This window comes from Balearica regulorum, chromosome W (assembly GCF_011004875.1).
Source record: "Balearica regulorum gibbericeps isolate bBalReg1 chromosome W, bBalReg1.pri, whole genome shotgun sequence".
Taxonomy (NCBI): domain Eukaryota; kingdom Metazoa; phylum Chordata; class Aves; order Gruiformes; family Gruidae; genus Balearica; species Balearica regulorum.
In genome coordinates this window covers 2,104,810-3,175,121 of record NC_046219.1, presented here as the reverse complement: position 1 = coordinate 3,175,121, position 1,070,312 = coordinate 2,104,810, and the positions used below count along the sequence as shown (strand labels likewise).

At 45.0% G+C, this 1,070,312-nt stretch overlaps 4 protein-coding genes, 6 long non-coding RNA genes and 1 pseudogene across 13 annotated transcripts in view; 5 read left to right on the top strand and 6 right to left on the bottom strand.

Annotated features, from left to right (window-relative positions):
* The window catches only part of LOC142599342 (uncharacterized), a 739,733-nt gene extending 724,164 nt beyond the window's left edge, over window positions 1-15,569 (bottom strand). Inside the window, 2 exon segments of the mRNA XM_075739209.1 lie at window positions 13,832-14,790; window positions 15,509-15,569. Coding sequence (XP_075595324.1) covers window positions 13,832-14,790; window positions 15,509-15,569 — 1,020 coding nt within the window.
* Window positions 15,570-95,538: 79,969 nt separating this feature from the next.
* On the top strand, window positions 95,539-494,971 carry LOC142599234 (uncharacterized). Its single transcript, XR_012832857.1, has 4 exons — window positions 95,539-95,791; window positions 177,677-177,726; window positions 484,311-484,360; window positions 494,838-494,971. It is a non-coding gene; the product is annotated as an uncharacterized LOC142599234 (long non-coding RNA).
* Window positions 250,028-701,076, bottom strand: LOC142599265 (uncharacterized). Its single transcript, XR_012832895.1, has 3 exons — window positions 701,059-701,076; window positions 695,106-695,208; window positions 250,028-250,080 (listed from the first exon to the last, which is right to left on the bottom strand). It is a non-coding gene; the product is annotated as an uncharacterized LOC142599265 (long non-coding RNA).
* Window positions 262,398-269,075, top strand: LOC142599233 (uncharacterized). Its single transcript, XR_012832856.1, has 2 exons — window positions 262,398-262,723; window positions 267,861-269,075. It is a non-coding gene; the product is annotated as an uncharacterized LOC142599233 (long non-coding RNA).
* Window positions 306,325-316,444, bottom strand: LOC104634470 (transmembrane emp24 domain-containing protein 7). Its single transcript, XM_075739123.1, has 3 exons — window positions 316,086-316,444; window positions 314,701-314,946; window positions 306,325-311,331 (listed from the first exon to the last, which is right to left on the bottom strand). The coding sequence occupies exons 1-3, from the start codon at window positions 316,251-316,253 to the stop codon at window positions 311,095-311,097; spliced, it is 651 nt and encodes a 216-aa protein (XP_075595238.1). The 5' UTR covers window positions 316,254-316,444; the 3' UTR covers window positions 306,325-311,094.
* LOC142599285 (alpha-2-macroglobulin receptor-associated protein pseudogene) lies at window positions 487,551-491,658 on the top strand (annotated as a pseudogene).
* Window positions 560,490-564,338, bottom strand: LOC142599227 (uncharacterized). The gene is made up of 2 exons (XR_012832849.1): window positions 563,606-564,338; window positions 560,490-561,427 (listed from the first exon to the last, which is right to left on the bottom strand). It is a non-coding gene; the product is annotated as an uncharacterized LOC142599227 (long non-coding RNA).
* A 46,238-nt stretch (window positions 701,077-747,314) lies between the features above and the next one.
* Window positions 747,315-771,914, top strand: LOC142599200 (AN1-type zinc finger protein 5-like). 4 transcript variants are annotated; one of them, XM_075739118.1, is made up of 6 exons: window positions 747,315-747,781; window positions 757,886-758,049; window positions 758,443-758,554; window positions 759,358-759,455; window positions 769,867-769,992; window positions 770,272-771,914. In XM_075739118.1, the coding sequence occupies exons 2-6, from the start codon at window positions 757,893-757,895 to the stop codon at window positions 770,418-770,420; spliced, it is 642 nt and encodes a 213-aa protein (XP_075595233.1). In that variant the 5' UTR covers window positions 747,315-747,781; window positions 757,886-757,892; the 3' UTR covers window positions 770,421-771,914. The 4 variants fall into 4 exon arrangements, with proteins under 4 accessions (XP_075595233.1, XP_075595234.1, XP_075595235.1 ...); XM_075739119.1 differs by having other exon boundaries at window positions 747,318-747,781; window positions 757,886-758,043; XM_075739120.1 differs by lacking the exon at window positions 747,315-747,781 and adding an exon at window positions 757,784-757,798.
* Window positions 771,915-980,069: 208,155 nt separating this feature from the next.
* On the bottom strand, window positions 980,070-986,472 carry LOC142599278 (uncharacterized). Its single transcript, XR_012832906.1, has 4 exons — window positions 986,338-986,472; window positions 984,949-985,079; window positions 982,437-982,535; window positions 980,070-981,292 (listed from the first exon to the last, which is right to left on the bottom strand). It is a non-coding gene; the product is annotated as an uncharacterized LOC142599278 (long non-coding RNA).
* Window positions 986,473-1,010,730: 24,258 nt separating this feature from the next.
* LOC142599284 (uncharacterized) lies at window positions 1,010,731-1,018,342 on the bottom strand. The gene is given in 5 exon segments (XM_075739162.1): window positions 1,010,731-1,011,147; window positions 1,014,983-1,015,204; window positions 1,016,167-1,016,426; window positions 1,016,429-1,017,537; window positions 1,018,110-1,018,342. Coding segments are annotated over 5 exon segments (2,241 nt in total).
* A 16,401-nt stretch (window positions 1,018,343-1,034,743) lies between these two features.
* On the top strand, window positions 1,034,744-1,040,652 carry LOC142599219 (uncharacterized). The gene is made up of 3 exons (XR_012832840.1): window positions 1,034,744-1,034,917; window positions 1,039,227-1,039,349; window positions 1,040,322-1,040,652. It is a non-coding gene; the product is annotated as an uncharacterized LOC142599219 (long non-coding RNA).
* The last annotated feature ends 29,660 nt before the right edge of the window (window positions 1,040,653-1,070,312 follow it).

Sequence of the window (1,070,312 nt, the reverse complement as noted above, 5' to 3'; positions counted from 1 at the left end):
TCTGTATTAACTAGTTGTAAGGGACCCTTAAGTAAGACTAACATAAGTGTTGTTGGTGCTACAGGGAAAAAACTTTGAGGCCCTTTTTACAGCCTATGGAACTCGCAGTTGGGGATACTAAATTAACACACAAATTCCTCTATATGCCAGAATGGCCTTTACCATTACTTGGATGGGATTTACTCTGTAAATTAAATGCACAATTAACCTTCTCTGAAGATTCTGTTCAGTTACATAGTCCCCCAGAGAATGCGTGGAGAGCTCAGATATGCCTGTTGACTGAGAAGAATCCTGCAGAAGAGGGAGATATTCCCGATGAAGTGTTGGACGCGGTAATACCTATAGCATGGTCCTCGGGAACTCCAGGACGAGCCAAGAATGTGACTCCGGTAAAGATTCAACTGAAACCAGGAGCCCAGCTGGTAAGAAAGAAACAATATCCTATTAAATTGGAAGTTCGGAAGGGACTGGAACCTACAATAAATTCTTTTTTAGAACATGGACAGCTAAGGGAATGTCAATCAGAATTTAATACTCCAATTTTTCCTGTAAAGAAACCTCACTCCCAGGAATATAGACTGGTACAAGATTTACGAGAAGTTAATGCGAGAACTATAGATGTGCACCCTGTGGTTCCAAATCCTTACACCCTCCTTGCCTCAATTCCTGATAGCAATACTTATTTTATAGTACTGGACTGGAAGGATGCTTTCTTTTGTATACCTGTGGATGAACAGAGTCAGACCATTTTTGCTTTTGAATGGGAAAACCTGACTACAGGATGAAAGATGCAACTCTCTTGGACTGTTCGGTAATGCATAGGCGAAGGAACTAGAACAATGGCACACAGGCTGGACCTACAAGATGAACCCCTACCTGATGCTGAAGCGGCATTAACTGCTAAAAGAAATGGTTTTGGGCCCAAAATGCAGAGTATAGCAGATATTGTAGTAAAGAAATGTGCCATCTGTTGTGCTAATAACCCAGAAATTGGGAAGAAGATTATGGGAGGACTTGTGAAACAAGGAATAACCCCTGGGGAATACTGGCAGATAGACTTTTCAGAATTACCTAGATGTAACCGGTATAAATATTTATTGGTATTAGTAGATACCTTCTCTGGTTGGCCAGAGGCTTTCCCTTGTTGTACCAACAAAGCTAGGGAGGTAATTAAAATCTTGTTAAAAGAAATTATACCCAGATTTGGTATTCCAGAGGGGATCTCCTCTGATAACGGAACTCGTTTTATTGCAGAAATAGTACAGGAAATTTCCAAGTTTTTGCAGATTAAATGGGAACTACACACCCCCGGAGGCCTCAATCTAGTGGGAAAGTAGAAAGAATGAGTCAGACTCTCAAAAGACAAGTTTCTAAACTTTGTCAGGAAGCGCACCTTAAGTGGACAGAAGCCTTACCCATAGCTCTTTTGCGAATCCGAATAACCCCTAGGGTCAGGGAAGGAGTAAGCCCCTTTGAAATCATATACGGGAAAGCATATCCTACATACCTTTTAAATGTCAAGGGAGACCAAATGCATATAAAAGGTCAGGCTGCAATTAAAGAATACTTGATTTCTCTTTCGCAGACTTTACCTTCACTGCAAAGGTACCTAAATCAAAAGGTGTCTCTTCCCTTGAACGCACCAGTTCACCCATTCAAACCAGGACATGTTTACATACGGACCTGGAAAGATGAACTACTAAAAGAGAAATGGAAAGGACCCTATACCGTGCCATTGAAGACTTATACTGCGGTCAAAGTAGAGGGAATTAATTCCTGGATTCATTATACATGGGTAAAAAGAGCACCAAGGCGTGATGAAGATGAATGGACCTCCACACCAACCAGAGAAGTTAAGCCTCGATGAACTGTACCTGAGAAACTCTCTTGGACTGTCCTTCCCCAATGATTCAAAAATAGCCCCACCTTGTTCGGTAATGCATTGGCGAAGGAACTAGAACAATGGTACAGTGAGTATAACACCATCACACTGTTACAGTATGTAGATGATTTGTTGATTGATTCTGATACCTATGAAGAGTGTTTGGAAGCCACAATCAGCTTGCTTAATTTTCTAGCTACCGAAGCTCCAAGAAGAAAGCCCAGATAGGAAAAGAAAGGGTCCAATATATGGGATTTGAAGTGATGAAAGGACAAAGAGAATTGAGTGCTGAAAGAAAGAAGGCCATTTGCAGAATTGCTGTACCTATGTCAAAGAAACAATTAAGGGGCTTTTTAGGAATGGCTGGGTGGTGTCGGCTATGGATTCCTAACTTCGGACTAATTGCCAAACCATTGTATGCTGCTATAAAAGGAACTGAAGGGATTTTAGAATGCACATGGGAATGTTGTAAAAGTTTTGATGAAACTTAGGTTAGGAAAGCCAAAGCCCTGATAGAAATTAGTCTGGCCAGGGATGTCAAGGACAACAAGAAAAGCTTCTATAGGTATGTTAGTGAGAAAAGGAGGACAAGAGAAAATGTGGGTCCCCTCCAGAATGAAATGGGCGACCTGGTTACCCAGGATATGGAGAAGGCTGAGGTACTCAAGGACTTTGCCTCAGTCTTCACTGGCAAATGCTTGAGCCACACTGCCCAGGTCACAGAAGGCAAAGGCAGGGACTGGGAGAATGCAGAACCGCCCACTGTAGGAGAAGATCAGGTTCGAGAATATCTAAGGAACCTGAAGGTGCACAAGTCCATGGGACCTGATGAGATGCATCTGTGGGTCCTGAGGGAACTGGCAGATGAAGTGTCCAGGCCACTCTCCATCATATTTGAGAAGTCCTGGCAGTCTGGCGAAGTTCCCGCCGACTGGAAGAAAGGGGACATAACCCCTATTTTTAAGAAGGGTAAAAAGGAAGACCCAGGGAACCACAGACTGGTCAGTCTCACCTCTGTGCCTGGCAAGATTATGGAGCAGACCCTCCTGGAGACTATGCTCAGGCACATGGAAAATAAGGTGGTGATTGGTGACAGCCAACATGGCTTCACTGAAGGCAAATCGTGCCTGACAAACTTGGTGGCCTTCTATGATGGGGTTACAGCATTGGTGGATAAGAGAAGGGCAACTGACGTCATCTACCTGGACTTGTGCAAGGCATTTGACACTGTCCCGCATGACATCCTTGTCTCTAAATTGGAGAGACATGCGTTTGATGGATGGACCACTCGGTGGATAAGGAATTGGCTGGATGGTCGCACTCAAAGGGTTGTGGTCAACGGCTCAATGTCCAAGTGGAGAACAGTGACGAGTGGTGTTCCTCGGGTCAGTACTGGGACCGGCACTGTTCAACATCTTTGTCGGTGACATGGACAGTGGGATCGAGTGCACCCTCAGCAAGTTTGCTGACAACACCAAGCTGTGTGGTGTGGTCGACACGCTGGAGGGAAGGGATGCCATCCAGAGGGACCTTGACAGGCTGGAGAGGTGGGCCCGTGCGAACCACATGAAGTTCAACAAGGCCAAGTGCAAGGTCCTGCACGTGGGTCGGGGCAATCCCAAGCACGACTATAGGCTGGGTGGAGAATGGATTGAGAGGAGCCCCGAGGAGCAGGACTTGGGGGTATTGATTGATGAGAAGCTCAACATGAGCCAGCAGTGTGCGCTTGCAGCCCAGAAAGCCAACCGTGTCCTGGGCTGCATCAAAAGAGGCGTGACCAGCAGGTCGAGGGAGGTGATCCTGCCCCTCTACTTGGCTCTTGTGAGACCCCACCTGGAGTACTGCATCCAGCTCTGGGGGCCCCAGTACAGGAGAGACATGGAGCTGTTGGAGGGAGTCCAGAGGAGGGCCACGAAGCTGATCAGAGGGCTGGAGCACCTCTCCTATGAGGACAGGCTGAGAGAGTTGGGATTGTTCAGCCTGGAGAAGGCTCCGGGGAGACCTTATTGCAGCCTTCCAGTACCTGAAGGGGGCCTACAGGGAAGATGGGGAGGGACTGTTTATCAGGGAGTGTAGTGACAGGACAAGGGGTAATGGGTTCAAGCTGAAGGAGGGTCAATTTAGATTAGATGTTAGAAAGAAATTCTTTACTGTGAGGGTGGTGAGGCACTGGCACAGGTTGCCCAGAGAGGTTGTGGAGGCCCCCTCCCTGGAAGTGTTTAAGGCCAGGTTGGATGAGGCTTTGGGCAACCTGGTCTATTGGAGGGTGTCCCTGCCTGCAGCAGGGGTGTTGGAACTAGATGATCTTTAAGGTCCCTTCCAACCCAAACCATTCTATGATTCTATGAAGAGAAAACTGACAGAAGCCCCTGCACTAGGGCTCCCAAACTTGAGAAAACCCTTTCAGTTATATGTACATGAGACAACAAGTGGCACTGGGGATGCTGACACAGAAATTGGGAAGCTGGAAGAGACCAGTGGGATACTTTTCCAAACAACTGGATGAGGTCAGTAAAGGTTGACCTGCCCGCTTGCGAGCAGTAGCGGCGACTGAAACCCTAATTGAAGAATCTCGAAAACTAACCCTGGGCCAACCAATTACTGTGTTTGTACCTCATGCTGTATCGTCTCTTCTTGAAAATAAGGGACACCACTGGATATCCCCGAGTAGGTTAGCTAAATACCAAGCTGTGCCGTTAGAACAAGACGATGTCATACTTTCTTTGACCTCCACCTTGAATCCTGCCACCTTACTCCCAGTCTCTGAGTCTGATGAACTGCAACATGATTGTGTAACCACTACTGAACAAGTGTATTCCAGCAGGCCGGACCTACAAGATGAACCCCTACCTGATGCCAAAGCGGAACTCTTCACTGATGGCAGCAGTTACGTGTTGGAAGGAAAACAAAGAGCTGGATATGGAGTGGTAACAAATAACCAAACATTAGAAACCAGAGCGCTGCCTAGCAATACATCCACTCAATAGGCAGAGTTGATGGCACTGACAAGAGCTTTAGAGCCGAGTCATGGAAAAAGGGTCAATATATATATACACACTGCTTGTAAATATGTTTTTGGAGTGGTGCATGCGCATGGAGCGATCTGGAAAGAGAGGGGACTATTAAACTCACAAGGAAATCCAATAAAATATGGGACAGAAATTATGAAACTCTTACAAGCAGCTCTTCAACCAAAAGAGGTTGCAATAATGCATTGTAAAGCTCACCAAAAGGGAAACAGTGAAGTTATAAAAGGAAATCGAAAAGCAGATCGGCTAGCTAAAGCAGCAGCCATGAGGGAGTCCAACTTAGAAGGAGCTTTAATTCCAGGATCTCATTTAGAACTGTTACCACCAAAATACACTGAAAAGGAAAACCAGTTGGCAGAACAATCGGATTGCTCCAAAAATGATCAACGTTGGTGGGTGACACCACTGAAACAATTATTGATTCCTGAAAAAAAAAGATGGAAATTGTGCTTAAAAGACTGCACCAAGAAACGCATACAGGAGCAGATGCACTGGTATTAACCGCTAAAAGAAATGTTTTTGGGCCCAAAATGCAGAGTATAGCAGATATTGTAGTAAAGAGATGTGCCATCTGTTGTGCTAATAACCCCAAAATCGGGAAGAAGATTATGGGAGGACTTGTGAAACAAGGACTAACCCCTGGGGAATACTGGCAGATGATAGACTTTTCAGAATTACCTACATGTAACCAGTATGAATATTTATTGGTATTAGTAGATACCCTCTCTGGTTGGCCAGAGGCTTTCCCTTGTCAACATATGATGAACTGACTGCAACCCCCATTCTCTGTCCCCCTCTGCTGCTGAGGGGGGGGCAGAGGTTGAAGCCGGGAGTGAAGTTGAGCCTGGGAAGAAGGGAGGGGTGGGGGGAGGTGTTTTAAGATTTGGGTTTATTTCTCATTGCTCTACTCTGTTTTGCATGGCAATAAATTGGATTATTTTTTTCTAAATTGAGTCTGTTTTGCCCATAACAGTAACTGATGAATCAACCTCTCCCTGTCCTTACCTTAACCCATGAGCCTCTTGTTATTTTTTTTCTCTCCCTTGTTCAGTTGAGGAGAGGGAACGATAGAGCAGCTTTGGTGGGCACCTGGCCTCCAGCCATGGTCAACCCACCACACACCTGCTCCATTGATGGCCAACAGACCAACTTTTAAGGTGTTCAGAACATATTTTGGTAGTGGGTATATTTTTAAGAAGAAATTTAATCAACTTATCCCTGTTAAATATTTATCAAATTATGCAAGTGACAAGCAAAAAATCAATTAATCCCTTTTAACATAATATAAAATAGCACATAGCAGAAGGGGATTTTATCATTAAAGATATGAGATCATGAACACCTCCAAAGGGGCGAGTTAATCAAATAAGGCCATAATATGACAAGCAGCCTATCAGAAGAAATTCTATTTCCTGCAGTATGCAAGTTGCATTTGAGTTACTGGGTCGCGTAACCATTCTACCAACCTTGTTTGAGGATGTCACACTCAGCTTCACCGATGAAAGAGGACAAAAGTAGATTGTATGAAAGGGGAATTCCAAGAGCTGATATCGACAGTGGGTGTAATTAGAGGAAGTGCTGACAGTTACAGATACAGACCTTTCCCCTGGGCACATAATGTGTATTGCACTCCCTTCTCCAAAATAATAACAACACACACACACTAAGTATGGATATACATACACTTGAAGAACTAGCTATATAGAGAGAACAGTTTGAAGCTTATGGCAGGGGAGACTCAAGATTTTTATTTTTCTTTTGAAAACTAAGAGTTTAAGGCCATATCCTTAGCTGGTCCAAAACCTTACAGCTCCATTGACTTCAGCTGAGCTCTGATGATTTACACAGGCTAATGTTCTGTCTCAGAGTATGTAATCTTTTCCTATTAATGTTTATTTGCTATGCCATATTGACTACAAAACGCCCGACAATAGCTAGACAGTGGGTGTGCTGTGACTGCCACTTACTACACGAATCATAATCATGCTACTGCTACCTTGTGCTTCCTCCATTTATTTGTCATATCCATCTGGTGTCCCTCCTACATAGACTAAGAGTAGATACTGTCTACAAGTGCAGTTCTCATCCTACACTGGGAATGAAAATAGTATTACAATAGCAATAAGCAAAAATTAGCATCTGATATCTAATAGAAACAACACAGTAATATAGAAGCCCTCTCCCTCCATGTCATGGTTTAGGCCCAGCTGGCAGCAAGGTAGGACGCGGCCGCTCGCTCACCCCTCCCCCAGCATGATGGGGAGGAGAAGTATAACAAAAGGCTTGGGTCGAGATAAGGACAGGGAGAGATCACTCACTAATTATCGTCACAAGCAAAACAGACTGAACTTAGAAAAAGAGATTCATCTAATTTATTACTAAACAAAACAGAATAGAGCAATGAGAAAATAACATCAAGTCTTAAAACACCTCCCCCCACCCCTCCCATCTTCCCGGGCTCAACTTCACTCCCAGCTTCAACCTCCTCCTCCCCCCTCAGCAGCACAGGGGGGTGGGGGGGAATGGGAGTTGCAGTCAATGCAGCGCATGTTGTTTCTGCCGCTTCTTTGTCCTCAGGGGGAGGACTCCTCTCATCGTTCCCCTGCTCCAGCGTGGAGTCTCTCCCACGGGCTACAGTCCTTCACAAAATGCTCCAGCGTGGGTCTCTTCCATGGGGTGCAGACCTTCAGGAGAAAAACTGCTCCAGCATGGGTCCCCCACGGGGTCACAAGTCCTGCCAGCAAAACTGCTCCAGCGTGGGCTCCTCTCTCCACAGGGCCACAGGTCCTGCCAGGAGCTTGCTCCAGCGCGGGCTTCCCACGGGCCACAGCCTCCTTCAGGTGTCTCCACCTGCTCCGGTGTGGGGTCCTCCACGGGCTGCAGGTGGAATCTCTACACCCCCTCATCCTTCCTCCATGGGCTGCAGGGGGACAGCCTGCTTCACCATGGTCTTCACCACAGGCTGCAGGGGGATCTCTGCTCCGGCGCCTGGAGCACCTCCTCCCCCCTCCTCCTCCTGCACTGACCTTGGTGTTACATCTTTGCGCTTCTCTCTCTGGCTGCAAAACCTTCCCCCAACTGTGTGGTGGGTTTTTTTTTCCCTTCTTAAATATGTTATCACAGAGGCGCTGATTAGCTTGGCCTTGGCCAGCGGCGGGCCCATCTTGGAGCTGGCTGGCATTGGCTCTGTCAGACACAAGTGGAAGCTTCTAGAAGCTCCTCACAGAAGCCACCCCTATAGCCCCCACCCGCTACCAAAACCTTGCCACGCAAACCCAACACACTCCAGGACCTCAAGGTGCTTGGATTAGTTTGTAAGCAGTTTTTTTATAGAAAATGAAATATAAGGTACTAAAAGATCAAAGGATTAGCTTGTGATTATACTATTAGCAGATCTTCTTCCAGCTGTAAAAGAAAAAAAAAATTATGAGGAAATTTATAATCATTATTAAGCATAACTTCACTACAGCTACTAAATGCTACCAAGTCTGAAGCTGTACAGAAGCTGTCATAATAAATCCTGAATCCTGGCAAAATTCATTAAAATTCATATTTTGTGGACTCTCTGAAAAAGAGCTAAAAATTGCTGACACAGTTTGCTAGCTTTGGGTAAGTTTTGAAAAATTCAAGAATTCAAAACATGGCTCATGCAGAAGGAATTCTTGCGGATTTAAGTTTAAAATCATGTTCATTTATCTACAGTGACCTATCTTACTGACCATCTTACTGACCTTCTGATCTTCATATAAGAACAGAAGACATGAGAGTACCACCTCTGAACTTCGCTCATCTGAAACACAGCTTCATCTAAAAACAATCATTTTCCAGGAACTGGGATGTAGCAGTCATATTGTATCTGAAATGGCTTAAAGAAGAAAATACTGTCATAGTAGTGGGCAGAAATAACACCAGCAACCATAATATAGACATATATATTATTTAAAAAATAATAATAATTAAAAAATATCAATGTTTACATTGGATTTCACATGATCCCTATACAAGACTGTCTTTACTACTTATCTTGTGATACTACCATAAACCTGTAATTCACTATTTGTTCCCTGGTTTACTGAGCCTTGCAACATTGTATTTGTGAATCAGTTTCCACCCGTCAGTTCAGAACCACTATGCTTCACTTCCACCATCCTTTGTCTCTATCTATTCATACTACCTTTAATATAAAGAAAGCCTCTTATGTTATGAGTTACTGCTATGCCTGCTGCAATGGGATGCTCAACTTGGTTGAAGAAGCAGGCACAGTTTATTACAAACAACATCAAAATGTCCTGACCTCCCTGAATAGTTAGTGAAGAGTGCTTGGAGGACACCTACAATACTGTTCCCAAAGAGGAGGGCCCCTGTCTTCCGTCAGATGGAGCTAACAGCTGCTTAGCATTTCTGCTTGAAGTCCTTGATAATTTTGCATTGCAACACTTTGCTGATTTTATTTCACTAGTAAAATATACATTAAACCAACCTGGGGGGTGTTTAAGTAGCTGCCATGTGCAAATAGGTCTTTTGTATCCTTCAGGAAAAGCAAACAGCTTCACAAAGGAATATTAAGTAGCACACAGTAAAATCATGTAGCAGATGAAATGATGGACTTAAGGGAGAAGGCTATGTATTAAAATGCATCTCCTGTGTCTAGGCACTCAAGATGCTGAAACACTGAACAAGCTTCTGCAAGTTCAGTCTAGAAAAGATCCCATAAAGAGGCAGCGGTTTTAATCTCAGAAACAGCCTGAATTATCCTAGGGTCATGAAATCCCAGGAGTGGGAGGTAGGGGCAAACCATATAGAAAAAAAATTATAGAAAACCATGAACTACAATAAAAAGACTTTGTAATCTAAAACAATAGAGTCTAAGGTGGGACCTCAGCACTTTATTTGCTGTCTGTACAAGTTCTCAAGTATAGTTGTCCAAGCAACTCAGGCTGTGATCTGAATCTTAGCTGAGTTCAATTTAGGCCTCCAGATGTAGGTGTCTGTATGTAGGGTAGATTTCTAAGCTATTTTTTTTAGTCAGTGGAAAGAGATAATACAATCCCAATGGCATTTAGGGCACAATTTAGATGAGTAGCCAGTTTGTGATGAAGATTTGTGGCAGAGAACTATTCAGCAGGACTGACTGCTCTGGCAAGCTCTCCACTGACTATAAAGACAGCTTCACCATCCAGCACAGTAGTAGACACTTATATACTGGCACCTAATTGTGGATATTTTAACCAAAATCTAAATCCTACTGACTGGGGTTTTCTGGGGTGGGGTTTTTGGGTTTGGGGTGTTGTGGTTTTTTTATTTAAAGAATAAAATTAGTGTTGCGTGTAGACTTCTCCAGACTAAGGAGGCCCATTACAGAAGATTTTGGGAATGATTTTCTTAAAATTACTTAGTCCTTTAAGCTGGATGAGTCTTGCCCATAGAAAAATGCATTAACCATAAGGCTATCAAAGTCAGATGTACCATGTATTATTCCCGACAAGCAGGACCAAGTCACACAGGTTCTCCTATCAAATACTAGGGCAGGATAGCCATATATCAACATAGGATGTCAAAATAGGATATCAAATCCTATCAGATGCTCATCAAATTATTACCCATGTCAAATCTTCACTGCAATTGCTACAAGCATGTCCCCTGTTTTAGTCATAAATTAAGATTTCAGTTGCTAGTGAAGCTGCCTATGAACTTGCATATTCAGTAGGCATTCTGGTAGAGAACTACAGCATGCCAACTCAGAAGGCTAAACAGCAGAGCTATAAATAAAGCAGGACCCTGTTTCCAAGAAACACTAACACCTACACAGCTCATCATCTGTAATTTAACAGAGTACTGAAAGACCAAAGTGTTCCATACTCATCTTCAGACTGGGCAGGGACAGGGAGAGAGTACAACTCAAAGTGAATCAAAAGTAGAAGAAACTCTCATGACCAAATAAACAAATATAAAAAGAAATAGATAATATGTGGCTTAGGGAGATTTAAATTAATCATCTTACAGTGGAGCTGCAGAAGAAACAATTGGTTTTTTGTAGCATGCTTCCTTTGCAGTCAACATATAAGAAACAAGGCATTTTGGTCACATTTTCTTCAAGTCCATACATTTTCAGAGCTCTGATTTTTTTGCCTGTACTTAAATCAGACAAATTGCAGGTTTTTTAGTTGGTTCCTGTATTTCAACTCCTCTTTGCTTTCTTATTTCTTTATTTCCTTGTGGGTACAAACTTCTTCAGAACAAACTTTTGAAAGAGATCTGAGGACAGGACTTTGAAACTGGGAAGTTTGAATCCCTTTGAGCTGTGTATTTCCACCTGATGGCCCTCAAAGCATTCTAAATGCTGCAGAAGGTGAGGAGCAGAGGTAGAAAGATGCAAATTTTTTATGTATCATTAACTTCTTCCTGAGTTGGAACACATCACCTCTGTCATTTCAATAATGTTCCTAACAGCAGAGAGATTTTTTTTTTCCCTGTGTCATAAGTATTTGAAGCAAAATTGCAATTCTAGTCCTGATGCCATTGTGCTGCTTTGAAGAGCTTTGGTAGATAGGGCTATTGTAACAGAATTACAATTCTGTAGGTATAACAATGTCTGAACTACAAGCCTGCATAAGTATCTATCATCTCACTCAATAACTGAATGCAGAGACAGACCTTGCATAAATTCTTAACACCTATAAAACAGATTTTTGAGGTTTTATAAGTTTTTTTGTAAAACAGATGGTTGAGTTTTTCTAAAAGGAAAATTCCAGATTTTTTTTCCTGGTACTTTGGAATTCTTTCTTGAAAAGAGAAAATACAATACTTATCTTTAAAATATTCAGGGAACTGTAATAGATGTACAAATTTAGCTGAAGTCACATTCCCACAAAAATACTGGACTAAACTCAAAAAGTTTGTAAGCACCTAGAGGATAATAAGAGAAGAGCAACAGCCAATTTACATTCATCAAAAACAAATCATGTCAAACTAATCTAATTCCTACTATGACAAGGTAACTGGCCTTGTGCATAATGGAGAAACAGGAAATGTCATATACTTCGACTTTAGCAAAGCATTGACAGTGTCTTACATGAAGGACTTACTTACAAAAAAGTTTGAGAAACATTATCTAGGTGAACCTCTAGAGTGTGGGATTACATAGCTACTGTCAAAGCATCAAAGTTAGATAGCTACCCCCACTCAATACAGTTGGCTATTTAGGATTCTGTCTGATGTCTGTGTCACAGTTTAACCCTAGCTGGCAACTAAGCATCACACAGCTGCTCGCTCAATCCCCCTCAGCAGGATGGGGGAGAGAACTGGAAGGGTAAAAGTGAGAAAACTAATGGGTTGAGATAAGAACAGTTTAATATAATAATAATGATAAAGTTTTAATGAAAAGGAAAATAACAAAGAGATAGAAATAAAACCCAAGAAAGACAAGTGATGCAAATGAAAACAATTGTTCACCACCAACTGACTGATGCCCAGTGAGTCCCTGAGCAGCAGCCCCCTGGCCAGCCTTCTCCCTAGTTTATTGCTGAGCATGATGTCATATGGTATGGAATATCCCTTTGGTTAGTGTGGGTCAGCTGTCCCAGTTGTGTCCCCTCCCAACTCCTTGTGCACCCTCAACCTACTCGTTGGCAGGCAGTGTGAGAAACAGAAAAGGCCTTGACTCTGTGTAAGCACTAGTCAGCAATAATGAAAACATCCCTGTGTTGTCAACACTTTTCAGCACAAATCTAAAACATAGCCTCTGTCCTGGTTCTGGCTAGGATAGAGTTAATTTTCACAAGGAGCCAGGACAGGTGAGCCAAGCTGGCCAGGGGGCTATTCCATACCATGTGATGTCATGCTCACCATAAAAGGGGGCTAGTCGGGGAGGGGTGGGTTTGGCACGACTCCGGGACAGTCTTGTCACCGAAATCCGGGAATAAACCTCGTAACACCAATGTAGTGTTAAAAGGCAGGCATTCTTTATTGCAGCGCTGGATGCACGGGGGATAGTTCCACCTAACGTGCATACCTAGCCTACGAACACGCACATATTTATATTCTCAATACACACATGGTCACAATTACATCACATAGTTACATAGTTACTTCATTATGATTGGTGTAAAACTTTCTCGCTTTGCTTTTAAAGCTATATACTTAAAGAAATTCAGAGAGCATGCCCAGTGAGGGGTGGTCGTACCTTGGAGGTGGGTAGTTTTTAGCATGGAGGTGTGTTTTGGTATTATAATGAGATTATAATGAACAAAGTTCACTCAAAGGACATGATTTTGACAGAAAATGAAATATTACTTGGCTCATGTACCAACCATGCAGTTTATCAGTTCCATGGTACATACCAACCTCTCAGGTTCTCATTCCTAAAATATTTTTCTCATTCCCTACTACTGCTAATGATCTCATCTTGATCCCATCACCATGGTTAAAAAGTTAAACACATCGGTTACAATCCCCCCGTTGGAAGTTTTGAAATAATCACCTTTTCAATACTTCCACTATACTAATTATTTTCTATGTGTTGGAGGAAACTCTGGGATTGTTTGTTTATTTTGCTGTTTCACAACAGCTTGGATGATCATATGAGTGAGAGAAGTTTCACGAATAATTTTTTTTTTTCAGATGTGTTAACCGATTCATCATTTTCCAAGTTATGATATATAATATTATTGACAAGGTCATACTGATCAAAACCAATGTTAAAAGAATCACGATGGGGCGACACAACTTGTTTAGGATGCCTGTAGCAGTAGGCGACCATCCGAAAAGTGTGTCCCACCATTTAAGTTCTGCATCTCTCTGCACTGTTTTAAAAACTCGATGTATTTCTTTCACATTATGATGAACAGTTATTAGGGTTTTCGTTAGGATGAACCTCAAAATGGTAAATATTTTGTTTAGTGTCCAAACAAATATTTTGTGCCTTAATTGCATTATCTTCACAGACAAATCCTTGTTGTTCCCGCACGATGCAAGATTCCAAATTAACAGTTTGCCATTTTTCATTCATCTTTCGGGCCCATACTCTATGCTCGGAAGGATAGAGTATAGTTCCGTTATGGTTTATCCCTAATGCAATAATGGGGTAAATTGAGTATTTGGTAGCATTGGATATAGTGAGCACAAAAGTTGTAGCTGTGTTTGTAACGGGATCATAAGTAAAGTTTACCAGGCTCCACCAGGACTGGAGTTCTTTCTCAAAATCAGTAGCACTGTCCCAAATTATTTTCCTAATTTCAGTAGGGAGAGTGCCTTCTTCGCCTTCTCTTATAATTGAGGCAGCCACCGACTGCATCCATAATTGAGCCTGAATGCAACTGAGAGCCAAGGAGAGGTTATTTTGGATCACCCCAAGTGCGTCCGTAATTAACTCGTGGTCCCTTACATTTATTCTTTCCCATGTGGGTAATATACTTGACAATAGCCACTGGTTAGTTCCTAAAGCCAATAAAGAAGATCGTAAAGGTTGTTGTAATCTAGCCAAATCACTAATTGAGGCCGCCAATTTGTTCATTATTACTTCTGAATCAATGCTATTTAAAACTCCCAATCCTGTTCCCAAAACACCGGTCAAGTCTCTCCGTGTTCTTTTCATAGCAAGAGTTCGTTTCTGCAGCCAAGTTGTCCACCCCTCATATGAGATTTTTAAGAAAGGTGAACAAGCTGGTTGAATATCTGAAACATTGTTTTGCATTGACAATTCAACTTGTTTGAGAGACCATGCCGGGTTAAACAACATTTGTTGCAAGCCTGTATTTCTGATCACGTATGGTCCAATTTCAAAGATTTTCGGGTTAAGCGCAACAATTGGTTGAGTAGTAGGTATTATAACGTCTATTTTAAGTTCTCCCCAGTATTTGGTGTTATTTTTACCACATATTACTTTACGGGAGTATTGTACAGTAGTCAAATTTAACCAACAGTCTAAATTTTGATCTTTACACAAAATAGGGCCATGTGATCCATTTTCATAACTGTTTATAGGTTCAGTGCGAGATTTAGTGATTAATCTGCATCTTATTGTGATGTCATTCCCTCGTGATACCATAAAAGAGGGGGTGACTTCACTTTTACTAGTTAACGTAAAAAGGGTTTCTGTGCCAGCGTGCGTGACTATTGCAACAAGCATCACTAGGGGTTTAGTTACAACATTTATCTTGAATTTGAATGTAAGGCCTCGTAATCTTCCTGTCAATGGGTTAGGTCGCCAATTGCATATCACATAAACTGGCTTAGTCAAAGTAAAATTGTGCCAACAATCCCCTTGTTCCTTAATACAGAATTTGGTGATTTCAACATTATTGGTACTAGGGTCTAAGGAGTAATTACCGACATTCTGCTGGCGGCAACACGTAATGAGAGAATCTTGTTTGTTACATTTCCATTCTGTGGTGGGACAGAGTCTCGTTGTAAGATTAGAACTAGGGTCTAATAGATTTCCGGTGATGGTAACTGAAGAAGCTTTCTCATGAAGAGATCCTTCCATCTTTCTGCATCCTACTTGGATTTTTTCTCCAATTGTTCCTGTTAAGACACGGACCCAGTCCTTTCTGTCCCATTCCCACTCTGGTGGGTGGTAAACTTCAGATTCATGCATTACCACAGTGGCTAAATTTGGGGAACGGTCTTTGAGATATGGTCCCATCATAGCTTGGGACCATGGCCATTCTGTATTTCTTTGGCTACAGATCAGCGACAAAACAAAAAAAAAGTGTTATTAACCCAATCAAACAATTCATAATATTCATAGTTCAACACATAACATGCAAACCCTTTATAAATTTTCCATTTTGAAAACCAGTTCTTTTAGCTTTCCAGTTCCCTGTCAAATTTTCTACACAGTCTGAGTTTCAAAGGTCCTTTTTGCATAGATGTCCGCTGCTCTGACGGTGCCTTCTTTACTCGAGTATAATGAATCCACGGCTCCACTCCTTCTACCTTAACTGCGGTATAAGTTGTCAACAGTACCTGGAAGGGTCCCTTCCACTTTTCTTGGAGTGGTTCAGAACTCCATGTTCTTATATACACAAAGTCACCCGGCTGGTATGGATGTACAGGCGTATCAAGAGCAAGCGGTCTGGTCAGCACAATATATCTTCTGAGCGCTTCGAGGGTCTTTCCTAAAGAAATCAGATATGTTTTCAAATCTGTTTCCCCTGTTACCCTCATGTCCCCTGGGATTAAAGGAGTTTGGTAGGGTTTGCCATATAATATTTCATATGGACTTACACCATCTTTAGACCTTGGTTGGATTCTTATTCTTAACAGAGCTAATGGCAAAGCCTGTGGCCATTTCAAAGATGTTTCTTGGCAAATTTTACTCAGTTGTCTTTTCAAGGTCTGATTCATTCTTTCAATCTTCCCGCTTGATTGCGGTCTCCAGGGAGTGTGTAAGTCCCATTTTATCCCCAGAATTTTACTTACTTGTTGGACTATTTCTGCTACAAAATGTGGTCCTCTATCAGAAGACATGCCCAATGGTACCCCAAACCTTGGTATTATCTCTTTTAACAATATTTTAACCACTTCTCTCGCTTTGTTGGTGCGACAAGGAAAAGCCTCCGGCCATCCAGAAAACGTATCAATCAGTACCAGCAGATATTTATACCCATTTTGTCTGGGTAATTCAGAAAAATCGATTTGCCAATAATCTCCTGGGGAATTACCCTGCTTTGTTACTCCTAAAGGTGCTTTCCTCTGGTTTAAAGGATTATTTTTAAGACAGATCGGGCACTTAGCTATTATTGACTTAATTATTCCTGTCATTCCTACGCACACTACAAATGTTTTCAAATTTGTAACCATAGCATCTACACCCCAATGTGTCTGTTCATGTTGCTCTTTTGCAAGTTCCAACATAATTTGTGGGGTTACTATTACCTGATTTTCTGATGTTACCCACCATCCTTCTGCATTTTGGGATGCCTTTAAATGCTCTGCCAATTGTTCATCTAGTTTACCATATCTTACTTTTACATTTGGAATTTTTACCTGTTTTACTGGTACCAGTGCAAGGATACCTCGTTCTGCAGCCTCTTTTGCAGCTTTATCCGCCAACCGATTACCTATATTGACAGCCGTCTGACCAAATTGATGAGCTTTGCAATGCATTACGGCCACTTCCTTTGGTTTTTGCACATCTTGTAGGAGCTGAAGAATTTCCTCCTTATGTCTTAGAGGTGATCCTTGGGCTGATAACAGCCCTCTTTCTTTCCAGAGAGCTCCATGAGCGTGGATCACACCAAATGCATATTTGGAATCAGTCCATATGTTTACTCTTTTCCCTTCGGCCATTCGTAAGGCCTGCTTCAGCGCCACCAATTCTGCTTTCTGTGCTGATGTATTTGCAGGTAGTGTCCCTGACTCCAATATCTTGTCGATGGTGACAACAGCATACCCGGCCATTCGCCTTCCTTCTTGCCCAAAACTGCTTCCATCCGTGAACAGTTCCAGATCAGGATTCTCCAAGGGTTCGTCCTTCAGGTCCGGTCTGCTGGAATAAGCTTGTTCAATGGTTAACAGACAGTCATGTTCCAATTTCTCAGTAGGATTTTCTGTTGACAGGAACATTGCTGGATTTACAATTGCTGTGGTTTTTAATTCCACATCATCTTGTTCCAATAGGACAACCTGATATTTCAACATTCTGCTAGGGGATAGCCAGTGACCCCCGTTTTGTTCTAAGACAGTTATTACCATATGCGGTACATATACCACTATCTTTTGGCCCATAGTCATTTTTTGGGCTTCCTGAATCAGCAGCACCGTTGCTGCCACGGCACGCAAACATCCCGGCCATCCTTTACTCACAGTGTCAAGTTGTTTGGAGAAGTACCCCACCGGTCGCTTCCAAGATCCCAGCCGCTGCGCCAGCACTCCAAGGGCCAGAGGTTGCCTTTTCGTGTACAAACAGCTCAAAAGGTTTGGTTAGATCAGGTAGACCCAGTGCAGGGGCTGTCATCAATGCCTTTTTGAGTTCTTTAAATGATTTGTGGCATTCAGGTGTCCAAGTCAGGTATTGATCTTTAGATTCTTTCAGGGCTTCATATAGGGGTTTCACATACAGTCCATAATTTAAAATCCAGAGTCGGCACCATCCAATCATTCCCAAAAAGGCTCTCAGTTCCTTTGGGCTGTTAGGTTCAGGAATCTGACAAATGGCTTCTTTCCTTTCGTTTCCCAATTGTCTTTGTCCTTGCGATATCTCAAATCCCAAATAAATCACTGCTTCTTTCCCTATCTGAGCCTTGTTTCTGGAGACTCTATATCCTCCCTGGCCCAGGAAATTCAATAAACTGATAGTCATTTCAAAACATGTTTCTTTACTCTCTGCTGCTATCAGGATGTCATCCACATACTGTAATAATATGCCTCCTCCTTGATTCTGTTTCTTCCACATTTCTAATTCCTTTGCCAATTGGTTTCCAAATATTGTAGGGCTATTTTTAAATCCTTGTGGAAGTACAGTCCATGTTAATTGCGTTTTCCTTCCTGTAGTGGGACTCTCCCATTCAAAGGCAAATATGCCTTGACTTTTCGTATCCAGAGGTATGCAAAAGAAGGCATCCTTTAAATCCAGCACAGTAAACCATTTATGTTCCTCCCTCAGAGATGTCAGCAAGGTATATGGATTGGCCACTACTGGGTGTGTATCTTGAACTATCATCTGATTTATGGCCCTTAAATCCTGAACTATTCGATATTCCCTGCCTCCTGATTTCCTTACTGGTAATATAGGGGTATTATATTCTGATTCACATTCTACTAACAGCCCATATTCTAAAAATTTTGTGATTAATTCCTCTAGCCCCTTTCGGGCTTCCCATTTGAGAGGGTACTGTTTTTGTCTTACCGGCTTGGCTCCAGGTTTTAAAGTCACCTTTACCGGTTCTGCCAGTTTGCATCGTCCCGGAACTCCACTTGCCCATACCAGGGGGATGACTGCATTGTCCACTACTTCTGGAATCTGTTCCTCCTTGGGGGAATCCTGTAACATAAACACTCTCACCTCTATAGCTTTTGATTCTGGTATTAGTAATCTAATTTCTCCATCTTTAAAAATAATTTGTGCCTCTAATTTGCTTAATAAATCCCACCCCAATAAAGGCAATGGACATTCGGGCATATATAAAAATTGATGTGTTACCCACTGTTTTCCCAGCTTAAATTTTAACAGTTTCAAGAAAGGCCAGTTCTCTTTTCGCCCTATCGCACCAACACCCTCTGCTCATTTATAGCTGAGTTTTGCTTTACATGTTTATTATTCTCGGTCAAGATTGCCAGAATTTTCCATCCCTTTGCATTTGTCTGACTTCTTTTTCTTTTTCTCTGTTGTTATACACAGCCCAGGCTACTTCAAGCATTTTACCTAAGTCTCTGGACTCAGCCCCTTCCAATTTCTGAAGCTTTTTCCTTATGTCTGGGGCTGATTGTCCCATAAATATAGAGGCCAATTGTAAAGCTTCCTCGGGTTTTTCTGGGTCCAGATTGGTATATTTTCTAGCAGTCACCTTCAGTCTTTCCATAAAGGCCGAAGGGGATTCATTTAATTCTTGTCTTACTTCATATAATTTAGACCAATTAATTGCTTTTGGCATTGCATGTCTAACGCCAAATAAAATCCACTTCTGGTACCTAGTCAACATTCCTCTGGGCCCCGGCTGATTAGGGTCCCATTCAGGGTTTTTGGATGCAAAAATTCTGGTCCACCGATCCTTGTATATTTCCATTAGCATGGGCACTTTCTACTTGTTTTCGGGCTGTGTTTAATACCATTTTCTTTTCAGTATCTTCCAATAATGTATCCAATATTACTTGCAAATCTTCCCAATCAGGGTTTTGGGTTCTAATTATTGTTTCCATTACTTTGGCAACTCTTTCTGGGTCATCCTGATAGTGCCTGCAGTTTCTTTCCATGCTCTTAAATCGGTTATGGAGAAGGGGACTTTCACCATTACCGGACCCTCGTTGCCAACAGCCTGTCGAAGAGGGGCCTGGAGGGGAGTTGATCCGTTTCCTCCCCCTCTTCCCCTTGTTTTCCCAGCAATTGGGCGAAATCCTTCCGCCTCCTCTTCCACAGGAGGGGCGGAAGCATTATTGGCCCCCAGATTTTGATCCCCTTGATCATTTCCTAACCTCCTGCGAGGTGCAACCAATAATTCAACATCATCATCTTCAAATTCACATTTAAAACATTGTTTACCAATATCACAAGATGAGCAACCTGTTTTCAAATCTTTACCGGGTTCCTGCCCCTTTAATGCCATTATCGCAGAACTAGATGGAACCAATTCACATTGCCTTTGCCATTCCGGATGATTTCGCAGTGTGAAAAACAAAATCTACATATGCCATTTCATTCCATTTACCTTCCCTTTTACAAAATAACATTAGTTGCAAAATTGTGTTATACTGCAACGTCCCGTTTTCCGGCCACTTTTCCCCATTCTCTAAAATATACAGTGGCCACCAGTGATTACAATATTCAATCAACTGTTTCCGAGTCAAAGGATCAATTCTTCCCAGATCTTTCCAATGTTCCAAAATACATCCCAGTGGTGTTTTTCGTGGGATTGGTTTCTTACTCGGAAAAGTACCCATCTCCCAGGGACTTAGTGGTTGTGATTGTGCACTATCACAAGCACTTAGTCAGAGGGACCCCAACCCGTGTTAGAGCTCCCTCAGGGATTTCCCCTGCCACTGGAAATCCCAGGGATTTCTGCTGCCACCAGAAATCCCAATCTTGGAGGCTTCCCCTCCCCAGTGGGCCCTGCTCCACAGGCTTTCGCCTAGCAGAGACTTTTACCTGAGATGTCTCCTCAGCCCAACTCTGCGCAGCTTTCACCGCGCCTTACGAGCAGGCCTCCCGTGCTCCTAGTGTGGGCCTGTCCCAATGCGGGCCTGTCCCGGTGCGGGCCTGTCCCAATGTGGGCCTGTCCCGGAGAGCCACGGGGCTCCTTGAACCTAGTGTGGGCCTGTCCCAATGCGGGCCTGTCCCGGTGCGGGCCTGTCCCAATGTGGGCCTGTCCCGGAGAGCCACGGGGCTCCTTGAACCTAGTGTGGGCCTGTCCCAATGCGGGCCTGTCCCGGTGTGGGCCTGTCCCAATGTGGGCCTGTCCCAGTGAGCCACGGGGCTCCTTGAATAAGGCCTTCAACTTGTGCTCTTGGTGCGGGCCTGTCCCGCCACGATGGTAAGAGCAAATATTCAAAAAAACAATATTCAAATCAAGTAAAAATGCCTTTACCTCTCCCAGGGGTCTTGCTCAGAGCTCTTCGGTCCGGGGATCGGAGGTTCTCCCCGAGAATTCCCCGGTGCCGGCTGGAGATCCTGCGATCCCACGGATCCGTCGAGGTTCAAAAGCAGAGTCCCATCTGGGTCGCCAGAAACTGTCACCGAAATCCGGGAATAAACCTCGTAACACCAATGTAGTGTTAAAAGGCAGGCATTCTTTATTGCAGCGCTGGATGCACGGGGGATAGTTCCACCTAACGTGCATACCTAGCCTACGAACACGCACATATTTATATTCTCAATACACACATGGTCACAATTACATCACATAGTTACATAGTTACTTCATTATGATTGGTGTAAAACTTTCTCGCTTTGCTTTTAAAGCTATAGACTTAAAGAAATTCAGAGAGCATGCCCAGTGAGGGGTGGTCGTACCTTGGAGGTGGGTAGTTTTTAGCATGGAGGTGTGTTTTGGTATTATAATGAGATTATAATGAACAAAGTTCACTCAAAGGACATGATTTTGACAAAAAATGAAATATTACTTGGCTCATGTACCAACCACGCAGTTTATCAGCTCCATGGTACATACCAACCTCTCAGGTCCTCATTCCTAAAATATTTTTCTCATTCCCTACTACTGCTAATGCTCTCATCTTGATCCCATCACCATGGTTAAAAAGTTAAACACATCGGTTACAGTCTGAGTGTGGGCTGAGCGTCCGATCAGTCGTCGGATCAGTAATTTGCCTTGTGTTATCAACCGTTGTGTATATTCTGTTATCAGTACTGTTGTTGATTGTTTCCCTCTCCCTTGCTGTCCCAGTAAACTGCCCTTATCCCAACCCACGAGGCTTTGCCTTTGTTTTTTCCCATTCTCCTCCCCATCCCGCCGGGGGAGGGGTGAGCGAGTGTCCATGTGGTGCTCAGCTGCCTGCTGGGGCTAAACCACGTCAGCCTCATACTAGCTACTATGGAGAAAATGAACTCTACCCCAGCCAAAACCAACAGAGTCTGATACTGTTCATAATTTCATAAACAGTTTGGATGAAAGAATAGAAAGCATATTTATTACAGCCACAGAGAGCACCAAGGTGAGCGTCTCCAAACGCGGTGGGGAAGAGGACTAGAATTCAAAACAATTGGAGACAAGTTGAGCAAAAGAACAGTGCTGTTCAGGAAGGAAAATTGTAAAGTGAAACTCTTGGAAATACAGAACTACACACATACCAAAGTGGATTTCTGGCCTGGCTGAAGTCTTGCAGAATGGAATCTGAGTAATATCAGATTACAGCTGAACTTGAGTCAAAAAACCTGCTGCTTGTGCATGGAAGGCACAATAATTTGGAAGGATAGGAACCACTTGTAAAGCATCCTCAAAAGACCATGAGACTGATTTGGTCAGGTATAGAAAAAATGACATAGGAGAAAAGTCTAAAGAAATTAAGATCATTTAATGTAGAGAAAAGAAAAATTGAGGGAAAATGCAGTAATAGTCTTCAACTGTAAAAGGTAGCTAGAGGAAAGAAATAAAGTTTTCTGTGTCTACTGTTGTTACGCCAAGGAGTAATAAAGCAAAGAAGATTAAAATCTAACATCAGGAAATGTTTTCATCACTGAAGATTTTTAAGAAAAATTGGACTAGCATTTGTCACAAGTGACATAGCTGACCCTGTCTTTATGAAAGGAGATGGACTACATGACCTCTTGGTGTCCCTTCTAGCCACATTTTCTTCGAGTTCTCCAAGAAAAAAAAATAAATTTCTTTCTCTGAAAGATACACCTATCCTTAACTGAAGCACAAATACACTGAAAGTAACAACTGTATCTCTTTAGGGTTCACAAAATACAAGAGCAACCACTGTAAAGTAAAACACTTGATGAGATAGGAGCCACCTGACACATAGCTGAGAATTGTGGATGGAAACAGAGAATCTCAAATTAATCATTTTTAATGTGGGAATTGGTATTTTTGATGAAAAAAAAAAAGTATTAGAGAAGTACAGCATGCAAACCCTATCAATCTGATTTGATTACTTACACTGAATCATTGATATATCACATTTACTGACCTCTTCTGTAACACCCTGACATCTGAGAATGGGGCAAGGGAGAATTAGTGCTCTTCTCTCTATAATCCTGAGAAATACAATAGCGACTCAGGAAGGAAAGGTTCATAAAACATGTGGAGCTAATTTGCTTTCATTGTTATTGCCCTGTCTGCTGGATATCCTCTTTGGAAGACTGTAATACACAATCACATGTCTGGCTCTATAAATTTCCAAAACATGTTGGCTTCTCGGCAACTAGAATGAATTATTCCAACACTGCTGCCCTTGGCAGCTGTGATTCCCTCCACTCCCAGGGGCAAAGAACCATCAAAGTAAACATGTCTTGACTGAAAATTCAGTTAGATTCAAGAATGGAAGGAAGACACTGCAAAATTCCTCATGTCTCTTCCTCCAACTAAATATTAGCCAAATTGCCAAGAACAAGCACCCCCAAAGAAAAAAAACTTCAACAAAAAAAACAACAAAAACCCAACCTAAACCCAAAAACAACAAACAAAAAACTAGAACAAGTTATATCCTCACAAAAGCAGTGAGGAGAATATCACACAGGAGAACAGGAGAATATAAAAGGAGAATAGAAAAGGAGAATATCACACAGGCAGTCAATTCCCATTTTGTACTATACTTGAGTGATAGTGTAGACTGAGATGTACAACAGGTGTACAACTTCCTCTAATCCAAACAACCCTGTCATCTGCTCAAACAGCAAGCATTTACAAGTTGTATACCTCAATCACACTAGGCTTCTCATACAGTCAATGGAAAAAAGAGGTGCCTCTGGAGGTTGAGTCATCTAGCCTGCCTTAAACCATCTTAAAGTGGGATTAATCGCTGTCTGGAAGTGTTCATTTAGTTTTCTGTTCTGTAGATGGATCATACAGTGACTAGCTCAAACTCAGATGCTTAATGTATGGCAACTGTATCCTTCCCAGAGCTTGAGGCACTCAAGGCAAAAAGAAGTTGGATGTGCATTGATGTGTACAGTTCATTTTGGAGCATAAAGCAAAGAGTGTAAGTATAAGTGCCAGTTATCATTGGCCTGATATAGAATTGCATTTCCAAAATTGAAAATATTGCAATTTAATGTTGAATAATATCACAAAGTAATTTGAAAGAATCATCTCACAGGATTTTAGAGACTTTAAACATGCAAGGTGCTTTCATATATGACAGAAGCTAGAATAATCAAATAATAGCAGAAACAAAATTCCAATAAAAAACTTATGCTTAAGAATTCCCATATCAACCACATTAAATATTTAAATGCACTGGTAGTTTTTCAGAATCCAAACAGTCCTTCAAAGAATTTGAATTTCATTGCTCTACTTAACCAGTGTGTCATTTCAATAGAGAAGATTCCCCTAGATGCCCATTGCAGCTTTGTCTTGGGGATTAATTAAAATTTGATGAGGTATTCTTATGGCAATCAGGCTTTCAAAAATGAAATTTAAGGATGCACTAGGACCCTAATAGCAAGGGGCTAAACAGGTCTGCAAAATGTCAAGATTACACATATGATGTATCCGTATGGTCAGATTCACCTCTTGGTTATGCCTGAGTAAATTTTTTTACTTCATTGCAATGATTAATTAAATTCAATATTCCATAGTGTAAATTGGAATAATACTCTACCTTTCCTTAAATCTCTTTTCATTTAACTTACTTTAATAACACAGGATATAAGTAACAGCAGAATTTATCCCATAGACATTCATTGTTCTAGGGAAAGGTGTTAGTAAAATTGGTGGGGTCTTTGGGGTACTGCAAGATGGGAGCCCAAGGTTTATTAAACATGACAGATTTCCACCTTTTCACTTCCATATATGTTGTTTGATCAAAAATGAAATGTTTCATAGAAGAAGAGTGGTCATGATGGGAGCAGTGTCAGGATTTGAGGTGGAACTTCTGCTTGAGCCCAACCACAATACATTAATTTCTCACTAAATTTTACAAGAAACAACTGTTTGGAGCAAGAAAAGTGGTTTTAAAGGTTTGTTGCTTTCATCTCCTCAATTTAGCCACACAAACAGCTTAGCATAACTGGCAGGGCAGAGATTTCCATAAACATGAAGATGGGAAAGGAGAGGAGGAAGGGAGTAACATGGGGCACAAGTAACTCCTAAAGCAGATGAGGCACCAGTGGTGACAGCAGTCTGTACAGCAGAGCTGCCATGAAGCATTTTGTGTCTCGGTCTCTTATTTTCCTGATGATTTAGTGACAACAAATGTGGTTTAACTTTCAGATAACTGTCCTTGGAAAAGAATGAGTGCTGAGGATAGGAAAGATACCAGACTCCCTTCAAATGGTGATTAAATAACTTGATTATCACTATAATTCTAAGTATATAAGAAGGGCCACGTTGGCTCAGGCCAAATGCCTGCCCAGCATGCTACCTGGTCTCTGGCAGCATCCAAAAGTAGATGGACAGGAAAAGTAAAATAAAATAGAAGTATTTTTTCCTCTGAATGGTCTCCCAGCCTCCTGTGACCTGATGCTCAGCTGCTCCCTGAGCTGAAGATATTGTCTTTCATTTAACAGTCCTGGACTGATATTCTTTCAATTAATTAATATCTCAAATCACTTTTAAAGTTTAAACATCCACAATGTCCATAGTAAATAGGTGCAAAGCTTAGCCACAGTAGTAAAACAGGTCCCATTTAACAGCCCTATGTCAGAGTAGCCAATAATAGTCACATAGTCATGGGGTTTAATATGGAAGGCAAGGTATAGAAAATCAGCTTCACACTCCATCAGGTTTTGAACAGATACTAGAACAAAGATAATTTGCACCTTGGTGAAGTGTGCTAAATCAGGGTGTGCTAGGAGTCCAGCTGCAGCACCATACTCTTTGCTCTAAAACTCAGAAACCCCAGTGAAAAACTCTGTAAAGACAGAGTGTTTTGTACTAGGTACAATTTCAAAGTACAGTACTTTGAAGGTCATCCTGAGCATCACTGCTAGTGCTAACCACTTCAAAAACTAGCTGGGGTCTGTCTGGAGGCGATGAATTGCATGCAGGATAGACATATCCTCAGGAGAAGGAAACCAAGGTGTCCTGGTTCTGGCAAGGATAGAGTTAATTTCACAAGGAACCAGGACAGGTGAGCCAAGCTGGCTGGGGGCTATTCCATACCATGTGACATCATGCTCACCATAAAAGGGGGCTAGTCGGGCAGGGGCAGGTTCGGGGCGTGTCGGTGTGGCTCCGGGACAGGTCTGTCCTCGGTTGGTCGGATGGGTAAATCATTCTCTGTTATCACCCATTGTTACTATCTGTTATCAGCACTGTTGTTCATTGTTTTCCCTCTCCCTTGCTGTCCCAGTAAACTGCCCTTATCCCAACCCTCGAGGCTTTGCCTTCGTTTTTCCATTCTCCTCCACATCCCGCCGGGGGAGGGGTGAGCGAGCGGTGCGTGGCACTTAGCTACCGGCTGGGGCTAAACCACGTCAGTCCTTTTTTGGCGCCCAACGTGGGGCTCGAGGGGATGTGATAACGACAAGTCTGACCCAAGTGTGTTAAAACAAAGTTGTTATAAGCATTTATAATGCTATTGAAACAGTCGCTGGTCATAATCATGTTCTGTTTGGTCACATGGTGTCGCGTGAAAGGGTACAAGTCTGATATGTGGCTGAGGGAGGCCCTCCCGTTGAGTCACGAGGTTCAGAAAGGACCCCCTTGCTTTCTAAACTCCTTCTCAGAGAGGAGCCTAGGTGCGGCTAGGTCCAGTCTTAGTCCCAGACTTGGTCAACGGTTTATGTCTAAAGGGTTATGTGTGTAGCCACTTATCAGAGTCAACATTTGCCTGTCAGAGCCCCACTAAGGACTTTCACTGAAACAGTTTCACAAAGTTGAAAAGAAAAATAGGTAATTTATTGAAGCGACAGATATAAAAGTTCGGAATTGCCGTTGATAAATGCACTAACTGCAACAATTTTGAGCTCAAGTTAATAGTTCATCGCTTTTGTTAATGATAGTTTTCCCGGGGTAACATCCGACATAATCGGAGGCGCAAGTCTTACCAAAGAGGCGTCCCTGCTTGGGGAGGAGAGAGGTCCAGGCCCGTCAACCCATCCAGATAGTTGGAGTTCTCGTCCTCAGAAAAGAGGATTCTAAATGCCAGATTTATACTTTTGGCGAGGTGGGACTAAGTCAGGTATTGTGTGTCGATTGGCCCTTAACAAGGCTTGTTGTGCAGTTGATCGGGGCTGGTGGGGGGAAGTGGCAGAGAACAAAGGCGTTCAGTGTAGAGGAGCGGTGGTCTGTTTAGTTTTACCAAAGTAACGTCAAGCTGTGAAGGCTCCCCCTCACCCCAGGCGTCACTTAGTTGATTAAGGAGCAGACCCGTCAGGCGCTGCATCTTGTTAAGATGAACAAATTGCTCATCTCCTGCCCCTGTTCAGGTCCAGTGCTTATCAGGGCAAGATAAGCAAGTTGCTCAATCCCTGCTCTCGCCCAAGCTGGACTCCCCCAGGGCCCCTTCTGCTGGTTCATAATGGCCCTGTATTCGGCACCAACAAGCCTGGATAAGTCCGGCATCCCACATTATCCACCCCGTGACTTTAGTCACAACTCGTCAAGAGGAACATCATATAATTTGGATTTAGGCGGGTTGAGGGATCCATCTCTCTCTCCCATGTTTTCATTCTCATAATTTTCAATAGGGGATGGTATTAAAGGGACATATTCAGTATCACAGACTTGAAGCATCCTGACTTGTGCAGTTACAGCTCTAGTTATCATAGTTTTCACACATGACAATCCAATTCCAACAATAACAATCATTATGATAAACATTAATGCATACTGGATTAGATTCTGAATCCATCCACTCATTTTTAATCCAAACCAACTGAAAACTTTTGAAATCCACCCAGTCCACTGCCAGTCTCCTGGTTTCATTTTCTCACGGAGTTCGCGGGTCTGGTCTGCAATTTTTCTCATCTCATCCATCGCTTCATGCAAGGTAACAGACACATTTGGGATTGACACACAACAAGTTTCATCGGGATAGGTGGTATTTAGCCACCCACAAATGCCGTTCTCCTTCAGTAGTAGTATATCCAAGGTCAATCGATTTTGTAAGGTCATCTTTGAGGTTGCTTGTAGCTGGGTGTTGCTAGCCTCGATGGCAGTTCGTGTCCAATTAGCAAGAGTCTCTACTTGCCACGTTAGATTTTCTATATAAAGTCGATTGTTAACTATTACTGTCCAGTGACCCCAGAATGCTTTCATGGCTAAATGTATCCTCATTCCCGGTGTATAACAACTTGGCCATGACGTGGGGGGTAATACGTTTCTCTTTGTTCTGTACCCTCTTACTTTCGTCAATGATTGAGTGTAATTAAAAGCTATTGTAGGACATAAACTTGGAAGTCCTAAAGTGCATTCCAACCCATCCCAATAGGGTTGAATGTAATCCGATATCAGTCCATCAGAACATACCCATATGGTATCAGGTGGTGCAGGTAACATTAGAGTGGTACATGTACTGTTTTCTACTACGCTACGCGTGGAGTGTCCGTTCCTATAATGTCTCGTAGGGATTCTACATTTACCAGAATTGTACACTGACCAGACGGTGATGTTTCCAGGCGTCACCTCCTTTTTACAGTCTGGTGCTGGCCCAGGGATTGGAGCACTATAATTATGCCTCACCCATTGTTTAAAACGTTTTTTTGTGGTCAGTGGTGGTCCATATGCAAGATAAATTATTAGATCGTGGGCCACAGTCAGATCCATACTTAGAGGGAAACTCAATACACCATTCAGCTTCTGCTGGGACATTATATTGGAATGTAATAGGCAAACCCCAGAACGGCCGAGGAGGCTGATTAAGCCAAGGTACCTCAGTGCAACTGACATTTGCAGGTACATTGTTGTTATCAGCTGCTCTGCGTGGATTTATCCAAGGATTCTGTGGCCAATATTGCATAGTGCAATTGGTATCCCATATATTGCTAAGGTTAAGGCCCAAGGGATATGTATAGTTTAAAGAAGTAGTATTTTCTACATTCATCCATGTTAAGTCTTGTATTAGAGTGTCATTTCTTTTCCACAGATCAGACAGTGCTCCACTTAGGTCAAGAGGAATCACCATAAAAGGGAGTCCCTCCGCAGGGGTTGTTGGCATCATTAAGCAAGTAGTACCCTGAGTCCACTCCATCATCCTAAAAAATCCTTGCATTAGCTTAAAAGCAGTGTTGTCCTGTAACATCTCTAAGGTTCTTTTACTTCTTCGATCATAGTCTCTATGGATCACACACACAATTACTATACCTAACACGTACATATATATTAAACTTATCCTAAAACTACTTACACATAATAGGCTCATAATCAAAACTTTGGTTACTACTTAACAGTAAATAGTACAAACAGAACAGCAGTAATGATAAACACAGTTAAGCCTGGAATATATTCCAAACCAACATTTTACTAAACACACAAATTATTTCAACTATGGCCTCAAACAATATCACAGTTTTGTTAACCATGGCCATATTAAAACTTTGGTTTCCAGATAAGTATGAGAATTAGAAATAGAAATATGCAACAAATAAAAATCAGTAGCCCTTGGGGGCACTCTAGATTGGTGTAGGGGAGTCCGTGATCCCAGGTGCAATTTCCTGTCATTCGGAGTACCTGTGAACACAAAAGAAGTGCTCGGTCTTGATTTAACTGGCAGATATTAGGTTAGAAGGTGGGTACTATCCACCTAGTGCTGATTCGATGGAGTTTTCCAGAACTGTCTTTCACTTCCCAAGCATAAAGATTCTTTGGAGTTGTTAGTACCATTGCCACTGGCCCAATGTGAGGCATTTTAACCAGCACAGGCTGGCCTGCATAAAAGCCAGTAGGGTATTCCCCCAGGTTTTACATCTGCCTTTGGCACTAAAGTTGTGGCAGAAGCACAAAAAGCTTTCATCTTTGGGCAACCGTCTCCGCTCCATCTATTGTTTAATTGATAGATGGCACTGGACAGTCGTAGATGCCATCCAGATTCATGAGTTTTAGCAAATCGCTTGACCAAGCCATTTGTTCGCTCCACAATACCATTGGCTTGGGGGTAGTAAGGAGTATGGAATACCCACCGGATGCCTTCTTCCTTTGCCCAGTCTTGTACTACTGTAGCTGAAAAATGTGACCCGTTATCACTTTGAATCTCTTCAGGAAGGGGAAGTGTACTAAACCATTCCTTCAGACTATGGACTGTGTTTTCACCAGTGGCATCTGTGACAGCTGTAGCCATGGTAACTCCTGAAATGACTTCCACTCCCACCAGTATGTATTTTTTACCCCCTGAGGGTCGTAGTGGGCCAATGTAGTCGATCTGCCAGGTGTGCCACAGTGTTTTCTTGTCCCGGATATGTAGGGGAGGCGCCTTACTTGGCTGGTCTTTGTTAAGTCGCAGACGACATTGTGAACAGGCAGTTACTACTTGCTCACACAGCTTTACTGATATGGGCCATCCTCGGGCTATACCTTCTCGATACAAATCGGCTCGCCCAGTGTGGCCTCGTTTTATGTGCAACCATTCAAGCAAGCGTTCCCATTCATGCTCATTACTCACGACATCAATTTTCTGTAGTCGTGTGAGGCTATCGACTTGTTGATTGAACTGGGCAGCAATAGAAGCTGATCGATCATGTCCTTTCACCCATCCGATATGCAGCAGCCTTTGTTCTCCTATTTCTAGCAATTGTTTCCAGCTGTCAGTTTGCCAGACTGGGACTCTGTTTACCTGCCAGTCATTGACTGCCCAGTGGCCTACCCACTCTGTGGCTCCTTTAAAAACAGCATATGAGTCGGTGTAGATATGGCTGGCACCATGTCGGGCGGCTAGTAGGACTGCCCTAAGCTCCCCTACTTGTGCACTTCCTTTACCTGTTTCACTTAACTTTTCCCCTGTGGCCACTTCCAGTGCCACAGCCTTATAATTCCACTCATTGTTTTGCCTGTAAGATGATGCATCAGTGAACCATACCCCTTTAAGGTCACTGCCTGCCTTCAGAGGAGGTGCCTCCTGAATTGGAGATGGTTTGCTTGATGGAGTTTGGAATAACAATGTGCTGACTATATCTTTCTGCAATTTAGATACTTTAATGCTGCCTTCCGTAATAGGCATGATGTCATTGATACTTTCCAGGTAGGCGTACCATTTACGGACTGTAGGCCTCTGGGCAATGCCTGCAGGTGGTGCCGTACCCTTCCGAACTATATCCAGAAGACGGAAAGGTCCCCGAATGATCACACTCTGTTCTTTTCTTATCTGTTCCACTTTTTTCACTGCTCGCACTAAGGATAGCAAGCCTTTTTCAAGGTCTGAATATCTCATTTCGGTGTCATTGAAAGAATGGGAGCTAAACTCTAGCGGTCTCTCTGGCCCTTCTGGTCCCTTTTGCCATAGGTTACAATGGGAACCATGTTCACTGAATCCCCACTCTACGTGGATAGGGTCAGTCGGGTGTAAGGGGCCTAGCTGTTGAAATAGCCTCAGTTCTCTTATTAACAATTCTAACACAGTCTCGTGCTGTTTAGTCCATTCCCATGATTTACCTTTCCTGAGCAGATTGTATAAGGGACGGGCAATAATAGAAAAACCAGGGATATGTTTGCGCCAATAGCCTAAGGTTCCCAGAACTTGCTGTAACTCCTTTATGCTAGATGGATTCTGCCCATGCTCTATTTTTTCCAGGGTGTCAGGGGGAATAGAGGCAGCTCCTTTAATCCACCAAACTCCCAGGAACTTAACCTCCTGGGCAGGTCCCTGACACTTGGATGGGGGAATGTCTAGTCCCAAAGTTATCAATTTTTCTTGTATACCTTCCATGGTATGCCCGACTTCCTCTGAGTTTTCTCCTCCTATCAGTATGTCATCAATATATTGATATATCGTGACACCCTGTGGGCTGGGAATTTCTGATAAAACCTTCGCCAAAGCATTGTGAGCAATGGTGGGGGAGTGTTTATATCCCTGAGGCAGCCTATTAAAGGTGTACTGTACCCCTTTCCAGGTAAAAGCGAATTGGGCTTTATCGTGTTCCTGGAGTGGGATCATAAAGAACATATCTTTGACATCTAAAGTTGCCATCCATGGGTGCGATGCTCCCTGAATTTGGGTTACTAATTCTGCAATGTTTGGTACGGCTGCTGTTAAAGGTGCAGTATTGGCATTCAATCGCCTATAATCAATTGTAAGCCGCCACTGTCCACTTGGCTTTTTTACTGGCCAGACAGGAGAATTATAGGGGGAGTGTGTGCAAGTGATAATACCTCTTTTTTCTAAATCTGTTACCACCCCGTCAATGCCCGAATGTGCGGCTGCTGGCAGGGGGTACCGCTTTACATTAGTAATTCTTGATGGGGGTAGAGGTATAGACAACTCTAATAAGTTTATAGCTTTAGTTTCATCCTCTTCAAGCCATGCTATTTCTCCATCACCTCGTCCAGCGAAACTCCAGACTGACCCATCGGGGAGTTTCCACACTCTGCCATACAACACATCAAATCCCAATATGTTGGTGTTTGCAGCACCGACCAGTACTTCAGTGCGGGTCAATTTGCTCTCGCCTGGGAGCCACAAGGCAATTTTTGCTGTGGGGCATTCCTTTACGATCCCATCAATCCCTGTAAATTTTACCTTACGGCGACCGGGTTTCACATTTAGGCATTCCGTGGTCTCCTTGGTGATTACTGACATTTGAGCACCCGTATCAATGAGGAAATATGTAAAAATTCTCCTTGGTCCTACTGGAATGGCAATGACAGGTTCGTGGTGTTTATCAAAGAGCCATTGTATAGTTAGCACTTGCTGGGCAGGGTGGCTCACTGTCCTCCCCGGGGATGCAAGTTTTTTGTTTGAGTATCTACTAAATCAATCAGCTCCTGCTGTGGGGCTGAGGGCAAGGATCTAACAGGAATTGATTTATTTCCAGCCGTCTGACTTCCCCCCACTGAATCAATTCTTTGGCTTAGTGATTGTACCAGAGCTCGGAGATCAGCAGTGGATGTGCTGTATAGTAACTGTTGTGGCACTCCCATCGCCAAGGCTCTGCGCCACAGATCATTACGTTCCTTATCAAACTTTAGTTTGAACTCTGATTTAGGCTTAGTGGTGTGGACCTGATGAACTCGTCGAGGGGGTGGTTCTGGTGGTTTCCCAGTGGTCGGTCCAATCCAACCCATGCGGCGCCCATAATTCACTATCATCTCTTGTACAAACTCGCTCCAGGTGGGAATTGACTGATCCCTGTGTCTCCCAACTCGAGGTGCACGGTAAGGTACAGCATTAGCCTCCCCGGTGGCTCTGATCCTATCCTGGACATTAGCTACATATGTCTTTAGGCTGTCCGGGAGGCCACGGATGAGGGGAGTTAACCTTGCTGGGTCAATAGGGGCTAGCATTGGGGATTTCCTTAACACATCCCTCTCATACATTGCTTGTATGCAGGCTGCCTTTTGTACAGACACAGCCAAGTCAGAGAATCCTGATGTTTTGATAACAAGGGGATCTCCTCTTTCTTGCGGGTCTATGCCGCCAGCCCAATAGGCAGCCCGTGTCGTTAATGAATAATTATGATTGCCTGGTGTAGTGGTTAAAAACACTCCAGGGCCCCAATAGCCTCCTGCTTCTTCCTCGCTTAGTAAAATTCGGTCCCCCCCGTAAGGGAGACTCGCCACACGTATTCCGTCTCAGACTCCTCCGGGTTCCTGGAATACTTTTCCTGCAACTTTGCTAATTCAGCAGGAGACCAGGGAATGGTGCATACAGTAGTACGAACATCATCATCCCCCTCATTTGTAGTTTCAGTTTTAATCAGTGGTCGTATAGGCACAGGTTCTGGGGTAAGATCAAAATCTTCCACCGGTTCATCATTATCGTTATCATACCAGATGTCTCCATCCCATGTCTCGGGATCTGCACAGTGTATTAATTTGCGGATCTGTTTAGCCGAGACCGAGGATGGCATTTGATTCAGTAAAAGATTTAACTTTTCCTGCAGTTGTTCTTCTCGCCTTTCCGCTGAGGCTAATAGCATTTTAAGTTCCCTATTTTCTGTTTTTAAGCTTTGGTTTTCAATCACGAGGGCATCTACTCGAGTTTCCAATTTCTCACCTTTTTCCTTTTCAAAGGTTAATGAAGTTTTCAATACTTCATTTTCTGATTTCAGAGAGGCATATTCTACATCTGCAATTCGTTCGGGGGGAGGGGACTCTTTAATTTCCCTTTGTGCACAGGATAAACAAGCCCCCAACACTGCACAAACAATTCCTTTGCCTTTACCTTTTTTAATCTTTTGCTCACTTCTACACTGTTCTATCCTCTCTATCACTTTGTCCTCATCTTTCCAAAATTTTTGGGCCCATTCTATTCCCGCTTGGGATGGTGCACACTTATATTTTTGCAGCAGTTTATCCATGGCATTCCTGTCCGTGACACCAATTTTACTGTCGCGTGAAAGGGTACAAGTCTGATGTGTGGCTGAGGGAGGCCCTCCCGTTGAGTCACAAGGTTCAGAAAGGACCCCCTTGCTTTCTAAACTCCTTCTCAGAGAGGAGCCTAGGTGCAGCTAGGTCCAGTCTTAGTCCCAGACTTGGTCAACGGTTCATGTCTAAAGGATTATGTGTGTAGCCACTTATCAGAGTCAACGTTTGCCTGTCAGAGCCCCACTAAGGACTTTCACTGAAACAGTTTCGCAAAGTTGAAAAGAAAAAATAGGTAATTTATTGAGGCGACAGATATAAAAGTTTGGAATTGCCGTTGATAAATGCACTAAAACTGCAACAATTTTGAGCTCAAGTTAATAGTTCAGCGCTTTTGTTAATGATAGTTTTCCCGGGGTAACATCCGACATAATCGGAGGCGCAAATCTTACCAAAGAGGCGTCCCTGCTTGGGGAGGAGAGAGGTCCAGGCCCGTCAACCCATCCAGATAGTTGGAGTTCTCGTCCTCAGAAAAGAGGATTCTAAATGCCAGATTTATACTTTTGGCGAGGTGGGACTAAGTCAGGTATTGTGTGTCGATTGGCCCTTAACAAGGCTTGTTGTGCAGTTGATGGGGGCTGGGGGGGGAAGTGGCAGAGAACAAAGGCATTCAGTGTAGAGGAGCGGTGGTCCCCCTCACCCCAGGCATCACTTAGTTGATTAAGGAGCAGACCCGTCAGGCACTGCATCTTGTGAAGATGAACAAATTGCTCATCTCCTGCCCCTGTTCAGGTCCAGTGCTTATCAGGGCAAGATAAGCAAGTTGCTCAATCCCTGCTCTCGCCCAAGCTGGACTCCCCCAGGGCCCCTTCTGCTGGTTCATAATGGCCCTGTATTCGGCACCAACAAGCCTGGATAAGTCCGGCACCCCACACATGGCTCTGTTTTGTAAACCTGTGTTTACTCTATGTAATCCCTGCGGTGCTGTTTATCACCTCTGGGAGAGGGGTTCGTGTTCTCATGTTGCTGTATTGTGTGATAATGACTTATGATAAGATATCATTGACAGTCATGGGTCTGAGCTGGTATGTGTATGTAGCATTTCGGTCAGGCCCATACCTCGGTCAATATCTTTCAGAATTGATTAATAATTGGACCCAATCTATGGGGAAGACGGGGGGGATACCTTCTCCCACTCTTTCACCTCCTCTTTTCCCTTTTGGTTGGTTACAACAATTTTTGAGAATTTTGAATTCCCTTGGAATGTTCAGGCCAGTATATTCCTATTGCTAGGTCTCCTGAATGTTTTCCAAGTCCTGTTCAGGGGTAGCAAAAATTGTTTCAAGAGTACCACCCAGGGATCTTCCCCAAGGCTGAATGGTCAGGGCTGGCATGGCATTTGGGAGAGTATGGGCGGGTATCTAGAGACCTTTTCACCCCCAATGGTTTAGAGCTTCACTCCTGAACAACTGCAAGACCCTGATAAAATGGTAGAATATTTGAAAGGAAAATGCTGTGGGGATTCTAAGGAGACACAACTGACTGTGCTGTGCTGAGCCCTGGCCACAATCTATCAAACACTGCTGGATAGTAGACAGCACCATCCAGAGGGAGAGAGCGGACCCACAGGCACTGCAGCTGCCCAGGCCCCTGCAACAGGCACTGCAGCTGCCCAAGCCCCTGCAACAGGCACTGTAGCCGAGCCAAAAGATCAACCCATACCAGTATCAGTCGGCCCTACACACAAAAAGAAATACACAAGGAAATTGGTTCGCTTAGTGAAAGATGATGATGAACCAGGACCATCACGAGAACAGGAAGAAGAGCCAGAACCAGAAGTGATTACTCGATCCCTGTCCCTGAGTGAGCTGCGAGATATGCGGAAAGATTTCAGCCGCCTTCCAGGGGAGCACATCATTACCTGGCTGCTCCACTGCTGGGATAATGGGGCCAGTAGCCTGGAACTGGAGGGCAGGGAGGCCAAGCAGCTGGGATCCCTGTCTAGGGAAGGGGGCATTGACAAGGCAATTGGGAAGAAGGCACAGGCCCTCAGCCTCTGGAGGCGACTCCTGTCAAGTGTGAGGGAAAGGTATCCCTTCAGCGAAGATGTTGTATGTCGGCCAGGCAAGTGGACCACTATGGAGAGAGGTATCCAAATACCTGAGGGAATTAGCTGTGCGGGAGATGGTTTATTATGATCCGGACAATGCGCAGTTGCCCACAGACCCCGATGAAGTCCACTGTACCCGACCCATGTGGCGAAAATTTGTGCGAAGTGCACCATCATCGTACGCCAACTCACTGGCACTAATCGACTGGAAAAGTGAAGAGGCACCCACGGTGGACGAAGTGGCTGGCCGACTCCGGCAATATGAAGAGAGCCTTTCTTCCTCCCTCGTCTCGGCTGTGGAGAAACTGTCCCAGGACATCCGGCAACTCAAAGAGGATATGTCTTACTCCCCACCTGTACAGACCCGCATTTCAGCTGTTAGGAGTAAGCGTTTTTCTGCTCCAGAGAGGGGATATAGAACATACACACCACGAGGTATCCTGTGGTTTTTCCTGCATGACCACGGAGAAGACATGAGGAAACGGGATGGGAAGCCCACCTCAACCCTGCGGGCACGCGTACATGAGCTACAAGGCAAGACAGCTGTACAAAAGGACTCTTCCAGAAAGAATGCTGCTCCAGTTTCCACTGGGCAGCCGCCCAGACCAAGTGAAAGGCCCGATTGCACTTCTGATCCTCTTGAAGGGACTTCTAAGTCCTTTTTGCAAGAGGTGAGTAGCGACTATGACGAGCAGGACTAGAGGGGCCCTGCCTCCAGCCAGGTGGAGGAAAGGGACAATAGGGTTTATTGGACTGTGTGGATCCGGTGGCCTGGCTGTTGTGGTTTTACCCCAGCTGGCAGCTGAGCACCACGCAGCCGCTTGTTCACTCCCTCCCCATCGGGATGGGGGAGAGAATTAGAAAAGTTAAAGTGAGAAAACTCGTGGGTTGAGATAAAGACAGTTTAATAGGGAAAGCAAAAGCCGCGCGCACAAGCAAAGCAAAGCAAGGAAATCATTCACCACTTCCCATGGGCAGGCAGGTGTTCAGCCATCTCCAGGAAAGCAGGGCTCTGTTACGTGTAACGGTTACTTGGGAAGAGAAATGCCATCGCTCCGAATGCCGCCGCCCCCCCCCCTCTCTTCCCCCAAGCTCCTTATAAACTGAGCATGATGTCATATAGTATGGAATATCCCTTTGGTCAGTTTGGGTCACCTGTCCTGTCTGTGTCTCCTCCCAACTTCTTGTGCACCCCCAGCCGTCCCGCTGGCAGGGCCACAATGATGGAACTAGAATTGACTTCAACTGGTGCCCAGAAACTTTATCGAAAAATCACATCTTTGGCATCCAGACTGTGAGCATGGACCATACCAGATACATTGGCTGTGAAAACTCTGGATGCAGCGTGCAACAATCCAGCAGCACGCACCATTGCTCCTGCCCTGAGAGACTGTAATGGCAGATGGAACCCAAAACCATGGACTAAATGAACTCGACAGACATTTTAGAGCGATAGCCCGTAGAGTAAGGCAATGAGTTCTGTAAAATAATCTGGGCATGACGTAGATGGCATGGAATAAGGGGTGGATAATGTCCTGGTTCTGGCAAGGATAGAGTTAATTTCACAAGGAACCAGGACAGGTGAGCCAAGCTGGCCAGGGGGCTATTCCATACCATGTGACATCATGCTCACCATAAAAGGGGGCTAGTGGGGCAGGGGCGGGTTCGGTGTGTCGGTGTGGCTGGTCCTGGGATGGGTAAATCGTTCTCTGTTATCACCCATTGTTACTATCTGTTATCAGCACTGTTGTTCATTGTTTCCCTCTCCCTTGCTGTCCCAGTAAACTGCCCTTATCCCAACCCTCGAGGCTTTGCCGTTGTTTTTCCCATTCTCCTCCCCATCCTGCTGAGGGAGGGGTGAGTGAGCGGCAGGTGGTGGCACTTAGCTACCGGCTGGGGCTAAACCACGTCACAAGGTTAGATTTGGGCCATCGCTCTTACATTGTAAACTCTGGTCTACTGATAATTGGAACTGAAAGCATTCATTTGTTTCAGTTAAATCACCAAAAAGTTATAAGAAAAGGTAATAACACACATATATCGCTGACCAAAGTCCTATTCATTTTGGCAACATAAAAGCAAAAGGCTTAAAACATATTAATCTGTGATTCTCTGGCACTTCAAGAGTGCCTGAAACACCCATTCTTAGGAGCATGAAGTTGTCGATGGCTGATCTATGTCTTGTCAATTCTGAATCAGAAATAATGAGGTAAATCAGTTACACATAGGTTGGCACAAATCTTTTTTTTCCTCCTCTCCTTTGGAACCAATTACCAAAGTAACTCTGAAACAGCTAATGTGATATACAGTCTTTCCAGTTAGCAGATTTTCCAGGAGCATCAACCAGTCAACTGCCTGCAGCTCTGAGATGGAGCTTAACTCTCTCTAAATGAATAAAAAGAAACCATCTGGAAGACACTTTCATCCTGAGCAAGAAGTAAAGACATGCTGACTGTTAACTACTGTCATTGCAGAGTATTTGTGAAATGTGAAGAGCAATGGAGGTTGTTTCACATATTTACCTGTGTACTTACAGGTCCTAATTTGAATTTCACTATGAATTTCTCCTTTGCTGGATTGGAAGTCCTACCTCGAGGAGTGGCAGATCATGGTGCAGAGGAGTCAACTCAGATGCGAGGAGGCCACTTCATGGCAAATCCCAGCTCTGTCCATTCCTGAGCTGCAGGGAAGCCACTGTAGGATCCTCCCAGACCAGTGAGCCCTGGTAAAGTCAAAAAAGAAAAGAAGCCCTGAATGAAAGCAAGAAATAAGGGAGGGGAAATAGAACAAGGGTGGCAACAAGGGTGAATAACAATAATGCAGAAGACACAGCCTAATTTCTAAATGCCCGAGTGACAGATTTAAAATACACATCTAGGCAGACAGGCAGGCAGGGGCTGTTCACTTGCTAGTCCATCACAAAATAAGGCTGTATTAATGGGAAAGAAACTTTCTCTGAAACAGTTTCTCTTGCCTCTGGGGTGCAAGAGCAGCTGGGAAACTCAGCACCCTCTTTTGAGGAAGAGAAGCAACTGAGCAAAAGCTTTTGCAGGGTTTTCCAAGGAAACTGAAAATATACTGAACTACCACCAACTATGTATTCCCACAATGTTTAGTTTTATTGCCCTCATATAAATGTGCATGTTTTCATAGGCACTTTTTTCAGGCATTTTCTAGAGAAAATGTATTATTCTATCAAAACATGCCAGAAATGAGTTTGCTCTCACATAGTCCTAGTGTTACCAAAAAGTAAAATTCCTAAAACTTATTTTGGTTTAGAGAGGAGATATTGCTTTATTCAGCGCCGGGTGCTACGTGGCATCCCACAAATCTAGCACACCTAATGCTGGTTCTCTTGTCAAAGTGGCACACTCCCCGTTACAATGATTGGTTCATATTTCTTCGCCTAGTATGCAAACTAGAGCACATGCTCAGTTCCTTTCTCCACCTCTATCTTTGGAATAGGTGGTATAATTTGGGTAGGGGGCTTATGGGTCGGTGGTTGAGGAGACTGTGGCCCAAATTACCTTTCCCCTAGTTTCTCAATACTTCCGTGTTGGTAATTGTTCGCTATATGCCTCAGGAAGATAAGGATGCTCCTGGAGGCAATTAATGTCCTCCCTTTCTGAAAAGTATGTACATAAGGACCTTGAAGTGTCTTGTAGCTCCTCCTTTTTATCATGATGTGTAGCAGGTGCTCATTCTAAGAATCGTTAGCCTTTACTTAAAGTAAACAATGAATAGTTTCTTATCACATATAATACAAGTAGGCCTTTGTCACAGGCCTACCTTTTTGGCTACACTAGCAAGAAGCTAATTTTGCTTTGAGTGAGTATGTTCAACTAAAAATTAATTGCCACTGCATGCAAAGCAGTAGAAAAGAGGTGAGACTTTCACTGTAAAAGCTCCTGAAGGTAACATAAAATGAATAAGTGTTCCTATTAGACTTATCACACTTGGAAAATTTAGAGAGTCAGCATAGATTGATTTCCTCCTGGCACTTAGCCTGGACATTTAGATGGACATTTAAAAGTATTCACAATTGAGACAGTTTTAAGACTCCTCAAAAAAAAAATATTGAAAGCATCTGTAGAAACATCCTTAGACTCCTAAACTTAAGACAGCATTTTCTTCTCAAAGTTTGAAAGCTTTATCTTCCTTGAAAGGGCAAACACTTACTCAAAAAAGAGTTGTTTCACCAGCAGTTTACTTACAAGTTCTGTGTCTCAGTATCACAGAGAGGATCCTACCCAAACTAGAAACGTTTCTTTCAACAAAACTACTGTGAACTTTTTTATAATGAAAAAAAATTGAATGGCCATTTAGGATTTATTGGAAAAAGTAATTTTTCCTTTTTAAAGTGGAAACTTTAAAATACATTGAAAAAATTGCCAAGGCTGTGCCTAACTTACAATTTATTTTTTTTTACATGTCTGTCAGGAATTAAAAGATCTCCGACATATGTATGGAAGAGAAGCAAAACAATCTTTAAATTTTCTATCAAAAGTACTCAACAGCTGTTTTCAAATTAATTACTCTCCAGTGATGTCTGTGCCTAGGTCATCAGAGTCTGTTTTCTTCCCTCTTGAATTATGGCCAGGTCTTGCAAAATATCTTCTGCTAAACACTCCACTGAGCTACAGGAATTATTTGCATAAATTAATCCCCATTTCTTTTTGTGTTTAATAAAAACTAGGTATGCTATAATGCTGTAGGAATAAACCTTACCAAATTAACTCCTATAGTATTGTGGTTGAATAAATGGCATGCTTACCTCAGTAGCAGCTCTATTACACCCAGCTTGGGGTCATACTTTCTCATTAATGAGGTGCCTATAACAGGGCCCAAAACAGGATAAATAGTGAGGGAGTCTTCAGTCAGCTGAAGTTTGTTCTCATATCAGTACATTGCAGGCATATCTAGTTAGCTTTCTATTAGTGTTAATCAAGCATGTTACTTGTGTATCAGCTGGGAGTTAAACCTTAGCCTACAGAGTCTTTGATTTAATTTATTACACTATCTATTCATGGATAGGTCTAAATTGATTTGCAGCTATAGTACTTAGACCACTGTAATTGATATAACATTAATCAGTAGCTATGCTGTAATTCATCAATGTCATATTTATGAACTGCATGCTAATTAATTTGTTCTCTGCCTTAACATTTTAAGCATATGAGAGTTCACATCTTGATTATTATTTGTATTTTTAACTATCATAGTGTAAACCCAGGCAAGCATGGTATGACTAGGTAAGACAACCAAGGATGCACAAAGGAAATCCCCACAGGGATGACAGGTAGGAGCAGTTTATACTCCAAGATGTTTTCTTTGATTCAGCTACTATTCACATGAGTAACAAGGCAGACCCAGAGCTTTCTGAAGGGAAAGAGCCAGGCCTATGATGAAGGGCCAGCTCTGGGGCAGCCAGAGTGAGGATCGTGGGATGTGACTTGTTGATGCCTACTCTCCAGCCCTCTGCACCTCTCAATGGCAAAACCACCTCAACAGCAACAACCTGGGCAGGGGTTTTCTTCCCTGCCTCCCACAATAGTGACATCTAGCCAATTTCTTTCACTGAACTCCATGGAAAAAAAAAAAATCATTGTTTCACTAAAATAATAATCTCTCTCTTGGAGCTCTTATTACTGAAATACCATAGATAGCTGCTTTTATATGCAGCTCCTCAGAAGGCAATGAGTGTAATCAGCCAAAGGCAAAGGGCTTGCTGGGATGAATTGGTTAACAGCATGCAGCTGAGCACCTAGAACTTTCAGTTATTGATCTGGGAGTGCGTGCAGCAGATTTGCCTGCTCCTTTTTTACTCTAGGAGCCAGAGGAGTTAAGTGTTTGCAGTCAAAACCACAGATAGTTGAAAACCCCTATAAGGAGAGCAAGAAAAGAGCAGAGAGCGACAGGGACTATATGATTTTCTTTATTGTTTTGCAGTTGGCATTGCTAGTGCTGTGGAAATGCTCCCCCTTAGTGTTTTCCTTACTTGTAAGTGGGGGGGGGGGGGAGCAGAACTGAGCACCCTCCTACTTTTGCAGTATGTTGCCTTGCTCCCTCCCATCATTTATTTTAAAAGGAGCATAAATCAACTGATAATATTTATTTGAAGTTGAAAATAAAGCTCACTAGTAAATGTTGTTTGGACTCCAAAATCCTCCAAAGAAAAGCCTGAAAGAGCTATTATTTTTTTTTCTTTATGAATGTTATATATCACAAACAGAAACATACATACACACACACTCAGGGCAGGTTTTTTTAAACCATTTGCACTTTCTCTAAATTTAATACTCACCACACTTCAGTACTGTCCCTGAGACAATTCAGTGCCTTGGCATTGGATTTACAATAATGCATGAATACAGTTTGTTTTGTTGAATGCCTAGAAGGGAACAGAAAGGAAAATAATAATAAAAAAGAGAATGTTTTGAGGGGGAAAAAAAAAACCCCAAAAAACAAGCACTGGTGGTAGAGGGAGAGCAAATTAATCTGGATTTATCTCCAGAGAGGAAGAATTGGTCTCATTTGTATCCTAATCACTATGCACTGTATCTAGCTGAGATAAATATTTTTAAAAATATAGATGTCAGCTTTTGCTGCGTGACTGAAATGCAGTGTTTGCCACATCAGAGCTCAGCTGATGTCACCAGCCCATCTCCATGGCCCTACATCCACAGGCCAGCTCTGACCACACAGTCCAGCTCCATGGCGCTGGGCTCTGCCGGACAGTGATTTGAGTTTGGGTCAGTATGTTTGTGAACACACCGCCCTGACAAGGCTAACCATTGATATATTGCTTTTCAATCTGAAGATTATCCATCCAAGCACTCACTGGACATGGCAGATGAAGTGATATGATATACATATATATGAGATATACATATGATTCTCTTTGATTGAAGGATTGTGTTTCAAGCACAGAGAACTGGCTATATAATGCTTCATCTCTTCGTATTTGCAAACAGATAGTGTAAGCACTATGGTCTCAAAAGACTATTTCAGGCTAAAGGGCATTAGTTGCAAAAGGGCAAACAGGACACTTAGGTCAGAGATTTGACGTTGTCAGAAGAGGGATTTTAAACGTGTGGAAGCCTAACAAATTGTAAAATGGAGCTCGATAACTGAAAATTTAGATCATAATACATGTGATAGAATGTAAGGCTCTGATAACAAGTGAATGTTGCAAACACCCGTCTTGAACGAGGGAGTGTCGACCAAGGGCAGAACCTGCGGAGGCAGGGTGCCATCTGAGGAGCCCATCCCCCTATTCTTGAAACATGCGGACAAAGACTGTCCTCTGCGCATGCATGCCCACGAGGGGTCATCGCTCGGTCAACCCCGAAGGGAGGGGGCAGTGAGACCCCCAAGACCCCCACAGCCCACCAACTCATTTCTAGAACATTCCTGAGCACATACTGCGCCTGCTCAGTGGTGACAAAACCCCACCTATGGGGGGGGGAGCACATCGGGTTATAAAAAGGGGAAACGAGTTTTCAGTGCGTGCTCACCACCTAAAGGACTACAACTATGAGCAGAGAATATTGCTGGATCCAGGGGTGGTGATATCTTTTTCCTTTTCTTCCCTTTCTTTCTCTTTTCCTCTCCACCACTCTCTTTGTCTCTAACTTCATTTTCAGCACATTAGGGTAATATCGTTATAAGTTTTGCTAAGCTGTTATCTTTCGTGGTTCCACTGAGTTTTAAGTATTGTTATAACTTTTGCCAAGCTGTTATCTTTCGTACTGAGTTTTAAGTAAATTTGTGATTTGTTTGAACCTCTAGAGTAATTGTCATTACTCCTGATTACTGTGCAGAGAATTAAAAGTTAACCTCTCTCTTACCCACTGAGTGGGGCAGGACATAGAAGAATTTGAATTACATGACCCAGGAGGCTCTTTTTTCTGAGTCTATGCTCCCAATAAGCTGCTTCTCTGTTTGTATGCTTTCTTCTTCCATGCTTCCTCTCTAGTCTTTTACTTTGTTCCTGTTATTCAGGATTGCTTCTTTTTTTTTAGTTTACTAGTTGCCTAAACAATAAAAATGGTGTGGAAAAATTTTTACTCCATTTCATATAGTGGAGCTAGAGCAGGAAAAAATGAAGTCCCCCTGATTGTTAAGATTTACATAGGTGGTTTACAGTAAAAGCCTAAAATAGAACCCAGATTTCCTGAAGCCAGATTCAGGTCTTTAACCACAATGCTTTGCATCCAAATAATGATTTTTATTCATCTTTAATGAGCTGCTGTATTAACTTGAACAAATATTACAGTAAAATTCCAGCCAAGCATGCAGAAGCAAAGCATTTAGGTCACACTTACAGGCCTAAGGATGGTCTCTCAGAAAACAGTAACTCTGCAATGAGTTTGAGGATATATAAAAATCTGGAACATCAGCCCCAAGCATGACTCTGTAGCTGAGAGACTACAGGTTATCCTAGGATGTAAATCAAGGGGAACTAAGGGTCTCATTAAAGTTAGGACACAAAGGCAATGCCATCCCCATGTAGACTTTCCAAACATCACTGGTGCCATAACTGGGATAATGTGTCCAGATCTCTACATAACATGTACAAAACACTTTATTAAAGAGGGGGAAAATCCAGAAAGAACTCCAAGCATCACCTGAAGTTGGGGGAAAAAAAGCGCTTTTTCATGACACTGTAGCAAAAAAGATAGCCTGTAACGAAGGCCTATTTATATGTGATAAGAAACTGTTCATTGTTACTTTAGGTAGAAGACTAATGATTCTTAGAATGAGCACCTGTTACACATCATGATAAAAAGGAGGAGCTACAAGACACTTCAAGGTCCTTATGTACATACTTTTCAGAAAGGGAGGACATTAATTGCCTCCAGGAGCATCCTTATCTTCCTGAGGCATATAGCGAACAATTACCAACACGGAAGTATTGAGAAACTAGGGGAAAGGTAATTTGGGCCACAGTCTCCTCAACCACCGACCCATAAGCCCCCTACCCAAATTATACCACCTATTCCAAAGATAGAGGTGGAGAAAGGAACTGAGCATGTGCTCTAGTTTGCATACTAGGCGAAGAAATATGAACCAATTATTGGAACGGGGAGTGTACCACTTTGTAATCTTTGTAACATTTGTGTATAAATATGACAAGAGAACCAGCATTAGGTGTGCCTGATTTGAGGAACTATCCTCCTGACACCCAGCGCTGCAATAAAGGAAATGCCTGCTTCTTAATGCTAAACTGGTGTTAAGGAGTTTGCTTTTATTCCCAAATTTCGGTGACAAGACCAAGGAAATTCCCGTTCTCAGTCTTATCCAAGAAAAGTTTAAGGTTTGATTTGATCAATCAGAAAAAATCTACAAAAGAAAAGATAACTGACTGTCAGCTCTTTAATCAAGGAAAGGGAAAACATAATGAGTTTCAAAGGTTCACGGTAGAAGATAAATTCAAACTACAAATTGCTTCACTATTTTAATGCTGAAAGTTATAAACCACTGGGACATTTTATCTTAGAACATGATGGATCGCTGTCGTGGTTTAGCCCCAGCCGGCAGCTGAGCACCACACAGCCGCTCTCTCACACACCCCCTCCCCCGGTGGGATGGGGAGGAGAATGGGAAGACAAAGGCAAAAGCCTCATGGGTTGAGATAAGGACAGTTTACTGGGACAGCAAAGGGAGAGGGAAACAACAACAACAGTACTTAACAGAATATACAAAACTGGTGATACACAATGCAGTTTCTCACCCAAGGACCATACAACTCAGACCTCACGCTCAGACCCTTCCCAAAGCCGAAGCCTGACTGTCCCCAGCCACGCGCCCTGGAGCCATGCCACCCCTCCCCGACTAGTCTCCCTTTTATACTGAGCATGATGTCACATGGCATGGGATACCCCCTTTGGCTAGTTTGGGTCACCTGTCCTGGCTGTGTCCCATCCCAGCTTCTGGTGAAAATTAACTCTATCCTAGCCAAACCCAGGACATTATCCACCTCTTATTCCATACCATCTACATCATGCCCAGATCCTACACTTCCCAATTAATCACCACCATTTTCCCTGTGTTTGAGATAGATTATATACACACACAGAGACATCATTCCCTTAGTCTATAGGTGTCCATTGAGTTCATTTAGTCTGTGACTTTGGGCTCCACCTGTCATAACAGTCTCTCAGGGCAGGAGTGATGACGTGTGCTGTTGGACGGTTGCATGCTGCATCTGGAACTCACGGCTATGTATCTGGCGTGGTCCATGCTCGTGGCCTGTGGGCTGAAGATGCTGATTTTTCAAGGAAGTCAGTGGGCACCGATTGCTAAGGCTAGTTCTAGTTCCATCATCACGGCATTCATCCTTCATTAGTTTGGGTGATTCTTACTGTAATACCGTTGATACAGCATATAGTAATTGTGGCAATGATAACATACAATGATGGGTTTATTTAGCAATTAACAACAGACAATTTAACTTATTGGCTATTTTCACCCAAACTCAGATCCCCTTGAAGTACACATTGGACTTCCCCATCCTTTCTCATCACCCACCAAGTGCACCCTGGTCCCTGAGCAAAAGCAATCCCACAGATTGCTAACCCAGACTGTCTCCCCTAGCATATTCTTCATACGTACTATGGGGACTTTATCCCCTTCTACAGGGTGTGGAAGTTTTGATTGGGCAGGGCCAGCTCGATTAGTAGACCCCCTAGAGTTAACTAACCAGGTGGCCTTTGCTAAATGTGTGGCCCAGTGTTTGAGGGTCCCACCACCCATTGCTCTCAGGGTAGTCTTCAGCAGTCCATTGTATTGTTCGATTTTCCCAGAGGCTGGTGCATGGTAGGGGATGTGATACACCCACTCAATGCCCATGCTCTTTGGCCCAGGTGTCTATGAGGTTGTTCCGAAAATGAGTCCCGTTGTCTGACTCAATTCTCTCTGGGGTGCCATGTTGCCACAAGACTTGCTTTTCAAGACCCAGGATAGTGTTCTGGGCGGTGGCATGGGGCACAGGATATGTTTCCAGCCATCCAGTGGTTGCTTCCTCCATCGTAAGTACATAGCGCTTGCCTTGGAGGGTTTGTGGGAGTGTGATGTAATCAATCTGCCAGGCCTTCCCATATTTATATTACAACCGTCGCCCTCCATACCAGAAAGGCTTTACCTGCTTGGCTTGCTCGATTGCAGCGCATGTTTCACATTCATGGATGACCTGGGAGATGGCATCCATGGTCAAGTCCACCCCTCGATCACGAGCCCATCTATATGTTCCATCTCTTCCTTGATGGCCTGAGGTGTCATGAGCCCAATGAGCTATAAAAAATTCACCCTTATGCTGCCAGTCCAAATCCACCTGGGCCACTTCACTCTTAGCAGTCTGATCCACCCGATTGTTGTTCTGATGTTCCTCAGTAGCCCGACTCTTGGGTACATGGGCATCTACATGACGTACCTTTACAACCACCTTCTCTAGCCGGGCAGCAATATCTTGCTACAATGGGGCAGCCCAGATGGGTTTGCCTCTGCGCTGCCAGTTGCTCCGCTTCCATTGCTGTCACCACCCCCACAGGGCATTGGCCACCATCCATGAGTCAGTGTAGAGGTAGAGCATCAGCCACTTTTCTCTTTGTGGTGGGTTGACCCTGGCTGAAGGCCAGGTGCCCACCAGAGCCGCTCTATCACTCCCCTCATTCACTAGACAGGGGAGAAATAGTATAATGAAAAGCTTATGGGTTGAGATAAGGACAGGGAGAGATCACTCACTATCATCACGAGCAAGACAGACTGAACTTAGAGAGGGAATTCATCTAATTTATTACTAAGCAAAACAGAGTAGAGCAATGAGAAATAAAATCAACTCTTAAAACACCTCCCCCCACCCCTCCCATCTTCCCGGGCTCAACTTCACTCCCGGCTTCAACCTCCGACCCCCTCAGCAGCACAGGGGGACGGGGAATGGGGGGTACGGTCAGTTCATCACGCGGTGTTTCTGCCACTTCTTCCTCCTCAGGGGGAGGACTCCTCTCATCGTTCCCCTGCTCCAGCGTGGGGTCCCTCTCACGGGAGACAGTCCTTCACAAACTTCTCCAACGTGGGTCTCTCCCACGGGGTGCAGACCTTCAGGAGCAGACTGCTCCAGCGTGGGTCCCCCACGGGGTCACAAGTCCTGCCAGCAAACCTGCTCTGGCGTGGGATCCTCTCTCCACAGGTCCACAGGTCCTGCCAGGAGCTTGCTCCAGCGTGGGCTTCCCACGGGGCCACAGCCTCCTTCGGGTGCCTCCACCTGCTCCGGCGTGGGGTCCTCCACGGGCTGCAGGTGGAATCTCTACACCCCCTCATCCTTCCTCCATGGGCTGCAGGGGGACAGCCTGCCTCACCATGGTCTTCACCACGGGCTGCAGGGGGATCTCTGCTCCGGCGCCTGGAGCACCTCCTCCCCCTCCTCCTGCACTGACCTTGGTGTCTGCAGAGTTTCTTACATCTTCTCACTCCTCTCTCTGGCTGCAAAAGCTCTCTCTAACTGTTTTTTTTTCCTTCTGAAATATGTTATCACAGAGGCGCTGATTGGCTTGGCCTCGTCCAGCGGCGGGTCCGTCTTGGAGCCGGCTGGCATTGGCTCTATCGGACACAGGGGAAGCTTCTAGCAGCTTCTCACAGAAGCCACCCCTGTAGACCCCCCCCTGCTACCAAAACCTTGCCATGCAAACCCAACACACTCTTTCAGCAATGTCTAAAGCCAGCTGGATGGCTTTCACCTCTGCAAACCGGCTCGATTCACCTTCTCCTTCAGCAGGTTCTGGAATTCACCATCTAGGACTCCATACAGCGGCCTTCCACCTTCGATGCTTTCCCACAATGCGACAGGACCCATCAGTGAAGAGGGCATATGGCTTCTCATCTTCTGTTAGTTTATTATATGGTGGGGCTTCTTCAGCACGTGTCACCTCCTCCTCTGGCGACATTCTGAAATCTTTCCCTTCTGGCCAGTCTGTGATCACTTCCAGAATTCCTGGGCGATTGGGGCTTCCTATTCTAGCCTGCTGTGTGATCAGTGCAACCCACTTACTCCATGTAGCATCAGTTGCATGGGGTGTAGAGGGGATCCTCTCTTTGAACATCCAGCACCGGCACCAGCAGTCACGGTGCCAGGAGGAGCTGTGCTTCAGTGCAAATCACCTCTGAAGCAGCTCGAACCCCTTCATGTGCTGCCAATATCTCTTTTTCCGTTGGAGTGTAGTGGGCCTCGGATCCTCTGTATCCCTGACTCCAAAACCCCAGGGGTCGACCTCGAGTCTCCCCTGGTGCTTTCTGCCAGAGACTCCAGGTAGGGCCATTCTCCCCGGCTGCAGTGTACAGCACATTTTTCACATCTGGTCCTGCCTGGACTGGCCCAAGAGCTATGGCATGAACTATTTCTTGTTTAATTTGTTCAAAAGCTTGTCGTTGCTCAGGGCCCTATTTGAAATCGTTCTTCTTCTGGGTGACGTGGTAGAGAGGGCTTACTATCAGACTGTAATTCGGAATGTGCATTCTCCAGAAACCCACAACACCTAAGAAGGCCTGTCTCTCCTTTTAGTTGTTTGGTGGGGACATGGCTGCTGTTTTGTTGATAATATCCATAGGGATCTGATGACGCCTATCATGCCACCTTATTCCTAAAAATTGGATCTCCTGTGCAGGTCCCTTCACCTTACTTCGTTTTATGGCAAAGCCAGCCTGCAGCAGGATTTGGATTATTCTCTTCCCTTTCTCAGATGCTTCCTCTGCTGAGTTGCCCCATACAATGATGTCATCAATGTATTGCAGGTGCTCTGGGGCTTCACCCTTTTCCAGTGCAGCCTGGATCAGTCCATGGCAAATGATGGGGCTGTGTTTCCACCCCTGGGGCAGTCGATTCCAGGTGTACTGGAGGCCCCTCCCAGTGAAGGCAAACTGTGGCCTGCACTCTGCTGCCAAAGGGATCGAGAAAAATGCTTTAGCGATATCAATTGTGGCATACCATTTGGCTGCCTTTGACTCCAGTTCATACAGAAGTTCCAGCATGTCTGGCACGGCAGCACTCATGGGTGGTGTGACTTCATTCAGGCCACGATAGTCTACTGTCAGCCTCCACTCTCCATTGGACTTCCGCACTGGCCATATGGGACTGTTAAAGGGTGAGTGGGTTCTGCTGATCCCTCCCTGACCCTCCAGTTGATGAATCAGCTTATGGATGGGAACCAGGGAGTCTCTGTTGGTGCGGTATTGCCATCGGTGCACAGTTGTTGTAGCAATCGGCACCTGTTGCTCTTCAACCCTGAGCAACCCTACAACAGAAGGGTCCTCTGAGAGACCAGGCAAACTAGACAATGGTTCAATTTCCTCCGCTTCCAAGGCAGCTATTCCAAAAGCCCAACAGTAGCCTTTTGGGTCCTTGAAATACCGTCTCCTGAGGTAGTCTATGCCTAGGATGCATGGAGCCTCCGGCCCAGTCACAATGGGGTGCTTTTGCCACTCATTCCCAGTTAGACTTACTTCAGCCTCCAACAGAGTCAACTGTTGGGATCCCCCCGTCACACCAGAAATAGAGATGGGTTCCACCCCTTCATAGTTCGATGGCATTAGGGTACACTGTGCACCGGTGTCCACTATTGCCTTGTACTCCTGTGGGTTCGATGTGCCAGGTCATCGAATCCACACAGTCCAATAAACCTTGTTGTCCCTTTCCTCCACCTGGCTGGAGGCAGGGTCCCTCTAGTCCTGCTCGTCATAGTCACTACTCACCTCTTGCAAAAAGGACTTAGAAGTCCCTTCAAGAGGATCAGAAGTGCGATCTGGCCTTTCACTTGGTCTGGGCGGCTGCCCGGTGGAAACTGGAGCAGCATTCGTTCTGGAAGAGTCCCTTTGTACAGCTGTCTTGCCTTGTAGCTCATGTATGCGTGCCCGCAGGGTTGAGGTGGGCTTCCCATCCCGTTTCCTCATGTCTTCTCCGTGGTCATGCAAGAAAAACCACAGGATACCTCGTGGTGTGTATGCTCTATATCCCCTCTCTGGAGCAGAAAAACGCTTACTCCTAACAGCTGAAATGCGGGTCTGTACAGGTGGGGAGTAAGATATATCCTCTTTGAGTTGCCAGACGTCCTGGGACAGTTTCTCCACAGCCGAGACTAGGGAGGAAGAAAGGCTCTCTTCATACTGCCGGAGTCGGCCAGCCACTTCGTCCACCGTGGGTGCCTCTTCACTTTTCCAGTCAATTAGTGCCAGTGGGTTGGCGTACGATGATGGTGCACTTCGCACAAATTTTCACCACATGGGTCGGGTACATTGGACTTCATCGGGGTCTGTGGGCAACTGCGCATTGTCCGGATCATGATAAACCATCTCCCACACAGCTAATTCCCTCAGATATTGAATACCTCTCTCCATAGTGGTCCACTTGCCTGGCCGACATACGACATCTTCGCTGAAGGGATACCTTTCCCTCACACTTGACAGGAGTCGCCTCCAGAGGCTGAGGGCCTGTGCCTTCTTCCCAATTGCCTTGTCAATGCCCCCTTCCCTAGACAGGGATCCCAGCTGCTTGGCCTCCCTGCCCTCCAGTTCCAGGCTACTGGCCCCATTATCCCAGCAGCGGAGCAGCCAGGTAATGATGTGCTCCCCTGGAAGGCGGCTGAAATCTTTCCGCATATCTCGCAGCTCACTCGGGGACAGGGATCGAGTGATCACTTCTGGTTCTGGCTCTTCTTCCTGTTCTTGTGATGATCCCGGTTCATCATCATCCTTCACTAAGTGAACCGATTTCCTTGTGTATTTCTTTTTGTGTGTAGGGCCGACTGATACTGGTATGGGTTGATCTTTTGGCTCGGCTACAGTGCCTGTTGCAGGGGTTTGGGCATCTGCAGTGGCTGTTGCAGGGGCCTGGGCAGCTGCAGTGCCTGTGGGTCCGCTCTCTCCCTCTGGATGGTGCTGTCTACTATCCAGCAGTGTTTGATAGATTGTGGCCAGGGCCCAGCACAGCACAGTAAGTTGTGTCTCCTTGGAATAGCCACAGCATTTTCCTTTCAAATATTCTACCACTTTATCAGGTTCTTGCAGTTGTTTGGGAGTGAAGCTCCAAACCATTGCTGGTGAGAAGGTCTCTAGATACCCACCCATACTCTCCCACATGCCATGCCAGCCCTGACCATTCAGCCTTGGGGAAGATCCCTGGGTGGTACTCTTGATAAAATTTTTGCTAACCCTGAACAGGAGTGGGAAAGCATTCAGGAGACCTAGCAATAGGAATATACTGGCCTGAACATTCCAAGGGAATTCAAAATTCTCAAAAATTGTTGTAACCAACCAAAAGGGAAAAGGGGAGGTGAAAGAGTGGGAGAAGGTATCCCCCACTGTCTTCCCCATAGATTGGGTCCAATTATTAATCAATTCTGAAAGATATTGACCGAGGTATGGGCCTGACCGAAATGCTACATACACATACCAGCTCAGACCCATGACTGTCAATGATATCTTATCATAAGTCGTTATCACACAATACAGCAACATGAGAACACGAACCCCTCTCCCAGAGGTGATAAACAGCACCGCAGGGATTACACAGAGTAAACACGGGTTTATAAAACAGAGCCACATGACCAAACAGAACATCATTATGACCAGTGACTGTTTCAATAACATTATAAATGCTTATAACAACTTTGTTTTAACACACTTGGGTCAGACCTGTCGTTATCACAACCCCTTGAGCCCCACGTTGGGGGCCAAAAAGGACTGATGTGGTTTAGCCCCAGCTGGTAGCTAAATGCCACGTGCTGCTCGCTCACTCCTCCCCCGGCGGGATGTGGAGGAGAACGGAAAAACAACGGCAAAGCCTCGAGGGTTGGGATAAGGGCAGTTTACTGGGACAGCAAGGAAGAGGGAAAACAATCAACAACAGTACTGATAACAGATAGTAACAATGGGTGATAACAGAGAACGATTTACCGATCCCAGGACTGACCAGACGCTTAATCCTGGAGCCACACTGAGCCTGCCCCTGCCCGACTAGCCCCCTTTTATGGTGAGCATGACATCACGTGGTATGGAATAGCTCCCGGCCAGCTTGGCTCACCTGTCCTGGCTCCTTGTGAAATTAACTCTATCCTTGCCAGAACCAGGACAAATGGCCAGGCCGCTCTCCATTATATTTGAGAAGTCCTGGCAGTCTGGCGAAGTTCCCGCCGACTGGAAGAGGGGAAACATAACCCCCATTTTTAAGAAGGGTAAAAAGGAAGACCCAGGGAACTACAGGCCGGTCAGTCTCACCTCTGTGCCTGGCAAGATTATGGAGCAGACCCTCCTGGAGACTATGCTCAGGTACATGGAAAACAAGGAGGTGATTGGTGACAGCCAACATGGCTTCACTAGGGGCAAATCCTGCATGACAAAGTTGGTGGCCTTGTATGATGGGGTTACAGCGTTGGTAGGTAAGGAGAGAGTCATCTACCTGGACTTGTGCAAGGCCTTTGACACTGTCCCGCATGACATCCTTGTCTCTAAATTGGAGAGACATGGATTCGATGGATGGACCACTCGGTGGATAAGGAATTGGCTGGATGGTCGCACTCAAAGAGTTGTGGTCAACGGCTCAATGTCCAAGTGGAGATCAGTGACGAGTGGCGTTCCTCAGGGGTCGGTACTGGGACCAGCACTGTTCAACATCTTTGTCAGTGACATGGACAGTGGGATCGAGTGCATCCTCAGCAAGTTTGCCGACGACACCAAGCTGTGTGGTGCGGTCGACACGCTGGAGGGAAGGGATGCCATCCAGAGGGACCTGGACAGGCTGGACAGGTGGGCCCGTGCGAACCGCATGAAGTTCAACAATGCCAAGTGCAAGGTCCTGCACGTGGGTCGGCGCAATCCCAAGCACGACTATAGGCTGGGTGGATAATGGATTGAGAGTAGCCCTGAGGAGAAGGACTTGGGGGTGTTGATTGATGAGAAGCTCAACATGAGCCGGCAGTGTGCACTTGCAGCCCAGAAAGCCAACCGTGTCCTGGGCTGCATCAAAAGAGGTGTGACCAGCAGGTCGAGGGAGGTGATCCTGCCCCTCTACTCCGCTCTCGTGAGACCCCACCTGGAGTACTGCATCCAGCTCTGGGGGTCATGGGGACAAGAAAAACATGGAGTTGTTGGAGTGAGTCCAGAGGAGGGCCATGAAGCTGATCAGAGGGCTGGAGCACCTCTCCTATGAGGACAGGCTGAGAGAGTTGGGATTGTTCAGCCTGGAGAAGAGAAGGCTCTGGGGAGATCTAATTGTGGCCTTCCAGTACCTGAAGGGGGCCTACAGGAAAGATGGTGAGGGACTGTTTATCAGGGAGTGTAGTGACAGGACAAGGGGTAATGGGTTTAAGCTGAAGGAGGGTCGATTCAGATTAGATGTTAGGAAGAAATTCTTCCCTGTGAGGGTGGTGAGGCACTGGAACAGGTTGCCCAGAGAGGTTGTGGAGGCCCCCTCCCTGGAAGTGTTTAAGGCCCCGTTGGATGAGGCTTTGGGCAACATTGTCTATTGGAGGGTGTCCCTGCCCATGGCAGGGGGTTAGAACTAGGTGATCTTTGAGGTCCTGTCCAACCCAAAGCATTTTTTGATTCTGTGTGTTGTGGTTTTGTTCCAGCTGGCAGCTAAGCACCATGCAGCTGCTTGCTCAGCCCCCCTCAGTTGGGCGGGGGAGAGGATCGGAAGAGGAATAGTGAGAAAACTCATGGGTTGAGATAAAGACAGTTTAATAGGTAAAGCAAAAGCCACACAAGCAAAGCAAGACAAGGAATTCATTCACCATTTCCCATGGCAGGCAGGTGTTCAGCCATTTCTGGGAAAGCAGGGCTCCATCATGCATAATGGTGACTTGGGAAGACAAACGCCATCACTCTGAACGTCCCCCCCTTCCTCCTCCTCCCCCCAGCTTTTATTGGTGAACATGACACCATGCGATATGGAATATCCCTTTGGTCAGTTTGGGTGAGCTGTCCTGTCTCTGTTCCCTCTCAACTCCTTGTGTGCTCCCAGCCTACTTGCTGGTGGGATGGTGTGAGAAGCAGAAAAGGCCTTGACTCTGTGTAAGCACTGCTCAGCAGTAACTAAAACATCCCTGTGTTATCAACACTGTTTTCAGCAAAAGTCCAAAACATAGTCCAATACTAGCTACTATAAAGAAAATTAACTCTATCCCACTCAAAACTAGCACACTATGAATAATAGAACAGTACTACTGGTGCAAACTCCTGACCATTTTTCTTTGCAGTGACTTTTTTTTTTTTTAAATTATAATGGTGAGCTGCTGAAAGTCTAGTGTAGATATTTGACTGTGGTCGTTTAACCACAGTCATGTGGATGCCAGGTGTCCACCAAGCCACTCTATCACTCCCCTCCTCAGCAGGGCAGGGAGGGGAGAAAATTAAGATGGGAGAAAAAAAACCCCAAACAACCCCAAACTTGTGGATCAAGATAAAGGTAATTTAATGTAGCTAAAGCAAAAGGCCGCGTGCGGAAGCAAAGCAAAAAGCAAAAGATTATTCTCTACTTCCTATCGGCAGGCAATGTCCAGCCACTTCCTGGGAAGCAGGGGTTCAGTACACATACTGGTTACTCCTGAAGACAAATGTTGTTAAAAAAAAAAAAAAAAAAAAAACACCAAAAAAATACACCCCCCAAAAAAAACCCCTCAAAAAACCCCACAACAACAACAACAACAACAAAAAAAACCCTGAAAAAAACTGAAACCCCTGGCTCTGTTCCTTCCCCCTATCTCTCAGTTTCTTATTGCTGAGCAGACGTCATATGATACGGAATATCCCTTTGGTCACTTTGGGTCAGCTGTCCTGGCTGTGTCCCCTCCCAAGATCTTGCCCACCCCCAGCCTACTGCTGGGGGAGGGGGGCGGGGAAGAAATGTTGGAGAGACAGCCTTGATGTGTGCTGGCACTGCTCAGTAGTAGCCCAAACACTGGTGTGTTATCAACACCTTGCTAGCTACCAATACACAGCACAGCACCATGAGGGCTGCTGTGGGGAGAATTAACTCCATCTCAGCCAGACCCAATACATTGACAAACTGTGCAACTTAGACAACTCCCAGCCTATAGCAAGTCTTAAGTCTTCTGTGTGGGTTTTTTGGTAGTAACCTCATCTCCAGTTCTATATGGAAGAAGTAGGCTATTGTGTATCCTGTGTTCTACATACAATATGTTCCATTCATATGCTGTCTTGTACTCTTTATGTATTGCCTGTTCCCTAGCTGTCAGCTGGGCAAGAAATGGCAGTTGGTGTGATTGTACAGCCTGTTCAAATTTAAATGCTTATGAGTGGGCTGGTTGGCCACAGAACAAAGCTGATGAAGTTGTAGTTGTAACCCTTCCCTTAATAGGAAAAAATTTTAGGGTCTCTTCACTAGCCATTTTTGGAGACAGATACCGATTTCTTTGAACCATGAAAGAACTTGATGTCTTCTAGTCCCTTTGCACCTCTTCTTGCATACTGCAAGAATTACTAATTTTTTGAGCACACTTGTGATTTCCTAGAAGCTGAAAAAATGATTCTCGTTCATGCTCGTGTGGTCTTCTGTTAAATTTTTCGTAAACTGTTGTGTGTTAGTGCATCTGAAACTAGAAGTAGCGTGGCTCATATCTTCTCTTCCACTCTTCTACTGTTAGTTAGTCCTTTAAACAACTTCTTTGCTATTTTTACAGCAGTATGTAGATGTAGGAGTAAAACTTGTACTACTTTACAGATGACTAAAAAGAAAGGGAGAACAAGCTCTCTATGACTTGCTATAAGTCTTCGGCTGATGATGTGTAAGTCCCAATCTGAAAACTTGTTTAGGTAAAGCTAACAAGGGTAGAATTATTCGATTTGGATAGTTTTTGAAATATCCTTTTTTTTTTTTTTTTTGCTTGGTAAATTTTACTATGTGAAACTTAGTAACACAAACAATGAAATGTATTTGTTACATGACTGTTTAAAAAATAGGTTCCTGTTTTTAAGGTGTTAAAAATGTAAAGGTGATGTGCTTGGACCATGGTTTTGGTCTCTGCTGTGATTGGTGTTTTAGATAGTAGAATTATTTTTATGGCATGGCTTGGCTGTTTACAAGGATCTACTGTGTGTGTGCTTGTGGTGGGTTGACCCTGGCTGAGGGCCAGATGCCCACCAGAGCCGCTCTATCACTCCCCTCATTCACTAGACAGGGGAGAAAAAGTACAACGAAAAGCTTATGGGTTGAGATAAGGACAGGGAGAGATCACTCACTATCATCACGAGCAAGACAGACTGAACTTAGAGAGGGAATTCATCTAATTTATTACTAAGCAAAACAGAGTAGAGCAATGAGAAATAAAATCAACTCTTAAAACACCTCCCCCCACCCCTCCCATCTTCCCAGGCTCAACTTCACTCCCAGCTTCAACCTCCGCCCCCCCTCAGCAACACAGGGGGACGGGGAGTGGGGGTTATGGTCAGTTCATCACACATTGTTTCTGCCGCTTTTTCATCCTCAGGGGGAGGACTCCTCTCATCGTTCTCCTGCTCCAGCATGGAGTCCCTCTCATGGGAGACAGTCCTTCATGAACTTCTCCAACGTCGGTCTCTCCCACAGGGTGCAGACCTTCAGGAGCAGACTGCTCCAGCATGGGTCCCCCACAGGGTCACAAGTCCTGCCAGCAAACCTGCTCTGGCGTGGGATCCTCTCTCCATGGGTCCACAGGTCCTGCCAGGAGCTTGCTCCAGCGTGGGCTTCCCACGGGGCCACAGCCTCCTTCAGGTGCCTCCACCTGCTCCAACGTGGGGTCCTCCACAGGCTGCAGGTGGAATCTCTACACCCCCTCATCCTCCCTCCATGGGCTGCAGGGGGACAGCCTGCTTCACCATGGTCTTCACCACGGGCTGCAGGGGAATCTCTGCTCCGGCGCCTGGAGCACCTCCTCCCCCTCCTTCTTCACTGACCTTGGTGCCTGCAGAGTTTCTCACATCTTCTCACTCCTCTCTCCGGCTGCAAAAGCTCTCTCTGTTTTTTTTTCCTTCTTAAATATGTTATCACAGAGGCGCTGATTGGCTTGGCCTTGGCCAGTGTTGGGTCCATCTTGGAGCTGGCTGGCATTGGCTCTATCAGACACAGGGGAAGCTTCTAGCAGCTTCTCACAGAAGCCACCCCTGTAGCCCCCCCTGCTACCAAAACCTTGCCACGCAAACCCGACACAGTGCTGTACGAGCATTTTTTCCAGTTCCTTTATTTTTTTTCCCCTGATTTTATGCTAGTGTCTCTGTTAAATTATAACTTCGGTTTTTTGGGTTTTTTTGGTTTTTTTGCTCAGAGTAATTTAAATGTTATCATTGTATTTTTTCATGCAGCTCACCAAGTCTTATCGGCAAGGTCACATGGTAAAAGTGGACTGGCTGGACAGACTGACCTTTAGAGAAATAGAAATAATCAATGAGGTAGGCCATTGTACATCAGATTTGTATTTATTTTTTTTTGGATCTTGCTAATATGGAGCCATTGCTTGCTTAGGAGACTAACTCTAAGCGCTTGTCCTGTTTTTCTTCAATTGCTAGTGTATATGATAAATGGAAAAATAATTCTTTAAGCTTCCAAAGTTGATTTTACTTTGGCAATAATGAGAATCATAGAATGGTTTGAGTTGGAAGGGACCTTTCAAGGTCATCTAGTCCAACCCCCCCTGCAATACTCAGGGACATCTTCAACTAGATCAGGTTGCTCAGAGCCCCATCTAACCTGACTTTGAATGTTTCCAGGGATGGGGCATCTACCACCTCTCTGGGCAACCTGTACCAGTGTTTCACCACTCTCATCATAAAACATTTCTTCTTCATATCTAGTCTGAATCTACCTTCTTTTAGTTTAAAACCATTACCCTTTGTCCTATCACTACATGTCCTTGTAAACAGTCCCTCTCTAGCTTTCTTGGACAACTTGTCCTGAGTGGGACAAAACCATGACACATAGAATTATAGAATGGTTTGGGTTGGAAGGGACCTCAAAGATCATCTAGTTCCAAATCCCCTGCCACGGGCAGGAACGCCCTCCACTAGACCAGGTAGCCCAAAGCCTCATCCAACGGGGCCTTAAACACTTCCAGGGATGGGGCCTCCACAACCTCTCTGGGCAACCTGTTCCAGTACCTCACCACCCTCACAGTAAAGAATTTCTTCTGAACATCCAATCTGAATCTACCCTCCTTCAGCTTAAACCCATTACCCCTTGTCCTGTCACTACACTCCCTGATAAACAGTCCCTCACCATCTTTCCTGTAGGCCCCCTTCAGGTACTGGAAGGCTGCAATGAGGTCTCCCCGGAACCTTCTCTTCTGCAGGCTGAACAACCCCAACTCTCTCAGCCTGTCCTCATAGGAGAGGTGCTCCAGCCCTCTGATCAGCTTCATGGCCCTCCTCTGGACTCACTCCAACAGCTCCATGTCTGTCTTGTCCTGGGGCCCCCAGAGCTGGACGCAGTACTCCAGGTGGGGTCTCACCAGAGCAGAGTAGAGGGGCAGAATCACCTGCTTGGTCACACTGTTTTTGATACAGCCCAGGATATGGTTGGCTTTCTGGGCTGCAAGTACGCATTGCTGGCTCATGTTGAGCTTCTCATCCACCAGAATAGACAGCTGTAGTATAAGGTTTCAGCTTCAAGTGAACTTGATCATGGAAGATCTAATTTATTAATAATTTGGAATAGCTTGGAACAAATGCTTTTATGTATGACTAACTCTAGTATTTAGATTGTGATGGAGGAAGCATTTTGGACATACAGGCTATTCCTTGGTTTTAGACCTGTTTAGCTTTATTGGTTTTGATTTTGGGTGCTGAGGAAAAACACTTGTAAGATTTGAATGAATATTAAAAAAAAAATAAAAATCTGGTAGTTAAATACCTGAATGAGGTGTTAACCCTCATTGAGCAAAATCAAATCTTGCACAACAGACCTCTGTTGGTTTCTGCTTTGTGCCCTGAGATTTTTATTGTCTTACTTGTAATTAGACCTCTGGGAATCAGATTCTTTTTGAACTTAAAATTTGTGTTTTTATAAACCCTTATGAGTAGTTTTTAGTTTTTTTTTTAGAAGTCTATCCCTTTTTTTCTCTTCACTTTCTGTAAAAATACAGAAAACTAAAAGTGTGATTCCTAGAGCTGTGCCTTAAATGCAAAACCACTTTGCCTGTGCTTGAAAGTCAATCCACTATTAATGCATGAAATGAACTTGAGTTGCTTGTTATTAAAGGGGATGGGGGATGCTTATTTTTTGTATTAAATTGTGGTGGGTTGACCCTGGCTGAGGGCCAGGTGCCCACCAGAGCCGCTCTATCACTCCCCTCTTTCATTAGACAGGGGAGAAAAGGTACAATGAAAAAAAACTTACGGGTCGAGATAAGGACAGGGAGAGATCATTCTCTAATTATCATCACGAGCAAAACAGACCGAACTTAGAGAGGGAATTCATCTTATTTATTACTAAGCAAAACAGAGTAGAGGAATGAGAAATAAAACCAAATCTTAAAACACCTCCCCCCACCCCTCCCATCTTCCCGGGCTCAACTTCACTCCCGGCTTCAACCTCCGACCCCCCTCCAGCGGCACAGGGGGACGGGGAGTGGGGGTTACGGTCAGTTCATCACACGGTGTTTCTGCCACTTCTTCCTCCTCAGGGGGAGGACTCCTCTCATCGTTCCCCTGCTCCAGCGTGGGGTCCCTCTCACGGGAGACAGTCCTTCACAAACTTCTCCAACGTGGGTCTCTCCCATGGGGTGCAGACCTTCAGGAGCAGACTGCTCCAGCATGGGTCCCCCACGGGGTCACAAGTCCTGCCAGCAAACCTGCTCTGGCGTGGGATCCTCTCTCCATGGGTCCACAGGTCCTGCCAGGAGCTTGCTCCAGCGTGGGCTTCCCACGGGGCCACAGCCTCCTTCGGGTGCCTCCACCTGCTCCGGCGTGGGGTCCTCCACGGGCTGCAGGTGGAATCTCTACACCCCCTCATCCTTCCTCCATGGGCTGCAGGGGGACAGCCTGCTTCACCATGGTCTTCACCATGGGCTGCAGGGGGATCTCTGCTCCGGCGCCTGGAGCACCTCCTCCCCCTCCTCCTGCACTGACCTTGGTGTCTGCAGAGTTTCTTACATCTTCTCACTCCTCTCTCTGGCTGCAAAAGCTCTCTCTAACTGTTTTTTTTTCCTTCTGAAATATGTTATCACAGAGGCGCTGATTGGCTTGGCCTCGTCCAGCGGCGGGTCCGTCTTGGAGCCGGCTGGCATTGGCTCTATCAGACACAGGGGAAGCTTCTAGCAGCTTCTCACAGAAGCCACCCCTGTAGACCCCCCCCTGCTACCAAAACCTTGCCATGCAAACCCAACACACTCTTTCAGCAATGTCTAAAGCCAGCTGGATGGCTTTCACCTCTGCAAACCGGCTCGATTCACCTTCTCCTTCAGCAGGTTCTGGAATTCACCATCTAGGACTCCATACAGCGGCCTTCCACCTTCGATGCTTTCCCACAATGCGACAGGACCCATCAGTGAAGAGGGCATATGGCTTCTCATCTTCTGTTAGTTTATTATATGGTGGGGCTTCTTCAGCACGTGTCACCTCCTCCTCTGGTGACAATCCAATGATTTCACTCAAAAATGAGTGAAATGCCCTCCTCTGGCATGCTTTTTTTTTCCCCCCACTAATTGTTTGTAGGGTTTTTGTTTTTTGTTTGGGGTTTTTTCTTCCTTTATTGACCTTTAGAATCCAATTGCTACTGTATTTTGCTTCAAATCTCTGGTAAAGATCATAAATTTGGAGGGAGGAGCAAAAGTTTTATAGCACATCCCATAAAATGGTCTATAGTCTCTGGAATTGATATTAACCTTACAAATCTATTTCAATTTATCAGATTGGATTGAGTAGTCTCTGATCATTGCCTTAAGTATCTTGATGTCCCTCTTTACCATGTTCATTTTCCCCTGGTTTGGTAGCATGGGAAAACTATTCATTGCTCTCACGCCTACACATTTTTAAAATGTTAATGTCATGCAATATTTTGAAGAAATAACCTGGAATGAATGGCACAGTGGAGCAAATCTTCAAAAGCCTGCAAATGCTGCTCTGCCACTGACTGGCTGTTAAGCATCAGTAGGTTTGTCAATGCCTTTTAAAAATGAACCACACATCCCTCTGAGGTCTAGTAGGGTTATTCTCCTGCTTTTGGTGAGTACAACAGCCTTCTAATTGCCAAACTAGGTGATAGCCTGACCTAGGACACTGTCCTGGGTTCGGCTAGGATAGAATTAATTTTCACCAGAAGCTGGGATGGGACACAGCCAGGACAGGTGACCCAAACTAGCCAAAGGGGGTATCCCATACCACGTGACATCATGCTCAGTATAATATTTGAAAGGAAAGTGCTGTGGTTATTCCAAGGAGGCACTACTTAATGGCCTGTGCTGGGCCCTTGCCATGATCTACCAAATACTGCTCCATAGTAGGCAGCGCCATCATGGGGGAAAGGGAGAACAGACCCACTGGCACGGCGGCTACCGCAACCCCCACAGCAGGCACCGCAGCTACCCCAACCCCGACAACAGGCACTGTGGCCACTCAACCCCCCGTGACAGGGACTGCAGGTGAACCAAAAAAAACAACCTATACCGGTATCAGTTGCCCCTATACACAAAAAGAAATACACAAGGAAATCAGTTCGCTTAGTGAAGGATGATGATGAACCGGGGCCATCACGAGAACAGGAAGAAGAGCCAGAACCAGAAGTGATCACCCGATCCCTGTCCCTGAGTGAGCTGCGAGATATGCGGAAAGATTTCAGCCGCCTTCCAGGGGAGCATATTATTACCTGGCTGCTCCGCTGCTGGGATAACGGGGCCAGTAGCCTGGAAGTGGAGGGCAGGGAGGTCAAGCAGCTGGGATCCCTGTCTAGGGAAGGGGGCATTGACAAGGCAATTGGGAAGAAGGCACAGGCCCTCAGCCTCTGGAGGCGACTCCTGTCAAATGTGAGGGAAAGGTATCCTTTCAGCGAAGATGTTGTATGTTGGCCAGGCAAGTGGACCACCATGGAGAGAGGTATTCAATATCTCAGGGAATTAGCTGTCTGGGAGATGGTTTATTATGATCTGGACAACGCGCAGTTACCCACAGACCCCGATGAAGTCCCTGGCAGTAATGGACTGGAAAAGCAAAGAGGCACCACCAGTGGATGAAGTGGCTGGTCAACTCCGGCAGTATGAAGAGAGTCTTTCTTCCTCCCTCATCTTGGCTGTGGAGAAACTGTCCCAGGACGTCTGGCAATGCAAAGAGGATATGTCTTACTCCCCGCCTGTACAGACCAGTGTTTCGGCTATTCGGAGCAAGCGTTCCTCTGCTCCGGAGAGGGGATATAGAGGGTACACACCACGAGGCACCCTGTGTTGCAAGGCACCCCGAGTTGCAAGGCAAAACAGTCACAAAAGGGGATTCTCCCAGGAAAAATGCTGCTCCTGTTTCCACCAGGCAGTCCCCCAGACCAAGTGGAAGGCCTACTCATACATATGATCCTCTTCAAGGGACTTCTAAGTCCTTTTTGCAAGAGGTGAGTAGTGACTATGATGAACAGGATTAGAGGAGCCCTGCCTCCAGCCAGGTGGAGGAGAGGGACAATAGGGTTTATTGGACTGTGTGGATCCGATGGCCTGGCATATTAGATCCACAAGAGTATAAGGCTCTAGTGGACACCGGTGCACAGTGTACTTTAATGACATCGAGCCATGAAGGGGCAGAACCCATCTCTATTTCTGGTGTGACGGGGGGATCCCAACAGTTGACTCTGCTGGAGGCTGAAGTGAGTCTAACTGGGAATGAGTGGGAAAAGCACCCCATTGTGACTGGGCCGGAGGCTCCGTGCATCCTTGGCATAGACTACCTCAGGAGAGGGTATTTCAAAGACCCAAAAGGTTACAGGTGGGCTTTTGGAGTAGCTGCCTTGGAAGCGGAGGAAATTGAACCATTGTCGAGTCTGCCCGGTCTCTCGGAGGACCCTTCTGTTGTAGGGTTTGCTGAAGGTTGAAGAGCAACAGGTGCCAATTGCTACCACAACCGTGCACCGGCAGCAATACCACACCAGCAGAGACTCCCTGGTTCCCATCCATAAGCTGATTCGTCACCTGGAGGGTCAGGGAGGGATCAGCAGAACCCACTCACCCTTTAACAGTCCCATATGGCCAGTGCGGAAGTCCAATGGAGAGTGGAGGCTGACGGTAGACTATCGTGGCCTGAATGAAGTCACGCCGCCCATGAGTGCTGCCGTGCCAGACATGCTGGAACTTCAATATGAACTGGAGTCAAAGGCAGCCAAGTGGTACGCCACAAGTGATATCGCTAATGGATTTTTCTCCATCCCTTTGGCAGCAGAGTGCAGGCCACAGTTTGCCTTCACTGGGAGGGGCGTCCAGTACACCTGGAATCGACTGCCCCAGGGGTGGAAACACAGCCCCACCATTTGCCATGGACTGATCCAGGCTGCACTGGAGAACGGTGAAGCCCCAGAGCACCTGCAATACATTGATGACATCATTGTATGGGGCAGCTCAGAAAGGGAAGAACGTAGTCCACATCCTGCTGAAAGCTGGCTTTGCCATAAAACGAAGCAAGGTCAAGGGACCTGCATAGGAGATCCAGTTTATAGGAATAACATGGCAAGATGGGCATTGTGAGATCCCAATGGATGTAATCAACAAAATGGCGCCCTGAGCAACAACAAGCTTTTGAACAAATTAAACAAGAAATAGTTCATACGGTGGCCCTTGACTCAGTCCGAGCAGGACCAGATGTAAAGAATGTGCTGTACACTGCAGCCGGGGAGAATGGCCCTACCTGGAGTCTCTGGCAGAAAGCACCAGGGGAGACTCGAGGTCGACCCCTGGGGTTTTGGAGTCGGGGATACAGAGGATCCGAGGCCTGCTACACTCCAACGGAAAAGGAGATATTGGCAGCACATGAAGGGGTTCGAGCTGCTTCAGAAGTGAATGGTACTGAAGCACAGCTCCTCCTGGCACCGTGACTGCTGGTACCGGTGCTGGATGTTCAAAGAGAGGATCCCCTCTACACCCCATGCAACTGATGCTACATGGAGTAAGTGGGTTGCACTGATCACACAGCAGGCTAGAATAGGAAGCCCCAATCGTCCAGGGATTCTGGAAGTGATCACAGACTGGCCAGAAGGGAAAGATTTCAGAATGTCGCCAGAGGAGGAGGTGACACGTGCTGAAGAAGCCCCACCATATAATAAACTAACAGAAGATGAGAAGCCATATGCCCTCTTCACTGATGGGTCCTGTCGCATTGTGGGAAAGCATCGAAGGTGGAAGGCCGCTGTATGGAGTCCTACACGACAAGTCGCAGAAGCTGCTGAAGGAGAAGGTGAATCGAGCCAGTTTGCAGAGTTGAAAGCCATCCAGCTGGCTTTAGACATTGCTGAAAGAGAAAAGTGGCCGATGCTCTACCTCTACACTGACTCATGGATGGTGGCCAATGCCCTGTGGGGGTGGTTACAGCAGTGGAAGCGGAGCAACTGGCAGCGCAGAGGCAAACCCATCTGGGCTGCCCCATTGTGGCAACATATCACTGCCTGGCTAGAGAAGCTGGTTGTAAAGGTACGTCACGTAGATGCCCATGTACCCAAGAGGCGGGCCACTGCTGAGGAACATCAGAACAACCAGCAGGTGGATCAGGCTGCCAAGATTGAAGTGACTCAGGTGGATTTGGACTGGCAGCGTAAGGGTGAATTTTTCATAGCTCGGTGGGCCCACCACACTTCAGGTCATCAAGGAAGAGATGCGACATATAGATGGGCCCGTGATCGAGGGGTGGACTTGAGCATGGACGCCATCTCACAGGTCATCCATCAATGTGAAACGTGCGCCACAATCAAGCAAGCCAAGCGGGTAAAGCCTCTGTGGTATGGAGGCCGATGGTTGAAATAGAAACACGGGGAAGCATGGCAAATCGACTACATCACGCTCCCACAAACCCGCCAGGGCAAGCGCTATGTTCTTACAATGGTGGAAGCAACCACTGGGTGGCTGGAAACATATCCTGTGCCCCATGCCACCACCAGGAACACTATCCTGGGTCTTGAAAAGCAAGTCCTGTGGCAACATGGCACCCCAGAAAGAATTGAGTCAGACAATTAGACTCATTTTCAGAACAACCTCATAGACACCTGGGCCAAAGAGCATGGCATTGAGTGGGTATATCACATCCCCTACCACACACCAGCCTCTGGGAACATCGAAAGGTACAATGGACTGCTAAAGACTACCCTGAGAGCAATGGGTGGTGGGACCCTCAAACACTGGGACACACATTTAGCAAAGGCCACCTGGTTAGTTAACACTCAGGGGTCTACCAATCGAGCTGGCCCTGCCCAGTCAAAATTTCCACGCCCAGTAGAAGGGGATAAAGTTCCTCTAGTGTGCATGAAAAATATGTTGGGTAAAACAGTTTGGGTCACCCCTGCTTCAGGCAAAGGCAAACCCATCTGCGGGATTGCTTTTGCTCAGGGACCAGGGTGCACTTGGTGGGTGACGAGAAAAGATGGGGAAGTCCGGTGTGTACCCCAAGGGGATTTGATTTTGGGCGAGAATAGCCAATAAATTAAATTGCATGATGTTAATAGCGATATACTGTATCAATGGTATGACCATAAGAATCACCCAAAACTAATGAAGGATGGACTCTGAAACTGAGCAGAGTGTCACGATGATGGAACTAGAACTGACTTCAACAGCTGGTGCCCAGAAACTTTATCGAAAAATCACATCTTTGGCATCCAGACTGTGAGCATGGACCATACCAGATACATTGGCTGTGAAGACTCCGGATGCAGCGTGCAACAATCCAGCAGCATGCACCATTGCTCCTGCCCTGAGAGACTGTAATGGCAGATGGAACCCAAAACCATGGACTAAATGAACTCGACAGACATTTTAGAGCGATAGCCCATAGAGTAAGGCAATGAGATCTGTAAAATAATCTGGGCATGACGTAGATGGCATGGAATAAGGGGTGGATAATGTCCTGGTTCTGGCAAGGATAGAGTTAATTTCACAAGGAGCCAGGACAGGTGAGCCAAGCTGGCCGGGGGCTATTCCATGCCATGTGACATCATGCTCACCATAAAAGGGGGCTAGTCGGGCAGGGGCAGGTTCTGCATGGCTCCAGGACGGGTTGAGTGTTGGATCCGTGGATCGGTAAATCGTTCTCTGTTATCACCCATTGTGAATATCTGTTATCAGCACTGTTGTTGATTGTTTCCCTCTCCCTTGCTGTCCCAGTAAACTGCCCTTATCCCAACCCTCGAGGCTTTGCCGTTGTTTTTCCATTCTCCCCATCCTGCATGGCATTTAGCTACCGGCTGGGGCTAAACCACGTCACCACTTCATTTGCCAGTTCTTTCAAGACCCACAGATGCATCTCATCAGGTCCCATGGACTTGTGCACCTTCAGGTTCCTTAGATATTCTCGAACCTGATCTTCTCCTACAGTGGGCGGTTCTTCATTCTCCCAGTCCCTGCCTTTGCCTTCTGTGACCTGGGCAGTGCGGCTCAAGCACTTGCCAGTGAAGACTGAGGCAAAGAAGTCCTTGAGTACCTCAGCCTTCTCCATATCCTGGGTAACCAGGTCACCCGTTTCATTCCAGAGGGGACCCACATTTTCCTTCATCTTCCTTTTATCACTGACATACCTATAGAAGCTTTTCTTGTTGTCCTTGACATCCCTGGCCAGACTAATTTCTATCAGGGCTTTAGCTTTCCTAACCTGCTCCCTGGCTGCTCGGACAGTTTCTTTGTATTCTTCCCAGGCTACCTGCCCTTGCTTCCACCCTCTGTAGGCTTCCTTTTTTTGTTTGACTTTGCCCAGGAGCTCCTTTCTTCTCACTCAAATCCCCAGTAAACTGATGTCTTAGCAGCAGGGGCACATGTATTGTCACACAGACATCCTATTGCAGTTTCTAACATGGATGACCTGGGCTAAATACAAACCCCATCAAGATGTACTCTGAGAAAAGCATAAACTTCATATCCAGGTACAGATCCTCGTAGATCTGGAGAGTACATACGTGACAAATTCACAAAAATTCAGAAATTATGTATGCTCTGTAATCAGATAGCTTTTTACACCTTCTAAGGAACCAAAGCTAATATAACGGGCAAATAATGGTCTAGTCTCCAAAAGACTGTAAAAAGCCACCAAAGCCATTAATGAAATTTCAGTGTTATGCAGTCTACCTGCACATGTTCTTATATCAGTGGAACTGATCTGTCAAAATATCAGATAGTAAACATTTATCCTTGCCTTTTAACACCTTGATCAACTGCCCCTTCATATTCAACAACAGACCTTGCTTGTTCACTTGCTACCAAGTGACTTCTTGCTGTTTAAGACAAAAGTTCATTGTTTGTGGGGTGGGGTTTTTTTTTGTTTTTTTGGGTTTGTGGGATTTCCCCCCCCCCCGCCATTCATCTCCCCAGAGTTTAATTTGGTATTATGGTCTAAGAACACTTTGGATACAGGTTCCTACCTCCAAGCAGGAAACAAAGCTCCCAATTAACTTAGTTTTCTTGGAAACATGTCAGAAAGAGTTGGAATACACTACAGGCCACACCATGGCCTCTGTGCCCTCTCAAGATCTCAATTAAATTTTATGGCAGATTACTTATGAAAGCAAGCATGACATTTAGCTCTGAATGCCAATACTTTCACAAATATGTTATCTAATTCAGCTTTTCTGATTCTTAGTTCCTACTAAGTCTACTAGAGATGAGGTTTAAAATTTTCCACTGAATATTAGTCCTCAGCTATAATTACTGGCTCTGTCAAAGTAAAGAACTAATCAAAAGCAGTCACAATTTAAAAAGCAGTCAAAAAGCTATTCAGTTGGGAGGAAAATCTTGCGGTTTTTGTTTTAAACTTATTTCCAGATTTGCTAGGAAGTGGCCATTTCAAAAAAAGCACTAAATATTAAATTAGTCATGACCATCTGATGCCCTTTGTTCTGAACTCATTCCATGAAACACAAAAACATAATCCTGTAACAACTATGAGATTGTTTAGTTGATTCACCTAAGATTTCTTTAAGCCCTAGACCACAGTATAGTTTGACAGAAGTAATAAGATTCTGATGCAAACTTTGGAAGACCACTGCAACTTTTAAGAATTAATTAACTCTGTTCAGTATATAGTAGGTTTGGGGTTTTTTTTCCCTCCATTTGTTTTGTTTCCAGTAAACTCTGGGACAGCTAATCTTCAGATTAGTGTCAAAAAAAACTTTGGAAACTTAACAGTACAAAAGGAAAAGGAAGGGCGGGGGTGGCAAAGTATAATCTTTAATAACATTTCAGGATGCTGGATGTAACCAAAGCACAGAAAACCCAGTCTTTGGGTTCTTTCAACTTATCAACAGGATTGTTAACAGGAGCACAATATAGTAATAATTTTTTTGCTATCTTATGTTATATTCTGCAGCTAGTCCATCAAATTCTCTCTCAGCAATATTACAGAGTGTACTAAGACTGTACTAAAAGGATAATACAAGACTTGGCCTTTGCCTCATGTGACTTTGAAATATATTTCAAAGGTAGAGAACCAGCAGCATGCAGACCAATTATAACCCCAAATGCTGTTTCAGGCAAGCTGGACATCATCACTTAATGCATTCACAAATGTCCTACCTAGTTTACAGAAAAGGTCATCTCATCCTCAGCAAAGAAGAAATTCCTTACCCTTACATATCCATCATTTTATACACTTCTAAATTACTCCCAATTTTTTTTTTATCTAACAAAAATGTTTTTTCTTACTCAAGGTAAAAAAAAATCACTTCGCCAGCATCTGATGGTAAAATGTTTTTATAAATGAACACAACAAAATATCAGTGAAAATACTCTCATCTTAAACATTTACACTTCCAAGGTCTGAGTGTAAATTGAAGAGGTATATTCCAATAATGGGAATTTACGCACATTGATACATTTCATTTTTCCCTGTGTCACGGAAATTGAGAATAAACCTCCTTAACACCAATGTAGTATTAAAGAGCAGGCATTCTTTATTACAGCACCGGATTATTGCAATATTCTACTAGCTGTTTCCAAGTGAGGGGGTCCCCCCCCAATGTCTCCTCAATGCTTTAACACACATCCTAGGGGGATCTTTTCAAAATCCCTCCTTCCGCCGAGGGCTTATTGCCCATTATAAAACAACACAAAACACGAAGGCAATACAAAACCAATACAAAATGACAACAGGACGTCCAAACCAAATACCAAATTCCAAACCCGGGTGCCCTACAGACTGTCGTCTGATAGGATCAAATCCTTCCCTTAGGTACCTTTATAGCCCAACGCTCACGGTGGTAAGAGCAAATATCCAGATCAAATAAGAATGCCTTTACCTTTCCCAGGGGTCCTGCTCAGAGCTCTTCGGTCCAGGGATCAGAGGTTCTCCCCGAGAATTCCCCGGTGCCGGCTGGAGGTCCTGCGATCCCACGGATCCATCGAGGTCCAGAAGCAGTGTCCCATCTGGGTCGCCAAAAACTGTCACCGAAATCGGTAATAAAGCTCCTTAACACCAATGTAGTATTAAAGAGCAGGCATTCTTTATTGCGGCACCAGATGCACGGAGGATAGCTCTGCCTATCATGCATGCCGCCAACTACAACCAGTGAGGGTTATATCGCCCCAAATCATACATATTCCTTATGTTTCCCGAAACTCATTATAATATTTGCATCTTAATTACGCGTGCGCTTTAAGTCTCTGGTGGTCCCTAGTGGTTTCGTTGAAGAGGCGCCTTTGGTGTCCTTTGTCATGAACTTCCGAGTCTTTCCTCCGTATATGGTCATGAGTTGGCTCATCGAGCAATCTTGTCACAGTGTGTTGCAAGAGGTGATTCCTGACTCTTACCTGGTGGTCCTATCTGGCATCTGTTGTTGGGTCGTTTGTAAGTAATCCCCCAGGATGGACGTTCTTGGTTCCTTTTATCTCGGTCTTATCTGGCATCTGTGGGTCGTTTGTGAGTAATCCTCCAGGATGGACGTTCTCGCAACAAGGTCAGCGGTCTGATATGAAGTGACTTTCCCAGCTCAGCACCAGAACCAGGAGCAGAATTAAAGTCCTCTGAATTACAGCACATCTTTCTTCGGGCAGTGCTAGTGTGTCCCTCTCTAAAGTGTCACACTCCTTCACCTTGATCTATGTGTGATCATACCACTAAAAGAAAAGCCATGTGACAAATGTTTGTGGGAAGAGCCTGTTCAAATGCTACCAGCACATCCCGGCATGGTTGATTACCATATGTATACTGCTTGTTAGACAGCAAAGAAGGACTTTCTTGCAGTTAAGGTAACACAGATAAAGTCAGATTAAAATTGCACCTCTGCTACCAATCTCCTTTCTGATGCTGGGCATGGCTGTTAATTTATTAGACCTACTATCCATACAACAGGGAAAATACCTTGCAACCCTGGTGAAAAGAGCTATTTAAAACAGTAGATACAAACAAATGGCGATTACAAATGAATTTTGCTTATATGGAACAATATGACCATTTCAGAAGTGTAAATATCAGAACTTTCTCTTTTCTTTTGCTAGTCAAACTGTAACTGTAGGATAGGGGCCGTGAAACAGAAACTATAGAATCAGGTTGAGATAATTAGTTTGTAACCAAGGTAATAGGTAATGAAGCTAACTGACCATGGCAAGGTACAATGCTGCTATGTTCCATGTACAGTCCCTACCAAACTGAACAATAGGTTTGGAGACATCAATCTTGTGAAGTAAGTTGTTATGGACAGGTGCATCCACAGCAAGTGTACTGCGCATGCCCACAAGAAGAGGGTCATCCAGCGGACATGGGTGCAAGACCACTGATGACCACCAGAGACCCTTGAGGACCACCGACTCAAATCATTGAGCATGTGTGATGGGGAGGAGAATATGGAAATGGATTCTAAGAAATGATTATCATAGGACTGCCTTTTCTGAGAAAGATGATGAATATGTATGTTTTGATCCTATAGAACCTGTGTGTTGGTGATCACCTGGCATGCATGTTGGGTGGAGCTATCCCCCGTGCATCCAGCGCTGCAATAAAGAATGCCTGCCTTTTAACACTACATTGGTGTTACGAGGTTTATTCCCAGATTTCGGTGACAAAACAACTTAATACTTTCCAAAATTTCCAGTCTCAAATCAGACTGCAAATGCAGACAAAGGTTTTGTTGGACTGTGAGTGAAGATGATGTTTAAATTTATGGGAAGAAAAGGAACAGTTTTGCCTACTGTACAAAAACTGGTGTGTTGGTTTTGCGTGGCAAGGTTTTGGTAGCGGGGGGGCTACAGGGGTGGCTTCTGTGAGAAGCTGCTAGAAGCTTCCCCTGTGTCTGATAGAGCCAATGCCAGCCGGCTCCAAGACGGACCCGCCGCTGGCCAAGGCCAAGCCAATCAGCGCCTCTGTGATAACATATTTAAGAAAGAGAAAAAACAGTTAGAGAGCGCTTTTGCAGCCAGAGAGAGGAGTGAGAAGATGTAAGAACATCTGCAGACACCAAGGTCAGTGAAGAAGGAGGGGGAGGAGGTGCTCCAGGCGCCGGAGCAAGATTCCCCTGCAGCCTGTGGTGAAGACCATGGTGAAGCAGGCTGTCCCCCTGCAGCCCATGGAGGGAGGATGAGGGGGTGTAGCGATTCCACCTGCAGCCCGTGGAGGACCCCACGCCGGAGCAGGTGGAGACACCTGAAGGAGGCTGTGGCCCCGTGGGAAGCCCGCGCTGGAGCAAGCTCCTGGCAGGACCTGTGGATCCGTGGAGAGAGGAGCCCACGCCAGAGCAGGTTTGCTGACAGGACTTGTGACCCCGTGGGGGACCCACGCTGGAGCAGTTTGCTCCTGAAGGTCTGCACCCCGTGGAGGAGACTCACATTGGAGAAGGCCGTGAAGGACTGTCTCCCGTGAGAGGGACCCCACGCTGGAGCGGGGGAACAATGAGTCCTCCCCCTGAGGATGAAGAAGCGGCAGAAACACCGCGTGAGGAACTGACCATAACCCCCACTCCCCGTCCCCCTGTGCCGCTGCGGGGGGCGGAGGTTGAAGCCGGGAGTGAAGTTGAGCCCGGGAAGATGGGAGGGGTGGGGCGAGGTGTTTTTAAGATTTGGTTTTATTTCTCATTCCTCTACTCTGTTTTGCTTAGTAATAAATAAGATGAATTCCCTCTCTAATTTCGGTCTGTTTTGCTCGTGATGATAATTAGAGAATGATCTCTCCCTGTCCTTATCTCGACCCGTAAGTTTTTTTTTTTTTCATTGTACCTTTTCTCCCCTGTCTAATGAAAGAGGGGAGTGATAGAGCGGCTCTGGTGGGCACCTGGCCCTCAGCCAGGGTCAACCCACCACAACTGGACAGGTATCTTCACTGTTTCCTTTTGCAATCTGCTGAAATGTGGCAGCTCTGAACAAGCTCAACAGCAAGCACAGACATGGACAAACTCAGTCAAAAACTACTTCAGCCAGGCTATTTAAAGATATAGCAAGTTCATAAAGGATGCCAATCTGAAATACCATGTAACTTCACGGCTTGAGTTCCTTGAACCACATGCTTACAAGAGACTGCAGACATCATGTTAAAATTTTTTAGCTGTGACAAACTGGCTGCTTTTCTGGCAGAGAAGTCAAAAGGAGGAACAGAGCTGCAGGGAATTAAAACTAATTTGGGACACAATAAAGCTTCCTTTTCTGTTTTTCTTGGCTTCATCCTTTATGTCTGGTAGGATTATGTCGTGGTTTTACCCCAGCCGGTAGCTGAGCACCACGCAGCCGCTCGTTCACTCCCTCCCCATCGGGATGGGGGAGAGAATTAGAAAAGTTAAAGTGAGAAAACTCGTGGGTTGAGATAAAGACAGTTTAATAGGTAAAGCAAAAGCCGCGCGCACAAGCAAAGCAAAGCAAAGCAAGGAATTCATTCACCACTTCCCATGGGCAGGCAGGTGTTCAGCCATCTCCAGGAAAGCAGGGCTCCATCACGCATAACGGTTACTTGGGAAGACAAACGTCATTGCTCCGAACGCCGCCCCCCCCCCCCGCCCCTTCCCCCAAGCTCCTTATAAACTGAGCATGACGTCATATAGTATGGAATATCCCTTTGGTCAGTTTGGGTCACCTGTCCTGTCTGTGTCTCCTCCCAACTTCTTGTCCACCCCCAGCCATCCCGCTGGCAGGGCAGTGCAAGAAGCAGAAAAGGCCTTGGCCCCGTGTAAACACTGCTCAACAATAAGTCCATAGAACAAAAACATCTCTATATTATCAACGCTGTCTCCAGCACAAATCCAAAATGTATCCCCACACTAGCTACTATGAAGAAAATCAATCCTCTCAGCTGAAACCAAGACAGATTAAATGTGAGGAACTCTTTAACATGGGTAAGACCAGACAGTGCTCTCTGTGCTTACCCCACAGGGATCATGCAGCAGAGAGCCATGGCACACCCTCTTCCTGGCCTCATGGTCACCCAGTGTTGTGACCAACCATCCTAATAGGTGCGTTGTTGTGGTACTGGACTGCTCTGTGCTCCCTTCGAATGCAGAAACTGGTCATATCTGTACAACGTGAGCTCTAAATATTTCTGTAGCTGTTGGTAGCTTGCCATCAATGCCTGTGTCCAATGAGCCATACATCTGTCTCTATGGTGCAATGTTTGTAAGCACGGGTGTGGTGTATGATAGGCACGGACTCCGTAGGGTGCAAGTACAGAATCAACTTTATTACAGAATTTTCTGATTATATAGTATTTCTTGTTAAAAGGGGAGGCTCTTTTATTCCCCAATCATCACCCGATTCGTGTTCCCCGCAAGATCTGTTATTCTGGTTTTCTCTTGCACCTGGCGGGCGCCTGGCTGTCTGTTCTCAGCTCCTTATCTCCTGGATTTGGCCAGTCACATGTTATTTATCTGCTACTGAAGAATGCAAGGCCTGTTTTGTGCATATCTTCTCTTTGAACCGCTGTTTTTCACTGCTTTAGCGCACAGGTGGAAATCGCACATTTCCCACGCCATCTTTATTCGCTAAAGCGTTGTTCTCCACACATGGGTGGGAGTATTTCCATGAATCTGGCATTGTGTACATGTGTTTCTCTACTAGTGTGAATGTTTCTGTACATCTGCATCTGATGGAGGAGTACTTCTGTATCTCTGTAAAGAGAAAAATTTATAAATATTATGGAACATTTATGCAAAATAAGGGCCTGGGGATATCTGCTCATCTTTGTGTAAAAGTGTTTCTTTGCCCCTTTCTGTGTGGAAAGGAAGGAGTTGGGTACTTGTTAGTACTTCTGTCTGTGTCTGTATGTCCCTCTCTCTGATAATGAAGGGCCTTCAATAAGGTACAATAAGCTCTTCTATACTCATTCTTCAATTTTATATTCCCTTGACTTTTCCAGGTATTCTTTGGAAACTTACATTAGGGATTTTATAATATTTAGAGCTGCCAGGATACCTCTACCCTCTCCTCTCTGAGGCCAGGCAATTGCATCTCAAGCATGAAAATAAAGTGAGAAGGTCACTGTTTCCTTCCATGTTCTCTGGCAATAGTTTTCTTCTCCCTGTCCTCTTTATTTTCCCCTCCCTTACACAGCTCCTTCTACCCTGCACCTTCTTCACACTATCAAATACATCTAGATTCAAGGCTTTCTGTAGGTCTCAATTTTAGCAGAACCTTAGAAATCATGTTTCAGAAAGGATACTTTCTATAAACACATCTCACTGCAGTTGTAACTTAGAGCTTGTTAATAGATTCACATTGTCTATATCTAGGTTCGCATTATCTATAGGTTAAGGATCCAAACCACTTCTTTGTTCTCAGATCTTGTTCATTCACAAAGTAAACCTGGATATGCACGCTGGATAGCAGATCTGATGTCCTTCAACAAGATTGTGATCTGAACAGGTAGAAGACCAGGATCCTGAGACACTTCACAATACACCCCGAGAGGTACATCTTGACACAGTAACAGAAATTATACCTAAAATATTAACAATGCAGCTGATGATAGTTTTTCCATGTTTAGCCATAAAGCCCATAAGTGTCTAGAAAAAAATGCTTCTACTTGGAGCTAGGGCTTCCAATAGGCACAAACCAGATAGCAACCTGCTTGGCACAGCAGTCTGCAGGGTGAAGAGAAAAGCAGCCAAGTCCCCACCGATATCACCATGCCAAACCTGCAGAAAACTGGTGTGTGGCACTTGTGAGGAGTGGTGGTGTTCACCCTCAGCAGCCTCATTTGTTTTTCAGCACCTCTTCTCTCCCCATGGACAACCAGAGAAGCTCCAGGGCTGTCCCGCACCTCTTTGCCCCGTGCTTGCTCTCCTGACCTCCCTTTCCTTTCCCTGCTGTAGGAGTGTTTGGAAACTGGATGCTTCTCCAGGACTTGCTGCAAAGCCTTGAGTCTGCATGAAAAAGTCCTCCAGAGTGCTTAACGCCTAAATCTTTACCTGAACACCAAATTCAGGCTACTGCCAGGAGAGGCTGTGGCTGAAGGCAGTGATTAATCATTTGGATAACAAAATATGGAAACTAGGGGAAAATCTATCGTCCAGCTGTTAATTCCTTGAAAGTGAAACTGTAGTCATTCAGGAACTGCGAACTCTGAGTTCTATGGGAAGAATGAAGTTATCTAGACCAAACTAAGAGAAGCTAAGATCAAAATATTACACTACAGACTGAGAAAGCAGGAAAATGAAGGTGACCTCCAAGTCCTGCTGAAGAAATTGTACAATCAGATGGTATTTTCCCTCCCTTCATCAACTATTCAAAACTGCTTACCAAATATATGTTTTTTCTCTGATACAACCATGGTGTGAATTTAGCTTGTGAGCAGATGGTTTTAACTACATAAAATTTAAAATCTGAAATTCACGATGGTGTGAGCAGACACATAAATCATATGATATGTTTTTCTGATTGGATGAGCTAAACCATAGCTCTTAAAACCAGACTTCCATTGCAAATAGCAGCATTTTGTGAAATTCACCTTCTGTTAATATTTTTTAATAGTTGTCTAAAATTAGCTGTTCCCCGGAACATCCCAGCCAGCAAACTCATTAACTAAAATAACTGCAGAAAAAAATCCCACAGAGTGGGGCTAATCTAGTCACTGAGAACTTGTTTAAAAATTCAAGTAAATATTAGTAAATAATTTAAAAGTACAGTTTGCCCAGCTCTATCAAAAGTTCATATGTACAAGCCCTGTACTACTTTGTCACTCTTTTACAGAGGTTCATTAAGGCCTTCTCCTATTAAAACACAGCAAACTTTGTGTATAACTACTGCAGATGGCTGGGACATTTTCATCTGTATAGGTTTGATCAGAAAATAGACACTCATTAAATCTATCTTCTCGCACTAGGCTATAGTAGTCTGAATAGAGCTTCCATGAGGAAATTTTATTTTAACGTAAAGATTTGTGGTTAAGGTAGGGACTGTGATGCAAGAGATCTGGATTCAGAATCTGGATTTTGACATTTTAGCAATTATTTGTAGACTATGAAGTTGACAGAATTTTGTTGTTTAGGTGATATAAGAATATCATATGAATTATATTTACCTCTATGGTTAAAGAAACAAATCCCATTTAATGTTTTCTAAGGTGTTGTGATGAAGTAGGAGAATTCAAGACACTACTTTTTATCTGGACATTTCTTATATCACTCCAGCTTTTAGAAGAATTAATTCATTGTGGGGCAAAACACACTAATACTTTCTGGAAGGGACATTTCTGTCTCTAAAAGTGAACTGGGAAAATCTTTGGCAGACGCCTGAGTCCTTTCAGCAAGTCTCCATCTTTATCCTGGAACTGGTTTCACTCATATAAAACAAGCGAATAAAGCAGCTTCTCTCCAGGTTAGAGAAGAGATAAGAGCTCTCAGGATCAAGCTTGAAAAAGGTGTCTCAGGTAGACCTAAATTAGAGCCTCTTATCTTTAAAGACACCCCTAGAGGTGAGGATTTAGACGCACATCTAAAGTAAAAATGGAAACTGATTAGCAATTTTACATAAATTTCAATTTATGTTAAGGTCTAATAACATTATTTAATTTTATTTTGTGTATGTTTTTTTAAATATTTTTTATGTTTCACTCTCTCCTGTGGCCTGACAAGAGCAAAGGTCCTTGTTATTTTGTGACCCTGGACAAGACGTTTGATTTCTTTCTTAACTCCTGCTTTGCAACAGGAGTTCAGCTGCCCATAACCATAGTCTTGCTTCTAGGTGAAGAAAGGGCTTATATAAAAGCCTTGAAGTGATAGAAGGTTATTATAAAAACTTAACTTCTTGTTAATGTTTTTTTGTCATGACTCTCTTTCTGTAAAGACTGTCATCTCAGTCTTTCCCTGAGAAATAATCCAAGAAGGCAAGTGTGTAAAAGTCCCTGAAAAATAGCAGCAGTAACTGGGAGAGCATCATCATAGTCAATCATGTTCCTGGGTTAAAACTACAAGCCCAAATTCTTCCCCTAGGCCTGTCTCCCACTGAAACTGAGGAGCAGTCAGCACCAGTAGGTCTGTTGCTTATTATGGGCAAGTGGGTTTTTTTACAATTCGAATATTCATTGGATGAACAGAGACCTGCTGCACCCATGAAAGTAGAAGCACACTGAACAGATTTTAATATATAGTTTGTTTTGAAATCAAGCATAAACACACTAATATAGCATAACTATATAAGCATTTCTGTACCTAATGGCCCATTAAAATAGTGTAATCAGTGCTAGAAACAGCACATAAGCCTTCTGCTAACAGTGCCGGGCCCAGTCCTGGCCTCATGGACTTGTTATCAGCTTGCTACTAGAACTTGTGTGAACCTAAGTGTGGTACCAGATTTTCCCTGTTATCATGTCAATTTAAATGTGGGATAGCAGCAAAGGCTTTGAAGATATGGGCATGGGTCAAAAACAGAGGACGCAGAACTGCAGGCAACTCAGTGATGGACAGTCATTGATCACTGAAGCAGCACAACATCAAGAGCTGTGAAAATACTGCTTTCACTGAAGGAAAAGAAGCAGTAGCTCAGTGAGGGACAAAAAGAATCCCAGACAAACAATAGGAGAAGGCATCTGCCTCAGCCTGGGAATATAGCACTCCCCTCCCATCTTTGTGCAGTAAGTAGTCAATAACTGGAGGCCAAGACCTAGGCACTATCTAGAAATCCAAATACTATATAACAGGACGAGATCTCAGATGTGGTGATAGGGATCCCTTGTAAGAGAGCCTGATCACTTTGACCTCATCTATTAAGATCATCATATTATAGTCATCAGCACTAACTGTATGTGCTGTACTTAATTTAGGATTGATTGTTAAGCACTAACTATCTTGAAATATGCAGTGATAATAGTTGTTAACGAGTAGGAACAAACCATTAAAGTAATATGTATTGTTAATGAACATCAATCTAGTAGAGTCTTATTTTAAAGTTTAAACTGGCTCGATTGATCAGTCTTCTAAATAATCCCATCACAGCAATTTCCAGTTCCCTCATATATATAGGTATATGCATATATATGATATATATACTGACACATATGTAAATATACATATATGGATACTCAGTTACGACATGTAAATTTCAAGAATAAAAGTGTTAAACATAGCTTACAGAAATATAAGTGAGAATGATAATCATTCCAAATTATTGCAGGTCTGAGATTGAACTGCTGGGAATATGAAAGCATGGCCTTTATTTGAGACAAATTTTTTGAACAGGAGATGGACAGCATAAGAATCTGGTCATCAGCAATTCTTTCCATGACTTAATAAAACAGGTCAGGATACAGAAAAACACTGTATACTTACATTTAAACATTCCAGGTTGTGTCAAGGTAGACTGTTAGCCACATTGCTACTGAGTAATCTTTGTTCAGCAGCCTCAATAAATAATGATTGCCTTTATATTAAAAGCAGCCAATTTGTCTGACTTCTCTTCCATGACAAGCCCAACACTCCAGAAGGCACAGGATTTAATTACTCTAAACAATGGTCAGAATAGAGCAAAAGATGGTAATTTTAGTTTGCCAGATTCATTGAAATGTATTTAGCTCTTGGTCACGTGATCTCATACCTATAGCTTTGGTTGGTATATCTATAATGTTCTTTAGAAATCAGATATGCTTGATACCTGGATAAATGGTGCTGATTGTCTTATGTCCACACTATTTGGACTTTAATAAATGAATAATGTTTTTAGAATGACAGCACAATGACAAGAGGTAGCATTTGTCCCATCTGAGTTTTGATAATACACTTACTTAGCACAATACGTTGAGCTAACCATCTCGATTTCTGTATAGATTTGCTTTACAAAGAGATTTCCTGAATATATTTCACCTGGCTCATTTTATGAAGAGATGATCTCTTTCTCTGAAGTTCCAGAAGCTCCCCAGAAAAGTGTCCCTGAAAGTTCTGGCTCTGTCCACTGATGGTAAAACACATCCAGGTCATTTCCTTCCAAGCAAATGTGAAAATAATAACCTTTGGTGTGAAATGGATCTCATGCCAGTGAGCACTATCCCTGCCCAATATTCTAACTGAGCAATCAACAGCCTTGTCTTTTAAAATACTCACAAAATAAGTGAGCTTCAAAACTAAAGTGGACGAAGGAATTTCTCAGTGTTTATTTACTTCCTGTTGGCTTTCAGAAATCTGAAGCAGGAGACCTGATTTTTGTATCTCAGTTCACCAAACTACTATTGTTGATATGAGGGTCAAGGCAGGTGATTTATTAGTTAAGAAACCTCTAGCTTCTCAGTCGAGAGCACACTGCAAAGATAGATTTACTAGAGATGAAACTATAGGACTTCTACCATTTTCCTGTTCTCTCCTTCCACTATAACCATTTGGTATGAGGTGTATGCCATATTGCATGCACTCAGTTGATGTCTTCCTTAGCACTCATGTATAGGAATCCAAAGAATTAGTTTTCCATGCTGTGGGTACCTTTAAATTCATGGGAGAAGGGCTGGTGTTGCAAAACTTCAAGTCCAGTGTAAAGCTAGAGACTCTCTAGGGCCATCCATATTCTACCACTGCTGATTGGGTACATTGTGGCTGAGATAAAGTGTTCTGCCCTGAAGAGCATGCAGAGTATGGCCCAGGTTTCCTTTCATATAATAAATGACCTATCCAAAACATTCAGATCTGTGAGCTGATCTCCACCCATGCTTTAAAACTGGTGCATGAAATCATAAGTAAATTCAGAACATAACAGACACCTGTGTTCATGTTTTACAGGCTGTATGTATGCTTGGTGACCAATTCTCTAGGATATATTGTAGGTCCAAACTTTAGCCTCACTGGCATAAATGTTTCTGCCTCCAGCACTGGAAGTCTGATGATGAAAAGCTTGCAGAAAAAAATTAGACAACTATGATCTAAGTGGAGTTTTTGTCTGTGAGTATTTGAGATAAGGAATGCAATAATAAAATTTGTCTGAATGTATTGAGTAGACTGCTGCAGTTTATGCCTAATCATATATTTAGTTACATTTGCAAACAAGATCAGCAATTACACAGCTAAATGAAACCAGCACATGTATCTGACTATGCCATAGGGTTATAAGTAAAGAAAAACAAGCTAAGATTTTTAGGTTCATCTGAAGTGCAGTAAGAAAGAGGATGCAAGAGAGGAGTGCTCTGATCCTAATACCACCAAAAACAGTAGAGACCATTCAACTTGATTGATAAAATCATTTGCTGTATAAGTTTTATATTAGCCACACAGATGTTTTGTTTAAATAAAGGTTAACCTTGACAGGCGCACAATAGTCTGATTTTCCTGGAAGTTGAAATGGTCAAAAAAAATTTCACAGCTGAGGCAAACACATCTTATTTTTCAGAATCCAGGATATGATCCTTTAGTGCAGTAGTCATCAGCCCCAAAAGATAAATATAGATGACTGACAAGTGTAGATAATTTATATGAAAACGGTGGAAATGGAATGGAATGGAAAAGAAAAAAGAGAAGAGAAGAGAAGAGAAGAGAAGAGAAGAGAAGAGAAGAGAAGAGAAGAGAAGAGAAGAGAAGAGAAGAGAAGAGAAGAGAAGAAGCTTCTCCCAGCTCTAAGTCCCTCTAGGTCAGCTTTATCAGAGCACTTGCAGCTCTGCTTTGAATATATACAGATATGCATTCACTGAAAAATTTCATTAAACTTAAATTGAAAAAGATGGTCTCCAATGGGAAAGGGATTTGGTTTTTCAAGATGTAAAACCTGTTTCTAATAAACATTCAGCCTGCTTTGTCCGTCCCTGTTGATCTTCTCTTCTAGTAGAATGTTCATTTGTGTTATAAAAAAAAAAAAAAAAATATCCTTCAGTCACATTTTTACTTTGGAGTAATGTTCACCTGTGTGGAAAACAGAGCATTTTTTTTCTCTTCCTGCATCGGAGAATGACCAAGGGCTGATTGACATCCTCAGCAGAATGGCAGCCTTTCAGCTCCAGACTCTGCAGATATTCCTCTACTCCTCAGAGCCTCTGCTCTGGAGGCGCTTGGCTGTCCTGTTTATTTGATTGTGGTCAGATAGGGAAACTGAGCTTGAATAGACAGCCTGTCTGCTAGATACTAATATATTTGATCTGGCTTGTTTGCCTGTGGGTTTTTAAATTATTGTTATTATCATTATGTATTTTATTTTATTTTATTTTATTTTAAAATGTTTAATATATATTATAAAGGATTGTTAGGTGCTTGGGAAATTCTGGTACTCATGAAACAGGAAAGAGTACTTCAATATTTCAATGAATTTCAGAAGTTAAAAGGTGAAAATTTGGAATTCAACTGTTACTGGAAAGCGGCAAAATAATTCACTCTCTCAGACTTATTTTGAAGTTTTAGAAAGCAGGCATTCTTTATTGCAGCGCTGGGTGCACCGGGGATAACTCCACCTAACGTGCACACCCAAAAGAAAAAACTAGCAAGTATTTCTACTATGTTAATATACATATTCAGTATATTTCCGAGTAGTGCTTATCACATTCATGGATTTTCCAGGAACTCGTTACCATATGCTAATGTCTTTTGCCCATGTTTGTCGGCACCTCCGGGTGGTCATCGGGGGTCTTCAGATGAAGGCTCAGACTCAGTCCTGATATCACCTATACCTTATCCCTCAAGGCTGGTTTTGTGATCACCTTGTAACTTTCTTATCTTTGCGCGTCTGTTCTTCCAAGGCTGAGCTGTTTAGAATGAGATTGTTCCAGAGCTTCTTATCTTACAACTAATTATTTTCTAAGTGACAATGGTTTCCCTTTTGTTTGGTTACATCTATTGAACAATGGCTCTAATTGCTTGAATTGATCTTAATATTTCAACATTCACAGGTATCAATCCCTTCTTTTCTTTTTGAGGATTTGTAGCTTACATGCTACAATTTCTCACTGTACAAACTTATTGTATCTTGAACAGAGGTTAGTACAGCAGTGACAGCATCGAATCATTATGCAGGCAAGAATACAAACCACTATAATAAAAATCACTAATAAAAATAGCTTTTTCAACCACGACCAGTTAGGTAGCCAAGAAGTAAGAGTATTCCAAATCTCTTCAAACCCAAAAGAGGTATTATCTTTAGTAACTTAATGTAAAATTGTTGTTTGGTCATGTATGATTTTTAAATCTTCGGATATCCTTCCACTCTCATCAATGTATGTACAGCAGCTTGAATTTACTACTGCACATACTCCTCCATGGGAAGCTAACATCATGTCCAAGGCCATCCTATTTTGTAATGTAATTTTTGAGAGTTTAGCCGTTTCCTTCTGCAAAGCTTTTATAGCATCATATGTAGCATTCCCGATTTTCTCAATGATTCCTGATATGTTTACTATTGCTTTTTCCAATTCGCTGACTCCTAGTGCTGGGATTAACCATCTTACAAATGAGTGGAAGGCGGTAGGTTGAGTAATTAATGCATTATTTGTTGTTCTCTTTTGCCTTCCAACTGGGGACCTAATCCACCCTATTCCATGGAGGTGGGTTACTATTTTAATATCTGGGGAAACTACTCCCAATGTGCAGGAACCTGTCCACCAGGGAGGTAGCACTTTAAGAGCTTGGTCTCCGCACATCCAATATCACCCCGTTCCTTTGGGTAGTTCCCAAAATTTTCCTCGATATGTCTTCTGGTTTTTCTGCAATTGTAATTGCATGTACCAATCACATTGCGAATAATTCTCTACAGAGTGGTTCCCTTTTTGCTCTGAATTCTGGTCAGTAATGCACTTGACTTTATTTGTTAGTTGAGGAGTTTGGATTTTCCAAACTTGTGGATTGTTATTCTGAGCTTTAAAATAAACATTTGGGTTGTCCCAAAGGTTATTCCAGGTGGTACTGAAAGGAATTGGAAGTCCAATTAATGTTATACCAGACTGAATGCTATGCTTTGGGAATCTTGCACAAACCCAACATTTACTTGCATTAATAACTGTAGCCACTTCCGCTACTAATTACACATGGACATTCTCATGCCATGGACTTCCTAGTTTCTGGCCAAACACTCTTGAGGTTATCAATAACACCGAAACTAAAGTTGTTGTTTGAAAATGAGTTTGAGAGGAGCTGTCTCCTCAGAAGTCCATGGTTGAGGAGCCTTTTTGATTCTTGAGTAATGAAGCCAGGGTCCTCTCTTATCTAGTTTTATGGCTGTATATGTTGTCAGTAGGACCTGAAATGGTCCTTTCCATCTCTCTTGCAGGGGTTCTCTGGTCCACGACTTCAGGTATACCCAATCTCCGGGCTGGAATGGATGTACTGGGGAGTCAAGATTCAGAGATTTATTTATAACCACATTCTTTTTCATGTCCTGTAATACTGTCCCTAGGGATATTAGATATTTTCATAAATCTGTTCGACCTCTGATGTTTAACTCTCCTGGTAATTTTGGGACCTAGTACAGCCTCCCATACAATAGCTCATAAGGGCTTAACCGATGTTTTCCTTTAGGCTGAATTCTAATTCTCAATAGAGCAAGTGGAAGTGCTTGTATCCAGATCACTGAGGTTTTTTGGCAAATTTTACTCAACTGTAGTTTTAAGGTTTGATTCATGCGCTCTACCCGTCCACTAGATTGTGGACGATAGGGAGCATGCAGTTCCCATGTTATTTGTAATATTGTACTTACTTGTCGGACAATGTTTGCAACAAAATGTGGTCCCCTATCCAAAGAAATCCCAAAAGGAACACCAAATCGTGGTATTATTTCTTTAAGCAAGATCTTAACAACTTCCCTGGCTTTGTTGGTGCGACATGGGAAAGCTTCAGGCCATCCTGTAAAAGTATCCACCAATACTAATAGATATCTCAACCCTCCTTTTCTTGGTAATTCAGTGAAATCTATCTGCCAGTGTTCTCCTGGAATATTTCCTGTTTTTGTTGATCCAAACTGAATTTTATTCTGTGTCTTTGGATTACTCCTAAGGCATGTTTCACACCTTTCAACTACGGACTTTATAATTTCTACCATATTACCACTCACCACTGATTTTTGTAGATGTTTCAATAAATTTTCACTTCCCCAATGAATGCTATTATGTTCTTTCTTTACTATTTCATGCATCAAAATTGGGGTTAGAATTACCTGCCCCGTAGGAGTAACAGCCCATCCATTTTCCTGTATTTCAGTTTTCAGTGTTTCAATTAAATTCTTATCCCGACTATCATAGTTAGGGAATTCTCCTAATTCTATCTTCTTTTCAGGTATTATTGCCAATATCCCTTTACCCTTTTCTGCAACCTCACGAGCGGTCACATCAGCCACTTGATTGCCTCTTTCTTGTGGGGTTCGTCCGGTTTGGTGAGCTTTACAAAGCATGATAGCCACTTCTCTTGGTTTCTGTACACTTTCAAGTAATTTTAAAATCTGCTCTGCATGCTTAATTCCGGTTCCTTGAGATGACAACAGTCCCCTTTCTTTCCAAATTGCTCTGTGTGCATGTAATACTCCAAATGCATACTTGGAATCGGTCCATATATTCCTTCACTTAGTTCCAAGGCTCTTGTTAGTGCAATCAATGCTGCTTTCTGGGCTGATGTTTTTGATTGCAGAGCTTTTGCTTCTACAACAGTATCCACTGTGGTCACAGCATACCCTGACATCTGGATCCCTTTTTTTTTTTTTTTTTTTCCCCCACGAAGCTGCTCCCGTCTGTATATAGCTCCCAGTCTGGGTTTTCCAGAGGAGTGTCTTTCAGGTCAGGTCGACTGGAATACACTTCCTCAATGGTCTGTAAACAATCATGTGTGGGTTCCTCTTCTTCCAGTTGTCGGGATGACAGGAAAACTGCCAGGTTTACTACTGCAGTGGATTTCAAAACAGCATCATCTTGCTCGAGAAGTGCCACTTGATACTTCAGCATTCGGCTCGGAGACAGCCAGTGCCCGCCTTTCTGGTCCAGGACAGTGAGTGCCATGTGTGGTACAAAACCAGCCAATCTTCTGTCCCAGTGTTAGTTTCCGGGCTTCTTGAATTAGCGGCACAGTAGCAGCTACAGCTCTCAGACATCCTGGCCATCCTTTGCCGGTATTGTCCAATTGCTTGGAGAAATAGGCCACAGCGTGTCTGTTGCCTCCCAACATCTGAGAGAGCACCCCCAGAGCTACAGCTTGCCGCTCGTGAACAAACAATTCAAAGGGTTTGGTTAGATCCGGGAGTCCTAAAGCTGGTGCTTTCATCAGAGTTCTTTTTAGTTGTTTGAAAGCGTTTCTGGTACTGTCGTCCCATTCCAAATGTTCAGGTGGTGAATTTTTCAGTAGTTCATGGAAAGGTTTCACAATGAGTCCATAACTGGCGATCCACAGCCTGCACCACCCCACTGTTCCAAGGAAGGTTCGCAGTTCGTGTGCATTCTGGGGCTCTGGGAGTTGACAGAGAGCTTCTTTTCTCTCTGTGCTTAACCTTCTTTGTCCTTTTAAAAGTTCAAATCCCAAGTATTTAACAGATTCTTGTGCGATTTGAGCTTTTTCTTTTGAAACTCAGTAACCGTTTAATCCCAGAAAATTCAAAAGATCAATGGTTACTTGTAAGCATTCTTCCCGGGTTACAGTTGCAATGAAAACATCATCAACATACTGCAACACAGTCCCTGTTTTATGTTTTCTTTTCCAGGTTTCCAATTCTTTGGCTAATTGATTTCCAAATATTGTGGGACTATTTTTAAATCCCTGTGGCAACACTGTCCAAGTGTACTGTGATTTGCAACCTGTTTCTGGGTCTTCCCACTCAAAGGCAAATATATTTTGACTTTCTCGCTTGAGAGGTATGCAGAAAAAGGCATCTTTCAAATCTATAACTGTGAACCACTCTGGCTTTTCATTTATCGTTGTCAATAAAGTGTAAGGATTTGCAACTACTGGATGAATATCCTGAACAATTCGATTAATAGCTCTTAAATCTTGGGCCAATCTGTAGTTTTTCCCATCTGCCTTTTTTACTGGCAAGATAGGGGTGTTGTATTCTGATTCAGATTCTTTCAACAGGCCATATTTTATAAATTTCTTAATAATTGGCATTATCCCAATTCTAGCCTCTAGTTTCAAAGGATATTGTTTTTGCCTTACTGGCTTCATCCCTGCTTTGAGTTCGATCTTTACTGGTTTGGCATTCTTAGCTTTACCAGGGACTTCTCCAGCCCATACAAGGGGTGTCACTGCATTTTCCACTTCCGTTGGAATGCCAGTTTCTAAAATTTTATCTTCCTGCAATAGGAGCACATATGCTTGTACAAGTTTAGATTCGGGAATTAACACCTCGACCTCCCCATCTTTGAATCGTATTTTCGCTTCCAATTTTTCCAACAGATCTCACCCCAGTAAGGGTTTTGGAGCCCCCAGCAAATACAGAAATTGATGTGTTACCCACCGTTTTCCAATTTTAAATGTCAGAGGTTTAAAGAATGGTCGAGTTTCAGCATTACCAGTCGCACCAACAACTCTGATTCTTTTATTACTGAGTTCAAACTCTCTTTCATTTAAAACTGAATAAGCAGCTCCAGTGTCTACTAAAAGTTCTGTTTCAGTTTGATCCTCCCCCAGCCGTATTTTAACCAGAAGTTCTGCTGGGGAAGACTCCTCCGGTCCCCTTCATTCCTCAGCATTAACCGTATTTATTGTTGCCAAAACAGAGTCATCCCCTTCCATTCCCTGTCGGGAAGGACAGTTCACTTTCCAGTGTCCCTTCTTTTTGCAATAAGCACACTGATTTCTCCCTACTGTGGGACTGGGAAGTCCTCTACCTCTTCCTCGGAATCCATTTCTACCTCCTCGAAATCCTCCCTTACTTACTTGCAAACCTTCTAAAGCTGCTATCAATCGAACACTATGTCTTTCTTTTTCCTGTTCCCTGTTTCTGAAGGCTATCCATGCAACTTCTAACAATTTCCCTAAATCCCTAACATCTGCACCCTGCAATTTCTGTAATTTCCTCCGAATATCATCTGTTGATTGTCCTATAAAGAGAGACACTAACTGATTTTTTCCCTTCTTCTGATTCCAGGTCCATAGTGGTGTATTTTTGTGCAGTTTCCTTTAGTCTATCTAAAAATTCAGTTGGCGACTCATCCTTGTTTTGCTTAACCTGATACAACTTCAACCAATTCACCGCTTTGGGAATAGCATTCCTAACTCCAAACAAAATCAACTTCTGATATTGTTTTATTAATTCTCTTTCTACTTTGGTATTAGGATCCCAATCCGGATCTACGGGAGGTAGATATTGCTCCCATCGACCTGGCAATTGTCCAGTAGCAACCTGTCCCTCTATATGAGTTTTTGCCATTCTAAAAATCATTTCCTTTTCTGTACTATCAAATAATACCAACATAATAGCATCAAGATCCTTCCAATCAGGGTCTGTAGTTCTAATCATCATATCAAAGGCTTTGGCCACCTTGTCAGGATTATCGCTATAATTGCCAGCCGCCTGCTTCCAGTTATTTAAATCAGCAATTGAAAACAGCACCCTCACAATCACCAATCCTTCATTTCCAACGGCCTGTCTCAATGGAGCTTGCAATACTGCTCCCTGCCGACTACGAGTTCTCTCAGCTGAGTCGTTCCCGTCTTTTTATTCTCAGTCACTCTCCAAACCACCTTCCGCTCCAAGGGGTTCGGGTGCATCATCCCAAAACCTCTGCCTCAGCCCGGGAGCAACCAACATTTCTAGGTCATACTCTGGCTCATCCTGAATTAATTTCAAACATCTTTGTCCAATACTACACGCAGAACAACATCTTCTCAAACCTTTCCCTTTTTCCTTGCTCTTCTTATCTTTTTCCAATGCTAGCACCAAAGGATCTGAGGGAGCCAAATTTATCCCACACTTCCTCTGCCATTCAGGGTGCGAACGCAAAGTGAAAAACATATCAGCATATAGCACTTCATTCCACTTTCCTTCCTGTCTCAAGAATAACAACAATTGTAACAGAGTATCATAATTTAAAATCTCATCGACCGGCCACTTTTCTCCATCATCCAGTCTATACAATGGCCACCACTGATTACAATATTTGATTAGATCATCTTTCTTTGTGACTCCTCCTGAGGGTCCTGCTATTTGCTTCCAGTTTAATAAAATGCACCCAAGAGGGGATTTCTTTAAGATCAATTCCCTTTTAGAAGTTCCAATTTCCATTTTAAAAACAGGGCACAAAACAATTTAACCCCAGCTTTTTACAACAGTAATACGCACTTACAAACACTGTAACAACAAACACACAAAACCACACAATTACGATCACGGCCGTATTCAACATTCAACAGACAAACTTCTGAGCTTTGGTTTCAGGAAGGAGACTTATCCTTCAGTTTCAATCAAAGGGTACTTTCCCTTTGCCCCAGGGATACAGCCCAACCCTGCACAGCTTTCCCTACGACTGACGGGCAGGCAACAGAAAATAATACTGAAAGAATGCCTTGACCTTATTGATGGTCCTTGCTCAGAACTCTTTGGTCCGTGGATCGGAGGTTCTCCCCGAGAATCGGTGCCGGCCGGAGGTCCTGCGATCCCTCGGATCCGCCGATGTTCAAGAGCAGTGTCCCATCTGGGTCGCCAAAATCTGTTACCGGAAAGTGGCAAAATAATTCACTCTCTAAGACTTATTTTGAAGTTCTAGAAAGCAGGCATTCTTTATTGCAGCGCTGGGTGTGTGGGGAATAACTCCACCTAGCGTGCACAACCAAAAGACAAAACTAGCAAGTATTTCTACTATGTTAATATACATATTCAGTATATTTCCGAGTAGTGCTTATCACATTCATGGATTTTCCAGGAACTCGTTAGCATGTTTGTTGGCACCTCTGGGTGGTCCTCGGGGGTGGGGTGGGGTGGGTGGGTCTTCAAACTCAGTCCTGGTATCACCTATACCTTATCCCTCAAGGCTGGTTTTGTGATCACCTTGTAACTTTCTTATCTTTGCGCATCTGTTCTTCCAAGGCTGAGCTGTTTAGAATGAGATTGTTCCAGAGCTTCTTATCTTACAACTAATTATTTTCTAAGTGACAATGGTTTCCCTTTTGTTTGGTTACATCTATTGAACAATGGCTCTAGTTACTTGAATTGATCTTACAGGTATCACAACTGAGGGATACACAACTTTCAGTGATGTCAGTAAGCAGAACTTGATGACAGATATAAAGACAACATTTGATTCTTAAAAAATTTTAGTACTATGTGAGGACTTGTGCTTCCACTGTTGGGTTTGGGTTTTTTTTTCAGTACAGGAATTGCTCTGAGGTCAGTGCCATTGAGGATGTCTATCTCCAGCTGAAGATGACTTCCAATATTATCTATTGTTCTCAGCATCTTGTTATGAGACCAGAACCTTGTGTGAGCCTTGGTGTTTGCATGGAAAGGCGCAGAAAGGTGGATGCTGCTCTCTTACTCCAATTCTAAAATGAGGTGGCTTAGTGGAAGCCACTGGAGACTACAGTAGAGAACTAATGTGAGCAATGGCATCTTTAGTTTCCTTGTATGAAGAATCAATCTTGTGTTTTATACAGTAAGGTAATTTTTCTGTGGTTAGCATGAAAATTTCAATATAGTAATGAAAAGCTAAGTCTGCAGATTCAGTAAGTTGTTAAGTTTTTGTTCAGCTCCCTGGGACCTTGATTTTCACTGTGAATGCTGCTGTGCGATAACATGTCTGCATCAGAGGAACCTCTGAGAGAACCAGGGACTGAGGTAAGGGATAATTCTCTATTTTTCTCTGTGCTGCTTCATCAGCAGAGAGATTTCTCAGCTCTGAACTGCTTTTATTTTTTTTTAAATAACTTATTAATAATTGGAACCAGTAAGGGAATGTGCAGTCTGAAGTGACATTAAAATCAAGTACCATTATTTTCAAAATGTAGGTCTAATTCTCCTCTTAGGCTCGAATAAATCAATTGTAACATCTGCCAAGTTGAGAGCACTACAGGTGTGACAGTGTAAGAAGTGCACAGAAGGGCTTATGCCAGGATGATACTTTATCCTTCACAGACCTACTCGTCATGTCTTTGCATGCCAGCTATTGAACTTGTTAACCAAGACAAAATGTCCTTATTAAATCCTATTAGATTTTTCATATTACCCATCACTGTGGCATACCTGGAGTGGAAAACTCATTTATTCTGGGATAATACATCCTCTAATATCCACTGTACTTATAAATCCAGCATATTGATGCATTGGTCTCTCTTCACTCCCATTGAGATATTCTGGCATATACACAGTGTAAAAGAATGAAGAATCAGGCCATTAATATAGTCGCAGTTACAATTGCATTTTTTATTCATTCAGTGATCCGAAGTTAATAGCTTGTTATGTGGGTGTATATTAATAAGCACAATGGGGGTTCATAATAGAGCTTCGAGGTGTTAATGCAGTATGAATTCATGAATTAATAATTGCCATTAATAAAAAATACAGCAGAATACTACCCAATGACTGACAAAGAAAAGTCTCAGCAGTCTTTCTGTCACACCTCACTTATGGCTATTTCTAGGGCTTTTGTGTAGTCTGAGGGAATAAAGTTTGGTTTGGGGAGAAGGAAGAGATGAGGTGTGGAAAAGCAGTCCCCTCAGAAGAGAATGAGTTGGGACAGAAGTAGAAAAATATAGGAAGGCAAAGTCACTGTGAAAACTCCAACAGGGAAAAAGCCCGGATGGCCTATGGAACTGATAAAATTAAGTCTTAAATTGATGGTTGTAAGGCTCCGATTACAAGTGAATGTCGCAAACATGCATCTTGAATGAAGGAGTGTTGACCAAGGGCAGAACCTGCAGAGGCAGGGTGCCATCTTGGGAGCCCATCCCCCTATTCCTGAAACACGTAGACAAAAGACCTTTCGTTCTCTCTCTCTCTCTCTCTTTCTCTCTCTCTCTCTTTCTCTCCGCCAGTCTCTTTATCACCAACTTTGTTTCCAGCACATTGGGGTAATATCGTTACAAGTTTTGCTACGCTGTTATCTTTTGCGGTTCTGCCGAGTTTTAAGCATTGTTATAAGTTTTCCCAATCCATTATCTTTTGTAGTTCTGCTGAGTTTTAAGTAAATTTGTGATTTGTTTGAACCTCTCGAGCAATTGTGGTTACTCCTGATTACCGCGCAGAGGATTAAAAAGTTAACCTCACCCTCACCCACCGAGTGAGACGGGGCATTAAATTGGCGTCACAGACAGGATTCTCTGTGGAAAGCAGTAAAGAGGTTCCGTAAAGGGGATATCAGCCAGAGTGCTGAAGAAAGGAGAACTGATATTCGGTTGAAGCCGAAATCTCCAGCAGTAGGTCATGGCAACCCGGGATAAGCCTGATCTTGACTGGTCCCCGCTGTTGGATGTGTTGAAGACCTATAAAGCTTGCCCGACCCCGAAAGGACGTAGCTGGGCTGAGGGACACTGGCAGTCCCCGACAACTGTAGCAGAACAGATAAGAGACTTGGCAAAAGAAAAGAAGTTTAAGCCTGGAAAGGGAAAGGCTGTGGTTTGTGGTGTCTTGGGAGCTGCATTGATAGCTGCCCAGAAGGACAAATACATTCTTAAACAAGCTGAGCAGGAGGCAAATGAATCCCTCCAGGAGCTGGTTAGAAAACTACAGGCAGAAATGGAAATGGAATGGGCGAAACAGCAACTAGCTGAAAAAGCGTTAGTGGACAAGAAAAGAATCACAGAAAACTTGAAGGGTAGCCTGCGAGATGCTTTTGTGAGGGAAAGAGAGCTGAAGTTGCAGCTCCCTGGGGACCTTGAGAGCAAACCAGGATTTTCTAGCTTATCAAAAGAAGCCGACCTCTTCGCGAGGGAGGTTGACCCTCATTGTCCGTGGGAGGAGCTGGGGGTGGTGATGGAACCTGACCCTACTCCCAAGGTCCGGCCACTTATTAAACCTGAAGTCGTGTATGATGGCGAAGATGCGGAACCTGCCATTACCCCACTGAAGAGATACTTATACCATTACTGAATTGGCAAAACTGCAGGAAAAATATAGTAGGCGGGCTAAGGAAACTGAGACCGAGTACGTGTGGAGGGTCTTCCTGACAGGCGGAGACAGAATAAGGCTTTCGGAGGAAGAGGCTCAGGGATATTGGGGTCCCAGTGTATTTTTGACTGTAGACGATGAGCGGGAACCTTGGTCCCTGACCCAGAGGGTGGCATGTTGGGCCAGAGGGTTAGACCCCTTGGAGAGAGGAGATCCCATTGCCATGCTCACCCCTGGAGTAAGCCAGCTTACAGAGAGTATACAGAAGGTGGCTTGCCTCCAATCGATGCATGATAGGCGCCTAGTTCCCCACCAACCTTCCCTGATGTTGTTGTTTGCCAATCTGGATAGGATGACTCCCTTGATTAGAGGGTTACCTTGTGCAAAGTCAAGACCGACTAAGAGCCACTGTAGCCATGGGACCTCAGGGTGGACTGGGTCTTACCTGGGGGGAAATTGTACGGGAATTGATTAATTACGGCCGGCGTGTGGGGTATGTCGGGAAGGAGGGGAAGGCACAAGCAGCAGTCCGTAGGACCGAGACAGGGGAGAAAATGCTCCGCCCCTGAGATAGGAGCCTTGTGGGAGGGGCCTCAAGAAATCGGTTGTGAAAGGATGGTCTAGATAAAGATATTCCCTGAGAATTAATGGATGGCCTACCCCTCCCCAATTTACAGCTGCTGGTAAAAATGTGGAAACCGTCAGATAAAAGCAGGCCAGGAAAGGAAAGCGTCCCCAATGACCCCTGTACCTCAGAGATCGGCCGTTCCCACAGCTCCTGTTGGAGAATCCACCGGCCCTCCAAAGTCGGGAAACTTCTTGCGCCGTCCCCAGTGAGTGAGCCGGGGAAAGGCCAGTGGGTATATTTTAGAAGGCTCACTGAAAACGAGCAGGGGGACCTACTGGTAACCTTTCCCCTTGGTCCTGTTAAGACGCTGGTCACTTTTCTGGTAGACGCAGGGGCCCAAATGTCTGCTTTAAATGCCGATACCACCGGCTGGAGTGGGATTGTCCCTGTGCAGTGGGTTGACCCTGTCTGGAGGCCAGGTGCCCACCAGAGCTGCTCTATCACTCCCCCTCCTTAACTAGACAGGGGAGAAAAGGTATAACGAAACGCTTGTGGGTCAAGCTAAGGACAGGGAGAGATCACTCACTATTATCGTCATGGGCAAAACAGACTGAACTTAGAGAGGAAATTCATCTATTACCAAGCAAAACAGAGTAGAGGAATGAAAAATAAAATCAAAACTTAAAACACCTCCTCCCACCCCTCCCATCATCCCGGGCTCAACTTCACTCCCGGCTTCAACCTCCTCCCCACTCAGCGGCACAGAGGGACGGGGAATGGGGGTTACGGTCAGTTCATCACATGTTGTTTCTGCCGCTTCTTCCTCCTCAGGTGGAGGACTCCTCTCATCGTTCTCCTGCTCTAGCATAGAGTCCCTCTCACGGGAGACAGTCCTTCACGAACTGCTCCAGCGTGGGCCTCTCCCATGGGGTGCAGACCTTCAGGAGCAGACTGCTCCAGCGTGGGTCCCCCATGGGGTCACAAGTCCTGCCAGCAAACCTGCTCCAGCGTGGGCTCCTCTCTCCACAGGTCCTGCCAGGAGCTTGCTCCAGCGTGGGCTTCCCATGGGGCCACAGCCTCCTTCAGGTGTCTCAACCTGCTCCGCTCCGGCGTGGGGTCCTCCACGGGCTGCAGGTGGAATCTCTACACCCCCTCATCCTCCCTCCATGGGCTGCAGGGGGACAGCCTGCCTCACCATGGTCTTCACCACGGGCTGCAGGGGGATCTCTGCTCCGGTGCCTGGAGCACCTCCTCCCCCTCCTTCTTCACTGACCTTGGCGTCTGCAGATGTTCTTACATCTTCTCACTCCTCTCTCTGGCTGCAAAAGCTCCCTCTAACTTGTTTTTTCCCTTCTTAAATATGTTATCACAGAGGCGCTGATTGGCTCAGCCTTGGCCAGTGTTGGGTCCATCTTGGAGCTGGCTGGCATTGGCTCTATCAGACACAGGGGAAGCTTCTAGCAGCTTCTCACAGAAGCCACCCCTGTAGCCCCCCCCCGCTACCAATACATTGCCATGCAAACCCAATACACCCTGATAAAAAAACCATATGGGTTACTGATGTATTCGGATATTCCAAACCCCAACCTACAGCCCGAGTAAAGTGCTGGTTGCCGGGAGACACCACCCCCACCGAGACCACTATGGTATTGGGAGTGCTCCCTACGAATATTTTGGGATTGGATTTATTGAAAGGGAAGTCCTGGACAGGCTCAGTGGGGAGGGAGTGGAAGTTCGGGTCTCTGGTAATCCTGATAAGGCTTTTGCAGACTGCTCCTACCCTTCCCCTGTCTAAAATTGTAAATGTAAAACCCTATCCCTTACTGTATCACTCCGGTGATAAGAGAGCTGCAGGAGCAGGGGGTAATTATTCAAACTCACTCCCCTTATAACTACTCGATCTGGGAGAAAGGTCTTTTTGTGTTCAGTTTAGCCTTGCTGGAGGCTGAAAAAATTATATGGTGACAATCAATAATGCTATGAGGGCCCTTTAAGGTCCTGAAGCCTGTACTGGCAGGCACCCCACCCCCTGTGGGAGTTACACAACAGGAAACAGTTAGAAAGTGGTATGCCCAGCTAGAGCATTACAGTCACACATATCAAGTAGAGGAGGGAGCACCCAAGGCACTCCAAATACAGGAAAAATCATCCACTCCCCCAGATGAGGAAACCCCTTCTTCCTACATAAAGGAAGCCCCCTCATTTGAATCCCACCTGAAAAAATGTGTGGTTCACTGGCGCCGCTTCAAGGAGGGAGGGGAAAATATGGAAGCACCGAGCAGTGGCTCTACATGTTGATTCCAGGGAACAAATTATAACAGAAGGAGAAGGGGGTGCTCAGGTGGGGGAACTGATAGCAGTTTGGAGTGTGATAATGAGAGACAGACAGTATTGAACCCGTACACATCTGCACTGATTCCTATGCTGTATTCAAGGGGTGCACTGAGTGGCTCTCCTTTTGGGAGAGTGGGAAGTAAACCAGGTACCCGTATGGCAAAGAGAAAAGTGAGAGGAAATATTAAATGTAGCCAAGTGAAAACCCATATTGGTGGGGTGGGTAGTTGCCCACCAAGGGGGAGATCACCCAGCGCACATTCTGAACAATCAGGTAGATTCGCTCCCCTGCTTGGCTATCCTGGCAGAAGAGAGAGAAGAGGAGAAATGGGAACACTTATTGGAGTGGCTACACGTCAAACATGGTCACTCGGGAGTCAAAGATCTTCTTAAAGAGGCTGGGAGCAGAGGATGGCCCGTTACCGGAAAACTCACACAATAATTTCTGCCTGCGGCCTATGCTGTACTAGACTGGAAAAGCACCCCTTACAGGATCCCCCACTCCATCTGAGGGATGGGAAAGGACTATGGGAAACCTGGCAGGTCGATTACATAGGACCTTTCAAGAAATCAGAAGGGAAACAATATGTGCTTGTCGGGGTGGAAGTAATATCAGGACTTGTTCAGGCCGAAGCAGTAGCATGGGCAACCAGGGAAAATACAGTAAAAGGGCTAAAGTTGTGGTTTCGCTTTTTACCTAAACCTAAATCGATTCAATCAGATAACGGCAGCCACTTTACTGCCGGGGAAGTCCAGGAGTGGGCAAAAACCAAGGGAATACAGTGGACGTTCCATACCCCCTACTATCCCCAAGCTAACAGGACAGTAGAAAGAACCAATGGACTCCTAAAGCGCATCCTGAGGCCTCACGACCCTGGGTGGTCTGCAAGACTCCCAGATGCCATAGCCAGAGTAAATGGTCAGTGGGGGATAAATGGATGCCCTAAACTTACCGCTTTCTGTCCAACACCCCTCTCCTTGCTCCCTGGAAAGAGGGAGAAAAAGGACCCCGTAAAACCCTTACACTATCCAGGACAACCTGTTCTGGTGGACCTCCCAGCAGTGGGGGAGGTGCCTCTGACCCTTGAAACTCCTCTGAATGCCTATTCATGGGTGGCTGCTGATGCCCATGGAAAGGAATACAAGATTAATACCAGATGGATTGTCCCATCCTTTTAACTACCAATTTGAAAAGAATCCGGATCTTTTCCTTTGTTCTTTTAACAGGTCTAACTGCCAGGAACATCCTCCACCTTAGAAGTCAAAGCTGATACTATTTTTGGGAATTTGTACTCCTAATCTGCGTGATACAGAGGGATACATAACCAAACCGTGACTGTCAATTCTGCTCAACATCCGCAATTGCGGATTTGGTCCTATGTTCTTTGTCTCTCCCTATGCGTTATAGGAACTACAAGCAAAACGCCCCAAATCTGGCTTGGGAGTTAGTTCAAGGTTTTATTAGGATGTGGGGTTACCAAAATATAAAGGTCTGTGTCTTACTCTACCTAGATCAGCTGAAGAAGGCTTAAGGTTTTTTATATCACCTGTAAATCTGTCGTTTATCTTTAATATGACTAATGCCACCTCTGTAATGTTCCTGTCACACAACTGGACTGTCAAGAATGACTGAGTGTATTTTCGGCAACAGTCAATGATAAGGTCTGATATATATGACGTTTGGAGTAAACCTCCAAAACAAGCCAAAAATGCGAAGTTATATTCAACAGCGGCGTGTAAAGCTACCAGACCACCGTTTAATGTCTCTATTCCTTCTCCAATAGATGGATTGAACCCCTTATTTACTAGCGCCAAAGGGAACATACCTGCTGGAAATGTCACTTTCGACAAATTCACCAGGACATACTCCTGTCATTATTATCCATGGGATCCTCTGTTTGATCCATTGGCAAAACCTGATCTCTATGAAGCAAACTATTCTACTCAACGGGACCCAGAATGGTGTATCCCACTCCCGAATAAGACCCATATAACCTCTGGAGACAGAGGTAATTTGATGTGGGCTTGGTCAGGGACCAAAGTGGGATGAGTTTTTATAGAGCCTGTTTGATCCACCTGTCAGGGAAGTTGAAAGCCCCCTTTTTAATTGTTCTAACACGATCACTTGTGATTCAGGACTAGGAGATCCTGATCCTCCCAAAACTTGGTTTATTGACAGTCTCAGAACCCTAATTCGAGATATGTGCACGTGCTGGGGATATCCTTCGAAGGGATGGCAAAATAGCGACAAAGCTTGTAACCTCACTCTTCCCAAAAGTCACAATCTTATTAAACAAAACTGGTGTGGAGTACCCTTTACTCATTTTTCCCTACAAGGGACACCCTTAAACACCAAACCTATTATATATGCTGTGAATTATATGGATCAATATACCTGTAAAACTAGCATATATCCAGCCCCTCTGGGATTAGCATGGGGATGCTCCAATGGAAAATTTTATTCTTACTTATCATGGGAATATCATGCTGGCCTGAGGTGTGGATTGGGTATCCCTTCTTTGTATCCATCCCCTGTTTTTAATTTTACAGTACCTTCCCAGTGATCACGTAGAGAGGCGGGAAATGATCCAAAGGCTCACCCCGAATGGGCGATTAGTGGAGTCCAAACTCCCAATTATTACATGGCTGGACAACTAGCTGCGTTAATGTTTGAGAATATTTTTACCCCTTATGTAACCTTAAAACGACGTCAATTTGTCCTAGAAAATATTACCTGTCAGGTACATCTTCTAAGTAACTGGACACAATATGCTTTTGGAGAATTAAACTTACAGGTCCAACAGGTATCGAAGATGACCCTTCAGAATCATCTAGCCCTGGATATGATATTGCTTAAAGAACAAGGAGTGTGTGGGATGTTAAATCTCACCGATGGAGAATGTTGTATCACCATACGCAACGCTACTACCTCAATAGAGGAGGTTCGAACAAAAACTAAGGAGATAACAGATGAAATGGCAGAACTTTTTCAATCCATGCAACCAAAAGACTGGTTTGATGGCGAGACTCTGAGCTCTTGGTTACAATCCATCCTAAAATCCATGGGACTCACGGGATGGGGGGCATGGTTAATGAAAATAGGACTAACATTAGTTGTCGGTTTCATATTTTTAATGATTTGCAAAGCTGTTGTTCGCTGTATGATCATCCGTGCCTTCTCTTCCTTCTCTTCTCTCCTTTCCTCCTCTGTTCACTAAGTGAGAATCACCACCCTAGAAGATGACCTCCAAGAAGAAGTCAAGACATCTGTTTGAGCCACAGGGTGGTGTAAGGCTCTGTTGAGTGAATATCGCAAACATCCATCTTCACACAAGCAAGGATAAACTGATAATGAGGGAATGTTGCAAACATCCGTCTCAACCAAGGACAGAACCTATGGAGGCAGGATACCATCTTGTGAGCCCACTCCCCTATTCCTGAAGCATGTAGACAAAAGATCATCTGTCTCCTGCACATGTGTACCCGCAAAAGGTCATCACTTGCTCAACCTCGAAGAGGGGGGACAGTGAGATCCCCATGACCCCCTGTATTGGGTCTGTCTGAGATGGAGTTAATTTTCTCCACAGCAGCCCTCTCATAGTGCTGTGCTGTGTATTGGTAGGTAGCAAGGTCTTGATAACACACCAGTGTTTTGGCTACTACTGAGCAGTGCCAGCACACATCAAGGCTGTCCCTCCAACATTTCTGCCCCCCACCCCCAGCAGTAGGCTGGGGATGGGCAAGATCTTGGGATGGGACAAAGCCAAGACAGCTGACCCAAACTGACCAAAGGGATATTCCATACCATATGACAGCTGCTCAGCAATAAAAGGCTGAGAGATAGGGGGAGGAACGGGGTAGGGGCATTTGGGTTTTTTTACAATGTTTGTCTTCCAGAGCAACCACTACACATACTGAAACCCTGCTTCCCAGGAAGTGGCCAAACATCACCTGCTGATGGGAAGTAGAGAATAATCTTTTGCCTTTTTACTTTGCTTCCGTGCCTTAAACTGCCTTTATCTTGACCCATGCATTTGGGATTGTTTTTTTTCTATCTTATTTTTCTCCCCTCCCTGCCCTGCTGAGGAGGGGAGTGACAGAGCAGCTTGGTGGACACCTGGCATCCAGCCAAGGTTAAACCACCACATCCCCACAACCCACCGACTGATTTCTAGAACATTCCTGAGCACATACTGCACCTGCTCAGTGATGACAGACCCCTGCCTATGGGATGAGCACATTGGGTTATAAAAAGGGGAAACATAAGTTTTCAGCATGCGCCTGCCACCTGAGGACTACAACTACGAGCAGAGAACATCACTGAATCCAAGGGTGGTGATATCTTTTCTCTTCTCCTCCCTCTCTTTCTCTCTCTCTTTTCCTCTCCGACACTCTCTTTGTCTCTAACTTCATTTTTGGCACATTACGGTAATATCGTTACAAGTTTTGCTAAGCCATTATCTTTCGTAGTTCTGCTAAGTTTTAAGTATTGTTCTAACTTTTGCCAAGTCGCTATCTTTTGTAGTTCTGCTGAGTTTTAAGTAAATTTGTGATTTGTTTGAACCTCTCGAGCAATTGTGGTTACTCCTGATTACCACACAGAGGATTAAAAAGTTAACCTCACCCTCACCCACTGAGTGGGATGGGACACACATCTTTAGAGTCTATCCTGTGAGACCCAGGGCTAAAGTAAGTTGCCTAAGCACAGGCCTCTAGTTCCATTTCAGAATCCCTGGGGTATGTGAAACATCCTCCTAGGTATATGTGACAGACATGACAAAAGACTATGAGAAGCCCATTTATACTAGAATAATTTGTTCATATCTGACAGCAGTGATTTTCTGATATGGCAGCTTGCTTCCAGTGCAAGATGCAAGTCCCTTGATATAGCCCCTCTTGTACCACATTAATAGATCCATTTGAAGTTCTGTCCAGTTTGCAGTTGTCATTGTGTTTTCTACACATGTATAGAATAACCTCACTGTGTGATTCCCCCTTTCCAAAAATCCCCAGGCCTTCCCAAATGCAGCAGGTTTACCTCACTATATAGAATTGTATACTCTCTTGCAATTATGTTCTCATCTGTTCCAAGGGAAGAACCCACCTTACCACAAGATATAATAATGAGCATCCTCAGGACAGTATGTGTGGTCCTGTCCCAGTAGCAGACTCCTGGGAGGGTGCAGTGCTGGGGAATGTGTAGTCTGTCTTCAACTCACTTGAAGATGGTGGTGTTTTTGGCATTACTGTACCCCTGTGGACAAGGTGTTGTGTTTCAGAGGTGTGTATTTTAAGTTCCCCAGAAATAACTTCACAGAAATATTTTTTTTTTTTTACCTCATGGGACAACTGCAGATGGGTCTGCAAAAGAAAAACGATGGGATAACACCAAGCTACTAGAAATAGTTACGCTGTGGTATATTCTGACATAAGAACAGTTAAATGGATGGATTTGGGAGATAAAAAGAAAGCAGCAACTCTGACATATTGTAATTGTTGACACAACATAATGCAAATGTTGGCAAAATACTGTGTTCCCAGGGAGAAGTGAATCAGTCCACACACCATCTGACCATTCGTTATACCATGGAAACCTTTGGAGTGCATTCAGTACAGCAAGCACAGCACTGTTCTAGCAGATTAAGTTGCACCCTGTATTTCAGGCTCTCAAGGCCACAAGACAGAGATGCCAATTTTAACAAAAAGGTTTTTCTGCAGGAAGGAAGCAGGGTATTATTATATATTACATTTCTTGACAAAGCAACTAGAAAAAGTGCCTGCATTCTCTCTGATGCAGTGCCAGCTTGTTGGCTGTGTATGAAATAAAGGGGTGTGGAGGATTTTCTCTGTCTTCAGAGTATCTAGGCACAACGAAGCACATTCTTCTGTGTAATGAAGCCCCTTTGTACCATGCTCCAGAATAACCTTTAGGTGGTACCATGAAGTGAATAGAAAATAAAGGAAATCAAAGGATGCCACGCTAGTTAGTCCCTCAGACAGCTTTGGCTAGGTGGGGGTTTGAACAAAGTCTGTCCATGTTCTGGACTGACAGAATATCTTAATCTATGAGGTAGGTGCAGATGGAGGGATGCGACACAAATTTCAGTTATTTGAGTTTTGTAGAAATATTTAAAGTATTTGTATTTTTTTATGCAGAATAAGACTGATAGTTTTGGCACTACTGCAGGAGACAGGACATCTCCTTATGCTAAAGATTATTTACATGGGTAGAAGTGCAATAGGAAGGATGACTGAGGATTTCCTTCTACCCTTCAAAAAGCCTCTGTAACCTAATGGATGAGGAATTGTCCCAAGAGAAAATAAAATTTGACTCTGGTTCTTTCTGCAGTGGGTGAGGACTTCAGCTGCTCTGCTGCTGTTAGAAGCAGGACAGCAATTCATGCTTATCTTCCCTTTTGGTGAAAATCTTGCCTTCTGATTTTTAAATCTTAAAGGTGTACTTTAGGAATCTTTTCACTTTTCAAGTGATTATTCTCAACACTGAGGGCTAAGAAAATGACTTGAAAATTGAAATAGAGATTTTTACTAACTCATATGATTCTAAGAGTTAAAATCTCCCCCCCCAAAAAAAAAAATCTGCCCAGTAAAATGAGCTACAGTAAACACTGAACTGTCTCTGCATATCCACTTCCAAAGCTTTTTCATGGGTGTAAGGTATCTTAAAATTGTCAAAAGATAAAGAAAGGAATTCTACTTAAAATTTTTAACTGTATGTTTTCTTTTAAATTTGTACTTGAAATTTTAATTTTGAAAATGAAGGATTTCAGCTATGTGATACATTTTATGAATGATCTTCCTGATGTATTAGGAATCATATACTGCAAAAACTTTCTTTTAAAATAGCTCATAAAATTCTCTATTTTAATATAGATTTGTAAAGAGTCCACTCTGTGGTAACCATACAATAAATTAAAAAAATCTCCTAACAAATAAATAATAATAAACATCACTCATGGTATTCTCTGAACCTCTAAAGCACTCTGGCCTATAACAATCCTTTTTCCTCTGGCAACTGTTGCTCTAGTCATGCACTTCAACACACTGAAAGAACATCTTAGTCTTTTGACGTGGTTTTTGTAATATCCAGGATTGCTACTGCTTCAGTGGTGTATTATTGTAATACTTTATCAAAACAATGCCTGCCAGGAATTTGTGTCCCAAGAGAAATTTTATATAGTTCTTTTAAATGACAAGAAAGAAAGCCCAGTTTATAGAATTTCTTGGTGATCCTTACATAATCATGGACACCACAGTCAGTGTGGTTAGCAGCCTTTCACTAGGTTGTTTTATCACTTCATTGTAAAGGGGCTACCCAATTTTATGAAAGAGTCACTGAGGAGAAGAGGCTAAATCCTTAAAGTCTAGGAAGCTTTCTGAGATCTCGGATTCCCAAGGCTTTTTAAGAAGGTGAAAACAAGAATAACCACACTGGTTTTCATCTCATTATCAAACAGGTTCCTCAGGAAGAATAAGAACATTTTGCCCTAGAACTCTACCAAATCAAGATGCTTTTGGCATAGGGACTTCCTTACCTGGATGTGGTTTCTGTGTATTTAGGAACCATCAACACATTTTTCTTCCATCAATTTGAACATTGTCCCCTTGAATGTGTTGAAACTTTTATTATCCACAACCTCCTTTGGAAAGGAATTACACAGGTCTTCTCACAATGTCTTCTAATTATGTGAAGAGCGAACTCCTACTACACATTTAGAATCTTGGTCTTGCTAGCTTTCTTTGATTACCTTCGGTTTTTTTGGGGTTTTTTTTTGGAAGAGGCAATGAACAATCAATCTTTATTTATTGTTGTCGTGGTTTAACCCCAGCTGGCAACTAAGCACCATACAGACACTCACACACTCTTCCCCTGGTGGCATGGGGGAGTGAATCGGAAGAGTAAAAATGAGAAAACTCATGGGTTGAGATGAAGACAGGTTGATAGATAAAATAAAAGCTGCACACACAAGCAAAAAAACCCTTCCCATTGGCAGGCAGGTGTTCAGCCATCTCCAGGAAAGCAGGGCTCCATCACGCCTAATGGTTACTTGGGAAGACAAACGCCATCACTCCGAATGTCCCCCTTTTCCTTCTTTCTCCAGCTTTATATGCTGAGCATGATGTCATATGGTATGGAATATCCCTTTGGTCAGTTTGGGTCAGCTGTCCCAGCTGTGTCCCCTCCTCCTTGTGCACCCCCAGCCTACTCACTGGTGGGGTGATGTGAAAAGCAGAAAAGGCCTTGACTCTGTGTAAGCACTGCTCAGCAATAGCAAAAACATCCCTGTGTTATCAACACTGTTTTCAGCACAAATTGGAAAAATAGCCCCATACTAGCTACTATGGAAAAAATTAACTGTCTCTCAGCTGAAACCAGCACAATCATCATCAAAACTTTCACATGTAGGGCTCCATCATACCCCTTCTACATCATATTTTTTCCAAAGTGAAAAGTGTTAGCTGAATTTGTCATAACACCAGTGGAAAATACACTATACCTTTTGCCACCTGTTTTATGAATCTTTTAACAAGTTCTCATTCTTATTCTGATGAGGGCAGTAGAGATATACATGTTACTCAAGACATGGTTGAGTCATTTCTGTATCCAGACATCTAAATAAATTTTCTGTTTCATTCCCTATTATTTCTTAATGATTTCTAGCATTAGACTTGGGTTTTTTGACCGCTACCAAGCACTGAGCTGACATTTTCATAAAACTTTCTATCATAACCCCTAGGTCTCATACCTGAATGGTAAGGATCATCCCAGAAAAGTGGCATTTAAGAATCTACATTTAACCTATATTTAAATGATAAAATATCTAACTTGTATGAAAATCTAAGTCGGGAAGGTTTTCACTGGTAAAAACTCTAAAGGCACTACTGGCACCTGAGGCTGTTCCACAGCACATGCCAAGAAGTATCAGCATCCTGGGGAGCTAAATTCATTTGGATTCTGGATGCTGGGTAAATCTATCACTTTCTTACCTAAAGGACTTAATCATATACTGTCTAAGAGGAAGACATTGAATTCAGCACAAGGTAGAGTGTCCACAGCCAATTTTACTAAAAATAAATAAATGAAAATTAATTCTAAGAAGTGCCACTTTTCCTAAAATAAGTGTAAGCAATAGTTAGCCAGGAGTAGGAGAGCAGGGTATTAAGATCTCCTCACCTTCAGGTGTACAACTCCACATTATACTGAGGAAAATGACCTCAGCCTTAAGAAGAGGCTGAGCTAAAGGGACTGAGCAATTGTGTATGCATTTCTCTCACCCCTTATTATTGCATATGATCTATTGCATATATGTAAAATAAAATAAAAAAAAGAATTAATGAAAATACACACAAATGTATGTATATATCCCTCCATGCATATATACATACATATGTATATGTATATTCATCAGACGATAAATGGATTCTACAGACCAGTGGAGAGAGCTCTAATTTGAAACAAAAAGAAACTTACTTTCTTCCCCAAAACAGTAGTCCAGTGATGTGCATAACTGTGTCTAATACATTTAAATCTAATGTGAGCATGTGGATTTTCATGGCTGCTCTAGGTGTACTCCAGAGGCTTAAAACTCCTGCAGACACACAGGGACTGAAATCCACTGCAGCAGATACAGAATCATAGAATGGTTTGGGTTGGAAGAGTCCTTAAAGATCATCTAGTTCCAAAAACCCTGCCATGGGCAGGGACACCCTCCAATAGACCAGGTTTGCCCAAAGCCTCATCCAACCCTGCCTTAAACACTTCCAGGGAGGGGGCATCCACAACCTCTCTGGGCAACCTGTTCCAGTGCCTCACCACTCACACAGTAAAGAATTTCTTTCTAACATCTAATCTAAATCGACCCTCCTGCAGCTTGAACCCATTACCCCTTGTCCTGTCACTACACCCTGATAAACAGTCCCTCTCCAGCTTTCCTGTAGGCCCCCTTCAGGTACTGGAAGGCCACAACTAGATCTCCCCGGAGCCTTCTCTTCTCAAGGCTGAACAGCCCCAACTCTCTCAGCCTGTCCTCAGAGGAGAGGTGCTCCAGCCCTCTGATCAGCTTCGTGGCCCTCCTCTGGACTCCCTCCAACAGCTCCATGTCCTTCTTATACTAGGGACCCCAGAGCTGGACGCAGTAGTCCAGGTGGGGTCTCACCAGAGCCGAGTAGAGGGGCAGGATCACCACCCTCAACTTGCTGGTCATGCTGTTTTTGAAGCAGCCCAGGACACGGTTGGCTTTCTGGGCTGCAAGTGCACACTGCTGGCTCATGTTGAGCTTCTCATCAATCAATACCCCCAAGTCGTTCTCCTCAGGGCTGCTTTCAATCCATTCCTCGCCCAGCCTATAGTCGTGCTTGGGATTGTGCCGACCCACGTGCAGGACCTTGCACTTGGCCTTGTTGAACTTCATGCGGTTCGCACGGGCCCACCTCTCCAGCCTGTCAAGGTCCCTCTGGATGGCATCCCTTCCCTCCAGCATGTCGACCACACCACACAGCTTGGTGTCGTCGGCAACCTTGCTGAGGGTGCACTCGATCCCACTGTCCATGTCACTGACAAAGATGTTGAACAGTGCTGGTCCCAATACCGACCCCTGACGAATGCCACTCGTCACTGTTCTCCACTTGGACATTGAGCCATTGACCACAACTCTTTGAGTGCGACCATCCAGCCAATTCCTTATCCACCGAGTGGTCCATCCATCGAATCCATGTCTCTCCAATTTAGAGACAAGGATGTCGTGCAGGACAGCGTCAAATGCCTTGCACAAGGCCAGGTAGATGATGTCTGTCACTCTTCCCTTATCCACCAATGCTGTCACCGCATCATAGAAGGCCACCAAATTTGTCAGGCACGATTTGCCCTTAGGGAAGCTGTGCTGGCTGTCACCAATCACCTCCTTGTTTTCCATGTGCCTGAGCATAGTCTCCAGGAGGGTCTGCTCCATGATCTTGCCAGGCACGGAAGTGAGACTGACCGGCCTGTAGTTCCCTGGGTCTTCCTTTTTATACCCTTCTTAAAAATGGGGGTTATGTTTCCCCTTTTCCAGTCAGTGGGAACTTTGCCAGACTGCCAGGACTTCTCAAATATGATGGCGAGTGGCCTGGCCACTTCATCTACCAGTTCCCTCAGGACCCACAGATGTATCTCATCAGGTCCCATGGACTTGTGCACCTTCAGGTTCCTTAGATATTCTCGAACCTGATCTTCTCCTACAGTGGGTGGTTCTTCATTCTCCTGGTCCCTGCCTTTGCTTTCTGTGATCTGGGCAGTGTGACTCAAGCACTTGCAGTGTGGCAAGTGTGGTTACAACCAGACTATCCATTAATCCTTCAATCCAAAAGCAAACAAACCAGTTCAGCGATGTCAGATACACCCTTACATCAAAAGGGATTTGAAGATGAGATCTTGATGGTTTGATGCTGCAAGTTCCCTGGTATTTACAAGTGCTCAGCCTTTCATGATATTTGGGTGCTTTGTTAGGATTTTGCTGTGAAAATGAAGAATAAGACACTTAAAAATGTAATACAATGCATGTCTAATGTCTTGTGTATAACAGATATCTTTTTATTACTATTGGCTAACTAAGAAGCAAGTCTACATCTTATCTCCAGACCCAGTGTTGTAAAAGTGCCTTAAAATGGCTCCGACAGCGCAAGCATGCATGATGGTGATGGTAAATTTTCCGTGTTAATCTCATTTCATCATGAGTCACAATCAGCGTTTTATCATTTCAGTTCAACAATGACTCACAAGCATGGTAACACGTAAATGACTGATGTCACTCACAGATTTATTGTTTGCCCCCTGCTTCCTCTGTCTAGCATTAAAATTTTCCTTTCAGCCTTTGAAACCAAGCAGAGTTGTTCATTACCTTTCAGACGCCACACCAGTTTAATCACATTGATAGAGGGCTATGCAATCAAAGTGACAGTTCAATGATTTGGGCAGGCAAACCTTCTCCTCCTCACCCACCTTGCCATCCCATGTACCCCTGTGCAATAGGTACGAGGGTCTGGCTGTGGAAGGCCACTCGAGTGAGGATATGGATGACAGTCAAGCTACTCCAGAGGTAGCACCTAGGCCCAAAAGGCCCATGCCTCGGGTCGTGACCACCCCAACAAAGAAGAAAAGGAGAGGTATAGTCATAGGGGATTCCCTTCTGAGGGGTACAGAGGGCCCGATATGCAGGGCAGACCCTCCTCTCAAAGTCTGCTGCCTCCCCAGGGCTCGTGTCAAGGACATCGCTAGGAAACTCCCCAGCCTGGTACAGCCCTCTGACTATTACCCACTGCTGCTCCTCCATGTGGCTGGGGATGAAGCAGAGGCATGCACCACGAAAGCAATCAAAAGGGACTTCAGGCTCTTGGGACAGTCACTGAAGGATTCGGGGGCACAGGTAATATTCTCCTCCCTCCTTCCAGTTGAGGGCAGCAATGTTGGGAGGAACAGGCGGACACAGTCCATAAATGCATGGCTCCGTGGCTGCTGTCAACACCACAACTTTGGGTTCTTTGGCAATGGGGCGGCCTACATGACACCAGGCCTGATGAACCCTGATGGGATTCACCTCTCTCAAAGGGGGAAGAGGATCTTTGCCCAGGAACTAGCGGGGCTCATCGACAGAGCTTTAAACTAGGCTCGAAGGGGGAGGGGGATAACATCAGGCTTGCCAGCGACATGTTGTGGGATGATGTGCCCAGGTTGGAAGGATGGGGCGCTGACGAGGGCCCTCAGCCTGTTGCTCAGAGATGTGCTGGACGCACTACAGCATGCTCGAAGCCTGGAGGAGACGAGCCAGGGGCTCCGGATGCAACAGGAACCAAGAGGGTAACACTGGGAAGATACATCAAAAGAATCCCAGCCACCCCAGCCAATAAGTCAGCCCCATCGGGGGCACAACTGAAATGCCTCTACGCGAATGCACAGAGTACGGGAAATAAACAAGAGGAGCTGGAGACGTGTGTGCGCCTGCAAGGCTATGACCTTACTGGCATTACAGAGACGTGGTGGGATAGCTCCTATGACTGGAGTGTTGGGATGGAAGGGTACAGGCTCTTTAGGAAGGACAGGCAGGGAAGACAAGGAGGGGGTGTTGTCCTCTATGTAAATGACCAGCTGGAGTGCATGGAGCTCCACCTGGGGATGGATGAGGAGCTGAGAGCTTATGGGTCAGGATTAAAGGGAGGGCTGGGGCAGGGGACATCATAGTGAGGGTCTGCTACTACAGGCCACCTGACCAGGGGGACCGAGCAGATGAAGCCCTCTATAGGCAGATAGGAGCAGCCTTACGCTCACAAGCCCTGGTCCTTATGGGGGATTTCAACCACCCTGACATCTGCTGGAGGGACAGCTGAGCGCAAGCAATCCAGGAAGTTCCTGGAATGTGCTGATGACAACGTTCTCCTCCAAGTGATAGAGGAGCCCATGAGGAGAGGTGCCATGTTGGACCTTATTCTCACCAATAAGGAGAGCCTGGTAGGGGATGTGAAGCTCAAGGGCAGCCTTGGCTGCAGTGACCACGAAATGGTGGAATTCAGGATCCTCGGGGCAGCGAGGAGGGTGCACAGCAAGCTCACTACCCTGGACTTCAGGAGATCAGACTTTGGCCTCTTCAGGGATCTGCTTGGTAGAATACCATGGGACAAAGCCCTGGAAGGAAGAGGGGCCCAAGACAGCTGGCTAATATTCGAGCATCACCTCCTCCAAGCTCAGGAGCAATGCATCGCAACAAAGAGGAAGTCAAACAAAAACACCAAGAGGCCCCCATGGATGAACAAGGAGCTCCTGGGCAAAGTCAAACAAAAAAAGGAAGCCTACAGAGGGTGGAAGCAAGGACAGGTAGCCCGGGAGGAATACAGAGAAACTGTCCGAGCATCCAGGGATGAGGTTAGGAAAGGCAAAGCCCTGAGAGAAATTAGTCTGGCCAGGGATGTCAAGGATGACAAGAAAAGTTTCTGTAGGTATGTCAGTGAGAAAAGGAGGACGAGGGAAAATGTGGGTCCCCTCCAGAATGAAACGGGTGACCTGGTTACCCAGGATACGGAGAAGGCTGAGGTACTCAATGACTTCTTTGCCTCAGTCTTCACTGGCAAATGCTCGAGCCACACTGCCCAGGTCACAGAAGGCAGGGACTGGGAGAATGCAGAACTGTCCACTGTAGGAGAAGATCAGGTTCGAGAATATCTAAGGAACCTGAAGGTGCACAAGTCCATGGGACCTGATGAGATGCATCCGCGGGTCCTGAGGGAACTGGCAGATGAAGTGGCCAGGCCACTCGCCATCATATTTGAGAAGTCCTGGCAGTCCGACGAAGTTCCCACCGACTGGAAAAGGGGAAACATAACCCCCATTTTTAAGAAGGGTATAAAAAGGAAGACCCAGGGAACTACAGGCCAGTCAGTCTCACCTCCGTGCCTGGCAAGATTATGGAGCAGACCCTCCTGGAGACTATGCTCAGGCACATGGAAAATAAGGAGGTGATTGGTGACAGCCAGCACGGCTTCACTAAAGGCAAATCGTGCCTGAAAAACTTGGTGGCCTTCTATGATAGGGTTACAGCGTTGGTGGATAAGGGAAGGGCAACTGACGTCATCTACCTGGATTTGTGCAAGGCATTTGACACTGTCCCGCACGACATCCTTGTCTCTAAATTGGAGAGACATGCGTTTGATGGATGGACCACTCGGTGGATAAGGAATTGGCTGGATGGCTGCACTCAAAGAGTTGTGGTCAATGGCTCAATGTCCAAGTGGAGAACAGTGACGAGTGGCATTCGTCAGGGGTCGGTATTGGGACCAGCACTGTTCAACATCTTTGTCAGCAACATGGACAGTGGGATCGAGTGCATCCTCAGCAAGTTTGCCAACAACACCAAGCTGTGTGGTGTGGTCGACACGCTGGAGGGAAGGGATACCATCCAGAGGGACCTGGACAGGCTGGAGAGGTGGGCCCGTGCGAACCGCATGAAGTTCAACAAGGCCAAGTGCAAGGTCCTGCACGTGGGTCGGCACAATCCCAAGCACGACTATAGGCTGGGCGAGGAATGGATTGAGAGTAGCCCTGAGGAGAAGGACTTGGGGGTGTTGATTGATGAGAAGCTCAACATGAGCCGGCAGTGTGCGCTTGCAGCCCAGAAAGCCAACCGTGTCCTGTCCTGGGATGCATCAGAAGAGGCGTGACCAGCATATTCAGGTGATCCTGCCCCTCTACTCGGCTCTAGTGAGACCCCACCTGGAGTACTGCGTCCAGCTCTGGGAGCCCCAGTACAGGAGAGACATGGAGCTGTTGGAGGGAGTCCAGAGGAGGGCCACGAAGCTGATCAGAGGGCTGGAGCACCTCTCCTATGAGGACAGGCTGAGAGAGTTGGGGTTGTTCAGCCTGGAGAAATGAAGGCCCCAGGGAGATCTAATTGTGGCCTTCCAGTACCTGAAGGGGGCCTACAGGAAGGATGGTGAGGGACTGTTTATCCGGGAGTGTAGTGACAGGACAAGGGGTAATGGGTTCAAGCTGAAGGAGGGTCGATTTAGATGAGATGTTAGAAAGAAATTCTTCCCTGTGAGGGTGGTGAGGCACTGGAACAGGTTGCCCAGAGAGTTTGTGGAGGCCCCCTCCCTGGAAGTGTTTAAGGCAGGGTTGGATGAGGCTTTGGGCAATGTGGTCTAGTGGAGGGTGTCCCTGCCCGCAGCAGGGGGGGGTTGGAAGTAGATGAACTTTGAGGTCCCTTCCAACCGAAACCATTCTATGATTCTATGAAATTAACCCTCTCAGCTGAAACCAGGACAGATAGCATGATGGACACCTTCAGATCACAATGGATATTATCAACAAAATAGCAGCCATGCCTCCACCAACCAGTGAATAGGAAACACAGGCTTTCTTAGGCATCGTGGGTTCCTGGCAAATGCACATTCCAAATTATGGTCTGATAGTAAGCCCTCTCTACCACGTCACCCAGAAGAAGAATGATTTTCAAATGGGGCCCTGAGTAACCACAAGATTTTGAACAAATTATGAAACAGTTCATGCGGTAGGTCTTGGGCCAGTCCGGGCAGGACCAGATGTGAAAAATGTGCTCTACACCGCATCTGGGGAGAACGGCCCTACCTGCAGTCTCTGGCAGAAAGCACCAGGGGAGACTCGAGGTCGACCCCTGGGGTTTTGGATACGGGGATACAGAGGATCCGAGGCCCACTACACTCAGACTGAAAAAAAGATATTGGCAGCATATGAAGGGGTTCGAGCTGCTTCAGAGGTGATTGGTACTGAAGCACAGCTCCTCCTGGCACCCCGACTGCCAGGGCTGGGCTGGATGTTCAAAGAGAGGGCTCCTTCTACACACCATGCAACCGATGCTACGTGGAGTAAGTGGGTTGCACTGATCACACAATGGACTCGAATAGGAAGCCCCAGTCGTCCAGGAATTCTGGAAGTGATCACAGACTGGCCAGAAGGGAAAGATTTCGGAATGTCGCCAGAGGAGGAGGTGACACGTGCTGAAGAGGCCCCACCATGTAATAAACTACCAGAAGATGAGAAGCCATATGCCCTCTTCACTGATGGGTCCTGTCACGTTGTCAGAAAGCATCGGAGATAGAAGGCCGCTGTATGGAGTCCTACATGGCAAGTTGCAGAAGCTGCAGAAGGAGAAGGTGAATTGAGCCAGTTTGCAGAGGTGAAAGCTATTCAGCTGGCTTTAGACATTGCTGAAAGAGAAAAGTGGCCAGCGCTGTACCTCTATATTGACTCATGGATGGTGGCCAATGCCCTGTGGGGGTGGTTACAGCAATGGAAGCAGAGCAACTGGCAGCGTAGAGGCAAACCCATCTGGGCTGCCGAATTATGGCAAGATATTGCTGCCCAGCTAGAGAAGCTGGTCGTGAAAGTACATCACATAGATGCCCACGTAACCCAAGAGTCGGGCCACTGAGGAACATCAGAACAACCAGCAGGTAGATCAGGCTGCCAAGATTGAAGTGGCTCAGGTGAATCTGGACTGGCAGCGTAAGGGTGAATTGTTCATAGCTTGGTGGGCCCATGACACCTCAGGCCATCAAGGAAGAGGTGCGACATGTAGATGAGCCCGTGATCGAGGGGTGGACTTGACCATGGACGCCATCTCACAGGTCATCCATCAATGTGAAACGTGCGCCACAATCAAGCAAGCCAAGCGGGTAAAGCCTCTCTGGTATGGAGGCCGATGGTTGAAATAGAAACATGGGGAAGCATGGCAAATCGACTACATCACGCTCCCACAAACCTGCCAAGGCAAGCGTTATGTTCTTACAATGGTGGAAGCAACCACTGGATGGCTGGAAACATACCCTGTGCCCCATGCCACTGCCCGGAACACTATTCTGGGTCTTGAAAAGCAAGTCTTGTGACGACATGGCACCCCAGAGAGAATTGAGTCAGACAACGGGACTCATTTTCGGAACAACCTCATAGACACCTGGGCCAAAGAGCATGGCATTGAGTGGGTGTATCACATCCCCTACCATGCACCAGCCTCTGGGAACATGGAAAGGCACAATGGACTGCTAAAGACTACCCTGAGAGCAATGGGTGGTGGGACCCTCAAGCATTGGGACACACATTTAGCAAAGGCCACCTGGTTAGTTAACACTAGGGGGATCTGCCAGTCGTGCTGGCCCTGCCCAATCAAAACTTCCACATCCTGTAGAAGGGGATAAAGTTCCTGTAGTGCGCATGAAAAATATGTTGGGGAAGACAGCCTGGGTCACCCCTGCTTCAGGCACATGCAAACCCATCCGTGGGATTGCTTTTGGTTGGGGACCAGGGCGCACTTGGTGGGTGATGAGAAAGGATGGGGAAGTCCGGTGTGTACCCCAAGGGGATTTGATTTTGGGTGAGAATAGCCAATAAATTAAATTGTATGATGTTAATAGCTATATACTGTATCAATGTGACGTGGTTTAGCCCCAGCCGGTAGCTAAGTGCCACGCGCCGCTCGCTCACCCCTCCCCCGGCAGGATGTGGAGGAGAACGGAAAAACAACGGCAAAGCCTCGAGGGTTGGGATAAGGGCAGTTTACTGGGACAGCAAGGGAGAGGGAAAACAATCAGCAACAGTGCTGATAACCGATAGTAACAATGGGTGATAACAGAGAACGATTTACCGATCCGACGACCGACCGATCGGACGCTCGACCCGTCCCGGAGCCACACGGACACACCGAATCCACCCCTGCCCGACTAGCCCCCTTTTATGGTGAGCATGATGTCACATGGTATGGAATAGCCCCCGGCCAGCTTGGCTCACCTGTCCTGGCTCCTTGTGAAATTAACTCTATCCTTGCCAGAACCAGGACACAATGGCATGACCATAAGAATCACCCAAAACTAATGAAGGATGGACTTCGAAACTGAGCACAGTGCCATGATGATGGAACTAGAACTGACTTCAGCAACTGCTGCCCAGGGACTTCACTGAAAATCACATCTTTGATGTCCAGACTGCGAGTATGGACCACACCAGATACACCAGCCGTGAAAACTCCAGATGCAGCGTGCAACAATCCAGCAGCACACACCATTGCTCCTGCTCTGAGAGACTGTAATGGCAGATGGAACCCAAAGCCATGGACTAAATGAACTCAGGGGACATTCTAGAGCAATGGCCCATAGACTAAGGGAATGATATCTGTGAATAGTCAGGGCATGATGTAGATGGTATAGAATAAGGGGTGAATAATGTCCTGGTTCTGGCAAGGATAGAGTGAATTTTCACAAGGAGCCAGGACAGGTGAGCCAAGCTGGCCAGGGGGCTACTCCATACCATGTGACGTCATGCTCACCATAAAAGGGGGCTAGTCAGGGAGGGGTGGGGTTGGTGCCCAGTAGGGTCTGAGTGTGGGCTGAGCATCCTGTCGGTCATTGGATCAGTAAATTGCTTTCTGTTGTCACCCATTGTGAACATTTCATTATCAGTACTGTTGTTGATTGTTTCCCTCTCCCTTGCTGTCCCAGTAAACTGTCCTTATCCCAACCCACGAGGCTTTGCCTTTGTTTTTCCCATTCTCCTCCCTATCCTGCCGGGGGAGGGGTGAGCGAGCAGCTGTGTGGTGCTCAGCTACCAGCTGGGCCTAAACTACATCAGCCACCTAGAGAGACTCCGGAGAATACACAAAAGTGATCTGAATTATTTCTATGGAATAAATTATTCACGAGATTTAGCCTTTCTTCCAAAACCATTCCTGACTTCTACGAATGTGATAGTTTTATGCATAAGTATTTACCAAATAGTTTATACAAACAGATTGCAGCCTATGGATAGTTTGTGAATTATTCACTTCTGCTGTTCATTTTCTGTTATTCTGTAAACTGTGTTGTGTCTCTGAAATCACATGTTCCCTGATTGGATAACTAGAACATTGCATGTCTCTTCTTTCCCAGTGGATAACAGAACTGTTCAGAAGAAGAGAATAACATATAATGAGCAGCAAACAGCAAGTCTGCAGTGCAGTGGCACACTAATTTTTGGGTGGTAAATCTGACTTATAAGGTTCCTTCCCTCCTTGACTCCTGACTCTTGTCTTTATCCTTCTTCAGTCACCAAAATTTATCATATTTGCAACTAATTTGGCAGCTACACAATTCTGAATGTGTGCATGTTAAGTGCACTTGCCTCTGAAAGGCTTCAACAGTAGCATTTTTGGGCTAATACATGCAATTTTGAGCATAGGCAACTGAGGCAGCTGTAACCCTGTAGCCCTGTAATATGTTATTTCCATTGCTATATTGTTAGTGAAAATTTTTCCACATGGTAATATTCTTTGTTCAATTACATCTGGATTAATAATGATTTTTTGATTAGAGTGTTACTCTTTCCATTTTACTAAAAATAAATTCTTGACTTTATATACATGTATACATATAGATGTAAAAGTTGTGTTTCCTGTTTGCCCATAAACAAGGTTTTGAGCATAACACTGCTGAGAGCCAATTTCATAACAAAGATCCATTTTCAGCTCTATCAGAGGCCATGGGTCTACATAAAAGTGAGAAATGGCACAACTGCTGATGAGGAAATATCCAGTCAGGAGTGCTGGGTGAAGGGTAACAGGATGATCCTTTTTATTGTCTTTCATCAGCTTAAGCTGGTTATGAAGCTTATCTTTCAGACAGTGATAAATTATAGCAAATGTTGCATGTGAAGCTATGTTACTCTCAGAATCTTGTTTATGGGCAAACAGTAAACATAAATATAAAGCCAAGAGTTTTTCCTTAGTATATTAAAAGCTTAGTTGTCTAATTATTATCAGTCCCGATCTAATTAGTGTGGAAAAAGAAAGAATACTTCTATGCAGAAAAAGTTTCAGCACTAATAAAAATGTTGTTGAGACTGTCATACACACACCTTTTCCTGGTGTTATCCCCACCCACCTCCCACTCCACAGGGTCCCAAGGTTAGTGGTTTCATCCTGGTGGTGCCAGTGGCAGGGGTTATGGCGAGTTGTCAGCATCTGGAATCCTTTGCCAGTAGGAACATGACGTTGATGGTTTCTTCTTCTTGACTTTAGGATCCACTTGAGGCCATTCTTACATTCTTGCACATTTTTATACCTTCCTCTTTTTTCATTGGTCTGCAGCTCCACATCCAAATATACCAGATACGATACCTTTTATCTACACTAGATATTATTGCTTTGTTTCCTCTGTTACCCCTAAAACTATTTTCATCCAGCTCCAAGTCTATATTTCTTAGCTGACCACGAGTGAGTTGTTTATAGCCTTGCAGTCTCCAGTGCCACCGTGACCCACCTCTTATCACCCCACACCTGCAGATCACCACATCACATTGCATGTCCCCACTTCTCAAGGCCTCTGCTGTCATACCAGGACTGTATTTTTCTACACTACATCATGTTAGAGTTGTAAAACCATGGTGGTAGCATAGAAAGATTAAACAGAAATAAAGCAAATTAGCCATAGCCATCTGGTTATTAGAAAAATTGCAGTTACAGCTAAACCAAGTAAAACAAAGCTGCAGGCAGGTCAAGAAAAGTTCAGATAGAGAAAACCTAACAAGCCAGATCTGAGGTCTTACAAACTCAACACAAAGCTTGAGGCTTGCGACCAGCAATGGTAGTATGGTAGGTATTACAGGGATAGGGGCTTACAAGTAGATGCCGCCAGCTGGGAAAGGAAAAGGTCAAGACAATCTTGCACTGCTGTATTTTTTGTGGTTTTTTTTTGTTTTGATTTTTTTTTCTCTGTTGGAGAAAGGTCTCTACATGAGCCTTGCTCCAGAAATGCTTAAAATTAACTAAGTGCCTAACAGTTTTTGGATACAAGCACTTCTGCTTCTGTAGCAGATACAGAGTCTCAAACTCTCTTACATGGACAAATTATGTACTTACCTTACACGCCTTAAAAGTCTGGAAAATAGAGGTGAGTCTGTTAGACTGGTCCACTAAGAGGTCTATAAGGAAGTTTCTGCCCCAACAGTGTATTTGCAGGTTTAGAGAACTTAAATAGTAGCTTTCTTCTTAAAAAGTATGTGTTGGAAGAGAAGGAAGTATAACAAAAATTATGTCCTCCTTTACCTGAGCAAGCTACAAAACCACAAAGCCAGGAAAGCCAGAAAGAAAGAAGAATGTGATGCCTTGTCCCAAAGGGGAGGGCAGTTGGCAGGATGATCACAAGACTCTTGTCTGTGTTACTTCATATTGTCCAAGAGGAAAGAAAACTCATCCTGGACACCATGAAAGCATCACTCGTTAAATAAGTTGTCTATAAACCAGCCTGAGCAGAACAATGATTCTCATAACTACACGAATGAAGGAATAGCATCTCCTAAACATATACAAATACCACAAGTGACCTTTCCCTGACTGTTTCTCATGGGACACTATTCACAAAAAATACTCTCAGATCACAGTCATATGAATGAAATCTTTAGAGAAACCAAGAATAGAGCTGACAGAAGATGATTCCTTCCTTAGACTTCCCTGTTTAATTTTAAACACTGAAGCAAGTGGAAAACTGTAAAACATGACCAGGTGAATTTATCTCCTGAAAAAGTGTATCTGGTTGAGACTTGGGGTGTAGCTCATTGCTGTAGAAAGGAATTTCTCATACAGACGTGACTGTTTGCCCTTTGGTTTTTGGAGCACTGCATGTTTCCAGGGGCCTCTCCTTAGGGATAAGGGGTTGAATTTGAATTCTGTAGCTCACTCCTGTCCTCCCACCCAGCTTGGCTCTGGCCCCCAATGCTGTGCAAAGAAAGGGTGCAATCTCATATCCAGATTCATCTTGCATTCACCCTGCCTCCTTTTGCTATTGGAGCGGCACATGCCTCTTCCTCCAGCAGCTGGTGGGCTCATCTGGCACAATGTGCAAACTGACTCTCTCTTTTGTTTTCCTCTTGCTACCCCTAATAATTTTGCCAGCCTTTTCCACATGCTGGCGACAGATGTCATAGAAATGCCTATCAACACATAAATTAAGCAAACACTTGGGGTCTCCAAAAGAGCTTTGCAAAGTAATGTCTGAGATGCCAGTGGGGTTGTGTCTGAGTTAGGCACAGATTATTATGCACTCAACAATAGAGCTTATACACAGCTCTGGATGAGGAACAGGAACCCAAGTAGGTTGCTGGCCATCTGAATTTTACTTGCTGAGTTATTTCCCCAGATAGAGTCTTCAGTCACAACCTGGCAGTTGCCTCAAGCACTGCCAGAAAAGTCGCACCACTTTATTAGCATAGCTAATGCCACTGAAGAGGATCTGTAGATATGGAAGTCATTGAGCTTCATATGAAATTTCAACACGCCATCATTTAGGCTGTCCAGCCAGAAACACTTATGATAACGGCTACCTGCAGAGGTTGTCCTCTCATGTCTAGAAAGGGCAGGAAAAGTGAACTCTCACATCACTTCTTCCCTCCTCCTGTCTGCAATTCACCACATCTAAAGTTAAAGGTATACAGGAAAATATTATTTCTGGTACTGTTTTGAGGGCTAAAAGCAAACAAAAAAAATATGCAGGACTTGGCTAAACAGGAAAGAAAGATGCCTGATAAACTGCTTCAAAGAGTCAAGAGAAAGGCTTTTAGAGAGAGGCCTCCCTGGTTAAAATACCCTGCTAAATCAGAGAAAAGAGGAGAGGGGATTCCTACCTTAAAAATAAAAGGAAGAAGAAAATAAATGTTCTCTTCAAGTGGAATTTCAAACTGCATTAATTTTTCTGTATAAATTATATTTTAACAGAACATCAGCACTTCCCATCCCTCATCCAGCCAGTGGACCATCCAATCTACCATGTCTGTCAGTAACAGCAGTCAAAACCAGCTGCTTCCAGAGAAAGTTTAAAATTCTGTGAGTGTTCCTAATTGTGACAGCTTGGGGTGTACATGACCATAGGTACTGATCAGTTTATACCCTGAAGCATGAGAATATACAGCTCTTGTCATTTTTATCCCAGCTAGCAAAACTGTAAATGTTCTTTTTCATTTAAAAATGTGCTGAGCTTCCCTCATTCAGCCTGTATGTCCTTTATGCTGATGCCTTGGGCAGGCCATATCTGCATTTCTGAGGGGGCATTGAATACAGGGAGACAAGAGAGTGAAAAAGAGGAAAAATGGACAAATCAATGGATGGATTCTGGGTTTGCAATAAGTCACAGCTCCAAAGCTCTCCTTGTAATAATCACATTCTTTTTTTTCCGATAGTAAGACAGTGCTGAAAAAGGCAAGTATGTAATCAGAAAATCCCAAGCACATAATGATGAGATTGAGATGTTAGGTTTAAATGATAGCACTTATTTTAAAGCAAACTAGAAGTGCATGGGGTTCACGTTTCTCTGCAAACAGTATATGTGACCATATGGCTAGTTACATGTCCTTGGGCTGCTTACTGGTGTTGCTCTGTCATTCTTGGTATATGGACTGTTTATACATGCTTTTATATATATATACATGTACATGCACTCCAAGAGAGCTGAGGAAGCGCTCATCTACATATGTTAATGTGTTACTTTCACCTTTCTTTACATCAATCTGTGGGACTAACTGCCAAATGAGAGAGACTTGGGAGGGTGAGTTATTTAGAGGGAAGGAAAAATTTGTGAGAGTCATAAACATGCCGCTTGGAAGCTTGGTCTAAAGAGATCTTAGGAATAAAGTAACATTTGTGTTTCCTAGGCTGAATCTCCTGGTGCTAGCTACTATAAGAGACAGGGTTAAATGGATCAAAATTTTGATCTGCTACGGCAATTTCTATTCTCTGTATTGCAGAGTCCTTTCAGCTGCTACTGTGACACTTTTTCCTATTTCCTCTCTGCAGCTACTATTTATAATAATGTATTTGCATACTCCATAAGACCATCAGTGAGTGCTAGCACAGCCCATTCCAAATCATTCCCATTAATGTCATTGCCAATTTCAGCATTTTTTTGGGGCCGGTGTCTGACATCAGCATTACTCACTGCCTGACATTATCAAGCCAGTTATTTCCTTCTGCCTCATTCATTCAGGATGACAGCACCCCCAGAAAAAAGGATGGACTTTTTAAGCTAGACAGTTCTCATGCAGAAGGCAGAGTCTGAAAATTTAACACTCTTTAAATAAGATTGCTTCTCTATCCTGTTAAAAATGGTGTGACAGGAGAATTGAAGCATTATCTAAGTTGCATGGTTTGAAAACAGTTATAGTGGTTTTTATTTATAGTAAGTTATTTGCAAGTGTTTATCTTTTTTTTTCCCATGGAAACAGGGATGTGATTGTAACAGGTCCAGGCAATACCAAAATATTCTGCTTACACTTCTCTTTCTCCTGTCCCTGTGTTAATCCTATGTGGAAGCACAGGAAAGGGCTTCATCTTTCTGGACTGGATTTCAAAGTCTAGCCCTAACATAATGCAAAATTCTAGATAAGCAATTGCAAATAGTTTCCACTTAGTTTTCAAAGTAAGCTTCCTAATTGAAAAGTAACATTTAATATTCAGAAAAAGTTCGTAAAAAGTATAAAACAATAAACCACATTTGAAATATCAAACTACATTGAAAACAGAAGTTACTCATACTGCATGCCCACCATAGGGTTCCACCATAACACTTTATATATATGTGCTTTATATATATGTGCTTTATATATATGTGAGGAAGTATCTCAGAGCATGAAGCCCTTCCAGATCTCTCTCTGACAGCCTGGAGCTGTTGGATGTGTCCCCCAGTTCAGCTGTGGCAATGGATTGCACAAGCTCCCTGACTCTGCCTTGAGTTTTTTTGGCTCATGTAACCTGTTTACACAGGCATATAGAAAATTGGGCTCATTACCACTCTCATGGGAGCCTCTCCTTGTAAATTAAGCTAGAACAACAGTTGCTGTTACTCAAAATAAAGTTCATGCTGGAATCCCATCCACAGAGCAGACAGACATTTCTGAAGTCATTTTCCATGTCCATACTAAAGTCTCCCAAGGGGCTGACTGTGCTGGGTCAGGCAGATGGTCCAAGAGAGCAAAAACCATGCCCTACTCTGGACTTCCCATTCTCCCCACTTCAGCTGAGCTGCCTAGTCCTGCTCTCTGCCTTCTCCTCATTGCCTCTAACTTTGGGTCAAATGAAAATATCTGCAGCACAACTCCTGTGCATTTTATATTGTTGCTGGAATGGACTGTGATGCCTCATGGTGGTGTATGTTTTGCCTAAAAGGTATTAGCTCTGTATAGGCTCGGAAAAGACTTGGCAGTGTCTGTCAAGGAAGCTTCTGTCTCAAAGACACAGTCCTCAGCACAATATTTTGAGAGAAATTAGTCATCCTTCTAGTCCACTAGTACAATTTTGCTTTCACTGAGATGAATATGAATATGAAGCTGAATACTTGCCAGTGGAATTGCATTCATTAAGGGGGGAAAAAAAGAACTCTAATTTTCAATTTACCAATTAGGATGTTTGTTGATGTTCTGCCTTTAAGGCATTTTGTAACAGCAGAGTATCATATTTTGGTTCCCACAAACCTCTACAGTACAGAACAAAGATGAAGTGTTTACAATTTTTTCTTAATGAAAAAGAACATCATTACATTAAGTTGCACCTTGATTGTATTGAAATGAAATATCCATTTCAAATAAAAAATTAACCTGACATTTTAGCATAGGCATATGTATGCATGTATATGTATATATCTGAATTAAGACACTTTCAGCATGGTATGTATATATACCTCTATACATATATGCATATTTACATAAGCTGTATGCATATCTGTGATTATGTATTTTCATACTCATTCTGTCTCATCTTCCCCCCCCGCCCAAGTATTTAATACCATATTCAGAAGAAAAACAATTCATACAATGATGAGGGCCAGTTTTTTTAAAAAAATTGTCATGCTAAGAGCTGAAGTGTCATGAAAATTTAGACTTTATATTTGCCAAATATGATTAAAATTAAATCTTTTTCTAGAGGTGGAAATAAATATAGAAAATGAAAGCAGCATTGTTTTGGGTTTGCGTGGCAAGGTGTTGGTAGTGAGGAGGCTACAGGGGTGGCTTCTGTAAGAAGTTGCTAGAAGCTTCCCCTAGGACCGAGAGAGCCAATGCCAGCTGGCTCCAAGACAGACCTGCCGCTGGCCAAGGCCAAGCCAATCAGCGCCTCTGGGATAACATATTTAAGAAGGAAAAAAACCAAACCAAAACAAAAAAACACCTAACATCAGCTTTTGCAGCCGCAGAGAGGAGTGAGAAGATGTAAGAACATCTGCAGACACCAAGGTCAGTGCAGAAGGAGGGGGAGGAGGTGCTCCAGGTGCCGGAGCAGAGATTCCACTGCAGCCCATGGTGAAGACCATGGTGAGGCAGGCTGTCCCCCTGCAGCCCATGGAGGGAGGATGAGGGGGTGTAGAGATTCCACCTGCAGCCCGTGGAGGAGCCCACGCCAGAGCAGGTTTGCTGGCAGGACTTGTGACCCCGTGGGGGACCCACGCTGGAGCACTCTGTTCCTGAAGGTCTGCACCCCGTGGGAGAGACCCATGCAGGAGCAGTTCGTGAAGGACTGTAGCCCATGGGAGAGACTCACGTTGGATAAGTTTGTGGAGGACTGTCTCCCATGAGAGGGATCCCACGCTGGAGCAGGGGAAGAATGTGAGGAGTCCTCCCCCTGATGGAGGAAGGAGCGGCAGAGACTAGGTGTGATGAACTGACCACAACCCCATTCCCCGTCCCCCTGTTCCACTGGGGAGGAGTAAGTAGAGAATTCAGGAGTAAAGTTGAGCCTGGGAAGAAGGAAGGGATGGGGGAGGTGTTTTAAGGTTTGGTTTCTCATTGCTCTACTCTGTTTTCTTGGTAATAAATTAGATGATTTTTTTCTAAGTTGAGTCTGTTTTGCCCATGATGGTAATTGGTGAACAATCTCTCCCTGTTCTTATCTCGACCCACGAGCCTTTCGTTATATTTTCTCTCCCCTGTCCATTTGAGAAGAGGGAGTGATAGAGCAGCTCTGGTTAGCACCTGGCCTCCAGCCACAGTCAACCCACCACAAGCATCATGTTTCTTCACCATTACACGACTTATAGTTATGCATGACTAGAAAGTGTTGTTTCTTTTTTTTTGTGGAAATTGGATTAGAAAAAAAAATCCCAGATTTCCCATGTAGCAATATCTCCGTTCTTTTTAGTACAGGGAAATAATTCTTGAGAACTTATAAATAATGTAAATATATAGATTGTGGTTTTCATTTGTATTTTTTTCAAGAATTGTTTCCTGGGGGAAATAATAATGCTAGATGCTAGAGATATTATGTGTAGTATGAAACAAATGCTTGCTTAATTGTTTCTGGCATATAAACGTGAGCTGAAAAATGCAAGATCATAGCAGCCGCAGGGAAGCTAATCGTAAGGAAATGGAACGAGCTTTAGCTATGGGATAAGCCTTTGATTTCAAAGGAACAACTGGTCATGTTGGTACATAGGGTAAAATTACCTACATGCAACAGAAACGAGTCATCCACAGGATTACTGGAGAAATGTTTTGAAGGACTGATAAATAACAAGTCTGCCTAAGTCTACTGTGCAGTTGAAGAAAATTGGAACTTAAGGAACAAGAAGCTGCACAACAGAGTAATGGACAAGATGTCTGCAGCTTATGAGAAAGACATTCCCTTTCATATCTAGAGACAATACCTATGGGTTGATCCATGCATCCATGGTTTTACTTAGCTATTAAGGATATCATATAATCAAAACAAGTGATCTGGAAAATGGTCAAATATAGCATTTATGGAAATTTGATTTAATGGCTAAAGTAGGTGCCTAATAATGATGAGAGTCTGAATATATGCTTGGTGCATAGCTAACATCCTCTTGCATCAGTAATCTTTAATAGGCACATATAGAAGATAGCCAACATGAAAACGGTTCACAATGCCCAGATATCTGTATATAAACAGTACTGAGATAATAATGACTATAGCTAAATTTAACAAAACCAGAGACATTAGAATCAGCCTGTCAGGTAGGCTTTGAACACATATGCAAGCTTCTATACTTATCCGAACCCAATCTTTTTAGTTTTGACCATTGCCAAGAGCAGCATTGATCCATATACCATTTCAAAGTGGAACCACACTAAACATTCAACTGAAAATTAATGAAGTTTGTTAAGCCATCAATTGCTCTCCAGCAACACTTAAGAATTTCTAAACTGGTATTTATTGAAATGCAAATCACTGATCCTAAGTCCCACAGCCTTCATAACCATCATTTAAAAAGTAATCATACAGACCAAATCATCTCACTGCTTGAGTGTCTGCCAGTTGAGAGTTCTTTAACTTCTGGTATTGATAAATTGCTCCAGTCCTTTCCTATAACACATTCCTTAAGGGCTGCAGACAGTAAAGAGGAATTAACTGGTTTCAGGGGAATAAGTTTCCTAGTCTTACTGCATATGTTCACTCATAATATAAGGTACAGAACAACAGAAAACCAACAGGTTGCACTGCCCATGCCTTTCTCAATACAGAACTGCTTCTGTCCTGTAGGAATTAATACAACCTGAGATTATCACCGAAATCCGGGAATAAACCTCGTAACACCAATGTAGTGTTAAAAGGCAGGCATTCTTTATTGCAGCGCTGGATGCACGGGGGATAGCTCCACCCAACGTGCATGCCAGGTGATCACCAACACACAGGTTATGTAGGATCAAAACATACATATTCATCATCTTTCTCAGAAAAGGCAGTCCTATGATAATCATTTCTTAGAATCCATTTCCATATTCTCCTCCCCGTCCCGCATGCTCAGTGATTTGAGTCGGTGGTCCTCAGGGGTCTCTGGTGGTCGTCAGTGGTCTTGCACCTGTGTCCGCTGGATGACCCCCTTCGTGCAGGCATGCGCAGTATCCTTGTTGCAGGTGCACCTGCACCTATCCATAGAGGTGCACCTGCACCTGTCCATAGCAACTTACTTTATAAGATTAATATTCCCGGGCCTATTGTCCGGTTGGGTAGGGACTGTACAAGCAACATAGCAGCATTGTATCTTGCCACGGTCACCTTGCCACTTGCCACGGTTAGCTAGCTTCATTACCTATTACCTTGGTTACAAACCACGGCCCCTATCCTACGGTTACATTTCCCCCCTTTGGAAGTTTTGAAATAATCACTTTTCAATACTTCCACTCATATTTTCCTATCCTAGACACATTACAGATGTTCTTAAACTTGTAACCATAGCATCTACACCTCAGTGTGTCTGCTCACGTTTCTCTTTTGCAAGTTCTATCATAACTTGTGGAGTTACTATTACCTGATTTTCTGGTGTTACCTACCATCCTTCCATATTCTGAGATGCTTTTAAGTGCTCTGCCAATTGTTCATCTAGTTTACTATATCTTACTCTTACGTTTGGAATTTTTATCTGTTTTACTGGTACTAGCGCAAGGATACCTTGTTCAGCAGCCTCCTTTGCAGTTTTATCTGCCAACCAATTATCTACATTTACAGCCATCTGACCAAATTGATGAGCCTTGCAATGCATTACAGCCACTTCCTTCGGTTTCTGCACATCTTGTAGGAGTTGAAGAACTTCCTCCTTATGCCTTATCGGTGATCCTTGGGCTGATAACAGTCCTCTTTCTTTCCAGATGGCTCCATGAGCATGGATCACACCAAATGCATATTTGGAATCAGTCCATATGTTTACTCTTTTCCCTTCTGCCATCCATAAAGCCTGCTTTAGCGCCACCAATTCTGCTTTCTGCGCTGATGTATTTGCAGGTAGTGTCCCTGATTCCAATATCTTGTCGGTGGTGACAACAGCATACCCGGCCATTCGCCTTCCTTCTTGCACAAAACTGCTTCCATCCGTAAACAGTTCCACATCAGGATCCTTCAAGGGTTCGTCCTTCAGGTCCGGTCTGCTGGAATAAACTTGTTCAATGGTTAACAGACAGTCATGTTCCAATTTCTCAGTAGGATTTTCTGTTGACAGGAACATTGCTGGATTTACAATTGCTGTGGTTTTTAATTCCACATCATCTTGTTCCAATAGGACAACCTGGTATTTCAACATTCTGCTAGGGGATAGCCAGTGACCCCCCTTTTGTTCTAGGACAGTTATTACCATATGCGGTACATATACCACTATCTTTTGACCCATAGTCAATTTTTGGGCTTCCTGAATCAGCAGCACCGTTGCTGCCATGGCACGCAAACATCCCGGCCATCCTTTACTCACGGTGTCAAGTTGTTTGGAGAAGTAACCCACCGGTCGCTTCCAAGATCCCAGCCGTTGCGCCAGCACTCCAAGGGCCAGATGTTGCCTTTCGTGTACAAACAGCTCAAAAGGTTTACTCAGATCAGGTAAACCCAATGCAGGGGCCATCATTAATGCCTTTTTGAGTTCTTTAAATGATTTGTGGCATTCAGGTGTCCAAATCAAATATTGGTCTTTAGATTCCTTCAGGGCTTCATATAGGGGTTTCACATACAGTCCATAATTTAGAATCCAGAGTCAACACCACCCAATCATTCCCAGAAAGGCTCTCAGTTCCTTTGGACTGTTAGGTTCGGGAATCTGACAAATGGCTTCTTTTCTTTCATTTCCCAATTGTCTCTGTCCTTGAGATATCTCAAATCCCAAATAAATCACTGCTTCTTTCCCTATCTGGGCCTTGTTTCTGGAGACTCTGTATCCTCCTTGGCCCAGGAAATTCAATAAACTGATGGTCATTTTAAAACATGTTTCTTTTTGCTTTCTGCTGCTATCAGGATGTCATCCACATACTGTAATAATATGCCTCCTCCTTGATTCTGTTTCTTCCACATTTCTAACTCTTTTGCCAATTGATTTCCAAATAGTGTGGGGCTATTCTTAAATCCTTGGGGAAGTACAGTCCATGTTAGTTGTGTTTTTCGTCCTGTAGCAGGACTTTCCCATTCAAAGGCAAATATGCCTTGACTTTTCGTATCCAGAGGTATGCAAAAGAAGGCATCCTTTAAATCCAGCACAGTAAACCATTTATGTTCCTCCTTCAAAGATGTCAGTAAAGTGTATGGATTGGCCACTACTGGGTATATATCTTGAACTATTTGATTTACGGCCCTCAGATCCTGAACTAATTTATATTCCTTGCCTCCTGATTTCCTTACTGGCAATATAGGGGTATTGTACTCTGATTCACATTCTACTAACAGCCCATATTCTAAAAATTTTGTAATTAATTCCTCTAATCCCTTCTGAGCCTCCCACTTAATAGGATACTGTTTTTGTCTTACCGGCTTGGCAGCCCCAGGTTTTAAAGTCACCTTTACCGGTTCTGCCAGTTTGGATCGTCCCGGAACTCCACTTGCCCATACCAGGGGGGTAACTGCATTGTCCACCACTTCTGGGATCTCTTCTTCCTTGGAGGAATCCTGTAACATAGACACTCTCGCCTCTATGGCTTTGATTCTGGTATTAGCAATCTGATTTCTCCATCTTTAAAAATTATTTGTGCATCTAATTTGCTTAGTAAATCTCGTCCCAATAAAGGCAACGGACATTTGGGCATGTACAAAAATTGATGTGTTACCCACTGTTTTCCCAGCTTAAATTTTAACAGTTTCAAGAAAGGCCAGTTTTCTTTTCGCCCCGTCGCACCAACACCCTCTGCTGATTTATAGCTGAGTTTTGCTTTACATGTTTATTATTCTAGTCAAGATTGCCAGAATTTTTCCATCCCTTTGCATTTGTCTGACTTCTTTTTCTTTTTCTCTGTTGTTATACACAGTCCAAGCTACTTCAAGCATTTTACCTAAGTCCCTGGACTCAGTCCCTTCCAGTTTCTGGAGTTTTTTCTAGGGCTGATTGTCCCATAAATATATAGGCCAATTGTATAGCTTCTTCCGTGGTAGTTTTTTTGTTTGTTTGCTTGTGGTTTTGTTTGTTTGGTTTGTTTTTTTTTTTTTCTCTGGGTCCAAATTAGTATATTTTCTCGCAGTCACCTTCAGTCTTTCCATAAAGGCTGAAGGGGATTCGTTTAGTTCTTGTCTTACTTAATATAATTTAGACCAATTAATTGCTTTTGGCATTGCATGTCTAACACCAAATAAAATCCACTTCTGATATCTAGTCAGCATCCCTCTGGGCCCCGGTTGATTAGGGTCCCACTCAGGATTTGTGGATGGAAAATTCTGGTCCACTGTCCCTTGTATAATCCCATTAGCATGGGCTCCTTCCACTTGTTTTCTGGCCATATTTAGTACCATTTTCTTTTCAGTGTCTTCCAACAAAGTATTCAATATTACTTTGAAATCCTCCCAATCAGGGTTCTGGGTTCTGATTATTGTTTCAAATTGGCAACTCTTTCAAGATCATCTGGATAAGTGCCTGCAGTTTCTTTCCATGCTCTTCAATCAGTTATTGAGAAGGGAACTTTTACCATTACCAGACCCTCATTACCAACTGCCTGTCGAAGAGGGGCCTGGAGGGGAGTTAATCCGTCTCCTCCCCCTCTTCCCCTTGTCCTCCCAGCAATCGGGCTGAATCCTTCTGCCTCCCCTTCCACAGGAGGGACGGAAGCATTATTACCCTCCAGATTTTGATCCCCTTGATCATTTCCTAACCTTCTGCGAGGTGCAACCAATCATTCAACATCATCATCTTCAAATTCACACTTAAAACACCGTTTACCAACATCACAAGCTGAGCAACCTTTTTTCAAATTTTTGTCAGGTTCCTGCCCCTTTAATGCCATTATCGCAGAACTAGATGAAACCAATTCACATTGCTCTTGCCATTCCGGTTGATTTCGCAGTGTGAAAAACAAATCTACATATGCCATTTCATTCCATTTACCTTCCGTTTTACAAAATAGCATCAATTGCAAAATTGCGTTATACTGCAATGTCCCATTCTCCGGCCACTTTTCCCCACTCTCTAAAGTAGACAGTGGCCACCAGTGATTACAATATTCAATTAGCTGTTTCCGAGTCAGAGGATCAATATTTCCCAAATCCTTCCAGTGTTCCAGAATGCATCCCAGTGGTGTTTTTCGTGGGATTGATTTTTTACTCGGAAAAGTACCCATCTCCCAGGGACTTAGTGGTTGTGATTGTGCACTATCACAAGCACTAGTCAGAGGGGCCCTAACCCGTGTTAGAACTCCCTCAAGGATTTCTCTCGGTGCGGGCCTGTCCCACCACGGTGGTAAGAGAAATCTCAACCTTGGAGGCTTCCCCTCCCCTCTGGGCCCTGCTCCACAGGCTTTCGCCTAGCAGAGACTTTTTACCTGAGACGTCTCCCCAGCCCAACTCTGCGCAGCTTTCACCGCGCCTTACGAGCAGGCCTCCCGTGCTCCTAGTGTGGGCCTGTCCCAATGCGGGCCTGTCCCGGAGAGCCACGGGGCTCCTTGAATATTCAAATCAAATAAGAATGCCTTTACCTCTCCCAGGGGTCTTGCTCAGAGCTCTTCGGTCCGGGGATCGGAGGTTCTCCCCGAGAATTCCCCGGTGCCGGCTGGAGGTCCTGCGATCCCACGGATCCGTCGAGGTTCAAAAGCAGTGTCCCATCTGGGTCGCCAGAAACTGTCACCGAAATCCGGGAATAAACCTCGTAACACCAATGTAGTGTTAAAAGGCAGGCATTCTTTATTGCAGCGCTGGATGCACGGGGGATAGCTCCACCCAACGTGCATGCCAGGTGATCACCAACACACAGGTTATGTAGGATCAAAACATACATATTCATCATCTTTCTCAGAAAAGGCAGTCCTATGATAATCATTTCTTGGAATTCATTTCCATATTCTCCTCCCCGTCCCGCATGCTCAGTGATTTGAGTCGGTGGTCCTCAGGGGTCTCTGGTGGTCGTCAGTGGTCTTGCACCTGTGTCCGCTGGATGACCCCCTTCGTGCAGGCATGCGCAGTATCCTTGTTGCAGGTGCACCTGCACCTATCCATAGAGGTGCACCTGCACCTGTCCATAGCAACTTACTTTATAAGATTAATATTCCCGGGCCTATTGTCCGGTTGGGTAGGGACTGTACAAGCAACATAGCAGCATTGTATCTTGCCACGGTCACCTTGCCACTTGCCATGGTTAGCTAGCTTCATTACCTATTACCTTGGTTACAAACCACGGCCCCTATCCTACGGTTACAAGATGGTTATGGGTTTACCTAGTGCTTTAGCGTAAAAGCAAGCAGGTTGAGGGCAGCTCAAATAAATTCTTCATTCCCTATGTTACTGCAGAGAGCAGAAAACAACTATAACAATGCGTTGCTGTCAGCCCTCCTCTCTTAAACAAGCCCCTCATCACAAACTGAGACTGAGAGAAAGATTAAGGTCTTAGTCTAGGTTTTCACTGATTGGAAAGGCCCCCAAAAGAAGTGAGGCAACCCTTAGGCCTTTTGTCTGTTTTGCCCTCTCTGAGAAGAACAAAGGCAGTTTTATGTAAGTTAGATTTGAACCTGGTTTATATATGTCTTTTCCTACCTTAATCTTGCTGCAGGCTGATCATTCTCCTAAATCTCAGTTTGCTGTATTCTTGGAAACCTCTCCTTGTGCCTTTGGGAAATGCTTTTCATCTTAACTCCTCTAGTTTTATTCCATTTAATGTTTCTCCTCTTGACTGGCAAACATCCTTGCAGCAGATGAGTGAAGGAAGTGTCATGTTAAGTTAAGATGCCACTGCAGCACTAAAAACAACGCAGCCCATTACAGAAGAATCCAAAAGCCCCGTAGGGAACCCTGAGACTAGGAGTCTGTAGTGTTCTACTGATACCTGTGAATGTTGAAATATTAAGATCAATTCAAGCAATTAGAGCCATTGCTCAATAGATGTAACCAAACAAAAGGGAAACCATTGTCACTTAGAAAATAATTAGTTGTAAGATAAGAAGCTCTGGAACAATCTCATTTTAAACAGCTCGGCCTTGGAAGAACAGATGCGCAAAGATAAGAAAGTTACAAGGTGATCACAAAACCAGCCTTGAAGGATAAGTCCTGGTGATACCAGGACTGAGTTTGAAGACCCACCCACCCCCCACGGACCACCCGGAGGTGCCAACAAACATGCGCGAAAGGCATTAGCATATGCTAATGAGTTCCCGGAAAATACATGAATATGATAAGCACTACTTGGAAATATAATGAATATGTATATTAACATAGTATAAATACTTGCTGGTTTTGTCTTTTGGGTGTGCACGTTAGGTGGAGTTATCCCCCGTGCACCCAGCGCTGCAATAAAGAATGCCTGCTTTCTAAAACTTCAAAATAAGTCTGAGAGAGTGAATTATTTTGCCGCTTTCCGGTAACACCCCCTTGGGAGACAGATATCCATGTTAGGCACTCCCCCATCTTCCTGGGTTACTCCTTCTTTAGCTTTTTCTTCAACTGTTCTCCTTTCCTCTATACTAAACAAATATTCCAAAAGAGCCTGAATGTCACCCCAATTAGGATTATAAGTCATCATTACAGTTTTAATAGTGCTATATATCCCTTCCTTTTTGTTTTACAGCTTGAACAACAACAATTACTATCCTTTTTCTTAATCAAATGCCATTTTGATATTTAGAATCCACAAGTCCACAATTTTTTTCTAACTTTCCAATCATTTTGTAAAGCAAAGAACAAATCCACATAAAGTATCTCATCCTATTTTTCAATCCTTTGACAAAATAACATTAATTGTAATATGATATTATACTTAATGGATCCATTTTCAGACCATTTTTCACCATCATCTAATTTATACTGTGGCCAGCATTGATTACAATACCATATCAATTTCTCTTTCGTCATGGGGTCCCCTCCAAACTTATTCCAATTTTTCAGGATGCATCCTAAAGGGGAACAAAGGGATGTCTCCTGGGAAGTAGCAATGCCCAATTCGGTACCAAAAAAGAATTTCCTAATCCAACGTTTCACACACTAACCAAAATGAGGGATGTCTCCCTTCATTACCCAAAACAAAGCGTGGAAACAATACCATGCTGCTGCTGCATATCTTCCATTGATGCATCTTATGCAGAGCTCAAATGGAACCCTACGTCCCCCAAATGCAAGCTACTTCCCAGAGGTTAGACCTTTTCCCTTATTAAAAAAATACCTCTTTTTGAGTAGTGTTGCATCGTTGTGTTGCTTACCGCCTAACTGCAGGAGAGGAGCCGATGGAGTCTCCGATCAACAGGTCAGTGTGCGCTGGAGTCCAGTTGGCCTGCTTCTCCCTATCGGGTACGGCAAGACGATCCAGGCAAGGCTGTCAGCGCAGTCCCATCTGGGGTGCCAAAAACCGTTTTCCCAAAACTGGGGGTTCATTTACCCAGTGTGCAACATGCCAATATACACACAGAGCAGAGGTATTTTACTGCATATTTGTGCAGATATGGGTGTCTGTCCCAAGACAGCACACCACAGCTCCAAATCAGTGGTTATTTATACATACAACATTAACATATTCCTCTTTCTAATACATATGCATTGTCATTCTATTAAATGATTGGTTTAGATTTCTTCGTCTAGCATGCAAACTAGAACGCATGCTCAGTTCTTTTCTCTGCCTTTATCTTTTGAGTACATGGTGTAATTGGGGTAGGTGGTCCATGGGTCGGTGGTTGCAATCTCCCCCTGTTGGAATTACCTTTCCCCTAATTTCCTTCTTTTTTGGCAATCCTCAACGATTCTTCAAGGCTTGTTGGTCAAACTAACAATTTATCAGTTATGCTTCTACTTCTTGACAATCATGTCTTAATTAGTACATTGTTTGGATAAACATTAACTAACAGAGGGGTAGGACTATACGATGGTTGCCCTTAGCAACAACAGTCTTTATTACTTTTGATTTTGCTGCAACAGGAGTGAGTGCAATCAGCTCCTGAATTGACAGGACCTTCCTGTAAGTAAATAAATATACCAGATCCCAGAATACTTCAGCACACTAAGTGACTTCTTCCTAATGTTATTTCTCTCTGTGTAAGTAGCAGTAGGTTTGAGGTTTCCTTTAAAGGGATCCCAGGAATTCTGTGTCATCATGTTGTCCGAAAAGTGGATTCATTGCCTGGTGTGCAATAAGCCAATTCTTACACACACAGGAGAGAGATTGCTTTTTATTCAGGCCTGGGTGCTCAGTGGATTTCCACAAATCAAGCATGCCTAATGCCGCTTCTCTTGTCATATTTATACACAAAAGTTACAAATTAGTACACTCCCCGTTACAATGACTGGTTCAGATTTCTTCGCCTAGTATGCAAACTAGAACGCATGCTCAGTTCTTTTCTCTGCCTTTACCTTTTGGGTAGGTGGTATAATTTGGGTAGGGGGCTCATGGGTGGGTGGTCGTGGAGACCCTGGCCCACATTACCTTTCCCATAGTTTCTCAATATTTCTGGCACTTCCAAACGGTTCTTCAGGGTCTGTTGATCAGACTAACGATTTCTTCTACCTCTTAACAATCACATCTTAATTGATACATTGTTTGGGTGAATATTAGCTAACATAATGGTAGGACTGTACAATAGCCATCCTTAGCAGTACCTAGCAACTATTTTCAAAATTATCTGTGACATTCTTAACTATGGAACTATGAAGAACTATCTGTAACTTAGCTACAGAATCATGATTAACTCTTAACTTCGATGCCGGATATCAATCACAGCCTCTACTCAGCCAACCCATATTTGTACTAGGTAGGAAAATAGGAATTGGGTACCTAATTGCCATAAGACTTTATGGTCCCATGTCCCACATACATTTACTCGGCCTGGATGGACTTGTTCTATTTTCAGAATACACACTGAAATCCTGCATTTAGCTGTATGTAAAGAAACATTCATTAGCATTCATAAAAAAAAGGGAATGAGAAAGGTGGGAGAGGAGAAAGAGAAATCTGCAGTGCGACATTTTATATATCAGAGAAGAAAAAAGGCTCATGTCAAAGAAGTCTCCCAAAACTAACTTGCCTTGAGCTGACTATAAATACAGAATGTTTCTATTTTCCACACCATTTCTTGAGGTATCTTTCATTTCACCCAAGGTCTGCAAATAGGTTTTTGTTGCTGGTTGTTGATTTGTAGGAGTGGGGTATTTTTTTGGAAGGAGGGCTGTTTGTAGAATGGCAATTAGGATTAAAGCATCTATTTCTCTACTCGTTACACTGACCCTTCACAGATTTTAATCTACGGTTTATGGTAGTTTTTGTGCAGGTGAGTTCTAACTCAGGCTCTCAGGACATTAGCATGATAATCTGTATGGGACCTTGGTTCCCCCCATTATATCTAATAGCCCTCAGACACAACTGCTCCAGTCATTTAAGCCTAGCGTGATAAGTGCTCATGCAAGGAGGAAGAGATGGCAAAAAAAGTCCATTTCTATTTGAGAGAGAGAGAAAATCAAAATTCCACAATAGTTATTAATGTTTGTCCCTGTAGAATAAAACCAGAAACATTTAAAAGAATGTCTGGATGACTGAACAGCAACGAAACACTCAGCTTTCAGGAACACAATGTTCAGCTTTCACAGAATTATTAATTTCCTTTTAGATGGCAAAATGCAACTGCCATAAGCAGGAGTAATTATGTTGGAAAATTAGATTAGCTCACCACACTAGGAATCTCCGTTAAACAGTACTAGTGCTCAGGCAGAGGATGTGGCCTATGGGAAGGAACGAAAGGTATCAGGGTTGCAAGAGAGATCATCCATTTATCATGGTATTTTTCTCTGTAGTATTCAATCAATAGCATTCTTGTGCTGAAGGCACAGGAATGGACTGCTTCATATGTCCTTCCTGGGTGACCCTGTGCAACCTGTGATCATTTTATACTTTGGTTCCTCATCTCTGAAATGTGACCATGTGAGAAAATTAAGCCAAATGCAGTAAAGAACTGGTCGGAAGGTAACAAATTCCCTACAGGTTTCATGAATGTAGGCAGCTATATAAAGAGCCAGACCTGTGAAAAGTGCCTTAGCAAAGGTAAAGCTGCAGTATGTGAGCCCTACTGAATACCAGAGAATCCACAAAGAAAGTGTGAATTAGGGAAAGATGTTTTCACCGGAGACTGAATATTCTTCTATGCCAAAGTCAGAAGACCACAAGAGGAACATTTATGGGAAACCAGGATTCATCAGTTCTGCAGATCATGGAATGACTTATGCTCTTAACAGCCTAGTTTTCTATGAAGCCATGGATAGTGTGATCTGGGGTGTCTCCATGCCCCACCCTGTACCTTCTGAACCCACTGGTAGCTCTGACAGAAGGATTGATCTATGCAGTTTAACTGACATATATTTCAATAATAGATGAATTCTATGGGAGAGATTGGAATTTGAATGTAGACTGGTGTCACTGTATAAAATGTTTATCCCACTCACCAATGTCTAAACAGTACACAGAAATTCACAGTGCAGTAGCCTTTATTTCATTGTCAAAATAATTAATGGGAAAAAAATTAGGTGTATGTAAAAAAGGCAGAAACTGTTAGCATAGCTCAGCGAAGTACAAAAATCCCAGAGGCTCTAATACAAACATCAATGGCTGTGAGGCATCTTTTTCTTTTTTTTTTTCCTGATTTCATGTGGAGAAGAAGGGAAAGGAAATAGAGAAAGAAATAAAAAGTTAACCTTTAATTCACAACAGTTGAAAAAAATACAAATTTCTTAGTTTGGACAAAAGTTAAAAATGAAAGCTTAGCTTCTAGAAAAATTCCAGTAGCTAGATTTGCAGCCTAAACTGACTGATTGTGAATGGGATCTAGAAAAACAGAGGTGAAATCCTTACTATCTGACTGGTCCTTCCACTAAGCCACTGTCTCATCCCACTCGGTGGGTTGCGAGGGAAGTGAATCTTTTTATCCCCCAAAGGCATGAGTCCTGCCCAGTGGAGCCACAAATCGAATAAGCCACAGTAATGACTCAGAGGAACAATATAAGAGTTTTATTAACAATCTACGGGCTAGGCATCAACAACCGACAACTGTGCGGATAACAGGTTGACGTGGTTTAGCCCCAGCCGGTAGCTAAGTGCCACGCGCCGCTCGCTCACCCCTCCCCCGGCAGGATGTGGAGGAGAACGGAAAAACAACGGCAAAGCCTCGAGGGTTGGGATAAGGGCAGTTTACTGGGACAGCAAGGGAGAGGGAAACAATCAACAACAGTGCTGATAACAGATAGTAACAATGGGTGATAACAGAGAACGATTTACCGATCCTACGACCGACCTACCGGACGCTCAACCCGTCCTGAAGCCACACCGAATCCACCCCTACCCGACTAGCCCCCTTTTATGGTGAGCATGACGTCACATGGTATGGAATAGCCCCCGGCCAGCTTGGCTCACCTGTCCTGGCTCCTTGTGAAATTAACTCTATCCTAGCCAGAACCAGGACACAGGTAAAACACTTGCCACAAACAACAACTGGTACAACCAACAACTAGGAAAATTGGTCTGGCAAAGGCAACAACTGGTTTTATAACACATTAATTTCTTAAGAGGAAAGGAGAAGAAGAAAAGGACAGAAGGAAAAGAAGAAAAAGATAGGATAGGATAGGTATCACCACCCTTGGATCCCGCAATGTCATCACAGGGATGGCTCCTTGGTCAGCAGGTCTTGGTCCACAGGTCTTGGTCTGCAGGTGGTGGGTCAACCCCAGTGTGGTGCACATGCTCAACTTTATACTGTTCTGTCCCTCAGGGACCACCCTTGGGGCAGTAACATGCAGATGAGTTTTGCACCTGCACAGTCCATTGTTCTAGAAGGTTCAGGGGTTCACTTCTGTGCAGTTTGATGTTCCAGAGAGTTCTGGAATTGGGTTGGGGGGGCTCCTCCAGGGTCCCAGGTGTCCGGCACATGCCCAAAGCAGTCGCTGGAAAGTTACCAGAGGAGGTAGAGGGAGGCAACCCACCACCCCACCTCTGCAGCACCCATGGCAACCATGAGTTGTTTGAGATAAAGCAGGGTATTTGTGTCTTTTCAACAGTCTCTGACAGCCACCACTTTATTATAAATGTTTTCATACTTCTTGGATAATTTTATTTCAAATAACTGTTAAAACCATGCACTAGCATTAAGAGTCTTTTTAAGTGGAATGAAGACGTCACTCACTTTATTACTGAATCACTTAAATATTTTAATTTTTTTAATGACTTACCTTTCAAAGTTTTTTCCTCTGCTCTATTACATCAAATTAATGGTTTATTTGGGCTATTTTCCCCCACATTTTCTTGAGATGTATTCTAGCAGAAACCAGTTTTCTATGCTAGGATTAAGTATAAGCACATCATTTGGATCTTAAATTTTAGTAAAATCACCCATGCTAAATGGTGGCATACAATGAGGATAAAAATTCAAGGATATTTCATCTTCAGTAAAAATACATTTATATTAACATTATATGTGCAGATGTTAGGTCAGAGCCTTAGCTAAATCACTGTAACTCCATTCACTTGTTTAGGCTTTGTTTAGATTTCACAGAGATTTGGAATTTAAACTAGCCCCATGCATTTTGGTACAGGACACATGATGCTATGCAAAGCATTTACCCACATTAATTCATGATGATTACAGTGCTCATGAGACATGATTATGTCAGTCATTTCAAATTCTTACTGATTAAAATGTTGCTGCAACACCATCATTTATTCAGCAGGACTAAAAATCTATTGCTGCTCATCAGCTGACTGAAATATTTCTGTCCATAGCTAAAACAGCCTCAGTTGGTTGTCAGTCAGCCAATAACATATACAAGATGTAGCCCCAATATCTGTAGCATTCCCATTAGTATATCCTCAAAGGCCTGCATGCCAGTAACCTGGCTTTCCTTAAGGTATGAGTCCTCAGTGTTACCAGTCAGGATCACTACTGTGAGGGAACAGAAAATCAGATGCATGATCTTCCATAGACACACAGAAGACTGAAAAGCAGAACTCTTGTGTCATCTTCCGGTGATTACTGTTGACTCACTGTGCTACCTCAGGCACATCGTTTAGTGCCAAATTGTGAGTCACAAGAGTGAATACCAGTATTCCCATTGGTTTCAAAGAAACAGCTCATATCAGGCTCTACTTATCAGACTCTTTTTAGCAAAGTTGTGCTCTTGACTTCAGCAGAATCAATTAACCTCTGACTTCTTCAGTTTTCCCCTCTTAAGATGTAAATAATGTTTGTATTGGTCTTACTGGAGTGCTATATGACTGAAAGCAGTATTAAACAGTATTAAACATTAGTGTCACTTTCCTGTGGTTAATAATTCACCTGATATTCTAACATCCATCAACATAAAATCAGCATAACAAATTTTATGAATCTCTTTATCATCAACACATTCCAAATGCTTACACAATTCACACTACAGATTCACATAGGAACTGGCTTAATAGCCTTTAAAGTTGCTATAATCACATCCTTTCATAGAATCATAGAATGGTTTGGGTTGGAAGGGACCTCAAAGATCATCTAGTTCCAAGCCCCCTGCTGCAGGCAGGGACACCCTCCACTAGACCACGTTGCCCAAAGCCTCATCCAACCTGGCCTTAAACACTTCCAGGGAGGGGGCCTCCACAACCTCTCTGGGCAACCTGTTCCAGTACCTCACCACGCTCACAGTAAAGAATTTCTTCCTCACATCTAGTCTAAATCGACCCTCCTTCAGCTTGAACCCATTACCCCTTGTCCTGTCACTACACTCCCTGATAAACAGTCCCTCACCATCTTTCCTGTAGGCCCCCTTCAGGTACTGGAAGGCCACAATTAGATCTCCCCGGAGCCTTCTCTTCTCCAGGCTGAACAATCCCAACTCTCTCAGCCTGTCCTCATAGGAGAGGTGCTCCAGCCCTCTGATCATTTTCATGGCCCTCCTCTGGACTAGCTCCAACAGCTCAATGTCTCTCTCTCTTGTACTGGGGCCCCCAGAGTTGGACGCAGTACTCCAGGTTGGGTCTCATGAGAGCGGAGTAGAGGGGCAGAATCACCTCCCTCAACCTGCTGGTCACGCCTCTTTTGATGCATCCCAGGATACGGTTGGCTTTCTGGGCTGCAAGCGTGCATTGCCAGCTCATGTTGAGCTTTTCATCACTCAACACTCCCAAGTGCTTCTCCTCAGGGCTACTCTCAATCCATTCTCCACTGAGCCTGTAGTTGTGCTGTGTTTCAATCACATAATTATTGTTCATCTTTTCAGACAAGACTCTTTTTAGTCATTTTAGGTTATTATCTCATATTTCTTTACACCCCTCAAGCTGGATTTGCATCTCAATAAAGCTAGTGCAAACTGGTGTGAAACCACTGTTCTTTATAGAGTTACTCCACGCTTACCTGGGCATTGGCGACACTTTGTAGGAGGAACTTTGTAGGAGGAGGAGAGTGGCAAGGTGGAGGAGGGAACTAATTCTCTATGGGATTTCTATAGCTTTTCACCAGGTAACAGACTTCCTCTGCTTTAAGTTTAAAAAATATTTCTATTTCTTAGTGAAAACATCTTACTCTGACATTTTCAGCCATGGGATATTGAATAGTGTTGAAGTCATCATTTTTACGTGGAGATTTTCATTTCTCACACTCACTCTCCTTCTCTGAACACAGTTCAGTGGTTCTAAGGTCTGGTTTCCCCATCAGCTACACATGCACACCTCCTATTGAAGTCAATGGGAGTGTCACCGAAACCTGGGAATAAACCTCGTAACACCAATGTAGTGTTAAAAGGCAGGCATTCTTTATTGCAGCGCTGGATGCACGGGGGATAGCTCCACCCAACGTGCATGCCAGGTGATCACCAACACACAGGTTCTATAGAATCAAAATATACATATTCATTATTTTTCCAAGAAAAGGCAGTCCTATGATAATAATTTCTTAGAATCCATTTCCATTATTCACAACGAAGCCACAGAACTTATACAGTCCCTTGATTAAATAATTCACTGAACACGACAGTTTCAATTTCAAAGGTCCCTCTCGTTTGGATGTCCACTGATCTGATGGTGCCGCCCTTACTCGAGTGCAGTGAATCCATGGCTCCACTCCTTCTACCTTAATTGCAGTATAAGTTGTCAACAGTACCTGGAAAGGTCCCTTCCACTTCTCCTGGAGTGGTTCAGAACTCCATGTTCTTATATATAAAAAGTCACCCATCTGGTATTGATGTACAGGCATATCCAGGGCAAGCGGCCTGGTCAGCACAATGTATCTTCTGAGCACTTCAAGGGTCCTTCCTAAAGAAATCAAATACATTTTCAAATCTGTTTCTCCTGTTACCCTCATATCCCCTGGGATTAGGGGAGTTTGGTAAGGTTTGCCATACAATATTTCATATGGACTTACACCATCTTTAGACCTTGGTTGGATTCTTGTTCTTAGAAGAGCTAATGGCAAGGCCTGTGGCCATTTCAAAGGTACTCCTTGGCAAATTTTGCTCATTTGTCTTTTCAAGGTCTGGTTCATTCTCTCAATTTTCCCGCTCAATTGCGGTCTCCAGGGAGTATGCAAATCCCAACTTATCCCTAGGATTTTACTTACTTCTTGGACTATTTCTGCTACAAAATGTGGTCCTCTATCAGAAGACATGCCTAAAGGTACCCCAAACCTTGGTATTATTTCCTTTAACAATATTTTAACCACTTCTCTTGCTTTGTTGGCGCGACAAGGAAAAGCTTCTGGCCGTCCAGAAAACATATCAATCAATACCAACAAGTATCTATACCCATTTTGTCTAGGTAACTCAGAGAAATTGACTTGCCAATAATCTCCTGGGGGATTACCCTGCTTTGTTACTCCTAAAGGTGCTTTCCTCTGGTTTAAAGGATAATTTTTAAGACAAATGGGACACTTAGCTATGATTGATTTAATTATTCCTGTCATTCCTACACACACTACAGATGTTCTCAAACTTGTAACCATAGCATCCACACCCCAGTGTGTCTGCTCATGTTTTTCCTTTGCAAGTTCTATCATAACTTGTGGGGTCACTATTACCTGATTTTCTGGTGTTACCCACCATCCTTCTGTATTCTGAGATGCCTTTAAGTGCTCTGCCAATTGTTCATCTAGTTTACTGTATCTTGCTTTTAAATTTGGGATTTTCATCTGTTTTACTGGTACTAGTGCAAGGATACCTTGTTCTGCAGCCTCCTTTGCAGTTTTATCTGCCAACCAATTATCTACATTTACAGCCATCTGACCAAATTGATGAGCCTTGCAATGCATTACGGCCACTTCCTTTGGTTTCTGCACATCTTGTAGGAGTTGAAGAACTTCCTCCTTATGCCTTATCGGTGATCCTTGGGCTGATAACAGTCCTCTTTCTTTCCAGATGGCTCCATGAGCATGGATCACACCAAATGCATATTTGGAATCCGTCCATATGTTTACCCTTTTCCCTTCGGCCATCCGTAAAGCCTGCTTTAGCGCCACCAATTCTGCTTTCTGCGCTGATGTATTTGCAGGTAGTGTCCCTGACTCCAATATCTCGTCGGTGGTGACAACAGCATACCTGGCCATTCGCCTCCCTTCTTGCACAAAACTGCTTCCATCTGCAAACAGTTCCACATCAGGATCCTTCAAAGGTTTGTCCTTCAGGTCCGGTCTGCTGGGATAAACTTGTTCAATGGTTAGCAGGCAATCATGTTCCAAGTTCTTGGTAGGATTTTCTGTTGACAGGAACATTGCCGGATTTAGAATTGCTGTGGTTTTTAATTCCACATCATCTTGTTCCAATAGGACAACCTGGTATTTCAACATTCTGCTAGGGGATAGCCAGTGACCCCCCTTTTGTTCTAAAAGACAGTTATTATCATATGCGGTACATATACCACTATCTTTTGGCCCATAGTCAATTTTCGAGCTTCCTGAATCAGCAGCACCATTGCTGCCACAGCACGCAAACATCCCGGCCATCCTTTACTCACGGTGTCAAGTTGTTTAGAGAAGTACCCCACCGGTTCCTTCCAGGATTCCAGCCGTTGCACCAGCACTCCAAGGGCCAGACGTTGCCTTTCGTGTACAAACAGCTCAAAAGGTTTGGTTAGATCAGGTAAACCCAATGCAGGGGCCATCATTAATGCCTTTTTGAGTTCTTTAAATGATTTGTGGCATTCAGGTGTCCAAATCAAATATTGGTCTTTAGATTCCTTCAGGGCTTCATATAGGGGTTTCACATACAGTCCATAATTTAGAATCCAGAGTCAACACCACCCAATCATTCCCAGAAAGGCTCTCAGTTCCTTTGGACTGTTAGGTTCGGGAATCTGACAAATGGCTTCTTTTCTTTCATTTCCCAATTGTCTCTGTCCTTGAGATATCTCAAATCCCAAATAAATCACTGCTTCTTTCCCTATCTGGGCCTTGTTTCTGGAGACTCTGTATCCTCCTTGGCCCAGGAAATTCAATAAACTGATGGTCATTTTAAAACATGTTTCTTTTTGCTTTCTGCTGCTATCAGGATGTCATCCACATACTGTAATAATATGCCTCCTCCTTGATTCTGTTTCTTCCACATTTCTAACTCTTTTGCCAATTGATTTCCAAATAGTGTGGGGCTATTCTTAAATCCTTGGGGAAGTACAGTCCATGTTAGTTGTGTTTTTCGTCCTGTAGCAGGACTTTCCCATTCAAAGGCAAATATGCCTTGACTTTTCGTATCCAGAGGTATGCAAAAGAAGGCATCCTTTAAATCCAGCACAGTAAACCATTTATGTTCCTCCTTCAAAGATGTCAGTAAAGTGTATGGATTGGCCACTACTGGGTATATATCTTGAACTATTTGATTTACGGCCCTCAGATCCTGAACTAATTTATATTCCTTGCCTCCTGATTTCCTTACTGGCAATATAGGGGTATTGTACTCTGATTCACATTCTACTAACAGCCCATATTCTAAAAATTTTGTGATTAACTCCTCTAATCCCTTTTGAGCCTCCCACTTACTTAATAGGATACTGTTTTTGTCTTACCAGCTTGGATCCAGGTTTTAAAGTCACCTTTACCGGTTTGTCGCGTGAAAGGGTACAAGTCTGACATGTGGCTGAGGGAGGCCCTCCCATTGAGTCACGAGGTTCAGAAAGGACCCCCTTGCTTTCTAAACTCCTTCTCAGAGAGGAGCCTAGGTGCGGCTAGGTCCAGTCTTAGTCCCAGTCTTGGTCAACGGTTTATGTCTAAAGGGTTATGTGTGTAGCCACTTATCAGAGTCAACGTTTGCCTGTCAGAGCCCCACTAAGGACTTTCACTGAAACAGTTTCGCAAAGTTGAAAAGAAAAATAGGTAATTTATTGAGGCGACAGATATAAAAGTTCGGAATTGCCGTTGATAAATGCACTAACTGCAACAATTTTGAGCTCAAGTTAATAGTTCAGCGCTTTTGTTAATGATAGTTTTCCCGGGGTAACATCCGACATAATCGGAGGCGCAAGTCTTACCAAAGAGGCGTCCCTGCTTGGGGAGGAGAGAGGTCCAGGCCCGTCGGCCCGTCCGGATAGTTGGAGTTCTCATCCTCAGAAAAGAGGATTCTAAATGCCAGATTTATCCTTTTGGCGAGGTGGGACTAAGTCAGGTATTGTGTGCCGATTGGCCCTTAACAAGGCTTGTTGTGCAGTTGATGGGGGCTGGGGGGGGAAGTGGCAGAGAACAAAGGCATTCAGTACAGAGGAGCGGTGGTCTGTTTAGTTTTACCAAAGTAACATCGGGCTGTGAAGGCTCCCCCTCACCCCAGGCGTCACTTAGTTGATTAAGGAGGAGACCCGTCAGGCGCTGCATCTTGTTAAGATGAACAAATTGCTCATCTCCTGCCCCTGTTCAGGTCCAGTGCTTATCAGGGCAAGATAAGCAAGTTGCTCAATCCCTGCTCTCGCCCAAGCTGGACTCCCCCAGGGCCCCTTCTGCTGGGTCATAATGGCCCTGTATTCGGCACCAACAAGCCTGGACAAGTCCGGCATCCCACACCGGTTCTGCCAGTTTGGATCGTCCCGGAACTCCACTTGCCCATACCAGGGGGGTAACTGCATTGTCCACCACTTCTGGGATCTCTTCTTCCTTGGAGGAATCCTGTAACATAAACACTCTCGCCTCTATGGCTTTGATTCTGGTATTAGCAATCTGATTTCTCCATCTTTAAAAATTATTTGTGCATCTAATTTGCTTAGTAAATCTCGTCCCAATAAAGGCAACGGACATTTGGGCATGTACAAAAATTGATGTGTTACCCACTGTTTTCCCAGCTTAAATTTTAATGGTTTCAGGAAAGGCCGGTTCTCCTTCTGCCCTGTTGCACCAACAACCTCTGCTGATTTATGGCTGAGTTTTGCTTTACATGTATTCAATACCGAATATGTAGCCCCTGTATCTACTAAAAACTCCATTTCTTCATTCCCTAGCCTTAATGCAACCAGGGGCTCAGCTAGGGTTGATTCCCCCGGTCCCCTTCATGATTAATTATCCAAAGTCATCAATTTAACAGCCTGGAGTGTTGGATCTAATCCTCCAGCCTTGGGGCAATCCTTTTTCCAATGCCCACGCTCTTTACAAACCATACATTGATCTCCTGCCAATCTGGAGACCACCCTTCTCCTTCCAAGCCCCCAATCGACAACATTCATTCCTCATCCCCTTCCCGTGCCTCCTTTATTATTCTCAGTCAAAATGGCCAGGATTCTCCCATCCCTTCGCATTTGTCTGACCTCTTTTCCCTTTTCTCTGTTGTTATACACGGTCCAGGCTATTTCAAGCATTTTACTTCAGTCCCAGGACTCAGCCCCTTCCAGTTTCTGGAGCTTTTTCCTGATGTCTGGGGCCGATTGTCCCATAAATATAGAGGCCAATTGTATAGCTTCCTCCGGTTTTTCTGGGCCCAAATTAGTGTATTTTCTAGCAGTCACCTTTAGTCTTTCCATAAAGGCTGAAGGGGACTCATTTAATTCTTGTCTCACTTCATAAAGTTTAGACCAATTAATTGCTTTTGGCATTGCATGTCTAACACCAAACAAAATCCACTTCTGATATCTAGTCAGCATCCCTCTGGGTCCTCATTGATTAGGGTCCCACTCAGGATTTGCGGATGGAAAATTCTGGTCCACTGTCCCTTGTATAATCCCATTAGCATGGGCTCCTTCCACTTGTTTTCTGGCCGTATTTAATACCATTTTCTTTTCAGTGTCTTCCAACAAAGTATCCAATATTACTTGCAAATCCTCCCAATTGGGGTTTTGGGTTCTGATTATTGTTTCTACTACTTTGGCAACCCTTTTGGGATCATCGCGATAAGTGCCTGCAGTTTCTTTCCATGCTCTTCAATCAGTTATTGAGAAGGGAACTTTTACCATTACTGGACCCTCATTACCAACTGCCTGTCGAAGAGGGGCCTGGAGGGGAGTTAATCCATCTCCTCCCCCTCTTCCCCTTGTCCTCCCAGCAATCGGGCTGAATCCTTCCGTCTCTCCTTCCACAGGAGGGGTGGAAGCATTATTGGCCCCCAGATTTTGATCCCCTTGATCATTTCCTAGCCTTCTATGAGGTGCAACCAATAATTCAACATCATCATCTTCAAATTCACATTTAAAACACCGTTTACCAACATCACAAGCTGAGCAACCTTTTTTCAAATCCTTATCAGGTTCCTGCCCCTTTAATGCCATTACCACAGAACTAGGTGAAACCAATTCACATTGCCTTTGCCATTCCAGATGATTTTGCAGTGTGAAAAACAAATCTACATATGCCATTTCATTCCATTTACCTTCCCTCTTACAAAATAGCATCAATTGCAAAATTGTGTTATACTGCAATGTCCCATTTTCCGGCCACTTTTCCCCACTCTCTAAAGTATACAGTGGCCACCAGTGATTACAATATTCAACCAATTGTTTCCAAGTCAAAGGATCAATTCTTCCCAGATCTTTCCAATGTTCCAAAATACATCCCAATGGTGTTTTTTGTGGAATCGGTTTCTTACTCGGAAAAGTACCCATCTCCCAGGGACTTAGTGGTTGTGATTGTGCACTATCACAAGCACTTAGTCAGAGGGACCCCAAGCCATGTTAGAGCTCCCTCAGGGATTTCTCTTGGTGCAGGCCTGTCCCACCACCCTGGTAAGAGAAATCCCAACCTTGGAGGCTTCCCCTCCCCTCTGGGCCCTGCTCCACAGGCTTTCGCCTAGCAGAGACTTTTACCTGAGACGTCTCCCACCGCGCCTTACGAGCAGGCCTCCCGTGCTCCTGGTGCGGGCCTGTCCCGCCACGGTGGTAAGAGCAAATATTCAAAAGAGCAAATATTCAAATCAAATAAGAATGCCTTTACCTCTCCCAGGGGGTCTTGCTCAGAGATCTTCAGTCCGGGGATCGGTGCCGGCTGGAGGTCCTGCAATCCCATGGATCCGTCGAGGTTCAAAAGCAGGGTCCCATCTGGGTCGCCAAAAACTGTCACCGAAATCCGGGAATAAACCTCGTAACACCGATGTAGTGTTAAAAGGCAGGCATTCTTTATTGCAGCGCTGGATGCACGGGGGATAGCTCCACCCAACATGCATGCCAGGTGATCACCAACACACAGGTTATGTAGGATCAAAACATACATATTCATCATCTTTCTCAGAAAAGGCAGTCCTATGATAATCATTTCTTGGAATTCATTTCCATATTCTCCTCCCCGTCACGCATGCTCAGTGATTCGAGTCAGTGGTCCTCAAGGGGTCTCTGGTGGTCGTCAGTGGTCTCGCACCCATGTCCGCTGGATGACTCTCTTCTTGCAGGCATGGGCAGTATCCTTGCTGTGGATGCACCTGTCCATAACGACTCCGAACCTAGTGTTTGATTTGGTAGGGACTGTACATGGAACATAGCAGCATTGTACCTTGCCATGGTCAGTTAGCTTCATTACCTATCACCTTGGTTACAAACTAATTATCTCAAACTGATTCTGTAGTTTCTGTTTCATGGTCCCTATCCCACGGTTACAGGAGTAGCACATGTGTCAGGATAATCAAGTTCAAGTTTAGTATCACCATTGTCCCGTTCCACTTGGTGGGAGGGGGCGAAGTTAACTTTTTAATTCTCTGCGCAGTAGTCAGGAGTAATGACAATTATTTGACAGGTTCAACCAAATCACAAATTTACTTAAAACTCGGCAGAGCCGCGAAAGATAACAGCTTAGCAAAATTTATAACGATATTACCCCAATGTGCCGGAAACAAAGTTAGAGGTAAAGAGACTGGTGGAGAGAAAGACAGGGGGAGGGGAAGAGAGACAGGGGGAGGGGAAGAGAGAAGGGAAGAGAGAAGGGAAGAGAGAAGGGAAGAAGATATCACCACCCTTGGATCCAGTGATGTTTTCTGCTCGTAGTTGTAGTCCTCAGGTGGCGAGTGTGTGCTGAAAACTTGTGCTTCCCCTTTTTATAGCCGAATGTGCTGCCCCCCATAGGTGGGGCTTTGTCACCACTGAGCAGGCACAGTATGTGTTCAGGAATGCTCAGAAATGTTCTAGAAATGTTCTAGAAATGAGTCGTTGGGTTGTGGGGGTCATGGGGGGCCTCACTGTCCCCCTTCCTTCGGGGCTGACCAAGCGATGACCCCTCATGGGCACGCATGCACAGAAGACAGACGGTCTTTGTCCGCATGTTTCAGGAATAGGGGGATGGGCTCCCAAGACGGCACCCTGCCTCCGCAGGTTCTGCCCTTGGTTGACACTCCTTCATTCAATGTTTGCGACATTCACTTGTTATCAGAGCCCTACACCACTCCATGGCTCAGACAGACATCTTGACTTCTTCTTGGAGGTCATCTTCTAGGGTAGTGATTCTCATGTAGTGAACAGAGGAAAGGAGAGAAGGAAGAGATGGCACAGGTAATCATACACCAAACAACAGCTATACCAATCATTAAAAATATGAAACCAACAACTAATGTTAGTCCTATTTTCATTAACCATGCCCCCCATCTCCTGAGTCCTATGGATCATAGGATGGACTGTAACCAAGAGCTCAGAGTCTCGCTGTGCAGGGTTGACCCTGGCTGCAGGCAGGTGCCCACCAGAGCCCCTCTATCACTCCCCCTCCTTCACTAGACAGAGGAGAAAAGGTATAATGAAAGGCTTCTGGGTCAAAATAAGGACAGGGAGAGATCACTCACCAATTACCGTCACAGGCAAAACAGACTGAACTTGGAGAGGGAATTCATCTAATTTATCATCAAGCAAAACAAAGTAGAGGAATGAGAAATAAAATCAAATCTTAAAACACCTCCCCCCACCCCTCCCATCTTCCTGGGCTCAACTTCACTCCCAGTTTCTACCTACTCCACCCTCAGCGGCACAGGGGGACAGGGAATGGGGGTTTCGGTCAGTTCATCACATGTTGTTTCTGCTGCTCCTTCCTCCTCAGGGGGAGGACTCCTCACATTCTTCCCCTGCTCCAGCGTGGGGTCCCTCTCATGGGAGACAGTCCTTCACGACCTTCTCCAACGTGAGTCCTTCCCACGGGCTACAGTCCTTCACGAACTGCTCCAGCGTGGGTCCCCCATGGGGTCACAAGTCCTGCCAGCAAACCTGCTCTGGCGTGGGATCCTCTTTCCACGGGTCCACAGGTCCTGCCAGGAGCTTGCTCCAGCCTGGGCTTCCCATGGGGTCACAGCCTCCTTCAGGTGCCTCCACCTGCTCCAGCATGGGGTCCTCCACGGGCTGCAGGTGGAATCTCTACACCCCCTCATCCTTCCTCCATGGGCTGCAGGGGGACAGCCTGCCTCACCATGGTCTTCACCAAGGGCTGCAGGGGGATCTCTGCTCTGGCACCTGGAGCACCTCCTCCCCCTCCTTCTGCACTGACCTTGGTGTCTGCAGAGTTTCTTACATCATCTCACTCCTCTCTCTGGCTGCAAAAGCTCCCTCTAAGTTGTTTTTTTCCCCCTTCTTAAATATGTTATCACAGAGGTGCTACCCCTGTTGCTGATTGGCTCGGCCTTGGCCAGAGGGAGGTCCATCTTGGAGCTGGCTGGTATTGGCTCTATCAGACACAGGGGAAGCTTCTAGCAGCTTCTCACAGAAGCCACCCCGTAGTCCCCCCACTACCAAAACCTTGCCACACAAACCCAATACACTTGCCATCAAACCAGTCTTTTGGTTGCATGGATTGAAAAAGTTCTGCCATTTCATCTGTTATCTCCTTAGTTTTTGTTCGAACCTCCTCTATTGAGGTAGTAGCGTTGCATATGGTGATACAACATTCTCCATCGGTGAGATTTAACATCCCACACACTCCTTGTTCTTTAAGCAATATCATATCCAGGGCTAGATGATTCTGAAGGGTCATCTTCGATACCTGTTGGACCTGTAAGTTTAATTCTCCAAAAGCATATTGTGTCCAGTTACTTAGAAGATGTACCTGACAGGTAATATTTTCTAGGACAAATTGACGTCGTTTTAAGGTTACATAAGGGGTAAAAATATTCTCAAACATTAACGCAGCTAGTTGTCCAGCCATGTAATAATTGGGAGTTTGGACTCCACTAATCGCCCATTCGGGGTGAGCCTTTGGATCATTTCCCGCCTCTCTACGTGATCACTGGGAAGGTACTGTAAAATTAAAAACAGGGGATGGATACAAAGAAGGGATACCCAATCCACACCTCAGGCCAGCATGATATTCCCATGATAAGTAAGAATAAAATTTTCCATTGGAGCATCCCCATGCTAATCCCAGAGGGGCTGGATATATGCTAGTTTTACAGGTATATTGATCCATATAATTCACAGCATATATAATAGGTTTGGTGTTTAAGGGTGTCCCTTGTAGGGAAAAATGAGTAAAGGGTACTCCACACCAGTTTTGTTTAATAAGATTGTGACTTTTGGGAAGAGTGAGGTTACAAGCTTTGTCGCTATTTTGCCATCCCTTCGAAGGATATCCCCAGCACGTGCACATATCTCGAATTAGGGTTCTGAGACTGTCAATAAACCAAGTTTTGGGAGGATCAGGATCTCCTAGTCCTGAATCACAAGTGATCGTGTTAGAACAATTAAAAAGGGGGCTTTCAACTTCCCTGACAGGTGGATCAAACAGGCTCTATAAAAACTCATCCCACTTTGGTCCCTGACCAAGCCCACATCAAATTACCTCTGTCTCCAGAGGTTATATGGGTCTTATTCGGGAGTGGGATACACCATTCTGGGTCCCGTTGAGTAGAATAGTTTGCTTCATAGAGATCAGGTTTTGCCAATGGATCAAACAGAGGATCCCATGGATAATAATGACAGGAGTATGTCCTGGTGAATTTGTCGAAAGTGACATTTCCAGCAGGTATGTTCCCTTTGGCGCTAGTAAATAAGGGGTTCAATCCATCTATTGGAGAAGGAATAGAGACATTAAACGGTGGTCTGGTAGCTTTACACGCCGCTGTTGAATATAACTTCGCATTTTTGGCTTGTTTTGGAGGTTTACTCCAAACGTCATATATATCAGACCTTATCATTGACTGTTGCCGAAAATACACTCAGTCATTCTTGACAGTCCAGTTGTGTGACAGGAACATTACAGAGGTGGCATTAGTCATATTAAAGATAAACGACAGATTTACAGGTGATATAAAAAACCTTAAGCCTTCTTCAGCTGATCTAGGTAGAGTAAGACACAGACCTTTATATTTTGGTAACCCCACATCCTAATAAAACCTTGAACTAACTCCCAAGCCAGATTTGGGGCGTTTTGCTTGTAGTTCCTATAACGCATAGGGAGAGACAAAGAACATAGGACCAAATCCGCAATTGCGGATGTTGAGCAGAATTGACAGTCACGGTTTGGTTATGTATCCCTCTGTATCACGCAGATTAGGAGTACAAATTCCCAAAAATAGTATCAGCTTTGACTTCTAAGGTGGAGGATGTTCCTGGCAGTTAGACCTGTTAAAAGAACAAAGGAAAAGATCCGGATTCTTTTCAAATTGGTAGTTAAAAGGATGGGACAATCCATCTGGTATTAATCTTGTATTCCTTTCCATGGGCATCAGCAGCCACCCATGAATAGGCATTCAGAGGAGTTTCAAGGGTCAGAGGCACCTCCCCCACTGCTGGGAGGTCCACCAGAACAGGTTGTCCTGGATAGTGTAAGGGTTTTACGGGGTCCTTTTTCTCCCTCTTTCCAGGGAGCAAGGAGAGGGGTGTTGGACAGAAAGCGGTAAGTTTAGGGCATCCATTTATCCCCCACTGACCATTTACTCTGGCTATGGCATCTGGGAGTCTTGCAGACCACCCAGGGTCGTGAGGCCTCAGGATGCGCTTTAGGAGTCCATTGGTTCTTTCTACTGTCCTGTTAGCTTGGGGATAGTAGGGGGTATGGAACGTCCACTGTATTCCCTTGGTTTTTGCCCACTCCTGGACTTCCCCGGCAGTAAAGTGGCTGCCGTTATCTGATTGAATCGATTTAGGTTTAGGTAAAAAGCGAAACCACAACTTTAGCCCTTTTACTGTATTTTCCCTGGTTGCCCATGCTACTGCTTCGGCCTGAACAAGTCCTGATATTACTTCCACCCCGACAAGCACATATTGTTTCCCTTCTGATTTCTTGAAAGGTCCTATGTAATCGACCTGCCAGGTTTCCCATAGTCCTTTCCCATCCCTCAGATGGAGTGGGGGATCCTGTAAGGGGTGCTTTTCCAGTCTAGTACAGCATAGGCCGCAGGCAGAAATTATTGTGTGAGTTTTCCGGTAACGGGCCATCCTCTGCTCCCAGCCTCTTTAAGAAGATCTTTGACTCCCGAGTGACCATGTTTGACGTGTAGCCACTCCAATAAGTGTTCCCATTTCTCCTCTTCTCTCTCTTCTGCCAGGATAGCCAAGCAGGGGAGCGAATCTACCTGATTGTTCAGAATGTGCGCTGGGTGATCTCCCCCTTGGTGGGCAACTACCCACCCCACCAATATGGGTTTTCACTTGGCTACATTTAATATTTCCTCTCACTTTTCTCTTTGCCATACGGGTACCTGGTTTACTTCCCACTCTCCCAAAAGGAGAGCCACTCAGTGCACCCCTTGAATACAGCATAGGAATCAGTGCAGATGTGTACGGGTTCAATACTGTCTGTCTCTCATTATCACACTCCAAACTGCTATCAGTTCCCCCACCTGAGCACCCCCTTCTCCTTCTGTTATAATTTGTTCCCTGGAATCAACATGTAGAGCCACTGCTCGGTGCTTCCATATTTTCCCCTCCCTCCTTGAAGCGGCGCCAGTGAACCACACATTTTTTCAGGTGGGATTCAAATGAGGGGGCTTCCTTTATGTAGGAAGAAGGGGTTTCCTCATCTGGGGGAGTGGATGATTTTTCCTGTATTTGGAGTGCCTTGGGTGCTCCCTCCTCTACTTGATATGTGTGACTGTAATGCTCTAGCTGGGCATACCACTTTCTAACTGTTTCCTGTTGTGTAACTCCCACAGGGGGTGGGGTGCCTGCCAGTACAGGCTTCAGGACCTTAAAGGGCCCTCATAGCATTATTGATTGTCACCATATAATTTTTTCAGCCTCCAGCAAGGCTAAACTGAACACAAAAAGACCTTTCTCCCAGATCGAGTAGTTATAAGGGGAGTGAGTTTGAATAATTACCCCCTGCTCCTGCAGCTCTCTTATCACCGGAGTGATACAGTAAGGGATAGGGTTTTACATTTACAATTTTAGACAGGGGAAGGGTAGGAGCAGTCTGCAAAAGCCTTATCAGGATTACCAGAGACCCGAACTTCCACTCCCTCCCCACTGAGCCTGTCCAGGACTTCCCTTTCAATAAATCCAATCCCAAAATATTCGTAGGGAGCACTCCCAATACCATAGTGGTCTCGGTGGGGGTGGTGTCTCCCGGCAACCAGCACTTTACTCGGGCTGTAGGTTGGGGTTTGGAATATCCGAATACATCAGTAACCCATATGGTTTTTTTATCAGGGTGTATTGGGTTTGCATGGCAATGTATTGGTAGCGGGGGGGGGCTACAGGGGTGGCTTCTGTGAGAAGCTGCTAGAAGCTTCCCCTGTGTCTGATAGAGCCAATGCCAGCCAGCTCCAAGATGGACCCAACACTGGCCAAGGCTGAGCCAATCAGCGCCTCTGTGATAACATATTTAAGAAGGGAAAAAACAAGTTAGAGGGAGCTTTTGCAGCCAGAGAGAGGAGTGAGAAGATGTAAGAAACTCTGCAGACGCCAAGGTCAGTGAAGAAGGAGGGGGAGGAGGTGCTCCAGGCGCCGGAGCAGAGATCCCCCTGCAGCCCGTGGTGAAGACCATGGTGAGGCAGGCTGTCCCCCTGCAGCCCATGGAGGGAGGATGAGGGGGTGTAGAGATTCCACCTGCAGCCCGTGGAGGACCCCACGCCGGAGCGGAGCAGGTTGAGACACCTGAAGGAGGCTGTGGCCCCATGGGAAGCCCACGCTGGAGCAAGCTCCTGGCAGGACCTGTGGAGAGAGGAGCCCACGCTGGAGCAGGTTTGCTGGCAGGACTTGTGACCCCATGGGGGACCCACGCTGGAGCAGTCTGCTCCTGAAGGTCTGCACCCCATGGGAGAGGCCCACGCTGGAGCAGTTCGTGAAGGACTGTCTCCCGTGAGAGGGACTCTATGCTAGAGCAGGAGAACGATGAGAGGAGTCCTCCACCTGAGGAGGAAGAAGCGGCAGAAACAACATGTGATGAACTGACCGTAACCCCCATTCCCCGTCCCTCTGTGCCGCTGAGTGGGGAGGAGGTTGAAGCCGGGAGTGAAGTTGAGCCCGGGATGATGGGAGGGGTGGGAGGAGGTGTTTTAAGTTTTGATTTTATTTTTCATTCCTCTACTCTGTTTTGCTTGGTAATAGATGAATTTCCTCTCTAAGTTCAGTCTGTTTTGCCCATGACGATAATAGTGAGTGATCTCTCCCTGTCCTTAGCTTGACCCACAAGCGTTTCGTTATACCTTTTCTCCCCTGTCTAGTTAAGGAGGGGGAGTGATAGAGCAGCTCTGGTGGGCACCTGGCCTCCAGACAGGGTCAACCCACTGCACAGGGACAATCCCACTCCAGCCGGTGGTATCGGCATTTAAAGCAGACATTTGGGCCCCTGCGTCTACCAGAAAAGTGACCAGCGTCTTAACAGGACCAAGGGGAAAGGTTACCAGTAGGTCCCCCTGCTCGTTTTCAGTGAGCCTTCTAAAATATACCCACTGGCCTTTCCCCGGCTCACTCACTGGGGACGGCGCAAGAAGTTTCCCGACTTTGGAGGGCCGGTGGATTCTCCAACAGGAGCTGTGGGAACGGCCGATCTCTGAGGTACAGGGGTCATTGGGGACGCTTTCCTTTCCTGGCCTGCTTTTATCTGACGGTTTCCACATTTTTACCAGCAGCTGTAAATTGGGGAGGGGTAGGCCATCCATTAATTCTCAGGGAATATCTTTATCTAGACCATCCTTTCACAACCGATTTCTTGAGGCCCCTCCCACAAGGCTCCTATCTCAGGGGCGGAGCATTTTCTCCCCTGTCTCGGTCCTACGGACTGCTGCTTGTGCCTTCCCCTCCTTCCCGACATACCCCACACGCCGGCCGTAATTAATCAATTCCCGTACAATTTCCCCCCAGGTAAGACCCAGTCCACCCTGAGGTCCCATGGCTACAGTGGCTCTTAGTCGGTCTTGACTTTGCACAAGGTAACCCTCTAATCAAGGGAGTCATCCTATCCAGATTGGCAAACAACAACATCAGGGAAGGTTGGTGGGGAACTAGGCGCCTATCATGCATCGATTGGAGGCAAGCCACCTTCTGTATACTCTCTGTAAGCTGGCTTACTCCAGGGGTGAGCATGGCAATGGGATCTCCTCTCTCCAAGGGGTCTAACCCTCTGGCCCAACATGCCACCCTCTGGGTCAGGGACCAAGGTTCCCGCTCATCGTCTACAGTCAAAAATACACTGGGACCCCAATATCCCTGAGCCTCTTCCTCCGAAAGCCTTATTCTGTCTCCGCCTGTCAGGAAGACCCTCCACACGTACTCGGTCTCAGTTTCCTTAGCCCGCCTACTATATTTTTCCTGCAGTTTTGCCAATTCAGTAATGGTATAAGTATCTCTTCAGTGGGGTAATGGCAGGTTCCGCATCTTCGCCATCATACACGACTTCAGGTTTAATAAGTGGCCGGACCTTGGGAGTAGGGTCAGGTTCCATCACCACCCCCAGCTCCTCCCACGGACAATGAGGGTCAACCTCCCTCGCGAAGAGGTCGGCTTCTTTTGATAAGCTAGAAAATCCTGGTTTGCTCTCAAGGTCCCCAGGGAGCTGCAACTTCAGCTCTCTTTCCCTCACAAAAGCATCTCGCAGGCTACCCTTCAAGTTTTCTGTGATTCTTTTCTTGTCCACTAACGCTTTTTCAGCTAGTTGCTGTTTCGCCCATTCCATTTCCATTTCTGCCTGTAGTTTTCTAACCAGCTCCTGGAGGGATTCATTTGCCTCCTGCTCAGCTTGTTTAAGAATGTATTTGTCCTTCTGGGCAGCTATCAATGCAGCTCCCAAGACACCACAAACCACAGCCTTTCCCTTTCCAGGCTTAAACTTCTTTTCTTTTGCCAAGTCTCTTATCTGTTCTGCTACAGTTGTCGGGGACTGCCAGTGTCCCTCAGCCCAGCTACGTCCTTTCGGGGTCGGGCAAGCTTTATAGGTCTTCAACACATCCAACAGCGGGGACCAGTCAAGATCAGGCTTATCCCGGGTTGCCATGACCTACTGCTGGAGATTTCGGCTTCAACCGAATATCAGTTCTCCTTTCTTCAGCACTCTGGCTGATATCCCCTTTACGGAACCTCTTTACTGCTTTCCACAGAGAATCCTGTCTGTGACGCCAATTTAATGCCCCGTCTCACTCGGTGGGTGAGGGTGAGGTTAACTTTTTAATCCTCTGCGCGGTAATCAGGAGTAACCACAATTGCTCGAGAGGTTCAAACAAATCACAAATTTACTTAAAACTCAGCAGAACTACAAAAGATAGCGACTTGGCAAAAGTTAGAACAATACTTAAAACTTAGCAGAACTACGAAAGATAATGGCTTAGCAAAACTTGTAACGATATTACCGTAATGTGCCAAAAATGAAGTTAGAGACAAAGAGAGTGTCGGAGAGGAAAAGAGAGAGAGAAAGAGAGGGAGGAGAAGAGAAAAGATATCACCACCCTTGGATTCAGTGATGTTCTCTGCTCGTAGTTGTAGTCCTCAGGTGGCAGGCGCATGCTGAAAACTTATGTTTCCCCTTTTTATAACCCAATGTGCTCATCCCATAGGCAGGGGTCTGTCATCACTGAGCAGGTGCAGTATGTGCTCAGGAATGTTCTAGAAATCAGTCGGTGGGTTGTGGGGGTCGTGGGGGGTCTCACTGTCCCCCCCCTTCGCGGTTGACCAAGTGATGACCTTTCGCAGGCATGCACGCACAGGAGACAGATGGTCTTTTGTCTACGTGTTTCAGGAATAGGGGAGTGGGCTCACAAGATGGTATCCTGCCTCCACAGGTTCTGTCCTTGGTCGAGATGGATGTTTGTGACATTTACTCATCAGAGCCTTACAACGTGGTATTCAGTTTGCAGGTTAGAGCAGCTAAATTTAGGTGTTGTCAGTGTAGGAGTCTACTTACATGCACTTTGTTTCTCCAAGGTCCTTTTATAGTTGAAGATCTAGTCAATGCAGAGAGTAATCCAGCTTATCCCACAGCAGACGTACATTTTTGTCATCTAAATGCCTCTTAGATCTCCATAACTGCAGTTAAAATTTAGTCTACACTTAGACATTGGCATGTCAGACATCAGTCCAAGAGATGAATCTCAGGCCTTCATTCAGTAGCCTAAACATATATATCTATCAGTGATAGCTTAAAATATCCAAATTATTTAAATATCACTGGTATATATGACACAGCTTTTATGGGATATCTGTAGCTTATAGAGTGGCTATTGTACAGGATAACCTGGGGCAGGTCAGTTGGCATCAGATGTCTAAATGTGCACCACTGAATTGAGGCCTTCATCTCTGCATGGTGTACTTGTTCACGTAGCATGTCATACTCTAAACACTCTTCTCATATTTGAACATTGTTGCATCATCATATATAGTTGATTTCTAGTGCAATGATCTTTAGATGCTCACCTGAGTCAGGCTAACTATTCCAAGTTTTGATTTGTGAGAGCCAATTTTGGTCTGCAGATAGTTGGTTTCCATCTTCTCCGTTTCCTCAATGTTTATCATGCCTCTGAAGCACTGAAAAGTCTAGTGTAAGTTAGAAATGAGGAAAGGAGAAAAATCACATCTCATATGGTGCTGCTCCTACCACCAGAAACAGTTTGAGGAGAACATCACAGGAAAACCAAGGGGAAGGCTCAGAAGTATTAATCCATTGTATTAACCTGTCATTTCCTATGTTTTTTCACATGAAAGGAAAGGTTTAGCAAATATGTATATTTGTATATAAATTGAAATCTCAAATATAAATATGGGAATCCTCTGCAAGACTGAGAGGGCCAAGATGTAGGATCATTTTTTTGCATGTTTGCTGTGTTTGTATACATAGTTAACAATCTCCTAGGCTGAAAAATGGCTAAATAATTACTTCCTCCTTGTATCATCCCTAACCTTCCCTTCTGCTGGCTGCAGTCTTGTTCAGTGGCAATTTACTTATTAAGGACATTTTTTTCTCATGTTTGTTTTCTTAAGACTATGCTTGCTCCATGCCTACTTCATACGTTGACTCAAGTACTCTTTATATTCTTCTCCAGACCTACTCTTTCTTTCAGGGTCTCTTTTTTTAATATACTGCATATAGACACTACATGCAGTGCATGTCCTTACTATCTCACTTGTCTCTAGGTCCACAGTCTACTTTCAAGACTGTGTTCTGCTTGCATGAACTGGCCCTGCACTATCTGTCTCTTTTAATGGAGTCAATTCACTGTGCTGTAATTTCCTTCTCCAAAGGTCCCCTCTTTTGTCCAGGATTTTGACCTGCCTTTGGAGGCCTATGCAAGGCTTCCTTTCATTCTTCTCTTCCTTACATCAAAACTCAAACCCATCTCAAGATATCTGTGCATTCTCAATGGATGCTTATCCATGCAACATAGGAGAGGTAGGAGCAGCCTGAACAGCTAAACACCTGGGAAAGAGAAGCACCACCAAAGCCAATTAAAAATAGTTCATGAAGCTGAGATATCTGGAAGCAGGTGAGTTCTCCCAAAAACTTTGAATGGCTTCAAACTACAGAGAAGCTTTAAATATTTTCCCTGCCATTTGAATTTTAATCTATAGGGAACTAACCTCTTCAGATTGGATGCAAAATATAGTTCTTTCTGAGAAACCAACACACACACACAAAGCCCTGAAGAACTGAGCTGAGATCAAAGCACTTGTTACTTTGAGATTCCTCTGGTGAACTTGAATCCTAGTCTTGAAGATGAAATCCATCTTCTGAGTCCACAGAGCTTTCTGTTCCCCTGGAACTTCTTACAATGTCTATAAAGATTTCTGCTCTTAAACCTTTCTTGTGTTATAAAAAGCACAGATACATTCCTCATAACTATTTGATATCTTATATAAAGCCCTTTAAAAAAATCCCAAGATAGCATCAAAAGAAAAAGTTGCCCACAGTTGTCTTTAAATGCCATGCTTATTTAATATCGACATGAATATAGAGCCATTGCTCTTTGAATCTTGGACTCCCAGACTAGCAATGGAGGTACACAACCTAAAATCTACCAGTTGTTTAAAAAATAATAAAAAAATATACAACTCCGTAGGGAAAATGTGTCAAGAGTAAAAGGAAGTGGGGTGAATTTTGGACAAAATCCAAAAACAATTGTAGGAAAGAAGCTATTTTTTTTCCAACAGCCTCCTGACATGCTTTCTTCAGTTTTGCCACAAAGTTGAAGTCTTTCCTCAGGAGAAATATGCATGTGTGCATGTGTGTGTACATGTGAGCTATGATAGACCCAAAAATTTTAGACACAGGCAAACCTGACATTCAGGGAAGGGAGGAGATGTAGGACCTCTGAGCTGCCTTGTCAAAAAATAAGCTATTTCAAATAGTTTATCTTTGAAATATGTCAACTACCAGTTCCTTGCAATCCTAATTTTATTTTATTTTATTATTCCCAACACATGCACACATGCACACATGCCCACATGTGCAGTCAATGTATAATGTGCATGTATTTATTATTACTATTTATTATGTAATTATAATTGTGCATGTATTTATTATTATTATTTATTTTGATTTGTTACTGTCAGTGTATAATTAATGACAGGTCTGATCTTCAAGATGAATCATTTCTTCCTTTGTGATATGATGAGTATGTCATAACACATTAACATCCTATTGACAGCTACAAAATATAGAGACAATCAAAAGACCAGGCCAGGAGGGCAAGATAAAACAACAAGAAAAACTGTAATAGCCATCAGATGCTGTGTTCTTTCAATTCCCATTGACTTCAGTAGTGCCTAGGATCATGCGGAAAGCAAAGATTTTTTCATGCTTAACTTCCTCATAAAGAAAACTTTATTTTGACACTCCACTGAAGTGAAAATATATTTACTATCTCACAAGTGCATACTTTTTTGATAACAGTGCTAAGCAATCTATTTTCCTGGTATTATATGTATCTTAAGAAGAAGCTTAAGAGGCAGACTATAAAAAGATTTTGCCAAATGGCCTCTTTTTGCGTGTATATCATTCTTCGTTGGTAGTAGAAATATCAGGTTGTAGACTATAGACCTATGATGGGATAAGCACCTAGGAATTGCTCTTTACAGTTAGACCTGGAGGGTAAAATCAGGACTGGAGTCAAATCATGTACTCTTGAAATGCATGAGTCCTCAGAGAACTTACCATATAATTAGGAATGATATCTGCATAGCAAATAACCTTAGCATTAGAAAATAATCTGATGGTTTGAGGTTTTTTTCTTCTTTTTGTTATCTAGCGGGGAAAGGAATGAAATGTATTGCTAAAAATAGCAGAGAAGCAAAAGGGAGGAAAGGATGGGAAATGTAAAAAAGGCAAAAAATTGAACTATTAAGATATAAACCTTTAGAGACAGGAATATGAGAGAAAGGGAGGAAGAAAATAAACCAAATAAGTGAAGTCCAGAAACATAAATCACAGAATCATAGAATCATAGAATGGTTAGGGTTGGAAGGGACCTTAAAGATCATCTAGTTCCAAGCCCCCTGCTGCAGGCAGGGACACCTTCCACTAGACCACATTGCCCAAAGCCTCATCCAACCCGGCCTTAAACACTTCCAGGGAGGGGGCCTCCACAACCTCTCTGGGCAACCTGTTCCAGTACCTCACCACTCCCACAGGGAAGAATTTCTTTCTAACATCTAATCTAAATCGACCCTCCTTCAGCTTGAACCCATTGCCCCTTGTCCTGTCACTACACTCCCTGATAAACAGTCCCTCTCCAGCTTTCCTGTAGGCCCCCTTCAGGTACTGCTAAGCCACAATTAGATCTCCCTGGAGCCGCCTTTTCTCAAGTCTGAACAATCCCAACTCTCTTGGCCTGTCCTCATAGGAGAGGTGCTCCAGCCCTCTGATCAGCTTCGTGGCCCTCCTCTGGACTCTCTCCAACAGCTCCATGTCTCTCCTGTACTGGGGCCCCCAGAATGGGATGCAGTACTCCAGGTGGGGTCTCACGAGAGCGGAGTAGAGGGGCAGGATCACCTCCCTCGACCTGCTGGTCACGCCTCTTTTGATGCAGCAACAAAGATGTTGAACAGTGCCAGTATCAGTACCAACCCCTGAGGAACGCCACTCATCACCGTTCTCCAGTTGGACATTGAGACGTTGACCACAACTCTTTGAGTGTGACCATCCAGCCAATTCCTTATCCACCGAGTGGTCCATCCATCGAACCCATGTCTCTCCAATTTAGAGACAAGGATGTCATGTGGAATCAGGAAATTCTGTAATAAAGTTGATTCTGTACTTGCACCCTACAGAGTCCGTGCCTGTCATACACCACAAATGGTGCCCGAACAGGGACTTGAAAAATAGAAGAAGGACTTGAAAAAGAGAAGAAGGAAAAGCAGTGCCGATAATTACCGGTGGTGTACCCCTGCGTAGCTGGACGGAGGAAACTGCATCGAGCGCTCACATTCATCACCGGTCACTGGACGGCACAGGTGAGCAGCCACGGGGAAGTTTTTTACACTGTCATTTTTACATTATGGGACAGTCAGCGACTCGAGAACAGAAGTTGCATACAGAGATTTTACAACTTATTTTACGAGAACAAGGTTTTAAGGTTGCTCCGCTGCATTTGGTGAGGTTGCTTGTATGGATTCGGGACTATTGTCCGTGGTTCCCTGTTAAAGGCTCATATGATCTCACTCAATGGGCAGAAGGTTGGAGAGGAGCTGCAAGCTAAGCAGCTTGTGCAGTTGGAGCTCCCCAATGGTATATTGATTACCTGGCGTGTGGTTTATACTGCTCTCAGGACTCTGCTACCTGCTGAATAGGCATTGCAGAAAGTGAATGACTCCATATTACCACCCGCTGAGACAAATATGAAAAAAGAATCTCGTTTGTTTGAATTAATAGATCCTGAGTTGTAGTCAGACTATGCTGAGGTGGTGACCGAACCTCCACTGTCGGAGGGTGGAGCAGACCCTGGGGATCCTTTTGATCCAGGTCCCATTGACCCCGAACGAGAGCCGGATTTATATCCCCCGCTTACTCCTGTAAAAGTGATTGCCGCTTCTGCCCCCACGGCAGAAGAGATTTTGCAACAACAGAGACAAAAGACTCTCTCACGGCTATCTTTGACACCCCCGCCCCCTTCTGCGCCTCCCCCTCCAAGTTACCAATTACAAGGAACTGTTCAGTCTAAAATCTTGGGTGGACTGCTTGACGAGTGCCAGACAGAGGCACTAAAAAGAGGGGACATATTGCTTCCTCAAGCCATGCCTGTGTTGTATCAACTGAATAGACCCCCCCGAAAATGCTCATTTACCATATGATGTAATAAAGGAGGTCCGCAAATCGATAAAGGAGTATGGTTTGCAGGCATCATTCACAATGAACTTGTTACAGGTTATAGGAGAATCTTACGTACTGACACTCTTAGATTGGAAATCCATCCTACGTCTTGTGTTGTCTGCAGCACAGTACTGTGTGTGGTTTTTGGAATACCGTGAGCTGGTGCAAGTTCAGGTGATGGACAATTTAACAGCAGGAACTGCTATTGGTCTTGACGAATTAATGGGAGAAGGGCATTATGCTACGGGGATAGCACAGGCTGGATTGTCACGGAATGTTCTTGCCCAAGCCACAGGGTTAGCCTTGAGGGCACTCCGACGGGTGCCGGATTTCGGCAAGCGAGAGTCGTCATTTGCTTCCATTCGTCAGGGACCTCAGGAGCCGTACATACAATTTTGGGATCGTTTGCAAACTGCTCTACAGAGACAGATAGACTCTTCTGAAGCAGCAGGATTGTTATTGTTTCAGCTTGCTATTGAGAATGCAAACACGAACTGCAGGCGAGCCATTGATCCTATTTGTAATCACGCAAAAACTTTGAATGATCTTATTAGAGCATGCCAAAACGTGGGCTCTGAGCAACATAAGGCAGATATGCTAGCTGCTGCCTTAGCTCAACAGTTGGCAGTTGCACGAGCTGTTACTAAATGTTTCTCCTGTGGTCAGGAAGGGCATGTGAAGAAAGATTGTCCGAAAGCGAGAAGAGGAGGACGAGGACAAGGAGGGCAGGGAAGACAACCTGCTTGATTATGCCCTCGTTGTCAAAAGGGATACCATTGGGGTAATCAATGTTGTTCTAAGTTTGACAAACAGGGCAATCCGCTCCCTGAGAATACCTCGGGAAACGGGAGAAGGGGCGCGAGGTCCGGTGCCCTGACACTACACAACAGGACCCAGCCCCCGCCCCGCCGGCACAGTCCTTGACATGGCCGGCACAAATAAGCGAGATGAACGCTGGCAACTCACTACAGTCGAGTCTCTCAGACCAGCCACAGCAGGCAGCGCCGGGTTGGACCTGGCCACCAGTCAATCCACAGTAATTCGAGATCAGTCAGTACATCTAGTGCCGACAGGAGTGTATGGACCTTTGCCTAAGGGTCTATGTGCCTTATTGCTTGGTCGTTCCTCCACTTCCAGAGCAGGTTTCTTTGTTTTGCCTGGGGTCATAGATTCCGATTATACTGGGGAAATAAAAATTATGGTTTGGACCCCCATGCCACCTTGTACTATACCTATTGGAGAGCGAATTGCACAATTGCTTTTGCTGCCCAACACTCAAATTCAAACTGAAAGTTCCGCCCATGTTGGCGAAAGGGGGTCCTCTGGGTTTGGTAGTACAGGTCTGCCTCGCATCTTTTGGACACAGAAGATTACCACGGGACAACCGATGTTGACTTGTAGAATAAACGGTCAGGTGTTCACTGGCTTAGTGGACACCGGAGCGGATGTTTCTATTATTCAACGATCGGACTGGCCACAGGAATGGCCATTAGTACAGGCATTTGCTGCTGTTACTGGAAGAGGAGGGACACAAATACCTTGGCAGAGTATGCATTCCTTGACTGTGGAAGGTCCTGACAACAAACAAGCGGTTTTAAAACCATATGTTTTAACTGTGCCATGTACTTTATGGAGTCTTGATCTCTTGCAACAATGGAACGTGACAATAACGACACATTTTTAACACGGGCCACTGACATTCAGCCACGACTCAAACTGACTTGGTTATCAGATAAGCCGGTATGGGTAGATCAGTGGCCTTTGAAAGGTGAGCGGCTAGAAAGGGCTCATGAATTGGTGCAAGAGCAGCTACAATTAGGCCATATTGTTCCCTCCACGAGCCCTTGGAATACTCCTATATTTGTCATTCCTAAAAAATCTGGCAAATGGAGGTTGTTGCAGGACCTCCGGGCTATTAATGCAGTGATGGCACCTATGGGGGTCTTGCAACCAGGAACTCCTAATCCCACTATGATTCCAGACACTTGGCATTTGAAGGTTATTGACTTAAAAGATTGCTTTTTTACCATTCATTTACATCCTGAAGATTGTGTTCGTTTTGCCTTTTCGGTTCCTGTGATTAATAATGATAGACCCATGCAACGGTTTCATTGGGTGGTTTTACCGCAAGGAATGAAAAATAGCCCGACTACATGTCAAATTGTTGTTAGTGAGGCCTTGTCAAATATTCGCAAAACATATGATGCAATCATGTTATATCATTACATGGACGATATTTTGTTGGCTGTGGAAACTAAATCATCTCTTTCCAGAGTTTTCGACAGTTTCGTAGCTGAGCTTCAGCAATATGGTCTCCAAATTGCGATGGAAAAGGTACAGTCACTCCCTCCATGGAGGTATCTCGGCTGGAAACTTCTTGATTCGCATGTATACCCACAGTCTATACGACTTGCTACTACAGTGAGTACCCTAAATGACTTACAGAAGTTGTTGGGGACAACAACTTGAACCCATTACCCCTTGTCCTGACACTACACTCCCTGATAAACAGTCCCTCTCCAGCTTTCCTGTAGGCCCCCTTCAGGTACTGCTAAGCCACAATTAGATCTCCCCAGAGCCTTCTTTTCTCCAGGCTGAACAATCCCAACTCTCTCAGCCTGTCCTCATAGGAGAGGCGCTCCAGCCCTCTGATCAGCTTCGTGGCCCTCCTCTGGACTCCCTCCAACAGCTCCATGTCTCTCCTGTACTGGGGCCCCCAGAGCTGGACGCAGTACTCCAGGTGGGGTCTCACCAGAGCAGAGTACAGGGGCAGGATCACCTCCTTTGACCTGCTGGTCACACCTCTTTTGATGCATCCCAGGACACGGTTGGCTTTCTGGGCTGCAAGTGTGCATTGTCATCTCATGTTGAGCTTCTCATCAATCAACACCCCCAAGTCCTTCTCCTCAGGCCTCATGTTCTTCACTGGGGCTCAAGTTTCTTATGCAGATGAAGATATTGATGCCTTCATGTTGCTGTCAGATCAAATTGGTATTGACAAAGGCTAAATTCAACGGAAGTTAATTTCTGAGGCCACATCTCTATCAATGGAGAGAGGCAGACTCCTCACTGGAGATGATTCAGAGCTGCCAGTTTAGGTGCTCTGAAACACAACCTGAAATACTCTCTCTGTTCTCCATTGGATACAGGGGAATATTAGTCTTTGTGTATACACCTGTAAGACCTCCATGAAACATCACAATATAATTTCTGGATGAGCTATTGTGGCTAACTCAGTGTGTTGATAAAATTCATGCTTAAGGGCAGATTATTCCAGTGTGTCCCAGTTAAGAGAATGCCACTGTAATTCCTTGTTCAGTGTATATTAAATGATGTTGCCAGCCTAAGTGGTTTTGTTACTAGTTTTCTCTACAGCTCTCACCTGAAGAAATTAGTCACCTCAAGCTCTAAAAAACTTCTTTTTTTCCCTTTTTTTTTCTGCATTCCATGTCCCTAGTACCATGATTTACTCACAGCCTTGTGTATGCTACTTTGCAGTGTTTTAATTGCTGCTAGGATATCATGTAGATCTTTTTTTTTAAAGCAGCGGGCAGTTTGCATACAAGCCTGCATGTAATCTTTCAGAACACTTCTTTATTGACTAACATTTACCTAGCTAAAAGATGTGCATTCAAAAATACTATGCCAAATATTCACAGTTAATGAGAAAATCCATCTCTTGTAGTCAGTGAACTTTTGTCTAGTCTTAAGAGTTGGAATTCATTTAAAGAGCAAAAATGTTTAAATAAGCTTAATTTTACTTGCTAAAATCTTTTTTCCTTTCCCCTGAGGTGGATTAAACCAGCAACTGAATATTTGTCAAAATTCAGAATTTCTATACCAGTGATTATGAGGAGAAATATAATATTAAATAGAATACATGCAGACTTTAAAAAGGATAACAGCAGGGTAAAAATTGCACCTTGAATTAAATAATTTTCTTTTCATGTTGCTTATCTACTCTACTATACAATAATAAGATCACATGACAGTCTTACAGGTGAAATACTGTCGAGTCCATTTTTACAAAGTACATTCTCTACTTGAATTTTTTTTTTATGAAACATAGAGGAACTTGTGTCTTTGTATGGATTTTAAGTCCTGTTGTCATCTTCAATGATGAAAAAGTTATGGAAAAAATGCCATACAAACTTTTAGGGGAGCTTGGTTTTGTTTTTAACTTTGGGATTTTGAGTTTATTCTTTGCTCTTTTGTACTTCACTCACCTTGTGCAATTAAACTAAGCTCTTCATAAATGACAACTACTGGCTACTCCAGCTTTTCCTTCTTGATTCTCCCAGGCCATAGCTATCAAACTTTGTGGACAGAGGAGTCAAACTACCTTTATACAAGTCTGTGAACAAGATTATAAACTGGAGACAGTAATATTACTCCCAACTATAAGAAAAGATCTGCTGATGGCAGCACACAAAGGTCAAGGCTAGAATATAGTCAGAGTCCTCTTTGATTCCAGGCATTTGTTAACCACTTTATTGCCACATGAAATGTCCCTTCCTTTTCTTTCCTTGCCTTCCTTTCCTTTGCCTCTTAACCTTTTCTTTGTCTTGCTATAGCTTTTTATTTTCCTCCTGGCGTTCCATTAGTTTTCAGCAATTTCCATGTCTTACCCCCATTTCACCTTTCATCAGCTGAAGAGATGAGCAGAGAAACAGCTAATATTGACATTAACAGGGTTTTCAATGCAGCCGTGGGAGCATCTTCACCTCAGAAAATGTATATGCAGCTCAGATGATGTATCCATACTCGATATCTGTGACAGCTCAGAACAGGAGCAAGGGCCAATATGACCATATTAGCACATCAGCTGTACAAATTAACCAAATTGAGAGGCAGGTTATATCAATCCAGGCAGGGTCCTTCAGTACTACTGAAGTATTACTGCTCAATTCTTACTCATTTAGCTTATTCATCCCCAGATTTTCTTTACATAAGACTTATCAGATCTTTATGATAAGATCTTGATAGGTTTCATTCAATGCCAGGTGCCGTGGCTGACCTTGTATGAAAGTTTTAACTGATTTAACACTGTGATTCAAAATATGACCTCCTTGTGGCTTATACACTCAGAGTCCTCACGCTTCAAATCTAAACACAATTTTTGCTTTAAGTGACGTCTGGGACCAAACCCATGATTTCACAGTGGAAAATCCTTAGTTTTACATGAAGATCAACAGTTCTTTTGAAAAAAAGGTGTCGATCCCCCCCCAAAAAGCATCTTTAGTTCTACTGGCAAAGTGCCTTTTTCTTCTTTTTCTTCTACTTTTTTTTTTTTTTTTGGTAAAGAAAGCAAGCTTAGTGCATGTATTGTTTTGACAGAACTTTAGCTTGCAACTTATCAATATTGTAAAAGATGTAGCAAACTATATATTGCTAGTCAGGCCAAGAACTGAATGCCATTGAAACTAATGGGGAAAGTAGACTATAAACTGAGTCTCATGATTAGGCAAAGTATCTGTCCCTTTTGAAGTGCTATTAAACTATAATTTCATTTTCTTGTCTATGGTGATGGTCTGAGAAGGTCAAACTTTACTTTTATGTGTCCAATTGATGGTTAGGAAAGTCTGATTCATGTTTACAGAGGAGTCAATCCTCACTTGTCTGCTAGGAGACAGGACTCAACATATAAGGGATCATTTTCAAAGAAGCAGAGCTCAATAGTGTTAGTATTTTGTGAGTAGAAAATAAATAAGAATTGAATGTTATCATCACCAGTAATTAAAATCCAGTTAGAAATAATATTCTATTCCCCAAATTGTTACTGTTCATGAATCCTCCTTTTAATAAGTAACTGAAATTAGAAGTTTTCATGGAAATTATTCCTCATTCAACATATTTCTTATAACTCTTCTGCATTTTTTTTGTACATGGACAAAGTTCTGCTCTTAGTGAATACAGGGTTAATGTTGGAGTTGTTTCCATAAGGGAAAGAATGTATGTCAATATGAATTCCTTTTATTGGAAACTGGGATCAGAAAGAAGCTTTACCAGGACAGCTGGATTTAGAAGCTAAGCCTTCATGTGCTAGTGTTGTCAGTTGTCTTGGATTGTTCTTGATCTCACATTAGTCCTACACTGCTATTATAAATGTGGTCAACTTAAATTGTTGTCCACTTGCTTAGGTGAGTACTTGGGTTGTTTTTAGAAGAGGGAACTGATGCTTCATGGACTACTTCATTCAAACAACCCTTGTGTTTTTCATTTTTCAGACAGAGTATTCAGTGGTTCTTTGTTTACATGATTACTCCTCTATCTGTGATAAAGATCAATTCAGACGATCAATAAGGACTTTGAGGGAGAGGTGCTGTAATACCAACATGTTTTTAATACACAGGAAGGTACTTAAGTACATGTAAAATTTAAGCCACGATGATTTCCAGTGACTTTACTCTCACTATTCGTATACTTAAAGTTGGGGACACATACAAGTAATTTGTTGAGTCAAGAGACATTGAGCTGTTGGAGCGAGTCCAGAGGAGGGCCACTGTATTGGGTCTGGCTGAGATGGAGTTAATTCTCCCCAAAGCAGCCCTCATGGTGCTTTTTCCCTTCTCGAATACTTCTTCTGCCTTATTGCCCCACACAATGATGTCATCGATGTATTGTAGATGTTCAGGGGCACCACCCTCTTCCAGTGCAGTTTGGATTAGTCCATGACAAATAGTAGGACTATGCTTCCACCCCTGGGGCAGTCGATTCCAGGTGTATTGAACACCTCTCCAAGTGAAAGCAAACTGTGGCCTGCATTCGGCTGCCAAAGGAATTGAGAAGAATGCATTAGCGATGTCATTTGTAGCATACCACTTGGCTGCTTTTGACTCCAATTCATATTGGAGCTCTAACGTGTCTGGTACAGCAGCACTCAGTGGTGGTGTCACTTCGTTTAGGCCACGATAGTCCACCGTTAACCTCCACCCTCCATCAGACTTTTGCACTGGCCATATGGGACTATGAAAAGGTAAATGAGTCTTGCTGATGACTCCCTGGTTCTCCAGTTGATGAATCAGCTCATGGAATGGGAGAATAACATCTATCTGTTAAAGGACTGGAAACAGTAGTTAATAAGAAGTAAATACAATGAAACGGTTATAAAATATATATATATGTATTAAAGTGTGTGGAGCGTGAGCACGACACAAATGGTATGGAATAAGGGGTGGAGATTGTATTGGGTCTGGCTGAGATGGAGTTAATTCTCCCCACAGCAGCCCTCATGGTGCTGTGCTGTGTATTGGTAGCTAGCAAGGTGTTGATAACACACCAGTGTTTTGGCTACTACTGAGCAGTGCCAGCACACCTCAAGGCTGTCTTTCCAACGTTTCTTTTTCCCCAGCAGCAGGCTGGGGGTGGGCAAGATCTTGGGAGGGGACACAGCTAGGACAGCTGACCCAAACTGACCAAAGGGATATTCCATACCATATGACGTCATGCTCAGCAGTAAGAAACTGAGAATAGGGGGAGGAACAGGGCGGGGGCATTCGTTGTTTTTTTTTTACGTTTGCCTTCCGGAGTAAGGGGCATGGATACTGAAGCCCTACTTCCCAGGAAGTGGCCGGACATCACCTGCTGATGGGAAGTAGAGAATAATCTTTGCTTTTTGCTTTGCTTCCGTGCGTGGCTTTTTGCTTTAGCTACATTAAACTGCCTTTATCTCGACCCACGAGTTTGGGGTTGTTTTTTTCCATCTTCCTTTCTCCCCTCCCTGCCTTGCTGAGGAGGGGAGTGATAGAGCGGCTCTGGTGGGCACCTGGCCTCCAGCCAGGGTCAACCCATCACAGCCACAAAGCTGACTGGAGGGCTGGAGCACCTCTCCTAGAAGGACAGGCTGAGAGAGTTGGGATTGTTCAGCCTGGAGAAAAGAAGGCTCGGGGGAGACCTAATTGTGGCTTACCAGTACCTGAAGGGGGCCTACAGGAAAGATGGTGAGGGACTGTTTATCAGGGAGTGTAGTGACAGGACAAGGGGCAATGGGTTCAAGCTGAAGGAGGGTCGATTTAGATTAGATGTTAGAAAGAAATTCTTTACTGTGAGAGTGGTGAGGTATTGGAACAGGTTGCCCAGAGAGGTTGCGGATGCCCCCTCCCTGGAAGTGTTTAAGGCCAGGTTGGATGAGGCTTTGGGAAACGTGGTCTGGTGGAGGGTGTCCCTGCCTGCAGCAGGGGGCTTGGAACTAGATGATCTTTAAGGTCCCTTCCAACCCTAACCATTCTATGATTGTTCCATATTATATTAGAGTACTGAGGGAGCTGGCGGAGGAGCTTGCCAAGCCACTCTCCATCCTTTATCAGCAGTTCTGCTTAACAGGGGAGGTCCCAGATGACTGGAGGCTTGCCAATGTGGTGCCCACCTACAAGGGCCAGAAGGAGGATCCGGGGAACCACAAGCCTGTCAGCCTGACCTCGATACCGGGGAAGATTATGGAGCGGTTCATCTTGAGTGCGCTCACCAGGCATGTGCAGGACAACCAGGGGATCAGGCCCAGCCAGCACGGGTTCATGAAAGGCAGGTCCTGCTTGACCAACCTGATCTCCTTCTATGACCAGGTGACCCACCTAGTGGATGAGGGAAAGGCTGTGGATGTTATCTACCTGGACTTTAGTAAAGCCTTTGATACAGTCTCCCACAGCATTCTCCTGGAGAAGCTGGCGGCTCATGGCTTAGACAGGTGCACTCTTCGCTGGGTAAAAAACTGGCAGGAAGGCTGAGCCCAGACAGTTGTGGTGAACGGAGTTAAAACCTGTTGGCGGCCGGTCACAAGCAGTGTTCCCTAGGTCTCAGTCTTGGGGCCAGTCTTGTTTCAATTATCTTTATCAATGATCTGGATGAGGGGATTGAGTGCGCCCTCAGTAAGTTTGCAGATGACACCAAATTGGGCAGGATTGTTGATCTGCTCGAGGGTAGGAAAGCTCTGCAGAGGGATCTGTACAGGCTGGATCGATGGGCCAAGACCAGCTGTATGAGGTTTAACAAGGCCAAGTGCCGGGTCCTGCACTTGGGTCACAACAACCCCAGGCAATGCTACAGGCTTGGGGAAGAGTGGCTGGAAAGCTGCCTGGCGGAAAAGGACCTGGGGATGCTGGTTGACAGCTGGCTGAACATGAGCCAGCAGTGTGCCCAGGTGGCCAAGAAGGCCAACAGCATCCTGGCTTGTATCAGGAATAGTGTGGCCAGCAGGACTAGGGAAGTGATTGTGCCCCTGTACTCGGCTCTGGTGAGGCCGCACCTCGAGTACTGTGTTGAGTTTTGGGCCCCTCAGTACAAGAAGGACATTGAGGTGCTGGAGCGTTTCCAGAGAAGGGCAACAAAGCTGGTAAAGGGACTGGAGCACAAGTCTTATGAGGAGTGGCTGAGGGAACTGGGGTTGTTTAGCCTGGAGAAGAGGAGGCTGAGGGGAGACCTTATTGCTCTCTACAACTACCTGAAAGGAGGTTGTAGTGAGGTGAGTGTTGGTCTCTTCTCCCAAGTAACTAGCGATAGGACAAGAGGAAATGGCCTCAAGTTGCGCCAGGGGAGGTTTAGGTTGGATATTTAGGAAGAATTTCTTCACTGAAAGAGTGGTCAGGCATTGGAACAGGCTGCCCAGAGAGGTGGTGGAGTCACCATCCCTGGAGGTGTTCTAAAACCGGGTAGATGTGGCACTTCGGGACATGGTTTAGCAGACATAGTGGTGTTGGGTTGATGGTTGGACTTGATGATCCTAGAGGTCTTTTCCAACCTTAATGATTCTATGATTCTATGAAAATAAAGTAGTTAACACAAAGAGCGTCAATGTCATCTGGGCTGCCGAGAGCAAATCATTAGTGAAGAGTAGGAAGTAAGGCTTAAATCCACAAAATGGAAAGAAAAGAAAAAACTGAGGATGATAATGGAAAAAACAGCTTTGAAAAGACATGACAGCCATGACATTCATCCATAAAAATGTAAAGAAATCCAAAAAGCGAAGGTCACTGATCCATACTTTCTTCATCAATTGTGCTGAAGTAATGTAGTTCATGGCCTATTGAATGTAAAGATCCCCTGCTGTTCTCAAATGCTGGGTAGAGAAATACAATGTGTGATCGACAACTTTTACGCCCTAGTAGGGTGAATTGAGGACAAAGTATTCTTGAGTACTGATTTTTTCTGCTTTCTGGGGTGAAATTAAACCCCTAACAGAGGCAATATACAATTCCCAGAGGCAGGGGCCATTCCTGCTGTGTCTGAAGCCAAAAATGCATCAGTGATTTAATGAAAGCTTCATCAGGGATTCAGTTTTGATCCCATTTACACTGACCTTGTAAAACTGGAATAACGTCACAGAGGGCAGAGTGATCAATCTGTATAGAGAAGACAGTACTAGAAACAATACACACCTACAATCTTTGTCTGCTTTCAGAGCGTAAATGCCTTGAGAAAAACAGAAAAATAAAACATCATTGGGCATGAGATTCCATCCTTACCAAAATGCATATGAAATCCCCTTCCAGAAGGGAAGTTTTTCCTAATAAAGCAGCCACTTCAAAAAAATATATGCTCCAACAGTATTGTTAAAAAAAATTATTGCATCCAACCTGAGTACATGTCCTAAGCAGTAGGCTAGGTTATGCCTACTGATCTTTTCAACTGGAAAATTCTTCCTAAAGGGCAGAATTCAACATTATGAATCAAAAAAAAAAAAAAAGAAAAAAAAAAGAGAAAAGAGAAAGTAAAAAAGGGAAGAAAATTGCCCTGCAAGCTGCTAAAAGCCCATCCGCCTGCTTTTGACAAGGCACTGTCATTTTTCACAGCTTCCCATCCTGTAGACATTTAGAGGGTCATAATTTCCCATTCACTTTTCTTTTTTTTCCACCCCCTTCTCTTCTGAGTGGAGCAATGTGCTGAGAAGTAGGCTAAGACGACCTGAACTAATTCATCTTGTGACCTTTTAGTGCCTTCAGAGCAAAGTGATTTAATAGCACTTAATCTGTCAAAAAAACTGAAGCTTTGTAATAACTGTATATTAAGACAGTTTTTATGGAGTGTTAGCTGAAGTCCTTCCAGTTTACAAAATGGGGTGGTACCTTGTCTCTTTTTTTTTTTTTCCCACCCTGTCTTCCATGAATCCCAGTTACTCAGTAACACCATTTTGTATTTAAGGGAGACAGGGAAATACTCAAGACAGGTAACTCCATTCATTATAGGGTCCATAGGAAAGGTCTCTTCCCATCCCTATATGATTTATGGCACAGGGCTCTTGGAGCCTACAGGGGATTGAGCAGGCAGTACATTCAGTCCCCATTGGTAATGGAGGGATCTTCTCAGGCTTAGCCATGTGCCACAAAGACTAACAGAGTTAAAAAAATAAAAAGGGATTATTTGAGCACAGAACACTGAGGAGAATTTCTGACAACTGGCTCCTGCCTCTGCCACAGCTTTGCTTTTGTATTGCTTTATCTAAATTAAATTTCTTAATCTAATTTCCTTATCAGTAATCCAAGTAATAACTTTTTTTTTTCCTAATTTTTTAAATCACTGAGGTTAAAGAAATTCTGAGTAGGGACAGTTTCCTTATCTGCTTGCACAATGCAACCACTAAGGAACCTCTTCTTTCTATAACACAATTAAGAATGAGTATAAAAGAACAGTAAGAAAAAAGAGCTGGTCAAAATTCAGAATTTTTAGTCCAACATTTTCAAACTCATTTTCATCTCAAAACAAGAAACAGAGTTGAAACATCAGAAGTCCTTTGTCAAATTGAAGTTTCATCAAAGCAAATGAATATTGATTTTAAAACATTTTCACTGTGCCTGTGATAGAGATTGAACTGTCTATTCTGAACACTTTATGAGAGTTATAGTCTGGATATACCATGTGGAGGATTTTAAGAGGAATACATCTTCCATAATGGTCTATGGTGAGAAGATGCTGTAGTTCACTGCAGTGTTTCAGTCAGAGGACTGTTTCATATGTTCCCTGCCTATCTCCTGCCTCCCAGTCTCAATTTTCCTTCCCTAAATATATGGGGCAGTGACAACTTTGCAAATTAATCCAATTTGTACGGAATTTTTATTTTATCTGATTTAGACACCTGAAGTTGTGACTCCTGGTTTAACAATTTATTTCCCTCAAAAAATCACTAGTTAAAAACAATCATTGCTTGTTTCAAGACCCTTGCACATATTTAACTGAAGTTAAAAGTTATGCACTGGTATCCACTGTTCCCATCACTGCCAACATGTTGATGTCTTCTATTTAGCTCCTGTCCTGCTGTTCCTTAACACTGTCTCTTGCAGGACAGAACATGTAAAGATTGGTTTGTTGTTTTGGTTTTTTTTTTTTCAGAAAGAAATTGCTATAAGTGTTAAAGAAATCTACCAGATGTGAGTTACCTTAGGTTTGCTTTATTGCAGCGCTGGATGCACGGGGGAAACAGCTCCACCAAATGTGCATGCCAGGTGATTACCAACACACAGGTTCTATAGAATCAAAATATACATATTCATTATTTTTCCAAGAAAAGGCAGTCCTATGATAATCATTTCTTGGAATCCATTTCCATATTCTCCTCCCCATCACACATGCTCAGTGATTTGAGTCGGTGGTCCTCAGGGGTCTCTGGTGGTCGTCAGTGGTCTCGCACCCGTGTTCGCTGGGTGACCCTCTTCTTGCAGGCATGCGCAGTATCCTTGCTGTGGATGCACCTGTCCATAACAACTTACTTCATAAGATTAATATTCCCGGGCCTATTGTCCAGTTGGGTAGGGACTGTACAAGGAACGTAGCAGCATTGTACCTTGCCATGGTCAGTTAGCTTCATTACCTATTACCTTGATTAGAAACCCCTTTCCCACGACTATAAGATTTGAAACAGTTCTAGGCCTTAAGCAGCTTTCTAGTTAATATAAGTTTTCTTATAGCTAAGCTTCTATATTTTTTACAATAATCATAGATGGGCATATTTGTTCTTCTTTTGCCCATGCCCTGGCTCTCAAGCTAATTCCCTCTCACATGTAAACCTGTGTTCCCTCTACTATTTCCTCCCAAGATGTCTAATCACTTGTGTGATGTCCCCTGCTTGGCCCTGTTCTGCCCATTGTGTTCATTATACTGAAGCAACAGAGATTGGGATCCCAACTGAGGGCTTATGCTGTTTTGGGTAACAGTAAACCCATGGACAGCCACTTACTGCTCTAATTAAAATAAGGAAAGAGTGCCAAATATCACCAAATCTTAGGTTTATATAGAGACCTTAATGTCTTTGGATGCTGAGATGAGTGTTAGGAATACACACACAAAGTGAGTTTACCTTGCTGCACTCACACATCCCAGCCACCTTACATATTTTGCATCACCTTTGTCCAAGACACAAAATGAAAAATGAAGCAAAAAAAGAAACGAAAATACCCTTCAGTCAGGTGTAAGTTAGTAAGATACTTCAGTTAACTTGATTTTGCTGGCAAAGGATTTTTTCTTCATTTTTTTTTTCTCCTGGTGTTTTCTATCATCATTTATCAATAGTTCTAGAAGTTCCTGAATGCAACTCCGTAATTATCATTCTGGGCATAAATGTTATTTTTTTCTTGAAAACTGAGTGGAAAAATGGTGTGAAATTTCCTAGAGTGATTGTTTTTATACCCTTTTGTCATGGTTTAGGCCCAGCCGGCAGCAGGGTACCACGCGGCCACTCGCTCACCCCTCCCCCAGCATGATGGGGAGGAGAAGTATAACAAAAGGCTTGGGTCGAGATAAGGACAGGGAGAGCTCACTCACTAATTATCGTCACGAGCAAAACAGACCAAACTTAGAAAGGAGATTCATCTAATTTATTACTAAGCAAAACAGAGTAGAGGAATGAGAAAATAACATCAACTCTTAAAACACCTCCCCCCACCCCTCCCATCTTCCCGGGCTCAACTTCACTCCTGGCTTCAACCTCCTTCCCCCTCAGCAGCACAGGGGGGGCGAGGAATGGGGGTTATGGTCAGTTCAGCGCACGTCGTTTCTGCTGCTTCTTTGTCCTCAGGGGGGGGAGGACTCTCAACGTTCCCCTGCTACAGCATGGAGTCTCTCCCACGGGCTACAGTCCTTCACGAACTGCTCCAGTGTGGGTCTCTCCCACAGGGTGCAGACCTTCAGGAGCAGACTGCTCCAGCGTGGGTCCCCCACGGGGTCACAAGTCCTGCCAGCAAACCTGCTCTGGTGTGGGCTCCCCTCTCCATGGGTCTACCGGTCCAGCCAGGAGCTTGCTCCAGCACAGGCTTCCCACGGGGTCACAGCCTCCTTCAGGTGCCTCCACCTGCTCCGGCGTGGGGTCCTCCATGGGCTGCAGGTGGAATCTCTACACCCCCTCATCCTCCCTCCATGGGCTGCAGGGGGACAGCCTGCTTCACCATGGTCTTCACCACAGGCTGCAGGGGGATCTCTGCTCTGGTGCCTGGAGCACCTCCTCCCCCTCCTTCTGCACTGACCTTGGTGTCTGCAGAGTTTCTTACATCTTCTCACTCCTCTCTCTGGCTGCAAAAGCTTCCCCCAAGTGTTGGTTTTTTTTTTTCCCTTCTTAAATATGTTATTACAGAGCTGCTGATTGGCTTGGCCTTGGCCAGGGCGGGTCCGTCTTGGAGCCGGCTGGCATTGGCTCTGTCAGACACAGGGGAAGCTTCTAGCAGCTTCTCACAGAAGCCACCCCTATAGCCTCCCCCCCGCTACCAAAACCTTGCCACGCAAACCCAACACACCTTTGCATCTTCTATGCAGTAATTTATTGCAAGTAGTTATGACTAGTAAATCACTGGAATTTGTCTATTCTTAATGCTTTATCATATATCAACTCTATCAATAAAATCAGCAGCTATGCTTGCCTATTAAACCATCAGTCAAAGGCAGCAATTCCATACACCAGCCTTCCCCCCTCCACACTGCAATGTCCCTACCTAGTTTCTAAACTCTGTGTCCTCTCTCATCCACCACAGGGGAACTCCATCTTCTCCCAGTGCTCAGAACCTTCCAGGCCCTTTTATTGCCAGGTCACCCATTGGCTTGACCTGCCAGCTGATCAATGTAGTCCATGGTTTCCTGTTCCTCCAGTATCCACAAACGTTGGGGACAACAACTGCATGGGAAGGGTTGTCTCTCACTATGTATGCACAGTGCCTGGTAGGAAGAATCCTAGTTATGGTTAGCATCACTCAGTAGTAAAAAAAAATTTGACTAATCATGAACATTATAAATAGCAAAGACATCATGCAGCAACACCACATTAGTCTAACACAAGCCTGACATTCAGTGATTTGCATCCCAAATGGCAATGTATTTCTATAGCTTGGGTACTGAACCAAGACATTAGCTTTCTCCAAGGTTCTGCCACAAATCTGGGGGAGGTTACTTCATTTCCATTTATCTTTGTTTATCTTCTCTATAAGAATGTCAGTTTTTCTCGACACAAATGTTTTCCCATTCTTCTTAGGGACTGCACCCACAAAGCAGAGCTCTGACCTTGATTAGAGCACGCAGGTACTACAATAACAGTAAAATCAGGAAAACACCTTGGGATTCATCTAACTAAAAGATAGATGTTCAGAGGGCCAAAATCTACATCTCATCTATGCTCCTCATTTCTCTTCAGAGGCAATGGAAGGAACAGACATTTGTAGAAAGTGGTCTGTATCATTTTAAGGTGGATATCTGATGGTTCAGATGAATTGCACCTTGAGAGTGCCTACTTTTCATCATGGAGAGAAAGGGAGGCATAAGTATAGCTGTGGCTGACTACTGAGAAATGGAGACCTATGTCACAGAGCTCTGAAGTTACATGAGATAGTACCAGTCTTTCAGCCTTCTCAAGTTTATTTTTCTTTCATCATCATTCAAACACCAAGAATAACTCTTGTCATAGTCATGATGATAAAAAACTGGTAAAACAGGATAAAAAGAATATTATTCCAAATGACAGCAAGGTTCAATGTGACAGCAAGTCTCGATTCAAATTTGGAAATACAAGAAAATAGACATCTGAAAGAAAGGATGCAGAACCTAAGCCCAGGGCTTATGTCATGGTTTGCAAAGCAATAAACAAAAAATATCTTTTTTTTCCTATTACTTTTAACTAAAATTGAATGACAGTGTTCGGAACCTGAGTACAGACCAAATTATTCCTCTTTTTTCCCTCTCATCCAAGAAGGATCCAAAATAGAAAGCAAACTTCATTTTAAATAAGCAGAGCTGAGAATATTCTTCTCAATAACTGCCTATGGATGAAAGTTAATAAAGTCATTGGGCCAAATATACGCATGTGTAATTCCAATTACACCACAGTCATGTTTAATATAAAACCATCAACTTTGTATTCAGCCTGGAAACCAAGCCTGCTGACTTCAGTATAAGGATGAATTAGATGGATGGTGCACTTTATAGCATTTCTATACAGTTAGAACATCCTTCCCCTTATTACAGCCAAGATTTAATTAAAATTAAATTAAAATAAAAATGAAATTAAGAGAATATTTTTCAGGTATTAAATAATATTTGAACATTCTCTTCATGTTTGCTCTGAAAACAGGGAATAAGTGCAAGATTATTTTTTGGCCAAATTAATTTACTTGATGATCACTAAATACTATTCCCAAAAAGTAAACACATCAGTGTTTTTTTTCTCTAACTTTTGTGAATTAATATTTATATGGAATTTATTAGCATAAGATTACTGTGAATGAAACCCTTTGAAAACTTTATTGTTTTGCTCCACAGTATCGTGAGGATTTGACTTTTTTGAAAAATAATAATCATTGATAATACATTCTTTTTTTTTTCTTCAGTTTATTTAAAAAGAACTCACCATTTTCAAACATCATTGCCCAAAGTTAGGTATCCACACTTTAACATGGCATCTATAATGAAACTGGGTCTCTTTTCAGAACTCAAAAATTCAACCTAAAGATCTTTAAGGTCCATTTCAAGAAACTGGACTACTTATTTTGATATCTACTTATGGGAATCCAAATTTGAAAATGTTGGGTATTCCTTAAACTCCTCTCTTGAGCTATACATGAGATGAATAGACTCTGTGGGCAAAGCCTTTTCAGGTCACAGGATGAGAGTGTTGTGTGTGCTGTCTCCAACAGCTTGCATGCAAAGCAGAAACTCCAACTTCTTGTCTTAGATATACCCCACACCTGAAATATAATTTTTTGATATGTCATTTTTACTTCCCAATGTCGTCCCTGAACTTTTCCTGCCTTTTGCATTCATTTTTAACAAGGGCTTGTCTCTCAGCATGTCACTAAATATTTATGTTCTTACTATCGGTTCCTAAGGTGCTGGAGCAAAATTAATTCTAATTTACAGCTTTGGCCGTATCATCATTCTAGTTGCATCTCTTTCCTTATTGCATCAAGCTTATAGTTCATTTTAAGTTTCTGTCCCTTTCCTTTGTATTGTGAGAACACCCACAGTGCAAAAGCTAACTGCTATTAGTAATAATCACAATAGTAATGAGATTAAAAATAGAGGAATATTAGCAAATTTTTGGAAATAATTAAAATTCTGTCCACAAAACAGAGGCAGTTGGGTATATACCTTGTAACTTCTCAAATGCAACTTGAAAATGCTACAATGCTGACTTTAAATTTACATGGCACTAACTTTTCTAGAACAAGATCAGAATTAATAATTTATATTGTGATTTTTTTCTTGTTTTAACCTTTATTTTACAAGGAGGCCTCTTGAAATATTAATTGCCTTTTTTTCCTACAGAGACCGAACAAAGGTAGACAGCAAGTTAGTACTCATACACAGCAGGAACAGAAAGAGAGGGAGGAGATGTTTTCGGGGGGGGGGGGGAAGGGAAGAAAAAAGATAAGGTACATACAAAAAATAACCTTAAATAATACAGTTTTCCTACATATTCTGAATGCAATAATTTCTTCTCATAATCTCAAAAATTATGTCCCATTTTTCATCACTTTATAGCTATATGTTAGCATCCCACTTTGTATTTAAAGGTCTAAAGCAGCATATACATAAATAAATGAAGTTTCACTACATGGATCTAAGGAAGGTAAATCATAGAATCATTTAGGTTGGAAAAGACCTTTAAGATCATCAAGTCCATCCTTAACCTAGCAGTGCCAAATTCAAACACTAAACCATGTCCCTAAGCACTACATCTACATGTCTTTTAAATACCTCCAGGGATGGTGACTCAATCACTTCCCTGGGCAGCCTGTTCCAATGCTTGATAACCCTTTTGGTGAAGAAATTTTTCCTAATATCCAATCTAAACCTCCCCTGGCTCAACTAGGATTCCATTTCCTCTTGTCCTATCAAATATTACAGTCCCTTTTTGGCTATGAGAAAGAAATGAGACTCATGGGCAGATCCAACAAATTATTTAGGGAACTAGAAGTAAGATCATAGAATCATAGAATCATAGAATCATTAAGGTTGGAAAAGACCTCTAGGATCATCAAGTCCAACCATCAACCCAACACCACCATGTCTGCTAAACCATGTCCCGAAGTGCCACATCTACCCGGTTTTAGAACACCTCCAGGGATGTTGACTCCACCACCTCTCTGGGCAGCCTGTTCCAATGCCTGACCACTCTTTCAGTGAAGAAATTCTTCCTAAATATCCAACCTAAACCTCCCCTGGCGCAACTTGAGGCCATTTCCTCTTGTCCTATCGCTAGTTACTTGGGAGAAGAGACCAACACTCACCTCACTACAACCTCCTTTCAGGTAGTTGTAGAGAGCAATAAGGTCTCCCCTCAGCCTCCTCTTCTCCAGGCTAAACAACCCCAGTTCCCTCAGCCACTCCTCATAAGACTTGTGCTCCAGTCCCTTTACCAGCTTTGTTGCCCTTCTCTGGAAACGCTCCAGCACCTCAATGTCCTTCTTGTACTGAGGGGCCCAAAACTCAACACAGTACTCGAGGTGCGGCCTCACCAGAGCCGAGTACAGGGGCACAATCACTTCCCTAGTCCTGCTGGCCACACTATTCCTGATACAAGCCAGGATGCTGTTGGCCTTCTTGGCCACCTGGGCACACTGCTGGCTCATGTTCAGCCAGCTGTCAACCAGCATCCCCAGGTCCTTTTCCGCCAGGCAGCTTTCCAGCCACTCTTCCCCAAGCCTGTAGCGTTGCCTGGGGTTGTTGTGACCCAAGTGCAGGACCCGGCACTTGGCCTTGTTAAACCTCATACAGCTGGTCTTGGCCCATCGATCCAGCCTGTACAGATCCCTCTGCAGAGCTTTCCTACCCTCGAGCAGATCAACAATCCTGCCCAATTTGGTGTCATCTGCAAACTTACTGAGGGCGCACTCAATCCCCTCATCCAGATCATTGATAAAGATAAATCATTGATAAAGATAATTGAAACAAGACTGGCCCCAAGACTGAGACCTAGAGAACACTGCTTGTGACCGGCCGCCAACAGGTTTTAACTCCGTTCACCACAACTGTCTGGGCTCGGCCTTCCTGCCAGTTTTTTACCCAGCGAAGAGTGCACCTGTCTAAGCCATGAGCCGCCAGCTTCTCCAGGAGAATGCTGTGGGAGACTGTATCAAAGGCTTTACTAAAGTCCAGGTAGATAACATCCACAGCCTTTCCCTCATCCACTAGGTGGGTCACCTGGTCATAGAAGGAGATCAGGTTGGTCAAGCAGGACCTGCCTTTCATGAACCCGTGCTGGCTGGGCCTGATCCCCTGGTTGTCCTGCACATGCCTGGTGAGCGCACTCAAGATGAACCGCTCCATAATCTTCCCCGGTATCAAGGTCGGGCTGACAGGCTTGTGGTTCCCCAGATCCTCCTTCCGGCCCTTGTAGGTGGGCATCACATTGGCAAGCCTCCAGTCATCTGGGACCTCCCCTGTTAACCAGGACTGCTGATCATCTCCATGATGAAAAAGTTACATTTAACACATAGTCTTTTATAATGCTTGTGAAGACTATAGTGAAACAGAAAGGGCATTCAGAAAATTTGTTATCCACTAGCAATTGCCTAAAATTTCTTTTCTCCTTGGAGTTTAGCATCTGAATCAGATTTGTAAGGAAATATATTTTGTCACAAATGGACAATGACACCGTGGGATGTTGTGAAGAGCTTGGTCCTTTCAGTGTGAACCAGCTGCACTTTGAACCTGGCTGCTCACAAGTGATGTGCCTGGCCAGTTTGAAGTCCTGGATGGCTCCAGATTGGCTTGGAAAAGAGCAGTGTTCAGGTTCAGAATCACAGAATTGCAGAATAATTTCAGTTAGGTGGGACATCTGGGAAGCATGCAGTCTACTCCCATGCTCAAACAGCATCCCTTCATTTCCCATGCATCAGGTTGCTTAGACCCTTGTCCAGATGATTTTTTTTAATATCTTCCAGGATGGAGATTTCCTAACACCTCTGGGATTTTACTCCAACATTTGATCACTCTCACGGTGAAGACTTTTTTTACTTATATCTAATAGTAATTTGCCTTGCTACAACTTCTATCTGTTGTCCCTCATCCTTTCACTGTGCAAAGGAAAGGCTTATTTAAAAAGCTAAACTCTGTCTTAAAACTGACTCTAAATGTCACTTTCTGAAAGTCACACACAAAGTCTATGGCAAAATCACAGTCTTTCTTAATATTTATATCCCCAAGTTAACACCCACCATTTAATCTCTCCTCATAACTATCAGGTATTTCCAGTCTGCCTTGTTTAGGAAATAATTGCTCCAAGTTCAGTGGAAGCATCATCTACTCTTTAGTAAAGCTTAGGAGAAAAAATAAGAACATCCTACCACTTCGTAATTACACAGAGATTTTCAGAGGCAGGGTAATTTATGTAATTTAATTGATGGTCCAAGACAACTTCAACATCCATACTACTGCATAAGTACCATAGTATCACCATGAAAACGTTTGGTCAGCATCTCAATTTTATGTCACAGCTGAATGATAGTCTATCAGGGAGCACAACTGCCCTTTACAGTGTGATTGGGCATCTATGTGTAACCAGAAGTATATTAAGATCGTGGTCTATTACAACATTAATAGTATTATTTCCAACAATTAACTTTCCCTGATCCTCTTTTATCCAAAATTTTAACATCCTTGACATTACTTAAGAGATGATAATATCTATTAAATTCACAAGTTTATATGTTTTGATTGTAAGTAACTTTAGAATCAAAACAATCGTTTAACTTATCTACTGAGAAAAGAAAATCTCAGTGTGAATTGCAAGGAAAAGTAGTGACACTATCTAAAAGTGTATGGATCACATTTCTTGATAAATGGAACAGAAATGAACATCAGTCAGATAAATCATTGTCTGTTTGACAGAACTTCCTGAGTTTACATTTATTTTCTACAAAGTAGCATTACTTTGGTTTTGGGACATAAAGGAATGAGTTCAGATGCATATTTATTAAAATTTTGATAGGCTGATCAACATTTCCAAGATAAGTTAACATTGCCTCTCATTCAGCCTGTCCTTCTTATTGAAGTCTTTTGAAGTTGGACTGGTGATTACAGTATTTCTGATCATCGGTCATGTTATACTAAATGCTGCCAAGTTGGCTTCAGCTAGAGACTTATCCCCTTGCAGTATGAGGAATACGATAGTTTAGAAAGAGAATAGAAAGTTTAAAAGGAGATGCACTGACTTTCAGTGGATTTGTGTATTGATAGGATTATCTAGCAATCCTTGGGAATGTAGCAATCAGTGCGAAACTAGTTAAATGCATCTTGGTATGCATAGCATTTCACTCAAGAATTATGCCCAGTCTCAGAAGATGGGGCATAGGTGTGCTGGTTAGGGGACTTCTGAAGATGGGGGACCTTGTTTCAGGTTAAGAAAGTCCATAAGAAAGGAAGTGCCTTTCTTTTGCCCAGGACATGGGTGGGATTATTTCACCCATAAAAGGAGATCTCCACCTTCCAACAGAGGGTGACACCTCACTTTCTTCTGGCCGTCAACTCACACTGACCCGGTCTTCTCGTTGCTGTAACACCACTAATTGTCCCCTCACTTTTTAGTGGAAAGCCTTGTAAGAAAAAAAAACCAGCACAAATTCTGAATTACTTTTCCATAGAAGTTGCACCTTCCCTTCCCTCCTCCTTTCACTCTCCATATTTTACTTTTCTTATCCTATCCCTTTTTCTTTCCCTATTCTTTCAGCGAAGACAAAACACAGCCCATCCAGACGAACATGTTAAGAGTGTAAAAGCAGCTTGTGCAAGCCTTTCCACTGCCGTATTGCCTACAACAGTGCCAATAACATGCTCCAGTGCTCCATAAGGCTTTCACTTCCCTCTCTGACAGATGCCCAAAAGCAATACACACCCTAGCTTCATAAAACTTGTACTTTAATGGAAAACTTGAACAGCAATCTCCCATACTTTTATATCAGCATCTTTGCCTCCAAGGCACTCTGTAACTTCCATTTGGGAAGTTATTCTGCCTTAATGTGGTTAAGGACTCTGTCACAGAACCTCACAAACCAGACCAGGTCAGTTAACAAACTAAAAAAATGAGATTTATTTTACAAGATAGAAGGGAAAAAATCAAACTGTAGCCAAAAAGATAGGCCTGTAATGAAGGCCTGCTTGTATTACACATAATAAGAAAATGTAGCCAAGAAGAAAGGCCTGTAATGAAGGCCTACTTGTATTATATGTGATAAGAAACTATTCATTATTACTTTAGGTAGAAGGCTAACAATTCTTAGAATGAGCACCTGCTACACATCATGAGAAAAAGGAGGAGCTACAAGACACTTCAAGGTCCTTATGTACATACTTTGCAGAAAGGGAGGACATTAATTGCCTCCAGCAACATCCTTATCTTTCTGAGGTGTATAGCAAACAATTACCAACACTGAAATACTGAGAAACTAGGGGAAAGGTAATTTGGGCCAGGGTCCCCACGACCACCGACCCATAAGCCCCCTACCCAAATTATACCACCTACTCAAAAGATAGAGGCGGAGAACAGAACTGAGCATGCGTTCTAGTTTGCATACTAAGCGAAGAAATATGAACCAATTATTGGAACGGGGAGTGTACCACTTTGTAATCTTTGTAACATTTGTGTATAAATATGACAAGAGAACCAGCATTAGGTGTGCCTGATTTGAGGAACTATCCTCCTGACACCCAGCACTGCAATAAAGGAAATGCCTGCTTCTTAATGCTAAATTAGTGTTAAGGAGTTTTCTTTCATTCCCGAATTTCGGTGACAGTTTTGGCGACCCAGATGGGACAAGGCTTTTGAATCTCGACGGATCCGTGGGATCATAGGACCTCCAGCCGGCACCGAGGGATTCTCGGGGAGACCCTTCGATCCCCCGGACCGAAGAGTTCTGAGCACGTTCCCTGGGACAGGTAAAAGGCATTTCTCTTACTTTTTAAATGAAATTTAAGATTTTTGGGTTAGAGGCTCCCTTAGCCTTCAAGTAAGCTGTGGCGTGAGCTACGCGAGGGGCTATTGTACTGTGATTTAAGATTTTTGGGTTAGAGGCCCCCTTAGCCTTCAAGTAAGCCGTGGCGTGAGCTACGCGAGGGGCTATTGTACTGTGATTTAAGATTTTTGGGTTAGAGGCCCCCTTAGCCTTCAAGTAAGCCGTGGCGTGAGCTACGCGAGGGGCTATTGTACTGTGATTTAAGATTTTTGGGTTAGAGGCCCCCTTAGCCTTCAAGTAAGCCGTGGCGTGAGCTACGCGAGGGGCTATTGTACTGTGATTTAAGATTTTTGGGTTAGAGGCCCCCTTAGCCTTCAAGTAAGCCGTGGCGTGAGCTACGCGAGGGGCTATTGTACTGTGATTTAAGATTTTGGGTTAGAGGCCCCCTTAGCCTTCAAGTAAGCCGTGGCATGAGCTACGCGAGGGGCTATTGTACTGTGATTTAAGATTTTGGCTTAGAGGCCCCCTTAGCCTTCAAGTAAGCCGTGGCGTGAGCTACGCGAGGGGCTATTGTACTGTGATTTTAAGATTTTGGGTTAGAGGCCCCCTTAGCCTTCAAGTAAGCCGTGGCGTGAGCTACGCGAGGGGCTATTGTACTGTGATTTAAGATTTTTGGGTTAGAGGCCCCCTTAGCCTTCAAGTAAGCCGTAGCGTGAGCTACGCAAGGGGCTATTGTACTGTGATTTAAGAATTTTGAAAAGAACTTTTGAGAGGTATTGATCAATCAAGAATTTGTGTTTTAATTGTTTTGTGTTGCTTTTGTCACCTTTGTCATTTGTCAGTTTTTGTTTTGTGTTTTTTTTGTGGTATTGTTTTGTGTTACTTTTGTCATTTGTCAATTTTTGTTCTGTGGATTTTGTGGTATTTGCGTTACAATGGGTAACAAACCTTCGGTGGATGGGGGAATATTAAAGAAATCTCCCCTAGGGTGTGTTTTAAAACGTTGGAAACAAATAGGAGGGGACCCTCTTATAAAAAGACAACTAATTGAGTATTATAATCACTGGTGGCTGATATATAAATTGGATGAGCAGGAAAAACAGCCCAAGAATAAGAATTTGTAATATAATACAATGTTACAGTTGATATTGTTTTGTAGAAGGGAGAAGGAATGGGGTGAGGTACCTTATGTTGATTTGGTTGGGTTTTTTCACCTTGCGAAATCATCCTGAGTGGCTGAAGGACTGTGGGTTTACCCTGCAAGACCCCCTGGCATCAGCATTAGAAAAGCAGAAAAAGGTAGCAGGAGGCTGTGAAGGTGTTGCTCTGCGTGTAGTACGGGACAACGGTGTTTGAAGTGCGAGCGTGATGAGGAGGATGATTTGGAATTAATGAAAGATGTTGGAGGTTGCATGGATGGTTTTTGGTAACAGGGAGAAAGGGAAGGAAGTTAGAGAAGAGCAACAAGAAAATGAAAGAGAGCGGAGACAGGCAGGGAGAGACAGGGAAAGAGACAGTAACCTGAGAGCTGCGCTGCAGGGAGCGTCAGCAAGGAGTAACTTCGGGGGAGGATGGCAATACTATGGGGGAGAGGCGGGGCCCCTCCAGCACAAAATACCAGTAATACCTTAGGAGATCATCAGTGTGTCTATTGTAAAGAATTGGGACATTGGAAATGGGATTGTCAGAAATTTAAGGACTGTTTTAGGGGTCCTATGCCTATCAGTCCAGAGGTTCTGGAGGAGGCACGATACAATCAAGAAGCAGCTCCCTTTCCATGTCAGTTCCCCTTAACTAAGTCCTGAAGGGGACCAGGGGAAACCTCCCCAGCAGAACCCCTGGTTACAGCAGAGCTGGGAAAACAGAAAATAGATTTCCTTGTAGATACTGGGGCAACTTATTCTGTATTTGTGGTGGGTTGACCCTGGCTGAGGGCCAGGTGCCCACCAGAGCCGCTCTATCACTCCCCTCTTTCATTAGACAGGGGAGAAAAAGTACAATGGAAAAAAACTTACGGGTCGAGATAAGGACAGGGAGAGATCATTCTCTAATTATCATCACGAGCAAAACAGACCGAACTTAGAGAGGGAATTCATCTTATTTATTACTAAGCAAAACAGAGTAGAGGAATGAGAAATAAAACCAAATCTTAAAAGCACCTCCCCCCACCCCTCCCATCTTCCCGGGCCCAACTTCACTCCCGGCTTCAACCTCCGCCCCCCCTCCAGCGGCACAGGGGGACGGGGAGTGGGGGTTACGGTCAGTTCCTCACACGGTGTTTCTGCCGCTTCTTCATCCTCAGGGGGAGGACTCATTGTTCCCCCGCTCCAGCGTGGGGTCCCTCTCACGGGAGACAGTCCTTCACGGCCTTCTCCAACGTGAGTCTCCTCCACGGGGTGCAGACCTTCAGGAGCAAACTGCTCCAGCGTGGGTCCCCCACGGGGTCACAAGTCCTGCCAGCAAACCTGCTCTGGCGTGGGCTCCTCTCTCCACGGATCCACAGGTCCTGCCAGGAGCTTGCTCCAGCGCGGGCTTCCCACGGGGCCACAGCCTCCTTCAGGTGTCTCCACCTGCTCCGGCGTGGGGTCCTCCACGGGCTGCAGGTGGAATCGCTACACCCCCTCATCCTCCCTCCATGGGCTGCAGGGGGACAGCCTGCTTCACCATGGTCTTCACCACGGGCTGCAGGGGAATCTTGCTCCGGCGCCTGGAGCACCTCCTCCCCCTCCTTCTTCACTGACCTTGGTGTCTGCAGATGTTCTTACATCTTCTCACTCCTCTCTCTGGCTGCAAAACGCGCTCTCTAACTGTTTTTTCTCTTTCTTAAATATGTTATCACAGAGGCGCTGATTGGCTTGGCCTTGGCCAGCGGCGGGTCCGTCTTGGAGCCGGCTGGCATTGGCTCTATCAGACACAGGGGAAGCTTCTAGCAGCTTCTCACAGAAGCCACCCCTGTAGCCCCCCCGCTACCAAAACCTTGCCACGCAAAACCAACACAGTATTAAACACTTGTCAAGGAAAATTGAGCAATGATGCAGTAAATGTTGTGAGTGCCACAGGGAAAGCGGAACAGCATGTCTTTTTCCATCCTTTAAATTTTAAGCTTGGAAAACAATGGGTAACTCACCAATTTTTATATATGCCTGAATGTCCTATACCACTCTTGGGATGGCACCTATTGAGTAAATTGGAAGCACAGATCACCTTTAAAGATGGAGAAGTTCAACTATTAATCCCTGAATCTAAAGCCATTGAGGCAAGAGGTTTTATGTTGCAGGAACAACCTAAGACTAACGAAGGAATTCCCAAGGAGGTGGAGAATACAGTAACACCCTTGGTATGGGCTAATGGGGTCCCGGGTAGATCCAGAAGAGCGGAACCAGTAAGAATTATTCTTAAACCTGGAACAAATCCGGTAAGACAAAAACAATACCCATTGAAGACAGAGGCCAAAAAGGGATTAGAAAAGTTAATACTCAACTTCATAGAATATGAGTTGCTCACATAATGCGAATCAGAATTTAACACCCCAACCTTACTCGTTAAAAAGCCAGGGAGTGAGGAATACAGATTAGTGCAAGATTTACGAGCTGTGAACCAAATTGCGCAGAACATTCACCCAGTGGTGGCAAACCCCTATACATTACTTACAGCCCTCAAAGGTAAACATGAGTGGTTCACAGTCCTAGATTTAAAGGATGCCTTCTTTTGTATACCTCTCGAGAAACAGAGTCAGGCTATTTTTGCCTTTGAATGGGAAAGCCCGACCACTGGACGAAAAACTCAACTAACCTGGACTGTGTTGCCTCAAGGATTCAAAAATAGTCCAACAATCTTTGGAAACCAGTTAGCTAAAGAATTAGAAATATGGAGAAGAGACCATCCTGGAGGAGTTATGCTGCAATATGTGGATGATATCCTATCTTATTAGCAGCAGAAACCTGGGAGGAGTGTATACAAATGACTGTTGAACTTCTTAGGACAAGAAGGATGTAAAGTGTCCAAGAAGGCGGCACAGATTGCAAAACCAATGGTCACTTACGTGGGACTTGAGATTTTACAGGGCCAGCGGAGATTGGGAACAGATCGGAAAGAGGCTATTTGTCAGATCCCAGAACCGAAAACAGCAAGAGATCTGAGGGCCTTCCTGGGAATGGCTGGATGGTGTCGTCTGTGGATATCCAACTATGGACTGCTGGTAAGACCTCTTTACGACATCTTGAAGGAGGCACAGAGAGAATATCTGCCTTAGAACCCTGAATGCGGGCAGGCCTTTCAGAGCCTAAAAAAGGCTTTGATGATGGCGCCTGCCCTAGGGCTGCCGGACTTATCTAAGCCCTTCGAACTATTTGTATATGAAAGGCAACATCTCGCTTTGGGAGTATTGGCCCAGAAGATTGGGGACTGGAAGAGACCAGTCGGGTACTTCTCTAAGCAACTGGACCCTGTAAGTAAGGGATGGCCGGGATGTTTGCGAGCTGTAGCTGCCACCGTCCTATTAATACAGGAAGCCAGGAAATTAACCATGGGGCAAAAGATAATTGTATATGCACCCCATATGGTTACCACAGTTCTAGAACAAAAGGGGGGACATTGGTTATCCCCCAGCAGAATGCTTAAATATCAGGTGATGCTATTAGAACAAGATGATGTAGATCTCAAAGTCACCTCTGCTGTCAATCCCGCTATGTTTTTAACCATGAATGAGGAAAGTGAGGAATCTTTGAGCCACAACTGTCTGCAAACAATTGAGGAAGTCTATTCCAGTCGCTCAGATCTGCATGACGAACCTTTGACTAACCTTGATCTGGAGCTGTTTACAGACGGTAGCAGTTTTGTACAGGATGGGAAACGAAGGGCTGGATATGCTGTTGTTACAACTACAGAAGTCGCGGAGGCCGAGGTGTTACCCATTGACACATTGGCGCAGAAAGCGGAACTGATTGCACTATGTCAGGCCTTGAGAATAGCTAAAGGTAAACAGGTAAAAGATATGGACAGACTCCAAATATGCCTTTGGTGTCGTGCACGCTCACAGAGCCATTTGGAAAGAAAGAGGATTGCTGTCAGCACAAGGATCTTCTATTACACACAAAGAAGAAATTTTACAACTTCTCCAAGCTGTCCAGGAACCAGAAGAGATTGCTATAATGCACTGCTGGGCACACCAGTTTGGGCAATCCAATGTTAACATAGGAAATCGTTTGGCAGATTGCACTGCCAAGGAGGTTGCACAACAAGGTATTCTAGCACTAATCCCAGCTAGAAGGATACAGCTACCAGGGACTAAGCCTTTTTACAGTGAAGTAGACCGTAAATTGGCATTGCATTTAAAAGCAACAGAAAATTCAGAAGGATGGCTGATAACCCCCAATGAGCAAGTTATTGTGCCACCTCAATTAATGACACAAATAGCTGAGGCCAGACATAAACAAACGCATTGGGGAGTGGAGTCTTTGACTGACAACCTCCAATCACAAGTACTTAGTGTTCGAATGACTAAGATTATAAAATCAGTTATACAGAAGTGTCCAGTCTGTTTAAAAAAAAAACAACCCTCTTAACCAAAGGAGGCCACCCCCAGGGGTTACTAGGTGAGGGAACTCCCCCGGAGATTACTGGCAAATTGATTTTTCTGAGTTACCCAGACAAAATGGCTATCGATATCTTTTGGGTTTGGTGGATACCTTTTCAGGATGGCCTGAGGCTTTTCCCTGTCGCACCAACAAAGCACAGGAGGTTGTTAAATGCTTATTAAAGGAAATAATACCTAAGTTTGGTGTACCAACTGGAATGTCCTCAGATAGAGGACCACATTTTGTGGCTGAGGTTTTGCAACAACTAAGTCAAACCTTGAATATTACATGGGATTTACATACTCCATGGAGACCACAATCTAGTGGAAAAGTTGAAAGAATGTATCAGACTCTTAAGAGACAAATAAGTAAAATCTGTCAGGAAACAACATTAAAATGGCCCCAAGCCCTTTCTTTAGCACTTCTCCACATTAGGGTACAACCTCGGACTAATAAAAAGGAAAAACGCTTGCAGGTCTAAAGAGATACGTCACCTTATCTGAACCTCTGACCCTTGATACCCCCATGCATCCATACCAGCCTGGCAACCACGTCTACATAAAGACTTGGAACTCTGAACTGCTAAAGGAAAAGTGGAAAGGCCCCTTCCAGATTCTTTTGGCAACCTACACAGCAATCAAGGTTGAAGGAATTGAACCATGGATCCACTATACCCGAGTTAAGAAAGCCCCCCTGGATCAGTGGCAAGTAACTACAGAAGGACCTCTAAAAATCAAATTGAATCGGGTTTGAAAAAGTATGTCAAATATGTAAGATGTCTTGCTCTGTTAGGACAGGTATGGTCCTGTTCTGGGTATTACTGGCAGTTTCTTTGCTCTCCAGTCAAGGGAACCAACAGGAGCTGTGGTCTCAAGCCCATAAACAACATACTGGTATAATGGGGAATGTAGGCAAAGCTACCTTACTGACAGTGGTAATACATGGAACTGAGGTGTTTTTAGAAAATGAATGGGGCTTGGAGGATGGCCATTGTGGGAAAATTCCCATAATTAAGGGGAAGGTAGGGAAAGAAATGAAAATAGGATGCAGAATGATAAATGGATCTACACATCAGAGGGCAAATAAGGCCACATCTTGTATAGGAGAAGGTCAAATTACGACCCAATGTATTTCTAGTACTTTAGATTGTTGGCACAATTTTACTTTGGTACAATCTGTGCACGTAATCTGTTTAGGCGTCCTTGATCAATTGTTGGCATTAACATTAAATTTAAGATAAACGTTATCGAACCTAGCATGACACGATCCCCTAGTCTAAGCCTGGGCCTGTGCCAACAGGACCCTCTGCACTGACTCCATTTACTCTTAGCATTGGTCTATATGTTGTTAAAAATGTGGGACAACAACAAATCTTATTAAATTAATTTTATTCCCTTAAAAGGGTGGAGTTGTCCATACAAATCAATATCATTGCACTAAAATCCTCATGTTCCCCATTCTTGAACACAGCCCATACTGGATGGCTGGTCTGGTTACGTGGGCAGACTCCCACCTCTCATAGAGCACAAAGAGATCTAACTGGCACTTTGGGAACGGGAATGGGAACATTGAACAGTATAGATGCTGAAGTCCTCACCAATAAATTAGCTGCTGCCACTAAGGATGTGCAAGGATTACAACCATCCTCTTCGATCTCCCCTTTCAGCTTTAGGGGCAAATCAGTGGCTGTTACCAGATATATTGCCTCAATGGAAACAAATTAATGAAAATGACCGTGAGATAATCCTGGAGGGCCTGGGCACTGGCCAAAGTAATATCTCATTAGCTCTTAGCTGTATTCAAGCCCAACTATGGGTCCAGTCGGTGGCATCAGCAATCATTAGAGAAGGGGAAGAAGGGGTCTTACCTAGTGAAGTCCCTAAAGTCATTTGGGATAACGCAAATGAATTTGAAAAAGAATTCCAGTCTTGGTGGCAGTTAGTGAATTTCACCTACAATCCCACCAACCATAGTGCCAGAGCATTTGTACTGACTATATGAAATGCTTCAATACATACCCCTATAGAAATGAATTTAACACTTGTGAGAGAACTTTTACATCATCAAGACCTACAGAAAATTTTGCAGACATGAAAACGGATGGAAAACATTGATAACCATCTACCACGATACTGAGAAAATCCATCAGGTGTTGGAAAGAGTGAAGGAAGATGGGAAGCATAAGTGGTGGGACACTCTGTTTGGATGGTCACCTAACGTTACTGGACTATTGAACAAAATGTTGCATCCGGTTATTGTATTGCTTTTGCTTGTCTTATTAGGCTTTGTTTTAACTACAGCTTTGTATATTAAACTTTGGATAATGATGAAGCACATGATACAGCTCACAACATTTGCTAGAAGTACTGCTAATATATCTACTGATTTATATATGACTTTGATAGAAAAGGGTGAAGGTGAAACTTATAAGAATCTGAAAGGATCTGAAAAGTTTCAAAAGGGGGGAATTGTAGCCAAAAAGATAGGCCTGTAATGAAGGCCTGCTTGTATTACACATAATAAGAAAATGTAGCCAAGAAGAAAGGCCTGTAATGAAGGCCTACTTGTATTATATGTGATAAGAAACTATTCATTATTACTTTAGGTAGAAGGCTAACAATTCTTAGAATGAGCACCTGCTACACATCATGAGAAAAAGGAGGAGCTACAAGACACTTCAAGGTCCTTATGTACATACTTTGCAGAAAGGGAGGACATTAATTGCCTCCAGCAACATCCTTATCTTTCTGAGGTGTATAGCAAACAATTACCAACACTGAAATACTGAGAAACTAGGGGAAAGGTAATTTGGGCCAGGGTCCCCACGACCACCGACCCATAAGCCCCCTACCCAAATTATACCACCTACTCAAAAGATAGAGGCGGAGAACAGAACTGAGCATGCATTCTAGTTTGCATACTAAGCGAAGAAATATGAACCAATTATTGGAACGGGGAGTGTACCACTTTGTAATCTTTGTAACATTTGTGTATAAATATGACAAGAGAACCAGCATTAGGTGTGCCTGATTTGAGGAACTATCCTCCTGACACCCAGCGCTGCAATAAAGGAAATGCCTGCTTCTTAATGCTAAATTAGTGTTAAGGAGTTTTCTTTCATTCCCGAATTTCGGTGACAAAACTAAGTTTTATTCTAACTGAAACCCCTCTGAGGCTCCAACAGACATTAACAATCCACAGGTTCAGGATGTTGGTTGGGATGTTATTACTACATCACTGACTTAAGAGCTCCTAAGATTTATGGTTGATGAGCCAAAATGCGCAAAATCACTCACCCGTGTAAGTTGAGGTCTCTCAATCTGTACAGAAGATGAACCATAGGTGGCATCCCAACCCACAGGGAGAGCCTCTGACTGCAGACTCGCTGCTCTGAGGGAGACAGACTCAAGATGGCCCTCTTGCAGGACTCCATTTATACCCAATTTGAATCTGACCTGAGGTCATATATGGTCATGTAGCCCTCCCATTGGCTGAAGACCTCAGCTTTGTCACCTATTAACTGAAACGGCCACTGCCATGTGGGCATAATTCAAACTGCAGTGGGAAGGTTTTCCTGGTGGCTTTGTCGGGGCGGGTGCATCTGCCACAGACTCTGACACACAAATCAGTCACTGCAGGGTAATAACTCAGCATCAGAAGTTCCCCAGTAGCTGCATGCACATTCTTATCCCAAGACACCCTTCAGCAGATGTGAGTTAACTTAAATTGCTCTCTCCTAGAGGGTGCAAATTAATGTTATGTGAAGCTGGTACCTAATTTGTTCCCCCTCCAGTGCCAATGCCTGACTATATCACTCAGTCTCTCCTTTAAGGACTGTTACAATATGCATACAAATTCTTGTGTCACTCGTTAATCCTATACAGGGAGATAAGTGAAAATGATGATAAATAATGAGGAAGCATTTCCTTTCTCAGTCAGTAAGCAGGACATTCAGCAGAAGTCTCTGGCAAGCATCATTTAGCCATACCTATTAACTGCAGAGGGAGAGGGAGAAAAACCCACATCAGGTAGAGATTAGCTGGAAAGGCATGCACACAATGTAAAGGCTGGTGTTGTGTGAAATTCTCTCCTGTGAAGAAGGTTAGCACAAGGTTCTGTTTGCAGGGGTAAATGTTACTCACACAGAGCAGTGCCAGCAGCAGCAGCCTTAACTGCCTTGGCAGGTAAGCATGGCTTTTCTTTCCCAACAGGAAAGCAGCATTAGCATCCCTAAGAGTTTAATATGAGGAGTCGAGTTCTATAAAAGCCATGGAGCTGACATTTAAAAAAAAATATTAAAAAAATCAAAACTCTCACACTTGAAAACAACATATTCATGGTACTGCTGGTATCTACTGGTCTTCTCATCAAATTTTAATAAGGATGGCTCCCAAGTATGATGCCTAATGGGGATTTTATAGTTATCAGGATGTAGTTCATAATGTGTTTCACATTCATTTTGTCATTATTCTGCTCCTAAAATGTCTCTTGCTCCCAAGATGGCCATGAAGTCAATGCAGCAGCATCTCATGAGCCCTATGGGTTTATGAGGATGAGGGCTGAGAAGCCTAATGCTCTCTGATGAACTGAAGGGGATACAGATGAGATCTGTAGAACAAAAGATCTGATAGTTGCTTTAGCTACAATTCTTAAAAAAAAAAAAAAAAAAAGTTTCATGTTAACTTCCTAACTGCATTGAAGAATTTACCTTAAGTCTTAGGCTTGGAGGCTTGCATGGGGGAGACAAGACGTTTCTCCTGTGTGCCCCTGCTCTTCTCCAGTGAACACAAAACCTTGTAAGGAGCCTACCACAGTGTTAGCACACTCTGGTCAAGCAAGATCTGTACTGCTCTATATTTATTCAGTGCACCTCCCCAGTTCTCCTCCATTACAAGGAGCAAGCCCAGTTTCAACTGAATTCACAGCAGCGAAAGCCATAGCCAAAGGTGGGGTGCCTGTCTGTAAAAATCAAATCCAACTGGCATGATGTGCCTTTCAGGAATGTACTGGATTTGCGTGGCAAGGTTTTGGTAGTGGGGGTGGCTACAGGGGTGGCTTCTGTGAGAAGCTTCTAGAAGCTTCCTCTATGTCTGATAGAGCCAATACCAGCTGGCTCCAAGATGGACCCAACACTGGCCAAGGCTGAACCAATCAGTGACAGTGGTAGTGCCTCTGTGATAACATATTTAAGAAGGGGGAAAAAAACCCCAACCAACTTAGCAGCGGCTTTTGCAGCCAGAGAGAGGAGTGAGAAGATGTGAGAAACAACTCTGCAGACGCCAAGGTCAGTGAAGAAGGAGGGGGAGGAGGTGCTCCAGGCACCAGAGCAGAGATCCCCCTGCAGCCTGTGGTGAAGACCATGGTGAAGCAGGCTGTCCCCCTGCAGCCCATGGAAGAAGGATGAGGGGGTGTAGAGATTCCACCTGCAGCCTGTGGAGGACCCCACATCAGAGCAGGTGGAGGCACCCGAAGGAGGCTGTGGCCCATGGGAAGCCCACGCTGGAGCAAGCTCCTGGCAGGACCTGTGGACCCGTGGAGAGAGGAGACCCACGCCAGAGCAGGTTTGCTGGCAGGACTTGTGACCCCGTGGGGGACCCCACGCTGGAGCAGTCTGCTCCTGAAGGTCTGCACCCCGTGGGAGAGACCCACGCTGGAACAGTATTTATTTATTTACTTACTAATTTATTTTGATCTTGACCTAATTTAGTGTGATGTGCTTTATAAGACTAAATTCAGACCAAAACCCAGGCTGTTATTCACTCTCCCCTCAAACCCAGTGTAGACATCACATTGACCTCAGTGGTCTCCAGGTAAGATTATTCATTGGTAGATTTGCGAGGTCATATTCAGATTGATTTGGTATTTAGCTTTACACTTGCAGAGTGTTCATATCTTAGTACAAGCACTGAGTTATCTGGATAGAGCTATATAGCACACTGTTTCTAAGCAAGCTTTCTGCTTAAATCCTGGGTATTCCAGATTTCCATAGTCAACTGGTCTCCTCACCTTTCAAAGAAACAAACACAGCAGGGAGGTGGGGGGGAAGAAGAAGAAAGGTAACAATTGTTACCTTGGTGGCAATTGTTCCCTGCTCTTGGGTTCAGATGGCTGACTGGTCACAACTATGGTCTTCCTTCAAGCCTGTGCTAGTAAGTCCTGCTGTTTCAAGGATGGCCCAGCTGAAGCATCACTGGATAGCACTCAGGAGTGGGAATTACTGGTCTGCTTGGTTTTCATCTTGAGTATCCTCATCTTATGTTATGCTGGTTAATGGAAAGTTGACTCTAATGTCATCTTTATTTTTATTGTTAGAATAAGCGCTTAGACCTCTATAAGCTTTTAGCTGAGGATCTCTGTAGTCGTCAGAAACCTCTTCCAGTGAAATAAGGAAGCCTAATTACAGATTGGGAAAATGAATCACTGAGAGTTTAAGTGGTATACTAAAGAAAAAATGGCAAGACAGTGACAGAGTCAATAAAAGAATCTGAGAGTAGCAGTCACCTTTCCTAATCATTTGAAAGGTGAAAGATTGTATTTTATGGAACAAGTTAAGACTGAGCTTTATATATTTAGGAAGAGCATTTTACGATGTGGTGCCAGACACAGCAGGAAATTGCATTCAATGGTTTTGGAGGTCTCTACCAAATTTTCCCTGTGACAGGTCATTCCATTATTGCCCACTAAAGACTTTCTTACACCTTTCTCTGAAGCATCCGGCACTTAATTCAGAGATAGGATATTAAACTAAATGGATCACTGGTTTGATCTGTCAATTCTTATGTTCTTAGAGATGCAAACAGTATGTAGGGCATAGTTTTTCCTTACTGTACACAAAATCAAATGTAAGTGTATGTACTGTCTGAGGTAAGGGAGAACTGACTCAGAGATGGGGGAAGCTGTCAATGCTCACACCATTTTGTGGTTGTTCGAGAACTCAAGCAGAAGTTTACTTTGTAGAAGAAAACTCCATGTACACTGTAAATGCTGTTAGTCATGTGACATCACCGTATTCTTCCATGGGTAGAAGTCATTTTCTTCTGTGTCTATATTTGATTTCAATTAAAAGAAGACGACAGCTTGCTTAATCTTTCCTAAAAGTTGATGTGGTGTATACCTGAGTGAACTGGCCAATTTCCCTTATAAATTATGTATAAAATCCACAACTGCATTCTCTCTCAGAAACTCAGAGGAAAATTCAATTTCTCTTTTAGCTTCTATTTTTTCATGGTTCTTAATTTCATATTTTCTGGTCATTTTTATGTCTTATTTATTCAAGCTCTTCATAGAGGAAAGTAATGCCATGCATTGTTGATTTTATTACTTTGGACAGTTTACAATATCTCTTCAGAACCTAACATGTTAATTAACTGTAAAATTTCTAGAAATTTCAGCCATGCTTTAGAATCTTACATACTGATTCCAGTGAGACTTTTTGAAATGTTTTCTATGGCCCCAGTGGTGTTTATCTAGATGTGCATAGCTCTTCTTTTCCTTCTCTCTTCCTAGCAGAGATATGAGGGGAAAAAACTGCCACTGTCCAGGCTCCTGTCTAGGGACAGTAGCTAGGGTCAAAATTAGATGTGTAATCCTAGTCCTACATACTGTCTCTTAAAAATAGGGAGATCCACCTAGTATTCTTACTTCCCATGATATCCCATATTGTTGCTCGACAGTGAACTCCCTGTTCCAAATACATGATTCTGCTGCACTTCTGTGGTGGATTGACCCTAGCTGGAGGACAGGTGCCCACCAAAGCCACTCTATCACTCCCCTCATTCACTAGACAGGGGAGAGAAAATATAACGAAAGGCTCGTGGGTCGAGATAAGGACAGGGAGAGATCATTTCCCCAGTTGGTGTCACGAGCAAAACAGACTCACCTTAGAAAAAGTTCATCTAAATTATTAACAAGAAAACAGAGTAGAGCAATAAGAAATAAAACCAAATCTTAAAACACCTCCCCCCACCCCTCCCTTCTTCCCAGGCTTAACTTCACTCCCAAATTCTCTACCTACTCCCCCGCAGCAGCACAGGGGAACGGGGACTGCGGTCAGTTGATCACACATTTTCTCTGCCACTCCTTCCTCCTCAGGGGGAGGACTCCTCACACTCTTCCCCTGCTCCAGTGTGGGATCCCACTCACGGGAAACAGTCCTCCACAAACTTCTCCAATGTGAGTCCTTCCCACGGGCTACAGTCCTTCAACAAACTGTTCCAGCGTGGGTCTCTATCCAGGGGGTGCAGACCTTCAGGAGCAAACTGCTCCAGTGTGGGGTCCCCCATGGGGTCACAAGTCCTGCCAGCAAACCTGCTCTGGCATGGGCTCCTCTCTTCACGGGTCCACAGGTCCTGCCAGGAGCTTGCTCCAGCCTGGGCTTCCCATGGGGTCACAGCCTCCTTCAGGCGCCTCCACCTGCTCTGGCATAGGGCCCTCCACAGGCTGCAGGTGGGATCTCTACGCCCCCTCATCCTTCTTCCATGGGCTGCAGGGGGACAGCCTGCCTCACCATGGTCTTCACCATGGGCTGCAGGGGGATCTCTGCTCCGGCACCTGGAGCACCTCCTCCCCCTCCTTCTTCACTGACCTTGGTGTCTGCAGAGTTTCTCACATCTTCTCACTCCTCCCTCTGGCTGCAAAAGCTCCCACTAGGTTGTGGTTTTTTTTCCCTTCTTAAATATGTTATCACAGAGGCACTACCACTGTCGCTGATTGGCTTGGCCTTGGCCAGTGTTGGGTCCATCTTGGAGCTGGCTGGCATTGGCTCTATCAGACACAGGGGAATCTTCTAGCAGCTTCTTACAGAAGCCACCTCTGTAGCCCCCCCCAAAAAAAAACCTTGCCACGCAAACCTGATTTGCAAAACTAGATTTGCTTTAGCTAGCTGTTTTCAGTGGGAGCAGCTGGACTCAGAGCTTTCTGAAAATTTGCTCTTTATGATAACAGCCAAACATTTCTATAATCTGGTCAATACTTCAATTTGACACGATATTTGTGTAACTATTATGAACAATAAGTAACACAGAAAACTTCAACATGAGTGACTTCAACATTAAAATTTTTTTTTAAGTCCTGCAAGATAATAAATATCCATGAAAGGCAGAAGTTGAGGCTGAGATGGAGCCCAGCATTTGAACAAATAGCAGAGCCTCCTCTGCTTTGGGGAGTGAACAAGGAGAATGAGTATCCTGAAAGAAGTCTCAGTGGAAAGTCACATTGTTCTGAGTAAGACTTTCTAGAATAAAAAAATCACAAAGAAAATCAGATGTGCGCATAATCCAGCTTAGAACATCATTGGAAATACTCCCTAAAAAGCATATTTTGTGTAACTTGGTTAGTTTCTCCCTTGTTGTTTGAAAATAAAATGCCTAAGTTACTTTTTCTTAAAAAAAAATAAAAATCTCCCTTTGTTTCAGTGCCTTCTGCCTAAGCACTTCAGCATATTGCGTTATGCACACTGTTGTCACCAAAACCGGGAATAAAAGTCCTTAACACCAATGTAGTGCTAAAAAGCAGGCATTCTTTATTACAGCACCGGACGCACGGGGGATAGCTCCGCCTATCATGCATGCCGCCAACTACAACCAGTGAGGGCTATATTGCCCCAAATCATACATATTCATTAGGTTTCCCGGAACTCATTATAATATTTGCATCTTAATTACGCATGCGCTTTAAGTCTCTGGTGGTCCCTAGTGGTTTGTTGAAGAGGCGCCTTTGGTGTCCTTTTTCATGAACTTCTGAGTCTTTCTTCCATATATGGTCATGAGTTGGCTCATCGAGCAATCTTGTCACAGTGTGTTGCAAGAGGTGATTCCTGACTCTTACCTGGTGGTCCTATCTGGCATCTGTTGTTGGGTCGTTTGTAAGTAATCCCCCAGGATGGACGTTCTCTCTATCTCATTAGAGAGATCTCAATACTTCATATATTTTGACTCACACAGGCTCCTAATTATAGGAATACATTGTATTAATATACAAGTTACCAAGATGATTATAATAATAAGAATGACAGCTATGAAGATTTGTTTAACCCTGGCTAAGTTTGGTAACCAATTTTTCAGAGCCATGACCAATCCAGCCCTTATCTTTTTTTAATGTCATGGGCTAAGTGTTTCAGGTTCTGTATTTTACTCTCTATCAGCTCTGAGTTGTCTGTTAGGTTGAAACAGCACATGGCTTTGAATTTTTCACATCCATGATTGTGACGGAGTAATAAATAGTCTATGGCTGCCCTATTTTCTAAAGCGGCTTGCCTTATCTGCCTCAGTTCTTCCTGTATAGCGGATAGCGCTTGAGAGGTGTAATTGATATTTTTCACTAAGGCACAAGCCAGTTGTTTCATTATATTATAATTCATAGCAACCCCTACTCCTGGGGCCAGAAATGCAGCTGCTGATATTTCTTTGGGACTAAAGAGCGTTACTTCCGCATCACATTCTTCCCCCAATGAGTGGACTGACCTTCTGGGCCTAGTTTCCTGCCTTGTGATATCAGCTGGCCTATGTAATCGGGAAATTAATCTTCCCAGAGAACAGGGACCTCCGGTACAGTTGGCTGGGATATATGTGTAAGCCATTCTACCACACAGTAAAAACCACCCTTGAGGTAACATGACATGCTTGCGATTGGTTGACATGTCATATGTCCAATTACGACATAATGTAGGCTTAGATCTCGATAAATTTATGCAGTTTTGGGAGCAATTAACAAACCTCATGCAACTCTCAGCTGGAAATGAGTTTCCTAGTCTAACCATGAGCATTTTCCTATTAAACTCTTGACTAACTTTTCCCAAATCCTCCACTGTGGTTTCACTATATTGTAAGTCACCTCCTGCTATGGCCCAACACAATATTTCCCCAGTTGGAAGCCCAGTCTGATGTTGCAGACAATTTTTATTACCGACTTCCCATTGTATGGTTTCTCCGGTTGGGCTTGTGCTGTTGTATTGGAAGTGACAATGGTTCAAGATTCTCAGAGGTGGGCACTCCAACAAGGCAGGAAATGAACACTTTACTAACCGAACTCCCAGAATGTAAACAAAAGTTAGAAGTATTAACTACTTTAGTGGCTAATTGTTCCCATAAATTTTCCTCTGGATCCCAGATGGGAAGTTCATATGCATGCCCTTCTGACTCTGAGCTTCTTTTTTGAATAATGAATCCAAGGTTCAATCTCTTCTACCTTGACTGCTGTATAAGTCGTTAAGAGTACCTGAAAGGGTCCTTTCCACTTTTCTCGTAGAGGCTTGGAGTTCCACGTTTTTAGGTATACAAAGTCTCCGGGTTGATACTGATGGACAGGAGTAATGTGAGTGGTCCCGTTAGGACAATGTGTCGTTGGAGAGCTGTAAGGACTTTTCCAAGAGAAATCAGATAAAGTTTTAAATCCATTTCCCCCCCTATGTTTACTTCCCCTGGGATCAGTGGCACTTGGTATGGTTTCCCATACAATACCTCGTAAGGACTAATTTTGTCCTTCTTCCTTGGCTGTATTCTGATTCTTAGAAGAGCTAATGGAAGGGCCTGCGGCCATTTTAAAGAGCTTTCTTGACATATCTTACTAATTTGTCATTTCAGGGTTTGGTTCATTCTTTCTACTTTTCCACTCGACTGAGGCCTCTATGGGGTATGTAAATCCCATTTGATACCAAGGATTTTACCTAACTGTTGGACCACATCTGCTACAAAATGTGGGCCCCGATCAGAGGACACTCCTATTGGTACCCCAAACCTTGATATTATTTCTTTGAGTAACAGTTTAGTTACTTCCCTAGCTTCAATCTGCCAATAATCTCCAGGGGAATTTCCTTTCCTAGTGATCCCTGGGAGCAGCCTTTTCCTGTTAATGGGATTATTTTTAAACAAATGGGGCATTTTGCTATTACAGACTTTACTATCCCAGTCATCCCTACACATATAATTGAATTTTGTAGATTAGAAATTGTAGCCTCACTTCCCAGTGTGTTTCCTCATGTCTCTTTTCTACGATCTCAGTCATTATCTGCAGTGGAACAACGACTTGGTTCGTGGGAGTTATTAACCAACCCTCTCCATTTGTGGTTGCCTTTAACAGTGATGCCAATTGTTGATCTGCCTCATTATAATTAGGTTTCAGAATTGGGAGTTTTACCTGTTTTGCTGATACTAATGCAAGGATGCTTTGTTCAGCCACTTCTTTAGCAGTTTTATCAGCCAATCGATTGCACACGTTTAGTACGGTTTGCCCAAATTGATGTGCTTTGCAATGCATTATTGCCACCTCTTCAGGTTTCTGAATTTCCTGTAGTAGTTGGAGAATTTCTTCCTTGGATTTAATAGGTAATCCTTGAGCTGACAACAAGCCTCTGTCCTTTCAGATAGCCCCATGTGCATGGACTATTCCGAATGCATATTTTGAATCGGTCCATATATTTACCTTTTTCCCTTTAGCTATCTTTAGGGCTTGCTTCAATGCCACCAATTCTGCCTTCTGGGCTGACATGTTAGCGGATAGGGTCCCAGCCTCTATTACCTATGTGGTTGTAACCACTGCATATCCGGCCATCTGTTTTCCATCTCGGACAAAGCTGCTACCATCTGTAAACAGCTCCAAACCAGGATTAATTAATGGTTCATCCCTCAGATCCTGTCTGCTTGAATGTACGTGCTCAATGGTTTGCGGACAGTCATGGTGCAAGGGTTCAGAGTCCCTCAATTCTGAATTCAAAAACATCGCTGGGTTGATTGCTGTGGTGGTTTTAAGTTCCACATCGTCCTGTTCTAACAAGATAACTTGATATTTGAGCATACAGCTTGGAGACAGCCAATGCCTCCCCTTTTTGCTCTAAAACAGAAATCACCATGTGCGGAACATACACAGTGATTTTTGTCCTATAGTTAATTTTCTGGCCTCTTGGATTAAAAGGATGGTTGTGGCTACAGCACGCAGACACCCTGGCCATCCTCTACTTACATTGTCCAATTGTTTGGAGAAATATCCCACAGCTCTTCTCCATGTTCCCAGTCTCTGATTCAGCCCGCCCAGGGCAAGATGTTGTCATTCATGTACAAATAGCTCAAAAGGTTTCAACAAATCCGGCAATCCCAATGCAGGTGCTGGCATCAAAGCCTTTTTCAAGTCCTTAAAAGCTACTTGGCATTCAGGGGTCCATAGTAGGTGGTTCTCTTTTGACCCCTTCAAAGTTTGATAAAGGGATTTTACCAACAGTCCATAATTGAGGATCCACAGTCTGCACCATCCGACCGTATCCAGAAACACCCTCAGCTCTCGTACAGTTCTTGGTTCTGGAGTTTGGCACATCGCCTCTTTTCTGTCGGCTCCCAGTCTCCGTTGTCCTTGTGAAATCTCAAAACCTGGGATTCCACCAGCCCTTACCAAGGGTGTTACTGCATCCTCTACTTCTGCAGGAATTTCTTCCTCTGGTCTTTGGGCATTCTGTAACGTAGAAATTCTCGCTTCCACAGCTTTTGATTCAGGTATTAACAGTTGCACTTCTCTATTCTTAAAAGTTATCTGCACGTCTAGTTTGCTCAGTAAGTCTCTTCCCATCAAGGGAATCGGGCATTCAGGCATATATAAAAATTGGTGAGTTACCCGTTGTTTTCCTAATTTAAATTTTAGGGGCTGTAAAAAAGGGCCGGTTTTCTTGTTTCCCTGTAGCACCAACAACATTTACAGTTTCATGGCTGAAATTCCCCTTACACGTGTTAAGTACAGAATAAGATGCATGTTTCTTTTCCTTCTCCCTGTTATTAAAAACCATCCATGCTACCTCTAACATCTTTCCCAAATCTCTTGAATCTGCCCCCTCCAGTTTTTGGAGTTCCTTTCTTATATCTGGGGCTGATTGTCCCATAAAGATAGAAGCCAATTGGACAGCCTCTTCTGGTTTCTCAGAGTCCAGATTAGTATATTTCCTGGTAGTTACTTTTAACCGTTCCATGAAGGCGGACGGGGATTCATTTGGTTCCTGCTTAACTTCATGTAATTTAGACCAATGGATCGCTTTTGGCATGGCGTGCCTTATGCCAAATAGTATCCATTTTTGGCATCTTGTTAAAAGCCCCCGGGGTGCCAGATGGTTGGGATCCCACCCTGGATCTGTGGCAGGAAAATTCCGATCTATTGTCCCCTGCAAATCCCCATTAGCATGTGCCCCTTCTGCCTGTTTTCGGGCAGTGTTTAATACCATTCTTTTCTCAGTATCATCTGATAATGTATCTAATATCACCTGTAAATCATTCCAATCAGTATCTTGTGTCCTGATTATAGTTTCAAATATCTTAGCCACCCTTTCCAGGTCTTCCCTATAAATACCCACCGTTTCCTTCCAGGATCTTAAGTCCGTTATCGAAAATGGCACTTTAACTGTTACTGGCCCATTATTTCCAACTGCTTGTCGAAGAGGAGCTTGCAAAACCTCCCCTGCTTCCCCTTGTCGCCCCCTTGTCCTTCCTGCGATTGGACTAAATCCGTGCCATTAGCCTTGTCAGCTTGCCTTTGACTACTTTCTCTTGCCCTGCTCACACTACTAACATCATCATCATCATCATGGCCCTCCCCCAGCCTCTTCCAAGGAGCAATTATCAGTTCCAAATCCTCTTCCTCCTCCCGTCCGCATTTTAAACAACTCTTCCCAATACTACAAGCAGAGCAATCCAGATATGCACAGCATAAATCTTCAGTGAGTCAGGTAACCCTCTAATCAAGGGAGTCATCCTATCTGGATTGGCAAACAACAACATCAGGGAAGGTTGGTGGGGAACTAGGCGCCTATCATGCATCGATTGGAGGCAAGCCACCTTCTGTATACTCTCTGTAAGCTGGCTTACTCCAGGGGTGAGCATGGCAATGGGATCTCCTCTCTCCAAGGGGTCTAACCCTCTGGCCCAACATGCCACCCTCTGGGTCAGGGACCAAGGTTCCCGCTCATCGTCTACAGTCAAAAATACACTGGGACCCCAATATCCCTGAGCCTCTTCCTCTGAAAGCCTTATTCTGTCTCCGCCTGTCAGGAAGACCCTCCACACGTACTCGGTCTCAGTTTCCTTAGCCCGCCTACTATATTTTTCCTGCAGTTTTGCCAATTCAGTAATGGTATAAGTATCTCTTCAGTGGGGTAATGGCAGGTTCCGCATCTTCGCCATCATACACGACTTCAGGTTTAATAAGTGGCCGGACCTTGGGAGTAGGGTCAGGTTCCATCACCACCCCCAGCTCCTCCCACGGACAATGAGGGTCAACCTCCCTCGCGAAGAGGTCGGCTTCTTTTGATAAGCTAGAAAATCCTGGTTTGCTCTCAAGGTCCCCAGGGAGCTGCAACTTCAGCTCTCTTTCCCTCACAAAAGCATCTCGCAGGCTACCCTTCAAGTTTTCTGTGATTCTTTTCTTGTCCACTAACGCTTTTTCAGCTAGTTGCTGTTTCGCCCATTCCATTTCCATTTCTGCCTGTAGTTTTCTAACCAGCTCCTGGAGGGATTCATTTGCCTCCTGCTCAGCTTGTTTAAGAATGTATTTGTCCTTCTGGGCAGCTATCAATGCAGCTCCCAAGACACCACAAACCACAGCCTTTCCCTTTCCAGGCTTAAACTTCTTTTCTTTTGCCAAGTCTCTTATCTGTTCTGCTACAGTTGTCAGGGACTGTCAGTGTCCCTCAGCCCAGCTACACCCTTTTAGGGTAGAAGACAGACGGTCTTTGTCAACATGTGTCAGGAATAGGGGGATGGGCTCCCAAGATGGCACCCTGCCTCCACAGGTTCAGCCCTTGGTTTGCACTCTGTCATTCAAGATGTGTGTTTGCGACATTCACTTGCTACCGGAGCTCCACAGTGATTTAGCTGGTATTTGAGAAGATGAAATGTAAACTTTGTTTCATAAAATCTACATAATCCATGTTTCTTCATGAATTTTAGAGTACAATTTCAATGATGTAAAATACTTCCTCCCTCAGGTACCAGGACCCACACCATGTTTAGTCTTAAATATAATATTTTGGTGCCCTTATAATAGGAAAGTCCTACTTGAAAGTTGATAAAGGAGGCAAAGATAATGTGTGTTGTATCTTTATAGAAGGATAAGCAGACTAGAAATGTGTTTGGTACAATTCTGATATTGCTTGAGTTTTCTGTTTTGAAGGGAAGCGGAAAGTAGTATTGTCATTGCTGTTTCTCTGCCACAATCTTCTTTATAAATGATTAACACAGTAAACACGATGGAATCTGGTGTGGAGAACAACACTTTAGCGAATAAAGACGGCATGGGAAATGTGCGATTTCCACCTGTGCGCTAAAGCAGCGAAAAACAGCAGTTCAAAGAAAAGATATGCACAAAACAGGCCTTGCATTCTTCAGCAGTTCATAAATAACATGTGACTGGCCGAATCCAGGAGATAAGGAGCTGAGAACAGACAGCCAGGCCCCCGCCAGGTGCAAGAGAAAAACAGAATAACAGATCTTGCGGGGAACATGAATCGGGTGATGACTGGGGAATAAAAGAGCCTCCCCTTTTAACAAGAAATACTATATAATCAGAAAATTCTGTAATAAAGTTGATTCTGTACTTGCACCCTACAGAGTCCGTGCCTATCATACACCACAATCTGGTGTATTGTTTATAATTTACATTTTATTTTCCACTCACTGCTTTTCATTCCAGAGGGCACTTGAAAGATTGGAGATTTGTTCTTTATTTATTTAGGCTCCTGAATATATATTTGAAATTCTCAAAAATTTCTGGGGGTAGCATCACAAGTCATATACCACAGGCAGAAATTAAAGTTTCAGAGAATAGGCTTTGGTAAACAATCTGCTGAGGTCTATATGCATAGCTTCAATCACTCTAGTGCAGCTACATCAAATACACCAATAAGGAATATGATTCATACAAGTCAACATTGCATGGCTGCTAATTGCAAACCACTCCACTAAATTCAATGCAGTTGCTCTAGCATAAAGTCAATTTGCAATTAATCATTTAAAATTGCACTAGAATTATTGCAGATGTCAAAATCCTGTGTTCTGCCCCTAGGTCTGATCCATTTGCTATAAAGATTCTCATCCTCTTCCTATCACCAGTCACTGTCTAGAGATTTTGGGAAATCTTTGTAGTTCTCTGGCTCAAATCATGTTGTGAATATCCTGCTGTGGATTGCTTTCTTTTGTCATCTGTGCAAATATTTTGGTCAAGTTTGACTTAGTGACAGAATCATCCACTCGGCTCTTCCCCTCTTCTAGTCAACTACAAAAGCATTCAACTTCCCTTCAGTTGACTTTCCTGCTGACAGTTTCCACTAACTTCCTATTTCCCCCACTCAACCTGACAAAACCTAGAGTATTTCCTGTTAACCATGTTTCTTCATGCAACAAACTGAAAATACTCTCCAGACTCCATTGGACGAAGAACTCAGTCATGAACAGTTGTGAACAAACTCCAAAGGGCTGGAGTGTTGCCTATAGAGGCATCTGACTGTTCATTCATAAGCATGATTGCTCAGTAATGGGACTCACTGCCTGGTCAAAATTTGGGGAGTAGAGGAGGAAGGGAGAAATGAGAAAAAACTAAATCAAGAGAGGTGCTGGGGGGGAGAAAAGCTGCCATTTAAACCCAAAAATTATCCATCCTCCCCCCCAAACAACAACTTACATTTCAATCCTGATGTAAGAAGAGGAAAAAAAGAAGAAAAAGGCATTTCTTTCATTCTCTTGAGAATACTTCAGTACCAAAAGCATTTCCAGAGACTGCTACCATGCCTCAAGGGATTGCAAATGCCTTCTGTCATCATTCCCATCCATTGAAATATACATTAGACACAGAGATACAGAGAGAAAATTGAGGCAAGGCAAAAATGAAACAAAACAGAACCAAAGCATAGCCCATCAAAGAGGAGACTCATTTTTTTTGAGGATCAAAGGAATGATGTGTCCCTAAAACAAACCAATTTTCTCTCCCTACATGCATGACACACACACTTGCACACACACACTCACACAGGCTTCTGGTCTCATAGGCATCCACTTTCTGAATAACCATTTCTGTAAGTAAACAAGCTGCTCCAACTGCAGCATAAAATGAGCTTAATAACAACTGAGATCAAAATGAGCCAAGATAGTAGGGGAGAATAGTGGGGGATCATTCCTAAGACTGTTTTCCCCTGAAGGGAGAATTATTATTATGACCACCGAGTGGATCAAATGTAGGCCTTGGCAAAGCTCTCTGCCTGGCAATGTGGTTGCCGTATCCAGTTTTTAACGCTACTGGAAGTGTTGCTATGGGCACTGAGGCACAGGAGCCAAATACAAGGGGACAGAAATAATGAAAAATGCCGATTAGGAGCTCAGAGAAAGGAATGTAACATTAGTACTCAAAAATAAATTGTAATGCTCTGTTAATCTGTTTCATGGCTGTCTGTACTCCATAGGCTTTTTAATATATTTTTTGTATATTACTATATAGGTTATTTAATACACTTTCACTCTATCGGATATTTAATATCATCCTTTATTCCTTGTTTAGCTACCTATATATACCCTTCTCAAAAAGCCCACAGTCTTTTCAAATGCATTTTGACTGAGTCTAGTGTGCACTCACGCTCTAGGAAATATAAAGCAAACTGCCATGTTGACTGCTTGAGAGAGCAGATATTAATTGGCACTATTAGATATGCTACAGACTAAAGAAAAATTTTCCCTCTATGAGAGTTTTCTTGTACATCATTCACCTTAGTATCCTTCACTCTTTTCCCACTGATGATAGTTTGAACCGATGATGTATTCTCAGTGATTAGTGCACTGTCAAGTTAAAAAACAAGCACACACAAAGCTTTCTGATTTCTACCACTTTCTCTTTAGTTAATTGTGACATTGTGACATTATTTCTCATTCCCAGGTGCCCACCAGAGCCACTCTACCACTCCCCCTCCTCAAATGGACAGGGGAGAAAAGGTATAATGAAAGGCTTGTGGGTCGAGATAAGAACAGGGAGAGATCACTCGCCAGCTATTGTCACGGGCAAAACAGACTGAACTTAGAGAAAAATTCATCTAATTTATTACTAAGCAAAACAGAGCAGAGCAATGAGAAATAAAACCAAATCTTAAAACACCTCCCCCCACTCCTCCCATTTTCCTGGGCTTAACTTCACTCCCAATTTCTACCTACTCCCCCCTCAGCAGCACAGGGGAACGGGGAATGAGGGGTGTGGTCAGTTCATCACAAGTTGTTTCTGCCACTCCTTCCTCCTCAAGGGGAGGACTCCTCACACTTTTCCCCTGCTCCAGCATGGAGTCCCTCTCATAGGAGACAGTCCTCCACAAACTCCTCCAATGTGAGTCCTTCCCATGGGCTACAGTCCTTCACAAACTGCTCCTGCATGGGTCTCTCCCATGGGGTGCAGACCTTCAGGAGCAGACTGCTCCAGTGTGGGGTCCCAAGTCCTGCCAGCAAACCTGCTCTGGCATGGGTGTCCTCTCTCCATAGGTCCACAGGTCCTGCCAGGAGCTTGCTCCAGCCTGGGCTTCCCATGGGGTCACAGCCTCCTTCAGGTGTCTCCACCTGCTCCAGCATGGGGTCCTCCACAGGCTGCAGGTGGAATCTCTACACCCCCTCATCCTCCCTCCATGGGCTGCAGGGGGACAGCCTGCCTCACCATGGTCTTCACCATGGGCTGCAGGGGAATCTCTGCCCCGGTGCCTGGAGCACCTCCTCCCCCTCACTTCTGCACTGACCTTGGTGTCTGCAGAGTTTCTTACATCTTCTCACTCATCTCTCTGGCTGCAAAAGCTCCCTCTAACTTGTTTTTTTCCCTTCTTAAATATGTTATCCCAGAGGCGCTGATTGGCTTGGCCTTGGCCAGTGGGGGGGTCCATCTTGGAGCTGGCTGGTATTGGCTCTGTCAGACACAGGGGAAGCTTCTAGCAGCTTCCTGCAGAAGTCACCCCTCTCACCCCTCCCCCTCACTACCAAAACCTTGTCACACAAATCCAATACAACTGGGAAAAAAAGATATAATTGACATGAAAAAGTTCTTGAATCTACAGTTGTTTAATTGTTCAAAGAACAGAGGAGTCTTGAAGTTGAATATCATCTTTTTAAAAAGAAGTATTATGCTCTTGCACACCATACTATTGTGTCATTATGTTTTTTTTCTTCCATCCTGGAAAGCTTTAAGCTGTGACAGAGTCAGTTTTGCATCCGTAAGTCTGCCCCTCTTATAGCACATCTTTCTGTAGCTCCTTGGCCTTCTGTGATCAGACTCCTAACTATTATATTATAACAATCCAGTGTTAAAAATATATACTTAGATTTTTTTTTTTCCCCCCCTAAACTTATCCCAAACTAGATTATAACCATACCATAGCTCTCAGCAAAGCAACTGATATTCAAACAAGCTGGGTATCTGCCCAGGAATTTTAAATAACTAGAGTAGTATTACTTATTTTATATAAATACACACCCACCCACCATCATACATATGTACATAAGATGCAAAAGCAACACAACATGGTGTTGGGAAACCTAAACTCTCATTAAAGTAAATGGACAAAGTTCTTGCTCCAGCTTTAGCAAAATCTTCATTCCAGTACAAGGTTAGTTTTCAGTAAACAAGAAAAACTAGTGAGAACAAATGGTTTCACCCTATCTATGTCCTTAGGAATGGAAGGAATTTCACTTCTTGCTCAACAGTGTTTAATATTAAACTAGGCAATCTTGTAAAATAAAGTTAGATGTATATTTTGTGAGATCTTAAAGTAAAATTCTCCTGCCGTTTCTTCAACTCTGACATGTTTTAGTCATAACCTGATGAACTTAATGGGACCACAGATCCATTAACATGCAGATCTATGTGAAGTCCTCCTACTTCTCCTGAGCTGAGGATTTGGTCCAGTGGCATTTTGCACCTGCATAAATTGTACTGGAAAATTATTCTGTTAAATTATACCAGAATCAGACCTGTGGAGTTATAAATAAGGGAGGGCAAAACAGAAGCAGCAGGTGGAGGAAGAAGCTGGGAATAGGCAGAAGGAAGGAAACCTCATTCGTTCTTCTGAGCAGATGCATGTGTGTGGAAACTGTAATAATAACCTGTTTAGCTATTCTCTTCTTCTGCTAATTAATTCTGAAAAGAAGCACAAAAGAAAGTTGTGTTGCTTGACAGCTGCCCTAAATATCTTAGTGTCAGAGTTGGTTAGCACATGCCACTGATCATATTCTTTCAGCTCAGATGCATGAGTTGCAGTTAATGGAACTGGAGAAAAAGGAAAATGTGTCTTCCTTAATATAGGAATTCAGCTGATGTTTCCCTGTATTTTTCCATCCCACTACAAAAGTGGTTTACATGTTCACAGGTCATTTGGTTTTTTTAAAAACTTGTTTCATTAAACAGAATGGAAAGCATCTCTCCCATTTTCTTCTCTTTTTGTCTTCCCATTTTAAGATTTTCTGTTCTTTATGAAAAATAATCCAAATAATGGAAAGCATAAGAAATCCAAGTTTCAGGGAAAGGAGATAAATCTGTATTTGGCCTGTTGAATTGTGATGGGTTTCATTCACACACACAATAAAGAAATTATTCTTATATCAAAAATAGTTTAAATAAGTATTTGTAACACATATATATATGCACTGTAATAATAAATTTTACTTTTAATCTCAGAAAGCACCAATTCTTAGAGAGATTCTTTCAGAAGAGAGATAAGAAGGAAAGGAGATTAATTGCACCAGATGATACTCCCAGTCAAATGCCCACATTTATTCTACCCTTCAAGGTACAGAGCGGAAAACATATGTCATACCCTATTTTATTTGAGTCTGTGGCAATCATGAGAGCAGATGAAACCATCAATAGTGTTTTGCCAATGATTTAGAACATGTTAAAAAGCAAGAAAAAAACAGACACATTCACATGGTTTATTTTTCTCCAATTAATTCTAAGGCATCTGCTTTGAACATTAAAAAGCATTCTCTTTGTAAATATATAACTATTAAAAAGAAAAAACATAGATAGTCTTGGCAAGCTACCTACCTTCCCAAAAATCTATAAGAGCATAATTTCATTTAGAAGCTCAAGAGCTTCAGATCTCTTCAAGTGAGCAAGTTTCTCTGGATGCTCAGGCAATATCTCTAACACTACTCTCATTTGCTACCTCTGGAACCTACTGTGGGAAATCATTGCTCATAATTTACAGCACAATCCACAGGAGCCTTAAGTGGTTGCTTTGGATGATAATCCTCTCTCATTCAGAGTACTTTATCTCTGAGGATCCAGTCTTGCAATGAATCATAGAATGGTTAGGGTTGGAAGGGACCGCAAAGATCATCTAGTTCCAACCCCCCTGCTGCAGGCAGGGACACCCTCCACTAGACCACGTTGCCCAAAGATTCATCCAACCTGGTCTTAAACACTTCCAGGGAGGGGGCATCCACAACCTCTCTGGGCAACCTGTTCCAGTACCTCACCACCCTCACAGGGAAGAATTTCTTCTGAACACCTAATCTAAATCAACCCTCCTTCAGCTTGAACCCATTACCCCTTGTCCTGTCACTACACTCCCTGATAAACAGTCCCTCACCATATTTCCTGTAGGCCCCTTCAGGTACTGGAAGGCTGCAATTAGATCTCCCCAGAGCCTTCTTTTCTCCAGGCTGAACAATCCTAATTCTCTCAGCCTGTCCTCATAGGAGAGGTGCTCCAGCCCTCTGATCAGCTTCGTGGCCCTCCTCTGGACTCGCTCCAACAGCTCCATGTCTCTCTCTTGTACTGGGGTCCCCAGAGCTGGACGCAGTACTCCAGGTGGGGTCTCACAAGAGCGGAGTAGAGAGGCAGGATCACCTCCCTCGACCTGCTGGTCACGCCTCTTTTGATGCATCCCAGGACACGGTTGGCTTTCTGGGCTGCAAGCGCACACTGCCGGCTCATGTTGAGCTTCTCATCAATCAACACCCCCAAGTCCTTCTCCTTGGGGATGCTTTCAATCCATTCCTCGCCCAGCCTATAGTCATGCTTGGGATTGCACCAACCCGTGTGCAGGACCTTGCACTTGGCCTTGTTGAACTTTATGCAGTTCGCACAGGCCCACCTCTCCAGCCTGTCCAGGTCCCTCTGGATGGCATCCCTTCCCTCCAGCGTGTCGACCACACCACACAGCTTGGTGTTGTCAGCAAACTTGCTGAGGGTGCACTCGATCCCACTGTCCATGTCACCGACAAAGATGTTGAACAGTGCCGGTCCCAGTACCGACCCCTGGGGAACACCACTCGTCACCGTTCTCCACTTGGACATTGAGACGTTGACCACAACTCTTTGAGTGCGACCATCTAGCCAATTCCTTATCCACCGAGTGGTCCATCCATCGAATCCATGTCTCTCCAATTTAGAGACAAGGATGTCATGCGGGACAGTGTCAAATGCCTTGCACAAGTCCAGGTAGATGACGTCAGCTGCCCTTCCCTTATCCACCAACGCTGTAACCCTATCATAGAAGGCCACCAAGTTTTTCAGGCACGATTTGCCCTTAGTGAAGCCATGGTGGCTGTCACCAATCACCTCCTTGTTTTCCATGTGCCTGAGCATAGTCTCCAGGAGGGTCTGCTCCATAATCTTGCCAGGCATGGAGGTGGGACTGACCGGCTTGTAGTTCCCTGGGTCTTCCTTTTTACCTTTCTTAAAAATGGGGGTTATGTTCCCCCTCTTCCAGTCAGTGGGAACTTTGCAGGACTGCCAGGACTTCTCAAATATGATGGTGAGTGGCCTGGCCACTTCATCCGCCAGTTCCCTCAAGACCTGTGGATGCATCTCATCAGGTCCCATGGACTTGTGCACCTTCAGGTTCCTTAGATATTCTCGAACCTGATCTTCTCCTACAGTGGGCGGTTCTGCATTTTGAGCTTTAATTATTCATCAGCTTTCACTTCAGCTGATCCCATTTCAGCACCAGGCCTAGGAGTGGGAATCATTTCACCTTGTGTTAAGTGTCTGTAGAGTAGAAATGGAAGGGAGTCCGTATTTCAGTCTCTCCATTAATAAAAAGAAATAGGAACATTTAGGGCACAATTTGATGACCTATTTTTGACTTGCACCTTAGGGTTAGATGAATTGTTCCTTAAACAGGCTTGATTCTCCATCGATTACAGAGCCTTAAGTGACTGGCTCAGATGTCAACAGCTACATTTGGACAGATGAATCTCACCCAGGAGGTTTACATTTTATTTAACGATTTTGCATTAAGGTACCAGAGACAAGACGCACAAGAAAATGTAGTCAAAGAAAGACCATCTTCCCCTGCTTGTGGTACAGTGATATTTTGTGCTAATGTTTTGCAACTGTTGTTCAGCATTCGCTTCTTTGCAGTGTCTGCAGTATCGAGGAGGCTGGAGGTGTCATATCAGCCTGTCTCAATTCTATCAGTAGCTGCCATAGCGGGAGAAATCCTAATTCAGCACAATATGCCAGTAGCTGAGGTTAACTCAGCAGCAGCAGCTAAAAAACAGATGTAAAATCAGTAGCTGATTATTTTATATCAGAGGAGTGAATGTAAAATCAGTGAGAAGTTTTAAAGTAGGGAATGGCCTAAATTTAACAAGGGAAATTAAGTCAATGTTTATTTTAGCAAAAGGAAAGGCTTTCCTTCTCTCAGACTATGATTAGCAGAGCACTAGAAACTAAGAATATTTAAAAGAAGCTTGCTCTAAGCACAGCTTCCTCATATCAAAAACACACTGCATTTCACTGAATATTCACTGATTCAAATAGTCTTGATTATAGACAGAACAAAATATGTCATAGTAATTGAAAATGATGTTGCCTTAGGGGAAGGCAAGGGACACAGATGGGGAAAATAAGATAAAATATTTTCCAAAGCAAAATAATTTTTTTCTGAATTTTAATTTTTGTTTGTTTAAATATATTATCAAGCTTCATCTGTAAAAACTTTTTTCCTTAAAATTTTAAGCTCTTTCTTTCACTTTCCCTTCTTTTTTATCTTCCACTTAGTCCTTCTTCCTGAGATGGGGGTAAGGGGGGGGATAAGGAAGAAGAAAAAATGGAGAAACAAAAGGAAAATAAGGGGGAAAATCATTAAAATTAATTCTTTCCTTTTATTCTTTTTTTTTTTTTCCTTTTTCAACTCTGAAAAAAATAAGAGTGAAAAATTGAAATCAGCCACCTTCTAATGGAAAGGATTTTGAACTTGAACTTCTGTTAGCTCTACTGTTGCTTGGTAAAGGTTAAGCACATGCTAAACTTTAATTGTATACTCCCAAAGAAATCTCAGTGAAACATTCATGTTCATACAGAAAGGACCTTGAAACTTTTGAATTTAAAATGTTTGCACATATATTTCTAAGTAAGCCAGTACTTAAGTGTTTTGGTGCATGAGCTCCCCTTCATAATATTTAAGATTCTATGCTGAAAATTCCATTATATAAAACATCCCTCTCTGAACCCTGTCTCATAGATTTATGTACGCCTGTGTATCAGTCTCCTTTCTAAGATGTGTGATCAGACGTGAGGTGGTAGATTACAGTTTAGGTATTTGCAGTGCTGTGACATTTTCTTTTATCAGCTCATCTCTTTCCACCTTCTGAAGAAGTCTGACTTGGGAAGATGTCTTCATTTCTTATGTGTTTTAATATTGCCTTTTAACTCAGAAAATATTGAATGTATATGTGCACAAACATTCATATATATATGCACCTGTATAGATGTAGATACATATGTGCATCTAAACTGGTGATGTAGCATCTGCCTGCATTGTTGATATTAGAAGCCAAAGAGCTCCAGACTCTCTTCTAAGAGTTATGTTTCATTTTGCATTTCCTCGATTAATATTTTTCAACACTTAATTATAAGGGAAAATGCTTCCTACTGTTGCCAGTCTTCTCATCCTGTACTACCTGACAGTAAATTTCAACTCATACTATTTTAAAACTAGATGACTAAACTGATTGTTTTCACTCAGTTGAGAGCCATGCTAGACAAATACTGAGGTTCAGACAAAAAATTACCACACTTTTCTAAAAGGTGCTTGGCTTTGGGTGGGATACATCATCTTCTGGAAATATCTGCTTGAATATTTCTCTCTTGTCCATCTATATCTATGCCCACTTCTGTCTTCACATTCCTGTATCTATGCATATGCCTAACTTCAAGATAACAAAAAGGAAGGGAGATTAGTCCCTCCATTTACACAGCTGCAGTATTTTCTTGCACTTGGAACAGGGAAAGGTAGTGTTTTCTTACCAGTGGCTGATATGTAAAGCATAAAAAGAAGTATTTTGAGATTCTTCCAGATAAAAATGACTATGTTCCAAATCCTGGAGCTTTAGAATTCTATAGGAAATCTGCAGCAGTGGATGAACTCTACACCACAATACTGAGATGCATTAGATAGATACAATATGTTGAGGCAGCAGGAATATTAATAAAGATTCTGAAGACAATATTTTTAACTAATTTCATATATCTAAAATATTAAAAGGAGAGTAAGATGAGTTAAATATGTTATACAAAAGAGAGAAAAAAGAATTACTGGCAAATACAAGATAGTTTTCAAAACCTTATAATATAACCTTTCAAAACCTATAGTATGATGAAGCATCCAAATAAACCTGCATGATGTAGTGTAATGCAATTATTCAAGCTCTTCTTTTTATTAGATCCTTCATATATAGTAATTTAAAGTACATACACTGTCTGTTATGTGTTATCAATTCATTTGTTCCCTATCTATATTTAGATTTCCTCCCCAGAATGAGGATGAGATGATCTTGATATCCATAAAGTAGAATTTTCCACTTTACAGGGAAAGAAATGTTTCTGGGTTAGTGCTCAGACACCATTTAATTTAGGGTTAAATGCACTACCTTGCTTTGCTGACAACCAGACCTTTGAAGAAGAGCTGAAGGACTGATAAAAAGCATGCTTTGCTAAAGAGTATCCTTGCAGGAGAGCTGGAAAACTGATAAATAGGAAACATCCTGCCCCAGAAGGTGCTGAGAGCTGGGCGATTGCCAGAGAGGCCTGAAGTCACCAAGAATTACCAGTAACTAGGGGAAAGGTTTAACCACCACCTACCCAATTAAAGGACTATGCAAATTACACCCCCAAGGCACATGCCTGCTAATTTAAAGATGCTTGACCAATAGTAGATGATGTGATAATTAATAACCAATTAGCATAAATTTAGGCAGGTTTTTCTAATCCTGTAACAAGATAAATATGGGGTAGATTCTGTGTGTGGTGTGCTAGCTGTGTGGAGTTACCACCTAGCACCCATCTCTGTGCAGACATGAAATAAATAAAATACCTCTGCTCTGTGTGTATATTGGTGTACTGCACACCAGGTAAATGATCCCACTTCTAGGGCAACAATCTCTCTAACTGACAATTTTAAGATTCAGATTTTGGATGTGAGTTTTAATTGCTATGACAGCAATGTGTTTACTGTGTCTAAAGATATGCAAACTGCTTTATGAGTAACTTGATAGTCTACTATGTGTTTGTTTGTGATCTTATTCTGTTAGGGGCTGATCCAGAGCTCTTTGAAGTCCGTGGAAATTTTTTCATTGATTTCAAAGGGGTTTTGGCTCAAACCCTTATCCTTTGATGTGGTTTAGGCCCAGCTGGCAGCTGAGCGCCATGTGGCTGCTCGCTCACCCCTCCCCTAGCAGGATGGGGAGGAGAATGGGAAAACAACAGCAAAGCCTCAAGGGTTGGGATAAGGGCAGTTTCCTGGGACAGCAAGGGAGATGGAAACAATCAACAACAGTACTGATAACAGATAGTAACAATGGGTGATAACAGAGAACAATTTACCAATCCCACCCACAACCAACCAGACACTCAACCTGTCCCAAAACCACACCACCCCTCCCCTGCCTGACTAGCCCCCTTTTATGGTGAGCATGATGTCACATGGTATGGAATAGCCCCCGGCCAGCTTGGCTCACCTGTCCTGGCTCCTTGTGAAATTAACTCTATCCTTGCCAGAACCAGGACAATCACCAAGCCTAGAAAATATAGCGCAACAGGTCCTATACTTGTGTTGCTAACTTTTCTCTTCATACCTTAACTATGCCAATCTAGGCCTTATTAACTCTGTTTTTATACTGAGATATTCAGCCTTGTATCTTTTCATGTATATATAAAAGATTTGATAATATAAGCAAACTATCATTAACTAAGGTAAGGTTTGAATTTACAATATACCTGATGATAAGTGCTCGTGTATGATCTTTTAGTAATAAGGAAAAACTCTCTCACACTTAGGAGAGAAATATAAGTTATAAGACACCTGTAACAGAATAAGAACATATACTTGAGTGGATGCCCATCTACGCCATACTTTACCTTGTACTATCTTGTTTGTCTTTCCCTCAACATAAAAAAGGGAATAAACAAATTTAGGTAATTTAGGGGCCATAAAGACAGTAAAGCAGAATTATATTAAGGCTAGCAGTTAAGGCATTCTCATGAGTTGTGGCAATTGTAAGTTGGAGATGTCTGACACGAAGGAGGGACATCTGTGTAAAACACAAAGTGAAAACTAGCTGTTGTCATCACTCTCCTATTGCACTTCTGAACAGGAGCAACTGCCTTTTGCACAAAATCCAGCACTGTCCCCACGTGTTGGGCTCCCTGGGAGAGGCAGGTGAAAGGATGCCCAAGGCAATCGTAAGAAGACTTAGGTGACAACATCTGCTGGGCTGCTTGCCTCTATCAAGACGATGGCTTTGGGTATGTGCAGTAATGGAGTTTTAAGGAGCTCTGTAAGTCTTGCAGCAAAAAAATGGAGATACCTGTGAATAGAGATGCCTCAGTGGTTAGGATAGGGGTTTGGGAGTCATAATGATAGAGTTAGGTACTTAAACTGTGCCTAAAGTTAAATTTTTCAGTCTAGGTCATTACAGGAATGAGTCTTACTGGCTCTGCTTTTTTACACTGAACAAAAATTCTCAAATACCTATGGCTTTTTGATATTCTCTTACACATCTCTTACCCTTTACACAGTATCTCCTTAGGCTAAGGAAAAAACAGAGGAAAGTACAGCGATAATTCTCTGTGTTTGAATTTTAAAGGCAATGAAGAAGTCAACATTAATTTCCCTTCATATTCCTAAGGGCTTCAGAATTGTTCGTTCCCTACCAAAACTACCAACTCTCCCACCACTGTCACTGACAGTGCAACCCACTGCTCATGCAAAAAGCAATATGCTACTTAAGTGCATTGTTACTGAATTCCATTGTCCATCATAGGCGCAAAGCTGACAGCAATGCTGGCTGTCTATAGAGTGAACTCAGCAGCCAACAGGGAGTGAGATTGATGTCTCTGCACCAGGAAGTTTTGGCCAGCCGAGTGCTTCTCCAATATGATAAGATCTCGGCAGCAGCTGCTCAAGTTACTCTATAGAAAGGCTCATGTTTAGCAAACAATTTTGGTGGCATAATGGACTCCCTTTATTACTGTGATTAGACAGAAAATTATTCCATTAGATAGAATTAAATTATTATTATTATTGTTATTGTTAGTTATTATTACTAAGTGCCAACTGCACTCAGTAATGTTCATACCTATTAGGAGGGAAAGGAATTACTTTAGCATGTACACAGCAATGCAGGTGCATGCAGCCATTAGAGGTACATGGTTATTTGTTCATAAGGGAGAGGGTCATGATGCTCTTGCAGAGGTCACTGTAGAAATGTCTCTTAAATGTAAGTTTAAATAGAACACACTGAAAAGAGGAATATTGTCCTAATATATAAACAAGAGATGAAAACTATTTTGAAGCTTAAAAGAAGTAGGGAGGGGAAAAGGATTCTTAGGGACATTTTCTGGAATGACAAAGGGAACGAGGCAGAGGAACATGCACCTGGAAAGGATGGTTCTGCTGAACTCCAGGGATCTCACTTAGAAAATGTGGTTCTGCATGATATTGCTCATTCTGTGATCAGGCATCCTGTAGCAAAGTGGGGTCAATATTTCTACTGAATCCTAACATTCCCAGTTTGTGTTGGGGTGAAAGGCTGCACAAACTAAAGGGTCAGGCCCTATCTCCATAAAAAAGCCCAGGAATATTTTACTGAGTCATTTTTCTTTCTGCTTTGTCTATTGATACTTTAAGTTCTTTGAAACTGGAACTGAATTTATGGAGGTAGAGTTTCTTAAGCCTCTCTTCCTGCTTTGAAAGTCTCAAACCTGCTGTAGTGCAAAGCAACACAGTTAATTACCAAAGGCAGCATTTTTATACTTTTAAGCAGCAAGAGGTTGAGAGACAAAGAGAATTCCACAGAAAGTATTAAAAAAATCTACTTATTGAAATAGTTTAAGTGATTCCCCATCTTTTTATCTGAATTTTTTTTCTGAGTTAATTATACAATGCTATATCTACTCATCCTTTCAGGATGACTATCTGTCCTTCGAGTCCATGTATTCCATATGGTTCATTCCATATTCTGCACGGGTCATCTCTTCAAATGTCCTTCCTGAAGCTCTTCCCTTTCTTCACCCTGAACCTTTTTCCTTTTTCCCAGCTCCCAACTTTCCAATTCCAGTTACTCACATAGTTTTAAGGATTACAGTCTCATTTTATTTAATGGAGTGTGCACGACTATATTTCATTATTGCAAGAAAAATCCATATGCCACATTTTTAAAAATAAATCCCCACTAGAAATGTTGGAAACCTTACAGACTTTGATTGAGTTGCCCCAGGTCAAAATGAACATCTGGGAAAGAACTTCTGCCTAGGAAATGGTTGTGCATCCTTGAATACTCCAGTGGCCTCACTCTTGGAATAGGTTTAGGTGAAGCTATGTGTAAAATACAAGGATATCATTAAATATTTCCATATGCAGAGCACTACTTTTCTCCTACACTGTTCTGGCAGCCCAATAGTGTATATATGCCATTGTGGTACTGGTTTAATATTAATACACATATCAATAGAAGATGGTCAAATAATGTTTGCCAGATATATAATTTTGTAAATTCTGGCTTTTTCCCCTTCCTTTTGGCATTGAAAACTATTCACAAATCAGTTGTTACTCTATTCAGTATTTAAGGATATGGTGGGTTGACCCTGGCTAGGGGCCAGGTGCCCACCAGAGCCGCTCTATCACTCCCCTCATTCACTAGACAGGGGAGAAAAAGTACAACAAAAAGCTTATGGGTCGAGATAAGGACAGGGAGAGATCACTCACTAATTACCATCACGAGCAAAACAGACTGAACTTAGAGAGGGAATTCATCTAATTTATTACTAAGCAAAACAGAGCAGAGGAATGAGAAATAAAATCAACTCTTAAAACACCCCCCCCCCACCCCTCCCATCTTCCCAGGCTCAACTTCACTCCCGGCTTCAACCTCCGCCCCCCCCAGCAGCACAGGGGGATGGGGAATGGGGGTTATGGTCAGTTAAATCACACGGTGTTTCTGCCACTTCTTCATCCTCAGGGGGAGGACTCCTCTCATCGTTCCCCTGCTCCAGCATGGGGTCCCTCTCATGGGAGGCAGTCCTTCACGACCTTCTCCAATGTGAGTCCTTCCCACGGGCTACAGTCCTTCATGAACTGCTCCAGCGTGGGTCTCTTCCATGGGGTGCAGACCTTCAGGAACAGAGTGCTCCAGCATGGGTCCCCCACGGGGTCACAAGTCCTGCCAGCAAACCTGCTCTGGCGTGGGCTCCTCTCTCCACGGGGCCCCAGGTCCTGCCTGGAGCTTGCTCCAGCACAGGCTTCCCACGGGGTCACAGCCTCCTTCAGGTGCCTCCACCTGCTCTGGCGTGGGGTCCTCCACGGGCTGCAGGTGGAATCTCTACACCCCCTCATCCTTCCTCCATGGGCTGCAGGGGGACAGCCTGCCTCACCATGGTCTTCACCATGGGCTGCAGGGGGATCTCTGCTCTGGCGCCTGGAGCCCCTCCTCCCCCTCCTTCTGCACTGACCTTGGTGTCTGCAGATGTTCTTCCATCTTCTCACTCCTCTCTCTGGCTGCAAAAAGCGCTTTCTAACTGTTTTTCTCTTTCTTAAATATGTTATCACAGAGGCGCTGATTGGCTTGGCCTTGGCCAGCTCCAGGTCCATCTTGGAGCCAGCTGGCATTGGCTCTATCAGACCTAGGGGAAGCTTCTAGCTTCTAGCAGCTTCTCACAGAAGCCCCCCCTGCAGCGCCCCCCCCCCCCCCGCTACCAAAACCTTGCCACGCAAACCCAACACAGTGATAAAGTTGGTTGGAAGGAATACTCAGGAGACAACTTTAATCATCTGTAAGGGGTACCTCCTTGACCTTGAAATGGGGTCACATGTAGCTAAATGTGAGGTCAGCCGCATCACATCTCTCTGTTGGTGGCTGTACAAAGTGGCATGCCTTAAGGACTGCAGCCCAACAGGTCACTGTGGCTGGGGTGGGCTTCGGGCTTGGCTCTTTTACCCAGCTGTGGAGGCTGCTGCTCCCTTTCTCTCCCAGTAAACCAGCACATTTCTCAGTGTTAGTTCTACAATTCTGGCTTCTAAAACATGCTCTCAATAATAATTTCCTGAAGAATAATTTTTCATCAAGTGATTTATAGAGTGAAAATGATTCTGGAAGAAAGTGGCTGGAAAGCATGAATGGAAAGACAAGTAGTGTCGGGTGTTCCCAATGGAGTTTGTAGGGAAAGTGGAAATGCAAAAGTTAACTTGCTGTGATAAATTGGACTCACAACTAGGAAACTGTGGAGAGCTCTGCAGCCCAGTCTAAGCCACAACTTGCCCACATGCATTTTATATTTTTTTTGCCTGTTTAGCTTTAAGCTTACAGAAAGTCAGAACCCAATGCTTACAGTGTTCAGTAACCATATGTGGGCTGAGTGACAGACTTACACATAACAGCAGTAACAGGTTAAAGTAAATAACTGTCATCCTTAACCATACACATCTGCAAATCCCAAGAGTGCTTTGTCTTTACAGGTATAGTTGAATCTTATGGTAGAAGCTATATTGTCTGCTTAATGTACTTTGCTGTTCCCAGTAATTCACACTTTGGGTTTAAATCATTTGATCATGATTCATAAGAATGCTTTTTTTTTTCTTTCTTTCTTCTTTTTCTGTGTAATCCAAAAGTCTTTGGGAAGCTGGGATCTTTTCTTGATTTAATTAAGAAGGATCATATATTTTCTTTCTGTGGCATTTCCCTTTCAGCTCAGTTTTGCTAAATCATAAACTTAATTGCATCAGATCTAGTGATATGCAAATGCGTCCTTTAAAAATCCACCCCCTAAGCTCCAGAGACATGTGGGGTGTAATACATGTAGAAATCAGAGCCTCTGGGGTTCATCTGTTGTTAGTCCTGTCACAAGTGACATCCCTGAATACACACTGGTGTCTTCTCCTCTCCTTCCCCTCCCTTAAAGTACTTATTTACAGATTGCAGTATTTTGAGGCTTTGAAGTAGCACCTACAAATAAACTGCCACCCACACTTTCCTCTATTTAGGTCAGAGTTACTTCAAACTAGAAAGAAAAAAACCACACATGCACAGACAGACACAAATCCACTCACGCAAACAAAACTGATGCAGAGAAATTCAAATAATGAGGTGCAGCCACCCAAGGCTGGTGTGAAAATCAACACATGGGGAATTATTGCGAGCATCAGGCTCTGCTTCAGATGGGCTTGTTTTGTCTGGAACCCTGAGATGAGCTGAAAAAGGCAGAGTTGGTTGCTTTGCTAATCACTGAGCTACCTGCAGAGAAACAGGCAACCATAAAAAGAAACAAAACAATAGAGACATAGATACAGAGGGAGCCTCTGCTGAATGGCATAGGATGGAATAGCTGGCACCTCCTAGAGCTTTTCTAAAACTGCAGGTTAAAAATACCTTCTGCAGCAGTTATTACAAAAAACAGACTTTGGGTTTTAGATGCTCCTCTGTTGCTCAGGCACCTGCATAGAGTTTTCTAACGCCATCAAAGTGAGGGACAGATGTAACTCCATCTTACTGGGTTGCCCACTACCAAGACCGAAGGTTTTGGTGGACCTCTGCTTTGAGTGTTGAAGTAGCAGGTAAAGCATGGGCAGGAGGACTGTTCTTGTGGATTTGTAGTCCAGAGACTTCAAGGGATGTCACTTGATGGGATGCAGCTTTTAGCCTGAAGTGCTTAAAAAAATAAATTAAAAAAATGTAAAAAATTTTCTTAAATCACTCAGCAAATAAGTTATAAAATTGTACCTACATTCTCAGGGGTATAGAGCAATATGACAGCAAAAAAGGACACTGTCCAAAACAAATAGGTGGATTCAATTCATAGAGCACCAGTCTTAGCTTGATATCTAAGACTGGTAAGATGAGACACTCTTGGAAGATGCCCATCTCCTTGCACTTAGACAATCTCATTTGCTTTTGATAAGTTAAATTATTTCATCTTGAAAAGGAAAGAAAATATTAATTTAGTTTTATTGTTTTGATTCATGTTTTTCTGGCTATTAGGCTACATTATAATATGTATTTAAATGCCAATACATACATAGATTTGGTATAACATAGTGGCTAACATTGGGCATTTTTTGTTAGAAAGCTTTCTCTTTAACAAAATTAAGAAATGTGACAATATTAAGAGGTGTTGGGGATTCAGATTTCACTTTTTTCCCCAGAAAAAAATGTGTAATATATTTCTCTGTATGGCTGTATGCAAACAAAATGCATGTCAAACCTTGGCAAAAAATTGAATTTCAAAAATGTCAGTATTTCCAGGAGGGGAGACTTTCTTTATCCCTGTGGAGAAAATAGAGGATTTGAACTGAAACATGACAAGAAGGACAAGAAAATAAGGCAAAGTGAAACAATGGCCTTTATCTCAGAGCCACTACAAACCTGTTTTAACTCCCATGGAAATTTATGTGTATTTGGGATCCAAATAGAAGTGCAATGGTAAAGTACCATTGCAAATCCAGACAGTTCTTATCTAAAAGCAAACAGATGAATTCCAAGATGAACTGAAGGTTTGTCTACATTAACATTTCGGTTCAGATTAGGAATGCACATCTTCAGTGAATATTCTGGTGTTCCCATTCCAGATATACTTAACACCAGGTGATGCACTCCCAAAGACCACCAATGCACTCCAGATGTCCATAGGTGTACATTCAGCAGGACCACACTGAGGTGGTCCCCTGAAATGCATATGATATGGACATGCAGCCATGCGGGTCTCAGGCTGCAGGGAGTGCCAGAACCTCTCATTGGGAATGGATGGCAGCAGTGAGAATGGCTGTGTGAGGTGTGACCAGGTGGACGATCTGCTCAGCCTGGTGACAGAGCTACGAGAGGAAGTAGAAAGGTTAAGGAGCATCAGGGAGGCTGAGAAAGAGATAGACTGGTGGAGCCATGCTCAGACCTCCCTGAGACACAAACAGACAGACGTCATCTACCTGGACTCCTTTAGCGTAAACCCATTCCCCCTTGTCCTATCACTACACTCCCTGATAAACAGTCCCTCACCATCTTTCCTGTAGGCCCCCTTCAGGTACTGCTAAGCCACAATTAGATCTCCCCAGAGCCTTCTCTTCTCCAGGCTGAACAATCCCAACTCTCTCAGCCTGTCCTCATAGGAGAGGTGCTCCAGCCCTCTGATCAGCTTCATGGCCCTCCTCTGGACTCGCTCCAACAACTCAATGTCTTTCTTATACTGGGGACCCCAGAGCTGGACGCAGTACTCCAGGTGGGGTCTCACGAGAGCCTAGTAGAGGGGCAGGATCACCTCCCTCGACCTGCTGGTCACACTTCTTTTGATGCATCCCAGGACACGGTTGGCTTTCTGGGCTGCAAGTGTGCACTGTCAGCTCATGTTGAGCTTCTCATCAATCAATACCCCCAAGTCCTGCTCCTCCTCAGGGCTGCTTTCAATCCATTCTCCACTCAGCCTATAGTTGTGGTTGGGATTGCGCCGACCCACGTGCAGGACCTTGCACTTGGCCTTGTTGAACTTCATGCGGTTTGCATGGGCCCACCTCTCCAGCCTGTCAAGGCCCCTCTGGATGGCATCCCTTCCCTCCAGCGTGTCGACCACACCACACAGCTTGGTGTCGTCGGCAAACTTGCTGAGGGTGCACTCGATCCCACTGCCCATGTCGCCGACAAAGATGTTGAACAGTGCCGGTCCCAGTACCGACCCCTGAAGAACACCACTCGTCACCGTTCTCCACTTGGACATTGAGACGTTGACCACAACTCTTTGAGTGCGACCATCCAGCCAATTCCTTATCCACCGAGTGGTCCATCCATCGAATCCATGTCTCTCCAATTTAGAAACAAGGATGTCATGCGGGACAGTGTCAAATGCCTTGCACAAGTCCAGGTAGATGACGTCTATCACTCTTCTCTTGTCCACCAACACTGTCACCCCATCATAGAAGGCCACCAAATTTGTTCAGGCACGATTTGCCCTTAGTGAAGCCATGGTGGCTGTCACCAATCACCTCCTTGTTTTCCATGTGCCTGAGCATAGTCTCCAGGAGGGTCTGCTCCATAATCTTGCCAGGTGCGGAGGTGAGACTGACCGGCTTGTAGTTTCCTGGGTCTTCCTTTTTTCCCTTCTTAAAAATGGGGGTTATGTTCCCCCTCTTCCAGTCAGTGGGAACTTTGCAGGACTGCCAGGACTTCTCAAATATGATGGCGAGTGGCCTGGCCACTTCATCTGCCAGTTCCCTCAAGACCCGTGAATGCATCTCATCAGGTCCCATGGACTTGTACACCTTCACTTACCTATAGAATCTTTTCTTGTTGTCCTTGACGTCCCTGGCCAGATTTATTTCTGTCAGGGCTTTGGCTTTCCTCACCTGCTCCCTGGCTGCTCGGACAGTTTCTCTGTATTCCTCCCGGGCTACCTGTCCTTGCTTCCACCCTCTGTAGGCTTCCTTTTTTTGTTTGACTTTGCCCAGGAGCTCCTTGTTCATCCATGGGGGCCTCTTGGTGGTTTTGCTTGACTTCCTCCTTGTTGGGATGCGTTGCTCCTGAGCTTGGAGGAGGTGATGCTTGAATATTAGCCAGCTGTCTTGGGCCCCTCTTCCTTCCAGGACTTTGTCCCATGGTATTCTAGCAAGCAGGTCCCTGAAGAGGCCAAAGTCTGCTCTACTGAAGTCCAGGGTATTGAGCTTGCTATGTGCCCTCCTCGCTGCCCTGAGGATCCTGAATTCCACCATTTCGTGGTCACTGCAGCCAAGGCTGCCCTTGAGCTTCACATCCCCTACCAGGCCCTCCTTATTGGTGAGAACAAGGTCCAGCATGGCACCTCTCCTCATGGGCTCCTCTATCACTTGGAGGAGAAAGTTATCATCAACACGTTCCAGGAACCTCCTGGATTGCTTGTGCCCTGCTGTGTTGCTCCTCCAACAGATATTGGGGTGATTGAAGTCCCCCATGAGGATCAGGGCTTTTGAACATGAGGCTGCTCCTATCTGCCTATAGAAGGCCTCATCCACTCGGTCTCCCTGGTCAGGTGGCCTGTAGCAGACCCCTACTATGATGTCCCCTGCCCCAGCCCTCCTTTTAATCCTGACCCATAGGCTCTCAGTTGGCTCCTCATCCATCCCCAGGTGGAGCTCCATGCACTCCAGCTGGTCATTGACATAGAGAGCCATACCTCCTCCTCATCTCCCCTGCCTGTCCTTCCTAAAGAGCCTGTATCCTTCTATCCCAACACTCCAGTCATAGGAGCCATCCCACACAGGCGTGCACACATCTCCAACTCCTCTTGTTTATTCCCCATGCTCTGCGCGTTCGCGTAGAGGCATTTCAGTTGGGCCCCCGATGAGGCTGACTTATTGGCTGGAGCAGCTGGAATTCCTTTGATGTATTTTACCAGTGTTGAAAAAAAAAGAAAAAATTAGTATGGTGAAGTACAAAGGATATCTGAAGCCAGTACATCATTAGGTCAAATTACAGAGTTACCTTGAAAAAAATCCATAATTAAGTATTCTTTACTTCTCCCCATTTCTTTTCTGCTGCCTGCCTCCTTTCCTTCCCCCCAGTCTCTCCACAAACTCAGTCTTTTTTGCTCGGTATATGCTGGTATATGTGCTGGTTTGTGCAATCTCTTTTCTCCTTTGAGCTTATTTTAGGTATGATTTTCTGTAATTTTTAGGAAAGTAAAAAAAAAGAAGAGGAAAATAATTTTAGCAAAGAACCATTTGATGTAGTTGTTTCTTCACTTTGATGTATAATTGTATTTCCTTATTACTAATATGAATATAGAATTACCTTGAAACCTCAAATTAGTTCAGTTAAACTTGATCAACCAAACATGTACATTTCTTACCATACATATATCTTCATCCTATAAAATGCAGGGAACAATGTCACAATATAAAGTTTTTGCCTCAGATTTCAAAGACCTTCTGGGGCCAGTCAGTCTGTTACTTCTCTGAATGGAGTAAGTTAGCATTTCTTATTATCCCTTCCCAAATCCAGAGTGCTATGGAAAGAACAAAACCAACAACAACAACAAATCATCCAGAAACAATTACATCAGTACAAATGACTCAAGTCTTGTAAATTTCATCAAAGTGTAAAACATATTTTAGGGAGCAAGTCTAGTGTAGTGTGAGAGTTTTTTTTTTTTTTTTTTCCTGGCTGGCTCTGCATTTTGCCTTAAACCTATGTTGTACTGAAGTACTTAGCTATGTGCCCATGGAGAGCTTCATGTGCTCTGATTTGACCAAATACTTAAGCACTTTATAAAATAAACATTATGGTGATTGAACAATAAATGTGATATGGGTGAAGCCAGTTGTATTTAGTAGTGCTTTTCACATTGTCAAATGTGAAATGTGTCTGATGCCTTTGTGTTGGTTTTGCGTGGCAAGGTTTTGATAGCAGGGGGGCTGCAGGGGTGGCTTCTGTGAGAAGCTGCTAGAAGCTTCCCCTGTGTCTGATAGAGCCAATGCCAGCCGGCTCCAAGACGGACCCACTGCTGGCCAAGGCCAAGCCAATCAGCGCCTCTGTGATAACATATTTAAGAAAGAGAAAAACAGTTAGAAAGCGCTTTTTGCAGCCAGAGAGAGGAGTGAGAAGATGTGAGAAACTCTGCAGACACCAAGGTCAGTGCAGAAGGAGGGGGAGGAGGGGCTCCAGGCGCCAGAGCAGAGATCCCCCTGCAGCCCATGGTGAAGACCATGGTGAGGCAGGCTGTCCCCCTGCAGCCCATGGAGGAAGGATGAGGGGGTGTAGAGATTCCACCTGCAGCCCGTGGAGGACCCCACGCCAGAGCAGGTGGAGGCACCTGAAGGAGGCTGTGACCCCGTGGGAAGCCTGTGCTGGAGCAAGCTCCAGGCAGGACCTGGGGCCCCGTGGAGAGAGGAGCCCACGCCAGAGCAGGTTTGCTGGCAGGACTTGTGACCCCGTGGGGGACCCATGCTGGAGCACTCTGTTCCTGAAGGTCTGCACCCCATGGAAGAGACCCACGCTGGAGCAGTTCATGAAGGACTGTAGCCCGTGGGAAGGACTCACATTGGAGAAGGTCGTGAAGGACTGCCTCCCATGAGAGGGACCCCATGCTGGAGCAGGGGAACGATGAGAGGAGTCCTCCCCCTGAGGATGAAGAAGTGGCAGAAACACCGTGTGATTTAACTGACCATAACCCCCATTCCCCATCCCCCTGTGCTGCTGGGGGGGGCGGAGGTTGAAGCCGGGAGTGAAGTTGAGCCTGGGAAGATGGGAGGGGTGGGGGGAGGTGTTTTAAGATTTGGGTTTATTTCTCATTCCTCTGCTCTGTTTTGCTTAGTAATAAATAAGATGAATTCCCTCTCTAAGTTCAATCTGTTTTGCTCGTGATGATAATTAGAGAATGATCTCTCCCTGTCCTTATCTCGACCCGTAAGTTGTTTTTTTTTCGTTGTACTTTTTCTCCCCTGTCTAATGAAAGAGGGGAGTGATAGAGCGGCTGTGGTGGGCACCTGGCCCTCAGCCAGGGTCAACCCACCACAGCCTTTATATATGCAACATACCTCCCATAAACTTGCATTTTGTGTGCTATAATGTACATTTTCTGCTTCATCTTTTTTTTCTCATTTTGCATTTAAATGGACAAAGAAGCAATTACTTGCATGGACAAAAAAAAGAAAAAGAACATAGCCTACATTCTAATGTTTAACACTGGTGGTAATTCTGAATACTCTATTCTTGGATGATTTGCTTTCTGGCTATAGAAAGCAACTAGTAAGAAAGTGCAAGGTTCTGAATGAGACATTCATTTGGCAAAAACATAGCCAAAGATGACTTAAGTGGTGATAAAAATATAGTGGCTGGGAGAGATGTCTGAATTATTCATTTCTGTTGATACCGTAAACATGGCACGGGGCAAGCTGTAATATACGTCTTGGAGGTCACATAGATAATGAAATCAGTTGTTTATACCAATAAAAATCATAGCAAGGAGTTTTGATTACATAATAAGGATGTGTTAGCCACTGTATTGGGTCTGGCTGAGATGGAGTTCACTCTCCCCAGAGCAGCCCTCATGGTGCTGTGCTGTGTATTGGTAGCTAGCAAGGTGTTGATAACACACCAGTGTTTGGGCTACTACTGAGCAGTGCCAGCACACATCAAGGCTGTCTCTCCAACATTTCTTTCCCCCCCCTCAGCAGCAGGCTGGGGGTGGGCAAGATCTTGGGAGGGGACACAGCCAGGACAGCTGACCCAAAGTGACCAAAGGGATATTCCATACCATATGACGTCTGCTCAGCAATAATAAGCTGAGAGATAGGGGGAGGAACTGAGGGCATTAGGGTTTTTTTACAATGTTTGTCTTCCGGAGTAAGGAGTACGCGTACTGAAGCCCTGCTTCCCAGGAAGTGGCCAGACATCGCCTGCTGACGGGAAGTAGAGAATAATCTTTGCTTTTTGCTTTGCTTCCGTGCGTAGCTTTTTGCTTTAGCTACATTAAACTGCCTTTATCTCAACCCACGAGTTTGGGGTTGGTTTTTTCCATCTTATTTTCTCCCCTCCCTGCCTTGCTGAGGAGGGGAGTGATAGAGCGGCTTGGTGGACACCTGGCATCTAGCCAAGGTTAAACCACCACAGTCCTTTTTGGTGCCCAATGTGGGGCATGACAATGGCAGTTTTGTAATAAGGGTGCTACAGCCATAGTAGTTATTAAGTTGCAAGCTCCTGTGCAGGTCACGGGGTTTGTTAGCTGTGCTGCTTATTTCTTTATTTTGCTAAACTTAGGAACATGCTGATACAAACAATGGCTGTTCTGTGCTTTGGCCTGGTGCTGATGATCTTACTGTGCTGGGGGAGCTATTTTGTGGGGAGGATGAAGGAACTTGGGAGCATGCTGGTACAAACAATGGTTATGTGCATGGCCCTGGCATTGATGTTATTGCTGTGCTGGGGGAGCTATCTTGTGGAGATGATAGGGGAATACATCTCTCTCTCTCTACCTGGGTTTGACGTGGATGGTTTCATTATGCAGGCTCCCAAGGTCCTTGTTCACCCTTATGTAAGCTCTTTAATATTACTAATGAATACTGCTGGCATATTACGGGTGTTGTGGAGTTTGGTTTTGTCCTGGTTTAAGGGGAGACAACTTTTGAGTGAGGCAATACTGAAACGTGCCCTGAGGCAGCCGGTCCCCGGGGTGGCAGGGTGTGTGGAAGGATTTGGGCAGGTTCCTAGGGCGGTTATCACCTCCTATAGCCTGGGACTTCACACCTGAACAGGCAAGCAATCCCAGCAAACTGACACGCCACCTGATAGAAGGGTGCCTTGCCTACCCCAATGAAAACCAACAGCTTCTAGCACTGTCCTGGGGCCTGGCCTGGGCCTATCGAGCCACAGCGCAGAACTCTCAGAGGACTGTGGTTGAGGCAGGGACCCAAACTGCAGCTGAGGACACCGTGGCTGAGATAGGGATCCAAACAATAACAACTACAGTAATTGCCCCAGTAGTAAAAAAGAAACAGTGGACCAGGAGGTCAACAGGTCCATTTCATCGGTTAGTAAAGGAGGAGGAAGAAGAGGAGGAGAGGTTTGATCAGGAAGCTGGTCCTTCAGCAAAGAAGTGGGAGGAAGGAGTGAGAGAAATAACACAAGAAGCAGAAATTACCCGGTCCCTAACCTCATCCAAACTTTGACATATGCAGAAAGATTACAGCCGCTAGCCTGGTGAGCGGATTGCTGCCTGGCTGCTTCAATGCTGGGATAATGGGGCCAACAGTCAGCAACTGGAAGGCAGGGAAGCCCAACAGCTGGGATCCCTTGCTAGAAACCGAGGAATTGAGAGGGGAATTGGAAAAGAGACAGCAGTTTGCAGTCTCTGGAGACGGCTGCTCTCAAGTGTGAGGGCAAGATATCCATTCAAGGAAGATCTTGTGAACTCCCCAGGAAAGTGGACCACCGCAGATGAAGGCATCCAGTACCTGAGAGAACTAGCAGTGTTGGAAGTCATCTATAGTGATCTAGATGATGAGGAGGTCTCCAAAGATCCAGAGGATGTCCTGTGCACACAGGCCATGTGGAGGAAAGTGATTCAAAGTGCCCCAGCATCGTATTGTAACAGCTTGGCAGCAATGTATTTCCCAGATATGGACACACCAACTGTGGAGAAAGTGTCGTCTTGGCTCCAGAACTTTGAAGAAAACCTCTGTACCTCCTCATCCCTATGGACCAGCGCATTGGCTGTCAGAGGTACCCCAAGAAATCAGTCATCTCCTGCTCCGGTCAGAGGGAAAGGGAGCCCCAGGCATATGCCGTGTGGTGCTCTCTGGTTCGTCCTGCGTGACCAAGGGGAGGACATGAGGAAGTGGGACGGTGAACCCACCTTTAAGCTGGAAGCCCGTGATCGTGAACTGAGAGGGAAGACAGCTGTTAAGAAGGGGACACCCAAGAAGGCCGTCAGCGTAGTTGCTACAGAGACACAAGAAGGCAAACAGTGATCTCCCAGACGTAAAACTAAAATCACCTCCCTTGATCCTGGTGAGGGGACCTCTGGTCTGGCACTGCAAGGGTCAGACAATGAAAACTCTGACCAGGAACAGGAATAGAGAAGGTCCCTGCCTTCGGCCAGGAGGAGGAAAGGGATGGCCGGGTATACTGGACTGTGTGGATTCGATGGCCTGGCACGTCAGACCCGCAGAAGTATAAGGCTTTGGTAGACACTGGTGCACAGTGTACACTGATACCATCAGGGTATAGGGGCACAGAACCCATCCGGATCTCTGGAGTGACAGGGGGATGCCAAAAACAGTCCGTATTGGAGGCTGAGGTGAGCTTAACAGGGGACAAGTGGGAGAAGCACCCCACTGTGACCGGCCCAGAGGCCCCTTGTATCCTTGGCATAGATTACCTCAGGAGAGGATACTTCAAGGACCCAAAGGGGTACCAATGGGCTTTTGGTGTAGCCACTGTGAACACAGAGAAGATCAAACAGCTATATCTACCCTGTCTGGTCTCTCAGAAGATCCCTTTGTTGTGGGACTGCTGCAAGCTGAAGACCAACAGGTGCCAATTGCTACCAGGACAGCGCACTGGCGGCAATATCGCACAAATCGAGACTCCCTGGCTCCCATCCATGAGCTGATTCATCAACTGGAGAACCAGGGAGTCATCAGCAAGACTCACTCACCTTTTCATAGTCCCATATGGCCAGTGCAAAAGTCTGATGGAAGGTGGAGGTTAACGGTGGACTATCGTGGCCTAAACGAAGTGACGCCACCACTGAGTGCTGCTGTACCAGACACGTTAGAGCTCCAATATGAATTGGAGTCAAAAGCAGCCAAGTGGTATGCTACAAATGACATCGCCAATGCATTCTTCTCAATTCCTTTGGCAGCCGAATGCAGGCCACAGTTTGCTTTCACTTGGAGAGGTGTTCAATACACCTGGAAAAGACTGCCCCAGGGGTGGAAGCATAGTCCTACTATTTGTCATGGACTAATCCAAACTGCACTGGAAGAGGGTGGTGCCCCTGAACATCTACAATACATCGATGACATCATTGTGTGGGGCAACAAAGTAGAAGTGTTTGAGAAGGGAAAAAGAGTAATTCAGATTCTTCTGAAAGCTGGTTTTGCCATAAAGAAAAGCAAGGTCAAGGGACCTGCACAAGAGATCCAGTTCTTGGGAATAAAATGGCAGGATGGACACCGTCATGTGCCTATGGATGTGGTTAACAAGATAGCAGCTATGTCTCCACCAGCTAACAAGAAGGAGACACAAGCCTTCCTGGGCCTTGTAGGGTTCTGGAGAAGGCATATTCCAGGTTATAGTCAGCTTGTGAGCCCTCTCTATCGAGTAACCTGAAAGAAGAACTATTTTGAATGGGGCCTTGAGCAACAACAAGCCTTTGAGCATATCAAACAGGAAATAGCTCATGCAGTAGCTCTTGGGCCTGTCCGGACAGGACCAGCTGTACAAAATGTACTCTACACTGCAGCTGGGGAGCATGGCCTCACCTGGAGCCTCTGGCAGAAAACAGCAGGAGAAACCCGAGGTCGACCATTAGGGTTTTGGAGCCGGGGGTATCAAGGATCAGAAGCCCACTACACCCCAACTGAAAAGGAGATTCTAGCAGCATATGAAGGGATTCGAGCTGCTTCAGAAGTTGTTGGTACAGAAGCGTCTCTCCTCTTGGCACCGCGATTGCCCATGCTACACTGGATGTTCAAAGGAACCATTCCCTCTACACATCACGCAACTAGCACTACATGGAGTAAGTGGGTAGCATTAATCACTGTGGGATGCCAGACTTGTCCAGGCTTGTTGGTGCCGAATACAGGGCCATTATGAGCCAGAAGAAGGGGCCCAGGGGGAGTCCGACTTGGGCGAGAGCATGGATTGAGCAACTTGCTTATTGCGTTGGTTTTGTGTGGCAAGGTTTTGGTAGTGGGGGGGCTACAGGGGTGGCTTCTGTGAGAAGCTGCTAGAAGCTTCCCCTGTGTCTGATAGAGCCAATGCCAGCCGGCTCCAAGACGGACCTGCCGCTGGCCAAGGCCAAGCCAATCAGCGCCTCTGTGATAACATATTTAAGAAAGAGAAAAACAGTTAGAGAGGGCTTTTGCAGCCAGAGAGAGGAGTGAGAAGATGTAAGAACATCTGCAGACACCAAGGTCAGTGCAGAAGGAGGGGGAGGAGGTGCTCCAGGCACCGGAGCAAGATTCCCCTGCAGCCCGTGGTGAAGACCATGGTGAAGCAGGCTGTCCCCCTGCAGCCCATGGAGGAAGGATGAGGGGGTGTAGAGATTCCACCTGCAGCCCGTGGAGGACCCCACGCCGGAGCAGGTGGAGACACCTGAAGGAGGCTGTGGCCCCGTGGGAAGCCTGTGCTGGAGCAAGCTCCTGGCAGGACCTGTGGACCCATGGAGAGAGGAGCCCATGCCAGAGCAGGTTTGCTGGCAGGACTTGTGACCCCGTGGGGGACCCACGCTGGAGCAGTCTGCTCCTGAAGGTCTGCACCCCGTGGAGGAGACTCACGTTGGAGAAGTTCGTGAAGGACTGTCTCCTGTGAGAGGGACTCCATGTTGGAGCAGGGGAACGATGAGAGGAGTCCTCCCCCTGAGGGTGAAGAAGCGGCAGAAACACCGCGTGATGAACTGACCGTAACCCCCACTCCCCGTCCCCCTGTGCTGCTGCGGGGGGCGGAGGTTGAAGCCGGGAGTGAAGTTGAGCCTGGGAAGATGGGACGGGTGGGGGGAGGGGTTTTTTAAGATTTGGTTTTATTTCCCATTCCTCTACTCTGTTTTGCTTAGTAATAAATTAGATGAATTCCCTCTCTCAGTTCGGTCTGTTTTGCTCGTGATGATAATTAGAGAATGATCTCTCCCTGTCCTTATCTCGACCCGTAAGTTTTTTTTCATTGTACCTTTTCTCCCCTGTCTAATGAAAGAGGGGAGTGATAGAGTGGCTCTGGTGGGCACCTGGCCCTCAGCCAGGGTCAACCCACCACAGTGATTTTTTGGAGATGCCGGGGATATAGAGGATCCGAGGCCCGCTACACTCCAACGGAAAAGGAGATATTGGCAGCCTACGAAGGGGTTCGAGCTGCTTCAGAGGTGATTGGCACTGAAGCACAGCTCCTCTTGGCACCCTGACTGCCAGTGCTGGGCTGGATGTTCAGAGAGGGCCCCTTCTACATACCATGCAACCGATGCTATGTGGAGTAAGTGGGTTGCACTGATCACGCAATGGGCTAGAATAGGAAGCCCCAATCATCCAGGAATTCTGGAAGTGATCACAGACTGGCCAGAAGGGAAAGATTTTGGAATGTTGCCAGAGGAGGAGGAGGTGACACGTGCTGAAGAAGCCCCACCGTATAATAAACTGCCAGAAGATGAGAAACCATATGCCCTCTTCACTGATGGGTCCTGTCGCATCGTGGGAAAGCATCGAAGGTGGAAGGCTGCTGTACGGAGTCCTACACAGTGAGTTGCAGAAGCTGCTGAAGGAGAAGGTGAATCGAGCCAGTTTGCAGAGGTGAAAGCCATCCAGCTGGCTTTAGATATTGCTGAAAGAGAAAAGTGGCCGATGCTCTACCTCTACACTGACTCATGGATGGTGGCCAATGCCCTGTGGGGGTGGTTACAGCAGTGGAAGCAGAGCAACTGGCAACGCAGAGGCCAACCCATCTGGGCTGCCCCATTGTGGCAAGATATTGCTGCCTGGCTAGAGAAGCCGGTTGTGAAAGTATGTCACGTAGATGCCCACGTACCCAAGAGTCAGGCCACTGCTGAGGAACATCAGAACAACCAGCAGGTGGATCAGGCTGCCAAGATTGAAGTGGCTCAGGTGAATCTGGACTGGCAGCGTAAGGGTGAATTATTTATAGCTCGTTGGGCCCATGACACCTCAGGCCATCAAGGAAGAGATGCGACATGTAGATGGGCCCGTGATCGAGGGGTGGACTTGACCATGGATGCTATGAAACATGCCCTGCAATCAAGCAAGCCAAGCGGGTAAAGCCTCTGTGGTATGGAGGATGATGGTTGAAATATAAATATGGGGAAGCAAGGCAAATCAACTACATCATGCTCCCACAAACCCGCCAAGGTAAGCGCTATGTACTTACAATGGTGGAAGCAACCACTGGATGGCTGGAAACATATCCTGTGCCCCATGCCACTGCCCGGAACACTATCCTGGGTCTTGAAAAGCAAGTCCTGTGGCAACATGGCACCCCAGAGAGAATTGAGTCAGACAACGGGACTCATTTTCGGAACAACCTCATAGACACCTGGGCCAAAGAGCATGGCATTGAGTGGATGTATCACATCCCCTACCATGCACCAGCCTCTGGGAACATCGAAAGGTACAATGGACTGCTAAAGACTACCCTGAGAGCAATGGGTGGTGGGACCCTCAAACACTGGGACACACATTTAGCCAAGGCCACCTGGTTAGTTAACACTAGGGGATCTGCCAGTCAAGCTGGCCCTGCCCAATCAAAATTCCCACGCCCAGTAGAAGGGGATAAAGTTCCTGTAGTGCGCATGAAAAATATGTTGGGGAAGACAGTTTGGGTTATCCCTGCTTCAGGCACAGGCAAGCCCATCTGTGTGATTGCTTTTGCTCAGGGACCAGGGTGCACTTGGTGGGTGATGAGAAAGGATGGTGAAGTCCGGTGTGTACCCCAAGGGGACCTGATTTTAGGTGAGAATAGCCAATAAATTAAATTGTATGTTGTTAATTGCTAAATAACCCTGTCATTGTACATTATCACTACTACAATTACTATATGCTGTATCAACGGTATTACAGTAAGAATCACCCAAATTAATGAAGGATGAATATTGCGATGATGGAATTAGAACTGGCCTTGGCAACCGGCGCTCAGTAACTTCCTTGAAGATCAACACCTTCAACCCACAGACTGCGAGCACAGACCCCACCAAACACACCAGTCGCAAGTTCCGGTATGCAGCATGTAGTAATCCAACAGTATACATCATCACTCCTGCCCTGAGAGATTGTTATGATAAATGGAGCCTAAGGATATGGGCTAAGTGAACTCAGTGGACATTTTGCGGACATTTATGGACATTTTAAAAGGGTGGTCCACAGACTAAGGGAATGATATCAGCATATTATATTATATCAAGGGATGAGAAAGGTGGTAGTGGTTAATGAGGATGTATTGAATTGTGAGGGATCTGAGCATGACGTAAATAGTATGGAATAAGGGGTGGATAATGTCCTGTTTCAGCTGAGAGGGTTAATTTTCTTCATAGTAGCTAGTATGGGGCTATGTTTTGGATTTGTGCTGGAAGCAGTGTTGATAATATAGAGATGTTTTTGTTCTATGGACCTGTTGTTGTTGAGCAGTGCTTACAAAGAGCCAAGGCCTTTTCTGCTTCTCGCACCACCCTGCCACTGGGATGGCTGGGGGTGCACAAGGAGTTGGGAGGGGACACATCCAGGACAGGTGACCCAAACTAGCCAAAGGGCGTATTCCATACCATGTGATGTCATGCTCAGGATAAAAGGGAAGCTAGTTGGTGAGGGGCAGCAGCAGCTCCAGGACACGTGGCTTGGGGACAGTCCGGCTTTGGGACGTGTCTGAGCATGCGGTATGAGTTGTATGGTTGTTGGGTGAGAAACTGCATTGTGTATCACCAGTTTTGTATATTCTAAGTACTGTTGTTGTTTTGTTTTGGTTTTTTCTTTCCCTCTCCCTTTGCTATCCCAGTAAACTGTCCTTATCCCAACCCACGAGGTTTCGCCTTTTCCTTCCCATTCTCCTCTCCATCCCACTGGGGCAGGGGCACAGGGGGCAGGAGTGAGCGAGTAGCCACATGGTGCTCAGCTGCCGACTGGGGCTAAACCACAACAGGACATGACAAAGATGAAGGTTTGCATGTTCTTAGCCCATTAGCAGATATTTAAATCTGGATTTTTGGATTGCTGAAGGAAGAAAAATGATGTAGTGGGTGGCTGCCTAGATTCCCAGGTGAGTTCTTTTTCTTTTTCCCCCCTTTTTTACCATGCAAGAAAGATGATTTTTGAGTCTGAAGGACTGGATTAGCAACAGGAGCCACATGTCAAACTACTGTAAAAAGCTTTTAATTACAGATTTAAAAAACCCTGTTTAGAATGTATACAGGCAAACTCAGGTATAAACAAAGGTGCCAGATAGATAGATGTGCCAGGTCACAAGTCTGACTGTAAGGTATTAGTGCTCTGTGCCTGACAGGCACCATTAATGCAGAATGACAAAGGACAGACCCATGACATTTCATACCACAGATGTGAAACACCAGAAATACCTGTAACAGAGGGATTTTTCTCAAATGCTCAGAGCCAAATTTTGAAGTACTCAGCACCCATTGCTTGCTTTCAAAACATCTCTTTTTCAATTTGGGTATGTAAAAAATCAGCTTCTGGATCAAATAGCAACATCTGATGACATTAACATTTTTCACCTGAGCTTCACATTGAATGACTGCTCATAACCCTGTGCAGACACAAGAAAAAAAAAAATCAACCTAAACCTATTTCACTGAGGAAAGTTTCTGAGGTTTTTTTAGTTTTGTTTTGTGTTGTTTTGCATTGTTTTGGTTTTCAAAAAAAACTAACAAACATACGTGGCATGTTGTTTATAAAAGGCTAAGAGTGAAGTCCTTAGTGAGGTTACCTTTGGTCTGTGAGGAATGGTAACAAACTGCAGCATTTAAGTTCCGTGTTTGATCTCTACCCACAGAGGCCAGATGGTAACATTTTCTTTCCCTAAAAAATGATGAGTATTTCTGAAAAATCTGAGCAGTTATGAATTTTGATGTTCTTCTCTTATCTGCATATCTAGTGGAAGCATAAACCATCCATTTTACGAAAAGGGTAATTATAGCTTTCAACACTGACTTCCTAGGTACAGTGGGTCAGAGCTGAATATCAAGTAATTTTATGTTTTAATGATTTATTACTAGTTCTTTAGTAATTTTGACCATTAATCATTTCATTGTGTCCCTCTGCTGAGAACTACCTAGCATCTTGGACTTGCCAATCAGTGACATGGAAAGTTATTTATTTAATTGATATGGGTACCACAACCCTGGAATAGAGGTGGTCAAATGTATGCAGACAATTCTTGTATCTAACCACCAGTTATCCAGCTCCCAGAACCAACTTTGCCGTAAAAGTTGAATAAAGGAAGATAGTAAACTCTCCTGACAACTATAGAGCTTCCAACAGAGGTTTAATAATTGTATAAAATATGTTTGCTGGATAAATCCTTTCTGTGCATTCCAGGAAAAAGAATTTGGAAGACTGTATATTGCATCAGGGGAGGTTTAGATTAGATATTAGGAAAAAATTTCTTCACCAAAAGAGTGGTTAGGCATTGGAACAGGCTGCCCAGAGAGGTGGTGGAGTCACCATCCCTGGAGGTGTTCTAAAAACGGGTAGACGTGGCACTTAGGGACATGGTTTAGTAGAAATGGTGGTGTTGGGTTGATGGTTGGACTTGATGATCTTAGAGGTCTTTTCCAACCTTAAAGATTCTATGATTCTATGATTCTATGATAAATGCATCATCTGGTGACATTTACCGTAATGGTATAATTAAGACAGAACTAAATTAAAAGCACTCCTAATGGGCTTTTTCCATGTCACTTATTAGTTATATATCACTGCCAGCTCTGTTTTTCTTCATATTTTGGAAGCATTGGAACATACTCTACTAGGCATTGTACAAATATATCATGATAAAAATATTTTTCTCAAGTAAATTGTAATCTAAAAGACAACATTTTCTCTTATTGTCTCCTCACGCTCCCCAGATTAAGGACACAGTCCTGCTGCCCTTAAATATGTACTTGTGCCACTGACCTCACTTTATCAAGGGAAGAGCAGACATGTAGATACATGGTGATAAGGGACCTGGAAACCCTTCTGCAGATAAACAGTGTCAGTAGCTCAAGCCTCAGCCAGCTCTGGTTAATCTCTCATGATACTCAGTGAATTACAGATGGGAGTAAGGACTGGGGAAACCGAGACTTAAATAGTTCCAGGGTTTTTAATCTCTCCTCATCTGGAAACCTTAGTAATTTTCATTGCTTTTCTCAAGAATTTTCTATTTCTGCCATGTCGAGTTGACCAAAATGGAACATAGTATTCAAGGTGAGAGTGTACTGTACCACTGATTTATCATTCTTCCCTTTATGGTGCCTAGTGCAAATCAAAAAGTTATAATCTTGAAGTAAAGTTGCAGCTTTCAGTTCCTGGAGTGTGCTCCCTACAAATATGGTCTGTGACAATCCAAATAAGAAAAGAAAAAAAGAACATGGCACATAATGGATATTTAGTAGATCGGGGGTATTGTGAATTATCTTTGGACAGTTTCTTTCAGCAGATAAATCAATATTCAGCCTCTTCTTTTGTCAGGTTGTGATGGTGGTATGAAAAAACAAGCTTTTGTTTACATCTGAAAATTAAAAGCTGCACAGTGATAGAATATTCAGTGGAACCACTGTGATAGATAAGATGTCAAGGAGAGCTCCAGGCACTACAACAATGCTTTAAAAAGATAAATAAATTTACAGTGTTATCTTCTAAGTTGAAGCCTCATACAACTTATACATATGTACAACCAGAGTCTTTTTTGTGCTATCTACATCTTTGCACATTTGTAAATGTTCTCTTACAAGGTGGCGTGGGGATGGGGAGGAGAATGGGAAAAACAAAGGCAAAGCCTCGAGGGTTGGGATAAGGACAGTTTACTGGGACAGCAAGGGAGAGGGAAACAATCAACAACAGTACTGATAATGGAATGTTCACAATGGGTGACAACAGAAAGCAATTTACTGATCCAATGACTGACAGGACACTCAGCCCACACTCAGACCCTACTGGGCACCAACCCCACCCCTCCCTGACTAGCCCCCTTTTATGGTGAGCATGACATCACATGGTATGGAGTAGCCCCCTGGCCAGCTTGGCTCACCTGTCCTGGCTCCTTGTGAAAATTCACTCTATCCTTGCCAGAACCAGGACATTATTCACCCCTTATTCTATACCATCTACGTCATGCCCTGATTATTCACAGATATCATTCCCTTAGTCTATGGGCTATCGCTCTAAAATGTCTGTCGAGTTCATTTAGTCCATGGCTTTGGGTTCCATCTGCCATTACAGTCTCTCAGAGCAGGAGCGATGGTGTGTGCTGCTGGATTGTTGCACACTGCATCTGGAGTTTTCACGGCTGGTGTATCTGGCATGGTCCATGCTCGCAGTCTGCGCATTGAAGATGTGATTTTCAATGAAGTTCCTGGGCACCAGTTGCTGAAGTCAGGTCTAGTTCCATCATCATGGCACTGTGCTCAGTTTCATCAAAGTCCATCCTTCATTAATTTGGGTGATTCTTATGGTCATACCATTCATACAGCATATAGTTATTAACATCATACAATTTAATTTATTGGCTATTCTCACCTAAAATCAGGTCCCCTTGGGGTACACACCGGACTTCACCATCCTTTCTCATCACCCACCAAGTGCACCCTGGTCCCTGAGCAAAAGCAATCCCGCAGATGGGCTTGCCTTTGCCTGAAGCAGGGATAACCCAAACTGTCTTCCCCAACATATTTTTCATGCGCACTACAGGAACTTTATCCCCTTCTACTGGGCGTGGGAATTTTGACTGGGCAGGGCCAGCTCGATTGGCAGATCCCCTAGTGTTAACTAACCAGGTGGCCTTGGCTAAATGTGTGTCCCAGTGTTTGAGGGTCCCACCACCCATTGCTCTCAGGGTAGTCTCTAGCAGTCCATTGTACCTTTCGATGTTCCCAGAGGCTGGTGCATGGTAGGGGATGTGATACACCCACTCAATGCCATGCTCTTTGGCCCAGGTGTCTATGAGGTTGTTCCGAAAATGAGTCCCGTTGTCTGACTCAATTCTCTCTGGGGTGCCATGTCGCCACAGGACTTGCTTTTCAAGACCCAGGATAGTGTTCCGGGCAGTGGCATGGGGCACAGGATATGTTTCCAGCCATCCAGTGGTTGCTTCCACCATTGTAAGTACATAGCGCTTACCTTGGCGGGTTTGTGGGAGCATGATGTAGTTGATTTGCCTTGCTTCCCCATATTTATATTTCAACCATCATCCTCCATACCACAGAGGCTTTACCCGCTTGGCTTGCTTGATTGCAGGGCATGTTTCATAGCATCCATGGTCAAGTCCACCCCTCGATCACGGGCCCATCTATATGTCGCATCTCTTCCTTGATGGCCTGAGGTGTCATGGGCCCAACGAGCTATAAATAATTCACCCTTACGCTGCCAGTCCAGATTCACCTGAGCCACTTCAATCTTGGCAGCCTGATCCACCTGCTGGTTGTTCTGATGTTCCTCAGCAGTGGCCTGACTCTTGGGTACGTGGGCATCTACGTGACATACTTTCACAACCGGCTTCTCTAGCCAGGCAGCAATATCTTGCCACAATGGGGCAGCCCAGATGGGTTGGCCTCTGCGTTGCCAGTTGCTCCACTTCCACTGCTGTAACCACCCCCACAGGGCATTGGCCACCATCCATGAGTCAATACAGAGGTACAGTATCAGCCACTTTTCTCTTTGAGCAATATCTAAAGCCAGCTGGATGGCTTTCACCTCTGCAAACTGGCTCGATTCACCTTCTCCTTCAGCAGCTTCTGCAACTCACTGTGTAGGACTTCATTAAAGCAGCCTTCCACCTCCGATACTTTCCCACAATGTGACAGGACCGATCAGTGAACAGAGCATATGGCTTCTCATCTTCTGGCAGTTTATTATATGGTGGGGCTTCTTCAGCATGTGTCACCTCCTCCTCCTCTGGCAACATTCCAAAATCTTTGCCTTCTGGCCAGTCCGTGATAACTTCCAGAATTCCTGGATGATTGGGGCTTCCTATTTGAGCACACTGTGTAATCAGTGCAACCCACTTAGTCAGCATAGCATCGGTTGCATGGTGTGTAGAAGGGGCCCTCTCTTTGAACATCCAGCCCAGCACTGGCAGTCAGGGTGCCAGGAGGAGCTGTGCTTCAGTGCCAATCACCTCTTAAGCAGCTCGAACCCCTTCATAGGCTGCCAATATCTCCTTTTCCGTTGGAGTGTAGCAGGCCTCGGATCCTCTGTATCCCCGACTCCAAAACCCCAGGGGTCGACCTCGAATCTCCCCTGGTGCTTTCTGCCAGAGACTCCAGGTAGGGTCATTCACCCCGGCTGTGGTGTACAGCACATTTTTCACATCTGGTCCTGCCTGGACTGGCCCAAGAGCTATGGCATGAACAATTTCCTGTTTAATTTGTTCAAAGGCTTGTCGTTGCTCAGGGCCCCATTTGAAATCATTCTTCTTCTGGGTGACGTGGTAGAGAGGGCTTACTATCAGACTGTAATTCAGAATGTGCATTCACCAGAAACCCACAACACCTAAGAAGGCCTGTGTTTCCTTTTTGTTGGTTGGTGGGGACATGGCTGCTATTTTGTTGATCACATCCATTGGGATCTGGTGACACCCATCATGCCATCTTATTGCTAAAAACTGGATTTCCTGCGCAGGCCCCTTCACCTTGCTTCGTTTTATGGCGAAGCCAGCCTGCAGCAGGATTTGGATTATTTTCTTCCCTTTTTCAGATGCTTCCTCTGCTGAGTTGCCCCATACAATGATGTCATCAATGTATTACAGATGTTCTGGGGCTTAAACTTTTTCCAGTGCAGCCTGGATCAGTCTATGGCAAATGGTGGGGCTTTGTTTCCACCCCTGGGGCAGTCAGTTCCAAGTGTACTGGACGCCCCTCCAAGTGAAAACAAACTGTGGCCTGCACTCTGCCACCAAAGGGATCGAGAAAAATGCTTTAGCTATATCAATTGTGGTGTACCACTTGGCTGCCTTTGACTCCAGTTCATATTGAAGTTCCAGCATGTCTGGCACGGCAGCACTCATCGGCGGTGTGACTTCATTCAGGCCATGACAGTCCACTGTCAGCCTCCACTCTCCATTGGACTTCCGCACTGGCCATATGGGACTGTTAAAGGGTGAGTGGGTTCTGCTGATCACTCCCTGACCCTCCAGTTGATGAATCAGCTTATGGATGGGAACCAGGGAGTCTCGCTTGGTGCCATATTGCTGCCAGTGCACGGTTGTGGTAGCAATTGGCACCTGTTGTTCTTCGACCCTGAGCGATCACACAACAGAATGGTCCTCCGAGAGACCAGGCAGACTAGACAATGGTTCAATTTCCTCCGCTTCCAAGCCAGCTATTGCAAAAGCCCACCAGTAGCCTTTTGGGTCTTTGAAATACCCTCTCCTGAGGTAGTCTAGGCCCAGGATGCATGGAGCCTCTGGGCCAGTCACAATGGGGTGCTTTTGCCACTCATTCCCAGTTAGACTTACTTCAGCCTCCAACAGAGTCAACTGTTGGGATCCCCCCGTCACACCAGAAATAGAGATGGGTTCCACCCCTTCATAGCTGGATGGCATTAGGGTACACTGTGCACCAGTGTCCACTAGGGCCTTCTACTCCTGTGGGTCTGATGTGCCAGGCCATCGGATCCACACAGTCCAATAAACCCTATTGTCCCTCTCCTCCACCTGGCTGGAGGCAGGGCCCCTCTAGTCCTGCTCATCATATTTGCTACTCACTTCTTGCAAAAAGGACTTAGAAGTCCCTTCAAGAGGATCATAAGTGCGATCTGGCCTTTCACTCAATCTGGGGGGCTGCCTGGTGGAAACTGGAGCAGCATTCTTTCTGGAAGAGTCCCTTCTTACATCTGTCTTGCCTTACAGCTCACCTACTCGTGCCCGTAGTGTTGAGATAGGCTTCCCATCCCATTTCCTCATGTCTTCTCTGTGGTCGTGCAGATAAAACCACAGGATACCTCGTGGTGCGTACGCTCTATATCCCCTCTCCGGAGCAGAGGAACACTTACTCCTAAAAGCTGAAATATGGGTCTGTGCAGGTGGGGTGTAAGATATACCCTCCTTGAGTTGCCAGACGTCCTGGGACAGTTTCTCCACAGCCGAGACGAGGGAGGAAGAAAGGCTCTCTTCACATCGCCGGAGTCGGCCAGCCACTTCATCCACTGTGGATGCCTCTTCACTTTTCCAGTCCATTACTGCCAGTGAGTTGGCGTACGATGATGGTGCAATCCTTACAGTTTTTCGCCACATGGGTCGGGTACACTGGACTTCATCAGGGTCTGTGGGCAACTGCGCGTTGTCCGGATCATAATAAACCATCTCCCGCACAGCTAATTCCCTCAGATATTGAATACCTCTCTCCATAGTGGTCCACTTGCCTGGCCGACATACGACATCTTCACTGAAGGGATACCTTTCCCTCCCTCTTGACAGGAGTCGCCTCCAGAGGCTGAGGGCTTGTGCCTTCTTCCCAATTGCCTTGTCAATGCCCCCTTCCCTAGAGAGGGATCCCAGCTGCTTGGCCTCCCTGCCCTCCAGTTCCAGGCTACTGGCCCCGTTATCCCAGCATCGGAGCAGCCAGGTAATGATGTGCTCCCCTGGAAGGCGGCTGAAATCTTTCCGCATATCTCACAGCTCACTCAGGGACAGGGGTTGGTTAATTACCTCTGGTTCTGGCTCTTCTTCCTGTTCTCGTGATGGTCCCGGTTCATCATCATCTTTCACTAAGTGAACCGATTTCCTTGTGTATTTCTTTTTGTGTGTAGGGGCGACTGATACTGGTATGGGTTGATCTTTTGGCTTGGCTATGGTGCCTGTTGCAGGAGTTTGTGTAGCTGTAGTGCCTGTTGCGGGGGTTTGGGTATCCACAGTGCCTGTGGGTCTGTTCTCCCTCTCTCCCCCCAGATGGTGCTGTCTACTATCAGGCAGTGTTTAATAGATCATGGCCAGGGCCCAGCACAGTGCGGTAAGTTGTGTCTCTTTAGAATACCCACAGCATTTTCCCTTCAAATATTGTACCACTTTATCAGGGTCTTGCAGTTGTTCGGGAGTGAAGCTCCAAAGTGTTGGGGGTGAGAAGGTCTCTAGATTCCTGCCCATACTCTCCCACATGTCATGCTACCCCTGACTATCCAGGCTCAAGGCAGATCTCTGAGTTGTATTCTTAAAACAATTTTTTGCTAACCCTGAACAGGACTTGAAACACATTCAGGAGACCTAGCAATAGGAACATGCTGGCTTGAACATCCCAAGGGTATTCAAAATTCTCAAAAATTGTTGTAACCAACCAAAAGGGGAAAGGGGAGGTGAAAGAGTGGGAGGAGGTATCCCCTCCTGCCTTCTCCATACATTGGGTGTGATTATTAAACTATTCTGAGAGATGTTGTCCAAGGTATGGGCATGACAGAAATGCCACATACAAATACCAGCTTAGGCTCATGACCATAGATGTTATCTTATCATAAGTCGATATCACACAGTACAACAAAATGAGAATACAAACCCTTCTCCCAGAGGTGATAAACAGCATGGCAGGGATTACATAGAGTAAGTACAGGTTTACAAACCAGAGCCATGTGACCAAACAAAACGCATTGTGACCAGTGACTGTTTAAATAACATTATAAATACTTATCACAATTTTGTTTTTAACAGGCTTCGCAGATCTGTCATTATCTCAACCCTTCATGCCCCACATTGGGTGCTAAAAAGGACTAACATGGTATAGCCCCAGCTGGCAGCTGAGCACCACGCGGCCGCTCGCTCACCCCTCCCCGAGGCGAGATGATGAGGAGAATGGGAAGACAAAGGGAAACCTCGTGGGTTGGGATAAGGACAGTTTACTGGGACAGCAAAGAGAGAGGGGAACAACAACAGTACTTATAACGGAATATACACAATGGGTGATAACAGAAGGCAATTTACCAACCCAACAACCAACCAGATGCTCAGCCCACACTCAGACCATCCCAGAGCCCCACCAAGCCACCCTTCACCGACTAGTCCCCTTTTATGGTGAGCATGAAATCACATGGCATGGAATAGCCCCTTGGCCAGCTTGGCTCACCTGTGCTGGCTCCTTGTGAAAATTAACTCTATCCTAGCCAAATACAGGATGTGTAATGAGAACTGAGAATGTTTGCATTCTCTCGGCTACTTCTTTTAGCCAGCAGCTATTGCAATATGCCCATAAGGAGAAACTCAAGCAGATGGAACAGAAACTCAAAGAGGGAAAGATACATAGAAAATATCTCATCATTATCCAATTTCAAGGAAACGGTTTAAAGATAACTAGCTTGTAAGTGATTGGGGTTGTATTGTTGTTAACTGCAGCCACCTGTTTCCAAAAGAGGAAGAATGGGTTCTCGGCTAAAGCTTGGCTAAAACAATATCTAGCTAAAGTTGGATATCTTGGCTCTTTTCCTAGAACTGTTACAGACTTCCTGTAGGACCTCATAGCATTTCTTACACTTCCTGGGAATTATTTTCTTCATCTCTGTCCACTTACATGCCTGTCATTCATTAATGAGAAGCGCTCTAATATACAGCAAGTACAAAAGTAATTTTTGACAGGGCAGCAAAGTGATAGCAAATGTGGTGTACCAATCAGGGCATCAGAATCCATGGAGACAGTGGTGGGTTTTTTTCATTATAAAACCACTACCTCTTACCTTTTGGAATGGAGATGATCCTGGATCATTGAGGTAGTTTTGCAACAGTAAACTGAGGTATATACACACTAGCACACATTCGTACTTTTTAGACTGTTTTATACTCATTTATTCTCCTGAAATGCAATGCATCTAATAGAGAGAAACCATCAAGCCATGACTTAGTTCCTATCTCCGGCATTCTTGGGGGCCCTAGAGCAGGTCACTTCATTTCTCTGAGTTTTTCTTTTCCTCCCCTGTCTTTTCTCACTGACAAAGTTCTCTGGGCCGTGGTTTCTCTTTTACAGTGTCCTTTCATATTTTCTTTAGTCTTGAACTCCTCTTTAGTTTGCTAGATCTGTCAATATGACGATGTTGTACTGAATAACAGCTGCAGAGATGTTAGGTTCCTCTATAATCCTTGACAAGATTTGAAAAATCCTTGCAGGTTCCATAGAGGAGGGATGATGGAAGGAATCATGATTTTATACATTTATTTATTCATTCTTTCATTCACTCACAGATATTACTGACTAGTTTCAGTGTATACCCTGGAGTTCCAACACATGTTCTTAACAGATGTTTTATTATTTGATCTTTTGTTATATTCATCCAAACTGCCACAACAGTTACCCCCCTTTTTATCTCCTTCTACCCCAAACTAAATAAAAAGAAAATAAACTCTTCATAATCATAGCTAGTGTTGGGTTACTCTGACTCAGAAATCACTCACCCCAAGGGAAATTATAACCAATTTTTATCTTTACAAAGTCTACCTTATGAGCTTAGTGACTTGAGATACAATGTGTTCTGATTTCTGAAGGCTCAGACTTGGATTTTCAGGAAAACAGGGATTACTCTTTCAGAACAGTTATCTTGTCTTACTTTCTGGCCCTAAAAAGGAGTAAGACAGGTTGTTTTAAAAGTATATTTTAATATTTTGGAGTAAACAGTCTGCTTCATGGATCTTACTTTGCTAGGCTCCATAGTTTTTAGCATATATCCCATGCATCATCCTTCAGGAAAGGAACCCTGCGATTCATCATGGTGTGGGTTACACAAGAAGTTTGTCCCCTTGATCTTGTTTCTGATTCAACCCTCTCTCTACCACCAGTTTTGTGTTGAGATTGTCAGTTATCTGAGCATACACAGCACTGGAAGGTGACAGTATGAAAACAGTTATCTATAGGTGATTGAAGTTCTCCTTGAATCTTAATGGTCTTATAACAGCATCTACTTTTACGTTGAAGTACCTTCATTTATTCAACTAACTTTGAAAATGTTTGCTTAAGTGATTTTTTCTGTATTGACTTAGCAAGTTAATAGCAGAGGAGAAAGACAGTCCTTCGCTTTATCCATCAAAGTACCATTCCCACTTCCTGTCTCAGGCTGTCATTGGAGAAGCGAAGTTATTATTACTAGCTATATTTGTATTTCTCTAACATAATTTTCATACTTGTGTGCATTGGATATTACTTATTATATTGCTTATAGAAATCTAGAAACAATCCTAAACCTAGGTACTAGCAACCACAAGACATTCATATCAATATCATCCTTGTCCTGTTAAAGTTTGGAAACATCTCTGAGATTTTTTTGAGCTGTTCATATGTCTTTTTACAATGTTTACAACTTTATTATATATAATAATATTTTCAATTTTAAATAATATTTACTTTTTGGTTTTTAAATTTACAATAGCATACAAAACTTACTTTGAACCAAGAGACAAAAATTACTTCTATCTGAATTGTCAAATATGAAATAGAATCATGAGGGTACCAAAACAACAAAGAAAAAGAAACTGAGAATGTCATAAAACTTTAAAATTATATGTGTTTGGAAAAGGATTAATTAAAAAAAAGATAAATGATACATTAAAATGTTCAGTAAAAATACATTAAAGTCTGTTAGAAAATTTGTCAGTGAAGATTTTTTTTTTTTTCTGAGACATTTTTGGCCACATATTCTTGCATTCTATAGAAATTGTACAAATTTTTTGTACTTAAAATACTAAAAGAACTAATTTTTTTTCCTAAATGTCTATGGAAGATATAAATAAGCATTGCCAATATTCGTTTCCCTAATAACTTGATTTCTCTAGATCAATTTTATTTGCCATTTGGCCTACATTTTACTTGATTAGGTTCACAGTTTCTTGTAACAAAGGACATTTATTTTTCATGAAAGGCATGAACTACAACAAATAGTCTCTGTAAAAGATATTTCACTAAATTAGAGAGCTTATATTTGCAATGTCCATAGCTCCCAAAGGCACATAAGGTACATTATACTTTCCAAAAGAGAGATGAGATGACAACCTCTTTGACAAATCAAACAAGAATCAAAGTTTCAAGCTGTGGTCACTAATTTGGGGCACTTCCATTTCTGAATGTTCAGCTAGAGGCACTTAAGACAGGAGAAATTAAGAAAAAGCTGTACAGCTTTTGCACAATTCTGGGTCAAAATTCTGACAGCTCTTGAAATATAAAATTGGAGTTAAACAAGGAAGATGGCTAAATTGATGCTATATGATGCTAAAAGATGATTATGTGTGTGTATATATATTCAAAACTTCTGTGCACTTATGTTTTCTATTAAATGAAAAGTATGTAGAATCCCAGAAATAAAGTCCTCCCCAAGATTATATGGAGAATGTAATCATTATGTACCTGGTGCTGCTAAGGTAAATATCGATTTTATGTTGATGGCTCTAAGCAAGCAGTGATTTCTCAGCTTTTATACAAACATCCTTCATTAGATAAGGTTCATTTGAGAAATTTTACAGGTTTTTTTATTTTTAGAACTCCTTTGACAAGTCCATAACCTAATGCAAATGTGATTGCTCTCATCTTAGCTAACACATCAGGTTGGACCCCAGATTCTCCATTAAAAGAGAAAGGTTGATGATGTTCAAAGCACTAACACTTCTTACTCTGCAAAGATGGACTTATATGGGTTACGCAAACATCTTGTTTTGTTGATGAATACTCAACAAACATTCTAGTTGGAGCACTAGCAACATTCTGTTGATTTCCATAGTCACCAGACAGTGAATTGCATTCAGATGCCAGCGTTTTCATTTGGGACTTGTTGTGCCCTTTGAAAAAGTAAGTTTTTAGGCATAATCTATTTGATTTTTTTTTTTAAGCAAATTATGAGAGTGATGGACTACTTTGTAGGGAAGAATGCAGATGTGTTGGTGATACAAGTGGTGGTAGGTATTCATTTCCCATGCTGTAATGAGGAGTGTGTTCCTCTTGTGATATTGCCGGTAAGGGGAGAAAGAAGGGAGACCATTTCTTACCACTCACGAGTGTGCCTTGTTGTGTGAGAGTCAAAATATTCTGATGTCATTTACTGTTATTGGACTGTCATTGCTCATAATCATTAATTCAAAAGAGGATTCTCCAGAGGTGCTTAGTGGTATATATTTTTTCCACTGACAGAAGATGAAACTCTAAGTGTAAATAGGTAGCTAGAAACCACTGAAGAACACCTGATTCAAGATAAGGTTTCCACCATGGAATTCCAGTTTTTCTTATTATAATGCTGTAGGAAAGAGAAGTTGTATTAACCATCATTTCACATTTAGTTTTATACTTCTTCCTACCCTTAGCAGTCACTATATTGTGATGTATGGTGATCTTCTCACAACTGCTGAGAGGTTATTCTGTGTCATGTTACATTATAATAGTATTTTCCAGAGGCATTAATTCCTGCTTGGACTGAAGTGGTAAAGCACAGATGACAAAAGATACTGTCATTATGCACTCAAGAAGATCTCCAATACAAGCCTGAACATTTGTACTACTGCAGAAATTATTATATGGTGCTTATATTTTGGAGAATGCTTATTATATAATACATCTAAGATAGCTCCTCTCCTCAGAGAGGAATTGAAATTTTTCAATGTCTTAGTATATTTCCTGGTAGGACTGAACCTCATACCCCTACCCCAAACTGGACATTTGTCACAATAAAAATAACTTGATGTAGAGATAAAGATACAGCAAATTTCACCACATACTACAAGACTGATATGAGCTGGCTTCTAATCTCATTGGTGATGGTTGAAGAGAGGAGTAAGTTTATTCAGGACAAAGGAATTTCCTGACTTATCCTCCACATAATAGAAACTGACACTATAAGTTTTGACCCTCTCTGGGATCTCAGTTTCTGTTATTATGTAGAAGATTCCAGTACCTGTACACAGTGTTCTCAAAGGAAAACAGCAAATAAAAACCTTTAAAAAAATGAAGAAAAAAAAATACTGATCTTATCAGCTGTTTCTTCCTACAAAGAAAACACTGATATAACATGACATGATAAAAAACTCCTTTAGAGCCTTTAAGTTGAATGGATTCTGGCTGTCTTGAATCAAGGCTGGCAGGGAATATGCTCTCCAGACTGTGGCAGATGGCATCTGTTTTGTTTGCTTGCTCGAGTTTGCTGTGTATTTCTGAGTGTTACATTATGTTCTGCTCTGTTCTGCTAAAAGGCTTAGTAGCAGAGGGAGGAGGGTTGCTTTTTCACTTTCTGGTGGCTCCTACTATCTAGGGCTGGTGAAATTCTCTCAATGGAGAAAATATCAGACCTTCTCTGACAGCAGTGGATTATGAGCTACTGCAATGTTGTTTTGAAGAGCTGGTTGGAAAAAGCAGGGAGCACACAGCTATTGGGGATTTTGAAGCACAAATAGAGATAAAGAGGGTTCCCAGGAAGAGAAGTAAGCAGGCAAACATGTTTCAGAGGAAGGGAAAAGAAATATGAACATGGGACATATAATGTTTGTGTGCAGTGTGTTACAATCTAGGAAGTGGTAAAAGTAGCCATGTGGAGAGCAACACTGAAGAAAAGGACCTCAAAAGCACATGCACTTTCAAGCTGGATTCCTCAGAAGGACCAGGCTTTCCCCCCCCCCCCCCTTTTTTTTTGTAGTATGTATTTTAATTAAAAAAGATGCATTGCTGTAGTTAGACAACATTAGAATTTATTGTCACCAGACATTATGAAGACCCAAAAAGGTCCATTCAAAGAAGAAGAAGATGAATTCAGGGAGGATGGGAATCAATATATTATACTTTGATCTCAATGTCGATGATGTCTACTGAAAATATTTTTTTTTTCTTACTCAAAATAAAAATTAATTATGGACCAGGGAATGGAAAGCCCTCTTCACTAGGGAGTCTTGCAACGGATTTTGGTGTCCTCTGGAGACTAAAAAGACTCATTTAGTAAAGGATGCTGGACCACACAGTTTGTACTCATCATGATTTGTTTCTAAAAAGAATGCCTCATCACAGGTACTGATGATTTAGATGACTAGGAGAGCGTTCAAAGAATGAGGGAACAGCAGAGGGGGAAAAATGGTTTTCCAAGGCAGACCATCTTCTGCATCACCTTTGTAATTTTTGACCCACTTACACTCTTGCAGTTAGTTTAAGAGCCTAGCTCTTACATAGTGGCTGACCACAGCAGGATGCATGCCCTGGAGGCCAAGTAGACTGGATAAAAATTCTCCAGTGTCGAGAGAACGAAGATGGCAGTGACTGACTGTTAAATCCAGTGCTAACGTCCTCACATGTTTCTTAGAAACAGGGTGCTTTTCTTGTTTGTGCAAAGGAACAGTCCTTTACACAGCTTCCTGAGTCAACAGTGTACCAATAGAGGGATGCCTGACCAAGAATGACAAAAGGATGTCTTGTTCTTCTGCCAGTATTTGAAGAGTAATCTGCTCATGTAGGAAGCAGCACCCTTAAAAACTAGCAGAAATGTTTGAAGGAAGGACAAGCTTTCTAAACATTGATGAAAGAGGTAACAGAGAAAAGGGGTACAGAGAGGATCTTTTATCCAGCTAGATTTTTAGGGCCCTCTAAATGTATGAAGACACATTCCACTGAGATCTTCTTCATAGCTGCAATCACTAGTGCATGCCTTTAAATTCAGTTTGGATTCATATAGTATCTGGAATGCAACCGCCACTGCTACAACAAATGCACGTGAAGGTGATAGCCTTGGAATTGGCCTGTAACCTTTGTCTCTCACCCTCAGGAAGCAGAAAGGTGGACAAGCTTCCTGCTGTATGGATGAGAAACAATATGGCCATTTGTCTGCCAACTCTGTAAGACTTTATTGCCAATCAGTCATATTGCCTTACTCTACTTTCTGCCATCCACACTTGTTTTAGGATGTACTTACACTTTTTCTCTGGTGGCAAACCCATGATAGAAGGATCATCCATGCCAGCCACAGGTCAACATCTCCTCTGTTATGATGATTCCTTTGTGAGAGGAACTGAGGAGAACATCTAAAATTTCTGAAAAAAATACACTTTGGGGGAAAAGTGTCTTTATAGGAGTTTGGTTTTCTCCCTAAGTATTGAGAATTCAGCTGGCTATTATCTAGAGAGGACAGACTGATAGAAATGGAGATGGCATTTTCTAAGCAGTATCTGAAGTAGTGCGATAAGTTTTTCCATCTTCAATATCCTTGGTACTGTACAGTCATCTTCTAACAGTGAAAGCTTCCCGTGTAATTTCTGTGTCCTTATCTTCTCTTTGATAAGAGGATGGATGGTCTTATATTTAATTCATTGACTGAGAAGCTTGTAGAAGACCTATATTGGCTGATTGTCTCTGCTGAAAACTGTTGATATTTCTTGAGACAGTCCATATGATCACTGTTTTCCACAATTTTACATCAATAAGTGATACTCATTTCTTATGTCACAGAGAATTGTGACTATAAAATCAACAGCCTTTGTAGGATGTTCATGCATAATACTCTGAGTGACATGGAGCTGAGGCTTCTTGCTGAGCTCTCAGACACCATGCCTGATCTGATAGGAATGAAATTTGGTTATTACAGCAGGAGTGTTAGATCCAACTGGTGACCAATAAATGAGAGGTTTCATACCCTGAGAAACACATGTTTTTTTAATGTCCCCATTTACTAACAAATGCTTAAAAAACATTATTTCCAGGTTCCTCAGAACAGTTTCCTCATTTTGAATACAGAAACAGCTGATCCTTTTATTTATTAATTAATTTTCTTTTTTATTCTGTTGTCCCTATTACGGGTTTCTTCTTTTGTTCTTCAGGCAAAAGCTTTGTTTTCCTCCCCCACTCCTGCCTTTTAATTACTACTGGCTTGATTGACAGAAAAACAGGACAGAAGGAATATTTTTGTTGGTTTAAGTAAATGAAGCTGCTTCTTCATTCTTAGTGACACAATGTAGCCAGCTATTAACAGGCTTTGTGTGTGTATAAGCACAAGTGAAAAGGAATGAGAGACAGGGAACCAGAGAGGGAGAGCTTCAACATTTGATGATAAAATGTAGAGCTTGAGAAAATAATCATCAAAAAAAAAAAAAAAGAAAAAATAGGAATTATATGAAAAGGGAAAGTTAATTGGTATAGAAAACGAAATTCAATATTCGCTTGTGGACTGCCTTAATGGTTTAATAACTGCCAATTTTGTACACAGGCTCTGTGCAGTTGTAATAAGAATTTAATTCCCAGGTCTTACAGGGAAAAGACAAGCAAGCAAATATACTGTGGCCACTGAATGCCCTAGTACTGTGTTTTATTATGTTTACTTTATAATCCCATCATCCCCATGCCACCAGCATGCTTGAGGGTTAGTGGAGGCAGCAGTCAGCACTCCCTGTTGGCTCCCTGTCTTTCACCGCTACCTTAAGGTACTTAAGAATGACAGTATAAAGAATTTCTGTGCAGATGAGCCTGTAGATTTGGGGAATTGACTGCTTATAGACAAGGATTCTTTTGGTAGACTTAATTCCTTTAGCAAGGGTGAAGAACCATCTGTGGGGATTCTTGTCATGTATAAGGAAGTTAGTCATGCTCTCTGCGGAGTTGAGTTTCTTGAATTTTAATGAAACCCATGTCAATCTATCTCTTCTATACCCCTGTGCTGAAATCAGTGGTCAGCTAGTCAACAATCACAATAGTAAATCACAGCAGATAAGCCATGCAGGACAGCAATGAAGACTTTACAATCTTGTCTTTTTCTCCTCTTTCTTCCTTCTGTTTTCCTTCCTTCCTTCCTTCCTTCCTTCCTTCCTTCCTTCCTTCCTTCCTTCCTTCCTTCCTTCCCTCTTTCCCTTCTCTTCCCTGCTCTTTCTTGCTTACCTTTTTCCCTTCTGTCTGCCTTCTTTCTTCCCAGAAAAGCACTCTAAAGGTGTACATAATAAGTTATTGCCATTTTTTTGTCTTAGAGTGATTGACATTTCAGAGCATGAGGAAAGATGAAAACAGTTTGCATTTTGGAGATATTTTATCTTTCTTGATCCATCTATGCTTTTTATTGTTCATTTAAATGACTTTCAATGCCCTTGATTTCCCGCAGTAACTGAAATACAGAGACTGAGTTTTAATTTCCTAATTTTTAAAATTTATATATATAGATATATGCATATAAATTAATAAATCTATGAAAAAAAATCACAAGTTAGGAAAGAGATCACTGTAAATCACAGTGCAATGGATAAATTTGTTAGGGTCCCAAATTCTAAGAGCTATGTACATGAAAGAGTTAAAATAAGAACATATTTTCTTTAATATGCTACTTTATTAAAATTTGTTCTTCTACTGTAATGAGACAGTTTTCAGACTCCAACAGTAAATACAACACAATGAAGGGTTCCTTTGTTTTTACTCTGATTTTTCTTCTTTATTTTCACCTTCTTTTTTCTTTCCAATTTCATAGAATCATAGAATGGCTGTGTTGGGTTTGTGTGGCAAGGTTTTGGTAGCGGGGAGGGGCTTACAGGGGTGGCTTCTGTGAGAAGCTGCTAGAAGCTTCCCCTAGGTCTGATAGAGCCAATGCCAGCTGGCTCCAAGATGGACCTGGAGCTGGCCAAGGCCAAGCCAATCAGCGCCTCTGGGATAACATATTTCAGAAGGGAAAAACCAGCTAGAGAGGGCTTTTGCAGCCAGAGAGAGGAGTGAGAAGATGTAAGAAACTCTGCAGACACCAAGGTCAGTGAAGAAGGAGGGGGAGGAGGTGCTCCAGGCACGGGAGCAGAGATTCCCCCTGCAGCCCATGGTGAAGACCATGGTGAAGCAGGCTGTCCCCCTGCAGCCCATGGAGGAAGGATGAGGGGGTGTAGAGATTCCACCTGCAGCCTGTGGAGGACCCCATGCCAGAGCAGGTGGAGGCACCTGAAGGAGGCTGGGACCCTGTGGGAAGCCCACGCTGGAGCAAGCTCCTGGCAGGACCTGTGGATCCGTGGAGAGAGGAGCCCACGCCAGAGCAGGTTTGCTGGCAGGACTTGTGACCCCGTGGGGGACCCATGCTGGAGCAGTTTGCTCCTGAAGGTCTGCACCCCATGGGAGAGACCCACGCTGGAGCAGTTGGTGAAGGACTGTAGCCAGTGGGAGAGACTCACGTTGGAGAAGGTCGTGAAGGACTGTCTCCCATGAGAGGGACTCCGTGCTGGAGCAGGGGAACGATGAGAGGAGTCCTCCCCCGAGGACGAAGAAGCGGCAGAAACAAGGTGTGATGAACTGACCATAACCCCCATTCCCTGTCCCCCTGTGCCACTGGGTGGGAGTAGATAGAAATTGGGAGTGAAGTTAAGCCCAGGAAGAAGGGAGGGGTGGGGGGAGGTGTTTTAAGATTTGGGTTTATTTCTCATTGCTCTGCTCTGTTTTGCTTAGTAATAAATTAGATGAATTCCCTCTCTAAGTTCAGTCTGTTTTGCTTGTGACGACAATTAGTGAGTGATCTCTCCCTGTCCTTATCTCAACCCATGAGCTTTTTGTTATACCTTTTCTCCCCTGTCTAGTTAAGAAGGGAAGTTATAGAGCAGCTCTGGTGGGCACCTGGCCCCCAGCCAGGGTCAACCCACCACAACGGCCTAGCTTGCAAGGGACCTTAAAGATCATCTAGTTCCAACCCCCCTGCTGCGGGCAGGGACACCCTCCACTAGACCACGTTGCCCAAAGCCTCATCCAACCTGGCCTTAAACACTTCCAGGGAGGGGGCCTCCACAACCTCTCTGGGCAACCTGTTCCAGTGCCTCACCATCCTCATCGTAAAAGCTTTCTTCCTAATATCTAATCTAAATCTCCTCTCCTTCATCTTAAGGCCATTACCCCTTGTCCTGTCACTACACTCCCTGATAAACAGTCCCTCACCATCTGTCCTGTAGGCCCCCTTCAGGTACTGGAAGGCCGCAGTAAGGTGTCCCCGGAGCCTTCTCTTCTCCAGGCTGAACAATCCTAATTCTCTCAGCCTGTCCTCATAGGAGAGGTGCTCCAGCCCTCTGATCAGCTTCGTGGCCCTCCTCTGGACTCGCTCCAACAGCTCCATGTCTCTCTTGTACTGGGGCCCCCAGAGCTGGACGCAGTACTCCAGGTGGGGTCTCACGAGAGCCGAGTAGAGGGGCAGGATCACCTCCCTTGACCTGCTGGTCACACCACTTCTGAGGCGGCCCAAGACACGGTTGGCTTTCTGGGCTGCAAGTGCACACTGTCAGCTCATGTTGAGCTTCTCATCAATCAATACCCCCAAGTCCTTCTCCTCAGGGCTGCTCTCAATCCATTCCTCGCCCAGCCTATAGTCGTGCTTGGGATTGCCCCGACCCACGTGCAGGACCTTGCACTTGGCCTTGTTGAACTTCATGCAGTTCACACGGGCCCACCTCTCCAGCCTGTCAAGGCCCCTCTGGATGGCATCCCTTCCCTCCAGCATGTCGACCACACCACACAGCTTGGTGTCGTCGGCAAACTTGCTGAGGGTGCACTCGATCCCACTGTCCATGTCACCGACAAAGATTTTGAACAGTGCTGGTCCCAATACCGACCCCTGACGAATGCCACTTGTCACTGTTCTCCACTTGGACATTGAGCCGTTGACCACAACTCTTTGAGTGTGACCATCCAGCCAATTCCTGATCCACTGAGTGGTCCATCCATTGAATCCATGTCTCTCCAATTTAGAGACAAGGATGTCATGCGGGACAGTGTCAAATGCTTTGCACAAGTCCAGGTAGAGGATGTCAGTTGCTCTTCCCTTATCCATAAACACTGTAACCCCATTCGTTCTATCTTGAAAGAATAAGTGTTTCTGTTTGGCTTGCTTTGAAAGCCTGTGATAATATTCCAGAGGGGTTTTCTGGAACTGATCAGAAAACATAGATGTGTGTGGAGAACAACGGTTTAACTAATAAAGACGGCGTGGGAAACGTGCAATTTCGACCTGTGCACTAAAGCAGCAAAAAAAGCGGTTCAAAGAAAAGATATGCACAAAACAGGCCTTGCATTTTTCAGCAGTTCATAAATAACATGTGACTGGCTGAATCCAGGAGATAAGGAGCTGAGAACAGACAGCCAGGCGCCTGCCATGTGGAAGAGAAAAACAGAATAGCAGATCTTGCGGAGAACACGAATCGGGTGATGATTGGGGAATAAAAGAGCCTCCCCTTTTAACAAGAAATACTATATAATCAGAAAATTCTGTAATAAAGTTGATTCTGTACTTGCACCCTACGGAGTCCGTGCCTGTCATACACCACAAATGGCGCCCGAACAGGGACTTGAAAAATAGAAGAAGGACTTGAAAAAGAGAAGAAGGAAAAGCAGTGCCGATAATTACCGGTGGTGTACCCCTGCGTAGCTGGACGGAGGAAACTGCACTGCATCGAGCGCTCATATTCATCACCGGTCGCTGGATGAAACAGGTGAGCAGCCACGGGGAAGTTTTTTAGACTGTCGTTTTTTTTTTTTATTATGGGACAGTCAGCGCCTCGAGAACAGAAGTTGCATACAGAGAATTTACAATGTATTTTACGAGAACAAGGTTTTAAGGTCGCTCCGCTGCATTTGGTGAGGTTGCTTGTATGGATTCGGGACTATTGTCCGTGGTTCCCTGTTAAAGGCTCATATGATCTCACTCAATGGGCAGAAGGTTGGAGAGGAGCTGCAAGCTAAGCAGCTTTTGCAGTTGAAGCTCCCCGATGATATATTGATTACCTGGCGTGTGGTTTATACTGCTCTCAGGACTCTGCTACCTGCTGAACAGGCATTGCAGAAAGTGAATGACTCCGTATTACCACCCGCTGAGACAAATATGAGAAAAGAATCTCGTTTGTTTGAATTAATAGATCATGAGTTGGAGTCAGACTATGCTGAGGTGGTGACTGAACCTCCGCTGTCAGAGGGCGGAGCAGACCCTGGGGATCCTTTTGATCCAGGTCCCGTTGACCCCGAACGAGAGCCAGATTTATATCCTCCGCTTACTCCTGTAAAAGCGATGGCTGCTTCTGCCCCCACGGCAGAAGAGATTTTGCAACAACAGAGACAAAAGACTCTCTCACAGATATCCCTGACGTCCACCCCCCCCCCCCCACTCAGTGCATGCCCGCCCCCTTCTGCACCCCCCCCCCGCCCCCCCCGCCCCCCGAGTTACCCATTACAAGGAACTGTTCAGTCTAAAATCTTGGGTGGACTACTTGACGAGTGCCAGACAGAGGCACTAAAAAGAGGGGACGTATTGCTTCTTCAAGCCATGCCTGTGTTGTATCAACCGAATAGACCCCCCGAATACGTTCATTTACCATATGATGTAACAAAGGAGGTCCGCAAATCGATAAAGGAGTATGGTTTGCAGGCATCATTCACAATGAACTTGTTACAGGTTATAGAGAATCTTACGTACTGACACCCTTAGATTGGAAATCCATCCTACGTCTTGTGTTGTCTGCAGCACAGTACTCTGTGTGGTTTTCGGAATACCGTGAGCTGGTGCAAGTTCAGGTGATGGACAATTTAACAGCAGGAACTGCTATTGGTCTTGACGAATTAATGGGAGAAGGGCATTATGCTACGGGGATAGCACAGGCTGGATTGTCACGGAATGTTCTTGCCCAAGCCACAGGGTTAGCCTTGAGGGCACTCCGACGGGTGCCGGATTTCGGCAAGCGAGAGTCGTCATTTGCTTCCATTCGTCAGGGACCTCAGGAGCCATATGTACCATTTTTGGATCGTTTACAAACTGCTCTACAGAGACAGATAGACTCTTCTGAAGCAGCAGGATTGTTATTGTTTCAGCTTGCTATTGAGAATGCAAACACGAACTGCAGGCGAGCCATTGATCCTATTTGTAATCACGCAAAAACTTTGAATGATCTTATTAGAGCATGCCAAAACGTGGGCTCTGAGCAACATAAGGCAGATATGCTAGCTGCTGCCTTAGCTCAACAGTTGGCAGTTGCATGATCTGCTACTAAATGTTTCTCCTGTGGTCAGGAAGGGCATGTGAAGAAAGATTGTCCGAAAGCGAGAAGAGGAGGACGAGGACAAGGAGGGCAGGGAAGACAATCGGCTCGATTATGTCCTCATTGTCAAAAGGGATACCATTGGGGTAATCAATGTTGTTCTAAGTTTGACAAACAGGGCAATCCACTCCCTGAGAATACCTCGGGAAACGGGAGGAGGGGCGCGAGGTCCGGTGCCCCGAGACTACACAACAGGACCCAGCCCCCGCCCCGCCGGCACAGTCCTTGACACGGCCGGCACAAATAAGCGAGATGAACGCTGGCAACTCACTACAGTCGAGTCTCTCAGACCAGCCACAGCAGGCAGCGCCGGGTTGGACCTGGCCACCAGTCAATCCACAGTAATTCGAGATCAGTCAGTACATCTAGTGCCGACAGGAGTGTATGGACCTTTGCCTAAGGGTCTATGTGCCTTATTGCTTGGTCGTTCCTCCACTTCCAGAGCAGGTTTCTTTGTTTTGCCTGGGGTCATAGATTCCGATTATACTGGGGAAATAAAAACTATGGCTTGGACCCCTACGCCACCTTGTACTATACCTATTGGAGAGCGAATTGCACAATTGCTTTTGCTGCCCAACACTCAAATTCAAACTGAAAGTTCCGCCCATGTTGGCGAAAGGGGGTCCTCTGGGTTTGGTAGTACAGGTCTGCCTCGCATCTTTTGGACACAGAAGATTACCACGGGACAACCGATGTTGACTTGTAGAATAAACGGTCAGGTGTTCACTGGCCTAGTGGACACCGGAGCAGATGTTTCTATTATTCAACGATCGGACTGGCCACAGGAATGGCCATTAGTACAGGCATTTGCTGCTGTTACTGGAAGAGGAGGGACACAGATACCTTGGCAGAGTATGCATTCCTTGACTGTGGAAGGTCCTGACAACAAACAAGCAGTTTTAAAACCATATGTTTTAACTGTGCCATGTACTTTATGGGGTCTTTATCTCTTGCAACAATGGAACGTGACAATAATGACACATTTTTAACACGGGCCGCTGACATTCAGCCACGACTCAAACTGACTTGGTTATCAGATAAGGCAGTATGGGTAGATCAGTGGCCTTTGAAAGGTGAGCGGCTAGAAAGGGCTCATGAATTGGTGCAAGAGCAGCTACAATTAGGCCATATTGTTCCCTCCACGAGCCCTTGGAATACTCCTATATTTGTCATTCCTAAAAAATCTGGCAAATGGAGGTTGTTGCAGGACCTCCGGGCTATTAATGCAGTGATGGCACCTATGGGGGTCTTGCAACCAGGAACTCCTAATCCCACTATGATTCCAGACACTTGGCATTTGAAGGTTATTGACTTAAAAGATTGCTTTTTTACCATTCATTTACATCCTGAAGATTGTGTTCGTTTTGCCTTTTCGGTTCCTGTGATTAATAATGATAGACCCATGCAATGTTTTCATTGGGTGGTTTTACCGCAAGGAATGAAAAATAGCCCGACTACATGTCAAATTGTTGTTAGTGAGGCCTTGTCAAATATTCGCAAAACATATGATGCAATCATGTTATATCATTACATGGACGATATTTTGTTGGCTGTGGAAACTAAATCATCTCTTTCCCGAGTTTTCGACAGTTTCGTAGCTGAGCTTCGGCGATACGGTCTCCAAATTGCGATGGAAAAGGTACAGTCACTGCCTCCATGGAGGTACCTCGGCTGGAAACTTCTTGATTCACATGTATACCCACAGTCTGTACGACTTGCTACTACAGTGAGTACCCTAAATGACTTACAGAAGTTGTTGGGGACAATTAACTGGCTTCGACCACTGTTGGGAATAATGACACACGAACTGTCCCCCCTTGTTTTCGTTGTTGAAGGGGAATCCTGAACTAACTTCTCCTAGACAATTGACAGAAGCAGCCCAGTCAGCGCTGCAGACAGTGATAGATAAAATTAATTTTATGTTTGCTCATCGAATTTCTCTGCAATTGCCAGTTCGATTGTTCATCATTTATCATTCCTTTCAACCGTATGCTCTCCTAGGTCAGTGGGACGAGAAGGTGCGGAAGGAAGAGCATGCTTTACGCATTTTGGAGTGGTTATTTTTGCCACATTCTTTTGCGAAAACATCGACCACTGCCCTAGAAATGATTGCTAGACTTCTTTCGCAGGGTCATTTGAAATGTCAACAATTGACAGGACAAGATCCTACCTTCCTTCATCTACCATTAACCAAAGAAGAATTTCATGTTGTATTGTGTAATAGTTTGACTTTTCAGGCTGCACTGGCTGATTATACTAATGTTGTTTTGTATTCTTTGCCACGCCATCGTTTATTAGGTTCTCTGCACTGTTTACCTCTCCAACCACGGTCTTTGTTGAGTTCTGTTCCTCTACAGAATGCTCGTACTGTGTTTATCGATGGTTCTGGCAAAACAGGTAAGGCTGCAGTTGTATGGCGTCACGCAAACTGCGAGGAGTGGGCCTCAGATGTTTCTCACTTATCTGGATCGACGCAGATTGTAGAGTTAGCTGCAGCAGTCCGTGCCTTTGAGTTATTTTCTAAGGAACCTCTTAATATCGTTGCAGATTCTGCATATGTTACAGGTATTGTTCAGCGCTTAGAATCCACTTTTATACAAGAGGTACACAACAAACAGTTGTTTGATTTATTGTTAAAGCTAGCCCAACTTTTAAAAATCAGACAGCATTCTTATTTCATTGTCCATATTCGTTCTCACACTAACTTACCAGGACCCCTTGCCGAAGGTAATACAATAGCAGACCAATTTACAATGGCTGCGGTTTTTCCTCGACATTTTGATCAGGCAAAATTAGCTCATGAATTTTTCCACCAAAATGCACACTCATTACGAAAGCTCTACTCTTTAACTACCGCACAAGCTCAAGATATAATTTGAGCATACTCGGATTGTCAGCGCCTGTCCCCTTTGCCAGTTTTGCCAGGGACTAATCCCAGAGGTTTAAATGCTAATGATTTGTGACAATCAGACGTCACACATATTTCTTCTTTTGGACACCTTAAGTACGTTCATGTTTCTATTGACACCTTCTCTGGTTTTCTGGTAGCCACTGCCCATTCCGGAGAACGTGCCAGAGACGTTGTGAAGCATTTTTAAAGATGTTTTGCGACCATGGGGGTCCCATGGAAAGTTAAAACAGACAATGGCCCAGCTTATGTTTCTCGACGTTTTCTGTTATTCTTACAGGATTGGGGAGTTGAACATATTACTGGAATTCCACGTTCCCCTACTGGTCAAGCAATAATAGAACGTGCCCACCGTTCTTTGAAATCTATTATTGATAAACAAAAAAGGGGGAATCCAGTAGGGACAACACCACAGGAAATACTAGACAAAGCTACTTAGGTTTTAAATTTTCTTAATCTATCTGGATCTAAGCAATATAGTTCCGCAGTAGATAGATAGACATTTTAGAACTGAGGAATCCTCTACCGTGAAGCCTCAGGTGTTTTATAAAAATTTGGAATCTGGTCAATGGGAAGGACCGGTCCCCTTGCTTACCTGGGGACAGGGATATGCTTGTGTTTCCCTTCCCTCAGGTCCCTATTGGATCCCTGCAAGGTATGTAAAGCCAGCGCAAGTGAAAACGCATACTGAAGATGAACAGGACGATAAGAAACACCAAGATGATGTTGCATCTGGGATTGATCAACCTCACAATTAAGATATGGTGGCTTATAGAATTGCAGATGTATTATAATGATAGTTTTAACACAAAAGATTTATCTTTTTCCCCGGCTCATTCAAATATTTGGCGGATGGGCCTTTCCCTTTTTAAGCGACAATTATATCAAGTACTAATGACGGAGAAGGCAACTAAGGCTAATGTAATGCTTTTGTCTGAAGCAGAAACCATGGTCTGCACAACCCATCCTTATCTTTTGCTCTAACCTCCAATGCTACTATTCTATCATGTAATGGATCTTTTTGTATTACCCTGTCTTCACCAGACTTTAGGAGTTGTATAGCTTTTAGCGATTTATAAAATAATCTTATCTCGACTAACATAAATATAAGGCCTTGTGTGTCACGCCTCTTCTATGGAATGACACTCAGCATGATTGGAATTATGAAACAACATTTAGAAGGACATTTGATTTATCTCTTCAACATAATATTCAGTCTTTACATGATCAATTGAGGGACCAAATTAAAAAATTACGGGAACTAATGAGTCAAAGTGTATTCGACACATTAAAAAATGACCTATCATGGCTAAATCTGAAAACTTGGTTTAGTGGTTTAAATCTTCAAATGTGGGGTTTTATTGGCATAGGCACTGTGTTGTTTTTCTTGTTCTTGGTGGGTTTTTTACAGATTCTATGGTCAGCTATCCGACGAGTGCAGAAGATAGAGGCACGTGTTATGGCCACACTGTTGCTCAACGGGGTTGTCATAAACAAAAAAGGGGGAGATGTGGAGAACAACGCTTTAGCGAATAAAGACGGCGTGGGAAACATACGATGTTGACCTGTGCACTAAAGCAGCGAAAAACAGCGGTTCAAAGAAAAGATATGCACAAAACAGGCCTTGCATTCTTCAGTAGCTCGTAAATAACATGTGACTGGCCGAATCCAGGAGATAAGGAGCTGAGAACAGACAGCCAGGCACCTGCCAGGTGCAAGAGAAAAACAGAATAACAGATCTTGCGGGGAACATGAATCGGGTGATGATTGGGGAATAAAAGAGCCTCCCCTTTTAACAAGAAATACTATATAATCAGAAAATTCTGTAATAAACTTGATTCTGTACTTGCACCCTATCATACACTACAGGCCATCAACTTCATACATTATTAGTTCCTCTTCCCCTTTCCGGTGCATTACTGCCAGTGAGTTGGCATATGATTATGTTGTACTCTGTACAACCTTCTGCCACATGGGTCGGGTACTTTGGACTTCATCGGGGTCTGTGGGTAGCTGCGCATTGTCCGGGTCATAATAAACTATCATCTCCCGCACAGCTAATTCCCTGAGATATTGGATACCTCTCTCCATGGTGGTCTACTCGCCTGGCCGACATACAATATCTTCGCTGAAGGGATACCTTTCCCTCACATTTGAAAGAAGTCACCTTCTGAGGTTAAGAGCTTCTGTCTTTTTCCCAATTGCTTTGTCAATGCCCCCTTCCCTAGACAGCTGCTTGGCTTCCCTACCCTCTAATTCAAAGCTACTGGCCCCATTATCTCACTATCAGAGCAGCCAGGTAACAATGTGTTCATCCAGATGGTGGCTGAAATCTTTTCTCATATCTTGCAGCTCACTCAGGGACAGGGATTGGGTGATTACCTCTGGTTCTGCCTCTTTCTCCTGTTCTTGTGATGGTCCTGGTTCATCATCATCCCTTACTAAAAGCAAGCTGTTTTTTTGTGTATTTCTTCTTCTGTATAGGGGCGTCTGATACCAGCATGGGTTGATTTTTTTGGTTTAGCTGCAGTGCCTGTCACCTTGGTTTGAGTAGCCAAAGTGCCTGTTGCTCTGTTTTCCCTCTCTTCCCCCTGAGCTTGCTGCCTAATATTGAGCAGTGTCTATCTACACCACAGATGTGCACTTGGCTTCCCAGTTGAGGCTAAATGGGGGGAGTAGATTGAAACACAGACATAAAGGAGCCCTCCTGGGTTATAGAAACCAGTCCTTCCTGCTATTGGTATCATGGCACATGACCTCTTTCATATTAAATTCCATTTTAGAAGTCAATAAAAGGCATTTTCAGAAGAAAAATCTCAAAAAAGTTGAGATTTCTGCTCTAATTCTGAGCTTAAATTTATTCATTTTTTCATTTTAGTCACTTGGTTTTATGCAAACTTTGGACTTCAGTCTAAATGATCTTTTTTTTCTTTCAGATGTCTATTCTACCATGGTCATCGAGAGCATGTCTAGTCTCAGACCTTATTTCATTAGGCTAAAAATCTCATACCATCAGCGTATGAGTCTGTGTAAGTACAGACTGACCCTGTCCACTCCAGTTTAGTCTCAGTGAGTCTATCTGTAGTATTGCCTTAGCATAGTACTTTGCTACAGTAGTCAGGACTAAAATAACTTGTTAGTCATCCTACTTAATCCCTTTCAATCATGAATAACTATATAATGGACATCTAGGTTAGAAAGGCCCACAAAACATTTGATAGCACTATACACAATAGGCTACAGAATATATACAACATATGACAAATGTCAGATTCATGTCAGAAGAGTGAAAGATGCTGCAAGATGAGAGGATGAGAAATCACGTACATGGCCATTGTCCTGGGTCCCTCCACTAATGGATTGTTTACTAGATAAAGTTCCCAGACTGGCAGGTAAAATGGTCTTTCTATAGAACTTAATCAGCTTGGACACACCATTGCACTAATGGGATTATGTGTTCTTGAACCAACCGGGTTTCAATCTGGACGATCCAAATCTCAAGAAAAGAAGTGTGTGATTGTTCAAATCTCTTCATTTTGAAATAATTTTTAATCTGCCTTTTAGATGGAAGGCATCAAGCTACTTTTCCTTTTGGGAAACTTAATTTTGCTCCTTTGTTAGTCCTGATGTTGAGCTTGTACTCTGAAATAGCTAGAAAAAATTGGCTGTGTTCAAAGTTCAGGTTATTTTTCTATATCTTGGAAGAAGCATTCAGTTTGTAGGAAGCAGCTGATATTTTGTAAAATTAACAGAAGTCTCCTAAAAGATCTTAAGATGTTATCACTCTTCCATAAAATTTTTTAAAATCTAAAAGTCTGTCCTGTAGGAAAAATCTAAATTTTTTTCCAAACTGGTGCCAAATGTGACAATATTAGAACTTTCCATGCAACCAAGATATTAATTTTCTTAATTAGGAAATGTTAGGTTATGTTTCCTCTTGCTTATATTATTGGTAACGTTTGCTTACATTAAATGCTTTATGCAAAACATTGTGAATGTTTTGCCTTCAAATTTTCATAGAATCACAGAATCATAGAATCTTTAAGGTTGGAAAAGACCTCTAAGATCATCAAGTCCAACCATCAACCCAACACCACTATGTCTGCTAAACCATGTCCCGAAGTGCCACGTCTACATATTTTTTGAACACCTCCAGGGATGGTGACTCCACCACCTCTCTGGGCAGCCTGTTCCAATGCCTGACCACTCTTTCAGTGAAGAAATTCTTCCTAAATATCCAACCTAAACCTCCCCTGGCGCAACTTGAGGCCATTTCCTCTTGTCCTATCGCTAGTTACTTGGGAGAAGAGACCAACACTCACCTCACTACAACCTCCTTTCAGGTAGTTGTAGAGAGCAATAAGGTCTCCCCTCAGCCTCCTCTTCTCCAGGCTAAACAACCCCAGTTCCCTCAGCCACTCCTCATCAGACTTGCTCTCTAGACCCTTCATCAGCTTCTTTGCCCTTCTCTGGACACATTCCAGCAGCTCAATGTCCTTCTTGTACTGAGGGGCCCAAAACTCAACACAGTACTCGAGGTGTGGCCTCACCAGAGCCGAGTACAGGGGCACAATCACTTCCCTAGTCCTGCTGGCCACACTATTCCTGATACAAGCCAGGATGCTGTTGGCCTTCTTGGCCACCTGGGCACACTGCTGGCTCATGTTCAGCCAGCTGTCAACCAGCACCCCCAGGTCCTTTTCCGCCAGGCAGCTTTCCAGCCAGTCTTCCCCAAGCCTGTAGCGTTGCCTGGGGTTGTTGTGACCCAAGTGCAGGACTCGGCACTTGGCCTTGTTAAACCTCATACAGCTGGCCTTGGCCCATCGATCCAGCCTGTACAGATCCCTCTGCAGAGCTTTCCTACCCTCGAGCAGATCAACAATCCTGCCCAATTTGGTGTCATCTGCAAACTTACTGAGGGCGCACTCAATCCCCTCGTCCAGATCATTGATAAAGATATGAAACAAGACTGGCCCCAAGACTGAGACCTAGGGAACACTGCTTGTGACCGGCCGCCAACAGGTTTTAACTCCGTTCACCACAACTGTCTGGGCTCGGCCTTCCTGCCAGTTTTTTACCCAGCGAAGAGTGCACCTGTCTAAGCCATGAGCCGCCAGCTTCTCCAGGAGAATGCTGTGGGAGACTGTATCAAAGGCTTTACTAAAGTCCAGGTAGATAACATCCACAGCCTTTCCCTCATCCACTAGGCGGGTCACCTGGTCATAGAAGGAGATCAGGTTGGTCAAGCAGGACCTGCCTTTCATGAACCCGTGCTGGCTGGGCCTGATCCCCTGGTTGTCCTGCACATGCCTGGTGAGCGCACTCAAGATGAACCGCTCCATAATCTTCCCCGGCACCGAGGTCAGGCTGACAGGCTTGTGGTTCCCCGGATCCTCCTTCTGGCCCTTCTTGTAGATGGGCGTCACATTGGCAAGCCTCCAGTCGTCTGGGACCTCCCCTGTTAACCAGGACTGCTGATAGATGATGGAGAGTGGCTTAGCAAGCTCCTCCACCAGCTCCCTCAGTACTCTCTGGTGGATCCCATCCAGCCCCATAGACTTGTGAGTGTCCAGGTGGTGTAGCAGGTCGTTAACTGCTTCCTCCTGGATTATGGGGGCTTTATTCTGCCCTCCATCCCTGTCTTCCAGCTCAGGAGGCTGAATGCCCTGGGGACAACTGGTCTGACTGTTAAAGACTGAGGCAAAGAAGGCATGTTCTTAATTTGTCTCTTTGAATTTTATAGATACCTAAACAAAACTCTAAATGTTGCAAGTATATAAAATTGTATACTTTTAACATTTTGAGAAGTAATAATCCTAAATCATAAGGTGAAGGAGACAACCACTTAAAATACATTTTCAAGCTCAATCTTAATATCAGTTCTTTTTACTGTTCTTATGGAACACAAACTATCCTTTCCTGATAGTTATGTGTGTCTCTGATTTCTTTAAAAAGTCCATGAAGAAGAAAGAACATTTACATTAGGATCCTCACTTAATTGTTATGAGCCTTAATTTTTTAGGAGTTTAATTTATGTTTCAGTATGAGAAGTCAGACACTAGACACTTTTTTGTCTTGATATTCTGAGGGCTATGGTATAGGAGAGTCTTCATCCTGAATTTGGCACAGATTTGAGATGACTTTGAATGGGATTGTCTTATCTCATTTTATCTACCTAAGACCCCAGGAAATGAGTTCTGATCTAAGGTATTTCTCTAGAAGATAGCAAAAGTGAATGAAGTAGCCAACTCAATGGAGCAAACCTTTCAGAAAGCAAACAATTTGTCCCATCTCTAGATATTTTCTAAGTGTGTTTAAGGTGGACCAAGTGAAATGCCATACTTTTATATTACTAATGGTACATGAGGTGAATGCAATGGCACTGAACATGTAGTTTTGATACTGATGAGAGTAGCTGTCAGGCTGAAATAGCTTCATAATCAAAGTCCTTTCCTATGAAATTTCCGCCTTTTTGTTATGCAGGGTAAAGCTCAGACTATTTCAAACAGAAAGAGTGTTCATTTGAACTTTAATAACCGATGAGGTGCTCAGACACTGTTAATAGTGGTTGTCACATTAGTATGTAGAAAAGGTAGGCTGAAGTCTCATATAACAAGATCTTATCCAATGTAAACTTTCTGGGAAGCACTAAGGAAATTACCAAAGAACCGGTTTTGCCATGGGTATGTTCACATGCTGTAGTGCATTTGCTGCTGAAACACATTACCCAGAAAGGAATTACAGATGCTCTTCTTGTTCTGACCCACATTACCTTTATTTTTTTCAATATCAACTCTATCAAGTATTTTTCTTCATTCGTGTTTGGTCACTTAAAACCTGCAGCCCTTTTGCCTGAATATTCAGATTGCTCCTGATTTTATAGTGTGGTGGGTTCACCATGGCTGGAGGTCAGGTGCCCACCAGAGCCACTCTATAACTTCCCTTCTTAACTAGACAGGGGAGAAAAGGTATAACAAAAAGCTCATGGGTTGAGATAAGGACAGGGAGAGATCACTCACTAATTGTCGTCACAAGCAAAACAGACTGAACTTAGAGAGGGAATTCATCTAATTTATTACTAAGCAAAACAGAGCAGAGCAATGAGAAATAAACCCAAATCTTAAAACACCTCCCCCCACCCCTCCCTTCTTCCTGGGCTTAACTTCACTCCCAATTTCTATCTACTCCCACCCAGTGGCACAGGGGGACAGGGAATGGGGGTTACGGTCAGTTCATCACACCTTGTTTCTGCCGCTTCTTCGTCCTCGGGGGAGGACTCCTCTCATCATTCCCCTGCTCCAGCATGGGGTCCCTCTCATGGGAGACAGTCCTTAATGAACTTCAACGTGAGTCTCTCCCACTGGCTACAGTCCTTCACCAACTGCTCCAGCGTGGGTCTCTCCCATGGGGTGCAGACCTTCAGGAGCAAACTGCTCCAGCATGGGTCCCCCACGGGGTCACAAGTCCTGCCAGCAAACCTGCTCTGGCATGGGTCTCCTCTCTCCGCAGGTCCACAGGTCCTGCCAGGAGCTTGCTCCAGCGTGGGCTTCCCACAGGGTCCCAGCCTCCTTCAGGTGCCTCCACCTGCTCTGGCGTGGGGTCCTCCACGGGCTGCAGGTGGAATCTCTACACCCCCTCATCCTTCCTCCATGGGCTGCAGGGGGACAGCCTGCCTCACCATGGTCTTCGCCACGGGCTGCAGGGGGATCTCTGCTCTGGCGCCTGGAGCACCTCCTTCCCCTCCTTCTTCACTGACCTTGGTGTCTGCAAAGTTGTTTCTCACATCTTCTCACTCCTCTCTCCTGCTGCAAAAGCTACTGTTCCTTTTTTTTTTTTTCCCCCTTCTTAAATATGTTATCACAGAGGCACTACCACCATTGCTGATTGGCTCGGCCTTGGCCAGCAGCGGGTCTGTCTTGGAGCCGGCTGGCATTGGCTCTATCAGACCTAGGGGAAGCTTCTAGCATCTTCTCGCAGAAGCCACCCTCGTAGCGCACCCCCGCTACCAAAACCTTGCCATGCAAACCCAATACATATAGCCATGAACCTGTCTGCTTTATGTAACATTTGTTGGTTGCATCCTGCTTTTACATGTTTATTTCTTACACTTAGTACAGCATTTTCTGATCTGTAGTTAACCACTGTCAAAACTGATCAAGATTTTCTCCCTTTCCTTGGAGTAATTAATAGGGAAACTTATTTCTTATTTTATTTTGGAAATGTTTGTAAAAATTGAAGAAGCATTTTTTGCTAAATTGAAGTTGTTAAACTTTTACAACTGAAATATATGCTGCCTTAGTGAGAAAGACTTAAGTATTGAGGAAAAAATAATGATTAGATAGTCCTTACTAAAGGAATCACAAAAATAGCATGTATTTGGATTGTTCATTTTTAATTGCATAGTTTGCATATCTTAAGGAAAAATACACTTATTTTACTGATCAGTTAAGACTAGTGCATTCAGTCTTGTATTTAAAGTACATTAAACTTCCAGCCTGAACATCTCCAGTTTCTACAATCTAAATTGCACCCAGGATAGAGGATTTGAAATTACGTCAGTACATTGGGTTAGGAAAAACAATGAACAAACATAATCTGAACCTTTCATTTGTGATAGGAACTTTTGTTAAATGCCTTTGCCTAGATTATGGCACTTCAACAGAAAGGTTAGGTCAAATTCACACATGTGAACAAAAAAGAACACAGACTAAAAATGAGGAATTTCCATCTGAAGCCATAGGAAAGGGAAATCTTTCACTCATGTGCATCATTAGTCTTTGTTCCCCAGCCTTTTGTTCCTATTGTTATTATGATCTCTTTTGGAAAATAGTTGCCCTACTGAATTCATCACTTTGTTCAGAAGTATAAGGCTTAACTCTCAATGTTTTATCTCTCTTCTTTCCTCTTTTCTTTGTTCCTTCCAGATAGATCAGTAATCTAGTTTGACTATAGCCTCATTCTAATGAATGAAATAAATAGACTGGAAAGAAAAGATGACATTGAAATCGTCATTTAAACATGATGATGCTGAAGGACTCTGCACTTTTAGACTCCTAAACCCAGGAGTAGTACTCTTGAGCTAGATACTGAAGTTACTAGTCCAGTGTGTAAGAAGATGTAAATATCTCAGGATGAAGTTTTCAGAGCTGTGGATTTGAATAGGGTGCAGCCAGGTTTAAGAACATGAATGAGCTAGGTGACTCTGCAAGGCTGAGATTCCAAACTTCTAATCAGATCCAGACTTACTTCACTTTTCTCTCAGTGTATGGAGGTGGAGGTATTTGATTTTCTGTAATAACTAATTGATGAGAGCCTATATGCCAGAAGAGGTACATCTCAGCTTTCTAGAATCCTTTACCCAAAGGAGTTTTAAATTAGTGATGAGTCTTTGTTTACTCTGTTATATCCTTCAGATGGAAAATTCTTATTTGTCCTTGCATGCTTTGTTTCCTTTAATCACACTGGGAATGCTATTTGAGATGATGATGATAACTTATTTATGGAATATTTCTTTCTCTGGTGGACAGTGCTTTGACAGCATTCAATTGATGCTGCTGAAATGAAGGAAAGGTTAGATTCAACTGTCCTTGACTTGAATCAGATAATATTTCTTGAACAATTCCACTCTTGAACTCCAGAGCTCCACTGGTAAACAGTGAGTAGTGTTCTAGCATGGCTGAATTAGTTCAAATAAGGTAGCAGAAGATGGATAGAGTGAAAGGTAAGTTTTTGTTGCATAGCATTGGCTGAGAAAATTAGCTCTTCTAAAATTTGAGTTTGCTTAGGTTATATGCTAGAGCAAGAAGGGAAGACCAGATGGAATCAGGACTTCATGGGACAGAACAAATACATATCTGATTAAGAGCAATACCAAATATATACTTCTGATTTCAAAATGAATATTCACATAAAAGGTAGTATGACAAAATATACTCACAAAATAAAACTAGAGGTACAATTTGGCTAAACAGGTCTAAGAGGGAAGGTGGTCTGGGAAGGAAGACTGAACCACAGATTTTCCAACAGCCCATACTATGTGTGTAGATATGTGCATACATGTGCTCTTTCTGTTCCCATGAAGAACAAGGTATTGTTAGGTATCTAAATATAAATTTTGCTATCACATTGAACAGCGCAATAAGAGAATATATTTACACAATTTTGATTAAAGTGCTAAAAGAGAAACATGGGATGGAGAGAAGTTTGCAAATTACAGCAAGGTATGACATTGGGCAACCTGGGACTTTCAACCTCCAGCTCTAATTTTCTAATAGCATATGAAATGTATTTTGCAATATTCATTCATTTTTTGGGGGGGTCATTGACATTGTGCTGCCTTTGCACAGGTGTGATGGGGAATTGATGGGCTGTACATAAATTTCATTAGGACTGAAGGAATGACTTAATACCTCTGCCAGACAAGCAAAAAAACCCCACCATAAAGCTCCAAAGAGCAGTGTTTACAAGTTTTCAAACAGAAGCTGAGAAACACCAATAAAGTTTGGATTCAGTTCAAGTGCACCATCAACCTCAGGCAGCTTCCTGGTATTTTTATTTATTTATTTTTAGTGATCCATTTGTCTAGTACCGTTGAAAGATCTATAGAGAAAATTACTGGGGCAAAATGTAGATCCAATTGCACATTGTACAATGAGCAAATAATTCCTGTTCTCATTATTTGGATCGATAATTTGCTAAACCAGTATTAACGAGAACAACAACTTTACCAGGTTAAGGGGGCTTTGTACTGACTAATGACTGCCTGGAGAAGGAAAGAACAAAGGGAGTAAATCACAGAATCATAGAATCATACAATCATAGAATGCTTAGGGTTGGAAGGGACATCAAAGATCATCCAGTTCCAACCCCCCCTGCTGCAGGCAGGGACACCCTCCACTAGACCACGTTGCCCAAAGCCTCATCCAACCTGGCCTTAAACACTTCCAGGGAGGGGGCCTCCACAACCTCTTTGGGCAACCTGTTCCAGTACCTCACCACCCTCACAGGGAAGAATTTCTTTCTGACATCTAATCTAAATCAACCCTCCTTCAGCTTAAACCCATTACCCCTTGTCCTGTCACTACACTCCCTGATAAACAGTCCCTCACCATCTTTCCTGTAGGCCCCCTTCAGGTATTGGTAAGCTGCAATTAGATCTCCCCAGAGCCTTCTTTTCTCCAGGCTGAACAACCCCAACTCTCGCAGCCTGTCCTCATAGGAGAGGTGCTCCAGCCCTCTGATCAGCTTCATGGCTCTCCTCTGGACTCTCTCCAACAGCTCCATGTCTCTCTCTTGTACTGGGGTCCCCAGAGCTGGATGCAGTACTCCAGGTGGGGTCTCACAAGAGCGGAGTAGAGGGGCAGGATCACCTCCCTCGACCTGCTGGTCACACCTCTTTTGATGCAGCCCAGGACACGGTTGGCTTTCTGGGCTGCAAGCGCACACTGCCAGCTCATGTTGAGCTTCTCATCAATCAATACCCCCAAGTCCTTCTCCTCAGGGCTGCTCTCAATCCATTCCTTGCCCAGCCTATAGTCGTGCTTGGGATTGCCCCGACCTACGTGCAGGACCTTGCACTTGGCCTTGTTGAACTTCATGCGGTTTGCATGGGCCCACCTCTCCAGCCTGTCAAGGTCCCTCTGGATGGCATCCCTTCCCTCCAGCGTGTCGACCACACCACACAGCTTGGTGTCATTGGCAAACTTGCTGAGGGTACACTCGATCCCACCGTCCATGTCGCCGACAAAGATGTTGAACAGTGCCGGTCCCAGTACCGACCCCTGAGGAATGCCACTTGTCACTGTTCTCCACTTGGACATTGAGCCATTGACCACAAGTCTTTGAGTGCGACCATCCAGCCAATTCCTTATCCACCGCATGGTCCATCCATCGAATCCATGTCTCTCCAATTTAGAGACAAGGATGTCGTGCGGGACAGTGTCAAATGCCTTGCACAAATCCAGGTAGATGACGTCAGTTGCCCTTCCCTTATCCACCAACGCTGTAACCCCATCATAGAAGGCCACCAAGTTTTTCAGGCACAATTTGCCCTTAGTGAAGCCATGGTGGCTGTCACCAATCACCTCCTTGTTTTCCATGTGCCTGAGCATAGTCTCCAGGAGGGTCTGCTCCATGATCTTGCCAGGCATGGAGGTGAGACTGACCGGCCTGTAGTTCCCTGGGTCTTCCTTTTTACCTTTCTTAAAAATGGGGGTTATGTTTCCCCTCTTCCAGTCGGTGGGAACTTCGCCAGACTGCCAGGACTTCTCAAATATGATGGAGAGTGGCCTGGCCACTTCATCCGCCAGTTCCCTCAGGACCCACGGATGCATCTCATCAGGTCCCATGGACTTGTGCACCTTCAGGTTCCTTAGATATTCTCGAACCTGATCTTCTCCTACAGTGGACAGTTCTGCATTCTCCCAGTCCCTGCCTTCTGTGACCTGGGCAGTGTGGCTCAAGCATTTGCCAGTGAAGAATGAGGCAAAGAAGTCATTGAGTACCTCAGCCTTCTCCGTATCCTGGGTAACCAGGTCACCCGTTTCATTCCGGAGGGGACCCACATTTTCCCTCCTCCTCCTTTTCTCACTGACATACCTATAGAAGCTTTTCTTGTTGTCCTTGACATCCCTGGCCAGACTAATCTCTATCAGGGCTTTGGCTTTACTCACCTCATCCCTGGCTGCTCGGACAGTTTCTCTGTATTCTTCCCAGGCTACCTGCCCTTGCTTCCACCCTCTCTAGGCTTCCTTTTTTTGTTTGACTTTGCCCAGGAGCTCCTTGTTCATCCATGGGGGCCTCTTGGTGTTTTTGCTTGACTTCCTATTTGTCGGGATGCATCGCTCCTGAGCTTGGAGGAGGCGACCCTTGAATATTAGCCAGCTGTCTTGGGCCCCTCTTCCCTCGGGGCTTTGTCCCATGGTATTCTACCAAGCAGATCCCTGAAGAGGCCAAAGTCTGATCTCCTGAAATCCAGGGTATTGAGCTTGCTGTGTGACCTCCTTCACTGCCCTGAGGATCCTGAATTCCACCATTTCATGGTCACTGCAGCCAAGGCTGCCCTTGAGCTTCACATCCCCTACCAGGCCCTCCTTATTGGTGAGAATAAAGTCCAGCAAATCCTAGCAGCCTTTTACTATTCAGGTAGCACATGCAAGTGAATCAATAGTGGCTGGTAAGATGGTGCTGTAAAGATGCTTTGTTGGTTTGAATAAGTAGGTTGGCAGGGAAGCTGTTGCAAGTATCAGTACAAACAATCAAATCCGGTCCAAACACAGAGCTGAAACCCAAGAGCCTTCACTTTCTTGGAAGCACTAAATATAATGTTTTGGTCATAAGAGCCTATGTCATCCAACCTGGCCTTGTGTCAAGGTTGTGAACTGTCTAGCCAGTTCAAACATTTTCTTTTAGTCACAAAAGATACCTCAGCCATTTGCAAAGGAATTTCTCACAGGAGGCTGGTAACTAGCTACATGCATGCTAGAGTCCATTGCAAAAGACAAGCTTATGGTAGCAGTGAAGAGCTTAGTTTTGATTTGCAACAGCCTAGATCTCTGCCTATCCACCTCTGCACACCTACCTGGGGCAGATAAAAGGAGTCTCAGTGCTAAGCACACTTTGTAGCCAGAGATACTCTTCCAATGGGTGCTTCAGTCTTGCTTAGATCTGCCTGGCTCTCTAAAGCAGCTTGTCTCTCTCCATTTACTGCATAGGGAGCCTGTGGAGACCAGACTCCCAAGTTAAAACCTTTGCTTAGGTACCTAAATTTAGAAAGGCTGAATCTAAGCCCACAAGTGCACAGCCAGTGAGTTAGTAGTTTTTCAGCAAAGAGGCCATAATTTATTAAAGGACGCTACGTTAATTCTTTGGGATTTTTTTTTAACATACATCAATTACAGTTTCAACTAATAGAAATTTGTTGACCTATACAAGTTTCAACTTTGTTTTCAACAAAATACAGTCTGGTAACATCCTTTCAACACCATTAGCCTTGTCCATGCTTTGGGCGCAAGAAGTCTTAAAAGTGCTTTAATTCTTTCTTAAATTTGTTTTACTAGTAGTAGTAGTATTCATAGTAATAATGATAAATAATACAATGCACTGTTTTGGATTTGTGTGGCAAGGTTTTGGTAGCAGGGGTGCTACGAGGGTGGCTTCTGCGAGACGCTGCTAGAAGCTTCCCGTAGGTCCGATAGAGTCAATGACAGCTGGCTCCAAGATGGACCCACCGCTGGCCAAGGCCGAGCCAATCAGTGACAGTGGTGGTAGTGCCTCTGTGATAACATATTTAAGAAGGGGGAAAAAAAAAAAAAAAAAAGGAGAGGAAGCTTTTGCAGCAGGAGAGAGGAGTGAGAAGATGTGAGAAACAACTCTGCAGACACCAAGGTCAGTGAAGGAGGAGGGGGAGGAGGTGCTCCAGGTGCCAAAGCAGAGATCCCCCTGCAGCCCATGGCGAAGACCATGGACCATGGTGAGGCAGGCTGTCCCCCTGCAGCCCATGGAGAGAGGATGAGGGGGAGCAGAGATTCCACCTGCAGGCTGTGGAGGACCCCACGCAAGAGCAGGTGGAGGCACCTGAAGGAGGCTGTGGCCCTGTGGGAAGCCCGCGCTGGAGCAAGCTCCTGGCAGGACCTGTGGACCTGTGGAGAGAGGAGACCCATGCTGGAGCAGGTTTGCTGGCAGGACTTGTGACCCCGTGGGGGACCCACGCTGGAGGAGTCTGGTCCTGAAGGTCTGCACCTCGTGGAAGGGACCCACCTTGCAGCAGTTCGTGAAGGACTGTAGCCCATGGGAAAGACTCACGTTGGAGAAGTTCGTGAAGGACTGTCTCCTGTGAGACACGCTGGAGCAGGGGAAGAGTGTGAGGAGTCCTCCCCCTGAGGAGGAAGGAGTGGTAGAGAGAACATGTGATGAACTGACTGCAACCCCCATTCCCCATCCCCCTGTGCCGCTAGGGGGAGTAGGTAGAGAATTCAGCAGTGAAGTTAAGCCCGGGAAGAAGGGAGGGGTGGGGGGAGGTGGTTTAAGATTTGGTTTTATTTCTCATTCCTCTCCTCTGTTTTGTTTGGTAATAAATTAGATGATTTTTTCCTAAGTTGAGTCTGTTTTACCAGTGACGGTAACTGGTGAACAATCTCTCACTGTCCTTATCTCGACCCATAAGTTTTTTGTTATATTTTCTCTCCCTTGTCCAGTTGAGGAGGGACAGTGATAGAGCGGCTTTGGTGGGCACCTTGGCCTCCAGCCAGGGTCAACCCACCACACGCACATATAAGAAAAGTGTTAAATTAACAGTATTAAGTCTGTTCATGCCCTTGGCATGGACAAAGATAATGGTGTTTACTATTATTATTAATTATTATTATTAGTAGTAGTAGTAGTAGCATTTGTGTTAGTGTTTGTATTGCAGTAGTGCTTAAGAAAGAGCTGCGGTGACAGATCAGGTTTTCATTCAACTGTATTGTGCAACATAGGATATTCTTCAAATAATTTACAAGCCAAATATAAAACAGAGCTAGTGAATACACAAATATACAAATGTATATTCATATACATATATATGCAGGGGGTTTTTTTTGTTTGTTTCTCTGTGTGTGTGAGAGAGTGTAAATGTATTTTCTATGTGTGAGAATACAACAGAACGAGGTGATGATTGTAGTGCACCAAACATCTAAACAGAATAAACAAGCCTAGAATATTAGACTTGTTTGAGTCTAAAACTTGCAGCAAACAAGGATATTGAGAAAATTCCCTGAAATTCACATGAACTGAACCAAATGAGATTTACATAAGTGTCCTCCAAACTGCATGAGGTTTGTTTCTATCCAAAATCAAAACCAGGAAAGATCTGACCTTCTTTAGAGCCAAATGTGGGATGAAATCTCATTGCAAAAGCTTTCTCAGGAAAATAGGATCAGAGACTACCCATCACTGACTCCTCTGCTTCGCAACATTGTTGATACTAAGACATGTTAAATATTTTAGGGATTTCAGTCCTTAGTGTTTTATTTTTCTCTCTTGACAGTCAAATGACCTTCTCTAGCAACAAGATAGTGGGCTGATAGCAAGACACATAACTAACCTCAATTTACAGTTTTAATTGTGTAAAGTTAGAGATCTGGGCAGATTTTAAATCAGTTACTATTTTGAGAAGCAAAGAATGCACAAGAATGATTTTAGCTGTCTGGCTTCTACCAGGATTTCTGAAAGAAAGCAGAAAGGGAGGGAAAGCAAAAAGGCTCTGCATTTTCTTCTGACAGTCTCTTATGACAAACATACATCCCCCAACTAAAAATGGTCATTGCTGAGCCTGGATACATCACTGTAAATGAGACGTGTAACTTATGAGCAAAACTAACCTTGACTTCTTCTAACATCGCAAAACAAAGACACTTCCAGAGTCTTCAGGTGTACTTCTTTTCAGTGGCTACAGAAAGTGTCTGGATGCCTATTGCAAAATCCTTCATTACACATCAAAACCAGAAGTCCTTCTGTCTCTGGGATCATTATAGTGGTGCAGGCTATTTGGGTTTCAAGATTATCTAACAACAGAGTCTCAGTTATATATATAAAATATAGCACTGACTATGGATTAGAGAGGGGATGCCAAGTGCAGCATTCAAACACCCGATATTGATTTTACACTTTTCCTGTGATTCTACATCATGTTCCTTTAGTTTCTGGCAATCTCTATAACTTTTATACTGACATAAATTGTGATAAAAAAGGAATCAAATAATCCCCCCTTCCTCCTCCAGAAATAGTTAGGAAAGCTCTATAGCATCATTAATATTATTGTTAATGTAGGTGAACTCAAGAAGGGCAAAAGTACAGGGAAAGTTAAATCTAACCTCTTCATGTGTTGTTATTGTTTCTGTGTTGGCTTTAGATTTGCTCTCCTAGTAACAAACATAAGAATATAAGCATTTATTCATATGGAAAATCCCCTTTATTATATGATTGTTATCACTATCTTTTTTATAAAATGCATCCAACAAGAGGTCATCTGAACACCTCAGTTTAACCTCTTGGTTCAATTAGAAACCAGAGGTACTAAGATCATCCTCAAGAAAGGAGATAGGATATATATTTTTACTAATGGTGCCCCTGCACTTAATGAACATCTGATGTTTTGTATAGTGAAATAGCAATAATAAGTGGATGCAGTCCTCTGAAATCTTCCATGGTTTACACTGTGGTTGATGGAAGGACAACTGCCCTTAAGGCCCCCTTTATTTTCAAAATTCATAAAGTCACAGAGTTGCTTTCATATTACTTGCAGGAGTATGGAGGGTTTGGTGTGCTTTTTTGCTTTTGAGTCCTGCAGAGAGACATGTATCCTTGTAGTTCCCTTGATGATGAATCACTGAAAGTCTTCTAGTGAAGCTACTAGTGCTGCCTTAGATTCAAAACTCTAGTATGAAGCCAAAGGTATAGCAGAATATCCAGACTTCTGAAAAAAAAACCCTGATTCTGAAGGTTGCTGCTTGAACAGCTATCTTAGAAAGAACAAAGCCAATATTTTGTCATATCTCTGTCATCAATGGAGGGGTTTGGAGCACTGCCCAGAGGGGAGTTGTGATAATACTGTCATTAATTTTACATTTATACCTATGTATTCATGGTACTATGGTAATAAATGCACTTGCTGTCCACTTTTTCCTTAAATTTGATTTTCAACAGTTCCAGTAAATACTTTGTACGAGAGCTGCAAAGACTAGAGTCTGGTAACAAAGCTGGTATTAAAGAAATATAGAAGGGAGGAATAATTAAAAAAAAAACACAAACAAAACAGAGAGGAGTGACAAAAGAAAGCTTTCACAGGACTAGAACAAGACATAGTGGTTTGTCTGTCAAAGAAATTGCTTAATTAGAAAATTAACAGTATCACTAAGAGCTAGAAGTGCACAGCTAAGCTTTTTAGTAGTCTTTCAATATGCCTACATTGCTTGGATCATAGACTTCTTCAGGGAAAATTAGCACTATTTATTTAAGTAAATCTTCTGGCTGCTCACATGGGGACCTCTACCTCTTTGACTTCAGCACCCAAGAATCACACAGATCATCATATATAATCTCCAGGGGCTGAGAAGAATTTTAGTAACAATAATGTTTTGTTTCAGTTCTTGAACACACAGAGATGAGTTTCACAGTTGCAGTAATGGTAGCTTTGAATTTTGAAGGTCTTAAGTTCCCAAGAAGGTGCTTTTTAAGCAACTTTTAATGAGTTGGGTAAAGTAGGCTTTCCAGCATAGACATACTTGAGATTAATTTTGGTGTTTCAGTGAATAAGTAAAAGAAAAGGTTGTTGTTGTAAAATACTTCCTTAGGATTCTGCTACCTCTACTGTAATCAAATCGAAGTAAGAAAAAGTAGCCATTTAGGAAGAATTATGATATATCCTTCTTTCAGTGGAAATTGGTTATGCATGGGATAGATATATAAGCATTAATCTATCATCATAAAAAAAAATCTTTTTGGGAAAATCTTTTATTTTCTCCAAAATATTTGGAGACTGAAAAGTGAATGGGAAAGGAGCCCTGAAGATCTTTAGACAGGGAAGAAATGTGACATATGAAGTCAGACAATTCAATTGAAGCCAAAAAGTTCAAAGATGCTAGCTAAATAGTTTAAAATCCATCTGTGAGAGAATAGTTGATTTTCTCTAAAAAATGCTAGGAAAACATCCAGAAAAGAGACATCTTGAAGGAAGTCTTTGTGAAATCCACAAAACTCCCACTGATAGCCATCTTGTTGGTTTAAGTTTCATAAAGGTCAACGAATGTCAAAAAAAAAAGTGTGAGAAATCCAAATGTCTTGGAATTAATCAAATTTCTGAGAATATATCTAGCTGGTTAAAGAAAGTGTGAGTTTAAACATGGATAGGCATAGATTTGATTAAAATTAGGGAAGAGACATTTATTGACGCTGCTTTGTCTCTGACAGTGCCATAGACATTGCCAGAGTCTCAAATAATTAGCAAGACAGTGGCCACAGTGGAAACTGCCAGGGTTGAAAGAGTGGAATTGGGTTGAAAAAGTGTTGTAAATTCAAAGATGACTGAGTCCAATTTGATTTCTCCTCTTTGGATTTCCTTTCCTTTCCTTTCCTTTCCTTTCCTTTCCTTTCCTTTCCTTTCCTTTCCTTTCCTTTCCTTTCCTTTTTCACTGCTGTTTTTAATTTGTGGCCTTGGAGAATTGTTTCCTCAATTTAGCCATAGAATAAGTAAAGATTAAGGGAAGGAAAGTACCCCTTTCTTCAGCGAATAGCGTGAAAGGAGACATACATCATCCAGATGATTCAAGTTTGTGAGGTGAAACTATTTTTATTCCCTAAGAACAGATTTTTTTTTCTTGTTTATGTAATAAGGGCAAAGTGGGAAGGGAAGGGGAAAACTATTGGCAGACCTGGAATGCTTCATTTTAGGGATCGGGTTGGGGTTTTTAATTTGCATCTATTTCTACTTAGGAGTGATTAATCCTAACTTGTTTCACATAGTTCACTTTTACAAGAACTTAAATCACTGTTAATATGACCTTGTTTCTAAGTTAACATAGGCATTAATTCCATATCCCATACTAGAAAAAAGATCAGACTAGCTTTAGGAATTCCCAATATGCAGCTCAAGGGTCCCAAAAGAACCATTTAATTGCAGCCATATAAATAACATAAAAGTATTAGATATACCTTAGATGAAGTTTATGTAGCCTCTAGCTTGTTGTCCCCCTAGTTCAGTGGATCTTCATGAACAGAAGTCTGGCAATCTAATTAATGGTCTCTCCAAGCTTCAGTTGATGAAGAAAAGATGGAAAAGATGTTTCTATGTCTTTTTGTCTTTTTTTTTTTTTTTTGTCTGGAAAGTATATTTTTTGAGAAATTTACAGAACTACTTCATAATAAAAATTTTGTGGACCAAGAATCAAATTTAAAGCAATTTTAACAGTTGAAATCCTTGAAGTTTATCTGTCTTTTTTTTAATATTGACATTGAAACAGTTGCTATCAGTTATAGGAGTAAATGAAAAAAACCTCCTGAAACCTCACTGGAAGTCTCTATGTGAAAATGACTTTATTCTACTTTTTCATCATATTTTTTGTTCAGTTATTTTGTGACATTCATTTCTTATTTAATTATTCATGTTCACTGCCATACTTGTAGGAAATTCACATCAGTAGCACAAAGAAAATCATAAAGCAAAGAACTAGAAAAAGGGAAACAATCTATTAGCAGTATTTCAAAAGAAGTGACAGGCAATTGCAAATGGAAGTTCAAAATTGTAGCAGTGGGAAGACAAAGAGAAAAAGACCTCAACTGGTAGGAAATGGACAAAATGTATAGAAATGTAATTGTGTATTGGAATGAAAGATAAAATAAGCAAATCATGAGCTAAAATCAGGTAACCCTTAGTCATGAGGAACAAAAGAAAACTACAGATGTAGCTACAGATATTTGTATGCACGTTATAATGGTTTATACATAAAGATCTAGTGATTCCCAAGTTTGCACTACATCATCAGCTTTCAGACATTTTTTCTACTTGATCCCACTGACTCCACCTAATTTAAGGATCACGTATGCCTCACAGTTTTTGTGCCCATGTGCACTTCTCCCCCACAGCCTGAATAGATCTTGATGAACCCTCTCTTGTGTTCCTCCTGATTTACTCTAGGAATGAAACTACACCATGAAAGACACTCACTACCTCAGCTCTCTGCTTGACCCAGAATGGACAATTCAAAGACCAACATTTCAAGCAGAAGCTGCTCAATAATGTTGTTATGGCCACATACACAACCATTTGTACTCCCACTCTGGAATGGCACCTTTGTTAACGTTGGCTATGATTCTTACTTTATTCCTCATACACAATTTGTATCCATTTGTGTATATAAATATATAAATTAACACAATTTAGTTCTTTGTTGAATTATTTGGTTTTCACTACTGTAATTTCACTGAATCAATGATGAAGGTAAAGCTGTATGAAGTAACTGAGTGAAGATAATGGCCTGATCATGAAATATCATAAGACAAGTAAAGCAAACATAATATTTCTGTAAGACACAATGAATGAAAACAGTGACTCATCAACCCAGAATGTTCTGCATCTTAGATGCAACATATGTCACGTAAAAGGGTACGAGTCTGATGTGTGGCTGAGGGAGGCCCTCCCGTTGAGTCACAAGGTTCAGAAAGGACCCCCTTGCTTTCTAAACTTCTCAGAGAGGAGCCTAGGTGTGGCTAGGTCCAGCCTTAGTCCCAGACTTGGTCAACGGTTCATGTCTAAAGGATTATGTGTGTAGCCACTTATCAGAGTCAACATTTACCTGTCAGAGCCCCACCAAGGACTTTCACTAAAATAGTTTCACAAAGTTGAAAAAATAGGTAATTTATTAAGGTGACAGATATAAAAGTTCGGAATTGCCGTTGATAAATACACTTACTGCAACAATTTTGAGGTCAAATTAATAGTTCAGCGCTTTTGTTTTCCCGGGGTAACATCCGACATAATCGGAGGTGCAAGTCTTACCAAAGAGGCGTCCCTGCTTGGGGAGGAGAGAGGTCCAGGCCTGTCGACCTATGAGGATTCTAAATGCCAGATTTATACTTTTGGCGAGGTGGGACTAAATCAGGTATTGTGTGCCGATTGGCCCTTAACAAGGCTTGTTGTGCAGTTGATCGGGGCTGGGGGGGGAAGTGGCAGAGAACAAAGGCATTCAGTGTAGAGGAGCGGTGGTCTGTGAAGGCTCCCCCTCACCCCAGGCGTCACTTAGTTGATTAAGGAGCAGACCCGTCAGGCGCTGCATCTTGTTAAGATGAACAAATTGCTCATCTCCTGCCCCTGTTCAGGTCCAGTGCTTATCAGGGCAAGATAAGCAAGTTGCTCAATCCCTGCTCTCGCCCAAGTCAGACACCCCCCAGGGCCCCTTCTGCTGGCTCATAATGGCCCTGTATTCGGCACCAACAAGCCTGGACAAGTCTGGCATCCCACAACATAAAATAATTTTTCCCAGAAATTTATAGAAACAGTGGCAGAATGTATAAAATCTGCAGTTTTGAAGTCACATTTCAGTTAGTTGCAATAATCGTATAGTAGGTGACTGCCTTTAGATGCCTTTCAATTAGATTACAGCAGAATTATCTTGGCAGAAGATTATATATCCTCCTGGATCATATCAAAAACATTCTCGATATTCATGTACCATCTTTTCTAACAAGTCCTTTACTCATGAAGGAAGTGACACAAGTCATTCTTAGAAAAGCCTTCATTTTTATCTTGGGAAAACAATTAAAATAAAATTCAGATGTGACTTCCATCTCTCTTGTTGAGAAACTTTCTCTCATTAGAATAAGCCAGTTCATTTAAAAATCATTTGAAAGAGGAGAAAAAGATGTCAGAACTGGTAAAGTAGGATATGGTTAGACCTGAACTGTCTTCTGAATATTATAATTTTAGAAGTAACAGAGTATGAATTTTGTGTCATCTGTATTACCAGAACGAGGGAAAATATTCCCAAGCACCGTTGTTCTCTGCTTACAGAGTACTGAATAATGCTTATCCAGGGCCATACTTTTGAAACAGATCTGTGTGCTTTCTGATTAAAATGGAGACCTCCTGCCATATAAAAGTTTGTGTCTGGAGACTGAAAAAAATACAGATTCCAACATCAGTAAACCACAGATTTATAGTCAGCAAGGAACTGGCTTGTCATGTTAACTGCCCATTAGCTTTAGAGAAAATAATAACTTGCAAAATATTAAAAAAAAGAATTGCAAAGAAGAGAGAATCACATACTGACAGCTTCAAAACTGGCTTCACAAGACATGCCTTCTGGTAGAATTCTGGCAGACCCAATGTAATGACTTTGCCATGACAAAGAATAGCCATTTATCAGAGCAATATTCACCCCATCTCCCCCCTGCCAGCTGTTTTCAGTAATAATTTAGCAGAAAAGAGAGAGAAAAGCCTCCTAATTGCATGTGGCCTCCTTTAATTTCTTTCTTTACATAGCAAACAGTTCAGTGCCTTTTTAGGCAAGCCTTGTGCCCTGTTAGACTTTCTAGACCTTGGTGTTCCCTTGACTAACAAGCCTGTAACTGTCACCAAAATCCAGGAATAAACCTCGTAACACCAATGTAGTGTTAAAAGGCAGGCATTCTTTATTGCAGCGCTGGATGCACGGGGGATAGCTCCACCCAATGTGCATGCCAGGTGATCACCAACACACAGGTTCTATAGAATCAAAACATACATATTCATAATTTTCCTCAGAAAAGGCAGTCCTATGATAATCATTTCTTGGAATCCATTTCCATATTCTCCTCCCCATCACACATGCTCAGTGATTTGAGTTGGTGGTCCTCAAGGGTCTCTGGTGGTCGTCAGTGGTCTCGCACCCGTGTTCGCTGGGTGACCTTCTTCTTGCAGCCATGCGCAGTATCATCGTTGTGGATGCACCTGTCCATAACAACTTACTTCATAAGATTAATATCTCCGAACCTATTGTTCAGTTTGGTAGGGACTGTACATGGAACAGAGCAGCATTGTACCTTGCCATGGTCAGTTAGCTTCATTACCTATTACCTTGGTTACAAACTAATTATCTCAACCTGATTCTATAGTTTCTGTTTCACGGCCCCTATCCCACAGTTACATAACCTGTAAAGCCAAATGAGACAGGAGAGCATACAAAGAGGGAGACCTGTGCTGGAGCAGTGGCCCCATTGTTACTGGAAAGCGGCAAAATAATTCACTCTCTCAGACTTATTTTGAAGTTTTAGAAAGCAGGCATTCTTTATTGCAGCGCTGGGTGCACGGGGGATAACTCCACCTAACGTGCACACCCAAAAGACAAAACTAGCAAGTATTTCTACTATGTTAATATACATATTCAGTATATTTCCGAGTAGTGCTTATCACATTCATGGATTTTCTGGGAACTTGTTAGCATATGCTAATGTCTTTTGCCCATGTTTGTCGGCACCTCCGGGTGGTCCTTGGAGGTCTTCAGATGAAGGCTCAGACTCAGTCCTGATATCACCTATACCTTATCCTTCAAGGCTGGTTTTGTGATCACCTTGTACCTTTCTTATCTTTGCGCATCTGTTCTTCCAAGGCCGAGCTGTTTAGAATGAGATTGTTCCAGAGCTTCTTATCTTACAACTCATTATTTTCTAAGTTACAATGGTTTCCCTTTTGTTTGGTTACATCTATTGAGCAATGGCTCTAATTGCTTGAATTGATCTTAATATTTCAACATTCACAGGTATCAATCCCTTCTTTTCTTTTCGAGGATTTGTAGCTTACATGCTACAATTTCTCACTGTACAAACTTATTGTATCTTGAACAGAGGTTAGTACAGCAGTGACAGCATCGAATCATTATGCAGGCAAGAATACAAACCACTATAATAAAAATCACTAATAAAAATAGCTTTTTCAACCACGACCAGTTAGGTAGCCAAGAAGTAAGAGTATTCCAAATCTCTTCAAACCCAAAAGAGGTATTATCTTTAGTAACTTCATGTAAAATTGTTGTTTGGTCATGTATGATTTTTAAATCTTCAGATATCCTTCCACTCTCATCAATGTATGTCTCAATAGAGCAAGTGGAAGTGCTTGTATCCAGATCATTGAGGGTTTTTTTGGCAAATTTTACTCAACTGTAGTTTTAAGGTTTGATTCATGCGCTCTACCCGTCCACTAGATTGTGGACGATAGGGAGCATGCAGTTCCCATGTTATTTGTAATATTCTACTTACTTGTTGGACAATGTTTGCAACAAAATGTGGTCCCCTATCCTGAAGAAATCCCAAAAGGAACACCAAATTGTGGTATTATTTCTTTAAGCAAGATCTTAACAACTTCCCTGGCTTTGTTGGTGTGACATGGGAAAGCTTCAGGTCATCCTGTAAAAGTATCCACCAATACTAAGAGATATCGCAATCTTCCTTTTCTTGGTAATTCAGTGAAATCTATCTGCCAGTGTTCTCCTGGAATATTTCCTGGTTTTGTTGATCCAAACTGAATTTTATTCTGTGTCTTTGGATTATTCCTAAGGCATGTTTCACACCTTTCAACTACGGACTTTATAATTTCTACCATATTACCACTCACCACTGATTTTTGTAGATGTTTCAATAAATTTTCAGTTCCACAATGCAAAATTGGGGTTAGAATTACCTGCCCCATAGGAGTAACAGCCCATCCGTTTTCCTGTATTTCAGTTTTCAGTGTTTCAATTAAATTCTTATCCCGACTATCATAGTTAGGGAATTCTCCTAATTCTATCTTCTTTTCAGGTATTATTGCCAATATCCCTTTACCCTTTTCTGCAACCTTACGAGCGGTCACATCAGCCACTTGATTGCCTCTTTCTTGTAGGGTTTGTCCGGTTTGGTGAGCTTTACAATGCATGATAGCCACTTCTCTTGGTTTCTGTACACTTTCAAGTAATTTTAAAATCTGCTCTGCATGCTTAATTCCAGTTCCTTGAGATGAGAACAGTCTCCTTTCTCTCCAAATTGCTCCATGTGCGTGTAATACTCCAAATGCATACTTGGAATCGGTCCATGTATTCACTCGCTTTCCTTCACTTAGTTCTAAGGCTCTTGTTAGTGCAATTGTAACCTATATGTGTTTAACTTTTTTTTAATTATGGTGATGGGATAGGTTGTGTATAGTCTCTGTAAACAAGGTGATGAGATTATTAGTAATAGTAAGGTAATGGTCGAATGATCGTGGTATTAGTAACCAGTCTTGCTGCTATGGCCCCTGTACAGCCCCAACCTAACAGGTAACTAATAAAAACATTTTAAGAATGAGAACTTGAGAGCTTGGTGGTACCATGGAGCTGATAAATTGTGTAGTTGGTACATGAGCCAAGTAATATTTCATTTTCTGTCAAAATCATGTCCTATGAGTGAACTTTGTTCATTATAATCTAATTATAATACCAAAACACACCTCCATTCTAAAAGCTAACCGCCTCCAAAGTACGACCACCCCTCACTGGGCATGCTCTCTGAATTTCTTTGAGTCTATAGCTTTGAAAGCAAAGCGAGAAAGTTTTACACCAATCATAATGAAGTAACTATGTAACTAAAAGTGATGTAATTGTAACTTTGTGTGTTTTGAGAATATAAATATGTGTATGTTTGTAGGCTAAGTGGGCATGTTAGGAGGAGAGATCCCCCATGCACCCAGCGCTGAATAAACCAATGTTGGCTTTCTAAACTGCATTGCTGTTTGGAAAGTTTTTATTGCCATTTGAGTGGTAACAGTTTTGGCGACCCAGATGGGACTTGCTCTCTGAAGGCTCGGCAGAGTGGAGGAATCATCGGGGTTCCCAGTGCGCACACCAAAGTGATTTTCGGAGGGAGGCATGATGATTCCTCTTCTCGGGTGAGTCCCAGACAGCTTTTTGAGAACAACATTGGTTTCTGAAATTGATTGGTAACTGCCGGCTACATTGTGAATATTGTACTTGCTTTGCTTGGTTTTGGTAACGTGCCCTTTGGAAATCTGCACGCTACTACAGGGATACCCGGAGTTTGGATTTAGGTTGTGGGTTGGAGTCCCACCAGGAGGGTAAGAGTCCTGCCTGAATTATTGGTAATTTGGATGCTTGTATGGGGACGCCTGGAGTCCAAATTTTGGTTTATATTGGCAACTCGAGTAAAAAGGGTATAGTAATAATGGGAATACAACAATCACTGGAGGGCGGGATCCCGAAATGTTCACCTCTAGGTTGTATTCTGAAACATTGGAATAAGTTTGGAGGAGATCCTCTAATCAAAAGGAAGCTTGTTGAATATTGTAATCATTGGTGGCCACTGTATACTTTAGAGGATCAAGAAAAATGGCCGAAGAACGGTAGTTTAAAATATAACACTATATTGCAGCTAATGTTGATCTGTAGAAGAGAGGGAAAATGGGATAAAATACCGTATGTAGATTTGTTTTTCGCTCTAAGGAATGATTGGCCGATTCAGCGACGATGTGGGTTGAATAAAGATCAAGTTATGATGGTAGGAGATAAAGCCCCAAAGAGATGTTGCTCTGCCTGTAGTATTGGAAAAAGATGTACTAAATTAAAAGGGAAAGAAAGTAGTGAAGAGGACATACAAATGCTAACACTGCCACCTAGAGTTAAGCAGGATCGAGAGTCCGAACGCTCCAGGACTCGCACTCCAAACCCTCTTGATTCTGACTCCAAGTCATAGTGATCCAGAGGGAGGAACTAGTCCCGTTGCTGGTAGGACGAGAACCAGAAAAGCTCATTTACAAGCCCCTCTTAGGCAAGCGGTGGGGCCAGAGAGACCTGTCTGGGTGAAAGTACCTTTCTCAGTCTCTGATTTAAAAGCCTGGAAGGAAATGGCCAGAATCTATCAGGAAGATCCCGATAGAGTGGCCAAAGTAATGGAAACTATTATTAATAATCAAGATCCTGATTGGCAAGATTTGCAGGTTATCCTGAGTAATTTGATGACATTTGAGGAAAAGTGTACGGTGCTGGCAAAGGCAAGGGAAGAGGTGGAGAGAACTCACCCACAGGCAGTACAGGCTGGACAGCTAGATAGACATTTCCCTGAAAATAATCCAAATTGGGACCCAAATAACCCCCCCCCCCAAAGATTGATGTTAACTGAATATCAGAGATTGGTTCTATATGGTATAAGAAATGCAATACCAAAGGCTAAAAATTGGTCAAAATTGTACCAGGTCATTCAGGGAAAGGATGAAAATTTACTGATTTGGATCCCAAGAATGAAAGGGATCAAGTTTCCCTGGTTCACATATTTATGGGACAATCAAGTACAGATATAAAGCATAAATTGCAGAAATTAGAAAGGGCCAATGCACGTTCTCTGGACGAAATGTTAGAAAATGCCTGGAAGGTATTTAATAACAGAGAAAAAGCGGAGGAGGAGTGTAAAAAGAAAGAAAGGACGAGAGAAACAAAACTATTAGCTGCAACAATAGCTTTGGAAACAAGCAAGGTTAAAGGGCAAGGGTGTGGGGGACCTAGGAGAGGGAATCCCAGACCCCCAAGGTTCCAATTAGAAAAGGATCAATGTGCATTTTGTAAAAATAAAGGGCATTGGAAAAAGGAGTGCCCTCAACTGAGGAAGGGGAAGAGGGAAGCAATGCCTCTACTCACCCTGGACTCAGACTGAGGGAGACCAGGGGCTGAAGAACGTTCCCCAAAAGATGAGCCCCTGGTTATAGTAAAGGTGGGGAACAATGATATGGAATTTTTAGTAGATACAGGAGCAACTTAGTATTGAATACTTGTAAAGGGAAACTGTCTAAGGAGAAAACATCGGTGATTGGTGCCACAGGGAAAAAGGAAAATAGGCCATTTTTCCAACCTATAAAATGTAAAATTGGAGAAAGGGTATTAACCCATCAGTTTTTGTATATACTGGATTGCCCTATGCCTTTGCTGGGACCAGATGTATTGAGTAAATTAAATGCACAGATAACTTTTGAAAAAGGAAAAATTCAAGTAATAATACCACAGGAAAAAGGCTTGGATGCGCAAGTATTTATGTTGCAGAAGGAGATGCCACCACCAGAGATACCCAAAGAAGTGGAGGATGCCATGATTCTTTTGGTTTGGGCATCAGGAGCACCCGGAAGATCTAATGCAGCAGAACCTGTGGTAATTCAACTAAAACCAGACGCCAAACCGGTAAGACGAAAACAGTATCCTGTGAAACTAGAAGCTAGAAAGGGACTGGAGCCAGTAGTTGAACAACTTTTAAAATATGGACTTTTGAGAGAATATCAGTCAGAATATAATACTCCAATCCTGCCCGTGAAGAAGCCCCACTCGGAAGAGTATAGGCTGGTACAAGATTTAAGGGCAGTAAATCAAATTGTCCAAGATGTGCATCCAGTGGTGGCAAATCCCTATACTTTATTAACAATCTTGAAGGAAACTGGTAAGTGGTTCACGGTACTGGATCTAAAAGATGCTTTCTTCTGCCTGCTGCTGGCCACAGAAAGCCAAAAGATATTTGCCTTCGAGCGGGAAAATCCCACCACTGGAAGGAAAACACAATTGTGCTGGACTGTGTTGCCGCAAGGCTTTAAAAATAGCCCAACCATTTTTGGAAATCAATTAGCAAAAGAGCTGGAGGAATGGAAGAAAGATCATGAAGACTGAACTTTAGTACAGTATGTTGATGACATTTTGTTGGCAACAGAAACAGAGGAAAAAGTATTACAAAACACAATTGAATTATTGAACTTTTTAGGTCTAGCAGGATACAAAGTGTCCCGAAAGAAAGCCCAGATTGCGAAGGAAGAAGTAATTTTCCTGGGATTTACTATTTCTCAAGGGCAACGCAGTCTAGGGCAGGAAAGAAAGAAAGCAATCTGTCAGATTCCTGAACCAAACTCAAAGAAAGAATTGAGGGCTTTTCTGGGCATGGTTGGGTGGTGTCACCTTTGGATTGTGAACTTTGGGTTAATAGCGAAACCTTTATATGAGGCTTTCCAAGGAGAAGAGCAAATATTAACCTGGACACCGGAATGTCGGAAAGCCTTTCAGAAACTGAAAGAATCTTTGATGAGTGCACCCACAGTAGGACTTCCTGATTTGGAGAAACCATTTGAATTGTTTGTGCATGAAAGGTTACATATCACATTAGGAGTCCTAACTCAAAAGTTAGGATCCTGGAAACGGCCAGTGGGATACTTTTCTAAGCAATTGGATAATGTGAGTAAAGGATGGCCCACTTGTTTGAGAGCAGTAGCCGCGACGATATTGCTGATACAGAAATCTCAAAAACTAACACTAGGACAAAAGATGACTGTCTATGTACCCCATGCAGTGACCATGGTATTGGAACAAAAGGGGGGTCATTGGTTATCTCCTAGTCGAATGTTAAAATATCAAGCAGTGCTGCTAGAACGAGATGACATGGAACTTAAGGTAACAACTGTAACCAATCCTGCAATGTTCCTAACAGCCAATGCAGAATCAGGAGAATTAACTCATAACTGTTTACAAACTCTTGAACAGGTGTACTCCAGCAGACCTGATTTAAAGGATGATCCCCTTGAAGAAGCTGACTTGGAGCTGTATGTGGATGGAAGCAGTTTCATGCAAGGCGGTACTTGAAGGTCCGGATATGCAGTGGTAACTGCAAGAAATATCCTGGAGACAAAGGGGCTGCCATCGAATACGTCGTCCCAGAAAGCAGAACTGATTGCTCTACTAAGAGCATCGGAGTTATCCAAAGGAAAGAAGGTAAGTATATGGACTGATTCAAAATTTGCTTTTGGAATTGTGCATGCCCATGGAGCTATTTGGAAAGAGCGAGGACTCTTAACATTGCAGGGCTCGCCGGTAAAACATGGGCCCACCATTGAACTTTTGTTAAAAGCGGGCCACTTGCCAGCTAAGGTAGCTCTCATGCATTGTAAAGCTCATCAACATGGATATTCACCAGTTCAAATGGGGAATCGAAGAGCCAACAAAGCAGCAAAAGAAGCAGCGGGAAAACAGGTGCTGCTACTCCTACCATGGAAGCAACAGAATTTAGAAACAAAAGAACCAAAATATACCCCTGAAGATGATAAGCTGGCAGAAGTGACAAAAGCCAAGAAAAATTATGAAGGATGGTGGGTTACGCCGACAAACCAGGTAATTGTAACACAAGAACTAATGAGGGAGCTAGCTGAGAGAAAACACGCAGAGACTCATTGGGGAATAGAGTCCCTGATCGAAGCTTTAAACCCACGAGTAATTAGTGTTCAAATGATGGGAATTGTGAAAAGTATAGTGCAAAGAAGTGAACTGTGTTTAAAGAATAATCCTCAAACTTGTCAAATACTTTTACAGGGAATAACCAAAAGAGGAAATTCACCAGGAGACTATTGGCAGATTGACTTCTCGGAACTCCCAAGGCAAAACAGATATTGGTATCTTTCAGTATTGGTAGATACATTTTCAGGATGGCCTGAAGCCTATCCATGTCGTACCAATCAAGCAAAGGAAGTAGCAAAAGTGCTATTAAAGGAAATAATACCAAGATTTGGGGTGCCACTAGGATTGTCATCAGATAGGGGACCCCATTTTGTTGCAGAATTAGTTAAAATTTTAGCTGAAGTATTAGGAATAAAATGGGATTTACATACTCCCTGGAGGCCACAGTCCAGTGGAAAGGTAGAAAGAATGAACCAAAATTTGAAGAGGCAAGTGAGTAAAATCTGTCAGGAAGCCCAGATCAAGTGGCCAGACACATTGCCTCTCGCTCTCTTAAGAATTAGAATTCAACCAAAAAGTGCTGAAAAAATAAGCCCATTTGAGATATTGTATGGGAAACCATATCAAACTGCCAGAGCCGGAGCAGATTCCGAACAAATAGGAAAACATTATTTAAAAGAATATGTAATATCTCTAGGGAAAGTGTTGTCTTCTCTCCACAGGTTTGTGGCTGACAGAGCACCTCTGTCCCTTGACACCACTGTTCATGCATTCCAACCAGGAGATTGGGTCTATTTGAAGACGTGGTCAGATGAGCCACTGAAGGAGAGGTGGAAAGGACCTTTCCAGATTTTATTCACAACCTACACAGCTATTAAACTTGATGGGATTGATTCATGGATTCATTATACCTGTGTGAAGAAGGCGCCTCCTCAGCAGTGGAGATCCAAACAAGAGGGACCTTTAAAACTGAAACTAAGTCACGTTCAGTAAATTATTTAATTAAGGGATTGTATAAGTTCTGTAGCTTTTTGTTGTGAATAATTAATTGTGCTATTACTACAGTAAATTTAATCAATAATGAAAGGGTTAATCGTTCTGGGTGTTTTAGTATTTTGGATAAGAAATAATTTGTATTTGTTTTATTGTTTATAAGTATAATTATCATTACCTGTTGCCTTATTCAGTGGATACCTCTTTGTAGGCTAAGAAAATATGAGTAGAAGTATTGAAATGTGATTATTTCAAAACTTCCAAAGGAGGGAATTGTAACCGAATGGATAAACATGGTGATGGGAAGGGAACATTCTGAGCAGAACGGTATGGTGATGGTTGGGTGATTGTGTTTTGTTTGATGTTGCTAACCAATTTGTGGCTGCTAATTATGTCCATTGTATAGTCCTAACCTGACGTGAACGATAGAATAGATAAAGCATATAGTTGGCAGTGGATGCAAGTAATATTTTATTTTCTGTCAATATCATGCCCTTTGACTGAACTTTGTTCATTATAATCTAATTATAATACCAAAACACACCTCCATTCTAAAAGCTACCCATCTTCGAGGTATGACCAGCCCTCACTGGGCATGCTCTTTGAATTTCTCTAAGTATATAGCTTTAAATCAAAGCAAGAAAACTTTTTACCAATCGCAATAAGGTAACTATGTGATGTAAATGTAATTTTGTAGTGATGTAAGTGTGATTTTGTAACCTAAGGGTATAAATGTATAAGGGATTAAAGGCTAGGTGTGCATGTTAGGAGGAGAGATCCCCCATGCACCCAGCGCTGAATAAACCAATGTTGGCTTTCTAAACTGCATTTCTGTTTGGAAAGTTTTTATTGCCGTTTGAGTGGTAACAGAGCCATGACCACTTCCTTGGGGAGCTTGTTACAGTGCTTGACCCCTCTCTCAGTGACGAACTTACTCTTAGTATCCAACCTGAACTTCCCCTGATGTCCTCATGATGCGGAAGGGAAAGGAACCATAGATGCCTTGGAAAAGAAGGTGACAAGGAGCACATTTCCATAAAAAACATCCGTAACTGCAGGACTAACAGGAAAAACTGGCAGCTGAGAGGCAGCTACACAAATTACCAACCTCCCTCCTGGAGCTCTCCAGCCCTGAGCAGGGAGGAGGTATGGATTTAATGCAGAAGCATGTACTTGTGCCTGGAGTCGTGTGTGCCCTCCAGTGTTCACAGGGAATGACCTGCAGCACGGATGAAGGTGACAGATACATGAGTGACTGAGTTTGCTGTAAGGTGGAGGCCACCATGTTTCACCCTTTTCCCCTGTTAAAGGCTGTGTGGCCCACCACAACAGGAGAATTGGGAACTACTACGTTGTTATCTAACACCGTACTTAAATAAAGCTTCCGTGATGGGCTTCATGATTCTCTGGTTATAGCTGAACCCTTTGAAATATGTTAGGCATTTCCTGTGCAGTATCAGCTCCTACCTGGTAAAAATCATAGTGACATCTAAAAGCTATTTGAGTCTGTTTCCTTTTCCAGTTTTAATATCTCTGATTGTATTCAACAGTTGTCCCTAAGGTGGCTGTGGCTGTGCTGCTTCCTCATACCTGAGGTGGTAACCGCAGGAATAGAGCTACTGTTTATATGATTTTTTTTTTTCCAGTTGCTGATAACAGATGACAAATTTAAACAGTTCTACTTGCATTTATTAGAGGACAAATATTCAAGTGTAAGGGTATTCTGTCTTTTAGCAAGTTTCAAAGAGCATACTGTTGGTTGATAATAACTGTTGCATTCACAGTTATGATCCTGAATCTCCTTTCTTGTCACTTTTTGTCTAGGAAAAAGAAGGGTAATGACAATTGTAGCATTGATGACCAGAGGCAAGAGCTAGTTCTGGGTGTTACTAGACCTTATGAAGTTAAACTTGTGTCTCTACAAGGCTTGAAGGTGAACAACCACAAGTGAGGACCTGATGCCTCCTTCAATAGAGTCAGCAGTAGAACTTTGGTTTCATTGATGCAAAACTGGATCTTAAGTGAACAGTGGTCTCTTCATTCTTGTATGTTTGTCTTGGCTTTAGTTTTCATTGTTTTCTGAACTTAAAATTTTTAATCTAATAATAATTCATAGTGCTGTTTAAAAAAAACCCAAACCAAAAACACAGTGAGAACTGTAACTGTCCTTGAAATACTGAAGAAATTGTGCACTGGATTTGTACTGAGCTGTCAGTGGTGCCTTCTGCAAGATTGTGCTGTGTCTCTGATTTGCTTGTCTTGGATCTTACAAGTGTTTCTGCATACATGAAAGCTGAGAGGCTTAGGTGATCTACCTGAGCTTAACTAAATCCCAATGCATAGAAAAGTTTCCTCTTCCTAAAGGTAAACTTTCAAGGAAAGAAACCATTACTATTATTTTAATTATTCTAGTTTTATTTACTGGTCTTTTTATATAAAAATGTAAACATAGTGCTGACTGGGGCACTTGCACGTCTGGCCCTTTCTGCTCTCATAGCATCATATTGCACACGGTTCTGTTAAAACCCAAGTATTCTGTTTGCCTTCTGGAGCAGCCCCTCCTTGCACTGGACTTGGGGAACATGGTCTTCTTGTTTTTGTGGGGGTCAGGCTTTTCTGAGTTATCGACTGTCTGAAGAATGAGCTTATGTTTCACTGTACGTGCCTGTAGTCCCGCTCTTGCTAGTATGACTCCTTGGGTTATTCATGCTGGAAATGTATGACTCTTCACAGGGTCATGGCTGTGTAAGAAATTTTTATATTATGCATGAAACTTTTTTGTTGTGGTAACTGCCAGAGGGTTTTGATGACACTACTGCTATGAGCATCAGAAATAAATTATGGTTTAGAAAATGTGTATCACTTCAGAGTTTAAGTTCATGCTTGCTTTTCTGACTTCCTCAATATATTGGGATTTTGACATTTTGAGTTCTTAAATACGCAAAGCTACCCATCAGCATTCCAGTTCACCTCTCTTTTCCAGCCAGTTCCCATTTCCCTCTTAAAAGCCTCAGAAGATAATTTGTTTTCTCTCGGTATAAGAGGAACGTGCTTGTTTGTATTCCTTTATCCTTCAGATTTTTAACCTGTTTTCCCAAGGAAACATGTACCGCGAGATCCTGCTGTGTCTGGCTGTAAAAGCGATGTACTTTGGTGAGGTAATCACTTGAGTGTTCAACAAATGGCTAAAAGTGGTACACTTTAAGCAGATTATGTTTCACTGAATGGTGAGCGAATGGCTGTGTGGTTGATTTAGCTGCCAGCTGGGTTTAAACCACAACAGTCGTTTTGGCGCCCAACATGGGGCTTGAAGGATTGAGATAACGACAGATTTCACCAGAGCATGTGAAAATAAATTCATTCTAAGCATTCATTATATTAGCTTAATAGTCGCTAGTCACAATGTTGTATTGTTTGCATGGTTGTGCCATGTAAGTCCTTACTTGCATTATTTATTCTGTACGGTGCTGTTTATCACCTCTGGGAGCTGGATGAGAACGTTCCTTTTGCTGCACTGTGTACTACTTGCTTATTATAAGATAACATTACTGGCCATGAGCATGATTTGGTCTGTGTATTCAGCATTACTGTCATTTCCGTACTTTGGGTGCTATCTCCTGGGAATTATTAATAATTGCACTCTCAAACTTTTTTCCCCAGAGAACCAATCTATGGGGGTTACAGGGAGGAATACTTTCACCTTCACCTTCCCTTTCTCCTTCAGGCTAGTTACAACAGCTCTTTAAATATCCTTGGGACATTCAGACCAGCATGTTCCTATTGCTATGTCTCCTGAATTTGTTTCAGGTCTATTTAGGGTTAAACAAATATTTTAAAATATCACTCAGAGATCTGCCCCGAGACTGGATAGTTATGAGTGGCAGGATGTGTGGGATAGCATGAGCAAATGCCTAGGGCGGTGGACACCACCAGTGTTTTGGAACTTCACCCCTGAATAAGTGCAGAACCCTGAAAAGCTAGTAGAATATCTGGAAAAAAGTATGCTGTCACCCTGGCAATTCCAGAGACACACAAATCACTGCAATGTGCTGGGGCCTGGCCCATGCCTATCAAGCTCTGTTCAATGCTATTCAGTATCAGCTGATCCCTGTCCCTGAGTGAGCTGTGAGATATGAGAAAAGATTTCAGCCATTGTCCAGGCGAGCACATTATCACCTGGCTGCTTTGATGCTAGGATAATGGGGCCAGTAGCTTGGATTTAGAGGGTAGGGATGCCAAGCAGCTGGGATCCCTGTCTAGGGAAGGGGGCATTGACAAGGCAACTGGGAAAAAGACACGAGCCCTCAGCCTCTGGAGGCGACTCCTGTCAGGCATGAAGGAAAGATATCCCTTCAGTGAAGATGTATGTCATCCAGGCAAGTGGACCACCATGGAGAGAGGTATCCAGTACCTGAGGGAATTAGCCATGCTGAAAGTGATTTATGATGACCTGGACAACAAGCAGTTATCCACAAATACAGATGAAGTCAAGTGCACACGACTCGTGGCAGAAGATTGTATGGAACGCACTGTCATCGTATACCAACTCATTGGTGGTAATGACCTGGAAAGATGGAGAAGGACAAACGGTGGATGAAGTGGCTGGTCAACTCCAGCGATACAAAGAAAGTCTCTCTTCCTCCCTTGTCTTGGCTGTGGAGAAACTGTCCCAGGACATCCAGCAACTTAAAGAGGATAGGTCCTCTTCCCCACCTGTACGGACCAGTATCTCAGCTATTAGGAGTAAGTGTTCCTCTGCTCAAGAGAGAGGATATATTGCTTACACACCACAAGCCACCCTCTGGTTTTACCTCCGTGACCACAGAGAAGACATGAGGAAGTGGGATGGAAAACCTACCTTGACCCTAGAGGCACGGATATGTGAATTGCAAGGCAAAACAATCACAAAACTGAATTTTTCAAGGAAAATTACTGCTCCAGTTTCCAGCAGGCAGTTCCCCAGGCAGAGTAGAAGGGCTGATCTTACTCCTGATCTTAATGAAGGGACTTCTGATTCGTATTTACAAGTGAGTAACGAATACTATGACCAGGATTAGAGGGGCCCTGCCTCTAGCCAGGTGGAGGAAAGGGACATCCAGGTTTACTGGACTGTGTGGATTTGATGGCCTGGCACATCAGACCCCCAGGAGCTGGAGGTCTCATGTTGGACAAGTTCATGGAGGACTGTCTCCTGTGGAAGTGATCTCATGCTGGAGCAGGGGAAGACTGTGAGGAGTCCTCCCCTTGAGGAGGAAGGAGCGGCAGACACAGCGTGTGATGAACTGACCGCAACCCCCGTTCCCCGCCCCCCCGTGCTGCTCAGGGGGAGGAGGTAGAGAAAATCGGGAGTAAAGTTAAGCCCAGAAAGAAGTGAGAGATGGGGTGGGGGGAAGTTTTTATGATTTGGTTTTATTTCTCATTACTTGACTCTGATTTGATTGGTAATAAATTAAATTAATTTTCCCAAGTTGAGTCTGTTTTACCCATGACAGTAATGAGTGAGCTCTCCTGTCCTTATCTCGACCCACAAGCCTTTTGTTATATTTTCTTTCCCTTGTCCAGCTGAGGAGGGGGAGTGATAGAGCGGCCTTGGTGGGCACCTGGCATCCAGCCAGGGTCAGTCCACCAGAACACCTCAGCCCATCAAGAAAGAGATGCAACATATAGATGGGCTCGTGATCGAGGGGTGGACTTAGCCATGGACACTATTGCACAGGTCATCCATGAATGTGAAATGTGCACTGTGATTAAACAAGCCAAGCTGTTAAATTCTCTCTGGTATGGAGGATTATGGCTGAAATATAAATATGGGGAGGCTTGGCATATTGATTATATCACACTCCCACAAACCTTCCATGGCAAGCACTATGTACTTACTATGGTGGAAGCAACCACCAGGTGGCTGGAAACATATTCCATGCCCCATGCCACTCCCCAGAACACTATCCTGGGCCTTATCCTTGCCAAGTTTTATGGCAACATGACACCCCAGAAAGAATCGAGTCAGAAAACAGGACTCATTTTCTGAACAACCTCATAGACACCTGGGCCAAAGAGCATGGCATTGAGTGGGTGTATCACATCCCCTACCATGCACCAGCCTCTGGGAAAATCAAAAGGTACAATGGACTGCTAAAGACTACCCTGAGAGCAATGGGTGGTGGGACCTTCAAACATTGGGATACATGTTTAGCAAAGGCCACCTGGTTAGTTAACTCTAGGGGGTCTACTAATCGAGCTGGCCCTGCCTAATAAAAATTTCCACATACTGTAAAAGGGGATCCAGTCCCTGTAGTACACATAAAGAATATGTTAGAGGGCCAGCAGTGTGCCCTTGGGGCCAAGAAGGCCAATGGTATCCTGGGGGGCATTAAGAAGAGTGCGGCCAGCAGGTCGAGGGAGGTTATCCTCCTCCTCTACTCTGCCCTGGTAAGGCCACATCTGGAGTACTGTGGCCAGTTCTGGGCTCCCCAGTTCAAGACAGACAGGGAACTACTGGAGAGAGTCCAGCGGAGGGCTACAAAGATGATGAGGGGACTGGAGCATCTCTCCTATGAGGAAAGGCTGAGAGACCTGGGTCTGTTTAGCCTGGAGAAGACTGAGAGGGCATCTTCTCAATACTTATAAATATCTGAAGGGTAGATGTCAAGAGGAAGGGGCTAGACTCTTCTCAGTGGTGCCCAGTGACAGGACAAGGGGCAATGGGCACAAACTGGAACACAGGAAGATCCATCTGAACATGAGAAAAAAACTTCTTTACTCTGAGGGTGACTGAGCACTGGAACAGGCTGCCCAGAGAGGTTGTGGAGTCTCCTTTTCTGGAGGTATTGAAAACCCACCTGGACACAATCCTGTGCAACATGCTCTAGGTGAACCTACTCTAGCAGGGGGGTTGGACTAGATGATCTCTAGAGGTCCCTTCCAACCCCTACTGCTCTGTGAATCTGTGAAGATCATCTTGGTTAAGCCTGCCTTCAGCAAAGGCAAACCCATCCGTGGGATTGCTGTTGCTCAAGGACCTGGGTGCCCTTGGTGGGTAATGCAGAAGGATGGGGCAGTTGTTTGATGTGTACCTCAAGGGGATTTGATTTTGGGTGAGAATAGTCAATGATTTAAACTGCATGATGTTCATTGCTACATAATGTTGTATTTCATCACTACTATGATTGCTATATACCATAACAATGGTATTACAGTAAAAAATCACCCGGATTAATGTAGAATGAATTTTGATGAAACCAAGTAAAGAGCAGCAATGCCTGGGGTGCCAGGCACCTAAAAATACCCTACACCACTACTTGACTATAACTGTAACATGTCACAGAAAAAGTAGAATTTGCTTATATTTCTAGCAAAACCCCCTTTCTTTAATCCACTTAATGTAAATATTCTTGAAAGATTTTTATTGTAGAGCAAGCAACATCAGAGAAGAAAAAACAGGAGGAAAAAAGCCATTTTGGAAGGTGCCCACATACTGTATCAGGTTTTTAAGTGGTATGTGCTAAGATTCAAAAATAAGCTACATAATAAAAATACTTCCAACCACACATCTAGCTACTATATAAGAATTACTTAAAGTTTATATCCCATCATTAGACATCACTAGATAAATCTTTCTTGGTCATCCTGTGTTAACAGGAACAGATGCAATAGGTGAAGTCATTCCAGGCATCAGAGGTCAAATAATTAAAATTCCACTCCAACAGGAACAGGTTTATAATTACTATTGCATGCACTGATAACATGATGAGCAAAGAGCGAGTAACCACACCATCTTGATCTAACTTGAGTTTTTTCAATTACCTTGAAGCATGTCTAGTTATGAACAGCAGTCAACTTGTACAATTCTTAGTCTACAGTAATAGAAGTAACAATCAAATGTCAGGTGGATTAACACTTTTGAAGGTAATGTGTTAAAATAATGGCTGACCTCAAATTGTTTTGTTTTCATTTGGTAAGGGAGCATTATTCTTACAAAAAGCTTTTAATAACAAATCAGATCACATTCATATATTAATTTGTATTTTCCCCATATAATATTCACAGGGTCTTTTTGTCTTATTCAAGCTTCCCCCCCCCCCTTCAAATTAAAACAAGAACTAACATTTCAGGACATGAAAAGAAATTATGTCAACAGAAAACATCCAAGGAATAGTTGAAACATTTCACAATTTCAAACATAGTTGTATCTCATTTAACATAGGGTGATTTAGTTGTGTATCACACCATGGACTGTACTATTATTTTCATATATGCAGCTTTAACCAAAAAATAAAAGAAAGAATAAAAACCACAAACCATTTCTTCACCCAGTGTTGAAGTGGTAGTATGCATTTTATTATATCCTATCCAATCACTTATTTTAAAAAATATATAAAATTTTAAAATGTGTATCATGTTTTTCATAACCCCAAAATAAAGGAATTTTTAAGCTATTGCTGCATATTATTAGGTTGTGGATGCCCCATCCCTGGAAGTGTTTAAGATGAGGTTGGATGAGGCTTTGGGCAACGTGGTCTAGTGGAGGATGTCCTTGCCCGCAGCAGGGGGGTTGGAACTAGATGATCTTTAAGGTCCCTTCCAACCCAAACCATTCTATGATTCTATGATTCTATGATTATATAGCATTATACCAGAGGTTTGGCTCAGATAGATACCTAACTTCAATGCAAAATTCAAGTCCACTAAACCTCAGCAGGAATAATAGAGCTAAACAGTCCCATTCAACACATTCAAACATTAAGAAAAAAGAGAGACATGTATGTGACCAGTCAGCCTCACCTCCATCCCTGGAAAAGTGACAGAACAGCTTATTCTGGGGGTCATCAATAAGCATGTGGAGGAGAAGAAAGTTATTGGGAGTGGTCAACATGGATTCACCAAGGGGAAGTCATGCCTGACCAATCTGAGAGCCTTCTATGATGGCATGACCGGCTGGGTGGATGAAGGGAGAGCAGTGGATGTTGTCTATCTTGACTTCAGCAAGGCTTTTGATACTGTCTCTCATAACATCCTCATAGGTAAGCTTAGGAAGTGTGGGTTAGATGAATGGACAGTGAGGTGGATTGAGAACTGGCTGAATGGCAGAGCCCAGAGGGTTGTGATAAGCGGCGCAGAGTCTAGTTGGAGGCCTCTAGCCAGTGGTGTGCCCCAAGGGTCAGTGCTTGGTCCAGTCTTATTCAACATATTCATCAATGACCTGGACGACGGGACAGAGTGTACCCTCAGCAAGTTTGCTGATGATAGAAAACTGGGAGGGGTGGCCGACACACCGAAAGGCTGCACTGCCATTCAGCAAGACCTGGACAGGCTAGAGAATTAGGTGAAGAGGAACCAAATAAAATTCAACGAGGCAAGTGTAGGGTCCTGCACCTAGGGAAGGACAACCCCAGACACCAGTACAGGTTAGGGGTTGACCTGCGGGGAAGCAGCACTGCAGAGAAGGACCTGGGAGTCCTGGTGGACAACAAGCTCCCCATGAGCCAGCAATGTGCCCTTGTGGCCAAGAAGGCCAATGGTATCCTGGGGGGCATTAAGAGTGTGGCCAGCAGGTCAAGGGAGGTTATCCTCCCCCTCTACTCTGCCCTGGTGAGGCCACATCTGGAGTACTGTGTCCAGTTCTGGGTTCCCCAGTTCAAGAAAGACAGGGAACTACTGGAGAGAGTCCAGCGGAGGGCTACCAGGATGATTAAGGGACTGGAGCATCTCTCCTATGAGGAAAGGCTGAGAGACCTGGGTCTGTTTAGCCTGGAGAAGACTGAGAGGGCATCTTCTCAATACTTATAAATATCTGAAGGGTAGATGTCAAGAGGAAGGGGCCAGACTCTTCTCAGTGGTGCCCAGTGACAGGACAAGGGGCAATGGGCACAAACTGGAACACAGGAAGATCCATCTGAACATGAGAAAAAAACTTCTTTACTCTGAGGGTGACTGAGCACTGGAACAGGCTGCCCAGAGAGGTTGTAGAGTCTCCTTTTCTGGAGGTATTGAAAACCTGCCTCGACACAATCCTGTATGTGAACCTGTTTGAGCAGGGAGGTTGGACTAGATGATCTCCAGAGGTCCCTTTCAACCCCTATCATTCTGTGACAGCTAGGTAATACTTTCTTTACCAATTTTGACAATACACAGAACTGACTTCATGGGGGGGGGGGGGGGGGGGAAGTATTCAATTTTGAAACAAATGTTTTTGTTGGAATTAAAGCTAATCAACAAGTGATATTCAGACTTCAGAAGATTAGTGGAAACTATCAAAATTAAATAATGTTTTTATCTGACTCTTGCACCTAAACTGCACCATTTGTGTAATGAAACACAAAAAAATACTGAAGATCAGTTGCTGAAACATAAGGAAAAAAGCATATAGGTACAATCAAGCATATTGCGTGCATGCATAAAAAGAAGGAACTAGCTTTTTTGTTTCCTGATCTGAGATTCTGTTACAGTTTCAGGGAAGCTTGCACCTCACAAATGGAACTGCAATATTACAAGTTCAATACAAGATAGTAGGACATTATACATAATTCTGAATATAATATACATTAAGCTTTTTAATAGTCCTGTGACCTTTAACTCATTTTTGAAATGATAAAGTTTTTCTTCTTCAGTTCTGAAAGAGTAGTTTATCTGTTTACAACAGAGACAAAGAGATATTACTTTTTTTAACTACCACACCATTTAAAGTGAGGTCATCTTAAATCAATTATTCAGTGTCCAAGTGCCACTTGGACATGTGTATGTGTAACTTGTCATTTTTTTGCTGGAAATACAGGCAATTAATGAAGATTTAGCATTCTTTCTCTGCTTGCTGTAAACTAGCTTAAGTGGAGTCTTTTGAATTAGTAACTCAATTTTTATCTTAATTTTGTTTGCACTTAAAAATTGGTCAAAGTTCATTTACTCCTCCAGAACCATCTGAAGAAGTTTAGCCTTATTTTGACTAGGTCAATTCAAGCTACTTGTATGTATGCACATTTATGATCTTCCACATCCAAATAAAACAAGAGTTTATTACAATACATAAACTAAAGCCATGAGCAGTGGAAGCAATGGAGCTACAAACCTACCAAAAAGATATCCTAAAATATTTAAAACATTTCCTGACCACTAACAGAAAAGAGTGGCAATTACACGCACAAGGCTGTAATGTATCAGTGCAAACAGGGAAATAAAGTTCACAGCACTCACACAATGCAGTATTAGTATCAAATCAGCTTCTTAATAGGAAAACAATTTAATAAAAAGCTTTGCATGTGCCTAATGGATGCAATTTAACTGTCCAGTGCTGGTGCTGTATTGATTGATAAAAATCAAACTATCTCTGGTCTTAAATCTGACAAGCAGCAGCAGCACAAGTACAGAGATTGCACAGCTTCAGTGACAAAGTTACAAAATTCCCTATTTTATTGCATTTTTAAAAACAAACTTGGTGATTTAAGGTTTTGAATAGAGAAAGCACATTTCCTGAGTAGTTTCAGTTTAGAAGTTGTTTAGTAAAACACTATAAAAGAAATGCATCATATTTTAATGTAGAGAATTGTATGTTTAAGCAAATACACTCAAGTATAAAATTTAGCAAGTTTTCAAGGTGAAGATTTACCAGGCAGGTGGAGAATTTGCACCATCATGTAGTATCAAGCTTGCAATAGTTTTACAGAAAAGCAAAGGATATGATTGCGTTTTTTTGTTACAGCAAATCAAAACAGTGCAATACATCTTGCAACTACAGTTCATCATATTAGCTTGTTTATAATCCAATACATTCAGCCTGAAAATTGAAGTCAAATCAAGTTTTCATAAGTATTGTCTTTCACATCAGACACTAGATAGTTGGGTTCTTTTAAAGCACTATACCACAGATGGGTAATCTTATCGGTAAAGTCAAAATCAATTTGGATTAAAATCAGCAAAACCAAAGAGAGGCTGGTCGTTGCCCGATATTTAATACAAGTATCAGAAAACATTGTTTACTATATATTTCAAATTGGGTGTCCATTTCATAACTTCTGGGGTATGTTTTGTGATTTTAATCAATGAGGAAGGGTAGACATTTAGATGTTTCACATATTTAGTTCCTTTGTACCTACAATTAATTGGAGAACAGTAATTTCACAAGTGAATAGCACAATGACCTGAAGCATTATCACTACCAGTTACGATCCAACACGGGTTGTCGTGGTTCTTTTATCCGAGAAGAAGCTTTTGAGGAGAAATACCTGCCCAATACTAACTACAAGAAGAATGACAGCTTCCCCTATTGACCAATAGGCTACTTTTGTGTTTAAATCCTCTGCTCTGCTGCGGCCTTGTGCTTCTCTCAACCGGAAATGAGTCTGATAATCAATGACAGACTTCAAAGCTTCATGAATTGAAACACATGCAGACTCCATCTAGAAAAGCAAACAAATACATAGCTCAGTTAAGAACCCTTCTAATGCTTGTTCTGTGAAGTTTTGTTGTTTGATACTTAAAATTAGGATTCACATAGCTTTACAGATGGAAGATTATCTCAGTCCACTGTCAGACTGAAATACTATAAATCTAACATATTAATCAAGTTTTACACACAGGAATGCGACTGACTTCAGTATCAAAGTGTGCAAAACCACAGACCCAATAAAAAGTAATACACTCCACCACAAAATTAATATTAAAATTCATGTATGTTTGGGTTCAAAAGTGAATATAAACATTGTATTGAAATGTCAGTGATCCAACATTTGTTAATTCCACATACATCAGCAAAACAAGCAGTAAATCTCTCCCCAGATTTAGATAGCTATGTGCATAGTAGATATTAAAACATTTTTAGATTTCAGAAGTATGTGATTCTTCATCGCATAATTCTCAAACTTAAGTTTCACAAAAGCCTGAAATCTAGATTGCTGACCTCAACACATTCTTTTGACATGAGACCCTTCACATATGTAAAAAGTGATTACAGAAAGGACAACTCTTATCTTTCAGTGTTCCTTGATGCTCCCTACCATATTCATATAACATTCAAGACCAAATTGCACAACACCACTTGTCATCTTTCATAAAAATCACATTCTCTTTTCTAACCTGAAAAATCTTAACCTTTTCAATCTACATACTACAGGCTTTCCAAGACCTAGATCATTTTATACATAAACTTCTTCCATTTTCAGTTTATCTTCTAAAAGAGTCAGTACCCACGATTGTCTTTTGACCATCAAGAAATTAATTAATATCTTCAAAATACTTAAGTTTTAGCCAGTTGGTTAGTTGTTCTATCCCCTAAAAAAATCAGTATTTCCTGACAGGGGGATTGAGTGCACCCTCAGCAAGTTTCCTGATGACACCAAGCTGTGTGGTGTGGTCAACACGCTGGAGGGAAGGGATGCCATCCAGAGGGACCTGGACAGGCTGGAGAGGTGGGCCCATGCAAACCACATGAAGTTCAACAAGGCCAAGTGCAAGGTCCTGCACGTGGGTCGGCGCAATCCCAAGCACGACTATAGGCTGAGCGAGGAATGGATTGAGAGCAGCCCTGAGGAGAAGGACTTGGGGGTATTGATTGATGAGAAGCTCAACATGAGCCAGCAGTGTGCACTTGCAGCCCAGAAAGCCAACCATATCCTGGGCTACATCAAAAGAGGCGTGACCAGCAGGTTGAGGGAGGTGATCCTGCCCCTCTATTCCGCTCTTGTGACACCCCACCTGAAGTACTGTGTCCAGCATAAAAAGGACATGGAGCTGTTGGAGCGAGTCCAGAGGAGGTCCACAAAAGTGGTCATAAGGCTGGAGCACCTCTCCTATGAGGACAGGCTGAGAGAGTTGGGGTTGTTCACCCTGGAGAAGAGAAGACTCCAGGGAGATCTAATTGCAGCCTTCCAGTACCTAAAAGGGCCTACAAGAAAGCTGGAGAGGGACTGTTTACAAGGGCATGTAGTCTTAGTACAAGGGGTAATGGCCTTAAGCTGAAGGAGGGTAGATTTAGATTAGATATTAGGAAACAATTCTTCTCTATGAGGGTGGTGAGGCACTGGAATAGGTTGCCCAGAAGTTGTGGATGCCCCATCCTTGGAAGTGTTCAAGACCAGGTTGGACGGGGCTTTGAGCAACCTGGTCTAGTGGAAGGTGTCCCTGCCAATGGCAGGGGGTTTGAACTAGATGGTCTTTAGGATCCCTTCCAACCCAAACCATCCTATGTTTCTATAACATGAAAAGCATAATCTATTATAAAGTGTTTGACACCCTAATAAAAACCACTGTCAGTTACTCATATCTGTGTCAAATCAGCTTTTCAAGTTGATAACTTTCAGGACAGGTGTCTGAACAAGTCCAAAATATTCTTCTAAACAAAATTCAGGAAGAGATTTAATGCATTACATTCCGCCATTTTTTTTTAACTGCTAAATTATAGAGCCCTCCCCTACTCTGCAGCAGGGATCTTAAATTTAAACAAAGTCTAGTTTCAAGGATTTACCTTTTACAGTCTCTGTGAAAATCTGCCCAGATTTGGTCATACTACAAGCCTCAAGAAAACTGCAATGGAGAACCTACTTACCAAAGATGTGTTATGCTTTCAAAGTTAACTTCCCCTTTCCCAAAAATCTGATTTGCATTATATATGCTACAACCCAGTGATAAACTTTTTCTTATACCTTCTCCCACAGCCTGCAAAGATGCTGAATCTAGAATCTGCATGTTCTGTGTTCTCAATACTCTCTGCTGGTGCCAAAGGACCAACCAACAAAAACCCCCAAATACATCCCCCCACCAATACATAAAACACCAAAACATGTAACAGAATGCACAGAATGAAAACTAAAGAAAGTACAGGGAGATAGGGAGCTACAGGATCAAGAACCAAAAGACAACATAAAGAAGAAGAGAAAGGTGATGAGAAGAAAGAAATAAGAATTATAATTGAATTCACAGCAAGTCACCTAGTCATTACAAATCTCTAGCCACTGCAGACTTACGTGGGGTAAATTCAAGTGAGCAAGATGGATATTTGGGAAGTGGCATTTCTACCATTGAGTTCAAACTAGTAAAATAGTGGCTATGTACAGCATTTTAAAATGATTGTTTAAAGTGAAGTTTGGTAACAGTTATAGTGTAAGAATGTTAGCAAGAATTCATGAAGTGACTGTTCCAAGTGAAGTTTGCTGATTTAGTTTAGGCAGAAATGTAAAACTAAAATTCTGAAGAAAGAAGGGAACATTAGGAAAATAAGTCTGGAGCAAGAATGCTGCTTTGCCACTTAAGTGTCTTATAAATGACATATCTAGAAGCCAGTTAAGTATGATTGATTTTGTTCATTTGTTTATTTTGCTAGAATTCTCTTCCCAGTTTAAGAGTGATAGTTACATAAGAGATCAACCATTCAAGTCTTCCCCTCAAAAGAGACTCTATAATATTTTAATATAAAAACAAATTGTTCTCAAAGTTCAGGAATTTTGAAAACCCTGATCCATTGATATTTTACACTTTATAAAACCCACACTTCCACAGACATAGATCCATGGCATAAAAAAGTTCCCTTAGACTCTAGGCCACTGTATATTTTCCCTAATTTCCACTTGGTAACCTCACACTCGTTAATTCCTCCTCAGCTCTGCATTCTGTAAATCCTAATTTCTGGAAGAGGTTCACTTTTAGTAACTCAGTTTATTTTAAAGAAGCTCCAACCTATTCATTTTCAACAGTTATATAGATATCTAATGTAACTGAATTTGAAAAACATTCCCTCCTCCTAACAGTTGCTGTCAAACACAACAATATTTTACCTGAGTAAGTGCAGTTGCTCTGTTCTCACTAGGAAACAGTGGTGGATCTTCTCCAACTTGGAAATCAAAGTACACAGTTTTGTGTGTGAAAGTAGAGAACTCATTGCTGAAGCAGAATTTGTATGTTCCATTTCTGGATGCAGTAAATGTGAAACTATCATATTGTTTCTTCATCTCTTTGTATAATACAGCACCATCAGGACCTTCCAACCGACAGTCAACATCGTAATGACCTCCAGTAATGACCTGAAAATAACAAGAAATTGTCTTAAGCAGAACAGACATCCAACTAGCACTTCCCCAACTAGCACTTAAAATTGTTTGATCTGACAAATGTTTTAAAATAAAATGCCATAATTTGAAAATCTTTCAGTACAAGTTTGCAAGAATCCTCATCCTATGGAATATACACAGAACGATTCAAAATAAGATCTTTTACATTGAGGATATGTAATGTCAACTATGTTTTCTAACGATTTAAGAAGGAAGTTTTAGTTACTTCATTTTAAGGTACTGGTAATATAGCAAAGGCTAGAGTAGATGAAATTTGATAGGGCAAAGACATTACTGTAATATATCAGTAATTTACTACATCCACAAGCCCATCCATGCAATTTAGTCAGCAAGTTGAAATTGTCAAAATACAATAAAACAATTCCTTTATGTACTGCCTAAACTGTCTAACTAGCCTATTAGGTCAAGCTGCTTTATGTTGCAGGAATGGCATATGTCCAGTAGAACAGATATTACAGCCTGGCTCATTTTCATATATGCATGTCAACAGAGCAATGTTCTAGAGGTTCTGCTGCCTCACTTCTGCACAATTAACGACAGTATTTCTTTCCAACACCAGCACATTCATATTATTCCTACAAGCATCTCAAAACTTCATGGTTGTCTCAAGTATTGTCAGACTTTGATTATTGTTGTCTATAGCACATTGTTCTGTAGAATCAGACTAACCATCCTATCTCCACAGGAAGAGCAACTGGCAATTTAGGTATTCATAGCTTACTATTCTGATGACTCTCAGGCTAGTAGTTAAATTTAATCCTTGCTCCAAACTTCTTGCCTTTAAGATAAAGCATCCTGAAGGATGAAGAGACTTCTATCCAAAGGCACTGCCCTTTAGTATGCATACAGAAGCTTTCTAAAATAGTAGACATTTTGTTTGAAATATTTAAATATCTATTGAAACATATAATACCATAAAGATTTATTCAGAGGTGCCAAGCACCAGAAGCAACACTTCAGATAGGCTGCTCGCATAACATAGTTTGAGTGCCCACCAAATTATATAGGTATTAAATTATTAAAACCCTAATATTAAAGGTAAAAGTGAAATAACAAGACAATCCCCGGGGGCCAAGGGAAGTAAGGAGTACCTGAAACTCGAGGGTGCACTTAGTGCCCTGGACAATCTCCTCGTAGAAGCATTGCTTGGCGTTGTCAGGCAGCTCGAAAGTGATCTCAGAGGCCCTTGCCGCGCAGGCCACCAGCAGCAGCGTCAGCCACCCCCACGATCCCGCGGTTCCGGAGTCCCGCAACAGCATCACTCAGCGTGCAGAGGGAACTAATCGTAACAGAGACTGAGCCAGACGGAAAGAGGGCAACCCCGCGTCGGAGATCAGCAGGTGCGGAACCCAGAGGAAGATGTCTACGGCGCCAACCGGTCACGACGAAGAAACCTAACTGAAGAAACGCACTGCACACACAAAAGCAACCACAGCACCTAGTACCGCCCTCATAGAAGCGCTTCCGGGTGAGCCCCCATAGTTTTATATACGTGGTGTTCAGCGTGGAAGGGGGTACTCCCTGCCTCTCCCGCACGCGGTTGCACTTCTGTTGCCTAGCAATGGTTGCTAGGGAGCATGACGGCCTGGTACCGCCGTGGGACCCGGGCCCAGCCGTGACACCAGCGAGCTGAGGTGGTGTCCGCGTTCACACAGGCGACCTCTCGGCACCAGAGGTACAATAGGCGCACGCGCGAGGCCTGCTCATCCCGGCTTTGTGCTGAGGGGTGCTCAGATTGCATAGCTAATTTACAGATATTTTAGCCAAGTACTCACACATAAGTCTCTAGATAATTCTTCTCTGTCATACCTACAAGGTACAGTCCAGGTTCCCCAACATATCAAAACTTTTGGCTCTATGTCCGTTGTGTGCAATTATCCAGGAGTTAAACTGTTTTCAAATTCCTGTGAGGCATGATTTAGAGCTGAAATAGACAACTCTATTCTCTAAATGCAAGTGAAAATTGTCTTAAGTACTCTCTCTCTCTGTATATCTTTGAGTTACTGAATACAGAGGATTGAGTTTCAGAGTTGGAGTTCAACTTTATATGTCATTTAACGTTCATTGCTCCAGAGAAATAAACTACAAGATCAAAATTAAATTCTGCTGATTAAAATGTTCACATTCTACTCCAGTAAATATTCAGTTATTTTTACAAAGTAAAACAGCTTCAGAAGAAATCAAAGATGACCTCTGTAGTGATCCTGACTGAAAAAATGTTGTACATTGAGGAATTAGTGATCCATGTAACAGGTAACCTGATGTACTGGTTTTAGCTGGGATAGAGTTAACTTTCTTAATAGTAGCTTATATAGGGCTACATTTTGGATTTGTGATGAAAACAGTGTTGATAACACACTGATGTTTTAGCTATTGTTGAGCTGTGCTTACAGAATCAAGGCCTTTTCTGATTCTCACACTGCCCTGCCAGCGAGTAGGCTAGGGGTCTACAAGAAGATGGGAGAGGACACAGCCGGGACAGCTGACCCCAACTAACCAAAGGGATATTCCGTACCATATGACATTGTGCTCAGCAATAAAAACTGGGCGGAAAAGTTTTGCTGGGGCTGCTATTGCTCAGGTACTGGCTAGGCATTGGTCAGCTGGTGGTGAGCAATTGGGGTTTTTTTGCATCACTTGTTTTTCTTGGTTTTGTTTTTATTTGTTGAGAGTTTTTTCTTCCTTTTTTTTCTTATTAAATTGTCTTTATCTCAACCCATGAGTTTTTACACTTTAACCCTTCCAATTATCCCCCCCATCCCACTGTGAGGAGAGTGAACAAGCAGTTGTGTGGTGCTTAGCTGCCTATCAGGTTTAAACCACAACACCTGAGTAGGCCCAGGCCTGTGCTCTGCTGTGCTGCACATACAGCTTGGCCTTCAGGCCTGTGTTGTGCTGCTCAAATTCCTTGGCCTCAGGCTAAACTCAGCCAGTTCATTGTAACAGAGGAGCCTGCAAGCAGCTCCCACTTGATACCTGTGATTATGCCACCTGTGTGTCCTTGCCTTTATCTAAAAGTGCAGCAAGAAGTTCTCATGCAAACATCCTTTCTATTTGGCAGTAGAAATGATGAAAAGAGTCATTTCCTTGTAAGAAAGTCCTATAATGATTTGAATGACCACAATGGGATAACCCTGCCATGGACGAGATCTGCGTGGTGTGTTGTGGCCTGATTGGAGGTCTATTTGATGCTGCACAACTTGGGGTTCCCAGCATCTAAAGGGATGCAAGATTATCTATACTACTCTCTCCTTCTTTATAGTGTTAGCTCTAATAATTAGCTTTTTAAATGATACTTGACAGAGTCCAAGTGCCTTTTTTCTGGGATCATAATGGATCAGTACTTCCTGGTGCAAAACAACCCCCATTTTCCTGTGGAAATCAGGCAGAGCAGGGAAATGGGAAAAATGATATCCAGTCTCCCAGGTGAGAGAATGAACCTGAAATGGGGTAGGGCCTCTTGTTATGGGTTGACCCTGGGCCAGACATTAAGCACCCACCAAGACACTTGCTCATTCCCCCTGCAGCAGGATGGGGGAGAGAATCAGAAGAGCAAAAGCAAGAAAACTCATGGGTCAAGATAAAGACACTTTAATGAGTGAAACAAAGCTGTGTGTGCAAGCAAAGCAAAATAAGGGATTCATTCACTACTTCTCATTGGCAGGCAAATGTTCAACTACCTCCTGGAAAGCAGGGCCTTATCACACGTAAGGGTAACTTGGGAAGACAAACACTAGAACCACAAATGTTCCTGTAAGCTATGTGGGAGGGAAACAATAAACAAAACATACAGAGACACAGACCTGACTACACAAACATGGAGACAATGACAAGAAACAAGCCTGCCACTCATACTAATCGATGGGCTATCAAGAAACTACAGGCACCACTTCCAGGAAGATCAACCTGGACTTTGCAACTGATAAGATTTTAATCCATATGGGATCCCAGACTGGGAGAGGTGATGGAATCCATAGACCTGTACAAACCCATGAGTGGATGTAGTGGGTTAACCTTGGCTGGCCGACAGGTGCCCACCAAGCTGTTCTATCACTCCTCCTCCTCAACAGGACAGGGGGAGAAAATACAAGAAAATGTCCATGGGTTGAGATAAGGACAGGGAGATCACTCACCAATTACCATCATGGGCAAAACAGGCTCGACTAGAGGAAATTAATTTAATTTATTACCAATCAAATCAGAGTAGGATAATGAAAAATATGAATAAATCTAAAAACACCTTCACCCCCTCCCCCCCCTTCTTCCCAGGCTCAGCTTCACTCCTGACTTCTCTACCTCCTCCCTCCGAGCGGCACAGGGGGACAGGGAATGGGGATTGCAGTTAGTTCATTACGTGTTGTCTCTGCTGCTGCTTCCTCCTCACACTCTTCCCCTGCTCCAGCGTAGGGTCCCACCCGTGGGAGACAGTCCTCCACGAACTGCTCCAATGTGGGTCCTTTCCATGGGATGCAGTCCTTTAGGAACGGACTGGTCCAGCATAGGTCCCCCACGGGGTCATAGGTCCTGCCAGGAGCCTGCTCTAGTGCAGGCTCTCCACAGGGTCACAGCTTCCTTCAGGGCACATCCACCTGCTCCTGCATGGAGTCCTCCACGGGCTGCAGGGGGACAACCTGCCTCACCATGGTCTTCACCACAGGCTGCAGGGGGATCTCTGCTCTGGCACCTGGAATACCTCCTCCCCCTCCTTCTTCACTGACCTTGGTGTCTGCAGAGTTGTTTCTCTCATATATTCTCACTCCTCTCTTCCGGCTGCTGTTGCACAGTGGTTTTTACCCCTTCTTAAATATGTTATCACTGAGGTGCTACCACCATCGCTGATTGGCTCAGCCTTGGCCAGCAGCGGGTCCATTTTGGAGCTGGCTGGAACTGGTTCTGTCCAACATGGGGGCAGCTTCTGGCATCTTCTCACAGAAGCCCCCTCTGCAGCCCTCCCTGCTACCAAAACCTTGCCATGCAAACCCAATACAGGGGACATGCAGGGGGAAGGGGGAGCAGGGAAGAAGAAAGAGGGGGGTAGACAGAAAAGGGTATAAAACAGGCTGGTTGTGTATAAAACAGCACTGGTCAGTACACTTGTCTGACTGAGCCCTGTGCCTGATCACTGCATTCTCTCCTATCTTTTTTTTAAATCTTTTCTTAACTATCTGCTTAATCTATCCTGTGCTCTGCAAGGACTAAGTGCCAGCTACTGGGGGGACCAGCATGAGTGGATTTGGTGCCAGCTACTGGAGTCAGACTGGGGGTGTAGGCACCCCTGGCCTGTGCTGTCAGCTCCTGGAGGGAGTAGGGGGTCTCAGTGCCAGCTACTGACTGGAGCAGGTGAGGGTCTCATCTGCCAGCCACTGGTGTGGGAACGGTGTGTGTCCAAAAAACCAGCTACTGGGAGTGACTGGTGTGAGTGAGTGTCCTGGTTTCAGCTGAGAGGATTGATTTTCTTCATAGTAGCTAGTGTGGGGATACATTTTGGATTTGTGCTGGAGACAGCATTGATAATATAGAGATGTTTTTGTTCTATGGACCTGTTGTTGAGCAGTGTTTACACGGGGCCAAGGCCTTTTCTGCTTCTTGCACTGCCCTGCCAGCGGGATGGCTGGGGGTGGACAAGAAGTTGGGAGGAGACACAGACAGGACAGGTGACCCAAACTGACCAAAGGGGTATTCCATACTATATGACGTCATGCTCAGTTTATAAGGAGCTTGGGGGAAGAGAGGGGGGGGGCAGCGGCGTTCGGAGCAATGGCGTTTGTCTTCCCAAGTAACCGTTACGCGTGACAGAGCCCTGCTTTCCTGGAGATGGCTGAACACCTGCCTGCCCATGGGAAGTGGTGAATGAATTCCTTGCTTTGCTTTGCTTGTGCGCGCGGCTTTTGCTTTCCCTATTAAACTGTCTTTATCTCAACCCACGAGTTTTCTCACTTTAACTCTTCCAATTCTCTCCCCCATCCCGATGGGGAGGGAGTGAACGAGCGGCTGCGTGGTGCTCAGCTGCCCGCTGGGGTAAAACCATGACAGTCCTTTTTGGCGCCCAACGTGGGGCTCGAAGGGTTCGAGATAATGACAGATTTGATTGGAATGTGCTACATTGAATTTATAGCTGCTATTAGCTATTTAGTATTAGCTGTTTAGCTATTAATTGGCAGGCTCCTGTGCTTGCCATGGGGCTTGCTTGCCTTACTATCTATTAGAGTCTAGTGCTCGTTAGTGGCTGCTTTGTGCTTTCGCTGCTCGCTGTACTGCTGTACTTCTTATCATTTTACTGTGCTGTGCCTGGGAACATTTTGATAACAGCAATGGTGATGCGCCTGGCCTGGCAGATGGCCAGGGCATCGCTGCTGTTTTTGTGCTGCTGTACTGGACAGGCTGGAACTCCTGTGTGCACTCGAGTCGAAGGGACTGTGACCTGTGGATGATTCCACGTCAGAGCAGGACACCCCAAAGCGTCTGTGGCTGTGGTTGCATCTGTACCACAGCAGGTATATCTCGAAGTGTCTGGGGCCGTGGTTGCGTCTGTGCCACAGCAGGTATATCTCGAAGTGTCTGGGGCCGTGGTTGCGTCTGTGCCACAGCAGGTATATCTCGAAGGATTGTGAGCCAAGGATAAGTCCATGCTACAGCAGGTACACCTTGAAGCATCAGTGGCTGTGCATGGGTCATGCTGGAACATTTCAAAGTGTGTGGCCATGGACGAGCCCACAACAGGGCAGGTTTATTTCTGAGAGGAATGAAGTGACTGTGACTGTGGGCAAGGCCACGCTAGAGCAAGTGTATCTATGAAGGCATTGTGGCCCATGGAGAAGGCCATGCTGGAACAGGTGCACCTCGAAGTGACTGTGGCTGTGGATAAGTCTATGCCACAGCAGGTGTACCCCTGGAGAAACTGCGGCTCATGGATAAGGCTCCACTTGGAGCAGGTAGACCCCTAAGGGACTGCAGTCTGAGGATAAGTTCAAGCCGGAGCAGGGGCAAGGGGAGGTGTTCATTGCAATGGTAAACTTGATGGTCTGACTCGAAGGGACCAGGGGTGGAGATTGTAATGGAAATACCTTTAAATTGTTGTAACCCATGATTTGAGTTGCATGTTACAGGAATTACTGTAGCAGAAATCACCTGAACCAATGGAGAACAAGCCTTACAGGGGGCAGCGCAAGTGCAGCAGTGGACCTGACCTGAGCTGGTTTTGGTGCCCAGTAACTCCACATGTCAACCACCTCTCCTGTCCTGAGTGACCACCATGGTGGATGGAGCCCAAGGTTGTGGACCAAGTGAACCCAATGGACATTTTGTGGACATTTATGGACATTTTAAAAGGGTGGTCCACAAACTAAGAGAATGATATCAGCATATTATATCAAGGGATGAGAAGGGTGGTGGTGCTTAATGAGGATGTATTGAATTGTGTGGGACCTGAGCATGACGTAAATAGTATGGAATAAGGGGTGGATAATGTCCTGGTTTCAGCTGAGAGGATTGATTTTTCTTCATAGTAGCTAGTGTGGGGATATGTTTTGGATTTGTGCTGGAGACAGCATTGATAATATAGAGATGTTTTTGTTCTATGGACTTATTGTTGAGCAGTGTTTACACGGGGCCAAGGCCTTTTCTGCTTCTTGCACTGCCCTGCCAGCGGGATGGCTGGGGGTGGACAAGAAGTTGGGAGGAGACACAGACAGGACAGGTGACCCAAACTGACCAAAGGGATATTCCACACTATATGACGTCATGCTCAGTTTATAAGGAGCTTGAGGGGAAGAGAGGGGGGGAGCGGCGGCGTTCGGAGCAATGGCGTTTGTCTTCCCAAGTAACCGTTACGCGTGACGGAGCCCTGCTTTCCCGGAGATGGCTGAACACCTGCTTGCTGATGGGAAGTGGTGAATGAATTCCTTGCTTTGCTTTGCTTGTGCGCGCGGCTTTTGCTTTACCTATTAAACTGTCTTTATCTCAACCCACGAGTTTTCTCACTTTAACTCTTCCGATTCTCTCCCCCATCCCGATGGGGAGGGAGTGAACGAGCGGCTGCGCGGTGCTCAGCTGCCCGCTGGGGTAAAACCACGACAGTGAGGTGAGTAAAGCTGGTGCAGGACCGTGGATCACAGCTTGTGTGCCTGGTGCTGGCTGCTGGGGAGGGGCCAAGTATCTGTCCCCAAACCTGGTGTTTGTGGGTGTGGTGGGTTGACATTGACTGGATGCCAGGTGTCCACCAAGCTGCTCTATCACTCCCCTCCTCAGCAGGACAAGGAGGTGAGAAAAATAAGATGGAACAAAAACTTGTGGGTCAAGATAAAGGCAGTTTAATACAGCAAAAGCAAAAGGCCATGCACAGAAGGAAAGGAAAAAACCCAAAAGATTTATTCTCTACTTCCCATCATCAGGCGCTGTTGGGCCACTTCCTAGGAAGCAGGGCTTCAGTACATGTAGTGGTTGCTCCTGAAGACAAAATGTTGTAAATAACGAATGCCCCCACTTCCTCCTCCAGCCCACCCCCAGCCTACTGGTGAGGTGGGGAAATGTTGGAGAGACAGCCTTGATGCTGTGCCAGCACTGCTCAGTAATAGCCAAAACACTGGTGTGTTATCAACACCTTGCTAGCTACCAATATGCAGCACAGCACTATGAGGACTGCTATGGGGAAAATTAACTCCATCTCAGCCAGATCCAATACAATGTCCATCCCTTATTCCATGCCATTTGCATCCCTTCTTACCAGCGCTTACAACAAACTACATACTTAAACCATCTTTATGCCCAACATACAGATTTATACATTCTTATTAACTACTATCCTCTGTCCTTTAATGGATAGATATTTCTCTGGCATTCCTTAGGCTTTCTCTGTTCCTCCAGATGTTCACAAAGAGCCTATGACTTAGGCCCCATTAATCAAGATGGGTGTTCAGGACAGGAGAAGCAGTGTGTTCAGTTGTTGGGCACCGGCTTGGTTTGGGTCATCGTTGCACTCGTCTGGTTCCTTGCGAAACTCACTCTTCGTCCATTCAGGTCATTCCTACTACATTACTTCCTACAACATAAAACTCACATCACAGATTATTTTTACCCCAAGGTTAGCTCTCCTCGAGACACGCACCGAGCCTGCCCATCTTTGCTGGTTTTAGCTGGGATAGAGTTAATTTTCTTCACAGTAGCTAGTATGGGGCTATGTTTTAGATTTGTGCTGAAAACAGTGTTGATAATATAGAGATGTTTTTGTTACTGCTTGTGAGAAACCGGACTGTAAGAACTTTTGTCTCAAAGATCGCTTTGCTCAAGCAGGAAACCCCTCCAGCTACTGAGTGCGGTAAGGATGATAAGGACGATTGCCGGGTCGTGGAGACTTTCAACCTGTGAAAAACACCTTGCCGGGTCATGCGCCATGGAGTCAGATAACAGTCGCGTGAAGAACGGGGCTGGAACTGTGTGTACGCATGTGCAGGAACATGGAAGCCATGTCGTACGTGCCATCGTGAAGACCGCCACCAGTATAAAAGGGGACTGCCAAGATGAGGGTGGTATGCCTTCGCCCACCGCCGCAGAACAAGAGATTTGGACTCTCCCGAGACGGACCTCCAAGACGCTGTGGACCCGCGCCGCACCTTCGTCCATGGGACGCTGTGGACCCACGTCTTCGTCCGCCGTCGCAGAATGAGATTTGGACCCCTCCACGGAGACACTGTGGATCCGTGGCGGTGACTGTTCTTGCGGTTCTATCCCAGAGTCTTGCTTGGTTTTCTGCCTTTCTTTTCTGCCCTGTCCTATCGCTCTTATCGGTTACCTTTACCTTTTCTTTTTTACTCTTTTCATAATAAAAACTGTTTCTGGTATACGGCATTTGACCTCGTTTGTGTCTTAATCTTGCTCTTGGGATCGTATCAAAACCTCCCTGATATTGGATTGGGACATTTAAATTGGTCTCACGGACAGGATCCCTTGAAGCGAGAGTGCCGCATTTTACCCTGTTTTGCATAACGCGTGTACCTCTCAGGAACGTAAGGGGGGCGGGCTTGTTTTGCTTGAAACTTACGTGCTGCCTGCCTGAGACAACCGCTTCCCCACTTTGAGTAACAGCCTCTCAGGAACCTAAGGGGGGCAGGGTTGTGTTCTGTTGGAGACTTGTGTGCTGAATTCGTGAGACCTCTCAGGAACGTAATGGGGGCGGGCTTGTTGTTTTGTTTGAAACTTGTGTGCTGCCTTCCTGAGACGACTGCTTCCCCACTTTAAACAAAATGAGTGGTGATAGAACCGTTCCTTCGGGAAGGGAAGTTCTGTTTGATTTTCTGGAGAAACATAGAGTGCGACCCTCTGTGCCCGGGGTGGACTGGGCTCAGGGAAATTGGCATAATTTGCAGAGCGTGGTTGACCGAATGAGCGCCTTGCACAAAGATGCGAGACTAAGAGCAGGAAAAGGAAAAGCGATTATTTGTGCCGTTCTTGGTGCCAGCTTAGCCGCCGCGGTAGAGGCTAGAGATCATTGCTGTACTGCGGAGTCCCTAACTATCGAATCCTTTCAAAGCCTTACCCGGTCCCTTCAGGGGCAAGTGGCGGAATTAAAAGAACAACTTAAGGTGGAAAAGGATCAAGTGAAACATTTGCAGACTGCCCTTAAGGAGCAGCTCCTTGCGGATACTACTCGTGAGGAAATTCCCCCAAGATCTGAAATTGGCTACCCGTTTAATGACCTGCAGGCAGCGAAAGAGAAAGTAGAGAAATTACAACCGCTTTCGCTGCGACCCTTGGTCAAGACCGAGTATATTTACAATGATGAGCAGGACCAGTCCCCCCAAGTTACAACCAAGGAAGTCCCTTATACTGCTGTCGAGTTGATGAAACTAAAGAAGGAACTTGGCCGAACCCCTAAGGAATCAGAAACGGAGTATGTGTGGAGAGTGTCGCTGTCTGGGGGGGACCAGGTTCTGTTAAGTGAAAGAGAGGCGGAAGGGTATTGGGGACCAGGAGTGTTTTTAACTACTGGGAACCACTGTGCCCCCTGGTCTCTGACCCAGCGGGCAGCCTATTGGGCGGGACACTGCTGAATCACAGAATCATAGAATCATTTTTGGTAGGAAAAGACATTTAAAATCGTCAAGTCCAACCATTAACCTAGCACTGCCAAGTCCACCGCTAAACCATGTCCCTAAGCACCACATCTACACATCTATTAAATACCTCCAGGGCTGGTAACTTAACCACTTTCCTGGGCAGCCTGTTCCAATTCTTGACAACCCTTTTGGTCAAGATATTTTTCCTAATGTCCAATCTAAACCTTCCCTGGCACAACTTGAGGCCATTTCCTCTTGTCCTATCGCTAGTTACTTGGGAGAAGAGAGCAACACCCACCTCACCACAACCTCCTTTGAGGTAGTTGTAGAGAGCTTATTGGTCTCCCCTCAGCCTCCTCTTCTCCAGGCTAAACAACCTCAGTTCCCTCAGCTGCTCCTCATAAGACTTGCACTCTAGACCCTTCACCAGCTTCATTGTCCTCCTTTGGACACGCTCCAGCACCTCAATGTCTTTCTTGTACTGAGGGGCCCAAAACTGAACACAGTACTCGAGGTGCAGCCTCACCAGTGCCGAATACAGGGGGACAATCACTTCTCTAGTCCTGCTGACCACACTATTTACGATACAAGCCAGGATCCTGTGGGCCTTGGCCACCTGGGCACACTGCTGGCTCATATTCAGCTGGCTATCAACCAATATCCCCAGGTACTTCTCCGTCGGGCAGCTTTCCAGCCACTCTTCCCCAAGTCGGTAGCATTGCATGTGGTTGTTGTGACCCAAGTGCAGGACCCGTGTCACATAAAGGGTAAGAGTCTGATGTGTGGCTGAGGGACTGTGGTGGTTTAACCTTGGCTGGATGCCAGGTGTCCACCAAGCCGCTCTATCACTCCTCTCCTCAGCAGGACAGGGAGGGGAGAAAAATAAGATGGAAAAAAACACCCTAAACTTGTGGGTCAAGATAAAGGCAGTTTAATACAGCAAATGCAAAAGGCTGCGCGTGGAAGCAAAGCAAAACCAAAAGATTTATTCTCTACTTCCCATCAGCAGGTGATGTCTGGCCACTTGCTGGGAAGTAGGGCTTCAGTACGTGTAGCAGTTGCTCCAGAAGACAAACATTGTAAAAAAACTGAATGCCCCCTGCCCCATTCCTCCCCCTATCTCTCAGCTTCTTATTGCTGAGCAGACGTCATATGGTATGGAATATCCCTTTGGTCAGTTTGGGTCAGCTGTCCTGGCTGTGTCCCCTCCCAAACTCCTACCCACTCGCAGCCTACTGGTGAAGGGGAGGGGAAATGTTGGAGAGACAGCCTTGATGCTGTGGGAGTACTGCTCAGCAGTAGCCCAAACACTGGTGTGTTATCAACACCTTGCTAGCTACCAATACGCAGCACAGCACTATGAGGGCTGCTGTGGGGAAAATTAACTCCGTCTCAGCCAGATCCAATACAATCTCCACCCCTTATTCTATACCATTTGCATCATTCTCAGGTCCCACATACTTTGATAAATATATATATAACTATTCCATTGTATTTTATTCTCATTAACTACTATCCCCAGTCCTTTAACAGATAGATGGTTACTCTCCTGTTCCATGAGCTTCCTCCGCTCCTCCAGATGTTCACAAACAGGCTATGACTTGGGCCCAATCCATCAGGATGGGTGTTCAGGACAGGAGAAACAGTGTGTTCAATTGTTGGGCACCAGCACCGGCTTGGTTTGGGTCATCGTTGCACTCGGCTGGCTCTTTGTGAAACTCGCTCTTCGTCCATTCAGGTCATGCCTGCTACATCACTTCCTACAACATACAACTCACATTACAGATTATTTTTCCCCCAAGGTTAAATCTCCTTGGGGCACACACCGGGTCTCTCCATCCTTCCACATTACCCGCCAAGTACACCCAGGTCCTTGAGCAGAGACAATCCCAGGAATGGGTTTGCCTTTTCCCATGGGAGAAGCAATCCACATGGCCTTCCCCAGCCACTTCCCCATGTGCGCTACAGGGACCTTATCTCCTCCCACAGATTTTAGGGGTTTTATTTGGGCAGGACCAGGACGGTTAGCAGATCCTCTGGTGTTAATCAGCCAAGTGGCTTCTGCTAAATTTGTATCCCAGTGCTTCCATGCCCCATTGCCCAATGCCCTCAACATAGTGTTTAACAGTCCATTATATCTCTCAGTCTTTCCAGAGGCTTGTGGGTGATAGGGGATGCGATACACCCACTCAATGCCGTGTTTCTTTGCCCAGGAGCTTATGAGGTTATTTCCAAAATGAGTCTCGTTGTCCAATTCAATCCTTTCTGGGGTACCGTGTCGCCATAAAATTTGCCTTTCAAGGCCTAGGATGGTGTTTCGGGCAGTGGCATGGTTTACAGGAAATGTCTCTAGCCACCCAGTAGCTGCTTCCACCACGGTAAGTATGTAGCACTTGCCTTGGCGCCTTCGTGGCAGTGCCCAATATAGTCAAGTTGCTAGGCCTCGCCATATCGAAAACCTAGCCACCGCCCTCTATTCCAGGGAGATTTTACTCGTGTTGCTCGCTTGATTGCAGCACATATTTCACATTCATGAATGACTTGTGTGATGGCCTCCATGGTCAGGTCCAGCCCTCGATCACGAGCCCATCTGTATGTTGCATCTCTCCCTAGATGTCCTGATGTTTCATGGGCCCATCGAGCTACAAATAGCTCACCCTTGTGCTCCCAGTCCAGGTCCACTTGAGTTACTTCAATTTTGGCAGCCTTGTCTACCTGTTCATTGTTTTGATGTTCTTCAGTGGCACGGCTTTTGGGTATGTGAGCATCCACATGACGTACCTTCACAGCCATGTTTTCTACGCGGGCAGCGATATCCTGCCACAATGCAGCAGCCCAGATGGGTTTACCCCTGCGCTGCCAATTGGTCTTCTTCCACTGCTGTAGCCAGCCCCATAGGGCATTTGCCACCATCCAGGAGTCAGTATAGAGGTAGAGTACTGGCCACTTTTCTCGTTCAGCAATCTTTAGGGCTAGCTGAATGGCTTTCACTTCTGCGAACTGACTTGACTCACCTTCTCCTTCAGTGGCCTCAACGACTTGTTGTGTGGGACTCCATACAGCAGCTTTTCACTTCCAATGGTTTCCTACAACACGACAGGATCCATCAGTAAACAGAGCATAACGCCTTTCATCTTCTGGTAACTCATTATATGGTGGTGCCTCTTGGGCACGAGCTACCTCCTCAGGCAGTGCTCCAAAATCTCTACCTTCTGGCCAGTCCACAATCTTTTCCAGGATTCCTGGGTGGTTGGGTTTCCCCAGTTGAGTTTGCTGCATGATCAGTGCTACCCACTTACTCCATGTAGCGCTGGTTGTGTGATGTGTAGAGGGAATGTTTCCTTTGAACATCCAGTGTAGCACGGGTAATCGTGGTGCCAAGAGGAGAGACGCTTCTGTACCAACAACTTCTGAAGCAGCTCAAATCCCCTCATATGCTGCTAGGATCTCTTTTTCAGTTGGGGTGTATTGGGTTTCTGATCCTCGATACCCCCGGCTCCAAAACCCTAATGGTCGACCTCGGCTTTCTCCTGCTGTTTGCTCCAGGTGAGGCCATGCTCCCCAGCTGCAGTGTAGAGTACATTTTGTACAGCTGGTCCTGTCCGGACAGGCCCAAGAGCTTCTGCACGAGCTATTTCCTGTTTGATATGCTCAAAGGCTTGTTGTTGCTCAAGGCCCCATTCAAAATAGTTCTTCTTTCAGGTTACTCAATAGAGAGGGCTCACAAGCTGACTATAACCTGGAATATGCCTTCTCCAGAACCCTACAAGGCCCTGGAAGGCTTGTGTCTCCTTCTTGTTAGCTGGTGGAGACATAGCTGCTATCTTGTTGTCCACATCCATAGGTACATGATGGTGTCTATCCTGCCATTTTATTCCCAAGAACTGGATCTCCTGTGCAGATCCCTTGACCTTGCTTTTCTTTATGGCGAAACCAGCTTTCAGAAGAATCTGAGTCATTCTTTTTCCCTTCTTAAACACTTCTTCTGCCTTGTTGCCTCAATGATACACAGTGATGTCATCGATGTATTGTAGATGTTCAGGGGCACCACCCTTTTCCAGTGCAGTTTGGATTAGTCCATGACAAATGGTACAGGTGAGTTCACCATCCCACTTCCTCAAGTCCTCCCCTTGGTCACGCAAGAAGAATCCGAGTGCACCATGCAGGATACGCCTGGGGCTCTCTTTCCCTCTGAATGGAGCAGGAGAGGACTGATTTCTTGGGGTCCCTCTGGCAGCCAAGGCACTGGCTCATAGGGATAAGGAGGTACAGAGATTTTCTTCAAAGTTCTGGAGCCAAGAAGACCTTCTCTCCACAGTTGGTGTGTCCATATCGGGGCAATGCATCGCTGTCAAGCTGATGATAGAATATGACACCGGGGCACATTGAACAGGAGCACAGGACATTCTCTAATCTTTGGAGATTCCATCATCATCTAGATTACTGTAGATGACTTCCAGCACTGCTAATTCTCTCAGGTACTGGATACCTTCCTCAGCAGTAATCCACTTTCCTGGGGAGTTCACAAGATCTTCCTTGAATGGATATCTTGCCCTCACACTTGAGAGGAGCTGTCTCCAGAGACTGCAAATTACTGCCTCTTTTCCAATTCCTCTCTCAATTCCCTGGTTTCTAGCAAGGCATCCCAGCTACTGGGCTTCCTTACCTTCCAATTGCTGACTGTCAGCTCTGTTATCCCAGCCTCAGAGCAGCCATGCAGCAAGTCGCTCACCTGGCTCGCGGCTGTAATCTTTCTGCATGTCTCAAAGTTCGGATGAGGTCAGGGACCGGGTAGTTTCTGCTTCTTGTCTGATTTCTCTCACTCCTTCCTCCCACTTCTTTGCTGAAGGACTGGCTTCCTGATCAAACCTTTCCTCCTCTTCTTCCTCCTCCCTTACTAATCAATGATATGGGCCCATTGACCTCCTTGTCCACTGTTTCTTTTTCACTAATGGGGCAATTACTGTAGTTGGTGTTGTTTGGGTCTCTATCTCAAGCATCGCGTCCTCAGGTGCTGATTGCCTCAACCACAGTCCTCTGAGAGTACTCAACTGTGGCTTGATAGTACACTGCTAGAAGCTGTTGGTTTTCATTGGGGTAGGCAAGGCAGCCTTCTATCAGGTGGCACGTCAATTTGCCTGGGTTGCTTGCCTGTTCAGGTGTGAAGTCCCAGGTTATGGGAGGTGATAAATGTCCTAGGAATCTGCCCAAATCCTTCCACACACTCTTCCATCCAGGGACCAGCTGCCTCAGGGCACATTTCGGTATCTCCTCATCCCAAAGTTGTCTTCTCTTACACCAGGACGAGACCAAATTCCACAAATCCCATAATATGCCAACAGTATTAATTAGTAGTATTAAACAGCTCACATAAGGGTGAACAAGGATCTCAGGAGCCTGCATAATAAAACTATCCACATCAAACCTGGGTAGGGAGAGGGAGATGTGTTTCCCCCATCGTCTCCACAAGATAGCTCCCCCAGCACAGCAAGAACACAATGCCAGGGCTAAGCACAGAGCCATTATTTGTATTAACAGATGCCCAAGCTCAGCAAAATAAAGAGATAAGCAGTGCAGCCAACAAACTCTGTGACCCGCACAGGAACTTGCCACTTAATAACTACTATAGCTATAGCACACTTAATACAAAACTGCTGCTGTCTTGCTCCATGTTGGGCGCCAAAAAGGACTGTGATGGTTTAACCTCAGCTGGATGCCAGATGTCTACCAAGTCACTCTATCACTCCCCTCCTCAGCAGGACAGGGAGGGCAGAAAAATAAGATGGAAAAAACCCCCACAAAAAACCCCTTGTGGGTCAAGATAAAGGCAGTTTAATAAAGCAAAAGGCTGCACACAGAAGCACAGGAAAACCAAAAGATTTATTCTCTACTTCCCATCAGCAGGCAATGACCGGCCACTTCCCGGGAAGCAGGGCTTCAGCACACGTAGTGGTTGATCTGCAAGACAAACGTCATAAATAACAAATGCCCCCCCACTTCCTCCTCCTTTCTCTCAGCTTTTTATTGCTGAGCAGACGTCATATGGTATGGAATATCCCTTTGGTCAGTTTGGGTCAGCTGTCCTGGCTGTGTCCCCTCCCAAGATCTTGCCCACCCCCAGCCTACTGCTGGGAGGGGGAGAAATGTTGGAGAGACAGCCTCGATGCTGTGCCGGCACTGCTCAGTAGTAGCCAAAACACTGGTGTGTTATCGACAGTTTGCTAGCTACCAATACACAGCACAGCACTATGAGGGCTGCTGTGGGGAGAATTAACTCCATCTCAGCCAGATTCAATACAGGTATTCACATTAAAATAAATGATTATGTATTACATAATCTAAATAGTTTATCTTTGGCCAGTAGTCTCCCTTTTGGAAACTGAAAAGATGAAGAGTAATGAAAGTTCTGTGGAAGAAAAATACATCATTTTAAAGCACATTGAGATGCAAATATTTTTTTTCATTCAATGAACAAGACTGCTCAAGGTCAGAAAGGAAAATTGATCTGTTTATATAATTGTCCTGGTTTCGGCTGAGACAGAGTTAATTCTCTTTCTAGCAGCTAGTATAATGCTGTGTTTTGGATTTAGGATGAGAATAATGTTGATAACACACTGATGGTTTTAGTTGTTGCTAGGTAGTTGTAGTGTCTACACTAAGTCAAGGACTTTCCAGCTTCTCACGCCCTGCCAGGTGCACAAGAAGCTGGGAGAGCACAGCCAGAACAGCTGACCCAGACTGGCCAAAGGGATATTCCCTTCCATATAACACCATGCTCTGTATATAACTGGGGAAGCTAGCCAGGAGGCTCAGAAACAGATTGGTTTTTTTTCCTTTCACATGTGGTGAGCAATTGCATTTGTGCATCACTCGGTTGATTATGATTATTATTGTTGTTGTTGTTGTTATTGTTGCTATTATTATTATTATCTTCCTTTGTTATCCTATTAAACTGTCTTTATCTCAACATATGAGGGTTTTTTTCCATTCTCCTCCCTATCCCCTTGGGTGTAGAAGGATGAGCAAGTGGCTGCATGGTGCTTAGTTACTGGCTGGAATTAAATCATAAGAATAATGATATTTTTTTCCAAACGGTATTCAAGGCTTTTGTTTTATCACCAACCAGATTGCATTTTAGCAAAGAGACAAAAGCTTGTGTTCTAAAGGTTAGACATCAGACTTCTTTCCATCTTAATCCTACCATTAGGTATACTGATGACAAGAATGCCAAGGGAGTTGACTTACATATTAATCATATTCATTAGCAAAATACAAAACTTTCTTGATTTTTCTATTTTCTTGCCTTTTAGTCCAATACTACAGAAAGTTTAAAATATTTTAAAAGTTACAGCCTTTTAGTGTTTGGCCTGACATTTCTAATCACAAAAGACAAACTTTCAATTTATTTTGGTTGGGGATATTTTGTGGCTCAACTTTCTACATTTCTTTCTCATTCGGGGATTCATGTATGTTGCCCCACTACCAAATAGGATCCTTTTTTTTTTTTCTTCTTCTTTTGCATAATCTAAATCTTAATTTATCTTGCCCAGCATAATATTTCACTATTTGCTGTTAATTTATTAGGATTAAAAATATTTAGCAAATTTACTTAACTGAAACTTATATATATTTGATCATGTATCATGAAGCTTGGTTGGAGATATTTTTCCTCTAGCATGAGAGTAAACTGTCAATTTCTTAAATTCAAATTTCTTTCTGTAATTTAATTGTTTCAAATGTGTACATAGGATTTACAGTTACTGTGCTCTTTGGTACTACTTGATCTTTTTGTGTAGGATCTGAATAATAACTTAAAGTTTTCATAGAACACTGACAAAAATGCAGAAAACCTTCTATTTTTCAAGTTTTGGTCATAAAATAGCTGACTGTCATGCTGTCATTTCTGCAGTGGTTTTGCCTGTCCTTTGCATGCTCAGGTTTATTTTGTAACTCTAGATGGTACTCAATACCAAAAATTTCCTTCTTCTGTTTAGTAAAGTAATATTAGCAATTAGTAATAACTGCATTTAATATTGTTGTATCTAGTAATAATTGTATCAAAAAACTTAGGACCAATGGCTAGTGATAAATGATTTTCCACAGATTTTGTCATCGTTTTTAAGACCAAGAGAGACCATTGTAAGATCTAATCTGTCTTCCTGAGTATCACGGACCACGTGATATTGCATAAGTTAGCCTTGTAGTTAATAATTTATATCTAGCTAGACTTTTTTTCCATATCACAGAATCACAGGGGTTGGAAGGGACCTCTGGAGATCATCTACCTCCCTACTAAAGCAGGTTCACCTAGAGCAGGTTGCACAGGATCGCATCCTGGCAGGTTTTCAATATCTCCAGAGAAGGAGACTCCACAACCTCTCTGGGCAGCGTGTTACAGTGCTTGGTCACCCTCAGAGTAAAGAAGTTTTTCCTCATGTTCAGATGGAACTTCCTGTGTTCCAGTTCCCCAATCTCTTTCCCATCCCCAGCCTACTTGATGGAGAGGCAGAGTGGAAAAAACAGAAAGCCTTGACACCGTACAAGCACTGTTCAGCAATAGCCAAAACATTGGTGTGCTATAAACACTGTTTTAGCAACACATCAAAACCACATCACCATATGAGCAGCTATGAAAAAAAACTATGAAGTGTTGCTGACGAGTGGAAAGTATGTATTCAGCTATAAATATCAAATATTCTGCAGTAATTAAGTACTGATGTGGTTTAGACCCAGCCAGAAGCTGAGCACCACATGCTGCTCGCTCACCCCTCCCCCAGCAGGATGGGGAGGAGACTGGGAAAGACAAAGGCAAAGCCTTGTGGGTTGGGATAAGGGCAGTTTACTGGGATGGCAAGGGAGAGGGAAACAACAACAGTACTGATAACAGATATTGGCAGTGGGTGATAACAGAAAGCAATTTACCAATCCGACGACCGACCAACCCACCCCTCCCCAACTAGCCCCCTTTTATGGTGAGCATGATGTCACATGGTATGGAATAGACCCCTGGCCAGCTTGGCTCACCTGTCCTGGCTCCTTGTGAAAATTAACTCTATCTTAGTCAGAACCAGGACAAGTACATAGCATTTGCCTTGGTGGGTTTGTGGGAGTGTGACATAATCAATCTGCCAGGCCTCCCCATATTTATATTTCAGCCATCATCCTCCATACCAGAGAGGATTTACCTGCTTGGCTTGCTTGATTGCAGCACATGTTTCACATTCATGGACGGCCTGTGTGATAGTGTCCATGGTCAAGTCCACCCCTCGATCACGGGCCCATCTATATGTTCCATCTCTTCCTTGATGGCCTGAGGTGTCATGGGCCCACCAAGCTATAAATAATTCACCCTTACGCTGCCAGTCCAAATCCACCTGACCCCCTTCAATCTTGGCAGCCTGATCTACCTGCTGGTTGTTCTGATGTTCCTCAGTGGCCCGACTCTTGGGTACGTGGCCATCTACATGACGTACCTTTACAACCAGCTTCTCTAGCTGGGCAGCAATATCTTGCCACAATGGGGCAGCCCAGATGGGTTTCCCTCTGCGCTGCCAGTTGCTCTGCTTCCACTGCTGTAACCACCCCCACACCATCCATGTCTCAGTAGAGAGATAAAGTACTAGCCACTTTTCTCTTTCAGAAATGTCTAAAGCCAGCTGGATGGCTTTCACCTTTGCAAACTGACTGGATTCACCTTCTCCTTCAGTAGCTTCTGCAACTTGCCATGTAGGACTCCATACAGCGGCCTTCCACCTCTGATACTTTCCCACGATGCGACAGGACCCATCAGTGAACAGGGCATATGGCTTCTCATCTTCTGGCAGTTTATTATATGGTGGGGCTTCTTCAGCACGTGTCACCTCCTCCTCTGGCGACATTCCGAAATCTTTCCCTTCTGGCCAGTCTGTGATCACTTCCAGAATTCCTGGGGTTTCCTATTTGAGCCCGCTGAGTGATCAGTGCAACCCACTTACTCCACGTAGCGTCAGTTGCATGATGTACAGAGGGGACCCTCCCTTTGAACATCCAGCCCAACACCGGCAGTCGGGGTGCTAAGAAAAGCTGCGCTTCAATACAGATCACTTCCAAAGCAACTCAAACCCCTTCATATGCTGCCAATATCTCTTTTTCAGTTGCAGTATAGTGGACCTCGGATCCTCTGTATCCCCGACTCCTAAACCCCAGGGGATGACCTCGAGTCTCCCCATGTGCTTTCTGCCAGAGACTCCAGGTAGGGCCATTCTCTCCGGCTGTGATGTAGAGCACAAGCCCAAGGGCTACAGCATGAACAATTTCTTGTTTAATTTTTTAAAACATGACTGTGGTGGGTTGACCCTGGCTGGAGCCCAGGTGCCCACCAGAGCCGCTCTATCACTCCTCCTCCTTAAGTAGTGTCCTCGTTTCAGCTGAGAGCGTTAATTTTCTTCATAGTAGCTAGTATGGGGCTATATTTTGGATTTGTGCTGGAAACAGTGTTGATAATAGAGAGATGTTTTTGTTACACAGAGCCAAGGCCTTTTCTGCTTTTTGCACTGCCCTGCGAGCGGGATGGCTGGGGGTGCACAAGAAGTTGGGAGGGGACACAGACAGAACAGCTGACCCAAACCGAGCAAAGGGATATTCTATACCATATGACGTCATGCTCAGCTTATAAGGAGCTTGAGGAAGGGCGGGGGGGCGGCTTTCGGAGTGATGGCGTTTGTCTTCCCAAGTAACCTTTACATGTGATGGAGCCCTGTTTTCCTGGAGATAGCTGAACACCTGCCTGCTGATGGGAAGTGGTGAATGAATTCCTTGGTTTGCTTTGCTTGTGCGTGCAGCTTTTGCTTTACCTATTAAATTTACCTATCTCAACCCATGAGTTTTCTCACTTTAAATTTTCCAATTCTCTCCCCCATCACGATGTGGGGGAGTGAGTGAGTGGCTGTGTGGTGCTCAGCTGCTGGCTGGGGTAAAACCATGAGAACTAGACAGAGGAGAAAAAGTATAACAAAGGACTTGTGGGTTGAGATAAGGAAAGGGAGAGATTGTTCACCAATTACCATCATGGGCAAAACAGACTAAACTTGGAAAAAAAATTAATCTAATTTATTACCAAGCAAAACAGAATAGAGCAATGAGAAATAAAACCAAATCTTAAAACATTTACCAACACCCCTCACTTCTTCCCGGGCCTAACTTCACTCCTGATTTCTATCTACTCCTCCTGAGCAGCACAGGGGGAAGGGGAATGGAGGTTGCGGTCAGTTCATCACACGTTGTTTCTGCCGCTTCTTCATCCTCAGGGGGAGGAATCCTCACACTCTTCCCCTGCTCCAGCATGGAGTCCCTCTCACAGGAGACAGTCCTCCACAAACTTGTCCAATGTGAGTCCTTCCCACGGGCTACAGTTCTTCATGAACTGCTCCTGCGTGGCTCTCTATCCAGGGGGTGCAGACCTTCAGGACCAGACTGCTCCAGCGTGGGTCCCCCATGGGGTCACAAGTCCTGCCAGCAAACCTGCTCTGGCGTGGGCGCCTCTCTCCACAGGTCCACAGGTCCTGCCAGGAGCTTGCTCCAGCGCGGGCTTCCCACGGGGTCACAGCCTCCTTCAGGTGCCTCCACCTGCTCTGGCATGGGGTCTTCCACAGGCTGCAGGTGGAATCTCTACACCCCCTCATCCTTCCTCCATGGGCTGCAGGGGGACAGCCTGCCTCATCATGGTGTTCACCATGGGCTGCAGGGGGATCTCTGCTCCGGTGCCAGGAGCACCTCCTCCCCCTCCTTCTGCACCTACCTTGGGGTTTGAAAAGTTTCTTACATCTTCTCACTCCTCTCTCTGGCTGTAAAAATCTCCCGCTAGTTTTTTTTTCTTCTTAAATATGTTATCACAGATGCACTACCACTGTCGCTGATTGGCTTGGCATTGGCCAGCGGTGAGTCTGTCTTGGAGTCAGGTTGCAGTGGCTCTGTCAGACACAGGGGAAGCGTCTAGCAGCTTCTCACAGAAGTCACACATGTAGCCCCCCCATTACCGAAACTTTGCCACACAAACCCAATGTATTTCTCAAAGGCTTATCATTGCTCAGTGCCCCATCTGAAATCTTCTTGATCACTTCATAAAGAGCACTTACAATCAGACAATTTAATATATATGTCCTCCAAAATCCGCAAGGCCTAAGACAGCTTGTGTTTCCTTTTTGCTAGTTGGTGGAGACATAGCTGCTATTTTCTAAATCACATCCATTTGGATCCGACAATGTCCATCTTGTCATTTAATTCCTAAAAACTGGATCTCCTGTGCAGATCCCTTGACCTTACTTTATTTTATGGCAAAACCAACTTTCAGAAGTATTTCGACTATTTTTCTTTAAACTATTTTCTTCCATTTCTGCTGTGTTACCCCTTACGATGATGTCATCAAAGTATTGCAGGAGCTTCACCCTGTTCCAGTGCACTGTGGATCAGTCCATGGAAAATGGTGGGCTGTGTTCCCACTCGTGGGGCAGTCAGTTCTAGGTGTACTGGACGCCCCTCCAAGTGAAAGCAATCTGTGGCCTGCACTCTGCTGCCAAAGGGATAGAAAAGAAAGCATTAGCTATATAGCTCTTTAGGAAGGACAGGCAGGGCAGATGAGGAGGGGGCATTGCCCTCTATGTCAACGACCAGCTGGAGTGTATGGAGCTCCACCTGGGGATGGATGAGGAGCCAATTGAGAGTTTACAAGTCAGGATTAAAGGGAGGGCTGGGGTAAGGGACATCATAGTGAGGGTCTGCTACAGGCCACCTGACCAGGGGGACCAAGCAGATGAAGCCCTCTATAGGCAGATAGGAGCAGCCTCACGCTCACAAGCCCTGGTCCTTATGGGGGACTTCAACCACCCTGACATCTGCTGGAAGGAAAATGCAGCAGGGCACAAGCAATCCAGGAAGTTCCTGGAATGTGTTGATGACAACTTTCTCCTCCAAATGACAGAGGAGCCCACGAGGAGAGGGGCCATGCTGGACCTTATTGTCACCAGAAGGAGGGCCTGGTAAGGGGATGTGAAGCTCAAGGGCAGCCTTGGCTGCAGTGACCATGAAATGGTGGAATTCAAGATCCTCAGGGCAGCAAGGAGGGTGCACAGAAAGCTCACTACCCTGGACTTCAGGAGATCAGACTTTGGCCTCTTCAGGGATCTGCTTGGTAGAATACCATGGGACAAAGCCCTGGAAGGAAGAGGGGCCCAAGACAGCTGGCTAATATTCAAGGGTCACCTCCTCCAAGCTCAGGAGCGATGCATCCCAACAAAGAGGAAGTCAGGCAAAAACACCAAGAGGCCCCCATGGATGAACAAGGAGCTCCGGGGCAAAGTCAAACAAAAAAAGGAAGCCTACAGAGGGTGGAAGCAAGGGCAGGTAGCCTGGGAGGAATACAGAGAAACTGTCCGAGCAGCCAGGGATGAGGTTAGGAAAGCCAAAGCCCTGAGAGAAATTAGTCTGGCCAGGGATGTCAAGGACAACAAGAAAAGCTTCTATAGGTATGTCAGTGATAAAAGGAGGACGAGGGAAAATGTGGGTCCCCTCCGGAATGAAACGGGTGACCTGGTTACCCAGGATACGGAGAAGGCTGAGGTACTCAATGACTTCTTTGCCTCATTCTTCACTGGCAAGTGCTTGAGCCACACTGCCCAGGTCACAGAAGGCAGGGACTGGGAGAATGCAGAACTGTCCACTGTAGGAGAAGATCAGGTTCGAGAATATCTAAGGAACCTGAAGGTGCACAAGTCCATGGGACCTGATGAGATGCATCCGTGGGTCCTGAGGGAACTGGCGGATGAAGTGGCCAGGCCACTCTCCATCATATTTGAGAAGTACTGGCAGTCTGGCGAAGTTCCTACTGACTGGAAGAGGGGAAACACCACCCCCATTTATAAGGAATTGGCTGGATGGTCGCACTCAGAGTTGTGGTCAATTTCTCAATGTCCAAGTGGAGATCAGTGACGAGTGGCGTTCCTCAGGGGTCAGTGCTGGGACCGGCACTATTGAACATCTTTGTCAGCGACATGGACAGTGGGATCGAGTGCACCCTCAGCAAGTTTGCCGACGACACCAAGCTGTGTGGTGTGGTCGACACGCTGGAGGGAAGGGACGCCATCCAGAGGGACCTGGACAGGCTGGAGAGGTGGGCCCGTGTGAACCGCATGTGGGTTGGTGCAATCCCAAGCATTACTATAGGCTGGGCGAGGAATGGATTGAAAGGAGCCCCGAGGAGAAGGACTTGGGGGTGTTGATTGATGAGAAGCTCAACATGAGCCGGCAGTGTGCGCTTGCAGCCCAGAAAGCCAACCACGTCCTGGGCTGCATCAAAAGAGGTGTGACCAGCAGGTCGAGGGAGGTGATCCTGCCCCTCTACTCCACTCTGGTGAGACCCCACCTGGAGTACTGCGTCCAGGTCTGGGGGCCCCAGTACAAGAGAGACATGGAGCTGTTGGAGAGAGTCCAGAGGAGGGCCACGAAGCTGACTGGAGGGCTGGAGTGCCTCTCCTATGAGGACAGGTTGAGAGAGTTGGGGTTGTTCAGCCTGGAGAAGAGGAGGCTCTGGGGAGATCTAATTGCGGCTTACCAGTACCTGAAGGGGGCCTACAGGAAAGATGGTGAGGGACTGTTTATCAGGGAGTGTAGTGACAGGACAAGGGGCAATGGGTTCAAGCTGAAGGAGGGTCGATTTAGATTAGATGTTAGAAAGAAATTCTTCCCTGTGAGAGTGGTGAGGCACTGGAACAGGTTGCCCAGAGAGGTTGTGGAGGCCCCCTCCCTGGAAGTGTTTAAGGCCAGGTTGGATGAGGCTTTGGGCAACGTGGTCTAGTGGAGGGTGTCCCTGCCCATGGCAGGGGTGTTGGAACTAGATGATCTTTAAGGTCCCTTCCAACCCAAACCCATATGATTCTATGATATCAGTTGTGGCGTACCACTTGGCTGCCTTTGACTCCAGTTCATATTGAAGTTCCAGCATGTCTGGCATGGCAGCACTCACCGGCAGTGTGACTTCATTCAGTCCTTGATGGTCTACTGTCAGCCTCCACTATCCGTTAGACTTCCGCACTGGCCATATGGGACTGTTAAAGGGTGAGCGAGTTATGTTGATCACTCTCTGCCTCTCCAGTTCATGAATCAGCTTATGGATGGTAATCAGGGAGTCTCGGTTTGTGCGATATTGCTACAGGTGCACCATTGTGGTGGTGATTGGCACCTGTTGTTCTTCCATCTTCAGCAACCCCACAACAGAAGGGTTCTCCAAGATATTGGGCAAGGTAGACAGCTGTTTAATTTCATCTGATTCCAAAGCAGCTATGCCAAAAGCCCACCAGTACACTTTTGGGTTCTTGAAATACCGTCTCCAGAGGTAGTCTGTACCAAGGATACATGAGGCCTTTGGTTCAGTCACAATGGGTTGCTTTTGCCACTCAGTTTGGTTCACTTTGGCTGCCAATAGTTATCTGTTGGGATCCCCCTGTCACTCCAGAAATACAGATGGATTCTGCCCCTTCATAGTTTGATGGTATTAGTTGACATCATGCACCAGTGTCCGCTAGAGCCTTATACTCCTGAGGATGTGATGTGCCAGGCCATTCAATGCACACAGTCAGGTATACCCAGTTTTCCCTTTCCTCCATATGGCTGGAGGCAGGGCCCCTCTAGTCCTGGTCATCATATTCATTAGTCACTTCTTGTAAATATGACTTAGAAGTCCCATCAAGAGGATCATAAGTATGATCAGGCCTTCCACTTGCTCTTGAGAACTGTCCACTAGAAACAGGAGTGGCATTTTTCCTGGAAGAATCCGCTTTTGTGATTGTTTTTCCTTGCAACTCATGTACTCATGTCTCTAGGTTTGAGGTAGTTTTCCATTCCACTTTCTCATGTCATTTCCGTGGTCATGCAGGTAAAACCACAGAGTGTCTTGTGGTGTGTTCCTTCTGAATCCTGTCTCTCAAGCAGAGGAACACTTCTTTTAGCTGAGATATTGGTCTCTCCATGTGGGAATAGGACATATTCTCTTTCAGTTGCTGGATCTCCCAGGACAGCTTCTCCACAGCTGAGATGAAGGAGGAAGAGAGAATTTCTTCACATTGCTGGAGTCGGCCATTGTGGAGAACAATGCTTTAGCGAATAAAGACGGCGTGGGAAACATACGATGTTGACCTGTGCACTAAAGCAGCGAAAAACAGCGGTTCAAAGAAAAGATATGCACAAAACAGGCCTTGCATTCTTCAGTAGCTCGTAAATAACATGTGACTGGCCGAATCCAGGAGATAAGGAGCTGAGAACAGACAGCCAGGCGCCCGCCAGGTGCAAGAGAAAAACAGAATAACAGATCTTGCAGGGAACATGAATCGAGTGATGATTGGGGAATTAAAAGAGCCTCCCCTTTTAACAAGAAATACTATATAATCAGAAAATTCTGTAATAAACTTGATTCTGTACTTGCACCCTACGGAGTCCGTGCCTATCATACGCCACAGGCCATCAACTTCATACATTATTAGTTCCTCTTCCCCTTTCTGGTGCATTACTGCCAGTGAGTTGGCATATGATTATGTTGTACTCTGTACAACCTTCTGCCACATGGGTCGGGTACTTTGGACTTCATCGGGGTCTGTGGGTAGCTGCGCATTGTCCGGGTCATAATAAACTATCATCTCCCGCACAGCTAATTCCCTGAGATATTGGATACCTCTCTCCATGGTGGTCTACTCGCCTGGCCGACATACAATATCTTCGCTGAAGGGATACCTTTCCCTCACACTTGAAAGAAGTCACCTTCTGAGGTTAAGAGCTTCTGTCTTTTTCCCAATTGCTTTGTCAATGCCCCCTTCCCTAGACAGCTGCTTGGCTTCCCTACCCTCTAATTCAAAGCTACTGGCCCCATTATCTCACCATCAGAGCAGCCAGGTAACAATGTGTTCATCCAGATGGTGGCTGAAATCTTTTCTCATATCTTGCAGCTCACTCAGGGACAGGGATTGGGTGATTACCTCTGGTTCTGCCTCTTTCTCCTGTTCTTGTGATGGTCCTGGTTCATCATCATCCCTTACTAAAAGCAAGCTGTTTTTTTGTGTATTTCTTCTTCTGTATAGGGGCGTCTGATACCAGCATGGGTTGATTTTTTTGGTTTAGCTGCAGTGCCTGTCACCTTGGTTTGAGTAGCCAAAGTGCCTGTTGCTCTGTTTTCCCTCTCTTCCCCCTGAGGTTGCAGCCTAATATTGAGCAGTGTTTGGTAGATAGTGGCCGGGGCCGAGCATAGTGTGATAAGTTGTGCCTCTTTGGAATAGCCACAGCATTTTCCTTTCAAATATTCTATCACTTTATCAGGGCCCTGTAGTTATTCGGGAGTGATGTTCCAGACCACTGGAAGTGAGAAGTTCTCTATATATCTGCACATATTCTCCCACATGCCATGCCAGCCCTGACTATTCAGCCTCCAGGCAGAACTCTGGGTGGTATTCTTAAAACAATTTTTTTGTAACCCTAAACAAGTCCTGGTACACAATCAGGAGACATAGTGATAGGAGCATGCTGGTTTGAACATCCCAAGGATATTCAAAATTCTCAAGAGCTGTTGTAACCAGCCTGAAGGAAAATGGAGAGGTGAAAGAGCGGGAGAAAGTATCCCCCCTGTCTTCCCCAAAGATTGGGTGCCATTATTAATCAATTTTGAGAAATGTCATTTGAAGTATGGGCATGACAGCAATGCCATATATAGAAATTCCAGCTTAACCTCATGACCATTGATGTTATCATAAGTCGATATTACACAGTACAGTAAAATGAGAATCCAGACCCCTCTCCCAGAGGTGATGAACAGCATTGCAAGAAATACATACAGCAAGTAAGGATTTAGATAACACAATCATGTGAACAAACAAAATGCCCTTGTGACCAGCGAATATTTAACTAATATAATAAATGAATGTAACAACTTTGTTTTAACACACTCTGGTCATATCTGTCATTATTTCAACCCTTTGGGCCTCACGTTGGGGAGGAAAAGGGTAAAACTCGTGGGTTGGGATAAGGACAATTTACTAGGACAGCAAAGGAAGAGGAAAATAACAGCAACATTACTTATAACAGAATATACAAAGCAGGTGATGATACACAATGCAATTTGCTCACTGCCTGGAACCCAATGTCCATTTCATCCCCAAGCAGTGACTCTTCCTCCCCAGCCAGCCCATGGAAATCTTAGTAAATTATAATAATGACTGAATGGAAATTTAATGGACAGTCTTGCTTTTCTATTATTGAACTGCAGAAGTGATATTTATTTCATTTTGTTTTGTTTGAAGTGGTCATATAGGAGATGCTATACAGTTTTCCAAATTTTTACACCTTGCCATTTTTGTAATAAGTGAGTGTATTGGGTCTGCATGGCAAGGTTTTGGTAGCGGGGGAGCTACAGGGGTGGCTTCTGTGAGAAGTTGCTAGAAGCTTCTCCTATGTCACATAGATCCAATGCCAGATGGCTCCAAAACGGACCCGCTGCTGGACCAAGGCCAAGCATATCAGCAACAATGGTAATGCCTCTGTGATAACATATTTAAGAAGGGAAAAAAAAACCCCAAAAAAACAACAACAATCAGCAGAAGCAATTGCAGCCAAAGAGAAAGGAGTGAGAATATGTGAGAGGAACAACTGTGCAGACACCAAGGTCAGTGCAGAAGGAGAGGGAGGAGGTGCTCCAGGCGCCGGAGCAGAGATTCCCCTGCAGCCTGTGGAGAAGACCAGGGTGAAGCAGGCTGTCCCCCTGCAGCCCATGGAGGAAGGATGAGGGGGTGTAGAGATTCCACCTGCAGCCCATGGAGGACCCCATGCTGGAGCAGGTGGAGGCACCTGAAGGAGGCTGTGACCCCGTGGGAAGCCCGCGCTGGAGCAAGCTCCTGGCAGGACCTGTGGACCCATGGAGAGAGAGGAGCCCATGCAGGAGCAGGGTCCCCCACAGGGTCACACGCTAGAGCAGTCTGGTCCTGAAGGTCTGCACCCCATGGAAGAGACCCACACAGGAGCGGTTCGTGAAGAACTACACTCCGTGCAAAGGACTCACATTGGAGAAGTTTGTGGAGGACTGTCTCCCATGAGAGGGACCCCATGCTGGAGCAGGGGAAGAGTGTGAGGAGTCCTCCCCCTGAGGATGAAGGAGCAGCAGAGACAATGTGTGATGAACTGACTGCAACCCCCATTCCCTTTCCCCTGTGCTGCTCGGGGGGAGGAGGTAGAGAAACTGGGAGTAAAATTAAGCCCAGGAAGAAGGGAGGGGTGGGGGGGGAGGTGTTTTAGGATTTGGTTTTATTTCTCATTACTCTGATTTTATTGGTAATAAATTAAATTAAGTTTCCCAATTTTAGTCTGTTTTGCCCGCAACGGTAATTGGTCAGTGATCTCTCCCTGTCCTTATCTCGATCCATGAGCCTTTTGTTATATTTTTTTCTCCCCTCTGCAGTTGAGGAGGAGAGTGATACAGCGGCTTTGGTGGGCATCTGGTGTCCAGCCAGGGTCAACCTACCACAATGAGTTAAATGTGCTTTCGTTTAACAACACTGATAATCAGTTCCTACCTCTAATTGAAGCTAATTGAAGGCACCAGTTATCAGAAATAAGTTAACAGTCAATGTTTAAATATCTTATTGAAAAAATTACTTTCCTGCATTTTCCTAAGATGATCTTGTCTCCTCTGACTACACTGTTACATTGCCAAATTGTGAAATTCAGATGAATGGGTAGAAGCCAATAGGAGAGTTCCTCTCATTTCATGTGTGGTTGCTATTTTAGAACAGATCTTACAATGCTAGGAGTGCTCACCTGGAAAATGCCATCTAAATGAGTGCAATCATGGGTATCATCTTGTAGGATCAGGGGCTTACTCTGGAAGTAATTGCTCAGGATTAAGTGTACTCCTTATATCCTCTAAATTATGCATACATATATACATGCATATTTGCTTTTTAAAGGTTAGAATGTTTTAATCCAAAATATGAAATGCTCAAGCTTCAGCTGAAGAGTTGCCATTAACATAAAAATGTTTTGCTAAACCAAACCATAATGTCTGATGCAGCATAACCTGGAAAACACATTAAGTGTGCCTATATAAATCTATTGGACTGTATGTTGATATCCATAGCATAATTCTTGACAACAGAAACATCAACTCACAGTAATTCCAGTGATGGTGTTGAATGTTTTATTAGAATTTTCAAAATGAGGATGAACAAATTTATCTGGAAAAAATATATGGTAAAGTTGCTTGAAATACCATAAATACATGTGAACATGTACAACACTGGGCTTTTTATCTACTCCAAAATGGTAATAATATTTTCAGAACAAAGCCAATGTATTATATTGCAGGTATAGTACAGAATCTTAGCCATTTTTCATTTAATGTCTTTTTATGAGTGCATTAAAACCAATCACACAATTTGTAAGTTTTTATTTTTCCGTGAAACCTTTGACCTTTCAATGGGTTGCAATAAAAGAAAGAAGAAAAATGTGGTGTCTTTTGTTTATCTGTGTTGCTAACTGTACTTAAGCTCTGGTAACAGAGACTGCGAAATCCTTGAAGATGCAGAGCTCATCTGGACAAGACCCTGAGCAAACTGATCTAAACTGGCCCTGTTTTGAGTAAGGGAGGTGGACCAGATGACCTCCAAAGATCCTTTCCAACCTAAAATACTCTATGACTCTATTTTTTTTTTTCAATATTACAGATCTAGTAGGTAATCTCTTTTTACTTCTGACATTAGGTCCTGCCGGTAGTTTTGCATAAAGTATACTTACAAATACATTTTCCTGTCAGTGTCTTCCTTGTCTCAAGCAAAATTTTACCAGCTATACATCTCTTTCTTATTTTTATGAACACATTGATCTTTATAGATCTCAGCATGGCTAATTAAATGATTTCTGTGGATCTTGGCATTTACAGCTCTTGGAAGTTTACATGGTATAAGAATTCTAGACTGAAACATGTTCTTCTAATTGCACTGTTTCCATGGATAGCTCTTTAATTTCCTTATAATAAATCAATGTTCCCTAAATAGTTTCATAGATCTAAAGAAGAATGTTGCATGCTTTTTAATTTTTGAAATATCATTTAGGGGAAATATCATTTAGGGAAAAAGAAAAGCTATTGATCCTTGTAAAAGGAAAAAAAAAACACAAACCCACCCTATTTTCTCTCATTCAGAACTTACAGAGGATTCAAAAACTCACAAGCAACTTGCAAACTGGAGTTCCTAGGCTCCATCCTTAACCTTAACCTAAACATTTTTTGCTTTGTGTTGTTTATGAAGGCTTTTTATTGCAGAAGGAGGTGCAGTACCTAAATCCTCACAAGATTATTTAACATTTGCTGGTGAAACTGTAGCATTTCAGTGAAATTCGATATTTTCTTTCATCAAAGGCAGGGAGCCTCAACCCACATGTTAACAGTAATGTAACAAGCCTACTGTATGTGCTAGAACCAGAGATCCTTTTCCAATTAGAATTCATTTATTTTGGAGGAGAGGAAAGGTGAGAGCAAAGAGGTGGCTCTGGAATTTATCTAACACTTTATGTCAAAATTTAGCTACTGTCAAAATTTAGCTATTGAAGCACAACTCCCAGAGGCAGCCAACAGGCGCAGCAGCTGCTGATGTAATGAAAAGGAAAATACCAAAGAGAGAGAAATAAAACCCAAGAAAGACAAGTGATGCAAATGAAAACAATGGCTCACTATCAATGAACTGATGCCCAGCCAGTCCCTGAGCAGCGCTCCCCCCCCAACCTCCCCCCCCCTAGTTTTATTGCTGAGCACAATGTCATATGGTATAGAATATCCCTTTGGTCAGTTGGGGTCAGCTGTCCCAGCTGTGTCCCCTCCAAACTTCCTGTGCACCCCCAGCCTACTCGCTGGTGGGGCAGTGTGAGGAGCAGAAAAGGACTTGACTCTGTGTAAGCATTCCTCAGAAATAACTAAAACATCCCTGTGTTATCAACACTGTTTCCAGCACGAATCCAAACCAAGAAGTTGGGAGGGGATAAAGCTGGGACAGCTTATCCCAACTGACTAAAGGGATATTCTATATTATATGACATCATGCTCAGCAATAAAACTGGAGGGGGTGGAGGTTGGCAGGGGCTGCCATTGCTCAGGGACTAGCTGGGCATTGGTCAGTTTGTAGTTAGCAATTCACAGATTCACAGATTGGTAGGGGTTGGAAGGGACCTCCAGAGATCATCTAGTCCAACCACCCTTCTAGAGCAGGATCACCTAGAGCATGTTACACAGGATTGCATCCAGGCAGGTTCTGAATATCTCCAGAGGAGATGCCACAACCTTGCTGGGCAACCTATTCCAGTACTCGGTCACCCTCAGAGTAAAGATGTTTTTTCTCATGTTCAGATGGAACTTCCTGTGTTCCAGTTTGTGCCCATTGCCCCTTGTCCTGTCACTGGGCACCATAGAGAAGAGTCTGGCCCCTTCCTCTAGACATCCACCCTTTAGATATTGATAAGCATTGAGAAGACCCCCTCTCAGTCTTCTCTTCTCCAGGCTAAACAGACCCAGCTCTTTCAGCCTTTCCTCATAGGAGAGATGCTCCAGTCCCCTCATCATCTTTGTAGCCCTCCGCTGGACTCTCTCCAGTAGTTCCCTGTCTGTCTTGAACTGGGGAGCCCAGAACTGGCCACAGTACTCCAGATGTGGCCTCACCAGGGCAGAGTAGAGAGGGAGGATAACCTCCCTCGACCTGCTGGCCACACTCAATGCCCCCCAGGATACCATTGGCCTTCTTGGCCACAAGGGCACATTGCTGGCTCATGGATAACTTGTTGTCCACCAGGACTCCCCTTGGTGAATCCATGTTGACCACTCCCGATAACCTTCTTCTCCTCCACACGCTTATTGATGACCCCCAGAATGAGCTGTTCCATCACCTTTCCAGGGATGGAGGTGAGGCTGACTGGCCTGTAGTTCCCTGGGTCCTCCTTCTTGCCGTTTTTGAAGACCAGAGTGACATTTGCTTTCCTCCAGTCCTCAGGCACCTCTCCTGTTCTCCGTTACCTTTCAAAGATGATGGAGAGTGGCCTAGCAATAACATCTGCCAGCTCCCTCAGCACTCGTGGGTGCATCCCATCAGGGCCCATGGATTTGTGAATGTCCAGTTTGCCCAAATATTCTCTAACCTGATCCACCTCAACCAAGGGAAGGTCTTCCTTTTGGAAGACTTTCTCTCCTACCTCCAGGGTCTGGGATTCCTGAGGGCCGACCTTAGCAGTAAAGACTGAAGCAAAGGCAGCACCGAGTAACTCCGCCTTCTCTGTATCCTCCATCACCAGGGCACCAACCTCATTCAGCAGCAGGCCCACATTTTCCCTAGTCTTCCTTTTGCTGTTGATGTACTTGAAGAAGCCCTTCTTGTTGTCCTTGACATCCCTTGCCAGATTTAATGCCAAGTGGGCCTTAGCCTTCCTTGTTGCATCCCTACATTCTCTGACTACATCCCTATATTCCTCCCAAGTGGCCACTCCCTTTTTCCACATTCTGTAACCTTCCTTCCTCCCTTCGAGTTTCTCCAGCAGCTCCTTGCTCATCCATGCAGGTGTCCTGCCTCCTTTGCTTGATTTCTTGCTCTTAGGGATGCACCAATCTTGAGCTTGGAGGAAGTGGTGCTTGAATATTGACCAGATCTCTTGGGCCCCCCTACCTTCTAGTGCCCTAACCCATGGGATTCTCCCAAGCAGGTCTTTGAAAAGGCCAAAGTTAGCTCTCCTTTAGGCCAGGGTTGTAATCCTACTCATTGTCCTGCTCCTTCCATGCAGGATCCTGAATTCCACCATCTCATGGTCCCTGCAGCCAAGGCTGCCCCCAACCTTCACATCCCCAACCAGTCCTTCTTTGTTTGTTAGTACAAGGTCCAGCAGCACCCCTCTCCTTGTGGGCTCCTCCACCACCTGTGTCAAAAAGTTATCATCAGTGTTCTGCAGGAACCTCCTGGACTCTGTGTGCCTGGCCATGTCGCCTTTCCAGCAAATGTCAGGGTGGTTCAAGTCCCCCATGAGGACCAGGGCCTGTGATTGTGAGGCTACTCCCAGCTGTCTGTAGAAGGCCTCATTGACTTCCTCATCCTGATCAGGTGGCCTGTAGTAAACACCCACAACAGTGTCACCCATATTAGCCTGGCCCTTAATCCTTACCCATAAGCTCTCAACTCGTTCTTCATTCACCTCTATGTGGAGCTTGATACATTCCAGTTGCTCTCTCACATAAAGAGAAACTTCATCATCTCACCTCGCTGGCCTGTCTTTCCTAAAAAGTACATAACCATCCATGACAGCATTCCAGTCATGCAAGCTATCCCACCATGTCTCTGCAATTGCAATGAGATCATGGCCATGCGACCGCACACAGACCTCTAGTTCTTCCTGTTTATTCCCCATGCTGCATGCATTGATGTACGGGCATTTCAGAGAGGTAAGCGAGCATGGAGGTTTCCCTGGAGGGGCGCAAGAAGGTCCACCGTAGCCACATGCACCCTTTTGTTTTCTTTGTTTTTCCTGATTCTGATTTTTCCCCTCTCTGTTGTTTGTTTGGGATTTTTTCCTCCTTTTTCTTTATTATTAAACTGTATCTCAATCCATGAGTTTTTGCACTTTTACCTTTATGATTCTTCTCCCTATCCTACTGTGGGGGGTGGGTGGGGGGGTTGGCGGTGGTGCTTAGCTGTTGGCCAGAGTTAAATCACAACAGATGGGAGGCACTTTGTTGCTCTAGTCCCTGCCTTGAGTTTCAGGGACTTGAGAGATGTGGGAAGAGCAATTGCCAGTGAAAACTGAGGCAAAAATGTTGAGTATCTCAGCCTTCTTCTTGTTCACCACCCAGACTACTCACTGGCGGGGTGGTGTGAGAAGCAGAAAAGATCTTGACTGTGTGTAAACACTGCTTACTGTTTTCATCATAAATCTAAAACATAGCCTCATATCGGGTTTACGTGACAAGGTTTTGGTAGGGAAGGGGCTACAGGGGTGGCTACTGCGAGAAGATGCTAGAAGCTTCCCCTGTGTCTGATAGAGCCAATGCCAGCCAGCTCCAAGATGGACCCGCTGCTGGCCAAGGCCGAGCCAATCAGCAGCAGGGGTAGTGCCTCTGTGATAACATATTTAAGAAGATGTGTTGGTTTTGCGTGGCAAGGTTTTCGTAGCAGGGGGGCTACAGGGGTGGCTTTTGTGAGAAGCTGCTAGAAGCTTCCCCTGTGTCTGATAGAGCCAGTGCCAGCAGACTCCAAGATGGACCCGCCGCTGGCCAAGGCCAAGCCAATCAGCGCCTCTGTGATAACATATTTAAGAAAGAGAAAAACAGCTAGAGAGAGCTTTTGCAGCCAGAGGGAGGAGTGAGAAGATGTGAGAAACAACTCTGCAGACGCCAAGGTCAGTGCAGAAGGAGGGGGAGGAGGTGCTCCAGGTGCCAGAGCAGAGATCCCCCTGCAGCCCATGGTGAAGATCATGGTGAAGCAGGCTGTCCCCCTGCAGCCCATGGAGGAAGGATGAGGGGGAGTAGAGATTCCACCTGCAGCCCATGGAGGACCCCACGCCGGAGCAGGTGGAGGCACCCGAAGGAGGCTGTGACCCCGTGGGAAGCCTGTGCTGGAGCAAGCTCCTGGCAGGACCTGGGGCCCCATGGAGAGAGGATCCCACGCCAGAGCAGGTTTGCTGGCAGGACTTGTGGATAGAGACCCATGCAGGAGCAGTTTGTGAAGGTCTGCACCCTGTGGGAGAGACCCACGCTGGAGCAGTTCGTGAAGGACTGTCTCCCGTGAGAGGGACCCCATGCTGGAGTAGGGGAAGAGTGTGAGGAGTCCTCCCCCTGAGGAGGAAGGCGCGGCAGAGACAATGTGTGATGAACTGACTGCAACCCCCATTCCCTGTCCCCCTGTGCTGCTGAGGGGGGAGTAGGTAGAAATCAGGAGTGAAGTTGAGCCTGGGAAGATGGGAGGGGTGGGGGGAGGTGTTTTTAAGATTTGTTTTTATTTCTCATTGCTCTACTCTGTTTTGCTTGGTAATAATTTAGATGAATTAGCCAGGGTCAACCCATCACAGTTCTTTTTTGGCGCCCAACATGAGACATGAGAAATTTGAGATAAGGATGGTAATTGTGTTTTCCCAAAACTGGGGGTTTGTTTACCCGGTGTGCAACATGCCTATATATACACAGAGCATAGGTACTTTATTGTATATTTGCATAGATATGGATGTCTGTCCCAAGACAGCACACCAAACTTTAAAAAAAGTGGTTATTTATACATACAACATTAACATATTCCTCTTTCTAATACATATGCATTGTTATTCTATTAAATGATTGGTTGATAACCTTCGCCTCCTATGTAAATTAGTACGCATGCCTAATAGTTCTTTCTTTTGAGTCGGTGATGTAATTAGGTGGGTGGTCCATGGGTCAGTCTTCACGATCTCCCCCTGTTGGAATTACCTTTTCCCTAACTTCCTTCTTCTTTGGCAATCCTCAACGATTGTTCAAGGCTTGTTGGTCAAACTAATAATTTAGCAGTTACGCTTCTACTTCTTGACAATTGCGTCTTCATTAGTACATTGTTTGGATAAACATTGACTAACACAGGGGTAGGACTATACAGTGGTCGTCCTTAGCAGCAATAGTCTTGGTTACATTTGATTTTGCTGTAACAATTTCCCCCCTCTGAGTCTTATCGAAATCCTATTTTCTCACTTCCATTTTGCACAACTAATATACATACTTTCCTTCCAAGTCCAAATATACCTATGTAAAGAAGATACAATCTGCAAAAGAGAAATTAAGTATTCTTTAATCATTTCCTGTCCTTTAAGGTGCATTTGATCTGATTCATTCTTTCTACTTTCCCACTAGATAGAGGTCTCCATGGAACATGGAGATCCCATTTTATTTTCAAAATTTTTGATGTTCTTTGCACTATTTCCGCTATGAAGTGAGGTCCATTGTCAGAAGATATTACTTCTGGGACATCAAATCTAGGAGTTATTTCTTTTAACATTACCTTAATTACTTCTCTTGCCTTATTGGTACAACAGGGGAAAGCTTCAGGCCAACCAGAAAAGGTATCTATTAAAATTAGCAGACAGATTGCATCTAGGTAACTCTGAATGATCTATTTGCCAGTATTCCCCGGGCATTATTCCTCATTTTACATTTCCCCCTATTGTTTTCTTCTCCACCTTTGGATTATTAGCAGCAATACTTTGCATTTTTGGCCCTATAACATATTTTTTTAGCAGCTAGGACTAATGCGTTAGAGCCCATATGTGTTTCCTGGTGTAATTTCTTTAACACATATTCCATTGTTCTTTCAGGAATTAGGAGTTGCTTTAAAGGTGTCACCCACCATCCTTGTTCAATTTTGGTACAATCTAATTGTTCAGCTAACTGATCTTCCTTTTCGGATCCAGTCTTTTCAGGGCTGCTTCCTTTGCAGCTCTATCAGCTCTCCTATTTATTCCCTTTTTGTTGTGCCCGACAATGAATTATTGCAACTTTCTTCAGCTGTAATACAGCTTGTAGCAATTTCATGATCTCAGTTCCATATTTAACAGGAGTTCCTTGGGAATTCAAAAGTCCTCTTTCTATCCAAATTACTCCATGAACATTGGCAACTGTAGAAAATATAGAAGCTTAGCTATGAGAAAACTTATGTTAACCAGAAAGCTACTCAAGGCCTAGAAGGAAAACTTCCAAAGGGGGAAATGTAATCGTGGGATAGAGGCCGTGAGACAGAAACTATAGAATGATTAGCTTGGAATAATTAGTTTGTAATCAAGGTAATAGGTAATGAAGCTAACTGACCATGGCAAGGTACAATGCTGCTACGTTCCTTGTACAGTCCCTACCCAACCAGGCAATAGGTTCGGAGATATTAATCTTATGAAGTAAGTTGTTATGGACAGGTGCATCCACAACGATGATACTGCGCATGCCCGCAAGAGGGTTATCCAGCTGACATGGGTATGCAACCACTGATGACCACCAGAGACCCCTTGAGGACCACCGACTCAAATCACTGAGCATGCATGATGGGGAAGAGAATATGTAAATGGATTCTAAGAAATTATTATCATAGGACTGCCTTTTCTGAGGAAAATGATGAATATGTATGTTTTGATTCTATATAACCTGTGTGTTGGTAATCACCTGCATGCACATTGGGTGGAGCTGATTCCCCGTGCATCCAGCGCTGCAATAAAGCAAACCTAGGGTAACTCACATCTGGTAAATTTCTTATACCCTTTTACAGCAACCCCAAATGCATATTTTGCTTTTTTCAGTACTCATTTCTAAAGCTCTAGTTAGAGCAATCAACTCTACTTTTTGGGCTGAAGTATTATAGGATAAAGGTTCAGCTTCCAGAACATGGTCTCTGGTCACTACTGTGTATCATCCAGCACATCATCATCTTCCTCCGGACATGAAACTACTTCCATCTGTATATAATTCCAGATTGAAATCAGCAAGAGGAGTGTCTTGTAAATCCAGTTGGCTGGAATAAACTTGCTCAATTGTTGTCAAGCAATCATGTTGTAATTCACCCTGTTCTGATATTGGCAGTAGAGTCGCAGGATTCAATGTAGTACATATTGAAAGGGTAATATCATCCTGTTCCAGCAACACAGCCTGGTACTTGGCCAATCTACTAGGAGAAATCCAATGATGTCCCTTGTTTTCTAGGAGAGAGATCACAGCATAGGGTACAAACACAGTCATAGGTTGTCCCAAGGTCAGTTTTCTGGCTTCTTCAATTAAAATCACTGTTGCCGCAACAGCTGTCAAGCAAGTAGGCCATCCTTTACTGACGTCATCTAACTGTTCAGAGAAATACCCCACAGGTCTCTTCCAAGTTCCCAACAATTGAGTTGGGACTCCTAAGGCCACTTGCTGTATTTCGTGTACATATAACTGAAAGGGGTTTTCTAAATTTGGAAGTTCTAATGCAGGAGCTTCCATAAGCCTTTTCTTGATTTTATCAAACCCTTTTCGGCATTCAGCAGTCCATTCCAACAGCTCTTCTGGACCCTTGGTGGCAGCATATAGTGGCTTAGCAATCAATCCAAAATTAGGGATCCACAACCGACACCATCCAGCCATACCCAGGAATCCTCTTAATTGTTTCTTTGATGTTGGTACAGCAATTCTGCAAATTGCTTCCTTTTGCTCTGCACTCAGTCTCCTCTGTCCCTGCATAATTTTAAATCCCAGATATTGGACTCTATCTTTTGCTATTTGTGCTTTTTTCTTAGAAACATGATATCCTGCAAGTCCCAAAAAATTCAGTAGATTAATTGTAGCTTCTAGACATTCATTGTAATTACTTGAGCCAATTAATAAATCATCAACATACTGCAACAAAGTTATGTGTCCATTATTATTTTGCCAGTGTTCCAATTCTTTTGCCAATACGTTATCAAATAACATCGGGCTATTTTTGAATCCTTGTGGTAATACAGTCCAACATACTTGAGTCTTTTGTCCAGTAGTCTGGATTTCCCACTCAAAAACAAAGATGAGCTGACTCTGTTCATCCAACGGAATGTGAAAGCAAGCATCTTTTAACTCTAAAACTGTAAAATACATGTTACTTTCAGGGATGGAAGCAAGTAACATATATGGGTTTGGCACCACAGGGTGGACATCGACTGTCCAAGTATCTATTTCCCGTAAGTCTTGTACCAATCTATATTGTTGAGAATTAGGCTTTCTTACTGGCAAAATGGGGGTATTAAATTCTGATTGGCACTCCCGTAATAGTCCATATTCTAAAAAAAGAATTAATGAGTGCTTCTAACCCCTTCCATGCCTTTAGTTTGATAGGGTATTGTTTCCTTCTTACGAGCTGGGCTCCAGATTTCAGTTCAATTCTGATTGGAGTAATGTTTTTTTGCTCATCCTGGTTTCCCTGATGCCCATACCAATGGTATTACAGCATCCAATACTTCTTCCGGAATGTCTGCATTTTCATCTTTTTCACCTTGAGTCAGCAGGCACATCTGTGCTTTCTAGGTGTTTTCTGGGGGAATGTGTAACTGTACCAAATTTTCAGAAAAGGTTACTTGTGCATTTAACTTGCGTAATGAATCTCGTCCCAGCAGTGGCAAGGGGCACTCAGGCATACAGAGAAATGAATGAGTTACCGTAGCGTTTCCAATAGTACACTCCATTGGTCGTAAAAATGACCTCTGAGTTCTTTTCCCGGTGGCACCAATTACACTAGTTTTAATTTTACTTAAAGGTCCCTTGCAATCAGTAAGTACTGAGTGAGTTGCTCCACTATCTATTAAAAAATCTACTCTTTCATTCCCCATCTTTACTGCAACCAGAGGATCAGCTGGGGAGACTTTAAGAGATTCCTCTGGGCCCCTTCAATCTAACCCTATTTCTGCCAATACCCCAGTAGCATGCCATCAGCACCGTCTACTTTCTGTAATTTCTTTGCTGTTTGATCAATAAACAACACATTAAAAAGTTTAGAAATATTTCTGTCCTTGGGGTCCAGGTTAGTCCACTTGTGAGCTGCTTCACATAATCTTTCATAAAAGACAGATGGAGGTTCCTTATCTCCCTGTTGTATTTCATACAATTTTGCCCAATTCTGAGATTTCTGGATTCCATGCTGGATACCATACAGGATAAATTTTTGGTACTCTTTTATTTTTTGTAACCCTCCACCAATATTTGGATCCCACTGGGATCCCCCCTTGGGAGACAGATATCCATGTTAGGCACTCCTCCATCTTCCTGGGTTACTCCTTCTTTAGCTTTTTCTACAACTGTTCTCCTTTCCTCTATGCTAAATAAATATTCCAAAAGAGCCTGAATGTCACCTCAATTAGGATTATGAGTCATCATTACAGTTTTAATAGTGCTATACATCCCTTCCGTTTTGATTTACAGCTTGTACAACAAGAATTACTATCCTTTTTCTTAATCAAATAAATGCCATTTTTGATATTTAGAATCCACAAGTCCACAATTTTTTCTAACTTCCCAATCATTTCGTAAAGCAAAGAACAAATATGCATAAATTATCTCATCCTATTTTTCAATCCTTTGACAAAATAACATTAATTGTAATCATAGAATCATAGAATGGTTTGGGATCTCAAAGATCATCTAGTTCCAAGCCCCTGCTGTGGGCAGGGACACCCTCCACTAGACCACATTGCCCAAAGCCCCATCCAACCTGGCCTTGAACAGTTCCAGGGATGGGGCATCCACAACCTCTCTGGGCAACCTGTTCCAGTGCCTCACCACTCTCACAGGGAAGAATTTCTTTCTAACATCTAATCTAAATCGACCCTCCTTCAGCTTGAACCCATTACCCCTTGTCCTGTCACTACACTCCCTGATAAACAGTCCCTCTCCAGCTTTCCTGTAGGCCCCCTTCAGGGACTGGAAGGCCACAATTAGATCTCCCCGGAGTCTTCTTTTCTCCAGGCTGAACAATCCCAACTCTCTCAGCCTGTCCTCATAGGAGAGGTGCTCCTATGGTATTATACTTAATGGATCCATTTTCAGACCATTTTTCACCATCATCTAATTTATACTGTGGCCAGCATTGATTACAATACCATATCAATTTATCTTTTGCCATGGAGTACCCTCCAAACTTATTCTAATTTTTCAGGATGCATCCTAAAGGGGAACAAAGGGATGTCTCCTGGGAAGTAGCAATGCCCAATTCGGTACCGAAAAAGAATTTCCTAATCCGATGATTCACACACTAACCAAAATGAGGGATGTCTCCCTTCATTACTCAAAACAAAGCGTGGAAACAATACCATGCTGCTGCTGCGTATCTTCCACTGATGCATCTTATGCAGAGCTCAAATGGGACCATATGTCCCTCTAATGCAAGCTAGTTCCCAGAGGTTAGACCTTTTCCCTTAAAAAAATACCTCTTTTAGTAGCGTTGCATCGTTGTGTCACTCACCGCCCGACTGCAGGAGCTGATGGAGTCACCAATCAATGAGTCGGTGTGTGCTGGAGTCCAGACGGTCTGCTTTTCCCCATTGGGTATGGTGAGACGAACCAGGAAAGGCTGTCAGCGCAGTCCCATCTGGGGTGCCAAAAACTGTTGTCCCAAAACTGGGGATTTGTTTACCCAGTGTGCAACGCACCAATATACACACAGAGCAGAGGTATTTTACTGCATATTTGCGCAGATATGGGTGTCTGTCCCAAGACAGCACACCACAGCTCCAAATCAGTGGTTATTTATACATACAACATTAACATATTCCTCTTTCTAATACATATGCATTGTTATTCTATTAAATGATTGGTTTAGATTTCTTCGTCTAGCATGCAAATTAGAACGCATGCTCAGTTCTTTTCTCTGCCTTTATCTTTTGAGTACATGGTGTAATTGGGGTAGGTGGTCCATGAGTCTGTGGTCGCGGTCTCCCCCTGTTGGAATTACCTTTCCCCTAATTTCCTTCTTTTTTGGCAATCCTCAACGATTCTTTGAGGCTTGTTGGTCAGACTAACAATTTATCAGTTATGCTTCTACTTCTTGACAATCACGTCTTCATTAGTACATTGTTTGGATAAACATTAACTAACACAGGGGTAGGACTATACAATGGTTGTCCTTAGCAGCAATAGTCTTGGTTACATTTGATTTTGCTGTAACAAAGCATCTGGGCTGCTGCATTGTGGCAGGACATCGCTGCCTGGGTAGAAAACATGGCTTTGAAGGTACATCATTTAGATCCTGACATGCCCAAAAGCTGCGCCACTGAAGAACATCAAAACAATGGACAGGTAGATAAGGTTGTCAAAATTGAAGTAACTCAAGTGGACCTGGACTAGGAGCACAAGGGTGAGCTATTTGTAGCTCGATGGGCCCATGAAACATCAGGACATCTAGGGAGAGATGGAACATACAGGTGGGCTCATGATCAAGGAGTGGACCTGACCATGGAGGCCATCACACAGGTCACTCATGAATGTGAAATATGTGCTGCAATCAAGCGAGCCACACGAGTAAAATCTCCCTGGAACAGAGGGCGATGGTTGAGTTTTTGATATGGCGAGGCCTGGCAAATTGAATATATTGGACCACTGCCACGAACACACCAAGGCAAGCGCTACATACTCACCATGGTGGAAGCAACTACTGGTTGGCTAGAGACATTTCCTGTAAACCATGCCACTGCCCGAAACACCATCCTAGGCCTTGAAAGGCAAATATTGTGGTGACGTGGTACTCCAGAAGGAATTAAGTCACACAATGGGACTCATTTTCGAAATAATGTCATAAGCTCCTGGGCAAATAAACATGGCATTGAGTGGGTGTATCACATCCCCTATCACCCACAAGCCTCTGGAAAGACTGAGAGATATAATGGACTGTTAAACACTATGTTGAGGGCATTGGGCAATGGGGCATGGAAGCACTGGGATACAAATTTAGCAGAAGCCACTTGGCTGATTAACACCAGAGGATCTGCTAACCGTCCTGGTCCTGCCCAAATAAAACCCCTAAAATCTGTGGGAGGAGATAAGGTCCCTGTAGCGCACATGGGGAAGTGGCTGGGGAAGGCCATGTGGATTGCTTCTCCCATGGGAAAAGGCAAACCCATTCCTGGGATTGTCTCTGCTCAAGGACCTGGGTGTACTTGGCGGGTAATGTGGAAGGATGGAGAGACCCGGTGTGTGCCCCAAGGAGATTTAACCTTGGGGGAAAAATAATCTGTAATGTGAGTTGTATGTTGTAGGAAGTGATGTAGCAGGCATGACCTGAATGGACGAAGAGCGAGTTTCACAAAGAGCCAGCCGAGTGCAACGATGACCCAAACCAAGCCGGTGCTGGTGCCCAACAATTGAACACACTGTTTCTCCTGTCCTGAACACCCATCCTGATGGATTGGGCCCAAGTCATAGCCTGTTTGTGAACATCTGGAGGAGCGGAGGAAGCTCATGGAACAGGAGAGTAACCATCTATCTGTTAAAGGACTGGGGATAGTAGTTAATGAGAATAAAATACAATGGAATAGTTATATATATATTTATCAAAGTATGTGGGACCTGAGAATGATGCAAATGGTATAGAATAAGGGGTGGAGATTGTATTGGATCTGGCTGAGATGGAGTTAATTTTCCCCACAGCAGCCCTCATAGTGCTGTGCTGCGTATTGGTAGCTAGCAAGGTGTTGATAACACACCAGTGTTTGGGCTACTGCTGAGCAGTACTCCCACAGCATCAAGGCTGTCTCTCCAACATTTCCCCTCCCCTTCACCAGTAGGCTGCGAGTGGGTAGGAGTTTGGGAGGGGACACAGCTAGGACAGCTGACCCAAACTGACCAAAGGGATATTCCATACCATGTGATGTCTGCTCAGCAATAAAAGCTACGAGAAAGGAAGAGGAAGTGGGGGCATTCATTATTTAGAACATTTGTATTCCAGAGCAACGGCTATGTGTACTGAAGCCCTGCTTCCCAGGAAGTGGCTGGACATTGCCTGCTCATGGGAAGTAGAAAATAAATAAAGCTTTTGCTTTATTAAACTGCCTTTATCTTGATCTACAAGGTTTTTTTTCATTTTATTTCTAACCCCTCCATCGTTCTGAGGAGAGGAGTGATAGAGCGGCTTGGTGGACACCTGGCATCGAGCCAAGGTCAACCCACCACAGCGTTTTGAACACTAACTGTTAATTATAATGCTGAAACTGGGATGTCTAAACAAGTTCTCTCTTCCATTCTCTGCTCTGTGGTTGGATCACAAGAAGGGCCCAAGACAGCTGGCTAATATTCAAGGGTCACCTCCTCCAAGCTCAGGAGCGATGCATCCCAGCAAAGAGGAAGTCAAGCAAAAACACCAAGAGGCCCCCATGGATGAACAAGGAGCTCCGGGGCAAAGTCAAACAAAAAAAGGAAGCCTAGAGAGGGTGGAAGCAAGGGCAGGTAGCCTGGGAAGAATACACAGAAACTGTCTGAGCAGCCAGGGATGAGGTGAGTAAAGCCAAAGCCCTGATAGAGATTAGTCTGGCCAGGGACGTCAAGGACAACAAGAAAAGCTTCTATAGGTATGTCAGTGATAAAAGGAGGACGAGGGAAAATCTGGGTCCCCTCCGGAATGAAACGGGTGACCTGGTTATCCAGGATATAGAGAAGGCTGAGGTACTCAATGACTTCTTTGCCTCATTCTTCACTGGCAAGTGCTTGAGCCACACTGCCCAGGTCACAGAAGGCAGGGACTGGGAGAATGCAGAACCGCCCACTGTAGGAGAAGATCAGGTTCGAGAATATCTAAGGAACCTGAAGGTGCACAAGTCCATGGGACCTGATGAGATGCATCCGCGGGTCTTGAGGGAACTGGCGGATGAAGTGGCCAGGCCACTCTCCATTATATTTGAGAAGTCCTGGCAGTCTAGTGAAGTTCCCACTGACTGGAAGAGGGGAAACATAACCCCCATTTTTAAGAAGGGAAAAAAGGAAGACCCAGGGAACTACAGGCCGGTCAGTCTCACCTCCGTGCCTGGCAAGATTATGGAGCAGACCCTCCTGGAGACTATGTTCAGGCACATGGAAAACAAGGAGGTGATTGGTGACAGCCACCATGGCTTCACTAAGGGCAAATCGTGCTATTTCAACAGCTAGGCCCCTTACACCCGACTGACCCTATCCACGTAGAGTGGGGATTCAGTGAACATGGTTCCCATTGTAACCTATGGCAAAAGGGACCAGAAGGGCCAGAGAGACCGCTAGAGTTTAGCTCCCATTCTTTCAATGACACTGAAATGAGATATTCAGACCTTGAAAAAGGCTTGCTATCCTTAGTGCGAGCAGTGAAAAAAGTGGAACAGATAAGAAAAGAACAGAGTGTGATCATTCGGGGACCTTTCCGTCTTCTGGATATAGTTCGGAAAGGTACGGCACCACCTGCAGGCATTGCCCAGAAGCCTACAGTCCGTAAATGGTACGCCTACCTGGAAAGTATCAATGACATCATGCCTATTACGGAAGGCAGCATTAAAGTATCTAAATTGCAGAAAGATATAGTCAGCACATTGTTATTCCAAACTCCATCAAGCAAACCATCTCCAATTCAGGAGGCACCTCCTCTGAAGGAAGGCAGTGACCTTAAAGGGGTATGGTTCACTGATGCGTCATCTTACAGGCAAAACAATGAGTGGAATTATAAGGCTGTGGCGCTGGAAGTGGCCACAGGGGAAAAGTTAAGCGAAACAGGTAAAGGAAGTGCACAAGTAGGGGAGCTTAGGGCAGTCCTATTAGCCGCCTGACATGGTGCCAGCCATATCTACACCGACTCATATGCTGTTTTTAAAGGAGCCACAGAGTGGGTAGGCCACTGGGCAGTCAATGACTGGCAGGTAAACAGAGTCCCAGTCTGGCAAACTGACAGCTGGAAACAATTGCTAGAAATAGGAGAACAAAGGCTACTGCATATTGGATGGGTGAAAGGACATGATCGATCAGCTTCTATTGCTGCCCAGTTCAATCAACAAGTCGATAGCCTCACACGACTACAAAAAATTGATGTCGTGAGTAATGAGCATGAATGGGAACGCTTGCTTGAATGGTTGCACATAAAACGAGGCCACACTGGGCGAGCCGATTTGTATCGAGAAGGTATAGCCCGAGGATGGCCCATATCGGTAAAGCTGTGTGAGCAAGCAGTAACTGCCTGTTCACAATGTCGTCTGCGACTTAACAAAGATCATCCAAGTAAGGCACCTCCCCTGCATATCCGGGACAAGAAAACACTGTGGCACACCTGGCAGATCGACTACATTGGCCCACTACGACCCTCAGGGGGTAAAAAATACATACTGGTGGGAGTGGAAGTCATTTCAGGAGTTACCATGGCTACAGCTGTCACAGCTGCCACTGGTGAAAACACAGTCCATAGTCTGAAGGAATGGTTTAGTACACTTCCCCTTCCTGAAGAGATTCAAAGTGATAACGGGTCACATGTTTCAGCTACAGTAGTACAAGACTGGGCAAAGGAAGAAGGCATCCGGTGGGTATTCCATACTCCTTACTACCCCCAAGCCAATGGTATTGTGGAGCGAACAAATGGCTTGGTCAAGCGATTTGCTAAAACTCGTGAATCTGGATGGCATCTACGACTGTCCAGTGCCATCTATCAATTAAACAATAGATGGAGCGGAGACGGTTGCCCAAAGATGAAAGCTTTTGGTGCTTCTGCCACAACTTTAGTGCCAAAGGCAGATGTAAAACCTGGGGAATACCCTACCGGCTTTTATGCAGGCCAGCCTGTGCTGGTTAAAATGCCTCACATTGGGCCAGTGGCAATGGTACTAACAACTCCAAAGAATCTCTATGCTTGGGAAGCGAAAGACAGTTCTGGAAAACTCCATCGAATCAGCACTAGGTGGATAGTACCCACCTTCTAACCTAATATCTGCCGGTCAAATCAAGACCGAGCACTTCTTTTGTGTTCACAGGTACTCCGAATGACAGGAAATTGCACCTGGGATCACGGACTCCCCTACACCAATCTAGAGTGCCCCCAAGGGCTACTGATTTTTATTTGTTGCTTATTTCTATTTCTAATTCTCATACTTATCTGGAAACCAAAGTTTTAATATGGCCATGGTTAACAAAACTGTGATATTGTTTGAGGCCATAGTTGAAATAATTTGTGTGTTTAGTAAAATGTTGGTTTGGAATATATTCCAGGCTTAACTGTGTTTATCATTACTGCTGTTCTGTTTGTACTATTTACTGTTAAGTAGTAACCAAAGTTTTGATTATGAGCCTATTATGTGTAAGTAGTTTTAGGATAAGTTTAATATATATGTACGTGTTAGGTATAGTAATTGTGTGTGTGATCCATAGAGACTATGATCAAAGAAGTAAAAGAACCTTAGAAATGCTACAGGACAACACTGCTTTTAAGCTAATGCAAGGATTTTTTAGGATGATGGAGTGGACTCAGGGTACTACTTGCTTAATGATGCCAACAACCCCTGCGGAGGGACTCCCTTTTATGGTGATTCCTCTTGACCTAAGTGGAGCACTGTCTGATCTGTGGAAAAGAAATGACACTCTAATACAAGACTTAACATGGATGAATGTAGAAAATACTACTTCTTTAAACTATACATATCCCTTGGGCCTTAACCTTAGCAATATATGGGATACCAATTGCACTATGCAATATTGGCCACAGAATCCTTGGATAAACCCACGCAGAGCAGCTGATAACAACAATGTACCTGCAAATGTCAGTTGCACTGAGGTACCTTGGCTTAATCAGCCTCCTCGGCCGTTCTGGGGTTTGCCTATTACATTCCAATATAATGTCCCAGTAGAAGCTGAATGGTGTATTGAGTTTCCCTCTAAGTATGGATCTGACTGTGGCCCACAATCTAATAATTTATCTTGCATATGGACCACCACTGACCACAAAAAACATTTTGAACAATGGGTGAGGAGACCCCAATATACCACGCCATTGGGACCAGACAGGTTATGGAATTGTACCAACAAAATAAATTGCTCCAATATTGATGATTATCTATGGGTATGGTTTGCCTCAGACCTCTATCATGCCTTACGAAGTATATGTCTGTGTCATAATTATAGTGCTCCAATCCCTGGGCCAGCACCAGACTGTAAAAAGGAGGTGACGCCTGGAAACATCACTGTCTGGTCAGTGTACAATTCTGGTAAATGTAGAATCCCTACGAGACATTATAGGAACGGACACTCCACGCGTAGCGTAGTAGAAAACAGTCACCTGATACCATATGGGTATGTTCTGATGGACTGATATCGGATTACATTCAACCCTATTGGGATGGGTTGGAATGCACTTTAGGACTTCCAAGTTTATGTCCTACAATAGCTTTTAATTACACTCAATCATTGACGAAAGTAAGAGGGTACAAAACAAAGAGAAACGTATTACCCCCCACGTCATGGCCAAGTTATTATACACCGGGAATGAGGATACATTTAGCCATGAAAGCATTCTGGGGTCACTGGACAGTAACAGTTAACAATCGACTTTATATAGAAAATCTAACGTGGCAAGTAGAGACTCTTGCTAATTGGACACGAACTGCCATCGAGGCTAGCAACACCCAGCTACAAGCAACCTCACAGATGACCTTACAAAATCGATTGGCCTTGGATATACTACTACTGAAGGAGAACGGCGTTTGTGGGTGGCTAAATAACACCTATCCCGATGAAACTTGTTGTGTTTCAATCCCAAATGTGTCTGTTACCTTGCACGAAGCGATGGATGAGATGAGAAAAATTGCAGACCAGACCCGCGAACTCCGTGAGAAAATGAAACCAGGAGACTGGCAGTGGACTGGGTGGATTTCAAAAGTTTTCAGTTGGTTTGGATTAAAAGTGAGTGGATGGATTCAGAATCTAATCCAGTATGCATTAATGGTTATCATAATGATTGTTATTGTTGGAATTGGATTGTCATGTGTGAAAACTATGATAACTAGAGCTGTAACTACACAAGTCAGGATGCTTCAAGTCTGTGATACTGAATATGTCCCTTTAATACCATCCCCTATTGAAAATTATGAGAATGAAAACACGGGAGAGAGAGATGGATCCCTCAACCTGCCTAAATCCAAATTATATGATGTTCCTCTTGACGAGTTGTGACTAAAGTCACGGGGTGGATAATGTAGGGTGCCGGACTTATCCAGGCTTGTTGGTGCCGAATACAGGGCCGTTATGAGCCAGCAGAAGGGGCCCTGGGGGAGTCCAGCTTGGGCGAGAGCAGGGATTGAGCAACTTGCTTATCTTGCCCTGATAAGCACTGGACCTGAACAGGGGCAGGAGATGAGCAATTTGTTCATCTTAACAAGATGCAGCGCCTGACGGGTCTGCTCCTTAATCAACTAAGTGACGCCTGGGGTGAGGGGGAGCCTTCACAGCTTGACGTTACTTTGGTAAAACTAAACAGACCACCGCTCCTCTGTACTGAACGCCTTTGTTCTCTGCCACTTCCCCCCCCAGCCCCGATCAACTGCACAACAAGCCTTGTTAAGGGCCAATCGACACACAATACCTGTCTTAGTCCCACCTCGCCAAAAGGATAAATCTGGCATTTAGAATCCTCTTTTCTGAGGACGAGAACTCCAACTATCCGGACGGGTCGATGGGCCTGGACCTCTCTCCTCCCCAAGCAGGGACGCCTCTTTGGTAAGACTTGCGCCTCCGATTATGTCAGATGTTACCCCGGGAAAACTATCATTAACAAAAGCGCTGAACTATTAACTTGAGCTCAAAATTGTTGCAGCTAGTGCATTTATCAACGGCAATTCCGAACTTTTATATCTGTCGCTTCAATAAATTACCTATTTTTCTTTTCAACTTTGCGAAACTGTTTCAGTGAAAGTCCTTAGTGGGGCTCTGACAGGCAAACGTTGACTCTGATAAGTGGCTACACACATAACCCTTTAGACATAAACTGTTGACCAAGTCTGGGACTAAGACTGGACCTAGCCGCACCTAGGCTCCTCTCTGAGAAGGAGTTTAGAAAGCAAGGGGGTCCTTTCTGAACCTCGTGACTCAACAGGAGGGCCTCCCTCAGCCACATATCAGACTTGTACCCTTTCACGCGACATATATCTTCAGGTTATACAGCAGTCATGCTAACATATGAGTCACTACAACCGAGGCCTATGGTTAAACTCTGCCTTGATCCTGCTTAAAACCACGTCCTCATTACAATGTGTTCCACAGTGACCCACTACACTAACCTGAATCTTCCATCCTGCATCTAAGCCCATTATTACTTATCCATAAAATGGAGTACACGTTATTCCTCTCCTTTTTGCAACTTCTATTTTATAAGCACACTTTGCGTTGTGAAAGGTGTCTGAAGTTAAATATTTAAAAAAAAATATTAGACGAATTTGAATATTATACCAGAATATTTGCATTTTGAAGCAGAGGAAACCACAGTAGTAGAATATTACTTTTAGAGTTTGAGTTTACAGTTCATTATTAATTCAATACTAATGTCAGACTTTCAAAAGGATCCTAAAATCTTTCTCAGATATTTTCTAAAAACATGTATTTAAAAAGAAAAAGGATGATTGTTGTGATTTAACACCAGCCAGTAACTAAGCACCATGCATCTGCCCACTCACCCCTCCCCCTCAGAGGGGATGGGGAGGAGAATGGAAAAGAAAAACTCATGGGCTGAGATAAAGACAGTTTAATGAGATAACAAAGCAAGATGATAATAATAATAACAACAATAACAACAATAATAACAAAAATGACAATAAAACAAAAAAACCAACAACAATAATAACAGTAATAAAACTGATGTACAAATGCAATTGCTCACAAATTGGAAAGGAAAATAAAACACTCCATTGCCCAGTCTGTTTCTGAGCAATGAATCTACCTCCCGGCCAGCTTCCCCATTTACATATGGATGTGATGGGTTGACCCTGGCTGGAGGCCAGGTGCCCACCAGACCAACTCTATCACTCCCCCTCCTTCACTAGACAAGGGAGAAAAGGTATAACGAAAGGCTTGTGGGTCGAGATAAGGACAGGGAGAGATCACTCACTAATTATCATCATGAGCAAAACAGACTGAACTTCGAGAGAAAAATTCATCTAATTTATTACTAAGCAAAACAGAGTAGAGCCATGAGAAATAAAACCAAATCTTAAAAACACCTCCCCCCACCCCTCCCATCTTCCCGGGCTTAACATCACTCCTGATTTCTACCTACTCCCCCCTCAGTGGCACAGGGGGACGGGGAATGGGGGTTACGGTCAGTTCATCACATGGTGTTTCTGCCGCTTCTTCATCCTCAGGGGGAGGACTCCTCTCATCGTTCCCCTGCTCTAGCATAGAGTCCCTCTCACGGGAGACAGTCCTTCACGAACTGCTCCGGCGTGGGTCTCTCCCATGGGGTGCAGACCTTCAGGAGCAGACTGCTCCAGCATGGGTCCCCCACGGGGTCACAAGTCCTGCCAGCAAACCTGCTCTGGCGTGGGCTCCTCTCTCCACGGGTCCACAGGTCCTGCCAGGAGCTTGCTCCAGCACGAGCTTCCCACGGGGCCACAGCCTCCTTCGGGTGCCTCCACCTGCTCCGGCGTGGGGTCTTCCACGGGCTGCAGGTGGAATCTCTACACCCCCTCATCCTCCCTCCATGGGCTGCAGGGGGACAGCCTGCTTCACCATGGTCTTCACCACGGGCTGCAGGGGAATCTTGCTCTGGTGCCTGGAGCACCTCCTCCCCCTCCTTCTTCACTGACCTTGGTGTCTGCAGATGTTCTTACATCTTCTCACTCCTCCCTCTGGCTGCAAAAGCTCTCCCCCTCACTGTTTTTCTCTTTCTTAAATATGTTATCACAGAGGTGCTGATTGGCTCGGCCTTGGCCAGCGGCAGGTCTGTCTTGGAGCTGGCTGGCATTGGCTCTATCAGACACGGGGGAAGCTTCTAGCAGCTTCTCACAAAAGCCACCCCTGTAGCCCCCCCTGCTACCAAAACTTTGCCATGCAAACCCAATACAATGGAGCATGATGTTCTATAGTAGGGAATATCCCTTTGGCAAGTCTGGGTCAGCTATCCCGGCTATGGTCTCCCAGCTTCTTGTGCAACTGTCAAAGTGTGAGAAGCCTTGACTTAGTGCAAACACTCCAACTACCTAGCAACAACTGAAAACATCAGTATGGTATTAACATTATTCTCATACTAAATCCAAAACACAGCACTATACCATCTACTAGAAAGAACCTCTGCACCTTGCTTTGTTTCATTAAAGTTCATCCTTCATAAGTCTTGGTGATTCTTTCTCTAATACGGTCATGATGGCATATAGCAATAAAAGTTGTGATGACATGCAATATTATGTAGCAATCAACATCATACCATTTAAATCATTGTCTATTCTGACCCAAAATCAAAACCCCTTGAGATACACATCAGACTTCCCCATCCTTCTGAATTACCCACCAAGTGTACCCAGGTTCTTGAGCAAAAGCATTCCCATGGATGGGTTTGCCTTTGCCCGAGGCAGGAGTAACCCAGACTGTCTTCCCTAAACATATTCTTTATACATAATATGGGAACTTTATGTCCTTCTACAGTACATTAAATTTTGATTGGGCAGGGCCAGCTCGATTGTTAGGCCCCCTATGTTAACTAACCAAGTGGCCTTTGCTAAATGTGTGTCCCAGTGTTTGAGGGTCCCACCACCCATTGCTCTCAGGGTAGTCTTTAGCAGTCCATTGTGCCTTTCGATTTTCCCAGAGGCTGGTGCATGGTAGGGGATGTGATACACCCACTCAATACCATGCTCTTTGGCCCAGGTGTCTATGAGGTTGTTCCCGAAATGAGTCCCGTTGTCTGACTCGATTCTTTCTGGCGTGCCATGTTGCCACAGGACTTGCTTTTCAAGACCCAGGATAGTGTTCCGCGCAGTGGCATGGGGCACAGGATATGTTTCCAGCCATCCAGTGGTTGCTTCCACCATTGTAAGAACATAACGCTTGCCTTGGCGGGTTTGTGGGAGTGTGATGTAATCAATCTGCCAGGCCTCCCCATATTTATATTTCAGCCATTGTTCTCCATACCAGAGAGACTTTAAATGCATGACTCGATTGCAGCGCATGTTTCACATTCATGGATAACCTGTGAGATAGTGTCCATGGTCAAGTCCACCCCTCGATCATGAGCTCATCTATATGTTGCATCTCTTCCTTGATGGCCTGAGGTGTCATGGGCCCACCGAGATATAAATAGTTCACCCTTATGTTGCCAGTCTAGATCTACCTGAGCCACTTCAATCTTAGCAGCCTGATCTACCTGCTGGTTGTTTTGATGTTCTTCAGTGGCCTGACTTTTGGGTATGTCATGTCCCACCTGTGGGGAGAGGGGAGTGACTCAGATTTGCAAATCCCCTTGATGTGGACTAAGGTGAGACAACACTCAAAGTCTGAGCACAAACAGTAATTTTAATAGGAACACAGAGAACAAATATACTATTACCATTGGCACCCTCACAATTAGATATACTTGAGCTATGCAGCTTTATGGGGAATCAAGGTAGGCTTTGCATTACTTGGCAGCTTTGAGAGAAAGGAGAAAGAGAGAGAGAGAGAAAGATCACCAGTCCTGGATCCACTGGCATCGGACCCTCCGACGGGGGGGGGTAGTTTGTATAGCACGAGCCCCCCCTTCTGGTTTGTACGTGCCGGTATTTATTGGCCCCAGCTCTAGGAGTGGTTGAGACACTGCCATACCTTTTCAGGGCAAATCAAGAAGAGTGACACCTGGCCACTCCTCATGATTTCCCTTTTTTGTCCCTTGGGGGTGTTGTCTGGGGCTCACAGTACGTGACTCAGGGCTCGTCCCTCACAACAGTACATGACTCGGGGCTCGTCCCCCACAGTATGTGGGCATCTACGTGGTGTACCTTTACAACCAGCTTCTCTAACCAGGCAGCAATATCTTGCCACAATGTGGCAGCCCAGATGGGTTTGCCTCTGCACTTCCACTTACTCTGCTTCCATTGCATGCATCCATGAATCAGTATAGAGGTAGAGCACTGACTATTTTTCTCAATCAGCAATGTCTGAAGCCAGCTGGATGGCTTTCACCTCTGCAAACTGACTCAATTCACCTTCTCCTTCAGCAGCTTCTACCACTCACCATTTAGGACTCCATACAGCAGCATTCCACCTTCGATGTTTTCCCAAAATGGGACAGGACCCATCAATGAACAGGGCATATTGCTTCTCATTTTCTGGTACTTTATTATAAGGTGGGGCCTCTTTCATATGCATCAGCTCCTCCTCTGGCGACATTCCGAAATCTTTGCCTTCTGACCAGTCCATGATCACTTTTAAGATTCCTGGGCGACTGGGATTTCCTATTCAAGCCTGCTGTGTAATCAGTGCAACCCACTTACTCCACGTAACATCAGTTGCATGACATGTAGAGGGGACCCTCCCTTTGAACATCCAGCCCAGCACTGGCCATCAGGGTAACCTGATAGAGAAGGTTTACAATCATACTGTAGTTTGGAATATGCATCCTCCAAAAAAACCACTATGTCTAAGAAAGGTTGTGTTTCCTTTTTGCTGGTTGGTGGAGACATGGCTGCTATTTTGTTGATCACATCCATCAAGATCTGACAGCATCCATCTTGCCATTTTATTCCTAAAAACTGGATCTCCTGTGCATTTCCCTTGACCTTACTTCATTTTATGGTGAAACCAGCTTTCAGAAGGATTTGAACTATGTTCTTCCCTTTCTCAAAAATGTCTTCTGCTGTGTTGCCTCATACAATGTCATCGATGTATTGAAGGTGCTCTGGGGCTTCACCCTTTTCCAGTGCAGCCTGGATCAGTCCATGGCAAATGGTGGGGCTTTGTTTCCACCCCTGGGGCAGTCGATTCCAAGTGTACTGGACGCCTCTCCAAGTGAAAGCAAACTGTGGCCTGCACTCTACCACCAAAGGGATTGAGTAAAATGTGTTAGCGATATCAGTTCTTACGTACCACTTGGCTGCCTTTGACTCCAGTTTGTATTGAAGTTCTAGCATGTTCGGCATGGCAGCACTCAGTGGCGGTGTAACTTCATTCTGGCCATGATAGTTTACTGTTAATCTACACTCTCCATTAGACTTTCACACAGGCCATATGGGATTGTTAAAGGATGAGCGGGTTCTGCTGATCACTCCTTGGCTCTCCAGTTGATGAATCAGCTTATGGATGGGAATCGAGGAATCTCGGTTGGTTCAATATTGCCTCCAGAGCACTGCTGTGGTAGCGATCGACATCTATTGTTCTTCAACCCTCATCAACCCCAAAGCAGAAGGGTCCTCTGAGAGCCCGAGCAAGTTAGACAGCTGTTTAATTTCCTCTGACTCCAAGGCAACAATTCAAAAAGGCCACCAGTCCCCTTTTGGGTCATTGAAATATCCTGAGAAGAGTCACCTCAAGAGTCCGAGAGCTTGTGTCCCTTTTCCAATCACCTTGTCAATGCCCCCTTCCCTTGACAGTGATCCCAGCTGCTTGGCTTGCCTACCCTCTAATTACAGGCTACTGGCTCCATTAACCCAGTATCAGAGCAGCCAGGTAATGATGTGCTCACCTGGAAGATGACTGAAATCTTTTCTCGTATCTCACAGCTCACTTGGGGATCGGGTGATTACCTCTGCTTCTGCCTCTTCCTCCTGTTCTCATGATTATCCTCATTTACCATCATCCTTTACTAAGTGAACCATTTTTATTTTGTATTTCTTGTTGTGTATAGGGGCAACTGATACTGGCATGGGTTTGTTCTCTGGTTTAACTGCCACGCAGGATGCAGGGTTTGGAGTAACCACAGTGCCTGTCACCAGGGTTGGAGTGCCTGCAGTGTATGTCATGGCAGTTTTAGAAAATGGAATGCCTGTGGTGGGATTTGGAGTAACCACAGTGCCTGCGCCAGGGTTGGAATGGCTGCAGTGCCTGTTAATTTTCTTCATAGTATCTAGTATGGGACTATGTTTTGGATTTGCGCTGGAAATAGTGTTGATAATATAGAGATGTTTTTGTTATATAAAGATGTTTTTGTTATTGTTGAGCAGTGCTTACACAGAGTCAAGGCCTTTTCTACTTCTCACTCCACTCCGCCAGTGGAATGACTGGAGGTGCACAAGAAGTTGGGAGGGGACACAGACAGGACAGGTGACCCAAACTGACCAAAGGGATATTCCATACCATATGATGTCATGCTCAGCATATAAGGGGCTGGGGGAAGAGGAAGGAAGGAAGCGGGGGGCGTTCGGAGTTATGGCATTTGTCTTCCCACGTAACTGTTACACGTGATGGAGGCCTGCTTTCCTGGAGATGGCTGAACAGCTGCATGACGATGGAAAGCGGTGAATGAATTCTTTGTTTTGCTTTGCTTGTGCGCGCGGCTTTTGCTTTACTTATTAAACTGTCTTTATCTCAACCCACGAGTTTTCTCACTTTCACTCTTCCAATTCTCTCCCCCATCCTGATGTAGGGGAGTGAGCAAGTGGCTGCATGGTGCTTAATTGCCGGCTGGGGTTAAGCCATGACAAGCTGTCTTCTGTCTCCATTCGTGTACACAGGTTTCCAGCTTAAAGGTGGGTTCACCATCTCACCTCCTCATGTCCTCCCCCTTGTCACACAGGAAGAATGAGAGAGTGCCACACGGCGTGTGCCTGGGGTTCCCTTTCCCTCTGACTGGGGCACGAGGGGACTGACTCCTTGGGGTGCCCCTGGCAGCCAAGATGCTGGCCTGTGGGGACGAGGAGGGACAGGGTGGTTTCATCTTACTGGTAGGAAAACACTGCTTCAACTCCTCTTTTAACTGTCTGTAAAAAAAGTGTCATCTAAACTCTCTCATCCCCAGGTACCCAAGTGGTAGGAAAGATAATTACCTTGCCATCTCTATCACCTTCTTCATCGTTATCCTCCAGCATGTCCTCCACTACCTGTAGATGGAAACAGTAGGAGCTGTCATGATTTAAAAAGGAACAGTTTTGTTCTGTCAATTCTAAACCTTTTGTTGATGAAAAGTTAATTAACATTTGAAATAAATGCACAGAAGGAAAATATACAAGTAGACAAAAAAGAATACCCCACTTGATCTAGAGATTCAAATTTAGGAATGTGTTATAGCTTTAATTGACTGACATTAGGGAATTTATGTACTGAATACCCTTCCTGTATAAAATGCTTGCTTGTCAATTAAAGTATTTTAAATGTAGTTCTTAATTCTGTATATGATAGTTTTAATTAAAGGAATCCTTTGTCAGCTCTTCTGGTGGCTATACATTACACAAAAATGCTTGCTTTAAATGTACTGCTAGCTACAGTGACATGCAATATTGCATGATCTATAACAGTGATATTTCCTATATGCTCTGTTAGCATTAGCACTGTTTCTTAATAGTGATTTTATATAATCCGTGCATGTAACTTTCTTCACATTCACTGCTAATCACAGTAGCCATGTGTATGCATCTATGTATTTTTCCATCTAAAGTCACTTGTCTAACACTTTGAAATATATATATTCAATTAATTGTATGAATGTTAATAATTATTAATCACAGCATGAACATGATATGAACTACTATTAAACCTGATTTTCAGAGAGAGGAAATGATTTTCCAAAGATGGTCAGTAGTGGATTCAGACTTAAAATTCATAAATCCCTCTCTCATACCACTGTGATCAAACGTCCTGCCTACCCTATAGGGAAAATTCTCTGTTAGTGGAATTGAAATAAATTTGTACCCCTTTATACCAGAAAAGAACAGAACTTGTCTCCTTATAGTATTTTTATATATAAATATTTCTTAGAATATAAGAACACCCATAATGGATCTTAGCAGCAATCCACCTAGCTCAGTGACCTGTGGATGCTTAGCAAAAAATGTGTACTATATACTGACTCCTTGGGTGGCCCTTGACAGCCAATGCACTGGCCTGTGGGGATGAGGAGGGAGAGAGATTTTCTTCAAAGTTTTGGACCCAGGAAGATGCTCTCTCCACAGTTGGTATATCTGTATCTGTGCAATACATTGTTGCCAGTCTGTTAGAATATGATGCTGGGGTGTTTTGGCCCACCTTCCTCCACATGGCTCATATACACAGGATGTCATCTGGATCTTTGGAGACCTCATCACTGTCTAGGTCACTGTAGAGGATTTCCAGCACCGCTAATTCTCTCAGGTACTGGATGCCTTCCTCAGCAGTAGTCCATTTTCCTTGGTAATTTGCAAGATAATCCTTGAAAGGACATCTTGCCCTCACAGTTGAGAGGAGCCATCTCCAGAGACTGCAAATTGCTGCTGCTTTTCAAATTCCTCTCTCAGTTCCCTGGTTTATAGCAAGGGATCCCAGCTTCCTTATCTTCCAGTTGCTGACTGTTGGCCCCATTATCCCATCATCAGAGCAGCCAGGCAGCAATTTGCTGACCTGGCTGGCAGCTGTAATCTACACCCCAGCTGCAGGTCACTTAAGGGTGTTTACAATCCTCCTTGCCATTCTTCGGTTATTATCCCACATTCCACCCCCTTGCTCAAGGGACCACTTCCGCTGGGGCTGGCAAAGCTGGAGGTGCCCATTTGGGATTGCAGAGTGTAGGGCAGGGTAATTTACAAAGGCATGTAATCATCATAGAATCATAGAATACCAGGTTAGAAGGGACCTCAAGGATCATCTAGTCCAACCTTTCTTGGCAAAAGCTCCGTCTAGACAAAAGCACCATCCAGACAAGATGGCCCAGCACCCTCCCGTCCACCCAAATCTTAAAAATGTTCCATGTTGGGGAATCCACCACCTCCCTGGGGAGATTATTCCAATGGCTGATTGTTCTCACTGTCAAAAATTTTCCTCTAGAGTACAATTGGAATGTCCCCAGGAGTAACTTGCACCCTTTACCTCTTGTCTTTTCCATGTGACTCTTTGTAAAAAGGGAGTCTCCATTTTCTTTGTAGCCACTCTTTATGTACTGGAACATGGTGATTAGGATACCCCTAAGCCTTCTTTTCTCAAGGCTGAACAAACCTAATTCTCTCAGCCTTTCCTCATATGACAGGCTTCCCAGTCCTTTGATCATCTTGGTGGCCCTCCTCTGGACCTTCTTCAGCCTGTCCACACCTTTTTTGTATAGCGGGGACCAAAACTGAACCCAGTATTCCAGATGTGTCCTGACAACCGCCGAGTGGAATAATGACTTCTTTGTCTCTGCTGGTGATGCCCTTGTTGATGCAACCCAGCATCCTGTTGGCTTGCTTTGCCGCTGCAGCACACTGTTCACTCATATTGAGCTTGTTGTCCACCAGGACCCCTAGGTCCCTTTCCACAGAGCTGCTCACCAGCCAGGTGGATCCCAATCTGTGCTGCACTCCAGGATTATGTTTTCCCAGGTGCAAGACCTTACACTTGTCCTTGTTGAACTTCATAAGGTTCTTGTTAGCCCACTCTTCCAGCCTATCTAGGTCTTCCTGCAGGGTGGCTCTCCTTTCCTGTCATGGTTTAGCCCCAGCTGGCAGCTGAGCACCACGCAGCTGCTCGCTCATCCCAACCCCCTCGCTTTCCTGGTGGGATAGGGAGGAGAATGGGAAAGACAAAGGCAAAAGCCTCACGGGTTGGGATAAGGACAGTTTACTGGGACAGCAAAGGAGGAGGGAAATAACAACAATAGTACTTAACAGAATATACACAACTGGTGACACAATGCAGTTTCTCACCCAACGACCGTACAACTCAGACCGCATGCTCAGACCCATCCTGAAGCCGGACGGTCCCCGAGCCACTCATCCTGGAGCCATGCTACCCCTCCCCGACTAGCCTCCTTTTTATACTGAGCATGATGTCACCTGGTATGGAATACCCCCTTTGGCTAGTTTGGGTCACCTGTCCTGGCTGTGTCCCATCCCAGCTTCTGGTGAAAATTTACTGTATCCTAGCCAAACCCAGGACATTTCTAAAGTGTCTACTTCCCCACTCAGTTTGGTATCATCCACAAACTTAATCAGGGTGCACTTGATCCCATCATCCAGATAACTTATGAAGATATTAAACAGCATTGGGTCCAATATTGATCCCTGGGGGACCCCACTTGTGACAGGTTGCCAGACCGAAAAAGATCTATTTACCACCACCCTCTGGGTGTGGCCTGTCAGCCAGTTCCCCACCCATTGCACAGACCGCTTGTCTAGACCATAATGCATCACTTTCTCTAGGAGGAGGCTGTGGGGAACCATATCGAAAGCCTTGGAGAAATCCAGGTAGACAATGTCCAATGGTCACCCCACATCAACTGAGCAGGTTACTTTGTCGTAGAAGGCGGTCAGGTTTGTGAAGCTCAATTTGCCCTTGGTGAATTCGTGCTGGCTTTTCCCAATTACGTACTTCATTTGACTTGACTTGTGATAGCCCTGACGTGGTTTAGCCCCAGCTGGTAGTTAAGTGCCACGCGCCGCTCGCTCACCCCTCCCCCGGCGGGATGGGGAGGAGAACGGAAAAACAACGGCAAAGCCTCGAGGGTTGGGATAAGGGCAGTTTACTGGGACAGCAAGGGAAGGGGAAAACAATCAACAACAGTACTGATAACAGATATTCACAATGGGTGATAACAGAGAACGATTTACCGATCCTATGACCCACTGGACCCTCGACCCGTCCCGGAGCCACGCCGACACGTCGAACCTGCCCCTGCCCGACTAGCCCCCTTTTATGGTGAGCATGATGTCACATGGTATGGAATAGCCCCCGGCCAGCTTGGCTCACCTGTCCTGGCTCCTTGGGAAATTAACTCTATCCTTGCCAGAACCAGGACAGCCCCCAGAAGGATTCATTCCATAACTTTCCCAGGGATTGAAGTAAGACTGATGGACCTATAATTTCCTGGATCCTCCTTTAAGACCTTCTTGTAGATGGGGGTGACATTAGCCTTCTTCCAGTCTTCTGGGATGTCTGCTGATCTCCACGACCTCTCAAAGATTACGGAGATCAGCCTTGCAATGACATCAACCAGCTCTCTTAACACCCTTGGGTGGATATTGTCAGGGCCCATCAATTTGTAAGGGTCAAGCTCATGTAATAGTTCGCATACCAAAACACATATAGAAACACATATGGAAAAAGGAATAAACATATGCTTACAATAATGCTTTGAATCAGGTGTCTCACTCATCCTGTCTGGGAATTAAACCATTCAGCCAGCCACGCACCACCAGTAGATTTTTTCATTCGATGCATTAAGTCCTGGAGATGTTGAATGTCATCCTCTACACTGGCTGATTCATCAGTTATGTTGAAGCAACACATGCCTTCAAAATTGGAGCAGTGTTTATGGTGTCAAAGAAGGAGATAGATAGCCCACCACCAATCGATTTTGTAATGTTCCTTGGCATACAGCCATTATCTACTTGGAGAGAATAACAATGAGGAACATTAATATCAGAAGCACTCAGCATAGTATAATCCTGTAATACAGCTACTGGGGTTGGCACACCAATGAAACACGATGTCGAGATCTGCAGCTGTTAATCTTCCCTCAATACAAAAGGCAGATGAGTTAGTTACAGTAGAGGCCAACCTAATCTAAGTATTTACATGTTGATCTCACAGAAATGTATCCAGGGCATGTGCTTGTAGTACAAGACTTCAAAGCATGACGAGCCAACCTGTGATAAGGGAGGAAAACAGGACTGTCATCTTCCAGTAATACATATGCCATTGCTCCAGTTCCTTCAGTTAATATTACTTCCAGGTTTGATGACCTGATGAGGGGTAACTGCCCACACAGATTGAAGAGCTATGGCTTGTGCTTTTTCAGATTGAACTTCAATTCAGTGTTGGGTTCACAACACCCATAACACCATTCCAATGCTGTCTCCTCTAGATAAAGGCACAGGTATTTGTCAAGATACCTCTGTCTCCTCTAGATAAAGGCACAGGTATTTGTCAAGATACCTGAAATACAAGAACTCAAGAATCTGATATCAACAAAGGATGTAAAATAAGAGGAGAAGTTGGGGTACAGAAGCATACGGCATTCTTGGGGGTTATTATATGAATCTTTGTGTCTAGACTAATAGGTTGCAGTCCCACCATGCAATCCATTGGTGTAAACAATTTCATTTCCCCTGTAGTTAATATTTTGGGAGAGATACCATCTGGAAGAATTTCAGTCCTCACCATGTTTTGTACTGGGGTGTTGTAATACGATCATAGGGTGTTTGATTATGAATATTCCAGCTGTTTAACAAAAAAACCTGCTTTAGTAAGATGCGAACTCCAATGTTGTAAAGTTTTAGCACTGGTTAGCTTTTTTAATTGTTCCTTCAACATCCCAGTCATTCTTTCAATCAAAGCCATTCTCTTAGGGATTGTAGGCAATGTGGAATATCCAGTCTATCCCTAGTCCTTGAGCCCAATCTTGAACATTATGTCCACTAAAGTGTGTTCCTTGGTCACTTTGTATTTGGTGAGGAGATCCGTATTCATGAATGAGTTCTTCTAATGCTTCAGTCGTGCTATGTTGATTAGCATATTTGGTGGGTTTAGCAATCCACAGCAGCGAATACATATCGCCATCCCCTCGACAGGGGCAGGGGGCCCATGTAATCGATCTGCCAGGTATTCAAGGCCCATTGGCCGCATTTAATCTTTCCCCATGGCATATAATAATGCTCTTAAATTTCTGCAGAGGGTGCATTAATACTGCTAGATGTGGAATAAAAGTTCTCTAATACCCTCAAAGTCCCAGGAAGGTCTGTAGCTGTTTTACTGTGGTTGGTACAGGAAATTGCTGGACTGTTTGGTGTAACTTATTTGGTATTTCTCTAATCTGTCCATGCCGAACTATTCCCAAAAATTGTACAGTAGTACTAGGGCCCTGTATTTTCTTTGGATTAATTGCTCAGCCTCAGTCCTGTAAATATACTTTCAGCAATTCAGCAGATACTTCCATTTCCTGTTGTGACTCTGCCATAATCAATAGATCATGAATATAATGGTAAACAGTAATGATACCAGACCATAGTGCTACATCAGCTGCTATCATTTGGTGGCAAATGGAGGGACTGTGTTTGTATCCCTGAAGCAGTACTTGGAAAGTATATTGCTTTTGTTGCCAGGTAAAGGCCAATGGGTTTCAGCTTTCTGAAGCAATGGCTATCGAAAAGAAAGTATTAGCAAGATCTATCACCACCTACCAGGGTTGTAAATTTTTGCTGATATTTTCATTAAGAGTATCCATGTCTGGTACCGTAACTACAAGGGGTGTGTATGTGTGTGACTTTATTCAAATCTCTGTAATCTACAGTTATTCTCTAAGTGCCACTGGTTTTTGAACAGGCGAAATAGGATTAATAAAAGCAGTCATGGTTTCCTTAATTCCCACTTACTGAAGTGCCTGAATGATTTGAGTAATTTCCTCCTCCCTCATGGAATATGATGTCATTTTACACTTACCACCTTGGTAGGCACAGACAGCACAACAGGATCCCACTTTGGGAATCCAAGACAGACAGTTGTAGAATAGCAAATCCTGCTTCCGAAGTCCCAAAGCAGAAGTGACTGTCCTGGTTTCGGCTATGTCCTGATTTCAGATGAGATAGAGTTAATTTTCTTCAGAGTAGCTGGTATGGAACTATGTTTTGGATTTGTGCTGAAAACACAAATTGTGCTGAAAACAGTGTTGATAATATAGAGATGTTTTTGTTATTGTTGAGCAGTGCTTACACAGAGCCCAGGCCTTTTCTACTTCTCACACCATCATGCCAGCAGAATGGCTGGGGGTACACAAGAAGTTGGGAGGGGACACAGACAGGACAGGTGACCCAAACTGACCAAAGGGATATTCCATACCATATGACGCCATGCTCAGCATATATGGGGAAGAGGAAGAATGGGGGGGCAGCGGCATTAGGAGTGATGGCGTTTGTCTTCCCAAGTAACCATTATGCGTGACAGAGCCCTGCTTTCCTGGAGATGGCTGAACACCTGCCTGCCCATGGGAAGTGGTGAATGAATTCCTTGTTTTGCTTTGCTTGCATGTGCAGCTTTTGCTTTACCTATTAAACTGTCTTTATCTCAACTCAGGAGTTTTCTCACTTTAACTCTTCCCATTCGCTTCCCCATCCCGCCGGGGGGGGTGAGCGAACAGTTGTGTGGTGCTTAGCTGCTGGCTGGGGTTAAACCACAACAGGCTGAGATAGAGTTAATTTACTTTCTAGTAGCCAGTATAGTGCTGTGCTTTAGATTTAGGATGAGAATAATGTTGATAACACACTGATAGTTTTAGTTGTTGCTAGGTAGTTGTTTTGTCTACACTAAGTCAAGGACTTTTCAACTTCTCACGCTCTGCCAGGTGCACAAGAAGTTGGGAGAGCATAGCCAGGACAGCTGACCCAGACTGGCCAAAGGGATATTCCCTACCATATAATGTTATGCTCCGTATAGAACTGGAGAGGTATGCGGGAGGCAACTTAGCTACTCAGAAACAGACTGGGCATCTGGTTTTGGTTTTTGTTTTCTGCATGTAGTGAGCAACTGCATTTGTGCATCACTTGGGTTTTTTTATTATTGTTGTTGTTATTGGTTTTATTATTATTGTTGTTGTTGTTGTTATTCTCTTCCTTTGTTATACTATTAAACTGTCTTTATCTCAACCCACGAGGTTATTTTTCCATTCTCCTCCCCATTCCCTTGGGTGGGGGGAGCAGTGAGCAAGTAGTTGCATGGTGCTGAGTTACTGACTGGGGTTAAATCATGACAGTCCTTTTTGGTACCCAATGTGGGGCACGAAGGGTTGAGATGACAGATCTGACCAGAGCATGTTAAAATTTTTTTAATAAGCATTCATTATATTAGTCTGTTGGTCACAATGGTGTTTTATTTGTTCTCAGAGTTGTGTCATTGACGTGGTTTAGCCCCAGCCGGTAGCTAAGTGCCACGCACCGCTCGCTCACTCCTCCCCCGGCGGGGGAGAGGGAAAACAATCAACAACAGTGCTGATAACAGATAGTAACGATGGGTGATAACAGAGAACGATTTACCGATCCAAGGACCGACTGACCGACCCAACGCTCGACGCGTCCCGGAGCCACGCCGACACGTCGAACCCGCCCCTGCCCGACTAGCCCCCTTTTATGGTGAGCATGATGTCACATGGTATGGAATAGCCCCCGGCCAGCTTGGCTCACCTGTCCTGGCTCCTTGGGAAATTAACTCTATCCTTGCCAGAACCAGGACATTATCCACCCCTTATTCCATACCATCTACATCATGCCCAGATTATTTTACAGATCTCATTGCCTTACTCTATGGGCTATCGCTCTAAAATGTCTGTCGAGTTCATTTAGTCCATGGCTTTGGGTTCCATCTGCCATTACAGTCTCTCAGAGCAGGAGCGATGGTGCGTGCTGCTGGATTGTTGCACGCTGCATCCGGAGTCTTCACAGCCGGTGTATCTGGTATGGTCCATGCTCACAATCTGGATGCCAAAGATGTGATTTTTCAATAAAGTTTCTGGGCACCAGTTGCTGAAGTCAGTTCTAGTTCCATCATCGTGGCACTTTGTTCAGTTTCAAAGTCCATCCTTCATTAGTTTTGGGTGATTCTTATGGTCATACCATTGATACAGTATATCGCTATTAATATCATGCAATTTAATTTATTGGCTATTTTCACCCAAAATCAAATCCCCTTGGGGTACACACCGGACTTCCCCATCTTTTCTCGTCACCCACCAAGTGCACCCTGGTCCCTGAGCAAAAGCAATCCCGCAGATGGGCTTGCCTTTGCCTGAAGCAGGGATAACCCAAACTGTTTTACCCAACATATTTTTCATGTGCACTACAGGAACTTTATCCCCTTCTACTGGGCGTGGGAATTTTGACTGGGCAGGGCCAGCTCGATTGGCAGATCCCCTAGTGTTAACTAACCAGGTGGCCTTGGCTAAATGTGTGTCCCAGTGCTTGAGGGTCCCACCACCCATTGCCCTCAGGGTGGTTTTTAGCAGTCCATTGTACCTTTCGATGTTCCCAGAGGCTGGTGCATGGTAGGGGATGTGATACACCCACTCAATGCCAAGAGGTGATACAATGTGATACACCCACTCTTTGGCCCAGGTGTCTATGAGGTTGTTCTGAAAATGAGTCCCGTTGTCTGACTCAATTCTCTCTGGGGTGCCATGTCGCCACAGGACTTGCTTTTGAAGACCCAGGATAGTGTTCTGGGCGGTGGCATTGGACACAGGATATGTTTCCAGCCACCCAGTGGTTGCTTCCACCATTGTAAGAACGTAACACTTGCCTTGGCGGGTTTGTGGGAGCGTGATGTAGTCGATTTGCCATGCTTCCCCATATTTATATTTCAACCATCGGCCTCCATACCACAGAGGCTTTATCCGCTCGGCTTGCTTGATTGCAGCGCATGTTTCACATTCATGGATGACCTGTGAGATGGCATCCATGTTCAAGTCCACCCCTCGATCACGGGCCCATCTATATGTTCCATCTCTTCCTTGATGACCTGAGGTGCCATGGGCCCAACAAGCTATAAATAATTCACCCTTACGCTGCCAGTCCAAATCCACCTGAGCCACTTCAATCTTGGCAGCCTGATCCACCTGCTGGTTGTTCTGATATTCCTCAGCAGTGGCCCGACTCTTGGGTACGTGGGCATCTACATGACGTACCTTTACAACCAGCTTCTCTAGCCGGGCAGCAATATCTTGCCACAATGGGGCAGCCCAGATGGGTTTGCCTCTGCGCTGCCAGTTGCTCCGCTTCCATTGCTGTAACCACCCCCACAGGGCATTGGCCACCATCCATGAGTCAGTGTAGAGGTACAGCGTTGGCTACTTTTCTCTTTCAGCAATATCTAAAGCCAGCTGGATGGCTTTCACCTCTGCAAACTGGCTCGATTCACCTTCTCCTTCAGCAGCTTCCGCAACTCGCCGTGTAGGACTCCATACAGCGGCCTTCCACCTTCGATGCTTTCCCACGATGCGACAGGACCCATCAGTGAACAGGGCATATGGTTTCTCATCTTCTGGTAGTTTATTACATGGTGGGGCTTCTTCAGCACGTGTCACCTCCTCCTCTGGCGACATTCCGAAATCTTTCCCTTCTGGCCAGTCTGTGATCACTTCCACAATTCCTGGACGATTGGGGCTTCCTGTTCTAGCCCATTGTGTGATCAGCGCAACCCACTTACTCCACGTAGCATCGGTTGCATGATGTGTAGAAGGAGCCCTCTCTTTGAACATCCAGCCCAGCACTGGCAGTCAGGGTGCCAGGAGGAGCTGTGCTTCAGTGCCAATCACTTCTGAAGCAGCTCGAACCCCTTCATAGGCTGCCAATATCTCCTTTTCCGTTGGAGTGTAGCGGGCCTCGAATCCTCTATATCCCCGGCTCCAAAACCCCAGGGGTCGACCTCGAATCTCCCCTGGTGCTTTCTGCCAGAGACTCCAGGTAGGGCCATTCTCCCCGGCTGCGGTGTACAGCACATTTTTCACATCTGGTCCTGCCCAGACTGGCCCAAGAGCTACGGCATGAACTGTTTCTTGTTTAATTTGTTTGAAAGCTTGTCGTTGCTCAGGGCCCCATTTGAAATCATTCTTCTTCCGGGTTACATGGTAGAGAGGGCTTACTATCAAACTGTAATTCGGAATGTGCATTCTCCAGAAACCCACAACACCTAAGAAGGCCTGTGTCTCCTTTTTGTTGGTTGGTGGGGACATGGCTGCTATTTTGTTGATAACATCCATTGGGATTTGACGCCGCCCATCATGCCACCTTATTCCTAAAAATTGGATTTCCTGCGCAGGCCCCTTCACCTTACTTCATTTTATGGCAAAGCCAGCCTGCAGCAGGATTTGGATTATTTTCTTCCCTTTCTCAGAAACTTCCTCTGCTGAGTTGCCCCATACAATGATGTCATCGATGTATTGCAGGTGCTCTGGGGCTTCACCCTTTTCCAGTGCAGCCTGGATCAGTCCATGGCAGATGGTGGGGCTGTGTTTCCACCCCTGGGGCAGTCGATTCCAGGTGTACTGGACGCCCCTCCAAGTGAAGGCAAACTGTGGCCTGCACTCTGCTGCCAAAGGGATCGAGAAAAATGCATTAGCTATATCAATTGTGGCGTACCACTTGGCTGCCTTTGACTCCAGTTTGTATTGACGTTCCGGCATATGTGGCACAGCAGCACTCATGGGTGGTGTGACTTCATTCAGGCCGTGATAGTCTACTGTCAGCCTCCCCTCTCCATTGGACTTCCGCACTGGCCATATGGGACTGTTAAAGGGTGAGTGGGTTCTGCTGATCACTCCCTGACCCTCCAGCTGATGAATTAGTTTGTGGATGGGAACCAGGGAGTCTCTGTTGGTGCAGTATTGCCGCCGGTGCACAGTTGTAGTAGCAATCAGCACCTGTTGCTCTTCAACCTTCAGCAACCCTACAACAGAAGGGTCCTCCGAGACACCAGGCAAACTAGACAATGGTTCAATTTCCTCCGCTTCCAAGGCAGCTATTCCAAAAGCCCACCTGTAACCTTTTGGGTCTTTGAAATACCCTCTCCTGAGGTAGTCTATGCCTAGGATGCATGGAGCCTCCGGCCCAGTCACAATGGGGTGCTTTTCCCACTCATTCCCAGTTAGACTTACTTCAGCCTCCAACAGAGTCAACTGTTGGGATCCCCCCGTCACACCAGAAATAGATATTGGTTCCATCCCTTCGTAGTTCGATGGCATTAGGATACACTGTGCACCCGTGTCCACTAGGGCCTTGTACTCCTGTGGGTTCGATGTGCCAGGCCATCGGATCCACACAGTCCAATAAACCCTGTTGTCCCTTTCCTCCACCTGGCTGGAGGCAGGGCCCCTCTAATCCTGCTCGTCATAGTCACTACTCACCTCTTGCAAAAAGGACTTAGAAGTCCCTTCAAGAGGATCAGAAGTGCGATCTGGCCTTTCACTCAGTCTGGGCGGCTGCCCGGTGGAAACTGGAGCAGCATTCTTTCTGGAAGAGTCCCTTTGTACAGCTGTCTTGCCTTGTAGCTCATGTACACGTGCCCGCAGGGTTGAGGTGGGCTTCCCATCCCATTTCCTCATGTCTTCTCCATGGTCACGCAGGAAAAACCACAGGATACCTCGTGGTGTGTAACACCTTACCTACCGTATATACTAGTTAACAGTGTTTATGTGTGGTTTGTCACCTCTGGGCATTGGATTGAGGTTATCGCTCTGCTGTTTGGTGTACTACTGGCTTATGGTATGATAAAATCATTGATAGTCAGACCAGTTTTGTATTCAGCGGCAGCAGAACGACAGCAACAGCTTCATTTCTGTACTTCGGGAGCCATCCGTCAGAAGCTATTAAGAATTATACTTTTTACTTTTTCTCCTTGGAGAAGCAATATGTGGGGGAGACACCTTCCTTCACCTTTCCCTTCTTCTCCAGGCTAATTGCAATAGCTCTTGAGAATGTTGAATATCCTTGGGTTGTTCAGACCAGTATGCTACTATTGCTAGGTCTTCTGAATGTGGTTCAGGCCTTGTTTAGGGTTAAGCAACTATTTAAGAATATCACCCGGATATCAACAACTGTGATGATTGATAGGCACTGTGGCAACTCCAACCCCTGTGACAGGTACTGTGGCTACTCAAATACTTCCAATAAGCACTGCAGTTGAACGAGAGAAGAAACCCATACCAGTATCAGTCGCCTCTATACAGAAGAAATGTACACAAAATTCAACTTGTTTAGTAAAGGATGAGGAAACAGGGCCATCACAAGAACAGGAAGAAGAGACAGAATCAGACATAACCACCCGAACCCTATCCTTGAGTGAGTTGCGAGATATGTGAAAAGATTTCAGTCATCGATTAAGCGAGCAACATGTCACCTGGCTTCTCTGATTCTGGGATAGAGGAGCAAGTAGCCTGGAATTTGAGGATAGGGAAGCCAGGAACCTGGGTTCCCTGTCTAGGGAAGGGGTCATTGACAAGGCAATTGGAAAAGGGACACAAGTCCTCAGCCTCTGGAGGCAACTCGTCAGGCATGAGGGAAAGGTATCCCTTCAGCGAAGATGTCGTATGTCGTCCAGGCAAGTGGACCACTATGGAGAGAGATATCCAGTACCTGAGGGAATTAGCCATGCGGGATATTGTTTATTATGACCTGGATAATGTGCATTTGCCCACAGATTCAGATAAAGTCCAATTCACATGACCCATGTGGTACAGATTTGCACAGAGTGTATTACCGTTGTATGTACATTGGCAGTACTGGCCTGGAAAGATGAAGAGGTACCAACAGTGAATGAAGTGGCTGGAAAACTCCAACAGTATGAAGAAGATGTCTCTTCCTCCCTATGGGCCTGTGTCTCAGCCATGGAAAGACTGTCTGAAAAATTGGAAAACCTGTTCGAGAAACTGTCCTGGGAGGTCGGGCAACTCAGAGATGATATGTCCAGTTCCACGCTTGTACAGATCAGAATCTCAGCTATTAGGAGTAAGCATTCCTCTACTCAAGAGAGAGGATATAGAGGGTATACATGAAGAGGCACTCTGATTTTACCTGCATGACCATGGAGAGGACATGAGGAAGTGGGATGGAAAACATATCTCAACCCTAGAGGCACGAGTACGTGAATTGCAAGGAAAACCAATTTTAAATGGAGGTTCTTCCAGGAAAGAAGTTTTGCAGTGGGCAGCTCCCCAGACAGAGCAGGAGGACTGATCTTACTTCTGATCTTATAGAAGGAGCTTCTAATTCATATTTACAAGAAGTGAGTAACAAGGATGAGATTTGAACCTATGTGCGCCACACGAATCCATTCCTCAGTAATGAATACTATGACCAGGACTAGAGGGACTCTGCCTCCAGCCAGGTGGAGGAAAGGGACAACCCGGCTTACTGGACTGTGTGGATTCGATGGCCTGGCACATCAGACCCCCAAGAGTATAAGGCTCTAGTAGAGACCAGTGCACAATTTACTGTAATCCCATCAAGCTATGAAGGGGCAGAATCCATCTGTATTTCTGGAGTGACAGGCAGATCCCAACAGTTAACTGTATTGGAAGCTGAAGAAAGCCTAACTGGGAATGAGTGGGAAAAGCATCCCATTGTGACTGGCCCATAAGGTCCATGCATCCTCTGCATAGACTACCTCAGGAAAGAATCATAGAATAATAGAATGGTTTGGGTTGGAAGGGACCTTAAAGATCATCTAGTTCCAACCACCCTGCCATGGGCAGGGACATCCTCCACTAGACCAGGTTGCCCAAAGCCTCATCCAACCTGGCCTTAAACACTTCCAGGGAGGGGGCCTCCACAACCTCTCTGGGCAACCTGTTCCAGTGCCTCACCAACCTCACAGGGAAGAATTTCTTCCTAACATCTAATCTAAATCGGCCCTCCTTCAGCTTGAACCCATTACCCCTTGTCCTGTCACTACACTCCCTGATAAACAGTCCCTCACCATCTTTCCTGTAGGCCCCCTTCAGGTACTGGTAAGCCGCAATTAGATCTCCCCGGAGCCTTCTCTTCTCCAGGCTGAACAATCCCAACTCTCTCAACCTGTCCTCATAGGAGAGGCACTCCAGCCCTCCAGTCAGCTTCGTGGCCCTCCTCTGGACTCTCTCCAACAGCTCCATGTTTCTCTCTTGTACTGGGGCCCCCAGAGCTGGATGCAGTACTCCAGGTGGGGTCTCACCAGAGTGGAGTAGAGGGGCAGAATCACCTCCCTCGACCTGCTGGTCACACCTCTTTTGAGGCAGCCCAGGACACGGTTGGCTTTCTGGGCTGCAAGCGCACACTGCCGGCTCATGTTGAGCTTCTCATCAATCAACACCCCCAAGTCCTTCTCCTTAGGGATGCTTGCAATCCATTCTCCACTCAGCCTATAGTCGTGCTTGGGACTGCGCTGACCCACGTGCAGGACCTGGCACTTGGCCTTGTTGAACTTCATGTGGTTCGCACGGGCCCACCTCTCCAGCCTGTCAAGGCCCCTCTGGATGGCATCCTTTCCCTCCAGCGTGTCGACCCCACCACACAGCTTGGTGTCGTCGGCAAACTTGCTGAGGGTGCACTCGATCCCACTGCCCATGTCACCGACAAAGATGTTGAACAGTGCCGGTCCCAGTACCGACCCCTGGGGAACACCACTCGTCACCGTTCTCCACTTGGACATTGAGCCGTTGACCACAACTCTTTGAGTGCGACCATTCAGCCAATTCCTTATCCACTGAGTGGTCCATCCATCGAATCCATGTCTCTCCAATTTAGAGACAAGGATGTCATGCGGGACAGTGTCAAATGCCTTGCACAAGGCCAGGTAGATGACGTCAGTTGCCCTTCCCTTATCCACCAACGCTGTCACCCCATCATAGAAGGCCACCAAGTTTTTCAGGCACAATTTGCCCTTAGTGAAGCCATGTTGGCTGTCACCAATCACCTCCTTATTTTCCATGTGCCTGAGCATAGTCTCCAGGAGGGTCTGCTCCATGACCTTGCCTGGCACGGAGGTGAGACTGACCGGCCTGTAGTTCCCTGGGTCTTCCTTTTTTCCCTTCTTAAAAATGGGGGTTTCAAGAGTATTTCAAGGACCCAAACGGTCCTGCTGGGCTTTTGGAATAGCTACCTTGGAGTCGGAGGAAATTGAACAGCTATCTGTTTTGCCTCCACCAACCAACAAAAAAGAAACAGAAGCTATCTTAGGCATTGTGGGTTTCTGGAGGATACATATTCCAAATTACAGTCTCATTGTAAGCCCTCTCTATCACGTAACCCGGAAGAAGAATGATTTCAAATGGGACCCTGAGAAAATGACATACCTTTGATCAAATTAAACAAGAATTAGTTCATGCAGTAGCCCTTGGGCCAGTCTGAACAGGAAAAAGATGTAAAAAATGTGTTCTACACTGCAGCCGGGGAGAATGGCCCTACCTGGATTCTGTGGCAGAAAGCACCAGGGGAGACTCAAGGTTGACCCCTCGGGTTTTAGAGCTGAGGATACAGAGGATCCAAAGCCTGCAACACTACACCTTATAAAGAGATATTGGCAGCATATGAAGGGGTATGAGCTGCTTTGGAAGTGATTGGTACTGAAGCACAGCTCCTCCTGGGTTGGATGTTCAAAGGAAGGATTGCCTCTACACACCATGCAATTGATGCTATGTGGAGTAAGTGGGTCGGACTGATCACACAACGGGCTAGAATAGGAAACTCCAGTCACCCAGGAATTTTGGAAGTGATCACAGACTGGCCAGAAGGCAAAGATTTCGGAATATCACCAGAGGAGGAGGTGACACATGCAAAAGAGGCCCCATATAATAAAGTACCAGAAACTGAGAAGCAATATACCCTGTTCACTGATGGGTCCTGTTGTATTGTGGGAAAACATCGGAGGTGGAAAGCTGCTGTATGGAGTCCTACACAGCGAGTTGCAGAAGCTGCTGAACTGAGCCAATTTGCAGAATTGAAATCCATCCAGCTGGCTTTAGACATTGCTGATTGAGAAAAATGGCCAGTGCTCTATTTCTATACTGACTCATGGATGATGGCAAATGCCCTGTGGGGGGTGGTTACAGCAACGGAAGCAGAGCAACTGGCAACGCAGAGGCAAACCCATCTGGGCTGTCCCATTGTGGCAAGATATTGCTGCCTGGCTATAGAACTGTCATGGTTTAGCCCCAGCCGGCAGCTAAGCACCATGCCACCGCACGCTCACAAACATACATTCCCCTCCCCATGGGATGGGGAGGAGAATTGGAAGAAAAAGGTAAATCTTGTGGGTTGAGATAAGGACAGTTTATTAGGACAGGAAAGGAAGAGGAAAATAACAACAACAATATTAATAAAAGAATATATAAAGCGGGCAATGTAATGTAATTTGCTCACCCGACCAGACACCCAGCCCATCCCCGAGATGCTGCTCCTCCCCAGCCAGCCCTTTCTATTGGCTCACCATGACATCATACGGTATGGAACGCTTCTTTTGCTAGTTTGGGTCACATGTCTCGGCTGTGTCCCCTTGCAGATTCTGGTGAAAATTAACTCTATCCTAGCCAAAAACCAGGAAAATAACCTAATTCTAATAGTATATCACATGGATACATACTCAAGAGTTGGGCCACTGAAGAAAATCAAGACAACAAGAAGGTGGCTCAGGTTTCTAAGAGTGCAGTGGCTCAGGTAGATCTGGACTGGCAGGGTAAGGGTGAATTATTTATATCTCAGTGTGCCCATGACACCTCAGGCCATCAAGGAAGGGATGGAACATATAGATGGGCTTCTGATCAAGGGGTGGACTTGACCATGGATGCTATTTCACAGGTTATCCATGAATGTGAAACATGTGCTGCAATCAAGCAAGCCATGCGGGTAAAGCCTCTGTGGTATGGAGAACAATGGCTAAAATATAAATATGGGGAGGCCTGGCAAATCAATTATATCACACTCCCACAAATTCTCCAAGGCAAGCGCTATGTACTTACAATGGTCGAAGCAACCACCGGATGGCTGGAAACATATTCCATGTCCCATGTCACCGCCCAAAATACTATCCTGGGTCTTGAAAAGCAAGTCCTGTGGCAACATGGCACCCCAGAAAGAATTGGGTTAAACAATGGGACTCATTTCTGGAACACCCTCATAGACACCTGGGCCAAAGAGCATGGTATTGAGTGGGTGTATCACATCCCCTACCATGCACCAGCCTCTGGGAAAATCGAACAATACAATGGACTGCTAAAGACTACACTGAGAGGAATGGGTGGTGGGACCTTCAAACATTGTGACATACATTTAGCAAAGGCCACCTGGTTAGTTAACACTAGGGGATCTGCTAATTGAGCTAGCCCTGCCAAACCTGCCAACCACCTCCGAAACATGTTGAACTCCTTCATATGCTGCCAATATCTCTTTTTCACTTGGAGTATAGTGGGCCTCGGATCCTCTGTATCCCCGACTCCAAAACCCTAGGGGTCAACCATGAGTTTCCCCTGGTGCTTTCTGCCAGAGACTCCAGGTAGGGCCATCCTCCCCGACTTCGGGGTAGAGCACCTTTTTACATCTGCTCCTGCCCATACTGGCCCAAGGGCTACTGTATTAACTATTTCTTGTTTAATTTCTTCAAAGGCTTGTCATTGCTCCGGGCCACATTTGAAATCATTCTTCTTCCAGGTGACCTGATAGAGAAGACTGTAATTTGGGATATGAATCCTTAAAAAACCCACAACATCTAAGAAAGCCTGTGTTTCCTTTTTGTTGGTCGGTGGAGACATAGCTGCTATTTTGTTGTTCACATCCATTGGGATCTGATGGCATCCATCTTGCCATTTTATTCCTAAAAGCTGGATCTCCTGTGCAGGTCTCTTGACCTTACTTTATTTCATGGCAAAACCAGCTTTCAGAAGGATTTGGACTATTTTCTTCCCTTTCTCAAAAAGTTCTGCTGTGTTGCCTCATACAATGATGTCATCAATGTATTGCAGATGCTCTGAAGCTTTACCCTGTTCCAGTGTGGTCTGGATCACTCCATGGCAAATGGTGGGACTGTGTTTCCACCCCTGGGGCAGTCGATTCCAGGTGTAGTGGATGCCCCTCCATGTGAACACAAACCTTTGCCTGCACTCTGCCAGCAAAGGGATCGAGAAAAACATTTGTGATATCCATTGTGGCGTACCATTTGGCTGCCTTTGACTCCAGTTTGTATTGAAGTTTGAGCGTATCTGGCATGACAGCACTCAGCGTGACTTCATTCAGGCCACGATAGTCCACTGTCAGCCTCCACTCTCCGTTAGACTTCCGCACTGGCCATATGGGACTGTTAAAGGGTGAGCGAGTTCTGCTGATCACTCCTTTGCTCTCTGGTTGACAAATCAGGTTATGGTTGGGAATCAGGGAGTCTCGGTTGGTGTGATATTCCCACTGGTGCACCATTGTGGTAGCAACTGACACATGTTGTTCTTTGACTCAGCAACCCCACAACAGAAGGGTCTTCCAAGAGGAGTATTACTTCACAGAACCACTACATATGAAATGAAAAGCAGGAAATAAAGGAATTCAGTCCTATATGGAAGTTTTGCTTTTCTCCAAATTTATTTCCCAAAATTTTAAGGTAAAAAGGACATTAACTTGTTTTTATATACAATATGCCTGCCCTCATGGAGGTATAAAGTAAAAATGACCCTAGAAGACCTCATTCTATCCCATTCAAAGCAGCGTAAATCAGAAGTAATTCTAATAAATGTGATTAAACTACTTTGGAAGAAAATAAATATGGGAGAATGTGACATCAAAAAAAGGTTTGTGTGCTCAGAGATGTGTCTGCTTTTCAAGAAATTTATTGATCCAATAAAAGATACCTCTTTTCCTGGCAAGCCTTGCCCCACAAAAAGCTTAAACATCTAAGAACTCAACCTATTCCTCCATATTCTACAATGTAACCAAAATGGCTCCCTATGAAGAATCTCAGCTTTATTTGAAAAATCCTAATTTAATCTCAATCTCAATTCAGGATTTTTTGCATCTAAACTCAAGAAGGTGCTTAGATGCATTTTCCCACAGTACTTAACAGATGTTTGGTTTTTAAACAAACCATTATCAATTTTGAGATGAGAAGGGATAATTATAGCTTCGAAATACTTGATCATCACATAAAGACATTTTATCTATTAAAGAACATATTTATTATCTAAGAAAGACATTTTAGATGAACAAATATTCTGCATAAAATTAATGGGGAAAAAAAAGATCAGTGCCATGAAAGACATGCTTGGAAAATAGGAAAGAAACACTACAAGACCTGGATGTAGGAAAGATCACAAGGCAGACAAATCTATTACAAGCTTTACATTCAACATATGGAAAAGTCAGAGGTACTAAGGAGGTTGGTTACTTATCATCAGTTTAGCTGAGAATCACAAGAGTTTGAATGTTGTCCTGGTTTCGGCTCGGATAGAGTTAATTTTCAGAAGAAGTTGGTATGGGACACAGCCAGGACAGTTGACCCAAACTAGCCAAAGGAGTCTAGTTGGGAGGGACAGTGCAGCTCCTGGATGGTCTGAGTTTGCAGTCTGAGTGTACAGTCATCAGATGAGAAATTGCATTGTGTATCACCTGTTTTGCATATTTTGTTATAAGTACTGTTGTTGTTATTCTCCTCTTCCTTTGCTGTCCTAGTAAACTGTCCTTAACCCAACACATGAGCTTTACCTCTGTCTTCTGAGTCTCCTCCAACCAGAGGTGGGGGGGGGGGGGGGGGGTGAGCAAGCGGCTGCCTGGTGCTTAGCTGTGACAGTTGTTTTTGGCACCCAACGTGGGGCACGAAGGGTTGAGATAATGACAGATCTGACCAGAGTGTGTTAAAACAAAGTTATTATAAATATTTATAATATTATTTAAACAGTTATTATTTAAAATAGCATGAACCTTGCTAGCTGAGGCTTTCAATCATGCTGTTACCTAGTACGCTATTATACACCGAAGAAAAAATGTAGGAACAATAATATCATTAGAAAACAAAACTAAACTCATAAGGGGATATAAATTGATAGGAAAATAATTGTATAAATATTAAAAGGTTTCAAAATTATGATTACTGAAAGAAACAACATGTAGGGAGATGGTATTATCTTGCTTCAGTCTCCACAGGCTGGGTTTTTATGTGGAAGGAAACTCAGTTCAAAGCTCTGTATTGATTTGATACTACACAGTAAGAATAGTAAATGGAGGCAGTCAAATGTATTTTGAGGTAAGATTTTGTCAGGAATATATTTTGCCATTAATAGTTAACTGAGAGACAACTTGGACAAACAGGACCTAATCCTGAAAGACACTACAAGTCCCATTCCAGATGACAGAAGATTTTGCACTTTGCTGAAGTAAGCCCTAAATAAAAAAGAACCCTACAAGCTTGAGGCTTACCATACAGAACTAAAAGCACTGAGACCTGTACTCAACACATCTCCACAGTGATGGAGGAATCACTGCAAGAAGACTGTAATAGATTTGACTACTGAGAATAGCAATGTGTGGGTCCACAGTGTCATAAACCAATACAGATGGAGAACTGTGGGTTACATCCAAGAAAAATCTGTCAGCCACTGGACTACAATCCATCACCAGATCCTACCCTAGGTAAGCTCAGTTTAGACTGAGGAACCTTTTCCAGCTCACTCAAGTAGGAACTTCTTGTTCAATAGATCAAATATATTTTTCTAAGTTTTTTTCTGAGGAATTAGAGAGATCTGTCCATGCCAAGGAGAGATCTGTTAATGAGGTGTCTCCAAGTCTATGCACCTTCCTCTAATCTCCAATACTTTGCAAAAAATGGGGCCTATAAGAGAGTACCTTGATTGTAAAATCAAGTACTTAGATTTTAAAATGCAGAGTTTAAGTGCCCCACGTTGGGCACCAAAAAGGACTGACGTGGTTTAGCCCCAGCCGGCAGCTGAGTGCCACGCCCCGCTGCTCGCTCACCCCTCCCCCGGCGGGATGGGGAGGAGAGAACAGAAAAACAACGGCAAAGCCTCAAGGGTTGGGGTAAGGACAGTTTACTGGGACAGCAAGGGAAGGGGAAAACAATCAACAACAGTACTGATAACAGATATTCACAATGGGTGATAACAGAGAACAATTTACATCGGTAAACCTGCCACTCAGCCCATCCCGGAGCCATGCCCAGCCCACCCCTGCCTGACTAGCCCTCTTTTATGGTGAGCATGACTCACATGGTATGGAATAGCCCCCTGGCCAGCTTGGCTCACCTGTCCTGGCTCCTTGTGAAATTAACTCTATCCTTGCCAGAACCAGGACATTAAGAAAAAGGATTACTCATGACACATCACAGGAAATACTAGCAGAGGAGGAGGAAAATCTTAATTTAGAGATAATCTCAATCTATACTCTGTTTTCTGATGCTGATTCTTTGTTTGCTTGCTTGTTTGCTTGCTTTTATTAAGCCAATTTGCATGAAAATAGATAATATTTTAAAAACTGTATTCCCTATTGGTGGCATAATTGTTCCAATGCAGTTCCTCTTGTTTTGATGTCAAAAGCAATGATTATATAGCACAGGCCTGGGCTTACTCTGCATTGGGTTTACATGGCAAGGTTTTGGTAGTGGGGGGCTGCAAGGCTGGCTTCTGTGAGAAGATGCCAGAAGCTTCCCCCATGTCCAATAGAGCCAGTTCCAGCCAGCTTCAAGAGGAACTTGCCGCTGGCCAAAGCTGAGCCAGTCAGTGATACTGGCAGGGCCTTTGTGAGAACATATTTAATAAGGGGAAAAAAACCTGCTGCGTAACAGCAGCTGGAAGAGAGGAGTGAAAATGTGTGAGAGAAACAACTCTGCAGACACCAAGGTCAGTGAAGAAGGAGGGGGAGGAGGTGCTCCAGGTGCCAGAGCAGAGATTCCCCTGCAGCCCGTGGAGAAGACCATGGTGAAGCAGATTGTCCCCCTGCAGCCCACGGAGGTTAACAGTGGAGCAGATATCCACCTGCAGCCCATGGAGGACCCCACACTGGAGCAGATCAATGTGCCAGAAGGAGGCTGTGACCCTGTGGAGAGTTTGTGCTGGAGCAGGTTTGCTGGCAGGACCTATGGACCCGCGGGGGACCCGTGCTGGAGCAGTTTATTCCTGAAGGAATGCACTCCATGGAAAGGACACATGCTGGAGCAGTTCATGAAGATCTGCAGTCCCTGGCAAGGACCCATGTTGGAGAAGTTCATGAAGGACCGTCTCCCGTGGATGGGACCCCACACCAGAGCAGGGGAAGAGCGAGGAGGAAGGAGCGCCAGAGACAACATGTGATGAATTGACTGCAGCCCTCATTCCCTGTCCCCCTGTGCTGCTGGGGAGGAGGAGGTAGAGAAGTCGGGAGTCAAGTTGAGCCCGGGAAGAAGGGAGGGGTGGAGGGAAGCTGTTTTAAGATTTGTTTTGATTTCTCATTATCCTACTCTGATTTTATTGGTAATAAATTAAATTAATTTCCCAAGTTGAGTCTGTTTTGCCCATGATGGCAATTGGTGCGTGATCTCCCTGTCCTTATCTCGACCCATGGGCCTTTCGTTGTATTTTTCTCCCCCCGTCCAGCTGAGGAGGGGGAGTGATAGAGCAGCTTGGTGGGCATCTGGTGTCTAGCCAGGGTCAACCTACCACAAAAAATAAATGAACAAAGCAGGAACTCACAGACTGTGAAACTCTTCTGTTCCAGTGCTTCCCTCTTTGTGCTCTTGAGCTCTGTTCTCTAGAGCCAGCAGAAAACCTTTAGGTTCTTGGCTCCTTCAGGAGAAAATACAAGAGTCAGTAGGGATACATGAAATAGAGGGAAGGAGTATTAAAGTGGTTCTTGGGGGTCCAGACATAAATGGGACAGACTCAGTCCTTTCTCTATGAGAAAGGAAAATCATATTTTCTCTTTGGAATAACATTCTGCGAGTTAGACGCTGCAAAGTTGCTTGGTGTCCTGTCCAAATTATTCCCGCACAAAGAAAAATATGTCCAAGGAACATGTCCAGATAGTAAATGGTTGAAAGCTATTCTAAATTATCAGATATAAAATGCAGTAAGCAACACCAGGATATCTTAAAATGATACACCAAGTATCCATAAGTTCATGAAACATAATGATTACATCATCTGAGCAATCACTTCTTGTAGTTTTATAAAGTAAAAAGAAACTACAGTGAAAGGCAAAACATAATGGAAAGAGAAAGTAAAAGGTCACTGTGCCTATTACCTATTATACGGAATGGAGAAGGTTGCTAAAACAACATCCTGGCCACTGAAACATAACATCTGCAACTGCCTGAAGTATGTTAAAGTAGAAGTGTGAATTGCTAGGAAGTAAGCAGTTCAAACAAGCCTTGAGAAAGGAAGTCCACTATTTTTCCAGCACTCTCTGAGATTCTCCTATGTCATATTTGCAAACTTGAGCCACCCTTGGAAAAACTACCTGGAAGAAGTAGAGTAAAAATAATGGAGAAAATTAAATGCTTATTTGACCTGAAAGACTTTATTAGAATTCTGCCTTTATGACATTTGAAATGACACAGCAAGGTGCTTAATTTAATTCCATGTTTCCATAATCTGTGACAAATAGAAACAGAAAAATTCAGCTTTGGAACAGTGTGCTATAAAAAATAAGGCTGTGACATATAATAGCCATAAATCCTTTGGGACACCTGTTCTCAACTCATATAAAAACTCATTTCCATGCAGACTGCTTAGCTTCCTATCTCCTCAAACAAAAGCACATTTTATATTCACAGTCCCTGTAACCCATGCTGCCTGCTCTGAGTCTTGTATTTTCAGCAATTAAGATTACGCAAACCTTGCTGAGCTTTTATTCCTGCCCTCCATCTTTGTGACCTTGGTCAGGTTTTCTGACTGCTTAGTCAGAAAACTATTGTGAAATTAACAAAAAAATGCAGAAAATGTTTAATCATTCTTTGCAAAATGACAGAGGATAAAATTCCTGCCTCTGTTTACTCAGCACTCCAATTAAGATTTCCTAACTTATTAGCTTTAGAATCCTTTTTTAAAGATTATCTGATATACTGAATTAAGTAGATTTGTCTTCTGCTTTTTATGGTCAAGAAAAAAGTTTCTAGCATACATCATCACCATAACAAGCCATCTTGTTTCCTTTCAAGACAGTGCAATGTCTAATTCCAATCAACCTTTTTGGCTCAAGTGATAGGAGTCTTCTCAAAATGATGACCTTGTCATGATGATTAATGGTTCTCATTTCAAGGTCATTCCTAAACAGCAGTGATCCAAGAACAGCATGTGTTTTTTTCTCCTGAATGTCACAAGGCAATATTTCCCCCCTTACCTTTTCCATGCTCTTGTACTCCACTGCTATTTCCTGGAAGAACTAAATATAGTTGCCATAGACCACTACCTGGACAAAGTATGGTTCTAGGAAAAAGACTTCCACATTAGGCAAACTTGCTCAGTTTTCAGAACAGGTAACATCACCATCACAGAAAACAATCGATGTCTGAGATGTTCAGGATAGCTGGGGCCAAATCTGTGGAGAATTGTTTTGGGTTTGCGTCGCAAGGTTTTGGTAACAGGGGGGCTACAGGGGTGGCTTCTCCAAGAAGCTGCTAGAAGCTTCCCTTAGGTCTGACAGAGCCAATGCCAGCCAGCTCCAAGATGGATCTGCTGCTAGCCAAGGCTGACCCAATCAGCAATAGCGGTAGCGCCTCTGTGATAACTGTCGTGGTTTTACCCCAGCCGGCAGCTGAGCACCATGCAGCCACTCGCTCACCCCCCGGCATCGGGATGGGGGAGAGAATTGGAAAAGTTAAAGTGAGAAAACTCGTGGGTTGAGATAAAGACAGTTTAATGAGATAACAAAGCAAAAGCCGCGCGCACAAGCAAAGCAAAGCAAAGCAAGGAATTCATTCACCACTTCCCATGGGCAGGCAGGTGTTCGGCCATCCCCAGGAAAGCAGGGCTCCATCACGCGTAATGGTTATTTGGGAAGACAAACGCCATCGCTCCGAACGCCGCCACCCCCCCCTCTCTTTCCCCAAGCTCCTTATAAACTGAGCATGATGTCATATAGTATGGAATGTCCCTTTGGTCAGTTTGGGTCACCTGTCCTGTCTGTGTCCCCTCCCAACTTCTTGTGCACCCCCAGCCATCCCGCTGGCAGGGCAGTGCAAGAAGCAGAAAAGGCCTTGGCCCCACATAAACACTGCTCAACAATAGGTCCATAGAACAAAAACATCTCTATATTATCAATGCTGTCTCCAGCACAAATCCAAAACATATCCCCACACTAGCTACTATGAAGAAAATCAATCCTCTCAGCTGAAGGAGCTAAACCATGTCCCGAAGTGCCACATCTACACAAGTTTTGAATACCTCCAGGGACAGTGTCTCCACCACCTCCCTGGGCAGCCTGTTCCAATGCCTGACCACTCTTTCAGTGAAGAAATTCTTCCTAATATCCAATCTAAACCTCCCCTGATGCAACTTGAGACCATTTCCTCTTGTCCTTTTGCTAGTTACTTGGGAGAAGAGACCAACACCCACCTCACTACAACCTCCTTTCAGGTAGTTGTAGAGAGCGATAAGGTCTCCCCTCAGCCTCCTCTTCTCCAGGCTAAACAATTCCAGTTCCCTCAGCCACTCCTCATAAGACTTGTGCTCCTGACCCTTCACAGGCTTCATTGCCCTTCTCTGGACACGCTCCAGCACCTCAATGTCCTTCTTGTACTGAGGGGCCCAAAACTCAACACAGTACTCGAGGTGCGGCCTCACCAGTGCCGAATACAGGGGCACGATCACTTCCCTAGTCCTGCTGGCCACACTATTCCTGATGCAAGCCAGGATGCTGTTGGCCTTCTTGGCCACCTGGGCACACTGCTGGCTCATGTTCAGCCAGCTGTCAACCAGCACCCCCAGGTCCTTTTCCGCCAGGCAGCTTTCCAGCCACTCTTCCCCAAGCCTGTAGCGTTGCCTGGGGTTGTTGTGACCCAAGTGCAGGATCCGGCACTTGGCCTTGTTAAACCTCATACAGTTGGCCTTGGCCCATCGATCCAGCCTGTTCAGATCCCTCTGCAGAGCTTTCCTACCCTCGAGCAGATCAACAATCCTGCCCAATTTGGCGTCATCTGCAAACTTACTGAGGGCGCACTCAATCCCCTCGTCCAGATCATTGATAAAGATATTAAACAAGACTGGCCCCAAGACTGAGCCCTGGGGAACACTGCTTGTGACCGGCCGCCAACTGGATTTAACTCCATTCACCACAACTGTCTGGGCTTGGCCTTCCAGCCAGTGTTTTACCCAGCAAAGAGTGCACCTGTCTAAGCTATGAGCCACCAGCTTCTCCAGGAGAATGCTGTGGGAGACTGTATCAAAGGCTTTACTAAAGTCCAGGTAGATAACATCCACAGCCTTTCCCTCATCCACTAGGCGGGTCACCTGGTCATAGAAGGAGATCAGGTTGGTCAAGCAGGACCTGCCTTTCATGAACCCATGCTGGCTGGGCCTGATCCCCTGGTTGTCCTGCACATGCCTGGTGAGCGCAACCAAAATGAACCACTCCATAATCTTCCCTGGTACCGAGGTCAGGCTGACAGGCTTGTGGTTCCCCGGATCCTCCTTCTGGCCCTTCTTGTAGATGGGTGTCACATTGGCAAGCCTCCAGTCATCTGGGACCTCCCCTGTTAACCAGGACTGCTGATAGATGATGGAGAGTGGCTTAGCAAGCTCCTCCACCAGCTCCCTCAGTACTCTCTGGTGGATCCCATCCAGCCCCATAGACTTGTGAGTGTCCAGGTGGTGTAGCAGGTCGTTAACTGCTTCCTCCTGGATTATGGGGGGTTTATTCTGCCCTCCATCCCTGTCTTCCAGCTCAGGGGGCTGAATGCCCTGGGGACAACTGGTCTGACTATTAAAGACTGAGGCAAAGAAGGCATTAAGTACCTCAGCCTTTTCCCCATCCTTGGTGGCCATGTTCTCCTCCCCATCCAATAAAGGATGGAGATTCCCCTTGGCCCTCTTTTTGTTGTTAATGTATTTGTAAAAACATTTTTTGTTATTCCTTTACAACAGTGGCCAGACTGAGTTCTAGCTGGGCTTTTGCCTTTCTAATTTTCTCTCTGCATGACCTAATGAGATCCCTGTATTCTTCTTGAGTTGCCTGCCCTTTCGTCCAAGAGTGGTAGACTCTTCTTTTTTTCCTGAGTCCCAGCCAAAGCTCCCTGTTCAGCCAGGCCGGTCGTCTTCCCCGACGGTTCCTTTTACGGCACATGGGGATGGTTTGCTCCTGCGCCTTTAAGACTTCCTTCTTGAAGAATGCCCAGCCTTCCTGGACCCCTTTGCCCTTCAGGACTGTCTCCCAAGGGACTCTCTCAACCAGTGTCCTGAGCAGGCCAAAGTCTGCCCTCCGGAAGTCCATGGTAGTGGTTTTGCTGACTCCCCTCCTTACTTCGCCATGAATCGAAAACTCTATCATTTCATGGTCGCTAAGCCCAAGATGGCCTCTGACCACCACATCTCCCACCAGTCCTTCTCTGTTTGTAAAAAGCAGGTCAAGCAAGACACCTCCCCTGCTAGGCTCACTCACGAGCTGTGTCAGGAAGTTATCTTCCACACACTCCAGGAACCTCCTAGACTGTTTCCTCTCTGCTATGTTGTATTTCCAGCAGATGTCTGTGTCCTGGGTTCAGCAAGGATAGAGTTAATTTTCACTAGAAGCTGGGATGGGACACAGCCAGGACAGGCGACCCAAACTAGCCAAAGGGGATATTCCATACCAGGTGACGTCATGCTCAGTACAAAAGGGGGGGCTAGTCGGGGAGGGGTGGTGCAGCTCCAGAGTGCGTGGCTCTAGACGCTCTGGGCTTCTCCTCATCTCTCCGGGAAAGCGTGGGGAGGGGGGGGAGCGGGGGTGCGTGTGAGCGAACGGCCGTGTGGTGCTCAGCTGCCGGCTGGGGCTAAACCACAGCAGTCCTTTTTGGTGCCCAACGTGGGGCACGAAGGGTTGCGGTAACGGCAGATTTGACTGAGTTTGTTGAAGTAAAGATGCTATAAGTATTTACTGCATTATTTTAAGCAGCCGCTGGTCACAATGGTGTTTTCTTTGGTCACATGGCTGTGGTATGTAAACCCTTACTTGCTGTATGTACTTCTTGCAATACTGTTTATTACCTCTGGGAAAGGGGTCCGGATTCTCATTTTGCTGTACTGTGTGATATCAACTTATGATATGATAACATCAATGGTCATGAGCTTAAGTTGGTATTTGTATGGGGGTTTGCTGTCATGCCTGTACCTCAGATGGCATCTTTTTGAATTGATTAATAATCTCACCCAATCTATGGGCAAGATGGGGGGGGGGGGATACTTTCTCCTGCTCTTTCATCTTCCCTTTTTCCTTCAGGCTGGTTACATCAGCTTCTGAGAATTTTGAATACCCTTGGGATGTTCAGACCAGCATGCCTCTATTGCTAGGTCTCCTGAATGTGTTTCAAGTCCTGTTCAGGTTACAAAAAAATTGTTTCAAGAATACCACTCAGAGATCTTCCCCGAGGCTGAATAGTCAGGGCTGGCATGGCATGTGGAAGAGTATGGGTGGGTATCTAGAGAACATCTCACCCCCAATGTTTTGGAATTTCACCCCCGAACAACTTCAGGAGCCTGATGAAGTGATAGAATATTTGAAAGGAAAATGCTGTGGTTATTCCAAGGAAGCACAACTTTCAGCACTGTGCTGAGCCCTGGCCAGTATCTACCAAACACTGCTCAATAGTAGGCAGCGCCATCAGGGGGAAGAGAAGGAGAACAGATTCACCAGCACAGTAGCTACCCCAACCTCCACAACAGGCACTGCGGCTAGCCAAATCCCCACAACAGGCACGGCAGCTAGCCCAACCCTGATGACAGACACTGTGACTACTCAAACCCCCATGATAGGGACTGAAAGTGAACCAAAAAAACCAACCTGTATTGGTATCAGTCACCCCTATACACAAGAAGAAATACACAAAGAAATCAGTTCACTTAGTGAGGGATTGTGTTGGTTTTGCATGGCAAGGTTTTGGTAGCGGGGGGGCTACAGGGGTGGCTTCTGTGAGAAGCTGCTATAAGCTTCCCCTGTGTCTGACAGAGCCAATGCCAGCCGGCTCCAAGACGGACCCGCCGCTGGCCAAGGCCAAGCCAATCAGCGCCTCTGGGATAACATATTTAAGAAAGAGAAAACCAGTGAGGGGGAGAGCTTTTGCAGCCAGAGAGAGGAGTGAGAAGATGTAAGAACATCTGCAGACACCAAGGTCAGTGCAGAAGGAGGGGGAGGAGGTGCTCCAGGCGCCGGAGCAAGATTCCCCTGCAGCCCGTGGTGAAGACCATGGTGAAGCAGGCTGTCCCCCTGCAGCCCATGGAGGGAGGATGAGGGGGTGTAGAGATTCCACCTGCAGCCCGTGGAGGACCCCATGCCGGAGCAGGTGGAGGCACCTGAAGGAGGCTGTGACCCCGTGGGAAGCTCGGGCTGGAGCAAGCTCCTGGCAGGACCTGTGGATCCGTGGAGAGAGGAGCCCACGCTGGAGCAGGTTTGCTGACAGGACTTGTGACCCCGTGGGGGACCCACGCTGGAGCAGTCTGCTCCTGAAGGTCTGCACCCCGTGGAGGAGACTCACGTTGGAGAAGGTCGTGAAGGCCTGTCTCCCGTGAGAGGGACCCCACGCTGGAGCGGGGGAATGATGAGTCCTCCCCCTGAGGAGGAAGAAGCGGCAGAAACACCGTGTGATGAACTGACCGTAACCCCCACTCCCCGTCCCCCTGTGCCGCTGAGGGGGGGCGGAGGTTGAAGCCGGGAGTGAAGTTGAGCCCGGGAAGATGGGAGGGGTGGGGGGAGGTGTTTTTTAAGATTTGGTTTTATTTCTCATTCCTCTACTCTGTTTTGCTTAGTAATAAATAAGATGAATTCCCTCTCTAAGTTCGGTCTGTTTTGCTCGTGATGATAATTAGAGAATGATCTCTCCCTGTCCTTATCTTGACCCGTAAGTTTTTTTTCATTGTACCTTTTCTCCCCTGTCTAATGAAAGAGGGGAGTGATAGAGCGGCTCTGGTGGGCACCTGGCCCTCAGCCAGGGTCAACCCACCACAATACCCAAGAGTCAGGCCACTGCTGAGGAATATCAGAACAACCAGCAGGTGGATCAGGCTGCTAAGATTGAAGTGGCTCAGGTGGATCTGGACTGGCAGCATAAGGGCGAATTGTTCATAGCTCGGTGGGCCCATGACACCTCAGGTAATCAAGGAAGAGATGCGACATATAGATGGGCTCGTGATCGAGGGGTGGACTTGACCATGGACACCATCTCCCAGGTCATCCATCAGTGTGAAATGTGTGCTGCAATCAAGTAAGCCAAGTGGTTAAAGCCTCTGTGGTTATGGAGGACAATGGTTGAAATATAAATATGGGGAAGCAAGGCAAATCAATTATATCACACTCCCACAAAGCCGCCAAGGCAAGCACTATGTACTTACAATGGAGGAAGCAACCACCGGATGGCTGGAAACATATCCTGTGTCCCATGCCACCGCCCGGAACACTATCCTGGGCCTTGAAAAGCAAGTCCTGTGGTGACATGGCACCCCAGAAAGAATTGAGTCAGACAACGGGACTCATTTTCGGAACAACCTCATAGACACCTGGGCCAAAGAGCATGGCATTGAGTGGGTGTATCACATCCCCTACCATGCACCAGCCTCTGGGAACATCGAAAGCCACAATGGACTGCTAAAAACTACATTGAGAGCAATGGGTGGGGGGACCCTCAAACCCTGGGACACACATTTAGCAAAAGCCACCTGGTTAGTTAACACTAGGGGGTCTACTAATTGAGCTGGCCCTGCCCAATCAAAACTTCCATGCCCAGTAGAAGTGAATAAAGTCCACATAGTACATATGAAGAATATGCTGGGGAAGACAGCCTAGGTTAGCCCTGCTTCAGACAAAAGCAAACCCATCCATGGGATTGCTTTTGCTCAAGGACCTGGGTGCACTTGGTGGGTGATGGGGAAGTCTGATATGTACCTCAGGGGGATTTGATTTTGGGTGAAAATAGCCGATAAGTTAAATTGTCTGTTGTTAATTGCTAAATAAACCTGCCATTGCACATTATCATTGCCACAATTACTATATGCTGTATCAATGCTATTACAGTAAGAATCACCCATTTTAATGAAGGATGAATGCCGTGATGATGGAACTAGAACTAGCCTTAGCAATCGGCGCCCACCGACTTCCTTGAAGTATCAACATCTTCAACCCACAGACCGTGAGCATGGACCACGCCAGATACACAGCTGCGAGTTCCAGATGCAGCATGCAACAATCCAACAGCACATGTCATCACTCCTGCCCTGAGAGACTGTTATGACAGGTGGAGCCCAAAGTCACAGACTAAATTAATTCAGTGGACACCATAGAGGGATGGCTTATAGACTAAGGGAATGATATCTGTGTGTGTGTATACATCTATCTCAAAGACAGGGAAAATGGTGATGATTAATTGGGAAGTGTAGGATCTGGGCATGATGTAGATGGTATGGAATAAGGGGTGGATAATGTCCTGGGTTCGGCTAGGATAGAGTTAATTTTCACCAGAAGCTGGGATGGGACACAGCCAGGACAGGTGACCCAAACTAGCCAAAGGGGGTATTCCATACCAGGTGACATCATGCTCAGTATAAAAGGGAGGCTAGTTGGGGAGGGGCAGTGCGGCTCCAGGACTAGTGGCTCGGGGACCGTCCGGCTTCAGGATGGGTCTGAGCATGCGGTCTGAGTTGTACGGTCGTTGGGTGAGAAACTGCATTGTGTCACCAGTTGTGTATATTCTGTTAAGTACTGTCGTTGTTATTTCCCTCCTCCCTTGCTGTCCCAGTAAACTGTCCTTATCCCAACCCGTGAGGCTTTGCCTTTGTCTTTCCCATTCTCCTCCCCATCCCACCAGGAAAGTGAGGGGGTTGGGGTGAGCGAGCGGTCACGTGGTGTTCAGCTGCCAGCTGGGGCTAAACCACGACAGTCTGGTAAGTTGAAGTCCCCCATGAGAACAGGGGCTAGCGATTGTGAGACTTCTGCCAGCTGCTTGTAGAATGCTTCATCTGCCTCCTAATCCTGGTTGGGTGGTCTGTAACAGACTCCTAGCAGGATATCTTCCTTGTGGGCCTTCCCCCTCATCCTTACCCATAAACACTTGACCTTATCATCACAATCGTCGAGCTCTATACAATTGAAACACTCTCTAACATCCCTGTGCCGATGAGGGGGGGAGTAGGTAGAATTTGGGAGTAAAGTTGAGCCTGGGCAGAAGGGAGGGGTGGAGGGAGGTGTTTTAAGATTTGGTTTTATTTCTTATTGCTCTACTCTATTTTCCGACTAATAAATTAGATTATTTTTTTCTAAGTTGAGTCTGTTTTGCCCGTGACGGTAATTGGTGAACTATCTCTCCCTGTCCTTATCTTGACCCATGAGCCTTTCGTTATACTTTTTCTCCCCTGTCTAGTTAAGGAGGGGGAGTGATAGAGGGGCTCCGGTGGGCACCTGGCCTCCAGCCAGGGTCAACCCACCACAAGAATCCATGCAAGGTAATTAAGTACTTGCCACTAAAATGTCTGCCCTGCACACTGGACAAGGAAAGGTAAAGAGGAAATATATAATGGTATTTTTGAGGGGGTCCCAATAAGGCCCTTTATGGCCTGAAGGCTGTGTGTAAAGGGAATAACAAACCAAATAATTTTATCTGCCCATATATGTCTGTAGCAACAAGCAAAGCACAACAGCTAAAGTTGAAACCTCACGAAACATTTCTGCAAGCAGGAAAAGCCTTCAAACTATGGCTTTGCTCACTGTTTAGAATTGCTGCAAATGTTAATTATTCATAAAACTATGTGAAAGTAAACAGCACTGTTCTTAAGAATGAGGGTATTTAGAGCACATGAATTGCCTAATTCAATGGCAGCTGTGCAGTACCTAAGAACTATAAAATTAAGGCTTTGTGCAATATTCCCATAATTTTATTCTTATTGATGAATCTTAACATCACAGGACACATTCTCCATACTTTTAAAGCCTTAAGTGTTACCTAACATGGTCCTAGAAAAGGAATTGTTTCAAGCACAGCCTGCTAAGTACACTAAACTCTGCAAATTCCCACCTTTTCACCTGAGCTGTAAATTGACTGTTTTTAGCTTGGAAAGTTGTCTGGATTATATTCTGCTCTAATATGCTCACAATTTCTCTCAAGTCAGGAGAAGAGGAAAAGAGAGAAATAAATCGGTGTAAGTAAAAGATGTAATTTAGTTCCTTCTTTTTTTGCCAGGAAACTTTGCTGAAATGAAAAGGCAGAGGGGTCTGTCAGGAAAACAAGATTCTCATCAGAGATGCCACTTTTTGTTTTGTTTGTTTACCTACCTTTCAACCATTTTGAATCATGTTTAATTGTCTGCAGAGCTGAGGTGTCTCCAAGGCTTCAATATATGATGGCATCTATTGCAAGGAAGTCAGTCACTGTGGCAGAATACAGCTTTCCCTCTGGGGAAGAAGGAAAGAAGGAATAAGAGGGGAGAAGTGGTAGAAATAAAATAATTACTTTCTCTCATCAGTCAAATGAGATGGGACAAACAAAATCTTCAGAATCTCCTTAGGAACACTGAAGTGAAAAATACAATTACATAAATAGGATGGAAAACTAAACATAAGTCATCAATTTTTAAAATCATATTTTCAGAAGGATGTTGTGGGATGGTCAGTATCTGGTCAGTCTCATCTATTTAAAGTCAGCCAAGCAGAGATGGCAGTACTTGTGGACAGGGCACTTCATTTGCTTACAAGTTGACAGGAAATTCAATTGTTTCTAATTAAATGCAAACAACTGTGTGACGATAGCATGAAGGAACTGTCTTAAAGTCATAGAACTGAGGGAATTCAGAGATAAACTCAGCTTATCTCTGGGAATTGTACCCCCAACTGCTCAGAGACAAATTTAGCCCTGGGGACTGAATAATCATAGAATCATAGAATGATTTGGGTCAGAAAGGGACCTTTAAAGGTCATCGAGTCCAACCCCCCCCTGCCATGGGCAGGGATACCTTCAACTAGACCAGGTTGCTCAAAGCCCCATCCAACCTAGCTTTGAACACTTCCAATGATGGGGCATCCACAACTTCTCTGGGCAACCTGTTCCAGTGTCCCACCACCCTCATCATAAAGAATTTCTTCCTTATATCCAATCTAAACCTAACCTCTTTCAGTTTAAAACTGTTGCCCCCTTGACCTGGTAAAAAATCTTTCTCCATCTTCGTATAAGCCCCCTTTCTGTATTGAAAGGCCTCAATAAGGTCTCCCCAGAGCCTTCTCTTCTCCAAGCTGAACAGCCCCAACTCTCTCAGCCTTTCTTCATAGGAGAGGTGTTTCAGCCTTCTGACCATTTTCATGGTCCTCCTCTGGACCTGCTCTAACAGGTCCATGTCTGTCTTGTGCTGGGACCCCAGAGCTGGATGCAGTACTCCAGGTGGGGTCTCACAAGAGCGGAGCAGAGAGGGAGAATCACCTCCCTCGACTTGCTGGCCATGGTTTTTTTCATGCAGCCCAGGATACGATTGGCTTTCTGGGCTGCAAGACCACATTGCCAGCTCATGTCCAATTTTTCATCCACCAGTATCCCCAAGTCCTTCTCTCAATTTATTCAGCATCCAGTCTGTACTGATATTGGGGATTGCCCCAACCCATGTGTAGGACCTTGCACTTGGCCTTGTTGAACTTCATGAGATTCGCATGGGCCCACTCCTCAAGCCTGTCAAGGTCCCTTTGGATGGCACCCCTTCCCTCTAGTTTATCAACTGCACCAGTCAGCTTGGTGTTATCTGCAAACTTGCTGAGGGTGCTCTCAATCCCACTGTCGATATCATTAATAAAGATATTAAATAGTATTGGTCCCAGTATGGACCCTTGAGAGAGACCACTCATTACTGGTTTCCACTTGGACATTGAACCATTGACTAAAACTCTTTGGATGCAACCATCCAGCCAATTCCTTACCCAAGGATAATCCAATGTCTTATTTTAGTAATTATTCACTCCCTTTGACACCTTTTAGATTTTTGTATTCTGGATTCAAGAGATACAGTGCTATGGTAAGCCTGGAATGCAGGACAAAGAGCAGAAACATTATCTCAGTCATCCTTCTTTACCCGCAAACAGTGTAACATTTGCATGCTTTGCACCTGGCCATGTCACTGAATTCTTCTCCCAGCGACTCCAGTGTATCCATCTGTGCTGGGTTTGCATGGCAAGGTTTTGGTAGCGGGGGGGGGTCTACAGGGGTGGCTTCTGTGAGAAGCTGCTAGAAGCTTCCCCTGTGTCTGACAGAGCCAATGCCAGCTGGACCCACTGCTGGCCAAGGCCAAGCCAATCAAAGGACTGACTAAAGATATGATTCTTAGTTCATCTTAGAAATCCTGTTTTACTAGAAACTACTTTTAAGGAACCCTGTAACAAAATATGTATGCTTGTACATTCATGCTCCTGTATTTTAGTTTCTGTCAAATAAGACTCTGAATTTATGAATATTGGGATCTCTGTGTGTGTGTGTATCTCACTGGGAATTTGGATCTTAGCCTGTGCACGTACTACCCTTGACCTAAGGGATCCCAAATGTGTAGGCACCGTTTGAAATAATTTCCCCAAATCATTTTCATTTTTGCACTCTCTCTGAGTGTACATGTGGCTCTTAGACACATGTAAAAGCCCTACATGTAACAGCAGGTATAAAGAGTCTGCATCTAATTATATTTGTGCTATACATATACATATACTAGGGGAAAATTGGTGTGAGAAACAGTCCTTCTATGTCTGCAAACACTCATGCTTTCTGATGCTTTATACAAATGTCTCAGTAAATTCCCATGGGAAGATGGACAGCGGCATTTAGCTTTTGAGGCAATGTTAAGCAAAAGCAGTACACCTAACATTATGCCCAAAATCCCCAGTGCTCTCTAAGTTCGGTCTGTTTTGCTCGTGACAATAATTTGTGAGTGATCTCTCCCTGTCCTTATCTCGACCCACAAGCTTTTCGTTGCACCTTTTCTCCCCTGTCTAGTGAACGAGGTGGGCACCTGGCCCTCAGCCAGGGTCAACCCACCACACCCTGCCAAAACCAGGACAGTATCCACCCCTTATTCTATACCATCTGCGTCATGTCCAGATCCTACACTTTCCAATACATTGCAATTAATCACCATCATTTTTCCTGTCTTTTAATATATACAAACAAATATCATTCCCTTAGTCAATGGACCACTGCTGTGAAATGTCTGTAAAATCTTCATAAATGTCCACAAAATGTCCATTGAGTTCCTTTAGTCCATGACTTTGGGCTCCATCTGTCATAACAGTCTCTCAGGGCAGGGAAGGCAGTGTGTGATAGTGGATTGTTGTGTGCTGCATCCAGAACTCGTAGCTGATGCATCTGCCGCAGTCCATGCTCATGCTCTCCAGGTTGTAAGCTGTCAATCTGAAGGAAGTTGCTGGGCACTCATTGCTGTAGCCAGTTCTGGTTTCATCACCTCTGCACCTTGCTCGGTTTTGTCAAAGTTCATTCTTTATCAATCTGGATAAAACCTACTGTAATACTATTACTATAGCCTATAACAGTCATAATAACAATGACAGGCATTATCATATAGCAACTAACATCATACAATTTAAGTCATTGTCTATTCTCATCCAAAATCAAATCCCCTTGAGGTACACATTGGACTGTCCCATCCTTCTGCATCAGCCACCAAGTGTACCCAGGTCCCTGAGCAAAAGCAACCCCACGGATGGGTTTGCCTTGCCCGAGGCAGGAGTAAGCCAGACTGTCTTCCCCAACATATTCTTCATGTGCACTATGGGGACTTTATCTCCTTCTACAGTACATGGAAGTTTTGACTGGGCAGAGCCAGCTCTATGTGTTGATGCCCTAGTGTGGACTAACCAGGTGGCCTCTGATAAATGTAAATCCCAATGTTTGAGGGTGGTCTCATCACTCATTGCTCTCGGTGTAGTCTTTAAGAGCCCATTGTATTTTGCAATTTTCCCGGAGGCTGGTACATGGTAGGGGATGTGATACACCCACTCAATGCCATGCTCTTTGGCCCAGGTGTCTATGAGGTTTTTTTGGAAATGAGTCCCGTTGTCTGACTCAAAACTTTCTGAGGTGGCATGTCACCATAGGACTTGCTTTTCAAGTTTTTTCCACAGTCCAGAAAATCCGGTTGTTCCTTTCTTCCACCTGACTGGAGGCACAGCCCCTCTAATCCTGCTCATGGTATTTGTTGCTCATTTCTTGCAGAAAGCAATTAGAAGTCCCTTCAAGATGATCATATAAGTACAATCACACCTTCCAGTCGCTCTGGGGGACTCTCTGCTACAAACTGGAGTGGCATTTTTCCTGGAAGAATCCCCTTTGTGATTGTTTTGCCTTGCAGCTCATGTACTCGTGCCTCTAGGGTTTAGGTAGGTTTTCCATCCCACCTCCTCGTGTCCTCTCCATGGTCACGCAGGTAAAACCACAGGGTGCCTCATGGTGTGTACCCTCTATATCCTCTCTCCTGAGCAGAGGAATGTTTACTCCTAATAGCTGAGATACTATTCCGTACAGGTGGGAAATAGGACATATCCTCTTTAAATTGCTTGAGCTCCCGGGACGGTATTTCCACAGCCAAGATGAGGGAGGAAGAGAGACTCTCTTCATATTGCCAGAGTCGGCCAGCCACTTCATCCACTGTGGGTGCCTCGTCATCTTCCCAGTCCATCACTGCTAATGAGTTGGCATATGATGATGGTGCATTCCGTACAAGCTTCCGCCACATGGGTTGTGTGCACTGGACTTCATCAGGGTCTGTGGGTAACTGCGCATTGTCTGGGTCATAATAAACCATCTCCCACACAGCTAATTCCCTCAGGTACTGGATACCTCTCTCCATGGTGGTCCACTTGCCTGGCTGACGTATAACATCTTCACTGAAGGGATACCTTTCCCTACTGCTTGAAAGAACTAACCTCCAGAGGCTGAGGGCTTCTGTCTTTTTCCCAATTGCCTTGTCAATGCCCCCTTCCATGGACAGGTAATGATGTGGTCACCTGGACAACAGCTGAAATCCTTTTGCATATCTTGCAGCTCACTCAGTGACAGAGATCAGGTGATTACTTCTGGTTCTGCCTCTTCCTCCTGTTCTAGTGATGACCTGGGTTCATCATCATCCCTCACTAAGAGAATTGGGTTTTTTGTGTATTTCTTCTTCTGTATAGGGGCAACTGATACCAGCACAGGTGTGTCTTTTGGTTCAGCTGCAGTGTCTGTTGCTGGGGTTCAAGTGGCCACAGTACCTGTCCTTTTGTCATCAGATCCAGAGACCTTCTCTTCCCTTTGCAGGTACTGAATAGTGTTGAACGGAGCTTGGTAGGCATGGGCCAGACCCCAGCACATTGCAGTGATTTGTGTGTCTCTGGAATTGCCAAGGTGACAGCATACTTTTCCAAATATTCCACTAGCTTTTCAGGATTCTGCATGTGTTCAGGGGTGAATTTCCAAAACACTGGAGGTTCCCATCGCTCTAGGCATTTGCCCATGCTACCCCACACAGCTTGCCACTCATAACTATCCAGCCTCGGGGCAGATCTCTGGGTGATATTTTTTAAATCCTTTAACCTTGGACAAGACTTGAAAGACATTCAGGAGAGCTAGCAATAGAAGCATGCTGGTCTGAACATCCCAAGGGTATTCAAAATTCTTAAGAGCGGTTGTAAGAGCTGTTGTAACTAGCCTGAAGGGAAAGGGAAGGTGAAAGTGCAGGTGTTCCTCTTTGTGTCCCCCATATATTGGTTCTCTGCAGAAAAAAGGTAGAGAGTGTGATTCCTAATAATTCCCGGGAGACAGCATCCAAGGTACGAAAGTGACAACAATGCTGAATACACAGACAAAATCATGCTCATGGCCAATAATGTTATCTTATCATAAGCGAGTAGTACACAGTGCAGCAAAAGGAACATTCTCATCCAGCTCCCAGAGGTGATAAACAGCACCGTAGAGAATACATAATACAAGTAGGGACTTACATGACACAACCATGTGAACAAATAATACAACATTCTGTCCAGCAACTAATAAACTAATATAATGTACACTTACAACAACTTTGTTTTAACACGCTCTGGTCATATCTGTCATTATCTCAAGCCTTTGAGCCCAATGTTGGGTGCCAAAAAGACTGTTGTGGTTTAACCTGACAGGCAGCTAAAACAACCACACATCTGTTCGCTCACCCCTCCCTACCAGTGGGATAGGGGAGAGAATTGAAAATGGAAAAGGAAAAAAAATAATTGTGGGTTGAGAGAAAGACTCGTGCTATTTCAGAAGTGATTGTTACTGAAGCACAGCTCCTCCTGGCACCCTGACTGCTGGTGCTGGGCGGATGTTCAAAGGGAGGGTCCCCTCTACATGTCATGCAGCTGATGTTATGTGGAGCAAGTGGGTTGCACTGATTACACAACGGGCTCAAATAGGAAACCCCAGCTGCTCAGGAATTCTGGAAGTGATCGCAGACTGGCCAGAAGGCAAAGATTTCGGAATGGCGCCAGAGGAGGAGGTGACGCATGCTGAAGAGGCCCCACCGTATAATAAATTGCAGAAAATGAGAATCATTATGCCCTAGTCACTGATGGGTCCTGTCGCATCGTGGGAAAGCATCGAAGGTGGAAGGCTGCTGTATGGAGTCCTACACGGCGAGTTGCAGAAGCTGCTGAAGGAGAAGGTGAATCTAGTCAGTTTGCAGAGGTCAAAGCCATCCAGCTAGCTTTGGATATTGCTGAAAGAGAAAAGTGGCGGATGCTCTACCTCTGTACTGACTCATGGATGGTGGTCAATGCCCTGTGGGGGTGGTTACAGCAATGAAAATAAAGCAATTAGCAGCGCAGAGGTAAACCCATCTGGGAAGAGTCAGGCCACTGAGAAACAAGAAAAAAAAAACAGCATGTGGATCAGGTTGCTAGATTGAAGTGGCTCAGGTAGATCTAGACTGGCAATATAAAGGTGAATTATTTATAGCTCTGTGGGCTCATGACACCTCAGGACATCAAGGAAGAGATGTAATATATAGATGGGCTCGTGATTGAGGGGTGGACTTAACCATGGATACTGTCGCACAGGTGATCCATGAATGTGAAATATATGCTGCGATTAAACAAATCAAGCACTTAAAGCCTCTCTAGTATGGAGGATGATGGCTGAAATAATATAAATATAAGGAGGCCTGTCAGATTGATTAGACTCCCACAAACCTGCCAAGGTAAGTGACACATTCTTATAATATATGTAGCAACTACTGGATGGCTGGAAACATATTCTGTGCCCCCTGTGCCACTACCCAGAATACTATCCTGGGCCTTGAAAAGCAAGTCCTGTGGTGACATGGCACCCCAGAAAGAACTGAGTCAGACAATGGGACTCATTTTCAGAACAACCTCATGGACACCTGGGCCAAAGAGCATGGCATTGAGTGGGTGTATCACATCACCTACCATGCACCAGCCTCTGGGAAAGGTACAATGGGCTGCTAAAGACTACACTGCAATGTAGTGCAGTAGAGCAATGAGTGGTGGGACCACCCTCAAACACTGGGACACACATTTAGCAAAGGCCACCTGGTTAGTTAACACGAGAGGATCTACCTATTGAGCTGGCCCTGCCCAATCAAAACTTTTACATATTATAGAAGGAGATGATAACGTTCTTGTGCACATGAAGAATATGTTGGGGAAGACAGTCTGGCTTACTCCTGCCTCGGGCAAAGGCAAACCCATCCGTGGGGTTGCTTTTGCTCAAGGACCTGGGTGCACCTGGTTGGGTGATGCGGAAGGATGGGGAAGTCTGATGTGTACCTTAAGGGGATTTGATTTTGTGTGAGAATAGACAATGATTTAAATTTTATGATGTTCATTGCTATATAATAAAGCATGTCATAACTACTATGATTGCTATATGCCCTAACAAAGGTATTACAGTAAGAATTACCCAGACGAATGAAGAATGAACTTTAACGAAACTGAGCAAGGTGCAGAGGTGATGAAACCAGAACTGGCTACAGCAACGAGCGCCCAGCAACATCCTCGAGAGTGACATCTTCAACCCGCAGACTATGAGTATGGACCATGCCAGATATATCAGCCACGAGTTCCAGAGGCAGCATATAACAATCCACCATCACACACTGCCTTCCCTGCCCTGAGAGACTGTTATGACAGATGGAGCCCAAAGTCATGGACTAAAGGAACTCAGTGGCCCTTTGTGGACATTTATGAACATTTTACAGACATTTCACGGGGGCGGTCCATTGACTAAAGGGAATGATATCTGTGTGTATACATCAAAAGACAGAAAAAGTGGTGGTGATTAATTGCAATGTATTGGAAAGTGTGGGACCTGGGCATGATGCAGATGGTATAAAATAAGGGGTAGATACCATCCTGGTTTTGGCAGGGATTGAGTTAATTTTCTTCCTAGCAGCTGGTATAGTGCTATGTTTTGGATTTAGGATGAGAATAGTGTTGATAACACACTGATGGTTTTAGTTGTTGCCAAGCAGGCAAGGACTTTTCAGCTTCTCATGCTGCCCTGCCAACAGGAAGGCGAGGTATGCCCAAGAAGCTGGGAGGGGACACAGCCAGGACTGCCGACCCAAACTGACCAAAGGGATATTCCATACCATATGACGTCATGCTCCATATATAATTGGGAGTTTGCTGGGAGGCAGGGATGCTCTGAAACTAGTTGTGCATTGACTTTGGGTGGTGAGAAATTGTGCTGTTCATCACTTGTTTTGTATATTCTATTGTTATTGTTATTGTTGTTGTTGTTGTTATTGTTATTGTTATCATGACCATAATTATATTTATCAACAACATAATTATCATTATTATAATTATTATTAATCTTTGTTTTCTGTCCTATTAAACTGTCTTTGTCTCCATCCAGCAGTCTTACCTTTTTCTTTCCTTTTCAAATCTCTCCCCCATCCCACTGGGTGTGGGGGAGTGAGTGAACGCCTTTGTGGTTGTTTTACCTGCTGTGTTGGGTTTGCATGGCAAGGTTTTGGTAGCGGGGGGGATGTCTACAGGGTTGGCTTCTGTGAGAAGATGCTAGAAGCTTCCCCTGTGTCTGATAGAGCCAATGCCAGTCAGCTCCAAGACGGACCCGCCGCTGGCCAAGGCCAAGCCAATCAGCGCCTCTGTGATAACATATTTAAGAAAGAGAAAAAACAGTTAGAGAGAGCTTTTTCAGCCGGAGAGAGGAGTGAGAAGATGTAAGAAACTCTGCAGACACCAAGGTCAGTGAAGAAGGAGGGGGAGGAGGTGCTCCAGGTGCCGGAGCAAGATCCCCCTGCAGCCCGTGGTGAAGACCATGGTGAGGCAGGCTGTCCCCCTGCAGCCCATGGAGGAAGGATGAGGGGGTGTAGAGATTCCACCTGCAGCCCGTGGAGGACCCCACGCCGGAGCAGGTGGAGGCACCTGAAGGAGGCTGTGACCCCGTGGGAAGCCCGCGCTGGAGCAAGCTCCTGGCAGGACCTGTGGACCTGTGGAGAGAGGAGCCCACGCCAGAGCAGGTTTGCTGGCAGGACTTGTGACCCCGTGGGGGACCCCATGCTGGAGCAGTTTGCTCCTGAAGGTCTGCACCCCATGGAAGAGACCCACGCTGGAGCAGTTCATGAAGGACTGTAGCCCGTGGGAAGGACTCACGTTGGAGAAGGCCATGAAGGACTGTCTCCTGTGAGAGGGACCCCATGCTGGAGCAGGGGAACGATGAGAGGAGTCCTCCCCCTGAGGATGAAGAAGCGGCAGAAACACCGTGTGATGAACTGACCGTAACCCCCACTCCCCGTCCCCCTGTGCCGCTGGAGGGGGGGCAGAGGTTGAAGCCGGGAGTGAAGTTGAGCCCGGGAAGATGGGAGGGGTGGGGGGAGGTGTTTTAAGATTTGGTTTTATTTCTCATTCCTCTACTCTGTTTTGCTTAGTAATAAATTAGATGAATTCCCTCTCTAAGTTCAGTCTGTCTTGCTCGTGATGATAATTAGAGAATGATCTCTCCCTGTCCTTATCTCGACCCATAAGTTTTTTTTCGTTGTACCTTTTCTCCCCTGTCTAATGAAAGAGGGGAGTGATAGAGCGGCTGTGGTGGGCACCTGGCCCTCAGCCAGGGTCAACCCACTACAGTAATTTATAGAATGGGAATGACATTAGAAAAAATGATTAAACAATAGATTTTATGAGCATCTAAAAGATAATAAAGTGATTATAAAATAAGCCAAAGCAAATTTACCAAGAATAAATTACATTAAACCAGTCAAACTTCCTTTCTTGACAAGATAAATGACTTGCTTTTAAAGGGGAAACAATAAGTATGATACACTTTGACTTCTGTAAAGTCTTTGACTCATTTTCTCAGAAGCAAATGAAAGTGAGCTAAAAGCTGCAGTTGAAAAGTATTGCTCAAAGGTCTACCTGGAAAAAAGATTTGAAGTCCTCCACAAGGTTCTCTGCATTAGACAAAGGAAAATCTAAGCACTCCTTGCTAAGCTGTGGTTAAGGGTTTTGATTCTGCTGAAGTTGGTACAAACTTCCACAAGGGTGTAATCAGCACTATAAAATGAAATGGTGCAAATATGACAAAATAAAGAACCAAAATCATAACTTTGAAAAAGAACTGAGCAGTATTATAAAATGTAATGGCTCCACATGGATTTTCATTACTCTTGGAGCATTAGTTTCCTTATTTCTGTTTTGAATGCATGTGTCTGTCTCAGGAGAACAGCAATTAACAGGCATCTGCAGAAAGGAGACCTTATGTCCAGAGATCCAATACACAAGTTGTATCCTTTTTAGCATGTGCAGTATAAAAAGAAATCTCCCATGTTGAAGCCTAAATTTCTTTGTCTCATCTGTGATCAGGGATAGGGATGGCAAAACATCAAGAAAAGCCCCACAGACACATTCCTCTAAATTGAGGTTCTGGTGTATACTTTACAGTGAGTACAAATCGAAATTCCAGGTTATAACCCTCACAACTGCTTGATGAATGAAAACAAACAACTCCAGTTCCTGGTTTGAATAGCTTAATGTGAGGCTGTTTTAGTAATACAATAGGCCAGATGCTGCCTTCTTTTACATCCAAGCTAAAGTCGGTGAGACTAATAAGAGTAGGGCAGAGAGCAATATCTTGTCCCATAACAAGTTCCTATGTGTGAATAACCTAGTTAGCTGTCACAAAATATAATGCATATTTGAGTACTACAGTTAGCTATAGTGTGAATACAAAGACAGACATCTCTGTTCCAGAAATTATTTATGGCCTTGAGAGGTGTACCCTGGACAATAAGATGACCACACACTATATGCATCAGGAACACCCTGTAAGCATCTCTACAGGGACCTGTCATAGTCTAGTTTTCCAAAGTTGTCTGCAACAGATGGTAAATAAACCAAAATGGTGGCACACACAAAACTGAAACACAGAGGTGGGAAATGAAGAATGATGTTGTGGCAGGGAAGTGGGGGAATGGCTACCAGGCAATAAGGTAATATTTATTCCTAGATCATACATAACAGCAGTCAGGGAGGGAGTGTCATTGCTGTCTTAAACTTCACCTCTCTAGCTAAATGGCAATCGATCAGCCCAGTTCCATCTCTAACACGTACAAAATCCCTTGAGACTTTCCACAGAACAAGTCAGAGTTACACAAAGACACAGTCATTTTGTTACTATTGTTGTTTAAGGGGAAAACCTTGCAGTTCATTTCTTCAGTGCAAGCTTTTCTGTCTGATGTATGTATGTCTCTGCTTAGGCTTGGGATAACTGCGAGAATGCTGGTGTAGACTCCTTAAGAATGAAGGTTTTTATGGGCTTCAGAATATTTTGTAAAAACAGGTTTTTAACATGTGTCTCCGGGTGTTAGAACTGTGTTTACAGGCAGTCTCACAGTGACTGGACACAGATTTAAAGTGACAGTAAATCCAGGAATAACCAGAGTCTACCATGCATTTCTGAGATCTTCTCTCATTGCTTTTCTTGAAGAAATAATTTCAAGGTCTTAACAAAAACCAACCATGCTAGAACCTCAATGATTTGATACTTGTCACTTTATTGGAACTCCTGCTTTGCTGAAACAAGTAAACAACCTAGTTCTTTCATCTTCTTCCTGGCTGCAAGGCCTTGTTATGCTGGCTCAGTGCAATTCTACCCAGTATCCAGTTTTCTGGACTCTCAGTGTCACCAGTTAGAAAAAACACAAGCTCAAAAATTCCTTGTTAAAGCTGCTGACATGTTTTGCTTTTCTCATAGTGACAGCTGTACTGTTGCTTTGCAAAGGTCTGTAACTGTAAGTTTTGAGTGATTGTGCTGAGAGAGTAGAGTGATTGATATTCCAGAACAATTCCTCCATAAGATTCTCAGGGTTCTGAGGGAATTGGCTGATGACTGATCTGCTCAGCCTGGTGGCAGAACTCCGTGAAGAAGTGGAGAGGTTAAGGAGCATCAGAGAGGCAGAGAGAGAGATAGACTGGTGGAGCCAAGCTCTGCCCTCCCTGAGGCAGAAACAGGGACAGCTAACAGACCAAAGCCAAAGTGAAGGGGACCCTGTATCCTCCCCTTGCCAGGCAGAAGGCAGCAGCCTTAAAGAGGGGAGTGAATGGAAACAAGTCCACGCTCGGCATGGCAGGCGAACCTCCTCCTCCTCACCCACCTCGCCTTCCCATGTACCCCTGTGCAACAGGTACGAGGGTCTGGCTGTGGAAGGCCACTCGAGCGAGGATATGGATGACAGTCAAGCTACTCCAGAGGTAGCACCTAGGCCCAAAGGGCCCATGCCTCAGGTTGTGACCACCCCAACAAAGAAGAAAAGGAGAGTTATAGTCATAGGGGACTCCCTTCTGAAGGGTTCAGAGGGCCCGATATGCAGGGCAGACCCTCCTCTCAGAGAAGTCTGCTGCCTCCCCAGGGCTCGTGTCAAGGACATCACTAGGAAACTCCCCAGCCTGGTACAGCCCTCTGACTATTACCCACTGCTGCTCCTCCATGTGGGTGAGGATGAAGCAGAGACATGCACCACGAAAGCGACCAAAAGGGACTTCAGGCTCTTGGGACAGTCACTGAAGGATTCGGGGGCACAGGTAATATTCTCCTTCCCTCCTTCCAGTTGAGGGCAGCAATGTTGGGAGGAACAGGCGGACACAGTCCATAAATGCATGGCTCCGTGGCTGCTGTCAACACCACAACTTTGGGTTCTTTGGCAATGGGGCAACCTACACGGCACCAGGCCTGATGAACTCCGATGGTATTCACCTCTCTCAAAGGGGGAAGAGGATCTTTGCCCAGGAACTAGCGGGGCTCATCGACAGAGCTTTAAACTAGGCTCGAAGGGGGAGGGGGATAACATCAGGCTTGCCAGCGACATGTTGTGGGATGATGTGCCCAGGTTGGAGGGACAGGGTGCTGGCGAGGGCCCTCGGCCTACTGCTCAGAGACGTGCTGGATGCACTACAGCACGCTTGAAGCCTGGAGGAGACGAGCCAGGGGCTCCGGATGCAACAGGAACCAATGGGGTAACACTGGGAAGATACATCAAAAGAATCCCAGCCACTCCAGCCAATAAGTCAGCCTCATCGGGGGCACAACTGAAATGCCTCTACGCGAATGCACGGAGCATGGGGAACAAACAAGAGGAGCTGGAGACGTGTGTGCACCTGCAAGGCTATGACCTTATTGGCATTACAGAGATGTGGTGGGATAGCTCCTATGACTGGAGTGTTGGGATGGAAGGGTACAGGCTCTTTAGGAAGGACAGGCAGGGCAGGCGAGGAGGGGGTGGGACTCTTTATGTCAGTGACCAGCTGGAGTGCATGGAGCTCCACCTGGGGATGGATGAGGAGTCAACTGAGAGCTTATGGGTCAGGATTAAAGGGAGGGCTGGGGCAGGGGACATCATAGCAGGGGTCTGCTACAGGCCACCTGACCAGGGAGACTGAGCAGATGAAGCCCTCTATAGGCAGATAGGAGCAGCCTCACGCTCACAAGCCCTGGTCCTTATGGGGGACTTCAACCACCCCGACATCTGCTGGAGGGACAATGCAGCTGAGCGCAAGCAATCCAGGAAGTTCCTGGAATGTGTCGATGACAACGTTCTCCTCCAAGTGATAGAGGAGCCCACGAGGAGAGGTGCCATGCGGGACCTTGTCCTCACCAATAAGGAGGGCCTGGTAGGGGATGTCAAGCTCAAGGGCAGCCTTGGCTGCAGTGACCACGACATGGTGGAATTCAGGATCCTCAGGGCAGTGAGGAGGGTGCGCAGCAAGCTCACTACCCTGGACTTCAGGAGAGCAGACTTTGGCCTCTTCAGGGACCTACTTGGTAGAATGCCATGGGACAAAGCCCTGGAAGGAAGAGGGGCCCAAGACAGCTGGCTAATATTCAAGGATCACCTCCTCCAAGCTCAGGAGCAATGCATCCCAACCAAGAGGAAGTCAGGCAAAAACACCAAGAGGCCCCCGTGGATGAACAAGGAGCTCCTGGGCAAAGTCAAAGAAAAAAAGGAAGCCTACAGAGGGTGGAAGCAAGGGCAGGTAGCCTGGGAGGAATACAGAGAAACTGTCCGAGCAGCCAGGGATGAGGTTAGGAAAGCCAAAGCCCTGAGAGAAATTAGTCTGGCCAGGGATGTCAAGGACAACAAGAAAAGCTTCTATAGGTATGTCAGTGAGAAAAGGAGAACGAGGGAAAACGTGGGTCCCCTCTGGAATGAAACGGGTGACCTGGTTACCCAGGATACAGAGAAGGCTGAGGTACTCAATGACTTCTTTACCTCAGTCTTCACCAGCAAGTGCTTGAGCCACACTGCCCAGGTCACAGAAGGCAGGGACTGGGAGAATGCAGAACCGCCCACTGTAGGAGAAGATCAGGTTCGAGAATATCTAAGGAACCTGAAGGTGCACAAGTCCATGGGACCTGATGAGATGCATCTGTGGGTCTTGATGGAACTGGCGGATGAAGTGGCCAGGCCACTCTCCATCATATTTGAGAAGTCCTGGCAGTCTGGTGAAGTTCCCACTGACTGGAAGAGGGGAAACATAACCCCCATTTTTAAGAAGGGAAAAAAGGAAGACCCAGGGAACTACAGGCCATTCAGTCTCACCTCTGTGCCTGGCAAGATTATGGAGCAGACCCTCCTGGAGACTATGCTCAGGCACACGGAAAATAGAGGTGATAGGTGACAGCCAACACAGCTTCACTAAGGGCAAATCGTGCCTGACAAATTTGGTGGCCTTCTATGATAGGGTTACAACATTGGTGGATAAGGGAAGGGCAGCTGACATCATCTACCTGGCCTTGTGCAAGGCATTTGACGCTGTCCTGCACGACATCCTTGTCTCTAAATTGGAGAGACATGGATTCGATGGATGGACCACTCGGTGGATCAGGAATTGGCTGGATGGTCGCACTCAAAGAGTTGTGGTCAACGGCTCAATGTCCAAGTGGAGAACGGTGACGAGTGGCGTTCCTCAGGGGTCGGTACTGGGACTGGCACTGTTCAACATCTTTGTCGGTGACATGGACGGTGGGATCGAGTGTACCCTCAGCAAGTTTGCTGATGACACCAAGCTGTGCGCAAGGTCCTGAAAGTGAGTCAGCGCAATCCCAAGCACGACTATAGGCTGGGCGAGGAATGGATTGAAAGCAGCCCTGAGGAGAAGGACTTGGGGGTGTTGATTGATGAGAAGCTCAACATGAGTCGGCAGTGTGCGCTTGCACCCGAGAGAGCCAACCGTGTCCTGGGCTGCATCAAAAGAGGCGTGACCAGCAGGTCGAGAGAGGTGATCCTGCCCCTCTACTCCGCTCTGGTGAGACCCCACCTGGAGTACTGCGTCCAGCTCTGGGGGCCCCAGTACAAGAGAGACATGGAGCTGTTGGAGCGATTCCAGAGGAGGGCCACGAAGCTGATCAGAGGGCTGGAGCACCTCTCCTCTGAGGACAGGCTGAGAGAGTTGGGGTTGTTCAGCCTGGAGAAAAGAAGGCTCTGGGGAGATCTAATTGCAGCTTACCAGTACCTGAAGGGGGGCCTACAAGAAAGATGGGGAGGGACTGTTTATCAGGGAGTGTAGTGTCAGGACAAGGGGTAATGGGTTTAAGCTGAAGGAGGGTCGATTTAGATTAGATGTTAGGAAGAAATGCTTCCCTGTGAGGGTGGTGAGGCACTGGAACAGGTTGCCCAGAGAGGTTGTGGAGGCCCCCTCCCTGGAAGTGTTTAAGGCCGGGTTGGATGAGGCTTTGGGCAACCTGGTCTAGTGGAGGATGTCCCTGCCCATGGCAGGGGGGTTGGAACTAGATGATCTTTAAGGTGCCTTCTAACCCAAACCATTCTATGATGCTTTGATTCTATGTATTCAAGTGCCTAAAACACTCTCCATCATATTTGAAAAATCATTGCCGTAAGCTCTTTAAGGACATTTTTCTTAGACCACAAGAACTCTCAATTCCCATGTGCAAGAAATCAGGAAAGGCAAGCAGGAGACCAGCATGTCTGAGTAAGGATGTCCTGGTCAAACTAAAGTGTAAGAAGGAAATGCATAGGCAGTGGCACCAGGGCTGCATATCCTGGGAAGAATATAGGGATGCTGCCCAGATGTGTAGGGATGGGGTCAGGAAAGCTAAGGCACAGCTAGAGCTGAATTTGACAAGGAATGCAACAATATTTTCACCTCAGTTTTCAGTGGTAATCTCTCTTCCCACATCTCTCAGGTCCCTGAACCTCAAAGTAGGGACTGGGGTAAGAAAGTCCTTCCCATTGTAGGAGAAGATCAGGTTTGAGACCACCTGAGGAACTTGAACATGGGACCCAATGAGATGCATCCCAGAGTCCTGAAGCATGATGCTTCCTGTAGCTGAAGTAAGAACGCTTCCTCTACAGGCTTCCCTTGGCCAGACAGTGTATAGTAAACACCAACCACTAGGTTTCCTTTGTTGATTTGACCCTCGTTTTTTACCCATAATCTCTCAACCTGTTAATTTCTGTTTTTCAAAGACAGCTCTGTGCAGTCAATCCATTATTTTTCCACAGAGGGCAACCTCCCCACCCCTCTAGCAGCTCTGTTCTGCTCCCTTATCCCTGAGGGCAGTTTCCCAGGGTGTCCCATCTACTAATCCCTTAAAGAACTGCAAGTTTGCTCTCCTAAAATTCAGAGTCCCAACTCTACTCTTCACCTGGTCCATATCCCTCAAGATTGTGAATCCCACCAGGGCATGATCACTGCAGTCCAGGCTGCCACCAATTTTCAACTCTCTAATTAGTTCATTTGTGTTGGAAAGCAACAGGTCTAGTAATGCTTCTCCTCTGGTTGGGCTGTCTATCAACTGGATTAAGAAATTATCCCTGATGCACTCCAAGAGTCTACTGGACTTCTTAGAGCTTACTGTGCTGCTTTACCAGCAGATGTCAGGGTGATTGAAGTCCCCTAGCAGTATCGGAGCCAAGCACCTCTCCTGTGTGGACAGGCCGAGAGAGTTGGGGTTGTTCGGCCTGGAGAAAAGAAGGCTCTGGGGAGATCTAATTGCATCCTTCCAGTACCTGAAGGGGGCCTACAGGAAAGATGGTGAGGGACTGTTTATCAGGGAGTGTAGTGACAGGACAAGGAGTAATAGTTTTAAACTCGAGGAGGGTAGATTTAGATTAGATGTTAGAAAGAAATTCTTTACTGTGAGGGTGGTGAGGCACTGGAACAGGTTGCCCAGAGAGGTTGTGGAGGCCCCCTCCCTGGAAGTGTTTAAGGCCAGGTTGGATGAGGCTTTGGGCAACCTGGTCTGGTGGAGGGTATCCCTGCCCATGGCAGGGGGGTTGGAACTAGGTGATCTTTGAGGTCCCTTCCAGCCCAAACCATTCCATAATTCTATGATTGTATATTTTATGACAGAAAGCAAACATTGTGATTAATTCTTCATTTCTGCTATACTCATGAACAGTACAGGTGTAGTCAAAAGACTTGGACTTAAGAATTAAAACATGTTCCCAGTGTTCAGTAAAAGACAAGACTGCTTCTTCTAGAAATATTTTCAGAGCTGTGGCTGTATGTAGAAAATAGCTTACATGTATCTCATGTTAGTTTTATTATTTCTCTCCATTTTGTAGTTTCATTGCCTCATCTGACTTTGAATACATTCAGTGACTGAGGAATTCCTAGGAGTTTCAAATAGTGGCCATAAGAGTCAGCAAGATTAATTTTACCTGTAGTCTTTTTTCTTTATCTCACTACTCTTCCAATATAAATATCAGGAGCCTTATTTCTTCTAAGTTACATTCATTTAGATCTGCAATATTTCCCGTAAAGCAAACAAGGTTAGTCTGATCACATCCTCAGGCAACGGACAGCATTTCCCTCCTGAACTTCTTGTCCTGGTGCTGCTATCATCTGTCTCTTGCTTACTTCATTTTGGATCTCCAGTGGTAGCTTCCTTCTTGCATTTTCCCTTTTGTCTGTCAAATGTATAATTCTCTGCATTTTTTTTAACCTACTTTTTCTCTATCTTGTAGGCACTGCATGTATATGCTTCTTTTTTTCTGTGCAGTTTTAAACATGCTCATTAATTTCTCTGTTCAGTCTGCTTGCATGAATGAAGCGAACCTGTAACTTTGTATCAGGGAACTGTGAGAATTGAACATAAGAGGTTAAAAACGCTGATATCTGCATATCTCTTATGCAAATATTGTGGTTGGAGCTCTGCAAGGTCAGCATGGAGTCTTACGATGGCAGGACAGTCCTGTTTTGGCTAAAGAATGCGGAATAAGCAGATAAACAGTTTCAACACAGAATCTTAGAGGCCATGGTACCCGGAGTGAGACCTTTTGCTTGATCATCCATGAAGTGAATAGTAAAGTTAACACCCTTGAATATAATAATGAGCCTAAAGTAGTACATGCTAAACATATATGACTATAGTACTCTCCACCCAAATCATGTTAAACGTCACCCCAGGGAGGGGAACAGATAAGGTTAGGATATAAAGGATATCGAGAAAAATACCCCTTGGAGGAGAGAAGAGATTGAAGACCTGGAAGAGGCAGTTGACAGGCTGTGCTCCTTCTCCTCCACCCAAGATAGGGACGCCTTCTTGGTAAGCAATTGCAACTTCACCTTTTCAGTGAGAATACCTGGGATAATATTTTGCTAGCACTATCATCATATATTAGCACTACTGCAGTAAGTGTATTTATCAACAGCAATTCTGAAATTTTATATCTGTCACCTTAATAAATTACCTATCTTTTTCAACTTTGCAAAACTGTCTCAGTGAAAGTCCTTTAGGGGGCTCTGACAGGCAAATGTTGACTCTGATAAGTGGCTACACACATAATCCTTTAGACATAAACTGTTGACCAAGTCTGGGACTAAGACTGGACCTAGCCGCACCTAGGCTCCTCTCTGAGAAGGAGTTTAGAAAGCAAGGGGGTCCTTTCTGAACCTCGTGACTCAACGTGAGGGTCTCCCTCAGCCACACATCAGACTCGTACCCTTTTACATGACAGAAACATACTGTGATATGCAGGTGCCTGACCTAGCTCCAGGAGAGTTGAGAGTTGCTCGGGCCAGCAACAACCTAGCCACAGTAGTGTGTACAAACCAAATTTTTTTCCAAGGTACATTAAGAGCACACCCAGATACCCTCTGACTGTCCAGTGGAATGCCAGGCATGTACCCAGATATTTGCTTTACCACACATCTCACAAACAGCAGTGTTTCTGGAATACAACTACTCCCTCAGCCTTCCACTCAGTTCTGGTACTGGTTCAAATCTTCATTTTCTAGATTTACTGTGCTGTTTGTTCATTTTCTGCTCATGTTTTTGTTTTTTTTTTAAGCCAGTATTTTCCACTACTACTGGCAAACCAAGCAGCCTGTGTATCTGTTCTTAGTGGATGAGTGCCTAAAAGAGCATTGCCTTTAGCTTGGCCATATTTAGACAAAAATCCTATGAAGTGCTGAAGGACAGTAAGACCTCTTTAAGACACTGAACAGAGACTAGTGTTTTCTAGAGATAAAGAAAGATGTTATGTGAAAACTTCGGTTGTGATCACCAAAACCTCTGGGCAGGATCTGTGGTAAATGCAAGGGGTTCAATAGGGATAGCACACAGAAGGGTCAAAGGGCACCCTTGCTCTGTGCTCTTTTTTGAGAGCATCTTTATGGGAGTCATTCAGCAACGAATACAAGTAGCAAATTGTTGCACTGCTTGATGGAAGCTATAAACTACTAGCAGAAATTAAACTTCTCCTCTGTTAAACACAGGCTCAAAGAAACTACCAACTGCCTTTTCTACATCAAATGACGAGACCACTTCTGCTAATGACGTGGTTTAGCCCCAGCCGGCAGCTGAGCAGCACGTGGCCACTCGCTCACCCCTCCCCCGGTGGGATGGGGAGGAGAAAGGGAAAGACAAAGGCAAAGCCTCGTGGGTTGGGGTAAGGACAGTTTACTGGGACAGCAAAGGGAGAGGGAAACAATCAACAACAGTACTGATAACAGATATTCAAAATGTGTGATAACAGAAAGCAATTTACCAATCCACTACCAACCCAAGGGACACTCAGCCCGAGCCACACCGAACCCGCCCCTCCCTGACTAGCCCCCTGTGTTGGGTTTGCGTGGCAAGGTTTTGGTAGCCGGGGGGGTGGGGGGGGCTACAGGGGTGGCTTCTGCGAGAAGCTGCTAGAAGCTTCCCCTGTGTCTGATGATAGAGCCAATGCCAGCCGGCTCCAAGACGGACCCCCCGCTGGCCAAGGCCAAGCCAATCAGCGCCTCTGTGATAACATATTTAAGAAAGAGAAAAACAGTTAGAGAGCACTTTTGCAGCCAGAGAGAGGAGTGAGAAGATGTAAGAAACTCTGCAGACACCAAGGTCAGTGCAGAAGGAGGGGGAGGAGGTGCTCCAGGTGCCGGAGCACAGATTCCCCTGCAGCCTGTGGTGAAGACCATGCTGAAGCAGGCTGTCCCCCTGCAGCCCATGGAGGAAGGATGTAGAGATTCCACCTGCAGCCCGTGGAGGACCCCATGCTGGAGCAGGTGGAGACACCTGAAGGAGGCTGTGGCCCTGTGGGAAGCCCATGCTGGAGCAAGCTCCTGGCAGGACCTGTGGACCCGTGGAGAGAGAAGCCCATGCCAGAGCAGGTTTGCTGGCAGGACTTGTGACCCCGTGGGGGACCCACGCTGGAGCAGTTTCCTCCTGAAGGTCTGCACCCCGTGGGAGACACCCACGCAGGAGCAGTTCGTGAAGGACTGTAGCCCGTGAGAGAGACTCACATTAGATAAGTTTGTGGAGGACTATCTCCCATGAGAGGGACCCCACGCTGGAGCAGGGGAACGATGAGAGGAGTCCTCCCCCTGAGGAGGAAGAAGCGGCAGAAACAACATGTGATGAACTGACCGTAACCCCCACTCCCCGTCCCCTTGTGCCGCTGAGGGGGGTCGGAGGTTGAAGCCGGGAGTGAAGTTGAGCCTGGGAAGATGGGAGGGGTGGGGGGAAGGTGTTTTAAGATTTGGTTTTATTTCTCATTCCTCTACTCTGTTTTGCTTAGTAATAAATTAGATGAATTCCCTCTCTAAGTTCAGTCTGTTTTGCTCGTGATGATAATTAGAGAATGATCTCTCCCTGTCCTTATCTCGACCCACAAGCTTTTTGTTATACTTTTTCTCCCCTGTCTAATGAAGGAGGGGAGTGATAGAGCAGCTCTGGTGGGCACCTGGCCCCCAACCAGGGTCAACCCACCACACCCCCTTTTATGGTGAGCATGATGTCACATGGTATGGAATAGCCCCCTGGCCAGCTTGGCTCACCTGTCCTGGCTCCTTGTGAAAATTAACTCTATCCTTGCCAGGACATTGTCCACCCCTTATTCTATACCATCTACGTCATGCCCAGATTATTCACAGATATCATTCCCTTAGTCTATGGGCCATCACTCTAAAATGTCCCTCGAGTTCATTTAGTCCATAGCTTTGTGCTCCATCTGTCATGACAGTCTCTCAGGGCAGGAGCAATGGTGCATGCTGCTGGATTGTTGCACGCTGCATCCAGAGTTTCATGGCTGGTGTATCTGGCGTGGTCCATGCTCGCAGTCTGCGCATTGAAGATGAGATTTTCAAGGAAGTTCCTGGGCACCAGTTGCTGAAGTCAGTTCTAGTTCCATCATCGTGGCACTTTGTTCAGTTTCAAAGTCCATTATTCATTAGCTTTGGGTGATTTTTTATGGTCATGCCACTGATACAGCATATAGCAATTAAGATCATATAATTTAATTTATTGGCTATTCTCACCTAAAATCAAATCCCCTTGGGGTACACACCAGACTTCCCCATCCTTTCTCATCACCCACCAAATGCACCCTGGTCCCTGAGCAAAAGCAATCCCGCAGATGGGCTTGCCATTACCTGAAGCAGGGATAACCCAAACTGTTTTACCCAACATATTTTTCATGTGCACTACAGGAACTTTATCCCCTTCTACTGGGCATGGAAGTTTTGATTGGACAGGGCCAGCTTAATTAGTAGACCCCCTAGAGTTAACTAACCAGGTGGCCTTTGCTAAATGCAGGTCTCTATGTTTGAGGGTCCCACCACCCATTGCTCTCAGGGTAGTCTTTAGCAGTCCATTGTGCCTTTCGATTTTCCCAGAGGCTGGTGCATGGTAGGGGATGTGATACACCCACTCAATACCATGCTCTTTGGCCCAGGTGTCTATGAGGTTGTTCCAGAAATGAGTCCCATTGTCTGACTCAATTCTTTCTGGGATGCCATGTCGCCACAGGACTTGCTTTTCAAGACCCAGAATAGTGTTCCGGGCAGTGGCATGGGGCACAGGGTATGTTTCCAGCCACCCAGTGGTTGCTTCCTCCATCGTAAGTACATAGCGCTTGCCTTGGCGGCTTTGTGGGAGTGTGATATAATTGATTTGCCTTGCTTCCCCATATTTATATTTTAGCCATTGTCCTCCATACCAGAAAGGCTTTACCCGCTTGGCTTACTTGATTGCAGCACACATTTCACACTGATGGATGACCTGGGAGATGGCGTCCATTGTCAAGTCCACCCCTCGATCACGGGCCCATCTATATGTCGCATCTCTTCCTTGATGGCCTGAGGTGTCATGGGCCCAACGAGCTATAAATAGTTCGCCCTTACGCTGCCAGTCCAAATCCACCTGAGCCACTTCAATCTGAGCAGCCTGATCCACCCGATTGTTGTTTTGATGTTCCTCAGCAGTGGCCCGCCTCTTGGGTACGTGGGCATCTACGTGACATACTTTTACAACCACCTTCTCTAGCCGGGCAGCAATATCTTGCCACAGTGGGGCAGCCCAGATGGGTTTCCCTCTGCGTTGCCAGTTGCTCTGCTTCCACTGCTGTAACCACCCCCACAGGGCATTGGCCACCATCCATGAGTCAATACAGAGGTAGAGCATTGGCCAATTTCTCTTTCAGAAATGTCTAGAGCTAGCTGGATGGCTTTCACCTCTGCAAACTGGCTCGATTCACCTTCTCCTTCTGCAGCTTCTGTGACTCGCCGTGTAGGACTCCATACAGCAGCCTTCCACCTTTGATGCTTTACCACAATGCAACAGGACCCATCAGTGAAGAGGGCATATGGCTTCTCATCTTCTGGTAGTTTATGTTATGATGAGGCCTCTTCAGCACGTGTCACCTCCTCCTCTGGCGACATTCCGAAATCTTTGCCTTCTGGCCAGTCTGTGATCACTTCCAGAATTCCTGCACGATTGGGGATTCCTATTTGAGCGCACTGTATGATCAGTGCAACCCACTTACTCCACGTAGCATCGGTTGCATGATGTGTAGAAGGAGCCCTCTCTTTGAACATCCAGCCCAGCACCAGCAGTCAGGGTGCCAGGAGGAGCTGTGCTTCAGTACCAATCACTTCCGAACCAGCTTGAACCCCCTCATGAACCCCCTCATGAGGGGGTGTAGAGATGTAAGACACTCTCCACGGATCCACAGGTCCTGCCAGGAGCTTGCTCCAGCCTGGGCTTCCCACAGGGTCACAGCCTCCTTCAGGTGCCTCCACCTGCTCCAGCATGGGGTCCTCCACGGGCTGCAGGTGGAATCTCTACACCCCCTCATCCTTCCTCCATGGGCTGCAGGGGGACAGCCTGCCTCACCATGGTCTTCACCATGGGCTGCAGGGCAATCTTGCTCTGGCACCTGGAGCACCTCCTCCCCATCCTTCTTCACTGACCTTGGTGTCTGCAGAGTTTCTTACATCTTCTCACTCCTCTCTCCAGCTGCAAAAGCCCTCCCTAACTGTTTTTTTCCCTTCTTAAATGTGTTATCACAGAGGCACTTATTGGCTTGGCCTTGGCCAGCGGCGGGTCCGTCTTGGAGCCGGCTGGCATTGGCTCTATCAGACACAGGGGAAGCTTCCAGCAGCTTCTCACAGAAGCCACCCCTGTAGACACACACCCACCCCCCCCCCCGCTACCAAAACCTTGCCATGCAAACCCAACACAGCAGGTAAAACAACCACACAGGCATTCACTCACTCTCTGTCGTGGTTTTACCCCAGCCGGCAGCTGAGCCCCACGCAGCCGCTCGCTCACTCCCCCCCATCGGGATGGGAAAGAGAATCAGAAAAGTTAAAGTGAGAAAACTCGTGGGTTGAGATAAAGACAGTTTAATAGGTAAAGCAAAAGCCATGCGCACAAGCAAAGCAAAGCAAGGAATTCATTCACCACTTCCCATGGGCAGGCAGGTGTTCAGCCATCTCCAGGAAAGCAGGGCTCTGTCACGTGTAACAGTTACTTGGGAAGACAAATGCCATTGCTCCGAACGCCGCCGCCCCCCCCCTCTCTTCCCCCAAGCTCCTTATAAACTGAGCATGACGTCATATAGTATGGAATATCCCTTTGGTCAGTTTGGGTCACCTGTCCTGTCTGTGTCTCCTCCCAACTTCTTGTCCACTCCCAGCCATCCCGCTGGCAGGGCAGTGCAAGAAGCAGAAAAGGCCTTGGCCCCGTGTAAACACTGCTCAACAATAGGTCCATAGAACAAAAACATCTCTATATTATCAATGCTGTCTCCAGCACAAATCCAAAATGTATCCCCACACTAGCTACTATGAAGAAAATCAATCCTCTCAGCTGAAACCAGGACACTCCCCCACACCCAGTGGGATGGGGGAGAGATTTGAAAAGGAAAAAAAAAAAAAGGTAAGACTTGTGGATGGAGACAAAGACAGTTTAATAGGACAGAAAACAAAGATTAATAATAATTATAATAATGATAATTATGTTGTTGATGATAAATATAATTATGGTCATGATAACAATAACAATAGAATATACAAAACAAGTGATGAACAGCACAATTTCTCACCACCCAAAGTCAATGCACAACTAGTTTCAGAGCATCCCTGCCTCCCAGCAAACTCCCAATTATATATGGAGCATGACGTCATATGGTATGGAATATCCCTTTGGTCAGTTTGGGTCGGCAGTCCTGGCTGTGTCCCCTCCCAGCTTCTTGGGCATACCTCGCCTTCCTGTTGGCAGGGCAGCATGAGAAGCTGAAAAGTCCTTGCCTGCTTGGCAACAACTAAAACCATCAGTGTGTTATCAACACTATTCTCATCCTAAATCCAAAACATAGCACTATACCAGCTGCTAGGAAGAAAATTAACTCAATCCCTGCCAAAACCAGGACAACTAGTAACAAGATTTTGATCCTAAAAATGAAAGCAGAACTCTTCCACTGGCAGCTTTATTGGCAAATATTAGGATTACATATATCTGTAGAATAACTTTTGCTGATTCAGTGTAGCACATCTAATTTGTTTGCTCCAGTATGAGATACGAGAAATTAGTTTGTCCACTTAGAAAGAGTTTGAGGCAATAATGTTTTGATATAAATCAACAAACTTAAACTGAGGTTTATATTTTGTGTTATCTCAGTTATAAATACTGTTTAAGAGTTGAAACTGTGGTCATAGACAGTTCTATGAACTTTATTTTAATATGCGATCAAAATATACCCAGAGAGTTTAAACCATTGAGCATTACTACTGATTAGAGTCAGGCATTTATGACTACTCTTACATTTGTTTAATCAAAATCCTTTCTGAATAGGAGTCTACTAGTATGTTGCACATATTGTATCAGTACATTCTTTTATGTTATGGAGTCCATCAGAGCTTCTATCACATGAAGATACAATCATAGAATACCAGGTTGGAAGGGACCTCAAGGATCATATGCTCCAACCTTTCCTGGCAAAGGCTCCGTCTAGACAAAAGCACCATCTAGACAAGATGGCCCAGCACCCCATCCAGCCGAATCTTAAAAGTCTCCAGTGTTAGGGAATCCACCACTTCCCTAGGGAGATTATTCCAATGGCTGATTGTTCTCATTGTGAAAATTTTTCCTCTAGAGTCCAATCCGCATCTCCCCATGAGTAACTTGCACCTGTTACCCCTCGTCTTTTCCATGTGACTCCTTGTAAAAAGGGAGTCTCCATCTTCTTTGTAGCCGCCTTTTACGTACTGGAACATGGTGATTAGGTCACCTCCAAGTCTTCTTTTCTCAAGGCTGAACAAACCAAATTCTCTCAGCCTTTCCTCACACGGCAGGGTTCACAGCCCTTTGATCGTCTTCGTGGCCCTCCTCTGGACCCTCTTCAGTCTGTCCACACCTTTTTTTTTTTTTTTATATAGTGGGGACCAAAACTGAACACAGCATTCCAGGTGTGGCCTGACAAGCACCAAGTAGAGTGGGATAATGACTTCTTTATCTTTGCTGATGATGCCCTTGTTGATGCAACCCAGCATCCTGTTGGCTTTCTTTGCCACTACAAAGATATCCTAAAAAAAATCCAATAAAATTATCTTTCTCATTTTCTATCTGCCCTTTCTATTTAGATTCAGTCCATATAATTCTGTATGCCGTTGACTTTCATAAAATTACTAGGGAGAATCCTCAACCTTTGGAACATAGGGGAAGCTTCTAGCAGCTTCTCACAGAAGCTACTCCTGTAGCCCTCGCGCCACCAAAACCTTGCCATGCAAATCCAATATAGTTGGAAAACAGGAGGAGGAAAAAAATATTGTGTTTTTGCCATGATTTATATTAATGGATTTCAATGAGATAAGTTCAGACAAAATATTCTATTACTCTACTGTTATCCAATGGTATATTAGTATTTTTCTCAAAGCAAACACATTCTTACTGTCCTGTTGAAGACTAATACTACAGGTAACAAACAAAACCAATAACATTGTCACAGGTATTTTAATCCTAATATAACTTATTCCTGGGCAAAATGCCAAAACATCTGGTTCATCCAGTATAGAATACTGTGCATTTCTGCTGCTGCTCTTATTTAATAGTAGTACTGCACCATATATATCCTAACTATAATTTGCCTCCTCCCTCCTCACACACCTTTTACTAAAGGCAAAATCCCACACATATTTAAACCTATATATCTAAGTCAATTTAAATCACTAATTTAGAACTGAATGCTGAAATGTGTAAATGAAATTTGCAAAGGATTAAAGCATCATGGGACATATTTGCCAAGATTTATGCACTAATGAGCAACTGCAATCAGAGACAACACATACTCAAGTTAGACATGAGCATCTGCAGGAGCAGAACATACAGGGATGGAGATCCCATATGGTCCTTTGTAATGGGTTAGCCTTTGCCAACAGCCAAATGCCCACCCAGCTACACACTCACTCCACAACAGGATAAGGGGAGAAGATAGAATCAGAAAGCTCATGGGTCAAGATAAAGATGGGGAGGTCACTTACAATTACTGTCGCAAGCAAAACACATTTGACTCATGGAAAAATAATTTAATTTATTGCCAATTAAAATAAATTTAGGTAGTGCAAAACAAAGAAAAAAATTAAACAACACCTTTTCTCCCCCTTCTCTACCACTCCTTCCCTCTGTACCAGTTTTGGCTGGGAAAGAGTTAATTTTCTTCATAGTAGCTTGTATGGTACTATGTTTTGGATTTGTGACCAAAACAGTGTTGATAACACACCCATGTCTTAGTTATTGCTGAACAATGCTTGCATGGCATCACGTTGGGAAATATTAGTTGTCAAGCTTAGCATAAGCATTGGCATAACTAGCTTAGCATAAGTGGCTAAATTTGCTGAAACGTTAGGCCACAAGCTGTGAACTTTCACCTACATATGTTGAACTTTTCCCTAGTTAAAGGATGCCCCAGAGATAGCTTCCTTATCTTCTGGCTTGAACTACAACCATCAGCAGAAGCGACAATCTTAGAGACAAGAAAAGAAACAGCCTATCTAGAGATGAGGAAAGGACCCAATGAAGAATGGGAAGACCCCAGACCCTAACCGTCCCGTGAGGGGAAGGGAACTTAGATTATAAGGGTATAAATGCCCAGCAATTTCTTTGTTTGGGGTCCCTCTATGGGGGCACCCAGCTCGAGCTGTTACAACTGTTGTACCACTCAAATTATCTCATGAGACTTACGAGCCTGAGACTCTGCTGTGGGAAACCTAGGGTGAAGAAACTTCCTTAATAGTCAAGGCCTTTTCTGATTCTCACACTGCCCTGCCAGCAAGTAGGCTGGGAGTGCACAAGAAGTTAGGAGGGGATGCAGCCAGGAGAGCTGACCTGAACTGACCAAAGGGATATTCCATACCATATGATGTTGTGCTCAGCAATAAAAGCTGGGGGAAAGGCAGGGGGGGATACAGATATGTTCAAAGTTACAGCATCTATCTTCCCTAGAAACCCTTATGTGTGATGGAGCCCTGCTTTCCTGGAAATGGCTGAACATCTGCCTGCCAATGGGAAGTAGTGAATTAATTCCTTATTTTGCTTTGCTTGTGTGGGCAGCTTTTGCTTTCCCTATTAAACTGTCTCTATCTCCACCTACAAGTTTTTGCACTTTTACCCATGCTATTCTCTCCCCCATCCCACTGTGAGCCTGCAGGGGGAGCGAACGAGCAACCGTGTAAGGCTTAGCTGCTGGCCCGGGTTAAACCACAACACTCTCTCATACCTTTCCCCTGCTCCAGCGTGGGCTCTCCACAGGCTGCACTCCTTCCATAAAGGATCTTCTCCTATGTGAGTTCTCCATGGGCTACAGCTCCTTCAGTAATAGCCATCTGCTTCAGCATGGGCTTTCTATGGGCTGCAGAGAATATCTGCTCCAGAACCATGGAGCACCTCCTCCTTCTCTGACCTTAGCATTCCCTTTGTTATTCCTCACTATTTTTTTGTTCCCTCTTCATCTCTCTGTCCAGCATTTGTTTTTCCCTTTCTTAAATACATTTTCACTGAAGCACCACAAACTTCACTGATGGGCTCAGCTTTGGTTTGGAGCAGGGCCACTGCCAATCTGACTGGAACCAGCCTACGCCCAACACAAAACAGCCCCTAACCTCTTTCCACAAAGACTATCCCTACAGCATTTCCCCCCTCCTCCCCCCCAAATCTTGCCATGTAAACCCAATACAGCCTTGATTCTGATTGGCTAATGATTTAAAATCACAGAAAAAAAAGATTTAGTTAGAACACATTGAGGGGAAGGAAGCATTGAAGGAGAAACCTTGGTTTTTGAAAATCAAAGCTTTTAGTGGTCTTGAAGCTTATGTTAATCTGCCACTGCAAAAGCCTAACTGCAATTATGCACAGCTGCATATAATCTGACTCGTGGGCAGGAGCCCTATCACCTTTCCCTACAAATTTCTACCAAAAAAAAATTTCAGGTGCTTTGTTTGTTGGTTGTTTTTTTTTAAATTCTTCCTAGCAATTAACATACTGTCATGTGAAAGCCCAGCAAAGAGTTTTGTGCTATTGTTTTGCACCAGGAAGTGCTGGCTCATTATGATCCCAGTAAGACTCAGTGCTCAGTAAAGCATTTGGACTCTGTAAAGTATAATTTAAAATGCTATTTATTAGAGTTAACATTATAAAGAAAAAAAGACTAGTATACAAAATATGTCCCTTTAGATGTTGAGAATCCAGAGTCGTGCAGTATCAAACAGGCCTCTGATCAGGGCACAGCACACCATGCAGATCCCATCCTTGGAAGGGTTTGCCCATTTTGGTCATTCGAGCTATTATAAGTTTTTCTTATGAGAAAACATCTATATTCATCATTTCTACTGTCAAATAGAAAAGATGTTCACATGAGAACTGCTTGCTGCACTGTGAGATAAAGGCAAGGCCATGCAGGTGGCGTAATCACTGGTACCAAGTGGGAGCTGCCTGCAGGCTCCTGTGTTAAAGTGAGCCGTCGGAGTTTATCCTGTGGCCAAGGACTTTGTACAATCTTCATAGCTCATTGTTTTAGACACCAACCTGTTTAAAGAACAAGACTCTTCTTGATATCTATCATCGAAATTAAAGTTAACCATGGCTCCATGGTTAAGAATGTTGTAGATAGTTCCTAAGTGGTTGCTAGGGGAAGGATCAAAGGGAATTGGTTGAAAGGAATCATAGAATCATAGAATCATAGAATCATAGAATGGTTAGGGTTGGAAAGGACCTTAAAGATCATCTAGTTCCAACCCCCCTGCTGCAGGCAGGGACACCCTCCACTAGACCACATTGCCCAAAGCCTCATCCAATCTGGCCTTAAACACTTCCAGGGAGGGGGCCTCCACAACCTCTCTGGGCAACCTGTTCCAGTACCTCACCACTCCCACAGGGAAGAATTTCTTTCTAACATTTAATCTAAATCGACCCTCCTTCAGCTTAAACCCATTACCCCTTGTCCTGTCACTACACTCCCTGATAAACAGTCCCTCTCCAGCTTTCCTGTAGGCCCCCTTCAGGTACTGCTAAGCCACAATTAGATCTCCCCAGAGCCTTTTCTTCTCCAGGCTGAACAGCCCCAACTCTCTCAGCCTGTCCTCATAGGAGAGGTGCTCCAGCCCTCTGATCAGCTTCGTGGCCCTCCTCTGGACTCTCTCCAACAGCTCCATGTCTCTCTCCTGTACTGGGGTCCCCAGAGCTGGACGCAGTACTCCAGGTGGGGTCTCATCAGAGTGGAGTAGAGGGGCAGAATCACCTCCCTCGACCTGCTGGTCACACTTCTTTTGATGCAGCCCAGGACAGGGTTGGCTCTCTCGGCTGCAAGCGCACACTGCCGGCTCATGTTGAGCTTCTCATCAATCAACACCCCCAAGTCCTTCTTGGGGGAATATTTGTAAACTAATTGTCCTGGGACGCTAAGACGTTGAATGAACATCTAATCAAGATATTTCCATACACACAGCCAATTTGGCAGTGAAGACCGAAGTCCAGGTCTCCTTGACTGAACTGTCTTCATTATAATAATAAAAAACACACCCACAGGTCAAGAAGATCCTTGCCCAGGTGAAGACCCTTCTTCCACGCAGGCACAGTGATTGAAGAAAATGACACAGCAAATATTATAACTACATATAAATTACTAGCCAATCATTGTAACTGGGAGTGTACTACCTTGTAACATTTGTGTATAAATATAACAAGGAAAGTGACATTGGGTGTGCTTGATTTGTGGAAATCTACTGAGCACCCAGGCCTGAATAAAAAGCAATATCTCTCCTGTGTGTGTGAGAATTGGCTTATTGCACACTGGGTAATGGATCCACTTTTCAGACAACAGCATTCTTACAGTTCACAAGATGTTTCACTGCAGAAGACAGATAACTTGAAAGCTTCATGCATATTACACTTATATAGAGATAATTATCTCTTGCTTTAAGTTTTCATAGTGATACTTCTTTTGCAGCATGTAAGTAATGGAAAGTGAACTTGATGAGACAAGGAATCTGTCCCTTGTACTTCTGTCCAGCCCCCATTGATGTTGCTATATTCCCAATTTAAAAATGAATTTAGCAAAGTTGATGATAATGGTTGAAGGTAAAATTGGCAATTATAGATGTTGCAAACCTGAACTTATCTGTGAAAGTTATTGTCTGGTTATGGTCCATTTGTATTAGAGCTGTACCAGCAAATTCTTTCTGCTGTTATAGTTAAATCTCTGTTGGTTACAGAAGTAAGGAAAGAAATGGAAGAACCTTTTTCTCCCCATGCTTCCAGTTGACATAGCCATGCTGCCAAACTTAAGTGTAGATCAAGCACAGAAAATTAGAAATTGCATTATGAGCGTATAAAAGAATATTTGCATGCTGATTTGAGTTCTCTAAAAAAGTGCAGCACAATATAAATACTCCAAAAAAATAATGAAAAATACATGACTATTTAGACACTGGATTTGAATAAGCAAAGTAATCTCCAGGTGCATGCTTGAATATGTATGCTATATTACACTGTATATGGATAATCTATTTGAAAATTCAAAGCAAATATAGTATGTTCATATCAACTGAAGTACTTCTGAGGCTATTAATCACCAAGGAGATATCTTTTTTACTCACCAGACTTCTAAGAACTTTGAATAGGACTAGTTGGGGGAGGGAATTTTTTTTTGTTTTGTTAAAAGTGATTCCTTCCCCTAGCCCCCCTGCCCAAAAGCCAAACGTAGAACAAGGAGAACTTCTAGAAGATTGAAAGAATCTTGAGGTTATGGCAATATTAAAAAAAAAGAGATGGGTTATCCCATGAGGGATAACTCATTGTTCAATTTATCTGATATAAGTTCTGTCAATGGTAGATGTATTAGACTTGATTTTTTCTAAGGTTTTTCAAATAATAAAACAATAAATTCTTAATTTAAAAGTATGGCATATAATATGTATCACATATTGATTAAGAACGAGTTGTCAACAGGGTATCACATCTACACAGAGAAGTATATCCTGCATGCTTGGCATTATATCTGAGGCCATTCTTTTTTTTATTATTGATTTAGGAAGTAAACAGAAATTCACTATGACTAAAATTACAGATAGTAAAAAGATTTTTGACATGATAAATAATGATGGCAGAACAGGCACACAAAATTATCATTAAAATTAGCACTTGTTTCCTTTTTCCAGCACAGAATTAAATACAAATGTGTAGTTAATATTTCTATTCTATATCTTTAAATTAAAACAAAATATATTGTCTTCATCTTTGAATAGGCCTATTCTTGTTTTTAACGTCTTTCAGTTTTCTGTATCCCTAAAAATTCTCCATTAGAGAAATCTCTTTGGAAATGTTAACTCCTATAAATTGTATATGTTAGTAACTTTTTGCTCTAGAAGATGCCAGGTTGAAAACCACTATCAGTTCCATTGGTAGAATGTCTTTTGATTATGACACTACCACATTATCTTCATCTTACTCTTTTAAGCCTTGCAAACCAGGGATTTCTCCTAATGATTTCAACTTCCCTTGTCAAATTTTTAAAGTAATAAATAGCTTCTAATTTCTACTTACTGCTGTACATTTTTCTGCCTCCTCTGCCCATTTGTTATATTGGTATTTTAATTTACTGAATTCACTTCACCACTGTGTCAGGATCAGGATTTAGCCAATTCTATCACAGATTTGTGAAATCATGTTTTTTGGTCATCTGATAAACACTTTTGAGACAACGTCTGGATGCAGTTCCAGAAGGTGGGATTCAATTGCCTATAAATAGTTCTAGCACATTTTAAATATGCTAAATAGCTGAGATGATACCTGCAAGGGGCTGGGGTATGTGATAGAAGACATAGTTATGGCCTGCTGGAGCAGCAGCAGCATGCCAAATAGGTGTTTTAGATGCTCTATACTATCCTACATTTAGACAGCTGAATGCCACCCATAATGTATGGAATTTCATCAGATATAACTTTTTTACCTGTCAGTATTCTCCTATGTAGCTGTGTGTTTTCTTTTGCAAAATCATAATTGTTTCAGTATGTTTACCATAAATATGTTCAGTGCATTTATTTCCCCTCAAAGTAGATCAATTCCTTTCACTAGTTTTCTTTTTTTTTTTTTTCTGTTATCTCAGAATGGGAGTATTGTTTAAAGCTGGGCTGCTCTCATGAAAGAGTTAGCAAACATAGTGCTTATCAGAAATGATAATATTTCTGAATTTGCTTCATACAGCAAAATATTTTAACACAGTTAATAGGAGAGTTACAAACCAATGATGCTGTCAGGGTGCCGTGCAGGCCAGGGCACTGGGAGCTGCAGGGGATCCCCAGGCCAGTAGGGCAGGGAGCTTGCTAGCCAGGGCCAGTCCCATCACTCCCAGTGAAGGAGCAGGGCAGACCAGGGAGGCAGCCAGGAGCAGCCCCCAGCTCAGGGACTCAGGCACCTCTGTGGGAATGGGCCAAGGCCAGGCCAGGACATCAGCCTGTGGGACAGGCTTGGCTCAGGCAGGGCAAGGCTGTGATGGAGCTGGAGACCTGCAAGCCTACAGCATCACTGAGGCAAGGACTGAAGGCCCTGGACTAAGCTGAAATGGGTACCCTGTACCTATGGGTAGGGGTGGGGGGAGACCCCAGGGAAAGTTGCTCAGGGACAGTAAGACCTATCGGTGCTCTCAGAGCCCAGACAGATGCAACCTTTATCCACATCCTAATTAACTGCATTCTGTCACAGAATAACCGGAATGCAATTTTGATCAGGTCAGAACAGAGCAGTTTATTACTATAGCTGTAGGAGAGAACACAGAGCAGTAGAGTGACAGCCTCTGCTGATACGCACTCTGCCCAAATGGGGCAGTTAGAGAGTTTATATAACTTTAGGTTATATGATTTGTTCTTCAACAAACCGTGTAAGATAAGCAGGACTATAGTAAATTGGAAGCTCTCATTTTACAAACAATTCACTCCAATAGAATAGAAGGATGACATCTTTCAAAAGAATTACCATTTTATAAGTGGACTATATTTTCTGAGAACAATAAGGAGACTGTGTCCTGCTGAAAGAAAATGGTGTCCACCCACCGCAACTGCAAGGCCGAGGCTGAAACCCAAACAGAGTTTGCGCGTGCAAGCAAAGCAAAATAAGGAATTTGTTCACTATTTCCCATTGGCAGGCAGATGTTCAGCCATTTCCAGGAAGGCAGGGCTTCATCACGCATAAGGGTTCCTTGGGAAGACAGATGCCATAACTGCGAATGCCCCCCTTTCCTCCTCCTTTCCCCAGCTTTTATTGCTGAGCATGACGTCATATAGTATGGAATATCCCTTTGGTCAGTTCAGGTCAGCTCTCCTGGCTGTGTCCCCTCCCAACTTCTTGTGCACCCCCAGCTTACTTGCTGGCAGGGCACTGTGAGAAACAGAAAGGGCCTTTACACTGTACAAGCACTCTTCAGCAATAACTAAAACATGGGTGTGTTATCAACACTGTTTTGGTCACAAATCCAAAACATAGCACCATACAAGCTTCTATGAAGAAAATTAACTCTATCCCAGCCAAAACTAGTATAACTATAATTTTTTTCTGGCCTAGTCAAGAAACAGAGGCATCAAAATACATCTTTTGGATTGGACTTTATCCACAAGTTCATTGTGTCACAGTTGTAGTACCATTTTTCTTTCATTCTTATGCTGGCATTCTATCAGATTATCATGTCTGCGACTTGTTTCAGGCCTTCTATTTAGTTATCACACTTAGAAGAATGAAAAAGATTTTTCCGAACTGTGTGACTGCTTCAGAGAGGTAAATGTTCTTTTCCTTCAGTCTTAACTCTTCCAATAAACTCCTTATTCTCTAGCTGTGGCTAATAGAGCGACATTGATTTGTTTTCTGGAAGCTCGCAGTCACTGTATGATTGCAATAGAGAAATGAAGAACCAGCTTTAACTTCACTGTTGTACTCCTGTGTGAATTGCTGAGCTAATGGAAGTATAGAGGAAAGGCACAATTGGGAAGGGAAGATGCCAGTATACTAGTAACAAAAGACAAGATAGTATATAAATGTTATTGTCAGTGGTAAATGTTATGTGTAGGACTTTTGTGTGTGACTAAGAGCCACATGTACGCTCAGAGAATGAAAAAATGAAACTGATTTGGGGAAATGAGTTCAAATAGTGCCTACATATTTAGGATCTCAATGGTCAAGGGTAGCAAGCATGCAGGCTAAGGTCCAAATTCCCTATGAGAGAGACACACATATCACGTTATTCATAAACTCTGTCTTATTTGACAGAGAGGAAAATACAGGAACATGAATGTGCAAACATACATATTTTGTTATAGGGTTCCCTAAAAACAGGGGCTGGTAAAACAGGATTTCTACTACAAACAAACAATCATATCTGTAGTCCGTATTCTGTTAATTTAGCAACTCTCACTTTCATCAAATAGGGTCTATATCCCCAATAATTCCTCTGACAAAGGGGTCCCTCAGAATCTAGAAGATTATCCAATTACAATTTAAAGAAACTGACAGCAAGGATGGCTGACTAAAGATAAAAATCTCTGAGACCATTAGGAAAAGAGAAGGGGAAAGTGTGTGTGCATGAGAGAGGGTGCAAACCTGTGGTCGATTGACCTTGGCTGGCTGCTAGACCCTTACCAGATGCTCTCTCACTCTCTCTCCACAACAGGACTGGTGGAGAAAATAAGATGGAAAAGCTCATGGGTCGAGATAAAGACTGTTAAATAAGAAAAGAAAAAACTGTGCACACAAGCAAAGCAAAAAGAGGAATTCATTCACTATTTCCCATTGTTGGACAGATATCCAGCCACTTCCTGGGAAGTAGGGCCTCAGTACGCGTAGTGGTTGCTTTGGAAGACAAATGCCATAACCATGAATGACCCCACATCCTCTCCCTTTCCCTCAGCTTTTATTGCTGAGCACAATGTCATATGGAATATCCTTTTGGTCATTTTGGGTCAGCTGTCTTGACTATGTCCCCTCCTAACCTCTTGCCCACCCCCAGCCCACTGGCCTGGGGGGGGGAGTGGGGGGTGGTTGGAAAGAAAGCCTTGATGCTGTGCAAGCACTGTTCAGTAATAGCCAAAACACTGGTGTGTTTTCAACACCATTTTGGTCACAAATGCAAAGCACAGCACCATATGGGCTGCTACAAGGAAAGTTAACTCCATCCCAGCCAGACCCAGTGCAATCTCCACCCTTTATTCCATTACCATTTACGTCATGTTCAGGGCCCACATTATGTGATACATCTAAATATTGTCTGACCATCCCATTCTATCTATTTCTCATTCTTGAAATCCATTCTTATCAACAGTTACAACTTATACTACATACTTAAACCATCTTTATACCCAACATATGGATTTATATATTCTCATTAACCACTGTCACTGTCCCTTAATATATAGACAGATACTATTCCCCCATTCCATGGGCCTTCCCACCACAAATGTCCATGAGAACAGGCTATAACTTGGGCCTTGTCTGTCAAGGTGGTTGCTCAGGACAGGAGAAGTAGTGTGTTCGATTGTTGGGCGCCAACACTGGCTTGGTTTGGGTCATTGCTGAACTCGCCCGGTTCCTTGCAAAGATCTTTCTCTGTCAGTTCACGTGGTTCCTGCTGCATTACTTCCTACAACATACAACTCACATCACAGATTATTTTTCCCCCAAGGTTAAATCTTCTTGAGGCACACACTGGATGTCCCCATCCATATACATTACCCACCAAGTGCACCCAAATCCTTGAGCAAAGACAATCCCATGTATGGACTTGCCTTTTCCCAAGGGAGGAGCAACCCACACTGCCTTCCCCAGCCACTTCCCTATGTGCATGACAGGGACCTTATCTCCTCCCACAGTATGTAGGGGTTTTGTTTGAGCAGGATCAGGATAGTTACCAGATCCTCTGGTGTTTACCAGCCAAGTGGATTCTGCTAAATTGATATCTCAGTGTTTCCATGCCCCAGTGCCCAACACTCTCAACATAGTCTTTGACAGTCCATTATATCTCTCAATCTTTTCAGAGGCTTGTGGGTGATAGGGGATGTGATACACCCAATCCATGCGTGTTTCTAGGCCAAGGAGTTTATGAGGTTATTTCGTAAATGAGTCCTGTTGTCTGATTCAATTCTTTCTGGGGTACTGTGTCACTACAGAACTTACCTTTCAAGTGCCAGGATGGTGTTTCGGGTGGTTGGCATGGTTTACAGGATATGTTTCTAGCCACTCGGTATTTACTTCCCACCATGGTGAGTATACAGTGCTTGCCTTGGCAGGTTCGTGGCAGTGGTCCAATACAGTTGATCTGCCAGGCCTTGCCATATTGAAAACCCAGCCACTGCTCTCTATTCCACGGACATTTTGCTCGTGTCGCTCACTTGATTGCAGCACATGTTTCACATTCATGGGCAACCTGTGTGATGTCCTCCATGGTCAGGTCCACCCCTCCATCATGGGCCCATCTGTATGTAGTGTCTCTCCCTTGATGTCCTGATGTTTCGTGGGCCCATTGAGCTACAAATAGCTCACCCTTACGCTCCCAGTCCACTTCAGTTTTGACAGCCTTGTTTACCTGTTCTTTGTTTTGATGTTCTTCAGTGGTGCGGTTTTTGGGCATGTGAGCATCTACATGATGTACCTTTAGAGCGATAGTTTCTACCTGGGCAGAAATGCCTTGCCATAATGCAGCAGCCCAGATGGCTTTACTTCTGTGCTGCCAGTTGTTCTGCTTCTACTGCTGTAGCCACCTTTATAGGGCATTTTCCACCATCCAGGAGTCAGTATAGAGATAAAGTACTGGCCACTTGTCTCATTCAGCAACCTCTAGGGACAGTTGGATGGATTTCACTTCTGAAAACTGACTCAATTCGCTTAGTCCTTCAACAGTGTAAACAACTTGTCTTGTGGGACTCCATACAGCAGCTTTCCACTTCTGATGGTTTCCTGCAACACAAAAGGATCCATCATTAAACAGAGCATAGTGCCTTTTACCTTCTGATAGCTCATTATATGGTGATGCCTCTTGGGCACAAGCCACCTCCTCAGGCAGTGCTCAAAAATCTCTGCCCTCTGGCCAGTCCATGATCTCTTCCAAGATTCCTGGGTGGTTGGGTTTCCCCAGTCGAGCTTGTTGCATGATCAGTGCTACCCAATTACTCCATGTAGAGCCAATTGTGTGATGTGTCAATGGGCTATTTCCTTTGAACATCCAGTGTAGCACAGGCAATCGCAGTGCCAAGAGGAGAGACGCTTCTGTACCAACAACTTTAGCAGCTTGAATGCCCTCATATGCTGCTAGTATCTCTTTTTCAGTTGGGGTGTATCTAGTTGGCTTCTGATACTCAATACCCCCAGCTCCAAAACCCTAGAGGACAACCTTGGGTTTCTGATGGTGTTTTCTGCCAGAGGCTCCAGGTGAGACCATGCTCCACTTCTGCAGTGCAGAGCACATTTTGCACAGCTGGTTCTGTCCGGACGTGCCCAAGAGCTCCCACACGAGCTATTTCCTGTTCGATATGCTCAAAGGCTTGTTGTTGCTCAAGGCCCCACTCAAAATACTTCTTTTGGGTCAGTCGATAGAGAGGGCTCACAAGCTGACTATAACCTGGAATATACCTCCTCCAGAATGCAGAAGGAAAGTTTGTGTTTCTTGTTAGCTGGTGAGGACACAGTTGCTATCTTATTGATCACATCCATAGGGATGTGGTGATGTCCATCCTGCCATTTTACTTCCAAGAACCAGAACTCCTGTACAGGTCCTTTGACCTTGCTCTTTTTATGGCGAAACCAGCTTTCAGAAGAATCTGGATTACTCTTTTTCCCTTCTCAAACACTCCTTCTGCCTTGTTTCCCCACACAATGATGTCATTGATGTATTATAGATGTTCAGGGCTGTCACCCTGTTCCAGTGCAGTTTGGATCAATCCATGACAAGTAGTAGGGCTGTGCTTCCACCCCGGGGCAGTTGATTCCAGGTGTACTGGACACCCCTCCACGTGAAAGCAAACTGTGGCCTGCGTTCTGCTGCCAAAGGAATTGAGAAACATGCAGCAGCAGTGTCAATTGTAGCATACCATTTGGCTACCTTTGACTCTAGTTCATATTGCAGCTCTGGCATGTCCAGTATGGCAGCATTCAGCAGTAGCATGACTTCGTTCAGGCCACAATAGTCTACTGTTAACCTCCACTCTCTGTCAGACTTTTGTGCTGGCCATATGTGACTATTAAAGGGTGTTTCTTGGTGATCACTCCTTGGCTCTCCAAGTGATGAAGCAGCTCATGGATGGTGTACTGGTTTTTGCTGCAATTGATACATGGTATTTTATGCTGTCCCAGGCTGAGCGACAACCCTGCCTTAAGGCTGCGCAAGGGGAAGGTAACCCTGAATTCAACCTCGAGCTGACCGAAACAAGTAACTCATAAAATGAAGGGTAATCGACCATTGTCTCTGCTCAGGGCAGAAGGAAGAACCTTCCCCCTTCCCTTAAAGTGCCTCTATGTAACAGATACAATGCTTTGGGGTTGGAGAATGAAGAGCACATGAGTAACCCAACTGCATTAGAACCAGTGCCACCAGAAAAGTACATAAATGATTAATAAATGGAGATTCCTTACTAAGAGGTACCAAAGCACCCATTTGCCATCTAGACAATTTCTCTAGAGAAGTTTGCTGCCTACAAGGAGCTCACATTCATGATGTGGCTGAGAGGCTGCCAAGCCTGGTGAACCCTATAGATTATTATCTGCTCCTACTATTCTATGTAGGATCTAATGATACTGCGCTGAGAAAACTTAGAACCATCAAAAGACACTATATGTCCCTCGGAGCAATGTTAAAAGGATTTGGAGCACAAGTGGTATTCTCTATCCTCTGAGTCAGAGGAAGGGTTTCAGGAAGGAAGAGACGAATTGAACAGCTGAATGCCTGGCTGCATGGCTGGTGCCATAGTCAAGGTTTTGGCTTCTATGATCATGGATCAACCTTTCAGAAGTTTGCTTGTTTTGTCTGGGCTAGAGTTAATTTTCTTCATAGCAGCTAGTATGGGGCTATGTTTTGGATTTATGCTGAAAACAGTGTTCATAATGCAGAGATGTTTTCATTATTGCTGAGCAGTGCTTACACAGAGTCAAGGCCTATTCTGCTTCTCACACCGCCCCACCAGCGAGTAGGCTGGGGGTGCACAAGAAGTTAGGAGGAGGGACAGCCAGGACAGCTGACACAGACTGGCCAAAGGGATAGTCCCTACCATATAATGTCATGCCCTGTATATAACTAGGGAAGCTGGCCAGGAGGTGGGATTGCTGCTCGGAAAAACTGGACATCGGGGGGGGGGGTTCCCTCTGCAGGTGGTCAGCAATTGCATTTGTGCATCACTGGTTTTATATATACATTTTATATATATATATGTGTTGTTGTTATTATTATTATTGTTATAATCTTCCTTTGTTAGCCTATTAACTGTCTTTATCTCAACCCATGAGGGGTTTTTTGTGAGTTTGTTTTGTTTTGTTTTTCCATTATCCTCCCCATCTCACTGGGGGGCAGTTAACGAGCAGCTGCTTGGTACTTAGTTACCAGCTAAAACCACAAAAGTACTTTTTGGCGCCCAACATGGGGCACGAAGGGTTGAGATAATGACAAATCTGACCAGAGTGTGTTAAAAAAATTTGTTGTAAGCATTCATTTTATTAGTTTAATAGTTCCTGGTCACAATGTTGTATTATTTGTTCGCATGGTTGTGTAAAGTAATTCCTTATTTGCATTATGTATTCCCTACAGTGCTGTTTATCATCTCTCGGATCTGGATGAGGTTTTTTTTCCTTTTGCTGCACTGTGTATTACTCACTTCTGATAACATTATTGATGGAGGAGAGAATCAGAAGAGTCAAAGTGAGAAAAGTCATGGGTTGAGATAAAGACAGTTTAATAAGTAAAGCAAAAGCCGCATGCACAAGCAAAGCAAAACAAGGAATTCATTCACTACTTCGCAGCAGCAGGTAGGTGTTCATTCATCTCCAGGAACGCAGGGTTCCATCATATGTAATGGTTACTTAGGAAGACAAATGCCATCACTCTGAACGTCCCCCCCCGGCTTTCTTCCTTTTCCCCCAGTCCCTTATATGCTGAGCGTGACGTCATATGGTATGGAATATCCCTTTGGTCAGTTGGGGTCAGCTGTCCCGACTGTGTTCCCTCCCAGCTTCTTGTGCACCCCCAGCCTACTCGCTGACAGGGTGATGTGAGAAGTAGAAAATGCCTTGATTCTGTGTAAGCACTGCTCAACAATAACAAAGACATCTCTATATAACAAAAATATCTCTGCATTATCAACACTGTTTTCAGCAGAAATCTAAAAAATAGCCTTATACTAGCTGCTATGAAGAAAATTAACTCTATCCCAAAAACAGCACACCATGAGAATGATTTGGTATGTGTATTTAGCATTGCTGTCATTTCCCTACCTCAGGCACTATTTCCCAGTAATTATTAATAATCACACTCTCTACCTTTTTTCCCCAGAAAACCAATCTGTGGGGGAGACAGGGGAGAATACTTTCATCTTCATCCTTTCTCCTTCAGGCTAGTTGCAACATCTTGAGAGTTTTGAATACCCTTGGTATGTTCAGACAAGCATGTTCCTATTGCTATGCCTCCTGAATGTATTTCAGGTCTTGTTTAGGGTTAAACAACTATTTAAGAATATCACCCAGAGATCTGCCCTGAGGCTGATAGTTATGAGTGGCAGGGTGTGGGGGATAGTATAGGCAAGTACCTAGAACAGTGGACACCTCCAGTGTTTTGGAACTTCACCCGTGAACAAGTGCAGAATCCTGAAAAGCTAGAAGAATATCTGGAAAAAGTATGCTGTCACCCTGGCAGTTCCAGAGACACACAAATCACTGCAATGTGCTGGGTCCTGGCCCATGTCTATTGAGCCATGTTCAACGATATTCAGTACCCTCAAGGGGAAAAGAAGGTCTCTGAGTCTGATGACAAAATGACAGGAATTGTGGTCGCTCCTGCAGCAGGCATTGTGGCTAGTCCAACCCCCAAGACAGGCACTGCAGCTGAACCAGAAAACCAACCTGTGCTGGTATTAGTTGCCCCTATACAGAAGAAATATGCAAAAAAATCACCTTACTTAGTAAGGGATGATGATTGTATTGGGTCTGGCTGAGATGGAGTTAATTTTCTCCATAGCAGCCCTCATAGTGCTGTGCTGTGTATTGGTAGCTAGCAAGGTGTTGATAACACACCAGTGTTTGGGCTACTGCTAAACAGTACTCCTAAAGCATCAAGGCTGTCTCGCCAACATTTCTTTCCCCCCCTCAGCAGTAGGTTGGGGGTGGGCAAGATCTTGGGAGGGGACACAGCTAGGACAGCTGACCCCAACTGACCAAAGGGATATTCCATACCATATGATGTCTGCTCACCAATAAGAAACTGAGAGATAGGGGGAGGAACGGGGTGGGGGGCATTCGTTTTTTTACGTTTGTCTTCTGGAGCAACCACTACGTGTACTGAAGCCCTGCTTCCTGGGAAGTGGCCTGACATTGCCTGCTGATGGGAAGTAGAGAATAAATCTTTTGTTTTTTTCTTTCCTTCTGTGCGTGGCCTTTTTCTTTTGCTACATTAAACTGCCTTTATCCTGACCCACGAGTTTGGGGTTGTTTTTTCAATCTTATTTTTCTCCTTTCCTTGCCCTGCTGAGGAGGGGAGAGATAGAGCGGCTTGGTGGACACCTGGCATCCAGCCAAGGTTAAACCACCACAGTCCTTTTTGGCACCCAACATGGGGCGTGAGAAATTCAAGATAAGGATAGTAATTGGAAGAGGTAACGGGCAACACATGGATTGAGCATAGCTAAAGAGAGAAATAATTGTGGTGAAGGGATGAGGGGTGGATTGTGTGTGTAAATTGTCCATTTTTGTTTGGTGTTGTGATAATGTTATTTTGATTTTGGTGTGAGAAATTTTTTTTTCTTTTTTGTTGTTGATGTAATTTGGTGTTTCTGAACTTTGTGTGGTGAATGTGTATTTTAATGATAATTCTCAAATATGTGATACACAGAGGCGAGGGGTGGAATGCTGTCAGAAGTGGCTGGGGGAGAGGTGCCCACCAGAGCCGCTCTATCACTCCCCCTCCTTAACTAGACAGGGAAGAAAAAAGTATAACGAAAGGCTTGTAGGTCGAGATAAGGACAGGGAGAGATCATTCACCAATTACCATCACAGGCAAAATAGACTCAACTTAGAGAGAAAATTCATCTAATTTATTATCAAGCAAAACAGTGTAGAGCAATGAGAAATAAACCCAAATATTAAAACATTTACCAACACCCCTCCCTTCTTCCTGGGCTTAACTTCACTCCTGATTTCTACCTACTTCACCCTCAGCAGCACAGGGGGACAGGGAAAGGGGGTTACGGTCAGTTGATCATAGTCTCTGCCACTCCTTCCTCCTCAGGGGGAGGACTCCTCACACTCTTCCCCTGCTCCAGCATGGGGTGCCTCTCACAGGAGACAGTCCTCCACAAACTTCTCCACTGTGAGTCCTTCCCACGGGCTACAGTTCTTCACAAACTGCTCCAGCGTGGCTCTCTATCCAGGGGGTGCAGACCTTCAGGACAAGACTGCTCCAGCATGGGTCCCCCATGGGGTCACAAGTCCTGCCAGCAAACCTGCTCTGGCGTGGGATCCTCTCTCCACGGGTCCACAGGTCCTGCCAGGAGCTTACTCCAGTGTGGGCTTCCCATGGGGTCACAGCCTCCTTCAGGTGCACCCACCGGCTCCAGCATGGGGTCTTCCACGGGCTGCAGGTGGAATCTCTACACCCCCTCATCCTTCCTCCATGGGCTGCAGGGGGACAGCCTGCTTCACCATGGTCTTCAACACAGGCTGCAGGGGAATCTGTGCTCCGGCACCTGGAGCACCTCCTCCCCCTCCTTCTTCACTGACCTTGGTGTCTGCAGAGTTGTTTCTCACCTCTTCTCACTCCTCTCTCTGGCTGTAAAAATCTCCTGGTAGTTTTTTTCTCTTCTTAAATATGTTATCACAGATGCGCTACCACTGTCGCTGATTGGCTTGGCCTCAGCCAGCGGTGGGTTCGTCTTGGAGCTGGCTGGCGTTGGCTCTGTCAGACACAAGGGAAGCTTCTAGCAGCTTCTCTCAGAACCCACCCCTGTAGCCCCACCCCCCCCGCCTGCTACCAAAACTTTGCCATGCAAACCTAATACAGTGATGTACCACGACCATCATGAGAACAGGAGGAAGAGGCAGAACCAGAGGTAATCACCCGATCCCTGTCCCTGAGTGAGCAGAAAGATACATGAAGATTTCAGCTGCCATCCAGGGGAGCACATCATTACCTGGTTGCTCCAATGCTGGGATAATGGAGCCAGTAGCCTGGAATTAGAGGGTAGGGAGGCCAAGCAGCTGGGATCGCTGTCTAGGGAAGGGGGCATTGACAAGGTGATCAGGAAAAAGACACAGGCCCTCAGCCTCTGGAGGCAACTCCTGTCAAGTGTGAAAATAAGGTATCCCTTCAGTAAAGATGTTGAATGTCATTCAGGCAAGTGGACCACGATGGAAAGAGGTATCCAGTACCTGAAGGAATTAGCTGTGTGGGAGATGGTTTATTATGGCATGGACAACATACAGTTACCCACAGATTCAGATCAAGTGCAATGCACATGACCCATGTGGCAGAAGCTTGTACGGAGAGCACCATCCTGGTATACCAACTAATTGACAGTAATGAACTGGTAAGGTGAAGAGACACCAACAGTGGATGAAGTTGCTGGCTGACTCCAGCAATATGAAGAGAGTCTTTCTTCCTCCCTCGTCTTGGCTGTGGAGAAACTGTCCCGGGAGGTCTAGCAATTCAAAGAGAATATGTCCTACTCCCCACCTATACGGACCAGAATTTCAGCTATTAGGACTAAGTGTTCCTCTGCTCAAGAGAGGAAGATATAGGGCATACACATCTCAAGGCACCATGTGATTTTACATATGTGACCACGGAGAGGAAATGAGGAAGTGGGATCAAAAATCTACCTTAAACCTACAGGCATGAGTGCATGAGCTGCAAGGCAAAGCAATCACAAAAGGGGATTCTTCCAGGAAAAATGCCACTCCAGTGTTCAGTGGACAGTCCCCCAGAGTGAGTGGAAGGCCTGATTGTACTTATGATCCTCTTGAAGGGACTTCTAAGTCATTTTTGCAAGAAGTGAGTAGCAAATACGATGAGCGGGATTAGAGAAGCCCTGCCTCCAGCCAGGTGGAGGAGAGGGACAACCGGGTTTATTGGACTGTGTGAATCGGATGGCCTGCCACGTCAGACCCACAAGAGTGTAAGGCACAGCAGATACCAGCTTGGGTCACTCGAGCAGTGGTGTGAAACCGGGAGTGGTTACAGCAATGGAAGCAGAGCAACTGGCAACGCAGAGGCAAACCCATCTGGGCTGCCCCATTGTGGCAAGATATTGATGCCCGGCTAGAGAAGCTGGTTGTAAAAGTACGTCACGTAGATGCCCACGTACCCAAGAGCAGAGCCACTAAGGAACACCAAAACAACCAGCAGGTGGATCAGGCTGCCAAGATTGAAGTGGCTCAGGTGGATTTGGACTGGCAGTGTAAGGGTGAATTATTTATAGCTCACTGGGCTCATGACACTTAAGGCCATCAAGGAACAGATGCAACATATAGATGGGCTCATGATCAAGGGGTGGACTTGATCATGGACCGTATCTCACAGGTCATCCATGAATGTGAAACATGCGCTGCAATCAAGCAAGCCAAGCGGTTAAAGGCTCTGTGGTATGGAGGATGATGGCTGAAATATAAATATGGGGAGGCCTGGCAGACTGATTACATCACACTCCCACAAACCCGCCAAGGCAAGCGCTATGTTCTTACAATGGTGGAAGCAACCACTGGATGGCTGGAAACATATTCTGTGCCCCATGCCACTGCCCGGAACACTATCCTGGGTCTTCAAAAGCAAGTCCTGTGGCAACATGGCACCCCAGAAAGAATTGAGTCAGACAATGGGACTCATTTTCAGAACAACCTCATAGACACCTGGGCCAAAGAGCATGGCATTGAGTGGGTGTGTCACATCCCCTACCATGCACCAGCTTCTGGGAAAAATGAACCATGCAATGGACTGCAAAAGACTACACTGAGAGCAATGGGTGGTGGGACCCTCAAACACTGGGACACACATTTAGCAAAGGTCACCTTGTTAGTCAACACTAGGGGATCTGCTAGTCGAGCTGGCCCTGCCATATTAAACCATACTGTAAAAGGAGATAAAGTCCCTGTAGTGTGCATGAATAATATGTTGGGGAAGACAGCCTGGGTTACTCCTGCCTCAGGCAAAGGCAAACCCATTCCTGGGGTTGCTTTTGCTCAAGGACCTGGATGCACTTAGTAGGTGATGCGGAAGGATGGGGAGGTCCGATGTGTACCTCAAGGGGATTTGATTTTGAATGAGAATAGCCAATAAATTAAATTGTATGATGTTAATTGCTAAATAACCCTGCCATTGTATGTCATCACTACTACAATTGCTATATGCTGTATCAATGATATGACCATAAGAATCACCCAAATTAATGAAGGATGGACTTTGATGAAACTGGGCAAAGTGCCACGATGATGGAACTAGAACTGACTTCAGCAACTGGTGCCCAGGAACTTCATTGAAAATCACATCTTCAATGCGCAGACTGCGAGCATGGGCTGCGCAAGATACACCAGCCATCAGCTCCGAATGTGTCGCGTGAAAAGGTACAAGTCTGATATGTGGCTGAGGGAGGCCCTCCCATTGAGTCACGAGGTTCAATAAGGACCCCCTTGCTTTCTAAACTCCTTCTCAGAGAGGAGCCTAGGTGCGGCTAGGTCCAGTCTTAGTCCCAGACTTGGTCAACGGTTTATGTCTAAAGGGTTATGTGTGTAGCCACTTATCAGAGTCAACGTTTGCCTGTCAGAGCCCCACCAAGGACTTTCACTGAAACAGTTTCGCAAAGTTGAAAAGAAAAATAGGTAATTTATTGAAGCGACAGATATAAAAGTTCGGAATTGCCGTTGATAAATGCACTAGCTGCAACAATTTTGAGCTCAAGTTAATAGTTCAGCGCTTTTGTTAATGATAGTTTTCCCGGGGTAACATCCGACATAATCGGAGGCGCAAGTCTTACCAAAGAGGCGTCCCTGCTTGGGGAGGAGAGAGGTCCAGGCCCGTCGACCCGTCCGGATAGTTGGAGTTCTCGTCCTCAGAAAAGAGGATTCTAAATGCCAGATTTATCCTTTTGGCGAGGTGGGACTAAGACAGGTATTGTGTGCCGATTGGCCCTTAACAAGGCTTGTTGTGCAGTTGATCGGGGCTGGGGGGGGAAGTGGCAGAGAACAAAGGCATTCAGTACAGAGGAGCGGTGGTCTGTTTAGTTTTACCAAAGTAACGTCAAGCTGTGAAGGCTCCCCCTCACCCCAGGCGTCACTTAGTTGATTAAGGAGCAGACCCGTCAGGCGCTGCATCTTGTTAAGATGAACAAATTGCTCATCTCCTGCCCCTGTTCAGGTCCAGTGCTTATCAGGGCAAGATAAGCAAGTTGCTCAATCCCTGCTCTTGCCCAAGCTGGACTCCCCCAGGGCCCCTTCTGCTGGCTCATAACGGCCCTGTATTCGGCACCAACAAGCCTGGATAAGTCCGGCACCCTACATTATCCACCCCGTGACTTTAGTCACAACTCGCCAAGAGGAACATCATATAATTTGGATTTAGGCAGGTTGAGGGATCCATCTCTCTCTCCCGTGTTTTCATTCTCATAATTTTCAATAGGGGATGGTATTAAAGGGACATATTCAGTATCACAGACTTGAAGCATCCTGACTTGTGTAGTTACAGCTCTAGTTATCATAGTTTTCACACATGACAATCCAATTCCAACAATAACAATCATTATGATAACCATTAATGCATACTGGATTAGATTCTGAATCCATCCACTCACTTTTAATCCAAACCAACTGAAAACTTTTGAAATCCACCCAGTCCACTGCCAGCCTCCTGGTTTCATTTTCTCACGGAGTTCGCGGGTCTGGTCTGCAATTTTTCTCATCTCATCCATCGCTTCGTGCAAGGTAACAGACACATTTGGGATTGAAACACAACAAGTTTCATCGGGATAGGTGTTATTTAGCCACCCACAAATGCCGTTCTCCTTCAGTAGTAGTATATCCAAGGCCAATCGATTTTGTAAGGTCATCTGTGAGGTTGCTTGTAGCTGGGTGTTGCTAGCCTCGATGGCAGTTCGTGTCCAATTAGCAAGAGTCTCTACTTGCCACGTTAGATTTTCTATATAAAGTCGATTGTTAACTATTACTGTCCAGTGACCCCAGAATGCTTTCATGGCTAAATGTATCCTCATTCCCGGTGTATAACAACTTGGCCATGACGTGGGGGGTAATACGTTTCTCTTTGTTTTGTACCCTCTTACTTTCATCAATGATTGAGTGTAATTAAAAGCTATTGTAGGACATAAACTTGGAAGTCCTAAAGTGCATTCCAACCCATCCCAATAGGGTTGAATGTAATCCGATATCAGTCCATCAGAACATACCCATATGGTATCAGGTGGTGCAGGTAACATTAGAGTGGTACATGTACTGTTTTCTACTACGCTACGCGTGGAGTGTCCGTTCCTATAATGTCTCGTAGGGATTCTACATTTACCAGAATTGTACACTGACCAGACGGTGATGTTTCCAGGCGTCACCTCCTTTTTACAGTCTGGTGCTGGCCCAGGGATTGGAGCACTATAATTATGACACAGACATATACTTCGTAAGGCATGATAGAGGTCTGAGGCAAACCATACCCATAGATAATCATCAATATTGGAGCAATTTATTTTGTTGGTACAATTCCATAACCTGTCTGGTCCCAATGGCGTGGTATATTGGGGTCTCCTCACCCATTGTTCAAAACGTTTTTTGTGATCAGTGGTGGTCCATATGCAAGATAAATTATTAGATTGTGGGCCACAGTCAGATCCATACTTAGAGGGAAACTCAATACACCATTCAGCTTCTACTGGGACATTATATTGGAATGTAATAGGCAAACCCCAGAACGGCCGAGGAGGCTGATTAAGCCAAGGTACCTCAGTGCAACTGACATTTGCAGGTACATTGTTGTTATCAGCTGCTCTGCGTGGGTTTATCCAAGGATTCTGTGGCCAATATTGCATAGTGCAATTGGTATCCCATATATTGCTAAGGTTAAGGCCCAAGGGATATGTATAGTTTAAAGAAGTAGTATTTTCTACATTCATCCATGTTAAGTCTTGTATTAGAGTGTCATTTCTGTTCCACAGATCAGACAGTGCTCCACTTAGGTCAAGAGGAATCACCATAAAAGGGAGTCCCTCCGCAGGGGTTGTTGGCATCATTAAGCAAGTAGTACCCTGAGTCCACTCCATCATCCTAAAAAATCCTTGCATTAGCTTAAAAGCAGTGTTGTCCTGTAACATCTCTAAGGTTCTTTTACTTCTTCGATCATAGTCTCTATGGATCACACACACAATTACTATACCTAACACGTACATATATATTAAACTTATCCTAAAACTACTTACACATAATAGGCTCATAATCAAAACTTTGGTTACTACTTAACAGTAAATAGTACAAACAGAACAGCAGTAATGATAAACACAGTTAAGCCTGGAATATATTCCAAACCAACATTTTACTAAACACACAAATTATTTCAACTATGGCCTCAAACAATATCACAGTTTTGTTAACCATGGCCATATTAAAACTTTGGTTTCCAGATAAGTATGAGAATTAGAAATAGAAATACGCAACAAATAAAAATCAGTAGCCCTTGGGAGCACTCTAGATTGGTGTAGGGGAGTCCGTGATCCCAGGTGCAATTTCCTGTCATTCGGAGTACCTGTGAACACAAAAGAAGTGCTCGGTCTTGATTTGACCGGCAGATATTAGGTTAGAAGGTGGGTACTATCCACCTAGTGCTGATTCGATGGAGTTTTCCAGAACTGTCTTTCGCTTCCCAAGCATAGAGATTCTTTGGAGTCGTTAGTACCATTGCCACTGGCCCAATGTGAGGCATTTTAACCAGCACAGGCTGGCCTGCATAAAAGCCGGTAGGGTATTCCCCAGGTTTTACATCTGCCTTTGGCACTAAAGTTGTGGCAGAAGCACAAAAAGCTTTCATCTTTGGGCAACCGTCTCCGCTCCATCTATTGTTTAATTGATAGATGGCACTGGACAGTCGTAGATGCCATCCAGATTCACGAGTTTTAGCAAATCGCTTGACCAAGCCATTTGTTCGCTCCACAATACCATTGGCTTGGGGGTAGTAAAGAGTATGGAATACCCACCGGATGCCTTCTTCCTTTGCCCAGTCTTGTACTACTGTAGCTGAAACATGTGACCCGTTATCACTTTGAATCTCTTCAGGAAGGGGAAGTGTACTAAACCATTCCTTCAGACTATGGACTGTGTTTTCACCAGTGGCAGCTGCGACAGCTGTAGCCATGGTAACTCCTGAAATGACTTCCACTCCCACCAGTATGTATTTTTTACCCCCTGAGGGTCGTAGTGGGCCAATGTAGTCAATCTGCCAGGTGTGCCACAGCGTTTTCTTGTCCCGGATATGCAGGGGAGGTGCTTTACTTGGATGATCTTCGTTAAGTCGCAGACGACATTGTGAACAGGCAGTTACTACTTGCTCACACAGCTTTACTGATATGGGCCATCCTCGGGCTATACCTTCTCGATACAAATCGGCTCGCCCAGTGTGGCCTCGTTTTATGTGCAACCATTCAAGCAAGCGTTCCCATTCATGCTCATTACTCACGACATCAATTTTCTGTAGTCGTGTGAGGCTATCGACTTGTTGATTGAACTGGGCAGCAATAGAAGCTGATCGATCATGTCCTTTCACCCATCCGATATGCAGCAGCCTTTGTTCTCCTATTTCTAGCAATTGTTTCCAGCTGTCAGTTTGCCAGACTGGGACTCTGTTTACCTGCCAGTCATTGACTGCCCAGTGGCCTACCCACTCTGTGGCTCCTTTAAAAACAGCATATGAGTCGGTGTAGATATGGCTGGCACCATGTCGGGCGGCTAGTAGGACTGCCCTAAGCTCCCCTACTTGTGCACTTCCTTTACCCGTTTCGCTTAACTTTTCCCCTGTGGCCACTTCCAGTGCCACAGCCTTATAATTCCACTCATTGTTTTGCCTGTAAGATGACGCATCAGTGAACCATACCCCTTTAAGGTCACTGCCTGCCTTCAGAGGAGGTGCCTCCTGAATTGGAGATTGTTTGCTTGATGGAGTTTGGAATAACAATGTGCTGTCTATATCTTTCTGCAATTTAGATACTTTAATGCTGCCTTCCGTAATAGGCATGATGTCATTGATACTTTCCAGGTAGGCGTACCATTTACGGACTGTAGGCTTCTGGGCAATGCCTGCAGGTGGTGCCGTACCCTTCCGAACTATATCCAGAAGACGGAAAGGTCCCCGAATGATCACACTCTGTTCTTTTCTTATCTGTTCCACTTTTTTCACTGCTCGCACTAAGGATAGCAAGCCTTTTTCAAGGTCTGAATATCTCATTTCGGTGTCATTGAAAGAATGGGAGCTAAACTCTAGCGGTCTCTCTGGCCCTTCTGGTCCCTTTTGCCATAGGTTACAATGGGAACCATGTTCACTGAATCCCCACTCTACGTGGATAGGGTCAGTCGGGTGTAAGGGGCCTAGCTGTTGAAATAGCCTCAGTTCTCTTATTAACAATTCTAACACAGTCTCGTGCTGTTTAGTCCATTCCCATGATTTACCTTTCCTGAGCAGATTGTATAAGGGACGGGCAATAATAGAAAAACCAGGGATATGTTTGCGCCAATAGCCTAAGGTTCCCAGAACTTGCTGTAACTCCTTTATGCTAGATGGATTCTGCCCATGCTCTATTTTTTCCAGGGTGTCAGGGGGAATAGAGGCGGCTCCTTTAATCCACCAAACTCCCAGGAACTTAACCTCCTGGGCAGGTCCCTGACACTTGGATGGGGGAATGTCTAGTCCCAAAGTCATCAATTTTTCTTGTATACCTTCCATGGTATGCCCGACTTCCTCTGAGTTTTCTCCTCCTATCAGTATGTCATCAATATATTGATAGATCGTGACACCCTGTGGGCTGGGAATTTCTGCTAAAACCTTCGCCAAAGCATTGTGAGCAATGGTGGGGGAGTGTTTATATCCCTGAGGCAGCCTATTAAAGGTGTACTGTACCCCTTTCCAGGTAAAAGCGAATTGGGCTTTATCGTGTTCCTGGAGTGGGATCATAAAGAACATATCTTTGACATCTAAAGTTGCCATCCATGGGTGCGATGCTCCCTGAATTTGGGTTACTAATTCTGCAATGTTTGGTACGGCTGCTGTTAAAGGTGCAGTATTGGCATTCAATCGCCTATAATCAATTGTAAGCCGCCACTGTCCATTTGGCTTTTTTACTGGCCAGACAGGAGAATTATAGGGGGAGTGTGTGCGAGTGATAATACCTCTTTTTTCTAAATCTGTTACCACCCCGTCAATGCCCGAATGTGCGGCTGCTGGCAGGGGGTACTGCTTTACATTAGTAATTCTTGATGGGGGTAGAGGTATAGACATGTCTAATAAGTTTATAGCTTTAGTTTCATCCTCTTCAAGCCATGCTATTTCTCCATCACCTCGTCCAGCGAAACTCCAGACTGACCCATCGGGGAGTTTCCACACTCTGCCATACAACACATCAAATCCCAATATGTTGGTGTTTGCAGCACCGACCAGTACTTCAGTGCGGGTCAATTTGCTCTCACCTGGGAGCCACAAGGCAATTTTTGCTGTGGGGCATTCCTTTACGATCCCATCAATCCCTGTAAATTTTACCTTACGGCGACCGGGTTTCACATTTAGGCATTCCGCGGTCTCCTTGGTGATTACTGACATTTGAGCACCCGTATCAATGAGGAAATATGTAAAAATTCTCCTTGGTCCTACTGGAATAGCAATGACAGGTTCATGGTGTTTATCAAAGAGCCATTGTATAGTTAGCACTTGCCGGGCAGGGTGGCTCACTGTCCTCCCCGGGGATGCAAGTTTTTTGTTTGAGTATCTACTAAATCAATCAGCTCCTGCTGTGGGGCTGAGGGCAAGGATCTAACAGGAATTGATTTATTTCCAGCCGTCTGACTTCCCCCCACTGAATCAATTCTTTGGCTTAGTGATTGTACCAGAGCTCGGAGATCAGCAGTGGATGTGCCGTATAGTAATTGTCGTGGCACTCCCATCGCCAAGGCTCTGCGCCACAGATCATTACGTTCCTTATCAAACTTTAGTTTGAACTCTGATTTAGGCTTAGTGGTGTGGACCTGACGAACTCGTCGAGGGGGTGGTTCTGGCGGTTTCCCAGTGGTCGGTCCAATCCAACCCATGCGGTGCCCATAATTCACTACCATCTCTTGTACAAACTCGCTCCAGGTGGGAATTGACTGATCCCTGTGTCTCCCAACTCGAGGTGCACGGTAAGGTACAGCATTAGCCTCCCCAGTGGCTCTGATCCTATCCTGGACATTAGCTACATATGTCTTTAAGCTGTCCGGGAGGCCACGGATGAGGGGAGTTAACCTTGCTGGGTCAATAGGTGCTAGCATTGGGGATTTCCTTAACACATCCCTCTCATACATTGCTTGTATGCAGGCTGCCTTTTGTACAGACACAGCCAAGTCAGAGAATCCTGATGTTTTGATAACAAGGGGATCTCCTCTTTCTTGCGGGTCTATGCCGCCAGCCCAATAGGCAGCCCGTGTCGTTAATGAATAATTATGATTGCCTGGTGTAGTGGTTAAAAACACTCCAGGGCCCCAATAGCCTCCTGCTTCTTCCTCGCTTAGTAAAATTCGGTCCCCCCCCGTAAGGGAGACTCGCCACACGTATTCCGTCTCAGACTCCTCCGGGTTCCTGGAATACTTTTCCTGCAACTTTGCTAATTCAGCAGGAGACCAGGGAATAGTGCGTACAGTAGTACGAACATCATCATCCCCCTCATTTGTAGTTTCAGTTTTAATCAGTGGTCGTATAGGCACAGGTTCTGGGGTAAGATCAAAATCTTCCACCGGTTCATCATTATCGTTATCATACCAGATGTCTCCATCCCATGTCTCGGGATCTGCACAGTGTATTAATTTGCGGATCTGTTTAGCCGAGACCGAGGATGGCATTTGATTCAGTAAAAGATTTAACTTTTCCTGCAGTTGTTCTTCTCGCCTTTCCGCTGAGGCTAATAGCATTTTAAGTTCCCTGTTTTCTGTTTCTAAGCTTTGGTTTTCAATCACGAGGGCATCTACTCGTGTTCCCAATTTCTCACCTTTTTCCTTTTCAAAGGTTAATGAAGTTTTCAATACTTCATTTTCTGATTTCAGAGAGGCATATTCTACATCTGCAATTCGTTCGGGAGGAGGGGACTCTTTAATTTCCCTTTGTGCACAGGAGAAACAAGCCCCCAACACTGCACAAACAATTCCTTTGCCTTTACCTTTTTTAATCTTTTGCTCACTTCTACACTGTTCTATCCTCTCTATCACTTTATCCTCGTCTTTCCAAAATTTTTGGGCCCATTCTATTCCCGCTTGGGATGGTGCACACTTATATTTTTGCAGCAGTTTATCCATGGCAATCCTGTCCGTGACGCCAATTTTACTGTCGCGTGAAAAGGTACAAGTCTGATATGTGGCTGAGGGAGGCCCTCCCGTTGAGTCACGAGGTTCAGAAAGGACCCCCTTGCTTTCTAAACTCCTTCTCAGAGAGGAGCCTAGGTGCGGCTAGGTCCAGTCTTAGTCCCAGACTTGGTCAACAGTTCATGTCTAAAGGGTTATGTGTGTAGCCACTTATCAGAGTCAACTTTTGCCTGTCAGAGCCCCACCAAGGACTTTCACTGAAACAGTTTCGCAAAGTTGAAAAGAAAAAATAGGTAATTTATTGAAGCGACAGATATAAAAGTTCGGAATTGCCGTTGATAAATGCACTAACTGCAACAATTTTGAGCTCAAGTTAATAGTTCAGCGCTTTTGTTAATGATAGTTTTCCCGGGGTAACATCCGACATAATCGGAGGCGCAAGTCTTACCAAAGAGGCGTCCCTGCTTGGGGAGGAGAGAGGTCCAGGCCCGTCGACCCGTCCGGATAGTTGGAGTTCTCGTCCTCAGAAAAGAGGATTCTAAATGCCAGATTTATCCTTTTGGCGAGGTGGGACTAAGACAGGTATTGTGTGTCGATTGGCCCTTAACAAGGCTTGTTGTGCAGTTGATCGGGGCTGGGGGGGGAAGTGGCAGAGAACAAAGGCGTTCAGTACAGAGGAGCGGTGGTCTGTTTAGTTTTACCAAAGTAACGTCAAGCTGTGAAGGCTCCCCCTCACCCCAGGCGTCACTTAGTTGATTAAGGAGCAGACCCGTCAGGCGCTGCATCTTGTTAAGATGAACAAATTGCTCATCTCCTGCCCCTGTTCAGGTCCAGTGCTTATCAGTGCAAGATAAGCAAGTTGCTCAATCCCTGCTCTCGCCCAAGCTGGACTCCCCCAGGGCCCCTTCTGCTGGCTCATAACGGCCCTGTATTCGGCACCAACAAGCCTGGATAAGTCTGGCACCCCACAGAATGCAGCGTGCAACAATCCAGCAGCACACACAATCTCTCCTGCCCTGAGAGCCTGTTAGAACAGATGGTGCACAAAGTCATGGACTAAATTAACTCAGTGGACATTTTAAAGATATGACCCATAGACTAAGGGAATGATATCTGTGTATATATATATATATATTTATACATATCTCAAACACAGGGAAAGTGGTGGTGATTAATTGGGAAGTGTAGGATGTGGGCATGACATGGTATAGAATATCCTGGGTTTTGGCTAAGATGATAGAGTTAATTTTCACAGGAAGCTGAGATGGGACACAGCCAGGACAGGTGATCCAAACTAGCCAAAGAGGTGTTCCATACCATATGATGTCATGCTCAACATAAAAGGGGGCTGACTGGGGAGGGGTGGCGCAACTCTGGGACAGTCTGAGTTTCCGGTTGTGTATGGTCATTGGATGAGAAATTGCATTATGTACCACCCATTTTGTATATTCTAAAAGTACTGTTGTTGCTATTTTCCTCTTCCTTTTCTGTCCCAGTAAACTGTCCTTATCCCAACATATGAGTTTTGCCTTTGTCTCCTGATTCTCCTCCACATCCCACTGAGCAGAGGAGAGGTGAGCGAGTGGCCATGTGGTGTTTAGCTGCCGGCTGGGGCTAAACCACAAAAGCATCCATAAGCTGATTCATCAACTGGAGAGCCAAGGACTGATCAGTATGACTCAATCACCCTTTAACAGTCCCATATGGCCAGTAAAAAAGTCTAAAGGAGAGTGGACACTGACAGTAAACTATCGTGGCCACTGAGGGTTGCCATGCCAGACATGCTGGAACTTCAGTATGAACTGGAGTCAAAGGCAGCCAAGTGGTATGCCACAATGGATATCGCTAATGCATTTTTCTCAATCCCTTTGGCAGCAGAGTGCAGGCCACAGTTTGCTTTCACTTGGAGGGGTGTCCAGTACACCTGGAATCGACTGCCCCAGGGGTGGAAACACAGCCCCACCATTTGCCATGGACTGATCCAGACTGCACTGGAACAGAGTGAAGCTCAAGAACACCTGCAATACATTGATGACATCATCGTACAGGGCAACACAGCAGAAGAAGTTTCTGAGAAAGGGAAGAGAAAACACTTCAAATCCTTCTGAAAGATGGTTTCACCAATGATTTGTGCATGACTCTCTTCATCTTAACCCACAAGGTTTTTTGTTTTGTTTTGTTTTCTATTCTCCTCTCCATCCCACTTGGTAGGGGGAGCAAGCGAGGGAGCGAGCGGCTGCGTGGTGCTTATTTACTCTCTGGGGTTAAACCGTGACAAGAAGCTGGGTCTGTTGGGAGCTGATGGGATTCACCTGACTCAGAGGGGCAGGAGAGTCTTTACCAACAAATTTGCCAGACTTACACGGAGGGCTTTTAACTAGACTCAGCAGAGGAAGTGGGTCGAATTTTGAGTACCAGACAATAGCCAGGGGCTGCTGCTATATTAGGAACCAACTGGGAAACACCTGTGAAATCATAGTATCATAGAATACCAGGTTGGAAGGGACCTCAAGGATCATATGCTCCAACCTTTCCTGGCAAAGGCTCCGTCTAGACAAAAGCACCATCTAGACAAGATGGCCCAGCACCCCATCCAGCCGAATCTTAAAAGTCTCCAGTGTTAGGGAATCCACCACTTCCCTAGGGAGATTATTCCAATGGCTGATTGTTCTCATTGTGAAAATCTTTCCTCTAGAGTCCAATCAGAATCATAGAATCAAAAATACACTCTGCAGACAGTTCAGAAGTTGGAACTGATCAAACTGGCAGCATGCTGCAATGTGACATTAGCCTGGGATTTGCACATTATTACCTCATCCTCCCAGAGCCTGATCTCCATCAGATTTTCCCAAAGGAAATGAGTTAACTATGCTCAAGAATTTGCTTAATCATAGAATCATAGAATGGTTTGGGTTGGAAGGGATCTTAAAGATCATCTAGGGATGATCTTGGGATTGCCCTGACCCACGTGCAGGACCTTGCACTTGGCCTTGTTGAACTTCATGCGGTTCACCAGGGCCCACCTCTCCAGCCTGTCCAGGTCCCTCTGGATGGCATCCCTTCCCTCCAGCGTGTCGACCACACCACACAGCTTGGTGTCGTTGGCAAACTTGCTGAGGGTGCACTCGATCCCACTGTCCATGTTGCTAACAAAGATGTTGAACAGTGCCGGTCCCAGTACCGACCCCTGAGGAACGCCACTTGTCACTGATCTCCACTTGGACATTGAGCCGTTGACCACAACCCTTTGAGTGCAGCCATCCAGCCAATTCCTTATCCACCGAGTGGTCCATCCATTGAATCCATGTCTCTCCAATTTAGAGACAAGGATGTCATGCGGGACAGTGTCAAATGCCTTGCACGAGTCCAGGTAGATGACGTCAGTTGCCCTTCCCTTATCCACCGACGCTGTCACCCCATCATAGAAGGCCACCAAGTTTGTCAGGCACGATTTGCACCTAGTGAAGCTGTGTTGGCTGTCACCAATCACCTCCTTATTTTCCATGTGCCTGAGCATAGTTTCCAGGAGGATCTGCTCCATGATCTAGCCAGGCACAGAGGTGAGACTATCTCCCCAGAAGTAACTTGCACTTGTTACCCCTTGTTTTTTCCCCTCGTCTTTTCCATGTGACTCCTTGAAAAAAGGGAGTCTCCATCTTCTTTGTAGCCACCTTTTACGTACTGGAACATGGTGATGAGGTCACTCCTAAGCCTTCTTTTCTCAAGGCTGAACAAACCCATTTCTCTCAGCCTTTCCTCATATGACAGGCTTCCCAGTCCTTTGATCATCCTGGTGGCCCTCCTTTGGACTCATTCCAACAGGTCCGTGTCTGTCTTGTACTGGGGACCCCAGAGCTGAACACAGTATTCCTGGTTGGGGCTTATAAGAAAGACGGAGAAAGACTTTTTACTAGGGCCTGTAGTGACAGGACAAGGGGCAAGGGTTTTAAACTGAAAGAAGATAGATTTAGATTGGACATAAGGAAGAAATATTTTATCATGAGGGCACTGAGACTCTGGAACAGGTTGCCCAGAGAAGTTGTGGATGCCCCATCCCTGGAAGTATTCAAAGTCAGGTTGGATGGAGCTTTGAGCAGCCTGATCTAGTGAGAAATGTCCCTGCCCATGTCAGGGGGCTTGGACTAGACAATCTTTGGATGTCCCTTCCAACCCAAACAGTTCCATGTTTCTAACATGGTTTAGGTAGAGAAAGCTCAGACCTTCTGGGTGACATCTAAAAATATCTGCTTCCTCTGTGTTCTTGCAGAGTTTATCTCTCCAATAACTTTTAGTGACTCCCTGGTCTGCAGCTCCTCCAAGACAGGGATCTTGGAGAGAGAGGGAAAGTTTGTCCGTCTTTCCAAAGCTTTATCTATGCCCTGCCTTTTAAAGACTCCTGCACATCTCCTCTACCAACCCCTAACCTCTTGCCCACTCCGGCCCACTACTGGCCTTTGGAGGCGGGGAATGTTGGAGAGACAGCCTTGATGCTGTGAGAGCACTGATCAGCAGCTCCAGCTACAAATACAAAGCACAGCACTATGAGGGATGTTATGAGGAAAGTTAACTCCATCCCAGCCAGACTTAATACACATATATTTTAATTTTAAATTAAGTAATTAGGCTTTATTCTAAAAACTGAAAAATTAGAACAAATCAAAATTGCAGTATCAGTAATATTCCAAAGAATTCCAGGTTCTGTTTTGGTAATTGAGTCAGCTGATATCAGACTGAAAAACATGTTCAGATGCCTCAAAAAATAAATTGCTAATCATCAGTGCCAAACAGTTGTCCCCACACTGTGGGATGCTGGACTTGTTCAGGCTTGTTGGTGCCGAATATAGGTCGACAGGCCTGGACCTCTCTCCTCCCCAAGCAAGGATGCCTCTTTGGTAAGACTTGCGCCTCCAATTATGTTGGATGTTACCCCGGGAAAAACTATCATTAACAAAAGCACTGAACTATTAACTTGAGCTCAAAATTGTTGCAGTAAGTGTATTTATCAACAGCAATTCTGAACTTTTTACATCTGTCGCCTCAATAAATTACCTATTTTTTTCAACTTTGCAAAACTGTTTCAGTGAAAGTCCTTGGTGGGGCTCTGACAGGCAAACGTTGACTCTGATAAGTGGCCACACACATAATCCTTTAGACATGAACCGTTGACCAAGTCTGGGACTAAGGCTGGACCTAGCCGCACCTAGGCTCCTCTCTGAGAAGGAGTTTAGAAAGCAAGGGGGTCCTTTCTGAACCTCGTGACTCAACGGGAGGGCCTCCCTCAGCCACACATCAGACTTGTACCCTTTTACGCGACACCACACCATACATGAATGAGAGAAAAATATCTTTTATGATGACAGAATGCCATTAATGAGCAATTGGATCCATCACATCACCTTGGATGAGTTATACTTTTTGTCCTATCTGCTCATAATTTACAGGGAAAAAAAGTAGATTTCTAGAGAAAGCAGACATGGGACCTAACTAAAAAAGACAAGCCATGCTTCCAGAAAACCTGTGTAAGAAAACAAGATCTCTATTAATTGTTGGGAATCAGCCCTTAAACTTTATAAAACAACATGGGGAATAACTGTAACTGGGTCCTCACAGAGATTATCTTCCTTTCTATGGTTTTTAACATGGAAAATCTATAGATCATATTTTTTCCTTAGCTTTAGGTAGCCTGAACATGTATTCCTTTCCTGGCAGCCCATCCTAAAAGTGTTTTCGGCTACACAAAATGAAATAAAGGCTTTGCATCTTATGGAGTTTTTTTACTTATTCTATGAATTCTCTATATGTACCCAGAAGGATATACTGACATTTTTGTTACTGATAAGAAAACCGTGGGGTAACCAAGAGTAAAGCATGTGGATTTAATTTGTAAATAATTATAGCCATTGTTTGTTTTTTCTTGCCATAATTTAGATGAAATAGGTTGTTAATAAATATCAATAAAACAGTTAACAGATACTGATTTAAGGCAATGGTAATGGTGTAGGTAATTCAGCTGTGGGTTTTATTCCAGGTCATAAACATAACTATTCCTTTATTGTCTTTGTCTTTAAAGTGAAACTGTTGAAACTCTAAATCTTGGGAAAGAAAGAGGAATTAGAACACAAAAGGAGATTTAAAAGTAATAAAATCAAAGAAAATAAAAGTAAAGGAGGGAGGAACATAAGAAAGGAAGTGATTAAGTACAGAAAAAGTAGCCTTAAATTCTTGGTGGCAGTGTGGTGTTTTAATAATGATTTATGCATTATAGAATTTTAAAATTAATATTTTTCAAAGATAGTTAAGTAAATAGTAAATGGGTTGGAAAGGAAACCTCAGTTCTTTTGGAAAAAATCTATTTCAACATAGAATTTGGGAACATACAGAAGATCAGTTAAGTTTTGCTCTTAAGTTCAAAATAATTTAAAAAGCTGATTCTTGCTCTAGCATTTCTATTAAGAAAAAGCAAAGACTTTAAAAATATCTCTTCTATTTTGGGCATTTTCATTCAGGAGTAGAACTTGATAGTTGTCTCTGTCGTACTGTTTTTAAAATAGTTCAGCTATTCCCTAATTCATGTATTTATGGAAAAGCAGGTAATACTATTCATGACAGTATGTCTTGATTATAAAAAAAAAAAATCATAGAGGTTTCCAGTTGCTGAGCTTATAAAAACTGAATGATGCACATATGTATTTGGTTTGTGTGGCAAGGTTCTGGTAGCAGGGGGGCAACAGGGGTGGCTTCTGCAAGAAGGTGCTAGAAACTTCCCCTAGGTCTGATAGAGTCAATGTCAGCCAACTCCAAGACAGACCCACCACTGGCCAAGGCCGAGACAATCAGCAGTGGTGGTAGCACTTCTGTGATAACATATTTAAGAAGGAAAAAAATCCCAACCAAAAATGAGGAGCAATTGCAGTCAGAGAGAAGAGAGAGAATTTGTGAGAGAAACAACTCTGCAGACACCAAGGTCAGTGCAGAAGGAGGGGGAGGAGGTGCTCCAGGCACCAGAGCACAGATTCCCCTGCAGCCCATGGTGAAGACCATGGTGAAGCAGGCTGTCCCCCTGCAGCCCATGGAGGAAGGATGAGGGGGTGTAGAGATTCCACCTGCAGCCTGTGGAGGACCCCACCCTGGAGCAGGTGGAGGCACCCAAAGGAGGCTGTGACCCTGTGGGAAGCTCGTGCTAGAGCAGGCTCCTGGCAGGACCCGTGGATCCATGGAGAGAGGAGCCCACACTGGAGCAGGGGAAGAGTGAGAGGAGTTCTCCCCCTGAGGAGGAAGGAGCAGCAGAGAGAACGTGTGATGAACTGACTGCAATCCCTATTCCTTGTCCCCCTGCATCACTCGGCGGGGAGGAGGTAGAGAATTCAGGAGTGAAGTTAAGCCCAGGAAGAAGGGAGGGGTGGGGGGAAGGTGTTTTTAAGATTTGATTTTATTTCTCATTACTCGGCTCTGATTTGATTGGTAATAAATTACGTTAATTTTCCTAGGTTGAGTCTGTTTTGCCCATGATGGTAATTGGTGAGTGATCTCCCTGTTATCTCAACCCACAAGCCTTTTGTTATATTTTGTCTCCCCTGTCCAGTTGAGGAGGGGGAGCGATAGAGCAGCTTTGTTGGGCACCTGGTGTCTAGCCAGGGTCAACCCACCACAACATTATTTAATAAACTCATAGGCCTAGGTTTTTTTTCCTCTGATAATTTTGAAAACATCAATTTGTTAAAGAATTATTTTTTATGCATTCCTAGTTTCAAAGTTGTAATTGCAAAATAATAAAGCAATGAACTACCTGAAGGGGGCCTACAAGAAAGATGGAGAGGGATTTTTTTACAAAGGCATGTAGCGATAGGACAAGGTGTAATGATTTTAAACTGAAAGAGAGTAGATTTAGATTAGATATAAAGAAGAAATTCTTTACTGTGAGGCTGGTGAGACACTGGATCAGGTAGCCCAGAGAAGTTGTAGATGATCCCTCTCTGGAAGTGTTCAAGACCTGGTTGGACAGGGCTATGGCAGCTTGGTCTAGTAGAGGGTGTCCCTGGCCATGGCAGGGGGGCGGAACTAGATGATCTTTGAGGTCCCTTCCAACCCAAATCATTCTATGTGTTGGGAAATATTAGTTGTCAAGCTTAGCATAAGTGTTGACATAACTAGCTTATCATAAGTGGCTAAATTTGCTGAAACCGTAGGCCACAAGCAATGAACCTAGATATATTGAACTTTTGCTGAACCCTTTCATAGTTAAGCAAAAGAAGGCCCTGGAGCCAGTTTAAGATGGAAGATAAGGAGGCTACAACCGTCAGCAGAGGCAGCAACCTTAGAGATAAGAAGCAGCCCGCCTAGAGTTAAAGAAAGGACCCAATGAAGAACATGAAGACCCCAGACCCTAATATTACTATTGATCTGAACTGCCACATGAGGAGAGGAGAACTTAGATTTAAGGGTATAATTGCCCAGGAATTTCTTTGTTCAGGGTCCCTCTGCAGAGGCACCCAGCTCGAGCTGTTACAACTGCTGTACCATCCAAGTAAATTTTCTCATGGTATTTAGAGCCTGAAATTCTGCTGTGGGAAACCTAGGGTGAAGAAACTTCCTTAACAGTTTGGCAACCCAGATGGGACCCTAGGCCATCACCTTTGGATTCTCTCGTCTCCAAACATCCAGCTGCCGGCAGCAGGTGAGTTCACCTGGGACCTTTGGAGCAGGAGGCACTGAAGGATGAGTGTTAAATTTCCCTGAGCAGATTTGGTAACAGTACTTGCTGCAGCTATTTGTGGTGCATGGCCTGATCAGCATAAAGCACACATAGTCGAAGAGGGTGCAGGTACCTCTTAGAGAAAAGCGATGGGAATATACCCAGCATGGAAAAGGGGACGCCCTTATCCAGGGTATTACAAAATTGTGACAGAATTTATGGTACAGCAAGTTTGTCAAAAAGTGCACAATAGCGTCCTGTAAGGAAGACTGGCCAGCACGTAGAGGAGCGGGGCTATAGCTCCACAAAGGATCCTTTGATTTAAAAAGTGGCTATGCTTTGGAAAATCTTGGAAAATGAAAAACTTCAGCAAATGGATCATTGGTATGTATCAGACAATTGTGCACATGACCACCATAAAGAAGATAGTAAAATATGAGTACAAAAACCTCAAGGAAGAGCTTTATCTTCAGGAACTGTGAGTAATTTAACCGAGGCGCCTAGAGAGCCAGTCTCTGCACCAACCTATACTCCCCGCTCTTTATTGCTTGGTGCTTCTGCTGGGCTTTACCCTGTGGTTTCTAATGTCATCCCTAATCCTCTTGCAATGCAGCCAGCAGTGGTGGGGGGTGGTGGTTGGGGGGGGGGGGGGGGGGGGGCAAGGGATGTGTAGGGGGGTGTGTGTGTGTGTGAGTCTCTGTGTGTGTGTGAAAAATGTTCCTCCCCCCACCTCCACTGCTGTTGAGAGAGTTGTTCTGTCCAGACAGAAAGATAAAATAATTGAAAATAATGTGGAATTAACCCTACAGGCAGGGGGAAATAGGACTGCCTGGCCTCAGGTTGATCCTAATTGGGATTATAATAATCAGAGATAAGTGCTGAGCAGCGGTTAGAAATCTGATAAATGTGATTAGAGTTTGCGAGGAGATAAGAGTAAATTGAACTAAAGTACAGAAATGTAGACAGAGGCCAGAGGAACACCCCAGTAGCTACTGGGGAAGATTGCAACAGGCTTTGTTGACATACCAGGGAATGACTCTCCAGAATTTTAATAAAGAATTGGCGGCAAGTGTGTTTGTGGACCAAGCCACCTCTGACATCTGCAACTATTTTAAAGATCACATGCTGGGCTTGCAAGAAGAAAATCTGCAGAAAATTTTAAGTGTGGCAGTGTTTGTATATGATGGTCGAGAGGAAAGGCAGAAAGTGGAGCAAGTGAAAGAGAGAAGGAAGGTGAAGGAACAAGAAGTCAATTTGTTGGCAGCTGCATTGGCAAAAACCTTACAAGTGAGAGGCAAGGGTAGAGGAAGAGGAAAGCCAGGTATGGGATTTGGCCCAAGACAAAGGAATAGGGAAAGGAAAATGGGGGGAAATGGAGGGAGAGAATGTTATTATTGTAGAATTTTTGGACATATACAATGAGAATACCTTCTCCGTCCAAGAGAAATCGGAAGAGGAGGAAATTATCAACATGAAAGGTCTACCTGGGAAAATGATCACTTGCAATGACTAGAGGAGGGAGACTTGGTGAATTATGAGGGATTAAGGGAGCTGTAGCATGTGGGAAACTCATTTAGAGCAGCAGGGATGCATATGAGGCAAAGTAACTGGTCATGAAGTTGAATTTTTGGTGGAATACAGGAGCTACTTTGTCTCTTTTAAATTTTACTCCAAAAGGATCAATGACTATGGACAAAATTTTAATACATGGAGTCACAGGACAAGGAAAAAGGGATTTGAGTAGGCCCTTATTAGTTACAATAGGAAACAAGAACATATGGGGAAGATTCATATTAGCAGAGTGTCATGGTTTTACCCCAGCCGGCAGCTGAGCACCACGCAGCCACTCGCTCACTCCCCCCGCATTGGGATGGGGGAGACAATTGGAAGAGTTAAAGTGAGAAAACTCATGGGTTGAGATAAAGACAGTTTAATAGGTAAAGCAAAAGTCGTGCGCACAAACAAAGCAAAGCAAGGAATTCATTCACCACTTCCCATGGGCAGGCAGGGGTTCAGCCATCTCCAGGAAAGCAGGGCTCTGTCACGCGTAACGGTTACTTGGGAAGACAAACGCCATCACTCCGAACGCCGCTGCCCCCCAGTCCCTCCTCTTCCCCAAACCTCTTATAAAGTGAGCATGATGTCATATGGTATGGAATATCCCTTTGGTCAGTTTGGGTCACCTGTCCTGTCTGTGTCCCCTCCCAACTTCTTGTGCACCCCCAGCCATCCCGCTGGCAGGGCAGTGCAAGAAGCAGAAAAGGCCTTGGCCCCACATAAACACTGCTCAACAATAGGTCCATAGAACAAAAACATCTCTATATTATCAATGCTGTCTCCAGCACAAATCCAAAACATATCCCCACACTAGCTACTATGAAGAAAATCAACCCTCTCAGCTGAAACCAGGACACAGAGGATTCCCCAGCATGCTTGTTAGGAAGAGATCTCTTGTAGGCTTTAGATGTAGAATTATGCCTGTCATCTGAGGGGACAGATTTAATAATCATGGGGATGAGCGTGATCACTAAAGGTTCGAAAAATGAAGTGAAAACACCAGAAGTATTGAAATCCATACCAACAGAGCTGTGGAGTAAAACCAGCACGGGTGTAGGACTGCTGGTTTCAGCTCAACCAGTAAACATTAAAACACAGGGAGGAGCCCCACTGGCTGTGAAACAGTACCCCATTCCCCAGGAAGCAGAAAAGAGCATCCAAAAGCAAATAGACCGATATTTAGCCCAAGGAATTTTAAAAATACATGTGTCGCCTTATAATAGTCCTATACTCCCTGTAAAAAAGAACAGACTAGATGAGGATGGGGATCTGGAATACCCTTTTGTACAAGATTTGCAGGCATGTAGTGGCTCCTCACCCTGTGGTGCCTGATGCCTCCACTATACTTTTGCAAATACCACATTGGGCAAAATATTTTACTGTGATTGATCTAACCACCACCTTCTTTAGCATCCTGTTAGATGAGGACAGTCAACTTTTGTTTGCCTTCACATGGAAGGGACAACAACTAATCTGGATATGTCTCCCACAGGGGTTTGCAGGGTCTCCTACAATTTTTTTTCACAAATACTGGGAAATTATTTGAGAGATATAGAGTTACCAGGGATACGTAAATTATTCGTTACTTTCCAGCAAGATATACTAAGATTGTTTAAAAGATACTATTTGTCTATGTACTGCTTTAGCAAAAAAAAATAAAAAAATAAATGTCACCGTGCATCTCTTTCTAAGCTTCAACTATGTCTCAGGAAGTAAAATATTTAGGATTCATATTAAAAGAAGACAAATATTAGTAGACCCAGAACGGGTCCAGACTATTGTAGAAATACCTCGACTGGAAACAACTGCAAGGATTTTTAGGCACAGTAGGATACTGCAGACCCTGGATACTGGGGCTAGGAGAGTTAAGTAAGCCATGGACATAAGCTATCAAGGCAGAGGAAGCGGAGCCTATACGTTGAGGTTTAGAGAGAGAAAAGGCTTTCCAAGCTATAAAAGGAGCCTTAGCTTCTGCTCCGACACTGGGATTGCTGGATTACTCCGAACGCTTTGAACTATTTGTGCATGAGAACATGTATGAGTTGTTGTTGCATGTTGTGCATGACTAACCAGCGGAGTCCTTATTTAAAAGCTAGGTCCACATCACTGCCCTGTGGCTTATTACTCAACTCGACTGGATTCTGTAGTGGCAGGGAATAATTCCTGTGTTAAAGTGACAGCAGCAACAGCGACTGTCATAAAAAGGAGGGGACCATTAGTTCTGAGCCACCCAAGAACCATGTATGTCTTGCATGAAGTAGAACTGATTTTTAAACAATTCTTACCATATGTGAGTTAATGGTGCTGTGTAAGACAGTCACATGGGTCTGCCCATTAAAATTTCATGAGGTGACAGCCCATAATTTCTATTCAAAATACTTCTTATATACATCAATGGGAGAGGTAACACATCCAGACATTTCAGGACAGCCTCTGCACAATTCTTTGCCAATTTGGTTTTAAAATTGGAGGGTTCCCTCTCTACAGCCCCACTGGATTGGGGGAGATGGGCACAATGACACTTTGGTTCTGTTTGTAGAGCTGCACAAATCTTCTGCATTCTAGGCCTGTACCCATTCTGATAACATATCTTAAATGACAAGGACATACTCAAAATTACGGCATTTAGGCATCTGAATAAAGTCAATTTGCAAATTTACAAGCGCTCCCCACAGTTTAAGGTGTGCAGCTATACTTGTCTTCTCCTACTGTCCTATATTATTTTGTTGAAGAGTTGTCCTAACAATATGAAGATTCAAGGATTTGAACAGTACTTTACTAGCAAGCTTCTATATTTTACACCTTAATTTCCAACAAAATGAAAGCCCCTTCCTGATTGTTCAAGCTATAGAACTATTTGATTAAATAAAAATGTATATGAATTATACAAATACTAAATTTATGTTTGTGGTGGGTTGATGTGGTGTATGATAGGCACGGACTCCGTAGGGTGCAAGTACAGAATCAACTTTATTACCGAATTTTCTGATTATGTAGTATTTCTTGTTAAAAGGGGAGGTTCTTTTATTCCCCAATCATCACCTGATTCGTGTTCCCTGCAAGATCTGTTATTCTGTTTTTCTCTTGCACCTGGCAGGTGCCTGGCTGTCTGTTCTCAGCTCCTTATCTCCTGGATTCGGCCACTCACATGTTATTTACGAGTTACTGAAGAATGCAAGGCCTGTTTTGTGCATATCTTTTCTTTGAACCGCTGTTTTTCGCTGCTTTAGCGCACAGGTGGAAATCGCACATTTCCCACGCCGTCTTTATTCGCTAAAGCGTTGTTCTCCACATCTCCCCCTTTTTTGTTTATGACAACCCCGTTGAGCAACAGTGTGGCCATAACATGTGCCTCTATCTTCTGCACTCGTCAGATAGCTCACCATAGAATCTGTAAAAAACCCACCAAGAACAAGAAAAACAACACAGTGCCTATGCCAATAAAAACCCACATTCGAAGATTTAAACCACTAAACCGTTTTTGGATTTAGCCATGATAGGTCATTTTTTAATGTGTCGAATACTCTTTGACTCATTAGTTCCTGTAATTTTTTAATTTGGTCCCTCAATTGATCATGTAAAGACTGAATATTATGTTGAAGAGATAAATCAAATGTCCTTCTAAATGTTGTTTCACTATTTTATAAATCGCTAAAAGTTATACAACTCCTAAAGTCTGGTGAAGACAGGGTAATACAAAAAGATCCATTACATGATAGAATAGTAGCATTGGAGGTTAGAGCAAAAGATAAGGATGGGTTGTGCAGACCATGATTTCTGCTTCAGACAAAAGCGTTACATTAGCCTTAGTTGCCTTCTCCGTCATTAGTACTTGATATAATTGTCGCTTAAAAAAGGAAAGGCCCATCCGCCAAATATTTGAATGAGCCGGGAAAAAAGATAAATCTTTTGTGTTAAAACTATCATTATAATACATCTGCAATTCTATAAGCCACCATATCTTAATTGTGAGGTTGATCAATCCCAGATGCAACATCATCTTGGTGTTTCTTATCGTCCTGTTCATCTTCAGTATGCGTTTTCACTTGCGCTGGCTTTACATACCTTGCAGGGATCCAATAGGGACCTGAGGGAAGAGAAACACAAGCATATCCCCGTCCCCAGGTAAGCAAGGGGACCGGTCCTTCCCATTGACCAGATTCCACATTTTTATAAAACACCTGAGGCTTCACGGTAGAGGATTCCTCAGTTCTAAAATGTCTATCTATCTACTGCGGAACTATATTGCTTAGATCCAGATAGATTAAGAAAATTTAAAACCTAAGTAGCTTTGTCTAGTATTTCCTGTGGTGTTGTCCCTACTGGATTCCCCCTTTTTTGTTTATCAATAATAGATTTCAAAGAACGGTGGGCACGTTCTATTATTGCTTGACCAGTAGGGGAACGTGGAATTCCAGTAATATGTTCAACTCCCCAATCCTGTAAGAATAACAGAAAACGTCGAGAAACATAAGCTGGGCCATTGTCTGTTTTAACTTTCCGTGGGACCCCCATGGTCGCAAAACATCTTTAAAAATGCTTCACAACGTCTCTGGCATGTTCTCCGGAATGGGCAGTGGCTACCAGAAAACCAGAGAAGGTGTCAATAGAAACATGAACGTACTTAAGGCGTCCAAAAGAAGAAATATGTGTGACGTCTGATTGCCACAAATCATTAGCATTTAAACCTCTGGGATTAGTCCCTGGCAAAACTGGCAAAGGGGACAGGTGCTGACAATCCGAGCATGCTCGAATTAGATCTTGAGCTTGTGTGGTCATTAAAGAGAAGTGCTTTCGTAATGAGTGTGCGTTTTGGTGGAAAAATTCATGAGCTAATTTTGCCTGATCAAAATGTCGAGGAAAAACCGCAGCCATTGTAAATTGGTCTGCTATTGTATTACCTTCGGCAAGGGGTCCTGGTAAGTTAGTGTGAGAACGAATATGGATGTGTTGGTTTTGCGTGGCAAGGTTTTGGTAGCAGGGGGGGCTACAGGGGTGGCTTCTGTGAGAAGCTGCTAGAAGCTTCCCCTGTGTCTGATAGAGCCAGTGCCAGCCGGCTCCAAGACGGACCCGCCGCTGGCCAAGGCCAAGCCAATCAGCGCCTCTGGGATAACATATTTAAGAAAGAGAAAACCAGCTAGAGAGGGCTTTTGCAGCCGGAGAGAGGAGTGAGAAGATGTAAGAACATCTGCAGACACCAAGGTCAGTGAAGAAGGAGGGGGAGGAGGTGCTCCAGGCACCGGAGCAAGATTCCCCTGCAGCCCGTGGTGAAGACCATGCTGAAGCAGGCTGTCCCCCTGCAGCCCATGGAGGGAGGATGACGGGGTGTAGAGATTCCACCTGCAGCCCGTGGAGGACCCCATGTCGGAGCAGGTGGAGACACCTGAAGGAGGCTGTGACCCTGTGGGAAGCCTGTGCTGGAGCAAGCTCCTGGCAGGACCTGTGGATCCGTGGAGAGAGGAGCCCACGCCAGAGCAGGTTTGCTGACAGGACTTGTGACCCCGTGGGGGACCCACGCTGGAGCAGTTTGCTCCCGAAGGTCTGCACCCCGTGGGAGAGACTCACATTGGAGAAATTCGTGAAGGACTGTCTCCCGTGAAAGGGACCCCACGCTGGAGCGGGGGAACGATGAGTCCTCCCCCTGAGGAAGAAGCGGCAGAAACACCGCGTGATGAACTGACCATAACCCCCACTCCCCATCCCCCTGTGCCGCTGCGGGGGGCGGAGGTTGAAGCCGGGAGTGAAGTTGAGCCCGGGAAGATGGGAGGGGTGGGGGGAGGTGTTTTTAAGATTTGGTTTTATTTCTCATTCCTCTACTCTGTTTTGCTTAGTAATAAATAAGATGAATTCCCTCTCTAAGTTCGCTCTGTTTTGCTCGTGATGATAATTAGAGAATGATCTCTCCCTGTCCTTATCTCGACCCGTAAATTTTTTTTTCATTGTACCTTTTCTCCCCTGTCTAATGAAAAAGGGGAGTGATAGAGCGGCTCTGGTGGGTACCTGGCCCTCAGCCAGGGTCAACCCACCACAATGGACAATGAAATAAGAATGCTGTCTTATTTTTAAAAGTTGGGCTAGCTTTAACAATAAATGAAACAACTGTTTGTTGTCTACCTCTCGTATAAAAGTGGATTCTAAGCGCTGAACAATACCTGTAACATATGCAGAATCTGCAACGATATTATGAGGTTCCTTAGAAAATAACTCAAAGGCACGGACCGCTGCAGCTAACTCTACAATCTGCGTCGATCCAGATAAGTGAGAAACATCTGAGGCCCACTCCTCGCAGTTTGCGTGACGCCATACAACTGCAGCCTTACCTGTTTTGCCAGAACCATCGATAAACACAGTACGAGCATTTTGTAGAGGAACAGAACTCAACAAAGACCGTGGTTGGAGAGGTAAACAGTGCAGAGAACCTAATAAACGATGGCGTGGCAAAGAATACAAAACAACATTAGTATAATCAGCCAATGCAGCCTGAAAAGTCAAACTATTACACAATACAACATGAAATTCTTCTTTGGTTAATGGTAGATGAAGGAAGGTAGGATCTTGTCCTGTCAATAGTTGACATTTCAAATGACCCTGCAAAAGAAGTCTAGCAATCATTTCTAGGGCAGTGGTCGATGTTTTCGCAAAAGAATGTGGCAAAAATAACCACTCCAAAATGCGTAAAGCATGCTCTTCCTTCCGCACCTTCTCGTCCCACTGACCTAGGAGAGCATATGGTTGAAAGGAATGATAAATGATGAACAATCGAACTGGCAATTGCAGAGAAATTCATGAGCAAACATAAAATTAATTTTATCTATCACTGTCTGCAGCGCTGACTGGGCTGCTTCTGTCAATTGTCTAGGAGAAGTTAGTTCAGGATTCCCCTTCAGCAACGAAAACAAGGGCGACAGTTCGTGTGTCGTTATTCCCAACAGTGGTTGAAGCCAGTTAATTGTCCCCAACAACTTCTGTAAGTCATTTAGAGTACTCACTGTAGTAGCAAGTCGTATAGACTGTGGGTATACATGCGAATCAAGAAGTTTCCAGCCGAGATACCTCCATGGAGGGAGTGACTGTACCTTTTCCGTCGCAATTTGGAGACCCTATCGCCGAAGCTCAGCTACGAAACTGTCAAAAACTTGGGAAAGAGATGATTTAGTTTCCACAGCCAACAAAATATCGTCCATGTAATGATACAACATGATTGCATCATATGTTTTGCGAATGTTTGACAAGGCCTCACTAACAACAATTTGACATGTAGTCGGGCTATTTTTCATTCCTTGCGGTAAAACCACCCAATGAAACCGTTGCATGGGTCTATCATTATTAATCACAGGAACCGAAAAGGCAAAACGAACACAATCTTCAGGATGTAAATGAATGGTAAAAAAGCAATCTTTTAAGTCAATAACCTTCAAATGCCAAGTGTCTGGAATCATAGTGGGATTAGGAGTTCCTGGTTGCAAGACCCCCATAGGTGCCATCACTGCATTAATAGCTCGGAAGTCCTGCAACAATCTCCATTTGCCAGATTTTTTAGGAATAACAAATATAGGAGTATTCCAAGGGCTCGTGGAGGGAACAATATGGCCTAATTGTAGCTGCTCTTGCACCAATTCATGAGCCCTTTCTAGCCGCTCACCTTTCAAAGGCCACTGATCTACCCATACTGGCTTATCTGATAACCAAGTCAGTTTGAGTCGCGGCTGAACGTCAGTGGCCCGTGTTAAAAATGTGTCGTTATTGTCATGTTCCATTGTTGCAAGAGATCGCGACCCCATAAAGTACATGGCACAGTTAAAACATATGGTTTTAAAACCGCTTGTTTGTTGTCAGGACCTTCCACAATCAAGGAATGCATACTCTGCCAAGGTATCTGTGTCCCTCCAATTCCAGTAACAGCAGCAAATGCCTGTACTAATGGCCATTCCTGTGGCCAGTCCGATCGTTGAATAATAGAAACATCTGCTCCGGTGTCCACTAGGCCAGTGAACACCTGACCGTTTATTCTACAAGTCAACATCGGTTGTCCCGTGGTAATCTTCTGTGTCCAAAAGATGCGAGGCAGACCTGTACTACCAAACCCAGAGGACCCCCTTTCGCCAACATGGGCGGAACTTTCAGTTTGAATTTGAGTGTTGGGCAGCAAAAGCAATTGTGCAATTCGCTCTCCAATAGGTATAGTACAAGGTGGCGTAGGGGTCCAAGCCATAATTCTTATTTCCCCAGTATAATCGGAATCTATGACCCCAGGCAAAACAAAGAAACCTGCTCTGGAAGTGGAGGAACGACCAAGCAATAAGGCACATAGACCCTTAGGCAAAGGTCCATACACTCCTGTCGGCACTAGATGTACTGACTGATCTCGAATTACTGTGGATTGACTGGTGGCCAGGTCCAACCCGGCGCTGCCTGCTGTGGCTGGTCTGAGAGACTCGAGTGTAGTGAGTTGCCAGCGTTCATCTCGCTTATTTGTGCCGGCCGTGTCAAGGACTGTGCTGGCGGGGGCGGGGGCTGGGTCCTGTTGTGTAGTCTCGGGGCACCGGACCTCGCGCCCCTCCTCCCGTTTCCCGAGGTATTCTCAGGGAGTGGATTGCCCTGTTTGTCAAACTTAGAACAACATTGATTAACCCAATGGCATCCTTTTTGACAATGAGGACATAATCGAGCAAGTTGTCTTCCCTGCCCTCCTTGTCCTCGTCCTCCTCTTCTTGCTTTCGGACAATCTTTCTTCACATGCCCTTCCTGACCACAGGAGAAACATTTAGTAGCAGCTCGTGCAACTGCCAACTGTTGAGCTAAGGCAGCAGCTAGCATATCTGCCTTATGTTGCTCAGAGCCCACGTTTTGGCATGCTCTAATAAGATCATTCAAAGTTTTTGCATGATTACGAATAGGATCAATGGCTCGCCTGCAGACCGTGTTTGCATTCTCAATAGCGAGCTGAAACAATAACAATTCTGCTGCTTCAGAAGAGTCTATCTGTCTCTGTAGAGCAGTTTGCAAACGATCCCAAAATTGTATGTACGGCTCCTGAGGTCCCTGACGAATGGAAGCAAATGACGACTCCCGCTTGCCGAAATCCAGCACCCGTCGGAGTGCCCTCAAGGCTAACCCTGTGGCTTGGGCAAGAACATTCCGTGACAATCCAGCCTGTGCTATCCCCGCAGCATAATGCCCTTCTCCCATTAATTCATTGAGACTAATAGCAGTTCCTGCCGTTAAATTGTTCATCACCTGAACTTGCACCAGCTCACGGTATTCCGAAAACCACACAGAGTACTGTGCTGCAGACAACACAAGACGTAGGATGGATTTCCAATCTAAGGGTGTCAGTACGTAAGATTCTCCTATAACCTGTAACAAGTTCATTGTGAACGATGCCTGCAAACCATACTCCTTTATCGATTTTCAGACCTCCTTTATTACATCATATGGTAAATGAGCGTATTCAGGGGGTCTATTCGGTTGATACAACACAGGCATGGCTTGAAGAAGCGATATGTCCCCTCTTTTTAGTGCCTCTGTCCAGCACTCGTCAAGCAGTCCACCCAAGATTTTAGACTGAACAGTTCCTTGTAATGGGTAACTCGGGGGGCGGGGGGGGGCGGGGGGGGGTGCAGAAGGGGGCGGGCATCAGGGATAGCCGTGAGAGAGTCTTTTGTCTCTGTTGTTGCAAAATCTCTTCTGCCGTGGGGGCAGAAGCAGCCATCGCTTTTACAGGAGTAAGCGGGGGATATAAATCCGGCTCTCGTTCGGGGTCAACGGGACCTGGATCAAAAGGATCCCCAGGGTCTGCTCTGCCCTCCGACAGCGGAGGTTCAGTCACCACCTCAGCACAGTCTGACTCCAACTCAGGATCTATTAATTCAAACAAACGAGATTCTTTTTTCATATTTGTCTCAGCGGGTGGTAATACGGAGTCATTCACTTTCTGCAATACCTGTTCAGCAGGTAGCAGAGTCCTGAGAGCAGTATAAACCACACGCCAGGCAATCAATATATCATCGGGGAGCTCCAACTGCAAAAGCTGCTTAGCTTGCAGCTCCTCTCCAACCTTCTGCCCATTGAGTGAGATCATATGAGCCTTTAACAGGGAACCACGGACAATAGTCCCGAATCCATACAAGCAACCTCACCAAATGCAGCGGAGCGACCTTAAAGCCTAGTTCTCGTAAAATACGTTGTAAATTCTCTGTATGCAACTTCTGTTCTCGAGTCGCTGACTGTCCCATAATAAAAAAAAAAACGACAGTCTAAAAAACTTCCCCGTGGCTGCTCACCTGTTTCATCCAGTGACCGGTGATGAATATGAGCGCTCGATGCAGTGCAGTTTCCTCCGTCCAGCTATGCAGGGGTACACCACCGGTAATTATCGGCACTGCTTTTCCTTCTTCTCTTTTCCAAGTCCTTCTTCTATTTTTCAAGTCCCGATTCGGGCACCATTTGTGGTGTATGACAGGCACGGACTCCGTAGGGTGCAAGTACAGAATCAACTTTATTACAGAATTTTCTGATTATATAGTATTTCTTGTTAAAAGGGGAGGCTCTTTTATTCCCCAATCATCACCCGATTCGTGTTCCCCGCAAGATCTGTTATTCTGGTTTTCTCTTGCACCTGGCGGGCGCCTGGCTGTCTGTTCTCAGCTCCTTATCTCCTGGATTCAGCCAGTCACATGTTATTTATCTGCTACTGAAGAATGCAAGGCCTGTTTTGTGCATATCTTTTCTTTGAACAGCTGTTTTTCGCTGCTTTAGCGCACAGGTGGAAATCGCCCATTTCCCATGCCGTCTTTATTCGCTAAAGCGTTGTTGTCCACAGGTTGACCCTGGCTGGAGGCCAGGTGCCCACCAACCCACTCTATCACTCCCCCTCCACACCTGGATGGGGGAGAAAAATATAACAAAAGACTCATGGGTCAAGATAAGGACAGGGAGAGATCACTCACAAATTACTGTCACAGGCAAAACACACCTGACTTGGGAAAATTAAAATCAGAGCAGAGGAATGAGAAATAAAACCAAATCTTAAAACACTTTCCCCCCACCCCTCCCTTCTTCCCGGGCTCAACTTCACTCACAATTTCTCTACCTCCTCCCCCTGAGCGGCGCAGGGGGACAGGGAATGGGGGTTGCGGTCAGTTCATCACACGTTCTGTCTGCTCCTCCTTTCTCCTCAAGGGGAGGAGTCCTCACACTCTTCCCCTGCTCCAGCATGGGGTCCCTCTCACGGGAGACAGTCCTTAACGAACTTCTCCAACTTGAGTCCTTCCCACGGGCTACAGTTCTTCATGAACTGCTCCAGTGTGGGTCTCTCCCACAGGGTGCAGACCTTCAGGAGCAGACTGCTCCAGCGTGAGTCCACCATGGCATCACAAGCCCTGCCAGCAAACCTGCTCTGGCGTGGGATCCTCTCTCCACGGATCCACAGGTCCTGCCAGGAGCCTGCTCCAGCGTGGGCTTCCCATGGATTCCCAGCCTCCTTCAGGTGCCTCCACCTGCTCCAGGGTGGGGTCCTCCATGGGCTGCAGGGGAATCTCTGCTCCCTCATCATCCTCCATGGGCTGCAGGGGGACAGCCTGCCTCACCATGGCCTTCACCACGGGCTGCAGGGGGATCTCTGCTCCGGTGCCTGGAGCACCTCCTCCCCCTCCTTCTGCACTGACCTTGGTGTCTGCAGAGTTGTTTCTCACACATATTCTCACTCCTCTCTTCAAGCTGCTGTTGCACAGCAGTTTTTTTCCCTTCTTAAATGTTATCACAGAGGCGCTACCACTGTTGCTGATTGGCTCAGCTTTGGTCAGTGGTGAGTCCGTCTTGGAGCCAGCTGGCATTGGCTCTATTGGACATAGGGGAAGCTTCTAACATCTTTTTGCAAGCAATAGGAGAGTCTTCCTATCACTCCTTTTAACTTCTCAGGAATATCTCCAGGGCATATCACTGGAGTTTGAGCGACCCACCTTCTTCATCCTTAAAAATCTAATCTCAGTCAGTGGTGGTTGAGTAGTTAGTTTAGAGCATATTCAGTATGAACTGAAACTTTTAAAGCAAAGTTCCTGCTGCTTTGGTGAATGAGTATGATATCTCTGGCTCCCTGGCAGAGTGGAGAGTCTGAACGTTATCTCAGCTCCTTTCCCTGTGCTGACCCCCTTAACCACTGAGTGCTGCTGGCATGGCTGCCTTTACCACTTACATTCAAGGTGTTTTTAGGGAGTGTCCTGCAGGACGGTACAGAAACTGTCACCTGGCCCGTCTCTGTGGCTGGATTGTTGTGTTCTTAAGGGTAGAATCTTTTAAGGATCCCTAGAAGGGTTCCAGCTCCTTAGTGGAGGAAAAGGTTAAAAAAAAAAACCCAAAACACAAGCCAAAAAACAATCATATATCTCCTTGGATCAGGGACTTATCTGAGCATCCTTGGAGACAAGGATCTCTTGTGCCACTGGCAATCAGACTGGCTGACCCTGGGTTGTCCTGTCCAGCCACCTCTTGTTTACATCAGGATGGTATGCATTTGTCTAAGGAGACATTTACATTTCCACTAGGTACACTATTTGTCGAGTTAAGTGATGTTTGTTCCCCTATAATTAACTTATTTTCTCTGTAATACTTGGTTCTACCACTTGGCTCCATCAGGTTTAAGTCTCTGTAAGATGAGGCTGTTCCTTTGCAACTGTGCATTTCCCTTTTCTACCCAATTCTTCATAAATTTCGAAATTCATTTTGTAGAGAGCTCAGCCTTATCCTGATCCTCTCAGGTTTCCTCTTGCTTTATAGCCAATATCATTATCAATTTGATAGGTGGAAGTGATTTGTTACTTACAGGTCTTGTACATACTGTGGGTAAGCCTCTCTTTTCATCCCCAAATTACAAATTCCAGTCACTAGGCCTGCATTTTGAGCCATTTACATCTCCCATTGTCCTTCTAATGTTCTGTAATCATTTTTTCAGTCCAATTGTTCCAATTAACCCAAGTATTTACTAGCACAGGTCCCATTTGGGTGTTTGCATAAAGCTCAAAAGGTTGGTCTCAAATTTATCATTGTAGGCATCTTAGCAAAGGATCAGTTCTCCCCTCATTTAAGGATTATATATGCATAATCTTGGGAATACTCACATCTCAACCAAATCTTTCTGGCTAAGAAACTGTTAAGGGATCTTAGGAGTGAGGCCGCCTCCTCCAGCAGCCCCGGCCACCTACCCAGCCGCTGGAGCCGAACCGAGGACCTGGGGTCTCTGCCCAGGGTAAGAGACGTGGCTGCCACTTTCCCAGGTGCAGGCACAACCAGAAGTGAAACTGAGCACAAATCCTAGAGACACACGCACAGGACATATACACAGGAAATTGACACGGCCATTCACACAGATTGCCACAAACAAGGTGTTGTCCAAAAAGCAGATTCATTGCCCAGTGTGCAATAAGTCAATTCTTACACACACAGGAGAGAGATTGCTTTTTATTCAGGCCTGGGTGCTCGGTGGGTTTCCACAAATCAAGCACACCTAACGCCGGTTCTCTTGTCATATTTATACACAAAAGTTACAAATTAGTACACTCCCCGTTACAATGATTGGTTCAGATTTCTTCGCCTAGTATGCAAACTAGAACGCATGCTCAGTTCTTTTCTCCGCCTTTACCTTTTGGGTAGGTGGTATAATTTGGGTAGGGGGCTCATGGGTCGGTGGTCACGGAGACCCTGGCCCAAATTACCTTTCCCCTAGTTTCCCAGTACTTCTGGCACTTCCAAAAGGTTCTTCAGGGTCTGCTGATCAGACTAACGATTTATCGGTTATGCTTCTACCTCTTGACAATCACGTCTTAATTGATACATTGTTTGGGTAGATATTAACTAACATAATGGTAGGACTGTACAATAGCCATCCTTAGTAGTACCTAGCAACTATTTGCAAAATTATCTGTGACATTCTTAACTATGGAACTATGAAGAACTATCAGTAACTTCTTAGCTACAGAATCATGATTAACTTTTAACTTTGATGCTGGATATCAAAGGCGCTGTTGTCAACAGCACCCACATATAGGATTCACATAAAACAAACACAGATAGCCAAGTCCCCTCCTCTGTTTCAGCTGGTAGGGATATAAGTTCACTAGTGAAAGCACGCACACACATTACTTCCTAGATTCACAAACACATGCACATTCATGGACCCCCCAAGTACCATCATGGACCCTCCTGTCCTCTTGGTATCCCTGCCAGAATCTTGGCTCTCTTTTAACCCTGCACCACCTGGTATATAAGGTGGAGTGTCTGGCATCACTGAAGGATTGGGATACAGAGGTAGAACTGGTGCAGTAGCACCAGGTACTAAGCTTGGGTACAGAGATTTAGGTGCTGCAGATGAATTTTTAGAAGGATCCTTATTTTTATTTTTGCCTAATTTAATCTTTTTGATTTGTTCTTTCATTTTTGCCTTATTATCTTGTAAGCTAGCTATAATAATAGATTTCTGCTGGTGATTGTTAGCCTCCTCATCCCACAAAAACCAAGCATCCATTTGTCTCAGTTTATTGTCTTCAAGGTAATGGCGAAGATCAAGTTCATTTATCCAGGTCAAAGATTCCCTCGTCTGGACATTGCAGTTCTGGTTTGGCACTCTTCCACTGGTGGGCAATTTGGACCAATCGCCTGTTCCCATTTTTTCTATAGGCTTTTAGTATCAAGACTGGAAGAACCTTGATCCATTTTCCCAATTAGTTTTCAACTTTTCTCAGTGAGTACAAAGCTAAGGCCTTGTGTTGGTTTTGTGTGGCAAGGTTTTGGTAGCGGGGGGGCTACAGGGGTGTTTTAAGATTTTGGTTTTATTCCTCATTCCTCTGCTCTGTTTTGCTTAGTAATAAATGAATTCCCTCTCTAAGTTCGGTCTGTTTTGCTCGTGATGATAATTAGAGGATGATCTCTCCCTGTCCTTATCTCGACCCGTAAGTTTTTTTTTTTCATTGTACTTTTTCTCCCCTGTCTAATGAAAAAGGGGAGTGATAGAGCGGCTCTGGTGGGCACCTGGCCCTCAGCCAGGGTCAACCCACCACAGTCTTTTTTGGCGCCCAACGTGGGGCACGAGAAAATCGAGATAAGGATAGTAATTGGAAGAGGTAACGGGCAAAACATTGACTGAACATAACTTGAGAGTGATGTAGTGGTGAAGGGACTAGAGGTAGATTTTGTGTGTAGATTGTCCACTCTTGTTTGGTGTTGTGATAGTGTTGTTTTGATTTTGGTGTGGGGAATTCTTTTTCTTTTTCTTTGTTGATGTGATTAGTGTTTGTGAAGTTTTGTGTTGAATGTATATTTTAATGATAATTCTTAAATATGTGATTCACAGAGGCGAGGGGTGGAATGTGTTGGTTTTGCGTGGCAAGGTTTTGGTAGTGGGGGGGCTACAGGGGTGGCTTCTGTGAGAAGCTGCTAGAAGCTTCCCCTGTGTCTGATAGAGCCAATGCCAGCCGGCTCCAAGACGGACCCGCCGCTGGCCAAGGCCAAGCCAATCAGCGCCTCTGTGATAACATATTTAAGAAAGAGAAAAACAGTTAGAGAGTGCTTTTGCAGCCAGAGAGAGGAGTGAGAAGATGTAAGAACATCTGCAGACACCAAGGTCAGTGAAGAAGGAGGGGGAGGAGGTGCTCCAGGCGCCGGAGCAAGATTCCCCTGCAGCCCGTGGTGAAGACCATGGTGAAGCAGGCTGTCCCCCTGCAGCCCATGGAGGGAGGATGAGGGGGTGTAGCGATTCCACCTGCAGCCCGTGGAGGACCCCACGCCGGAGCAGGTGGAGGCACCTGAAGGAGGCTGTGGCCCCATGGGAAGCCTGTGCTGGAGCAAGTTCCTGGCAGGACCTGTGGATCCGTGGAGAGAGGAGCCCACGCCAGAGCAGGTTTGCTGACAGGACTTGTGACCCCGTGGGGGACCCACGCTGGAGCAGTCTGTTCCTGAAGGTCTGCACCCCGTGGAGGAGACTCACGTTGGAGAAGGCCGTGAAGGACTGTCTCCCGTGAGAGGGACCCCACGCTGGAGCGGGGGAACGATGAGTCCTCCCCCCGAGGATGAAGAAGCAGCAGAAACACCATGTGATGAACTGACCGTAACCCCCACTCCCCGTCCCCCTGTGCCGCTGCGGGGGGCGGAGGTTGAAGCCGGGAGTGAAGTTGAGCCCCGGAAGATGGGAGGGGTGGGGGGAGGTGTTTTAAGATTTTGGTTTTATTTCTCATTCCTCTACTCTGTTTTGCTTAGTAATAAATAAGATGAATTCCCTCTCTAAGTTCGGTCTGTTTTGCTCGTGATGATAATTAGAGGATGATCTCTCCCTGTCCTTATCTCGACCCGTAAGTTTTCTTTCATTGTACCTTTTCTCCCCTGTCTAATGAAAGAGGGGAGTGATAGAGCAGCTCTGGTGGGCACCTGGCCCTCAGCCAGGGTCAACCCACCACAGTCCTATGCACGGCAAAGGGATAGAAGGAGAGGTTCGGGCATCCCCGAGAAGACAGAGCTTTGACTCGAGCCCCTCAAAGCAAAAAGCTTTCAGAGCCTACTCTCATTCAGCTTATGGGTCATTATAAAACTGAGGGAGCATGAAGATAAGACTGGTACACAGTAAAAGGATAGAAGAAGAGTTTCAGCAAAGGGCTAGAAGGAGAGGTTCAGGTGTTCCCGAGAAGACAGAGCTTTGACTTTATTCCCTCAAAACCTGGGCCCAAACACAAGATGACTCATTGTCACCCATGGAGATGACTCCAGAGATCGATCTGAGCTTTTAGAAGTCTCAAACTTAGCCTACTCTCATTTGGTTAAACAAAGGCCTTTTAAGTCTGTTTTTCCTTAATTTTTCCCTTTATATTATAAGCACAAACTAAAATAACATAGGGTTTGCTTACCACTGATGTGACAGACAGCCAGGAGACAAGGTAGGGGAGAAGACCACACACAAGTGAGATTTTGAAATTAGGATCTCTTACCTCATGTGATGGCACCACGTTGGGTGTCCCCTCCGGTTCCAGTTTGGTCGCCTCTGCCAGTGTGCAGCAATCCCACTTCTGACACCAAACTTTTGGGGAATTTTTATTGTAACCCTTGAGGTGAATTGAACACACTTTTGTGATTAAACATAGAAAGATTTAATGAACAATGCATTGGAAAGAGTCCTACCACAATATGTGGTTCTACAAGGAGTCTGCAAAGATGCCTCACAAGCAGATTCCTTATACACACTTGCACCAGCACCAGTCCCGTGAGTGGTTGCATGGGGCATCTCAGCCTGGCCCTAGGTCCATCCCCCAGCCCATCTCTGCTGCCCAAAGGTGGCCCTTGAGCTTGGGCCCCTGAGCTCTCCCATTCCAGGATGGCTACAAGATAATGCTGAGGCTGTTTCTTATCTCATCACCCAGGGAAACTTCACTCCCTTACAGGGAGTCATTCTGTCTCTGGCATTCATGCTTCCAGAAGGTTTAACTCCTTCTTGTAGTTGGGCCTTCTTGCCCTCCATGCCAGATCATTCCTTGGTCACAAATTACCACTGCTGAGCAGTTACAATTTGAATTCCCCCTTCAATACCCTGCTTAGATCTGCTGTGAACAATTCAGACTGGTTGCCCAGCTAAATTAATTGAAATCTGTATCCAATCCAACAACAGATGGCATCATTCTTATATTTTTTGTCAGCACTGGTGTTATATCACAGCAGATCTATGAGCAAAGCATCTAAATTAAAGGTATTGTGAGAGAAGAGAACTGGTATCCTGATAAATTAGTCTTTTGATTGTCCTGAAAGAAGTCAATAAATCCTATAAGATCAATTTCACCATCTGAGCCCCTGGTATGGTTGCAGTTCTATAGTTTACAAGTATTTTGCTGTAATGTCTTTTTTCTGAAAATAGTTTTACAGTCAGTAGTGATAAGATTTCACATTTGACTAAGGTATCCCCCCTTTGCTGATTGATTCCTACTTCTGCATTGTAGAATCTCTCTCCATCCCCCTCCCTTAGTGTTACCAGCAAAACTTTGTGGGGACATCCTATGGAGAAAATCAGGGAATTAATCTTGCCAGCAAGTACTCCCAGGAGGCCAACGAGGGGCTGGCAGCTGCTGGTGAACAGCCAAGTGGCAGGAAGCTGGGGAGTTCCAGGTGGTGAGGCTGAACCAGTGCTGGGAGAAGGCTTCATCTCTGCTATGAAACTGGAAGAGTTGCATAGTGATCTAAAAATACAAAAAAAGATGAGCTAAACTGGAAAAAACTGAAGGCTGAATGGCTAGATGAAGATGGAGACAAAGAAGCCAAACTTAGATGCAACTTAAATGTCATTATGACTAAATACGCAATGAATGGAAAGGATTCTCAACTAGTTGATACCAACTACATTAAAGACGGTACAGAAAGTGATACACTAGATAATTCAAGCATGGAAAACTTATGGAAGAAGGCCAAGACCTCTGGGAAGTTCTCTGATGAGGAGTTGGATAAGTTTTGGTGAGAATTTAAGCATCATAAAGAAAAAAATATTTGTACACAATATTCTGCTAGAGACCATGAGCAGAACAGAAGATATCCACAAAAATGTTATAAACTCATCTGAAGAGAATCTGGTGAAAGAGGAAATCTTGCACAACAAACACAGAACTCAAAGACAAGCTATGATTCTAATCTGACTGAAAATTTCACTTGGCAAAACAAGAGTTTCAGAATTCAGATTAGATTCAGATTCATCCTTACATGCTGTCCTCCTCTCCCAGGTAGTTGTGTTTACACAATGGATGGCATCACACAGAGTAGAGATAAACCAGCAGATGGGAATAAGCAGCATGAAAGCACATAGTATACTAGACAGGCCTTTTTAATCTTCCATTGATTAATAAACCATTTGCATTTAGTTTTCTGTAGGCCTGACAACTTCCCAGAATATCTTGGGGGAAAAAGTGAAAAAATTTCCCTGAGTTCATTTTCACCTGAATTTATTCTTATCCTAGCTTCACCTGCCCCAAATTTTCAAAGAAAAAATAATAAAAGGAGGGCTTATCTCACTTTATTTGGGATTTTGCTCTCTCATGTGTTGTTTCCGGATTAATTTATTTTCATATTCTCTGTGTAAATATAAAAGTCACACTGAATGTCTGCTCAGTCAGATCAAAGGTCCACAAGCTCAATATCCTGTCTGCAATAGTATGCAAAAGCAGATATCTAGTGAAGAGTATAATAGAACAAAGTATTTAAAAGTTCACATTCCTTGAAGAACAGTTAGCTTTATTTTGCCAAACTCATTAAGGCAAAAATGGTAAACTCTATAGGGTATTCCAAAGAGTTTCTTCCTTAGCAGCAGAGAGAAAAATGAAAAGAGATATTTGCCAAGAAACCAGTTGCTCTACTTCTGTATTTTAATATATTGTTTCATGGAGGTAGTAAGAACCTTTAGACTTCCTTCCAACTGTAGGCTGATTCACCTTATGACTGTGATGAAAAAGAAGCAGGAAGAGTGAGTTGGTACCTGGCAGAAATGTTATATAGCTTGAAGAGTGCAAGGGAGGCTTGTTTGTCCTGACTGAGACAGAAGAGCTGGATCTGACAAAGGCTGAAGACAAGCAAGTAGTAGTTGCTAATTTGACCACACAGCACAAACAAAACTAAGACTCATAGCTTAGGTGGTGTTGAAAAAGTATGCTCCTTATCTACCCAGAAAGGTGAAAAACAATGCAGGGAGAGAGTTTAATGCTAAACTAGTAAAGAAAGAACTTGGGGAGTTCCTGCTAGGCAGAACAAGGATAGGCTGATGAGGCAGTTTGGCAGAGAGGATGGCATGAGTTATGTGAGATAAATTAACTCTAAATTAGAACCTCAAAGGCTTTTTATGCTGTGTGTAATAATAAGCCATCCTAGAAAGGCATAAATACCAAACTTCAGAAAAGCTGTTATGGAACAATGAAAGGTGGAAGAAACTGGAGAAATTTATCAAGTATTGCATCTGCCACATAGGTCAAATGTGACTAAGAAGTCATACTATGATTAAAATGCCCTGCCATCTCCATTCCTAATAAAATACCAATACTATCAGTTCTATATATTACTTTAATGTCAGTACTGCAAATGTTTATCAGTAGAGACCATGTAATTACAAAAGAGTGTGTATGTGTTCTATGGCCAACCATATTGGAGGATTGTGCTCTGGAGAAAACTGGATTATCTCACTTTTAGAATAAGGACATTGGGAAATTAAAAATGGCCCAAACTAACTGTTATTTACAAATACTGCACATTTCAAAGCTTTCCCAAATCTGTAAAGGATCAGATTATTGAGCAGCTAGGAAGGACTGGGTAGAACTGGAAGCCACTAGACAGAGCAGAGCTGAGAGTAATAAATACAACAAGGAGCATTGTATTAATGATTGATTTCCACTTCAGATAGCTTCCATGGTCAGTGAGGACTCATTAGCCACACCATACACACTCATCAAAGTAACAGATTATCAACAAAACTCTCTGGTATGATGGATTTCTATGTTCTCTGATTCTTCAAGAAAAAAATGTTCTCTAAGAAGTCCTGAAATTTTCTAGGTATATCCCTCCAACCAGAATCAATTTAAGCCTTAAAATGTATCCAGGACCTTTCCTGTATTCCTTATTTCTCAAATAAAAGCTACACACTTAACACAAGCAAAAGTAATCTCTAGTTGAAGTAGGTTTCAGGTAACCAGGGTCCTCTTCCTTTAACTCTCTCTCTTTTGAGACAAAATAGAGAGTCAGCCAGAGAATATTACCTAATCCCATGCAGCTCAGCTTTCTCACCCCTTTTTAGGAATTGCCTGATTCCTCTATATTGGGTTTGATAACTGAATGCATTTGTCATAAAGAGGCAAATCAATGATGTCTTTTAACCCAGTTTTGTGGTCAGGTGTTCGAAAGGTTACATAAATCTGTTCAAAAGCCTCATATCAAAATACTTCAGCATCTTCATCAACTCTCAGAAATTGAGATTAAAAGGGAATCTCTATAGGTATAGTTCTTTGGGTGCTTGTTCTAACTTTTCTTTAATATGTTGGAGGGAGCAACTGTCATTGCTTAGAATAGGCAATTAAGGACTGTCCTGACAGATTAACATATAGGTCCAAAACTACAAACATGATGTTTTGATGATAAACATATTTTTATAGAATAAAAAGGATTGAAAAGTAATTCTTCCTGTTATATCTAAAGAACAAGTAGCTAATCAGATTGTCTGTATTTTATCTCTATTTTGGACAAAAGAGTAGCTCTGTTACTAAAGTTCAACCTTCAGTTGAAATGCTCAACCCGTGTATCATTTGTGTGCAATTTTGTCATTAAGTGTGGTGGGTTGACCCTGGCTGGATGCCAGGTGCGCAACAAAGCCGCTCTATCACTCCCCCTCCTCAACTGGACAGGGGAGAGAAAATATAACAAAAGTCGTGTGGGTCGAGATAAGGACAGGGAGATATCACCCACTAATTACCGTCACAGGCAAAAAGAGATTCAACTTGAGAAAATTAATTTAATTCATAACCAATCAAATCAGACTAGAGCAATGAGAAATGAAACCAAATACGAAAACAACTTCCCCCCACCCCTCCCTTTTTCCCAGGCTTATCTTCACTCCCGAATTCTCTACCTCCTCCTCCCGAGCGGCACAGGGGGATGGGGAATGGAGGTTGTGGTCAATTCATCACACGTTGTCTCTGCCGCCCCTTCCTCCTCAGGGGGAAGACTTCGCACACTCCTCCCCTGCTCCAGAACAGGGTCCCTCTCATGGGAGACCGTCGTCCATGAACTTCTCCAACTTGAGTCCTTCCCACGGGCTACAGTCCTTCACGAACTTCTCCAGTGTGGGTCCCTTCCACAGGGTGCAGACCTTCAGGAGCAGACTGCTCCAGCGTGGGTCCCCCACGGGGTCACAAGTCCTGCCAGCAAACCTGCTCCAGCATGGGCTCCTCTCTCCATGGGTCCACAGATCCTGCCAGGAGCCTGTTCCAGCACAGGCTTCCTATGGGTTCACAGCCTCCTTCAGGTGCCTCCACCTGCTCTGGTGTGGGGTCCTCCACAGGATGCAGGTGGAATCTCTACACCCCCTCATCCTTCCTCCATGGGCTGCAGGAGGACAGTCTGCTTCACCATGGTCTTCACCACGGGCTGCAGGGGAATCTGTGCTCCGGCACCTGGAGCACCTCCTCCCCCTCCTTCTTCACTGATCAGTTGTCTGAACCAGTTGTTTCAGAGGTTTCTCAGAGCTCACTCATCCATCAAATATCTTGCAGAAAGTCAATCATCTATGCATGAAGATCTCCAATAATAATTAACTTGCCATTTGAGGGAGAATTTTTTCCCCTCTTTATGCCTATGATAAAGCAATCCTTGAAGAATCTAGAGACTTCAAGTTTCTTGGGACACTGGCAATCTGCTTTTAGATAGCTTTAGAGACTTCCATGAAAACTTTTTTAAAAATTATAAAAAACGGTTCTCATTTATGACCAGATTAATTATCCCAGAAATTTTGCATACCACTGACCAAAATGTGCATCATGGTTTCAACCCAGTAGGTAGCTAAAGCACCACACAGCTGCTTACTCACTCACGATGCAGTGGGATGGGGGGGGAAATTGAAAGGGTAAAAGTGAGAAAACTTGTGGGTTAAGATAAAGAAAGTTTAACAACTAAAAAAAAAAAAAAAGGAAAAAAGACAACACAGAGAGAGGAAGAAAAAAAACACCAGGGAAAACTGCATGATCAATTACCTCTCTGAAATGCCCGTACATCAATGCATGCAGCATGGGGAATAAACAGGAAGAACTAGAGGTCTGTGTGTGGTCGCATAGCCATGATCTCATTGCAATTGCAGAGACATGGTGGGATAGCTTGCATGACTGGAATGCTGTCATGGATGGTTATGTACTTTTTAGGAAAGACAGGCCAGCGAGGTGAGATGATGAAGTTTCTCTTTATGTGAGAGAGCAACTGGAATGTATCAAGCTCCATCTAGGGGTGGATGAAGAAAGAGTCGAGACCTTATGGGTAAGGATTAAGGGCCAGGCTAATATGGGTGACACTGTTGTGGGTGTTTACTACAGGCCACCTGATCAGGATGAGGAAGTCAATGAGGCCTTCTACAGACAGCTGGGAGTAGCCTCACAATCACAGGCCCTGGTCCTCATGGGGGACTTGAACCACCCTGACATTTGCTGGAAAGGCGACATGGCCAGGCACACAGAGTCCAGGAGGTTCCTGCAGAACACTGATGATAACTTTTTGACACAGGTGGTGGAGGAGCCCACAAGGAGAGGGGTGCTGCTGGACCTTGTACTAACAAACAAAGAAGGACTGGTTGGGGATGTGAAGGTTGGGGGTAGCCTTGGCTGCAGGGACCATGAGATGGTGGAATTCAGGATCCTGCATGGAAGGAGCAGGACAATGAGTAGGATTACAGCCCTGGCCTAAAGGAGAGCTAACTTTGGCCTTTTCAAAGACCTGCTTGGGAGAATCCCATGGGTTAGGGCACTAGAAGGTAGGGGGGCCCAAGAGATCTGGTCAATATTCAAGCACCACTTCCTCCGAGCTCAAGATTGGTGCATCCCTAAGAGCAAGAAATCAAGCAAAGGAGGCAGGACACCTGCATGGATGAGCAAGGAGCTGCTGGAGAAACTCGAAGGGAGGAAGGAAGTTTACAGAATGTGGAAAAAGGGAGTGGCCACTTGGGAGGAATATAGGGATGTAGTCAGAGAATGTAGGGATGCAACAAGGAAGGCTAAGGCCCACTTGGCATTAAATCTGGCAAGGGATGTCAAGGACAACAAGAAGGGCTTCTTCAAGTACATCAACAGCAAAAGGAAGACTAGGGAAAATGTGGGCCTGCTGCTGAATGAGGTTGGTGCCCTGGTGATGGAGGATACAGAGAAGGCGGAGTTACTCGGTGCTGCCTTTGCTTCAGTCTTTACTACTAAGGTCGGCCCTCAGGAATCCCAGACCCTGGAGGTAGGAAAGAAAGTCTTGAGAAAGGAAGACCCACGAGTACTCAAGGAAGTGGCAGATATTGCTAAACTGCTCTCTATCATCTTTGAAAGGTCATGGAGAACAGGAGAGGTGCCTGAGGACTGGAGGAAAGCCAATGTCACTCCGGTCTTCAAAAAGGGCAAGAAGGAGGGCCCAGGGAACTACAGGCCAGTCAGCCTCACCTCCATCCCTGGAAAGGTGATGGGACAGCTCATTCTGGGGGTTATCAATAAGCATGTGGAGGAGAAGAAGGTTATTGGGAGTGGTCAACATGGATTCACCAAGGGGAGGTCATGCCTGACCAATCTGATAGCCTTCTATGATGGCATGACTGGCTGGGTGGGCAAGGGGAGAGCAGTGGATGTTGTCCACCTTGACTTCAGCAAGGCTTTTGATACTGTCTCCCGTAACATCCTCATAGGCAAGCTTAGGAAGTGTGGGTTAGATGAGTGGACAGTGAGGTGGATTGAGAACTGGCTGAATGGCAGAGCCCAGAGGGTTGTGATAAGCGGCACAGAGTCTAGTTGGAGGCCTGTAGCTAGTGGTGTGCCCCAAGGGTAGGTGCTTGGTCCAGTCTTCAACATATTCATCAATGACCTGGACGAGGGGACAGAGTGTACCCTCAGCAACTTTGCTGATGATACTAAACTGGGAGGAGTAGCTGATACACCGGAAGGCTGTGCTGCCATTCAGCGAGACCTGGACAGGCTAGAGAGTTGGGCAAAGAGGAACCATATGAAATTCAATAAGGGCAAGTGTAGGGTCCTGCACCTAGGGAAGGACAACCCCAGACACCAGTACAGGTTAGGGGTTGACCTGCTGGGAAGCAGCACTGCAGAGAAGGACCTGGGAGTCCTGGTGGACAACAAGCTCTCCATGAGCCAGCAGTGTGCCTTCGTGGCCAAGAAGGCCAATGGTAGCCTGGGGTGCATTAAGAAGAGTGTGGCCGGCAGGTCAAGGGAGGTTATCCTCCCCCTCTACTCTGCCCTAGTGAGACCACATCTGGAATATTGTGTCCAGCTCTGGGCACCCCAGTTCAAGAAAGACAGGGAACTACTGGAGAGAGTCCAGCAGAGGGCTACAAAGATGATTAGGGGACTGGAGCATCTCTCCTATGAGGAAAGGCTGAGAGACCTGGGTCTGTTTAGCCTGGAGAAGAGAAGACTGAGAGGGGGTCTTCTCAATGCTTATCAATATCTAAAGGGTGGATGTCTAGAGGAAGGGGCTAGACTCTTCTCAGTGGTGCCCAGTGACAGGACAAGGGGCAATGGGCACAAACTGGAACACAGGAAGTTCCATCTGAATATGAGGAAAAACTTCTTTACTCTGAGGGTGACCAAGCACTGGAATAGGTTTCCCAGCAAGGTTGTGGCATCTCCTCTGGAGATATTCAAAACCTGACTGGATACAATCCTGTGCAACATGCTTTAAGTGATCCTGCTCTAGAAGGGTGGTTGGACTAGATGAACTCTAGAGGTCTCTTCTAACACCTACCATTCTGTGATTCTGTGACAAGGGGTAATCGTTTTAAACTGAAAAAAGATAGATTAGATATAAGGAAGAAATTCTTTACTGTGAGGGAGATGAGACACTGGAACATGTTGCCCAGAGAGGTTGTGGATTTCCCCTCCCTGGAAGTGTTCAAGGCCATGTTGAATGGGGCTTTGGGCAACCTGGTCTAGTGGAGGGTGTCCGTGTCCATGGCAGCAGGGGTTGGAACTATATAATCTTTAAGGTCCCTTCCAACTCAAACCATTCTATGATTCTAATACCATGTATTAGTCTCTGTTCCAAGAAATATGCAAGAAAAATGTGTGTAGTCAGCATAAGCAAAGACTTTCAGGAGTACAATGACAACGGAGTATGAAATAAATATAAGCTATATAAAAGTAATCAGAATTTTCAATTTAATTTCTTCTTTAAAGGCCAGTTACTTAAATGTTGAGATATTTGCTTTCAGGGATGAAAGAGAAAGTATATAAACTCAACAGTCAGAAGTTAATTCTCCCCATAGTAGCCCTCATAGTGCTGTGCTGTGTATTGGTAGATAGCAAGGTGTTGATAACACACCAGTGTTTGGGCTACTGCTGAGCAGTGGTCACACAGCATCAAGGCTGTCTCTCCAACATTTCTCCCTCTCACCAGTAGACCGGGGTTGGACAAGATCTTGGGAGGGGACACAGCCAGGGCAGCTGACCCAAACTGACCAAAGGGATATTCCATACCATATGGCATCTGCTCAGAAATAAAAGCTAAGAGAAAGGAGGAGGAAGGGAGGGCATTCACTACTTAAGACATCTGTCTTCTGGAGCAACTGCTATGCATACTGAAGCCCTGCTTCCCGGCAAGTGGCCAGACGTCACCTGCTGATGGGAAGTAGAGAATAAGTCTTTTGTTTTCCTTTGCTTCTGTGTGCAACCTATGCTTTTGCTTTATTAAACTGCCTTTATCTTGACCCATGAGGTTCTTTTCCATCTTATTTTCTCCCCCTCTGTCCTGCTGAGAAGGGGAGTGATACAGCACTGGCACCTGGCGTCCAGCCAAGATCAACCCACCACAATATCCTTCATGGTAGAATAGCTACAAATCATGTAATGTTTATTCACTTACATATTTAATACCAAAAATCTATGCAGAAATCCCAGATTCTGCATAAAGGCTATTTTGTTGTCTCAAAATGTATTTAATTTAATTTTGACTCTTTTTTTGTTTTGGAGAATTCATGCATCCTGCTTCATTACAGTAATATGATTATTGAGTTTAACTCATTATGTTGGAAGGTAAACTACATCTGCACAGCCATAGACAATAAGAATTGCTGCAGCCTGAGTGTTTTCCCATGTTGCTTCTGTTGCTGTTATGTCCACTGTAACCCAAAATCATTCATTTTATAAAAGTAAAATAGTGTCATGCTTTATCCCAGCTGGCAGCTAAGCACCACGCAGCCGCTCACTCACTCACTCCCCCTCCACCAGGATGGGGGAGAGAATCAGAAGAGTGAAAGTGAGAAAAATCATGGGTTGAGATAAAGGCAGTTTAATAAGTAAAGCAAAAGTCACGTGCACAAGCAAAGCAAAACAAGGAATTCATTCACCACTTCCCATGGGCAGGCAGGGGTTCAGCCATCTCCAGGAAAGCAGGGCTCTGTCACGTGTAACGGTTACTTGGGAAGACAAACGCCATCACTCCGAACACCACCACACCCCCTTCCTCTTCCCCAAGCCCCTTTATATGCTGAGCATGACGTCATATGGTATGGAATATCCCTTTGGTCAGTTTGGGTCACCTGTCCTGTCTGTGTCCCCTCCCAACTTCTTGTGCACCCCCAGCCTACTCACTGGTGGGGTGGTGTGAGAAGCAGAAAAGGCCTTGACTTTGTGTAAGCACTGCTCAACATTAACAAAAACATCTCTATATTATCAACACTGTTTTCAGCACAAATCCAAAACATAGCCCTTTACTAGGTACCGTGAAGAAAATTAACTCTATATCTCAGCTGAAACAAGGACAAACACACTAGTACTACAATGATAACAATGAGTTTTCTCTATGAGTTCTATTAAAAATATCAATAATAATATATGTCTGTAATAAATATCAATAATATCTACAAGACAGTGACAACATATGTATACCTTTCTGTCCTGTTTTTTGGCTGGGATAGAGTTAGTTTTCACAAGAATCTGGGATGGGACACAGCCAGGACAGCTGACTCAAACTAGACAAAAGGGTATTTAATAGCATATGATGTCATGCTCAGTATATAAAATGGCCTGGCCGGGGAGGAGGGGCTGCTGCTAGGGACGGGTTGACCATTGGGTTGGCAGTGAGCAAATTGCATTGTATATAACTCAATTTCTATATTTTGTTATTACTATTGTTGTAGTTATTTTCCTCTTCTTTTTCTGTCCTATTAAACTGTTCTTATCCAAACCACTAGTTTTACCTTTTTCTTCCGAGTTTCCTCCCCATTCCACTGGGGGAGGAAGGGTGAATGAGCGGCTGCCTGGTGCTTAGCTACCAGATGGGGCTAAACCACAACAGTCCTTTTTGACGCCCAACGCGGAGCTCGAAAGGTTGAGATAATGACAGATCTGACCAGAGCATGTTAACACAAAGTTGTTATATGCATTTATTATATTAGTTAAATAGCTGCTGGTCACAATGGTGTTTTGTTTGTTCACATGGCTGTGTAAATCCTTACTTGTTGTATGTATTACCTGTGGTGCTGTTCATCACCTCTGGGAGAGGGGTCAGGATTCTCATTTTGCTGTACTGTGTAATATCGACTTATGATATGATAACATCACTGGTCATGAGGTTAAGCTGCAATTTGTATGTGGCATTGCTGTCATGCCCATACCTCGGATGATATCTCTGAGAACTGATTAATAATCACATCCAATCTATGGAGAAGACAGGGGGGATACTTTCTCCCACTCTTTCACCTCCCATTTTTCCTTCAGGCCAGTTTACAATAGCTTTTGAGAATTTTCTATACTCTTCAGATGTTAAAGCCAGCATGCTTCTCTCCTGAATGTGCTTCAAGTCCTGTTCAGGGTTACAAAAAATTGTTTTAAGAATACCTCCCAAAGATCTGCCCCAAGGCTGGGTAGTCATGGCATGTGGGAGAATATCAGCAGGTATCTAGAAAACTTATCACCCCCAATGGTTTGGAAATTAATTCCTGAACAACTACAGGACCCTGATGAAGTGATAAAATATTTGAAAGGAAAATGCTGTGGCTATTTCAAAGAAGCACAAATTACAGCACTGTGATGGACCCCTAGTATCTGCAAACACTGCTCGATATCAGACAGTACCCTTGGGGGAAGAAAGGTAAAACAGAGCGTCAGGCACTGTGGCTACTGCAACCCTAGCGACAGGTACTGTGGCTACTCAAATGCCAGTGAAGGACACTGGCTACTCAAATCCCGGTGACAGGCACTGAAACTACGCAAACTCCAGTGACAGGCACTGCAGCTGAACCAAAAAATCAACCTATGCTGGTATCAGTTGCCCCTATACACAAGAAGAAATACACAAAGAAATCAGTTTTCTTAGTGAGGGATAATGATGAACCAGGACCATCATGAGAACAGGAAGAAGAGCCAGAACCAGAAGTGATCACCCGATCCCTGTCCCTGAGTGAGCTGTGAGATATGCGGAAAGATTTCAGCCGCCTTCCAGGGGAGCACATCATTACCTGGCTGCTCCGATGCTGGGATAACGGGGCCAGTAGCCTGGAACTGGAGGGCAGGGAGGCCAAGCAGCTGGCATCCCTCTCTAGGGAAGGGGGCATTGACAAAGCAATTGGAAAAAAGACCCAAGCCCTCAGTCTCTGGTGGCAACTTCTCTCATGCGTGAGGGAAAGGTATCCCTTCAAAGAAGATGATGTATTTCCTTCAGGCACATGGCCCAGCATGGAGAGAGTTATCTAGTACCTGAGGGAATTAGCTGTGCGGGAGATGGTTTACTAAAACTCAGACAACACACAGTTACCCACAGATCCCGATGAAGTACAATGCACACGACCCACGTGGCGGAAGTTTTTACAGAGCGAACCATGGTTGTATGCCAACTCATTGGCAGTAATGGACTGGAAAGGCAAAGAAGCACCAACAGTGGATGAAGTGGTTTGCCGACTCTGGCGACATGAAGAAATTCTATCTTCCTCCCTTGTCTTAGCTGTGGAAGTCCTGTAACTCGACGAGAATATGTTCTGTTCCTCACTTGTATGGACAGGATATGTGGAAGAGGGATGGAAAACCTACGTCAGCCCTAGAAGCATGGGTACATGAGTTGCAAGGAAAAACAATCACAAAAGGGGATTCCTCCATGAAAAATGCCGCTCCAGTTTCCAGCAGGCAGTTTCCTAGACTGAATGGAAGGCCTAATCGTTTGTATGATCCTCTTAAAGGGACTTCTAAGTCATTTTTGCAAGGAGTGAGTAAACAATACAATGAGCAGGATTAGAGGAGCCCTGTCTCCAGCCAGGTGGAGGAAAGGGACAACCAGGTGTATTGGACTGTGTGGATCTGGTGGCCTGGCACATCAGATCCACAAGAGTATAAGGCTTTAGTGGACACCAATGCACAGTGTACACTAATGCCATCGAACTATGAAGGGGCAGAACCCATCTGTATTTCTGGTGTGACAGGGGGATCCCAACAGTTAACTCTGCTGGAGGCTGAAGTGAGTCTAACTGGGAATGAGTGGCAAAAGCACCCCATTTTGACGGGCCCAGAGGCCCCGTGCATCTTTGGCATAGACTACCTCCGGAGAGGGTATTTCAAGGACCCAAAAGGGTACTGGTGGGCTTTTGGAATAGCTGCCTTGGAGATGGAGGAAAATGAACAGCTGTCTACTTTGCCCGGACTCTCAGAGGACCCTTCTGTTGTGGGTTTGCTCAGGGTTGAAGAAATACAGGTGCCAATCGCGACCACAACTGTGCACTGGCATCAATATCTCACCAACTGAGACTCCCTGATTCCCATTCGTAAGCTGATTAGTCAACTGGAGAGGCAGGGTGTGATGGGTTGACCCTGGCTGGGGGCCAGGTGCCCACCAGAGCCGCTCTATCACTCGCCTCCTCAGCAAGGCAGGGAGGGGAGAAAGGAAGATGGAAAAAAACAACCCCAAACTCGTGGGTCGAGATAAAGGCAGTTTAATGTAGCTAAAGCAAAAAGCCGCACACGGAAGCAAAGCAAAAAGCAAAGATTATTCTCTACTTCCCATCAGCAGGTGATGTCCGGCCACTTCCTGGGAAGTAGGGCTTCAGTATCCGCGCCCCTTACTCCGGAAGACAAACATTGTAAAAAAAAACAACGAATGCCCCCGCCCTGTTCCTCCCCCTATTCTCAGTTTCTTACTGCTGAGCATGATGTCATATGGTATGGAATATGCCTTTGGTCAGTTTGGGTCAGCTGTCCTAGCTGTGTCCCCTCCCAAGATCTTGCCCACCCCCAGCCTGCTGCTGGGGAAAAAGAAATGTTGGAGAGACAGCCTTGATGTGTGCTGGCACTGCTCAGTAGTAGCCCAAACACTGGTGTGTTATCAACACCTTGCTAGCTACCAATACACAGCACAGCACCATGAGGGCTGCTGTGGGGAGAATTAACTCCATCTCAGCCAGACCCAATACGCAGGGACTGATCAGCAGCATTTGCTCACACTTTAACAGTTGTATATGTTCAGTGCGAAAGTCTAATGGAGAGTGGAGACTGACAGAAGATAATCATGGCCTGAATGAAGTCACAACCCTGCTGAGAGCTGCCATGCCGGACATGCTAGAACTTCAATAAGAATTGGAGTAAGAGGCAATCAAGTGGTATGCCACAACTGATAACATGAATGTGTTTTTCTCAATCCCATTGGCAGCAGAGTGCAGGCCACAGTTTGCTTTCAGCTGGAGGGGCATCCAGTACATCTGGAATTGACTACCCCAGGGGTGGAAACACAGCACCACCATTTGCCATGGACTGATCCAGGCTGCCCTGGAAAAGGGTGAAGCCCCAGAGCACCTGCAATACATTGACGACATCATCATATGGGGTAACACAGCAAAACTTTTTGAGAAAGGGAAGAAAAAAGTCCAAATCCTTCTGAAAGCTGCTTTCGCCATAAAAGAAAGTAAGGTCAAGGGACCTGCGCAGGAGATCCAATTTTTAGGAATAAAATGGAAAGATGGGCATCATCAGAAGGGGTTTGAGCTGGTTCGGAAGGGATTGGTACTGAAGCACAGCTCCTCCTGGCACCCCGACTGCCAGTGCTGGGCTGGATGTTCAAAGAGAGGATCCCCTCTACACATCATGCAACTGATGCTACATGGAGTAAGTGGGTTGCACTGATCACACAATGGACTCGAATAGGAAACCCCAGGAATTCTGGAAGTGATCACAGACTGGCCAGAAGGCAAAGATTTCAGAATGTCACCAGAGGAGGAGGTGACGCATGCTGAAGAGGCCCCACCGTATAATAAACTACTGGAAGATGAGAAGCTATACGCCCTGTTCACTGATGGGTCCTGTCGAATTGTGGGAAAGCATCGAAGGTGGAAGGCTGCTGTATGGAGTCCTACACAGTGAGTTGCAGAAGCTGCTGAAGGAGAAGATGAATCGAGCCAGTTTCAGAGGTGAAAGCCATCCATCAAGATTTAGACATTCCAGAACGAGAAAAGTGGCCAATGCTGTACCTCTACACTGACTCATGGATGGTGGCCAATGCCCTGTGGGGGTGGTTACAGCAATGGAAGTGGAGCAACTGGCAGCACAGAGGGAAACCAATCTGGGTTGCCCCATTGTGGCAAGGTATTGCTGCTCGGCTAGAGAAGCTGGTTGTGAAAGTACGTCACGTAGATGCCCACATACCCAAGAGTCAGGCCACTGCTGAGGAATATCAGAACAACCAGCAGGTGGATCAGGCTGCTAAGATTGAAGTGGCTCAGGTGGATTTGGACTGGCAGCGTAAGGGTAAATTATTTATAGCTCGATGGGCCCATGACACCTCAGGTCATCAAGTAAGAGGTGCGACATATAGATGGGCTCGAACGATACAATGGACTGCTAAAGACTACACTGAGAGCAATGGGTTGTGGGACCTTCAAACATTGGGATACACATTTATCAAAGGCCACCTGGTTAGTCAACACTAGGGGATCTACCAATTGAGCTGGTCCTACCCAATCAAAACTTCCACCCCCTGTAGAAGGGGATAAAGTCCCCGTAGTGCACGTGAAGAATATGTTAAGGAAGACAGTCTGGGTTACTCCCATCTCAGGCAAAGGCAACCCCATCTGTAGGATTGTTTTCCACACAGAATCACAGAATGGTAGGGGTTGGAAGGGACCTCTGGAGATCATCTAGTTGAACCCCCTGCTAAAGGAGGTTCACCTAGAGCAGGTTGCACAGGATTGCATCCAGGTGTGTTTTGAATAACTCCAGAGGAGGAAACTCCACAACCTTGCTGGGAAGCCTGTTCCAGTGCTCTGTCACCCTCTAAATAAATATGTTTCCCCTCATATTCAGATGGAACTTCCTGTGTTCCGGTTTGTGCCTGTTGCCCCTTGTCCTGTCGGTGGGCACTGCTGAAAAGAGTGTGGCCCCATCCTCTTGACACTTGCCCTTTAGATGTTTATAAGCATTGATAAAATCCCCTCTCGATCTTTTCTCCAGGCTCCAGGCTTGCTCAAGGGCCTGGGTGCACTTGGTGGCTTATGCGGAAGGATGAGACAGTCCAATGTGTCCCTCAAGGGGATTTGATTTTGGGTGAGAATAGCTAATAAATTAATCTGTATGATGTTAATTGCTAAATAACCCTTCAATCATATGTCATCATTGTTACAATTGCTACATGCTGTATCAATGGTATTACAGTTAGAATCACCCAAATTAATGAAGGATGAACTTTGATGAAACTGGGCAAAGTGCTGTGATGATGGAACTAGAACTGACTTCAGCAAGCGGTGCCCAGCAACTTCCTTGAAAAATCAACATCTTCAATGCGAAGATTGCGAGCATGGACCACGCCACATACACCAGCCATGAACTCCAGATGCAGCATGCAACAATCCAACAATACACACACCATCTCTCCTTCTCTGAAAGACTGTTACGACAGATGGAGCTCAAAGTCATGGATTAAATGCAGTCAATGGACATTTTAGAGGAATGGCCCATAGACTAAGGGAATGATATCTGCATGTGTATATATATTTATATATCAAAGACAGGAAGAGTGGTAGTGATTAATTGGGAAGTGTAGGCTCTGGGCATGACATAGATGGTATAGAATACAGGGTGGATAATGTCCTGGTTTTTAGTTGGCACAGAGTTAATTTTCACAAGAAGCTGGGAGGTGACACAGCCAGGACAGGTGACCCAAACTAACCAAAGGGGTATTCCATACCATATGACGTCATGCTCAGCATATAAAGGGGGCTGTCTGGGGGTGAGGGGCCACTTCTCAGGAATGGGCTGGGCATCTGGTCCCATGAGCAAATTGCATTATGTATCACCCACTTTGTATATTCTAAGTACTGCTGTTATTTTCCTCTTCCTTTGCTATTAAACTGTCCTTATCCCAACCTATGAGTTTTACCTTTTTCTTCCGATTCTCCTCCCCATCCCACCAGGGAGGGGAGGAGTGAGCGAGTGGCCATGTGGTGCTTAGCTGCCAGCTGGGGATCAACCATGACAATGTCTATCCTAACTGTTAACTTATTGTGCACTAAATATTTCTTTTCTTTCATGTAAAAATAAAGGTCTTTTTTGCATAGTTTCAGGGGAACTTCCATTCTTTTTTTCTTCTCCACATTATTCCTAAACTGCTTGCTTCATTTGAACAAACTGTTAATATTCATGTTCTTCGAGAATCATATTTTTCCATGATGTCTATGTCTTTAGTCAGAATGAATATAAGATTTTTTTGTTCTTCTAAAATAAATACAATAAATTATTACAATCCACTTATATCGTGATCTACTTATAAAACAGATTTGCAGCGGAATCACTGCATATTGTATTGTGCAGGAAGGAAAGGCAATTTTGCTATAGCTGTTCTTTCACACACCATATATGTTTTATGCACTATATAATTATTACTGGTAATATGGTGTTTTTTACTGGTATTATAATAGTTTTCAAAGGCCTTAACTGAGATCAGGATCCTATTACACAAGTACTGCCAAGGGACAAAAAAAGCTCACACAGCTTCAGTCTCTGACCCCATGAAAATCAGGGAAATTAAACAGAGTAAAAAAGTTAAGCATGCCCATGTTAGACATGAACAAGGAAAATGGTGGACTAAAGAATGGAAATAATGCTATCCCCATTTTGTCCATGGGAAAGTCACAGAAAACTTATATCTGATTTATCAAGGTGACACAAGAAATTTATGGCAAAGCCACATAGAATTTTTTCAGTTAGTAATCTTAAAGATGTTCCTTTTTTTGTAGTTTATTTATCAATGGAAGGAATAAGGTTTAAACTAAAACAGCATAGAAACAATAGTATCATACTAGGTCTGGCTGGGATGGAGTTAATTTCTTCATAGCAGCCCATATGGTGCCGTGTTTTAGATTTGTGACCTAAAATAGTGTTGATGACACACCAATGTTTTAGCTATTGCTAAACAGGCTTTCTCTATTTCTCACTCTGCCTGCGCCCCCACCCCCCCGCCCCCCTGCAAAGCGAGTAGGCTAGGAGTGGGCAAAAGGATGGAAGGGGACACAGCTGGAACAGCTGACCTGAACTGACCAAAGGAATATTCCATGTCATATAACATCACGCTCAGCAATAAAACTGTGGGGTAGTCTTTCCGAGGTGGCTGTTGCTGGGAGACTGGCTGGTCATCAGTCTGCTTGTGGGAGCTGGTGAGGGACTGCCTGGGGTTTTTTTTCCTCTCTTCATTTATTAAACTGTCTTTATCTTAACCCACGGGTTTTTCTCACTTTTCATTCTCTCCCCCACCCTCTGGTGGCAAGGGAGTGAGCAAGCAGCTGGTCGGTCCTTAATTGCTGGCCAGGGCCAACCCACCACAAGTGGATTGTGGATCCACAAGTGGATTTGTGAACCTACAGAAATAATTTAAAAATCAACACTATGACAATATTGTACTAAAGGATATTTTGCAAACCATTCTTTATAATGAAGTTTTTCTGTGGAGCTTGAGACTTGATTAGGAAGCCTAGAGGAGAAAACAAATCAAATAAGAACACTAGAACTATGATGAATAGGGAGAAAAGAAACACCTAGAGGAAGCAAGGACTCATAATGGGAATAGAGCAACAAAACTGGATCTACCATAGTTTGGAGGGAAAGCACCAGAGAGTCAAATTTGCAAAAAGGGCAGTAGCTCACAGTAGCTAATTTCTTTAGAAATTAGATTAAAACAATTTCCCAAATCTCACAGTTCCTGGGATATCAGCAAATCTCTCTCAAATCCTCTTTCCTGTCAGTCAATATAAAGTGACTATCTCCCCAGCTCAAGTGACAGAACTGAGCTGTGTAAAGGCTCAGCATAATGCAGGTGAGTATCTGTATGGTGACACACAATTCACTGCTTTTGTTTCTGTGTTTTTTTAAACCAGGAGATCACATACAGAGTAAGAGGCTATGTAATTCCTGCATTAATTCTGCAGAAGTTGGAAGATATGCAGTAGTAGATGAGATAGAAATAACATGAAAAGAAAGGATGGTCTGAAAATTTAGAGGAATCATGTGGTTCCCTGATTAACAAGATTATATCCCTCTCTACCACAGATCTCCTGTGTAAGGCTAGACAAATCACTTAGAACTTTTCACAAGTGGTCACTACCTGTGTGTTCCTCATTCTTGAAACTGCAGGCCCTTGTGATTTGAAAATCTTAAGTACTTAAATTTGCAACATATTCAACAGGAACTGGGCACTGAATGTATACTGTAATATATAATGCTAAACAATCTGAAAAATCAGCTTCTAAGCACTTCAAATTGACTGTCAAAATAGTGGATATTTACTAATTTATTCTGTCTCAGTTCTGTCTCAGGCAAATTAGAATAATAATTCTTCCTCAGTGCACAGAAGAGCTGCGAAGATCAATTTGTTAAGACCTGTAAAGCACTTGGATGCTATACTGATGAGTACCATAGAAAAGTGCAGGAGGAAATAAAAAACAGAGCAGAACTTTAAAATATGGCATAGACGCATACACTGAACAATAATAAAGAAACAAAATGCAGAATACTTACTCTTTCAGTGAGCATGACATATATATATATATTGTGCACAGCAGGAGACAAGAGTCCTGGGGGGGTGCACCAATACATGATTAGTTAATTAAAGCCAGGGTCAATACCAAAAGATGATAGAGAGATAAGGGTATATGAGCAATACAAATTCTGGCAATTCCAACATTTAAGTACTTGACTTTTTTTAAGCCCTGTGACTTCCTCACTCTCCCAGGTGCCCTTGCATAACAGGTATGAGGCTCTGCAAGTGGAACCGAACACTAATGAGGACGATGGTTCATTTAGCTTGGAGCTGTCGCCGAGGTTAAGTTGGTCTATGCCCTGTGTCAAAACTGCTTCCATAAAGAAAAAAAGATGAGTCATTGTCATAAGAGACTCCCTTCTGAAGGGAACAGACATGAAGTTAAAGACGTGAAGAGAAAGCTTCCTACCCTGGTACGGCCCTCAGATTATTATCCATTGTTGATTTTTCAGGTAGGCAGTGATGAAGTTGCAGCAAGAAGTCCAAGGGCAATCCAGAGAGACTTTAAGGCCTTAGGACAACTGGTTAAGGGATCAGAGGCACAAGTAGTGTTCTCTATCCCTCCAGTTGCAGGAAATGATGAGGGGAGAAACAGGAAGACCCAGCAGCTAAATACCTGGCTCTGAGCCTGGTGTCACTGGCAGGATTTAAGGTTTTTTGATCATGGGTCGGTCTACATGACATCAGGACTGCTGGCGACAGACAGGGTAGACCTTTCTCAAAGGGGGAAAAAGATTTTTGCACATGAGTTAGCAGGGCTCGTCAAAAGAGCTTTAAAATATATTTGAAGGGGGAAGGGGATAAAACCAGGCTTGCTAGAGATAAGCCTGGGGGCGGCACACGAATGTGTGTTGGGTTTGCTTAGCAAGGTTTTGGTAGCGGAGGTGGGGGTGGGTGTGTGTGTCTACAGGGGTGGCTTCTGTGAGAAGCTGCTAGAAGCTTCCCCTGTGTCTGATAGAGCCAATGCCAGCCAGCTCCAAGACGGACCCCCCCACTGGCCAAGGCCAAGCCAATCAGCGCCTCTGCGATAACATATTTAAGAAAGAGAAAAACAGCTAGAGAGAGCTTTTGCAGCCGGAGAGAGAGGAGTGAGAAGCTGTAAGAAACTTTGCAGACACCAAGGTCAGTGAAGAAGAAGGGGGAGGAGGTGCTCCAGGCGCCGAAGCAGAGATCCCCCTGCAGCCCATGGTGAAGACCATGGTGAAGCAGGCTGTCCCCCTGCAGCCCATGGAGGAAGGATGAGGGGGTGTAGCGATTCCACCTGCAGCCTGTGGAGGACCCCACGCCGGAGCAGGTGGAGGCACCTGAAGGAGGCTGTGGCCCCGTGGGAAGCCCAGGCTGGAGCAAGCTCCTGGCAGGACCTGTGGACCCGTGGAGAGAGGAGCCCATGCCAGAGCAGGTTTGCTGGCAGGACTTGTGACCCCGTGGGGGACCCATGCTGGAGCAGTCTGCTCCTGAAGGTCTGCACCCTGTGGGAGAGACCCACGCTGGAGCAGTTGATTAAGGACTGTAGCCCATGGGAGAGACTCACGTTGGAGAAGTTCATGAAGGACTGTCTCCCATGAGAGGGACTCCATGCTGGAGCAGGGGAACGATGAGAGGAGTCCTCCCCCTGAGGATGAAGAAGCAGCAGAAACACCACATGATGAACTGACCGTAACCCCCACTCCCCGTCCCCCTGTGCCGCTGAGAGGGGGGGAGGAGGTTGAAGCCGGGAGTGAAGTTGAGCCCGGGAAGATGGGAGGGGTGGGGGGAGGTGTTTTAAGATTTGATTTTATTTCTCATTCCTCTACTCTGTTTTGCTTGGTAATAAATTAGATGAATTCCCTCTCTCGGTTCAGTCTGTTTTGCTCATGGTGATAATTAGTGAATGATCTCTCCCTGTCCTTATCTCGACCCATAAGCTTTTTGTTGTACTTTTTCTCCCCTGTCTAGTGAATGAGGGAGTGATAGAGCGGCTCTGGTGAACTGTGTGCTAGTGAAGTCCTTCGGTCTGCCATCTCAGTGGAGGTAGGAGATGGAGAGCCATGCGACAGCAAAACCATGTGGGTTATTGATGGGTTAAAAACCATGGAAGTGCCTGAGAATGGTCACATCATAGGAATTAGAGCTTCTCCCCAAAAAAAGGTGGCAGGATCAGTAGCCCAACTGAAGTGCATCTACACCAATGCACGCACCATGGGCAACAAACAGGAGTAGCTGGAAACCACTGTGCCATCATGGAAACATGATGGGATGATTCACACAACTGGAGTGCTGCAATGGATGGCTACAAACTCTTCAGAAGAGATAGGCAAGAAAGGAGAGGCGGTGGGGTGGCCCAGTATGTTAAGGAGTGTTTTGATTGTTTAGAGCTTAATGATGGTGACGAAAGGGTTGAGTATTTCTGGGTAAGAATCAGGGGGAAGGCCAATAGGGCAGATATCATGGTGGGAGCCTGTTATAGACCACCCAACCAGGATGAACAGGCAGACAAAATATTCTGTAAGCAGCTGGGAGAAGTCTCACAATTGCTAGCCCTTGTTCTCGTGGGGGACTTCAACTTACCAGACGCCTGCTGGAAATACAATACAGTAGAGAGGAAACAGTGTCGCGTAAAAGGGTACGAGTCTGATGTGTGGCTGAGGGAGGCCCTCCCATTGCGAATTCATAGAATAAGTAAATAAATAATAAGTAAAAAAACTCCATAAGATGCAAAGCCTTTATTTCATTTTGTGTAGCTGAAAACACTTTTAGGATGGGCTGCCAGGAAAGGAATACATGTTCAGGCTACCTAAAGCTAAGGAAAAAATATGATCTATAGATTTTCCATGTTAAAAACCATAGAAAGGAAGATAATCTCTGTGAGGACCCAGTTACAGTTATTCCCCATGTTGTTTTATAAAGTTTAAGGGCTGATTCCCAACAATTAATAGAGATCTTGTTTTCTTACACAGGTTTTCTGGAAGCATGGCTTGTCTTTTTTAGTTAGGTCCCATGTCTGCTTTCTCTAGAAATCTACTTTTTTTCCCTGTAAATTACGAGCAGATAGGACAAAAAGTATAACTCATCCAAGGTGATGTGATGGATCCAATTGCTCATTAATGGCATTCTGTCATCATAAAAGATATTTTTCTCTCATTCATGTATGGTGTGGTGTCGCGTAAAAGGGTACAAGTCTGATGTGTGGCTGAGGGAGGCCCTCCCGTTGAGTCACGAGGTTCAGAAAGGACCCCCTTGCTTTCTAAACTCCTTCTCAGAGAGGAGCCTAGGTGCGGCTAGGTCCAGCCTTAGTCCCAGACTTGGTCAACGGTTCATGTCTAAAGGATTATGTGTGTGGCCACTTATCAGAGTCAACGTTTGCCTGTCAGAGCCCCACCACGGACTTTCACTGAAACAGTTTTGCAAAGTTGAAAAAAATAGGTAATTTATTGAGGCGACAGATGTAAAAAGTTCAGAATTGCTGTTGATAAATACACTTACTGCAACAATTTTGAGCTCAAGTTAATAGTTCAGTGCTTTTGTTAATGATAGTTTTTCCCGGGGTAACATCCAACATAATTGGAGGCGCAAGTCTTACCAAAGAGGCATCCTTGCTTGGGGAGGAGAGAGGTCCAGGCCCGTCGACCCGTCTGGATAGTTGGAGTTCTCGTCCTCAAAAAAGAGGATTCTAAATGCCAGATTTATACTTTTGGCGAGATGGAACTAAGTCCAGTATTGTGTGCTGATTGGCCCTTAACAAGGCTTGTTGTGCAGTTGGTCAGGGCTGATGGAGGGGAGTAGCAGAGAACAAAGGCATTCAGTACAAAGGAGAGGTGGTCTGTTTAGCTTTACTGAAGCAATGTCAGGCTGTGAAGGCTCCCCCTTGCCCCAGGCATCACTTAGCTGATTGAGGAGTAGACCATCAGGCGCCCACATCTTGTTAAGATGAACAAATTGCTCATCCCCTGCCCCTGTTCAGGTCTGGTGCTTATCAGGGCAAGATAAGCAAGGTGCTCAATCCCTGCTCTCGCCCAAGCTGGACTCCCCCAGGGCCCCTTCTGCTGGCTCATAATGACCCTGTATTCGGCACCAACAAGCCTGGACAAGTCCAGCATCCCACAAACAGTCCAGGAGGTTCCTGGAGTGTATGGAAGATAACTTCCTGACACAGCTGGTGAGTGAGACAGCTAGGGAAGACACCCTGCTGGACCTATTGTTTGTGAACAGAGAAGGACTTGTGGGTGATGTGATGGTTGGAGGCCGTCTTGGGAATAGCGATCATGAAATTATAGAGCTTTCAGTTCTTGGAGAAGTAAGCAGAACTGCTGTCTTGGACTTGTGGAGGGCAGACTTTGGCCTGTTTAGGAGCCTAGCAGACAAAGTCCCTTGGGAGGCAATCCTGAAGGGCAAAGGAATCCGGGAAGGCTGGACATTCTTCAAGAAGGAAATCTTAAAGGCGCAGGAACAGGCCGTCCCCATGTGCTGAAAGACAGGCTGTCGGGGAAGATGACCAGCCTGGCTGAACAGAGAGCATTGGCTGGAACTCAGGAAGAAGAGGAGAGTTTATGGCCTTTGGAAGAAGGGGCAGACAACTCAGGAGGACTACAAAGATGTCGTTAGGCTATCCAGGGAGAAAATTAGAAGGGCCAAAGCCCAGCTAGAACTTAACCTGACTACTATTGTAAAAGAGAATAGAAAATATTTCTATACATTAACAACAAAAGGAGGACTAAGGAGAATCTCCATCCTTTGTTGAATGTGAGAGGAAACACAGTGATAAAGGATGAGGAAAAGGCTGAGGTACATAATGCCTTCTTTGCCTCAGTCTTTAGCTGTAAGATCAGTTGTTCTCCAGGTACCCAGCCCCCTTAGCTGGAAGACAGGGACAGGGAGCAGAATGAAGCCCCCATAATCCAAGGGGAAATGGTTAGCAATCTGCTACACCACTTCTTAGACACACACAAGTCTATGGGTCCAGATGGGATCCACCCAAGGGTACTGAGGGAGCTGGTGGAAGTGCTCACCAAGTCACTCTCCATCATTTATCAGCAGTCCTGGCTAACCGGGGAGGTCCCAGTTGACTGGAGGTTAGCCAGTGTGAACCCCATCCATAAGAAGGGCCAGAAGGAGGATCCGGGAAACTACAGGCCTGTCAGCCTGACCTTGGTGCCAGGGAAGGTTATGGAGCAGATCATCTTGAGTGCCATCACGCGGCATGTACAGGACAAGGTGATCAGGCCCAGTCAGCATGGGTTCACGAAAGGCAGGTCCTACTTGACTAACCTGATCTCCTTCTATGACTAGATGACCCTCTTAACTGGCTGAGGGAAAGGCTGTGAATGCTTTCTACCTAGACTTTAGTAAAGCCTTTGACACTTTTTTCCCACAGCATTCCCCTGGAGAAACTGGCTGTTCATGGCTTCGATGGGCGTATGCTTCGCTGGGTAAAAAATTGGCTGGATGGCCCAGCCCAAAGAATTGTGGTGAATGGAGTTAAATCCAGTTGGCGGCCGGTCACAAGTGGTGTTCCCCAGGGCTCAGTATTGGGGCCAGTTCTGTTTAATATCTTTATCAATGATCTAGGCGAGGAGATCAAGTGCACCCTCAGTAACTTTGCAGATGACAGGAATTTGGGTGAGAGTGTTGATCTGCTTGAGGGTAGGAAGCCTCTACAGAGGGATCTGGATAGGCTGGATCGATGGGGTGAGGCCAACTGTATGAGACTCAACAAGGCTGTGTTTGGTCCTTCACTTGTGTCACAACAACCCCATGCAACACTACAGACTTGGGGAAGTCTGACTTGAAAGCTGCCTGGAGGAAAAGGACCTGGGGGCATTGGTGAATAGATAGCCAACTGAATGAGCCAGCTGTGTGCCCAGGTGGTCAAGAAGGCCAACAGCATCCTGGCTTGTATCAGAAATAGTGTGGCCAGCAGGACTAGGGAAGTCATTGTCCCCTTGTACTTGGCACTGGTGAGGCTGCACCTCAAGTGCTGTGTTCAGTTTTGGGCCTCTCGCTACAAGAAGGACATTGAGGTGCTGGAGCGTGTCCAAAGGAGGGCAACTAAGCTGGTGAAGGGTCTAGAGAATAAGTCTTATGAAGAGTGGCTGAGGGAACTGGGGTTGTTTAGCCTGGAGAAAAGGAAGCTCAGGGGAGACCTTATTGCTCTCTACAACTACCTGAAAGGAGGTTGTAGTGAGGTGGGTGTTGCTCTCTTCTCCCAAGCAACAAGTGATAGGACAAGAGGAAATGGCCTTCAGTTGCACCAGGGGACATTTAGATTGGATATTAGGAAAAATTTCTTGACTAAAAGGGTTGTCAATCATTGGAACGGGCTGCCCAGGGAAGTGGTTGAGTCACCATCCCTGGAGGTATTTAAAACACGTGTCGATGTGGTGCTTAGGGGCATGGTTTAGTGGTTGGACCTGGCAGTGCTAGGATAACTGTTGGACTTGATATTCTTAAAGTTCTTTTCCAACCTAAACTATTCTATGATTCTGTGATTGGATTTAGAATGGATATAAGGAAAAAATTTTTTGTGATGAGCGTGATGAGACACTGGAACAGGTTTCCCAGTGTGAAAGACAAAATGCTAAATGCAGTATGGATTGATTAGACAAATGAACACTACTCAAGAGTATGAGCTTTTACCTCAGGGTTGATATGACCCAAAGACACAACCTAAGCCAGCTCTTGCCAGCTGAGAACACCCCATACCAATGATAAAACAATAGAAGTTTTACCCCCTTCAATGAAACCAGGCATATAACCACAGCCAGAACTCCAATCAACCAGAATCCAGGAGAAACCCCCCACCTGCATGGGACATCAGTTTAGAACAATGAGGATCAACACACCACTGACCATGTCTGTACCACCTACATGGGACAAGCATGTACTGATCCTGCATGGGAGAAATACATACCGATTATGTCAGCAATAGTAACTTATTAGGCCATCCCTTAACATGAGTAATTTGATTGGCCTGCACCACTGTATTGTAACATATATAAACCCTGCTTTCCTCTGTATTGCGGTCCCTCATGCATTAGACTGGGGCACTGCTATGTGCATAGCTAAAATATAAAAGATTAAATTCCCTTGGTAATTCTGTGCTAAGTGTCCTTCCTTCTCTCTTCACATGGCAAAGAACTGACTTTTACACCAGAGAAATTGTGGATGCCCCATCCCTGGAGGTGTTCAGGTTAGATGGGACTTTGAGCAACCTGTTCTAGTGAAAGATGTCCCTGCCCATGGCAGAGGGGATAGATTAAATGATCTTTAAAGGTCCCTTCCAACCCAAATCATTCTATGATTCTGTGGTCTCCTTCAGACCACTGACACACCAAAGCACTATCATTATGCAACACCAACACACAAATATTGTGCAGAAGCACTAGGGGAAAGACAATGTGATTGGGTATATTTTCTTTATCATAATGACCTCATGTAAGAATTACTTGATCTATGATTTAACTGTTCATAAAAATTAAATTATGCATTAGCTGACTTACAACTGATTTTCTTTATATATCACCCATGCATAAAAACTCAGAACACTTTAATTGTAAGTAATTTTTTTAAATATTCTATTGTTCCATTTTTAAAGATAACGAGACAAAGAAAGATTTGCTACAGATAAATTTATGCATCAGCCTTTATTTTACTTAAAATAAATTTAATTCATTATTTGCATTATTCCAGTCCAAGTTTTTCTGGTTTCAAAGAGCAAGTGCTATGAGGTTGGAGATGATGTGTTCTAGTTAACATAAAAGACTGAATCTTCATTTTATGTACAAAATGTTGACTCAAGCTTAATAATGGAGAGTAGCATAAGGATAACTGATATCCGAGATAACAAGTGACAGGTGCCACGCACCAAGCATCTGGCCAAAGCTTTGCCCCCTGCAGGCAGTCACATGTTCCACATGCCCCAGAAGTTGCTTCCCTCTTCTGGTCAGGTAGTATAAGGACCCAGAAGTCCCTCCCCAGTACATACAGGACCACCATTTTATTTCAGCCATCATTTTATGGCAGGGAGTGACAATTCTGTAAAATGTCATACTCCATGTGTTTTCATACTGCTTTGTGATTGGCTGACTGCTGGTTTTGACACAGTCATACCCCACATGTGCTCAGACAGCCCTATGATTGGCTGGCAGGACCAACCACCCTGTGCTGTTTACCTCAGAAGGATGTCATTTCCCTCCAATTTGCATGGAAGTATGCAAGGAAGCCCCTTCTATCTATTTAAATGGAGGTCACCATTTTTGACAGTGTCATTTGCCATGTGTATTCTTACTGCCTTGTGATTGGCTGGATGCCTTTTTTTTAGACAGTCATATTCACATCATCTCAGGGCACCCTCTGATTGTTTACCCTTTTCCTTTGTACCAAGAAGTATTCATATATAAAAATATATACATTATACATACATAATTATACATGTTTCTGTGTGTGTGTATAAAGAAGTATACAAATATATCTATAAAGGAACATATATATTAAAAATATGTAAATTAAATATTTATATCCATAAATGTGCAAGTATAAAATGTAGAAAGCATTCTTTAATAAGAGCTAATGAAATTAATAATTAGAGTTTAAATGTGAATAGAAAGGAATTTAAAAAAGTAAAAGATGGGTTCACCACCACCCACTTTACTAGGGTGCTGAACAAGCCTTAACATGTCTGGGGTCAGAAGGAAGGTCAAGAGGACAGGAGGTGTCACAAGGGTGGGGGACACAAACCAGTTAGAACATGCCCAAGGGCTACAGACTCTTCCTAGGAGGTCCATCAAGGGGCCCCCTGCACACACCCCCACACCAGATGCAAAGAAGAGACCAACCCTGTGAGATGGACCAAGAGGCCCCCACATCTGGGCCCAGCCCAACAGGTTGACCATGCAGGATTACTGGGCTTTGCATGGTGCTGTAAGACACAGGCAATGCTGTCCGTGAAAATGGAAAACCAGAACAAAATGCCAGCTTCAGCAGAATGTGTATGTGGGGACAATAATAAAAAGCCACAGAGGGTTTTTCAAGGACCACATGAACCAGAAAACTGGCTAATGGGCCCATGAAGTGGAGAAATAATTTTAGGGTTAGTTTCACACAGAGAGTGTGGGCTTGGTGTGGAGCTCCCTTTGCCTGTTCCTGGGTGGGGGGACAACACAGCTACAACAGGGAAGCTAAATGAATTTTGTGTCACTGCAAGCATCTTTTTGGCAAGGGGTTACGGTGACCACAAGGGCCCTTAAATGGAAACTGCATTTCTGAACCTAATGGGGAAGTGAACACCTCCTACTAGGACAGAAGTTGACCCCTGGAAGGGACTTCCCAGTTGCTGCAGCCCTCTGCAGAGAAAGAGACTGTGCCCCAAAACTTTCACAATAATGATGTTTCCCAGGAGGGGCCACGGGTTGCACTCCCAAGCCCTGTGGGCACATTTGAAATTCCATCTTTACCATCCTCCAATGTAGCAGAGGTGGTAGAGGAGGTGGCAGACTGCCCTGTGGCTTCCATGGAGTATGTGCAGCAGGGCTGATCCAGAGGTTTGGGGATAGGAGAATACAGATTTGTTAATTTAGCCTGGGTGTCACTACATGAAGTTTATGAAACATTTGTTCAGGGTGTAGAGCAAATTTTTGATTGTTTATGCCAGCTGCTTGAACCTGGTGATTACGCTCAGCTCCATCTTGAAGCTGTCAACATGCATGACTCTTTACATTCTCTCACTATTAATTTAAGCAATATTAATGCAGAGAAATTTTTAGACTGGGTCAGCACTCGTACTTTATAGGAGAGCACTGTGTTTTGATCAGACTTTCCACCTGGCTGTCATTACTGTAAAAGCTGTTGGGGGTGGAGTATGCAGAACCCTGCAGTTTATCCCCCATTCTAAAATTACAGATAAAAAGCAGCACTATTTAATTGATCTAAATGACAGCAACAATAATCTCTTTTACTGGGAGTCTTGCAGCACTTAAAGCAGTGAGGGATCTGACAGGTGCAGAATTGTTGAGTGAAAGAGCTATATGACAAACTGGGGTGGTCTGTGTGTCATGCTGAGTGCCATCCCCTTGTTTGAGGATCTGCTACATGTTAATATACACATCATCCTCCTATCCAAGAGGAAAAAATGATTGAGGGATTTTTAAGCAAAATGATAGTCAGATATCCCAATACCTGTTTCCTCTTTTTACACAATGATCATTTTTATTGGTGTTAAGGATGTCAGGAAGGTGTTTGGAGTGAGAAACTTTTGTGAGCTTTGTCATAAACTGTAGAACCATGGTGACAACTGTAAATATTATTACCAGCTCTGCTTGTCTCACAACTATGCAATTAACTTGGGGACAAGGATAAAGTGCTCCAGCTGCAGGATGTTGTGCAGGACTGGGGGAAGTTTCCAGAGGCACAGGGCCTCATCTATTAAAAAAGAAATTGATTGTTTGGTGTCGTGGTTTAACCTCACTAGACAACGTAGCCACACAACCATTCGCTCACTCCCGCCACAACGGGATGGAGGAGAGAATCAAAAAAGTAAAAGTGTGTGTGTCATGGTTTAACCCCAGCCAGTAACTAAGCATCATGCACCCGCACATTCACCTCCCTCCCCCACAAGGGAATGGGGAGGAGAATGCAAAAAAACCCCTCATGGATTGAGATAAAGACATTTTGATAGTATAACAAAGGAAGAGAATCATAACAATAATAGTAATGATAATGATAATAATTTTTATATATATATAAAAAAGTGATGCACAAATGCAATTGCTCATCACCTGCAGAAAAAAAACCCCGATCCCTAGTCTGTTTCTGAGCAGTGATCCTGCCTCCCAGCTAGCTTCCCCAGTTATATATGGAGCATGATGTTATATGGTAGGAAATATCCCTTTTGGCCAGTCTGGGTCAGCTGTCCTGGCTGTGCTCTCCCAGCTTCTTGTGCACCTGGCAGAGATTGGGAACCTGAAAAGTCCTTGACTTAGTGTAGACACTACAACTACCTAGCAACAACTAAAACCATCAGTGTGTTATCAACATTATTCTCATACTAAATCTAAAGCACAGCACTATACTGGCTACTAGAAAGAAAATTAACTCTATCCCAGCCAAAAACAGGACAGTGTGAAAACTCATGGGTTAAGATAAAGACAGTTTAATAAGTAATGCAAAAACTGCATGCGTGAGCAAAGCAAAATAATTCACTGCTTCCCATTGGCAGGCAGATAGATGTTCAGACATTTCCAGGAAAGCAGGGCTTCATCATGCATAATGGTTTCCCCCTTCCTCCTTCTTTCCCCCAGCTTTTATTGCTGAGCATGATGTCATATGGTATGGAATATCCCTTGGGTCAGTTTGGGTCAGGTGTCCTGGCTGTGTACCCTCCCAACTTCTTGCGTACCTCCAGCCTACTTGCTGGCAGGGCAGTGTGAGACACAGAAAAGGCAAGCATGGTTCAGCAATAACTAAAACATAGGTGTGTTATCGACACTGTTTTCATCACAAATGCAAAATAGAGCACCATACAAGATACTACGAAGAAATTTAACTCTATCCCAGCCAAAACCAGTTCATTTGGCTATGATTTTCTGTGAGAAGCACAAGGCCTATATGGAAAAGCATCACAAATGTGAAGGCTGGAAATACAGAATTTGCTATGAACAGATCTGCAATATAAAACAGGACTAGAGCTTCATGCCCATGACCAAAAATGCAGAAGGAGGGTAAGGTTATATTTTCTATAACATGGAATATATGCAGGTGGCTGGGATGGAGTTAATTTCTTCATAGTAGCCCATATGGTGCTGTGTTTTAGATTTGTGACCAAACCAGTTTTGATAACACACAAACATTTTAGCCACTACTGAACAGTGCTTGCTGTTGTGGTTTAGCCCATCCGGCAGCTAAGCACCACACGGCCACTAGCTCACTCCTCCCCTCCCTGGTGGGATGGGGAGGAGAATCGGAAGAAAAAGGTAAAACTCATAGGTTGGGATAAGGACAGTTTAATAGCAAAGGAAGAGGAAAATAACAGCAGTACTTAGAATATACAAAGTGGGTGATACATAATGCAATTTGCTCATGGGACCAGATGCCCAGCCCATTCCTGAGAAGTGGCCCCTCACCCCCAGACAGCCCCCTTTATATGCTGAGCATGACGTCATATGGTATGGAATACCCCTTTGGTTAGTTTGGGTCACCTGTCCTGGCTGTGTCACCTCCCAGCTTCTTGTGAAAATTAACTCTGTGCCAACTAAAAACCAGGACATTATCCACCCTGTATTCTATACCATCTATGTCATGCCCAGAGCCTACACTTCCCAATTAATCACTACCACTCTTCCTGTCTTTGATATATAAATATATATACACATGCAGATATCATTCCCTTAGTCTATGGGCCATTCCTCTAAAATGTCCATTGACTGCATTTAATCCATGACTTTGAGCTCCATCTGTCGTAACAGTCTTTCAGAGAAGGAGAGATGGTGTGTGGTATTGGATTATTACATGTAAAAGAAATCTACCAGACATGAGTTACCCTAGGTTTGCTTTATTACAGCGCTGGATGCACAGGGGAAATAGCTCCACCAAACGTGCATGCCAGGTGATCACGAACACATAGGTTATATAGAATCAAAATATACATATTCATTATTTTTCCGAGAAAAGGCAGTCCTATGATAATCATTTATTGGAATCCATTTCCATATTCTCCTCCCCGTCACACATGCTCAGTGATTTGAGTCGGTGGTCCTCAGGGGTCTCTGGTGGTCATCAGTGGTCTCGCACCCGTGTTCGCTGGATGACCCTCTTCTTGCAGGCATGCGCAGTATCCTTGCTGTGGATACACTTGTCCATTACAACTTACTTCATAAGATTAATATTCCGGGGCCTATTGTCCGTTTGGGTAGGGACTGTACAAGGAACATAGCAGCATTGTACCTTGCCATGGTCAGTTAGCTTCATTACCTATTACCTTGATTAGAAACCCTTTCCCATGATTATAGGCTTTAAAACAGTTCTAGGCCTTAAGCAGCTTTCTAGTTAGTTTTCTTATAGCTAAGCTTCTATATTTTCTACACTGCATCTAGAGCTTGCGGGCAGTGTATCTGGCATGGCCTATGCTCATTAATTTGCGTGATTCTTACTGCAATAACTTTGATACAGCATATAGCAATTGTAATAGTGATGACATACAATGACAGGGTTATTTAGCAATTAACATCATACAATTTAATTTATTAGCTATTCTCACCCAAAATCAAATCCCCTTGGGGTACACATCAGAATGTCCCATCCTTCCGCATCACCCACCAAGTGCATCCAGTTCCGAGTGGGTAATACCGTGGATGGGTTTGCCTTTGCCTGAAGCAGGGCTAACCCAGACTGTCTTCCCAAATACATTCTTTATATACACTAGAGGAACTTCATCTCCTTCTACAGTATGTGGAAGTTTTCATTGGACAGGGCCAACTTGATTGGTAGATCCCCTGGTGTTAGCTAACTGGGTGGCTTTTCCTAAATGTGTGTCCCAGTGTTTGAAGGTCCCGCCACCCATTGCTCTCAGGGTAGTCTTTAGCAGTCCATTGTATCATTCAATTTTCCCAGAGGCTGGTGCATGGTAGGGGATGTGATACACCCACTCAATGCCCATGCTCTTTGGCCCAGGTGTCTATGAGGTTGTTCCGAAAATGAGTCCCGTTGTCTGACTCGATTCTTTCTGGGGTGCCATGAGGCCACAGGACTTGCTTTTCAAGACCCAGGATAGTGTTCCGGGCAGTGGCATGGGGCACAGAATATGTTTCCAGCCACCCAGTGGTTGCTTTCACCATTGTAAGAACGTAGCACTTGCCTTGGAGGGTTTGTGGGAGCGTGATGTAATCAATTTGCCATGCTTCCCCATGTTTATATTTCAGCCATCATCCTCCATACCAGAGAGGCTTTAACCACTTGGCTTGCTTGATTGCAACACATTTCACATTCATGGATAACCTGTGCAATAGTGTCCACGGTCACATCCACCTCTCAGTCCTGAGCCCATCTATATGTTGCATCTCTTCCTTCATGGACTGAGGTGTCATGAGCCCAACGAGCTATAAATAATTCACCCTTACGTTGCCAGTCCAAATCCACTTAAGCCACCTCACTCTTGGCAACCTGATCCACCTGCTGGTTGTTTTGATGTTCCTCAGTGGCCCAACTCTTAGGTACATGGGCATCTATGTAATGTCCTTTTACACCCACCTTCTCTAGCCGGGCAGCAATATCTTGCTACAATGGGGTGCATTTGCCACTCATTCCCAGTTAGACTTACTTTAGCCTCCAGTATAGTTAACTGTTGGGATCCCCCTGTCACACCAGAAATACAGATGGGTTCTGCCCCTTCATAGCTTGATGGCATTAGGGTACACTGTGCACCGGTGTCCACTAGAGCCTTATACTCTTGTGGGTCTGACATGCTGTGGTGGGTTGACCCTGGCTGAGGGCCAGGTGCCCACCAGAGCCGCTCTATCACTCCCCTCTTTCATTAAACAGGGGAGAAAAAGTACAATGAAAAAAAACTTACGGGTCGAGATAAGGACAGGGAGAGATCATTCTCTAATTATCATCACGAGCAAAACAGACCGAACTTAGAGAGGGAATTCATCTTATTTATTACTAAGCAAAACAGAGTAGAGGAATGAGAAATAAAACCAAATCTTAAAAACACCTCCCCCCACCCCTCCCATCTTCCCGGGCTCAACTTCACTCCCGGCTTCAACCTCTGCCCCCCCCCAGCGGCACAGGGGGACGGGGAGTGGGGGTTACGGTCAGTTCATCACACGGTGTTTCTGCCGCTTCTTCATCCTCAGGGGGAGGACTCCTCTCATCATTCCCCTGCTCCAGCATGGAGTCCCTCTCACGGGAGACAGTCCTTCACGGCCTTCTCCAACGTGAGTCTCCTCCACGGGGTGCAGACCTTCAGGAGCAAACTGCTCCAGCGTGGGTCCCCCACGGGGTCACAAGTCCTGTCAGCAAACCTGCTCTGGCGTGGGCTCCTCTCTCCACGGATCCACAGGTCCTGCCAGGAGCTTGCTCCAGCGCGGGCTTCCCACGGGGCCACAGCCTCCTTCAGGTGTCTCCACCTGCTCCAGCGTGGAGTCCTCCACGGGCTGCAGGTGGAATCTCTACACCCCCTCATCCTTCCTCCATGGGCTGCAGGGGAACAGCCTGCTTCACCATGGTCTTCACCACGGGCTGCAGGGGGATCTTGCTCCGGCGCCTGGAGCACCTCCTCCCCCTCCTTCTTCACTGACCTTGGTGTCTGCAGATGTTCTTACATCTTCTCACTCCTCTCTCTGGCTGCAAAAGCACTCTCTAACTGTTTTTCTCTTTCTTAAATATGTTATCACAGAGGCGCTGATTGGCTTGGCCTTGGCCAGCGGCGGGTCCGTCTTGGAGCCGGCTGGCATTGGCTCTGTCAGACACAGGGGAAGCTTCTAGCAGCTTCTCACAGAAGCCACCCCTGTAGCCCCCCCGCTGCCAAAACCTTGCCACACAAAACCAACACATTCCACCCCTCGCCTCTGTGAATCACATATTTAAGAATTATCATTAAAATATACATTCAACACAAAACTTCACAAACACTAATCACATCAACAAAGAAAAAGAAAAAGAATTCCCCACACCAAAATCAAAACAACACTATCACAACACCAAACAAGAGTGGACAATCTACACACAAAATCTACCTCTAGTCCCTTCACCACTATATCACTCTCAAGTTACGTTCAGTGAATGTTTTGCCCGTTACCTCTTCCCATTACTATCCTTATCTCGATTTTCTCGTGCCCCACGTTGGGCGCCAAAAAGGACTGTGGTGGGTTGACCCTGGCTGGGGGCCAGGTGCCCACCAGAGCCGCTCTATCACTCGCCTCCTCAGCAAGGCAGGGAGGGGAGAAAGGAAGATGGAGAAAAAAAACAATCCCAAACTCGTGGGTCGAGATAAAGGCAGTTTAATGTAGCTAAAGCAAAAAGCCGCGCGCGGAAGCAAAGCAAAAAGCAAAGATTATTCTCTACTTCCCATCAGCAGGCGATGTCCGGCCACTTCCTGGGAAGTAGGGCTTCAGTAAGTGTGTCCCTTACCCCGGAAGACAAACATTGTAAAAAAAAAAAAAACAACGAATGCCCCCGCCCTGTTCCTCCCCCTGGTCTCAGTTTCTTACTGCTGAGCATGACATCATATGGTATGGAATATCCCTTTGGTCAGTTTGGGTCAGCTGTCCTAGCTGTGTCCCCTCCCAAGATCTTGCCCACCCCCAGCCTGCTGCTGGGGAAAAAGAAATGTTGGAAAGCCTTGATGTGTGCTGGCACTGCTCAGTAGTAGCCAAAACACTGGTGTGTTATCAACAGTTTGCTAGCTACCAATACACAGCACAGCACTATGAGGGCTGCTGTGGGGAGAATTAACTCCATCTCAGCCAGACCCAATACACATGCCAGGCCATCAAATCCACACAGTCCAATAAACCTGGTTGTCCCTTTCCTCCACATGGATGGAGGCAGGGCGCCTCTAATCCTACTCATTGTATTTGTTACTCACATCTTGCAAAAATGATTTAGAAGACCATTCAAGAGGTTCACAAGTACAATCAGGCCTTCCACTCGGTCTGGGGAACTGCCTGCTGGAAACTGGAGCAGCATTTTTCCTGTAAGAATCCCCTTTAGTGATTGTTTTCTCTTGCAGCTCACGTACTCGTGCCTCTAGGGTCAAAGTGCCTCGAGTAGCTGAGATACTGCTCTGTACAGGTGGTGAATAGGACATATCCTCTTCAAGTTGCTGGGCCTTCCAGGACAGTTTCTCATCATCTGAGAGTAGGGAAGAAGAAAGACTTTCTTCATATTGCCAGAGTTGGCCAGCCACTTCATCCACTGTTGGTGCCTCTTCGCCTTTCCAGTCCATTATTGCCAATGATTTGGCATACAATGATGGTGTGCTCCAAACAAACTTCCGCCATATGTTTCGGGTACATTAGACTTCATCTGGAACTGCATGTAACTGCACATTGTCCGGGTCATAATAAACCATCTCCAGCATGGCTAATTCCCTCAGGTACTGGATACCTCTCTCCATGGTGGTCCTCTTGCCTGGATGACATACAACATTTTCACTGACAGGATACCTTTCACTCACGCTTGACAGAAGTCGCCTCCAGAGACTGTTCTCCTGATGGTCCTGGTTCATCGTCATTATTTATTAAGTGAAGTGATTTTTTTCTGTATTTCTTCTTCTATATGGGTGCAACTGATACCGGCATGGGTTGGTTTTTTGGTGAAGCTGCAATTCCTGTCACTAGGGTTTGAGTAGTCACAGTGCCTGTCACAGGGTCTGGAATAGCCCCAGTGCCTGCCTGTCTGTTTTCCTTCTTGTGACCCCAGAAGGTGCTGCCTACTGTTGAACAGTGTTTGCCAGATACTGGCCAGGGCCCAGCACAGTGCAGTAAGTTGTGTCTCTTTGGAATAGCCACAGCAGTATCTCAGCTATTTGGAGTAAGCATTCCTCTGCTCAAGAGAGAGAATATAGAGGGTATACACCATGAGGGACTCTGTGGTTTTACCTGCATGACCATAGGGAGGACATGAGGAAGTGGAGTGGAAAAGTTACCTCAATCCTAGAGGCACAAGTACATGAATTACAAGGAAAAACAATTTCAAATGGAGATTCTTCCAGGAAAAATGCCGTTCCAGTTTTCAAGTGGGCAGTTCCCCAGACCAGTTAACTGTACTGGAGGCTGAAGCAAGTCTAACTGGGAATGAGTTGCAAAAGCACCCCATTGTAACTGGCTCAGAGGATCCATGCATCCTGGGCATAGATTACCTCAGGAGAGGGTATTTCAAAGACCCAAAAGGAAACCAATAGGCTTTTGGAATAGCTGCCTTTGAGACAGAGGTAATTTAACTGCTGTCTACCTTGCTGGTCTCTCGGAGGACCCTTCTGTTTTGGAGTTGCTCAGGGTCGAAGAAATACAGGTACCAGTTGTGACCTCAATGGTGCACCGGCGTCAGTATCGCCTCAACTGAGAATCCCTGATTCCCATCCATAAGCTGATTCATAAACTGAGAGCCAAGGAGTGATCAGCAGAAGTTCAATACGAACTGGAGTCAAAGACAGCTAAGTAGTATGCTACAATGGATATTGCGATTACGTTTTTCTCAGTCCCTTTGGCAGCAGAGTGCAGGCCACAGTTTGCTTTCACTTGGAGGGGTGTCCAGTACACCTGGAATTGACTACCCCAGGGGTGGAAATACAACCCCACCATTTGCCATGGAGTGATCCAGAGTGCAATGGAACAGGGTGAAGCTTGAGAACACCTGCAATACATTGACAACATCATTGTATAGGGCAACACAGCAGAAGATGCCTCTTAAAAATGGAAGAAAATAATCAAAATCCTTCTGAAAGCTGGTTTCCCCATAAAGCGAAGTAAGGTCAAGGAACCTGCACAGGAGATCCAGTTCTTAGGAATAAAATAGAAAGACAGGCGTCATCAGATCCCACTGGATGTGATCAACAAAATAACAGCTATGTCTCCAACAACTAGCAAAAAGGAAACAAGCTTTCTTAAGCGTTGTGGGTTTTTGGAGGATGCATATTCCAAATTACAGTCTGATTGTAAGCCCTCTCTATCAGGTGACCCAGAAGAAGAATGATTTTGAATGGGGCCTTGAGCAACGACAAGCCTTTGAACAAATTAAAAATTTATTAGTACATGCAGTAGCCCTTGGGCCAGTCTGAACAGGACCAGATGATAAAAATGTGCTCTACACTGCAGCTGGAGAGAATAGCCCTACCTGGAGTCTCTGGCAGAAAGCACCAGGGGAGACTTGAGGTTAACCCATAGGGTTTTGGAGTCAGGGATACAGAGGATCCGAGGTCCACTATACTGCAGCTGAAGAAGATTTATTTGCAGCCTATGAAGGGGTTCGAGCTACTTCAGAGGTGATTGGCACTGAAGCACAGCTCCTCCTGGCACCCTGACTGCCAGGGCTGGGCTGGAGGTTCAAAGGGAGGGCTGCCTCTGCACATCATGCAACTGATGCTATGTGGAGTAAGTAAGTGAATCTCACTGATCACACAGTGGGCTCAAATAGGAAACCCAAATTGCCCAGGAATCTTAGAAGTGATCACGGACTGGCCAGAAGGCAAAGATTTTGGAATACACCGGAGGAGGAGGTAACACATGCTGAATAAGCCCCACTGTATAATAAACTAACAGAAGATGAGAAGCCATACACTCTGTTCACTGATGGGTCCTGTCGCATTGTGGGAAAGCATGAGAGGTGGAAGGCTGCTGTTATGGAGTCCTACACAGTGAGTTGCAGAAGCTGCTGAAGGAGAAAGTGAATTGAGTCAGTTTGCAGAGGTGAAAGCCATCCAGCTAGCTTTAGACATTGCTGAACCTGGGCCAAGGAGCATGGCATTGAGTGGGTGTATCACATCCCCTACCATGCACCAGCCCCCGGGAAAATCAAACATAACAATGGACTGTTAAAGACTACACTGAGAGCAATGGGTGGTGGGACCTTCAAATATTGGGATACACATTTAGCAAAAGCCACCTGGTTAGTTAATGCTAGGGGGGTCTACGAATCGAGCTGGCCATGCCCAATGAAAACTTTTATGTACTGTACTGATTGCTTTTGCTCAAGGACCTGGGTGCACTTGGTGGGTGATGTGGAAGGATGAGACAGTCCAGTGTGTACCTCAAGGGGATTTGATTTTGGGTGAGAATAGCCAATGATTTAAATTGTATGATGTTAGTTACTGCATAGTAATGCATCACTACTATGGTTGCTATATGCCATAATAATGGTATTAGAGTAAGAATCACCCAAATTAATGAAGGAGGAACTTTGATGAAATCAAGAAAAGTGCAGAGGTGATGAAACCAGAAGTTGCTTCACCAACCGTCACCCAACAACTTCATCAACATTGACATTTTCAGCCCGCATGAAATACATCAGCTATGATCTCTGGGTGCAGCATGCAACAATCCAACATCACACACCATCTCTTCTGCCCTGAAAGACTTTTATGGCAGATGAAGCCCAAAGTCATCGATTAAAGGAACTCAATGGATATTTTGTGGACATTTACAAACATTTTAAAGACAAAGACATTTCACAGGTATGGTCCACTGACTAAGGGAACGATATCTGTGTGAATATAGTATAGTGTAATGTTTTGGATTTAAGATGAGAATGATGTTGATAACACACTAATATCTTAGTTGTTGCCAAGCAATCAAGGATTTTTCAGCTTCTCATACTGGCCTGACAACTAGTTTTACTTTTTTTTTTTTTCCTTTTCAATTCTCTCCCTCACCTTCTGTTCGGGAGGGAAGGACTGTGTGGTCGGTTTAGCTGCCTGCGAGGTTAATCCACGACAAAAAGCTTTACTTTCATATTCATGTAAAAACATCTACAGCTTTTCCCTCAACCACTAAGCGGGTCATCTTGCTATAAAAGGAGATCAGGTTAGTCAAGCAGGACCTGCCTTTTATAAACCCATGCTGACTGGGCCTGATTACCTGGTTGTCCTGTACGTGTCATGTGATGGCACTGAAGATGATCTGCTCCATAACCTTCCCCAGCACCAAGTTCAGACTGATAGGCCTGTAGTTCCCCAGATCCTCCTTCCGGCCCTTCTTGTGGATGGGTGTCACAATGGATAACCTCCAGTCAACTGGGACGTCACCGGTTAGCCAGGACTGCTGATAAATGATGGAGAGTGACTTGGTGAGCACTTCTGCCAGCTCCCTCAGTACCCTTGGGTGGATCTCATCTGGCCCCATAGACATGTGTATCTAAGTGGTGTAGCAGATTGCTAACCATTTCCCCTTGGAACAAAAAAAGGAAGACTACAGAGGGTGGAATCAAGGGCAGGTTGCCTGGGAAGAATACAGACAAAATGTCTGAGCAGCCAGGGATCAGGTTAGGAAAGCCAAAGCCCTGATAGAAATTAGTCTGGCCAGGGATGTCAAGGACAACAAGAAAAGCTTCTATAGGTATGTCAGTGAGAAAAGGAGGACGAGGGAAAATGTGGGTCCCCTCCGGAATGAAACGGGTGACCTGGTTATCCAGGATATGGAGAAGGCTGAGATACTCAAGGACTTCTTTGCCTCATTCTTCACTGGCAAATGCTTGAGCCATACTGCCCAGGTCGCAGAAGTCAGGGACCGGGAGAATGCAGAACCGCCCACTGTAGGAGAAGATCAGGTTTGAGAATATCTAAGGAACCTGAAGGTGCACAAGTCCATGGGACCTGATGAGTTGCATCCGCGGGTCTTGAGGGAACTGGCGGATGAAGTGGCCAGGCCACTCTCCATCATATTTGAGAAGTCCTGGCAGTTCGGTGAAGTTCCCACTGACTGGAAGAGGGGAAACATAACCCCCATTTTTAAGAAGGGAAAAAAGGAAGACCCAGGGAACTACAGGGCAGTCAGTCTCACTTCCGTGCCTGGCAAGATTATGGAGCAGACCCTCCTGGAGACTATGCTCAGGCACATGGAAAATAAGGAGGGGATTGGTGACAACCAACATGGCTTCACTAAGGGCAAATCGTGCCTGAAAAACTTGGTGGCCTTCTATGATGGGGTGACAGAGTTGGTGGATAAGGGAAGAGTGACAGACATCATCTACCTGGCCTTGTGCAAGGCATTTGACACTGTCCCGCACGACATCCTTGTCTCTAAATTGGAGAGACATGGATTCGATGGATGGACCACTCGGTGGATAAGGAATTGGCTGGATGGTCGCACTCAAAGACTTGTGGTCAACGGCTCAATGTCCAAGTGGAGATCAGTGACAAGTGGCGTTCCTCAGGGGTCGGTACTGGGACTGGCACTGTTTAACATCTTTGTCGGCGACATGGACAATGGGATCGAGTGCACCCTCAGCAAGTTTGCTGATGACACCAAGCTGTGTGGTGTGGTCAACACGCTGGAGGGAAGGGATGCCATCCAGAAGGACCTGGACAGGCTGGAGAGGTGGGCCGGTGCAAACCGCATGAAGTTCAACAAGGCCAAGTGCAAGGTCCTGCACGTGGGTCGGTGCAATCCTAAGCACGACTATAGGCTGGGCGAGGAATGGATTGAGAGGAGCCCTGAGGAGAAGGACTTGGGGGTATTGATTGATGAGAAGTTCAACATGAGCCGGCAGTGTGCGCTTGCAGCCCAGAAAGCCAACCGTGTCCTGGGCTGCATCAAAAGAGGCGTGACCAGCAGGTCGAGGGAGGTGATCCTGCCCCTCTACTCCACTCTGGTGAGACCCCACCTGGAGTACTGCGTCCAGCTCTGGGGGCCCCAGTACAGGAGAGACATGGAGCTGTTGGAGCGAGTCCAGAGGAGGGCCATGAAGCTGATCAGAGGGCTGGAGCACCTCTCCTATGAGGACAGGCTGAGAGAGCTGGGATTGTTCAGCCTGGAGAAAAGAAGGCTCCGGGGAGATCTAATTGTGGCCTTCCAGTACCTGAAGGGGGCCTCCAGGAAAGATGGAGAGGGACTGTTTATCAGGGAGTGTAGTGACAGGACAAGGGGTAATGGGTTCAAGCTGAAGGAGGGTCGATTTAGATTAGATGTTTGGAAGCAATTCTTCCCTGTGAGGGTGGTGAGGCACTGGAACAGGTTGCCCAGAGAGGTTGTGGAGGCCCCCTCCCTGGAAGTGTTTAAGGCCAGGTTGGATGAGGCTTTGGGCAATCTGATCTAGTGGAGGGTGTCCCTGCCCATGGCAGGGGGGTTGGAACTGGATGATCTTTGAGGTCCCTTCCAACCCAAACCATTCTATGATTCTATGATTCTATGAATATGGTTTTGATCAATGATTTAATGAATTTGGCTTGTTACACAGATGAAACTGAGAAAGCTTTTACCAAGTATGTGCATCTCAGGAGTCTTAGAATCCTGTACATTGTCCAGAATTTTTTTTTTGCCAGGGCAAAAATTCTATCACTATCACTCTCAACACCCAATATATGGCGCTATTAAATAACCCCTAAGGTAGGCTTCAGGTCACGTCCCTAGCCAGGCAGATGTATCCTGGCAAGTCCTGGTTCTTTTTAGAAGCGTTGAAAGATGCTATCAAGGCACCCTATGGGTCTCTGGTTATCTAATTAAATGCTTCTACCCTTGAGACTTTTAGGCTAAAAACCGGTCTTTTCCCACCAGAGCGACTGGCCATTTACTTACTGGAAAAACAAAGACCACTGCTTGGCAATAAATACAGATTACCCATCCCAGTCCCCTGTGTTGCTATTGGTGCAGACTTGGGAAAAAGATGTCCCAGTGTCTGAAGAGTAACCTATCCCTCCTGGAGCTGTTGATTCAGTCCTCCCCTGGCAGAGGAAAGCAATAGTGTGAGCTGCTTCCAATGACCTGATAAAGGCCATTTCTGAAATTGCCCTGAATACCCTGAAGGGGAATATTCCATCAACATCCTGCCAGGTAGGTGTGCTGAAAAAGCTCTGCAAATTCATTAAAAGATTGAGTAGGAAAACCATGTCCTTCAAAAGAAAGAAGCTGATGGTGAAGCAAGCCAGTGGGTTCTTGTCTAAGTTTTGCTTTTCCGGTCATCACGGGGCTTGTGGTAAAACAGTGGTGGAACATGTAGGGAAAAAAAGTGTATCTGGTGCCTGCAAACCAGTTGGAGCAGCTAAGGATGTCACCACTACCCAGGGAAGACATTAGGGCAGCCTACTTTTTGGATGCAGAAATGAGAGACATTCTACACCAACAGCCTTGACAGCCTACTAGAAAGCTAATGTGTATACAGCCACTCTTCAAGAGTACTTGGTACTCATGAAGCAGAGTGATCAGGAAAGAGGGAAAATAACTCTTGTTTTTATGGAATAAAATGAAACAGAAGCAGAAAAGTCATGAGACTCCTGAGACATGCCCCCCCCAAACTCTGTGGCTGAGGAAGTGTTGGATAATGTACATTCAAAATAAAGGAAGAGTGCACAAGCGTTCCTAGGTAAGCTAGGGCAATTCAAACATATTTCTTGCAATAAGGAGGGAAATTTTGTATACAAAAGAGATGTCATCAAAGGGTCCAGCCTACTCGACTTAGGCTCAGGCATCTGTCAGACTGTTGTGGTTTAGCCCCAGCTGGCAGCTGAACACCACGTGACCGCTCGCTCACCCTCACCCCCACCCAATGGGATGGGGAGGAGAATGGGAAGACAAAGGCAAAAGCCTCACGGGTTGGGATAAGGACAGTTTACTGGGACAGCAAGGGAGAGGGAAATAACAACGACAGTACTTAACAGAATATACACAACTGGTGACACAATGCAGTTTCTCACCCAACGACCGTACAACTCAGACCGCACGCTCAGACCCATCCCAAAGCTGGACCGTCCCTGAGTCACTTGTCCTGGAGCCGCGCTGCCCCTCCCCAACTAGCCTCCCTTTTATACTGAGCATGATGTCACCTGGTATGGAATACCCCCTTTGGCTAGTTTGGGTCACCTGTCCTGGCTGTGTCCCATCCCAGCTTCTGGTGAAAATTAACTCTATCCTAGCCGAACCCAGGACATTATCCACCCCTTATTCCATACCATCTACATCATACCCAGATCCTACACTTCCCAATTAATCATCACCATTTTCCCTGTCTTTGAGATAGATGTATACACACACACAGATATCATTCCCTTAGTCTATAAGCCATCCCTCTATGGTGTCCACTGAATTAATTTAGTCTGTGACTTTGGGCTCCACCTGTCATAACAGTCTCTCAGGGCAGGAGTGATGACATGTGCTGTTGGATTGTTGCATGCTGCATCTGGAACTCGCAGCTGTGTATCTGGCGTGGTCCATGCTCACGGTCTGTGGGTTGAAGATGTTGATACTTCAAGGAAGTCGGTGGGCGCCGATTGCTAAGGCTAGTTCTAGTTCCATCATCACGGCATTCATCCTTCATTAAAATGGGTGATTCTTACTGTAATAGCATTGATACAGCATATAGTAATTGTGGCAATGATAATGTGCAATGGCAGGTTTATTTAGCAATTAACAACAGACAATTTAACTTATCGGCTATTTTCACCCAAAATCAAATCCCCCTGAGGTACATATCAGACTTCCCCATCACCCACCAAGTGCACCCAGGTCCTTGAGCAAAAGCAATCCCATGGATGGGTTTGCTTTTGTCTGAAGCAGGGCTAACCTAGGCTGTCTTCCCCAGCATATTCTTCATATGTACTATGTGGACTTTATTCACTTCTACTGGGCATGGAAGTTTTGATTGGGCAGGGCCAGCTCGATTAGTAGACCCCCTAGTGTTAACTAACCAGGTGGCTTTTGCTAAATGTGTGTCCCAATGTTTGAAAGTCCCACCACCCATTGCTCTCAATGTAGTTTTTAGCAGTCCATTGTGCCTTTCGATGTTCCCAGAGGCTGGTGCATGGTAGGGGATGTGATACACCCACTCAATGCCATGCTCTTTGGCCCAGGTGTCTATGAGGTTGTTCCAGAAATGAGTCCCGTTGTCTGACTCAATTCTTTCTGGGGTGCCATGTCGCCACAGGACTTGCTTTTCAAGACCCAGGATAGTGTTCCGGGCAGTGGCATGGGGCACAGGGTATGTTTCCAGCCATCCAGTGGTTGGTTCCACCATTGTAAGTACATAGTGCTTGCCTTGGCGGCTTTGTGGGAGTGTGATATAATTGATTTGCCTTGCTTCCCCATATTTATATTTTAGCCATTGTCCTCCATACCAGACAGGCTTTACCCACTTGGCTTGCTTGATTGCAGCGCACGTTTCACATTGATGGATGACCTGTGAGATGGTGTCCATGGTCAAGTCCACCCCTCGATCACGGGCCCATCTATATGTCGCATCTCTTCCTTGATTACCTGAGGTGTCATGGGCCCACCGAGCTAGAAATAATTCGCCCTTACGCTGCCAGTCCAAATCCACCTGAGCCACTTCAATCATGGCAGCCTGATCCACCTGCTGGTTGTTCTGATGTTCCTACAGCAGTGGCCTGACTCTTGGGTATGTGGGCATCTACATGACATACCTTTACAACCAGCTTCTCTAGCTGGGCAGCAATATCTTGCCACAATGGGGCAGCCCAGATTGGTTTGCCTCTGCGCTGCCAGTTGCTCCGCTTCCACTGCTGTAACCACCCCCACAGGGCATTGGCCACCATCCATGAGTCAATACAGAGATAGAGCATCGGCCACATTTCTCTTTCAGCAATATCTAGAGCCAGCTGGATGGCGTTCACCTCTGCAAACTGGCTCGATTCACTTTCTCCTTCTGCAGCTTCTGCAGCTCATTGTGGAGGACGCCATACAGCAGCCTTCCACCTCCGATGCTTTCCCACAACGTGACTGGACAGGGCGTATGGCTTCTCATCTTCTGGTAGTTTATTATACGGTGGGGCTTCTTCAGCACGTGTCACCTCCTCCTCTGGCGACATTCTGAAATTTTTGCCTTCTGGCCAGTCTGTGATCACTTCCAGAATTCCTGGACGATTGGGGTTTCCTATTCGAGCCCCCTTTGTGATTAGTGTGACCCACTTTTAGTCTATGTAACATCAGTTGAATGGTGTGTACAAGGAGCCCTCTCTTTGAACATCCAGCCCAGCCCTGGCAGTCAGGGTGCCAGGAGGAGCTGTGCTTCAGTGCCAATCACCTCTGAAGCAGCTCGAACCCCTTCATAGGCTACCAATATCTCCTTTTCTGTTGGAGTGTAGTGGGCCTCGGATCCTCTGTATCCCTGACTCCAAAACCCCAGGGATCAACCTCGAGTATCCCCTGGTGCTTTCTGCCAGAGACTCCAGGTAGGGCCATCCTCCCTGGCTGCGGTGGACAGCACATTCTTTACATATGACCCTGCTTGGACTGGCCCAGGGACCACTGCATGAACTACTTCATGTTTAAGTTGTTCAAAGGCTTGTCATTGCTCAGGGCCCCATTTGAAATCATTCTTCTTCCGGGTTACATGGTAGAGAGGGCTTACTATGAAACTGTAATTTGGAATGTGCATTCGCCAGAAACCCACAACACCTAACAAAGCCTGTGTCTCCTTTTTGTTGGTTGGTGGGGACATGGCTGCTATTTTTTTGATTGCATCCACTGGCATCTGACGACACCTGTCTTTCTATTTTATTCCTAAGAACTGGATCTCCTGTGCAGGCCCCTTCACCTTACTTCGTTTTATGGTGAAGCCAGCTTTCAGAAGGATTTGGACTATGTTCTTCCCTTTCTGAGAAACTTCTTCCGCTCTGTTGTCCCATACGATGATGTCATCAATGTATTGCAGGTGCTCTGGAGCTTCACCCTTTTCCAGGGCAGCCTGGATCAGTCCATGGCAAATGGTGGGGCTGTGTTTCCACCCCTGGGGCAGTCAGTTCCAGGTGTACTGGATGCCCCTCCAAGTGAAGGCAAACTATGGCCTGCACTCTGCTGCCAAAGGGATTGAGAAAAATGCATTAGCGATATCAATTGTGGCGTACCACTTGGCTGCCTTTGACTCCAGTTCATACTGAAGTTCCAGCATGTCTGGCATGGCAGCATTCATGGGTGTTGTGACTTCATTCAGGCCACGATAGTCTACTGTCAGCCTCCACTCTCCATTGGACTTCTGCACTGGCCATATGGGACTGTTAAAGGGTGAGTGGGTTCTGCTGATCACTCCCTGACCCTCCACTTGATGAATTAGCTTATGGATGGGAATCATGGAGTATCGGTCGGTGCGGTATTGCTGCCGGTGCACAGTTGTGGTAGCAATTGGCATGTGTTGCTCTTCAACCCTGAGAAACCCCACAACAGAAGGGTCCTCCGAGAGACCGGGCAGACTAGACAATGGTTCAATTTCCTCCGCTTCCAAGGCAGCTATTCCAAAAGACCATCTGTACCCTTTTGGGTCCTTGAAATACCCTCTCCTGAGGTAGTCTATGCCAAGGATGCATGGATCCTCTGGACCAGTCACAATGGGGTGCTTTTCCCAGTCATTCCCAGTTAGACTCACTTCAGCCTCCAACAGAGTCAACTGTGGGGATCCCCCTGTCACACCAGAAATACAGATGGGTTCTGCCCCTTCATAGCTGGATGGGATTACGGTAAATTGTGCCCTGGTGTCCACTAGGGCCTTGTACTCTTGTGGATCTGACGTGCCAGGCCATTGAATCCACACAGTCCAATATACCCAGTTGTCCCTCTCCTCCACCTGGCTGGAGGCAGGGCCCCTCTATTCCAGCTCATCGTATTTGCTACTCACTTATTGCAAAAATGACTTAGAGGTCCCTTCAAGAGGATCATAAGTATGATCAGGCCTTCCAATTGGTCTGGGGGACTGCCCACTGGAAACAGGTGCGGCATTTTTCCTGTAAGAATCCCCTTTTGTGACTGTTTTGCCTTGCAGCTCATGTATTCATGCCCGTACGGTTGAGATACGCTTTCCATCCCACTTGCTCATGTCCTCTCCGTCGTCACACAGGTAAAACCACAGAGTGCCTCATGGTGTATACCTTCTATATCCTCTTTCCTGAGCAGAGGAACACTTACTCCGAATAGCTGAGATACTGGTCTGTACAGGTGGGGAGTAAGGCATATCCTCTCTGAATTGCTGGAACTCCCGGGACAGTTTCTCCACAGCCAAGACGAGGGAGGAAGAAAGGCTCTCTTCATATTGCCGGAGTTGGCCAGCCACTTCATCCACCATGGGTGCCTCTTCAGGTTTCCAGTCCATTACTGCCAGTGAGTTGGTGTATGATGATGGTGTGCTCCGTACAAACTTCCACCACATGGATCAGGTACATTGGACTCCATCAGGATCTGTGGGTAACTGCGCATTGTCTGGGTCACAATAAACCATCTCCCGCACAGCTAATCCCCTCAGATATTGAATACCTCTCTCCATGGTGGTCCACTTGCCTGGCCGACATACGACATCTTCGCTGAAAGGATACCTTTCCCTCACACTTGACAGGAGTCGCCTCCAGAGGCTGAGGGCCTGTGCCTTCTTCCTAATCGCCTTGTCAATGCCCCCTTCCCTAGACAGGGATCCCAGCTGCTTGGCCTCCCTGCCCTCCAGTTCCAGGCTACTGGCCCCGTTATCCCAGCAGCAGAGCAGCCAGGTAATGATGTGCTCCCCTGGAAGGCGTCTGAAATCTTTTCTCATATCTCGCAGCTCCCTCAGGGACAGGGATTGGGTGATTACCTCTGGTTCTGGCTCTTCTTCCTGTTCTCGTGATGGTCCAGGTTCATCATCATCCTTCACTAAGCGAACCGATTTCTTTGTGTATTTCTTCTTGTGTATAGGGGCAACTGATACCAGTACGAGTTGGTATTTTGGTTCACCTGCAGTCCCTGTCACCGGGGTTTGAGTAGCCAGAGTGCCTGTTGTGGGAGTTGAGCTAGCTGCCATGCCGGTGGGTCTGTTCTCCCTCTCTTCCCCCTGATGGCGCTGCCTACTATCGAGCAGTGTTTGTTAAATAGTGGCCAGAGCCCAGCACAGTGCGGTAAGTTGTGCCTCCTTGGAATAGCCACGGCATTTTCCTTTCAAATATTCTATAACTTCATCAGGGTCCTGAAGTTGTTCGGGAGTGAAATTCAGAAACACGGGGGGTGAGAAGTTCTCTAGATACCTGCCCATACCCTCCCACATGCCATGCCAGCCCTGACTATTCAGCCTTGGGGAAGATCTCTGGGTGATATTCTTAAAACACTTTTTTGTAACCCTGAAGAAGATTTGAAACACATTCAGGATACATAGCAATAGGAACATGGTGGCTTGAACATCCCAAGGGTATTCAAAATTCTCAAAAGCTACGACTTTAACCCAATGACTGTACAACTCAGACCGCACGCTCAGACCCATCCCGAAGCTGGACTGTCCCGGAGCCACGCGCCCTGGGGCCACGCCGCCCCTCCCCGACTAGCCCCCCTTTTATACTGAGCATGATGTCACATGGTATGGAATACTCCTCTTGGCTAGTTTGGGTCACCTGTCCTGGCTGTGTCCCATCCCAGCTTCTGGTGAAGATTTACTCTATCCTAGCCGAACCCAGGACACAGACTCATGACCCTTCTAGCCTGAGCAAACCTAAAGGCTGGAATATTTTTATGAAAGCCACAGCTGTGGTGAATGTCCCGTCTTCTGTCATGGGTAATACAGAGAACTGGGATCTCGAGGAACAGCTAAAAGGGACTGAGAAAAAACAAGCACCACACACATAGCACCTAAAGCCCAGTGGTTTACCTTCTAATGTTTACTGTTGAAAAAAAATCACAGAATCACAGAATGGTAGGGGTTGGAATGGACCTCTAGAGATCATCTAGTCAAACCTCCTTCATAAAGCAGGTTCACCTAGAGCAGGTTGCACAAGATCACATCCAGGTGGGTTTTGAATATCTCCATAGAAGGAGAATCCACAACCTCTCTGGGCAGCCTGTTCCAGTGCTCAGTCACCCTCAGAGTAAAGAAGTTTTTCCTCATATTCAGATGGAACTTCCTGTGTTCCAGTTTGCGTGTGTTGCCTCTTGTTCTGTCACTGGGCACCACTGAAAAGAGTCTGGCCCCATGCTCTTCACACTTGCCCTTTAGAAATTGATAAGCATTGATAAGATGCCTCTCAGTCTTCTCCAGGCTAAACAGACCCAGCTCTCTCAGCCTTTCCTCACAGGAGAGATGCTCCAGTCCCCTCATCATCTTTGTAGCCCTCTGCTGGACTCTCTCCAGTAGTTCCCTGTCTTTCTTGAACTGGGGTGCCCAGAACTGGACACAGCACTCCAGATGTGGCCTTACCAGGGCAGAGTAGAGGGGGAGGATAACCTCCCTTGACCTGCCGGCCACACTCTTCTTAATGCACCCCAGGATACCATCGGCCTTCTTGGCCACGAGGGCACACTGCTGGCTCATGGAGAGCTTGTTGTCCACCAGGACTCCCAGGTCCTTCTCTGCAGTGCTGCTCCCCAGCAGGTCAACCCCTAACCTGTACTGGTGTCTGGGGTTGTCCTTCCCTAGGTGCAGGACCCTACACTTGCCCCTGTTGAATTTCATATGGTTCCTCTTTGCCCAACTCTCTAGCCTGTCCAGGTCTCGCTGAATGGCAGCACAGCCTTCCGGTGTATCAGCTACTCCTCCCAGTTTAGTATCATCAGCAAAGTTGCTGAGGGTACACTCTGTCCCCTCGTCCAGGTCATTGATGAATATGTTGAAGACTGGACCAAGCACCTACCCTTGGGGCACACCACTAGCTACAGGCCTCCAACTAGACTCTGTGCCGCTTATCACAACCCTCTGGGCTCTGCCATTCAGCCAGTTCTCAATCCACCTCACTGTCCACTCATCTAACCCACACTTCCTAAGCTTGCCTATGAGGATGTTACGGGAGACAGTGTCAAAAGCCTTACTGAAGTCAAGGTGGACAACATCCACTGCTCTCCCCTTGCCCACCCAGCCAGTCATGCCATCATAGAAGGCTCTCAGATTGGTCAGGCATGACCTCCCCTTGGTGAATCCATGTTGACCACTCCCAATAACCTTCTTCTCCTCCACATGCTTATTGATAACCCCCAGAATGAGCTGTTCCATCACCTTTCCAGGGATGGAGGTGAGGCTGACTGGCCTGTAGTTCCCTGGGCCCTCCTTCTTGCCATTTTTGAAGACTGGAGTGACATTGGCTTTCCTCCAGTCCTCAGGCACCTCTCCTGTTCTCCATGACCTAGAGAGAATGGCATAGTGATAACATCTGCCACCTCCCTCAGCACTTGTGGGTGCATCCTGTCAAGTTTGCCTAAATGATCTCTAACCCGATCCTCCTCAACTAAGGGAAAGTCTTCCCTTCTCAAGACTTTCTTTCCTACCTCCAGGGTCTGGGATTCCTGAGGGCCGACCTTAGCAGTAAAGACTGAAGCAAAGAAGGCATTCAACACCTGCCAGGTGTACAAGAAACTGGGAGAGCTTAGCCAGAACAGCTGACCCAGACTGGCCAAAGGGATATTCCCTACCATATAACATCATGTTCTGTATATAACCGGAGAGGCTAGCCAGGAGGTAGATTCACTGCTTGGAAACAGACTGGGTGTCAAATTCTTTTATTTTCCTTTCCCATGTGCTGAGCAATTGCATTTGTGCATCACATGTATTATTATTGTTGTTGTTGTTATTATTATGATTATTATTATCATGATTCTATTCCTTTGATATTTTATTAAACTGTCTTTATCTCAACCCACGAGGCTGTTTTTCCATTCTCCTCCCGAACCTCTTGGTGGCGAGGGGGGGAATGGTGAGCGAGTGTCTGTGTGGTGCTTAGCTGCCGGTTGGGGCAAAACATCCCTTGCCAGATTTAATTCCAAGTGGGCCTTAGCCTTCCTTGTTGCATCCCTACATTCTCTGACTACATCCCTATATTCCTCCCAAGTGGCCACTCCCTTTTTCCACATTCTGTAAACTTCCTTCCTCCCTTCGAGTTTCTCCAGCAGCTCCTTGCTCATCCATGCAGGTGTCCTGCCTCCTTTGCTTGATTTCTTGCTCTTAGGGATGCACCAATCTTGAGCTCGGAGGAAGTGGTGCTTGAATATTGACCAGCTCCCTTAGGCCCCCCTACCTTCTAGTGCCCTAACCCATGGGATTCTCCCAAGCAGGTCTTTGAAAAGGCCAAAGTTAGCTCTCCTTTAGGCCAGGGTTGTAATCCTACTCATTGTCCTGCTCCTTCCATGCAGGATCCTGAATTCCACCATCTCATGGTCCCTGCAGCCAAGGCTACCCCCAACCTTCACATCCCCAACCAGTCCTTCTGTGGTGTTTTACCCTCGGCTGGATGCCAAGCGTCCACCAAGCCGCTCTATCATTCCCCTCCTCAGCAAGGAAAGGAGGGTAGAAAATAAGATGGAAAAACAACCCCAAACTTGTGGGTCAAGATAAAAGCAGTTTAATGTAGCTAAAGTAAAAAACCGCATGCGGAAGCAAAGCAAAAAGCAAAAGATTATTCTCTACTTCCCATCAGCAGGCGATGTCAGGCCACTTCCTGGGAAGCAGGGCTTCAGTATGCGTACTCCTCACTCCAGAAGACAAACATTGTAAAAAAAACCCCTGAATGCCCCCACCTTGTTCCTCCCCCTATCTCTCAGTTTCTTATTGCTGAGCAGCTGTCATATGGTATGGAATATCCCTTTGGTCAGTGTGTTGGGTTTGCGTGGCAAGGTTTTGGTAGTGGGGAGGGGCTACGGGGGTGGCTTCTGTGAGAAGCTGCTAGAAGCTTCCCCTGTGTCTGATAGAGCCAATGCCAGCCAGCTCTAAGACGGACCCGCTGCTGGCCAAGGCCAAGCCAATCAGCGCCTCTGGGATAACACATTTAAGGGAAAAAAACAGCTAGAGAGAGAGCTTTTGCAGCTGGAGAGAGGAGTGAGAAGGTGTAAGAAACTCTGCAGACACCAAGGTCAGTGAAGAAGGAGGGGCAGGAGGTGCTCCAGGTGCCGGAGCACAGATCCCCCTGCAGCCCATGGTGAAGACCATGGTGAAGCAGGCTGTCCCCCTGCAGCCCATGGAGGAAGGATGAGGGGGTGTAGAGATTCCACCTGCAGCCCATGGAGGACCCCACGCCGGAGCAGGTGGAGGCACCTGAAGGAGGCTGTGACCCTGTGGGAAGCCCAGGCTGGAGCAAGCTCCTGGCAGGACCTGTGGACCAGTGGAGAGAGGATCCCACGCCAGAGCAGGTTTGCTCCTGAAGGTCTGCACCCCGTGGGAGAGACTCACGTTGGAGCAGTTCGAGAAGGACTGTCTCCCGTGAGAGTGTCGCGTGAAAAGGTACAAGTCTGATATGTGGCTGAGGGAGGCCCTCCCGTTGAGTCACGAGGTTCAGAAAGGACCCCCTTGCTTTCTAAACTCCTTCTCAGAGAGGAGCCTAGGTGCGGCTAGGTCCAGTCTTAGTCCCAGACTTGGTCAACGGTTTATGTCTAAAGGGTTATGTGTGTAGCCACTTATCAGAGTCAACGTTTGCCTGTCAGAGCCCCACTAAGGACTTTCACTGAAACAGTTTCGCAAAGTTGAAAAGAAAAATAGGTAATTTATTGAAGCGACAGATATAAAAGTTCGGAATTGCCGTTGATAAATGCACTAACTGCATTTTGAGCTCAAGTTAATAGTTCAGCGCTTTTGTTAATGATAGTTTTCCCGGGGTAACATCCGACATAATCGGAGGCGCAAGTCTTACCAAAGAGGCGTCCCTGCTTGGGGAGGAGAGAGGTCCAGGCCCGTCGACCCGTCCGGATAGTTGGAGTTCTCGTCCTCAGAAAAGAGGATTCTAAATGCCAGATTTATACTTTTGGCGAGGTGGGACTAAGTCAGGTATTGTGTGTCGATTGGCCCTTAACAAGGCTTGTTGTGCAGTTGATGGGGGCTGGGGGGGGAAGTGGCAGAGAACAAAGGCATTCAGTACAGAGGAGCGGTGGTCTGTTTAGTTTTACCAAAGTAACGTCAAGCTGTGAAGGCTCCCCCTCACCCCAGGCGTCACTTAGTTGATTAAGGAGCAGACCCGTCAGGCGCTGCATCTTGTTAAGATGAACAAATTGCTCATCTCCTGCCCCTGTTTGGGTCCAGCGCTTATCAGTGCAAGATAAGCAAGTTGCTCAATCCCTGTTCTCGCCCAAGCTGGACTCCCCCAGGGCCCCTTCTGCTGGGTCATAACGGCCCTGTATTCGGCACCAACAAGCCTGGATAAGTCTGGCACCCCACAGAGAGGGACTCCATGCTGGAGCAGGGGAACGATGAGAGGAGTCCTCCCCCTGAGGATGAAGGAGCAGCAGACATGACGTGATGAACTGACCGTAACCCCCACTCCCCGTCCCCCTGTGCCGCTGAGGCGGGAGGAGGTTGAAGCCGGGAGTGAAGTTGAGCCCGGGAAGATGGGAGGGGTGGGGGGAGGTGTTTTAAGATTTGGTTTTATTTCTCATTCCTCTACTCTGTTTTGCTTAGTAATAAATTAGATGAATTCCCTCTCTAAGTTCAGTCTGTTTTGCTCGTGATGATAATTAGTGAATGATCTCTCCCTGTCCTTATCTCGACCCACAAGCTTTCCGTTATACCTTTTCTCCCCTGTCTGGAGAAGGAGGGGAGTGATAGAGTGACTCTGGTGGGCACCTGGCCCTCAGCCAGGGTTAACCCACCACAGTCAGTTTGGGTCAGCTGTCCTGGCTGTGTCCCCTCCCAAGATCTTGCCCACCCCCAGCCTGCTGCTGAGGCAGGGAAAGAAATGTTGGAGAGACAGCCTTGATGTGTGCTGGCACTGCTCAGTAGTAGCCCAAACACTGGTGTGTTATCAGCACCTTGCTAGCTACCAATACACAGCACAGCACTATGAGGGCTGCTGTGGGGAGAATTAACTCCATCTTAGCCAGACCCAATACACCTTCTTTGTTTGTTAGTAGGAGGTCCAGCAGCACCCCTGTCCTCTACCACCTGCATAAAGTTATCATCAGCGTTCTGCGGGAACCTCCTGGACTGTGTGTGCCTGGTTGTGCTGCCTTTCCAGCAAATATCAGGGTTGTTCAAGTCCCTCATGAGGACCAGGGCCTGTGATCGTGAGGCTACTCCCAGCTGCCTGTAGAAAGCCTCATCGACTTCTTCTTCCTCATCAGGTGGCCTGTAGTAAACAGGGGGCAAGGCCCCTCTAATCCTACTCATTGTATTTGTTACTCACTTATTGTAAAAATGATTTAGAAGACCCTTCAAGAGGATCACAAGTACAAACAGGCCTTCTTATTCAGTCTGGGGAACTGCCCGCTGGAAACGTGAGTGGTATTTTTCCTGTAAGAATCCCCTTTAGTGATTGCTTTCAGTTGCAGCTCACGTACTCATGCCTCTAGTGTCAAGGTAGGTTTTCCATCCCACTTCCTCATGTCCTCTCTGTGGTCACACAAGTAAAATCACAGGGTGCCTTGTGGTGTGTACCCTCTATATCCTCTCTCTTGAGCAGAGGAACGCTTGCTTACTCCTAATACCTGAGATACTGGTCTGTACAGATTGGGAATAGGACATCCACAAAGGCTGTGGATGTCATCTACCTGGACTTTAGTAAAGCCTTCGACACGGTCTCTCACAGCATTCTCCTAGAGAAGCTGGCGGCTCATGGCTTAGACAGGTGCACTCTTCGCTGGGTAAAAAAACTGGCTGGAAGGCCGAGCCCAGACAGTTGTGGTGAACAGAGTTAAAACCTGTCGGCGGACAGTCACAAGCAGTGTTCCCCAGGGCTCAGTCTTGGGGCCAGTCTTGTTTAATATCTTTGTCAATGATCTGGACAAGGGGATTGAGTGCGCCCTCAGTAAGTTTGCAGATGACACCAAATTGGGCAGGATTGTTGATCTGCTCGAGGGTAGGAAAGCTCTGCAGAGGGATCTGTACAGGCTGGATCGATGGGCCAAGGCCAGCTGTATGAGGTTTAACAAGGCCAAGTGCCGAGTCCTGCACTTGGGTCACAACAACCCCAGGCAACGCTACAGGCTTGGGGAAGACTGGCTGGAAAGCTGCCTGGCGGAAAAGGACCTGGGGGTGCTGGTTGACAGCTGGCTGAACATGAGCCAGCAGTGTGCCCAGGTGGCCAAGAAGGCCAACAGCATCCTGGCTTGTATCAGGAATAGTGTGGCCAGCAGGACTAGGGAAGTGATCGTGCCCCTGTACTCGGCTCTGGTGAGGCCACACCTCGAGTACTGTGTTGAGTTTTGGGCCCCTCAGTACAAGAAGGACATTGAGCTGCTGGAATGTGTCCAGAGAAGGGCAAAGAAGCTGATGAAGGGTCTAGAGAGCAAGTCTGATGAGGAGTGGCTGAGGGAACTGGGGTTGTTTAGCCTGGAGAAGAGGAGGCTGAGGGGAGACCTTATCGCTCTCTACAACTACCTGAAAGGAGGTTGTAGTGAGGTGGGTGTTGCTCTCTTCTCCCAAACAACAAGTGATAGGACAAGAGGAAATGGCCTCAAGTTGTGCCAGGGGAGGTTTAGATTGGATATTAGGAAAAATTTCTTTACTGAAAGGGTGGTCAGGCATTGGAACAGGCTGCCCAGGGAGGTGGTGGAGTCACTGTCCCTGGAGATGTTCAAAAAGTGTGCAGACATGGCACTTCAGGACATGGTTTAATAGACATGGTGATGTTGGGTTGACGGTTGGACTTCATGATACTAAAGGTCTTTTCCAACCTTAAAGATTCTATGATTCTTTGATATTGTCTCCAAGCTGCTGGACCTCACGGGACAGTTTCTCCACAGTTGAGATGAGGGTGGAAGAGAGACTTTCTTCTTATTGCCAGAGTTGGCCAGCCACTTCATCCACTGATGGTGTCTCTTCGCTTTTCCAGTCCATTAACGGCCAATGATTTGGCATACGATGATGGTGCGCTCCGTACAAACTTCTGCCATGAGTCGGGTACATTGGACTTCATCAGGATCTGTAGGTAACTGCACATTGTCCGGGTCATAATAAACCATCTCCGGCATGGCTAATTCCCTCAGGTACTGGATACCTGTCTTCATGGTGGTCCGCTTGCCTGGATGACATATAATATCTTCAAAGAGGGGATATCTTTACATCACGCCTGACAGAAGTCCCTTCCAGAGGCTGAGGGGCTTGTGTCTTTTTTCCAGTCACTTTGTCAATGCCCCCTTCCTGGACGGGGATACCAGCTGCTTGGTTTTCCTACCGTCTAAATCCAGGCTACTGGCTGCGTTATCCCAGCATCGGAGCAGCCAGGTAACAATGTGTTTGCCTAGTCGAGGACTGAAATCTTTCTGCATATGTCGCAGCTCCCTCAGGGACAGGGATTGGGTTGTTACCTCTGGTCCTTCCTCTTGCTCCTGTTCTTGTGATGGTCCTGGTTCATTATCATCCCTTACTAAGTGAACTGATTTTTTTTTTTAATATTCCTTCTTGTGTATAGGGGTGGCTGATTCCAGCACAGGTTAGTTCTCTGGTTCAGCTGCAATTTCTGTTGCTGGGGTTGGGGTAGCTACAGTGCCTGTCACTCTGTTTTCCCTCTCTGCCCCCTGAGGACGAGCAGTGTTTCGTAGATACTGGCCAGGGCCCAGCACAGTGCAGTAAGTTGTGCCTCTTTGCAATAGCCACAGCATTTTCTTTTCAAATATTCTACCACTATATCAGGGTCCTGTAGTTGTTCGGGAGTGAAGCTCCAAAACATTGGGGGTGAGAAGTTCTCTAGATAACTACCCATATTGTCCCACATGCCATGCCACCCATGACTATCCAGCCTCGGGGCAGATCTCTGGGTGGTATTCTTAAAACAATTTTTTGTAACCCTAAACGAGACCTGGAATGCATTCAGAATACATAGTAATAAAGAGCATGCTGGCTTGAACATCCCAAGGATATTGAAAATTCTCAAAAACAGCTGTAACTAGCCTGAAGGAAAAAGGGGAGGTGAAAGAGCAGGAGAAAGTATCCCCCTCCGTCTTACCCATAGATTGGGTGCAATTATTAATCAATTCTCAGAGATGTTGTCCGAGGTATGGGCATGACAGCAAAGCCTCATATAATTACCAACTTAAGCTCATAACCATTGATGTTTGTGGAGAACAACGTTTTAGCGAATAAAGACGGCATGGGAAATGTGCGATTTCGACCCGTGCGCTAAAGCAGCGAAAAACAACGGTTCAAAGAAAAGATATGCACAAAACAGGCCTTGCATTCTTCAGTAGCTCGTAAATAACATGTGACTGGCCGAATCCAGGAGATAAGGAGCTGAGAACAGACAGCCAGGCGCCCGCCAGGTGCAAGAGAAAAACAGAATAACAGATCTTGCGGGGAACACGAATCGGGGCCCACCTCTGCAGCCTGTCCAGGTCCCTCTGGATGGCATCCCTTCCCTCCAGCGTGTTGACCACACCACACAGCTTGGTGTCGTCGGCAAACTTGCTGAGGGTGCATTCGATCCCACTATCCATGTTGCCAACAAAGATGTTAAACAGTGCCGGTCCCAGTACCGACCCCTGGGGAACGCCACTCGTCCCCGTTCTCCACTTGGACATTGAGCCGTTGACCACAACTCTTTGAGTGCGACCATCCAGCCAATTCCTTATCCACCGAGTGATCCATCCATTGAATCCATGTCTCTCCAATTTAGAGACAAGGATGTTGTGTGGGACAGTGTCAAATGCCTTGCATAAGGCCAGGTAGATGATGTCTGTCACTCTTCCCTTATCCACCAACGCTGTAACCCCATCATAGAAGGCCACCAAGTTTGTCAGGCACGATTTGCCCTTAGTGAAGCCATGGTGGCTGTCACCAATCCCCTCCTTATTTTCCATGTGCCTGAGCATAGTCTCCAGGAGGGTCTGCTCCATAATCTTGCCAGGCACGGAGGTGAAACTGACTGGCCTGTAGTTCCCTGGGTGATCCTTTTTCACTTTTTTAAAAATGGGGGTTATGTTCCCCCTCTTCCAGTCAGTAGGAACTTTGCCAGACTGCCAGGACTTCTCAAACACGATGGAGAGTGGCTTAGCAACTTCATCCGCCAGTTCCCTTGCTCATCCATGCAGGCCTCCAGGCGTTTTTGCCTGACACTCTCCTTGTTGGGATGCATTGCTCCTGAGCTTGGAGGAGGTGACCCTTGAATATTAGCCAGCTGTCTTGGACCCCTCTTCCTTCCAGGGCTTTGTCCCATGGTATTCTACCAAGCAGGTCCCTGAAGAGGCCAAAGTCTGTTCTCCTGAAGTCCAGGGTATTGAGCTTGCTGTGTGCCCTCCTCGCTGCCCTGAGGATCCTGAATTCCACCATTTCGTGGTCACTGCAGCCAAGGCTGCCCTTGAGCTTCACATCCCCTACCAGGTCCTCCTTATTGATGAGAAGAAGGTCCAGCATGGCCCCTCTCCTTGTGGGCTCCTCTGTCACTTGGAGGAGAAAGTTATCATCAACACGTTCCAGGAACCTCCTGGATTGCTTGTGCCCTGCTGTGTTGCTCCTCCAACAGATATTGGGGTGATTGAAGTCCCCCATAAGGACCAGGGCTTGTGAGCGTAAGGCTGCTCCTATCTGCCTATAGAGGGCCTCATCTGCTCGGTCTCCCTGGTCAGGTGGCCTGTAGCAGACCCCCACTATGATGTCCCCTACCCTAGCCCTCCCTTTAATCCTGACCCATAGGCTCTTGGTCAGCTCCTCATCCATCCCCAGGTGGAGCTCCATGCACTCCAGCTGATCATTGACATAGAGACTGACATCCTCTCCTCGTCTCCCCTGCCTGTCCTTCCTAAAATGCCTGTATCCTTCCATCCCAACACTCCAGTCATAGGAGCCATTCCACCACATCTCCGTGATGCCAATAAGGTCATAGCCCTGTAGGTGTGCGCACATCTCCAGCGCCTCTTCTTTATTCCCCATGCTACATGCATTTGCATAGAGGCATTTAAGTTGGGGACAATGAAGCTTACTGGCTGGAATGGCTGGAATTCCTCTGATGTACTTTACTGGTGTTTCCCTGTTGGTTCCTATTATGACAGGAGCCCCTGGCTCATCTCCTCTAGAGTTCAAGCATGCTGCAGTGTGTCCAGCATGTCTCTGAGCAACTTGCTGAGGGCCCTTGCTGGCACCCCATCCCTCCAAGCTTGGTATGTCATCCCACAACTTGTCGCCAGCAAGCCTGATATTATCCCCCTCCCCCTTTGAGCCTAGTGTAATGCTCTGTCAATGAGCCCTTCTAGCTCCTGGGCAAAGACTCTTTTTCCCCTTTGAGAGAGGTGAATCCCATCAGAGGTCATTAAGCCTGGTGCTGTGTAGGCCATCCCATTATCGAAAAACCCAAATTTGTGGTGGTAATACCAGCCACAGAGCCATGTGTTTACGCACTCTGTCTGTCTGTTCCTCCCAACATCGCTGCCCGCAACTGGAAGGGAGGAAAAAATAACCTGCGCTCCAGATTCCTTCAGTAACCGTCCCAAGACCCTGAAGTCTCTTTTGATTGCTTTTGCATTATGCATCGTGGCTTCATCCCCACCCACATGGAGGGGCAGTAGTGGGTAGTAGTCAGAGGGCTGTACCAGGCTGGGGAGTTTCCTCATAATGTCTTTAACACGGGCTCCAGGGAGCCAGCAGACTTCCCTAAAAGGAGAGTCTGTTCTGCATATTGGACCCTCTATACCCCTCCGAAGGGAGTCACCTACAACTATAACCTGCCTTTTCTTCTTCATGGAGGTCATCACGATACGGGGTGTGGGCCTTTCCAGCCTTCGTGATACCTCTAGTGTAGCTCAACTATCATCCATATCCTCCTTTGAGTGGCCTTCCACAGCCAGAGCCTCATACCTGTTGTACAGGGGCACTTGGGAAGGCGAGGCGGGCAAGGAAGAGAAGGTTCACCCACCATTGCAAGTGTGGACTTGCCTCCATTCACTCTTTACTTTTAAGCTACTGGCTTTATCCTGGCAGGGGGAGGATATAGGGTCCCCTTCACCTTGGGTTTTGTTTGGTGGCTGTCCCTATTTCTGTCTCAGGTAGGGCAGGGCTTGGCTCCACCAGTCTATCTCTTTCTCAGCCTCTCTGATTCTCCTGAACTTTTCTACTTCTCATGGTTCTGCCTGGTTCTGCCACCAGGCTGAGCAGATTGTCCACCTGGTCACACCTCAGGCAGCCAATCTCACTACTGCCTTCCCCTGCCAGTGCCAAGGTCAGACACTCCCTGCAGCCTGAGAGCTGGGTGGCTGCATGTTTTTGTGGGAGCTCTGTCTGGGTTGCCACATCCATTCTGGTGAGCACAGAGGACATAGCTCTCTGCTGGGTGGATGCCATAGCTAAGCTCCTTCCGAGAGGGTGATGACCACCAATGGACTCACCTCTTGAGCCTGTAGGGTGACTAGGCCCTCCCTGCGTACCCTCTGGCAGAAACTGCCGTGCTGTGCTGTGCTGTGCTGTGCCACGCCCTGGCTGACGCACCACACTCTGCCCACTCTGCTTATACTGCTCCGGGTTGCTAGCACTCCCTGGGCTGCTTTTTATAGGCGTGGGGGTGGGCGCTGTTGCTCTGGCAACGCCCAGGCGCTCCCTTCGGCGACTGACTGAATACATAAAGCAAGTAAGGCTTTACATAACACATCCATGTGAACAAACAAAACACCATTGTGACCAGCGAGTGTTTACTTAACATAATAAATGCATATAACAAATTTATTTTAACACATTCTGGTCAGATCTGTTGTTGTCTCAACCCTTTGTGCCCACATTGGGCACCAAAAAGTACTGTTGTGGTTTAGTCGCAGCCGGTAGTTAAGCACCACGTGGCCTCTTGCTCACTCCTCCCCCCTCAGTGGGATGGGGAGAAGAATTGGAAGAAAAAAGTAAAACTTGTGGGTTGGGGTAAAGACAGTTTAATGGGACAGCAAAGGAAGAGGAAAATAACAACAACAATACTAATAAAAAATATACAGAGTAGGTGATACACAATGTAATTTGCTCACTGCCCAGAACCCAATGCCCAACCATCCCTGAGCAGCGATCCCTCCTCCCTGGTCAGCTCCCCCCCTAATATTGAGCATGACATCATATGGTATTGAATATCCCTTTGGTCAGTTGGGGTTAGCTGTCCCGGCTGTGCCCCCTCCCAACTTCTTGTGTAACCCCAACCTACTCGCTGGCAGGGCAGTGTGAGAAATGGTGAGCAATTGTTTTCTTCGGCATCACTTGTTTTTCTTGGGTTTATTTTCCTCTTTGTTGTTTTGTTTGTTTGTTTGTTTGTTTCTTAATTTTTTTTTTTGTCTTTTAATTAAACTATCTTCATCTTAACCCACTAGTTTTCTCGCTTTTACTCATCCGATTCTGCCCCCCATCCCACTGTGGGGGGAATGAGCGAGCGGCTGTGCGGTGCTTAGTTGCCCATCAGGGTTAAACCACACTACTGGGAAAGGCAGTGTGTATTGTTCCTCCCTTGGGAAAAGGCAAGCCCATTTTTTGGGTTTTCTTTGCTCAAGGACCCAGGTGCACTTGGTGTGTAGTGCATAAGGATGGGGAGATCCAGTGTGTAACCTCAAGGAGATTTAACCTTGGGGGAAATAATCCATGACTTAAGTTGTATGTTGCAGGAAGTAACGTTGCATAAAGTACCTGAACCAACAAAGAGTGAGCTTCTCAAGGAACTGGGCAAGTGCAGTGATGACCCAACCCAAGCCAGTCTTGGTGCTCAACTATCCAACATGCTGCTTCTCCTGTCCTGAGCAACCACCTTGACAGATAGGGTTCAAGTCATTGCCTGTTCTTATGGACAGTTTGAAAGGAGGAAGTCCTATGGAATGGAGGAATATCTATCTATCTATCTATCTATCTATCTATCTATCTATCAAGGGACAGGGAATAGTGATTAATGAGGACATATAAACCTGTATGTTGGATATAAAGATGGTTTAAGTACGTAGTTTAAGTTGTAAGTGATCGTAAGAGTGGATTTCAGGAATTAAAAACAGATACAATGGGATGGACAGAAGATACTTAGATGTTTCAGATAATGTGGGGCGTTAGCATGATGCAAATGGTACAGAATAAGGGGTGGTGATTGTATTGGGTCTGGCTGGGATGGAGTTAACTTTCCCTGTAGCAGCCCATACAGTGCTGTGCTTTGTATTGGTAGCTAGAAAAGTGTTGATAACACTCCCATGTTTTGGCTACTGCTGAGCAGTACTCCCACAGCATCAAGGCTGTCTCTCCAACACCCTGCCCCCAAAGGCCAGTAGGCTGGGGGTGGACAAGAGGTTTAGAGGGACCATAGCCAGGACAGCTGACCCAAATTGACAAAAGGGATTTTCCATACTGCATGACATCATGCTCAGCAATAAAAGCTTAGGTAAAGAAGAAGGAGGCAGGGGACATTCATGGTTGTAGCATTTGTCTTCCAAGGTAACTGCTACATGTACTGAGGCCCTGCTTCCCAGGAAGTGGCTGGACATCTGCCTGCCAATGGGAAGTAGTGAATGAATTCCTTTTTTTGTTTTGCTTCCAGACAGGATTTTTGCTTTTCTTATTAAACTGTCTTTATCTCGACCCACAAGCTTGTCCGTCTTATTTTCTCCCCCATTCTGTTGAAGAGGGGAAGGAAGCAGCTGTATGGGAGTCTGGCAGCCAGCCCCAGTCAACCCACCACAGCTCACAGAGTGACTTCTTTACAGTTAAAAGATGTCAAGACGTTTCTTGCAGTTAGCATATTAATAGATGCAACTTTCTATAAATATCCCTATACCCATGTTGTGGTTTAACCCCAGCTGGCAACTAAGCACTACACAGCTGCTCGCTCACTTCCCCCCAGCGGGATGTGGGAGAGAATTGGAAGAGTAAAAGTGAGAAAACTCATGAGTCGAGATAAAGACAGTTTAATAGGTAAAGCAAAAGCCGCGCATGAAAGCAATGCAAAACAAGGAATTCATTCACTGCTTCCCATCGACAGGCAGGTGTTCAGCCATCTCCAGGAAAGCAGGGCTCCATCACGCATAACGGTTACTTGGGAAGACAAATGCCATCACTCTGAATGTGCCCCTCTTCCTTCTTCCTCCAGCTTTTTATGCTAAGCATGACATCATATGCAGAAAAGGCCTTGATGCTGTGTAAGCACTGCTCAGCAGTAACTAACACATCAGTGTTTTATCAACACTGTTTTCAGCACAAATCGAAAACATAGCTCCATACTAGCTACTAAGAAGAAAATTAACTCTATCATCCCAGCCAAAACGAGCACAACCCAACAACCTAGTTGCATGTCTGGATCATGTGAGTAAATTCCTTGACCTTTGTCTGATGTCAAGGTTAACTTCAGTCTAAAGACTATATAAATTTTTTCCTCAGTTTCTCATTTCTGTACTTCAGAAATGTACTTTCTGGATGGGAATGAGTTGCCCCATACTTTAAAGTCTCACTTTTGCTTTCTACATACAGATCAAGGAAAGAGTCAAAGTATTACTGATGCCAGAAAGACCCTATTGAAACCCTGTGTTTTTTCCTTTAACATGAATATCTTGTCTAGCCATCTTTCAGTACATATTAGTCAGTATCTGGAGGGATACCCTGTATTTGCAATCCACAGAACAGGAGAACTTATGAAGAGGCAACATTGGCATTCAATGCAAAAATGTCAATTTCATCTTGATTTACTTTGAAGCTTTTACATAAAGTTTCAAGAACTTTCTTGAGAAGGTCTCTAAAATGGACTTTATCAGAAACTGCTTTAGATTTCTGAGGCTCAACCCCCTAAGGTATTTCATACTTTGTTGTTATTCTTGAAACTGTACTCTACAGTTAGCTACACTGAAAGCGGTAGTAGGGTTTACAAACAGATTTTATGCAACAGCAATCATTATTCCACATATTGTAAAGCTTTTCATGTAAGATATTGATCCCCTGTATATTGAAGCCAGTGTACATTGGAATCAATGGAGTGGAAGCACATCCAACACCATAAATTTGACAGTTTGCAGTAATAGACATCAAATGAAAGAACAGGTAGATATCCATCCTTCAGCTTTGAGCATTCAAATGCTAAACAGAGGGTGGAAGTTTAAAACCCCACCCTCAGAGGTTTATGTGACTAACTGTAGGAGACACCTTCATAGGATTCATAACTTGGAGTGTTCTCTTGCAGTTCACTGCCTGTGCTGTCCCTTTTGGAGACAGAAACATAGCTTGTGTCATTTCCTGACAGTCCTTGATACAAAGCCATGCTTCCTCTAGTACCTCCCTCTCTCTCTAGTCCAATGGAGGTCACCTTCTTTGTTTTCTAGAAGCAAAGGAGGGATGGAGAATGTCCCTAAAACAAACAAACAAACAAACAGCCTACTGTCTATTGACAGGGGGACCAATCCTCATCTCTCATTACTGAAGTAACTTCGGTATATAAGGTGAGCTGCAAATCTCAGTCACAGGAATGCTGACTAATTCAGGCTATGTCATGGTTTAGTCCCAGGTGGCAGCTAAGAACCACACAGCTGCTCACTCACTCCTCCCCCTCATGCACTCTCCATAGCTGGGGTGGTGAGAAAGAAGTAGAAAAGTGTGTATGTGTGTGTGAAAATATTTTAGTCTATTTTAACAATTTGAGTGTATCTTTACTTGTAAGAAAAAATCTGACTGAGCTTTCACTTTCCTCTTTTTAAATAATACTAAATGTTTAAATATAAAACTATACATAATCAAAGTTTTATTTTGCTTTGAACCTAGAGAAGTCTGGCACTGTTTTGGAGGGCATATCCAATAAAGGGCAGATTATTTCTCTATCTGTTTCTGATATGGAGAAGCACTATTAATATGGTGATGTAGTCTGTATTTTTTCCTGTATTTCCTGTATTTTTTCATGCAAGATCCTCAGGATCTTTCTAGTCATTAGATGAAAATAAGAGAATATAAGTTCATGGATCCCCTTGTCACTCCAGAAATCCAGATGGGTTCTGCCCCCTTGTACCCTGATGGTATTAGAGTACACTGTGCACCAGTGTCCACCAAAGCTTTATACTTCTGTGGATCCAACATGCCAGGCAATCTAATCCACACAGTCCAGTAAACCTCGTCGCCCCTTTCCTCTTCCTGGCTGAAGGCAGAGACTCTCTATTTCCAGATGGAATATTCACTCTCTGACCCTTGCACTGCCAGACCAGAGGTCCTTTCACCAAAATCAAGGGAGGCACTCCCAGTCCTTCTGCATCTGGGTGATTGCTGGTTGCCTTCTACCATCTCAACAGCAACTCAGCTGACAGCCTTCTTGGGGGGGGCCCTTCTTAGCAGCTGTCTTCCCCCTCAGTTCGCATACATGGGCTTCCAGCTGAAAGGTTCACATACCATCCTACTTACTCATGTCCTCCCCCTGGACATGCAGGAAGAACCAGAGAGTTCCACGCAGAATGCATCTGGAGAGTGCCATGCAGAATGTACCTGGGGCTCCTTTTCCCTCTGGCCAGGGGGGGCCTTGCTCTATTGGGCGCCCCTGACAGCTGAGGCACTGGCCCGTGGGGACAAGGAGGGAGAGAGATTTTCTTCAAAATTTCAGAGCCAAGAAGATGCTCTCTCCACAATTGGTGTAACCAAATCTGGGCAATACGTTGTTGCCAAGCTGTTAGGAATATGATGCTGGTGCATTTTGGACCACCTACCTCCATGTGTCCCATGTACACTGGACATCATCTGGATCTTTGGAGACCTGGTTGTCATCCAGGTCATCACTGTAGATGACTTCCAGTACCACTAATTCTCTCAGATACTGGATGTGTTCCTCAGCGGTAGTCTACTTCCCTTGGTAATTCATAAGATCTTCCTTGAACAGATATCTTGCTCTCACACTTGACAGGAGCTGCCTCCAGAGACTGCAGATTGTTGTCTCTTTTCTGATTTCTTTGTCAATTCCACAGTCCCCAGAGAGGGATGCCAGCTGTTGGGCTTCCTTACCTTCTAATTCCTGACTGCTGGCCATGCTATCCTAGTATCGGAGGAGCCAGGCAGCAATCTGCTCCCCTGGCTGGCAGCTGTAATCTTTCCACATGTCTCAAAGCTCTCTCAAGGTCAGGGACTGGGTAGTTTCCTCCTGTTGGGTGATTTCTCTCACTTCTTCCTCCTGTTTCTTTGCCAAAGGACTGGCATCTTGATCAGACCCTTCCTCCTTCTCCCCCTCCCTTACTAATTGATGAGATGGACCTGTCAACCTGTATGTCCACTGTTTCTTTTTCACTACTGAGGTGATTACTCAAGTTGGGGTTTGGGACAACCATGGTGTCCTCAGATGTTTTTTGGGTTCCTGTCCTAGTCATGGTGTCCTCAGATGTAGTTTGGCTCCCTGTCCCAACCATGCTCCTCTGATGGTACTGAACAGAGGCTCAGTAGGTGCAGGCCAAGCCCCAATACAGTGCTAGAAACTGCTGGTAAACAAGATCTCTGACACACATGGGAGCCTGCCAGTTAATAACTACTACAGGAATAGCATGCTCAGATCAAAACTGCCATTGTCTAGAGCCCCACATTGGGTGCTGTCATGGTTTAGCCCCAGCTGGCAACTAAGCACCACACGGTTGCTCATTCACCCCTCCTCCCCTGGTGGGATGGGGAAGAGAATTGGAAGAAAAAGGTAAAATTTGTGGGTTGGGATAAGGAGAGTTTACTGGGACAGCAAAGGGAGAGGAAAATAACAATACTAATAAAATAATATACAAAACGAGTGATACACAATACAATTTGCTCACCCAATGACACAACCCAACCCGACAACTGCACACGACCGCACACTCAGCTCATCTCTGAGCAGCTGCTCCTCCCCAAGTAGCCCCCTTTTATGCTGAGCATGACATTATATGGCGTATTGGGTTTGTGTGGCAAGGTTTTGGTAGAGGGGGGCTACAGGGGTGGCTTCTGTGAGAAGCTGCTAGAAGCTTCCACTGTGTCTGATAGAGCCAATGCCAGCCAGCTCCAAGACAGACCCGCCGCTGGCCAAGGCCAAGCCAATCAGCGCCTCTGTGATAACATATTTAAGAAAGAGAAAAAAAAAAACAGTTAGAGGGAGCTTTTGCAGCCAGAGAGAGGAGTGAGAAGATGTAAGAAACTCTGCAGACACCAAGGTCAGTGAAGAAGGAGGGGGAGGAGGTGCTCCAGGCACTGGAGCAGAGATCCCCCTGCAGCCCGTGGTGAAGACCATGGTGAAGCAGGCTGTCCCCCTGCAGCCCATGGAGGAAGGATGAGGGGGTGTAGAGATTCCACCTGCAGCCCATGGAGGACCCCACACCAGAGCAGGTGGAGGCACCTGAAGGAGGCTGTGACCCTGTGGGAAGCCCGCGCTGGAGCAAGCTCCTGGCAGGACCTGTGGACCCGTGGAGAGAGGATCCCACACCGGAGCAGGTTTGCTGGCAGGACTTGTGACCCCGTGGGGGACCCATGCTGGAGCAGTTTCCTCCTGAAGGTCTGCACCCTGTGGGAGAGACCCACGCTGGAGCAGTTCATGAAGGACTGTCTCCCATGAGAGGGACCCCACGCTGGAGCGGGGGAGTCCTCCCCCTGAGGATGAAGAAGCAGCAGAAACACTGCATGATGAACTGACCGTAACCCCCATTCCCCGTCCCCCTGTGCTGCTGAGGGGAGAGGAGGTTGAAGCCGGGAGTGAAGTTGAGCCCGGGAAGATGGGAGGGGTGGGGGGAGGTGTTTTAAGATTTGGTTTTATTTCTCATTCCTCTACTCTGTTTTGCTTAGTAATAAATTAGATGAATTTTTCTCTAAGTTCAGCCTGTTTTGCTCGTGATGACAATTAGTGAATGATCTCTCCCTGTCCTTATCTCGACCCACAAGCTTTTTGTTATACTTTTTCTCCCCTGTCTAGTGAAGGAGCAGAGTGATAGTGCGGCTCTGGTGGGCACCTGGCCCCCAGCCAGGGTTAACCCACCACATATAGTATGGAATACCCCTTTGGCTAGTTTGGGTCAGCTGTCCTGGCTGTGTCCCGTCCCAGCTTCTTGTGAAAATTAACTCTATCCCATCCAAAAACCAGGACAGGTACCAAAAAGAACTGTGGTGAGTTGATCTTGGCTGGCTGCCAGACCCCCAACCTAATCACTCTCTCACTCCCCCTCCTCAGAGGGACAGTGGGATTGTACAATTTTTTACTAGTCAGGAGCAGAATATTATGGATTAAAAATGCATGCTCCATAGAGCTAGAGGTAGGAAAACCAGAACAGTGTGTCAGTCTGGAATGCTATCTGATGCACAGGACAAAACTGGGGCTTGTCACGTTAACAGTGGGGGCCCAGTGTTTATCATGATTTTGCATAAGCTTTGTAATTTTTAAGTTGATCTAAGTGCTTAGGAACGTATCTACGGAGTTTCTGAAAGCTGTTGTCCTCTCTGTTATCACTAGTTGAATCATCATTTAGATCCCACATTTAGGTTACAGTTGTGTCTATTCCAGGAGTTGAGCAGCATATCTGTGATTATAGGTTGCATCTTATGACTCTAATGATAACAGCAGTAAATTTATCAGGAATTTAAATAGCCTTAGGAAATCAGATTTCAATGTTTGTCCTTAGCTACAGATTATGAGTGGCTCTTCCATTATATGTTTGTTTTCTATTCAGGCATTAGCAAGCACCACTAGCTCCTTTTAAGAATGAAACCATGCCTTCAGTTCCCTCACTTTGTAAGCTTCCTGTATGTCTGCTGAATGGTTTTTTTGTGTCTTTGAAATCAAAGAGAACTTGCTGGCTTCTTTTATTTTTCTGGTATTGATGTGCCTAAGTTTCCACGTATGGAGTCTCTGAAAAGTTCAGTGGCAGATTCCAGTTTGCATATGACTGAGAAATAAATTGTGCATGTGTGTATGTTCACATACATGTGTGCTTGCATATGTGTATACATACATACATATATATATGGAAGGAATGACAAACATGTTTCCCACTGCTAACCACACCATCTTCTATTTAGTCACCATGCCCTAGAGAGGTAGTTATTCAAAGTAATGTATACAAGGATAGAAAAGCAACAGCAGCTACTAAGATTTAGGAATGCATATCTGTGCCATAGCTTCTGATAGGGAAAACCCTGTCAGGTTATTCTGAGGAAATCTCCAGGCACCTTAATCACAAAATATGTAGTTTTAAATAGCACAGCATAGAGTTGAAAAGGGTCTGATGGAAATGATATTCAGATTGTGGTGTTGTCATAGCAACAGACATTGAAATTAAAAATATGAAGTACAAAATGGGCATGGGAGGAAAAGACATAAAAAATTGAATAATATCAAGTAATCATGAAAATCTGTTTTAAAAATTACTTTAATGACCAATGATACAAATAAAATGTTTATTCTGCATGTTATTTACATTTGTTTAGCTTTTATACAATTTGAAAATATTTTATAAATATTAAGAATTACTCTTTCTAACATCCCTCAAGGAAAGTATCAATGTTGCCATTTATAGATAGAGATACTGAGGCAGAGAGAGTTTTGCTCAAGTCCAGTAGAATATCTATGGCAAAAGTGAACAGAAAAACTTCAGATGTTTGCTCTGTATTCACATGTTCTTGGTTTTATTGCTTCAACATGCCTGGGTTTTATGATATTATTCTCTAGATATGTAATAGAAGAATCAGATTAATTTTCATACATGATAATAATAGTAGTAATTGTGTTCTGTAACTGGCACAAAAGCTCCAATGCTTTTATACACACTTTATGTAGTTATTTAAAACTTTTGTGTAGTTATTTAAACCTTTTTACTGTATTTCTTAATAGTAATAGCAATTAGAAGACATGGTAGAAAGGCAAAGAATGAGTAAAACAGTTAACTAATTTTTTACCAAGTTATGCAATAGTTTAGAAATATTAATTCATGCCTAATTCATCAAGGAATTGCAGGAAATCTAACTCAACAGGAAAGAATTGATATGCCCTTGTTGGGGATCAAGGAATCTCATTGTTGGTCAAAAGCCTGAAATTATTAGGGAATCTATTAACTTATTTGTATCTCTCACTTCAGTATATCCAAGAGATTTTTTGATATTGAATTTTTGCAGTGACTTGCCTTTTACTTTAGCAATTTGAAGGAGTGATCATGAGGAACACTTACATTTTTATTTCCCTTCCACACATGTAACTTCATTTAAAGTTGTTAGCATTCTTCAAGTAATATAATGCTAAAGTGTCTGTCCTCTAATAACTTTAAGGTTTTTCAACATGAGTATCGGCAGTATAAAAGATACTTGCATCTTGCATTCAGGAATCTAAGGCAATGAACCATAAACAAAAAGAAATTATATTCATAATATAAACATTCAAAATAATGAAAATGTGCTGACTGATTTATAGACTGGCAACAAAAAAGAAAGGATTCTTGAAACCTAGAGCTTAACCGAATAGGATAAGACTCTTGCTATATAAGGAACAAATCCCTTGGGATTTCTAGGGTCACAGTGGTGGGAGAATAGAATATGATAGAAAGACTGAAGATTCTTCGGTAAGTAGGAAGCTTGCAAAAATGAAAGCATGAAAGTTTACAGAAGATGAGTCATGTGAGAAGACAGAACCAGAATAATAAATTTAATTCTTCTGGCATTTCTACTAGACAGTTGCTATTACTTCAACTAGTTCAGCCATGAAGCATTCTGCCTGGTAGGTGTTGAGGTGTTACACCCCAGAACTCAGCGCGTGTTCATATGCATACTGAGTTTCTCTGGCAGATTCTGTATTTTGCAATGACGTCTGAAGCAATGCTTGACTGCTACAGTTGTCCAAATTAGCTGATTTAAGGTGCTGATGTTAATGAGCTTATGGGGCCCTGTCTCAGGCCAGGTAGGACTGGGGCAGAAAAAAACATGTATGGATCTGAGTGGGAAAGGAATGCGTTCAGAGCAAGAAGACTGGGGTGGGAGAGGAGAGGATTAGCGTCCACAACCTGTCAGGAATAAAGTTGTTACTTTAAGTTTTTAATTGCAAGTGCTAATACACTTTTAATGTTTTTCCTATTCAATTATTGGTTGCAATTTCTAAATTAAATTAATTTAAATTTCAGACTAGCTTGCATATTTCTATGTGATACTGCAGTGACTACAGTATAGGCCTACCTTTTTTTTTCCCCTCCTTCATTTAATAAATATACAAAGGGTTTGAAAACAACTAATTACAAAAAGAAACAAGGAATCCTTTCTTCCTCAAAAGTCAAGTGTGTTCTTTGGTACATTTTTTTAAACTCTAATTGGAAAACTAAAGGAGATTCTTCTAACCTCACAGCAGCCTCTACTGGTTCTCATCAGGTTCAAGACTATCAAGGCTGGCTAAATTACCAAACCATAGACATAATCATAAAAGATCTTCTTTAGTCATGTGTACAACTTGACTGACAAGTTATATCTGCCCAATACAATAGAATATAATCTTTGAGTATAGCTGAAACAGGACTGAAATGTGCTGTCTGCACCTGAATTTGTCATAAAACCTTGTCATTGATTATTTCTTATATTGAATTTGGTATTTGCATCTAAATTAATATTTTTATCCCAAATATAACATTATTGAAAAGTATCCAATGGTAAATTACATCTTAAAAAACCACTTTTAACTACAAATCAAACAGCCTTTGGTTATTTGTCTCCATTGTGTATTTAATCTTATGCAAATTTGCTTCTAATTTTAGGTCCTAATCTTGCAATGAGATGCACATGGATGAAGTACAGAAGGAATCTTTTTTTTTTCATCTGAGAAGTAAATAAAGGAAATGGTTTCCATAAGACTTCCATAAGAAAGAAAAAAGCACACTGGCTTAAAAAACACAGCCATATGAGTGCACACAGCATAATTTCACTATTATTTTTTAAACACGATGGTCTAGAAACAAATTGTAGCTTAAGTCCTGGATTGGAGTAGGATTGCTCTGCCCATGTCCTGTTTTTTACACTCCTTCCGAAACACCATCTACTGGCCGCTACTTCAAACAGGATACTTGTCTGTAATTAATCATCTAACCTGTTATGGTGGTTCTTATGCTCTTATGCATGGAATGCATTGCAATATCAGACCTTGTTACTACTTCTTAATTAAATTAAATTCTTTGCTTAAAATAGAGCATGTTAAAAAGAGAATATAGAACACTAATATTCATGCAATATTTCCCCAACCGCTTAAGTTAGTGTCACAATAATAGCTCAGCTTTTTTGCTGCTTCTTGTTACCCGTTCCTGATACTAAATTCTCTAGATAACAGAACATCAGACTTTTTCTCTCTCCATAAGCTGCAACATCCATGAGTTATTTTCTCAGGCTTTGCCATATTTTAGTCTCTTACATTTCTTTTATGTTTCAGCTATGTTTCCATGATCAAGTACTAAATAGTTGAAAAATTATACAAATATATTAAATGTGGTGTAAAATATGTCTTAGTGTTGTAATTATGTAAATATTCCTCACCAGTTATAAAAGTTTGAATCAAATCTTCTGTTTCCATTCTCCACTAACATTTGAAGACGGTAACATTTGCTTGTAAATGGGTGATGCTAAAAACAGGATACAAAAATATTTTTTAAGACTGTTTGGAAAAGTCAAAACTGATTAAAGAGATTAAAAAGATAGTTAAAAACATTTAGTAAAAAAAGAAAGTGATGTACTGTTTTCCAGCAGTGGTAGATTTTAAGAGCACTTTTCAATGCACAAGTGACTTTATATTCATCAGTGATTTTTCACACAGTATTCTGGGAAATTTTAGGAATGTGTGTCCTGGTTTTGGCAAGGATAGAGTTAATTTTCTTTCTGACAGCTGGTGTAGTGCTGTGTTTTGGATTTAGGATGAGAATAATGTTGATAACACACTGATGTTTTAATTGTTGCCAAGCAGTCAAGGACTTTTCAGCTTCTCATACTGCCCTGCCAACGAGAAGGCAGGGGACATCCAAGCTGGGAGGGGACACAGCCAGGACTGCTGACCCAAACTGACCAAAGGGATATTCCATACCATACGACATCATGTCCCATTTTTAGTTGGGGGCCTGGTGCGGCAGCCGGGGGTCTTGCGCAGCATTGACTTCAGGGTGATGGCGTTTGTGTTCCCAAGTAACTGTTATGTGTGATGGAGCCCTGTTTTCCTGGAGATGGCTGAACACCTGCCTGCCCATGGGAAGTGGTGAATGAATTCCTTGCCTTGTTTTGCTTGCATGTATGGGCTAGCTGGGTAGCTGGGGGTTGTGCGTAGCATCGACTTCAGGTTGTAAGAAATTGTGCTGTTCATCACTTGTATATATTATTATTATTATCCTTTTTGTGTTTGTCCTATTAAACTGTTTTTATCTCAACCCATGAGTTCTCTCACTTTCACTCTTCTGATTCTCTCCCCCATCCTGTTGGGGGGGGGGGGAGGTGAGCGAGTGGCTGTGTGATGCTTAGTTGCCAGCCGGGGCTAAACCACGACAACGGATCTGACTGATTACAGTGAGCATGGCAGACTTGACCTTTCATCTCATGTGGCTTTTAAGCATCTCAAAGGTCACTCCTATGCTTAACCTGTTGTATGAGGGTAATCAGCCTCTGGCGGTATGGTAGTTGCTGAAAATTCTGCATTTCTGCCTACAGAAAGAAAAACAGAAGTGGCTGCTGAGGTTGACATTGTCAGGTCATCCTGGCACCCAGCTACATATTCATTCTCGTCTTTCTTACACTGCAGTGTTGGGAGCTACTGTCATCACTAGTCCTGTGAACTGCTCTTGAAGTTCCCCCCTTTTGCAGCAGTCTAAGGCATGTGGTGTTTTGAGGCTCTTGGCTGTGTGAAGATTTTCTTATGATGTGGCTTATAAGGTCAGGAAGGATAGTCTCTCAGGATACAAAAGACCACAAGCCAATTTTATTCTATTGGAAAACAGTGTTTTCTGTTTGAAATCTTCATATGATTGCATCAGTGCAGTATGTATACTATTCCAATCTACTTAGTCAATAAAATAATGCTTTAATTATATATCATTCCAAAGCTTCTGTGTTACACTTGTACATCTGGACTCGTCAGCACCAGCTGCTGAATATAAAAGCAGAGGAAAACAGGCTGTGATTGCCCAGTAGAGAAAAAATATGGTTGTCATGGTTTTGGCTGGGATAGAGTTAATTTTCTTCCTAGTAGTTGGTATAGTGCTGTGTTTTGAATTTAGTATGAAAATAATGTTGATAACACACTAATGTTTAGTTGTTGCTAAGCAGTGTTTATAGTTAAGTCAAGGACTTTTCAGCTTCCCAGGCCCTGCCAGCAAGGAGGCATGAGCCTTCCGCAGGAGGCGCTCAAGAAGCTGGGAGGGGACACAGCCAGGACAGCTGACCCAAACTGGCCAAAGGGATATTCTATACTGTATGATGTCATGCTCAGTATATAAGCTGGGGGGAGTTGGCTGGGGAATGCCATGGCTCAGGAACTAGCTGGGCATCGATCAATGGGTGGTGAGCAATTGTGCTGTGTATCGCTTGTTTTGTATATTCTTTCATTATTATTATTGTTATTATTATTATTATCATCTTCCTTTTCTGTCCTATTAAACTGTTTTTATCTCAACCCACGAGTTTTACTTTTTTTTGATTCTCTTCCCCCATCCCACTGCAGGGGGGGAGTGAGCAAACCGCTGTGCAGTTGTTTTAACTGCCTGCTGGGTTAACCCACAACAATGGTACAAAGGATGAAGGAACGATTGGGGGTTTTTTGGTGTGTGGGGGGTTTGTTTTTTTTTTTTCTTTTTTGAAGTCTAAGGTATTTCTAATTGCATCTATTAAAACAAAAAGTTTGGGGAAAATTTAGTGGTGTAAACTAATGTACATGGACTTTATTACACCCTTTGAAAAGAAGGCCTTTTGTCTGTGGCACTGTTTACTTCTCATTGCAGTTTTATGCGAGGGAGTAGTATACAAGCAGGTTACCTTGTGCTGCCGGGGCACACCAATGTAGCCAAAAAGAAAGCCCTGTAACGAAGGCCTGCTTATATTATACATAATAAGAAAATGTAGCCAAGAAAAAAGGCCTGTAATGAAGGCCTACTTGTATTATATGTGATAAGAAACTATTCATTATTACTTTAGGTAGAAGGCTAACGATTCTTAGAATGAGCACCTGCTACACATCATGATAAAAAGCAGCAGCTACAAGACACTTCAAGGTCCTTATGTACATACTTTTCAGAAAGGGAGGACATTAATTGCCTCCAGCCACATCCTTATCTTCCTGAGGCATATAGCAAACAATTACCAACACTGAAATACTGAGAAACTAGGGGAAAGGTAATTTGGGCCAGGGTCCCCACGACCACCGACCCATAAGCCCCCTACCCAAATTATACCACCTACTCAAAAGGTAAAGGCGGAGAAAGGAACTGAGCATGTGTTCTAGTTTGCATACTAGGCAAAGAAATATGAACCACTTATTGTAACGGGGAGTGCACCACTTTGTAATCTTTGTAACATTTGTGTATGACAAGAGAACCAGCATTAGGTGTGCCTGATTAGAGGAACTATCCTCCTGACACCCAAGGCTGCAATAAAGGAAATGCCTGCTTCTTAATGCTAAATTGGTGTTAAGGAGTTTTCTTTCATACCCGAATTTCGGTGACAATAGCTCTTTCCATGATTTATACATCAATGAATGTTAATTTCAAATGAAATATTTTAAGTATACTTTTTAGACAGAATGCTGCTGCCAGGAAATCCAAATTAATATAACCTGCCTTTAAAAGTAGGCCATTTTCTTCTGTTTCGTTCTGACAATGCAAAACATTGTTGTGATCTGGAAACCCCTTACATTAGCAGTGGTGATTGAGGCAGGTATGATGTGGATAGCTTTGCTCAAACTTTCCATTGCACCTCCAGAATGACCTGCAAACAGCTCTGGTGTTGGCACATTCTCAGGCTGCCAACATGGCTAATCACAGCACAGCTTGGAAGGTGGACCAGAGCTCTTCAACGACCAAAGGATCTTGCCTTCATATACACTGTGAAGCTTCCATGTGAAGTTTCAAATGGCATAGTTTCCATTTTCAGTGCTTAACTATGAAACGTTTCTCCCATAGACCCAAAACCAAGTAGGCGGCAGTAAATGGATGAAAGAAATGTGTCAATATGTTCAGTCAAGTGCCCTAAATAAAACAAACAAAAACCTAATGCTACCAATACGTACATTTATTTTTAAACTGTCTATTTACTGTCATAGCCCTGCAAAAATCTGTCACAGAAATTTGCAAGAAATTTAAGAAGTCAGCACTGAAGAAGAGTTTCAAAATGTTTAGATGTGAAGCAGGAATCTGACTCATTACCATCTCTAGACATTCCTAGGGCAAGATACTTCTGCAGTTGGCAGTGTTGACAACAATTTCTGTTGGTTCTGTCAATTAAACAGTTTCTCTTCCTTGGGCAGGCGTAAGAGGCATTGTTCTTCTGACTCCTCCAAAAGAATCCCTAGAGATAATGAGCAAGAGAGAGAGTGTTACCATGTGCATATATGTGTGCATATACACACACATGCATGCACACAGAGCCATGTAAAGTGCTTCAATAAACTCTTAATTTAGTGCAATTTTATTTATGCTATGGCTTTGCAGATGCTCTGTCCTCATACTGTGAAATTAAAGAACATTCACTTCTAGTAGGGAGATCTATGTTTTATTCTGTAAATAATATAATTCTTACTTTTTTAAAAGGTAAACAATAGAGAGTCACAAAATACATACTTACTGTGTAATAACCACAATGTATCATCTAATGCTTTCTCCTAACAGAGGAAATACTCATCAGCATTTGTAAACAGATGACTTTAAAATATTTGTTCTATTTTCTTTCTTTAAGGAAAGAGGCTGGTAATAACCAACACAGGCCATGCATAGCATTAGAAGCTGAAGTCTACTGCTTATATTAATCTGGTAAATGTCAATCTTATCTGGAGGGACCATACACTTCAGGAGTGAAAAGTAATTCAAATTCAAGCACCACAAAAGTGTAACTGATGTGTTTAACTTTTTTTAACTATGGCGATGGGATAGGTTGTGTATAGTCTCTGTAACCAGGGTGATGGGATCAAGGCGATGAGATTATTAGCAATAGTAAGGTAATGGTTGAATGATCGCGGTGTTAGTAAGCAGTCTTGCTGCTATGGCCCCTGTACAGCCCCAACCTAACAGGTAACTAATAAAAACATTTTAAGAATGAGAACCTGAGAGCTTGGTGGTACCATGGAGCTGATAAATTATGTAGTTGGTACATGAGCCAAGTAATATTTCATTTTCTGTCAAAATCATGTCCTACGAGTGAACTTTGTTCATTATAATCTAATTATAATACCAAAACACACCTCCATTCTAAAAGCTAACCGCCTCCAAGGTACGACCACCCCTCACTGGGCATGCTCTCTGAATTTCTTTAAGTCTATAGCTTTGAAAGCAAAGTGAGAAAGTTTTACACCAATCATAATGAAGTAACTATGTAACTAAAAGTGATGTAATTGTAACTTTGTGTGTTTTGAGAATATAAATATGTGTATGTTTGTAGGCTAAGTGGGCATGTTAGGAGGAGAGATCCCCCATGCACCCAGCGCTGAATAAACCAATGTTGGCTTTCTAAACTGCATTGCTGTTTGGAAAGTTTTTATTGCCGTTTGAGTGGTAACAAGGCCTGGTCTATACCTACTGAGCCTCTGTTTAGCACCCTCAAGGGGACAAGATGGTCTCTGGCTCTGAGGACATACAAATAGACACTGTGGCTAAACCAGAGACCTACTATCAGTCAAGAAGAAACAATGGAAGCAGAGGTCAACTGGGTTAGTAAGGGATGAGGGGGAGCAGGAGGAAGACTCAAAGAGGCAGCCTGTTCTGCAGCAGGACAACCATAAGAACAAGAGGGGGAAGAGAGAGAAGTCATAAAAAAGGTGGAAACTATCCGGTCTCTATCCCCGAACGAGCTGCAAGATATGTGGAAAGATTACCACCACCATCCAGGCAAGCAGATTGCTGCCTGGTTGCTCCCAAGCTGGTATACTCGGGTCAAGTCAGGAATTAGAGGGTAAGGAAGCCCAGCAGCTGGGATCCCTCGCTAGGGACCAGGGAATCAACAAAGGGATGGGAAGAGGGGCAACAATCCACAGCCTCTAGAGGTGACTCCTATCAAGCATGAAGGCAAGGTATCCCCTCGAGGAAGATCTTGTAAAGTACCGTGGCAAGTGGACCACCACTGAGGAAGGTGTCCAGTATCTGGGGGAATTAGCAGTGGTCAAGGTGGTCTACAGTGATCTGGACAATGGCCAGGTCCTCAAAGATATGGATGACATCCAGTGGCAGAGGTTTGCATGGAACACACTGGTGACATATCTCAACATCCTGGCAATGATGGACTGGCCTGACCTCAAGATACCAACTGTGAAGAGAACATCCTGCCAGCTCCAGTGATTTGAAGAAAATGTCTCTTCCTTCTCAACCCTATGGGTCAGCATCTCAGCTGTCAGGCATCTCACAGAGTCAACCTTTCCCTACTCAAGGGAAAGGGAAACACAGGTGCACACCATGTGCCACCCTGTGGTTCTATCTGTGCAGCCATAGGGAGGACATCAGGAAGTGGGACAGTGTACCTACCTCAAACCTAGAAGCCCATTGAGGTGGGTTGACCCTTGCTGGATGCCAGGTGCCCACCAAAGCTACTCTATCACTCCCTTCCTCAGCTGGACAAGGGAGAGAAAAATATAACTAAAGTCTTGTGGGTCGAGATAAGGACAGGGAGATCATTCACTAATTACCATCATGGGCAAAACAGACTCAGAGAAATTAGTTTAATTTCTTACCAATTAAATCAGAGAAGGATAATGAGAAATAAAACCAAATCTTAAAACACCTTCCCACACCCCTCCCTTCTTCCTGGGCTAAACTTTACTCCCAAATTCTCTACCTCCTACCCCTAAGCAGCACAGGGGAATGGGGGTTGCGGTCAGTTCATCACATGTTGTCTCTGCCGCTCCTTCCTCCTCAGGGGGAGGACTCCTCACGCTCTTCCCCTGCTCCAGAGTGAGGTGCCTCTCACGGGAAACAGTCCTCCGCGAACTGCTCCAATGTGAGTCTCTTCCACGGGGTGCAGTCCTTGAGGAACAGACTGCTCCAGCATGGGTCCCCCACGGGGTCACAAGTCCTGCCAGCAAACCTGCTCCAGCATGGGCTCCTCTCTCCACGGGTCCACAGGTCCTGCCAGGAGCTTGCTCCAGCATGGGCTTCCCATGGGGTCACAGCCTCCTTCAGGTGCCTCCACCTGCTCCGGCATGGGCTCCTCCACGGGCTGCAGGTGGAATCTCTACACCCCCTCATCCTTCCTCCATGGGCTGCAGGGGGACAGCCTGTTTCACCATGGTCTTCACCACGGGCTGCAGGGGGATCTCTGCTCAGGTGCCTGGAGCACCTCCTCCCCCTCCTTCTTCACTGACCTTGGTGTCTGCAGAGTTGTTTCTCTCACATATTCTCACTCCTCTCTCTGGCTGCAATTCCTGCTGTTTTTTGGTGTTTGTTTCCCCCCCCCGCTTCTTAAATATGTTATCACAGAGGCGCTACCACCATCTCTGATTGGCTCAGCCTTGGCCAGTGGGAGGTTTTGTCTTGGAGCCAGCTGGCATTGGCTCTATCAGACACAGGGGAAGCTTCTAGCAGCTTCTCACAGAAGCCACCTCTGTAGCCCCCTCATTACCAAAACCCTGCCACGCAAACCCAATACACCCACGTACATGAATTATGGGAAAGGACAGTGGTTAAAAGGGTCCATTTAGGAATGTGACTGCTCCAGTTGTTGTCGAGCAATTCTCATGACTCAGTAGAAGGGCTGAGGATGCCTCTCCTCCTCCTGACCTTGATGAAGGGACTTCTGGATTGCTATTCCAATCACGAATAGGGGAGCCATGACTCCAGCCAGGTAGAGGAAAGGGATGACCAGGTTGACTTGACTGTATGGATTCAGTAGCCTGGCAAATTGGAACCACAGGAATATAAGGCTCTGGTGAACACCGGTGCACAGTGTACCCTAATACCATCAGGGTACAGGTACAGGGAACCCATCTGGATTTCTGGAGTAACAGAGGGATCCCAACAGTTGCCTTTGTTGGAGGCTGAGGTGAGTCGAAAGGGGAATAAGTGGCAAAAGCATCCTACTGTGACCATCCCAGAGGCTCCATGTATTCCTGGCATAGACTACCTCAGGAGAGGTTACTTCAAGAACCCAAAAGGGTACCAGTGGGCCTTTGGTGTAGCTTCCATGGATACAGAGATTAAACAGCTGTCTAGCTTGCCTGGCCTCTCAGAGGATCCTTCTCTTGTGGGGTTGCTCTGTGTTGAAGAACAGCAGATGCTGTGGCTACCATGATGGTATACTGACAGCAATATCGCACCAACTCAAACTCCCTGGTTCCCATCCATGAGCTGATTTGTCAGGAAATTTAGTTCTTGGAAATAAAATATCAGGATGGACACTGTCACATGCCTATGGATGTGATCAGTAAGATAACTGATGTCCCCATCAACTAACAGAAAAACCTGCAAGATTTCCTAGGCATTGTGAGTTTCTGGAGAATGCCTGTTCTGGGTTACAGTCAGCATGTGAGCCCTCTCTATCAAGTGACCCAAAGGAAGAACAGTTTCGACTGGGGACCTGAGCAGTGACAAACCTTTGAACAGATCAAATGTGAAACAATTCATGTGGTAGCCCTTGGGCCAGTCTGGACAGGATCGAATGTGAGAAATGTGCTCTACACCGCAGCTGAGGATCATGGCCTCACCTGGAGACTCTGGCAGAAAGCACCTGTAGAGACGAAAGGTCAACCTCTAGGATTTTGGAGACAGGGGTATAGAGGATCCGAGGCTCAAATGAAAAAGAAATATAAACAGCATATGAAGGGGTTTGAGCTGCTTCAGGCACAGTTGGTACAGAAGCACAGCTTCTCTTGACGGCATGATTGTCTGTGCTCTATTAGATGTTCAAAGGGAGGGTTCCCTCTATATATACATCCAACATTATGTGGAATAACTGGGTAGCGTTGATGATGCAATGGGCCCAAATGAAGAACCTCAACTGCCCAGGAATCCTGGAACAGAACATGGACTGGCCAGAAGGTGGAGATTTCAGAGCATCGGCCGAGGAGGTGACTCGTGCCAGATAGGCCTTACTGTATAACTGGTCTCTTGCCCTGGTTTCAGCTGCGATAAAGTTAATTTTCTTATTTCTTTAACTGCGATAAAGTTAATTTTCTTCTTCTTTCTTAATAGCTATTATAAGGCTACATTTTGGATTTATGCTGAAACCAATGTTGATAACACAGGGATGTTTTAGCCATAGGCATGTTCGGAGTGACGGCGTTTGTCTTCCCAAGTAACTATTACGCGTGACAGAGCCTTGCTTTCCTGGAGATGGCTGAACCCCTGCCTGCCCATGGGAAGTGGTGAATGAATTCCTTGCTTTGCTTTGCTTGCACGCATGGCTTTCGCTTTACCTATTAAACTGTCTTTATCTCAACCCATGAGTTTTCTCACTTTCACTCTTCTGATTCTCTCCCCCATCTCGCCGGGGGGAAGAAAGCAAGCAGCTGCGTGGTGCTGAGTTGTTGGCTGGGGCAAAACCATTACAGTGTTCAGGCCAATTATGGTATCTTCAGGTCAACTGGCCTCTTCAGATCTCTTCAGGGATCTGCTTGGTAGAGTACCATGGGATAAAGCCCTGGAGGGAAGAAGGGCCCAAGCAAGCTGGTTAGTATTCAAGGATTACCTCCTCCAAGCTCAGCAGCGATGCATCCCAACCAAGAAGTAGTCAAGCAAAAACACCAAGAGGCCTGCATGTATGAACAAAGAGCTCCTGGGCAAAGTCAAACACAAAAAGGAAGCCTGCAGAGAGTGGAAGCAAGGGCAGGTAGCCTGGGAGGAATACAGAGAAACTGTCCAAGCAGACAGGTTAGGAAAGCTAAAGCCCTGATAGAATTAAATCTAGCCAAGGACATCAAGGGAAACAAGAAAACCTTCTATAGGTATGTCAGTGATAAAAGGAAGACTAGAGAAAATCTGGGTCCTCTCCAGAAGGAAACAGGAGACCTGGTTACCCAGGATATGGAGAAGGCTGAAGTACCCAAGGACTTCTTTGCCTCAGTCTTCACTGGCAAGTGCTGTAGCCACACTGCCCAGGTCACAGAAGGCAAAGGCAGGGACTGGGAGAATGAAGAACCGCCCACTGTAGGAGAAGATCAAGTTCAATACAACCTAAGGAACCTGAAGGTGCACAAGTCCATGGGACCTGATGAGATGCATCCACGGGTCCTGAGGGAACTGGCGGATGAAGTGGCCAGACATATTTGAGAAGTCCTGGCAGTCTGGTGAAGTTCCCACCAACTGGAAAAGGGGAAACATAACCCCCATTTTTAAGAAGGGTAAAAAGGAAGACCCAGGGAACTACAGGCCAGTCAGTCTCACCTCCGTGCTTGGCAAGATCATGGAGCAGACCCTCCTGGAAACTATGCTCAGGCACATGGAAAACAAGGAGGTGATTGGTGACAGCCAACACAGCTTCCCTAAGGGCAAATCATGCCTGACAAATCTGGTGGCCTTCTACAACAGGGCGTCGTGGTTTAGCCCCAACTGGCAGCTAAACACCACACGGCTGCTCGCTTACTCTTCCCCGTGTGGTGGGATGAGGAGGAGAATTGGAAAGAAAAAGGTAAAACTCATGGGTTGAGGTAAGGACAGTTTACCGGGACAACAAAGGAAGAGGAAAATAGCAACAGCAGTATTTATAACATAATATACACAACGGGTGATACACAATGCAATTTGCTTATGGACCAGACAATCTGTCCAGAAGCCAACGCTCCTCTCTGGCAAGCCCCCTATATATGCTGAGCATGATGTCGTATGGTATGGACTATCCCTTTGGCTGGTTTGAGTCAGCTGTCCTGGCTGTGTCCCCTTCCAGCTTCTTGGGCTCCCTCTGCCTTCTTGTTGGCAGGCCAGTATGAGAAGCTGAAAAGTCCTTGACTGCTTGGCAACAACTAAAACCATCAGTGTGTTATCAACATTATTCTCATCCTAAATCCAAAACACAGCACTATACTAGCTACTAGAAAGAAAATTAACTCTATCCCAGCTGAAAGCAGGGCAGTATCTACGCCTTATTCATAGAATCATAGAATGGTTAGGGTTGGAAGGGACCTCAAAGATCATCCAGTTCCAACCCCCATGCTGCAGGCAGGGACACCCTCCACTAGACCAGGTTGCCCAAAGCCTCATCCAACCTGGCCTTGAACACTTCCAGGGATGGGGGCATCCACAACCTCTCTGAGCAACCTGTTCCAGTGCCTCATCACTCTCATAGAGAAGAATTTCATCCTAGTATCTAATCTAAATCTACTCCCCTTCAGCTTAAGGCCATTACCCCTTCTCCTATCACACTATATGCCCTTGTCCCTCTCCATCTTTCCTGTAGGCTCCCTTCAGAAACTTGAAGGCCACAATTAGGTCTCCCCAGAGCCTTCTCTTCTCCAGGCTGAACAATCCCAACTCTCGCAGCCTGTCCTCAGAGGAGAGGTGCTCCAGCCCTCTGATCAGCTTCGTGGCCCTCCTCTGGACTCGCTCCAACAGGTCCGTGCCCTTCTTATGTTGGGGGCCCCAGAGCTGAATGTTGTACTCCAGGTGGGGTCTCATGAGAGCAGGGTAGAGGGGGAGGATCACCTCCCTCAACCTGCTGGTCATGTTTCTTTTGATTCCATACCATTTACATCAATGCCCAGGTTCTATACTTCCCAATACATTCCATTTAATCACCATATCTTTTCCTGTCTTTTGATATGTACACACAGATATCATTCCCTTAGTCTATGGGCCATCCCTCTAAAATGTCCTTTGAGTTCATTTAGTCCATAATTTTTATTATTGCCTGCTCCATCCAGAGCTTGTAGCTGATATATCTGGCACAATCCATGCTCAGAGTCTGATGGCTGAAGATGTCAGTCACGAGGAAATTGCTGGGCGCTCGTTGCTAAAGCAAGTTCTGGTTCCATCACCTCTGCACCTCGTTTGGTTTCATCAAAGTTCATTCGTCATTAGTATGGGTGATTCTTACTGTAATACCATTGTAATGGCATATAGCAATCATAGTAGTGATGACATGCAGTATTATGTAGCAATTAAGATCACACAATTCAAATCATTGGCTATTCTCCCCCAAAATCAAATCCCCTTGAGATACACATTGGACTGCCCCATCCTTCCACATTACCCACCAAGTGCACCCAGATACTTGAGCAAAAGCAATCCCATTAATGTGTTTGTCCGATGCAGGAGTAACCCAGACTGCCTTCCCTTACATTTTCTTTATGTGCACTACAGGAACTTTATCTCCTTGTACAGTATGTGTATTCCAATGTTTGAGGGTCCCACCACCCATTGCTCTCAGTGTAGTCTTTAACAGTCCATTGTATCATTCAATTTTCCCAGAGGCTGGTGCATGGTAGGGGATGTGATACACCCACTCAATGCCATGCTGTTTGGACCAGGTGTCTATGAAGTTGTTTTGGAAATAAGTCCCATTGTCTAACACAGTTCTTTCTGGGGTGCCATGTTGCCAACAGGTCTTGTTTTTCAAGGCCCAGGATAGTATTCCAGGCAGTGGTATGGGGCACGGGATATGTTTCCAGCCATCCGGTGATGGCTTCAACCATTATAAGTATATAGCACTTGACTTGGCAGGTTTGTGGGAATGTGATATAATGAATCTGCCAGGCCTCCCCATATTTATATTCCAGCCATCATCCTCCATACCAGAGAGGATTTACCTGCTTGGCTTGCTTGATTGCAGCGCACGTTTCACATTCATGGATAACCTGTGAGATAGTGGCCATGGTCAAGTCCACACCTCGATCACGGGCCCATCTATATGTTCCATCCCTTCCTTGATGGCCTGAGGTGTCATGGGCCCATTGAGGTATAAATAATTCACCCTTACGCTGCCAGTCCAGATCCACCTGAGCCACTTCAATCTTAGCAGCCTGATCTACCTGCTGGTTGTTCTGATATTCCTCAGCAGTGGCCTGACTCTTGGGTACGTGGGCATCTACATGATGTACTTTTACAATTAGGTTTTGTAGCTGGGCAGCAATATCTTGCTACAGTGGGGCAGCCCAGATGGGTTTACCTCTTCATTGCATATTGCTCTGCTTCCATTGCTGTAACCACCCCCACAGGGCATTGGCCACCATCCATGAGTCAGTAGAGAGGTACAGCGTTGGCCACTTTTCTCTTTCAGCAATATCTAAAGCTAGCTGGATGGTTTTCACTTCCACAGACTCAATTCACCTTGTCCTTCAGCAGCTTCTGCGACTTGTCATGTAGGATTCCATACAGCAGCCTTCCACCTCCAATGCTTTCACACAGTGTGACAGGACTCCAGTGAACAAGGCATATTGCTTCTCATTTTCTGATGGTTTGTTATGTAGTGGGGGTTCTTCAGCACGTGTCACCTCCTCCTCTGGCAATACTCCAAAATCTTTGCTTTCTGGCCAGTCCATGATCACTTCCAGAATTCCTGGGCGATTGGGGTTTACCTATTGGAGCCTGCTGTGTGATCAGTGCAACCCACTTGCTCCACGTAGCATCAGTTGCATGGTGTGTAGAGGGGACCCACCTTTTGAACATCCAGCCCAGGGGTCCATCCAAAACCCCAGAGGTCAACCATGAGTCTGCCAGAGACTCCAGGTAGGGCCATTCTCCCCAGCTGCAATGTAAAACACATTTTTAATATCTGGTCCTGCCCGGACTAGCCCAAGAGCTACTGCATGAACTATTTCCTGTTTGATTTCTTCAAAAGCTTGTCATTGCTCAGAGCCCCTTTTGAAATCATTCTTCTTCGGGGTCACCTGATAGCATAGGCTTACAATAGGACTGTAATTGGGAATATGCATTTGCCAAAAATCCACACCACCTACGAAAGTTTGTGTTTCCCTTTTGCTAATTGGTGGAGACATAGCAGCTATTTTGTTGATCACATCCATTTGGATCTGATGCCTGTCTTGCCATTTTATTCCCAAAAATTGGATCTCCTGTGCATGTCCCTTGACCTTACTTTGTTTTAGGGCAAAACCAACTTTCAGAAGAATTTGGTCTGTTTTCTTCCTTTTCTCAAAAACTTCTTCAGCTGCCATCTGGGGTAAAACGATGACAGTACACCAACTCATTGGCAGTACTGGCCTGGAAAGATGAAAATGCACAAACAGGGAATGAAGTGCCTGGCCAACTCAGGCAATACAAAGAAAATCTTTCTTCCTCCCTACCGGCCTCTGTCTCAGCTGTGGAAAGATTGTCCAAAAAATCTGAAAACCTGTTTGAGAAACTGTCTCAGGATGTCTGGCAACTCAAAGAGGAATGTCAATTTCCCTTCTGTCATGGTTTTATTCCGTGAAGGCATTAGTGTTTTAGAAGCCTTTGGATGCTAAAAAATCAAATGTATTCAAGGGGAGATGGAAAAAGTTCACTGAAGAGAAAACCCAGGAGAGTTTATTAAATACACTAGAACAGAGAAGTCCTTGGTTCACAAATTGTTTGAATCGGTGAGAATATTTGTCATGGTTTTACCCCAGCCGGCAGCTGAGCACCACCCAGCCACTCGCTCACTCCCCCCGCATCGGTATGGGGGAGACAATTGGAAGAGTGAAAGTGAGAAAACTCGTGGGTTGAGATAAAGACAGTTTAATAGGTAAAGCAAAAGCCGCGCGCACAAGCAAAGCAAGGAATTCATTCACCACTTCCCATGGGCAGGCAGGGGTTCAGCCATCTCCAGGAAAGCAGGGCTCCATCACATGTAATGGTTACTTGGGAAGACAAACGCCATCACTCTGAACGCCGCTGCCCCCCAGTCCCTCCTCTTCCCCAAGCCTCTTATAAAGTGAGCATGACGTCAAATGGTATGGAATATCCCTTTGGTCAGTTGGGGTCACCTGTCCTGTCTGTGTCCCCTCCCAACTTCTTGTGCACCCCCAGCCATCCCGCTGGCAGGGCAGTGCGAGAAGCAGAAAAGGCCTTGGCTCTGTGTAAGCACTGCTCAACAACAACAACATGTCTCTAACAAAAACATCTCTATATTATAAACGCTGTTTCCAGCACAAATCCAAAACATATCCCCATACTAGCTACTATGAAGAAAATTAACCCTCTCAGCTGAAACCAGGACACCTTCTTATATGGACCAGTATCTCAGCTGTTAGGAGTAAGCGTTCTGCTGGTCAAGAGAGAGGATACAGAGGACACACACCACGAGGCACCCTGTGGTTTTACCTGCATTACCACAAAGAGGATGTGAGGAGATGAGATGGAAAACTTACCTCGACCCTAGAGGCATGGGTACATGAATTCCAAGGAAAAACAGTCTCATATGGGGGTTCTTCCAGGAAAATTGCTGCTCCAGTGGGCAGTTCCCCCAACAGAGTAGGAGGACTGATCTTACTTCTGATTTTATGGAAGGAGCTTCTGATTCGTATTTAAAAGAAGTGAGTAACAAGGATGAGATTTGAACCCACATGTGCCACACAAATTCATTGATTGGTAACAAATGCTATGACCAGGACTAGAGGGGCTCTACCTCTAGCCAGGTGGAGGAACAGGACAATTGGCATTACTGGACTTTGTGGATTTGATGGCCTGGCACATCAGACACTCAGGAGTATAAGGCTCCAGTAGAATCCAGTGCACCTTAATGCCATCAAATTATAAAGGGGCAAAACCCATCTGTTTTTCTGGAGTGACAGGGGAATCTCAACAGTAAACTGTATTGGAAGCTGAAGTAAGCCTAATTGGGAAGCAGGTTCTGCTGCTCGGAAACAGGCTGGGTATCAGATTGGGTTTTTTTCCTTTCACATGTGGTGAGCAACTGCATTTGTGCATCACTTGTATTATTGTTATTATTGCTATTGTTATTATTATTGTTATTGTCTTCCTTTATTTCCCTATTAAACTGTCTTTATCTCAACCCACAAATGTTTTTCCATTCTCCTCCCCATCCCCTTGGGGGGAGGAGTGGTGAGCAAGCGGCTGCATGGTGCTTAGTTACTTGCTGGAGTTAGACCACAACAATATTCTACCACTTCATTAGGGTCCTGTAGTTGTTCAGGAGTGAAGTTCCAGACTATTGGAGGTGAGAGGTTCTCTAGATACCTGCCCATATTCTCCCACATGCCATGCCACCCATGACTATCCAGCCTCAGGGCACATCACTGGGTGGTATTCTTAAATAGTTGTTTAACCCTAAACAAGTCCTAAAACACATTCAGGAGACACAGCAATAGGAACATGCTGGTCTGAACATCCCAAGGATATTCAAAATTCTCAAGAGCTGTTGTCACTAGCCTGAAGGAGAAAGGCAAGGTGAAGGTGACAGTATTCCCCCCTGTCTCCCCAATAGATTAGTTCTCCAGAGAAAAAAGGTAGAGAGTGTGATTATTAATAATTCCCAGGAGATAGCGCCCGAGGTACAGAAGTGACAGCAATGCTGAAGACACAGACCAAATCATTCTCATGGCCAATAATGAGATCTTATCATAAGCAAGTAGTATACAGTGCAGCAAAAGGAAAATCCTCATCCAGCTCCCAGAGAAGATAAACAGCACCATAGGGAATACATAATGCAAGTAAGGAATTACTTTACACAACCATGCGAACAAGTAATACAACATTGTGACCAGTAACTATTAAACTAATATAATGAATGCTTACAATGAATTTGTTTTAACATGCTCTGGTCATTATCTCAACCCTTCATGCCCCACGTTGGGCGCAAAAAGGACTGTCGTGGTTTAACCCGGCAGACAGCTAAAACAACCACACAGCCATTCGTTCCATCGAAAAGAAAAAAGTAAAACTTGTGGGTTGAGATAATACAGTTTAATAGGACAGAAAAAGAAGACAATAATAATAATATACAAAACAAGTGATGAACAGAACAGCACAATTTCTCACCACCTGAAGTCAATATTCAGCTAGTTCTCAAGACCACTGCCTCCCGGCCCACCTCCCAGTTATATATGGAGCATGACATCATATGGTATCAAAAATCCCTTTGGCCAGTTTCAGTCAGCTGTCCTGGCTGTGTCCCCTTCCAGCTTCTTGGGCACCCCCTGCCTTCTCATTGGCAGGCCAGTATGAGAAGCTGAAAAGTCCTTGACTGCTTGTCAACAACTGAAACATCAGTGTGTTATCAACATTATTCTCATACTAAATCCAAACCACTAGCTACTAGAAAGAAAATTAACTCTATCCCAGCCGAAACCAGGACACCATATTGAATTAAAATCCCATGCATAAAGTAATTTTCCATATGTTTATGAAAGAAATAGTAGAAACAAACAGGAAAATGGCACAATCTAAAACGCATCTTCTGTTTGTTACCCTCAATGACACTGTGCAATGTCTTATTCTCAAAGCAGTACTATGGACTACCTAGACTGTACACAGAATTGGAAGGAACAACAACACTGAATTTCATAAACACGAAGTACAAAGAACCTTTTGACATCTATAGTTTGTTTATGAAAGTCATAATGGAAAACCTCAACTTTGCTAAATGCTCAAAGCTCTTAAAATTCACCTTTAGAGAAACTACTTTTAAATTCAAATGTATAGGGTTCTTTAAAACTTACGCTTTGGTTGAAGTTTATTCAACAGGTTTATTATTAAGCTCGACAATACGTGATTTAGGATATCTTAAAAATGTAAAACAATGCATAAATAGTAACACATTAATGCTATCTCATGATTCTGTATTGATGCTTGAGTTTTTTGGGGTGGATTTTTGGGTTTTTTGTTTTTTAACATTTCCTTTAATTATTTTTTTAGACTTTTTACTTTATCCTATGTAACTATAAGCAGCTTTTTACACAACTATTAAATTTAGCCTGATTTACCATTAATGCTGTTATAACACCTGTGTTTTCCCTCATTAGAAGCTGAATAGATTAGGTCACAGTTTGAAAGGGCTGCATATGGGCTATGAAAGGGCTAGTTAACATAATCTATTATACTGGTACACTGTTAAATCTCATTTCTATTCATCTGATGATTAGTTCAATCAATATTTACTCCTGTGTGCTTCTTTTGTCTTTATATACAAAGCATACATTCTTCAATTTCATAGCAGAGACCTTATTTTCTGTGAATTAATTGCTTTACTTGAGAGGAAGGAAAATGATTTCTTGGATACCTTGGGATTCATTCACTCTTTTGATTTTGTTTCTTGCATTAGGTAACCAGTGTGCATACTATGGTAGATGCTACTTCCTGTAACACACAGTTCTATTGAAGATATACTTCATCTATACATTTCTTAATAGGTACATGTCAATGTCATATGTTGCAGTACCCATGATAGTACCCTAAAGACTTTCCAATAGTTAGCACAAGTACATTTTAACTGGGAATTCTGACTTCCAGTTTACTCAGAACATATCTTTTTTTGTTCCTGGCATATTTTTCTTCAGAATAGTGATCTATTTTTTAATTACAAAACACAGATTAATTAATCTCTCTTAATGCAATCATGAATGTATTGTCAAATAGGTAAAACATACCAAGTTATGAGGCTTGCTTATCACTGCATTTATTTCTAGAAGACCAACATTAGGTGTCAGACATTTTCCATACCACAAAGGAGAAATTATTTCTAGCTAACACATTAAATATTTTCATATTTATTTTAACTGTCATATTACAGGTCACCAGACTTCTATCCACCAAAACCAAGTTGCTCATTAAAAATTAGAAAGAAAAAAAACTTTCCAAGGTAAAAAAAATCTAAAGATGTTAAAACAGATGGTTCTATATTGATGCCCTTTCATTATGTACTCCTCACCCCTCCAAACACCATGGCACAATACAACAATGAAAGAAAAACACAAGATACCTGACGTGGTTTAGCCCCAGCCGGTAGCTAAGCGCCACGCGCCGCTCACTCACCCCTCCCCCGGCAGGATGTGGAGGAGAACGGAAAAACAACGGCAAAGCCTCGAGGGTTGGGATAAGGGCAGTTTACTGGGACAGCAAGGGAGAGGGAAAACAATCAACAACAGTGCTGATAACAGATAGTAACAATGGTGATAACAGAGAACGATTTTACCAATCCGACGACCAACCGACCGGACGCTCGACCCGTCCCGGAACCACACCGACACGCCGAACCCACCCCTGCCCGACTAGCCCCCTTTTATGGTGAGCATGACGTCACATGGTATGGAATAGCCCCCGGCCAGCTTGGCTCACCTGTCCTGGCTCCTTGGGAAATTAACTCTATCCTTGCCAGAACCAGGACAATACCCTTTGGAATGTAAATATAGTGCAATTCAAAGTAAAGGGATTGCAGAGGTAGAAGTAAGCTCACACACTTCAGGTTTGATTTTTGTTCATTCTAAGCAGAGAGCTGTCACTCTATGTTAATAATATATTTGTAATTTTGTATTATATAACATAACAATAGTTTATTACTAACTCATCATTTTTTAAGCATTTACTCACATCCATTAAAATCGGACCTGCAAAGGCCTAACACTAACACTGGAAACTTGTGTTCTAATGTCATATCAAAGAGCCTCAATGAAGTCAAATAATGTTATTCAGGTAAGTAGTATTTGGATGCACCATGCTGCGATGACAAATAGATTTTGGTGTGGTGAGTTTGGGTCCTAAATCTACCAAAATCAATAATGTTTAAATGCTACTACCTTTGTTTTAAACATTCAATGTATTTTTTCATTTCTTCATTGACATCTTTTAGGATTTTGTCTTACACATTCCAAATTTAGTCATATTTCTTATTCCTATTCCTGGAATAACTTATTAAATAAATTTCATTTGCTTTAATAAGCATATAAAAATTTCCTGTATGCATCTGTTAAATTAAGAATGTATATATTTCTCAGCTATCCAGATTATTTGCATACATTACTTAATAAACTCTCTCAGAAATACTGCAGATGAGATTTGTTTCATTCACTTTCCTAATTGCTTACCCAAAGTTTTATTTTAGTTAGGCAGCACATTGATTTTAGTGCATTTTAAGTCCCCTTTTTCTAAAAATACATTTTAAGTACATCATCTATGTTCTTAAACCTCCCTCTCCCCCAGGATTTTGGCAGGAGTAGGAAGAGTGGAAGGATGAAGGACTCTGTTCAATATTTACTGTGAATGTCTTTTTTTAATTTATTTTATACATATATTTTATAGAGGCAAAATCATGAACTTCTAAGACTTCTGCTCGCTGTTCAGAGGAAGACATGGACCTACTGTGACAATGAGCACAAATGTTCAGCCTCCTGTACAACATTGGTCAGCTATAAATCAGCATGGCTGAATGTCCTCAAAGAGATTTAAACCAAGATTCTAAGCACAAGGAATTATTATTTTGGATATCACATTACCAATTACTATAATGTAGTTGCATAACAGCCAAGGTATGCCCCCAAAGCTGGTTGTGCTTCCATGGGATGGGATGGCTGACAGACCCTGTGAACACCCAACACTTTGGAGTGCAGCAGGCAGTAACAGAGGTTGGACAGTTTTGGAAGCTCTTTGGCCAACCATCTCCGATGTGGAAGGGAATAACCAGAACAACCCCTGCATGTCCCAGGCATGTTGGGCTGAGCACAACTGCAGCTTGGAAGGACCACAGCTCAGCTGGGAAAGTCTGAGGAAAGACCTTGTATTTTAAAGAGAGCGAGCTTCTTCCTCCAAAACCAACAGTGAATACAACACAGTTGAACACACTATGCCCTTCACAAGAAGGCTCATATCTGTCGCAAATCATTAATTTGCCGAAGCCCAAAATCTATTAATTGTGATAGATGTTTACTTACTTTATTAGGAAAGCCGCAAATGCAACAGGTATACTATTAAAACGCAATTTTCTCATTCATTTGAAGGGGTGTCAAGAGCTGCTCTCATCTTGATGTACATCTGATGTAGAACACCAGTTGGACAACCTCTTGCTTAGCGAGTTTCACATAGGGATGAAAGTTGCCTGTTTGTTGTTTCTTTCTTCCCTCCAACCTGACACCTTTGTCCTCCACCCATAAATTCCCTATTGAGTGAGCCTAAATAAAATGCAAACACAAACATGCATCCTAGGGAGAGAATATTGCACTCCCAACATGGATGGGAGCTGATAGTTCAGCAGGGTGGCAGAAGTGGCTGCAGAACAAGGACAGACCCTGCAAGAGATGCAGCCAGGTGTGCTGACAGATCCACCTCCCCTCTCCCCACCCAGGGGTGCTTGGCCAGCTAGAAGCTTATTTTAAAGCAAAGGGTCAGAGGAGTGAGACAACATTTCACTTCGCACTTGTCAAGGCAGCTTCCTGCGCTCCAAGGCAGCATGGGTGGCCCTGACACAGGGAAGAAGAAGCAGAGGTGACTGGGGCTTGGGTGGCCAAACCACCCAGTAAAAGGGAAATGGAGTTCCTGCCCAGGAGGCACTGGCAGGCACATTTCAAAAATAATCCCCGGGCCTCTGACCATGCTCTGCTTGCACAGGAGTAGCTTCCTTTCAAAAAGGCAAAAGTGCCACGGGGGGGGGGGGAGCTGTAAGAGGGGCCACTTTACAGACTCAGATTTTTCTGTTTCCTGTTGTTCTTATGACAGACAAATATTGTTTAGCAAGTTCTTGCCAGATGCCCCAAAGTGCACCCTATCTTCTAGGAAATGAGGGGGAAATAGGGCTTTTTTGTTTCCCTGTGCAAATGTCAAAGTTAAAATTCCTTTAAATAAAATTACACACACACACAATTTGTTAGCTCTGTTAATGCACACAGCTAAAGGAGCTGATAGCCCATAAGAAAAAAATCATAGCTAAAAGTTGTTTCTAGCGTGTGCATCCCCATTCATGCCGAGGGGGAGGCTCTGGCTGCCTTCCAAGATAAGCGACGTGAAAGGGGGCAGTGGCTTGGGGAGCCGCGGAGGAGTGCAGGGTTAGCAACCTCCAGGGAACAAAACTCCCAGGTGATATGCCGGCTGGGGAGCAGGTGGAAACCAGGAAAAAGTCCTGAGAACAACTTTTGGGGAGGAAGCGGGGAGCTCGACAGCGGACCAGGCCCCGCAGATATGACGGAGGTGCCTTCCTGGCACAGAGGGCACTTCGGGCTGTCCCCTTGACCCATCGCCGGCGGGCGGGCGCGACCCACCCTCCTACAGAGGTGCCCCATTCCCTGACGAGAAACCTCCACCCTGGCTTCTTCCCCAGCGGTTTCGCCCCAGAAAGAGCCCCCCCTCCCCCTTACGTCGCATTGTGTTGGCGACTATCCGCGCAGTCATGAAACTGGGAGCCCGAATGCAGCACCATAAAGATCCCGTCTCAGCACCGCTCTGCCAGGGAAATCATCCCTCCGAGGTGCTCGTGATTGGCGGGGAGCGGCTCCGCGAGCTGCCCACCATCGGGCGCCCTTCTCCCTCCCAGCCACCCCGCGCCCGCCCTCCAGCCGCGCAGTCCCTGTGGGGGTCGCTTGGAGTGGTGGCTGCCTAAATGCGAAGCAAGAGGGAGAAGGAAAGGAGTAACTTTAAAAAACAAACAAACAAACAAAAATCCCACCAAAAAATCACAAAAAAAGCACAACGAGAAAGAAGAGAAAGGAGGACCAGGTAGATGGCAGAGCACATGCGCTTTCACAAGACATCAGTGCCCGCTAGTAACTCCCCGATACAAATTTCCACTGTACAGCGACAGGAACATGCAAAAAAACCCAACCTCTCTACTATTTGGAGCAACATTTTTTATTTATTTATTTTTAGAAGTCTTTCTAGACTTTCAGTTTATTCCTCTGACTTGGTTCAAAATATTCTATGTACACTGATGTCTGAGGTAATCTCTTCACTAGCTGGAGCAAGTTGTTAAATTTGCAATTTATTCTCATATTTACAGCGAGGTATTGTCTGCTAAGCATTAGTAACAGTGGCAATAAAATAATACATATAATAAACATATGTGGGCTTCTTCAGAGAGTACCAGGCAAATTATAAATACTTTGTTCCAAAATGTATGGCTACTGAAATCATTATACTTCTGTGATGGTTTAACCCCAGCCGGCAACTAAACATCACACAGCCAATCGCTCACTCCTCACCCCAGCAAGATGAGGGGAAGATAATCAGAAGGGTAAAAGTGAGAAAACTCATGGGTTGAGTTATAAACAGTTTAATAATAATAATAAAAATAATGATTGCAATTAAAATTACAATAACAAAAAGAGAGAGAAATAAAACCCAAGAAAAACAAGTGATGCAAATGAAAAACAATTGCTCACCACCAACTAACCAACGTCCAGTCAGTCCCCAAGCAGCCCCCCCTCGGACAATTTTCCCCATAGTTTATATGCTGAGCATGACGTCATATATTATGGAATATCCCTTTGGTCAGCTGGGTTGGGGTCAGCTGTCCCAGCTGTGTCTCCTCCCAACTTTTTGGGAGGAGCTTAAAAATTTGGTGGCCTTCTATGATGGAGTTATATTGTTGTTCGATAAGGGAAGAGTGACTGACGTTATCTACTTGAACTTCTGCAAAGTATTTGACATCCTTGTCTCTAAATTGGAGAGACATGGATTCGACGGATGGACCACTCGGTGGATAAGGAATTGGCTGGATGGTCGCACTCAAAGAATTGTGGTCAACGGCTCAATGCCCAAGTGGACATCAGTGACGAGTGGCGTTCCTCAGGGGTTGGTACTGGGACCGGCACTGTTCAACATCTTTGTCGGTGACATGGACAGTGGGATCGAGTGCACCCTCAGCAAGTTTGCTGACAACACCAAGCTGTATGGTGCGGTCGACACGCTGGAGGGAAGGGATGCCATCCAGAGGAACCTTGACACACTTGAAGGGTGGGCCTGTGCAAACCTCATGAAGTTCAACAAGGCCAAGTGCAAGGTCCTGCACATGGGTTGGCACAATCCCAAGCACAACTACAGGCTGAGCGGAGCATGGATTGAGAACAGCCCTGAGGAGAAGGACTTGGGGGTTGATGAGAAGCTCAACATGAGCTGGCAGTGTGTGCTTGCAGACCAGAAAGCCAACCGTGTCCTGGGCTGCATCAAAAGAGGTGTGACCAGCAGGTCGAGGGAGGTGATTCTGCCCCCTACTCTGCTTTGGTGAGACCTCACCTGGAGGGGTGTCCAGCTCTGTACTGTGTTCATCTCTGGGGCCCCCAACATAAGAAGGATATTGAGCGATTGGAGTGAGTCCAGAGGAGGGCCATGAAGATGATCAGAGGGCTGGAATACCTCTGCTATGAAGACAGGTTGAGAGAGTTGGGATTGTTCAGCCTGGAGAAGAGAAGGCTCCAGGGAGACTTAATTGCAGCCTTCCAGTACCTAAAAGGGGTGTCGTGGTTTTACCCCAGCCGGCAGCTGAGCACCACGCAGCCGCTTGTTCACTTCCCTCCCCCCCAGTGGGATGGGGAGGAGAATGGGGAGGAAAAAGACAAGACCTGGTGGGTTGGTATAAGGACAGTTTACTAGGATTGCAAAGGGAGAGGGGAAAACAAGACAAAACAAAACAAAACAGTACTTAACAGAGTATACGAAACTGGTGATACAGAATGCAGTTTCTCACCCAAGGACCGTACAACTCAGACCGCACGCTCAGACCTGTCCCAAAACTGAACTGTCCCCGAGCCACGCGTCCTGGAGCTGCTGCCGGCTAGCCCCCTTTTATGCTGAGCATGATGTCACGTGGTATGGAATACCCCCTTTGGCTAGTTTGGGTCACCTGTACTGTCTATGTCCCCTCCCAACTCCTTGTGCACCCCCAGCCGTCCTGCTGGCAGGGCGGTGCGAGGAGCAGAAAAGGCCTTGGCCCCGCGTAAACACTGCTCAACAACAGGTCCATAGAACAAAAACATCTCTACATTATCAATGCTGTCTCCACCACAAATCCAAAACATGTCCTCACACTAGCTACTATGAAGAAAAAATCAATCCTCTCAGCTGAAACCAGGACATTATCCACCCCTTATTCCATACTATTTACATCATGCTCAGGTCCCACACAATTCAATACATCCTCATTAACCACTACCACCTTTCTCATCCCTTAATAGTATATTAATATCATTCCCTTAGTCTGTGGACCACCCTCTTAAAATGTCCATAAATGTCCACAAAATGTCCATTGGGTTCACTTGGTCCACAACCTTGGGCTCCATCCACCATGGTGGTCACTCAGGACAGGAGAGGTGGTTGACATGTGGAGTTATTGGGCACCAAAACCAGCTCAGGTCAGGTCCACTGCTGCACTTGCGCTGCCCCCTGTAAGGCTTGTTCTCCATTGGTTCAGGTGATTTCTGCTACAGTAATTCCTGTAACATGCAACTCAAATCATGGGTTACAACAATTTAAAGGTATTTCCATTACAATCTCCACCCCTGGTCCCTTCGAGTCAGACCATCAAGTTTACCATTGCAATGAACACCTCCCCTTGCCCCTGCTCCGGCTTGAACTTATCCTCAGACTGCAATCCCTTAGGGGTCTACCTGCTCCAAGTGGAGCCTTATCCATGAGCCGCAGTTTCTCCAGGGGTACACCTGCTGTGGCATAGACTTATCCACAGCCACAGTCACTTCGAGGTATACCTGCTGCGGCACAGACGCAACCATGGCCCCAGACACTTCGAGATATACCTGCTGCGGCACCAGTTGCTAAGGCCAGTTCTAATTCCATCATCGCAGTATTCATCCTTCATTAATTTAGCTGATTCTTACTGTAATACCATTGATATAGCATATAACAATTGTAGCAATGATAAGATACAATGACAGGGTTATTTTAACAGTTAACAACATACATTCCAATTTATTGGCTCTTCTCACCTAGAATCAGATCCCCTTGAGGTACACATCGGACTTCCCCATCCTTCCGCATCACCCACCAGGTGCACCCAGGTCCTTGAGCAAAAGCAATCCCACGGATGGGTTTGCCTTTGCCTGAAGCAGGGCTAACCCAGGCTGTCTTCCCTAACAAATTCTTCATGCGCGCTACAGGAACTTTATCTCCTTCTACAGGCTGTGGAAGTTTTGATTGTGCAGGGCCAGCTCGACTGGCAGACCCCCTAGTATTAACTAACCAGGTGGCCTTCGTTAAATGTGTGTTCCAATGTTTGAAAGTCCCACCACCCATTGCTCTCAATGTAGTTTTTAGCAGTCCATTGTATCGTTCAATTTTCCCAGAGGCTGATGCATGATAGGGGATGTGATACACCCACTCAATACCATGCTCTTTGGCCCAGGTGTCTATGAGGTTGTTCCGGAAATGAGTCCCATTGTCTGATTCGATTCTCTCTGGGGTGCCATGTCGCCACAGGACTTGCTTTTCAAGGCCCAGGATAGTGTTCCGAGCAGTGGCGTGGGGTACGGAATATGTTTCCAGCCACCCAGTGGTTGCTTCCACCATTGTAAGAACATAACGTTTGCCTTGGCGGGTTTGTGGGAGTGTGATGTAATCAATCTGCCATGCCTCCCTGTATTTATATTTCAGCCACCGTCCTCCATACCAGACAGGCTTAACCCGCTTGGCCTGCTTAATGGCAGCGCATGTTTCACATTCATGGATAACCTGTGAGATAGCATCCATGGTCAAGTCCACCCCTTGGTCACGGGCCCATCTATATGTCACATCTCTTCCTTGATGGCCTGACGTGTCATGGGCCCAGCGAGCTAGAAATAATTCACCTTTATGTTGCCAGTCCAAATCCACCTGAGCCACCTCAATCTGAGCAGCCTGATCCACCTGCTGGTTGTTCTGATGTTCCTCAGTAGCCCGACTCTTGGGTACATGGGCATCCACATGACGCACTTTCACAACTAGCTTCTCTAGCCGGGCAGCAATATCTTGACATAATTCGGCAGCCCAAATGGGTTTGCCTCTACGCTGCCAGTTGCTCCGCTTCCACTGCTGTAACCACCCCCACAGGGCATTGGCCACCATCCATGAATCAGTATAGAGGTAAAGCATCGGCCACTTCTCTCTTTCAGCAATGTCTAAATCCAGCTGGATGGCTTTCACCTCTGCAAACTGGCTCGAGTCACCTTCTCCTTCTGCAGCTTCTGTGACTCGCCGTGTAGGACTCCATACAGCGGCCTTCCACCTTCGATGCTTTCCCACGATGCGACAGGACCCATCAGTGAAGAGAGCATATGGCTTCTCATCTTCTGTTAGTTTATTATACAGTGGGGCTTCTTCAGCACGTGTCACCTCCTCCTCTGGTGACATTCCAAAGTCTTTGCCTTCTGGCCAGTCTGTGATCACTTCCAGAATTCCTGGGCGATTGGGGTTTCCTATTCGAGCTCGCTGTGTGATCAGTGCAACCCACTTACTCCATGTAGCATCAGTTGCATGGTATGTAGAGGGGGCCCTCTTTTTGAACATCCAGCCCAGCACTGGCAGTCGAGGTGCCAGGAGGAGCTGTGCTTCGGTGCCAATCACTTCTGAAGCAGATCGAACCCCTTCATATGCTGCCAATATCTCCTTTTCCGTTGGAGTGTAGCGGGCCTCGGATCCTCTGTATCCCCGACTCCAAAACCCCAGGGGTCGACCTCGAGTCTCCCCTGGTGCTTTCTGCCAGAGACTCCAGGTAGGGCCATTCTCCCCGGCTGCGGTGTACAGCACATTTTTGACATCTGGTCCTGCTTGGACTGACCCAAGGGCCACCGCATGAACTATTTCTTGTTTAATTTGTTCAAAGGCTTGTCGTTGCTCAGGGCCCCATTTGAAATCATTCTTCTTCCGGGTTACATGGTAGAGAGGGCTTACTATCAGACTGTAATTCGGAATGTGCATTCGCCAGAAGCCCACAACGCCTAGAAAAGCTTGTGTCTCCTTTTTATTGGTTGGTGGAGACATGGCTGCTATTTTGTTAATCACATCCATTGGGATCTGACGACGCCCATCTTGCCATTTTATTCCTAGAAACTGAATTTCCTGCACAGGTCCCTTGACCTTACTTCACTTTATGGCAAAACCAGCTTTCAGAAGGATTTGGATTATTTTCTTCCCTTTCTCAAAAACTTCTTCTGCCGTGCTGCCCCATACAATGATGTCATCAATGTATTGCAAATGTTCTGGAGCTTCACCCCGTTCCAATGCACTCTGGATCAGTCCATGGCAGATGGTGGGGCTGTGTTTCCACCCCTGGGGCAGTCGATTCCAGGTGTACTGGACGCCCCTCCAAGTGAAGGCAAACTGTGGCCTGCACTCTGCTGCCAAAGGGATTGAGAAAAATGCATTAGCGATATCAATTGTGGCATACCACTTGGCTGCCTTTGACTCCAGTTCATATTGAAGTTCCAGCATGTCTGGCATGGCAGCATTCATGGGTGGCATGACTTCATTCAGGCCACGATAGTCTACCGTCAGCCTCCACTCTCCATTGGACTTCTGCACTGGCCATATGGGGCTGTTAAAGGGTGAGCGGGTTCTGCTGATCACTCCCTGGCTCTCCAGTTGACGAATTAGCTTATGGATGGGAACCAGGGAGTCTCGGTTGGTGCGGTATTGCCGCCGGTGCACCGTTGTGGTAGTGATTGGCACCTGTTGTTCTTCAATCCTCAGCAACCCCTCAATAGAAGGGTCCTCTGAGAGTCCAGGCAAAGTAGATAATGGTTCAATTTTCTCCGTCTCCAAGGCAGCTATACCAAAAGCCCATCTATACCCTTTTGGGTCCTTGAAATACCCTCTCTGGAGGTAGTCTATGCCCAGGATGCATGGAGCCTTTGGGCCAGTCACAATGGGGTGCTTTTCCCAGTCCTTCCCAGTTAGACTTACTTCAGCTTCCAGTAAAGTCAGCTGTTGCGATCCCCCTGTCACTCCAGAAATAGAGATGGGTTCTGCTCCTTCATAGCTTGATGGCATTAAAGTACACTGTGCGCCGGTGTCCACTAGGGCCTTGTACTCCTGTGGATCTGATGTGCCAGGCCATCGGATCCACACAGTCCAATAAACCTGATTGTCCCTTTCCTCCACCTGGCTGGAGGCAGGGCCCCTCTAATCCTGCTCATCATATTCGCTACTCACTTCTTGCAAAAAGGACTTGGAAGTCCCTTCGAGAGGATCATACATATGAGTAGGCCTTCCACTCGCTCTGGGGAACTGCCCACTGGAAACTGGAGCGGCATTTTTCCTGGAAGAATTCCCTTTTGTGGCTGTTTTACTTTGCAGCTCATGTACTCGTGCCCGTAGCATTGAGGTAGGCTTTCCATCCCACTTCCTCATGTCCTCTCCATGGTCACACAGGTAAAACCACAGGGTACCTCGTGGTGTGTACCCTCTATAAACTCTCTCTTGAACAGAGAAATGCTTGCTCTGAATAGCCGAAACACTGGTCCGTACAGGTGGGGAATAAGACATATCCTCTCTAAGTTGCTGGAACTCCCGGGACAGTTTCTGGGACAGTTTCTCCACCGCCGAAATGAGGGAGGAAGAGAGACTTTCTTCATACTGACGGAGTCGGCCAGCCACTTCATCCACTGTTGGTGCCTCTTCAGGTTTCCAGTCCATTACTGCTAGTGAGTTGGCGTACGATGATGGTGCACTTCGCACAAACTTCCACCACATGGGTCGTGTGCACTGGACTTCATCAGGGTCTGTGGGTAACTGCGCATTGTCTGGATCATAATAAACCATCTCCCGCATGGCTAATTCCCTCAGGTACTGGATACCTCGCTCCATGGTGGTCCACTTGCTTGGCCGACATACAACATCTTCACTGAAAGGATACCTTTCCTTCACACTTGACAGGAGTCGCCTCCAGAGGCTGAGGGCCTGTGCCTTCTTCCCAATTGCCTTGTCTATGCCCCCTTCCCTAGACAGGGATCCCAGCTGCTTGGCCTCCCTGCCCTCCAGTTCCAGGCTACTGGCCCCATTATCCCACCAGCGGAGCAGCCAGGTAATGATGTGCTCCCCTGGAAGGCGGCTGAAATCTTTCCGCATATCTCGCAGCTCACTCAGGGACAGGGATCGAGTAATCACTTCTGGTTCTGGCTCTTCTTCCTGTTCTCGTGATGGTCCCGGTTCATCATCATCCTTCACTAAGCGAACCAATTTCCTTGTGTATTTCTTTTTGTGTGTAGGGGCGACTGATACTGGTATGGGTTGGTCTTTTGGCTCGGCTACAGTGCCTGTTGTGGTGGTTTGGGTATATCTGCAGTGCCTGTGGGTCTGTTCTCCCTCTCTCCCCCTGGATGGTGCTGTCTACTATCTAGCAGTGTTTGATAGATCATGGCCAGGGCCCAGCACAGTGCAGTCAGTTGTGTCTCCTTAGAATCCCCACAGCATTTTTCTTTCAAATATTCTACCATTTTATCAGGGTCTCCCAGTTGTTTGGGAGTGAAGCTCCAAACCATTGGGGGTGAGAAGGTCTCTAGATACCCGCCCATACTCTCCCACATGCCATGCCAGCCCTGACTATTCAGCCTTGGGGAAGATCCCTGGGTGTGGTATTCTTGAAACAATATTTGCTAACCCTGAACAGGACTTGAAACACATTCAGGAGACCTAGCAATAGGAATATTCTGACCTGAACATCCCAAGGGTATTCAAAATTCTCAAAAATTGTTGTAACCAGCCAAAAGGGAAAAGGGGAGGTGAAAGAGTGGGAGGAGGTATCCCCCCCTGTCTTCCCCATAGATTGGGTGCAATTATTAATCAATTCTGAGAGATGTTGACCAAGGTACGGGCATGACAGAAATACTACATACAAGTACCAACTTAGGCTCATGACCATTGATGATATCGTATCTTACGTCGATATCACACAATACAAAAATACGAGAATACGAACCCCTCTCCCAGAGGTGATAAACAGCGCTGCAGGGATTACATAGAGTAAACACGGGTTTACAAAACAGAGCCATGTGACCATCATTGTGACCAGCAACTGTTTAAATAACATTATAAATGCTTATAACAACTTTGTTTTAACACACTTGGGTCACAACCCTTCGTGCCCCACATTGGGCGCCAAAAAGGACTGTGGTCGTTTAGCCCCAGCTGGCAGCTGAGCACCACGCAGCCGTTCGCTCACCCCTCCCCCGGCGGGATGGGGAGGAGAATGGGAAAACAAAGGCAAAGCCTGGTGGGTTGGGATAAGTACAGTTTACTGGGATGGCAAGGGAGAGGGAAACAATCAACAGCAGTACTGATAACAGATATTCACAATGGGTGATAACAGAATGCAATTTACCAGACCAAGGGAACACTCAGACCCTCCCGAACTCACCCCTCCCCCAACTAGCCCCCTTTTATGGTGAGCATGATGTCACATGGTATGGAATAGCCCCCTGGCCAGCTTGGCTCACCTGTCCTGGCTCCTTGTGAAAATTAACTCTATCCTAGCCAGAACCAGGACAAAATCGTATAGGCATTCCTGTTATGTAACGCTCTGGCATTTGCAAGTGCCAGTTAACCAGGCCTACCTAAATTGTCCATTAACAGTGTACACAAGAATTTGCCAGCAGTTGTAACCTTGCAAATTTATGTATTTCCCTGAGACATATTCATGACTAGGTTTTTTGGCAACTTTTTGTTCTCTTCACAAGTTGTGTGAGAAGATATTATATTTGTCTCAATTTAAAAAATGCTTTTTTTAAAAAAAAAAAAAAGTTTGCAAATAGGCTAAGGTGTGCACCATGAGACAGTTAAGTTGATCTAACAGCTCTGGCACCAAAAGAGGCAATCCTGTTCCCCTTGCTCAGGATACTCAATGGTCAATATCCTTTAGACCCCTTCCTGACTGGATTCACTTCATCAAACTGGCAGAAAACTATACCAGGAGAAAAGGGAGAGGGATAGTTCAATGTGGCAGTTCAGTGTGTTGTGTCTAGTCATGAATGGGTCTGTCAAGTTACAAGAGAGGATAAGATAGATTAAAAATGGGCCTATTTCAGAGGGAGTGAGTTGTTGGATCAGTTAAACCATATAGTGAAATCTGAACATTAGACTGCAGAACATTCACAAGGAGCTAGATTGCTGGCTATTAACAATCTGTCAATTTAACAACTAGTCAAAGGAAATGCTTTTGAAATGGAAGCTGATGTAGTCTCTGGTTCCCTTTGACATATAAGTGCTGAGTCACTTTTTGACTGGGATTTTTAATAAAATCTCTTTTTCATATGCTTCAGAGGTGGCTAGCAAGTGGATTTTGAGCTGCATGCAGCTGATGAGTGGTTCAAATGAGGTTCCTGGCCTGGAGCTTTGCAATGTGATTGGTGAAAGCTCTGTAGTATCACAGTGATGACTGAGCAAATTGTTGGAGGGAGCAGGGTTTTCGGAGACTGACATTGCTGGGTTGCTTGGGAGTCAGATGTAGGTCCGGCCTAGCTCAGATGAGCTTACCCCTCATCAACAACAACTTAAGATTTCCTTTTTCCGTAACTCTTTTGCACAAAAATACATCTTTTGCAACAGATGCCAGAGCAGCGTGAGGAGCAGCAGTGGTGGTGGCAGCAAGCAGTGGCAAGGGACACGGGAGGGATACACAAGGACAGGGAAGGATTACAGTTGAACAGGGGGCATTCCCCGAGCAACTAAGCTCAGACCCATTGATTGGATGAGCCAGCAAAGGGCAAAGACTGCATCCATCAGCGTGGGTGATTTAAACAGGCTAAAACAACCAGCCCAGCTAATTCCAACAGATCTATATATATCCCAGCAGGCAGGTGCATGGCAGTGGCAAAAAGCCATGATATCTGTTTCTCCTGAGCTTCTAGCACCTGGTAGAAACAATGCAGCCACACAGACAGAGCTCCTGCCAGAGCATGTGACCACACAGGCTGCAGGGTGTGCCTGGGGCTACTCTCGGAAATGGAGGGCAGTAGCAAGAACACGTGTGGGAGGTGTGCCCAGGTAGATAAACTGCTCTGCCTGGTAGCCAAGCTTCAGGAGGAGGTGGGCAGACTGAGGAGCATCTGAGGTTCTGAGAAGGAGATTGACCACTGGAGCTGTGCTCTGCCATCTCTTGTGCACACAAGCCAACTCAGCGTGGCCACTACTCAAGTATGTCCAGTATCTGTTTTATGCCAAGATGAAGACAGTGATATGAAAAATAGGGAGGAGTGGAAGCAAGCTACTGCACGGAGCTATAAGAGGAGCTCCTACTTTCCCTCTCAGCTACATTTACAGAATAGGTATGAGGCTCTGGGTAAGTGTCTTGGTTTCAGCTGAGAGGGTTAATTTTCTTCATAGTAGCTAGTGTGGGGCTATGTTTTGGATTTGTGCTGGAAACAGCATTGATAATATAGAGATGTTTTTGTTATAGAGACATGTTGTTGTTGAGCAGTGCTTACACAGAGCCAAGGCCTTTTCTGCTTCTCGCACTGCCCTGCCAGCAAGTAGGCTGGGGGTGCAAAAGAAGTTGGGAGGGGACACAGACAGGACAGCTGCTTTCCTGGAGATGGCTGAACACCTGCCTGCTGATGGGAAGTGGTGAATGAATTCCTTGCTTTGCTTTGCTTGTGCGCGCGGCTTTTGCTTTACCTATTAAACTGTCTTTATCTCAACCCACGAGTTTTCTCACTTTAACTCTTCCAATTCTCTCCCCCATCCCACTGCGGGGGGAGTGAGTGAGTGGCTGCATGGTGCTCAGCTGCCGGCTAGGGTAAAACCACGACAGTAACGTAGATGAAGGACACGATGACATGGAAGAGAAGGAATTTGTGCAAGTTCTTTCACCAAGGTCAGATCAACCAACCTCTTGCCTCAAGAGCTGCATTAAGACCAGTGCTGAGAAGAAACAACAGCAAGTTATGGTCATAAGTGACTCCCTCCAGATGGAAATGGAGGCACCTATCTGCAGACTGGACCATTTTTTAGGGAGATTTTCTGCCTCCCTGGGGCCAGGATCAGGGATATCACCAGAAAACTAATGAGCTTAGTACAGCCTTCAGATAATTACCCACTCCTGCTCTTTCACATGGGTACTAATGATGTTGCAACCAGAAGTACAAGCTCAATCAAGAGATTTCAGGGCCCTGGGAAGAATGCTAAAAGGTTCAGAAGCACAGGTAGTGTTTTCCTCAATCCTCCCAGTAATGGGGAGAGAATTTGGAAAAAAACAGATGAGCCCAAGACATCAACACCTGGCTCCAGGACTGGTGCCTCCACCAAAACTTAGGTTTTTAGAACCATGGAAAAATCTTTAAGACACAAGGTATGCTGGGGCCTGATGAGATCCACCTGACCCAATGGGGGAAAAACATCTTTATTCATAAGCTGTCAGGACCGATTGAGAAGGCTTTAAACTAGGATCAATGGAGGAAGGGGATACCATCAGGAGAGCTGAAAGTAAGCCAAAGGTTGGTATGGCACGCCTGAGGGTGGCAATGCTAATGGGAGCACTTACTCTGCTCCAGAGAGCACTGAGGGCTTAGGAGCACATCTGAAATGCCTGTAAACCAATGCACATAGTATGAGAAACAAACAGGATGAACTGGAAACGTTGGTCCATTCCCAGAGTTATGCTGTCACTGGTATTAGTGAGACTTGGTGGAATGAGTCCCATGACTGGAGGGCTACAGGCTGTTTAGGAGGGATGGGCAGGGCAGGCAAAGTGGAGGAGTTGCACTGTATGTAAAGGAGAGGTTTGATTGTACAGCCCTTACAGTTAGTGACGATGTGACTGAGAGCCTCTGGGTGAGGATTAGGGGGATGGAAAACAAAGCAGATGTCATTGTGGGTGTCTACTATTGATCGCCCAGCCAGGATGTTAGCACTGATGAATTATTCTATAGGCAATTAAGAGAAATCTCTGGATCGGTAGACCTTGTCCTTATGGGAGATTTCAGCTTCCCAGACATCAACTGGGAATACCATACTTCTGTGACAAGCAAGCAAGGGAAATTCCTGAAGTTTGTGGAAGATAACTTCTTGTCACAAGTACTCAGTGAGCCAACTAGGAAAGATGCCCTCCTAGACTTGTTGTTTGTGAATAGAGAAGGACTTGCGGGGGATGTGATGGTAGGTGGCTGTCTTGGCCACAGTGATCACAAAGTGGTTGAGTTGAAAATTTTCAGTGTAATGAGAAAATAGGTCAGCGGAGTTGCTACTCTGGATTTCAAGAGAGCAAACTTTAAGCTACTCAGGGAGCTAGTTAGCAGTGTCCCCTGGGAATCTGCTTTTGAGGGCTTAGGGGTCCATGAGTGCTGGTCAGTTTTTAAGAACCACCTTTTAAAAGCACAGGAGCAGGCAATCCCATGGTGTCGCAAATCAAGCAAGCGGGGCAGAAGACCAGCTTGACTGAATAGGGAACTCCTTGTGGAGCTCAAGTGGAAAAAAACAAGTATGATCTCTGGAAGCGAGGTCAGGCTTTGCAGAAAGATTACAGAACTGTGCCTCGCATATGCAGGGAGAAAACATGAGAGGCGAAAGCTGAACTAGAGTTGAAACTGGACAGTGTTGTGTCAGACAACAAAAAAGAATTTTTAAGCATGTTAATAGCAAGAGGAGGTCCAAGGAAAATCTTGGACCAATACTTGATGAAGATGGTCACCTGACAAAGAGGGATGAAGAAAAGGCAGTGGCATTAAATGCTTTTTAAAAATCTAATATTTTAATTATATATTTTATATATAAATATATATATTAATAATATTTTAAAATAATATTTTAATAATACTGATAGACCTTGGGCTGCCCGGTCCTCTGAGTTGGAGGACCACATGTGCGGGAACAGTATCTTTCCACTTGTGGATGCTGAAATTGTAAGGAACCAGTTGTATCAGCTGATTGTTCATAAGTCCACGGGGCTGGATGGAATTCATCTCAGAGTACTGAAGGAGCTAGCAGATGTTACAGCAGGACCCCTCTCGATCATCTACCAAAGGTCTTGGGAGTCTGGGGAGGTCCCTGATGACTGGAAGCTAGCCAACGTTATTCCAGTTTACAAGAAGGGCACAAGGGAAGTCCCAGTAAACTACAAACCTGTTTGTCTAACCTCAGTACATGGAAAAATTATGGAGAAGATCATACTGGGTGCTATTGAAAGGCATTTAAAGAACAATGCAATCATCAGGCACAGTCAACATGGGTTCACAAAGGAAAAGTCCTGTTTAACCAATTTGATATCCTTCTACAATAAGGTCACCTGCCTAGTGGATGAAGGGAAGGCGGTGGATGTAGTTTTTCTGGATTTTAGTAAGGTATTTGATGCTGTCCCTCACAGCATCCTTCTGGACAAGTTGTCCAACTGTGAGATGAGCAGGTACACGGTGCACTAGGTGAAGAACTGGATGAAGGGCAGGGCTCAAAGGGTTGTAGTGAATGGGGCTACATCTGGCTGGTGACTAGTCACCAGCGGTGTTCCTCAGGGCTCAATTCTAGGGCCAGTTCTGTTCAATATTTTTATCAGTGATCTGGATGCAGGAGTTGAATGCACCATTAGCAAGTTTTCTGATGATACTAAACTGGGAGGTGCTGTTGACTCTCTCAAGGGACGAGAAGCCTTGCAGAGGGATCTGGATAGACTGGAGCATTGGGCAATCATCAATGGCATGAAATTTAACAAGAACAAATGCCAGATTCTGCACCTAGGGTAGAGTAACGCTGGACAGAAGTATAAATTGGGAGAGGAGTGGCTGGAGAGCAGCCCTGCAGAAAAGGATCTGGGGGTGCTGGTTGGCAGCAGGCTCAATAGGAGTCAGCAGTGTGCCCTGGCAGCCAAGAGGGCAAACCACATCCTGGGGTGCATTGAGCACAGCATAACCAGCCGGTTAAAAGAGGTGATTATCCCACTGTATTTAGCGTTGGTTAGTCCTCGCCTTGAGTACTGTGTGCAGTTCTGGGCCTCACAATTTAAAAAGAATGTTTAAGTCCTTGAATGCATCCAGAGGAGGGCAACAAAGCTAGTGAAAAGGCTGGAAAGCATGTCCTATGAGGCATGACTAGGGACTCTGGGCTTGTCTAGTTTGGCGAGAAGGAGGCTGAGGGGGCAATCTCATTGCTCTCTCCAGCTTCCTGAGGAGGGGAAGTGGAGAGGGAGGTGCTGATCTCTTCTCCCTGGTATCCAGTGACAGGATGCATGGGAATGGCTCAAAGCTGTGCCAGGGGAAGTTCAGACTGGACTTTAGGAAGCATTTCTTTACTGAGAGGGTGGTCAAACACTGGAACAGGCTTCCTAGAGAGGTGGTCGATGCCCCATGCCTGTCAGTGTTTAAGAGGCATTTGGACAATGGCCTTGATAAGATGCTTTTAAGTTTTGGTCAGCCCCGAAGTGGTCAGGCAGTTGGACTAGACGATCATTGTAGGTCCCTTCCAACTGAAGTATTCTATTCTATTCTGTTCTGTTCTGTTCTAAAATCTTTCAGGTGACATGTCCTTCAGAACCCAAAATTTACTGAGAGAAAACTGCCCAGATGCTTTGATGCTTTGGACTTCAGGTTCAGCATTGCTCCTGGAGAGCTTCAGATCACTGTCGCCTTCCTCAGTAGCTTTAGTTCCTAGTGTTTCGAGATTCAATCGCTCCACAAAAGCCTGCTTGGTCCCAAAACTTTGGCAGTGTCCAAAAATCCTGCAAATCTAACCTCTGAGACTCCACAAACTTCCTGCCTGCCTAGAAATAATGAAAATACTTTGAAAGAGCCAACATAAAATTAATTACAAGTAATTAGCTGATAAAATTAAATATTTTTAATTCCAGAATGTCCAACAGCATGAGATTTCAGATCCCAGCATAATCTGTTTTGCATCTGCTTAGGCTTCTATGGTGCTCATGCTTTTAATATATCTTTTTAAATTAAAATCTCCCCCAGTCTTGTGAAGCTGTCAGCTGGAACAAATAAGGTAGCAATGCAAAGAAGAAATTGCGACTGCATCATACTAGCAATTCCAATTACTCTTTCTCCTCTCAGAGACGTATTCCAGAATCAGATCAAACTTCACAACAATATATATTTCTGTCTAAATTACAAAACTGGAAACCCTTATCTCTTTACTTCACCGTATTGCAAAAAAACTGTACAGAGAAAACAAATAGAAGGAATGTGATGTAGTTACATATGAGGCTGATGAGGGATATTCACATCCTACAGCTGATAATAAATGGCAACAATAGCTCAGATGATAGAATAAACCTGGAAGGTGTCAGAGTCCAATACTCTCTGACCAGGTTCTTTTAGACATTCCACACATAGAGGGTGTGATGTTTAATATCAAATTCATTTATTTGAAGGCAATCAATGTTACACAGGATTTCTGATTTAGGAGAGTTATACAAAATATAACACAACACAAATGTAAGTTACACATAGCAAAATATATATATAGCAATTGCAATAAGCAATACCAATGTGATTCCCATTATCAGTCTCTAGAATATGCTCACCATCACGATGCTAGGCATCCCCAGTCACTAGGAAGGACTACATGTGTTGAAGCCAGCTCAAGCCTGTTGCCCTCTTCAAAATTCTTTTGTTCATTGTTGAGTTTTTTATACTCTATTTTGGGCTGAGCCACATATTCAGTCCCCCCGTGCTGGTCTGGCTAACTCATTCACATTCTTTTAATGAACTCATTTACATTTATACCACCAGTTGATCCACTCAACTGACATAGCTGTTTATCTAAAACGAAGGCCACCCTCCAGTCCCTTTAGTGTTGAGATAAAGTCAGCTTTCTTTGCAACAGCTGTGGTAACTCACTCCCTGCATTATTCCCTGAGCTTCATGGGCACACTCCACTCCACTGAGCCTTCTTCCATTGTAGGGGGTTTATTGGTCAGTCACATTCCACCCCTTGGCTCAGACCAACATTTAATGATTACTGGTGTTGCACAGTGAGCGTAATGCATTCATTGTATGAATGACCAGCCCTCTTGTTGTCCCTAAATGTGGGATCTTTACCCAGTATGCAAAGCCAATTCACACACAGGGTCGAGGTATTTGTTTATTCCACATCTGCCCAGAGATGGGTGCTAGGTGGTCACTCCACAAAGCTAGCACACGGGTTACAGTTACATTGTATATTTATACAGTCCAGGGTGTTAGTTCTGCCTATTAGTCACACCTTCTTAACTACAATTGGTTAACTCTTCTCGCTTTGATTTAAAGATACAGTACCTTCTAAATTCACTACGCATGTTTGGTGAGTAAGGGTCTTTATCTGGGGAGGGGGTGTATTCAGCACTGGAGGTGTGGTTTTCATATTATAATGAGACAGTTCACTCTAAGGACACCAATTAGAGGAATTTTGCTGACTTTTGACTCTCAAGGATGTACATCTCCTTGTTTTTAACAAGTGTTCCTCTGTTCAAGGTTCCTTTGCTACATCTTATCTAAGTATACCTCGTTCTAAGATAAACAATGTTCTTCATGCAATTAAATTCGGTATGTGGTATGTTAGTTATGTTAATTGTGTCAGCTAGGCATCAGTTATGTTAATTATGTCCTTAAGCAGCTAGGCATCACTCTTGCCTGTGCACAGTGAGAGTAAGAACATATATATATATATATATGTGTGTGCGTATGAAACTAGTAATTTACAATAGTTCAGCATGTGATTTAACTTGAGTTAATATTTCGTTCATGTATACTATTCAATTTTTAAGGTAACAGCTCAGTATCAAGGTTACAACAAATAACAATACAGTGATTATTAACAGTATGAGCATAGGATGTAACATCAACTGCAGTACAGTGGTAGCTTTTGGTGACCAGCCCTTAAAGCTATTATACCGATGATGTTCAGTAAGGCTGGTTTCGACTTTTGCCAATCAAATCAGTTCATTATTATCATATATCATTTTTACTTCTCTTTCTTCTAAATGTTTTCCAAGTTCAGACAGATGTTGAGTAACCTTGGTGTTTTGTTTGAGAAAGTTGTCTAGTTGATGGAAGGTCATGCCAAGCGTTACTGATTTATTAAATGGTGCAAAGACAGACATCTTTTGTTCAGTCATATAAGAAGTAAGTTAACTAGTAAGTCTGCTTGGTCATTTGGTCAAAAATATATGTCACATTACAACAGCAAATATTGCCAGGTCCAAAATGTACACCATCTTCAAAGCGAATAGTATTGAAGGTGGATACACACACATGCATCCAAAACCACTGCCATATACTCATGTCTCATTACCATAGATATGTTGCCAGATGCAGGTACCAGATGAGTCTTTCATGCTGCATAGTTCCAGAGCTCTAGGCATGGTAGGGCAGGTCCGTACTCGACTTGATAGCCAGTAGGTGCAAAGTTTCCTAATTTCATAAGTGTCATTATTATTACAATCTCCTGCCACTGTAGGTACCCACATGCTCTCATTAAAGACTTTGGGAATGACAGCAAATTGACATAAAGGTATTATTTCTGTATGAGTGTCCCTAATCTGTCCAATCCCTGGCAATTGGAAAATTAGTTCTTCTGTAGCTGTGTTATAATAGGGACCTTCAATACTTTTAAGACATCTTCCTTTGAATTTGTCTTTCACTAAAAGTCAGGGAACATTCATTCTAAGGTTTGTCCTTGACTGTTTTTAATGGCTACCCAAATCTGATTGACCTGGTATATACTAGTTATTCGAAATACAATACAAGACAAAGCAGAGCCGACTTCTTGAGACATATTTTTGGTAGTTACCAATTGGGACCATAGCAATACATTAGTGTGTAGCCAGAGGTGCCAAGCACCTTGCCAATTTTGTACTGAAGTTTGTAAAGCTCTTGATAGCCAGCTTGCTGTCATTCTGATTACACCAGCTTCAGTTTCTCCCAGTACTGACAATTTATTTTATTTTATTTTGCTTTAAGTGTGGGGGGGTACTTTTGTTAAGAGGTTGTTTGGGGTGTTTTATAAGATACACAGTCAGGAACAAGAGATACCTTAATTTTGTCCATTTACATTGACTTGCCTATTGAATATTACTGGTGTTTACAGAAAAGTTACCATATATTATGTTGTTGTTCTCATTGTGTACTGTTAGAGTGTAATTCTTGTGGGCCACTAATGTATGATTAGTTGTCTTACATGTCTGTAGTACCCATTTCACTCGGTTGTCAAAACCATGTGCAGCTTCCCATCCATTGTTATTACAAATAGCTAAATTTAGATTAACCGTAGATCTTAGGGTTAGTGTAACATTATTGCCTTCTATCAGTCCATGACCTCATGCTACTACAGATGGTATTCCTCCTGAGACTCTGCTGTGGGAAACCTAGGGTGAAGAAACTTCCTTAACAGTTTGGCGATCCAGATGGGACCCTAGGCCATCACCTTCAGATCCTCTTGTATCCAAACATCCAAATGCTGGTAGCGGGTGAGTTCATCTGGGACCTTTGGAGCAGGAGGCACCAAAGGGTGAGTGTTAAATTTTCCTGAATAGTTTTGGTGAAAGTACTTGCTACAGTTGTTTGCGGTGCATGGTCTGATCAGCGTAAGGCACACATAGTCGAAGAGGGTTTTAGACCCTCTTAGAGAAAAGCGATGGGGAATATACCCATCATAGAAAAGGGGGCACCCTTAGCCAAGCTATTACAAAATGGCTGTACCAAGCTTGTCAAAAAAGTGCACAACAGCATTGTGTAAGGAAAACTGATCAGCACTTAGAGGAGTAGGGGGTATAGCCCCGCGAAGGATCCTTCAAATTAAAAAAAAGTGACTACGCTCTGGAAAATTTTGGAAAATGAAAAACCTCCGCAAATGGACTATTGATATATATATGGGATAATTGGCCATATGACCACCATAAAGAGGATGGTCAAAAACGAGTATGAAAATCTCGAGGAAGAACTTTAGCTGCAGCAGCCGTGAGTAAATTAACCGAGGTGCCTACAGAGTCGGTGTCTGCACCACCCTATACTCTTCCCTCTGTATCATTTGTTGCTTCTGCTGGGCTTTACCCTGTGGTTTCTAATGTTATCCCTAATCCTCTTGCAATGCAGCCAGCAGCAGTGGGGGGTGTGTGTGTGAAATGTTCCTCCCCACATCCAGTGTTGTTATTGAGACAGTTGTTCTGTCTAGACAGAAATATAAGATAATTGAAAAAAATGTGGAATTAATCTTACAGGCAGGGGGAAATCAGACTGCCTGGCCTCAGGCTGATCCTAATTGGGATTATAATGTTGTCCCAAATCTAGGTTCTTCACCCAGTGTGCAAAGAGCCAATCAACATACAGAGTTGAGATATTTGTTTATTTCAATTCTGCGCAGAATAGGGTGCCAGGCACCTAACACCAGCCAGCACACCAAATGCATCAAACGTTCCTTTTTCTATAGTAACAAAATGTAGCTGATTGGTGTTCTTAAACTTCCTTATCCACCTTTCACCTGCCTTCATCATACATATGCATTTTACTTCATGTTTCAAACATTTGGGAAGGTCTCCTAATTAGCATGCTCATTATTCACAAAGGGGTGTAAATTTTAGTATTAAAATCACTACAGTGTAACTGAGGATACACTATTTCTTGATACTATTCCAAGGTTAGATATATTTCATATACACTTGCAATAAGAAAAGAATACCTTGAAGGGTCCTATTTTTCTAAACCAAATACTTCAAAGGGTCCTAATTTTCTAAACCCTTAGTCCGTTAAGACATCAGAATACTTTATAAAACCCTATTGTCCTAAATCCTTGGTCCATTGAGATGTCCTATTCTCGTTACTATGGTTTCGGAAATACTATCAAGGATACTTGAGGTGGCATATACTTTACAGAGTCTTAACCCTTATTTTTCCTACATCAATAATAATCAAACAGATAGAGATAATTGCCGAACAGCGGTTAGAAATCTGATAAATGTGATTAGAGTTTGCAAGGAGATGAGTAAATTGAACTAAAGTACAAGAATGTAGACAGAGGCCAGAGGAACACCCCAGCAGGTACTGGGGAAGACTGCAACAGGCTTTGTTGATGTACCTGGGAATGACTATCCAGAATTTTAATAATGAATTGGCAACAAGTGTGTTTGTGGGCCAAGTCACCTCTAACATCTGCAACTATGGTATGGAATATCCCTTTAGTCAGTTGGGGTCAGCTGTCTCGACTGTGTCCCCTCCCAAGTTCTTGTGCACCCCCAGCCTACTCGCTGGCGGGGTGGTGTGAGAAGCAGAAAAGGCCTTGGCTCTGTGTAAGCACTGCTCAACAATAACAGACATCTCTATATAACAAAAACATCTTTATATGATCAACACTGTTTCCAGCACAAATCCAAAACATAGCCCCATACTAGCTAGTATGAAGACAATTAACTCTATCTCAGCTGAAACCAGGACATATGTAAATGATTTGTTACTTACCAGCAAGACATATTAAGATTGTTTGAAAGATACTATTTATCTATGTATTGCTTTAGCAGAAAAAAGGTCACCATGCATCTCTTTCTAAGCTTCAGCTGTGTCGTAAGAAAGTAAAATATTTAGGAGAAGGACGAAGATTAGTAGACTCGGGTCCAGGCTATTGTAGAAATACCTTGACTGGTAACAAAGAAACAACTGCGAGGATTTTTAGGCACGGTACGATACTGCAGACCCTGGATACCAGGGCTAGGGGAGTTAAGCCATTGACAGAGGCTACCAAGGCAGAGGAAGTGGAGCCTATACATTGAGGTCCAGAGAAAGAAAAGGCTTTCCAAGCTATAAAAGGAGCTTAGTTTCTGCTCGGACACTGGGATTGCCAGATTACTCCATGCCCTTTGAACTATTTGTGCATGATAACAAAGGAGTAACCACCGGAGTCCTTATTCAAAAGCTATGTCCACATCGCTGCCCTGTGGTTTATTACTGTCCTGGTTTCAGCTGAGAGGATTGATTTTTCTTCATAGTAGCTAGTGTGGGGATATGTTTTGGATTTGTGGTGGAGACAGCATTGATAATATAGAGATGTTTTTGTTCTATGGACTTATTGTTGAGCAGTGTTTACACGAGGCCAAGGCCTTTTCTGCTTCTTGCGCTGCCCTGCCAGCGGGATGGCTGGGGGTGGACAAGAAGTTGGGAGGAGACACAGACAGGACAGGTGACCCAAACTGACCAAAGGGATATTCCATACTATATGACGTCATGCTCAGTTTATAAGGAGCTTGGGGGAAGGGGGGGGGGGGGGGGGGGGCGGCGGCGTTCGGAGCAATGGCGTTTGTCTTCCCAAGTAACCGTTACACATGACGGAGCCCTGCTTTCCTGGAGATGGCTGAACACCTGCCTGCCCATGGGAAGTGGTGAATGAATTCCTTGCTTTGCTTTGCTTGTGCGCGCGGCTTTTGCTTTACCTATTAAACTGTCTTTATCTCAACCCACGAGTTTTCTCACTTTAACTTTTCTAATTCTCTCCCCCATCCCGATGGGGAGGGAGTGAACGAGCGGCTGCGTGGTGCTCAGCTGCCCGCTGGGGTAAAACCACGACAGTCCTTTTTGGCGCCCAACGTGGGGCTCGAAGGGTTCGAGATAATGACAGATTTGATCGGAATGTGCTAGATTGAATTTATAGCTGCTATTAGCTATTTAGTATTAGCTGTTTAGCTATTAATTGTCAGGCTCCTGTGCTTGCCATGGGGCTTGCTTGCCTTACTATCTATTAGAGTCTAGTGCTCGTTAGTGGCTGCTTTGTGCTTTCGCTGCTCGCTGTACTGCTGTACTTCTTATCATTTTACTGTGCTGTGCCTGGGAACATTTTGATAACAGCAATGGCGATGCGCCTGGCCTGGCAGATGGCCAGGGCATCGCTGCTGTTTTTGTGCTGCTGTCCTGGACAGGCTGGAACTCCTGTGTGCACTCGAGTCGAAGGGACTGTGACCTGTGGATGATTCCACGTCAGAGCAGGACACCCCAAAGCGTCTGTGGCTGTGGTTGCATCTGTGCCACAGCAGGTATATCTCGAAGTGTCTGGGGCCGTGGTTGCATCTGTGCCGCAGCAGGTATATCTCGAAGTGTCTGGGGCCGTGGTTGCATCTGTACCACAGCAGGTATATCTCGAAGTGTCTGGGGCCGTGGTTGCGTCTGTGCCGCAGCAGGTATATCTCGAAGTGTCTGGGGCCGTGGTTGCGTTTGTGCCGCAGCAGGTATACCTCTGGAAGGACTGTGAGCCAAGGATGAGTCCATGCTGGAGAGGGTACACCTCGGAGCATCTGTGGCAAGGATAAGTCCATGCTACAGCAGGTACACCTGGGAGCATCAGTGGCTGTGCATGGGTCATGCTGGAACATTTCAAAGTGTGTGGCCGTGGACGAGCCCATGATAGGGCAGGTTTATTTCTGAGAGGACTGAAGCGACTGTGACTGTGGGCAAGGCCACGCTGGAGCAAGTGTATCTATGAAGGCATTGTGGCTCATGGAGAAGGCCACGTTGGAACAGGTGCACCTCGAAGCGACTGTGGCTGTGGATAAGTCTATGCCACAGCAGGTGTACCCCTGGAGAAACTGTGGCTCATGGATAAGGCTCCACTTGGAGCAGGTAGACCCCTAAGGGACTGCAGTCTGAGGATAAGTTCAAGCCGGAGCAGGGGCAAGGGGAGGTGTTCATTGCAATGGTAAACTTGATGGTCTGACTCGAAGGGACCAGGGGTGGAGATTGTAATGGAAATACCTTTAAATTGTTGTAACCCATGATTTGAGTTGCATGTTACAGGAATTATTGTAGCAGAAATCACCTGAACCAATGGAGAACAAGCCTTACAGGGGGCAGCGCAAGTGCAGCAGTGGACCTGACCTGAGCTGGTTTTGGTGCCCAATAACTCCACGTCAACCACCTCTCCTGTCCTGAGTGACCACCATGGTGGATGGAGCCCAAGGTTGTGGACCAAGTGAACCCAATGGACATTTTGTGGACATTTATGGACATTTTAAAAGGGTGGTCCACAGACTAAGGGAATGATATCAGCATATTATATCAAGGGATGAAAAGGGTTGTGGTGCTTAATGAGGATGTATTGAATTGTGTGGGACCTGAGCATGACGTAAATAGTATGGAATAAGGGGTGGATAATGTCCTGGTTTCAGCTGAGAGGATTGATTTTTCTTCATAGTAGCTAGTGTGGGGATATGTTTTGGATTTGTGGTGGAGACAGCATTGATAATGTAGAGATGTTTTTGTTCTATGGACTTATTGTTGAGCAGTGTTTACACGAGGCCAAGGCCTTTTCTGCTTCTTGCACTGCCCTGCCAGCGGGATGGCTGGGGGTGGACAAGAAGTTGGGAGGAGACACAGACAGGACAGGTGACCCAAACTGACCAAAGGGATATTCCATACTATATGACGTCATGCTCAGTTTATAAGGAGCTTGGGGGAAGAGAGAGGAGGGGGGCGGCGGCGTTCGGAGCAATGGCGTTTGTCTTCCCAAGTAACCATTACGCGTGATGGAACCCTGCTTTCCTGGAGATGGCTGAACACCTGCCTGCCCATGGGAAGTGGTGAATGAATTCCTTGTTTTGCTTTGCTTGTGCGCGCGGCTTTTGCTTTACCTATTAAACTGTCTTTATCTCAACCCACGAGTTTTCTCACTTTAACTCTTCTGATTCTCTTTCCCATCCCGATGGGGAGGGAGTGAACGAGCGGCTGCGTGGTACTCAGCTGCCGGCTGGGGTAAAACCACGACAATTACTCAACTCAACTGGATCCTGTAGTGTCAGGGGAAAATTCCTATGTTAAAGCGACAGCAGCAACAACGAATGTCATAAAAAGGAACAGACCATTAGTTCTGGGCCACCCAAGAACCGTGTATGTCCCGCATGAAGTAGAACTGATGTTTAAACGTTACACAAGCATTGTCCCCACAAAGAGCACATCGTTGTGAATTAACGATTTTAAATGCAGATAATATTATTTTAAAAATATGTAATATTTTGAATCCAGCAACTTTACTGCCTGTTCCCTCTGATGGTGAGCCACATCATGATTGTACTAAGGTAGTGTTTCACTCCAGCCGCCTATGGGAAGATCTGCAAGATCAACCTCTAGAGAACTCAGATCTAACCCTTTTCACAGATGGATCTTCATAATATGTGAATGGAAAATGATACACAGGCTATGCAGTGGTGAGAAACTTAGAGGTAATTGAAGCAGAACCTCTACAACCCTTGGTGAGTGCCCAAGGGACTGAATTAACTGCATTAGAAAGAGCAGCCTGGTGGGGACATAGTCAGCAGGTAACTACTAATTCTAAATATGCCTTTGGAGTGTGTTGTGCAATGGCTATCCTATGGAAAGAATGAGAATTCCTTACCTTGTTGGAAAAAAAATATTTCTAATGGAACTGAAATCCGAATGCTGTTGGAGCTATTAAGCTTCCAAGGGAAATCACTGTAATATAATCTCCAGCTCATAAAAAGGCTCCAAGGAAACTGAAAGAAAATAATAAAATTACTTGAACTTGTAGTCACATAGGTTTAAAATCATAGAATCATATAATGGTTTGGGTTGGAAGGGACCTCAAAGATCATCTTGTTCCAACCCCCCTGCTACGGGCAGGGACACCCTCCACTAGACCATGTTGCCCAAAGCCTCATCCAACCTGGTCTTAAACACTTCCAGGGATGGGGCATCCACAACCTCTTTGGGCAACCTGTTTCAGTGCCTCACCACCCTCACAGTAAAGAATTTCTTTCTAACATCTAATCTAAATCGACCCTCCTCCAGCTTAAGGCCATTAACCCTTGTCCTGTCCCTGATAAACAGTCCCTCACCATCTTTCCTGGAAGCCCCCTTCAGGTACTGGAAGGCCGCAATTAGAACTCACCGGAGCCTTCTTTTCTCCAGGCTGAACAATCCCAACTCTCTCAGCCTGTCCTCATAGGAGAGGTGCTCCAGCCCTCTGATCAGCTTCGTGGCCCTCCTCTGGACTCTCTCCAACAGCTCCATGTCTCTCTTGTACTGGAGCCCCCAGAGCTGGACACAGTACTCCAGGTGGGGTCTCACCAGAGCGGAGTAGAGGGGCAGGATCACCTCCCTCGACCTGCTGGTCACACCTCTTTTGAGGCAGCCCAGGACACGGTTGGCTTTCTGGGCTGCAAGCGCACACTGCGGGCTCATGTTGAGCTTCTCATCAATCAATACCCCCAAGTCCTTCTCCTTGGGGATGCTTGCAATCCATTCCTCGCCCCGCCTATAGTCGTGCTTAGGATTGTACCGACCCACGTGCAGGACCTGGCACTTGGCCTTGTTGAACTTCATGTGGTTTGCACAGGCCCACCTTTCGAGCCTGTCCAGGTCCCTCTGGATGGCATCCCTTCCCTCCAGCGTGTCGACCACACCACACAGCTTGGTGTCGTCGGCAAACTTGCTGAGGGTGCACTCGATCCCACTGTCCATGTCACCGACAAAGATGTTGAACAGTGCCGGTCCCAGTACCGACCCCTGGGGAACGCCACTCGTCCCCGATCTCCGCTTGCACATTGAGCCGTTGACCACAAGTCTTTGAGTGCGACCATCCAGCCAATTCCTTATCCACCGAGTGGTCCATCCATCGAATCCATGTCTCTCCAATTTAGAGACAAGGATGTCATGCGGGACAGTGTCAAATGCCTTGCACAAGGCCAGGTAGATGACGTCAGTTGCCCTTCCCTTATCCACCAACGCTGTCACCCCATCATAGAAGGCCACCAAGTTTGTCAGGCACGACTTGTCCCTAGTGAAGCCGTGTTGGCTGTCACCAATCCCCTCCTTATTTTCCATGTGCCTGAGCATAGTTTCCAGGAGGGTCTGCTCCATAATCTTGCCAGGCACGGAGGTGAGACTGACTGGCCTGTAGTTCCCTGGGTCTTCCTTTTTTCCCTTCTTAAAAATGGGGGTTATGTTTCCCCTTTTCCAGTCGGTGGGAACTTCGCCAGACTGCCAGGACTTCTCAAATATGATGGAGAGTGGCCTGGCCACTTCATCCGCCAGTTCCATCAAGACCCGCGGATGCATCTCATCAGGTCCCATGGACTTGTGCACCTTCAGGTTCCTTAGATATTCTCAAACCTGATCTTCTCCTACAGTGGGCGATTCTGCATTCTCCCAGTCCCTGCCTTCTGCGACCTGGGCAGTGTGGCTCAAGCATTTGCCAGTGAAGAATGAGGCAAAGAAGTCATTGAGTACCTCAGCCTTCTCCATATCCTGGATAACCAGGTCACCCATTTCATTCCGGAGGGGACCCACATTTTCCCTCGTCCCCCTTTTCTCACTGACATACCTATAGAAGCTTTTCTTGTTGTCCTTGACATCCCTGGCCAGACTAATCTCTATCAGGGCTTTTGCTTTCCTAACCTCATCCCTGGCTGCTCGGACAGTTTCTCTGTATTCCTCCAAGGCTACCTGCCCTTGCTTCCACCCTCTGTAGGCTTCCTTTTTTTGTCTGACTTTGCCCAGGAACTCCTTGTTCATCCACGGGGGCCTCTTGGTGTTTTTGCCTGACTTCCTCTTTGTTGGGATGCATCGCTCCTGAGCTTGGAGGAGGTGACCCTTGAATATTAGCCAGCTGTCTTGGGCCCCTCTTCCTTCCAGGGCTTTGTCCCATGGTATTCTACCAAGCAGGTCCCTGAAGAGGCCAAAGTCTTCTCTGCTGAAGTCCAGGGTTGTGAGCTTGCTGCACGCCCTCCTCGCTGCCCTGAGGATCTTGAATTCCACCATTTCGTGGTCACTGCAGCCAAGGCTGCCCTTGAGCTTGATGTCCCCTGCCAGTCCCTCCTTGTTGGTGAGAACAAGGTCCAGCATGGCACCTCTCCTCGTGGGCTCCTCTGTCACTTAGAGGAGGAAGTTATCATTAATGCATTCCAGAAACTTCCTGGATTGCTTGTGCTCTGCTCCATTGTCCCTCCAACAGATGTCGGGGTGGTTGAAGTCCCCCATAAGGACCAGGGCTTGTGAGCATGAGGTTGCTCCCATCTGCCCATAGAGGGCTTCATCTGCTTGGTCCCCCTGGTCAGGTGGCCTGTAGCAGATCCCTGCTATGATGTCCCCTGCCCCTGCCCTCCCTTTAACCCTGACCCATAGGCTCTTGGTCAGCTCCTCCTCCATCCCCAGATGGAGCTCCATGCACTCCAGCTAGTCATTGACATAGAGGGCGACGCCCCCTCCTTGCCTGCCCTGCCTGTCCTTCCTAAAGAGCCTGTACCCTTCCATCCCAACACTCCAGTCATAGGAGCTATCCCACCACATCTCCGTAATGCCAATAAGGTCATAGCCTTGCAGGCACAAACACGTCTCCAGCTCCTCTTGTTTGTTCCCCATGCTCCGTGCGTTCGTGTAGAGGCATTTCAGTTGTGCCCCCGATGAGGCTGACTTATTGGCTGGAGTGGCTGGAATTCTTTTGATGTATCTTCCCAGTGTTACCCCGTTGGTTCCTGTTGCATCTGGAGCCCCCGGCTCGTCTCCTCTAGGCTTCGAGCGTGCTGTAGTGCATCCAGCACGTCTCTGAGCAACAGGCCGAGGGCCCTCGCCAGCGCCCTGTCCCTCCAACCCGGGCACATCATCCCACAACATGTCGCTGGCAAGCCTGATGTTATCGCCCTCCCCCTTCCAGCCTAGTTTAAAGCTCTGTCGATGAGCCCCGCTAGTTCCTGGGCAAAGATCCTCTTCCCCCTTTGAGAGAGGTGAATCCCATCAGGGTTCATCAGGCCTGGTGCTGTGTAGGCCGCCCCATTGCCAAAGAACCCAAAGTTGTGGTGTTGACAGCAGCCACGGAGCCATGCATTTATAGACTGCGTCCGCCTGTTCCTCCCAACATTGCTGCCCTCAACTGGAAGGAGGGAGGAGAATATTACCTGCGCTCCCGAATCCTTCAGTGACTGTCCCAAGAGCCTGAAGTCCCTTTTGATCGCTTTCGTGGTGTGTGTCTCTGCTTCATCCTCACCCACATGGAGGAGCAGCAGTGGGTAATAGTCAGAGGGCTGTACCAGGCTGGGGAGTTTCCTAGTCCTTGACACGGGCCCTGAGGAGGCAGCAGACTTCTCTGAGAGGAGGGTCTGCCCTGCATATCGGGCCCTCTGTACCCTTCAGAAGGGAGTCCCCTACAACTGTAACTCTCCTTTTCTTCTTTGTTGGGGTGGTCACAACCCGAGGCATGGGCCCTTTGAGCCTGGGTGCTACTTCTGGAGTAGCTTGACTGTCATCCATATCCTCGCTCGAGTGGCCTTCCACAGCCAGACCCTCGTACCTATTGCACAGGGGTACATGGGAAGGCGAGGTGGGTGAGGAGGGGAAGGTTTGCCGCCTGCCGCGCCACGCGTGGACTTGTTTCCATTCACTCCCCTCTTTGAGGCTGCTGCCTTCTGCCTGGCGAGGGCAGGATACAGGGTCCCCTTCACTTTGGCTTTGGTCTGTTAGCTGTCCCTGTTTCTGCCTCAGGGAGGGCAGAGCTTGGCTCCACCAGTCTATCTCTCTCTCCGCCTCTCTGATGCTCCTTAACCTCTCTACTTCCTCACGGAGTTCTGCCACCAGGCTGAGCAGTTCGTCCACCTGGTCAAATGGCCTGAAGTTTTAGGAATAGAACTATAGGATATTGGGATTTTGGAAATACCTCTCGCCAACCTCTAGAGTTGTCATCAACAGGAATAGTGTTTGGTAGACACTTAACTATACCCGGGACCTTTGTCCCCACTAGGACCAGCATCTTAGATGGAGATGAACAATTGACCCAATATGTTTTATATATGCAGAAAGAATTTGAAAATTGGAGATAATATGCTCAGTGGTATCAGCCCACACCACCTGAGATACAGGTACATGATATACAGCCTGGAGATAAAGTTTTAATTAAGGTGTTCTTGTGGAAATCTAAATTAGAACCTAAGTGGGAAGGACCATATACTGTCTTACTATGTTCATATTTTGCTGTCAACATTTTAGGAAAAGAAAGTTGCATACACCATTCTCATGTCAAGCAAGTGGTGAATGACCAACTTGAAGACAACTGAAGATGGAATGCATTACACTATTTAAGATACTGATGATTCTGACAACAGCCACAGAGAAGCTAAAACTAACAATGGACTTGAGCCCAGACTGGAGTGTGACTAGCCACGAGAAGACAGTAACTCTAGATTATGTTGTCTCAAAAGTGGGATCATTTACCCGGTGTGCAGTACACCAATATAGACGCAGAGCAGAGGTATTTTATTTATTTCATGTCTGCGCAAAGATGGGTGCTAGGTGGTAATTCCACAAAGCTAGCACACTGCACACAGAATCAACCCCATATTTATCTTGTTACAGGATTAGAAAAACCCACCTAAATTTATGCTAATTAGTTATTAATTACCACATCATCTACTATTGGTCAAGCATCTTTAAATTAGCAGGCATGCTCCTTGAGCAGGGGGTGGGGGTCATTTGCATAGTCCTTTAATTGGGTGGGGGGTCGTGAACTCCCCCAACCACCTTTCCCTTTCCCCTAGTTACTGCTGATTTTTGTTGACTTCAGGTCTCTCTGGCAATCACCCAGCTCTCCGCACTGTCTGGGGCAGGATGTTTCCTCTTTATCAGTTTTCCAGCTCTCCTTCAAGGATACTCTTTAGCAAAGCATGCTTTTTATCAGTCCTTTGGCTCTTCTTCAAAGGTATAGTCGTCAGCAAAGCAAGTAGTACATTTAACCCTAAATTAAACAGTGTCTAAGCACTAACCCAAACACATTTCTGTTCCTGTGAAGTAGAAAATTCTACTTTATAGATATCATAGAATCATAGAATCATAGAATCATAGAATGGTTTGGGTTGGAAGGGACCTCAAAGATCATCTTGTTCCAACACCTCTGCCATGGGCAGAGACACCCTTCACTAGATCAGATTGCCCAAAGGCTCATCCAACTTGGTCTTAAACACTTCCAGGGAGGGGGCCTCCACAACCTCTCTGGGCAACCTGTTCCAGTGCCTCACCAAGCTCACAGTAAAGAATTTCTTCCTAACATCTCATCTAAATAGACCCTCCTTCAGCTTAAGGCCATTACCCCTTCTCCTATCATACTAGATGCCCTTGTCCCTCTCCAGCTTTCTTGTAGGCCCCCTTCAGGTAGTGGAAGGCTGCAGTAAGGTGTCCCCGGAGCCTTCTCTTCTCCAGGCTGAACAACCCCAACTCTCTCAGCCTGTCCTCAGAGGAGAGGTGCTCCAGCCCTCTGATCAGCTTCGTGGCCCTCCTCTGGACTCTCTCCAACAGCTCCATGTCTCTCTTGTACTGGGGCCCCCAGAGCTGGACACAGTACTCCAGGTGGGGTCTCACCAGAGCGGAGTAGAGGGGCAGGATCACCTCCCTCGACCTGCTGGTCACACCTCTTTTGAGGCAGCCCAGGACACGGTTGGCTTTCTGGGCTGCAAGCGCACACTGCGGGCTCATGTTGAGCTTCTCATCAATCAATACCCCCAAGTCCTTCTCCTTGGGGATGCTTGCAATCCATTCCTCGCCCCGCCTATAGTCGTGCTTAGGATTGCGCCGACCCACGTGCAGGACCTGGCACTTGGCCTTGTTGAACTTCATGCTGTGCCTATGGGCCCACCTCTCCAGCCTGCCCAGGTCCCTCTGGATGGCATCCCTTCCCTCCAGCGTGTCGACCGCACCACACAGCTTGGTGTCGTCGGCAAACTTGCTGAGGGTGCACTCGATCCCACTGTCCATGTCGCCGACAAAGATGTTGAACAGTGCCGGTCCCAGTACCGACCCCTGGGGAACGCCACTCGTCCCCGATCTCCACTTGGACATTGAGCCGTTGACCACAAGTCTTTGAGTGCGACCATCCAGGCAATTCCTTATCCACCGAGTGGTCCATCCATCGAATCCATGTCTCTCCAATTTAGAGACAAGGATGTCGTGCGGGACAGTGTCAAATGCCTTGCACAAGGCCAGGTAGATGACGTCAGTTGCCCTTCCCTTATCCACCGACGCTGTAACCCCATCATAGAAGGCCACCAAGTTTGTCAGGCATGATTTGCCCTTAGTGAAGCCGTGTTGGCTGCCACCAATCACCTCCTTATCTTCCATGTGCTTCCATCGTTGGTGCCAAACAGTCAAGGACTTTTCAGTTTCTCATACTGGCCTGCCAATGAGAAGGCGAGGGGTGCCCAAGAAGCTGGCAGGGGACACAGCCAGGACTGCCGACCCAAACTGGCCAAAGGGATATTCTATACCATATGACATCATGCTCAGTATATAACTGGGGTGCTGGCCGGGAGGCATTGCGGCTCAGGAACTAGCTGAGCATCAGCTCTCAGTGGCGAGCAATTATGATGTGCATCACTTGTTTTGTATATTCTTTTATCATTACTATTATTATTATTATTATTTTCTGTCCTATTAAACTGTCTTTATCTCAACTGTATTGGTTTTGCGTGGCAAGGTTTTGGTAGAGGGGGGGCTACAGGGGTGGCTTCTGTGAGAAGCTGCTAGAAGCTTCCCCTGTGTCTGACAGAGCCAATGCCAGCCGGCTCCAAGATGGACCAGCCGCTGGCCAAGGCCAAGCCAATCAGCGCCTCTGTGATAACATATTTAAGAAAGAGAAAAAAAAAACAGTTAGAGAGCGCTTTTGCAGCCAGAGAGAGGAGTGAGAAGATGTAAGAAACTCTGCAGACACCAAGGTCAGTGCAGAAGGAGGGGGAGGAGGTGCTCCAGGTGCCAGAGCAGAGATCCCCCTGCAGCCCGTGGTGAAGACCGTGGTGAAGCAGGCTGTCCCCCTGCAGCCCATGGAGGGAGGATGAGGGGGTGTAGAGATTCCACCTGCAGCCCGTGGAGGACCCCACGCCGGAGCAGGTGGAGGCACCTGAAGGAGGCTGTGACCCCGTGGGAAGCCCGCGCTGGAGCAAGCTCCTGGCAGGACCTGTGGATCTGTGGAGAGAGGAGCCCACGCCAGAGCAGGTTTGCTGGCAGGACTTGTGACCCCGTGGGGGACCCACGCTGGAGCAGTTTGCTCCCGAAGGTCTGCACCCCGTGGAGGAGACTCACGTTGGAGAAGGTCGTGAAGGACTGTCTCCCGTGAGAGGGACCCCACGCTGGAGCAGGGGAACGATGAGGGGAGTCCTCCCCCTGAGGAGGAAGAAGCGGCAGAAACACCGTGTGATGAACTGACCGTAACCCCCACTCCCCGTCCCCCTGTGCCGCTGCGGGGGGCGGAGGTTGAAGCCGGGAGTGAAGTTGAGCCTGGGAAGATGGGAGGGGTGGGGGGAGGTGTTTTAAGATTTGGTTTTATTTCTCATTCCTCTACTCTGTTTTGCTTAGTAATAAATTAGATGAATTTCCTCTCTAAGTTCGGTCTGTTTTGCTCGTGATGATAATTAGAGAATGACCTCTCCCTGTCCTTATCTCGACCCACAAGCTTTTTTTTAGTTATACCTTTTCTCCCCTGTCTAATGAAAGAGGGGAGTGATAGAGCGGCTCTGGTGGGCACCTGGCCCTCAGCCAGGGTCAACCCACCACACTCAACCCATGGGTTTTGTCACTTTTTTCCTTTTCTATTCTCTCCCCCATCCCATTGAGAGGGGGGAGTGATCGAGCAGCTGTGTGCTGCCTAGTTGCCAGCTGGGGTTAAACCACAAGAGTCCTTTTCACGCCCAACGTGGGATACAAACCGTTGAGATAACAAAAAATCTGACCAGAGCGTGTTAAAACTATTTTGTTGTAAGCATTGCATTCATTATATTAGATTAATAGTCGCTGGTCACAATGTTGTATTATTTGTTTGCATGGTTGTGTAAAGTAATTCCTTACTTGCATTATGTATTCCCTATGGTGCTGTTTATCTTCTCTGGGAGCTGGATGAGGATTTTCCTTTTGCTGCACTGTGTGATATCAACTTATGATAAGATAACATTGGCCATGAGAATGTTTTGGTATGTGTATTCAGCATTGCTGTCATCTCCGTACCTCAGGCACCATCTCCCACAAATTATTAATAATCACACTCTCTACCTTTTTTCTGGGGAGAACCAATCTATGGGGGAGAAAGGGGAGAATACTTTCACCTTCCCTTTTTTCTTCAGGCTAGTTAGAACAGCTCTTGAGAATATTGAATATCCTTGGGATGTTCAGACGAGCATGTTCCTATTGCTGTGTCTCCTGAATGTGTTTTAGGACTTGTTTAGGGTTAAACAACTATTTAAGAATGCCACCCAGAGATGTCCCCAAGGCTGGATAGTTATGAGTGGCAGGGTGTGTGGGACAGCATGGGCAAATGCCTAGGACGGTGGGCACCCTCCAGTGTTTTGGAGCTTCACCCCTGAAGAAGTGCAGAACCCTGAAAAACTAGTAGAAAATTTAAAAAAAGTATGCTGTCACCCTGGCAGTTCCAGAGAGACAGAAATCACTGCAACATGCTCAGGCTGGCCCATACCTATCCAGTCCTGTTCAACACTATTCAGTACTCTCAAGGGAAGAGACAGTCTCTGGAACTGATGACCAAATGACAGACACTGCAGCCACTCTAACCCTGGTGACAGGCATTGCAGTTACTCCAACTCTGGTGACAGGCACTGTAGCTGAACCAGAGAACCAACCTATGCCAGTGTCAGTCTCCCCTATACAGAAGAAGAAGAAACACACACACACACACACACACACACACACACAAAATCAGCTTGCTTGGTAAGGGATGAGGATGAACCAGGGCCATCAACAAGAACAGGAGGAAGAGGCAGAACCAGAGGTAATCACCTGATCCCTATCCCTGAGTGAGCTGCAACTTATGCAAAAAGATTTTAGCCGTCATCCAGGTGAGCACATTGTCACTTGGCTGCTCCAATGCTGGGATAACGGGGCCAGTATCTTGGAAGTAAAGGGTAGGGAAGTCAAGCCACTGGGTCCCTGTCTAGGGAAGGGGGCATTGACAAGGCAACTGGAAAAGGGACACAAGCCCTCAGCCTCTGGAGGCGACTTCTTTCAAGCGTGAGGGAAAGGTATCCCTTCAAGGAAGATGTTATATGTTGTCCAGGCAAGTGGACCACCATGGAGAGAGGTATCCAGTACCTGAGGGAATTAGCCATGCAGGAGATGGTTTATTATGACCCAGCCAATGTGCAGTTACCCACGGATCCTGATGAAGTCCAATGAACATGACTCATGTGACAGAGGTTTGCACAGAGCACACAAACAGCGTATGTCAAATCATTGGCAGTACTGGCCTGGAAAGACGAAGACGCACCAACAGGGAATGAAGTGGCTGGCCAACTCTAGCAATATGAAGAAAATCTCTCTTCCTCCCTATGGGCCTGTGTCTCAGCTGTGGAAAGACTGACCGAAAAATCCAAAAACCTGTTCGAGAAACTGTCTCGGGAGGTCCGACAACTCAAAGAGTATATGTCAGTTTCCCTGCTTGTATGGACCAGTATCTCAGCTGTTAGGAGTAAGCGTTCCTCTGCCAAGAGAGAGGATATAGAGGGTACACACTATGAAGCACCCTGTGATTTTACCTGCATGACCATGGAGAGGACATGAGGAAGTAGGATGGAAAGCCTACCTCAATCCTACAGGCACGAGTACGTGAGCTGCAAAGCAAAACAATCAGAAGAGGGGATTCTTCCAGGAAAAATGCCACTCCACTTTCCAGCAGGCAGTTCCCTAGACAGAGTAGAAGGGCTGATCTTACTTCTGATCCTCTTTAAGGGACTTCTAATTCATTTTTACAATGAATAACAAATACTATGAGCAGGATTAGAGGGGCCCTGTCTCCAGCCAGGTGGAGGAAAGGGACAACCGGGTTTATTGGACTGTGTGGATTCGATGGCCTGGCACGTCAGACCCACAAGAGTATAAGGCTCTAGTGGACACCGGTGCACAGTGTACCCTAATGCCATCGAGCTATAAATGGGCAGAACCCATCTGTATTTCTGGTGTGACAGGGGGATCCCAACAGTTAACTCTGCTGGAGGCTGAAGTGAGTCTAACTGGGAATGTGTGGCGAAAGCACCCCATTATGACTGGTCCACAGGCCCCGTGCATCCTTGGCATAGACTACCTCCGGAGAGGGTATTTCAAGGACCCAAAATGGTATTGGTGGGGTTTTGGCATAACTGCCTTGGAGACAGAGGAAATTGAACAGTTGTCTACTTTTCCGATCTCTCAGAGGACCCTTCTGTTGTGGGGTTGCAGAGGGTCAAAGAACAACAGGTGCCAGTCACTACCATGACAGTGCACTGGCAGCAATATCGCACCAACTGAGACTCCCTAATTCCCATCCATAAGCTGATTCATCAACTGGAGAGGCAGGGAGTCATCAGCAGAACTCGCTCAACCTTTAACAGTCCCATGTGTCCAGTTCAAAAATCTAATGGAGAGTGGAGACCAACAGTAGACTATCATGGCCTGAATGAAGTCCCATCGCCACTGAGTGCTGCCATTGATAATATACAGATGGTTTTGCTATTGTTGAGCAGTGCTTACACAGAGTCAAGGCCTTTTCTGCTTCTCGCACCGCGCTGCCAGCAAGTAGGCTGAGTGTGCACAAAAAGTTGGGAGAAACAAAGCTGGGACAGTTGACCTCAACTGACCAAAGGGATATTCCATACCATATGACATCATGCTCAGCATATAAGGGGGTGGGAGAAAAAGAAGGAAGAGGGAGGGGGGGACATGTTTGGAGTGATGGCGTTTGTCTTCCCAAGTAACCGTTATGTGTAATGGAGCCCTGCTTTCCTGGAGATGGGTAGACATCTGCCTGCTGATGGGAAGTGGTGAATGAATTCCTTGTTTTGCTTTGCTTGCATGCGCTGCTTTTACTTTACTTATTCAACTGTGTCAACCCACGAGTTTTCTCACTTTAACTTTTCCAATTCTCTCCCCCATCCCTCCGGGTGGGGAGTGAGCGAGCGGCTGCGTGGGGCTTAGCTGCCGGATGGGGCAAAAACCACTACAGGGACGTCCAGCACACCTTGATTGACTGCCGCATGAGTGGAAACACAGCCTCACTATTTTCAATGGACTAATTCAGACTGCACTGGAACAGGGTGAAGCTCTAGAACACCTGTAATACATTGACGACAGCGTCATATCGGGTAACACAGCCGAAGAAGCTTTTGAGAAAGGGAAGAGAATAGTCCCAATCCTTCTGAAAGATGGTTTTGCCATAAAACAAAGTAAGGTCAAAGGAGATCAAGTTTTCAGGAGTAAAATGGCAAGATGGCTGTTGTCAGATCCCAACTGATGTGATCAACGAAATAGCAGCTTTGTCTCCACCGACTAGTAAAAAGGAAACACAGGGTTACCGGAGAATGCATATTCCAAATTACAGTCTGATTGTAAGCCCTCTCTATCAAGTGACTGATGTGGTTCAGCCCCAGTCGGCAGCTGAACGCCACGCGGCCGTTCACTCACCCCTTCCCCGGCAGGATGGGGAGGAGAATGGGAAAAACAAAGGCAAAGCCTTGCGGGTTGGAATAAGGACAGTCTACTGGGACAGCAAGGGAGAGGGAAACAATCAAGAACAGTACTGATAACAGACATTCACAATGGGTGATAACAGAAAGCAATTTACCAATCCAACCAGACGCTCAGCCCCTCCCTGACTAGCCCCCCTTTTATGGTGAGCATGATGTCACATGGTATGGAATAGCCCCCTGGCCAGCTTGGCTCACCTGTTCTGGCTCCTTGTGAAAATTAACTCTACCCTAACCAGGACAGTGGCCCAGAAGAAGCACAATTTCAAATGAGACCCTGAACAACAACAAGCCTTTGAATAAATTAAACAGGAAATTGTCCATGGAGTAGCCCTTGGGCCAGTCTGGGCAGGACCAGATGTAAAAAATGTGCTCTCCACTGGAGCCAGGAAGAATGACCCTACCTGCAGTCTCTGGCAGAAAGCACCAGGGGAGACTTGGGGTCGACCCCTGGGGTTTTGGAGTCGGGGATACAGAGGATCCGAGGCCCGCTACACTCTGACCGAAAAAGATATGTTGGCAGGATATGAAGGGGTTCAAGCTGTTTCAGAAGTGATTCATACTGAAGCACAGCTCCTCCTGGCACCCCGACTGCCAATGCTGGGCTGGATGTTCAAAGAGAGGGCTCCTTCTACACACCATGCAACCGATGCTACGTGGAGTTATTGGGTTGCACTGATCACACAGCGGGCTTGAATAGGAGACCCCAGTTAACCGAGGAACTCTAGAAGTGATCACAGACTGGCCAGAAGGCAAAGATTTCAGAATATCACCAGAGGAGGAGGTGACGTATGCTGAAGAGGCCCCACCATATAATAATCTACTAGAAAATGAGAAACCATATGCCCTGTTCACTGATGGGTCCTGTCGCATTGTGGGAAAGCATCGAAGGTGGAACGCTGCTGTATGGAGTCCTACACAGTGAGTTGCAGAAGCTGCTGAAGGAGAAGGTGACTCGAGCCAGTTTGCAGAGGTGAAAGCCATCCAGCTGGCTTTAGATATTGCTGAACGAGAAAAGTGACCAGTGCTCTGCCTCTATACTGACTCATGGATGATGAGAAACGCCCTGTGGGGGTGATTACAGCAATGGAAGCAGAGCAACTGGCAGCGCAGAGGCAAACCCATCCGGGCTGCCCCACTGTGGCAAGATATTGCTGCCCGGCTACAAAACCTAATTGTAAAAGTACATCATGTAGATGCCCACGTACCCAAGAGTCAGGCCACTGCTGAGGAATATCAGAACAACCAGCAGGTGGATCAGGCTGCCAAGATTGAAGTGGCTCAAGTAGATCTGGACTGGCAACATAAGGGTGAATCATTTATAGCTCGCTGGGCCCATGACACCTCAGGCCATCAAGGAAGAGGTGCGACATATAGATGGGCTCGTGATCGAGGGGTGAACTTGACCATGGACACTATCACACAGGTCGTCCATGAATGTGAAACATGCGCTGCAATCAAACAAGCCAAACGGTTAAAGTGTCTCTGGTATGGAGGACAATGGCTGAAATATAAATATGGGGAGGCCTGGTAGATTGATTATATCACACTCCCACAAGTGCCACCAAGGCAAGTATCATGTGCTTACAATGGTGGAAGCAACCATTGGATGGCTGGAAACATATCCTGTGCCCCATGCCACCGCCCGGAACACTATCTTGATCCTTGAAAAACTTGTTTTATGGTGACATGGCACCCCAGAAGAATTGAGTCAGACAACGGGACTCATTTCTGGAACAACCTCATAGACACCTGGGCCAAAGAGCATGGCATTGAGTGGGTGTATCACATCCCCTACCATGCACCAGCCTCTGGGAAAATCGAAAGGTGCAATGGACTGCTAAAGACTACCCTGAGAGCAATGGGTGGTGGGACCCTCAAACCCTGGGCCACACATTTAGCAAAAGCCACCTGGTTAGTTAACTCTAGGGGATCTATCAATTGAGCTGGCCCTGCCCAATCAAAACTTCCACATACTGTAGAAAGAGATAAAGTCCCTGTAATTTACATAAAAAATATTCTAAGGAAGAAAGTCTGGGTTATTTCTATCTAAGGCAAAAGCAAACCCATCTGTGGGATTGCTTTTGCTCAAGGACCTGGGAGGACTTGGTGGGTGATGCAGAAGGATGTTGTCCTGGTTTCGGCAGGGGTAGAGTTAATTTTCTTTCTGGCAGCTGGTGTAGTGCTGTGTTTTGGATTTTGGATGAGAATAACGTTGATGATAACACACTAATATTTTAGTTGTTGCTAAGTAATCAAGGACTTTTCAGCTTCTCATACTGCCCTGCCAACGAGAAGGTGGGGGGCACCCAAGAAGCTGGGAGGGAACACAGCCAGGGCAGCTGACCCAAACTGACCAAAGGGATATTCCATACCATACGTCATGTTGCATTTATAACTGGGGCAGGGTGCGTGTTTTGCTTTGCTTGCATGTATGGGCTGAGAGGCTAGGCAGCTGGGGGTTTTGCGTGGCAGCTGGGGGTCTTGTGCAGCATCAACTATGAGTGGTGAGAAATTGTGCTGTTCATCACTTGTTTTGTATATATTATTGTTATTATCTTCCTTTTTTTGTTTGTCCTATTAAACTGTTTTTATTTCAACCCACAACTTCTCTCACTTTCACTCTTCTGATTCTGTCCCCCATCCTGCCGGTGGGGAGTGAGCGAGCAGCTGTGTGGTGCTTAGCTGCCAGCTGGGGCTTAACCACGACAGGTGGGGAAGTCCGATGTGTACCTGAAGGGGATTTTATTTGGGGGGAGAATAGCCAATGATATTAATATTAATTGCTATGTAATACTGTCTGTCATCGCTATTATGGTTGCTATATGCCATATCAATGTTATTACAGTAAAAAAAACCCACCCAGATTAATGGAGAATGAATTTTTATGAAACTGAGCTAAGTGCAGCGATAATAGAACTGGACAAATGCAGTGATGATGGAACCAGAACTGACTTCAGCATGCGACAATCTGTCCTGCCCTGAAGGACTACTATGGCAAATGGAGCCCAAACTCATGGACTAAAGGAAGTCAATGGACATTTTGTGGACATTTATGAACATTTTACAGACATTTCACAGAGGTGGTCCATTGACTAAGGGAATGATATCTGTGTGTATATATCAAAAGACAGAAAAAGTGGTGGTGATTAATTGCATTGTATTTGAAAACGTGAGACCTGGGCATGACGTAGATGGTATAGAATAAGGGGTGGATACTGTCCTGGTGTTGGCTGGGATTGAGTTAATTTTCTTCCTAGCAGCTGTTTAGTGCTGTGTTTTGGATTTAGGATGAGAATAATGTTGATAACGCACTGATGTTTTTAGTTGTTGCCAAGCAGTCAAGGACTTTTCAGCTTCTCATACTGGCCTGCCAATGAGAAGGCGAGGGGCGCCCAAGAAGCTGGCAGGGGACATAGCCAGGACAGGTGACCCAAACTGACCAAAGGGATATTCCATACCATATGACATCATGCTCAGTATATAACTGGGGTGCTGGCCGGGAGGCATTGCGGCTCAGGAACTAGCTGAGCATTGGCTCCCAGGTGATGAGCAATTGTGCTGTGCATTACTTGTTTTGTATATTCTTTTATCATCATTATTATTATTATTATATTTTTATTATTCTCTGCCTTTTCTGTCCTATTAAACTGTCTTTATCTCAACCTACGTGTCTCCCGCTGGGGAGGGGTGAGCGAGCATCTGTGCAGTGCTTAGTTGCCAGCTGGGGTTAAACCACAACACTAATACACGTATATCTCCTTGAGCGATGAGCACATAATCTCATGCCATTTTTTTGCTGGGTTGCCCGAGATGCTTGTTTTACCTCTAGCTGTAAGGCTGAAATACTGTTAGCCATAGTATCACCAATCTCATCTATTAGGGCATATATATTTCAGATAGATAGACCTTTCTAATACTGGTAGTCCTAGCCAGGGGAGGAATGCTCGTGCAAATTAGTGGAAGCCAGTTTGTCATATAACAGGAGTATTTTGTACAGAGCATTTTGCAATTTTTTTTGGTATGTTGGGGTAAGTTGTGCCCATCATTCCAGAAAAGGTCTGGATGTGTTGAGATTCCAGGAAAAAAAAACATCCTAATTAACAAGTGCCAATCCAAATAACATGCGGAATCTTCTGGGCCTTATAGCCACATACCCCTCATAATCCTTCATTCCTTAAGGTCTTATTAAGTAATAATTCTTGCAGGTTAGTAAATGACGGGTCTGGCCAGAAAATCTGCTTCTGCGTGGCCTCCTCTCCACAGGGCCACAGGTCCTGCCAGGAGCCTGCTTCTGCATGTGGTCCTCCACGGGCTGCAGCTTCCTTCAGGGCACATCCACCTTCTCTGGCGTGGGGTCCTCCACAGGCTTCTGGTGGATATCTGCTCCACCATGGACCTCCATGGTCTTCACCATGAATACGGGGCAGCAATGGGTGTTGCAGGACCCGTCATGGTCCCTGAAACGAGTGGAATTGGCAATGCAAACTAGTATAACTGTAACCACAGAATCACAGAATGGTAGGGGTTGGAAGGGACCTCTGGAGATCAGCTAGTCCAACCCCTCTGCCAAAGCAGGATCACCTAGAGCAGGTTGCACAGGATCGTGTCCAGGCGAGTTTTCAATATCTCCAGAGAAGGAGACTCCACAACCTCTCTGGGCAACCTGTTCCAGTGCTCAGTCACCCTCAAAGTAAAGAAGTTTTTTCTCATGTTCAGATGGAACTTCCTGTGTTCCAGTTTGTGCCCATTGCCCCTTGCACTGTCACTGGGCACCATTGAGAAGAGTCTAGCCCCATCCTCTAGGCATCCACCTTTTAGATATTTATAACCGTTGATGACCAACCAACCTTTTCACCATTTCTGGACACATCGTATGCTGGATGGCTAGCATGGTTACATAGGCGAGCTTTAACATCTCTGAGGCGAACTAGAACAGATACCACAGGCATCATAGGTACAGAATTAGGGGTGTTAAATAGTATAGATGCAGAAGTACTCATAAACAAACTAAGCACAGCCGCTAGTGATTTGAATAAAACTAGAACACCCATTGAGAACATCCTTGTTAACATTGGGTACTAACTAATGGCTTGTATCTGATATATTACCTCAGTGGGAAAGAATTAATGAAGAGAACCATCAATTGATTGTAGATGCACTAGGTGCAGCCCAAAATAATGTTTCTCTAACTCTTAGTTGTATCCCAGCACAACTGTGGATGAAGTCTACAGTGTCAGCAATTGTAAAAGAAGGTGAAGGAGGTACCTTACGCCCTGAGATTCAAAAAGTAATTTGGGATAATGCAACTCAATTTGAAAGACAATTCCAATCGTTGTGGTATTTAGTCAATTTCACCTATGACTCCATTAATGACAAGGCCACAGCTTTTGTCTTAACAATACACAGTGCTTCAGTGTAGAACATATACCCAATTATTGTGCTAGGATTGAATCACAGTGGGACTATACCCTATCCAGTAGAGCATAGAGTATGGGCCCAGCAAAACGGAAACAAATGGCAAACTGTTGATGTTAATGCACGTGCTGTATGGGAACAGCAAGGATTTATTTGTGAAAGTAATACTATCAAAGCCCAAGACGTTTGTCTTGATACTGAACAAAATGTCATTTCGAAGCACATCCCGATGAAACCCCTGAGACTGTACTGGTATATACCGGAAAGGGATGTGCTTGCATGAGAACCCTTTGTGATTTTATATTTGTAAATAACATTACTGTAAACCCAAGCAATCACTCAAATATTGGTGTTTGTAACTTTACTAACATTATGGGATGTGACTTTAATTATTCAGCTCCCATTATATCGCACCAATTACTACAATCTAACCATATACTATATCAGGATCTGTTGCCCACTCCTATAGAAATGAACCTTACATTAGTAAGAAAATTATTGCAGCATGATGATTTATATCAAATATTGAGCCATGTGCAAAATAATGGACAAAAAAAACTTTGATCACCATCCACCATGATATCATGTCCTTGAAAAGGTAAAAAGGGATGGAGAACATCAATGGTGGGAGACCCTCCTGCGATGGTCACCAACAGCAACCAGGGAATATAATATAATATAATATAATATAATATAATATAATATAATATAATATAATATAATGCTTCACCCGATTATAGTCTTATTAACCCTAACTGTGCTTTGCTTACTGCTCGTGATCATTTTATATGCAAGAATATGGAGATTAATTATACGCCTTGAAAGGCCTTGCAAACTTTGCCTAATGTATTAGCAGGAATGCGAAATAAAAACAAAGGGAGGACTGTTGGGAGATATTAGTTGTCAAGCTTAGCATAAGTGTTATCATAACTAGCTTAGCATAAGTGGCTAAATTTGTTGAAACCTTAGGCCACAAGCTGTGAACTTTCACCTAGATATGTTGAATTTCTGTTGAACTTTTGCCTAGTTAAGTAAAAGAAGGAAGATAAGGAAGCTACAACTGTCAGCAAAAGTGGCAACCTTAGAAATAAGAAAAGAAAAGGCCCATCTAGAGAGAAGGAAAGGACCCAGTGAAGAATGGGAAGACCCCAGACCCTAATATTACTATTGGTCCGAACTGTCACGTGAGGGGAGGGGTACTTAGATTATAAGGGTATAATTGCCCAGGGATTTCTTTGTTTGGGGTCCCTCTACAGAGGCACCCAGCTTGAGCTGTTACAGCTGCTGTACCACTCAAATAAACTCTCTCATAAGACTTAGAGCCTAGGACTCTGCTGTGGGAAGCCTAGGGTGAAGAAAATTCCTTAACAATAATGAGCATGTAATTTCTATCTGTATTGGTTTTAGGTGGCAAGGTTTTGGTAGTGGGAGCGGCTACAGGAGTGGCTTCTGTGAGAAGACACCAGAAGCTGCCCCCATGTCAGACAGAGCAAGTTTCAGCCCATGTCCGACAGAGTCAGTTTCAGCTGGCTTCAAGACCCACTGCTGCCCAAAGCTGAGCCAATCAGCGATGTTTGTAGCAATTCTGTGATAAAATATTTAATAAAGGGTAACAATTGCTGCACAACAGATGGGAGAGAAGAGTAAGAAAATGTGAAAGAAATAACTCTGCAGACACCAAGGTCCGTGAAGAAGGAGGGGGAGGAGGTGTTCCAGGTGCCAGAGCAGAGATTCCCCTGCAGCCCGTGGTGAAGACCATGGAGATGCAGGTTGTCCCCCTGCAGCCCATGGAGGACCACAGTGGAGCAGATATCCACCCCGCAGCGTGTGGATGACCCCACACCAGAGCAGGTGATTATGCCCTGAAGGAAACCGCAGCCCATGGAGAGCCCACGAAGGAGCAGGCTTCTGGTGGGAACTGTGGCTTGTGGAGGACCCACACTGGAGCAGTCCATTCCTGAAGGACTGTACCCTGTGGGAAGGACTCACGTAGGAGAAGTTAGTGAAGGACTGTCTCCCGTGGGAGGGACCCCATGCTGGAGCGTGAGGAGGAAGGAGTGGCAGAGAGAAAGCATTGTGAAATGACTGTAACCCCCATTCCCTATAACCCTGCACTGCTTGAAGGGAGGAGGAAGAAGACTTGTTAGGAATGAAGTTGAGCCTGCTAAGAAGGGAGGGGTGGGGAGAAGGTGTTTTGCAATAAATTAAATTAATTCCCCCAAGTCAAATCTGGTTTGCCCGTGACAGTGATTGGCGAGTGATCTCCCTGTCCTTATCTTGATCCACAAGCTTTTCGTTATATTTTCTCTCCTTGTCCTGTTGATGGAGGAGGAGTGATAGAGCGGCTTGGGGGGCACCTGTCAGCCAGCCAAGGTCAGCCCACCACAATATCTGACACTGCCAACCACAGAAAAGCACGTTCATTTATTGTATTAACTATACCTACTATGCTAGGAACAACTCTTAAAAGGTCACAGCTGGGACAGCTGACCCCAATTGACCAAAAGGATATTCCATACCATACGATACTGTGTTCAGCAATAAAAGCTGGGGGGAAGAAGGAGGAAGGGAGAACATTTGGAGTGATGGCATTTGTCTTCCCAAGTAACTGTTACGCGTGATGGAGCCCTGCTTTCCTGGAAAAGGGTGGACATTTGCCTGCTGATGGGAAGTAGTGAATGAATTCCTTGTTTTGCTTTGCTCATGTGTTCAGCTTTTCTTTGCCTGTTAAACTGTCTTTATCTCAACACACAAGTTTTCTCACTTCTGTCCTTTCGATTCTCTTCCCCATCCCACTGGTGGGGAGTGAGCAAGCAGCCTTGTAGGGCTTAGCTGCCTACTGGGGTTAACCCACCACAACTGGAAAAAGAGGTTTTATTCGTTACTCCCAAAACAGAATTGCAGAGACATTAAATGTTCCAAAATTAATAGATACTAATCTAAGCCTGTTGAAATAAAAAAAGGGTTTTCCTGAGACTGTGAGAAATTAAACTTCTGTGACTGAAAAGGAAATAATGCACAAAATGTGACTAATGTATGGATGAGTCCAGGACTGGTTTTGGCAAAAGGAAACCAAGCACTGGATGCTCTTAGAATTTAACACCAGGGGCCCCATCAGATATATCAGGTTGCTTCCCTTAAGCCATATAACTTGACAGGAGATCAGAGAGCTGGGTTCTCAGCTGGCTACCTGAGGACACCTCCTACTTGTAGCACTGAAAGTTATCAAGGATAAGCACCTATTGCATGTGGCTCACTCCAGCCTGTAAGAGAATGTCTATGGTGATACTAGAATAATACTAAGCTATAGTAACATCTAGAACTGTAGTGACAATTGAAACCAGTCATGAATTTTCCACAGAGATGGACAATTTACTTTAACTACCACTCTAATTTTGGTAAGGACTTTAAATATATATATATGTATTATCTTTGAGTGATGAACTGGTTATCTGAAATTTAATCATTTTGTAGAAAGAGCATACTTGATGACTAAGTAGGAAGAATGTACATTATTTAAGCATTGTCAGTCACTCAACAGTATAATGAGCACTAACAATTTCCATTCTATTGAAGAACAATTCAGATTAATAGATGATTATTTAGAATATGAAAGTCTTGAAGACTGTCTATAGTACATGAGCATAATTCACTATTTTAGGGCAGTGTAATGCTGTGTAAAGACGTAACTGTAAGGAAGTGCATTCATGGAGAACACAACTTGTGATTTCTATAAACTAGTTTTAAAAAAGGCAATAGTTTTGAAGTGTTCAGTTACAAACTGCCAAGATATACTTTTAATCAATGTTATTTAGGCTTACATTCAGATGTAAGATATTTTTAACAAAAGCACATAACTAAAAGGGCATTTTAAAAGAGGATAACTGATATCATGGCATTCAGCATTTAAATTCCATCTGATTTCAGTTGCAACAAACCAGTTCCTTACTTCACCTGTCTTATTAGTGCCTGTGTCTTCCACAACTCTATGATCTTCTCTTTTTTCAGCTCTCCCTACACAGTGCTCTCTCTTCCCCCATCCCATCCTTTTTTATTTCTCTCCTCTTTTCCCTTTTCACTGGGAAACTTGAAGATCTCTTTAAAACTTGCATTGCCAATCTCTTCTCAATTTTTATTTCCCTTTTCTATGCTTTCCCATTTCCCCTTCTCCAAGCCCAGGACCCCTAGCTCTACTTAAAAGTAATTTATATTTAAAAAACTGCTACTAGAAATAGTCCTCTATGGCTTTTAATTTAGCTCAAATTGTAGTTTGAAGACTGAAAATAGCTAAGAGAAGTATGACTTGGAAAACTGAGTTAACAGAACCCAGAAATCAGATAAAGTACTTGTCAGGTATAAATGTTCAATATCTGTGCTTTTACACTGCATTCTTCTTTCTCCCTTCAGATCTGGCTTCCTCGAGTTAGCTTCTCGCTGGCTTATAAGAATGTCTTCCCTGCTTCTTTGACAGGCTAAGGTAATTTAAATGCTGGCTTCTTTCTCAAGTTAAAGAGTTAAAAGACATGAAGAGTTAAAGACGTGAAGAGAAAGCTTCCAACCCTGGTATGGCCCTCAGATTATTATCCATTGTTGATTTTTCAGGTAGGCAGTGATGAAGTTGCAACAAAAAGTCTGAGGGCAATCAAGAGAGACTTTAGGGCCTTGGGACAACTGGTTAAGGGATCAGGAGCACAAGACAAGTAGTGTTCTCCTCTATTGCTCCAATTGCAGGGAATTATGAGGGGAGAAACAGGAAGAGCCAACAGATCAATACCTGGCTCTGAGCCTGGTGTCACTGGCAGGATTTTGGGTTTCTTGATCATGGGTCGGTCTATGCAACACCAGGCCTGCTGGCAACAGACGGGGTACACCTGTCTCAAAGGGGGGAAAGGATATTTTGCACAGGAGTTAGTAGGGATCATCGAAAGAGCTTTAAACAAGATTTGAAGGGGGAAGGGGATAAAACCAGGCTTGCTAGAGATAAGCCTGGGGGCGGCATGGCAATGTTTGTGGGATGGTGTGCTAGTGAGATCCTTTGGTCTGCCATCTCAGCGGAGGCAGGAGATGGAGAGCCATGCGACAGCAAAGCCACAAGGGTTATTGATGGGTTAGAAACCACGGAAGGTCAGGTAGGAATAAGAGCTTCTCCCCTCAAAAAGGTGATGGGATCAGTAGCCCTTTTTGTCTCCTTTTTGTTCGTTGGTGTGGACATGGCTGCTCTTTTGTTGATAATATCCATAGGGATTTGACGCCGCCCATCATGCCACCTTATTCCTAAAAACTGGATTTCCTGCGCAGGCCCCTTCACCTTAGTTGGTTTTATGGCAAAGCCAGCCTGCAGCAGGATTTGGATTATAAGCATTTATAATGTTATTGAAACAGTCACTGGTCATAATGATGTTCTGTTTCGTCACATGGCTCTGGTTTGTAAACCTGTGTTTACTCTATGCAATCCCTGCGGTGCTGTTTATCACCTCTGGGAGAGGGGTTCATGTTCTCATGTTGTTGTATTGTGTGATAACGACTTATGATAAGATATCATTCACAGTCGTGGGTCTGAGCTGGTGTGTGTATGTAGCATTTTGGTCAGGCCCGTACCTCGGTCAATATTTTTCAGAATGCGGCGTCAAATCCCTATGGATATTATCAACAAAAGAGCAGCCATGTCTCCACCAACCAACAAAAAGGAGACACAGGCCTTCTTAGGTGTTGTGGGTTTCTGGCGAATGCACATTCCAAATTACAGTTTGATAGTAAGCCCTCTCTACCATGTAACCCAGAAGAAGAATGATTTCAAATGGGGCCCTGAGCAATGACAAGCCTTTTAACAAATTAAACAAGAAATAGTTCATGCCGTAGCTCTTGGGCCAGTGCGGGCAGGACCAGATGTCAAAAATGTGCTGTACACCGCAGCCGGGGAGAATGGCCCTACCTGGAGTCTCTGGCAGAAAGCACCAGGGGAGACTCGAGGTCGACCCCTGGGGTTTTGAAGCCGGGGGTACAGAGGATCCGAGGCCCGCTACACTCCAACGGAAAAGGAGATATTGGCAGCCTATGAAGGGGTTCGAGCTGCTTCAGAAGTGATTGGCACTGAAGCACAGCTCCTCCTGGCACCCTGACTGCTGGTGCTGGGTTGGGTGTTCAAAGAGAGGGCTTCTTCTACACACCATGCAACCTCTGCTACGTGGAGTAAATGGGTTGCACTGATCACACAACAGGCTAGAATAGGAAACCCCAATCGTCCAGGAATTCTGGAAGTGATCACAGACTGGCCAGAAGGCAAAGATTTCAGAATGTCGCCAGAGGAGGAGGTGACACGTGCTGAAGAAGCCCCACCGTATAATAAACTACCAGAAGATGAGAAACCATATGCCCTCTTCACTGATGGGTCCTGTCGCATCGTGGGAAAGCATCGAAGGTGGAACGCTGCTGTATGGGGTCCTACACGGCGAGTTGCAGAAGCTGCAGAAGGAGAAGGTGAATCGAGCCAGTTTGCAGAGGTGAAAGCCATCCAGCTGGCTTTAGATATTGCTGAACGAGAAAAGTGACCAGTGCTCTGCCTCTATACTGACTCATGGATGGTGGCCAATGCCCTGTGGGGGTGGTTACAGCAGTGGAAGCAGAGCAACTGGCAGCGCAGAGGGAAACCCATCTGGGCTGCCCCATTGTGGCAAGATATTGCTGCCCGGCTAGAGAAGCTGGTTGTAAAGGTACGTCATGTAGATGCCCACGTACCCAAGAGTCGGGCCACTGCTGAGGAACATCAGAACAACCAGCAGGTAGATCAGGCTGCTAAGATTGAAGTGGCTCAGGTGGATTTGGACTGGCAGCGTAAGGGTGAATTATTTCTAGCTCGGTGGGCCCATGACACCTCAGGTCATCAAGGAAGAGATGGAACATATAGATGGGCCCGTGATCGAGGGGTGGACTTGAGCATGGACGCCATCTCACAGGTTATCCATCAATGTGAAACGTGCGCCGCAATCAAGCAAGCCAAGCGGGCAAAGCCTCTGTGGTATGGAGGCCGATGGTTGAAATATAAATATGGGGAAGCATGGCAAATCGACTACATCACGCTCCCACAAACCCGCCAAGGCAAGCGTTACGTTCTTACAATGGTGGAAGCAACCACTGGATGGCTGGAAACATATCCTGTGCCCCATGCCACTGCCCAGAACACTGTCCTGGGTCTTGAAAAGCAAGTCCTGTGGCGACATGGCACCCCAGAGAGAATTGAGTCAGACAACGGGACTCATTTTTGGAACAACCTCATAGACACCTGGGCCAAAGAGCATGGTATTGAGTGGGTGTATCACATCCCCTACCATGCACCAGACTCTGGGAAAGTTGAAAGGTGTAATGGGCTGCTAAAAACCACCCTGAGGGCAATGGGTGGTGGGACCCTCAAACACTGGGATACGCATTTAGCAAAGGCCACCTGGTTAGTTAACAGGAGGGGATCTGCCAATCGAGCTGGCCCTGCCCAGTCAAAATTTCCATGCCCAGTAGAAGGGGATAAAGTTCCTGTAGTGCACATGAAAAATATGTTGGGTAAAACAGTTTGGGTTATCCCTGCTTCAGGTAATGGCAAGTCCATCTGCGGGATGGCTTTTGCTCAGGGACCAGGGTGCACTTGGTGGGTGATGAGAAAAGATGGGGAAGTCCGGTGTGTACCCCAAGGGGATTTGATTTTGGGTGAAAATAGCCAATAAATTAAATTGCATATTAATAGCGATATACTGTATCAATGGTATGACCATAAGAATCACCCAAAACTAATGAAGGATGGACTCTGAAACTGAACAAAGTGCCACGATGATGGAACTAGAACTGACTTCAACTGGTGCCCAGAAACTTTATCAAAAAATCACATCTTTGGCATCCAGACTGTGAGCATGGACCATACCAGATACACCGGCTGCGAAAACTCCGGATGCAGCGTGCAACAATCCAGCAGCACGCACCATTGCTCCTGCTCTGAGAGACTGTAATGGCAGATGGAACCCAAAGCCATGGACTAAATGAACTCGACGGACGTTTTAGAGCAATAGCCCATAGAGTAAGGCAATGAGTTCTGTAAAATAATCTGGGCATGACGTAGATGGTATGGAATAAGGGGTGAATAATGTCCTGGTTCTGGCAAGGATAGAGTTAATTTCCCAAGGAGCCAGGACAGGTGAGCCAAGCTGGCCGGGGGCTATTCCATACCATGTGACGTCATGCTCACCATAAAAGGGGCCTAGTCAGGCAGGGGCGGGTTCGGTGTGTCATGTTGGTGTGGCTCCGGGAGGGGTCGAAAAGTCGGTCGTGGGATCGGTAAATCGTTCTCTGTTATCACCCATTGTGAATATCTGTTATCAGCACTGTTGTTGATTGTTTCCCTCTCCCTTGCTGTCCCAGTAAACTGCCCTTATCCCAACCCTCGAGGCTTTGCCATTGTTTTTTTCTGTTCTCCTCCACATCCCGCCGGGGGAGGAGTGAGCGAGCAGCACGTGGCACTTAGCTACCGGCTGGGGCTAAACCACGTCACTCTCCTATGAGGACAGGCTGATGGAGTTGGGGTTGTTCAGCCCGGAGAAGAGAAGGCTCCGGGGAGATCTAATTGCAGCCTTCCAGTACCTGAAGGGGGCCTCCAGGAAAGATGGTGAGGGACTGTTTATCAGGGAGTGTAGTGACAGGACATGGGGTAATGGATTCAAGCTGGAGGAGGGTCGATTTAGATTAGGTGTTAGGAATAAATTCTTCCCTGTGAGGGTGGTGAGGCACTGGAACAGGTTGCCCAGAGAGGTGGCAAAAGAGCAGCCATGTCCACACCAACGAACAAAAAGGAGACAAAAAGGGCTACTGATCCCATCACCTTTTTGAGGGGAGAAGCTCTTATTCCTACCTGACCTTCCGTGGTTTCTAACCCATCAATAACCCTTGTGGCTTTGCTGTCGCATGGCTCTCCATCTCCTGCCTCCGCTGAGATGGCAGACCAAAGGATCTCACTAGCACACCATCCCACAAACATTGCCATGCCGCCCCCAGGCTTATCTCTAGCAAGCCTGGTTTTATCCCCTTCCCCCTTCAAATCTTGTTTAAAGCTCTTTCGATGATCCCTACTAACTCCTGTGCAAAATATCCTTTCCCCCCTTTGAGACAGGTGTACCCCGTCTGTTGCCAGCAGGCCTGGTGTTGCATAGACCGACCCATGATCAAGAAACCCAAAATCCTGCCAGTGACACCAGGCTCAGAGCCAGGTATTGATCTGTTGGCTCTTCCTGTTTCTCCCCTCATAATTCCCTGCAATTGGAGCAATAGAGGAGAACACTACTTGTCTTGTGCTCCTGATCCCTTAACCAGTTGTCCCAAGGCCCTAAAGTCTCTCTTGATTGCCCTCAGACTTTTTGTTGCAACTTCATCACTGCCTACCTGAAAAATCAACAATGGATAATAATCTGAGGGCCATACCAGGGTTGGAAGCTTTCTCTTCACGTCTTTAACTCTTCATGTCTTTTAACTCTTTAACTTGAGAAAGAAGCCAGCATTTAAATTACCTTAGCCTGTCAAAGAAGCAGGGAAGACATTCTTATAAGCCAGCGAGAAGCTAACTCGAGGAAGCCAGATCTGAAGGGAGAAAGAAGAATGCAGTGTAAAAGCACAGATATTGAACATTTATACCTGACAAGTACTTTATCTGATTTCTGGGTTCTGTTAACTCAGTTTTCCAAGTCATACTTCTCTTAGCTATTTTCAGTCTTCAAACTACAATTTGAGCTAAATTAAAAGCCATAGAGGACTATTTCTAGTAGCAGTTTTTTAAATATAAATTACTTTTAAGTAGAGCTAGGGGTCCTGGGCTTGGAGAAGGGGAAATGGGAAAGCATAGAAAAGGGAAATAAAAATTGAGAAGAGATTGGCAATGCAAGTTTTAAAGAGATCTTCAAGTTTCCCAGTGAAAAGGGAAAAGAGGAGAGAAATAAAAAAGGATGGGATGGGGGAAGAGAGAGCACTGTGTAGGGAGAGCTGAAAAAAGAGAAGATCATAGAGTTGTGGAAGACACAGGCACTAATAAGACAGGTGAAGTAAGGAACTGGTTTGTTGCAACTGAAATCAGATGGAATTTAAATGCTGAATGCCATGATATCAGTTATCCTCTTTTAAAATGCCCTTTTAGTTATGTGCTTTTGTTAAAAATATCTTACATCTGAATGTAAGCCTAAATAACATTGATTAAAAGTATATCTTGGCAGTTTGTAACTGAACACTTCAAAACTATTGCCTTTTTTAAAACTAGTTTATAGAAATCACAAGTTGTGTTCTCCATGAATGCACTTCCTTACAGTTACGTCTTTACACAGCATTACACTGCCCTAAAATAGTGAATTATGCTCATGTACTATAGACAGTCTTCAAGACTTTCATATTCTAAATAATCATCTATTAATCTGAATTGTTCTTCAATAGAATGGAAATTGTTAGTGCTCATTATACTGTTGAGTGACTGACAATGCTTAAATAATGTACATTCTTCCTACTTAGTCATCAAGTATGCTCTTTCTACAAAATGATTAAATTTCAGATAACCAGTTCATCACTCAAAGATAATACATATATATATATTTAAAGTCCTTACCAAAATTAGAGTGGTAGTTAAAGTAAATTGTCCATCTCTGTGGAAAATTCATGACTGGTTTCAATTGTCACTACAGTTCTAGATGTTACTATAGCTTAGTATTATTCTAGTATCACCATAGACATTCTCTTACAGGCTGGAGTGAGCCACATGCAATAGGTGCTTATCCTTGATAACTTTCAGTGCTACAAGTAGGAGGTGTCCTCAGGTAGCCAGCTGAGAACCCAGCTCTCTGATCTCCTGTCAAGTTATATGGCTTAAGGGAAGCAACCTGATATATCTGATGGGGCCCCTGGTGTTAAATTCTAAGAGCATCCAGTGCTTGGTTTCCTTTTGCCAAAACCAGTCCTGGACTCATCCATACATTAGTCACATTTTGTGCATTATTTCCTTTTCAGTCACAGAAGTTTAATTTCTCACAGTCTCAGGAAAACCCTTTTTTTATTTCAACAGGCTTAGATTAGTATCTATTAATTTTGGAACATTTAATGTCTCTGCAATTCTGTTTTGGGAGTAACGAATAAAACCTCTTTTTCCAGTTGTGGTGGGTTAACCCCAGTAGGCAGCTAAGCCCTACAAGGCTGCTTGCTCACTCCCCACCAGTGGGATGGGGAAGAGAATCGAAAGGACAGAAGTGAGAAAACTTGTGTGTTGAGATAAAAACAGTTTAACAGGCAAAGAAAAGCTGAACACATGAGCAAAGCAAAACAAGGAATTCATTCACTACTTCCCATCAGCAGGCAAATGTCCACCCTTTTCCAGGAAAGCAGGGCTCCATCACGCGTAACAGTTACTTGGGAAGACAAATGCCATCACTCCAAATGTTCTCCCTTCCTCCTTCTTCCCCCCAGCTTTTATTGCTGAACACAGTATCGTATGGTATGGAATATCCTTTTGGTCAATTGGGGTCAGCTGTCCCAGCTGTGACCTTTTAAGAGTTGTTCCTAGCATAGTAGGTATAGTTAATACAATAAATGAACGTGCTTTTCTGTGGTTGGCAGTGTCAGATATTGTGGTGGGCTGACCTTGGCTGGCTGACAGGTGCCCCCCAAGCCGCTCTATCACTCCTCCTCCATCAACAGGACAAGGAGAGAAAATATAACGAAAAGCTTGTGGATCAAGATAAGGACAGGGAGATCACTCGCCAATCACTGTCACGGGCAAACCAGATTTGACTTGGGGGAATTAATTTAATTTATTGCAAAACACCTTCTCCCCACCCCTCCCTTCTTAGCAGGCTCAACTTCATTCCTAACAAGTCTTCTTCCTCCTCCCTTCAAGCAGTGCAGGGTTATAGGGAATGGGGGTTACAGTCATTTCACAATGCTTTCTCTCTGCCACTCCTTCCTCCTCACGCTCCAGCATGGGGTCCCTCCCACGGGAGACAGTCCTTCACTAACTTCTCCTACGTGAGTCCTTCCCACAGGGTACAGTCCTTCAGGAATGGACTGCTCCAGTGTGGGTCCTCCACAAGCCACAGTTCCCACCAGAAGCCTGCTCCTTCGTGGGCTCTCCATGGGCTGCGGTTTCCTTCAGGGCATAATCACCTGCTCTGGTGTGGGGTCATCCACACGCTGCGGGGTGGATATCTGCTCCACTGTGGTCCTCCATGGGCTGCAGGGGGACAACCTGCATCTCCATGGTCTTCACCACGGGCTGCAGGGGAATCTCTGCTCTGGCACCTGGAACACCTCCTCCCCCTCCTTCTTCACGGACCTTGGTGTCTGCAGAGTTATTTCTTTCACATTTTCTTACTCTTCTCTCCCATCTGTTGTGCAGCAATTGTTACCCTTTATTAAATATTTTATCACAGAATTGCTACAAACATCGCTGATTGGCTCAGCTTTGGGCAGCAGTGGGTCTTGAAGCCAGCTGAAACTGACTCTGTCGGACATGGGCTGAAACTTGCTCTGTCTGACATGGGGGCAGCTTCTGGTGTCTTCTCACAGAAGCCACTCCTGTAGCCGCTCCCACTACCAAAACCTTGCCACCTAAAACCAATACAGATAGAAATTACATGCTCATTATTGTTAAGGAATTTTCTTCACCCTAGGCTTCCCACAGCAGAGTCCTAGGCTCTAAGTCTTATGAGAGAGTTTATTTGAGTGGTACAGCAGCTGTAACAGCTCAAGCTGGGTGCCTCTGTAGAGGGACCCCAAACAAAGAAATCCCTGGGCAATTATACCCTTATAATCTAAGTACCCCTCCCCTCACGTGACAGTTCGGACCAATAGTAATATTAGGGTCTGGGGTCTTCCCATTCTTCACTGGGTCCTTTCCTTCTCTCTAGATGGGCCTTTTCTTTTCTTATTTCTAAGGTTGCCACTTTTGCTGACAGTTGTAGCTTCCTTATCTTCCTTCTTTTACTTAACTAGGCAAAAGTTCAACAGAAATTCAACATATCTAGGTGAAAGTTCACAGCTTGTGGCCTAAGGTTTCAACAAATTTAGCCACTTATGCTAAGCTAGTTATGATAACACTTATGCTAAGCTTGACAACTAATATCTCCCAACAGTCCTCCCTTTGTTTTTATTTCGCATTCCTGCTAATACATTAGGCAAAGTTTGCAAGGCCTTTCAAGGCGTATAATTAATCTCCATATTCTTGCATATAAAATGATCACGAGCAGTAAGCAAAGCACAGTTAGGGTTAATAAGACTATAATCGGGTGAAGCATTATATTATATTATATTATATTATATTATATTATATTATATTATATTATATTATATTCCCTGGTTGCTGTTGGTGACCATCGCAGGAGGGTCTCCCACCATTGATGTTCTCCATCCCTTTTTACCTTTTCAAGGACATGATATCATGGTGGATGGTGATCAAAGTTTTTTTGTCCATTATTTTGCACATGGCTCAATATTTGATATAAATCATCATGCTGCAATAATTTTCTTACTAATGTAAGGTTCATTTCTATAGGAGTGGGCAACAGATCCTGATATAGTATATGGTTAGATTGTAGTAATTGGTGCGATATAATGGGAGCTGAATAATTAAAGTCACATCCCATAATGTTAGTAAAGTTACAAACACCAATATTTGAGTGATTGCTTGGGTTTACAGTAATGTTATTTACAAATATAAAATCACAAAGGGTTCTCATGCAAGCACATCCCTTTCCGGTATATACCAGTACAGTCTCAGGGGTTTCATCGGGATGTGCTTCGAAATGACATTTTGTTCAGTATCAAGACAAACGTCTTGGGCTTTGATAGTATTACTTTCACAAATAAATCCTTGCTGTTCCCATACAGCACGTGCATTAACATCAACAGTTTGCCATTTGTTTCCGTTTTGCTGGGCCCATACTCTATGCTCTACTGGATAGGGTATAGTCCCACTGTGATTCAATCCTAGCACAATAATTGGGTATATGTTCTACACTGAAGCACTGTGTATTGTTAAGACAAAAGCTGTGGCCTTGTCATTAATGGAGTCATAGGTGAAATTGACTAAATACCACAACGATTGGAATTGTCTTTCAAATTGAGTTGCATTATCCCAAATTACTTTTTGAATCTCAGGGCGTAAGGTACCTCCTTCACCTTCTTTTACAATTGCTGACACTGTAGACTTCATCCACAGTTGTGCTGGGATACAACTAAGAGTTAGAGAAACATTATTTTGGGCTGCACCTAGTGCATCTACAATCAATTGATGGTTCTCTTCATTAATTCTTTCCCACTGAGGTAATATATCAGATACAAGCCATTAGTTAGTACCCAATGTTAACAAGGATGTTCTCAATGGGTGTTCTAGTTTTATTCAAATCACTAGCGGCTGTGCTTAGTTTGTTTATGAGTACTTCTGCATCTATACTATTTAACACCCCTAATTCTGTACCTATGATGCCTGTGGTATCTGTTCTAGTTCGCCTCAGAGATGTTAAAGCTCGCCTATGTAACCATGCTAGCCATCCAGCATACGATGTGTCCAGAAATGGTGAAAAGGTTGGTTGGTCATCAACGGTTATAAATATCTAAAAGGTGGATGCCTAGAGGATGGGGCTAGACTCTTCTCAATGGTGCCCAGTGACAGTGCAAGGGGCAATGGGCACAAACTGGAACACAGGAAGTTCCATCTGAACATGAGAAAAAACTTCTTTACTTTGAGGGTGACTGAGCACTGGAACAGGTTGCCCAGAGAGGTTGTGGAGTCTCCTTCTCTGGAGATATTGAAAACTCGCCTGGACACGATCCTGTGCAACCTGCTCTAGGTGATCCTGCTTTGGCAGAGGGGTTGGACTAGCTGATCTCCAGAGGTCCCTTCCAACCCCTACCATTCTGTGATTCTGTGGTTACAGTTATACTAGTTTGCATTGCCAATTCCACTCGTTTCAGGGACCATGACGGGTCCTGCAACACCCATTGCTGCCCCGTATTCATGGTGAAGACCATGGAGGTCCATGGTGGAGCAGATATCCACCAGAAGCCTGTGGAGGACCCCACGCCAGAGAAGGTGGATGTGCCCTGAAGGAAGCTGCAGCCCGTGGAGGACCACATGCAGAAGCAGGCTCCTGGCAGGACCTGTGGCCCTGTGGAGAGGAGGCCACGCAGAAGCAGATTTTCTGGCCAGACCCGTCATTTACTAACCTGCAAGAATTATTACTTAATAAGACCTTAAGGAATGAAGGATTATGAGGGGTATGTGGCTATAAGGCCCAGAAGATTCCGCATGTTATTTGGATTGGCACTTGTTAATTAGGATGTTTTTTTTTCCTGGAATCTCAACACATCCAGACCTTTTCTGGAATGATGGGCACAACTTACCCCAACATACCAAAAAAATTGCAAAATGCTCTGTACAAAATACTCCTGTTATATGACAAACTGGCTTCCACTAATTTGCACGAGCATTCCTCCCCTGGCTAGGACTACCAGTATTAGAAAGGTCTATCTATCTGAAATATATATGCCCTAATAGATGAGATTGGTGATACTATGGCTAACAGTATTTCAGCCTTACAGCTAGAGGTAAAACAAGCATCTCGGGCAACCCAGCAAAAAAATGGCATGAGATTATGTGCTCATCGCTCAAGGAGATATACGTGTATTAGTGTTGTGGTTTAACCCCAGCTGGCAACTAAGCACTGCACAGATGCTCGCTCACCCCTCCCCGCGGGAGACACGTAGGTTGAGATAAAGACAGTTTAATAGGACAGAAAAGGCAGAGAATAATAAAAATATAATAATAATAATAATGATGATAAAAGAATATACAAAACAAGTAATGCACAGCACAATTGCTCATCACCTGGGAGCCAATGCTCAGCTAGTTCCTGAGCCGCAATGCCTCCCGGCCAGCACCCCAGTTATATACTGAGCATGATGTCATATGGTATGGAATATCCCTTTGGTCAGTTTGGGTCACCTGTCCTGGCTATGTCCCCTGCCAGCTTCTTGGGCGCCCCTCGCCTTCTCATTGGCAGGCCAGTATGAGAAGCTGAAAAGTCCTTGACTGCTTGGCAACAACTAAAAACATCAGTGCGTTATCAACATTATTCTCATCCTAAATCCAAAACACAGCACTAAACAGCTGCTAGGAAGAAAATTAACTCAATCCCAGCCAACACCAGGACAGTATCCACCCCTTATTCTATACCATCTACGTCATGCCCAGGTCTCACGTTTTCAAATACAATGCAATTAATCACCACCACTTTTTCTGTCTTTTGATATATACACACAGATATCATTCCCTTAGTCAATGGACCACCTCTGTGAAATGTCTGTAAAATGTTCATAAATGTCCACAAAATGTCCATTGACTTCCTTTAGTCCATGAGTTTGGGCTCCATTTGCCATAGTAGTCCTTCAGGGCAGGACAGATTGTCGCATGCTGAAGTCAGTTCTGGTTCCATCATCACTGCATTTGTCCAGTTCTATTATCGCTGCACTTAGCTCAGTTTCATAAAAATTCATTCTCCATTAATCTGGGTGGGTTTTTTTTACTGTAATAACATTGATATGGCATATAGCAACCATAATAGCGATGACAGACAGTATTACATAGCAATTAATATTAATATCATTGGCTATTCTCCCCCCAAATAAAATCCCCTTCAGGTACACATCGGACTTCCCCACCTGTCGTGGTTAAGCCCCAGCTGGCAGCTAAGCACCACACAGCTGCTCGCTCACTCCCCACCGGCAGGATGGGGGACAGAATCAGAAGAGTGAAAGTGAGAGAAGTTGTGGGTTGAAATAAAAACAGTTTAATAGGACAAACAAAAAAAGGAAGATAATAACAATAATATATACAAAACAAGTGATGAACAGCACAATTTCTCACCACTCATAGTTGATGCTGCACAAGACCCCCAGCTGCCACGCAAAACCCCCAGCTGCCTAGCCTCTCAGCCCATACATGCAAGCAAAGCAAAACACGCACCCTGCCCCAGTTATAAATGCAACATGACGTATGGTATGGAATATCCCTTTGGTCAGTTTGGGTCAGCTGCCCTGGCTGTGTTCCCTCCCAGCTTCTTGGGTGCCCCCCACCTTCTCGTTGGCAGGGCAGTATGAGAAGCTGAAAAGTCCTTGATTACTTAGCAACAACTAAAATATTAGTGTGTTATCATCAACGTTATTCTCATCCAAAATCCAAAACACAGCACTACACCAGCTGCCAGAAAGAAAATTAACTCTACCCCTGCCGAAACCAGGACAACATCCTTCTGCATCACCCACCAAGTCCTCCCAGGTCCTTGAGCAAAAGCAATCCCACAGATGGGTTTGCTTTTGCCTTAGATAGAAATAACCCAGACTTTCTTCCTTAGAATATTTTTTATGTAAATTACAGGGACTTTATCTCTTTCTACAGTATGTGGAAGTTTTGATTGGGCAGGGCCAGCTCAATTGATAGATCCCCTAGAGTTAACTAACCAGGTGGCTTTTGCTAAATGTGTGGCCCAGGGTTTGAGGGTCCCACCACCCATTGCTCTCAGGGTAGTCTTTAGCAGTCCATTGCACCTTTCGATTTTCCCAGAGGCTGGTGCATGGTAGGGGATGTGATACACCCACTCAATGCCATGCTCTTTGGCCCAGGTGTCTATGAGGTTGTTCCAGAAATGAGTCCCGTTGTCTGACTCAATTCTTCTGGGGTGCCATGTCACCATAAAACAAGTTTTTCAAGGATCAAGATAGTGTTCCGGGCGGTGGCATGGGGCACAGGATATGTTTCCAGCCATCCAATGGTTGCTTCCACCATTGTAAGCACATGATACTTGCCTTGGTGGCACTTGTGGGAGTGTGATATAATCAATCTACCAGGCCTCCCCATATTTATATTTCAGCCATTGTCCTCCATACCAGAGACACTTTAACCGTTTGGCTTGTTTGATTGCAGCGCATGTTTCACATTCATGGACGACCTGTGTGATAGTGTCCATGGTCAAGTTCACCCCTCGATCACGAGCCCATCTATATGTCGCACCTCTTCCTTGATGGCCTGAGGTGTCATGGGCCCAGCGAGCTATAAATGATTCACCCTTATGTTGCCAGTCCAGATCTACTTGAGCCACTTCAATCTTGGCAGCCTGATCCACCTGCTGGTTGTTCTGATATTCCTCAGCAGTGGCCTGACTCTTGGGTACGTGGGCATCTACATGATGTACTTTTACAATTAGGTTTTGTAGCCGGGCAGCAATATCTTGCCACAGTGGGGCAGCCCGGATGGGTTTGCCTCTGCGCTGCCAGTTGCTCTGCTTCCATTGCTGTAATCACCCCCACAGGGCGTTTCTCATCATCCATGAGTCAGTATAGAGGCAGAGCACTGGTCACTTTTCTCGTTCAGCAATATCTAAAGCCAGCTGGATGGCTTTCACCTCTGCAAACTGGCTCGAGTCACCTTCTCCTTCAGCAGCTTCTGCAACTCACTGTGTAGGACTCCATACAGCAGCGTTCCACCTTCGATGCTTTCCCACAATGCGACAGGACCCATCAGTGAACAGGGCATATGGTTTCTCATTTTCTAGTAGATTATTATATGGTGGGGCCTCTTCAGCATACGTCACCTCCTCCTCTGGTGATATTCTGAAATCTTTGCCTTCTGGCCAGTCTGTGATCACTTCTAGAGTTCCTCGGTTAACTGGGGTCTCCTATTCAAGCCCGCTGTGTGATCAGTGCAACCCAATAACTCCACGTAGCATCGGTTGCATGGTGTGTAGAAGGAGCCCTCTCTTTGAACATCCAGCCCAGCATTGGCAGTCGGGGTGCCAGGAGGAGCTGTGCTTCAGTATGAATCACTTCTGAAACAGCTTGAACCCCTTCATATCCTGCCAACATATCTTTTTCGGTCAGAGTGTAGCGGGCCTCGGATCCTCTGTATCCCCGACTCCAAAACCCCAGGGGTCGACCCCAAGTCTCCCCTGGTGCTTTCTGCCAGAGACTGCAGGTAGGGTCATTCTTCCTGGCTCCAGTGGAGAGCACATTTTTTACATCTGGTCCTGCCCAGACTGGCCCAAGGGCTACTCCATGGACAATTTCCTGTTTAATTTATTCAAAGGCTTGTTGTTGTTCAGGGTCTCATTTGAAATTGTGCTTCTTCTGGGCCACTGTCCTGGTTAGGGTAGAGTTAATTTTCACAAGGAGCCAGAACAGGTGAGCCAAGCTGGCCAGGGGGCTATTCCATACCATGTGACATCATGCTCACCATAAAAGGGGGGCTAGTCAGGGAGGGGCTGAGCGTCTGGTTGGATTGGTAAATTGCTTTCTGTTATCACCCATTGTGAATGTCTGTTATCAGTACTGTTCTTGATTGTTTCCCTCTCCCTTGCTGTCCCAGTAGACTGTCCTTATTCCAACCCGCAAGGCTTTGCCTTTGTTTTTCCCATTCTCCTCCCCATCCTGCCGGGGAAGGGGTGAGTGAACGGCCGCGTGGCGTTCAGCTGCCGACTGGGGCTGAACCACATCAGTCACTTGATAGAGAGGGCTTACAATCAGACTGTAATTTGGAATATGCATTCTCCGGTAACCCTGTGTTTCCTTTTTACTAGTCGGTGGAGACAAAGCTGCTATTTCGTTGATCACATCAGTTGGGATCTGACAACAGCCATCTTGCCATTTTACTCCTGAAAACTTGATCTCCTTTGACCTTACTTTGTTTTATGGCAAAACCATCTTTCAGAAGGATTGGGACTATTCTCTTCCCTTTCTCAAAAGCTTCTTCGGCTGTGTTACCCGATATGACGCTGTCGTCAATGTATTACAGGTGTTCTAGAGCTTCACCCTGTTCCAGTGCAGTCTGAATTAGTCCATTGAAAATAGTGAGGCTGTGTTTCCACTCATGCGGCAGTCAATCAAGGTGTGCTGGACGTCCCTGTAGTGGTTTTTGCCCCATCCGGCAGCTAAGCCCCACGCAGCCGCTCGCTCACTCCCCACCCGGAGGGATGGGGGAGAGAATTGGAAAAGTTAAAGTGAGAAAACTCGTGGGTTGACACAGTTGAATAAGTAAAGTAAAAGCAGCGCATGCAAGCAAAGCAAAACAAGGAATTCATTCACCACTTCCCATCAGCAGGCAGATGTCTACCCATCTCCAGGAAAGCAGGGCTCCATTACACATAACGGTTACTTGGGAAGACAAACGCCATCACTCCAAACATGTCCCCCCCTCCCTCTTCCTTCTTTTTCTCCCACCCCCTTATATGCTGAGCATGATGTCATATGGTATGGAATATCCCTTTGGTCAGTTGAGGTCAACTGTCCCAGCTTTGTTTCTCCCAACTTTTTGTGCACACTCAGCCTACTTGCTGGCAGCGCGGTGCGAGAAGCAGAAAAGGCCTTGACTCTGTGTAAGCACTGCTCAACAATAGCAAAACCATCTGTATATTATCAATGGCAGCACTCAGTGGCGATGGGACTTCATTCAGGCCATGATAGTCTACTGTTGGTCTCCACTCTCCATTAGATTTTTGAACTGGACACATGGGACTGTTAAAGGTTGAGCGAGTTCTGCTGATGACTCCCTGCCTCTCCAGTTGATGAATCAGCTTATGGATGGGAATTAGGGAGTCTCAGTTGGTGCGATATTGCTGCCAGTGCACTGTCATGGTAGTGACTGGCACCTGTTGTTCTTTGACCCTCTGCAACCCCACAACAGAAGGGTCCTCTGAGAGATCGGAAAAGTAGACAACTGTTCAATTTCCTCTGTCTCCAAGGCAGTTATGCCAAAACCCCACCAATACCATTTTGGGTCCTTGAAATACCCTCTCCGGAGGTAGTCTATGCCAAGGATGCACGGGGCCTGTGGACCAGTCATAATGGGGTGCTTTCGCCACACATTCCCAGTTAGACTCACTTCAGCCTCCAGCAGAGTTAACTGTTGGGATCCCCCTGTCACACCAGAAATACAGATGGGTTCTGCCCATTTATAGCTCGATGGCATTAGGGTACACTGTGCACCGGTGTCCACTAGAGCCTTATACTCTTGTGGGTCTGACGTGCCAGGCCATCGAATCCACACAGTCCAATAAACCCGGTTGTCCCTTTCCTCCACCTGGCTGGAGACAGGGCCCCTCTAATCCTGCTCATAGTATTTGTTATTCATTGTAAAAATGAATTAGAAGTCCCTTAAAGAGGATCAGAAGTAAGATCAGCCCTTCTACTCTGTCTAGGGAACTGCCTGCTGGAAAGTGGAGTGGCATTTTTCCTGGAAGAATCCCCTCTTCTGATTGTTTTGCTTTGCAGCTCACGTACTCGTGCCTGTAGGATTGAGGTAGGCTTTCCATCCTACTTCCTCATGTCCTCTCCATGGTCATGCAGGTAAAATCACAGGGTGCTTCATAGTGTGTACCCTCTATATCCTCTCTCTTGGCAGAGGAACGCTTACTCCTAACAGCTGAGATACTGGTCCATACAAGCAGGGAAACTGACATATACTCTTTGAGTTGTCGGACCTCCCGAGACAGTTTCTCGAACAGGTTTTTGGATTTTTCGGTCAGTCTTTCCACAGCTGAGACACAGGCCCATAGGGAGGAAGAGAGATTTTCTTCATATTGCTAGAGTTGGCCAGCCACTTCATTCCCTGTTGGTGCGTCTTCGTCTTTCCAGGCCAGTACTGCCAATGATTTGACATACGCTGTTTGTGTGCTCTGTGCAAACCTCTGTCACATGAGTCATGTTCATTGGACTTCATCAGGATCCGTGGGTAACTGCACATTGGCTGGGTCATAATAAACCATCTCCTGCATGGCTAATTCCCTCAGGTACTGGATACCTCTCTCCATGGTGGTCCACTTGCCTGGACAACATATAACATCTTCCTTGAAGGGATACCTTTCCCTCACGCTTGAAAGAAGTCGCCTCCAGAGGCTGAGGGCTTGTGTCCCTTTTCCAGTTGCCTTGTCAATGCCCCCTTCCCTAGACAGGGACCCAGTGGCTTGACTTCCCTACCCTTTACTTCCAAGATACTGGCCCCGTTATCCCAGCATTGGAGCAGCCAAGTGACAATGTGCTCACCTGGATGACGGCTAAAATCTTTTTGCATAAGTTGCAGCTCACTCAGGGATAGGGATCAGGTGATTACCTCTGGTTCTGCCTCTTCCTCCTGTTCTTGTTGATGGCCCTGGTTCATCCTCATCCCTTACCAAGCAAGCTGATTTTGTGTGTGTGTGTGTGTGTGTGTGTGTGTGTGTTTCTTCTTCTTCTGTATAGGGGAGACTGACACTGGCATAGGTTGGTTCTCTGGTTCAGCTACAGTGCCTGTCACCAGAGTTGGAGTAACTGCAATGCCTGTCACCAGGGTTAGAGTGGCTGCAGTGTCTGTCATTTGGTCATCAGTTCCAGAGACTGTCTCTTCCCTTGAGAGTACTGAATAGTGTTGAACAGGACTGGATAGGTATGGGCCAGCCTGAGCATGTTGCAGTGATTTCTGTCTCTCTGGAACTGCCAGGGTGACAGCATACTTTTTTTAAATTTTCTACTAGTTTTTCAGGGTTCTGCACTTCTTCAGGGGTGAAGCTCCAAAACACTGGAGGGTGCCCACCGTCCTAGGCATTTGCCCATGCTGTCCCACACACCCTGCCACTCATAACTATCCAGCCTTGGGGACATCTCTGGGTGGCATTCTTAAATAGTTGTTTAACCCTAAACAAGTCCTAAAACACATTCAGGAGACACAGCAATAGGAACATGCTCGTCTGAACATCCCAAGGATATTCAATATTCTCAAGAGCTGTTCTAACTAGCCTGAAGAAAAAAGGGAAGGTGAAAGTATTCTCCCCTTTCTCCCCCATAGATTGGTTCTCCCCAGAAAAAAGGTAGAGAGTGTGATTATTAATAATTTGTGGGAGATGGTGCCTGAGGTACGGAGATGACAGCAATGCTGAATACACATACCAAAACATTCTCATGGCCAATGTTATCTTATCATAAGTTGATATCACACAGTGCAGCAAAAGGAAAATCCTCATCCAGCTCCCAGAGAAGATAAACAGCACCATAGGGAATACATAATGCAAGTAAGGAATTACTTTACACAACCATGCAAACAAATAATACAACATTGTGACCAGCGACTATTAATCTAATATAATGAATGCAATGCTTACAACAAAATAGTTTTAACACGCTCTGGTCAGATTTTTTGTTATCTCAACGGTTTGTATCCCACGTTGGGCGTGAAAAGGACTCTTGTGGTTTAACCCCAGCTGGCAACTAGGCAGCACACAGCTGCTCGATCACTCCCCCCTCTCAATGGGATGGGGGAGAGAATAGAAAAGGAAAAAAGTGACAAAACCCATGGGTTGAGTGTGGTGGGTTGACCCTGGCTGAGGGCCAGGTGCCCACCAGAGCCGCTCTATCACTCCCCTCTTTCATTAGACAGGGGAGAAAAGGTATAACTAAAAAAAAGCTTGTGGGTCGAGATAAGGACAGGGAGAGGTCATTCTCTAATTATCATCACGAGCAAAACAGACCGAACTTAGAGAGGAAATTCATCTAATTTATTACTAAGCAAAACAGAGTAGAGGAATGAGAAATAAAACCAAATCTTAAAACACCTCCCCCCACCCCTCCCATCTTCCCAGGCTCAACTTCACTCCCGGCTTCAACCTCCGCCCCCCGCAGCGGCACAGGGGGACGGGGAGTGGGGGTTACGGTCAGTTCATCACACGGTGTTTCTGCCGCTTCTTCCTCCTCAGGGGGAGGACTCCCCTCATCGTTCCCCTGCTCCAGCGTGGGGTCCCTCTCACGGGAGACAGTCCTTCACGACCTTCTCCAACGTGAGTCTCCTCCACGGGGTGCAGACCTTCGGGAGCAAACTGCTCCAGCGTGGGTCCCCCACGGGGTCACAAGTCCTGCCAGCAAACCTGCTCTGGCGTGGGCTCCTCTCTCCACGGATCCACAGGTCCTGCCAGGAGCTTGCTCCAGCGCGGGCTTCCCACGGGGTCACAGCCTCCTTCAGGTGCCTCCACCTGCTCCGGCGTGGGGTCCTCCACGGGCTGCAGGTGGAATCTCTACACCCCCTCATCCTCCCTCCATGGGCTGCAGGGGGACAGCCTGCTTCACCACGGTCTTCACCACGGGCTGCAGGGGGATCTCTGCTCTGGCACCTGGAGCACCTCCTCCCCCTCCTTCTGCACTGACCTTGGTGTCTGCAGAGTTTCTTACATCTTCTCACTCCTCTCTCTGGCTGCAAAAGCGCTCTCTAACTGTTTTTTTTTTCTCTTTCTTAAATATGTTATCACAGAGGCGCTGATTGGCTTGGCCTTGGCCAGCGGCTGGTCCATCTTGGAGCCGGCTGGCATTGGCTCTGTCAGACACAGGGGAAGCTTCTAGCAGCTTCTCACAGAAGCCACCCCTGTAGCCCCCCCTCTACCAAAACCTTGCCACGCAAAACCAATACAGTTGAGATAAAGACAGTTTAATAGGACAGAAAATAATAATAATAATAATAGTAATGATAAAAGAATATACAAAACAAGTGATGCACATCATAATTGCTCGCCACTGAGAGCTGATGCTCAGCTAGTTCCTGAGCCGCAATGCCTCCCGGCCAGCACCCCAGTTATATACTGAGCATGATGTCATATGGTATAGAATATCCCTTTGGCCAGTTTGGGTCGGCAGTCCTGGCTGTGTCCCCTGCCAGCTTCTTGGGCACCCCTCGCCTTCTCATTGGCAGGCCAGTATGAGAAACTGAAAAGTCCTTGACTGTTTGGCACCAACGATGGAAGCACATGGAAGATAAGGAGGTGATTGGTGGCAGCCAACACGGCTTCACTAAGGGCAAATCATGCCTGACAAACTTGGTGGCCTTCTATGATGGGGTTACAGCGTCAGTGGATAAGGGAAGGGCAACTGACGTCATCTACCTGGCCTTGTGCAAGGCATTTGACACTGTCCCGCACGACATCCTTGTCTCTAAATTGGAGAGACATGGATTCGATGGATGGACCACTCGGTGGATAAGGAATTGCCTGGATGGTCGCACTCAAAGACTTGTGGTCAACGGCTCAATGTCCAAGTGGAGATCGGGGACGAGTGGCGTTCCCCAGGGGTCGGTACTGGGACCGGCACTGTTCAACATCTTTGTCGGCGACATGGACAGTGGGATCGAGTGCACCCTCAGCAAGTTTGCCGACGACACCAAGCTGTGTGGTGCGGTCGACACGCTGGAGGGAAGGGATGCCATCCAGAGGGACCTGGGCAGGCTGGAGAGGTGGGCCCATAGGCACAGCATGAAGTTCAACAAGGCCAAGTGCCAGGTCCTGCACGTGGGTCGGCGCAATCCTAAGCACGACTATAGGCGGGGCGAGGAATGGATTGCAAGCATCCCCAAGGAGAAGGACTTGGGGGTATTGATTGATGAGAAGCTCAACATGAGCCCGCAGTGTGCGCTTGCAGCCCAGAAAGCCAACCGTGTCCTGGGCTGCCTCAAAAGAGGTGTGACCAGCAGGTCGAGGGAGGTGATCCTGCCCCTCTACTCCGCTCTGGTGAGACCCCACCTGGAGTACTGTGTCCAGCTCTGGGGGCCCCAGTACAAGAGAGACATGGAGCTGTTGGAGAGAGTCCAGAGGAGGGCCACGAAGCTGATCAGAGGGCTGGAGCACCTCTCCTCTGAGGACAGGCTGAGAGAGTTGGGGTTGTTCAGCCTGGAGAAGAGAAGGCTCCGGGGACACCTTACTGCAGCCTTCCACTACCTGAAGGGGGCCTACAAGAAAGCTGGAGAGGGACAAGGGCATCTAGTATGATAGGAGAAGGGGTAATGGCCTTAAGCTGAAGGAGGGTCTATTTAGATGAGATGTTAGGAAGAAATTCTTTACTGTGAGCTTGGTGAGGCACTGGAACAGGTTGCCCAGAGAGGTTGTGGAGGCCCCCTCCCTGGAAGTGTTTAAGACCAAGTTGGATGAGCCTTTGGGCAATCTGATCTAGTGAAGGGTGTCTCTGCCCATGGCAGAGGTGTTGGAACAAGATGATCTTTGAGGTCCCTTCCAACCCAAACCATTCTATGATTCTATGATTCTATGATTCTATGATATCTATAAAGTAGAATTTTCTACTTCACAGGAACAGAAATGTGTTTGGGTTAGTGCTTAGACACTGTTTAATTTAGGGTTAAATGTACTACTTGCTTTGCTGACGACTATACCTTTGAAGAAGAGCCAAAGGACTGATAAAAAGCATGCTTTGCTAAAGAGTATCCTTGAAGGAGAGCTGGAAAACTGATAAAGAGGAAACATCCTGCCCCAGACAGTGCGGAGAGCTGGGTGATTGCCAGAGAGACCTGAAGTCAACAAAAATCAGCAGTAACTAGGGGAAAGGGAAAGGTGGTTGGGGGAGTTCACGACCCCCCACCCAATTAAAGGACTATGCAAATGACCCCCACCCCCTGCTCAAGGAGCATGCCTGCTAATTTAAAGATGCTTGACCAATAGTAGATGATGTGGTAATTAATAACTAATTAGCATAAATTTAGGTGGGTTTTTCTAATCCTGTAACAAGATAAATATGGGGTTGATTCTGTGTGCAGTGTGCTAGCTTTGTGGAATTACCACCTAGCACCCATCTTTGCGCAGACATGAAATAAATAAAATACCTCTGCTCTGCGTCTATATTGGTGTACTGCACACCGGGTAAATGATCCCACTTTTGAGACAACATAATCTAGAGTTACTGTCTTCTCGTGGCTAGTCACACTCCAGTCTGGGCTCAAGTCCATTGTTAGTTTTAGCTTCTCTGTGGCTGTTGTCAGAATCATCAGTATCTTAAATAGTGTAATGCATTCCATCTTCAGTTGTCTTCAAGTTGGTCATTCACCACTTGCTTGACATGAGAATGGTGTATGCAACTTTCTTTTCCTAAAATGTTGACAGCAAAATATGAACATAGTAAGACAGTATATGGTCCTTCCCACTTAGGTTCTAATTTAGATTTCCACAAGAACACCTTAATTAAAACTTTATCTCCAGGCTGTATATCATGTACCTGTATCTCAGGTGGTGTGGGCTGATACCACTGAGCATATTATCTCCAATTTTCAAATTCTTTCTGCATATATAAAACATATTGGGTCAATTGTTCATCTCCATCTAAGATGCTGGTCCTAGTGGGGACAAAGGTCCCGGGTATAGTTAAGTGTCTACCAAACACTATTCCTGTTGATGACAACTCTAGAGGTTGGCGAGAGGTATTTCCAAAATCCCAATATCCTATAGTTCTATTCCTAAAACTTCAGGCCATTTGACCAGGTGGACGAACTGCTCAGCCTGGTGGCAGAACTCCGTGAGGAAGTAGAGAGGTTAAGGAGCATCAGAGAGGCGGAGAGAGAGATAGACTGGTGGAGCCAAGCTCTGCCCTCCCTGAGGCAGAAACAGGGACAGCTAACAGACCAAAGCCAAAGTGAAGGGGACCCTGTATCCTGCCCTCGCCAGGCAGAAGGCAGCAGCCTCAAAGAGGGGAGTGAATGGAAACAAGTCCACGCGTGGCGCGGCAGGCGGCAAACCTTCCCCTCCTCACCCACCTCGCCTTCCCATGTACCCCTGTGCAATAGGTACGAGGGTCTGGCTGTGGAAGGCCACTCGAGCGAGGATATGGATGACAGTCAAGCTACTCCAGAAGTAGCACCCAGGCTCAAAGGGCCCATGCCTCGGGTTGTGACCACCCCAACAAAGAAGAAAAGGAGAGTTACAGTTGTAGGGGACTCCCTTCTGAAGGGTACAGAGGGCCCGATATGCAGGGCAGACCCTCCTCTCAGAGAAGTCTGCTGCCTCCTCAGGGCCCGTGTCAAGGACTAGGAAACTCCCCAGCCTGGTACAGCCCTCTGACTATTACCCACTGCTGCTCCTCCATGTGGGTGAGGATGAAGCAGAGACACACACCACGAAAGCGATCAAAAGGGACTTCAGGCTCTTGGGACAGTCACTGAAGGATTCGGGAGCGCAGGTAATATTCTCCTCCCTCCTTCCAGTTGAGGGCAGCAATGTTGGGAGGAACAGGCGGACGCAGTCTATAAATGCATGGCTCCGTGGCTGCTGTCAACACCACAACTTTGGGTTCTTTGGCAATGGGGCGGCCTACACAGCACCAGGCCTGATGAACCCTGATGGGATTCACCTCTCTCAAAGGGGGAAGAGGATCTTTGCCCAGGAACTAGCGGGGCTCATCGACAGAGCTTTAAACTAGGCTGGAAGGGGGAGGGCGATAACATCAGGCTTGCCAGCGACATGTTGTGGGATGATGTGCCCGGGTTGGAGGGACAGGGCGCTGGCGAGGGCCCTCGGCCTGTTGCTCAGAGACGTGCTGGATGCACTACAGCACGCTCGAAGCCTAGAGGAGACGAGCCGGGGGCTCCAGATGCAACAGGAACCAACGGGGTAACACTGGGAAGATACATCAAAAGAATTCCAGCCACTCCAGCCAATAAGGTGTTGATTGATGAGAAGCTCAACATGAGCTGGCAGTGCACCTGTAGTACTGCATCCAGCTCTGGGGGCCCCAGTACAAGAGAGACATGGAGCTGTTGGAGAGAGTCCAGAGGAGGGCCACGAAGCTGATCAGGCTGAGAGAATTGGGGTTGTTCAGCCTGGAGAAGAGAAGGCTCTGGGGAGATCTAATTTCAGCCTTCCAGTACCTGAAGGGGGCCTACAGGAAAGCTGGGGAGGGACTGTTTATCAGGGAGTGTAGTGACAGGAGAAGGGCTAATGGGTTTAAGGTGAAGGAGGGTCGATTTAGATTAAATGTTAGAAAGAAATTCTTTACTGTGAGGGTGGTGAGGCACTGGAACAGGTTGCCCAGAGAGGTGGTGGATGCCCCCTCCCTGGAAGTGTTTAAGACCAGGTTGGATGAGGCTTTGGGCACTCTGGTCTCGTGGAGGGTGTCCCTGCCCGCAGCAGGGGGGTTGGAACTAGATGATCTTTAAGGTCCCTTCCAATCTAAACCATTCTGTGATTAACTAGGATCATCCCTGGGGTGGGGGTGTGGGGGGGTGGTCCCTCCATATATTTCTCATTAATGAGAGGACCGGGATTGATCTCTCCAGACACCATATGTTTAATAGACCAGACCCACTCATATTTAGCTCTATTACTTTTGCCATATTCTTGGCCTGGGTGATTTGGAATCTGTATACACCATGCAGGAGACCACTTAACCATCTAAGGGTGCTCAATATGTTCTGTCTCAGGAGGTGGACGCCAATAGGGGATTTGGGTACATGATATCCTGTAAGGATTTTTACAGTGAGTTTGGTTCCACCATTTACCTGACATGTTATGTATATTCATCAGGTCTTCAGGACAAGGGGATACTGGTAGTCCAGATGGAGCTTTTATCATAGGAGTTACTGGATCATTCGTATTCCATCTATTACATGTTTTGTTCCAAAGATCAGTCCGATTTGCCAGGGTAATTTGATAAAATGCATCCTGATTCTCCCTCCAGGGCCTATCAAGGGCATCAGGCAAATCTTCAGACAATGCTCTCACTCTTCCCCAAGTACAACTGGCAGTACAGTTACTAATGATTGTATACAACTTATTTTCCAACAGTTTGGAGAGGTTAAAATTAATTATAGAGAAGCCAGTACCTTCTCCTGAAAACTTGGGAATTAGGACACAGATTCTTTGATTAGTATGGTTCCAGATGTGCGTGAACCCTTGAATTAGTCCCCAGGCAAGGTTCAGAGGCTACTCTCCTCTTCCCTCACCAAGGATGGCAAAGGTGAGAAAGAAGGTTGTCCAAAGCATCGTGCTTTGTTATAACATATAAAAACAGTAAAGAAAACTATGCAAACAATGCAAATAATCACTAGGGTTAACAATGTAAACATAGGATTCACAAAGGCTCCTGCAACGACCTGCAAATACACAGAACAAGAATGAAAAAAATTTCTTTTTTAGAAAGATGGCACAATCCATCTAATACTGATTCCATGATCCCTTCCATGGGCATCGGTGGCTTTCCAGGAATAGAGGTTAAGCAGAGTTTTTAGGGTTAAGGGTACTTCCCCCTACCATTGGTAAGTCTACCAAAACAGGTTGCCCTGGGTTGTGAAGTGGTTTTACTGAATCCTTTGTTTCCCTTTTCCCCAGGAGAAGGGAGGGGGGGTTTGGGGCAAAATGTGGTGAGCCAGGGACATCCATTTACCCCCCATTGACTGTTCACTTTCGCTACGGCATTGGGGAGGTATACGGATCATCTGGAATTGTGGGGTCTAAGGACACATTTTAACAATCTGTTTGTTCTTTCCACTATCCCATTAGCTTGAGGATAGTAGGGAATGTGAAGTACCCATTGTATTCCCTCACTTTTGGCCCATTCCTGAACCACCCCGGCAGTAAAGTGACTACTGTTATCTGATTGGATTGATTGGGGTTTTGGTAAGTAACTAAACCATAGTTTCAGCCCTTTCACCATGTTGTCCCCAGTTGCTCACACAACGCCTCAGCCTGGGTAAGCCCCGACACTACTTCCACCTCGAGGAGAACATACTGCTTCCCATCTGATTTCTTAAAAGACCCTATACAGTCAACTTGCAAAGTCTCCCAGAGGCCCTTTCCGTTCCATAAGTGGAGAGGGGGTTCTTGCAAGGGATGCCTTTCTAACCCGATACGGCACTGACCACAAGCAGAAATGATTGTGTTGCACAGGTCCTGAGTAATAGGGCAACCCCTGCTACTGGCTTCTGTGAAAAGATCTTTAACTCCTGAATGACTGTGTTTTACATGCAACCACTCTAACAGATGCTCCCACTTTTCTTCGTCAGCTTCTGCTGCCAATGTAGCTAAGCAGGTTAGCGAATCTACCTGATTATTCCAAATGTGGGCTGGGTGATTCCCCTTTTGGTGCGCAGCTACTCATCCCACCAAGAAAGTTCCCTGTTTAGCAACATTTAAGATTTCCTCCCATTTTTCTTTTTGCCACATGGGTACCCGGTTAACTTCCCACTGATTTTGTTCCCAGAAGGGGAGCTATTCAGTACATCCTTTAGATACAGCATAGGAATCCATATAAATAAGCACTGGTTCTTTGTTCTCAGCCTCTCTCTTTATCACACTCCAAATTGCTATCAACTCCCCTACCTGAGCACTTCCCTCCCCTTCCATTACAATCTGCTCCCCCCAAATCAACATGCAAGGCCACTGCCCAGTAGTTCCATACCTTTCCTTCCCTTTTTGAGGATGCATCAGTAAACCACACATTCTTCAAGTGAGGTTCAGAGGAGCTGGTTTTATAAGGGAAGGGGAGGTTTCCTGGTTGGATTGGTTATCGGAGGATTCTTGTATCTGAAGCACCTTGGGCGGTCCTTCATCTGTCTTATGCACATGACAATAATGATCCAGTTGTGCATACCACTTCCTGACTGTCTCTTGTTGTGCCACCCCCATAGGGGGAGGGGTCCCAGCTAATACTGGTTTCAAAACCTTGAAAGGTCCTCTTAAAATGATGAGTTGTTGTCGTATGATTTTCTCAGCTTCCTGTAAAGCTAGGCTAACCACAAAGAGGCCATTTTCCCAAATTGAGTAACATTTTCTGCATCTTTAAAACTATGTGAGTAAAATCCTACGGGGCGAGTCGGACCCTCAGTTCCATGCTGCCACATATGTATGGATAGTCTGTGAATTGCAAAACCCCACTCGATATGGAGTGGATCAGTTGGGTGTATCGGCTCTAAGGCCTGATATACCCCAGCCTCAAAAAATTAACAACTTTAAGGCTTCCATGTGTGGGAGTCCAATCCTAGGTAGCCTTTTAGCATGTTAAATCATATAAGGGGTGGGCTATGATGGAAAAGTCTGGAATGTGTTTTCTCCAAAATACCAGCAGGCCTAGGGCATGTCGTAACTCTCTCTTATTTCCAGGCTTTTTTACTTGTTCAAGGGCAGTTAAGGTCTCGGGGGTAATACATACTGTTCCTCCTCTCCACCAGATACTCAGGAATTTTACCTCGGAAGAAGGAAGCTGTATCTTTTCTGTTGGGATTTGGAGCCCTAAATTCTTTAAATGATCAACTATTTCAGTTTGGGTCTGTCCTACTGCAGTGGCATCAGGGCTGCCAATCAATACATCATTGATATACTGATATATTTTGACTCCCTCCCTGGGACTAACCTGGGCAAGCTCCTGTGCCAGTGTGTAGTGAGTGATGGTTGGCGAGTGGTGGTGTCCCTGGGGGAGACGTGTAAAAGTGAATTGCACACCTTTCCATGTAAAGGCAAAATGGTCTCTATTTGCTTCCTGTAAGGGAACCATAAAAAACATATCTTTCACATCAATGGTTGCTAAAATCTGATGGGCTTGCTCCTGTATGGTTGCAATCAGTTCGGCTATGTTAGGCACTGCAGCTGTTAAGGGACCTGTATTGGCATTCAGGCACTGATAATCGATTGTTAATCGCCACTTTCTGTTCGGCTTGCAGACTGGTCACACCGGGAAGTTATAAGGTGAATGAGTTGGGATAATTACCCCTTGTTCCTGTAACTCAGTTATTACAGCGGTGATCCCATCCCTTGCCCCTAACGGCAAGGCATAGGGTTTCATGTTAACTATTTTAGAAGGAGGAAGTGCAGGTGCCAACTTACGGAAGCTGCTTGGAGTCCTAACTTCCATTCCTTTCCTTTTGAATCTACCCACACTCTCCCCTTAAATAAATCCAGTCCTAAAATGTTTGTGGGCAATGAGCCTAATATCATTGTGACTTCAACCAGGCATGTATCTCCTGGCAGCCAGCACCTGACTCAGGCAGTTGACTGTGACTTAGAATTTCCAAAACCATCTGTGACCCAGATTCATTTTTTGTTGGCCACTATGCCATTGCAGTTAGCTACATCTGCTCGAAGTGCTGACATTTCAGTGCCCGTGTCCACTAAAAATGTAACAGGAGTTTTGAAAGGACCAAGGGGGAAAGTAATTAACAAGTCCCCTTTATTATTTTCCACGAGCCTTCTTAAGTAGATTCACCGACCATCCCCCAGCTCACTTATTGGGGATAGCAGAGGGAGTTTCCCAACTCGGGGGGGCTTAAATCAATCAACTCAGCCTCCTGGGGCATGGACAGGGTTACTGTTTCATGTTTCCGGGACTGGAGTGAAAAATCCCCAGGTTCTGAGGGAGATGGAGTTCCCTTTATCTTGTCCCAATCTTTCACCAAATTTTCCAAATACGAGTAGGTAACCCGTCCATCACCTCCTGGGGGATCCCTTTTGAGATGCCCTCTGTCCATAGCATATATCTTTTATTATCAGGGGGTCACATTGGAGGGGGTGTCAAGAATTATGCGAGGGTATAGCCTTTATTCCCTGTCCTTGTTCTGGCTAGGATAGAGTTAAATTTCACATGGAGCCAGGACAGGTGAGCCAAGCTGGCCAGGGGGCTATTCCATACCATGTGATGTCATGCTCACCGTAAAGGGAGCTAATGGGGGGGGGGTTCGGCATGGCTCTGGGACAGGCTGAGTGTGGGCTGAGCATCTGGTCAGACTTCGGACATCGGATAGCTAAACTGCTTTCTGTTATCACCCGTTGTGTGCATTCCATTATAAGTACTACTGTTGTTGTTTCCCTCTCCCTTGCTGTCCCAATAAACTGTCCTTATCCCAAACCAAGAGGTTTTGCCTTTGTTTTTCCCATTCTCCTCCCCATCCCGCCAGGGGAGAAGTGAGCGAGCGGCTGTGTGGTGCTCAGCTGCCGGCTGGGGCTAAACCACGTCAGTCTTTTTTGGTGCCCAATGTGGGGCAGGAAGGGTTGTGATAACAACAGATCTGACCCAAGTGTGTTAAAACAAAGTTGTTATAAGCATTTATAATGTTATTGAAACAGTGGCTGGTCACAATGATGTTCAGTTTGCTCACGTGGCTGTGGTATTTAAATCCACATTCACTCTATGTAATCCCTGCGGCGCTGTTTATCACCTCTGGGAGAGGGGTTCATGTTCTCATTTTGTTGTACTCTATGATATCAACTTATGATATGATAACCTTGATGGTTATGAGGTTAAGTTGGTATTTTATATGTGGCCTTGCTGTCATGCCTGTACCTTGGACATCTCTCAGAATTGATTAACAATTGCACCCAATCTATGGGGAAGACAGAAGGGGATACCTTCTCCCACTCTTTCACCTCCCCTTTTGGCTGGTTACAACAATTTTTGAGAATTTTGAATACCCTTGGAATGTTCAGGCCAGTATATTCCTCTTGCTAGGTCTCCTGAATGTTTTCCAAGTCCTGTTCAGGGTTAGCAAAAATTGTTTTAAGAATACCGCCCAGGGATCTTCCTCGAGGCTGCATAGTCAGGGCTATTTGAAAGGAAAATGCTGTGGCTGTTCCAAGGAGACACAACTTACTGCGCTGTGCTGGGCCCTGGCCATGATCTACCAAACACTGCTTGATAGTAGACAGCACCATCAGGGAGGAGAGAGGGAGAACAGACCCACAGGCACTGCAAATACCCAAACCCCTGCAACAGACAACGTGGCTGCTCAAATCCCAGTGAAGGATGATGATGAACCTGGACCATCACGAGAACAGGAAGAAGAGCCAGAACCAGAAGTGATTACTCGATCCCTGTCCCTGAGGGAGCTGCAAGATATAAGAAAAGATTTCAGCCGCCTTCCAGGGGAGCACATCATTACCGGGCTGCTCCGCTGGTGGGATAATGGGGCCAGTAGCCTGGAACTGGAGGGCAGGGAGGCCAAGCAGCTGGGATCCCTCTCTAGGGAAGGGGGCATTGACAAGGTGATCGGGAAAAAGACACAAGCCTTCAGTCTACAGAGACAACTTCTTTCAAGCATGAGGGAAAGGTATCCTTTCTGTGAAGATGTTGTATGTCGGCCAGGCAAGCGGACCACCATGGAGCGAGGTATCCAGTACCTGAGGGAACTAGCTGTGTGGGAGACGGTTTATTATGAACCAGACAATGCACAGTTACCCACAGACCCCGATGAAGTCCAATGTACCTGACCCATGTGGCGGAAGTTTGTATGGAGTGCACCATCATCGTATGCCAACTCATTGGCAGTAATGGACTGGAAACCTGAAGAGGCACCCACAGTGGATGAAGTGGCTGGCCGACTCCGGCAAATATGAAGAGAGTCTCTCTTCCTCCCTCGTCTTGGCTCTGTAGAAACTGTCCTGGGAGGTCCAGCAACTCAAAGAGGATATGTCCTGCTACCCACATGTACAGACCTGTATTTCAGCTGTTAGGAGTATAGTGTATCTCTGCTCCAAAGAGGGGATATAGAGCGTACACACCACAAGGTGTCCTGTGGTTTTACCTGTGCAACCATGAATAGAACATGAGGAAATGGGATGGAAAGCCTACCTCAACCCTATGGGCACAAGTGCGTGAGCTGCAAGGCAAAACAGTCGTAAAAAGGGATTCTTCCAGGAAAAATGCTGCTCCAGTTTTCAGTGGGCAGTTCTCCAGACCGAGTGGAAGGTCTGGTCGCAATTATGGTCCTCTTGAAGGGACTTCTAAGTCCTTTTCGCAAGAAGTGAGTAGCGAATATGATGAGCAGGACTAGAGGGGCTCTGCCTCCAGCCAGGTGGAGGAGAGGGACAACAGGGTTTATTGGACTGTGTGGATCCGATGGCCTGGCATGTCAGACCCACAGGAGTACAAAGCCCTAGTGGACACTGGTGCACAGTGTACTTTAATGCCATCAAGCTATGAAGGAGCAGAACCCATCTCTATTTCTGGAGTGACAGGGGGGATCCCAATAGTTGGCTCTGTTGGAGGCTGAAGTGAGTCTAACTGGGAATGAGTGGCAAAAGCACCCCATTGTGAATGGGCCAGAGGCTCCGTGCATCCTGGGCATAGACTACCTCCAGAGAGGGTATTTCAAAGACACAAAAGGCTACCTGTGGGCTTTTGGAATAGCTGCCTTGGAAGCAGAGGAAATTGAACCATTGTCTATCTTGCCCGGTCTCTCGGTGGACCCTTCTGTTGTGGGGTTGCTGAAGGTTGAAGAACCACAGATACCAATTGCTACCACAACTGTGCACCGGCTGCAATACCGCACCAACAGAGACTCCCCGATTCCCATCCACAAGCTGATTCGTCAACTGGAGGGTCAGGGAGTGATCAGCAGAACCCGCTCACCCTTTAACAGTCCCATATGGCCAGTGCGGAAGTCCAATGGAGAGGGGAGGCTGACGGTAGACTATCGTGGCCTGAATGAAGTCACACCACCCATGAGTGCTGCCGTGCCAGACATGCTGGAACTTCAATATGAACTTTCTTGATCCCTTTGGCAGCAGAGTGCAGGCCACAGTTTGCCTTCACTTGGAGGGGCATCCAGTACACCTGGAATCGACTGCCCCAGGGGTAGAAACACAGCCCCACCATTTGCCATGGACTGATCCAGACTGCACTGGAAAAGGGTGAAGCCCCAGAGCACCTGCAATACATTGATGACATCATTGTATGGGGCAACTCAGCAGAGGAAGATTCTGAGAAAGGGAAGAAAATAATCCAAATCCTGCTGCAGGCTGGCTTTGCCATAAAAGCAACTAAGGTGAAGGGGCCTGCGCAGGAAATCCAATTTTTAGGAATAAGGTGGCATGATGGGCGGCGTCAAATCCCTATGGATATTATCAACAAAAGAGCAGCCATGGCTCCATCAACCAACAAAAAGGAGACACAGGCCTTCTTAGGTGTTGTGGGTTTCTGGAGAATGCACATTCCGAATTACAGTTTGATAGTAAGCCCTCTCTACCATGTAACCCGGAAGAAGAATGATTTCAAATGGGGCCCTGAGCAACGACAAGCCTTTTAACAAATTAAACAAGAAATAGTTCATGCCGTAGCTCTTGGGCCAGTGCGGGCAGGGCCAGATGTAAAAAATGTGCTGTACACCGCAGCCGGGGAGAACGGCCCTACCTGGAGTCTCTGGCAGAAAGCACCAGGGGAGACTCGAGGTCGACCCCTGGGGTTTTGAAGCCGGGGGTACAGAGGATCCGAGGCCCGCTACACTCCAACGGAAAAGGAGATATTGGCAGCCTACGAAGGGGTTCGAGCTGCTTCAGAGGTGATTGGCACTGACGCACAGCTCCTCCTGGCACCCTGACTGCCAGTGCTGGGTTGGGTGTTCAAAGAGAGGGCTCCTTCTACACACCATGCAACCTCTGCTACGTGGAGTAAATGGGTTGCACTGATCACACAACAGGCTAGAATAGGAAGCCCCAGTCGTCCAGGAATTCTGGAAGTGATCACAGACTGGCCAGAAGGCAAAGATTTCGGAATGTCGCCAGAGGAGGAGGTGACACGTGCTGAAGAAGCCCCACCGTAGAATAAACTAACAGAAGATGAGAAACCATATGCCCTCTTCACTGATGGGTCCTGTCGCATCGTGGGAAAGCATCGAAGGTGGAAGGCCGCTGTATGGGGTCCTACACGGCGAGTTGCAGAAGCTGCTGAAGGAGAAGGTGACTCGAGCCAGTTTGCAGAGGTGAAAGCCATCCAGCTGGCTTTAGATATTGCTGAAAGAGAAAAGTGACCAGCGCTGTACCTCTATATTGACTCATGGATGGTGGCCAATGCCCTGTGGGGGTGGTTACAGCAATGGAAGTGGAGCAACTGGCAGCCCAGAGGCAAACTTGGTGGCCTTCCATGATGGTGTGACAGTGTGAGTGGATAAGGCAAGGGCAACTGACATCATCTACTTGGCCTTGTGCAAGGCATTTGACACTGTCCCGCATGACATCCTTGTCTCTAAATTGGAGAGACATGGATTCAATTGGTGGACCACTCGGTGGATGAGGAATTGGCTGGATGGTCGCACTCAAAGACTTGTGGTCAACTACTCAATGTCCAAGTGGAGATCAGTGACGAGTGGCGTTCCTCAGGGAACCTCCGTATTGGGACTGGCACTGTTCAACATCTTTGTCGGCGACATGGACAGTGGGATCGAGTGCACCCTCAGCAAGTTTGCTGACGACACCAAGCTGTGTGGTGCAATCAACATGCTGGAGGGAAGGGATGCCGTCCAGAGGGACCTTGACAGGCTTGAGAGGTGGGCCCATAAGCACAGCATGAAGTTCAACAAGGCCAAGTGCCAGGTCCTGTACGTGGGTCAGCGCAATCCCAAGCACAACTACAGGCTGAGTGGAGAATGGATTCAAAGCAGCCCTGAGGAGAAGCACTTGGGGCTGTTGATTGATGAGAAGCTCAATATGAGCTGACAATGCACGATAGCAGCCCAGAGAGCCAGCCGCATCCTGGGCTGCATCAAAAGTGGTGTGACCAGCAGATCAAGGGAGGTGATCCTGCCCCTCTACTCCGCTCTTGTGAGACCCCACCTGGAGTACTGCGTCCAGCTCTGGGGGCCCCAGTACAAGAGAGAGACATCAAGCTGTTGGAGGGAGTCCAGAGGAGGTCCACAAAGCTGATCAGAGGGCTGGAGCACCTCTCCTATGAGGACAGGCTGAGAGAGTTGGGGTTGTTCAGCCTGGAGAAGAAAAGGCTCTGGGGAGATCTAATTGCAGCCTTCCAGTACCTGAAGGGGGCCTCCAGGAAAGATGGTGAGGGACTGTTTATCAGGGAGTGTAGTGACAGGACAAGGGGTAATGGGTTCAAGCTGAAGGAGGGCCGATTTAGATTAGATGTTAGAAATTCTTCCCTGTGAGGGTGGTGAGGCACTGGAACAGGTTGCCCAGAGAGGTTGTGGAGGCCCCCTCCCTGGAAGTGTTTAAACCAGGTTGGATGGGGCTTTGAGCAACCTGGTCTAGTGGAGGGTGTCCCTGCCCGCAGCAGGGGGGTTGGAACTAGATGATCTTTAAGGTCCCTTCCAACCCAAACCATTCTATTATTCTACGATTCTATGATTCTTGGTAATATGGATACTGATAGCTAAACATACTTCAACCAAGAAGTTGCTCTTACAGATTACCATACTCTGACTCTACAATATCCCGTATGTGCCATAGGCATATGATTAGGAAAAATCTCATTCCCTATCTATTGTACTAAACTATGTATTTGTATGTCAAAAAATTATTTGGGGTTTTATGGCAAGGACCATTTAGTCTACTAGCAAAAAAAAAAAAAAAAAAAAATCCAGCACACTGCACAAACAAGCCTAAATGTAAATTTAAATTTAAAATTTATGCTCTTCCTTGTCACTCTCCTCTTCAAGACTCTTCTTATGTCTTATAAACCACTTTTTGTGTAACCTATAAAACATATGCAGAAATGCATGTAGACCAAGCATGATAAATACTTACATAGTTAGTATCCAACAAGACTGTTCCAAACATGTTGAAATAATGTTAGAAGCAATTCACTACACAGTTTTGGAGGGCTTCAAGCCTCCAGATAAAAGCATCACATCAGAAGCACTGGAAGTCATCAGCTAGTGTTATTTCATCCCACAGAATTCCCATGAAAGAAAGAAAATGAGAATCAAACAGGAAATTAAATTAGTCTAAAGCAAGTAAAAATAGCTAACTTACTTGGTACACCTGTACTTTCTGTTTCCAGCAAGAATATTATGATAAGGCTCGTTTTCGTTTTAGTGTCTGAACAGGCTATGGTTTCAGTTTTCACAAGGTGCTGATTAAACCCTTTTTTGTCCTTGATGAAACAGCCATACTGAGCAGAATACTCCCTCCACCCAGGAGGCACAGTTGCTCCACTTCCATAACAGCCTGTAACAGGTGTCTGTATCTGAGGGAGGGAACTTTAAATAAGCAGGTCCTAGTCATGAGGACTTAGTTAAAATTGCTGATTCAGAAGTATGCACAGTACCTTCTGGCCTCTTTACTACTCACTGCTTTATATTTGTGTATTGGGTCTGGCTGAGATGGAGTTAATTCTCCCCACAGCAGCCCTCATAGTGCTGTGCTGTGTATTGGTAGCTAGCAAGGTGTTGATAACACACCAGTGTTTTGGCTACTACTGAGCAGTGCCAGCACACATCAAGGCTGTCTTTCCAACATTTCTTTTTCCCCAGCAGCAGGCTGGGGGGGGCAAGATCTTGGGAGGGGACACAGCCAGGACAGCTGACCCAAATTGACCAAAGGGATATTCCATACCATATGACGTCTGCTCAGCAATAAGAAGCTGAGAGATAGGGGGAGGAACAGGGCGGGGGCATTCGTTGTTTTTTTTTTTTTTTTACAATGTTTGTCTTCCAGAGTAAGGGGCACGCATACTGAAGCCCTACTTCCCAGGAAGTGGCCAGACATCGCCTGCTGATGGGAAGTAGAGAATAATCTTTGCTTTTTGCTTTGCTTCCGTGTGCGGCTTTTTGCTTTAGCTACATTAAACTGCCTTTATCTCGACCCACGAGTTTGGGGTTGTTTTTTTCCATCTTCCTTTCTCCCCTCCCTGCCTTGCTGAGGAGGCAAATGATAGAGTGGCTCTGGTGGGCACCTGGCCCCCACCCAGGGTCAACCCACCACATGCTACCTTAAGCGAAGATAAGTTTTGTTTGTTTTCAACTTCTTATAAAACTTCTGAATGTGGCCTGAATCCATTCCCCCACTCAACATGACTGTTACCAAGCTGACAGCATGAAGAATCACACGGCAAAAATCGCAGAAGCAGCACTTATCAGAATGGTACAATTCAAGAAAGGAACTACTTTGAGCTTTCAAAGAGCATTATTCCTTTTCCATCTTTTGAGTTAATAACATTGATGCTGAGGGAAGAAACCTATTAGTTTCCCCTAAACAACATCAATATTTTTATTAGAAGTTTATGGGAGCCTCCTCAATTTTGACTGAATTTCCAAATTCCCAGAGTAAATATTATTTTAATTAATATAATATTATTGTGATGGTTTAACCTTGGCTAGATGTCAGGTGTCCACCAAGCTGCTCTGTCACTCCCCTCCTCAGCAGGACAGGGAGGGGAGAAAAATAAGATGGAAAAAAACCACCTCAAACGCGTGGGTCAACATAAAGGCAGTTTAATACAGCAAATGCAAAAGGCTGCGCGTTGAAGCAAAGCAAAACCAAAAGATTTATTCTCTACTTCCCATCAGCAGGTGATGTCTGGCCACTTCCCAGGAAGCAGGGCTTCAGTATGTGTAGCGGTTGCTGAGCAGATGTCATATGGTATGGAATATCCCTTTGGAAAGTTTAGGTCAGCTGTCCTGGCTTTGTCCCCTCCCAAGATCTTGCCTATCCTCAGCCTACTGCTGAGGGAGGGAGAAATGTTGGAGAGACAGCCTTGATGTGTGTGAGCACTGCTCAGTAGCAGCCAAAACACTGGTGTGTTATCAACACCTTGCTCGCTACCAGTACACAGCACAGCACTATGAGGGCTGCTGTGGGGAGAATTAACTCCATCTCAGCCAGATCCAATGCAATCGCCACCCCTTATTCCATACCATTTGTGTCATGCTCAGGTTCCACATACTTTAATACATATATATATTTTATAACCATTCCATTGTATTTAATTCTTATTAACTACTATCCCCAGTCCTTTAACAGATAGATGGTTACTCTCCTGTTCCATGAGCTTCCTCCGCTCCTCCAGATGTTCACAAACAGGCTATGACATGAGCCCAATCCATCAGGATGGGTGTTCAGGACAGGAGAAGCAGTATGTTCAATTGTTTGGCACCAACACTGGTTTGCTTTGAGTCATTGTTGCACTTGGCTGGCTCCTTGTGAAACTCGGTCTTCGTCCATTCAGGTCATGCCTGCTACATCACTTCCTACAACATACAACTCACATTACAGATTATTTTTCCCCCAAGGTTAAATCTCCTTGAGGCACACACCGGGTCTCTCCATCCTTCCGCATTACCCACCAAGTACACCCAGGTCCTTGAGCGAAGACAATCCCAGGAATGGGTTTGCCTTTTCCCATGGGAGAAGCAATCCACACGGCCTTCCCCAGCCACTTCCCCATGTGTACTACAGGGACCTTGTCTCCTCCCACAGTATGTAGGGGTTTTGTTTGGGCAGGACCAGGACGGTTAGCAGATCCTCTGGTGTTAATCAGCCAAGTGGCTTCTGCTAAATTTGTATCCCAGTGCTTCCATGCCCCATTTCCCAATGCCCTCAACATAGTCTTTAACAGTCCATTATATCTCTCAATCTTTCCAGAGGCTTGTGGGTGATAGGGGATGTGATACACCCACTCAATGCCATGTTTCTTTGCCCAGGAGCTTATGACGTTATTTCGAAAATGAGTCCCATTGTCTGATTCAATCCTTTCTGGGGTACCATGTTGCCATAAAATTTGCCTTTCAAGGCCTAGGATGGTGTTTTGGGCAGTGACATGGTTTACAGGAAATGTCTCTAGCCAGCCAGTAGTTGCTTCCACCATGGTAAGTGTTTGTGGCAGTGGCCCAATATAGTCAATTTGCCAGGCCTCGCCATATCGAAAACTCAACCACTCCCTCTATTCCAGGGAGATTTTACTCGTGTCGCTCGCTTGATTGCAGCACATATTTCACATTCATGAATGACTTGTGTGATGGCCTCCATGGTCAGGTCCAGCCCTCGATCACGAGCCCATCTGTATGTTGCATCTCTCCCTAGATGTCCTGATGTTTCATGGGCCCATCGAGCTACAAATAGCTCACCCTTGTGCTCCCAGTCCAGGTCCACTTGAGTTACTTCAATTTTGGCAGCCTTGTCTACCTGTTCATTGTTTTGATGTTCTTCAGTGGCACGGCTTTTGGGTATGTGAGCATCCACATGACGTACCTTCACAGCCATGTTTTCTACGCGGGCAGCGATATCCTGCCACAATGCAGCAGCCCAGATGGGTTTACCCCTGCGCTGCCAATTGGTCTTCTTCCACTGCTGTAGCTACCCGCATAGGCCATTTGCCACCATCCAGGAGTCAGTATAGAGGTAGAGTACTGGCCACTTTTCTTGTTCAGCAATCTTTAGGGCTAGTTGAATGGCTTTCACTTCTGCGAACTGACTTGACTCACCTTCTCCTTCAGTGGCCTCAACGACTTGTCGTGTGGGACTCCATACAGCAGCTTTCCACTTCCAATGGTTTCCTACAACACGACAGGATCCATCAGTAAACAGAGCATAACGCCTTTCGTCTTCTGGTAACTCATTATATGGTGGTGCCTCTTGGGCACGAGCCACCTCCTCAGGCAGTGCTCCAAAATCTCTGCCTTCTGGTCAGTCTATAATGTCTTCCAGGATTCCTGGGTGGTTGGGTTTCCCCAGTCGAGCTCATTATGTAATCAACGCTACCCACTCACTCCATGTAGCGCTGGTTGTGTGATGTGCAGAGGGGATGTTTCCTTTGAATATCCAGTGTAGCACGGGCAATCGTGGTGCCAAGAGGAGAGATGCTTCTGTACCAACAACTTCTGAAACAGCTCAAATCCCCTCATATGCTGCTAGGATCTCTTTTTCAGTTGAGATGTAGTGGGCTTCTGATCCTCGATACCCCCGGCTCCAAAACCCTAATGGTCGACCTTGGGTTTCTCCTGCTGTTTTCTGCCAGAGGCTCCAGGTGAGACCATGCTCCCCAGCTGCAGTGTAGAGTACATTTTGTACAGCTGGTCCTGTCCGAACAGGTCCAAGAGCTACTGCACGAGCTATTTCCTGTTTGATATGCTCAAAGGCTTGTTGTTGCTCAAGGCCCCATTCAAAATAGTTCTTTTTCCGGGTTACTCGATAGAGAGGGCTCACAAGCTGACTATAACCTGGAATATGCCTTCTCCAGAACCCCACAAGGCCCTGGAAGGCTTGTGTCTCCTTCTTGTTAGCTGGTGGAGACATAGCTGCTATCTCGTTGACCACATCCATAGGCACATGACGACGTCCATCCTGCCATTTTATTCCCAAAAACTGGATCGCCTGTGCAGGTCCCTTGACCTTGCTTTTCTTTATGGTGAAACCATCTCAAACATTTCTTCTGCCTTATTGCCCCACACAATGATGTCATCGATGTATTGTAGATGTTCAGGGGCACCACCCTCTTCCAGTGCAGTTTGGATTAGTCCATGACAAATGGTAGGACTGTGCTTCCACCCCTGGGGCAGTCGATTCCAGGTGTATTGGACACCTCTCCAAGTGAAAGCAAACTGTGGCCTGCATTCGGCTGCCAAAGGAATTGAGAAAAACGCATTGGTGATGTCATTTGTATCATACCATTTGGCTGCTTTTGACTCCAATTCATATTGGAGCTCTGACATGTCTGGTACAGTGGCACTCAGTGGTGGCCTCATTTCGTTCAGGCCACGATAGTCCACTGTTAACCTCCACCCTCCATCAGACTTTTGCGCTGGCCATATGGGACTATTAAAAGGTAAGTGAGTCTTGCTGATGACTCCCTGGCTCTCCAGTTGATGAATCAGCTCATGGATGGAAGCCAGGGAGTCTCGGTTTGTGCGATATTGCCGCCAGTGCACTGTCCTGGTAGCAATTGGCACCTGTTGTTCTTCAGCTCACAGCAATCCCACAAGAAAGGGATCTTCTGAGAGGCCAGGCAGGGTAGATATAGCTGTTTGATCTTCTCTGTGTTCACAGTGGCTACACCAAAAGCCCATTGGTACCCCTTTGGGTCCTTCAAGTACCCTCTCCTGAGGTAGTCTATGCCAAGGATACAAGGGGTCTCTGGGCCGGTCACAGTGGGGTGCTTCTTCCACTTGTCCCCTGTTAAGCTCACCTCAGCCTCCAATACGGACAGTTCTTGGCATCCCCCTGTCACTCCAGAGATCCGGATGGGTTCTGTGCCCTGATGGTACCAGCGTACACTCTGCACCAGTGTCTACCAAAGCCTTATACTTCTGTGGGTCTGATGTGCCAGGCCATCGAATCCACACAGTCCAGTATACCCGGCCATCCCTTTCCTCCTCCTGGCCGAAGGCAGGGACCTTCTCTATTCCTGTTCCTGGTCAGAGTATTCACTGTCTGACCCTCGGAGTGACAGACCAGAAGTCCCCTCACCAGGATCAAGGGAGGTGATTTCAGTTCTACGTCTGAGAGATAGCTGATTGTCTTCTTGTGTCTCTGCAGTAATTACACTGACAGCCTTCTTGGGTGACCCCTTCTTAACAGCTGTCTTCCCTCTCAGTTCACGAACACGGGCTTCCAGCCTAAAGGTGGGTTCACCGTCCCACTTCCTCATGTCCTCCCTTTGGTCACGCAGGAAAAACCAGAGTGCACCACGCGGCATATGCCTGGGGCTCCCTTTCCCTCTGACCGGAGCAGGAGATGACTGATATCTTGGGGTACCTCTGACAGCCAATGTGCTGGTCCATAGGGATGAGGAGGTACAGAGATTTTCTTCAAAGTTCTGGAGCCAAGAAGACACCTTCTCCACAGTTGATGTGTCCATATCTGGGAAATACATCGCTGCCAAGCTGTTAGACTTGGATGCTGGGGCACTTTGAATCACCTTCCTCCACATGGCCCGTGTGCACAGGACATCCTCTGGATCTTTGGAGACCTCCTCATCATCTAGATCACTATAGATGACTTCCAACACCGCTAGTTCTCTCAGGTACTGGATGCCTTCATCTGCGGTGGTCCACTTTCTTCTGGGGAGTTCACAAGATCTTCCTTGAATGGGTATCTTGCCCTCACACTTGAGAGCAGCCGTCTCCAGAGACTGCAAACTGCTGTCTCTTTTCCAATTCCCCTCTCAATTCCTCGGTTTCTAGCAAGGGATCCCAGCTGTTGGGCTTCCCTGCCTTCCAGTTGCTGACTGTCGGCCCCATTATCCCAACATCGAAGCAGCCAGGCAGCAATCCGCTCACCAGGCTGGCGGCTGTAATCTTTCCTCATATCTCGAAGTTCGGATGAGGTCAGGGACTGGGTAGTTTCTGCTTCCTGTCTGATTTCTCTCACTCCTTCCTCCCACTTCTTTGCTGAAGGACCAACTTCCTGATCAAACCTTTCCTCCTCTTCCTCCTCCTCCCTTACTAATCGATGATATGGACCCATTGACCTCCTTGTCCACTGTTTCTTTTTTACTACTGGGGCAATTACTGTAGTTGTTACTGTTTGGATCCCTATCTCAGCCACGGTGTCCTCAGCTGCAGTTTGGGTGCCTTCCTCAACCACAGTCCTCTGAGAGTTCTGCACTGTGGCTCGATAGGCCCAGGCCAGGCCCCAGTACAGTGCTAGAAGCTGTTGGTTTTCATTGGGGTAGGCAAGGCGCCCTTCTATCAGGTGGCGTGTCAGTTTGCTGGGATTGCTTGCCTGTTCAGGTGTGAAGTCCCAGGCTATAGGAGGTGATAATCGCCCTAGGAACCTGCCCAAATCCTTCCACACACCCTGCCACCCCGGGGACCGGCCTCCTCAGGGCACGTTTCAGTATTGCCTCACTCAAAAGTTGTCTCCCCTTAAACCAGGACAAAACCAAACTCCACAACACCCGTAATATGCCAGCAGTATTAATTAGTAATATTAAAGAGCTCACATAAGGGTGAACAAGGACCTTGGGAGCCTGCATAATGAAACCATCCACATCAGTCCCGGGTAGGGAGAGAGAGATGTATTCCCCCATCATCTCCACAAGATAGCTGCCCCAGCACAGCAATAACATCAATGCCAGGGCCATGCACATAACCATTGTTTGTACCAGCATGCTCCCAAGTTCCTTCATCCTCCCCACAAAATAGCTCCCCCAGCACAGTAAGATCATCAGCACCAGGCCAAAGCACAGAGCAGCCATTGTTTGTATCAGCATGTTCCTAAGCTTAGCTAGAGATAAGCAGCACAGCTAACAAACCCCGTGACCTGCACAGGAGCTTGCCACTTAATAACTACTATAGCTGTAGCACCCTTAATACAAAACTGCCATTGTCATGCCCCACATTGGGTGACAAAAAGGACTATGGTGGTTTAAACTTGGCTGGATGCCAGGTGTCCACCAAGCTGCTCTGTCACTCCCCTCCTCAGCAGGACAGGGAGGGGAGAAAATTAAGATGGAAAAAAACAACCCCAAATGCATGGGTCAAGATAAAGGCAGTTTAATACAGCAAAAGCAAAAGGCCACACGCAGAAGCAAAGCAAAACCAAAAGATTTATTCTCTACTTCCCATCAGCAGGTGATGTCTGGCCACTTCCCAGGAAGCAGGGCTTCAGTATGTGTAGCGGTTGCTGAGCAGATGTCATATGGTATGGAATATCCCTTTGGAAAGTTTAGGTCAGCTGTCCTGGCTTTGTCCCCTCCCAAGATCTTGCCTATCCTCAGCCTACTGCTGAGGGAGGGAGAAATGTTGGAGAGACAGCCTTGATGTGTGTGAGCACTGCTCAGTAGCAGCCAAAACACTGGTGTGTTATCAACACCTTGCTCGCTACCAGTACACAGCACAGCACTATGAGGGCTGCTGTGGGGAGAATTAACTCCATCTCAGCCAGATCCAATGCAATCGCCACCCCTTATTCCATACCATTTGTGTCATGCTCAGGTTCCACATACTTTAATACATATATATATTTTATAACCATTCCATTGTATTTAATTCTTATTAACTACTATCCCCAGTCCTTTAACAGATAGATGGTTACTCTCCTGTTCCATGAGCTTCCTCCGCTCCTCCAGATGTTCACAAACAGGCTATGACATGAGCCCAATCCATCAGGATGGGTGTTCAGGACAGGAGAAGCAGTATGTTCAATTGTTTGGCACCAACACTGGTTTGCTTTGAGTCATTGTTGCACTTGGCTGGCTCCTTGTGAAACTCGGTCTTCGTCCATTCAGGTCATGCCTGCTACATCACTTCCTACAACATACAACTCACATTACAGATTATTTTTCCCCCAAGGTTAAATCTCCTTGAGGCACACACCGGGTCTCTCCATCCTTCCGCATTACCCACCAAGTACACCCAGGTCCTTGAGCGAAGACAATCCCAGGAATGGGTTTGCCTTTTCCCATGGGAGAAGCAATCCACACGGCCTTCCCCAGCCACTTCCCCATGTGTACTACAGGGACCTTGTCTCCTCCCACAGTATGTAGGGGTTTTGTTTGGGCAGGACCAGGACGGTTAGCAGATCCTCTGGTGTTAATCAGCCAAGTGGCTTCTGCTAAATTTGTATCCCAGTGCTTCCATGCCCCATTTCCCAATGCCCTCAACATAGTCTTTAACAGTCCATTATATCTCTCAATCTTTCCAGAGGCTTGTGGGTGATAGGGGATGTGATACACCCACTCAATGCCATGTTTCTTTGCCCAGGAGCTTATGACGTTATTTCGAAAATGAGTCCCATTGTCTGATTCAATCCTTTCTGGGGTACCATGTTGCCATAAAATTTGCCTTTCAAGGCCTAGGATGGTGTTTTGGGCAGTGGCATGGTTTACAGGAAATGTCTCTAGCCAGCCAGTAGTTGCTTCCACCATGGTAAGTGTTTGTGGCAGTGGCCCAATATAGTCAATTTGCCAGGCCTCGCCATATCGAAAACTCAACCACTCCCTCTATTCCAGGGAGATTTTACTCGTGTCGCTCGCTTGATTGCAGCACATATTTCACATTCATGAATGACTTGTGTGATGGCCTCCATGGTCAGGTCCAGCCCTCGATCACGAGCCCATCTGTATGTTGCATCTCTCCCTAGATGTCCTGATGTTTCATGGGCCCATCGAGCTACAAATAGCTCACCCTTGTGCTCCCAGTCCAGGTCCACTTGAGTTACTTCAATTTTGGCAGCCTTGTCTACCTGTTCATTGTTTTGATGTTCTTCAGTGGCACGGCTTTTGGGTATGTGAGCATCCACATGACGTACCTTCACAGCCATGTTTTCTACGCGGGCAGCGATATCCTGCCACAATGCAGCAGCCCAGATGGGTTTACCCCTGCGCTGCCAATTGGTCTTCTTCCACTGCTGTAGCTACCCGCATAGGCCATTTGCCACCATCCAGGAGTCAGTATAGAGGTAGAGTACTGGCCACTTTTCTTGTTCAGCAATCTTTAGGGCTAGTTGAATGGCTTTCACTTCTGCGAACTGACTTGACTCACCTTCTCCTTCAGTGGCCTCAACGACTTGTCGTGTGGGACTCCATACAGCAGCTTTCCACTTCCAATGGTTTCCTACAACACGACAGGATCCATCAGTAAACAGAGCATAACGCCTTTCGTCTTCTGGTAACTCATTATATGGTGGTGCCTCTTGGGCACGAGCCACCTCCTCAGGCAGTGCTCCAAAATCTCTGCCTTCTGGTCAGTCTATAATGTCTTCCAGGATTCCTGGGTGGTTGGGTTTCCCCAGTCGAGCTCATTATGTAATCAACGCTACCCACTCACTCCATGTAGCGCTGGTTGTGTGATGTGCAGAGGGGATGTTTCCTTTGAATATCCAGTGTAGCACGGGCAATCGTGGTGCCAAGAGGAGAGATGCTTCTGTACCAACAACTTCTGAAACAGCTCAAATCCCCTCATATGCTGCTAGGATCTCTTTTTCAGTTGAGATGTAGTGGGCTTCTGATCCTCGATACCCCCGGCTCCAAAACCCTAATGGTCGACCTTGGGTTTCTCCTGCTGTTTTCTGCCAGAGGCTCCAGGTGAGACCATGCTCCCCAGCTGCAGTGTAGAGTACATTTTGTACAGCTGGTCCTGTCCGAACAGGTCCAAGAGCTACTGCACGAGCTATTTCCTGTTTGATATGCTCAAAGGCTTGTTGTTGCTCAAGGCCCCATTCAAAATAGTTCTTTTTCCGGGTTACTCGATAGAGAGGGCTCACAAGCTGACTATAACCTGGAATATGCCTTCTCCAGAACCCCACAAGGCCCTGGAAGGCTTGTGTCTCCTTCTTGTTAGCTGGTGGAGACATAGCTGCTATCTCGTTGACCACATCCATAGGCACATGATGACGTCCATCCTGCCATTTTATTCCCAAAAACTGGATCGCCTGTGCAGGTCCCTTGACCTTGCTTTTCTTTATGGTGAAACCATCTCAAACATTTCTTCTGCCTTATTGCCCCACACAATGATGTCATCGATGTATTGTAGATGTTCAGGGGCACCACCCTCTTCCAGTGCAGTTTGGATTAGTCCATGACAAATGGTAGGACTGTGCTTCCACCCCTGGGGCAGTCGATTCCAGGTGTATTGGACACCTCTCCAAGTGAAAGCAAACTGTGGCCTGCATTCGGCTGCCAAAGGAATTGAGAAAAACGCATTGGTGATGTCATTTGTATCATACCATTTGGCTGCTTTTGACTCCAATTCATATTGGAGCTCTGACATGTCTGGTACAGTGGCACTCAGTGGTGGCCTCATTTCGTTCAGGCCACGATAGTCCACTGTTAACCTCCACCCTCCATCAGACTTTTGCGCTGGCCATATGGGACTATTAAAAGGTAAGTGAGTCTTGCTGATGACTCCCTGGCTCTCCAGTTGATGAATCAGCTCATGGATGGAAGCCAGGGAGTCTCGGTTTGTGCGATATTGCCGCCAGTGCACTGTCCTGGTAGCAATTGGCACCTGTTGTTCTTCAGCTCACAGCAATCCCACAAGAAAGGGATCTTCTGAGAGGCCAGGCAGGGTAGATATAGCTGTTTGATCTTCTCTGTGTTCACAGTGGCTACACCAAAAGCCCATTGGTACCCCTTTGGGTCCTTCAAGTACCCTCTCCTGAGGTAGTCTATGCCAAGGATACAAGGGGTCTCTGGGCCGGTCACAGTGGGGTGCTTCTTCCACTTGTCCCCTGTTAAGCTCACCTCAGCCTCCAATACGGACAGTTCTTGGCATCCCCCTGTCACTCCAGAGATCCGGATGGGTTCTGTGCCCTGATGGTACCAGCGTACACTCTGCACCAGTGTCTACCAAAGCCTTATACTTCTGTGGGTCTGATGTGCCAGGCCATCGAATCCACACAGTCCAGTATACCCGGCCATCCCTTTCCTCCTCCTGGCCGAAGGCAGGGACCTTCTCTATTCCTGTTCCTGGTCAGAGTATTCACTGTCTGACCCTCGGAGTGACAGACCAGAAGTCCCCTCACCAGGATCAAGGGAGGTGATTTCAGTTCTACGTCTGAGAGATAGCTGATTGTCTTCTTGTGTCTCTGCAGTAATTACACTGACAGCCTTCTTGGGTGACCCCTTCTTAACAGCTGTCTTCCCTCTCAGTTCACGAACACGGGCTTCCAGCCTAAAGGTGGGTTCACCGTCCCACTTCCTCATGTCCTCCCTTTGGTCACGCAGGAAAAACCAGAGTGCACCACGCGGCATATGCCTGGGGCTCCCTTTCCCTCTGACCGGAGCAGGAGATGACTGATATCTTGGGGTACCTCTGACAGCCAATGTGCTGGTCCATAGGGATGAGGAGGTACAGAGATTTTCTTCAAAGTTCTGGAGCCAAGAAGACACCTTCTCCACAGTTGATGTGTCCATATCTGGGAAATACATCGCTGCCAAGCTGTTAGACTTGGATGCTGGGGCACTTTGAATCACCTTCCTCCACATGGCCCGTGTGCACAGGACATCCTCTGGATCTTTGGAGACCTCCTCATCATCTAGATCACTATAGATGACTTCCAACACCGCTAGTTCTCTCAGGTACTGGATGCCTTCATCTGCGGTGGTCCACTTTCTTCTGGGGAGTTCACAAGATCTTCCTTGAATGGGTATCTTGCCCTCACACTTGAGAGCAGCCGTCTCCAGAGACTGCAAACTGCTGTCTCTTTTCCAATTCCCCTCTCAATTCCTCGGTTTCTAGCAAGGGATCCCAGCTGTTGGGCTTCCCTGCCTTCCAGTTGCTGACTGTCGGCCCCATTATCCCAACATCGAAGCAGCCAGGCAGCAATCCGCTCACCAGGCTGGCGGCTGTAATCTTTCCTCATATCTCGAAGTTCGGATGAGGTCAGGGACTGGGTAGTTTCTGCTGCTTGTCTGATTTCTCTCACTCCTTCCTCCCACTTCTTTGCTGAAGGACCAACTTCCTGATCAAACCTTTCCTCCTCTTCCTCCTCCTCCCTTACTAATCGATGATATGGACCCATTGACCTCCTTGTCCACTGTTTCTTTTTTACTACTGGGGCAATTACTGTAGTTGTTACTGTTTGTGTCCCTATCTCAGCCACGGTGTCCTCAGCTGCAGTTTGGGTGCCTTCCTCAACCACAGTCCTCTGAGAGTTCTGCACTGTGGCTCGATAGGCCCAGGCCAGGCCCCAGTACAGTGCTAGAAGCTGTTGGTTTTCATTGGGGTAGGCAAGGCGCCCTTCTATCAGGTGGCGTGTCAGTTTGCTGGGATTGCTTGCCTGTTCAGGTGTGAAGTCCCAGGCTATAGGAGGTGATAATCGCCCTAGGAACCTGCCCAAATCCTTCCACACACCCTGCCACCCCGGGGACCGGCCTCCTCAGGGCACGTTTCAGTATTGCCTCACTCAAAAGTTGTCTCCCCTTAAACCAGGACAAAACCAAACTCCACAACACCCGTAATATGCCAGCAGTATTAATTAGTAATATTAAAGAGCTCACATAAGGGTGAACAAGGACCTTGGGAGCCTGCATAATGAAACCATCCACATCAGTCCCGGGTAGGGAGAGAGAGATGTATTCCCCCATCATCTCCACAAGATAGCTGCCCCAGCACAGCAATAACATCAATGCCAGGGCCATGCACATAACCATTGTTTGTACCAGCATGCTCCCAAGTTCCTTCATCCTCCCCACAAAATAGCTCCCCCAGCACAGTAAGATCATCAGCACCAGGCCAAAGCACAGAGCAGCCATTGTTTGTATCAGCATGTTCCTAAGCTTAGCTAGAGATAAGCAGCACAGCTAACAAACCCCGTGACCTGCACAGGAGCTTGCCACTTAATAACTACTATAGCTGTAGCACCCTTAATACAAAACTGCCATTGTCATGCCCCACATTGGGTGACAAAAAGGACTATGGTGGTTTAAACTTGGCTGGATGCCAGGTGTCCACCAAGCTGCTCTGTCACTCCCCTCCTCAGCAGGACAGGGAGGGGAGAAAATTAAGATGGAAAAAAACAACCCCAAATGCATGGGTCAAGATAAAGGCAGTTTAATACAGCAAAAGCAAAAGGCCACACGCAGAAGCAAAGCAAAACCAAAAGATTTATTCTCTACTTCCCATCAGCAGGTGATGTCTGGCCACTTCCTGGGAAGCAGGACTTCAGTACATGTAGCAGTTGCTCCAGAAGACAAACATTGTAAAAAAACCCGAATGCCCTCAGTTCCTCCCCCTATCTCTCAGCTTCTTATTGCTGAGCAGACGTCATATGGTATGGAATATCCCTTTGGTCACTTTGGGTCAGCTGTCCTGGCTGTGTCCCCTCCCAAGATCTTGCCCACCCCCAGCCTACTGCTGAGGAGGGGAGAAATGTTGGAGAGACAGCCTTGATGTGTGCTGGCACTGCTCAGTAGTAGCCAAAGCACTGGTGTGTTATCAACACCTTGCTAGCTACCAATGCACAGCACAGCACTATGAGGGCTGCTGTGGGGAAAATTAACTCCATCTCAGCCAGACCCAATACATTAAGTATTAATTATTATATTAAATATTAATCAAAAGGAATTGAGATAGCTGGACCAATTAAGGCTACTGGAATTTGATTGATTAGGACCACTATTTTTAAGCACAATAAATCCAAATGGTTAAAAGGTGCAATCAGAAGCTTTTTGAAATACCAATAGTAACCTGCTCTTTAATTTTATTTTTTGTTATAGAGTCAAATTCTCAATACCTATAGTCTGGGAGTTCCCCGCCCCCCAAAAAAAATAAAACAAAGAAAAACCCCAAACAAACACTAACAAACATTACGTCCTCTACTTCAAGAGGAAAAGAAACAAAAGTCAGTCAGATAAGGGAAGTAGGGAGGGAGAACACTCAAAGATATGACACAGACTGATGAGGAAAATATCCTATTTTTCTGAGTAAAGTACAAATTTTTTTTTGTTAAATGACTGTATGATTTTGATTTAATAATTACATAGCACTACAAGTTGCAGCTTTTGCAGTAGTCTCCAGATCAGAGGCTTCTTATACAGCCCTGCTTTTCAAAAGTGAAGATTATCTCTGGCGACTGAAGCTACATTCTAGAACTTTACGTGAAGCCAGCTGTTGTTCCATGCAGAAGGCAGCTTCTGTATTCCTACAACTTCCGACCTTTAGTGTTTTGGTCTATTTTTAGCATGCCTCTGCTACCAACAAAACCAGCATTAACCTCCACAGCTCTCAGAGGCATCATGCAACTGACACAATTCTTGTGCTTTTCAAGTACAAGGTTACTTGTTGGCAACAACTGCAAGGGCAACTCACAGGAAACTCCCCCAAGATTTGCCACAGTCTTTCTACAAAGCACCTATAGATTGAGCATTTTTGCACCATGATGTTCAGCTAGTCTACAGAGAAGATGAAACGGAAGTTCTCAGATGGCCTGTTTAAATCTGTTTAGGAATAACTCCAAAATTTAGAGATAACCATTCCAACCTTGTTCACAATTTTACTGATCACAAAGATAGCAACAAATTTATGCATTTCTGTTGACATTCCAAATCAGTTCCATGACTTCAGAAGTTTTCTATTCAGAAATGTTTTCTTTCATGATAATGCATCTGTACAAAATTCAAAAAACAAAGGACTAGTGACAGTTAAGTAGGGAATGTAGCAGAAAAATCCCAGCAAGTATACAATCAATATGAATTTTTTTTATTGAAATCTTGATACTTAAACTTGTGATAGAATTTCCAGCTTGCTGCAGAAATATTAGGGACTTTGCTCAAAGATGTTTAGTAATTACTCTTCACTTCTTTGGTTTTTTACTGTCCAATGCACAAGAGAGCAGACTGAATCTCTCTTTAAAACAGTGTTTATTTGGATGACTGTCGCGTGAAAGGATACAAGTCTGATATGTGGCTGAGGGAGGCCCTCCCGTTGAGTCTAGCCGCACCTAGGCTCCTCTCTGAGAAGGAGTTTAGAAAGCAAGGGGGTCCTTTCTGAACCTCGTGACTCAACGGGAGGGCCTCCCTCAGCCACATATCAGACTTGTACCTTTTCACGCGACAGTAAAATTGGCGTCACGGACAGGATTGCCATGGATAAACTGCTGCAAAAATATAAGTGTGCACCATCCCAAGCGGGAATAGAATGGGCCCAAAAATTTTGGAAAGATGAGGATAAAGTGATAGAGAGGATAGAACAGTGTAGAAGTGAGCAAAAGATTAAAAAAGGTAAAGGCAAAGGAATTGTTTGTGCAGTGTTGGGGGCTTGTTTCTCCTGTGCACAAAGGGAAATTAAAGAGTCCCCTCCCCCCGAACGAATTGCAGATGTAGAATATGCCTCTCTGAAATCAGAAAATGAAGTATTGAAAACTTCATTAACCTTTGAAAAGGAAAAAGGTGAGAAATTGGGAACACGAGTAGATGCCCTCGTGATTGAAAACCAAAGCTTAGAAACAGAAAACAGGGAACTTAAAATGCTATTAGCCTCAGCGGAAAGGCGAGAAGAACAACTGCAGGAAAAGTTAAATCTTTTACTGAATCAAATGCCATCCTCGGTCTCGGCTAAACAGATCCGCAAATTAATACACTGTGCAGATCCCGAGACATGGGATGGAGACATCTGGTATGATAACGATAATGATGAACCGGTGGAAGATTTTGATCTTACCCCAGAACCTGTGCCTATACGACCACTGATTAAAACTGAAACTACAAATGAGGGGGATGATGATGTTCGTACTACTGTATGCACCATTCCCTGGTCTCCTGCTGAATTAGCAAAGTTGCAGGAAAAGTATTCCAGGAACCCGGAGGAGTCTGAGACGGAATACGTGTGGCGAGTCTCCCTTACGGGGGGGGACCGAATTTTACTAAGCGAGGAAGAAGCAGGAGGCTATTGGGGCCCTGGAGTGTTTTTAACCACTACACCAGGCAATCATAATTATTCATTAATGACACGGGCTGCCTACTGGGCTGGCGGCATAGACCCGCAAGAAAGAGGAGATCCCCTTGTTATCAAAACATCAGGATTCTCTGACTTGGCTGTGTCTGTACAAAAGGCAGCCTGCATACAAGCAATGTATGAGAGGGATGTGTTAAGGAAATCCCCAATGCTAGCCCCTATTGACCCAGCAAGGTTAACTCCCCTCATCCGTGGCCTCCCGGACAGCTTAAAGACATATGTAGCTAATGTCCAGGATAGGATCAGAGCCACCGGGGAGGCTAATGCTGTACCTTACCGTGCACCCCGAGTTGGGAGACACAGGGATCAGTCAATTCCCACCTGGAGCGAGTTTGTACAAGAGATGATAGTGAATTATGGGCGCCGCATGGGTTGGATTGGACCGACCACTGGGAAACCGCCAGAACCACCCCCTCGACGAGTTCGTCAGGTCCACACCACTAAGCCTAAATCAGAGTTCAAACTAAAGTTTGATAAGGAACGTAATGATCTGTGGCGCAGAGCCTTGGCGATGGGAGTGCCACGACAGTTACTATACAGCACATCCACTGCTGATCTCCGAGCTCTGGTACAATCACTAAGCCAAAGAATTGATTCAGTGGGGGGAAGTCAGACGGCTGGAAATAAATCAATTCCTGTTAGATCCTTGCCCTCAGCCCCACAGCAGGAGCTGATTGATTTAGTAGATACTCAAACAAAAAACTTGCATCCCCGGGGAGGACAGTGAGCCACCCTGCCCGGCAAGTGCTAACTATACAATGGCTCTTTGATAAACACCATGAACCTGTCATTGCTATTCCAGTAGGACCAAGGAGAATTTTTACATATTTCCTCATTGATACGGGTGCTCAAATGTCAGTAATCACCAAGGAGACCGCGGAATGCCTAAATGTGAAACCCGGTCACCGTAAGGTAAAATTTACAGGGATTGATGGGATCGTAAAGGAATGCCCCACAGCAAAAATTGCCTTGTGGCTCCCAGGCGAGAGCAAATTGACCCGCACTGAAGTACTGGTCGGTGCTGCAAACACCAACATATTGGGATTTGATGTGTTGTATGGCAGAGTGTGGAAACTCCCCGATGGGTCAGTCTGGAGTTTCGCCGGACGAGGTGATGGAGAAATAGCATGGCTTGAAGAGGATGAAACTAAAGCTATAAACTTATTAGACATGTCTATACCTCTACCCCCATCAAGAATTACTAATGTAAAGCAGTACCCCCTGCCAGCAGCCGCACATTCGGGCATTGACGGGGTGGTAACAGATTTAGAAAAAAGAGGTATTATCACTCGCACACACTCCCCCTATAATTCTCCTGTCTGGCCAGTAAAAAAGCCAAGTGGACAGTGGCGGCTTACGATTGATTATAGGCGATTGAATGCCAATACTGCACCTTTAACAGCAGCCGTACCAAACATTGCAGAATTAGTAACCCAAATTCAGGGAGCATCGCACCCATGGATGGCAACTTTAGATGTCAAAGATATGTTCTTTATGATCCCACTCCAGGAACACGATAAAGCCCAATTCGCTTTTACCTGGAAAGGGGTACAGTACACCTTTAATAGGCTGCCTCAGGGATATAAACACTCCCCCACCATTGCTCACAATGCTTTGGCGAAGGTTTTAGCAGAAATTCCCAGCCCACAGGGTGTCACGATCTATCAATATATTGATGACATACTGATAGGAGGAGAAAACTCAGAGGAAGTCGGGCATACCATGGAAGGTATACAAGAAAAATTGATGACTTTGGGACTAGACATTCCCCCATCCAAGTGTCAGGGACCTGCCCAGGAGGTTAAGTTCCTGGGAGTTTGGTGGATTAAAGGAGCTGCTTCTATTCCCCCGACACCCTGGAAAAAATAGAGCATGGGCAGAATCCATCTAGCATAAAGGAGTTACAGCAAGTTCTGGGAACCTTAGGCTATTGGCGCAAACATATCCCTGGTTTTTCTATTATTGCCCGTCCCTTATACAATCTGCTCAGGAAAGGTAAATCATGGGAATGGACTAAACAGCACGAGACTGCGTTAGAATTGTTAATAAGAGAACTGAGGCTATTTCAACAGCTAGGCCCCTTACACCCGACTGACCCTATCCACGTAGAGTGGGGATTCAGTGAACATGGTTCCCATTGTAACCTATGGCAAAAGGGACCAGAAGGGCCAGAGAGACCGCTAGAGTTTAGCTCCCATTCTGACATCATGCCTATTACGGAAGGCAGCATTAAAGTATCTAAATTGCAGAAAGATATAGACAGCACATTGTTATTCCAAACTCCATCAAGCAAACAATCTCCAATTCAGGAGGCACCTCCTCTGAAGGAAGGCAGTGACCTTAAAGGGGTATGGTTCACTGATGCGTCATCTTACAGGCAAAACAATGAGTGGAATTATAAGGCTGTGGCGCTGGAAGTGGCCACAGGGGAAAAGTTAAGCGAAACAGGTAAAGGAAGTGCACAAGTAGGGGAGCTTAGGGCAGTCCTACTAGCTGCCCGACATGGTGCCAGCCATATCTACACCGACTCATATGCTGTTTTTAAAGGAGCCACAGAGTGGGTAGGCCACTGGGCAGTCAATGACTGGCAGGTAAACAGAGTCCCAGTCTGGCAAACTGACAGCTGGAAACAATTGCTAGAAATAGGAGAACAAAGGCTGCTGCATATCGGATGGGTGAAAGGACATGATCGATCAGCTTCTATTGCTGCCCAGTTCAATCAACAAGTCGATAGCCTCACACGACTACAGAAAATTGATGTCGTGAGTAATGAGCATGAATGGGAACGCTTGCTTGAATGGTTGCACATAAAACGAGGCCACACTGGGCGAGCTGATTTGTATCGAGAAGGTATAGCCCGAGGATGGCCCATATCGGTAAAGCTGTGTGAGCAAGTAGTAACTGCCTGTTCACAATGTCGTCTGCGACTTAACAAAGACCAGCCAAGTAAGGCACCTCCCCTGCATATCCGGGACAAGAAAACACTGTGGCACACCTGGCAGATCGACTACATTGGCCCACTACGACCCTCAGGGGGTAAAAAATACATACTGGTGGGAGTGGAAGTCATTTCAGGAGTTACCATGGCTACAGCTGTCACAGCTGCCACTGGTGAAAACACACTCCATAGTCTGAAGGAATGGTTTAGTACACTTCCCCTTCCTGAAGAGATTCAAAGTGATAACGGGTCACATGTTTCAGCTACAGTAGTACAAGACTGGGCAAAGGAAGAAGGCATCCGGTGGGTATTCCATACTCTTTACTACCCCCAAGCCAATGGTATTGTGGAGCGAACAAATGGCTTGGTCAAGCGATTTGCTAAAACTCGTGAATCTGGATGGCATCTACGACTGTCCAGTGCCATCTATCAATTAAACAATAGATGGAGCGGAGACGGTTGCCCAAAGATGAAAGCTTTTTGTGCTTCTGCCACAACTTTAGTGCCAAAGGCAGATGTAAAACCTGGGGAATACCCTGCTGGCTTTTATGCAGGCCAGCCTGTGCTGGTTAAAATGCCTCACATTGGGCCAGTGGCAATGGTACTAACAACTCCAAAGAATCTTTATGCTTGGGAAGCGAAAGACAGTTCTGGAAAACTCCATCGAATCAGCACTAGGTGGATGGTACCCACCTTCTAACCTAATATCTGCCGGTCAAATTGTGTTCACAGGTACTCCGAATGACAGGAAATTGCACCTGGGATCACGGACTCCCCTACACCAATCTAGAGTGCCCCCAAGGGCTACTGATTTTTATTTGTTGCGTATTTCTATTTCTAATTCTCATACTTATCTGGAAACCAAAGTTTTAATATGGCCATGGTTAACAAAACTGTGATATTGTTTGAGGCCATAGTTGAAATAATTTGTGTGTTTAGTAAAATGTTGGTTTGGAATATATTCCAGGCTTAACTGTGTTTATCATTACTGCTGTTCTGTTTGTACTATTTACTGTTAAGTAGTAACCAAAGTTTTGATTATGAGCCTATTATGTGTAAGTAGTTTTAGGATAAGTTTAATATATATGTACGTGTTAGGTATAGTAATTGTGTGTGTGATCCATAGAGACTATGATCGAAGAAGTAAAAGAACCTTAGAGATGTTACAGGACAACACTGCTTTTAAGCTAATGCAAGGATTTTTTAGGATGATGGAGTGGACTCAGGGTACTACTTGCTTAATGATGCCAACAACCCCTGCGGAGGGACTCCCTTTTATGGTGATTCCTCTTGACCTAAGTGGAGCACTGTCTGATCTGTGGAACAGAAATGACACTCTAATACAAGACTTAACATGGATGAATGTAGAAAATACTACTTCTTTAAACTATACATATCCCTTGGGCCTTAACCTTAGCAATATATGGGATACCAATTGCACTATGCAATATTGGCCACAGAATCCTTGGATAAACCCACGCAGAGCAGCTGATAACAACAATGTACCTGCAAATGTCAGTTGCACTGAGGTACCTTGGCTTAATCAGCCTCCTCGGCCATTCTGGGGTTTGCCTATTACATTCCAATATAATGTCCCAGTAGAAGCTGAATGGTGTATTGAGTTTCCCTCTAAGTATGGATCTGACTGTGGCCCACAATCTAATAATTTATCTTGCATATGGACCACCACTGACCACAAAAAACGTTTTGAACAATGGGTGAGGAGACCCCAATATACCACGCCATTGGGACCAGACAGGTTATGGAATTGTACCAACAAAATAAATTGCTCCAATATTGATGATTATCTATGGGTATGGTTTGCCTCAGACCTCTATCATGCCTTACGAAGTATATGTCTGTGCCATAATTATAGTGCTCCAATCCCTGGGCCAGCACCAGACTGTAAAAAGGAGGTGACGCCTGGAAACATCACCGTCTGGTCAGTGTACAATTCTGGTAAATGTAGAATCCCTACGAGACATTATAGGAACGGACACTCCACGCGTAGCATAGTAGAAAACAGTACATGTACCACTCTAATGTTACCTGCACCACCTGATACCATATGGGTATGTTCTGATGGACTGATATCGGATTACATTCAACCCTATTGGGATGGGTTGGAATGCACTTTAGGACTTCCAAGTTTATGTCCTACAATAGCTTTTAATTACACTCAATCATTGACGAAAGTAAGAGGGTACAGAACAAAGAGAAACGTATTACCCCCCACGTCATGGCCAAGTTGTTATACACCGGGAATGAGGATACATTTAGCCATGAAAGCATTCTGGGGTCACTGGACAGTAATAGTTAACAATCGACTTTATATAGAAAATCTAACGTGGCAAGTAGAGACTCTTGCTAATTGGACACGAACTGCCATCGAGGCTAGCAACACCCAGCTACAAGCACCCTCACAGATGACCTTACAAAATCGATTGACCTTGGATATACTACTACTGAAGGAGAACGGCGTTTGTGGGTGGCTAAATAACACCTATCCCGATGAAACTTGTTGTGTTTCAATCCCAAATGTGTCTGTTACCTTGCACGAAGCGATGGATGAGATGAGAAAAATTGCAGACCAGACCCGCGAACTCCGTGACAAAATGAAACCAGGAGACTGGCAGTGGACTGGGTGGATTTCAAAAGTTTTCAGTTGGTTTGGATTAAAAGTGAGTGGATGGATTCAGAATCTAATCCAGTATGCATTAATGGTTATCATAATGATTGTTATTGTTGGAATTGGATTGTCATGTGTGAAAACTATGATAACTAGAGCTGTAACTGTACAAGTCAGGATGCTTCAAGTCTGTGATACTGAATATGTCCCTTTAATACCATCCCCTATTGAAAATTATGAGAATGAAAACACGGGAGAGAGAGATGGATCCCTCAACCTGCCTAAATCCAAATTATATGATGTTCCTCTTGGCGAGTTGTGACTAAAGTCACGGGGTGGATAATGTGGGGTGCCAGACTTATCCAGGCTTGTTGGTGCTGAATACAGGGCCGTTATGAGCCAGCAGAAGGGGCCCTGGGGGAGTCCAGCTTGGGCGAGAGCAGGGATTGAGCAACTTGCTTATCTTGCACTGATAAGCACTGGACCTGAACAGGGGCAGGAGATGAGCAATTTGTTCATCTTAACAAGATGCAGCGCCTGACGGGTCTGCTCCTTAATCAACTAAGTGACGCCTGGGGTGAGGGGGAGCCTTCACAGCTTGACGTTACTTTGGTAAAACTAAACAGACCACCGCTCCTCTGTACTGAATGCCTTTGTTCTCTGCCACTTCCCCCCCCAGCCCCCATCAACTGCACAACAAGCCTTGTTAAGGGCCAATCGACACACAATACCTGACTTAGTCCCACCTCACCAAAAGTATAAATCTGGCATTTAGAATCCTCTTTTCTGAGGACGAGAACTCCAACTATCCGGACGGGTCGACGGGCCTGGACCTCTCTCCTCCCCAAGCAGGGATGCCTCTTTGGTAAGACTTGCACCTCCAATTATGTCGGATGTTACCCCGGGAAAACTATCATTAACAAAAGCACTGAACTATTAACTTGAGCTCAAAATTGTTGCAGTTAGTGCATTTATCAACGGCAATTCCGAACTTTTATATCTGTCGCTTCAATAAATTACCTATTTTTTCTTTTCAACTTTGCGAAACTGTTTCAGTGAAAGTCCTTGGTGGGGCTCTGACAGGCAAACGTTGACTCTGATAAGTGGCTACACACATAACCCTTTAGACATAAACCGTTGACCAAGTCTGGGACTAAGACTGGACCTAGCCGCACCTAGGCTCCTCTCTGAGAAGGAGTTTAGAAAGCAAGGGGGTCCTTTCTGAACCTCGTGACTCAACGGGAGGGCCTCCCTCAGCCACATATCAGACTTGTATCCTTTCACGTGACAATGACATGTAGAAGTAAGTAATCTTAAGTTTCTTAAATCTTTAAGATCAAAGATCTTACTTTGAAAATATTCAAGATTAGTGAAGTCTAAAATAAAAACAATTCTTATAGAATTTCCACTGTTGTTGAATTCTCCCAGTGCTTCTTCAATAAACTGTCCATGAAAGTAATATGGACAAAGATACTCAGTTCACTAAGCTACAGCAGCCAGCAACAAAAAAAAAATTTTGTTCATTAAGAGTTCATTGAGAGCAATGGGAAATATCTATTACATAAAAAGCAGCAAAACTTCATTTGATATCAATATAATTACCATATAAGAACCCAAAGATCAAATAAAGATAGCTGGATCCAACTGTGTTCAAATGTTAGTGCCTTCTATTAATAGTTATGATTGCACAATGAGCTAGAGATTGACTTTCCTGTTGGCTGTTGAACTGACAACAACAATTTAAAAGATTGTCAAAGAAAATACATCAGTACTGGTAAAGTACCTTCTGAACATAAAATAGAGTAGTTCAGTTTTCCCTCTTCATTGCTACCTCTTAATGGTAGCAATGACCTCCTGGTTTGCAGACCACAGCAGTTAATGGATACATGGAAGAGGCTGTCCATCAGCAACCAGCAAATATTCCTGATGATCATAGCATTACTTAAATCTTCTCTTAACTTTTCACTCCATTTATCCAACTGGGTACTGTACAAGGCACATGCTTACTGAAGACACCCTGATACAAGATAACAGTCAACCAGAACATCACATCAAAAGCAAAAGAAAGGCTTGTGATAGTTTGTTCTGAAACAAAAAGAGCAATGAGCATTGGAAAGAAGCCAGAACATCTATTTCAGTTAAATATCTTTAAATTATTGATTTAGAATTCAGTCTTCCAGAAACTGGGCACATCAAGAATGTCCATTCAACTCTTTAGATGCCATTAACATAGAGAATACAAAAGCAGTACAGATAGAAGATAGAAAATAGAAAATAGACTAGAGTTGTGGCACTTTCTTCTACCACACAACACACACATGGCCAAGTAAAACCCCTATAAGAAGACAGAGCAAAAGCAGTGAGTAAATAATGGCTGCCTTGCCATAAGAGTAAAACAATAAAGAACATAGGAATAAACTTAACACACAAAAATTGGCAATTCAGATACATGGTAAAACAAAAAGGAAACCAGACAGGTAAATTCTCACTCTTTGGAGTATTCACATTATAGGATACATTCACAGGACAATTAAACTACCAACATATTAGCCAGGCATTAAGCAATTAAAGCATTCATTCCACAGTAAGTTCCTGTATTTTTAAACTCAGAAATACAGGCAACCCAAACAGAAAAGCCATAAGTTATTATTTATTAAAAATTAACTCTATCTCACCTGAAACCAGGACAGTAGCTTAGCACTAGTAGCTATAACCGGCAAGAGATGACTGAAAGTAAACATTTTGATAAAACTAATGCTGCTAACACAGAACTAGCTGAATCTGGCAGATGCAAGCAGAATGAAGACGATAAGGACCAAGGAAACAGTTCCAAGAGAATGAGGTAACTTCAGAAGGCGGCCAGCCCAGTGACAGTGAAAACCGATAAGAAATCAAGAGACCACTGAGCAGAATTAAGTGATTGGATTGGGGATTGGGTGCTGGGTGGTATGGGTATAATTGAGGGGCCCAATCTGGGGTAGGGGTCCCCCTCTGGAGGCACCCAGCTCAAGCTGTAACCTGAGAACTAATAAAAGAGGAACTGGACTCCTTCACTTGGACTTTACATTTTTCAGTGGGATCCTGGGGTTGGACCCTGTTATGGTGGCTGGCATGCATAAATCCATAACATGGCCAAGTGGGAAGTAAAAAGGTTAAATCGAAATAGCTATTGATTAAGATACAATATTAGACAGAAAGAGGTAAATACATTTATAATACGTAATCTTCATTGTTAAACTGGTTTGGAATGTCACATATACAGGAAAAAGCATCAGATACTAGAGAAAATATGTAACCCAGGTTTTCATAACCTAATATAAAGCAATTCCTAGCAATTACATTACTTGATTAATTATTTTACCCATGACACTACCCTCCAATTCTCATCTTTAATAACATCATTGAAAATTTTATCTTGGGCATTTAATATGAAAAATATCCTTATAATACAAAGAAAACATAAGAAAAAAGCCCACCGGTAGCCTTTTGGGTCTTTGAAATACCCTCTCTGGAGGTAGTCTATGCCCAGGATGCACGGAGCCTCTGGCCCAGTCACAATGGGGTGCTTTTGCCACTCATTCCCAGTTAGACTCACTTCAGCCTCCAACAGAGCCAACTATTGGGATCCCCCCCTGTCACTCCAGAAATAGAGATGGGTTCCACCCCTTCATAGCTTGATGGCATTAAAGTACAATGTGCACCAGTGTCCACTAGGGCTTTGTACTCCTGTGGGTCTGACGTGCCAGGCCATCAGATCCACACAGTCCAATAAACCCTGTTGTCCCTCTCCTCCACCTGGCTGGAGGCAGAGCCCCTCTAGTCCTGCTCATCATATTCGCTACTCACTTCTTGCGAAAAGGACTTAGAAGTCCCTTCAAGAGGACCATAATTGCGACCAGACCTTCCACTCAGTCTGGAGAACTGCCCACTGGAAACTGGAGCAGCATTTTTCCTGGAAGAATCCCTTTTTACAACTGTTTTGCCTTGCAGCTCACGTACTCATGCCTGTAGGTTTGAGGTAAGTTTTCCATCCCATTTCCTCATATTCTGTCCATGGTCGCACAGGTAAAACCACAGGACACCTTGTGGTGTGTATGCTCTATATCCCCTCTCTGGAGCAGAGGTACACTATACTCCTAACAGCTGAAATACACGTCTGTACATGTGGGGAGTAGCACACATCCCCTTTGAGTTGCTGGACCTCCTGGGACAGCTTCTCCAGAGCTGAAACAAGGGAGGAAGAAAGGGTCTCTTCATATTGCCGGAGTCAGCCAGCCACTTCATCCACTGTGGGTGCCTCTTCACTTTTCCAGTCCATTACTGCCAATGAGTTGGTGTATGATGATGGTGCACTTCGCACAAATTTTCACCACATGGGTCAGGTACGTTGGACTTTGTCAGGGTCTGTGGGTAACTGCGCGTTGTCCGGGTCATAATAAACCATCTCCCGCGCAGCTAGTTCCCTCAGATATTGAATACCTCTCTCCATGGTGGTCCACTTGCCTGGCCGACATACAACATCTTCGCTGAAGGGATTTCTTTCCCTCACACTTGACAGGAGTCGCCTCCAGAGGCTGAGGGCCTGTGCCTTCTTCCCAATTGCCTTGTCTATGCCCCCTTCCCTAGAGAGGGATCCCAGCTGCTTGGCCTCCCTGCCCTCCAGTTCCAGGCTACTGGCCCCATTATCCCACCAGCGGAGCAGCCAGGTAATGATGTGCTCCCCTGGAAGGCGGCTGAAATCTTTTCTCATATCTCGCAGCTCCCTCAGGGACAGGGATCGAGTAATCACTTCTGGTTCTGGCTCTTCTTCTTGTTCTCGTGATGGTCCAGGTTCATCATCATCCTTCACTAAGCGAACCGATTTCCTTGTCTATTTCTTTTTGTGTATAGGGGCGACTGATACTGGTATGGGTTGGTCTTTTGGCTCGGCTACAGTGCCTGTTGCGGGGGTTTGGGTATCCGCAGTGCCTGTGGGTCTGTTCTCCCTCTCCCCCTGGACGGTACTTTCTACTATCAAGCAGTGTTCAACAGATCATGGCGAGGGCCCAGCACAGTGCAGTAAGTTGTGTCTCCTTCGAATCCCCACAGCATTTTCCTTTCAAATATTCTACCACTTTATCAGGGTCTTGCAGTTGTTCGGGGGTGAAGCTCCAAACCATTGGGGGTGAAAAGGTCTCTAGATACCTGCCCATACTCTCCCACATGCCATGCCAGCCCTGACTATTCAGCCTTGGGGAAGATCCCTGGGTGGTATTCTTGAAACAATTTTTGCTACCCCTGAACAGGACTTGGAAAGCATGCAGGAGACCTAGCAATAGGAATATACTGGCCTGAACATTCCAAGGGTATTCAAAATTCTCAAAAATTGTTGTAACCAGCCAAAAGGGAAAAGGGGAGGTGAAAGAGTGGGAGAAGGTATCCCCCCCTTGTCTTCCTCATAGATTGGGTGCAGTTATTAATCAATTCTGAGAGATGTTGACCAAGGTACGGGCATGACAGAAATGCTACATACAAGTACCAGCTCAGACTCATGACCATCGACGATATAATAACTCGATATCACACATATATGAGAACATGAACCCCTCTCCCAGAGGTGATAAACAGTGCCGCAGGGATTACATAGAGTAAACACGGGTTTACAAACCAGAGCCATGGGACCAAACAGAACATCATTGTGACCAGCGACTGTTTCAATAACATTATAAATGCTTATCACAACTTTGTTTTAACACACTTGGGTCAGATCTGTTGTTATCACAACCCTTCCTGCCCCACATTGGGCACCAAAAAAGACTGACGTGGTTTAGCCCCAGCCGGCAGCTGAGCACCACGTGGCTGCTCGCTCACCCCTCCCCTGGTGGGATGGGGAGGAGAATAGGATAAACAAAGGCAAAAGCCTCGAGGGTTGGGATAAGGACAGTTTACTGGGACAGCAAGGGAGAGGGAAACAACAACAGTACTGATAACTAAATATTCAACATGGGTGATAAGAGAAAACAATTTACCAATCAGATGACCATCCCAGAGCCACACCACCCTCCCATATTAGCCCCCTTTTATGGTGAGCATGATGTCACATGGTATTGAATAGCCCCCTGGCCAGCTTGGCTCACCTGTCCTGGCTCCTTGTGAAAATTAACTCTATCTTAGCCAGAACCAGGACAGTCAGGAAAATAGATGTGAGGTTTCATGGAATATGCAGCAGAACACTAAAATGCAGAAACATTACACTTAAGAGTAAATGGAACTACATATGGACTACTTCATTCAGCTTAACTAGCATCAGAAACACACTGACAAACTGAAGGAAACAGAGAAAAGCAACACAAATTTTGTATGTCTTTAGTGATAGAAAAAAAACATTGAAAGGGACAACAGAATGTGGGGAAAGGGGAAACATAACCCTCCTTTTAAAAAAGGGAAAAAAGGAAGACCCAGGGAATTACAGGCCAGTCAGTCTCACCTCTGTGCCTGGCTAGGTCATAGAGCAGACCCTCCTGGAGACTATGCTCAGGCACATGGAAAACAAGGAGGTGATTGGTGACAGCCAACACGGCTTCACTAAGGGCAAATCCTGCCTGACAAATTTGGTGGCCTTCTATGATGGGGTTACAGCCTTATTGGTGGATAAGGGAAGAGTGGCAGACGTCATCTACCTGGCCTTGTGCAAGGCATTTGACAGTGTCCCACACAACATCCTTGTCTCTAAATCGGAGAGACATGGATTCAATGGATGGACCACTCGGTGGATGTGAAGCTCTGATAACAAGTGAATGTCGCAAACACCCGTCTTGACATGGACAGGGATGGGCTGATGATGACCAGGGAGTGTTGAACAAGGACGGAGCCTGCGGAGGCAGGATAACATCTTGTGAGACCACTCCTCTATTCCTAAAACACGTAAACAATGACCATCTGTACTCTGTGCACCATGTGCCTGTGTCAGATCACCACTCGCTTGGTCAGCCCTGAAGGGGGGGGGGCAGTGAGTCCCCCGGACCCCCACAACCCACCGACTGATTTCTAGAACGTTTCTGAACATTCCTGAGCACATACTGCGCCTGCTCAGTGATGACAGACCCCCGCCTATGGGGCGGGCACATCGGGTTATAAAAAGTGGAAACATAAGTTTTCGGCGTGCGCCCACCACCTGAAGACTACAACTACGAGCAGAGAACATCGCTGGATCCAAGGGTGGTGATATCTTTTCTCTCTCTCTCTCTCTCTCTCTCTTTTCTTTCTCTCTTTCTTTTCCTCTCTATCACTCTCTTTGTAACCTAATTTTCGGCACATTAGGGTAATATCGTCACACGTTTTGCTAAACGCTTACCTTTCATAGTTCTGCTAAATTTTGAGCATTGTTATGACCTTTGCCAAGCCTCTATCTTTTGTAGTTCCACTGAATTTTAAGTAAATTTATAGTTGGTTTGAACCTCTAAAGTAATTCTAGTTACTTCTCATTACCGCGCAGAGAATTAAAAAGTTAACCTCACCCTCACCCCCTGAGTGGGACGGGACAGTGGATAAGGAATTGGCTGGATGGTTGCACTTAAAGAGTTGTGGTCAATGGCTCAATGTCCAAGTGGAGAACAGGGACGAGTGGTGTTCCTCAGGGGTGGGTACTGGGACTGGCGCTGTTCAACATCTTTGTCGGCGACATGGACAATGGGATCGAGTGCACCCTCAGATGTGTGGTGCGGTCGACACTCTGGAGGGAAGGGATGCCATCCAGAGACGGATGCTTGAGAGGTGGGTCCGTGTGAAATGCATGAAGTTCAACAAGGCCAAGTGCCAGGTCCTGCACATGGGTCAGCGCAATCCCAAGCACGACTATAGGCTGAGTGGAGAATGGATTCAGAGCAGCCCCGAGGAGAAGCACTTGGGGGTGTTGGTTGATGAAAAGCTCAACATGAGCCAGAGATATGCGCTTGCAGCCCAGAAAGCCAGACATATCCTGGGCTGCATCAAAACCAGCATGGCCACCAAGTCGAGGGAGGTGATTCTGCCCCTCTATTCTGCTCTGGTGAGACCCCACCTGGAGTACTGCATCCAGCTCTGGGGTCCCCAGTACAAGAAAGACATCAAACTGTTGGAGCGAGTCCAGAGGAGGGCCACGAAGCTGATCAGAGGGCTGGAGCACCTCTCCTCTGAGGACAGGCTGAGAGAGTTGGGGTCGTTCAGCCTGGAGAAGAGAAGGCTCCAGGGAGACCAAATTCCGGCCTTCCACTACCTGAAGGGAGCCTACAAGAACTCTGTGCAGAGGGGCTGTTTACAAGGGCAAGTAGTGATAGGACAAGGGGCAATGGGTTTAAACTAAAAGAGGGTAGATTTAGATTAGATATTAGGAAAAAATTCTTTACTGTGAGGGTGGTGAGACACTGGCACAGGTCGCCCAGAGAAGTTGTGGACGCCCCCCTCCCTGGAAGTGTTCAAGGCCAGGTTGGATGGGCCTTTGGGCAACCTGGTTTAGTGAAGGGTGTCCCTGCCCATGGCAGGGTGTTTGGAACTAGATGATCTTTAAGGTCCCTTCCAACCCAAACCATTAAAAAAAATAAAAATTATATCCTTGTGTCCTCCTTCATCAAGGAGAAAGGAAAATAAATACTTGGGTAACATAAATGTGTCTAGAGGAGTATTATTTTACAAAATATTTGATTAAGAAAGTGAAAAATACCATTCAAAAGCAGAAACATCTCTTGCTGATAAGATCTTTCAAATGATGGGTGTGGTGGGTTGACCTTGGCTGGATGCCAGGTGTCCACCAAAGCCGCTCTGTCTCTCCCCTCCTCAACTGGACAGGGGAAGAGAAAATATAATGGAAGGGTCATGGGTTGAGATAAGGATGGAGAAAGATCATTCCCCAATTATCGTCATGGGCAAAACAGACTCAACTTGGGAATATTAATTTAATTTATTACCAATCAAATTAGAGTTAAGTAATGAGAAATAAAACCAAATCTTAAAAACACCTTCCCCCCATGCCTCCCTTCTTCCCAGGCTTAACTTCACTCCTGATTTCTCTAACTACCCCCCCGCAAGGGGCACAGTAGGATGGGGAATGGGGGTTGCAGTCAGTTCATCACATGTTATGTCTGGCGCTCCATCCTCTTCGGGGAGAGGACTCTTCACACTCTTCCCCTGCTCCAGCGTGGGGGTCCGTCCCATGGGAGACAGTCCTCCACGAACTTCTCCAATGTGAGTCCTTCCCACAGGTTACAGTTTTTCATGAACTGCTCCAGCGTGGGTCCCCTCCATGGGGTGCAGTCCTTTGGGAAGAGACTGCTCCAGTGTGGATCACCCACAGGGTCATAAGTCCTGCCAGGAGCTTGCTCCAGCGCAGGCTTTCCACAGGGTCACAGCCTCCTTCAGGTGCCTCCACCTGCTCTGGCGTGGGGTCCTCCATGGGCTGCAGGTGGAATCTCTGCTCCTCATCATCCTCCATGGGCTGCAGGGAGACAGCCTGCCTCACTATGGTCTTCACCAGGGGCTGCATGGGAATCTCTGCTCTGGTGCCTGGAGCACCTCCTCCCCCTCCTTCTTCATTGACCTTAGTGTCTGCAAAGTGGTTCCTCTCACATATTCTCACTTCTCTCCCTGGCTGCAAAACCTTGCCATGCAAACCAAATACAATGGGATATCTTCAAGTACAGAATACGTACAGAACAGTGATCACCAACTACAGCTATCAGTTTATGCATGACTACCATAAGAAAATGTATTTTCAAATCTGTACTGGATTTTGTTGGGATAGAGTTAATTTTATTCATAGTAGCTTGTATGAGTGTATTTGATTTGCATGGCAAGGTTTTGGTAGTGGGAGGGTTACAGGGGTGGCTTCTGCGAGAAGCTGCTAGAAGCTTCCTCTATGTCTGATAGAGCCAATGCCAGCCAGCTCCAAGATGGACTCACCACTGGCCAAGTCCAAGCCAATCAGTGACGGTAGTAGCTCCTCCTTAATAACATATTTAAGAAGGAAAAAATAACTAGGAGTAGCATTTTGCAGCCAGAGAGAGTGAGCATATATGAGAAAAATAAGTTTGCAGACACCAAGGTCAGTGAAGAAGGAGAGGGAGGAGGTGCTCCAGGCGGGGGGACTGACTGACACTAGAACTTCCTGATTTCTTCTGCTAAATAAAAGAGAGACATAACAAATGTGAGAAATTTTGATGAAGAAAAAAAAAAGCCAAGTAAAATTCTATATTAAAAATAATTAGGAGTCCATTAGAACATTCTATGCAAGTCATCATTGATTCTATATCAAGTCATCCAAAATTTGCTTCTCCTATGTAACTTAAATTCACATAGACATATTTCAGACAGTTTTGCCAAGACCAGAATAGGCTGAATTCTTTTGTACTGTTTTCTGGAATATATATAAAAGTATGCTACTTCTTATGGCAGAGAGACTCATTTTAATTACTCATTAAACCAACAGTAATCATATATATAAGCAGTGACAATTTAGGAGTAAGATTTTAATAAAAAGTTCCAGTGAAAATAAGATGGGCAAGCAATTGCTACACAAAAATAAATTGAATGGCAAAGCAGAAGGTAACATTATACTTCAGACAGGGAAGTAAATATACAAAATTAGGGACAGAATGATGGCTTTTCTAGTTTAATAAATATACTTGCAATTGAAACAAAAACATGACATTTCCTGTGAACCTCCACTATCACTGGAACAACTAACTCAGTGATTGCTGAAATCACATATAACAAAGACTAGGAAAATCAGCTGTTAGTAATCATAGAATCATAGAATATCTTGACTTGGAAGGGACCAGATGCTCCTTAAACTGACAGGCTTGGTGCCGTGACCACTTCCCTGGGGAGCCTGTTCCAGTGACCGACAACCCTCTCAGTGAAGAATCTTTTCCTAATGTCCAATCTGAACTTCCCATGAAGTTTCATACCATTAATAATGAACACAGTAAAAAGTATTAGATTTTTGGAAACAGCAGATGAGTAGAGATCTATCATTTTGTCTGAGTGGAAATTCAAGATTTACAACTGAACACTTAATTGATTCTCTACAAGTAGGGAAGTCTGAAGAATGATGGTTCAAAGATCCAAAAAGAAAACTTATATTCAAACTCAGAAGCACCAGTTTTCAAATAATCAGACACATGGGACTAAAAGACTGGTAGTCTCTCTTTCATTGAGGTAATTGCCACCTCATGTTCTCTTGCTGATTTAGCTCTACTACCAGGAGACAATCTCAGTTAAACAAAGCTGCACATTCAAAATTAAATTAGTCCTCCTCTAAAAAATCAACCTCCAGTCAGAGCCCAGGGCAGAAGATCCTATTCCATTGCCATTTACATAAGATTAAAATCACAAAAATTACCCAACAGTACAGATTGTGACAGAAAGTAGGACATTTACCTCAAAGATTTTGCACTTTACACTAGTCACACTGAAAACAATGACATCCAAGTAGGACATTACAATATGCTATGAAAACACAAGGGTAATGACGATTTCCCCATTATAATCCATCACTTTCATTCCCATTAGAAAATTATGGTCTTACAATTCTATGTGACAATGTTCCTAAAGGCAGATGAAGGAGGCATAATGTATTATAGTTTTGTAGCGACGGTACTGAGATACAGAACATCTTGGATTTTATCTCTGATTGTTGTGGTTTAGCCCCAGTCAGCAGCTAAGCATCACGCAGCTGATCGCTCACTCCTCCTCCCATCAGTGGGATGGGGAGGAGAATCAGAAGAAAAAGGTAAAACTTGTGGGTTGGGATAAGGATGCTTTAATAGGACAGCAAAAGTAGAGGAAAATAACAATAACAGTACTTAGAATATACAAAGCAGGTGATACACAATGCAATTTGCTCACCCCCTGGGAACTGAGTCCCAGCCTGTCCCTGAGGAGCGATCCCACCTCCCCAGCCAGCACCCCCTTACATACTGAGCATGATGTCATATGGTATTGAATATCCCTTTGTCTATTTTGGGTCAGCTATCCTGGCTGTGTCCCTTCCCACCTTCTTGTGAAAATTAACTCAATCCCAGCCAAAACCCAGGACACATCCTTTATTCAAAATAAAGGATGCATGTCCTGTTAAGTAAAGAATTATAAGCTAAGCAAGCAGTACATATTTTGTTTATGCTGCTTGAAAGCATGACTCTAGATGGTAGGATTTGTTAGGGAGGGTCCTGTTTCATACCATATCTGGTAAGAATGGCCCCATTCTAAGCTGGGGCTTCTAATTCCTAAGGTATATGACCCTGTTTTTCTTTAAATACAGCATTTTTACATTCAGACACTGGTGATGCACAGACTAAATTTTTAGACTGATACAGTAGCTCTGCTTGATATTTCACTCTACAACAATAAAAAGAATAGCTCTTTCCGTATTATGTGCAGTTAATAACACAATCATATGAATCAATTCAAAACAGAGTAGGGGCATTTCAGAGCATTCTATTTGCATGTTACCATACAAACACACACAATGGGAGTGTTTGGTTTGCATCAAAATTACAAATTACACATGTAATTATGTACTAAAGTACACTTCAGCCTTCAATGGGCAATGTCATATTTATTTTTTTTAAATACACTGGAACTTAATATTTTCGAAGTTAACTAATCTGAACAACAGCTAGCTGAATTCTAGCTTATCACCTGTTTCTTCTACTAACTGTCCTGGTTCTGGCTAGGAGAGTTAATTTTCACAAGGATCCAGAACAGGTGAGCCTAGCTGGCCAGGGGGCTATTCCATACCATGTGACATCATGCTGATCATAAAAGGGGGCTAGTCGGGCAGGGGTGGGTTCAATGCGGCTCTGGGATGGGCTGAGCTGTTTGGTCATCGGATTGGTAAATTGCTTTCTGTTATCACCCATTGTGAACATTCTCTTATCAGTACTGCTGTTGTTGTTTCCCTCTCCCTTGCTGTCCCAGTAAACTGACCTTATCCCAACCCACGAGGCTTTGCCATTGTTTTTCCCATTCTCCTCCCCATCCCGCTGGGGGAGGGGTGAGTGAGTGGCCAAGTGGTGCTCAGCTGCCGGCTGGGGCTAAACCACGTCAAAACATTATTTTTAATGCATACACTTCAAAGTCATTTATTGTGTCTTATGTCAAAATATTATTAAAATAAAAGCTGTATCTAAAAAAACAGAGAATCTTACTCTGAAATCCACAAACTCAGTCAAACTACCTAGTGCTTTAGTATACATCATAGAAGATTAGGGAAGGATTACGATTTGTACTCAAATCAATTTAGCCAAGAATCCCATAAAAAGAGTTCCTGTTTTGCCACCTCTTTGTCCCCAAGAGCAGCCCTATGAAGGGGCAATACTAAACACAGTATTCAGCAACAGAACAGCAGGACCACATGTTATCTTCTGCTCTTGAAACACTGCTTGACTTCCACAGACAAGTAAAAGGCTTTCACTTGGGATCTGCATGTTCTCTTCTTGCTACTATGTCACCTGAACCCTATGCCCTGCCATCCTCTGGAAACAACCAGGGAAAGTGGAGGCAGGCAAGAGCACCATGAAGGGGTCTGGCATATCATTTTACTGGGGCAAGGCACAAGGAGTGCCTGGCTCAGCACACAGTTTGCACCACTAGTGAGTGAAACATGCAACTATTCAAGCAGCTCCCACTTATTATATATATGCAAAGTGGCAAAGGGTAACAGACAGCAGGGAGCAACACATTGTAAAGCATGAATTGCCTTACTGGGCAAGGCCAAAGATTTCCCATTTCCCTGTCTCTAGCAGTACCCAACAGCGTATATAAAAGAAAATAAAAGAGATGCAAAAAAAGGTTAGGTATATGGTGATACTCCTCTGTCCTGGTTTCAGCTGAGGTCTTTGGCCAATTGGAGACCTACGTGACCATACATGACCACAGGTCAGATTCGAATTGGGTATAAATGGAGCCCCGCGAGAGAGCCATCTTGAGTCGGTCTCCCTCAGAGCAGCGGGTCTGCGGTCAGAGGCTCTCCCTGTGGGTTGGGACGCCACCTACGGTTCATCTCTACAGACTGAGAGACCTCATCTAACATGGGTGAGTGATTTTGCGCATTTTGGGTCTGTCCTCGTTTCAGCTGAGAGGATTGATTTTCTTCATAGTAGCTAGTGTGGGGATATGTTTTGGATTTGTGCTGGAGACAGCATTGATAATATAGAGATGTTTTTGTTCTATGGACCTATTGTTGAGCAGTGCTTACACGGGGCCAAGGCCTTTTCTGCTTCTTGCACTGCCCTGCCAGCGGGATGGCTGGGGGTGGACAAGAAGTTGGGAGGGGACACAGACAGGACAGGTGACCCAAACTGACCAAAGGGATATTCCATACTATATGACGTCATGCTCAGTTTATAAGGAGCTTGGGGGAAGAGAGGGGGGGGCGGCGGTGGCGTTCGGAGTGATGGCGTTTGTCTTCCCAAGTAACCGTTACGCGTGACAGAGCCCTGCTTTCCTGGAGATGGCTGAACACCTGCCTGCCCATGGGAAGTGGTGAATGAATTCCTTGCTTTGCTTTGCTTGTGCGCGTGGCTTTTGCTTTTCCTATTAAACTGTCTTTATCTCAACCCACGAGTTTTCTCACTTTAACTTTTCCAATTCTCTTCCCCATCCCACTGCAGGGGATGTGAGCGAGCGGCTGCGTGGTGCTCAGCTGCCGGCTGAGGTAAAACCATGACAGGGACATCAACCATAAACCTTAGGAGCTCTTAAGTCAGCAGTGTAGTACTAACATCCCAACTGACATCCTGAACCTGTGGATTGTTAATGTCTGTTGGAGCCTCAGAGCAGTTTCAGTTAGAATAAAACTTAGTTTGATTTTTTTCCTTCCATCTTGTAAAATAAATCTCATTTTTTTTAGTTTGTTAACTGGCCTGTCCTGATTTGTGAGGTTCTGTGACAGGTGGGACCCCCAAACATTGGGACACACATTTAGCAAAGGCCACCTGGTTAGTTAACTCTAGAGGGTCTATCAAGCTGGCCCTGCCCTATCAAAACTTCCATGTACTGTAGAAGGGGATAAAGTCCCCGTAGTGCGCATGAAGAATATTTTGGGGAAGACAGTCTGGGTTATCCCTGCTTCAGACAAAAGCAAACCCATCCGTGGGATTGCTTTTGCTCAAGGACCTGGGTGCACTTGGTGGATGATGCGGAAGGATGGTGAAGTCCAATGTGTACCTCAAGGGGATCTGATTTTACGTGAGAAGAGCCAATAAGTTAAATTGCTTAATGTTAATTACTAAATAACCCTGTCATTGTACGTTATCATTGCCACAATTACTATATGCTGTATCAACGGTATTACGGTAAAAAATCACCAAAATTAATGAAGGATGAGTGCCACGATGATGGAACGAGAACTGGCCTCAGTTGCCCAGCAACTTCCTTGAAATCAACATCTTCAGTCTGCAGACTGCAAGCATGGCCCATGCCAGATACACCAGCCACGAGTTCCAGATGCAGCATGCAACAATCCAACAGCACACATCATCACTCCTGCCCTGAGAGACTGTTATGACAGATGGAGCCCAAAGTCACAGACTAAATGAACTCAATGGACACCATAGAGGGATTGCCTATAGACTAAGGGAATGATGTCTGTGTGTGTGTGTATATATAGATATATCTCAAAGACAGGGAAAATGGTGGTGATTAATTGGGAAGTGCAGGATCTGGGTATGATATAGATGGTATAGAATAAGGGGTGGACAATGTCCTGGGTTCGGCTAGAATAGAGTTAATTTTCACCAGGAGGTGGGAGGGGACACAGGCAGGACAGGTGACCCAAACTAGCCAAAGGGGATATTCCCTACCATATGATGTCATGCTCAGCATAAAAGGAGGGGCTAGTTGGGGAGAGGCGGTGTGGCTCCAGGACATGCGGCTTGGGGACAGTCTGGTTTCTGGATGGGTCTGAGTTGTATGGTCCTCAGGTGAGAAACTGCATTGTGTATCACCAGTTGTATGTATTCTATGTACTGCTGTTGTTATTTTCCTCTCCCTTTGCTGGCCCAGTAAACTGTCCTTATCCCAACCCACCAGGTTCGCCTTTGTCTTCCCATTCACCTCTCCATCCCACTGGGGGGGGAGGGATGAGTGAGCAGCTGCATGGTGCTCAGCTGCGACTGGGGCTAAACCACAACAAGTTAGAGCATCATCCAGATGATAGCCTTAATTTTTTCAAATGGCATTTCCTCGTGACATCATAACAGATCTTAGTGACCCTAAGAGAACATAACTGAGGATATCTATTCCTACTACTTAAGTCTGAAACAATTTCTCCAATATGTTTGGCACAAACTTTTTTTCAACATTAGATGCAGTGGATGCCATCTTTGTATTTCAATGAATGTATTTGTCACAGTCATCATGAGTAAAGTTTTCACTGTACAAATTTGCCCTGCTTGGCAAAGGTGACAGAAGGCTTACTAAAGTTTTTAAAAATTCTTTGATGATATTAATACCAAAGTAGATATCATCCTTAAATATTTCTGTGGAGTGACAATATGCTTTTTTTCATTTATTTAAAAGCCCAGTGAGTGAAAGGTAGTGTATACCACATAATAAGTAAAATTCACATCTAAATTGCCCTTTGAGAATACACAAAATCAGTTTCAATACCATACCTTGTACCAACCTATGCTAATGTAAATCTGGAAGCAAGTCCCAGGGTGAAACTGAAGAGTGCTTTCTGGAACACACATAATCCTACATACCCAAGCATGGCAGGCAAACAATACACTGTAAATATGGCATTGCACCATTTTTCACACTTTCACTACAACTTATGTTACTTCTTTCCTTGGTTTGAAGAACGTAGACTAAATGAATGTCAACAGTCATCTTTGAGGCATGCAGCTGCATAAAAAAGAAAATAGTATGGAGTCATGCATTTTATGTTTTGGGGGTCAAATCTCCTGAAGCTAAATTTCATGTCTCATCAAGCAAAAGAGCCATGAGAAGGTGGAATTGCTAAGAAGGTATCAAAAAAAGCTCACTTTCAAAAAGGGAATGCTAGATCTGCTTGCTGACTAAACACATTTCTGGACAATAAAACAATATCCACTAGCTTGTGATGTACCTTAATACATACAAGTCTATTGCACCTCTTTAGAGGCAGGGACTAACTGGTGGGCAGAATGGCATATCTCATAACAAGTAGCAGATAGAAAAAACAGTGCCCTTTTGGTAACTTTGAATATGTATATGTATCCTTTTGTTTCCCATACTCAGTAGCAAGATATTTTTCAAAAGATACAATAATATTTTATGCTATTAAAGATTCTTGCAGCCAGGTTACATAATCTTTAACTAGCTAGTAAAGCCGTATTTCTCCTATAGATTATTGCTACACTAAACCAAAATTAATAGGACTGTGTTAAAATTTTAAATTACTCTTAACATATCTTTAGTTGGATTTTTCTCTATTTCACACCAGGAAGCCATACACATTTTTACTGTTTTTAACTACACTGCAGTGTTTCTGACACATTTTACCTTTGAATGGAAATGCTAACTTTCATAAGGGCTTTGGAAATTGCATGGTTCGGTCTAGAATGTATAATGTGCAGTATGCATATGAAACAGAACATGTCAAAGTGCAAATAATATTGTTTGTGCCCCCTGCAGAATTAGAAACCCTTGGGTAGCACTGTTATAATGATCCCATGCTGGCAGCATTACAAATTGCAAAGGTTCACTGAGTAAGAAAAGAGCAAGGGACTGAGTTTCCTCATTACACTATTCTTGAACTATTCTAGCTTAAATATTTATCAAGATATTAATAACTCTCCCCATTTATCTGCCTTCAGAAGTTCAGCTGAAATACAATGTGTGACTGTTCATATGAAAACAATACATTATAGGGTGAATTTGCTGCCACACAAGATGAGCACTAGTATTTTCCACAATATATTTTTAATTCAACAGGTAATATGTTAACAAACTATCAGGCTATAACTACTCTCCCTGCAATATAAGACAATGTAATACAATAAATGAATGCATGACACTGTGAAGCTAATATGTTGCCTAAGCTGCATTAGAAAGTTTCTTATGTAGGCTTCTATTTATAAAATTATATTTACAAAGTCTTCCTTAAATCATTCTCTTCCTTGATATCACCAGTGAGTTGCTCTGGGAAGTTCCAGTTTGAAATTAGAAAGGAATGTTTTGTAACTCTTCTACATTCATGGATGACCTGTGCAATAGGACTCATGGTTAAGTCCACCCCTCGATCACGGGCCCATCGATATATTGCATACCTTTCTTGATGGTTTGAGGTGTCATGCTCACAGCAAGCTATAAATAATTCGCCCTTACACTGCCAGTCCAAATACACCTGAGCCACTTCAATCATAGCAGCCTGACCCACCTGCTGGTTGTTTTGATGTTCCTCAGTGGCCCGACTCTTGGGTACTTGGGCATCTATGTGATGTACCCTCGTGGTTTAGCCACAACTGGCAACTAAGCACCATGCAGGTGCTCACTTACTCCCCTCTGGTGGGATGGGGGAGAGAATCAGAAGAGTGAAAGTGAGAAAAACTCATGGATTGACATAAAGACAGTTTAATAAGTAAAGCAAAAGCCATGCACGCAAGCAAAACAAAACAAGGAACTCATTCACTACTTCCCATGGGCAGGCAGGTGTTCAGCCATCTCCAGGAAAGCAGGGCTCCGTCATGCGTAATGGTTAATTGGGAAGACAAATGCCATCACTCTGAACGTCACCCTCCCCCTCCTTCCTCTTCCCCCAGCCCCTTATATGCTGAGCATGACATCATATGGTATGGGATATCCCTTTGGTCAGTTTGGATCAACTGTCCCAGCTGTGTTCCCTCCCAGCTTCTTAAGCACCTCCAGCCTACTTGCTGCCAGGGCAGTGTAAGAAGCAGAAAAGGCCTTGGCTCTGTGTAAGCACCGCTCAAGAAAAACAAAAACATCCCTGTGGAATCAACACTGTTTCCAGCACAAATCCAAAACATAGCCCCATACAAGCTACTATGAAGAAAATTAACTCTAACCCAGCTGAAACCAGGACATCCACCTGCTGGTTGTTTTGATGTTCCTCAGTGGCATGACTCTTGGGTATGTGGGCATCCACGTAACATACTTTTACAACCAGCTTCTCTACTCGAGCAGGAATATCTTGCCACAATGGGGCAGCCCAGATGGGTTTGTCTCTGCGCTGCCAGTTGCTCTGCTTCCATTGCTGTAGCCACCCCCACAGGACATTGGCCACCATCCATGAGTCAATACAGAGGTAGAGCATCGGCCACTCTTCTCTTTCAGCAATATCTAGAGCCAGCTGGATCGAGTCACCTTCTCCTTCAGCAGCTTCTGCAACTCATCGTGTAGGACTCCATACAGCGGCCTTCCGCCTCCGATGCTTTCCCACGATGCAACAGGACCCATCAGTGAACAGGGAGAGAAGGGCTGTGTGTATGTTACATCTCAGGCAAGCCAGCCATCAAGCAGAACAGAGGTGTTGTGGTTTAACCTGGTGGGCAGCTAAAATGACAACACAGCTGTTCGCTCACCAACCCCCCACACCACTCCCAATGGCATGGGGGAGAGAATCAAACACGAAAAAAAAGTAAAACTTGTGGGTTGAGATAAAGACAGTTTAATAGGACAGAAAAGGAAGATGATGATGATGACAATGATTGATGATGATGATAATAATAATAATAAAACAAGTGATGAACAGCACAATTTCTCACCACCTGAAGTAGATGTTCAGCAAGACCCTCAGCTGTCCCACCTCCCAGCCCACCCCCCAGCTATTTACAGAACATGACGTTATATGGTAGGGAATATCCCTTTGGTCAGTTTGGGTCACCTGTCCTGACTGTATCCCCTCCCAGGTTCTTGAGCGCCTCCCACCTTCTCGTTGGCAGGCCAGTACAAGAAGCTGAAAAGTCCTTGACTGCTTGGCAACAACTAAACACATCAGTGTGTTATCAACATTATTCTCATCCTAAATCCAAAACACAGCACTACATCAGCTGCTAGGAAGAAAATTAGCTCTATCCCTGTCAAAACGAGGACAGTATCCACCCCTTATTCTAGACCATCTATGTCATGCCCAGGTCCCACACTTTCCAATACATTGCAATTAATCACCACCACTTTTTCTGTCCTTTTATATATACACACAGATATCATTCCCTTAGTCAATGGACCACTGCTGTGAAATGTCTGTAAAATTTTCATAAATGTCCACAAAAATGTCCACTGAGTTCCTTTAGTCCATGACTTTGGGCTCCATCTGTCATAACAGTTTTCAGGGCAGGGGAGACAGTGTGTGATGGTGGATGGTTGCATACTTCATCCGGAGCTTGTAGCTGATGTATCATCTGGCACAGTCCATGCTCACGGTATGCAGGTTGAAGATGTCAATCTCAAGGAAGATGCTGGGCACTCATTGCTGAAGCCAGTTCTGGTTTCATCAAAGTTCATTCTTCATTAAACTGGATAATTCTTACTGTAATACTATTACTATGGCATATAGCAATCATCCATCATACATATGATTGCAATAACATCAATACACAATAACAGCAATAACATCATAAAATTTAAATCATTGGCTATTCTCACCCAAAATCAAATCCCCTTGGGGTACACATCAAATTGCCCCATCCTTCCGCATCACCCACCAAGTGCACTCTGGTCCCTGAGCAAAAGCAATCCCACGGATGGGTTTGCCTTTGCCCAAGGCAGGGCTAACCCAGATTGTCTTCCCTAACATATTTTTCATGCGCACTACAGGAACTTTATCCCCTTCTACAGTATGTGGAAGTTTTGATTGGGCAGGGCCAGCTCAATTGGTAGATCCCCTAGTGTTAACTAACCAGGTGGCCTTTGCTAAATGTGTGTCCCAGTGCTTGAGGGTCCCACCACCCATTGCTCTTAGGGTAGTTTTTAGCAGTCCAATGTATCGTTCAATTGTCCCAGAGGCTGGTGCATGGTAGGGGATGTGATACACCCACTCAATGCCATGCTCTTTGGCCCAGGTGTCTATGAGGGGTTTTTTTTGGAAACGAGTCCCGTTGTCTGACTCTTTCTTTCTGGGGTGCCATGTTGCCACAGGACTTGCTTTTCAAGACCCAGGACAGTGTTCTGGGCAGTGACACGGGGCACAGGATATGTTTCCAGCCATCTGATGGTTGCTTCCACTGTTGTAAGCACAGGGAACTTGTTTTGCAGGTTTATGGGAGTATGATAATCAATCTGCCAGGCCTCCCCATATTTATATTTCGGCCATCGTCCTCCATACCACAGAGGCTTTAACTGCCTGTGGTATGTCAGCGTGTGTCACCTCCTCCTCTGGCACCATTCCAAAATCTTTGCCTTCTGGCCAGTCTGTGATCACTTCCAGAATTCCTGGGCGATTGGCGTTTCCTATTTGAGCCCGCTGTGTGATCAGTGCCACCCAATTACTCCACATAGCATCAGTTGCATGATGTGTAGAGGGGATCCTCCCTTTGAACATCCAGCCCAGCACTGGCAGTCGGGGTGCCAGGAGGAGCTGTGCTTCAGTGCCAATCACTTCTGAAGCAGCTCAAACCCCTTCATAGGCTGTCAATGTCTCTTTTTCAGTCAGAGTGTAGTGGGCCTCAGACCCTCTGTATCCCTGACTCCAGTATCGTAGGGATCCACCTCAACTCTCCCCTGGTGCTTTCTGCCAGAGACTGCAGGTAGGGCCATTCTCCCCAGCTGTGGTGTAGAGCACATTTTTTTACATGTGGTCCTGCCTGGACTGGCCTAAGGGCTACTGCATGAACTATTTCCTGTTTAATTTGTTCAAAGGCTTGTTGTTGCTCAGGGCCCCATTTGAAATCATTCTCCTTCCAGCTGTGGGGCGCCGGACTTGTCCAGGCTTGTTGGTGGCGAATACAGGGTCACTGTGAGTCAGCAGAAAGTAGCGGGGTCCAACTTGAGTGAGAGCACATATTGAGCAATGTGCTTATCTTGCACCCATAAGCACCGGACCTGGACAAAGGCAAGGGATGAACAACTTGCTCATCTTGATAAATGTGGCACCTGATGGTCCACCACTCGAATCAACTGAGTGACACCTGGGGTGAGGGGGAGGCTTTACAGCCCCACGTTACTTCGGTAAAGCTAAACAGACCCCCGTGCCTCTGTACCGAACAACTTTGTTCTCCACTGCTCCTCTCTTGATCAACAACACAACAAGCCTTGTGAAGAGTCAATCGACGTATGATACTTGACTTAGTCCCACCTCGCCAAAAGTATAAATTTGGCATCTAGAATCCTCTATTTTGAGGATGAGAACTCCAACTATCCGTACGGGTCGATGGGCCTGGACCTCTCTCCTCCCCAAGCAGGGATGCCTCTTTGGTAAGACTTGCGCCTCCAACTGTGTCAGATGTTTCCCTGGGAAAGTATCGTTAACAAAGTGCTGAACTATTAACTTGAGCTCGATTTTTGCAGTAAGTGTATTTATCAGCGGCAATTCCGAAGTTTTTATATCTGTCTCCTAACTTTTTAAGTTTAACTTTTCAAACTAAATTACCTAACTTTTTAACTTATGCAAAACTGTCTCAGTGAAAGTCCTTGAGAGGGCTCTGACAGGTAAACATTGACTCTGATAAGCGGCTACACACATAATCCTTTAGATATAAACCGTTGACCAAGTCTAGGACTAAGACGGGACCTAGCTGCACCTAGGCTCCTCTCTGAGAAGTTTAGAAAGCAAAGGGGCCCTGTCTGAACCTCGTGACTCAACAGCAGGGCCCCCCTGAGCCACGCATCAGACTCATACCCTTTTACAAGACACTGGGTCACCTGATAGAGAGGGCTTACAGACAGACTGTAATTTGGAATATGCATCCTCCAAAAACCCACAAGGCCTAAGAAAGCTTGTGTCCCCTTTTTGCTAGTCGGTGGAGACATAGCTGCTATTTTGTTGATCACATCCATTGGGATCTGACGACACCCATCTTGACATGTTATTGCTAAAAATGGGATCTCCTAATGCAGGTCCCTTGACCTTACTTCGTTTTATGATGAAACCAGCTTTTAGCAGGATTTGGACTATGTTCTTCCCTTTCTCAGAAAGAGCTTCTGCTGTGTTGCCCCATACAATGATGTCATCAATGTATTGCAGGTGTTCAGGGGCTTCACCCTTTTCCAGGGCAGTCTGGATCAGTCCATGGCAAATGGTGGGGCTGTGTTTTCACCCCTGGGGCAGTCAATTCCAGGTGTACTGGACACCCCTCCAAGTGAAGGCAAACTGTGGCCTGCACTCTGCTGCCAAAGGGATGGAGAAAAAATGCATTAGCGATATCCGTTGTGGCATACCACTTGGCTGCCTTTGACTCCAGTTCATGTTGAAGTTCCAGCATATCTGGCACAGCAGCACTCAGGAGCAGTGTGACTTCATTCAGGCCACGATAGTCTACCGTCAGCCTCCACTCTCCATTGGACTTCCGCACTGGCCATATGGGACTGTTAAAGGGTGAGCAGGTTCTGCTGATCACTCCCTGACTCTCCAGTTGATGAATTAGCTTATGGATGGGAATCAGGGAGTCTCAGTGCCCTGGTTTTGGCAAGGATAGAGTTAAAGAAGAAAGTAGAGTTATAGAAGAGAGTAGTAGAAGATAGTGCTGTGTTTTGGATTTAGGATGAGAATAATGTTGATAACACACTAATATTTTAGTTGTTGCTAAGCAGTCAAGGACTTTTCAGCTTCTCATACTGGCCTGCCAGCGAGAAGGCGGGGGCCACCCAAGAAGCTGGCAGGGGACACAGCCAGGACAGCTGACCCAAACTGACCAAAGGGATATTCCCTACCATATAACGTCATGTTCTGTAAATAGCTGGGGGGTGGGCTGGGAGGTGGGACAGCTGGGGGTCTTGCGGATCATCTACTTTGGGTGGTAAGAAATTGTGCACTTCATAATTTTATTATTATTATTGTTGTAATCTTCCTTTTCTGTCCTATTAAACTCTCTTTATCTCAACCCATGAGTTTTACCTTCTTTTCATTTTCAGTTCTCTCCCCCATCCCACTGGGAGGGGGTGGGGAGGCGAGCAAATGGCTCTGTGGTTGTTTTAGCTGTTGGCTGGATTAAACCATGACACTCCAGTGTCACAGGTGCACTGTTGTGGAAGCAATTGGCACCTGTATTTCTTCGACCCTCAGCAACTCCACAACAGAAGGGTCCTCCGAGAAACTAGGCAAGATAGAGAGCTGTTCAACTTTCTCCATCTCTAAGGCAGCTATGCCAAAAGCCCATCGGTACCCTTTGTCCGGGTCATAATGTTGTCCAAAAAGCGGATTTGTTGCCCAGTGTGCAATAAGCCAATTCTCACACACACAGGAGAGATATTGCTTTTTATTCAGGCCTGGGTGCTTGGTGGATTTCCACAAATTAAGCACACCTAACACTGCTTCTCTTGTCATATTTATACAGAAATGTTACAAGGTAGTACACTCCCAGTTACAATGATTGGTTCAGATTTCTTCGCCTAGTATGTAAACTAGAACACATGCTCAGTTCTTTTCTCTGCCTTTATCTTTTGAGTAGGTGGTATAATTGGGGCAGGTGGTCCATGGGTCGGTGGTTGCAAATCCCCCTGCCAGAATTACATTTCCCCTAGTTTCCCAGTACTTCTGGCACTTCCAAATGGTTCTTCAGGGTCTGATGATCAAACTAATAATTCATCAGTTACGCTTCTACTTCTTGACAATCACATCTTAATTAATACATTGTTTGGATAAACATTAACTAACGCAGGGGTAGTGTTAAAGAAAAATCTACCAAACGTGAGTTACCCTAGGTATGCTTTATTGCAGCGCTGGATGCACGGGGGAAATAGCTCCACCAAACGTGCATGCCAGGTGATCACCAACACATAGGTTATATAGAATCAAAATATACATATTCATTATTTTTCCGAGAAAAGGCAGTCCTATGATAATCATTTCTTGGAATCCATTTCCATATTCTCCTCCCCGTCACACATGCTCAGTGATTTGAGTCGGTGGTCCTCAGGGGTCTCTGGTGGTCGTCAGTGGTCTCGCACCCGTGTTCGCTGGATGACCCTCTTCTTGCAGGCATGCGCAGTATCCTTGCTGTGGATACACTTGTCCATTACAACTTACTTCATAAGATTAATATTCCGGGGCCTATTGTCCGTTTGGGTAGGGACTGTACAAGGAACGTAGCAGCATTGTACATTGCCATGGTCGGTTAGCTTCATTACCTATTACCTTGATTAGAAACCCCTTTCCCACGATTATAGTCTTTAAAACAGTTCTAGGCCTTAAGCAGCTTTCTAGTTAATATAAGTTTTCTTATAGCTAAGCTTCTATATTTTTACAGGTAGGACTATACAATAGTTGTCCTTATCAGTACCTAGCAACTATCTGTAACACTCTTAACTATGAAACTATGAAAAACTATCTGTAACTTCTTAGCTACAGAATCATGATTAACTTTTAAATTCAATTCAAGATATCAATAATAAACCATCTCCTGCAAGGCTAATTCCCTCAGGTACTGGATACCTCTCTCCATGGTGGTCCACTTGCCTGGATGACATACATCTTCACTGAAGGCATACCTTTCCTTCACGCTTGACAGGAGTCACCTCCAGAGGCTGAGGGCTTGTTTGTTTTTTCTAATTGACTTGTCAATGCCCCCTTCCCTAGACAGAGATCCCAGCTGCTTGGCTTCTCTACCATCTACTTCCAAGCTACTGGCCCGTTATCCCAGCATTGGAGCAGCCAGGAAACGATGTGCTCGCCTGGATGGCAGCTGAAATCTTTTCGCATATCTTGCGGCTCACTCAGGGACAGGGAGTTCTAGTTGTTCGGGAGTGAAGTTCAAACCATTGGAGGTGAGAAGTTCTTTAGATACCTGCCCATATTCTCCCACATACCATGCCACCCATGACTATCCAGCCTCAGGACAGATCTCTGGGTGGTATTCTTAAAACAATTTTTTGTAACCCTAAACAAGACTTGAAACACATTCAGGAGACATAGCAATTGGACCATGTTGGCTTGAATATCCCAAGGGTATTCAAAATTCTCAAAAGCTGCTGTAACTACCCTGAAGGAAAAAGAGGAGGTGAAAGAGCAGGAGAAATTATCCCCCCCGTCTTCCCCATAGATTGGGTGTGATTGATTATTAATAAATTCCGAGAGATGTTGTCCAAGTTACAGACATGACAGCAATATGTCACATACAAATACCAGCTTAACCTCATGACCAGTGATGTTATCATGTCATAAATTGATATTACACAATACAGCGAAATGAGAATCCTGATCCCTCTCCCAGAGGCGATAAACAGCACCACAGGAAATACATACAGCAGGTAAGGGTTTACATGCCACAACCACGTGAACAAAACACCATTATGACCTGCGACTGTTTATCTAATATAATAAATGCATATAACAAATTTGTTTTAACATGCTCTGGTCAGATCTGTTGTTACCTCAAGCCTTTGTGTCCCATGTTGGGCACCAAAAAGGACTGTCATGGTTTAGTCCCAGCCGGCAGCTAAGCACCGTGCGGCTGCTCACTCACACCTTCCCCCCCCCCCGTGGGATGGGGAGGAGAATCTGAAGAAAAAGGTAAGACTCATGGATTGGGATAAGGACAGTTTACTGGGACAGCAAAGGAAGAGGAAAATAAAAACAACAATACGTATTACAGAATAAAGAAAGCGAGTGATACAGTGCAATTTCCTCACGCTCGGAACTGGATTCCCAGCCTGTATCTCAGCAGTGACTCCTCCTCCCCAGCCAGCTCCCCCCTTGTAAACTGAGCATGACGTCATACTTTCATGATACTGAATATCCTTTTGGCTAGTTTGGGTCCGCTATCCTGGCTGTGTCTCCTTCCAGCTTCTTGTGAAAATTAACTCTATCCTAGCTGAAAACCATGACATTTCTCCTCTTATTATTAGAAAAAAATCACCTCCTTACTCCCAAACAAGATCCATGCTCCACTACCCCTGTGCCTGAGTATCTTGAGGTAAACTCACAGGCCAGCAGTGGAGATTGTCAGGGTCCAGGTGGTAGTGAGATGTTGAATCAGGCGAGGCAGCTAAGTCCCACCTGGGTTGCCAAACTGTCACGAAAATTTCACAACTGTCCCATGCCAACCAAGGAGAGAGGCTAGGACACAAAGTATACAATTGCAAGAGCAATTCTTTGTTCATGTGCGTGTGGTGTCCCATTCAAATTGGGGCATCCTGAATGTGGTTTTACACATGGTTCTTATACCTTTCAAGCATTCAGATACAACATGATTTGGCCAATTACTACTTAACACACACACACTACTATTTTGAAAAGCAACTATAACTCTATGGCATAATCATCTATCTGCTTCTTTCTTGATCTAGGTATCCATGGAGTCAGCCTTGCTACAGTTACTTATCTATGATGCCAGATAATGGGAGGGTTTCACAGAGTTGTTTGGAGGAGCTAGGATGCTGGCATTATCTCAGTAGTCAAGGGCTATCCTTGCTATTGTGGATGGCTTTAAGATTCTAAGAAATAAAAGGTCCTTATCTTCAAGGTGGGAGCTGTCCTCCTCCTTGCAGTGAGCTGAGGCCCTTTAGTAATGCTGACTTAACCATGTTTATGCAGTATACAATGTAAAATATATATATATCTTAAAAAGCTAATACAATTTCATACTATTAGGAAAGTTCATATAATTTCATACTATAAAGACTAATTGGTACAATCATTAGGGAATGCAATTTTCCTAACAAAGCTCTTCCTGTTGCTCTTGACATTCCTTGCAAGTCTCAACTCCATCTGAGCTTTAACTTTCCTGATACTATCCCTATATGCCTGGGCAATGTTTCTCAATTCCTCCTCTGTAGCCTATCTTTGCTGTCATCCTCTGCATACTACCTCTATGTGTTTGAGCTGGATGCAGTACTCCAGGTGGGGTCTCACAAGAGCGGAGTAGAGGGGCAGGATCACCTCCCTCGACCTGCTGGTCACACCTCTTTTGATGCAGCCCAGGATGCGGCTGGCTCTCTGGGCTGCTAGCGTGCATTGTCAGCTCATGTTGAGCTTCTCATCAATCAACACCCCCAAGTCCTTCTCTTCAGGGCTGCTTTGAATCCATTCTCCACTCAGCCTGTAGTTGTGCTTGGGATTGCGCTGACCCACGTGCAGGACCTGGCACTTGGCCTGGAACTTCATGTAGTTCGCACAGGCCCACCTCTCCAGCCTGTCCAGGTCCCTCTGGATGGCATCCCTTCCCTCCAGCATGTTGATCGCACCACACAGCTTGGTGTCGTCGGCAAACTTGCTGAGGGTGCACTCGATCCCGCTGTCCATGTCACCGACAAAGATGTTAAACAGTGCCGGTCCCAGTACCCACCCCTGAGGAACACCACTCGTCACTGATGTCCACTTGGACATTGAGCTGTTGACCACAAGTCTTTGAGTGCGACCATCCAGCCAATTCCTTATCCACCGAGTGGTCCATCCATCGAATCCATGTCTCTCCAATTTAGAGACAAGGATGTCGTGCGGGACAGTGTCAAATGCCTTGCACAAGGCCAGGTAGATGACGTATGTCACTCTTCCCTTATCCACCAATGCTGTCCCCCCATCATAGAAGGCCACCAAATTTGTCAGGCAGGATTTGCCCTTAGTGAAGCCATGTTGGCTGTCACCAATCGCCTCCTTATTTTCCATGTGCCTGAGCATAGTCTCCAGGAGGGTCTGCTCCATAATCTTGCCAGGCACAGAGGTGAGACTGACTGGCCTGTAGTTCCCTGGGTCTTCCTTTTTTCCCTTCTTAAAAATGGGGGTTATGTTTCCCCTTTTCCAGTCGGTGGGAACTTCGCCAGACTGCCAGGACTTCTCAAATATGATGGAGAGTGGCCTGGCCACTTCATCCGCCAGTTCCCTCAAGACCCGTGGATGCATCTCATCAGGTCCCATGGACTTGTGCACCTTCAGGTTCCTTAGATATTCTCGAACCTGATCTTCTCCTACAGTGGGTGGGTCTGCGTTCTCCCAGTCCCTGCCTTTGCCTTCTGTGACGACCACTTGCTGGTGAAAACTTGTGTTGGTTTTGCGTGGCAAGGTTTTGGTAGCGGGGGGGGCTACAGGGGTGGCTTCTGTGAGAAGCTGCTAGAAGCTTCCCCTGTGTCTGATAGAGCCAATGCCAGCTGGCTCCAAGACGGACCCGCCCCTGGCCAAGGCCAAGCCAATCAGCACCTCTGTGATAACATATTTAAGAAAGAGAAAAAACACTTAGAGAGCACTTTTGCAGCCGGAGAGAGAGGAGTGAGAAGATGTAAGAACATCTGCAGACACCAAGGTCAGTGCAGAAGGAGGGGGAGGAGGTGCTCCAGGCGCCAGAGCAAGATTCCCCTGCAGCCCGTGGTGAAGACCATGGTGAAGCAGGCTGTCCCCCTGCAGCCCATGGAGGGAGGATGAGGGGGTGTAGAGATTCCACCTGCAGCCCGTGGAGGACCCCATGCCAGAGCAGGTGGAGGCACCTGAAGGAGGCTGTGACTCTGTGGGAAGCCCGCGCTGGAGCAAGCTCCTGGCAGGACCTGTGGATCCGTGGAGAGAGGAGCCCACGCCAGAGCAGGTTTGCTGGCAGGACTTGTGACCCCGTGGGGGACCCACGCTGGAGCAGTCTGCTCCTGAAGGTCTGCACCCCGTGGAGGAGACTCACGTTGGAGAAGGCCGTGAAGGACTGTCTCCCGTGAGAGGGACCCCACGCTGGAGCGGGGGAACGATGAGTCCTCCCCCTGAGGATGAAGAAGCGGCAGAAACACCGCGTTATGAAGTGACCGTAACCCCCACTCCCCGTCCCCCTGTGCCGCTGAGGGGGGCGGAGGTTGAAGCCGGGAGTGAAGTTGAGCCCAGGAAGATGGGAGGGGTGGGGGGAGGTGTTTTTTTTTAGATTTGGTTTTATTTCTCATTCCTCTACTCTGTTTTGCTTAGTAATAAATAAGATGAATTCCCTCTCTAAGTTCGCTCTGTTTTGCTCGTGATGATAATTAGAGAATGATCTCTCCCTGTCCTTATCTTGACCCACAAGCTTTTTTTTAGTTATACCTTTTCTCCCCTGTCTAATGAAAGAGGGGAGTGATAGAGCGGCTCTGGTGGGCACCTGGCCCTCAGCCAGGGTCAACCCACCACAGTCTTTTTGGCGCCCAACATGGGGCTTGACAACGGCAGTTTAGTATTAAGAGTGCTACAGCTATAGTAGTTATTAAGTGGCAAGCTCCTGTGCAGGTCACGGGGTTTGTTAGCTGTGCTGCTTATCTCTATTTTGCTAAACTTAGGAACATGCTGATACAAACAATGGCTGCTCTGTGCTTTGGCCTGGTGCTGATGATCTTACTGTGCTGGGGGAGCTATTTTGTGGGGAGGATGAAGGAACTTGGGAGCATGCTGGTACAAACAATGGTTATGTGCATGGCCCTGGCATCGATGTTATTGCTGTGCTGGGGGAGCTATCTTGTGGAGATGATAGGGGAATACATCTCTCTCTCTACCTGGGTTTGACGTGGATGGTTTCATTATGTAGGCTCCTAAGGTCCTTGTTCACCCTTATGTGAGCTCTTTAATATTACTAATTAATACTGCTGGCATATTACGGGTGTTGTGGAATTTGGTTTTGTCCTGGTTTAAAGGGAGGCAACTTTTGAGTGAGGCAATACTGAAACGTGCCCTGAGGAGGCCGGTCCCCGGGGTGGCAGGGTGTGTGGAAGGATTTGGGCAGGTTCCTAGGGCAATTATCACCTCCTATAGCCTGGGACTTCACACCTGAACAGGCAAGCAATCCCAGCAAACTGACACGCCACCTGATAGAAGGGCGCCTTGCCTACCCCAATGAAAACCAACAGCTTCTAGCACTGTCCTGGGGCCTGGCCTGGGCCTATCGAGCCACAGTGCAGAACTCTCAGAGGACTGTGGTTGAGGAAGGCACCCAAACTGCAGCTGAGGACACCGTGGCTGAGATAGGGACACAAACAGTAACAACTACAGTAATTGCCCCAGTAGTAAAAAAGAAACAGTGGACCAGGAGGTCAACAGGTCCCTATCATCGATTAGTAAGGGAAGAGGAAGAAGAGGAGGAGAGGTTTGAGCAGGAAGCTGGTCCTTCAGCAAAGAAGTGGGAGGAAGGAGTAAGAGAAATAACACAAGAAGCAGAAACTACCCAGTCTCTGACCTCATCCGAACTTTGAGATATGCAGAAAGATTACAGCCGCCAGCCTGGTGAGCGGATTGCTGCCTGGCTGCTTCGATGTTGGGATAATGGGGCTGACATTCAGCAACTGGAAGGCAGGGAAGCCCAACAGCTGGGATCCCTAGCTAGAAACCGAGGAATTGAGAGGGGAATTGGAAAAGAGACAGCAATTTGCAGTCTCTGGAGACGGCTGCTCTCAAGTGTGAGGGCAAGATACCCATTCAAGGAAGATCTTGTGAACTCCCCAGGAAAGTGGACCACCGCAGATGAAGGCATCCAGTACCTGAGAGAACTAGCAGTGTTTAAAGTCATCTATAGTGATCTAGATGATGAGGAGGTTTCCAAAGATCCGGAGGATGTCCTGTGCACACGGGCCATGTGGAGGAAGGTGATTCAAAGTGCCCCAGCATCGTATTCTAACAGCTTGGCAGCAATGTATTTCCCAGATATGGACACACCAACTGTGGAGAAGGTGTCTTCTTGGCTCCAGAACTTTGAAGAAAACCTCTGTACCTCCTCCTCCCTACGGGCCAGCACGTCGGCTGTCAGAGGTACCCCAAGAAATCAGTCCTCTCCTGCTGTGGTCAGAGGGAAAGGGAGCCCCAGGCATATGCTGTGTGGTGCACTCTGGTTCTTCCTGCGTGACCAAAGGGAGGACATGAGGAAGTGGGACGGTGAACCCACCTTTAAGTTGGAAGCCCGTGTTCGTGAACTAAGAGGGAAGACAGCTGTTAAGAAGGGGACACCCAAGAAGGCCATCAGTGTAGTTGCTACAGAGACACGAGAAGGCAAACAGCGATCTCCCAGATGTAAAACTAAAATCACCTCCCTTGATCCTGGTGAGGGGACATCTGGTCTGTCACCGCGAGGGTCAGACAGTGAATACTCTGACCAGGAACAGGAATAGAGAAGGTCCCTGCCTTCGGCCAGGAGGAGGAAAGGGATGGCCGGGTATACTGGACTGTGTGGATTCGATGGCCTGGCACATCAGACCCACAGAAGTATAAGGCTTTGGTAGACACTGGTGCACAGTGTACACTGATACCATCAGGGTATAGGGGCACAGAACCCATCCGGATCTCTGGAGTGACAGGGGGATGCCAAGAACTGTCCGTATTGGAGGCTGAGGTGAGCTTAACAGGGGACAAGTGGGAGAAGCACCCCACTGTGACCGGCCCAGAGGCCCCTTGTATCCTTGGCATAGATTACCTCAGGAGAGGGTACTTCAAGGACCCAAAGGGGTACCGATGGGCTTTCGGTGTAGCCACTGTGAATGCAGAGAAGATCAAACAGTTATCTACCCTGTCTGGTCTCTCAGAAGATCCCTTTGTTGTGGGATTGCTGCAAGTTGAAGAACAACAGGTGCCAATTGCTACCAGGACAGCGCACTGGCGGCAATATCGCACAAATCGAGACTCCCTGGCTCCCATCCATGAGCTGATTCATCAACTGGAGAACCAGGGAGTCATCAGCAAGACTCATTCACCTTTTAATAGTCCCATATGGCCAGTGCAAAAGTCTGATGGAGGGTGGAGGTTAACGGTGGACTATCGTGGCCTAAACGAAGTGACACCACCACTGAGTGCTGCTGTACCAGACATGTCAGAGCTCCAATATGAATTGGAGTCAAAAGCAGCCAAGTGGTATGCTACAAATGACATCGCTAATGCATTCTTCTCAATTCCTTTGGCAGCCGAATGCAGGCCACAGTTTGCTTTCACTTGGAGAGGTGTTCAATACACCTGGAATCGACTGCCCCAGGGGTGGAAGCATAGTCCTACTATTTGTCATGGACTAATCCAAACTGCACTGGAAGAGGGTGGTGCCCCTGAACATCTACAATACATCGATGACATCATTGTGTGGGGCAATAAGGCAGAAGAAGTATTCGAGAAGGGAAAAAGAGTAATTCAGATTCTTCTGAAAGCTGGTTTCGCCATAAAGAAAAGCAAGGTCAAGGGACCTGCACAAGAGATCCAGTTTTTGGGAATAAAATGGCAGGATGGACGTCGTCATGTGCCTATGGATGTGGTTAACAAGATAGCAGCTATGTCTCCACCAGCTAACAAGAAGGAGACACAAGCCTTCCTGGGCCTTGTAGGGTTCTGGAGAATGCATATTCCAGGTTATAGTCAGCTTGTGAGCCCTCTCTATCGAGTAACCCGGAAAAAGAACTATTTTGAATGGGGCCTTGAGCAACAACAAGCCTTTGAGCATATCAAACAGGAAATAGCTCGTGCAGAAGCTCTTGGACCTGTCCGGACAGGACCAGCTGTACAAAATGTACTCTACACTGCAGCTGGGGAGCATGGTCTCACCTGGAGCCTCTGGCAGAAAACAGCAGGAGAAACCCGAGGTCGACCATTAGGGTTTTGGAGCCGGGGGTATCGAGGATCAGAAGCCCACTACACCCCAACTGAAAAAGAGATCCTAGCAGCATATGAGGGGATTTGAGCTGTTTCAGAAGTTGTTGGTACAGAAGCGTCTCTTCTCTTGGCACCGCGATTGCCTGTGCTACACTGGATGTTCAAAGGAACCATTCCCTCTACACATCACGCAACTAGCACTACATGGAGTAAGTGGGTAGCACTAATCACACAGCGAGCTCGACTGGGGAAACCCAACCACCCAGGAATCCTGGAAGAGATTATGGACTGGCCAGAAGGTAGAGATTTTGGAGCACTGCCTGAGGAGGTAGCTCGTGCCCAAGAGGCACCACCATATAATGAGTTACCAGAAGACGAAAGGCGTTATGCTCTGTTTACTGATGGATCCTGTCGTGTTGTAGGAAACCATTGGAAGTGGAAAGCTGCTGTATGGAGTCCCACACGACAAGTCGTTGAGGCCACTGAAGGAGAAGGTGAGTCAAGTCAGTTCGCAGAAGTGAAAGCCATTCAGCTATCCCTAAAGATTGCTGAACAAGAAAAGTGGCCAGTACTCTACCTCTATACTGACTCCTGGATGGTGGCAAATGCCCTATGGGGCTGGCTATAGCAGTGGAAGAAGACCAATTGGCAGCGCAGGGGTAAACCCATCTGGGCTGCTGCATTGTGGCAGGACATCGCTGCCCGCGTAGAAAACATGGCTGTGAAGGTATGTCATGTGGATGCTCACATACCCAAAAGCCGTGCCACTGAAGAACATCAAAACAATGAACAGGTAGACAAGGCTGCCAAAATTGAAGTAACTCAAGTGGACCTGGACTGGGAGCACAAGGGTGAGCTATTTGTAGCTCGATGGGCCCATGAAACATCAGGACATCTAGGGAGAGATGCAACATACAGGTGGGCTCGTGATCGAGGGGTGGACCTGACCATGCAGGCCATCACACAAGTTACTCATGAATGTGAAATATGTGCTGCAATCAAGCGAGCCACACGAGTAAAATCTCCCTGGAACAGAGGGCGGTGGCTGGGTTTTCGATATGGCGAGGCCTGGCAGATTGACTATATTGGGCCACTGCCACGAACACGCCAAGGCAAGCGGTACATACTCACCATGGTGGAATCAACTACTGGCTGGCTAGAGACATTTCCTGTAAACCATGCCACTGCCCAAAACACCATCCTAGGCCTTGAAAGGCAAATATTGTGGTGACGTGGTACTCCAGAAGGAATTAAGTCACACAATGGGACTCATTTTCGAAATAATGTCATAAGCTCCTGGGCAAAGAAACACGGCATTGAGTGGGTGTATCACATCCCCTGTCACCCACAAGCCTCTGGAAAGATTGAGAGATATAATGGACTGTTAAAGACTATGTTGAGGGCATTGGGAAATGGGGCATGGAAGCACTGGGATACAAATTTAGCAGAAGCCACTTGGCTGATTAACACCAGAGGATCTGCTAACCGTCCTGGTCCTGCCCAAACAAAACCCCTACATACTGTGGGAGGAGACAAGGTCCCTGTAGTACACATGGGAAAGTGGCTGGGGAAGGCGGTGTGGATTGCTCCTCCCATGGGAAAAGGCAAACCCATTCCTGGGATTGTCTTCGCTCAAGGACCTGGGTGTACTTGGTGGGTAATGCGGAAGGATGGGGAGACCCGGTGTGTGCCTCAAGGAGATTTAACCTTGGGGTAAAATAATCTGTAATGTGAGTTGTACGTTCTAGGAAGTAATGTAGAAGGAATGACCCAAACCAATGAAAAGCAAGTTTCGCAAGGAGCCAGACGAATGCAACAACAGCCCAAAGCAAGCCGGTGTTGGTGCCCAACAACTGAACCTGAACATCCATCCTGACAGATTGGGCCCAAGTCATAGCCTGTGCATGAACATCTGGAGGAGCGGAGGAAGCTCATGGAACACGAGAGTAACATCTATCTGTTAAAGGACTGGAAATAGTAGTTAATAAGAAGTAAATACAATGAAACGGTTATAAAATATATATATATATGTATTAAAGTGTGTGGAGCGTGAGCACGACACAAATGGTATGGAATAAGGGGTGGAGATTGTATTGGGTCTGGCTGAGATGGAGTTAATTCTCCCCACAGCAGCCCTCATGGTGCTGTGCTGTGTATTGGTAGCTAGCAAGGTGTTGATAACACACCAGTGTTTTGGCTACTACTGAGCAGTGCCAGCACATATCAAGGCTTTCCAACATTTCTTTTTCCCCAGCAGTAGGCTGGGGGTGGGCAAGATCTTGGGAGGGGACACAGCTAGGACAGCTGACCCAAACTGACCAAAGGGATATTCCATACCATATGACATTGTAACCGTAGGATAGGGGGGGGGGCCACAGTTTGTAACCAAGGTAATAGGTAATGGAGCTAACTAACCATGGCAAGTGGCAAGATGACCGTGTCAAGATACAATGCTGCTATGTTCCTTGTACAGTCCCTACCCAACCGGACAATAGGCCCGGGAATATCAATCTTATGAAGTAAGGACAGGTGCAGATGTACCTGCACAACAAGGATACTGCGCATGCCTGCATGAAGGGGGTCACCCAGCGAACACGAGTGCAAGACCACTGACGACCACCAGAGACCCCTGAGGACCACCCACTCAAATCACTGAGCATGCGTGACGGGGAGGAGAATATGGAAATGAATTCTAAGAAATGATTATCATAGAATCACCTTTTCTCGGAAAGATAATGAATATGTATATTTTGATTCTATATAACCTGTATGTTGGCGATTACCTGGTATGCACGTTGGGTGGAGCTATCCCCCGTGCATCCAGCGCTGCAATAAAGAATGCTTGCCTTTTAACACTACATTGGTGTTACGAGGTTTATTCCCGGATTTCGGTGACAGTTTTTGGCGACCCAGATGGGACCCTGCTTCTGAACCTCGACGGATCCGTGGGATCGCAGGACCTCCAGCCGGCACCGGGGAATTCTCGGGGAGAACCTCCGATCCCCGGACCGAAGAGCTCTGAGCAAGACCCCTGGGAGAGGTAAAGGCATTCTTATTTGATTTGAATATTCAAGGAGCCCCGTGGCTCTCAGGGACAGGCCCGCATTGGGACAGGCCCACACTAGGAGCACGGGAGGCCTGCTCGTAAGGCGCGGTGAAAGCTGCGCAGAGTTGGGCTGGGGAGACGTCTCAGGTAAAAAGTCTCTGCTAGGCGAAAGCCTGTGGAGCAGGGCCCAGAGGGGAGGGGAAGCCTCCAAGGTTGAGATTTCTCTTACCACCGTGGTGGGACAGGCCTGCACCAAGAGAAATCCTTGAGGGAGTTCTAACACGGGTTAGAGCCCCTCTGACTAGTGCTTGTGATAGTGCACAATCACAACCACTGAGTCCTTGGGAGATGGGTACTTTTCCGAGTAAAAAATCAATCCCACGAAAAACACCACTGGGATGCATTCTGGAACACTGGAAGGATTTAGGAAATATTGATCCTTTGACTCGGAAACAGCTAATTGAATATTGTAATCACTGGTGGCCACTGTATACTTTAGAAAATGGGGAAAAGTGGCCGAAAAATGGGACGTTGCAGTATAACACAATTTTGCAACTAATGTTATTTTGTAAGAGGGAAGGTAAATGGAATGAAATGGCATATGTAGATTTGTTTTTCACACTGTGAAATCATCCGGAATGGCAAGAGCAATGTGAATTGGTTTCATCTAGTTCTGAGATAATGGCATTAAAGGGGCAGGAACCCGGTAAAGATTTGAAAACAGGTTGCTCATCTTGTGATACTGGTAAACAATGTTCTAAATGTAAAATTGAAGATGATGATGTTGAATTGTTGGTTGCGCCTCGCAGAAGGTTAGGAAATGATCAAGGGAATCAAAGTTTGGGGGCCAATAATGCTTCCGCCCCTCCTGAGGAAGGGGAGGTGGAAGAATTTAGCCCAATTGCTGGGAGAACAAGGGGAAGAGGGGGAGGAGATGGATCAACTCCCCTCCAGGCCCCTCTTCGACAGGCGGTTGGTAACGAGGGTCCAGTAATGGTGAAAGTCCCCTTCTCCATAACCGATTGAAGAGCATGGAAAGAAACTGCAGGCACTTATCGAGAGGACCCAGAAAGAGTTGCTAAAGTAATGGAAACAATAATTAGGACCCAAAACCCCGATTGGGAGGATTTGCAAGTAATATTAGATACATTGTTAGAAGACACTGAAAAGAAAATGGTATTAAATACAGCCCGAAAAGAAGTAGAAGGAGCCCGTGCTAACGGAAATATACAAGGGTCGGTGGACCAGAATTTTCCATCCACAAACCCTGAATGGGACCCTAACCAGCCGGGGCCCAGAGGAATGTTGACTAGGTACCAGAAGTGGATTTTATATGGCGTGAGACATGCAATGCCAAAAGCAATCAATTGGTCTAAATTATATGAAGTAAGACAAGAGCTAAATGAATCCCCTTCGGCCTTTATGGAAAGCCTGAAGGTGACTGCTAGAAAATATACTAATCTGGACCCAGAAAAACCCGAGGAAGCCTCGCTATTGGCCTCTATATTTATGGGACAATCAGCCCCAGATATAAGGAAAAAGCTTCAGAAATTGGAAGGGGCTGAGTCCAGAGATTTAGGCAAAATGCTTGAAATCGCCTGGACTGTGTATAATAACAGGGAAAAGGAAAGAGAAGTTAGACAAATGCGAAGGGATGGGAGAATTCTGGCCATTCTGACTGAGAATAACAAAGGAGGCATGGGAAGAGGACGAGGAATGAATGTTGTTGATCGGGGACTGGGTAGGAGAAGGGTGGTCTCCAGATTAGCAGGGGACCAATGTGCTATCTGCAAGGAACGTGGACATTGGAGAAGAGATTGCCCTAAAGCTGGGAGACTAGATCCAACACTCCAGGCTGTCAAATTAATGGCTTTGGATAATGAATCATGAAGGGGACCGGGGGAATCAACCCTAGCTGAGCCCCTGGTTACACTAAGGCTAGGGAATGAGGAAATGGAATTTTTAGTAGATACGGGGGCTACATATTCGGTATTGAACACATGTAAAGCAAAGCTTAGCCATAAATCAGTAGAGGTTGTTGGTGTGACGGGGCAGAAGGAGATCCGGCCTTTTTTGAACCCATTAAAATTTAAATTAGGAAAACAGTGGATGACACATCAATTTCTATATATGCCCGACTGTCCAGTGCCTTTATTGGGGCGGGATTTATTAAGCAAATTAGATGCACAAATAACTTTTAAAGATGGAGAAATTAGGTTACGGATACCACAATCAAAAGCCATAGAGGCGAGAGTATTTATGTTACAGGATTCCTCTAAGGAAGAACAGATCCCAGAAGTGGTGGACAATGCAGTCACCCCCCTGGTATGGGCAAGTGGAGTTCCGGGACGATCCAAATTGGCAGAACCGGTAAAGGTGACTCTAAAACTCGGAGCCAAACCGGTAAGACAAAAACAGTATCCTATTAAGTGGGAAGCCCAAAAGGGATTAGAGGAATTAATTACAAAATTTTTAGAGTATGGGCTGTTAGTAGAATGTGAATCAGAATACAATACTCCCATATTACCAGTAAGGAAATCAGGAGGTAAGGAATACCGATTAGTTCAGGACTTAAGGGCCATAAATCAGATAGTTCAAGATATACACCCAGTAGTAGCCAATCCATATACCTTGCTGACATCCTTGAGGGAGGAGCATAAATGGTTTACTGTGCTGGATTTAAAGGATGCCTTCTTTTGCATACCTCTGGATACGAACAGTCAAGGCTTATTTGCCTTTGAATGGGAAAGTCCCACTACAGGAAGGAAAACGCAATTAACATGGACTGTACTTCCACAAGGATTTAAAAATAGCCCTACAATATTTGGAAACCAATTGGCAAAAGAGTTGGAAATGTGGAAGAAACAAAATCAAGGAGAAGGTGTATTATTACAGTATGTGGATGACATCCTGATAGCAGCAGAGAGTAAAGACACATGTTTTGAAATGACTATCAGTTTACTGAACTTCCTGGGCCAGGGAGGATATAGAGTTTCCAGAAACAAGGCCCAGATAGGAAAAGAAGCAGTGATTTATTTGGGATTCGAGATATCTCAAGGACAGAGACAATTGGGAAACGAAAGAAAAGAAGCCATTTGTCAGATCCCCGAACCTAACAGCCCAAAGGAACTGAGAACCTTTTTGGGAATGATTGGGTGGTGTCGACTCTGGATTCTAAATTATGGACTGTATGTGAAACCCCTATATGAAGCCCTGAAGGAATCTAAAGACCAATACCTGACTTGGACACCTGAATGCCATAAATCATTTAAAGAACTTAAAAAGGCATTAATGATGGCCCCTGCATTGGGTTTGCCTGATCTAACCAAACCTTTTGAGCTGTTTGTACACGAAAGGCAACATCTGGCCCTTGGAGTGCTGGTGCAACGACTGGGATCTTGGAAGCGACCGGTGGGGTACTTCTCCAAACAACTTGATACCGTGAGTAAAGGATGGCCGGGATGTTTGCGTGCTGTGGCAGCAACGGTGCTGCTGATTCAGGAAGCTCGAAAACTGACTATGGGCCAAAAGATAGTGGTATATGTACCGCATATGGTAATAACTGTCTTAGAACAAAAGGGGGGTCATTGGTTATCCCCTAGCAGAATGTTGAAATACCAGGTTGTCCTATTGGAGCAAGATGATGTGGAATTAAAAACCACAGCAATCGTAAATCCAGCAATGTTCCTGTCAACAGAAAATTCTACTGAGAAATTGGAACATGACTGTCTGTTAACTATTGAACAAGTTTATTCCAGCAGACCGGACCTGAGGGACGAACCCCTGAAGAATCCTGATCTGGAACTGTTTACGGATGGAAGCAGTTTTGTGCAAGCAGGAAAGCGAATGGCCGGGTATGCTGTTGTCACCATTGACAAGATATTGGAGTCGGGAACACTACCTGCAAATACATCAGCACAGAAAGCAGAATTGGTGGCGCTAAAGCAGGCCTTACGAATGGCTGAAGGGAAAAGAGTAAACATATGGACTGATTCCAAATATGCATTTGGTGTGATCCACGCCCATGGAGCCATATGGAAAGAAAGAGGACTGTTAACAGCCCAAGGATCACCTATAAGACATAAAGAGGAAATCCTTCAGCTCCTACAAGATGTGCAAAAACCAAAGGAAGTGGCCGTAATGCATTGCAGAGCTCATCAATTTGGTCAGACGGCTGTCAATATAGGTAATCGGTTGGTGGATAAAGCTGCAAAAGAGGCTGCAGAACAAGGTATCCTTGCACTAGTACCAGTAAAACAGGTAAAGATTCCGGACGTAAGAGTAAGATACAGTAAATTAGACGAACAATTGGCAGAGCATTTAAAGGCATCCCAAAATGCAGAAGGATGGTGGGTGACACCAGAAAATCAGGTAATAGTGACCCCACAAATTATGTTGGAACTTGCAAAAGAGCAACATGAGCAGACGCATTGGGGTGTAGACGCTATGATTACAAATTTGAAAACAATTGTAGTGTGCGTAGGAATGACAGGAATAATTAAGTCAATAATAGCTAAGTGCCCGATCTGTCTTAAAAATAACCCTTTAAACCAGAGGAAAGCGCCCTTAGGAGTAATAAAGCAGGGTAATTTCCCAGGGGATTATTGGCAAATCGATTTTTCTGAGTTACCCAGACAAAATGGGTATAGGTATTTGTTGGTATTGATCGATACATTTTCCGGATGGCCGGAGGCTTTTCCCTGTCGCACCAACAAAGCAAGAGAAGTGGTTAAAATATTGTTAAAAGAGATAATACCAAGGTTTGGGGTACCATTGGGCATGTCTTCTGATAGAGGATCACATTTTGTAGCTGAAATAGTCCAACAAGTGAGTAAAATTCTGGGGATAAAATGGGACTTACACACTCCCTGGAGACCGCAATCAAGCGGGAAGATTGAAAGAATGAATCAGACTTTGAAAAGACAAATGAGTAAGATTTGCCAAGAGGTATCTCTAAAATGGCCACAGGCTTTGCCATTAAGAATAAGAATCCAACCAAGGTCTAAAGACGGTGTAAGTCCATATGAAATATTATATGGCAAACCCTATCAAACCCCCTTAATCCCAGGGGACATGAGGGTAACAGGGGAAACAGATTTGAAAACATATCTAATTTCTTTAGGAAAGACCCTCGAAGCACTCAGAAGATATATTGTGCTGACCAGACCGCTTGCTCTTGATACGCCTGTACATCCATACCAGCCGGGTGATTTTGTGTATATAAGGACATGGAATTCTGAACCACTCCAAGAAAAGTGGAAGGGACCCTCCCAGGTACTGTTGACAACTTATACCGCAGTAAAGGTAGAAGGAGTGGAGCCGTGGATTCATTACACTCGAGTGAAAAAGGCACCATCAGAACAGTGGACATCTACGCAAGAAGGACCTTTGAAACTCAGATTGTGTAGAAAATTCGATAGGGAACTGGAAAGTTAAAGGAAAATTTATAAAGGATTTGCATGTTATCTGTTGAATTATGAATATTATGAATTGTTTGATTAGGCTGATAATATTTTTTTGTATTTTATCACTAATTAGTAGCCAAAGGAATATAGAATGGCCATGGTCCCAAGCTATAATGGGACCATACCCCAAAGACCGTTCCCCAAATTTAGCCACTGTGGTAATGCACGGATCTGAAGTTTACCATCCACCAGAGTGGGAATGGGACAGGAAGGACTGGGCTCGTGTCTTAACAGGAACAATTGGAGAAAAAATTCAAGTAGGATGTAGAAAGATGGAAGGATCTCTTTATGAGAAAGCTTCTTCAATTACCATCTCCGGAAATCTATTAGACCCTAGTTCTAATGTTACAACGGGACTCTGTCCCACCACAGATTGGAAATGTAACAGACAAGATTCTCTCGTTACGTGTTGCCGCCAACAGAATGTCGGTAATTATTCTTTAGACCCTAGTACCAATAATGTTGAAATTACCAAACTCTGTATTAAGGAACAAGGGGATTGTTGGCACAATTTTACTTTGACTAAGCCAGTTTATGTGGTGTGCAATTGGCGACCTAATCCAAATGTTGTTTAACCCGGCATGGTCACTCAAACAGGTTGAATTGTCAATGCAAAACAATGTTTCAGATATTCAACCAGCTTGTTCACCTTTCTTAAAAATCTCATATGAGGGGTGGACAACTTGGCTGCAGAAACGAACTCTTGCTATGAAAAGAACACGGAGAGACTTGACCAGTGTTTTGGGAACAGGATTGGGAGTTTTAAATAGCATCGATTCAGAAGTAATAATGAATAAATTGGCTGCCTCAATTAGTGATTTGGCTAGATTACAACAACCTCTACGATCTTCTTTATTGGCTTTAGGAACTAACCAGTGGCTGTTGTCAAATATATTACCCGCATGGGAAAGAATAAATGTAAGGGACCACGAGTTAATTACGGACGCACTTGGGGTGATTCAAAATAACCTCTCCTTGGCTCTCAGTTGCATCCAGGCCCAATTATGGATGCAGTCGGTAGCTGCCTCAATTATAAGAGAAGGCGAAGAAGGCACTCTCCCTACTGAAATTAGGAAAATAATTTGGGACAGTGCTACTGATTTTGAGAAAGAACTCCAGTCCTGGTGGAGCTTGGTAAACTTTACTTATGATCCCGTTACAAATACAGCTACAACCTTTGTGCTCACTATATCTAACGGTACTAAATACTCAATTTACCCCATTATTGCATTAGGAATAAACCACAACGGAACTATACTCTATCCTTCCGAGCATAGAGTATGGGCCCGAAGGATAAATGAAAAATGGCAAACTGTTAATCTGGAATCCTGCATCGTGCGGGAACAACAAGGATTTGTTTGCGAAGGTAATGCAATTGAGGCACAAGATATTTGTCTGGATACTGAACAAAATATTTGCCATTTTGAGGTTCATCCTAACGAAAACCCTGGAACAATACTTATATATATTGGCAAGGGCTGTGTATGCTTGAGAACTGTTTGTGATTTTTTATACGTAGATGAGGTAGTGGTAGAAATCAAAAATCATTCAAATTTTTGTGTTTGTAATTTTACTAAGATTGATGGATGTGACTTCTCTTATTCGACCCCAGTCACATCGCACCAACTTTTGCAGTCTAACTATATGTTGATTCATGAATTATTACCTATACCTATTGGAATGAATCTCACTTTAGTAAAGCAGTTATTACGACGCAAGGATTTGATTGAAATTCTGGAAAAAATTAAGGATAACGGACAGAAAACCCTAATAACTGTCCATCATAATGTAAAAGAAATACATCGAGTTTTTGAAAGAGTGCAGGGAGATGCAGAACTTAAATGGTGGGACACACTTTTCGGATGGTCGCCTACTGCTACGGGCATCCTAAATAAGTTGTGTCACCCCATTGTGATTCTTTTGATATTGGTTTTGATTAGTATGACCTTGTCAATAATATTGTATGTCACAATTTGGAGAATGATGAATCGGTTAACATATCTCAAAAAACAAATTACTCGTGAAACTTCCCTCACTCATATGATCATCCAAGCTGTTGCAAAGCAGCAAAATAAACAAACAATCCCAGAGTTTTCCTCTAACACATAGAAAATAATTAGTATAGTGGAAGTATTGAAAAGGTGATTATTTCAAAACTTCCAAAGGGGGGAAATGTAACCGTAGGATGGGGGGGGGCCATAGTTTGTAACCAAGGTAATAGGTAATGGAGCTAACTAACCATGGCAAGTGGCAAGGTGACCGTGTCAAGATACAATGCTGCTATGTTCCTTGTACAGTCCCTACCCAACCGGACAATAGGCCCGGGAATATCAATCTTATGAAGTAAGGACAGGTGCAGATGTACCTCAACAAGGATACTGCGCATGCTTGCATGAAGGGGGTCACCCAGCGAACACGAGTGCAAGACCACTGACGACCACCAGAGACCCCTGAGGACCACCCACTCAAATCACTGAGCATGCGTGACGGGGAGGAGAATATGGAAATGAATTCTAAGAAATGATTATCATAGAATCACCTTTTCTCGGAAAGATAATGAATATGTATATTTTGATTCTATATAACCTGTATGTTGGCGATTACCTGGTATGCACGTTGGGTGGAGCTATCCCCCGTGCATCCAGCGCTGCAATAAAGAATGCCTGCCTTTTAACACTACATTGGTGTTACGAGGTTTATTCCCGGATTTCGGTGACAACGTCATGCTCAGCAGTAAGAAACTGAGAATAGGGGGAGGAACAGGGCGGGGGCATTCGTTGGTTTTTTTTTACAATGTTTGTCTTCCGGAGCAAGGGGCACGCTTACTGAAGCCCTGCTTCCCAGGAAGTGGCCGGACATCGCCTGCTGACAGGAAGTAGAGAATAATCTTTGCTTTTTTTGCTTTGCTTCCGTGCGCGGCTTTTTGCTTTAGCTACATTAAACTGCCTTTATCTCAACCCACGAGTTTGGGGTTGTTTTTCTCCATCTTCCTTTCTCCCCTCCCTGCCTTGCTGAGGAGGCGAGTGATAGAGCGGCTCTGGTGGGCACCTGGCCCCCAGCCAGGGTCAACCCATCACTAAACTGATGCGAAATTTGTTGAGTACCTCAGCCTTCTCCATATCCTGGGCAACCAGGTCACCCATTTCATTCTGGAGGGGACCCACGTTTTCCCTCGTCCTAATTTTCTCACTGACATACCTATAGAAGCTTTTCTTGTTGTCCTTGACATCCCTGGCCAGATTTAATTCTATCAGGGCTTTGGCTTTCCTAACCTGATCCCTGGCTGCTTGGACAGTTTCTCTGTATTCCTCCCAGGCTACCTGCCCTTGCTTCCACCCTCTGTAGGCTTCCTTTTTTTGTCTGACTTTGCCCAGGAGCTCCTTGTTCATCTGTTTTTGCTCGACTTCCTCTTTTCTGGGATGCATCGCTCCTGAGCTTGGAGGAGGTGACCCTTGAATATTAGCCAGCTGTCTTGGGCCCCTCTTCCTTCCAGGGCTTTGTCCCATGGTATTCTACCAAGCAGGTCCCCAAAGCGGCCAAAGTCTGCTCTCCTGAAGTCCACGGTAGTGAGCTTGCTGTGCGCCCTCCTCGCTGCCCTGAGGATCTTGAACTCCGTCGTGGTCACTGCAACCAAGGCTGCCCTTGAGCTTCACATCCCCTAGTGCCCTATACTTCTGCATAACATGCTGTGATTCAGCACAGTATAATTCCATTTGCCTGAAAGTTTTATCTATCTCTGACAGAAGTTTTTGGGTCTCAGGAGACATCCCTCTGACAAACAAGGAAAAAGATCAGCTCTAGAAGGCATGTCAGGTAGAAAGAGTTTTTTCCTAATGATTTCAGTGCTGTACTTCCCATAAAGGTGTACCTTCCAATTCTAGCTGTTTTCTTCAGATTAAATGGTTTAGAGGGGCCCATAAATATATGCCCTAATATACTGTAGCCTCAGAAAATCAATAGAATATGGTAGAAACTGCATTTAAGCAAAGTTGAATTATCTAGAGCATTTCTCTAAAGAGGCTTTGAATTTTAAAGATCTTCTGTTCCTAAGATACATATATTCATATAACCATGGTATGTTTATTTTCCATTTCCTACAAATACTACCTTACAAATATTTTAATTGCCTTTACTATGACAAACTAATCATTCTCCTATACCTACTAACAGTGTTTTGAAACTATAAGCTACCCTGTGCTGCTCCCAAAGTAAGCAAGAAGTCTGAAATAACAAGCTTTATTCTTTTCTTTGATTTCTTTTTCCTCTTCCCATGCTCTCCAGGCTTGCATGCCTTTCTAACTCCCTCTCTCCACAGTGATGTAACCTTTCTGTCTCTTACCTATCTACGTCAGTGTTACATCCTCTGAACACGTAGTTTTATCAACATCCAATAGACACAAAGTCTGATCTAAAGTTTGGACATGCAAAAATATAGAAATATTTAATCTGGAGGTTCACTGACCCTCAAATTTGCAAATCTGAATGCAAGTCAAGGTTTGGATTTCAAGTTCACCCTATGTTTATAGGTGGTTACAACCAATAAAGTCTGTGAGAAAGACAGCAAACCTTCAGGTAGACCATAGAACAAAGAGACTTTATCCCATTGTCACCGAAATTCGGGAATGAAAGAAAACTCCTTAACACTAATTTAGCATTAAGAAGCAGGCATTTCCTTTATTGCAGCGCTGGGTGTCAGGAGGATAGTTCCTCAAATCAGGCACACCTAATGCTGGTTCTCTTGTCATATTTATACACAAATGTTACAAAGATTACAAAGTGGTACACTCCCCGTTCCAATAATTGGTTCATATTTCTTCGCTTAGTATGCAAACTAGAACGCATGCTCAGTTCTGTTCTCCGCCTCTATCTTTTGAGTAGGTGGTATAATTTGGGTAGGGGGCTTATGGGTCGGTGGTCGTGGGGACCCTGGCCCAAATTACCTTTCCCCTAGTTTCTTAGTATTTCAGTGTTGGTAATTGTTTGCTATACGCCTCAGAAAGATAAGGATGTGGCTGGAGGCAATTAATGTCCTCCCTTTCTGCAAAGTATGTACATAAGGACCTTGAAGTGTCTTGTAGCTCCTCCTTTTTCTCATGATGTGTAGCAGGTGCTCATTCTAAGAATTGTTAGCCTTCTACCTAAAGTAATAATGAATAGTTTCTTATCACATATAATACAAGCAGGCCTTCATTACAGGCCTTTCTTCTTGGCTACATTTTCTTATTATGTATAATATAAGCAGGCCTTCGTTACAGGCCTATCTTTTTTGGCTACAATTCCCCCCTTTTGAAACTTTTCAGATCCTTTCAGATTCTTAAAAGTTTCACCTTCACCCTTTTCTATCAAAGCCATATATAAATCAGTAGATATATTAGCAGTACTTCTGGCAAATGTTGTGAGCTGTATCATGTGCTTCATCATTATCCAAAGTTTAATATACAAAGCTGTAGTTAAAACAAAGCCTAATAAGACAAGCAAAAGCAATATAATAACCGGATGCAACATTTTGTTCAATAGTCCAGTAGCGTTAGGTGACCATCCAAACAGAGTGTCCCACCACTTATGCTCCCCATCTTCCTTCACTCTTTCCAACACCTGATGGATTTTCTCAATATCGTGGTGGATGGTTATCAATGTTTTCTGTCCGTTTTCACGAGCTTTCTGCAAAATTTCCTGTAGGTCTTGATGATGTAAAAGTTCTCTCACAAGCGTTAAATTCATTCCTATAGGGGTATGTGTTATTTCTTAAAAGAGGGTATAGTGAGACTGCAGTACTTGATGTGTTGTAACAGGAGCTGAATAGTTAAAATCACATCCCTGAATATTAGTAAAATTACAAACACAAATATTAGATTGATTACTGACTTCTATAGTCATGTTATCAGCAAAAATCACGTCACACATAGTCCTTATACACACACACCCCGTCCCTATATATACAACCAGAGTTTGCAGGATTTCATTTGGACGTATTTCAAAATGACAAATATTTTGTTCTGTGTCCAGACAAATATCTTGGGCTTGAACTATGTTACTTTCACAAATGAACCCTTGCTGTTCATGCACTGTGCAAGCATCCACATCAACTGTTTGCCAAGTATCCCCTTTTTTCTGGGCCCACACTTTATGTTCAATAGGATAAAGTATAGTTCCATTCTTGTTTAGTCCAAGTGCAATTACTGGGTATATAGTATGTACTGAGGCATTTCGTATAGTCAGTACAAATGCTGTGGCACTATGGTTGGTGGGATTGTAGGTGAAATTCACTAACTGCCACCAAAACTGGAATTCTTTTTCAAATTCATTTGCGTTATCCCAAATGACCTTACGGACTTCACTAGGTAAGACCCCTTCTTCCCCTTCTCTAATGATTGCTGATGCCACCGACTGGACCCATAGTTGGGCTTGAATACAGCTAAGAGCTAATGAGATATTACTTTGGCCAGTGCCCAGGCCCTCCAGGATTATCTCATGGTCATTTTCATTAATTTGTTTCTATGGAGGCAATATATCTGGTAACAGCCACTGATTTGCCCCTAAAGCTGAAAGAGAGGATCGAAGAGGATGTTGTAATCCTTGCACGTCCTTAGTGGCAGCAGCTAACTTATTGGCGAGGATTTCAGCATCTATACTGTTCAATATTCCCATTCCTGTTCCCAAAGTGCCAGTTAGATCTCTTTGTGTTCTACGAGAGGTGGGAGTCCGCCCATGTAACCAGGCCAGCCATCCCGTATGGGCTGTGTTCAAGAATGGGGAACATGAGGGTTTTAGTTCGGCAATATTGATTTGTATGGACAACTCAACCCTTTTAAGGGAATAAAATGGATTTAATAAGATTTGTTGTTGTCCCACATTTTTAATGACATACGGACCAATGCTAAAAGTAAGTGGAGTCAGTCCAGAGGGTCCAGTTGGCACAGGCCTAGGTATTTTCGGAGGGTTTAGACTAGGGGATCGTGTCACGCTAGGTTCGGTAACGTTTATCTTAAATTTAAATGTTAATGCCACCAATTGATCACGGACGCCTAAGCAGATTACGTACACAGATTGTACCAAAGTAAAATTGTGCCAACAATCTAAGGTACTAGAAATACATTGGGTTGTAATTTTGACTTTCTCCTATACAAGATGTGGCCTTATGTACAGTGATCTTATTTGCCCTCTGATGTGTAGATCCATTTATCATTCTACATCCTATTTTAATTTCTTTCCCTACTTTCCCCTTAATTACGGGAATTTTCCCACAATGGCCATCCTCCAAGCCCCATTCATTTTCTGAAAACACCTCAGTTCCATGTATTACCACTGTCAATAAGGTAGTTTTGCCTACATTCCCCATTATACCAGTATGTTGTTTGTGGGCTTGAGACCACAGCTCCTGTTGGTTTCCTTGACTGGAGAGCAAAGGAACTGCCAATAATACCCAGAACAGGACCATACCTGTCCCAACAGAGCAAGACATCTTACATATTCAACATACTTTTTCAAACCCGATTCAATTTGATTTTTAGAGGTCCTTCCGTAGTTACTTGCCACTGATCCGGGGGGGCTTTCTTAACTCAGGTATAGTGGATCCATGGTTCAATTCCTTCAACCTTGATTGCTGTGTAGGTTGTCAAAAGAATCTGGAAGGGGCCTTTCCACTTTTCCTTTAGCGGTTCAGAGTTCCAAGTCTTTATGTAGACGTGGTCACCAGGCTGGTATGGATGCACGGGGGTATCAAGGGTCAGAGGCTCAGATAAGGTGACATATCTCTTTAGACCTGCAAGCGTTTTTCCTAAAGAGACCAAATATTCACTTAAATCGTCATTCCCTTTTACAGTAACCGCTCCCGGAAACGCAGGTAAGTGGTATGGCCTTCCATATACTATTTCATAGGGACTGACCTTTTTATTAGTCCGAGGTTGTACCCTAATTCGGAGGAGTGCTAAAGAAAGGGCTTGGGGCCATTTTAATGTTGTTTCCTGACAGATTTTACTTATTTGTCTCTTCAGAGTCTGATTCATTCTTTCAACTTTCCCACTAGAGTGCGGTCTCCATGGAGTATGTAAATCCCATGTAATATTCAAGGTTTGACTTAATTGTTGCAACACCTCAGCCACAAAATGCGGTCCTCTATCTGAGGACATTCCAATTGGTACACCAAACTTAGGTATTATTTCCTTTAATAAGCATTTAACAACCTCCCGTGCTTTGTTGGTGCGACAGGGAAAAGCCTCAGGCCATCCTGAAAAGGTATCCACCAAAACCAAGAGATATCGATAGCCATTTTGCCTGGGTAACTCAGAAAAATCAATTTGCCAGTAATCTCCGGGGGAGTTCCCTCACCTAGTAACCCCTGGGGGTGGCCTCTTTTGATTAAGAGGGTTGTTTTTTAAACAGACTGGACACTTCTGTGTAACTGATTTTATAATCTTAGTCATTCGAACACTAAGTACTTGTGATTGGAGGCTGTCAATCAAAGACTCCACTCCCCAATGCGTTTGTTTATGTCTGGCCTCAGCTATTTGTGTCATTAATTGAGGTGGCACAATAATTTGCTCATTGGGGGTTATCAGCCATCTTTCTGAATTTTCTGTTGCTTTTAAATGCAATGCCAATTTACGGTCTACTTCACTGTAAAAAGGCTTAGTCCCTGGTAGCTGTATCCTTCTAGCTGGGATTAGTGCTAGAATACCTTGTTGTGCAACCTCCTTGGCAGTGCAATCTGCCAAACGATTTCCTATGTTAACATTGGATTGCCCAAACTGGTGTGCCCAGCAGTGCATTATAGCAATCTCTTCTGGTTCCTGGACAGCTTGGAGAAGTTGTAAAATTTCTTCTTTGTGTGTAATAGAAGATCCTTGTGCTGACAGCAATCCTCTTTCTTTCCAAATGGCTCTGTGAGCGTGCACGACACCAAAGGCATATTTGGAGTCTGTCCATATCTTTTACCTGTTTACCTTTAGCTATTCTCAAGGCCTGACATAGTGCAATCAGTTCCGCTTTCTGCGCCGACGTGTCGATGGGTAACGCCTCGGCCTCCACAACTTCTGTAGTTGTAACAACAGCATATCCAGCCCTTCGTTTCCCATCCTGTACAAAACTGCTACCGTCTGTAAACAGCTCCAGATCAGGGTTAGTCAAAGGTTCGTCATGCAGATCTGAGCGACTGGAATAGACTTCTTCAATTGTTTGCAGACAGTTGTGGCTCAAAGATTCCTCACTTTCCTCATTCATGGTTAAAAAACATAGCGGGATTGACAGCAGAGGTGACTTTGAGCTCTACATCATCTTGTTCTAATAGCATCACCTGATATTTAAGCATTCTGCTGGGGGATAACCAATGTCCCCCCTTTTGTTCTAGAACTGTGGTAACCATATGGGGTGCATATACAATTATCTCTTGCCCCATGGTTAATTTCCTGGCTTCCTGTATTAATAGGACGGTGGCCGCTACAGCTCGCAAACATCCCGGCCATCCCTTACTTACAGGGTCCAGTTGCTTAGAGAAGTACCCGACTGGTCTCTTCCAGTCCCCAATCTTCTGGGCCATTACTCCCAAAACAAGATGTTGCCTTTCATATACAAATAGTTCGAAGGGCTTAGATAAGTCCGGCAGCCCTAGGGCAGGCGCCATCATCAAAGCTCTGAAAGGCCTGCCCGCATTCAGGGTTCTAAGGCAGATATTCTCTCTGTGCCTCCTTCAAGATGTCGTAAAGAGGTCTTACCAGCAGTCCATAGTTGGATATCCACAGACGACACCATCCAGCCATTCCCAGGAAGGCCCTCAGATCTCTTGCTGTTTTCGGTTCTGGGATCTGACAAATAGCCTCTTTCCGATCTGTTCCCAATCTCCGCTGGCCCTGTAAAATCTCAAGTCCCACGTAAGTGACCATTGGTTTTGCAATCTGTGCTTTCTTCTTGGACACTTTGTATCCTCCTTATCCTAAGAAGTTTAATAAGCTTATAGTCATTTGTATACACTCCTCCCAGGTTTCTGCTGCTAATAGGATATCATCCACATATTGCAGCATAACTCCTCCAGGATGGTCTCTTCTCCATATTTCTAATTCTTTAGCTAACTGGTTTCCAAAGATTGTTGGACTATTTTTGAATCCTTGAGGCAACACAGTCCAGGTTAGTTGAGTTTTTCGTCCAGTGGTTGGGCTTTTCCATTCAAAGGCAAAAATAGCCTGACTCTGTTTCTCGAGAGGTATACAAAAGAAGGCATCCTTTAAATCTAGGACTGTGAACCACTCATGTTTATCTTTGAGGGCTGTAAGTAATGTATAGGGGTTTGCCACCACCAGGTGAATGTCCTGCGCAATTTGGTTCACAGCTCGTAAATCTTGCACTAATCTGTATTCCTCACCCCCTGGCTTTTTAACGAGTAAGGTTGGGGTGTTAAATTCTGATTCGCATTATGTGAGCAACTCATATTCTATAAAGTTGAGTATTAACTTTTCTAATCCCTTTTTGGCCTCTGTCTTCAATGGGTATTGTTTTTGTCTTACCGGATTTGTTCCAGGTTTAAGGATAATTCTTAGTGGTTCTGCTCTTCTGGATCTACCTGGAACCTCACTAGCCCGTACCAAAGGTGTCACTGCATTCTCCACCTCCTTGGGAATTCCTTCGTTAGTCTTAGGTTGTTCCTGCAACATAAAAACTCTTGCCTCAATGGCTTTAGATTCAGGGATTAATAGTTGAACTTCTCCATCTTTAAAGGTGATCTGTGCTTCCAATTTACTCAATAGGTCCCGTCCCAAGAGTGGTATAGGACATTCAGGCATATATAAAAATTGGTGAGTTACCCATTGTTTTCCAAGCTTAAAATTTAAAGGATGGAAAAAAAGACACGCTGTTCCGCTTTCCCTGTGGCACTCACAACATTTACTGCATCATTGCTCAATTTTCCTTGACAAGTGTTTAATACAGAATAAGTTGCCCCAGTATCTACAAGGAAATCTATTTTCTGTTTTCCCAGCTCTACTATAACCAGGGGTTCTGCTGGGGAGGTTTCCCCCGGTCCCCTTCAGGACTTAGTTAAGGGGAACTGACGTGGAAAGGGAGCTGCTTCTTGATTGTATCGTGCCTCCTCCAGAACCTCTGGACTGATAGGCATAGGACCCCTAAAACAGTCCTTAAATTTCTGACAATCCCATTTCCAATGTCCCAGTTCTTTACAATAGGCACACTGATGATCTCCTAAGGTATTACTGGTATTTTGTGCTGGAGAGGCCCCGCCTCTCCCCCATAGTATTGCCGTCCTCCCCTGAAGTTAGTTTGCTGACGCTCCCTGCAGCGCAGCTCTCAGGTTACCGTCTCTTTCCCTGTCTCTCCGTGCCTGTCTCCGCTTTCCTTCGTTTTCTCGTTGCTCTTCTCTAACTTCCTTCCCTTTCTCCCTGTTACCAAAAACCATCCATGCAACCTCCAACATCTTTCATTAATTCCAAATCATCCTCCTCATCACGCTCGCACTTCAAACACCGTTGCCCCGTACTACACGCAGAGCAACACCTTCACAGCCTCCTGCTACCTTTTTCTGCTTTTCTAGTGCTGATGCCAGGGGGTCTTGCAGGGTAAACCCACAGTCCTTCAGCCACTCAAGATGATTTCGCAAGGTGAAAAAAACCCCAACCAAATTAACATAAGGTACCTCATCCCATTTCTTCTCCCTTCTACAAAACAACATCAATTGTAATATTGTATTATATTACAAATTCTTATTCTTGGGCCATTTTTCCTGATCATCCAATTTATATATCGACCACCAGTGATTATAATACTCAATTAGTTGTCTTTTTATAAGAGGGTCCCCTCCTATTTGTTTCCAACGTTTTAAAATACACCCTAGGGGAGATTTCTTTAATATTCCCCCATCCACCGAAGGTTTGTTACCCATTGTAACGCAAATACCACAAAATCCACAGAACAAAAATTGACAAATGACAAAAGTAACACAAAACAATACCACAAAAAAAAACACAAAACAAAAATTGACAAATGACAAAGGTGACAAAAGCAACACAAAACAATTAAAACACAAATTCTTGATTGATCAATACCTCTCAAAAGTTCTTTTCAAAATTCTTAAATCACAGTACAATAGCCCCTTGCGTAGCTCACGCCACGGCTTACTTGAAGGCTAAGGGGGCCTCTAACCCAAAATCTTAAAATCACAGTACAATAGCCCCTCGCGTAGCTCACGCCACGGCTTACTTGAAGGCTAAGGGGGCCTCTAACCCAAAATCTTAAATCACAGTACAATAGCCCCTCGCGTAGCTCACGCCACGGCTTACTTGAAGGCTAAGGGGGCCTCTAACCCAAAAATCTTAAATCACAGTACAATAGCCCCTCGCGCAGCTCACGCCACGGCTTACTTGAAGGCTAAGGGGGCCTCTAACCCAAAATCTTAAATCACAGTACAATAGCCCCTCGCGTAGCTCACGCCACGGCTTACTTGAAGGCTAAGGGGGCCTCTAACCCAAAATCTTAAATCACAGTACAATAGCCCCTCGCGTAGCTCACGCCACGGCTTACTTGAAGGCTAAGGGGGCCTCTAACCCAAAATCTTAAATTTCATTTAAAAAGTAAGAGAAATGCCTTTTACCTGTCCCAGGGAACGTGCTCAGAACTCTTCGGTCCGGGGGATCGAAGGGTCTCCCCGAGAATCCCTCGGTGCCGGCTGGAGGTCCTATGATCCCACGGATCCGTCGAGATTCAAAAGCCTTGTCCCATCTGGGTCGCCAAAACTGTCACCGAAATTCGGGAATGAAAGAAAACTCCTTAACACTAATTTAGCATTAAGAAGCAGGCATTTCCTTTATTGCAGCGCTGGGTGTCAGGAGGATAGTTCCTCAAATCAGGCACACCTAATGCTGGTTCTCTTGTCATATTTATACACAAATGTTACAAAGATTACAAAGTGGTACACTCCCCGTTCCAATAATTGGTTCATATTTCTTCGCTTAGTATGCAAACTAGAACGCATGCTCAGTTCTGTTCTCCGCCTCTATCTTTTGAGTAGGTGGTATAATTTGGGTAGGGGGCTTATGGGTCGGTGGTCGTGGGGACCCTGGCCCAAATTACCTTTCCCCTAGTTTCTCAGTATTTCAGTGTTGGTAATTGTTTGCTATACGCCTCAGAAAGATAAGGATGTGGCTGGAGGCAATTAATGTCCTCCCTTTCTGCAAAGTATGTACATAAGGACCTTGAAGTGTCTTGTAGCTCCTCCTTTTTCTCATGATGTGTAGCAGGTGCTCATTCTAAGAATTGTTAGCCTTCTACCTAAAGTAATAATGAATAGTTTCTTATCACATATAATACAAGCAGGCCTTCATTACAGGCCTTTCTTCTTGGCTACATTTTCTTATTATGTATAATATAAGCAGGCCTTCGTTACAGGCCTATCTTTTTTGGCTACACCATATACAACAAATCCCTTCCTGTCTCAATTGTCTGGAAAACATATGTTTCAATCTGATATCTTTGTATACTATAGAGAATCCTTTGGTTTTAGTAAATAAAGTTGTGGTGGGTTGACCCTGGCTGAAGGCCAGGTGCCCACCAGAGCCGCTCTATCACTCCCCTCCTTCACTAGACAGGGGAGAAAAAGTATAATGAAAAGCTTATGGGTCGAGATAAGGACAGGGAGAGATCACTCACCAATTATCATCATGAGCAAAACAGACTGAACTTAGAGAGGGAATTCATCTAATTTATTACTTAGCAAAACAGAGTAGAGGAATGAGAAATAAAACCAAATTTTAAAACACCTCCCCCCACCCCTCCCATCTTCCTGGGCTCAACTTCACTCCCGGCTTCAACCTCCGCCCCACCCTCAGCGGCACAGGGGGATGGGGAGTGGGGGTTACGGTCAGTTCATCACGCGGTGTTTCTGCCGCTTCTTCATCCTCAGGGGGAGGACTCCTCTCATTGTTCCCCTGCTCCAGCGTGGGGTCCCTCTCATGGGAGACAGTCCTTCACGACCTTCTCCAACGTGAGTCTCCTCCACGGGCTACAGTCCTTCACGAACTGCTCCAACATGGGCCTCTCCCATGGGGTGCAGACCTTCAGGAACAGACTGCTCCAGCGTGGGTCCCCCATGGGGTCACAAGTCCTGTCATCAAACCTGCCCTGGCATGGGCTCCTCTCTCCATGGGTCCACAGGTCCTGCCAGGAGCTTGCTCCAGCGTGGGCTTCCCACAGGGTCACAGCCTCCTTCAGGTGCCTCCACCTGCTCTGGCGTGGGGTCCTCCATGGGCTGCAGGTGGAATCTCTACACCCCCTCATCCTTCCTCCATGGGCTGCCGGGGGACAGCCTGCTTCACCATGGTCTTCTCCACAGGCTGCAGGGGGATCTCTGCTCCAGTGCCTGGAGCACCTCCTGCCCCTCCTTCTGCACTGACCTTGGTGTCTGCAGAGTTTCTCACATCTTCTCACTCCTCTCTCTGGCTGCAAAAGCTCTCTCTAACTGTTTTTTTTTTTTTTTCCTTCTTAAATATGTTATCCCAGAGGCACTGATTGGCTTGGCTTTGGCCAGCGGCGGGTCCGTCTTGGAGCTGGCTGGCATTGGCTCTGTCAGACACAGGGGAAGCTTCTAGCAGCTTCTCACAGAAGCCACCCCTGTAGCCCCCCCGCTACCAAAACCTTGCCACACAAACCCAACACAAAAGTTTATAAACAGTCAAAATTTAAGAATTTTAAATCAATAAAACTCACAAGAAATCAAATTTCTTATATCACAGAAAAAAATCCATCAAGCACAAAATTATCCCATTTCTTTTAAAACTGACTTATCACTGCAGACAATTCATTAAGTCAGATAACCTATTTAAAAAAAAAAGTAGCCAACTAGTGACTTAATAGTTGTTTAGCATAAGTGTAGTTTAGTGTTAGTAGTATGTGTAAATAGACAATAGTTAATGAATCCAGAAGATAGCTAAAAAGGGAGTGTGAGGTTAAAAAAATGAATGGCTGCTTTTGATAGATGCACCCACTCTGCCTGAGTGAACAGTACTTTGAGTTTAGGCATTACCAACAAGTAGGCCTGACTGAAATCAGCCTTGATGTGCAAACCTTGAGAATTGTGCTAGGCCATATCTTCTCAGGAACTAAGGAATCTAGGCCATGTCTTATCAGGAGCTAACTGTACCAGCCTGAGCTGGGATCAGACAAAACTAAAACTGCTACAGCTGCATTCCTGTACATACACCAAAGGGGGGTTTGACTACAAGTCAATCACTTTATGCTATAAATATCTGTAGTCCCCCCACGGCCCTACTGAGCTCTCCTGCACAGCAGCAGGCTGCACGGTGGTGCTCTCCCCCTTGAGGAGGGATGCCTCTTAAGGTTACGCCTCAAAGTTGAGAGACCCCTTACCTGGCATCCGATGTATATAACGAGGCAAGCAACATTTTACATTAGGCCTAAAAGTATATTGTACACTAGCAATATTTATATATCCAGCTATAGCTTAATTATTAGAAGTGTAGTAAGTAGTAGTTTGACCACTGTCTAAATCGTTGCCTAACCACTGTCTAAATTATCATTTAAATCATCATTTAAATCATTGTCAAATCACTGTTTAATCATCATTCGATTACTATTTAATTTTCATTCAATCATCGATTAACTATCATTTGATCATCGTTTAATCATTAATAAAACCCTTTTAGTTAACCCCACAACGATGACTTCTCATAATAATTCACCTGTGACACTGCTGCACGTTAAAGTTTAAACGGAACGGTTAATTAGGGGCGGAGGTATCTGTTATTAAGACAAGTGGATGGGGTAGGTTTTGTACTTGCGCATAGCCCCATCCTATTCTTGTGGGCGGGGTGAAGCTGCGCAAGATAGTTGTCACTGCTCTGGACACGGCTCCTTCCGATTCTCCGCCCCCTTGGAGGGCAGACGATGTTCTCTGACTATGCGCGGAGTCTCTGTCCATTCCTGTGTACTCGCCAGTCTCGGGAAGGGGGAGGTTGGTGACTCTGCAGATGATGGCGGCGGTACCGTGAGCCACCACGCGCGTACCTCGTTCTCTCTTCCCCCTCCCTAGCTGCCTCCGCGTGGGAGCAGCAGCCAGGAGGAGGCGGAGCTGACGCGAGCGGACCGGCGGCTTCAGGTCCCTCCTTCTTCCACCCTTTTTCCTCAATTCTTTCTCTTTCTTGCGCCTTCCTTTCGTCCTTCTGCACGTCTTGTGCTGCGCTGCTGCTGTTGCTGCCGCAGAAGGGAAGCGGCGGTGGCGCCGCCAGCTTCGTGCCCCACACCCGTGCCCTTCGCTCTCCCTGAAACAGTCTAGAGCCGCCTGCAGCGCCTCCGATATCGGCCGTGGGGTTTCTCGCTCCGCCTCCCCCCCTCCCTCCCAGGAGCAGGTATGCGGGCGCTGAGGGGTGGCTGGAGGGAATGCGGGCCCGGTTTCTAAGAGCTGTTAGCGCGCAGGCGGTGCATGAGGGGTGTGTGTGTGTGCTTGGGCCTCCCCGCGGCGTTTCCGCTGCTTTCCGCGAGGCGAGAGGTGGCAGATCGTCTCTCGTTTCCCCCGGCGGTTTCCTTCTTCTCACTCTGATGCGGCGGGTGCTGCGGAGGGAGGCCGTGGGCCGGGCTGGTGTACATCCCACTCTCCCCTTAGTGGGGCAGACAAAGGGAGCGAGACAATGACGCTTCCTCAGTCCTTGTTGGGAGAGGAGCAGTGGGGGGCTGAGGGGAGCCGTGCGGCAGCCAGTGCCGAACATGATTCAGGGGTTTGTGAGAGGCTCCGGCGCGACGGGGAGTGCCCTGGGCTCTGCGTTTCCGGCTTGGCACCCCCTCCTATTGTGCTCCTTAGCCTAGAAGCCTCCGGGTCTTCTGTGTTCCGGTGTCCGGGGGGCGCGGCTGAAACGTGCCACGCTTTGAGCACTTGGCGGTGCCTTCCCTTTTGTCTGACTCATTGAGCTGGATTTAATTATCATTGGGAAATACCTGGTTTTGATCCGTGTTCTTCGCATTTACTTCGTGTTTTTGCTTCACGCTGTTAGACGTATATCTGAAACATCCTTGCTGTTTGTCTTTTGGGTTGGGTTTTTTTGTGATCTGTTTTCTAGCGGAAGATATTCAAATAAATATTTATTTAACCAGCTAGTTTAGCCCCATCGCTGACTCAATTACAAGGTTTTATTATTGATTTAAAATTAGTTTGTATTTCTATTCTCTTTATTATATTAAGTATTAGGATAACTTTAAGAGTATTTATTATGCACTTCGGGAAGTGCATAAGCGTTAGGATTCAGTTGTAGTTTATTGGGAGTGCACTGGGTGTGCAAGTGCTTAGTTCTATTGAATATTTGAATAATCTCAATATCTGCCATTATTAAAGTTGACTATGCTTCAGCTTAGTTCTAATTTGAAACTAAAAAGATGTCTTAGTTATGGGACTTTAATAATAATAACAAAGTATTTATGTTCCCCTTTTAGTTTAGCTGGGTAAATTTGCCAGTAGCTGTGAAGGTCAGTGATGTAAATTACTGTTTGAGTTAACATGCTGAATAAAATAGCTCTTTTTTTATAATAGGAGGTCAGGGTTAAACATGGACATCTCTGGGGGTTAAGACTTTCCTCTTTTGGGGATAGAAGAGATCTTTATATTTTTTGCAAAGGTTTGGTTGTAACCACCCAACCAAAAGGTTGAGGGATGTATTTGTAAGGCTGTGAGAGAGTAATCATCTCTTAAGTCTCTGATCATAGCTAGTTGTTTTCTGTTCTTGCTGTGAAATAGAGATTAAAATGTCTGTCTGAGATGACTGCCTCATGATGCTGCATTTTCTTGATTGAATTTAAGTATCTGCACTCCCTTTTTTTTTTTCTAGGGGAAAAAAGCTGTAGTCATGTTAATTGAATTTCATATTTTCCTCTTGCAGTGGGTGTATACTCGGCTGCTTCAGTTTTGTGGGTTGTTGGAGTTGGTAGCCTTCAGAGATATAAATAGAAGCTGATTTCAGAGGCTCCTGTTGACAAGGTTTTGTGTCTGAGCCTTTAGGTTAGCCTGTCACACTGCACCCTTGTGATGGGTGGAAGCTAATGTGCTCACCCATGTGACCCAAGTTTCTGAGAAGTTCAGGAAAGCAGATATATGATGGTATTAGCTAGTTTTCCAGTGAAATAGAACTCAACTTGTAAGACCTTAGCTAGTTACTGATCTTAGTAAAAAAGCTTGTAGGGAAAAATTGGAGAAGTCTGTAATCAATCTCTTCTGAAAACTTCACTTTCACTGTTGCTTCAAAAGATTAAATGGCATGTTTTAGTGGCCTGGTTAGTAGATTAAATTCTGGGAAATGTATTACAACCTAGGCAAGTGACACCTGGACTTTAAAGATTGTGAAAAAGCACAATTTCTTAAGCATTGGATAACAACTTGCTCTTTTAATTAGGGGGTATGTATTTCAAGTACTGAAAGACTGTGCTGACAAAGGAGCCATGAAGAGTCTTGTTTGTAATATGTTAATACTAGCATTAATACCTAAAGCTAAACTTAGTAAGTGGTGAAACATGCTAATTTGAAAGTGGAGCAAGTCAACTGAGATTGATAGCACTTGGAGCTTACCTGCATAATAAGGGCAGAAGTAGTCTTTATTGTAGCTCTATGTTATTACAGTGAGAATATTTTTTAGGTCTTGGATTTTTCTGTTGCTTCCATTGACTGGTGTTTGGCTGTAAAACTGCAATTTATTGAGAGGTATGTCAGAAAGTGTGAGTGTTTACTTTGTAGTACTGAAACAAAGGTATAAATCGTTGAAGTCCCATGACCACAAGCAGGCAAGCAGATTAATTTTACTCTTTTCTCCTGCTATTGATTTACTTTGATCCTAGAAGTTTAGATTAACTAGACAAATGCTGCTGTCAATTACAGTTATCATACTGTTGAGATATATGGTTACAGCTTGCAGTGTGGTTTTTTTTTAAGCTATAGAAAGTATTTATTTATACACTAGAGTTTAACTAGCATTTGGTGTGTTTGAGGTCTCCTGAGCATCAGCAGACAAGTGTCCCTTATTGTGGCTGCCCTTAAAGAGGAAGGCAGTAATTTAGAGTTCTCACTAAAATGTCTCCAAGCCCCATAGGCAGTACTTACATTTGTCCTGGTTCTGGCTAGGATAGAGTTAATTTCACAAGGAGCCAGGACAGGTGAGCCAAGCTGGCCAGGGGGCTATTCCATACCATGTGATGTCATGCTCACCATAAAAGGGGGCTAGTCGGGCAGGGGCGGGTTCAGAGTGACTCCTGGATGGGTTGAGTATTCCCTTGGGCCTCCATTGGGTAAATTGCTTTCTGTTATCACCCATTGTGAATATCTGTTATTAGTACTGTTGCTGATTGTTTCCCTCTCCCTTGCTGTCCCAGGAAACTGCCCTTATCCCAACCCTTGAGGCTTTGCCGTTGTTCTTCCCATTCTCCTCCCCATCCCGCCAGGGGAGGGGTGAGCGAGTGACCATGTGGTGCTCAGCTGCCTGCTGGGGCTAAACCATGACAGTCCTTTTTGAAGCCCAATGTGGGGCTTGAGGGCTTGTGATAACGACAGATCTGACCCAAGTGTGTTAAAACAAAATTATTATAAGCATTTATAATGTTATTGAAACAGTTGCTGGTCACAATGATGTTCTGTTTGGTCCCATGGCTCTGGTTTGTAAACCTGTGTTTACTCTATGTAATCCCTGCAGCACTGTTTATCACCTCTGGGGGAGGGGTTCATATTCTCATATTGTTGTATTGTGTGGTAATGACTTATGATAAGATATCATCGATGGTCATGAGCCTAAGCTGGTACTCATATGTAGCATTTCTGTCATGCCCGTACCTCAGTCAATATTTTTCAGAATTGATTAATAATTGGACCCAATCTATGGGGAAGACAGAAGGGGATACCTTCTCGCACTCTTTCGCCTTCCCTTTTCCCTTTTGGCTGGTTACAACAATTTTTGAGAATTTTGAATGCCCTTGGAATGTTCAGGCCAGTATATTCCTATTGCTAGGTCTCCTGAATGCGTTTCCAAGTCCTGTTCAGGGGTAGCAAAAATTGTTTTAAGAATACCACCCAGGGATCTTCCCTGAGGCTGAATAGTCAGGGCTGGCATGGCATGTGGGAGAGTATGGGCGGGTATCTAGAGACCTTTTCACCCCCAATGCTTTGGAGCTTCACTCCCAAACAACTGCAAGATGCTGATAAAGTGGTAGAATATTTGAAAGGAAAAATGCTGTGGCTATTCCAAGGAGACACAACTTACTGCACTGTGCTGGGCCCTCGCCATGATCTGTTGAACACTGCTTGATAGTAGACAGCACCATCCAGGAGGGGAGAGAGCAGACCCACAGGCACTGTAGCCGAGCCAAAAGACCAACCCATACCAGTATCAGTTGCCCCTATACACAAAAAGAAATACACAAGGAAATCGGTTCACTTAATGAAGGATGATGATGAACCAGGACCATCACGAGAACAAGAAGAGCCAGAACCAGAGGTAATCACCCAATCCCTGTCCCCGAGTGAGCTGCGAGATATGCGGAAAGATTTCATCTGCCTTCCAGGGGAGCATGTTATTACCTGGCTGCTCCGATGCTGGGATAACGGGGCCAGTAGCCTGGAACTGGAGGGCAGGGAGGCCAAGCAGCTGGGATCCTTGTCTAGGGAAGGGGGCATAGAAAAGGCAATTGGGAAGAAGGCACAGGCCTTCAGCCTCTGGAGGCTTCACTGAGGGTATCCTTTCAGGGAAGATGTCGTATGTCGGCCAGGCAAGTGGACCACCATGGAGAGAGGTATCCAGTACCTGAGGGAATTAGCTGTGCGGGAGATGGTTTATTAGGACCTGGACAATGTGCAGTTGCCCACAGAACCCGCTCACCCTTCAACAGTCCCATGTGGCCAGTGCAGAAGTCCAATGGAGAGTGGAGGCTGACAGTAGACTATCGTGGCCTGAATGAAGTCACACCACCCATGAGTGCTGCCGTGCCAGACATGCTGGAACTTCAATATGAACTGGAGTCAAAGGCAGCCAGATGGTATGCCACAACTGATATAGCTAATGCATTTTTCTCGATCCCTTTGGCAGCAGAGTGCAGGCCACAGTTTGCCTTCACTTGGAGGGACGTCCAGTACACCTGGAATCGACTGCCCCAGGGGTGGAAACACAGCCCCACCATTTGCCATGGACTGATCCAGGCTGCCCTGGAAAAGGGTGAAGCCCCAGAGCACCTGCAATACATTGATGACATCATTGTATGGGGCATCACAACAGAAGAAGTCTCTGAGAAAGGGAAGAAAATCCAAATCCTGCTGCAGGCTGGCTTTGCCATAAAATGAAGTAAGGTGAAGGGGCCTGCGCAGGAAATCCAATTTTTAGGAATAAGGTGGCATGATGGGCGTCCTCAGATCCCCATGGACATTATCAACAAAATAGCAGCCATGTCTCCACCAACCAACAAAAAGGAGACACAGGCCTTCTTAGGTGTTGTGGGTTTCTGGAGAATGCACATTCCGAATTACAGTTTGATAGTAAGCCCTCTCTACCACGTAACCCGGAAGAAGAATGATTTCAAATGGGGCCCTGAGCAACGACAAGCTTTTGAACAAATTAAACAAGAAATAGTTCATGTAGTAGCACCTGGTCCAGCCTGGGCAGGACCAGATGTGAAAAATGTGCTCTACACTGCAGCCGGGGAGAATGGCCCTACCTGGAGTCTCTGGCAGAAAGCACCAGGGGAGACTCAAGGTCGACCCCTGGGGTTTTGGAGTCGGGGGTACAGAGGATCCGAGGCTTGCTACACTCCAACGGAAAAGGAGATATTGGCAGCCTATGAAGGGGTTCGAGCTGCTTCAGAGGTGATTGGCACTGAAGCACAGCTCCTCCTGGCACCCTGACTGCCAGTGCTGGGTTGGGTGTTCAAAGAGAGGATCCCCTCTACACATCATGCAACCAATGCTACGTGGAGTGAGTTGCACTGATCACACAGAGGGCTCAAATAGGAAACCCCAATCGTCCAGGAATTCTGGAAGTGATCACAGACTGGCCAGAAGGCAAAGATTTCAGAATGTCGCCAGAGGAGGAGGTGACACGTGCTGAAGAGGCCCCACCGTATAATAAACTACCAGAAGATGAGAAACCATATGCCCTCTTCACTGATGGGTCCTGTCGCATCGTGGGAAAGCATCGAAGGTGGAAGGCCGCTGTATGGAGTCCTACACGGCGAGTTGCGGAAGCTGCAGAAGGAGAAGGTGAATCGAGCCAGTTTGCAGAGGTGAAAGCCATCCAGCTGGCTTTAGACATTGCTGAAAGAGAAATGTGGCCGATGCTGTACCTCTGTACTGACTCATGGATGGTGGCCAATGCCCTGTGGGGGTGGTTACAGCAGTGGAAGCAGAGCAACTGGCAGCGTAGAGGCAAACCCATCTGGGCTGCCCCATTGTGGCAAGATATTGCTACTGAGCTAGAGAAGGTGGTCGTAAAGGTACGTCATGTAGTTGCCCACATACCCAAAGTTCGGGCCACTGAGGAACATCAGAACAACCAGCAGGTAGATCAGGCTGCCAAGATTGAAGTGGCTCAGGTGGATTTGGACTGGCAGCATAAGGGCGAATTATTTCTAGCTCTTTGGGCTCATGGCACCTCAGGCCATCAAGGAAGAGATGTGACATATAGATGGGCTCGTGATCGAGGGGTGGACTTGACCATGGATGCCATCTCACAGGTCATCCATCAATGTGAAATATGCGCTGCAATCAAGCAAGCCAAGCAGGTAAAGCCTCTCTTGTATGGAGGATGATGGTTGAAATATAAATATGGGGAGGCCTGGCAGATTGATTACATCACACTCCCACAAACCCGCCAAGGCAAGCGTTATGTTCTTACAATGGTGGAAGTAACCACTGGGTGGCTGGAAACATATCCTGTGCCCCATGCCACTGCCCAGAACACTGTCCTGGGTCTTGAAAAGCAAGTCCTGTGGTGACATGGCACCCAGAGAGAATTGAGTCAGACAACGGGACTCATTTTCGGAACAACCTCATAGACACCTGGGCCAAAGATCATGGCATTGAGTGGGTGTATCAAATCCCCTATCATGCACCAGCCTCTGGGAAAATTGAAAGGTACAATGGACTGCTAAATTCTACCCTGAGAGCAATGGGTGGTGGGACCCTCAAGCACTGGGACACACATTAAGCAAAGGCCACCTGGTTAGTTAACTCTAGGGGATCTGCCAATCGAGCTGGCCCTGCCCAATCAAAATTTCCACATCCTGTAGAAGGGGATAAAGTTCCTCTAGTGCGCATGAAAAATATGTTGGGGAAGACAGCCTGGGTTATCCCTGCTTCAGGCAAAGGCAAACCCATCTGTGGGATTGCTTTTGCTCAGGGACCAGGGTGCACTTGATGGGTGATGAGAAAAGATGGGGAAGTCCGGTGTGTACCCCAAGGGGATCTGATTTTTGGGTGAGAATAGCCGGTAAATTAAATTGCATGATGTTAATAGCGATATACTGTATCAATGGTATGACCATAAGAATCAACCCAAATTAATGAAGGATGGACTTCGAAACTGAACAAAGTGTCACGATGATGGAACTAGACCTGACTTCAGCAACTGGTGCCCAGGAACTTCATTGAAAATCACATCTTCAATGCGCAGACTGCGAGCACGGACCGTGCCAGATACATCGGCTGTGAAGACTCCGGATGCAGCGTGCAACAATCCAGCAGCACACACCATTGCTCCTGCCTTGAGAGACTGTAATGGCAGATGGAACCCAAAACCATGGACTAAATGAACTCAAGGGACATTTTAGAACGATGGCCCATAGACTAAGGGACTGATATCTGTGTATGATCTGGGCATGATGTAGATGATATAGAATAAGGGGTGGATAATGTCCTGGTTCTGGCTAGGATAGAGTTAATTTTCACAAGGAGCCAGGACAGGTGAGCCAAGCTGGCCAGGGGGCTATTCCATACCATGTGACATCATGCTGATCATAAAAGGGGGCTAGTCAGGGAGGGGTGTGATTGGTGTTGCTCCTAGACAGGTGGTTGGATTGGTAAATTGTTCTCTGTTATCACCCATTGTGTATATTCCGTTATCAGCACTGTTGTTGATTGTTTCCCTCTCCCTTGCTGTCCCAGGAAACTGTCCTTATCCCAATCCTCGAGGCTTTGCCTTTGTTTTTCCCATTCTCCTCCCCATCCTGCCGGGGGAGGGGTAAGCGAGCAGCCGGGTGGTGCTCAGCTGCAAGCTAATTTTTTGGAGGGCAAGTGCAATATTCTTATGTGTCTTCAATTTGTAGTAGACTGCTTGATGACTGTATTACAGTTTTTTTGCATTGGGAACTAAGGATTTGGTCATTATATGAGTTTTTTTACTAGTCTTGTTTTGCAGAGATTAACCACCAGTGAAGGTGAAGTATGTATTTTTATTCCGTGCTTCAGCAGTTGGTGGCAGAGATGCGGGTTAGCATTATCTAACTCTGCGAGGTGCAGAAGTCTGCCTATATCCTTAAGACAAAAGATTTAACTGGCTTTTTGGAAATGTATAGGCTGTGTAAATGGATGTATTCAGCAGTCTAAAATGGCTTTTATTTTTCTTAGAGTAAAATCTGGTCTAAGCTTATTTCATAAATGCTTTTTGATCATCTGTTTTGAGGGCCTGTTGTACACATGTTGTTGCCAGTTACTATTCAGTATTGGACTTCATATGCAATTTAAGCAGAGTTAAAGGTCTTGTTATGGAAACTTCTCCTAAACATATAAAATATAGTTTTAAAAGGACTGTTGCCCATACTTCAGTGATTTTTGTTCTGTTTAACAAATGTGTTGTGAAAGTATGAACTGCGAATAATGGGATTAGCATCAGAATGATGCAAGATCAACATTACTGAAAAACTGCAGTTCTTTCTTTGGAGTCTGCAAAGATAAGCTATGCTAATTACCAGAATTGTTTAGTAGACCCAGACTTGGTCTTGCTTATTCTACCCATCTAGCTGTGGGTTTTTTCTACCCTGTAAGTGCTCAGAGGTTGGTAATAAAGTTTTTGTTGGCTGTTGAATTCAATTTGGTTGCGACATGCATGCACAGCTCAGTGTCGGACAAGTATATTACTTCTCAGTATTACTATGTGTTTGCATAGCAAGGTTGGGGGGGAGGGGGTGGGCAGGCTACAGAGGTGGCTCCTGTGAGAAGCTGCTAAAAGCTTCCCCTATGTCTGATAGAGCCAATGCCAGCTGCCTCCAAGATGGACCTACTGCTGGCCAAAGCTGAGCCAATTGGTGATGGTGGTAGCACCTCTGTGATAACATATTTAAGAAGGGGGAAAAAAAACCCTGTGCAACAGCACCCAGAAGAGAGGATTGAGAATATGGGAGAGGAACAACTCTGCAGACACCAAGGTCAGTGAAGAAGGAGGGGGAGGAGGGACTCAAGGCGCCTGAGCAGAGATCCCCCTGCAGCCTGTTGTGAAGACCATGGTGGGGCAGGCTGTCCCCTTGCAGCCCATGGAGGCTGATGGTGGAACAGATATCAACCTGCAGCCAATGGAGGACCCCACACTGGAGCAGGTAGATGCACCTGAAGGAGGCTGTGACCCTGTGGGAAGCCTGCGCTGGGGCAGGCTCCTGGCAGGATCTGTGACCCCATGGAGAGAGGAACCCATGCTGGAGCAGGTTTGCTGGCAGGAATTGTTACCTTGTGGGGGACCTACGCTGGAGTCAGTTCCTGAAGGATTGCACTGTGTGGAAAGGACTCACGTTGGAGCAGTTCATGAAGAACTGTAGCCTGTGGGAAGGACTCACGTTGGAGAAGTTCATGGAGGACTGACTCCTGTGGGTGGGATCTCATGCTGCAGCAGGGGAAGAGTGTGAGGAGGAAGGAGTGGCAGAGTCAATGTGTGATGAACTGACTGCAACCCCTATTCCCAGTGCTGCTCAGAGGGAGGAGGTAGAGAAACCGGGAGTGAAGTTGAGCCCAGGAAGAAGGGAGGGGTAGGGGGAAGGTGTTTTTTAAGATTTGATTTTATTTCTCATCATCCTACTCTGATTTGATTGCTAATAAATTAATTTCCCTGAGTTGAGTCTGTTTTGCCTGTGATGGTAATTGGTGAGTGATTTTTTTTTTTAATTTTTTTCTTTCCGTGTCCTTTTCTTGACCCATGAGTGTTTTGTCATATTTTCCTCTACTTCTCTAGTTGAGAAGGGAGAGTGATAGAGTGGCTTGGTGGGCACCTAGTGTCCAGCCAAGGTCAACCCATTACGCTATGATAACACTTTTTGCTTCTTAGAGATTCATAATGATGTTGCTTATCAATGCAATTGAAGTACTGAATTATGTATTAACATCCATATAGCCATCTTTAAAAATGCTGATACCACTTTTTGTGGGCAAGGTAAGCAGACATAATTTAATTCTATAACCCTGTAATTGATTTTGGTGAAATGCCAGTTACTAATGCAGTTCTTGGTTTTATTTACAGCATTGAAATGGCTCAGGAGACAAACCAGACCCCAGGGCCCATGCTGTGTAGTACAGGATGTGGATTCTATGGAAATCCTAGGACAAATGGGATGTGTTCTGTTTGCTACAAAGAGCATCTTCAGCGACAGCAGAATAGTGGTAGAATCAGCCCAATGGGTAAAGGTTTGAGTCTTTATTTTTTTGTGTGTCTTGAAAGTATAATGTATAGGTGATGAGAGGAATCACAGAATTTATTTTCAGGATATCTTCCAATAGCTACATACTATAAATATCAAAAGGAATAATACTTTAAATCACAGTAAAAATAAAAATGCATTTTTGTGTAATATATTCTGGCCAACTTGTTGAGCCTTAATCTGCATTTCTACTTACCCTCTGCTATAAATGTGTTCTTACACAATCTCTGTATTTTGGTCATTAACAATATAATCTGTCTTTTAATTAAGAAGATGCAGTAGGATGAGGAATGATTGGAAACAGTTCATAAATGTATGCAAAACTACTTGCTAAACTTGTATTTTGCGCTTTGCTTATAACTAACTTCTCAAATTATAGGGACAGCTAGTGGTTCAAACAGTCCTACCTCAGACTCTGCATCTGTACAGAGAGCAGACACTAGCTTAAGCAACTGTGAAGGTACTGCTAGTAGCACATCTGAAAAATCAAGGTAAGATCATAGAATCATTTGGGTTGGAAAAGACCCTTAAGATCAAGTCCAACCATAAACCTAACACTGTCAAGTCCACCACTAAACCATGTCCCTAAGCGCCATGTCTACACAGTCTTTTAAATGCCTCCAGGGATGGTGACTCCACCACTTCCCTGCACAGCCTGTTCCAATGCTTGACAACCTTTTCGGTCAAGAAATTTTTCCTAATATCCAACCTAAACCTCCCCTGGTGCAAATTGAAGCCATTTCCTCTTGTCCTGTTGCTTGTTACTTGAGAGAAGAGACTGACACCCACCTTGCTACAACCTCCTTTCAAGTAGTTGTAGAAAGCAATAAGCCTCCTTTTCTCCAGGCTAAACAACCCTAGTTCCCTCAGCTGCTCCTCATAAGACTTGCTCTCTAGACCCTTTACCAGATCAAGGTATTATTTTGAGGTTTGAATAAACTGTTAGTGTATAGCAAGTTAAAGTAACATTGCAGTAACCTTGCCCTATTACAGTGAGTTTCTGCAGAGGAAAAAGGGGCAGTGCACCTGACTACTTTATGAATCTTTATAAATGAGAACTAATTAGTGTTTGGTGTTGGACTACTGCATTTACAAGAATACTTCTGGTTTATCTGGGAAAATACTTGCTACCGATTGCATAGTTTCTTCTAGGGAAAAGAGACAGTAGAAGTAAAGATCAGGAACGTGTATCAATAATAACTGATCAGGTAGTCTATTGATGGATTTTGACAGTTTAAGCTCTTATTATGAACTCGAAGCTAATGTAATTACCCATTTCATTGTACATAAACAGAAATGTGCCTGTTGCCACTTTGCCTGTAATGCAGCAAATGACAGAAATGAGCATTTCAAGAGAGGAAAAAGTATCAACGAAAACAGAGACCGAGCCAGGTATGTTTGCAGAGTAACACTGGCTACAACTGACTTAACAGAAACTGACAATTTATTTACTTTTTCTCAAGTAGGCATATCCCTTTGTGGTGATGGTCTTGAGGAATTGTTAATTATGAATGCTTCTGAAGTATTAGTACCCTCAGAATCAAGCAAAATGCCTAGTGCCAGAACATAGTTTTCAGACACTTGTTCAATTTTAGGAGATAACTTGATACTTGAGCATTTTGGCTATCAAACCTTCATTTTTAAAAGACACTTGAACATCTTGTGCCCAGATACAATTTAATTTTGAAGTCAGATTTTATACAGAAATCAACACTAGCAGTACAGTTCCTGCTGACTTGTGGCAATCAAAATGGTTTGTTGCATTTGAAGAACAGAGTTCTTAATAAATTCCATTCTACAGAAGGATGAGAGTGGGGGAGAAGGGAATACTTGATTTAAAATACTAACAAAGACTACTAAAGGTTCTTGGACTAATTGAGTAATCAGTAGATATATCCACAGAACAAGGTTTTGGTTATAGAATACTTACGGCATTAATTGCTTAGTGAGACTGTTCAATTTAAGTTTTACTCCTGTTCAGGAAGGTTGTAGCTGTAGTACTTTGAAGTGTAAAGTATTTCTTGGTGGGAGATGGGGAGGGACTGCTTCCCTAACTACTAGTGAGTGATTGAATTCATGTTTTACTTTATAGCAGTTTATTCAAATAGGTATCTTAATGTACTTGTTTGATATCTATAAGTATTGACACTTGTTAATTTAACAGTTCTGAAATAGCCTTAAAACATTAAAAGATGATGTTTAATAGGAAAATCTCTTCACTACAACTGAAGATAAAATGACTTTTATTTGAAAATGAGTGGAAAATTCTAGAAGGTACCACTCAGTACTATATATGATGCAAAGATGCATTTTTGTCAATGACTGCTGTTACAGCTGATAGTTAATTGCTCAGTGTTTGTACACAGATTTTTACTATTTTAAGTTAAGTTAAAAATTATGACATGAACTAAATTACAGTTGCTTTTACTATATTCTTTTTTGGTTATGTGAAAGTCTCCTCAGTTCGTACATGTTTCAGCTTCTTATAACTTATGTTATCTGAAGAGGCTTATTATATGTAACTTGGAAATTTATACTTTGTTACAATATTTATAAACCCATATTGTCTTTTTATGGGTTGCTACCTGAAAAAGTGACAAGCAGGAAAGAAATACATAAAATGGTTGTAGTGGTCAAGTAATAGCTGAATTTTATTAAAACTGCCAATAGGGATTTGTTGTTTTGCCAACTGTAAAAGGCAATCTTCTGTTTCTGTTGACTCCATATCCATTTTCTCATAACAAGGCAACTAAATGGTAGTGTCACACAGCACTCTTTAGTGATTAGAAGGAGGGGGGAAATCCCTAAAAGCAACTCAAAATAATAATCTTGCAGGTCGAAACCAGTCAAAGCTCTGTTAAAGCTTGTGTAGAAGTCATTGGGAAAACTGCTATAGAATTTAAACTTTTGGAAAAAACTGTCTATAATTGTCTTCCTTAATACGTATCCATAAATTCTTGAAACAATCTTCAGCTGCTCTAAAAGTAAAAGTTAATCAAGTTGGGGACAGATTTTAGCACAGAATAGTGTCCTTATATACTATTCTTACATTACAAAGGGTTTATGGGACATTTAAGATATACCAACTGTTTGCTGTATTCACTAGTACATTGATCCTGTGTCTTGCAGTCAAGAAAAGCTGGCCTCAACTTTTTATAAATCCCTATTGTGTTTGGGCTAGTTCCATTTTTTTTTTTATTCTAGCAGCATCCAATATGTGCTGGTTCCTCTTGAGGAGGAGCTGAAACAATAGTAGAGTAGATAATTCATGTCACCTCATAACAACAAAGCTAATACTTTCTATGAGATGTAATTCTGTAAGATAATGCCTGTCATGATGTTGTTAATGAAAAGACTGTTTAGTTTCATGTGTAGTCTCACCCTGGCTATTGAATTTCATAACTGTCTATCAGATGATAGGCCAGGAACAAACAATGTAGCCTTCAAGCAAAGTAGGTTGTCTGTCTGTTTGTTTGGGGTTTTTTGGTTTTGGTGGTGGTTTGTTGGGTTTTTTTTATTAAATGTCTTCAGCACTATGAAGGCTCATTCTCTTCTGCAAGCCAGAAAGTTCTAAATAGTTAGGTCTGGACAATTGTCTTTAAGTCTGTGGACTAAAAGTATACTTTCTTGCTGTTGGGATTTAAGCATCTGATTCTAGAACGTTCTGAAGCTGACAAAAATGAAGCTTAACAGGCTTGGTTTTTCTTCTGTTTTTCCCAGGTTGAGGTTGTAACCTGGATTCTCATTCAGAACAAATCAGGTCTGAAGGCAATTAATCATACCTTAACATTTGAAGGAAGAAAGGCATGACAGATGTAACTGGTCTAGTTAGTTGTAATTTAGATGTCTAACATGCTATATTTTGTTGTAACTTGTAATTTCTTAGTTCAACTTTCTTGCTTGTTGTAGTTTTTGTAATTGAATTGTGGTGTATGTTCAGTCTGGTTGCTTATCTGATGAACTGTTCACAAGTCAGTGAAGTATAAAGACCTTTATATCAAAACTCTAATTCATAATTAGGCATTAGTTATATCATGCATTTTATAGGCTTTTGATATGCTTCTATACTTTTTAATTAAGGATTGAATTCTAGCCCAGTCTTGACCAAAGTCAGAATATACCTGAAGCATACTAGACATATTCTTATATTTGTGATATTTTTTTCCCCATGCTAATTTACAGGAATTAAGGTTTATTTGATTCCCCCCCCTCCATTTATCTAACTCTCTTTCTACATTTCTTGTGTTGATTATTACATCAGAGCAATACCATTACCAAGTTGGTGAGGCATAGTAGAGGCTTAGCAGGTTTTTAAGTGGCAATAAAACATCCATACAAGAGAGCTGACTTGCATATTGAGCACTAAAACCAAACTGTTCTGAAAACAAGTATGTTTAATCATATTGTAACAAGTCATAGCATATTTTTAGCTATTTTTTTTGCTTTTGTGGGTCGCTACCTTTCTGAATGAGTCTCCCATCGGGTCTGTCAGTGTTTCCAGACTTAATTAGTATCAGCATGCATATCAAAAACTTTATTTTTCTTAACCCTGTAATAGCTTTGTTTTAGGGAGCAGTGTGGTGAGTTATCACTCTGAAGCCACAGCTGTGGAATAGTGCTGCCTGTAAAGAAAGTGAACTGGAACTTGAAATGCGTATGGTCTTATATAAAATAAGTGTTAAAAAAATCTTCCCCAAATATTGTTAGTCTTATTCCATCCATGTTGTAGATTACCCTTTCCTTTCCTGGAAGTTGACATTTAATAAAATTCATGAGATGGTTAGCTCACTTGTCTTTTGGCTCTGTACAAAGCCAATAAGAGGAGTTATTTTAATTTTAAATGCCACAGCTGTCCTATATGCAGGTTGAGACCCTGTTATGGGTTGCCCTCGCTTATGTCATAGATAAAACCAGTAGCTATGATATCTGCAACACACACTGTATATATTTTGAGTAAGATGCTGAATAGACAGCTATCTTATGAGATATTGAAGGTTCAAGATAAATAGATTATATGGCTTGGTTCTTGTTTTAATAACTGATTCTGATTTGTTTTCAAACATGGCTATATTATTTAACTGTGAGTGCTATCTGTAGACAGTTCCTTTGTGACTATCAATAAAATCATCAGATATATCAACATTCAAAATTTTCTTTCCATTTCCCATGTCTGCTGTAGCTTGAGTAGATGTCCCCAATTGAAACAATTCTGAAATTGAACTAATAATCTCTAAGTCTTGAAGCTGTCTACCTTGAAAAATAAGACTGAGGACTTAAACAGTGGTATCTGTTATATTGATGTAAGAGTAAAAATATTCAGTGTGCCTGTTAGTTGAGCATGCGGGAGATTAGTTACATACTGCAGAATAGTTTTATCCCAGTTCTTTGGCATCAAATTAAAAATGCAATTTATTCTTTAGCCTTTTATCATGGGCACCTAGATCAGCATAGCAATTGCAGTTTCTGAAGAATAAAATATTCGTTTTCAAGCTTGATTAAAACATAGTAAATACTGCCCATCTTATTTTCAATGACTCAAACTATATACAAGTCAGTTGTGTTAATGTGCAGTGTAAGGATTATGTAATCTGTAGTATAGTCTTCAGTTCTGGTACTGCAGAATTGCAGTATGTCTTTCTGATGACTTTTGGGTGTTCTCTGTCCATTACCTTTATTACTACTTCTGTTTTAATTTTCCTGGTTCTTCCATGGTGGGAGTTGGGGATTACCTTCATGTAAAAGTAGTTAGAATGCTTAAAACCAAATATTTTTTTTTATGCTCTCAAGAATTTCACTCTTCACTGGCATGCTTACTGCTTCCTAGTACTGTGGAAGTCAATGTGGTTTGTTACACTGCTAGGGACTTATTTTGGATATTTGGGGGGGTGGGGGTGGGTTATAGAGGAAGCTTCTAAAAGCCTTCTTGGTATTACTTTGGTAGCCCTTTCTGGTTGCTGGGAGGTGTAGTGGGTTGACCTTGGCTGACACCCAGCTGTTCTCTCACTCCTCAGCAAGACAGGGGAAGAAAATAAGATTGAAAAGCTCATGGGTTGAGATAAGGACAGTGAGATTGCCTACCAATTACAGTCACAGGCAAAACAGACTCAACTGGGGGAAAATTAATTTATTGCCAATTAAAAAAAAAATGGAGTGGGATGGTAAGAAACAAAGACAAAACTAAAAATGCCTTCCTCTCCCATCTCCTTCCCATGCTCGGCTTCACTCCTTTATTCCAGACTCTTCTACCTCCTCCCTCTATTCTGTGTGACACAGGAGGAAAGGATGGTTGCAGTCAGTTCATAACAGTGCCTTTCTGCTGTTCCTCCTTGCACTTTTTCCCTGCTCCAGTGTGGGTTCCTCCCACAGGATACAGACCTTCATAAACTGCTCCAGCTGTATTGGTTTATGTAAGGAAAAGCGCTGTCAGTTCTAAAAGTGTAATTACAGTGGTTATTACTTTTTCAGAAGTCTGAGTCACTGTGGCTTTAAATACTTTGGGGTCAGAGTAGCATTGTTCTTCCTGTTTGTAGGACCTTTCTGTGTACAGGTTGAACAGCTGTCATGCTGTGGCTTGTGACTTCTTCCAATCATCAGTGACCTTGCTGTTCCCCCTCTGTCTGCTTTAAAGATGCATCTTATCTTCAGACCGAGTGAAGTAAATCTTCCCAAATTTACAATGTAACACTTGTATTTGTGCTTTTTTTTTTTTCCCAGACACTACTTGTACTAGGATTATGTTGGTCTTTATCCTAGCAGAATTATGATCATAGAATGGTTTGGGTTGGAAGAGACCTTTAAAGGTATCTAGTCCAACCCCCCTGCAATAAGTAGGGACATCTTCAACTAGATCAGGTTGCTCAAAGCCCTGTCCAGCCTGACCTTGAACATTTCCAGGGAATGGAGCATCTAGAACATCTCTGGGCAACCTGTTCCAGTACCTCACCACCCTCACAATAAAAAATTTTCTTCCTTGTATCTAGTCTGAATCTACTTTCTTTTAGTTTAAAACCATTACCCCTTGTCCAATCGCTACAGGCCTTACTAAAAAGTCTGTCCCCATCTTTCTTATAAGCCCCCCTTAAGTATTAAAAGGCCACAGTAAGGTCTCCCCAGAGCCTTCTCTTCTCCAAGCTGAACAACCCCAACTCTCTCAGCCTTTCCTCATAGGAGAGGTGTTCCAGCCCTCTGATCATTTTTGTGACCCTCCTCTGGACCTGCTCCAACAGGTCCATGTCTGTCTTGTACTGGGGACCCTAAAGCTGGATGCGGTACTCCAGGTGGGGTCTCACGAGAGCCGAGTAGAGGGGGAGAATCATCTCCCTTGACCTGCTGGTCACGCTTCTTTTGATGCAGCCCAGGATACAGTTGGCTTTTTTGGCTGTGAGTGCACATTGCTGGCTTATGTCCAGTTTTTCAACCACCAGTACTCCCAAGTCCTTCTCAGGGCTGCTCTCAATCCCTTTATCCTTCAGCCTGTATTGATACCAGGGGTTGCCCCAACCCAGGTGCAGGGACCTTGCACTTGGCCTTGTTGAACCTCAAAGGTTCATATGGGCCCACTTCTCAAGCTTGTTTAGGTCACTCTGAATGGTATCCCCTGTGCCTGTTTTGTTCCTGATGGTACACTGCATTTTACAATGCCTGTGGTTAAACTTATTGTTATCTTTATTAATAAAAATTAAAAAATCATGCCCAGTTCTGAAAACTTCTTTTGCTCCTGAGTTCTTCAAACTTGTAGCAGGAGAACTGGTCTTGTAAGTTCATTAAAGTGAAACAAACCTCATCTGGTAACCTGAGCTGATAGTTGGCAAGAGAAATAACCATGGTGATGGAGAGGGCTACATGCCAACAGGAACTCTATTAAGGCAATAAAGCATGTTCTGGTGGTAAAAGGCTTTTTTTTTTTCTTTTTTTTTTTTTATATGAATAGGGTGGTTGGTACTGAGGAAGCAGGTCTGCAGGTAACAGTAACAACCATTTTTCCTACCATTGTTTCAGCTTTTGTCTAGTGATTTATTCCATGGCAATCACTTAGAGTACTTTGCCTGATGATTAACACAGTATGATTTCTGGCATAAAATTAATTTAATATACTGAGGAATGGCATTGTAGCTGCCCAGTTAGATTTGGCTTGTATGCTAGAGGGAGCCTTTTGGAACAAGCAATTGTCAGGTCTGTATCTGATGAATTTGGCTCCTACTGTCATGCTAGAACAACTAAAACTTATTTCATTTGAGACACAGTTTGAAAAAGGGTTTTTTCCTCTGATGTATGAGCTTTAGTTAAAGGGTGTTGTCACTGTTCTAGCTGTTAATCAGAAGCTACTTTGAGGACTTCATTATTGAAACTCATTATTAGATTTAACTCTGCTGGCATAAAAGTGGGAGGATACCTCCTTTGTGTAGGTGTTATCTGTGTAGAGTAACAAATTGAACACTCTGGTTCTGATCTAGGGGGCCCTGCCCAATCCCCTTGTCTTGGGACCTTTTAGTTGCCCCTTTCTGCATGTTATCTGATTTTTTCCTTTTTGGAATGTATTTTAGTTGTGGGGGAAAGATCCTGTTTGGCAGCTCTTTTGGGAAATGGGCATTTGCACTTAGGATTATTATCATTGCTTTCTAGTTCCCACGTTGCTGGTTGTGGCAGTGAACACTATTCAGTTTATTTATATGGAGGAGGAAGTAAACTTGTAGTAGTTAGTACCATCTTCCCTTAGATGGATTTGTTTTTAATATCTTTGTTTTGTGACGTAGAATGGTCTACTAGACTATCTCTTTGCCTTGATGGTTCAGTGAGCTCAAATCAGGTCACTGCTGCACTTGCACTGCTTCTTGTGAGGTTCATCATCCATTGGTTTGGGTGGTTCCTGCTGTAGTACTTTCTATAACATGTAACTCAAATCCCAGATCACAGCAGTTTAAAGGTATATCCGTTACAATCTCTACCCTTGGTCCCTTTTATACCAGGCCACAGGGTTTAACATTACAATGAACTCCTCCCCTTGCTCCTGCTCTGATTTGGATTTATCCACAGACCGCAGTACCTTAGAGGTGTACCTGCTTCAAGTGGAGCCTTATCTATGAGCCACAGTCTCTTCAGGGTATACCTGCTGCAGCATAAACTTATCTACAGCCATAGATGCTTTGAGGTGTACCTTCTCCAGAATGGACTTATCCTTGGGCCACAACCTCTTCAGAGGTATACCTGCTGTGTCATGGACATACCCACAACCACACATGCTTTGGGGTGTCCTGCTGCCATGTGGACTCATCCACAGGTCACAGTCCCTTCAACTTGTTCACATAGGTGTTCTAGCCTGTCCAGTACAGCAGCACAGGAACAGCAGTGATACCTTGGCCATCTGCCAGCCCACATGCATGGTCATTGCTATTATCAAAATGTTTCTGGGTACAACAGAGTAAGATGATAAGCAGTACAGCAAAAGCAAAATGCAGCTACTACCAAGCATTAGACTCTAATATACATACAGTAAGGCAAGCAAGCCCCATGGCAAGCACAGGAGCCTGCCAATTAATAGATAAACATTAATAAGAGCTATAGATTCGATCTGGAATGTACCAGTTGAATCTGTTATCTTGAGCCCCACGGTGGATGCCAAAAAGGACTGTTGTAGTTTAACCCTGGCTGGCAACTAAGCACCACACACCCACTCGCTTACTCCCCCCACAATGGGATGGGGGAGAGAATCAGAAGGTTCCCTTTTTCCATCTGCCATGGCTTACAACTAGCACTTCATTCTAAACAGACTGGCAATATAACAAATCTAGAAGGAACTTGACCATGCTTCTTGGTTTGGGAGATGCTTAGTCAATTTCTTAATGCCATAGCTCATGCCTGTCAGCTAAGGTGTGTGGTATCCAACAGGCTTACACTATGGTGTTTTTTTGGTTTGTGGTTTTTTGTTTGTTTTTGTCACAGGCTCTCAACTAGATTATCTGATACTGAACACTACTTTCCTTGGGGTTTAAAGGATTTCTAGATTATTCATCTAGAAAATATTAATTGTTAAGACAAAGGATTTGTTTTCCTTAATTAAAAAGAAGCAGCAGCTATGGAAACTACTCTGAAAAGTATTAATAGCAGTAATGATTGTAGTGCTCTACTTCTGCTTTTTACCAATAGCATGCTTAAGTATAAAACATTATATATCCAAGACTGGATGGTATTGTTATCCTCAGACTTAGCAAAATAGTGTTGACACTGAACTCTTCACACTTTCTAGAAAAATCTATAGAATATGTAAAAAAAAAAGTTAGTAAAGAGTTTGAGTTGTTCCTTAGGACTGTTTACAGTTATAAAACTGTATAAAAAAAAATACTGGTTTACTGTATAAAACTTTTGGGGTACAAGCACTGGAAATTCCTTGTTACCTCTGAAAGTTTGTCACTTCTGAATCTTGTTAACAATCTGAAATATGAACTACTGACTAGAGGCTCTCAACTTCTACAGTGAATTGTGAAATGAGGCTTGGATCTGTGAGGCTTTGTTAGTAGTAATAGGCATATGAACATAATATCTGCTCTTCTAAAATTTTATTTGTGTTAATATTAAGATAATAAGTAGTGAACTATAAGGAGTTCATGATGTCTGGAAAAATTACTTTTTACAGAATGCAATGCTTACTGATCTAAAATGATCTCAACTAAGAAATCCTGTTTGTGTGCATAAAGCTGGTTACAAATGAGTCCTTTAAGCCTATGTTCTCAATCATTGATTCTGGAGTGTATTTTATAGTTTGCTTGCTAACTTTTAAAACAATAGATGTAATCATACAACTAGGTGTTCAGGAAAACTGAACAGGAACAGACTCCTTAGGTTGTATGTGTTAAAGTTTGTATACAAACATATCTCCCTTAACTTTCCTCTGCACTAATTTGATTATAAAATAATTTCAAAAACAACTGATGAAAAATTTAATTTTTCAAAGAAAACTAACTGATCCACAGAAGTTCACAGAAGGACCCATTTTTATCCTGCAGAGAACTTGAGTAAAATGTGACTACAATTTGACCAAAAGTTTGTGACAAAGGCAGTTGAAAAATAAGTCACTTTGACTCTACCTGCATGATCATCTTGATCATTAAGGTTGAATATAATACAAGGATACAGATATCCGATGTAAATATGTACTTTTTTTTTTCTTTGAATTACTGAAAAAAGTGTCTGAAACAAGCTCTTCTGAGCAGTGTGGTTTGTAGTAGTATGCTTGATCTTGATGTTTCACAGAATCAGTGATTTGAAGCTCAAGAATGTTAGCTGCTGCTCTGGTTGACTCTGAGGTTTTAGATCATCTGACTTGGCAAGTATAGTGTCAGAGTAACTCAGTACTATGACAAAGCATTACTGTAAATGTCACTTGTTTCTAAAATATGTTCCTATTGACTGTTTTCCACAACTGTCCCCTCTGTTCAACAACTTTAACTGTGACAATAACAATATTGTCTTGGATTAATTTAAACTAGATCATATGACTTTTAATGTTGTGTGTACATGGAACTTCTGGAGTGCTTTCCAAGCCTTTATACCTATACAGGTGATAACACTAGGTATCCTGTATTTTGTAGATGATGAAACAGTGGGGAAAACTTGATTGCTTTCTGTAGAGATAAAAGGGAAGTTAATAAATACCTATTCTACTTAGTACTTCAGACAATAAACTTCAGGGTCTTAGTAGAGGGGAATTAACTGTTAATAAATACAAGCATGCTACTGAGTACCTAGTAAAGTCAACCAAAGGGGGGAAAAAAAAAATAACCTTTACTACTTTTGCTTGCTTTAACAGTTGTTACTCAACCAAGCCCATCAGTTTCTCAACCTAGTACTTCACAGAGTGAAGAGAAAGCTTCTGAACTGCCTAAACCAAAGAAGAACAGATGTTTCATGTGCAGAAAGAAGGTTGGCCTTACAGGTATGAGAGAACTTTGTCAATATTGAACAGATATATATGATTAGTTGCATCTTAGTAGATTAATGGCTACACATATTTCAACAAACTTAAACTTGCTTGCTGTTTCAAAATCCATAATGTTAGATCCCTTAATAGAGTTGATATTTGGAAATATTTTTTATTTATTCTGTTCATTAAAATAGATGCACATACCCCCTTTGTACTGACTAAGCCCTTAATTTATAGCTTGCTTACGTCAAAAGTTTCCTAGTGATGTTGCTTTTCCTTTTCTTTGTACAGGATTTGATTGCCGATGTGGAAACTTATTTTGTGGACTTCACCGTTATTCTGACACGCATAACTGCCCGTATGATTACAAAGCAGAAGCTGCAGCAAAAATCAGGAAAGAGAATCCAGTTGTGGTGGCTGAAAAAATCCAGAGAATATAAACTAGCCTACTTGTGAAAAGACTTATTTGTTTTATTTTAATATACCCTAGGAAAGCATTAAAGAGAAGATGCATGTCCATTTTTCTTGTTCTCAAAAGTTTTAATTTTTTCCTTGTCTGTCTTAATGATATTTCAGAATGTTTGGGTACTTGTTACAGGCAGAATTTAATAGATACAGCCCTTGAAAATGTATATGCTCTCCTCAAAATATAATTGGATGATCAGAACCTGCACAGGAATACACATGCACAGTGGACAGGCTCTAGTTCACATGTGCCAAACATATGTATACTATCTGCATGTTTGCAGCAGATCTGCCTTTTGGGATGTTCAGAGTGTATAACGCTAGCCAAAGTCTATTTGTCTGTTTGGGAGAAGGATATATCAGAAAGGTTGGCGGTCTGCTTCTATCACTTCAAATCTTGTTCTACTTTTAGTTCTTGCACTCCATTGTTTTCCAGCAGAATGTAAGCCATGTAGAGGGCTCTACCTTCTAGTAAGATGAGTGTTGGTGCCATATTTAATAAAGTCATCTAAAAATTGCAATGGGAAAAAATCAGACATATATGAGAAGAAAACTATTTTGGAACAGATTACATTAACTTTAGAATCATGAAAATACTTTCCCAAAGGAAATGTCCTGTTAAAACTTAAGAACTGGCCTGCAACAGTTGTCTGCTTTTCCCTGCATAGCTAAAAATGTTGTGTAGCACAATGTTGTCCTAAGATTGGCTTACAAAACAAAAGCTACATAGTGTGGATTTTTTTTAAGACATACAACAGCAGCTCTATGAAAGTGACACATGCATCCGTGTAAGTTGCAGAAGTATTTGAGCAGTTTATTCATGTACTTCTTAACTTAAGTGTGTTCTGGGTTCAAAAGAATATTAAGAGCTCTTTATAATTTAAATAAAGTTTTAAATGTAACAACTGCATGTGCAACAACTGGGTATGGAAAACCATACCAAACATGACTACTGTAGACTTAAGTGTGAGCTGGAACCACTCTTGGAGGGCTGCTTTATCACTTTTAATTGTACTTGGGTGTAGGGCTGTAGTGTTCTTGGGTGTATTGCATGGGCTCCGTTATCTACAGCTTTGTATAATAACTAGAAAGGGCAGTACAGATCACTGATGCTTGTCTGGCAATATCACTTCTGTGTTTATAATGGAAGGGCTTTTTGTGATGTATGAAAGCTGTGGGGTTTTTTATATAATCAACTATAGTGTCAACTAGTGTAGTAATGCCTCTTCTCATCTGTAAATAGTTGTGTATGTATGCAAGATGCTACTTCTGTCTTTTATTGCTGTGTTCAGTCTTAGTTTAGTTCACAATTAAAAGCATCAGGCTTTTGCTTTAACTTCAATTTAGTTAGCAGATATGGAAACATGTACAGATAGTTCATAATTAGGTATTGCACATAATCACACTATCCAGCATCTATGCTCTGTGGTATTATGTAAATAAAAAAACCCCTCATGTACAGAAGGAAATACTTTTTGTGATAGTTGATTGGTTTTAGTTACTGCTGTAACTTGAAAGTGGCCCTGTAGAAGGTTGGAGTACAAAGCTAGTACTAGGTCTATATGGATGTGTTTAAACAAAAAACCTAACCTCCCTATTTCTTATTTTGACATAACTTGTTTAACATGGCTTGTTGAGGTCAGAAAAGCATGAACAGCTGGAATACAGGTAACTACTTGATGACCAAAGATGTCAGCAAAAAACATGTTTAAAGGGAATGAAAGAAATATTAGCAGTGAAATTTAAATATTTAATGGTTTGTTGGGGGATGTGTGGGTCATGTTGGGGTTTTTTTGGGAGTGTTTTTGTGTTCTTCATTGTTTTGGTTTTGTTTCAGTTTTTTCTCTTTTTGCCTACAAAAGTTACTTCCAGTGGATCTCATTCAATACAGCCAATATACTGACTATGTTTTGTTCAAATCTTCACCAGCACGCCTGGGCAGAGTTGTCAGGGTCTCTATCCAAGTATGCATGTCACATATGCTAGACTTACCCTTCCCAAGGAAAAACAAAAGTACAGAGCACACAACACAAGTTGACTTGGAAGAAGGAAACAACAGGGAAACACTGGTGAAGTACTTCAAGGAGTACTAGCTAGCAAGTCAGTTTTATCAGAGGCCCAACTGAAATGTCTCTATGCAAATGCACTGTAGCATGGGGAATAAACAAGAGGAGCTGGAGCTGGGCACACCTGCAGGGATATGATCTTATTGGTATTGCTGAGAGGTAGTGGGATGGCTCCTATGACTGGAGTGTTGGGATGGAAAGGTACAGGCTCTTTAGGAAGGGCAGTTGGGAGAGACCGGGGGGAGGGGGGGTTTGCCCTCTATGTCAGTGACTAGCTGGAGTGCATGGAGCTCCACCTGGGGATGGATGAGGATTAAAGGGAGGGCTGGGGACATTATAGTGGGGGTCTGCTACAGGCCACTTGACCAGGAAGATGGAGTGGATGAGGCCCTCTAGAAGCAGATAGGAGCAGCCTCACATTCACAAGCCCTGATCCTCCTGAGAGACTTCAATCACGGTGATATCCACTGGAGGGACAACAGAGCAGGGCATAAGCAATTCAGGAGGATCCTAGAATGCATTAATAACTTCCTTCTCCAAGTGATAGAGGAGCCAATGAGGAGAGGTACCATGTTGCACCTTGTTCTCACCAACAAGGAGGGCCTGGTAGGGGATGTGAAGCTCAAGGGCAGCCTTGGCTGCAGTGACCACGACATGGTGGAATTCAAGATCCTCAGGGCGGCAAGGAGGGTGTGCAGCAAGCTCACTACCCTGGACTTCAGGAGAGCAGACTTTGGCCTCTTCAGGGACCTGCTTGGTAGAATACCATGGGACAAAGTCCTGGAAGGAAGAGGGGCCCAAGACAGCTGGCTAATATTCAAGGATCACCTCCTCCAAGCTCAGGAGCGATGCATCCCAACAAAGAGAAAGTCAAGCAAAAACACCAAGAGGCCCCCATGGATGAACAAGGAGCTCCTGGGCAAAGTCAGACAAAAAAAGGAAGCCTGCAGAGGGTGGAAGCAAGGGCAGGTAGCCTGGGAGGAATACAGAGAAACTGTCCAAGCAGCCAGGGATGAGGTTAGGAAAGGCAAAGCCCTGATAGAAATTAGTCTGGCCAGGGATGTCAAGGACAACAAGAAAAGCTTCTATAGGTATGTTACTGAGAAAGGAGGACAAGAGAAAATGTGGGTCCCCTCCAGAATGAAATGGGTGACCTGGTAACCCAGGATATGGAGAAGGCTGAGGTACTCAACAACTTCTTTGCCTCAGTCTTCACTGGCAAGTGCTTGAGCCACGCTGCCCAGGTTACAGAAGGCAGGGACTGGGAGAATGAAGAACTGCCCACTGTAGGAGAAGATCAGGTTTGAGAATATCTAAGGAACCTGAAGGTGCACAAGTCCATGGGACCTGATGAGTTGCATCCGCGGGTCTTGATGGAACTGGCGGATGAAGTGGCCAGGCCACTCTCCATCATATTTGAGAAGTCCTGGCAGTCTGGCGAAGTTCCCACCGACTGGAAGAGGGGAAACATAACCCCCATTTTTAAGAAGGGAAAAAAGGAAGACCCAGGGAACTACAGGCCGGTCAGTCCCACCTCCGTGCCTGGCAAGATTATAGAGCAGACCCTCCTGGAGACTATGCTCAGGCACATGGAAAATAAGGAGGTGATTGGTGACAGCCAACACGGCCTCACTAAGGGCAAATCCTGCCTGACAAACTTGGTGGCCTTCTATGATGGGGGGACAGCGTTGGTGGATAAGGGAAGAGTGACATACGTCATCTACCTGGCCTTGTGCAAGGCATTTGACAGTGTCCCACACAACATCCTTGTCTCTAAATTGGAGAGACATGGATTCGATGGATGGACCACTCGGTGGATGACGAATTGGCTGGATGGTCGCACTCAAAGACTTGTGGTCAACGGCTCAATGTCCAAGTGGAGATCAGTGACGAATGGTGTTCCTCAGGGGTGGGTACTGGGACCGGCACTGTTCAACATCTTTGTCGGCGACATGGACAGTGGGATTGAGTGCACCCTCAGCAAGTTTGCCGACGACACCAAGCTGTGTGGTGTGGTCGACATGCTGGAGGGAAGGGATGCCGTCCAGAGGGACCTGGAGAGGTGGACCCGTGGGAACCGCCTGAAGTTCAACAAGGCCAAGTGCCAGGTCCTGCACGTGGGTCAGGGCAATCCCAAGCACGACTATAGGCTGGGCGAGGAATGGATTGAAAGGACCCCGAGGAGAAGGACTTGGGGCTGTTGATTGATGAGAAGCTCAACATGAGCCGGCAGTGTGCACTTGCAGCCCAGAGAGCCAACCGTGTCCTGGGCTGCATCAAAAGTGGTGTGACCAGCAGGTCGAGGGAGGTTATCCTGCCCCTCTACTCCATTCTTGTGAGACCCCACCTGGAGTACTGCGTCCAGCTCTGGGGACAAGAAAGACATGGAGCTGTTGGAGCGATTCCAGAGGAGGGCCACGAAGCTGATTGGAGGGCTGGAGCGCCTCTCCTCTGAGGACAGGCTGAGAGAGTTGGGGTTGTTCAGCCTGGAGAAGAGAAAGCTCCAGGGAGATCTAATTGCAGCCTTCCAGTACCTGAAGGGAGCCTACAAGAACTCTGTGCAGAGGGGCTGTTTACAAGGTCATGTAGTCTTAGTACAAGGGGTAATGGTTTTAAACTGAGAGTAGATTGAGATTAGGTGTTAGGGAAAAAATTCTTCCCTGTGAGGGTGGTGAGGCACTGGAACAGGTTGCCCAGAGACGTTTTAGATGTTTTCTCCCTGGAAGTGTTCAAGGCTAGGTTAGATGTGGCTTTGGGCAACCTGATTTAGTGAAGGGTGTCTCTGCCCATGGCAGAGGTGTTGGAACAAGATGATCTTTAAGGTCCCTTCCAACCCAAACCATTCTATGATTCTAAGTCTTTTTCACTGCTGAATATACATTTCTAAGATAAGCATTTTTAATCTATTAATGTGTATGTCATCTTTCAGCTAGTACTAACACCGAAGGCATACGTTATTACTACTGCCACTAAATATGTATCTGATAAGGGAACAACAGCATGTTCTGGGCCTTCATGTGCGTGTATAAATTTTATTTTTTTTTAATCATGGAACTGTTTTAAAGCATCAAAATCATCATTTTTCTACCTTTCTGTGTTAAAATCAACTTGAGTGATACCTCCCCTGTTAACCAGGACTGTTGACAAATAATGGAGAGTGGCTTGGCAAGCTCCTCCACCAGCGCCCTCAGTACTCTTGGGTGGATCCCATCTGACCCCCATAGACTTGTGAGTGTCCAGGTGGCATAACAGGTCATTAACTGCTTCCTCTTGGATTATGGGGAGTTTATTCTGATACATAAGGGTGATACCTCTACCATGGACTTCTAGAGGGCAGACTTTGGCCTGCTCAGGACACTGGTTGAGAGAGTCCCTTGGGAGACAATTCTGAAGGGCAATGGGGTCCAGGAAGGCTGGGCATTCTTCAAGAAGGAAGTCTTAAAGGCACAGGAGCAAACCGTACCCATGTGCCGTAAGACAAACCGTCAGGGAAGAGGACCGGCCTGGCTGAACAGGGAGCTTTGGCTGGGACTCAGGAAAAAAAGGAGAGGCTACCACTCTTGGAAGAAGGGGCAGGCAACTCAAGAAGAATACAGGGATATTGTTAGGTCATGCAGAGGGAAAATTAGAAAGGCAAAAGCCCAGCTAGAACTCAGTCTGGCCACTGTTGTAAAGGAATAGCAAAAAATGTTTTTACAAATACATTAACAACAAAAAGAGGGCCAAGGGGAATCTCCATCCTTTATTGGATGCAGAGGGGAACATGGCCACCAAGGATGGGGAAAAGGCTGAGGTACTTAATGCCTTCTTTGCCTCAGTCTTTAATAGTCAGACCAGTTGTCCCCAGGGCATTCAGCCCCCTGAGCTGGAAGACAGGAACAGAGGGCAGAATAAACCCCCCATGATGCAGGAGGAAGCAGTTAACGACCTGCTACGCCACCTGGACACTCACAAGTCTATGGGGCTGGATGGGATCCACCCCAGAGTACTGAGGGAGCTGGTGGAGGAGCTTGCCAAGCCACTCTCCATCGTTTATCAGCAGTTCTGCTTAACAGGGGAGGTCCCAGATGACTGGAGGCTTGCCAATGTGACACCCATCTACAAGAAGGGCCGGAAGGAGGATCCAGGGAACCACAGGCCTGTCAGCCTGACCTCGGTACCGGGGAAGATTATGGAGCGGTTCACCTTCAGTGAACCAGGGGATGTGCAGGACAACCAGGGGAGCAGGCCCAGTGAACATGGGTTCATGAAAGGCAGGTCCTGCTTGACCAACCTGATCTCCTTCTATAACTAGGTGACCTGCCTAGTGGATGAGGGAAAGGCTGTGGATGTTATCTACCTGGACTTTAGTAAAGCCTTTGATAATGTCTTCCCACAGCATTCTCCTGGAGAAGCTGGTGGCTCATGGCTTAGACAGGTGCACTCTGCTGGGTAAAAAACGGGCTGGAAGGCCAAGCCCAGACAGTTGTGGTGAATGGAGTTAAATCCAGTTGGCGGCCGGTCACAAGCGGTGTTCCCTAGGTCTCAGTCTTGGAGCTGGTCTTGTGTAATATCTTTGTCAATGATCTGGACAAGGGGATTGAGTGCGCCCTCAGTAAGTTTGCAGATGACACCAAATTGGGCGGGAGTGTCGATCTGCTTGAGGGTAGGAAGGCTCTGCAGAGGGATCTGTACAGGCTGGATCGATGGGCCAAGGCCAGCTGTATGAGGTTTAACAAGGCCAGGTGCCAGGTCCTGCACTTGGGTCACAACAACCCCAGGCAATACTACAGGCTTGGGGAAGAGTGACTGGAAAGCTGCCTGGTGGAAAAGGACCTGGGGGGGCTGGTTGACAGCCAGCTGAACATGAGCCAGCAGTGTGCCCAGGTGGCCAAGAAGGCCAACAGCATCCTGGCTTGTATCAGGAATAGTGTGGCCAGCAGGACTAGGGACGTGATTGTGCCCCTGTACTCGGCTCTGGTGAGGCCGCACCTCGAGTACTGTGTTGAGTTTTGGGCCCCTCAGTACAAGAAGGACATTGAGGTGCTGGAGCGTGTCCAGAGAAGGGCAACAAAGCTGGTGAAGGGTCTAGAGAGCAAGTCTGATGAGGAGTGGCTGAGGGAACTGGGGTTGTTTAGCCTGGAGAAAAGGAGGCTGAGGGGAAACCTTATTGCTCTCTACAACTCCCTGAAAGGAGGTTGTAGTGAGGTGGGTGTTGCTCTCTTCTCCCAAGTAACTAGCAAAAGGACAAGAGGAAAAGGCCTCAAGTTGCACCAGGGGAGGTTTAGGTTGGATATTAGGAAAAATTTCTTGACCAAAAGGGTTGTCAAGCATTGGAACAGGCTGTGCAGGGAAGTGGTGGAGTCACCATCCCTGGAGGTGTTCAAAAAATATGTAGACGTGGCACTTCGGGACATGGTCTAGTAGACATGGTGGTGTTGGGTTGACGGTTGGACTTGATGATCTTAGAGGTCTTTTCCAACCTTAAAAATTCTATGATTCTATGATTCTATCAAAGTCTTTTCCAACTTAAATGATTCTATCATTCTTATCACTGCTTCTGTATGGCAACTTTGTATTTTAGTGTTCTTAGTTCCTTTTCATTTTTTGTAGAAGTCAAAAGGAGAGGTAGAACTTTGTGTCAGAAATGGACATTGACAAACTCTTACACCACTTCCTTTCCAAAGAAATGCATATGTCCTAGAACCACAGTCCATTAGGCATTTAGAATTATACACATGGAGGTATGTTAACAATCTCTGCAAACAATGTGTGTGTATGCTACTGTCTTCAGAACAAACTCTGATGGGCATGGCACAGATAAACAAGATTCTAAGCTGCCTGTCTGGAAACATTTATTACTCTGGGTACAGGATGCTTTTTTGTAGAAGGAAGCAACCTGTTAAAATATCAAGATTCTGATTAAAAATCTCTTAAATTTCATCAATAAAGGGAGAGAAGGGAAGAAAGGAGGAGGAGAGGAGAGGGACAGGAACAATGCACAGACAGCTATTAGAAGAGATTAACAGCAGCCATAGAAGTGCCTCAAAATCCAGAAGGGGAACTGGGCACCAGGAGAGCAGCAAGGCTGAGAGAATTACAGCAGTTATACAGGAATCTCTAAGCTGCTAAAGCAGCAGCACAGAGACTCTAACAGAGCTCATTAAAAAAAATAAAAGTGAGGTGGCTGAAACCCTGATCAATTGCTTGAATGTCTCTGACACTTTACCCTTTTGGAGAAATTAAGGGCTCTTTCCTTCTCTCTTTTTTTAGCTCAGAGAAAGGTGCCAGCCCAGAATCCCTTGCTCAGGGAACTGGTTTTAGTGCTGTCTTCTTTCTCTTGGCTGCCTTTTGGTGGGAAATTTTCTCTAAGAACTGTTTATTCTGAGAAGTGTAATAATAAAAAGGAAAACACAGTCACTTTGAATTCAGCACCGTTCTTTAACCACCCCTCCCGCCTCTGAAGTCAGTTGGGTAGGTGATTCACGCACTGTGATAGTACAAGAAAGCATCTTTGGGAGTGCACTTACTCACTCCTAATATCCGGCATCGAAGTTAAAAGTTAATCATGATTCTGTAGCTAAGAAGTTACAGATAGTTCTTCATAGTGCCATAGTTAAGGATGTCACAGATAATTTTGCAAATAGTTGCTAGGTACTACTAAGGATGGCTATTGTACAGTCCTACCATTATGTTAGTTAATATACACCCAAACAATGTATTAATTAAGACGTGATTGTCAAGAGGTAGAAGCATAACCGATAAATCGTTAGTCTGATCAACAGACCCTGAAGAACCATTTGGGAGTGCCAGAAGTATTGAGAAACTAGGGGAAAGGTAATTTGGGCTGGGGTCTCTGCGACCACCGACCCATGAGCCCCCTACCCCAATTATACCACCTACTCAAAAGGTAAAGGCAGAGAAAAGAACTGAGCATGCATTCTAGTTTGCACACTAGACGAAGAAATCTGAACCAATCATTGTAACTGGGAGTGTACTAATTTGTAACTTTTGTGTGTAAATATGACAAGAAGAATTGGCGTTAGGTGTGCTTGATTTGTGGAAACCCACCGAGCACCCAGGCCTGAATAAAAAGCAATCTCTCTCCTGTGTGTGTGAGAATTGACTTATTGCACACCAGGCAACGAATCCGCTTTTCAGACAACACTCCAACATGTTCTTGAATCTAATTGGGAATTTCCAGGCATTTATTGCTTGCATTCTCTCCAAAATAACTTTTATGTATAAAGTGTATGAATTAATCATCCTTTTAATCTAACAAAAGCTGTGCTGTATCAGTCATGAGATACCTATTTCTATCCTAGGTATTAAAGATGTTGAGTAAAAAGGACTTTTTAATGTTTTCTTTTTTTTTACAAGTGCCAAGAGGAATTTCCAGATAAAAGCAGTAAACCTGATGATTTTTGCAGATCGGGAGCCACAAATGCAGATAAGATTTAGTATAATGGTTGTCCTATGGAAAGGAAAGAGTGAAGCCATTTCTGTTTCATTGGTGTGGTGGGTTGACCCTGGCTGGGGGCCAGGTGCCCACCAGAGCCACTCTATCACTCCCCTCTTCAGTAAGGCAGGGAGGGGAGAAAGGAAGATGGAGAAAAACAACCCCAAACTCGTGGGTTGAGATAAAGGCAGTTTAATGTAGCTAAAGCAAAAAGCCGCGCACGGAAGCAAAGCAAAAAGCAAAGATTTATTCTCTACTTCCCATCAGCAGGTGATGTCTGGCCACTTGCCGGGAAGTAGGGCTTCAGTACATGTAGCAGTTGCTCCAGAAGACAAACGTAAAAAAACCCGAATGCCCCCTGCCCCGTTCCTCCCCCTATCTCTCAGTTTCTTACTGCTGAGCATGACGTCATATGGTATGGAATATCCCTTTGGTCAGTTTGGGTCAGCTGTCCTAGCTGTGTCCCCTCCCAAGATCTTGCCCACCCCCAGCCTACTGCTGGGGAAAAAGAAATGTTGGAAAGCCTTGATGCTGTGCCGGCACTGCTCAGTAGTAGCCAAAACACTGGTGTGTTATCAACAGTTTGCTAGCTACCAATACACAGCACAGCACCATGAGGGCTGCTGTGGGGAGAATTAACTCCATCTCAGCCAGACCCAATACAATCTCCACCCCTTATTCCATACCATTTGTGTCGTGCTCACGCTCCACACACTTTAATACATATATATATATATTTTATAACCGTTTCATTGTATTTACTTCTTATTAACTACTATTTCCAGTCCTTTAACAGATAGATGTTACTCTCGTGTTCCATGAGCTTCCTCCGCTCCTCCAGATGTTCATGCACAGGCTATGACTTGGGCCCAATCTGTCAGGATGGATGTTCAGGTTCAGTTGTTGGGCACCAACACCGGCTTGCTTTGGGCTGTTGTTGCATTCGTCTGGCTCCTTGCGAAACTTGCTTTTCATTGGTTTGGGTCATTCCTTCTACATTACTTCCTAGAACGTACAACTCACATTACAGATTATTTTACCCCAAGGTTAAATCTCCTTGAGGCACACACCGGGTCTCCCCATCCTTCCGCATTACCCACCAAGTACACCCAGGTCCTTGAGCGAAGACAGTCCCAGGAATGGGTTTGCCTTTTCCCATGGGAGGAGCAATCCACACCGCCTTCCCCAGCCACTTTCCCATGTGCGCTACAGGGACCTTATCTCCTCCCACAGATTTTAGGGGTTTTATTTGGGCAGGACCAGGACGGTTAGCAGATCCTCTGGTGTTAATCAGCCAAGTGGCTTCTGCTAAATTTGTATCCCAGTGCTTCCATGCCCCATTTCCCAATGCCCTCAACATAGTCTTTAACAGTCCATTATATCTCTCGATCTTTCCAGAGGCTTGTGGGTGATAGGGGATGTGATACACCCACTCAATGCCGTGTTTCTTTGCCCAGGAGCTTATGACGTTATTTCGAAAATGAGTCCCATTGTCTGATTCAATCCTTTCTGGGGTACCATGTCGCCATAAAATTTGCCTTTCAAGGCCTAGGATGGTGTTTTGGGCAGTGACATGGTTTACAGGAAATGTCTCTAGCCAGCCAGTAGTTGCTTCCACCATGGTGAGTATGTAGCGCTTGCCTTGGCGTGTTCGTGGCAGTGGCCCAATATAGTCAATCTGCCAGGCCTCGCCATAAAGAAAAGCAAGGTCAAGGGACCTGCACAAGAGATCCAGTTCTTGGGAATAAAATGGCAGGATGGACGCCGTGTGTTAGTTATTTGAGAACTTCACATGACATCTAAATGCACAATTAAAACAGCCCAAGTAGTGATGTCAGAAAGAACAGGGTTAAAAGTTACGAAGACTCCAAACTGAGCAACTATGTAGGCTTGTGTAATTAATGGAAGAGAATCTGACCTTGGTCATATAAAAACCTTGGAAGGTACCTAATCTCAAACAAAGACAGCACAGAAAGTCTCGGGATAAGAATGCTGTAAATTTCTCCTTGACGGTTTTATGGTTACTGACTTAGAAATGTGTGCACGATTTCAGGACAAGAATGTATCCTATAGTAACCTTAGGTGATTATAATACTAACATCCACACCCACTTGTGAATAATGAGCATGCTAATTAGGCATCCTCCCCAAATGTTTTAAACATAAAGTAAAATGCATATGTATGATGAGAGTGGGTAAAAGGTGGATAAGGAAGTTTAAGGACAGTAATCAGCTAAATTTTGCTACTATAAAAAAGGAACAATTGATGCATTTGAGTGTGCCAGCTGCGTTAGATGCCTGGCACCCCATTCTGTGCAGAACTGAAATAAAACAAATAACTCTGTGTGTTGATTGGTTCTTTGCACACCAGGTGAAGAACTCTATTTTAGGGACAACAGTATCATGCAGTTCAGAGTTTGAATATGTATGTCAGATAGTAAGAAACATTACTCCATTCTGTCTCATTCTTGGTACTGCTGAGGGTGAGTGGTATAGCCACAGCCATCAGCCCAGGTGCTGGGATGTAGTTGACCCTGAGATCATTCTAGCATGACTTTTGGCAAGTCATTTAAGACAAGTCTACAGTGTACAGTGCAGTGCAGAGAGCTACGGGTAAGCATGACCCAGGTTAGGTCCACAGCACAATGCCATCTGAACATCCCAGTTCATAAACATAAGCAGTTGGTATATACATTCTCAACAGGTTTTCTGAGTGCTGGGTGAACGTGCCTGTTTTGTTCCTATTCCTGAGCTGCACCTGTACAGCAGTTAAGAGTTAGTCTGCCTATGCCACAGTTGCCTGTCTAAATTACAGATGAAAAGAAATATGTTAAAATGCTGTGAGATATTGTGGCAAGAGAGACCATATACCCCTCCAAAACAGTTATTTGCCCATGATAGAAATTCTCATTCTCTTCTGATCCCACAACTCTCCCCTTCAGCATCCCTACTTCTCCTGGCCACTCAGAAGTTTCTCTTAGCACTGCCATCCAGAGGGACCTTGACAGGCTGGAGAAGTGGGCCTGTGCAAACCGCATGAAGTTCAACAAGGCCAAGTGCAAGGTCCTGCACGTGGGTCGGCGCAATCCCAAGCATGACTATAGGCTGGGCGAGGAATGGATTGAAAGCAGCCCTGAGGAGAAGGACTTGGGGGTGTTGATTGATGAGAAGCTCAACATGAGCTGACAATGCGCGCTTGCACCCCAAAAAGCCAACCGTGTCCTGGGCTGCATCAAAAGAGGCGTGACCAGCAGGTCAAGGGAGGTGATCCTGCCCCTCTACTCCGCTCTTGTGAGACCCCACCTGGAGTACTGCATCCCACTCTGGGGGCCTCAGTACAGGAGAGACATGGAGCTGTTGGAGAGAGTCCAGAGGAGGTCCACAAAGCTGATCAGAGGGCTGGAGCACCTCTCCTATGAGGACAGGCTGAGAGAGTTGGGGTTGTTCAGCCTGGAGAAGAAAAGGCTCTGGGGAGATCTAATTGCAGCCTTCCAGTACCTGAAGGGGGCCTCCAGGAAAGATGGTGAGGGACTGTTTATCAGGGAGTGTAGTGACAGGACAAGGGGTAATGGGTTCAAGCTGAAGGAGGGCCGATTTAGATTAGATGTTAGAAATTCTTCCCTGTGAGGGTGGTGAGGCACTGGAACAGGTTGCCCAGAGAGGTTGTGGAGGCCCCCTACCTGGAAGTGTTTAAGGCCAGGTTGGATGAGGCTTTGGGCAACGTGGTCTAGTGGAGGGTGTCCCTGCCCGCGGCAGGGGGGTTGGAACTAGATGATCTTTGAGGTCCCTTCCAACCCTAACCATTCTATGATTCTATGAAAAGCTAGGTAGCCTTCACGAAACATATCTGTTCCTCTCCTCTTTAGGAACCAACAGGGAAACACTGGGAAAATACATCAAAGGAATTCCAGCCACTCCAGCCAGTAAGTCAGCCTCATCAGGGGCACAACTGAAATGCCTCTACGCGAACGCACGGAGCATGGGGAATAAACAAGAGGAGCTGGAGACATGTGCACGCCTGCAGGGCTATGACCTTATTGGCATTATGGAGACGTGGTGGGATGGCTCCTATAACTGGAGTGCTTTAGGAAGGCTCCTATAACGAGCCTTAGGGATGGCTCCTATAACGAGCCTTTAGGGATGGCTCCTATAACGAGCGCTTTAGGAAGGACAGGCAGGGCAGACGAGGAGGGGGTATTGCCCTCTATATCAATGACCAGCTGGAGTGCATGGACCTCCACCTGGGGATGGAGGAGGAGCTGACCAAGAGCTTATAGGTGAGGATTAAAGGGAGGGCAGGGGACATCATAGTGGGGGTCTGCTACAGGCCACCTGACCAACGAGACTGGGTGGATGCACCTGCCCCAACAAAGCCCACGGGAAAACTTTCTCGCCACAGTTTGAATTATGCCCACAGGGCAGTGGCCGTTTCAGTTGACGGGAGACAAAGCTGAGGTCTTTGGCCAATTGGAGACCTACGTGACCATACATGACCACAGGTCAGATTCGAATTGGGTATAAATGGAGCCCCGCGAGAGAGCCATCTTGAGTCGGTCTCCCTCAGAGCAGCGGGTCTGCGGTCAGAGGCTCTCCCTGTGGGTTGGGACGCCACCTACGGTTCATCTCTACAGACTGAGAGACCTCATCTAACACGGGTGAGTGATTTTGCGCATTTTGGGTCTGTCCTCATTTCAGCTGAGAGGATTGATTTTCTTCATAGTAGCTAGTATGGGGATACGTTTTGGATTTGTGCTGGAGACAGCATTGATAATATAGAGATGTTTTTGTTCTATGGACCTATTGTTGAGCAGTGCTTACACGGGGCCAAGGCCTTTTCTGCTTCTTGCACCGCGCTGCCAGCGGGATGGCTGGGGGTGCACAAGAAGTTGGGAGGGGACACAGACAGGACAGGTGACCCAAACTGACCAAAGGGGTATTCCATACTATATGACGTCATGCTCAGTTTATAAGGAGCTTGGGGGAAGAGGGGGGGGGCAGCGGTGGCGTTCGGAGTGATGGCGTTTGTCTTCCCAAGTAACCGTTACGCGTGACAGAGCCCTGCTTTCCTGGAGATGGCTGAACACCTGCCTGCCCATGGGAAGTGGTGAATGAATTCCTTGCTTTGCTTTGCTTGTGCGCGTGGCTTTTGCTTTTCCTATTAAACTGTCTTTATCTCAACCCACGAGTTTTCTCACTTTAACTCTTCCAATTCTCTTCCCCATCCCACTGCAGGGGATGTGAGCGAGCGGCTGCGTGGTGCTCAGCTGCCGGCTGAGGTAAAACCACGACAGGGACATCAACCATAAACCTTAGGAGCTCTTAAGTCAGCAGTGTAGTACTAACATCCCAACTGACATCCTGAACCTGTGGATTGTTAATGTCTGTTGGAGCCTCAGAGCAGTTTCAGTTAGAATAAAACTTAGTTTGATTTTTTTCCTTCCATCTTGTAAAATAAATCTCATTTTTTTTAGTTTGTTAACTGGCCTGTCCTGATTTGTGAGGTTCTGTGACAGGTGGGACCCCCAAACATTGGGACACACATTTAGCAAAGGCCACCTGGTTAGTTAACTCTAGAGGGTCTATCAAGCTGGCCCTGCCCTATCAAAACTTCCATGTACTGTAGAAGGGGATAAAGTCCCCGTAGTGCGCATGAAGAATATTTTGGGGAAGACAGTCTGGGTTATCCCTGCTTCAGACAAAAGCAAACCCATCCGTGGGATTGCTTTTGCTCAAGGACCTGGGTGCACTTGGTGGATGATGCGGAAGGATGGTGAAGTCCAATGTGTACCTCAAGGGGATCTGATTTTACGTGAGAAGAGCCAATAAGTTAAATTGCTTAATGTTAATTACTAAATAACCCTGTCATTGTACGTTATCATTGCCACAATTACTATATGCTGTATCAACGGTATTACGGTAAAAAATCACCAAAATTAATGAAGGATGAGTGCCACGATGATGGAACGAGAACTGGCCTCAGTTGCCCAGCAACTTCCTTGAAATCAACATCTTCAGTCTGCAGACTGCAAGCATGGCCCATGCCAGATACACCAGCCACGAGTTCCAGATGCAGCATGCAACAATCCAACAGCACACATCATCACTCCTGCCCTGAGAGACTGTTATGACAGATGGAGCCCAAAGTCACAGACTAAATGAACTCAATGGACACCATAGAGGGATTGCCTATAGACTAAGGGAATGATGTCTGTGTGTGTGTGTATATATAGATATATCTCAAAGACAGGGAAAATGGTGGTGATTAATTGGGAAGTGCAGGATCTGGGTATGATATAGATGGTATAGAATAAGGGGTGGACAATGTCCTGGGTTCGGCTAGAATAGAGTTAATTTTCACCAGGAGGTGGGAGGGGACACAGGCAGGACAGGTGACCCAAACTAGCCAAAGGGGATATTCCCTACCATATGATGTCATGCTCAGCATAAAAGGAGGGGCTAGTTGGGGAGAGGCGGTGTGGCTCCAGGACATGCGGCTTGGGGACAGTCTGGTTTCTGGATGGGTCTGAGTTGTATGGTCCTCAGGTGAGAAACTGCATTGTGTATCACCAGTTGTATGTATTCTATGTACTGCTGTTGTTATTTTCCTCTCCCTTTGCTGGCCCAGTAAACTGTCCTTATCCCAACCCACCAGGTTCGCCTTTGTCTTCCCATTCACCTCTCCATCCCACTGGGGGGGGAGGGATGAGTGAGCAGCTGCATGGTGCTCAGCTGCGACTGGGGCTAAACCACAACAAGTTAGAGCATCATCCAGATGATAGCCTTAATTTTTTCAAATGGCATTTCCTCGTGACATCATAACAGATCTTAGTGACCCTAAGAGAACATAACTGAGGATATCTATTCCTACTACTTAAGTCTGAAACAATTTCTCCAATATGTTTGGCACAAACTTTTTTTCAACATTAGATGCAGTGGATGCCATCTTTGTATTTCAATGAATGTATTTGTCACAGTCATCATGAGTAAAGTTTTCACTGTACAAATTTGCCCTGCTTGGCAAAGGTGACAGAAGGCTTACTAAAGTTTTTAAAAATTCTTTGATGATATTAATACCAAAGTAGATATCATCCTTAAATATTTCTGTGGAGTGACAATATGCTTTTTTTCATTTATTTAAAAGCCCAGTGAGTGAAAGGTAGTGTATACCACATAATAAGTAAAATTCACATCTAAATTGCCCTTTGAGAATACACAAAATCAGTTTCAATACCATACCTTGTACCAACCTATGCTAATGTAAATCTGGAAGCAAGTCCCAGGGTGAAACTGAAGAGTGCTTTCTGGAACACACATAATCCTACATACCCAAGCATGGCAGGCAAACAATACACTGTAAATATGGCATTGCACCATTTTTCACACTTTCACTACAACTTATGTTACTTCTTTCCTTGGTTTGAAGAACGTAGACTAAATGAATGTCAACAGTCATCTTTGAGGCATGCAGCTGCATAAAAAAGAAAATAGTATGGAGTCATGCATTTTATGTTTTGGGGGTCAAATCTCCTGAAGCTAAATTTCATGTCTCATCAAGCAAAAGAGCCATGAGAAGGTGGAATTGCTAAGAAGGTATCAAAAAAAGCTCACTTTCAAAAAGGGAATGCTAGATCTGCTTGCTGACTAAACACATTTCTGGACAATAAAACAATATCCACTAGCTTGTGATGTACCTTAATACATACAAGTCTATTGCACCTCTTTAGAGGCAGGGACTAACTGGTGGGCAGAATGGCATATCTCATAACAAGTAGCAGATAGAAAAAACAGTGCCCTTTTGGTAACTTTGAATATGTATATGTATCCTTTTGTTTCCCATACTCAGTAGCAAGATATTTTTCAAAAGATACAATAATATTTTATGCTATTAAAGATTCTTGCAGCCAGGTTACATAATCTTTAACTAGCTAGTAAAGCCGTATTTCTCCTATAGATTATTGCTACACTAAACCAAAATTAATAGGACTGTGTTAAAATTTTAAATTACTCTTAACATATCTTTAGTTGGATTTTTCTCTATTTCACACCAGGAAGCCATACACATTTTTACTGTTTTTAACTACACTGCAGTGTTTCTGACACATTTTACCTTTGAATGGAAATGCTAACTTTCATAAGGGCTTTGGAAATTGCATGGTTCGGTCTAGAATGTATAATGTGCAGTATGCATATGAAACAGAACATGTCAAAGTGCAAATAATATTGTTTGTGCCCCCTGCAGAATTAGAAACCCTTGGGTAGCACTGTTATAATGATCCCATGCTGGCAGCATTACAAATTGCAAAGGTTCACTAAGAAAAGAGCAAGGGACTGAGTTTCCTCATTACACTATTCTTGAACTATTCTAGCTTAAATATTTATCAAGATATTAATAACTCTCCCCATTTATCTGCCTTCAGAAGTTCAGCTGAAATACAATGTGTGACTGTTCATATGAAAACAATACATTATAGGGTGAATTTGCTGCCACACAAGATGAGCACTAGTATTTTCCACAATATATTTTTAATTCAACAGGTAATATGTTAACAAACTATCAGGCTATAACTACTCTCCCTGCAATATAAGACAATGTAATACAATAAATGAATGCATGACACTGTGAAGCTAATATGTTGCCTAAGCTGCATTAGAAAGTTTCTTATGTAGGCTTCTATTTATAAAATTATATTTACAAAGTCTTCCTTAAATCATTCTCTTCCTTGATATCACCAGTGAGTTGCTCTGGGAAGTTCCAGTTTGAAATTAGAAAGGAATGTTTTGTAACTCTTCTACATTCATGGATGACCTGTGCAATAGGACTCATGGTTAAGTCCACCCCTCGATCACGGGCCCATCGATATATTGCATACCTTTCTTGATGGTTTGAGGTGTCATGCTCACAGCAAGCTATAAATAATTCGCCCTTACACTGCCAGTCCAAATACACCTGAGCCACTTCAATCATAGCAGCCTGACCCACCTGCTGGTTGTTTTGATGTTCCTCAGTGGCCCGACTCTTGGGTACTTGGGCATCTATGTGATGTACCCTCGTGGTTTAGCCACAACTGGCAACTAAGCACCATGCAGGTGCTCACTTACTCCCCTCTGGTGGGATGGGGGAGAGAATCAGAAGAGTGAAAGTGAGAAAAACTCATGGATTGACATAAAGACAGTTTAATAAGTAAAGCAAAAGCCATGCACGCAAGCAAAACAAAACAAGGAACTCATTCACTACTTCCCATGGGCAGGCAGGTGTTCAGCCATCTCCAGGAAAGCAGGGCTCCGTCATGCGTAATGGTTAATTGGGAAGACAAATGCCATCACTCTGAACGTCACCCTCCCCCTCCTTCCTCTTCCCCCAGCCCCTTATATGCTGAGCATGACATCATATGGTATGGGATATCCCTTTGGTCAGTTTGGATCAACTGTCCCAGCTGTGTTCCCTCCCAGCTTCTTGAGCACCTCCAGCCTACTTGCTGCCAGGGCAGTGTAAGAAGCAGAAAAGGCCTTGGCTCTGTGTAAGCACCGCTCAAGAAAAACAAAAACATCCCTGTGGAATCAACACTGTTTCCAGCACAAATCCAAAACATAGCCCCATACAAGCTACTATGAAGAAAATTAACTCTAACCCAGCTGAAACCAGGACATCCACCTGCTGGTTGTTTTGATGTTCCTCAGTGGCATGACTCTTGGGTATGTGGGCATCCACGTAACATACTTTTACAACCAGCTTCTCTACTCGAGCAGGAATATCTTGCCACAATGGGGCAGCCCAGATGGGTTTGTCTCTGCGCTGCCAGTTGCTCTGCTTCCATTGCTGTAGCCACCCCCACAGGACATTGGCCACCATCCATGAGTCAATACAGAGGTAGAGCATCGGCCACTCTTCTCTTTCAGCAATATCTAGAGCCAGCTGGATCGAGTCACCTTCTCCTTCAGCAGCTTCTGCAACTCATCGTGTAGGACTCCATACAGCGGCCTTCCGCCTCCGATGCTTTCCCACGATGCAACAGGACCCATCAGTGAACAGGGAGAGAAGGGCTGTGTGTATGTTACATCTCAGGCAAGCCAGCCATCAAGCAGAACAGAGGTGTTGTGGTTTAACCTGGTGGGCAGCTAAAATGACAACACAGCTGTTCGCTCACCAACCCCCCACACCACTCCCAATGGCATGGGGGAGAGAATCAAACACGAAAAAAAAGTAAAACTTGTGGGTTGAGATAAAGACAGTTTAATAGGACAGAAAAGGAAGATGATGATGATGACAATGATTGATGATGATGATAATAATAATAATAAAACAAGTGATGAACAGCACAATTTCTCACCACCTGAAGTAGATGTTCAGCAAGACCCTCAGCTGTCCCACCTCCCAGCCCACCCCCCAGCTATTTACAGAACATGACGTTATATGGTAGGGAATATCCCTTTGGTCAGTTTGGGTCACCTGTCCTGACTGTATCCCCTCCCAGGTTCTTGAGCGCCTCCCACCTTCTCGTTGGCAGGCCAGTACAAGAAGCTGAAAAGTCCTTGACTGCTTGGCAACAACTAAACACATCAGTGTGTTATCAACATTATTCTCATCCTAAATCCAAAACACAGCACTACATCAGCTGCTAGGAAGAAAATTAGCTCTATCCCTGTCAAAACGAGGACAGTATCCACCCCTTATTCTAGACCATCTATGTCATGCCCAGGTCCCACACTTTCCAATACATTGCAATTAATCACCACCACTTTTTCTGTCCTTTTATATATACACACAGATATCATTCCCTTAGTCAATGGACCACTGCTGTGAAATGTCTGTAAAATTTTCATAAATGTCCACAAAAATGTCCACTGAGTTCCTTTAGTCCATGACTTTGGGCTCCATCTGTCATAACAGTTTTCAGGGCAGGGGAGACAGTGTGTGATGGTGGATGGTTGCATACTTCATCCGGAGCTTGTAGCTGATGTATCATCTGGCACAGTCCATGCTCACGGTATGCAGGTTGAAGATGTCAATCTCAAGGAAGATGCTGGGCACTCATTGCTGAAGCCAGTTCTGGTTTCATCAAAGTTCATTCTTCATTAAACTGGATAATTCTTACTGTAATACTATTACTATGGCATATAGCAATCATCCATCATACATATGATTGCAATAACATCAATACACAATAACAGCAATAACATCATAAAATTTAAATCATTGGCTATTCTCACCCAAAATCAAATCCCCTTGGGGTACACATCAAATTGCCCCATCCTTCCGCATCACCCACCAAGTGCACTCTGGTCCCTGAGCAAAAGCAATCCCACGGATGGGTTTGCCTTTGCCCAAGGCAGGGCTAACCCAGATTGTCTTCCCTAACATATTTTTCATGCGCACTACAGGAACTTTATCCCCTTCTACAGTATGTGGAAGTTTTGATTGGGCAGGGCCAGCTCAATTGGTAGATCCCCTAGTGTTAACTAACCAGGTGGCCTTTGCTAAATGTGTGTCCCAGTGCTTGAGGGTCCCACCACCCATTGCTCTTAGGGTAGTTTTTAGCAGTCCAATGTATCGTTCAATTGTCCCAGAGGCTGGTGCATGGTAGGGGATGTGATACACCCACTCAATGCCATGCTCTTTGGCCCAGGTGTCTATGAGGGGTTTTTTTTGGAAACGAGTCCCGTTGTCTGACTCTTTCTTTCTGGGGTGCCATGTTGCCACAGGACTTGCTTTTCAAGACCCAGGACAGTGTTCTGGGCAGTGACACGGGGCACAGGATATGTTTCCAGCCATCTGATGGTTGCTTCCACTGTTGTAAGCACAGGGAACTTGTTTTGCAGGTTTATGGGAGTATGATAATCAATCTGCCAGGCCTCCCCATATTTATATTTCGGCCATCGTCCTCCATACCACAGAGGCTTTAACTGCCTGTGGTATGTCAGCGTGTGTCACCTCCTCCTCTGGCACCATTCCAAAATCTTTGCCTTCTGGCCAGTCTGTGATCACTTCCAGAATTCCTGGGCGATTGGCGTTTCCTATTTGAGCCCGCTGTGTGATCAGTGCCACCCAATTACTCCACATAGCATCAGTTGCATGATGTGTAGAGGGGATCCTCCCTTTGAACATCCAGCCCAGCACTGGCAGTCGGGGTGCCAGGAGGAGCTGTGCTTCAGTGCCAATCACTTCTGAAGCAGCTCAAACCCCTTCATAGGCTGTCAATGTCTCTTTTTCAGTCAGAGTGTAGTGGGCCTCAGACCCTCTGTATCCCTGACTCCAGTATCGTAGGGATCCACCTCAACTCTCCCCTGGTGCTTTCTGCCAGAGACTGCAGGTAGGGCCATTCTCCCCAGCTGTGGTGTAGAGCACATTTTTTTACATGTGGTCCTGCCTGGACTGGCCTAAGGGCTACTGCATGAACTATTTCCTGTTTAATTTGTTCAAAGGCTTGTTGTTGCTCAGGGCCCCATTTGAAATCATTCTCCTTCCAGCTGTGGGGCGCCGGACTTGTCCAGGCTTGTTGGTGGCGAATACAGGGTCACTGTGAGTCAGCAGAAAGTAGCGGGGTCCAACTTGAGTGAGAGCACATATTGAGCAATGTGCTTATCTTGCACCCATAAGCACCGGACCTGGACAAAGGCAAGGGATGAACAACTTGCTCATCTTGATAAATGTGGCACCTGATGGTCCACCACTCGAATCAACTGAGTGACACCTGGGGTGAGGGGGAGGCTTTACAGCCCCACGTTACTTCGGTAAAGCTAAACAGACCCCCGTGCCTCTGTACCGAACAACTTTGTTCTCCACTGCTCCTCTCTTGATCAACAACACAACAAGCCTTGTGAAGAGTCAATCGACGTATGATACTTGACTTAGTCCCACCTCGCCAAAAGTATAAATTTGGCATCTAGAATCCTCTATTTTGAGGATGAGAACTCCAACTATCCGTACGGGTCGATGGGCCTGGACCTCTCTCCTCCCCAAGCAGGGATGCCTCTTTGGTAAGACTTGCGCCTCCAACTGTGTCAGATGTTTCCCTGGGAAAGTATCGTTAACAAAGTGCTGAACTATTAACTTGAGCTCGATTTTTGCAGTAAGTGTATTTATCAGCGGCAATTCCGAAGTTTTTATATCTGTCTCCTAACTTTTTAAGTTTAACTTTTCAAACTAAATTACCTAACTTTTTAACTTATGCAAAACTGTCTCAGTGAAAGTCCTTGAGAGGGCTCTGACAGGTAAACATTGACTCTGATAAGCGGCTACACACATAATCCTTTAGATATAAACCGTTGACCAAGTCTAGGACTAAGACGGGACCTAGCTGCACCTAGGCTCCTCTCTGAGAAGTTTAGAAAGCAAAGGGGCCCTGTCTGAACCTCGTGACTCAACAGCAGGGCCCCCCTGAGCCACGCATCAGACTCATACCCTTTTACAAGACACTGGGTCACCTGATAGAGAGGGCTTACAGACAGACTGTAATTTGGAATATGCATCCTCCAAAAACCCACAAGGCCTAAGAAAGCTTGTGTCCCCTTTTTGCTAGTCGGTGGAGACATAGCTGCTATTTTGTTGATCACATCCATTGGGATCTGACGACACCCATCTTGACATGTTATTGCTAAAAATGGGATCTCCTAATGCAGGTCCCTTGACCTTACTTCGTTTTATGATGAAACCAGCTTTTAGCAGGATTTGGACTATGTTCTTCCCTTTCTCAGAAAGAGCTTCTGCTGTGTTGCCCCATACAATGATGTCATCAATGTATTGCAGGTGTTCAGGGGCTTCACCCTTTTCCAGGGCAGTCTGGATCAGTCCATGGCAAATGGTGGGGCTGTGTTTTCACCCCTGGGGCAGTCAATTCCAGGTGTACTGGACACCCCTCCAAGTGAAGGCAAACTGTGGCCTGCACTCTGCTGCCAAAGGGATGGAGAAAAATGCATTAGCGATATCCGTTGTGGCATACCACTTGGCTGCCTTTGACTCCAGTTCATGTTGAAGTTCCAGCATATCTGGCACAGCAGCACTCAGGAGCAGTGTGACTTCATTCAGGCCACGATAGTCTACCGTCAGCCTCCACTCTCCATTGGACTTCCGCACTGGCCATATGGGACTGTTAAAGGGTGAGCAGGTTCTGCTGATCACTCCCTGACTCTCCAGTTGATGAATTAGCTTATGGATGGGAATCAGGGAGTCTCAGTGCCCTGGTTTTGGCAAGGATAGAGTTAAAGAAGAAAGTAGAGTTATAGAAGAGAGTAGTAGAAGATAGTGCTGTGTTTTGGATTTAGGATGAGAATAATGTTGATAACACACTAATATTTTAGTTGTTGCTAAGCAGTCAAGGACTTTTCAGCTTCTCATACTGGCCTGCCAGCGAGAAGGCGGGGGCCACCCAAGAAGCTGGCAGGGGACACAGCCAGGACAGCTGACCCAAACTGACCAAAGGGATATTCCCTACCATATAACGTCATGTTCTGTAAATAGCTGGGGGGTGGGCTGGGAGGTGGGACAGCTGGGGGTCTTGCGGATCATCTACTTTGGGTGGTAAGAAATTGTGCACTTCATAATTTTATTATTATTATTGTTGTAATCTTCCTTTTCTGTCCTATTAAACTCTCTTTATCTCAACCCATGAGTTTTACCTTCTTTTCATTTTCAGTTCTCTCCCCCATCCCACTGGGAGGGGGTGGGGAGGCGAGCAAATGGCTCTGTGGTTGTTTTAGCTGTTGGCTGGATTAAACCATGACACTCCAGTGTCACAGGTGCACTGTTGTGGAAGCAATTGGCACCTGTATTTCTTCGACCCTCAGCAACTCCACAACAGAAGGGTCCTCCGAGAAACTAGGCAAGATAGAGAGCTGTTCAACTTTCTCCATCTCTAAGGCAGCTATGCCAAAAGCCCATCGGTACCCTTTGTCCGGGTCATAATGTTGTCCAAAAAGCGGATTTGTTGCCCAGTGTGCAATAAGCCAATTCTCACACACACAGGAGAGATATTGCTTTTTATTCAGGCCTGGGTGCTTGGTGGATTTCCACAAATTAAGCACACCTAACACTGCTTCTCTTGTCATATTTATACAGAAATGTTACAAGGTAGTACACTCCCAGTTACAATGATTGGTTCAGATTTCTTCGCCTAGTATGTAAACTAGAACACATGCTCAGTTCTTTTCTCTGCCTTTATCTTTTGAGTAGGTGGTATAATTGGGGCAGGTGGTCCATGGGTCGGTGGTTGCAAATCCCCCTGCCAGAATTACATTTCCCCTAGTTTCCCAGTACTTCTGGCACTTCCAAATGGTTCTTCAGGGTCTGATGATCAAACTAATAATTCATCAGTTACGCTTCTACTTCTTGACAATCACATCTTAATTAATACATTGTTTGGATAAACATTAACTAACGCAGGGGTAGTGTTAAAGAAAAATCTACCAAACGTGAGTTACCCTAGGTTTGCTTTATTGCAGCGCTGGATGCACGGGGGAAATAGCTCCACCAAACGTGCATGCCAGGTGATCACCAACACATAGGTTATATAGAATCAAAATATACATATTCATTATTTTTCCGAGAAAAGGCAGTCCTATGATAATCATTTCTTGGAATCCATTTCCATATTCTCCTCCCCGTCACACATGCTCAGTGATTTGAGTCGGTGGTCCTCAGGGGTCTCTGGTGGTCGTCAGTGGTCTCGCACCCGTGTTCGCTGGATGACCCCCTTCTTGCAGGCATGCGCAGTATCCTTGCTGTGGATACACTTGTCCATTACAACTTACTTCATAAGATTAATATTCCGGGGCCTATTGTCCGTTTGGGTAGGGACTGTACAAGGAACGTAGCAGCATTGTACATTGCCATGGTCAGTTAGCTTCATTACCTATTACCTTGATTAGAAACCCCTTTCCCACGATTATAGTCTTTAAAACAGTTCTAGGCCTTAAGCAGCTTTCTAGTTAATATAAGTTTTCTTATAGCTAAGCTTCTATATTTTTACAATTCCCTCCTTTTGTTTTCATTGCATCCGTGCAATTATTTATATCTCCAAGCTCCTTGCAATTTTGCTGCTGTACTAGAAAAACAGGTTATACCACATTGAAAAATCACTATTATACATACAATCCCTATGATCACTAAGGCTGCTACAGCAAGCGCCTTTTTGAGCCACACAGATAAATCAGGAGCCCAGGAAGTCAACCATGACACAGTACCAGTAAAACCCCAAGATGTATCGTCTTTTTGTACTTGTCGCATTTGAGAACTCATCTCCCAGATTTTATGTACGTCAGTCAAGAATTCCCCTGAATGATCTACATACATGCAACAACTCACATTTAGCATTGTACAAACTCCGCCTTGTGATGCTAACATCATATCTAAGGCCATACGATTTTGTAGGGTAATTTTTGAAAGTTCTGCAATTTCAATTTGCAAGGTTGTTAACCCATGAGCGGCATAATTTGCCAATTTTTCAATTTCTCCCAATATGTTTAAAATCGCTTTTTCCAGTTCACTCACCCCTAAAGATGGTATGAACCATTGGAGAAAAGAGTGAAATCCTGAGGGTTTTTCTATTAGTGGGTTATTGGTCCTTTTAACACGAGTTAAAAAGGTGCGATGCCAGATTGGAACATTTATAGTTTTAGGGAGAATTTGTAAATCCACAGTTACCAATCCTAGAGTGCAAATTCCTCCCCAGCGTGGTGGGAGTACTTTATAAGCTTTGTCACCACATACATAACCAAAATACTCCTAGTGCCTTTGGTCCCCTCCAAGCCCAGCTTAAGCGAGATTTAATATGATTAGTTCTGTTGCATTTAGTCCAATTTCCCACAAAAGTGTGATTAAGACAAAACTGCCAAGTCCAGTTCTCTGGGGGGTAACATCTCTCTACACAGAGGATGTTATGATATTCGTCTAAAGGAGGAATTCTGACGGTTAATATTTGCTCCTCATATTTAGTCGTTATAGAGGTATTTCTCCAAAACTTTTCCCAAACTGAATCCTTCGGAATCGGAATACCAATTAAATCAAACCCTCGACCTACAGATTTTGGTAAAGATGCGCAAAGTCAACATTCAGTATAATTCAAATTCTTCGCAAAGGACTTCATTAAGGAAATGTGAGTGTTATTTAACCAAAAAGTTTCCTCTTCATTTCCAACTAAACTTCATTTACTTAATCTAGATTTGGTCATTATTTTGTCAGTATTAGAAATGCCAGTTTGAAAACCCCATGGAAATTCATAATCATGTGCTACCGGAAAATTCCTAAACCCATCTTTGATAATGTAATACATTACAAAAAAGGATGGACTCGTCAGATTCAAATTGATACAACACCAATCATTATGTTTACCCTCTGTCATTACCCATAAGTGATGGTTGACACACCAGGTTCCTGTTCCTGTTTGCGGCTCATATATATATGTGTGATATGGATACATATTCCATGTATAACTTCTTGATGATTCCGTTCCATTCTCAGGATCTCCCATCACAAATCCAACACAAAATTCTAGAAAAACATTAGGATTAAAAAAAGGATTCCATACAATCTCAGTATTTCTACCCGCTACAACATTTTCCCCTTTTGCATTCTTAGTTCCCCAAACTTTACAAAAGGTTTGCTCCCAGAGACTAGTATTACTATATTGTATTATGGTTCCTTTTGTAATTGCATCTCGGTATCGCAGGATGAACTTTGTCCACAAGGTATCAGTCTTACTCAAGAGAAAACAAATCAGCAAATACAGCAATGCGTTGATTTTCATTCTGTCGCGGAATCTTTAAGCACATGTGAGTGATGGATCCACGTCTCTTTTCCTTGTACCTTTACAGCATAAAAGGAGGTTAATAACACCATGTAAGGTCCTTCCCATTTGGGCTCAAATCTATTTTTCCGTTTAAAATTCTTTATATACACTTTATCCCCTGGTTGAATATTATGTACCTGAATTTCAGGTGTTATCCCTTGATACCAATAAGCATGATTTCGTAATTGCATAAAAGAATTTTGCAAGTACAATAAATATTGAGTTACCTGTTCATCTCCATCCAAAAGGCTTGTTTTTGCTGGAATATAAGTTCCAGGTACTGCTAAAATTCTCCCAAATAAAACTTCTGCTGGAGATACACCTACTGGTTGCCTTGGTGTATTTCTAATGTCCCAAAGTACTAAATTTAATGCTTCTGGCCACTTCAAGCCAGTTTGTTTACAGGTCTTAACTAATTTGTCTTTGATCATCCTATTCATCCTTTCTACTTGTCCTGACGATTGTGGATGATAAGGTGTGTGCAATTGCATCTTGATATTTAATGAATGATAAATTTGCACTAAAATTGCGGCAGAGAAATGTGCTTCCCTGTCCGTGTCAATTATTTCAGGAACTCCATATCTAGGTATTATCTCTTTTAACAGAGCTTTAACCACTGCTTTTGAGTCATTCTTTCGAGCTGGGAAAGCCGCCACCCAGCCCGAAAGCTGATCAATAATCACAAGTAAATAAGCATATCCCATAGCCCTAGGCATCTCCGCGTAGTCAATTTGTAGTATTTGAAAAGGATATGTTGCTGGAGGTCGCTTTCCTGCTGGTGCCTTGATTTTCAAAGAAGAGGCATACTGTTTGCACAGTCGACACCCTTCGCAAACTCTCTTAATAGCAGTGGAAATCCCTGGTGCTGCCCACAATCTCTGTACTCTCAAAGCTATATTCTCAGGTCCACCATGGGTTTTCTCATGGTGCCATCATGTGATCGGTATTAAATACCTTTTTGGGAGTAATGGTTTCCCCCCTAGAGTCCATTGTCCATTCTGCTGTTCAGCTCCCAGCTTCTCCTAGAGCCGGCTGTCTTCCTCGGGAAGTTCCTCATACAGCTTCTGCATGTCTGGTAATTCTCGGTCGAGCTCTCCTTGATGGGTCAGTGTCATTGCAAAGATGACTTGTCGGGCTGCCGCTTTTGCAGCCTGGTCCGCGAGCTCGTTCCCTTTTGCCAATTGATTCTCTTGGTTGGTGTGTGCTTTAATATATATCACTGCTAGTTCAGATGGTAATTGGATCGCCTCCAAAAGTTCTTTAATCTGTTGTCCATGGGCGATCGCTTTACCTGCTGATGTGAGAAATCCCCTTTCTTTCCACAGCATACCCGTAGCATGACAAACTCCAAACGCATACTTAGAGTCAGTATACAAATTAACTCGTATTCCGATCGCATATTGTGCGGCTTTCGTGAGGGCAACGATCTCTGCGCCTTGAGCACCTAGAGTGGGAGGCAAAGGTCCTGCTAACAATACCTTAGTTTCTGTGGTAACAGCAAACCCAGTACATTTCCATCCTTCTTCATAATAGGAGGAGCCATCGGTAAACAAGTTCATATCTGGGTTATCCAAAGGTTGATCTTGTCAGTCGTCTCGTGGTTTGCTCGTCATTTTGATCACCTGTTCACAATCATGTTCATCCTTTTCTCCATCTGTGGGCAGTGGCATTAAGGTGCCAGGATTCAAAGTGTTACATCTTTCCAATCTTAAATTGTCAGCAAGCAGAAGTATTAGTTCATATTTATGTGCTCTTTGTGGAGAAAGTGCTTTCTCGGCATATTGTTTCAATAATATTTCAACTTCATGTGGCACACAGACTACTAGGGGATGTCCCAAGACTATGTTCCGGCTTTTTTCTACTAACTCAGCAGCGGTAGCCACAGCTCTTATGCAGAACGGAGTTCCTCTTGCTACTGAATCTAATGTGCAAGAATAATAGGCTATAGGTCTTTCATGTGGCCCTAAAGTTTGAACTAAAACTCCATTTGCTGTTCCTTTGTTTTCTGTGCAATAAAGTTTAAAGGGTTTAGAATAGTCTGGAAGCCCCAAAGCTGGAGCTTGCATTAATGCTCCCTTTAATGCACGAAAGGCTTTTTCTCGTTCAGGACCCCAAGCTATTGGTTCCACTTCCTCATTTTTCGTTGCCTCATTAAGAGGTTTCGCTATTTCACTGAAACCAGGAATCCATGGCCTACAATATCCTACTTGTCCTAAAAATCCCCTTAATTGTTTCTTTGTTACTGGTCTGGGAATTTCTTGTATAGCCCTTACCCGTTCTGGATCTACTTCTCTCCTCCCTGGTTTAAGAATAAACCCCAGATCCTTTACCTGTTGTTGACAGAGTTGCAGTTTGGATAGAGATGCACGGTGACCCTTTTTTGCAAGTTGGATGCACGAATATTCAGTATCCCGCATACAATCTTCAGCCGTATGGCTTGCCAGTAACAAATCATCAACATATTGAATCAAAACAGAACCCCCAGGAAATTTTAAGTCTCTTGGATCGTTTCTGAGAATTTGAGAAAAGATGGTTGGTGAACTAGTGAACCCTTGTGGCAAGCGTGTCCAAGTCAACTGTTTCCCTTGCCAAGTGAAGGCAAAAATCAATTGACTTTCTTCAGCAATAGGTATACTGAAAAATGCTCCTGTTAAATCCAAAACAGTAAAATATTGTGCCCATACAGGTATTTGGGTAAGAATTAAATTTGGGTCAGGGACAACAGGGTGTGGGGAAATTACATGCTCATTTACTGCACGGAGATCTTGAACAAATCTATATTCTGGATCCCCATCTTTATCTAATCGATGTTTACTTACTGGCAAGATTGGAGTATTATATGGACTTTGACATTCCTTGAGTATTCCTTTTTCTAAGAAAACTGCAATCTGTTTTTGAATACTTGGGATAGCCTCATCCGCAATTGGGTACTGTTTAATTGATGGAGGTGACCCTCCTTTTGTTTTAATTATTACCGGTTCTGCGGATAACAATAATCCTATATCATCACCAGAGCTGCTCCATAGTTCCCGGGGAACTGCTTCAAGTCCTTTTGGAATTTTAAAAGCCGATTCTTCTTCTTGTGGAATTTGCACAATTTCTGATCCCATGATTATTAACTTGATTCCAGCCGGAGCAAGGAGTATTTGAGTACCAAATTCCTGCAAAAGATCACGTCCTAGCAAAGACACAGGTGAATCTGGAGATATCACAAATCTTCCCCATACCATTTTCTCTGCAATGATAATTGGAAGTGGGGTTGAACTATATTTTATTTCTTGTCCAACAACCCCTCTTATAAGTACCTTCTCTTTAGAAATCAATGTTTGTGGAAGTGCATAATTCAAAGGGGACAAAGTTGCTCCTGTGTCTACTAAAAATTCAACAAAAAGTCCGTTTACCTTTGCAGTAATTTGTCCATACTCATTTACCTTCACTCCTTCATTCGACATTTTCGCAGTCCTTCGGTAAGCATGGAATTCAGCTCATTAATTTTCTATTGTGAATGAGGGCACGGTGGATACGGTGGATTTGATCCTCGTCCAGCACTTACTGGGCGGAGTGGGCACTCTCGCTGGATATGTCCTATATTCCCACAATAAAAACACTCTAAAGTATTAGGATTAGATTGGTTAAGAGAAGAAAGAAAGGGAGCCCTTCCCCCACGTCCCCTTCCTCTTGGCGTTCCCCTTGAAATTCCCCTGCCCCTTCCTCTTGATTGATAATTCTGTGTAATTGCTGCAGCCAACAAACTAATTTCTCTCTCTTTTTCCTGTCGCTCTCGTTTTCTTTCCTGTTTATTTCTCTCGTTCTCTCTCTTTTGTTTTTCTTCATCTCTACCATCAAAAACAAATGCAGCAATACTCAGTATTTTAGTCAGGGTTTCCCCTTGCCACCCAGGCATGTGCTTTTTAAAATACTTATTTATATCAGGAGAAGACTGCTCCACAAATACACTAATAGCCAATGGTTCTTGAAAATTTTCTCTAGTCATTCCCCCGTATTTCAACAAGGTAGTTTTCAATCTTATCCAATAATTACTGGGGTGTTCATCAGGTTTTTGTCTGCATTCAAGGACCTTTGTCCAGTTTGTAACTCTTTTGCCACATTGCCGTATGGCCTCCAATAATTGTCCGATGGCTGCCCGATAAGCTTGCATTCCATCGGTTGTGGCTAAATTCCAATTAGGGTCCTCAGTGGGCCAGGGATTTAATCCTTGACCCCTCTGAGCAATTTCTCGGTCCTTTTGAAAAATTTTATCTCGCTCATCCATCTGGAATAGTTCTCTCAGCAAAGTTTTCATGTCACTCCAATTAGGTGTATAATCAGTGACTATTCCAGATAGCATTTGCGCACGTTTTTCTGCATCATCTCTTAATCTTGGCATTTTGCTTTGCCACATAATCAAATCACCTTGTTTCCAAGGTTCGTGGCGCATCACAGCAGTCACTGCAGGAACTTCAGGAGGAGCTCCTGGTCCTGCTCTGGGATTTGGGATGTAATCCAATTTCATGGGAAACATCCCTGCTTGGGGAAGGTCACTTTCCTCGGCCTCAGGGGCAGAGGGAAGTGGGCTTACCCGTGGTTTAGATGGCTTACGTCTTTGACAAGACCAATCATACCAAATATACCAATAATCAATATTTTGACTTGCAGTATCTTCTAAAATAGTCCTTAAAAACTTTAACTTATGGGGCTTAAAAGTTCCCTTGGGAGGCCAAATATCCATAGGTCCTCCCCCTCGAGTTCGAGTTAGGAATGGCCATTCCTCCTGACACAACACAATCAGTCTTTTCTTTTGCAAAGTCTGTGCCCCATAAACCTTATTCCAATTTTCCAAAACCTCAGCAAGGGGCGTCTCCCTTTCAATGCTGGGTGTATTTCCCATTTATTTCTTCTTTTCCTCTTACCAAATCTTTTAGCAAGTTTAAACACAAGAGTACTCCCAGTATCGTCTGGAAAGACCCGTGTCCAAGTCTCTTAGGTGAACTCACCTATTTTGCCGGCAACGAGCGTTGGTCACGGGTTTGTCCAGAGAATTAGCCGGTGCTTCTTCCTCTTGCGTCCTAGGGTCCCATCTGGGGTGCCATCTGTTAAAGAAAAATCTACCAAACGTGAGTTACCCTAGGTATGCTTTATTGCAGCGCTGGATGCACAGGGGAAATAGCTCCACCAAACGTGCATGCCAGGTGATCACCAACATACAGGTTATATAGAATCAAAATATACATATTCATTATTTTTCCGAGAAAAGGCAGTCCTATGATAATCATTTCTTGGAATCCATTTCCATATTCTCCTCCCCGTCACACATGCTCAGTGATTTGAGTCGGTGGTCCTCAGGGGTCTCTGGTGGTCGTCAGTGGTCTCGCACCCGTGTTCACTGGATGACCCTCTTCTTGCAGGCATGCGCAGTATCCTTGCTGTGGATACACTTGTCCATTACAACTTACTTCATAAGATTAATATTCCGGGGCCTATTGTCCGTTTGGGTAGGGACTGTACAAGGAACGTAGCAGCATTGTACATTGCCATGGTCGGTTAGCTTCATTACCTATTACCTTGATTAGAAACCCCTTTCCCACGATTATAGTCTTTAAAACAGTTCTAGGCCTTAAGCAGCTTTCTAGTTAATATAAGTTTTCTTATAGCTAAGCTTCTATATTTTTACAGGTAGGACTATACAATAGTTGTCCTTATCAGTACCTAGCAACTATCTGTAACACTCTTAACTATGAAACTATGAAAAACTATCTGTAACTTCTTAGCTACAGAATCATGATTAACTTTTAAATTCAATTCAAGATATCAATAATAAACCATCTCCTGCAAGGCTAATTCCCTCAGGTACTGGATACCTCTCTCCATGGTGGTCCACTTGCCTGGATGACATACATCTTCACTGAAGGCATACCTTTCCTTCACGCTTGACAGGAGTCACCTCCAGAGGCTGAGGGCTTGTTTGTTTTTTCTAATTGACTTGTCAATGCCCCCTTCCCTAGACAGAGATCCCAGCTGCTTGGCTTCTCTACCATCTACTTCCAAGCTACTGGCCCGTTATCCCAGCATTGGAGCAGCCAGGAAACGATGTGCTCGCCTGGATGGCAGCTGAAATCTTTTCGCATATCTTGCGGCTCACTCAGGGACAGGGAGTTCTAGTTGTTCGGGAGTGAAGTTCAAACCATTGGAGGTGAGAAGTTCTTTAGATACCTGCCCATATTCTCCCACATACCATGCCACCCATGACTATCCAGCCTCAGGACAGATCTCTGGGTGGTATTCTTAAAACAATTTTTTGTAACCCTAAACAAGACTTGAAACACATTCAGGAGACATAGCAATTGGACCATGTTGGCTTGAATATCCCAAGGGTATTCAAAATTCTCAAAAGCTGCTGTAACTACCCTGAAGGAAAAAGAGGAGGTGAAAGAGCAGGAGAAATTATCCCCCCCGTCTTCCCCATAGATTGGGTGTGATTGATTATTAATAAATTCCGAGAGATGTTGTCCAAGTTACAGACATGACAGCAATATGTCACATACAAATACCAGCTTAACCTCATGACCAGTGATGTTATCATGTCATAAATTGATATTACACAATACAGCGAAATGAGAATCCTGATCCCTCTCCCAGAGGCGATAAACAGCACCACAGGAAATACATACAGCAGGTAAGGGTTTACATGCCACAACCACGTGAACAAAACACCATTATGACCTGCGACTGTTTATCTAATATAATAAATGCATATAACAAATTTGTTTTAACATGCTCTGGTCAGATCTGTTGTTACCTCAAGCCTTTGTGTCCCATGTTGGGCACCAAAAAGGACTGTCATGGTTTAGTCCCAGCCGGCAGCTAAGCACCGTGCGGCTGCTCACTCACACCTTCCCCCCCCCCCGTGGGATGGGGAGGAGAATCTGAAGAAAAAGGTAAGACTCATGGATTGGGATAAGGACAGTTTACTGGGACAGCAAAGGAAGAGGAAAATAAAAACAACAATACGTATTACAGAATAAAGAAAGCGAGTGATACAGTGCAATTTCCTCACGCTAGGAACTGGATTCCCAGCCTGTATCTCAGCAGTGACCCCTCCTCCCCAGCCAGCTCCCCCCTTGTAAACTGAGCTTCTGTCCCTTTTCCAATCGCCTTGTCAATGCCCCCTTTCCTGGACAGGGATCCCAGCTGCTTGGCTTGGCTACCAGCTGGTATTGGGTTTGCGTGGCAAGGTTTTGGTAGTGGGGGGGCTACAGGGGTGGCTTCTGAAAGAAGCTTCTAGAAGCTTCCCCAATGTCCAAAAGGCCCAATGCCAGCTGGCTCCAAGACAGACCTGCCCCTGGCCAAGGCCAAGCCAATCAGCAATAGTGGTAGCACTTCTGTGACAACATATTTAAGAAGGGGGGGGGGGCAGGAGTACCAGCAGTATTTTTAGTCAGAGAGAGGAGTGAGAATATGTGACAGAAACAACTCTGCAGACACCAAGGTCAATGAAGAAGGAGGGGGAGGAGGTACTCCAGGCACCAGAGCAGATTCCCCTGCAGCCTGTGGTGAAGACCATGGTGAAGCAGGCTGTCCCCGTCCAGCCTATGGAGGTTAACAGTGGAGCAGACATTCACCTGCAGCCCATGGAGGACCCCACGCCGGAGCAGGTGGATGCTCCCAAAGGAGGTTGTGACCCCATGGGAAGTCTGTGCTGGAGGAAGCTCCTGGCAGGACCCGTAGACTTATTGAGAAAGGAGCCCATACTGGAGCAGGTTTGCTGGCAGGCCTTGTGAACCATGGGGGACCCACGCTGGAGCAGTCTGTTCCTGAAGGTCTGCACCCCATGGAAAAGACCCACGCTGGAGCAGTTTGTGAAGAACTGTAGCCCGTGGGAAGGACTCACATTGGAGAAGTTCGTGGAGGACTGTCTCCCATGGGAGGGATCCCACACTGGAGCAGGGGAAGAGTGTGAGGAGTCCTTCCCCTGAGGAGGAAGGAGTGGCAGACATAACATGTGATGAACTAACCGTAACCCCCATTCTCCATCCCCCTGTTCTGCTTGGTGGTAAGAGGTAGAAAAAACTGGGAATTAAGTGTAGCCCGGGAAGAAGGGAGGGGTGTGGGGAAGGTATTTTAAGATTTGGTTTTATTTCTCATTATCCTACTGTGATTTGACTGGTTATGAATTAAATCACTTTTCCCAAGTTGAGTCTGTTTTGCCTGTGACAGTAATTGGTGAGTAATCTCTCCCTGTCCTTGTCTTGACCCACGAGCCTTTTGTTATATTTTCTCTCCCCTGTCCAGTTGAGGAGGGGAGTGATAGAGTGGCTTTGGTGGGCACCTGGCCTCCAGCCAAGGTCAACCCACCACACCTCTAATTCCAGGCTACTGGCCCTGCAATCCCTGCATCAGAGCAGTCAGGTGACAAGTTGCTCGCCTAATCAATGACTGCAATCTTTTTGCATATCTCGCCGCTCACTCAGGGATAGAGATGGGGGGTTATCTCTGGTTCTGTCTCTTCCTCTTGTTTGTGTGATGTCCCTGATTTGTCATCCTTTACTACACAAGTTGAGTTTTGTGTCCATTTCTTCTTATGTATAGAGGTGACTGATACCAGTATCAGTTTGTTCTCTGGTTCAGATGCAGTGCTTGTCACTAGGGTTTGAGTAGCCACAGTGGATGTCGCAGAGGTTTGAGTAGCCGCAGTGCCTGTTAGCAGGTTGATCTTCGGGTGGTATTCTTAAATAGTTGTTTAACCCTAAACAAGCCCGGAACCACATTCAGGAGATCTAGCAGTAGAAACATGGTGATCTGAATATCCCAAGGATATTCAGCATTCCCAAGACCTATTGCAATTAGCCTGGAGAAGAAGGCGAAGGTGAAGGAAGGTGTCTCCCCCACATACTGGCTCTCTGAGGAGAAAGTACAGTGTCCTGGTTTCAACAGGGATAGAGTTAATTTTCATTCTAGCAGCTGGTATAGTGGTGTGTTTTGGATTTAGGATGAGAATAATGTTGATAACACACTGATGCTTTTAGTTGTTGCCAAGCAGTCAAGGACTTTTCAGCTTCTCATACTGGCCTGCCAACAACAATGTGGGGGGTGCCCAAGAAGCTGGGAGGGGACACAGCTAGGACAGCTGACCCAAAGTGACCAAAGGAATATTCCATACCATATGACATCTGCTCAGCAATAAGAAGCTGAGAGATAGGGGGAGGAAGTGGGGACATTCATTTTTATGTTTGTCTTTTGGAGCAATCGTTATGTGTACTGAAGCCCTGCTTCCCAGCAAGTGGTCGGACATCACTTGCTGATGGGAAGTAGAGAATAATCTTTTGTTTTTTATTTGCTTTTGCACATGGTCTTTTGCTATATTAAACTGCCTTTGTCTTGACCCATGAGTTTTGGGTTGTTTTTTCCATCTTATTTTTCTCCCTTCCCTGTCCTGCTGAAGAGGGCAGTGATATAGAGGCTTGGTGGACACCTGGCATCCAGCCAAGGTTAAACTACCACAAACAAGTTGATGTTCAATAAAAAGTTATAACCTGTATGAGTGATGTATTAAAAACTATACTTTTATATACACAAATACTCCAAGTATCATAAAAGTCCCTCTGGATGACACAGCTGTGATAAAATATTGTATCAATATGTTGACATGAATTAGATGCAGAATACTGTGCAAAATTAGCTGCCACTCTTTCCTGAAAATCTTTGTAAATCTCATTTTAAGTGTTTGCAGCTTTATCAATACATGAATCATTGGCCTTGTGATGGTGGGTGAGGGAATCTGGTGCACAGATTTTTTTTTTTCCTCTCTCCTTCCAGTTGCAGGCAGCAACATTGGGAGAAACAGATGGACCCAGTCTATGAATACATGGCTCCGTGGCTGGTGTCACCTCCACAATTTTTGTGGAGATGACATGCCAAGGTGTGAGGTGTGGTGGGTTGATCCTGGCTGGAGGCCAGATGCCCACCAGAACCGCTGTATCACTCCCCCTCCTTAACTAGACAGGGGAGAAAAGGTATAACGAAAAGCTTGTGGGTTGAGATAAGGACAGGGAGAGATCACTTGCTAATTATTGTCACGAGCAAAACAGACCGAACTTAGAGAGGGAATTCATCTAATTCATTACCAAGCAAAACAGAGTAGAGGAGTGAGAAATAAAGCCAAAATCTTAAAACACCTCCCCCCACCCCTCCCTTCTTCCCGGGCTCAACTTCACTCCCGGCTTCAACCTCCGACCCCCCTCAGCGGCACAGGGGGACAGGGAATGGGGGTTACGGTCAGTTGATGGCATGTTGTTTCTGCCGCTCCTTCCTCCTCAGGGGGAGGAATCCTCACACTCTTCCCCGGTCCAAAATGAGTCCTTCCCACAGGCTACAGTCCTTCACAAACTGCTCCAGCGTGGGCCTCTCCCACAGGGTGCAGACCTTCAGGATCAGACTGCTCCAGCGTGGGTCCCCCATGGGGTCACAAGTCCTGCCAGCAAACCTGCTCTGGCATGGGATCCTCTCTCCACGGGGCCCCAGGTCCTGCCAGAAACTTGCTTCAGCGTGGGCTTCCCATGGGGTCACAGCCTCTTTCAGGTGTCTCCACCTGCTCCGGCGTGGGGTCTTCCACGGGCTGCAGGTGGAATCTCTACACCCCCTCATCCTTCCTCCTTAAAAGTGCAGGTTATGTTTCCCCTTTTCTAGTCAGTGGGAACTTCACCAGATAGCCATGACTTCTCAAATATGATGGAGAGTGGCTTAGCAACTTCCTCCACCAGCTCCCTCAGGACCCACGGATGCATCTCATCAGGTCCCATGGACTTGTGCACCTTCAGGTTCCTTAGATGGTTCCGAACCTGATCCCTCTAACCTTGGTCTGTCATCCCACAGCCTGTTGCAGGCAAGCCTGATGTTATCCCACTCCCCCTTCAAGCCTCATTTAAAGCTCTGTCAATGAGCCCCACTAGCTCCTGGGCAAAGACCGTCTTTCCTCTTTGAGAAAGGTGGATCCCATCTGATGCCAGCAAGCCTGGCACTGTGTAGACCATCCCATTATCAAAAAACCAAAAATCGTGGAGGTGACAGCAGCCACGGAGCCATGTATTCATAGACTGGGTCCATCTGTTTCTCCCAATGTCGCTGCCCGCACCTGGAAGGAGAGAGGAAAAAATAATCTGTGCACCAGATTCCCTCACCCACCATCCCAAGGCCCTGAAGTCTCTTGATCACTCTTGGACTACGCATTGCCACTTCATCGCCACCCAGATGGAAGAGTAGTAATGGGCAACAGTCCAAGGGCTGTACCAGACTAGGAAGTTTCCTAGTGATCTCCTTTCAGAAAGTGCTGAAGCATCCCTTAAGCCCACTTAATTACCATTTTCACACATTGTCCAGCAATCCTTTTTGTCCTTACTTACATTACATCAAACACAGGAACAAAGCAAGAGAATAGAAACTCTGAGGCAGAGAATAGATCTATCATCACAAACATTAATTTGAAAAGGTGTTGCAGTGCAGAACATGCTTTTATGCACAAGGACAACTTGCATTTTTTGTGAGATTTTTAGCTGCAATAAACTAGGTTTTCAGTGAAAAAGAGGCAAACATTCAAAGTGCAATCATACACAGGGAACTGCTTCATATCAAACAGTGCTTTAGATCTAGTGATAAAGACTTGGCAATCACTATTAAATAGATGCCCTCTATGAGAAGCAGAGTTCACTCTATGGATGCATACAAAAGAGAATACAAAAAGGATATTTTCCACACAAAAGTAAAACTACAATTTAACTTTAAATTCACTTGTAAACAATATTTTATTACAATTTCCTCTATAAGATTTTTCCCACTTAAAAAGTATGCCTTTTTTGAAAGTAGACTTGTTAATTTATATCTTCATCATGGCAATTAGAGATTCTGTATGAATATGACCTCCTGAAACAAAACTCTGTATGGTTTGCTGCCAGCTTCCATGAATGTATCAAGATTTCTGAACATCCAAAAATAACTACAAGAACATACTGTTTTTCATTTCTGAAAGCTAGATCTTGCCCACCAAAAAATTGCTCTTATTAAGCTGTATTTTGATTCCGCAACTCTAGCATATATTCAGAATATAGATCTGAACTGTCTTCGTGGAGTTTGTCCTCTATGAAAATATCTCTGACAGAACATAAATGTCTGTAATTAAAAGTTTTAGAAACTACAAACTTCATTTGATGACAACTTTGCATCATTTTTCATTACTGTTACCTTTTTCAGCCCAAGAAAATCCACACCTTTTAAAAATGAGTTTTTAATCTCAGCATCATTTCCAGCTCAGGTCAATCTGGATTCCATTACTGGTACAACAGTTACAATTAAATTGAAATATTACTACCTTTCTTACCATGAAAATACATGGTTCTTTTTATCACCACCTTCTGTTTGATTAAAAAATGCCATAAAACCTAATTTTAAATTAAATCCAAGCTGACTTCCAAGCGTTCCCAGGGGTTACACATTTATCAGGAACATAACTGCTGCTGCCGAGATCAAAACATTGCACAGCACGCCAGCAACTTCATGGGCCACAGACACTCAACAGCCTCCTCACAGGCTTTATGATGAAATACAAAACAGTCAGCAGGAATCTATATCTTATTCAGACCTGAATAAAATGTTGCCCCTACCCTCCCTGAAAAGGCACACACACATACAATTACTGATAATCTGCTCACACTGGCAGACTGTGGTGGGTTTGCTAACATTAACTGCAAACAGTCTTTTGACAAAAAAAAACAACTAGCCACCAAGTGTCCAGTAATGGTTAAACGAACACAATGTTATTATCTACCACACATATAGAACTAAATATATCAAATAGCAATAAAGAGTCTCAAGCAGTTGATTGTGCTCATGCCTGTTTTCATGCTTTAATTCTGCTGCCCTGTGGTTCTTAGCTTTGACATTGAGATCTGCACGGCCACCAGAAGTAATTATTTCAAACTTCAGGCCATCAGGTGCTCATTTTTGATCATGGATATGTGTGGTGGGTTGACCCTGGCTGAGAACCAGATGCCCACCAGAGCCGCTCTATCACTGCCCTCCTTCATTATAAAGGGGAGAAAAAGTATAACAAAAAGCTTATGGGTCGAGATAAGGACAGGGAGAGATCACTCACTAATTATCATCACGAGCAAGACAGACTGAACTTAGAGAGGAAATTCATCTAATTTATTACTAAGCAAAACAGAGTAGAGGAATGAGAAATAAAATAAAATCTTAAAACACCTCCCCCCACCCCTCCCATCTTCCTGGGCTCAACTTCACTCCCGGCTTCAACCTCCAACCCCCCTCAGCGGCACAGGGGGACGGGGAGTGGGGGTTACGGTCAGTTCATCACACGTTGTTTCTGCCGCTTCTTCATCCTCAGGGGGAGGACTCCTCTCATTGTTCCCCTGGTCCAACATGAGTCCTTCCCACGGGCTACAGTCCTTCACAAACTGCTCCAGCGTGGGCCTCCTCCACGGGGCGCAGACCTTCAGGAGCAAACTGCTCCAGCGTGGGTCCCCCACGGGGTCACAAGTCCTGCCAGCAAACCTGCTCTGGCGTGGGCTCCTCTCTCCACGGATCCACAGGTCCTGCCAGGAGCTTGCTCCAGCGCGGGCTTCCCACGGGGTCACAGCCTCCTTCAGGTGCCTCCACCTGCTCTTGCGTGGGGTCCTCCACGGGCTGCAGGTGGAATCTCTACACCCCCTCATCCTTCCTCCATGGGCTGCCGGGGGACAGCCTGCCTCACCATGGTCTTCACCACGGGCTGCAGGGGAATCTTTCTCCGGTGCCTGGAGCACCTCCTCCCCCTCCTTCTGCACTGACCTTGGTGTCTGCAGAGTTTCTTACATCTTCTCACTCCTCTCTCTCCGGCTGCAAAAAGCTCTCCCTAACTGTTTTTTCTCTTTCTTAAATATGTTATATCACAGAGGCGCTGAATGGCTTGGCCTTGGCCAGCGGCGGGTCCGTCTTGGAGCCGGCTGGCATTGGCTCTATCAGACACAGGGGAAGCTTCTAGCAGCTTCTCACAGAAGCCACCCCTGTAGCGCCCCCCCCCCCCACTACCAAAACCTTGCCACGCAAACGCAACACAATATGTAAGAGATTTATTTTGCTTCATGGGTTTGCCAAGTGGATATCAATAGAAAGGTACAATAAGCAAAAAAATGGTAAGCATTTTAAAAGAAATTAAGACACTGGGCTGTATGTTAGTTTTTCTACGAGCTTTTCAAGCTTTACTATTATGTAATGTTACTCATTAAACACTGAAAAAAGTGAAAAAATGTTTTAACTGATTTGAATTTTCCATTACAAACTTATTACAAATAGAAATTAAAAAAAATAGCTTTGACTTTATAGTACTGCTGACACCAGTGCTGTTCCATTATCCTCTAATCCCCTAACAGAATTTGCACACCATGAATCTACATTTTACACACTTTTTATGGTAATTCAGAGAAATTGCAAAAACTTTTTCATTCATACCTAATATGCATAAGTTAAAACACATAATTTGTGTTGTAACTACTCTATGCTAATGTCATCTTTTAAGAATACTAATTTAAAGATCAAATTATTAAAACAATCTGTATATGCAAGCCATATAAATTATCAATCATAAATTAAATTTCACTGTCTAATCAGAATTTGGGAATCGATGTATGTGAGATGTTAAACATCCACAAAGTACAAAGACAATATGATAGTTAAATATTTATTACTGAATAAAATTATTTGTCTAATTTTTAATACATGGTATTTTAGATCAATGCAATTCCAAGTTACAGAGTAAAAGACCTATGTATTTGTAAAATGAGAGCATGAGATACCAACATATCATCTCCTTTTACAAACACTGCTTAATTATACTATTTATTATTCATTTGGATCACTTATGTACTACTATACCCATTTTACAGATGTACAAATTCAAAATAGTGTGCTTAAGTGATCAACCATAACAAAATAGTAGATATATCTAAAATCTTTGAGTTACACTGCAGTCTAAGGTCCATTATTCCTCTCATATGTAACATATTAATTTAAAGAAAAAAAAATTAGGTTAAACATACTAATTATTTCTCTGAAACATAAAGTCCAAATTTATGTCTAGGAATACCTTTCCTGAATTTTATACTGCTTATAAAATAAGTCTGAAACTAAACAGCTGATGGCAAATACATTGTACTGGTTTTGGCTGGGATAGAGTTAATTTTCTTCATAGCAGCTTGTATGGGTCTATGTTTTGGATTTGTGCTGAAAACAGTGTTGATAATATAGAGATGTTTTCATTATTGCTGAGCAGTGCTTACACAGAGTCAAGGCCTTTTCTGCTTCTGACACCACCCCACCAGCAAGTAGGCTGGGGATGTGTGAGGGAACACAGCTAGGACAGTTGACCCAAACTGACCAAAGGGATATCCCATACCATATGATGTCATGCTCAGCATATAAAGCTGGGGGAAGAGGAAGGAGGGGGGGATGTTCAGAGTGATGGTGTTTGTCTTCCCAAGTCACCATTATGCATGATGGAGCCCTGCTTTCCTGGAGATGGCTGAACACCTGCCTGTCCATGGGAAATGGTGAATGAATTCCTTGTTTTGCTTTGCTTGCATGCATGCCTTTTGCTTTACTTATTAAATTGTCTTTATCTCAATCCATGAGTTTTTCTCACTTTCACTCTTCCAATTCTTTCCCCTCCATCCCACCTGGGGGGAGTGAGCGAGCGGCTGTATGGTTCTTAGTTGCCGGCTGGGGTTAAACCACGACACACGTATACATTCTAAATTACATTATTTTGTAGTGTATCTAGGAAACTGATAAACTGAAGTAGTTGTGCAAGGAAAAGCCACTGGAGATATTCCTGCCAATGGGAACTTTCACCTTAAATATATTAGACCTGGTGCTGCAATTAGGTCTGCACAGATAGATTTGATTTGATTCGATTCGATTTAACAGTCTTACCCTGAAGGAAGCTGCTTGCTACAAGATCTGAGAACAGTGTCTTTTTTTTTCTTCTTGTACAGATTTTTGAATATTGAGGACCAATCTTTAAAGGGACTTTTGAGTGTTACTGTAATAACGGGGTTTCATTTTCCTAGCTTACTTTTTCCCTCAAAAATTTCTAGAAAATTCTGTCCCAAAACAGTATTAAAGAAATATTTTGCACAGCAAACACTAAATAAATGATAATAAAAATATCTGGAAATGGCAGTATCAGAATTGTACTAGCAACTTTAACATGGCCCCCATGGGACAATATATTGTAATGATCAATTACGACAGTGTGTATTTTAAGTTCCTGTAATGTTTCCTAAACAAGAGTGGGAAATACAGCATGTTTCCTGTATTCTTAACTATACATAAAACACATTTTAAACTATTCTGTGCATGCCAGAAAGGGGTCCATAAAAGTACTGCATTTGAAAATTAAACTACTCATTACTGTAGTGATTAAACAGAAACCCATATTTCTACCTGACGTTTTATCTATGATGTTATAACTAATATCTGATGTTATTACAACTGCAAGAGACCAGACATAAACTGGTTTTCCTGTGTTTATCTAATTTGTTTTCTCTGTGTTTTTGACATCACTCTGTGCTTTATATAAAAATTTTCTTTGACTCCCTTCGGGGCTACTCAGGTTCCAACGTAACAGATATATTGTCCTGTTTTCGGCTCAGATAGAGTTAATTTTCTTTCTAGTAGCTGGTGCAGTGCTGTTTTTTGGATTTAGGATGAGAATAATGTTGAAAACACACTGATGTTTTTAGTTGTTGCCAAGCAGTCAAGGACTTTTCAGCTTCTCATACTGGCCTGTCAACGAGAAAGTGGGCTCACCCAAGAAACTGGGACACAGCCAAGACAGCTGACCCAAACTGGCCAAAGGGATATTCCATACCATATGATGACATGCTCTATATATAACTGGGGGGTGGGCTGGGAGGCAGTTTGGCTTGAGAACTAGCTGAGTATTGGCTTTGAGTGGTGAGCAATTGTGCTGTGCATCACTTGTTTTGTATATTCTATTATTATTATTATTATTATTATTATTATTGTCTTCCTTTTCTGTCCTATTAAACTTTCTTTATCTCAACCCACAAGTTTTACCTTTTTTTTCTTTTTTGATTATCTCCCCCTTCCCACTGGGAGTGGGGTGTGAGTGAACAGCTGTATGGTTGTTTTAGCTGCCTGCTGGGTTAAACCACGACATATGTACACAAATGTGTAACTTTATACACATAACTATCTGCAAAGAAATCAAGTATCATATAAGTGTTTGTATGGTCAGGATCTGATATGATTCCCTCTGTAGTTTCACTGAATTTTTTGAGATGGAAAAAAATAGAATAATTACAAAACATGACTACAAAGTCGCTGAAATTAGTAAGCACGATGTGCTGTGTTTTCTGCAAGTGTCTAAACATATGTTGTAAATTGTCTATAATCCAAGTTGGCAGTCTCCCTTTAAATAAAAAAAGAGTTAAAATTACATAAGCCACTTTTACCTTTTCAGCTTCATTAACGTCATAGATACCTTAGTTACCTGTCCCCTTCCCCAAATTACATATAAGAAACACAGCACTATGCACATGCATGCAGGTAAACTAACTTCAGAATGGTCCAGTTCTGGCTGGAACAAATCCCTGAATAACGCATGTTCTCCATACCTTTGCTGAAATCATCCCTTTTTTATGATCAGCAACATAAATTAAAAGTTATGATATGTATTCCTTTTAATTATTTGTTCATTTTTAGCATTTCACAAGTTTTCACCTGTCTCTTCCTGTAGCATAGTTAAAATCACTTGTTTTACTCAGATTTGCAAGAAACAATTCTGTATAAAGGCTTCATAGGTGATGTTTATACTATTATTAGAGTCATCCACAGCAAACAACTATCCTAGCAGGGACACCCTCCACTAGACCAGGTTGCCCAAAGCCTCATCCAACCTGGCCTTAAACACTTCCAGGGAGGGGGCCTCCACAACCTCTCTGGGCAACCTGTTCCAGTGCCTCACCACCCTCACAGGGAAGAATTTCTTTCTAACATCTAATCTAAATCGACCCTCCTTCAGCTTGAACCCATTACCCCTTGTCCTGTCACTACACTCCCTGATAAACAGTCCCTCACCATCTTTCCTGGAGGCCCCCTTCAGGTACTGGAAGGCCGCAATTAGATCTCCCCAGAGCCTTCTCTTCTCCAGGCTGAACAATCCCAACTCTCTCAACCTGTCCTCATAGGAGAGGTGCTCCAGCCCTCTGATCAGCTTCGTGGCCCTCCTCTGGACTCTCTCCAACAGCTCCATGTCTCTCTCTTGTACTGGGGTCCCCAGAGCTGGATGCAGTACTCCAGGTGGGGTCTCACAAGAGCGGAGTAGAGGGGCAGGATCACCTCCCTCAACCTGCTGGTCACGCCTCTTTTGATGCAGCCCAGGACATGGTTGGCTTTCTGGGCTGGAAGCGCACACTGCCGGCTCATGTTGAGCTTCTCATCAATCAATACCCCCAAGTCCTTCTCCTCAGGGCTGCTCTCAATCCATTCTCTGCTCAGCCTGCAGTTGTGCTTGGGATTGCGCAGACCCACGTGCAGGACCTTGCACTTGGCCTTGTTGAACTTCATGCGGTTTGCATGGGCCCACCTCTCCAGCCTGCCCAGGTCCCTCTGGATGGCATCCCTTCCCTCCAGCGTGTCGACCACACCACACAACTTGGTGTCATCGGCAAACTTGCTGAGGGTGCACTCGATCCCACTGTCCATGTCGCTGACAAAGATGTTGAACAGTGCCGGTCCCAGTACTGACCCCTGAGGAACACCACTCGTCACTGGTCTCCACTTGGACATTGAGCCATTGACCACAACTCTTTGAGTGCAGCCATCCAGCCAATTCCTTATCCACCGAGTGGTCCATCCATCGAATCCATGTCTCTCCAATTTAGAGACAAGGATGTCATGCGGGACAGTGTCAAATGCCTTGCACAAGGCCAGGTAGATGACGTCTGTCACTCTTCCCTTACACACCAACACTGTAACTCCATCATAGAAGGCCGCCAAATTTGTCAGGCAGGATTTGCCCTTAGTGAAGCCATGTTGGCTGTCACCAATCACCTCCTTATTTTCCATGTGCCTGAGCATAGTCTCCAGGAGGGTCTGCTCCATGATCTTGCCAGGCACAGAGGTGAGACTGACTGGCCTGTAGTTCCCTGGGTCTTCCTTGTTACCCTTCTTAAAAATGGGGGTTATGTTTCCCCTCTTCCAGTCGACGGGAACTTCGCCAGACTGCCAGGACTTCTCAAATATGATGGAGAGTGGCCTGGCCACTTCATCCGCCAGTTCCCTCAAGACCCACGGATGCATCTCATCAGGTCCCATACATGTGCACCTTCAGGTTCCTTAGATATTCTCGAACCTGATCTTCTCCTATGGTGGGCGATTCTTCATTCTCCCAGTCCCTGCCTTTGCCTTCTCTGACTTGGGCAGTGTGACTTGAGCCCTTGCTGGTGATGACTGAGGCAAAGAAGTCGTTGAGTACCTCAGCCTTCTCCATATCCTGGGTAACCAGGTTGCCTGTTTCATTCTGGAGGGGACCTATGTTTTCCCTCGTCCTCCTTTTCTCACTGACATACCTATAGAAGCTTTTCTTGTTGTCCTTGACATCCCTGGCCAGATTTAATTCTATCAATCAGGGCCAATAGCCAATATGCAGAAGGGAGCCCTACTTTTTTTTGGAGGAGAGTAAAGAAAGAGAGGTAACATTTACCTGTACACATCAGAGTCATACCATGTCATTTGCCCTCAGGGTGAAAGAATGGGCCCTGGACATGTTTAGTTTAAGAGTAAAGAAAAAGCCAAATTACACTATGCTTAGAGAAAGTCAAGAGTTGGATACATACTGCGAGACTGCTTCACAAGAAAAATTGGGTCCTAGCTAGGCCCAATCTATGCAATCATATGAAGGAAAGTTTGGACCGATGTTAAGGTGCTGTACCAAAGTGTCAGATTTCTCTTTCAGAAGTACTAATGTAATCTCAGTCTAATCTTATATCTGTATATGTTCTTGCTGACAAACACAGGAAAAACAGAGGCTGGTCTCATGCAAATTCTTACCAATGTTTGATTGACATCTGTATTGGCTTTGCAGGGCAAGATTTTGGTAGCAGGGGGCTTCTGTGAGAAGCTGCTAGAAGTTTCCCCTAGGTACAATAGAGCCAATACCAGCTGGCTCCAAGATGGACCTGCTGCTGGCCAAGGCCAAGCCCATCAGCGTTAGTGGTAGCGCCTCAGTGATAACATTTAAGAAGGGGAAAAAAAACCCCCAACAACTAGTGGTAGCTTTTTCAGCCAGAGAGGAGTAAGAAGATGTGAGAAACTTGGCAGACACCAAGGTCAGTGCAGAAGGAGGAGGAGGAGGTGCTCCAGGCACCGGAGCAGAGATTCCCCTGCAGCCTGTGGAGAAGACCATGGTGATGCAAGCTGTCCCCCTGCAGCCCATGGAGGAAGGATGAGGGGGTGTAGAGATTCCACCTGCAGCCCGTGGAGGACCACACATGTTGTGGTTTTACCCCAGCCAGCAGCTGAGCCCCATGCAGCCGCTCCTTCACTCACTCCCCATTGGGATGGGGGAGAGAATCAGAAAAGTTAAAGTGAGAAAACTCGTGGGTTGAGATAAAGACAGTTTAATAGGTAAAGCAAAAGCCGCGCGCACAAGCAAAGCAAAGCAAAGCAAGGAATTCATTCACCACTTCCCATGGGCAGGCAGGTGTTCAGCCATCTCCAGGAAAGCAGGGCTCTGTCACGCGTAACGGTTACTTGGGAAGACAAACGCCATTGCTCCGAACGCCGCCGCCCCCCTCCTCTCTCTTCCCCCAAGCTCCTTATAAACTGAGCATGATGTCATATAGTATGGAATATCCCTTTGGTCAGTTTGGGTCACCTGTCCTGTCTGTGTCTCCTCCCAACTTCTTGTCCACCCCCAGCCATCCCGCTGGCAGGGCAGTGCAAGAAGCAGAAAAGGCCTTGGCCCCGTGTAAACACTGCTCAACAACAAGTCCATAGAACAAAAACATCTCTATATTATCAGTGCTGTCTCCAGCACAAATCCAAAACATATCCCCACACTAGCTACTATGAAGAAAATCAATCCTCTCAGCTGAAACCAGGACAACACGTCAGAGCAGGTGGAGGCACCTGAAAGAGGCTGTGACCCCTTGGGAAGTCCACACTGGAGCAAGCTCCTGGCAGGACCTGTGGACCTGTGGAGAGAGGAGCCCAAGCCAGAGCAGGTTTGCTGGCAGGACTTGTGACCCCTTGGGGGACCCCACGCTGGAGCAGTCTTCTCCTGAAGGTCTGCACCCTATGGGAGAGACTCACATTGGAGAAGTTCATGAAGGACTGTCTCCCGTGAGAGGGACTCCATGCTGGAGCAGGGGAACAATGAGAGGAGTCCTCCCCCTGAGGATGAAGAAGCGGCAGAGACAACATGTGATCAACTGACCGTAACCCCCATTCCCCGTCCCCCTGTGCCACTGAGGGGGGAGTAGGTTGAAACTGGGAGTGAAGTTGAGCCCAGGATGAAGGGAGGGGTGGGGGGAGGTGTTTTAAGATTTGCTTTTGTTTCTCATTCCTCTACTCTGTTTTGCTCTGTAATAAATTGGATTATTTTTTTCTAAGTTGATTCTGTTTTGCCTGTGATGGTAAGTATTGAACAATTACTCCCTGTCCTTATCTCGACCCATGAGCCTTTTGTTATATTTTCTTTCCCCTGTGCAGTTGAGGAGGGGAGTGATAGAGTGGGGTTTGGTGGGCACCTGGCCTCTAGCCAGGGTCAACCCACCACAACATCACAGACTTTAGAAATTTTACTTTTGAGACAACAGTCAGAAAATCAGGAGCTAAACTGCAGCTAGAGTTTACTGCTCTTGGCTTCAGTGCTTTTTCAAACATACAACAAACTGGAATGTGCTATTACTCCTTATGTAATACGTCATGGTTTTAACATAGCGGAATGTTAAAATTTAATTTGGAAAAGTGCAGTAGTTTGCAGTAAGTGCAAGCTCATGGCATTACTGTCATCAGTGTAGCAAGCCTATCAGACCATGCAGAAAAGATGAGTAGTTTTCCCTGAGAAGTGATAATAGACAAAAAACTTAGATTGGAGGAATATTTAATAATGTACTCCCACTTTAAGGGCTGCTAGTATTGCTACTTAAAATTTAAACACTTTGCTTGCACCCCTTCAGGAAAGTTTCTGCCTTTTCATGCATCTATGTCATCAATTAAGACTCTCAGTACTTTCAATAATGCATTTATTATGTGATTTTATGCTATTGGCTTGCAATAAAAAAATAAACAAATAAGGAAAAATGAGATAGAAGAGATTAAAAGCAGCATATTTAGTTCTTGTGTGTATGTGGAAGTTGAATATGATATTCATCTACACTACAATTTTAACCACATAATGAAATATAAATTTTGTTAAGAAATAACTAACACAATAGTAACTGCACTAGAAATATATCATTCTCTGTGCACTTCTGAAACACACTGTAATCTCAGTTACACTGACTATGAACTGTAGCTCAATATAAAAAGGAACCTTATGGAATTTGCTGCACATCCGTGCGTTTTGCACCAGGAGTGCTGGTCCATTATGATCCCAGTAAGAAAGCCACTTAGACTCTGTAAGGTATCATTAAAATGCTATTTATTAGAGTTAACACTATAAGAAGAGAATATCATAGATAATCTTACGTCCCTTTAGATGCTGGGAGCCCAAGCAGTGTAGCATCCAACAGGACTCTGACCCATGCACAGCACATCATGCAGAACTCATCGATAGCAGAGATTCTCCCCTTTTAGTCAGTCAAGCTATTATAGGATTTTCTTACAAGGAAAAAAACTCTATCATTTCTACAGTCAAAACAGACATGATGTTCTCATGGAAACTTCTTGCTGCACTGTTAAAGTGAAGACCACGCAGGTGGTGTAATTGCTGGTACTGAGTGAGAACTGCCTGTAGGCTCCTCTCTTAGAGTGAGCTGGCTGAGTTCATCCTGCAGCCAAGGGATCTGCACAGCACAATGCAGGCCTGAAAGCCACGCTGTATGTGCACCACAGTGCAGCACAGCACAGGCCTGGGCCTACTGAGGTTAACTGTATTGTGGATCACTAATGCCTTGATGTACATTGGTCTTCTGGTCAGGATCACACAGACCTTACCAAAACTGACTTTGAATAATGAAGGAACTAGGAAAGGGATTGTCATTATCTTTCCTTTTGTACTATCATAGAGAAGAATGAGGAAACTTGAAGTATCTGTGTAGCACTGGTATATATCACTATTCAAAGGGTACTGGACCTGAAATATGTGGAAACATACAGCAGGATTCATCCTAGCTAAAGCATTTTGAAAAGTCATGGTGAAATAGCTTCAAATTTCACAGAAGAAAGTTGGGGGATTTCTCATGTTTATTTTTTTCCCCATTTTTTTCTCCCACCTCCCTTCTGCAGATTCATCAAAAACTGTACTGCACTTCCTGTCTCCCAAACACAGCTCAATGCTGGTTTTTGAGAAACTGCCTTCCTAATTCTGCAAGCTCATTTAATCATCAGTGTCCTGAAATCACTGCTCTTTATTAGTCTATAGCATATTTACCTAAGCATTACTAAGCATTTAGAAGAATTCAGGAAGTGAATATATTATTTTTTTAATTTCTGGGCTAGTAATGTGGAACAAAACCAAAAGAAAATATTGGTATAGAGTACAACACAATGCTAGATGCTTCATATGTGATGATATCTAGAACTTATATTTTGATTCTCTATATTAACGTATTGACCAAATATTTTTCATCTGGCAGCATGATTAATGTATTGGGTTTGCATGGCAAGGTTTTGGTAGCAGGGGGGCTACAGGGGTGGCTTCTGTGAGAAGCTGCTAGAAGTTTCCCCTAGGTCTGACAGAGCCAATGCCAGCCGGCTCCAAGACGGACCTGCCGCTGGCCAAGGCCAAGCCAATCAGTGATGGTGCTAGCGCCTCTGTGATAACATATTTAAGAAGGAGGGGGGAAAAAAAAACAGGAAGAATTTGCAGCCAGAGAGAGGAGTGAGAAGATGTAAGAAACTCTGCAGACACCAAGGTCAGTGCAGAAGGAGGGGCAGGAGGTGCTCCAGGCACTGGAGCAGAGATCCCCCTGCAGCCCGTGATGAAGACCATGCTGAGGCAGGCTGTCCCCCTGCAGCCCATGGAGGATGATGGTGGAGCAGATATCCACCTGCACCCTGTGGAGGACCCCATGATGGAGCAGGTAGATGCACCTGAAGGAGTCTGTGACCCCATGGGAAGCCCAAGCTGAAGCAGGCTCCTGACAGGACCTGTGGACCAGTGGAGAGAGGAGCCCATGCCGGAGCAGGTTTGCTGGCAGGACTCATGACCCCATGGGGGACCCAGGCTGGAGCAGTTTGCTCCTGAAGGTCTGCACCCTGTGGGAGAGACCCACGCTGGAGCAGTTCGTGAAGAACTGTAGCATGTGGGAAGGACTCACATTGGAGAAGTTCGTGAAGGACTGTCTCCCGTGAGAGGGACCCCATGCTGGAGCAGGGGAAGAGTGTGAGGAGTCCTCCCTCTGAGAAGGAAGAAATGGCAGAGAGAACGTGTGATGAACTAACCATAAACCCCCTTCCCTGTCCCCCTGTGCCGCTGAGGGGGGAGTAGGTAGAGAATTTGTGAGTGAAGTTAAGTCCAGGAAGAAGGGAGTGGTGGAGACAAGGTGTTTTAAGATTTGGTTTTATTTCACATTACTCCATTTTGATTGGTAATAAATTAAATTAATTTTCCCTAGTTGAGTCTTTTTTTCCCGTGACAGGAACTGGTGAGTGATATCTCCCTGTCCTTATTTTGACCCATGAGCTTTTCGTTATATTTTCTCTCCCCTGTGCATTTGAGGAGTGGGAGTGATAAAGTGGCTTTGTCGGGCATCTGGCATCCGCCAGGGTCAACCCACCACAATTATATTAATTGCACTTAGAGTATCAGTTAAAGAAAACCAGATGTTTTCTGAGACATTAATAATAAACTGTTAGTGCTCTGTCTGTGAGTAAAAACTTGTAGAGTATAATCTGGATGCAAAATTCCAATATAAGTATATTCTGATGCTTCATTATGCTTAAAAACAAGCATCACTTCTTTTTTCTTACATCTTTAAATGACTAGAATGACATTTTAGACTCATAGTTCACCTGTCATCCAGTTGTCTTACTGCATTTTTTAAAAACACTTCCCAAATTTCTTGATTCTTTCTTGTCGGGGTTTAGCCCCAGCTGGCAGCTGAGCACCACATGGCTGCTCGCTCACGCCTCCCCTGGCAGGATGGGGAGGAGAACTGAAAAACAAAGGCAAAGCCTCGAGGGTTGGGATAAGGACAGGTTCCTGGGACAGCAAGGGAGAGGGAAACAATCAACAAAAGTGCTGATATCAGATATTCACAATGGGTGATAACAGAAAGCAATTTACTGATCTGAGGACCAACCTACCGGATGCTCAGAGGGTCCTGGAGCCACACTGAACTTGCCCCTCCCCGACTAGCCCTCTTTTATGGTGAGCATAATGTCACATGGTAAGGAAGAGCCCTCTGGCCAGCTTGGCTCACCTGTCCTGGCTCCTTGTGAAAATTAACTCTATCCTAGCCAGAACCAGGACATTATCCACCCCTTATTCTATATCATCTACATCATGCCCAGATTATTCACAGATTTCATTCCCTTAGTCTATGGGCCATCGTTCTAAAATGTCCCTTGAGTTCATTTAGTCCATGGCTTTGGGCTCCATCTGTCATGACAGTCCTTCAGGGCAGGAGCAATGGTGTGTGCTGCTGGACTGTTGCACGCTGCATCCGGAGTCTTCACAGCCAGTGTATCTGGCACAGTCCGTGCTCGCAGTCTGCGTGTTGAAGATGTGATTTTCGATGAAGTTTCTGGGCACCAGTTGCTGAAGTCAGTTCTAGTTCCATCATCGTGGCACTTTGCCCAGTTTCAAAGTCCATCCTTCACTAGTTTTGGGTGATTCTTATGGTCATACCATTGATAAGGCATATAGCAATTAACATCATACAATTTAATTTATTGGCTATTCTCACCCAAAATCAAATCACATTAAGGGACACATTGAACTTCCCCATACTTTCTCATCACCCACCAAGTGCACTCTGGTCCCTGAATGTGGTGGGTTGACCCTGGCTGGGGGCCAGGTGCCCACCAGAGCCGCTCTATCACTCCCCTCCTTCATTAGACAGGGGAGAAAAAGTATGAAAAGCTTATGGATCGAGATAAGGACAGGGAGAGATCAATCACTATCGTCACCAGCAAAACAGACTGAACTGAGAGAGGGAATACATCTAATGTATTACCAAGCAAAACAGAGTAGAGGAATGAGAAATAAAAGCAAATCTTAAAAAACACCTCCCCCCACCCCTCCCATCTTCCCAGGCTCAACTTCACTCCCGGCTTCAACCTCCGCCCCCCTCAGCGGCACAGGGGGACAGGGAAGGGGGGGTTACGGTCAGTTCATCACACGTTGTTTCTGCCGCTTCTTCATCCTCAGGGGGAGGACTCCTCTCATCATTCCCCTGCTCCAGCATGGGGTCCCTCTCATGGGAGACAGTCCTTCATGAACTTCTCCAACGTGAGTCTCCTCCACGGGGTGCGGACATTCAGGAGAAGACTGCTCCAGCGTGGGGTCCCCCACGGGGTCACAAGTCCTGTCAGCAAACCTGCTCTGGCGTGGGCTCCTCTCTCCACGGATCCACAGGTCCTGCCAGGAGCTTGCTCCAGTGTGGGCTTCCCATGGGGTCACAACCTCCTTCAGGTGTCTCCACCTGCTCTTGCGTGGGGTCCTCCACGGGCTGCAGGTGGAATCTCTACACCCCCTCATCCTTCCTCCATGGGCTGCAGGGGGACAGCCTGCTTCACCATGGTCTTCACCACGGGCTGCAGGGGAATCTTGACTCCAGTGCCTGGAGCACCTCCTCCCCCTCCTTCTGCACTGACCTTGGTGTCTGCAGAGTTTCTCACATCTTCTCACTCCTCTCTCCAGCTGCAAAAGCTCCCTCTAATTTGTTTTTTTCCCTTCTTAAATATGTTATCACAGAGGCGCTGAATGGCTTGGCCTTGGCCAGCGGCGGGTCTATCTTGGAGCCGGCTGGCATTGGCTCTATAAGACACAGGGGAAGCTTCTAGCAGCTTCTCACAGAAGCCACCCCTGTAGCCCCCCCGCTACCAAAACCTTGCCATGCAAAGCCAACACACTGAGCAAAAGCAATCACACTGATGGGTTTGCTTTTGCACAAGGCAGGGCTAACCCAGACTGCCTTCCCCAACATATTCTTCATGCACACTATGGGTACTTTACCCCCTTCTACAGGGCATGGAAACTTTGAATGGGCAGGGCCAGCTCTATTGGCAGATCCCCTAGTGTTAACTAACCAGGTGGCCTTTGCTAAATGTGTGTCCCAGTGTTTGAGGGTCCCACCACCCATTGCTCTCAGGGTAGTCTTTAGCAGTCCATTGTACCTTTCAATTTTCCCAGAGGCTGGTGCATGGTAGGGGATGTGATACACCCACTGAATGCCATGCTCTTTGGCCCAGGTGTCTATGAGGTTGTTCCAAAAATGAGTCCCGTTGTCTGACTCAATTCTTTCTGGGGTGCCATGTTGCCACAGGACTTGCTTTTCAAGACCCAGGATAGTGTTCCGGGCAGTGGCATGGGGCACAGGATATGTTTCCAGCCACCCAGTGGTTGCTTCCACCATTGTAAGAACGTAGCACTTGCCTTGGCGGGTTTGTGGGAGTGTGATATAGACAATCTGCCAGGCCTCCCCATATTTATATTTAAGCCATTGTCCTCCACACCAGAGAGCCTTTACTCGCTTGGCTTGCTTGATTGCAGTGCATGTTTCAAGGATGACCTGTGAGATGGCATCCATGCTCAAGTTCACCATCACTCCGAACACTGCCGCCCGCCCAGTCCCTCCTCTTCCCCAAGCCTTTTATAAAATGAGTATGACGTCAAATAGTATGGAATAGTCCTTTGGTCAGTTTCGGTCACCTGTCCTGTCTGTGTCTCCTCCCAACTTCTTGTGCACCCCCAGCCATCCCGCTGGCAGGGCAGTGTGAGAAGCAGAAAAGGCCTTGGCTCTGTGTAAGCACTGCTCAAAAATAGGACCATATAACAAAAACATCTCTATATTATCAACACTGTTTCCAGCACAAATCCAAAACATAGCCCCATACAAGCTACTAAGAAGAAAATTAACTCTAACCCAGCTGAAACCAGGACATCCACCTGCTGGTCGTTTTGATGTTCCTCAGTGGCATGACTCTTGGGTATGTGGGCATCCACGTAACATACTTTTACAACCAGCTTCTCTACTCGAGCAGGAATATCTTGCCACAATGGGGCAGCCCAGATGGGTTTGCCTCTGTGCTGCCAGTTGCTCTGCTTCCATTGCTGGAACCACCCCCACAGGGTAATATCTAAAGCCAGCTGGATGGCTTTCACCTCTGCAAACTGGCTAGATTCACTTTCTCCTTCAGCAGCTTCTGCAACTCATCGTGTAGGACTCCATACAGTGGCCTTCCACCTTCGATGCTTTCCCACGATGCAACAGGACCCATCAGTGAAGAGGGCATATGGTTTCTCATCTTCTGTTAGTTTATTATACGGTGGGGCCTCTTCAGCACGTGTCACCTCCTCCTCTGGCGACATTCCGAAATCTTTGCCTTCTGGCCACTCTGTGATCACTTCCAGAATTCCTGGACGATTGGGGCTTCCTATTTGAGCGCGCTGTATGATCAGTGCAACCCACTTACTCCACATAGCATCATTTGCATAGTGTGTAGAGGGGGCCCTCTCTTTGAACATCCAGCCCAACACTGGCAGTTGGGGTGCCAGGAGGAGCTGTGCTTCAGTGCCAATCACCTCTGAAGCAGCATGAACCCCTTCATAGGCTGAAAATATCTCTTTTTCCGTCGGAGTAGCAAGCCTCGGATCCTCTGTACCCCCGACTCCAAAACCCCAGGGACCCTGGTGCTTTCTGCCAGAGACTCCAGGTAGGGCCATTCTCCCTGGCTGCGGTGTACAGCACATTTTTCACATCTAGTCCTGCCCAGACTGGACCAGGCGCTACTGCATGAACTGTTTCCTGTTTAATTTGTTCAAAAGCTTGTTGTTGCTCAGGGCCCCATTTGAAATCATTCTTCTTCCTGGTTACATGGTAGAGAGGGCTTATTATCAAACTGTAATTTGGAATGTGCATTCGCCAGAAAGCCACGACACCTAAGAAAGCCTGTGTTTCCTTTTTGTTGGTTGGTGGAGCCATGGCTGCTGTTTCAGTGATAGTATCCATAGGGATCTGATGACGCCCATCATGCCACCTTATTCCTAAAAACTGGATCTTCTGTGCAGGTCCGTTGACCTTACTTCATTTTATGGTGAAGCCAGCCTGCAGCAGGATTTGGATTATTCTCTTCCCTTTCTCAGAAACTTCCTCTGCTGAGTTGCCCCATACAATGATGTCATCAATGTATTGCAGGTGCTCTGGGGCTTCACCCTTTTCCAGTGCAGCCTGGATCAGTCCATGGCAGATGGTGGGGCTGTGTTTCCACCCCTGGGGCAGTCGGTTCCAGGTGTACTGGACGCCCCTCCCAGTGAAGGCAAACTGTGGCCTGCACTCCGCTGCCAAAGGGATCGAGAAAAATGCATTAGCTATATCAATTGTGGCATACCATTTGTCTGCCTTTGACTCCAGTTCATATTGAAGTTCCAGCATATCCGGCACGGCAGCACTCATCGGGGGTGTGACTTCATTCAGGCCACGATAGTCTACTGTCAGCCTCCCCTCTCCATTGGACTTCCGCACTGGCCATATGGGACTGTTAAAGGGTGAGTGGGTTCTGCTGATCACTCCCTGACCCTCCATTTGTTGAATCAGCCTATAGATGGGAACCAGGTAGTCTCGGTTGGTGCAATATTGCCATTGGTTGTGGTAGCGATTGGCACCTGTTCTTCTTCGACCCTCAGTAACCCCACAACACAAGGGTCCTCTGAGACACCAGGCAAAGCAGACCGATGTTCAGTTTCCTCCATCTCCAAGGTATCTATTCCAAGAGCCCATCAGTACTCTTTTGGGTCTTTGAAATACCCTCTCTGGAGGTAGTCTATGCCCAGGATGCACGGAGCCTCTGGCCCAGTCACAATGGGGTGCTTTTCCCAATCATTCCCAGTTAGACTGACTTCAGCCTCCAACAGAGTCAACTGTTGGGATCCCCCCGACACACCAGAAATACAGATGGGTTCTGCCCCTTCATGGCTGGATGGCATTAATATACATTCTGCACCAGTGTCCACTAGGGCCTTGTACTCTTGTGGGTCTGACGTGCCAGGCCATCAAATCCACACAGTCCAATAAACCCTGTTGTCCCTTTCCTCCACCTGGCTGGAGGCAGAGCCCCTCTAGTCCTGCTCATCATATTTGCTACTCACTTCTTGCAAAAATGACTTAGAGGTCCCTTCAAGAGGATCATAAGTGCGACTGGGCCATTCACTCGATCTGGGGGGCTGCCCACTAGAAAGCGGAGCAGCATTTTTCCTGGAAGAATCCCTTTTTACAACTGTTTTGCCTTGCAGCTCACGCACTCATGCCCATAGGGTTGAGGTAGGCTTTCCATCCCATTTCCTCAAGTCTTCTCCGTAGTTGCACAGATAAAACCACAGGATACCCTGTGGTGCGTACGCTCTATATCCCCTCTGGAGCAGAGGTACACTATACTCCTAACAGCTGAAATACACGTCTGTACATGTGGGGAGTAGCACACATCCCCTTTGAGTTGCCGGACCTCCCGGGACAGTTTCTCCAGAGCCGAGACGAGGGAGGAAGAAAGGGTCTCTTCATATTGCCGGAGTCAGCCAGCCACTTCATCCACTGTGAGTGCCTCTTCACTTTTCCAGTTGATTACTGCCAATGAGTTGGCATAAGATGATGGTGCACTTCGCACAAACTTCCGTCACATGGGTCAGGTACATTGGACTTCGTCAGGGTCTGTGGGTAACTGTGCATTGTCCGGATCATAATAAACCATCTCCCGCACAGCTAATTCCCTCAAGTACTGGATACCTCTCTCCATGGTGGTCCACTTGCCTGGCCGACATACAACATCTTCACTGAAGGGATACCTTTCCCTCACACTTGACAGGAGTCACCTCCAGAGGCTGAGGGCTTTGTCTCTTTGTGTATTTCTTCCTGTGTATAGGGGCAACTGATACCATTACGGGTTGGTCTGTTGGCTCGGCTACAGTGCCTGTTGCGGGGGTTTGGGTATCTGCAGTGCCTGTGGGTCTGTTCTCCCTCTCTCCCCCCAGATGGTGCTGTCTACTATCAACCAGTGTTCAACAGATCATGGCCAGGGTCCAGCACAGTGCAGTAAGTTGTGTCTCCTTGGAATAGCCACAGCATTTTTCCTTTCAAATATTCTACCACTTTATCAGGGTCTTGCAGTTGTTTGGGAGTGAAGCTCCAAAGCATTGGGGGTGAGAAGGTCTCTAGATACCCGCCCATACTCTCCCACATGCCATTCCAGCCCTGACTATTCAGCCTTGGGGAAGATCCCTGGGTGGTATTCTTAAAACAATTTTTGCTAGCCCTGAACAGGACTTGAAGCACATTCAGGAGACCCAGCAATAGGAATATACTGGCCTGAACATTCCAAGGGTATTCAAAATTCTCAAAAATTGTTGTCAGCAACCAAAAAGGAAAAAGGGAGGTGAAAGAGTGGGAGAAGGTATCCCCCCCTGTCTTCCGCATAGATTGGGTGCAATTATTAATCAGCTCTGAAAGATATTGACCGAGGTACGGGCCTGACCAAAATGCTACATACACATACCAGCTCAGACCCATGACTGTCAATGATATCTTATCATAAGTCAATATCACACAATACAACAACATGAGAACACAAACCCCTCTCCTAAAGGTGATAAACAGCACCGCAGGGATTACATAGAGTAAACACGGGTTTACAAACCAGAGCCATGGGACCAAACAGAACATCATTGTGACCAGCGACTGTTTCAATAGCATTATAAATGCTTATAACAACTTTGTTTTAACACGCTTGGGTCAGACTTGTCGTTATCACAACCCTTCAGGCCCCACGTTGGGCGCCAAAAAGGACTGACGTGGTTTAGCCCCAGCCGGCAGCTGAGCACCACGTGGCTGCTCGCTCACCCCTCCCCCGGCGGGATGGGGAGGAGAATGGGAAAACAACAGCAAAGCCTTGAGGGTTGGGATAAGGGCAGTTTACTGGGACAGCAAGGGAGAGGGAAAACAATCAACAACAGTACTGATAACAGATATTCACAATGGGTGATAACAGAAAGCAATTAACCAATCCAATGACCGACTGGACACTCAGCCCACACTCACACCATCCCAGATCTACACTGAGCCACCCCTCCCTGACTAGCCCTCTTTTACGGTGAGCATGACATCACGTGGTATGGAATAGCCCCCTGGCCAGCTTGGCTCACCTGTCCTGGCTCCTTGTGAAAATTAACTCTATCCTAGCCAGAACCAGGACATTTCTTCAATGCTTTTACCTGGTAAAACGGTGCTACTGCTCTTTAACTTCAGTACAGCAGTATATCAATCTGTCAAACTGATACCATATGAAAAATTAAATTATATGTCACTCTTATTTTTCTTCTAAGTGACTTTATTGCCCCTACTAATACGGCAAGTAACCTCATAATATTCAGACTCTTTCCCCCAGGAAACATGACCGTTCTTCTCTAATTTGTTGCCAGAACATGTGGTGTTTATTTTAAGTTTTTTATCTCAGTGTTGTAATGTGGGGGATCCCTCTGAATGATTTCAATCTCTCTTCATATGTAAAGATAATGGTAACATCCACAATGGGAAACAATAACTGTAAGCAAGCACACACCAAGGTGTTTTATTTTTTTTTCTTCTTCCAACTTCAACCATCGTATTTCTTCTGAAAGAATGAAAATGTCGTAGCTTATAAAAATTACTTACCTCCTTGACTATTGATTGTATCATTTAATAGTCTATTAGAATTAGACAGAGAAAATACTTTTTTAGATCTTTTGGTCTCCCCCCTTGCCAGTTCAGCGTTGTTCCCTTAATTATATTGTTGAGTGTTTCTTCCAATTTGTCAAAAAATGATTCTACAGTTTCACTGTCAGGAAGGTTATCCTGATATGCAGTATAAATTATTCTTTTTATGATTTAATCTGACTGCTAGTTATATTTCCCTATCATTCAAATATTTGTCTGTCTTTCCATGTACTTAGATGTTTCAAACATCCCTGCATAGCTACCTCTCAGCTAAGATAACAATTTACTGTCACTGAATTGACATTTTGTCTTTTCTTTTAATCATCTCTTATTTCAGTACCTTGATATTGAAAGTGACAGTGAAGATCACAGAACTGAATATACAAGAGGTCCATTACCTGTGATTTCCCAAGTTGTTTCGGTGGGGTTTTTTTAACTTCTGCCTTATTATTCTGCAAACTTAATCTATTATTCTGCAAGCTTAAAATAAGTTTGTCACAGATATAACCTTGAGGTCACCTATTGCCTTTTAAATTTCTTTCTCTACATGTATGCTCTTTAAATTATTTCCCCTGTTTTATTCAGTGGCAGTTTTCTGATTCTCATTTTCTTATATTTCTTTGTACTTATATCTGAATCTGAAATCCCTGTAGGTTCTTTTGCATTTTTTTGTCTCTCCTCTTTGGTATTTTTTACATCTATGGTCTGTTCAGGATCTTCCATATTCGATTCTGTTAATATAGGCATTAACCTCTTTCAGTTTGTAACAATAAAAAACCATGACTGTTGACAAATTTAATTTTAACAGCTTGATATTGTAAGATGTGGTCTATACCAAAATTTGGATGACTTATTTTTTAGGATTTTTTGTTATTGATTTATTATTTTTCATAAATCTATTTCACATATTATTTCTTGTTCTAGTATCCCTAGATATTTTTGCCATTAGGATGGCTGAAATCATAAGGAGGGCTTTAAACTAAGAATGACAGGAGAGAGTACCCAGCAGCCCTGTGAAGGAATGATGGACAGGGTCAACAAGAAAAGAGGCTGGGATGATGTGACAGGAAGGGATCACAAATTCAGCAAAATGAGGCTTAAGCGGGATCACCTCCAGCACTTGAATGTAAGCAAGGAAGGGTCTACAAGGCACCATGATGGAGAAGTCCCCAAAACCCTTTCTAGGAAGTCAATGTCCTGGGGCACATCTCTAAAGTGCCTGTACACGAATGCATACAGTATGGAGAATAAACACGATAAGTATTGGGATTTAACCCCGGTAGGCAGCTAAGCACCACACAGCTGCTCACTCAATCACCCACAGTGGGACACGGGTTAGAATCAGAAGAGTTAAAGTGAGAAACCTCATGGGCTGAGATAAAGACAGTTTAATAGGTAAAGCAAAAGCTGCATGTATGTCATGGTTTAACCTGGCAGGCAGCTAAAACAACCACATCATAGCCATTCATTTACTCCCCCACCCCACTGGGATGGGGGAGAGAATAAATAAGAAAAGAGGTAAAAATCGCGGGTTGAGATAAAGACAGTTTAATAGGACAGACAAGGAAGATAAGAATAAGAATAAGAATAAGAATATACAAAACAAGTGATGCACAGCACAATTGCTCACTACACAGAACTGATGCTCGGTTAGCTCCTGAGCCGCGCCGCCTCCCAGCCAACTTCCCCAGTTATATATGGAGCATGTCATCATATGGTATGGAATATCCCTTTGGCCAGTTTGGGTCAGCTGTCCTGGCTATGTCCCCTCCCAGATTCTTGGGCGAGTCTACCTTCTCCTTGGCAGGCCTGTATGAGAAGTTGAAAAGTCCTTGACTGCTTGGCAACAACTAAAAGCATTAGTGTGTTATCAACATTATTCTTATCCTAAATCCAAAAAACAGCACTATACCAGCTACTAGAAAGTAATTAACTCTATCTCAGCCAAAACCAGGCCAGTGTACAAGCAAAACAAAATAAAGAATTCAATCACTACTTTCCATAGGCAGACAGATGTTTAGCCATTTCCAGGAAAGCAGGACTTCATCATGCATAACAGTTACTTGGGAAGACAAATACCATGACTCCAAACATCCTCCCTTTCTCCTTCTCCTCACAGCTTTTATTGCTGAGCATGATGTCATATGGTATGGAATATCCCTTTAGTCAGTTGGGGTCAGCTGTCCCAGCTGTGTCCCCTCCCAACTTCTTATGCACACCCAGCCTACTCGCTGGTGGGGTAGTATGAGATGCAGAAAAGGCCTTCACTCTGTATAAGCACTGTTCAGCAATAACTAAAACGCTGATGTGTTATCATCACAAATCCAAAACGTAGCCCCATAAAATCTACTATGAAGAAAATTACCTTAATCCCAGCCAAAACTAGTACAATCTCCACCCCTTACTCCATACCATTTACATCATGCTCAGGTCCCACACTATCCAATACACCATCATTAACGACACACACACACACTTCCTGTGCTTTGATAAATACACGAATACCATTTCCTCAGTCTATATGGATCACTCCTGCAAACTGTCCATAAAATGTCCACTAAGTTCATTTAGTGCACGACTTTGGGCTCTGTGTTGAGTCTGGCTGAGATGGAGTTAATTTTCCCCATAGCAGCCCTCATAGTGCTGTGCTGTGTATTGGTAGTGAGAAAGGTGTTGATAACACACCAGTGTTTGGGCTACTACTGAGCAGTGCCAGCACACATCAAGGCTGTCTCTCCAACATTGCCGCGCCCCATCACCAGTAGGCTGGGGGTGGGCAAGATCTTGGGAGGGGACAAAGCCAGGACAGCTGACCCAAACTGACCAAAGGGATATTCCATACCATATGACATCTACTCAGCAATAAAAAGCTGAGAGAAAGGAGGAGGAAGTGGGGCATTTGTTATTTATGACGTTTGTCTTCCAGAGCAACCGCTATGCATACTGAAGCCCTGCTTCCCAGCAAGTGGCCGGACATCACCTGCTGATGGGAAGTAGAGAATAAATCTTTTCTTTTTCCTTTGCTTCCATGCACAATCTTTTTCTTTTGCTTTATGAAACTGCATTTATGTTGATGCACGAGATTTTTTCCATGTTATTTTTATCCCCTACTTCTCCTGCTAAGGAGGGGAGTGATAGAGTGGCTTGGTGGACACCTGGCATCCAATCAAGGTCAACCCACCACAGTCCTTTTTGGTGCCCAACCCGGGGCACGAGACAATGGCAGTTTTGTATTAAGTGTGCTATAGCTATGCTAGTGTCATGGTTTTGCCCAAGTCGGCAGCTAAGCACCATGCAGCCACTTGCTCACTCCCCCCACGGTGAGATGGGGGAGAGAATCGGAAGAGTGAAAGTGAGAAAACTCATAGGTTGAGATAAAGACAGTTTAATAAGTAAAGCAAAAGCCGCAGGCACAAGAAAAACAAGACAAGGAATTCATTCACCACTTCCCATCGACAGGCAGGTGTTCAGCCATCTCCAGGAAAGCAGGGCTCCATCATGTGTAACGGTTACTTGGGAAGACAAATGCCATTACTCTGAATGTCCCCCCACCTCCTTCCTCTTCCCCCAGCCCCTTATAAGCTGAGCATGACATCATACGGCATGGAATATACCTTTGGTCAGTTGGGGTCAGCTGTCTTGACCGTCAGGGACACCCCAAGAAATGAGCATGGTCTCACCTGGAGTCTCTGGCAGAAAACAGCAGGATAAACACAAGGTCAACCATTAGGGTTTTGGAGCCGGGGGTATCGAGGATCAGAAACCCACTACATCTCAACTGAAAAAGAGATCCTAGCAGCATATGAGGGGATTCGAGCTGCTTCAGAAGTTGTTGGTACAGAAGCATCTCTCCTCTTGCCACCGCGATTGCCCGTGCTACACTGGATGTTCAAAGGAAACATCCCCTCTGCACATCACACAACCAGCGCTACATGGAGTAAGTGGGTAGCACTGATCACATAATGAGTTTGAATGGGGAAACCCAACCGCCTAGGAATCCTGGAAAAGATCATGGACCGGCCAGAAGGCAGAGATTTTGGAGCACTGCCTGAGGAGGTGGCTTGTGCCCAAGAGGCACCACCATATAATGAGTTACCAGAAGATGAAAAGCGTTATGCTCTGTTTACTGATGGATCCTGTCGTGTTGTAGGAAACCATTGGAAGTGGAAAGCTGCTGTGTGGAGTCCCACACGACAAGTCATTGAGGCCACTGAAGGAGAAGGTGAGTCAAGTCAGTTTGCAGAAGTGAAAACCATCCAACAAGCCCTAAAGATTGCTGAATGAGAAAAGTGGCCAGTACTCTATCTCTGTACTGACTCCTGGATGGTGGCAAATGGCCTATGCGGGTAGCTACAGCAGTGAAAGAAGACCAATTGGCAGTGCAAGGGTAAACCCATCTGGGCTGCTGCATTGTGGCAGGACATCGCTGCCTGGATAGAAAACATGGCTTTGAAGGTACATCATGTAGATGTTCACATACCCAAAAAACATGTCACTGAAGAACATCAAAACAATGAACAGGTAGATGAGGCTGTCAGAAGTGAAGTAGCTCAGGTGGACCTGGACTGGGAGCACAAGGGTGAGTCATTTGTAGCTCGATGGGCCCATGAAACATCAGGACAGCTAGGGAGAGATGCAACATACAGATGGGCTTGTGATCGAGGGGTGGACCTGACCATGGAGGCCATCACACAGGTCACTCATGAATGTGAAATATGTGCTGCAATCAAGCGAATGACAAGAGTACAATCTCCTTGGAGCAGAGCGCGGTGGCTGAGTTTTCGATATGGCAAGGCCTGGCAAACTGAATATAGAATCATAGAATCATAGAATGGTTAGGGTTGGAGGGGATCTCAAAGATCATCTAGTTCCAACACCCCTGCAATGGACAGGGATACCCTCCACTAGACCAGGTTGCCCAAAGCCTCATCCAACCTGGTCTTAAACACTTCCAGGGAGGGGGCCTCCACAACCTCTCTGGGCAACCTGTTCCAGTACCTCACCACCCTCACAGTAATAAATTTCTTTCTAACATCTAATCTAAATCGTCCCTCCTTCAGCTTAAACCCATTACCCCTTGTCCTGTCACTACACTCCCTGATAAACAGTCCCTCACCATCTTTCCTGGAGGCCCCCTTCAGGTACTGGAAGGCCGCAATTAGATCTCCCCGGAGCCTTCTCTTCTCCAGGCTGAACAACCCCAACTCTCTCAACCTGTCCTCATAGGAGAGGCGCTCCAGCCCTCCAATCAGCTTCGTGGCCCTCCTCTGGACTCCCTCCAACAGCTCCATGTCTCTCCTGTACTGGGGCCCCCAGAGCTGGACACAGAACTCCAGGTGGGGTCTCACGAGAGCGGAGTAGAGGGGCAGGATCACCTCCCTCGACCTGCTCGTCACGCCTCTTTTGAGGCAGCCCAGGACACGGTTGGCTTTCTGGGCTGCAAGCGCACACTGCCGGCTCATGTTGAGCTTCTCATCAATCAATACCCCCAAGTCCTTCTCCTTGGGGCTGCTCTCAATCCATTCCTCGCCCAGCCTATAGTCGTGCTTGGGATTGCGCCGACCCACGTGCAGGACCTGGCACTTGGCCTTGTTGAACTTCATGCTGTGCTTATGGGCCCACCTCTCCAGCCTGTCCAGGTCCCTCTGGATGGCATCCCTTCCCTCCAGCACGTCGACCACACCACACAGCTTGGTGTTGTCGGCAAACTTGCTGAGGGTGCACTCGATCCCACTGTCCATGTCGCTGACAAAGATGTTGAAAAGGGCCACTGCCACAAACATGCCAAGGCAAGCACTACATACTCACCATGGTGGAAGCAACTACTGGTTGGCTAGACACATATCCTGTAAACCATGTCACTGCCCAAAACACCATCCTAGGCCTTGAAAGGCAAATTTTGTGGTGATGCAGTGCCCCAGAAATGATTCAATCAGACAACGGGACTCATTTCCAAAATAACTTCATAACCTCCTGGGCCAAGAAACATGGCATTGAGTGGGTGTATCACATCCCCTATCACCCACAAGCCTCTGGAAAGATTGAGACATATAATGGACTGTTAAAGACTATGTTGAGGGCATTGGGAAATGGGGCATGGAAGCACTGGGATACAAATTTTGCAGAAGCCACTTGGCTGATTAACACCAGAGGATCTGCTAACCATCCTGGTCCTGCCCAAACAAAACCCCTACATACTGTGGGAGGAGATAAGGTCCCCATAGTGCACATAGGGAAGTGTCTGGATGTGGTGAGTTGACCCTGACTGGAGGCCAGGTGCCCACCAGAGTCACTCTATCACTCCCACTCCTCAACTGGACAGAGGAGAGAAAATATAATGAAAGGCTTGTGGGTCGAGATAATGACAGGGAGAGATCACTCATCAATTATTGTCATGGGCAAAACAGACTGAACTTAGAGAGGGAATTCATCTAATTTATTACCAAGCAAAACAGAGTAGAGGAATGAGAAATAAAATCAAATCTTTAAACACCTCCCCCCACCCCTCCCTTCATCCTGGGCTCAACTTCACTCCCAGTTTCAACCTACTCCCCCCTCAGCGGCACAGGGGGACAGGGAATGGGGGTTACGGTCAGTTGATCACACATTGTTTCTGCCGCTCCTTCCTCCTCAGGGGGAGGACTCCTCACATTCTTCCCCTGCTCCAGCGTGGGGTCCCTCTCATGGGAGACAGTCCTCCACCGTGAGTCCTTCCCACGGGCTACGGTTCTTCACAAACTACTCCAGCGTGTGTCCCCCATGGGGTCACAAGTCCTGCCAGCAAACCTGCTCTGGCATGGGCTTCCCATGGGGTCACAGTCTCCTTCAGGTGTCTCCACCTGCTCCAATGTGGGGTCCTCCACAAACTGCAAGTGGAATCTCTACTCCCTATCTTCCTTCCTCCATGGGCTGCAGGGGGACAGCCTGCATCACCATGGTCTTCACCATGGGCTGCAGAGGAATCTCTGCTCCAGTGCCTGGAGCACCTCCTCCCCCTCCTTCTTCACTGACCTTGGTGCCTGCAGAGTTTCTCACATCTTCTTACTCCTCTCTCTGGCTGCAAAAACTCACCATAGGTTGTTTTTTTCCCCTTCTTAAATATGTTTTCACAGAGGCGCTACCACCATCGCTGTTTGGCTTGGCCTTGGCCAGCGGTTGATCCGTCTTGGAGCCGGCTGGTATTGACTCTGTCTGACCTAGGGGAAGCTTCTAGCAGCTTCTCACAGAAGCCACCCCTGTACCCCCCCCCCCCCGCTATCAAAACTTTGCCACGCAAACCCAATACACTGGGGAAGGCGGTGGGGATTGCTCCTCCCATGGGAAAAAGCAAACCCATTCGTGGGACTGTCTTCACTCAGGGACCTGGGTGTACTTGGTGGGTAATGCGAAAGGATGGGGGTACCCATTATGTGCCTCAAGGAGATTTAACCTTGGGGGAAAAATAATCTACCACCGTTGCTGATTGATTGCGTTGAGCCACCGTTGCTGATTGGCTCAGCCTTGGCCGACAGCAGGTCTGTCTTGGAGGCAGCTGGCATTGACTCTATCAGACATAGGGGAAGCTTCTAGTAGCTTCTCATAGAAGCCCCCCGCTACCAAAACCTTGCCACACAAACTCAATACGACCACTCATTTAATCACTGAAGATGATCAAATTGGTCAAGCATAACTTCCTCTTGGTGAATACATGCTGACTACTCCTGATGACCTTCTTGTCCTTCATGTGCCTGGAAATGTATCTAGTGATATAGGAAGTACAGAGAAGGTGGCATTATTTTCAATACTTGGGTATTTTTTGTCTCTTTCCCCCGATCTCAGTGGTTATGATTATGCAACATAGTAAGACCATGCAGGACTGAAGTCCTTTAAACTTTGATTATAGTAAGTAACATTTACCAACAAGAGGAAGAAAAAAAAAGAAAAAAAACACACAAGCTTGGTCATAGCAACTACCTGTAAGATCTAATCCTACTGGAAGAGAAGTGTGTAAAATTCCTGCTCTTGATCTTAATGAGAGGAAGATCATACTGAAGACTCCTAATTGTAAAAGTTCTTTGCAGTTACAGGGGTCTTTATCAGGGATCTATCAGTCTGTCCAGTGCCTGTGGTTCTCAACTCTTTTGAGTCAATGTGACTTCAGCAATGCTGGGTCCCCTCTGCTCACAAATCAGTACTTTGGAGGAACCTGTTGGGGAATTTTTATCGTACCTCTTGAGGCAAATTAAACACATGTTTGTGCTTAAATATAAAGAGATTTAACGAACAATGCATTGAGCAGAGTCCTACTGCCATAAACAGTTCTACAAGGAGTTGGCAAAGATGTGGCACGAGCTGATTCCTTATATATGCTTACACTAGCACCAATCATGTGAGCATCAGCATCAGGTGCCTTAACCTGCCAGCTCTGTTTACCAAAAGTGGCCCCTGAACACTCATATTTCATGATTGTTACAAAACAATACTGCAGCATTTGTTATCTCATCAACAAACTTCACTCCCTTACAGGGGGTTGTTCTGTCTCTGGAATTCCTGCTTTCAGCCAGTTTAACTCATCCTGCAGTTGGGCCGCCTTGCCCTCCATGCCAGATCATTCCTTGGTCACAAATTACCTTTGCTGAACAGTTACAATTTGAATTTCCCCTTCAAACCCTTGCTACAAATGAAGAGTTTCCAAAGCAGAACTATCTCCTTTCGTGAACACAAAACAAAGCAATACTGATTTTTGGCAACAGCATCACAGGAATTATAGCCTAATTCTTACTGTCTGTGAAATAAACCAAGTACTGTAGTATTGTGTAAGCTAACATGTCATGTGTCTTACGATCATTGCTAAAGTTTGATGTTTGCTCTTTAATATTTTTTTTCTTTTGTATAAATGAACTACGGTGTTGAAAAGCTAAAACATTTTTCCTTGTTTCAGTATTAAATGAAATAAGGGAAAATCCTCACGAGGAATGAAGATAGACTGTTTTCATCTATCATTTCCCTTTGTTTTTAAAATGTCAATCCATATAATTGTGCATCTCTGAATCACATTTGTTTTATTCTCCATTGCTCAGTAACCAAGATTCTTGCTTTACAGCTCCTTCCTCCAAGAAGCTCTTCTTGGGCAAAACTGACTACAGAAAAGGAAATGATATACAGAAGTAGCAGTATAATCACTTCCTTTCCTTCATAGCCTCTCCTTTTCCACTTCAAATAACGACAATAACAAAAAGCATCCATTAGAAAGAAACACTTAGTTTAAGCTTTTTAAAAAGAACTAGATTTTTTTTTCCAAACAGCATTCTGAAGGTGTCAGGGTGAAAAATCTAATTTATCAGATTATTTAGAAGCTACACAAATATTAAAGATCATCTGAACATAGAACTTCCATTTTAAACAAGTGACAAAAATGCCTTCTTTAAGATCTATCTGTGCCAGTGGAACAGATTATTTCACCTATCTTTTGCCACTAAAGCAGTTTGTGTCAACATTCTTCACTCATTTTTACGAGACAAGCATAAATAATTTACAGTGAAAGAAAAACTTTGTCATTAGCCTAAAGGTGTCCACTTACACTGGCAGTCCTAAAGGGCAAAGGAGTCCAGGAAGACTGGCCATTCCTCAAGAAGGAAATCTTAAAGGCACAGGAGCAGGCTGTCCCCATGTGCCTTTAAGATGAGCCAGCAGGGAAGAAGACCGGCCTGGCTGAACAGAGAGCTTTGGCTGGAACTCAGGAAGAAGAGGAGAGTTTGTGGCCTTTGGAAGAAGGAGCAGACAACTCAGGGGGACTACAAAGATGTCGTTAGGCTATGCAGGGAGAAAATTAGAATGGCCAAAGCCCAAGTAGAACTTAACCTAGCTACTGCCATAAAAGACAAAAAAAAAATGTTTCTACAAATACATTAACAAAAAAAGGAGGACTAAGGAGAATCACCATCTTTTATTAGATGCAGGGGGAAACGTAGTGACAAAGGCTGAGGAAAAGGCTGAGGTACTTAATGCCTTCTTTGCCTCAGTCTTTAGCAGTAAGGCCAGTTGTTCTCCGGGTACCCAGCCCCCTTAGCTGGAAGACAGGGATGGGGAGCAGAATGAAGCCCCCCATAATCCAAGGGGAAATGGCTAGTAACCTACTACACCACTTAGACACATACAAGTCTATGGGGCTGGATGGGATCCACCCAAGGGTACTGAGGGAGCTGGCGGAAGTGCTCGCCAAGCCACTTTCCATCATTTATCAGCAGTCCTGGCTCATCGGGGATATCCAAGTTGACTGGAGGTTAGCCAATGATGTGATGCCCATCCACAAGAAGGGCCAGAAGGAGGATCTGGGGAACTACAGGCCTGTCAGTCTGGCCTCAGTGCCAGGGAAGGTTACGGAGCAGATCATCTTGAGTGCCATCACAAGGCTGTGGATGTTGTCTACCTGGACTTTAGTAAACTCTTTGATACTGTTTCCCAAAGCTAGTGAAGGGTCTAGAGAAACAGGTCTTATGAGGAGTAGCTGAGGGAACTGGGGTTGTTTAGCCTGAAGAAAAGGAGGCTGAGGGGAGACCTTATAGCTCTCTACAACTATCTGAAAGGAGGTTGTAGTGAGGTGGGTGTTGGTTTATATTTTCCCAGCCCTTAGGGATATGGTTTAGTGGTGGACTTGGCAGTGCTAGGTTAATGGTTGGACTCGATGATCTTAAAGATCTTTTCCAACCTCAATGATTCTATGATTCTAGGGCTTTACCAAGTGCAAATCATGCCTGACTAATCTGGTGGCCTTCTACAATGGAGTGACTGTGTTGGTGGACAAGCGAAGAGCTATGGATGTCACCTACCTGGACTTCTATAAGGCCTGTGATATGGTCCCCCACAACATTCTTGCTGCTAAAATGGAGAGATAGGGATTTGACATATGGACTGTTAGATGGATAAGAAATTGACTGGATGGCCACATCCAAAGAATTATAGTCATTGGCTCAATGTCCAAGTGGAAAGCAGTAAGGAGTGGTGTCCCTCAAGGGTCCGTACTGGGACCAATGCCATTTAATATCTTCATCAAAGACAGTGGGATTGAGTGCACCCTGTCACGTAAAGGATGTGAGTCTGATGTGTGGCTGAGGGAGGCCCTCTCTTTCAGTCACGAGGTTCAGAAAGGACCTCTTTGCTTTCTAAATTCCTTGTCAGAGAGGAGCCTAGGTGCGGCTAGGTCCAGTCTTAGTCCCAGACTGGGTCAACGGTTTATGTCTAAAAGATTACATATATAACCACATATCAGAGTCAACGGTTGCCTGTCAGAGCCCCCTAAAGGACTTTCACTGAGACAGTTTTGCAAAGTTGAAACAGATAGAAAGTTTATTCAAGTGACAGATATAAAGAGTTCAGAATTGCCGTTGATAAATGCACTTACTGCCATAGCGCTAATATATGATTATAATGCTAGCAAAATACTATCCTGAGTATTCTCACCAAAAAGGTGAAATCACAATGCTTACCAAGAAGGTGTCCCTATGTTGGGTGGAGGAGAAGGAGTGCAGCCCATTGACTGCCTCTTCGGGGTCTTCAATTTCTTCTCTCCCCCCACGGGGGTAGCTTCCTCAATATCCTTTACACTCCAGTCTTAGCTGTCCCCTCCCTGGGGTGACATTTAACATGATTTGGGTGGAGAGGCGAGTACTATAGTAATATATGTTTTGCATGTACTCCTTTTAGCTCATTATCATATTTAGGGATGTCAACTTTAATATTCATTTCAGGGATAATGAAGCAAAAGGTCTCAATCTGGGCACCATGGCCTTCAAGATTCTGTGTAGAAACCGTCTATCTATTTATTCTGCATTCTCTAGTCAAAACAGGGCCGTCTTGCTGCCATAAGACTCCCTCCTTTGGCCGCTTCTCATACCAACCTTGCGGATCTCCATCCACAATGTTTGCATAAGAGATAAGCGGACACTAGTGGTTTTAACCTCTTATGTTTAATTCTCACAGTGGGTAGCTCTGCTATCTATCAAAAAATCTATAATCTCATTCCCTAGCTTCACTGGGACCAGGGAATCTGCTAGGGATGCCTTAACATCTTCCCCTGGTCCCCTTCATTCTGCTTCTGAATCTTCCAGCATCATAACGTTAGTTTCCTCTGACCTTTCCTTCCCTGTCGGGACACTCATTTCTCCAATGTCCTTCTACCTTGTCCTCCACGACCACCCTTTCTCCATGATTTTACTGTTAGAGTGGTGAGGCACTGGAACAGGTTGCCCAGAGAGGTTGTGGAGGCCCCATCACTGGAAGTGTTTAAGGCCAGGTTGGATGAGGCTTTGGGCAACCTGGGATAGTGAAGGGTGTCCCTGCCCATGGCAGGGGGGTTGGAACTAGATGATCTTTAAGGTCCTTTCCAACCCAAACCATTCTATGATTCTATGATCTCTTCTTCCCCTTCCTCTTGGTCCACCTTTTCTATATACTATTGCTGCTGCTAAAAGGGAAGCTTGTACTTTCATCCTTGCCTGTTCTTTCTTGTCCTCCTTCTCTTCTGTGTTATTATATGCTTTATAAGCAATCTCAATTAACTGAGAAATAGACATTCCGCCAGCTCCATCTACTTTCTGCAACTTTTTCCTTATATCTTGTGATGACTGGCTGATAAAAAGCATATTGAACATTTTCTGATTTGCCTTCTAAACCACATTTCTTCTGATTATTAGGATCCCTATACAAAGTCATAAAAGCATAAGGCACTTCATCCCATTTCCCCAGTTGGCAACAAAATAACACAATTACAATATAGTATTAAATTGCAAAGACCCATTGGTGGTCGTGGAGGACAAGGTAGAGGAACAGGTACTCAAAGGGGCCCTCCTCTGGGCCTAAATCAATGTGTCATTTGTAGACAGGAAGGACATTGGAGAAATGAGTGTCCCGACAGGGAAGGAAAGGTCTGTTCAGCAAAGGTAATTTGTGACCAAGGAATGATCTGGCATGGAGGGCAAGGCGGCCCAACTGCAGGATGAGCCGGCTGGTATTGACTCTGTCTGACCTAGGGGAAGCTTCTAGCAGCTTCTCACAGAAGCCACCCCTGTAGCCCCCCCCCCCCGCTATCAAAACTTTGCCACGCAAACCCAATACACTGGGGAAGGCGGTGGGGATTGCTCCTCCCATGGGAAAAAGCAAACCCATTCGTGGGACTGTCTTCACTCAGGGACCTGGGTGTACTTGGTGGGTAATGCGAAAGGATGGGGGTACCCATTATGTGCCTCAAGGAGATTTAACCTTGGGGGAAAAATAATCTACCACCGTTGCTGATTGATTGTGTTGAGCCACCGTTGCTGATTGGCTCAGCCTTGGCCGACAGCAGGTCTGTCTTGGAGGCAGCTGGCATTGACTCTATCAGACATAGGGGAAGCTTCTAGTAGCTTCTCATAGAAGCCCCCCGCTACCAAAACCTTGCCACACAAACTCAATACGACCACTCATTTAATCACTGAAGATGATCAAATTGGTCAAGCATAACTTCCTCTTGGTGAATACATGCTGACTACTCCTGATGACCTTCTTGTCCTTCATGTGCCTGGAAATGTATCTAGTGATATAGGAAGTACAGAGAAGGTGGCATTATTTTCAATACTTGGGTATTTTTTGTCTCTTTCCCCCGATCTCAGTGGTTATGATTATGCAACATAGTAAGACCATGCAGGACTGAAGTCCTTTAAACTTTGATTATAGTAAGTAACATTTACCAACAAGAGGAAGAAAAAAAAAGAAAAAAACACACAAGCTTGGTCATAGCAACTACCTGTAAGATCTAATCCTACTGGAAGAGAAGTGTGTAAAATTCCTGCTCTTGATCTTAATGAGAGGAAGATCATACTGAAGACTCCTAATTGTAAAAGTTCTTTGCAGTTACAGGGGTCTTTATCAGGGATCTATCAGTCTGTCCAGTGCCTGTGGTTCTCAACTCTTTTGAGTCAATGTGACTTCAGCAATGCTGGGTCCCCTCTGCTCACAAATCAGTACTTTGGAGGAACCTGTTGGGGAATTTTTATCGTACCTCTTGAGGCAAATTAAACACATGTTTGTGCTTAAATATAAAGAGATTTAACGAACAATGCATTGAGCAGAGTCCTACTGCCATAAACAGTTCTACAAGGAGTTGGCAAAGATGTGGCACGAGCTGATTCCTTATATATGCTTACACTAGCACCAATCATGTGAGCATCAGCATCAGGTGCCTTAACCTGCCAGCTCTGTTTACCAAAAGTGGCCCCTGAACACTCATATTTCATGATTGTTACAAAACAATACTGCAGCATTTGTTATCTCATCAACAAACTTCACTCCCTTACAGGGGGTTGTTCTGTCTCTGGAATTCCTGCTTTCAGCCAGTTTAACTCATCCTGCAGTTGGGCCGCCTTGCCCTCCATGCCAGATCATTCCTTGGTCACAAATTACCTTTGCTGAACAGACCTTTCCTTCCCTGTCGGGACACTCATTTCTCCAATGTCCTTCCTGTCTACAAATGACACATTGATTTAGGCCCAGAGGAGGGCCCCTTTGAGTACCTGTTCCTCTACCTTGTCCTCCACGACCACCAATGGGTCTTTGCAATTTAATACTATATTGTAATTGTGTTATTTTGTTGCCAACTGGGGAAATGGGATGAAGTGCCTTATGCTTTTATGACTTTGTATAGGGATCCTAATAATCAGAAGAAATGTGGTTTAGAAGGCAAATCAGAAAATGTTCAATATGCTTTTTATCAGCCAGTCATCACAAGATATAAGGAAAAAGTTGCAGAAAGTAGATGGAGCTGGCGGAATGTCTATTTCTCAGTTAATTGAGATTGCTTATAAAGCATATAATAACACAGAAGAGAAGGAGGACAAGAAAGAACAGGCAAGGATGAAAGTACAAGCTTCCCTTTTAGCAGCAGCAATAGTATATAGAAAAGGTGGACCAAGAGGAAGGGGAAGAAGAGATCATAGAATCATAGAATGGTTTGGGTTGGAAAGGACCTTAAAGATCATCTAGTTCCAACCCCCCTGCCATGGGCAGGGACACCCTTCACTATCCCAGGTTGCCCAAAGCCTCATCCAACCTGGCCTTAAACACTTCCAGTGATGGGGCCTCCACAACCTCTCTGGGCAACCTGTTCCAGTGCCTCACCACTCTAACAGTAAAATCATGGAGAAAGGGTGGTCGTGGAGGACAAGGTAGAAGGACATTGGAGAAATGAGTGTCCCGACAGGGAAGGAAAGGTCAGAGGAAACTAACGTTATGATGCTGGAAGATTCAGAAGCAGAATGAAGGGGACCAGGGGAAGATGTTAAGGCATCCCTAGCAGATTCCCTGGTCCCAGTGAAGCTAGGGAATGAGATTATAGATTTTTTGATAGATAGCAGAGCTACCCACTGTGAGAATTAAACATAAGAGGTTAAAACCACTAGTGTCCGCTTATCTCTTATGCAAACATTGTGGATGGAGATCCGCAAGGTTGGTATGAGAAGCGGCCAAAGGAGGGAGTCTTATGGCAGCAAGACGGCCCTGTTTTGACTAGAGAATGCAGAATAAATAGATAGACGGTTTCTACACAGAATCTTGAAGGCCATGGTGCCCAGATTGAGACCTTTTGCTTCATTATCCCTGAAATGAATATTAAAGTTGACATCCCTAAATATGATAATGAGCTAAAAGGAGTACATGCAAAACATATATTACTATAGTACTCGCCTCTCCACCCAAATCATGTTAAATGTCACCCCAGGGAGGGGACAGCTAAGACTGGAGTGTAAAGGATATTGAGGAAGCTACCCCCGTGGGGGGAGAGAAGAAATTGAAGACCCCGAAGAGGCAGTCAATGGGCTGCACTCCTTCTCCTCCACCCAACATAGGGACACCTTCTTGGTAAGCATTGTGATTTCACCTTTTTGGTGAGAATACTCAGGATAGTATTTTGCTAGCATTATAATCATATATTAGCGCTATGGCAGTAAGTGCATTTATCAACGGCAATTCTGAACTCTTTATATCTGTCACTTGAATAAACTTTCTATCTGTTTCAACTTTGCAAAACTGTCTCAGTGAAAGTCCTTTAGGGGGCTCTGACAGGCAACCGTTGACTCTGATATGTGGTTATATATGTAATCTTTTAGACATAAACCGTTGACCCAGTCTGGGACTAAGACTGGACCTAGCCGCACCTAGGCTCCTCTCTGACAAGGAATTTAGAAAGCAAAGAGGTCCTTTCTGAACCTCGTGACTGAAAGAGAGGGCCTCCCTCAGCCACACATCAGACTCACATCCTTTACGTGACAGGGTGCACTCAATCCCACTGTCTTTGATGAAGATATTAAATGGCATTGGTCCCAGTACGGACCCTTGAGGGACACCACTCCTTACTGCTTTCCACTTGGACATTGAGCCAATGACTATAATTCTTTGGATGTGGCCATCCAGTCAATTTCTTATCCATCTAACAGTCCATATGTCAAATCCCTATCTCTCCATTTTAGCAGCAAGAATGTTGTGGGGGACCATATCACAGGCCTTATAGAAGTCCAGGTAGGTGACATCCATAGCTCTTCGCTTGTCCACCAACACAGTCACTCCATTGTAGAAGGCCACCAGATTAGTCAGGCATGATTTGCACTTGGTAAAGCCCTAGAATCATAGAATCATTGAGGTTGGAAAAGATCTTTAAGATCATCGAGTCCAACCATTAACCTAGCACTGCCAAGTCCACCACTAAACCATATCCCTAAGGGCTGGGAAAATATAAACCAACACCCACCTCACTACAACCTCCTTTCAGATAGTTGTAGAGAGCTATAAGGTCTCCCCTCAGCCTCCTTTTCTTCAGGCTAAACAACCCCAGTTCCCTCAGCTACTCCTCATAAGACCTGTTTCTCTAGACCCTTCACTAGCTTTGGGAAACAGTATCAAAGAGTTTACTAAAGTCCAGGTAGACAACATCCACAGCCTTGTGATGGCACTCAAGATGATCTGCTCCGTAACCTTCCCTGGCACTGAGGCCAGACTGACAGGCCTGTAGTTCCCCAGATCCTCCTTCTGGCCCTTCTTGTGGATGGGCATCACATCATTGGCTAACCTCCAGTCAACTTGGATATCCCCGATGAGCCAGGACTGCTGATAAATGATGGAAAGTGGCTTGGCGAGCACTTCCGCCAGCTCCCTCAGTACCCTTGGGTGGATCCCATCCAGCCCCATAGACTTGTATGTGTCTAAGTGGTGTAGTAGGTTACTAGCCATTTCCCCTTGGATTATGGGGGGCTTCATTCTGCTCCCCATCCCTGTCTTCCAGCTAAGGGGGCTGGGTACCCGGAGAACAACTGGCCTTACTGCTAAAGACTGAGGCAAAGAAGGCATTAAGTACCTCAGCCTTTTCCTCAGCCTTTGTCACTACGTTTCCCCCTGCATCTAATAAAAGATGGTGATTCTCCTTAGTCCTCCTTTTTTTGTTAATGTATTTGTAGAAACATTTTTTTTTTGTCTTTTATGGCAGTAGCTAGGTTAAGTTCTACTTGGGCTTTGGCCATTCTAATTTTCTCCCTGCATAGCCTAACGACATCTTTGTAGTCCCCCTGAGTTGTCTGCTCCTTCTTCCAAAGGCCACAAACTCTCCTCTTCTTCCTGAGTTCCAGCCAAAGCTCTCTGTTCAGCCAGGCCGGTCTTCTTCCCTGCTGGCTCATCTTAAAGGCACATGGGGACAGCCTGCTCCTGTGCCTTTAAGATTTCCTTCTTGAGGAATGGCCAGTCTTCCTGGACTCCTTTGCCCTTTAGGACTGCCAGTGTAAGTGGACACCTTTAGGCTAATGACAAAGTTTTTCTTTCACTGTAAATTATTTATGCTTGTCTCGTAAAAATGAGTGAAGAATGTTGACACAAACTGCTTTAGTGGCAAAAGATAGGTGAAATAATCTGTTCCACTGGCACAGATAGATCTTAAAGAAGGCATTTTTGTCACTTGTTTAAAATGGAAGTTCTATGTTCAGATGATCTTTAATATTTGTGTAGCTTCTAAATAATCTGATAAATTAGATTTTTCACCCTGACACCTTCAGAATGCTGTTTGGAAAAAAAAATCTAGTTCTTTTTAAAAAGCTTAAACTAAGTGTTTCTTTCTAATGGATGCTTTTTGTTATTGTCGTTATTTGAAGTGGAAAAGGAGAGGCTATGAAGGAAAGGAAGTGATTATACTGCTACTTCTGTATATCATTTCCTTTTCTGTAGTCAGTTTTGCCCAAGAAGAGCTTCTTGGAGGAAGGAGCTGTAAAGCAAGAATCTTGGTTACTGAGCAATGGAGAATAAAACAAATGTGATTCAGAGATGCACAATTATATGGATTGACATTTTAAAAACAAAGGGAAATGATAGATGAAAACAGTCTATCTTCATTCCTCGTGAGGATTTTCCCTTATTTCATTTAATACTGAAACAAGGAAAAATGTTTTAGCTTTTCAACACCGTAGTTCATTTATACAAAAGAAAAAAAATATTAAAGAGCAAACATCAAACTTTAGCAATGATCGTAAGACACATGACATGTTAGCTTACACAATACTACAGTACTTGGTTTATTTCACAGACAGTAAGAATTAGGCTATAATTCCTGTGATGCTGTTGCCAAAAATCAGTATTGCTTTGTTTTGTGTTCACGAAAGGAGATAGTTCTGCTTTGGAAACTCTTCATTTGTAGCAAGGGTTTGAAGGGGAAATTCAAATTGTAACTGTTCAGCAAAGGTAATTTGTGACCAAGGAATGATCTGGCATGGAGGGCAAGGCGGCCCAACTGCAGGATGAGTTAAACTGGCTGAAAGCAGGAATTCCAGAGACAGAACAACCCCCTGTAAGGGAGTGAAGTTTGTTGATGAGATAACAAATGCTGCAGTATTGTTTTGTAACAATCATGAAATATGAGTGTTCAGGGGCCACTTTTGGTAAACAGAGCTGGCAGGTTAAGGCACCTGATGCTGATGCTCACATGATTGGTGCTAGTGTAAGCATATATAAGGAATCAGCTCGTGCCACATCTTTGCCAACTCCTTGTAGAACTGTTTATGGCAGTAGGACTCTGCTCAATGCATTGTTCGTTAAATCTCTTTATATTTAAGCACAAACATGTGTTTAATTTGCCTCAAGAGGTACGATAAAAATTCCCCAACAGGTTCCTCCAAAGTACTGATTTGTGAGCAGAGGGGACCCAGCATTGCTGAAGTCACATTGACTCAAAAGAGTTGAGAACCACAGGCACTGGACAGACTGATAGATCCCTGATAAAGACCCCTGTAACTGCAAAGAACTTTTACAATTAGGAGTCTTCAGTATGATCTTCCTCTCATTAAGATCAAGAGCAGGAATTTTACACACTTCTCTTCCAGTAGGATTAGATCTTACAGGTAGTTGCTATGACCAAGCTTGTGTGTTTTTTTCTTTTTTTTTCTTCCTCTTGTTGGTAAATGTTACTTACTATAATCAAAGTTTAAAGGACTTCAGTCCTGCATGGTCTTACTATGTTGCATAATCATAACCACTGAGATCGGGGGAAAGAGACAAAAAATACCCAAGTATTGAAAATAATGCCACCTTCTCTGTACTTCCTATATCACTAGATACATTTCCAGGCACATGAAGGACAAGAAGGTCATCAGGAGTAGTCAGCATGTATTCACCAAGAGGAAGTTATGCTTGACCAATTTGATCATCTTCAGTGATTAAATGAGTGGTCGTATTGAGTTTGTGTGGCAAGGTTTTGGTAGCGGGGGGCTTCTATGAGAAGCTACTAGAAGCTTCCCCTATGTCTGATAGAGTCAATGCCAGCTGCCTCCAAGACAGACCTGCTGTCGGCCAAGGCTGAGCCAATCAGCAACGGTGGCTCAACGCAATCAATCAGCAACGGTGGTAGATTATTTTTCCCCCAAGGTTAAATCTCCTTGAGGCACATAATGGGTACCCCCATCCTTTCGCATTACCCACCAAGTACACCCAGGTCCCTGAGTGAAGACAGTCCCACGAATGGGTTTGCTTTTTCCCATGGGAGGAGCAATCCCCACCGCCTTCCCCAGTGTATTGGGTTTGCGTGGCAAAGTTTTGATAGCGGGGGGGGGGGGCTACAGGGGTGGCTTCTGTGAGAAGCTGCTAGAAGCTTCCCCTAGGTCAGACAGAGTCAATACCAGCCGGCTCCAAGACGGATCAACCGCTGGCCAAGGCCAAGCCAAACAGCGATGGTGGTAGCGCCTCTGTGAAAACATATTTAAGAAGGGGAAAAAAACAACCTATGGTGAGTTTTTGCAGCCAGAGAGAGGAGTAAGAAGATGTGAGAAACTCTGCAGGCACCAAGGTCAGTGAAGAAGGAGGGGGAGGAGGTGCTCCAGGCACTGGAGCAGAGATTCCTCTGCAGCCCATGGTGAAGACCATGGTGATGCAGGCTGTCCCCCTGCAGCCCATGGAGGAAGGAAGATAGGGAGTAGAGATTCCACTTGCAGTTTGTGGAGGACCCCACATTGGAGCAGGTGGAGACACCTGAAGGAGACTGTGACCCCATGGGAAGCCCATGCCAGAGCAGGTTTGCTGGCAGGACTTGTGACCCCATGGGGGACACACGCTGGAGTAGTTTGTGAAGAACCGTAGCCCGTGGGAAGGACTCACGGTGGAGGACTGTCTCCCATGAGAGGGACCCCACGCTGGAGCAGGGGAAGAATGTGAGGAGTCCTCCCCCTGAGGAGGAAGGAGCGGCAGAAACAATGTGTGATCAACTGACCGTAACCCCCATTCCCTGTCCCCCTGTGCCGCTGAGGGGGGAGTAGGTTGAAACTGGGAGTGAAGTTGAGCCCAGGATGAAGGGAGGGGTGGGGGGAGGTGTTTAAAGATTTGATTTTATTTCTCATTCCTCTACTCTGTTTTGCTTGGTAATAAATTAGATGAATTCCCTCTCTAAGTTCAGTCTGTTTTGCCCATGACAATAATTGATGAGTGATCTCTCCCTGTCATTATCTCGACCCACAAGCCTTTCATTATATTTTCTCTCCTCTGTCCAGTTGAGGAGTGGGAGTGATAGAGTGACTCTGGTGGGCACCTGGCCTCCAGTCAGGGTCAACTCACCACATCCAGACACTTCCCTATGTGCACTATGGGGACCTTATCTCCTCCCACAGTATGTAGGGGTTTTGTTTGGGCAGGACCAGGATGGTTAGCAGATCCTCTGGTGTTAATCAGCCAAGTGGCTTCTGCAAAATTTGTATCCCAGTGCTTCCATGCCCCATTTCCCAATGCCCTCAACATAGTCTTTAACAGTCCATTATATGTCTCAATCTTTCCAGAGGCTTGTGGGTGATAGGGGATGTGATACACCCACTCAATGCCATGTTTCTTGGCCCAGGAGGTTATGAAGTTATTTTGGAAATGAGTCCCGTTGTCTGATTGAATCATTTCTGGGGCACTGCATCACCACAAAATTTGCCTTTCAAGGCCTAGGATGGTGTTTTGGGCAGTGACATGGTTTACAGGATATGTGTCTAGCCAACCAGTAGTTGCTTCCACCATGGTGAGTATGTAGTGCTTGCCTTGGCATGTTTGTGGCAGTGGCCCTTTTCAACATCTTTGTCAGCGACATGGACAGTGGGATCGAGTGCACCCTCAGCAAGTTTGCCGACAACACCAAGCTGTGTGGTGTGGTCGACGTGCTGGAGGGAAGGGATGCCATCCAGAGGGACCTGGACAGGCTGGAGAGGTGGGCCCATAAGCACAGCATGAAGTTCAACAAGGCCAAGTGCCAGGTCCTGCACGTGGGTCGGCGCAATCCCAAGCACGACTATAGGCTGGGCGAGGAATGGATTGAGAGCAGCCCCAAGGAGAAGGACTTGGGGGTATTGATTGATGAGAAGCTCAACATGAGCCGGCAGTGTGCGCTTGCAGCCCAGAAAGCCAACCGTGTCCTGGGCTGCCTCAAAAGAGGCGTGACGAGCAGGTCGAGGGAGGTGATCCTGCCCCTCTACTCCGCTCTCGTGAGACCCCACCTGGAGTTCTGTGTCCAGCTCTGGGGGCCCCAGTACAGGAGAGACATGGAGCTGTTGGAGGGAGTCCAGAGGAGGGCCACGAAGCTGATTGGAGGGCTGGAGCGCCTCTCCTATGAGGACAGGTTGAGAGAGTTGGGGTTGTTCAGCCTGGAGAAGAGAAGGCTCCGGGGAGATCTAATTGCGGCCTTCCAGTACCTGAAGGGGGCCTCCAGGAAAGATGGTGAGGGACTGTTTATCAGGGAGTGTAGTGACAGGACAAGGGGTAATGGGTTTAAGCTGAAGGAGGGACGATTTAGATTAGATGTTAGAAAGAAATTTATTACTGTGAGGGTGGTGAGGTACTGGAACAGGTTGCCCAGAGAGGTTGTGGAGGCCCCCTCCCTGGAAGTGTTTAAGACCAGGTTGGATGAGGCTTTGGGCAACCTGGTCTAGTGGAGGGTATCCCTGTCCATTGCAGGGGTGTTGGAACTAGATGATCTTTGAGATCCCCTCCAACCCTAACCATTCTATGATTCTATGATTCTATATTCAGTTTGCCAGGCCTTGCCATATCGAAAACTCAGCCACCGCGCTCTGCTCCAAGGAGATTGTACTCTTGTCATTCGCTTGATTGCAGCACATATTTCACATTCATGAGTGACCTGTGTGATGGCCTCCATGGTCAGGTCCACCCCTCGATCACAAGCCCATCTGTATGTTGCATCTCTCCCTAGCTGTCCTGATGTTTCATGGGCCCATCGAGCTACAAATGACTCACCCTTGTGCTCCCAGTCGAGGTCCACCTGAGCTACTTCACTTCTGACAGCCTCATCTACCTGTTCATTGTTTTGATGTTCTTCAGTGACATGTTTTTTGGGTATGTGAACATCTACATGATGTACCTTCAAAGCCATGTTTTCTATCCAGGCAGCGATGTCCTGCCACAATGCAGCAGCCCAGATGGGTTTACCCTTGCACTGCCAATTGGTCTTCTTTCACTGCTGTAGCTACCCGCATAGGCCATTTGCCACCATCCAGGAGTCAGTACAGAGATAGAGTACTGGCCACTTTTCTCATTCAGCAATCTTTAGGGCTTGTTGGATGGTTTTCACTTCTGCAAACTGACTTGACTCACCTTCTCCTTCAGTGGCCTCAATGACTTGTCGTGTGGGACTCCACACAGCAGCTTTCCACTTCCAATGGTTTCCTACAACACGACAGGATCCATCAGTAAACAGAGCATAACGCTTTTCATCTTCTGGTAACTCATTATATGGTGGTGCCTCTTGGGCACAAGCCACCTCCTCAGGCAGTGCTCCAAAATCTCTGCCTTCTGGCCGGTCCATGATCTTTTCCAGGATTCCTAGGCGGTTGGGTTTCCCCATTCAAACTCATTATGTGATCAGTGCTACCCACTTACTCCATGTAGCGCTGGTTGTGTGATGTGCAGAGGGGATGTTTCCTTTGAACATCCAGTGTAGCACGGGCAATCGCGGTGGCAAGAGGAGAGATGCTTCTGTACCAACAACTTCTGAAGCAGCTCGAATCCCCTCATATGCTGCTAGGATCTCTTTTTCAGTTGAGATGTAGTGGGTTTCTGATCCTCGATACCCCCGGCTCCAAAACCCTAATGGTTGACCTTGTGTTTATCCTGCTGTTTTCTGCCAGAGACTCCAGGTGAGACCATGCTCATTTCTTGGGGTGTCCCTGACGGTCAAGACAGCTGACCCCAACTGACCAAAGGTATATTCCATGCCGTATGATGTCATGCTCAGCTTATAAGGGGCTGGGGGAAGAGGAAGGAGGTGGGGGGACATTCAGAGTAATGGCATTTGTCTTCCCAAGTAACCGTTACACATGATGGAGCCCTGCTTTCCTGGAGATGGCTGAACACCTGCCTGTCGATGGGAAGTGGTGAATGAATTCCTTGTCTTGTTTTTCTTGTGCCTGCGGCTTTTGCTTTACTTATTAAACTGTCTTTATCTCAACCTATGAGTTATTAGCAAGTTTGCAGATGACCCAAAACTGGTAGGAAGGTGGAGTGACTGATATGCCAGAGGGTCATGCTGCTCTCCAGAGGGACCTGGACAGACTGCAGAAATGGGTTGACAGGAACCTCATGCAGTTCAACAAGGGTAAGTGCCATGTCTGCACCTGGGGATGAATAACCCCAGGCACCAATATATGCTGGGGGCCACCCAGCTGGAAAGCAGCTTTGCAGAAAAGGACCTGGGGTTCGTGGTGGAAACGAAGCTGAACATGAGCCAGCAATGTGCCCTTACTGCAAAGGCAGCCAATGGTATCCTGGGCTGCATTTGGCAAAGCATTGCCAGCAGATTGAGGGAGGTGATCTTTTCCCTCTACTCAGCACTGGTGAGGCCACAACTGGAGTATTGTGTCCACTTCTGGGCGCCTCAATACAAGAAAGACATGGAGATACTGGAGAGAGTCCAGCAAAGGGCCACAAAGATGATGGAGTGGAGCATCTCTCCTATGAGGAAAGGCTGAGACATCTGGGATTTTCAGCCTGCAGAAAAGAAGGGTCAGAGGGGAATCTCATCAATGTGTGCAAATACCTGAAGGGAGGGTGCAAAGAGGACAGAGTCAGGCTCTTTTCAGTGGTGCCCAGTGACAGAACAAGAGGCAATGGGCACAAATGGAAACACAGGAGTTTCTGTCTCAATGTTAGGAACCACATTTTTAATGCAAGGGTGACTGAGCACCTGACCAGGTTGCCCAGACAGGTTGTGGAGTCTCCATCCTTGGTGATATTCAAAAGCCATCTGGACAAGGTCCTGGGCAATTGGCTCTAGGTGGCTCTGCTTGAGCAGGGGGGTTGGACCAGATGACCTCCAGAGATCCCTTCCAATCTCAACCATACCATGATTCTGTTATTTGCCACTATATATTTTTCAAGTTTTTTTCTGATAATAGTTTTACAGGGTGTTTTTTTATTGCTACTTGATTACATCAAACCCAAAAGTCATTGAAACATGTCATCTACTTAGATGAATAGGATTCCTGAAGATCTTTTGGCTAGCAGTTATTCCAATGAATGTAGTTATATATAAATGTACTTACAGAAAAAAATTACAGTAGCCAGTTGTTTTGCACCCAGAAGTGCTGGTTCATTATGATCCCAGTAAGAAAGGCACTCAAACTCTGTAAAGTATCATTTAAAATGCCATTAGAGCTTACACTATAATGAAGAGGATAGCATAGATAATCATAAAATCATAGAATCATAGAATGGTTTGGGTTGGAAGGGACCTTAAAGATCATCTAGTTCCAACCCCCCCTGCTGCAGGCAGGGACACCCTCCACTAGACCAGGTTGCCCAAAGCCCCATCCAACCTGGTCTTAAACACTTCCAGGGAGGGGGCCTCCACAACCTCTCTGGGCAACCTGTTCCAGTGCCTCACCACCCTCACAGAAAAGAATTTCTTCCTAACATCTAATCTAAATCGGCCCTCCTTCAGCTTGAACCCATTACCCCTTGTCCTGTCACTACACTCCCTGATAAACAGTCCCTCACCATCTTTCCTGTAGGCCCCCTTCAGGTACTGGAAGGCTGCAATAACGTCTCCCCGGAGCCTTCTCTTCTCCAGGCTGAACAACCCCAACTCTCTCAGCCTGTCCTCATAGGAGAGGTGCTCCAGCCCTATGATCATCTTTGTGGCCCTCCTCTGGACTAGCTCCAACAGCTCGATGTCCTTCTTATGTTGGGGGCCCCAGAGCTGAATGTTGTACTCCAGGTGAGGTCTCATGCAAGCAGAGTAGAGGGGTAGGATCACCTCCCTGCTGGTCATGCTTCTTTTGATGCAGCCCAGGATATGGTTGGTTTTCTGGGCTGCAAGCGTGCATTGCCAGCTCATGTTGAGCTTCTCATCAATCAACACCCCCAAGTCCTTCTTGACAGGGCTGTTCTCAATCCATTCTCCACCCAGCCGATAGTCGTGCTTGGGATTGCGCCAACCCACGTGCAGGACCTGGCACTTGGCCTTGTTGAATTTCATGTGGTTTGCACGGGCCCACCTCTCCAGCCTGTCCAGGTCCCTCTGGATGGCATCCCTTCCCTCCAGCGTGTCGACCACACCACACAGCTTGGTGTCGTCGGCAAACTTGCTGAGGGTGCACTCGATCCCATTGTCCATGTCGCCGACAAATATGTTGAACAGTGCCAGTCCCAGTACTGACCCCTGAGGAATGCCACTCGTCACTGATCTCCACTTGGACATCAAGATGTTGACTGCAACTCTTTGAGTGTGACCATCCAGCCAATTCCTTATCCACCGAGTGGTCCATCCATCGAATCCATGTCTCTCCAATTTAGAGACAAGGATGTCGTGCGGGACAGTGTCAAATGCCTTGCACAAGGCCAGGTAGATGACGTCAGTTGCCCTTCCCTTATCCACCAACTCTGTCACCCCATCATAGAAGGCCACCAAGTTTGTCAGGCACAATTTGCCCTTAGTGAAGCCATGTTGGCTGTCACCAATCACCTCCTTGTTTTCCATGTGCCTGAGCATAGTCTCCAGGAGGGTCTGCTCCATGATCTTGCCAGGCACGGAGGTGAGACTGACTGGCCTGTAGTTCCCTGGGTCTTCCTTTTTACCCTTCTTAAAAATGGGGGTTATGTTTCCCCTCTTCCAGTCGACGGGAACTTCGCCAGACTGCCAGGACTTCTCAAATATGATGGAGAGTGGCCTGGCCACTTCATCCGCCAGTTCCATCAAGACCCGCGGATGCATCTCATCAGGTCCCATGGACTTGTGCACCTTCAGGTTCCTTAGATATTCTCGAACCTGATCTTCTCCTATCGTGGGCGGTTCTTAATTCTCCCAGTCCCTGCCTTTGCCTTCTCTGACTTGGGCAGTGTGACTTGAGCCCTTGCTGGTGATGACTGAGGCAAAGAAGTCGTTGAGTACCTCAGCCTTCTCCATATCCTGGGTAACCAGGTTGCCTGTTTCATTCTGGAGGGGACCTATGTTTTCCCTCGTCCTCCTTTTCTCACTGACATACCTATAGAAGCTTTTCTTGTTGTCCTTGACATCCCTGGCCAGATTTAATTCTATCATGGCTTTGGCTTTCCTAACCTGATCCCTGGCTGCTCGGACAGTTTCTCTGTATTCCTCCCAGGCAACCTGCCCTTGCTTCCACCCTCTGTAGGCTTTGCCTCTGCACTGCCAGTTGCTCTGCTTCCACTGCTGTAACCACCCCCACAGGGCATTGGCCACCATCCATGACTCAGTATAGAGGTAGAGCATTGGCCACTTTTCTCGTTCAGCAATATCTAAAGCCAACTGGATGGCTTTCACCTCTGCAAACTGGCTCTATTCACCTTGTCCTTCAGCAGCGTCTGCAACTCATCGTATAGGACTCTATACAGCAGCCTTCCACCTCTGATGCTTTCCCACAATGCAACAGGATCCATCTGTAAACAGGGCATATTATTGCTTTTCATTTTCTGGTAATTTATTATACAGTGGGGCCTCTTCAGCATGAGTCACCTCCTCTGGCAGCACTCCGATGTTTCGACCCTTTGGCCAGTCCATGATCACTTCCAGAATTTCTGGGCAATTGGGGTCTCCGAGCGCGCTGTGTGATCAGTGCGTCCCACTTCCTCCACGTAGCATCAGTTGCATGGTGTGTAGAGGGGACCCTCCCTTTGAACATCCAGCCGAGCACAGGCAATCAAGGTGCCAGGAGGACCTGTGCTTCAGTACCAACAACTTCTGAAGTGGCTTGAGTTCCTTCATATGCTGCTAATATTTCTTTTTCATTTGGAGTGTAACAGGCTTCAGATCCCCTATATCCCCTGCTCCAAAACCCTAGAGGTCGACCTCGAGCTGTTATCCCTGGCTGAGGTGTAAAGTACATTTTTCACATCTTGTCCTGTCCAGACTGACCCAAGTGCTACTACATGAACTATCTCCTGTTTAATTTGTTCAAAGGCTTTTTGCTGCTCAGGGCCCCATTCAAACTTGTTTGTCTTCCAGCTCACTCCATAGAGAGGGTTTACAATCAGACTGTAATTTGGAATATGCATTCTCCAAAACCCCACCACACCTAAGAAAGCTTGTGGGATTTTTTTGTTATTTGGTGGAGACATAGCTGTTATTTTATTGATCACATCCAGTGGGATTTGATGACGCCCATCTTGCCATTTTATTCCTAAAAACTGCATCTCCTGTGCAGGTCCTTTGACCTTACTTTGTTTTATAGCAAAACCAGCTTTCAGAAGAATCTAGATTATTCTTCCCCCCTTCTCAAACACTTTGTCCACTGTGTTGCCCCACACAATGATGTCATCAATGTACTGCAGGTGTTTGGGAGCTTCATCTTGTTCCAGTGCAGTCTGTATCAATGCATGACAAATGGTAGGGCTGTGCTTCCACCCTTGGGGCAGTCAGTTCCAGGAGTACCTGATACTCCTCCCATTGAAAGCAAACTGTGGCCTGCACTCTGCTGTCAGAGGGATTGAGAAAAACGCATTGGTGATATCAGTTGTTGCATACTATTTGGCAGTCTTTGACTCCAGTTCATACTGGAGTTCTAGCATGTCCAGGACAGCAGCACTCAGTGGCATTGTGACTTCAGGCCCCAATATTCCAGTGTTAGCCTCCACTCTCCATCAGATTTTTGCACTTTCCATTTGGGACTATTAAAAGGTGAATAAGTGTTATTGATAACTCCTTGACTCTCCAGTCACTGGATCAATTTATGGATTGGAACCAGGGAGTCTCAATTGGTGCGCTATTGTTGCCGGTGCACTGTCACGGTAGCTATTGGTACCTGCTGTTTTTTAACCCACAGCAACCCCACTACAGACAGATTCTCTGAGAGACCAGGCAAGGTAGACAGCTGTTTAATCATCTCTATACTCAAGGCAGTTATTCCAAAAGCCCATCGGTACCCTTTTGGGTCTTTGAAGTACCCTATCCTGAAGTAGTCTATGCAAAGGATACGTGGAGCCTCCGGACCAGTCACAATAGGATGCTTTTGCCACTCATTCCCAGTTAGGCTTACGTCAGCCTCCAACACAGACAGTTCTTGGGATCCTCTGATAGTATTAGGATACACTATGCACTGGTGTCCACTAGAGCTTTATACTCCCATAGGGCTGATGTGCCAGACCATCAAATCCACACAGTCCAGTAAACCCTTTCCTCCACCTGGCCGAAGGCAGAACCCCTCTATTTCTGGTCGGAGTCTTCGTTACTTGATTTTTGTAACTGCAAAACAGAAGTCCCTTCATCAGGGTCAAAAGTATGATCAGCCCTTCTACTCCGCCCAACCGACACCAGAGCAGTAATTTTCCTGGATGGATGACTTCTGGCTGTTGTTTTTCCTTGCAGTTCCTGTACCCAAGCTTCTAGTCTCCAGGTAGGTTCACCATCCCACTTCCTCATGTCCTCCCCTGGTCACGCAGAAAGAACCACAGGGTTGCACATGGTGTGCACCACCAGTACCCTCTCCCTTGAACAGAAAAAGGCTGACTTTTAATAGCTGAGGCCTTGGTTGGACTGTGTGAGGAAGATCTACCCTTCTCGGCTTGCTCGGACATTTTTTGGGTCAGTCTGTCCATGGCTGAGACACAGGCCCACATGTGGGAAGCGAGATTATCTTTGTATTCTCAGAGTTGTCTGGCCAGTTCATCTATAGTTGACGCCTCCGTGTCTATCCAGCTCATTATCGCCAGGATGTGAGCATATGGCATCGGTGCATTTCATACAAACTTTTGCCACATGGACCACATGCACCGGATTTCATCTGGGTCTTTGGATGCCTGGTCATCATCCAGGTTGTTATAGATCACCTCCAACATGGCTAATTCCCTCAGATACTGGATACCTCCCTCACGGTTGGTCCATTTGCTTTGGGAATTTGCAAGTTCTTCCTTGAAGGGATAACTGTCCTTCACACTTGACAGGAGTTGCCGCAAAAGACTGGGGACTCCTGCCTTTTTTCTATCCCTTTGTCAATGGCCTTATCCTTAGCAAGGGATCCCAGCTGCCGGGCTTCCTTACCCTCTAATTCCTGACTACTGGCCCCAATATCTCAGCATCGGAGTAACCAGCTGAGAATTAGCTCACCTGATTGACAGCTAAAATCTTTTTGCATATCTCGCAGCTCACTCAGGAATAGGGATCAGGTGGTTTCTGTCTCATTTATGATTTCAGTCACTTCCTCCTGTTTTTGTGACTGCTCTGCTGCAGAACAGGCTGTCTCTTCTGATTCTTTCTCCTTCTCCCTCTTAGGAGAAGCTTCTTCATCCCTTACTAAACAAGCTGACTTCCGCTTCCATTGCTTCTTTTCAGTTACAGGGGCAACTGATATAGTGTCTGGTTTAGCCATAGTGTCTGTTGGTTTGTTTTCCCTCTCTTCTCCCTGAGGGTGCTGCATAATAATGAGCAGTGTTTGGTAGATGCTGGCCAGGGTCCAGCATAGTGTGATAAGTTGTGCCTCTTAGGAATAGCCATGACATTTTTTTTTTTCAAACATTCTATCACTTCATCAGGGTCCTGTAGTTGTTCGGGAGTGAAGTTCCAAACCATTGGAGGTAAGAAGTTCTCTAGATACCTGCCCATATTCTCCCACATGCCGTGCCACCCATGACCATACTCTCATGGTGCCTGGGTCATATTTCTAAATTGCTTGTTAACCTTAGACAAAACAAAGCAATATTCCTAAGAAATACCAATAGAAGTATTTTAACTACCCAAGGATGTTCAAAATACTGAGAAGTTATTGTAATGAGGGAGAAAAACATCACAGAAGAAAGTAGCAAAGGTGCCATTCTGTATTTCCTCCACAGAAAACCTCTGAGGGGAAGAAGTAAGTTAATTGTCTCCATGAGATGGTACCTGAAGTACAGTAATGGCTTCAGTACAGAGCCCAAATACCAGATTAAGCTCAAGGTCAGTGTTTTAATAACAAATGTCCCAGGCAAAACATTAATCACTATAGAGCACAGCAAACGGCAAAAGCCAACATCAATCTTTAACATGTACAGCAAAAAAAAAGAGCATGGCACAGATCAGATAAAGTAATATTGAGAACAGATGAATCAATATCGTGACCCGCAACTGTTAACAGATATAAATCCCTTCTAATATGCTCTGGTCAATTTGTTATTATCTCAAACTCTTTGAGCTCCATGTTGGGTGCCAAAAATGACTGTCGTGGTTTAATCCCAGCTGGCAACTAAGCACCACGCAGCTGCTCGCTCACTCCTGCCCCCAGCAGGAAGTGAAGAAGAGAATTGGAAGGGTAAAAGTGTGAAAACTCGTGGGTTGAGATAAGAACAGTTTAATAATTGAAATAATAATAATAATAATGATGAAAAGGAAAATAACAGAGAGAGAAATAAAACACAGGAAAGACAAGTGATGCAAATGAAAACAATTGCTCACCACCGACTGATGCCCAGCCAGTCCCTGAGCAGCACCCCGCTGGCCAACCTTCCCCCTAGTTTATTGCTGAGCATTATGTCAAATGGTATGGAATATCCCTTTGTTCAGTTGGGGTCAGCTGTCCCGGTTGTGTCCCCTCCCAACTTCTTGTGCACCCTTAGCCTAGTCACTGGTGTGGCAGTATGAGGAGCAGAAAAGGCCTTGACTCTGTGTAAGCACTGCTCAACAATAACGAAAACATCCCTGAATTATCAACACTGTTTTCAGCACAAATCCAAAACATAGCCCCATACTAGCTACTCTGAAGAAAATTAACTCTATCCCAGCCAAAAGCAGCACATATTGCTGTGATTTTTTTGCCAGGATTTTTAAATAAGTTCTAATTTGTGATTAGACCATTCACAGCCTTTGTGTAAACTGTATTTCTCCAGAAGCAGATCAAGATAATTTCTCTGAGAGCACTCTTTGATTGTGGAAATTGGATGTAGCCATGGCTCTTGCAATCCAGCTCTTCTGAACTGGTGTGCCGCCCCTTCTAACTGAGAGAAAAAATGGAGCAGAGCAGAACAAAGCTTTACAAAGAGCTGTGGCTGATGCTCCTATTGCTCCCTGTCCCTTGCACAAATATCAGATACAGCAAGGACACAGACCCAAACTCTCTTTATGTCTCTTTAAAATGCTTTTAGTAGTTGTAAGACCTCCAAGGGGTGTGTAGTTCCTACTTAATCTGCAAAAACTTGGAAATTTCCTGTACTATTTCTGCAATAAAATGAGGTCCGTTATCAGAGGAGATCCCTTCTGGAATACCAAATCTGGGTATAATTTCTTTTAACAGGATTTTAATTACCTCTCTAGCTTTGTTGGTACGACAAGGGAAAGCCTCTGGCCAACCAGAGGAGGTATCTACTAATACCAATAAATATTTATACTGGTTACATCTAGGTAATTCTGAAAAGTCTATTTGCCAGTACTCCCCAGGAGTTAGTCCTTGTTTCACAAGTCCTCCCATAATCTTCTTCCCGATTTTGGGGTTATTAGCACAACAGATGGTACATTTCTTTACTACAACATCTGCTATACTCTGCATTTTGGGCCCAAACCCATTTCTTTTAGCAGTTAATACCAGTGCATCTGCTCCTGTATGCGTTTCTTGGTGCAGTCTTTTAAGCACAATTTCCATCTTTTTTTTCAGGAATCAATAATTGTTTCAGTGGCATCACCCGCCAACGTTGATCATTTTTGGAGCAATCCGATTGTTCTGCCAACTGGTTTTCCTTTTCAGTGTATTTTGGTGGTAACAGTTCTAAATGAGATCCTGGAATTAAAGCTCCTTCTAAGTTGGACTCCCTCATGGCTGCTTCTTTAGCTAGCCGATCTGCTTTTCGATTTCCTTTTATAACTTCACTGTTTCCCTTTTGGTGAGCTTTACAATGCATTATTGCAACCTCTTTTGGTTGAAGAGCTGCTTGTAAGAGTTTCATAATTTCTGTCCCATATTTTATTGGATTTCCTTGTGAGTTTAATAGACCTCTCTCTTTCCAAATTGCTCCGTGTGCATGCACTGCTCCAAAAGCATATTTAGAATCAGTATATGTATTGACCCTTTTTCCATGACTCAGCTCTAAAGCTCTCGTCAGTGCCATCAATTCTGCCTTTTGAGCGGATGTATTACTAGGTAGTGCTCTGGTTTCTAATATTTGGTTATTTGTTACCACTGCATATCCAGCTCTTCGTTTTCCCTCCAACACGTAACTGCTGCCGTCAGTGAAGAGCTCCGCTTTGGCATCAGGTAGGGGTTCATCTTGTAGGTCCGGCCTGCTGGAATACACTTGTTCAATAGTGGTTACACAGTCATGTTGCAGTTCATCAGACTCAGAGATTGGGAGTAAGGTGGCAGGATTCAAGGTGGAGGTCAAAGAAAATATGACTTTTTGGGTTGTGTTGGAACAATGCATCTCACTCCATCCTTCCATAATCTTGTTTGTGAGAATGGAGGAATAGCTCTGATGAGAAAGTGACAGAATGGGAATATAATTTGGCTATAATAACAGACATGCATTTGAGAAAAGAAAGAATCCATAAATAAATATATATATATTGCTATGCTTCACTGCCTATGCAAATGAACTAGCCTTCTGTTTGTATTCACTTATGCCCAGTTTATTATTTTACTATATTGCTTAAACTGGCAAAAGTTGCTAGAGGAATTTACATCTGCTTTCCAAACACAAATAAAGTATTCAAAGCAAATTTTGATTTTTCAGACAAATCGTACTGTTAAGCTCTATTATATCATCTAACAGAACAACATGCCTTAAAGACTAAAATCAGGATTCCTGATGATATAGTATAAAGTGGGATGTGGGACTCATTTTGAGCTAGCAAGCCCATGATAGTTCACTGTGCTGGTTTGTCAGCTGAAAAAATATAACAGATAGATACCATTTGATCATTGTTAAATACTAGCCAGAGAATTTACAGCAAACAGGATTAGTATCTTTCCATGCATCTGTCAGTCTTCATATTAAATGAAGGATTTTTGGCAATTTCTCCACCAGAATTAAATTGGAAAATATTACATTGTATAATATTTGACTTAGCACATTCTCATTTGGCTAATTGAAAGGTCTTTCTTTTGATTTAATTAATCTAGTTATTGCTTCATTATGATGTGGTCATTTGTCATGTGGCAGGTTAAACAGATTGTTGTGTGATGGTGTTTCTACATTGATAATTCTGTATGTTCAGACAAGAAACCAAAGGTGTGTTCTTTTACTTTGTGCTTTATACTGTAAATTATAAATACTTTTTTCAATCTTTTTTTTCCTGAGAATCTTAGAACTCTGACTCATGAGTGGGAGGTAGCTTCTTTTAAGATAACTTAAGTGGTATCTGCTTTCAGTTGCTGAAGTATCGACTTAGCTACTTATGAAGCAGCAACTGCAGGTGAGTCATACTCACAGCAGGAGTGCAGACATGGAGATGTTGGGAAGAGGAGGAAAAACAGAAATGTGAAACACAAAAGCTAACCCAGGTTAATCTGTCTGCTCTCATGAAGAAATCCATTTGCACAGAATATTCTGTCATTTTAGCCGAAGAAGAAATTAGGATAAAGACAGACAGCTGAATGAATTAATCTAGAAGACCTTAACTTAAGATGTAGTCCTGGTTTCAGCTAGGATAGAGTTAATTTTCACAAGAAGCTGGGATGGGACACAGCCAGGACAGGTGACCCAAACTAGCCAAAGGGGTATTCCATAGCATATGACATCATGCTCACCATAAAAGGGGGCTAGTCGGGGAAGGGCAGCGTGGCTCCGGGTGGTTTTGGCATGGTCTGACTGTCCGATTGGTCATCGGGTCAGTAAATTGCACTGTGTTATCAACCACTGTGTATATTCTAAGTACTGTTGCTGCTATTTTCCTCTTCCCTTGCTGTCCCAGTAAACTGTCCTTATCCCAACCCACGGGGTTTACCTTTGTCTTCCTACTCTTCTCCCCATCCCGTTGGGGGGGGAGGGGGGAGCGAGCGGCTGCATGGTGCTCAGCTGCCAGATGGGGCTAAACCACGGCAGTAAACATCCTAAGTCAGGATTTGAACTGTAGTAATGCCTACTCTATTAACCAATCTTGTTTAGGGGTTTTTTTGAATGTTGATTTACATAATGAATGCTGACCTCTGTGTTAAATGACAATATTCTTCTAAGATACACTTTTTATAATGCATAGAATCATCATCTTACCCCACCTTTGAAAAATATAATTTATTGGAGAATTGCTCAACTCTGGTAATTTAAAGAGCCTTGAAAGATGATGTCTGCATCTGAGATTACTCTAAATTTGGGAATAATCAGACATTCAATATTCAACTATATTTTAAATATGCAAAGCCTTCTTCATAAGTAACCTATGTAACAATGTTATTTGTTGCAGAAAAAGTGAGATGAAGAAAAGGATGAAGGGAAAATTGAAAAGATATGATCATGTATTGATGATGTCTATAATGATGTCTACTGATATCAATAACAAAATGTCCCTTAACTTCAGTAGGGTAGATTTCATCCAATTTATTCAGTTTCTACTATGTAGATTAAGTAAATGAGAGAAGAGAAAAAAGAAACAGGGGTTAAAATCATACTTTTCTGTTTTATTGTTGTTGTTATTTTCCTCTTCCTTTCCTATCCCAATAAAGTGTCCTTATCCCAATCCATGAGTTTTACCTTTTCCCTTCTGATTCTCCTCCCCACCTCACAGGGGGGAGAGGAGTGAGTGAGCGGCCACATGGTGCTTAGCTGCTGGCTGGGGCTAAACCACAACAGTCCTTTTTGATGCCCAATGTGGGGCACGAAGGTTTGAGATGACAGAGCTGAGCAGAGCATGTTAAAAAAAGTTGTTATATGCATTTACAATATTAGGTAAACAGTTGATGGTCGCAATGGTGTTCTGTTTGTTCACATGGTTCTGTTATGTAAATCCTTGTATGTATTCCCTGTGGTGCTGTTTATCACCTCTGGGAGAGGGGTCAGGATTCTCATTTTGCTGTACTGTGTAATATAGACTTATATGATAACATCACTGGTGATGAGCTTAAGCTGGTATTTGTATGGGGCATTGCTGTCATGCCCGTACCTTGGACAACATCTCTCAGAATTGATTAATAATGGCACCCAATCTATAGGGAAGATGGGGGGGATACTTTCTCCTGCTCTTTTACCTCCCCTTTTTTCTTCAGGCTGGTTACAGCAGACTTTGAGAATTTTGAATATCCTTGGGATGTTCAAGTCAGCATGCTCCTAGTGCTATGTCTCCTCAATGTGTTTTAAATCTTGTTCAGGGTTAGAAAAAATTGTTTTAAGCATACCACCCAGAGATCTGTCCTGAGGCTGAATAGTCATGGGTGGCATGGCATGTGGGAGAATATGGGCAGGTATCTAGAGAACTTCTCACCTCCAATGGTTTGAACTTCACTCCCGAACAACTACAGGACCCTGATAAAGTGACAGAATATTGGAAAGGAAAATGCTGTGGCTATTCCAAAGAAGCACAACTTGCCGCACAGTACTGGGCCCCGGCCACTATCTACCAAACATTGCTCACTATTAGGTAGCACCTTCAGGGACAAAAGAGGCTAAATACACGGACAGGTACTGTGGCTACTGTAACGTCGGTGACAGGCACTGCACCTGAATCAAAAAACCAGCCCATGCCGGTATCAGTCGTCCCTATACATAAAAAGAAATACACAAAAAAAATCAGTTCACTTAGTAATGGATGACGATGAACCTGGACCATCACAAGAACCAGAGGAAGAGGCAGAACCAGAGGTAGTGATGTGATCCCTGTCCCTGAGTGAGCTGCGAGATATGAGGGGGCATTGACAAAGTGATTGGGAAAAAGACACAAGCCCTCAGCCTCTGGAGGTGACTTCTGTCAAGCAGTAGGGAAAGGTATCCCTTCAGCGAAGATGTCGTATGTCGTTCAGGCAAGTGGACCACCATGGAACGAAGTATCCAGTACCTGAGGGAATTAGCCATGCAGGAGATGGTTTATTATGACACAGACAACATACAGTTACCCACAGACCCTGATGAAGTCCAGTGCACACGACCCACGTGGCGGAAGTTTGTATGGAGCGCACCATCATCATATGCCAACTCATTAGCAGTGATGGACTGGGAAGACAAAGACGAGTCAACAGTGGATAAAATGGCTAGACAACTCTGGCAATATGAAGAAAGTCTCTTCCTCCCTCGTCTCGACTGTGGAGAAACTGTCCTGGGAGGTCCAGCAACTCAAAGACAATATGTCCTATTTCCCACCTGTATGGACCAGTATCTCAGCTATTAGGAGTAAGCATTCCTCTGCTCAAGACAGAGGATATAGAGGGTACCCTGTGGTTTTACCTGCATGACCATGGAGAGGACACGAGGAAGTGGGATGGAAAACCTACCTAAACCCTAGAGGCACGAGTACATGAGCTGCAAGGCAAAACAGTCACAAAAGAGGATTCTTCCAGGAAAAATGCCACTCAGGTTTCTACCACGCAGTCCCCTAGAACGAGTGGAAGGCCTACTCGTATGTGTGATTGCCTTGAACAGACTTCAAAGTCATTTTTGCAAGAAGCAAGTAACGAATACGATGAGCAGGATTAGAGGGGCCCTGCCCCCATCCAGGTGGAGGAAAGGGACAATAGGGTTTATTGGACTCTGTGGATTCGATGGCCTGGCATGTCAGATCCACAGGAGTATAAGGCTCTAGTGGACACTGGTGCACAGTGTACCCTAAAGCCATCAAGTCATGAAGGAGTGGAACCCATCTGTATTTCTGGTGTGACAGGGGGATCCCAACAGCTGACCATACTGGAGACTGAAGTGAGCCTAACTGGGAATGACTGGGAAAAGCACCCCACTGTGACTAGCCCAGAGGATCCGTGCATCCTGGGCATAGACTACCTCTGGAGAGGGTATTTCAAGGACCCGAAAGGGTACTGGTTGGCTTTTGGAATAGCTGCTTTGGAGATGGAGGAAATTGAACAGTTGTCTACTTTGCCGAGTCTCTTGGAGGACCCTTCTGTTGTGGGGTTGCTCAGGGCTGAAGAACAACAGGTGCCAATTGCTACCACAACAGTGCACCAGCGGCAATATCGCACCAACTGAGACTCCCTGGTTCCCATCCATAAGTATCATCAACTGGAGGGTCAGGGAGTGATCAGCAGAACCCGCTCGCCCTTTAACAGCCCCATATGGCCAGTGTGGAAGTCCAATGGAGAGTGGAGGCTGACGGTAGACTATCGTGGCCTGAATGAAGCCATGCCACTGCTGAGTGCTGCCACGCCAGACATGCTGGGGCTTCAATATGAATTGGAGTCAAAGGTAGCCAAGTGGTATGCCATAGCTGATATCATGAATGCATTTTTCTCTGCAAAGAGAAACTACCAGCAGCACATAGTGGATACTGTAAAAAGAAATGATGAGTGCTCATAGTGGGTGACTGTTAAGGGGTACTGAGGTGCCCATCTGACGACCTGTCAGGGAGTCACGAGAGGTATGCTGCCTTCTGGGAGCCAAGATCCAAGATGTTGCCGAGAGGGTGCCACAACTTGTGAAGAACACAGACTACTATCCACTGCTACTCTTTTATGTGGGCATGAATGACACTGCAAGCCAGAACCTGGGCAGAATCAAGGAAGACTGTAAAGCCCTGGGGGTGCAAGTGAAAAATATTGGTGCCCTTGACATCCACAAATCCATGGGCCCTGATGGGATGCACCCACGAGTGCTGAGGGAGCTGGCAGATGTTATTTCTATGCCACTCTCCATCATCTTTGAAAGGTCATGGAGAACAGGAGAGGTGCCTGAGGACTGGAGGAAAGCCAATGTCACTCTGGTCTTCAAAAAGGGCAAGAAGGAGGACCCAGGAAACTACAAGCCAGTCAGCCTCACCTCCATCCCTGGAAAGGTGATGGAACAGCTCATTCTGGGGGTTATCAATAAGCATGTGGAGGAGAAGGTGGTTATCGGGAGTGGTCAACATGGATTCACCAAGGGGAAATCATGCCTGACCAACCTGATAGCCTTCTATGATGGCATGACCAGCTGGGTGGATGAGGGAGAGCAGTGGGTGTTGTCTACCTTGACTTCAGCAAGGCTTTTGACACTGTCTCTCGTAAAATCCTCGTAAGCAAGCTTAGGAAGTGTGGGTTAGATGAGTGGACAGTGAGGTGGGTTGAGAATTGGCTGAATGGCAGAGCCCAGAGGGTTGTGATAAGTGGCGCAGAGTCTAGTTGGAGGCCTGTATCTAGTAGTGTGCCCCAAGGATCAGTGCTTGGTCCAGTCTTATTCAACACATTCATCAATGACCTGGATGAGGGGACAGAGTGTACCCTCAGCAACTTTGCTGATGATACTAAGCTGGGAGGAGTGGCTGATACACCGGAAGGCTGTGCTGCCATTCAGTGAGATCTTGACAGACTAGAGAACTGGGCAAAGAGGAACCGTATGAAATTCAATAAGGGCAAGTGTAGGGTCCTGCACCTAGGGAAGAACAACCCCATGCACCAGCACAGGTTAGGGGTTGACCTGCTGGGAAGCAGCTCTGCAGAGAAGGACCTGGGAGTCCTGGTGGACAACAAGCTCTCCATGAGCCAGCAGTGTGCCCTTGTGGCCAAGAAGGCCAATGGTAGCCTGGGGTGCATTAAAAAGAGTGTGGCCAGCAGGTCAAGGGAGGTTATCCTCCCCCTCTACTCTGCCCTGGTGAGACCACATCTGGAATATTGTGTCCAGTTCTGGGCTCCCCAGTTCAAGAAAGACAAGGAACTACTGGAGAGAGTCCAGCAGAGGGCTACCAAGATGATTAAGGGACCGGAACATCTCTCTTATGAGGAAAAGCTGAGAGCACTGGGTCTGTTTAGCCTGGAGAAGAGAAGACTGAGAGGGGGTCTTCTCAATGCTTATCAATATCTAAAGGGTGGATGTCAAGAGGAAGGGGCCAGACTCTTCTCTATGGTGCCCAGTGACAGGACAAGGGGCAATGGGTGGAACACAGGAAGTTCCATCTGAATATGAGGAAAAACTTCTTCACTTTGAGGATGATTGAGCACTGGAACAGTCTGCCCAGAGAGGTTGTGGAGTCTTCTTCTGTGGAGATATTCAAAACCCACCTGCATGCTATCCTGTGCAACCTGCTCTAAGCGAACCTGCTTTAGCAGGGGGGTTGGACGAGATGATCTCCAGAGGTCTCTTCCAACTCCTACCATTCTGTAAATCTGTGATTCTGTGAATCTGACCATCAAGCCAGTTTGTGGAAGTGAAAGTCATCCAGCTACCTGTAGACATTGCTGACGAGAAACGTGGCCAGTGCTATATCTCTATACTGAATCATGGAAGCTGGCCAATGCCCTGTGGGGGTGGTTACAGCAGTGGAAGCAGAGCAACTGGCAGCGCAGAGGCAAACCCATCTGAGCTGCCCCATTGTGGCAAGATATTGCTGCCCGGCTAGAGAAGCTGTTTGTAAAAGTATGTCATGTAGATGGCCACGTACCCAAGAGTCAGACCACTGAGGAACATCAGAACAGCCAGCAGGTGGATCAGGCTGCTAAGATAGAAGCCAAGCATTTAAAGCCTCTCTGGTATGCAGGATGATAGCTGAAATATCAATATGGGGAGGCCTGGCAGATTGATTACATCACACTCCCACAAACCCGCCAAGGCAAGCACCATGTGATTATAGTGGTGGAAGCAACCACTGGATGGCTGGAAACATATTCCGTGCCCCATGCCACTGCCCAGAACACTGTCCTGGCTCTTGAAAAGCAAGTCCTGTGGCGACATGGCACCCCAGAGAGAATTGAGTCAGACAACGGGACTCATTTCTGGAACAACCTCATAGACACCTGGGCCAAAGAGCATGGCATTGAGTGGGTCTATCACATCCCCTACCATGCACCAGCCTCTGGGAAAATCAAACGATACAATGGACTGCTAAGGAATACAGTAAGAGCCATGGGTGGTGGGACCCTCAAACATTGGGATACACATTTAACAAAAGCCACCTGGTTAGTCAACACTAGGGGGTCTTCCAGTTGAGCTGGCCCTGCCCAATCAAAACTTCCACACCCTATAGAAGGAGATAAAGTCCCGTAGTGCACATGAAGAACATGTTGGGGAAGACAGTCTGCATTAGCCATGCTTCGGGCAAAGGCAAATACATCCATGGGGGTTGCTTTTGCTCAAGGACCTGGGTGCACTTGGTGGGTGAGTGATGCAGAAGGATGGGGAAGTCTGATGTGTACCTCAAGGGGATTTGATTTTGGGTAAGAATAGCCAACAATTTAAATTGTATGATGTTAATTGCTAAATAACCCTGCCATTGTATGTCATCACTACTACAATTACTATATGCTGTATCAATGATATGACCATAAGAATCACCCAAATTAATGAAGGATGGACTTTGATGAAACCGAGCAAAGTGCCATGATGATGGAACTAGAACTGACTTCAGCAACCGGCGCCCAGCAACTTCCTTGAAATCAACATCTTCAACCCACAGACCGCAAGCATGGTCTACGCCAGATACACCAGCTGCGAGCTCCGGATGCAGCATGCAACAATCCAACTCCACACACCATCTCTCCTGCCCTGAGAGACTGTCATGACAGATAGAGCCCAAAGCCATGGACTAAATGAACTCAACAGGCATTTTAGAGGGATGGCCCATAGACTAAGGGAATGATATCTGTGTATGTTTTTTTATATATATATATACATGTATATATGTCTATCTCAAAGACAGGAAAAGTGATGGTGATTGATTAATTGGAATGTTTAGGATCTGGGCTTGATGTAGATGGTATAGAATAAGGGGTGGTTAATGTGCTACATTTGGCTAGAATAGAGTTAATTTTCACCAGGAGATGGGAAGGGACACAGCCAGGATAGGTGACCCAATCCCAGGGGTTGGGGGGAGGGGGGAGAGGGGCAGTGTCAGTGGGGAGCTGGGAGGGAAGGTGAAGGGAGGAGTGAGTAAGCTTAGTGGCCAGTTGGGGCGAAACCACAACAGATGGTGATGATGCAAAATTGGAAACTATCATTTTGGAGACCATCACTATTATTTTGGGTTTGCATGGCAAGGTTTTGGTAGCGGGGGAGCTACAGGGGTGGCTTCTGCGAGAAGCTGCTAGAAGCTTCCTCTATGTCCAACAGAGCCAATGTCAGCTGGCTTCAAGACAGACATGCTGTTGGCCAAGGCCAAGCCAAGTAGCGACAGTGGTAGCACCTCTGCTCAGGGTCGAAGACAAACAGGTGCTGATTGCTACCGCAATGGTGCACCAGCAGCACTATTGCACAAACTGAGACTCCCTGGTTCCCATCCATAAGCTGATTCATCAACTGGAGGTTCAGGGAGTGATTAGAACTCTCTCACCTTTTAACGGTCCCATAGGGGCAGTGCGGAAGTTCAAAGGAGAGTGGAGGCTGACAGTAGACTATCATGGCCTGAATGAAGTCACGCCGCCCATGAGTGCTGCTGTGTCAGACATGCTGGAACTTCAATATGATCTGGAGTTAAAGGCAGCCAAGTGGTACACCACAGGGAATCAAGAAGTCTCAGTTGGTCTAATAGTGCCGCCAGTGTACTGCTGTGGTACCAATTGGCACTTGTTGTTCTTCAACCCTCAGCAACCCCACAACAGAAGGGTCCTCCAAGAGACCAAGCAAAGTAGAAAACTGTTCAGCTTCCTCTGTCTCCAAAAGCCCATCAGTACCTTTTTGGGTCCTTGAAATACCCTCTCTGGAGGTAGTCTATGCCCAGGATGCATGGATCCTCTGGGCCAGTCACAACGGGGTGCTTTTCCCAGTCATTCCTAGTTAGACTCACTTCAGCCTCCAGTATGGTTAGCTGTTGGGATCCCCCTGTCACTCCAGAAATAGAGATGGGTTCCACCCCTTCATGGCTCGATGGCATTAAAGTACACTGTGCACCGGTGTCCACTAGGGCTGTGTACTCTTGTGGATCTGACGTGCCAGGCCATTGGATCCACACAGTCCAATAAACCCAGTTGTCCCTCTCCTCCACCTGGATTGGGGCAGGGCCCCTCTAATCCTGCTCATCGTGTTCACTACTCACTTGCAACAATGACTTAGAAGTCCCTTCAAGAGGATCATAAGTATGAGTAGGTCTTCCACTCAATCTGGGGGACTGCCCGGTGGAAACTGGAGTGGCATTTTTCCTGGGAGAATCCCCTTTTGTGATTGTTTTTCCTTGCAGATCACATACTCATGCCTGTAGGGTTGAGGTAGGTTTTCCATCCCACTTCCTCATTTCTCCGGATGCAGGGAGTGCATGAGCCTGTCACTCGGACCGGAGGGCAGCAGTGACAACAGCTGTTTTCGGTGCGACCAGGTGGATGATCTGCTCAGCCTGCTGACAGAGCTGAAAGAGGAAGTGGAAAGGTTAAGGAGTATCAGGGAGTGCGAGAGGGAGATAGATTGGTGGAGCCACACCCTACCATCCCTGAGGCCAAGGCAGCCAATGGATGCTCCACAAGAAGCAGAGGATCCCCTGCCCTCTTGCCACCAAGCAGAAGGAGGGGACCTTAGAGATGGGGAGGAATGGAAACAGGTTCCCACTCAGGGCAGCAGGCGAATCCCCTCCCGGCCTCCCTCACCTTCCCAGTTGCCCTTGCATGACAGATATGGGGCTCTGGAATCAGAGGGCCAGGTAAATGAGAATGTAGGTGAAGGGCCATCTAGGGGGTCGCCTAGGGTGAGTCAGTCAACCCCAAGCCTTATGACTGCCTCTACTAATAAAAAAAGGAGGGTAATTGTCATAGGCAATTCCCTTCTGAGGGGAACAGAGGGCCCAATACACCAACCAGACCCATCCCACAGGGAAGTATGCTGCCTCCCTGGGGCCCGGGTTAGAGACATTACCAGGAAACTTCCTGGTCTGGTACAGCCCTCTGATTATTACCCATTGTTGGTTATGCAGGTTGGTAGTGATGAGGTTGCAGAGAGAAGTCCAAAAGCAATCAAAAGGGACTTCAGGGCACTGGGGCGAATAGTTGAAGGATCAGGAGCACAGGTAGTGTTTTCCTCAATCCCGTCAGTGGCAGGAAAGAATACAGAAAGGAGCAGGAAAACCCAGCTGATCAACATGTGGCTCAGAGGCCGGTGCCACCAGTGGAATTTTGGTTTTTTTGATCATGGGGAGGTTTACACAGCACTAGGCCTGCTGGCGACTGATGGAGTCCAGCTATCTCAAAGGGGGAAAAGGATTCTCGCTCATGAGTTGGCGGGGCTCATCGAGAGGGCTTTAAACTAGGATCGAAGGGGGAAGGGGACACAACCAGACTCACCAGAGAGGAGCCTAGGGGTGGCATGCCAATGTTGGGGGTGAAATTGAAAGCCCAGCTCAAGTGCATCTACACCAATGCATGCAGCATGGGCAACAAACAGGAGGAGCTGGAAGCCATTGTGCGGCAGGGTAGCTATGACTTAGTCACCATCACAGAAACGTGGTGGGATGACTCTCGTGACTGGAGTGCTGCAATGGATGGCTATAAGCTCTTCAGAAGGGATAGGCAGGGAAGGAGAGGCAGTGGGGTGGCTCTGTATGTTAGGGAGTATTTCCATTGTATAGAGCTCGACGATTGTGATGATAAGGTCGAGTGCTAATGGGTAAGGATGAGGGGGAAGGCCCACAAGGCAGATATCCTGCTGGGAGTCTGTTATAGACCACCCAACCAGGATGAAGAGGCAGATGAAGCATTCTACAAGGGGCTGGCAGAAGTCTCACAATCGCCAGCCCTTGTTCTCGTGGGGGACTTCAACTTGTCTACCGGAAATACAACATAGCAGAGAGGAAACAGTCTAGGAGGTTCCTGGAGTGTGTGGAAGATAACTTCCTGACACAGCTGGTAAGTGAGCCTACCAGGGGAGGTGTCTCGCTCGACCTGCTGTTCACAAACAGAGAAGGACTGGTGGGAGATGTGGTGGTCAGAGGCCATCTTGGGCTTAGTGCCCATGAAATGATAAAGTTATCGATTCATGGCAAAGTAAGGGAGGGGGGTTGTGTGGTGGCAGCAAAACCACTACCATGGACTTCCGGAGGGCAGACTTTGGCCTGCTCAGGACACTGGTTGAGAGAGTCCCTTGGGAGATAATCCTGAAGGGCAAAGGGGTCCAGGAAGGCTGGGCATTCTTCAAGAAGGAAGTCTTAAAGGCACAGGAGCAAACCATCCCCACGTGCCATAAGGCAAACCGTCGGGGAAGACGACCGGCCTGGCTGAACAGGGAGCTTTGGCTGGGACTCAGGAAAAAAAGGAGAGTTTACCACTCTTGGAGGAAAGGGCAGGCAACTCAAGAAGAATACAGGGATATCATTAGGTCATGCAGAGGGAAAATTAGAAAGGCAAAAGCCCAGCTAGAACTCAGTCTGGCCACTGTTGTAAAGGAATAGCAAAAAATGTTTTTACAAATACATTAACAACAAAAAGAGGGCCAAGGGGAATCTCCATCCTTTATTGGATGGGGAGGAGAACATGGCCACCAAGGATGGGGAAAAGGCTGAGGTACTTAATGCCTTCTTTGCCTCAGTCTTTAATAGTCAGACCAGTTGTCCCCAGGGCATTCAGCCCCCTGAGCTGGAAGACAGGGACAGAGGGCAGAATAAACCCCCCATGATGCAGGAGGAAGCAGTTAACGACCTGCTACGCCACCTGGACACTCACAAGTCTATGGGGCCGGATGGGATCCACCCCAGAGTACTGAGGGAGCTGGTGGAGGAGCTTGCCAAGCCACTCTCCATCGTTTATCAGCAGTTCTGCTTAACAGGGGAGGTCCCAGATGACTGGAGGCTTGCCAATGTGACACCCATCTACAAGAAGGGCCGGAAGGAGGATCCAGGGAACCACAGGCCTGTCAGCCTGACCTCGGTACCGGGGAAGATTATGGAGCGGTTCACCTTCAGTGAACCAGGGGATGTGCAGGACAACCAGGGGAGCAGGCCCAGTGAGCATGGGTTCATGAAAGGCAGGTCCTGCTTGACCAACCTGATCTCCTTCTATAACTAGGTGACCTGCCTAGTGGATGAGGGAAAGGCTGTGGATGTTATCTACCTGGACTTTAGTAAAGCCTTTGATAATGTCTTCCCACAGCATTCTCCTGGAGAAGCTGGTGGCTCATGGCTTAGACAGGTGCACTCTGCTGGGTAAAAAACGGGCTGGAAGGCCAAGCCCAGACAGTTGTGGTGAATGGAGTTAAATCCAGTTGGCGGCCGGTCACAAGCGGTGTTCCCTAGGTCTCAGTCTTGGAGCTGGTCTTGTGTAATATCTTTGTCAATGATCTGGACAAGGGGATTGAGTGCGCCCTCAGTAAGTTTGCAGATGACACCAAATTGGGCGGGAGTGTCGATCTGCTTGAGGGTAGGAAGGCTCTGCAAAGGGATCTGGACAGGCTGGATCGATGGGCCAAGGCCAGCTGTATGAGGTTTAACAAGGCTGTGGTGGGTTGACCCTGGCTGGAGGCCAGATGCCCACCAGAGCTGCTCTATCACTCCCCTCCTTCAGTAGACAGGGGAGAAAAAGTACAACGAAAAGCTTGTGGGTCGAGATAAGGACAGGGAGAGATCATTCACTAATTATCGTCACCAGCAAAACAGACTCAACTTAGAGAGGGAATTCATCTAATGTATTACCAAGAAAAACAGAGTAGAGGAATGAGAAATAAACCCAAATCTTAAAACACCTCCCCCCACCCCTCCCATCTTCCCGGGCTCAACTTCACTCCCGGCTTCAACCACCGCCCCCTCAGCGGCACAGGGGGACAGGGAGTGGGGGTTACGGTCAGTTGATGGCATGTTGTTTCTGCCGCTTCTTCATCCTCGGGGGAGGAGGACTCTCATTGTTCCCCTGCTCCAGCATGGAGTCCCTCTCACGGGAGACAGTCCTTCACAAACTTCTCCAATGTGAGTCTCTCCCATGGGCTACAGTTCTTCACGAACTGCTCCAGCGTGGGTCTCTCCCACGGGGTGCAGACCTTCAGGAGCAAACTGCTCCAGCGTGGGTCCCCCACGGGGTCACAAGTCCTGCCAGCAAACCTGCTCTGGCGTGGGCTCCTCTCTCCATGGGTCCACAGGTCCTGCCAGGAGCTTGCTCCAGCGCGGGCTTCCCACGGGGTCACAGCCTCCTTCAGGTGCCTCCACCTGCTCTGGCGTGGGGTCCTCCACGGGCTGCAGGTGGAATCTCTACACCCCCTCATCCTCCCTCCATGGGCTGCAGGGGGACAGCCTGCTTCACCATGGTCTTCACCACAGGCTGCAGGGGAATCTTGCTCCGGCGCCTGGAGCACCTCCTCCCCCTCCTTCTGCACTGACCTTGGTGTCTGCAGATGTTCTTACATCTTCTCACTCCTCTCTCTCCGGCTGCAAAAGTGCTCTCTAAGTGTTTTTTCTCTTTCTTAAATATGTTCTCACAGAGGCGCTGATTGGCTTGGCCTTGGCCAGTGGCGGGTCCGTCTTGGAGCCGGCTGGCACTGGCTCTGTCAGACACAGGGGAAGCTTCTAGCATCTTCTCGCAGAAGCCACCCCTGTAGCCCCCCCCGCTACCAAAACCTTGCCATGCAAAACCAACACATTGGGGTTTCCTATTTGAGCCCGCTACGTGATCAGTGCAACCCACTTACTCCACGTAGCATCGGTTGCATGGTGTGTATAAGGAGCCCTCTCTTTGAACATCCAGCCCAGCACTGGCAGTCGGGGTGCCAAGAGGAGCTGTGCTTCAGTACCAATCACTTCTGAAGCAGCTCGAACCCCTTCGTAGGCTGCCAATATCTCCTTTTCAGTTGGAGTGTAGCGGGCCTCAGATCCTCTGTTTCCCCGACTCCAAAACCCCAGGGGTCGACCTCGAGTCTCCCCTGGTGCTTTCTGCCAGAGACTCCAGGTAGGGCCCTTCTCCTCGGCTGCCATGTAGAGCACATTTTTCACATCTGGTCCTGCCCGGACTGGCCCAAGAGCTACTTGTCACATAAAAGGGTACAAGTGTCATGTGTGGCTGAGGAAGGCCCTCCCGTTGAGTCACGGGGTTCAGAAAGGACCCCCTTGCTTTCTAAACTCCTTCTCAGAGAGGAGCCTAGGTCTTACCAAAAAGGCATCCCTGCTTGGGGAGGAGAGAGGTCCAGGCCCATCGACCCGTACGGATAGTTGGAGTTCTCGTCCTCAGAAAAGAGGATTCTAAATGCGAGATTTATACTTTTGGAGAGGTGGGACTAAGTCAGTCAGGTATTGTGTGTCGATTGGCCCTTAACAAGGCTTGTTGTGCAGTTGATCGGGGCTGGGGAGGGAAGTGGCAGAGAACAAAGGCGTTCAGTACAGAAGAGCGGTGGTCTGTTTAGTTTTACCAAAGTAACGTCAAGCTGTGAAGGCTCCCCCTCACCCCAGGCGTCACTTAGTTGATTAAGGAGCAGACCCGTCAGGCGCTGCATCTTGTGAAGATGAACAAATTGCTCATCTCCTGCCCCTGTTCAGGTCCAGTGCTTATCAGGGCAAGATAAGCAAGTTGCTCAATCCCTGCTCTCGCCCAAGCTGGACTCCCCCAGGGCCCCTTCTGCTGGGTCATAATGGCCCTGTATTCGGCACCAACAACCCTGGACAAGTCCGGCATCCCACACTACGGCATGAGCTATTTCCTGTTTAATTTGTTCAAAGGCTTCTCGTTGCTCAGGGCTCCATTTGAAATCGTTCTTCTTCTGCGTTACGTGGTAGAGAGGGCTTACTATCAGACTGTAATTTGGAATGTGCAATTGCCAGAAATCTGCAATGCCTGAGAAAGCCTGTGTTTCCTTTTTGTTGGTTGGTGGAGCCATGGCTGCTATTTCATTGATAATATCCATGGGGATGCCATCTTATTCCTAAAAACTGAATCTCCTGCACAGGCACCTTGACCTTGCTTCGTTTTATGGCAAAGCCAGCTTTCAGCAGGATTTGGATTATTTTCTTCCCTTTCTCAGAAACTTCTTCTGCTGAGTTGCCCCATACAATGATGTCATCAATGTATTGCAGGTGCTCTGGGGCTTCACCCTGTTCCAGTGCAGTCTGGATCAGTCCATGGCAAATGGTGGGGCTGTGTTTCCACCCCTGGGGCAGTCGGTTCCAGGTGTACTGGACACCCCTCCAAGTGAAGGCAAACTGTGGCCTGCACTCTGCTGCCAAAGTGATCGAGAAAAATGCATTAGCTACATAACTTGTGGTATACCACTTGGTTGCCTTTGACTCCATATTGAAGTTCCTGCATGTGTGGCATGGCAACACTCAGCAGCGGCATGGCTTCATTCAGGCCATGATAGTCTACTGTCAGCCTCCACTCTCCATTGGACTTCCACTCTGGCCATACGGGACTGTTAAAGGGTGAGCAGGTTCTGCTGATCACTCCCTGACCCTCCAGTTGATGAATCAGCTTATGGATGGGAACCAGAGAGTCTCGGTTGGTGTGGAATTGCCACCAGTGCACGGTTGCATGATTGCCACCTATTGTTCTTCGACCCCGAGTAACCCCACAACAGAAGGGTCCGCCGAGAGACCTGTCAAAGTAGACAACGGTTCAATTTCCTCCGCTTCAAGGCAGCTATTCCAAAAGCCCACCGGTAGCCTTTTGGGTCTTTGAAATACCCTTTCCGGAGGTAGTCTATGCCCAGGATGCACAGAGCTTCTGGGCCAGGCACAATGGGGTACTTTTGCCACTCACTCCCAGTTAGACTCACTTCAGCCTCCAGTGCAGTTAGCTGTTGGGATCCCCCTGTCACACCAGAAATAGAGATGGATTCCACCCCATCGTAGCTTGATGACATTAAAGTACACTGTGCACCAGTGTCCACTAGAGCCTTGTACTCCTGTGGGTTTGACGTGCCAGGTCATCGGATCCGCACAGTTCAATACACCTGGTTGTCCCTCTCCTCCTCGTGGCTGGAGGCAGGGCCCCTCTAACCCTGCTTGTCGTAGTCGTTACTCGCTTCTTCAAAAATTGACTTTGAAGTCCCTTCAATGCAATCATACATACAAGTAGGCCTTCCGCTCAGTCTAGGGGACTGCCTGGTGGAAACCTGAGTGGCATTTTTCCTGGAAGAATCCCCTTTTGTGAACTGTTTTGCCTTGCAGCTCACGTGCCTGTGCCTCTAGGATAGAGGTAGGTTTTCCATCCCCCTTCCTCATGTCTTCTCCATGGTTGCGCAGGTAACACCACAGCATACCTCGTGGTGTGTACGCTCTATATCCCCTCCCTGGAGCAGAGGAACGCTTACTCCTAATACGTGAAATACTTGTCTGTACGGGTGGGGAATAAGACATAACTGTCTGAGCAGCCAGAGATCAGGTTAGGAAAGCCAAAGCCCTGATAGAGATTAGTCTGGCCAGGGATGTCAAGGACAACAAGAAAAGCTTCTATAGGTATGTCAGTGAGAAAAGGAGGACGAGGGAAAATGTGGGTCCCCTCCAGAATGAAACGGGTGACCTGGTTATCCAGGATATGGAGAAGGCTGAGGTACTCAATGACTTCTTTAACTCAGTCTTCACGTCAAGTGCTCAAGTCACACTGCTCAAGTCAGAGAAGGCAAAGGCAGGGACTGGGAGAACGAAGAACCGCCCATCGTAGGAGAAGATCAGGTTCGAGAATATCTAAGGAACCTGAAGGTGCACATGTATGGGACCTGATGAGATGCATCCGTGGGTCTTGAGGGAACTGGCGGATGAAGTGGCCAGGCCACTCTCCATCATATTTGAGAAGTCCTGGCAGTCCGGTCAAGTTCCCACCGACTGGAAAAGGGGAAACATAATCCCCATTTTTAAGAAGGGAAAAAAGGAAGACCCAGGGAACTACAGGCCAGTCAGTCTCACCTCCGTGCCTGGCAAGATCATGGAGCAGACCCTCCTGGAGACTATGCTCAGGCACATGGAAAATAAGGAGGTGAATGGTGACAGCCAACATGGCTTCACTAAGGGCAAATCCTGCCTGACAAACTTGGTGGCCTTCTATGATGGGGTTACAGCATTGGTGTGTAAGGGAAGAGTGACATACGTCATCTACCTGGCCTTGTGCAAGGCATTTGACAGTGTCCCACACAACATCCTTGTCTCTAAATTGGAGAGACATGGATTCGATGGATGGACCACTCGGTGGATAAGGAATTGGCTGGATGGTCACACTCAAAGACTTGTGGTCAATGGCTCAATGTCCAAGTGGAGATCGGGGACGAGTGGCATTCCCCAGGGGTGGGTACTGGGACCGGCACTGTTCAACATCTTTGTCGGCGACATGGACAGTGGGATCGAGTGCACCCTCAGCAAGTTTGCCGATGACACCAAGCTGTGTGGTGTGGTTGACATGCTGGAGGGAAGGGATGCCGTCCAGAGGGACCTGGACAGGGTGGAGAAGTGGGCCCATAAGCACAGTATGAAGTTCAACAAGGCCAAGTGCCAGGTCCTGCACGTGGGTCGGCGCAATCCCAAGCACGACTATAGGCTGGGTGAGGAATGGATTGTAATCAGCCCTGAGGAGAAGGACTTGGGGGTATTGATTGATGAGAAGTTCAACATGAGCCCGCAGTGTGCACTTGCAGCCCAGAGAGCCAACCGTGTCCTGGGCTGCATCAAAAGAGGCATGACCAGCAGGTCGAGGGAGGATGTTTGGATATCCGCAGTGCCTGTGGGTCTGTTCTCCCTCTCTCCCCACCGGATGGTGCTGTCTACTATCAAGCAGTGTTTAATAGATCATGGCCAGGGCCCAGCACAGTGCACCATCATCGTACGCCAACTCACTGGCACTAATTGACTGGAAAAGCGAAGAGGCACCCATGGTGGACGAAGTGGCTGGCCGACTCCGGCAGTATGAAGAGAGCCTTTCTTCCTCCCTAGTCTCGGCTGTGGAGAAACTGTCCCAGGACGTCCGGCAACTCAAAGAGGATATATCTTACTCCCCACCTGTACAGACCCACATTTCAGCTGTTAGGAGTGTGTTGGTTTTGCGTGGCAAGGTTTTGGTAGCGGGGGGGCTACAGGGGTGGCTTCTGTGAGAAGCTGCTAGAAGCTTCCCCTGTGTCTGATAGAGCCAATGCCAGCCGGCTCCAAGACGGACCCGCCGCTGGCCAAGGCCAAGCCAATCAGTGCCTCTGTGATAACATATTTAAGAAAGAGAAAAAAAACAGTTAGAGAGAGCTTTTTGCAGCCAGAGAGAGGAGGGAGAAGATGTAAGAACATCTGCAAACACCAAGGTCAGGGAAGAAGGAGGGGGAGGAGGTGCTCCAGGCGCCGGAGCAAGATTCCCCTGCAGCCCGTGGTGAAGACCATGGTGAAGCAGGCTGTCCCCCTGCAGCCCATGGAGGAAGGATGAGGGGGTGTAGCGATTCCACCTGCAGCCCGTGGAGGACCCCACGCCGGAGCAGGTGGAGACACCTGAAGGAGGCTGTGGCCCCGTGGGAAGCCCGCGCTGGAGCAAGCTCCTGGCAGGACCTGTGGATCCGTGGAGAGAGGAGCCCATGCCAGGGCAGGTTTGATGACAGGACTTGTGACCCCGTGGGGGACCCACGCTGGAACAGTTTGCTCCTGAAGGTCTGCACCCCGTGGAGGAGACTCACGTTGGAGAAGGGCGTGAAGGACTGTCTCCCGTGAGAGGGACCCCATGCTGGAGCAGGGGAACGATGAGTCCTCCCCCTGAGGATGAAGAAGCGGCAGAAACACCGCGTGAGGAACTGTCCGTAACCCCCACTCCCCGTCCCCCTGTGCCACTGAGGGGGGGCGGGGGTTGAAGCCGGGAGTGAAGTTGAGCCCGGGAAGATGGGAGGGGTGGGGGGGAGGTGTTTTTAAGATTTGGTTTTATTTCTCATTCCTCTACTCTGTTTTGCTTAGTAATAAATAAGATGAATTCCCTCTCTAAGTTCGGTCTGTTTTGCTCATGATGATAATTAGAGAATGATCTCTCCCTGTCCTTATCTCGACCCGTAAGGTGTTTTTTTTTTTCATTGTACCTTTTCTCCCCTGTCTAGAGAAGGAGGGGAGTGATAGAGCGGCTCTGGTGGGCACCTGGCCCTCAGCCAGGGTCAACCCACCACAAGGAGTAAGCGTTTTTCTGCTCCAGAGAGGGGATATAGAGCATACACACCACGAGGTATCCTGTGGTTTTACCTGCGTGACCACGGAGAAGACATGAGGAAATGGGATGGGAAGCCCACCTCAACCCTGCGGGCACGCGTACATCAGCTACAAGGCAAGACAGCTGTCAAAAGGGACTCTTCCAGAAAGAATGCTGCTCCAGTTTCCACCGGGCAGCCCCCCAGACCGAGTGAAAGGCCAGATCGCACTTCTGATCCTCTTGAAGGGACTTCTAAGTCCTTTTTGCAAGAGGTGAGTAGTGACTATGACGAGCAGGATTAGAGGGGCCCTGCCTCCAGCCAGGTGGAGGAGAGGGACAATAGGGTTTATTGGACTGTGTGGATCCGATGGCCTGGCACATCGAACCCACAGGAGTACAAGGCCCTAGTGGACACGGGTGCACAGTGTACCCTAATGCCATCCAGCTATGAAGGGGTGGAACCAATATCTATTTCTGGTGTGACAGGGAGATCCCAACAGTTGACTCTGCTGGAGAATGAAGTAAGTCTAACTGGGAATGAGTGGCAAAAGCATCCCATTGTCACTGGGCCAGAGGCTCCGTGCATCCTGGGCATAGACTACCTCCGGAAAGGGTATTTCAAAGACCCAAAAGGTTACAGGTGGGCTTTTGGAATAGCTGCCTTGGAAGCGGAGGAAATTGAACCATTGTCTAGTTTGCCTGGTCTCTCGGAGGACCCTTCTGTTGTAGGGTTGCTGAAGGTTGAAGAGCAACAGGCGCCGATTGCTACTACAACTGTGCACCGGCGGCAATACCGCACCAACAGAGACTCCCTGGTTCCCATCCAAAAGCTGATTCATCACCTGGAGAGTCAGGGAGTGATCAGCAGAACCCACTCACCCTTTAACAGTCCCATATGGCCAGTGCGGAAGTCCAATGGAGAACGGAGGCTGACGGTAGACTATCGTGGCCTGAATGAAGTCACACCGCCCATGAGTGCTGCTGTGCCACATATGCCGGAACTTCAATACAAACTGGAGTCGAAGGCAGCCAAGTGGTATGCCACAACTGATATAGCTAATGCATTTTTCTCGAACCCTTTGGCAGCAGAGTGCAGGCCACAGTTTGCCTTCACTTGGAGGGGCGTCCAGTACACCTGGAATCGACTGCCCCAGGGGTGGAAACACAGCACCACCATCTGCCATGGACTGATCCAGACTGCACTGGAAAAGGGTGAAGCCCCAGAGCACCTGCAATACATTGATGACATCATTGTATGGGGCAACTCAGCAGAGGAAGTTTCTGAGAAAGGGAACAAAATAATCCAAATCCTGCTGCAGGCTGGCTTCACCATAAAATGAAGTAAGGTGAAGGGGCCTGCGCAGGAAATCCAATTTTTAGGAATAAGATGGCATGATGGGCAGTGTCAAATCCCTATGGATATTATCAACAAAAGAGCAGCCATGTCTCCACCAACCAACAAAAAGGAGACACAGGCCTTCTTAGGTGTTGTGGGTTTCTGGCGAATGCACATTCCAAATTACAGTTTGATAGTAAGCCCTCTCTACCATGTAACCCGGAAGAAGAATGATTTCAAATGGGGCCCTATGCAACGACAAGCTTTCGAGCAAATTAAGCAAGAAATAGTTCATGCCGTAGCTCTTGGGCCAGTCCGGGCAGGACCAGATGTAAAAAATGGGCTGTACACCGCAGCCGGGGAGAATGGCCCTATCTGGAGTCTCTGGCAGAAAGCACCAGGGGAGACTCGAGGTCGACCCCTGGGGTTTTGGAGTCGGGGATACAGAGGATCCGAGGCCCACTACACTCCAACGGAAAAGGAGATATTGGCAGCCTATGAAGGGGTTCGAGCTGCTTCAGAAGTGATTGGCACTGAAGCACAGCTCCTCTTGGCACCCTGACTGCCAGTGCTGGGCTGGATGTTCAAAGACAGGGCCCCTTCTACACATCATGCAACCAATGCTACGTGGAGTAAGTGGGTTGCACTGATCACACAACGGGCTCGAATAGGAAACCCCAATCACCCAGGAATTCTGGAAGTGATCACAGACTGGCCAGAAGGCAAAGATTTTGGAATGTCGCCAGAGGAGGAGGTGACACGTGCTGAAGAGGCCCCACCGTATAATAAACTAACAGAAGATGAGAAGCCATATGCTCTGTTCACTGATGGGTCCTGTTGCATCGTGGGAAAGCATCGAAGGTGGAAGGCCGCTGTATGGAGTCCTACACGGCGAGTTGCAGAAGCTGCAGAAGGAGAATCTAGCCAGTTTGCAGAGGTGAAAGCCATCCAGCTGGCTTTAGACATTGCTGAAAGAGAAAAGTGGCCGATGCTGTACCTCTGTACTGACTCATGGATGGTGGCCAATGCCCTGTGGGGGTGGTTCCAGCAATGGAAGCAGAGCAACTGGCAGCGCAGAGGTAAACCCATCTGGGCTGACCCATTGTGGCAAGATATTGCTGCCTGGCTAGAGAAGCTGGTTGTAAAGGTGCGTCATGTAGATGCCCACGTGCCCAAGAGTCGGGCCACTGAGGAACATCAGAACAACCAGCAGGTAGATCAGGCTGCCAAGATTGAAGTGGCTCAGGTGGATTTGGACTGGCAGCGTAAGGGTGAATTATTTCTAGCTCGGTGGGCCCATGACACCTCAGGTCATCAAGGAAGAGATGCGACATATAGATGGGCCCGTGATCGAGGGGTGGACTTGAGCATGGATGCCATCTCACAGGTTATCCATCAATGTGAAACGTGCGCCGCAATCAAGCAAGCCGAGCGGGTAAAGCCTCTGTGGTATGGAGGCCGATGGTTGAAATCTAAATATGGGAAACCATGGCAAATTGACTACATCACGCTCCCACAAACCCGCCAAGGCAAGTGTTATGTTCTTACAATGGTGGAAGCAATTACTGGATGGCTGGAAACATATCCTGTGCCCCATGCCACTGCCCGGAATACTGTCCTGGGCCTTGAAAAGCAAGTCCTGTGGCGACATGGCACCCCAGAGAGAATCGAGTCAGACAACGGGACTCATTTTTGGAACAACCTCATAGACACCTGGGCCAAAGAGCATGGCATTGAGTGGGTGTATCACATCCCCTACCATGCACCAGCCTCTGGGAAAGTTGAAAGGTGTAATGGGCTGCTAAAAACCACCCTGAGGGCAATGGGTGGTGGGACCCTCAAACACTGGGACACACATTTAGCAAAGGCCACCTGGTTAGTTAACAGGAGGGGATCTGCCAATCGAGCTGGCCCTGCCCAGTCAAAATTCCCACTCCCAGTAGAAGGGGATAAAGTTCCTGTAGTGCGCATGAAAAATATGTTGGGTAAAACAGTTTGGGTTATCCCTGCTTCAGGCAAAGGCAAGCCCATCTGCGGGATTGCTTTTGCTCAGGGACCAGGGTGCACTTGGTGGGTGATGAGAAAAGATGGGGAAGTCCGGTGTGTGCCCCAAGGGGATTTGATTTTGGGTGAAAATATCCAATAAATTAAATTGCATGATGTTAATAGAGATATACTGTATCAATGGTATGACCATAAGAATCACCCAAAACTAATGAAGGATGGACTTTGAAACTGAACAAAGTGCCACGATGATGGAACTAGAACTGACTTCAACTGGTGCCCAGAAACTTTATCGAAAATCACATCTTTGACATCCAGACTGTGAGCATGGTTCATACCAGATGATACACTGGCTGTGAAAACTCCGGATGCAGCGTGCAACAATCCAGCAGCACGCACCATTGCTCCTGCTCTGAGAGACTGTAATGGCAGATGGAACCCAAAACCATGGACTAAATGAACTCGACAGACATTTTAGAGCGATAGCCCATAGAGTAAGGCAATGAGTTCTGTAAAATAATCTGGGCATGATGTAGATGGTATGGAATAAGGGGTGAATAATGTTCTGGTTCTGGCAAGGATAGAGTTAATTTCACAAGGAGCCAGGACAGGTGACCCAAGCTGGCTGGGGGCTATTCCATACCATGTGACATCATGCTCACCATAAAAGGGGGCTAGTCGGGCAGGGGCGGGTTCGGCGTGTCGGCGTGGCTCCGGGAGGGGTTGAGCATCCGGTGAGTCGGTCCTTGGATCGGTAATTCATTCTCTGTTATCACCCATTGTGAATATCTGTTATCAGCACTGTTGTTGATTGTTTTCCCTCTCCCTTGCTGTCCCAGTAAACTGCCCTTATCCCAACCCTTGAGGCTTTGCCGTTGTTTTTCCGTTCTCCTCCCCGTCCCGCTGGGGAAGGAGTGAGCGATCGGTGCGTGGTGCTTAGCTGCCAGCTGGGGCTAAACCACGTCAACAGTCTGGGTTAGTCCTGCTTCAGGTAAAGGCAAACCCATCCGTGGGATTGCTTTTGCTCAAGGACCTGGGTGCACTTGTTGGGTGATGAGAAAGGATGGGGAAGTCCTATGCGTACCTCAAGGGGATTTGATTTTGGGTGAGAATAGCCAATAAGTTAAATTGTATTGTAACCGTAGGATAGGGGCCGTGAAACAGAAACTATAGAATCAGGTTGAGATAATTAGTTTGTAACCAAGGTAATACGTAATGAAGCTAACTGACCATGGCAGGGTACAATGCTGCTATGTTCCATGTACAGTCCCTACCAAACTGAACAATAGGTTTGGAGATATTAATCTTATGAAGTCGTTATGGACAGGTGCATCCACAGCAAGGGTACTGCGCATGCCCACAAGAAGAGGGTCATCCAGTGGACATGGGTGCAAGACCACTGATGACCACCAGAGACCCTTGAGGACCACCGACTCAAATCACTGAGCATGCGTGACAGGGAGGAGAATATGGAAATGAATTCTAAGAAATGATTATCATAGGACTGCCTTTTCTGAGAAAAATGATGAATATGTATGTTTTGATCCTATATAACCTGTGTGTTGGTGATCACCTGGCATGCACATTGGGTGGAGCTATCCCCCGTGCATCCAGCGCTGCAATAAAGAATGCCTGCCTTTTAACACTACATTGGTGTTATGAGGTTTATTCCCAGATTTCGGTGACAGTATGATGTTAATTGCTATATAATAATGCCTGTCATCATTATTATGATTGCTATATGCCATAGTAATAGTATTACAGTAAGAATTATCCAGATTAATGAAGAATGAACTTTGATGAAACCAGAACTGGCTTCAGCAGTGAGCTCCCAGCAACTTCCTTGAGACTGATATCTTCAACCTGCAGAGCATCAGCATGGACTGCAGCAGATGCATCACCTACGAATTCTGGATACAGCATGCAACAATCCACCATCACACACCATTTTTCTTGCCCTGAGAACTGTTATGATAGATGGAGCCCAAAGTCATGGACTAAAGGAACTCAATGGACATTTTGTGGACATTAATGAGCATTTTACAGACATTTCACAGGGGTGGTCCATTGACTAAGGGAATGATATTTGTTTGTATATATCAAAAGATAGGAAAAGTAGTGGTGATTAATTGCAATGTATTGGAAAGTGTGGTACCTTGACATGATGCAGATAGTATAGAATAAGAGGTGGATACTGTCCTGGTGTTGGCTGGGATTGAGTTAATTTTCTTCCTAGCAGCTGGTATAGTGCTGTGTTTTGGATTTAGGATGAGAATAATGTTAACACACTGATGGTTTTAGTTGTTGCCAAGCAGTCAAGGACTTTTCAGCTTCTCATACTGGCCTGCCAATGAGAAGGCAGGGGACATCCAAGAAGCTGGGAGGGGACACAGCCAGGACAGGTGACCCAAACTGACCAAAGGGATATTCCACACCATATAATGTCATGCTCTGTATATAACTGGGGTGTTGGCCAGGAGATGAGGCAGCTCAGGGTCTTGCTGAGCATCAACTTTGGGTGGTGAGAAATTGTGCTGTTCATCACTTGTTTTGTATAATTATTTTTTTTTTTTATTATCTTCCTTTTTCATCCTATTAAATTGTCTTTATCTCAACCCACAAGGCTGGTTTTTTTTCCCTTTTCCATTTTCACTTCTCTCCCCCATGCCACTGGGAGCTGGGGAGCGAGCAAATGGCTGTGTGGTTGTTTTAGTTGCTCGCCAGGTTAAACCATGACAGTAATTGGGACCACAGTGACACTGGTCGCTGGTGAGACCACACCTATAATACTGTGTTGAGTTTTGGGCCGCTCATTACAACAAAGTCATTGAGGTGCTGGAGCGCATCCAAAGAAGAGCAACAAAGCTAGTGAAGGGTCTAGAGAACAAGTCTTATGAGGAGCAGCTGTGAGAACTGGGGTGGTTTAGTCTGGAGAAAAGGAGGCTTATCACTTTCTACAACTACTTGAAAGGTTGTTGTAGTGAGGTGGGTGTCAGTCTCTTCTCTCAAGTAACAAGCAACAGGACAAGAGGAAATGGCTCCAAGTTGCACCAGGGGAGGTTAAGGTTGGATATTAGGAAAAATTTCTTCACCAGAAGGATTGTCAAGCATTGGAACAGGCTGCCCAGGGAAATGGTTGAGTCACAATCTCTGGAGGTATTTAAAAGATGCATACATGTGGTGCTTAGGGACATGGTTTAGTGGTTGGACTTGGCAGCGTTAGTTTTACGGTTGGACTCAATGATCTTTAAGGGTCTTTTCCAACCTACATGATTCTGTGATTCTATGATTCTATGACACATTAGTGTGTAGCCAGAGGTGCCAAGCACCTTTCCAGTTCTTTACTGAAGTTTGTAAAGCTGTTCATAGCCAGCTTGCTGTCATTCCAGTTACACCAGTGTTATGAGCAAAAAGCAGGTGTGGATCCCTCAGGGATGAGGCATGACACTCAGTGAGTGAAAGTTTTGGCTTTATTGGAAGCCTAGTGTTTCCATTGTGGGAGCCCTGGGACATTGATGCTAGTCAAAATGGGGACTTGATGCAGCAGAGCCCTGCTCAGGGGTAAAGCTCAAAGGAAAACACTGCAGGGGTCAATAATAGTAATACTTATGCTTATTAACATATCATGCATATGCAATGTCTTGTTTTGTTCATTAGTGAACTTGATGTAATGCGTGTCCTGTTGTCCAAATTCCAAGATCCACAGCTGGCCACCATCTGCCACGCTGGTGCCCGTGCAAGGTGTGGTGGGTTGACCCTGGCTGGGGGCCAGGTGCCCACCAGAGCCGCTCTATCACTCCCCTCCTTCACTAGACAGGGGAGAAAAAGTACAACGAAAAGCTTGTGGGTCGAGATAAGGACAGAGAGAAATCACTCACTAATTATCATCATGAGCAAATCAGACTAAACTTAGAGAGGAAATTCATCTAATTTATTACCAAGCAAAACAGAGTAGAGGAATGAGAAATAAAATCAAATCCTAAAACACCTCCCCCCACCCCTCCCTTCTTCCCGGGCTCAACTTCACTCACAAATTCTCTACCTCCTCCCCCCCTCAGCGGCACAGGGGGACAGGGAATGGGGGTTACGGTCAGTTCATCACACGTTGTTTCTGCCGCTGCTTCATCCTCAGGGGGAGGACTCCTCTCATCATTCCCCTGCTCCAGCGTGGGGTCCCTCTCATGGGAGACAGTCCTTCATGAACTGCTCCAGCGTGGGTCTCTCCCACGGGGTGCAGACCTGCAGGAGCAAACTGCTCCAGCGTGGGTCCCCCACGGGGTCACAAGTCCTGCCAGCAAACCTGCTCTGGCGTGGGCTCCTCTCTCCATGGGTCCACAGGTCCTGCCAGGAGCTTGCTCCAGCGCGGGCTTCCCACGGGGTCACGGCCTCCTTCAGGTGCCTCCACCTGCTCTGGCGTGGGGTCCTCCACGGGCTGCAGGTGGAATCTCTACACCCCCTCATCCTCCCTCCATGGGCTGCAGGGGGACAGCCTGCTTCACCATGGTCTTCTCCACAGGCTGCAGGGGGATCTCTGCTCCGGCGCCTGGAGCACCTCCTCCCCCTCCTTCTGCACTGACCTTGGTGTCTGCAGAGTTTCTCACATCTTCTCACTCCTCTCTCTGGCTGCAAAAACTCCCTCTAATTTGTTTTTTTCCCTTCTTAAATATGTTATCACAGAGGCACTGAATGGCTTGGCCTTGGCCAGCGGCAGGTCCATCTCTGAGCCAGCTGGCATTGGCTCTATTAGACACAGGGGAAGCTTCTAGCAGCTTCTCACAGAAGCCACCCCTGTAGCCCCCCCCCCCCACTACCAAAAACTTGCCATGCAAACCCAACACACAAGGATATGTGCAGATGGGGGTAAGCGAACTATCCTGGGTTACCTTGACAACAAGATAAGATGTTCTTGGGGCTCTACATACTCAGATGGGGGAGGCTAACTATACTGGGTACCATAACAAAGTCTTCTCGTGCCCAACACTCCTCCCCATGCCTCCTCCGTGATGAGTTTCAAGGTATTGTCTGAGTCCACAGAGTGTAGCTCTTGCTGAGTTCAGTGGCGTCCTAAAGAACATAACTTAATTCCAGAGATAATACCAAAGTACAGTGCAACACATCCCATAATTAAAAGCAAACCACCCTGCACTAAATGTGCAGCCCAGCCGTGAAGTGATCTCAGCCATGACCACAAACAGTGATCTCTCTGCATTTGACGAATACACTGAGCCAGCCACCACAATTGTTCAAGTTTTTTTTCAGTACTATCACTTTCATTGCTAATGTGAAACAGCACATACCATCAAACTCATTATAGTGGTGGCCATGTCTAAGTAATAGATAATCCACAGCCATGTGATTTTGGAGAACACCTTTGCGAATTTCACCTACTTCTTTATTCAGAGTTGATATTATTATGGATGTGATATCTAACGTTTTTGCCAAAGTGCAAGCTAAATGCTTGATTGCATGGTAGTTGTATACTACCAAACCGAGGATTCCTATCAGTGATACACACACATTGCAAAAGCTTCTGATTCTAACAAAAAATGGACATCTGATTTGCATGTGGGTGGTAAAGGTATGCTGGGCAGAGCCTTACGAACTTGTGTCCCTGGTAAAGGGGGCAATCAGGAAACAAGAGTGATTCCTCTGTGCATGGCTCTCCACTGCTATTTGCCAGTATGTATGTTCGAGGAATCTTACTGCACAGTAGAAACCATCCGATTAGCAATAGCAAGTGGGAGGTTGCATAGCTTTGAGTCATGACGTATTTGCATTGCAAATCAGCATTGTTTAAAATTACTCAGGATTTAGTGGTGTTAACAAAGATTACACAAGCTTTTTCAGGGTGTCCTGGTTCTGGCAAGGATAGAGTTAATTTCACAAGGAACCAGGACAGGTGAGCCAAGCTGGCCAGGGGGCTATTCCATACCATGTGATGTCATGCTCACCATAAAAGGGGGCTAGTCGGGCAGGGGCAGGCTCGGCGGGCTCTGCATGGCTCCAGGGCTCTGCATGGCTCCAGGACTCTGCATGGCTCCAGGACGGGCTGAGTGTCTGGTCAGTAAATCGTTCTCTGTTATCACCCATTGTGAATATCTGTTATCAGTACTGTTGTTGATTGTTTCCCTCTCCCTTGCTATCCCAGTAAACTGCCCTTATCCCAACCCTCGAGGCTTTGCCTTAGTTTTTCAGTTCTCCTCCCCATCCCACCGGGGGAGGGGTGAGCAAGCGGCCACCTGGTGCTTAGCTGCCGGCTGGAGCTAAACCAAGTCAGTCCTTTTTCAAGCACAACATGGGGCTCGAAGGGTTGTGATAACGACAAGTCTGCTCCAAGAGTGTTAAAACAAAGTTGTTATAAGCATTTATAATGCTATTGAAACAGTCGCTGGTCACAATGATGTTCTGTTTGGTCCCATGGCTCTGGTTTGTAAACCCGTGTTTACTCTGTGTAATCCCTGCGGTGCTGTTTATCACCTCTGGGAGAGGGATTCCTGTTCTCATGTTCTTGTATTGTGTGATAATGACTTATGATAAGATATCATTGACAGTCATGGGTCTGAGCTGGTATGTGTATGTAGCATTTTGGTCAGGCCCGTACCTCGGTCAATATCTTTCAGAATTGATTAATAATTGGACCCAATTTATGGGGAAGACGGCGGGGGGGGGGGGGAGATATATACCTTCTCCCACTCTTTCACCTCCCCTTTTCCCTTTTGGTTGGTTACAACAATTTTGAGAATTTTGAGTATCCTTGGAATGTTCAGGCCAGTATATTCCTATTGCTAGGTCTCCTGCATGCTTTCCAAGTCCTGTTCAGGGTTAGCAAAAATTTTCTCAAGAGATCTTCCCCAAGGCTGAATGGTCAGGGCTGGCATGGCATGTGGGAGAGTATGGGCGGATATCTAGAGACCTTCTCACCCCCAATGCTTTGGAGCTTCACCCCCGAACAACTGCAAGACCCTGATAAAATGGTAGAATATTTGAAAGGAAAATGCTGTGGGGATTCTAAGGAGACACAACTGACTGCACTGTGCTGGGACCTCGCCAGAATCTATCAAACACTGCTTGATAGTAGACAGCACCATCCAGGAGGAGAGAGAGAGCAGACCCACAGGCACTGCAGCTGCCCAAGCCCCCGCAACAGGCACTGTAGCCGAGCCAAAAGATCAACCCATACCAGTATCAGTCGCCCCTCTACACAAAAGGAAATACACAAGGAAATTGGTTCGCTTAGTGAAAGATGATGATGAACCGGGACCATCATGAGAACAAGAAGAAGAGCCAGAACCAGAAGTGATTACTCGATCCCTGTCCCCGAGTGAGCTGCGAGATATGCGGAAAGATTTCATCTGCCTTCCAGGGGAGCACATTATTACGTGGCTGCTCCACTGCTGGGATAACGGAGCCGGTAGCCTGGAACTGGAGGGTAGGGAAGCCAAGCAGCTGGGATCCTTATCTAGGGAAGGGGGCATTGACAAGGCAATTGGGAAGAAGGCACAGGCCCTCAGCCTCTGGAGGCGACTCCTGTCAAGTGTGAGGGAAAGGTATCCTTTCAGGGAAGATGTCGTATGTCGGCCAGGCAAGTGGACCACCATGGAGAGAGGCATCCAATATCTGAGGGAATTAGCTGTGCGGGAGATGGTTTATTAGGACCTGGACAACGCACAGTTGCCCACAGACCCCGATGAAGTCCACTGTACCCGACCCATGTGGCGAAAATTTGTGCGAAGTGCACCATCATCGTACGCCAACTCACTGGCAGTAATCGACTGGAAAAGTGAAGAGGCACCCATGGTGGACGAAGTGGCTGGCCGACTCTGGCAATATGAGGAGAGCCTTTCTTCCTCCCTCGTCTCAGCTGCGGAGAAACTGTCCCAGGACGTCCGGCAACTCAAAGAGGATATATCTTACTCCCCACCTGTACAGACCCACATTTCAGCTGTTTGTTAGGAGTAAGCGTTCCTCTGCTCCAGAGAGGGGATATAGAGCATACACACCACGAGGTATCCTGTGGTTTTACCTGCGTGACCACGGAGAAGACATGAGGAAATGGGATGGGAAGCCCACCTCAACCCTGCGGGCACGCGTACATCAGCTACAAGGCAAGACAGCTGTAAAAAAGGACTCTTCCAGAAAGAATGCTGCTCCAGTTTCCACCGGGCAGCCCCCCAGACTGAGTGAAAAGCCAGATCGCACTTCTGATCCTCTTGAAGGGACTTCTAAGTCCTTTTTGCAAGAGGTGAGTAGTGACTATGACGAGCAGGATTAGAGGGGCCCTGCCTCCAGCCAGGTGGAGGAGAGGGACAATAGGGTTTATTGGACTGTGTGGATCCGATGGCCTGGCACATCGAACCCACAGGAGTACAAGGCCCTAGTGGACACGGGTGCACAGTGTACCCTAATGCCATCCAGCTATGAAGGGGTGGAACCAATATCTATTTCTGGTGTGACAGGGAGATCCCAACAGTTGACTCTGCTGGAGAATGAAGTAAGTCTAACTGGGAATGAGTGGCAAAAGCACCCCATTGTCACTGGGCCAGAGGCTCCGTGCATCCTGGGCATAGACTACCTCCGGAAAGGGTATTTCAAAGACCCAAAAGGTTACAGGTGGGCTTTTGGAATAGCTGCCTTGGAAGCGGAGGAAATTGAACCATTGTCTAGTTTGCCTGGTCTCTCGGAGGACCCTTCTGTTGTAGGGTTGCTGAAGGTTGAAGAGCAACAGGTGCCGATTGCTACTACAACTGTGCACCGGCGGCAATACCGCACCAACAGAGACTCCCTGGTTCCCATCCAAAAGCTGATTCATCACCTGGAGAGTCAGGGAGTGATCAGCAGAACCCACTCACCCTTTAACAGTCCCATATGGCCAGTGCGGAAGTCCAATGGAGAACGGAGGCTGACGGTAGACTATCGTGGCCTGAATGAAGTCACACCGCCCATGAGTGCTGCTGTGCCACATATGCCGGAACTTCAATACAAACTGGAGTCGAAGGCAGCCAAGTGGTATGCCACAACTGATATAGCTAATGCATTTTTCTCGAACCCTTTGGCAGCAGAGTGCAGGCCACAGTTTGCCTTCACTTGGAGGGGCGTCCAGTACACCTGGAATCGACTGCCCCAGGGGTGGAAACACAGCCCCACCATCTGCCATGGACTGATCCAGACTGCACTGGAAAAGGGTGAAGCCCCAGAGCACCTGCAATACATTGATGACATCATTGTATGGGGCAACTCAGCAGAGGAAGTTTCTGAGAAAGGGAACAAAATAATCCAAATCCTGCTGCAGGCTGGCTTTGCCATAAAATGAAGTAAGGTGAAGGGGCCTGCGCAGGAAATCCAATTTTTAGGAATAAGATGGCATGATGGGCGGTGTCAAATCCCTATGGATATTATCAACAAAAGAGCAGCCATGTCTCCACCAACCAACAAAAAGGAGACACAGGCCTTCTTAGGTGTTGTGGGTTTCTGGCAAATGCACATTCCAAATTACAGTTTGATAGTAAGCCCTCTCTACCATGTAACCCGGAAGAAGAATGATTTCAAATGGGGCCCTGAGCAACGACAAGCTTTTGAACAAATTAAACAAGAAATAGTTCATGCCGTAGCTCTTGGGCCAGTCCGGGCAGGACCAGATGTGAAAAATGTGCTGTACACCGCAGCCGGGGAGAACGGCCCTACCTGGAGTCTCTGGCAGAAAGCACCAGGGGAGACTCGAGGTCGACCCCTGGGGTTTTGGAGTCGGGGATACAGAGGATCCGAGGCCCACTACACTCCAACGGAAAAGGAGATATTGGCAGCCTATGAAGGGGTTCGAGCTGCTTCAGAAGTGATTGGCACTGAAGCACAGCTCCTCCTGGCACCCTGACTGCCAGTGCTGGGCTGGATGTTCAAAGAGAGGATCCCCTCTACACATCATGCAACCAATGCTACGTGGAGTAAGTGGGTTGCACTGATTACACAGCAGGCTCGAATAGGAAGCCCCAATCACCCAGGAATTCTGGAAGTGATCACAGACTGGCCAGAAGGCAAAGATTTTGGAATGTCGCCAGAGGAGGAGGTGACACGTGCTGAAGAGGCCCCACCGTATAATAAACTAACAGAAGATGAGAAGCCATATGCTCTGTTCACTGATGGGTCCTGTTGCATCGTGGGAAAGCATCGAAGGTGGAAGGCCGCTGTATGGAGTCCTACACGGCGAGTTGCAGAAGCTGCAGAAGGAGAAAGTGAATCTAGCCAGTTTGCAGAGGTGAAAGCCATCCAGCTGGCTTTAGACATTGCTGAAAGAGAAAAGTGGCCGATGCTGTACCTCTGTACTGACTCATGGATGGTGGCCAATGCCCTGTGGGGGTGGTTACAGCAATGGAAGCAGAGCAACTGGCAACGTAGAGGTAAACCCACCTGGGCTGACCCATTGTGGCAAGATATTGCTGCCTGGCTAGAGAAGCTGGTTGTAAAGGTACGTCATGTAGATGGCCGTGTACCCAAGAGTCGGGCCACTGAGGAACATCAGAACAACCAGCAGGTAGATCAGGCTGCCAAGATTGAAGTGGCTCAGGTGGATTTGGACTGGCAGCGTAAGGGTGAATTATTTCTAGCTCGGTGGGCCCATGACACCTCAGGTCATCAAGGAAGAGATGCGACATATAGATGGGCCCGTGATCGAGGGGTGGACTTGAGCATAGACACTATCACACAGGTCGTCCATGAATGTGAAACATGCGCTGCAATCAAGCAAGCCAAGTGGGTAAAGCCTCTGTAGTATGGAGGCCGATGGTTGAAATCTAAATATGGGGAACCATGGCAAATTGACTACATCACGCTCCCACAAACCCGCCAAGGCAAGCGTTATGTTCTTACAATGGTGGAAGCAACCACTGGGTGGCTGGAAACATATCCTGTGCCCCATGCCACTGCCCGGAATACTGTCCTGGGCCTTGAAAAGCAAGTCCTGTGGCGACATGGCACCCCAGAGAGAATCGAGTCAGACAACGGGACTCATTTTTGGAACAACCTCATAGACACCTGGGCCAAAGAGCATGGTATTGAGTGGGTGTATCACATCCCCTACCATGCACCAGACTCCAGGCAAATTGAACTATAGAATGGACTGCTAAAGACTACCCTGAGAGCAATTGGTGCTGGGACCCTGAAATACTGGGACACACATTTAGCAAAGGCCACCTGGTTAGTTAACAGGAGGGGATCTGCCAATCGAGCTGGCCCTGCCCAGTCAAAATTCCCACGCCCAGTAGAAGGGGATAAAGTTCCTGTAGTGCGCATGAAAAATATGTTGGGTAAAACAGTTTGGGTTATCCCTGCTTCAGGCAAAGGCAAGCCCATCTGCGGGATTGCTTTTGCTCAGGGACCAGGGTGCACTTGGTGGGTGATGAGAAAAGATGGGGAAGTCCGGTGTGTACCCCAAAGGGATTTGATTTTGGGTGAAAATATCCAATAAATTAAATTGCATGATGTTAATAGAGATATACTGTATCAATGGTATGACCATAAGAATCACCCAAAACTAATGAAGGATGGACTTTGAAACTGAACAAAGTGCCACGATGATGGAACTAGAACTGACTTCAACTGGTGCCCAGAAACTTTATCGAAAATCACATCTTTGACATCCAGACTGTGAGCATGGTCCATACCAGATGATACACTGGCTGTGAAAACTCCGGATGCAGCGTGCAACAATCCAGCAGCACGCACCATTGCTCCTGCTCTGAGAGACTGTAATGGCAGATGGAACCCAAAGCCATGGACTAAATGAACTCGACGGACGTTTTAGAGCAATAGCCCATAGAGTAAGGCAATGCGATCTGTAAAATAATCTGGGCATGATGTAGATGGTATGGAATAAGGGGTGAATAATGTTCTGGTTCTGGCAAGGATAGAGTTAATTTCACAAGGAGCCAGGACAGGTGACCCAAGCTGGCCGGGGGCTATTCCATACCATGTGACATCATGCTCACCATAAAAGGGGGCTAGTTGGGCAGGGGCGGGTTCAGTGTGGCTCAGGGACGGTGTCGTGGTTTTACCCCAGCTGGCAGCTGAGCACCACGCAGCCGCTCATTCACTTCCCTCCCCCCCCCCCCCCCCCCCCCCCCCCCGAAACCAGGACAGAGGGGCTGAGCATCTTGTGGGTTGGTGGTCGGATGGGTAAATTGTTCTGTTATCACCCATTGTTAATACCTGTTATCAGTACTGTTGTTGATTGTTTCCCTCTCCCTTGCTGTCCCAGTAAACTGCCCTTATCCCAACCCTCCAGGCTTTGCCGTTGTTTTTCCGTTCTCCTCCCCATCCCGCCCTGGGAGGGGTGAGCTAGCGGCGCGTGGCACTTAGCTACCGCCTGGGACTAAACCACGTCACCTTGTTTGGTGTTGTGATGATGTTATTTTGATTTTGGCGTGGGGAATTCTTTTTTTCCCTGTTGATGTCATTGAAATTTGTGAAGATTCTGTGATGAATGTAGATTTTATTGATAATTGTGATTCACAGAGGTGAGGAGTGGAATGTATTGGGTTTGTGTGGCAAGGTTTTGGTAGCGGGGAGGGGGCTACAGGGGTGACTTCTGCGAGGAACTGCTAGAAGCTTCCCCTAGGTCCAATAGAGCCAATGCCAGCCAGCTCCAGGATGGACCTGCTGCCGGCCAAGGGCAAGCCAATCAGTGACGGTGGTAGCACCTCTGTGATAACATTTTTCAGAAGGAACAAAGAAACCTAGGGCAGCATTTGCAGCCAGAGATAGGAGTGAGAAGATGTGAGAGAAACAACAGGGGAGTGATAGAGAGGCTTTGGTCCATATCTGGCATCCTGTCAGGGTCAGCCCACCACACTGGAACTGGCTTTTTCCAACATGGGGACAGCTTGTGGTGTCTTCTCACTGAAGCCACCCCAGCAGCTCCACCTCCTCCTCCCTCCCTACCAAAACCTTGCCACGTAAACCCAATACAGGTGACTCGTTCTACAGCAGTCCAGGTCTGTAAGACCACTGCTGCTGTAAATCTGCTCTCTGCAATTCCTATGTGGCAGATGCTACGCCATGAATCTGTTGGGCAGTTAATTGGCCCACTAATTATAATCTGTTTTGCAGTACTTGAATATCGTATCTAGGGCTGCTCTGCCTAGACCTAACATTCCTGATATGTCTCTTCACCTCCAGGGAACATGTGGCTTGGGGTGAAGAGCTGAGGACAGTGATTGCAGATAAGGGGCACATACAGGTTTATGCACACTAATATTCTAATTCCAGGAGATATGGTACTCCTTTCTGCAAAAGAAAATGAATTTATTATTTTTTATAAATTAAATGTTGCAGAACATATTTAGGTGTATCAGCAAAGTATTCCAAAATTAAAAATGTAGCACCTGGCCCTTCAGCCAGGATCCGAGCAGAGACTAGTTTGACTGATGGGATCCAGTATAAACAAGGCTGTCCATCCTGGGCCAAGGTACTATGTTGTGTTTTAAACCCAGTAGGCAGCTAAGCACCACACAGCCACTCTCTTACCCCTACTGGAAAGGGGGAGATAATTGGAAGGGTAGAAATGCGAAAACTCATGGGTTGAGGTAAAGACAGTTTAATAAGAAAAATAACCAACCCAACAACAACAAAAACCAAACAAAAAACCCCAAAGAAAAACAAAACCAAGAAAAACAAGTGATGCAAAAAAACGCCCAATTGCTCACCACCAGCTGACCAATGCCCAGCCAGTCTCTAAGAAACAGCAGCCCTGGCAAACTTCTCCACCTCCAGTTTTTATTGCTGAGCATATGGTCTGGAATATCCCTTTGGTCAGTTGGGGTCATCTTTCCCTGCTGTGTTCCCTCCCAGCTTCTTCTGCACCCCCGGCCTACTCGCTGGCGAGGCAGTGTGAGAAGCAGAAAAGGCCTTGACTCTGTATAAGCACTGTTCAGCAATAACTAAAAAATCTCTGTGTTATCAACACTGTTTTCATCACAGATCCAAAATATAGCACCGTGCATGCTACTATGAAGATTAACTCTATCCCAGCCAAAACCAGTATATACACTCATCTTCAGTTTCAGTCAGAAACCCCATAGTCATTTTTGTATGGTGATAATCTAACAATAATTGGTAAGAGTTCCTGCCAGGAGCCTGCTCCAGCGTGGGCTCTCCATAAGGTCCCAGCTTCCTTCAGGGCACATCCACAGGCTGCAGGGTGGCTATCTGCTCCATCGTGGTCCTCCACAGGCTGCAGGGGAATCTCTGCTCTCGTGCCTGGAACACCTCCTTCCCCTCCTTCTTCCCTGACCTTGGTGTCTGAATAGTTGTTTCTCTCATATTCTCACTCCTCTCTCCCAGCTGCTGATGCACAGCATTTTCTTACCCTTTCTTAAATATGTTATCACAGAGGTGCTAGCAATAATGCTGATTGGCTCAGCTTTTGCCAGCGGTGGGTATGTCTTGGAGATGGCTGGAACTGGCTCTATCCGACATGGGGGCAGCTTCTGTCATCTTCTCACAGAAACCACCCCTGCAGCCCCCCGCTACCAAAACCTTGCCACATAAACCCAATACACCCTCACAGTAAAAAAAGTATCTCCTGATGTTCAGATGGAACCTCCTGTTTTTCACTTTGTGCCCATTGCTTCTCATCCTGTCATTGGGCACCACTGAAAAGAGCCTGACTCCATCTTCTTTACACCCTCCCTTCAGTTATTTGTACACATTGATGAGATCCTCTCTGAGCCTTTTCTTCTGCAGGCTAAACAGTCCCAGCTCTCTCAGCCTTTCCTCATAGGAGAGATGCTCCAGTCACCCAATCATCTTAGTGGCCCTTCACTGGAATCTCTCTCCAGTATCTCCATGTGTCTCTTGTACTAGGCAGCCCAGAACTGGACACAGGACTCTACGTGTGGTCTCACCAACATTGAATAGAGGGGAAGGATCACCTCCCTTGACCTGCTGGCAACACTCCTCCTCATGCAGCCCAGGATACTGTTGGCCTTCTTTGCAAGGGCACACTGCTGGCTCATGTTCAACTTGTCCACCAGTACCCCCAGATCCTTTTCTGCAAAGCTGCTTTCCAACTAGTCGACTTCTAGCACATACCGGCTCATGGGTTTGTTCCTCCCCAGGTGCAGGACTTGGCACTTCTCCTCGGTGAACTGCATCAGGTTCTTTTCAGTCATCCCTCTGGATGGCAGCATTACCCACTGGTGTATCAGTCACTCCTCCCAGTTTTGTGTCATCTGCAAACTTGCTCTATCACACAGATCTTTAATGAAGATGTTGAACAAGACTGGACCCAGTTTTGACCCCTGATGTACCTTGCTAATTACTGGCCTCCAACTAGACTTTGTGTCACTGAATAACAACCTCTGGGCCTGGCTGTTCAGCCACTTTTCACTCTACCTCATTGTCTGCTCAACCAGCCCATAGATCAACAGCTTCTCTAGGAGGATCTTATGGGAGTGTTCTGGTTTAGCTCCAGCCAGCAGCTGAGCACCATGCGGCCACTCACTCACCCCCCTGCCCCCTCACCCCAGTGGGATGGGTTGGAGAATGGGAAGACAAAGGCAAAACCTCATGGATTGGGATAAGGACAGTTTACTGGGACAGCAAAGGGAAGACGAAAATAACAACAACAGTACTTAGAATATACAAATCTGGTGATACATGATGCAGTTTCTCACCCAATGACCGTACAACTCAGACTGCACGCTCAGACCTGTCCAGAAGCCGGACCGTCCCCGAGCCATGCGTCCTGGAGTCACACTGCCCTTCCCCAACTAGCTCCCCCTTTTATGCTGAGCATGACATCACATGGTATGGAATACCCCCTTTGGCTAGTTTGGGTCACCTGTCCTGGCTGTGTCCCATCCTAGCTTCTGGTGAAAATTAGCTCTATCCTAGCCGAACCCAGGACAGGGAGACAGTGTCAAAAGCCTTCCTGAAGTCCAGGTAGACAATATCCACTGCTCTCTCCTCATCTACTAGGCCACTCATTTCATCATAGACGTTTATCAATTTGGTCAAGCATGATTTCCCCATGGCAAAGCCATGCTGACTACTCCTGATGACTTTCTTGTCCTTAATGCGCTTGGAAGTAGTTTCCAGGATTAGCTGCTCCATCACCTTCCCAGCAATTGAGGTGAAGCTGTCTAGCCTGTAATTCCCTGGGTCCTCCTTCTTGAAGATAGGAGTGATATTTGCTTCCCTCCAGTCTTCAAGCACTTCTCCCAGTCACTATGATTGATCAAAGATTATCAAGAGTGGGCTCACAATGACATCTGTCAGCTCCCTCTGCATTTGTGAGTGCATCCCATCAGGGCCCATGGCCCATTAACTTAATACTTAAGTTTGCTTAACTATTCCCTGACCTGATCCTCTTCCACCAAGGATACGTCTTCCTTGCTCCAATCTTTCTGCCTGGTCTCTGGGACCTGGGATTCCTGAAGGCTGGTCTTGCTAGTAAAGACTGAGGCAAAGACAGCATTCAGTACCTCAGCCTTTTCCATGTCCTGTGTAACCAGGTCCCCTGCCTCATTCACCAGTGGGCCCACATTTTCCCTAGCCTTCCTTTTGTCACCTATGTACTTAGAGAAGCCCTTCTTGTTGCCTTTGACATCCCTCTCCAGATTCAATTCCTGGTAGGCTTTGGCTTTCCTAAACTCATCCCTGCATGCTTGGACAATGTCTCTGTATTCCTCCCAGGTTATCCATCCTTGCTTCCACCCTCTATATGCTTCCTTTTTGTGTTTGAGTTTGGCCAGGAGCTCCTTGTTCATCCACACAGGCCTCCTTGCATTTTTGCCTGACTTGCTACTTGTTGGGATGCATCACTCCTGAGCTTGGAGGAGGTCATCCTTGAATACTAACCATCTTTCTTGCACTCCTCTTCCCTCCAGGGCCTTATCCCATGGCAGTTTCCCAAGTAGATCTTTGAAGATGCCAAAGTCTGCTCTCCTGAAGTCCAGGGTTGCAATCTTGCTTTTTGTCCTGCTTTCATAGAATCATAGAATCATAGAATGGTTTGGGTTGGAAGGGACCTCAAAGATCATCTAGTTCCAACACCCCTGCCATGGACAGGGACACCCTCCACTAGACCACGTTGCCCAAAGCCTCATCCAACCTGGTCTTAAACACTTCCAGGGAGGGGGCCTCCACAACCTCTCTGGGCAACCTGTTCCAGTGCCTCACCACTCTCACAGTAAAGAATTTCTTCCTAACATCTCATCTAAATCGACCCTCCTTCAGCTTAAACCCATTACCCCTTGTCCTGTCACTACACTCCCTGATAAACAGTCCCTCACCATCTTTCCTGGAGGCCCCCTTCAGGTACTGGAAGGCTGCAATTAGATCTCCCCGGAGCCTTCTCTTCTCCAGGCTGAACAACCCCAACTCTCTCAGCCTGTCCTCATAGGAGAGGTGCTCCAGCCCTCTGATCAGCTTCGTGGCCCTCCTCTGGACTCGCTCCAACAGCTCCATGTCTCTCCTGTACTGGGGCCCCCAGAGCTGGATGCAGTACTCCAGGTGGGGTCTCACGAGAGCAGAGTAGAGGGGCAGGATCACCTCCCTCGACCTGCTGGTCACACCTCTTTTGAGGCAGCCCAGGACACGGTTGGCTTTCTGGGCTGCAAGCGCACACTGCCGGCTCATGTTGAGCTTCTCATCAATCAATACCCCCAAGTCCTTCTCCTCGGGGCTGCTCTCAATCCATTCCTCGCTCAGCCTATAGTTGTGCTTGGGATTGCCCCGACCCATGTGCAGGACCTGGCACTTGGCCTTGTTGAACTTCATGGGTTCGCACAGGCCCACCTCTCCAGCCTGTCCAGGTCCCTCTGGACGGCATCCCTTCCCTCCAGTGTGTCGACCACACCACACAGCTTGGTGTCGACGGCAAACTTGCTGAGGGTGCACTTTCTCCCCTTTAGGATCCTGAACTCCACTATCTCATGGTCATTGCAGCCAAGGTTGTCCTTGAACTTCGAATCACCACTGAGCCCCTCCTTGTTGGTGAGTACAAGGTCCAGCAGAGCACCTCTCCGCATTAGCTCCTCTATCACTCAGAGGAGGAAGTTATCATCAATGCACTCCAGGAACGTCCTGGATTGTTTATGTCCTGCTATGTTGTCCCTCCAGCAGATATTGGGGTGTCTCAAGTCCCCAATCAGGACCAGGGCCTGCAAACATAAGACTGCTCCTATCTGTCTGCAGAGAGCCTCATCCACTTGTTCTTCCTGGTCAGGTGGCCTATAGCAGACACGCACTACAACGTCACCTTTACCTGTCCTCTCGTTAATACTAATCCATAAGCTCTCAGTCAGCTGCTCAGTCATCCCCAGGCAGAGGTCCATGCACTCCAGCTGCTCTCTCACATTAATGGCAACTGCCTCTCCTTGTCTTCCCAACTTGCCCTTCCTAAAGAGCCTGTATCCCTCCATTGCAACACATGGGAGCCATCCCACCATGTCTCAGTGATCCCAAGAGGACTATAGCTCTGCAATTGCACGTAGGTCTCTAACTCACCATGTTTATTCCCCATACTGCATGCATTAGTGTACAGGCACTTCAGAGAGGCACTCCAGCATGTTGAGTTCCTGGACAGGGCTTTGGGGATTTCTCTATAATGGTACCTTGTAGGTCCTTCCTTGCTTACATGCAAGTGCTGGACGTGACCCTGCTTAAGCCCCATTTTGTTGATTTTGTGATCCCTTCCCGCCACATCACCCCATGCCCTTTGCTCAGCAATCCTGTCCATCACTCTCTCACAGGACTGCTGGTTACTCTCTCCCTCACCCATCATTTTCAGTTTAAAGCCCTCCTTATGAGGTCGGTCATCCTGTTGGCAAAAATGACTTCACCTTGCTTAGTGAGGTGGATCCTATCTCTCCCAAGCAGGCACTGATCTGCAAAAGAAGTTCCCAAGGTCACAGAACCCAAAACCCTGTCACCAACACCAAGTTCTGCAGCCAATTATTGACTTGTCCTATTAGTGCCTGTAGGGCGTGAAAAGACTTTGTCACAGTAATCCAGGATAGTTCACCTCCCCCATTTGAGTAAGTAGAGTCCCAAGCACATCTTATCTTGTTCTCAAGGTGCATTGGGTTTGTGTGGCAAGGTTTTGGTAGTGGGGTGGCTTCTGCAAGAAGCTGCTAGAAGCTTCCCCTATGTCCAATAGAGTCAATGCCAACCGGCTCAATTTGGACCCGCCACTGGCCAAGGCCAAGTCAATCGGCAATGGTGGTAGTGCCTCTGGGATAATATATTTAAGAAAGAAAAAAAAAAACTAGGAGCAGCATTTGCATCCAGTGAGAAGATGTGAGAGAAACAACTTTGCAGACACCAAGGTCAGCGCAGAAGGAGGGGGAGGAGGTGCTCCAGGCACCAGAGCAGAGATTCCCCTGCAGCCCATGGAGGATGATGGTGGAGCAGATATGCACCTGCAACCCATGGAGGACCCCACATCAGAGCAGGTGGAGGCACATGAAGGAGGCTGTGGCCCCATGGGAAGCCCGCGCTGGAGCAAGCTCCTGGCAGGACCTGTGGACCCGTGGAGGGAGGAGCCCATGCTGGAGCAGGTTTGCTGGCAGGGCTTGTGACCCCGTGGGGGACCCACACTGGAGCAGTCTGGTCCTGAAGGTCTGCACCCCGTGGAAGGGACCCACGTTGGAGCAGTTCGTGAAGGACTGTCTCCCATGGGAAGGACTCACATTGGAGAAGTTGGTGGAGGACTGTCTCCCGTGAGAGGGACCCCATACTGGAGCAGGGGAAGAGTGTGAGGAGTCCTCCCCCTGAGGAGGAAGGAGCAGCAGAGATAGCTTGTGATGAACTGACTGCAATCTCCATTCCCCATCTCCCTGTGCTGCTGGGAGGGAGGAGGTAGAGAAAACCAGGAGTAAAGTTGAGCCTGGGAAGAAGGGAGAGGTGGGGGCAAGATGTTTTAAGACTTGGTTTTATTTCTCATTACTCTGATTTGTTTGGTAATAAATCAGATTATTTTTTTTAAGTTGAGTCTGTTTTGCCTGTGACAGTAATTGGTGAGTGATCTCTCCCTGTCCTTATATCGAGCCACGAGCCTTTTGTTCTATTTTCTCTCCCCTGCGTAGTTGAGGAGCGGGAGTGATAGAATTGCTTTGGTGGGCACCTGGTGTCCAGCCAGGGTCAAACCACCACACAAGGTAACCCAGGATAGTTCGCTTCCCCCCTCATCTGCACCCACATTTGCACTGGTGCCAAAGTGACAGCCGATTGTGTATCTTGAAATTTGGACAACAGCACCTGCATTACATCAGCGAGTTCGCTAATGAGCAAAACAGGACATTGCATATGTATGATATGTTAATCAGGACAAGTTTTATTATTCACTCCTGCAGTGCTTTCCTTTGAGCGTCACCCCAGAACAGGATTCCACTGCATTGGGTCCCCATTTTGATTAGTGTCAGTGTCCCAGGGCTCCCATCGTGTAACACTACGCTTTCAATAAAGTCAAAGCTTTCACTTGCTGAGTGTTGTGCCTCATCCCTGAGGGATCCACACCTGCTTTTCACTCGTAACAGTGTCCTTCTCCTAACATCCTTTCCCCTCAACAGCAGGACTGAGGAAAATACCACCTGGCCCCCCATGCCCTTGACTACTGCTCCCAGAGCTCTGTCGTCACTTTCAATACTATCCAAGTTTCCCCTGGCAGTATCATTTGTGCCCACATGGAGTAACAGCAAGGGGTAGTCGTCAGAAGGTCAAACAAGCTTTGGAAGTCCCTCCACAACATCCCAGATCCTGGCTCCTGGCAGGCAGCAAACCTCTCTAGATGGTTGGTTGGTCAACAAAATGGGTGCCTCTGTCCCCTGCAGCAGGGAGTCATCCATTATGATGACTCGTCGTTTCTTCCTGATAGCCTTGCATGGTTTGGGATTAGGTGGACTAAGTTCTTTGCTTGTAGGTATATCTGGCTCCTCTTCAGTTTTGAGGGCAGTGAACCTATTTTGCAGTTGTAAGCCATTAGATGGGGCAGGAGCCTTCCTCTTGGTGCCAGAACTCACCAGCTTCCATCCTTCCCCTTCTCCAGAGGTTTCACTTATTTTGATAGTGAGGGTAAACACTGCTTGCATCTCTACTGCATTTGGGGTCTGGGGCTCTTCAAGTTGCTGCATCTGAGAGAAGATTATGTCTATATCCCTTTCAACTTCTCTGATGCTTCTCAGCCTGCTTACTTCCTCTGGTAACTCCTCCACTTGACAGCACAACTCCTCCAAGGCAGCTGTCATGACCAAATGGTTACCTGACCTGCAGGTGTATAGAGATTGCTACTGTGGGTTCATAGTATTCTGTAATACACAAGGACACGGAGGCTTTAACCTCTAAATTTCTCTATTACAGATTGCCACAAATACCACACAAATCACCACTAGCAAGTATAACTGTGATTAATAAAGCAAATATATATATATACTTCAAGCTATTACAAATTGCTATCAGCAATCAATCAGTAGTATGGCAGCAATCAATCGTATAGCAACAACCAAGTAGGTATATACTATTACAGGTTACTACAAACTTAGCATTAGTGAAGCAACTTATCAACAATATAGCAGCAGATATACCTATAATAGATTACTTATATGGATATATAATAACAGTATCAAGTGAATTAGATTTCAGAAGGGGTCAGACCATCCCAAAGGGGAGGAAAAACTGATCCCAGAGGGGGACCCACCTATCCCAGAGGCAGGAGGACACACCCAACTGACCCCAAAACTGGGCCCAAAGGGGGACCAATAAGATAAAAGACAGAGTCTCATTTCAAAGATGATCTGCATTACAGAGTCTGGAGTTAGCCAGGTGTCCCCAGTGAGAGTCCAAGATCCCATAAAAAGTTTGTGTGGAGAATTCAAACTGTTCAGGAAAGGAAAAGTACATGCAGCACAGAAAGTTCTCAGAGAGAGAGGCTCCATTTTGGATTAAAATTAAGTCATAGACAAAGTGGGCATAGGAGATCGTCACTTCAAGCAGCCGATAGATGCTGTTAATTTCTATTTCTCACCTGGAACAGCCAATACATGATGATGTTTTCTGTTCTTTCAGAGCATTTTTTTATTTTCCCAGACTATTTCCACTTTTTCAGATGATGTTACAGTTTCATGGTTTTTGCTTATTGATGGTATCTCAGGATGTACCCAGCTGTACCTCACAGGTCAGCTGCATTTTTCAAGAATGCTTCTGGTTCCCAGGCTGGCAGGCAATTTCTTCTGTTCAGTAATTTTCCCTGTCTAACCAGGTGTGACTGTTCACTCAACTCCTGCTCAGATTTTGGTTAACACAGCTCATACTAAGGCCTGATGTATGCTGGGAGCATGTCACGTTAAGAGTATGAGTCTGACACGTGGCTGAGGGAGGCCCTCCCGTTGAGTCACGATGTTCAGAAAGGACCTCCTTGCTTTCTAAACTCCTTCTCAGAGAGGAGTCTAGGTGCGGCTAGGTCCAGTCTTAGTCCCAAAGTTAGCAATTTTCTTCATACATCTTCGATGGTGTGCCTGACTTCCTCTGAGTTTTCTCCTGTCAGTATGTCATTGATATATTGATATATTGTGACACCTGGTAGGCTGGAAATTTCTGTTAAAACCTTTGCCAAGGCATTGTAGACAATGGTGGGGGAGTGTTTATATCCCTGAGGCAGCCTATTAAATGTGTACTGTATCCCTTTCCAAGTAAATGTGAATTGTGCCTCATTCTCTTCAAGCCATGCTATTTCTCCATCACCTTGTCCAGTGAAACTCCAGACTGACCCATCGGGGAGTTTCCACACTCTGCCATACAACACATTGAATCCCAATTTGTTAGTGCTAGCATCACTGACCAGTACTTTGGTGTGGGTCAATTATTTCTCACCTGGGAGCCACAGGGCAATTTTCGCTGTGGAGTCTTCCTTTAAAATCCCATCAATCCCTATAAATTTTACCTTACGGCGACCGGGTTTCACATTTAGGCATTCTGCGGTCTCCTTGGTGATTACTGACATTTGAGCACCCGTATCAATGAGGAAATATGTAAAAATTCTCCTTGGCCCTATTGGAATGGCAATGACAGGTTCTTGATGTTTATCAAAGAGCCATTGTATAGTTAGCACTCGCCGGGCAGGGTGGCTCACTGCCCTCCTCGGGGATGCAAGTTTTTTGTTGGGGTACCTGCTAAATCAATTAGGTCCCGCTGCAGGGCTGAGGGCACAGATCTAACAGGAATCAGTTTATTTTCTGCCGTCTGACTTCTCCCTGCTGAATTGATTCTTTGACTTAGCGATTATACCAGAGCTCGGAGATCAGCAGTGGATGTGCCATATAGTAACTGTCGTGGCACTCCCATCGCCAAGGCTCTGCGCCACAGATCATTACGTTCCTTATCAAACTTTGGTTTGAACTCTGGTTTAGGCTTAGTGGTGTGGACCTGACGAACTCGTCGAGGGGGCAGTTCTGGCAATTTCCCGGTGGTCGATCCAATCCAACCCATGCGGCAAGTATAATTCACTATTTCTTATACAAACTCACTCCAAGTGGTTACAGGGACTTGTTCTCGAGAGGGCTCTGTTGCAGCTGTGGTAGCATTCATAGCACGGGTAGTTTGTACGCTGTCCTGGGCATTAGCTACATATGCCAGCATGTTCCTATTATTATGTCTCCTAAATATGTTTCAAATCTTGTTCAGGGTTACAAAAAAGTGTTTTAAGAATATCACCCAGAGATCTTCCCCGAGGCTGAATAGTCAGGGCTGGCATGGCATGTGGGAGAGTATGGGCAGGTATCTAGAGAAATTCTCACCCCCAATGTTTTGGAATTTCACCCCCGAACAACTGCAAGACCCTGATAAAGTGGTAGAATATTTGAAAGGAAAATGCTGTGGCTATTCCAAAGAGACACAACTTTCTGCACTGTGCTGGGCCCTGGTCACTATCTACCAAACACTGCTCGATAGTAGACAGCACCATCGGGGGAAGAGAGGGAGAACAGACCCACAGGCACTGTGGACAGGCAAGGAAGCTACCCCAACCCCCATGACAGGCACTGCAGCTACCCCAACGCCAGCAACAGGCACTGTGGCTACTCAAACCCCCGCAACAGGGACTGCAGGTGAACCAAAAAAAAACAATCCATACTGGTATCAGTCACCCCTATACACAAGAAGAAATACACAAAGAAATCAGTTCGCTTAGTGAGGGATGATGATGAACCGGGACCAGGTTCACGAGAACAGGAGGAAGAGCCAGAAGCAGAAGTAATCACCAGATCCCTGTCCCTGAGTGAGCTGTGAGATATGCGGAAAGATTTCAGCTGCCATCCAGGTGAACACATCAATACCTGGCTGCTCTGATGCTGGGATAACGGGGCCAGTAGCCTGGAATTAGAAGGTAGGGAGGCCAAGCAGATGGGATCCCTGTGTAGGGAAGGGGGCATTGACAAGGTGAATGGGAAGTCTGCAAAAGAGATATTGGAAGCATATAAAGGGGTTTGAGCTGCTTTGGAAGTCATTGGCACTGAAGCACAGCTCCTCCTGGCACCCCGACTGCCAGAGCTGGGCTGGATGTTCAAAGAGAGGGCCCCTTCTACACATCATGCAACCAATGCTATGTGGGGTAAGTGGGTTGCACTGATCACGTAGCGGGCTCAAATAGGAAACCCCAATCGCCCAGGAATTCTGGAATTGATCAAAGACTGGCCAGAAGGCAAAGATTTCGGAATGTCGCCAGAGGAGGAGGTGACACGTGCTGAAGAAGCCCCACCGTATAATAAACTACCAGAAGATGAGAAACCATATGCCCTGTTCACTCATTTGTCCTGTTGCACTGTGGGAAAATATCGGAGGTGGAAGGCTGCTGTATGGAGTCCTACACAGTGAGTTGCAGAAGCTGCAGAAGGAGAAGGTGAATCGAGCCAGTTTGTGGAAGTGAAAGCCATCCAGCTGGCTTTAGACATTGCTGAAAGAGAAAAGTGGCCGATGCTGTACCTCTGTATCAACTCATGGATGGTGGCCAATGCCCTGTGGGGGTGGTTACAGCAATGGAAGCAGAGGAACTGGCAACGTAGAGGTAAACCAATCTGGGCTGTCCCATTGTGGCAAGATATTGCTGCCCGGCTAGAGAAGCTTGTTGTAAAAGTATATCATGTAGATGCCCACGTACCCAAGAGTCGGGCCACTGAGGAACATCAGAACAACCAGCAGGTAGATCAGGCTGCCAAGATTGAAGTGGCTCAGGTGGATTTGGACTGGCAGCGTAAGGGTGAATTATTTCTAGCTTGGTGGGCCCATGACACCTCAGGTCATCAAGGAAGAGATGTGACATATAGATGGGCCCGTGATCGAGGGGTGGACTTGAGAATGGACGCCATCTCCCAGGTCGTCCATGAATGTGAAACATGCGCTGCAATCAAGTAAGCCAAATGGTTAAAGCCTCTCTGGTATAGAGGACAAAGGCTGAAATAAATACAAATATGGGGAGGCCTGGCAGATCGACTACATCACGCTCCCACAAACCCACCAAGGCAAGCGCTATGTACTTACAATGGTGGAAGCAACCATCGGATGGCATATCCCGTGCCCCATGCCACCGCCCAGAACACTATTCTGGGTCTTGAAAAGCAAGTCCTGTGGCAACATGGCATCCCAGAGAGAATCGAATCAGACAATGGGACTCATTTCTGGAACAACCTCATAGACACCTGGGCCAAAGAGCATGGCATTGAGTGGGTGTATCACATCCCCTACCATGCACCAGACTCCAGGCAAATCGAACGATAGAATGGACTGCTAAAGACTACCCTGAGAGCAATGGGTGGTGGGACCCTCAAACACTGGGACACACATTTAGCAAAGGCCACCTGGTTAGTTAACTCTAGGGGGTCTACTAATCGAGCTGGCCCTGCCCAATCAAAACTTCCCCATACTGTAGAAGGGGAAAGTCCCCATAGTGTGCATGAAGAATATGTTGGGGAAGACAGTCTGGGTTAGCCCTGCTTCAGACAAAAGCAAACCCATCCATGGGATTGCTTTTACTCAGGGACCAGGGTGCACTTGGTGGGTGATGGGGAAGGATAGGGAAGTCCGGTGTGTACCCCAAGGGGATTTGATTTTGGGTGAGAATAGCCAGTAAATTAAATTGTATGTTGTTAATTGCTACAATTTCTATATACTGTATGAATGGTATTACAGTAAGAATCACCCAAAATAATGAAGGATGAATGCCATGATGATGGAACTAGAATGGGCCTTAGCAACCAGCACCCGGCAACTTCATTGAAATCAATGTCTTCAACCCCTAGACCATGAGCGTGAACCATGCCAGATACACCAGCTGCAATTTCCAGATGCAGCATGCAACAATCCAACAGCACACATCATCACTCCTGCCCTGAGAGACTGTTATGACAGATGGAGCCCAAAGTCACAGACTAAATGAACTCAATGGACACCATAGAGGGATTGCCTATAGACTAAGGGAATGATATCTGTGTGTGTGTGTGTATAGATATATCTCAAATATAGGGAAAATGGTGATTAATTGGGAAGTGCAGGATCTGCGCATTACATAGATGGTATGGAATAAGGGGTGGATAATGTCCTGGGTTCGGCTAGGATAGAGTTAATTTTCACCAGAAGCTGGGATGGGACACAGCCAGGACAGGTGACCCAAACTAGCCAAAGGGGGTATCCCATGCCATGTGACATCATGCTCAGTATAAAAGGGGGAGCTAGTCGGGGAGGGGCGGCGCGGCTCCAGGACCCGTGGCTCAGGGACGGTCTGGCTTCTGGACAGGTCTGAGCATGCAGTCTGAGTTGTACGGTCATTGGGTGAGAAACTGCATCATGTATCACCAGATTTGTATATTCTAAGTACTGTTGTTGTTATTTTCGTCTTCCCTTTGCTGTCCCAGTAAACTGTCCTTATCCCAATCCATGAGGTTTTGCCTTTGTCTTCCCATTCTCCTCCCCATCCCACCGGGGGGGGGGGGGGGCGGTGGTAAGCGAGCAGCCGAGTAGTGCTCAGCTGCCAGCTGGGGCTAAACCATGACAAGGGCGGAGGGGAGTTTTTAGTTTCCTTTTGTGAGCAAAATAAGCAAGCCCCCAACACTGCACAGACAATTCCTTTGCCTTTATCTTTTTTAATCTTTTGCTCACTCCTACATTGATCTATCCACTCTACCACTTTGTCCTCATCTTTCCAAAATTTTTGGGCCCATTTTATTCCCGCTTGGGATGGTGCACACTTGTCTTTCTGCAGCAGTTTATCCATGGCAATCCTGTCCATGACGCCAATTTTACTGTTGCGTTAAGAGTATGAGTCTGACCCATGTCTGAGGGATGCCCTCCTATTGAGTCACAAGATTCAGAAAGCACCTCCTTGCTTTCTAAACTCCTTCTCAGAGAGGAGCCTAGGTGCGGCCAGGTATATTAAGATCAATTCAAGCAATTAGAGCCATTGCTCAATAGATGTAACCAAACAAAAGGGAAACCATTGTCACTTAGAAAATAATTAGTTGTAAGATAAGAAGCTCTGGAACAATCTCATTTTAAACAGTTCAGTCTTGGAAGAACAGATGCGCAAAGATAAGAAAGTTACAAGGTGATCACAAAACCAGCCTTGAGGGATAAGGTATATGTGATACCAGGACTGAGTCTGAAGACCCACACACCCGAGGACCACCCGGAGGTGCCAACTAACATGTGCGAAAGACATTAGCATATGCTAACAAGTTCCCGGAAAATCCATGAATGTGATAAGCACTACCCGGAAATATACTGAATATGTATATTAACATAGTAGAAATACTTGCTAGTTTTGTCTTTTGGGTGTGCACGCTAGGTGGAGTTATCCCCCGTGCACCCAGCGCTGCAATAAAGAATGCCTGCTTTCTAAAACTTCAAAACAAGTCTGAGAGAGTGAATTATTTTGCCACTTTCCGGTAACAGATTTTGGCGACCCAGATGGGACACTGCTCTTGAACATCGGCGGATCTGAGGGATCGCAGGACCTCCGGCCGGCACCGAGGGATTCTCGGGGAGAACCTCCGATCCCCGGAGCAAAGAGTTCTGAGCAAGGACCATCAATAAGGTCAAGGCATTCTTTCAGTATTATTTTCTGTTGCCTGCCCGTCAGTCGTAGGGAAAGCTGCGCAGGGTTGGGCTGTATCCCTGGGGCAAAGGGAAAGTACCCTTTGATTGAAACTGAAGGATAAGTCTCCTTCCTGAAACCGAAGCTCAGAAGTTTGTCTGTTGAATGTTGAATACGGCCGTGATCGTAACTTTGTGTTTTTGTGTTAAAGTGTTTGTAAGTGTGTATTACTGTTTTAAAAAGCTGGGGTTAAATTGTTTTGTGCCCTGTTTTTAAAATGGAAACTGGAACTTCTAAAAGGGAATTGATCTTAAAGAAATCTCCTCTTGGGTGCATTTTATTAAATTGGAAGCAAATAGCAGGACCCTCAGGAGGAGTCGCAAAGAAAGATGATCTAATCAAATATTGTAATCAGTGGTGGCCATTGTATAGACTGAATGATGGAGAAAAGTGGCTGGTTAATGGGACTTTTATGATATTCTGTTACAGTTGTTATTCTTAAGATGGGAAGGAAAATGGGATGAAGTTCCCTATGTTGATTTATTCTCTGCTTTATGAGATCATCCTGAATGGAGCAGGGCATGTAAATTAATACCGAGAGATCCTTTGGTTCTGACCTTGGAAAAAGATAATCAGAAACTCTCTAAGCGTAGTAGTATCAGTAAATGGTGCGTCAAATACGGACGACTGGACGAGGAGGATGTTTCTGATGAAGGGGAATCTTTTGCTGGAAGTGAGGAATTCAGTACTATTGCAGGGAGAATGAGGGGAGGATTGGGAGGTCGAGTTGTGCAAGCTCTGCTGCAACAGGCAGTAGGGGCAGAGGGACCAGTGACCGTTAAAGTACCCTTCTCAGTGACTGATTTATGCTTGTGGAAAAAGCTGGTGGGTATTTATAGGGAAGATCCTGAAAAGGAGGGAGATGCCTTGCAGTTAGCATTTATCTGTTGTGGAACAGGCATCTCTGGATATTTGAAGATTGGAGGAATTTGAGCAAGTTGTTGGAAAGGGCTGGGAAAATGTATAATAACCGAGAAGTGGTTAAAGACAATTGGGAATGAAAAAGTTGTTGCAGGAAAAGGTAGTGGGAGGCTGTGAAGGTGTTGCTCTGCTTGTAGTACAGGGCAATGGTGTTTGAAGTGCGGGTGTGATGAGGAGGATGATTTGGAATTAATGAAAGATGTTGGAGATTGCATGGATGGGTTTTGATAACAGGGAGGAAGAGAAGGAAATTAGAGAAGAGCAATGAGAAAATGAAAGAGAGCGGAGACAGGCAGGGAGAGACAGGGAAAGAGAGGGTAACCTCAGAGCTGCACTGCAGGGAGTGTCAGCAAACGGTAACTTCAGGGGAGGATGGCAATACTATGGAGAGAGAGGCAAGGCCCCTCCAGCATAAAAAAACAGCAATACCTTAGGAGATAATCAGTGTGCCTATCGTAAAGAATTGGGACATCATTGGAAAGATTAAGGACCGCTTTACGGGTCCTATGCCTATCAGTCGAGAGGTTCTGGAGGAGGCACGATACAATCAAGAAGCAGCTCCCTTTCCATGTCAGTTCCCCTTAACTAAGTCCTGAAGGGGACCAGGGGAAACCTCCCCAGCAGAACCCCACAGTATAGCTGGGGAAATGGAAAACAGATTTTCTTGTAGATACTGGGGTAACTTATTACTTGTCAAAGAAAATTGAGCGATGATATGGTAAACGTTGTGAGTGCCACAGGGAAAGCGGAACAGCGTGCCTTTTTACATCCTTTAAATTTGAAGCTCGAAAAACAATGAGTAACTCACCAATTTTTATATATGCCTGAATGTCCTATATCACTCTTGAGATGGGACCTATTGAGTAAAGTGGAAGTGTCACCGAAATCCGGGAATAAACCTCATAACACCAATGTAGTGTTAAAAGGCAGGCATTCTTTATTGCAGCGCTGGATGCACGGGGGATAGCTCCACCCAACGTGCATGCCAGGTGATCACCAACACACAGGTTATATAGGATCAAAATATACATATTCATTATATTTCCCAGAAAAGGCAGTCCTATGATAATCATTTCTTAGAATTTATTTCCATATTCTCCTCCCTGTCACGCATGCTCAGTGATTTGAGTCGGTGGTCCTCAGGGGTCTCTGGTGGTTGTCAGTGGTCTCCCACCCATGTCCACTGGGTGACCCTCTTCTTGTGGGCATGCGCAGTACACTTGCTGTGGATGCACCTGTCCATAACGACTTCATAAGATTAATATCTCCAAACCTATTGTTCAGTTTGGTAGGGACTGTACATAGAACATAGCAGCATTGTACCCTGCCATGGTCAGTTAGCTTCATTACATATTACCTTGGTTACAAACTAATTATCTCAACCTGATTCTATAGTTTCTGTTTCACAGCCCCTATCCTACGGTTACAGAAGCGCAAATCACCTTTAAAGATGGGGAGGTTGAGGTGTTAATTCCTGAATCTAAACTTGTACAAGCATCTGTGCGCCTATTGCAGGAAGATAAAATTTTAGAAACTGGCATTCCAACAGAAGTGGAAAATGCAGTGACACCCCTTGTAGGGGCTGGAGAAGTCCCTGGTAAAGCTAAGAACGCCAAACCGGTAAAGATTGAACTCAAAGCAGGAATGAAGCCGGTAAGGCAAAACCAATATCCTTTGAAACTAGAGGCTAGAATCAGGCTAAAACCTAGAGTGGTTCACAGTTATAGATTTGAAAGATGCCTTTTTCTGCATACGTCTTGAGCGAGAAAGTCAAAATATATTTGCCTTTGAGTGGGAAGACCCAGAAACAGGTTGCAAATCACAGTACACTTGGACAGTGTTGCCACAGGGATTTAAAAATAGTCCCACAATATTTGGAAATAAATTAGCCAAAGAATTGGAAACCTGGAAAAGAAAACATAAAACAGGGACTGTGTTGCAGTATGTTGATGATGTTTTCATTGCAACTGTAACCCGGGAAGAATGCTTACAATTAACCATTGATCTTTTGAATTTTCTGGGATTAAACGGCTACTGAGTTTCAAAAGAAAAAGCTCAAATCGCACAAGAATCTGTTAAATACTTGGGATTTGAACTTTTAAAAGGACAAAGAAGGTTAAGCACAGAGAGAAAAGAAGCTCTCTGTCAACTCCCAGAGCCCCAGAATGCACACGAACTGCGAACCTTCCTTGGAACAGTGGGGTGGTGCAGGCTGTGGATCGCCAGTTATGGACTCATTGTGAAACCTTTATATGAACTACTGAAAAATTCACCACCTGAACATTTGGAATGGGACCAGAAATGCTTTCAAACAACTAAAAAGAACTCTGATGAAAGCACCAGCTTTAGGACTCCCGGATCTAACCAAAACCTTTGAATTGTTTGTTCACGAGCGGCAAGCTGTAGCTCTGGGGGTGCTCTCTCAGATGTTGGGAGGCAACAGACATGCTGTGGCCTATTTCTCCAAGCAATTGGACAATACCGGCAAAGGATGGCCAGGATGTCTGAGAGCTTTGGCTGCCACTGTGCCGCTAATTCAAGAAGCCTGGAAACTAACACTGGGACAGAAGATTGGCTGGTTTTGTACCACACATGGTACTCACTGTCTGGGACCAGAAAGGTGGGCACTGTCTGTCTCCGAGCTGGATGTTGAAGTGGCACTTCTCAAGCAAGATGATGTTGTTTTGAAATCCACTGCAGTAGTAAACCTGGCAGTTTTCCTGTCATCCTGACAACTGGAAGAAGAGGAACCCACACATGATTGTTTACAGACCATTGCCGAAGTGTATTCCAGTCGACCTGACCTGAAAGACACTTCTCTGGAAAACTCAGACAGGGATCTATATACAGATGGGAGCAGCTTTGTGAAAAAAAAAGGGATCCGGATGTCAGTGTATGCTGTGACCACAGTGGATACTGTTGTAGAAGCAAAAGCTCTGCAACCAAAAACATCAGCCCAGAAAGCAGCATTGATTGCACTAACAAGAGCCTTGGAACTAAGTGAAGGAATATATGGACCGATTCCAAGTATGCATTTGGAGTATTACATGCACACAGAGCAATTTGGAAAGAAAGGGGACTGTTGTCATCTCAAGGAACCCGAATTAAGCATGCGGAGCAGATTTTAAAATTACTTGAAAGTGTACAGAAACCAAGAGAAGTGGCTATCATGCTTTGTAAAGCTCACCAAACCGGACGAACCCCACAAGAAAGAGGCAATCAATTGGCTGATGTGACTGCTCGTAAGGTTGCAGAAAAGGGTAAAGGGATATTGGCAATAATACCTGAAAAGAAGATAGAATTAGGAGAATTCCCTAACTAGGATAGTTGGGATAAGAATTTAATTGAAACACTGAAAACTGAAATACAGGAAAATGGATGGGCTGTTACTCCTACGGGGCAGGTAATTCTAACCCCAATTTTGATGCATGAAATAGTAAAGAAAGAACATAATAGCATTCATTGGGGAAGTGAAAATTTATTGAAACATCTACAAAAATCAGTGGTGAGTGGTAATATGGTAGAAATTGTCCGTAGAAAAGTCCATAGTTGAAAGGTGTGAAACATGCCTTAGGAATAATCCAAAGACACAGAATAAAATTCAGTTTGGATCAACAAAACCAGGAAATATTCCAGGAGAACACTGGCAGATAGATTTCACTGAATTACCAAGAAAAGGAAGGTTGAGATATCTATTAGTATTGGTGGATACTTTTACAGGATGGCCTGAAGCTTTCCCGTGTCACACCAACAAAGCCAGGGAAGTTGTTAAGATCTTGCTTAAAGAAATAATACCACGATTTGGTGTTCCTTTTGGGATTTCTTCAGGATAGGGGACCACATTTTGTTGCAAACATTGTCCGACAAGTAAGTAGAATATTACAAATAACATGGGAACTGCATGCCCCCTATCATCCACAATCTAGCGGACGGGTAGAGTGCATGAATCAAACCTTAAAACTACAATTGAGTAAAATTTGCCAAAAAACCTCAGTGATCTGGATACAAGCACTTCCACTTGCTCTGTTGATGAGAGTGGAAGGATATCTGAAGATTTAAAAATCATACATGACCAAACAACAATTTTACATGAAGTTACTAAAGATAATACCTCTTTTGGGTTTGAAGAGATTTGGAATACTCTTACTTCTTGGCTACCTAACCAGTCGTGGTTGAAAAAGCTATTTTTATTAGTGATTTTTATTATAGTGGTTTGTATTCTTGCCTGCATAATGATTCGATGCTGTCACTGCTGTACTAACCTCTGTTCAAGATACAATAAGTTTGTACAGTGAGAAATTGTAGCACGTAAGCTACAAATCCTCGAAAAGAAAAGAAGGGATTGATACCTGTGAATATTGAAATATTAAGATCAATTCAAGCAATTAGAGCCATTGCTCAATAGATGTAATCAAACAAAAGGGAAACCATTGTAACTTAGAAAATAATGAGTTGTAAGATAAGAAGCTCTGGAACAATCTCATTTTAAACAGCTCGGTCTTGGAAGAACAGATGCGCAAAGATAAGAAAGTTACAAGGTGATCACAAAACCAGCCTTGAAGGATAAGGTATAGGTGATACCAGGACTGAATCTGAAGACCCACACCCCCCCACACACCACACCCCCCCCCCCCACACACACACACCCACCCCGAGGACCACCCGGAGGTGCCAACAAACATGCGCGAAAGACATTAGCATATGCTAACAAGTTCCCCGAAAATCCATGAATGTGATTGATAAGCACTACTCGGAAATATACTGAATATGTATATTAACATAGTAGAAATACTTGCTAGTTTTGTCTTTTGGGTGTGCACGTTAGGTGGAGTTATCCCCCGTGCACCCAGCACTGCAATAAAGAATGCCTGCTTTCTAAAACTTCAAAATAAGTCTTAGAGAGTGAATTATTTTGCCGCTTTCCGGTAACAATTTCACGGATAATCGAGCAGAAAGTCTCACTCCAGGCACCGTGACCTCCAAGATTCTGTGTTGAAACCGTTTATCTGCTTATTCCTGCAATCTGTAGCCAAACCAGGACAGTCCTGCCACCGCAAGACTTCCTCCTTCGGCTGCTTCTCCGGCCGACCTTGCGGATCTCAACACACGAAACTTGCACAAAACATAAGCGGACACCAGTGTTTTTAACCTCTTATGTTCAATTCTCACAGAGCAGCGCCATTAGGTCAAAGAGCACCAGGTAAGCAGGACAGATAGATAGCCAGAAAAAGCTAAAGGGCCACTATGCAGCCATTATCACCTGCAAATTGCCGTCTCCTACAGCTGTCTGGCAGTTTTGTCAGAATCTGCTAACTTAAGGAAATGATTTGTCCTGGTTTTGGCTGGGATAGATTTAATTTTCTTCCTAGTAACTGGTATAGTGCTGTGTTTTGGATTTAGTATGAGAATAATGTTGATAACTGTGTTGGGTTTGCGTGGCAAGGTTTTGGTAGCTGGGGGGGGGCTACAGGGTTGGCTTCTGTGAGAAGATGCTAGAAGCTTCCCCTGTGTCTGATAGAGCCAATGCCAGCCGGCTCCAAGATGGACCCCCCGCTGGCCAAGGCCAAGCCAATCAGCGCCTCTGTGATATAACATATTTAAGATGGGAAAAAACCAGTTAGGGAGAGCTTTTGCAGCCAGAGAGAGGAGTGAGAAGATGTAAGAACATCTGCAGACACCAAGGTCAGTGAAGAAGAAGGGAGAGGAGGTGCTCCAGGCGCCGGAGCAAGATTCCCCTGCAGCCCGTGGTGAAGACCATGGTGAAGCAGGCTGTCCCCCTGCAGCCCATGGAGGGAGGATGAGGGGGTGTACAAATTCCACCTGCAGCCCGTGGAGGACCCCACGCCGGAGCAGGTGGAGGCACCTGAAGGAGGCTGTGACCCCGTGGGAAGCCTGCGCTGGAGCAAGCTCCTGGCAGGACCTGTGGATCCGTGGAGAGAGGAGCCCACGCCAGAGCAGGTTTGCTGACAGGACTTGTGACCCCGTGGGGGACCCACGCTGGAGCAGTTTGCTCCTGAAGGTCTGCACCCCATGGAAGAAACCCACGCTGGAGCAGTTCATGAAGGACTGTCTCCCATGAGAGGGACTCCATGCTGCAGCAGGGGAAGAATGAGAGGAGTCCTCCCCCTGAGGATGAAGAAGCGGCAGAAACAACATGTGATGAACTGACCGTAACCCCCACTCCCCGTCCCCCTGTGCTGCTGAGGGGGGTCGGAGATTGAAGCCGGGAGTGAAGTTGAGCCCGGGAAGATGGGAGGGGTGGGGGGGAGGTGTTTTTAAGATTTGATTTTATTTCTCATTCCTCTACTCTGTTTTGCTTAGTAATAAATAAGATGAATTCCCTCACTAAGTTCAGTCTGTTTTGCTCGTGACAATAATTAGTGAATGATCTCTCCCTGTCCTTATCTCGACCCATAAGCTTTTTGTTATATCTTTTCTCCCCTGTCTAATGAAGGAGGGGAGTGATAGAGCAGCTCTGGTGGGCACCTGGCCCCCAGCCAGGGTCAACCCACCACAATAACACACTGATATTTTAGTTGTTGCTAGGTAGTGCTTACACTAAATCAAGGACTTTTCAGCTTCTCATGTCCTGCCAAACTGGCTAAAGGGATATTCCATACATATGACATCATGCTCAGCATATAACTGGGTGGAGTTGGCCGGGCAGGGGATCGCTGCTCAGGGAGGGGCTAGGCATCAGTCAGCTGGTGGTGAGCAATTGCATTGTGCATCACCTGTTTTGTATCTTCTATTATTATTGTTGTTGTTGTTGTTATTACTACTACTACTATTTTCTCTCTTCCTTTGCTGTCCTATTAAACTGTCTTTATCTCAACCCACAAGTTTTACTTTTTTCTCCTCAATTCTCTCCCCCATCCCACTGGTGGGGGGGAGTAAGCAAATGGCTGTGTGGTGTTTAGCTGCCTGCCAGGTTAAACCACAACAATGCTATAGACCAAACCTCCAAGCTGGAAGGTATAAAACATTAGCTTATGTAAAAAGCTTTTGAAGCAGCTGTGTTACAGCAAAATCAAATATAACCAAGACTACTGCTGCTAAGGGCAACCATTGTATAGTCCTACCCCTGTGTTAGTTAATGTCTATCTAAGCAATGTACTAATTAAGACGTGATTGTCAAGAAGTAGAAGCGTAACTGATAAATTACTAGTTTGACCAGCAAGCCTTGAAGAACCGTTTGGACTTGCCAAAAGTACCGGGAAACTAGGGGAAAGGTTATTCCAGCAGGGGGAATTGCAACCATCAACCTATGGACCACCTGCCCCAATTATACCACCTACTCAAAAGATAAAGGCGGAGAAAAGAACTGAGCATGCATTCTAGTTTGCATGCCAGACAAAGAAATCTGAACCAATCATTGTAACTGGGAGTGTACTACCTTGTAACATTTGTGTAGAAATATAATGAAGAAACCAGCATTGAGTGTGCTTGATTTGGGGAAATCCACCAAGCACCCAGGCCTGAATAAAAAGCAATATCTCTCCTGTGTGTGTGAGAATTGGCTTATTGCACACCAAGTAACGAATCCACTTTTTGGACAACAGCTGGATTGCAAAGGCTTTTTCCTGCTTTCTGGTGTGATACAGAGGATGCCTGCACTGTGACAGAGGAGGAAGGATGAGCACTCTTACTGTTGGCTAGGTAACTTTTTTTTTTCTCATAGGTGCACGATATTCAGAGTTAAAGGTTATAAATTATGAAACCTTGACTTGAATGGTGAATAAGTGAATTCAAGTGATAGACTAGTCAGGGCAAAAGGGGATTGAATCCCTGTTTGTCATGTTTCTTTATTGTATTTCTTATTAAGCTCATGAAATAAAGTTTAAATCACAGAGTACATGGTACTGTAAATTTGAGAGATCCAAACAGACTGTGACACCAGGTCACCTTTATGGCTGTTCACATCAACAGCACACCTCCTGCAAGACAGAGGGCCACCTCTCCTGGAATCAGAGGGAGGCCTCAGGTATTCCCTGCAGCCTGAGACTTGGAGGGCTGCATCTGCCATCTGAAGCTCAGTCTGTGTGGAAGCCTCTGCCCTAGCAGGGACAGCTGCTCCAACATCTACTGGGGAAACTGCTCTGTGAAATGTTACTACCATGTCAGACTATCACAATTTTGATACCTGTGAATATTGAAATGTTAAGATCAATTCGAGCAACTAGAGCCATTGCTCAATAAGATGTAACCAAACAAAAGGGAAACCATTGTAACTTAGAAAATAATTAGTTGTAAGATAAGAAGCTCTGGAATAATCTCATTTTAAACAGCTCGGCCTTGGAAGAACAGATGCACAAAGATCAGAGAGTTACAAGGGGATCCCAAAACCAGCCTTGAAGGATAAGGTATATGTGATATCAGGACTGAGTCTGCGTAGAAGTAAAGGTCAAGAAGAGTCTGAGCCTTCATCTGAAGGCCCCCGATGGCCATCCGGACGTGCCAACAAACATGTGCGAAGGACATTAGCATATGCTAACAAGTTCCCGGAAAATCCATGAATGTGATAAGCACTACTTGGAAATATACTGAATATGTCTATTAACATAGTATAAATACTTGCTAGTTTTGTCTTTTGGGTGTGCACGCTAGGTGGAGTTATCCCCCGTGCACCCAGCGCTGCAATAAAGAATGCCTGCTTTCTAAAACTTCAAAAATAAGTCTTAGAGAGTGAATTATTTTGCCGTTTTCCGGTAACAATTTCACGTGAAACTCCCATCTTCACACCCTGATGCACAAACTGCTTGTGGTGGGTTGACCTTGGCTGGTCACCAGATGCCCACCAAAGCTGCTCTATCCCTCTCCTCAACTGGACTGGGGGAGAAAAAATATGACAAAAGGCTCATGGGTTGAGATAAGGACAGGGAGATCACTCAACAGTTACTGTTACAGGTAAAACAGACTCGACTTGGGGAAAATTAATTTAATTTATTGCCAATTAACACCAGAGTAGGATAATAAGAAATAAGAACAAATCTAAAACCACCTTCCCCCACCCCTCCTTTCTTCCTCAGCTCAACTTCACTCCCGACTTCTCTACCCCCCCCCAAGTGGCACAGGGAGATGGGGAATGGGGGTTGCAGTCAGTTAATAATGCTTCGTCTCTGCTGCTCCTTCCTCCTCACGCTCTTCTCCTGCTTCAGTGTGGGGTCTCTCCCGTGGGAAACAGACCTTCATGAAATTTGCCACCATTGGTCCCTTCCACAGGGTGCGGTCCTTTGGGAACGGACATGGATCCCCCATGGAGTCATAGGTCCTGCCAGAAAACCTGCTCCAGCATGGACTCCTCTCCACGGGCCACAGCTCCTGCCAAGAGACTGCTTGTCCTGATTTTGGCTGAGATATAGAAAGAAAATTAACTCTAGTAGCTGGTATAGGGTTGTGGTTTGGATTTAGTATGAGAATAATGTTGATAACACACTGATGCTTTTAGTTGTTGCCAAGCAGTCAAGGACTTTTCAGCTTCTCATACTGGCCTACCAACAACAATGTGGGGGGTGCCCAAGAAGCTGGGAGGGAACACAGCCAGGACAGATGATCCAAACTGGCCAAAGGGATATTCCATACTGTTACAGCAAAATCAAATGTAACCAAGACTATTGCTGCTAAGGACAACCATTGCATAGTCCTACCCCTGTGTTAGTTAATGTTTATCCAAACAATATACTAATTAAGATGTGATTGTACTAATTAAGATTGTGATTAAGAAGTAGAAGCGTAACTGATAAATTGTTAGTTTGACCAACAAGCCTTGAAGAACCATTTGGACTTGCCAAAAGTACTGGGAAACTAGGGGAAAGGTAATTCTGGCAGGGGGAATTGCGACCACCGACCCATGGGCCACCTACCCCAATTATACCACCTACTCAAAAGATAAAGGTGGAGAAAAGAACTGAGCATGCATTCTAGTTTGCATGCTAGATGGAGAAATCTAAACCCATCATTTAATAGAATTGTAAAAATATAGAAGCTTAGCTATAAGAAAACTTATATTAACTAGAAAGCTGCTTAAGGCCTAGAACTGTTTTAAAGCCTATAATCGTGGGAAAGGGGTTTGTAATCAAGGTAATAGCTAACTGACCATGGCAATGTACAATGCTGCTACGTTCCTCGTACAGTCCCTACCCAACCGGACAATAGGCCCGGGAATATTAATCTTATGAAGTAAGTTGTAAGGGACAAGTGTATCCACAGCAAGGATACTGCGCATGCCTGCAAGAAGAGGGTCATCCAGCGGACACGGGTGCGAGACCACTGACGACCACCAGAGATCCCCGAGGACCACCAACTCAAATCACTGAGCATGCGTGATGGGGAGGAGAATATGGAAATGGATTCCAAGAAATGATTATCATAGGACTGCCTTTTCTCGGAAAAATAATGAAGATGTATATTTTGATTCTATATAACCTGTATGTTGGTGATCACCTGGCATGCACGTTTGGTGGAGCTATTTCCCCCATGCATCCAGCGCTGCAATAAAGCATACCTAGGGTAACTCACGTCTGGTAGAATTTTTCTTTAACAGATGGCGACCCAGATGGGACCCTAGGATGCAAGAGGAAGGAGCACCAGTTAATTCTCTGGACAAACCCGTGACCAACGCTCATTGCCGGCAAAAATAGGTGAGTTCACCTAAGAGACTTGGACACGGGTCTTTCCAGACGATACTGGGAGTACTCTTGTGTTTAAACTTGCTAAAAGATTTGGTAAGAGGAAAAGAAGTAAGAAATGGGAAATACACCCAGCGTTGAAAGGGGGACGCCCCTTGCTGAGGTTTTGGAAAATTGGAATAAGGTTTATGGGGCACAGACTTTGCAAAAGAAAAGACTGATTGTGTTGTGTCAGGAGGAATGGCCATTCCTAACTCGAACTCGAGGGGGAGGACCTATGGATATTTGGCCTCCCAAAGGAACTTTTAAGCCCCATAAGTTAAAGTTTTTAAGGACTATTTTAGAAGATACTGCAAGTCAAAGTATTGATTATTGGTATATTTGGTATGATTGGTCTTGTCAAAGACGTAAGCCATCTAAACCACGGGTAAGCCCACTTCCCTCTGCCCCTGAGGCCGAGGAAACTGACCTTCCCCAAGCAGGGATGTTTCCCATGAAATTGGATTACATCCCAAATCCCAGAGCAGGACCAGGAGCTCCTCCTGAAGTTCCTGCAGTGACTGCTGTGATGCGCCACGAACCTTGGAAACAAGGTGATTTGATTATGTGGCAAAGCAAAATGCCAAGATTAAGAGATGATGCAGAAAAATGTGCCCAAATGCTATCTGGAATAGTCACTGATTACACACCTAATTGGAGTGACATGAAAACTTTGTTAAGAGAACTATTCCAGATGGATGAGCGAGATAAAATTTTTCAAAAGGACTGAGAAATTGCTCAGAGGGGTCAAGGATTAAATCCCTGGCCCACTGAGGACCCTAATTGGAATTTAGCCACAACCGATGGAATGCAAGCTTATCGGGCAGCCATCGGACAATTATTGGAGGCCATACGGCAATGTGGCAAAAGAGTTACAAACTGGACAAAGGTCCTTGAATGCAGACAAAAACCTGATGAACACCCCAGCGATTATTGGATAAGATTGAAAACTACCTTGTTGAAATACGGGGGAATGACTAGAGAAAATTTTCAAGAACCATTGGCTATTAGTGTATTTGTGGAGCAGTCTTCTCCTGATATAAATAAGTATTTTAAAAAGCACATGCCTGGGTGGCAAGGGGAAACCCTGACTAAAATACTGAGTATTGCTGCATTTGTTTTTGATGGTAGAGATGAAGAAAAACAAAAGAGAGAGAACGAGAGAAATAAACAGGAAAGAAAACGAGAGCGACAGGAAAAAGAGAGAGAAATTAGTTTGTTGGCTGCAGCAATTACACAGAATTATCAATCAAGAGGAAGGGGCAGGGGAATTTCAAGGGGAACGCCAAGAGGAAGGGGACGTGGGGGAAGGGCTCCCTTTCTTTCTTCTCTTAACCAATCTAATCCTAATATTTTAGAGTGTTTTTATTGTGGGAATATAGGACATATCCAGCGAGAGTGCCCACTCCGCCCAGTAAGTGCTGGACGAGGATCAAATCCACCGTATCCACCGTGCCCTCACTCACAATAGAAAATTAATGAGCTGAATTCCATGCTTGCCGAAGGACTGCGAAAATGTCGAATGAAGGAGTGAAGGTAAATGAGTATGGACAAATTACTGCAAAGGTAAATGGACTTTTTGTTGAATTTTTAGTAGACACAGGAGCAACTTTGTCCCTTTTGAATTATGTACTTCCACAAACATTGATTTCTAAAGAGAAGGTACTTATAAGAGGGGTTGTTGGACAAGAAATAAAATATATTTCAACCCCACTTCCAATTATCATTGCAGAGAAAATGGTATGGGGAAGATTTGTGATATCTCCAAATTCACCTGTGTCTTTGCTAGGACGTGATCTTTTGCAGGAATTTGGTACTCAAATACTCCTTGCTCCGGCTGGAATCAAGTTAATAATCATGGGATCAGAAATTGTGCAAATTCCACAAGAAGAAGAATCAGCTTTTAAAATTCCAAAAGGACTTGAAGCAGTTCCCCGGGAACTATGGAGCAGCTCTGGTGATGATATAGGATTATTGTTATCTGCAGAACCGGTAATAATTAAAACAAAAGGAGGGTCACCTCCATCAATTAAACAGTACCCGATTGCAGATGAGGCTATCCCAAGTATTCAAAAACAGATTGCAGTTTTCTTAGAAAAAGGAATACTCAAGGAATGTCAAAGTCCATATAATACTCCAATCTTGCCAGTAAGTAAACATCGATTAGATAAAGATGGGGATCCAGAATATAGATTTGTTCAAGATCTCCGTGCAGTAAATGAGCATGTAATTTCCCCACACCCTGTTGTCCCTGACCCAAATTTAATTCTTACCCAAATACCTGTATGGGCACAATATTTTACTGTTTTGGATTTAACAGGAGCATTTTTCAGTATACCTATTGCTGAAGAAAGTCAATTGATTTTTGCCTTCACTTGGCAAGGAAAACAGTTGACTTGGACACGCTTGCCACAAGGGTTTACTAGTTCACCAACCATCTTTTCTCAAATTCTCAGAAACGATCTAAGAGACTTAAAATTTTCTGGGGGTTCTGTTTTGATTCAATATGTTGATGATTTGTTACTGGCAAGCCATACGGCTGAAGATTGTATGCGGGATACTGAATATTTGTGCATCCAACTTGCAAAAAAGGGTCACCGCGCATCTCTATCCAAACTGCAACTCTGTCAACAACAGATAAAGTATCTGGGGTTTATTCTTAAACCAGGGAGGAGAGAAGTAGATCCAGAACGGGTAAGGGCTATACAAGAAATTCCCAGACCAGTAACCAAGAAACAATTAAGGGGATTTTTAGGACAAGTAGGATATTGTAGGCCATGGATTCCTGGATTCAGTGAAATAGCGAAACCTCTTAATGAGGCAACGAAAAATGAGGAAGTGGAACCAATAGCTTGGGGTCCTGAACGAGAAAAAGCCTTTCGTGCATTAAAGGGAGCATTAATGCAAGCTCCAGCTTTGGGGCTTCCAGACTATTCTAAACCCTTTAAACTTTATTGCACAGAAAACAAAGGAACAGCAAATGGAGTTTTAGTTCAAACTTTAGGGCCACATGAAAGACCTATAGCCTATTATTCTTGCACATTAGATTCAGTAGCAAGAGGAACTCCGTTTTGCATAAGAGCTGTGGCTACCGCTGCTGAGTTAGTGGAAAAAAGCTGGAACATAGTCTTGGGACATCCCCTAGTAGTCTGTGTGCCACATGAAGTTGAAATATTATTGAAACAATATGCCGAGAAAGCACTTTCTCCACAAAGAGCACATAAATATGAACTAATACTTTTGCTTGCTGACAATTTAAGATTGGAAAGATGTAACACTTTGAATCCTGCCACCTTAATGCCACTGCCCACAGATGGAGAAAAGGATGAACATGATTGTGAACAGGTGATCAAAATGACGAGCAAACCACGAGACGACTGACAAGATCAACCTTTGGATAACCCAGATATGAACTTGTTTACCGATGGCTCCTCCTATTATGAAGAAGGATGGAAATGTACTGGGTTTGCTGTTACCACGGAAACTAAGGTATTGTTAGCAGGACCTTTGCCTCCCACTCTAGGTGCTCAAGGCGCAGAGATTGTTGCCCTCACGAAAGCCGCACAATATGCGATCAGAATACGGGTTAATTTGTATACTGACTCTAAGTACGCGTTTGGAGTTTGTCATGCTACAGGTATGCTGTGGAAAGAAAGGGGATTTCTCACATCAGCAGGTAAAGCGATAGCCCATGGACAACAGATTAAAGAACTTTTGGAGGCGATCCAATTACCATCTGAACTAGCAGTAATATATATTAAAGCACACACCAACCAAGAGAATCAATTGGCAAAAGGGAACGAGCTCGTGGACCAGGCTGCAAAAGCGGCAGCCCAACAAGTCACCTTTGCAATGACACTGACCCATCAAGGAGAGCTCGACCGGGAATTGCCAGACACGCAAAAGCTGTATGAGGAACTTCCCGAGGAAGAAAGACAGCTCTGGGAGAAGCTGGGAGCTGAACAGCAGAATGGACAATGGACTCTAGGGGGGAAACCATTACTCCCAAAAAGGTATTTAATACCAATCGTGCGATGGCACCATGAGAAAACCCATGGTGGACCTGAGAATATAGCTTTGAGAGTACAGAGACTGTGGGCAGCACCAGGGATTTATGCTGCTATTAAGAGAGTTTGCGAAGGGTGTCGACTGTGCAAACAGTATGCCTCTTCTTTGAGAATTAAGGCACCAGCAGGAAAGCGACCTCCAGCAACATATCCTTTTCAAATACTACAAATTGACTACGCGGAGATGCCTAGGGCTATGGGATATGCTTATTTACTTGTGATCATTGATCAGCTTTCGGGCTGGGTGGCGGCTTTCCCAGCTCGAAAGAATGACTCAAAAGCAGTGGTTAAAGCTCTGTTAAAAGAGATAATACCTAGATATGGAGTTCCTGAAATAATTGACTCGGACAGGGGAGCACATTTCTCTGCCGCAATTTTAGTGCAAATTTATCATTCATTAAATATCAAGATGCAATTGCACACACCTTATCACCCACAATCGTCAGGACAAGTAGAAAGGATGAATAGGACGATCAAAGACAAATTAGTTAAGACTTGTAAACAAACTGGCTTGAAGTGGCCAGAAGCATTAAATTTAGTACTTTGGGACATTAGAAATACACCAAGGCAACCAGTAGGTGTATCTCCAGCAGAAGTTTTATTTGGGAGAATTTTAGCAGTACCTGGAACTTATATTCCAGCAAAAACAAGCCTTTTGGATGGAGATGAACAGGTAACTCAATATTTATTGTACTTGCAAAATTCTTTTATGCAATTACGAAATCATGCTTATTGGTATCAAGGGATAACACCTGAAATTCAGGTACATAATATTCAACCAGGGGATAAAGTGTATATAAAGAATTTTAAACGGAAAAATAGATTTGAGCCCAAATGGGAAGGACCTTACATGGTGTTATTAACCTCCTTTTATGCTGTAAAGGTACAAGGAAAAGAGACGTGGATCCATCACTCACATGTGCTTAAAGATTCCGCGACAGAATGAAAATCAACGCATTGCTGTATTTGCTGATTTGTTTTCTCTTGAGTAAGACTGATACCTTGTGGACAAAGTTCATCCTGCGATACCGAGATGCAATTACAAAAGGAACCATAATACAATATAGTAATACTAGTCTCTGGGAGCAAACCTTTTGTAAAGTTTGGGGAACTAAGAATGCAAAAGGGGAAAATATTGTAGCGGGTAGAAATACTGAGATTGTATGGAATCCTTTTTTTAATCCTAATGTTTTTCTAGAATTTTGTGTTGGATTTGTGATGGGAGATCCTGAGAATGGAACGGAATCATCAAGAAGTTATACATGGAAAATGTATCCATATCACACATATATATATGAGCCGCAAACAGGAACAGGAACCTGGTGTGTCAACCATCACTTATGGGTAATGACAGAGGGTAAACATAATGATTGGTGTTGTATCAATTTGAATCTGACGAGTCCATCCTTTTTTGTAATGTATTACATTATCAAAGATGGGTTTAGGAATTTTCCGGTAGCACATGATTATGAATTTCCATGGGGTTTTCAAACTGGCGTTTTTAATACTGACAAAATAATGACCAAATCTAGATTAAGTAAACGAAGTTTAGTTGGAAATGAAGAAGAAACTTTTTGGTTAAATAACACTCACGTTTCCTTAATGAAGTCCTTTGCGAAGAATTTGAATTATACTGAATGTTGACTTTGCGCATCTTTACCAAAATCTGTAGGTCGAGGGTTTGATTTAATTGGTATTCCGATTCCGAAGGATTCAGTTTGGGAAAAGTTTTGGAGAAATACCTCTATAACGACTAAATATGAGGAGCAAATATTAACCGTCAGAATTCCTCCTTTAGACGAATATCATAACATCCTCTGTGTAGAGAGATGTTACCCCCCAGAGAACTGGACTTGGCAGTTTTGTCTTAATCACACTTTTGTGGGAAATTGGACTAAATGCAACACAACTAATCATATTAAATCTCGCTTAAGCTGGGCTTGGAGGGCACCAAAGGCACTAGGACTATTTTGGTTATGTGGTGACAAAGCTTATAAAGTACTCCCACCACGCTGGGGAGGAATTTGCACTCTAGGACTGGTAACTGTGGATTTACAAATTCTCCCTAAAACTATAAATGTTCCAATCTGGCATCGCACCTTTTTAACTCGTGTTAAAAGGACCAATAACCCACTAATAGAAAAACCCTCAGGATTTCACTCTTTTCTCCAATGGTTCATACCATCTTTAGAGGTGAGTGAACTGGAAAAAGCGATTTTAAACATATCGGGGGAAATTGAAAAATTGGCAAATTATACTGCTCATGGGTTAACAACCTTGCAAATTGAAATTGCAGAACTTTCAAAAATTACCCTACAAAATCGTATGGCCTTAGATATGATGTTAGCATCACAAGGCAGAGTTTGTACAATGCTAAATGTGAGTTGTTGCATGTATGTAGATCATTCAGGGGAATTACTGACTGACGTACATAAAATCTGGGAGATTAGTTCTCAAATGCGACAAGTACAAAAAGACGATACATCTTGGGGTTTTACTGGTACTGTGTCATGGTTGACTTCCTGGGCTCCTGATTTATCTGTGTGGCTCAAAAAGGCGCTTGCTGTAGCAGCCTTAGTGATCATAGGGATTGTATGTATAATAGTGATTTTTCAATGTGGTATAACCTGTTTTTCTAGTATAGTAGCAAAATTACAAGGAGCTTGGAGATATAAATAATTGCAGAGATGCGATGAAAACAAAAGGAGGGAATTGTAAAAATATAGAAGCTTAGCTATAAGAAAACTTATATTAACTAGAAAGCTGCTTAAGGCCTAGAACTGTTTTAAAGCCTATAATCGTGGGAAAGGGGTTTGTAATCAAGGTAATAGCTAACTGACCATGGCAATGTACAATGCTGCTACGTTCCTCGTACAGTCCCTACCCAACCGGACAATAGGCCCGGGAATATTAATCTTATGAAGTAAGTTGTAATGGACAAGTGTATCCACAGCAAGGATACTGCGCATGCCTGCAAGAGGGTCATCCAGCGGACACGGGTGCAAGACCACTGACGACCACCAGAGACCCCTGAGGACCACCGACTCAAATCACTGAGCATGCGTGATGGGGAGGAGAATATGGAAATGGATTCCAAGAAATGATTATCATAGGACTGCCTTTTCTCAGAAAAATAATGAATATGTATATTTTGATTCTATATAACCTGTGTGTTGGTGATCACCTGGCATGCACGTTTGGTGGAGCTATTTCCCCCGTGCATCCAGCGCTGCAATAAAGCAAACCTAGGGTAACTCACGTTTGGTAGATTTTTTCTTTAACAGAATAACAATGCATATGCATTAGAAAGATGAATATGTTAATGGTTTATGTATAAATAACCACTGATTTGGAGCTTTGGGGTGCTGTCTTGGCACAGGCACCCATATCTGCACAAATATGCAGTAAAATACCTCTGCTCTGTGTGTATATTGGCATATTGCACACAGTAAACGAACTCCCAGTTTTGGGACAACAATACCATATGACATCATGCTCCATTTATAACTTGGAGGTGAGCTGGGAGGCAGCTCAGATCAAGTACTAGCTGAGTATTGGCTTTGGTTGGAGAGCAATTGTGCTGTGCATCATTTGTTTTGCATATTCTATTATTATTATTGTCTTCTTTTTCTGTCCTATTAAATTGTCTTTATCTCAACCCACAAGTTTTACCTTTTTCTTTTTGATTCTTTCCCTCATCCTGCTGTTGGGGGCGAGTGAGCGAATGGCTGGGTGGTTGTTTTAGCTGCCAGCCAGGTTAAACCACGACACTGCTCCTGTATGGGCTCTCCACAGGATCACAGCCTCCTTCAGGCACATCCACCTGCTCTGGCGTGGGGTTCTCCACGGGCTGCAGGTAGAATCTCTGCTCCACCATCAACCTCCATGGGCTGCAGGGGGACAGCCTGCATCACCATGGTCTTCACCATGGGCTGCAGGGGAATCTCTGCTCCAGTGCCTGGAGCTCCTCCTATCCCTCCTTCTTCGCTGACCTTGGCGTCCACTTAGTTCTTTCTCTCACATATTCTCACTCCTCTCTTGGCTGCTGTTGCACAGATTTTTTCCCCCTTCTTAAATATGTTATCACAGAAGTGCTAGCAACGATACTGATTGGATTAGCTTTGGCCAGCAGCAGGTCTGTCTTGGAGCTGGCTCTATTGGACGTGAGGGAAGCTTCTGTCATCTCACAGAAGCCACCCCTGTAGCTCCCCCCACTATCAAAACCTTCCCACATAAACCAAATACTCTGTTGTATCTGGGAGCTGTGTTCTAGGCCTGGCTCTTATATATGCCTCTCCTAAGCACCAGGTAAAGGGTGCTTGACCCTCCCTGATCAGGAGGCAACTATAACAAAAGCTTCGGGCACCCTGGGGCAAGGGCAGCTGATCATGTTTGTTAGAAGCTTCTAGAGTTTTCTCAGGGCCACACCCTTGTGTCTCCCCTTACCTTGTCCTTACCTTGTCCTTACCTGACAGCAGCAGACACCCTCAAGTTTCTCAGAAGGTTCCCAGACATTCCCCAATGATCTTGAACTTTGTCCCCAGAAGATCCAGAAGCTCTTGGACCTTGTCCTCTTGATCTTGGACCTTGTCCTCTAAAGGTCCAGAAGTTCCCAAAGCAGTACCCAGAGACTGCTGTGTAAACTGCTGCATCTGTTGGCTGCCTCTGCTGCTTTGTTATCTGGGTCTCTCCCTGTGCCTGGGCTTCCTGTTTATCTGAGCACAACTGGGTCTCTGAATCTTCTAGTTGTTTTTGTATTTCCCCCAATTTTCTTTCATTCATTTTCTAGGGTTTCCCACGGTCATCATAGGCAAGTTAACTACAACCAGCTAATACTTAGATCTCGCTGCTTTCTGCTCCATCCTACCCATTGCTTCTCTAAACATCTTTTAATATCCTCAGGGGTGGGCAACTGGGGTAATTCCTTGCCAGCTTCCCATCTGTCTGGGTGGGTCACCCGGGCTAAACACTGTGCGACTGGCACCCATATGTGTCTGCTGGGCCAGCCTAGCACCCATTCAAGCTTTTCCTGCTCTCCGCTATCCCTCTTCCAAAATGGCATTTCTTATTGAGATCCAGTGCTTGATGCCAAATGTTCTGCAGCAGGGAACGAGGGAGGAGTGAGGTGAGAGATAGTGCAGGGTTCTTTGAGGATATCAATAAGAAAGGCCTGACAACAAATAGCTTCATAAGATAATCATAACTGTTTTAATAAGACAGAATAAGAAGAGGAATATAGATAGCAAGTAAATCTTACATCCCTTCCAATGCTGGGAACCCCATGTTCATGCAGCATTGGACAGAGCCCAGATGGATTCTTCCCACGGTGTGCTGTGCAGGGTGGATTCTGTCTGTGGAGAGAAGATCTTCCTTTTGGTCATTCGAGCTATTATAAAATTTTCTTACAAGAAAACAACTCAGTTCAAAAAGGATGTTCACATGATAAGTTCTTGCTATGCTTTTAAATAAAGGGAAGGCCATACAGGTGGTGTAATTGCCAGTACCAGGTGGGAGCTGTCTGAAGGCTCCTCTGGTACAATGAGCTGGCTGAGTTTATCCTGCAGCCAAGGGATTTGTGCAGCTCAACGTAGGCCTGAAAGCCACACTCTATGCACAGTACAGCACAGCATGAGCCTGGGCCTACTCAGGTTGACTGTTATGTGCATCACTAACTCCTAAATGTGCAACAGTTTCTCGGTCAGGATTAATACAATAGCTAGTTTCAGAAATGCTGCTGGTACAGTTGTCTGGAAATAGTCAAGTAAAGTAAATTCAAGTGGAGTGGTGTCATGGTTTTGCTCCAGCCAGCAGCTAAGCACCACACAGCTGCTCGCTTACTCCCCCCAGGTGGGATGGGGGAGAAAATGGGAATAGTGAAAATAAGAAAACTCATGGGTTGAGATAAAGACAGTTTAATAAGTAAAGCAAAAGCCACGCACACAAGCAAAGCAAAACAAGGAATTCATTCACCACTTCCCATCAGCAGGCAGGGGTTCAGCCATCTCCAGGAAAGCAGGGCTCCATCACAGGTAACAGTTACTTGGGAAGACAAACACCATTACTCCAAACATGTTTTCTTTATTCCCGAATTTCGGTGACAATAGCCTCATACTAGCTACTATGAAGGAAATTAACTCTATCCCAGCCAAAACCAGCACAACTGGAAAGCCTGAAATAAAGATACATTGCAGAGTGCAGAGATTATAGCTTAACAGCTTCATTTTGTTAGCATTTACTCATTCATGAATCAAATGCCAAATTCTTCAGAGAGCATGTGCGAGTCAGGCATCTGAAATTAGAATTAGACAGAAAGGATGCTTATACCATAATATAATGTATAAAGAACACAACAAAACATGCTGAGGAACCTGTAATGCTGAGGCTGAGCAGGATATAGATCAGTCAAGCTAAAGGAGATCCTTAGACAGACACATGCCATCCTAGCTGACATCACTGGGAATTTTGTATATATGTCACAGAGTGCAATCTGGCCAATTCTGTGAGCCTCTACAGAAACTTGAGTTGTTTTCAGTATCTAAGATTAGAACTTGTCCTCACCCATCACTGCTCATTGGATGCTCCCATTTCTCTGTCCACCAACAGTGGCCCTTGTTGAAAGGCTCTCTTCTTCTCTCTGCTGTACTTCAGATGCCCAGCAAAGAGACTGCTGTAACGTCTGTATAGTAGCTACTAGAAGGGAAAAAGGAACTGGCAATCCTTGCGTAGCTACCACTCAAGGAAACAGGAGAAGGAAAGGAGCAGAAGCTTTAAGAGGTAAGAAGAATGTTGTCCCTTGGCCTGGCCTCCGTGCTGCTTCTGAGGAAGCAGCAGTAGGTCACTCTTAGCAGTTTGCTTCCCAGTCTTTTCCAATTAGAAGTTATTGCTCTGGTTTTAAAGACCCAACAAGATCAAACTATGTTAAGAAATAAGGATTTTTTGTTTCTCTTACGCCATAGTTTGTGAAGTGGCTGTGAAAAAACATAAAAGTTCAAGGACTACAGAACTATCACAATGTTCAGCTGTGTATTTCCCTCTTAGGAAGTCAGTCATGCATCTGCCTCACTGTCTATAACAAAGAAGCACTTAAGTGAAGGACTTTTTTCCTGAATTAATCCAGATAAGAATAAGGTGAGGTCCTCTGAAAGCTCTTTAAGAACAGAAAGGAGCATCATGTTCTTTTTTTAATTCACCCTCCAACTACTATGTGCATAGCTCTCCACTGTGCTCTCCATTGGTCACAGTCATTACTATATACAAACACTCAAATAAAAATGCAAAGAAGGAAAGAGTCTTTTTACTTCCCATGACAAATTATCCTTTGCCCCTGTGAAGAACATTTAATTCAAATGGAATGAAGGCAACACAGGGACCTCAGCTGTAGTTCCCCAGATCCTCCTTCTGGCCCTTCTTGTGGATGGGCATCACATCATTGGCTAACCTCCAGTCAACTTGGATATCCCCGATGAGCCAGGACTGCTGATAAATGATGGAAAGTGGCTTGGCGAGCACTTCCGCCAGCTCCCTCAGTACCCTTGGGTGGATCCCATCCGGCCCCATAGACTTGTATGTGTCTAAGTAAGTGGTGTAGTAGGTTACTAGCCATTTCCCCTTGGATTATGGGGGCTTCATTCTGCTCCCCATCCCTGTCTTCCAGCTAAGGGGGCTGGGTACCTGGAGAACAACTGGTCTTACTGCTACAGACTGAGGCAAAGAGGGCATTAAGTACCTCAGCCTTTTCCTCAGCCTTTGTCACTACGTTTCCCCCTGCATCTAATAAAGGATGGTGATTCTCCTTAGTCCTCCTTTTTTTGTTAATGTATTTGTAGAAACATTTTTTTTTTGTCTTTTATGGCAGTAGCTAGGTTAAGTTCTACTTGGGCTTTGGCCATTCTAATTTTCTCCCTGCATAGCCTAACGACATCTTTGTAGTCCCCCTGAGTTGTCTGCTCCTTCTTCCAAAGGCCACAAACTCTCCTCTTCTTCCTGAGTTCCAGCCAAAGCTCTCTGTTCAGTGTCGCGTGAAAGGATACAAGTCTGATATGTGGCTGAGGGAGGCCCTCCCGTTGAGTCACGAGGTTCAGAAAGGACCCCCTTGCTTTCTAAACTCCTTCTCAGAGAGGAGCCTAGGTGCTGCTAGGTCCAGTCTTAGTCCCAGACTTGGTCAACGGTTTATGTCTAAAGGGTTATGTGTGTAGCCACTTATCAGAGTCAACGTTTGCCTGTCAGAGCCCCACTAAGGACTTTCACTGAAACAGTTTCGCAAAGTTGAAAAGAAAAATAGGTAATTTATTGAAGCGACAGATATAAAAGTTCGGAATTGCCGTTGATAAATGCACTAACTGCAACAATTTTGAGCTCAAGTTAATAGTTCAGCGCTTTTGTTAATGATAGTTTTCCCGGGGTAACATCTGACATAATCGGAGGCGCAAGTCTTACCAAAGAGGCGTCCCTGCTTGGGGAGGAGAGAGGTCCAGGCCCGTCGACCCGTCCGGATAGTTGGAGTTCTCGTCCTCAGAAAAGAGGATTCTAAATGCCAGATTTATCCTTTTGGCGAGGTGGGACTAAGTCAGGTATTGTGTGTCGATTGGCCCTTAACAAGGCTTGTTGTGCAGTTGATCGGGGCTGGGGGGGGAAGTGGCAGAGAACAAAGGCGTTCAGTACAGAAGAGCGGTGGTCTGTTTAGTTTTACCAAAGTAACGTCAAGCTGTGAAGGCTCCCCCTCACCCCAGGCGTCACTTAGTTGATTAAGGAGCAGACCCGTCAGGCGCTGCATCTTGTGAAGATGAACAAATTACTCATCTCCTGCCCCTGTTCAGGTCCAGTGCTTATCAGTGCAAGATAAGCAAGTTGCTCAATCCCTGCTCTCGCCCAAGCTGGACTCCCCCAGGGCCCCTTCTGCTGGGTCATAACGGCCCTGTATTCGGCACCAACAAGCCTGGATAAGTCCGGCACCCCACATTCAGCCAGGCCGGTCTTCTTCCCTGCTGGCTCATCTTTCGGCACATGGGGACAGCCTGCTCCTGTGCCTTTAAGATTTCCTTCTTGAGGAATGTCCAGTCTTCCTGGACTCCTTTGCCCTTCAGGATTGCCTCCCAAGGGACTGTGTCAGCCAGGCCCCTAAACAGACCCAAGTCTGCCCTCCACAAGTCCAAGGTAGCAGTTCTGCTGACCCCCCTCCTTATATCTCCAAGAATTGAAAGCTCTATCATTTCATGATCACTATGCCCAAGACGGCCTCCAACTGTCACATCACCCACAAGTCCTCCTCTGTTCACAAACAACAGGTCCAGCAGGGCATCTTCCCTAGTTGGCTCACTCACCAGCTGTTTCAGGAAGTTATCTTCCACACACTCCAGGAAACTCCTGGACTGTTTCCTCTCTATTGTATTTCCAGCAGGCATCTGGTAAGTTGTCCCCCATGAGAACAAGGGCTAGCGATTGTGAGACTTCTCCCAGCTGCTTATAGAATATTTTGTCTGCCTGTTCATCCTGGTTGGGTGGTCTATAACAGGCTCCCACCATGATATCTGCCTTATTGGCCTTCCCCCTGATTCTTACCCATAAACACTCAACCCTTTTGTCACCATCATTAAGCTCTAAACAATCAAAACACTCCTTAACATATAGGGCCACCCCACCGCCTCTCCTTTCTTGCCTATCTCTTCTGAAGAGTTTGTAGCCGTCCCTTGCAGCACTCCAGTCGTGCGAGTCATCCCACCATGTTTCTGTGATGGCAACTATATCATAGTTTTCCTGCTGCACAATGGCTTCCAGATGCTCCTGTTTGTTGCCCATGCTGTGTGCATTGGTGCAGAGGCACTTCAGTTGGGCTACTGATCCCACCATCTCCTGCCTCCACTGAGATGGCAGACCGAAGGACCTCACTAGCACACCGTCCCACAAACATTGGTGTGCCACCCCCAGGCTTATCTCTCGCAAGCCTGGTTTTATCCCCTTCCCCCTTCAAATCTTGTTTAAAGCTCTTTCAATGAGCCCTGCTAACTCCTGTGCAAAGATCCTTTTCCCTCTCTGAGACAGCTGTACCCCATCTGTTGCCAGCAAGCCTAGTGTCGTGTAGACCGACCCATGATCAGAAAACACAAAATCCTGCTGGTGACACCAGGCTCAGAGCCAGTTATTGGTCTGCTGGCTCTTCCTGTTTCTCCCCTCATAATTCCCTGCAATTGGAGTGATAGAGAACACTACTTGTCTTGTACTCCTGATCCCTTAACCAGTTGTCCCAAGGTCCTAAAGTCTCTCTTGATTGCCTTTGGACTTCTTGTTGCAACTTCATCACAGCCTACCTGAAAAAACAACAATGGATAATACTGTGATGGCTGTAGGAAGCTTTTTCTTCACATCTTTAACTTGAGCCCCAGGGAGACAGCAGACTTCGCTATGAAGTGGGTCCAGTCTGCATACTGGGCCTTCTGTTCCCATTAGAAAGGAGTCTCCTATGACAAAGACCTGTCTTTTTTTTATTTATGGAAGCAGTTTTGATGCAGGGCATAGGCTAAGTTAACCTCGGAGACACCTCCAAGCTAGATGACCCATCGTCCTCCTTAATGTTCAGTTCCACTTGCAGAGCCTCGAGCCTGTTATGCAAGGGCACCTGGGAAGGTGGGGAAGTCACAGGGCAGACGTGCCTGCTGCACCGGGCAGGAACTTGTTGCCATTGCCCCCTATCCCTTAAGTCACTGTGTTCAGCCAGGTAGAGAGAGGATAGGGAATTCTCCATATCATGTGTCCTGCCTGCCTGTTGGGCCTGTCCCAGGGAAGGTAGGGTGTGATTCCAGTAGTCTCTCTCTCTCTCAGACTCCCTGATACTCCTCAACCTACTCACCTCCTCCTAGAGCTCTCTCACTAAGTGAAGGAGTTCTTCCACCTGGGCACACCTACCACAGGTGTGCTCATTGCCGCCATCCTGTACTGGCATAGGAGTAGGGCACACCCTGCAGCCTGACACCTGGATGTCAGCATGTTCCCACCAGAGCTCTGTCTGGGAAGATGCGTCCTGTCATGGTGTGTGCAGAGCTTAGAGACCATGGCTTTCTGCTGGGTGGATACCATTATGCCCTGGTCAAACTGGCAGAGCTTCAGCACCCTTCCACTTTCCATAAAGTCTCTTCTTTTTTTGTGTTAATTCTCCAGGATATTAGAAGATTCAGAGTAGCCCTGAGGAGGACTTGGGAGCATTGATTGATGAGAAGCTCAACGTGAGCTGGCAGTGTGCGCTTGCAGCCCAGAAAGCCAACCGTGTCCTGGGCTGCATCAAAAAGAGTACGGCCACCAGGTAGAGGGAGGTGATTCTCCCCCTCTACTCTGCTCTTGTGAGACCCCATCTGGAGTACTGCGTCCAGCTCTGGGGGCCCCAGTACAGGAGAGACATGGAGCTGTTGGAGCGAGTCCAGAGGAGGGCCACGAAGCTGATTGGAGGGCTGGAGCACCTCTCCTATGAGGACAGGCTGAGAGAGTTGGGGTTGTTCACCCTGGAGAAGAGAAGGCTCTGGGGAGACGTTATTGCAGCCTTCCAGTACCTGAATGGGGCCTCCAGGAAAGATGGTGAGGGACTGTTTATCAGGGAGTGTAGTGACAGGACAAGGGGTAATGGGTTTAAGCTGAAGGAGGGTCGATTTAGATTAGATGTTAGGAAGAAATTCTTCCCTGTGAGGGTGGTGAGGCACTGCAACAGGTTGCCCAGAGAGGTTGTGGAGGCCCCCTCCCTGGAAGCGTTCAAGGCCAGGTTGGATGAGGCTTTGGGCAACCTGGTCTAGTGGAAGGTATCCCTGTCCATTGCAGGGGTGTTGGAACTAGATGATCTTCGAGGTCCCTTCCAACCCAAACCATTCTATGATTCTATGAAGATACAATTTGATATTATAGCTTTTCCTTTAACTGCAGCACTGAAAGACTTCTCTGCTCAGCTCTCTGTTCACACACCTTGTAGGAACTTTGCAACATTTACCCTTCTGTAATCCAAGCTGGCTAAGGGAACCAAAAGCTATGTTGAGACCTCAATATGTATGATCACTCTGTGTCCATGTATAAGTTTGTTTTCTATAGGACAGTTCAGTGCCTGCGACTTTTGATAACAGCCTTTTCTGCATTCCTATACAGATATGAACAAGATACCTATTGTCCAAAAGGTTATCCATATAACCGTCGCCTATTACCTGACTTATGGAGTGATTTTCCAGTATAACAGACTTAGCACTTTTGCATGCTGTTTGTCAAAGAATGTAAGAATGAAAGCCAAACTGCTTAACTTCTCAAGTTATGTCTGGCCAGGGATAAGTTTTCCTTTCCTGGTGTTTCTAACTTCATTTGGATTAATACTGAAATAATGCGTTTATCCAACTTAAAGCCAAAGGAGACTGAGAATATATAGTCTGACTTCGAGGCGTTAAGCGTGAAAAGCAGGTATGGATCCCTCAGGGATGAGGCACAACTCTCAGCGAGTGAAAGCTTTGGCTTTACTTATATTAGTAAGGGATGACAATGAACCCGGACCATCACGAGAACAGGAGGAAAAGGCAGAAACAGAGATAACAACCCAGTTTCTGTTCTTGAGTGAGCTGCAAGACATGCAAAAAGATTTCAGCTGTCATCCAGACGAACACATCATTAGATGGCTGCTCCGATGCTGGGATAATGGGGCCAGTAGCCTGGAATTAGAAGGTAGGGAAGCCAAGCAGCTGGGATCCCTGTCCAGGGAAGGGGCCATTGACAAGGTGACTGTGAAAAAGACCCAAGCCCTCAGCCTCTGGAGGCAACTTCTTTCAAGAGTGAGGGAAAGGTGAAGATGTATGTCATCCAGGCCAGTGGACCACCATGGAGAGTGGTATCCAGTACCTGAAGGAATTAGCTGTGCAGGAGATGGTTTATTATGACCCAGACAATGTGCAGTTACACACAGATCCTGATGAAGTCCAATGCACATGACTCATGTGGTGGAAATTTATACGGAGTGCACCATCATCGTATGCCAACTCATCAGCAGTAATGGACTGGAAAAGCAAGGAGATACCAGTGGTGGATGAAGTGACTGGCTGACTCAGGCAGTCCAAAGAAAATCTCTCTTCCTCCTTCATCTCAGCTGTGGAGAAATTGTCCCAGAAGGTCCAGCAACTCATAGAGAATATGTTATATTGCCCACCTTTACGAATCAGTATCTCGGCTATTCGGAGTAAGCATTCGTCTGATCAAGAGAGAGGATATAGAAGGTACACACCACAAGGTACCCTGTGGTTTTACCTGCGTGACCACGCAGAAGACATGAGGAAGTGGGATGGAAAGCCTACCTCGACCCTAGAGGAACAAGTACATGAGCTGCAAAGAAAACAATCACAAAACAGGATTCTTCCAGGAAAAATGCTGCTCCAGTTTCCAGCGGGCAGTCCCTCGTCTGGGCTGCCACACTGTGGCAAGATATTGCTGCCCAGATAGAGAAGCTAGGTGTAAAAGTATGTCATGTAGACGCCCACGTACCCAAGAATTGGGCCACTGAGGAACATCAAAACAACAATCAGGTGGATCAGGCTGCTAAGATTGAAGTGGCTCAGGTGGATTTGGACTGGCAAGGGTGAATTATTTATAGCTTGCTGGGCCCATGACACCTCAGACCATCAAGGAAGAGATGCGACATATAGATGGGCTTGTGATCGAGGGGTGGACTTGACCATGGGTGCTATTGCACAGGTGATCCACGAATGTGAAATATGCCCTGCAATCAAGCAAGCGAAGCAGTTAAAGCCTCTCTGGTATAGAGGACAATGGCAGAAATATAAATATGGGAAGGCCTGGCAGATTGATTACATCACACTCCCACAAACCCGCCAAGGCAAGTGCCATGTACTTACAATGCTGGAAGCAACCACCAGACGGCTGGAAACATATCCTGTGCCCCATGCCACTGCCTGGAATACTATCCTTGGCCTTGAAAAGCAAGTCCTGTGGCAACATGGCACCCCAGAAAGAATTGAGTCAGACAACGGGACTCATTTCTGGAACAAGCTCATAGACACCTGGGCCAAAGAGCATGGGCATTGAGTGGGTGTATCACATCCCCTACCACGCACCAGCCTCCGGGAAAATTGAATGATACAATGGACTGCTAAAGACTACACTGAGAGCAATGGGTGGTGGGACCCTCAAACACTGGGACACACATTTAGCAAAGGTCACCTTGTTAGTTAACACTAGGGGATCTACCAATCGAGCTGGCCCTGCCCAATCAAAACTTCCATGTATTGTAGAAGGGGAAAGTCCCCATAGTGCGCATGTAAACTATGTTGAGGAAGACGTTCGGGGTTAACCCAGCTTCAGATAAAAACAAATCCCTCTGTGGGACTGCTTTTGCTCAAGGACCTGGATGCACTTGGTGGGTGATGCAGAAGGATGGGGAAGTCCTATGTGTGCCTCAAGGGGATTTGATTTTGGGTGAGAATAGCCAATAAGTTAAGTTCTGTGATGTTAATTGCTAAATAACCCTGCCACTCTAAGTCATCACTACTACAGTTGCTATATGCTGTATCAACTGCATTACAGTAAGAATCACCCAAATTAATGAAGGATGGACTTCGATGAAACCGAGCAAAGTGCTGTGATGATGGAACTAGAACTGACTTCAGCAACCAGTGCCCAGCAACTTCCTTGAAAAATCAACATCTACAACGCACAGACTGCGAGCATGGACCACGCCAGATACACCAGCTGCAAGCTCCGGATGCAGCATGCAACAATCGAACAGCAGAAACCATCACTCCTGTCCTGAGAGACTGTCATGACAGATGCAGTCCAAAGCCATGGACTAAATGAACTCAAGGGACATTTTAGAAGGATGGCCCATAGACTAAGGGAATATCTCTGTATGTGTATATATGTGTGTGTATATATATCTCTCTCTCTGTGGTGGGTTGACCCTGGCTGAGGGCCAGGTGCCCACCAGAGCCACTCTATCACTCCCCTCTTTCACTAGACAGGGGAGAAAAAGTATAACAAAAAGCTTGTGGGTCGAGATAAGGACAGGGAGAGATCATTCTCTAATTATCATCATGAGCAAAACAGACCAAACTTAGAGAGGGAATTCATCTAATTTATTACCAAGCAAAACAGAGTAGAGGAATGAGAAATAAAACCAAATCTTAAAACACCTCCCCCCACCCCTCCCATCTTCCTGGGCTCAACTTCACTCCCGGCTTCAACCTCCGACCCCCCTCAGCAGCACAGGGGGACGGGGAGTGGGGGTTACGGTCAGTTCCTCACGCGGTGTTTCTGCCGCTTCTTCATCCTCAGGGGGAGGACTCCTCTCATCGTTCCCCTGCTCCAGCGTGGGGTCCCTCTCACGGGAGACAGTCCTTCACGACCTTCTCCAACGTGAGTCTCCTCCACGGGGTGCAGACCTTCAGGAGCAAACTGCTCCAGCGTGGGTCCCCCACGGGGTCACAAGTCCTGTCAGCAAACCTGCCCTAGCATGGGCTCCTCTCTCCATGGGTCCACAGGTCCTGCCAGGAGCTTGCTCCAGCATGGGCTTCCCATGGGCCACAGCCTCCTTCAGGTGTCTCCACCTGCTCTGGCGTGGGGTCCTCCACGGGCTGCAGGTGGAATCTCTACACCCCCTCATCCTTCCTCCATGGGCTGCAGGGGGACAGCCTGCTTCACCATGGTCTTCTCCACAGGCTGCAGGGGAATCTTGCTCCAGCGCCTGGAGCACCTCCTCTCCCTTCTTCTCCACTGACGTTGGTGTCTGCAGATGTTCTTACATCTTCTCGCTCCTCTCTCCGGCTGCAAAAAACTCTCTCTAACTGTTTTTGTCTTTCTTAAATGTGTTATCACAGAGGCACTGATTGGCTTGGCCTTGGCCAGCGGGGGGTCCATCTTGGAGCCGGCTGGCATTGGCTCTCTCAGACACAGGGGAAGCTTCTAGCAGCTTCTCACAGAAGCCACCCCTGTAGCCCCCCCGCTAACAAAACCTTGCCACGCAAACCCAAGACAATATGAAAGACAGGGAAATTGGTGGTGATCAATTGGGAAGTGTAGGATCCTGGCATTATGTAGATGGTATAGAATAAGGGGTGGATAATGTACTGGTTTTGGCTAGGATAGAGTTAATTTTCAGAAGGAGCTGGGACAGGTGATCCAAACTAGCCAAAGAGGTATTCCATACCATTGTAACCGTAGGATAGGGACCATGAAACAGAAACTATAGAATCAGGTTGAGATAATTAGTTTGTAACCAAGGTAATATGTAATGAAGCTAACTGACCATGGCAAGGTACAATGCTGCTATGTTCTATGTACAGTCCCTACCAAACTGAACAATAGGTTTGGAGATATTAATCTTATGAAGTCGTTATGGACAGGTGCATCCACAGCAAGTGTACTGCGCATGCCCACAAGAAGAGGGTCACCCAGTGGACACGGGTGCGAGACCACTGACAACCACCAGAGACCCTTGAGGACCACCGACTCAAATCACTGAGCATGCGTGACAGGGAGGAGAATATGGAAATGGATTCCAAGAAATGATTATCATAGGACTGCCTTTTCTGAGAAAAACAATGAATATGTATGTTTTGATTCTATATAACCTGTGTGTTGGTGATCACCTGGCATGCATGTTGGGTGGAGCTATTCCCCATGTATCCAGCGCTGCAATAAAGAATGCCTGCCTTTTAACACTACATTGGTGTTATGAGGTTTATTCCCGGATTTCGGTGACACCATATGATGTCATGTTCAGCATAAAAGGGGGCTAGTTGGGGATGGGCGGCTTGGAACGGCTCCAGGACAGTCTGAGTGTCCGGTTGGTAGTCAGATCAGTAAATTGCATTGTGTTATCACTGATTTTGTATATTGTGTTATAAGTTCTGTTGTTACTTTCCTCTTCTTTTGCTGTCCCAGTAAACTGTCCTTATTCCAATCCACGAGTTGTACCTTTGTCTTCTGATTCTCCTCCCCAACCCACGGGGAGGGGGAGTGGGGGGTTGGGGAGTGAGTGGGCAGCTGCATGATGCTCAGCTGCTGTCTGGGGATAAAACACGACACATATGTTGCAAGAATGTCCATCCCGGGGGATTACTTACAAACGACCCAACAACAGATGCCAGATAAGACCACCAGATAAGAGTCAGGAAACACCTCTTGCAACACACTGTGACAAGATTGCTCGATGAGCCAACTCATGACCATATATGGAGGAAAGACTCGGAAGTTCATGAAAAAGGACACCAAAGGCGCCTCTTCAACAAACCACTAGAGACCACCAGAGACTTAAAGCGCACATGTAATTAAGATGCAAATATTATAATTAGTTCTGGGAAACATAAGGAATATGTATGATTTGGGGCAGTATAACCCTCACTGGTTGTAGCTGGCGGCATGCATGATAGGCGGAGCTATCCCCCGTGCATCCGGTGCTGTAATAAAGAATGCCTGCTTTTTAGCACTACATTGGTGTTAAGGACTTTTATTCCCGGTTTCGGTGACACATAGGTAGGCTGTATTAATCAGCACTGCTACGCAGTGTGATTATATAACAAATATTATTATTCTGAAATAAGATTATTAATAATTTTAAAATATGTCTTTTTCACATGCAGAGGTCTGCATGTTGCCATTTCTCAGAAAATATTGGAATTTGTTAAATGTTAATTCATTTCCATAATTTAATTTTTGATCTACATCTCCGCAGCTCCTTCTATTTTATTTAGGTTTTCTGCTACTGTTTCATTGTCTTTTTTCTCCTCACATTACAGTAAACTTCTTTAAAAATTTCCTAATATTCCCTAAATGCTCTTGCTTCTACTTCCAAAAGTAACCTTTCAACACTTTCAATTTATAGTTAACTACAATTAACTGCTTGATTCTTCCAATATATTTGTGTTTATATTATAACATAATTATTATATATGCATTTACGTGGCAAGTTTGGGGGGGGAGGCTGCAGGGCTGGCTTCTGTGAGAAGGCACCAGAAGCTGCCACTGTGTCAGACACAGCCAGTTCCAGCCAGCTCCAAGACAGACCCACTGCTGGCCAAAGCTGAGCCAATCAGCAATGTTGGTAGCGCCTCTGTAATAATGCTGTCCCAAAAACAGGGCCCAGTACCTGGTGTCCAATGAGCCAATCTTACACACAGAGCCTATTTATTTATTTATTTAATGCTTGCACAAACATGGAAGCTAGGTAATAATTCCACAAAACTAGCACACTATGCACAGAAACTACAACATATTTATCTTGTTACATGACTAGAAAAACCCGTCTAAATTTATGCTCATTGGTTAGTAATTACTATATCATCTGCTACTGGTTAAACATATTTAAATTAGCACACATGCTTCTGGGGGGGAAGGGGGAATTTGCATAGTCCTTTAAATGAGTAGGTGGTGGTGATCCTCCCCTCATCCCGCTGCCTTTACCTTTCCCCCAGTTACTGCAGATTTTTGTTGACTTGATGCTTCTTTGACAGTCACCCAGCTTTCTGTGCCTTCTGGGGCAGGATGTTCCCTTTTTATCGGTCTTTTAGCTTCTCCTCAAGAACAGTGACGTGGTTTAGGCCCAGCCGGTAGCTAAGCGCCACCCGCCGCTCGCTCACCCCTCCCCTGGCGGGATGTGGAGGAGAACGGAAAAACAAGGGCAAAGCCTCGAGGGTTGGGATAAGGGCAGTTTACTGGGACAGCAAGGGAGAGGGAAACAATCAACAACAATACTGATAACAGATATTCACAATGGGTGATAACAGAGAACGATTTACCGATCCCAGGACCGACTGACCGGAAGCTTGACCAGTCCCGGAGCCAAGCCGACACACTAAACCCTCCCCCGCCCCTGCCCGACTAGCCCCCTTTTATGGTGAGCATGACATCACATGGTATGGAATAGCCCCCGGCCAGCTTGGCTCACCTGTCCTGGCTCCTTGGGAAATTAACTCTATCCTTGCCAGAACCAGGACAGATAGTCCTTAGCAAGGCATGCATTGTTTATAGAAAGTAATCAGGCTTACACAATAAAGCTATTGATCAATGTTCCTCCTTAGAAGGCCAATGCAGTATATTTAACCCTAAATTAAACAGTGTCACTGTAACCTAAGCATTAACCCAAGCATATGGTTTTACTTAGTCTACAATAACATATTTAAGAAAGGGTAAAAAGCGCTGCACGACAGCATCTGAGAGAGTAAGAATATGTGAGAGAAACGATCCTGCAGACACCAAGTTCAGTGAAGAAGGAAGGGGAGGAGGTGTTCCAGGCATTGGAGCAGAGATTCTCCTGCAGCCCGTGGTTAAGACCATGGTGATGTAGGTTGTCAATGGAGAGGGCTCAGAAGCTGACCATAACCTGGAATATGCATTTTCGCAAGGCCTGGGAAAACTTTTGTTTCTTTCTTGGTAGCTGGTGGGATGCAGGATTGTTTCTCTCATATTCTCACTCCTCTCTACCAGCTGCTGTTGTGTGTCATTTTTTTCCCCCTTTCTTAAATATGTTATCACAGAGGCGCTACCAACATTGCTAATTGGCTCAGCTTTGGCCAGCGGTGAGTCTGTCTTGGAGGCGGCTGGAATTGGCTCTGTCGGACATGAGAGGAACTTCTGGCATCTTCTCACAGAAGCCACTCCTGCAGCCGCCTCCCCCCTCCTCACAACCTTGCCACGGAAACCCAATACAGCCAGGATGAAACCAGGTTCCACAAACCCAACAAAAAGGTCAACAGTGTTAGACAGTAGGATCAGTTTATATAAGGATGTGCAAGTGTTGGAGATATTCGAGAAATAAAACAAAGGATGTTATTTAGTCTCTGTAAATAGTTAACAAGGTGCAGCCCTGAGAGAAGGAACAAGATTACACCATAAGCCAAAACAAAAGAAATACCAAGATAAGCACAAGGGGAATTCTACTACTGATAAAGTCAAAGAGCTATTTGAACTGTGAATGAACTATCCTAATTAGCCTAGTAAAACCACACCTCTAGAGGAGAAAAAGCCCCCTACTCACATAAACCCACCCCTCACTGAGCATGCTTAGTAAAAAGATAGTAGCTTTAAGCAGAGAAGGAACATAGCAAAGACCAATAAAAACAAGGGTAACTAAGCGTAGTTGTAAAAGTAGATGTAAAAGTACTGGTAACGGTTGTTTGAAATGTATAAATGCTTACCATGTGATAAGTGAGGTGTGCTAGCTTTGTGGAGTGACGACCTAGCACCCATCTCTGGGCAGACATGAAATAAACAAATATCTCAGCTCTTTGTGTTATCTGCTCTTTGCACACTGGGTAAAGAACCCCGTTCTGGGACAACACAAGAACCTTGGGAGCCTGCACAACAAAACTATCTATGTCAATCGCAGAGGAGAAAAGGGAGATGCAATACCTCATTCTTGCCACAAGATAGCTCACTCAGCACATGAAGGGCATCAAAGCCAGGGCCAAGCACATAGCCATTGTTTTTATCAAAATGTTCCCAGGTGCAGCAAAATAGAGACATAAGCAGTGCAGCAGTGCAGTAAACAGCAAGAGCTAAAAGGAGTAATTAACAAGCCATAGTCTCTGTTATGCAGTGAAGTAAGCAAACTCCATGCCCTGCAAAGAAGCCTGCCAATTAATAACTACCACAGCTATAGCATGCTCAGATAAAAACTGCTGTTGTCTCAGGCCCCAGGTTATGCACCAGAAAAGTCTCTGGTGAGTTGACTTTGGCTGGCTGCCAGTGTCACCGAAATCCTGGAATAAACCTCATAACACCAATGTAGTGGTAAAAGGCAGGCATTCTTTATTGCAGCGCTGGATGCACGGGGGATAGCTCCACCCAACGTGCATGCCAGGTGATCACCAACACACAGGTTATGTAGGATCAAAATATACATATACATCATTTTTCTCAGAAAAGGCAGTCCTATGATAATCATTTCTTAGAATCCATTTCCATATTCTCCTCCCTGTCACGCATGCTCAGTGATTTGAGTCGGTGGTCCTCAAGGGGTCTCTGGTGGTCATCAGTGGTCTTGCACCCGTGTCCGCTGGGTGACCCTCTTCTTGTGGGCATGCGCAGTACCCTTGCTGTGGATGCACCTGTCCATAACGACTTCATAAGATTAATATCTCCAAACCTATTGTTCAGTTTGGTAGGGACTGTACATAGAACATAGCAGCATTGTACCCTGCCATGGTCAGTTAGCTTCATTACATATTACCTTGGTTACAAACTAATTATCTCAACCTGATTCTATAGTTTCTGTTTCACGGCCCCTATCCTACGGTTACACCAGGCTCTCACATTTGCTTTCTCACTCCCCCTCCTCAACAGGACAGGGGGAGAAAATAAGATGAAAAAGCGTGTGGTTTGAGATAAATGCAGTTTAATAAGAAAAGCAAAAGCTGTACACACAAGCAAAGCAAAAAGAGGAATTCATTCACTACTTCCCATTGACAGACAGATGTCCAGCCACTTTCTGGGAACGAGGGCCTCAGTACATATAATGGTTGCTTGAGAAGACAAACACTGTAACCACTAATGTTCCCACATCCTCCCCCTTTCCCTCACTCATCTTTTATTTCTGAGCAGATGTCATATGGTATGGAATATCCCTTTGGTCAGTTTGGGTCAGCTGTCCTGGCTATATCCCTTCCCAATGTTGTCCTGAAACTGGGAGTTCGTTTACCCGGTGTGCATTATGTCAATATACACACAGAGCAGAGGTATTTTACTGCATATTTGCGCAGATATGGGTGTCTGTCCCAAGACAGCACACCCCAAAGCTCCAAATCAGTGGTTATTTATACATATTTATAATATTCATCTTTCTAATGCATATGCATTGTTATTCTATTAAATGATGGGTTTAGATTTCTCCATCTAGCATGCAAACTAGAATGCATGCTCAGTTCTTTTCTCTGCCTTTATCTTTTGAGTAGGTGGTATAATTGGGGTAGGTGGCCCATGGGTCGGTGGTCGCAATTCCCCCTGCCGGAATTACCTTTCCCCTAGTTTTGCAGTACTTTTGGCAAGTCCAAATGGTTCTTCATGGTTTACTGACTGAACTAGAAATATATCAGTTAAAGCTACAACCTACTTATCAGGCAAAGGTACATTATTTAGCTATGTCTTGTCTGGCCTTAGACCAGCAGGGGTAGGGTTACACAATGGACTTTTGCAGCAGCGTGACAACTTGATTCATATCACATTTTACATTTGGTTTTACTGTACCACCAACCTCTTGCCGTGCCTTTGAGTATGTGAGTTGGAAACAAAGCCTTGATATTGTGCAAGCACTACTCATCAGTAGCCAAAACATTGGTGTATTACCAACACCTTCCTAGCTACAAATGCAAAGCACAGCATTATATGGGCTGCTATGAGAAAAGTTAACTCCATCCAAGCCAGACACAGTACAAACTGCCACTCATGCATTTTCCAGCAGCAGTTTGCTCAAGAAGTTCCCACTCCCAGGCACCTCCAAGGGGCAGCTGACTTGTGGAAAGGGCTGTACATGGGGCTGCGACACTTCTACCTATTGTCCAGGCTGCTATCCCACCTCCATTGCCCCATTTGTTGTCAGAGGTGAAGAGGCCTATGTCCAGCAGGAACACCTGTATAACATCATCAAACCACTAACTGAGGTGTGGTGCTGGCTGGCACAAGAACCCTTTGTGATGTTGATCCAAAAACTTCATAAACATCATTAGAAAGGCAGTTAAACCCTTGATTAGCCTTTCACCTAGCTAGCACTGGCACTGAGAGAATCATAGAATCATAGAATGGTTTGGGTTGGAAGAGACCTTAAAGATCATCTAGTTCCAACACCCCTGCCATGGGCAGGGATACCTTCCACTAGACCAGGTTGCCCAAAGCCTCATCCAACCTGGTTTAAACACTTCCAGGGAGGGGGCCTCCACAACCTCTCTGGGCAACCTGTTCCAGTGCCTCACCACCCTCACAGGGAAGAATTTCTTTCTAATCTAAATCGACCCTCCTTCAGCTTAAACCCATTGCCCCTTGTCCTGTCACTACACTCCCTGATAAACAGTCCCTCACCATCTTTCCTGGAGGCCCCCTTCAGGTACTGCTAAGCTGCAATAAGGTCTCCCTGGAGCCGCCTTTTCTCCAGGCTGAACAACCCCAACTCTCTCAGCCTGTCCTCATAGGAGAGGTGCTCCAGCCCTCTGATCAGCTTCGTGGCCCTCCTCTGGACTCTCTCCAACAGCTCCATGTCTCTCCTGTACTGGGGCCCCCAGAGCTGGACGCAGTACTCCAGGTGGGGTCTCACGAGAGCGGAGTAGAGGGGCAGAATCACCTCCCTTGACCTGCTGGTCACGCTGTATTTGATGCAGCCCAGGACACGGTTGGCTTTCTGGGCTGCAAGCATGCATTGTCAGCTCATGTTGAGATTCTCATCAATCAATACTCCCCAAGTCCTTCTCCTCGGGGCTGCTCTCAATCCATTCTTCGCCCAGCCTGTAGTTGTGCTTGGGATTGCGCCGACCCACATGCAGGACCTGGCACTTGGCCTTGTTGAACTTCATGCGGTTCGCATGGGCCCACCTCTCAAGCCCGTCTCTGGATGGCATCCCTTCCCTCCAGTATGTTGATCGCACCACACAGCTTGGTGTTGTCGGCAAACTTGCTGAGGGTGCACTCGATCCCACTGCCCATGTCACCGACAAAGATGTTAAACAGTGCCGGTCCCAGTACCCACCCCTGAGGAATGCCACTCGTCACTGATCTCCACTTGGACATTGAGCCATTGACCACAAGTCTTTGAGTGCGACCATCCAGCCAATTCCTTATCCACCGAGTGGTCCATCCATCAAATCCATGCCTCTCCAATTTAGAGACAAGGATGTCATGCGGGACAGTGTCAAATGCTTTGCACAAGGCCAGGTAGATGACGTCTGTCACTCTTCCCTTATCCACCAATAAGGCTGTCACCCCATCATAGAAGGCCACCAAATTTGTCAGGCAGGATTTGCCCTTAGTGAAGCCATGTTGGCTGTCACCATTCACCTCCTTATTTTCCATGTGCCTGAGCATAGTTTCCAGGAGGATCTGCTCCATGATCTTGCCAGGCACGGAGGTGAGACTGACTGACCTATAGTTCCCTGGGTCTTCCTTTTTTCCCTTCTTAAAAATGGGGGTTATATTTCCCCTTTTCCAGTCAGTGGGGACTTCACCAGATGGCCAGGACTTCTCAAAAATGATGGAGAGTGGCTTACCCACTTCATCCACCAGTTCCCTCAGTGATATCCAGCATCGAAGTTAAGAATTAATCATGATTCTGTAGCCAAGAAGTTACAGATAGTTTTTCATAGTTCCATAGTTAGGAATGTCACAGATAATTTTGCAAATAGTTGCTAGGTACTACTAAGGATGGCTATTGCACAGTCCTACCATTATGGTAGCTAATATTCACCCAAACAATGTATCAATTAAGATGTGATTGTCAAGAGGTAGAAGAAATCATTAGTCTGATCAACAGACCCTGAAGACCCATTTGGGAGTGCCAGAAGTATTGAGAAACTAGGGGAAAGGTAATATCTAAAGCCAGCTGGATGGCTTTCACCTCTGCAAACTGGCTCGATTCACCTTCTCCTTTGGCAGCTTCTGCGACTCGTCATGTAGGACACCATACAGCAGCCTTCCACCTCTGATATTTTTCCACAATGCAAGAGGACCCATCAGTGAACAGAGCATATGGCTTCTCATCTTCTGTTAGTTTCCTATATGGTGGGGCCTCTTCAGCACGTGTCACCTCCTCCTCTGGCGACATTCCGAAATCTTTCCCTTCTGGCCAGTCTGTGATCACTTCCAGAATCCCTGGGCGATTGGGGTCTCCTATTCGAGCCCACTGTGTGATCAGTGCAACCCACTTACTTACCCCATAAAGCATCGGTTGCATGATGTGTAGAAGAAGCCCTGTCTTTGAACATCCAGCCCAGCACTGGCAGTCAGGGTGCCAGGAGGAGCTGTGCTTCAGTACCAATCACTTCTGAAGCAGCTCGAACCCCTTCATAGGCTGCCAATATCTCTTTTTCCATCAGAGTGTAGTGAGCCTCGGATCCTCTGTATCCCCGTATCCAAAACCCCAGGGGTCGACCTTGAGTCTCCCCTGGTGCTTTCTGCCAGAGACTCCAGGTAGGGCCATTCTCCCCGGCTGTGGTGTACAGCACATTTTTTATATCTGGCCCTGCCTGGACTGACCCAAGGGCTACTGCATGGACAATTTCCTGTTTAATTTGTTCAAAAGCTTGTCGTTGCTCAGGGCCCCATTTGAAATCATTCTTCTTCCGGGTTACATGGTAGAGAGGGCTTACTATCAGACTGTAATTTGGAATGTGCATTCTCCAGAAACCCACAACACCTAAGAAGGCCTGTGTTTCCTTTTTGTTGGTTGATGGAGCCATGGCTGCTAATTTGTTGATCACTTCCACTGGGATCTGACAACGCCCATCATGTAATTTTATTCCTAAAAACTGAATCTCCTGTGCAGGTCCAAAACCCAGGACACCTTCTGATATTTCTTACTTTCAGCATTACTTTATCTGTGCAGGTGAAATAATGAATGCTATGTTTGCCATGTTTACATGTTAAAGCCCATTACTTCCTTCTGTTTTTTGAAATTTCTTTCATTTCTAAGCAACAGGGAAATCAGTGCCAGCAAAATCAACTTGACAATGGAAAACTTAAGGAAATTTTATAAACTTCTATGGTTTTCTTGTTCTTTGCCCCACATATTGTTTGACTTTCTGAGTTAAAACCAAAGAAACAGAGACTGCAATTCAAGTGCTGGGACATAAATGTCTAGTGACATTTTAGATGCCCTAGGATATTTGTGACACCTGTAGGGATCTGGCAGCAGTGTTGTAGGACCTATGGGAGACTTGTATCACCCTAGCCCAGCAGCTGGAAGTCAAGTGGAATCCTTTAAAGAACCTCCTGAACCTGAAGATAGGTTTTTTCTCTTGGAGACCAGTCAGCCATAAAAGCTTTCATATAGTGAGAGATCTAGACATGGAAATTAGTTTATGTGTGATAAATACACATAATCATCTTATACATGAATGGAGCTGTTGCAAAATAACCTTTTTTATGGGAACTCCACCCCACACCTCTAAAGATACTTAGGGATTTTGGATATGACATTTGAGGACTGTACCCCAATGCATGGAGTTCAGGAAAACAACATTTGTGGAGTTCTAGGAGATGAATGTCAGCAGCCAGTGAACTGGGACACAGGATACAGTACATTCAGAGAGATAATTTTTACCTCAGTTGCTACAAAGTGAAAATTCAGGAAAAATATGAAAAACAAATTTCAACTTTAGGAATTTAGATAACTGTCTAACTAGGTATTTAGATAACTATCTGTCCTGGTTTTGGCTAGGATAGAGTTAATTTTCACAGCAATCCAGAACAGGTGAGCCAAGCTGGCCAGGGGGCTATTCCATACCATGTAACCTCATGCTCACCATAAAAGGGGGCTAGTGGGGCAGGGGCAGGTTCAGTGCAGCTCTGGGATGGTCTGAGTGTGGGCTGAGCATCTGGTTGGTTGTTGGGTTGGTAAATTGCCTTCTGTTATCACCCGTTGTGTATATTCTGTTATAAGTATTGTTGTTGTTCTTTCCCTCTCCCTTGCTGTCCCAGGAAACTGTCCTTATCCCAACCCATGAGGCTTGCCTTTTTCTTCCCATTCTCCTCCCCATCGTGCCGTGGGAGTAGTGAGTAAGCGGCCGTGTGGTGCTCAGCTGCTGGCTGGGGCTAAACCATGACACTATCTAACTGGTAGTTCCCCCATAGTCTGCTTGGCTGTCTGCAGCAGTGACTACTGCCAAATGTGCTGGAAATAGTGGAGTAAACCATGGCAATGAGGGCTGTAGAATAATCTACCCAGAAAAAAAGTGAATTTCTAACCTGCAAGTAGTAGGTGTGTTAAAATTTGAAAAATGAATTATTATAACTATTTCATTAATTATATTTTAAAATAATTATGAGTGAAGGATTTTATTAACTAAAATCTTTATTTTTTTGAATGTACTTATTTTGTGATATTTTGAATTATTTGCCTCTTGAGAACAAGGTTTATCTTTTTAATTGGTTTGTTGTCATCCCTTTACAAAGAACTACGCCTTATTGTGAGCTCTGAGGGGAATGGAATCATGATCTCAGTCCTTTCTATGCCTTAGTAAACTCCATAGCTGACCTCTACTGCATGAGAATTAGCTTTTCACCAACTTCATAGCTGTTAACTTCATTTTTATAGTCTCCAGGCAGAAGTACTTCCTAAGATAGTCTGTATTACAGAATCTACAGACACTAACTCATCTAAATTTTGAAAAATCTTCCCATTCTTGGGAAGCTGTACTGTTCTATACATTTAAATTTAACAGTTCTTATTCTCTTTCTCTGTATTCTTTGATCAGTACTCTCAAGGCTGAATTTTTCAATACTTGATGAGATGATATATTTTCTTCATAATTAAATAATATTTTCATTATTTTAGTTAGTTTTCCCAATACATGGCACTGCTGGTAATGAAGCTACTGAATAAGGTAAGACAGAGTACCATGTAAAGTTACTGAGAGTTATATATTTTTAGGAATTTTAAGTTTTTCTAGGGTCTAAAGCAACTTTAGAAGAGTTTGGGAGCCTCTAGTCTGGTACTTTTAGCAAAGGTATGAACAAGAAAAATATCACAACTATACTCGAATAGGTTCTTCAGGAAGGAGATGAGGTCTCCTCGTTAGTAGTTTTTGACAAACATAAGAATGGTTCTTCTATTACTGGTAAGTGGTATGAGTAATTCTTATTCTGACATTGGGATTGTGCATCAAGATAAAATGGATTCCAGTTGCTATTCTGCTTGATGAGGCCACCAAAGTCACAGTGTGTCAGTCTAGTCATGATAATGTTATACTATAAAAGTTCTTTTTTTCTGAACCTTTTATTCTGATATCCTGAGAATTACAATTCCTGGCTTAAGCATTTATGCTAATTTAAAATACAGCCAAGCTATCTCTTATGTAGTTGGATGCTTTGAGCTGTTAAAAAATGACAATACATTAGAAGAAAACCTGGTAGTGTTCTAATATCTAATGATCTTAGACTTCCATGATATACTGTTGCCATAATGCCAATGCCCTGACTAATCTCAGCAAAAGACTGTACTTTAACAAAATGGTCAGTATGAGGGAGTCGGAGAGTTCAAGTCAGAGGTAAAATAAGTAAATCCTAAGGATTTTTGAGGTTCATTAGGATTAAAGATAATTTCCTAACATACATTTTTATGAAACAAAAATACTGGAGGTGGGCTGGTGCAGTAAAATTCAGAAGCAGAATTAAGACTTGAATAATAACATTCAACTTATCTCAATTCAGAGTTCTGGGTTAGATAATTATTGGGGGAAAAACAAACCAAAGGAAAACATGAATCTGATATTTTGGATTATGTTTGTCAATAGTTTGGATAATTATTTTATAATTTAATGGCATTTACTTCAAATGCAATTAATTATAGTAGGTTAATACCGCATATTAAGGCGCTTGAGCAAATCTTGATAGCTGTATAAAAAAATAGTATACCAGTTTACCTAAAGCACTGAGCACTTTACCTACCTTCATTAGAAGAAATCAATTAGCATTGAGCCTGTTAAATCTTTCTTTCATTTAAATAATCACTTCTGAGTATATGCAATAAATAGTGATAAATGTTAAAAAAATAATAGTGAAGCCATTCTATTTAGTTTAACTCATGTAACAGATATAAACTCTATAACAGAGACTTTACAGCCTAGCTTTCTTCTGAAACCAAAATTGTTAATGAAAATATGAAGTTGTTTTACATAAATGTATTGAAGTTTGTTAGATTCATTGTTTTCTGTGGTGGGGAAGTCTGCCTTTTTTCTTGGCCAAAATGCGATTTTTCTTGAAAAAGCATGGTTTAAAAAGTCTTTTTCTCATTAAAAGATATAAACAGATTAAAAAACCTGGAAAGTAAAATACTTTTCAAGTACTTTAGGAAACAGAAAAATATCACTTCTGCATGACTTCCATTATGAGTTTTTTAATGTTTCAGATACATTAATTTCAAAAGAAAGGAATATTTAGAAAAATCCATATAATCATTAAAATAACTCCCATGATCTGTGTCTTATGAAGATATTTCTTATCTTATGCTCACAATTAATCTATTAATTGCCAGAAACATGACTGGTAAAGAAGACAGCTGCAAGTATAGAACCTGGTGGTCTGGGTTTTTTAAGAAACATTCTTTTGTTTAGATAACTTGACCAGATAAAAGGCCATCTTAATAATGTACGTTATATGTTAGACAGAAACATACCATGGGAAGAATCAATCCCTGGGATCAGGTACTCCGGAAAGAAAAAAAGTAGGATGAGACATAAAAAGATGCATGTAAAATGCAAGAATACATGCAAAAAATAGCATATTAAAATGGCCTAGTCTTCTGGAATTTTTATCCATTGGAGTTTTATTTCCCAAATTGCTGTAATTGTTTTTTAAATTACATAGAACATATATGGCTAACACACACAAATTGGCAGATGGGGCAAAAGCTACTTATATATTTTACTTAATATCATATTCAAGTAAAGCCTATAAATAGGATTATTTTAACATTTAAACACTGTTAATAATGCTATTATTAATATTAAGAACTTTTTTAATATACCAAACAAGCTATTTAACACATCTTCACTAGATTAAAGAACAGAATGTTCTAGGATGAAATGCTGCTTATTACGCTACTACAGTTTTAGTATTCTCCATCAGAAGTATGTTTGGATTCCTTTTACTCCACATGGATTTGCAATGTCTTAATATATTATTAACTTGCATTTCCCTTGGTTGATCCACTAAACTGTGCCTTAAAGTCTTTTGAATTCTCTACTGTTCCACACAAAAGCCATACATATACTTTTCACAATAATTAACATTTAAGTGAACAGTAACACAATACACTTGTGTAGTCCTATCAGATCATATCAGAGAAATGAGAAAAGAAGTAAAAGGACAACTTAGAACAAATAAGACAACTTCTTCCTTTTTTCATGCTTTTTCCCCTTAAAATAATCAGAATTTTGAATGGCTTAATATTTTAGAGAAAATCTAAATGCACTACACAACCCATCAGGAAATAATACATGTGATATTTCCATTTTCCTCATCATTTAGGAAAATCCAAAAATTCTACTTTTTGCTTTATTAGCATTCAGGTATACATTTTTAAAGGACTGCAGTTCTTTTTAGAGTGTGGTGTGTTGTATAATCTTTAGCATGAAGCTGTGTGGTGGGTTGACCCTGGCTGGAGGTCAGGTGCCCACCAGACCCACTCTATCACTCCCCCTTCTTAACTAGACAGGGGAGAGAGAATATATCGAGAGGCTTGTGGGATAAGGACAGGGAGAGATCATTCACTAATTACCATCACGGGCAAAACACTCAACGTAGAAAAAATTAATCCAATTTATTAACCAGAAAACAGAGTAGAGCAATGAGAAATAAAATCAAATCTTAAAACACCTCCCCCCACCCATCCCTTCTTCCCAGGCTCAACTTCACTCCCAAATTCTCTACTTCCTCCCCCTCAGCGGCACAGGGGGATGGGAAATGGGGGTTGCAGTCAGTTCATCACATGTTAGGTCTGCCACTCCATCCTCCTCGGGGGAGGACTCCCCTCATTCTTCCCCTGCTCCAGTGTGGGATCCCTTTCATGGGAGACAGTCCTCCACGAACTTCTCCAATGTGAGTCCTTCCCATGGGCTACAGTCTTTCACGAACTGCTCCAGCATGGGTCTCTCCCACAGGGTGCAGACCTTCAGGAGCAAACTGCTCCAGTGTGGGTCCCCCACGGGGTCACAAGTCCTGCCAGCAAACCTGCTCTGGCATGGGCTCCTCTCTCCACGGGTCCACAGGTCCTGACAGGAGCTTGCTCCAGTGTGGGCTTCCCATGGGGTCACAGCCTCCTTCAGGTGTCTCCACCTGCTAGGGCATGGGGTCCTCCACAGGCTGCAGGTGGAATCTCTACACCCCCTCATCCTTCCTCCATGGGCTGCAGGGGGGACGGGCTGCAGGGGGACAGCCTGCCTCACCATGGTCTTCACCATGGGCTGCAGGGGAATCTCTGCTCTGGTGCCTGGAGCACCTCCTCCCCCTCCTTCTGCACTGACCTTGGTGTCTGCAGAGTTTCTTACATCTTCTCACTCCTCTCTCTCCGGCTGCAAAAGCTCTCCCTAACATTTTTTTCCCCTTCTTAAATATGTTATCACAGGGGCGCTGATTGGCTTGGCCTTGGCCAGTGGCAGGTCCATCTTGGAGCCGGCTGGCATTGGCTCTATCAGATACAGGGGAAGCTTCTAGCAGCTTCTCACAGAAGCCACCCCTGTAGCTCTCCCCCGCACACACACCCCCCGCTCCCAAAACCTTGCCATGCAAAGCCAACACATTAGTATTTACTACAGGCCACCTGATCAGGATGAGGAAGTCAGTGAGGCCTTCTACATATAGCTGGGAGTAGCCTCACGATCACAGGCCCTGGTCCTCATGGGGGACTTGAACCACCCTGATATTTGCTGGAAAGGCAACACAGCCAGGCACACAGAGTCCAGGAGGTTCCTGCTGAGCATTGATGATAACTTTTTGACGCAGGTGGTGGAGGAGCCCACGAGGAGAGGGATGCTGCTGGACCTTGTACTAACAAGCAAAGAAGGACTGGTTGGGGATGTGAAGGTTGGGGGCAGCCTTGGCTGCAGGGACCATGAGATGGTGGAATTCAGGATCCTGCATGGAAGGAGCAGGGCAGTAAGTAGGATTACAGCCCTGGACTTCAGGAGAGCTAACTTTGGCCTCTTCAAAGACCTGTTTGGGAGAATCCCATGGGTTAGGGCACTAGAAGGTAAGGGGGCCCAAGAGATCTGGTCAATATTCAAGCACCACTTCCTCCAAGCTCAAGATTGGTGCATCCCTAAGAGCAAGAAATCAAGCAAAGGAGGCAGGACACCTGCATGGATGATCAAGGAGCTCCTGGAAAAACTCGAAGGGAGGAAGGAAGTTTACAGAATGTGGAAAAAGGGAGTGGCCACTTGGGAGGAATATAGGGATGTAGTCAGAGAATGTAGGGATGCAACAAGGAAGGCTGAGGCCCACTTGGAATTAAATCTGGCAAGGGATGTCAAGGACAACAAGAAGGGCTTCTTCAAGTACATCAACAGCAAAAGGATGACTAGGGAAAACGTGGGCCCGCTGCTGAATGAAGTGGGTGCCTTGGTGACAGAGGATACAGTGAAGGCAGAGTTACTGAATGCCGCCTTTGCTTCAGTCTTTACTGCTAAGGCCGGCCCTCAGGAATCCCAGTCCCTGGAGGTAGGAGAGAAAGTCTTGAGAAAGGAAGACCTTCCCTTGGTCGAGGAGGATCGGGTTAGAGAACATTTAGGCAAACGCGACATCCACAAATCCATATTCCCTGACGGGATGCACCCACGAGTGCTCAGGGAGCCGGCAGATGTTATTGCTAGGCCACTCTCCATCATCTTTGAAAGGTCATGGAGAACAGGAGAGGTGCCTGAGGACTGGAGGAAAGCCAATGTCACTCCGGTCTTCAAAAAGGGCAGGAAGGAGGACCCAGGAAACTACAGGCCAGTCAGCCTCACCTCCATCCCTGGAAAGGTGATGGGACAGCTCATTCTGGGGGTTATCAATAAGCATATGGAGGAGAAGGTGGTTATCGGGAGTGGTCAACATGGATTCACCAAGGGGAAATCATGCCTGACCAATCTGAGAGCCTTCTATGATGGCATGACTGACTGGGTGGATGAGGGGAGAGCAGCGGATGTTGTCTACCTTGACTTCAGTAAGGCTTTTGACACCATCTCATATAGCATCCTCATTAGCAAGCTTAGGAAGGTTGGATGAGTGGACAGTGAGGTGAGTTGAGAACTGTTTGGTGGTTTAACCTCAGCTAGATGCCAGGTGTCCACCAAGCCACTCTATCATTCCCCTCCTCAGCAAGGCAGGGAGGGGAGAAAATTAAGATGGAAAAAACAACCCCAAACTCGTGGGTCAAGATAAAGGCAGTTTAATGTAGCTAAAGCAAAAGGCCATGAGCAGAAGCAAAGCAAAAGGAAAAGATTATTCTCTACTTCCCGTCAGCAGGCGATGTCCGGCCACTTCCCAGGAAGCAGGACTTCAGTACGCGTACTCCTCACTCCGGAAGACAAACGTTAAAAAAAAAACCCCCACGAATGCCCCTGCCCCGTTCCTCCCCCTATCTCTTAGTTTCTTATTGCTGAGCAGACGTCATATGGTATGGAATATCCCTTTGGTCACTTTGGGTCAGCTGTCCTGGCTGTGTCCCCATCCAAGATCTTGCTCACCCCCAACCTACTGCTGAGGGGGGAAGAAATGTTGGAGAGACAGCCTTGATGTGTGCTGGCACTGCTCAGTAGTAGCCAAAACACTGGTGTGTTATCAACACCTTGCTAGCTACCAATACACAGCACAGCACCATGAGGGCTGCTGTGGGGAGAATTAACTCCATCTCAGCCAGACCCAATACAAACTGGCTGAATGGCAGAGCCCAGAGGGTTGTGATAAGCGACACACAGTCTAGTTGGAGGCCTGTAGCTAGTGGTGTGCCCCAGGAGTCAGTACTGGGTCCAGTCTTATTCAACACATTCATCAATGACCTGGATGAAGGGACAGAATGTACCCTCAGCAAGTTTGCTGATGATACAAAACTGGGAGGAGTGGCTGACAGACCAGAAGGCTGCGCTGCCATTCAGCAAGACCTGGACAGGCTAGAGAGTTGGGCAAAGAGGAACCATATGAAATTCACTAAGGGCAAGTGTAGGGTCCTGCACCTAGGGAGGAATACCCCCAAGCACCAGTACAGGTTAGGGGTTGACCTGCTGGGAAGCAGCTCTGCGGAGAAGGACCTGGGAGTCCTGGTGGACAATGATATCTATTAGCCAGCAATGTGCTGTTGTGGCCAAGAAGGCCAATGGTATCCTGGGGTGCATTAAGAAGAGTGTGGCCAGCAGGTCAAGGGAGGTTATCCTCCCCCTCTACTCTGCCCTAGTGAGGCCACATCTGGAATATTGTGTCCAGTTCTGGGCTCCCCATTTCCAGAAAGACAGGGAACTACTGGAGAGGGCTACAAAGATGATTAAGGGACTGGAGTATCTCTCTTATGAGGAAAGGCTTGAGAGAGCTGGGTGTGTTTAGCCTTGTCCTCGTTTCAGCTGAGAGGGTTAATTTTCTTCAGAGTAGCTAGCATGGGGCTATGTTTTCGATTTGTGCTGGAAACAGTGTTGATAATAGAGAGATGTTTTTGTTATATGGACCTGTTGTTGAACAGTGCTTACACAGAGTCAAGGCCTTTTCTGCTTCTCGCACGGCCCTGCCAGCGGGATGGCTGGGGGTGCACAAGGAGTTGGGAGGGGACACAGTCAGGACAGGTGACCCAAACTAGACAAAGGGGGTATTCCATACCATGTGACGTCATGCTCAGTATAAAAGGGGGGTTAGTCGGGGAGGGCCAGCAGCAGCTCCAGTACACATGGCTCGGGGACAGTCCGGTTTCGGGACGGGTCTGAGCGTGCGGTCTGAGTTGTACAGTCCTTGGGTGAGAAATTGCATTGTGTATCACCAGTTTTGTATATTCTAAGTATTGTTGTTGTTATTTCCCTCTCCCTTTGCTGTCCCAGTCCTTATCCCAACCCATGAGGTCTTGCCTTTTCCTTCCCATTCTCCTCCCCATCCCACTGGGGGGGAGGGGTGGGGGGCGGGGGGAGAGGGGGGAAGGGGGAGGGGGGAGTGAGTGAGCAGCTGCGTGGTGCTCGGCTGCTGTCTGGGGCTAAACAACGACAAGCCTGGAGAAGAGGAGACTGAGAGGGGATCTCATCAATGCTTATAAATATCTAAAGGGCGGATGTCTAGAGGATGGAGCCAAAGTCTTCTCAATGGTTCCCAGCAACAGGACAAGGGGCAATGGGCACAAAGTGGAACACAGGAAGTTCCATCCGAATATGAGGAAAAACTTCTTCACTTTGAGGGTGACAGAGCACTGGAACAGGCTGCCCAGAAAGGTTGTGGAGTCTCCTTCTCTGGAAATATTCAAAACCCACCTGGACGCAATCCTGTGCAACCTGCTCTAGGTGATCCTGGTCTAGCAGGGTGGTTGGACTAGATGATCTCCAGAGGGCCCTTCTAACCCCTACCAATCTGTGAATCTGTAAATTAAAAGAAACAAATAAAAAATAAAAATGACATGTAGCTATGGTACTCTGAACTGTGTGCCTCTGTTTGATAGATCATTCATCTGTCCCTGTTAGACTATTTTTTAGATTCAAGCTCTTCAAGACAAGGCACTACTATATGATTGCTACTACAGTGCCAATAGATAAATAGTAGCAAGTGAAATAATGATACCAGTGTACACCCATCAGCTTATTTATTTAGGCTGAAATGAGAAAACTCAGGAGCAGCCTAAAATCTTTGTCTGCTCTTTGTGTGTCCACAGAAATAAATTTACTACTTCCAAAAACAAGGAAGGAAAAAAAAATGTTGGTTACAGACATTAGTGTTTGGGAGTTGATCTGGTTTTGGTTCAAAGTCAGTGCTTCCACAGTTTGAGGCAGGAAATTTGGCCATGGAATGGGCCTGGAGTTGGAGAGGTGCCATGTCCAGAAGAAATAATCCATACCAGGTTAAATTGTTTGATAATGAAAATACTTACCTGCACATGCTCAGTTTCATAGGAACAAAGATTTCTGGGTCATACTAAGACCCTACTGTCCCAGTCAATTATTCCCATAATTCTTTTCATACATGAGTCAATCTAGGTAGGATTTTTGCCCCAGTCTTCTTGTTCCCAAATAGGCCTTGCTGATTGCTGTGAGTTAACCCCAGCAGGCACCTAAGCACCACGCAGCCGCTCACTCACTCCCTTCCCAGCAGGATGAGGGAGAGAATCAGTAGGGCAAAAGTGAGAAAACTTGTGGGTTGAGATAAAGATAGTTTAACAGGCAAAGTAAAAGCCGCACACACAAGCAAAGCAAATCAAGGAATTCATTCACTACTTTCCATCAGCAGGCAGGTGTCCTGGTTTAGCCCCAGCTGGCAGCTAAGCAGCACACAGCTGCTCGCTCACCCCCCCCCACCACCTCCCCCGGTGGGATGGGGAGGAGAATGGGAAGGAAAAGGCAAAGCCTCGTGGGTTGGGATAAGAACAGTTTACTGGGACAGCAAGGGAGAGGGAAACAACAACAGTACGTAACAGAATATACAAAACTGGTGATACACAATGCAGTTTCTCACCTGACAGTACAACTCAGACCGCACGGTCAGACCCATCCCAAAGCCAGACCACCCCCAAGCCACACATCCTAGAGCCACACCACCCCTCCCCGACTAGCCCCCCTTTTATGGTGAGCATGACATCACATGGTATGGAATACCCCCTTTGGCTAGTTTGGGTCACCTCTCCTGGCTGCATCCCATCCCTGCTTCTGGTGAAAATTAGCTCTATCCTAGCCGAACCCAGGACAGCAGGTGTTCAGCCATCTCCAGGAAAGCAGGGCTTCATCATGCATAATGGTTACTTGGGAAGACAAACACCATCACTCCGAATGTCCCTCCCTTCTTCTTCCCCCAGCTTTATATGATGAGCATGACATTATATGGTATGAGATATCCCTTTGGTCAGTGAGGGTCAGCTGTCCCAGCTATGCCCCCTCCCAACTTGTGCACCCCTCAGCCTACTCATTGGTGGGGCAGTGTGAGAAGCAGAAAAGGCCTTGACTCTGTGTAAGCACTGCTCAGAAATAACTAAAACATCTCTCTTAACACTGTTTCCAGCACAAATGCAAAGCATAGCCCCATACTACCTACTATGAAAAAAAATAACTCTATCCCAGCCAAAACCATTACACTGATCTAATTGTGAGAAACCTAATTTCACCCTAAGATATGTCTGTATGGCACTGTATCACATCACGTAAATCTATTCTTTGTCTTCTCCAGTAAAATAGGCACTCTATCACTCAAAGCATTCTGACACTTTTTACCTCTATATGTTCCAGTCTGAATTAATCTTTCTGAATAAGGGTAATCAGAATTGTCTCCAATTATCTCAAATTAAAGTAGCCAGTATCCTGGATAGCATTAATATTTCCCTTCCTCTGACAGAAATAGCTAACAAATCACAGTATCACATTTGCCTCTTTTATTCTTTATCAGGTCATTCACTTATAGCTATCAGTGATCAAATAACCTTTTCAAGTGCTTCTCCTTCTCTACTGTTTACTGTTGCTGAGATCACACTTTATACACAAATTTAGGTAACTAGCCAGTTGCCGTGGTTTGGTCCCAGCCGGCAGCTGAGCACCAAGCTCACTCACCCCTCCTCTCCTGGCGGAATGGGGAGGAGAATGGGAAGACAAAGGTAAACCTCGTGGGTTGGGATAAGGACAGTTTAATAGAACAGCAAAGGGAGAGGAAAAATAACAACAGTACTTATAAGAGAATATACAAAACGTGTGATAACACAAGGCAATTTACCAACCCAATGACGTACCGGCCACTCAGCCGCTCAGACCTCCCCTCCCCAACTATCCCCCTTTAATGGTGAGCATGACGGTCATATGGTATGGAATACTCTTTTGGCAAGTTTGAGTCAGCTGTCCTGGCTGTGTCCCCTCCCAGCTTCTGGTGAAAATTAACTCTATCCTAGCTGAAACCAGGACAGTAACTTTAATAGGCATTCAACATTTAAAGAATGTCCTCTTTTTTTAGTTTAATTCTCACAAATCCTTCAATTACAGTGATGTTTCATTTTGTTTCTTCACAATATAGATCTCCTGTGGAAATTACTTACAGACATCTTATTTTTAAATTAAATCTTAGAACCTCCATGTTTACAGTCTGAAGTACTGTCCTGATAAAGAAGTGACTCTGCTCTATGAATATCAGCTCATATCTCTACAAACCCTGGAAATTGGCAGCTAAGCTGACATACTGCACGCTCTGCATGGGATCAGTGTTGTAATAGTAAGCATATTTGGTAACTGATGTGTCTTGCTTCTCAGCTCTCTACTTCTAGCTCTCTCCCATGCTTCCTAGAACCATGCCAGATCTTTGTGTTATTCCTACCACACGTCAGTAAATCTATTGCAATTTAAAAGGTTAGACAGGGGAATGAATAGTTACATACATAGAGTATCCTATCTATATTTATCACTTCTTGAACAAACTTTTTATTTCTAAGTATAAAATTAAGCCACTCAATCTAAAATTTCAGAAAATTAAATCAATGAAAAGCTAATGATAGGTTCACAGCACAGTCATCAAAGCTCTTAAGTTGCATTTTGCCTAAGCCAGAATATTGACAGTGTAACGTGGTTTAGCCCCAGGTGGCAGCTGAGCGCCACGTGCCGCTCGCTCGCCCCTCCCCCGGCGGGATGGGGAGGAGAACGGAAAAACAACGGCAAAGCCTCGAGGGTTGGGATAAGGGCAGTTTACTGGGACAGCAAGGGAGAGGGAAACAATCAACAACAATACTGATAACAGATAGTAACAATGGGTGATAACAGAGAACGATTTTATCGATCCCACCACCGACTGGACCCTCAACCTGTCCCGTCCCGGAGCCACGCCAAGCCCGCCCCTGCCCGACTAGCCCCCTTTTATGGTGAGCATGACGTCACATGGTATGGAATAGCCCCCGGCCAGCTTGGGTCACCTGTCCTGGCTCCTTGTGAAATTAACTCTATCCTTGCCAGAACCAGAACATTATCCACCCCTTATTCCATACCATCTACATCATGCCCAGATTATTTTACAGATCTCATTGCCTTACTCTATGGGCTATCGCTCTAAAATGTCTGTCGAGTTCATTTAGTCCATGGCTTTGGGTTCCATCTGCCATTACAGTCTCTCAGAGCAGGAGCAATGGTGCGTGCTGCTGGATTGTTGCACGCTGCATCCGGAGTTTTCACAGCCGGTGTATCATCTGGTATGGTCCATGCTCACAGTCTGGATGTCAAAGATGTGATTTTCAATAAAGTTTCTGGGCACCAGTTGCTGAAGTCAGTTCTAGTTCCATCGTCGTGGCACTTTGTTCAGTTTCAGAGTCCATCCTTCATTAGTTTTGGGTGATTCTTATGGTCATACCATTGATACAGTATATCGCTATTAACATCATGCAATTTAATTTATTGGCTATTTTCACCCAAAAACAAATCCCCTTGGGGTACACACCGGACTTCCCCATCTTTTTTCATCACCCACCAAGTGCACCCTGGTCCCTGAGCAAAAGCAATCCCGCAGATGGGCTTGCCATTACCTGAAGCAGGGATAACCCAAACTGTTTTACCCAACATATTTTTCATGCGCACTGCAGGAACTTTATCCCCTTCTACTGGGCGTGGAAATTTTGACTGGGCAGGGCCAGCTGGATTGGCAGATCCCCTCATGTTAACTAACCAGGTGGCCTTTGCTAAATGTGTATCCCAGCGTTTGAGGGTCCCACCACCCATTGCTCTCAGTGTAGTCTTTAGCAGTCCATTGTACCTTTCGATTTTCCCAGAGGCTGGTGCATGGTAGGGGATGTGATACACCCACTAAATGCCCATGCTCTTTGGCCCAGGTGTCTATGAGCTTGTTCCGAAAATGTGTCCCATTGTCTGACTCGATTCTCTCTGGGGTGCCATGTCACCACAGGACTTGCTTTTGAAGACCCAGGACAGTATTCCGGGCAGTGGCATGGGGCACGGGATATGTTTCCAGCCACCCAGCGGTTGCTTCCACCATTGTAAGAACATAACGCTTGCCTTGGCAGGTTTGTGGGAGCATGATGTAGTCGATTTGCCATGCTTCCCCATATTTATATTTCAACCATCGGCCTCTATACTACAGAGGCTTTACTCGCTTGGCTTGCTTGATTGCAGCGCACGTTTCACATTGATGGATGACCTGTGAGATGGCGTCCATTCTCAAGTCCACCCCTTGATCACGAGTCCATCTACATATCGCATCTCTTCCTTGATGACCTGAGGTGCCATGGGCCCACCGAGCTAGAAATAATTCGCCCTTACGCTGCCAGTCCAAATCCACCTGAGCCGCTTCAATCTTGGCAGCCTGATCTACCTGCTGGTTCTTTTGATGTTCTTCAGTGGCCCGACTCTTGGGTACATGGGCATCTACATGACGTACCTTTACACCCAGCTTCTCTAGCTGGGCAGCAATATCTTGCCACAATGGGTCAGCCCAGATGGGTTTGCCTCTGCGTTGCCAGTTGCTCTGCTTCCATTGCTGTAACCACCCCCACAGGGCATTGGCCACCATCCATGAGTCAGTACAGAGGTACAGCATCGGCCACGTTTCTCATTCTGGAATGTCTAAAGCCAGCTGGATGGCTTTCACCTCTGCAAACTGGCTCAATTCACCTTCTCCTTTGGCAGCTTCTGCGACTCGTCATGTAGGACTCCATACAGCAGCCTTCCACCTTCGATGCTTTACCACAATGCAACAGGACCCATCAGTGAAAAGGGCATATGGCTTCTCATCTTCTGTTAGTTTATTATACGGTGGGGCTTCTTCAGCACGTGTCACCTCCTCCTCTGGCGACATTCCGAAATCTTTGCCTTCTGGCCATTCTGTGATCACTTCCAGAATTCCTGGGCGATTGGGGTTTCCTATTCGAGCCCGCTGTATGATTACTGCAACCCAATTACCCCATAAAGCATCGGTTGCATGGTGTGTAGAAGGAGCCCTCTCTTTGAACATCCAGCCCTGGCAGTCAGGGTGCCAGTAGGAGCTGTGCTTCAGTGCCAATCACTTCCGAAGCAGCTTGAACCCCTTCATAGGCTGCCAATATCTCTTTTTTCAGTCGGAGTGTAGCGGGGCTCAGATCCTCTGTATCCTCGACTCCAAAACCCCAGGGGTCGACCTCGAGTCTCCCCTGGTGCTTTCTGCCAGAGACTCCAGGTAGGGCCGTTCTCCCCGGCTGTGGTGTACAGCACATTTTTATATCTGGTCCTGCCCTGACTGGCCCAAGAGCTACTGCATGAGCTATTTCTTGTTTAATTTGTTCAAAAGCTTGTCGTTGCTCAGGGCCCCATTTGAAATCATTCTTCTTCCGGGTTACGTGATAGAGGGGGCTTACTATCAGACTGTAATTTGGAATGTGCATTCTCCAGAAACCCACAACACCTAAGAAAGCCTGTGTCTCCTTTTTGTTGGTTGATGGAGCCATGGCTGCTATTTTCTTGATAATATCGATTGGGATCTGATGACGCCCATCATGCCATCTTATTCCTAAAAACTGAATCTCCTGCACAGGTCCCTTGAACTTACTTCATTTTATGGTGAAGCCAGCTTTCAGCAGGATTTGGATTATTTTCTTCCCTTTCTCAGAAAGAGCTTCTCCTGTGTTGCCCCATACAATGATGTCATCAATGTATTGCAGGTGCTCTGGGGCTTCACCCTTCTCCAGGGCAGCCTGGATCAGTCCATGGCAAATGGTGGGGCTGTGTTTCCACCCCTGGGGCAGTCGATTCCAGGTGTACTGGACGCCCCTCCAAGTGAAAGCAAACTGTGGCCTGCACTCTGCTGCCAAAGGGATTGAGAAAAATGCGTTAGCTATATCAATTGTGGCATACCACTTGGCTGCCTTTGACTCCAGTTCATATTGAAGTTCCAGCATGTCTGGCACGGCAGCACTCATTGGCGGTGTGACTTCATTCAGGCCACGATAGTCTACTGTCAGCCTCCCCTCGCCATTGGACTTCTGCATTGGCCATATGGGACTGTTAAAGGGTGAGCGGGTTCTGCTGATCACTCCCTGACCCTCCAGTTGATGAATTAGCTTGTGGATGGGAAGCAGGGAGTCTCTGTTGGTGCAATATTGCTGCCAGTGCATGGTTGTGGTAGCAATCGGCACCTGTTGTTCTTTAACCCTCAGCAACCCCACAACAGAAGGGTCCTCCGAGAGATCAGGCAGACTAGACAATGGTTCAATTTCCTCTGCTTCCAAGGCAGCTATTCCAAAAGCCCACCTGTAACCTTTTGGGTCTTTGAAATACCCTTTCCGGAGGTAGTCCATGCCCAGGATGCACGGAGCCTCTGGCCCAGTCACAATGGGGTGCTTTTCCCAGTCATTCCCAGTTAGGCTCACTTCAGCCTCCAGCAGTCAACTGTTGGGATCTCCCTGTCACACCAGAAATAGCGATGGGTTCTACCCCTTCATAGCTGGATGACATTAAAGTACACTGTGCACCGGTGTCCACTAGGGCCTTGTACTCCTGTGGATCTGATGTGCCAGGCCATCGGATCCACACAGTCCAATAAACCCTGTTGTCCCTTTCCTCCACCTGGCTGGAGGCAGAGCCCCTCTAGTCCTGCTCATCATATTAGCTACTCACTTCTTGCAAAAATAACTTAGAGGTCCCTTCAGGAGGATCATCAGTGCGATCTGGCCTTTCACTCAGTCTGGGGCGCTGCCCGGTGGAAACTGGAGCAGCATTCTTTCTGGAAGAGTCCCTTTATACAGCTGTCTTGCCTTGCAGCTCATGTACGCGTGCCCGCAGGGTTGAGGTGGGCTTCCCATCCCATTTCCTCATGTCTTCTCCGTGGTCACGCAGGAAAAACCACAGGATACCTCATGGTGTGTATGCTCTATATCCCCTCTCTGGAGCAGAGGAACGCTTACTCCTAACAGCTGAAATGCGGGTCTGTACAGGTGGGGAGTAAGATATATCCTCTTTGAGTTGCCGGACATCCTGAGACAGTTTCTCCACAGCCGAGACGAGGGAGGAAGAAAGGCTCTCTTCATACTGCCGGAGTCGGCCAGCCACTTCATCCATCGTGGGTGCCTCTTCACTTTTCCAGTCCATTAGTGCCAGTGAGTTGGCGTACGATGATGGTGCACTTCGCACAAATTTTCGCCACATGGGTCGGGTACACTGGACTTCATCGGGGTCTGTGGGTAACTGCGCATTGTCTAGATCATAATAAACCATCTCCCGCACAGCTAATTCCCTCAGATATTGGATACCTCTCTCCATGGTGGTCCACTTGCCTGGCCGACATACGACATCTTCACTGAAAGGATACCTTTCCCTCACACTTGACAGGAGTTGCCTCCAGAGGCTGAGGGCCTGTGCCTTCTTCCCAATTGCTTTGTCAATGCCCCCTTCCCTAGACAAGGATCCCAGCTGCTTGGCCTCCCTGCCCTCCAGTTCCAGGCTACCGGCCCCGTTATCCCAGCATCGGAGCAGCCCGGTAATAATGTGCTCCCCTGGAAGGCGGCTGAAATCTTTCTGCATATCTCGCAGCTCCCTCAGGGACAGGGATCGGGTGACCACTTCTGGTTCTGGCTCTTCTTCCTGTTCTCGTGATGGTCCTGGTTCATCATCATCCTTCACTAAGCGAACCGATTTCCTTGTGTATTTCTTTTTGTGTGTAGGGGCGACTGATACTGGTATGGGTTGATCTTTTGGCTCGGCTACAGTGCCTGTTGCGGGGGTTTGGATATCCGCAGTGCCTGTGGGTCTGTTCTCCCTCTCTCCCCCTGGATGGTGCTGTCTACTATCAAGCAGTGTTTGATAGATCATGGCCAGGGCCCAGCACAGCGCAGTAAGTTGTGTCTCCTTGGAATACCCACAGCATTTTCCTTTCAAATATTCTACCATTTTATCAGGGTCTTGCAGTTGTTCGGGAGTGAAGCTCCACAGCATTGGGGGTGAGAAGGTCTCTAGATACCTGCCCATACTCTCCCACATGCCATGCCAGCCCTGACTATTCAGCCTCGGGGAAGATCCCTGGGTGTGGTATTCTTGAAACAATATTTGCTAACCCTGAACAGGACTTGGAAAGCATGCAGGAGACCTAGCAATAGGAATATACTGGCCTGAACATTCCAAGGGTATTCAAAATTCTCAAAAATTGTTGTAACCAACCAAAAGGGAAAAGGGGAGGTGAAAGAGTGGGAGAAGGTATCCCCCCCCCATCCTCCCCATAGATTGGGTGCAATTATTAATCAATTCTGAGAGATGTTGACCGAGGTACGGGCATGACAGAAATGCTACATACAAGTACCAGCTCAGACTCATGACCATCGATGATATCTTGTCATAAGTCATTATCACACAATACAACAATATGAGAACAGGAATCCCTCTCCCAGAGGTGATAAACAGCGCCGCAGGGATTACACAGAGTAAACACGGGTTTACAAACCAGAGCCATAGGACCAAACAGAACATCATTGTGACCAGCGACTGTTTCAATAACATTATAAATGCTTATAACAACTTCGTTTTAACACACTTGGGTCAGACTTGTTGTTATCACATCCCTTCGTGCCCCATGTTGTGCTTGAAAAAGGACTGACGTGGTTTAGCCCCAGCCGGCAGCTGAGCACCACATGGTCACTCGGTCATCCCTCACCTGGTGGGATGGGGAGGAGAATGGGAAAGACAAAGGCAAAGCCTCGAGGGTTGGGATAAGGGCAGTTTACTGGGACAGCAAGGGAGAGGGAAACAATCAACAGCAGTGCTGATAACAGAAAGCAATTTACCAATCCCACGACCGACCGGAGGCTCAGCCCATCCCAGAGCCATGCCGCACCCACTCCTCCTCTAGTAGCCCCCTTTTATGGTGAGCATGACGTCACGTGGTATGGAATAGCCCCCTGGCCAGCTTGGCTCACCTGTCCTCACTCCTTGTGAAAATTAACTCTATCCTAGCCAGAACCAGGACACCAGGGAAGAGTCAAACTCTCTAATGCTTTCTAAGAAAGCTCTTAGGTGTACAGGACTCAAGCCCATTAGAGTTTCAGCCCTTTCTTACTTGAGCACCAAAGGTGCAACTGTGTCACTGTATGGTCTGCACAACAAATATGGGAGCCCTTGGTCCCTCCTTTATGGATCAGGTAAAACAACGATGCAGTCTAGTCATGGATAAATTTAATGTTGAGACCGTGTAGATTTGAATGGAACAACTTTACAGTAGGAAGAAGATTTAGCATTATGAAAAAAAGAAAAAAACATTTTAAAAGAACAAGACACACTTATTTGTCAGAAAATTCATCAACTAAAAGTAGTTCCTTTAGAGAAAATAAAAAAGGTACAAAAATTAAAGACAAAATAGAGTAAACGGTAGAATTATTTTTTTTAAATTATAAGTGAAAAGACTTTGATTACTATTTTCGCAAGAAAAAAGTATCTTAAATAATACTTGATTAGAAATGGTTTCTATCGTGTAGGTTGCAATAAAAAATAAATTGTTTTGCTACTATGCTATGCCATGCCATATTTATTTATTGTTTTAAAGATCTGTTTGGAACCCTTGTGCAGGGGTTTTGGGGTTTTTTTTTAGTAATTTAGGTGACTTATTTATAGTAGCATGTGTATTTGATTTGCTGTTAATGTGAAACTAAAGACTGCTCAGCAGCTCATTAAAATAATTTTAATGCTGCTTTTTAGTTATAGTACACTGGCTATACTTAGTTTTTATATTTTAAAGTTATATTTAAATTTGAACTGGCTTTTTTAAATTGCCAATTCAGTCATGCTTTTGCTTATTCTTTCAGCAGTTGAGACAGTGCAACAACTAATCTGCTCTATGTTTTCTATTTTTATGTGTGCTATGGTGTTTTAGTAGGTACAGATATAAAGTTTAAATTTGTCAGGCTTAGAATACTTAATGCACATGAATGATTCTTTGATCTGCATTTTCATCTCGTCTAGATTCCAGAAATCAGTAGGTTTTTGATCTCTCTTTGTGCTGATTAAAGAGCAGAAATCAGTGGGCTTAAATAAGGAAAGCTGCATGAATAGATGTTATTAAAGGAAATAAAGAGAGTGGCTGAAGATATACAAAAGTATGCAGTTATTTCATCTCCATTTAATTAGAGTTTGACAAATTGTTTCTTGCTTTTCATTTTTAAAACATGCTATCGTTTAGATGGTTCCATTTTTTTCTCTTAATTAGAAACACAAAATTAGCATAGAGATGTGATGATAATCTCAGTTATCATTCTCAGTGATCATCTCATGGGTCAATAAAGACAGTTTAATAAGTGAAGGAAAAAAAGCAAGTGATGCAAAGGCACTCACCACCTCCCACCAGCAGACCAATGCCCAGCCAGTCTCCAAGCAACAGCTACTTTAGAAAAGGTCTTCCCTTCCACCACCTCCTCTCCAGTTTTATTGCTGAGCATGACATTTTATGGTATGGAATATGTCTTTGGTCAGTTCAGGTCAGCTGTCCCGACTGTGTCCCCTCCCAGTCTCTTGCCCACCCCAGCCTACTCCCTGAGGGGGCAGAGTGAGAAAGGGAGAAGGCCTTGACACTGTGCAAGCACTGTTCAGAAACAGCTAAAACATTGGTGTATTATCAACACTGGTTTTAGCCACAAATCTAAACCACAGCAACATACAAGATGTTATGAAGAAAATTAACTCCATCCCAGCCACACTCAGTACAATCTCCACCCCTTATTCCATACCATTTGCATCATGTTCAGGTCCTACAGTATTCAATACATTCTCATCAATGCCTTTCCCTGTCCTTTGACATATGAACAGATATCATTCCCTTAGTCTATAGGGCCATTCCCATTCAAATGTTCATTCAGTTCATTTAGTCCATGACTTGGGCTCCATCTGTTGCGATGGTTATTCAAGACAGGAAAGATGGTGTGTCGTGTTGGATTGTTGGGAGCTGAAACCAGCTCACGTTGTATCAGGGCTGCACTTGCTTGGTTCCTTACGAGGTTCATCCTCCATTGGTTCGGATTGCTCCTGCTGTAGTACTTCTGACATACGACTACGGCATCATACAACTATGGTATTGTACAACTCAAATCATGGGTTATTTTCACCAATGGATTCTTTTTGTGCACTACTTTTCCTCACACTGCCTGTATAGGAGCTTCTGGGTTTGAGGTAGGTGCACCGTCTCACTTCATGTTTTCCCTGTGGTCATGCAGATAAAACCACAAGGTGGCACATGGTGTGGGCTCATGGTTCCCTTTCCCTTGATCAGGGAAAGACAGACTCCATGCAACACTTGATAGCTGAGATGCTGGCCTGTATGGGTGAGGAGGAAAACCTATTGGGACAGTCGAGAGAGCTGAGACATAGGCCCGTAGGGTTGGGGAGGATTCTCTTTGAATTGCTGGAGCTGGCAGGCCAGTTTGTCCACATTTGGTGCCTCAATCTGTCCAATCTGTTATTGCTAGGTTGCTGGCATATGACATTGGTACATTCCATACACCTTCTGCCACATGGACCACATGCACTGGACATCATCCAGATCTTTGGAGGCCATGTTGTTGTCCAGGTTGCTGTAGATCATCTCCATCACCGCTAATTCCCTCAGATACTGGACATCTTCCTCTGTGACAGAGTACTTGCCTTGGTAGTTTGTAAGATCTTCCTTGAGGGGATACCTTGCCTTCATGCTTGACAGGAGCTACCTCCAGAGGCTATGGATTGTTGCCCCTCTTCTGATTCCTTTGTCGATTCCTGAGTGCCTAGCGAGAGATCCCAGCTGCCAGGCTTCATTACTCTCTAATTCCTGACTCTTGGCCCCAATAACCCAGCATTGGAGCAACCAGGTGATAATTTTCTGGCCTGAATGATGGCTGTAATCTTTCCATATATCTCGCAGCTCACTCAGGGATAGGGACCGGGTGGTTTCTGACTCGATTATGATTTCTCTCTCTTCTCTCTCTTGTTCTTGCAGCTGTTCTACTGCAGAACAGACTGCATCTTCTGATTCTTCCTCCTGTTCCCTCTCAGGAGGAGCTTCTTCCTCCCTTACTAACCAAGTTGACTTCCATTTCCATTGTTTCTTCTTGAATATAGGAGCAACTGTTATAGTTGATGGTGTCACTGAAACCCAGGAATAAACCTCGTAACACCAATGTAGTGGTAAAAGGCAGGCATTCTTTATTGCAGCGCTGGATGCACGGGGGATAGCTCCACGCAACGTGCATGCCAGGTGATCACCAACACACAGGTTATGTAGGATCAAAATATACATATACATCATTTTCCTCAGAAAAGGCAGTCCTATGATAATCATTTCTTAGAATTTATTTCCATATTCTCCTCCCTGTCACGCATGCTCAGTGATTTGAGTCGGTGGTCCTCAAGGGGTCTCTGGTAGTCGTCGGTGGTTGCGCACCCGTGTCCGCTGGATAACCCTCTTCTTTGCAGGCATGCGCAGTATCATCGTTGTGGATGCACCTGTCCATAACAACTTACTTCATAAGATTAATATCTCCGGACCTATTGTCCGGTTGGGTAGGGACTGTACATGGAACATAGCAGCATTGTACCTTGCCATGGTCAGTTAGCTTCATTACCTATTATTACCTTGGTTACAAGCTAATTATTCCAAACTAGTCATTCTATAGTTTCTGTCTCACAGCCCCTATCCCACAGTTACAATGGTTGGGTCTCTGGCTTAGCCACAGATTCTGTTTGTAAGGCCTCAGATCCAGAGACCCTCTCGCCCACACAGATACAGGCTCAGTAGGCGTATGCCTGGCCCCAGGAGAGTGCAAGAAGTTGTATCGCTTTGGTATAGGCAAGACATCCTTTCTTCGAGTGTTCTGCCACTTCAGCAGGATTCCACACCTGTTGGGGAGTGAAGTCCCATACCATTGGAGGTGAGAACTGGTTTAGGCACCTGCTCAAAATTTTCCCACGCACCTTGCCACCCATGATCAGACTACCTCAGGGCACATCCCTGTGTGGCATTTCCAACTAGTTGGTTAACCTTAGGAAAAGCCGAAATCAGATTCCCAATACACACCAATACAAGCATTCTGGGATGTTCAAGAAATTGAAGACCATTGTAACAAAGCAAGAAACATCTACCCTGGAGAAGAAGAGGGAGGTGCTTTTTTCATAGCTCTCCCAGGTAAAGCAAAACAAAGTGATAAACAGCATAGCAAACAGCAAAAGATGAAAGCAGCCATTAACAAGCCCTGGAGTTTGATGCACAGCAAGAGCGGGAGTGTGGTGTATGATAGGCACGGACTTCGTAGGGTGCAAGTACAGAATCAAGTTTATTACAGAATTTTCTGATTGTATAGTATTTCTTGTTAAAAGGGGAGGCTCTTTTATTCCCCAATCATCACCCGATTCGTGTTCCCCGCAAGATCTGCTATTCTGTTTTTCTCTTGCACCTGGCAGGCGCCTGGCTGTCTGTTCTCAGCTCCTTATCTCCTGGATTCGGCCAGTCACATGTTATTTACGAGCTACTGAAGAATGCAAAGCCTGTTTTGTGCATATCTTTTCTTTGAACCGCTGTTTTTTGCTGCTTTAGCGCACAAGTCGAAATTGCACGTTTCCCACGCCGTCTTTATTCGCTAAAGCGTTGTTCTCCACATCTCCCCCTTTTTTTGTTTATGACAACCCCGTTGAGCAACAGTGTGGCCATAACACGTGCCTCTATCTTCTGCACTCGTCAGATAGCCCACCATAGAATCTGTAAAAAAACCACCAAGAACAAGAAAAACAACACAGTGCCTATGCCAATAAACCCCCACATTCGAAGATTTAAACCACTAAACCAAGTTTTCGGATTTAGCCATGATAGGTAATTTTTTAATGATGTGTTGAATACACTTTGACTCATTAGTTCCCGTAATTTTTTAATTTGGTCCCTCAATTGATCATGTAAAGACTGAATATTATGTTGAAGAGATAAATCAAATGTCCTTCTAAATGTTGTTTCATAATTCCAATCATGCTGAGTGTCATTCCATAGAAGAGGCGTGACACACAAGGCCTTATATTTATGTTAGTCGAGATAAGACTTACTTTATAAATCGCTAAAAGTTATACAACTCCTAAAGTCTGGTGAAGACAGGGTAATACAAAAAGATCCATTACATGATAGAATAGTAGCATTGGAGGTTAGAGCAAAAGATAAGGATGGGTTGTGCAGACCATGGTTTCTGCTTCAGACAAAAGCGTTACATTAGCCTTAGTTGCCTTCTCCGTCATTAGTACTTGATATAATTGTCGCTTAAAAAAGGAAAGGCCCATCCGCCAAATATTTGAATGAGCCAGGAAAAAAGATAAATCTTTTGTGTTAAAACTATCATTATAATACATCTGCAATTCTATAAGCCACCATATCTTAATTGTGAGGTTGATCAATCCCAGATGCAACATCATCTTGGTGTTTCTTATCGTTCTGTTCATCTTCAGTATGCGTTTTCACTTGCGCTGGCTTTACATACCTTGCAGGGATCCAATAGGGACCTGAGGGAAGAGAAACACAAGCATATCCCCGTCCCCAGGTAAGCAAGGGGACCGGTCCTTCCCATTGACCAGATTCCACATTTTTATAAAACACCTGAGGCTTCACGGTAGAGGATTCCTCAGTTCTGAAATGTCTATCTACTGCGGAACTATATTGCTTAGATCCAGATAGATTAAGAAAATTTAAAACATAAGTAGCTTTGTCTAATATTTCCTGTGGTGTTGTCCCTACTGGATTCCCCCTTTTTTGTTTATCAATAATAGATTTCAAAGAGCGGTGGGCACGTTCTATTATTGCTTGACCAGTAGGGGAACGCGGAATTCCAGTAATATGTTCAACTCCCCAATCCTGTAAGAATAACAGAAAACGTCGAGAAACATAAGCTGGGCCATTGTCTGTTTTAACTTTCCGTGGGACCCCCATGGTCGCAAAACATCTTTAAAAATGCTTCACAACGTCTCTGGCACGTTCTCCGGAATGGGCAGTGGCTACCAGAAAACCAGAGAAGGTGTCAATAGAAGCATGAACGTACTTAAGGTGTCCAAAAGAAGAAATATGTGTGACGTCTGATTGATTGCCACAAATCATTAGCATTTAAACCTCTGGGATTAGTCCCTGGCAAAACTGGCAAAGGGGACAGGCGCTGACAATCCGAGTATGCTCGAATTACATCTTGAGCTTGTGCGGTAGTTAAAGAGAAGTGCTTTCGTAATGAGTGTGCGTTTTGGTGGAAAAATTCATGAGCTAATTTTGCCTGATCAAAACGTCGAGGAAAAACCGCAGCCATTGTAAATTGGTCTGCTATTGTATTACCTTTGGCAAGGGGTCCTGGTAAGTTAGTGTGAGAACGAATATGGACAATGAAATAAGAATGCTGTCTTATTTTTAAAAGTTGGGCTAGCTTTAACAATAAATCAAATAACTGTTTGTTGTCTACCTCTCGTATAAAAGTGGATTCTAAGCGCTGAACAATACCTGTAACATATGCAGAATCCGCAACGATATTAAGAGGTTCCTTAGAAAATAACTCAAAGGCACGGACCGCTGCAGCTAACTCTACAATCTGCGTCGATCCAGATAAGTGAGAAACGTCTGAGGCCCACTCCTCGCAGTTTGCGTGACGCCATACAACTGCAGCCTTACCTGTTTTGCCAGAACCATCGATAAACACAGTACGAGCATTCTGTAGAGGAACAGAACTCAACAAAGACCGTGGTTGGAGAGGTAAACAGTGCAGAGAACCTAATAAACGATGGCGTGGCAAAGAATACAAAACAACATTAGTATAATCAGCCAATGCAGCCTGAAAAGTCAAACTATTACACAATACAACATGAAATTCTTCTTTGGTTAATGGTAGATGAAGGAAGGTAGGATCTTGTCCTGTCAATAGTTGACATTTCAAACAACCCTGCGAAAGAAGTCCAGCAATCATTTCTAGGGCAGTGGTCAATGTTTTCGCAAAAGAATGTGGCAAAAATAACCACTCCAAAATGCGTAAAGCATGCTCTTCCTTCCGCACCTTCTCGTCCCACTGACCTAGGAGAGCATACGGTTGAAAGGAATGATAAATGACTGGGCTGCTTCTGTCAATTGTCTAGGAGAAGTTAGTTCAGGATTCCCCTTTAACAATGAAAACAAGGGCGACAGTTCGTGTGTCGTTATTCCCAACAGTGGTCGAAGCCAGTTAATTGTCCCCAACAACTTCTGTAAGTCATTTAGAGTACTCACTGTAGTAGCAAGTCGTATAGACTGCGGGTATACATGCGAATCAAGAAGTTTCCAGCCGAGATATACCTCCATGGAGGGAGTGACTGTACCTTTTCCGTCGCAATTTGGAGACCCTATCGCCGAAGCTCAGCTACGAAACTGTCGAAAACTCGGGAAAGAGATGATTCAGTTTCCACAGCCAACAAAATATTGTCCATGTAATGATACAACATGATTGCATCATATGTTTTGTGAATATTTGACAAGGCCTCACTAACAACAATTTGACATATAGTCGGGCTATTTTTCATTCCTTGCGGTAAAACCACCCAATGAAACCGTTGCATGGGTCTATCATTATTAATCACAGGAACCGAAAAGGCAAAACGAACACAATCTTCAGGATGTAAATGAATGGTAAAAAAGCAATCTTTTAAGTCAATAACCTTCAAATGCCAAGTGTCTGGAATCATAGTGGGATTAGGAGTTCCTGGCTGCAAGGCCCCCATAGGTGCCATCACTGCATTAATAGCTCGGAGGTCCTGCAACAATCTCCATTTGCCAGATTTTTTAGGAATAACAAATATAGGAGTATTCCAAGGGCTCGTGGAGGGAACAATATGGCCTAATTGTAGCTGCTCTTGCACCGATTCATGAGCCCTTTCTAGCCGCTCACCTTTCAAAGGCCACTGATCTACCCATACCGGCTTATCTGATAACCAAGTCAGTTTGAGTCGCGGCTGAACGTCAGTGGCCCGTGTTAAAAATGTGTCGTTATTGTCATGTTCCATTGTTGCAAGAGATCGCGACCCCATAAAGTACATGGCACAGTTAAAACATATGGTTTTAAAACCGCTTGTTTGTTGTCAGGACCTTCCACAATCAAGGAATGCATACTCTGCCAAGGTATCTGTGTCCCTCCTCTTCCAGTAACAGCAGCAAATGCCTGTACTAATGGCCATTCCTGTGGCCAGTCCGATCGTTGAATAATAGAAACATCCGCTCCGGTGTCCACTAGGCCAGTGAACACCTGACCGTTTATTCTACAAGTCAACATTGGTTGTCCCGTGGTAATCTTCTGTGTCCAAAAGATGCGAGGCAGACCTGTACTACCAAACCCAGAGGACCCCCTTTCGCCAACATGGGCGGAACTTTCAGTTTGAATTTGAGTGTTGGGCAGCAAAAGCAATTGTGCAATTCGCTCTCCAATAGGTGTAGTACAAGGTGGCGTAGGGGTCCAAACCATAATTCTTATTTCCCCAGTATAATCAGAATCTATGACCCCAGGCAAAAGAAATAAACCTGCTCTGGAAGTGGAGGAACGACCAAGCAATAAGGCACATAGACCCTTAGGCAAAGGTCCATACACTCCTGTCGGCACTAGATGTACTGACTGATCTCGAATTACTGTGGATTGACTGGTGGCCAGGTCCAACCCAGCGCTGCCTGCTGTGGCTGGTCTGAGAGACTCAACTGTAGTGAGTTGCCAGCGTTCATCTCGCTTATTTGTGCCGGCCATGTCAAGGACTGTGCTGGCTGGGGCGGGGGCTGGGTCCTGTTATGTAGTCTCGGGGCACCGGACCTCGTGCCTCTCCTCCCGTTTCCCGAGGTATTCTCAGGGAGCGGATTGCCTTGTTTGTCAAACTTAGAACAACATTGATTAACCCAACGGTATCCCTTTTGACAACGAGGGCGTAATCGAGCAAGTTGTCTTCCCTGCCCTCCTTGTCCTCGTCCTCCTCTTCTCGCTTTCGGACAATCTTTCTTCACATGCCCTTCCTGACCACAGGAGAAACATTTAGTAGCAGCTCGTGCAACTGCCAACTGTTGAGCTAAGGCAGCAGCTAGCATATCTGCCTTATGTTGCTCAGAGCCCACGTTTTGGCATGCTCTAATAAGATCATTCAAAGTTTTTGCGTGATTACCAATAGGATCAATGGCTCGCCTGCAGTTCGTGTTTGCATTCTCAATAGCGAGCTGAAACAATAACAATTCTGCTGCTTCAGAAGAGTCTATCTGTCTCTGTAGAGCAGTTTGTAAACGATCCAAAAATAGTATGTACGGCTCCTGAGGTCCCTGACGAATGGAAGCAAATGATGACTCCCGCTTGCCGAAATCCGGCACCCGACGGAGTGCCCTCAAGGCTAACCCTGTGGCTTGGGCAAGAACATTCCGTGACAATCCAGCCTGTGCTATCCCCGCAGCATAATGCCCTTCTCCCATTAATTCGTCAAGACCAATAGCAGTTCCTGCCGTTAAATTGTCCATCACCTGAACTTGCACCAGCTCACGGTATTCCGAAAACCACACAGAGTACTGTGCTGCAGACAACACAAGACGTAGGATGGATTTCCAATCTAAGGGTGTCAGTACATAAGATTCTTCTATAACCTGTAACAAGTTCATTGTGAACGATGCCTGCAAACCATACTCCTTTATCGATTTGCGGACCTCCTTTATTACATCATATGGTAAATGAGCGTATTCAGGGGGTCTATTCGGTTGATACAACACAGGCATGGCTTGAAGAAGCGATATGTCCCCTCTTTTTAGTGCCTCTGTCTGGCACTCGTCAAGTAGTCCACCCAAGATTTTGGACTGAACAGTTCCTTGTAATGGGTAACTCGGGGGGGGCGGGGGCGGGGATGCAGAAGGGGGCGGGTGCACGCCGAGTGGGGGGGGTGTGTGGGCATCAGGGATAGCTGTGAGAGAGTCTTTTGTCTCTGTTGTTGCAAAATCTCTTCTGCCGTGGGGGCAGAAGCAGCCATCGCTTTTACAGGAGTAAGCGGGGGATATAAATCCGGCTCTCGTTCAGGGTCAACAGGACCTGGATCAAAAGGATCCCCAGGGTCTGCTCCGCCCTCCGACAGCGGAGGTTCGGTCACCACCTCAGCATAGTCTGACTCCAACTCAGGATCTATTAATTCAAATGAACGAGATTCTTTTTTCGTATTTGTCTCAGCGGGTGGTAATACGGAGTCATTCGCTTTCTGCAATACCTGTTCAGCAGGTAGCAGAGTCCTGAGAGCAGTATAAACCACACGCCAGGTAATCAATATACCATCGGGGAGCTCCAACTGCACAAGCTGTTTAGCTTGCAGCTCCTCTCCAACCTTCTGCCATTGAGTGAGATCATATGAGCCTTTAACAGGGAACCACGGACAATAGTCCCGAATCCATACAAGCAACCTCACCAAATGCAGCGGAGCAACCTTAAAACCTTGTTCTCGTAAAATAAGTTGTAAATTCTCTGTATGCAACTTCTGTTCTCGAGTCGCTGACTGTCCCATAATGAAAAAATGACAGTCTAAAAAATTTCCCCGTGGCTGCTCACCTGTGTCGTCCAGCGACCGGTGATGAATATGAGCGCTCGATGCAGTGCAGTTTCCTCCGTCCAGCTACGCAGGGGTACACCACCGGTAATTATCGGCACTGCTTTTCCTTCTTCTCTTTTCCAAGTACTTCTTCTATTTTTCTGGTCCTTCTTCTATTTTTCAGGTCCCTGTACTATTTTTCAGGTCCTTCTTCTATTTTTCATGTCCCTGTTCGGGTGCCATTTGTGGTGTATGATAGGCACGGACTCCGTAGGGTGCAAGTACAGAATCAACTTTATTACAGAATTTTCTGATTATATAGTATTTCTTGTTAAAAGGGGAGGCTCTTTTATTCCCCAATCATCACCCGATTCGTGTTCGCCGCAAGATCTGCTATTCTGTTTTTCTCTTGCACCTGGCAGGCGCCTGGCTGTCTGTTCTCAGCTCCTTATCTCCTGGATTCGGCCAGTCACATGTTATTTACGAGCAAGGCCTGTTTTGTGCATATCTTTTCTTTGAACCGCTGTTTTTTGCTGCTTTAGCGCACAGGTCGAAATCGCATGTTTCCCACGCCGTCTTTATTCGTTAAAGCGTTGTTCTCCACACGGGAGCACACCACAGAGCAGGTGAGGGAACAAATAAAACAGTGTCATGAAAAAACAAGTCAGCATTGCAAAAAGCAACAGCAAGTAACAGATAAACAGGTCTGACAACTATAAATTCAGTCCAGTGCACTCTAATCTAATTTGTCTTTAACCTCTCAAGCCCCGTCAGGAGCTAAGCCCCCACTCAGTCACTCAGTCACTCCCTCGTAGCAGGATGGGGGAGAGAATAAGGGTAAAAGCAAGAAAAACTCATGGGTTGAGATAAAGACGGTTTAATAAGTGAAGGAAAAAAAGAGAAAAAAGCAAGTGATGCAAAGGCAGTCTTTCACCACCTTCCACCAGCAGACCGATGCCCATCCAATCTCCAAGCAACAGCTACCTTTGAAAAACTCCCCCCTACACAGCTTTTATTTCTGAACATGACATTATATAGTATGGAATATCTCTTTGGTCAGTTTGGGTCAACTGTCCCAGTTGTGTCCCCTCCCAATCTCTTGCTCACCCCAGCCTACTCCCTGAGGGAGCAGAGTGAGAAATAGAGAAGGCCTTGACACTGTGCAAGCACTGTTCAACAATAGCAAAACTCTGGTGTGTTATCAACATCGGTTTAATCATGAATCTAAACCACAGCATCATATAGGCTACTATGAAGACAGTTAGCTACATCCCAATCAGACCCAGTGCAACAAGATTAGCATAGACATGTGATAATCTCAGTTCAATAAGTGTTTATGACTGATCTTCTTTTCCAGTATTTGATTGCATATGTTGAATGCATTTGTCCATAATTTATTTTTAGTTTCCAAATCAACCCTGTGGCAGAACAGGAGAAAAGATGCAGGTATGTGTTTCAGAGAATTTGAATATATTTGTTGTTCGTTTTATTTTCCGCTCTCCTTACCCACCATCTTCTCTTAATGAAAATATTTCAAATTATTATTGGAAAAAGTATTTTAATATTGACAGAAGCAGTTATCTTTTGTTTTTTCTCTGTTTCTATCATTTGGTACTCAGTAAAACCTCTTAAAATCAAAGGGAGGGTTAGGTTTTGAAAATATTATTTCTGTATGAAAATTTTGTTCCAGCTATACCTACAAGTAAAACATATGATTCTAATTGAAACTAGCAGAAATATTTTTCTTTTTTCTGTTAATTACTTTGTGGACTGATAGTGTTTTGCACACAGTTTCACTGTTTTACTTGAGAAGTAAATTGATTTTTCCCTTGTTGAAGGGGTTTACAAACAAATTAAGAACGAGCTTGTTTTTTAAAATAATGTAAACAAAAATCAAGATGAATTATTAGGCGTATGCTATAATAAAAGTTTGAATCTTAAAAGTAATCAATGAATAAACATTCCCAGTGCCAGTTTTTCACTGAAGTAATCCGCAAGAGCCTTCAACTATGCATCTGAGATCCGAAACGCTGGAGGTAAGGGATGCCATCCAGAGGGACCTGGACAGGCTGGAGAGGTGGGCCCGTGTGAACCGCATGAAGTTCAACAAGGCCAAGTGCCAGGTCCTGCACGTGGGTCGGTGCAATCCCAAGCACGACTATAGGCTGGGCAAGGAATGGATTGAGAGCAGCCCCGAGGAGAAGGACTTGGGGGTATTGATTGATGAGAAGCTCAACATGAGCCGGCAGTGTGCGCTTGCAGCCCAGAAAGCCAACCGTGTCCTGGGCTGCCTCAAAAGAGGCGTGACCAGCAGGTCGAGGGAGGTGATCCTGCCCCTCTACTCGGCTCTCGTGAGACCCCACCTGGAGTTCTGCGTCCAGCTCTGGGTGCACCAGTACAGGAGAGACATGGAGCTGTTGGAGGGAGTCCAGAGGAGGGCCACGAAGCTGATCAGAGGGCTGGAGCACCTCTCCTATGAGGACAGGCTGAGAGAGAGTTGGGGTTGTTCAGCCTGGAGAAAAGAAAGCTCCGGGGAGACCTAATTGCGGCCTTCCAGTACCTGAAGGGGGCCTCCAGGAAAGATGGTGAGGGACTGTTTATCAGGGAGTGTAGTGACAGGACAAGGGGTAATGGGTTCAAGCTGAAGGAGGGTCGATTTAGATTAGATGTTCGGAAGCAATTCTTCCCTGTGAGGGTGGTGAGGCACTGGAACAGGTTGCCCAGAGAGGTTGTGGAGGCCCCCTACCTGGAAGCGTTTAAGACCAGGTTGGATGAGGCTTTGGGCAACCTGGTCTGGTGGAGGGTGTCCCTCCCCACAGCAGGAGGGGTTGGAACTATATGATCTTTAAGGTCCCTTCCAACCCAAACCATTCTATGATTCTATGATTCTATGAAGTCTGTGTCATTTCTCCATGTAAATGTAATGTATTTGTAATAATTCTTCCATTAATAGTTGTTATGATTAATAGACCAAATTGAAAATAATCAGCAACCTGTGTAAAAACAGCAATGTTATAACTGCATGGTATCTTTATAAGCTAATAAAGTCAGAGGAAATCCTGTTTTAGTGGAAAAAAGTTATTAGGTCAGAGGTGATATAGAAGTTTTCATAAAAGATATGCATAGTAAGAAATGAAAGCTCAGTACATGGTCGTGCAATGTGGCAATCAAATTAAAAAATTGACTAAATATTATTTTATAGATATGAGAGTGAATAAATTGGAGGGGCTTTTTTAAAAAAATAACAACATGCCTATGTTAAGTGGCCAACAGAAAGTTACAGTTCTTTCATCAAAGTACACATTAGCAGTTTTGACTTTAAATATAATGTAAGTTTTTTACATGTTCATATTGTAAAAAATATTATGCTTTGAAACATTGTTTTATATAAAACAGAGACATCATCTTATGAATAATTAAAATTTAAACCTTATTTATTACATTTACGTGCTGTTTCAACCATACCACTGACAATAATTCTTTGAAAGAATTATTGGCTGAAGCATGATCAACTATTATTGTTAATCACCAACAGTATAGAATGTTTTGATTCAGTAATAAAGGATTAAATGTTTTCTAGCTATGAAAAAAGGTACAGAAAAGGAACTTTGCATGATCATTTAATTTTTACATGCATTACTGAATGAATCATAAAAAGATAATTAATAATGACAACTGTACATAGAAGTATACAGACAGAAAAGACTAATAAACTTTCTGAGGATCTGCAACTTAAGTTTGTATAATACTTCTCCAAAGAAAAACAACAACATAAATTTAATCATAAATGTAATATTTCTTCCACTACTGCTTTCTTTTATAAAGTCCTTAATATTCCCTCAGAAAATTTTATGAATTATGGGAGTAGATATCATTTTTTAAGAAATTACAGTTTGCACAATAAACCTTAATGAGTTTATGTAGTTAATAGAAAGGCAAACTCATTCCATGGAAATGTAGTAATTCTTCATAGTCATCACCAGCACAGAAAATTACAGAAACTACAATAAATATCTTGGGTATTGCAATACCAACTTTTAAGCACTTTCTGCCCCAGGAGGAAATGTAGTATTCAAAGAAACACATTGTGCTTGAGAACAATAAGGTACTTTAGAATAGAACTAAAACTGAATTCCTTGGAGCTAGCCAAAATGAGGCAATAGGCACAGACATGTATTTAGCTCCTATCCTCTACAAGATTTAGGTACAGAAATCAAGCAGGGAAGTTCCTCCATCTCCTTAGGAAAGAGATCTGCTCAACTTTGGAGTTCAAGCCATCACCTCCTATTTCCCAATAGAGAGTTAGATCCCTACCAATATACTAAACTGAACAGGATTGTGTTGGGTTTACGTGGCAAGGTTTTGGTAGTGGGGGGGCTACAGGGGTGGCTTCTGTGAGGAGCTGCTAGAAGCTTCCCCTGTGTCTGATAGAGCCAATGCCAGCCGGCTCCAAGAGGGACCCGCCGCTGGCCAAGGCCAAGCCACATTTAAGAAGGGAAAAAAAAAACCAGAGAGAGCTTTTGCAGCCAGAGAGAGAGGAGTGAGAAGATGTAAGAAACTCTGCAGACACCAAGGTCAGTGCAGAAGGATGGGGAGGAGGTGCTCCAGGCACCGGAGCAGAGATCCCCCCTGCAGCCCGTGGTGAAGACCATGGTGAAGCAGGCTGTCCCCCTGGAGCCCATGGAGGGAGGATGAGGGGGTGTAGAGATTCCACCTGCAGCCTGTGGAGGACCCCACACCAGAGCAGGTGGAGGCACCTGAAGGAGGCTGTGGCCCCACGGGAAGTCCATGCTGGAGCAAGCTCCTGGCAGGACCTGTGGGCCCATGGAGAGAGGAGCCCAAGCTGGAGCAGGTTTGCTGGCAGGACTTGTGACCCGGTGGGGGAACCCACGCTGGAGCAGTCTGCTCGTGAAGGTCTGCACCCCATGGGAGAGACCCACGCTGGAGCAGTTTGTGAAGGACTGTAGCCCGTGGGAGAGACACACTTTGGAGAAGGTCGTGAAGGAATTTATCCCGTGAGAGGGACTCCATGCTGGAGCAGGGGAATGATGAGAGGAGTCCTCCCCCGAGGAGGAAGAAGCGGCAGAAACACCGTGTGATGAACTGACTGTAACCCCCATTCCCCGTCCCCCTGTGCCGCTGAGGGGGGGCGGAGGTTGAAGCCGGGAGTGAAGTTGATCCCGGGAAGATGGGAGGGGTGGGGGGAGGTGTTTTAAGATTTGATTTTATTTCTCATTCCTCTACTCTGTTTTGCTTGGTAATAAATTAGATGAAGTTTCTCTCTCAGTTCGGTCTGTTTTGCTCGTGACGATAATTAGTGAGTGATCTCTCCCTGTCCTTATCTTGACCCACAAGCTTTTCGTTATACCTTTTCTCCCCTGTCTAATGAAGGAGGGGAGTGATAGAGCGGCTCTGGTGGGCACCTGGCCCTCAGCCAGGGTCAACCCACCACAAGGATCTACACTAAACTGAATAGGAACACATTCTTCATGTATTAACTGAACCACTAACCCAAGGAGAAATAAAAGGTTTAGAGTAAGTAAACAAGAAGTAATATGTAATATGAATAATGACAGGGAAGAACTGGACCAAAGACCTTGATCATCTCACCATGGAATACAAAAAGAGAAGCAGTAGTAATTTGAAAAAATATAAGGAAGAAGTGGACCACAGAACTCAATCATCTCATTATTGAATAAGTCATCTTTAATTCAAGATATATATATAACTTCAGTGACTGAAAGGAAAGCTTGAGTAAGGAACATACCTTGATTACTGTTTGTACCCATCTTCTCACATGCATGGTGTATATAAGGAAAATAAGTGCTTCGAATCTGATACTAACTTTATGCTAGATCTGGTAGATCATAGAATCATAAAATCATAGAATGGTTAGGGTTGGAAGGGACCTTAAAGATCATATAGTTCCAACGCCCCTGCAGCGTGCAGGGACACCCTCCACTAGACCAGGTTGCCCAAAGCCTCATCCAACCTGGTCTTAAACACTTCCAGGGAGGGGGCCTCCACAACCTCTCTGGGCAACCTGTTCCAGTGCCTCACCACCCTCACAGGGAAGAATTTCTTCCTAACATCTCATCTAAATCGACCCTCCTTCAGCTTGAACCCATTACCCCTCGTCCTGTCACTACACTCCCTGATAAACAGTCCCTCACCATCTTTCTTGTAGGCCCCCTTCAGGTACTGGAAGGCTGCAATTAGATCTCCCCGGAGCCTTCTCTTCTCCAGGCTGAACAACCCCAACTCTCTCAGCCTGTCCTCATAGGAGAGGTGCTCCAGCCCTCTGATCAGCTTCGTGGCCCTCCTCTGGACTCCCTCCAACAGCTCCATGTCTCTCCTGTACTGGTGCACCCAGAGCTGGACGCAGAACTCCAGGTGGGGTCTCACCAGAGCGGAGTAGAGGGGCAGGATCACCTCCCTCGACCTGCTGGTCACGCCTCTTTTGAGGCAGCCCAGGACACGGTTGGCTTTCTGGGCTGCAAGTGCACACTGCCAGCTCATGTTGAGCTTCTCATCAATCAATACCCCCAAGTCGTTCTCCTCAGGGCTGCTCTCAATCCATTCCTCGCTCAGCCTATAGTCGTGCTTGGGATTGCCCCGACCCACGTGCAGGACCTGGCACTTGGCCTTGTTGAACTTCATGCGGTTTGCATGGGCCCACCTCTCCAGCCTGTCCAGGTCCCTCTGGATGGCATCCCTTCCCTCCAGCGTGTCGACCACACCACACAGCTTGGTGTCGTCGGCAAACTTGCTGAGGGTGCACTCGATCCCACTGTCCATGTCGCCGACAAAGATGTTGAACAGTGCCGGTCCCAGTACCGACCCCTGAGGAACGCCACTCGTCACTGATCTCCACTTGGACATTGAGCCGTTGACCACAAGTCTTTGAGTGCGACCATCCAGCCAATTCCTTATCCACCGAGTGGTCCATCCATCGAATCCATGTCTCTCCAATTTAGAGACAAGGATGTCATGCGGGACAGTGTCAAATGCCTTGCACAAGGCCAGGTAGATGACGTCAGTTGCCCTTCCCTTATCCACCAACGCTGTCACCCCATCATAGAAGGCCACCAAGTTTGTCAGGCAGGATTGGCCCCTAGTGAGGCTGTGTTGGCTGTCACCAATCCCCTCCTTATTTTCCATGTGCCTGAGCATAGTCTCCAGGAGGGTCTGCTCCATAATCTTGCCAGGCACGGAGGTGGGACTGACCGGCCTGTAGTTCCCTGGGTCTTCCTTTTTTCCCTTCTTAAAAATGGGGGTTATGTTTCCCCTCTTCCAGTCAGTGGGAACTTCGCCGGACTGCCAGGACTTCTCAAATACGATGGAGAGTGGCTTAGCCACTTCATCCACCAGTTCCCTCAGGACCCGCGGATGCATCTCATCAGGTCCCATGGACTTGTGCACCTTCAGGTTCCTTAGATATTCTCGAACCTGATCTTCTCCTACAGTGGGCGGTTCTTCATTCTCCCGGTCCATGCCTTCTGCGACCTGGGCAGTGTGGCTCAAGCATTTGCCAGTGAAGAATGAGGCAAAGAAGTCGTTGAGTACCTCAGCCTTCTCCATATCCTGGGTAACCAGGTCACCCGTTTCATTCCGGACGGGACCCACATTTTCCCTCGTCCCCCTTTTCTCACTGACATACCTACAGAATCTTTTCTTGTTGTCCTTGACATCCCTGGCCAGACTAATTTCTCTCAGGGCTTTGGCTTTCCTAACCTCATCCCTGGCTGCTTGGACAGTTTCTCTGTATTCCTCCCAGGCTACTTGCCCTTGCTTCCACCCTCTGTAGGCTTCTTTTTTTTTTTTTGACTTTGCCCAGGAACTGCTTGTTCATCCACGGGGGCCTCTTGGTGTTTTTGCTTGACTTCCTCTTTGTTGGGATGCATCGCTCCTGAGCTTGGAGGAGGTGACCCTTGAATATTAGCCAGCTGTCTTGGGCCCCTCTTCCTTCCAGGGCTTTGTCCCATGGTATTCTACCAAGGAGATCCCAAAGAGGCCAAAGTCTGCTCTCCTGAAGTCCAGGGCAGTGAGCTTGCTGTGTGCCCTCCTCGCTGCCCTGAGGATCCTGAATTCCACCATTTTGTGGACTTACAGCAAGTATACAGGAAGGCTGCAGAAGCCCTCCTTCTCTAGCCCTATTGTGGGTGGCTGAGGATCTCTCTGCTAACTCTTTCAAAAAAAAAATAGGTTTGGAGAGCAGCTCTTGAGACTCCTAGTTGTTGCTAAGCAAAACAGGAAAGTGTTGACTGTTGCTAAAACAGTGGTGCTGCTCCCCTCTCCACACCACTTGGCGCTCTGCTTCTAGTGCAACAAAGGAACACAGCACCCATCTAAAGGCTGCAGTGTGTGCTGATGCTCTGCTAATGCTGTACCAAGGTGTTTGGAGTCTTCAACCTGTTTCTGTCCTCCAAGGGAGTGATGCTATTGAGGTAGTCTTTCTGAACAAGAACCTTAATTCATCAGTGGCTATTAAAACTACATTATGAACCTTAACATTTATTTTGTGCAGAGTTAGACAATATAAATATGTCAGTGCTTTGCAACACTCCAGAAAATTATTTTTAGTAGTTTTCATATTATTGTGTGCACTTTGAAGTGTGATAATTCCAACCCTATAATAATTAACATGGTGCTCTTTGACTATTATCATCTAGGAAGAGAGGCAGGTGAACATTGTTCCATTTTATTCTGTTTGCCATATAGCAATAGACTGGAGTATCATAGACCAGATTTCAGGTTTTAAAAATAGATGTACTTAGAATATCTTACTGGAAATTATTGATTTTAATCAGGTGATTTGAAATGATACTGTTGATAAACTTTTGCTGTACTGCTCAACAAACTGGCATTTCATTTGGTTTCTCTTCCCTTTATGAGCTCTCCTTATATTTACTGTGTTTTTCATTTATGTAAATAACATTGAAAAAGTTGTTGTTCTGTTAATACAGTTCCAGTTTGCTTACTTCCTCAACATTTAAACTACTGAGTTGTATAATTCCTAGTCATTCATTAATAATTTTAATCTTCTGGTGGAAAATTTTTCTTGCTTGACCTATTTCCTTTACAAATAACATGAAGAGCCAAACAATTAAACATGCACTATCATCTGAAGCATTTAAACTTTTGGCAGCATTGTAATCTGTGTCTAAACAAAACCATGCTAAGTTAGTATCTTATTTTAAAGTTCATGTACTATATAGTGACATGAATCTCTAAACCAGTTTATGTCTGATATGCATCTAATGAATATAAAATTCAGGAAAAATATTCTAAATATTTTCACATTTTAGCATTAAATTTTACTTTTACAATTGTTTATATATAGTCTGACTAGCTTAAATGTAGGAAGATAATAATTGGCTGAAATTATTTTTTTGCAGTCTGCCTACTTTCTGTATAAGTCAATCTACTACTCGCACAACCTTCCATCCTTTTTCAGGGACTCTTCTCACGGGAGCCTGTTTCAGCAGAAAATACCATCATCGCTTGTACGACCATAAAGCTGGTCTCTCCGTGCTTTAGAGGAAAAAGATTTTCAACAAGTACTTTCTAGGTAGAGAGAGTCTGAAGACCTATTTTTAATTTAAGAAAGATGAATGCCTTTATTAAAATTTTAAGTTGGTATCTCTGTTAGAGATTATTCAGTTGCAGTGGTTCGTGCTTTGCAACCTGCAAAACACCTCTTCTACAAATTGATCTGATCTTCACAACAAAGTGTCTTCATTTCACAGCTCAATACTACATTTATCAGGGTTGCCCTTTAGTCTCTTAATGTCATTGAGGGTCTTTATAAAGATATTGTAATATATCTGGGTTCTCTCAATCTGAAAGTGAATCTTCAGAAACTTCACCTGATGCCTACTGCTGCATCTGAAGTTAATAGGTTGGATCCCAATATTCCTTTTTCAGGATAGTCTTCATGACTAACTGTGGGGTTAACCTTGGCTGGCTGCCAGGTACCCACCAAGTCCCTCTCTCACTCTCCCTCCTCAGCAGGATAAAGGGAGGAAAATAAGATGAAAAAGCTCATGGGTCAAGATAAGGACAGGGAGATCGTTTACCAATTATCGGCACAGGCAAAACAGACTTGCACTGGAGAAGATTAATTTATTGTCAGTTAAAAATAGAGTAGGATAGCAAGTAACAAAAGCAAAACTAAACCACCTCCCCCCCACACCCCTCCCTTCTTCCTAGGCTCAACTTCATTCCTGACTCTTCTACCTCCTCCCACCCTGAGTAGTGCAGGGAGATGGGGAATGGGGGTTGTGATCAGTTCATAACACTTCATCTCTGCCACTCCTTCCTCCTCAGGGGGAGGACTTCGCACACTCCTCCCCTGCTCCAGTGTTGGGTCCCTCTCACAGGAGACAGTCCTTCACGAATTTTTCCAACGTGGGTCCTTCCCATGGGCTGCAGTTCTTCAAGAACTGCTTCAGCATGGGTCTTTTCCACAGGGTACAGTCCCTCAGAATAAGACTGCTCCTGCATGCGTCCCCCATGGGCCATATTTCCTGCCAGAAAACCTGCTCCTGCGTAGGCTCCTCCATGGGCTGCAGGGTGGATATCTGCTCCAGTGACTGGAGCTCCTCCTATCCCTCCTTCTTCACTGACCTTGGAGTCTGCAGGATTGTTTCTCTCATTTTTTTCTCACTCTCTCTCACAGCTGCTGTGCAGGGTTTTTTTACCCTTTTAAAAATATGTTATTACAGAGGTGCCACTAGTGTCGCTGATTGGGCTCAGCTTTGGCCAGCAGCAGGTCCATTTTGGAGCTGGCTGGAACTGGCTGTGTCTGACATGGGGCCAGTCCTTGGTCTCTTCTCACAGAAGCCACCCCTGCAGCACACACGCACGCACACCCTCCACAACTAAAACCTTGCCAGATAAACCCATTACAATAACAAAACTCATTATGCATACAAAATAGTTTTGGTCTTAATTTAAAAAAAAAAAAACAAAACCAAAAAAACCCCAAGAATCTGTGCCTTTTGGAGCATCTGGCTACATGTATCTACATGACTTCCTGTGGCAAACTTTTGGATGAGAGGGCTTCAGAGTTTTTTCTTGGTCTAATGACTGAAAGTCTGATACACAATGCTTATCTAGGTTTCTGCCCCATATCCCTGCACTGGTGGCTAATTCTGTAGTGTATTTGCATAGGAATGTGCTTTCATTTTCATAATCCTGTCCAGAATGGCAATCTCCGATACTGCTCTTGTGGCTCAGAGAGCTGAGTCACCTAGTAACACGTGCAAGTTACCAGTGTCACAGAGTTCTGACAGCTCAGAGCTGCTGGGTGAGCTTGTCATGTCTTCTGTTCATCTTGAGACAGCATATTCAGATAATCACAGATGGCATTATCCATATTTTTTTTCATCAAAAGGCAGTGAAGTGCAAGTTCAAGAGGAAGTTTTAATCTAAATCTTTCAGAATTGTGTCTTCCCGGATACAAATTTTTTTCCCTCAGAAATGAACAGAAGTGTCTGAAATTCTACTGTAACAGAGGCTAGTTCTTTGATCAATATCAAATGCATTCTTGATGCCATGGTCAGAAGCAATGATGCACACTTCTCCCCCAGATCCCTTCACTGATAAGGCAGGACCAAGGATCAAGGAACTCCTCAATCTAGTTTTTCCCACTTGGTTTTCTTTTTGGGACTTTCAGAGTGTCTAATTTCAGCTTATTCCTAACAGTTGAATACTCATCATATTATGAATACTCATCATCTGGCTACTTGATATCCGAGGAATTGCCACTTGAAGCTCCAGTCACACTTCCATTGAGAATTATATTTTTCCTAAGTCTCGTAGGAGTCGTTTTGTCTTCGGAAAGATCATCCTTTAGTCTTTATCAGATAGGGAATGTGTGAACTTTCCTTTAGGTACTGTGTTGTAGCGTACAACTTGGAAACACTTGCAGTCTGACTATACTTACAGACAAGGACTCAAAACGAGAGAAATGATTTCTTTACTTCTGACCGCTCTGTTGGGTTGTATGTACAGTTACAACTCTAATTCCACTCTTCTTCTTCAGTCCTCCCTAATCTTGGGAGTCTTTGGTTGAGAGAAATTTAGATGAAGGAGAATATTTTTTTCCTTCTATTACTCCATGAATTGCACATTGAGTGCAATGAGGCTTACCATTGATAGGGATATTGCTAAGTTTAACAAACAATTCCATACAGAACGTGAAGGTACAGCTGGTGTTTTGCACTAATAGAGCTAATTCATGATTTCCTAACTTTTAAGTGTTCAACTTTGCAACTTGTCTGTACAAATAACATTCCCGAGCTTGAAATGTGACAGTCCACTGAAGAAGTATTATATTGCAATACTGGCTACAATCCTGCAGTTTGGACAAAGTTTGAAATCTGAAAAAACATTACCATCTGATAGCTGGTATGGGGCATATAATACAATGAAAAACCTAGTTTAGCTTGCATTCTCAGTTTCTGCGTGGATGTTTACATCACAAAAAACCACCATTACATGAGCCTTTAATTAGCACCCTGGTAAACAAATCAGAAGTAGTACTGAGAATTACATAGCATGGCACAGAAACAACATTACATTGGAGGCACTCTAAAAATTTTGACTCTGGAATTGCTCTGCATTATGTTGCAATAAGAAGCAGGTAGGAGGAGAGTACAGTTGTAGTGCTTCTTATCTTAACTGTAATATCTTCTTATTTTCTAAATCTTTTGTTAACATTGAAGCACAATATCTTCTAATACTTTTCAAAAATTAAATTCACATAAATAGGTTGTTGACAATTAGATTTGGGATTTTTTTATGGAGCTCACATATATTAGAGGTATAAAGTTGACTAATTCTTTTACTGTTTTATCTTAGTTTAAAAAACAAAGTATTTTTTTCTGTAACTTACAATCATCTTCACTATCACATTAGTAAATTTGGTTTGATCCTAGAGTAATCCATTTACAGTTAAAGTTGAATCAGTTCTGAATTGGTAGTTCCGATTGTCTGAAATGTTATTTTAGCAACACAATTGTTTCTTTCTTTAATGTGCTTGTGTAATTCTGATCTGAAAGTATTAAGGAGAAAAAAAAGTAAGTATCCAAACCCATTAAATTCAATATTGCAAATGTCATATACTCTAAACTCAGTAAAATAAATTAGAGAGATTATTGAATTCTAAATATAGTATAACTCAAGCAGATGTGACCTATGATGAAGAGCTGCTTCTCAATACAAAGTGAACTTCCTTCAAATGTATTGCAAGTTTCCCTAAGTTATCAATAACCTCCAAATTTTGACATGGCTGAATAAGAAAAGATTTTAAAAGGGAGAGAGAATACTGTTTTCCAATGAAGACTATGTGTATTCGTTGCTTGGGTTGGTACTGCTTCCCCTTGTGTGCTTTGTTTGAAATTCATCCCATTTGCTTAAAAGCAAATTAGTTATGTCCCATATCTCAGATTTAGCTTTGCCACAGCTGCAGAAATAGTTCGAAAGGCTTCTGATTTGAGTAGCAGTTGCATGGGTTTGGATGATCAGAATATGATCTAAAGAATATCTGAATATATTTATGTCTGAATTATGCTCAGTGCTGCAGTCCTGTTACCAGAGATGTCAGTGATCGCAGTGTGTAGGAAATATATATTTTAGTTGGGGCTTTTTGGTGTTATGTAAATAAACAATAGATTATATGTGATTATATTAAAATAATCTTTGTCACATTAATGGCAGAACTTGAAGTTCTGTTCTTTTTTTAGAATGCCACATTTCTTTCTTCACCTACTGTTTGTGAACAAACCTTTCTTCAACCTGAGTTTGTGACAAATAGGACAGATTTTATTTGCTATTGGGAATTTCAGTAATAACAATCTTTGCCATTTGCTACTCTTCTCATTAAATATTAAATTATCAAGACATCTATTAATAAAACTGCAAAGCAAAGTTGTGGTTTAACTATGGTCATTCTGAAGGCTAACAGTAATGACTAGTTCCCAGAGGGCAGTTTAGTATAGGCCTGTTGTGTCTCAGTTTAAAATGGCAAACTGAAGTTTCTACATATAAAATAAATAGTAAGAAATAAAGATTTTCTTTTTGTGATTATAAACACAATTATAATGTTTCGTCTTATTTAATTGAAATTTCATTTATTTTTCATCCTATATTTAGTGAATACACAGTCTGTGTATTAGCTGAATGGCATTGGGGTAATACAGTTTGATCAGCCAAAGATAGTCCCATATATTAATGTTTTAAAGTGTCTATTAAATTAAAGGTTTTAACAAGGTTGATCTTTTCATTTTACAATAATGTTTCCCTACTGTTGATTGTGTTTGAATGTCATCCTGTATATGTTCCCCATAAAATGGGTAAAACATTTGAATTATTTCTGACATCTGAGATTTCAGTATGTCACTTTTCCTAGGATAACGATTTGAAATGTCATGAAGAGGTAAATTGTTTAAGCATGTTATTGCAGAATAATTCTGTAGACATAGTTATAAACTATTGGAATAGGAATATCTGTGATATAGAATTAACCAATAACCATTAATGCAAGGGAAGCTAAAAAGTATATTATTTTTCACAGTAACTAGACTTGTATAACAGATTCCACTTTTGGTTTTGTGTTCGTACATCTCATTCTTCAGTTAGCAATTAGAGGTTAGATTTACCATTAGAAGGTAACTTCTTGATTCTAATCAACAGTTTGACTCTCAGTATTGTATTTTTAAGGAACTATGAGTACTTCATTTATTTATATATAACTTATATATGACCTGAAACCTTAATTTAACTCTGTGGATTTGGTGCTTGTGAAAGAAACTAAAATAGCAGCTCTGGTGAATGAAATACTGTGTTGCAAGATAACAGCAGAGCAAGGTTCACATTCAGACAGCTTGTCAGGTATAATGTTAGAAATGATATGAAATTTTAGAAGAAATTACACCATTTTTAGGAGAAAATTTTACAAAAAAATAAACCTAAAGCCTCCTTTTTAAGTTCTGTTACTTTCTGATGGTTCAGAGCTGCTCCTTCTGATATTTCTTACCATTCCTTTCCATTGTCACTACCCTTCCAGGTTTCAATGCATAATTGGATAAGAAATGAATGAGAAAATGAAATTTTCAAAACTCTTTATCAAGAAGTATAACATATGTTCTTGTTACAGCATAGGTAAAACAACTGTTTTACTAGTAAGATGGTATTTCTGGTTTTATATATTTGAGTGGGTAACAATGAATATGTTGCTGGTAATCTCAGATAATGGTCAGGTCTTTCTGCCATGCGGAATTCATGTTAGGATCCCAAGGTTCAGGAGAAGGTCCAAAACGGTGACTCAAAATCTGTCTTTAAAATACTGTATGATACTGTAGTAGAATATTGTATACAATGCGTATAGTTATGTGATCTGTTCTTATAGAACAGAATTTATTTATATTTTATTACAGTGAGATGGTTGTTCTTGTGGCATTTAAGAACAAATACAATAAAATCATAGAACTATAGAATGGTTTGGGTTGGAAGGGACCTCAAAGATCATCTAGTTCCAACCCCCTCCTTCTGCGGGAAGGGACACGCTCCAATAGAAGAGGTTGCTCAAAGCTCCATCCAACCTGGCCTTGAACACTTCCAGGGAGGGGGCATCCACAACCACTCTGGGCAACCTGTTCCAGTGCCGCACCACCCTCACAGGGAAGAATTTCTTCCTAACATCTAATCTAAATCGACCCTCCTTCAGTTTAAAAACATTACCCCTCATCCTGTCACTACACTCCCTGATAAACAGTCCCTCACCGTCTTTCCTGTAGGCCCCCTTCAGGTACTGGAAGGCTGCAATAAGGTCTCCCCGGAGCCTTCTCTTCTCCAGGCTGAACAACCCCAACTCTCTCAGCCTGTCCTCATAGGAGAGGTGCTCCAGCCCTCTGATCAGCTTTGTGGCCCTCCTCTGGACTCCCTCCAACAGCTCCATGTCTCTCCTGTACTGGGGCCCCCAGAGCTGGACGCAGAACTCCAGGTGGGGTCTCACGAGAGCCGAGTAGAGGGGCAGGATCACCTCCCTCGACCTGCTGGTCACGCCTCTTTTGAGGCAGCCCAGGACACGGTTGGCTTTCTGGGCTGCAAGCGCACACTGCCGGCTCATGTTGAGCTTCTCATCAATCAATACCCCCAAGTCCTTCTCCTCAGGGCTGCTCTCAATCCATTCCTCGCCCAGCCTATAGTCGTGCTTGGGATTGCAGGACCTGGCACTTGGCCTTGTTGAACTTCATGCGGTTCGCACGGGCCCACCTCTCCAGCCTGTCCAGGTCCCTCTGGATGGCATCCCTTCCCTCCAGCGTGTCGACCGCACCACACAGCTTGGTGTTGTCGGCAAACTTGCTGAGGGTGCACTCGATCCCGCTGTCCATGTCACCGACAAAGATGTTGAACAGTGCCGGTCCCAGTACCGACCCCTGGGGAACACCACTCATCACTGATGTCCACTTGGACATTGAGCCATTGACCACAAGTCTTTGAGTGCGACCATCCAGCCAATTCCTTATCCACCGAGTGGTCCATCCATCGAATCCATGCCTCTCCAATTTAGAGACAAGGATGTCGTGCGGGACAGTGTCAAATGCCTTGCACAAGGCCAGGTAGATGACGTCTGTCACTCTTCCCTTATCCACCAATAAGGCTGTAACCCCATCATAGAAGGGCGCTGTGGTGGGTTGACCCTGGCTGAGGGCCAGGTGCCCACCAGAGCCACTCTATCACTCCCTTCTTTCATTAGACAGGGGAGAAAAGATATAACGAAAAGCTTGTGGGTCGAGATAAGGACAGGGAGAGATCATTCGCTAATTATCATCACGAGCAAAACAGACTGAACTTAGAGAGGGAATTCATCTAATTTATTACTTAGCAAAACAGAGTAGAGGAATGAGAAATAAAACCAAATCTTAAAACACCTCCCCCCACCCCTCCCATCTTCCCGGGCTCAACTTCACTCCCGGCTTCAACCTCCGCCCCCCCCTCAGTGGCACAGGGAGGGGACGGGGAGTGGGGGTTATGGTCAGTTCATCACGAAGTGTTTCTGCCACTTCTTCATCCTCAGGGGGAGGACTCCTCTCATCGTTCCCCTGCTCCAGCATGGGGTCCCTCTCACGGGAGACAGTCCTTCACGACCTTCTCCAACGTGAGTCCTTCCCACGGGCTACAGTCCTTCATGAACTGCTCCAGCGTGGGTCTCTCCCATGGGGTGCAGACCTTCAGGAGCAAACTGCTCCAGCGTGGGTCTCTCCCACGGGGTGCAGACCTTCAGGAGCAAACTGCTCCAGCGTGGGGTCCCCCACGGGGTCACAAGTCCTGCCAGCAAACCTGCTCTGGCGTGGGCTCCTCTCTCCACGGATCCACAGGTCCTGCCAGGAGCTTGCTCCAGCGCGGGATTCCCACGGGGTCACAGCCTCCTTCAGGTGTCTCCACCTGCTCCGGCGTGGGGTCCTCCACGGGCTGCAGGTGGAATCTCTACACCCCCTCATCCTTCCTCCATGGGCTGCCGGGGGACAGCCTGCCTCACCATGGTCTTCACCACGGGCTGCAGGGGAATCTTGCTCCGGCGCCTGGAGCACCTCCTCCCCCTCCTTCTGCACTGACCTTGGTGTCTGCAGATGTTCTTACATCTTCTCACTCCTCTCTCTCTGGCTGCAAAAAAGCGCTCTCTAACTGTTTTTTCTCTTTCTTAAATATGTTATCACAGAGGCGCTGATTGGCTTGGCCTCGTCCAGCGGCGGGTCCGTCTTGGAGCCTGCTGGCATTGGCTCTATCAGACACAGGGGAAGCTTCTAGCAGCTTCTCACAGAAGCCACCCCTGTAGCCCCCCCCCCCGCTACCAAAACCTTTCCACGCAAAACCAACACAGCCGCCAAATTTGTCAGGCACAATTTGCCCTTAGTGAAGCCATGTTGGCTGTCACCAATCACCTCCTTATTTTCCATGTGCCTGAGCATAGTCTCCAGGAGGGTCTGCTCCATAATCTTGCCAGGCACGGAGGTGAGACTGACCGGCCTGTAGTTCCCTGGGTCTTCCTTTTTTCCCTTCTTAAAAGTGGGGGTTACGTTTCCCCTTTTCCAGTCAGCGGGAACTTCGTCAAACTGCCAGGACTTCTCAAATACGATGGAGAGTGGCCTGGCCACTTCATCCGCCAGTTCCCTCAGGACCCGCGGATGCATCTCATCAGGTCCCATGGACTTGTGCACCTTCAGGTTGCTTAGATATTCTCGAACCTGATCTTCTCCTACAGTGGGTGGTTCTGCATTCTCCCAGTCCCTGCCTTTGCCTATTGCGACTTGGGTGGTTTGGCTAGAGCCCTTGCTGGTGAAGGCTGAGGAAAAAAGGCGCTGAGGACCTCAGCCTTCTCCGTATCCTGGGTAACCAGGTCTCACGTTTCCTTCTGGAGGCGGCCCACATTTTCCTTAGTCTTCCTTTTATCACTGACGTACCTGTAGAAGGTTTTGTCCTTGATGTCCCTGGCCATATTTAATTCTATCATGGCTTTAGCTTTCCTAACCTGACCCCTGGCTGCTTGGACAATGTCTCTGCATTCCTCCCAGGCTACCTGTCCTTGCTTCCACCCTCTCTAGGCTTCCTTTTTGTGTTTGAGTTTGTCCAAGAGCTCCTTGTTCATCCATGCAGACCTTTCTGCCTGACTTTCTCTTTGTTGGGCTGCATTGCTCCTGAGCTTGGAGGAGGTGATCCTTGAATATTAATTTAATGATTAAAATCCTTGCATTAAAATACTGTAGTTTATAGACTTATTACAATGGGAAGTAAAGTCAAATTTCAAAAGCTGTTAAAGGATAAGAGTTATTATAAGAGATAAGAAGAAATTCTTAGGTTGATAACACAATTCATAAGAAATTTCAGACAAAATTCCAAAAAGAATTTGGATTCTTTGAGTAGGAAAAGACATAATTTGCAAAGTACTTTCAAATTCCCTAATTTCTTCCAGAGATAAACATGTACCCTAATATCGAACAATTTAAACATTTACATGCTCTTTCAGGAATAGCTCCATTATCCACTTTCTTATGTACTCCACTCCTATTTCTTAAACAATGCTTTTTGAAAGGTTTTAAAAGCGAAGTTTGGAGAACATTGTATCTTTAATAATAATAATTGGAAGGAAATGGTAAGGTGTGAATCTGAAACTATCAAGACATATCATTAGAAATGTAAATCATTATTCAACCTCCCACTGAAATTGAACACTAAATTAAAAGCTAAGACTTTTTACAGCTAGATGAACTTTCATTCCATTAATTAGAAGTTAGTTCATTTGCTTTTAACACCGGCATTGTATTTAAAAAAAAAAAAGTGGTTTATTTGCCATCTTTGTAGTAAGAATTTTACTGTTAAATTGTAGTGAAAAATGAACCGATTCCACAGAGCAGTCTAATTGCAGGAGACATTGCAAAACCGGTGTCGTGTGTGTACATAAGTGCATTAAATATAACTTGCCATGCTGAAATCAACAGAAAAAATTGTCATTGAATTAAACTGGAAAAGTAGTAGATCCGTAGATGGTAATAATTGCTTTTACTATACTTCAGATGCATTATTTAACAAGTTGCCATGAAGTTACAGTAGTATTACTTATTTTTACCTATTTACTGTATTAATAAAATAAAACATACCGTAAGCTAAGTGCTTTCTTATCCTAGATCATAGGAAAAAAACAGTAGATGGATTGGGGGGGGGGAGGGGAAGAAGGGCAGCCAAGAAGGTCACCTCAGAAATGAGATATGGAATTCTTCTCTGAGCATAAATCATTGATCAAAAAATAAGTATATGCATCAGTATTTGCTAAGCAAAGCCAAAACACATTTTAATGTACACTGTTACTTTTCTTTCCAATGTAGAACTTTTCTTGGTTCAAGTTATTGTTTCTAGAAAAGGAAATATATGCTGCACTGAGATATAATGTATTGATTCAATATTTTATTTGCTTATTAATACTAATTCTTGACAATCCAAAGAGGAGTGTATTGCAGGTGTCTCAGATAGGAAACTAATTTTAATTGAAAATTCTTAGGCTGCATGTCAATGATGATGAATAATAAATTCCTATATTGCTTTTATGAGGAAAATAAACATATTTCCCTTTTCTACTTGCTTGTACACACACATATATGTATACAAGGTTATAGCTGTTTTGTGAATTTGATATATATTTCTCCACTGTTGTGTTTTTGTTTGTTTTTTGGTGTGTCCCTCCCGATAATTCCAATGATTATATACCTTACTCTAGTGTAGTTGTTCCCGGTGTCTTGAGAGGTTTTTCAGAAGCACTTCAGGGCCTTACATTGCTGTAGTTTTATAAATGAAATATTATATTCAGTGTAGGTGTGTGGCTGTGTACACAGTGAAAACTAGCAAGATGGAGGAAGAACATAAAATGGATTTTAGTTTGCCTCCATGAAAAAATTGATTTTTAAGTTTATCCAACCAAAAAGCATTATGTTTTAGAGGGTATATTACTTCTGCATGAGCATAGATGGGATATAGTTCTACATATCAAATAACTAAGTAATTACTGTTTTCCAACCTATCGTTGATCTTTCTTAGAGCATCAAGATATTTTTCTCATAAAGCTGAGAGAAGCTTAGGTGAGGTTATTTATCTTCAGCTCTATTGAAAGTTAGATTCAGTTCCAATAGATATTTGTAAAAAAAAAAGACTGAACAAATTTGAGCAAATGCATCCATCAGAAATTGAATCCAGTTGGATCATACATCTTAAAGGAACCACAGTTACTTAGAATTAATAAAATCAAACATATGGTAAGCTAAGTGCACGTTATTTTCTTTAACTTTTTGTCATTGCTCTGTAGTTTTCAGCCTCTTTCTATATTTTTTTTGGCAGAATTATAGTGTGAGGACATACTTATGAAACATTTTTATACCACTGAGTACTGACTGAAAGAGGGACTTACTCTTTGTCAAAGGATATTTCAAAATCCCTTATGCAAGGCTGCAGTCAGTGAAGAAAGTCTTATCAGCATGTTAACTGATTCGGAAGATTGAGAGATCATCAAGGTACATGGAGCTGTAAGACTCGTTGAATCAGTGTTACAGTATTTTGTTGTTCACAGATTCAAGCTGAGTCACTCAAGTCTGCCAGAAAAAGATCAGAAACCTGGCAAAGCTGGATATCAGATACTTCATCAAATCTCATGGGTTCTGAGAAATAAAAATAAATCAGTGAAACAAGGGCCAAGTCCCAGTTTTGAAAAATTTTACATAGGAATTAAAATTGCAGAATAAGTAACGTTACTTGATTAGAAAGGCTTCCTGCTTTTGCAGTAATTTCTGGGCAGGATTTTGGAGATCAGTATGATGAGTAAGCTTATAAATGTTCAAAAGAGGAGTTTTTAAACTTACCTGCTATGAATATCACTTCTTCATAGTTAGTTGGTTAGAAACATCTCCATTCCCATTTACTAATGAGTGAATTGACTGTCCTGCCTATGTGGTATCATAGACATTCCTGACTCCTCATTCACTGCCAGGAAGCTGCCCTTCCTTCCCATTATTGCTTGTGCAGACTGTCTTCACCTGCACATGATTATCTGGACTAGTTTCCTTATCCTACTTGTAAGGGCATAAGAAAGCATTGTAAGCTTCAGAAAAATTTAAGTTATGGAAGATTTTCCAATGTAAAATATAAAGACATTTTTGTCCTTAAAAATACAATTCCAGCTTTTTTTTAACCAGGAAGTAGCCACTATACTGAAGTGCTTCAGCTTCTTTTTGGAGTCTTGCTATAAGTAACTGCTGTAATGCCTGGTAATCTTTTATATTTGACAGTGAGCCAGCATTTTTCTTTGATAGTTTTATTCTATGATGGTTTTAATCTATTCTTTAAATTCACACAGTTCACTCCTACTGGTGTTTTGATGCCTTGCAGTAGATGTTGTCCAAACTTTGAGCTGGAAGGTAGGGCAGTCATCAGGCACAAGGATGTAACTCAAAATGCCATGAGGAGGAACAGAAATAATATGGAGTCTTTTGTGAGCAATGATGGCAAGGGCTCTGATGTGGCACCAATATGCTGGAGAAAATGGTGTTCCCTAGAGAAGGCTGCAGTTTAGGAAGCCAAAATTTGTATGATAGCTTTGCTGCACACAGTTTGGCACCATATTTGGCACAGGAGACCAGACTACATTTAATATGAAGTAAACCTCTCTGACTTCATATAATGAAAATCTGAGGAGCCTCAGCACTAGCTACTTCAGGCTGTTTATCTGCTTCTCTTGCACTGAATTATTTGATAATGTAAACATACCCGTTGGACACAGTTCAGATCCACTTCAGCTAATTTACTAGTTGCAGCTACTGATTTAATATTAAAAAACAAAACAAAAAAAACCCCAAACAAAAACTTGACAATATTGTTCACTTCTTTCCCCTAAAATTCTGGGCTATATACACCACTTTCATTTCACCGAGGAATTGTATACTTCTTTTATATTCTGACATACATATTCATGACAAATTAATTTTACATCTAGCATAGCATATCATTCATATTCCCTTTTTCAGAGTTAGCATAAAGAATTACAATAGGAAGCCATGCACTAGAAATAGTCTGTAAGGCAGCAATGAGTCACATTGAACAGAATACTACATGCAGCTCTGAAAATTGATATTAAAAAGTGGTAAATAAATTGGTAATCCAGAAAAAAGAAAAAATATAGGCAAAATCCAGTCAGAGAAAGCCAAATGATAAAATTGCAAAGGAGAAAAAGTACTTGATTTAAATAATCTAATAAATGTAGAAAATTGCATTATGATTAAAAGAAAGAAAAAACAGTCTGATTATTGGGCAATTTAATTAAAGTTTGAAAATGGAACCTGGAATTCTATCACGTATAGCATATATGTATATCATAGAATCATAGAATGGTTTGGGTTGGAAAAGGACATCTTTCACTAGATCAGGTTGCTCAAAGGCCCATCCAACTTGACTATGAACGCTTCCAGGGATGGGGCATCCACAACTTCTCTGGGCAACCTGTTCCAGTCTCTCATCATACTTATCACAAAAAATTTCTTCCTTATGTCCAATCTAAATCTATCGTCTTTCAGTTTAAAACCCTTGTCCTGTCACTACAGACCCTGGTAAAAAGTCTCTCTGCCTTTCTTATAAGCCCCCTTTATATATTGAAAGGCCACCATAAGGTCTCCCCAAATCCTTCTCTTCTCTAGGCTGAAGAACCCCAACTCAGCCTTTCTTCATAGAGCCTTTCTTCAACGTATCTGTAAAACCTCTTCTTATTCTTCACATCTGACATGGTTTAGCCCCAGCTGGCAGCTGAGCCCCACACAGCCGCTCACTCACCCCTCCCCCGGAAGGATGGGGATGAGAATGGGAAAGACAAAGGCAAAGCCTCGTGGGTTGGAATAAGGACAGTTTACTGGGACAGCAAGGGAGAGGGAAACAACAACAGCAGTACTGATAACGGAATATTCTCAATAGGTGATAACAAAAAGCCATTTACCGATCCGGTGATCGACCTACCGGATGCTAAGCCCACACTCAGCCCATCCCAGAGCCGCGTCAAAACCAGTCCCTTCCCGACTAGCCCCCTTTTATGGTGAGCATGACGTCACATGGTATGGAATAGCCCCCTGGCCAGCTTGGCTCACCTGTCCTGGCTCCTTGTGAAAATTAACTCTATCCTAGCCAGAACCAGGACATTGTCCACCCCTTATTTTATACCATCTACGTCATGCCCAGATCATACACAGATATCATTCCCTTAGTCTATGGGCCATTGCTCTAAAATGTCCCTTGAGTTCATTTAGTCCATGGCTTTGGGCTCCAGCTGCCATGACAGTCTCTCAGGGCAGGAGCAATGGTGCGTGCTGCTGGATTGTTGCACGCTGCATCCAGAGTTTCACGGCTGGTGTATCTGGCATGGTCCGTGCTCGCAGTCTGCGTGTTGAAGATGTGATTTTCAGTGAGGTTCCTGGGCACCAGTTGCTGAAGTCAGTTCTAGTTCCATCATCGTGGCACTTTGTTCAGTTTCATCAAAGTCCATCCTTCATTAGTTTTGGGTGATTCTTATGGTCATACCATTGATACAGCATATAGCAATTAACATCATACAATTTAACTTATTGGCTATTTTCACCCAAAATCAAATCCCCTTGGGGTACACACCGGACTTCCTGTCCCAATCCAATATCGGGGAGGTTTCGATACGATCCCAAGAGCGAGATTAAGACACAAACGAGGTCAAATGCCGTATACCAGAAACAGTTTTTATTATGAAAAGAGTAAAAAAGAAAAGGAAAAGGTAACCGATAAGAGCGATAGGACAGGGCAGAAAAGAAAGGCAGAAAACCAAGCAAGACTCCGGGATAGAATCGCAAGAATAGTCACCGCCACGGATCCACGGTGTCTCGGTGGCGGAAAGGGGTCCAAATCTCTCGTTCTGCGACGGCGGACGAAGACGCGGGTCCACAGCGTCCCGTGGACGAAGGCACGGCGCGGGTCCACAGCATCTCGGAGGTCCGTCTCGGGAGAGTCCAAATCTCTTGTTCTGTGGCGGTGGGCGAAGGCGTGCCATCCTCATCTTGGCAGTCCCCTTTTATACTGGTGGTGGTCTTCACCATGGCACGTACGACACGGCTTCCACGTTCCTGCACATGCATACACACAGTTCCAGCCCCATTCTTCACACGACTGTTATCTGACTCTGTCAGAAGGTTGAAAGTCTCGACGACCCGGCAATCGTCCTTATCGTCCTTATGGAACTCAGTAGCTGGAGGGGTTTCCCACTTGAGCAAAGCGATCTTTGAGACAAAAGTTCTTTCAGTCCGGTTTCTCACACCACCCCATGGCTCAAAGATTGCTTCAGGACCCATGGCGGTTTTGAGAAAAGATAGTTATATAGAAAAAGGTTGGAAAAGAGCACCTCATACAATTTGCACTACTGACAGCGTGGATCGACGTACGGCACGAATTTGCTTAATACCGTCGGGTGAAACAGTAGTTACAAATTGCATGTTGGTTACAACACGTTGAATCAATTGTATAAAACATGGAATAATACATGGTAAAAACATCAGCATGGCAAAACCACATAACAAGTAGAATAAGATTCGCTTAACCCATGGGCCACCTGGGAGCCAGGAGAATAAGTCAATGTCCCAGCCTTTCCATGTCTGAACAGGGACATGGGCCAGCTTCCATATTCCTGTGGCAATTTGTTTGACAACTTTCCGGTTGTCATCAATCTTTAAGCAACAGTTAGAATCATTTAGTTTATCACAGACGCCCCCTTCTTCGACTAACAGGTAATCGAGAACCATACGATGTTGAAATATTGCCGCTCGCATTTGCGTGGCTTGGTCCGCTAATAGGTCAAGAGCACGGGCTGTCTGATTGGTAATAATCTCTAGGACAGCTTGCAATCGAATAATGCGGTTTAAATTGTAGATAGGTTCTCGAGCACCACTAACCCACTCATTGGGGTTCCAGGTGTCAGGTCCATAATGTTCTACAATACGTCGAGGGGTCCACTCATCTTTGCCCCAGGTTTGACTACTTCTACTTGTCAATGGACTGCCGATGTCGATTGAGATCATCATATACCTTAACACCCAACCCGTCACCCTCATTTTCCGGGAGTAGGAAAAACCAGGGGCAAATTGCCCCCACATAACACACCCCAGTCCAATTTGCCGGTAACAGTTTATAAGCAGAATGACCACATACCCAATAATGTCCCTTCAGAGCACGATGCCCGTTGGCAAAGGGGCTCCATGAGTTTGACCCTTTTGGATTGTCCCAATAATTGCCTTGTGCCCACGGACTCGGGGGGGTTATGGGGGAGTTATTTGAAGTACAATTAGTACAGTAATAGGCTCCTACCGAACTATTATATGAACAGGAACAATTCATTAACCCTCCCCAGTGGGACCTTAAGCTCCCATCTGGGGACCAGAATCCCTCCGGATACCAAATACCACCTGTTTCATTTCGCCATCTCCAGTCCATCCTCCCTGTGGGAGTACTACCATAGCTGTAAGTCAATTTACAGTTAGATTGTCCTAGGTAGTTTCCAGTATTGATGTTGTTGGAGGCTATACAGTATTCTCCACGAGTTGGGTATCGTACTGGCCAGGGCAGTGATGTACTGTCTTCCCAATAGGTATCATTTTTGATTTCACTGTAGTTGCTCACCAGCCATTCAGGGGAAATGGGGATAGCAGTCCGTGGCCAACTTTCTAAACCTAACGGTCCACCACAAACCCAACACTTAGTAAGATTAAAAGCATTAGCTACTATTTGGCCTAAAATAACAAATTCATTTTGCCATAACAATTTTGGGGAGGGGGGAGTGCAGAAGTTTCCCCCGATATTAAAGATGGCGATAATGGCCAGCCAAAACACCATTTGCGATAGTACACTACGCATCCTATAAAGATTAACAAAGCAATCCCTGACAAAACTCCACAGGTGATCAGCAACTTCAAGTGTTCATGAATTCCTTCAGACAGGCCCTGGAACTTTCACCTGGAAGAGAAAAGAAAACAAACTCTGTTCCCTTCCAGGAACCGGAAGAGTGTGGTAGTTAGAAGGATGGAATAATCCACCTTGTGTTAATCTTGTGTTCCTTCCCATGGGCATCTTTTGCTTTCCAGGCATACTTATTCATTGGGGTTTCCAGTACCAGGGGTACAGCCCCCACAGTGGGGAGTTCGACCAAAACAGGCTGGCCTGGAAAGTGCGATGGATTCTTGGGATAATCAGAGCCGCATGGGGCTGGCATAATGGTTGGAGCCTTTGGACAAAATGCTGTGATTTTTGGGCATCCATTTATTCCCCAACGACTGTTGACACCAGTAATTGCATCCCATAGTCGTTCAGTCCATCCGGGCTTATGCGGCTTAAGAAAGTGCTTCAACAAACCATTAGTTCTTTCTACAATTCCATTCGCTTGTGGATAGTATGGAGTATGGTGTACCCACGAGATTCCTTCCCCAGTTGCCCACTCCTGGACTATTTTAGCAGTAAAGTGAGAACCATTATCCGACTGAATCGACTGTGGTTTGGGGAAGGTGCCAAACCACTCTTTCAATGCCTTTACCGTGTTCTCTCCAGTAGCTCTGGCAAATGCTTCGGCTTGGACCAACCCTGACACTACCGCCACTCCAACCAACACATAATGCTTTCCTTCCGACTTCCGGAAAGGACCAATATAGTCCACTTGCCAGGTTTCCCACAGCCCTTTCCCCTCCCTCAAATGTAGGGGATCATCTTCCAGGGGGTGCCTTTCTAAGCAGGTACGACATTGTTCGCAAGCGGACACACAAGTCTTACATTCCTCCCTAGTAACGGGCCAACCTCGAGCTTGGGCCTCACAGTAGAGGTCTTTGATCCCTGAATGTTTCCCCTTTACATGTAACCATTCCAACAATCGCTCCCAGTCTTCTGCTATTTGGGTGTTTTGGAGGGGAGCTAACCGGGCTAACTCATCAGCTTTGCCATTCCATTGGCTAACAGGGGTATTATCCTGTTGATGGGAAGCCACCCAGGCTACCACAAACTTTCCCTGTCTAGCAATGGTCAAGATATCCTGCCACTTCTCTTTCTGCCATATAGGTATCCTGTTGACTTCCCACTCGTTTTGCTCCCAGAATGGAAACCATTCAGTACAGCCTTTAAATACAGCATAAGAGTCAGTATAGATATAGACAGGAGAGGCAGATTGGGCTTTGTGTTGGAAAACACTCCATACTGCAACTAATTCCCCTACTTGAGCACTGCCTTCCCCTTCAGTGATTATTTGTTTATCCACATCTATGCGGAGTGCTACAGCTCGATATTTCCAAGTTTTTCCTTCTCGCTTAGAGGAGGCATCAGTAAACCAAGCATTCTGCAACTGTTCAGAAAATGGAGGGGCCACTTGTATTACAGGAGGAAGTTCAGCTGTTTATCTGGGCCCACCTCTTCTTGGATAGTTAACCTCTTTGTGGCTCCCTCAGACACTGTAAAAATGTCACAATAATGTTCTATCTGGGCATACCATTTCCGCACAGAGGCCCTCTGAGCCACCCCATCAGGGGGTGGAGTTCCTGCTAAAATCATTTTGATTACCTTAAAGGGGCCTCTAAGTACCAATGGCTGTTGCCGAATGGTCCGTTCAGCCTCCCTCAAGGCTAAGCTGACTACAAACAAGCCGTTTTCCCAGGTTGTGTATCTTTTTTCAGCATCTTTAAAACTATGGGAGTAGAACCCGATAGGCCGAGTGGGTCCTTCAGGACCCTTTTGCGATAGATGTATTGACAGTCCGGTCTTGGCAAATCCCCATTCAATATGGACAGGGTCGGTGGGGTGAATGGGACCAAGAGCTTGATGGGCAGTTGCTTCAAACACTAGCAATCGCAATGCTTCTTCGTGGGGTTCAGTCCATTCCCACTGGGCCCCTTTTCGCAACAAGTCGTACAATGGTCTTGCAATAATCGAAAAATCAGGAATATGCTTTCTCCAAAACACAAGTAATCCTAATACATGTTGCAAATCCTTTTTCGACTCTGGCATTTTAATCTGATCTAATGAGGAAAGGGTGTCCGATGGAATGCATGTCATTCCTCCTTTCCACCAGATTCCTAAAAACTTTACCTCACTTGAGGGTGTTTGTATCTTCTCTGGTGGAATTTTCAACCCCAAACTTTCTAAGTGGGAAATTATATTATCCTGAGTTATCCGAACTTTCTCTGTTTCATCCCCTCCCACAAGCATGTCGTCGATATATTGGTAAACACTGACTTCCTTCTCTGCTTGGACTATCTCTAGTTCCTGCGCTAACGCGTGGTGGGCTAGAGTGGGGGGACGCTTATATCCCTGTGGGAGTCGGGTGAAAGTGAATTGTTGGCCTTCCCACGTAAAAGCAAAGCAATCTTGGTCCTCAGGCTGCAGGGGAACCATAAAAAACATGTCTTTAACATCCACTGTCACCATGACCGGGTGGGCTCGTTCCTGGATTGTAGTTATAAGCTCGGCAATGTTCGGTACCGCTGCTGTCAATGGACCAGTATTTGCGTTGAGCCTGCAATAATCTACTGTTAATCTCCATGTGCCATTAGGTTCTCGTACCGGCCACACTGGAGAGTTAAAAGGAGAGTGGGTCGGAATCACAATACCTTGTCCTTTTAAGTCTTCTAATACAGGTGTTATTCCCTCTCCGGCCCCCAAAGGTATCGGATAAGGCTTAACATTTGTAAGCTTCAAAGGGGGAAGTAGTGGTGCAGCTTGTAGCAGCCGAATATCTACAGTGGGGGAGCCAAATGACCACTGTCTCCCTTTGTTATCAATCCAGGTCTTCCCTTTCAGAACATCAAGTCCCAAGGGGTTGAATGGAAGCTCTCCCACTACCATAGCCACTGTAGTGGCACTATCTTCTCCCGGCAGACGCAGGCTGACCATTGCCAATGCCTGTAGTTGAACATTGCCAAATGCATCTGCCACAAACAGTGTTTGCTTGGAGGATGCAACTCCGCAATTAGCAGCATCTTTTGTTTTAATAGCTGAAATTTGAGCACCAGTATCTATCAAAAACGTGACCAGAACTCGTTTTGGTCCTACAAGGCCTGTAATTAGCAAATCACCCCGGTCATTCTCACTGAGCTGTCTGATATGTATCCAACCTTCGCCCCTCTGCTCACCAGTGAAGGGCAAAGGATCTAGTTTCCCGCTGGGTTTTGGGAGGCATTTATTTCTGATAAATCAATCAAGGAGGGTGCACTGGGAGTAGTATCCTCAAAATACACTTCTCCATTTGCCGATTTAGTGGGCCATCCTGTTACCAACTTTTCTAATTTGTCTGTTGGCAGTCCGTCCATTAAGTCACACGGGATCCCCTTCTGTTGTCCCTCTGCCCACAGTCTATTATGTCTGTTCGGGTTGTCTCTCCCTCCCGGTGGTTTGGAGAGAGGTACTCTCTTATCATTCCCAGGGCGTGGAACTATTTTTACTTCCGCTCGCCTCAAGCCCCTGGGGTCCGTTTTGGCAGTTGGAGGGTTAATGGGGCCATACTTGTGCCCATAATTGATCAGTTCTTGGGCACCTCCCCCCAGGTCCACATTTTCCTGTCCAAGGGTCGCCGGTGTGGTGTAAGTCCTTCTAAAGCAGCCACAGCTCTGTCGCCTTGGGGCATCGCTTGTATTTTTCCCTGTAATTGTATACCAATCGGTTTCAAGGAATCAGGGAGTCCCCTTATAAGGGGGGTCATCCGTTCGGGATCTACTGGCATCATCATTGGGGACTCCTGTCTAGGTTCCAACTTTCGGTCATACATCATCTGCAGACCAGCTGCCTTCTGCACACTCTCTACTAATTGATCCACAGTCCCCGTAATCGCAAGAGGGTCGCCCCTCTCCAAGGGGTTCAAGCCACCCGCCCAATAGGCTGCCTGCTGGGTCAGAGACCAGGGGGCGTGGTGGTTCCCAGTAGTTAAAAACACTCCTGGTCCCCAATACCCTTCCACCTCTCTTTCACTTAACAGAATCTGGTCCCCCCCAGACAGCGACACTCTCCACACATACTCCGTTTCTGATTCCTTAGGGGTTCGGCCAAATTCCTTCTTTAGTTTCATCAACTCGACAGCAGTATAAGGGACTTCCTTGGTTGTAACTTGGGGGGACTGGTCCTGCTCATCATTGTAAATGTACTCAGTCTTGACCAAGGGTCGCAGCGAAAGCGGTTCTAATTTCTCTACTTTCTCTTTCGCTGCCTGCAGGTCGTTAAAGGGGTAGCCAATTTCAGATCTTGGGGGAATTTCCTCGCAGGTAGTATCCGCAAGGAGCTGCTCCTTCAGGGCAGTTTGCAAATATTTCACTTGATCCTTTTCCGCCTTAAGTTGTTCTTTTAATTCTGCCACTTGCCCCTGAAGGGACCGGGTAAGGCTTTGAAGGGATTCGATAGTTAGGGACTCCGCAGTACAGCAACGATCTCTAGCCTCTACCGCGGCAGCCAAACTAGCACCAAGAACGGCACAAATAATCGCTTTTCCTTTTCCTGCTCTTAGTCTCGCATCTTTGTGCAAGGCGCCCATTCAGTCAACCACGCTCTGCAAATTATGCCAATTTCCCTGAGCCCAGTCCACCCCGGGCACAGAGGGTCGCGCTCTATGTTTCTCCAGAAAATCAAACAGAACTTCCCTTCCCGAAGGAACGGTTCTATCACCACACATTTTGTTTAAAGCGGGGAAGCAGTCATCTCAGGAAGGCAGCACGCAAGTTTCAAACAAAATGACAAGCCCGCCCCCGTTACGTTCCTGAGAGGTCTCACGTATTTGGGAAACAATACGGCACACAAGTTTCAAACAAAGCACAAGCCCACCCCCCCTTACGTTCCGGAGAGGACGAGCTTTTATTCAAAGTGGGGAAGCGGTCTTCTCAGGAAGGCAGCACGCGACTTTCAAACAAGACATCAAGCCCGCCCCCTTTACGTTCCTGAGAGGTACACGCGTTATGCAAAACAGGGTAAAATGCGGCACTCTCGCTTCAAGGGATCCTGTCCGTGATGCCAATTTAAATGTCCCAATCCAATATCGGGGAGGTTTCGATACGATCCCAAGAGCGAGATTAAGACACAAACGAGGTCAAATGCCGTATACCAGAAACAGTTTTTATTATGAAAAGAGTAAAAAAGAAAAGGAAAAGGTAACCGATAAGAGCGATAGGACAGGGCAGAAAAGAAAGGCAGAAAACCAAGCAAGACTCCGGGATAGAATCGCAAGAATAGTCACCGCCACGGATCCACGGTGTCTCGGTGGGGGAAAGGGATCCAAATCTCTCGTTCTGCGACGGCGGATGAAGACGCGGGTCCACAGCGTCCCGTGGACGAAGGCACGGCGCGGGTCCACAGCATCTCGGAGGTCCGTCTCGGGAGAGTCCAAATCTCTTGTTCTGTGGCGGTGGGCGAAGGCGTGCCATCCTCATCTTGGCAGTCCCCTTTTATACTGGTGGTGGTCTTCACCATGGCACGTACGACACGGCTTCCACGTTCCTGCACATGCATACACACAGTTCCAGCCCCATTCTTCACACGACTGTTATCTGACTCTGTCAGAAGGTTGAAAGTCTCGACGACCCGGCAATCGTCCTTATCGTCCTTATGGAACTCAGTAGCTGGAGGGGTTTCCCACTTGAGCAAAGCGATCTTTGAGACAAAAGTTCTTTCAGTCCGGTTTCTCACACTTCCCCATCCTTCCGCATCACCAACCAAGTGCACCCTGGTCCCTGAGCAAAAGCAATCCTGCAGATGGGCTTGCCTTTGCCTGAAGCAGGGATAACCCAAACTGTTTTACCCAACATATTTTTCATGCGCACTACAGGAACTTTATCCCCTTCTACTGGGCGTGGAAATTTTGATTGGACAGGGCCAGCTCGATTGGCAGATCCCCTCATGTTAACTAACCAGGTGGCCTTTGCTAAATGTGTGGCCCAATGTTTGAGGGTCCCACCACCCATTGCTCTCAGGGTAGTCTTTAGCGGTCCATTGTACCTTTCGATGTTCCCGGAGGCTGGTGCATGGTAGGGGATGTGATACACCCACTCAATGCCCATGCTCTTTGGCCCAGGTGTCTATGAGCTTGTTTCAGAAATGAGTCCCGTTGTCTGACTCGGTTCTTTCTGGGGTGCCATGTCACCACAGGACTTGCTTTTCAAGGCCCAGGATAGTGTTCCGGGCAGTGGCATGGGGCACAGGGTATGTTTCCAGCCACCCAGTGGTTGCTTCCACCATCGTAAGAACGTAGCACTTGCCTTGGCGGCTTCGTGGGAGTATAATATAATCAATCTGCCATGCTTCCCCGTATTTATATTTCAATCATCATCCTCCATACCACAGGGGCTTTAACCACTTGGCTTGCTTGATTGCAGCGCATGTTTCACATTCATGGATGACCTGTGAGATGGCGTCCATGGTCAAGTCCACCCCTTGAGCAAGGGCCCATCTATATGTCGCATCTCTTCCTTGATAGCCTGAGGTGCCATGGGCCCAACGAGCTATAAATAATTCACTCTTACGCTGCCAGTCCAGATCCACCTGAGCCACTTCAATCTTGGCAGCCTGATCTACCTGCTGGTTGTTTTGATGTTCCTCAGCAGCCTGACTCTTGGGTACGTGGGCATCTACATGACGTACCTTTACAACTAGCTTCTCTAGCCAGGCAGCAATATCTTGCCACAGTGGGGCAGCCCAGATGGGTTTGCCTCTGCGCTGCCAGTTCCTCTGCTTACATTGCTGTAACCACCCCCACAGGGCATTGGCCACCATCCATGAGTCAATACAGAGGTAGAGCATTGGCCACTTTTTCAGCAATATCTAAAGCCAGATGGATGGCTTTCACCTCTGCAAACTGGCTCGATTCACCTTCTCCTTTGGCAGCTTCTGCGACTCTTTGTGTAGGACTCCATACAGCAGCCTTCCACCTTCGATGTTTTCCCACAATGCAACAGGACCCATCAGTGAAGAGGGCATATGGCTTCTCATCTTCTGTTAGTTTACTATATGGTGGGGCCTCTTCAGCACGTGTCACCTCCTCCTCTGGTGACATTCCGAAATCTTTGCCTTCTGGCCAGTCTGTGATCACTTGCAGAATTCCTGGGTGATTGGGGCTTCCTATTCGAGCCTGCTGTGTGATTACTGCAACCCAATTACCCCATAAAGCATCGGTTGCATGGTGTGTAGAAAGGGCCCTCTCTTTGAACATCCAGCACTGGCAGTCGGGGTGCCAGGAGGAGCTGTGCTTCAGTGCCAATCACTTCCGAAGCAGCTTGAACCCCTTCATATGCTGCCAATATCTCTTTTTTCAGTCGGAGTGTAGCGGGCCTCAGATCCTCTGTTTCCCTGACTCCAAAACCCCAGGGGTTGGCCTCAAGTCTCCCCTGGTGCTTTCTGCCAGAGACTCCAGGTAGGGCCGTTCTCCCCGGCTGTGGTGTACAGCACATTTTTCACATCTGGTCCTGCCCTGACTGGCCCAAGAGCTACCGCATGAGCTATTTCCTGTTTAATTTGTTCAAAAGCTTGTCGTTGCTCAGGGCCCCATTTGAAATCATTCTTCTTCCGGGTTACGTGGTAGAGAGGGCTTACTATCAGACTGTAATTTGGAATGTGCATTCACCAGAAACCCACAACGCCTAAGAAAGCCAGTGTTTCCTTTTTGTTGGTTGGTTGGTGGAGACATGGCTGCTATTTTGTTGATTGCATCCACTGGGATCTGATGACGCCCATCATGCCATCTTGTTCCTTAAAAACTGGATCTCCTGTGCAAGCCCCTTGACCTTCGTTTTATGGCAAAGCCAGCTTTCAGCAGGATTTGGATTATTTTCTTCCCTTTCTCAGAAAGAGCTTCTGCTGAGTTGCCCCATACAATGATGTCATCAATGTATTGAAGGTGCTCTGGGGCTTTACTCTGTTCCAGTGCAGTCTGGATGAGTCCATGGCAAATGGTGGGGCTGTGTTTCTACACCTGGGGCAGTCGATTCCAGGTATACTGGACGCCACTCCAAGTACGGCTAATTCCCTCAGGTACTGGATACTTCGTTCCACGGTGGTCCACTTGCCTGGCCGACATACATCATCTTTGCTGAAGGGATACCTTTCCCTCACACTTGACAGGAGTCGCCTCCAGAGGCTGAGGGCCTGTGTTGGTTTTGCGTGGCAAGATTTTGGTAGCGGGGGGGCTACAGGGGTGGCTTCTGTGAGAAGCTGCTAGAAGCTTCCCCTGTGTCTGATAGAGCCAATGCCAGCCGGCTCCAAGACGGACCCGCCCCTGGCCAAGGCCAAGCCAATCAGCGCCTCTGTGATAACATATTTAAGAAAGAGAAAAACAGTTAGAGAGCGCTTTTGCAGCCAGAGAGAGGAGTGAGAAGATGTAAGAACATCTGCAGACACCAAGGTCAGGGAAGAAGGAGGGGGAGGAGGTGCTCCAGGTGCCGGAGCAAGATTCCCCTGCAGCCCGTGGTGAAGACCATGGTGAAGCAGGCTGTCCCCCTGCAGCCCATGGAGGGAGGATGAGGGGGTGTAGCGATTCCACCTGCAGCCCGTGGAGGACCCCACGCCGGAGCAGGTGGAGACACCTGAAGGAGGCTGTGGCCCCGTGGGAAGCCCGCACTGGAGCAAGCTCCTGGCAGGACCTGTGGATCCGTGGAGAGAGGAGCCCACGCCAGAGCAGGTTTGCTGACAGGACTTGTGACCCCGTGGGGGACCCCACGCTGGAGCAGTTTGCTCCCGAAGGTCTGCACCCCGTGGAGGAGACTCACGTTAGAGAAGGCCGTGAAGGACTGTCTCCCGTGAGAGGGACCCCACGCTGGAGCGGGGGAACGATGAGTCCTCCCCCTGAGGATGAAGAAGCGGCAGAAACACCGCGTGAGGAACTGACCATAACCCCCACTCCCCGTCCCCCTGTGCCGCTGCGGGGGTCGGAGGTTGAAGCCGGGAGTGAAGTTGGGCCCGGGAAGATGGGAGGGGTGGGGGGAGGTGTTTTTAAGATTTGGTTTTATTTCTCATTCCTCTACTCTGTTTTGCTTAGTAATAAATAAGATGAATTCCCTCTCTAAGTTCAGTCTGTTTTGCTCGTGATGATAATTAGAGAATGATCTCTCCCTGTCCTTATCTCGACCCGTAAGTTTTCTTTTCATTGTACCTTTTCTCCCCTGTCTAATGAAAGAGGGGAGTGATAGAGCGGCTCTGGTGGGCACCTGGCCCTCAGCCAGGGTCAACCCACCACAGGGCCTGTGCCATCTTCCCAATCGCCTTGTCAATGCCCCCTTCCCTGGACAGGGATCCCAGCTGCTTGGCCTCCCTGCCCTCCAGTTCCAGGCTACTGGCCCCGTTATCCCAGCATCGGAGCAGCCAGGTAATAATGTGCTCCCCTGGAAGGTGACTGAAATTTTTTCTCATATCTCACAGCTCCCTCAGGGACAGGGATTGGGTGATTACCTCTGGTTCTGGCTCTTCTTCCTGTTCTCGTGATGGTCCTGGTTCATCATCATCCTTCACTAACTGAACTGATTTCCTTGTGTATTTCTTCTTCTGTACAGGGGTGTGACGTGGTTTATCCCCAGCCGGCAACTGAGCACCTCATGGCCACTCGCTCACCCCTCCCCTGGCGGGATGGGGAGGAGAATGGGAAAACAAAGACAAAGCCTCGTGGGTTGGAATAAGGACAGTTTACTGGGACAGCAAGGGAGAGGGAAACAACAACAGCAGTACTCAGATATTCACAATGGGTGATAACAGAAAGCCATTTACCAACCTACCAGACACTCAGCCCACACTCAGACCGTCCCTGAGCCCTGCCATGGACTAGCTCCCTTTTATGGTGAGCTTGGCATCACATGGTATGGAATAGCCCCCTGGCCAGCTTGGCTCACCTGTCCTGGCTTCTCATGAAATTAACTCTATCCCGGCCAGAACCAGGACAACGTCCCTCACCAAATTCAGCTCCTACTGTCCCTTTGCTTTCCTAGTCCCATCCCTACGCATCCAGGGAGCGTCCCTATATTCTTGCCAGGATACATGTCCCTGGTTCCACTGCCTGTGCATTTCCTTCTTACACTTTTGTTTGACCAAGAGGTCCTTACTCAGCCATGCCAGTCTCCTGCCTGCCTTGTCCGATTTCTTACATATGGGAATCAAGAGATCTTGTGCTCTAAGAATGATGTCTTTAAAGAGCTTCCAGCTCTCTTCTGCTCCTTTGTCTCTGTGGGCAGCTTCCCATGGGATCCCATCCACTAATTCCTAAAACAACTGAACTTTTGCTCTCCTAAACTTCATGCTCCTGACTACTTTTCATCTGGCCCATATCCCTCAAGACTGTGAATTGTGTGTGTATCTAAAGTAAACTTCATACAAGTTATATAAAATTAGCATTTAGATTTGGAGAATGTCTTTCTCTTTCTATGATACTAGTTGCGATGTTTGTTTCCCAAAAATACAATGTGCTACCAAAGGAAATTGTTATTTTTATTCTTTACTTTAAGAAGGGAATGTAATTTGCCCCGTCACCAGGTAATTGCTTTGGGTTTGTAAATTCTTAGGCCCCACTTTTCTATGCATGACTCCCCTGTGTTATATCAATTAATTTGCAGAGCAGGTTTGCAGAATGCTTTCCTCTCAATAAATTATGTGTTCTGTAGAATAACTAAACAAAGCTGGAAAAAGTATAGTCAAATACTTGAACAAATTAGTTTTAAACTTGAGTTTAAAAACAGTGGTTGAATTCCTGATTCCATTAACTTATGCAACTTTAGTAGAGATAGGATTTCACATTGTGGATTGTATTTACAGCAAATAGTTAAGAAGCAGGCATTGACTGGTTTTAACTATACGGAAAATACTTTTTTCTTTTCTTATTTTTTTATAGGAAGATTTAGCTCACAACTCCAACTTTATTAGCAGTTTCATAATGTTCCAGCCTCATCTCTTTCACAATTTTTTCTTTGTTGTGAGGTAGAGACCAGTTTCTACCCTGGGATTTGCTTTCATCTTTAAATCCAACTACTAATACTAGGCAGACTTACATTTGACTTGCATGAGAAGATCAGGTTCGAGAATATCTAAGCAACCTGAAGGTGCACAAGTCCATGGGACCTGATGAGATGCATCCGCGGGTCTTGAGGGAACTGGTGGATGAAGTGGCCAGGCCACTCTCCATCATATTTGAGAAGTCCTGGCAGTCTGGCGAAGTTCCCACTGACTGGAAGAGGGGAAACATAACCCCCATTTTTAAGAAGGGAAAAAAGGAAGACCCAGGGAACTACAGGCCATTCAGTCTCACCTCCGTGCCTGGCAAGATTATGGAGCAGACCCTCCTGGAGACTATGCTCAGGCACATGGAAAATAAGGAGGTGACTGGTGACAGCCAACACGGCTTCACTAGGGGCAAATCCTGCCTGACAAACTTGGTGGCCTTCTCTGATGGGGTTACAGCGTTGGTGGATAAGGGAAGAGTGACAGACGTCATCTACCTGGCCTTGTGCAAGGCATTTGACACTGTCCCGCATGACATCCTTGTCTCTAAATTGGAGAGGCATGGATTCGATGGATGGACCACTCGGTGGATAAGGAATTGGCTGGATGGTCACACTAAAAGACTTGTGGTCAATGGCTCAATGTCCAAGTGGAGATCGGGGACGAGTGGCATTCCCCAGGGGTGGGTACTGGGACCGGCACTGTTCAACATCTTTGTCGGCGACATGGACAGTGGGATCGAGTGCACCCTCAGCAAGTTTGCCAACGACACCAAGCTGTGTGGTGTGGTCGACATGCTGGAGGGAAGGGATGCCATCCAGAGGGACCTGGACAGGCTGGAGAGGTGGGCCCGTGCAAACCACATGAAATTCAACAAGGCCAAGTGCCAGGTCCTGCACGTGGGTCGGGGCAATCCCAAGCACGACTATAGGCTGGGAGGAGAATGGATTGAGAGGAGCCCCGAGGAGCAGGACTTGGGGGTATTGATTGATGAGAAGCTCAACATGAGCCGGCAGTGTGCGCTTGCAGCCCAGAAAGCCAACCGTGTCCTGGGCTACATCGAGAGGCATGACGAGCATGTCGAGGGAGGTGATCCTGCCCCTCTACTCCGCTCTGGTGAGACCCCACCTGGAGTTCTGCGTCCAGCTCTGGGGGCCCCAGTACAGGAGAGACATGGAGCTGTTGGAGAGAGTCCAGAGGAGGGCCACGAAGCTGATCAGAGGGCTGGAGCACCTCTCCTATGAGGACAGGCTGAGAGCGTTGGGATTGTTCAGCCTGGAGAAAAGAAGGCTCCGGGGAGATCTAATTGCGGCCTTCCAGTACCTGAAGGGGGCCTACAGGAAAGATGGTGAGGGACTGCTTATCAGGGAGTGTAGTGACAGGACAAGGGGTAATGGGTTCAAGCTGAAGGAGGGTCGATTTAGATTAGATGTTCGGAAGCAATTCTTCCCTGTGAGGGTGGTGAGGCACTGGAACAGGTTGCCCAGAGAGGTTGTGGAGGCCCCCTCCCTGGAAGTGTTTAAGGCCAGGTTGGATGAGGCTTTGGGCAATGTGGTCTAGTGGAGGGTGTCCTTGCCCGTAGCAGGAGGGGTTGGAACTAGATGATCTTTAAGGTCCCTTCCAAGACAAACCATTCTATGATTCTATGATTCTATGATTTCCAAATGACACTTACAGAACTTTAGTTCCGTGGAAGTTGTGTATGTATTGCAATGACTATTCCATGCATTTTACATTACAGCCACCACAGCTGCTGTTCATCCTTCTTTTCCCTAAATATTCCATATACTGTAGCTTAATCTTTTTCAGAGAAACAGAAGTCCAGGAGAGCAGGCAAATCTATTCAACAGTAATGTGACTGTAAATTGAAAACAAGGTTAGAAGGGTAAAATTTAAAAAACCCCAGGGACCTCTGTGATTATTATATTATGGTCAGAGTCCATCTTGGATTATCACTTTTTGGACACTTAATTTTCCTTATAATTCAGTTGGCTATCAAAGAGATTTTAAATGAATATTAAAAATGTTATGGTTATCAAATTTATACATATTCGTGCCTGTTATGTTCTGCAGTGTTTCAGGCAGTTCAAGAGCATAGGAATGGTTGCATTTCATTTTAATAAAGTTTATCTATAGGTCATCTAGCATAGGAACTATTGAAATCCAAGATGCTACTCAGCAGTGGTATTATTCCTGTGTGTGGCATTAGAAATTCCTAAGTCTCACATTTTGCTCAGCACATTACATGCCATCAGATGTGCATGGGAAAAATGTGCTACAAAAATCAACAGGGATATCAATGCAAAGACAACTATATTATAGACTAAAATGACTATGATGCAGTTTTCATCAAAATAATTGTTCAGAAAAATGCGAACAATAACTATTAAGTTTTTAAAAGGTGAAATACAATGCAGATGAAAAACCTGTAGATGCTGCTGATAGGAACATTTCTGTCCCACATGCAGACATTGTAAAGGTAACCACAGAAATAGGAAAATGGTGGGAGGAATAGATCATATATTGTTTTAGTGCTCCATTTCCAGGTTCTCAGTCTGGTATAATGCTATTTGCTTCTCTTCAGGAACTGCTCATTGTCTACCACACCCATCATTGCCTCTTTTAAAATAGTTGATACAGAAATCTTGTTTTACTAGGAAAATGTAAAATACATGGTAACTTATCTGAGTAAAACTCAAAGAAGGTAAAAGTTTTACAATGTGTCAATAGATCTGTATACTCACTGGAGCCTTCTCCAGGCTACAAGCAGTAAGTTTACAGTTGTTTAATTTTCCTTCATAATTATCTCTGTAGGTGACAGGTGCCATATAATATGTGGTAGCAACTTGGGTTTCTTCCTAATAAAAATGCACCCAGAACAGGAGTGACCCTGTCACTCATCACAGCAGGAGGCTGGATCAGCTCCACACTCTTCCACATAGACTTACCAATCTCATTATTTAAAAAAAATACTGCATCACTTAAAAATGCAAAACATTCAGAAAATAGGAATCCTGGGTTTTGCTTTATTTCTCTCTTCTTAACTCTGAAGTAATTTTCAGTCTCTTTTTCATAGTCATCTAGCTTAAACTGTGTCTTTTTTAATGAAAATTGAGATTCATAATTAACACAGTTATTCAACTCGTAGAACTAGAGTCTTCATATCAGACACCAAATATTAGGAGATTAGAACAAAAAAAAAAGGTGATCATATGTGTTGGTTTAGCGTGGCAAGGTTTTGGTAGCGGGGGGGCTACAGGGGTGGCTTCTGTGAGAAGCTGCTAGAAGCTTCCCCTGTGTCTGATAGAGCCAATGCCAGCCGGCTCCAAGACGGACCCGCCCCTGGCCAAGGCCAAGCCAATCAGCGCCTCTGTGATAACATATTTAAGAAAGACAAAAACAGTTAGAGAGCGCTTTTGCAGCCAGAGAGAGGAGTGAGAAGATGTAAGAACATCTGCAGACACCAAGGTCAGGGAAGAAGGAGGGGGAGGAGGTGCTCCAGGCGCCGGAGCAAGATTCCCCTGCAGCCCGTGGTGAAGACCATGGTGAGGCAGGCTGTCCCCCTGCAGCCCATGGAGGGAGGATGAGGGGGTGTAGCGATTCCACCTGCAGCCCGTGGAGGACCCCACGCCGGAGCAGGTAGAGGCACCTGAAGGAGGCTGTGGCCCCGTGGGAAGCCCGCGCTGGAGCAAGCTCCTGGCAGGACCTGTGGATCCGTGGAGAGAGGAGCCCACGCCAGAGCAGGTTTGCTGACAGGACTTGTGACCCTGTGGGGGACCCACGCTGGAGCAGTTTGCTCCCGAAGGTCTGCACCCCATGGAGGAGACTCACGTTGGAGAAGGTCGTGAAGGACTGTCTCCCGTGAGAGGGACCCCACGCTGGAGCGGGGGAACAATGAGTCCTCCCCCTGAGGATGAAGAAGCGGCAGAAACACCGCGTGAGGAACTGGCCGTAACCCCCACTCCCCGTCCCCCTGTGCCGCTGGAGGGGGGGCAGAGGTTGAAGCCGGGAGTGAAGTTGAGCCCGGGAAGATGGGAGGGGTGGGGGGAGGTGTTTTTAAGATTTGGTTTTATTTCTCATTCCTCTACTCTGTTTTGCTTAGTAATAAATAAGATGAATTCCCTCTCTAAGTTCGGTCTGTTTTGCTCGTGATGATAATTAGAGAATGATCTCTCCCTGTCCTTATCTCGACCCGTAAGTTTTTTTTCATTGTACCTTTTCTCCCCTGTCTAATGAAAGAGGGGAGTGATAGAGCGGCTCTGGTGGGCACCTGGCCCTCAGCCAGGGTCAACCCACGACATAATATTATATAGAACTCATGCTTTACTTTTATACTTCTAAAGGGACAGTTTATGCCCTTTGAGATATGAGTGATCTCTATCATGGTCAAGAAGTAAAATAGAAAGTTTGTCTCTGAAACATAAACATATTGGGGAAGGTATTCTTCCTAAAGTCCTACTGCCACCCCTTCTACAAACATAATTGAATTATATATCTAATTTAGTATGCCAAATATTTTTGTATCTACCTCAAAGTATACCTTATTGTAATTGTGTATTTTTTCCATTAGTGGCTGACCATTTTGCAGACTATAAAAATGAATATAATCTTCTGATACTCATACAACACTTGTTCATCAGAAATGACTGTACAATAAGTAAACTTCAGATCTTAATTTTGTTTCAGATATGTGTATATGAAGGCATTTGCATTAACTACTGTAGAGAAAATATGAATATAGTTTTCTGTACAACAGTTCCTTAAGATTGGTTTTTGTTATTGTGTTTCTAGAGTTCAGGACAACTTTCACTTGCTCGAAAAAGCTAGCAGTAGAAAAGGAAATAGTGTGAAGGTGTGTAGGGTGGAACTGAGGGTGAAGTTCACTGCATGCAGTGGTTTCCTTATTGAGCTGTACAGTCCTCAGTAGATGAAGCAATTTGCTTTGTCCTAGTGAACCAAATGCATCCCATTCTGCAATTCTGCATGGGATGCTGTAACTTTCCATCATTTACTACCATGACCCATGCCACAATCTATCACATATTTAGCAAAGCACTTAGAAAAAATCAGGTACGTAATGGTTATCAAGTAAGTTCTTAGAGGGTGGGGATGATGACAATAATGTACATAAATTTGCAATTTTGAATTAGGAACACTATTATATTCAGTGTGTGTGTGTGTACATATATATATCTCTATATCAGTATTTATCCTTACTTAGAGCATTTTTAAAAACACTTAACATCTCCTTCCAATATCTAGTGAATGCATTTTATATTTCAATACAGTTGTTATTTTCTAGAAATCTGACATTTATGAATAGACTATTTACCAACTTCAATTTCTAGTTAGACCATATTATAGTGCACTAAAGTAATTTAAATGCTTAAGCTTTATTGGTAGTTTTTATTTTCTCCTGTTTTCTTTGACCTATATTACTTCCAAAATTTGCCTTTTGATACTATTAATCTTTGTAACCTTAGTTCACAGGGATGTGTTCACCAAGATGCTATAAATCATTTTATATGATAGCTCTCACTATGATTACAGTGTGAGTGAGCAGTGTAATGCAGACTATTCCTGGAATATAGGATACATTTTAGTCTTACAGGTGGAGAAAATAAAGGTTCTATGGAAGAATGTGGTTTTAGATATAAGTCTGGTTTTTTGTGGTTGTGTTCAGTTACTGAAGACAATTGTTTGGGGCTTTTTTTGTTTTGTTTTTTACAACTGCTAAGGGAGCTGGAAGATGTCATTGTGAAGCCACTCTTGATAGTCTTTGATCAATCATGGCAACCAGGAGAAGTGCCCAAAGACTGGAGGAAGGCAAATGTCACTCCTGTTTTCAAGAAGGGCAAGAAAGAGGACCCAGGGAACTACAGGCCTGTCAGCCTCACCTCCATCCCTGGGAAGATGATGGAGCAGCTAATCCTGGGAAACATTTCCAGGCACATGAAGGAAAGAAAGTCATCAAGAGTAGTTGTCCTGTCCCACTCAGGGGGTTAGGGTGAGGTTAACTTTTTAATTCCCTGCGCAGTAATCAGAAGTAATGACAATTACTTTAGAGGTTCAAACCAATCATAAATTTACTTAAAACTCAGTGGAACTACAAAAGATAGAGGCTTGGCAAAAGTCGTAACAATGCTCAAAACTTAGCAGGACTATGAAAGGTAAGGGTTTAGCAAAACGTGTGACAATATTACCCTAATGTGCCGAAAATGAAGTTAGAGACAAAGAGAGTGATAGAGAGGAAAAGAAAGAGAGAAAGAAAAGAGAGAGAGAGAAAAGATATCACCACCCTTAGATCCAGCAATGTTCTCTGCTCATAGTTATAGTCTTCAGGTGGTGGGCGCACGCCGAAAACTTATGTTTTCCCTTTTTATAACCCAATGTGCCCGCCCCATAGGCGGGGGTCTGTCATCACTGAGCAGGCGCAGTATGTGCTCAGGAATGTTCAGAAACGTTCTAGAAATGAGTCGGTGGGTTGTGGGGGTCCGGGGGGTGTCACTGCCCCCCCCCCCCCCTTCAGGGCTGACCAAGTGAGTGGTGATCTTTCACAGGCACATGGCGCACAGGGCACAGATGGTCTTTGCTTATATGTTTCAGGAATATAGGAGTGGTCTCACAAGATATTATCCCGCCTCCGCAGGCTCCATTCTTGTTCAACACTCCCTCATCATCAGCCCATCCCTGTCCATGCCAAGACAGGTGTTTGCAACATTCACTTGTTATCAGGGCCTTACAGTAGTCAGCATGGCTTCACCAAGGGGAAGTCATGCTTGACCAATCTGATAAACTTCTATGATGAAGTGACTGGCCTGGTAGAAGAGGGGAGAACAGTGGCTATTGTTTACCTGGACTTGAGTAAGACCTTTGACACTGTCTCCCAGTCATCTGGGAAACATCACGGATTGGACCAGATGATGTCCAGAGGTCCCTTCCAATCTCAACCATTCTGTGATACTTTTGAGTTGGTTTTGCCAAATCTTTAAATCTCTTGTCTGAAAAATCTCAAAATGCTTTACAGGGAGTAATTGACTGTCACTTCTGCTCTGAGGTGGGGAAATCTCATTTTATAGTTGGGGAAAACTGAACAACAGCCAACAATATGGATAGCAAGTAGAAGTGTTGAGATTATTGAGAAATCATTACTGCATCTAACTTGGATCTTCTCTAGTTTCCTAGCACTATTCGTCTGTGATAATGAGGATGACATTAGGAACCGAGAGGTGTGATTAGTATTACAGTTAATATTTTTGATTATGTGATAACTACAACAATATGAATAATTAAACAAATTAAAAATGTATTGTGGTGGGGTGACCCTGGCTGGAGGCCAGGTGTCCACCAAAGCCACTCTATCACTCCCCCTTCTCAACTGCACAGGGGAGAGAAAATATAACTAAAGGCTCGTGGGTCGAGATAAGGACAGGGAGAGATTACTCACCAATTACCATCACAGGCAAAACAGACTCAACTTAGGAAAAATTTTATCTAATTTATTACCAAGCAAAACAGAGTAGAGGAATGAGAACAGAAAACAAATCTTAAAATGCCTCCCCCCACCCCTCCCTTCTTCCCGGGCTCAACTTTCCTCATGAATTCTCTACTCCTCCCCCCTCAGTGGCACAGGGGGACGGGGAATGGGGGTTGCGGTCAGTTCATCACATGTTCTCTCTGTTGCTCCTTCCTCCTCAGGGGGAGGACTCCTCACACTCTTCCCTTGCTCCAGCATGGGGGTCCCTCTCACAGGAGACAGTTCTCCACGAACTTCTCCAATGTGAGTCCATCACACAGGCTGCAGTTCTTCACAAATTGCTCCAGCATGGGTCTCTCCCACGGGGTGCAGACCTTCAGGAGCAAATTGCTCCAGCGTGGGTCCCCCATGGGGTCACAAGTCCTGCCACCAAACCTGCTCTGGTGTGGGCTCCTCTCTCCACGGGCCCACAGGTCCTGCCAGGAGCTTGCTCCAGCATGGGCTTCCCACAGGGTCACAGCCTCCTTCAGGTGCCTCCACCTGCTCTTGCGTGGGGTCTTCCACGGGATGCAGGTGGAATCTCTCCTCCCCCCTCATCCTTCCTCCATGGGCTGCAGGGGGACAGTCTGCTTCACCATGGTCTTCACCATGGGCTGCAGGGGAATCTCTGCGCCTGGAGCACCTCCTCCCCCTCCTTCTGCACTGACCTTGGTGTCTGCAGAGTTTCTCACATCTTCTTACTTCTCTCTCTGGCTGCAAAAACTCTCTCTGTTTTGTTTTTTTTTTTTTTTCCTTAAATATGTTATCACAGAGGTGCTACCATCATTGCTGATTGGCTCGGCCTTGGCCAGCAGCGGGTCCATCTTGGAGCTGACTGGCATTGGTTCTATGAAATATAGGGGAAGCTTCTAGCAGCTTCTTTCAGAAGCCACCCCTGTAGCCCCCCCCACTACCAAAACCTTGGCATGCAAACCCAATACACGTATAAAGGAGGAGGCTAACACAGAGCACTTGGAAGGATCTGCTTCTGACCCTCTAATATTTAGTTTTCCTATCTGTTATTAGACACAGACTAATTGATATGACACATACTATTGATATGCTCTCCACATATAGCAAAAGTAGCAGCACATGAGTAGCAAGAAACTTCAGAAGCAAGTATGTTTTGATTTAGTTAGCCAGACAGCATTTGAATTTAACTGAAGTGGCTGGAAGAGAGGAAGTGTCTGTAGTCCACAAAAAAAAAGTTTCACTTGTAGACCTGCCACCCTTTCTTTTTTGATCAGATAATAGACTATTTTGGTTGAATTAAATGTGCAGTGGAGGTATACTGATTCTGTTAAATAATTAATTGCTTGTTTTGATCAGCTGAGGGTGTTTTAAGTACCTGACCCAGGGAGAAGGTATAAAATGGCTAATTGCTTCAGTGAGGCAGTCTGTCCTGCTGGTTTAATAACATGGTTGTGGTTTTAACCGATGGAATTCAGTTGAAATACTAGGTATTACCTGCTGTGTGGTTCTTTCCAGAAGTATTCTTAAATAAAAATTTATGAGATTTAAGTCTTCACTGACGGACAATTCTTGGCATGAAGAAATTACCTCCACTTCCTCTTTAATCTGCTGTTGGATTTTTAGCAAAAGTGTTGGGATCTATCTGCTGTAGTTTCAGCATGTTCAACTTGTATTAGTGACATGTGGTCACTGTGCTGTTTGTGTTTATAGAACCTTCAGGTTAATGTTTAAAAATGAAATATGAAAATGAAATATTAATTTTTACTCTTTGTACTTGGAGGAAGGGGTTTTTTCCTTTGTTCTTCATAAGCACTAGGAATTTCCATAATCTTAGTATGAGAAAGTGAAAGTCATGGTTATTCTTTTAGTAATTAACTTGTTCTGTAGCAACTCAGTGTAATTTGTGCTCAATTTGTACAGCTTTCACAATGGAAAATAAGGAATATTTGCTGCTTTTCTAAGTTAAAAACTGATTTTATGGAATTACTGCAGCAAGTAGTAATTCTGTATGTAAAGAAAAAAAATTCCCCAGAGAGGGAGTGGCACCTAAATCCATGCAATTATATCTGTACTTCTTTGGGATATTTGCTTTGGGGAAAGATAAGGAGAAGGAAGAGAAAACAAATGGAACATATTTGTGGGGGTTTTTTAAAGGCCATCTAGAAAGCGTGATGAATTACTACAAACATTTAACAGCAAAGTTATCTGTAATATTGACTCTTCACAGTGTTTTTTTGTCAAAAGCCCTATATAATTACAGTTTCTTGTTGTTAAAAAGCATGTTTGAGATGGAGGGAGGGAAAAGAAGGATGTTGATTTTTCTGAGCTTCTCATTCAACACTGAACTAAAATACCTTTTCCTGTAATGCTTAGTAGCTTTTGATTGAAACTGTAATGATAATAATAGAGGTAAGACAGAGCAAATTCTTCTTCTCAGTGTCTTTCACAATTATCAGAACATGTTTCAGGCTGCTGCTTTGAGTTCTGTCTCATTTTGCATCAAGTAAAATTTTTTAATCTGCAGGTTTATTTCTGTGACCTCAGTGGGCAGTATAGCAACAGCAGCTCTTTGCCTTACATCTGATTATTTCATCATTGAAATGAGTATCTATTTGGCCTCTAGAAACCTATTCTACATTGTGACATACTCACTCTTACTGATAAATTTAGCTATGATAGAAAAGATATAAGAACCTACTTGTGGTGGGTTGACCCGGACCAGCAACTAAACACCCACCAGCCGCTTTCTCACTTCCCTCACAACGAGATGGGGGGAAAAATCAGAAGAGCAAAACTGAGAAAAACTCATGGGTCAAGATAAAGACAGTTTAATAAGTGAAGGAAAAAAAGGAAAATAACCTGATACAAAGGCAGTCAGTCACCATCTCCCACAGGCAGACTCATGCCCAGCCAGTCTCTGAGCAACAGCTACCTTGGAAAAACTCTCCTCTCCTCTCCTCTCCTCTCCTCTCCTCTCCTCTCCTCTCCTCTCCTCTCCTCTCCTCTCCTCTCCTCTCCTCTCCTCTCCTCTCCTCTCCTCTCCTCTCCTCTCCTCCCCCCCTGTCCAGTTTTATTGCAGAGCATGACATTATATGACATGGAATATCTCTTTGGTCAATTCAGGTCAGCTGTGTCCCCTCCCAACCTCTTGCCCAACCCTAGCTTAACTCATTGATGAGGGCATAGTGAGAAAGAGAGAAGGCCTTGACACTATGCAAGCACTGTTCAGCAATAGCTAAAACATTGGTGTGTTATCAATATTGTTTTAGTCAAATCCAAAACACAGTACCATATGGGCTGCTATGAAGAAAGTTGACTCCATCCCAGCCAGACCCAGTACACTACTTAAGATTTTTCTTCACATTTTAAATGTCTTTTAGTATTTTCAAATGTGTGAAAATATGTGTATGTTTATTTCTTGTTCTAACTTAGAGACCTGGCTGCAAGGAACTGCTTGGTAGATGAAAACAACATTTTGAAAATAAGTGATTTTGGAATGTCTCGTCAAGAGGATGATGGAGTTTATTCATCATCAGGCTTAAAGCAGATTCCTATCAAGTGGACTGCTCCAGAAGCTCTCAACTATGGTAAGGATATATCTTTATCTTCTTGGTCAAAAAAATATACAGTATAAGATGCAAGGGGACTACATCATGGACAGTATTTGAGCATATGTATATATATATATTTATATTAAAAATTTTTTTTCCTTTTTCCCAGTTCAGATCAAGAGATGTTTAAAATATTTTAGTTTTAATATTTCAGCCTCATTTAAGTTATGTAAAAATACTATTTTCCCTTCAAAAAGGACAAGGCAGCAACATCAAAATTGCTACTTATTCAACAGTAAAATAATGCTGTGGTTATATTGCTAACTCATTCCAGTGAGTGGGAAGTTCTGCATATTTACAGCATTTAAAAAAAAAAAAAGGCAGAAGATTTTAACATTCTAGAGCACTCTATCAGATAAATGATTAGATAAATGCCCCATCCCTGGAAGTGTTCAAGGCCAGGTTGGATGGCGCTTTGGGCAACCTGGTCTAGTGGAGGGTGTCCCTGCCCACGGCAGATGGGGTTGGAACTACATGATCTCTAAGATCCCTTCCAAGCCAAACCATGCTATGATTCTATGAAATCACTGCATTGGAGAAAAAAATGCTTTATTTATTTTTTAAACTGGAGCTTTTGTTTATATGCACTTTTATATATTGCTATGCTATTATGAGAGGAAAAAATCCATTATTTCTGATTGAGTGAAGTGGTTCATACTATGTGGGTAATAGTTTCAAAACAAAAATAGAAACTGCTGGATTTAGCTTTTTAGCTTGTAGGTAAAACTAGAAAAATGAGTTCTAAGTAAAGTGAGCTGTGAAGAAGCAGCAGCATATTAAACGAATGAGGTCATATTTTGAAAGCACTTTTCAACCAATTCTTTACTTGAGTTCTTAGAAAAAAAATTTAAACATTTTATATATTTAGCTTCTCTACTGCTTCTCCCACCTTTTAGAGCTTTTATTCAAAATCATACACTGGAAATCATAATTTTCTGACTTATGATTGTTAGAAGAAGAATCCCTTTTATTAGCACTTTTTGCAGAAGTTAATGCCATAACACAATAATGCAAATCTTCCCCTTGAAAAGCTACTAATAAATGTAGTTAGTGACTGACCATCTATTATCTGTTTTTCTAAGAGGTGCTAGCATTGCTAATATTCACCATGGAATTTCTATTTTGGGTGTTTGTTCCTCTATAAAAGGTATTTTGAATTTTTATTTTCATTGTTTCAAAAGTATTTGTCATTTGTTTGATATATAATGGAAACCCCTTCTCAGCCATACCAGTCTAGTCTACTACATTAAGCAGGAAACTGGCTTTTATGACACCACCTTCATTTTGTACTTCTGAGTCTTTGCTATTTTCCACACCTTACAGGAGAAGAATGTATAGCTGATTAACATCTTTACTTATTTGCTGTTTCCTAAAATGAATCTATACCCAGCTAGTTTTAAGTGATTTTCTAGTGTTTGGAAAATAACCTCAAACATTTGTTAAAGTATTTAGCAGTCTAATATTCAGCTTTCAAAATATAGTTGAAGCTTTCTGTGTTGGATTTGGGTGGGGGTTTTTTATGGATCATTTTTTCCACTCCCTTGAAAAATGCAAGTTAAAATAATTGGTTTGTGTTTTGCCATTCTAATAATATGGTCATAAGTATTGCATTAATTTGCATAGGTAACTGTATTGGGTCTGGCTGAGATGGAGTTAATTCTCCCCACAGCAGCCCTCATGGTGCTGTGCTGTGTATTGATAGCTAGCAAGGTGTTGATAACACACCAGTGTTTGGGCTACTGCCGAGCAGTGCCGGCACACATCAAGGCTGTCTCTCCAACATTTCTTCCCCCCCTCAACAGCAGACTGGGGATGGGCAAGATCTTGGGAGGGGACACAGCCAGGACAGCTGACCCAAAGTGACCAAAGGGATATTCCATACCATATGACGTCTGCTCAGCAATAAGAAACTAAGAGATAGGGGGAGGAACGGGGCAGGGGCATTTGGATTATTTTAAAACATTTGTCTTCTGGAGTAAGGGGTACGCATACTGAAGCCCTGCTTCCCAGGAAGTGGCCGGACATCGCCTGCTGACGGGAAGTAGAGAATAATCTTTTGCTTTTTGCTTTGCTTCTGCGCATGGCCTTTTGCTTTAGCTACATTAAACTGCCTTTATCTTGACCCACGAGTTTGGGGTTGTTTTTTCCATCTTAATTTTCTCCCCTCCCTGCCTTGCTGAGGAGGGGAGTGATAGAGTGGCTTGGTGGACACCTGGCGTCGAGCCGAGGGTAAACCACCACGGTAACACTGAAAGTAGTTAAGGATAACAGTGAAACAGAACTAAATGTGCAATATTTCAAAACTAGATAACAACCACTGAGCATGTCAGTTCTTAATGGCAAAATTTAATGGTTGGAGGACAATGAGAAATAGGGTCATTTGGTCATTACATGACTGATACAGTGCTTAAGAAAATAAGTAAAAGTGTCTTTTTTAAACACTTCTGAATTCACTTTATATGACATTAATAGCAGTCACAAAAAGATTTGAAATGACAAAATTCAGGTTGAGAAGTCTAGAAACTGGATTAATGTAAATGGGACTGTTAAGGAGTTGTGTATGAAGTGACGAATGAAATCTTGATGCTACTGGAGTATATGGAAGATTTAACCTTTAGTTTAGTGGGTACTGTTCAGTGCCATTCCATACCATTACTTTTACTTGAGACTATATGATTTCCATCACTTCCAGCAAGTGAAAAATTGCTTTAAACGCACCTAATAAAATTACATATTTAGGCCAAGGTGTAGAGTATTTTTGCTTCCATTTCTCTCAAAATTAAACTGTACTTTTAATGCATATGTTTTTCCAGTACTTATTTTCCAGTTCTTTGTAATGTTAATAAATTATTGTATTTGTTTATGAAAGAGCATGCTCTTTTCCCCAGATAATATCATAGTGGGAAAGACAATTAACTGTGTAGAAGTTGCACTTTCTTTAAAAAAAAAAAAATCACTTGTATCTACTGAATGACTTTCATGAAAGTGTTAAATTACTGGATGCCAAACTCTAAAGAGAGTTGATATACAGACAAGAAAACTAATCTTACTACAAAGAGCAAAGTGAATGTCCATAATTACTGTCTACTAAGCACACAAGCTAATGTAGAGTTGTCAGCTGGAAGTGATATTTAGTTTAAGAGTAAACTGAACTTTCTGACATCAGAACAGTTATCCTATTACCAACTGTCACTATAATTTACATGCATTTTCCTTTTTTCTACTGTAAGTGGATTTAAAATGTTTAGCTGAAAATTTGACACAAGCAATGGGATTATTGGGCCTTTCTGGAAATGAGGCAGAAGGAGGGGGAAATAAGAGAAGTGAGCTAGTTTGGTTTGTTTAATGCTCAGAGATAAACAAACACATTTGCAAGCATGTGTATGTTTTTAAGAATAAAGACACTCATAGAATGTAACAAAGAAATACAGTCACAAAAAATTATGACAGAATTATGATAAATAAGGTAACATTTTCATAGACTCTGCTACAAAGGGCTAGGAGCCTACACTTTCTGATATAGCATGTGTCTTGATGCGAATCCATCAGGGACAATAGAAATATCTTCCCTAAGAGCTGTCCTTCTCCCATAATATAAAGCTTTCATTCCAGAAAGAGGTTTGGATTTAAATTATCTTAATTTTGCCATCTGTCTGAAGCATAGTTGAAGATAGTACTAGGCCAGATGATTATTTTTTTTTAACCTGATTGGGTGCATCAGTTCTTCAAGGTCCAAATTAAACAACAGTTGAAGCAACTGTAGATTCATTTCCAGAGAGTAGTTTCTCATAGTAAGAAACCCAGGTCCTCTTTGCAATTAGGGAACTGGAAAAGGTAAATTTTTAAAAAGTATCTATCTTCAGCATTGAAAGTGATTATAAACAAGGAAAAAAAAACCCTGACATTTTTCTGTCCTTCTATATTAAAAGAAAATAAAAAAATATTTTTCAGCAGTAAATGGAAAGAAATTCTTAACTTACATGGAAAATGACCAACATGGTAAGATCTTCTCAGCCATGTGCTTTGTGTAACAAGTCTCTGTCAAATTACAGAACTTTAGGTTCACTTATATTATTCCTAGGTATTAACTTTAAGATAATTTATGTTTATAATTTGAAATACAGGAGAACATGATATCTGAAGAATGTTCATTAGGAGCTACAGCTTTATTATGCTTAAAGCCTGCCAAAATAACACTTACCTCTGTGGAAAATATGTGGCCATAATTATGTAAAACATGAATTATTCTGTAAGTTTAGCCACTGGTTTTCTTTCCTTTCCTTAGGGAGATACACATCTGAAAGTGATGTATGGAGCTTTGGAATCCTTTTATGGGAGACCTTCAGTTTAGGAGTATGCCCGTACCCTGGAATGATGAACCAACAAGCACGAGAACAAGTGGAGAAAGGTAGTTAATTGTAGGGAGCAAAAGAGATGCTGTGTAGATCCATAGGGATGTAGGTACATACAGTAAAAAAAATAGCAAAGAAATAACATATGGGTTATCTAGCAACTTTAGCAAAAATATGAGATTGTTTAATTGCTGTTTAGCTTTCTGGGAGAAGTAGTGTGATTTATAGGCTTCTTGCAAAAAGGAAGATAATGACTAGTGACTTAAAGGAGGACAGAGCTATAGCATGTTGGCTTTCATGACTACAGAACTAAAAGGTGAAATGGAGAGGAGGGATTGATTGCTTTGCAAATAGAGGCTTGACCAGAATGAATTAGTTAAGATAAGGCTAATGCAAGTGGAAATATCCCAAACTGCAAGAAAAAAAAAATTATATCATATATCATTGTCTTCTCTATTAAAGCATTTCAGACAAAATTTTAAGTTATGGTGGAGCTTGGCAAGCTGGTTGAACAGTGTTTGCCACATATTTTTTCTCTTTTACAAAATAATCAAAAGACTTTTAAATAAAAGTAACAAATAACTATGAACAGGGTTTCAGGTCTTTGATTTCTTTTCATCATCTTTAGTGGCATTTCAAGACTCTTCCTCTACATATTTCTACTATGTAATTCATAAACAGGTTCTTAGCTAGTAAAACTACCAAATGATTAAAAACCTAGTTTGCTGAGTTATATAGAATGCTATTGTTAATTATAATCACCGTAAATGACCACAGAAGTTTGTCCTTAAAAAGCCAAAGAAAAAAAATCTGATGTTTTTCAGAGCAGATGAGTGTTTATAAAAACAAGTCTTACTACCTAAGTACTGCAATTCTGTATGAACCTGAGACAGATATTACAATCATATAAAATTTACCCTCAATATTTTTTTTAATGCAATGATATTGAACTTCGCTCATTTCTTTTTAAATTTGTCAGCATGTATCATTTTTCACTGCTATATATTTTTCCCTTTTTTGTGTACCAGGATACCGAATGTCAGCACCGCAAAAATGTCCAGAAGAAATATATACAATAATGCAGAGGTGCTGGGCCTACAAACCTGAAAACCGGCCAAAATTCAGTGAGATTCAGAAAGAGCTGTCTTCAATCAAAAAGAAAGTGACATAGTGATAAACTAGTGCCAAACTCAGTCTGCAGGACTTTATTTTCCAGTGAAGTAATATTTTCCCCTTAAACACTGCATGTATACAACATTATTTGCAATATTCTTCTAATTATTTTAAAATTAACTGGTTTTTTTATATACATGTGTACCAATGATATCTATACCTGCATTAAAGACATATTCTGCCAAATGCTATGTATCCAGTCACAGTAATATTGTCATTTAGGATACACATAAATAGAAAAGCACATACTGTAGATTTAAGTGACAGAGACTTCTATCTATTTTACAGCAAGTAAATGCTAGTGAAATTTTTCAGAGGTTTTTTACGTTATGTTGTGTTCTTGCTCTCCTATCCGTGTCCCAGATATCAACACTATGGCACTGTAATGTGGTGACTGTATCACACATGATGGCCTTAAAAGTGAAGGCAGTTTTTGATAAGTATATCAATGAGACACTTTTATTTTTTTAAATTCTTTATGCAACTGATATTTTTAAATGGTGTTTTGTTTAACAATGAAGGTCAGATTCTGGATGTAAAGTGAAATCCAGAATTTTCTTTTCTAGAAAATTGAACTACATGTGCATTTCTTACCACATTATAGTAAATACTTCTGACTTTGGATGGATGTGATTTACTTAAGCTACTGCTTTTTTCCTATGAAGCCATCAGAATTCAGTAATATGTCTCTTTTTGTGTTGGTTTTGCGTGGCGAGGTTTTGGTAGCGGGGGGGCTACAGGGGTGGCTTCTGTGAGAAGCTGCTAGAAGCTTCCCCTGTGTCTGACAGAGCCAATGCCAGCCGGCTCCAAGACGGACCCGCCGCTGGCCAAGGCCAAGCCAATCAGCGCCTCTGTGAGAACATATTTAAGAAAGACAAAAACAGTTAGAGAGCGCTTTTTGCAGCCGGAGAGAGAGGACTGAGAAGATGTAAGAACATCTGCAGACACCAAGGTCAGTGCAGAAGGAGGGGGAGGAGGTGCTCCAGGCGCCGGAGCAAGATTCCCCTGCAGCCCGTGGTGAAGACCATGGTGAAGCAGGCTGTCCCCCTGCAGCCCATGGAGGGAGGATGAGGGGGTGTAGCGATTCCACCTGCAGCCCGTGGAAGACCCCATGCTGGAGCAGGTGGAGGCACCTGAAGGAGGCTGTGACCCCCTGGGAAGCCCGCGCTGGAGCAAGCTCCTGGCAGGACCTGTGGATCCGTGGAGAGAGGAGCCCACGCCAGAGCAGGTTTGCTGGCAGGACTTGTGACCCCGTGGGGGACCCCACGCTGGAGCAGTTTGCTCCTGAAGGTCTGCGCCCCGTGGAGGAGACTCACGTTGGAGAAGGTCGTGAAGGACTGTCTCCCGTGAGAGGGACCCCACGCCGGAGCAGGGGAACGATGAGTCCTCCCCCTGAGGATGAAGAAGCGGCAGAAACACCACGTGAGGAACTGACCATAACCCCCACTCCCCGTCCCCCTGTGCCGCTGAGGGGGGCGGAGGTTGAAGCCGGGAGTGAAGTTGAGCCCAGGAAGATGGGAGGGGTGGGGGGAGGTGTTTTAAGATTTGGTTTTATTTCTCATTCCTCTACTCTGTTTTGCTTAGTAATAATTAAGATGAATTCCCTCTCTAAGTTCGCTCTGTTTTGCTCGTGATGATAATTAGAGAATGATCTCTCCCTGTCCTTATCTCAACTCGTAAGTTTTTTTTCATTTTACCTTTTCTCCCCTGTCTAATGAAAGAGGGGAGTGATAGAGCGGCTCTGGTGGGCACCTGGCCCTCAGCCAGGGTCAACCCACCACACTTTTGCATTGAACTACATTTATTTAACAAACAAAAAAGACGATATCAAGTCTTGGCTACATGTATGTTGTTAACAAATACTGCAAATCATCTGCCTTTTACAAAACATAAGTAAAAGCAGTAGGTGCACACGTGTAGAAAAGGTCAACAAGAAGTAGATTTGCTAAGGATAGCAGCATGTTATAGATAGCAAATATGATTGGTTTTAGAGGAGTAAAAGAATGTGAAATACTAGATTTGCTTTTTCCTTCAATTTGCAGTAATTCTCAGTATGCAGCTGGAGCCTGCAAAAGCTAAACAAAAGTACATTCCATGCATAGCATCCAAATAAAAATGCTACTTCTCTATGCCATAAGGAAATATGTTTTAAGCCTCTAGCAGGCTGAACAAGGCAGAGTAGAAACATTAACCTTTTAACTTTTTAAAATCATTACAATCAGATTTCAAAAGACTGGAGACAGGGGAGCTGGAAATGCCACCAAGAAGGAAAAAGTTTGTATAAAAGATAACATTCCTCCAGAAAGAATAGACTCAACAGCGGAGGAAAGGCACAATGTTTGTTACTATGACTCTTGGTTTTCTTTGAAACTTGGACTATGATGTCCCTTTGTCTCTTCTACATAAAAATCTAACTGGAATATGTCCAGGTGTAGAATTTGTGTGTTAATTCTGAGTTCTTTCATTTTCAGGAAGTTGTATATTACTAGCCATTTCAGAACATCATGTTTTTAGACATCATTTAGGTGGGACTTAAATTAGAATTTTCAGAATGTTGGGGGTTTTTTTGGAGGTGAAAGATTAATTAGATGACTAGCTAGTTGCATTAATATTTTGCAGCTCTCAGATTATAGCTATAAGTAGCTCATTTATAGATCTCAGATCATCTTTATACAGACCTTCTCTAAAACAAAAACTGTTAGCTGTACTTAAAAAAAAAAAGAATTAATAAAATTCTCAAATGCAGTTGACTGAGGTCACAGAGTGAAAACATACAATAGGTGAACTTGATACTTTCTTCCCCTGCCTTCACAGAAATGAATACTTTGTACGTAAAACTTGCAACAACTGGCTTGGTGTTTTATAGGTAAATATGAACTGTTATTCAATAGGACAACATAGGATGCATACTGCTACTAGCAAAGAAGGCTTGGAGGGGAAAAAAGGTCTTCCTAAATTGCCACTATTTGGAACTCTCATCTAGTTTTAGAACTACAAAAGTTTATAGATCAGCTACATAGCTGACATTTTCTAAATGGGTTAAGAGAGACAGCACACGCTTGTCCATTAAAACCCTTCATCAATTTAAGGTAATTATGCTTTTAAAAGAAAAAACAGATTGATAGAGGTTGCTTCCAGATTGCACATGTTGAGGCTATTGAGCAAGTCATTTCCACCACTAAAAAAAAATTAAAAGATTCACAGTACTGTCTTTATACAGTCACCTCAGTCATTTCAGTCTTTCTCAAGATATAAAAAAATTCCACAAATATTAAATGAAATAGCAACAAAAAATCCTTGGATTGCTAATATGTAAACTAGTTCTCTCTGAAGTTGTGCTTCAATTATTAAAGAATCTTTCTGCTCTTTAAACAGGACTGTAGTAGGCTAACAGCTCTAGCTGCACTGTACTGCTAAACGAGAAGAATCTGGCCCTTTGCACCTCCCAAATATTTCTCTGACAATTCTATCTACCACAGATACTCCCCTTTCACTTACTTCAAGAAAGTTACTCTTGTGAGACAAACGTTCAGATATATCCCTGGTTTTGTTTGACTCAAAAGTTTCATAGTGATGTGTGGTGGGTTGACCCTGGCTGGACACCAGGTGCCCACCAAAGCCGCTCTATCACACTCCCCATCCTCAACTGGACAGGGGAGAGAAAATATAACGAAAAGCTTGTTGGTCGAGATAAGGACAGGGAGAGATCGTTCACCAATTACTGTCACAGCCAAAACAGACTCAACCTAGGAAAAATTAAACTAATTTATTACCAATCAAATCAGAGCAGAGTAACGAGAAATAAAACCAAATCATAAAAACACCTTCCCCCCACCCCTCCCTTCCTCCCAGGATCAACTTCACTCCCAGTTTTCTCTAATTCCTCCCCCCCAGCTGCACAGGGGGATGGGGAATGGGAGTAGCAGTCAGTTCATCACATGTTGTCTCTGCTGCTCCTTCCTCCTCAAGGGAAGGACTCCTCATATTCTTCCCCTGCTCCAGCGTGGGGTCCCTCCCACAGAAGACAGTCCTTCATGAACTTCTGCAATGTGAGTCTTCCCACAGGCTACAGTTCTTCACGAACTGCTCCAATGTGGGTCCCCCACGGGGTCACAAGTCCTGCCAGCAAACCTGCTCCAGCATGGGTTCCTCTCTCCACGGGTCCACAGGTCCTGCCAGGAGCCTGCTCCAGCGCAGGCTTCCCATGGGGTCACAGCTCCTTCAGGTGCATCCACCTGCTCTTGCGTGGGGTCCTCCACTGGCTGCAGGTGGATATCTGCTCCACCATTAACCTCCATGGGCTGCAGGGGGACAGCCTGCTTCACCATGGTCTTCTCCATGGGCTGCAGGGGAATCTCTGCTCTGGCACCTGGAGTACCTCCTCCCCCTCCTTCTTCACTGACCTTGGTGTCTGCACAGTTGTTCCTCTCACATCTTCTCACTCCTCTCTCTGGCTGCAAAAAACTGCTGTTTTGTTTTTTTCCTTCTTAAATATGTTATCACAGAAGTGCTGCCATCACTGCTGATTGGCTCGGCCTTGGCCAGCAGTGGGTCCATCTTGGAGCCAGCTGGCATTGGCTCTATCGAATATAGGGGAAGCTTCTAGCAGCTTCTTTCAGAAGCCACCCCTGTAGCCCCCCCACTACCAAAACCTTGCCACACAAATCCAAAACATGATGTTATACCTTTATACCTGTGGCAACGTGTTTGTATGAAAATTTAAGTAACCGTGAATCCAAGGTGAAACACATAGTTTAAATCATGGTTTAATCAAGTTACAAACCCTAAATACATAATGAATTGTCCACATCATAAAAGAAATCAGAACAACAACATTCCCCCCACCTAGTTTATAATATATAACATCCTTTTCCTATTCTCATGGAACAATATTAAGCCAGTTATGCCCCTTTCCAAAGGAATGATCTTGCTGTCAGACCAGATCTAAAAAACTTTAAAATTAATACCATGCCTCTATTCCATCTGAGCTTCACTTTAAACATGCCTTCTACTTATCAGACCTTTCTAAATAGTATTGATTTTCATTATTGTCATACATTTTGCTTTTAGAAATCTGACCTCTTTACATCATATAACCTTTAATTATGCAGGTGATTATACATCCCTCCCAAATTCTGAGACTTGCAACTTCAAACAAGCAGCATTTCTAAATCAATAAAAGTCTACAGGGAACCTAATTATTCATTAGGTGACTAAGTTGATATGGTTTAATGCATTTTAAATATATAAAATATATATACATAAAATTTTTAATAGAAACAATTACTTATATTTTGAAGCAGTATTGCTTCCACAAATTATCTCTTCAATAGAAGTATTTACATGTCACTTGAATTCTACACAAAGGTAAACCTGTATCTTTGTTCCTCTCCAGTTTTTGAGTGAAAGGAACTGCTGAATTAAAGTAACCAATTCAGGTGCTTTCAGCCATTCTGATATGTAGCATAGATGCAGCCAGGGTGTCATAGAGAAGGTCTTGCACTCTGTATGGCACCTTTTTATAGCATGCTTATGCTTGCTACAAATCAGTAATGACTCCACTGGAGACTGGAAGTTTCTTGTATCTCTGAACATAGCCAATTCCTTAAAACACCTGAAGTTGTGCTTAAGGAGCAATAATGACAACATTATTTTCCTTCCCTCCATCTTCTGCTTGGTCATGCCACAGATTCAGACTCTTCAGTAGACCTGCTGAAGTAGAAGAAAAATATCTGTTTCCACTGTTAATTGTATCATTACTCGTAACTGACAACTTTTTTTTTCCACTGAGCTTCCCACCTAATTTTAAATAAAATGCTAAAAACATGTAATAGGAAAAACCTCAGAATTTAGGCTCATCACATGGGACACAAAAGAGAGGCAGACAAAGCCATCTTGAGGACTGAAAGCCAAAACCAAGCACCTATCCATCTCTTCTGTTAAAGAATTATGTAGTTATATGCATATTCATAAGCCTTTCAGATATAAAAACTTGAACTAAAAGTTGTAGGACTGCTGGTTTTTTTAACTGCATGTGTTAATTTTCCTTCATATAGTTTTAAGCATCTGGAGAAGGAGGAGGGATGTTGAGGAAGGTGGGAAGGTTGATTCACTGACCCACCAGCAGACACAAGAGCTTTAACACTTGCAACCTTGAGTGGGGTACAGCTACAGTTTTCAAACGTGTTTAAATTTTTTTCAAGTTTGTGCCAAAGTATGCATCATCAACTTTAATATCAGATAAAGCACCTTTGATACTCTTTATTGTTTAAAAAATAATATATTTGTGAAACAAATCAATAATGCATAACACTGGAAATGGGTGCTTCTTCCCAAAAGTACACATGTAAAAAACCAAAATGACATTTGTGAGTTCATCTGGCTTTTAAACAAGTCTGAAAATGGTAACTATGTAATACAATTGTTAATTGTCTATCCTTTATAATTTTAAATAGATATGCATTTAAATTTTATTTATTTGCCATTTTTTTATATACTTCAAAGTTACACTTTTGAACTTAAGCTAGCTTTTTATTTTCATAGGATATTACAAAACAGAACTTTGGTATTCTTGTAAACTGCAGATCATTTATGAATAGTCCTTTGTCTTTTCCGCAGTCCTCTTTTTACTGTGCCCTTCCAATAAATGTAAAATATTTTCATCAAGCTGTCTCAAATTTAATTTGATATTTACAGGATATATTTATTTACTTGCTTCTGTAGTCAAGTGGAAGATCAACTTTAGTAACACTGCTCTTAGGTATGCTACAATCCAAAACATTCTGTATTTCACAAAGAAAAAAATAATTATGTGAATTCTGTTGGCAATTTCTGGAATTGTGTGATCCCTGCTCACAGTTTGGCTGTCACTTGTGGCTACCTTTTGTAATTCTTAAGGGATTGAAAGAAAGAGTAACCCAACAGGCACAAGGGAAAGGATGTAGAATCATAGAATGGTTTGGGTTAGAAGAGACCTCAAAGATCATCTAGTTCCAACCTGCCTGCTATGGGCAGGGACACCCTCCACTAGACCAGGTTGCCCAAAGCTCCATCCAACCTGGCCTTGAACACTTCCAGGGAGGGGGCATCTAAAATGTCTCTGGGCAACCTGTTCCAGTGCCTCACCACCCTCACAGGGAAGAATTTCTTTCTAACATCTAATCTAAATCGACCCTCCTTCAGCTTAAACCCATTACCCCTTGTCCTGTCACTACACTCCTTGATAAACAGTCCCTCTCCAGCTTTCCTGTAGGCCCCCTTCAGGTACTGGTAAGCCGCAATAAGGTCTCCCTGGAGCCTTCTCTTCTCCAGGCAAAACAGGTTCATGAACATGTCGAAACAGGTTCAGAACTTTGGGGCTAGAACCTTGCAGCTTTGAGGGTGTGAGACCATGTATGTTTTTTCCTCAAACCAGAACTGTGTTAGGAAACTAACCTCACCATTTCTACAAGCATTTCCAGTTAAGAGGAATGCGGTAATCTGAATATACATATGAACTGTATACTGCTTCTTTTACCCATGACCTAGTGTTCTGTTTACTTTATATTAAAAAATAATCTTATTCATATTGCTTATATTTTAAATTCCAGTTTGGTTTTAAACCAGTGTCTTTTAGTCACTTTATGCTTTACTTCGAACAAAACCAAGCTCTGCCATTTTCACCATGCTTTGATGCAAGTTCTTTGATTTCCATAATCCCTTCTTAGTGTTAATATATAGATTGAGATACCAAAATCATGACTCAGGTAGAAAAAATATCCAAATTATTGTGCTTTAAAAATGTTTTAATGAAATCTTCCAAGATCTCATGGTTAATGCAAGGTATGAATACCCCATTGAAAGATTTTTTTTCTGCATATGCACCTTGTTTAAACACATCACAACAGGTGGGAAAACAGGCTTTTGTGTACTTTTGCCATTACACAACATTAGATAAGCACTGTGTGGTGGCACAACACTGGAATTTGCAAGATATAGTGCCCGACCGAAGAAAGGGTTAGCAAAGAAACTAAGTTCTAGCACTGTTTTTTAAGTGGGACTAAGGTGCCTATTATTCCCCCACACGCTCTCCCTAAAAAAAAAATACTGCTGCTCACTCTTATAAACTTGGGTAGTTTTCCCCAGTCTCCCAAGAATCACAAATGGGAGAGATGTAAATCCAAATTTACTGATCTATGTTGAAACAGAAGACAATGCGGCATAGGGTTGCAAGTAGACTCTGGTAGAATTCTGCTGAGACACTAAATTTCTGAGTCTTCAGAAATGCATCCAGACTAAAGAAATAGCTTTGTTGAGAGTACAGAATAATTAGAAACATTGTGTTGTAGTTTTCTAATAACTTAGCTCCTGAAGCTTGCAATGTTCTAATATTCTGCAAACATAAGTGAGGGAAGAGCAAAATCAAGCCACTAACTAGCTTTGAAGCCTCAAAACAACAGACTAACATTTGACCACACTGTAATGGAAAGAAGCATGCATCTTGAACAGATTTTAGGCTCATGATGTATTAGTTCTCTACCAGTTTGTTCTGGATCTGGTTGGGATGGAGTTAACTTTCTTCATAGCAGCCTATATGGTGCTGTACTTTGTATTTGTGGGTAAAATAGTGTTGATAAGGCACCAATAGTTTGTCTATTGCTGAGCAGTGCTTGCACAGCATCAAGGCTATTCTCTCGAACCCCCTCACTCAAAGGCCAATAGGCTAGGGGTAGGCAAAAGGTAGGGAGCAGATGTAGCCAGGAAAGCCGACCCAAACTGACCAAAGGGATATTCCATACCATATGATGTTGCACTCAACAATAAAAGCTCAGGGAAAGGAGGAGGAAGGGAGTACATTTGTGGTTATAGTGTTTGTCTTCCCAAGCAATCATTACATGTGCTGAGGATCTGCTTTCCAAGAAGTGGCTGGACACCTGCCTGCCGATGGGAAGCAGTGAATGAATTCCTCTTTTTCCTTTGCTTGCGTGCATGCAGCTTTTGTTTTCCCTATTAAGCTGTCATTATCTAGATCCATGAGTCTTCTCGCATACCTTTTATTTTCTGTAGCTGGGATTTGGGTCCCTGTCTCAGCCATGCTCCTCTGATGGTATGAATGAAGGCTTGATAGGCACAGAAAAAGCCCCAATACAGTGCTAGGAGCTGCTGGGTTTCATGGGGGTAGGCAAGACACCCTTCTATCAGGTGGTGTGTCAATTTAGCAAGATTAATTGCCTGTTCAAGCATAAAATCCCAGGTTATGGGAGGTGATAATCACCCTAGGAACCTGCTCAAATCCTTCCATACACCCTACTACCAAGGGACTGACCACGTTAAGGCATGTTTCTTTGTCACCTAAGAAACAAGTTGTCTCCTCTTATGCCAAGATGAAACTAGGTTCCACAAACCTGAGAAAAAGCCAGCACTCTTAGATCATAGAATCATAGAAAAGCCCAGGTTGGAAGTGACCTCAAAAGATCATCTGGTCCATCCTGTTGTGGGAAAGGGAGGCTAGACAAGATTATCTAGCACCCTGTCCTATTGTATCTTGAAAACCTCCAGCAAGATAGAGTTAATTTTCTTTCTGGTAGCTGCTATAGTGCTGTGGTTTGGATTTAGTATAAGAATAATGTTGATAACACACTGATGTTCTGAGTTTTTGCTAGGTAGTTGTAGTGTCTACACTAAGTCAAGGACCTTTCAGCTTGTCACGCCCTGCCAGGTGCATGAGAAACTAGGACAGCATAGCCAGGGCAACTGACCCAGACTTGATATCTTGCATCAAATTTAAAAGTTAATCATGATTCTGTAGCTACAAAGTTACAGATAGTTTTTCTTAGTTTCATAGCTAAGAATGTTACAGATAGTTTTTCATAGTTAAGGATGTCACAGATAGCTTTGTAGTTAATTGCTAGGTACTACTAAGGATGGCTATTGTACAGTCCTACCCCTATGTTAGTTAATATTTATCCAAACAATGTATCAATTAAGATGTTGTCGTGGTTTTACCCCAGCTGGCAGCTGAGCACCACGCAGCCGCTCGTTCACTCCCTCCCCATCGGGATGGGGGAGAGAATTGGAAGAGTTAAAGTGAGAAAACTCGTGGGTTGAGATAAAGACAGTTTAATAGGTAAAGCAAAAGCCGCGCGCACAAGCAAAGCAAAGCAAGGAATTCATTCACCACTTCCCATGGGCAGGCAGGTGTTCAGCCATCTCCAGGAAAGCAGGGCTCTGTCACGCGTAACGGTTACTTGGGAAGACAAACGCCATTGCTCTGAATGCCGCCGCCCCCCCCCCCCCCCCCTTCCCCCAAGCTCCTTATAAACTGAGCATGACGTCATATAGTATGGAATATCCCTTTGGTCAGTTTGGGTCACCTGTCCTGTCTGTGTCTCCTCCCAACTTCTTGTCCACCCCCAGCCATCCCGCTGGCAGGGCAGTGCAAGAAGCAGAAAAGGCCTTGGCCCCGTGTAAGCACTGCTCAACAATAAGTCCATAGAACAAAAACATCTCTACATTATCAATGCTGTCTCCACCACAAATCCAAAACGTATCCCCACACTAGCTACTATGAAGAAAATCAATCCTCTCAGCTGAAACCAGGACATTATCCACCCCTTATTCCATACCATTTACGTCATGCTCAGATCCCACACAATTCAATACATCCTCATTAAGCACCACAACCCTTCTCATCCCTTGATATAATATGCTGATATCATTCCCTTAGTCTGTGGACCACCCTTTTAAAATGTCCATAAATGTCCACAAAATGTCCATTGGGTTCACTTGGTCCACAACCTTGGGCTCCATCCACCATGGTGGTCACTCAGGACAGGAGAGGTGCTTGACATGTGGAGTTACTGGGCACCAAAACCAGCTCAGGTCAGGTCCACTGCTGCACTTGCGCTGCTTCCTGTAAGGCTTGTTCTCCATTGGTTCAGGTGATTTCTGCTACAGTAATTCCTGTAACATGCAACTCAAATCATGGGTTACAACAATTTAAAGGTGTTTCCATTACAATCTCCACCCCTGGTCCCTTCGAGTCAGACCATCAAGTTTACCATTGCAATGAACACCTCCCCTTGCCCCTGCTCCGGCTTGAACTTATCCTCAGACTGCAGTCCCTTAGGGGTCTACCTGCTCCAAGTGGAGCCTTATCCATGAGCCACAGTTTCTCCAGGGGTACACCTGCTGTGGCATAGACGCAACCACGGCCCCAGACGCTTCGAGATATACCTGCTGCGGCACCAGTTGCTAAGGCCAGTTCTAATTCCATCATCGCAGTATTCATCCTTCATTAATTTAGCTGATTCTTACTGTAATACCATTGATATAGCATATAACAATTGTAGCAATGATAAGATGCAATGACAGGGTTATTTTAGCAGTTAACAACATACATTCCAATTTATTGGCTATTCTCACCTAGAATCAGATCCCCTTGAGGTACACATCGGACTTCCCCATCCTTCCGCATCACCCACCAGGTGCACCCAGGTCCTTGAGCAAAAGCAATCCCACGGATGGGTTTGCCTTTGCCTGAAGCAGGGCTAACCCAGACTGTCTTCCCCAACATATTCTTCATGCGCACTACAGGAACTTTGTCTCCTTCTACAGGCTGTGGAAGTTTTGATTGTGCAGGGCCAGCTCGACTGGTAGACCCCCTAGTATTAACTAACCAGGTGGCTTTCGCTAAATGTGTGTCCCAGTGTTTGAAAGTCCCACCACCCATTGCTCTCAATGTAGTTTTTAGCAGTCCATTGTATCGTTCAATTTTCCCGGAGGCTGGTGCATGGTAGGGGATGTGATATACCCATTCAATGCCATGCTCTTTGGCCCAAGTGTCTATGAGGTTGTTTCAGAAATGAGTCCCGTTGTCTGACTCGGTTCTCTCTGGGGTGCCATGTCGCCACAGGACTTGCTTTTCAAGGCCAAGGATAGTATTCCGGGCAGTGGCGTGGGGTACGGAATATGTTTCCAGCCACCCAGTGGTTGCTTCCACCATCGTAAGAACATAACGCTTGCCTTGGCGGGTTTGTGGGAGCGTGATGTAATCAATCTGCCATGCCTCCCCGTATTTATATTTCAGCCACCGTCCTCCATACCAGACAGGCTTAACCCGCTTGGCCTGCTTAATGGCAGCGCATGTTTCACATTCATGGATAACCTGTGAGATAGCATCCATGGTCAAGTCCACCCCTCGGTCACGAGCCCATCTATATGTCACATCTCTTCCTTGATGGCCTGAAGTGTCATGGGCCCAGCGAGCTATAAATAATTCACCTTTATGTTGCCAGTCCAAATCCACCTGAGCCACTTCAATCTGAGCAGCCTGATCCACCTGCTGGTTGTTTTGATGTCCTTCAGTAGCCCGACTCTTGGGTACATGGGCATCCACATGACGCACTTTCACAACTAGCTTCTCTAGCCGGGCAGCAATATCTTGCCATAATTCGGCAGCCCAGATGGGTTTGCCTCTGCGCTGCCAGTTGCTCCGCTTACATTGCTGTAACCACCCCCACAGGGCATTGGCCACCATCCATGACTCAGTATAGAGGTACAGCATCGGCCACTTCTCTCTTTCAGCAATGTCTAAAGCCAGCTGGATGGCTTTTACCTCTGCAAACTGGCTCGATTCACCTTCTCCTTCTGCAGCTTCTGTGACTCGCTGTGTAGGACTCCATACAGCAGCCTTCCACCTTCGATGCTTTCCCACGATGCGACAGGACCCATCAGTGAAGAGGGCATATGGATTCTCATCTTCTGGTAGTTTATTATACGGTGGGGCTTCTTCAGCACGTGTCACCTCCTCCTCTGGTGACATTCCAAAGTCTTTGCCTTCTGGCCATTCTGTGATCAGCTCCAGAATTCCTGGGCGATTGGGGTTTCCTATTCTAGCCCGTTGTGTGATCAGTGCAACCCACTTACTCCACGTAGCATCGGTTGCATGGTATGTAGAGGGGGCCCTCTTTTTGAACATCCAACCCAGCACTGGCAGTCGAGGTGCCAGGAGGAGCTGTGCTTCAGTGCCAATCACTTCTGAAGCAGCTCGAACCCCTTCATATGCTGCCAATATCTCCTTTTCCGTTGGAGTGTAGTGGGCCTCGGATCCTCTCTATCCCTGACTCCAAAACCCCAGGGGTCAACCTCGAGTCTCCCCTGGTGCTTTCTGCCAGAGACTCCAGGTAGGGCCGTTCTCCCCGGCTGCGGTGTACAGCACATTTTTCACATCTGGTCCTGCCCTGACTGGCCCAAGAGCTACCGCATGAACTATTTCTTGTTTAATTTGTTCAAAAGCTTGTCGTTGCTCAGGGCCCCATTTGAAATCATTCTTCTTCTGGGTTACATGGTAGAGAGGGCTTACTATCAGACTGTAATTTGGAATGTGCGTTCACCAGAAACCCACAACGCCTAAGAAAGCCAGTGTTTCCTTTTTGTTGGTTGGTTGGTGGAGACATGGCTGCTATTTTGTTGATTGCATCCACTGGGATCTGATGACGCCCATCATGCCATCTTGTTCCTAAAAACTGGATCTCCTGTGCAAGCCCCTTGACCTTCGTTTTATGGCAAAGCCAGCTTTCAGCAGGATTTGGATTATTTTCTTCCCTTTCTCAGAAAGAGCTTCTGCTGAGTTGCCCCATACAATGATGTCATCAATGTATTGAAGGTGCTCTGGGGCTTTACTCTGTTCCAGTGCAGTCTGGATGAGTCCATGGCAAATGGTGGGGCTGTGTTTCTACACCTGGGGCAGTCGATTCCAGGTATACTGGACGCCACTCCAAGTACGGCTAATTCCCTCAGGTACTGGATACTTCGTTCCACGGTGGTCCACTTGCCTGGCCGACATACATCATCTTTGCTGAAGGGATACCTTTCCCTCACACTTGACAGGAGGCGCCTCCAGAGGCTGAGGGCCTGTGCCATCTTCCCAATCGCCTTGTCAATGCCCCCTTCCCTGGACAGGGATCCCAGCTGCTTGGCCTCCCTGCCCTCCAGTTCCAGGCTACTGGCCCCGTTATCCCAGCATCGGAGCAGCCAGGTAATAATGTGCTCCCCTGGAAGGTGACTGAAATTTTTTCTCATATCTCACAGCTCCCTCAGGGACAGGGATTGGGTGATTACCTCTGGTTCTGGCTCTTCTTCCTGTTCTCGTGATGGTCCTGGTTCATCATCATCCTTCACTAAGTGAACCGATTTCCTTGTGTATTTCTTTTTGTGTATAGGGGCGACTGATACTGGTATGGGTTGATCTTTTAGCTCAGCTACAGTGCCTGTTGCGGGGGCTTGGGCAGCTGCAGTGCCTGTGGGTCTGCTCTCTCTCTCCCCCTGGATGGTGCTGTCTACTATCAAGCAGTGTTTGATAGATCATGGCCAGCGCCCAGCACAGTGCAGTAAGTTGTGTCTCAACTTCAGCCTTGGGGAAGATCCCTGGGTGTGGTATTCTTGAAACAATATTTGCTAACCCTGAACAGGACTTGGAAAACATGCAGGAGACCCAGCAATAGGAATATACTGGCCTGAACATTCCAAGGGTATTCAAAATTCTCAAAAATTGTTGTAACCAACCAAAAGGGAAAAGGGGAGGTGAAAGAGTGGGAGAAGGTATCCCCCCCCCCTCCTCCCCATAGATTGGGTGCAATTATTAATCAATTCTGAAAGATATCGACCGAGGTATGGGCATGATAGAAATGCTACATACACATACCAGCTCAGACTCATGACTGTCAATGATATCTTATCATAAGTCAATATCACACAATACAACAAAATGAGAACATGAATCCCTCTCCCAGAGGTGATAAACAGCGTGGCAGGGATTACATAGAGTAAACACGGGTTTACAAACCAGAGCCATGGGACCAAACAGAACATCATTGTGACCAGCAACTGTTTCAATAACATTATAAATGCTTATCACAACTTTGTTTTAACACACTTGGGTCAGATCTGTCGTTATCACAAGCCCTCAAGCCCCACATTGGGCTTCAAAAAAGACTGTCATGGTTTAGCCCCAGCTGGCAGCTGAGCACCACATGGTCACTCGCTCACCCCTCCCCCGGTGGGATGGGGAGGAGAACTGAAAAACAACGGCAAAGCCTAGAGGGTTGGGATAAGGGCAGTTTACTGGGACAGTGAGGGAGAGGGAAACAATCAACAACAGTACTGATAACGGAATATTCACAATGGGTGATAACAGAAAGCAATTTACTGACCCAAGGACTACTGAACCCGCCCCTCCCCAACTCTATCCTAGCCAGAAACAGGACAATTTGCAGTAAAATATCTCTGCTGTGTGTGTATATTGGTGTATTGCACACCAGGTAAATGAACCCCCAGTTTTGGGACAACAGTTTTTGGCAACCCAGATTTGATTGCGCTGACAGCCTTGCCCAGATTGTCTTGCTCTACCCAATGAGGAGAAGCGGACTGACTGGTCTCTAGCACACACCGACCTGTTGATCAAGGATTCCATCGGCTCCTCTCTTGCGGTTAGGCGGTGAGCGACACAACGGTGCAACGCTACTTAAAAAAAGAGGTATTTTTTAATAAGGGAAATGGTCTAACCTCTGGGAAGTAGCTTGCATTTGAGGGACATATGGTCCCATTTGAGCTCTGCATAAAACACATCAACGGAAGATACGCAGCAGCAGCATAATTTTGTTTCCACACATTGTTTTGGGTGATGAAGGGAGACATCCCTCATTTCGGTTAGTGTGTGAAACGTTGGATTAGGAAATTCTTTTTTGGTACTGAATTGGGCATTGCTGCTTCCCGGAAAGCACCCCCTTGTTCCCCTTTTAGGATGCATCCTGAAAAATTGGATTAAGTTTGGAGGGGACCCCATGACAAAAGATAAATTGATATGGTATTGTAATCAATGCTGGCCACAGTATAAATTAGATGATGGTGGAAAATGGCCTGAAAATGGATCTGTTAAGTATATGATATACCTGATGTGGATTTGTTCTTTGCTTTACGAAATGATTGGGAAGTTAGAAAAAATTGTGGACTTGTGGATTCTAAATATCAAAAATGGCATTTATTTGATTAAGAAAAAGGATAGTAATTCTTGTTGTACAAGCTGTAAAACAAAAAAGAAGGGATGTATAGCACTATTAATTAAAACTGTCATGATGACTCATAATCTTAATTGGGGTGACATTCAAGCTCTTTTGGAATGTTCGTGTAGTACAGAGGAAAAGAGAACAGTTGTAGAAAAAGCTAAAGAAGGAGTAACCCAGGAAGATGGGGGAGTGCCTAACATGGATATCTATCTCCCAAGGGAGGATCCCAGGTGGGATCCAAATATTGGTGGAGGGTTACAAAAAATAAAAGAGTACTGAAAATTTATCCTGTATGGTATCCAGCATGAAATCCAGAAATCTCAGAATTGGGCAAAATTGTATGAAATACAACAGGGAGATAAGGAACCTCCATCTGTCTTTTATGAAAGATTATGTGAAGCAGCTCAGAAGTGGACTAACCTAGACCACAATGACAGAAATATTTCTAAACCTTTTAATGTGTTGTTTGTTGGTCAAGCAGTACCTGACATTAGAAAGAAATTACAAAAAGTAGATGGTGGGGATGGCATGACATTATCTCAATTGTTATGATTGCTTATCAGGATTTAGAGGTAGAGGAGGAGGTCGTGGAAATATCAGAGAAAGCCTACAGGAGTATATCAGTCTGCCTATTGTAGACAAGAAGGGCACTGAAGAAAAGATTGTCCACAGAAAAAAGGAATGGAAGCAGCTACTGGGATATTGGCAGAAATAGGGTTAGATTGAAGGGGCCCAGAGGAATCTCTTAAAGTCTCCCCAGCTGATCCTCTGGTTGCAGTAAAGATGGGGAATGAAAGAGTAGATTTTTTAATAGATAGTGGAGCAACTCACTCAGTACTTACTGATTGCAAGGGACCTTTAAGTAAAATTAAAACTAGTGTAATTGGTGCCACCGGGAAAAGAACTCAGAGGTCATTTTTACGACCAATGGAGTGTACTATTGGAAACGCTACGGTAACTCATTCATTTCTCTGTATGCCTGAGTGCCCCTTGCCACTGCTGGGACGAGATTCATTACGCAAGTTAAATGCACAAGTAACCTTTTCTGAAAATTTGGTACAGTTACACATTCCCCCAGAAAACACCTAGAAAGCACAGATGTGCCTGCTGACTCAAGGTGAAAAAGATGAAAATGCAGACATTCCGGAAGAAGTATTGGATGCTGTAATACCATTGGTATGGGCATCAGGGAAACCAGGATGAGCAAAAAAACATTACTCCAATCAGAATTGAACTGAAATCTGGAGCCCAGCTCGTAAGAAGGAAACAATACCCTATCAAACTAAAGGCATGGAAGGGGTTAGAAGCACTCATTAATTCTTTTTTAGAATATGGACTATTACGGGAGTGCCAATCAGAATTTAATACCCCCATTTTGCCAGTAAGAAAGCCTAATTCTCAACAATATAGATTGGTACAAGACTTACGGGAAATAGATACTTGGACAGTCGATGTCCACCCTGTGGTGCCAAACCCATATATGTTACTTGCTTCCATCCCTGAAAGTAACATGTATTTTACAGTTTTAGAGTTAAAAGATGCTTGCTTTCACATTCCGTTGGATGAACAGAGTCAGCTCATCTTTGTTTTTGAGTGGGAAATCCAGACTACTGGACAAAAGACTCAAGTATGTTGGACTGTATTACCACAAGGATTCAAAAATAGCCCGATGTTATTTGATAACGTATTGGCAAAAGAATTGGAACACTGGCAAAATAATAATGGACACATAACTTTGTTGCAGTATGTTGATGATTTATTAATTGGCTCAAGTAATTACAATGAATGTCTAGAAGCTACAATTAATCTACTGAATTTTTTGGGACTTGCAGGATATCATGTTTCTAAGAAAAAAGCACAAATAGCAAAAGATAGAGTCCAATATCTGGGATTTAAAATTATGCAGGGACAGAGGAGACTGAGTGCAGAGCAAAAGGAAGCAATTTGCAGAATTGCTGTACCAACATCAAAGAAACAATTAAGAGGATTCCTGGGTATGGCTGGATGGTGTCGGTTGTGGATCCCTAATTTTGGATTGATTGCTAAGCCACTATATGCTGCCACCAAGGGTCCAGAAGAGCTGTTGGAATGGACTGCTGAATGCCGAAAAGGGTTTGATAAAATCAAGAAAAGGCTTATGGAAGCTCCTGCATTAGAACTTCCAAATTTAGAAAACCCCTTTCAGTTATATGTACACGAAATACAGCAAGTGGCCTTAGGAGTCCCAACTCAATTGTTGGGAACTTGGAAGAGACCCGTGGGGTTTGCCACTGCGCTGCCACTTGCTCTGCTTCCACTGCTGTAACCACCCCCACAGGGCATTGGCCACCATCCGTGAGTCACTATAGAGGTAGAGCATTGGTCAGAGGGGCAGAATCACTGTCCCTTGACCTGCTGGTCAGGCTTCTTTTGATGCAGCCAGTCCCAGTACCAACCCCTGAGGAACGCCACTCATCACCGTTCTCCACTTGGACATTGAGCTGTTGACTGCAACTCTTTGAGTACGACCATCCAGCCAATTCCTTATCCACTGAGTGGTACATCCATCGAATCCATGTCTCTCCAATTTAGAGACAAGGATGTCGTGCGGGACAGTGTCAAATGCCTTGCACAAGGCCAGGTAGATGACGTCTGTCACTCTTCCCTTATCCACCAATAAGGCTGTCACCCCATCATAGAAGGCCACCAAGTTTGTCAGGCAGGATTTGCCCTTAGTGAAGCCGTGTTGGCTATCACCAATCCCCTCCTTATTTTCCATGTGCCTGAGCATAGTCTCCAGGAGGGTCTGCTCCATAATCTTGCCAGGCACGGAGGTGAGACTGACCAGTCTGTAGTTCCCTGGGTCTTCCTTTTTTCCCTTCTTAAAAATGGGGTTATGTTTCCCAGATGGCCATGACTTCTCAAATATGATGGAGAGTGGCTTAGTCACTTCATCCGCCAGTTCCCTTAGGACCCGCGGATGCATCTCATCAGGTCCCATGGACTTGTGCACCTTCAGGTTCCTTAGATGGTCTCGAACCTGATCTTCTCCTACAGTGGGTGGTTCTGCATTCTCCCAGTCCCTGCCTTTGCCTTCTGTGACTTGGGTGGTGTGGCTTGAGCACTTGTCGGTGAAGACTGAGGCAAAGAAGTCGTTGAGTACCTCAGCCTTCTCCATATCCTGGGTAACCACATTTTCCCTCGTCCTCCTTTTCTCACTAACATACCTATAGAATCTTTTCTTGTTGTCCTTAACATCCCTGGCCAGATTTAATTCTATCAGGGCTTTGGCTTTCCTAACCTGATCCCTGGCTGCTCGGACAGTTTCTCTGTATTCTTCCCAGGCTACCTGCCCTTGCTTCCACCCTCTGCAGGCTTCCTTTTTTTGTTTGAGTTTGTCCAGGACCTCCTTGTTCATCCATGCAGGCCTCCTGGCATTTTTGCCTGACTTTTTCTTTGCTGGGATGCATTGCTCCTGAGCTTGGAGGAGATGACCCTTGAATACTAGCCAGCTGTCTTGCGCCCCTCTTCCCTCCAGGGCTTTGTGCCATGGTATTCTACTAAGCAGATCCCTGAAGAGGCCAAAGTCCTGTGACTTTGTTGCCGATGTCAGAACAAAATGGATTACAACATGACTGCTTGACAACAATTGAGCAAGTTTATTCCAGACAACTGGATTTACAAGACACTCCTCTTGCTGATTTCGATCTGGAATTATATGCAGATGGAAGTAGTTTCATGTCTGGAGGAAGATGATGATGTGCTGGATATGCGGTAGTGACCAGAGACCATGTTCTGGAAGCTGAACCTTTATCTTACGATATTTCAGCCCAAAAAGTGGAGTTGATTGCTCTAACTAGAGCTTTAGAAATAAGTACTGGAAAAAGAGCTAATATTTACACAGACTCAAAATATGCATTTGGGGTTGCACATGCTCACGGAGTAATTTGGAAAGAAAGAGGACTTTTGAATTCACAAGGAACTCCTGTTAAATGTGGAACTGAGATCATGAAATTGCCACAAACTGTATTACAGCTGAAGAAAGTTGCAATAATTCATTGTCAAGCACACCAAAAAGGGAGTAGTGATATAATCAAAGGCAATCAGAGGGCTGATACAGCTGCAAAGGAAGTAGCCCTGAGAAGACTGGATATGAACATCGTCTGGATTTAAACCCTCCCCCCCAATGTACGGAGAAGGAAGATCAATTAGCTGAACAATTAGATTGTACCAAAACTGAACAAGGATGGTGGGTCACACCTTTAAAGCAACTCCTAATTCCTGAAAGAACAATGGAATTCGTGCTAAAGAAATTACACCAAGAAAAGCATATGGGTTCTGATACACTAGTTCTTGCTGCTAAAAAATATGTCATAGGACCGAAAATGCAAAGCATTGCTGACATAGTACAAAAAAAGGTGTTCAATATGCTGTGGTAACAATCCAAAGGTGGAGAAGAAAGCAATAGAAGGAAATGTAAAATGAGGAATAATACCTGGGGAATACTGGCAAATAGATTTTTCAGTTACCTAGATGTAACCTTTATAAATATTTGTTAGTCTTGGTAGATACCTTTTCTGGTTGGCCTGAAGCTTTCCCCTGTCACACCAATAAGGCAAGAGAAGTTATTAAGATAATGCTAAAAGAGATAATCCCTAGATTTGGTATTCCAGAAGGAATATCTTCAGACAATGGACCTCATTTTATAGCAGAAATAGTCCAAGGAGTATCAAAGATTTTGAAAATAAAATGGGATCTTCATACTCCATTGAGACCCCAATTGGGTGGAAAAGTAGAGCAAATGAATCAGACTCTTAAAAGGCAAATTTCCAAATGTCAAGAAGCCCACCTCAAATGGATAGAAGCTCTGCCTGTAGCCCTATTAAGAGTTAGAATTATCCCCAGAATTAGAGAAAAAGTAAGCCCCTTTGAGATAATGTACGGAAAAATGTATCCTATTAATACACTTACAATAAAGGAAGACAAATGCACCTCAAAGGACAGGAAATGGTCAAAGAGTATTTAATTTGTCTTTCGCAAATTTTATCTTCTTTACATAGGTATTTAAATCAGAGAGCACCATTGCTGTTAGACACCCCTGTTCATCCCTTTCAGCTGGGAGACCTTGTCTATATTCAGACTTGGAAAGATGAATCACTGAAGGAAAAGTGGAAAGGACCATATATTGTGGTGTTAAAAACTTACACTGTAGTGAAAGTGGATGGAGTGGACTCTTGGATCCATTATACGAGAGTCAATAAAGCATCATCTCCAGAGCAGAAACAATGGACTTCTAGAGAAACAGGACCTTTAAAATTAACACTCTCTCTCATTTTTTGACTTATTGTTTTATTGATTATAGTAATTTATAGTGCATTTTGTCTTAGCAAGTCAAAACATGACGAAATTGAAATTGGAATTAGTCTTATTGATTTACCAATGCATGTACATTTGTCATAGCAATTTAGTTTTCCAACTTATCCAGTCCTTCGGGAGAATCCACAATGTTAGTCAGATCACAGCATGTTTACCATTGCCAAAATCTGCTGCCTCCCCTTTAGACTGGGGAATTTTAACTTTGGACTTAAATCGAACCTTTGACACCATGCTGACTAATGGGACAGAAATATTACAGTTTAATTTAAAGGAAAAAGTATTTGGGCTAGGAAAGTGGAAAATCTTGGGGGATGAAACTAAAAATTTGTGTTGGCATGTTAATGAAACACACCAGTCAGGAATCATTAAAGAGGCAGAGTCTTGTGATCGATTGCCTTGGGGAATGCAGTTTCCCTCCATTTGGAAGACTGCTGAAGAAGGAGAATGGCATTATATGCAGCCAACTCCTTGGTGTATTGATTGGATAGGAAATCAATCAAAAGAAAAGATTAAAAAAAAAATCATTTTACCTTCAAATTTGACTGAAAATAGAAGTTCTCCAAAGGCTTATAATTGGAATTGCACTCGAGTCTATGACTGTTCAACAAATGTATCTGAACTTCAAAGGATAGGACTGCTAGCGAGAGCTCTATGATTGGGGTGTTTATGTCGGAATTATTCAACTTCCATAAAAGATACTTGGACAGGAACTATGATTAAGGACAAAGTTATAAATTGTGAATGGGAAATTATTCCCCCCATATATGGGGGGGAATGTCCTATATGTCCTATACTGTATGGGTAGATAGTGATGGGTCTTGGTCAACTCAATTATCTTTGAAAGGACTAAGAAAACAAATTACTCTGGGAATGTTAACCTTATGTCCTTTGTGGAGAAAACAAGCTTTAATTCCTGAATTATGGGGAAAAGTTAAGTGATCTAGTATAGGTCCCTGGCAACACTCATCACGGGAACAACAGTAGGATGGGTATTAGAATCCATATTTGGCCCTCAAATATCAGCCTTTAAAAATCGCGCCTGGTTACATAATCTGACAGGACAAATTGAAGCATTGGCAAATGCCACAAAAATTGGTCTTCATGACCTAAATGTACAATTACAAGCTACTTCAAGAATGACTCTCCAGAATCGCCTGGCTTTAGATTTGTTGCTACTAGATGAATATGGTGTGTGTGGTTATTTGAAATTAAATGATGATAAATGTTGCATACACATTCCAAACATAACCAAAAATTTGGAAAGGCAGCTTGACACTATTCAGTGAATAGCAAAATCAAGTCAAAATTTGAGAGAGGCAATGGAAATGGGGTGGCTTAATAAAATTTTACATAGCCTAGGATTCTCCCTGACAGGATGGCTTCAAAGATTACTACAAAATTTAATTATCTTTATAATAATCATTATAATTGTCTGTATCATGTTTGAGTGTTTGAAAAGTTTGATTACTAAACAGGTGTCAGTCTTATGTGTTAGTTGTACAAAACAGACGAGACTTGTCAAAAAATAGAACTTTGATAAGTCTCAAGGGGGGGAAATTGTTGCAACAAAATCAAATGTAACCAAGACTATTGCTGCTAAGGGCGACCATTGTATAGTCCTACCCCTGTGTTAGTTAATGTATATCTAAACAATGTACTAATTAAGATGTGATTGTCAAGAAGTAGAAGCATAAATGATAAATTGTTAGTTTGACCAACAAGCCTTGAAGAGTCATTGAGGATTGCCAAAGAAGAAGGAAATTAGGGGAAAGGTAATTCCAACAGGGGGAGACTGTGACCACCGACCCATGGACCGCCCACCCTAATTACACCACCGACTCCAAAGAAAGAACTATTAGGCATGCGCACTAATTTACATAGGAGATGAAGGTTTATCAACCAATCATATAATGATAAATAATACATATGTATTAGAAAGATGAATATGTTAATGTTGTGTGTATAAATAACCACTGATTTGGAGCTTTGAGGTGCTGTTTTGGGACAGACACCCATATCTGCGCAAGTATGCTATAAAATATCTCTGCTCTGTGTGTATATTGGCATATTGCACATCAGGTAAACTAGTTTTGGGACAACAGCAGCCAGAGAGAGGAGTGAGAATATGTGAGAGAAACTATGCAGACACCAAGGTCAGTGAAGAAGGAGAGGGAGGAGATGCTCCAGGTGCCGGAGCAGAGATTCCCCTGCAGCCTGTGATGAAGACCATGGTGAGGCAGGCAGTCCCCCCTGCAGCCCATGGAGGTCCACGGTGGAGCAGATTGTAGAAAATATAGAAGCTTAGCTATAAGAAAAACTTATGTTAACTAGAAAGCTGTTTAAGGCCTAGAACTGTTTCAAAGCCTATAATCATGGGAAAGGGGTTTCTAATCAAGGTAATAGGTAATGAAGCTAACTGACCATGGCAATGTACAATGCTGCTATGTTCCATGTACAGTCCCTACCCAAACGGACAATAGGTTTGGAAATATTAATCTTAAGAAGTAAATTGTTATGGACAGGTGCATCCACAGTGAGGATACTGCGCATGCCTGCAAGAAGAGGGTCATCCAGTGGACACGGGTGCGTGACCACTGACGACCACCAGAGACCCCTGAGGACCACCGACTCAAATCACTGAGCATGCGTGACGGGGAGGAGAATATGGAAATGGATTCCAAGAAATGATTATCATAGGACTGCCTTTTCTTGGAAAACTAATGAATATGTATGTTTTTATTCTATATAACCTGTGTGTTGGTAATCACCTGGCATGCACATTTGGTGGAGCTATTTCCCCCATGCATCCAGCGCTGCAATAAAGCAAACCTAGGGTAACTCATGTCTGGTAGATTTCTTTTACACAGATATCCACTCTACACCCCATGGAGGACCCCACGCCAGAGCAGGTGGAGGCATCTGAAGGAGGCTGTGACCCCATGGAAACCCTATGCTGGACCAAGCTCCTGGCAGGACCTGTGGACCTGTGGAGAGAGCCCACACCAGAGCAGGTTTGCTGGCAGGACTTGTGACCCCGTGGAGGATCCACGCTGGAGCAGTCTGGTCCTGAAGGTCTGCACCCTGCGAAAGGACCCATGCTGGAGCAATTTGTGAAGAACTGCAGCCTGTGATGGACTCACATTGGAGAAGTTCGTGGAGAACTGTCTCCCGTGAGAGGGACCCCCATGCTGGAGCGGGGGAAGAGTGTGAGGGGTCCTTCCCCTGAGGAGGAAGGAGCGGCAGAGACAAAGTATTATGACCTGATCACAGTCCCCATTCCCCGTCCCCCTGTGCCACTCCAAAGGAGGAGGGAGAGAATTTGGGAGTGAAGCTGAGCTTGGGAAGAAGGGAGGGATGGGGGGAGGGTGTTTTAAGATTTTGTTTTGTTTCTCATTATCCTACTCTGATTTTGATTGGTAATAAATTAAATTAATTTCACCAAGTCAAGTCTGTTTTGTCTGTGACAGTAACTGCTGAGTGATCTCCCTGTCCTTATCTTAACCCACAAGCCTTTCATTATATTTTCTCTCTGCTGTGCAGTTGAGGAGGGTGAGTGATAGAGTGGTTTGGTGGGCACCCAGCATCCAGCCAAGGTCAACCCACCACAGTGGAAAACCAGAGTAGGAGGATCTTGTGATCTGAATATATTTATAAATAGTCACTTGCACTTTTTATGCAAATGAAATTGGATAGTCCTGTCCTGCTTATTTTTATTTTTTTAACATTACTGTAAGAATTGCTTATTTAATATCTCATAGATGTCTTTTTATAATGTTTGAGGTTTTTTCTATGCACCTGTAACTGGTGCCATCTTGTATCATTCTTTCCTATCTTCTTTGTTCCCTTATTTTATTGCCTGTAGTTCATGTAAAATGTGAATACTGATGAACATGACGTATACCATCATTTACAAGATACAGATAGATTTCTCTCTTTGTCAAATGTTTATGCAGTAAAATGAAAATTAAATAAATCTAGCATGATTCCATTGTAATTTCAGATTAAATAAAATACATACAGAAGTTTTGTAGACTTTCAGCTATTGGAGGGAAATTTTTGAGTGTGTTAATGAACTATTTTTTATATCCAAAGAGTAAAGTTTAAGATAATTTTCTAAAAGGCATAGAAGTATTATTGATAGTGGACTGTAATAAAGGCTAAATAATATTAACCTCCAATTAACAGAGTTAATTATAATTTCTGGTTGATTCAAAACCTTCTGGCTGTGTCATTCAGCCCATGCTTTCTATATCACATATCAGCAATTCTTATTAGACATCTTCACAGCAAGTGATTCTGCTGGGCTTTCTGACACCCACTTTCACAGAATCGTTTGGGTTGGAAGGGACCTTTGAAGATCATCTAGTCCAACCCTCCCGCCGTGGGCAGGGACATCCTTCACTAGATCAGGTTGCTCAAAGCTCCATCCAACCTGACTTTGAATGCTTCCAGTGATGGGGCATCCACAACTTCTCTGGGCAACCTGTTCCAGTGTCGCACCACTCTCGTAAAAAATTTCTTCCTTATGTTTAGTCTAAACCTACCCTCTTTCAGTTTAAAACCTTTGTTCCTTGTCCTGTCACTACAGGCCTCAGTAAAAAGTCTCTCTCCATCTTTCTTATAAGACCCTTTTAAGTATTGAAAAGGCACAATAAGGTCTCCCCAAAGCCTTCTCTTCTCCAGGCTGAACAACCCCACCAGAGCATGATCAGGCTGCTACCAATCTTGACATCTCTAATGTGTTTATCAGTGTTGGTGAGCAACAGGTCCAGTAATACTTCTCCTTTGGTCAGGCTATCATGTGGATTAAGAAATTATCCTTGACGCACTCCAAGAGTCTCCTGGACTGCTTACAGCTTGCTGTGCTACTTTTCCAGCAGATGTCAGGGTGATTGAAGTCCACTAGCAGGATCAGAGCCTATGAGCATGATGCTTCCTGTAGCTGAAGTAAGAATGCTTCATCTACAGGCTCCCCTTGATTGGGTGGTGTGTAGTAAACACCAATCATGAGGTTTCCTTTGTTGGCTTGGCCCCTAATTTTTACCCATAAGCTCTCAGCCTATTCATCTCTGTTTTTCAAAGACAGCTCTGTGCAGTCAGTCCATTCTTTTACATGGAGGGCAGCCTCCCTGTCCCTCCTGAACAGTTTATAGCCATCGATTGCAGTGCTCCAGTCCTGATTTGTCCCACCATGTTTCAGTAATAGCAATTAGATCATAGCTTTCTAGCTGCACAGTAGCTTCCAGCTCATCCTGTTTGTTACCTATGCTGCGTGCATTGGTATAGAGGCACTTCAGCTGAGCTATCGCCCATGCCACCTTTTATGAGGAACATGCCCTAATTCCTTTGAGGCTTTTTACAGGTGTCTCCCTGTTGATCCCTAATGCATCAGCAGCCCCTGTTTCTTCTCTGTTGCTCAAAACTTCATCCCCTTCCCCTGCTAAATCTAGTTTAAAGCCCTCCTTATAAGTCTGGACAGCTTGTTCATGAAGACCCTCTTGCCCCACTTGGTCAGGTGAATCCCATCAGCTCCCAAAAGACCTGGCTTCTGAAAGGTATATCCATAATCATAGAAGCCAAAACCACCCATGCAGCCAACATTCAGCTGTTCAGTTTGTCTCCTTCCTGAACCCCTTCCTTTGACTGGGAGGACAGAGGAGAACATCACCTGTGCTCCCGATCCTTTTAACATTGCTCCAAGGGACATATAGTCTCTTTTGAGGGTTCTAAATTGCCTTGTCACAGTATCATTAGACCCTATGTGGAATAGTAGGAGCAGATGATAACCTGTAGGGTTCACCAGGATCAGCAGCCTTTAAGTGACCTCACAAACGCAAGCTCCTGGTAGGCAGCAAACTTCTCTAGAGATGTTGTCTGGATAGCAAATGGGTTCTTCAGTGACTCTCAGTAAGGAATCTCCAATTACTAATACTTTATGTGCTTTTCTGGTGCACTGGTTCTAATGTGGGTGAGTGGATCAACTTTGCATGGTCAGCTTCTCCTGGATCCTGTCTGTTACTCATATGCTCTTCATTCTCCACCCCCAGAGCATCATATCTGTTACGTAGGGGCACTTTAGGAGAAGGGCGAAGGTTCTTCCTTCTGCATTGAGCAGAGACAAAGGTCCGGTCTCCCTCATCTCGTGAGTGACTCACGTCAGTCAGCACGAGATTGAATCTAGGCTTACATTCTCCTTATGCAGCCTTAAGGCAGGGCTGGCACTCAGCCTGAGACAGTGCACAATACCATGTATCGATCTATTGCTCACATTCCCAGATACTGCACTGCCTGTTGAGCTCCCCTTAGAATATAGCTACTTGTTTTAAGAGTCCTTCTAGCTGGGTACAATTGCAGCTATGACATCCACTGCTGCCTTTAGGTGTTAGAGGGACTTCCAGGTGCTGAAGTTTCATGCAACCTGAGGTCTGCACAGCTATTTCAGTCCTTGGGAGGTCTGTTTGGTGGAGATGTCAGCCTCAGCCTTGTAGTTGCAGTAGTTGGACACCATTGCCTCTCAGCAGGTCACAGTCTCCTTATAGTTTTCAGAAAAAAGTAGCCCACTTTTTAAAAAAAAGTGTATTGGGTTTGCGTGGCAAGGTTTTGGTAGTGGGCGTGCTACAGGGGTGGCTTCTGCGAGAAGCTACTAGAAGCTTCCCCTTTGTCCAAGAGAGCCAATGCCAGCTGACTCCAAGACGGACACCGCTGGTCAAGGCCAAGCCAATCAGCGATGGTGGTAGCACCTCTGTGATAAAATATTTAAGAAGGAAAAAAAAAAAGGAGCGACAGCTTTTGTAGCTAGAGAGAGGAGTGAGAATATGTGAGAAACTTTGCAGACTCCAAGGTCAGTGAAGAAGGAGGGGGAGGAGGTGCTCCAGGTGCCAGAGCAGAGATTCCCCTGCAGCCCATGATGAAGACCATGGTGAGGCAGGCTGTCCCCCGGCAGCCCATGGAGGAAGGATGGGGAGCAGAGATTCCATCTGCAGCTTGTGGAGGACCCCACGCTGGAACAGATGGAGACACCTGAAGGAGACTGTGATCCCATGGGAAACCCATGCTGGAGCAAGCTCCTGGCAGGACTTGTGGACCCGTGGATAGAGGAGCCCACGTCATAGCAGGTTTACTGGCAGGACTTGTGACCCCGTGGGGGACCCGTGGAAGAGACCCACATTGGAACAGTTCATGAAGAACTGTAGCCCATGGGAAGGACTCACGTTGGAGAAGTTCTTGGATGACTGTCTCCCATGAGAGGGACTCCATGCTGGAGCAGAGGAAGAGTGTGAGGAGTCCTCCCGCTGAGGAGGAAGGAGTGGCAGAGACAACGTGTGGTGAACTGACTGCAACCCCCATTCCCTGTTCCTCTGTGATGCTGAGGGGGGAGTAGGTAGAGAATTTGGGAGTGAAGTTGAGACTGGGAAGAAGGGAGGGGTGGGGGGAGGTGTTTTAAGATTTGGTTTTATTTCTCATTACTCTGTTTTCTGGTTAATAAATTGGATTAATTTTTTCTAAGTTGAGTCTGTTTTGCCTGTGATGATAATTGGTGAGTGATCTCTCCCTGTCCTTATCTCGACCCACAAGCCTCTCGATATATTTTCTCTCCCTTGTGCAATTGTGGAGGGGGTGTGATAGAGCAGCTTTGGTGGGCACCTGACCTCCAGTCAGGGTCAACCCACCACAAAAAGTTAATTCTTTTAAAACATATCATTCTTCTAATTCTGGTTCCCTGGAGACCTGAAGCTTCTGGGTAGGCTTGCACAGCCACCAGCTAGCTGGGGTGACTGCCAGGGCTGCAGTCTAGGCCAGCAATTGAGCAGAGCAGGCAGCAACCCAGCAACTGGCAGAGTGTACACCCCTTCCTGTGCGCCCTTCTGCGCAAACTCCCAACGCCACTCCCAACCGAAGTCACGCTCTGTTTGCACGTCCTGTTACTGCTGTGCAAACTACTAACAACAGTCCCCATCAGTGTCGTTCCCTAGGTTTCACACTGTTTGAACTGTCTGCGGGGACTGTTGGCACCACCCAGCTCTTGCCTGCCCCTCTTGCGAGATCTGTCATGCATTCCTATTCTGTGTGGGAATGGGTTTTTGAACTTCCTCTAGCATTAAAGACATCTTACCCATGTCAGAAGCTCTGTGTGTGTGTATACATGAACATAAAATAATAAATAAATGGATACACTTTTGTCTGTGTACACACACTCAGGTATAACACATACATGCACACTGTGTGCAAGTATATAATATAGTTTCTATATTTATATATAGTATGAATATACTGAAATTTTTTACATGCATGTAGTAATGCATAGCTGTAGATGTGCACACATACATGCACATGTATAATAAATCTGCTCACATGCATATATATATTTATAGAGATTTTTCCCTCACATGTGATCCCTCTTAATGTTGCTTGCCTTTGGATTTTAGATATTGACCCTAGGGGGCACTG

Excerpts from the sequence above, each read along its gene's own strand:
- LOC142599200 (XM_075739117.1), top strand. The coding sequence starts at position 757,848 with ATGCCAGTTACTAATGCAGTTCTTGGTTTTATTTACAGCATTGAAATG. Across the intron at positions 758,044-758,442 it reads TGGTAGAATCAGCCCAATGG|GGACAGCTAGTGGTTCAAAC; the intron begins GTAAAGGTTTGA and ends CTCAAATTATAG. Across the intron at positions 758,555-759,357 it reads AGCACATCTGAAAAATCAAG|AAATGTGCCTGTTGCCACTT; the intron begins GTAAGATCATAG and ends GTACATAAACAG.
- LOC104634470 (XM_075739123.1), bottom strand. The coding sequence starts at position 316,253 with ATGCTGTTGCGGGACTCCGGAACCGCGGGATCGTGGGGGTGGCTGACG. Across the intron at positions 314,947-316,085 it reads AGTGCACCCTCGAGTTTCAG|GTCATTACTGGAGGTCATTA; the intron begins GTACTCCTTACT and ends TGTTATTTTCAG. Across the intron at positions 311,332-314,700 it reads GAGCAACTGCACTTACTCAG|ATGGAGTCTGCATGTGTTTC; the intron begins GTAAAATATTGT and ends TTGCTTTTCTAG.